Source organism: Dama dama, chromosome 3 (assembly GCF_033118175.1).
Source record: "Dama dama isolate Ldn47 chromosome 3, ASM3311817v1, whole genome shotgun sequence".
Classification (NCBI taxonomy): Eukaryota; Metazoa; Chordata; class Mammalia; order Artiodactyla; family Cervidae; genus Dama; species Dama dama.
This window is the reverse complement of record NC_083683.1, coordinates 26,062,721-27,216,153: the sequence shown is the minus strand read 5'-3', so window position 1 is coordinate 27,216,153 and position 1,153,433 is coordinate 26,062,721. Positions and strand designations below refer to the sequence as shown.

General features: G+C 37.8%; 5 protein-coding genes, 1 long non-coding RNA gene and 3 pseudogenes across 13 annotated transcripts; 5 read left to right on the top strand and 4 right to left on the bottom strand.

The window, feature by feature from the left end:
- Positions 1 to 62,525: 62,525 nt before the first annotated feature.
- LOC133043858 (26S proteasome regulatory subunit 10B-like) lies at positions 62,526 to 66,046 on the top strand (annotated as a pseudogene).
- Positions 66,047 to 68,944: 2,898 nt separating this feature from the next.
- Positions 68,945 to 228,698, top strand: PPP1R12A (protein phosphatase 1 regulatory subunit 12A). 5 transcript variants are annotated; one of them, XM_061125140.1, is made up of 26 exons: positions 68,945 to 69,425; positions 128,249 to 128,379; positions 157,376 to 157,494; positions 165,005 to 165,164; positions 169,888 to 170,032; positions 171,352 to 171,426; positions 172,461 to 172,549; positions 172,716 to 172,873; positions 178,534 to 178,658; positions 185,453 to 185,668; positions 186,919 to 187,013; positions 189,503 to 189,607; positions 190,490 to 190,657; positions 191,059 to 191,235; positions 199,571 to 199,661; positions 200,725 to 200,919; positions 201,160 to 201,328; positions 203,118 to 203,239; positions 205,787 to 205,852; positions 211,227 to 211,243; positions 212,481 to 212,616; positions 214,902 to 215,006; positions 221,007 to 221,054; positions 223,178 to 223,208; positions 223,950 to 224,000; positions 226,492 to 228,698. In XM_061125140.1, exons 1-25 carry the CDS (start codon positions 69,189 to 69,191, stop codon positions 223,979 to 223,981), a joined length of 3,012 nt encoding a protein of 1,003 aa, XP_060981123.1. In that variant the 5' UTR covers positions 68,945 to 69,188; the 3' UTR covers positions 223,982 to 224,000; positions 226,492 to 228,698. The 5 variants fall into 5 exon arrangements, with proteins under 5 accessions (XP_060981123.1, XP_060981113.1, XP_060981104.1 ...); XM_061125130.1 differs by lacking the exon at positions 223,178 to 223,208 and having other exon boundaries at positions 190,526 to 190,657; XM_061125121.1 differs by lacking the exon at positions 223,178 to 223,208.
- Positions 78,751 to 78,902, top strand: LOC133049401 (U2 spliceosomal RNA; annotated as a pseudogene).
- A 6,902-nt stretch (positions 228,699 to 235,600) lies between the features above and the next one.
- On the top strand, positions 235,601 to 249,024 carry LOC133043854 (uncharacterized). Its single transcript, XR_009689777.1, has 3 exons — positions 235,601 to 236,245; positions 237,595 to 237,669; positions 248,355 to 249,024. It is a non-coding gene; the product is annotated as an uncharacterized LOC133043854 (long non-coding RNA).
- A 23,663-nt stretch (positions 249,025 to 272,687) lies between these two features.
- On the top strand, positions 272,688 to 392,252 carry PAWR (pro-apoptotic WT1 regulator). Its single transcript, XM_061125110.1, has 7 exons — positions 272,688 to 272,803; positions 273,273 to 273,952; positions 351,417 to 351,548; positions 363,759 to 363,793; positions 379,724 to 379,871; positions 382,239 to 382,343; positions 384,530 to 392,252. The coding sequence occupies exons 2-7, from the start codon at positions 273,422 to 273,424 to the stop codon at positions 384,614 to 384,616; spliced, it is 1,038 nt and encodes a 345-aa protein (XP_060981093.1). The 5' UTR covers positions 272,688 to 272,803; positions 273,273 to 273,421; the 3' UTR covers positions 384,617 to 392,252.
- LOC133041404 (peptidyl-prolyl cis-trans isomerase-like 3) lies at positions 296,443 to 300,124 on the bottom strand. Its single transcript, XM_061122008.1, has one exon. The coding sequence runs from the start codon at positions 297,669 to 297,671 to the stop codon at positions 297,186 to 297,188; it is 486 nt and encodes a 161-aa protein (XP_060977991.1). The 5' UTR covers positions 297,672 to 300,124; the 3' UTR covers positions 296,443 to 297,185.
- Positions 305,802 to 306,621, bottom strand: LOC133043819 (large ribosomal subunit protein uL4-like; annotated as a pseudogene).
- A 76,912-nt stretch (positions 392,253 to 469,164) lies between the features above and the next one.
- On the bottom strand, positions 469,165 to 1,055,948 carry SYT1 (synaptotagmin 1). 4 transcript variants are annotated; one of them, XM_061125058.1, is made up of 11 exons: positions 1,055,809 to 1,055,948; positions 934,246 to 934,346; positions 853,789 to 853,848; positions 688,319 to 688,501; positions 631,163 to 631,347; positions 624,602 to 624,724; positions 620,480 to 620,647; positions 617,197 to 617,364; positions 571,011 to 571,128; positions 478,978 to 479,111; positions 469,165 to 472,207 (listed from the first exon to the last, which is right to left on the bottom strand). In XM_061125058.1, exons 4-11 carry the CDS (start codon positions 688,482 to 688,484, stop codon positions 472,001 to 472,003), a joined length of 1,269 nt encoding a protein of 422 aa, XP_060981041.1. In that variant the 5' UTR covers positions 688,485 to 688,501; positions 853,789 to 853,848; positions 934,246 to 934,346; positions 1,055,809 to 1,055,948; the 3' UTR covers positions 469,165 to 472,000. The 4 variants fall into 4 exon arrangements, with proteins under 4 accessions (XP_060981041.1, XP_060981058.1, XP_060981068.1 ...); XM_061125075.1 differs by lacking the exon at positions 934,246 to 934,346 and having other exon boundaries at positions 1,055,809 to 1,055,921; XM_061125085.1 differs by lacking the exons at positions 934,246 to 934,346; positions 1,055,809 to 1,055,948 and adding an exon at positions 906,683 to 906,785.
- On the bottom strand, positions 1,001,041 to 1,002,363 carry LOC133043794 (RNA-binding protein EWS-like). The gene has a single exon (XM_061125046.1). It carries the CDS (start codon positions 1,002,361 to 1,002,363, stop codon positions 1,001,215 to 1,001,217), a length of 1,149 nt encoding a protein of 382 aa, XP_060981029.1. The 3' UTR covers positions 1,001,041 to 1,001,214.
- Positions 1,055,949 to 1,153,433: the final 97,485 nt, after the last annotated feature.

Here is a 1,153,433-nt window from a genome sequence, read left to right as displayed (position 1 = left end):
CAACCAGAGAAAATTCACGCATAGCGAGAAGACCCAGTACAGCCAAAAATCAATAAATAAAAAGAAGAGGTTGATGTCTCTCTCTTATCAGTCCCTCCCATTTTTAATTCTCCAGAAAAGCTATTGGTCTATGAAATTCAAAACATTCAGACCCATTCAACTAAATTATATGTTCTCTGAGAGCACAGCCCATGCCTTATATTTCTTTTAAGTATAATATTATATGAGGAACTGCTCAAATGGATTGATAATGTAAATGTTTCTCTTTATAGTCCCAGTTTCTTGTAAACTTGTTGCTATAGCTCCATGGTAAAATGCAATACGCGTATTTCTGTATAGCTATTTGCTTAATACCATTAATAATGTTAATTAAAAGTCAGACTTCTCAAAATTAAAAAAATAAAGAGCAATTTTAGACCACATGGCAGAGGTTGCTTGCTGTCACTCAATATGAATTCATTTCTTCTCCCTTAGTAACAGAATCTCCAGTTTAGCTGGTCAAAAATTGGTCAACATTCTTTGCACCCAATTATGACCAGTGTAAGCAAAACTTTTATCTACCATATAGAAAATGTCTTTAGAGGAAAGAATCATAGCTTTCTTCTTTATTACTTTCGCAGGATGGAAGGTAAATATAATGTTGGAACCTGTCATACCTCCTTCTAAAAAATAAGATACGGTGAAATTCTAACCCTCAGTCCCCGTGGATGATACTTTATTTGGAAATAAGGTATTTGCAGATGTAAACAAGTTAAAATAAGGTTGTTACAGCAAGCCTGAAGCTAACACAACTCCTAAGACATAAAGGAACAACACCATGCAGACACCCTGACAGGCACAGAAGGAAGACAGCCCAGTGGTGACAGAGGCAGAGATCAGACTAATACATCTACAAGCCAAGGAAACCCAAAGAATGCCAACAGGCAGCAGAAGCGAGAAGAGGCAAAGAAGGATTCTTCACCACCTGCTGTAGAGAGAGTACAGCCATACTCCTTAATTGCAGATTTTCAGCCTCCAGAACTGTTAGACAATAAACTTCCATGATTTTAAGACACCTAGCTCGTGGCCTTTGTTACAGCAGCCCTAGGAAATGAATACTGCACTTGAACAGTCATCTTGGGTCATGAAACGGCTTGCTACAGATGTCAGAAAGGCGGGAAACAAGCCTAGAGTCTTGTGATTTCTCAGAATAGGGTCTGAGCTATCTGTCTCTGGAGTTTTACATGATAGAGAAACAACTTTCAATCTTGAAGCAACTATTGTTTTTGGAGTTCTTACTACTCACAGATGAACCTAATTCTGATATGAGCTACATACCTCTCCTTTAAAAAGATATGTGGCTGTGGTGCCTAATACTAGCCTTCATGGAATATTCTGCTTCTCCATCGATTTTCTCAGTGGAAACAATTGGAAGTATGATAAATTATAGATTCCAGCTTTACCAAGGAAGACAGGAAAAATAAGGCAGTATTTTACGATTGCTGGGAACTGGAGGCAAATGACTCAGGGTTGAAATCGGGTTATTCAGGTCAAATATGATAGTAGCATAGTATGGTGAATGAAAGAACCGACTGTGGCATCAAACAGTCTTGGAATCCAATTTTACCCCCTACTAGACAGCTAAGTGATTTTGAATAAGTTATTTCACATCTCTACTCCTCAGGCATCTTATCTATTAATTAGATGATAAAAAGAGGTACATTAATGTATTGCTTAACTGAGGACAGAGAGCATGAGTAAGAAGATAATGAACTTACAGGATTGTTAAAGGGAATAAGTGAAAAATATGCAGGTTTCTTAAGGGGAATATGTGAAAATGTTGTATAATACAGCATGGCCACAGGACTGGAAAAGGTCAGTTTTCATTCCAATACCAAAGAAGGGCAATGCCAAAGAACGTTCAAACTACCATACAACTGCACTCATTTCACATGCTAGCAAGTTAATGCTCAAAATCCTTCAAGCTAGGCTTCAACAGTATGTGAACCAAGAACTTCCAGATGTACAAGCTGGATTTAGAAAAGGCAGAGGAACCAGAGATTAAATTGTCAACATCCGCTGGATTATCAAAAAAGCAAGAGAGTTCCAGAAAAACATCTATTTCTGCTTTATAGACTATGCCAAAGCCTTTGACTGTGTGGATCACAAAAAACTGTGGAAAATTCTTTAAGAGATGGGAATACCCGACCACCTTCTTGTCTCCTGAGAAATCTGTATGCAGATTAGGAAGCAACAGTTAGAACTGGACATGGCACAATGGACTGGTTCAAAATTGGGAAATGGGTACATCAAGACTGTATATTGTCACCCTCCTTATTTAACTTATATGCAGAGTACATCATGTGAAATAATGGGCTGGATGAAGCTCAAGCTGGAATCAAGATTGCTAGGAGAAATATCAATAACCTCAGATATGCAGATAACACCACACTAATGGCAGAAAGTGATGAGGAACTAAACAGTCTGTTGATAAAGGTGAAAAAGGAGAGTGAAAAAGCTGCCCTAAATTCAACATTCAAAATACAAAGATCATGGCATCCAGTCCCATCACTTCATGGCAAATCAATGGGGGAAAAATGGAAACAGTGAGAGACTTTATTTTCTTGTGCTCCAAAATCACTGCAGATGTTGACTACAGCCATGAAATTAAAAGACGCTTGCTCCTTGGAAGAAAAGCTATGACAAACCTAGATAGCATATTCAGAAGTAAAGATATCCCTTTGCTGACAAAGGCCCACATAGTCAAAGCTATGATTTTTCCAGTAGTCATGTACAGATGTGAGAGTTGGACCATAAAGAAGACTAAGAGTCAAGGAATTGATGCTTTTGATTTGTGATGCTGGTAAAGGCTGTTGAGAGTCACTTGGACAGCAAAGAGATCAAACCAGTCAATCCTAAAGAAAATCAACCCTGAATATTCACTGAAAGGACTAACGCTGAAGCAGAAGCTCCAACACTTTGGCCACCTGATGGGAAGGGCCAGCTCATTAGGCCCTAATGCTGGGAAAGATTGAAGGCAAGAGGAGAAGGGGGTGACAGAGGATGGGATGGTTGGATGGCATCATCGACTCAATGGACATGAGTTTGAGCAAACTCCGGGAGAAAGTGAAGAACAGGGAAACCTGGCTTGCTGCAGTCCATGCAGTCCCAGAGCATCAGACACAACCAAGTGATTGAACAACAACACATAACATGCTTAACACAGTTCTAAACATGTATTAATTTCCTTCCCACTACAAGGTTTTTGCACAAGTAATTCTATTTCCATAGATCCTGTCTTATTGTCATCAGATTCTGGAAAAAGTATACTCTGTATGATTAATTCACATTCATGCCGTAACCTCAGCTCAGATCTCTTATCTTCAGAAATTCCTGTTTTGATCTCGCCTGCAACCAGGTCACATATAATTTGATGATTTTTAATCATAGCTGTTACTGAAATGTAATCTAGAGTAACTATTTGGGTTATTATTTGACTGATTTCCTTCTGTCCTTCAGAGTAGCACTACTCAAAGCACTGTCTGCCAGCCAGCGCTGATCTGCACATTATTCATTTCTTACCCTCCAGGAGAGAGAGACAGAAACTAAAATTAAGTATTTAGAAACTTTTATAGCAATATGATGCATAATTGTGGCTTGTATTTTCCATATCTGACGTTTTGTCTTTCTAGTAATTCATTTTTATTATAATGCACAAAAGTCCACAAATGACTTTTTAAATTTTTTTAACTGATCTTAACAGAAACGACTAATAAAATGGCAACAGTAAAATTTTACACAGCAATCATTACTTTAAATGCAAATGGGTTGGATTCTTCAATCAAAAGACATAGCGTGAAGGAATGAATAAAAAAAACAAGACCCAACTCCATGCTATCTATAAGAAATTCACTTTAGATTTAAGGACACACATAAGCTGAAAATGAAAAGATGGAAAAAGATATTCCATGGAAATGGTAACCAAAAGAGAACACAGATTGAAAAGGATATTCCATTTAAAAATAACCAAAAAAAAAAATGATAACTGAAAGAGTCACAAGTGACAAAGGATATTATATACTGATAAAAGGATTGATCCACCAGGAAGATATAAGAATTACATATGCATCCAAGGTCACAGCACCTAAATAATACATACAAATGTCGACATAACTGAAAAAGAAATAAACATCAGTACAACAAAAGTAGAAGACTTCAATTTCCTACCTTCAATAATGGACTTGAACATCTGAACAGAAGATCAATAAAGAAAGACAGGGCCTGGGGCTTCCCTGGTGACACAGTGGATAAGAATCACCTGGCAATGTAAGGGACATGGGTTTGACCCCTGGTCCAGGAAGATCCCACATGTCATGGAGCAACTGGGCCCATGCACCATGACTCCTGGGCCTGAGCTCTGGAGCCTGCAAGCCACACAACGAAGCCCACGCGCCCAGAGCCCATGCTCCGCAACAAGAGCATGGACTGCGTGAGAAGACCATGCGCTGCAACACAGAGGAGCCTCCACTCGCTGCAAACCAGAGAAAGCCCACATACAGCAAGAGACCCAGTGCAACCAAAAACAAATATGCAACTTTTTAATAAGAAAGAGAGGGCCTGAAGAATACCACAGCGCAACCATATGCTAACAGATAGATGTAGAACATTCTACCCTACAAGAGTAGAATGTACGTTCTCCTCAAGCACACACAGATCTTTCCCCTGGATAGCTCATATGTTAGGTCAAAAAACAAGCCTTAACAAACTTAAGATTGAAATCACACCACAAAATATTTCAAATAAACAACCTAACTTTACATGTCAAGGAACTAGAAAAAGGAGGAACATGCTAACTAGCAGAAGGAAGGATAAAACAAAGGCAAGAGTGAAAATAAATGAAATAGAAAATAAAGAAACAATATCAAGTATATTTAAAATGGATAACCAACAAGGACCTACTGTATAGTACAGGGAACTCTGCTCAATGTTACGTGGCAGTCTGGATGGGAGGGGAGTTTAGGGAAGAATGGATAGATCTATTTGTATGGCTGAGTCATTTTGCTGTACATCTGAAACTATCACATTGTTAAATAGCCATGCGCCAACATAAAATAAAAAGCTTTTTAAAAAAAAGAAAAACAATAGGAAAAAATGAGTGAAGCTAAGAGTTGTCTTTTTGAAAAAAATAAAGTTAACAGCATTTGGCCAGTCTAAGAAAAAAAAGAAGTTCTAAATATTAAAATTAGAAGTGAAAGAACAGGGACTCCCTGGTGGTCTAGTGGTTGAGAATCCGCCTTCCAATGTAGGGGGCACAGAATGCACTGCCGCTACCCAGCTGCACGCTCTAGAGTCCCTGCTCCGCAACTAGAGAAGCCTCCGTGTGCCACAACAAGGATTCAGCCAAAATTTTTTTTAATTTTTTTAAGAAATAAAAGAAGAGACACTGCAGCTGATGCCACAGAAACAAAGGATCATAAGAGACTATGATGCACAACTGTACGCCAACAAATTGGGTAACCTAGAAGAAATGGGTAAACTCCTAAAAACATGCTATAAATAAATCACGAAGGAATAAAACGTATGAATAAACCTCTAACCAATGAAGAAATTGAATCAATAATCCAAAAACTTCTCAAAAAAGAAAAGTTCAGGACCAGATGGCTTCACTAATGAATTCTACCAAACATTTAAAGACAAATTAACATCGATCCTCCTCTTTCAAAAAGCTGAAAAGGAGGGAACACTTCCAAACTCATTTTAAGAAGCCAGCATTATTCTGATACGTAAGCCAGACAAAAACTTCCCAAGAAAACTCCATGCCAATAGCCCTGATGTATACAGGTGCAAAAATCCACAGCAAACTTCTAACAGACCAAATTCAATAGCATGGTAAAATGATTATAAAGCATGACAAAGTGAGATTTATTCCTGGGATACAAGGATGTTTCAGTATACAAAAACCAACTGATGTGATACACACCATTAATAGAATAAAGAATGAAAATCATATGATCATCTCATGAGATGCAGAAAAAGCATCTGAAGAAAATCCAACAACTTTTATGATAAAAACTCTTAATAAACTAGATATAGAAAAAAATGTACCTCATCATTATACAGAATATATATGACAAGCCCACATCAACATACTCAATGATGAAAAGCTGAAACCTTATCCTTTAAGATCACAAACAAGATAAGGCTGTCCACTCTCACCCTTTTACTTAACACAGTATCAGAAGCCTTAGCCAGAGAAATCAGGCAAGAAATGGAAATGAAAGCCATTCTAATTAGAAAAGAAATAAATGTGTTCATGTTTGCAGAAAATATGATCTTATGTATGTGCATGTGTTTATTCTAAGTCACTTCAGCCATGTCCAACTCTTTGCAACCCCATGGACTGTAGCCTGCCAGGCTCCTCTGGCCATGGGATCCTCCAGTCAAGAATACTGCAGTGGGCTGCTATACCCCCCTCCAGGGGACCTTCGTGACCCAGGGACCAAACCCATGTCTCCTGCATCTCCCGCACTGGCAGGCAGGTTCTTTACTACTAGCGCCACATGGGAAGACAAATCTCATGTCCAGAAAACCCTAAAAATTCCATTTTTTTTTTAAGTTATTAGAAGGGGACATATGTATACTTATGGCTGATTCATGTTGTAGGTCAGAAACCAACATAATATTGTAAAGCAATTATTTATTGCTTCAATTAAAAGTCAATTTTAAAAAAGTTTAGAAGGAAAAAAGCTATTAGAACTAATAAATTCAGTAAAGTTGCAAGTTACAAAACCAGCATATAAAAATCAGTCACATTTCTATAGACTAACAATGAACTATCTGAAAAGGAATATAAGAAAACAATCCTACTTATAATAGCAAGAAATAGAATAACCTTAACTAAAGAGGTGAAAGATCTGTATACTGAAAACTATCAATACAAATCACTGATGAAACAAATTAATAAGATACAGACAAATGGAAGATATTCTGTGTTCACTGACTGGAAGAATTAATATTGTTAAAATGTCCATACTATCCAAAATAATCTATAGATTCAATGCACTATCAATATACCACAGGCATTTTTTACAGAAATAGAAAAAGTAATCCTAAAATTTATATGAAACCACAAAAGACAGTGAATAGGCAAATCAATATTGAGAAAGAAGAACAAAGCTGCAAAATCACAGTTCCTAATTTCAAAATATAGTACAAAACTAGAATAATCAAAATAATATGGCACAATATCATTTTAATTCAAACATAAAATCAAAACAGAGTGGAAAGCCCAGAAATATATCTATGAATATGTGGTCAGTTAATATTTGACAAGGAATACACAATGGGAAAAAGACAGTGTAGGGAAACTGGATATCCACATTCAAAAGAATGAAACTGGATCCTTACTTTACATACACAAATATCAACTCAAAATGGATTAAAGATTTAAAAATAATACCCAGAACTGTAAAACACCTAGAAAAAAACATAGAGGGGGAAAGCCTCACGACATTGGCCTTGGAAATGATTTCATAGATATGACACCAAAAGCACAAGCAACAAAAGCAAAAATAAACAAGTGGTACTACATCAAACTAAGAAGTTTCTACACAGTAAAGGCAATAATTTCTTTGCCTTCCCTGATATGATAGCTCAGTTGGTAAAGAGGTCACCTGCAATGCAGGAGACCCCAGTTCGATTCCTGGGTTGGGAAGATCCCCTGGAGAGGGATAGGCTACCCGCTCCAGTGTTCTTGGGCTTCCCTTGTGGCTCAGCTGGTAAAGAATCCACCTGCAGTGTGGGAGGCCTGGGTTCCATCCCTGGGTTCGGAAGATCCCCTGGAGAAGGGAAAGGCTACACAGTCCAGAATTCTAGCCTGGAGAATTCCATGGACTGTACAGTCCATGAGGTTGCAAAGAGTTGGACACGACTGAGCGACTTTCACTTCACTTCACTTTCACTTCACAAAGGCAATAATTAACAGGCAACCTATGGAATGGGAGAAAATATTAGCAAATCACATACCTGAAAAGTGATTATTCTTTAAAATAACATGAGGAACTCCTACAACTCAATAGTTAAAAAAAAAAAAAAAACTAATAACCCAATTTCAAAATTCACTAAAGGGCTTCCCTGGTGGCTGAGTGGTCAAGAATGCACCTGCCAATGCAGGAGACTCAGGTCAGACCCCTGATGCAGGAAGATGCCACACGCCGCAGAGCAAGTAAGCCATGTGCCACAACTACTGAGCCTGTGCCCTACAGCCCGGGGGCCCAACTGCCGAAGCCCGGGGGCCCTAGAGCCCCTGCTCCACAACAAGAGAGGCCGCCTCAGTGAGAAGCCCTCACACCACAACTAGAGAGAGGCTCCTGCTCTCCACAACTGGAGAAAAGCCCCCGCTCTCCAAACTAGAGAAAAACCCACATACAGCAGAAATAAATAACATTTTTAAAAAATGAACTGAAGACTTGAATAAACATTTCTCTAACGAAGACATACAAAAGGCCAATGGTATATGAAAAAATGTTCAACATCACTAATCATCAGAGAAATTTAAATCAAAACCATAATGAGATATCACCTCACACTTGCCAAGTTGGCTATCATCAAAAACACACACACACACACACATGCAAAGATAAGAAGTATTGGTGAGAATACAGAGAAACTGGAACCTTTGTATGTTGTTGGTGGGAATGCAAAATGGTGCCTCTGCTATGGAAAACAATATGGATTTTTCCCTAAAAATTAAAAATAGAGCTACCAATAACCCAGCAGTTCCACTTGTGGGTATTAATTCAAAAGAATTTAAATTGGGACCTCTGAAAGATACTAGTGCTTTTACATTTATTACAGCAATATTCAAAATAGCCAAAATGTGGAAATAACATAAATATCAACCAACAGAAGAATGGATAAAGAAAACATGGTATATATGCACAATAGAGTATTCTTTGACATTAAAAAAAAGGAAATTCTGCAATATGCAATAGCATAAATGAACCTTGAAGACATTATACAAAGAAAAATAAGCCTAGCACAGAAAGGTAAATATTGAATACTTCCACTAATATAAGGTATATAAAATAATCAGATTCATAGAATCAAAGAGTGGAATGATGGTTGCCAGGGGCTAGAGAGAGGGGGAAATCAGGAATTACTAATCAATTTTAGTCAAGGAAGATAAACAAGCTCTAGAGATCTGCTGCTCAACACTGCACCTGCAGCCAACAATAATACACAGTGAGAAACTGGTTAAAAGGGCAAATCTTATGTTAAGTGATCCTCATACTACAAAACAAAATATGATCTATAGTAAAACTGGTCTTTGATTATAGATAGTTCAAGAGGCACTGTTCTGGACCAGGGATCAGCAAACTTTTCCTGTAAAGAGCGAAATAGTAAACGTGGGCTTTTCAGGCCTATCAGTCTCTGTTACAATTGCACAGCTTTGGCGTTATAGCATGAAAGCAGCCATAGACAGTACATAAGCAATGTGACTGTTTCTAAAATTTTATATTCCAAAAAAGAAGATGGGCCAGATTTGATCCACAGGCTGTAGTCTGCCCACCCCTGTTATAGCCATGAACTTCCAGGGAACAGGTGCCTCATTTGTTTTACTCTCCTTTTTCTCTTCAGTGTCTAAAACATCCCTTACATAATATGTACTCAATAATTATACATCAAACAGATGGATAGTCTACTTTATGAAGCAGGTGCAAGCCTTGCTTGAACTGACATAGATGTCATATGTCCAGGGCTATCCATGCCGTGGATGACAATGGTAAGAATGTTAGGTGACTTTGGTTAACCACGGATAAACAGATAAAACCTTCAGATACTCCAGGGATCAAATATAGTCTGGGAAGCAAAGGCAATCACCAGTTGCTTGAGAAAAGAAAGAAACAGGGTATTGGCACTTGGTAGGGTTATAAGGAAGCTGTGAAAGTTTGGGAAGAATGGTGCATGTGAGCCAGTCATGTCTGACTCTCTGTGACCCTGTGGACTGTAGCCCACCAGGTTCCACTGTCCATGGCATTTTTCGGGCAAGAATACTGAGGTGGGTTGCCATTTCCTACTCCAGGGAGTTTTCCCAACCAAGGGATCAAACCTGCATCTGCTGCACTGGCAGGCAGATTCTTGACCACTGAGCCACCTGGGAAACTAAAAGTGGTGTGTGATGGATACATCACTTAGCTGAGACTGGGGAGCATGAGTGAGAGGTGGCGATGACCCAGAGGGCAGCAGTGTCCTCTAACGAGGCTCTCAACTTAGTGTTCCAGGTAGACTGCCTAGAAGGAAGACTATTGAATATTTCCTTGTCCTTTTCCTCTTTAAAAACCTCTGATGATACCACAAGAGTCTGAGGGAGGAGATAAACACCACTTCAAGGCAGCTCTAAGCACCTTGTGTAGACACCACAAGCAAGGCTTACCAACCCAAGGTGAAAAAATATAAGGACAAGAACTTATCAATAAAATTAAACAGCAGCATCTGTGCCCAAGGAGCATGTGAAGATCACATCTGGGGTAAGAGAACAATACTGGAAAGGGAATAACAATGCAAGTAAACGGTATTATCCTCTTACTAATAGAATCCTCAGAAGTATTGATCATGGCTGCATTCAGCAGAGGAACTGATTGCTTCCAAATGCCCCATCTCCAAGCGTTGTGTCAGTCGGTCAGTCGTGTCCACTCTGTGACCTCATGGACTATAGCCTGTTAGGCTCCCCTGTCCCTGGAATTCTCCAGGCCAGAATACTGGAGTGGGTTGCCATTCCCTTCTCCAGGAGATCTGCCCAACCCAGGGATCCAACCCAGGTCTCCTGCATTGTAGGCAGATTCTTTACCATCTGAGCCACCAGGGAAGCCCCTAAATTGCTAAAGGTCAGGTCCAAAATCCTCTAACTGACATCAAACATCCTTCATCATTTGGTTCCAATCTGCCTTTCTCATCACTTCATGCCAGAAACCCCTTCCCCAGTATATACTGTTCCTAGAGCCACACCAGACCATTTACGCTTTCCCTCAACGTGCCTCTTGCTTGACACCTTTGCCTGACACCTTTGCTCCAACTATTCTCTTCCCTGCAAAGCCTTTCTCTTCCTCTTCATCCAACAAACTCTTAGCTTCCTTGGAGAACTAGACTGTGAAACCCTCATGGCTCACTTAACCAGTTCGTTGCTCTTTGCACTGCTCTGCCATGACATTCTACCCCAGTTATTTGTCCACATCTGCCTATGTACTGAGACAAGGAGCTCCTTGAAAGCTAGTTTTAATATATTCTGTTGCTTAAGCAGAACTGGCAAAAGTCAAACAGTCCGTGATCTGCATTTAAAACAATTATAGCTGTATTTTGTCCTGCAGTCTCTCTTACTAGATTGATCTTCTTTGCTGCGTTCATCCCTTCCCAGCTGAATCTTCCCTTTTGCTCTTCTCAGACCCAGACACAGGAGAAAAATCTGTCTATGCAAGGTTGACAAGCTTATCTGTAAGAACAGCCAAATAAATATTTCAATTGTATTTTAAAATTATTGAATGTCCAAGCCCACAAAGACACTTTAGAGGACTTTTCAATCTCATGGGCATTTTCAGGGAAGAGTATCTAATATATTCATCTAATATGCTTTTATTAGTTAATTTATATATAACTTATCAACATAATGTACTCTCAGTCATTACACCCCAAATTTAACACATTTCCTTAAGAAGCATAACAATCTATTTTTTTCTCTTATTAACAGGGTGTTGTTTTTGCCAACTGTAACTTGACACATAACAATATTAGTTAAACTGAATCTGCCATTTCTTCAGAATAAAATTTCCAAATGAACCAACAGAGTGCAAGATCTTAGTACCATCCATCAGGGGACTACAGTGGAATGCAATGTTTTCTCTCCTTCCTTCCATCTTTCCTTGCCTCCCTGCCTCTTCTCTCCCTCCCTCGGTTTTTCTTTCTTTTCCTTTCTTTCCTTCTTACTTTATTGTGTCATGAAGCTATTTAGTATCAAAACATTTTACTTTTATCTTGATAAAAAATATATTTTAAAGCTATCTGAGGTTACATGGAACACACTCAAAAGCTGTAGCACCAAAATGAAACAGTCTGGATTTTGCAGTTAATAAACATCCTTTTGACATTTTATTTCATAATAAGTCTTGAAAAGTAGATTCCTTCTAAATTTTTCTCATTTAAAACAGTTAATCAAGGTACAAGTTTTTGTGACCCCCTCAAACAAAATGACAACTGTGACAAGCAAATTTTCAAATGGGCATGCTTGTTCAACAACTATTTCCTGAGCAAAATACTGTACGGGACATACAGAAAGGAAAAAAAAGTTCCATGTATCTTGAGAATCTACCAGATGTGGTCCCATTAACAGCAGAGTAATGAAGGAGAGGCTCAGCTCTGATAAGACACTCATACGTGGGAGGGGGACAGGCATTTGGAACTGACTCTGCCTCAGATGTTGGGAGGAGACCCAGTGAGAGAACACCACTCTGGGTCTGCAACACTGCAACAAACAATAGGGGTAGCCTAGGAAAGAGCCCCTCAGGCAGCCTTTACAGGGAAACAGGAGCACTTCTCACCATGAGGGGCCAAATGCTGGAGGGCAGTCCTCCGGGAGTTCACAGAAAGGCTAATAAGCCAGGTCAAGCAGCACCCGTGAGGTCAGACAGTTAGTGTATTCACAATCTGCATTTCTAGCAAGAATAAGGCAGAGCATCAGATTTTCAGGGACAAATTACATACAGTGGCACAGGTCCCACATATCAAGGGGGTGGCCCATTAACAGAACTCACGCACAAAGTCAGAAACCACTTTAGGAGGAAAAGCATGATGATGTATCACAGGACAGTTCAGATTACTGTTCCTCCTCAATATTGGTCCTGGAGTTCAGGATGAGGCTGAATATATTTTGGGGTTCAACTGCAATCAGCAGGGGGGAGGAAAGCACTTCAGAATCCAACAAACAGGGCTGAGAATTGGTCCCTGATGTTATGACTTTCACTGTAAGAACTGACAGAGGGACAGGGGAAATGGTCTCCAAGAAGAAATGTGAGTTACTGTTCATGGAGGAAGAGTTCACGGGTATCAAGTTGGCAAAAACAAAAACTGTCCTCTGCTGTGAGGTTTAACACAGTGTTGTTGTCTAATGAATAAAGAGCAGGAAAATGATACAATTATTCATGTGACTTTAAGTAATGAACAGAATTAAACCTTTCAGTTTGTGGAAAGTTCTAAGTGCACTTTGGACTGAAGATTGAGTCTCCTGTTGAATATACTAATGAACTTTGCTCTCTCTTGGTTTCTCTCTCTCTCTCTTTCTTCCCCCCTTCCACTCAAGCTACTGAAATCTGAAGTCCTAAAGCTATTAAATATATACTTATAGCTTACAGTATACATATAGAATGTGCTTCAAGAACTTGCAACCATTCTTTCCAGTACTGCAGGGTCAATAGAGCTAATTAGTGACATCAAGAAATTCTAGAAAGATAAAGAGATAAATGCTATTTGAGATCAAACTCATGGCCATTGTCGATCTAGTTCAGGAGTAGAGAATGGGTTGATTCTGTGACAGCAACCACCAAAGCCTAGGAACTGATACCAAAATCACCCTCAGCTTCCTTTCACAGCAGATATGGATTTTCATCATGAGCCAATGGCATTTTTTTTTAAATCATGCCTTTACTAACTGTGACTTTAGACCCATAAGTGGGTTTGTAAAATCATTTCAGTGGATTGGAACTAGATTTTTAATTAAGCAGAAAAGAAAATATAGCTGAAGCACAGAGAAAACAAGTAGAGAAAAAAGAAAACATATGTTTTAGTTGTGTGTGTGCATGTGTGTGTGGGTCATCGAAAAAGCAAGAGAGTTCCAGAAAGACATCTATTTCTGCTTTATTGACTATGCCAAAGCCTTTGACTGTGTGGATCACAATAAACTGTGGAAAATTCTGAAAGAGATGGACAACCTGACCTGCCTCTTGAGAAACCTGTATGCAGGTCAGGAAGCAACAGTTAGAACTGGACATGGAACAACAGACTGGTTCCAAATAGGAAAAGGAGTACGTCAAGGCTATATATTGTCACCCTGCTTATTTAACTTATATGCAGAGTACATCATGAGAAACACTGGGCTGGAAGAAGCACAAGCTGGAATCAAGACTGCCAGGAGAAATATAAATCACCTCAGATATGCAGATGACACCACCCTTATAGCAGGAAGTGAAGAGGAATTAAAAAGCCTCTTGATGAAAGTGAAAGAAGAGAGTGAAAAAGTTTGCTTAAAGCTCAAACATTCAGAAAACTAAGATCATGGCATCCGGTTCCATCACTTCATGGCAAATAGATGGGGGAACAGTGGAAACAGGGGCTGACTTTATTTTTGGGGGGCTCCTGAATCACTGCAGATGGTGATTGCAGCCATGAAATTAAAAGACATTTACTCCTCAGAAGGAAAGTTATGACCAACCTAGATAGCATATTAAAAAGCAGAGACATTATTTGTCAACAAAGGTCCGTCTAGTCAAGGCTATGGTTTTTCCAGTGATCATGTATGGATGTGAGAGTTTGACTATAAAGAAAGCTGAGCGCCGAAGAATTGATGCTTTTGAACTGTGGTGTTGGAGAAGACTCTTGAGAGTCCCTTGGACAGCAAGGAGATCCAACCAGTCCATCCTAAAGGAGATCAGTCCTGGGTGTTCATTGGAAGCACTGATGTTGAAGCTGAAACTCCAATACTTTGGCCACCTGATGCAAAGAGCTGACTCATTGGAAAAGACCCTGATGCTGGGAAAGATTGAGGGCAGGAGGAGAAGGGGACGGCAGAGGATAAGATGGTTGGATGGCATCACCAACTCAAAGGACACGGGTTTGGGTGGACTCCGGAAGTTGGCGATGGACAGGTAAGCCTGGCATGCTATGGTTCATGGGGTCACAAAGAGTCAGACACGACTGAGCAACTGAACTGAACTGATTTGTGTGTGCTGGGTCCCTACACAAAATACATTTTTTTCTATGGATTACATTTTAAAAATATAGACATAGCTAAACAGGGATATAAGTATATATAGCTATGTAAAAATATAGCTGACAAAGTCACCCAAAATACCACCACCAATCCCATGGAAGGCATTCTCCACCATACTATTCATGAGTATCTGCAAAAATACAACTATAATAAAAACTGACTACCTTTGACAAGGCCAGGGATAACTAAAAGTTAAAATTTAAAACAAAGAACAAGTTACTTAGTTTTGAAGTCAAACTTCAAACTTAAGCTGAACTTCTCCAAACTTAATTTTCTCATGTTAAAAAAAACAAAATTGGAGATGATTTAAAGATTCTATTCTATTCTTCTGTTCTGCCAATCCCAAATCTGAGTATTGTCATTCACTTTCCTACAGTAGTAACATTAAACATTTTTCATACAAAATAAATATGACGACTTTCTTACTTTAAGGAAGTTTCTTTTTCCCTAAAGAATGAATTTTCATTCAACAAAGAAAATGTGGAAGAGAGAAAATCACTTTGATTTTAAACTCTTACCATTTAAACCAAAGAGTGAAAATTTTTCTAAGCAGCATAAATTATGCAATTCTTTTAGAGAGATTTACTTTAAACTGTAAGATAAGGACAAGTTTACAGATTACATTATATGGGGTCTTCTCTTTTGACTTATACCTTTGAGTTATGCAAGCTATACAAATGTTTACTCATAAAATAGAAAGCCAATCAGTATAACACTGCAGTGTCAGCCTGTGTGTTGGCAGAAATGCCCGTGGATATTTTGGAGTGGGGGTGAACACTGGAATTCCTTTTAAACAGAGTATCAGCTGCATAATTCTCCTCTGATCTCACACCCACTTGCACCGATCGTCCTTTTTCTCTGCCCAGGCACAGAGTGAAAAGAGATCAGAACACAATTCTCACACTCCCATTCTGCTCAACTCCAGTTCAAAGACAGAAATGAAATCCACGCAGGGTGTGGTTACATTTGTGGGATGTGCCTTTGGCCAGAGTCTGAGCATTGTTATCTCATCTGTTTTATCCACTCCCTGTGCTCTCAGAGTCCTATCTCTGTTTCATTCCTTCTCAACCCTCTGAACCTTGAACAGAAAGAACTGCATTTTAGGACTAGAGCAGAGTGACAAGTATCATCTAAACCCCAAGTTCTTGCCATGGGCCATAACGTGCTCCATCATCAGGCGTCTGTCTGTCCCTGTGGCCTCCGCTTCTGCAAACCTCTCCTTCCTGCACTGCCCTTCTTGTGAGTCTCAGACCCTTCCAGCATCCTCCGACCACACATGCTGTTCCCTCTGCCTACAAAGTTTGTCCCTTAGCTTTCTGCATGGCCTAATTCAGATCTCTACTCTACCTCTGAATCTAGAACTTTCCGGGGCCCATCACTCTGGATCCCATATACCTTGCTCTATTTTTCCTCACAGAACTTAAGTGCTTAGTTTGATAGCTTCTGCTACAAAAACGGGCTTCAGGGTCAGATGCACTACAGTCAGAACCCTGTCTCTGCCTTTGCTCTGATCTTAGACAAATTACATAACCATATAACTTTGAATTCACTTCCTTACTGGTAAAAAGAAATCACTGTATTGTTAAAATGGAATTACATGTAAAAGTTCTGAACTCAATGCCTTATTAATTTAGAACTCAAGTTTCATAAGAACAAACACTTTGTACGTTTAAAGCTGTACTTTATCACCCAGAACACTACCAAGAAGTAGTTTAATGACCATTCCACTTAGAAGGAAGGAAAAAGAAGAGGGAGGGAAGGAGAGGGGGAAATACAGATGAAGGAAGGAGAAAGAAGGATTATGTAATCAATTTAAATTATGACTGTTGTTATTCACTTTCTTTTACCAAAGTGGCTCTAAAATATTTCTCTGAAAGAAGACATGCATGGTAAATGAATACAAACCTAACTTTTCCTAATGGACAAGAGGTCCTCTTCTTTCTTCTCACCATCTGATTCCTCCAGGCTATTCAATCCTTATTTCCAATGGACATATGAAAATAAACAAATAAAGTAAAACATGAGAAATAATATACTGAAGCTCAAATAGCAGTGGTATAGGTTAGACAGGCAATAGTTGAGACCCAGAGTCTAGAGAGACCTGCTAAAATGAGATGGTCCATAGCTGATAACCCACAGCTATAAAGGTCTCCAGACAAGAGAATGAATTCTTTGCAAGTTTAGTGTTAGAGACTCTGTGGCAGGCCAGCAAGCAAAGCTCAGAATCATGGGTATCTATCTACAGGTAATGGGAAGAAGTCCAGACAGGCATGAAATCAGAATCATGGAAATCGAACAGTGGTCCTCCAGCTAAATTTGAGTTCCATGAGGTCAGGGACTTTCTCTTCCATATCCACAACACCTAACCAATTCTTGGGTATTGTGCATCCTCAATGATTATTTATGGAGTGAATAAATTATGAATCAAATAAGATTATTTTTCAATTGAAGGCAACTGCTCTAACTTCTGAAACAAACAAACAAAAATAATATAACTAAGCAAGCCAGGTTTAGATTTGACTACAGAAGCAGGGCTCAAATATTAACATCAGATTGTAGTCTCTTCATTTTTTCCTTTGAATGACTTCATTCTTAGACTATCAACACTTCCTAGAGCTACATGTTTTGTAGACATGCATCAGGAAAATTCACACATATGAATGGGGTGGGCAGGGGATACAGAAAGCTAAGGGACAAACTTTGTAGGCAGCGGCGGTGGTGATTTAGTCGCTAAGTCATGTCCGACTCTTGCGATCCCTTGGACTGTAGCCTGTCAGGCTCCTCTGTCCATGGGAATCTCCAGGCAAGAATACTGGAGTGAGTTGCCATTTCTTTCTTCAGGGGATCTTCCCGACCCAGGAATCGAACTTAGCAGACGATTTACCGACTGAGCTACGTGGCAGGAGCATGCTGGAAGGATCTGAGGCTCACAAGGAAGGTGGAGCATGTTGCATTGCCTCTGTTTGGGACATATACTGTTTTTGAGCCATTCACTGGAGCACTCAAGTTAAGAAAATGCAAAGCACTGACTGTCTGAAGCCTCTTAGAGGATAGCATACAGTGTTCACAGTAACCACCTGTGCTGACAAAAGAGATTAGAAGGTAGGATTCACCAAAGGGAAATCTGGTTATAGTTATTTCTGAGAAAAAGTGTGAATGAATCTGGGCTCCATAAACAATAAATGTAACATTGAGGCAGTGGGACCAGATGTGAGGGTGCCGCCCTGAATCAGGGCAGTTCTGCAGCAGGGACCCAAGAGAGAGGTCTAAAATAGGTTCCAGTCTCCGGGAGCATTGACTGGAGTAAGGTAATGCTGGAGGTCTTGGAGTGCGATTTAGGTTAGTCACAGAAGTATGACTCAGTCAGGAGCCAACCTGATTAAGAACCATTACTAAAACCACCGGGAAAGGCAAGACTGCAGGTGTAGTTAAAGTGGGATTTGACGTTAAGCTCTCAAATGCTTCCTTTGAATGAGAACATGGTTGGCTTTGGTGAAGTTGAAAAGATGGTCGCATTCACTGATAAAGTATGTGGGGTATTTCCACTCCAGTATTCTTGTATGGGGGCTTCCCTGGTAGCTCAGCTGGTAGAGTCCACCTGCAATGCAGGAGACCCCGGTGCAATTCCTGGGTTGGGAAGTTCCCTTGGAGAAGGGAGAGGCTACCCACGCCTGTATTCTCGGGCTTCCCTGGTGGCTCAGAGGGTAAAGAATCTGCCTGCAATGCAGGAGACCCAGGTTTGATCCCCGGGTTGGGAAGATCTCCTGGAGGAAGGCATGGCAACCCACTCCAGTATTCTTGCCTGGAGAATCCCCATGAACAGAAGAGCCTGGCGGGCTACAAACCATGGGGTTGCAAACAGTTGGACATGACTAAGCACAGCACATCTGTCTGAATTAGTGAACCAAGTTCTACTTTACTGGAATCTCCTGATTAGGCTACATGATTTACTTTAATCAGAGATTTGCAGATGCAGAGGCCTGAGGTTCAGTACATGCAGATTATACATGTGACAATGAAAAAAAAAACATTCCAAACTTGGGCTGTCTCCCTCAATTATAATTATAGATAGCCTACTTTACACTGTCATTCTGAAGAAGACCCAGAATATCTTTCCATCAATTTGAAAACTCTATTATAATAGTGTAATTTTGTGTTACATTCATTGCTTGATCAATGAAAAGCTCTGGGTAAACAGTGACACAACATTCTTACCATGAGTAGACAATGAACTTTCTTCTGAATTTATGGATTAATAGACTTGGTTAGATGTAATAATTTTGGCTCACCTACTTTAATGGTGCTTTGATTATGTAAGATAATAAAATTTTTAATCATGTTTCTAGGTTACCACATATGTTTACCTTTGTTTGGATTATGATATATGACCTGCTTTAACTATTCAGTCAAGAGACATTATGTTTATAAGTATGTAGTAAAAATTGCGTAGATAAATCTATAATAGGCTCTGATTCTAATACCAAGAATTTTTATTTAATGTACGTTCTTCCTACTCTTCTTTACAAAAACCTTCATTTAGGGGGAAAAAGTTATTTTAAAAGGGTAAAATTACCTATTGATTTTTTACATTTTTATAATGTAACCAAATGGTTACATTAAAATGGTTACATTTTAAAATGTAACCAAAACCTCTTTTTAAGGACTATTTTTGTCTTTTTTTAAAAAATGTATCATTTTAGAGAATATTTATCTTGTAATTCCAATGTATAACTCAGAAGTAATATTGATGAATCTGCTCAAGACATAGCCTTAGTGCTGTATGATGAAAAGACTATAGGTAATGGATATTTTATAGAAACAAGTGATCTAAAGTTTAACCAAAAGCTCAAGGGCAAAAAAGAGGCACAAGTTAGGGATAATGTTATGTTCAGAAGCATATTGGTATATTTTAGCACTGACCAAATATGCAAAGTGAACTGCCAAATCATTCCAAAAGGTTTAGAGTTTTGTTCTTTGAAAATAATACACTAAGCTATCTAATGATTTTTGTATTTTTCTGTATGTATGCATTATACTTTAATTTAAAAAGCTTACTTAATAATTTCACATACTCTAACACATATAATTTGTTTGCACAAGTTTGAGCAAGTCCCCTTAGACTGCAAGGAGATCAAACCAGTCAATCCTAAAGGAAATCAGTCCTGAATATTCATTGGAAGGACTGAAGATGAAGCTGAAACTCTAATACTTTGGTCACCTGATGCAAAGAACTGACTCATTGGAAAAGACCCTGATGCTGGGAAAGATTGAAGGCAGGAGGAGAAGGGCACAACAGAGGATGAGATGGTTGGATGGCATCAACGACTCAATGGACATGAGTTTGAGCAAGCTCCAGGAGTTGGTGATGGATAGGGAAGCCTGGCGTGCTATAGTCCATGGGGTTGCAAAGAGTCGGACACAACTGAGCAACTGAACTGAACACACATGATAAGCACCTTGATATGATGAATTCTAAACTATCAATACAAGAAAATAAAACTGTTATTTTATCTTTTTCTCAACACGCAGCTCTTAATTCATGGCAAGGACTGCCTGTTTCTACTAATGACTTATAATGTGCTAGCATGTATTAAAAGTCAAATAAAGATAATAACTGTAAAGTCAAGATTTCTGTCACTTTCAAATGGCCTGATCTAATAAGTTCTGGAAACTCTAGTCATTCAATGCTTACATATGCTTACTAGACACCAGCACTGATATACTAGACTGAAGATTATTACAGCTTTATCTGCAGAGATATGGACCCTGGCCTTTCAGATTTTCAACTGCATAGTGACTTCCACCAAGGCATATACGTTACACAGTGCCTCTGTGTGTGTGTGCATATGTGTGCATGTAATCAGAAAGAAAGAGACAGAAGGCAGTTTTCCCCCCCAGTGAGTCAGTGGTGTTGGGTCAGTAAAATTAACATTACTATCTCACCCACTGAGTGGAAACAAGTTCACACACCCATGGGTGTGTGTGTGTGTTGATACCTGGTGAAGCCTTCGTCCAAATACACAAATTATATTAGTTTTCCTAAAAAATATTTAACAAATATTAAATAGTTGTGTCTTTTCCTTATTTGTACAATAATACATGATCATCTACAGCCGGCATTCAATGTTTTATGCAGCAGAGAAAGATGAGAATGCCACTATTTAGGGTAAAGGGTCATAAACTGGTGGCTCACAGGGAAAATCTATCCAGCAGATAGACTTGTTTAACAAACTCTATTATTTTTAAAACTCCCAGTATTAGGTAATTTGGAGGTTTTGTAAAAAATCTACATTAGAAGTTTGTCTCAACAAACAAAAGCTCTGGAAATCCTGGACACTCACTATTACATGGCTTGAGCTAAGTGCTGCCTGACGCTTCAGTTTGAGATGGTCTCTGTGCTATCCATAGCCTACTTCATCCACGTAACCCTGACTGGCTTCTGGAAACATGTGAGGTTGCAGTCTTTGGTTTCCAGGGAGAGTCTAATTTATTTTGGTAAATTGCTTAATCCAAAATTTATCTTCTCTATTTCCTTCCCACTATGGGATCCTCCAGCCAAGAATACTGGAATGGGTTGTCATGCCCTCCTCTAGGGGATCTTCCCTACCCAGGGATCAAACCCATGTCTCCTGTGTCTCCTGTATTAAAGGCAGATTCTTTACCCACTGAGCCACCTGGGAAGCCCGTAGTGGAGGATATTGATACCTTAACTACAGTGTTCTGTTTATTAGGTTTCAAAATGATCCTCTGCAAGTGTCTTACAACACTGTAAACAGAAACAAAACAAAATCCTTTTCATTGGCTATTTTTCAACCAGTCAAGTATTTCTATTTAATCATAGATAAATAAAAATAGGGTTATCATATTTTTAAAATATATTTTATAAGTTCAGATGTCCATATAATTATTTACCGCTTTACTAGAAAAAGCAGTCTTAACAATAGTTGACAATGTTATCTTCATATACAAAGTATAGCGTATTTCCATGAAGGCAGCCCAAGATCAAAGCACCCAGCCATCAGCTTGTGGAAGTATCTAGGTGTATTCACATATTCTGCCTTTTATATTATTAAACATGATTTTAAAAAAATAAAAGCAATCTTTTGGGTTTTTTCTTAAAGCATGTAGGAGAAGTTCTCAGTATTGAATGATGATGGGAAAACATAAAGAAAATATTTTTGCTACTGATATCCAGTATTATTATTATTTCCACTATAAAATTTGTAATTGTTTAAATGCCAGATGCAGGGGAAAACCAATCATATGAACATTTCACACACTGTCCATATTTATGGTAACTTTAAACTCAGAAACTTTATAAAACAGTCTACCGAAAGACAAATGTAGTATTCAAGTTTTACCTTAAGGCATTTTCCTAAGGCTGAGTTAGAAACAAGTTCTGCTATGGAAACACTGATGCATCCTTAGCTAGTGTTGGTGGATGTAGCCCGCTATATTTAAAAATTAGGCAATTTTTGTCTCCTTATAAGGATGCAGGAGATTAACATCTAAATTTTTAAAAATAGCTTCAAGATCTATTTAATGTGCATAGAAAGAGAGCTACATGTTTACATGCTGATACAAATATTTTAATAAAGTAATTTCAGCAAATGAGACATTTTAGAAGTTAACATAAAAATTATAATAACATTAAGTAAAACATCACCAACTTACCTTGAGACGTTATTATGATATCTCTCCATACAGGTAAATTTGTGTGAAAAGAAAAGAAAAAAACTCTTTGTACCAATTAAAGCTTTGGGAAAGAGTTTGAGAAATTTACCATTTATTGTCTACTACCTCTTACAAAGATGGTTCTACCACAAACGTTGAGTAGCCTTCAGCTGTTCGTCCAGGAACAGTAATATACAATCCTCCCAATGCCCCATGCCACCTGTACTTGATGACTTAAATTGTGAGTAGGATGTTGATTGTGGCAAGAACAAGAATAATTTAGCAGGCTCTGTAGGGAACTGAACCTGTGACAGAACTCTAACCAGCTGAGTCCACAGGCTAAGGCTAGATAAAACTGCTTATCCAGATGGTATGTAATTTAAATTTTCCCTTCAAATCAGATCATCCCAGTCCTACCATCTCTTCCACCATTCCACAAGATTTTTACTAGTAATTTTTTCTCAGTATAAAATAGAACAGGATCTTCTTTTTATACTCTGAGTCTGAAAACTCTGTCTTCAATCACATCAGGAGCTGTCTGCCCCTTGCTACAAATATATATGCCAGTTCCGCCTCTTCGCCTTTGGTTAACACGGTTCACCCACTCATACCCACAGAGCCAAACGTGGGAACACCCAGAAGCTGGAAAGACAGGAAATAATAAATGTCTGTTAGAGCCTTTTGCATAAACTCTGTCCTCTCTCTGTTCCACACTACCAACCCTTTGAACAAAGATTGTTATACTATTTTTTGTGGATCATAGTACTCAGAAGGTATCTAAACAGATTTGCTGACTTAATAAAAGAAAACAGGGTATTTCATGGCTTAGAGTGCTTCCTAAATTTTAGTATGCCTAAGAAGTCACCTGGCGGGGGGGTGGGGGTGGGGTTGCCAAAACACAGATTCTTAGGCTCGATCCTAAGAGTTTCTGACTCAGGAAGTCTGGGCTGGGCCCCCAAATTTGTCATTTTACCCAGTCCCCAGGTGATGCTCATGCTACGAGTCTAAATACGACACAGTGAGAACTATTACCTTAGATCATGAGGATGTATTACTACTAGACTCTACGCTGCCCCATCCCAGTACACATTAATCCCTTTCCTACTATTAGCCTAGTTCTTGTTCTCACTACGAAAGAAATGCTACCTAGGATTTAACACACATGTGGCAAGATCATAAAATAAATTGATTTATCCAAATCAGACAAGAAAATGTGTTATTTTACAGTAGTGATGATGTGTGCTAATCAGTGAGTGGTGGTGATGGGGGAGTGGGGAATGGCACAGTTTGAAAAGAGGGGAAACTGGAGGGTGTTTCTGGGAACAAACAGCCAGGGTGGAGTCGCCAGTGGCAAAAATAGGGCAGTTCTGCTCAGAAGCTATGCTGCCTGGCAGCTTTAAAAGGTGAGCCTGAATTTTCTCCTCACCCAAAAACAGATGTAGCTGCTCTGCCATCTCCCCAATCTCTGTCTTTTGAACCAAGGAGGGTCCTTAGCCTAAGCTCTCTCCATTCTGTGGGGAAGGAAGGAATCATATTCTTCTTTGCTATTTCGTCTAAGCTTTAATATAATTTAAGAAAAGTTGATTTTCAGTGCCATTCACTGAACCCAAAGTGCCACAGTGTAACAGCATCAACGAAAAATGATCCAGTTAGAGGTCTAAAGAACACTTGAAAAATCATGTTAGGGATTAATCTGTTTTCATTGCAAAGAAGGCAAATGCACATTCAATGAGAACTTAATGTAGCAAGCAGCAAAAAGGGCTCAGTGGAAGTGAGCAATCAAAATGCCCATATTTAGACAGAAACAGTTTCTTCTTTTATTTAGAAAAAGGTCTCCAATTCTAGGTAGAGTTCAATGTTTCTCAAATTTGAATTGCTTTCTCATGTAAGAAATTGGAATTGTTCTTATGTATAGCATTTTTAAAAATTCTTTTATATTGGATAAAATGCCTAGACCAGCAGCTTCAGCAAGTTATGCATATAAAGGAAAAGGGTTTTCATAAAATCTGAGGGAAGCAATCCCTGCTTAATCTGTCTTAAAGACTAGAAGGTCTTTCAGGCTTCTCTGATCAAACCCTTTGGTAGCTAAACATAAAAAAATGGCTTTTTTTGCAATTTGACCTGCCTTCTGGTGTCATTAAATTTGTTCTTTCTTAATCCTCCTTTCTCCTGTAAAATGGAAATCGTATCTAAAAACTTAATACAGATCAAACATTTTTGACACAAACGCTTCATGATAGTTAACACTGCAATCCTGTGACCACGCCTGGAACCATGTGGCTCAGCCTGTCTGTCAGCGACACCAGGTTTGACAGCCGTGTTAATAGGTGACAGCTATGTTAGCAGGTTAACAGGTGATCAGGGGTCTCCACTGCAAACATAAGGTTTTCACCCTGTGCAAATAATTCACTGGAAGTAAGTTCTTATTCTCTGTGTCATTATGTTAGCAATGTGATACACAGTCAAGGTTTATTTGTTTCTGTTTCCAATTTTAGAATTTTTCTTTCTAAATTAATTGTGTGTTTCTAGAGTTGGTGATGGACAGGGAGACCTGGCGTGCTGCGATTCATGGGGTCGCAAAGAGTCGGACACAACGGAGCGACTGAAATGAACTGAACTGAATATATAAAATATTTATATGATTTAAAAGCTAAGTTAAATTGAAAAGCATACTTAGATTTCTAAGTCTCGTCTCTCCTTTTCCCCTTCACTCCATTTCAAAATCACACTATGGAAAACAACTATCATACGTTTTTGTTCATATTACTTGTGTTTCATTTTGCAAAAATAAACAAAATATATGTATGTTGATTTTTTTCCCTTAACTATGTAACACAGACCTCTTTCTCATTCTCTTTTTAAAGTTGTATAATAATTAAAATGGTGATATCACCACTAGTTTATTAACCAACTAGTCACCAGTGCTGATTCCTAGAAAGATAATTTCTGGGTCAAAAGACAAATATAAATATAATTTTCCTGAGTAAGATTCTGTGTTTTTTTTTTTACGTTTTCCAGAAAACTCTAAGACTCTGTCAGGAACCAATAAGCTACATGTCAATCAAAGCAACAAGTTTTAACTTGAGCCACAACTCTGAGCTGAGCATAATGGGAGAACACAAAAAGTAGTATTCTCTTGCCTTCAATGAGTTTTTAAAAAGTAGCTGTCCTGCTCTAATCCCCTTAGGGAGACAAAATTAATATGCAAGGGGAGCATTTAGATCATACCTCTCTCAGTGGTATCTCTCATTGCCAGAATTTTCACAATAGAAATTGGATACAGAGTACTTGATAGTTTTTACATTTGACTTCACTCAGTGCTAAGAGTTGTATTATTCTGTTCTCTGTTGCAGAGATTTTTAACTTGGACATGACCTATTAGTGGGCTATGAGATCAATTCAGTATGCAGTAAACAATATGAAATAGAAAAGAACAGAAAGTATCAGAATGTATGAAAGGTAGTAAAAATGAACATTGTTTCTTGCAAACATTTTATATGTAAGCACACATGTTTGTAAGAGTACATGTGATGTAAAATTAATATTTTTAAGGTGAACTGTAATTTTTAAAAATAGAAAAAAAATAGAGAAACACAACTCAACAGAAAAGGAACACCTGTTTTCTCTGAATACAAGCTGCTCAATTTTCATGTTTAATATTGATCATCACACACTGCCACAACCTAGTCTTAAGGTCTAAAAATATGGGACTGGTGTTACATAATAGGATTTGTTCAGTGATTTTCAATTTTGATAAAACAATTTACTCTTTTTAGCTTATAAAAACAAAATATATCTAAAGAAGAAATGACAAACTGTTGACAAAATTTGCTCAGAAGCTAATTCTAGTTTGATCAGTTGAGTGCTTTAAACTAGTTTCTAACACTCAAAAAATAGGAAATGTCACTTAAATTTTGGATTTCCAGCTTCTCAAGGGAAAAACAGATGATGTGGCAAGTCTGAGCCATCCAGAAAGTGCGTGAGAGAGGTTACCTGCTTCCCAGGTCCCCAGTCTCCCTGTTACATCCCAACTCTGAGGCTGTCACCTGCATTCACTATCTCACTCTTGGTCTGCCACCTTCATTATATTCCCTACATATTCTGACAGACACTTCAGTTTTCTACTCTGGATTTGCCTCAACTATAAAATGGAAATAACAACTGCTCTCACCACATACAGTTGTGAGAAATAAATATTTTAATTCATGAAAGGACTTAGAAACTGCCTCATAGATGCTATCCAGTATTACTGGAGTCAGGTTGTAAAGCATAGTGAAATCCCAAAATGATAATTTAGGCAAAAAGTTCTTAGGCTATATCCGTGATGTGAAGAAATTCTCAAGTTAGGGTAAACTGTTAGGCTCAATGCTACATAAATAAGTTACTGAGAGGTTCTTTTCTAGATACAGACCAAAAATCATGGACAAAACCACCTGGAATTCTCAGGTAGCACATTATTAATATCTGCTGCTATATATTTTCAAAGTGATGTTTCTACTTGCTCATCATTTTTTACACCATTTATCCACCCAACTATTCCCTAACAGTCACATTTGCTCAAATCTTCGTTTGCTCAAAGGTCATGTTACTGCTTTCTCCTCTTCACACACTATCTCTGGGCCACCTGCCCCTATAGGACTGAAATATCTTCACTTGAGCTCTGAAAACCTTCAGAAAACAATTTGTTCATCTCTACATTATCCACCCCAAAGTCTCCATCTGGGGATAGGAAATATCTGCACACGCTGCTTAAATTGAACTGAATTTACAGGGTAGGTGGCCTAACCAATTCAAAAATTCCTTCTAGCTGCAGCTTCCACAGCACAGAACTTCTCATAATCTTTGTGTTCTTATATGAAATTAAATCACTATTCTATGATGGCTAATTTTCCAGATTTCCCAAGTAAAAATACAGAATGTCCAGTTTGATTCGATTGTCAAATAGATAACAAAATTTTTGCTAGGACTATTTCACATGAAATGCTAGAGACATACTAATGCCAAAGCATTCACTTACTCTTATTTGAAATTCAAATTTAATGAAGTCTCCTATGTTTTATCTGGTAACCCTAACAAGAAAGGCACTTTACCTTTGCTTACCCTTAACATTTACTAACTTATGCCATTTATGCATGTTCACTATTGTTTCAAGTATCTATCACAGGAAGTTTCAATAAATGCCTTTTATAGTGATAATCACCAGGCTTTCCTCTTGGATTCATGTACTATCCAAACAAAACCAAATATGCTATAAAATGGAGATAATAAATACCTGAGTGATTTTTTTTGTACTTATGGAAGATGTGCATGCAAACTTAGTTAATTATTTCTATCTCAGCATTTCTAACAAAGCTTGTTGGTCGGCTGTGAGGTTTATCATTCTCAGAACATGTTCTGTAACTTTTTAATATGAGTTTTCATTCCCTAATGATATGGAGAAATAATTGTACTCTAAGACACACTGGGGGACTGAATGGGAAACAGGGCGTCAAAGCTCTAGCTGTGTGAGAGCTTTGCAAGAATGAGGCCTGGCAAGAGACAGTGGTAAACATGCTCATCCCCTAATACGGGAACGTAATTCCAATTCTGTCACATGATTTGGCTCCTGGCTACTCTGTAAACAAGTGTAATGTACATGATCATGGATTCTCAGGCTTTTAGAAAAGAGATAAACCTACAGCTGTATCTGCAGAATCCATTTAATTACACATTTTAAAATATTTTCTGAAAAAACAAACAAAGGTTAATGCGCGCTCTATCAAATAGAAGATACTACTTCACCCTACCATGACTTACATTCTTAGGATGCTGAATGTGAGTCACTAAAAGCCATTCAGATCACTTTGACCACAGCAAATTCAGTCATTCAAAACTCAGTATTCCAGTTACAAGTTAGGCTTCCATCGAGTCATACAAACAGGGAATCCCATGGTGGTCCAGGGGTCAGAACTTCGAGCTTTCACTGTCATGGGCTCTGAGTCAATCCCCGGTCAAGGAACTAAGATCCTGATAAGCCATGTGGGGTGGCAAGAAAGAAACCTGTGGAACATTTTTTTTTTTCAAGTTACACATACAGAGTTTGTTTACATTATGGAGTGGACATCTCTACTTTTATCAGTCCAATATTTTGTGTATCTTCTAGCAACAATACCCTGACTTTCCCTGGGAAGCCACCCTTCCTGTATTGTCGGTACACGTACCCCCCAATCACAGCTCTCAGTTCCAAGGAAGGATAAATGCCATAGAACTGATCCATCAGTGCACACCATCCTCCTGTCCATCATGAACTATTGAGAGGTGAACATGGAACCCAAGCTAGGCCAATGCGATTCAAGTGTCCACTAAGTTTTAAGTCCAATGGATGAAAACAGATGCCCCCAAGGAAAAACATTATAAAATTTCAGAAAACTAGGAAAAAGGTTCTGGGAGGAAATATCTGGTCAAAAACAAAGGATCAAGAAATAGAATGACTTTGGACTTCTCCACAGCTAACGTGGTCACTCAGCAGTAATGAATTTGCCTGCCAATGAAGGAGACACGGGTTTGATCTCTGAGTTGGGAAGATCCCCTGGAGGAGGAAGTAGCAACCCACTCTAGTATTCTTGGCTAGGAAATCTCACGGACAGAGGAGCCTGGAGGGCTACAGTCCATGGGGTTGCAAAGAGTCAGACATGATTTAGTGAGTAAACAACAACAAAAGCTAACCTAGACTCTATAAGATGTTGGGGCAACACCTTCAAAATTCTTTTAAAAAATTATTTTCAAATGAAGAATGCTATAGCATACCAAACTAGTTGAGAGGGCAGAGTACAGATATTTTAAGCAGGCAAGATATGGAAACTTTACCCTTTGTGCACTCTTTCTCAAGGAGCTATCAGAAGATGTGATCCTCCAAAATGAGGAAGATTTAGATGAAAATTTAGTAATTATTTCTATCTCGGCATTTCTAACAAAGATTGTTGGTCAGCTGCAAGGTTTATTGTTCTCAGAACATGTTCTGTAACTTGTTAATATGAGTTTTCATTCCCTAATGATATGGAAAAATAATTATACTCTAAGACAATTTCTTGGGAATAAACCAAGAAACAGAAAGCCACAGCACATTAAGAACAGATTCAAGATTCCAGTGAAGAAAAGCCCTAGAATGATAGTTGTCTCCCTGGTAGAGCTAACAAGTCCAGATTAGGGCAAGTCAGAAGACTCCAGGAGAGATTACGTCAGGAGCACAGAAATGAAAAGGACACTTAATCCATCAGAAGGTATCAAGAAGCTGAAAATTACAGAATATTTCAGTTATCTAAAAGTACTGAGTTATTTGGATAACTGTTAGAGAACTGAATTTGAATTCATGAAAAGAACATTCTAGCTTGAATGACACATTACCAATATTTAATAAAAGTGGCAATTTCATATACTTCAGCTTAGTAGAAAGCAAAGGGATCAAAAAGTCAAAAAGTATCTTCAGAGGAATAGGCTGTGCAGAAGGGAAATGTAATACTAGCTATTTTAACAAACCTCAGTTATGACTAACATTTTCATAGTCATAATAATATAAACAACAAATAGTGGCTTAATTAGAATAAAAGTATAAGGATATTGCTAGACTCAGTATGCAGAAGGAAGTCCTGTGTGTAGTAAGTATGAAGAAGATAAAAAAAGAAATTAAATCTTCATCTTTTAAAGTGACTAGTAAATAAATAAAGCCTAAATCTGAAAAATCGGGAAGTAGCTATACAAGCTTATTGTTATATAAAGTTTGATATCCAAGGAATAAGATGAAAGAATTAAAAATAATAGACAGCAGGCTGGCAATTTCAAAGATTCAAGTAACAGATAATGAATAAGGATCCTAAGACACAGGCTGATAAAGTGGTGGGAAAGGGGGAATGAGAGAAATTAATAGGACTGTATAAATAGCTATTGGTGATTAATTAGAATCCCACATTTCTGGCTTGATCCATTAAGCAGATGATGCAGTTACTCAGAGTCAGGAAATAGGAGGAAAAGTAAGCACTGGAGTAAGGGGATACAGTATTGGATATGTTACATTTGAGGAACATGGAGGACAAACAGATGGGAATATCATAAGAGCAATGAAAATATGAGTCCAGTAACTCAAGAGTCCATCACAGTCCAGAGTAGCAGATATGACTCCATGCACTGTGACTGGCTTGAGCACAGAGGGAAACCTACCTTACTGACATATGAATCCCCAGCATCTAGCACAAATAATGCCTAACATGTTTATTTATTCATGCATTCACTCAACAACAACAACAACAGAAGTGTCATTTGAAACACCAAGGCTGGGGGAAATGGACATGAGAGTAGGAAGTTGAGGGAGTTTATGTGAGAGAAATCATTAATATTTACTCTGTGAACAAAGAAGGCCGGTGGTTTTTTGGAAGGGAAGAGGGCAAGAAGCAAAGGGAAGATGAAACACAAAAAAAGGGCTGAATTACATAAAGGATTTTGAATGCTGGAATAATCAGCGAAAGGAATGGAAGAAGCTGCCAGATAAGGTCTAAAGTCAGAATGTCAAAAAGCACTGTGGGAGAAGCTGAAACTGGATGCCTTATTGTAGCGGGAACGGTCCCCAAAGTTACTTTTCTCCAGCACTGGTCTCCCTTTCACCCAAGAAGAATTATGCCTCCATGTTCTGCCTTCTTTTAGGAATGTGCTCCTATAGCATTTATCAATATTTTATTATTATAATTGTCTGGTCTATCTACCAGGTGGCGCTAGTGGTAAAGAATCTGCCTACCAATGTAGGTAGATGCAGGAGCTGAGTTGGATCCCTGGATGGGGAAGATCCCCTGGAGGAAGAAATGGCAACCCACTCCAGTATTCTTGCCTGAAAAATTCCATGGACAGAGAAGTCTGTCGGGTTACAGTCCATAGGGCCGCGAAGAGTTGGACAAGACTGAGCAAACACACGATCTACCCTTACCCATCACTGTGTATTCCCAGCACCTGGCAGATGCCTGCCAGGTAGCAGGCCCACAATCAACGTGTGTTCAATTGTAAGCTGAAAAGCAAGCGCATTAAAAATGCTTGCTTTCACGGGAGTATAAAAATGTGGTCTGGGGGGAACCACTGAGGTTTGACACACAACAATTTATGAGACCGATGTAATTCCCAAGGGCTAATCTCCGTTCGGCCTCTCCAAGGACCCCAACAAACACGCAGCCCTTCCCCCACCGCTTGGCCAAGGACTTCGACAAGGGTAAGGGGTCTGCCCGCGGGGAGCTCAGGTCGCAGACCTCTACCGGGCCGGGCGGTACGAGTGAGGCGTGGCCGAGGCCCGAAGGACGCGGCGCTTGGGGCCCGCATCGAGGGCGTCTCCCCTCATACGCCCCCGGGGGCGCACACTACCTGGAGGAGCGGGGGACGGCCCGGCTGACGGCCGGCAGGGGGCCCCGGCAGCGGCGCGGAGCGGCGACGTGCGTGCTGAAGCCGCTCGGCCCGTCCGGAGCGTCGCCGCGGCCTCCACGCCGCCCGCGGGCCGCCAGCCCCGCCCGTGCGGCACGTCTCCCGGCGGACTTCCGGCCTTTACCACAGGGGCTCGGTGGCGACCCCGGGGCCCCGCGCCGCAAGCTGGGCCACCTCTTAGAGGAGCCCCAGGGGGCGGGAGCCTCCATGTTCGTCGCGAGGGCCCGTCAACAAGGCTCCGACTTCGTCGCCGGCCTGAGCACCTCATGCGCGCGGCCGGGCCTCCCCTTTTCTAGCACCTTCGCACTGTGCCCGCCCACCCCGTGGACCACACCGGGCGCCCAAGCCGGGTCGCGGGGGCCACGCGCAAGCACAAGGGCCCGAGGGAAGGCTTTCCAGCCCGCACAATTTCCAAGCCAGATTGTAGGTGACCTCCCTCAGCCCCCCCAGCCCCGGCAGTTCGGGGCAGAGCATCCGTGTCCAGCCTGAGAGCCACACGCCTGCAAGCCTGGCGGTCTCCTCACGACCCCACAGGAGACTCTCCAGGCCCGAGATGCTCCACCTGCCAGGTGTCTGGAGCCCCCTGCGCGCCTTCACTCAGTATGAACACTCGACAGCATTTCTTTCCATATCTATTTCAAGACTTCGGAGAAACCCAAGGGCCCTCGCACCAGGGTTTATTTTGTTAGTGGATGTGGCAGAGGAAATGAAACATCCAACATTTTTTTTTCCCCAGAGGGAAACTCAAATATCACCCCCCTCCAACCTCCCCATCAACCCCGCATTTTAAAATAAACGCATTAGGAGGTTTATTTGGGGTTTTTTTTTTAAGGGATAAACTTTAAAAAGCAAATACTCTTGTATTATGGATTGCTTTGAGCATGTTTATGGGAAAATGAGATTAAAAGCAAAGGTTTCTGGACCAAAGTTGCTCTGTTGTTGCTTTTTGTTGTATGTAGCTCTATACTTCCTCATGAGATAATCATCAGGTTCTGTCCCACTGTCCGTTTCTTGTGTAATGTCAACGTTAACTGGGCGAATGAGTTTCAAAAATAAAAATAGGTTTACAGCAGAATTGAAGTGCTGTAATCATTCAAAATGTTGGTGCCACTTCTCATGACCCATCTAAAAATATTTAAAGCTCTTTTATGGATGGTCAGCTCCTCTGTCAAAATTTTCGAGTCTTCTGTTAAATTCAGGAGAGTATACTAAACATCTTAGGTGTTTATAAACATAATAGGAGATAGGGTCTAATGAAACAGATTGATCCAAATCTGATAACATTTTTTTAAAGTTTTGTAAATAAAATTCAAATTAAGTTTTTGATGAGATTATCTGATAGGAAGAAGGGAAAAGAACACTTGAAAATAATACCAAAGCAAGGGCACCAAATTGTCCAAGTAAAGAGGAAGGATCGATTCAATTTAAAGTCACTGATCAGGGACTTCCCTGGTGATTTAGTGATTAAGACTACATGCTTCCACTTCAGGGAGGGCGAAGGTTCAATCCCTAGTCCAGGAATTAAGATCACGTTTGCCACCACCACCACCGGGGGAAAAAAAAAGGTACGGCTCTCTCTGATTCTCTCCCTTCGAGAGCTATCATTGTATTAAGCTGGGACTGCTTAGCAGGTCAGAGACTTAAACAGCTAGATTGCCTTCAATCTCACACTTACTTTTGTTACATGTGACCAGAATAAATGTGGGTGTAAGTGTTAGATAGTACTTTGGCCTAGGGCCATTTAAATCTAACTAGATTAGGAAAGTGGTTGCTCCCCTATAATAATAGGTCAGAATATCATATTCCTCTGCATTGAGGTTAGGAGTCACAGTGCTGACTCTGTTTACCTTGCCTTGGTTTCTTTTACCTATTTCTGCCACAAGAACTTTTTGGAGGGTGTTCAGTAGGACTTGGGTAATGGTGTCCTGGCCAAACTACCTTAAAATTAACAAAATTTTTAAAAATAATTTCTAAATATTGGAATGCATTTTCCTAGGCATTGGTTTGGCTATGTAATGTCACTGAAATTCTTTCCTTATAGGTTTATTTCCTCTGTAGTTTCAGTTCGGTTCAGTTCAGTCGCTCAGTCGTGTCTGACTCTTTGTGACCCCATGAACCGCAGCACGCCAGGCCTCCCTGTCCATCGCAAACTCCCAGAGTCCACCCAAACCCATGTCCATCAAGTTGGTGATGCCATCCAACCATCTCATCCTCTGTCGGCCCCTTCTGCTCCCACCTTCAATCTTTCCCAGCATCGGGGTCTTTTCCAATGAGTCAGCTCTCTGCATCATGTGGCGAAAATACTGGAGTGTCAGCCTCAACATCAGTCCTTCCAATTAACAACCAGGACTGATCTCCTTTAGGATGGACTGGTTGGATCTTCTTGCAGTCCAAGGGACTCTCAAGAGTCTTCTCCAACACCACAGATCAGAAGCATCAATTTCTCTGTAGTTTAATAAACTACTAGTTTCTTTCAGAAAAAAAGACTGTTTCCAGCCTACTTTGTACTCCTAGGATGTAACCCAGAACGAGGCACGTGGCGAGCAATCAGATATTTGTTGAGAGGGACTGTTTGTCCAGCGCCACTTGGGTAATTAGAATTCCTTTCCTTCTTGCAGAATTAGGGACAAAGCTGCACTGACCTCCTGCTATTTCAGGTGCTGACTATCATGGAAATTTTCCTGATCCACTTTGTTGGGATTTCCCAGCCATAAGAGCTCTAGTTGATGTAAAAACTATATCAAATATCTTTTGTAAAATCTTGAGGTAGGGATCATGAGGCTATGCAAGGAATACCAAACTTGAAATATTCTCATCTTGGCTCTACTACTTACACATTGACTATGAGAAAGCTACTTAATCTCTCAGAGGCCTTAATTTCCTCCTGTCTGTTGAGAGGTTTATATTAAATCATCTCCAAATTACTTCTTGACATTAACATCCACATTAATATATCTTTGTATTCCTAAAACAATGCTGGATTCATAATATGAGCTTAATATTTATTCCTTAAATTACATAGAAGTTCCCCAGGGTTTCTAGTACATTGCTTCATATTACTTTCAATGTTAAGGTTTTGCAGTTTTTGTTTTGTTTTTTGGCATGCAGCTTGTGGGATCTTAGTGCCTGACCAAGGATGGAACTGGCACCCTTGCCATGGAAGGATGGAATGTCAATCACTGCACTGCCATGGAAGTCCCTCAATGTTAAGTTTTAAATTAACTAAATGATCTCAGAGAAAAGATTATTTTCCCCACATTTTTCTTTACCCAGCTTATATAAAAAACACAGTGAAAAAAATCATAGTAAGTGAACCTGTACTTTAAAAAATCTGAGTTGACATAGTTTGCCTTTAGTGAGTAAGGGATTCTCTTACAGCAGAGGTCGCCAGCCCCCAGGATCTAATGCCTGATGATCTGAGGTGGGACTGATGTAACAACAATAGAAATAGCGTGCACAAGAAATGTAATGTACCTGACAGCTCATGCAGCTCAATACCAGAAAAACAAACAACCCAATCAAAAAATGGGTGGAAGACCTAAACAGACATATCTCCAAAGAAGATATACAGATGACCAATAAACAAATAAACAGATGCTCAACATCAGTCATTGTTAGAGAAATGGAAATCAAAACTATAATAAGGTATCACTTCACACCAATCAGAATGGCTGTCATCAAAATATCTACAAACAATAAATGCTGGAGAGGATGTGGAGAAAAGGGAACCCTCTTGCACTGTTGGTGGGTATGTAAATTGATATCCCACCATGGAGAACAATATGGATGTTCCTTAAAAAATTAGGAATAAAACTACCACATGATCCAGCAATCCCACTACTGGTCATATACCATGAGAAAACCATAATCGTAAAAGACACATGTACCTCAATGTTCATTGCAGCAGTACTTACAATAGCTATGACATGGAAGCAACCTAGATGTCCATCATCAGATGAATGGATAAAGTTTTGGTACATATACATGATGGAATATTACTCAGCCATAAAAAGGAATGCCACCCTGCTTATTTAACTTCTATGCAGAGTACATCATGAGAAATGCTGGGCTGGAGGAAGCACAAGCTGGAATCAAGATTGCCAGGAGAAATATCAATAACCTCAGATATGCAGATGACACCACCCTTATGGCAGAAAGTGAAGAACTAAAGAGCCTCTTGATGAAACTGAAAGAGGAGAGTGAAAACGCTGGCTTAAAGCTCAGCATTCAGAAAACTAAGATCATGGCTTCTGGTCCCATCACTTCATGGCAAATAGCTGGGAAAACAGTGGAAGCAGTGGCTGATTTTATTTTTCTGGGCTGCAAAATCACTGCAGATGGTGATTGCAGCCATGAAATTAAAAAACGCTTACTCCTTGGAGGGAAAGTTATGACCAATCTAGACAGCATTTTAAAAAGCAGAGACATTACTCTGCCAACAAAGGTCCGTCTAGTCAAGGCTATGGTTTTTCCAGTGATCATGTATGGATGTGAGAGTTGGACTACAAAGAAAGCTGAGCGCTGAAGAATTGATGCTTTTGAACTGTGATATTGGAGAAGACTCTTGAGTGTCCCTTGGACTGCAAGGAGATCCAACCAGTCCATCCTAAAGGAGATAAGTCCTGGGTGTTAATTGGAAGGACTGATGTTGAAGCTGAAACTCCAATACTTTGGCCACCTGATGAGAAGAGCTGACTCATTGGAAAAGACCCTGATGCTGGGAGGGATTGGGGGCAGGTGGAGAAGGGGACGACAGAGGATGAGGTGGTTGGATGGCATAACCAATTCAATGGAATGGGTTTGGGTGGACTCCAGGAGTTTGTGATAGACAGGGAGACCTGGCATGCTGAGGTTCATGGGGTCGCAAAGAGTTGGACACGACTGAGCAACTGAACTGAAAAAGGAATGCATGTGAGTCAGTTCTAGTGAGGTGGAAGAACCTAGAGCCTATTATACAGAATGAAATAAGTCAGAAAGAGAAAAACAAATATCATATATTAATGCATGGGGTTCAGGGGTGGTGCTATTGTTAAAGAACCAGCCTGTCAATGCAGGAGACATGAGATGTAGTTTCCATTCCCGGGTCGAGAAGATCCTCTAGAGGATGGCCTGGCAACCAACTCCAGTTTTCTTGTCTGGAGAATCCCATTGGATAGAGGAGTCTGGTAGGCTACACTCCATAGGGTCACAAAGAGTCAGACAGGACTGAAGTGACTTAGCATGCATATTTATGCAAATGTCAAGTCTAGAAAAACGGTACTGATGAACCTATTTGCAGCAGGAATAGAGACACAGACGGAGAGAATAGACTCACAGACAAAGTGGGGGAAGGGGGGACAATGGAGAGAGTAGCACTGAAACACACACACTACCACATGTAAAACACAAAGCTAATGGGAAGTCACAGTATAACACAGAGAGATCAACGAGGTTCTCTGTGACAACCTAGAGGGATGGGATGGGGTGGGAAGTGGAGGGGAAGTTCAATCGGCAGTGGATTTATGTGCACTTATGACTGATTCATGTTGTTGTATGGCAGAAACCAACACAATATTGTAAAGCAATTATCCTCCAATTAAAAATAAATTTAAAAAATAAATGTAACACTCTTGAATTATCCCCAAACCATCCCCCACCCCAGTTATTGGAAAAATTGCCTCCCATGAAACCGGTCCCTGGTGCCAAAAAGGTTGGGGACCGCTGCCTTAGACAACGAAATTTCACTGGGGGAAATCTTTTAAATTACCTGTGCACCCAATGTTCATTGCAGCACTGTTTATAATAGCCAGGACATGGAAACAACCTAGATGCCCATCAGCAGATGAATGGATAAGGAAGCTGTGGTACATATACACCATGGAATATTACTCAGCCGTTAAAAAGAATTCATTTGAATCAGTCCTAATGAGATGGATGAAACTGGAGCCCATTATACAGAGTGAAGTAAGCCAGAAAGATAAAGAACATTACAGCATACTAACACATATATATGGAATTTAGAAAGATGGTAACGATAACCCTATATGCAAAATAGAAAAAGAGACACAGAAATACAGAACAGACTTTTGAACTCTGTGGGAGAAGGTGAGGGTGGGATGTTTCAAAAGAACAGCATGTATACTATCTATGGTGAAACAGATCGCCAGCCCAGGTGGGATGCATGAGACAAGTGCTCGGGCCTGGTGCACTGGGAAGACCCAGAGGAATCGGGTGGAGAGGGAGGTGGGAGGGGGGATCGGGATGGGGAATACGTGTAAATCTATGGCTGATTCATATCAATGTATGACAAAACCCACTGAAATGTTGTGAAGTAATTAGCCTCCAACTAATAAAAAAATTAAAAAAAAAAAAAAGAATTCAAAGATAACACAAACAGGTAGAGAGGCATAAAAATAAATAAATAAATAAATAAATTACCTGTGCAGATATTGCAAGAAGTTTCAATAGCACATAAAAACTTATCAACAATCTATAAGTAAAAAAAGTGCTAATTTTGCATCTATAACAAAATGTATTCCCCAAAGGACTCACTGAAAACCCTTCTTATAGTTTAATTATTAAATAAATTTTAAAGTAATGTAACTATCTTTGTTGTTGTTTTTCAGTTGCTAAGTTGTGTTTAATTCTTTGTGACCCTATGAATTGCAGCACGCCAGGCTTCTCTGTCCATCACTATCTCTCTGAGTTTGCTCAAACTCATGTCCATTGAGTCAGTGCTGTCATCCAAACATCTCATCCTCATGTTGCTCCCTTCCCCTCTTGCCCTCAATTTTTCCCAGCGTCCAAGTCTTTTTCAATGAGTCAGCTCTTCACATCAGGGGGCCAAAGTATTGGAGTGTCAGCTTCAGGATCAGTCCTTCCAATGAATATTCAGGGTTGATTTCCTTTAGGATTGAATGGTTTGATCTCCTTGCTGTCCAAGGGAGTTTCAAGAGTCTTCTCCAACACCACAGTTTGAAAGCATCAATTCTTCAGTGTTCCGGATTGGAGAGTTATGTCCAGCTCTCACATCCTTACATGACTACTGAAAAAACCATAGCTTTCTATTATACGATCTTTGTCAGCAAAGTGATGTCTCTGTTTTTTAAAACATTGTCTAGGTTTGACATAGCTATTCTTCCAAGGAGCAAGCATCTTTTTAATTTCCTGACTGTAGCCACTGTCCACAGTGATTTTGGAGCCCAAGAAAATGAAATCTAACACTGTTTCCACATTTTCCCCATCTATTTGCCATGAAGTGATAGGACCAGATGCCATGATCTTAGTCTTTCACATGTTTAGTTTTAAACCAGCTTTTTCACTCTCCTCTTGCACCTTCATCAAGAGGTTCTTTAGTCCTCTTCACTTTCTGCCATTAGAGTGCTATCACCTGCATATCTCAAGTTGTTGATATTTCTCCTAGCAATCTTAATTTCAGTTTGTGATTCATCTAGCCTGGCATTTCACATGATATACTCTGCATAGCAGTTAAATAAGCAGGGTAACAACATACAGCCTTGACGTACTCCTTTCTCAATTTTTACCAGTCCGTTCCATGTCCGGTTCTAACTGTTGCTTCTTGTCCTGCAAACATACAGGTTTGTTAGGAGGCAGGTAAGGTGGTCTAATATCCTCATCTCTTTAAGAATATTCCACAGTTTGTTGTGATGCACACCATCAAAGTCTTTAGCATAGTCAATGAAGCAGAAGGAAATATTTTTCTGGATTTCTCTTGCTTTTTCTATGATACAATGGATGTTGGCAATTTAATCTCTGGTTCCTCTGCCTTTTCTAAATCCAGCTTATACATCTGGAAGTTCTCAGTTCACGTACTGCTGAAGCCTAACTTAAGGATTTTGAGCAAAATCTTGCTGGAATGTGAAATGAATGCAATTGTATGGTAATTTGAACATTCTTTGGCATTGCTTTTCTTTGGGAGTGGAATGAAAACTGACCTTTTTCAATCCTGCAGCCACTGCTGAGTTTTCCAAATTTGCTTTACTGATTTATTCATTTTTATTGGCGTATAATTGCTTTACAATGTTGTGGTGGTTTCTGCTGTACAGTAAAGTGAATTAGCTCTATGTATCCATACATGCCCTCTCTTTTGGCTTTCCTTCCCATTTAAGTCACCACAGAGCCCTGAGCAGAGTGCCCTTGCTATACAATATGTTCTCATTAGTTATCTATCTTATACATAGTGTAAACACTTTTTTAAAAATCTGTAATTCATGCTTTTTTTACTAATTCAGGTTTTTTTTCTAACAATAAAATTAGTGTGATTCTACATATTTGTATTACACAAAGTTATGCAGAATTCTACATGAATATGAAATTAAGTAGTCATTGTTAATATTTTGAGGTTAAACACTCCTCTCAACAGCATTCGTGAGTATCTTCTGGATGTAAAGCATCATTATGATTATGAAGAAGAAGAACTGAGATTTTTTTTTTACTAATTACCATATGACAGGCACCTTGCATTATCACATTTAACCCTCTCAACAACACTCAGATTATTATCATCTTCATATTTTTAATGCTTAATGAAGTTGTTATATGCCCCCAGAGAAAAGAGTGAAATTCAGTCTTAAGGTTGTCAAATATCAAAGCTCATATATTCCTAAACATTATGCTTTATCAGCTTAGTTAGATTAATTGTCTTACATAACATTTTCAAGAGGACTTCCAGGTGGGACTAGTGGTAGAGAACCCACCTACAATTCAGGAAACATTAGGAGACCTGGATTCGATCTCTGGGTCAGGAAAATCCCCTGGAGGAAGATATGGCAACCCACTCTAGGTATTCTTACCTAGAGAATGCCATGGACAGAGGAGCCTGGCAAGCTACAGTCCATAAGGCTGCAAACAGTCAAACATAACTGAAGCGACTTAGCACACATGCACGGAAGTATTAATACTTTTCAAGAATTCATGAATTTGTCTAACCATAAGTTCATTGAAAAACTTTCTCTAAAATTCAGCTAACTAGGTAGTCCCTTAAGGGTAAAATGTCAATATTTGCCCAAGATCTTTGAGTTACCAAAGAAAGGCTTTAATTTCTAATATGAATTTACCACTTCTTCTGATACGTGATAACCAAACTATGAAGATAAAGAATCATTCTGTCACTGGTAGAGACATTACTAACGCTTAGCACAGCTGCTACCACAAAATCAACTTTGGTTTGGTATTTCACCTTGGCAGATATTGATATCACCACTTTGATAGTTAACAGTTTATTGAGTTTATCCAAAACTTTAGACCACAAAGATTATCAGAAGTTTCTTTACTAAGTAACAGTTTCAAAATACTTGTCAGTGGAGCGACTTAAAAGTACTTTGGAAATATACTTGTATATCCTCATTATGGCTAAAAGAGTAACAGTTTCAAATTAGCTAAACAATAGTTGTGTCCCCGTAGGCAGTAATATAGTCTGATGATGAATAAATAGGTATTCACTGATATGCTTGGAGCTCAAACTCCTGTTATGCAATCCATTTCCAGGAATTTTCCTTTAAGAAAGATGAATGAAGTATGCTCAACTGTGCATTTTTATGACATGAAAATCATTAAAAGAAGGTTGATGAAATAAAGTACACAGAATGATAGTCATGTATGGTAGACCTATATTTGTTGATGTGGGAACATACCCATGATATATCACTATGAAAAGATAGGTACTAGATTTATGTATAAAGCGACTTCGGGGGGTTACGTTTTAAAAAATAAATCTGCATATGTATGCATGAGTATATTAAAAGAAAACAATCTGGAAGATATGCTGTATCTCAAATTGTTAATAGCTCTCTGAATAATGGAATTATGTGACATTATTTTCTTCTTTAGATTTAAATTTTTTTCTTGATAACTTTGCAATGAGAATAAATTAGCTTTATAATCAGAATGCAAAAACTTTTCAAAATAACTCTGATAAGCATTTGTGGGGAGTTTAATATATTATCCCTGAGAAATTATTTCAGTGTACATATATGTAAGATATTTGAAAATAAAAAACTACTGTATTATGTTTGATACAACACTGTTGCAAACAAAGTATCAGCCAGTAGGGTGGTCTAAGCATTTGTTGCATGTGCATGCTCACTCATGTCTGACTGTTTGCAACCTCAAGGACTGTAGCCTGCCAGGCTCTTCCGTCCATGGAATTTATCAGGCAACAATACTAGAGTAGGTTGCCATTTCCTTCTCCAGGGAATCTTCCCAACTCAAGGATCCAACCCATGTCTCCTGCATCTCCTGCCTGGCAGGCGGAGTCTTTACCACTGAGCCACCTGGGAAATATCTGTTAAACATGCACGATTGTGAGGGACATCATGCTTCACAACATAGGAGTCTAGAAGAGACTCAGTTTACCTTGGAGGATCTTAGAACTAGCTGAACAATGAAAACATGCTGATATGATCCATTCTCACTGTTAACTAGCAAGGACTATATTAACTATTAAGAAAAACTTGCTAACTTAAGTTCAAAGGGAGAAGGAAGTTTGTCTTTTAACTGCTTGTTGAAACAGTTTCATGCTTGTACCCAAGATGAAGCTGATACAGATATCCAATGCTTTTTGTATCATTTAAAATTTCTAATTTTAAGGTTATTAGTACTTGGGACCTGTTGATCTCTGCTGTACCAAAAGTTAAATTTATTAATTTTTTAATTTTTCTCCTGCAATGGAAAAAACTAACAGACTATAATATATTAACTTTTTACTAAAAGTCATCTAAAAGTGTGATAGTCCTCATATCTAAATTTCCTTAATGTCCAAAGTTTACACTTTAAAGGGCATACTTTTTAATATTTTACTAAAATATTCACAAAGTATGTTCCTGCAGTCTTAAATATCTAAATAAAACTACTTTCGCCATAATTTATTATAATGAATATCCACTATTAGACAGAGATTTGTTCCAGACTACTGAAGAATATAGGACTATGTGTTCTTTTGTTGACTAGATCCACACTCTTAAGTTCTCTCAGCTCTTGAGTCTGCTTTCTGTTGTCATTTTTAATCTGTGTACTATTTTGCTCTACACATGTGCTACATGCCACCTATCACTTGGTACCAAGAATCTGACTTTAACAGCACCCCCTCCTCTAGCTTCCCACACACACACACACACACACACACTAATTTACTGCAGGCTAGGAAAGAGAACTTGGAGAAGGCACTCTCATATGTAAAGCACATGGACTCCTGGGACTTTGAGACACTTACATGAGTTACTCTGAGACCTTTGTTATCTTCCCGATTCTCAATACTACCAAAGATTGCTCAAGTTTTCATAACCTCCAAGTTTCTGAGACATTTTGTATTTCAGAAAACTTTAAATGGGATTCATTACATTGATTTTAGAATCTTCATAATATTTTAAGTTTGAAGGCAGGTAGAGAAGAGAAGGGTAAAGAAAACAGGTAGAATGAATAATGAGAGGTGATGCAAAAAAGAAAGAAAGAAAGATATACAAAAGGAAAGAGAGAGGGCAGCAGAGAGAAGAAAGAAGGGAAGAAAGAGGGAATGGCAAGAGGAGCAGGGAAAAATCTCTCTGCTATGTGGGCATCTCAGCGGGGCTGTGTGAGTGTCCTTGTGACATATAGCTTCTCTCAGAGTGAGTGATCCTGGAGGATCACAGAGGAAACACTCTGGGATTTCCTCAATATGCTATTGATCACACAGGTCAGTCCTTTGGGTGGTGGGAGTAAACTACACAGAAGTATGAACCCAGGTAGTGAGAATTGCTGGGGCCGTTTTGGTGTCTGGCTCTCTACCCCACTGAGTTAACCAGTTTGACACTGTTAACTGAACTTTAAACTTCTGAAAAGCAAGTGATTGAATACAAGATGGCTTTTAAGAATAAACTGTTTTCTTTCAAAGTTTTTAAGAGGAGAGTAACTAAGCTATATTGAAGGTTATCTTAGTAATATTCACTACCTTAACAGGAATATTACCATCTGAATGTGACTTTATCAGTATTTTTTCTTTTTTGGCTGTAACTTTGACAGTCTTAGAACTTCTTTCTCTCTTTCCATTTTTTTTTTTACCAATAGTAAATCTCACTCTTTTTCATGTACAGTTCTATAATTTTTGACAAATGTACACTAAAGAAAGGCAATGCCAAAGAATGCTCAAACTACTGCACAATTGCACTCATCTCACACGCTAGTAAAGTAATGCTCAAAATTCTCCAAGCCAGGCTTCAGCAATACGTGAACCGTGAACTTCCAGATGTTCTATCTGGTTTTAGAAAAGGCAGAGGAACCAGAGATCAAATTGCCAACACCTGCTGGATCATCGAAAAAGCAAGAGAGTTCCAGAAAGACATCTATTTCTACTTTATTGACTACTCCAAAGCCTTTGACTGTGTGGATCACCATAAACTGTGGAAAATTCTAAAAGAGATGGGAATACCAGACCACCTGACCTGCCTCTTGAGAAACCTGTATGCAGGTCAGGAAGCAACAGTTAGAACTGGACATGGAACAACAGACTGGTTCCAAATAGGAAAAGGAGTACGTCAAGGCTGTATATTGTCACCGTGCTTATTTAACTTCTATTCAGAGTACATCATGAGAAATGCTGGGCTGGAGGAACCACAAGCTGGAATCAAGATTGCCAGGAGAAATATCAATAAGCTCAGATATGTAGATGACATCATCCTTATGGCAGAAAAAGTGAAGAACTAAAGAGCCTCTTGATGAAAGTAAAAGAGGAGAGTGAAAAAGTTGGCTTAAAGCTCAACAATCAGAAAACTAAGATCATGACTTCCAGTCCCATCACTTCGTGGCAAATAGATGGGGAAACAGTGGAAACAGCGGCTGACTTTATTTTTGGGGGGTTCCTGAATCACTGCAGATGGTGACTGCAGCCATGAAATTAAAAGACGCTTACTCCTTGGAAGGAAAGTTATGACCAACCCAGACAGCATATTAAAAAGCAGAGACATTACTTTGCCAACAAAGGTCCATCTAGTCAAGGCTATGGTTTTTCCAGTAGTCATATATGGATATGAGAGTTGGACTATAAAGAAAGCTGAGAGCTGAAGAATTGATGCTTTTGAACTGTGATATTGGAGAAGACTCTTTGAGAGTCCCTTGGACTGCAAGGAGATCCAACCAGTCCATCCTGAAGGAGATAAGTCCTGGGTGTTCATTGGAAGAACTGATGCTGAAGCTGAAACTCCAATACTTTGGCCACCTGATGGGAGAACTGACTCGTTGGACAAGACCCTGATGCTGGGAAAGATAGAAGGCAGGAGGAGAAGGGGACGACAGAGGATGAGGTGGTTGGATGGCATCACCAATTCGATGGACATGGGTTTGGGTGGACTCCGGGAGTTGATGATGGACAGGGAGGCCTGGTGTGCTGCTGTTCATGGGGTCGCAAAGAGTCAGACATGACTGAGCAACTGAACTGAACTGAACTGATACTATTGTGTAACCACCACCATGATCCAAATAGATAACAACTTCATCAGTTCAAGGTAGTAATACTCTCTTTTTCTCTTTTCTTCCTTTACCTAGGCAAGAAGAAATGTTTGTCTTCAGAATTAAGTCAATAACATACCAGAAATCTTTACAATAAAGAAAACTATACTTTTATCTCTAGAAATGAGTTAAACAGGGTTGAACTATGATAGAATTCATAGAGACAAAGCCAAAGAGAGTGCCACAGTGAAAACACTGGGTGGTTATGCATGTACAACGCCAATGCTAGAGGAACCAGTTTTCAACCTTGCATTTCATGTCTCAACTAATCTGATGGTGTACCTGTATTTCTTATACCTGAAGGATTAGAACATTGCAATGACTTTTATGCAAATAAGAAGAGGAATGGTTATTCCTTATTAATTACCTTTATTATCCATTCCAGGGTTTCTTTTTAACCTATGATAAAGAAAAGAGAAAATCAGCTACCTTCCCATATAGAAAAATCTTAGCAGATTGTCTACTTTGATTTAATTAAAAATAGATATTCTCATTCATAATTTCATGTATTTATATCTTATATATCTATCTACCTACATATGTATGTGTATATATATATGTGTGTGTGTATGTATATATATATGTATGTACATACATATCTGGCAACTATAACCCTCACCCCTCTCAGTATATATTTCATATTTTCTTTTACAACCATTAAGTGTGAATGGAACACATATAAGCTTCTTTATCCTTAGCTACTCAGATAACCCTGTGTGTGTATTAGTTGCTTAGTAGTGTCAAACTCTTTGAAATCTCATGGATGATAGGTTGCCAAGCTCCTCTGTCCATGGAATTCTCCAGGCAAGAATACTGGAGTGCATAGCCATTCCCTTCTCCAGGGGATCTTCCGGACCTAGGGACTGAACCCAGGTCTCTCATATTGCAGGCAGCTTCTCTACCATCTGAGCTGCCAGGGAAGCCCAATCATGTAATAAGTATTAAACTGGTATGAAGAACATGTTATACAATTATATCTATAAAAGTTAAAAATAAGATATAAGAAGATAAAATTTACAAGGATGAATGTGAAATAGAATTAAATTAAAATGAAATAAAATAATTCAAAAAATAAGAGAAGTTACTTATAACTTACATATAATATATAATATACATATATATAGTATATGTGTATGTATGTATGAAAGTTTATGAATCAGAGGCTAAACATATGTATAAGGAGTGTAGTAACACTGGAGATTTAAGTATAAGTCATATCATTTGGGAAATCTAGAAATATTGAAAATCCAAAAGACACAAGAAGAAAAAATAAGTCACTATGTTGATAACAACAAACCAAACTGAACAGAAAAAAAAATGGAAAAATAGAGACTAGGATAATGTGGAGTATACTAAAAGAAAATGGAAAGCTGATAGAGTTGGAGAAATTGTCAGGCTAAGAAATCCAGTGTCTATCATGTAGCTGTCAAGGCAAAGCATCTAAGAAAAACTTTGTATCTCTCAGTCTCTCTACATTGTTCTGACCTAGTTCCACACTTAAAAAAAAATATTTATTCATTTGACTGCACCAGGTCTTAGTTGTGGCATGCAGGATCTTCAGTCTTTGATGCAGCATGTGAACCTTCAGTTGCAGCATGTGGGATCTAGTTCCTGGGTCAGGGATCAAACCCAGGCCCCCTGCATAGGAACCTCGGAGTCTTAGCCAGTAGACCAGCAGGTAAGTCCCACATTCTTAACTAAGTAAACAAACACACAGACAAATAAACTGATGAGCTAAATTGAACATGGCTCATTTTTCAAGAAACTTTAATTGTTCACTCACTTCATGTTCAATTTTCTTTCCTATACTATTACTCAGAGATGGTGTGTAATTTACTGTGTGTAATTTACTAGGGATGTGTGAAAATACATCTAGTGAACTGATCACTCGTAAAAGCAAATCTATTTACTAATGCAAGAGAACTTATCTTGTCCTAGGAAGCGTGATAAAAAACTTTTAAGCAAAATTAGACTATCACTCATTACCTATTCAGAAAATCTCCTACACTCTTCCATGTTTCACACCTCCCGTACAATGGTTAAGTTTATTTCTGGTCCCTCCTCTCCATTGTACTGTCTCAGCCCTGGAGGAGGCTGTCTCCAATGTCATGCCAGTCCTGAAAATCCCTTGCCTCCTCTGACCTACCCAGGTGTTTCGGAGGGTAAACAGTGTCTGGGCAAGGTAAGGAATCTGTTACCCACCTCTGCTCTAGAATGTATAGATTCATTTCTTTACAGCTCCCTTTCCTATGCTCCAGAATCTAACCTCTATTTTTCTTCCAGAATGATCTTTCTGACCCAATATCTGATGATACTACCCCCTGCTAACATTTCTTCAGTGGCTCCCCAGCATCTGAAGCAAAAGTAGCAGTTGCCAAAGGCCACGGGGGCCAGGCAGGTCACATAAGTGACATCTGAATAAAGCAGATCAATAGGGACTATTGCAAGGACTGACAGCAGAGCCTGTCAAATTCAAGGAAATGAGGCCAGAATTCCCAAATCTTCAGAACAGGCTAGAAGTCCAGGTTCATACACGAAACGTCTCAATTTTAAAATGTTGACAACTAATTCTTTTTAAAAACACAGTAGGAGCCATCCCTTGTATAGTCTGTGGGCAATCAATCTGCCAACTCCGACCTGATAGGATAAAATCCAAACTCCTTAGCATGGCGTTTATGACTCTTCATGATCTATTTCCTTCCTACCTTTACAACTCTACCAATTCTTCCTGCCAAAAAAGCATCTAAGCTTCATCGGTTGTGAATTACTTTCACTTCCAGGAGACGTGTAGTTTTACTTGCCTTTGTGCTTCTTATGTTTCTGTTCTTATGGAGTCTACTCCCCAACTCACTGCATCTCCCCCTTGAATACTTCATTCAATTCCTCCTTGAGAAATTGCCTCAGTGAAGTGTCATCTCCTTCTAGAAGCCATCCCTGTGCTATCCCTCCCTTCCCTTACCACCTAGGATAGATGTCTTTACAGTAGGTTCCCAAAGCATGAAGTAGATCCAGGTCTATGTGGGAAACTGCTAGATTCCATTTTATAATTGTTAGGCCCAGGTATTTCATGTTAGTAAGCAATTGTATGGGCTTCCTTGGTGGCTCAGCGGTAAAGAATCCACCTTCCAATACAGGAGATGCAGGTTCCATCCCTGGATTGCCCCTGGAGAAGGAACTGGCAACTCACTCCAGAATTCTTGCCTGGGAAATCTCATAGACAGAGGACCGTGTGGGACTACAGTCCAGGATATGACCTAGTGACTAAAGAGTTGGGTATGACTTGGCAACTAAAACAACAATAAGCAATTGTATAAACAGGTGTAGAACTTAGATGCAGTATCTGACCTTGAGGTGGGGATCTGAGGAAAGAATTTAGCCAGATGAAACAAAAGAGGGCTACGGATAAAATCCTGTGAAATTAAATGTAGGCAGAGAAAAGGTAGTGTATGAGAGGAGTCTTAAAAGTAGTTGGAGAATTAAGAAGAAAACCAAAGGTAATGAAAGATGAGGGGAAATTTTCAAGAAGGAAAAAGTATTCATCATGGTCAAATACTGCAAAACATTCACTGGACTTAGCAATGACATCAAGTGGTCATTCTGAGAGGATCAGCTTTTAAGGAATGGTGATTGTGAAATTAAAAAAAAAAAAAGTGAATTAACCAATGAAAAGAAAATGAGAAAGTTGAAACCATAAATAAATATTACTCTATCGAGGTTTTTTTTTTTTTTTTTTTTTTCAGATGGAAGAAGATGCACTAGAATTGTATGTGGGAGACTTTGGGATGAAGAGCTACTGACTGGTTTATTTTTAGTACTTCTCAACAGGGGAGATAATGGCATTTTGAGAAGTGTAATTCATTGTTGAGTGAAAAATTCCCTCACATTGCAAGTTATTTAGCATGCCTGCCACCTCCCTCCCCTGCAAAATCACAATGCTCCCCAGATATTTTGATATCCAAAAATACCCTTATTGCATTTCCAGATACCTCTCGGACAGTGATATTGCCCCCATTAGGGAATCCCAGCACAGTCTCCCCACAAAAGGCTCTTTTTTCCTCAACATTTTAGTATGGGAAATTTCAAACAGAAAAGTTTAAAGAATAGTAAAATAAACACTTAAACACCCATTAGCTAGATTCAAAAATTGTTAACATCTTGCTAAATTTGCTTTATCTACTTATGTGTTTATTTTTTATTTTGTCAAACCATTTGAAAGGAAGTTGTCAACATCATGACATTTTATACATACATTTCCTTAAATTAAGGACAGATTTTGTAATCACATTATTACCACACATCTTAGAACACAAACAACAAAAAAATTAATATCAATCTAAAACCCAATCCATATTCAAATTTTCCCAACAATCAATTTCAACTTTTCCAAATTAGAAACTAGTCAAATTTTACATGTTTAATTTGGTTGTTATATTTTTCAGTCTCTTTTGATCTAAACATTTTCACTTTTTAAATTTTTTACAAAATTGATTTTTTTTTTTTAAGATACCAAGCCAATTTTCCCATAGACTATTCCACATTTGGGTTTTTCTGATTAAATTCTTATAATTAATTTAATATGTTCTTATCACCTCCCCTTTTTTTAATAAAATGATATCTGTTTTAAAAGACCTGATTAAACCCAAGCTATTCATTTTTGGCAAAGATATATCACAGATAATAGAAGGACTGATTGTGAAGACTGTTCTATTATTTATGCTGCTATGTTTAATCACAGAATTGAGATTGTTGTTGATTTAAGGGGATATCTGTTTTACATTGTTGTAACTTTAGCACTAATACTAGGTTTGGCACATGGCAAGTGATCATAAATATTTGCTGGATGAACAACTGAATAAATGAATGATGTAAACTGATTTCTTTATAAATTGATTATAAGCAACAGCTAACAAACAAGAGGCAATCAAGTTCTGATACACAAATTCTAGAATAGCTAGTTATAGATCTAATTGAGGAAAGAAATTGTTGAGTATTTTTCATAGTTTTAAATCTTATTTCATAATGAGAATATAATATTCTACTCATTATTATTATCATTATGCCAGTGTTCAGAAACACATATTCTGATATCATTTGCTCATGAGAAGTGAATGTTTGAAATATTGAACTCTGTCCTATGGGGAAAAGATATCAGTTGGTGGAACGAAAGTCCTGGAGAAGTAAAATATCATTAGCAAGTTTGGAATTCTTCTCTGATGATCTTCACACAATAGCAATAATGTTATTATCAGGCAGAGTTCTTTGTTCCAGCACAGAAACTGACTCTAGTTTTATGCAAAAAAAATCAATTTGTTAGGATATGGGATAGTTCACAAAATTGAAAAAAAAAAAGCTAAGAAAGCAAATAGTACAGGAACTGATGTAGGTGATGACAAGAATAATAGACAGTCGCTTTGGGGCATAATCATCTGGACACATCAGCTTTGTCTGCTAAGTGCTAGGAGAGCTAATCTGATTGGTTTCGATGGAGTTAAATCATTTTTCTATTGGTTACCTAGAATCTGAGCACTTTTTAATTGGGGACAATTCCCATTTTGTGAGTCTTGTTGAGAGAAAGGGCCATGCCACCCGCTAGAGAAGCTACATGGGGCTAGACATTCTCTCTTCCAGTTTTTCAGCAGTTAAGTCTTGGGCACCTGAGCTAGATTTAACTGACTGAGCATTCAAACCAAGGACTTTGAATTTGGAGAAAATGTTAGGAAGTTTGTCTTCAGTAATGGTGGTAGGAGGATCAGCAGACCTTATCTGTAGAGGGCTAGATGGTAAATAGTTTAGACATTGCGTCTACATGTAATCTCTTTCCCATGTTTGTCTTTGTTGGCTTAAAACCCTCAAAGATGTAGAGGTCCTTCTTAGGTTGCTGGCAGCCAGAGCTGCAGTCATTTATTTGCCGGCCTGATTGGGGCCCGGGGATCTGCTTACAAGGAGGCGCATTCATTTGGCTGGAGGCTTCAGTTCCTCACCAAGTGGACCTCTCCAAAATGCTGCCTGAGTGTATTTACACATGATAGCCCAAGTCCCACAGAAAGTGATCCTAGAGAGTAATCAAGCAACCAAGACTGAAACTACAGCGTCTTCTATTACCTAATCTTAAGAGTGACAGATCATTACTTGTGCTGAATGCTATTGGTCAGTCAGAGCAACCCAGGGATGTGAGAACACCATAGAAGGTGTGAATACTACAAGGAGAGGATCGTTGGGGCCCCCCTTGGAGGTTGTTTACCACAATTGTCATAACAATTACTATCTGGTGGTGGCACCAGCAAAGTCATTCTATGAGAGTTTTCCTATAATGTGATCTTGACTACTTTTGTTATTATTGCCTGGCTTACATTTGTTTTTCCTCATTTTAAGGGTTCATTCTTCAGCCTTCTTACTAATTCTGGAACCATTCAATATCCTTTCCATAAATGTCCTTTCTGCTTATGGAATTGTGGTGGGCAAAATTCTAAAATGCCCCCCAAGAGTCTTGTCTCTGGTATAAACCATTAATCATGTGTAATCCCCTCATCTTGAGTATTGAGAGGAACTGTGAATACAGTGGATGTCACTCTTATGATTGTTATATGAAAAAGGTGATGGAATTTTGCAGGTATAATTAATGACCCAAATCAGTTAATTTTGAGTTAATCAAAAGCAGATTATCGTTTTGGTGGGAATGTAAAATGGTACAGATGCTATGGAGAACAATATGATGGTTGCTCAAAAATTTCAAAATAGAATTACCTTATCATCTAGAAATTCCACTTCTGACTATATACCCAAAGAATTTAAAACAGGTGCATGTGTACATCTATGACTTCAGCAATATTATTCACAATAGCCAAAAGGCAGAAGCATCCCAAGTGTCCACAGATGAATAAACAAAATGTATGAAATATCATTTGGCCTTAAAAAGAAGGACTGGACATGTGCTACAATGTGGATAAACCATGAGGATACTCAAGTGAAATAAGTCAGTCACACACACACACAAAAAGTCAGTCACAAAAAGACAAATACTGCATGATTCCTCTCAGATGAGATACTTGGAGTAGTAAAATTCATAAAGATGGATAGTAGAAAAATTGTTTCCTGGGGCTTGGGGGTGGGGTGGGTAGAGTTACTGTGTAAGGGGCACAGAATTTCAGTTTTAACTGTGGATGAATGGTGGTGGTGGTTGCACTGCAGTGAGGATGTACTTAATGCTGCAAACTGTATACTTGGAAGATGGTTCAAATGGTAAATTTTACAGTATTATATTTTAACACAAAGCATTCTAAAAAAATTTTTTGTTTATTTATTCATTTAGGCTCCCCTGAGTCTTCGTTGTTTTGCAGGGGCTTTACTCTTCCTGCCGCGCACGGGCTTCTCATGGCTGTGGCTTCTCCTGATGTGGCGCTCAGGCTCTGGCGCGTGCCACATGGAAACTTCCCAGACCAGATATTGAATCCACGTGCCCTGCATTAGCAGGTGCATTCCTATCCACTGTGCCACCAGGGAAGTCCACAAAACATTTTTTAATTTAAAATTTTAAAACATGAAAAATAATTTTTTTCAATAAAGGAGATGGCCCTGAATGGGCTTGAGTTAATATGGAAAACTCTTTTTCAGAGAGGGACTGGGCCCTTCCTAGAGGGAGATTCTCCTGGTGGTGGCCTGGACACCATGTTGTGAGCTGTTTATGAAGGGGCCACACGGCAAGGACCTGAGGGTAGCCTCTAGTTGCTGAAAGTAGTTTCTGGCTGTCAGCAAGCAAGAAAATGAGGACCTCCATTCTACAACAAAAGGAATTGAATGCTGCCAATGAGTAGCAAGCTTGGAAGAGGACCCCAGGCTTCAGCAGAGGGTACAAATAGCAACGACTTGATTTCAGCTTCAAAAATCCCCGAGCAAAAATGTTCCCACTCCTGAGCCACAGAAACTATGATTTTAAAATCTGTGTTGTATTAAGCCACTGAATTTGTTGTAACTTGTTGCACAGCAATAAAAATCTAATACAAATAGGAAGTATCTTGTTTGTAATCAAGAGTCCTGACTGGTTCCCATGTCTACTCTTGGACAAGGAAACTTGACAGATAATTCCAAGACTGTCCTATGAAATAAACAATTCCTCCTCTCTTCCAAGAAAACCTATGCATCACTATTAATAGAAGAGGAAAGGCATACCAGATAGGTAAAATTAAAAAACAGCTGTTCACTATACTAAGTGTGCATGTGTGTGTGTGTATATATATATATATACACACACATTTAACTTAGAAGTTACCTAGTTATCTATATATTCTTTTATATCTAGTTTCTCCCAATTTTAGTATTAATTTTTAACCACAAGTCTCCATCACCTTAATAGTGGTATTCCAAGTCCTTCATTCATTTTTTTTTAATTTAAGTTATGATGGTACAGTAGAAATAAATTTTCTCTGTAAATTCTGGGGAACTGGGAGGTCATTTAGTCTAGCCAAACACTTTTGACTAAAGCATAATTGAGGACAGCCCAGGAGGATATGCCTAATGCTCCAAGAGGCAATCAGAATGGACAAATGAGCAGAGGAAGGAAATAGCAGGACACACAGTCCTCATTCTCCCATTAGCTTCCCTTTACAGCTCCAGCTGCCGTTCAAACTAACCTTTCAAATAGAAAGAAAAGGCCATGCCCAGTCTGGCCTAGATATATGAGGGCTCTGGTGGCTTCATTGTCCTGATGACTTTCAGGTATTCGAGAATTTTCTTTTAAAATGCAACAGATAGGTCACATTTTAAGCCTTATTAGCTAGATCTTAATTCTCAGTTTATGCCAATGATTGATTACATCTCTAATAGCAAGAATGAGTCACAGGATAAATGCCTGGGGAGGAGAGAAAAGTTTCAAAGATAAGCTTTCTTCACATTTTATCTCTGAATAACTGTGCGACCCTTTTAAAAATCTGTGATCATCCCCATCATTTTAATGATAAATACGCCCCTCCTTCTTTGTATATAAGACTTTCTGTGACAATACAGTTTCTCCAGTTTGTATCCTGCTATGACTTTAAGGATGTTTTTCGCTCTGATACTATGTAACTGTCCCTCTTTTTGCCTTGTACATACAAAATTCCCACTCCCTTTGCTCCCTACCCCTCCCCTTGACGCACACATCCGTGTTTGTGCCTGACCAATTCCTACTCTTCCTTCACGCGAGTTCAGGTATCACTGCCTTCTCAGATTTCCCTGACAGGCTGTGCCTGTTTGCTCCTCCCCTTACTCCCCACCCCCAATCCAAAGTACACTCTTTTGTGCTTCAGTAGTACACACCACTTTATCTGTATCCCTTCCCTTTATCTGTATCCCTTCCTTTGCCTTGTAAGGTAATACGCTCAAGCGGTGCTTATAACAGGAATGGGCCTTTGTAAATTCCAAGTATCAGCTCTTATCATTGTATTAAAATTACCTATTTCAGTATCAATTTCCTCTACTAAAGTGTAAACTCCTTAACCTAAAGGGCAATGTCTTATTCACCTTAACTTAGTTCTAGGATTATAGTAGATGATGAAGGAATGTTCAGTGAAATGGAAGATGGTAAGAAACTATTATTTATAGAGCCCTGTGTCAGGCAAGATTTCGAAAATAGTCCCTCAGAGATATTCCTGCTTTTATCCCTGGAACCTGTAGATTGGATATTATGACTAGGTTCTATTATATGGTCAGTTGATCTTAAAACAGAGAGATTATCTAATCTCAGAAACTCTTAAAAACAGACACCTCTCTCAGGCTGACGATAGAGGGAAAGTCAAAGAGAGGAAGTGAAGTATGAGGAGGGGTTGACACACTGCAGTCGACCTTGAAGATGGAGGGCGCTGTGTAAGAAACAGAAGCGGCCACTGGGAGCTGAGAGGCATTCCCAGTCCACCGCTAGCAAGGATGGGGGTCATCAGTCCTGCAACAGCAATAGGACTGAGTTCCCAAGAGCCTCCAGCCAAGAGCCCAGCCCAGCTGATGCCTGGCTTTTGGTCTCCTGAGCATAGAACCCAGCTGAGCCCACCTGGACTTCTGACTTACACCTAGGGGTTGTTAGGTTTGTGGTAATTTCGTATGGCACCAATAGGAAATGAACTATATGTCAGCTACATGCAAGACTCTTTATATATGTATCTGGAAAGAATCTCACTTAAAGACTCATTTTGTCTAAATTTCTATAAATAACGTAACTTCACCTCCTGGCCAGTAAGGAATTCTGTATCAGTCCTTCCTGGTGGTCTTTAACCTCCACAGGGTGTGTGCCAAGTTTCTGAGATTATACTAAAAGTGTTACAGCCAAGTTTACACACTAGTTCATGCGGGAACATCTGTCCTAGCCTGAATGATCCCTTCAGGTGGCTCCTGACATTTAAGCTCCAGCTAGGGCAAGATGTACTGTTAAACTTAAGGGCCTCTCACTTGAATCAGTTCAGTTCAGTTCAGTCGCTCAGTTGTGTCCAACTCTTTGCGACCCCATGGACTGCAGCATGCCAGGCCTCCCTGTCCATCACCAGCTCGTGGAGTTTACTCAAACTCATGCCCATCAAGTCGGTGATGCCATCCAGCCATCTCATCCTCTGTCATCCCATTTTCCTCCTGCCCCCAATCCCTCCCAGCATCAGGGTCTTTTCCAATGAGTCAACTCTGCATGAGGTGGCCAAAGTATTGGAGTTTCAGCTTCAGCATCAATCCTTCCAATGAACACCCAGGACTTATCTCCTTCAGGATGGACTGGTTGGATCTCCTTGCAGTCCAAGGGACTCTCAAGATCTTCTCCAACACGATAGTTCAAAAGCATCAATTTTTTGGTGCTCAGCATTCTTCACAGTCCAACTCTCACACCCATACATGACCACTGGAAAAACCACAGCCTTGACTAGATGGACCTTTGTTGGCAAAGTAATGTCTCTGCTTTTTAATGTGCTATCTAGTTTGGTCATAACTTTCCTTCCAAGGAGTAAGTGTCTTTTAATTTCATGGCTGCAATCACCATCTGCAGTGATTTTGGAGCCCCCAAAAATAAAGTCTGACACTGTATCCACTGTTTCCCCATATATTTCTCACTTAAATAGGTCCCTTCTAAGGCGGAGGTTCATGACACTGTACAGGAGACAGGGATTAAGACCATCCCCATGGAAAAGAAATGCAAAAAAGCAAAATGGCTGCCTGAGGAGGCCTTACAAACAGCTGTGAAAAGAAGGGAAGTGAAAAGCAGAGGACAAAAGGAAAGATACACTCATTTGAATGCAGAGTTCCAAAGAATAGCAAGGAGAGATAAGAAAGCCTTCCACAGCAATCAATGCAAAGAAATAGAGGAAAACCATAGATTGGGAAAGACTAGAGATCTCTTCAAGTAAATTAGAGATACCAAGGGAACATTTCATGCAAAGATGGGCTCAATAAAGAACAAAAATGATAGGGACCTAACAGAAGCAGAAGATAATAAGAAGAGGTGGCAAGAATACACAGAAGAATTATATAAAAAAGATCTTCATGACCCAGATAATCACAATAGTGTGATTACTCACCTAGAGCCAGACATCCTGGAATGTGAAGTCAAGTGGGCCTTAGGAAACATCACTACAAACAAAGTTAGTGAAGGTGATGGAATTCCAGTTGAGCTATTTCAAATCCTGAAAGATGATGCTGTGAAAGTGCTGCACTCAGTATGCCAGCAAATTTGGAAAACTCAGCAGTGGCCACAGACTGGAAATGGTCAGTTTTCATTCCAAACCCAAAGGAAGGCAATGCCAAAGAATGCTCAAACTACCGCACAATGGCACTCATCTCACATGCTAGTAAAGTGATGCTTAAAATCCTCCAAACCAGGCTTCAGCAATACATGAACCATGTACTTCCAGATGTTCAAGCTGGATTTAGAAATGGCAGAGGAACCAGAGATCAAATTGCCAACATCTGCCGGATCATCGAAAAAGCAAGAGAGTTCAAGAAAAACATCTATTTTTGCTTACTGACCATGCCAAAGCCTTTGACTGTGTGGATCACAATAAACTGTGGAAAATTCTGAAAAAGATGGGAATACCAGACCACCTGACCTGCCTCTGGGGAAATCTGTATGCAGGTCAGGAAGCAATAGTTAGAACTGGACATGGAACAAGAGACTTGTTCCAAATAGGGAAAGGAGTACATCAAGGCTGTATATTGTCACCCTGCTTATTTAACTTATATGCAGAGTACATCATGAGATGCTGGGCTGGAAGAAGCTGGGCTGGAATCAAGACTGCCGGGAGAAATATCAATAACCTCAGACATGCAGATGACACCACACTCAGAGGATGAGATGGTTGGATGGTATCACCGACTCAATGGAGGTGAGTTTGAGCAAGCTCTGGGAGTTGGTGATGGACAGAGAAGCATGGCGTGCTGCAGTCCATGGGGTGACAAGAGTCAGACACGACTGAGCGACTGAAGAATAACAACAACAGCATGACCAAAAGAAATTGGGATTTCATCCCTTGCATTCCTATACACTAACAATGAGAAAACAGAAAGAGAAATTAAGGAAACAATATCATTCACCATTGCAAAAAAAAAAAAAAAAATACTTAGGAGTATATCTACCTAAAGAAATGAAAGACCTATATACAGAAAACTATAAAACACTGATGAAAGAAATCAAAGAGGACACAAATGATGGAGAAATATACCGTGTTCTTGGATTGGAAGACTCAATATTGTGAAAATGGCTATACTACCCAAAGCAATCTATAGATTCAATGCAATCCCTATCAAGCTACCAAAGATATTTTTCACAGAACTAGAACAAATAATTTCACAATTTGTATGGAAATACAAAAAACCTCGAATAGCCAAAGCAATCTTGAGAAACAAGAATGGAACTGGAGGAATCAACCTGCCTGACTTCAGACTCTACTACAAAGCCACAGTCATCAAGACAGTATGGTACTGGCACAAAGACAAAAATATAGATCAATGGAACAGAATTGAAAGCCCAGAGATAAATCCATGTACCTATGGACATCCTGTCTTCTACAAAGGAGGCAAGGATATACAATGGAAAAAAGACAACCTCTTTAACATGTGGTGCTGGGAAAACTGGTCAACCACTTGTAAAAGAATGAAACTAGAACACCTTCTAATACCATACACAAAAATAAACTCAAAATGGATTAAATATCTAAATGTAAGACCAGAAACTATAAAACTCCTAGAGGAGAACATAGGCAAAACACTCTCCAACATAAATCACAGCAGGATCGTCTATGACCCACCTCCCAGAATATTGGAAATAAGAGCAAAAATACACAAATGGGACCTAATTAAACTTAAAAAGCTTTTGCACAACAAAGGAAGCTATAAGCAAGGTGAAAAGACAGCCCTCAGATTGGGAGAAAATAATAGCAAACGAAGCAACAGACAAAGGATTAATCTCAAAAATATACAAGCAGCTCCTGCAGCTCAATTCCAGAAAAATAAATGACCCAGTCAAAAAATGGGCCAAAGAACTAAACAGACATTTCTCCAAAGAAGACATACAGATGGCTAACAAACACATGAAAAGATGCTCAACATCACTCATTATCAGAGAAATGCAAATCAAAACCTCAATGAGGTACCATTACACGCCAGTCAGGATGGCTGCTATCCAAAAGTCTACAAGCAATAAATGCTGGAGAGGGTGTGGAGAAAAGGGAACCCTCTTACACTGTTGGTGGGAATGCAGACTAGTACAGCCACTATGGAAAACAGTGTGGCGATTCCTTAAAAAACTGGAAATAGAACTGCCATATGACCCAGCAATCCCACTTCTGGGCATACACACTGAGGAAACCAGATCTGAAAGAGACACGTGCACCCCAATGTTCATCGCAGCACTGTTTATAATAGCCAGGACATGGAAGCAACCTAGATGCCCATCAGCAGACGAATAGATAAGGAAGCTATGGTACATATACACAATGGAATATTACTCAGCCATTAAAAAGAATTCATTTGAATCAGTTTTAATGAGATGGATGAAACTGGAGCCCATTATACAGAGTGAAGTAAGCCAGAAAGATAAAGAACATTACAGTATACTAACGCATATATTTATAGAATTTTAAAAGATGGTAAAAAAAAATGGTAACAATAACCCAATATGCAAAACAGAAAAAGACACACAGATGTACAGAACAGACTTTTGGACTCTGTGGAAGAAGGCGAGGGTGGGATGTTCTGAGAGAATAGCATTGAAACAAGTATACTATCAAGGGTGAAACAGATCACCAGTCCAGGTTGGATGCATGAGACAAGTGCTCGGGGATGGTGCACTGGGAAGACCTAGAGAGATGGGATGGGGAGGGAGGCGGGAGGGGGGATCGGGATGGGGAACACATGTAAATCCATGGCTGATTCATGTCAGTGTATGGCAAAAACCACTACAATATTGTAAAGTAATTAGCCTCCAACTAATAAAAATAAATGAAAAAAAAAATTGGGATTTCACAATATGAATTTTGAGGGGACATAAACATTCAGACCATAGCACAGAACAAGCCAAGCACACCTACGTTTGAGTAGTGGGAGTTCCAGGCTTAGGTTGACTGCAGCATTCAGCCATTCACTCTGAAATCTTGTCACATTCTAGGGACACTTTCAGTGATCAGGGAGCATATCCCATTGCTCTAGAAGCCCACTGACTTCTTTCCCATCCTTTTAGCTTAGGCATTACAGTTTATTCTCAATGAAATCTTTGTTTTCCACAGAAGCACCCAAAAGTGGTTTGGGAGAATCCCTTTGCTTGATTCCCCTTTCTCCACCTAAATAGACATAAATTACATAATATTAGGAAATAACATTTTTTAGAAGTCAGAATAAAAGTAAATTTAGAAATGTTCCTACTTGTATTGATCTATAATACTATGCAAATATAGCTTTAACAAATTCCTAGCCACCTAGTACACTACTTTAAACCAGATTCTTAATCCAGATTACTGGCCCTAAATGTTATTCAATAGACATTTGGGGTGGTCACTTCAAGCTAGGAAGGAAAGTGTTTTGAAAGCAACTTCTGCTTTCTTCCTTGCCACAAACATCCCCTGAGGCAAGGAAGTAGAGTTGCTATCAGCTTAAATGTAGGGATGGAAAAGAGGCAAATACAAAGAAATCAAAATCTCAATTTTATTCTTTCTAATATATATTATTCATTTAATCTTAACCACATGAAGCTGGTATCATTCCCACCTGCCAAAATTGAGCAGAGTCTTTTTTTTTCATTTATTTTTATTAGTTGGAGGCTAATTACTTTACAATATTGTAGTGGGTTTTGTCAAACATTGACATGAATCAGCCATGGATTTACATGTGTTCCCCATCCCGATCCCCCCTCCCACCTCCCTCTGTACCCAATCCCTCTGGGTCTTCCCAGTGCACCAGCCCCGAGCACTTGTCTCATGCACCCAACCTGGGCTGGTGATCTGTTTCACTATAGATAATATACATGTTTCGATGCTGTTCTCTCGAAACATCCCACCCTCGCCTTCTCCCACTGAGCAGAGTCTTTACCGGTGATGTTATCTGTGATCTGTACATGTTTCTTCTTACTAATATTTTACTCTGTTCTTTTTTTTAACATTCTGGGATCTGGAGGAATTTAGAAGATTTCCCCAAGATTTCAGTTGAAGGACATTTGAATAAATCCTTCAACTAAATGTTAGTGTTCCAAGATGGAGCTCACACATGTAGACATTCTTCCCAGATGTTGGGAGCAATCTACATTATTACATTTTTTTTGTTATTTTGCTAATAGTAAACTTGACTGTGAGCATAATATCATATTATATGGACTCTTTATTTATATATTGGCCATGATTTGAAGCATGTGGTATCTTAGTTCCCTGATCAGGGATCAAACCTAAGCCCTCCGAGCTGGAGGCAAGGAGTCTTAACCACTACACTGTCAGGGATGTCCCACGGACTCTTTAGATAATGGTACAGAGAGAGTTGTAGAGAGAGAAAACAGGAAAAAAAAATTTAAGGTTTGCATGAGTGTGACTATTTAAATTTTATGATTTAATTAAAATCTTTCAAGTTGATAATCAACAAGTAAATTCCAGAAAAACATCTACTTCTGCTTTATTGACTGTGCCAAAACCTTTGATTGTGTGGATCACAACAAACTGTGGAAAATTTTTAGAGATGGGAATACCAGACCACCTGAACCGCCTCTGGAGAAATCTGTATGCAGGTCAGGAAACAACAGGTAGAACTGGACATGGAACAACAGACTTGTTCCAAATAGGAAAAGGAGTACATCAAGGCTGTATATTGTCACCCTGCTTATTTAGCTTATATGCAGAGTACATCATGAGAAACGCTGGGTTGGATGAAGCACAATCTGGAATCAAGATTGGCAGGAGAAATATTAATAACCTCAGATATTCAGATGACATCACACTGCAGAAAAAGTGAAGAACTAAAGCGCCTCTTGATGAAAGTGAAAGAGGAGAGTGAAAAAGTTGGCTTAAAACTCAACATTCAGAACTAAGATCATGGCATCTGGTCCCATCACTTCATGGCAAACAGATGGAGAAACAGTGGAAACAGTGACAGACTTTATTTTTGGGGGCTCCAAAATCACTCCAGATGCTGACTGCAGCCATGAAATTAAAAGATGCTTACTCCTTGGAAGGAAAGTTATAACCAACCGACCAACCTAGATAGCATATTAAAAAGCAAAGACATTACTTTGCCAACAAAGGCCCATCTAGTCAAAGCTATGGTTTTTCCAGGAGTCATGTATGCATGTGACAGTTGGAGTAAAACAAAAGCTGAGCACTGAAGAATTGATGCTTTTGAATTTTGGTGTTGGAGAAGACTCTTGAGAGGCCCTTGGACTGCAAGGAGATCCAGCCAGTCCATTCTAAAGGAGATCAGTCCTGATTATTCATTGGAAGGACTGATGAAGCTGAAACTCTAATACTTTGGCCACCTCATGTGAAGAACTGACTCACTGGAAAAGACCCTGATGCTGACGAGGATTGAAGGCAGGAGGAGAAGGGGACAACAGAGGATGAGATGGTTGGGTGGCATCACTGACTCAATGGATATGAGTTTGCATAAACTCCGGGAATTGCTGAAGGACAGGGCGGCCTGGCATGCTGCAGTCCATGGGATCGCAAAGAGTGAGACATGACTGGGTAACTGAACTGAACTAAGGGGATATTGGTAGTGTACTTAAGTCTTGAAAAAGATAAGTACAGATCCTCTACTGAAAATATCCTCCATGTAATAACTAAAGACTCCAATATTATTAATGATTTGCAGCAACAAAGGAAAACATTCAGCAATTAATAAATACAGTGAAATTTGAACTTCTATTTTAATGTTCAATTTGCTTTAAAAGAACTGGAGTATCTTCACAATCCACTTAAAGGCCATGAATAAATGAAAATATTTGCATTTCTTCAATTTCTTCTTCTGCTTAGATAAATTAAGCTCATTCAGCTATTAAGCTAATTTGAAGTGACTAGCTTTGTGTTGTTTTTTAAATAAAAAGTTTTGCCTTGATGGCCATTCCCAGCATCCCCTATGAGCGACGGCTTCTCATCATGGCGGACCCTAGAGATAAGGCGCTTCAGGACTACCGCAAGAAACTGCTGGAGCACAAAGAGATTGACGGCCGTCTCAAGGAGTTAAGGGAACAATTAAACGAACTTACCAAGCAGTCTGAAAAATCTGAAAATGATCTGAAGGCTCTACAAAGTGTCAGCCAGATTGTGGGTGAAGTACTTAAGCAGTTAACTGAAGAAAAATTCATTGTTAAAGCTACAAATGGACCGAGATATGTTGTGGGTTGTCGTCGATAGCTTGACAAAAGTAAGCTGAAGCCAGGAACAAGAGTTGCTTTGGATATGACTACACTATCATGAGATATTTGCCAAGAGAAGTGGATCCATTGGTTTACAACATGTCTCATGAGGACCCTGGGAATGTTTCTTATTCTTAGATTGGAGGGCTCTCAGAACAGATTCAGGAATTAAGAGAGGTGATAGAATTACCTCTTACAAACCCAGAATTATTCCAGCGTGTAGGAATAATTCCTCCAAAAGGCTGTTTGTTATATGGACCACCAGGTACAGGAAAAACACTCTTGGCACGAGCTGCGGCTAGCCAGCTGGATTGCAATTTCTTAAAGGTTGTATCTAGTTCTATAGTAGACAAGTACATTAGTGAAAGTGCTCGTTTGATCAGATAAATGTTTAATTATGCCAGGGACCATCAGCCATGCATCATTTTTATGGATGAAATAGATGCTATTGGTGGTCGTCGGTTTTTTGAGGGTACTTCAGCCGATAGAGAGATTCAGAGGACTTTAATGGAGCTACTGAAACAAATGGATGGATTTGATACTCTGGAAAGAGTTAAAATGATCATGGCTACCAACAGACCAGATACAATGGATCCTGCTTTGCTTCGTCCAGGCAGATTAGATAGAAAAATACATATTGATTTACTAAACGAACAAGCAAGGTTATATATATTGAAATTCATGCAGGTCCCATTACAAAGCACGGTGAAATAGATTATGAAGCAACTGTGAAGCTTTCAGATGGCTTTAATGGAGCAGACCTAAGAAATGCTTGCACTGAAGCAGGTATGTTTGCAATTCTTGCTGATCATGATTTTGTAGTACAGGAAGACTTCATGAAAGCAGTCAGGAAAGTGGCTGATTCTAAGAAGCTAGAGTCTAAATTGGACTACAAACCTGTGTAATTTACTGTAAGGTTTTTGATGGCTGCATGACATCTATTGGCTTAATTTTTAAAAAGTTAAGGAAAATTATGTATTGGCAATGAATGATCTCATTAATAGCATATGAATAAAAATGTGTATGAATAAAAAAAAGTTTTGCCTTTTCTTAAAAACAAAAATAAACAAATGGGGCGTAATTAAACATAAAACCTTTTGCACAGCAAAGGAAACTATAAACAAGGTGAAAAGAAAACCCTCAGAATGGGAGAAAATAATTGCAAACAATGCAACTGACAAAGGATTAATCTCCAAAATACACAAGCAGCTCATGCAACTTAATATCGGAAATATAAACAATGCAATTAAAAAAATGGGTGGAAGACCTAAAGACATATTTCTCCAAAGAAGACATATAGAAGGCCAATAAACACATGAAAAGATGCTCAGTGTCACTCATTATTAGAGAAATGCAAGTCAAAACTGCAATGAGCTATTACCTCACACCAACCAGAATGGTTATCATGAAAAAAGTCTATAAACACAAACTGACACCATGAACAGTATGGAGATTCCTTTAAAAACTAGGAATAAAACTACCATATACCCTGAGAAAACCATAATTCAAAAAGATACATACATCCTAATGTTTATGGCAGCACAGCTTACCATAGCCAAGACAAGGAAGCAATCTAGATGTCCACTGACAGATGAATGGGTAAAGAAGTTGTAGTACATATATCCAGTGGAATATTACTCAGCCATAAAAAGGAACAAATGTGAATCAGCTAAACTGAGGTGGGTGAACCTAGAGCTTGTTATACACAGTGAAGTCAGAAATAGAAAAACAAATATTATATATTAATGCATATATATGGAATCTAGATAAAAGGTACTGATGAACCTATTAAAAGCAGAGAATGGACTTCTGGACACAGTGGGCAGAGGATGGGATGAATTTAGAAAGTAGCATTGACATATATACACTATCATGTGTAATATAGCTCATAGGATGCTGTTATATAACACAGAGAGCCCAGCTTGGTGCTCAGTGATGACCTAGAGGGATGGAATGGGAGGTGGGGTAGGAAGGAGACTCCAGAGGGAGGAGATATATATATATATAGTTGTGACTGATTCGAAAATCCAATACAACACTGTAAAGCAATTATCCTCCAATTAAAAATAAATAAAAAATTTTTTAAAGTTTTTTTTCTGGAGTTAGTGGTGGATCTTCAGTCAATTTAGTCGCTCAGTCATGTCCGACTCTTTACAACCCATGAACTGCAGCACGCCAGGCCTCCCTGTCCATCACCAACTCCTGGAGTTTACTCAAACTCATGTCCATTGAGTTGGTGATACCATTCAACCATCTCATTCTCTGTCATCCCCTTCTCCTCCCGCCTTCGATGTTTCCCAGCATCAGGGTCTTTTCAAATGAGTCAGTTCTCATCAGGTGGCCAGAGTATTGGAGTTTCAGCTTCAGCATCAGTCCTTCCAATGAACATTCAGGACCAATTTCCTTTAGGATGAACTGATTGGATCTCCTTGCAGTCCAAGGGACTCTCAAGAGTCTTCTCCAACACAACAGTTCAAAAGCATCAATTCTTTGGCGCTCAGCTTCTTTATAGTCCAACTCTCACATCCATACATGACTACTGGAAAACCATAGCTTTGATTGGACAGACCTTTGTTGGCAAACTAATGTCTCTGCTTTTTAATATGCTGTCTAGGTTGGTCATAGCTTTTATTCCAAGGAGCAAGCTACTCTATCATTAACTCAAAACATTAAAAAAAAAAAAAAAAAAAAAAACTACCTAAAAAGGCAAACAGGTGACAGTTTGACAGCACTTCCAATGAGATTAATACAGAACTTCGTGACCCTTAACAGCTGGAGAAGGAAAGCTAACTTCAGTGAACTTTTCATGTATTAATAGCCCAGGTGGATTTTTATTTTGTTCTGTTTTTGACCGATAGCCTTTGGAAACTGATACTTAACTATTCAGTTTATTAATAAACTAGTTTCACTTATTAATTTTACATTTTGAAGTTAAGCACCTGAATCAGAAATATCATACTTCCCACCAAACTCTTGCCCAAATCAAAACTTGAGATACCAATCTATATTCCAGGGTACTTTTAAGAGCTACCAAATAGACCATAACATTCTTGGGAAATAGTAAAGATAAGCTGTTAACTTTTCTAGGTAGATAGAAGATCTTACAAGGCAATCCTCGAATTCTTTTCTTTTATTCTAAGAACTGTATTCTGGAGTTTTTTAAGTGGATAGGAATTTCCTATTTTAGTGCTAGTCAAAGGTCTGATATTATCATTGGTGTATTTTAGGTCTGTTACACTCACTTTCTATTTCTACAATACTTTTGGAAGAAATAGTATTATCCTTGCTTGGGTTCTATTAGTATTGCCTAGTAATTGCTGTTCAGAAAATTTGGTCTTATAGGCAGGTGGTTTCCTAATCGCCATTTACTCATTTTTATTTCTGAAAATGATAACCTGTAAGGTAGTCTTCTTCCCTGGTGGCTCAGATGGTAAAGAATCTGCCTGCTATGCAGGAGACCCAGGTTTGATCCCTGGGTGGGGAAGAGCCCCTGGAGTAGGAAGCGGCAACCCACTCCAGTATTCTTGCCTGGAGAATCCCATGGACAGAGGAGCCTGGCAGGCTACAGTCCATGGGATTGCAGTCGGGCACCACTGAGCAACTAATACACACAATAATACAATACAAGGTAGTCTTCTAGGGGCTTCCCTGGTGGCACAGTAGTTAACGAATCTGCCTGCCAATACAGGAGATGCCTGTTCTATCCCTGGGAGAGGATCCTCTGGAGAAGGAAATGGCAAACCACTCCAGTATTTTTGGCTGAAAATCCCATGGACAGAGGAGCCTGGCAGGCTACAGTCCTTGGGGTCCCAAGAGTCAGACACCACAACTAAACAACAACAACAACAACAACAACTAGTCTACTGGAGAATAAATAGTCTACTCTGTAGACTACTACAACTACTACTGGAGAAAATGTAGTCTACTGTAGTCTACTGGAGAATAAGAGAAGCTTAATTGTTCATTTAAAAGTGGTGGTTCAGACCCTGAAGAATCCTCCTGCAATGCAGGAGACACAAGTTTCATCCCTGGGAGAGAGGATCCAATGGAGAAGGAAATTCTACCCAGGACAGAGGAACCTGGTGGACTACAGTCCATGGGGCGCAAACAGCGGGACACCATTGAGCAACTAAGTGCTCTCGTGCACACACAACACACACACACACACACACACACACACACACAGAGTTGTTCACAGTTGTATCTCCAGCATCTAGAACAATGCCTAACCCAGTACAGGTACATAATATTTCCTGAAGGACTCCTAATCCCGCTACTGAGGAAAATTCGGTAAGTCAATCAGTTCTTCAAGGACTCAGTCTAGATGTTCCCTCAAATTCCATTCAATGAAAAGCTTCTGTGACTTGTCTTATTTTGGTCTAAATGCTCTAGATAATAAAAACACTGTATTGTTTAGAAAAGTATCAGTGATTACAAATACATGGCTCAAAAGACACTAGTATTTGTTACAAACCATGTGTGTGGGGGGAGGGTGTCATACAGGACAAAGTTTAAAAGCCTTTTTTATGATTATGACAAACTATAAAATATTTTGAACACGTGACCTCAAAAGGTGGTTTAAGTATGTTGTTATCGCCATTATATCGCCAGTGCCTAGAACGACTGGTTCATAGTAAGTATTCAATAAATACTGGTTAAATCAATTGCGTAATATTAATATTCCTTTTGAACTCTAGAAGCAGTTGGGTCTTTATCCATCCTTAGAAAGCAATGGAGCAGGAACCAGAAATCCCTTCAAAGGTCAGGACCAGTAACAAGGCTGCGCTAAACTCAAAGATAGGGGTAGATAAGATTAAAGAATTGAAGGTAAAGAGAACCCAAAATACGCGTCAGAGAATAAAACAAAAAAACCCTAACCCCCCCCCCCCAACACACATACATACACCCCAAAGCAAGAAAAAAACAAGCATACGAAGAAAGACGTTTCTTTAGGTGGAGGCTGGCAGAAAGCCATTGCAATATACTGCAGGTCAACCCTTGTCACCAGGCGGTCACCTTGGGCTGAGATCTGGTATCTGGTGTAACTACTACCAAAGACCTCGACACACAGACTCCGCTTTTAAAAGTTCCTGTGAGTTCCTTAGAAAGGGAAATCACTAGCGCTTAACTCTCGACCTATCTATCTAGCCTCCATTCCATTCAAACAACGCAACCAATAGGAAAATCCTCCGCCCTGAGGAAACGACTCGGCCTAGCCGAGACAGCCCTGGAAGCAGGCCCGTCCCGCAGGGCCGCACTCCGGCCCGGCGGTTGGCCTCTGGAACCCCAGGAGCTCTCAGCGGGGCAGGACAACCTTCCTTCCCTGTCTCCGCCCTTCCAGGTCGGCCCCAGCCCCAGCGGCCCGGACCACACCCGCTTCCCTCCGGTGGCCTGGCCGCCCCCGCTGCAGTTCGCGGGAGCGCTCTTCCTGGGGCGGGCACAGACCCAGAGCGCATGCGCACTGGCCGAAGGGCGCCTCCCTGCCCGGATCTCGCGAAGTTACGTTAGATTGGCCGCCGGTGACGGGTGGCCGGGCCGGGCCGGGGGCGGGAGGGCTTCTGAGGTAGGAAGGGAGGTCCGTTCGGCCGGCCGCGCCGCCCCAGTGCTCTGTGGGATACTGGAAGTCTCGAGCGTCTCCTCCTGGTTCCCAGCCCTCCTCTGGCCGCACTCATAGAAACAGTCACACACCCCGTGCCTCCCCTCTCTTCCCTCTCCGCCTCCCCCTTCCCCCCCTCGCGATAAGAAGACCCGGCGGCAGGAGAGGGGATGAAGATGGCGGACGCGAAGCAGAAGCGGAACGAGCAGCTGAAGCGCTGGATCGGCTCCGAGACGGACCTCGAGCCTCCTGTGGTGAAGCGCCAGAAGACCAAGGTGAAGTTCGATGATGGCGCCGTCTTCCTGGCTGCTTGCTCCAGCGGCGACACGGACGAGGTTCTCAAGCTGCTGCACCGCGGAGCCGACATCAATTACGCCAATGTGGACGGACTCACTGCCCTGCACCAGGTCTGTGCGCCCCGCCGCCGCTCTCCCGACCCTGCGAGTCCTCGTCGGCCTCCCGCTCGGGCCTCTCCTCCGCTCCTGGTCTCCAGAGGCTGGGGGCGGCGGGAGACTCCCTGCCGCGGGGTGAGGGGGCGGCTTCCCGCGAAGGAGGGAGGGAGAGAGCTGGTGGAGGGAGGGCTCTAGGCTTGAGGCCCCCTTCAGACCGGTTGGTGGTGGAGTAAGGGAACGGGCGATTTCCGGGGCCGAGGGGAAACGGGCCTGTGGTCAGGTTGGGGCCCCAGGGCCATTTGTGGACGTGGGTCTGGGATTTGGGGTCGAGATGGGGAGCGGTGTAGTGGGGTTGTGCCTGGGTCCCCGACGTCGGTGATCGTCCAGGGGGACGGAGGATGCTGAAGAAAACGACGAACAAGAGGCCCTGGGGACACTTGGGTAGAAGGACGTCTTTGGCTTGTTAGGTGGGCTTTGGATTTGTTGTAGTTTTTAGGACTTGATTACAAATGGTGATGATAATAATAGTAATCAAGCGCCCTAAGCCGAGTGCCCCTATCGGACGGTTTCCTGTTTTCTCCTTTATTACTCTTGGTCACCGGGGAGGGGGAAACGGTGTAATTAGCTGATCTGCACCGGCTGAAAGGGAGAGTATGAAAGTGGGTAGTGTAAGGAAGCGTTCTAAAAGGGTTTGTCCACCGCGGGACCGGAACGTACGGAAGAGTCTTACTCCTAGTCGAGTTTGCCGCAGTGTCAGAGATCCTTTGGCCCCAGTTCCTGGAGTGTGCGTTGGGGTTAGAAAGAGAAGAATAAATACGAGGCAGTCTTTTCAAAGCCGGTTTCCAAGCTCTGGTTTTTCTTTGGAAGTGGGGGTGGGAAAAAAGAAAGCTGGTCACGAAGTTTTCTCAAAATGGATGCTTTGTGCATGTTAAAGTTTTATAGTAGTCTGATTGGGATCTCTCAATGTTAGCCAAATAAGGAGAAACTATTGGCAATCCAGAGATAATGTTGCTTTGCCTTTAACAGGCCAAAAGCAACACAACCATGTAGAGTTCTGCATAAAAAGCAATTTTTCAGTGAGGGTAATAGGTGTCAAAACATAAACTCTTCACATTTTCTTAGTGGGCAACTTGGAATGACTGGAAAACAACTTTACAGTTATAGCTTCCCCTTACAATGAAAAAGACTTGTAAACTAAGTCAAAGTTGCCTTGCTAATAGGTGGAAAGATCTTAGCTTTATTTCGATGAATACTGTAACAAAAACTTGTTTGGGAGGGTGAAATTTATGCCTTGATATTTCATGCATATTACTTTGCTGCCTTTATAAAAGGTGTGTGGTGGCATTTTTCCTTTTTACTGCTTCCTGTTTAGTGAATGATGACCGTTTTAAGTTTTATTTAATTGAATTCTCATATCAAACTTGGCTTATAGCCTTTGTTTACAAGTTGCCTGGATGAACTGTAATGACTGACAAATTGCAGGACAAATCTGGAATTTAGCATGTGGCACCCAGTAAAAATACAGCATGGTCCTTAGCTCTCTATCTGTTCCATTAATTTAGCGTTTAATGTAAAACAAACTTTTTGTTTGACTGGTTTATTTTAAGCTATAGCATAACTCTAGATTCTAAAAACATGATGTTGAAAGAAACTTTTCGTATTAGAAATGATAATTATGTAAGATGAATCTTTTCGAATTTCTTTCAAGTGTAATTTACATGGTTTAGTATGGAATTAATTCAGAAAGACAGATAAATAATAGTATGTTTTATTAAAATTGTTCTATAGAAATGTAAAATTACAACAGATGTTGAAGAACCCAGTTATATTGCCTTGGAGGAAGGGGAAAAATTTTAATACTATGTTACTATTGATTTTATGTAGAGAAAATATATCCAGCAGGATTCTTAGAGTTTTTTTATTTTCTCCTCTAAATTTGGACATGTTGCAAGAATTATGGTACTTATCAGTATCTTCCTAATTAACTGAATTCAGTGGTTAGTTTGGCATTCTATAGGTGTTGTCGTTATTAGATATTTTGTTTTAGCTGACAAAGGCTTAAGCAGAAGTTTCCAAGTTTACGCTATTTGCATAATATCTTTTTGTAATGTATGTATTTGCACATTCCTTAACTCAGTGAAGCCAAAGTCTTAAAATATCAAGCATTAAAATTTTCATTATGTTTTCTCCACCCTCATTTCTTTGATTAACTCTTGTACTTTTTTTGCCTTTCTGACAGAACAAGGAGTTCGCTTTGGGCAAATTCAGAACAACAGATAGTGAAAGGTGATAAATAAAACTCTTTAAAAAAATAATCACAGGAAAATGTTAACCTTTAAAATCTCTTGAATATTGATTGCTTTAAATACTTAAATTGCAAAACCTAAAATTGACCCATTGATTTGTTAAATAGCCCTTGAATAATTTTTTTTTTTTTTAATTTAACCTCTTGAAAGTGCATAGAACAGCCAGAATGGTTTTTTACTAGATTGATTATTGGTTAGTCTTTTGGACTGTTCATTTACATTTTTGATTTTGATTAATTGTGTTAAATTTCACTGCCAGGAGAAAAGTTTTGGGAACTTTACAGCCCACAAATACACTTCTTAATTTAATATTTTACTTCCATTTTAATGTGAATACCATATATTCAAAAATTTCTTTAATTGGTTGAATGTTCTTTCTCATTAGAAGTTACAAAAGATAATCAGTTTTCATCTTTTTAGGGAGTATAAAAATAGGTCATTTATTATAGCAGAAAAGACAGAGTTTTCTACAAATTTCCTACATTGGTCTCTGGAATAGCTCCCCTTTCCCTAACCCCTCCAGTAGCTAGAAAACAGTATTGAAGTTATGATATAAACTTCTGATATTCTAGAACTGAGGTCTACAGTAGATTTTCATTTTTACTAGCGGGCAGTACTCGGCTTTGATTTAAGACCTAACTGGTAGAGTTTTATACTGTATGATCTGTATCTATATTTCAGTATGCTTTATAAAGGTTTTAGGAGAGTAATAATAGTTTTCTGTAGAATGCTTTATTGCTGAATCTTATTGATACTGGTGTGTATAAAATATAACACTGAGATTTCTTCTAACAGTTTGAGTTTAGCCTTTTGGTTTCTGCTTCCTCTGTATCTGTGACTTCCAAGTCAGTTTCCAGTTCAGACATTGCTTGCAGAGCTCCAATACTTCATTTCCATTTTTCGACTGATGACACAGTGTTAAGTAAAATATTATTTAATATATTGTGATTTTATATTTTAAAATATATCTTCAAGTAGAGATATAGTCAATAGAGGTCTACCCCCTTTGCCATAAAATGGTAACTATTTATTTACATCAGTATCAGGAATTTCTTTATATTCAACCAGAAACGAAATTTTTTCTTTCTTCACCAAGCCTATTTTCATGGATGCATCTGTTGATGATAATCATGTCATTAATCTCTAGATTAAGCTTTAAACATTTTAATTATTATCTACTTATCCCCTTGCCTGCATATATCCAATCAGCATTCATAACTGCCTTTTCATCAATTCTTGCCAGTCTTACTATCAGTCTAGGTCATACCTTTATTACCTTTATACCTAGAGTACAGTAACAGCCTCATTGCTTTCCCTGCCTCTTCTCCGTGGTCAATCCAGTCCAGCATTCATGCTGCTATCACATTCATCTTTTAACGGTACCATCTCGATTGTGTCTCTCCTCTCCATAAATTCAGATTTAAAGTCTCTCACTATTTACTTATACCTGATGTATCTCCACTGTGTTACATCTTTTACTTTTTTTACTTCTATATCTACGGTCTTGCCTTTTCCACCACTATACTCCCTCCCTCTTTGCCAGTCAAAATCCTGGTCATTCTTCAAGGTGCAACCGAGTTGCCATCCAGAAATGCTCTTTCTGTCCTTTGAGTTTGTATGATACTGTTTCACTGGACAGACTCTCCTTTGGGATACTCATTTTACCTTATGTTTTGCTTTTTTGCTGCTATTAAAGTGTTTCTTGCTGAGTAGTGTGTGTTTTAAATTTTGTCTTCCCTGTGGGCAACTGTAAGGACCCAATCTTTCACGTTTTTGTATTTCCACATCCTGGCACATAGTAGGTGCTCACTAAAGAATGATTAATTTTATCTTTTACCTCATGCCATAGATAGGAAGTTTATAGTTATTTGTGTGTCATAAAATCATTCAAACATTCACACCCAGATACTTAAGAGTATAATTCTTGCACATGGTTGAATTTGTCAGTCTTCTCAACAGATATTTTTAATATCTTGAGATTTAAAACTTTCTAAAATATTAGCCTTCTTCCTATTAAAAAAAGTACCATAAACCAATTTACCTGTTGATTAAGAGAAAAATACTCACTTTAGTTATTAATTAATTTGCTACCTTTTTTATAAAGATCTGAACTAGGTCCTATAGCAGAATACTACAGAATAGAATTAAATCCATGTTCTATGCTATTATAATTTTAAAATATTCTACTTTCAAGTACAGACAGACTTGGAGATAAGTTTAATATTGCATCCCTTTCCTCTTAAAATATGAATTTTATCTACTTCTAGAAGCTCCATTTGAAGCTTCTTTGAGAAATATGTGACCTCCCCTCTTGAAATCAGTAAAAGAAGTACTTTTGTGTGGTGTTTTCTGAAGTGCTTAATCGTCTCAGCCAGGCCATTTTCACTGAATCATAATCTGAAATGTAACTCTCTTTTAAATAGTATTCTAATGGGGCTACTTAAAGGGTTTTCCAACCAAAAGGAAAAGAGACGGAAAGTAGCTGATAGAGTCTCTTATTAGAGAATAGTATAATTGTTATATATGAGAAATCTCTTTAAAACTGAACGTAGAGCTTATAATTGTTTACTTACTATTTTTTGGTGAGGGATAGTAAGATCTTGGAAGAATCTGTTGGATCCCTTGTAATCAATATTAAAATCTGTGTTTAAAAAAGTACAGTATACTTTTTCTATGTAACTTAAGTTGCTTATTGCTCTTCAGACTGTTTATTGAAAACATCCTAACCATAAAAAATAAAACCTAAACAAAGCTAACCCTGAACTGGCCCCTCACTTCCTGCAAATAAATGGAAAACCCTAGCCATATATGGGGTATGCTGGTAGATCACCAGTGCCCACAGTGCTGCTGTTACAATGCCTTCTCTGCAGCTGATGCCTTTGCACTTCCTGGCAACAGTTTTGTGGTCTGACTTTGCAGTGTCACAACCAAGACCATCTTTCATGTGCTTTCAGCTACAGTGTGATTGCAAGCTGTGACTGAGCATTTTCTAGTGTAGCTAGGTAGAAACATTAGATGGAATAGAGGAAAAGTTTTTTTGATTATCTGTTTCTTGCCACATCTTACAGTGCTGTTCACATAGGAGATGTACTTTAAAACCTGTTTAGTTAGGTAATTAAAAAAAACAGAAACCCTTAGAAACCTTTGGAGGGAGGTAAGATACAGAAACATTGTTTTGTTACTTCTGTAACATGTTACTTCTTGACATTTCCCAGAGTCTCTATTTTCTTTACCTTTCTGCCTGCGGAAAATTGTAGTTTTCACTCCACTTTTTTTTTGAAAGTTTGGGGGGATGGGGGCATGGGGGTGCTCCATAATCATGTTGGTAAATGCAATATTGGCATATATCTTCTTGAAAAGTTTAAGATCTCCATCAGTCATTTTGAGTTTCTTCTAAGTTGCAGTTGACTATGTAGTGTTACATTATCTCAGTGTTGCATTGAGAAAGGGGGATTGGCTAGTGAACATTTGCTGAGGATTTGTTGCTTGTGAAATACTATGATAGTTTTATAACCAGTATCTCACTTAATTCTCACAAGTCCTTCTTCTCTTGTTCAAGGTTACCAAGTTAATAAATGGCAGAGCTTGGTTCTGACACAGGTATATAAGAGCCCAGACTTATTTAACACTGTTCTGTGACTGCTTAGTGGCTAAGTCGTGTCTGACTCTGCAGCCCCAGGGGCAGTAGCCCGCCACGCTTCTCTGTCCATGGGGTTTCCCAGACACTAGTACTGGGGCCGTCACCCTTTCCTTCTCCAGGGGATCTTCCCAGCCCAGGGAGAGAACCCTGGTCTCCTGCTTGGCAAGTGGGTTCTTTATCACTGAACCATCAGGGAAGCGTTAACACTATGCTACATGGCCTTTAAGTCTGAAGAAGAAAGTATTCTCAAATCTTTCAGTCATTATGGTTGATGATTAGTAGTTGGAAGTTTTTCTATGGTAATTAGCAGAGAATCAAATGAAACACGTATACATAGAATTTTTCTTCATCTGGTTTTATTTTAGCTAGTCAAAGCTTTAAGAGCTTTCTGTGGTAATTGAAGTGCAGTAATACTATATCTAAATTAATCTCAAAATCTATCCTAAATTTTAGGAACTGCCAAGATTGTTTTTCACTGACCATTATGTGCATAATATTTGATGAGTGCTTTGGGAAGGTACAGAGGACGTTGCAACAGCAACAGAACTCTTTTTAAAGAACAGAGTTTACTTAGTCTTTAAACATCTCAATTTTTCTTTATCCTAATAGCAATTTATACTAATGCTCTAGGCATTTTTATATACTCATTTATAGTAAATGTTTCATACCTACACATACAACTTTTTCAATGAAAAGATATAAATTATAGGTAAGCTCTTTATCAGTGATAATTAAAGAAGGAAAGCAAGCACCGGCTTGTCACCACCATTTAGCTTAATCTTCTGAAATTTTCTGTACAGTGATTATTGGTATTTAAACTTAGGACTTAAGACTTTACATGAAATGCTAGTAAAGTTACCTGAATTAACTTCTGAATTAGTAAAACTTTTAAATGTTTATCATGTTTGATTTTAATCAGAAGCCTTTAGTTAGCAGGAATATCCAAGTCATAAGAATATTCTGTTCCTTAAATGATTTTGCAAAATTTAGCGAAATTATATTTCAGATCTTTCCTTGGAAAAGGCAATAGAATTTTCTTTTTTCATGTTGGTAATGAGTGAGAGCACCATTTGAAACATGATTTACTTGTTGCCTGTCAAGTCATTGGTTCCCAGAATTTTACATTTCATAAATTTTACATTTTATAAATTTTACATTTTTACATTTCATAAATTTTACATTTTACATAACAGTAACATGGTTTTTGTTTTTTATTTTTAGGACTGACACAGGAGAACCTAATTTTTCTGTTGTTGTGTTAGGGCATTAAAAACAAACAGCTTTGTCCCCTACCATCATCATTTCATAAAAGAAATACTTTAACAAAATAAGGATTAGTATCCGAATGAAGGACAGTAGGGACTCATATATCAATCTGTAAGATTATTGCTATACTGAGAACAGATGTACTTGATACTCCTTCATGAAGTAAGAGTAATTGAAGGTGAGCAGATTTCAAAACTATTCCTGACGTTCTCCATTTGGTAGATTTGGGAGGGAGTACAGGTGGTGGCATGCAGTGTCACAGGACGCAAGGGCCTTGTTCCTGATCACCCGACAAGGAGCAAAAAAAATTTATCTGAAGAGATTCAGGATATGGGTGAAAGCTTTCTGTAGGAACCACTGGTTTCATATTTATATTTGCATAAGTCTCTGCATGTGTAATCGTTCTCTGGAATGTATTTCCCAGCTTATTTATATTAAGGCACAGCTCAAAGCATTGACCACTGGGGTGCACAGTAATTCTTTTCCCTTACTGTTTAAACTCTCAGTCTGGCACTTGCACACTACCTGCTATTGTTAGTGTATCTTATCTCCAGACAGAGTAGTGAATTCCTTCAATTGGGAACTTTGATTCACTTCTCTGTAAATCCCCTTTGGTGTCTGCATTTTATTTTAGCAGGTGCACAGTAAATGTTGATTTTTTTAAAAAAATGAACACAGTAGACTAATCTTGTGAAGACCAGAGTTCATAGAGAACAAAATGATGACAGTTGGTGTGAGTAAATATAACAGCTAGCAAACATTAAAAATATTCTAATGAAAAAGCGTGTGAAAGTCACTCAGTCATGTCCGACTCTGTGACCCCATGAACTGAAGACTGTACAGTCCATGGAATTCTCCAGGCCAGAATACTGAAGTGGTTAGTTGGTTAGTTAGTTAGTTAGTTAGTTAAGTCTCTCAGTTGTGTCCGACTCTTTGTGACCCCATGGACTGTAGCCCTCCAAGCTCCTCCATCCATGGGATTTTCCAGGCAAGAATACTGGAGTGGGTTGCCATTTCCTTCTCCAGGGGATCTTCCCGACCCAGGGATTGAACCCAGGTCTCCCGCATTGCAGCAGACGCTTTAACCTCTGAGCCACCAGGGAAGCCCACTGGAGTGGTAGCCTTTCCCTTCTCCAAGGGATCTTCCCGACCCAGGGATTGAACCCAGGTCTCCCGCATTGCGGGCAGATTCTTTACCAGCTGAGCCACACGAGAGACTCAAGAATCTTGGAGTGGGTAGATTATCCCTTTTCCAGTGGATCTTCCTGACCCAGGAATTGAACCAGGGTCTCCTGCATTGCAGGTGGAATCTTTATACTGATGATTTACTTTATAATTACAGTATAAAGGTAACCATTATAACAATCAGAATTTAGCAGGATCTTAGTTTTTTTCTTGCACAAATGTGTTTCTGATTACCAATAAGTAGAATTTTGAGCAGTTTATGTAACAAACTTTAAAAAATGAATTTCTTTAAACAACTCATTGAGTGTTGGTTTAGAAATGGAACCCCTAGCATACTGTCATTAGAAACTAATTCATATTTTCTAATGATTTTATTCACATTTTTCCCCTAAACAACACTTTCACTTTGGATCCCTGTATGTCAGTATTTTTCTTACCTTATTAGTATTTTGGTTGTTTATCTTTTCATTGTTGTTCTGGCTAACCATAAAAAGACAAAGTTGAGCTCTGTGTTACTGCCCTAAGTTTGCTTGCCTGACTTGAATGCTGTTTCATGGGTGGAGACATTCCACATTGTCATGTGTTATATAGGCATTTTTCAAATTACATTCAGTAGAAACCATGGAAAGAAATGAAGGCATTCCTCAGCTGTCACCTTTTGGGTAATCTATTTAAATGTATTATGTGCATTGAGGGAGATATTCCACAGGGAGAGAGCTTCACTGACTCAAGTGTTACTTTGACTTGATTATTAACTCATATGAGCTGAAAATACATGTTTAACATGTTTCCTAACAAAAGAAAATGATAAGGTTGTAGAAAGTTTATATCATTTTCTTGAATACTTGAATAGTAAAAAGGAGAAATTTTGTGAATTGACACTTTAGAAGTTAACCATATGGGAAAATATAGTTTCCTGGAATAACTGTTCAATACACATATCATCGCTTCTCGGCCTTTTGGCTAAGATCAAGTGTAGTATCTGTTCTTATCAGTTTAAATACACACATCAGTTACCTTTACTTTGTAGTGAACAAACTGAAGTATGTACATTTTATTAGCCTTCAAAATTATTTTAAATGGTTCTAAACTTAATCTAGTATTTCTCCTTTTTGTTTGGAACATTTCTGGAACTTTTCTATTGGAGCTTCAGCTCCAGAAGCTTCTTTTGAATATCCTGTGTGGTGTTTACTTTTTGGGGGAGAGTTTGTGAATTTTGAAAATGATAGACATTGGAGACATACCTGGTGAATAAAGTAGATCTGGGTAATCTTGGTTAATAAATATTATCAGTAATTGAATGGTGTTTTCTAAAAGGGTTATTCTTAATTGGAACATGGTCATAAAGAGTCCATCTTTGATTTTAGTCAATTCTTAATTGCATTGTTTGGACTTCAGTATGCTTCAGAATTTCTGAAAGAATTTCTGAAAAAAAAAATGGTCTTTTTTTTTTAATGAATGTGTTTTCCACAAAAGATTTTGATGCTGCTGTTGCTAAATCATGACTCTGTATTTCATTATTGATTTTCTCAAAGATATGTTCATTTGTACTGTTTTTCTTAAAAAATTAGAACAGATGAAATGTTCAACAGTTTATATCCTTTCTGATTGTGTGAAATGATCTGCATACAAATTTTGCCTCATATTCAAGTTTTTTCCCTTTCAGAATGTCTATTGCTATTTTAACTCTTTCAGCCATCTTTTTTTTCTTTAAACACTGAAATGTCTTTAAATTTCTGACTTTCTCAATGTGGTTGAGAAAAGCATTCTCATGAAAATGTCTCAAGTAATAAGCTTTCACTGCCTTCTACTCTTCTTTTTGTCTTCACCATCTCTTTTGTTTTTAAACATTGCTTACTTTCAAGTTTGTTGTTTTATATGTATTTTATCTGAAACAAAAATTGAAGAATAATAATTATTTAAGTAAAGATTCATAGAAGAATATAAAAAAAGAACAATGCTATTCAAATTCTCAGGCATGGAGCTTAGCTAGCCCCCATTGAAAACTTCAGTGAACCCCCTTTATCCATCTCTATCCAATATATATTTTTATAAAAATGAGGTTATATTTAATTTTCTGGTTTATAACCTGCTTCTAAATTATGCATTTTTAGAAATAATTCTGTGGTAATGACTATTAGGTCCACTGTGTGAATACATGTGCACATTCCTTAAGTTTATTTTCCTAGTTGTCTGATGATGAATAGTATACTTTCAATTTCTCATGATAATGGCAGATATTATACCATGTATATCTTACTCATGAAATTATATTGTTCAGATTGTTTCTTAGAGGTTTCGCTTGCAATTTTGTATGTTTTGCCCAAGATAGCATGCTGTTGTAATGCTTGTTGACTCAGAAGACATTTTTAGTAGAATCTCTAGTATATGCAGGCTCCTTCAGTGGCACAGTGGTAAAGAGTCTACCTGCCGGTGCAGCAGATGCACATTTTCTCCCTGAGTCAGGAAGATCCCTCAGAGTAGGAGATGGCAACCCCCTGTAGTGTTCTTGTTTGGGAATCCCGTGGAAGAGGAGCCTGGCTACCCACAGTCCTTGGGGTGGTAGAGCATTGACTGTGACTTAGCGACTGAGCACTGACCCACTCACTCTAGTACATTTAACACAGGAGACTCACCCTGGGCATACTCTGCTGACACACACATGCTTTCATAATGGGATGATGTCGTCTTCCTTCTCTGAGGGACCTATAGGGAAATCTATTTTATTACTCTGTGTGTTAACAAAGTTTGTTTGTAAGTTGTTTGAAATATTACACGGTATTTGTATTTACTGATAAATGATGCTGTTATTCATGTAGTGATTAACTCAGTCATAAATATATAAATCATTATTTATCATATGCCTAGCATAAGATCCCTCTCTGCATGTAGTGTATAATCAAGAGGAGGTGCCAGAAAATGTAGAATAGAGATCTAGGGTGAAATGAATTTTTTTACTGGGAGGACTTAACCTAGAATATCAGGTAAGACATCCCTGAGAAAGCTATGTTTAAGTTACAAGGAACTTAACAGGTGACTTGAATCTTTCTTGACCCTGTTCCAGCCTCGTTTTCTGAATGCTCCTATTTGGTTTCTTTTTCTGGTCTCTTTCTTTCCTCTTAAATTTTATGTGCTTATTTATTTATTTTTGGCTGTTCTGGGTCTTCATGGCGCCAGTGGGCTTTCTTTCTCTAGTTGCAGGGGCGACTCTTTGTTGAGGTGCATGGGCCTCTTGTTGTGGTGACTCCTCTTGTGGAGCACAGGCTCTAGACATGCTGGCTTCAGTAATTGTGGTAGCTCATGGGCTTACTTGCCCTGCAGCATGTGGAGTCTTTGACCAAGAATTGAACCCATGTCCCCTCCACTGGCAGACGGCTTCTTAACCATTGGACCACCAGTGGACCATGTTTTTTCTTTCTTGAAGAAGAATGTTCCAAAGTTCTCTTGTGTTGTTCTGTTGTTTAGTCACTAAGTTGTGTCCAACTCTTTGAGACCCCATGGACTGTAGCCCTCCAGGTTCCTCTGTTCATGGGATTTTCCAGGCAAGAATACTGGAGTGAGTTGCCATTTCCTTCTCCAAGGGATCTTCCTGATTCAGGGATTGAATCCCCATCTCCTGCATTGGCAGGCAAATTCTTTTACCATTGAACCACCTTGGAAACTCCAAAGTTCTCTGTGTGTCTCTAATTTTTCTTTTCCATATCATTCATTCTTATAGTTTCAGCTGTTCTGTTTATGTGCTCTGTTTTCCTTTTTATATAATATACATCTTATTTTTTACATCATCTGTCTTCCATTTACTAAACTAAATCTCAGGGTCTTGTGTTTTCTCCTTCCACTTCCAGAGTGGAAGAGATACAGTCAATATCTCTCATTATGCACACCTGAAAAAAATACTTCTAAACTCATCCTATCTTTTTATATATTCAGTTAACATAATTAAAGGCCTATTCTGTGTCTCACACTATTAAGAACTGGGAGGATATACTTTAAACAAAAGAGATATCAACACTACCCTCGCAGAGTTTAGCATAAAGTGAAATTGCTTAGCCATCAGGAACATGCAAATCAAAACCATGATGAGATGCCACTTCACACCTAATAGAATGACTATAATAAAGACAACAGATAATAACAAGTATGACTGGAGTATGGAGAAATTACATTTCTCCTACACTGCTGGTGGTAATGTAAAATGGTGCAACCATTTTCGACTACTTGCAGAGCTAGACTGTTCTGCAAGTAGTCTAGCAACAGAATAGTTGCCATATAACCTAGCAGATCTCCTAAGTATATCATCAAAAGAATTGAAAACAAAATGTGTATGTTAATGTTTATGGCAGTGTTAACATAATAGCCAAAAAGTGGAACCAACACAAAATGTCTATCAGCTGATAAACAGATAAATAAAATGTGGTTGTTTTGTTATTGAAATCAGTGGAATGTTATTTGTCAATAAAAAGAAGCTAAGTACTGATACTTGCTACAACATAGACTTGCTATAACATAAAGACATTAAACAATGTAAAAGGCACCAGTCACAGAAGACCACATATCGTAGGTTTCCATTATATGAAATGTTCAGTATAGGTGAATACATAGAGACAGATGGTAGATTAGTGTTTGCCGAAGGCTGAAGGTATTGAGGGGAAATGGGGAAATATATGTCCTTTTCCCATATATCTGCTAATAGATATAGCATTTCTTTTTAGGGTGATAAAGATGTTCTAAATAGTTGTGATGGTTGCATAACTCTGAATATACCAAAACCTTTTAATTACACACTTGGAATCAGTTCAGTTCAGTTCAGTTGCTCAGTGGTGTCCAACTCTTTGTGACCCCATGGACTGCAGCATGCCAGGCTTCCCTGTCCTTCAGCATCTCCCAGAGTTGGCTCGAACTCATGTCCATTGAGTCGGTGATGCCATCCAACCATCTCATCCTTTGTCGCCCCCTTCTCCCCCTACCCTCAGTCTTTCCCAGCATCATTTCCAATGGTTCAACTCTTCCCAATAGGTTGTCCAAAGTATTAGAGTTTCACCATCAGTCCTTCAAGTGACTGTTTAGGATTGACTGGTTTGATCACCTTACTGTCCAGAGGATTCTCAAGAGTCTTCTCCAACACTGCAGTTCAAAAGCATCAATTCTTTGGTTCTCAGCCTTCTTTATGGTTCAACTCTAACATCTGTACATGACTACTGGAAAAACCACAGCTTCGACTATATGGACCTTTGTCAGCAAATTAATGTCTCTGCTTTTTAGTATGCTGTCTAGGTTTGTCGTAGCTTTTCTTACAAGGAGCAAGCATCTTTTAATTTCATGGCTGCAATCACCGTCTGCAATGATTTTGGAGCCCAAGAAGATAAAGTTTGTCATTGACAATATAATTTCCCAATTTTGAACTAGTCCATTGTTCTATGTCCGGATCTAACTGTTGCTTTTTGACCTGAATATAGATTTCTTGGGAGGCAGGTAAGTAAGTGAAGTGAAAGTGAAAGTCGTTCAGTCGTGTCTGACTCTTTGCGACCCCGTGGACTATACAGTCCCTGGAATTCTCTAGGCCAGAACACTGGAGTGGTTAGCCTTTCCCTTCTCCTCCAGGGGATCTTCCCAACCCAAAGATCGAACCCAGGTCTCCCGTATAGCAGGCAGATTCTTTACCAGCTGAGCCACAAAGTAAGGTGGTCTGGTATTCCCATCTCTTTAGGAATTTTCCATAGTTTGTTGTGATCCACAGAGTCAAAGGCTTTAGCATAGTCAGTGAAGCAGAAGTAGATGTTTTTCTGGAATTCTCTTGCTTTTTCTGTGATCCAGTGGATGTTGGCAATGATCTCTGGTTCCACTGCCTTTTCTAAATCCAACTTGAATATCTGGAAGTTCTCGGTTCATGCATTGTTGAAGCCTAGCTTGAAGGGTTTTGAGTATTACCTTGCTAGCATGTGAAATGAGCACAATTGTGTGGTAGTTTGAGCATTCTTTGGCATTGCCCTTCTTTGGGATTGGAATGAAGACTGACCTTTTCCAGTCCTGTGGCCACGGCTGAGTTTTCCAAATTTGCTGGCATATTGAGTGCAGCACTTTAGCAGCAGCATCTTTTAGGATTTGAAATAGCTCAGCTGGAATTCCATCACCTCCACTAACTTTGTTCTTACATTTGAAATGAGTTGTTATATAATGTGTGAATAAATTTACAGTAAGCTGTTGTATTTTTTATGTATTTATCACTATTCACCACTAAAAATTGAGGCTGTAATTCTCTGCTACCAGTTCCCCAGCCCTAGTCTAGGCTTAGTATTCCTCAGTGTAGTTATGATTACCTAGAAGATGGCCAGTTATTGTCCCTGCCCTAACACAGCTTGCAGTGCATTAGATATATGGGTCAATAAAAGGATATTATGGGACTTCCTAGTGCTTCAAATGGTAAAGTATCAGCCTACAATGCAGTGACCCGGTTTCAGTCCTTGGGTTGGGAAGATCTCCTGAAGAAGGGAATGGCAACCCACCCCAGTATTCTTGCCTGGAGAATTCCATGGACAGAGGCTACACTCCGCGGGGTCACAAAGAGTCAAACACGACTGAGCATCTAATGCTTTCACTTTTCATACAAGGAAATTACACACTTAATGAAATTATACATTTATGTCAGTTATGTGTAATGATATATAATGGTTGTAGTACTTAGTGGTATGGAAGTTGATGAAGACACATCTCACCTTGATTTGGGGAAAGGGAAAACTTCCTGAAGAAAGTTATTTTTTTTAGCTGTTGAGTGGTGAGTAAAAGTTAGCCAAAGTTGTAAGAAGAGAGTACAGCAAACTGTTTCAGAGAGAGGGACTAGTATGTGCAAAGAGCTGGAGGTATGTAGACGTGTTGAAGCATTTTATCAGGTTAAATGAGAAAATCAGATTTTCTGTTTAAGAAGGATCACTTCGGCTGCAGCATGGAGAATGCAGCTGAAAAGAGGACAAGACTTGAGGCAGGGAAGCTAGTTCGGAAACATAAGTAGTCTAAGAGAGTTGAACTAGCTTAGTGGCAGTCTAGTTGGAAAATAGTAGATGGACTCAGGACATACTCAAGAAATAGAATTGGTAGGAGTTGGAAGTGGTTTGACATCAGGGAATAGAGGCAAAGATGTGTGTGCACTTGGTTTCCAGTTTGGATAGCTAGGTGAATGGAGTGCTTTTCACAGAGTGTTTTCATTCAGTTAATGCTTGCTTTGTGCTTACTCTGTAGGTCAGAAGCAGAGTACATTTGAGTGCTATTGGGGGCAGACAGGCAGTAAACAAGAAATTAAAGTCAAGTGTGAAATATATGCTAAAGGGTCTGTAGGATATTGAGATGTGGCTTACTTACAAATAATATGTAAAAATCAGTAAGAGGATTTTTTGGTCTTAGTTTGTTTCCTTAGATGTGTCTATTTTCCTAGGTGTATTTGAGTAGCAAATAGAAGTGAATTTACAAAGCCACAGGGAAACCACAGGATAAGGATTCATGGTTAGATTTTTTTTAGGGTTTTGGTGAACTACCCAGAAACACATACAGAATTGTATGTGTGTTTTTTGTGCCTTTCCCTTCAGAAGAATTAAGAACTTTAAGGTCAAATTTATTTTTATGCTATTGTAGGGGAAGGTGGAGTGTGTATTTTTAGGCATATGGGGAGAGCTAGAGCACAGAACTGTTGGAAAGCAATAAAGGAGTGGTAGTAGTAACAATCCAGAAGTCTTTTATTGCCTTAAATAATGCACTGTGAAAATAAGGTCATAGGTTAAAATGAAAGATGAGAGTACTTTTTCTCAAAGCATGTTTGTTTTTGCTAAAATTGCACAGTTAAAAAATCATTCAACACTCTCTGGGAATTCCCTGGCAATCTAGTGGTTTGGACTGCAGACTTCATTGAAGGGATCATGCATTCGATTCCTGGTTGGGGAACTAAGTAGCTGCAAACCTTGCAGAGTGGCCAGAAAAGAAAAAAATGTCTCTCAACTTTTTTCAGTTTTTAGATTTACAAAGTTGTGTTTTCTGGGAAAATAAAAGTAAAATACTGTTTTTAAGCAAGAAACTTTTACACTGATATATTTTTTCTTTTTTTGCTCAAAATATTTCTAGAGTTCCTTTGAGTATTTGTGACTTTTTTTTGCATATTTTGCCTTTTTTGTTTTTTTTTTTAAGTTACACAGTTAATGAGAAAAGTAGCAGTTCTACAAAACGATTGTGTGGTTTATTTTGACCTTGAGCAGGCATCATTGGATTTGTTTTAGCTTAAATGAAATAGGAAATGGTTATTATATACTAAACCTGAACTCAAAATTATCATGGCATTTCCGCCCCCCACACACAGCTTTTTTTTCCCTGGCTGTGACATGAGGCAGTTGGGACCTTAGTTCCCTGACCAAGTAGACCCTGTGCCCCCTGCAGTGGGAGCATGGAATCTTAACCACTAGACCGACAGGGGAGTCCCTTTTCTGCCCTTTTAAACTTACCCTTGACATTTAAAGCCCGTCTTACTTAGTGATGGAGGAAGATTATGTACATGTTTGTTTTATGTGTGAGATTGATGATATGTAAATTATTCCCTTTTAAATACACGTAAGTGACAAGAAGTTGCAAGACAGTATGTATGATATAATTCCATTTGGGGGAAAATATTTGCATAGAAAGTAAATCTGAGGATATTACCCCAATTCTTAATGGTTATCTCTGGGAGGGAATTATAGATATTTCAGATTATGCCATCTTTGAGTTGTTTACAACAAGCAGAAAAAAGTAATGAAGATGAATCTGGACTGGAGAAAAATGCCTAAATGGCCACTTACACTAATGTATTCAGGATTAAATATAGAGACGTTGGCATAATGAATATTAGTGTTTTAGTCTTTAGCCACTCAAGGAAGCTGGTATTGGTGGTTAAGTCTGTATTATGAGAGTCTTTTTTCTGAACCTTTTATTTCATAAGGAAAGACTGATTATCATTAGGATGGTCACCTTGGGAGAGTTTTACAAGTAAGAAAATGAATTAGGAGTTTAGTTGGATGTATTTTGAAGCTTTTGGCAAATAGACTACTGAGAAAATAATAAGCATAATTTCCAAAAAAGCAGATAGCTGGAGTTTTTGGTTTGTTTTAAAATATTTATTTGTCTGTGTTGGGTCTTAGTTGCAGCACAAGGGATCTTTCATTGCAGTGCACAGACTCTGTAGTTGTGGCGCTTGTGCTCAGAGGCTGTGGCACAACCATAGTTGCTCCATGGCATATGGGACCTTAGTTTGCCAAAAAGAGATTGAAACCTAAGTCCCCTGCTTTGCAAGGTGGATCCTTAACTACTGGACCACCAGGGAGGTCCCATGGCAGATAGTCTTGAAGAATCAAGAGATTTTAAAAGCTGGAAAAGCAATTTTTACATGGTGAGCTGTTTTACCTTGTTTTATATGAATATGAAAACCACTTAATGATGAATATCTTTTAAGAATGAATTGCAAAAATGGCTACAAGTCTCTAAGAATAGAATCAGGAATGTTGAACCCTAGAGTTACATGAATTTTATGAAAACATTTTTGAAGACAGTGAAAAGAGGGCTGTTAGGAGTTGTGAAATGGATCAAGACTAGGAAGAAGGAAATAACTGGTGGTACAGCATTTAATTTACCTGTGCATTTCTTAAAAATGGTCTACTACTCTGACTGGCAGAATTCTAATATCCATTATTAAGTGGGTAGTTTTAGAAGAGGTTATGTTGATCACTGGATGCCAATTTGAGTTTTCTGAAAACAAGTTTTATGTTGACCTATCTCCACTTCCTTTTTTTGGCAAGGTTAGCAAGTTCAAATGAGGGAAGTTTTGCAAATGTAGCTTGATTTTGCAGTACAGCACTTGGACAGGCTCTTGTTAGATCTTTGTGGTCAACGTGACAGAAATCTGACATGAATATTAGCGGGATTATATGGATTAACCGCTGGATGAACCACTGTATACTCATCACTACTCATCAACCTATTGATGAATCACTCAGTGTCAATCCGGAGGGAAGACTAAAGTAGTGGTCCTTATGTTCTTGACCCTATCTCATTCAACATTGTAGTATTGGGTTGGCCAAAAAGTTTGAGTTTTTCTATAAGATGGTATGGAAACATTCAAATGAACTTTTCAGCTAACCCCAAATAGATAAAACTGTAGAAGCTGAGAGAGAACTCCAAAAAGTGTGAAATAGTAGGTTTTAAAAAATAAAATGAAAAGATAATGGGTATTAATTGACATTTCTGCATTAAAATATTGATAACTAAGGTTGGTAGAGACCATCTTTGACAAACATGAGAAAAAGTTGCTTGAAAGTTTAAAAGCAAGCCTAGTGTCTGACCAGAGTATAATCATTTTAAAATGTACTAATTCAGTGTAAAGCTAAATTAGTATTTAGTACAGATTTTTTAAAAAATCTGTTTCTTTACATTGTGAAATCACATCTGTAGAACTGTGTCTAGTCCTACAGTTTTTGATTTGTAGGCTGTTTCAGCAGATCCTATCAATGATAGCTTTTTTTCCATTACTCACCAGTTGAATGGCTTTGTATAACAAAATTATTTCCACGGGAAAAAAAAAAACCTATAAATTATTAACAAATTTATACATAGTTATAGACACACACTTGTAATTCTTCATATACCCTAAGAACCCCCCCCCCAAAAAAATCATCAGCTCAACTATTTTCTTTTGAGTCCCTTGAAAAAACAAAGGGAGCAGTTTTCAAAACCACAAATCAATGCTTAGCCTTGGTATTAGGAGAGCCACTAGTAGGAAAATGGTATAAGGACCTCTTGTACATATTAATTAGAATTCTTTGTTTTAAGTAGTTCATTGTAAGATTATAGAGATGTCTTATAGAATCTGGGCTTCTGGAATGAATTAGAGCCAAGAAGTATATGCAACCCAGGAAGTCTTCTGTGTTTCTCATCATTGTTTCTAACAAATGTTTATTCTTTTTTACAGCAAGCTAGGTTTCTTGTTTTCTCAGTTCAGAAGGAAAAATAAAAGGCTACCAACAGTTTCAGAGTTTATATCTGATCTGGGTATCTGGAGAGATTGATCACCTTCTGAGTTCCAATTCTGGGTTCCCAGGGAAAGGAATCAATTGATCCACCTTTTAGGTTACTCATGTATCATCCGAGATCATCAGCAGTAGCTGGTGGGACTGATTCTTTCTGAACAAACAGACTTACTCTGTCATTCTGACTAATGTCTTATGAGAATATGAGGGAGACAAAGCTCAAATTGAGTTCATAAAGAAGCAAATATCGATTATTTAAATATACAGTCTATACAAATGAAAAGGCATAAAAAATTTTAAATCTTAGACCTGCAGTTCTTAAACCTTTCTGTTTCAAAGCCCTTTTATACTCTTAAAATTTGAACAGACTACACCACACAGGGTATATAAAACTGAGGAAATCTCAATTAGATGGATTACATCGATGTCTGTGTCATGGATATATTACTGTATATAGCTTTCACAGAATTTTATCATTAAGGAAAACTGGGCCAAGTAATATCTGTTTCTTACAACTACCTGTAATAATCTATAATTATCTCAATAAAGTAATAATACTAATTTGTTGGTTACTATTATTTTTTGCCTACTATTATTTTAATGTAAAAAAATAGGGGGAAGAACCCAAAGACTTTTTTATGTTGACTGTCTTCCAATATTTAATGAATTAGAAAGTAAAACTCAAAGATCTTTAAAATATTTATTTGTTTTAAAATAACTCATATGCAAATATACTGGGTTGTCCAGAAATTTTGTGAATAACATGTTAATGGAAAATAAGCATTTTGCAAGTCAAAAAATTTAATGAAGAATGACATTGTTTTACATTTTGCAATTTTTAATGTCTTGCTTAATAGAAGATAAATGGATTCTTGTAACTATTTCTGCATGTAGTATGTTGTGATTTCACATATATAGCTTCTGGAAAATTCTACCATTACATTTGTGAGAGAATGAGAATGTTAACCTTGCCAGACTTCCTGTAAGGGTTTCACAGAGCCTGTGAGCTAAATAAATGAAAAGATATACCAGGTTTATGGTTTGGAAGGTTGACTCTTATAAGAAGTTAATTCTAAACCAATCACAGATTCAACACAAGCTGAACCAAAATCCCAGTTGTGTGTGTGTGTGAGAGAAAAATGACAGTCTGATGATCAATGAAAAAGGCCAAATATAGCCTGGTTAATCTAAAACAGAAAGGTGCAGGGGAAGGGATGGATTGGGAATTTGGAATTGACATGTACATGCTGCTATATTTAAAATAGATAATCAACAAGGACCTACTCAATAGTACAGGGAACTCTCAATACTCTGTAATAACCTAAGTGGGAAAAGAATTTTAAAAAAAATAGATACATGTATTATATATAACTGAATCATTTGCTGTACACCTGAAACTAACACAACACTGTTAATCAACTTTACTCCAATATGAAATAAAAATTAAAAAAGAACGAAAAAGGGGAAAGGAGTTATTTCCTCTGATGGAAAATAAATGGAACTCACTCAGCCTACCCATATGGAAAAAGGGCTGACATCCTATACCTTACATCATACACAAAGATAAATTTGAGATAGATTGTAGATCTGAATATGAAATATGTAATAATAGATTATTGAAGAAGGTAACACATTAAGATGTCTTCAGAAACTTGAAGTAGGGAAAATATGTTTAAACTGGACACAAAAATCATTAACCATAAAAGAAAAGACTGATTAATTGGAGTACATTACAATGAAGAGTCTCTGTCCCTCCAAAGATGACATTAAGAGAAGTAAGCTTCAAAATAGGAAGATACTTGTCTCACATAGAGTTGACATAGAGCTTATATTCAAAGATGTGTGTGTGTGTGTGTGTGTGTGTGTGTGTGTGTGTATAAATGTGCTTAGTCGCTCAGTCGTGTCTGACTCTTTGTGACCCCGTGCACTGTAGCCCGCCAGGCTCCTCTATCCATGGGAATTCTCCAGGAAGAATACTGGAGTGGGTTGCCCTCCCTCCTCCAGGGATCTTCCCAACTCAGGGATCAAACCCAGGTCTCCCACATTGCAGGCAGATTCTTTACCATCTGAGCACCAGGGAAGCCTGGTGTATATATGTATTAAACTACAAATCAGTAAGAAAAAATACACAAGCACATCGCAAAAGAAAGTATTCAAATGGTGATAAACATACAAAAAATTATTCAATATTGTTCATCAGAGAAAGTATATTGTTATATTTTCAACATATATATGAAAGTATATGTTAAAGTATATTCAGTATTGTTCATCACAGTAAGGTATTAGCATATATCCACCAGAATGGCTAAATTTTAAGACTGAAAATATTAAATACTGGACAGGATGTAGAGAAATCAGAATCCTTATATGTTGCTGGTATAAGAAGTATATGAGATTTCAAATGAATTCAGATGTTTTGAGAAGTTGTCTCTTTTGCTAGATTAGACATATAAAATACCAGTGGAAGCATTTACTGTGGGTTAATATACTTTCTGGGCTTCTGAGGTGGTGCCGTGGTAAAGAATCTGCCTGCCAATAGCAGGTTTGATCACTGGGTTGAAAAGATACCCTGGAATAGGAAATGGCAACTCACTCCAGTATTCTTACCTGCGAAATCCCATGGACAGAGCCTGGTAGGCTAGTCCATGTCATCACAAAGAGTCGGAGGTGACTTAACGACTGAACACAGTATACTTTTTAAAGCTAAAATTTCACAAAAGACTGCTAAGGCTGCTTACTAAACAAATTCATTCCTAAAATTGGTAGAATTTATGTTAATAGAGGGCAGAGATTCTCTTATACTGATTAGCTGGTGATTGAACTATCAATATTTCATGAATTTAACAATGTTTGTTGAGTGCCTTGTATGTGCCAAGCTTGGTACTAGGAGCTAAGGAATACAGACAAATCTTTGCTCTCATTAATCAGATAATCAGTGTTGAGTATTTTGAAGGAAAAGCATAGAATACTGTATATGTCCAGTATATTTCTATTAAAAATAAGTAATAAAGGGGATAAAAGGATTTGAGAGTTTAGGTGGGGTCTCTGAAAGTGATGGTTGAACTGAGACACTTGGTAGAGTTGGTGAAGGGAGGAGAGGTAGAATCTTAGTGGTAAAATGTTGAGGAGTAGGACGAAGGAAACGACCCTTCGTAGGAAGGAGGGAGGGAGCATGGCCCAGTGGAAGAATGGAAGAGTCCAGTGGAAGTAAGTTCAGAGCACATTAATGAGGAGAAGAGTGGTGCCACAAGATGTATAGAGAGGTGGGCAGAGGTCAGATCTAGCAGGACCCAGTGAGTGAAAGTCGCTCAGTCACGTGCAGGCTCTGCGACCCTGTGGACTGTAGGCCACCAGGCTCTTCTGTCCATGGGATTTTCCAGGCAAAAATATTGGAATGGGTTGGCATTTCCTTCTCCAGAGGATTTTCCCGACCCAGGGATCAAATCCGAATCTCCTGCATTGCAGGCAAACTTTTTACCATTTGAGCCACCAGGGAAGCCCATACATTTCATACTGAGAGCTCTCGAAATGCATTGGAGACTTAATTGTCTTAATGTAATCAGATATGCATGGGGGAAGAAAGAGGAGGTTCTACCAGGAGAACAATTCCAGAGGCTATTGCAATAGTTCAGACAAGAGATCTTTCCTCAGATGGCTCTTCAGTTGAACACTGGTATTTTTACATGTTTAAAGGCATACTCAGTGGGGGAGGGTATAGCAATTCTGTGGTTTGTATGTTTGAGATGATTCATAAACGAGGATAAGCTGGAATTGTTCACTGTCTTTAAAATGTGCTGAAGGAGGCGAGTGAGGAAGGAGCTAAACCCAGGTAATGGAAATGCAGTCAGGGTTTTGGGTCTGAAGGAGGTTCAGTTTTCGGAAATGGATAATAGTCTGTGAGGAAGGTTGCAAGAATGGATGGTGGCAAGCCTAAAAGTATATACTTGGTGTATAAAATGGTAAAGTTTTGCAACACTGAAGTTAATGAATTAAAGTCTACTGGAGAATTAATTTGATGGTTATGAAAAATAGCAGCTTGGAAGCCATTTCAGTAGTTCAGCTCAGAGTTTAAACTATTCCTTCTAGTCTCCCTTTAATTTTATTTGATACTGTAGGTTTCCTATTTACTGAGAAAGACTTGGGTTTTGGATCAGTATTTTATAATTCTTATCTTCAGAATTTTGTGGTAAAGTTACAAAATGATTTTTGTTAGACATCATAAGAAGTTAGGAATTGATACTTTTTTTCTGCTTTCCCTTTTCAAGTCAGTAATACTAACTTTCTTAGCCATAGCTACATTCTCTGTTTTAATAGAGTTGCATAAACTTAATACTAAATTGAGAAATGCTTAAATAATTTGAACTGATAGTATTCATCTTTTACAATGACTAGCCCATGAAACTGAAGGTTTGTGGATTTTTTTATTCATATTGTTCTATTAATGTATTAACTTTTTTCCCCCCCTGAGGAGTGAAATTCATAGTGAACAGCATGAAGTATTTATTTTAATTTTATGTAGTTCTTACAAAGATCAGAAAAACGTTTTTTTAAGAACGAAGTAATTAGTGGAGATTATATTTTGAAATACACTTTGAAGATTCATTTTAATTGTTAGCATAGTTGTCTCACACAGTTCTTTTCCAGTTGGGTCTTATTGGCTAATTCACACGGACCCTTTCCTCACTCCAAAAGCTCCTCTCTCCTCTCTTTAGTCCCACCCAAATGATAAATACGATTTGTTGTCAATTTACAAAATGATTCCACCCCTTTTTATTTGAAAGCAATATGGCATTAAGTAGAAGCTATAGTTAGGGCATGGAACTTTTAGTTTGTAACAGGTTCTTATAAAAAGCATGAAAATTCATAGCTTTCCATCTTTACAAGGACCTGTCTCTGGGAATAATAGTAAACCCAAATAATTTTAACTGTGACTTGCCTAGTAACTCAGAGAGTAAAGCATCCACCTGCAATGCAGGAGACCCTGGAGAAGGAAATGGCAACCCACTCTAGTGTTCTTGCCTGGAGAATTCTGTGGAAGAGGATCTTGGTGGGCTACAGTCCATGGGGTTGCAAAGAGTTGGATACGACTGAGCGACTAACGCACACAGGTAATAGACACTGTTTATAGGCACATGTACTGTCTCAAAATAGTCATATGAAGTAAATATGTTTGTTCTTATTTTTGTATTATACCAGTGAAGAAAATGAAATACAGTTGTGACTGCAAGGTCACAACAAAGCTTATACATTGCACAGCTGGGATTTGAACCTGGATGGTGGTGGTGGTGGTGGTTTCAGTCGCTAAGTGAAAGTGATGTTGCTCAGTCGTGTCCGACTCTTTGCAACCTTGTGGACTGTAGCCTACCAGGCTCCTCAGTCCATGGGATTTTCCAGGCAAGAGTACTGCAGTAGGTTGCCATTTCCTTCTCCAACTCTTTGTGACCCCATGAACTGCAGCACTCCAGGCTTCCCTGTCCTTCACGTATCTTCTGGAGTTTGTTCAAACTCATGTCCATTGAGTTGATGGTGCCATTCAACCATCTCATCCTCTGTCGCCCCATTTGCCTCCAACCTTCAGTCTTTTCAAGCATCAAGGTCTTTTCCAGTGAGTCAGCTCTTCGCATCAGGTGGCCAAAGTAATGGAGTTTCAGCATCAGTCCTTACAGTGAATATTCAGGGTTGATTTCCTTTACGATTGGTTTGATCTCCTTGCTATCCAAAGGACTCTTGAAGAGTCTTCTCCAGCACCACAACTCGAAAGCATCAGTTCTTCAGCAGTCAGACTTATTTATGATCCACCTCTCACATCTGTACATGACTGTTGGAAAAACCATAGGGTAGTTTGACTCAACATTGTTCAAAGTGTTATAGTGCCTCTGGGCTACTTGAATCATTAGATTCTACCTCTTTTGGTATCCTAAAGAATACCTGGGGCTAATTATAGGTCAGTAGATAGGCTAGAGCCTGTGTGGTAGATCAGTTATCTCCTAAAGCTGTACCAATGGGGTATTCCCAGAAGCTTCCTATATACAGACAGGGAACACTAAGGTTTGCTTTTGCAGCTTATATGCACTACTGTCCTAGAGCTTGCTCTTTAGGTACTATTAGACAAGAAATACAGAGCCCTGACTAATAGGGGTGTGGTTAGTTTTTGAATAATCAGTCTTTGGTTCTAAATACTTTACCTGAAATATGTTAACTCCTATAACGACTAAAGTATATCACAAAGCTAACAGGTCAGTCCTGAATATTCATTGGAAGGACTTATGCTGAAGCTGAACCTCCAATACTTTGGCCATCCAATGTGAAGAACTGACTCATTTGAAAAGATCCTGATGCTAGGAAACATTGAAGGTGGGAGGAGAAGGGGACGACAGGATGAGATGGCTGGATGGCATCACCGACAATGGGCATGGGTTTGGGTGGACTCCAGGAGTTGGTGATGGACAGGAAGGCCTGGCGTGCTGCAGTCCCTGGGGTCGCAAAGAGTCGGACACGACTGAGCGGCTGAGCTGACTAAACAGGTCAGTAGTCTTATATTAGTATTTTATGATTCCATTATGTTCTCTTAGATGTTCTCTTGTCAGAAGGCATCATGTAAAAAGCCTTATTAAATGCTTTTGTGTCATTTTCAGTTTACATGTATGGGATCATATACCTGCTTTTCTGCTAGCTTCTGCTCTTCTATTAAGTCATTTTTTCCATTACTAAAAGCTTGTTTGTTTTCATTGGATAATCTGATTCCAAGTTTAGAACTTCTGCGTTTTATAGGACTGTGAATGACAGAAAGATAAAAAATGAAAAGACTACAAGTAAAGCAGTTACTAGTTTCAGTAGAAAATTCAAATCCATCTGTTTTTTTTCTATTATTAACTGTTCTCTGCCTATTTTGGAATAAAAGTAAAACTAGCACCTCGTTTACGTATGGTGGTTATCATTGATACTTACAGTACCACAAGCATTGTGCTCTCTGAAGATTTGAAATAATTAAATGCAATGCTTTGGATCATCATCCTGTTTTAAATAGAAGTAAATTTTAGGAATGATTCCACTTTTTACTCTGCAAGACTGTGTAAGATTTAACATTGGTTAAAGAAATCTTTGTATAGGGAAAATGAATTATGAGTTAGTATCCTGACTAAACATTTCCAGTCCCAGAGACCCATGTATATAAAGATATCTTCTATTATTTTGGAAGTTTATGGTACTAAGCAGTCTGATTGCTCCTTAGGTTAATGGTGGAGATCATTCCATTTAAAATGCTATGAATCCCGACCCTAATCTGGAAAATCCCGCATTCCCCAGGGCAAATAAGCCTATGCACCACAACTATGGAGCCTGTGCTCTGGAGCCTGCAAGCCTCAACTACGGAAGCCTATGTGCCCCGGAGCCTGTGCTCCGCAACACGAGAAGCCCCAGCAGTGAGAAGCCCATGCATCACAGCTAGAAAGTAACCCTCACTCTCTGCAACTAGAGAGAGCCTGCTCACAGCAACAGAGACCCAGTGCAGCCAAAATACATAAACAACAAAAGAGTATTAATTAAAAAACTTAAAATTCTGGAATAATACAGAGGAGAAAATACATTGAATTAGATAGAGATTTCCTAGCTACAGTACCAAAAGCACAATCCATAAAAGAACAGATTGATAAATTGAACCTCATGATAATTGAAAACCTTTGTTTTTCAAAAGTCACTGTTAAGAGAGTTAAAAGACAAGCCACAAACCAGGGGAAATTCTTTACAAAGCATATATCTGATAAAAGTCTTGTTTCCAGAATATTTTTTTTAACTCTCAAACCTCAAAAATGTGAAACAACCAAATTTTTTTAAGTGGGCAAAAGATTTAAATAGACTTTATAGCATATATGTGTGTGTGTGTGTGTGTGTGTGTGTGTATGAATACCTAAGAAGTATAAAAGATGCTCAATATCATTATTCATTAAGAAAATACAAATTAAAACCTCAGTGATACAGCATTACACACTTTAATGGCTTAAATTCAAAAGACAGACTATACCAAGTATTGGTGAGGATATAGAGGAACTAGACCTCTCAGACATTGCTGATGGGAATGCGAAATGGTAAAATTGCTTTAGAAAGCAGTTTGGTACCTTCTTAAAAAATTAAGGAGCTTCCTTACATGTACCTTTTGATCCAGCTGTTCTCCCCCTAGATATTTATTCAAGGGAAAAGAACTATATCCCTACAAAGACTTGTTCAAGAGTGTTCATAGCAGTTTTATTTGTGAAAGCCAAGACTGGGAATAATCCAAATATCCATGCATGCATACTTCATCGTGTCTGACTCTTTGTGACCTTATGGACTATAGCCCACCAGGCTTCTCTGTCCATGAGATTTTCCCAGGAAGCATACTGATGTGGGTTGCCATTTCCTCCTCCAGGGGATGTTCCCTACTCAGGGATTGAACCCACATATCTTGCGTCTCCTGCGTTGCAGGTGGATTCTTTACCCCTGAGCCACCAGTGAAGCCCCATCCAAATGTCCATCAACAGGTAAATGGATACAACAGTTGTGGTGTATTTATGCAATAGAATATACTTACCAGTAAAAAGGAATGAACTGTTAATATATATATATATAACATGTTTTTGTCAGTGCTAAGTCATGTTGACTCTTTGTGATGCCATGAACTGCAGCACAGCAGGCTTCCCTGTCCTCCACTATCTCCTGGAGTTCGCTAAAACTCCTGTCCATTGAGTCAGTGATACCATCCAAGCATATCATTCTGTGTCACCTACTTTTGCCCTCAGTCTTTCCTGGCATCAGGGTCTTTTCCAGTGAGTTTGCTCTTCTATAAGGTGGCCAAAGTATTGGAGCTTCAGCATCAGTCCTTCCAATGAATATTCAGGGTTGATTTCCATTATGATTGACTGGTTTGATCACCTTGCTGTCCAGGGAACTCTCAAGAGTCCTCTCCAGCACCACAGTTCAAAAGCATCAATTCTTCGGCCCTCAGCCTTCTTTATAGTCCAACTCTCACATCCATGACTACTGGAAAAACCATAGCTTTGACTTTATGGACGTTTGTTGGCAAAGTGATGTCTCTCCTTTTTAATACACTGTCCAGGTTTGTCATAGCTATTCTTAATTTCATGGCTGCAATCATGAATGACTCTCAAAATAATCATGCCATTGAGGAACCCAGACTTTAAAAATTTTTTAATTATAGAAGCATACTGTGTTGTGGAATCTAAAAAGAAATGATACAAATGAATTTATAAAACAGAAACAGACTCACAGACCTTGAGAACAAGCTTACGGTTGTGAGGAGCAAGGTGTGGGAGCGATGATGGGGAAAGGGATAGTTAGAGAGCTTGGGATGGACATGTACACAGTGCTATATTTTAAATGGTGAACCCACAAGGACCTACTGTATAGCACATGGAACTCTGCTCAATGTTATGTGGCAACCTCAATGGGAGGGGAGTTTGGGGCAGAATGAATACATGTATATGTATGGCTGAGTCATTTTGCTGTTTATCTGAAACTTACAACATCGTTTGTTAACCGGCTATACCCCAATACAAAGTTAAAAGTTTTAAAAGATAAATGCTATGAACTCTTATAGATCACTGTACCATAGAATATAGCAGTCTTCCAGTTGTTAAAAAAAAAATAGATTTAGGATGTTTATAATTCTAAGCTTTCATTATTCGTAGTTCACTCACTCACTCATTTGTTCATTCAGCCAGCAAGTATTTCTTGTGTGCTTGCTTTGGCACTCATGTTTTGATAAGCATCTTAAGGTATAAGAACTTTTTCAGTCAAAGTGGAATGATTTCTTAAGCATAGATTTTCAGAACTGAATCTTTTGGATCAAGATGAAGGGATATTTTTTAAACTATTTACTGTAAGCCTAACCAAATTGCTCCCAAAGGGTTGCACCAATCTGACTGCCCGCTTGAAATGGACGTCTGTTTTACTCTAGCCTCACTTGCACTGTACACGTTACCAGCCCCTTTCAGTTGAGTGTAGTGGTACAGATAGTTTTTAGCATCTAAATATATTACAGATAAATTTGTATAAATTTAAAAAATGTTTAATGAAATCCTTTTCATAATTATTTTAGTGGTTTTTCAGTAGAAAATGCCTGATTAAAAATCATCATTAAAAATACACAGGAGTTAGGAATGAAGCAAAAACTTAAACAGATGTACAAGCAAAATATGTTTAATTGGAAACATAATTGTAATACCAAGTAACAAATCGCTAGTCAAATCTATCACGCAAGTAGAGGGAAGGTATTGATAGCTGTGAAGAACACTGCTACTGTCTTAGGGTTAAGTCTTTCCCGTGCCATTTTTTAGCTGTTCCTACATAGTCTCTCTGAGCTTGTTTCCCCTTTTGTAAATGTGGATGATGTAAGCTTGGAAAATGATTTCCCAGAAAGGCAAGGAAGAAGATTTGGAATATACAGGTACTATGATGCCTCCCCTTCAGGTATAAGGAAGATGAAAAGAAGAAAAACATTCTAGGAGTAGGATATTTGAGCAGTTTTTCTTTATGTACGTCCAGCACTCAACTGTTGTTACCATTAGTGGATAGTATTAAGCTCTCGTGGTATGGTATTTAGATTAGTGGGCTTTTCAGTTTTACTTTTTATACAGATATTTACAAAGAAATTTGGAAAATGACCTGTAAACTTGTTTGATGGCTTTTAAGTATAGCAAGCAGGAATATAATAGCTATAGTAAAACACAAATAAGTGAAGAAAAGTTATTTTGATAACATGGCAGCTGGAAGAAAGATTAACCAAGCCATCTGTGAATTGAATTACAGCATAACGTGTTAAAGTGGATTTTCAGATATCAATTTTTCTATTTTAAGTTTGGGAAATGTTTTTGTACTTGTATTAAAGCTTGTGTGGTCTTGGTAGTCACTTCTATCGAAGTAAAGATGCTCCCATGTGTCTTGAAGAATTAAATAATAGTTCTTTTCTCTCCTTGTTTTCTGGTTTACATCTCTGCTACAGACTTTTATTTGTCCCTTGTAAGTACCTAGGGCTATTTGCTTTTCAAAAAGCTAAATATGAAGCCAATGAAGTCTGCTTCTTCAGACCAGTAATGCTGAAGAAGCTGAAGTTGAATGGTTCTCTGAAGACCTACAAGATCTTCTAGAACTAGTGCCCTAAAAAGATGTCATTTTCATCATAGGGGACTGGAATACAAAAGTAGGAAGTCAAGAGATACTTGGAGTAACAGGTAAATTTGGCCTTGGAGTACAAAATGAAGCAGGACAAAGGCTAACAGAGTTTAGACAAGAGAACGAATTGGTCATAGAAAACTCCCTCTTCAAACAATGCAAGAGAAGACTCTACACATGGAGATCACCTGATGATCAATACCAAAATGAGATTGATTATATTCTTTGCAGCCAAAGATGGAGAAGCTCTATACAGTCAGCCAAAACAAGACCTGCAGCTGACTGTGGCTCAGATCATGAACTCCTTATTGCCAAATTCAGACTTAAACTGAAGAAAGTAGGGATAACCACTAGACCATTCAGGTTTGACCTAAATCAAATCCCTTATAATTATACAGTGGAAATGACAAATAGATTCAAGGGATTAGATCTGATAGATAGAGTGCCTGAAGAACTATGGATGGAGGTTTGTGACATTGTACAGGAGGCAGTCAGTGATCCAGACCATTCAAAAGAAAAAGAAAGGCAAAATGGCTGTCTGAGGAGGCCTTACAAATAGCTGTGAAAGGAAGAGAAGCGAAAAGCAAAGGAGAAAAGGAAAGATATACCCATCTGAATGCAGAGTTTCAAAGAATAGCAAGGAGAGATATGAAAGCCTTCCTCAGTGATCAGTGCAATGAAACAGAGGAAAACAATAGAGTGGGAAAGACTAGAGATCTCTTCAAGAAAATTAAAGATACCAAGGGGATATTTCATGCAAAGATGGGCACAATAAAGGACAGAAATGGTATGGACCTAACAGAAGCTGAAGATATTAAGAAGAGGTGGCAAGAATACATAGAAGAAGTGTACAAAAAAGATCTTCATGACCCAGATAATCACGATGGTGTGATCACTCACCTAGAGCCAGACATCCTGGAATACGAAGTCAAGTGGGCCTTAGGAAGCATCATTATGAGCAAAGCTAGTGGAGGTGATGGAATTCCAGTTGAGCTATTCCAAATCCTAAAAGATGATGCTGTTAAAGTCCTGCACTCAATATGCCAGCAAATTTGGAAAACTCGGCAGTGGCCACAGGACTGGAAAAGGTCAGTTTTCATTCCAATCCCAAAGAAAGTCAATGCCAAAGAATGTTCAAACTACCACACAATTGCACTCATCTCACATGCTAGCAAAGTAATGCTCAAAATTCTCCAAGCTAGACTTCAACAGTACGTGAACTGAGAATTTCCAGATGTTCAAGCTGGATTTAGAAAAGGCAGAAGAATTGAGATCAAATTGCTAACATCCATTGGATCATCGAAAAAGCAAGAGAGAATTCCAGAAAAACATCTTCTGCTTTATTGATTACTCCAAAGCCTTTTCTGTGTAGATCACAACAAACTGGAAAATTCTGAAAGAGATGGGAATACCAGACCACCTGATCTGCTTCTTGAGAAATCTTTATGCAGGTCAAGAAACAACAGTTAGAACTGGACATGGAACAACAGACTGGTTCCAAATCAGGAAAGGAGTATGTCAAGCCTGTATATTGTCACCCTGCTTATTTAACTTATATGCAGAGTACATCATGAGAAACGCTGGGCTGGATGAAGCACAAGCTGGAATCAAGATTGCCAGGAGAAATATCAGTAACCTCAGATATGTAGATGACACCAACCTTATGACAGAAAGTGAAAAAGGACTAAAGAGCCTCTTGATGAAAGTAAAAGAGGAGAGTGAAAAGGTTGGCTTAAAGCTCAGCATTCAGAAAACTATGATCATGGCATCTGGTCCCATCACTTCATGGCAAATAGATGGGGAGACAGTGGCTGACTATTTTTTTGGGCTCCCAAATCACTGCAGATGGTGACTGCAACCATGAAATTAAAAGACGTTTACTCCTTGGAAGGAAAGTTATGACCAACCTAGACAGCATATTAAAAAGCAGAGACATTACTTTGCGAATAAAAGTCCATCTAGTCAAGGCTATGGTTTTTCCAGTGGTCATGTATGGATGTGAGAGTTGAACTATAAAGAAAGCTGAGCACCAAAGAATTGATGCTTTTGAACTATCGTGTTGGAGAAGATCTTGAGAGTCCTTGAACTGCAAGGAGATCCAACCAGTCCATCCTAAAGGAGATCAGTCCTGGGTGTTCATTGGAAGGACTGATGCTGAAGCTCAAACTCCAATACTTTGGCCACCTGATGCGAAGAACTGACTCATTTGAAAAGACTCTGATGCTTGGAACGTTTGGGGGCAGGAGGAAGAGGGGACGACAGAGGATGAGATGGCTGGATGGCATCACCTACTCAATGGACATCAGTTTGGGTAAGCTCCAGGAGTTGGTGATGGACAGGGAGGCCTGGCGTGCTGTGGTCCATGGGGTCACAAAGAGTCAGACAGGACTGAACTGACTGACTGACTCTTTCGGTGTAATTATTCATTTATTTGTTTGTTTATCTACCAGTGAAGCCCAAGCATTTATCTTAGTGCCTAGTGAATTCCTAGTAAATAATTATTGCATGATTTAATTTTAAAATTCAGTAGCTCCTCTTTGGATTTGAATCCAGTTTTTACTTTGCTTCTTTTTCTCTTTTTCACTTTCTTTTTGGCAAAATCATATAGAAAATAAATGTTATTATTACTATCTGGTAATATTTACCTTTGAGAGTGCTGTACAAATGCTTTTTTTTTTTTTTTTTTGGCAACAACTCCAAAAAGTGAGCAGCGAGTTAAAACAAACTTTCTTTTTTGCCTCTGCAAGAAAAATGAAAACATATCGTCACATGAAAACTCATATGCAGATTTTATAGTGACTTTATTTATAATCATTAAGAATTGGGAACAAATCAAATGCCCTTCAATTGTCATATCAGAATCCAAATGTCTTTTAGTTGTTCTTCAATAACTGTAGGACCGCTCCTGAAGAGGATCAGTTGCTCTAAAGAAAGGTGACACCTATAAGAATGATTACTAGTGAATTTTTCCTTCAGGGATGACCTCTAGTTTTCTGGTTTATGTGATTAGGTATCTCAGGCAGTCACTTCCAAGAAGCTTATCCTAACTTGTTCCTCATCTAGAGCCGTCTTGTGTGTTGTCCTTGAACTCTTGCATATTTCTGTCACAATTTTGTAATTGTTTATTTACTTGAGTGCCTCTTCCACTGAAATATAAGTTCCTTAATTTTGTCTTTATAGCCTGAGCACCTAGCATATTACATACTGATTACTAGAGATTCAGGCAGTGTTTAATGGTATGAAGAATTCTCTTCACAATGACTCAATTCAAAGACTTCATCTTAGGACTTTGAATAGAAGTGGACATTTGGAAATTGCTCTCCTTGATTTATTTGTTGCATAGAGGTACAGGTTAAGTAGTTAAGATTTTTAGTCCTATTCGGTGTCATTGATTGTCAGCTTGAGTTGGTACATCTGAGGAGGCTATTCAGAAGCCACCTTCTTTCTCGAAAGTTCAAGGTGTATGCTTCCCTAACTTGTATACTTAAGTTAAAGAGAATTACCATTCCAGATTGTGTGAAGATATACTTTGAAAAATATTTAAAAATCCTAGGCAGAAGCTATTTATAAAAGGATATATTCATAGGTATTAGGATTTAAAGCTGTTACAGCTGTGACTGTAAGAAGCTTTGTTATTTTAAGTTCCTTGCCATTAATTTAAAGGCAAATTTGTAGAAAGATGTATATGTATGTATTCAGCAAATGTTTGTGTGCTTATTATCAGGTAGGTACTCTTCTAGACACTAAGATACATCAGTGAAAAAAGCAGAATAAGATTTCTTTGCTTGTGAGGTTTACATGGAGCTTATAATCTATTTCTGTAAGTTTTTATATGTATGTGTCTAGATATGACACTGTTGTAGGAAAAAACAGCATAATGAATGGTTTTAGAGTTGTTAATATTTTAGTACAGGACTGTGATAAAATTGGAGGAAAGTTACCAATCTTTGATTGTCTATAGCCTCAATTTCACTTACGTGTCTTCTGGATTTTTTTTTTCTTGTTACTTATTCAGAATGGGAAGGACAAATAAATTTTAATAATCAACTAAATTAAACTGATATTTATTGTCCTAGTATATGCAGAGCGCTCTGTTGTAAACATTGTAAGGGGAAGGAAGCTAAAACAGTTTATAACTTCATGAAATGTATAGTCCAATGGGGCAAATCAAGTGTACATAATGACTAATGCACAGGACAAAGAAGAAAGGTAAAAACGGTTATTTTAAAAAAAAGGGAATGTATACTAATAAGTGGCTAATGAAAAAGAAAAATTCAAATCATCAAACGCTGGTGAGAATGAAGAGTAATGGGAACTCTCATTATGGGTAGTACAGTAGCTTTGGGAAGATGTTCATCAGTTTCTTAGAAACATACATCTGCCCAGAAATTCTGTTCCTAGTGTTTGCCCAAGAGAATTGAAAACATATGTTCTGAAAAGACTTGTACCAGAATGTTCATAGCAACTTTATTCTTAACAGTTGAAAACTGGAAACAGCCTAGGTGTTCATCAATAGAGGAATGGATAAATTATGATATACGAAAACCAGGAAGTAGTCACTCAGCAGTAAAAAGGACAAACTACCAATACCTACAGTTACATGAATGAATCATAAAAACATTTTACTTAAAGAAGGCTTTCACATAATAAGGATATACTCTAGGATTCCACTTACATGAAACTTTAAAATAGCTACATCTTACTTGTGGTGATGGGAAAAAAGAGTAGTGGTTGCTTTTGTGGAGGGGGATGGGAGTTAACTAGAAAGGGACGTGAAGGAACTGTAGTCATGGCAGGTTCTAAATACTGATAGAGGTTTGGGTTACACAGATTTATGCGTTAGTTAAAACAGTAAATGTACATTTAAATTCCATCCATTTCACAGTGTGTAAATTTTGCATTGAAAGAAAACTAAACAAATATTAAACAAATGCTAAAGTATTTTGTTGTTGTTTAGTCGCTAAGTCATGTCTGACTCTTTGTGACCCCATGAACTGCAGCATGCCATGCTTCCCTGTCCTTCACTTTCTGTTGAAATTTGCTTAAAACTCATATCCATTGGGTCGGTGATGCCATCCAACCATCTTATCCTCTGTCGCCCTCTTCTCCTGCCCTCAATTTTTCCCAGTATCAGGGTCTTTTCCAATGAGTCGACTTTTCCCATCAGGTGGCCAAGTATTGGAGCTTCACCATCAGTCCTTCGAATGAATATTCAGAATTGATTTCCTTGAGAATTGACAGGCTTAATATCCTTGCTCTCCAAGGGACTTACAGGAGTCTTCTCCAGCACCACAGTTTGAAAGCATCAATTCTTTGGCGCTCAATCTTCTTTATGGTTCACCTCTCACATCTCTACATAACTGAGATATTTTAGGGAGGTGATTTACTGATTATACTAATTGCCACAGTTTTACTTTTTTGATGCTTTTTAAAGTAACTAGATTAATGGATGGATAAAGGGTAGTTAGCTATATGCCAAGCTAGTAGTAACATGTTAATAATATAATCTGTCTAATGTATACTTAGATAATCACAGTAAGAGTCTTTCAACTTTGCTATATATTTGAACATTTTTATAATAAAATGTAAAGGGAAAGAGTGGAATACTATGTATGTGGAAGGTAGTATAAGGAAATATTTTGTGTTTTATGTGGTTTTTAGGATGTAGAGGAATGGAAAGAAGCTGTGTTGGGGAGTGGGCGCAGTCTAGGCAGATATGCAGATAGCATTACCACTCAATGGACATGAGTTTGAGCAAACTCTGGGAGATAGTGAAGGACAGGAAAGGTTGGCGTTCTGCAGTCCATGGGGTTGCAAAGAGTCTGACACGACTTTGCGACTGAATAACAGCAACTTATAGAAGGAGGGAGCAGCATTAGAAGAAATGCCAGGATGAGAATTGAACTAGTGAGTGGTTCAGTTTGGCTGATGCATAGGGTAAAATTTTGAGATACAAATATAGAAAAGTAGAAAGCATTTGTGTAGTAAGTTATGTGTAGTAAGTTATTAGGAATTAGTTTAGGAATGTTGGGACGTTTCTGCTTCCAAACCGAAGAGAAGGAAGAAGGGGAATGTGGAGATGAAAGAACTTTTAATGTGGAAAAGAGTGAGATCATAGAAAATTGCCATTAACCGTTTCATTTTTCTTCGTAGTGTAAAAGTATAGCTCTTGGATGGCATTGCGGAGCAGTAAAATTTAATATCAGAGATCTTAAGGAAACTGGAGGAGATTTGAAATGGTAAATACAATGATAGGAATTTAGGAAAAAGAGAAGTATGTTATAGTGAACCAAATTAATATGGTTTCATAATTTTTCTAGCATTGCTTGACAACATCTTTGTAAGATGGAAATGTATGCTGTTACTCAGCCCTAGAGATTGGTAGGAAATTCTGGGGTGGTGAATGAATAATTGAAATAGAGCAGGCAAGTACAGCCTGTGAATAGTGAACTGGGAAGAACTGGAAGGGATCAGTAATCAGGAATTCACAGTGAGGACCGAAAAAGAAGAGATTCAGTCGGAAGAGAGAGAAGGCTGTACAGTGGGGTACTGTATTTTTCTCTGGGAGTTTCAGAATTCTAAGATCTTAGAGCTGACACATTTTGAATATGGTGGCATCATCTTCCATCTAATCACATAAGCCAGAAATTTAGGAGACATTCTTTAGATACTTTTTCTCTTACTGTATCAATAAGAATGTCTAAATTGTGAAGATAATCTAAACTATATGACCGTGGGTAGCTAGGAACACAGGTAGGTAGAATGACTATTTTATAAGTGAATACTGCTTCTTAGTTTCAGTTGAAGACATTTGCATTTGTGTTGGTGTTGGTGCCAAATATAACAGATTTAACTGTGAGCAACAAATGAGGAAAAGACCAAGATGAATTTAGTGAAAATGTCATGTTTGCAATTGGATGAGGAATTGTAATTTCCTGGTCATCACAAACCCCTTTTACAAACTGAAGAAAAAAGTAGTGACAAAATTTATAAATTTGTTTAGATTTATTTATATACTGAGGCATGTATTAAGGCTTAGGTCTATGCTAGCAGCTATTTAAATGACATAAAAGTAATTTTAGTCAATTGCAGGAAAAATTGTGGGATTTTTTTTTTCCCTTTTAGAGGGATACCTTTATATTATTCATATTTGATAAATACTATAGTACAGAATCAGTTAAGTCTCCTTAGCCTGGTTTGCAAGTTCAGCCACAGTCTCCCTCTCTTATCTCTACTTAATTCTCCCTAATCACTATCATTCCTTCTTGCTCTTTATAATCCTTTAACAGTACCAAATGCTCTTTATCTGATATTCTGCTCCCTGACTTTTAAGAAAATAGTTTTAGCCATCACTCTTTCTTTAAAGACATGTGCTCATGGCGCTCTGACTCCTCCCTAGGCTGTTCCTATCTTCAGAACTCCTACACAGTAAGGTGCTTGCGTTACTTACACAATTTCCTCTTTGGCTTCTAGTTAAAACTATATATCTCATTCGAATCTGTATCAATCATGATTTATCTTTATGTGCCCAGCATGCTGTACCTAGTCAATGATAGATGCTCACTAGTTACTGAAAAAGATCTGAACTGTGTAGTGGTGCTGGTAAAGGGTATTAAAGTCTAGAAGCTGTTTTTGGTCTTCCTAAAGATATTTTCTGGAAAAGGAAGTGTGTTATTATGATAAGACAGAACTTGGGGGGTGTACCTTATTTATATACTCTATTATTTGTATTATTTCTATAGCGTGTTCTCTTATGAACATGAAATAGCTATTAGAAAAGATTTCATTTGTTATCAGACATGGCTAGTCAACTGAGCTTTACATACTGTTGCATGAAATGAACTTCTATTTTCCCTTTTTTCTTGAATTCTTGAAAATTAAATCACACAGTAAGTTATCAGGATGTCTTACTATTCTGAAGACGTGAGCATGCAGATGTAAGTAAAATATAGATAATGTAAAAGTAAACTATTATCTTAGGATCTGTGCTCATTTTCTTAGGGTCATCACTGTTTTTTCCAGGAGCCCTGGCATGATCAGCACTCGCTGTATCCAGTGTTTGTTCTTTTTAATCACCCCACATGCGAAGGGCTTCCCTGGTGGCTCAGTGGTGAAGAATCTGCCTACAGTGCAGGAGACGCAGGTTCAGTCTCTGGGTAGGGAAGAGCCCCCTGCAGAAGGGAATGGCAACCCACTCCAGTATTCTTGCATGGGAAATCCCATGGACAGAGGACCCTGATGGGCTACAGCCCATGAGGTTGGAAGAAGAGTCGGACACGACTTGGCAACCGAACAGCAAACAGTGCAAAGAAAACTTGGCCAGTAACATATTAGCTTCTCTTTTTTCAGCAGATGTCAGTTTTGATATTACTTGAATAGCCTTCTGTGTAATTTCTCTAATCATTTTTCTTTTATTGGAAACTTTATGACTTAAATAATAGCTGGGAAATAAGCATGCTTCATGGAAGTGAAACAGATGTCGCAGAACCTACATGCTTAAGCACAAGTACTTTGCTTGCTTAGAAGTCCTTGCACAGTTTCTCCATACTCTTATTTTAGGCTCAGGTTTCTTTGTTTTTTTTTTTTTTAATGTTTGGCAAATTAAGAGCTCCAAATTAAGATGAAGACAGGATACTATCAGGTAGTTTCAGGAGGTGACGGAAGCAAAATAGAAAGTAGAAAGCCTAAAAACAAATGATTCTCAGAAAGCACGTTAGGTATCATTTTAGCTGTATATACTATTGACTGGCTAAAGGACAGTGTTATATAACATCAAGAGTTTAATAGTGGACACCATAATGAGTTAATAGAGAAAAATGAAATTCATTTTTTAGTACATTTTTTAAATAACAGACTTCAGGAGGATTTCCATCAAAAGTTGTTTGTTTTTTAAGGAATTTTCTGTGATTTATATGTACTTTTTATATATTTTAACTTTGTGGATTTGATCATAATGATTTACAGGAACACTTTTGGGATTATCTGTAAGAATATATTTAAATGAAACTAGAAGAAAAAATAAGAACCCTCTTAACGATAGTTTACTACCTGTGTTTCATGTATTTAAAGGTTTTGACTGGATTTGATTGTTGCCTAGGCATTTCTGTCCATGGGAATCCCAAAGCCTTATATGGTCAAGACTTAGCTTTTAGACTTTCAGTGAAATGCAAGGCACCACTCCAAAAAAGAAAAAAAAAAACCTAGCTGGCCTTCACTTTGTCTTCAGTGCTCTCTTCTTGGCTGCCTTTATTACCACAGTAGCTAAATTACTAAGAACCTTATGTGCATTGGGACTCTGTCTTACACAAAAAAGGAATTCCTTTTGTGGCAGTAGTTTTAGGCTAGAATGCTAATGTTATTTTTAACAAAACATTACATGATATTGGTTATATAATTTGATTTTTCTAAAAGGAAAGTTAAAAGTAGTTTTGGTTTATTTTATCTAACTATAGAGGAGGGAAGGAGATCACATCTGCATATGGAACAGTTAAGAAGTGCAGGTCTCACTAAAGGCGGGTATTAGCTAAGTGAAGTGAAGTGATTAATTACTTGGAGTCTTTTCTGCCTTGGAATTCCTGCTAACTGAGAAGGGAACACGGGTGAGAAAGGTGTAGCCTTTCAAAAGCAGCAGTGATAACAGCAGAGGGCTGCTAAAACAAAAACAGGTCTCTTACCCTGGTGTGATCTTACTCAGCTCCAGTCATCTTTTTGGTTTGAAGAATGTTACTTTTCTGAGTGATCTGTATCACTCATTTGTACTTTTAGCTGCAAAATAGTGTAATACTTTGGATTAATAGATACTAAAATTTTTAGTTACATTTGTCATGTAGGAAAAAAAAGAAAGTGTTATTCCCCCTAACAGAAGAAGATTGCAAAATGTTTTGTAACTTATCTACTGTGGTAAGTCAGATATGACATGGAAAAACTGATTTTTGATATAGTCATCGGTTGTTTTTTTGTTTTTTTTTTTTTTAATATAGTCATCTGTGGGCTTCCCTGCTGTCTCAGTGGTAAAGAATCTGCCTGCAATGCAGGAGACCTAGGTTTGATCCCTGGGTCAGGAAGATCCACTGGAGAAGGGGTGGCTATCCACTCTCATATTCTTCCCTGGGAAACCGCATGGACAGAGGAGCCTGGCAGGCTACAGTCTGTGGGGTCACAAAGAGTTGGACACGACTGAGTGACTTAACACTTTTCCTTTCTTTTTTCATAGTCATCTGTAAGTAACAAAGAATGAACAATGTATTTTTTTTTTTTTTTGAACAATGTATTTTTGAGTACTATCACTGAAGCTAAATCATACTCAGTTTCCTCCATTCAACATTTGATAATGCCTAAGTAGTCTAGATACTATCCTATGAATACGAAATAGGGTCCTTGCTTTTAAGAGCTCCTAATAGTGAAAGCAGTAAGAGAGGAGAATGAACGCAGGGGAGAATGGGTAGATAATTAATAACACAATGTTTTAAGCATATTAGGACTGGTGTGTTCACAGTACTACAGAAAATGAGTTAAATTAACTCATTCTGCATGAATTTAACTCTATCTGCATGAATGTAGGCTGGAAAAGTCAGAAATAAAAGATTAAAGTGGCTAAAAGAAGACTAAATTGAGGAGAGATCTATAAGGGTTTCCCTGGTAGTTCTGCTGGTAAAGAATCCGTCTGCAGTGCAGAAGACTTCTGGTTGTATTCCTGGGTTGGGAAGATCCCCTGCAGAGGGGATAGGCTACCCACTCTAGTATTCATGGGCTTTCCTGCTGGCTCAGACAGTAAAGAATCTCTTTGCAATGCAGGAGATCTGGGTTCAATCCCTGGATTGGAAAGATCCCCTGGAGGAGGGCATGGCAACCCACTCCACTATTCTTGCCTAGAGAATCCACATGGACAGAAGAGCCTGATGGGCTACAGTCCACGGGGTCTCAAAGAGTCGGACACGACTGAGCAGCTAAGCACAGCACAGCACACTATAAGGCCTAGCAGTGCCTCAGCCTTTACTCGTGGGTTCTTTTTGTCTTCTGCACGAGAAGCCCCAAGCTGCCATAGTTAAGATCTGAAAGAATTGAATTTTTATCAGGTTACTTTTCTTGGTAACTGGCCTCAACCCGTTCTTCCTGTGAGCCTGCTTTTTTGTGATGGAGCATGAGAGTGTGCTTTGTTAGGGTTTTTAGCACTGTGTTTTGTTTTATCTAAAGATCCTTTAGCAGAATTTCGTAGCTTCTGTCTTTTTGATGGAGATTCCTATGTGTGTCAAAGTCTTTTAGATAGCTGGAAAATCTTCAAAAGGTGAAAATCTCATTTGTAATGTGTTGTTAGCCAAGTTAATTATTGTCTAGTTTACATAAAGAACAACAACCAAAAACCTGCCAGAAATTTCTTGATTCCATGCAGTTATTTGTGCACAAAATCTGCATATAAACTTTTTCCCTTAAAGGTGAAAAGTAGTGTAAAATGGTGAATTTATTCATTATGGACTATCTGTTAGAGACTTGGATTTTGCAGTGCAGTGGTACACTTGTTTATTATGTTACAGATACATTGTATATATGGTACAGTGGTTCCCAGACTAGATGGGCTGCCTTAACTTGAACTTAAAAATAGATTTTGGTGATAAAAATAGATATCAGTAGGAAAAAAGAGATTTGTTGACAAGTTCTGCTGTAAAGAAATCTGTTTAACCTGTTGTTTCCTAAATTTAACTATTTTTAAGAACACTTTTACTATAGACCATTTATTAACCATTTCATGTTAGTAGTTTCATGGAAATAGTTTGGGAAATATTACAGTAAATTTTTGTGATGAATAGCTTTCAAAAAGTCTGCATAGTGACAGTTGTTTAAGAAGGCAAATTGAAAATTTAGGTGCTTTTATTTCTGCCTTTTTACTTTCTCTTTTGACTAGTACATGTAAAGGAATGTCAAAACTCTAATCTGTAAATGTAAAATACTAACATTTTTGCAACAGTTTTGGGAAAGTGATCAAATGAATTAATTATGCAATGGAAAATTCAGTTCCCTGATAGCTCAGTTGGTAAAGAAACTGCCTGCAATGCAGGAGACCCTGGTTTGATTCCTGGGTCGGGAAGATCTGCTGGAGAAGGGATCAGTTACCCACCCCAGTACTCTTGGGCTTCCCTTGTGGCTCAGCTGGTAAAGAATCTGCCTGCAGTGTGGGAGACCTGGGTTCAGTACCTGGGTTGGGAAGATCCCCTGGAGAAGGGAAAGGCTACTCAGTCCAGTATTCTGGCCTGGAGAATTCCATGGACTGTAGAGTCCATGGGGTCACAAAGAGTTGGACACGACTGAGTGACTTTCACTTTCACTCAGTTGTGTCCGACTCTTTGTGACCCCATGGACTGCAGCACACCAGGTTTCCCTGTCCATCACCAACTCCCAGAGCTTACTCAAACTCATTTCAATCAAGGCAGTGATGCCATCCAACCATCTCATCCTCTGTCATCCCCTTCTACTCCTGCCTTCAATGTTTCCCAGCATCAGGGTCTTTTCCAAGGAGTCAGTTCTTTGCATCAGGTGGCCACAGTATTGGAGTTTTGGCATCTGTCCTTCTATGAATAGTCACAACTGATTTTCTTTAGGATTGACTGATAAAATCTTGCAGTCCAAGGAACTCTCAAGAGTCTTCTCCAACACCACAGTTCAAAAGCATCAATTCTTCGATGTTCAGCCTTCTTTATAGTCCAGCTCTCACATCCATACATGACTACTGGAAAAACTAAAGCCTTGACTAGACAGACTTTTGTTGGCAAAGTAATGTCTCTGCTTTTTAATATGCTGTCAAGGTTGGTTACAGCTTTTCTTTCAAGGAGTAAGTGCCTTTTAATTTCATGGCTGCAGTCGCCATCTGCAGTGATTTTTGGAGCCCCCCAAAATAAAGTCTGTCACTGTTTCCACTGTTTCCCCATCATCTATTTGCCATGAAGTGATGGGACCAGATGCCATGATCTTAGTTTTCTGAATGTTGAGTTTTAAGCCAACGTTTTCACTGTCCTCTTTCATTTTCATCAAGAGGCTCTTTAGTGCTTCTTCACTTTCTGCCATAAGGGTGGTGTCATCTACACATCTGAGGTTGTTGATATACTCCTGGCTATTTTGCTTCCAGCTTGTGCTTCATTCAGCCCAGCGTTTCACGTGATGTACTCTGCATGTAAATTAAACAAGCAGGGTGACAATACACAGCCCTGTACTCTTTTCCCGATTTGGAACCAGTCTGTTGTTCCATGTCCCGTTCTAACTGTTGCTTCTTGACCGGCACACAGATTTCTCAAGAGGCAGGTCAGGTGGTCTGATATTCCCATCTCTTTCAGAATTTTCCACAGTTTATTGTGATCCACACAATCAAAGGCTTTGGCGTAGTCAATAAAGCAGAAGTAGATGTTTTTCTGAAACTCTCTTGCTTTTTCAGTGATCCAACAGATGTTGGCAATTTGATCTCTGGTTCCTCTGCCTTTTCTAAATCGAGCTTGAACATCTGGAAGTTCGCGGTTCACATACTGTTGAAGCCTGGCTTGGAGGATTTTGAGCATTTTGCTAGCCTGTGAGATGAGTGCATTTGTGGAGTAGTTTGAGCATTCTTTGGCATTGCCTTTCTTTGGGATTGGAATGAAAACTGACCTTTTTCAGTCCTGTAGCCACTGCCAAGTTTTCCAAATATGCTGGCATATTGAGTGCAGCACTGTTAAAGCAACATCTTTTAGGATTTGAAATAGCTCAACTGGAATTCCATCACTTCCACTAGCTTTGTTCATAGTGATGCTTCCTGAGGGCCACTTGAATTCTCATTCCAGGATGTCTGGCTGTAGGTGAATGATGACACCATTGCAGTTATCTGGGTCATGAAGATCTTTCTTGTATAGTTCTTCTGTGTATTCTTGCTACCTCTTCTTAATATCTTTGGCTTCTGTTAGGTCCATACCATTTCTGTCTTTTATTGAGCCCATCTTTGCATGAAATGTTCCCTTGGTATCTCTAATTTTCTTGAAGAGATCTCTAGTCTTTCCCATTCTGTTGGTTTTTCTATTTCTTTGCATTGATCACTGCTTTCTTCTCTCTCCTTGCTATTCTTTGGAACTCTGCATTCAAATGGGAGTATTCTTCTTTTTCTCCTTTGCCTTTCACTTCTCTTCTCAGCTATTTGTAAGGCCTGCTCAGACAACCATTTTGCCTTTTTGCATTTCTTTTTCTTGGGGATGGTCTTGATCACTGCCTCTTGTACAATGTCACGAACCTCCATCCATAGTTCTTCAGGCACTCTTATCAGATCTAGTCCCTTGGATCTATATGTCAACTTCCACTGTATAATCGTAAGGGATTTGATTTAGGTCATACCTGAATGGTCTGGTGGTTTTCTCTACTTTCTCCAATTTAAGTCTGAATTTGGCAATAAGGAGTTCATGATCTGAGCTACAGTCAGCTCCCGGTCTTGTTTTTGCTGACCGTATAGAGTTTCTCCATCTCTGGCTGCAAAGAATATAATCAGTATGATATCGGTATTGGCCATCTGGTGATCTCCGTGTGTAGAGTCTTCTCTTGTGTTATTGGACGAGGCTGTTCCTTCAGCAACTGGTGTTGCTGTGACCAGTTCGTTCTCTTGTCTAAACTCTGTTAGCCTTTGTCCTGCTTCATTTTGTACTCCAAGGCCCAATTTGCCTGTTACTCAGGTTTCTTGACTTCCTACTTTTAAATTCCAGTCGCCTAAAATGAAAAGGGTGTTTTTTGGGTGTTAGTTCTCGAAGGTCTTTAGGTCTTCATAGAACCATTCAATTTCAGCTTCAACTGTTCTATAGAAAATTACAAATATTATTTTCCCTCAATGCAAAGGAATGTGTAAAAGCTGATTTTTTTTTCCTTCTTGCTATTCATATGCCCTCCCTCATCAAAAATAAATACTGAAGGGGTATCGGGCATGAGAGTACTGGTACATTATCTGGTGATTGTTTTTTTTTTGAAATTTTAATTTCAGATTGTTTTGCGTATTCAAGAAATAGAGGGTGGTCCAATGTGATTAGAGCTTTGATTTTGTGGAAATAAAGTGATAGGCCTAAATTTAAATAATAGTTTAAAGAGCAAGCTTATCACATTTAAGAGGAGTTGAAATATAGGAGAATAGACAGATTAAGTAGAGAATGGAATATGCTGTTTGGATACACACAAACTGAAGCAATGAAAATGGATAAAAATGCCTTCTACATTCATAAAAAGTCTAGCAATGTAACTGTTGCTTATCACTGCATCACAGATTACCTCTAAACTTGAAATTCCAAACATTAGCAAATTTTCTACAGTTAAAGAATTTGGATGTATTTTGACTTCACACTGTTGGCTGGGATCATGTCATCTGAAGGCTTAAATTAGGGTGGGGTGGGAGAGCGAGCACTTCAAAGCCCGTTATTGGCAGATCTTGCTTCTTTGCCACATGGGCCTCTTAATAAGATTGCTTCTTGACACTGCAGTTAAATTTTCCCAATTTTTAAGCAGTTTGGCAGAGGGCAAGAGAGAGTTCATGCCAAGATGGAAGCTGCAGTCTTTTAATAACCTAACTTAAAAGTGACATCCCATTACTTCTACCACATTCCGTTTGTTAGAAGCAAGTCACTCAGTCCAGTCCACACTCAAGGGGAGGAGTTTACACACGGGTGTGATTTACCGTGAGGCAGAAATCATTACCATCTTGGAGCTCTTTCGTTTCTGAAAAGGGTGTAAAAATATGATTCCAAGGCTTAGACTGTCTTTCCCCTGCTTTTTTCCACACATTTATGTCATGGTATAACAACTAATTTGCCTTTCTCTTTCCAAACTTCTCCCCTTTTCCTTAGTTTGATTTTTTTTTTTTAATATATAAATTTTTTTTTAATTTGACATTAATTCTTGAGGTTTTAGAAAAGGTATACTGAGATAATCTGTGTCTACTAGAATGAGTAGAATTTTAGAGAGGTTATCGTTTTGTAATTTTTACCTTATATATATGTTTGTTTCTGATTAGATTGAATTTATTACGTAGGAAGAGGTTGGCTCCTTTTTAACCTTGTGCTTGGAAATGGGCTGTATGCCCCCCTCCCTCCACAAAAGTAATAATGGAAGTTGATTATCCGTAAGTAATTATCATTCATTTAGGGAGATTTATTTTAGAATCTCTACGCAAATCCTGTGACATACTTTTAATTAAAAGGACATATTACATATACTGTTTTAATTAAAAAGTATAAAATTCAGTTTTGCTTTAATTTTTGTCAAAAGAAAAGGCCTGATTACTGAAGTAATGATTAAATTTTAGATAAATTTTCTTTGTAATTACAAAGTATTTGGCTCTGAATAATACATTGCAGTAGGATTTTTTTGAACTATGTTCCAGTTTTAGAAAGATTGTACTTATCATTAGGAAAGGTTAGGAATTCAGCACTCATCCATTTTTGCTCTTCTTTCCCCAGTCTTGTTTTGTTAGTTGTATTAATATTTCTACCTGATTGGAATTTATAATAGTTGCGTTATTTTTGATTCACTTTTAAGAGTTTTGACCGTTCTGAATTTATTTTAATTGGCTGGATTTGTTGTTAAATAGGGTTTATTATCTTTTTGATCTCGTGTGTTTTTTTTTCCACTGTGTTGGTAAGTAGCATCAAAATATGGGGCATTTCCTTTATTTTATCAAGCTGCGTTTTCTTACACACTGTTGTCTCTAACCTGGATTTTTGCATACTTGCATACCTGTGTAGTTTTTTTTGAGTTTTTATTTTTTCTTCCTTTTTATTTGGTCTCCCCTTTCTTAAATACTCATAGCTCTGCAGGTTTGATATAGTCTTTTCTGATTACATTTTACATATGCTATTTGGTGCTTTGTTTATTTCTCTAGCTTCAGTTACCATGGATATCTGTGGTTCTTAATATAGTGTATTTTTAGGTTAGATGAGGAACCAATTTAAAATGGAAATTCCTGAGCACCATTCTCAGAGATTCTGATTTCTCCTCTCTTTCTCCTAAGTCTAGGTTCAGTACTCTAGTTAAGTCCATAGCATTTATCCTACCTATTGTTATTGTTTGTTTAGTTATCTTTCTTGCCTGCTGGACTTTATAAGCTCAATGAATGCAGAAATCTGGTTTATATCTTTCCCCAGTGTATTCCTAGCTGCTGGAATGGTAGTCTCTGGCTCTCGTGGGCTCTTAATAAATATTTATTAAATTAATGAAGATTTCATGCTATTTATTGGCCATATATTTTGCTGAGCACTGAAGAAAGTCATCAGTGAACAATTAGATAGCTAACTATGTGAATTCTTTGTTTTGTTTGGAAAACCATAAGAATTTTACAGCCTTACTGTAGAGTTTTTGGAAATTAGTGCAGTAACTTTGACTTCTGATGATTAACATTTGACATATAGAGGTATACTGCAGGGAAATTGCAGATTTGGTTTCAAGCCGCTGCGGCAAAATGAATATACAAATACAGCAAGTCACATGAATCCTTGGGTTTCGTAGTGCATATCATGGTTGTGTTTACATTATAGTGTAGTCTGTTAACTGTGGAATAGCATTATGTCTTTTAAAAATTGTATATACATTAATTAAAAAATAAATTTATTCCTCAAAAATGCTGTCATGAGCCTTCAGTGAGTCATAGTATTTTTGCAATATTAACATCAAAGATAACTGATGATAGACTATCGTAACAAATAGTAATGGGAAAATTTTAAATATTGGGAGAACTACTGAAACGTGACACAGAGACACAGGGTGAGAAAAACAGCACTAACAGACTTGCTTGACACAGGGTTGCCATAGGCTTTCAGTTTGTTAAAAAAAAATGCAGTATCTGCAATGTAAAAAAAAATTAGTGTCTTTGAAGCACAATAAAACGAGGTATGTCTGTATTCTTCCAGAGTCTGCAATATCAATTGCAAGAGTTGAATCATATTATACATACTCCTTTGTAACCTATTGTTGTTAATTTAATTGAATAAAATAGTATGTAAGAGCTTTTATTACTTCCCCTGAAACTATTTTCTTACTGGTATATATCCATTGATTAAACACCTTTAGGTCAGTGTGTGATCATGTCTGATAAAGGCATTCAACAAAGAAAACAGGTACTTGTAGCTGTGTTTTATCTCCAGAACTCAGACAGTAATGAAACCTGGCAAAAGATTTTCTATAAAAAGTTTTCTCTAACTCATCTCTACTCACATGCTGACTTTTCCTTTATTAATGCTGTCCTGCTTTTGAATTGCTTACTGTTTTCTTTTATCTGCTTATCTTACTTTCCTAAGTATATTATAGACATCCTGAGAACAGTACTCCATGATCGTTTGTTTTAGTCCATTAAGAAAAATTTATTAAGTAGCACTGTTAAGTATTGTGGGGTGTGTGAGACAATTTCTGTTTTGAAAGGGTAATAATCCAGTTGTGAGAACACATGGAAAGTAATAAAGGCAGCGTGTCTCATATAGTACTCATATAGTACAGTTTTATGTACGTGTACACACAGTAGGTCGTAGACACCTGCTCATTAAGGAGAGATTAGCATTTTATTTTGATTCATTCTACATGTATTATGTACTTGCTATATGACAGGCAGTATGCGTAAAGGAATCGAAAAGAATATATACTCTCTAGTGCTGATCTTTGTAGCCGTCAAAATGAATGGCTCAATGCTTTATGTGTAGTAGGCAGTCAGTGAAAGTTATGTGTCAAAGAATAATCCCATAGTTTAACATTTTTATATTCTTTCTTCCCATGTGGCACTAGTGGTGAAGAACTCACCTGCCTATGCAGGAGATGTTAGAGATGTGGGTTCACTCCCTGTGTTGGGAAAATCCCCTGGAGAAGGAAGTGGCAACCCACTCCAGTATTCTTGCCTGAAGAATCCCATGAACAGAGGAGTGTGGTGGGTTACAGTCCATAGGGTCCACAAAGAGTCTGGACATGACTGAAGTGATTTAGCACAGCACAGACAAGGATTCTAAACTCTAGAAGTAATATTCTTCCCTTATGAAGTCCTCTAATGAAAGTCTTTGGCATCTAAACATCTAAGTTTAACTTACTACTTTATAGATCTTTATCAATAAAGGAAATAACACCTATGAAATAAGAGTACATACAGTACAGTGTGTTTAAATCTTTGAATAATTATCGTTCCAACTTTTGGCATTCTCATTCAGATACTTAGTGTAATATTTGTTGGGTGAAGTATGAATGAATGTTTAAGCAGTGCTTAGATTATAGTCAGCCCTCCTCTGCATCCAAAGATTCAACCAACCAGGGTTGAAAATAGTTCACAGAAAAATTACAGAAAGTTCCAAAAAATTGAAAGTTGAAATTGCTGCAAACTTTCAACTATTTACGTAGCATTCACATTGTATTTACAGCCATTACATTGTATTAGGTATTTTAAGTAACCTAGAGATGATTTAAAGTATACAGGAGGATGTGCACAGGTTATAATCAAATACTGCCCTGATTTTATATAAGGGACTTGAGCATCTGCAGATTTTGGTACCTGCAGGGGGTCCTGGAACCAATCTCCCACAAATACCAGTGCGTGACTATACTTTTGCCCTCGAAACTTTTTCGTCTTGGGGGAGGAGAGGTCTCACAAAAAATTGTGCATTTTTGTGATAGTCCCTTTGCCTTGTCCAGTTCATTGAATCCACAAATATAAATTGAATCTTCTTGTCAGGCATTGTGTCTCCTGTGGCTATTGTATATACGTAAGTCTGAATTTTTCTTAATTCAAATGAAAAATTTCCCATGGTTTACCCATTGTGTCTAATCTGTTTTGAATTTATTCTTTCATTTTATAATGAATGTTATTTACGATAAGACTACTTGGAGAAGGCAATGGCATCCCACTCCAGTACTCTTGCCTGGGAAATCCCATGAACGGAGGAGCCTGGAAGGCTACAGTCCATGGGGTTGCGAAGAGTCGGACACACTGAGCGACTTCACTTTAACTTTTCACTTTCATGCATTGGAGAAGGAGATGACAACCCACTTCAGTGTTCTTGCCTGGAGAATCCCAGGGACGGGAGCCTGGTGGGCTGCCACCTATGGGGTCGCACAGAGTCGGACACTGCTGACGTGACTTAGCATCAGCAGGCCTTTGCTTTTACACCTATATCCTACCTGCTTATATAATAAGAAAGGCAAAAAAAAAAGTCATTTAACTAAAATGCAGTGCTGAACTTATTTTCATAATTAAATATAATAATTGAACTACCCCAGTGTTCATTGCAGCAATAGTTACAGTAGCCAGGACATGGAAGCAACTTAGATGTCCATTGATGGATGGATAAAGAGGATGTGGTACATATATACAATGGAAAATTAGTCAGCCGTGAAGAGGAATGACTGAGTCAGTTGTAGTGAGGTAGATGAACCTAGAGCCTGTTATGCAGAGTGAAGTGAGAAAGAGGAAAACAAGTATTGTTTATTAACGCATTAATGCATTAATGCATAAATATTAATGCATAATACGTTAATGCATTATGGAGTCTAGAAAAATGGCACTGATGACCCTAGTGGAGAATGGACGGGGAAAGGTGGGGGCGGGACGAGTTGAGGAGATAGCATTGACATACATACACTGTTACGTGTAAACAGTCAGTGGGAAGTTTCCGTATCACATATGGAGCCCGGAGCCCAGCCTAGCGCTCCGTGATGACCCTGAAGAGTGGGGTGGTGAGGGGAGGGAGGCTCAGGAGGAGGGGGTATATATATATATAGCTATGACTGCTGGGTGTTGTATGGCAGAAACCAACACAACATTGTAAAGCAATTTTCTACCAATTAAAAAAAAGTAAAGAATTAATCTTACTAGTTAAAAAATATATAATAGGCGATCTCCTAAGATTGTATATGCTCATTTATTTGTCAGTCTCAATGCAAGACCAAGGTATTTATTTTTTATTGTTAAGGGAGTATTGCTTGGAGCTCTTCATTGTTTTTCTTGTATAAACTAGATCTGTAATTCCTCCTTTGATATGTCCAAATTCAGTTTCCTTTAAAATAGAACAAAAGATTGTACAAGGGTGTCTCCAGTTTACTTCCTCTTCATGAACACTCTCTGATTTCTATATCACCCTGAATGCTTAGGCCTTGGACTATTTCATGGTATATTTACAAATTTCTGTTACCACCAGTTGAGCAGAACTAAGTTTTCCTTACTAAGAGCCATAAAGAGTTATTTCAAGGAAGTGGAAACTGTTTTAGAGGACTTCTGTATTCAGGTTAGTTTGTCTTTTGCCTATCAGTAATTATGTCACTAATGATTAGATGCAAACTGTATTCACTTCATCTAATTATTATAATTATATATTTTTACCCAAGTTGTTGTAATTACATTTATACAACCAAATCATTTCCTTTATTTTACCCTCCTGCACTGTATGTAATTTGTTGGAAGGAGGTTTGAAATCCGTATAATTTTCTTAGTGCATCTTTTAAAATTTAATCATCTCCATAGAAATCATTTTTGGATAGGACTTTTACCAAAAGTGGTACTACAAAGAATATTTGACAAGTCTCTATCATTTAACTTTGTTTTATAATTTATAAGGGATGAAATAGTAAGTTTTGGATTAGAATATAAAAAGAGAAAAATTTAAATGGTGATGATTTAGCTTTCAGATTATGTGTTGATATAAACATAATAGCACCTACTATTTGAAAAGTACGGCTCTAAGCAATTTATGTATTAATTCATATACCTCTCATAGTAAACTTTTGAAGTAGGTGCTATTATTGTCCTCATTTTCCAGAGGAATTTGTGGCATACAGGATGTTACATATATATATAATTGCCTCAACAAAAACCAGCCTACTGGCAGAACTGGATTAATCCCAGACAGTCTGGCTCTAGAGTCTGTACACTGAGCAAAACCACCTTCATGTAAAGTAATATAACATGTTAGAATTTATTTCAAATGCCTTTAATTTTGTAATTCTGATTTTACTTAATTGAATTACAGTTGCTAAGTGCATTTGTTTTTATCTCTTCTAGAAATGAAATGCAATGATTTTCAACTCCCATGCCTAACCCATAATCTGTCTTTAAGGCATGGATTCTGTCTTCTTAGAGCCAATTTTGTGCAGCTGTTTATAATTCAATCCTTTGTTATTAGGTGTTTCAACTTTTTCCTAAAAATGAGTGGGAAACAAAGTTGTCCTTCTGCTAACTTGCTGAGAAAAATAAGTAGGCCCTCTTTTCAATAAAAACAGATGTTTTATGTACTTGAACTAGTGTCTTGAAATAGATGATAGCTCAAGTTGATAAAGCTGCCTGTACCTGGAATTAAATGACAAAAGTGTCTTCATACAATCATCTGTTACTGGTAATAGCTTGGGATATGTAGAAAATCTTCAGATAAATCACGTCAGATAAGATTTTAGAAGTACAGTTGAGTCACTGTTTCTTTCCATGTATGACTTAATATACTGACCATATTTAGTCAACTGTTTAAAGTCAGCAAGTCCTGTATCTCTTAATGTGCTGCATGTGTTAGCTTTTGATTTTGTTAGCAACAATATTTTTATGGGCATGCCCGCCAGTTTCTTGTGTATGCTTTGTAAATGTTCAGGAGAACACTGAACAATTTACACCACAAACTTGAGATTCATTTATAATTTATGTCTTATTGACGGTGTTTTAGCTTTTAATTTATATTTAAACATTTCAAAAACAGGTAAAGGCACAAGCGGAGTTAATATTAACAGCTTTAGGTATTTTTGTTGATGTTTCTTACATTATACTGACCTTAAAACAAACATGTAAAATAAAAATCAGCAACATTTCATTTATTGAGAAATAACTTTTTATATTTTTTCAAAGAGCTAGGGTAGTCACCTTCTTAAAATGGAGAAACTTTAAAAATTAGTCATTTGTTCTTAGACTCTTCTATCTTCAGTGTCAAAGAATTACTCATAAGATGGCAAAGAAGACCCTGTTCTGGATCCTGCCTTTATCTTCCCCATATGTGACTTTGTATCTTCATAAATCAAAAAGTCTTTGTTACTGGTTAATATGTTAAACTCATGTGTAGAGCCTCCTCCGGGAAATGTTCCATGATGACAGCCGTTCTTCCTTTTCTTAGCTTTCATAATAAATATACAGCCATTTATATATATATTTATATATATATATTTATTATATTCCTTTTGATATTATTATTTACTTGTGTATTTGAATGCCATACTACATGGTGAGCTTCTTGAGAATGCTCTTTGACTGAATAAAATAACACAAATATCTTTGTCTTCCAGGAAGAATATAATGATTATAATTTAATCTTAACCTTTCTCTTAACTATTTTCATAGAAATCACTTCTCTACATTCTCTCCCTGAATAATTTCAAGTTCCATTATTTTAATTATTACCATTTAATGCAGGTAATTCCCAAATTATATTTTCATCCCACATTTGTTTTTAAGCTCTAGATTTGCATATACAGTTGGCCCCTGGAAATGCATGATTAGAAATTCAGCATATCCAAAGCTAAAATCATCTTTCTTCCTCCAACTTGTTTTTCATACCTGTGGTGTTTATTTTCATGAATGACCTCCTCCTGTTCCTCACCCTTCATGTCCAATCTTTAATTAAGCCTTTTATGTTTACTCCTAAGCTACTCTTGTAATATATATTCATTCTGAATAACTGTTGCTCAGGTCAGGCTTTTCCCTCTTCATACTGTTTCCAGTCATCTTCCTGAAATACTAATCTGATCTTGTTAACCCTCTGCTTATAAACTCTGAGTAGCTTTTTCAAACATCATCTTCCTGAAACTCTACAGTGTTTTCTTCTACTTGCCCCCACTACTGAATTGAGCCACTATTACTGATATAAATGTTACAGGTTTTCTTGATGAGTAGAATAGAAAGTAGATCAAAAGCTACCTCTAATGTCAAATCCTGTCATCTTTTCCTTATGTTCAGATCTTTTACCTGCAATATATTCAGACCTTTTAGCACCTAGACCTTTTAGCACCTAGACCTTTTAGCACCTAGCCTTACTCCGTCTTGTAGTTTGCAGATACTATATACCGTTCGCATGACTTGCTCTTCTGTTGTTCCATGCATTTTTAAAAATCATAGTGCATCTACTCAGTGACATTCTAGTGGAATTGAACAACTCCTATGCAGTCTTCAGAATCTTGCTCAAATGTATATTCTCATGAGACCTATATGGACCATCTTAATCACATGATCTCTTTATGTTCCCAAGGATATTTTAGTACTTCCTACCCAGTGCTATTATGCCCTTATGTAATCATTGTTGTTTATGAACTAGCATTCTATACTAATGTGATTTTTTTCTATTCTTTTGGCATTGGCATATGTACTTTTTAGCCTATATAATTTGAAGAGTAGCCAGAGGAATTAAGGATAGTTAAAAAAAATATGTGAGAATTTGGGCGGCAGGGAAAACTCATAATATTTAAAGGGTTATCAGTTAAAAGAGATTCCATTTGATACTTGGAACCTCAGGAGGCAGGAGTTTTTTTATATTATTTATTTATTTTTTAAATTTGTTAATTTTTTAATTGAAGGATAATTGCTTTACAAAATTTTGTTGTTTTCTGTCAGACATCAACTTGATAGCATGTACAATTTAGGAAAAGATAAATGTTTTATACTGAAGATAATGCACAGTAAGTTTTTAATACATGCTAGTTCTTTTTAAAATTGAAGTATAATTTACATATAATAAAGTATACAGCATATAATTCAGTGAATTTTTACATTTGTACATGCCTTTATAAAAATCAGAAAGCTGGGGAACATTTTCAGTCTTCCCAAAAGCTCCCTCATGCTCCTCCCATTATTTCCCCACAGAGTTAACCGTGATTCTGAGCTTTATAACTGGAGATTAGTTTTGCCTGGAAATTCACAGTCTCTATCCTTTGTGTCTGCCTTTTTTCACTCAGTTATGTCTGAGAGGATTATATATGTTGTTGAAGGTAGCATTAGTTTGTTCTTTTTGTTTGTTCTTTTTGCATTGATTGTTACATGAATATAATTCCCCATATACACATACATCCCACCCCATTTATTTAACAATACTATAACTTGAGTAGATACTGTCAAATGGTTTTCTAAAGGGGTTATATGAATTTTACACTTTTACCTGCAGTTTGGTATTTTTCCGTATTACAACACAATAGATTTAATATTTTTCACTTAAGAACCAAGGCTTAGATTTTCTTTTTATGTAAGCATTGCCTATTATACACATTTTGAAAATAAAGAAAAATTTACAGAATAAAAATTATTCATAGTCTCACAACCAGTGATAAGGACTATTTTATTATATATTCTTCTAATCCTTTGTGTACTTTTTAAAGTAAAATTATGATCAGGCAAACTATTTTACATCTTTTTAAAGAAACTTTTATGTTGTGAGCATTTCTCATACCTCTTACTATAATGTCTTATTTGAAATTTTCTCCATTTAAAAAAAAAATCATATTTGTATTAAACGCATTTATCAGGTAGGGTTTTATATTTTTATAGCAGTGATAAACATCAGAAGACTGTTTTGGCGCCTATAGGAATTGAGAGGTTGAAAGAGAGAATAGAATTTAGTATCTTTTCCCGAGGAAAATTAATGATTAAACTTATAAATAGGTCTCATATTATTTAAGTCACTGTGAGTCGTTAGCTATCTCAAATAACATTTTATAAACTACTTCCTAATGCAGTAAAATTTGGATGTTTCTTCTCTTGTTATCAGACAGCTGTGGTCCTCACATTTCTCCTACCCTTTAACCACTGCTCCTTGAAAAACACAGTTCTTTTCCCAAGCAGTGTATTCTCAAACTTTATGTGAATGTTGCTTATATACTCATTTACCATTTGCTATATGTACTATTTGGGCACTTTGGGATCTTGCCAACTTGTTCCAGACGGAAAAATCATGAATATATAAGAATGTAAATATGTCAGGGAATTTTGAAGATATATAACCCACCGACTTCTTTCCTCCACCTGAAAGACAAAGCCCTAAAAGATTAAATTACTTGTTCCCAGCTACAGTATTTGTGGCAGAGCTAGAACTGGAGCCCACATCCAACACCTGTCAGAATTTTCCCGCTTCAGGTGTGAAGTACTTTGTACTTAGTGCTTTTCTTGACACTAACTTTGTCTTTTTCCCCCAAGGAAGAAGTACTAAAAGTATTTTTCTTTGTGTCTGTGATAGGTAAAGGAAAATTGTTTTACTTACACAGCAAGCACTTATTAAGTGCCTGTGGTGTGTTGTGGTTAGTCGCTCAGTGGTGTCTGACTCCGTGTAACCCCATGCGCTGTAGCCCACCAGGCTGCTCTGTCCATGGGGATTCTCCAGGACAAGAATACTGAAGTGGATTACCATGCCCTTCTCCTGGGGATCTTCCCAACCTAGGAATTGAACCTAGGTCTCCTGGATTGCAGGTGGATTCTTTACTAGCTAAGCTACCAGGGAAGCCCTGTTTAGTGCCTAGAATGTATGATATCCTGTTTCAGAAACTGCAAATAGATGAGAAATAGTTGATGAAATAGGAACATCTGTCCACATGGTGTTAAGCGTGGAAGGAGCTTATTTTTGGGAATCTGAACATCTGTGATAGAATTTCAGCTCTATCATTTCCCATCTCTGTGGCTTATTCAGCCTACTTAATTAATCTCTTTGAATCTTAGCTTTCTTGTTCATTTATTCATTTATGGAGCCCTTACCACATGCAAAGAATAATATAAAGTGCTGGGGATACAGAATTATGAAGGACTTCAAAAGAAACGTGTTTCTGTGGTTTGTACATATTACTATTTACAATTTGTTGTTGTTTAGTCACTGAATCGTGTCTGACTCTTTTGTGACCCCATGGACTGTAGCCCACCAGGCCCCTCTGTCCATGGAATTCTCCAGGCAAGAATACTGGAGTGGGTTGCCTTTCTTTCTCTAGGGGCTCTTCCTGACCCAGGGATTGAACCCATGTCTCCTGCATTGACAGGCAGATTCTTTACCACTGAGCCACCAGGGAAGATTAAAATGGAGGACTTCACATATTTATTGATTCATTTTAAATGAGTTAAAGCGGTGCTTTACCTCTGTTAAGTAAATGACATTTTTAAAGTAACTAATTCATTTACTCCTGAAAACTTCAATTTATCATTAGTAATAAATACTGTTAGTTGTTTTGACAGACCTACTTTGCTCATTTTCAAGAAAGTTTCTGCCACAGCCCAAGCTAGACTAACTATAAGTTGTTGTTTAAGTAAAAGTCATATTCCATTGTAGCCTGTATGGGAAAAAAAAATCTGAAAAAGAGTGGCTATATGTATAACAGCGGCCGTGTGCAGAGCAGCGGCTGTATGTAGAACAGAACAGTGGCTGTGTGTAGCGCGGCAGCTGTATGTGTAAGTTTTCTGTACACCTGAAATGAACACAACCTTGTAAATATACCCCAATAAAATTATTTTAGAAAATGATATTCCATGGAAAAAGTGACTAGATCAGCTTGCAAATTACACAGGTATTTTTCTTCAGGGCAGTCATTATACTTGGAAGAAATCTTGATGCATGTTTCTTGCCTTGTTTCACAAAATATTTAAAAGATGTATGTTTGAGTCAAAATTTAATATGATTTATAGTTTTTACTGCATTGTCAAGGACATTCATAAGTAAAAATTGCTTGGGGGAAAAAATAAACCTGTGAATGTATAGTTGTGAATACAATGACAATAGAGTGCTATGTTTTCTTTTTTCTTCCACTGTCTTGGTTTGTGCTTAGACACAAGCATGTTTACAACCAGCACTTTTGCACCATCAAGTGCACATGTCAACATAGTGTAAAGGGGAAATGCCATCTTAGCATTATTATAAAATAGTTTTGATCTTGCCAACTCCCTGAGAGGATCCCTCTTCCCTCATCAGATGAAGTTCTGGGAACCACTGCTGTAGAGTATATTATTGGTCCTTAATTATAACGCTTTGACTGTTTCCGTGTTGGCATGGACTTGTTCTGTCATGGGATTGGCGTAAGGAGTCTGGTCCCATACAGTATTGTTGTGTGTGTCAGAGCAAGTACTGTTAAAATTTAGTTAGTGCCATTTTCCTGCTTGACAGCAATACAGTCAAGATAGCAGCAGACTGCCTTTTAGAACATATTTGTTATAAAAGCTCCAGAATAGGAATTTTATTCTGTTGATGTGTTATTGGGAGTATTGATTCAAAGTTTTTCTGATCCTGCTTTCTGTTTTGTTTTTAGGCTTGCATTGATGACAATGTTGATATGGTGAAGTTTCTGGTAGAAAATGGAGCAAATATTAACCAACCTGATAATGAAGGCTGGATACCTCTGCATGCAGCTGCTTCCTGTGGATATCTTGATATTGCAGAGTAAGCTAGTGCTGTGTTTATTTTTATCCAAATACTTTTGTAGAGACTTGAGATTTTATAGAAACTATTATAGATAAATGAGAAAACTGTTATATTACCTTAATTGATAAAAATTATTCTTCCCAGGAAAGAGAATAAGTGGATTGTGGGAATCCAAATATTGTCTCTTGGTGTGAGGTCATCTTCTTGTCTCCCTCCTGTCTTTGACTTTAATACTTTGAACTAATATGAGTAATTCTTCTCTTGAGTACATGTAGAGTGTTGTCAGATGACTCAAGGTTAATATTAGGTTGGTGCAAAAGTAATTGCAGGTTTGCATTGTTGAATTTTGCTCTTTAATATTGGAATACATTTCTAAATAAATGTGGTCATGTTATACATTTTAATGCTTATTTCTTGCTATATGTTTTTTCGCTAGTGACTTACTACTTGCTGTTTATTTTAGACTAGGGAAATTATGTTAGACAAAAAGCAAATTTGAGCAATTTCTCTTACTCAAGTTCCAAATGCGTCGTAGAACAGCAGAGACAGCTCACAGCATCAGCAGCACGTTTGGCCCAGGAATCGCTAACCAGTGTACAGTGCAGCAGTGGCTCAAAGACTTTTCAAAGGAGATGACAGCCTTGAAGATAGAGCGCGGTGGCTAGTCGTTGGAAGTTGACGACAGCCAATTTGAGAGCAGTCACCAAAGCTGATCCTCTTACAGCTACACAAAAAGTTGCCAAAGAACTCAGCATCAACCATTCTACAGTAATTTGGCATTTGAAGCAAATTCAGTTCAGTTCAGTCGCTCAGTCATGTCTGACTGTTTGTGACCCTACGGACTGCAGCACGCCAGGCTTCTCTGTCCATCACCAACTCCTGGAGCTTGCTCAAACTCATGTCCATCGAGTCTGTGATGCCATCCAACCATCTCATTCTCTGTCATCTCCTTCTCCTCCTGCCTTCAATCTTTCCCAGCAACAGGGTCTTTTCCAGTGAGTCAGTTCTTCACATCAGGTGGCCAAAGTATTAGAACTTCAGCTGAAAGCAAATTGGAAAGGCAAAAAAGCTCAGTAAGTGGGTGCCTCATGAGCTGACTGCGTATCAAAAAAATCATCGTAATCCCCTACCATTGCAACAAAAAAGAATAAAATACTTAGGAATAAACCTACCTAAGGAGACAAAAGAGCTGTGTACAGAAAACTTTAAGACACTGATGAAAGAAATCAAAGGTGATATAAACAGATAGAGAGATATTCCATGCTCCTGTGTTGGAAGAATCAATATTGTTAAAATGACTATACTGTCAAATTCTATCTGCAGATTCATTGTTATCCCTATCAAATTGCCAATGGCATTTTTCACAGAACTAGAACAAAAACATCTCACAATTCACATGGAAACACAGAAGATCCCAAATAGCCAAAGCAATCTTGAGAAAGAAGAATGGAGCTGGAGGAATCAACCTTTCTGATTCTAGACTGTACTACACAGCTACAGTCATCAAGACACTATGGTACTGGCACAAAAACAGAAATATAGACCAATGGAACAAGATAGAAAACCCAGAGATGAACCCATACCACTATGGATACCTTATCTTTTGGCAAATGAGGCGAGAATATACAATGGGGCAAAGATAAACTCTTCAGTAAGTGGTACTGGGAAAACTGGACAGCTACATGTAAAAGAATGTCATACACAAAGATAAACTCAAGATGGAATAAAGACCTAAATGTAAGACCAGAAACTGTAAAACTCTTAGAGGAAAACTTAGAACACTCTATGACATAAATCACAGCAAGATCTGTGACCCACTTCCTAGAGTAATGGAAATAAAAACAAAAATAAATAAGTGGAACCTAATTAAATTTCAAAGCTTTTGTACAACAAAGGAAACTACAAATAAGGTGAAAAGACAAACCCCCAGAATGGCAGAAAATAATAGCAAATGAAAAAAGCTGACAAAGGATTAATTTCCAAAATATACAAGCAGCTCATACAATTCAATACCAGAAAAACAAACAGTCGAATCAAAAAGTGGACAAAAGATTTAAACAGACATTTCTCCAAAGAAGACATGCAGATGGCTAATAAACACATGAAAAGTTGCTCGACATCGCTCATTATTCAGGTCAGTTCAGTCGCTCAGTCGTGTCCAACTCTTTGTGACCCCATGAATCGCATCACACCAGGCCTCCCTGTCCATCACAAACTCCCGGAGTTCACTCAAACTCATGTCCATCGAGTTGGTGATGTCATCCAGCCATCTCATCCTCTCTCGTCCCCTTCTCCTGCCCCCAATCCCTCCCAGCATCAGGGTCTTTTTCAGTGAGTCAGCTCTTCTCATGAGGTAGCCAAAGTACTGGAGTTTCAGCTTCAGCATCAGTCCTTCCAATGAACACCCAGGACTGATCTCCTTTAGGATGGACTGGTTGGATCTCCTTTCAGTCCAAGGACCTCTCAAGAGTCCTCTCCAACACCACAGTTCAGAAGCATCAAGTTTTTGGCTCTCGGCTTTCCTCACAGTCCAACTCTCACATCCATACATGACCACTGAAAAAACCATAGCCTTGACTAGACGGACCTTAGTTGGCATCGCTCACTCTTAGAGAAATGCAAATTAAAACTACAGTGAGATACCACCTCATACCAGTCAGAATGGCCATCATCAAAAAAAATCTACAAACAGTTAATGCTGGAGAGGGTATGGAGAAAAGGGAATACTCTTGCACTGTTGGTGGGAATGTAAATTGATACAGCCTCTGGAGATCAGTATGGAGATTCCTTAAAAAAAAAAAAAGGAATAAAATTACCATATGGCACAACAATCCCAGTGTTGTTATTGTTGTTCAGTCGCCAAGTCATGTCTGAATCTCTGGAACCCCATGGACTGCAGCACGCCAGGCTTCCCTGTCCCTCACCATCTCCCGGAGTTTGCTCAAGGGCATGTCCATTGAATTGGTGCTGCCATCCAACCATCTCATCCTCTGTCACCCTCTTCTCCTTCTGCCTTCAGTCTTTCCTGGCATCAGGGTCTTTTCCAGTGAGTTGGCTCTTTGCATCAGCTCAACAAAGTATTGGGGCTTCAGCTTCTACATCAGTCCTTCCAGTGAATATTCAGGGTTGATTTCCTTTAGGATTGACTGGTTTGATCTCCTTGCTGTACAAGGGACCCTCGAGAGTCTGTGGGTACATATATACAGTGGAATATTATGCAGCCACAAAAAGGAACACATCTGAGTCCATGCTAATGAGGTGGATGAAGCTAGAGCCTATTGCACAGAGTGAGGTAAGTCAGAAAGAGAAAAGCAAATATTGTTTATTAACCCATCTATCTGGAATCTAGAAAGATGGTACTAATAAACCTATTTGCAGGGCAGCAGTGGAGGTGAAGACATAGAGAACAGACTTAAGAACATGGGGTAGGGAGGAGGTAAAAAAGAGAGCGGGATGAACGGAGAGAGTAGTCTGGAAACACTAACATATGTAAAGTAGATAGCCAGTGGGGAATTTGCTGTATGACTCAGGAAACTCCAACCAGGGCTCTTTGACAGCCTGTGGGCTGGGATGGGGTGGGAGGTGAGAATGAGGTCCAAGAGGGAGGGAACATTTGTATACCTAGGGCTGATTCAGGTTGATATATGGCAGAAACCAGTACAATGTTGTAATTACTCTTCAGTTAAAAATAAATGATGTATTCATGCAATCCCTCTCAAGCTACCAACAGTATTTTTCACAGAACTAGAACAAATAATTTCACAATTTGTATGGAAATACAAAAAACCTCGAATAGCCAAAGTAATCTTGAGAAAGAAGAATGGAACTGGAGGAATCAACCTGCCTGACTTCAGGCTCTACTACAAAGCCACAGTCATCAAGACAGTATGGTACTGGCACAGAGACAGAAATATAGATCAATGGAACAGAATAGAAAGCCCAGAGATAAATCCACGAACCTGTGGACACCTTATCTTCGACAAAGGAGGCAAGGATATACAGTGGAAAAAAGACAACCTCTTTAACATGTGGTGCTGGGAAAACGGGTCAACCACTTGTAAAAGAATGAAACTAGAACATCTTCTAACACCATACACAAAAATAAACTCAAAATGGATTAAAGATCTAAATGTAAGACCAGAAACTATAAAACTCCTAGAGGAGAACATAGGCAAAACACTCTCCGACATGAGTCACAGCAGGATCCTCTATGACCCACCTCCCAGAATAATGGAAATAAAAGCAAAAATACACAAATGGGACCTAATGAAACTTAAAAGCTTTTGCACAACAAAGGAAACTATAAGTAAGGTGAAAAGACAGCCTTCAGAATGGGAGAAAATAATAGCAAATGAAGCAACAGACAAAGGATTAGTCTCAAAAACATACAAGCAACTCCTGAAGCTCAATTCCAGAAAAATAAATGACCCAATCAAAAAATGGGCCAAAGAACTAAACAGACATTTCTCCAAAGAAGACATACAGATGGCTAACAAACACATGAAAAGATGCTCAACATCACTCATTATCAGAGAAATGCAAATCAAAACCACAATGAGGTACCATTACACGCCAGTCAGGATGGCTGCTATCCAAAAGTCTACAAGCAATAAATGCTGGAGAGGGTGTGGAGAAAAGGGAACCCTCTTACACTGTTGGTGGGAATGCAGACTAGTACAGCCACTATGCAGAACAGTGTGGAGATTTCTTAAAAAACTGGAAATAGAACTGCCATATGACCCAGCAATCCCACTTCTGGGCATACACACCGAGGAAACCAGATCTGAAAGAGACACGTGCACCCCAGTGTTCATCGCAGCACTGTTTATAATAGCCAGGACATGGAAGCAACCTAGATGCCCATCAGCAGACGAATGGATAAGGAAGCTGTGGTACATATATACCATGGAATATTACTCAGCCGTTAAAAAGAATTCATTTGAATCAGTTCTAATGAGATGGATGAAACTGGAGCCCATTATACAGAGTGAAGTAAGCCAGAAAGATAAAGACCAATACAGCATACTAACACATATATATGGAATTTAGAAAGATGGTAATGATAACCCTATATGCAAGACAGAAAAAGAGACACAGATGTACAGAACAGAGTTTTGGACTCTGTGGGAGAAGGCGAGGGTGGGAGGTTTCGAGAGAACAGCATGAATATTATCTATAGTGAAACAGATCACCAGCCCAGGTGGGATGCATGAGACAAGTGCTCAGGCCTGGTGTACTGGGAAGACCCAGAGGAATCGGGTGGAGAGGGAGGTGGGAGGGGGGATCAGGATGGGGAATACATGTAACTCCATGGCTGATTCATGTCAATGTATGACAAAACCCACTGCAATGTTGTGAAGTAATTAGCCTCCAACTAATCAAAATAAATGAAAAAAAAAGTAATGTTTTTTAAAAGTCGTTATTTTGAAGTGTTGTCTTCTCTTACTCTACTCAACAACAATGAACCATTTCTCAATCAGATTGTGATGTATGATGAAAAGTGGATTTTATACAACAACCAGCTCAGTGGTTGTACTGAGAAGCAGCTCCAAAGCACTTCCCAAAGTCAAACTTGCAGTCAAAAAAGGTCACGGTCACTGTTCGGTGGTCTGCTGCCCCTCTGATCCACTACAGCTTTCTGTATCCTGGCGAAACCATTACATCTGAGAAATATGCTCAGCAAATTGATGAGATGCACTGAAAATGTCAGTGCGTGCAGCCAGCACCGGTCAATAAAATGGGCAGAATTCTTCTCCAGGACAACACCCGATCACACTTTTCACACCAGTGCTTCAAAAGTTGAAGGAATTGGACTATGAAGTTTGCCTCATGTGCCATATTCACCTGACCTCTTGCCAACCAACTACCACTTCTCTAGCATCTTGACAACTTTTTGCAGGGAAAATGCTTCCACAACCAGCAGGAAGCAAAAAATGCTTTCCAAGAGTTTGTCGAATCGCAAAGCATGCAATTTTATGCTGAAGGAATAAATTTGTTTCTCATTGGCAAAAAATATGTTGATTGTAGTGGTTCCTATTTTGATTAATAAAGATTTGTTTGAGTCTAGGTATAATGATTTAAAATTCAAAGTCCAAAACCGCAATTATTTTTCACTAATCTTAATATTTAACAATCTAGTCTATCCCTATGTAATTATTAATTGTTAGGGGAAATTAACAATAGTTCTGAATTATGTTGCTTTCCTAAAAAGAGAATATGATACATAGTTCTCCAGTTATTCAGTGTATTTATGCTTAGTTTTTATTGTTTTCTAAAAATATCAAAAACAGTCACTGTATTCTTCAGTTCAGTCACTCAGTCGTGTCCAACTCTTTGCAACCCCTTAGATTGCAGCACACCAGGCCTCCCTGTCCATCACCAACTCCTGGAACTTGGTCAAACTCATGTCCTTCAAGTTGGTGATGCCATCCAACCATGTCTTCCTCTGTCGTCCCCTTTTCCTGCCTTTAATCTTTCCCAGCATCAGGGTCTTTTCCAGTGAGTCATTTCTTCGCATCAGATGGCCAGAGTATTAAGCGTTTCAGCTTCAGCATCAGTCCTTCCAGTGAATATCCTAAAAGTTGATTTCCTTTAGGATTGACTAGTTTGATCTCCTTGCAGTTCAAGGGACTCTCAAGAGTCTTCTCCAACACCACGATTCAGAAGCATCAATTCTTTGGCACTCAGCTTTCTTCATAGTCCAACTCTCACATCCATACGTGACTACTGGAAAAACCATAGGTTTGACTAGATGGATGTTTGTCAGCAAAGTAATGTCTCTGCTTTCTAATATGCTGTCTAGATTGGTCATAGCTTTTCTTCCAAGGAGCACGCATCTTTTAATTTTAGTTTATTCTTAACTGCCTCTAGCAGGGAAGTACTTCCTGAGCGAATTTGCTTCTTCAAACATTTAACAAGGAAGTATAGATACTCTGACAAAGTAAATTTGTCATTAAGTTATCTTATTTTTTCTTGTTACTATGTATTTGGCACAATAAACATTTTTATTGTCTATCTGCTCACATCAAAGCTCATCAACTAATAAGTATTGAATATGATAGTACTACTCTTGAGAGTCCAACTCTCACATCCATACATGACTATTGGAAAAACCATTGCCTTGACTAGACGGACCTTTGTTGGCAAAGTAATGTGTCTGCTTTTTCCAGTATGGACTATAAAGAAAGCTGAGTGCCGAAGAATTGATGCTTTTGAACTGTGGTGTTAGAGAAGACTCTTGAGAGTCCAATGGACTGCAAGGAGATCTAACCAGTCCATCCTAAAGGAGATCAGTCCTGGGTGTTCATTGGAAGGACTGATGTTGAAACTGAAACTCCAATACTTTGGCCACCTGTTGCCAAGAGCTGACTCATTTGAAAAGAGCCTGATGCTGGGGAAGATTAAAGGAGAGAGGAGAAGGGGCTGAAAGAGGATGAGATGGTTGGATGGCATCACCGACTTGATTGACATGAGTTTGAGTAAACTCCGGGAGTTGGTGATGGACAGGGAGGCCTGGTGTGCTGCAGTCCATAGGGTCTGAAAGAGTTAGACAGGACTGAGTGACTGAACTGACTGACTGACTCTGGGAGTCTCTTAGTAATTCTTCGTATTTTTCTTTCTTCGTTCATTTCATGCATGTGTATACGCCACCCCATCGTCCCACCCTCCATTCCCTCAGCCATGTGTTTTGGAGATACATTATAGCAATTAAAGGGGAAGGTAGTGATTGGTGAAATGAAAAGTGCTTTAGGAATTAGAAGAGCTGAGCTATTTGAGTTTTATTACTGACTCTAATACTGACTGCACTACATCTTTTGACAGTTTGTTTCCTCTTTCTGGGCTTTGATTTCTTCCTCTGTAAAATGAAGGCGTCTCCCTGCCATTGTAAAACAGTAGTGGTTATTCATAATTTTAATCATGATATTCAACTTCTTTACTCCTTTCTATTCTTTTCATGCTCAAGAAAGGGCTTGGATTTCATCTTGATGAAGAAAAATAGCTAATGTGTATTTATCTTCAGCTGTCCTTAAATATTTGGTATGTAGGCTCTGGAGTCAACTAAAGTGAATTATGAAGGCTTCCTCAACCACACTCTAAGGGTATGACCTTGGACACGTTGCTTAGTGTTTATAAACTTCCATCTTCTCTATAGAAAGGGATTAATATTTTCTAGATTTGTTGTGAGGGTTAACTGATGTAACCCACCAAGCAGAGTTCCTGACACATGGTTCCTGAATACTCCATATGTATTAATTTTTGACCATTATCTTGTTTATCTTTTCTGGGAAAATGAAAATTCAACTTCTTTCTTCATATGTTCAATCCTTATGTTTCATTTTTTAATTCATGCTTCTGAGTTTGAACGGACAACAAAAATTTTTCTGAATAATTTCCACTTGTTCAGTTCAGTTCAGTCACTCAGTAGTGTCCGACTCTTTGCAACCCCATGAATCGCAGCATGCCAGGCCTCCCTGTCCATCACAAACTCCCGGAGTTTACTCAAACTCAGGCCCATCGAGTCGGTGATGCCATCCAGCCATCTCATCCTCTGTCATCCCCTGCTCCTCCTGCCCCCAATCCTTCCCAGCATCAGGGTCATCCCAGCGAGTCAACTCTTCCATGAGGTGGCCAAAGTATTGGAGTTTCAGCTTCAGCATCAGTCCTTCCAGTGAACACCCAGGACTGATCTCCTTCAGGATGGACTGGTTGGATCTCCTTGAAGTGCAAGGGACTCTCAGGAGTCTTCTCCAACACCATAGTTCAGAAACATCAATTCTTCGGCGCTCAGCTTTCTTCACAGTCCAACTCTCACATCCATACATTACCACTGGAACAACCATAGCCTTGACTAGACGGCCCTTTGTTGGCAAAGTAATGTCTCTGCTTTTTAATGTGCTATCTAGTTTGGTCATAACTTTCCTTCCAAGGAGTAAGCGTCTTTTAATCACATGGCTGCAGTCACCATCTGCAGTGATTTTGGAGCCCAAAAAAATAGTCTGACACTGTTTCTACTGTCTCCCCATCTATTTTCCATGAGGTGATGGGACCAGATGCCATGATCTTCGTTTTCTGAATGTTAGGCTTTAAGCCAACTTTTTCACTCTCTTTCACTTTCATCAAGAGGATTTTTAGTTCCTCTTCACTTTTCTGCCATAAGGGTGGTGTCATCTGCACATCAGAGGTTATTGATATTTCTCCCAGCAATCTTGATCCCAGCTTGTGCTTTTTCCAGCCCAGCATTTCTCATGATGTATTCTGCATATAAGTTAAATAAGCAGGGTGATAATATACAGCCTTGATGTACTCCTTTTCCTATTTGGAACCAGTCTGTTGTTCCATGTCCAGTTCTAACTGTTGCTTCCTGACCTGCATACAGGTTTCTCAAGAGGCAGGTCAGGTGGTCTGGTATTCCCATCTCTTTCAGAATTTTCCACAGTTTACTGTGATCCACACAGTTGAAGGCTTTGGCGTAGTCAATAAAGCAGAAGTAGATGTTTTTCTTGAACTCTCCTGCTTTCTCAATGACCCGGCATATATTGGCAATTTGATCTCTGATTCCTCTGCCTTTTCTAAAACCAGCTTGAACATCTGGAAGTTCTCGGTTCACGTATTGCTGAAGCCTGGCTTGGAGAATTTTGAGCATTACTTTACTAGCGTGTGAGATGAGTGCAATTGTGCGGTAGTTTGAGCATTCTTTGGCATTGCCTTTCTTTGGGATTGGAATGAAAACTGACTTTTTCCAGTCCTGTGGCCCCTGCTGAGTTTTCCAAATTTGCTGGCATGTTGAGTGCAGCACTTTCACAGCATCACCTTTCAGGATTTGGAATAGCTCAACTGGAATTCCATCACCTCCACTAGCTTTGTTCATAGTGATGCTTCCTAAGGCCCTCCTGGCTTCACATTCCAGGATATCTGGCTCTAGGTGAGTGATCACGCCATTGTGATTATCTGGGTCGTGGAGATCTTTTTTGTACAGTTCTTCTGTGTATTCTTGCCACCTCTTCTTAATATCTTCTGCTTCTGTTAGGTCCATACCATTTCTGTCCTTTATTGAGCCCATCTTTGCATGAAATGTTCCCTTGGTATCTCTCATTTTCTTGAGATCTCTAGTCTTTCCCATTCTGTTGTTTTCCTCTATTTCTTTGCATTGATCGCTGACGAAGGCTTTCTTATCTCTCCTTGCTATTCTTTGGAACTCTGCATTCAAGTGGGAATATCTTTCCTTTTCTCCTTTGCTTTTCGCTTCCTCTTGTAGACTTGGCTGATATCCCATTGTGTCAGTTGGGATGATTTTAGATCCAGGTAATCCTCGGACACGACTGAGTGACTGAACAATAATAAATCGTATCAAACTTAAACTGACCTAAAGAGAAAGGGCAGTAGTTGTACATGATTATACATTAGAGATAGTAGAACAAAGAATGTGAGGTCACAGTTTAGTTTCTAGACAATTAAGAATTTCACATCTGGTCTGTAGCCTGGCAGGAACCTAGTGAGTAGATGAGTGATAGCTCTTCATATTCTGACTCTTCAGTTATCTCACCTTTTCACCCGAGTATTACTTTCAACTTCTCCCCCTTTGAGTGAGGTGGAAATCTTAGGGGAAATGAAAAACAGATAGTTTAACAATGCCTTTTCTCTAGAGTGGATTAGAGGAAGGATTAATGAAGTGAATTTGGGGAATATAATGTTAATGGCCAGCTTATGCCTTGTTTTACTATATCTCATGGGTCATGATTTGAAATGTATGCATTAGCATCATTCTTTCTTGAGGGGTACTGAATTGGCTGTGTATTCTTGCCACCTCTTCTTAGTATCTTCTGCTTCTGTTAGGTCCATACCATTTCTGTCTTTCATTGAGCCCATCTTTGCATGAAATGTTCCCTTGATATCTCTAATTTTCTTAAAGAGATCTCTAGTCTTTCTCATTCTGTTGTTTGCCTCTATTTCTTTGCACTGATCACTAAGGAAGGCTTTCTTATCTATTCCTGGAATGTGAAGTCAAGTGTGCCTTAGAAAGCATCACTATGAACAAACCTAGTGGAGGTGATCGAGTTCTAGTTGAGCTATTTCAAATCCTAAAAGATGATGCTGTGAAAGTATTGCACTCATTATGCCAGCAAATTTTGAAAACTACAGTGGCCACAGGACTGGCAAAGGTCAGTTTTCATTCCAGTCCCAAAGAAAGGCAATGCAAAAGAATGTTCAAACTACCGCACAATTGCACTCATCTCACACGCTAGTAAAGTAATGCTCAAAATTCTCCAAGCCAAGCTTTAGCAATAGGTGAACTGTGAACTTCCAGATGTTCAAGTTGGTTTTAGAAAAGGCAGAGGAACCAGAGGTCAAATTGCCAACACTCATTGGATCTTCAAAAAAGCAAGAGAGTTCCAGAAAAACATCTATTTCTGCTTCATTGACTACACCAAAGCCTTTCACTGTGTGGATCACAACAAACTGGAAAGTTCTGAAAGAGATGGGCATACCAGACCACCTGACCTGCCTCTTGAGAAACCTGTATGCAGGTCAGGAATCAACAATTAGAACTGGACATGGAACAACAGACTGGTTCCAAATAGTAAAAGGAGTACGTCAAGGCTGTATATTGTCACCCTGCTTATTTAACTTATATGCAGAGTACATCATGAGAAACGCTGGGCTGAATGAAGCACAAGCTGGAATCAAGATTGCTGGAAGAAATATCTATAACCTCAGATGACAGATGCAGATGACACCGCCTTTATGGCATAAAGTGAAGAAGGACTAAAAAGCCTCTTGGTGAAAGTAAAAGAGGACAGTGAAAACGTTGGCTTAAAACTCAACTTTCAGAAAACTAAGATCATGGCATTTGCTCCCATCACTTCATGGGAAATAGATGGGGAAACAGTGACAGACTTTTATTTTTGGCGGGGGGGGGGGGGGGTGCTTCAAAATCACTGCAGATGGTTACTGCAGACATGAAATTAAAAGGTGCTTACTCCTTGGAAGAAAAGCTGTAACCAACCTTGACAGTATATTAAAAAGCAGAAACATGACTTCGCCAACAAAGGTCTGTCTAGTCAAAGCTGTGGTTTTTCCAGTAGTCATGTATGGATGTGAGAATTGGACTATAAAGAAGGCTGAGCACTGAAGAATTGATGCTTTTGAACTGTGGTGTTTGAACTGTTGGTGTAGAGAATCCTTTGAACTGCATGGAGAGCCAATCAGTCCCTACTAAACGAAATCAGTCCTGAATATTCATAGGAAGGACTGATGCTGAAGCTGAACTCCAATACCTTGGCCACCTGATGAGAACTGATTCATTTGAAAAGACCCTGATGCTGGGAAAGATTGATGGTGGGAAGAGAACGGGACGACAAAGGATGAGGTGGTTAGATGGTATCACTGACTCAATGGACATGAGTTTGAGTAAACTCTGGGAGCTGGTGATGGACAGGGAGGCCTGGAGTGCTGCAGTCCATGGTGTCGCAAGAGTCAGACACGACTGATCGACTGAACAGAACTGAGCTGAATTGGCAGTGTTATGCTCTGAATAATGTCCCCACAAGATTCATATGTTGACGGCCTAACCTCAGAGTATAGGAATGTTACTGTATATATGGAGTCTTTTAAGAGATGATGAGGCCCTTATCATCTCTTAACCTGAGGCCCTTAGGGTGGGCCTTAATCCAATCTTACTGTATCTTTTTGAGATTAAATTTGGACAGAAAAAATGACATCAAGGGCTTGCACACAGAAAAGATAGCAAAGAAGACACCACTGCTAGAAGGTGGCCATCTGTAAGCTAAGCTTAGGAGAGATACCTCAGTAGAAGCCAAACCTGCCAACACCTTGATTTTGACCTTCTTGCCTCTAGAACTATGAGAAAATGAATTTCTATTGTTTGATCCAGTTTGTCTATGGTATTTTGTTATGGTAATACTAGCAGTCTAATTGTAGAAGGCAATGGCACCCCACCCCAGTTCTCTTGCCTGGATAATCCCATGGACAGAGGAGCCTGGTGGACTGCAGTCCACGGGGTCGCTGGGAGTCAGACCCAACTGAGTGACTTCACTTTCGCTTTTCACTTTCACGCATTGGAGAAGGAAATGGCAACCCACTCTAGTGTTCTTACTTGGAGAATCCCAGGGACGGGGGAGCCTGGTGGACTTCCATCTATGGGGTCACACAGAGTCGGACACGACTGAAGCGACTTAGCAGCAGCAGGAGCAGTCTTATATAGGCAGTATAAAATTCTCACTGTTGCATCAAGGTGTTCTTCCCTAAAATTTATAGTTCGATGTCATTAGACTGTAGAGTAAAAACAAAATTATATATAATGACTTTTGTACATACTTGAACGATTATGGAGTCCAAGAAAATGTATTCAATTTAGTGTTCCAGTCTAAGATGGTCAGTTAATTATAACTAGCCAATAACTATAACTGGATTATACATTTAAGTTATTGTGTACAAAGCATTGAAAATCAAATCCTGTGACTTGGCTTTCAATAACCACGAAATAGTAATGAATAAAAGAAAGAATAGATGAAAGAATAATCATATGAAAGCGTAGTTCTTTTTTTATAGCTGAAACATTTTTGTAAAGGAAACTTGGCTTCATGTCTAATATTTGGTTACCCCTAGTACAAGTTTTATATGAAATCAGAATATATTCTTTATTCTTTCCCTTTATACTACTGGTTTTTAAAATAGTCAGTTGGTTTACTTACCTTCAGAAAGAAGTAGTTGATTTTGTGTGTGTGTGTGATTTAAGTAACTTGAGGAGTGCATGCATTTAAGCATACTTGATGTATTTCAGTGTATTGCAGTTATTATCTTTATTGATTAGCAAATTGTTCCATCTTTGGTCAACAAGAGTCTCTTCATGTTAGCTTCTAAGACATTGAGATATGACCCAGTAAAGTGATTTTTAAAAGCTTCATTGCTCGTTAGTAGTATAAAAATGTTCCAGACACATGTTTTATATTTCTGGAATTGCCATTTCTCTGAAGAAACCTGTCCCTTTTATACTGGATTGGTCATTCTTTCAAATTCAGCACCCACAGGGTATCTTTCCTTAAACTCTTCTGTCTTTTATCTGTATTTTCTTTCTCCCTTCATTGCCAGGAACTATAGAATTAAAATAATACATAAATACTAATTTGCTTCATTATATATTACACATACATTAGACTGCTTGTAACTGTACCACCAATAATAATAAGTACTGAAAGCAGCTTGAAGTTTGGGATTTGTTTTTGGTTTTGTTTTCTGACGGGAGTGAGGAGGGTGACATATCTTTTTGTCCTTATGGTATCCCAGTTGGAGTATACCATGGAATCACTGTGTGTGCTGCAGTCCCTCGGAACAGTACCTTTCTGTGTGGCTCTGATACTACTGTGTATACCATTACGTTAATTGTTTCTTTTTTAGAGTTTGTTTTTTGTTTAATTTTGTTTGACAATTTACATAAAACACCAGGTTCTAATGGCAGTTACTACCCTATTTCCTGTAGGTAACATTTTTAAATTTTATATTTTATCCCAGTTTGTGTGTTGTTTTTTTTTCCAGTTTGTGTTTTAAAAATGTGAGCATTATTCCACCTTTGTAGATAAATGAAAAATTATTATACACTATTTCTCCACTTTGCTCTTTTCACTTAACAGTCTCTCCTGGAGACTGCTATGTAGTGGGATATAGAGATACTTCTCATTGCTCTCTTTAGATTTAGTATTCATACTCCATTGTACAGTGTCATTGTGGTTAATTCAGCTTGTCCTTCTTGATTGACCAATGAGTGTTATTTATTTGAATGACTATAACCTTTTCCTTGGCATTGTCTTTATTTTTCTTCTTGCAAATTATAAGAATTTTTGTTTATGTGAAAAATATTTCATAGTTGAATAATAAAACTTAAATGATTTGTTTTATTAACATCTTGGTTATTGATATGATTATAATCTTTTAAATTTCATCACTGCATTTTTTAGGCTTCCACCACAGATATTTAAGGAATGCTTTTATCTCAAGCAGCTCTAGTGTTTGCATTAAAATTTTTCAATAATAGAGAAAATTAGCCCTGTGTTAGGCTAGTATTATGTTGTTTCATAGTATATAGAATGAAATGTTGATTAATTAGTGCCTTTAATATATTTTCCTTCATGTTTGTAGTAGCTTTGAAGACATTGCTGTTGAAGATTTCATATCATCATAAAATACTGATGATGACATTCAGTGACATTTTCATGGTCTTACTTACAGCATGGAAAAAGTTTCATTAGTTTTGTCATTTGATCATTAAAGAATCAACTATTTAAGGATATAACTTTTTAATATATTATAGTGGCTTATTTATATCATGTCTTTTCTTCTTCATTATAACCTTTATCATAAATATCCAACAGAATCCTCAAGACTTCTCTTGGCTTATCTTTCAAGATATATTCAGTATCTAACTATTTCATCACCTCTTTCCTTTCTCCCTGATCCTGGACATTGTTGTTCTTCACTGGAATTATTGCAGTTGGAATCATTCTAGCCATCACCATCTTCTTCCCCCCATCTATTTTCTGCACAGCAGCTAGAATGATCCTTGTAAGATATTATAAATGAAATAGCATCACATTTTATTCAAAGCACATCACCCTCCAGTGGGTTTATAATGCTTTCAAAAAATAGGGTTCTGGTGGCCTGTGAGGCTATGGATGGCCCCTGGTTACATCCATGATGTCATTTTCTCCACTCTTCAGGCTCTCTTGTAGCCAAACTAGTCTTCTTGCTGAGTCTTTAAACAAACTAGGCATCTTGCTTCATAGTCTGCACCTGCTGATTCCTCTATCTGGAATTCAATAATGTTATTTTTGGTGAAAGAATCAGAAATTCTTACCAATTTAAGAACTATATGAACTACATCACCACACCTATGGAAAACATTATAATATTCCTGAGTTCAAGGTCAGGAATGGGACAGATCTTTTTAACTGCTAAGTAATTGCTATTAACTTAGACAAATTACCAAGTTCTCTGAACCTGTTTCCTCATCTATAAAGTGGAAATGTTAGCACTTATCCCTACTTTATAACATTATTGTGAAGATTAGATGAGATCATATTTATAAAACACTTGGCACAATGAATAGCACATATTTAGTATCAGTACAGTTAGCTGAATTAATTATTACTTGTGTTACTATTTTTGGTTACTACTTTTAGTGAAAAATAGCTAAACTCTTGGTTCTTCTGGATTTTTTTTTTCTCCTGGATTATTTAATAAAACTATAATCTGATTATTTGCTCTTAGGGCAGACCTAGCTCGATAAGAGAAACAGGGGAGAGGGAAGTAGTCATTTGTCATATTTACTTTGATATATGGTTATTTGAACTCCAAGAAGAGTTGGCAAATGCATGCATTTTGGTTTACACATTTCTTATAAGAATGATACATTGCTAGTGTAAACAGACCATGTATTTTGATTAAAGGTCTCAGAAGGTGAAATTGAATCTAAGATCCTTTGAAAACACTTAAATTTTATTTGTAGGATATTTATATCTTGCTATAATAATAATGAGTATATTTGTCCCAAACTAATATTTTCATATATGCTTCCCTGGTGGCTTAGCAGTAAAGAATAATGCTTGAGACACAGGGTTCAGTCCTTGGATCAGGAAGATCCCCTGGAGAAGGAAATGGCAACCCATTCCAATATTCTTTCCTGGGATATCTCATGGACAGAGGAGCCTGGCAGGCTATACAGTCCAAGGAGTCGCAAAAGAGTCAGATAGGACTTAGTGACTAAACACCAACAACAGTATTCTGATATCTGTTCTTACTGGTTTTTTTTTTTTTTTAACAACTCTATGAACATGTTCAGTTATTTCCATTTCACAATCAGAACTGGACCCTCATTCTCAAGACTCAAATTCTGATGTTGTTTCTGTTACATTATTACTGTTTCCTATAGTAGTTCAGGCATGTTGAAAGGTAAAAATGAGTGCAACTGCCCCTCATCTTCAAGCTTACAGATACAGATGAAGTCAGTATGAATACTCGAATACTCGATAGAAGAAATGGACCAAGAGATGTTGAAGGAACATTGAGGAAGAAGTGATCAATTCTGTTTAGACCATTCAGAGAAAGATTCCAGGGGAGGTGATATTATTAGATCAAACAATGGGCAGTTTTTTTAAAATTGGAGTATAATTGCTTTACAGTGTTGGGTTCATTTCTGCTGTACAACATGTGAATCAGCTCTGTGTATATAATCAGATTATGTCTGTGTATACACCCTCTCCCTGGGAGCCTTTCTCCTGCCCCACCACCCCGCCGCACCCCCCTAGGTCCTCACAGGGCACTGAGCTGAGCTCCCTGTGCACACAGCAGCTTCCCCCTGTCCAGAGTAGCAGAGTCTTTGCCTCTGGAACTTGAGAGCTATTTGAGAGAAGTCATATTCATAAATGGGAAATAATACATGTTTAAAGGTCTTTTAATTAACATCCACTCTATTACTACATTTGACTTTTCTAACATTCAACATATTGAATGACTGCCATAAAGTTATTAATATTGACCATTGTAACATAGACTGCCTCTACTAAGCTCACTTACTTCTGTTTCCACTAGTTGAATTGCAAGCCTACTAAAAGTTAGTTGTGTGTGTTCTGGCCTGTTAATGTCTATTTCCCTTGTTAGTGATAATATAATTTAATTAGAGCACTCAAAACTGATGTAATGTGTACAAAAAAGAAAATTATTGCTAATGATTAACTTAACTATTTTGAAAAACCTCAATAAAGGGAAAGTCCTGAAAATATAATTGCTCTTTAATTGGATGTGGGTGCAACAACTGAAAAATTGAAAGAAAAAAATATCTAAGATTATATACTCAGATTGCACTTGTGTTGACTGCAAATGTTAGTTTCACTTTAAGACATTTTGATGTCTTAGTACATTAGGAGTATCATTTATGCAAGAAAAGGATTGTGGATTTAAGTCATTGGAGACATTCTCCAGTATCATCTATGTTGAAATAAATGTCTTGCATTTATTTATTTTCACATATGTGATATGTTTTACTATTCCCTATTTTAATCATTTCTGGTTAACCAAATCAGTGCTTGTCATGATTGCATCGGATGACAGGCTTCTTTGGAGCCGTGGTGTTTTCAGGAGAGGAACATTAGTGTTGTATGGCGCGAGTAGCTGATAAGACAGGAAGACGGAACTGGGGCTGTAGCATGGAGGAATTTGTGTGCCTTGCTAACTTTGACCTTTATTGGTGAGACATTTTTGGGAGCATGGTGGTCCTTTCCCCGTACTTTCAGAAAACAATTCTTGACAGATTAGAGAGTGGCCGAGAGAGCCAGAGCAGTGGCAGTAAGCTTGGAAGTTGGGCAGATCTGAAAGAAATTTGGAAGATAAAATTAATAAGGTTTGATTGACTGGATCTAGGTAGTAAGATGGGAAGAAAAATCAACAGTAGTGTTAATGCTGATAATACCTAACATTTGCCGAGCACTTTGAGTCACTGCTCAGTCTTTTTAACTGTATATAATTTTGGTCATCCTTACAGTTATGTGAAAATGTATTGCTACCACTACTCTACAGCCTAGATGCACAATTCTAAAACCCCAAAACTCTGAAAAATGACAAGTTGCAAGATTGGTGTAAACTCACTTGGCAGCAAACCATGACTAGACCTGATACGAGGCTATTTATAGTCTTTGTTTCTCCCCACTTAAGCGTTAATTTATCTTTGCAAAAATATCAGTATGTTTGGTTATGGAGGACTGACTCAGACTCAGTAGGAGTGAGTTTAGAAAACTCAGTAGTTTTCCAAAATATGACAAGTTTTGAAATTCGTGCTTAGGTGAGTGATTGGCTCATATTGTAATTCTTATTTTATGGGTGAGGAAACAATCAGAGAAATCACACACAGTAATTGGCAGAACTAGGATTTAAACCTAGACTGTCTTGTCAAGTCTCCACTACACTGTTCTGCCTCCCCTTCTAGCCTTTGTAATTGGGAAAAGGACACCATTAAACTAAAATAAGTAATTGAAGAGGAAGATTGAGAGAAGCAGAGGAAAACATATAGTAGAATGTGGATTTAAATAGGCCTAGTTTGAGATGCCAATTGAAAAGATGCAATAAGAAGTCAGGACTTTTTGGGGTATGTTTATAATGCATATACTGAATTTCATAAAATCTGATTTCATCATTGTAACAGGGTATCATTTTAGGTACTGACTTAAAAGGTTAAAAAAAAACTGTAACACAGTGTGTATGGTTTCTTGTTTTTAAGCACCTTGAGATGTTTTTTTTTTTTTTCCCACACAGTATCATTCTTTATGCAGTTGCGCTGTCATGGATGCAGCATTGCTAAAGAATATTTTCTTGTTGCCTTTGGGATTTTCTTCTAAGCCACTGATATTAACAGCATCCTGCAGGTTTTGTTGGTGGTGCTTTCTTGACTTAATACAAGGTATCAATAAAAAATTTGAAACACCATCCAGGAAGGTATTTTTTAAGTTAACAGTTAAGCTCAATAAATAAGGTATTAAAGGTATGAAGTGAAGTGAAGTGAAGTCGCTCAGTCATGTCCGACTCTTTACGACCCCATGGACTGTAGCCTGCCAGGCTCCTTGGTCCATGGGAGTTTCCAGGCAAGAGCACTGGAGTGGGTTGCCATTTCCTACTCCAATTAAAGGTATAGGTGCACATAAATCAGTTGAAGTGAAAACAGTAGGAATACCTATGACTGGGTTACATAAAGACAGATAAAGACAACCATGTTGTGTTCATTATCCATTGTATGTATGATTGTAAGGTCAATTAATTGTAGATTTTTGCAGTATTAAAATATGGGGGAATTTGCACCTTAGAATTATTACACAATAAGTAGGATTTTTGCCTCTGGGAATTGGGAGATGCAATAATAAAGTAGGACAGCAGTGCATGTAATTGATTTTAATAAAGAAGTATGCATCTTTAGTAGGAGTTAGCACACAGTCAAAGAAGTATCATCACTGCTCTGGGGAGTAATTAGAAGAAATAAATACTGAAGTCAGAACCTTCAGAATTTCCTTTATTTAAAGGTACTCTGCAAAGAGAAGAGAGGAATGTAAATATTTCCACACATTTTGAATTTGTTTTTATGTTTTGTTTTGACAATCCAGGTGCCTAGACAGTTGGAAAACAGAGCCCACTTTCACAATAAATTCATTTCTGTCACATGTATTAGCCTGGTCTTTGCTATTTTATCTAGAGCATAACTGTGAAACCATGATGTCAGAAATTCAGCCAGGTATTTGGCAAGGTATCAGGACCACATTAATCCATGTTATTGGACTAATAACATGATTTACTATAAAAATAATGCTTCCACCTGTGGGATTTTGACAAATTGAATTTTTTTTTTTAAATTGAAATTGGTAATGTTATAAACATTATAATTTCCTGACAATTAAAAATGAGAATTTCTGTTTATGGAAAAATAGAATATATATGCTTTTCCCTATTCTTCCTGCTAAGTACAACTAAAAACCCTGCACATTATCCATAAGATAACAGCCTATGAAAAGTGGAAAGAACAGAACAGCTTGGGATCTCAGGACTCAAGCAGTGACACAGGAGTGAGTGAGTGGCTTTTCTCTTTGCCTCAGCGTGCCACAGAGGAAGCTGACAACCCAGGAGCAATGGTGGCCACACACTGCCCTCAGGAAAGCCCCAACAGAGCCTTTTAGCCCAGTACTGGGAGAGAGACACCCTGAAACCTTTAAAAGACAAAAACAAAAAAACAGAAACCTACTCTTTACTCCACCAAATCCTGCAGAAGAAAACCCAGTTCCCACCCACACCCTCACTAGCACAGGCCGAGTAGGGGACATAGACTTCCAACATTACCAGGCTATATCAGGAGCTGCCCTCGCACCCCCTATTGTCATGGTGTCAGATTAGGCGAGACACAGAGCCAGCTGAGATTTTCATCCTCGTCAGATGGTTAACTAGCCCTCCCCTAATTTGCACTGGAGACCATGTGGGAAGCCTGGACTTACACCCCAACCTGGTAGTAAAAAGGAGCCCCTCCACCTCCCCACTTAGGTGAAGTCAGAAGAGGCGTAGTAGAGAGGTTATACTTCCACCATTGCCCATCAGTAAAGATGCCTAACTCTCCCCTTGTGGTGTCAGTGGAAGCCACATAGGGCATCATAGTGAGACACCCGTACCTTCTCAGCCAGGAAGGTATCAGTGAAGGCTTGGTGGGGAACCAGAGATAACAGGGAGCTGCTCCATCTCTAGCATCAGTGGAGGCTGAGTGGGGAACCCAAACTTCTACGCCTACCTTGTAATAATGAGATAGCCCCTTCCCATCTTTTCTGCTCGAGCAGGGCGAAAAATATCATCAGCATACATAGAAGATTTAAGCATGATTTGGAGTCTCATGGATGGAGGAGCCTGGTAGGCTACAGTCCATGGGGTCACTAAGAGTCGGACACGACTGAGCGACTTCACTTTCACTTTTCACTTTCATGCATTGGAGAAGGAAATGGCAACCCACTCCAGTGTTCTTGCCTGGAGAATCCCAGGGATAGGGGAGCCTGTTGGGCTGCTGTCTATGGGGTCGCACAGAGTCGGACACGACTGAAGTGACTTGGCAGCAGCAGTGTTCAAAGTGTCCAGATTTTAAATGAAAATCAGTTGTCATACTAAGGAAAATCTCAAATTGAATGAAAAAGACAGTGGAGACCAGCCTTGAGGTTACAGAGATACTAATCTTAAAGTTATTTGACAAAGATAAGAGCATCTATCACAAAAATGCTTCAACAAGCAATTACAAGTGTGCTTGAAACAAGTGGGAAAAAAAAGTTGCAGCCAAAAAAAGTCTGCAAAGAAATGTAAGATATGAAGAATCAAATGGAAATTTTGGAATTGAAAAAAATCTAATAACCGAAATAAATAACAGATAGGCGTAACAGCAGAATGGAGGGGATAGAAGAAAGAATTGGTGAACTGAAAAACAGAACAATAGAAATGACCAAATCTGGGCAACAGAGAGAAACTAGACTAAAATTAATGACCAGCCTCAGGGGCCAGTGGGCCTGTACCAGAGAGCTCACATTTATGCCTCTGGAGTCCCAGAAGAAAGAGGAAGGGCATGGCTGGAGAAGTGTTTAAAGAAATAATAAATTAAAGAAATTAAAGAAATAATAAATAATAGCTAAAAACTTACTTAAACTTGGCAAAACTATAAATCTACAGATTCAGGAAGTTTAACAAATTTGAAACAGATTAAACCTTTCAGTTCTGAAAGCTAAAGACAAAGTAAAAATTTGAAGCAATGAGAAAGAAATTACTATAAGATTGGGGCGGGGGGGATTGAACTAAAACAGACGTCTGTTCAGAAACATGGAGACCAGAAAGAGGTGGCACAACATTTGTCAAGTGCTGAAGGAAAGAACTTAATTTAAAAAAAAAATTCAAAAGTCCTAGGTCATAACTTTTGTTTGGATTCTTATTGTTACAATTATTTTCAGCTATTTTTTATTATGATAAAGACTTTAAATATGAGATATAGCAGAGTACATTCCCACTGAAGATGCATAAGGTTACTTATTTTATGATGTTGCTCAGAGACTTCAAAAGTAAATACAATTTATTTTTGAAGTTAATGTTCTACTTACCATCTTTGAGAAGTTCAGGTAGCTTAATTTTCGTAATTTCTGTCTCACTGGATGGTTTTGAGTAATTCATTTGAATTTTCAAGAAACAATTATTTAAGTGGTTTTCTGACTTTTGTGTTTTTTTAATTGTGATAGAAATATAATATTCAATTTTAATAATGTTAAGTATATTCATATTTTTTTTTTACTACAAATCTCGGTAGACTTTTTCATCTTTTTTTTTCAACTCTACCTGGTAAACACTAATTTCCCCTCCTCACTCCCCTAGTTCCTTGATAACTACCTTCCTCTCTGCTATTATTTTGACAACTTTAGACATTTCATATGAATTGAATCATATAGCATTTGGCTTTTTGTGACTAGTTTATTTTGCTTACCATAATGACCTTGAATTCATCTATGTAACAACTTTTTTCTTAAGGCTACACTGACATTTCGATTTTTAAAAAATTTATGGATTTGAATACATGAAATGGTTTGTATTGGTTAAAACAACCTCTTGATACTAGTTTTTCTCCAGTAAATGACAGTGTACTTTATTCAGTTCTTGCTGATGAAATTTCTGTCTCTAATCACTGTGTTTTCATTAGCTTCTAATTTAAAGACAGAATTTTAAAATGAACTATTTCCCTTTCTGAAGCAGTCTCTTCTGTAGTTTGGCTTTTGACAAAACTCAGAATCCTAGATAATTAATAGAATTCATCAAATTTGTCGTTCAAATTCAGTTAACACTGAATCATTCTATTCTAACCAAGATAGAATCCTACCCATCTAATATACCACATCCAAGTTGCATACAAGTAACTTGGTTAACAGTTTTATACCTTTTATTAGATTTTTAGATTAACACATATGCAGTTAATTTTGTATAAATACTTTGGATCATGTCTTGATTTTGAGGTTTATTAATTATTCAAAATTATTTATTGACTTAAAACTGTTAGATTATAATAAATCTCAGTAAATCTAGCAGTGAATCCACCGTTTTTCACTCCAATAATATATAATGATTTTAATCATTCAGTAAGTGGCATTTCCTGGGCTTCCCTGGTGGCTCAGGCAGTAAAGAATCCGCCGGTAATGTGGGAAATGTGGGTTTGATCCCTGGGTTGGGAAGATCCCCTGGAGAAGGGCATGGCAATCCATTCCAGTATTCTTGTCTGGAGAATCCCCATGGACAGAGGAGCCTGGCAGGCTACAGTCCATGGGGTTGCAGAGTCAAACATGACTGAGCAAGCCTGCCCCCCCCCCCCCTCTTTTTTAAACCCTGAAATGTTAATATTCTCACTTCCACTTTGGGATTCCTATGTGAAATCTTTGTGTTTTTTATTTTTCCCTCAAGAAATCTTTAAATATAGTGTGTTTTTCCTAATCAGGAGTCCCATGAACTGCTTATAATACCCATCCTTTTTTGTTGTGAAGGAAATCTAGCCGTCTGTTTTCAGTATCTCCAAGCATCCCACAAAGTGAATTTCTGATATTCCAGATCGCTGTTATTTTGTTTCACATTATCTTAAACATTGCTTTCTGAATGTGGTGATTTTTCATGATGTGATAAAAGATAGAATTTTAACTTTATTTTTAGACATCAACTCATTTAAACTTAACACAACCCTGTAAGTTATCTATAAACTAGGTTTCAAATGTTTTAAGTTAATGAATATCACACAGCTATCAAGAAACTGAAGTGGGAACCAAACCCAAAGTCTGCAGAATTTAAATGTTTATGCTTTTTTTTCCTCACCAAACCAGTCTTTGAATGATTTTTTTTTTTCAGATTATTCATGGTAATAAATAGAAATGTCATGAGGTTTATTGATTGATTGGTATCTCTTTTAAAATTTACATTTACAAATAGTAGTTTGTGAATTGTATGCATACATATTTATACCTAAACTTTTGGCTCAGGAATTGCTCCAGGCCCTACTTTCTGCTAGTAGTTTTCTGGGCTTTATTCTTGTTAGTTTCTCTTCAGATCCTTCCTGTTTATATAAATTTTAGATTGACTCTTTTTTGGCTTTGACCTGGTATTTCCTCGAGACTCTGCTTCCCTCTGCTGCAAGCACAGCAGCCACTCTGAGATCTTCCTTTTATTCTGTCTTTACATCTTGTGAATGATTTTTAATACCTAGGCAAAATATAGATGGCTCAACTGTAAAGAATCCACCTGCAATGCAGGAGTCACAGGGGACACAGGTTTGATCTCTGGGTCTAGAAGATCCCCTGGAGTAAGAAATGGCAACCCACTCCAGTATTCATGCCTGGAGAATCCCATGGACAGAGGAGCCTGGCAGGCTACAGTCCATAGGGTCACAAAGAGTTGGACACAGCTGAAGCGACTTAGCACGCATACAAGCAAAATATAAGTGGTTTTATTTAAATATCTGATTGTTTGATTGAGATTTTGCCTAGTGGAATGCTTACATATTCTCCTGGAGCATAGTAGTTACTATTTCACTAATATCTTTTTTTTCCCTCCAGATTTATTCATTTATAGTACATAAATATTCTTCATTACTTTTCTTTTTTTATTGGAGAATAATTGCTTTACATTGTTATGATTTCTGCCATCAACATGAATCAGTCATAATTTCATATATATATATATATATATGGACTTCCCTGGTGGCTCAGACGTAAAGCCTCTGTCTGCAATGTAGGATACCCGGGTTTGATCCCTGGGTCAGGAAGATCCCCTGGAGAAGGAAATGGCAACCCACTCCAGTACACTTGCCTGAAAAATTCCGTGGGTTACAGTCCATGGGGTAGCAAAGCGTCGGACACGACTGAGCGACTTCACTTTCACATGTATTTGTATCCCCTCCCTCTTAAGCCTCCCTCCATCTCCCCGCAGCCCACCCCTCTAGATCATCACGAGCACCAGGCTGCGCTCCCTGTGTTACAGAGCAGTTTCCTGCTCGTTATCTGTTTTACACACGATGGTATATATATGTTATTCATTACTTTTATATTACGACTTTAAAGACTGTGCAACAGAAAAAGTTGCTTCAATTCACATATGACTTCTGTTTGTAGATATACTGCGAACATCATAGAAATGAAACGTTGCTTCATATAAGGAGAAATGCTTATAACATACTATTAAGTCTAAAAATACCAGGCTACAAAATGGCATGGTAGCCATTTTTGTGGTCTGATATACATACACAAATTGAACTTCCTGCAGAAAACTAGGATAACAAATGCCACTTCCTCCCTCCCCCGGCTCCCCCCGCCTGAAAAATCCCCACTAACACAAATCTCTCCTAATGCGAGATTTCCCTTGTCGTCCAGTGGTTAAGACTCCGTGTTTACAGTGCGGAGGGTGTGGGTTCAATCCCTGGTTGGGGAACCCCAGGTGCCATGAGGCACGGATTAAAAAAAACAAAGCAAAACCCTCCTAATGTTACCTCTGTTAACTTCATCTTATATATTCTTTCCTTATTCTCTCTTTCTCTTTCTGTCTGTGTGTCTTGTAAAAGTTGTATCTCCACATAGATATTCATAGCTAATTGGGAAAATCCTTCTTACAGCAAAAGGTTGACAGACCTGACCTCATATAACCTTTAAACTTCACTCATATACAGAATACTGTCAGAAAAGATTTTTGTTTAATGTAGTGACAATGTAGTAAAAAAAATACTTGCAACACGTCTATTAGAAGTAGGGAATAACTTAGTTTTTTGTGAATCATTAATTAGTATAGCCATCCATCCATTACATACAAATTAAAAACTTCAGTTTATCGTAAATATCTTCCTCACCTTTGCTTGCATCCCACTGATATCTCGGATATCCTAGATATCTCTGGAATTTACCCATTTCCTCCATCAAATTCAAACTTCCAACATAATTTTTCTCCACTGCTGCAGTAGCTCATTAGCTGGTGTGCCTACTTTCTTTCTCCATTCTATTTTGTTTTCCGTAGTGCACAAAGTGATCTTGAAACACATAAATGATCATTTAAGGATCTTACAAAATAAACACTAACTTTGGAGTGTACATGACAGAAACTATGTAGAGATTGATTAATTCTTTTTCAGTTACTCCCAGGAAAATGAAGCAGGCCCTTGTCTAGCCATCGTCCATAGGGTTGCAGAGTCAAACACTGCTTGAAAGCCACTTGCGCGCACACAAGCACTTGTCTAGCCATGCCCATTTCCCGTCACAGGGGTTTGGTGCCTTTTGTTCTGGCACACACATTCCTTCCGTTATGGTTGCTGCTGGTACCTATATATTCTTCAGGGAATCCTTTCCTGACCTTACTAAATCAGAATTCTATTAATTCACTTATAGAAGTAAAAGCCTCTGTCATAAGGCATCAAAGTTTCACATTAATTTAGATAAATAATCTAGCTCTCTTTCTCGATTATAAAATGGCTGAGGGGAAGCTCTGCATTTGTTTTGTTTGCTCTTACGTTCCTGACATGTGACAGAGTGCTCGATACGTAGCAGGCATCTGTCTCAGCTCTGACCGCTGTAGGAAAAGTGATGTAGACCGGGAAGCTGACACAGTGGGCGTTTGCTCCTCACAGCTCTGGAGACTAGAGAGTTCAGGACACACAGCTCCGTGTCTTGGGAGGGCTCCTTTCCCGGCTTGGAGGTGGCCGCCTTCTTGCTGTGTACCAATGCAGAGAAACAGTGAGCTCTGTTATTTCCTTCTTTTAAAACATTAATCCCATCATGGATCCTCCACCCTCATGATCTGATCTATACCTAGATTACCTTCCCCAAATCCTGCCTCCTAATACCATCACATTGGTAGTTTGGGGTTTCAACATGAATTTTGGAGGAATACAAAGTCAATCTATAACATCCCATAAGTGTTTGTTGAATTAATGCAGACATTAAAAATAAAAGTGAAAGATGTAAATGGGAAGTTCACAAAAGGAGAAAATACAAATACTAGTAAACACATCCAGATATTTTCAACCTCCTGTGTAGTCAGGAAATAAAATGATGATAAGGTGCTTTATTCTCATCACATTGAGAAAAGTTTTAGAGATTGATAATGTCAAATCTCCATTTAAGAACACATCCATTAGCAAGATAGTATTAAAAAAAATTGATCCAGTCATATGGTGAAATACTTTTCAGCTACTGGAAGGCAAGTGTTGCATTCTAGTGCATTTAAAGTAATCCCATTAATTTTGTTTTACAAAAAGAACCTCAAAAGTAACTATATTTGTTTATATACAAACATAAATTTATAGCAAAGATACTGGAAAGATCCTTGCCATGCTATTGATAGTGTTTATCTCTGAGAGGGAACATGACAATAAAAGAGGTATAGAGTTTTTTCTTTTTTAAAAACTCTGTGGGCTTTTTTTCTTATTCACTGTTTTTATAATGCATATATTGTCATGTAGCCTATAAAAATAAACAAATAAGGGTAGATTGATTTAGGGATATGAGAAAAAAAAGGACCATTCTTTACATAAAGAAAAGTAAAATGACGGATGCCAAAAGAACATGGTTTAGTCTGGAACTACAAACACTTCTATACTGTTGGAGTCTAAAATGTGGAAAGAAGAAGAAGGAGGCTGAAAAGAAGATAAAACCAGATCAGTAGGACCATGTGTGTCTTCTAGCATGGACAACCACTCAGAGAATCTTAAATTGAGAACTGACTCCAGTCGTGTCAAATAGATGATTCTGGAAGATGTGCAGTTGGTTTAGTGAAAGATTCATACCCATTTTGTATCTGGATCCCTTGATCCCTTTGACAGGTGTGATGAAGCCTGTGAATCTGTTCTTAGTATTGTATTTCAGATGCATAAAATAGTGCAAAGTATGTGTATTCTTCAGTAACACATTAAAAAGACCTAGTAGTTGATCTGCTAATTACCTTAATTTCAAAATAGTGATGAGCATTAACAGTATTTTAAGATATCTATACCAGCTGAATTATGTCCATGAATCTCAGGTTAGGAACTTTTGCTTATGGCATCAGACTGGGAGTGTGAAGATCAGTTAGGGAACTAGTCAATGTGGAGATAATAAAAAATCTTAATGGAGACAGTCTGAAATAATCCTATGAAAGCTTTCATAATTGTTTTAAAATATTTGTAATATTTTAAATGACATTTTTGTATTAGTATTTTACAGTATTAGTATAGTATTAGTGTTCGTTATTAGTGTTGTATTAGTGTATTCCTTACAGAAAAATTAGGAAATACGAAATTTTAGAAAGAAAGCATGCCTCATGGTAGTTTCTTAAAGCTTACGTAGTGCGTGTGCTTTCCTTTGTTTTTATTGCTGCTCTTGCATAGAAGCTTACCTCATTAACTATTCGTTTAGTCTTGTTTCAGCGATACCATCATTGCTTAACTCTCTTCCCTTTAATTCTACAGGTTTTTGATTGGTCAGGGAGCACATGTAGGAGCTGTCAACAGTGAAGGAGACACACCTTTAGATATTGCTGAGGAGGAGGCAATGGAAGAGCTACTTCAGAATGAAGTTAATCGGCAAGGTAATGTAAAGCACCCTAAATGGAAAATACGTGTAAAACTGTCTTGTGAAAAGTATGATACTTGACTTTTTCAATAAGTAATTGTTGGCATTGAAGGACAATTATAATTTGTGTGTGAAAAAATGAGTTTACTTAATAATATGTGCAGTAAGGTTCTATGAATAAGTGTATGATTCTTAACTACGCCTTTTTAATATTTTTCAAGTTGAAAGAAGTATCGTAAGTGGTAGGATCAGGCATAAAATTACCTGTCAGTAAAAGCTTTGGAGATAAGTAAAAGAGACAAAGAAGATAGGAAGTGTATGGGGTGAACAGGACCCATTTAAATAGAGCAGTCAAGAAGTCCTCACTGACAAGGATGTATTTAAGCTAAGATCTTATCCAGGCGATGGAGTGAATCATACAGGTCTGGGGAAAGAACACTGTCCAGTGGGAGCAGTGAATTCGCGGATGGGAGGGCGCCTGATGTTTTCAGAGGAGCAGCGAATGAGACCAGTGTGACTGAAGCAGACATAACCTGGCAGAGGCTGGGAGGAGAGGAGGTTGCAGAAGTAGCAGTGGACCATCTCACACAAACCCGTGTGGGCTGTTGGAAGGATTTTAGCTTTTAATCTGAGTGAAACTGGGGGTCAGTGGAGAGACAGATAGGGGAATGACATGATCTGACTTGTAGAAAGGATCTCAGGAGCTGCTGTGTTGAGAATAGATTGTAGCAAAGCAAAGGCAGAAGTAGGAGAACGGCAAGGGGAGAAGTAGGCTGGTAGTAGACAAAGTGAGGAGAAGTTTGGGTGTTAGGTATGTTATGAAGATTTGACCAAGCAGATCATTGCATGATTAAAAGTAGGGTGTGTAAGAAGGCAGGGAAGATTCTAAGATTTTTGGTTTGAGCAACTAGACGGGTGAAGTTTTTTTTTTTTTTTTTTTTCTTACGGGTGAAGTTTTTATGAGAGATGTGAATATTGTGGAAAAAGTAAGTTTTATAGGGAAAGGTTCAGGGGTTCATTTTTTAGACATGTTAAATTTGTTTTGCCTGCTAAGATATCAAGGCAGTTGAATATGTTAGCAGAGAGAGGTACAGCTCGAGATATGAATTTGGGAGATGTCAACTTATGGACAGAATTTCTTTTAGGAGTGATGAGTGTTCTAAAACTGATTGTGGTAATGGTTGCACAACTCTGAAAATTTACCAAAAACCACTAAATTGTTTACTTTAAATTGTGTGAATTACATCTCAATAAATATAAAGCAAATCCTCTTCTGGGCACATAACCAAAGAATTAAAAGGAAGGTTTCAGAGACTTTTATACACCCATGTTTATAGCATTTTTCACAATAACTAAAAGATGGAAGAAAACCAAATGTTCATCAGTGGGTGGATGAATAAACAATATATAGTATATACTTACAATGAAATATTGTTCAGCATTAAGAAGGAAATTCTGACATATGCTGTAGCCTGGTTGAACCTTGAGAGCATTATACTGTGTGAAATAAGGCAGTCACAAAAAGACAGTTACTTTCTGATTCCACTTACATGAGGTACCTCAAGTACTCAAAATCATAGAGAAAGTGGAATGATGGTTGTCAGGAGTTGGGAGGAGGTGGGAATGGGGATTTGTTGTTTAATTAGCATAGCATTTCAATTTTGCAAGATAAAAAGTGTTTCTGAAGACTGAGCAACAATGTAAATGTACTTAACATTGCTGAACTGTCTACTTAAAATGATTATTAAGATAGTAAATTTTATTATGTATATTTTACTTCAGTTTTTAAAAAGCGTATATATATAAATTACTGTGATTTCCATTGTATTCTTATGTCTAGGCAGTGATTAAATGAGTATTATCAGAAGAGAACTGTGTTGTATAAGATATGGAGTATTGGTTTAGAGAGGGTTGAGTCTTGCTGAAGTGTGGTTCATTAAAAGCAAAGAAATAGAAGCTAAGTGAAAAGAGATTTTTATTTCTTGGGATTGGGATGATTCATAAGGACTGCCTGGTTGCTTTGGGGCTTCCCAGGTGACACAGGGGTAAAGAACCTGCCTGTCAGTGCAGGAGACATGAGAGACTCGGGTTCACTCTTGTGGTAGAGAATCCCCTGGAGTAGGAAATAGTATTCTTGCCTGGAAAATTCCATGGACAGAAGAGCCTAGTGGGCTACCATCCATGGGGTCGCAAAGAGTTGGACATGACTGAACACACATACACTCCTGGTTGTTTAAAAAACAAATCTTGGGCACTAAAACTGAGGAAGTATTTAAATGCTTAAATAGAGTTGAAGTAACAGCTGAAGGTACCTGGAGTCCAGAAGAAACAAGGCCCATGTTACAACAGCAGTCATAAACTAGAGCTTGGAAAAGTCCACAGAAGAGCTTTTAACAGTTCTGTCCTAAGCAGGCAATTTTGGAGTAATGGGATAGTCAAGACTTGAAGAAACTGGAAGAATGTATATAAAGCATCACAACCTAGAAAGAAGGAGTCCCTTATCTGTCCATCTTGCCCTGATTAGTGCCCAGGTAGATAGCAGCTGGGAAAGGCGTGGAGATGTACTGCAAACTTTTTGTCTTTAGTTTCTTTCTATATAAAGGAAACTGTTAGCAAGGCTGATATTAGTTGTAATGATTCATTTGATTTTGATTAATGTGCCAGCATATTTGTTCTGAGTGCTGGGTATTTAAAAAAAAAAAAAAAAAACAGAAACAAACTTTGCTCTTGAGGATTTCACAGGGTAGTAGAAGTGACAGATGCATAAACTGAGCTTTACGGTGCTATGTGCTAAAATCTAGGTAGGAACAGAATGATGTAGGAGAACAGAAAATACTATGACTGACTGCTTTCAGTAGTCAGGAAGGGTTTGAGAAAGGTGACATTTGAGAGGGAGTTTGCTTGGCAAAGAAGAGGGGTGGTGGACAAAAAAGGCATGTCAGATGGGGGGGTGGTATCAACAAGTGCAAAGAAAAGGGATCAGAAATATAGCAAATGCAGAGAATTCACTAGAATTGGATTGGAGTAAGAAAATCAAGATGGAATTAGTATGAGATTGAGACTTGAAAAGATTAGTCTAGAGCCAGATGGTGGACATCTATTTTATAGGCATTAGACAGATGCAACAAAGATCCCCAAGCAGGAAATTAACCTGATTGGATTTAGTGTTTAGTAATAAAACTGATGGTAATCTGGAGGATAAATTCAAATGGGGAATACATGGTGGTATCCCTTCCCTGAGGAAGACTCTTCAGTTAATCCAGATGAAAGACCAGTAGGGCCAAAATAATTATATTTAATAGGGAAAAAGAGCAAAAAGCCAGGGTTGTTTTCAGAAAATGTTAAGGTAAAATTAAAACAGCTTGGTGAGTAATTGAATATGGAGTTGAAGGAAGAATTGAGGCCACCTAGTTTGCCTCCTGAGATTTCCAGTTTAAGAAGTGATTTTTGGGTGAATTTACATGGAAAAATGTGGAACAAAGCAGGAAAAGATTGAGAAAGCGCATGAGTTTGTTTTGATATGTATTGAACTTGAGGTTGCTAGAGCACATCTAAATGGCAGCGTTCATCTAAATGGCATGTTGGAATCTAGGAGGTGTCAGGATGGAAAATGTAAATCTGGAAAAATAATAGATGAGAAATTCTGGGAAATAATATATAATATGACCCTGAAACTGAAGGTTAAGCACTGATATTAAAAATAAAAGCTAACTCTTTTTTAAATAATCTAAATACTAGTTATTTGCCAGGCATTGAGCAGAAGACTTTACGTGCATTATTTCATTTCACCCTTTTAGCAGTTCTGCAAGGTTAATGGTGCTGTCACTGCGTTCTACAGATGAGAAAAGGAGGCTCAGCGATTTGCCCACGGTCAAACAGGGAGGGAGTGGTGCTGTATGTGGTTCCGTCCCAACCAGCTCGACGGATCCTTGAGCCCCACACTCTTCCTCAGAGTACCATGCTGCATTCTATTAGGGATGTCTCCTAGAAATATTTCCTAATGTTGATTTATTCATGGGAATACATGGTTTATATAACATAGCTTTATTCCAAAGGAAAAAAGATAGGCGCATCTCTCTCTCATCTATCAGTAGAGTTGAACAATTATAAAAGGAGCCTCCTAAATATATCATTAGTAATGACAAAATTTCTCAAATTATTTATCCTGATATGAAAGGTATTATTTAATATTTTAAAATTCTTTAATCATTCTTTTGGCTCTTGTTTCTTATTCTAATATACATGATTAACAACTAGTCATGCTTAAGTAAATTTCCTTTGAAAGTAGTAATAATTGAATAATAGATGAAAGTATGTCTGATTTATGTTTTAAAGTAATTTTCTTTATTTAGCTTGGAATACAAGTCAATTTTTGCATCTCTTATCTAACCAAATTCCAATTCAGTTTTATGTTTTCTTACCTAAGAGAACTGACTAACATTTTCTTATAAGTTAACATTTATTATTTTTTAATAGTAGTGACGGATGGTAAATAGTCTAGTCACTTTATTATATCATACCCCATTTAGTTCAGTATACATTGTTTTCATTGTTTAAAAGTTTTGCAATTATAGGTAATTGCAAATATAGGTAAACTAAAGACCAGTAGGTGAATTAAGACCAGTAAAATGCTTTATAGGTTCTTTTTCCTATTAGTCCACAAGGCAATAAAAGAGAAGCAGAATCATAGACTTTTAGAACTGATTGTGATAATTAACACCTTAGTGCTTATTCCTCTTCTAAATACTTCACATTTATTAATTAATTTAATCCTCACAACAACATTGTGGGTAGGTACTTTGATTATGCCTAACTTACAAATAAAGAAATTGAATGTTAGTGTGGATTGTGTCTTGCTCAAGATGATAGAGCTAGTAAGTGGCAGATCAGGGATTGAAACCAAGCAGCGTAGATTCAGATCTGTGTTCTTAACTCATTATACTAATATTGAAAGAAGTTATGGCTGTCTGACGGTTACTAGTCTAGTTAAAACACTGGAATTAGAAAACAAGTATTGTTCTCTCTATATACAGATTCTATTTCTATATATATATATACTCTATATATATTATATTGTCCGATGAGGTTTAAAAAAAATGTAATTGTCCATTGCTCTAATCATTGGTATTTTTAAAAAGATTTTAAAAGCAAGAAAATTGTTGTTGTTAGGTTTTTCGGTAACTGAATTTACTTAAACATAAGAAATTTCCCTTCACATATACTTAAATTTTAGACTTGAGTTGTTTTTATATATAATTTATATAAAGGCACAATTTGGTGGCAGCAGAGGGTAATTGCTTTGTAATAAGGTAAAGATAGCATGAAATTAGATAAATCCAGAAGTAAGAAGTAGATATTTTATTTATTTCAAGTCCAGAGGAAATTTAGAATAATAAAAGACAGTAACAGTCAGGTTGTTTAAGATGGTAAAGAGAAAAGGGAAAAAGATAATAAATAGTTCATGTTTTAAAATACATAGTAAAAAAAAAAACAAAGCATAAGAAAATAAATCAGTCTGAGAAAAGTCATTTAGTAGAAAGATTATTCTTATGTATTACAGTTGCAGCCTTATAATTACTTTTATGAATAACATTAGAAGACATCTTCAATAAGTTGGGCTGTTTATCTTTTGATAGGAAATTTATAATTATAAAATTGCTTTTTTATAGAAATGGTGATGCTTTGTAAATAAAGATAATGGGTTTTATTTGTTATATATTGTATATATAATTGTTTTATCAAGTCAGTTTGGAAAGTTATTGTGAGTTTCTTTCATGTGTAGTAATAAGATCTCTAGTTTCAAGATGACTTTAGCTGGTATTTCTGTAATCTTGGGATTTTAAAAATACTTTTCCGTTTTTGCCTGCTTTTTTAAGATTGAGCTTCAGTTCAACAGTTCAGTTGTGTCTTGAATAAATAAAGCAAGCAAGATAAGGATACATTCCAGGTGGAGGATAACAGCTTGCACAATAGGACGGTGTACTTGACCTATGTGAAGATCCTAGATGGTTAGAATACTGGGTTGTGATAGAGGAGGAAGGCTAGAGACTAAAGGTGCCTTGAGACCAATTCATAAATGTCTTTGTATGCTACACAAGAGCTTGAGCTTTGTCTTATAGGAGCTTAGCAGTCATTGACAGGTTTTTACAGAAAAGTGAGATGATCATATTTTGATATAGAAAAACCAGTCTTGTGATCATATGGGGAATGACTCAGAAGGGACTGAGGTGAATGAATTAAGGGCCAGCTGTAGTCATCAAAGTGTGAGACATAAGACATGAATTAAAATAGCATAAGGAGCCATTAAAAGACATTCTAGGAGGTGGCAACTCAAAATCTGCCGACTAATTGGATGAGGGCTGGAAATAAGGTAAGGGGAGGGATTAAGGATGACCTCCAGGTTTCTGGGCAAGTGTTGGAACCTAAGGCTTCCCTGGTGGCTTAGCGTAAAGAAATACCCTCCTGCCAATGCAGGCGACTCTGATTCAAAACCTGGATCAGGAAGATCCCCGGGAGAAGGAACTGGCAACCCACTCCATTATTCTTGCCTGGAGAATCCCATGGACAGAGGAGCCTGATAGACTGCAGTCCTTGGGGTTGCAAAAGAATCGGACACGACTTAGCAACTAAACAGTATTCATTTAGTAAACATTTACTGATCCTTTTTACTTTATATCAGGTACCCATCCAGATGATGGGGATAGAAGATAAAAAGGCAGTATCTTCACCTTTTTAAAAAATCTTACAACTTACGATCTTCTAGAGTGTAAATGATATGGTGTGTGCTGTTTTTTAAATAGCATTTGAAAACATAAGATAACATGAGATTACTGAAGAATTTCAGGATCAGCTTTTCTCTTTTAGCTTTTTTCTTAGAATGTTGAGCTCTTTGAAGGTTCTATTCCATTCTGAGTTCCCCTCCTCTAATCACCTCAACCTAGCACAGTGCTTCAGGCTTTTAAATGAATAAACATCTGTATAACTTATTATTAAAATTATAAAACTGATACTAATGGTATGAACAGTGTACTGTGTTGGTAAAAAAAAAAATAGTCTGTCTTAAGGCCTATTAAATTTTACATGAAGACAGGACCTCCAAGTTGGTGTTCAATAAACATTTATACCTACTAGGCTAGAGTTCAGAGAACTAGTCAAAGCAGGAGGATAGAAAATTGAGACTTAAATATATATGAGTGTGTTTAAAAAAAAAAATCTGTTCTTTAGACCAAAGGAAGATATACCTTGGGGAATGTTCAAATATTCAAAAACAAAAGGAATAAGCAGAAAAGGTTTTAAAAAAAGCCAAAAAAATATTGTAAGGACAAAAATTAAATAGTCAACAAAAGATGCTAATAAAATATCTACAGTATTCCCTCATTTCTTTAACCAGCATGTTCTAAGCAGCCCAGTTTTCAAAAATATAATACCACTTTTAATTTTCACTTAAAATGATTTAGATAATTTTATTTCCGAACAAAAACATTTTCTATAGAGAAAAAAATAAAAAGTTATTTTTATCATATCAGGGGTTGATATAGAAGCAGCTCGAAAAGAAGAGGAACGAATAATGCTTAGAGATGCCAGACAGTGGTTAAATAGTGGTCATATAAATGATGTCCGGCATGCAAAATCTGGAGGTACAGCACTTCACGTTGCAGCCGCCAAGGGCTATACAGAAGTTTTAAAGTAAGTATTGCTTCTCACAGTTGTTTTTCTACTTTGTTTTCTTTATTTCATTTTTCCTTTTTTAAGATACCTGCTAACATTATTTTGAAACAGTTTTTGAAAATTACTTGAATGTTCAATGTTATTGTTTTGTTTCTGAAGTTCTTTCATTCTCAAATTTTTATTATTCTCCTGTTGTTTTTTTCCATTACAGTTTTCTGATCAGTAAAATTTAAGTGTCAGACAACCATTACCTTCTGGTCTGGTAAATTATTAAGAGTCACTTTGAGGTTCCCAGATAGGTGAGCTCTGGATACGGAAACTAAGAACAATGTTGTGTATAATACAATCAAATTCTGAGAGCGTGATTTGTACTGATTATTTACTTACATAAAATTTGTCTGATTTTTTTTCTTTTTTCTTTTTAAGATTTTCACTATGTGAGCACTGGAATTCAGAGTGCTATTAGCATAATATTAAACCATAAGCAACTTAGACTATACAGTAAGTCCCCTATATATGAACAAGTTCTGTTCCAAGAGTGCGTTCATAACACCAATTTGTAAGTCCAATAGAGTTAGCCCAGGTACCCAACTAACACAATCTAGTACTGTACTTAATAGATTTATGATACTTTTCACATAAATAATACATAAAGATGAACAAGAAATAAAATGTGTTTAATCTTACAGTACAGTACCTTGAAAAGTACAGTATACTTGAAAAGTATAGTACTACAACACAGTAGCTGGCATTCAGGGCGGGCACTGAGTGAGCAGACAGGAAGTTGCTGACCTGAGGAGGGAGCAGTGGTAGGAGATGGTAGAGCTGAAGGGTCAGCAGCAGCAGGAGGCAGAGGACAGGCTGCAGCGTCACTCGTGTTTGACGTTGACGGCCCAGGTTCTGCTTGCTGGATTCAGTTCCATCTACCCTCTTGAAAAAAGGACCCAGTGTTGTCTGGGTAGTAGCTCTTTTTCTCTCCTCGTAGATCACACGGTAGCACTGGATGGCATTCTGAACAGCTGCTGCAACCTTCCTGTCCTGTTAACATTCGGGGCCTGTGACTCAAAAGCTACCCGTGCCTCCTCAGATGAAGAAACTCCCCTTGCCATTTCCTGTGTCGTGAATCGCTTCGGTGCTTCCGTTAACTTGTTCCTCTTGTCTCTCTTCGTCCTTTCTCTGGGCCTCCAGTTCCATCTTTTCACCGCACTCCACTCTAATTGCTGTTGCTTTTGTTCCATTGTTATTGCTTGGTACTTCTTAGCAGTACCAGGTACCTCAGTGCTGCTTTTACGCTCGCTTCTGGAGTCCTCGGCTTGAAATAAAGGCACTGTGCTGCTGTATTATATGCAGTGTTGGGTGGTGAAGTCCTCAGGAGCGCAGCCGCTGTAGTGGGTGCACACACATGGTAGTCTGTGCCAGACACGTGAACTGACTTCTGTGATTGGGCGTGTGAGTACATGTTCACATCTTTGAAAGTTCGAAACTTAAAGATTCGTATGTAGGGGACTTACTTATTGACCAACAAATATCCTTAGGAAAAGCTCCTATATGTCACAATAAATTTGTGTTTTGGTTTTTCCTTATGCAATGCAAAGGTGTTGGCAACTATATAAAAAAAAGAATTCATTGCATAACTTTTGTTATGTGTATGTGAAAGCTAATAAGACTGGCCCTCAGCAAAATCTCCTGCATCCTTTATGTTGCATTTGTTCCACCTGGGCCTCTAATATAAATCCATCCTCCTTATTCCCCCTCTTCAGTAAAAACAGTGAAGAAGTTTAAGTGGGTCTGTTATTCCAGATTTCCTCCTATTTCAATCTCTACTCACTTGAGGAACTTAAGCCTTCTCCTAGAATGGTACATTTAACTCTTAATTAGTTTCCTTGTCTCATCTGTTTCTCTCTAGTACAAAACTTTTCCAAACTTTCAAGGCCCATTAGTGTGGGTCATGAAATGAACTTAGTGAATTGCAAATAGCATTTAAAAGAAAAGAATTCAGAATATCAAAGAGTATTACATATGGTGAAGATAATTTTATTTCTTAAAATCTTGTTTCTGTGAACATATATATGAGTACTGGATTGCCCTGTTAAGTGGATTTCTAGACTGCTTCCAAGTGGTGTTTGTAATTCAGTTATCCAGGCTCTTAACGTCCTTTGTTAAGATTCTTAGCAGAAATTGTGATGAATTTTAAACTCTTCAGCCTAGCACATAAGACCATTAGTCATCTGGCCATTGGTTTCTCTTTCAAGCTAAGCTGCTACCACTGATCCTCAGGCGTGCATGAGTCCAACTATATATATCCTCTTTAAGTTCTGTCATGATGTCTTAATGCATACTCTGATTTCTATCTAGAAACCTTCATTCACCATCTCTTCAATTTGGAATTAAATTGCTTTTGATCCTTTGACTCAGTTCAAGGCTCTTCAGTCTATGGGAAAAAAAGCTCAGCCTCATTCATAATAATTGCAGATAAAGCTGCAATGAATCATCATTTTCCATCTACTGTGCTGGCAAAGATCAAAATACTTGGCACAGTGTCGGCAAAGTTGGGAAAAGGCACTCTCACATTATTGGTAGAACTAAAAAGGACTATTGAGCAAATTTTATCAAAGTGACAGTTATCCTTTGGTTTAGCAGCATTACCTCTGGGAATTTTTTTTACAGATATTCTTACTCTCCCTTAGGAAATAAGGTATGTGCTAGCAGCATTGTTTACAATTGGAGTAGGATAATGATTGCCTAGATTATGATACATCCTTTCACTAGAATACTCTATAATGATTAAAACACTACTTCATATATGAAAGCAGCAATAGGATGTGTTAAGTGTCAAGCCAAGAATAGAACTATGCCTCATTTATGTTTATTTTTTAAGTTGTTATCTGTTTATATATGCCTAAAATATCTCTATAAGGATCTAATAAAAAATAGTAGTATGATTATCTATGGGGAGTTGAAGCTGGTTGGCTAAAGGTCAGCAATGGGAAAGTGACTTTCCTATATAGTCATTTATTTTTTATTTTTGAAACTTGGGCGTATATTACTTAGGAAAGAAAATATGAAATCAAAAATAAATAGAAGAGATCCATTTCGGATCTTGCTATCTCCCCCTTTATTCCCTTCCTGCAAACACACACAGCCCCTTTCAGCTGACTTTTAGGATTTTCAGCTCTGTACTTCTAAGGCAGCTTCACCATAGAACCTGTCTGTGAGGCTTGATTGTCGTTTTACTTGACTTTTGTCCTCCATTAGAAGTTCCTTGAGTATAATAAGTACCATCTTCTATTTTTGGAGTATCCTTGCATGGCCTGGCATATAGAGAGCCTTATGTTTGGAAGGGGGGAGGGGGGAATGTTTCTACCTTTCTCTCCACAGACTCCCCAGTACTTAGAATACCACTCAGGATATTTAACATTATTATAGTTCATATTTCCTAATGGTGGATATATTTTTATTTTTCCCTGTTAATATCTGATGATGTATGTTTTAGTACCCATATTTTTTTAACTTAAAGCTTCAGACTTACATCTTCTATCCTGTTTTTTAGATCAGTGGCTCTTAAATGTTGATCTGCAATCAGAAACAGGCAGTGATGTGAGGTCATATGGAGGACTTATTAAAAAATACAGATTGACAGGGCCCATCTCCCAAAAGACTGATTAATTCAGTGGAACTGGGGTGGAGCTGGGGAATCTTTTTTTTTTTTTAAAGAAGTTCTTAAGATGGTTCCACTATGGAGCCATAAATAGAAACATCTTCTTTAGATATTGTTAGGAAATAGGGAAATCAGTTCTTAAACATAAATAAACGATGATATGTTAGCTATCACTACCACCTCCTGTAGGTAAAAAGAAGCCCTTCTCAAGGTCAACATCTTGGAAAGTAAGGTAAAGGTTAACCAGATTTGAGTTATGAGGTATTTAGTGTTCGCCTTTGTGTGTGGGGCTGTGCTGTGTGCAATTTATAGACCCATTCTTTGATCTCTTATGAGCTTAATTTCTAAATAAAGGTTGATGTCGATATATAGTTAGAAGGGCATACTAACATTTATGCAACTTTTTGCATTGTATTAAAGTGTATTCCTGTTTTCTAGCTTTGTTGATGATTAGAGTATTTGCTTTCTACTGCTACAGAAAGTAGACTCAACCCCTCAGAACATTTGTCCTGCTTTGTTTTGTTTCTAACAGATTGTCATTTTCCTGTGAAAATTTCCAGTGCTAGACCATAAAGGTTCATGAAAACTTGCACAAACCAGTTCCTTTACTGCAAAGCAACAATAACACTACAAATTTTTTTGATCCCGTATTTTGAGAACGTGTTCAGCCTGAGATGATATATCATATGGAAGCCATTTCCTACAATAAATCAGTTTAACATACAAATTGATCTAGTAGTTTTGAAAAATTATAGACTTCCCTGTGAAAATTTCAGTTAGAAACATCTTAATAAGAATCAGTGTCATACCGAACCATAAGACACAGTCAGTAAGAGGAATAATTATGAGGAATTAATTAAAACTGAATTCATTATTATGGCAGTAACTCAAGATTCTCTATTCCAGTGTTTTCTGAGAATTACTTTCTTTTGCCCTAGTTAATTTGTTGAGGGGAGGAGAAATTTTGAACTATGAAAAGAAATATATTGCAAATTTATGTTTAAGTGCATGGTATATAGCTGTTGATTATGTTCACTTATTTCTAGATTTTAATGATTATCTAATTCACTGTAATTTGTTTAGACTTTTAATACAGGCAGGCTATGATGTTAATATTAAAGATTATGATGGCTGGACACCTCTTCATGCTGCAGCTCATTGGGGTAAAGAAGAAGCATGTCGGATTTTAGTGGATAATCTGTGTGATATGGAGATGGTCAACAAAGTGGTAAGCCTTTTAAATGTACCTTAAATATTTTAACTTTTAAACATACAGTTTTATTCTTTAAAATATTATGAGACTATAAATTATATAATTGTGTTTTTCGTAATTGTCAATTGTTTATTCATTTTTATTATTAAGTCTTTTCCAGCTACTTATGAGGTGATTTAGGTGCTTCCATTGATTTTATATTTAAAAACTCATAAATTAAGAAAATTTTGCAAATGTATAAGGTAGAATATATTCTAAGCAATGAATTTTCTGGTGTTCTGGAAACTTGTACCAGTAGGATTATTATAAAGACTAAGCTGGCAACAGGAAAAATTCTTACTATTTTTGGCCACCAGCTCTTTAAAATTGTCTTTTCCACTGTGAATAAAAACAGATTGACAGATGTTCACCTGTACTGATTTTTGAAACTAAGTCATACCTGTGACTAGCTGAACTTTTAAGTATATTTGAAATGCATATATTGATTACTCTAGTAAGAATTTAATTAATTTTTATGGTGGTAAAATAGAAATAAGATTTCAAAAAGGCAAACTTGGAGTTACTACATGACCCAGTAATTCTGCTTGTAGCTGTTACACCCAAAAAAATTAAAACAGATGTCCATACAAAAACTTGTATACAAATGTTCGTAGCAGTGTTATTCATTATATACCAGAAAAGCAAAGGCAGATGCAGAAGTCCATCAGCCAGTGAATAAATTATCAAACTGTGGTGTACCATACAATGAAATATTATTCAGCAATTACAAAAAGAATGAAATAGATACTTGCTGCAACATGGAAGAACCTTGAAAACAGTATGAAAAGTAAAGGAAACCAATCGCAAAGGACTATATACTGTAGGATTCCTTTGGTATGAAATGTCCAGAATAAGTATAGTAACAAGAATCTACAGTAACAGCAAGTACGTTAGTGGTTGTCTTAGACTGGGCAAGCAAGGAGGAATGGCGAGGAGATGGCAGTGGGTATGTCATTTATTTTGAGGATGATGAAAATGTTCTAAAACTGGTTGTGGTGATGGTTGTAAAACTTGTGGATATACTAAAAACCATTAGATTGCATACTTTAAATAGTTGACTTGTATGTGAACTATAGATCAATAAAGCTGTTACCAAAATAAGTAAGGGGATGTATATCAGTTGCTTCTTCCTCACATGGATTTTTCATTTATCTACTTCAAGTCATTTGTACCATGTTTTGTACCTACTATAAAAAAAAATTTACCTTATTCTTTCTGTAGAATTACGGAGAATCACTGAGGGCATTATTTATTGACAACTTTTTATCATCATCAACCCTTTGTTTTCTGTGTAGGGCCAGACAGCCTTTGATGTAGCAGATGAAGACATTTTAGGATATCTAGAAGATTTGCAAAAGAAACAAAATCTGGTACGTTTGATGACTTATCTAAAAATTGTCTCTATTGGTGAATTCCCATATAACGATTTCAGACAGTTGAAAAGATGTTCTTATAATATTTTGTACTGTTTGGTTTTAAGTTATTCTCAGTAAACAAATTAAATGACAGTAAATGAGAATAAAGGAGTAGTGGTGGTATTTTTTTAGCCTTTTGTGTTGTTTTTTCCCCCATTTCTCTAGCCTCCCCTTCCCAAAGGAATACTTAGATAATGTGTGTGCATGTGTGCTCAGTTGCTAATTTGTGTCCAATTCTGAGACCCCATGGACTGTAGCCTGCCAGGATCCTCTGTCCACGGGGATTCTCCAGGCAAGAATACTGGAGTGGGTTGCCATGCCCTCCTCCAGGGGAGCTTCCCAACCTAGGGATTGAACCCCCTTCTCCTGCATTGTAGGTGGATTTTTTACCTACTGAGCCACCGGGGAAGCCCTGTATAATGTGTATGTTCTCAGTAATGTTTTTTTGATTTCATAAGGAAGTTTGCTTAGAAGGTGGAGACTATAAAATCTCAGATTTCAAAAATAGCATACCCTAGAAAAGCAAACAGTTACATAACTAGGAAGCAGTTGTTTAAGTATTATCAGACATCCTAAATGATTAATGGACTCTGGCTTTTTCAGTAAACTAAAGTTGGAGGGATCTTTAAAAAAAAATCCAACTTAATCCTTTGTGGAGCACCCCCCCACCTTTTTTTTTTTTTTGGCTGCATAGCATATCTTAGTTCCTTGACCAGGAACTGAACCTGTGCCTTCTGTACAGAAGGGTGGAATCTTAACCATGGGACCACCAGAGAAGTTTCCTTTGTGGAGATTTTTAACTGTCTAGTTCTTTTTTATTCTTTATCCAAGCCCTTTTCTTTTTAGGTAAAATTTAAATCTTTGTTCTGTCTGTTTTGTTTTCTTTTAGTGTTTGGGAACCTACTTTGTTGCTATTTTAAATTCTGTATTTTGCTGATTAATATTATTTTAATAGTGTTCTTGTTTTTCTTTGTGTAACTTTTATAAAGCTCCATAGTGAAAAACGGGAAAAGAAATCTCCACTAATTGAATCAACAGCTAATATGGATAATAATCAGTCACAGAAGACCTTTAAAAAGTAAGTAAAATATTAAAGTAGATTTTGTTATTTTTTTAAATGAGTTGGCATGATAGCCACAGATATGATTATTAGATTTTGTGGTTCTGAGAAAAATTAATACATTTATATTATATTTTGACCTTTTGTTTTTATCATTATTTTAAGGCTTTTTTTCCTTTTACAGCAAAGAGACATTGATTATTGAGCCTGAGAAAAATGCATCCCGTATTGAATCTCTGGAACAAGAAAAGGTTGATGATGAAGAAGAAGGAAAGAAAGATGAATCTAGTTGCTCTAGTGAAGAAGAGGAGGAAGATGACTCAGAATCAGAAGCTGAAACAGGTAAAATGTGAAGGATAAAAGGATTTTCAGTGAAATTTTGAGGAAGTGTAAAGTAAGATGAGGTCAGAATTTAATTTTGAAACCTTTCAGACTGACATGCTATTTAAGATACCTGCCAAGCCAGCAACAAGCCTGTAAATTACGTTTCAGGAGTGTTGGGATTTTAAGTATAGTTGTGATTTTATCATTCTCTAATTACCTGGATGCTCTTGATCACCTCTGTGTTTTACTGACCTATATTTTTAAGTTTGAAGAAGATGAAGAGGTTTCTAAGACTCCTTTTGGGTGGTACAGATAGGGTTAGATGGGTTCCCAGCAATTCAAGAATGTTCCTGCTGCTTTCTGAGACCCAAATACAGGAAGCTGGCTCCCAAATATTTCCTGAGTAATAAGTTTTAGAAAGTTGGGACGGAGTCCCAAGACTTTTTCCTGTAGACGTGTGGGGAAATTTATTTTGTTTTGAGAAATTTTAAAGATACAGAAAAATATAATAAACATTCATACTCAGACTACCAAAACAAAATAGCTATTGACTTTTAGCTGTATTTGTTTTAAATTTTCTTTTAATAAAATTAAAACTGTTGTCTTCTTTAATCATCACCCTAGTCTACTTCTCTTTCATTTCTTTCCCAAATCACTATCATGAGTTTTTTCCTGAATCTCCTAATCCATTGTCATACTCTTATCTTACATTCAAAAATAATATATAGTCATTATAAGGTTGTTTTGTGTTTTTATTTTGTACCCTAGAAATCGTTATGCAGCTTGCTTTTTTTACTTAAAAGTTTTGTTTCTATCTGTATCTTTTCATATGTAATCTATCCCTTCAGTTGCTGTATAATATTCATTAAATACATTGACTTCCTTTTTGATAAAAAATTAGCCTAATTCCCAATGTTTTATTGTAATCAGTCCTGGAGCAGTCATTTTATAATTATCTCCCTGTATATATGTCCAAGAGGTTCTCTAACATATATACTGAAAAGTTGGATCATTGAGTCATATTTTCATTTTTCACAGGTGCTGTCAGATTGTTTTACTATAACAATTTAAATCCTCTTTATTATCAAGGGTACAGTTTCTGCATTTTTTTCCTCTGGCTCACATTTTTATAAATTTTGTTCACTGAATTGCTTTTATTCTTTACCACCTAATCACTCAAAACTTCTGAAGAGTTGGAGATTCCAGTATTGCCATCTTTGAGTTGTGTAACCTGGAATTTTGGCACTTTAACATATTTACCAGAAATAGTATTTCATTTCCATTAAGATTTTTATCAATGCAAAACTGTCATCATAATCTCAGGACTAATTTAGTGATCAAGTGATAAACACAAAGGAGCCCTAGAGTCCCTTAAACTCCCCCTGTTTCCTATGGACTCAACAACAGCAGTTTTGAATCAGACTATTTTTACTCACTCAGCAAAATATTTTCTCTAAGAAAATGTGAGAAGTTAAAGTTTACTAAATAAACATGTCAAGGAACATATTGTTAATTCTATTTCCCATTAAAACCAAGATACTGCCAACTAGGTACAGACTAGCTTTGTTGCCAGGTTATATGTTATGAATTTATTTATTGCTGTCAACATTGCTGGTCAGGTAAGTCAGCATATCTTTTGCCTTGATGACACAGTAGTATAAGTAAAATTGGAAGTAGAACAACAGGTAGTCATTGACTATTAAAATTTATTTGTATAACATGCTAATTAAAACATTTCTAATTGTGAAAGCAAATTATATGAAAATCAGCACGTAACAGTGTTCAAGAACATGAACTGATTCATGCATGTAATTGTGGATGTAAGTTATTTAATCTGATTTCTCTGTGAAATCAGGGTAATAATACCTGCTTTACATGGATACTATATAATAATTACTCTGTAATAAATATTAATTTTCATATATTGAATAAAATTAAAGTTACTCATTTAAATATTAATGTACATGTTTAATAATACTTCAGTTAAATTTGTTCAGTTCATTTGAAAGATAAAATGACACCATTGAAATTTAAACTGACTCAAATACAAGTATTTGAGTTATTTTTACATAGTTAATCTCCTCTCTGTGAGATATGCTTTGGCCCCTGGTCTCTAGTGAAATCTTGTTCTTGTTCAGCCTAAGTCAAGTCTGACTCTTTTTGACCTCATAGAGTGCAGCATAGTAGGTTCTTCTGTCCTCTAGTAAAATATATCCTTACAAATCAAGCTACATGCACATGTACACCAAGACTAGCACGCAGATCTCCCAGCTCATATAGAAGAGTTCAAGAACTGAAAGTCCAGATATCTCAGAGATTTTGTTACCTAATTTTTTCTTAGTTGATCCCTTCTATACAACTCACTGGGCTTCCCTAGTGGCTCAGTGGTAAAGAATCCACCTGCCAGCTCATTTTTCCGCAGCTTTCAGGTTCGGATGCACTTCAGATGCTCAAGGATCACAAAGAGCTCTCATGAGAATGTGGTTTGATTCAAAGGAGCTTCCAGGTTGGAGGACAGGACAGGACCTATCCCAGTGTGGATTATGGTGATGCTGCAGCGTCTCATCACCAATCCCCAGGGATTCACCTGCCTCCCAGGGTGAATGCAAGTTGTCCCGATGGCAGTAGATTAATGTGTCTTACAGTGCCTTTCAATCTGCTTAGGGTCTGACTCCTGGAAAGAGCTGAGAGAGGAGCAGCTTGTTCCTTGTTCTTATATACTCCTGAAGAGCCTCCAGAGTTAAAACTTCCACTGCCACTTAAAATTTCTCAGAGGTCCAGCTCCTTGTCTGTAGCCTGAGAATGATTTGAGGGGAAAGGACTAAGCCATGTTTTTGCTCAACTCCAGTCTGAAGTTAAAGAGGTCTGAAGAAAGAACAAAGCATACACAATGGAATCCAACTTGGAGGATATAAAAAATGATATGAAATTTTCTTGTACAGCTTACCTGTTCAAATTAGCATACAGTCTTCTCAGCCTTTCTAAATAGCAATTTTTTTTTTTTTTTTAAACAATTTGCCTGCCAAGCAGGAAACATGGGTTCGATCCTTGGGGTCAGGAAGATCCCTGGAAGGAGGAAATGGCAACCCACTCCAGTATTCTTGCCAGAAAAATCCCGTGGACATAGGAGTCTGGTGGACTACAGTCCACAGGGGCGCAGAGTCGGATGCGACTAAACAGCGACAAGATACAAACTCTCAGTATTAGGCACTGCTAACTGGCAAATCTCCTGACCTTTCGGTTGAAATTTCCTTGTCTCTAGAATGGAAAGAATTAGACTAGGTTATCTGGATAGTTCAGAACTAATTACCATCAAATTGTATTATGTTAGTTCCCAATTTGAAGTTGTTTTTTTTTTTTTTTAAACAGGTCAGATGTCCTTTATTCAGGGGGAAACAATCTGTGAATTGGGAAAGTACAGTGCCTCACAAGCAGTGGAGCACTGTTCCCAATAGATCTGGGGGCAAGAATGAGTTTTTTTTTGTTTTTGCTTTTTCCATTTATTTTTATTAGTTGGAGGCTAATTTACAGTATTGTGGTTTTTGCCATACACTGACGTGAATCAACCTTGGATTTACACGTGTTCCGCATCCAATTTGAAGTTTAAGCGTACCAGTCACTGCTGAGTTTCTCAGCAAGCTAACTTTAAATGTTTCTCTGAAGCATTGTACTTGATAATTGTGTTCTTCCTGTTGCTAGTAGCTAGTTGTGCCAGGAAAATTTGACTCTATCTCAAGAATTAACCCATGTAAATCCTGTGTGGTTCCTTCTCTCTCACTCTTTGAATATCAACAAAGCTTTATCATACTTTATTTGGCAAGCTTGAGAAAGCAGTCATTTCCCTGTAGAGCTGCAGCTTGACCTGACAATTTCTAAACTGTTTCTTTTTTCTTTTTGCATTGTTGTTTCCTTGGGAAACTATTTTATGTTAAATAACTATTTTGCTGGATTTTCTTTAGTTATATATTTACAAAACCAGTTTTAAATCAGTTTCATATAAATCAGATTGAAAATAGGTACTCAACCAAAAGTTTAATTTCCTTCCAAATGATTTATAAACATTTGAGAGGTAGTTGAGGGAATGAGGAAGGGAAGCATAGTTTTGTTTTTAGTTGGTTTTTTTTTTTTCCTTTAGGACATGAAGTTTTTATTCTTCATTGAAGTTAAATGAATATAAAGGGCTTCAATAACATTGATAATGTTTACTTAAGTTGAATGATAGATACCTGGGGTTTGTTTCATTATTACTAGTAAACCAACCATAAATGTTTGCATATGTGCATATACATTCTTTGATATATTTATTTCAATAATACAAAACAAATTTTTAAACCTAGAGAAAATAGAAAAAAAGAAGAAAATGCAAAAAAACACGCTGAACTTTATTTCTCCTTCCAGACTATAAGCTTTATGCAGTTATTTTGTCTTTTCATTGACTGATATATCCCCAGCACCTAGGACCAGTGCTTGAGGTATTAGCCACTTAATAAATATTCATTGAATTAATCTCTCCAGTTAAATGGATTATTTCCCAGGAGGATGGTTTTAATTAAGAGTATACATGAATTGTACTTAATTATGCTGAGTAGACTTAGCTTCTGTTGAATGAAAAGACATTTAACAATGAGAAAAAAAGCTTATTAGACTGAGTTTAGCTCATTCAGTTTATATGAAAAGCTATGGTAATAGTGATTTTTAAATGTGTCAGTTTGGCCTTGTCCTTTGATATAGTTTGAAATTATGCTTTCAGCCCTATTAACATGGGAAGAGAGGTAGTATAATAAAAATGAATATCTCATAGAGCTTTAAAAGCAGTATATTTCTTCCCAAAAGTATAGAAAGATACCTGTTCTATCCCATTTGAAACTAAAGGAATACTTTAAAGCTCAGTTAAATGACTTGACCATTTGAAAAGTAAACTTTTCTAGCCCATTTATAAATTATAGTTAATTTAAAGGTTTAAGTTTATATGTGACTTGTGCTAAAGGCTAGTTTGATTTCTGTGTTCAAATAGTCTTTGAATTTTTGCTAGCATCATATTGATTTTTTCCTAATATTTCAAAAATCTTTTTCTAAGTGATCAATTATTAGTTGGAAATTGTCTTGATACATTGTGGGAAGAGATTTAACCTAATTCAACTGATGTACCCATTTAACTTTAGACCTTTTAGGGGTGAGAAGGAAGGCTCTTTGTGACATTTAAATGTAACTGTTTGACAGGAATTTAATTACTGACAACAATTTTAGATGTCCTACAGCAAAGAAGAGCTGTAAGTTGTAGAAAAGCAATATAAGTTGTTTTACTCATTAGAAAATACATAGCTCTTGAATTTTTTGAAATTATGTTGTATTCAAGTGTTCAGGTTTTGAAAATTAATTTAATAATTTTTTAAAAATTTCCATAGTGTTAGAAGTACGAAAGTCACATTTTATTTGTGCTTTTTATTCTTAAAAGCCTGGTTATGTGACGTGTTCTTATTTAGGTCTCATACATATTGAGACATTTCTAGAAACTCCTTAAAAAATTCTCTTGTTAAAAGGGATGATAGTGGGAAAAGACTAAATTGACAAAACCTTAAGCAGAAATACAGTATTAAATACTATTTTCAATACCTCTGAAACTGAACTCATCTAGAATCATGACCCTTAATGTTTTTTTTCTTTTTTTCCTCCTTAAGATAAGACAAAACCCATGGCTTCTGTAACTAATGCCAATACTTCTAGTACACAAGCAGCTCCTGTAGCTGTTACAACACCTACTGTGTCATCTGGTCAGCCAACACCTACATCACCTATTAAAAAGGTAAGACAAAATAGTGTTTGTTAAAAAATAAATGTATTTGGTTAAATGCATTTGGTTAAAGCATGAAGACAGTTCTAAGTTTAAGATTTTAGAATAAAAATATTTTTTCTTTATTTTACTGAGATTTCTGCTGAACCTATTACATTCTTTTTGCAAATACTCTTTGCAGTTGATACTAGTTAATCATTAAAAAAATAAAGAGCAGAAAAATAAGATTTTTCTTATGAAAAACTACTGAGCATGGTAGTTTTTTATTTCCTTTGACTTTTGAGAAACAAGAGTTTGGTATCTTTTATTTTTTTGGTAATTTCACATGTGTATAAGTTAAGCACAAAAAAACCTGCCACAAGTCACTAAGAGAAGTGGAATCTTGATTTTCTAGTTCATTTACAGAGCACCAGGTATGTCTGAGCAAACCAGAGGTCAGCTGCTGACCCCACCTCTTGTCAGTTGTTACGACTGTAGGCGAGTTGCTATCTTCCTTATGTGTTCTCCCTAAAAAAGGACAAAACAAAAACGGTAGCAAAGAGAGAAAATAAGCTATCCTTGTTAAGTAGTAATCGAAGGAGCTTGGCTGGTGACTAAAGTGCTCCCAGAACGTTAGTTTCATTTCTTCCTCTTCCTTACTTTGTTCCCTGTTCATTTATTATCCTTCAAACTTTCCTTTCTCCACCAAACAGTGCTTTCCAGCTAGTGTCTTGATGTTCAGGACTTCTTCTCCCTGATGTTTCAGAACCCATACTTTTTTAAACCCAAATTAAAGATTAAGGGTTTTTCTGAGGGTTGTTTTTTTTTTCTTTCTTTAACCTGCTGGTCTCTTTTTAAAGGCTTCTCCCTACCAGCCCTTACCTGTCTTTTATGAGCAAGCTCATTTCCCTGTCTATGTAACACACACTCACATACACATGTTTGTGCATGCGTACACACATATGCACTCAACGCTTTTTTTTCTTTTTCTCAGAACTGTTTTAAGAATTGACTACTTTCACTGTAACACAGTATTACTGAGTAATATATTTAAGTACAAATGCATTATCCCTTATTACCACAGTGAAATCAACATACTTAGAAAATTTGACATTGATATAAAACATTATTTATGCTAATATACAAACCATACTCAGAATTTTCCCAGTTGTCCTCCTAGTAACACCTTTCTAGATTTTTCAAATCTATGTTTTTTTGACTTTTCAGATTTTTATTTTTAAAAATTTTTTGATTTTTCAAATTAAGGATCCATTCACAAATTACACATTGTATTCATTTATCGTGTCTCTGCCTTTGAACTTCTTGTTTTGTTGCTTATCTGACATTATTTGGTTTGCATTGGTTTGAGGACTGATTTTAAATCCCCACAGCAGTTCTATCATATTGTCAGTTTTGCTAGTCTTTGGATTTGATACCAAGTGACCACAATTTGAGCCTTTTAAAATCATAAGCTAGAGAAAGATCCGTACTATTATTAATAATCCTCCCCTGAAACTCTTCCAAAGGAAAGCAGTAGTGTGAATTTTTAGCGGTAGAAATAACATGAATTTCACTTGTACAGTTTGAATATCAGGAGACTCTGACTAAATCATCTCACTCTCTACATTCTAGAACTGAGGGCTTCTTAAATACAATTAGAAATATCCTCACATGGCCATAATTTATATATGCTTTAAAATGAAATTCTCTAGAAGCAGTCTGTCTGCGAAATTTTCAAGATAGTTATCATAACTGGAGTTACCATGAGCTGCTTTAACTAAAGGTTTATTTAATTATAGAACCCCATTTTACTTCTTCAGTGAATACTGAACTTTAACTCTTTTGATTTATTTTCTGTTAGAACTACAAATTTATCAAAAAGTTCCCAAAAGCTCCATTCCCTTGGCATAGCTAACTAAGAAGTCAGCTGTTAGTCTTTTGAGTATTATAGCTAAGCAATCTCTTTCCTACTGTAGTCAAATCATTACAGTAGGCTTCTTATCAATTATATTTTTCTCAAGCATAACCCTAGATTTATGGCAGTTTGCTTCTCAGTTTATGCCAACTGCCCTCACTGAAAGCAAATACTTAATAGCTCTGTTAGATTAGTGAGCCAGTTATCTCTTCGCTAATAAAAGTTCTTATTTTATTCTTATTAATTATTAATCAGAATTGATTCTTAATTAAGTTGACCTAATGACAATTGTTTATCTAATTTGTATATTTGGAAACTGCATTTTATTCTCAAGTTGAAGATTACTTTAAAGATTATTTTGTTTCAGTATTTGTTCTTAATGTTTTATGGCCAAATTTTATTCAGAATAAAAAAGTCTTGTACAAAAGAATGAAGTATTTTAAAATTTAATCAGTACTATGTGTGACTTTTAAAGCCTGTTATATTCAGTGATACTGTATTTACTTTAGCATTTTAGGTTTTTATTTTTAACGTTTTAAGATTTTCCCTGTAACTTAGAGACCTAACAAATTTCCTTAAATGTATTCTTAATTTATAAATGTATCATAGAAGATTTTGTAATTAAGAGTTCTGTATTTAGGTTGCCTCTCACTCCTCAGCTTCTGTTTTTTAGACAAAGCTATCTTAAGTTCTCTAGCTTCTTCTACCAATGCATAAGCCTTATATAAATAGACACACATACACATGAACATTCATGGCAAGGAATAGATCACAACCCTAAAGCTCTAAAACAGTATTAAATTTCGCTTATATTCTGTCATAACTCCTGATAACTGCAGAGAAACATAGAGGTGTTCACTTTAAAAGTTCTTCTCCTCAGTTGTTAACTTGTCAGCTACAATTGCAGAACGATTCCTGTAGCAATGAGATCAAGCCTATAATTTGTGGATATATTAACTGTAAAACCATTAGTTTGATCTTATGATTTAACTAAATAGTAAGTTTATTTCATTATTTAACTTATTAAGTTAATATAAGCTAATAATGAATATTTTATATTATATTAAAATTTTATCTTAACAGTTGGTTTATTGTTAGTTAATGTTTTAACTAACAATAAGTTTAACTAACACTGTTTATATATATAACTCTGTAGTCAAAGTAAATATTGTTGGAATCTTAAAAAAGATTATCTATTCTGTTATCTACACATACATTCCAGTACTTGTAAACTATATTTTCTTTACTAGATGATGAAAATTTAGAGTTTTCTTGATTACGTGTTCTTGCTAATTGAATCTAATTATCAAACATAATAAAATTCAATAAAAGACTATGTGCTATGGGTATATGAAGTATGCCAGTAAAAGTTTATAATTATAAAAGAGTGGTTTTAAAATGGAAGAAATCATTTTTGATTTGAGATAGTGGAGTTAGAACATTTATGATAGATTTTAAAGAATGTGTAGGTAGTATTTCAGCCTAACAGAGAGGAGAGTTTGTACAGTTTGTTGAAAGAGAAGAGAAACAATGTGATCAAAGTAGGGATAATATGGAGTATTTTTGCAGGAAAAATGAGTTGTCAAGTTTGATTAATTTACAGGATACATACGTGAAGTGAAGCGGGAAAAGTAGAGCCAAACTGTGAAATGTTTTCATTCCAGTGGTAACGTGTTTGCGATTTGATAGATACAGAGAATCATAGATATTTGAACAAGGCTATAAGAGAATTATTCTTTACAGAATATTATTCTGACACCAGTGTACAGGTGTTTTTGAAGGTGAGAGACTGAGTGAAAGGTTTATTAGAAAGTCATTGAAGTTTCCCAACATGATAAAGAATATAAATCAGAAAAGTGGCAGTGGTCTTATATAAAGGAGAGGAGGAGGTTTAGAGACTTGTCACTTAATTTATAATTGCAGGAAGATGACAAAGAAGAGGTCTAACATAACTTTCAAGTTGCAGATTCAGGGGATTGGGGCTTGCTCCACAGTCCAGTGGTTAAGAATCCCTGCTTTCACTGCAGGGACCATGAATTTGATCCCTGATCAGGGACCTAAAATCCCACATCCTACATGCCTGCACAACATGGCCAAAAAAAATTTTTTTTAGGGGTTGAATAGATTACTTATGCCAGTAACAGAAATAGGGAACCAAGGATGAGTTGGTTTGGAAATACAGGTGTTATACTTTAAACATTGTTTCAGTTTCAGGTTCCAGTTTCCTTATATATAGTCTATTCCTCAGGTAAATAGAAATTCAGGACTAGGAAATTAGAAGTGAGATTGAGTTGCAGAATAGCAAATTTGAGAATAAGCTGAATACAATGCTTGAGGATGTAAAGAAGACCCTACTCCCAACACTCGGAAGAAAATATAAGGAGAAGATAGGATATATGAGAACAGACTGTTGGAGTGCTTATGTTACAGGGTGATGACAAGGAAAGTTGCTACAAGAAGACCAAGAATGGGGATAGTCAGAAGAATAGGAAAGTCAAAATATTGTCCTGGTTTTAAAAACAAAAAGAAGAATTTCAGGGAATTAAGTATACTTGAGTCTCTTAAAGAGGTTCATTTATACACCAGAAACAGAAAGATGCCTTTAAACAGATAACCAGTTCTTAAATTGAAATTTATGTTAGATAGAGAGGAAGTATATCAGTTTTAACAGTACAACAAAATCTCTTTAAGTTGATAATACTGCCTTATTTTTCTCAACTCTAAAATGATAGTAAAGTTCTATTTCATTGGGTGGTTGCAGGACTAAATGAGATAACCAATATGAAGCACTTAGTTTAGGCCTGACACAAGTGAACATTTGTTAAATGTTCACTTCTGCTGTAACATTCAGCAAATACTATTTACTATTTCATCATGGAAGAGTAAGATTTGTTTCCAGTTTGGGCAAGGTTCTAGGGGCAGAGAAGGATTAGCAAACCATAGTCTGTGGGCCAAACCTGGCCCACTACCTGCTTTTTATACAGTCTGCAAATTAGAATGCTTTTAATATTTTTAAATGGTTGGCAGAGGCAGGGGAAGATTAAAAGAAAAAGAGTATTTCGTGACACAAATTCTAACTTCACTGCCCCTAAATAAAGTTTTATTGAAACACACCCACCTTCTTTCACTTGTGTGTTACCTATGGATGGGTTTGTACTGTAACAGCATAGATGAGTAGTTAAAGCCTAAAGTTTACAACCTGACCTTACATAGAAAAAAAGTTTGCCAACCTGTGTTCTCGAGTAGTGTGACTTTAAACTCTGAAATCAGTAAGGAATCATCCCTGTGCCTATCATACTGGGTAAAATATTACAGAGCTTCCTGGACTTTCTCAGCCAAGGGAGACTTGAGCGTTTTACTGATTTTTTTTTTTTTTCCACACTGCCATTTGGCCCAAAGGAATACCTCTTTATTTCATTTATTAAGTAGCTACTACAAATAGGTTAGTAATGGCAGTTTGCACTGTGTCCAACAGATGTCACTGTACTTCACTTAAAATTTTAAAACATTCCATAGCACTCCTGTGATTTTGTTCTTGCATCTTGAATGCCTCAGTTCACATTTTGGGAACTGAGAAATGCTGTATGTCTTGAGTCTCTTTTCAACCCTATTGATAGGAATTAATTACTGGAAATACTAGAGGTTTTTTTGTCTAGAAAGTAGACCTCCAACATTATGGTGCTTTTAACAAGTTCTTTTAAACTTCTGTTACAGTAAACCTGGGCTATAAATGTGAAAGAAAGATTGTTTTGAGTTGTTTATTTTTAAATTACACATATCCTGTGCTTGTAGTAACTAGTTAGTTGCTGTGTTAACCGTCTATATTTAACTGTGGTTGAATATTTAAACTCTTTAAGTGCAGTTGATGAAGTAAACTAGTTAAAGATTATGGGTGTTTCGTTTTTAGGGCTGTTGAAAAACTGAAATGAAATAAATATTTGTACAAAAATAGTTTTTAGTTGACATGTTTAATGTTTGGTAGAAAAATCCAGTGGTAAATTTAAGACTATGATATTTAAAATATTAATGAATTAAATATTATAATTAGATATATATTGATGATTACTTTTGTTGATGATGATGGATTTAAAATTTCTTAACCCAAGAACAAAGTGAATAAAAACAAAATTCAAGTGCAGTAGTTTATTCACTCCATACTAGAATATTACCAGCTCTCTGTGCTTTTAACTGCCTTAGAAGTTTCTCAGTTAGATTTTTTCAGATGCTCTTATGCTAAAACTGGAACTTATTCCCAGTGATTCTTAAAGATTAGATAGTTACCCAGTATTGGGGTTTTACTTTATTATAAAATTCTTTTAAAAAAGGAGAAAAGTTTGTTTTGCTTCTAACTTCCTTTTCTGTTTTCAAACTTTCAATCTGTGTCTCTTTACCTGTCTTATTTTAATTGGCTTTAGTATGATTTCGTTGCTCCTATCATGCCTGTGGTGGAGTCAGTAGACCCCGCGTCGTGGAGGCAGGGCTTGCGCAAAACTGGCATTGTTCTTGTGCCCAGTAAGGGTGAAAAATCTATGGTGAGGCTTTTCCATGTGCAAGGGTTTATGTCAGGTTACAACATAACAAGTTTAATGTGAATATTGGTTTCAACGATGCATGGTTTTAAGTCATTATGGTGTGCTCATTTCTCTTCTCTATTTGCATCATAATTTTTCTGTGTGATACAAAGTGTGGAGTGTGTGTTCTTAAACCTAACATCTCAACAGGTAATATTTCTTTTTTCAGTTTTAGATCTTTACATTTTGACTAAGACATTAACCTGCTTAGTAAGTGTTTCTCTTGAAACTGTTAACTGTAATTTTAAAGCGTTTAATCTGTAAACTTCTCCTTTCCAGTTTAAGGACTGATCGGTCTTGATAATTTTTTTTCCTTTTCCTGAAAAATAAAATAAAAACAGTTTCCAACTTCAGCTACAAAAATTTCTCCCAAAGAAGAAGAGAGAAAAGATGAGTCTCCTGCATCTTGGAGGTTAGGACTTAGAAAGACGGGCAGTTACGGTGCACTTGCAGAAATCACAGCATCTAAAGAGGCTCAGAAGGAAAAAGACACTGCAGGTGTCATGCGCTCAGCTTCAAGTCCCAGACTTTCCTCCTCTTTGGATAATAAAGAAAAGGTAATCTGTTTCACAATTTGGTTTCTGTAAGAACTATAACAATTGGTTCTCCACTGTGTATCATTATAATATCTATATATCAACTTAATTCAATTGATTTAAAGAATGACATGAAAATACAAATGTACCTACCTTCAGCCAATATCTATATGGAATATAATTATTGGGGAAATCAGATATATTTACCCAAAACATAAATTATGAGACTGTACTCAATTATAGGAATCCTTTACTCTGTAAAGGAATTCTTTACTCAATAAAATCTATCAAGTAACAAGCTAATTTTATTTATTAAGAAAGATTTTCAAACTTTAGGAATGCATTTGTTCTAGACTGTGATTATACTCATAGGTTGCATTTATCCAGTATCTACAATTTCTTTACCTACTTTTTCATCTGATACATCACAGCTTTGTCCTAGTGAGCAGTTTTAATAGCTGTATTTTGAAAGGCATTATTAAATTGCATTAAATACAATGCACCACAGTTCTTTCAATGCTATTTTATGTAATTGGATTGTTTATTTTCCATTGCATTTTTAGTACTCAGATATTTTTCCATATAGCTTTCTTGCTCTATATAAGAATGTTTATTTGTATATATTGAAATTCAGAAATGAATTATTCATAAAGTAATCTTAGGATTTTTATTTTGTATAAATTTATTGTCCTATTGTCTTCCAAGTACTTGATGGATACCATATAATGAGAATATAACAGATTCCATTACATGGCATCTACACTCTTAGATTTGGATAAATATAATTGAAATAATTTTTTGTTTTGTATAATGTTATTTTTTAAAGCATAGAATATCAAAGTAGTAAATAGCTTATATAATGTAAACAGTTGAGACTTACCAATGAATCATATTTGAGAACTCTTTTCTCTGAAAGAAATAAGGATGTTTTGTCTTATAATACTATGTTACAGTAAATAATATGTTATAGAAGTTTTAGAAACAGTCATTAAAATGTGGAGGAATTTTTCTTATGTTAAAATGATCTAATTCTAGATTAAAGGAGAAAGAAAAGAAAATTAATTTGAGCGGGCTGTCATGTAGTGCTTACAGTACTTGAGTATTGATAGACATCAGTTTTAGAGTTTTGCTAGGAATGATGGAAATATTATCAAGTAAACTGTGATGATGGTGTAATTATATGTAGTTGCATACTTTTTCCATACTTTTTAGCAGCACCTGTAATCATCACACTGGTTTATTTTCACACTCTGTTTCTCGCCATTGTGTAGGAGAAAGATAGTAAAGGAACTAGGCTTGCATATGTTGCACCTACAATACCAAGACGACTCGGCAGTACATCTGACATTGAAGAGAAAGAAAACAGGTGAGTGCATTATGATTTGCTTTATTTATTTATTTTTTTACTATGAAATCTTTACTGTCTAGCATGAGAGTTAATATATGCGGGTTGGGTGGTTGTGATTATATGGGATATGGATTTCAGGAAGGAATGGAGGGTATCCCTAACAGTAACAGCATCAGGTGCGCGGGTCTGAGGGGGCACAGAATTGGTATGTTCATGAAATAACAGTATAAATAAAGGCTTTATGGTTGTATCAGAGGGAGAGGACAGTTGTGGCAGATGAGGTCACTGAATAGTGTATGTATGCTTCTAAATATTTGGAACATAATACAAAAGGAGAAGGAAGGGAGAAAAAGCCATTACTTGACCACTGACAACATTTTAGTTTGTTTCTTCACTTTTCAATACATATAGAGTATGAGAACTTTTTAATTGTAGTCATGTTATTCAGTTTATGTCTTTTTCTTTCACCTGAGATCTCATAAGCAGTCTTATATGTTAGCATGTTGACTATGAGGGATCCATATTTTCTAAGGGATTCTTGCCCACACTAGTAGACAAAGTGGTCATCTAAATTAAATTCTCCCATCCAGTCCATTTTGGTTCACTGATTACTAAAATGTCGATATTCACTCCTGGAGTCTGAAGTCAAGTGGGCCTTAGAAAGCATCGCTACGAACAGACCTAGTAGAGGTGATGAAATCCCAGCTGAGCTGTTGCAGGTCCTAAAAGACAATGCTATGAAAGTGCTGCACTCATTATGTCAGAAAATTTGGAAAACTCAGCAGTGGCTACAGGACTGTAAAGATCAGTTTTGATTCCAATCCAAAAGAAAGACAATGCCAAAGAATGCTCAAACTACTGCACAATTGCACTCATCTCACACGCTAGCAAAGAAATGCTCAAAATTCTCCAAACCAGGCTTCAACAGTACATGAACTGTGAACTTCCAGATGTTCAAGATGGATTTAGAAAAGGCAGAGGAACCAGAGATCAAATTGCCAGCATCCGTTGGATCATCGAAAGAGTAAGAGTTCCAGAGAAACAACTACTTCTGCTTTATTGATTATGCCAAAGCCTTTGACTATGTGGACCACAACAAACTGTGGAAAATTCTTAAAGAGATGGGAATGCTAGAACCTCCTGACCTGCCTCCTGAGAAATCTGTGTTCGGGTCAAGAAGCAACAGTTAGAACCGGGCATGAAACAACAGACTGGTTCCAAATCGGGAAAGGAGTATGACAAAGCTGTGTGTTGTCACCCTGCTTATTTAACTTATGTGCAGCATACATGATGAGAAATGCTGGGCTGGAGGAAGCACAAGCTGGAAGCAGGATTGCTGGGAGAAATATCAGTAACCTCAGATATGCAGATGACACCACCCTTATGGCCGAAAGCGAAGAGGAACTAAAGAGCCTCTTGTTGAAAGTGAAAGAGGAGAGTGAAAAAGTTGGCTTTAAAGCTCAGCGTTCAAAAACTAAGATCATGGCATCTGGTCCCATCACTTCATGGCAAATAGATGGGGAAACAGTGGAAACAGTGACAGACTTTATTTTCTTGGGCTCCAAAATCACTGCAGATGGTGACTACAGCCATGAAATTAAAAGACGCTTGCTTCTTGGAAGAAAAGCTATGACCAACTTAGACAGCATATTAAAAAGCAGAGACATCACTCTGTCAACAAAGGTCCATACAGTCAAAGCTATGGTTTCTCCAGTAGTCATATATGGATGTGAGAGTTGTACAATAAAAAAGGCTGCATGCTGAAAATTGATGCTTTCAAATTGTGGTGCTAGAGAAGATGCTTGAGAGTCCTTTGGACTGCACGAAGATCAAACCAGTCAATAATCCTAAAGGAAATCAGTCCTGAATGTTCATTGGAAGGACTGATGCTAAAGCGGAAGTTCCAATACTTTGGCCACCTGATGCAAAGAGCTGATTCCTTAGACTAGATCCTGATGCTGGGAAAGATAGAAGGCAGGAGGAGAAGGGGATACAAAGAATGAGATGGTTGGATGACAATACTGATTCATGGACATGAGTTTGAGCAAAGGAGTTGGTGATGGATAGGGAAGCCTGGTGTGCTGCAATCTTTGGGGTCACCAAGAGTTGGACATGACTAAGCAGCTGAACTGAACTGACGTTAGCGTGTATTTTCAACAAACATTGTTTTTCATCAGTACATAGTATTTGTAGAGTAGATCTGCTGATATTAAAGTAACCATTCCCCCTGCCCAAACTGTGGACATTGAAATTATATAATATTTTGTCATCATAAATAAAACTTCTATAGACATTTCTATTTCCCCTCATAGGTAGAATTATTCCTTAGGTATAGAATCTTAGAACTGGAATCTTAGTGAATTGCTTTCATTTCTTGACAAATATTCCAAAGTGTTTTTCTAAGGGAGTTTACTTGTTTTTACTTCTACTATGTTTATTAATGTGAAACTTCTTTAACTCTATTTTAAAATTATCTGCCAGAATCTGAAGGATTTTTTTTTTCACAGAGATTCTTCAAGTTTGCGAACAAGTAGTTCATATACAAGAAGAAAATGGGAAGATGATCTTAAAAAGAATAGCTCCATTAATGAAGGATCAACTTATCATAAAAGGTAATAATATAATTCTTAAGTAACGTTCATGTATTCTTTTATTAAAATATGAGGCAGTTTGTTTGGGGCTCTCAGTTTAATATTAAAAATGTGCTTTTATATATTTTTTGTTGTTTAAATAAAACTTTCATTTAAAGACACAGAATATATATTTAACAACAGGTTGAAAGTTTGCTCCTACTTATGCCTTCCTATTATGTATTTTTAAATTAAATATTTTGAAGTCTCTTTTAGATTATATTGAAAAGGAACTCTGTATATAATTACATATAAGTCGATTAAGTAATTGACTGGAGCATTTGGAATAGTCAGTAACTTGATTTATCTCATTTGGTGACTTGAAAAGTTTTTATTTGTGTTAGAACTCAGAGTAGTAGAAATGCCTTGAATTGGAATGTTGGTAATATCATATTGGAGAGGGAGTAGAAGATCTATGCATTATTTTTTCTGCTGAGAGCAATCAAAAAGACTAAAAGATCGACAGATATAATATAGGCATGGGTCACTCCTAAGGCTGTGATCCATTGCCGAAACATTTTTTTTCAAAAATGTTAGTCTTAACTTCCCCTGAGTAAAACCAAAGTGTTTTTCCAGGCAAGTCCATGTGACATAGAACTGTTCCAGAAACGTAAGCTGTCAGATCATCTTTAAATCTTGTTGGTGGGTGGGGGTTTAGTAAAAGGATACACTACCAAATTAGTGAAATCATTTAGACTCTAGCAAGTTGTAGGTGCAACTCTTGGTGCTGGAGCCGGTGGTGTATTTAGGAACACAGTTTTTAAGATTTTTTTTCCTAGCCTTGTGAATCTGTATAATGTATGGGCATTGACTATAGAATACACCTACAGACACATCCTATATAGATATGACTCTTTCCTTTAGTTGCTCCTTTGGTAGAAGACAAGATGATTTGATTAGTTCTAGTGTTCCAAGCACCACATCAACACCAACAGTTACCTCTGCAGCTGGGCTTCAGAAAAGCCTGCTTTCCAGCACAAGCACTACTACAAAGATTACAACGGGTTCTTCCTCAGCAGGCACACAAAGCAGGTGAGTCACAGATACATGTTGCGTTCAGGCCTCCTGTGTGCTTATGTATGTGCATGCATTTTTGTGTAGAAGATTGTGGGGCTCTGGATTTTTTCATTGACCTGGTTAAAATTATTTACAACCAAAAATTGATTCCAAAAGAGGCAATTATATGTCTGGGGAAAAAAGTTAAGTTCCTGACTTAAGAACTTTTCCTTGAATTAAGCTTCTTAAAATGTAAATTTCTCTCTGACAGCTCTGGGCGAACTTTTTGGTTCATGGTTGAACGATGTCTCACGTTGTGTGTTTGTTTTTTTTAAAAATCCATCCCTGTAGTCACATGTTTTCAGCTGCTAGAAAGTGCTTTCATTGTTTAGCTGTTTTCCTTTTCTCTTTTTGTGTTGCTGCTTATGATGCTATAGTACCTCAAATCGTTTGTGGGCTGAGGATAGTACTGACAAGGAAAAGGACAGTGTTCCTACGGCAGTGACCATTCCTGTTGCTCCAACTGTTGTTAATGCTGCAGCCTCTACCACAACCCTGACCACAACTACTGCTGGCACTGTCTCCTCCACTGCAGAGGTCAGGGAGAGACGCAGGTGTGTACAGGTCCTAATAGCACTGCTGATATATCTTGCCCAATGATGTAAGTTGTCTGTTTTGTTCTGTTTTTTAATCTTGGGAAGTTGGTGTCCATCTCTTCAGCAGGTTAATACAATGAGATAACCTATGTCAGCTCAGAACTCTGTAAATTGATATAATTAGCAATTATTAGCATTTAGGCTTGGTAACCCACCTCTGACAGTTCTTGTTTAAAGGCACTGAGCCAGACAGTTATCTTACTTAGCCTTCTTAGTTTTAATGGTTGTTAGCATTCAAAACATTTTTGTAGTGAAGATCTAAACACGTACTCTAAACACATATCAAGCAAATCATACTCATGGAAAAGTAGATGTAACATGAAAAAGACAAGTTTTTTATTCTTTTCGTTGTTTCCCCCTTCTGCTTCATTGTTAAGAAATTTGATGCTTAACAGGTTCCTTTTTGTTGTTATATTTGAGAATTTCATTTTAAAATTCCCTTCTTGAAAAAAATAAAAAAATTTTTTAAATAAAATTCCCTTGTTGAAGAATGGCTTCTTAGGCATCTGTGTAAGCCAAATAATTTTACATATGTTTAATACATTCACTTAGTTTAAATTCTGGTATTTAAAAATAGAAGACGCTTGTTAAATTTTTTAGAGTCTGTGAATTTATTTCAGGTGCTAAAACATACTTAGAGCACTGCGCTCTTCTTCCTGTTGCAGCCAGTTGGTATGGAATCATAGATGTGGAAAGGAACTTACTATTATCTTTTATGATATCCTTTACAGAAGAAAACTGAGTCCCAGCAATATTAAGTGACTTTTCCACTTTGATATGATTAGTGTGAGAGCTAAGGCTAGGCCCAAGATTACAGGAGAATCAGTGCAGGGGGTTCTTTCTGTCTGCTATATTGCTCATTGTCCCCAGCTTTGAATTTGGTTTTACCTCTTGGGAAAGCATATTTTAGGAAACTAAATGTAACCTCTTCAAATATTTTATTCTTTCAGAATTAACCACATAACTGATATTTTCTGTAACTAAAATACCAACCAGATTAATCTGGTTTTCTTTCTGGCACATAGTATTGATATATAGACAGTCTTATGTATCTTTTGTCTCTGATGCCTAGCAAAATGCATGGTGTGCTGTAAAAGCGGTAGCATCTTTACAGTAAATTTGTGGTGATTATATGGAAAGTAACAAAATGTTAATGTTAAAAAAATGTTAAAAAATGTTTTAAAAATGTTAAAAAAATGAAAACTTTCTTATATTAAAAAATTTTTCTTTTCTGTCATTGCATCTTTAGTTTCTGTCAATATATTTATATTTCATTTCTATTTTTATGGTGAAATTTAATGATACTTCGGGGCTTCCCTGGTAGCTCAGGCGGTAAAGTGTCTGCCTGCAATGCAGGAGACCTGGGTTCAATCCCTGGGTTTGGTGATCCCCTGGAGAGGGAAATGGCAGCCCACTCCAGTATCCTTGCCTGGAGAGCCCTACAGGCACTTAGCACTTTGTGATCTGAATACCAGTACAGGTCACATCACATTTTAATCACATTTTAATTCTGCTTGCTTGGTTCTTCTCTGAGTTTTGTAAGTTTTAGGTTTGGGGGTGTTTTCAGTGAGAGCACATAGTCACAGAAACTAGAGGATCATAGGCATTCATTCTCTTCTAGTGAAAATAAATTTAAAGGCTTTGCTTTTTTTGGAAGGTAGTTAAAGGGGAAAAGGCTTGAGAATTCTTGATTTTTTTTACTCCTTGTCTGCCTTAATCCTAAAATAAGAGTTCTCTGTGGGTCAGAATTTCTTCTTCTGTAAAATCAGGTATTTAATTTACAATTTTTAACTTCTAGAATCCTTTCTATTTATAGCATTCCATACTTTAAAATTTTTTTCCAGTGACAATTAAAGCCAATGACTATCTCCCCAAAATCATCAGTTGTTTCAGAACTAGTAAATTATGATTCTTAATCTCAGATTTCTTTATTTTTTTATGTTGTTGAAAAGTATTAAGTTTCAGCCTTTCAGAATTAATCCTGTAAGATTTTAAAGATTGAGAATTAAATATTTGGCAATATTGTTAAGACACAGCAGGTCCTAATAGTGTAAGGAAAAAAAATGTCTATTGACATTTTTCCTAGTCTATATTATAGAAAATTTGTCTTGTTTCGGTGATGTTTGCAGTAATATTAATGTTTGTGTTTTGTTTGATGTCAAATACTTGTTTGCAATTTTGGCCTTGCTGTTTGTCTTCTTTTTTTTTTTTTGACCACTCAGCTTGTGGGATCTTAGTTCCCTGATCAGGGATTGAACCCTCGGCCCTTAGCAGTGAAAGCTGAGTCCTCACCACTGTACTTCCAGGGAATTCCCTGTTTATCTTTTAATTAAATTTTATTAATTATTTCAAAATGTATATGGTTGAAAATTTTCCCCTGTATCGTATATATGGTGATTTGGGGTTGCCATTCCCTTCTCCAGTGGATCTTCCCAACCAGGAATTGAACTCTAATCTTCTGCATTGCAGGCAGGTTTGTTACTGTCTGAGCCACCAGGGGAGCCCTGAATATTCTGTGGCTTAAAAAGATGTTAATACATTTATGCCATTTTTATATATCCCTACATGTGTACTTTTCAATACTGTGTAAAGTTACTGTGTACACTATTAAGTTCCACAGTACTCTTGAGTTTTCCTGGTTTTGTTGATCAGGTTTAGGTGAGAATTTTCTGTTTTTATAAAATTTCCAGTTGATTAATTGGAGGGAGGAGGCATCAGGGAGAAGAGCCGAGAAGCTTGCTTTAAATAGATGAGTTCCCTATTGGCTTAGAGGTTAGGATTCCTGACTTTCACTACCATAGCCTGGGTTCAGTCTCTGACGGAGGAACTGAGATCCCGCAAGCCTCGGGGAATAGCAAGATAGACAGACAGACAGGTGGGGCATGATGAAAAATTCTTTCGTTGTTCAAGTATTTCTAATTCTCCATAGCCTTTTCAAACTGCAAAATACTACCTTACTAATAACTTCTTATGTGTAGTATGAATTCCCATGGTTTCGTATAACTACTCATTTTTACCATTTTCCCTTGACTCAGCCAGCTCCCATTTGACCACTTATCTTCCCTCTGGAAGGAAAAATGCTGAGTGAGAAGCAAGGGTTGGTGTTGCTTTTTAGAGATGTAATTTGGTTGACTAACCAAAATATAAATTTTATTGAAACAAACCAAAAAAAGGTGTTAGTTGCTCTGTCGTGTCTGACTCTCTACAACCCCATGATCCCTCTGTCCATGGAATTCTCCAGGCAAGGATACTGGAGTGGGTAGTCATTACCTTCTCTAGGGGAGCTTCCCATTATAAATAAATATAAATGTTTCAGCCAGTAAATGTTAGGGAAAGAAATAATATACAGAATAATTGCTTTTACTGGGGGAAAAGTCCTTAAATTAGGAATAACCTTTGGATTGTTCAGAAAATAGTGGGCAGTCTAAGACTAGTAAGTAAAATTACACACCCTATGTAGTTACAAGGAAGAAATCCAGTATGACAGTATGATACAGTAATGTTTAAGGCAGCAATGAAATTTGGTATATTGGGCCATCTTTTTTGATGACTAGCTCTTTGGAATTAAAAACATACTAAAAACATGAATTTTCTGTCTTCTCTATGTTCTATTCTTAGAGGTCTGCTCTGTATAGACAGCTCAAGGAAGGAGAAAGGAACTAAACATCAGATGGGGACTATCAAATGTATAGGAAATATGCATTACAAATTGATAGGCTAGGTTTTTATGCTAATTTAGGGCAAATGTTTATATGGAAATTTTAACTGAACAGAGTTTACAAATCTTTTAGCTAGTAATTTTTATGTCCCTAACCTGCATATGATAAATAGGTTTATTAATTTTCATAGCAGTTTGAAAGTATTGAAAAAGATTCTAGGCTTCTTGGGAGAGAGTGTGATAGTTGATAGTACTGTTTTCAGTGTGGGTAAAAGGGCATGCAAATTTCCCTGTTTTAAACTAAATGTGAAAAACTTTGACCATATATGGTGGAAATCAGAATTTAGCCTTTTATGTTCATTTGACTTTTCAGAGCAGCTCATGAAATGCTGAAGTAATACAAGCACCTGGTAGGCTGCTATAAACTTCTGTTTAACTAGATGTGGTATCACATTTAGGTTTCATCTCTTTCTCTTATTTTTTCTCCTCATCTGGTGGAAGTACAAAAGCAATAAATTGCATAGGACCAGTAGGTCCATAAATAAATTGGATGGATGAAAAAATAACCATTGAACCATGTTTTACAGGATAATATTTCACAGAGAACTTTTATGCATTTAATAGATGTCAGTCATTCAGTTCAGTCGCTCAATTGTGTCCGACTCTGTGTGACCCAATGGACTGCAGCACGCCAGGCTTCCATGTCCATCACCAACTCCCAGAGCTTACTCAAACTCATGTCCATTGAGTCGGTGATGCCATCCAACCATCTCATCCTCTGTCGTCCCCTTCTCCTACCGCCTTCAATCTTGCCCAGCATTACGGTCTTTTCAAATGAGATAGTTCTTCGCATCAGGTGGCCAAAGTATTGGTTTCAGCTTCAGCATCAGTCCTTCCAATGAATATTCAGGACTGATTTCCTTTAGGATGGACTGGTTCGATCGGCTTGCTGTCCAAGGGACTCTCAAGAGTCTTCTCCAACACCACAGTTCAAAAGCATCAATTCGTTGATGCTCAGTTTTCTTCATAGTTCAGCTCTTACATCCATCCATGACTACTGGAAAAACCATAGCTTTGCCTAGATGGACCTTTGTTAGCAATAATGTCTCTGCTTTTTAATATGCTGCCAAGGTTGTTCATAACTTTTCTTCCAAGGTGCAAGCGTCTTGCATGGCTGCAGTCACCTTCTACAGTGATTTTTTTTGTGAGACCCCCCAAAATAAGTCTGTCACTGTTTGCACTATTTCCCCATCTATTTGCCACGAAGTGATAGGACCAAATGCCATGATCTTAGTTTTCTGAATGTTGAGTTTTAAGCCAACATTTTCACTCTCCTCTCACTTTCATCAAGAGGCTCTTTAGTTCTTCTTCACTTTCTGCCATAAGGGTGCTGTCATCTGCATATCTGAGGTTATTGATGTTACTCCCGGAAATCTTGATTCCAGCTTGTGCTTCATCCAGCCCAGCATGTCTCATGATGTACTCTGCATATAAGTTAAATAAGCAGGGTGAAAATATACAGCCTTGTCGTACTCCTTTCCTGATTTGGAACCAGTCTGTTGTTCAATGTCCAGTTCTAACTGTTGCTTCCTGACCTGCATACAGATTTCTCAAGAGGCAGGTAAGGTGGTCTGGTATTTCCGTCTCTTTCAGAATTTTCCACAGTTTATTGTGATCTGCACAGTCAAAGGCTTTGGCCTAGTCAATAAAGCAGAAGTAGATGTTTTTCTGGAGCTCTCTTGCTTTTTTGATGATCCAACAGATGTTGGCAATTTGATCTCTGGTTCCTCTGCCTTTTCTAAGTCCAGCTTGAACATCTGGCAGTTCACGGTTTATGTACTGTTGAAGCCTGGCTTGGAGGATTTTGAGCATTTCTTTGCTAGTGTGTGAGATGAGTGCAGTTGTGCGGTCGTTTGAGCATTCTTTGAATTGCCTTTCTGTGAGTTTGAAATGAAAACTGACCTTTCCCAGTCCTGTGGCCACTGCTGAGTTTTCCAAATTTGCTGGCATGTTGAGTGCAGCACTTTCACAGCATCATCTTTCAGGATTTGAAATAGCTCAACTGGAATTCCATCACCTCCACTAGCTTTGTTCATAGTGATGCTTCCTAAGGCCCACTTGACTTCACATTCCAGGATGTCTGGCTCTAGGTGAGTGATCACACCTTCGTGATTATCTGGGTCGTGAAGGTCTTTTTTTGCATAGTTCTTCTGTGTATTCTTGCCACCTCTCAATATCTTTGACTTCTGTTAGGTCCATACCATTTCTGTCCTTTATTGAGCCCATCTTTGCATGAAATGTTCCCTTGGTATCTTTAATTTTCTTGAAGAGATCTCTGGTCTTTCCCATTCTATTGTTTTCCTCTATTTCTTTGCATTGATTGCTGAGGAAGGCTTTCTTCTCTCTCCCTGCTATTCTTTGGAACTCTGCATTCAAATGGGAATATCTTTCCTTTCTCCTTTGCTTTTTGCTTCTCTTCTATTCACAGCTATTTGTAAGACCTCCTCAGACAGCCATTTTGCTTTTTTGCACTTCTTTTTCTCGGGGATGGTCTTGATCCCGGTCTCCTGTACAATGTCACGAACCTCTGTCCATAGTTCATCAATCACTCTGTCTATCAGATCTAGCCCCTTAAATCTATTTCTCACTCCACTGTATAATCATAAGGGATTCGATTTTGGTCATACCTGAATGGTCTAGTGGTTTTTCCCACTTTCTTCAATTTAAGTCTGAATTTGGCAATAAAGAGTTGATGATCTGAGTCACAGTCAGCTCCCAGTCTTGTTTTTGCTGACTGTATAGAGCTTCTCCATCTTTGGCTGCAAAGAATATAATCAATCTGATTTTGGTGTTGACCATCTGGTGATGTCCATGTGTAGAGTCTTCTCTTGTGTTGTTGGAAGAGGGTGTTTGCTGTGACCAGTGCGTTCTCTTGGCAAAACTATATTAGCCTTTGCCCTCCTCCATTCTGTACTCCAAGGCCAAATTTGCCTGTTACTCCAGGTGTTTCTTGACTTCCTACTTTTGCATTCCAGTCCCTTATAATGAAAGGACATCTTTTTTGGGTGTTAGTTCTAAAAGGTCTTGTAGGTCTTCATAGAACTGTTCAACTTCAGGTTCTGCAGTGTTACTTGTCGGGGCATAGGCTTGGATTACCGAACTCTGGGAAACGAACAGAGATCATTCTGTCATTTTTGAGATTGCATCCAAGTACTGCATTTCAGACTCTTTTGTTGACTATGATGACTACTCCATTTCTTCTAAGGGATTCCTGCTCACAGTAGTAAATATAGTGGTCATCTGAGTTACATTCACCCATTCCAGTCCATCTTAGTTCGCTGATTCCTAGAATGTCAACGTTCACTCTTGCCATCTCCTGTTTGACCACTTCCAATTTGCCGTGATTCATGGACCTAACATTCCAGGTTCCTATGCAATATTGCTCTTTACAGCATCAGACCTTGCTTCTGTCACCAGTCCCATCCACAACTGGGTGTTGTTTTTGCTTTGGCTCCATGCCTTCTTTCTTTCTGGAGTTATTTCTCCACTGATCTCCAGTAGCATACTGGGCACCTACCGACCTGGGGAGTTCATCTTTCAGTGTCCTATCTTTTTGCCTTTTCATACTGTTCATGGGGTTCTCAAGGCAAGAATACTGAAGTGGTTTGCCATTCCCTTCTCCAGTGGACCACTCTCCACCATGTCCCGTCCGTCTTGGGGGTCCCCACACGGCATGGCTTAGTTTCATTGAGTTAGACCAGCTGTGTTCCGTCTGATCAGATTGGCTAGTTGTCTGTGATTGTGGTTTCAGTGTATCTGCCCTTTGACGCCCTCTCTCAGCACGTGCCGTCTCACTTGGGTTTCTCTTAGCTTGGACGTGGGGTATCCCTTCATGGCTGCTCCAGCAAAGTGCAGCCGCTGCTCCTTGCCTTCGACGAGCGGTAGCTCCTCTTGGGGACCTTGGATGAGGGTCAGCTTCTCTTGGCCGCTCCTGCGCCGTGCATCCGCCACTCCTAGGCTTAGATTTAAAATATAAAATCTAGTGAAGGTAATACCAAATGCTGTATTCTGTATCAGAAAATCAGTGACCCAAGAGTAATATGCTGATTTTAAAGGAGTTCATGTATAACAGCACTTGAATTTTTAGAGGACTCTTAAGTATGAGCAAAAGTATGATGACTGCCAAAAATATTTTTAGTAAATGCAGGATGACAGGAGTGCAGGGAGTCGTGCTTCTTCACTAGTCATCTCATATCCTAAAAACTGTATTCAGTCCTAATGATTTTACCATAAAAAGACATTGACAGTCTAGAGTTTAGCCATATAACTTCACATATTATCTAGGATGATGTTGCAGGGACTCAAGAAAGGAGCTAAGAGTAATGATACTACACGTTTGGAAAAACAAAACTGGATAGGAAAAACTTTTAAAAATATATGTTAATATGAGTAGTTCAAGTTTAAAAAACCATCAAACTGCATTGTTGAATATCAGAATGGATCTAACCATTTTCTGATGACTCTTTCTTAAAATCCCTTAAAATGCTGAACTTAAATGTTTCATTTATGTACATTCATGTGGTTACATTCATAGGTAATGTATTTCCAACTGATGATTTTTATTTATTACTGTAGATCATACCTCACTCCTGTTAGAGATGAAGAGTCTGAATCCCAAAGAAAAGCAAGATCTAGACAAGCAAGACAGTCTAGAAGATCAACACAGGTATATTTAATGTGTGTAATATATAAAAGTTCAGAATTATGTTTCCCCTCTCCCTTTTCCCCTGTGAAAATATTGATCTCAGTAAATAGTATGAATGAATCTTAAAATATAAAAGTTGCTTTAGTAATCCTACTGTAGCCTTTTAAATATAGCTATGGTGTTAATATTACATTTTATCTAATTACATTTCATCTAATATTACATGTGGCTATTACTGTTAAGGCATGTTTTGTATGTCTTTGTATATTTCTTTGAGTATTTATGTTTCTATTCCTAATATAGTGTCTGATTCAAGAGTATTTGATTAGTGTTAAAAATGAATCATATATGATGTCTCATAATTATTAAATAATTCTGAGTATTTGGAAGGGGTGGGAAATAAGCATTTTATGTTAGTTGTTTCAAAAAGCTAATGTGCAAGTATGAGGAAAATGTCAACTCCAGCTAATTATCATCTTCTTACCTCCTTGCCATTCTGATTCTGTCTCTTATATCTCTTTCTGTCCTCCCTTTCCCGCAGTTCAGGGGCTCCAGAGTCCAGATAAACTATTAGATCCTTACCATTACTTACATTTCAAGTTACACTATGTATTTGGTAGGATCTTAACTTTTTTTTTTTTTTAACATGTTTTTTCTGTCTTGTACCTTTACATCTTGAAATTCAATCTATCCTTTTGGGGACTTAACCTTCAAAAATTACCGCTTTACTGAAATCTTCTCTTTGTGCATCTGTGTATATAAAAACTCATAAATATATGTAACTTTAATATATAAATAGTGTATATATTGGCTTTTCCTTCTTTCTTTGAACTTCTGACGAATATTTATATTCATACGGTCAGTTCCTGTGCTATTTTGTTAATTTATTTAATATAGAGACAATTTCTTGCATATATTTTCTTTCCCAGTACATATTACTGTGCTTGCTTATGATGATTCTTCATAGAATGAATATGACTTGCTAAGTAGAAATTCTGTTTAAATTTGCAGACCAGTTCTAAACATGCATATTTGACTTCTAATACATTCATATTTAATTTAATACACCTTTTTTTGTGTGCAGGGGGTAACATTGACTGATCTTCAGGAAGCTGAAAAAACAATAGGGAGGAGTCGTTCCACCCGAACCAGAGAACAAGAAAATGAAGACAAAGAGGAAAAAGAGAAACAGGATAAAGAGAAGCAGGAAGAAAAGAAGGAGTCAGAAACATCTAGAGAAGATGAGTACAAACAAAAGTACTCCAGAACATATGATGAGGTAATGATACACCAGCAGCTCGGCAGGTCACATGGCATGGGTGGTTCCTGTGATCCTCAGAATGCAGGAGATTTATTTACTAACAAACCACATACAAGTTACTCATAGGATTTTAACTGGAAGTCTTAATTATTTTGACATGAGTAGAACATTACTTTTCCTTTAAAAATGAACTTAAATATTTTATGTTTTTATCTGTGTTTAATATTCCGAATGGGTGTTAATTTTCACATTTCACAGACTTATCAGCGCTACAGACCAGTATCAACTTCAAGTTCAACCACTCCCTCCTCTTTACTTTCTACAATGAGCGGTTCACTTTATGCTTCAAGTCAGTTAAACAGGCCAAATAGTCTTGTAGGTATAACTTCTGCCTACTCCAGAGGATTAACAAAGGAAAATGAAAGAGGTAAGAACGAAAATTTGAAAGCACTTTGTTTCCTTCAGATAATTCTTTGAGTTGGTTTTTCCTAATTAATATAGTTTAACAGAAAAGAACCAACATCCTAAAGTGGGACTCAGTTCTACCTAACCAGAGAGAATATGATGGTTGAGAATGAGAAAAGTAGAAAATAAAAACAGAAAATTGTATGATCTGGCATTGATACATGTATCTTTATTGCCTAAGACCTCAAAAATCTTTATGTAGATCAACATAGAAAAGTTTGTATAGAAAAACTGGTGGGGTGATTATTTCTAAGAACAGTTTAGTGATGGTTTTGAGTCATTTCTTGCATATTATGTAGATCATATCTTTTAACTGTTTATTGTGAAATTGTTTTAAAAATCACTTAACATATATATATAAATTCCTTGCCAAAATTATTTCTATGTTTATTTCTTGAAAAATAGGTTTCTTTTTCAGCTATATATTGGCATGTTGATGCTAACTATTAACATTTCCGATTATTGCTTATAAACTTCCTATATAAACATTAATTAACTCCTACTTTAAGAAATGGGTGCTAAATAAAAGTATTCCAATTATAGATATTTTATATTTTAAAAGCAAATCAGATAGTATTAGTCATGATAATATCAGTAGTCCTATAGGAGTAAGCTTCAGAAAATTAAAATTTTTTCAATTGCAAGCTGACTCTTCTTTTGTTGGTCATTGAAATATTTCAGTTCTTTAAACCTCTGAGTGTGGGGCCTGTATAATAATTATAAAAATTTTGAGCCAACATTTAAATTATGGATATTTGCATAAAAGTTCAAATTTTGTCTTCTATTAAAAAGTTGGAAGATATGGCAACACTGGATCCGAATTCTCACATCAGCAATTGATTAGAGCTGAGAAATAGCAGGCCCTTTGGAGTTGTGCCCCCCTGGTTCGACCCATTGGTTTTACCCATTTATATAACCTGGATGACCACTGTTGGTTTTGGAGTTTGAGGCCTTTGCACTAAACTAATTCTAAAAACATTAAACTCTCTTAATACTAGAATTTTGGAGTTTCTTTTGCTGCTTTTTCTTCACAGGAGACAAGGAGCCTGCTGATGACACACGAGCCTTTTGACAGTTATTTCTAGCATTACTTTGCTCCATATGTCTCCTTTTTAAAGCATATCCAGAGGTTCTAATAGTCTTCTAGTATGTAAGTCTGAGGATATTTTAACTGTCCCAGGAAGGGAACAAATTTGAAGACTTTACATTGATTTGTTTTTAATAAAAGATAATTTTTTCCCAGGGGGAATAAAAAGGTTTGCTGTGAGATACTAAAAGAAAATTCAGTGAATAGTGTATTTATTCTACTGCCCAGTGAGGACTGGGAATGGTAGAAGTAGAAACTGATAAATTTGTATGCCTACTAGCTGTTCCATTGTTACAAACTGTTTGGGTATGATAACTATTTTCCTGTCAGACATTAATAACTAGGGCCCCATTCTCTTGATAGGATTCATTTATTTTCTCTTCAGTAAATATTATGAAATGTGTCTTTTAAGCAAAATTTTTGTTTTAAGCTCTAGAAAAATGAAGTAATTAAAATTAGTTCTTGATTTTCAAGAGTGTATCAAATGGGAGATACAGACATGTTTAAACCAAGTGTTATAGGAGCACTGAGGGGGCAAAAATTATTTCTGATTAGAGAACTTCAGAAACTTTCACAGCAGTTGACTTAGAATTGTTTTCATACTTACTTTGCAAATACTCTCAAGATGCATTGCTGCCATATGATTAATTTTCATCCTTAACAGAGGGAGAAAAGAAAGAAGAAGAAAAAGAGGGGGAAGATAAATCACAACCTAAATCAATCAGAGAACGACGGCGACCAAGAGAGAAAAGAAGATCTACAGGAGTTTCATTTTGGACACAAGATGTGAGAGTCTGTTAAAATATAACTACTTGATATATTCTTAATCTTTCTAGGAGTGTACACTAATAATTTCTTATATGCCTCAGATTATGTATTCTTTAGGTCATCACTATGTGTTTGAGCTAGTTACTTAAATCAGAAGAGTTTTTCTTTTTAAGAATAAACTACTCAGATTTCTGACATTACTTACAAGCAAGAGTACTGTCCCAGTATTGGAATAAAAAAATAATGGCTGCAATCTTATAAATTTTAATTTTTTCTTCTTCATCTCTATTTGCCTTACATTACTATTCATTTGCAAGAGAAAGAAGAACTATGGGATAACACAGTTAATGTGAAATTTATCCTATTTCAATACAACATATACCTCAGAGAGGCGAAACTAATTTAGTTTTTGGGGATTATTTTTTTAGCCTTTTCTTTTTTTCCAGAAAAAAAAAAAAATGCAGAAACGTTCAAACATAAAGTATATCATTCCACCCCAGATATTCACTGTTAGGTTAAATCTCGACCACTTTTCCAACTCCCAGTTATTTTGAAGAAAATTTTAGTAATACTATATATATAAAATTTCAGTATGAATTTTCAAGAGATAAGGGCTCCTTTTTAAAATATTAAAATTTTATTTTTTAAAAGTAACCATAAATATTATCTTTTAATGAGTGATCATAATACCATGATCATGTTTATTTTAAATAAATTGACAATAAATCCTTAATATTGAATAGACAGTTTTAATGTCCTCCAGACTCATATTGCCATAAATGGTCTGTTGTAATTTTATTTTTTGCTGATTTGATTAGCATCCAAATAAGGACCATAAATTATGATTAGTTTTTTCTTTCAAGTCTCTTAAAAAATCAGTTACTCCTTCCATCTCTTTTTTTTCTTACAATTATTTTTTAATGAACTGGGTTATATTCCTGAAGTATAGTTTAACACATACATGTAGTTTTTTGTGTTTCCTATAAATTGGTAATTTGAGGTGTAGAAATGATCAGATTCTGGTTCAGTATTCTCTTGGCAGGGTGTTTTTTTCCTTTGTCAGGAAGTATGTGATGTCTGGTTGATTTTAATTGATTTCCCAGTAATATTTTAATAATAAAGCCTGTCAGTCTTAGCATCTTAGTAACTCTTACTACTTAAAAATTCTTACCTTTTTAATAACTTATATGTATTAGGTGTTTAGTAAGCAAAGCTTTTTTATACAGTATTTATTTTTCCTCAGTTTTATTTGGACCAGCTCTCCCTTCAAAACTCTACTTTCTAGAGTCATACACGTAACCAGCATTATAATGATTGTTCCTGAGATCTGTATAGGCAATAGTCATCTTTTTAATTTGACCTTGCATTGAATTGTATTCTAATCAGCCATCAGCACAAATATCCTTTCCTTTCCATAGCCACATGATTGAACCTGTATCAAACAGTTTACCAAAAGGGCTCTGTCAAAGAAAGGGTGGTGTATGGTTAGGCAAGTTATTATTTAGGTTTCGTTTTTTTTTTTTTTAGTTACCACTTTTCAAGAACTCTGAGCCTCCCCATTTTTTAAATTTTCAGTTCCTGTGTTCTTCCGTGAAACAGTAATGCGTAAAGACAACCAGTTCATATTGTGGAGTTAATACATTTGTATTAATAAATAATGCTAGTAGTAGCAGCATTGATTTCTCCTGTTTGCTTAGTAACTTCAAATACCATTTTTGCTAGATACCACGTGATAGGTTGTATAAAGATCCTCTATAATCCTGAGGACAATTCTGTAATGTTTTTATCCCCACTTTATGGATGAGGTAACTATGACTCAGAATTTTCTTTATTAAATTTACGCTAACTCACAGAGCTGAAAATAGCTGTACCAGCCTGAAATAGGATGATTTAGTCTTAAAGCCTGTTGTATTTTTATATTGAGCCTGAGCCAGATGCGTTGACTGTGTGTTTCCCTTTTCTTTTAGCCCTTTAAGGTTTATTGAGTTTTTAAGCCTTCCGATAGAATATTCCCATTGGCTGAATATAGGCTTTTAGCCTGTGTTTTCTATTTGGTGTGCTATAAATTCCCAAGAAATTGCTAGATAGCTAAACTACCTAAACATAATAGGATTGCTATATAAATCTTACCAAGCTTATAGAATAGAGCTTTCCTTACATAAGATAATGTTTCCTATTTTTGCTGCCTCATTATACTTGGGCAGCTAAATAGTATCTGTTTTGACTATTAAAGTACATGCAATAACATCACAATATAAAATTGAGTATCATATTTTCACATTAAACCTCCAGCATCCTCATCCCCAGTATGAATGTGTTTCTTAAATCAGAATGTTAGGTGAATGGTCTTTCCTCACTATGTATGCTAACCTAATTAGATTGTACTATGCGGATAAAACAGGCTTCCTATAAATGGGGTAGAAAAATGCCCACTTAGAAACCAGGTTTCCTTTCCTGTTATGTTTTCCCAAGTCATTTTAAATTAGAAAAGCCTTAATATATTTAAATATTAACTGTTTCAAAATTATCTTTACTTTTCTAAAATAAATTGATAATCTATTTTAGAGTGATGAAAATGAACAAGAACAACAATCAGACACAGAGGAGGGATCCAATAAGAAAGAAGTTCAGGTAATTAGCATTATTTTTTGTATTTAGAAATGTTTGTATTTTTAAGGATTGCTTTTTACTTTTGTTTATATTTATTCATGTAAGGCAATTACTGTATGCTGTACCTGCATGCTGGGGATAGACCATCAGTGGTTTTCTGGAATCAGGTGTGGAGGGACTAGAAAGGGTCACAAAGAGTATTTCAGAGACATTGGGAATGCTCTAGATCCTGATTGAGAGGGTTTTTTTGGGTATACACAACTGTCAAAACTCATCAGACTGTGTACTCTAAGTGGATCTAGTTTATTGTATGTATGTTAGCCTTCAAAGTTGAAAAGAAAAAATGAGAAAACAGGTTTCCACTGCTCTCCAAAAGTAGACTGTTCAGTAATCTTTTGTAAGCCACATAAAGCAAATTACCTTATAACACATCTTGCTAACGGTTGCATTGGGTAAATTAAGATAAATTGCAGTGCACACAGTCAAAAGCTATGGCAACTTCAACTAAGTGTAGTTCCCAGGAAGGAGCTTGGAGATGCCTCTGTTACTCCTTAACATGTTCTGCCTCTATAATGGCTTGCTGCAAAACACATTGAATGCTATTTTCACTTTTTGCCTTTAAGCAAGGACTACCTGTTACACCTTTGACCAAAGAAAAGTATCTAAAGGCTATCCAGAAGTAGCACATACCTTACCAGACCCAGATTTTAGTTTTGTTAACAGCGGAGGTATGTTCTGGAGAAGATAATAGGTCACTTTAACTTTCTTTACATTTGTTGAGAAATTTCGTGTCTCTAAATGACTTTTAGATTCTTTATCACTGCTGATCTTTCCAATAATCTTCAGGAAAAGTTTCCCTGCCCTTCAACCCCAGTACTGATTAAAGAAATTGAGGCAAGTTTGATTGACAAGTTTGCATAGCTATCAAATGACCAGGGTGTCTTCCCACTCGTTTTTTCCCCTTCTGTTCTCTAATGTTTGGCTCTGCACAAAGCTGACATACGTGGAAGAACTTCGTTACATGGGAGTAGATTGTACAATATGAGCTAGTCTTAATGTTTTAAATTGAACAGTGTCCAGCCTGAAATGGCATTCTGGTCATATTTTCTTCATTTTGGTTTGACATTCCTATGTAAAGCTGTTAAGATTACTTTTAGTTGTTGGGATTGACAATAATGTGAAGTGACCAGAAGTTGGTTCCCTGTACTAGGTGACTGTGGACATTACTCTTAGGACCAAGTTTGTGTATTTTGACCCAAAAGGTACTTTTTATTTTATCTTTAGGTAGCCAGACAAGTTGAAGAATCAGTTACTTCCAAGGGTGAATTTTTTGCAGGACAAGTTTTGTAATTTTAAAACCCTTTGCCTGTCAGTTGTCAGCACTTCCCCTTTCACCTATGTCTCTTGTTTATTATTTTCTGTAAACTTGTCCATCATCTTCCTTGCCCAGTGATACCCTATGAATTCTCATCTCTCAAGGAGAAACAGTGGACAGATAAACAAGAGTGAGGGAATTAGTAAACCATCTCCAGCTGACACTTCTCACCACCATATCACACAGATCCCCAGTCCCACCAGGCTGGGGTAGGAGGGGAAAGATTTTCTGGCTTCCAAACTTGTGGTTTTTTGAAGCATATTGATATATGTTATATTTAAGTCTTATTGTTAAAATTATATATGATATACATTGAGTAGAATATTGTTTTTATGAAAAAAAATTTCTTAGTTCCAAACAATTTAAGTAGTTTTTGTTCATTTTAAATAGAGCATTATTTAGATCTTGCTTTGTGCTAGCATTTTTTAATTTACAAGCAACACAACACTCAGCTTGAACTGGATTAAGCAAAGATAATTTACTGTATGTCAATTATATTATACAACCCTCTGTGTCAGCTTCATCCTCAGGCTGCTTTACAACATAGGACTGGAATTAGGTGATCAGTTTAGGCCAGACGAGGCCCTCCACTGAGATAGTTCAGCTGTTTTGCTGTGAATAGGGGCTGCATGCCACCTCACCTAAACTTAGTGACTGCCCTACCTTGAGAGAAGGGAGAGTAGAGGTTAAGACACGAACTTGTAGTGTCTTCCTCAATAGACTGGAACAGTGCTTCGACCAAGTGAGAGTTGCTCTCTTATGAAAATTTGTAGTGTCAGCCCTTGCTTTTCTGTGAAAAAGTATGATCAACCCAATTCTGTGCATTTTTGAAATAGTGTTATCACTACCTCAGAAGGGTGTTTTAGAACAAAACTTTTACTCAGTTTATAGAATCCAAGTTCACCAAATCAAAAAAATGACTTTGTGGCATATACTTTTTTGCTTCACGGAAAAGTAAGTTTTACGTTAACCAGAAAGTTGTTAAATTTTTTGAACTGCCTTTGAAACTACCTTCAGGATATAATTTTTTTGTTGTTGTTAGGATATAAATTTTTTAAAAATTAAAATAAAATTTGATCCAGAAAACAACTTGAATTACTTTATCATAGTGTGGTTCATTATTCCATAGATGGGGCTTATGTTGCTTAGGCTATTATGATTTGCTTTCATTAAACTATTGGATGGTAAAACCTCTACCATGTGAAGAACATTAGTAATAAATCAAAAATTTAAATAAGGAAGCATGGCAAGAAACTATGAAGAAAGGATTAATAGATTTGATTATTTAAACATGAAAAGCTAGAAAATTGCAAAAACATCTTTATTAAAATTGAGACACACTTGCTCACTTAAAAGTAAATAGTGTAGCCGTCTTTTATAACATTTAAAAGATCAATATTTGTACTATTTAAAAGACACAGTTAAAAAAAATTGGAAGCAGAATCCATGAAATTTATAAACATTACAAAAGAAGAAATACAAATGGCCAATAAACTTAAAATACATTTACTCTCTTTAATAACCAAAGACATAATAATACCAAAGTGAAATCGACAAAGGTTTGGCATGATTAGTTTTGAAATAGGCATTCTCATATAACAATTTGGGGCTATAATAAATTTATTTTCATGAGAGATCAGTTGAGCAACACAAATCTGAAGCCTTCAGAAAAAGTTCATGCCTCTTCACTTTTCAATTCCACTTCAAGAAATTTATTTCCAGTGAAATGACTTACGTGTGCAAGATAAGTCTAAAGTGTTAATAGCAGCATGGCTTTTGAAGCAAAATACTAAAAACTTTCAAAATGTCTACTAGTTTGGAATAGAGTAAATGTATTTGTATGGATAGATACTTTATGTGTTCACATAGATATGTATACAGAAAAGATTAACAGTAGTTATCTATGGCATTTGAGAGATGGGGAATTATAGAGGAACTTTGTTGTAGTATGGTATATGATCTTATGGTATTGTAGTCAGAAGAACTTAAGAGGATATTTTTACCTCAGAAAAACATTTTTAAAACACACGGGGGAAAAAAAACCACAGGGAGTCACAAGGACATTATGCTAAGTGAAATAAAACAGGTCACCAGAAAACACCTTCTGTATGATTCCACGGGCTTCCCTGTTGGCTCGGACAGTAAAGAATCTGCCTGCAATGCTGGAGACCCAGGTTCGATCTCCCAGGGTAGGGAAGATCCCCTGGAAAGGGGAATGGCAACCCACTCCAGCATTCTTGCCTGGAGAATTCCACGTACAGAGGAGTCTGGTGGGCTGTAGCTGATAAGGTCAAAAAGAGTCCGATAGAACTGACACGCTTGCGCTCTCACCAACGTATTCAAACTGGTGTATAACAGAGAGTAGAATTGTGGTTGCCAGGAGCTGGGAGTAGGAGGGTATGGAGATTTGTCTAGTGGGTATAAAATTAGTTTTGTAACATGAAAAAAGTTGTAGAGAGCTGTTACACAGTAGTGTGAATATAGTTAGCGTTACTGAACTATACTCTTAATTAAAAGTGACTTGGATGATTTTTTATGTGCTTTTTACTAAAATTTAAAAAAAATTTTCCATACCTGCTTGGGGAATTCAGATCCTGCATGCCACACAGCATGGCCAAAAACAAATATATATGTAACATAATCAATAATAGCACCATGACTTTTAAAGACAAAAAAATAGAATTTGAGTGATTTCTGTGACTACTAGAAGTTTTTATTTATTCTTAAAATTAAGTTAAACCAGTGAACCAGAGTTCAAACTGAGGCGAGAAGTGATGTTTTCATTCGATATGTATACATTTTATTTCACATGTGGATATTTTCCAGAATTTGAATAAATAACATCTTTTTGTTTGCTTCTGCTTTCTTTAATTGAGATATAATTGATATATAAAATATTGCACATTATTATTCAATATTTGTGTATTGTGAAGTGTTTAGTACAGTAAACATCCATCACCACGCATAGACACATAGATACAATTATTTTCTTGTGATAGGAACTTTCAAAATCTATTCTTTCAGCAGCTTATGGATTTGAATTATTGTGAAAATTGAAATTTAACTTCAAATTTGATAATTATTATAAAACTGAAGAATAAATCAATAAGGTAAAGCATTGCATTAAAAAAAAATGAGCAGCAAGTACAACATTGGTTTTGCAAAGGAAACCTAAATAGACTTTAGTGAGGCATCTTTAATCTGAATGAGACTCAAACAGTTCCAAAGGAACCCAGTGATTTCACAAGACATTTAAAGGTAAATATAATGGGAAAATTCAGATATCTAAAATTCAGAAATTAAGCCATTTCTGAATACTTTATAGGAAATTTTATGTTTCAATAGAAAGAGCTAAAGATGCTAATCCCCAAAAAAGTCTTTAACTCCACTGAGACTATTTTATCCTATTAATCATTTCACCATTTACATTAAGAAGAGTTTTGGAACTTCAGTATAGCATACCACTTGCTTGAGAAAATTATATGCCCTCATTGCTAAAGTTTGAAGGAATGTATAGCTGGATTTCCAGAAAATAAATTGTAAGCAAAATATGTATATACTGTTTTACATTAAATACTTTAGTATTCATTTGTTGGTCTCTCCTGTTATTACCTCAAAAACAGAAAAATGGGAAAGATAGTTGCTTTGAGATGTCACATAATAAACGTGCATTTCTTAATGTAAATATGTTACTTTCTCCTGCTAAGTGAATTGTAAGTTATGGGTATGTGTCTTAGTCTTTCTTTTTTTCCCTCCTAATTATAGTGTCATTTGTAGAAATTCACAAAATATGAATTTAAATTGAGAAATGTAATTGTATGGTATTGGACGAGTAGAAATATACGGTGACTTTGTTCTAGAATTTCTTTATAAAACAACCACATTGATGTTAAAGTGCATAGATTAGATATGTATTAGTTTATTAGTGTGAAAATAGTATTGAAGTTAAATTTTCTTGATTAATCAGTGAGTTACTTAAAGCATAAAAATTTAGCTACCCTTATGTTTTTCTCTTTTTAGACGGATTCCATTTCTAGGTACGTTTTACTTTTTTTTTTTGATTGATCTTTTTCTCATTTTATCCTTTCTAAAAATATGTTGCTAGATATTGATAAATTTTTTAAGTTGATAGAATTATTTTAGTAATAAAAAAATCTATAGATATTTAGATGACCTGATACGTGTTAATAACTTTCTTCATCAAAGCCTTTACTTCTAGTTCAATTGTTGTAGTAAGTTGCTAAGAAAGATTTTTTTCTCAAATCTTTGCAACAGGGATAGTTTTCTTAAGCTTACTAAGTTACTTCAACATTAACTATCTCATTATTCACATTAGAAGCCAATGAAATCCACCAAAAATTTATTTCATCAGGTACTCAGACTCTTCTCTCTTTATCTCTGCTTCAGATTAAAACAGAAAAAGCCAATGAAGACACTTTTAAAAAGTGTCATCTAGCTCAAATTGTTCAGTTTTTCAGAGAACCTCCACCAATTTATTAATACTTGAGTCTAATTTCTATTCCTCTTCTCTTGCCAATAATTGTTAACCAAAGCCTTGTAAAACCAAGGACAAATTTTTATATTCTGATGATTCTTTTGAATTGAAATGTGGAGGCATTAGCATTTATCAGAAAAAAACCAAATTCAGAACCAGATAATAAGAAGATCCTCATCTTCAAATGAGATACGTTCTTCTTCTTTAGGACAAACCTATTTCTGTTATCTCTCAGTATCTCCAAGGATTTGGTTCCAGGAATTTATCCCACCCACCCAACCCAGTGGGTTTCAAAATCCACAGATGTGCAAATACCCTATATAAAATGGCATAGTACTGTTGTTTATTACTCTGGATAGACTCTAGTTAATTCATCATCTACAATGTTACTAATTTTAAAATACAGTCATATGCCACTTAAAGGAAAAGTGCTACCAATTAAACTGTAATACACATCAGTTGTAAGCCATGTTCTGATTTCAGAGATGTTAAGATGTGAAAAAAATATAGGATTTAAAATTGTTGAAATTATCATGATGTAAAACCAGTTTTGACTTTGAGATATAGAGAATTTTGAACCACCTCCTGAAACAACAGAAGTTAGTATTAAAAATAACTTCCCGTTTATTTATTACATATCATGAAAGTTGATTAGATAACCGATAAAGGAGAATATTATCTACTATTTTGGAATATCTAGTTAAATATACTAGGATGCATGTTAATGTAAGTTGTGAACGCCTGTAATAAAGATTCTGACTTAAACTCGTCTTTTGAAGATACGAAGTCGGTCCCACATCGGCTGGTGACCGGTGTGATTCCTTGCTGGGTCGCTCCGGATCATACAGTTACTCAGAAGAAAGAAAGCCTTACAGTAGCAGGCTAGAAAAGGATGACTCAACTGACTTTAAAAAGGTACCTGGGTTATTCAGTTATATTTAATTAAAAATAATCTCTGTTGAGACTTTTATGTTTGGATATTACTCCTGGAAACTCATAATTAAAGCACTTTCTTAAAATGACTTAACTTTAATTTTTCAGTTTTTGGCGGTTAATGGTAAGTAGAATATGAATAGCTATTTGCTTGCCTTTTTAAAGGAAAGGGGAAAGTAACCAGGACCACCTGCACATTGATGTTTCTTAGGCCAGTCCTGTGGTTGAGCTGAAAGGGACATTGAGTAGATTTGGAGCAGAGGGGGTAGGGTGCATGTGTGTGTGTGAGAGAGAGAGCCATCTTTTCTTTATTTGTTACTAGGAAGCAGCCAAACAAAGAATATGGCTTTTCCCAAGAGAATATAATATTTCCTAGGTAACTGAAAACTTAACAATAGTTCAGGTGCTATCAAGGGTGAAACTAATTAAGAAATAAGTCCTGGAAACAAACCAATCTAGAATTCTGAAGATCAAGATTCTTCATATTTATAAACTTTGAATAAATCTAATGAAGTTGGTTGAAGGAAAAGGAAGGTTTGTAGTAATTGTACATGTCAGAGATATTTGGCAGCTATCTTTAAATTGCCCATTAAGAAAGTAAAATCAACAGAAGGAAGATAGGGGTCAGTTTACGTTAGGAATAAGATTCAGTCATTCGTTCAGTAAAGAACTGAACACTGAAGTGAACTCAGTAGTGAAGTTCTGCTTGTGGCCAGATACTGTCCCTGCTCTGATGAGTATCTTCCATGGAGTAGGCAGACAGACTTGATCATACAGTCATACAAATCAGTGGATAATTTCTAAATTTGAAACCGTTATCCTGAAGTAAAGACACAGTTTTATAAAAGTATATAGCAAAAGGAAGTGACAGGGTCTGAGGGTAGATTTCCTGTGGTACATACATATAGTGGAATATTACTCAGCCATAAAAAGGGGATGCATGTGAGTTTTAATGAGGTGGATGAACCTAGAGCTAATTATACAGAGTGAAATAAGTCAGAAAGAGAAAAACAATTATTCATATTAAGCATTTATATATGTGGGGTCTAGAAAGATGGTGCTGATGAAATTATTTGCAGGACAGCAATGGAGACACAGACATAGAGAACAGACTTAGGGTTTTGGAGAGTGGGTAGGGGAGGAGAAGGACAGGGTGGGGTGTATAGAGAGAGAAACGTGGAAGCGTACATTACCATATGTAAAATAGACAGCCAGTGGGAATCTGCTATGTGACTTGGGGAACTGAAATCAGGCTCTGTAACCACCTAGAGGGTGGGATGGGAGGGAGCTGGGAGGGCAACTCAAGAGGGAGGGGACATATTTATAACTGTGGCTGACTCATGTTGATATTTGGCAGAAACTAAGACAATTTTGTAAAGAAACTATCCTTCAGTTTTTTTTTTTAATTAATTTTTAACAAAAGAAGTAAAAGTTCAGCCAAGAACAGAAAGACAATTAGTAATCAACTGGCAAAATGGGAGAAAAAGATGTTTCAGATGGAATTACAAGCACATGGACCAGCCTGATGGTGGGAAGGTACATGATGTATTGAAGTAATTAAATTTTTGGTATGGCTGGTAGAGATTGTCATTTTGAAAATTTAATTCTTGCTGCTTTGTATAAAGTAGATTAGAAGGAGGTCAAGAGAGCAATTCTAGTAATGGAAATAGCTAGGTAAGAGATAAATGTAGCCATCTGTGGTTGTAATATTAGAGATGAGGGAAAAAGAAGTATAGTAGATTCAACGTAGAACACGAGTAGATTCAAGTGTTAAAAAAGTATTTAAGAAATCGGTCACTTTCCTTTTAACTTTAGTAAAAATAATACAAGTATAATGATAAATGCCACTGATGCTCCATCTCAGTGTCAGGAATTAAAGAGGGGATGATAGGCAGAAAAGCTCACAGACCCCAAATAAAGATCACAACGGCTCTTTATAACCTCACCTGTGGTCGCTGCACAGGTATGTGGTCCCTGTTTATCAGATAACTGAGTTTTTTAAATGGAAACTGAAATGTCATGGTTTTCAGTTTAGTCATAAGTTTTAAATCCTGGAACTAGTTTCTGAAGAATTTATATGGGACAAAGACACCTGCATAACCAAAAGTTTCTGCCTTGAGACCACAAAGCATTTAATGTATTTATTTAATAGCTCATGTGTTACATCAATCTTCCTGTTTTAACATTACAAAGTGATCACTGGGAAATCTTCTTAAAATAGTAAGAAAGCAGAAAAGTAATTTGTCCTTCTCCACTAATCCGTATAGCTTTACGAACAAATTCTAGCTGAGAATGAAAAGCTGAAGGCACAGCTGCATGACACGAACATGGAGCTGACAGATCTTAAGTTGCAGCTGGAGAAAGCCACCCAGGTTTGTGCCTTCTTTCCTCTTTGTTACTCTAGAGGTAATGGTTGTCATTTGTTTCATCTAAAAATTGCATGGTAATCTTCTCTTGTGTTCTGGATGTAAGTTTGGTTATTGATAATAGCTTATTTATTAATAAGGAATCAAGATAATACAACTTACTAGTAACTTTTATTTTTTTCTAATATAGAAGTATAGCCTTATGGTGGAAAGTCGAAGTATTTTTAAGCCTTTTAATATCTATGTTGTAGTACATGAAGGATTTTAAATGTTTATTTCCAACATACCAAATGTAGGAAAGCAATAAAGGCATCTGTACAGAATCTTGGGCTTCCCTGGGGGCTCAGTGGTAAAGAATCCACCTATCAGTGCAGGAGATGCAGGTTCAATTCCTGGATTCAGGAAGATCCCCTGGAGAAGAAAATGGCAACCCACTCCAGTATTCTTGCCTGGGAAATCCTGTGGGCAGGGGAGCCCTGGCAGGCTACAGTCCATGGGATCACAAAAACAGTCAGACACAACTTAGCAAATAACAGCAATAATTACAGTCTTCTTAAAGCCATAAAAAAGGTTTATAATAATTTTTATTCATTAAGAATGTTTACTGTTTAGTTAAAAAAAAAAAAAAAACTGATTTAATAATAATTCTGAAAGAAAATAACTACCTGGCAGAGATAATTTTAGAAAAGAAAACTTGGATAGCCAAGCAGAACTAGGCCTTAGATCATACACATCCTAGCCTTGTATATAGGATTTAGGATGTGTATGATCTAAGAATTGTTTCCCAAGCTGTTTTTTCGTAAAGCACTAGTTCTGGGAGATAGTAATAAGTGCTGTCTCCTCTTCTTCCTCCTCTTTCTTCTCCTGCTCCACTTCAAAACAAAAAAAGAAAAGAGCTTTGTGACCCATGTAACTGAGAAATACCATATATTCTGTATCTTGGAGATTTAGCAGGGCTGATTTATATGTTAAAGGCTGTAAGGAGTCTTATAAATTTTAAGGAAATCAACTTGTTTAATGTTAAACATAAGACTTTGTAGCATAAACACATTTCTACAGTAAATTTTTAGAATCTAGTTTGAAAGCAGTCATCTAGAACGGCATCTTCAGTTCTATAAATGAGACATTACTTTGACCAAAGACTCAGGTAATGGAAGTTTACTCTGAAGATACACAGAGAAATAATGTAGAACAAGAACACATTTCCTAGTGAGGTGTCATAAAGACTTGGAATGTCACATAAGTTTAAACTTGCTGGCTTACACTTAAGTCTCATGGTAAACTGGAATGTCATCATTCTTTAGGTTGCATTAATAGCTTAGTGAGCTGCCACAAAATATCATAACTAGTTCCCTGAAAATAGCTTTAGTTCTAGACATTTGGTCATAATGTTTTCTAAATAAAAATAACCATTGCTCCCTACTGTAGTATTCTGTCATTATGGTGACCCTGCTTACTGCCTTCTCTGTATGTTTCTCTGCTTTTCTGCCTACTCTGTTGTCATCTAATTCTTCCTATAAATTTCTCATTCAAACTCTACAGGAGAGGAGAACTGATAGAATTAGCCAGTTATCATCAGCGTGAAGCAGTCTCATTAGTGCCCATGGTTCTATTTGTATCCATTTCTTAGGACACTGAACAACTGTTGCAAGCTGTCTTTGGGTCAAGTACCAATTTCTGTTCCCATTGACTGTGGTCAGAAAAATAAGTCACTGAATTAGAGTATGAGATACCGAGTAAATATTCAAAATTAATATCTTAGTTGGAAACACTGCATAAATTTCATTTCAAAAATTTAGGGGTACATGTAAAAATAAAAGTGACAGAATGTTAAGCTTTTTTTTCAACTTTATTGAGTTATTTACCCTGACTATTTAAGTCTACTGTGAATCTGTGTATTTTTTTAAACATTTCTTCGATAACTATTTATGAATACACATATAGTGGAAGTTTTGATTGCACTGAAAAATTCTAGTAGTTGCATGGAATTTTTCCAAGGAAAACAATCATCTTACTAAGAATTAATCTTGAAATAGTAGATTGTGGACAAAATTTTTTTATAAAATTCAGCAATCATTGGCTGATATGTTTAGCAAGCTAGGAAAAAACAGAATTGGAAATTCCTTAGTGGTCCAGTGGTTGAGCCTCCACACTTTAACTGCTGCGGGCCCAGGTTCGATCACTGGTCGGGAAGCTGAGATCCTATAAGCTGCACAGCATGACCAGAAAAGAAGAAAGGAATTAAGCTTGACGTTTAGGTCTGTTTCATAGTTTTCTGCCAAGGACTATAGAATCGTTGAATCCTGCCTTAGTCCAGCCACCCTGCTCCCTATACAGTCCCCAAGGGAGCAAAATAGGCTAATTTGCCAGAAACCAGTTGATGAATAAATATCAATTCACAAGGTCTACTAAATGTGATTTTAACAGCTTTAACTGGAATATTTACCAAAAAAAATTAAAGTTGTTTTTTTTAACCTAAAATATTAGCACATGAATCATAAAATTGTTGAACTGTCCCTATATGAAAAAAAAAACAATAAATTGCTAATTTTCCATTTAACATTTTATTAATTTGTATGTATTTGACACTGTTCCAGCAATTTTTAATTTCTTTCAGTTGTTGTTTAATGTCTTTTTAACATTTTACAATCTTTTTAGCATTTTACTATTCATTTGCACTTGCTTAAGTGGCATATTTAGCCTTTGTTTTTCTAGCAATTAAAATAAAAGTTTAAAGACATCATAAGTATATCAGAATTGTTAGAAACAGTCTCATCTTATTTGTAATTCTGAATTTGAGTTTTAATAATAAGCAACTGGAATACCTAACTTTTCTTTTCCCAGAAAGAGTAAGCACAAAAAAAAAACCCAAAAAACATGTAAACAACAGACTAAGAATTCCCTGGAGGTCCAGCGGTTAGAACTCTGCACTTGTATTACCAAGGGCCTGCGTTTGATCCCTGGTTGAGGAACTTAAGATCCCATCGGCTGGGCGGTGTTGGTTGCTCCCCCCTAAAAATCAGTTGTATGGGGACTTCCCTGGCAATCCAGTGGTTAGGACTGTGCTCTTCCACTGCAGTGGACACAGGTCCAGTCCCTGGTCAGAGAGCTAAGATACCACATGCTGCATGGTGCAGCCAAAAGTCTTTTTAGTTAAAATTTAAAATATATAAAAATAACTAAAACAACAGATTGGATCACCATGATTGTTGTTGTTGAGTCGTTAAGTCATGACCTTTATGACCCCATGGACTGCAGCACACCAGGCTCCCCTGCCCCTTCACTGTCTCCCAGAGTTTGCTCAGATGTATGTCCGTTGAGTCGGTGACACCATCTAACTATCTCGTTCTGTGCTGCCCTCTTGGCCTTTGCCTTCAGTCTTTCTCGTGTATGTATCTTCACCAGTGAGTTGGCTCTTGAGGTCAGGTGCCCAAAGTGTTGGCGCTTCAACATCAGTCCTTCCAGTGATTATTCAGGATTGGTTTTCTTTATGATTGACTAGTTTGATCTCCTTGCTGTCCAGGGGACTCTGAGGAGTCTTCTCCAACACCAGGTTCAAAAGCATCAATTCTTTGGCACTTAGCCTTCTTTCTGGTCCAGCTCTCACATCCATACGTGAGTACTATAAAAACCGTAGCTTTGACTGTACGGACTTTGTGGGCAAAGTGATGTCTCTGCTTTTTAATATGCTGTCTAGATTTGTCATAGCTTTCCTTCCAAGGAGCAAATGTCTTTTGATATCATGGCTGCAATCACTGCCCTCAGTGATGTTGGAGCCCAAGAAAATAAAATCTGTCACTCTCCAACTTTCCTCATCTATTTGCAATGAAGTGATGAGACCAAATGCCATGGTCTTAGTTTTTTGAATGTTGCATTTTAAGCTGTTTTTCACTCTTTTCTTTCACCCTCATCAAGGGGCTCTTTAGTTCCTCTTCACTTTCTGCCATTAGAGTACTATCATCTGCATATCTAACATTGTTGATATTTCTTCTGGCAGTCTTAATTCCAGCTTGTTACTCATCCAGCACAGCATTTTGCTTGATGTACTCTGCATATAAGTTAAATAAGCAAAGTGACCATTTGAATTCCCAATTTACAGCCAGTCCATTGTTCCATGTCTGGTTCTAACTATTGCTTGACTGGCTTCCCAGTTTCTCAGGAGACAGATAACGACAGTCTGGTATTCCCATTTTTTTAATGAATTTTCCACAGCTGATGTGATCCACACAAAGGCTTTTGCATAGTCAATTAAACTATTAGTAATTGCCCTCTGCTCTTCCCTAGTAGCATATTGGACATCTTCCGACCTGTGTGCATACGTAAGTGCTCAGTCGTGTCCAGCTCTTTGTGACCCCACAGATTGTAGCCCACCAGGCACCTCTGTTGACGCGATTCTCCAGGCAAGAATATCAGAGTGGGTTACCGTTTCCTTCTTCAGATCTTCCCGACCCAGGGATCAAACTCATGTCTCCAGCGTCTCCTGCACTGGCAAGTGGATTCTTTACCACTGAGCCACCTGGGAATCACTCTTCCAACCTGTGGAGGCTTATCTTCCAGTGTCATGTCTTTTTTGTCTTTTCATACTGTTCGTGAGGTTCTCACGACAAGAATACTGGAGTGGTCCCTCCTCCAGTGGACCACATTTTATCAGACCTCTTCACTGTGACCTGTCTGTCTTGAGTGGCCCTGCACAGCATAGCATGCTTCATCGCTTCATTGAGTTACACAAGCCCCTTCACAATGACAAGGCTGTGATCTGTGAAGGGGAGACAGCCATGATTAGATCTTTATTTATGTACTATAACTATAAAAAAGAAATTTTGCAAGAAGGATCAAAGAGTAACTGCTTTACAAAACCTGATGGTACAAAAATATGAATGTTGAAAGAATTGACAGAAGAGAAAATTATATTAAATGTTTTTGAATTGCCAGATTAATGAAGTTGTGCTTAATCACAATGAACTGTTTGTGTGTGTGTGTATATATAGTTTTTTAAAGGATATTTTGTGGTTAATGACCGTAAAAGAGCATTCTTATTAAGTAGTTAGCAAAAACTGTTGCTTGGTAAATTTTTTAAATTGGTTATTCAGCACATCTGGGGGATGAACCTTTTGATGAATTCATTTTCAATAAATTGAACAGGAATCCCAAGGGAAATGTGTGAACAGAGGTCATTGTAAATAAAAACTAAGCACTTGCTTTTTTCCTATCACTGTGCTCAGTACCCACATGCACAGCTCCCTGGTTTTGAGTGCAACATGTGGCTTAAAGCCCCAAAGGTCCTTTTCATCTCGAGATCTCTCTAGTTGACTGTATAATACAGGAAGCAGAAGAAAGAAAAATGAGACCTGAGCTTGCCAGGAAGAGAAAAGCTATATAGCTGGGATTTCTTATAAGTGACAAGAGATGTGATCCTTCTTACCAATTTTGGAACATGGATGATTAGAAAAGAAAACTTTAGAGAAAAAGCTAGCAAGACTAAGAGAGCCATGAGAGAGGGGAAGAGGCCAGTTTACAGGTCAGACTGCATGGGTATAGAGGCACACCATCTGGTCCAGACTGCATTTCAGTCAGGGTCCTGGAATCTGAGCATTCGGGTCAGCCTCTCTTCACTGTGATGTAGTCAGAGAGAGAGCTTGAGGACGGGAGGGAAGACTGGGGCTTTTTTGGCTTTGTGCCCAATAGTCACCCATCCTTGCTCCCGGCTTAACTGTAAAGACTTGAGGGAAAATGATACCTAGAGGATGTCCAAGCATTCCTCTAATAAATCTTTGTTTTAATTTCGGTACAAATTCTGTTTTCTCTTTTCTTTACTCACACTGTATCTTTACTCCTCCTGAATAGCATTACAAGAACAGAGGCGCATGGCAGGCTACAGTCCACGGGGGCATAAGGAGTCAGATGCACGCGCGCGCACACACAGCACAGACACACATTGCTGTGATCCTCTGCCCTCCCCCATCCTTACTGCACTTACATCTCCTTGTGTTTCTTACCTCCTTACAGAGACAAGAAAGATTCGCTGATAGGTCACTATTAGAAATGGAAAAAAGGGTAAGTGTTGATCTTAATGAATAAATAATCATTTTCCCCCTTTATTTTTTGTATAAGCAATAGGTTTTCTTTAGTTTTGTTTTTATGGACGGTAGTTTTAATTAGTTTAAATTGATATTTATTAATTAGATTATGAATGTCTTCTAGCTTATCTTCTTTATAAAGTATTACAGGGTAAAATTACCTTGTTAAATAAAATTTAATTTACTGTGTTATTCTTTTAATGTACCAAAAAACATATCTTGTCTTCATTCTGAAACATACACATTGTGGTAGGGAGTCTGATATTTTTTTAAATGCCATTTATCTCTCTGATTGTCTGTGGTGATACACTTAAAACACATTAATCATATAAATATTTGGTTTAATTCTTTGCAAAAATAAAATACTTCCATTATTAAAGTTTTTAAAGGTATGGAGACCAAATTTTTTAATTCTTTTTAAAGTTAATTTAATAATATTTGATTTTGAGTTTAAATATTTAACTTAAGTAGGCTCTTTTAAACCAAAAAATTAGTATAAGAAAATCCTTTTACCATTTTATGTCTTTCTCTGGTTTCTTGTCTGGCCATGATATATTCACTTGTATTTTTCTCCCTTTATTATTACTATTATTGCTCAGGGATCTGGCAGTGGGCATAGGAATAACTGCACAAGTTTAGTCTGAACAGTTGAAGATGTATATAAATGATCAAAAGTAAATGGAAAAATACTTAAAGAGTACCTGTAATACTACTGAGCAGTGGCTAGATTTTCAAGGTTTCAGCCGCAGAAGAAATTACATACTGTGGAGCTGTGATCTCTAGATCAAAGAGAGTCAAGAGTACTTGGTATATTTTCTTCCATTCCATTTCAAAAATAGCCAATTTACCTTTTTAATCCCCCAAAAAAGGAGAAAAGTGATATAAATGCAGAATAATAGACAAAAAGTTATCTATGTCATTTACTAAATTGTAATGTGTAATAACTACTAGTTTTATTATGATTTCATCAGGTTTTAGAAATCGTTGTTCTAGGCTTTTTAAAAACCTATTGATCTAACTTGTAATTGCTAAATTTTAGAATCAATTATTATATTAAATGTAATGTTATTACATCACAGTATAATGTATAGAATTTTATATCCAAGATATGTAGAAATAGTAAAGAATTGTTTTCAGTTCTCCTTTATCCATACTAATAGTTGGGGTGAAAGACAGAGATTACCATATACTTAAAATATTATTTGTTTTTGAGATAGTCACATTTATATTTCATTTTTTGTGAAAATGTGAAAAATTTTAGCAAAACATGAAAGTTAAAATCTCCCTATCATGCAGAGATAAGTTATATTTTTCATCTAGGCTTATGCACTTAAATAATATCCCCATGTTCATATTCTGACATTCCCACCTGACCTTCTTCTTTTTCTGCCTGTCAAATGCAGATAAATTACAAAGCAGTTAATCTGTTCTCAGTTTAACAGATGTTGGTAGTCACAGTACTAATAATAACTGCTAACTTTTATTTAGCACTGTCTTACATACCAGGCAGGCACTGAATTAAGCACTTTATATGCATTTTTTTCTCTTAACCATATTTTTAAATGGTAGTAAGTTTCTCAGATATAAGAAATTGCCTGCAACTTTACAGTTGGCAGTTTGACAATTCAATATAGTGTTCTTGTCTTGCTTTGCCACTAATTAGTTAAAATCTTGAAGACACATAATAAAATTAAGGCTGATGAGGGTGTTCCCCATCAGCTGGAAGAAATATTCTATTGCTGATATTGCACAAAGTTATGAGGATCAAATATTACATGTCCTGGTATTCTGAGAAGTGCGGTGGTTTTTATGAATGGGTTGTGGCTGTACTGTTAACTAGGAGAAAGTTCTTTTTATCAAAAATAACATTTTTGTCTACCTAATAATGTTTAAACATGCTAATATAATAGAAAAACATACTTATAAGCCTATGAATAGGATTCCATCTGTTTTTTAAAATCACATACTCTAAAAATCTTAACATTTACAGTAAATTTACTGCTTTACTAAGTATCAGCATTAATTATTAATCTGGGAAAGAATGTCTTGGAAATAGTGTCAATGTGATTAAACTAAATTTAAATGGTTTGTATCTGAAAGGTGACCGGCAAGAGTCAGTATCTTCGCGGCGGTATGACCTAACCAAAGTTTTAAGCACATTAATTACTGCTGCTTGCTTCTTGCATAACACCCTAGAATGCTTATTATTTAAGGGAGAATAAAAGTGCACACTGCAGTAATATACTGTATGTTGCCTTTGCCTGTCACTCTTTGAAATGAAGTGGTTTAAAATAAATGCTATAATTGCTTCTTTATTAGATTCACTGCATTAATGCTACACAGAGTATAAAACTAAATACAAAGCTCTAAAGTCGACTGGACAAATTATGACTGGTAAACATTGTGGGTGGAGGAATAACCATCTTTTAGACCATTTTGAAATTTTAAAATACACATACTTTGGTCACGTTTGCTTCTTGCTTTTTCTGCTTCTTATCACTGTAGAGTAATTGCATCTCTGTGTGAGTTTTTGCTTTTTTCTTTTCTGTGCAGTCTTCAGTCTTAAGTATCAGTTTCCTCTATCCCTAGTTTTATGTAAACTAAAAACAGTTTGAACATGTTATGTGGCATTTTACCAGAAGGTCAAAGCTTTAAAGAAAGAGCTTATAGGAAGTAATAAAGTAATGATCTTCATATTTATTTCTCTCAAATTTTGGAAAGCTCTTTACACATCACCGCCATCACATCTTTTTCTACACTGCTCCTGATTTGATTTTTTATTCTAAATTGTCACTGTTTCACAATTTAGAAGAAAATTTAAGAGTATAATAATTAATTATATCAGTAACATTAATACCTTAAATTCATCTAGGAACGAAGAGCTCTAGAAAGAAGAATATCTGAAATGGAAGAAGAGCTCAAAGTAAGTAAACAGTGCTGTGGTATAAACTCAAATTTCACAATACTAGTATAGATACTATGTTTATTCATTGTTCTTAAAGTTGCTTATGCAGTTTGTGAGTTATCTACGTCTTGTGCTTCTATTTCTTCCTAAAGTCAGGTTTTAGGTGAGCTAGAAAAGTATTTAAAACTCAAATTCTTTTGGTAATCTGTTTTTATGGCACTTTTGATGTTCAGGTATAGAATAAATAAGATGATATTGACTAAGACTTGGGATGTATCATTTATTCTTTACATTTCAAATATTTTGTTCACTGGGGAGAAAATGGTGAATGGGGATCATGCAAAAATGTTCTTTGAAAATGAAGGACATTAGATTAGTGGACAGAGGTACAGCTTATTGAACTCTGCATCACCTGTGAAAATAGATTGGTTTTGAATATTGGAAGGTACGTTCTTTGCAGGAAGAAAAGAATAATATAATTAATTGATTACCTCTTATTACATTGGCTTGTATAAAATAATCATATTATAAATTAATGAACTAATGCAGAGGATATTATGCCCATAGAATTAGAATTTTAAGATTTAAATGTTTCTCTATTGAATTATTTGGTTTCTTAATAGAACATTATTGAATAGCTTTGGAGAAAATTTTTTTGGATTTTGTTTGTATATTTTGTTTGCTAAGGGATTTTAGAACTGCACTGTTTACTTATATAAATTTCATGGAATATTCTCTTAAGACTCTTAATTTTTTCTTCTTATATTTGTTGCCTATGATTCTTTATATTTTCATTGTACTCTTCCACTTTCTTATTTTTTATTTTCTATTTCTTTATGTTCTGATTCCTGCAGAATCTGCACCAAATAAAGCAAATTCAAACTCTGAGAGAGTTAAATGAGCGACTGCTGACTGAGAATAGGGCCTTGACAAGAGTGGTAGCCAAGCGCTCAGGGTTCTGTAGGCAACTGCAGTCTGTGAATCTATAATTTGTAGTTTCATCATTTCTTCTTAGTAGAGCCAGGCAGGTGTTTTTGTATTAGTAAGCGTGTCTTGAGCTCACTTTTACAAATTAATGCCATTGTGTCTGGAACTTGTCGTGTAACTGTTTAATTGTGCATGGCTTCTCAGAATGTTAGAAAGTGTTACTAATTGTGTATTGTGACTGATAAACTGCAGTAAACTAAGGGAATGATCTCAGCATTTAGGTAAGAGACTTACCCGCACTTTTACAAAGCTTGTGCACATTTTTGGCTCTACAAATTTTTTAGCACTTAAAAACATGACTTTAAAATTCTTTACTAGAAAATGGAACACAAACAGTGTAACATGTATTTTATATATAATTAATATATGTGGAAGCTGAAGATTAAACATGAATTATCTGCTTTTCAAAATAATGTCATTTCAGTCAGAACCATCTTAATTAATATTACTCAGTTCTCTATTCTAGAGGTATCCTAATAGATAAACTTCAGATTACTGTATTTTATATCCATACATTCTGAGCACAGGTTAAGAATTGATTGGTTCCACATAAAATTAAACTTCTCATGAAGATTTTGCATAAGATAGTTTTGCAAGTAGTTTTACTTTTATCTAAATACATAACCTAGTACATTTTGAAAGCTGAGGAAAGAGACCTAATTATCTTGGAAAGTATGTTTTAATGTCCAAAATAGAAGCTATTCCATTTCCTATCAAATCTGGCAGAGCACATGTCACTTAAATCATTCTTAGTAGAGAACCCAGTTGACTTACGGTATTTCCACCCCCTCCTTCACTTTGTCTATAAAAAAAACTTACACGTTTTCAGGTGTAAGGGTGTGTGTTTCTGTTTACTCCAAACACTAGTAGTATTTTTTATGCTTGGATATTTTAAGACATTCAGGCTTATTACTTTGGCTTGTAAATTATTTTAGTCTAATGATAGTAGTAATTGCTTTATTATCATTTAATTGAGCACCTATCTTGGATCAAACATTATGTACTAGGCATTTAAACTTAATACAAGGTAAATTATTTAAGGAATTTTAATAATTTAAAACAAGTCTGACTCCCTCAAAACTTCCCTAAATAGTTGGGTTTTCTTGTGGAGTAACAGTGTGGCTTGAGGTCTGACATAAAACAAAGCAAAAGGCCTTAATTTAGGCTAACAGAAACTCTTAAAGGAATTCCCTTTAAGACCTATCGTAACATAAAAACAGTCTTCCTTTCCTTGGCTGCTCTAATATGGTATGCTTGTGAGTCATGATGTCAAATGATTTAGTACATTTCAGTTGATAACTTTGGGAGAATAAACCTTTCATTTCATCATTTATTAAACTAATTAGCTTCACAAATTGTGGGGAGGGACCTCTTTCTTCCTGATAAATGTTTTAGTCATTAGAAGTATATATAACTGACAAAGCTTGTTCATGTGTCTTGTGGTAAAAACATAACATTTAAAGAGGAACACTTTAATCTCATTATTGAATTCAAACTTTTTCTTATATTTTTCCTCTCACAGATGTTACCAGACCTGAAAGCAGACAACCAGAGGCTAAAAGATGAAAATGGGGCCTTGATCAGAGTTATAAGCAAACTTTCCAAATAAAAAAAAGCAGCAAGTAATGGAATTGCACATATTAGTAACCCAGTGGACCATAATTGACCGTCACTGGAAGCCTGGGAAGAATCCTTGGAGACTGTCATTTTTGGATATCCTGCCAAATGCCCTCTTATCTAGGAGTTTTGTTTAATTTTCTGTTTTTTTTTTTTTTTTTTTTTTCTTGTATCAAGACCATTGTTTCATGTTAATGCAGCTGCTGAGAAGAATTTTTTTTATGACTGAGAAAACTTGTTTACAGCTCCAGCATATAAGGAAAGTGTTCAAGGCCAGATATGCCTCAGATATTTAACCAGTAAGCCTTAGTTGTACATAAATATTTTTGTGTCAACAAAAACTCAGCTCTCACAGAAGACAGTTATTCAGCATTTTTTGATGTGCCACTGTTTCCAGTTTTTCAATATTTAATTTTATTTTATTTTGGTTTTTTTTGGTTTTTTTTTTTTTTTGCTTTACATCTAAGTTTGGGTTTGTATCTTTTCCTTCTAACTCTTCATGTGGCAGACTATCTGTCGTCTCACAGCTTTCTCATTTACAGAAAAGAACACTTGCTTCTCTGAAATCATTGTCATATATTAGGCTAATACTGTTGTCCCCACCTGGAACTGAATTGCTTGGTGGAACATTTGCTTTCACTGTTTGTGCAATATGCATTTATTCCTTTTATGAATGCTTTAAAGTCCATTGAGATTAGATTCTTTTAAGTCCTATTTTCTGCCTTCATTGGTCACTTTTTGTTTTTGTTTGTTTTTTATTATTGTAGTATAAGATGTTAGGTTCTGTAATCTTCACATTCATTTTAGCAGGTACTGAGTGATGCTGTATATATAAATAAGTGTACTGTTTGATTTTTAGTCCACCACATGGCATGCTTGACTATTATTTCAAATGTCTGTTAATGCAAAGTAGGCTACTCCATAATAGTGTTAAGAACAAAATTTACTAACAAAGTGATATAAAGACTTAAATTAACACATTATGTGGAGCCCTATCTTTACAAAAGTTTTCTACTGTAAAATGCTTTTACTTTTATTTGCAGTTTTCATTTGATAGTATTCAACCATAATTAAAGTTGCATAAGATAATTGCTTCACATTTCACATACCTATATTTATCTGAGTGCTGTCTAAAACTGTTGTGCTAGCCAAAGTAATGCTATGAAATCATTTGCAGACTTAACCCGTGAGTTCGTGTTAAATGCACTGTTATTGCCATGTGAAGAGGCATTGACTTTGATACCACCATCATGTTCAGACCATTTTATACATTTCAGTGGCCTTTTTTTAAAAAAAAAAAAAAAAAGAAGAAGAAAGAAAAGCAAAAAAAAGTGAAGATGGCATTTATTTGGACAAATAGCTTTTATATTTTCATTAAACCATGCAAAAAGTACTATATCTTTCTGGCACATAACTGTCTCCTTAACCACTGAACAGTTCAGCCATTTGAATAAATTGTACATTGTAAAGCTTATAGTAGCTAATTGTATTATTGATTGTATTGTATACTATATTAAATGTGAATTTGTACCCCTTCATTTTAAAAGGTCATTGTGTTCTACTGCCTATTTTAGATTACTTTGGGGTTGGGAAAGGGTGTTTTGGTAAGCAGGATTTTAAGTCCTCTCTTGATTGGTTTTATGAAGATATAAGGTTATGCTCTTACTACCAAGCTCAGGATTCTTGATTTTAAAGGTACAAGGATAGTTGTGGGAATTTTATTTTTGGTTACATTTGAACTGTATGAATGGTGGGTCTGAATATAGAGAATTTCCATGGTCTTACGTGGACGTAAAACATACAGATAATTGATCAGTTTGAGTGACTGCAACATATTCTGGTTGCACAACAGTTAGGCATGCTAAGGATTATATTTGTGAAGTTTGGATGCCTGTGAAGAATGATTAAATACGTGTTTCTAATATTTTAGTGTTTTGTATTTAGGTTATTTATTCTTTGTATCTAAAACTGAACAGCTACTGTGCTATATTGATTTTATTGGTAGTATTGAGCAGACCTTGTTTCTGCATGAAACTAGTTGCAAAACCCACTATTTTGGAAATAAAAATGTATTTTGACATATACAAATAAAATGAATAAAACTATTTTAAATGTGTGAACTTTTACTGAAGACATTTAATAACTTTGTTCTGAGATATTTAAATTCTGCATGGGTATCTTCACTAACTGCTTTACTTGGATTCCATTGGAATACTTTTTGAAATTGTAATATTGTGATAACTTGCACAACATTGTACATGCACATCTGTAAATTTAAGCTTAATTGCCATATTTATGCAATCTGTGTATCAATTTGAACAAATGTTTATATATTTTACATAAAGCTATCTGTGTGCAGAATCTGAGAACTAGTTTTTTTATGATAAGTGGGTAAAGAATAACGATGAAAGTGAGTTTCAAGATAGTAGCTTTGTAAGCGTAAGACTTCATTTACCTAAGTATTTCGTGGCTTCTAAATTAAACCTGTGCTTTTTCTTAATTGCAGACATAGACTTGGGAATACATATAAAGATAATATTCCATTGAAATGTAAAGTAGTAAATCATTCTCCAACCTAGAACTGTCCTAAATTTCAACCCCAATCTAACTATACATCTATAAGTAGATAAGAGACATTTCTGATTTGGGAACTTTGGTAGAGGACTTGCAGTGGTAAAGCCTGTGTTTAACAAATTAATACAGCAAGACTTGAGTTCTCTTGTTTCCACTTCCAGTACTTTCCCTGTGCATGCTTACAGAATGATAGATATTCCTGTTGTTTTTCCTGCATACAGAAAAGAATTTCACGTGCAAATACATCAAACCAAATGCAAAATGGCTATAGAACTATCTAGGAGAGTATTCATATCAAAAGTAAAGTAGATATTCACTAATTCATTAGGCTGCCTTATTTGTTTGCTTAAGGGTTTATTTGTTCAGTTGCTCAGTCGTGTCCAACTCTGCGATCCCATGGGCTGCGGTACACCAGGCTTCCCTGTCCATCATCAACTCCCGAAGCTTGCTCAAGCCCATGTCCATCAAATCAGTGATGCCATCCAACCATCTCCTCCTCTGTCATCCCCTCCTCTGTCATCCCCTTCTCCTCCTAAGGGTTTGTTACCACTTAGTCTTTCCTGGCAAATCTGAGACAGTCATGACTCCCAGTGTCAGCACTGGTGAGTGGTGTAAAAATCAAACATCCAGAGGTCAAATTGTTTCCAAACTAGTACACTGTATTTCCCTTAAGAAATAACAGCCTTGTAGGTTGTCCTCCACTTTGTCATTATAAGCAGAATACAGAACTAACTCTGACCAGTTTTTAACAATCCATTAGTTATATCTTGCTAGAGAAAACCTTTGGTTGCAAAGATGAAAGCTGACTGATAAGCAGTCTTTTCTGTGATGTTCTGTGTTTTACACTGTGTGTGGTCTCTGTCAGAGTGTGCCTATGAGAGTTGTCCAAAAAGGGTTGGGTATAGAATGAAGTACTTATTTTCCTGTTAAATATCTTTAAGTAGCTAAGTACGTTTCTTGACTTTCATTTTAAAAAGGTTCTCAGGTTATGTGCTGTGAAACAACAGAGTGCTTTCTCTGGTGTCATGTTGCTGCTCCAAGCCCACCAGATGATCAGATTACAAAGTGATGAATTTAAAAACATAGGAGCCAGAAGTTTAAAATTCTATAATAAAATGACATAAATAATTCTTACTACTGTAACGTAAAACTTTACAAAAGTTTTCTAAAGTATATTAGAAGTAGGCATTTTTGAGCCAGGTTGTCCTAACTTGTCATTGCTTAAATTTCAGTAAACATACAGGTTACAGAAATTAACTCTTAATTAATTTTAAAAAGCTGAAGAGGAAAAGAAAGGGAACTATGAGAAGAAGTGAGCAATCTTAGATTTTGTCCTGGATAACATTCGGTTTGTCAAGCCTGTAGTTTGTCTTGCAGGTCTAATGAGAATGGAAGTAAAAAAGAGAAGGAGTTACCTTCTGTCCCCTTCCCCACGCTCAGATTACGCATAGGTTTGTTTTTATTCAAGTCTGTTTCAATAGCTATCTAGTTTGATCTTTAAACAACAGGCTGGGTGGCTATCGGTAAGAAAGCTGAGATGTACAGATTACTAACTGGGTCAACATTCCAAGCCTAGTACAAAGCTAATCTCTTACCTGAATGTAGTGGTGGTTATCACTGTTTTTCCCAAATCCTCATCTAGGACTTTCCCCTCTGTATTGCTTATAGTTTTACATGTTGAGATGGTGTTTCTTGGGTTTGTTTTTTTTTTTTTTTTCCTTCTCTTCTCTACATTCTTTCTCTAATCTCACATTCTTGCTTTCACACCCACTAAATTTTTTTCTCCTTAGGACTTTACTAAACTGTTTGCCCTATACTGAGATTCTTAAAAGATTTAATGCTTTTAATGCTTAAGCAACTAGTTGATTTCCTGGTGCAAATTCCAACTGTGCCTAGTAGACCATCATAAATTTGTAAAAAGATTTTCATATATGTGAAAAGATCTTTTGTATCCTTAAAAAAAATAGATTTTTTAATTGATGATGGGAGCTTAAATTTGAAATCTTTCTTATTCCCAAGTAAGATAGGCAGCATTGGTAGTGCTATGGTTTTAGCAGCAAATTTTTCTCCCCCATTGTAAACATGTGGAATACCATATGTACAGTGGATAAAATTTGTATTCACATTAACTCATAGAAATGACCCCACCCAAAAAGAAAGCACGGTTGGCCCTCTATTTGAGGAACTTGAGTATCCACAGATTTTGGTATCCATGGTGATCCTGGAGCCAATCCCCCACAGACACAGAAGGACACTTGTACTCAAAACATACAATAGGTCTCTCTAAGATACGCATGGCAGCAGCGTGGCTCTAACTGGTTACTGTATAATAGATGTACCTTGCCTGCTCTTGCTTTTATAACAAATGTGCTAAATGTGTTCTAGCGATACATTAGTGTATGTGAATATGTTCTCAGCTAAAGAAAATCAAGACGAAGCACAGAGCAGAAGCAGCTCCACACAAAATGGAGATAACTTGACAGCGTAACTTAGTATGTCAGTTCTCTCCAGTGTTTTACAATTCCCTGTGTGTCTAAGTGTATTGCTTTTTTTAATTTGATGAAAGCATTTTTAGCAAATGGCTTGAATCAAAATTTTGTGGGATCCGTAGAATGCCTTTGCAAAGCCTATAGGGTGCTGATTTTTTAAACACTTGACAGTGTGGAAGGAGCGTTGGATTTGGTCAGATCTAGATTAAAACCTCAGCTACACCACTTTATAATTGTCTGACATTGGTCAGATTAACATTTCAGGCCCACTTTTTCAGGTAAATGACATATCTGTATAAAGTGCCTTGAACAATTCATGGAGCTTAGTGGATTGATGTGGAACAAATATATTATTACATTGAAGAAATTGTATTTATCACTGTGACTTTTAAAACTACTAATCTACTTTAGAATGTTTCTGCTAGGATCGTTTGATAAATGTTGATAAATAGTATTGCCAAAGAATCTCTTCATGATAAAAAAATAGGATTGTTTCTTCTTAGAATATATTAAAGCAAAATTTTAGATTAATTTACCCAGTTAACCATAAACACCTATTTTTATTCTGGGATCAGTAAGGGAGAAATAAATGAGGTAGATTTTGGAGGACCTCCTACAACCATTGGAAAGAAGTAAAAAGTACCATACACCTCTGTAACCATGCTACATCTGTCCTAACAGATTCCAGGAATACTGACTTTCGTGTGAATCTAATCCATCTGTGGACCCCGTTCCTATTATCAAAAAAGGAGAAAGTGTCAAGAAATTTATAGAAGTGCTATACAAAATGTATTTGCCATGGAAGAGGCGGTTGGTAAGTATGGGCTAGTAAGTGTTTTAATTAATATGTAATGTTATTTGTTACTCTAAATTTTAATTTTTCATTAAAAGTCATAGTTGAAATGTCAGAATTATCAGTACTTTTGGATACTTCTAAAGTTTGCATAATGCTTCTCAGAAGATATCATGAGGTCATCTGGGCCATTTATCAGCCTACAGATCAAGACCGACCTTGTTGCATAATCTTCTGTGTAAGAGTTGTATAATCTCACCTTTGTCTGAAATTTAAGAGTCCTGCCCATCTCATTTTTAGACTGTACCTCTGATGTCTAGTACTTCCTTTACTGTAACCAGTAAAAAGCCAGAGGAGGGGAGCTAGATCTTAGTATTTTCAATGTTCCAGATCCTATGCATACCGTGTTTTTCTGGTTTTAAGTGATTTTTAATCAGTTTCTTTTATTTTATTCTACTATGAGCTTTGTGAAAGGACAAAGTCTTTTTCATCTTTGTTCTCAGCCATTAATAATAGTGCCTGGCGCATAGTACGTATTTACTTGATGTTTTTAAAAGGAATGAGTAAATCTGAATAATTGTGATACATATATATTGTGGAGGAAAAAATATTGACTGTCATCTAGACTTTAAAGAAAACTTTGTAAGATGTTGAGTCCTGCAGACTTTGTTTCAGTCATTCAACCCATGGTGGATTCAACTCAGTGTATGGCAAAACCAATACAATGTTGTAAAGTAAAATAAATAAATTAAATAAACAAAACATTCTTAGTAGCACTTCCATACCAAGAAGCCCTATGGGGTAGGAATACTCCCAGACTCCAACAAGAAAGACAAGAGCTGCCTTGTAAGAGGAAGATGGAAAATAAGCAGTTAACACTATTTTAGAAGATAGTAGTTACTATGGGAAAAATAGAGCCAGGAAAGGGGGTGAGCTCGTCAGAGAAGGCTTCACTGAGACGGTAACATTTGAGCCAAAACGGAAAGAAAGGGAAGACAAAAACTGCAGGTGTTTGAGAGAAGAGCATGTCCAGGCAGGCGGAGCCACGTAAGCAAAGGCCTTGAGGTGCAGATGCGCTTGAGTGTTTTGGCGAACAGTAAGGCTACTGTGGTTACATAGCCAAGTGAGCAAGAAGCTGACTAGCAGGAGAGGAAGTTGGAGAGGCATCTGAGAGCTGGATGAAGGGCGTGTTTAGATGAGTTTTGACCATATGCTGTGGGCCAGCCTTGCTGCTTCAAGAACTTGACTATCTTTCTCTGTATCTTTCTCTATACCAATATCCCAAGGATATTTTGTAGCTCTTTGTAATAAAAGTCACATACTTTTGTAAAATTAGTTTTTATAAGAGATAATAAGAATTTGATTATAAATTGGGGAGAATAATTAAACTAGAAAATCTAGGCTAGTTTTCCTAAGGGGAAACACTCATACAATGTAAAACATTTGCTAAAACTCGTTGACAACCAAGTTAGAAATGGAAAAAAATGGACTATTACAAATATCATTACTATGTAAAAAAGTACATCAGTTCAGTGGGCAAAATAAACATTTTGGATCACTTCTCAGGAATGAATTTTATCATTGGTTTTATAGTTGGTCTATATACCCAATGTACATTGTCATTCGTCTCTGCTTTTCGGGATAGCATTTCTCTTCAAATGAAGACCGTTTCTTTTTTATACTTTCAAAAGCACAATCTATATTTGTGGAAGGTGTGCTTCCACAAATATTACAGTGTAATTTCAAGAGATGTAATTTCATCCAAGTGTGAAGTATTCACTTATCTTTCTTGTCCCAGGAATGTCTCAGGACTAGTTAGCTTAGTCATTTCACCACAACAGTGTTTCTCACACTGGAATCATCTAGAGAGCTCGTTCAGATGTAGTTGAGGCTCCACTCCTATTTTCTAATTCAGTATTTGGTGTCTGGGATGGGACAAGTGAATGAGCATTTCCATCACGTTTGTAGGTAGGGCTGAGACTGCTGGTCCAGGGATCATATTGAGATCTGCTGCGTTATAATATCAGGCGTTCATCTTCTGAATGGAAATGGAGAATTCAAAAGTAAAATCCCTTGAGAGAAGATAAAATGTAGATCTCCTATGTTAACAGTTAAAAGACAGTTCAAATATACCAAACTTTGAGTAACACCAAAAAATAGAAGATCATGTGTCCAGTCATACCGTGTGTGGGGAGGACACGTGCAGACAAATTGAGTCCAGTTTACCAGGAAATCAAATGGAAATGTAAAAGGATTTATACATATATATATATATGAAACAAGCACCTAGGTGACAAGCCCATACCTTTGATCAGAAGAGGGGGGTAGCAAATCCCCTTTGCCTTTTCTCTTCTTGCTAGAGAGAGAGAAAATGCCTTCAATTCCAGTTATGGGGAGGCAGATGTCCTAAAATCTCAGTCTCTTACAAGGTTAAGTTAGGAAAGCAACACAACCACCTTCTCACCACTGAGGCCCGTGCTGCTTACATTCCATATAACCACCATAAATAACACTGCAGGGCTTGCTGTAGGCACTCAGCTAGTCTAAAACTGTGCACCCGTGTTTACTGCAGTCTTCAGTGACTAGATACACCAAGGCTGCTACTTCCTATAGCTAAACTTTGGATTAGGGAAGCTGGACGTAATCAGTTCATATATGTGTATACACATTTTATCTGTATCAGTAGATCATCATGAAATCAACACAAGACCAGCAATGTCAGCATCACCTGGGAATTGATTAGAAATGCAGATTCTTTGGCTTCACCCCAAACTTACTGAATTGGAAACAAGATAGAGCCCACCAAGACCTCAAGGGAGTATCATGCAAGATAAAATTTAAGAACTGCTAGCCTGTAGGTCTGTAGGTTTCAAATCTAGATCACCTGGGCTGAAGTGGAACGGAATGTAAAAAAAAAAAAAAAAAAAATTCTCTACCACTAGTAGAGAATGAAAAGGATTATCGGAGGAGAGAGAGAAATCTCTAGATACGTTGGACGCATAATACTGTTTCCACTCAATTTGAAAAATACAAAGGTGGGGAGGGAGGCGGGAGGGGGGATCGGGATGGGGAACACATGTAAATCCATGGCTGATTCATGTCAATGTATGGCAAAAACCACTGCAATATTGTAGTTAGCCTCCAACTAATAAAAATAAATGAAAAAAAAAAAGAATACAAAGGAAAAGTTTACTTCTACTCTTGAAACTTGAATGAGGAGGTTCATAATCGTAAAATTAATCTGAGGCTGAGCAGATTCACCTCACAGGAAGAGTGCATCACCTTTAATATGTGCATGTGTGCTAAGTCATTTCAGTCAAGTCTGACTCTTTGCAACCCTATGAACTGTAGCCCGCTAAGCTCCTCTGTTCGTGGGATGCTCCAGGCAAGAATACTGGACTGGGTTGCCATGCCCTCCTCCAGGGGATCTTCCCAACCCAGGAATCATACTTACATCTGTCTTCTGCATTGGCAAGCAGGTTCTTTACTGCTAGTGCCACCTGGGAAGCCTATCACCTTTAAAGGATGCCTACAAAAAGAATCCAGCAGGAGATTTTTGTTTGAGGGAAGATAAGGTTATACTATAAAAATGACTTTATTATTCAGTACTTAAGTAAAAGTGACATTTCTATCCATTAGAGGACTGCTGCATCTGGGTGAGGTACAAGATCACTGAAGAAACTCCATTCCTGAGACCAGAGATACAGGGCTTGGCTGCGTCTGAGGCTGAAGCAGGACCACAGCTCTCCCAGCCTCTCATTGCCCACCCCACTGCCGAGCAAGCACCAAATAATAAGGACCAGGTAACTGGACCAGGCAACAGGAGTGTGTGGTGGGGGAAGGAGCAAGAGCAAAGAAACACGCCTGTAAGGAAGAAACTAATAGTGGAGACTTAAGGTAGAAGCAGAACATTGAGGTAAAGTCTCTAGTAAGCCACGTCCAGTGAAATTTAAAACCAGTGGTAAATATAGCACAACCAAAGACAAACCCAGCTCAACTCCTCACTACGTTGACTCAACCTTCCACTGACCTAGCAAAAATGTCATACCTCATAATAAATACTGTGTCTCAACCTCTGTGGCTCTACATATTATGTGCAGCAAGCAATCAGTAAGTATACGATAGAAAAAAGCAAAAAAGGAGAGGGTGTGGAGAGAAGGGAACCCTTGTGCACTGTTGGTGGGAATGTAAATTGGTACAGCCATTATTGGGAACTCTATGGAGGTTCCTCAGAAAACTAAAAATAGAGATACCATATGACTCTGCAATCCCACTCCTGGGCATATATCTCCAAGAAAAACATACTCTGAAAGGATACATGCACCCCACTGTTCATTCTTTATCCTTTTTCTCTCTGATCTTCAGTTTGGGTATTTTCTCCTGAGCTTTCTTCCAGTTCATGGACCCTTTTGGCATCTTCAGACTGGTGTTATGCTCATCCAGTGAATTTTTTATTTTAGATATTGTACTTTTCAGTTCTAGAATTTCATTTTAGTTTTTTTTTTTTTTTTTAAACAGCGTGTTAGTTGCTCAATCGTGTGCAATTCTTTGCAACCCCATGTACTGTAATATACCATGGCAAGAATGCTTGCCATGGGATTCTCCAGGCAAGAATAGTGGGGTGGGTAGCCATTCCCTTCTCCAGGGGATCTTCCCGACCCAGGTATCAAACCCAGGTCTCCCTCATTGCAGTAGATGCTTTACCGTTGAGTCAATAACTTTTATTTTTTTCCTGAAATTCCACTTTCTGTTTATTCATTATGACTGTCTTTTTCTATTAAGTTTTTGAAAATATCTATAATAAAGTCCTTGTCTGCTAATTCTAACATAGAGGTCATCCAAGGTCTGTTTCTGTTGAGTACTTTTTTCTTGATCCTGGGTCACATTTTCCTGTGTCCTTACATGTCTAATATATATATTTTTAAATTCTAGACATTATAGATAATACACAAGTTCATCTTCCTCTGAAAAGTTCTGATTTCCATTCTAGCAGCTGAGTCACCAGCTGATGACTTTAAACCTGTGTGTGTGTGTTAGTTGCTCAGTCATGTCTGACTCTTGGCGACCCCATGAATTGTAGCCTCCCAGGCTCCTCTGTCCATTGGGTTCTCCAGGCAAGAATACTGAAGTGGGTTTTTGTTCCCTTCTCTAGGAGATATTCCTGACCTAGGGATCAAACCTGGGTCTTCCACATTGCAGGTGGATTTTTTACCATCTGAGCTACCAGGTAAGCCTTTTAAACTTGTGTAAGTTTACTTTATATATATATGTGTGTGTGCTGGTCGCTCAGTCGTGTCTGACTCTGTGACCCTATGGACTGTAGCCCACCAGGCTCCTCTGTCCATGTGATTTTCCAGGCAAGAATATTGGAGTGGGTTGCCGTTCCCTTCTCCAGGGGATCTTCCTGACCCAGGGATTGAACCCAGGTCTTCCTCATTGCAGGCAGGTTCTTTACCATCTGAGCTACCAGGGAAGCCAGGAGTCAGCTACTGGTGGCTTTTTGAGGTGGACATATTGTGTAAAAAATAATGTAGGAGAGAGGCTCATTCACTGGTTCACTCGAATGTCTATTTAATGCAGTAATGCTCAATGCATTGGAGGAATAGTGAAGAAGTTTGAAATAATTTACTATTAAAATAACTATTTCAATTTTACTCTTAGTCTTAGAACAAATCTTCAGTTCTAGGAAACAGTCTTTAGTTCAAAGGTGTGGCATCGAGTTTTGATTACAAACTTGAAGTGTTTACCAAGCCCCTCAGACTTGGTAGGAGCTATGGTCTGAATGTGTCACCTTCAAATTCACATGTTGAAATCCTAATACCCAGTGAGGAATTAGGTCCTTGGGGGAGATGATTAGGTCATGAGGGTAAAACTCTCATGAATAGGGTAGGTACTTTTATAAAAGAGATTCCACAGAACTCCCTGCCTCTTTCTGCCAGGTGAGGATATAGCAAGCCTATGACCTGGAAGACGACCCTCACTCAACTGTGCAGGAACACTGATCTTAGACTACCAGCCTCTACAACTGTGAGAAATAAATTTCTATTGTTTATAAGCCACCCAGCCTGTAACATTTTATTATGGTCAGTTCAGTTCAGTTCAGTCGCTCAATCTTGTGTGACTCTTGGACCTGAGTCAGTCAAGGACCTGTCTGACCCTGGACTGCAGCATGCCAAGCTTCCCTGTCCATCACCAAATCCTGGAGCTTACTCAAACTCATGTCCATTGAGTCAGTGATGCCATCCAACCATCTCATCCTCTGTCATCCCCTTCTCCTCCCACCTTCAGTCCTTCCCAGCATCAGGGTCTTTTGCAGTGAGTCGGTTCTTTGCTTCATGTGGCCAAAGTATTGGAGTTTCGGCTTCAGCATCAGTCCTTCCAATGAATATTCAGGACTGATTTCCTTTAGGATGGACTGGTTGGATCTCCTTGCAGTCCAAGGGACTCTCAAGAGTCTTCTCCAACACCACAGTTCAAAGGCATCGATTTTTCAGCACTCAGCTTTCTTTATAGTCCAACTCTCACATGCATACATGACTACTGGAAAATCCATAGCTTTGACTAGACGAACCTTTGTTGGCAAAGTAATGTCTCTGCTTTTTAATATGCTGTCTAGGTTGGTCATAATCCAAGGAGCAAGCATCTTTTAATTTCATGACTGCAGTCACCATCTGCAGTGATTTTGGAGCCCAAAAAAATAAAGTCTGTCACTGTTTCCACTGTTTCCCTATGTGCCATGAAGTGATGGGACTCGTTGCCATGATCTTAGTTTTCTGAATGTTGAGCTTTAAGCCAACTTTTTGACTCTCCTCTTTCACTTTCATCAAGAGGCTCTCTAGTTCTTCTTCACTTTCTGCCATAAGGGTGGTGTCATCTGCATATCTGAGGTTATTGATATTTCTCCAAGCAATCTTGATTCCAGCTTGTGCTTCCTCCAGCCCAGCATTTCTCATGATGTACTCTGCATATAAGTTAAATAAGCAGGGTGACAATATATAGCTTTGACATACTCCTTTCCCTATTCAGAACCAGTCTGTTGTTCCATGTCCAGATCTAACTGTTGTTTCTTGACCTGCATACATATTTCTCAGGAGGCAGGTCAGGTGGTCTAGTATTCCCATCTCTTTCAGAATTTTCCACAGTTTCTTGTGATCCACACAGTCAAAGGCTTTGGCATAGTCAATAAAGCAAAAGTAGATATTTTTCTAGAACTCTCTTGCTTTTTTGATGATCCAGCAGATGTTGGCAATTTGATCTCTGGTTCCTTGGCCTTTTCTAAGTCAAGCTTGAACATCTGGAATTTCGCAGTTCATGTACTGTTAAAGCCTGGTTTGGGAGATTTTGAGCGTTACTTTGCTAGCATGTGAGATGAGTGCAATTGTACAGTAGTTTGAACATTCTTTGGCATTGCCTTTCTTCGGGATTGGAATGAAAACTGTCCTTTTCCAGTCCTGTGACCACTGCTGTGTTTTCCAAATTTGTTGGCATATTAAGTGCAGCACTTTCACAGCATCAGCTTTTAGGATTTGAAATCCTAAAATGGAATTTTAGAATTTGGAATTCCATTACCTCCACTAGCTTTGTTCGCAGTGATGCTTCTTAAGGCCCACTTGACTTCACACTCCAGGATGTCTGGCTCTAGGTGAGTGATTCCACCATCGTGATTATCTGGGTCATGAAGATATTTTTTGTATAGTTCTTATGTGTGTTCTTGCCACCTCTCCTTAACATCTCCTGCTTCTGTTAGGTCCATACCATTTCTGTCCTTAATTGAGCCCATCTTTGCATGAAATGATATAATGGTCATCTGAGTTAAATTAGCCCATTCCCGTCCGTTTTAGTTCACTGATTCCTAAAATGTCGTTGTTCATTCTTGCCATCTCCTCTCTGACCACTGCCAGTTTACCCCGATTCATGGATCTAACACACCAGGTTCTCGTGCAGTATGGCTCTTTACAGCATCGGACTTGACTTCTGTCACCAGTCACATCCACAACTGGGTGTTGCTCTTACTTTGGTCTGTCTCTTCATTCTTCCTGGGGTTATTTCTTCACCGATACCCAGTAGCATACTGGGCACCTGCCGACTGGGGAGTTCACCTTTAAGGGTCCTGTCTTTTTGCCTTTTCATACTGTCCATGGGGTTCTCAAGGCAAGAATTCTGAAGTGGTTTGCCATTCCCTTTGCCTTCCCTTTTATTATGGTAGCCCATGTAAACTGAGAGAGTAGGATTCGGACTCCAAACTCTGTCTGCTTATAGGGGGCAACAGTTGAAACTCTACTCAGCATTTTCTAGCTGTTGCTTTCCTGGACTTTTTTGAGACCATGTTATGTGCAACTCAGAGGTCATCCAAGAATTTGTAAGAAGTTTGTGCACCGATTTTGATAGTCCCATCTTAATGGCTTTCATTTCTAAAATTTTCCCCCTGAATTTCCAACTGGTCTGGCAGCCCCAAATGCTGTCCTCAGATACCTCAAGCCAATAAGGCTGCAGCTAAATTTCTAGTTACTCTCTACTCATTGGGGAATGTCCTTAGGGGTCAATCTGTTGAAACGTGGATGTCACCAAGAGTAGTTCCCTTTTCTCCAGGGCTAAGTCCTCTCCAGTTTGTAACTGCTTTTGGTCATTCCAGTTCTTTTATATATTTTGTCCAAAGCCCATAATTATTGGGGCTTCCCTAGGGATCCAGTGGCTAAGACTCCAAGCTCCCAGTGCAGGGGGCTGAGTTCCATTCCCTGATCACAGAACTAGCTCCCACATGTGGAAATTAAGACCTGACTCAACAAATAAATAATTTTTTAAGTTCAAAATTATTAGCTGTAGGAAAGCTTCACCCAATATAAGCTACTGTGTCATGACTAGAAACAAAATCTTTATTACTTTTATAATTTAAAACTAAAAAAGGCTTGGGAAAAAAAATGTCTTGAACAAGTGGACCAAAATACATTTTATTTTAGGGAGTAGCTGTATAAGTAATATTTTTCCTTCTGTTTTCAAATTTTTCTGTAATATGATATTTTTAATTAAATTTATTAAAAATAAAATTTTCATGGAGTGAGAAGCATCCCAGATAGTAGGAAGTATATAAACTAAAGTAAAAGGTGTGTTTGTGTGAAAACATGAGTCATTCTTTGGTCAGCTATTGGGTGGGGATGGATTGGTTTTCCAAGGATGTACTGGAGAAGCTTAAAGAAACCAGGAAACTACCATATTCAAAAGCAATTAGCCTCAATTCATTGTTAAATGCCTGAGTTATAAACCTGTTGGATTACCTTTTATAGTAGAAGAATAACTGAACTGAATCTGCCATAGAAAACCTACTTTGTTTAAAATGTCCAAATTAATATTATTTAAAATAATGAATGGGGCTTCTCTGGTGGTTTAGTGATAAAGAATCTGTCAGTGCAGGAAACACAGGAAATGTGAGTTTGATCCCTGGGTTGGGAAGATCCCCTGGAGAAGGAAATGGCAACCCACTCTAGTATTTTTGCCTGAGAAATCTCATGGACAGGGGAGCTTGATGGGCTCCAGTCCATGGGGTTGCAGAAGAGTCTGACATAATTTAGGGGCTGCACAACAACAACAAAATAATGAATAAAGTATACATATATAACTAACATGTATACATTTGGATACACATCAGCAAGGGATATGGAAAATGGAGAAAGTAATTTGTAGAGTGATAAAATTTGGGGATGATGATTTTTAAAGGAGTAGATTTTACTGTTCCCACCATGACATATTTAATGGGTGACTTTCACATTCAGGGAATTCCTCGCTGGTGGCCCCTGGCCTGGATAAAACACACTGATGATCATCGGAAATTTCCTTTCAGTCTTCAGTAGGATACTACCCCTCCTTTTCTCTCCCACTCTGGATAGTGTATTCGAATTCAAGTAACTGAGAACATTATTTTCAAAGAAACTCTGAATCTACTCTAACTTATTAAATAGAAAACATTAATTTATCATTTAATAGATATTTGCTGAATGCCTGCCACATGCAATATACCAGTTCTATTTCAACTATTACTGAAAATTATTGATTACACAAATCATGACTGGTTTAGATAAGGCATCTCTGTAAGGCAACAGAGAGACTGAGAGAAACTCTGTTTTAAATAATTTAAGATTCCTTGGTGACTCAGACGGTAAAGAATCTGCCTGCAATGCAGGAAACCCAGGTTCGATCCCTGGGTCGGGAAGATCCCCTGGCAAAGGGAATGGCCACCCACTCCAGTATCTTGCCTGGAGAATTCCATGGACAGAACAGCCTCGTGGGGTTGCAGAGTCAGACACAACTGAGCAACTAATGCTTTCACATTCACTTTCAATCTCTGCTCAAGCCCTTTCCCCCTATTTTAAATAGCACATTTCATTTGCATCACTTTCTCTTGGCTCTTAGTAGTAACCTTCCTGCCTGGTATAACCTGTGCTTCAATCTTAGTTATGGCATGCAGGATCTTTTCTTGCAGTATGTGGGATCTAGTTCCCTGATCGGGGATTGAACCCATGACCTCTGCATGGTAGCACAGAACCTTAGCCACTGGACTACCAGAGAAGTCCCCAGGCTCATGCTTTAAAGGAGCTAATGTGATACATGTGTTCACTGGAAGGACTGATGCTGAAGTTGGAGCTCCAGTACTTTTGCCACCTAATGCAAAGAGCTGACTCACTGGAAAAGACTGAGGAAAAGATGTATTGGAAAATGCTAGGCAAGATTGAGGGCAGAAGGAGAAGGGGACGAAGGAGGTTGAGATGGTTGGATGTCCACTGACTCAGTGGACATGAGGTTGAGCAAACTCCAAGAGATAGTGAAGGACAGGGAAGCCTGGTGTGCTGCAGTTCATGGGGTCGCAAAGAGTTGCCACGACTTGGCAACTGAACAACAACATAGAAATAAACTCGTTGACAGGGATTTCTAGGGGAAAGAAATCGCACGAATCCTTAACTTTCTTCATTATCTCTTTCCACCATGCTTGTATCTGTGTAATGAATGTGTGTTTCTTTGTCATCAGGAAAGGAGAAGATAACACACCTCTATAGTGTGTCCCCGTGAGGCAGCCTCCTCCCTAATTCAGCAGAGGAAACAATGTGTGACTGGCATCAAGCACTGTGCCAGGTTTAATTCTTTGATTCTACTTTGATTTACCCTCTTTACACTCCATCCATGAAAACAAAGTTGCATTCTTAGAACAGGCTTTGGACTTTGCAGGCCTTTGCCCACCGCGTACCTTGTTTCCTAGGCAGCTGTCTCAATGAAGCTAAAATACACCCTTCTCAAGAAGCCTGGTGTCCTTTGGGTTCTCATGGCACCACTTTCTGCCTCTGCCGCAGTAGTTGCAATTGACCATGAGTACATCAGTTCCTTCCACCAGACCACAAGTCAGTAACACATTTTTGTCTAAGGCCCTGAAATGAGTCATTCCTTCCCTTTACAGTTATACAAGTTGAATCCATTCTAGAGGCTATTTTAAGCACGAAAGAACAATGTGTATGATATGCTAGGAGATAAAAGCAGCTCAGTGACGTAGAGGAAAAAAAGGTATTATTATAACAAAAAGAAGATATTCATTATTATAACAAAAAAGATATTCATTATTTTAACAAAAGTATTATAGTAATACCTGTTTAGTGAAGTATTTTGTCACTGATGAGATTTAATAAAAAGAAAGATGTAGTGAACACTGTGGAATCACAGAGTTGGGACTGGTCTTTTGGTCAGTCTCTCCTAATCAGGCAAAAGAATCCTTGGGCAAATAGGCCGGGATGTTAGGGAGGTGTAAGTGAAGAGCAAGGGAGGTGGGCGCTGGCAGCTTACATCGCAGGTGTGAAAGGCCCTCCCTGTCCTCGTGCCTTCAGAGCCTCTGAGCACACGCCCGTGGGCCACACTGTGTGCCTCACCGCATCTTTCCTTTCCGGATCTGGGGACTGGAACGTTTGGAAGCCCTGCTCCTCACTTGCACAGATACCTCTTGCCCTGATACAGAAGCAAGGAGGCTAAGAGGCGAACTTAACCACGCCGATGGCAAGTTCAGTAAGTGCTCAGATTGAGGAAATGCACTCTTGTGTGTCTCCTGCAGCCTGGCTAGAATGCATGCACAAGGAACAACACCGCACACCACACCTCCCCGTGTTGTCAGACACACCCCGCACTGAGAGGACAGATGAACGACTGAATGACCAACCAACCAGAATGATATTAGATGCAAATAAAGAGACAGTACAATGAATCTGAGAAAGCAAAGAACAATGGTGAAGGACTTTCATGTTTTAAATTAGAGAAAACAGACCTATTCAGTGACTTAATAGCAGAAATATTAAGCAAGATTTCAAATGGCAAAGCTATATAAGTAGTCGTATTTAGGTACTATTTCTTACATATAACTAGTACTCAAAGTTTTAAAAAGTTTATTTAAATTTTATACTTCCAGCTTTTTTAAAAAAAGGGCTGAACTTGTCCTTTATCAATGTGCCAACCATCTTTTTCCTTTTGCTTCATTCATTAGTAAACTACTGCGTTTAAGACTGGATGCCTACAGGCACAACTTGTTAACGTGATGAGCGTGTATGAGTTTTAAATTGTTGAGGAGCCCTCCTATAGACACTGCATCTCAGTAGTGACATTTTACCAGTCATGGCATGTTTATGTTTTGGATTTTGAACAGTAATAACATTGGAAGGGGTAGTGAGTCTTAAATAGAATCCTTTAAGTTTATAGTCTGTGTTTATTTGTACATCTTTGCAAATGTTAGCAAGAGTATTTTCTCAAATCTTAGTACCATAATCTCTTTGGATGCCACTGGCTTTTCACGTTTGGTTGATTGAACTCTCAGTCTCCCACTTTGCAGGCAGATTCTTTACCGTCTGAGCCACCAAGGAATTCCATTTGGTTGATACTAATCCTAAAAAGGGACTTCCCAGGTGGCACTAGTGGTAAAAAAAAGAAAAAAAAAAAAAAAAAAACCCACCTGCCAATGCAAGAGACTTAAGAGCCTCAGGTTCTGCTTTGATCCCTGGGTCGGGAAGCTCCCCTGGAGGAGGGCATGTCAACTCACTCCAGTATTCTTGCTTGGAGAATCCCCATGGACAGAGGAGCCTGGCAGGCTACAGTCCATAGCGTCGCAAAGAGTTGGACACAACTGAAGCAACTTAAGCACGCTCGCAATCCTAAAAGTAGAAATACTCTTTTTGTAGCCTACATACTTATTATTCCCTTGTTCTTTGAAAAGTTTCATGTGGGCTCTAAAGTAAAAAAATTGTGACCTCAAGTTAAAAGGGAACAAGTGAATTTCCCTATCTTGTAATTACTAGAAGATTTAAAAATATGTATCCCTAGGCACAAAACCTACTTGTTATAATTATGTGTAATAGTAGATTCTTAGGGCATTAAGAATTTTATGTGAGACTTATTAAAAACAGCTCGTGACTTCTTTGCCAGTTCAAGTCTGTGCTGCCAGTGAAACCAAAAGACCATGGGAAAGAATGCTTTGCTGACTGCTTTACTAAATATTGTCTGGTATGTTTAGTCCCAAAGAAAAAAGAAATTAACATTTCTTAATCACCCACTGTATGCCAAGCATTATAAGCACCTTAATGTGTGTGTGTGTGTATGATTTAATCCTCTTAACCATAAGAGGCTGTATGATTCCCACTTTACAGAAGAAGAAAGTGAAGTCGTGAGCTCACGGCATAAGCAACAAAGCCAGGATCTGACCAGTATCTGACTCTATGTCCATTCCATTTCCTGTGATTTCAGGAAGTCTGCATAAAAGACTTCATGTACTTTCCTTTCAAAATCTATTTTGTTCCCACATGTCTTCAACATTCAGTCTGAACTGTCTTTACTGCAAAAATTACTTGACATGACTAATGAGTACTACCCATAAACTTCATCTCTGATCCAAGCCCTTGGAAAGGGACTACATTTACATGTTTTCTTAATCTCTTTTTAAATTGGTGTTGTTAAAATGTACCTCCACTCAATAGTTAAAAACATTCAATTACTAAAATAAATTGGAAACAACAGCATACATTGTCCAGGTTGAAATTTTTGTTCAGCTTTGCACAGGTTGAAATTTTTAAGTGAGCATGTAACTAAGTTTTCTAAAGTTCTCCTGTAGTTAAACTTTTTTCAGCATTTTCTCAGGACTTTTTCACTTTTTCCCATGATGGTACCTCACCTCAGTTCCTTAACTGTTTTTCTCTTCTTTTTCTGTCACTGGTTCCATTTTTCTCAATGTCTGCTTTTGCATCCTGCTCTTCTTGAATTTATTCCGATTCCCTCCACCGGCTGGTTAACAATTTCCCTTATACTTGTCTACCAAGTATACTTGTCTACCAAGTATCTTTTGCATACTTGCGTATTTAGTCATCATTGTCATAATTGTTCTGAAAATAGCTTTGGTAAGTGGGCCAGCCCAGAGGACCAGCAATTTCTAAAGTTAATAACACCTTTAGCAAACAAATTATTTTATGATTCACTCCTTCCATGACCCTTCATAAAAGAAGGAAAATTGTTATATGGTGAGAATATAGAAGTGATTAAGCATTTTAAGTTTTCAGTAGTTGTTGCAAGGGATTGGTTTGCTCAAATAATTGCTTTGATGTTAGGAAAGAATTATATCTCTTAAAGTATAAGTTTTCATTGAAAGACATATTAAAGACATTAGAAAACTTAAAAGAGTTAAAACCTTTCTAATAGATTGTGCATTTAATTCTAATTGCAATCCTTATGTCTTTAACATGGTCATAAGTTTTTTTTACACAGAGTAATTAATATTTGATTTAGTAAAAGGTCTGAATTGCCGATTTTGTAAAAAAAAAGAAAAAAAGAATGTTAGTACTTTTAAACCTGACTGTTAGTTTTACAGGAAATACTAAGGATCTGTACTAAGTAAAGATTCACTATTCTTAAAAATTAGCTCTAATTAACAAATAGTCTGGGTTTGAAAATAAATAATTTGCTCTGTAAAGAAGAAAGTTTTTAATTAGCAGAAATAAACTTTATAGCTAAACCAAAAATGTCTCTTATTTTATATGTAGAAAAGCGTTTTCACCTAAAACATCATAGAGGTAAAGTGGCTGAGGTAGCTGGCAATGACTTTTAGTACATTAATTAAAATAGCATTAACAAAAGTGGGGACATAAAATGTCTTCTGAAGTACTAGTAATATCTATCTCTTGAACCACTAGGTGGCACCAACAAGCTTTTTCCAAATATGTACACTAGCTGAAGTCTGACACTCCTTGAATTCCACCCACCTAGAAACAATATCCAGTAGTACCATTACCAACATGTCTATGAATTCAACCCGTCTGTTTAAAGAAAGTTGTATAAAGTTACCTCTCTAGACAACAATAAATGTTACTACTTTAGCAAATTGATTACCTGCTTAAGCTATTTACACCATGATTGGGGGGCGGGGGGGCGGGGGGGGGGGGCGGGACTAAGGGTCCACAGTCCTTGTTCTATTCTCAGCTCCACCACCAACCATCTTAATGTCCTGAATAAGTCACTAAACCTCTAAATCTCTCTGGTTACCAGTCTTCTAGTCCATAAAATGAAAGATTAGGACTAGAACAATTGTTTTTGAAATGCCTTAAGTAAGAAACACTTCTACAAGATCCTTCAGAATTCTAATATGGAAAATAAATGAAAACAAGCTTGAGTGGGGAGGGAACAGGGGTGGAATGGTTAGAAGGAGAAAGTTGTATAAGAAGCACTTTCTACTCCGCTCCTCAAAGTTTTCCATAATGCCCAACCTGCAGTCCCTATGGTCCAGAAAAAAGATACTTTGGATACCAATGACTTAAGAAATTACTAATATCCCTCCTGTTCTAGAAGCTGATTCCAGGTATGCAGCTCTGTGAAAATTCTTAAAGTTTTTTTCTCTTTATTTGCCACTTCCAGGATATAGGGCTTCCCCTGTGGCTCAGCTGGTAAAGAGTCCGCCTGCAATGTGGGAGACCGGGGTTCCATCCCTGGGTTCAGAAGACCCCTGGAGAAGGGAAAGGCTACCTACTCCAGTATTCTGGCCTGGAGAATTCCATGGACTGTATAGTCCATGGGGTTGCAAAGAGTTGGACACACCTGAGAGACTTTTACGTCACTTCACTTCAAGATATAGTGCAGATATCATTTCTTCCATTTTACAGATGAGTAAACTAAAGCTGAGTAATTTAATGTCTTCTTAAAAATCACCTACACACACATAGGACCAGAATCCAGGACTTCTGATCCTTTTTTTTTTTTTTAATTAAATTTTTTACTTTCAGAAAATTACATATTCACATGCAATTGTAAAAAACAACGTAGAAATTCTATGTACCATTTACCCAGTTTCACCCAATGGTAATATTTTATACAATTATAGTACCATTTCACAACCAGGATACTGATATTAAAAAGTTAAGATACAGATCAATTACAACAACACAAGAATCCCTCAAATGAGTAACATGGAAACTTACATTACCATATGTAAAATAGATAGCCAATGGAAATTTTCCACTGACTCAAGGAACTCAAACAGGGGTTCTGTAACAACCTAGAGGGGTGGGATGAGGAGGAAGGTGGGAGGGAGGCTCAAGAGGGGAGGGACATATGTATACCTATGGGTGATTGATGTTAATGTTTAACAGAAACTAACACAATTCCGTAAAGCAATTATCCTTCAATTAAAAAAATTAAGAATCAATCCCTGTGTTGTGCTACACACACTTCCCTCCTATGTCTACCTCCTACTTAGCCCCCGGGACTACAATTTTATCAACTCAAAAATGATATATAGATGGAATCATATAGTATATAAACTTTTATGGCTTACATTTACTCTCTTCATACTTCTCTGGAGATTTATCTAGATTGTTCATGTATCAAGAGTTCATAAGTTTTTATTGCTGAAGAGTACTCCATGATGAGTGGACCAGCGACGTATAACTGTTGACCCACTGAAGGACATCTAGGTGGTTTTCAGTTCTGGGCTCTTATAAATAAAGCTGCTGTGAGCGTTTGTATACAGGTTTTGTGAGAACATAAGTTTTTATTTCTCTGGGATAAATGCCCAAAACACAATTATTGGGCCGTTATGTAGTTGCATGTTTATTTTTTAAAGAAATTGCTAAACTATTTTCCAGAGAATGTGCCATTCTACATTTCTACCAGCAATGTAGGAAGTATCCAGTTTTCCCCTGTCCTCACCAGGATTTTCACTACTACTTTTTATTTCAGCCTTTCTGATAGATATTGTAGTGATTTATTACTGTATTCTTAATTCATATTTCCCTACTGGTGCTAATTTTGTTAAACATCTTTTCGTGTGCTTATTTACTATTATTATTTTCATTGAAATGTTGCTATGTCTTTTGCTGATTTTCTAACTGGATTTTTTTTAACTGTTAAGTTTTGAGAATTCTTTATGTCTTTTAAACACTAGTCTTTGTCTTTTCATCCTCTTAACAAGATCTTTTGTACAGTAAATTTTAAAATTTTGATGAAGTTCATCAGTTTTTCCTTTGATAGATCAGGGTTTTGGTGTCAAGTCTAAGAATGCTTTGTTTCTAGATCTCAAAGATTTTCTCTTATGTTTTTGTCTAAAATTTTTATTTATTTTTTAATTGAAGGATAATTGCTTTACAGAATTGTGTTGGTTTCTTGCCTAATATTTTACATTTATGTCCATGATCCAGTTTGATTTAACTTTTTGGGTAAGATCTGAGATTAGGTTGAAATTCTTTTTAAATGAATGTCCAGTTACTCTAGCACCATTTTTTTAAAAGGCTACCTTTCTTCCATTGAATAAGACTTGTAACTTTGTCAAAAATCTGTTGTATGTATTTATGTGGGTCTTTTTCTGGGCTCTCTAATCCATCCCACTGATCTATGTATCTAACTTTCCATCAATACCAGACTGTCTTGATTAAAGAAGCTATATGATAAATCTTGAAATTGAAAATATTGATTCCTCTCACTTCAATCTTTTCTTTTCCAAAATTGTCTTAACTATTTTACTTCCTTTGTCTTTCTATATGCATTTTAGAGTCATTTTGTTTATATCTACAAAAATCTTACTGGAATTTGGATAACAGTTACATTAACTTTGTTTTTTCTTTTTTTTAGTTCTACCACTTTATTGCTACCAACCCATCTCCCTCCAGCCTCGTGCACACATGCTCAGTCATGTAGCCCCATGGACTGCAGCCCGCCAGGCTCCTCTGTCCATGGACTTTTCCAGGCAAGAATACTGGAGTGGGTTGCCATTTCCTTCCCCATACATTAACTTTGTATGTCAAATCAGGGAGTAATGCCATCTTTACCATGTTGATTCTTCCAACCCACAAAAACAGTATATTTCTCCATTTATTTAGATCTTTATTCCTATTTTCACTGGTGTTTTGTCGTTTTCAGCATAGAAAACCTACACATGTTTTGTGATATTTATACCTAAGTATTTCATTTTTTTGAGTTATTGTTGTTGTTCAGTTGCTAAGTCATATGCAATTCTTTGCGACCCCATGGGCTGCAGCACACCAGGCTTCTCTGCCCTTCACTATCTCCCAGAGTTTGCTCAAACTCATGTCCATTGAGTCAATGATGCCATCTCATCTTCTGTCACCCCTTTCTCTTCTTGCCCTCAATATTTCCCAGCATTAGGGTCTTTTTCAGTGAGTCAGCTCTTCGTATCAGGTGGTCAAAGTATTGGAGCTTCAGCTTCAGCATAAGTCCTTGCAATGAATATTCAGGGTTGGTTTCCTTTAGGATTGACTGGCTTGATTTCCTTGATGTCTAAGGGACTCTTGAGTCTTCTCCAGCACCACAGTTCAAAAGCATCGATTCTTCAGTGCTCAGCCTCCCCCTTTATGGTTGAACTCACATCTGTATATGCCTCCTGGAAAAACCATAGCTTTGACTAGACGGATCTTTGTTGGCAAAGTGCTGTCTGCTTCTTAATATGCTGTCTAGGTTTGTCATAGCTTTTCTTCCAAGGAGTGAGCATCTTTTAATTTTGTGGCTGCAGTCACCACCCACAGTGATTTTGGAGCCCAAGAAAATAAAGTCTGTTTCTGTTTCCGTTTTTTCCCCTTCTATTTGCCATGGAGTGATTGTAGGGTTATTGTAGCGTAATATTATATTTTAATGTTAGTGTCCACATGTTAATTGCTGGTATATAGAAACAGAATCAGCTTTAATATGCTTACTTTGTATTATGTGACCTTGATGAACTCACTGATTTTAAGTTTTTTGTAGATTCTCTAGGATTTTCTATAGACAATTATGTCATTTGCAAATAGAAACAGTTTTATCTCTGCCTTTCTGATCAGTATGCCTTTTATTTCCTTTTCTTGCAATACTGCACTGGCTAGAACCTTCCAGAGCTATGTTGAAGAACAGTGGTGAGAGCAGGCATCCTTTCCTTATTCCTGATCTTGGGAGGAAAGCGTTATCATTCACCATCAATTTCTGTTTTCTCTTTCCTGTCTTTCTATGGGTTACTTAAACATTTTTTTAAGAATTCCGTTTTTAGCTATGGGTCTTTCTTAATCAAAGAATTTTAAAATTCTTTTAAAATTCTTTACCACTAAGCCACGAGGGAGGCCCCCAGTCCAGGATGCATGAGGCAGAAGGAAAACTCAGGGAATTTATCACCATGTCTTTCCTTGGGTTCCAAATTACTAGCTGGTCTGCCTTCTTTTCTCCACCTTTCAGAGTCTCTTTATGTTTGTTTTACAGAGAATGTGTGGACTGTTTAAGGATACTTAGTGAGAGAAGTAGGGAAAAGTATATCTCCTCCCTCTTGCCAGAAGTAGAAGTCTATCTTCTGATCTTTTTATCTAATGCTTTGAGGCAATAATCTCTACCCTGCCATGGAAAATAATAATAGAGGTATCTTAAGTGTGCAATTAGTGTCAAATGCAGAAGAGATTGTTATAACTTAAGGACACTTCATGAATCAAGAAGGACTTGATTTCCCATCCTAATAAGTAAATGCTGTTCCTACAATTTTTGAAACATTATCTAATGAAGAGCTCAAAAATGATTTATTGTGCCTTTAGTTTTTACCATGTGCCAGGCACTCTGTTGGTTGTCTTATATGCAATTAATACTTTCAATAATCAAGTGCAGTAAGAATTATTATAGCTATCTATTTTACAGTTAAGGAAAGTGAGACTTAAAGACTTGAAGTAAATAAGCCAGGTCTTGCATTTAAACTGGGCCTGTCTGAAACCAAATACTGAACTTTAACCACCCTGTCATACTGACTCATCCCTTTGAAAGTCAAAACAAATGCCTGTAGAAGGGACCTTCAGGCACCATCTGTCTAGTTCAAACCAAAGCTAAACTGTTGCAGACTGATAGATATTGAAAAATATATGAGTACACAGTCATATTGGAAGCACCAAGTTCAAAGGAAGGTGTGGAGATACAAAACAAGAAATGAACAGAAATGTTTAATATAAAAGTGACGATTTTACTCCTGACTCTGTCACTGGCTTTTGTGTTCCTGTTTCTCTGTGCAAAGATGATGTGGGGAAAACAGGCCCTGTTCTTTAATTGAGTGTGATGTAAGATGTCCTAGCACCATGAATCACAAAACAGTGAAATATTTTATGTGGCTTTAAAGCTTTTGAGCCTCAGGGGAAAATACATTCCTGGCCAATGAAGTCTTACGAAGTTGTGTATCAATTCTATCTTTTCAAGTTCTATAAAAGTACTTTTTCTATAACCATTAGTGTTGTCCTTTACATTAATCAAATACATCTCAATGATGTCATCTTTCAGTCCATTCTTTTTCTCTTTGCACAGATGTATTCTGATTAGTGTCTTTCTAAACAAATGCCTCTCACAACAACTTGAAGATTCAGTCTGAGCTGATCTTTTCTCATTTATGTTCTATCTGCTTGTCTCCAAATCTTCTGAGTTGATTTTAGCAAATATGCTTGCTTTTTCTTCCCCACCTTTTAAATTACATCACTTTTAGGAACATTCTGTTTGGAAGAACATTTCCTTAGAATTGAAGCTAATGAATGGCAGCACCACTAGTCAGAGCTAAATGGAGATTTAAGGAAGGTCCCTCCAGATGGATGGCACCACTCTCGCTAGGCTCTGTCAGTCCTGTTGTTGCCTCCTTGCCTCCTCTATTGTAATAAACAACCAAATATACTTTGTCTGGGCTTCCCTGGGGGCTCAGTGGTAAAGAATCCTCCTGCAAATGCAGGAGATGTGGGTTCCATCCCTGGGTTGGGACGGTCCCCTCGAGAAGGAAATAGCAACTACTCCAGCATTCTTGCCTGGGAAATCCCATGAACAGAGGAGCCTGGCGGGCTACAGTCCACGGGGTCGCAAAGAGTCGAAGCTGAACCTGACTGAGTGACTACGCAACATCAACAACAGCAAGCCTTTGTTTACCGGGAGACCTGAGAAAATTTTTGTTTCATTGTATTTTTTTTCACGTTTTGTCATATAGAACTCTACAACTAGACACTGTAATTTTTACGATATATTAAACAGTATTTTTAGTGTTTCTATGTGGTACTCATTTTGAAATTACAACATTGTTTACACATACAAATTATATGAAACTGAATGCATCCACAGAATTCATATTTTTAAAAATTCTAGCTCACTTTTTAAAAAATTAACCAATGACTATTACAGAATATTCAAGGATAACTTTGTAAAATAAATTACATTTTAACCTTTTTTTTTTGAATTGGTTAATTTTAGGAAACTGTAATAATATATGCAGGTCAGTGATACATTCAGGTCGACGTAGTTAATTATTAATAGTAATAGCTAAATTGATTAAGTGCTTCATGAGTTTTCCTTTGAGGATTTTACATAAATAATTTCATTTACTTTTCACAACCACCATATGAATTAGATACATCTTTTGCTCATTTTTCAGTTGAAAAAGATGATACTTAAATAAATTCCAGCAAAGACAAATCCAGATGTTTGACCCCAAAGCCTGATCTTCTCTAGTAAATACACAAAGATACTTAGGAACTCCAAATTCTTATTTGCTCTCACAGAAATGAATGCTAACATTATGGTTTCCTTTCTGGTTGATAGAAATAACATCAGGCATGTAGTAAAAAATTGGTTGCTATGAAAGCACATTTCTAAGCTCATTACACTTTTATTTTATTTAATCTACTCAAAACACCAATGAGGTATAATTATTTTCCTCTTTTACAGGCAAAGAAACTAAGGCAGAAGACAAGACCACACAGTAAGTGGCATATACAGAATTCAATTAAATGAAGTCTGACTTTGAAACTCATGTCTTAACAATATGCTATTCAGCCCCTGACGGTTCTAATACAGAAGGGCCATCTTCATTTTGTGAAGTCCTTCAAAGCATTAACATGGCATGTACATATCTTTTATTTTAGAAATACTTGCCCTCAATTTTCCTTTTTGCTATTAGGTTGAACCATATGAAATTGGTGATATTCAACTATTTACAAAATGGCCAAATATCCCATACTTTCTCAATATAACTCTTTCCCCTCCCTTGACTTCTTGATAGCCTATACTGTGTCTTAGTATTCAAACTTTTAACTCTGTAGACCATACAAGTAGAATAAGAAATTTGGGACTTGCTTCCCTGTGGTACAGGCCTATTTCTTTCTGACTTGCTACCTTTTGAACACGGCTTTGTACATTTATTGTGATAATTATATTATACCCATCATGATGTTAGTGGTTTAGAAACTAATATCAGTTTTGGAGAAGGACTGGAGAAGGAAATGGGACCTGACTGCAGTATTCTTGGAAAATCCCGTGGACAAAGGAGCTGATTTGGGCTACAGTCCATGGGATTGCAAAGAGTTGGACACAACTGAGCACCCACGCATGCACCACTTGTACTGTTAGTGGTTTAAAAAATAATGAGCATGTTCTTCCTTGTTATTTGTCTGGGTTTGAAAGATAAAAATAAAGTTGGAAAAAAAATTCAAAGTAAGAGTCTCCTTTCAACACTTTTCGATCAACATGAGCTAAGTACCCACACTTAGTACACATAGGTGCTGGCACTCTATGAGGCACTAGGGTGTAGAAAAATAAAACATGGGGGAAAAATAATCAACTTGGCCTACAAGAGTGTAAAGGACTGCTTATATATTTAACTCTCAAGTTTTCTTTGGAATTTTCTGGTTTCCAACATCTGTGCTTAGGTGAGAGTTACATATGCATAAAAATCTGCCAGGAGCAATTGATCTCTTCCTTTATTGTTACTAACATTGCAAATTACCAATGATGATTTTTTTTTTTTTGTGAAACTGTGGTTGAGAGTTAAAATAATTTGGTTGTGAATCTGGATTCCTTTTCTTGAGTATGGAGGTGGCTGTCCATAAGGCACTTCAAGTTCTGTGATTGGTTCGTCAGGCGGTTAACAATCCTCCCACCAACGCAGAGGACATGGGCTCAACCCTTGGTCCGGGAAGATCCCACATGCCGCCGAGCAGCTAAGCTGGGGCGCCATGGCTACTGAGCCCACAGTCTAGAGCCTGTGTTCTGCAGGAAGAGGAGCCCGAGAGCAGAGGTGAAGGCCTGGGGCAGCCCTCAATAAACAAACGTTCTTAAAAGTTTGAAAAATGAAGTGAGGCTTCTGAGGAGCCAAATGGACACACACACACAAGGTTCTGTGGTCCTCCGGGTTACTCGGCCTCATAAACACGGGTTCGGGGAACCCTGTAGACACAAGCGGTCCCAAGGTTCCATGGGACCCTGGGACCCTAGACAATACTAGTGGGCTTCACAGTGCAGGCGGAGGAGGGACCACGCCTTCCCTTTCACCTGATCCCCTCTTCTGAGCTAGAGTGATGGATGTTTCATAACATTCGCGTCTCGTTATTTTCACTTAAATTTTATGATTATTGTATTTGGGGCTGTGGGCTCTCCTCTAGTTGTGGTGTGCAGCTTCTCCTTGCAGGGGCTTCTCTCGCTGCAGAACAGGCTCTATGGCTCACGCGCTTCAGTCGTTGTGGCTCCCAGGCTCAGGAGCACAGGCTCAGGAATTGTGGCACACAGGCTTAGCTGCTCCATGTGAGATCTTCCCGGACCAGGGATTGAACCCATGTCTCTTGCATCCCCTGCACTGGCAGGTGGATTCTTTACCACTGAGCCACCAGGGAAGCCCTCTTGCTATTTATTAAGGGTGGCTCTTTTTCAGTTGTGTATCATTTACTTATTCATTTGGCAAATATTTGCTAAGAGCCTGCTTGTGTGCCAGGACCAATACTATGTTTTGAGGACGTAAAATGACTGGAATATGGTTGTTGACCTTGAGGGGCTCACAGTCCCAAAGTACAAATAATTATAAAATAGGATGAAGGCTAAAGCAAGGGACTGGGAGCCAACTGCTACAGAGGAATAAGCACCTAGATCCTCTGAGAATGGGGATCCAAGTCGGAGGAGGTGACATCTGAACTAATTTATGAAGAATAAGTAGGTGTTTTCAAGACAGAAACGGGAGCAGAGGAGCTACTACAGGAGAGAATGAAATTTTTATATGCTCCTTTTGTTTTTATGTATCCGAACCTACTTTAAAAGGAGTCAGAGACGAGATTCCATAGTGTGTTAGGTTATGCTAAGATTGAACTTTATCCTGAAGCAAACTAGAAAACAATGAAGAATTTTAATCTAACAGTATAATCATCAGATATATATTTCGGAATACCATTTATGTTCAACCTTAATGTTAATGATTAAGGAAGTCATTCAGGCTAGAATAGGTAAGTTTCTAAAATGGAAAACAGGGCAAGAATTTAAGAGACTTGGGAAGTAGAAACTCTAGCTGTTCTAGAAAATAGATGGACACAATTCTATCTTTAGAAAGAAGTCAACATGATCTACTTCTATAATGTCATAACCAGTCTCCATACTTCTGCTGTAATTCTTCTATAGTATATTTGCCACGTATCCACAGATCATTTAAAACTGAAATTTCATGTCATTTCCCTGCTCAAAACTCGGCAGTATTTCCCATCACCCTTAGAATAAAATCTGACTTTAACTCAGCTTACCAGGTCCTGTTTGATCAGGGCTGCTTAGCTAGTGACCTGATCTCTTTCTTCTCTCACTCGCCTGAAGTCAGATCTGCCCTTACACTGTACCCTACAACAACATCCATTATTTTCCCACCTCAGGACCTGTCCTTTTTGTTCTCTCTGCCTGGACTGTCCATCCTCCAGATTGCATAGTTTTCTCCCCTCAGTCAAGTCTTTGTCAACTGTCACTGATCCAGTTAGGTGTTGCCTAAACACCTGACCTAAAATATTCAATGGCCTTTGCTGACCCCATCTTTCCCTTCAGCCTGCACTTATTAATACTACAGCCTGAAATTATAGATTAAATTGTTGATCTCAGTAAAATTGTAAAGTAACAAAAGAAGGATTTAATCAGATTCTAAGATCCTTGCCTCAGCAGAATAAATCAGAAGTTGGGCCTCAAGAATCAAAAAAGTTCAGGCTTTCTTCTCCAAAGTGTGCCCTACAAACTCAGCATCTGTGAGTTTGTTAGAAATGCAGGATCTCAGACCAACCTACCCAATTAGAATCTGCACTTTTAACAAGATCCCTAAGTGATTAAAATCTGAGAGGCACTGATCTATAGCATTATTTTTCAAACTGCAGAGTTACAAGTTACAACTAGCAATATTTTAAATGACCAGAGCAGAAGGACAGGGGACAGGTTAGATTAAGAACAAAAAATAGGAGAGTATAAAACATCTAGATCAATTAAGTGTCATCTTAAGAAACTATGTGACATTAACAAACCAAAACAGTTTCTAGATGGGGAGAGTTCGGGTTAACATTTACTAAGAAGGCAAGAAGAATTGAACTTTGTACTTCAAAAGGAGGTTTTGGTTTTATGAGGTGCTGGTCGTATAAGCTGTTTATTTTTATTTCATCAAAGCCTGCAGGTGTTTGCATTCCAATTTGCCATTGATAAAGGCTTACCGGGTAGCTTCTTTTTAAAAAATTAATTTTAAAAGGGGTTATGAATTAATTCTGTGGGAAAATGAGAATTATAAATATTAGTTTTCCTTTGAGATGATATGTCAAACTTTCAAAAGTTAAGGATGATCCATAATATTACAATCTGTTGTATATATTGTTTGTAAGCATTCCCTAAAATATTAAAATTCAGCTAATTTGTGTAAATTGCAAAAGCAGAAACTGTGATGCTTGATGAGTAGTATATTGTATTAGAATTCTTTTTGAGGTATGTTATATGCATAGTAAACTATTATTCAGAAAAAAACTATATACTTGCATGCATAATTTCACAATGTAAAATATATTTATTACTATAGATTGTGGTCAAAATGCTTAGAAGCTGCTGATTCACAGGTTAGGTAGGAACCTGAGGTAAGACTAAATCCATGCTGGAAAGTGATACTATATTGTGACAGTTCAATCAATCAGACCTTCTAAAGAGAGTTTGGAGAATGAAACCAAAGTGGTTGTTTTGACAAATCTTTCTCAGGCTATTAAAATTGTCCTAGTTTCATCTTATCACATGTAGAGCAGTGCTTAAATTATTCAACTCTTTCCTCCCACCACTGCAAACTTGAAAAAAATCAAAGAGACTAAAACCTCTTAAAGTCAGCAATTTGGGGCTTTAGAAATGTCCTTACCTCAACATGCATGCTGTTAATGAATAACAGATTTAGAGGGTTACAGTGCCTTTTGGGTATTTTAAAAGGAAAATGAAAAATAGAATAGCAAAAGATATAATTAATTTTAGCCATAATAATTGATAAAGACTCAGTACAAATCCAATTGTTAGTAATCCATAAATATAGTTTTATAGTAATATGACATTTTGAAACTATTCATCATTAGCTTTTTGAAAAGCTAATGCATATTTAGGCTAACTAAAGCCTTTGTTTTGTTCCATAGACATTGCAACATATTGCTAATCTAAAACCACACAGGGTGCACTAACTAACACATATTCAACAGATCTTTTTAAACATCTGTTGTAGTTAAGGCATCGTAGAAAATAGAGGTGAAAGCCTTTGCACAATCTCAAGGCAGTTTTTCTAGACAGGAAAAGTTGAGTGTTGATATAAGACAAGCAGGGGCAAAATTTCTGTACATTGGGGGAAAAAATAGCCTCTAAATTAAGGCCAAGTTTTGACTAATTAGAGGTTAATGAGTTACTATACTACCAGGTTATTTGGATCTCATACTCCCTATTCTTTTGTTTGGCAATTTCTTTCTCCTCTGGTATATCCCTTAAAGAGTGAGCAATTTCAGAGCAAGACTCTGAAACTTCAATCAGTTACATTTTCTTCCAGGACATTTTGCTTCTGGATAGAGCCTGTAATCCTTGAAGAGATTCATTTCATATAGTCCTGTATGTATAAAATTGTTAGAATAGTGTTGGGGTAACAAAAAAAGCATGAAACAAAGAGTGATCAGTGACCACACTGCCTATGGTAGGTACTCCATAAAGACTTGTCAAATGAATGAATAAAAGAATAAATAAAAGTGGAAAAATCTCCAAAATCTATTTTAAAGCCAAGAAAGCAAGATGCAGTAGTAGTTTATTCTTTAGTATTAGTTTATACACACACACACACACACACACACACACGCATTTGTGTATGTGTGCTGAGTCACTCAGTCATGTCTGACTTTTTGCAACCCCATGGACTGTAGCCCGTCAGGTTCCTCTGTTCATGGAATTCTCCAGGCAGGAATACTGGAGTGGGTAGCCATTCCCTTCTCTAGGGGGTCTTCCAGACCCAGGGATCGAACCTGGGTCTCCTGCATTGCAGGCGGATTCTTTACCATCTGAGCCACTAGGGAAGCCCGTTTGTGTATATACATGTGCATACACTCATCTCTGCAGAGATGTTCTGGAAGGATATGCAGGAAGCTGTTACCAGAGGTAGTCCCTGTGAGCAGAAGGCAGAACTTTGTGGCTGGCCATGGTAAGTCAAAGGGAACTTGATTTGTCACACATTGCCTTTACAGTTTTTGGATATTACCTCACACATGTATTATGTAGTAAAAAAAAAAAGTTTATTTTTAAAAATTGCTGATTTAAAGAACCGCCTGAGGAAAGCAGATGCTTCTGAAGGTAACAGAGAATTAACAGGCAGAGGCTCAAGAAGCAAACAGAGAGAGGTGAGAATTCCAGAGGGAAAGTGAGAAAGGCCTCCTGTGCCTTTGGCCCTGTAGATTCAAGTAGCCCCAGTCCTGGGCCTGTGTCCCCTCTAGCCCACATTTGTCTCCACTCCCGACCTTCCAGGAGCAGCACCTTCTCCATTCCTTGGAGGCACTGACATTTCTGTACCTTTGCATAAGTGGTCCCATCTACTGGAGTGCACAATTCCTCTCTTGTCTACTTAAAAAATTTCCCATTCAGTCTTGTTGAAGCCATTTTTCCTCAGTCTGTGCTTGCACAACTTGTCTGTTTTTAATTTTAAAATTTTTATCTGAGTATAGTTGATTTCCAATGTTGTGTTAGTTTCTGCTGTAGAGCAAAGTGACACATAGACACATATCCACTCTTTTAGAGTCTTTTCTCATACAGACTTCCCTGGGGGCTCAGATGGTAAAGAATCTGCCTGCAAGGCAGGAGACCCAGGTTCAATCCATGGGTCGGGAAGATCCCCTGGAGAAGGGAATGGCTACCCACTCCAGTATTCTTGCCTGGAGAATCCCATGAACAGAAGAGTCAAGTGGGCTGCAGTCCATGGGGTCGAAAAGAGTCGGACAGGACTCAGTGACTACCAATATAGGTTATTACAGAGTATTGAGTAGAGTTCCCTGTGTATACAGTAGGTCTGTATTAGTTTCATTTGTTTCATTTTTAAGTTTATTTGGCTAGACCAGGTCCTAGTTGCAGCATGTGTGATCTAGTTCCCTCAAAGTGAAAGAGTTTGTTGCTCAGTCATGTCCGATTCTTCATCATCCAAGAATAATGAAGTAGCCATTCCCTTCTCCAAGGGATCTTCCAGACCCAGGGATCGAACCGGGGTCTCCTGCATTGGGAACATAGAGTCTTAACCACTGGACCACCAGGGAAGTCCCAGTAGGTTATTATTAGTTTTATAACAACCCATTCTTATTTCTATTTAGAACTAAACATCATCATTTTGTTCACAAGTCTTTTTTATTCAGTCTTTTTTGGGATCTCTTTTTGTTTACATGTGTTTCCACACCTGCAGGCTGCTAGAAGGCAGGAGGAGTCATTTGCCTGTGTCCTCTATTGCTTAGACAGTAACTTGTATGGAACAAGCCTGATGCATAGTAGGTATAACCTTCAAATATTCACTGCGTGAATGACTGAATATAATCTTCTTCATACAGCTTATATACTGACATTAAAATTAGGAGGAAAAAAAAAAATTAGGAGGAGCAGTTTCTACTGGAAGATCTATTGAGTGGCCTTAGAAAATATAATGAGTACACTAAAGTTATAGTAGAATGCCCACCAATAAAATTGCCTTAGGGGAATTAAGCTTTTTAAAAAAGTCATTAAATGGATTCTGCAATGATATGCAAATTCACCTGAAAGAGGTCTGACCAATAAAACAGGACCGTAACCAGATTAAAGTCATTAGCATATGCAAAGGAAGAATGTGTCCCTCAGACGCAGGGTTAGCAGCCCCCTTAGCAAACAAGAGTAGGAATGCAAAGGTCCTGTGGAGAGCCATTCCGTTGTCTTCAGTCTGGCAGGACTCTCCCCATTTGTGGAGATAAATGTCTCAGGCTCTCTTAGCAGAGGCCAGTAAACACCCGGATTCCTCTCATTAACCCCTCCTGTTCATTTTTCCATACTTATCAAGTAAGCTTCCAGGCCGGCTTTCACTCCCATGTAGGTCTGCCTTCTTGAATACACACTGTTCACAGTGACCTTAACATTCCTGGATTTCTGACCTTCACATTTTTCATTATAAATTGAGTTATTTGGCTCTTAGAAAATGTAGTCCAGGCAAGTGAGCTACGTTAATGTGACTGTGTGTCCCTGAGACATTGATAAGCTCTTTAAATGCTGGCAAAATCAGGGTTCTAAATCTGCAAAGCTGGAGGATCAAAGGCTATGGCACAAACATCAAGGAATACGTCCCCACCCCAAACTGTGCCCACCTCCCAAGTACAGCTCTGGGAGACAGGCAACTGACTTCCAGGGCAACCTCAGGACAGCCAGCCTGCCAGTGCGCCGTCTGACAAATATTCGTACAGAGAGTACCTGCTGTTTGCCAGGCCCACGGATGCAAGGACAGGGAGGAGAGGGGCTATGCAGGGGCCCCCACACGTTACGTGGTTTGTCTGGTCCACTTGTTCTCAGCCCTAAAATTCACTGAGTATGAAGCCCTCACATTTTAATAAAATCAAAAGAAATCTTTCATAGGAAAATGGCCAGACACCAAGCTGGTCAAGTTGTTTATTTTATTGAAATTTAATTCCTTTGACATATAAGGATGGACTGTGGAATCAGACAGATCCATGCTGAATATTTGGTTTTATTATGTATTAGCTGTGTGGCACTGGTAAGTTACTTAATCTCTAATGCCTCAATTCTCTGATCTGTGAAAGGGATGTAATATTTAATACTGAAAGGGTTAGACACTGTATATGAATTAATAGCCTGGTGCTTAGCTTGTAGTAAGCAATAAATAACTGCTATATGTATTATAATGCAAAATGTTATCTTTATTAATTTAAGTTAAACCTAGACATCTGCGAAATAAAAGCCAATCTTAGCTTTACTCAATAGTAAATTCCAGTGAAAGGCTCCTTTGATCTGAATAAGAAGTCATGTTATGTCATCTATGTCATCCATTTAATTTCTATTTCTTTTAATGGCAAAAAACTCTGAAAATAGTGGCTTAATATAAGTTAAAGTACATACTCCAAGACTGATTTAAATTCATGTCTCCTCGTCACCACTGTGAATCAATGGAACCATCTTGGGTGAGGTATACATTATTGAAGCTTTCTGTGAGCCAAAAAGGATGATGAATTCATGTTTTAATTTTAAAGTGATCTAAGTACAAGTAATGTTCAAAAGAATTTTATGGTATTTTGGGGTATTGAAGATTTCTACTTGCAGAGACACTAACAAGACTTTGAGCTTCAAACCACAGGAAGTCCTTCCTCTTCAATGGAAAGTTTACACTGTTGTTTGCTTTCTGTCCTCACTTCCTCACATGACAGCTGAGCTGTAAGAGCTGATGGGGTTTCTTTTAGCAGCACCCATAATGCCCTATGTAGGACCTCGGATCAAAAGATTTATTTAGTGTCACGGTCAAACACACCTATGATATAACAAAACTAGGAATGCACACCTCTCAGTTGTTTTTCTTTCTTCCTCTCTATCTCTATTGAGCACATCTACAACTTATGCATGAAGTTCAATCACATACTTTACAATTTGTTTTTTGGAAAGTCAGTGGACTAAGTGTAATAGAGAAGAGTTTCCTCTTCTGATCTCATTTCTAGTTAAAATTTCTTGAAAAGGCTGCTATCAGGATCAGCAAAGTCTCATTTAGGAACTGGGGACACAGCCCAATTCCTGCTGATGCTGAGAGCAATGACTCATGCAGTGCATGGAGTGTCCTTAGCGAAGAAGACCAACCAGGAGTGTCAGTGAGTTCAGGTGCTCCATCTGTACCCAGAAACCAAAATATTCCAGTCACATAACGTTTTCCAGGACAAAGACATTTTTTCACCATTTGGAAAATGACAAGGGCTTGCCAGGTCTCCAAAAGGGGGTCAGAAAAACTGGAATACTTGTTCACTGGCACCAGTGTATGAAAAAAAAGAACAATAATGGAAGATCTGGTGAAAATGAGAGGTATCAGTGGTTTCATCTGGTTGTTTGCCTGTTGAAGGAAAGTGGTTTAGCAATCAGTTGAAGAATCTGTTTCCAGATTTAGATCCATGATTTATTAGATCTTTATTTCCAGATAAGGATCCGTGATTCTAAAGGGAAACATGACTTTTGATACTGGCATGACTTCGGTTTTCTTCCTTTGCCTCAAGCCATAGACCATTTCAAATATTTCTAGGGTGCACGGCTTCATTAAAGTTTCTAGAATTTGATGTCTTCTTTCGCTTGGCAAAAAAAGGGGACATTTTAAGTTCATCCTAAGACATGTCAGGCGACATGTCAGGCAAGTTCAGTTTTGTTAAAGTTTCAGACTTTTAAAACCACAACTTTTTGCATGAAACTATTTATACTATACAAATTCAAGCATTTTTTCCTTTAAAAATTACTTTAAATTCCAGCATATTTCAAATATACAAAAGTCCAGAAAATGATATAACAAATAATCTAGGTAGCCCCTACACGGAGATTTAACAAATGTTAACGCACATTTTTCTTAGATCTGTTTCCTTTTTAAAGAAATAAAACATAAGTAACACTAACATTATAGCTCCTAAACCTTTTCCTTCCATCTGTGTCAGAAGTATTAATAACTAATAAGCTGAATATTTGCATTTATATTACAAAAGTATGCATCTGTCAACAGTATTGTACTATTGTACCTTTTGGAAATTTATGTGACTAGTGTCATGCTTTATGTATCTGTCTTCTTTGTCTTTTCTGCACTTCACTGCTTGGGGGATCTTAGTTTCCTGACCAGGCACTGGGCAGTGAAAGTGGAATCCTAACCACTGGACCCACTGGACTGCCAGGGAATTCCCTACATATCCATTTGAAACTCGTTTGAGATGATGTTTCTGAAATGATATAAATGTTCCACTGTACTACTAAACTATAATTTATATATCCACTCTCCTGCTAACTACAAGTAACTTTTCCATTTTCTCACTATTTAATTAGTGCTGCAGTGAACAGGTATGTCCACGTGTCCCTCTGCTCATGTCTTAGTTTCTATAGGGTACATTCCTAAGACTGCAACTGCTAGGTTGTCAGGAAATCACATTTTCATCTTGACCAGGTAAGACAGGAAACGCTGTGTTCCTTTCTTTGAACACATCTGACTCCAAATGTGTGCAGGGGTTTCCCACACTAATTAGTTCTCCCACTCTCTGGACACCAACTGGATGCCCTGCAATTCAGGTATAACACTAACTGGCTAGTTTGCACAGAACCCACGGGTTAATGGCTCAGTCCCACAAGAGTGCAACAGGGAAAGAAGATAGCTCTTCCAAGACTTTTGACTGTGAACATGGACAGAGAGAAAGGACATTGACCAGATTAGATTCTAGAGTCACTGAAATATTTTTCTTTAAGAGGGACAGTAGGAAAAATAATGACCCCCAAGAATTTCAGGCCCTAGTCCCCAGAACTTGTGAATATATTAAAAAATTATATGGTAAAAAGAGATTCAATGTAAGATGGAGTTAAGATTGCTAGTCAATTGATTTTAAAATAGATTATCCAGGTGGTCCCAATATATTCTCAAGGATCCTTACAGGTGGAAGAGGGAGGCAGAACAGAGTCATAGGGAGATGTGACGATGGAAGCAAGGCACAGAGAGAAGGGTCGTTGCTTGCTTTGAAGACGACCAAGCGCCAAGGAATGTGGGCGGCCTCTAGAGGCTGGAAGGGGCAAGGAAATGGATTCTTCCAGAGAGCGTCCAGAAAGGAATGCAGTACTGCCGGTTCCTTCATTTTAACTCAGTAAGACCCATTCCCTGTAAGACATCCACAGAACTGTAAGATGATAAAATCATGTTGTTGAAGATGTCAAGTCTGAGGAAGCTTGTTAGAGCAGTAAGTAGAAAACAAATACAGAGGAGATTAATATAGAGCGCATCTGTATGTTGAAGGGAATTACTTAAAAGAAGAAATTATGCATGAGAGGAGAGTTTAATTGTAGGAGCGAAGCCCTCGAAAGGGGAAAGAGACAGATGGCAGGACTGCCTTTGAAAGGAGCTGAGAACGTCATCTAAAAGTAAGGAGGCATGCAGTAGATCCAGATGGTGGGTAGAGGTGTCTTAGCAAGATGAGAAGCCACACTCAGGTAGATCCTACTGAATGGGAAGGCAAGTTGATCAACGGAGAGCCAAGGGTGGGATAAGGAGATTTTGGAGGCTTAAGGGACTGATGTGAACTTCTCATTCTGCAGCACAGGAGAACAAACTTATAAGACTATAGGATTGCCAGACAATATGTGCTGCCTGGTCGCCCAGTTGAGGCTACGATCATGCAATGCTTCCCAGGTGGCCCAGTGGTAAAGAATCCACCTGCCATTGCAGGAGACGTGGATTCGATCCGTGGGCCGGGAAGATCCCTTGGAGTAGGAAATGGCAACCCACTCCAATTTTCTTGCTTGGAGAATCCCATGGACAGAGGAGCCTGGCGGATTATGGTCCACAGGATTGCAAAAGAGTCGGACACCGCTTAGTGACTGAGCAGCATGCATAGGAAGGATGCCACGGTATTCTTAATTAACCTTATTTTGGCTGAGCAGCTGTAGGCACAGAAGAGGCGAATAATGACCAGCTTTAAAATCTAAGCTGAAAAATAAAATTAAATAAAATAAAAGAAATAAAATCTAAGCTGAGTAAGGAAGTTAGGACAAGAAAAAGGCATGTCAGATAATGAAAAACTGGCAGGCTCAGTAGATTATAAATTGGCTGGAGTGGGGTACCCGAGTAAGTGTACTAAAGGGGTAGGAAGAATGGTTGAAAAATGGATGTTTAAACTGACAATTTGGAGGCGATGACATAACTGTGGGAATGGCTAGCCACAGAAGGGCAAAGAGAAAATGATATCAGAAGTGAGGAGCTCAAGCATCTGAGAGGCCCGGATACTGGATAATCTCTGTACACGTTATCACTAAGAGCTGACAGAAGTAGGAGAAACAGATAGCCAGCCAGGAGCAGAGGTCCTTAGTAAGTCAGAGTGACTGGGAAGTTGGTTGGTGAAAGCAGCAAGGTTGCTCTTTGTAGGAGGCGGCAAGTCTGATGGCATTAAATTCAGTCTGTGGGAAATAGCTCTAATCATCAGAAGTGTAAAATTAGCAGAAGATTCTGCTTTCACTGACATCCAGTCAAAACAGAAGTTCTCTTCTATCAGTTATATATTCCATAATTCAAGGTGTAAAATGAAACATTATTTTATTTCTTGATGCAAATAGTACAAATAGAATTTATCAGAGGTCCAGTGTTTATGGTGCACAAATCTATGTATTTGTGTACTACAAACAGAGGATACATGTATGAAGCCAGATATTTTATGCATCAACTCATAATAATAAAATCAATCATAAAAATGCAGATAAACAGGATTATAGAAATATGTCAAAGAGTAAACTAGTGAGTAATTTAGGTTGTTTTTCTGGATTTTTGTGATGTTTATGGCACTTTTCAATTTGTTAAAAATTTATAATTTTAAAAATTGTTCATTCTAAACATTTATTTTTTTTTAATCTATTTTTTCTTAAAGAAGGTGCCCTAAGTTTTATAAGCTTCAGACACAACAAAACCTAAATCTTCCCCAAGTAGGCCACAAATCTTGCCTAAGGTTTAACAGCAGTCGATGGAAAAAGGGAATATTTTCTAGCTATAAAACACATAGTTTTACTATGGTTAAAAAAGTAACAAAGGGAAATTCAACTATTCTTAGTATTAATGTCAGACATTTTTTCCTGGGAACATTATGTGATGTAATTTTCATAAACAGCCTCCAGAAAACAGTACTTCATAGAGCTCTTCCCAATACTGCCACTCAATAGGGACTTAAGATGTACTTCAATCAGGGTGAGAATAAGAGGCAGAGGTCTCTACTTGTCTAGCCTCATCACAGATCAGATGTGAAAGTATCTAGAAATCTGCAAAATGGATACATTAGACCTCCTGTTAAACATAACAGACTGAACACACTTATCGCTACTACCCCTCAAGCAACATCACTAAAATGAAAGTAAAGTGATAAACCAGTAACAACCAAGAAGATGGGAAATGAGAGCAAAATTTTGGAAGATGGAAGATGAAAAACAGACATTAGCAGAGAAGAAAAAGGTGAATTCTAACCACCTTCAAGAGACAAAGTCAGCAAGAAGGATTCCTTTATGTCCTAAAGAAGAAAGCTCAGAAATTAGAGGCAGCAGCATATACTTCAGAAAGGGAAGAAAGAATGGGAATGAAAAAAAAAGAATTGGCTAAAAATCTACATAAAGGACAATTAGATTCTTGAGTCCTCGCTCTAAGACCTAATAACAAGGAGGCTGTCTCTCCTGATTGCTGTCTCTCCTGATATTGGTAGAGGATTGGGAAGTTCATGCACTGGAGCTGTCGGAATCACAAATGTACTGAACTTGAACACAACAGGCATTCAAGCATAGGGACTGAGTGAAATCTGCATTTTGAGTTTTGAGACTCCCCCAGTCCCTTCTCTTTACTTGGCACTTGAAACAGTTGACAACTAGCATCACAGACAGAAACAGTTTCTTTCTGGGAAACTGATGTGGCCAGGAGAAAACCCCAAAGATGCTGACAATTGACACATGCCTCCACAAAACACCTGGGTCTAAATACCAGCTCCCTAAATTGGGACCGTTAGTCAACAAATTCTGCCTTTTGAGAGAAGAGCATCCAGTCAACTTTTCAATGCTTCAGTCTAAAATATGAATGAACAGGGACTTTCCTGGTGGTCCAGTGGTTAAGACTCCGCCCTTCCACTGCAGGGGGCACAGGTTTGATCCCTGGTCAGGGAACTAAGGTCCTGCAGGCCACACAGAGTGGCCAGTAAATAAATAAATAAAATATGAATGAATAGCAGACTGATAAGGTAAAAACAGGAAAATGAAAAATGAAGACTGAAATAATCAAGAGGATGAAAGGGAACATATAGATAAGAGACGCAGTGTAGGACCAGCAGAAGAAAAGTTAAAGGAATTTCCTTAGAAAGAGAAAAGATAATGAATGTGATACAAGAACAGGGAAATATGGAAGAATACTTAGAGACTAAGAAACAGATCACAGAAAAAATGGTGGCAAAAACAGAAAATTCGATAGAAAGTCTGGCAAATAAGAGACGAAATATCCCTGAAAACAGAATAATATGCCAAACAGACAGAAACTAGAAAAGACAAATAGTTACTAGGGAACACTTAGAAATTCAACTATTTAGCAGGGGTTCCAGAAAGAGAATAGAGGAAATGGAAGTGAAGAATTACCAAAGACAATTTCCCAGCTGAAGGCCAGAGGGCAGATTTAGAGGGCCCACTGAGTGCCTAACATATAATGAAAAAAGATAAACCATGGCAAACCTTTAAGATAATTAAGAAGATGGGTTAGAAGTTCCAAAACTTTAAGAGAGAAAAGACAAAGGAATATGAATGCCACTGGTTTTCTGGCAACTGTAACTCTGGAAACTAGAAGACAATATAGTGATGCCCTCAAAATTATAAAGGAAAATGATTTCCAACCTAGAGTTCTAAGCCCCGCCAAACTATTAACCAAGTGTGAAGACAAAAGAAAACCAGTTTTCAACATACACAGTCTCCAAGAATGTGCAATCTGACCTCCAGGTTATACTGAAGGAGTACTCAACTAAAATAAAGGAAAAGAGGACAATATGGAATTCAGGAAACAAGGAGTCTGTATAGGAAATGATTCCCAGGATGTTAGGCAAGTAGAATCCCAGGATAAGCACAGAGCAATGAGACTTAAAAATCAGTCCAGAGTAGAGTAGGGGGTGGAGAGCTCCAGGAGAGATCCCTCCAAGAAAAGGAGAACCAACAGATCATCTGACATGATTAACTGCATTGAGAGGAAGAAAGTTTGGGGGAAAATTGGGACTGACATATAGAAACTGGACTTGACAGTCACAGCTGGGGGTGGAGGCAACTCCTGGTAGGTATCTAGAGGACAGAAGTCAAGGATGCTGCTAAACATCCTGCAATGGATAGGACAACACCCCCAAAGAATTATCCAGTCCCAAATGTCCACAGTGCTGCAGTTGAGAAAACAGGCCCGGAGTCTTTGGGGATTATTTCATCAGAACGCTTGTACAGAAAGATTGATGACATGCAAGCGTGGCAATTTAGAACTGACTCAGCTAAGTATTTGGATGCAATGATTGAAGCAGTCTGGCTGTGAAATATATCTTTGGGAATATTGAGAATGGTAAGGTAAAGACAAAAGATATAATAAACGATAATAATACACAGTGCTTTACACCTCAATAATTGCTTTCATCCATGATTCCTAGGACACTTTATAGACTAATAATAACTACTCTGGTACTCACATACTACCTTTTATCTAAGGATCTCAGGCACTTTCACAGCACACTCACAATGTAGGAAGTATTATTATCCCCATTTTGTATGTAAGTAAACAGAGGTACAAAAGTTAAGCAACTTTCCCGAAGTCACACGTCAGTAGCAACCAACATTCCTGACTCAGTGCTTGTTAATACTAAGAGAACTGGTCTAAGAGATGCAGTGATAAATTATGTGGCAGAGTGTTATCCTAGGTCATTCAGGATCTATTGTTTTCAAGTTAATAATGTGTATTTAGTATCTTATCTTTTTGGTCTGTATCTCCCCTCACCTTTAGAAACCCAGGCCTCTATTCAATATCCTATTAATAAAAGAAATTTTAAAAAATCCTATTAATAAAAGAGATTACATTTATGGAGTGTTATCCTTGACCAAGCAATGTTCAATTCTTAACTTATATGTTATTACTGGCTTTATAGTAAAGAAAGCTGAGTTTCAGAGAATTTAAAGAACATGCCCAAGATCGCTCAGCGGTTTATATGTTTGAATTCAGGTACAATATATCCTCTTTCCACTATATCTTGCAGTCCCTCCAAGAGAAAATCCTCTGGGAAGTTACAAAGCATATTAACATGAACCTGTTTAATGCCCAAACCTCCTCCCTCCTGCCCTCCTGGCCTTAAAACTCAGAAAACAGAGCAATGAATCATTAATTGAGGAGTTTCAAGTGGCGCACCCAGGTTGGTACCAGCCAGGCTCAGCCTTTTAAACCGATTCCCGAGGAAGGCCTTTAATTTTTTAAAGGGTTTTTCCAGAACTCAATCCGGGTTATCCACATGTTCACTCCCAGCAGACAGACCAAAGAGGAGAACTGGGTGACTTTCCCCTCTGACAAATAAATAGCATGTGAATCACTGTGTCCTGTCCTTATTCCTGGGCAGGCCCACGCTGAGGGCTCACCCACCATGTGCCACCTGGGCAAAACAGGTAGTACTAAGTAGGAAGAAAGATTTACGTTAGGTAAGAATGTGACTCAGTGCTCGCCTACTTTTTACAAAATGGTGACCGGGCATTTGTACACTTGACAGTGATGAGCCCTGGCATTACCCTGATACCGTGAAGTCTGCCTCCTCAGGTGCCTGACGGGGGCAGTTCAGCCTACCTTGCTCCCGAAATCTTAGATGATCTGAATCTGAAGATAAGATTTATCGTATGGCACGTTAATCCTATAGCAGAAGAATAGAGACAATCACCGCCCCAGCTCATATCAAATCAGCCTCAAAGCAGCTTTAGGACTTTGGGAGAAAGCTTTGAGGCTACGTTCACTATCTGTGAACAGGAGGTGTAGAGGCAGAGTTAAGAGGAAACTCCAATTTGATTGGGATCGCCGATACAATATATTTTAAAATGAGTTTAACATTTTGTTCCTGCAAGCCTAAGATAATAGTAAAGCCTTGATAATACACTGACAGTTGAAGCCCCTCCTTTCAGCCGACACTCTCACCTGAGACCACAGACATAGAAGGAGGGGGGAGCTGGCTTTAAGTTCTTCCTACTCTCCTCCTGCCACCCTAGTGCATCTGAAAAGGACGCAGCGACGAGGAAAAGAGAAGCGAGTCTTTTCCCATCCTGGCTAGTCAGGCCCTAAATCATCACCAGTTGATTGCCTTTTCCCTTTCAGCCAGCAGCATTGGAGACTTTTCCCTGGAAGAGTATGTCTTGTACTTAAAAGGAAGAGTGGTGGGAGACAGGAGAGGCGGAGAAGAGGAGCGGGCAGAAGGGCGTGCGGGGCCTTTCGCGCTCCAGAGTCGGAGGCGCCGGGAGGCCGGACGCCGCGCGGCTGCGCGCCCAGGAATGCGCGGTCGCCGCGGCGTCCGCGGGGCTGGCGGCGGCGGGCCGGACCCGGCGCCGCGCACCTGAGCGCCGGGGGGCGGGGCGTCGGCGGGCACAGCCCCCCGCCGCGCGCCGCGCCCCTCGCGCGCCGCCTCGGTCCTTTCCGCCCGCGCTTCGGCGTCGCTCGGCTCCGCTCCTTCCCCTCCCTCCCCTCCCTCCTTCCCTCCCTCCCAGCCCGGGAGAACCGCGGGCTCCGGACGGCGAGTTGGCCGTGGCTTCTCGCGCGCGGCCGCTTCGGCTCACCTGGGCGCCCGCTCGCAGCCCTGCTCCTCGTCCCCCCCAAGTCCTCTCAGGTAAGGGGCCTCCGGGGCAGTGCGCGCTCTCCACACCAGCCTGTGCCCCTGGACTCGGTTGGACGGCTGGGTCGGGACCCGTCCCGCCTGCTCCGCGAGTCGGTCAGGGGGCTCGGCGCCTCGCCCCGCGATGGTCAGGGTGTCGGCGGTGGGCAGCCCAGAGCGGAGCGAGGGCTGGAGATGCGACGGGCCGACAGGTGGCGGGTCTGGCTCGGGTCCCCCGCGACCGCCGGGGACGGGGACCCTGCCTCTCTCCTCCCCTCCAGGGGCGGCGACCGTGCGGGCCCAGCCGTGTAGGTGCGTCGGAGAAACTCGGCGGGGTGGCGACTCGGCGACTCCTCGCCTGCGGGGCTGAGTGGGGGCGCTCTCGGGAGGAGGGCCCTGAGGGGCGCGGCCCCGGGGCAGACCCTCGAGCCGGGCGAGGACCTCACGCTTCCCTTCCCCGCCCCCTTTTGTGTTTCCCCTGCAGACCAGCCGGTCCCGGCGGGAGGCGCGGCCGCCCCAGCGCCCCGGGGGTCGTCCTCTCGCCTCCTCCGGGCGGCGGGAAGGAAGAGGCGGCGGCGGCCGGAGTCGGGGCGGGCGGCCTGAGGTGAGAGCCTGGCCGGCCCCGCTGGGAATATGGCGACCGGTGGCTACCGGACCGGCGGCGGCGGCGGCGGCAGCACCACAGACTTCCTGGAGGAGTGGAAGGCGAAGCGCGAGAAGATGCGCGCCAAGCAGAATCCCGCGGGCCCGGCCGCCCCCGCTGGGGGCACCGGCGACGCGGCTGGGAAGCTCCCGCCGGGGGCTCTGGGCACCTCGGCCGCCGCCGCGGCAGCCAACGAGCTCAACAACAACCTCCCGGGCGGCGGCGCCGCCGCCGCCGCACCTGCTGCCCCCGGCCCCGGGGGCGTGAACTGCGCCGTGGGCCCCGCGCCGCTGAGCCGCGCCCCCCCCGCCCCGCGGCGGCCGGAGGACGAGTCCCCCCCCAGCGCCGCCGCCACTTCGGGGGCAGCGCCCGCCCGGGGCGGCGAGGAGGAGCGGGACTGCGCCCCGGAGAAGGGCAAGAGCTCGGGCCCCAGCGCCAGGAAAGGCAAGGGACAGATCGAGAAGAGGAAGCTGCGGGAGAAGCGGCGATCCACCGGCGTGGTCAACATCCCCGCCGCAGAGGTGAGCCGGGCGGGGCCGCGGCCGGACCCTGGAGGGCTGCCGCCTCCAGGTCTCATCTCTCTGGGACCCAGAGCTTTCCCCTTCGAGCCTGCACTTCTTAGCCTTTCTCAGAGTAGGCAGGCAGGGGGTGATGGAGTTTTACTCTCAACAAACGCTTCCTGGGAAGTTCCCCAACCCAGAGTCGGACACGTGCTTTTCAGGCTTCCTGGCTAAGATCTCAGACACCAGAGCCTTCTTTTCACTGGTGGAAAGATTCCATGGGGCTTCAGAACTTGCCTACCTCGTTTCTGCTTGATCAGTTAGAAAAATTGGTGAATGGTGATGACGACGTACTCTAGTTTCCCAGGTGTCGGTCTTAAGTTATCGGATCGTTTATCTCGTCTTCCCTTTTAGCAGTGTTTATTAGCACCTGTAAAGAAAACTTGGCCTTAGCACTACCCAGACAGCTTTATCTTTCAGTGAACCCAAGAAGTATATCCAACCGAGCATATGTACTATTTCATATATACACCAGCTGTTGGAAACCGCGCGCGCGCACGCACACACACGCACGCACACACACAAACACTTTTTTCCTGAGTGGTATTCTGGACAATAGGAACGCTGTACCAACCCAGTTCTTTTGCTCTCTCCTTGTGTTGAAATATTTGACCCTATGTATTCTGGAAAACATTTGTGGTAGGTTTGGGAATTTTTTTTCGGGGGGGAGTGGTGGTTGATTTTTTCTCTTTTTTGGTATTTTTGAGCAGTCTCAAAAACATTTCTGTGGGCAGCAGCAGCATCTTCCCATTAGATTGCCTGGTGAAACTTTTTTACTTATGGTATAACAGCACTTCTCTCTACTCAACAAAACAATCGTCAACAAGTTTCTAGTTGCTTTAATAGTAACTCACCGGCTTGGGGAAGTGATAAGACAATCATGTTTCACCCGAAGTAGTTGCATCTTTTGCTTATTGGCTATAAGGTTTTAACCTTTTTTTTTTTTTCCCCCTCCTGGCCTTCTAATGTATTCAACTTTGACACACAGTAAGTAAATAGTAAGAATTCACCAACTTTAATTGTGGTTCAGATAAAAACATCTGCAATAAGTTAGGGTGTGTATCAAACATACCAAATTTTTGAGTCGTAATATGATTTCCATACCTAGAAAATCAGTTTGTCTTTGAAGGGTATATTTTTATGCATGTTTCAGGAAGATTTTTATCAGCCAGCAAAACTGTCCTTTGTGGTTTGCTACTTGCACAAAAGATCTGTTATTCATTAAATTGCTTTAAAAGGAATTCATGAGAGTGGTAATCAAATTTCTAGGGTTTTTTTTAAGTTAAAAATATGAAGATTAAGGGGAAACTGAAGAGAAGGCTTTGGAAAAGTTACATTCCTCAGCGTTATTTTTAAATATAGCTGATGGTCCAAATAAAATAATTTGTCATTTCCAATCTTTTCCTCATTGTTCATTTGACAAGGGTCTTATTTTGGGAGATCTCTTGGCAGATGTTAAGCTTCATTTTTTTGTCTAGCTGCTTGTGCTAAAATTGTTCTTTCTCAATACCTTTTTGTGTTTGTTTTTTTAAAAAGGGTAATGTTTACTGGGAGAAATAAGTATGGTGTATCTTGTGAGGTCCTAAGAAACATCCTATGTTAATAGACGTGTTTTGGGTAAGGGAACACAGTGCTGAGAATGTAGATGACTCCCCGTTACAATTGAGTCTGATACTCTGGAATGTTTTTCGTTTGGGTGTTGGCAACTCCTAAATTTAATCTTCCTTAAAAACAAACAACCCAGGGTACCATTTTTTTGTCTGTGGAATTTGAACCTTTTTTATTGAATAGGGAATTGAGTACTGCTTTCTTTTTGTGGTAACTATGGCTTTATCTGTTTCATGCTGTAGGACCCAACAAAACATGGTAATATTTTACCACAGTATCTAATTAGCAGGCATATTTCTTGAGTTCCTCCTCCCCATATTTTCAGTTTTTAAAAAAATAAAGTCTTTCAGATTATGTTAATCATGTGCCATTCATTTCTATTAGTAGTTTCAACATTGTAAATGCCAGTTGCTGTGGAGTTTCTTGTATAATACAGTTTAACACTACTATTTTAAAAAGTCATATAATTTATGAAATTTTCAGGCATAAAATATAAAAGTATTATAAAATATAAAAAGATCATCAGTCAATATTCAAAAGTAGACTTGTATTATATATATATACACACACACACACACACATATATATATGTATATAGTGTTGCATGACTAATCTCTTATTTTCAGGCATTATTCCCAACCAAGTTTATATTAGTAGTTTAGCATGTAACTTGTATGCAAAGAGTCTGTTTTAATGTTTGATAAACATTAAATTTCTTCAAAATATTTATTAAGCATCTGTGTAAAACATTTGTTGTGACTTTCATTAACTTATTTTACTGATTTCAGAGTAACTATAAAATTATCACAAAAGAACCTGACAGCAGATAAAGATGATACAAGCAACTGGAGGATAGCTTTAGTAAGGAAGCAGTTCAGAATCCTAACGTGTAGGTGGTGGGATACTGCATGTGATGGCTATAATAAATGCAAATATACAGATGCTCATTCGTTAGATAAACTTTAGTTGCTCCTGTCTACTAAGTAAGAGTTGTTTTTTTAAAAACTTTTTCCTAAATTTTTACCTTTTCTTTTTTTTTTTTGAGTACTAGCCCGAATTGGATAACTTGAATGTAACATACTTCCTGCTGATATTTTTTATACGTTTATTAGATCAGCCACATGTTTATTACATGTCTCTGTTCAAGGCACTATCATAAGCACTCTGGAGAAAACAAGAATAAGGCAGTGTATATTTTCAAGTAGCAAAACTGTAATCTAGGAAGAAGGCATAATTACATGAAACTTAAGTACGTACTGAGTTAACAGTTTAAAAGCCGTCTTAACACAGCATGTAACTAATTGTTAATTAAAATTGTTGTATGTTTAAAGGAAAGAGATGTTTATACATGTATTCACACATAAAATGCATATATACCTGTTTATATAGTAGTTTAAATGTCAAAGTGCAGTGGTTCTTAGCTGTGGCATCATATCAACACTATGTGAGGAAATTAAAAAATGCTTCCCCTTTGCTGATTATTTGACTTCTCCCTTCTTGACCTCTTACATTTAATGGGTCTGGGATGGATCCCAGGTATTAATATTTTGATAAGCTCCCCATGTGAGTCAGGATTTAGAATTATTGGGTTGCAATCTAGGGATGCAGAAATGAATAGGACACAGGCCTTGCCCACAGAGGGGTTCTTAAGTAATACAGGGAGCTGTATTAAGTAGTACAGTGTTAAGTATGGACTCTTTCCTGAGAAGGGTACCTACCTCAAGAGGGTTAGTTGGGGAAGGCTTCCTCGACATTTATACCTACGTTTTCAGAGTGCTTGTGAGGTTATTGCCATTGGGTAGGTGTGCATGAATGGATTATCAGAGGTGGTTTTCATAGAAAATACAATCTTTCAATAGATAGAGATCTAGTGCTAAGTCGCTTTCAATCGTGAAAACTCTTTGCGACTCCGTGGACTGTAGCCCACCAGGCTCACCTGTCCATGGGATTCTCCAGGCAAGAATACTGGAGTGGGTTGCCATTTCCTTCTCCAGGTGATTTTCCCTACGCAGGGATTGAACCCGAGTCTCTTACCTCTCCTGCATTGGCACGCAGGTTCTTTACGGCTTCCGCCACCTGGGAAGTCTCAGAGGTCAAGTGACACTAAAGTTTGGATTTAAATATAAAAGTTAAAATTTATTGAAACTTAACTGTTTTCATTGTGGTCGGCTAAAGTGGTTTACCTTTTGTCTTAATTAATGCTCACAGCAATCCCCAATGGTAGTTAGTTTTTATCCCCATTTCCAGAGGAGAAAATGGAGGCTTAGAGAGTTTAAATGACTCAAGATCACATGGGAAGTGAATAAACTGTAGAGTAGTATTTTAAAAGTTTTTGGGTTTTTGTGTATGTGTGTGTCTAGGGAAAAAGGAGTTTTTAAGAGTTAATCAATCTTGCATTATTTAGCTTATTTCTTTAGATCTTTTTCAATAACTTTTTATTAGAGGTTGATCTTAAATGATTTAAACATAAATGGGGAAAACAATGAAAGTATGAAATGGAGTAGAAATTAAGGTCAAATTTGTAGGCTCAAGAGTTTGTTTCTAACCCTGTAGTCTATAGTTTGCTTAGCAAAATTTTGAACACTGAATCATCAGCAAAATACAAGTCTGCTTTTGGCTAGCAGTCAGAAAATGTGGATCTTTGATTTTTCTTGAGTAATACCTTGTTTTTCAGTCAAGATGGGATTATAATACCTACTCCATAGTTTGAAAGAACATTTGATACATAGAAACTCTTCTAAGTGAACACAATTTAAGTCTCAATTATTCAGCATATTTATTGACCATTATATAGGACAAGTTCCACTTAGTAAGTCTTGTAAATCCAGGTAGCTTAAGAAATGCCTTTTGGTATGCCCATTATATTCTAGACTGTCTACCTTTCAATGTGATGAGTCAGGGAAAGGACTAATAGTGATTCAGAGTTGGAGAAAATTGGACTAGTGATTAGAGTAGATACAGCGTAAATACTGAGATTTCTTAATAAGATTTTAGTCCATGTCTTTCTAAATGTTTGAACTCATTGATAAATCGAAATTTTAATATTATCAGAATTTTTAGTTTTCTAAGCTGAGAGACCTTTTTCCATAAAAATATTAATTATGTAATTAAAGCAGATGATGCATATGGTATGTTTATTAAGCACCCAGGCACTGATTTAAGTGCCTTACATATACTGGTGCATTTAATTCTTACTACATCTTATGGGAAAATGGCATAGAAAGGGCCGGTTACTTGCCTGAGGGAAAAAGCAGAGATAATCTGTCTTCAAAGCCTGGTTCTTAAGAACCATTTTATTGTATTTCAGTGTGTTGTATAAGTATATACCCAGTTTAAGAAATACAAAGATTTATTTTATAAGAAGCTAATAAATTACTGTAGAATTTGAAAATGACCATGTTAAAAAAGACATATGAAGTGGGACTTTATTGGAAAAATTCAAGAGCAAATGAATACATAAACAGTGGCATTAAAATTCTTATTTAAAATTTTTGTCAAGCTAGTGGCCTTACAAATGCTCTTCATTATCTCTACACTGGTTTACAGTGCATGTGATATGGGTCAGAAAATAATTATGCTCTTTAATAGTAATGCTGATATCTTAGAAGTTTAAAATTACTGGAAATATTAAAGAGTTTGAAACTTTCCAACACTTGTTTTCTTTTCAAAAAGTGAGGTATAATTTACATATCATAAAATTCACCTTTTTAAAGTGTGCATCAGTGGTTTTAGTGTGTTCCCAAAGTTGTGCTCTAAGTGCTTTTACATTTTCATCTTAATTTTTTTATTATGTTCATAGAACCTGTGGTATTTGTGGTAAATTTTAGCTCCCTACTCAGTAAAGTGCAACAGTATTCAAACCAGGAGAAGCCATTAAATTAATATACTATCTGCTTTCCCTGTATTTCACAGAGAAAATGAAATGGTAGAATCTTCTGTTTTTAGTTTCTTAAAACTTAGACCTCTACTACCACTTGTTTTTACTAGAATTTAGTATAAGAGGTACGTAATTTAACTGAAGGTAGTATTTTCAACTTGTTTAAATTTTACATATCTTTCATGGAGATCTGCAAAGCTCTACCATCTAAACATTTGGGAACTTTGATTCAGAGTAAACATAGAGTTTTAGGTGATTAAACTTAGTCACTTATTACTTAAGTCAGGGTCCCAAAAGATGTGGCTGTGGGTGGGAGTATCTGTACCATTATCACCTATGTTATTTATTTAAAATTCAGATTTCTGGGATCTACCTCAGGGAAGAGTTACCTGAAACTTCATTTTAACATATGCTTACGTGATTCTTGTACATACTGAAGTTCAAGAAGAACTGACTTAAATGCCCTATACTGGCTTACTGATCTGTGAAATGAAATTGATAGTGATTATTTTATTAATTCATTTAGTAGTCCTGTGAGATAATTCTGAAAATGTTTAAGAATGATTTAATGATAAATTATAGTTATTATATAGGTATAATACATTGATAACTGGTTATTGATGTCTAATGGAAATTTCTTACTGGGATGTTAAACATTCTTACTTTTTCCACTTAATTAAGAACTTTATAGATATTTTAACAGATGCAACTTGAGATACTTGGAAATTCAAAGTATCTTAAACATTTATGTTACATCATATATTTAGTACAAAATGTGTCGGCCTGGCTTCTTGAAGAAGCCTCGCCTACAGAAAAAATCTCTAATACTTAATGTGTAATTTGAACTTTACGTTCACTCATTTTTCTTTTTTATATTCTTTAAGGGAAAGTGTATGTTTGTAAATGTTTAATAATTAGTTCAAACCCTTGAAACAGGTTTTGTCCATCTTATTAAAATATTCTCAAGTGAAGTCTTTCCCTTTTGTTTACTACTCCTACATATTTGACCTGTTGGCATCCGTAACTAGCCAGTTGGTTCTTAGCATATTCGCTTATTGCTGAGGCGCTTTCAGTGTAAGTCACGTGCGTTTTTGTTTATAGCTGCTTGCAGACCGGTGTTAAAGGTGAGCATCAGCCATGTGTTACGTTCTACTAGGTTACTCACAAATATACCCAGCTCTGGGTCAGAATGAAGTCAGAAGAACATTTAGCTTTTGAAAACAGTAAAATTATTTACTTAAAGGGTAAAAACATCTCTAGTGAGTTAGAAACTTAGCATGTGAATTGGTTAATAAACTTTTATTCCGTGATAGTCTTCAGACATTTCCTTCACCAGAGTTGTATAGGTTACAGTGTTTTTCAATAATAGTTTTATTTATTTTATAAGTTGAATTTAAAGGAAAAGGGCTGTTGTATTCTGAAAGTACATATTTTTTAGAGTTTTGCTGAAATGAGCAGGTAGGAGAGGACTTCTGTTGTAGATTACAGTTATGTGACAGCTAAATTGTGTTTGCAGACTTCTTTTTTTTTTAAACTGTAAGAGACTGACTGAATAAGATAAATAAGAATAATAAAATGTCAGTTTGAAATACAGTTGAAAACAAGTTTTGTAATAAAATTAACTTTAAAAGATACCTTTTAATATTCAGCTAATCTGTGGGCATATAAGTGAACCACTTAATCTTATTTGTTTGAGAAATTTTCAGGTTGTATAAAGTATGAAATGATTTTTCTATTTCTTTTGGAATTCTTTGCAGTATATTTTTAATAGTATTTAAAAAGAATGGAAATCTGAGTTATGAAGAGCAAAATTAACATTCAGAAGATGGTGCTTGAGGAATATGATTAAAAAATATTTTAGCTGACATAGAGAAGCTGCATTAAGTCTTGAATTCTTGAAAGACTTCTTGATATTCTGTAATGCAAGCAAAAGTTGATCCAAACCAAATTTGTATAAACTTATTTTTTTTTCTCCTGCTGGTAAAAACTGTGTTAAAAAAGTAATGTGTTCATTGTAGTTCTCCTGTGTAAATATAAAAAAAGATAGTGAAACCTATCTTCTCTTATCTTATACATATTAATTGTTTCTAATCTTTTGTCTCCATAAAAAATGGAGCCACACTATACAGATTTGTATATATTTAGTCTTTGTATATTTTGTATATTTAGTCTTTGCGACTCCATGAATCGCAGCATGCGAGGCCTCCCTGTCCATCACCAGCTCCCAGAGTTTGCTCAAACTCATGTCCATCGAGTCAGTGATGCCATTCGTCCATCTCATCCTGTGTTGTCCCCTTCTCCTCCTGCCCCCAATCCCTATATTTAGTCTTTCATTATGAGTATTTTTATGGTGTTTCTCTTCAAAAATAAGGATGGATTTTTTAAAAAATTGTGGTAATGACCCACCTCGAGAAACCTGTATGCAGGTCAGGAAGCAACAGTTAGAACTGGACATGGACCAACAGACTGGTTCCAAATAGGAAAAGGAGTACGTCAAGGCTGTATATTGTCACCCTGCTTATTTAACTTATATGCAGAGTACATCATGAGAAACACCGGGCTGGAAGAAGCACAAGCTGCAATCAAGATTGCCAGGAGAAATATCAATCACCTCAGATAATGCAGATGACACCACCCTTATGGCAGAGAGTGAAGAAGAACTAAAGAGCCTCTTGAGGAAAGTGAAAGAGGAGAGTGAAAAAGTTGGCTTTAAACTCAACATTCAGAAAACTAAGATCATGGCATCTGGTCCCATCACTTCATGGGAAATAGATGGGGAAACAGTGGAAGCAGTGTCACACTTTATTTTCTTGGGCTCCAAAATCACTGCAGATGGTGATTGCAGCCATGAAATTAAAAGACACTTACTCCTTGGAAGGAAAGTTATGACCAACCTATATAGCATATTAAAAAGCAGAGACATTTCTTTGCCAACAAAGGTCCTCCCGGTCAAGGCTATGGTTTTTCCAGTAGTCATGTATGGGTGTGAGAGTTGGACTGTGAAGAAAGCTGAGTGCCGAAAAAATTGATGCTTTTGAACTGTGATGTTGGAGAAGACTCTTGAGAGTCCCTTGGACTGCAAGGAGATCCAACCAGTCCATCCTAAAGGAGATCAGTCCTGGGTGTTCATTGGAAGGACTGATGCTGAAGCTGAAACTCCAGTACTTTGGCCACCTCACGGGAAGAGTTGACTCATTGGAAAAGACCCTGATGCTGGGAGGGATTGGGGGCAGGAGGAGAAGGGGACAACAGAGGATGAGATGGACGAATGGCATCACTGACTCGATGGACATGAGTTTGAGTAAACTCTGGGAGTTGGTGATGGACAGGGAGGCCTGGCGTGCTGCGATTCATGGAGTTGCAAAGAGTCGGACACGACTGAGCGACTGAACTGAACCATACATAAGATCTTAAATCATTTTTAATCAGTGCTATTAAATACATTCAGATTGTTGTGCAGAATTTACCACTAGCTATCCCCGTAACTCTTTCATTGTATAAAGCTGTATACTTGTTAAACAATAACTCTCCATTCTACCCTCTCTCCAGCTTCAGACAACCACCAATATACTTCTGCCTTTAGGAATGAATATGTTTGTGTTATTTGATATTAAAATATTTAAGCATTGCTTTATTGGGAAAATACCCTACTGTTAAACAGCTATTTATTTCTTTTCATATATTGTGTCTCCTGAACCATTCAAGAAAAGTGTTTGGGTCATTCAAAGCATCTTATAGGTATGGGCACCTTCAGATAATTTGAAAGATGCCCAGAGGTTTTTTTTTTTAATCTCCTCTATTGCCTTTGATTTTGGTGGGAAATTGAGTGGAACTGTAGTAATTACAAGCGCGTGTAAGCTGTAACTCAGCCTTTAAGTTCATAAAATTCAACATGGTATGCAGAAATCATGATTAAAAACCACAGGGTATATGGAAAGATGGAGTTTAGGGGAATAACACTCAAAAACTGTCAGTGACATGTGAAAAGACAGAAACCTTGTAAGGACTAGTGCAATTTTATACATGTTAAATGGTTAAGAAATATAAAAGTACTTGAATTAATATGACACGACTTTGTAAACGCGCTGAAGTTTGCTTACAGAAGTGGGTCTCAAAAGGGTTGCGATTTGTGAAGTGATGGAAGAAGGGTCATCTGAAGCTGGATTGAAAGTGTAACACCAGATTTGGATGAGTGTGGCTCATAACACATGCAGTGAATTTAGCTGCGTGGTAAAACTTTGTGGTGTGTGTATTTTGTGAGTTTCTTTGCAGCTGAGTTGTGTTTTCTCTGCCTGCCTGGTGTTTCTTGCAGTTGCACAGAAGCAGATTTGCGATTTGGGTTATGCTCAACTTGCTCCGTAACATATTAGTTGCTTAGGAGCAAATTGAATTTTTCTAAGCAAGTATGTGGGATGTGTGTGTGCGCAAATTGAATTTTCTAAGCAAGTGTCACAGTGTGTGGGTGTGTGTAGGTGTGTATGCCCATAAATGTACATCATCTGTGTGTCTGTCTATATCTATATGCGTGTGTGTGTGTATGTGAGCTCAGTGTCTGACTCTTTGCAACCCCATGGACTATAGCCTGCCAGGCTCCTCTGTCCATGGAACTTTCTAGGTAAGACTACTGGAGTGGATCGCTATTTCCTCCTTCAAGAGATCTTCTTGACCCAGGGATCAAACCCATGTCTCTTGCCTCTCCTGCATTGGCAGGCAGTTTCTTTACCACTGCACCACTTGGGAAGTGCGTATCTCTATGCATAACCATGAATCCGATAATCTAATATGTAAAGTCCAAGTAATGAGGTAGAGAAAGATCTAGAACTGAAAATGCTTGTTTAAGAGTTTATACTGATACTGATTGCTAGGACAGAGATAGTAGAAAAGGAAAACAGTGGATGGATTTTAGAGGTTTTTTATTGGCATTTGAAAATTACATAACTGGGTGTTTTGAACTGGAAAAGTCTTTAGAGATCATCTGTTCCATACAAAAAAGTATTAATTCGGTATTCCAGACTACTAAAACTGAAGTTGTCTGTCAGCCTCAGTCTTAACTCCAGCTGAGTGTTGCTGTCTCCCACCTGCCCTTCAGCTCTATCCTGATTACTATTCAGAATCTTGCTGATTTTATTCCTTCTTAAATACTCAACCTCTCTCTCTCATCTTGCCATTAAGGAATGTTCCCTTAATTCTCCTTCACCTTCAGCTTACTTTTCCTTCCTTAATTGCTTAACTTAAAGGCATTGGTTTCACCTGCCAACTCCCATTTAACTGCTCAGTCTCACTACTTTTTAAAAATCCGTTTTGCCAGGTTTGCTTGTAGTCTCATAATTGCCAAACGTGACCACTTCTTTTCTATTTTCATGCATCTGACCTTTCTTTAGCATTTGCCATTGTCACTCCTTTCCCTTGGGGGCTGCAGCACTTTTGGTAGATTCTTTTTCAGTTGGTTTACTCAAAAACAGTGGCCAGCATTCTCTGTGCCTGAGGCACAGTGCTAGCTGATAAAGTGAGTCACGTTATCCCTTATCACCTGTCTTTAAGGAACTTCTCTCAGGGATTAAAAAAAATACTGTCTTAGTTTAGGCAGCTATCACAAGACTGGGTGGTTTATAGACCACAGAAGTTTACTTCTCACAGTTCTGGAGGCTGTGAGTCCAAAATCAAGACTGCAGTGGAATCTGTGTTTGGTGAGAGCCTGCTTTCTAGTTCACTGGAATGAGAGCGCTCTGAGGTCTCTCTTATCAGAACACTAACCCATCCATGAGGACGCTAGCCGTGTGACCTAACCTCCTCCCCAAGGCCCCATCTTCTAAAACCACATTGGAGTTGATGATCCCCACCCACATAGGGATGTTGGGGAAGTATACTCACTCAGTCCGTAGCAGATAATTATAAATTTGATGTTATAAAAACTATGATGGAGAAAACAACAAAGTACTGAACTAGCTCAGAAAAGGGAGCCACCAGGTATATGGTATTAAGCCCTGTGACTTAACTAATGAGGACTTCCCAAGTGCAGACGGGACACACTAACATTCTGGATAAAGAAAGGCCCAGAACCAGGAGAAAATAGCGTTATATTGTATGCGAACTGTGTGCCCAGCACTGTGCTGGGGGCTTTCTATGCATTATTTCCTCATCTTCGCATTGGCTCACAACATAGATTTTTTAAAAAGAAAAAAAATTTTTTTCCTCATTTTACGAAATGAGGACGTTCAGCCTCAGAGAAGTTGTGACTTGCCCAAAGGTCATACTGGCAAACTTGGATATGACTCCACATTGGTTTAGGTGCCCATGCTCACGCGTTGGTTGTCATTGTTGGAAAGAGGGAGGGATATGTTCTAATTGAGGAGATTTTGATGTGCAGCGAATTCACGGTTGGAAGTGAATGGAGAACACTCAGTAAGAATGATATGGACCAATTGTGATAGATCTGAATGTCATGCCAGGGAATTCAGACTTTATTCTGCTATTCTTTGTTAGTATTGTTGGCTGGGCATTTCCTTCCTTTGTCCATATCTATTTATACAATAAGTCTGACAGCTTCTGGAATAAGTTTTGCCTGCCTGATTTGCAGTTATTAAGGGAGTTTTCTTGTTCAGAGACAAGTACCTATTCAAGCATGGTAAACAATATAAAATCCTATAAAAATAATATGCATATAATAGAATAATTAAATCCATATTTTCACATGGGTTTAAAAAAATGAGAGGATAGGCTCTAAGCAAAGTTATACCAAGTGACTCTTTATTACAAAAATAATTCTGTACTGAAAATAGATTTGGGGATGCCTTTGGGGAACAGGATGGAGTGAAGATGGATGCTCTGGTGACATTAAATTGTCGGAGTCTGTTCTGAGTGTAATTATAGGACGTTTATAGCTTAATACTGTCCCTTGGTTTAGATTTTTCCTTGCATTTCTTATAAAAGCGGGTGTTAATTTCCATTCCCAGATTCTTTTTTAGTTCATCTTGGGATAGAGATGCTTGGAATACAGGTGCTAAAGAATGGGTATCACTTTTTCTCTTTACTGCTTATTATTCTCTCAGCTCTACAGATGTTCCCTTTCTCCCTTCCTTCTGCCTTCTCTTACTTTGAGGAAGTGCTTCTCTAAATCACATTTTAGGAGTATTTATATTTGATAATTTAAAGATAATATCTTTTTATTGTATACAATTTGAAATTAAACAGCCAAAACAGGATTGTGCAAAGCATCAGCTATAGATTACTATTATCAATTTGACATATATTCTTTCATTTTTATTTTATTTTTTAATTTTTTTTAAATTTTTATTATTTGGGATTATACACTATATACGTTTTTACAACTGATCTTTAAACTTGATATCATATTATTATTCCCTTTTAAGCTTTTTTTTGAAAGCAAAGATGTTAACTGCTGCATATTTTTTGGTTTTATAAATATAATTTCCACTATCCAATGATAGCTATTTATAGTTTTAATATACAATTCCTGAGGATATTTTTGGACATACACCTAAAATAGACATCGAAATCCAGAAATTTAGTCATTGTACAATATTATAACCTTTTTCTTATCAATATATTTTTTCTTCTTTTTAATTTTATTTATTTTTGGCTGTGCTGGGTCTTTGTTGCTGTGGAGGTTTCTCTCTAGTTGTGTTGAGTAGAGGCTACTCTTCATATGGTGTGCCGGCTTCTCACCGCGGTTGCTTCTCCTGTTGCAGAGCATGGGCTCTGGGGCGCCGAGGCTTTAGTAGGTGTGGCACGTGGGCTCTGGAGCACAGGCTCCGTAGTTGGGGTCCACTGGGCTTAGTTGCTCCAAAGCCTCTCTTAGATCATCTTTATATGTCAGTGAATGTGTAACTGTGTTGTGATTCTTAGTGGCTGCAGAATATTTCATAATTTAATGTTCCAGTAAAGCTGCAACACATTTCACTTCCTTCTTAGTACAGATTGTTAGACACTGAACTTGGCCTTTGGGCATTTGTGTTGCTATATCTGTTCTGTTCTTAGCATTGCTAGGATTTGGACAAACTCTTAATTCTGTTTTTTTTCTTGAGAATTTGAAATCTAATATGGAGGAATAAGGTTATATGAGATAATTTTGAAACATTTAAAAATAAGGTGTTCAATATTGTGCCATCCTGTTAGTATAGAGAAGTGAGAGTTCCCAAAGAGGACTGAATAGTCCAGGAAATTTCATCGGGGGTGTGTGAGGTTTGCATTGATCTTGAAGGACTGATTAGAAATGGGCAGATGAAAAGGAGAATCATGTTTCAGATTGAGAGAGGTCAGAGTGGGCTGTGGCAGGAAAGTGGGAATTAGCAGCCCTTGGGCTAGAGGCTTTGTTTGTTTGTTTATCGGCTATGCCATGCAGCTTGCAATATCTTAGTTCTCCAGCCAGGATTAGAACCCAGGACCCGGCAGCAAGAGCACTGAGTTCTAACCATTGGACTACCAGGGAATTCCTGGGATAAAGGGTTTATGTTGGAAAATGTGTCTCAGCTTTCAAACACACAGCAGAAGGATACAGATATTACAGTTGGTGCTTGGTTGTCACCTTCACAGCTCTACTCTGCAGATCCTCTGAAGCACTGAAGTTTGTTCATAGTAATACTTCTTTTTAAATTACAGGCATACTTCAGCTTTTGTTCTAGTTCAACATAATAAACATTGCAGTGAAGCAGATCACATGAATTTTTTGGTTTCTTAGTGCCTGTAAAAGTTATGAGTACACTATAGGAATACTATAGTTTCTTAGCATTATATCTTTAAAAATGTACGTACCATACTGTTCAGTCTTTGTTATGCACTTTTATATATATAGATAGATAGTTGAATGTGTAATATCGTGTATCTACCATTGCAGTATCATGGGGAATAGTTTACTGCCCTAAAAAACTTCCCTATGCTTCACCTCCTCCTCTTCCCTGGCAACCACTGATCTACCCACTTTCCCTATAGTTTTGCCTAATCTGAATGTCCTAAGATTGGAATCCTGTTATGCAGCCTTTTCAGACTGGCTTCTTTGATTTTAGCAACATGCATTTAAGGTTCTAACATTTCATTTTTTAAAATCATAATAATTATATTAATGAACCTAGTCGCCTAAGTTACCTCAGGATGATCTGGGATAGTAACTTTCAAAGAGTCTGTCTACCCTCAGATGCCAAACAGTTGTTACCAGTACAGAGTTACAGCATAAACAAGGTGATGAATCAATGTTTATCAGACGAACAGTTTTTCAGAAAGAATATGCTAAAGCTCTAGTGGGAATTCCAAAAGAGGAGCACTAAAAATATTTTGGTTAATGATGGTATTTTCATAAAATGCATGCAACTTCATAAGTTGTATATAAAGCCTTGAGAACGTCCTATTGCTTATTTGATCATGTCAATTAGAATATGTTTGTTAAAATATTAATCACATTGCTTTTGCTTTCTAGTCCACATTTGTAACTTTTTATGTGGTTTTTCACCAAATATCTAAACCTATGTTTTCACAGTCTGTCGAAATCTTTGACTTTCCAAAGATCCTCAGAAAGGGATGCTCATTTTTCTTACTTATTCAATGAAGTGTCAGAAGGGTACACAGTCTAGAGCTTAAGTGCTTCTTTCTGCCTGACTTGATTTCTAGATGACAATATATTTGAATTAAGAAAGTTACTTCCAAAAAAAAAAAAAGAAAGTTACTTCCACCTTCAATATATAGAATTTAAGACCAAGTTAATTCCAGCACTAGTTGGAATCAAGATTGCTGAGAGAGATATCAATAACCTCAAATATGCAGATAACACCACTCTTGCAGAAAGGGAAGAAGAGTTAAAGAACCTCATGATGAAGGTGAAAGAGGAGAGTGAAAAGCTGGCTTAAAACTCAACATTCAGAAAACTAAGATCATGGCATCCAGTCCCATCACTTCATGGCAAATAGATGGGGAAAAAATGGAAATAGTGAGAGACTTTATTTATTGGGCTCCAAAATCACTGCAGACAGTGACTGCAGCCATGAAATTAAAAGGCACTTGCTCCTTGGAAGATAAAGCTTTGACCAACTTAGACAGCATATTAAAAAGCAGAGACATCACTTTGCCGACACAAGTCCATCTAGTCAAAGCTATGGTTTTTCCAGTAATCATGTGTGGATATGAGAGTTAGACCATAAAGAAGGCTGAGCATCGAAGAATTGATGCTTTTGAACTGTGGTGTTGGAGAAGACTCTTAAGATTCTTGGACTGCAAAGAGATCCAACCAGTCAATCCTAAAGGAAATGAACTGTGAATATTCACTGGAAAGGCTGATGCGAAGCTGAATCTCCAATACTTTGGCCATCTGATGCAAAGAACTGACTCATTTGAAAAGTCTCTAATGCTGGCAAAGCTTGAAGGCAGAGGAGAAGGAAACAACAGAGGATGAGATGGTTGGATGGCATCACCAACTCAATGGACATGAGTTTGAGCAAATTCTGGGAGACGGTGAAGGACACGGAGGCCTGGCGTGCTGCAGTCCATGGGGTTGCAGAGTCGGACACGACTGAGAGATTGAACAAGACCTGTGTTTCCAGCTTATGAAATGTATCCAACATTCTTCTCCCAGAGAAGAGATTCAGTCTTGAGTTTGGTGGAATATTTTAGGTGGTAAAATGATTAGAGAAAGGGACTTTAATTACATCCCTCAAATTTTCATTTTGTTGAATCCAGGATTAAAAGGACTTCGCTGATGGTGCAGTGGATAAGAATCTGCCTGCCAGTGCAGGGGACGTGGGTCTGATCCCTGGTTGGGGAAAGTTCTCTGTGTCATAGAGCGGTTAAGCTTGTGCACCACGGCTGCTGAGCCCACATGCCGCACTGCTGCAGCCCGTGCCCTGCAGCAGGAGAAGCCACTGCAGTGAGGGGCCCTTCACTGCGACAGAGGGGCCTGCCACTGCAGTGAGGGGCCCTTCACCGCGACAGAGGGACCTGCCACTGCAGTGAGGGGCCTGCCACTGCAGTGAGGGGCCCTACACCGCGACAGAGGGGCCTGCCACTGCAGTGAGGAGCCTGCCACTGCAGTGAGGGGCCCTTCACCGCGACAGAGGGGCCTGCCTGCAGCAGTGAGGGCCCAGTGCCGCAGCAGCAACAGCAAGTTAGCAAAGAGAATAGCAGAGCAGAAAGAAAGCAGCTTTCAGCTATACCTGGTTCTGAAATAAGTATTTGAATGTGGTGTTTTCCTTTTTAAACCTTACCTTTCATTGATATGCCATTTATTTTAATGTCCTCAACTCTTAGCTCATTGCTTGCTAATGAATAATTAAGACTTTATTGAGAATGAGGTAGATATTTCTGAATAAATGATTTCATTTATAAATTATACTTCCTCCTGGATTCTTCCTCTAAAAATCACAAAATCTTGAAGTTGACTTGAAATTGGAGTTCAGTTGGTGATAGCCCTTTTTTATTGTGAACTACAGTAGGTAATGCTACCCATTCCAGTGAATAGTTGAGGATAACAAATACTAGAAAATACCTGCCAAGAAATTTGTGGGCATAAGAGTCAGTTACAGTAATTGCTGTTATTTTGCAATTCTGTAAATTATTCCCTTTGCATCATTTGTGTCTCAGGAAACCTTTTTTTTTTTAATGTCAAGTGGAATTTTTTAGAATGAAACTGCGTTGAAGATATTTTTAGCATTTTATAACCCACTCATTTTTCTATGAAGAGTTTCATTGTTACTGATTGGAATTTTTTGTTCAGGAAAAAAAATTTGTAGTAGTATCACATAAGATGGGCATGATAATGATAAAATATTTTGCCCATTTAGTTTTATTTTGACAAATCTAGGGACAGATTTGATAGTTTCATTTGTTGTTGTTTTTCAATAGTCTATTTTTAAGAGCGGTCTTAGGGTCACAGTAAACTTGAGTGTGAATTGTGGAGATTGCCCACATATCTCCTCCCCCTCCATGTGCAGAGCTTTCCCCATTATCAACATTCCCTACCAGAGCAGTATATTTGTAAGAGCTGATGAACCTACACAGACACCCTAAGTCCATGGTTTACATCCTGGTTCACTCTTGGTGTTGTAAGTTCTGTGGGTTTGGACAAGTGTATAAAGATATATATCTACCGACATAGTACTGTACAGAGTAGTTCCACTGCCCTAAAAATCATCTGTGCTCTGCCTATGCAGATCTGCTTCTAACCCCTGGCAAACACTGATCTTACTCCTGTCTCCATAGTTTGCCTTTTAGTACATCATATAGTAGTTATCATGCAGTAGGTAGTCTTTTCATATTGGCTTCTTTTGCTTAGTAATATGCATTTAAGTTTCTTCCATATCTTTTCATGACTTGATAGCTCATATCTTTTTTAGCACTGAATCATAGTCCATTGTCTGGTTTATTTATCCATTCATCTACTGAAAGATATCTTGGTTGCTTCCGCGTTTTGGCAGTTATGAATAAAGCTGTTATAAACATCCACGTACAGGGTTTTGTGTGGACATAGTTTTCAGCTTCTTTGGATAAATACCAAGAAGCATGATCGATAAATTATATGGTAAGACTATGTTTAGCTTTTTTTTTTTTTTTTATGTTTAGCTTTTTAAGAAACTGTCAAACGTTTATCTTTAAGAGTGGCTGTATTATTTCCATCAGCAATGAATAAAAGTTTCTGTTGCCCTGTATCTTCAACAGCATTTGGGGTTGTTACTGTTCCTGATTTTGGCTATTCTAATAGATACGTGATGGTACCTTGTTTTAATTTACATTTCCCTGATGACTCATAATGTGGAGCATCTTTTTATATGCTTGTTTGCCATCTGTGTATCTTTCTGATGAAGTGTCTGTTAACAGGTCTTTGGCCCATTTTTTTTGTTTTTGTTTTGTTTTTGTGTTTTTTTTTTTTTTTTTTGGCCCATTTTTAAATTGACTTGTTTATTTTGCTGAGCTTTAGAGTCCTTTGTATATTTAGGATAACAGTCCTTTTTCAGACTTGTCTTTTTTTGGCCATGCCACATGGCATGCAAGGCATGCAGGATCTTAGTTCCCTACCAGAGATGGAACCTGTGCTCCCTTCAGTGGAAGCATGGAAGTCTTAACCACTAGACTGCCGGGGAGGTCCTAAGATGTGTCTTTTCTAAATGTTTTCTCTCAAATTGTGATTTGTCTTCTTGTCCTCTTGACAGTGTCTTTTGCAGAGCAGAAAGTTTTAATTTTAATGTCTAGTTCATCAATTATTTCTCTTCATAGATTGTTCCTCTGGTGTTGTATCTAAAACATCATCGCCAGGGACTTCCTGGTGGTTCAGTAGTTAAGCATCTGTGCTTCCACTACCGGGGACCCAGGTTTGATCCCTGGTCAGGAAGCTAAGATCGCATGTGCCTGTGGGCAACTAAGCCCAGTTGCCATGGCTAGAGAAGGCCCCACCCACTGCAACTAGAGAGAAAAAGCCTAAGCACTGCAATTAAGATCCACTGCAGCCAAAAATAATTTTAAAAATTAAATTAAAAAAACAGATCATTGCTAGACCCAAGGTCATCTAGATTTTCTTCTATGTGAGTTGTCTTCTATGCGCTTTATAATTTTAAGCTTTGTGTTTAGATTTGTGATCCATTTTGAGTTAATTTTTATGAATGGTATAGGTCTGAATCTTGATTCTTTCTTTTGCACGTGAATGTCCAGTTGTTCCAGACCATTTTATCTTTACTCCTTTGTCAGTTAACTGTATTTATGCGGATCTATTTCTGGGCTCTCTGTTTCATTTCTCCTGTTGGCCTGTTCTTTCACTAGTGCCACAGTGTCTTGATTACTATCGCTTTATACTGAGTCTTGAAGTTGTATCGTGTCAGTTCTCCAGCTTTGATCTTCTTCAATATTGTGTTGACTACTCTGGGTCTTTGGCCTCTCTATATAAACTTGAGAATCAGTTTGTCAATACCTATGAAAATCACTTGCTGGCCTTTTGATTGTGCTCTCGGTGAATCCATAGATCAGGTTGGAAAGAACTGAAATCTTGACAGTGCTGGATTTTTCTAATCGTGAACACAGAATGTCTGTATTTAGTTCTTCTGGTATCGTTTCATCAGAATCGTTTTCCTTATATAGCTGTTGCACGTATTTCATTAAATTTACCTAAATATTTCATTTTAGGGAGAGCTAATGTAAATATATTTTGTTTTTAATTTCAAATTCCACTTGTTCATTGCTGGTATATTTTCATTGATTTTGAAAATAATAAGCATATATTCTGCAGCCTTGCTGTAATCGATCATTAGTTCTAGAGATTTTTTGATGATTCTTTCATCTTTCAGTTTTTATACATAGGTGATCATGTCATCTGTGAACAGTATTATTTCTTCCTTCCCAATCTGTATACATTTCACTTCCTTTTCTTACTACATTAACCGGGATGATAGTTTCATTTTTTTAAGTTTAAATTACCTGATTGCCTGGTAATCTTTGAGAATAGTTTTAAAAATAGTAAGATCTCTTTGTAATTTATTAACTTTCCATGCATTTTTCTTTTAGACTTTGGTTACATACTATCAAATATGGAAGCTTTTAAAAAGTTGTTGTTAAAACTGTTTACTTTGTTAAAATGGGGGAAAATAATAACAAATTTGCTTTAGTGCAAAGAATGAAGCAGTATGATTAACAAGTTTTATTTCTTTCTTGTTTAAAACAAACACCTATCTTTAGCTTTTTATGCATCCGTGGGTTAAAAATACTGGCATTCCTTTTTTAGAAAGGTAATCCATTAAAATCAAAGAATAACTGGTATTTAAGGAATAAGTTATACAAAATGTGGTCCACTGGAGAAAGGAATGACAAATCACTTCAGTATTCTTGTCTTGAGAACCCCATGAACAGTGTGAAAAGGTAAAAAGATAGGACACTGAAAGATGAACTCACCAGGTCGGTAGATGCCCAATATGCTACTGGAGGTCAGTGGAGAAATAATTCTAGAAAAAAATGAAGAGATGGAGCCAAAGCAAAAACAACACCCAGTTGTGGATGTGACTGGTGATAATGCAGGGTCTGATGCTGTAAAGAGCAATACTGCATAGGAACCTGGAATGTAATGTTAGGTCCACGAATCAAGGCAAATTGGAAGTGGCCAAACAGGAGATGGCAAGAGTGAACATTGACATTTTAGGAATCAAAGAACTAAAATGGACTGGAATGGGTGAACTTAACTCAGATGACCATTATATCTACTTCTGTGGGCAAGAATCCCTTAGAAGAAATGGAGTAGCCCTCATAGTCAACAAAAGAGTCTGAAATGCAGTACTTGGATGCAATCTCAAAAATGACGGAATGATCTCTGTTGATTTACAAGGCAAGCCATTCAATATCATGGTAATCCAAGTCTATGCCCCGACCAGTAATGCTGAAGAAGCTGAAGTTGAACGGTTCTATGAAGACCTACAAGACCTTTTAGAACTCACACCCAAAAAAGATATCCTTTTCATTAGAGGGGACTGGAATGCAAAAGTAGGAAGTCCAGAAACACCTGGAGTAACAGGCAAATTTGGCCTTGGAGTACAGAAGTAGGGCAAAGGCTAATAGTTTTGCCAAGAGAACACACTGGTCATAGCAAACACCCTCTTCCAACAACAAAAGAGAAGACTCTACACATGGACATCACCAGGTGATCAGTACCAAAATCAGGTTGATGATATTTGCAGCCAAAGATGAAGAAGCTCTATACAGTCAGCAAAATCAAGACTGGGAGCTGACTGTGACTCAGATCATGAACTCCTTATTGCCAAATTCAAACTTAAATTGAAGAAAGTGGGGAAAACCACTAGACCATTCAGGTATGACCTAAATCAAATCCCTTAATGATTATAGAGTGGAAATGAGAAATAGATTTAAGGGACTAGATGTGATAGAGAGCCTTATAAACTATGGACAGAGGTTTGAGACATTGTACAGGAGACAGGAATCAAGACCATCCCCAAGAAAAAGAAATGCAAAAAGGCAAAATGGCTGTCTGAGGAGGCCTTACAAATAGCTATGAAAAGAAGAGAAGCGAAAAGCAAAGGAGAAAAGGAAAGATATACCGATTTGAATGCAGAGTTCCAAAGAATAGCAAGGAGAGATAAGAAAGCCTTCTTTCAGTCAAGAAAACAGCAGGTCAGCAAAACAATAGAATGGGAAAGACTAGAGATCTCTTCAAGAAAATTAGAGATACCAAGGGAACATTTCATGCAAAGATGGGCTCAATAAAGAACAAAAATGGTACGGACCTAACAGAAGCAGAAGATATTAAGAAGACATGGCAAGAACACACAGAAGAACTGTACAAAAAAGATCTTCACGACCCAGATAATCACGATGGTGTGATCACTCACCTAGGGCCAGACATCCTGGAATGTGAAGTCAAGTGGGCCTTAGGAAACATCACTACTAACAAAGCTAGTGGAGGTGATGGAATTCCAGTTGAGCTATTCCAAATCCTAAAAGATGGTGCTGTGAAAGTGCTGCACTCAATATGCCAGCAAATTTGGAAAACTCAGCAGTGACCACAGGACTGGAAAAGGTCAGTTTTCATTCCAATCCCAAAGAAAGGCAATGCCAAAGAATGCTCAAACTACCGCACAATTGCACTCAAGTCACACGCTAGTAAAGTAATGCTCAAAATTCTCCAAGCCAGGCTTCAGCAATACATGAACCATGAACTTCCAGATGTTCAAGCTGGTTTTAGAAAAGGCAGAGGAACCAGAAATCAAGTTGCCAACATCCGCTGGATCATCGAAAAAGCAAGAGAGTTCCAGAAAAACATCTATTTCTGCTTTATTGACTATGCCAAAGCCTTTGACTGTGTAGATCACAGTAAACTGTGGGAAATTCTGAAAGAGATGGGAATACCAGACCACCTGACCTGCCTCTTGAGAAACCTGTATGCAGGTCAGGAAGCAACAGTTAGAACTGGACATGGAACAACAGACTGGTTCCAAATAGGAAAAGGATTACATCAAGGCTGTATATTGTCACCCTGCTTATTTAACTTATATTCAGAGTACATGATGAGAAACGCTGGGCTGGCGGAAGCACAAGCTGGAATCAAGATTGCTGGGAGAAATATCAATCACCTCAGATATGCAGATGACACCACTCTTATGGCAGAAAGTGTACAAGAACTAAAGAGCCTCTTGATGAAAGTGAAAGAGGAGAGTGAAAAAGTTGGCTTAAAGCTCAGCCGTCAGAAAACTAAGATCATGGCTCCTGGTCCCATCACTTCATGGCAAATAGATGGAGAAACAGTGACTGACTTTATTTTTTTGAGCTCCCAAGTCACTGCAGATGGTGACTGCAGCAATGAAATTAAAAGATGCTTACTCCTTGGAAGGAAAGTTAAGACCAACCTAGACAGCATATTAAAAAACAGAGACATTACTTTGTCAACAAAGTTCCATCTAGTCAAGGCTATGGTTTTTCTAGTGGTCATGTATGGATGTGAGAGTTGGACTATAAAGAAAGCTGAGCACCAAAGAATTGATGCTTTTTTTTTTTAAAACAGGTTTTGTTTTTTTTTTTAATTAAAGAAATGCATTAGATAATAGTCATAGAATATGCTCTAAAAATAGGACTAAACACTGCTTGGCCCCTCTTAGTACCAGCACCTCACAGAAGATCTTAGTTGTAAACAAGCTGCAATCTTTGACATAATTAAAACTGAGTGAACCATAATAGGTGTGTTCCTTGAATAGTTTGCCAAGTATTTGTCCAGGTCTATTATAGCTACTGAACAAATGGGTTGGCATGAATAGTTACGTCCTTAATGTGTACATCATTAAGAGGTCGATATGTCTTCTCATTTACGGGTAATTTCTCCAGTTCATCTAGAGTCTCCAGACCATTTATCACCTTGCCAAATACTGTGTATTTCATGCCCAGATGTGGCTGCTTCCCATAAGTGATGAAAAACTGAGAGCCATTAGTATTTGCGCCATTATTAGCCGTAGATACAACACCTCTAACATTGTGCTTAAGATATTCACTATATTCGTCTCCAAACTTCTTGCCCCAGATACTGTTACCTCCCCTTCCGGTACCTGTTGGATCTCCTGTTTGAACCATGAAACCCTTGATATTTCTATGAAATATGCAGCCATTGTAGTAATTACTGGCACAAAGAGCCAAGAAATTTTCACATGTTTTGGGTGTCCTTTCACAGAAGACTTCTATTTTAATATCACCTACATCTGTATGCAATGTCACCGACATTTTCTTTCTTGATGGTTTCAGGAAACACTGTTCCTTTCTCAGAGTTTATTGAGAGAAGTTCAAAAACGAGCCTTTAACCACTTCGATTAGCACAGTTGTTGTTAAAACAGCAAAGATGCAGTCGTAGGTGCCCCCACGGGTCTGTAGATTCAAAATGCCACCGGAAGTTGAGCAAGAGACCCATTAGAGAGAACACCCCTTGCCTGTTTGCGTCCTCCTTTCCCCCATCCCTATCTGTAACCCAAATGAGAAGAACTAGGGAGAGAATGTATGATTTGTTCCCCACCAGGAACACTTCTGACCTTGAAAGGGGGCTCTTTCAATAATTACACTAGGACAAGAAGCGTTAATTCTGGACAACCTCTAGAATTGCCTTGGGCTCGAACGTAAAATGGCAGAATTGATGCTTTTGAACTGTGGTGTTGGAGAAGACTTTTGAGAGTCCCTTGGACTGCAAGGAGATCCAACCAGTCCATCTTCAAGGAGATCAGTCCTGGGTGTTCATTGGAAAGACTGATGCTGAAGCTGAAACTCCCAATACTTTGACCACCTGATGCGAAGAACTGACTCATTTCAAAAGACCCTGATGTTGGGAAAGATTGAAGGCAGGAGGAGAAAGAGACAACAGAGGATGAGGTGGTTGGATGGCATCACTGACTCAATGGAGATGAGTTTGAGTAAACTCTGGGAGTTGGTGATGGACAGGAAAGCCTGACATGCTGCAGCCCATGGCGTCACGAAGAGTCGGACACGACTGAGCGCCTGAACTGAAGTTATTCAACAGTTTCATTGTAGTTTTCCATTTATTACCTAATTTTTTTTTTAAAGAGCATTTGAGAGTTCAACTAACAATAGATTATCAAGATAATTGTTAGAGTTGCTTCTTTTGGAGGGCTTGCAAATGAAGCCTAATTTGAGGTGATTATTGGATGGGGAGATGCTATTTAAATATGTTCCTTAGTTCTATGGTTATGATGAATGTATTTCTCAAACCAATAATAACGATATATGACTTGATGACAAGGCAAAGTGTTTGAAACCTGGATGATACTGGAAGAATAGACATGACCCTAGGCTATGGTATGGCTTACTCTTGTCATGTGGAGAAAGTTTTGAGGTTTGTGTGATTCATAAATCTATTCTGCAAGTTACTTAAAATTCTGTTAAAATCAGTGCAGGAAACCCTCAGTGTAATATTACTGGTCTTATATCCTTGATCTTTATGTAGCCTCCATTGGATGGGGAATCTTATATATAGCTCAAGCCAATAACTTTTAGGACTAGTCTTTCAGCACCTCTAGGACTGAAGACTTTGAGAGCAAAATGTAAAGGAGACTCATCAAAGTCCATATCTGAAATAGAAAAGGACAGGAGTGAATTTTTAGCGTGCGCCCATTCCTTCCATTCCATGGCTTGGTTTGACCTTTTCTTCATTTCAGGGCCTTGGCCATAGCACACAATTAGAAACATGTGTGTGTAAGCATGTTGGTGTTTGTCTGTGAGACAGTATCCTTCTAGTGAGAAGTCCCCGCGTGCTATCCTGATCCTTCTCTTTTGATTTGTCCTGTCTATAACCTTCATTCTTACCAGGTGTTGTTTTGTTTTTGCGTTTTGTTTGATACTCTTGGAGGTGAAGAGTTGAGAAATAAGATGCTGGAATAACCAAAGACATACTGTTCAGGATTACAGGCAGCTTAATGGGAAGAAATACTGATTATAAGTATGTACCCTGTGTGTAAATATAATACCCAGGTCAATAATTTTCAACTTTGAGCAATCTTATTTCATCTATTTCCCCCAGTTCCCATTATTTTGAGGCAATTGTAGAATCATGCCATTTCATTGTAAACAGTATACATTTATAAAGATAAGAGTTCTTTAATAATAACCACAATACCACTATTATGTATAAATAATAATTCCTTAATATCAAATATCCAGTGTTCAGATTTCCATGATTATCTCATGCATGTTTTTTACATTTTGCCCAAATAAGATCTGTAGTTCAATGCAATTGGTTGTTGTGCCTCTTAAATTTCTTTTAATCTTCACATTCTTCCTCTTTTATTCTTTTGCAGTTTATTGTTTGATTAAAGCTGATTGTCCTGTGCTGACTGCATCCACATGGTGGTGTTTAATACAATCCTCTTAATTTGTATTTCCTGTAAACACGTAGATTTTGATTTCAACTAGATGTTTGATCAGATTCATGTTCAGTATTATTTTCTCAAGAATACTTAATAGGTAGTACTTTGTATTCCCAGGAGGATTAAAATCCTGGTCAACTCCTTTTCTGTGATGTTAGCAGGTATTGATGAATTCCCTAGATCATCTGTCCCCAAGCTTTTTAGTTTCAGGATACCTTTATATTCTTTGTTGTTGTTCAGTCATTCAGTTGTGTCCAACTCTTTGCGACCCCATGGACTGCAGCCAGGCTTCCCTGTCCTTCACTGTCTCCTAGAGCTTGCTCAAACTCATGTCCATTGAGTCAGTGATGCCATCCAACCATATCATCCTCTGTCGCCCCTTTGTACTCCTGGCCTCAATCTTTCCCAGCATCAGGGTCTTTTCCAGTGAGTTGACTCTTTGCTCAGGTGGCCAAAGTATTTATCGGAGCTTCAGATATAGTATCAATCCTTTCAGTGAATATTCAGGGTTGGTTTCCTTTAGAATTGACTGGTTTGATCTCCTTGATGTCCTCGGGGCTCTCAAGAGTCTTGTCCAACACAACAGTTCAAAAGCATCAATTCTTTGATGGTCAGCTTTCTTTATAGTCCAACTCTCACATCCATACATGACTACTGCAAAAGCCACAGCTTTGATGAGATGGACCTTTGTGGGCAAGTTATGTCTCTGCTTTTTAATACACTGTCTAGGTTTGTCACAGCTTTTTTTCCAAGGTGCAAGTGTCTTTTAATTTCATGGCTGCAGTCATCATCCACAGTGATTTTGGAACCCAAGAAAATAAAGTCTCTCACTGTTTCCATTTTTTCCCCTTGTATTTGACATGAAGTGATGGAATTGTGTGCCATGATCTTCATTTTTGGAATGTGAAGTTTTAAGCCAGCTTTTCCACTGAATTTTTATATTCTTAAAACTTATTAAAAACCTTAAGGACATTCATTTATTGTAAATGTTATTATATCTGTTGGTGTTTACCTTATTAGAAAAAAAGCTAAAAAAATTTAGAAATGTCTGTTACTTCTTTAAAAATAACAATAATAAACTCACTGTATGTTTAAATAAACATTTTTCTGAAAACTATTTTCCGAAACAGAAACTTAGTGAGAAGAATGGTCTTATTTTACATATTTGTAAATCTCTTTATTGTCTGGCTTAAAAGAAGACAGCTGGATTCTCATGTCTGCTTTATTCTTTAGTCTGTCATGATATTACTTATCATTTAATCTCTGGAAACTTCATGTACACTCATGAGAGTGTGTGTGTGGGGGGGAGGATGAGTAACATCTTAGTATCATTGTAATAATACTTAGTATCATTGTAATAATATAGTCTAAAGCTGTCATTTTTCTAGTAGTCATGTATGGGTGTGAGAGTTGAACCATAAAGAAGGCTGAGTGCCGAAGAGTTAATGGTTTCGAATTGTGGTTCTGGAGAAGACTGGAGAGGCCTCTGTCTGCAATGAGATCAAATCAGTCAATCCTAAAGGAGATCAGCACTGAATATTCATTGGAAGGACTGATGCTGAACCTACACTACTTTGGCCACTTGATGTGAAGAGCTGACTCATTGGAAAGACCCTGATGCTGACAAAGATTGAAGGCAAAAGGAGAAGAGGTCAGCAGAGGACGAGATGGTTAGAGAGCATCACTGACTCAGTGGACATGAGTTTGAGCCAACTCTGGGAGATTGTGAAAAACAGGGAAGCCTGGCATGCTCTAGTCCACGGGTTCACAAAGAGTGGGACACAACTTAACAACTGAACAACAACAACAGTTATTGTAGAATATTTTTCATTCTGCAGATTCTCTGAAAGGGTTTTGGGGACCCACAGGGGTTCCTTGGACCTTGTTTTGGTGTCTGCTAATTTATCTTCATTTTATTACAGAGTTGCAAAGTGGTGATACTCTAATTCTTATTACCTTGGAATTTATTAGTTGGAGTGTTTTATAAAGAATGCTTTTCTTTTATCAACTATTTATTAATAATTACCTTGAGATGTGGTTTGGACAAATAAGGTAGGCTCAATGCGTGGTTCTTTCCCTTTAGAGAGATGGAAGCTTTATTGCATTTGTTTCACCATGTAAGAGAAAGGACCATGAAGCCCCTCTTTGTACTAATTGAAGCCATTGCTTACAGTTAGAATCTTCTAGAAGGAAAGGGTAGCCCTCTGCTAATACATTTGAGTTGCCTTCTTAAATTATTAAGGTGTAGTTTGTATCTTACAGGTTTCTTATTTAGTAGTACATCATATAACATTGTAATCTTTTTAAGAAACTACTAGAAGAAGCTAAAAAGGATTGAAGGCTTCCAGGGTATCTGATGCTTTTAGAAATTGATGAAGATTAACAAGATAATGTCTGAATTGTTTAAAGCTCTTGTATATTGTGAAATATATTACTGTTAACTCCATAGAAGGAAGAATATAGGCTTTATTATGGGATATTAAGTTTTGCTGCAGTTTGATTTTAGAAAACTGAGCTTTCTAATCTAATTCCAGAATTGCTTCCCCAATTTGAGCACTCTTGAAGCAACACTGGGAGTTGTAAGCTGTCATAAATGATAAAATCCAGAAACTGAAACTTGGAATGGAATGAAGTTTGGAGAGAGAAGATATGTGTCAGTGCAGTATAAGCAATAGATTAATTAGGCATAATAAAACTTAATTTCTTAATTCATCTTCCCCACAAATGAAAGGGGACAGTCATCTTAATTTCTTACTTGTGTATACTTGAGATGAAATGTAGTCAGTTTTCCTGTACTTAACAATTTTTATTTTAGTTGACTTTTGGAATTTTTATGATACAACAGAAATATACTGAGATGAGTTTATTGAGCCAACCATCTATAGATCTTAAAATATTTGGCAGTTTAAATAGCTATTTAATGTGGACTGGAAGTGAGAACGACGTGAGTTGAAGGATATAAGTTGAAACAAACAGAATAATCTGTCAGCAAAATAAATCTTTTCTAGTAGACTTAATCTCTTGTTGTTTTTGGACCTGGTAAAAATTATTTTGGAGATTAGAATTTAATAGCATAGTTATGGTTAGATGGTATCTGTTTTAGTTTTATTTGTAGACTATAAGAAAAATTTTAAAATATTTATATATTTTGATGACTATACTACCCAAAGCAATCTGTAGATTCAATGCAATCCCTATCAAGCTACCAACGGTATTTTTCACAGAACTAGAACAAATAATTTCACAGTTTGTATGGAAAAACAAAAAACCTCGAATAGCCAAAGCAATCTTGAGAAAGAAGAAAGGAACTGGAGGAATCACCCTGCCTGACTTCAGGCTCTACTACAAAGCCACAGTCATCAAGACAGGATGGTACTGGCACAAAGACAGAAATATAGATCAATGAAACAGAATAGAAAGCCCAGAGATAAATCCACGTACCTATGGACACCTTATCTTTGACAAAGGAGGCAAGGATATACAATGGAAAAAAGACAACCTCTTTAACAAGTGGTGCTGGGAAAACTGGTCAACCACTTGTAACAGAATGAAACTAGAACACTTTCTAACACCGTACACAAAAATAAACTGGATTATAGATATAACTGTAAGACCAGAAACTGTAAAGCTCTAGAGGAGAACATAGGCAAAACACTCTCCAACATAAATCACAGCAGGATCCTCTATGACCCACCTCCCAGAATAATGGAAATAAAAGCAAAAATAAACAAATGGGACCTAATTAAACTTAAAAGCTTTTGAACAACAAAGGAGACTATAAGCAAGGTGAAAAGACAGCCCTCAGATTGGGAGAAAATAATAGCAAACGAAGCAACAGACAAAGGATTAATCTCAAAAATATACAAGCAACTCCTGCAGCTCAATTCCAGAAAAATAAATGACCAAATAAAAAAATGGGCCAAAGATCTAAACAGACATTTCTCCAAAGAAGACATACAGATGGCTAACAAACACATGAAAAGATGCTCAACATCACTCATTATCAGAGAAATGCAAATCAAAACCACAACGAGGTAGCATTACACGCCAGTCAGAATGGCCTAGCTATCCAAAAGTCTACAAGCAATAAATGCTGAGGAGGGTGTGGAGAAAAGGGAAACCCTCTTACACTGTTGGTGGGAATGCAAACTAGTACAGCCACTATGCAGAACAGTGTGGAGATTCCTTAAAAAACTGGAAATAGAACTGGCATATGACCCAGCAATCCCACTCCTGGCATACACACTGAGGAAACCAGATCTGAAAGAGACACATACACCCCAATGTTCATCGCAACACTGTTCATAATAGCCAGGACATGGAAGCAACCTAGATGCCCATCAGCAGACGAATGGATAAGGAAGCTGTGGTACATGTACACCATGGAATATTACTCAGCCATTAAAAAGAATTCATTTGAATCAGTTCTAATGAGATGGATGAAACTGGAGCCCATTATACAGAGTGAAGTAAGCCAGAAAGATAAACACCAATATAGTATACTAACACATATATATGGAATTTAGAAAGATAGTAACTATAACCCTATATGCAAGACAGAAAAAGAGACACAGATGTATAGAACAGACTTTTGGACTCTATGGGAGAAGGCGAGGGTGGGATGTTCAGAGAGAACAGCATCAAAACATGTATATTATCAAGTGTGAAACAGATCACCAGCCCAGGTTGGATGCATGAGACAAGTGCTCAGGGCTGGTGCACTGGGATGACCCAGAGGGATGGGGTGGGGGGGGAGGTGGGAGGGGGGTTCAGGATGGGGACACATGCAAATCCATGGCTGATTCATGTCAATGTATGGCAAAAACCACTACAATATTGTAAAGTAATTAGCCTCCAAGTAATAAAAAATAAAGGAAAAAAAACAGAATATATATTTTGAATAATATTTGAATAATACTATTTGATAAATATTGAATAATACTTTTATTTATAGAAATTCATTGAAAGAAGTTAACATTTTTTGGGAGAATCATTTGAGTAGCCACCATCATTCCATGGAAAAATACCTGTTTGGAAAAGAAATTAAATCTTTTCATTCTTTTAATAGTTTTTTTCCCTTTATATATTGGGGATAATATATCAAACCTTTTTATAGTTGAACCTTATAAATGTTGTTGAATTTTGGAAAAATATTTGGTGAACTTGTCCTTCCTTCCTGGTAGTTGAAGAATTTTCTAGTTTTTAACAAAGAATGAAGTGACTGGATGTTCACTACAAAGTTAAAAAAATTTTTGATAAAAGTAGTGATAGATGCATATTTTCTATATTTACACAATTATCAATATATGTTTTGTTTTCTCTTTTTTTATAAAGGAAAAGCTTTGGAACTTTACTAAAAAAAAATGCTTACTTTGGCTTTGAAATACTTTAGTATCACAGTTAGAACTTTGAAATGGTTTGGTATCACATTTAGGACTTTCTTCTTAATGCTGTATTTAAAAGCTTTAAATAACTTTCTGAAAAACAATATATGACCCAAAACAAGCTAATTCCATGGGTTTAAAAACATAAACAAAAATATACTTTCAGGGCATGTTCAAGTAAATATAGATTCAATATAAAAACTTGGTATGATAGTTTGTAGTAACTGATTATATAAAAGTATGACATGACCCTAAAGGGTCAACATTTAGAGAAGACTTAAGGCAGTAAAGAAACTTTTTTGGGTTTAATTTGTTAGACACACACACACACACACACACACACACGTATTTTTTTTTAATGGAGGGAGGATTTTGTAGAGGTGTAGTGAAAGAATGGGACTTCCCTGGTGGCTCAGACAGTAAAGAATCTGCCTAACACATAGTGAAAAAGAAGGATCCATTCTGGTCTTCCTGGGATCCTAGGTGGCACAATGATAAAGAATTCTCCTGCCAATTGCACCAGGAGGTAGAGGAGACATGGGTTCGATCCTTGAGTTGGACAGATCCCCTGGAGTTGGAAATGGCAACCTGCTCCAGTATTCTTTTTTTTTTTTTTCATGTTCTCATTGCCTCTTTGTTCAGGTCTTTATTCAAAATTAGCTGTCCAAAATGATTTGGCATTTATGGAATAAACAAATTTAAGTTTATGCAGCAGCCTTCTTTTCCTCTGAGGTGGGTTTCTTTTCTGTGGGCTTCTTCTCGGCTGCTGGTTTCTTGGTCCCTGCAGCCTTTTTTCCCACCACAGGCTTCTTCAGCTTCTTATCGCCAACAGCCTTCTTTTCTTTGTTTCCCACCACAGGCTTCTTGCCCTCAAACCCCCTTCTGATCTGATTTGGCTTCTAGTGCTGCTGCTGCCTTATCCATGCGGATTTTGTGGTTCTTGGCCTGTCGAAGAATGGTGTTCCGGCGCATGGTCTTTGTATATGGGTTAAGCTTCAACATGATTCTCAGGTTTTTCAGTGGATTCTTCTTCAGGACTCTGCGATGAATCTTCTTGTGTGGTGCTCGGAGTGCTCTTTGGATTTCTGGGCTTTTCAAGATTCTGCTAAGGTCTGTATTGAGCATCTTGTGCATGGGGAGGTTGTAGTTACTCTTGAGGGAGGCTGCTTTACGCCAAGTGCCGTACAGCTCATCTAACTTTCGGAAAGCACTTTCAGTCCAAATGCAGAAACGTCCCACATGACCACCAGGAGCAAGTTTCAAAATGTTTAGCTTGCTTACATTAAGCAGAGTAATTCCAGGGATGTTTCTGAAGGCCTTGATGATACCATTGTCTTCATTATGCTCCAGTATTCTTGCCTGGAGAATCCCATGGACAGAGAAGCCTGGAGGGCTGCAGTCCATGGGGTCCAAAAGAGTCAGACGTGACTGAGCAGCTGAGCATGCACATAGCCTTTCAAGTAATGAAAACTCACTTCAGAAAACCATTTGGGAATTAGTTACAGCCCCAGACCTTGAATTGGTAGTCTCTAGTGACTGACTATTTAAAGGACTGTTTTTAGCTTTGTATAGCTTTTTGAAAATAACCATTTATGAAAAAATAGGTAAATAATCCTGTTAAATTTCTTACTAGGTCTGGTTATTTTTAATAGGTAAATTTTTATTTAGGATGTAAAATAAACTTCTTTATTATAAGCTGCTACTGCTGAATGTTTGTGTTCTCCCCTCAATTTTTATATTGAAGCCTAGTCCCCAGTGTGCTGGTATTTGAAGGAGGAGTCTTTGGGAGTTGATTGGGTCATGAAGATGGAGGCCTCCTGAATGGGGTTAGGGCCCCTATCAAGGAGGTTCTAGTGATTTACCTTGCTCCTTGACCACTAAGAAGAGCAAGGAGACCTTCATCTGTGAACCAGGAAGTGGCTCTCGACTGAAGAGTCTGCCAGGGCCTTGATCCTAGCCGCAAGACTGTGAGAAATAAATCTGTCTGTAAGTCACCTAGTCTATGGTATTTTGTTTATGGCAGCCCAAAGGTACTAAGATATGAACAGTTATTCTCTTTGATAATTTCATATTTGCCAATACTTAGTACTTCTCCTGGAATGTTTATTTTGCATGTGCTTTGTAGTTGGATTTATTTTTAAATTTTTTAAAAATTTTATTACACCATAAACACATAGCCTAGATAACTGCTACATATAGTATGATTTTATTTCATTTATAAGTTGCTGTGTCAGAAGTTCACACTAGCCTGTTTAAAACAAATTTATAAAACTTTAGTTGTCAAATAATCACTAAAGGAGATTTAGTAAGTTTAGGATAGTACCCATGAATTTTCATTTTTTAAAGATTCTACCAGATAATTTTGGTGAATGTGGACCATCAGCAGTACCTTTGAAAAATTCTGGTTTACAGAATTTATTAATAACTTCATATTACCTGAAATATGTTACTCAGTTTAAATCTCCAGTTTATTTATCTTGGCTTTCAAAAATTACTTTTTAAAAGACTGCTTAGAGTTATTAAACATTTGGTATTTTGCCTGTGAAGGTAGAGTAAGGAAGTTTGTGAAAATGCTGTTTAAACAATGCTGATCACTAATCATAAAGAAATAATGAAAATGATACTGTGTTGTCATTGTAAATAAAAATAGCCACAACTTATATGAGGGTTTTTACTTGACAAATATTTTAGGTAAGCGCATTTAATTTATTTAACCCTAACCTTAAAAAGATAGGTGAGTGAATCTCCACTTCCCTATTGAGCAATCTGCACTTGATCAGTTTTACACAAGTAATAACTGATGTAACCAAGGTTGAAATCCATGTTTATCTCATCCTGGAATCCATCCTTCTTAATAGTTAGCATTGTTAATAGTTAACAATATTCAATGGTACTTATTAAGAATAATATGAAGAATAAATATTTGAAATTAATAATTCTTAATAATTATCATTACATTAACAAAATTTGTATATTGAGAAAATGATGAGTAGATAGGTATTTGGTAATGTGAATGTTTATGTTCCCTCTCAAATTGCTCCCTTGGTGTTGCCTTGGAACCCCAGTCACTTACTCTGAATTTACCATCTTTTTTCATATGGAATACAAAGACCTGCTAAGATTCTTTTTGGTTTCCTGCCCATTTTTCCTATCTCTCTTATGATTTTAAGTGTTGATTCCACATTTTAGCATTTATCTTCTGTCCTCTATCCTCTGGAAATACACCTGGTGGGAGTGAGTGCCATTTTATGAGTTGAAGTTTGCTGATGCATAAATGGACGTTACATGATTTGGTGTAAGCCATTGTGGATTTCTTACTCTGGAATCTGTAAGAGTTGGGTTCTTACTTTGATCTTAATGTGTGAATGATGCCTTTGTCTTGAAGAAAGGATATAGGGAAGCAAGCTGAAATGAATTCTAGTTCACTTTGATGATGTGGTAGGTCCATGAGTGATGGCCAGAAGAAGGATGTAAGAGGTTAGTGATCCCAGGCTGTCTTGATTTACCCAAATGGAGGTGCAGAAGAAAGGGCTAGACACATTAGAGAGATACAGGCTAAAGACTTGAAAGATTTTTTATTTTTCTGTAGCTTTTACCTAGCTTTCCTGATCTTTGATTTGTTAGGATACATCTTAATGTAGTTATTCTAATATCACAGCCTATTTACAGGACTATTGTGAGAATCAAATGAATGTAAAGTATTATCCCTGCAAATGATTTTTATCATTGTTCCTGTCTCAGATGTCTGTATCTTTTAAGCTCTACTGTACTTATTGACTAAGATTTTTCTGTATTTCAGATAACGTTTACTGCATTTCAGCTTCTTTTGAAAAGGTTGTTTTTTAGTTTGAGAATATTTTCTAGCATTTTTGCAAGTGGCAACATTTGGGTTTTCGTTTAGGATATTTTTATTTATTTTTACTTTTTATTCCTTTCCCATTTTACTTTGTAAATATGATTAACCAGGCTATAACCCTTCTGTAATTCCCTGAATCCTCTCTCCTCTGAGCCCTGCTTAAAGGTATGGCCCTTTTGAATGTAGTATCTTTTTACTGAAGACACACAGGCTTTTTCATAGATGCTTACTGAAATAACTTTTTATGGAGATAAGGGAAAGTGATGAAGGGAGGGAGCTTTGGTTTAATGTAACCTGATGCAAATGCGGCATTGAACTTGGTAGTTAACAAGTTTCCTAGTTCTAATAGGGCTTTAAATTTAGGTGTTACTACTACAAGAATTTGGGGGGAGTAAATAAGAAAGCTATCTTCTTATAACTAAAAGTGAAATATTACCTTAAATGTAATAAATTAACTTTTAAGTTACATGTCCATGATAAAATTTCAAATGGTACAGGCAACCAATTACTTTGTTGTGTGCCTTCCAGAGATACTCTCTACTTTTGCCAATAAATATGTATAGATATCCTAAGATTCTTTCAAGGCTGATGATGAACACTGTCATGAGTTTGAAATCATTTGTTAGTAATTTCCAGGTTAGATATATTATGACTAAGAGTTTGAAATATAAGTTCTTAAGGGCAGATTTTTTCCTTAGTTAAGTATATAATATAGTTACTATTTGTATTCTCCAGTTTGTATGATTTCATCTTTTTTCAAAATCCAATAAAATGCTTTTTTACAGTCTTGCTAGAAAGACCTTTCTGGATTTTAGGGGAGAGGTCTGGCCAAGAGATAACAGTTTGGAGGTAGTCAGTTTACGGCAGTGGTTTTTGTGTTTTAGCACACATCATCCCTTGGAGGGCTTGTTATACACACAGTGCTGGCGTCCACCCAGCGTCCAATTCAGCAGGTCTGGGTTGGTGTCCCAGAATGGCATTTCTAACTTGCTCCAAAGTGATACTGATGCTGCTGTGATTCTGCACTTTGAGCATCAGTGATCTGTTCTGTTTAAACCATGTGAAAGTAGACAGATTGAGTTAGCTTGGGTGTAAAAGAGCTGAAGTTCTGAGGGCTGAGTCCCTTTAATTAATGGAGGCAAGGGGTGGGGTGAGATAGGGTGAGGTGCTGACAGGTGAAGGAGGAAAGTTCAGGTGATCAAGTAAATGTGGAAGAAGATCTTTTGTGTTTTATCACTCTTGAAAGTTTCAGAATACACACAGACATGGTAAAGTACTTACGAAATTCCTAAGAAAAGAATCAGATGTTTTAAAGAATGATTCTGTATGTCTGCCTTGAGGGCAGAAAGAAAGGGTTGCAGTAGGGACTGTTTACCATTTCCTCTAGACTAACGGAGGTTTGGCAGTTAACAAAAGCAAAGTTGTCTGAATGTATGACAAGGGACATGGTGTCAGTACAAAGGGCCCAGCGGAGTTTCCTAATCGTGAAGTCAGTTTGCCTGTGCTTGAATTCAAGCCATGTTTGAGAATCATTGACTGATCCTTGTATTTGTAATTTTTTTTTTTTAATATAACGTTAGATACAATCAGTTCAGTTCAGTCACTCGGTCACGTCCGACTCTTTGTGACCCCATGGACTGCAGCATGCCAGGCCTCCCTTTCCATCACCAACTCCCGGAGTTTACTCAAACTCATGTCCATTGAGTTGGTGATGCCATCCAACCATCTCATCTTCTGTCGTCCCCTTCTCCTCCTGCCCCCAATCCCTCCCAGCATCAGGGTCTTTTCCAATGAGTCAACTCTTCACATGAGGTGGCCAAAGTATTGGAGTTTCAGCTTCAGCATCAGTCCTTCCAGTGAATACTCAGGACTGATTTTCTTTTAGGATGGACTGGTTGGACTCCTTTCAGTCCAAGGGCCTCTCAATAGTCCTCTCCAACACCACAGTTCAAAAACATCAGTTCTTCTGCACTCAGCTTTCTTTATAGTCCAACTCTCACATCCATACGTGACTACTGGAAAAACCGTAGCCTTGACTAGACGGACTTTTGTTGGCAAAGTAATGTCTCTGCTTTTTAATATGCTGTCTAGGTTGGTTAAAACTTTGCTTCTAAGAGTAAGCGTCTTTTAATCTCATGGCTGCAGTCACCATCTGCAGTGATTTTGGAGCCCCCAAAAATAAAGTCTGCCACTGTTAGACACAATAGGTACTCAATACATTATAACTTTCACCAGATAATCTTTCTTTGGTTCTGGTTTGTTGATATACCACAGAATATTTTAATTTTGCTAGTATAGAGATTTATACTTTTTGTATTGATTTATTGAATTACTCATACCCTTTTTGCATTAAGTTTTGCAGTTTTACTCTGATACAGAATAAAAGGAGCGGGAAGAAATAAAGCCCTTCTCTTTTAATAGCTTTAGCAGAATAGGTAAACATGAATGTTAGGTATTTGTAGCCTTCAGGTCAGAGAATCTCTTGTTGGTATCACCATACACTGTTTCCCTGTCTAGAATCACTACCACAGGTGGCTACTGAGCTCCTGAAATGTGACTAGTTGAGATGTGCTGAGAGTTTAAAAGACACACTGGATTTTGAAGACTGAAAAAATGTTAATATTAAATTATTAAACATTATTAAAATATTAAACATATATAATGCTTTATATGAATTATAGACATAATTTTGAGCTATTGGATCAAATAAAATATCAAAATTAATTTTATCTGTTTTACTTTTTTAAATGTGGCTACTTAGAAAATTTAATACTACATGTGTCTTACATTTTGTTTCCATTTGACAGCATCGATATGGGAAGAGGAGGAACACAATGGAAACATGCAACTTTTATTACTTTGGCATTTGTCAGTGGATGAAAGGGAAAGGAGGCGATAACTAGACAGTGAATCTTAACGAAAAGATGCACACATATCTGTTATCTTTAAATTGCTTGGCAATAGCAATTAGCATGTGTATTCAAAAGATGTAGTGGTAGAGACTCTTCTATAAATTTTTTGTTTTCTTTTTTTAATAAGCATTAATTATATAAATGACTTTGGAGAGAGAAAACAGCTGTTTATTAATGTGCCCTTTCCTCAAAGAGGTGAGCCATAGTTTTTAAAAAACTAAGAAGACATTTATACTAATTTACATAGATAAGGCTTGACAGTTTGAAGAAAATGAACATATATTATCTGATTTGATCATATTGACCTCATTTTTGGTAATTGTAGAAACAGATTTAATGTTAATGCCACTAATAGGTTTATTATACAAACCAGTGGTACTCAAACTGCCACCAAGCAACTCTTGAGTAGGAGAGGACATAGTTTATATCCCAGGTGGTCCGAATTGTACTAGTATAATTGCCCAGTTCTTTGAGGTCTTCTGTACTATTCAGCAGGATCCCCCTGTGCCTCATTGGTAAAGAATCCGCCTGGCAGTGCAGGAGATGACATGTTTGATCTTTGGGTTGGGACTATCACCTCGAGAAGGAAATGGTAACCCACTCCAGTATTCTTGCCAGGAAAATGCCATGGACAGAGGAGCCTGGCAGGCTGCAGTCCGTGGGGTGACAGTTAGATGCGACAGAGGGAGTGAGCAGGCGTGCATGTGTTGTTCAGCCCCTCCCGCCCGGTCTCTGAGCACACCGAGCGCTTCCGGGGTAGGTCACGGACACGCCGTGCCTCTGTGTGCATGGCGGGCATTTCCATGGAGAGTCCATGTGCGCCCCAGTCTCTGAGCGCACTGAGCCCTTCCGGGGTAGGTCACGGACGCGCCGTGCCTCTGTGTGCATGGCGGGCATGTCCATGGAGAGTCAGCAGTACAGCTGTGAGGAGAGTAGAGCTCTATCAGATCAAGTGTTCCTTGAAGGCCTCTTTTATGAGTTCTGGATATAATATAGGAGAAGATGATGCCTCTGCTTTCTTTTTTACAGTGTTGTAACTATTCTTAATTGGAGGTTAATTCTGTTACACAATGTCTCCCTCTATCCTATCACATATACAAAATTTTTTCCTAAAAATGAGAAGACTAAATACTCTGTTTATAAACTGCAATTTTTAAAAACAAAATTTTAGTTAACAACACTTTTAGTATAGGTAAAATAACCAATTTCACCAAGTACCTAGCTAGATACAGTAATCACAAATCTGAGAACTTAATCTCTTTTAACTTCAATTTGCTCTCTTATAAAATGGGACTAATTCATCTTGGTGTTGATATATGGGTCAGTAGTCATAATGGCATTGATGATAATGACAGTAGAAGCTACTAGGTTTTATTACTAGACACTCTTCCAAGCCTTGGGTGATTGATATTATTACTCCTATTTTATAAATGAAGAAATTGGCTTTATTTGAAATTCAGATTCATGCACTGTTGTGTTCCTTGAATTTACACATTAATACCCTTGACCACCATGTTATTTAGCACACAGTTAATGTTGTTGTTGGACTTCCCTGACATACTCCTGATAGCTTACAGAATGGTGTTGGATTCGTGATCTTGGAAGAAGATTTAGCTTCCTGACCAGGGACCAGGCTTGATCACTCGAGAGCTTTTGTGTAGCAGAGTTCTATTAAAGTAAGAAAAGGGACAGAGGAAGCTTCTGACATAGACATCAGAAGGGGGCGGAGAATGCCCCCTCACTAGTCTTATCAAGGCCTTACACACTTTTACCAGACCCACTCCCACAACATAAGTCTTAAGATAATGGGATTAAAACTAACAATAGAAAGATCTTACCAGACCCATGGGCTTCCCTGGTGGCTCAAGTGGTAAAGGATCCGCCTGCAATGCAGGAGACCCTGGTTCGATTCCTGGATCAGGAAGATCCGATGGAGAATGGATAGGCTCCCCACTCCAGTATTCTTGAGTTTCCCTTGTGGCTCAGCTGGTATAGAATTTGCTTGCAAAGTGGGAGACCTGGGTTCAATCCCTGGGTTGGGATGATCCCCTGGAGAAGGGAATGGCTACCCACCCCAGTATTCTGGCCTAGAGAATTCCATGGACTGTATAGTCCATGGGGTCGCGAAGACTCGGATGCAGCTGAGCAACTTTCACTTTAACTATTGTTGTTTGGTCACTAAATTGTCTCTCACTATGAAACTCCAAAGACTGTAGCCTTCCAGCATACAGAGTACTCATTAAATGGTAATAGGTTAATAAATAAGCACAAAACAAAATGGCTATAACAAAAAACACCGATGGAATAGAAAGAGTGACAGTCAAGCCAGAGGTTAAAAGGCCAAAATATTTGCTCAAGAGAGGTGGAGAAGGGCATGGTAACACACTCCAGTACTCTTGCCTGGAGAATCCCATGGACAGAGGAGCCTGGTAGGCTGTAGTCCATGGGGGTGCAAAGAGTCGGACACGACTACAGCGACTTAGCACTCAGGCACACATTCTACTAGGAGATAATGTAGGAAAAACAGAGATTTGAGCCTGGGGATCCATTTGACTCTAAAGGCAAATGATTTCATTACTTGTAGCTTAGTTATGTTGTTCTTTAGTCAGTAAGTCGTGTCCTACTCTTTTGTGACCCCATTAACTGTAGCCTACCAGGCTTCTCTCTCCATGGGATTTCCCAGGAAGAATACTGGGCTAAGTTGTCATTTCCTTTTCCAGAAGATATTCCTGACCCAGCAGTTAAGCCCGTGTCTCCTTCATTGGCAGACAGATTATTTACTGAGCCACCTGGGAAGTCCCTAGTTATCTCTAAAATGTGGAGAATAGTTATCTGGGGTGGTTGTGTAAATGTAACTTTTAAGTGTTACTCTCTGACTCATAGATACTTAGTGAGTTTTAGTGATGATAATTAAGATCATAGATATCTAATGGTAGTATATCCATAATGAATTCTCTTCTCCTCTTGAATTTATCACTCTTGCTCTTTAAAAATATCATCTTTATAATAATGCAACATATTCATTGATTTTTCTTCTTTTACTTCTAACTTTTTTGCTTTTTTGCCTTTGTCGAATTTCTATGGCTTTGTACTCTCCCTATGAAATTAGATTGATGTCCAGTTATTGCCGTTCTCATTAAGACTTGGGCAGTTCTTTTTGCAGATACTTGTACATTTATATTGTGCTTTTGTTTTCTATGTCTTTATACTTGTATTTCTCTTTTAATCCCCTCTCACCCCATTCATACTACATTCTGTGTTTTTCACAATGGTCTTTAGTCAGTAAACAGTATTTGGAGACTTATTACATATTCAGTATTGTGCTAGGTGATAGAGATACAGTGATGGGTTTAATAGAGTTTTCCCCTGCTTTCCAGGCAACAAGTATTAAGTGATCATGAGTGGGATGAGTGTCACAAAAGGGTAAGAATCACGCAGTGCATCTTAAAGTGTGGTTTTGGGTCTAACATTATCCTCACCTGGGATCTTGTGAAAAATGCAGATTCTTGGGTTTCTCTCCAGACCTGCTGTCTTAGCGAGCTCTCCAGGTAATGCTGGTGGGTGGTAGAGCTCAAAGACTTTGATGCACGCTGTTAGGAAACTGTGACACAGCGGAGCATTCCCATCTTCTGAGGTGGTGAGGGTGGTGGTTGTGGTGTGTGCATATGAAGGTTATCCCCATGGAGTGTTTTAGCTCTGTTTGCTTTCCTTCCCTCACTTTTCTTTGCGTTTCTCAGCCCCAGCGCTCCTGCTGCTCGATTTTGTCTGTTATCTTGAGTGGTGCTGTGGTGCTTTCGTGTCTGCTTTCATTCCTGGTTTCTAGCATGGTCAGTTGATCAGGAAAGAACCAGATTCCCGTCAATGCCACATTGAAGTTTACTCTTGGAAAAAAGATTTTATCTGTGCTGTCTTCTGTTTCCTTCATTCATTTCCTCTGATACTCCTGACTAGGGTAAACCAGTGATGATGTTCATCACAGCTGACTGCGGAACTCCAAGTACTTGTGTTTATCACCCACCTTGTCTGTTGGAGAAGGGAGTGGCAACCCACTCCAGTATTCTTGCCTGGAGAATCCCATGGGCAGAGGAGCCTGGTGGGCTACAGTCCATGGGGTCACAAAGAGTTGGACATAACTGAAGCGACTTAGCACCAGGTCTGTGGTAGATTTGATTTTAATGGCTAGCTGCTGCTGCTGCTGCTGCTGCTAAGTCACGTCAGTTGTGTCCGACTCTGCGCGACCCCATAGACGGCAGCCCACCAGGCTCCTCCATCCATGGGGTTTTCCAGGCAAGAGTACTGGAGTGGGTTGCCACTGCCTTCTCCGAATGGCTAGCTATGTCTCCTAAACTGTTATTGTGGACCTGGCACTAAACATAATGAGTACTATATTGTCTTCAGCTTTGTTTTTAAACTTGATTTGTTGCATCCATGTCTAGTAAAATAGTTGACTAGAAGGAGTGAATCTTGGGACTTTGTAGTCCGTTGGCTAAGACTCGGTGTTTCCAGTGTAGGGTGGGTCCAAGTTTGATCCCATCAGGAAACTAGATCCCACATGCCACAACTAAGACCTTGTGCAGCCAAATAAATGAAATAAATGAGTATTTAATGATAACATGTGTATGCTCAGTTGTGTCTGACTCTTTGAGACTGTGGACTCTAGCCCACCAGTCTCTCCTCTGTCCATGGAATTCTCCAGGTGAAAATACTGGAGTGGGTAGCCATTCCCTTCTCTAGGGGATCTTCCTGACCCAGGCATTGAACCTATGTCTTGTGCATTGGCACATTAGCAGGTGGATTCTTTACCATTGAGCCACTTGGGAAGCACAATAATAATAATATGTCCCTCCCCCCACCCCGCCACCATGCACGCCAAAAGAAGAGTGAATCTTTTGTTTCCAGGCCCACCCCTCACACCTCCACCTTTCATCTCTCATATAATTTGTAAAACTGCTTCTGGGGAGTATGTAGTTTTTTAAACTCAAATATTCTCTTTTGTTAAATATCGGGGAAAAAAATGAAAATAGGATGAGCCACTGACACCTTACTAAAAATCACAGAAAATAATTTTTTAGAACTTCTCATGTTCTGTCTGTATCATTGATAAGTTTTTAATGAATGTCTGGTCTCAAGTTACTATAGCTTATTTTCTTTCTCTTACATTATATAAGAATATAATTGATGTTATGAATGATTACAGATAGAATGGTCGTATTTTTAAAGTCAGATTTACTGTGAAATTTTTTAACATTTTAGTTTTTTTTAGAATTAGTTGGTCTGGAAATATTGTGAGCTCACGGGCTTTCTCCAGACATTTATTACTATTGTGACATGGAGATGAAGCTCCTAAGATGACGTAGAGAGCAAGGCAGGTGTTTTTTGTTTGTTTGTTTTAAATTAAGTCTTTATGGAATTTGTTGCAGTATTGCTTCTGTTGTTTTTGTCCTGGTTTCTTGGCCATGGGGCGTATGGGATCTTAGCCCCCCAACCAGGGATCGAACCTGCACCCTCTGCATTGGAAGGCGAAGTGTTAACCACTGGGCCAGCAGGGAAGTCCCAGGGCCAGTGTTTGAAATGATAGGAGCAAATAAAGCGGGACTTCCTTGGTGGTCCAGTGGCTAAGACTTCATCTCCCAATGCAGGGTGGCCCGGGTTTGATCCCTAGTCAGGGAACTAGATCCCACATGCCCCAACTAAGACATGGCGCAGCCAAATAAATAAATAAATAATAAAAAATAAACAGACAAATAAAGCTTGCTTCTGTTTGTGAATAATAAGCAGAATTTGGCCTTCTACATTGACCTATTTCATTGAGTATCTAAAATGCTCCTGCTGCAAAGTTTTAGAGATTTTTACCTCGAGCTTAGATTTTTATGTTAATAGTCAAGAAACTTAACAGATTGAATTTAATAAATATTCCAAAATGAAACAAAAACAGTTAAACAATTCTATCTGTGTAAACATTTTGAAGAAGCAATTAAAACATGACTACTTACTGGTATTATTTACTTTGAAGGATGACTAGTTTAGTCTCTTGGAATTTTAATGTTAGATATATAAATCTGCATTTGTTTGGAAGGTAGTTCATTTAATTTAATTTACTAAATTAAATTCTTATGTGTACTGATGTGCATCTGTATATAAACATAAATTTTTTATTCTAACATGAGGCAAAAAAATCTTACTCTGCTTGGTTGACTTATAGGGTGAACATAAATAACCCTATTACTCATCAAAAAAGAAAAACTAGAAGAATTTCAAGTATTTAGTTGCCTATTAAGTTTAGATGGGAAGATAGACCTTTAAGTTGGACTTCCTCTCATGCTTAATGAGTATATGCATTAATAACTCTTAGCTTGAATCTGAATTAATTTCCTTTAAAGACTCAAGGACAGTTAATTACTGTTGTTTATGTTAAATAGAACATATTAGTTAGGAGGGTGCCAAGGCCAGATGAAAAATAATCTACTAGCATCTGAGATTCATGATTTTTCTTAACTGTATTAACCTTAAATACATTTTTTTTTACTGTCTTTCTAGTTAAAGAAGCATATTATTTGGTCAAGGATGACTGCCTTGGTGTTCTTTCTCCTACCTGTGAGGTACACCAGGCCTACCTCATAATCTTCTTCTCTTTTGTATATTGAACTTTTTTGAGGATTTATCTTACATTTGATGTTATAGATTGCTCTTTCCTTGAAAGACTCCCTGAGAGAAACTTTCTTTGCTTCAGTTATGACTCATTCTCCAAATTTCTTCTCTAATTCTTTGAACACACTCCATAATTTCTTTGCTTTATTACTTATTAAATGTTGGTATTCTTTGTGGTCTTCTCCTAGGCCTTCTGAATCTGTATATAATTGCTCAGCAATCTCAACCACTCCTGTAGCTTTAGTTTCTGTATGTATGTTGATAATTTAATTTCTTTGTGGAGATAGATTGACATATAATAAACTGCATAAATTTGAAATGTACCATTTGATAAGTTTTGGCATGTATACACTCATGAAACCATTATAACAACCAAGATATTGAACACATCCATCACCCCCAAAAGTTTACCCAAGATCCTTTGTAATTTCTCCCCCATCCAAGTAAACCACTGATCTGCTTTCTGTTAAAATAGATTACTTGGCATTTTCTAGAATTTTATATAAATGTAATCATACAGGGTATACTCTTTAAAATCTGGCTTTGAGACTTCCCTGGTGGTCTGCTGGCAAAGACTCTGTGCTCCCAGTGCAAAGGACTCAGGTTCTAATCCTGGTCAGGGAGCTAGACCCTACATGCTGCAACTAGGAGTTCACATTACTGAATATCCTGCATGCTGCAACTAAGACCTGGCTCAGCCAAATAAATAAATATTAAAGAAAAGATCTGGCTTCATTTAGCATAGTTGTTTGGCTTGTATTAGTTTCCCACTAATCCTTTCAGATGGCTTAGCCTTGGGGTGCATCCTCATGTGCGTGCACTAGTCAGTGTTGTTTAGTTGCTGAATTGTGTCTGCGGACTCTTTTGCAACCTCATGGACTGTAGCCTGCCAGGCTCCTCTGTTCATGGGATTCTCCACACAAGAACACTGGAGTGGGTTGCCATTTCCTTCTCCAGGGGATCTTCCCAATCCAGGCCTCGAACCTGAATTTCCTGCATTGGCAGGTGGGTTCTTTACACTGAAGCACCAGGGAAGCCTCAGTGCCTAGTTTAAATCTAGAGAGGAGACCCTTTCAGGTCGCTTGGGATTTTTGTGCCGCTCTTTTCTGTTCAGAACTCTGCTCTGCCTACTCCAGCTACTTTGGCCTTTCTGGACTCCCACATCCACTTCTTCAGTTCAGGGAGATTATGGGTCTCTGCCCAGGTTCTTTCTCACTGTGCTGTACTCTGGAAACTCTCTCTAAGAAGTAATTACAGAGTCACCCTTAGTTTTCTTTCTCTCAGTATGCATTATTGTGTGCTTATAGTTACTGTCTGAAAACCGTTGTTTCATGCATTTTATCTATGTTGTTGTTTCAGGCAGGCGGGTAAATCTGGTCCTCGTTTCTCCAACTTGGCCAGAGTGGATGTCATTTCTGTTAATTGATGAATCTGTATATCCAGTGCCTCTTTTCCTCTCGAGCTTTATACTTGTGTGTCCGTCTGCCTACTAAATATTTCTGCGTTTTTTTTCCCTAAAAATACATAGTCTTCTCTGCTAAACCTTGTTGTTCTTGTGTTCCTTAACTTGTGAATAAATAGTACAGCCATCTACCTAGCTTTTCCAGTTTACTGATACTAATATTCTGAATTACATGAATATCTTCCATATTTCCCTGGCCCACCTCCATGTCACATCCATTCATTTACCGCATGTTGTCAACTCTAGTTCGTGGATGGTGCTCAGGTTCATCTACTTCTTTTGTATCCTAAGGACTACTGTACTGTTTCATGCCACTGATATCACTCACTTGGATCACAGTAGTAGCTCCTAATTAATTTATCTGCCCCAGTCTATTCTCCATCTTGTCAGAGCTAGATTTCAAAACACAAATAAATTCATACAATTTTCCTGTTGGAAAAGGATTAGGAAGTCCAAAATTTTTAGTTAGTTCAACACTTTCTCCAGTATCAGAGCTATGTTCAGATTTTGAGTTGCTTTCATACTTCCATTCTGAAGTTTTAAAATATTTGGAAAGTAGTAATACGAAATGAGGTGCAGGGCTTTTGGATGTCAGGCTTTCCGGATCCCTCAGATTTAATCTTATGTGCAAATCACCTGAAACTTTTGTAAAAATGCAGATTTTGTTGAAAGGGAGGGTGTGGTGGGGTGGGGTGCGGCCTGAGATTGTATTTTTTAGCAAGAGTAAATGAATTAGAAAACTAACTGTGATGTTAAGAAATTTTAATGAAAACAAACTTGTACTTCCTTTTATTTCCTTGATTTTTTTCCCGGCTCAGCACAACTGCAGTACTTCACAGGCTGAAACTGTTGCAGATTCCTCCACTGTTACTGAGCAGAAAAGAAAGGGCATTTAAATATTGCAGTCCCCAGAACCCAAGTGATAATTCCCTCTCCCAAGGGGTGGTAAAGCAACACCAGAATTAGGCTTTTTGAGGAGCTTTCCATCTTAAGAGTCTTCCTTGGTTGATAGATTTATGGAAAGGAGGAACACATTTTACACAGAGGAACAAGAGGGCTATCTTTTGAGTCATTGTCTTAGAATTATTGCAAAGTTTTGTCTGTTATATTTGACCATAGCCTCTCTTTTTAATATATTGATTATAGGTACTACCTTATTGCTGGTATTCTTGTTATTTTTGGCCATAGTACAACTATTTTGGATTGGCTAGTCCAAGTGTTCCCCCTTGGGGAAGCACACACGTTCTTTGCTGATACTTCAGTGAAATAGTATTTGTAATTAAGATAAAATTTAAATGTAGTCACATTTAACTAAACATATTATTTATACAAATGGAGGGTGCTGCGATTGTGGATAGACTTTCATCCATTATTCTCATCCCTATTTTTCGCCAATAAGGGTATTATTTCCCCGAGTCATAGTATTGGAATATTTCACTATGATCACAAGCATCTTCTCGGTTTTCCCTGTCTCTGTTCTTCAAGGACTGTCAGTTTATTTCTGTTAACCTTGTTCTCTCAGGTTTGCAGCAGCTCTTCCACAGCCGTCTGACTACTTAAACTAAGCTGACGTGACAATTTGACGCTTCCAGAAAGAGTACATATTATTCACTTAGTACTTCTAGAGGACTTACTTGCATTTCTGTGATTTGCCATGCTACGTGTAAGGATCCTTTGGAACAACTTGAGTTTTTAGGCCTAAACTAAAAATTACGAATTAAATTAAGTTGCCTGTTGTCGACAATGAAAATAATTTGTCAAGCTAGCAGTTTAAAAAGTAAACTAGAATTTGAAATTGATGAAATATAGGTGTTTTTTTTTTTTAATAAATACTGATATGTTCACATGAAAAGTGTTTAAGGAGATTGAAATTGCATCAATTAAAAAAATTATCCTACTTTGTGGTAGAGAACTCTTGTAAGTAGATCAGTTTAGAATTTTAAGTGTACAGTTGAAACAGGATTTCCTGCATTTGGAATATTTAATTTAGTCCCGTTTTTGCTTAAAGTAGAAATGTGATTTCAAATACTGTGTTGTTGTAGACAGATAACACAATAATGTGTAGAAAATTATCAAAGGATCATTTTAATTGAAATTCTTTGTTATTTTGTGTCTTTGCTAATGATGGAGAAAATAAATTGTGAAAACTCACGATAGAACCTGTTCAGTTCCTCAGAAAAGAAACTTTGTCAAATCCTAAATCCAATTCTTTGCTTTTAAGCCAGGTTTCCGTCCCTCACAAACTAATTTAAATCCTCCCAGGAATGCACAGTGTCCCTGCCAAAGGTTTTCTCATGGTGATTGATGAAAAGATTTGCTGCATTCTTTGTAAATACATTTTAGGGACAGGTTAACATAGAGGTTGGAAAATGAAGTAAGTGCACGATGGGCCATATTTTTGTCTTTTTTTATGATTGAACTCTTTCCAAAGGGCTGTTGAAAAGACATTCCCTACAGAAACACAAATCTGAAGTTTTTTTATATAAACAATTAAGAGTGATTCTTTTTGAAAGCCTTTCTTTAATCAGCTCAAATACTCGTATTTGTCAGGTTGTGGTCTGCATTACAAGGTATATTTAGCCAATGAGCATCTCTGTGTTGCTTGGTGTATTAAATACTTAAATAACACTAATGTTCTTCAGAGTTTTTCAGGGTCTTTGCAGATGTGTTTTTATTGCTTTATTGCAAACTGTTTTTATCTTTCCTTTTCCTTTTTTTATGGTGGTGAAATACATTATACGTAACATAAAATTTGCCATGTTAACTATCTTAAAATGTGCAGTTCAGTGCATTAAGTATATTTACATTGTCAGGCAACCACTTTTTTATTCATCTTCCCAAACTGAAACTCCATCAGACAGTAACTCCTTATTTTTCCTGCCTGGCTGCCTCCTACTCCTAACAGCCACCATTCTTTCTGTCCGTGAATTTGAGTACTTGAGGTACCTCACAGAAGTAGATTCATATCTTACATATTTGTTCATTACTGGCTTATTTCATCTAGCATAGTGTCTTCAAAGTTTCATCTGTGTTGTAGCATGTGTCAGAATTTCCTTATCAAGGGTGAATAATATTCCACTATACATGTATATGATTTTTTGTTTATCCATTCATGGATCAAATGACACTGAACTGCTTCCTTTTCTTTCCTTTTGTGCTGAATTTATTATAGCACAAATTCAAGATACTGGTTGTATCAGTCACTTCTAGTGTTTTACAAAAGTGGTTCAGAAATCCACTATAGAAGGGGATCAAGGGATCTAAGCTTCGGGACTGACTCTTCCATGATTTTTTCTCCTTGTCACTTGAGGCTTTGTTTCCTGAGTCCAGCCTGGATATGAGAATAGTCTGATGATCCAGCCAGATCTACACTGCAGTACCACAAGAGACAACTGTGCTCAAAGACTGAGCTGAGATATGAAAGCCTGAGGGCTGGGATCCAGGATTCAGGCCTGGAAGGGAAAGCTGCAAATGCAAATTATATATGTGCCATGATTTCTGTCACCAGTTCTCTTTTGGTTGTCATTTGCCTTTCTTTGAAATTGTACGTGTTTACATTACAATTACTTACTATTTGTATTTCCCGAATTGCCTGTTCATGTTTATGGTATATATTCTGTTCATTGCTTAGCAAAAAATCTAAGTGTGAAGAAAGAAAATGACTTTAAACTTCAGAAATGCAATAATTTGCTTTATTTTAAAATTTGTATTTATTTCTTGTGATTATGCTTTATTCATTTCTCAGGCATCTGGTTTTCTCTGTCCAAGATCATTTACTCTAATATCCAAGTTTCCTAGATTTATTGGTTGCAGATTCATAGCTATAAAATGTGTTTGTATTGAATTGTTTCTTCCCATGCCATACTAGCCTCATTCACACTGCTGTTCTGTAATACAGTGATGGGGTGCTATGACGTTAAAGTTTGATTTGGGTCTCACAAGCTATTCTTCTCTGAGAGCACTGGTGAGATATTGTAACTTGCAAGTTGAATGTTTGCATAATCAAAATGGAAAGCATGGAGTATAAAAATCATCTTTTTGTAATCCCAAACCAGAAAACTAACATCTAAGTCTGTTGACTAGTTTAGTTAAATCTTGACTCAGGGTTTGGACTTAGTTCGAAGCACAGTAAAAAGGAGCAGAATTTGATTATGTTTAAAGTATTAGTTCAACTTCAGGTTTTATGTGAAGGGGTAGTTCAGATAATATGATCTCCTGTTGCTCTATGTAACAAGGAGATTTTAAAAGTTAAATTGTGATTGGCTTCCAGTTAGGGAAGAATGCTCATCTAGAGCCAATGGTATTTACCAACTGCGCCTGTGAAAACATTCCTTTTACCCTCAGATGCTCACTCAGCTTCCTGTTATCCAAGTGACATTATTATAGCCTTTAGTAGTCAGAAGAATTAAAAGCACATTTTAAAAGCATGAATAGCAGAATCTCCCTTCAGTTTTACAGAATTACTGCTTTTTTTTATGATAATGCAAATATCAGAGGATTTCTAAAAACATAGAGAGTTTAACTGTTAAACTTTCTGTGACACTTTAAAGACACAGATCATAGAATTACAAAGTATGTGTCAGTTGTTTTTGTTGTTTGATTGAGCTGCTCAGTAACTTCTGACTTCTTTTAATTGAAAGTGTGACCATTTGAGAAGTTTTGGCCGTTTTTTGCTATGTCTTTTCATTGGCTGAATTAGCAATGTAATTAAGTCCTCAGCTATAATAAGATGGGGGCTTGCTTACCTGGTGGCTCAGATGGTAAAGTGTCTGCCTACAATATGGGAGACCTGAGTTCGATCCCTGGGTCGGGAAGATCCTCTGGAGAAGGAAATGGCAACCCACTCCTGTGCTCTTGCCTGGAAAATGCCATGGACGGAGGAGCCTGGTAGTCTACAATCCATGGGGTCGCAAAGAGTTGGACATGACTGAGCGACTAAACTTACGATAAGATGAACATATGAATATACTTTATCAAATCAAAGTTTTTTATCTGGGTAGGTACAGTACCTCTGTGGAGTACAAAATGGAGTAAATTTAATTTATTGGCCATTTGTTTACCTACTAGTCTTTAGTCATTTACTTTCTGGATTTTTATGCAGATTTCCAAAGGTTAGGAGTGTAGGAATGTAGAAAATTTTAGTACTGGGAATGTAATTGTGAAACTTAGTGGATTAATAAATAATTTTTTCCCCTTATATCACACTTTTTCCCATTCAGCTACCCTTCTTTCCTCCAGCTGGATCCTTAAGTAAATTACTTCTGAGTCTGCCTGCAATGCAGGATATGTGGGTTCTATTCTTGGTTCGGGAAGATCCCCTGGAGAAGGGAGAGGCTACCTACTCCAGTATACTTGCTTGGAGAATTCCATGGACAGAGGAGCCTGCTGGACTACAGCCCATGGGGTCACAAAGAGGCAGACAGGACTGAGTGACTAGCACTTTCTGAGTCTTAGAATTTTAATTTGTAAAAGGGAGCTGTGTAAAGACTTCCTCTGTTGCCTGGCTAACTCAGTGCCTAGTATGTAATAGAAGCTCAATAAATGATAGTTTCAGTGGGGAAAGGAATGGATGGGATGAAGTGAGAGAGTAACATTGAAGTATATACATTGCCGGGTGTAAAATAGCTAGCTAGTGGGGAATTGGTAGCTCACCCTGGTACCCTGTGACCTCCTAGATGGGTGTGATTGGCGATTGGGAGGAGGCTCCAGAGGGAGGAGATATATGTATGCTTATGGCTTATTCACATTTATGGCAGAAACCAACACAACACTGTTAATCAATTATCCTTCAGTTAAAATTTTTTTAAAAATGGTAGTTACTATTAATTAAATTTATAGTTCTCCTCTTTTCTAACTTACCTAAAGCGTGAAAGTTACTCAGTCATGTCCGACTCTTTGTAACCCCATGGACCCCTGCCAGGCTGCTCTGTCTTTGGAATTCTCCAGGCCAATATATTGGAGTGGGTAGCCGTTCCCTTCTCCAGGGGTTCTTCCCAATCCAGGGATTGAACCCAGGTCTCCCACATTGCAGGCAGACTTCTTTATCATCTGAGCCACCACGGAAGCCCCTACCTTATGGAAGTGCTTTCTTATTCATCTAATCTGTTTTCCAGTTTTTAGAACTTTAAGCTACTATAGCTCAAAGAATGCTTTTTATCTAGTGTTGTATCTTGGGAAAATGTGTCTGAAAAAGCATCACTTTGTTTTTAACCTATGTCATGTCAGTGTACTTCCAGAAAACTTTTGTTTTGCTTCCTAAAGTGTATCTATTAAAAATATTCTTAGAATCAGAATTGATGGAATCTTTGGAGTTTGAAGTAATTTTCGTTTACCTGGCCTTAACTTTACCACCCAGTTTAGTCATTGTCTCTGCAGTAGTGTGCCTCAAAGTTTAGACATTTACATAACATCTGCTGTTTGTGCGAAGTGGTTAAGTTAATAGTTACTTAATAGTTTTTAAACTTAGCCTTAGATGAGCAGCAATAGTTTTGAAGCTATAGGTTCTGTAAACTAGCTATATTATTTCTAATGTATATTAAAATAATTATAATTTTGTGACTGTTTAAAATTGTATTGAATTACCTTTTATTAATTGCCTAAAGTTTGCCTGACAAGATGATCATCTAGCCTCTGAATATAATTACCTTTCTTTCTTGTTTCTCTCCCTTTCTATGTAAACTTGAACATAATAAATCTTTTTTAGCAGTGAAATACGGCTTTTTGGTGAGCAGTGTTCGTCTCTCAGTCATGTCTGACTCTCCGCGGCCCCGTGGCCCACCAGGCCCCTCTGCCCGTGGGGTTCTGCAGGCAAGACTCCTGGAGTGGACTGTCGCCCCCTCCTACGGGGGCGCTCCCAGCAGCGGTGGAGCCTGTGCCTCCTGCACGCAGGCGGGTTCTTTACTCCCTGAGCCCCCAGGGAAACGGGAGCCACTATAATACTGCACACAGCTATCTGCTCAGTCTCAAAATACGGGGAATGCTTAATATGCTTTTTACACTTCAGTATTTTAAGATATCCACTTGGGGAAGGAGACGGGAAATACTGCTACTTGATATGTAGGTTTTCACTGGTTTCAGCAGGATTCCTGCCTCACCTCCACCCTTGACTATTACTAATATTTCAGAGTCAGGTCCTTCTTTGGTTCAGTGTTGTTCAGTTCAGTTGCTTAGTCGTGTCCAACTCTTTGCGACCCCGTGGACTGTAGCACACCAGGCTTCACTGTCCATCAGCAACTCCTGGAGCCTGCTCAGACTCATGTCCATCGTGTTGGTGATGCCATCCAACCATCTCATCCTCTGTCATCCCCTTCTCCTCCCACCTTCAATCTTTCCCAACATTAGGATCTTTTCCAGTGAGCCAGTTCTTTGCATCAGGTGGCCAAAGTATTGGAGTTTCAGCTTCAGCAGTAGTCCTTTCAATGAATATTCAGGACTGATTTCCTTTAGGATGAACTGGTTGGATCTCCTTGCAGTCCGAGGGACTCTCAAGAGTCTTCAATACCACAGTTCAAAAGCGTCAGTTCTTTGGTGCTTAGCTTTCTTTATAGTCCAGCTCTCACCTGACTACTGGAAAAACCATAGCTTTGACTAGATGGACCTTTGTTGGCAAAGTAATGTCTCTGCTTTTTAATATGCGGTCTAGATTGGGCATAACTTTTCTTCCAAGGAGCAAGCATCTTTTAATTTCATGGCTGCAGTCACCATCTGCAGTGATTTTGGAGCCCAAAGAAATAGTCTATCACTGTTTCCACTGTTTCCCCATCTATTTTCCGTGAAGTGATGGGACCAGATGCCATGATCTTAGTTTTCTGAATGTTGAGTTTTAAGCCAACTTTTTCACTATCCTCTTTCACTTTCATCAAGAGGCTCTTTAGTTCTTCACTTTCTGCCGTAAGGGTGGTGTCATCTGCATATCTGAGGTTATTGATATTTCTCCCGGCAATCTTGATTCCAGGTTGTGCTTCCGCCAGCCCAGCGTTTCTCTGCATATAAGTTAAATAAGCAGGGTGACAACATACAGCCTTGACGTGCTTCTTTTCCTATTTGGAACCAGTCTGTTGTTCCATGTCCAGTTCTAACTGTTGCTTCCTGACCTGCATACAGGTTTCTCAAGAGGCAGGTCAGGTGGTCTTGTATCCCATCTCTTTTAAGAATTTTCCACAGTTTGCTGTGATCCACACAGTCAAAGGCTTTGGCGTAGTCAGTGAAGCAGAAGTATATATTTTTCTGGGACTCTCTTGCTTTTGCGATGATCCAGCAGATGTTGGCAATTTCATCTCTGGTTCCTCTGCCTTTTCTAAACCCAGCTTGAATATCTGGAAGTTCACGGTTCACATACTGTTGAAGCCTGGCTTGGAGAATTTTGAGTGTTTGTAGAGAAAACCTTTTCCATGGGAATAGGATAGTTGTTTGAAGAGGACAGGGAGTGGAGTGCCCTAACTCCCTCTTATACAGACTTCTCACTATTCCCCCTGGTTTTCACCAGTCCTCTCCCTTGCCTTTAGAGACGTTTGAACTTTCAGTTCCTAAATCTTTTCCCCAATTTCTTGGTATAATTTTTCCTCCCTTTTCTGGTTGAAATGTAGGTTTCAGCTTTCTCTGCTCTGTGAAATAAGCAGTTCATCTGCTTTTAAAAGCCAAAATTTAGCTGTCATCTCTCTCTTGTCTCAATTTTTGTTGATAGGTGCTAATTTGTTTTTAAACATTTCTCCATTGTCATTTTAGTGGAAGGGAGCTGAGATTAAATATGTATTTCCCAACTATCAACAGAATCAGAATTCCATGAGGAGAGAATTATTTGTCTTGTTTTTGTTTGCTCCATTGCTATTGGCATGTATATGTTTGAGAGAATGATGGATCCATTTGTTTGTATAATAAGTAACATGTTATGAAGTGCTTAATGAGCATAATTTCATTTGAATATTCTTCAGTGTGGTTATAAAAACAAATGACCCTACTTATGGTTGAAAATGTTGGTACTTTGGAGGAAGTGGAACTTGCTTAAAGTTAGTGGTAGCAGATCTTGACTGCTACCCCTTGTTCTTAATTGAGATCCTGAGCTTGGTACAACTGAAAAGCCTTTTGAATTGCTATAACCAGATCAACATTGGGCTTTGTGGGCCTTGAAATTGTACAGAGGAACACTATTGTTGGGATAATGAGTATATTGTTAACTCAGAATATGGTTCTGAAAGTATTATACTTTGGAGAACTTTTGTATAATATTGACATTGTCAATGTTATATTTATTGTTACCACGACCCATGTGAATTTGTTGAAGAAACTGAGTCTTTATCATAAGAACACTATGTAGTTGTTTTCCCAGTTATGGAAAAAAGAAGATGAATTTGTGGCAGCCCAAATGAAGACTTAGGAGTATTTTATCTGAGAGATAGCTGCAGAGGGACTAAACTCTTTAGAGAAGAACTGGACTTCAGTTGAGCAACAGGGAGGGATGGAGAATGTTCTTTAAAAAGGTGAGGACTACTTCAGACATTTGTAGAGAGAGTTCTTAGAGCCTACGTGGTAGCACTTATATACGGTCTTTTGAGGATAATATAGTCACTTAATGTTTCATTAATTTTATTGATAGTCCCCACAGAGAATATCATCAACTTTGGCCTTTTTTAGGTTTACGTATTATTATTTAGGGGGAAATACTTAGGCTACACATAAAACCTAGTTCTCTGTGATAATCTAAGGAGGCACCGACCGAGGTCTGCAGCAGATTGTGTCATTGATGATATGTACCCTATTTTAGATTTGTAGGAAAAAAGAAATACCCCCAATTGCAGGGACTTAAAGGAAAGAAAGGATTCCACAATCTTTTAAAGGGTTTTAAGGTTGTTAGAAAGAAGCAACATAAGGCAGGAGGGAGATTTCTAGGTTTTATCCATACAACCCTCTGCTCCCTCTCTTCTTCCCAAATACATAAAACAAGAGGCAAGGTTAAAAAAAAAAAGGTTTAGTGACAGTCCTGGTGGCATTTCATTTTTACTCAAGAAGGTTCCCAAACTTTCTCAGTTCACCACGCCCCTACTGTGCCAGTAATTCCTTCAAAGAAATACCAAATTACACCATTTATTAATAGTTAGTAGTTAGGTCTAAACAGCTTAAGTATTTATGTTCTAACGACTAAATAATGAATATGAATTCCTTTACTTTCTTCTTTGAAGAAAGTTTTTTTTTCACTTCAGCCGTGCCACACTGCATGTGGAATCTTAGGTCCCTGACTAGGGATCAAACCCATGGCCCCTCCAGTGGAAGCACAAAGTCCTAAGCACTGGACTCCCAAGGACTTACCCCAAGAAGTACTGTAATTTTATTCTTAAGTAGCTAAAAGTTTTTTCTAATGGGATGTGTACACCTTATATTAATACTAGACAACTTCTTAAAACTTAGAATGAAATGAGATGGGAACTTCTCTCATTTCATTTTACACTTTTATTTTTTGTTTTGGCCATTATTTTTTTCTTTCCCTTTAAAAAATTTTTATTTAGTTACAGAGGCTTAGTTTTGCAAGATAATGAGTATGTATAAAGGAATGCAGTAGGATCTAATTTGAAACTGAACTCCTTTGAGCTAGTGGCTCATGCAGTGTTCCATAGATGGCAAAAAATGATAAATTTGTTTCCCTTGGAGGAGCTTGTGGGTTTACTGTATCTTAGTGTGCTGTTTGGGGACCATCATCCTTATTTAAGAATTATTAGAGATAGAATGTGTAGACTCAAATTTATTTAAAATCTAACTTTCAATTTGAAACCTGGTTTCAATTTAGACTTCACATAAGTTGTCTTTACTTTAGGTTTCTAGTCTTTAAAGGGAAAATATATTTATAGTCAAAGTAACAAATATACAAAACTTTCTCTCTGCTCACAGACTTTAAAAGTTAATCATTGTTGTAAGTAAAAGTTGTTTTTTTAAACTTTCTGGAAAAGGGCAATATTGAAATACTAGTTGTTTGATAAAGGGAATAGGAAAGCAGCTAAGGCAAGGAGAAATGGAATTTTTGTTACCTAGTGTCCTATTTAAATCTTTTATGTAAGTCATTTGGTCAACAGTAAATGCGTTCTGAACACTGAAGGAAGGTATGTAAATGAATACTTCATGCTTGTAATTGTTAGGCATATAATTTGATCTGAACTATGTAATGGGAAAGGCATATTATTATCATTCCTTAAAAGACTTTGAAAGTAGGCTACACAAGAGCATTTTTCAGTAAATGTCAGAATTAAGACAAAATGAACTTATCATTTACTATAGACATTTTGTTTTCTGTCTCATTATAAAAGTCTGGTTCATTTCTTCTGACATAATGAGTTCAAGAACTTTGGATCCTTTTAAAATAAACTGAAACTCAATGATATGGGATTTTGGCAATTTAAACCAATCTTAAATTTCAGTTATAAAGAAAAGAAACCACATAATCATATTTGTACTGGAGGAATGCTCTCCTTTCTAAATAATAAGTAACTATTGTTTGTCAACGTTCATTGATTCAGATATGTGAGATTAAGCGTTCTTATGTTAATATTTGTTTTTATACTAAATGGTCTGTATTTATAAAGAAGACATGGACACAAATCAAATAGTAGACCAAAAATGGTCCACCTTAGTTTATGTATCTGTTAGTCAGTCCAGTAGCATTGACAATATTTCTCATATGGTTAAGTTCCCAATGAAACATTTAAATACTGCTTTCTTTCTGATATTCCTAGACAGTTGAAAATATTACATAGCTCTAGCTTCTTTTCACATGTTTTAAAATAATGGTATATTATAGTTTGGTGAAATTTTCTTTCTCAGTGGCACATAAAAATAATGGTATTAGAACCAGCAGTCACTTCATGGCAAATAGATGGCATCACTGCCTCAATGGATGTGAGTTTAAGCAAGCTCCAGGAGTTCGTGAAGGACAGGGAAGCCTCGCATGCTGCAGTCCATGGGGTCACAAAGAGTTGGGCACACTGATCAGAACCGACATGGAGCAACAGACTGGTTCAAAATTGATCAAGGAGCACGTCAAGGCTGTGTATTGTCAGCCTCCTTATTTAACTTCTGTGCTGCGTACCTCAGGTGAAATACCGGACTGGATGAAGTACAGGCTGGAATCAAGATTGCTGGGAGAAATATCAATAACCTCAGATATGCAGATGACACCACTTGATGACAGAAAGTGAAGAGGAACTAAAGAGCCTCTTGATGAAGGTGAAACAAGAGAGAGAAAAAGCTGCCTTAAAACTCAACATTCAAAAAACTAAGATCACAGGATTTGGTCCCATCACTTCATGGCCAATAAATGGGGAAACGGTGGAAACAGTGACAGGCTTTATTTTCTTGGGCTCCAAAATCATTGTGGATGGTGACCGCAGCCATGAAATTAAAAGACACTTGCTCTTGGAAGAAAAGCTATGACAAACCTAGAGAGCATATTAAAAAACAGAGACGTCACTTTGCTGACAAAGGTCCGTATAGTCAGAGCTATGGTTTTTCCCAGTAGTCATATATAGATGTGAGAGTTGGACCAGAAAGAAGGCCGAGTGCTGAAGAATTGTTGATGCTTTTGAACTGTGGTGTTGGAGAAGACTCTTGAGAGTCCCTGCAAGGAGATCAAACCAGTCTATCCTAAAGGAAATCAGTCTTGAATTTTCATTGGAAGAAATGATGCTGAAGCTGAAGCTCCAATACTTTGGCCACCTGATGTGACGAGCTAACTCATTGGAAAAGACCTTGATGCTCGGAAAGATTGAGGCAGGAGGCAAAGCTGGCACCAGAGGATGCGGTGGTGGCGTGGCATCACTGACTCAATGGACGTGAGTTGGAGCAAGCTCTGGGAAATAGGAAAGCCTGGCGGGCTGCAGTCCATAGGGTCCCCAAAGTCGAACACAACTGACTGAACAGCAGCAACAGTGTTTTCAGTCAGTGGCATCTTTAGTTTCAGTGAGATGTTTTTCTGATCATCTGCCCCCCCACCCCCCACCCTAGATTCACCCGATAGCATCTCAGATAAATGAATGTTTATGATTCCTGAAAATGCTCAGGAAAGAGTTGTTACTCATATTCCCTTGGTAAATCATTAGACATTCTTAATCCTATTAGTATACATTGTATAAAATACTTGCTGTATTTGAGATGCTTTTTTATAACAGTGAAAGTAAAGAACAAGCTCAGTCATACAGAATAGTAAATATGGCCTAGTGATTAAGAACCTAGGTTCTACAGCCAAGTTGTCCGTGTTTAAGTAGCAGTTCCTTCACTTGTTAGGTGTGTGACTTGAGGCAAATTGCTTGTGAGTGTATGTGTGCTCAGTCATGTCCAATTCTTTGTGACTCTGGACTGCAGCCTGCCAGGCTCCTCTGCAAGTTGCTTAACTGCTTCCAAATTTGTAAAATAAGGATGATAATAGTTTCTATCTTATAGGGTTGTTGTGTAGATTAAAAGAGTTATGCTCTGAAAAATACTTCAAACAGTGCCTGGCAATATAGTTGCTATATAAATGTAGTGTTCTTGTCATTTTTATATTTGAGTTAACACGAATGGTGTTCTCTCTAAAAACATTTTAAAAAATAACAGTTAACTAACTTTGTATAATCAGTATACTTGAGAATTAAGGACACAAATAGAGTTTGTTACCTAATGAAAATTAAAGCAAAATGAACCTGTTTGTCTAATACTGTAGTTAGACAAAATTTAGTTTAAGTGTTTAGTTCTCTTTTTATTGATACTTTCTTTTTCTAGCCACTGCCAATACAGGTGAATTATTTCCCCTAACTTCAGACTCTTAGACGCATGTACACACATACTCACCATTTCTCATCCAAGATTCCTTCCCATCAAACCATCCCAGGTTTGAGTTTCTGTAAGCTGCATTCTTACACTCCCAACTGCTCAGTTCTCTCCTAGTTCCTGTATCTTCGTCATACCCAAGACACGTGTATCCAAAGTGTAGAAGAGCTTGAGAAGTTGGAGTCTCCTGCTCATACGGATTGAGTTGCTTACGTGGCTCATATTATGATTGGAAGCCTGGGGTAAAGGAGAGCTGTACAGCAGCTAGGACTGAGTCCTTGAGTTTTGGGGCCAGGGGATGAGAGAGACATGAAGGATTTAGGGCCAAGGGAGTGCTAAGGAAAGACCCTTTGTGGGTGAGGAGCATGCTACGCTCAAGTAGATTAGTGAGTTTACTTGTGAAGTGGCTCATTCATTTATTAGTATTCAAGTACCTGTAGTATGCCAACCTCTGTATTAAGTGCTGACTTAGAGTCAAGATCAGTTTTAGTTTTTTTACATAGACAAAACTTTGTATTTTTCTGTGAGAGAAACTGTTCTTAAAAATGGAAGTGTATATTATTATGAATGATTTATATGATAAAATTAGATTGCTTTCAGTTTGACTATTTGGGGGATGAAAGGATATGCGTAGGGGACAAGGAAATTTAAACAGAAATGTAAAGCTTCTTGATGGGGCTAGACAAATGCTCCTGAAGGAGAGAGAGGACTGAAAATGAGCTTTATAGACACCACATCAAAAAGCTATGTCATCTCTGTAGGACCTGTACAGAGCTTTAGCTGTGCATGTGGACCCTGTAGCAAAACTATGCCTCTCCACATATTCTTCTCTAGGATCCCTTTTCCTATAACCTTTCCTTATTTAGTTACTTTTTACTAGTACTGACCATTGGTGAAAATTCTGGCCAAAGGAAGCAGAGAAGCTGTTTGGCGGTTTTGTTTCTATAAGCAGAAAAAAGGATTCCAGGGTAACTGCTCATTTTCAGAGGATTTGGTGCTATCATTCTTTTTTGTTCAAATATGTATACAAATTATTCTTCATTGTGTTTTCCCAAATATTTCTGAATTCTCATAAAAGCACATTTCATTGGGGAGATATCATGTGTTAGATTGCCTTCTGTCCTATTAAATATAATCTTTTCTCTCCCTGCCGCCCAAAACTTCAACAGGTGGCTTGACTATAGGAGATTCTGGGTGTTTTTATAAATACCCATACTCACAAAAGCTGGTAAGATAACTTATTTTAAAAGTTTCAGGGCTTCTGCCTACAGTCCTTTTAGACTTGTTTTAGTTTTGGATCCTCTGAATTTATTAATCACTAGTTTTCATTCTTCAAGAGGAGGGATTTGAAGCTGAGAATGATCCATATTCATTATTAAGAGGAAAGTATTGCTTGTAAATTGCTGAAGAAATGAGTCTTTACTGCATTTACGTAGTGTTTCTTATAGTATTCTGTATACAGCGAGTTTTTGAAAATCCTGTTTCTCCTTAGAATCTATAATGAAATTGACTGTGATTATCAGAAGTTATTTCAATGTGATTACAGATTTTTCAAAATGTGTTTTTAAGCAGAAGGAATGTTTTTGAATAAAAGTGAATAAATATGCTCTTAAAATTGTTGAAAAATTTTATAGGACAGTTTTCTTGTTGTTTAGTAGCTAAGTTGAGTCCAACTCTTATGTGACCCCATGGACTGTAGCCCACCTCCTCTGTCCATAGGATTTCGCAGGCAAGAATACTGGTGTGGTTTGCCATTTCCTTCTCCAGAGGATCTTCCCAACCCAGGGATCAAACTCACATCTCCTGCTTTGATAGGTAGTTTCTTTACCACTGGGCCATCAGGGAAGCCATAGGACAGTCTTTGGAAAGATTGTTGGGGAATTTGCAAGTATATTCATTATGTTCCCATTTTATAGGTGTTACTGACAAGAAGCTGAAAGATCCAGAAATAATACCTGGATGAGGTCTCTGCAGTTTGGAAACCTTGAGACCTAATTAAGTAGGTAGAATTTGCAACATAAAAGGCACCAGTGCTGTATATATATAGTGTATATAATCAAGAACTAGAATGAGTTAAAAATTAAGGAATTGAGAATTTATAATCTGATGTTTTACATTTGAAATAATTAGACAAGGTTTCATTTGGTAAATACAAAGCACCTACCATACTTGTGGTTGGATTAACACAGAAGAGAAGGGAGAAAGCAATCCCAGTTGAAACAGCATTGAGCAGAGGCGTCTGTCCTAGTACGTACCTATGAGGATTAAATGCAATAACCCAAGTAAGGTGTTAAAACAGTGCCTAGCGTGTTGTGAGTGTCTGATGAAAGCTCGCTGGCACTGTTAGCTTGTTCACTTGTGCATCTGCGTGCTCTTTGCCGGGAGCTGTTGTAATGGCAATCAAACGTTTACTAAGTTGTAGTGTTGCTTTGTGCATCACTAGGTTTTAGCTTTTTGTATACCTGTTTCCTTTAATCCTTAAAATATATGGGACATAATTCTTGTCATCCCCATTTTAAGATTAAAAAAAAACTGAAGCATAGAGTAATTAAGTATATTATTGCCCAAACATCTAGGAAGTTGAAGAATAATGATCGTATGACTAGCACGCATCATTGGATGTAGCTGAGGAAAGGTTGTGAATACTGGATTGCTTAAACTAGATAATGTGTTCAGTCGCTCAGTCGTGTCCAATATTTTGCAACCCCTCCGTTTGTAGCCGGCCAGACTCCTCTGTCCGTGGTATTTCCCAAGCAAGAATACTGGAATGGCTTGCCATTTCGTCCTCCAGGGTATTTTCCCAACTTAGGGATCGAACCTGGGTCTGTTGCATCTCTGCATTGGCAGGTGAATTCTTTACTACTGAGCCATCTGGGAATCCCAGTACAGAAATATGGAACCTCTAATAAGCTGTACTGTATTTTTCAGAGTGTATTAAATGGGTGTGCTGTGTGCTCAGTCGTATCCAGCTCTTTGCAACCCCATGGATTGTACTGCATCCCAGGCTCCTCTGCCCTCAGAATTTTCCAGGCAAGACTATTGGAGCAGGTTGCCATTTCCTACTCCAGGGATTGAACCCATGTCTTTTGCATTGGCAGGTGGATTCTTTACCACTGACACCACCTGGGAAGCCCATGTTAAACAAGCCATGTTCATAAATATGCCACCTGGATCTTTAGCTAATTCCATTTAGACTGAGTATCTCCATCTTTCTACCCTTTGCTAAAACTTGTTTATACACAGCCAATTTACTGCCTAGCTTGGGTTTCAGAATTAAAGTGATTTTTAAAAAAATTTATTTATTTATTTATTTTTTCAGTGGGTTTTGTCATACATTGACATGAATCAGCAATAGATTTACATGTAAAGTGATTTTTAATAAAAAAAAAAAAGAGAAATTATGGCATTGACATGAGTGACATTACTTTTAAAATATAAGCATCAATTAAATGTTTAAACTGTGAAAATGTTAGTCGCTTAGTCATTGTCTGATTCTTTGGGACCCCGTGGACTGTAGCCCGCCAGGCTCCTCTGTCCATGGGATTCTCCAGGCAAGAATAGGGGAGTGGGTTGCCATCCCCTTCTCCAGGGGATCTTCCCGACCCAGGGATCGAACTCTGGTCTCCTGCGTTGCAGGCAGATTCTTTACCATCTGAGCCACCAGGATACTCTAAATGTTCAAAGGTATCTCTAAAATAAAAAAACAAAAAAGAAATGTTCAAAGGTTTCACTATTTTTATTTTCATTTAAACTAAGTATGTTGTAAGCTGAAAATCTTATACAATGTGTATATCTAGTGAAAGCTAAATATAGGTATTTTGGGTTGTTTGTTTTCTTTGATTACTCATTGCTTCTCTGGGAATATAATCAATAGCTTTTGAACTACTGAGCTTTAAGAGTGTGATGTTTGTTTTTCCAACCTCAGCACTAAACTTACTAAGAACTATCGTTGATACTTTTAAGATAGAATATATTTTACATATTTGTCTCTCTTTTTTTTTTTGTAGTTCCTTTTGAAGATAGTCTCTCTCCTTATTCTAGTGCCTAGCTTGTTTTCCCTAGCATTGTTTGTGTGACTCATGTTGAGGAATTTTTGTATTGTAAATACAAAAGCCTAGTACTTGGAACTACTAAGCATTAAAACAAATACAGTTATGTTGAGACTTGGGTTGTAGATAATAAAAGAAAGTGTGTAGTATAAAGATTATGGAAAGAATTTACACCTAAAAGTAGTATGATTCTGGAGTCTTTCTTACTAAGTTTCGTAACTTAAAAAAAAAGTTCAGTGGGAGAAAGTCAGATGTTGATAAAAGATGATATTAACAAAGTTGTTATGTTCAAGTATAATTGCACAAATAATAGCCTGTTGGATAAGACTTGCTTCTGAGTTATCTGTTTGGACAGTTAAAGGATATGCGGAGACCCTCCTTACTCATTCCCCAAAATTAGACAACTTCCTGAAAGTATTTATGAATTAAGTTTCTATATAAAATTGGACTTGCAGCAGTGATGAGCTTTAAACTAGTAACAGCTGATAATACAGATTGATGCCGTTTTTGACGTCTTAGGGTTTTCCTTCTGAGCGGGACCCTCAGTACTTGTCTGGAGATCCTTTACATATTTTTAACTCAGTTTCATATTTCCTACAAATACGCATTTTAAACCTTGAAGCCTATACCCCACTACCTTGTCCTAAACTTTTACCCATGTTTGTCAGCAGATAAGCACAGTTACTTCTCAGAGAAGCTAGAGAACCCTCTGTCGGAACTGTTTCAGTTTTTGTTTGCCGGTATTGTCTGACTTATCTGCATTTGAGCCATCTTGAGAGGCTCCCTTGCAGTTTTACTAGAAAAGGTTTGGCCTTTGACTTCTCCCTTTGTCCCTCCTTTCCTCTTACATTTGCTACAAACATTTTAAGTGCTCAGCACCAAACTTCTCGTCATTTCTTCTCTTTCTAGGTTATCTGTGTGCCAGGATGATACCATGAACTAGGAATCTAGGAGCTGTATTGTTGCTACTGCTCACTGCTTTTCAGTTCCAGTTCATTCAGATTCCACTGCTGTTTGCTATGTCTGTCCACAGTTCTTATCTACTTCCATTTCCTCCGTTCTAACTCATTGCACAACCCTGTAATGCTCCCATTTTATAAGATCACACGGCTAATTAATGTTGTCTGGTTTTCTCCAAATGATTTATACCTTAATTCACATGTATTGAAATAATTATTCTATCAGGAGAATTTGTTGTCTGAGAATGGCCAGACAGTTTTCAAAATGAATACTGTTGAAGGGAAACTGCTAGAGACAGTGTGTGTGTGTTAGTTGCTCTGTCGTGTCCGACTCTTTGCGACCCCAGGGACTGTAGTCTGCCAGGCTCCCCTGTCCATGGGGTTTCCCAGGCAAGAATACTGGAGTGGGTTGCCATTTCCTTCTCTTGGGGATCTTCCCCACCCAGTGATCAAACCTGGGTCTCCAGCATTGTAGATTCTTTACTGTCTGAGCCACCAGGGAAACCCTTAATCCTATTAATTTTTAATGATAAAAATAATGTGATTTGGGCATTAACATAAATAGATCAGTAGAACATAATAGAAAGCTAAAACATAGCCATATATAAAAATACAAAGATGCCATTTTGAATTGGCGGTGCGGAGTTAGGGATTGCTTAGAGCCCCAGAGGGTGAACCTGGAACTGTTATTCATACAACCTCCTGCCAGTGTTGCAGCTGTGGGTTGTCCATGTCTGTGACTAGAACACTTGCTTATTAAAAAAAAATTAATAGAATCCAGAGTCACTCACTATACAAGAAATTAAATATGAGATGAAAAAGTTTAAAAAATGAGATGGTAAAAATTAAAATATGTGTTTATTAGGTCTTTAAAGTGGGGAAAAACATTTTATTAAGATAAAACCACAGGAAGAAAATCCCAGAAGGAAAACTTAAACAATTAAAAGGTGAGCTAGAACAATAAATTGAACGTATGCTAGACAAGGGTTATCATCTTATTATATGAAGAGCTTTTGGAAATACTAAAGAAATGAATAAACCAGTATAAAAATTGAGAGAGGGTATCAGTAAAAAAAAAAAAAAAAAAGTGAAAATATGTAAAGAACTACATAAAGCCAGTAAAAAGAGAACAGAAGTCCATCCTGCTAACTAGGATTCAGTGAAACCATTGTTTACCCAATACGTTCGGCGAGAGTTAAAACAGTCATAACAACACTGTGTTCAGTTGTGTCCGTTTCTTTGTGACTCCATGGACTGTAGTCTGCCAGGCTCCTCTGTGGAATTTTCCAGGCAAGAATACTGAAGTGGGTTGCCATTTTCTACTCCAGTGGGTCTTCCTGACCCAGGGATCAAACCCTTGTCTCTAGCATCTCCAGCATTGGCAGGGGATTCTTTACCACTGGACCACCTGGGAAGGCCAGTGAGACAACCTTAACGTTCTTGCAGGAAAATTTGGCAGCATGTTTAAAGAGTTATAAAAGTTAGAGATGGGCACAAAAATTTATTTGAAAGGCTATTTAGCTTATATATTCCCACAACATAGATCTGATTAAATAAATCACGCTGTGTTCTTAATCTAATACCATCCTATGCAACTACTGACATTTTTGTGACAATGAAGAGGCGGCTTCCCAGGTGGCTCTAGGGGTGACTATCCCGCTGCCAGCTCAGGAGACGCCGGTTCCATCCCCGGGTCAGGAAGATCCTTTGGAGGAGGCCATGGCAGCTCACTCCAGTATTCTTCCTGGGAAAATTCCTTGGACAGAGGAGCCTGGCAGGCTATGGTCTGTGGGGTTGCAGAGTTGGACATTGATATGACTAAATCTCAAAACAAGATGCCTACAATTATATGGACTTAAAAAAGGAAAAGTTCTAGTAGGGTGATCTATATCAAAGTGATGATGGTTGTTTATTTTAAAATAAAAGGTGATTTTTAATTTCTTCTTTTCTCTATTTAAAAAGTTTTCTTGTACATTAATTTTGTAATTAGGCAAAAAATCTCATTTTCTGTTTAAAAAGTAACTATAGTTTTTAAGCTGTTAGGATTATTTGTTGAGTTTGCTGAAAATGAGAGTGCTGCCTCTCTAATCATGAATGTTGTTGCTCTTCAGAGACCTTGACACTGCTGAGCCCTGAGATCTGATGGGATCCCAGCAGGAGGTAGTATGGTTGAATTGTCCTTGGCTGAGTCGTGTCTGATAGTATCAGTGTAGAATTTGTGGGGTGGGTAAGGTACTTTAAAATTGTGGAAAATGAAATTCTGTTTTCATTTTCTGTTTTTTACAGTGTTATATTTTCAGGTTCTTTACAATTAAGATTGCTGTTTTTAGTCTAAGGTCTAACCTTGGTGCAAATTCAGCTTTTAAATTCATGAACTCAAAGTACTTAGGTTGTATGTTACCAAGTTGTTAGACAGCGTAACTGATTCAGTGTGATAGATGAAATTGGTTGCTAGTTTACGTTAATCAGGACGTTTAATGATTAGTCTTGAAAATTCATACATTTTAATTTACCCCACTTAGTTCCCAAACTTTTTCTAGCTTAAGGCTGTGTGTGTGTGTGTCTCTACGTGGGCACATACTTATTTGTAGCAGTTTAAAATCATTGTATTACAGATACATGGGACCTTTTTCAGCTACCTAATGTAAGAACCACAGTCATTTATTTTGCTTAGTTGTTTTTACATAAAAATGCTTATATTAATTTGATCTTATTTCAGTATTCTTTTTGCTGTGCTGTAAAGTTTCTTTTGTTTAACCATTTCTTGACTCAGGAGCAGAGTGGGAAGGCTAGGAAAAGCTAGGCAGAGGTTGAGTGATGACAGAGTAGTATATGCTAGATAAAGGACTAATGAAGGATGGAAAAAAGTATATTACCAAGAGGGAGGCAGATAAAGCAACAGTGGTGCTGATAGGATTGGCATGGTCTCTCTGAAGAAAATGAGTGGAATCTATCTTTAAACTCTCCTAATATCTTTCATGGACATAGTAACTTTCATTTTGGGGAGCACATGCACTTATAAACCAAATTCATGGTTTATAATTGTGTGATCCCAAATACAGAATTTTCCCCCTCCCCTGGAGCTGTATAGTTATTTCTTTTTTCTAAAAGCTTTGCTTAGATTGCTTAATTGATTTTCTTTAAAATGCAAAGGGACATCAGCATGCTTTTAGAGCCACATTTGTATGATTTATTGGTACATTGATATAATTAAGCTTACTTGGGTATTTAGTTCTGTTGTAATTATGTGCCTCATTCTGATTCATATGATGAAAATGTACTGCTGTTCCCTAGTGTTAGCATCTTATAGAGAAGTAATTATATTGTGCAAAAATATACTGAAAAACTAAAACACCTGTAGAATTTGTATGGATTCCTTATATTAAGATCAGATGTGCATAGGTCACAGAGACTGAGGCATTTGGAAAGAAAAATATGATACTACGTTTTGGGGGAGGGATTCTGAAAATTAAGGGAACTAATATTTTTAAATGGATTTTATGAACAAATGTTTGGAGGTGAATGAATTGTTTGATTCATTTGTAAGGCTCCTCACTTATGAAAGGGAACAAATGAGGAAAAGGAATGTGAAGCAGTCTCTAGCTAGGTGTTTCAAAAACTAGATAGTAGACCACACAATTTATTCTAATTATGAAAGTGTCAAAACCTGGCTTAGGCATTTATTATATTAAAAATTAGTTTAAATGATTTTTAATGCATATGACATTTTTAAAAATTGTACTTTTTTTAGTTGAATGTGCATAGTTTCAGAAAAATAATAGCTCTGAGTGATGATTGTTGTGCGTAGGTATACCTTTACTGTCCAAGAATTCTAACTGATGTAAGTAAAATGCTCTGTTGAATATATCTCTTCTCCATATATGCAAGCACGCCGAGTCGCTTCAGTCATGTCAGACACTTGCGACTGTAACCCACTAGGCTCCTCTGTCCCTGGGATTCTCCAGGCAAGAATACTGGAGTAGGTTGCCATGCCCTCCAGAAGATCCTGCTGACCCAGGGTTCAAACCTGCATCTCTTCTGTCTCCTCCATTGGTCAGCAGGTTCTTTACCATTAGTGTCACCTGGGAAGCCCCTCTCCGTATATTAGAAGCACTTAAAAAGGATACTGTGAAGAAAGAAAAAATAAGTTAATACATATTGTGTTTAAAGTAGGCATATGATATGTTGGTTGCTTTTTTCTGGATTCCTGAATTCTGTGGGAGTCTCCTTTTAAAAATTGGTAGTGAAAAGCTATCATGAAATGGGTCCTCTTTAGTTAATTTGGTCTTTAAACTTACTAAATGTTTGACATCTTAAAAACCTTTTTTTGGACTGATAAAAGTGTGCTTTATTAGTGAGTCAAATACCACGAAAATAGCTTTGCTGCCAGTGACATTTTCCAAAATGTTGAGCAACTTAAATAATATTATTAACAAAAACGAAATCTTATTCTCTGCTTTTAAAGGTTAGTTATCTTCTTGGAAAAAAAATCCATATGTATTTTAAAATCCTGAAATATCCACCCCCAACACCCTCTTCCCACCCCCATAAAATGTGTCTTCAGTTCAGGTCAGTTTAGTCGCTCAGTCGTGTCCGACTCTTTGCGACCCCATGAACTGCAGCACACCAGGCCTCCCTGTCCATCACCAACTCCTGGAGTCCACCCAAACCCATCTCCATTGAGTCGGTGATGCCATCCAACCATCTCATCCTCTGTCATCCCCTTCTCCTCCTGCCTTCAGTCTTTCCCAACATCAGGGTCTTTTCAAATGAGTCAGTTATTTGCATCAGATGGTCAAAGTATTGGAGCTTCAGCTTCAACATCAGTCCTTCCAATGAACAAACCCAGGACTGATTTCCTTTAAGATGGACAGGTTGGATCTCCTTGCAGTCCAAGGGACTCTCAAGAGTCTTCTCCAACACCACAGTTCAAAAACATCAATTCTTTGCCACTCAGCTTTCATTATAATCCAACTCTCACATCCATACATGACTACTGGAGAAACCATAGCCTTGACTAGATGGACCTTTGTTGACAAAGTAATGTCTCTGCTTTCTAATATGCAGTCTAGATTGGTCATAAGTTTGCTTCCAAGGAGTAAGCGTCCTTTAATTTCACGGCTGCAGTCACCATCGCAGTGATTTTTGGAGCCCAGAAAAATAAAGTCATCCACTGTTTCCACTGTTTGCCCATCTATTTGCCATGATGTGATGGGACCGGATGCCATGATCTTAGTTTTCTGAATGTTGAGCTTTAAGCCAACTTTTTCACTCTCCTCTTTCACTTTCATCAAGAGGCTCTTTAGTTCCTCTTCACTTTCTCCCATAAGGGTGGTGTTATCTGCATATCTGAGGTGATTGATATTTCTCCTGGCAATCTTGATTCCAGCTTGTGCTTTTTTCCAGCCCAGTGTTTCTCATGATGTACTCTGCATATAAGTTAAATAAGCAGGGTGACAATATACAGCCTTAACATACTCCTTTTCCTATTTGGAACCAGTATGCTGTTCCATGTCCAGTTCTAACTGTTGATTCCTGACCTACATATAGGTTTCTCAGGAGGCAGGTCAGGTGGTCTGGTATTCCCATCTCTTTTAAGAATTTTCCACAGTTTCTTGTGATCCACACAGTCAAAGGCTTTGGCATAGTCAATAAAGCAGAAATAGATGTTTTTTCTGGAGCTCTCTTGCCTTTTTGATGATCCAGCAGATGTTGTCAATTTGATCTCTGGTTCCTCTGACTTTTCTAAAACCACCTTGAACATCTGGAAGTTCACGGTTCATGTATTGCTGACTCCTGGCTGGGAGAATCTAGAGCATTACTTTACTGCTGCTGCTGCTGCTGCTAAGTCGCTTCAATCGTGTCCGACTGTGCGACCCCATAGACGGCCACCCACCAGGCTCTGCCGTCCGTGGGAGTCTCCAGGCAAGAACACTGGAGTGGGTTGCCAGTTGCTTCTCCAATGCATGAAAGTGAAGGTACTTTCCTAGCATTTGAGATGAGTGCAATTGTGTGGTAGTTTAAGCATTCTTTGGCAGTGCCTTTCTTTGGGATTGAAATGAAAACTGACCTCTTCCAGTCCTGTGGCCACTGCTGAGTTTTCCAAATTTGCTGACATATTGAATGCATCACTTCCACAGCATCATCTTTTAGGATTTGAAATAGCTCAGCTGGAGTTCCATCACCTCCACTAGCTTTGTTCGTATTGATACTTCCTAAGGCACACTTGACTTCACATTCTAGGATAATCTGACTCTAGGTGAGTGATCACACTATCGTGATTATCTGGGTCGTGAAGATAATTTTTGTATAGTTCTTCTGTGTATTCTTGCCACCTCTCTTAATATGTTTGGCTTCTGTTAGGTCCATACCATTTCTGTCCTTTATTGAGCCCATCTTTGCATGAAATGTTCCCTTGGTGTATCTAATTTTCTTGAAGAGATTTCTAGTCTTTCCTGTTCTATTGTTTTCCTCTGTTGCTTTGCATTGATCACTGAGGAAGGCTTTCTTATCCCTCCTTGCTGTTTTTCGGAACTCTGCATTCAAATGGGTATATCTTTACTTTTTTCCTTTGCTTTTCTCATCTCTTCTCTTCACAGCTGTTTGTAAGGCCTCCTCAGACAGCCATTTTGCTTTTTTGCATTTCTTTTCCATTGGGCTTCCCTGGTGGCTTAGATGGTAAAGCGTCTGTCTGCAATGCTGGAGATCCGGGTTCGATCTCTGGGTCAGGAAGATCCCTTGGAGAAGGAAATGGCAACCCACTCCAGTACTCTTACCTGGAAAATCCCATGGACAGAGGAGCCTACTAGGCTACAGTCCATGGGGTCGCAAAGAGTCGGACACGACTGAGCGACTTTACTTACTTACTCCATGGGGATGGTCTTGATCCCTGTCTCCTGTGCAATGTCATGAACCTCCAACCATAGTTCATCAGGCACTCTGTCTATCAGATCTAGTCCGTTAAATCTATTTCTCATTTCCACTGTGTAATCATAAGGGATTTGATTTAGGTCATACCTGAATGGTCTAGTGGTTTTCCCCACTTTCTTCAATTTAAGTATGAATTTGGCAATAAGGAGTTCATGATCTGAGCCACAGTCTGCTCCCAGTCTTATTTTTGCTGACTGTATAGAGCTTCTCCATCTTTTGCTGCAAAGACTATAATCAGTCTGATTTCGGTGTTGACCATCTGGTGATGTCCATGTGTAGCGTCTTCTCTTGTGTTGTTGGAAGAGGGTGTTTGCTGTGACCAGTGGGTTCTCTTGGCAAAACTCTATTAGCCTACTTCATTCTGTACTCTTAAGGCCAAATTTGCCTCTTGCTCCAGGTATTTCTTGACTTCCTACTTTTGCACTCCAGCCCCCTATAATGAAAAGGATATCTTTTTTGGGTGTGAGTTCTAAGACGTCTTGTAGGTTTTCATAGAACCGTTCAACTTCAGCTTCTTCAGCGTTACTGGTCGGGGCATAGACTTGGATTACCGTGATACTGAATGGTTTGCCTTGGAAACAAACAGAGATCATTCTGTCGTTTTTGAGATTGAATCCATGTACTGCATGTCGGACTCTTTTGTTGACTATGAGGGCTACTCCATTTCTTCTAAGGAACTCCTGCCCATAGTAATAGATATAATGGTCATCTGAGTTAAATTCACCCATTCCAGTCCATCTTAGTTCGCTGATTCCTAGAATGTCAACGTTTACTCTTGCCATCTCCTGTTTGACCACTTCCAATTTGCCTTGATTCATGGACCTAACATTCCAGGTTCCTGTGTAATATTGCTCTTTACAGCTTCGAATCTTTCTTCTGTCACGAGTCACACCCACAACTGGGTGGTGTTTTTGCTTTGGCTCCATCCCTTCATTCTTATTTGTCCACTGCTCTCCAGCAGCATATTGGGCACCTACCGACCTGGGGAGTTCATCTTTCAGTGTCCTATCTTTTTGCCTTTTCATACTGTTCATGGGGTTCTCAAGGCAAGAATACTGAAGCGGTTTGCCATTCCCTTCTCCAGTGGACCACATTCTGTCAGACCTCTCCACCATGTCCCGTCCGTCTTGGGGGTCCCCACACAGCATGGCTTAGTTTCATTGAGTTAGACCAGCTGTGTTCCGTCTGATCAGATTGGCTAGTTGTCTGTGATTGTGGTTTCAGTGTATCTGCCCTTTGACGCCCTCTCTCAGCACGTGCCGTCTCACTTGGGTTTCTCTTAGCTTGGACGTGGGGTCTCTCTTCATGGCTGCTTCAGCAAAGCACAGCCGCTACTCCTTACCTCGGACTTGGGGTAGCTCCTCTCAGCTGCTCCTGCATTGTCGCACAGCTGCTGCTTCTAAAATGTATTTAGACTCAGGTAATTTTTGGGCTCCATGATCACTGCAGACGGTGACTGCAGCCATGAAATTAAAAAACGATCCTTAGAAGAAAAATTATGACCAACCTTAACAGCATATTAAAAAACAGAGACATTACTTTGTCAACAAAGGTCCGTCTAGTCAAGGCTACGGTTTTTCCAGTAGTCATGTACGAATGTGAGAGTTGGGCGATAAAGAAAGCTGAGCAGCAAAGAATTGATGGCTTTGAACTGTGGTGTTGGAGAAGACTCTTGAGGGTCCCCTGGACTGCAAGGAGATCCAACCAGTCCATCCTAAAGGAAATCAGTCCTGAGCATTCATTGGAAGGACTGATGCTGAAGCTGAAACTCCAAAAGTTTGGCCACCTGATGTGAAGAGCTGACTCATTGGAAAAGACCCTGATGCTGGGAAAGACTGAAGGCAGGAGGAGAATGATGACAGAGGATGAGATGGTTTGATGGCATCACCGACTCAATGGACATGAGTTTGAGTGAACTCCGGGAGTTGGTGATGGACAGGGAAGTCTGGTGTGCTGCAGTCCATGCGGTCACAGGGTCAGGTACGGCTGAGTTGACTGAACTGAACTGACTAAATTGTAAATAGATTTTTCTTCTGCATGACTGTTCAGTATTACAGTTTACATTTGGATGGGATGTGAGTCAGTTCTTTCTTAGAGGGACTAATTTTTCAGATGCAAGATATCCATTTCATGCTTCTGATCCATAAACAAGTAATTTTTTTAAATTATCAACATGAGCAGAAATTCCTCCACAAAATTGCCTGCTTCGTAGGATGTGATATTGACTGAATAAGAATCATTGGCCAGAGAAACAGTCAAAGAATAGGGAATCCTTTCACCAGGCCCAAAGGTATGAAAGAACTTCAAAAACAAATAGGTTCAAGGTGAGTGAAACTTACTGGAGAAAGGTCTTTTTCAAGAAGCCAACTAGATTTCATTCTGTAGCTGAGGAAAGCAAAATGTTAATCAGCAGGAATTCCAGAGGACACTAAGGAATGATTTAGAAGGGAGAGGAGGGACAAAGGATTGGGCCAGATTAAGGAATGTACCAGGCAGTATGGAAAGAAGAGTCTGTGCTAGTGTTGGGTAAGACCTGGGGAAGTTTGGTCTGCTGTCAGTGACTGAAATAAACATGGAAATGAGACCTGATAGAATTCCTAGAAGTCCCTTTAAAATGGAAAAACAAAGGTAGAAATGTTAACATATGCAGAGTAGATGAATATATAACTGTTTTCCAGCTACAGCAATAGTTAGCTCTTAGCTACTCCATTTGTCCTGTAACTTCCAGTAACTCTGTTCTGTAAGTTGACCTAAGACCCTCACAAACCATATGAAACCAAAGTTCCACTGAAAAGTGCTCACTGATATCTTCTGTTCTTTTTCTTCGTTTGAACTCTGGGTTATGGTGCACTGAATGGATTTCATGTCTGATAAATAGGTTATACGTGGTAGTTGGAAAATTGAGTTTGTGGTTTAAGCTTCTTGGGTTGGAGTTCTGACTGCACCCCTCAACAACTTTGTGTCCTTCAGCTTCTTACTTAATTCTGATCCTCACATTCTTCTTATATAAAGTAGCACACACCTTCTGTGATTTTGGTGAAAATTACCTGTGTTTGAAATACTAGCTGCCAGTGCTTAACAGTGGTCTACACACCTAGATGATATTCAGTTATTAGTAGATGCTATTACTATTTTAAGTGACCAACCTGGAATTTGAATCTTTGTCTCTTGGATTCCAAAATCTAAATTCTTATAATTTTTAAATCTAACATAGAACGCATTTTAAAACCTCCACTAGCATTTCTTTCTTTGTGAAGTGAAAGTGTTAGTTGCTTAGCTGTGTCTGACTCTTTGCGAACCCATAAACTGCAACCTGCCAGACTCTTCTATCTGTGGAATTTTCCAGGCAAGAATACTGGAGTGGGTTGCCATTTCCTTCTCCAGGGATCTTCCTGACCCAGGGATTGAACCTGTGTTTCTTGCATCGCCTGCATTGGCAGGTGGGTTCTTTACCACTAGCGCCCCCTGGGAAGCCTCTGTTGACCCTTGGTACTATTTATTGAGGAATTTCTGTACTCCTTTCTCTTTTCTAGCATCTTTATCATAAGTTTTCATATACTTGAAATGATGAAAATTTGTTTCTAATGCTGAAATCTCTTATTCTTCTTCCCTAGTTTTATCAGATAACACTTCCAGAGTGATGTTAACATCTGTGTTGATAGTGGACATCAGTGTCTTTTAAGTATGGCTTTGCTTTTAAATTTTGTTGTTATTTTGGCCTAAAACATTTATCTGTTGGTTTGAAAAAGTCTTTTTAAAAGTCCTAAGAGAGGTTTTTCTTCTTCTCATCAGTACTAATGTCTTAAACTTTGGTACCCTTTACTAGATTTCTTTTATTGAGTCTGTTTCCTACCTCAGATATATATATATATTTTTTTTTCGCCCCTGCTGCATGGCTTGTGGGATCTTAGTTCGCCAACCAGGGATTGAATGTGGGCTCCAGAAGTGAAAGCACTGTCTTAACCACTGGATCGACAGGGAATTCCCGAATATATCATTTTTCATAGGACCACATTGCCTACTATGTTGTTTAACTAGTCTTTCCACTTTTGGTCCCTGTCCCTATTAGTCAGAACTCTGAATTGCTGGTACAGGTTCCTGCCCCAAATCAGTCTTGATCATGTTTTATTTATATTCCAGGGAATTGTATCAGTAGAACATCTTTCCATCTTATGTAATCAAAAGTGCAGACTTCTAAGGCTATTTATTATCTGTATTTCTTTGTGAACAGAGCATATGCCTTTCCATTACTCGCCCCTGTCAAGAACTTTAAAGGATCTGAGATCTTAGCCTCTCACAGGCTAACGAGTTAGTTAGCTTCCTGTGGGCTCATGGATCCTGGTAGAAGACACTAGTCTCCTGGGTCAGAGTCAGGAGCAGTTTGTTGCAGCAATAGCGGCAGCCACAATCTTATCACATTTCTTGTACTAGTTACCTAAGCCCTAGTTTCCCCAGGGTGAGGAGATGAGGGCCAGGCGACTCCTGTACACAGTTGCATTACAGGAGGGACCCTGAACGTTTTCTGGAGTCTCAGCCTACTTGTTCTTTAATTCATCCCTTCCGTTCCGTCCCCCAGCTTTCTCTCCATTACGTCTCAGACAGATGCTTCTTCCACATCCCCCACGTGGCCCCTGTGTCTGAACGTGCTGCTGACTTTCCGTGTCCTCCTGTGCCGTAAGCGCCAGTGATCCTGGGTTTGCACAGCGGCTTCGGTCTTTCTCTTCTCTGTGTACAATATGTGGATCCTGTTGTCTTTCCTGCCGTCCTGCCATAGGTGTATCTCAGAGTGCCTGCAGAGATATTATTTATTTTTTTGTCTCTTACAGAACACACAAAGGCACTGTATTGGTTAAGAATGTGTTCAGTTACATGGATTAGATGACCACCATTTCACATTGGGTGTAACGGATAGGGTTTTGTTTTTTGTTTGTGGGTTGTTCCCCGCCATGGACGAAGCCTGGAGGTAGATAATGCAGCTGTTGATTCAAATTTTTAAACAGTGCTTTTTCATGCAAGCTTTTCGGTATGCGCTTCCCATCATCTGAAATTCTTTTTCCTGTATTTGCAATTCCAAATTAAACTCATTTTTTAAGTTACAGGTTCTACAGAGTCTTTTGTTGAAGACTTACTCTTAAAGTGAAAATACTCATAGGTACGACTAAGGTAGAAAAAGGGCCACTATCATTGAGTTATCTGTGCACATACACACACATTCGTACACATCTTCCATTAGATTCTGCATTCTGTGTCTATGTGGTATATCTTTTATTACCCTCCAAAAAGTGCTTTAAGGTACACAGTCCATTTACTTGAAGATAGAGTGATAGAGAGAAAATGAACCCTAGCTTTAAGCAAACCCTGTCACTAGTAGTCAGAGCCTCGAGAAAAGATGTTGACAGGGGTGTGAATGTGGAGATTTGGGTTTTAAGCAGATAATTTAGCTTATCTGCTAAATGCAGGAATTAAATGCACCTGTTGTTGAAAGGAACACTTTTATTGTGTAGTTTCTGAATGCTCCATATTTCTACTCGCTATCAAATTTGTCTCCACGTACTATTAAAACATTTTATTAATATTATATAGCAATAAAATGAAAGCTGTTCTTTCTTTCAGTGCTTAGATGAGTATGAAGATGATGAAGCTGGGCAGAAAGAGCGGAAACGAGAAGATGCGATCACACAGCAGAACACAGTACAGAACGAGGCTGTGAGCTTGTTAGACCCAGGAAGTGCTTACCTGCTACAAGTGAGTATTTAGAAATTCTAGAACGTCACTAGCTATTTTAACAATAGTTTTTTTAAGTTACTGTCAGTAATTTTTCCAATTTTAATTGCATCAGCTCCGCTGAAGTACTTTAAATGAATTTAACTATGTATTTTCCTTATGTGTAAATACCTTTTGATATAAGCAGTATTTGGTCCTTAAATCCTGATCAATGAATATTTACTGATTAACCAAGCAGGTCTAAACAGTATTCATTGTGAAAATAACCAGGAAAAGTAATTAGCTTTTTTGCTCTTAAAGAAGTAAGGTTTAGCAGACAGTTCTGTTCTCAGCTGATATTTACTTTAGAATTACATAGCAAGTAGAGTTGAATAACAAGTTTCTACTAAGTGAAATGTTTAAACATAATAAAATGCAGTATGTAGTATTGTGAATTGCCAGATACATCAATGTTTCTGTGTAATTATAAAATACTTTTCAAAAGAAAATTTAGGTCAGTTTCAAATTAGCGGTTATCTTGGCTTCTTGTGGCACAGAGAATTGGAAGATGTTGGCATTGGAGTGCCTCAGTTTAAAGCAGATTGCTTTGCAGAATCATTCCATACAAACTGTCATTTGGGAATGATCTGTATATATTTAATCTTAAATTAATTTGACGATATTTTGATATGTTAAACTACCATGTTATCTTTTCAGCATTTGATATTTTTAATCCATTTTATTATGATACCACTTTAAAAGGGGTTTCCAAGCAGTACATACATCTCCCTGTTTTACTGATGAAAAAAGATGAAATATAAGCTTGTCTATTAACTTGCAGGGTTATAATAGAAGGCATTTAGCTGAAAGAGGCAACATATTTTGAAGTGGTTTGGATATGAATGCAAAATTTCTCTTTCCTCTTCTCTTTGAGGCAGATATTGAGCTGGTGAATCATAGAGTAACACAGGTTTGTCTGTTCCCCCGTATCACAGTTGCTACTACTAGGAGAAGTAGTACCCTATTACATTAAACTATCTTTATATCCTTTGTGTATCACAACAAAGTTGAAATGAAACCTGTACATATTCCAGGTGAAGAAATAGGCTTAATTTGTTAGGATAGAGACAATATAGCATTTTGATTAAGAATCTGGACCTGGTTTCAGTTCTTGGTCATGTCACTTAACATTAGGCAGCAACTTTTGGAAAGAGTGCTGATTTATTTGTGTTGAATGAAGTCCTTACCCTTTTGGAGCTGGGGGGCTTAGTGTTTAGCTTATTCTCAGGTTTAAACCCAGATATGGAGACGTGTCAACTGATTTGGTCTCTTGCAGTTTAACTTCTTTCCTGTAGCTTTACTGGTCTCTTCCTAGATCTCCCCTTCATTTCTCTCATTTTTATTTATTTCATTAGCAGTTGGGATGTGACTCACTGGTGATCTTGGTTTTAAGTATCTGTTTTTCAGGCTGTGTGCTTAGGATGAAAGAGAAGCAGAGTCTCCTATGGGTTGCAGATTGCCACATTGAAGTTGGAATGGGAACAAGAACTCTTCTGTCTACATAGTTGGCCTCTCTGAGTTACTACCTAAACTCATACATTTTGTTGCTCTAAGATAGGATAGATTTTATTTATAATTCCAACTTCCAAAACAATAAACAGAAAGAAAATATTGGCAATCAAAAAAAATTATTATGTATTTATGGCTGCGCTGGGTCTCCATTGCTGCCTGAGGGCTTCTCTAGTGGGGGCAGGTGGAGGCTCCTCTCGAGCTGCGGTGCTCGGGCTTCTCGCTGTGGAGGCTTCTCTTGATGTAGAGCACCGGCCCAGGGCGCTCAGGTCAGTAGTTGTGAATGGACTTGGTTGTCCTGCAGCATGTGGAATCGTCCTGGACCAGGGATTGAACCCATGTCCCCTGTATTGGCAGGCAGATTCTTAACCACTGGACCACCAAGGAAGTCTTCATTGGTTGTTTTAAGGCTTTCTTTTTTTGAACAGATCAGAGAGAAAGGCTTTGTTTCTTAGCCTTATCTATGTGGTAGCACAGTGGTAAAGAATCCACCTACAGTGCAGGAGACACAAGAGACACAGCTTCCATCCCTGGGTCAGGAAGATCCCCTGGAGGAGGAAATGGCAACCCATTCTAGTGTTCTTACCTGGGAAACCCCATGGGCAGAAGAGCCTGGCGGGCTGCAGTCCATGGGGTCGCCAGAGTCGGACACGACTGAGCACACAGGGCACGTGTGAATCTTAGCCATTCAGTGAAACAAGTTGTTTGAAATGAAGAATGAAATGGGAACATGGATTTGGGGTAACAGTATGCTTTATGAAAGGTTAGAGTATTTTAAGTTTCTGTTTGGCTTTTTTCAAATAATATGGAGTAGTAGTAATAAAATATGAGCCTTTAAAATTTTTTCTTTCATTTTTACCTTTGATGTTACACATTTTAACCACATTTTTCCCTAGGTAGTCATGCCTAATCCTGTCAGTTTTTAAAGTAATATATTAAATCTCTGACTAAATAATACAGGATCAATGGAAAATGTGAAAAAAAGAAAATGTGAAAGACAGGAAAGTGCCTTTCTTTATATATTTTTGTAAACTCTTTATTAAATTTTCAACATTAGGCTTAATTAATTTAGAAGGAAACATAATGTCACATGCTAAAAAATGCAAAAAGCATAGAAAGGGATAAAATAGTAAAAAGTCTCTCTCAGCTACGTGGTTACCTTCTTTGGAGGCAACTAGTGCTTTCTTTTCCTGTACATTCTTCTCGAGGTCGTCCAGAAACAAGTTTACGTTTCTCTGTGTGTGTGTATAATATATATATTCCTAATTTTAGGCACACTCTTGCAGCTTGTTCTTTTCATTTAATATTGTAGAGAGGCTTCTGCGATAGTACATAAAGAGCTTCCTTATTATCTTTTTTGAAACCACAGAATATTGTTTTATAGATGTAATTTTTCTGACTTGATGGACATTTAGGTGAAACATGTTTTAAGTTTTTGATGCTACAAACAATGTAGTGGTAAAAAACCTTTCAATATATAAGAAACTTACAGTCTTTTGTATATGTGTATATAAATCAGTAGGATAATTTTTCAGACTTGATGGACATTTAGTTGAAACATGTAAGTTTTTGATGCTACAATGTAGTGGTAAAAAAACTTTCAATATATAAGAAACTTATAGTCTTTTTATATGTGTGTATAAATCAGTAGGATAAAACCCCCTAGCACTGGAATTTCTGAGTGAAAAGGAATACATGTTTGTAATTTTGATGATATTGCCAAAATTCTCTTTGTAAGTGTTAGAGCATGAACATTTTTTTCATGTTGTTCAAATCTCTTTATATATTATTTTCACTGGCATAGAATTTTCTTTTTTAATGTGAGTAGTAGTTGACACAAATTTCCCATTAATAGGATTCCTCAGTGGTTAAACATTTTTACTATTATGAGTACTACTGAAATTAACATCTATATAAATTAAACTTGTTTTGAATTATTTTCTTTGGCCAGATTACCAGAGATAAACTTATTGGGTCAAAGGTCGTAATAATTAAAAATTATTTATTAGCTATCCCTCATGACTTGCAGGATCTTAGTTCCCCACCAGGGATCGAACCGGTTCTTCCTGCAGTAGAAGCACAAAATCCTAATTGCTGGACCACCAGTGAAAATGGAAGTTGCTCAGTCGTGTCTGACTCTGCAACACCATGGACTATAGTCCATGGAATTCTCCAGGCCAGAACACTGGAGTGGGTAGCCTTTCCCTTCTCCAGGGGATCTTCCCAACCCAGGGATCAAACCCAGGTCTCTTGCATTGTAGGTGGATTCTTTACCAGCTGAGCCACAAGGGACCACCAGGGAATTCCCCATAAAATGCATGTTTAAGACTAAAAATTTCTCAACATATTGCCTAAATTACTTATGAAGAAAAGTTTATCAGTTTATATAATCAAGAGCATTTTGTGAGAGGGCATTTATGAATTTTATTTTACTTCTTTCTTTGATTCATTTATTGATTTCCCTTTAAAACATTCTCAGCCTAACTGAAAAGTTACAAGTACTGTGTAGAGAAATTTTTTTTTCCCCTTAAAATGTTTGAGAGTAAGTTGCTAACTTGATGCCTTATTACCCCCAGTACCTCTCTGTGTGTTTTCTACAAAGAAGATCTCCTGCGTAACTGCAGCATAGCTCTTCAAAATAGAAAATTAAAACTGACATTGACACATTTTTTTACCATCTAGCTTATTCAGATATCATCAAATTTCACCAGTTGTCCCAATCATATCCTAAATTATAGCAAAAGGGTCTAGTTCAGAATCACATATTCTGTTTAGTTGCTGTATCTCCTTAGTTTCCTTTAGTTTGATACAGTCTTTCCTTAGTTTTCTTAATCTTAGCACCTTTTAAGGTTCAGTTCAGTTCAGTTGCTCAGTCATGTCCAACTCTTTGCAACCCCATGAATCGCCGCATGCCAGGCCTCCCTGTCCATCACCAACTCCCAAACTCTTGTGCATCGAGTCGGTGATGCCATCCAGCCATCTCATCCTCTGTTGTCCCCTTCTCCTCCTGCCCCCAATCCCTCCCAGCATCAGGGTCTTTTCCAGTGAGTCAACTCTTCACATGAGGTGGCCAAACTTTTGGAGTTTCAGCTTCAGCATCAGTCCTTCCAGTGAACACCCAGGACTGATCTCCTTTAGGATGGACTGGTTGGAGCTCCTTGCAGTCCAGGGGACTCTCAAGAGTTTTTTCCAACACCACACATTTCAAAAGCATCAATTTTTCAGCGCTCAGCTTTCTTCACAGTCCAACTCTTACATCCATACATGACCACTGGAAAAACCATAGCCTTGACTAGATGGACCTTTGTTGGAAAAGTAATGTCTCTGCTTTTTAATATGCTATCTAGGTTGGTCATAACTTTCCTTCCAAGGAATAAGCATCTTTTAATTTCGTGGCTGCAATCACCATCTGCAGTGATTTTGGAGCCCCCAAAAATAAAGTCTGACACTGTTTCCCCATCTATTTCCCATGAAGTGATGTGACCAGATGTCATGATCTTCGTTTTCTGAATGTTGAGCTTTAAGCCAACTTTAGTTCCTCTTCACTTTCTGCCATAAGGGTGGTGTCAACTGCCTATCTGAGGTTATTCATATTTCTCCAAGCAATCTTGATTCCAGCTTGTGCTTCTTCCAGCCCAGCGTTTCTCATGATGTTTTTAAGGTTATGGATCATTTATTTTTGTCATATGACCTTCAGTTTGGGTTATCTAATATTTACTTCTGATTAGATTCATGCTGTGTGTCTTCAGGAATAGCACAGAATTGATGCTGTGTTCTTCTCAATGTGTAGCCTATCAGGTGACACATGATTTTAATTTGTTCCAGTGCTGCTGCTGATCACTTTGGTCATGTGATTAAGGTAGTGTTTGCCAGGCTTCCCTGCTGCTTCTTAATAAGTGTTTTGTGGATAAGTTTTCTGAACCACTGAACATGTAGATATCTTTGTCTCCATCAAACTGTCTCTTGTCTGTACCCATTTGTCTGTCATCTATATATATCTGTATCAACTCACTACTACTACCTATTTTATCTGATGGGTTTTACCTTGTTATAGTCTGTATTGGTTTGATTGCCACAAATTTGGAATCTTAAAACAACACAAATTTATCAATTTACAGTGTTTTTAAGTCGGCAGTCTCATTGGACCAGTAAAATTGTGGACCGAAATCAAAGGGTAAAATCAGGACTGCATTCCTTTTTGAATGCTATAGGAGAGAATCCATTTCCTTGCCTCTTCCAGCTCGTAGTAGCTACCTGAATTCCTTGTCCCTCTTCCTTCTTCAAAGTCAAAATTGTGACTTTTCTGCTTTGCTCTATCTCCCTCTGACTTTCTGCCTCTTTCTTCCACTTTGAGTGACCATTGTGATTACAGTGGGCCCATTAGATAACCCAGTATAATCTCCCTATTTAAGGTCATTGGTTAGCAAATTTAATTTCCCTTTGCTATGTAACCTAACATGTTCGAAGGTTTTAGAGATTAAGATGTGAACGTCTTTGAGGATCATTATTATTTTACCTTGTTGTTCAGTTGCTAAGTCATATCTGACTCCTTGCAGCCCCATCAACTGCAGCATGCCAGGCTTCCCTGTCTCACTATTTCCCTGAGTTTGCTCTACCACACCATCAGTGTTCATTTTAATATTCACATTATCCCAGATTTGGCCAGTGGGAGCCCCTTTAACCTTTTGTATCGTTTGGTGCATCTCTGTCTTTCCTGGAATACTTCTTTCTTTTCTGGCATAATAATGTATTACAGACTCATCTGGAGCTTTCTTACTCCAGCCTTGAAAGCAGCTGTGTCTCTAAGGAGCCCTCATTCCTTTTATTGAAAATGATATTACGAAGCCAAGATCTGGGCTGTATTTGTGTTCATGTTGTTGAGGTGTCACCGTTCCTAGTGCCTCTGTATGTACAGACCTACTTTGTGTGTCTATATGCACATACATACGTATACATATCTGTTTGCTGCTTACTTACCTATCTAGCTAGCTACATCTATGTAGATACTGAAACTAATTTATACCAGTATGGCCAGTTATAATCTAATATCGCAAGGCTCAGTCTAGTATTTGTAACCCGTTTTTCTGACATTGGGTAACCTGTTTCACATTATTCTTAATATGTTTTCTTATTTTTTCACTTCCCCCATATGTAACCTCTCTCCCATTGTCACTCCTGCACACTGATGCCCTCCTCACCGCAAGTGGGTTCTGACGTCACACACTGGCTTTACCTTGTGCATGAACACGCTTCACTTTCTTCAGGCTTGGCCATTCCCTTGTGAGGCTGCAGAGTACCCTCTTTACCCTGCTTGAGTTCTGACTCCTCATAGCAGGTCACTCCCCCTGTGGGTCCCCTGCTCACCCACTTAGCTGCTGCCGGCCCATGACAGGCTGCTCTTCCCTCGGGTCTTTCTTTGCCCTGCGCAGACCGAGCCCTCATGCTGGATTACTCCTCCCTGGGGATGCCTTATCAACCTGATTGGGTTTTGACACACCCACGCCAGGCTACCACTCTGTGGATACTCTCTTCATCCTGTTTATTTGGGCTGTAGCGCATCCCTACAGAGAGCCTCTCCACACACTGCAAGCCTGGGGATTCTCCATGCCAGGCCGCCTCTTCCAGGGAATACCTTCTTTACCCATCTGGGCGAAACCCCCACTTTGGGCCACCCTGCTCCCTGGATGACCATCACGCCCTCCCGCTGTTCGGGGCTCTCAGCGTCCCTTCCTGGGGCTCCTTTCTGACCTCCACTCAGGCCTGAGAGCCCGACTGCCCTCTCCGCGTGGCCCGCCTACGTCATTCTGCTCAGGCTCTGATCTCTCATGCCAGGCCACGTTCCCCTGCTGTGTGTGCATTCTGTTTGGTTTTCTTATTTTCATTTTTAACTTATTTTTATCAGTTGTACCTTACAGATACTCCATTCTTCATTCATCTTCAACTTTGTATCTTTAGTATCAGTACATTGTGTATACCAGTACAGGTATTATAATTTAGTCCTGAAAGTCAGTTAACGTGGTATACCATAGTTTTACTGAAGGCTCAAATAAATTTGAATAACTTGAGTGTTATTTTACTATATTCTACTGCGCCTGTATTTGTCTGATTTTATTTCACATTTGCTTTTATATTTGTTCATACTTTACAAGCTGTGGTCTCCCATTGCAGCTGTGAAGACAGTGTTAGTGGGGTTTCCTTACTGAGCATTGTAAGCTTGAATGAAGCAGAATGTTTAATTTAAACTTACATAAACCAATTTGCTTTGCCAACATTTTCTAAGCTCTACATAGATCTTTCTCCTTTCCTTTTGTAATATAAACCATCCCATTGCAAGGAAGATTATTTCAGGAAAAGTATATTTTAAATCAGTAGCATAATAGACTTTGGAGTTATTGAAGGTATAATTACATCGTCTTTGAAACTTTAAAGACCAGTATAGTCTTAACATTTGTATTTTTTATAAGCAGTTTCAGTGATACTGAAAATGTTTTCTTCTCCCCTGCCCCCACGTTTAGACTAAAATTGCCAACTATTTAACAGTTATAGTAATTGTTAAGTTATCACTGTTTGCTCAGAAGTCTTTGTGGTCCTGAAATATAGAGGCTTATAGTTATTTTGTACAGAATTGTGTATTAATATGTAGAAGCATCAAGCATTTTCCTCCTCAAAATTGTAAGGGACTGTGTTACACTGCACTATAGGTGTTGATTGTTTTTTCCTTCTATCTAACATTTCAGTTTTGTCTTTTTGTCAGGGCATAAAGATGGCTTTAAACACCCATCTGTAAATATCAGTTTTGAATACACGTGAGAAGCAGGCTGCCACCCCTCCCAGTCTCTGCTGACACTAATGTAGTCTGTCTGATTTGAGGAACATTTTGTTGTTAAGCAATGGAATTTGGTTACCAGAGTCACTGTGAAATAACATTTAGCTACAAAATCTACAATCTAATAATAACAGTTTTCAAATCTGGCCAATAAGCAATAAGCTTAAGAGTGTTGGTCTGCTTTAGAATCTTAACTTAAATATTAATTATGTAGAAATAGACTTAAATCTGATTGTTTACATATCTGGGACTTGAGCATGGAGTAATTTGGTCCAGGTATATCTGAGTTTATAATTTTATCAGTTGTACCAGACGAGTTGTACAGAAAATACTGTAAAACTTGAGATATGTTTTAAGTGACTGTGTGTGCTCAGTCGCTCAGTTATGTCTGACTCTTTGCAATCCCATGGACTATAGCCCGCCAGGCTCTGCTACCCATGGAATTTTTCCAGGCAAGAATAATGGAATGGATTGCCATTTCCTACTCCAGAGGATCTTGCCCACCCAGGGATTGAACCCACATCTCCTGCATTGGCAGGCGGATTCTTTACCACTGTGCCACCTGGGAAGCGCCTTTTAAGTGACTAGTTGTTTTTTAAAAAGCTGTAAGAAATGTAAAAAATTAGTAACATACAGCTTATTATTATTAATAGTATAGTTCAGTGGAAACTTGTCTAATACTGAGTTTACGTCATTTATGGGTAGGTCAGTGTAACAGTAGTATCATGCCACTGTAGTGTAGTGTTGCTGAAAACATCCTGCGTTTCACATTTCTGTACATATTAAAATTGAAATCTAAATGTGTATTAGTCTCTAGTTCTACCATGTTAGGGGAAGATGCCTACATGAAGCCTCAGAAATATTTTTTGTTGCCAGGTTTCCTTACCATTACAGTCAATGTATCAACTACACACAAATCCGTAAATGCAGCAGAGGCTCTTACTGTTGAGCAGTTATGCTGATTTCATTGCAGTAAGAAGTAGTCTGGATAATCAAGCTGATGTTATTTTTTGAAATATTTCAGTTATAACCAAAAGCAGAGAGGTGTTTATGTTTTGGACCTTACCTTGTCATTAGCATCTTTTCTAATGCATATTTAATTTAGATGGACATCCTTTAAGGTCTGTGCCTAAAGTTTTAGTTCATATATAATAAGACTAAGGAATATTATGAAAGAAAACCTTGATAAAATATTAGTTGGAATACTGCTTATAAAACTTAAGGGGAAAAGTTGCATTTAAAATCATTACTTTGAGTGTGTACACATAACTTTAGTATTTCTTTCTGCTTTATCTAAATAGCCAGGATTAAACATTTTAATCTAGTTACTATGGTTTCAAAAATAGTTTTAAAAAACTATAAAGTGTATTCTTTGTTGTTATTCACTTAGAGATATCATATTTTTATAAACAGGAGCTCTGTTTTACATGTTTGGTGTTAGAGTACAAAGATTCATCCGTCTTATCTTTAAGGTCTCGTAGTTTAATGACAGGTAGATAAGGAACTGTTTAAAGTTGACTTGCTAGGCTTTTGTTACTGTCCCTGCTGTGAGATCAGTTGGTGCCCAGAAGAGGGTAAAATGTCTTTGAACCAGCTGTCGGACCAAGACTTCTCCAGGGGTGATCCTATTAAAGGACCAGGCCCACACACATGCGCACTTCTTGTATCGTATCACCTGGTTACTTTTGACAACTTTTTAATTCCAAGGTGATGCTTTTTCTGTAACTGCAGATTACCAGGAAAGTTACATAGGTTGTCAATATATATTTATTGCATACTGTTTATACTGAGGTTTTTGGGGAAAAGGAAATCAAAGGTGAGAGACCCCTGCTATCCCTTTATTGCATTACTTAAAAATGCGATAAAGTCATATTTAAATAAGTGATGTAGGCTGTTGTGGTGTGTGCTATGTGTGCTCAAGTCATGTCCAACTCTTTGTGACTCCATGGACTGGAGCCCACTAGGCTCCTCTGTCCGTGGAATTTTCCAGGCAAGAGTACTGGAGCGGGATCCCATTTCCTTGTAGGCTGTTGTAATGGGAATTTATTGATTTTGAGAAATTAAGTCAGATTTATTAAAGTTCTGCTCATAAAATTCAGTAAAGATTTTTCCACATTCTAGGTTTTTTTAAAAAAACCTTCGCTGTCAATTTTAAATTATTAACCTGTTGTAAAGGAGTTTTGCTAATTGTTTTTGTCACTTCCATCATTTAATCCCCACAACAAGCTGGTAAAGTAGACATTGTTTTTATTCCTATTTTAGAGATGAAGAAACTGAGACTGATGGAGGTTAAGTAACTTACCAACAGTCTCACAGCTGCTGGGCGGCCTGTCTGGTTGGAACTTGAATCTGAATCTTACTCGTAACTGGGTGGTTTTCCGTCTTGTTTTCCCACACTGACACATTCTTTACCGTGCCATGTAGTATTTGCTGTTTTAGGCTGGAACCTGATCATCTGAGGGGCTTCCCTCGTGGCTCGCATGGTGAAGAACCTGCCTGCAATGCAGGAGATCTGGGTTTGATCCCAGTGTCTGGAAGATGCCCTGGAGAAGAGAATGCCTGCCCACTCCAGTATTCTTGCCTGGAAAATTCCATGGACAGAGGAATCTGGCTGGCTGCAGTCCATTGGGTTGCAGAGTCAAAGACTTACTTATTTAAAAATTAAAAAAAAAATTATAGTATAGTTGATTTGTAATCTGTTAATTAAGACTTATCATTTAATTTTGACTGTGTTAGTTGCTCAGTTGTGTCCAACTCTTTGCTACGCCATGCACTGTAGTCCGCCAGGCTCCTCCGTCAGTGGGATTTTCCAGGCAAGAATACTGGAGTGGCTTGCCATTTCCTTCTCCAGGGGATGTTCCTGACCCAGGGATTAAACCTGGGTCTCCTGCATTGCAGGCAGACTCTTTACTTTACCATCTCAGCCACCAGGGGAGCCCTAATTTTGACTATGTTATTAAAATGAAACTGCAGAAGGCAAAACAGAGAAATGACTGCCCTGTTGGTTGCAAGGCAACATAGTTTTCCCATTTCCCTGGTGGCTCAGTGGTAAAGAATCCACCTGCCAAGCAGGGTATGCAGGTTTGATCCCTGGGTGGGGGCGATTCCTTGGAGAAGGAAATGGCAACCCACTCTAGTATGCTTGGCTGGGAAATCCCATGGACAGAGGAGCCTGGTAGGCTGCAGTCCATGGGGTTGTGAAAGAGTCAGACATGACTTAGCGACTAAATAGCAACAACAACAATAGTTTTCTCACCCCAATGCTTAATATTAACTTATAACTATCTTTTTTGGGGGGGAGGTCTAGCTTAGAATCAGCATAAAAATATTTTCTCACCTTTTATTTTTAGCTATTTTAAAAAATAAGCATTAATCATTATATGTCTGTGGTGAATTGTACCTTTTTTTTTTTTTTTAAACTGAGAGCACATCCATGGCTGATTCATGTCAATGTATGGCAAAAAACACTACAATATTGTAAAGTAATTAGCCTCCAACTAATAAAAAATAAATGAAAAAAATAAACGGAGAGCATAGAAAACACTCGAAGGGGGATATGTTGTGTTTTTTAATGCTTGACTTCCAAAAAGGTTTAGATTGGTTGATGAATGATAACCCTTTAAAAATTTTTTTCTAAGCTTTTAAAATGCTTCCAAATTAAAGATATAATTTTTAAACAGTGATTGGTTTTGTCTGAAAAATCAAATGTACAATATTGTTTAATTTGATCAGCAATGTGAATTTTTAAAAGTAATGGTAATTGTTCCAACATTCTCTATCAATTGTTTTATATAACCTGGAATTGTGTGTGCTTTTACACATACCCAAACTGATATGTTGCTATTTTTATTTTACAGGAGCCCTCTAGAACAGTTTCAGGCAGATACAAAAGGTAAGAATCCTTAAGTTATGACTAAGAACATATTGTAGACATAAGTGTAATGTCAGAAACCTTAATTGTCCTCTTAAAAAGAAATGACGTTGTAGGTAGACCACAACTTATTCTCACACACTCTGCAGTCTTTGAAAACCACACACAGCATGGATTTGTGAAGGTTTGATGAACTTAGCAAAAGAAAACTTAGAGTCATTTTCATTTGTGTATTTAAACCCTGAAAAGAAATGCCATAACAAAATGCCATAGACAGGATGGCTGAACAGAAATTTATTTTCTCACAGTTCTGGAGGCTGTAAAATCCAGAATCAGTCAGAGTGCCAGCATGGTCTGGTTCTGATGAGGGTTTTCTTCCTGACTCTCAGAGAACTGCCTCCTCACTGTGTCCTCACGTGATGGAGAGAGAGTGGGTAATTTGGTCAGATTCTGTGGGTGAAGGCCCTCTTGCCAGTTGCAGACTCACATAACAGCTTGTCACCGTGTCCTCACATAGTGGAAGGGGCTAGAGAGCTCTGTGGCATTAGTGTGCTTATAAAAGTGCACAAGGACTCCAACTTTGTGACCTAGACCCCTCCCAGAGCCTCACCGCCTAGTACCCTTACACTGGACATTAGGATTTCAGCATAAGAATTTGGAGGGACACAAGCATTCAAACCACAGCAAGTCCATAGCACCACCTATTCACAATTGAATAATGCTTTTTACCAGAATTTGTGTTTAAGTGTATGTGCTCATGTATAGGAGGAAGACCAGAATTAAGTACGAGAACTTGTTTAACAGAGACGCCTGAAGTAGTAGCGTCCTTCCCTGTTGAAGCCATAAAGTTGCAAAAGATGTGGTCATCATGCTTGTGCTAATAATTATAGAATAATGGTAAATCTTATCAAGTCTTATATATAATGTCCAGGGTGCTTTATGGAGATCTCATTCAATTCTTGCAGTTATCTTATAAAGAAGGTACTGTTGGTAAAATATTTACTTTTACTTTGTAGGTGAGGGAAATGAGATAAAGAGGTAGAATCATTTCACTGTGGTTACAAAACTAGTCAGTATGAGCCCAGATTTGAACTCAGGCAACCTGATTCCAGAACCCGCATGCCTGTGCAAGACAATCTACTTAGATTTATATGTGTAAAACCTCTGTTTTCCTCTGTTTTATGTTAAGTTTAAAATATATGGTTAAAAGTTGTGATTGTTACAGTGTATATAAATAAAATATTGATTAAGAAGAGCTGTAATTTTATTACTAAGTTATTTAATAGAAAAGATTTAAATATTTAGTGATAAAACAATGTTTAAGAAGGCTAAGCTAATCAACGACTGAGTAAGTAAATCTGACATATTTGCCACTGCTGCTGCTTTTTTTTAAATTTCTGAGAAATTTTGATATAAGTATAATGAAACCTGTGGCTCCTTTAAACTTCTAACATGTAAGTGTTGTTTGGTAACTTTTACTTAGCATGACTAGTTTAAACTGGAAAGAATCTTTTTTTGTTTGCCAGCAAGCATTGCCAATCAAAAAGCTTTGATTTGGCCTGTTTGCAGGCCACGTTCTCAAACCAAAATATTTTTATCAGTTTTTGTTTTGGGAAATAAATATGAACTTCAGTAACTTACCACATTTGTTGTATCACTCATACACATTTAGTTCTTAAGTAATACACTTTAAATTATAATTGACACTTTTCAGATTTGCATTCTTTAGTTAGAGTCATTAGGGAAATAATTTCCTTACAAATCTTCATCAAAAGCTTTATTTACCATTTATCATTTATTTACCATTTATCATTGTGTTAAATCAGGAAGACAATTAATTTCACATGGTGTATGTTTTTATTTTTAAGCTTTTTAGACCATTATTTTACTTGTGACCTGTTCATACACTTGTTGCTTCTTTTATTTTCATAGCCTAGAACATGTGGTTTGTTATTTTTCAACTCTCAAAGGTTTAGCCATGTTTAATACTAAAAAAACAAACATTTTTTAAAGTTACTAATCATTATTCACAAACTCATTGCAACTCAGACACAAGATAAACAAACAAAATCTAGATCTGAACTTAACAGTGCCTTATCTAGAGGAATTTGTTGTCTATCAACAGTTCATTACATTCATTAATCTGTCAAGTTGCAACAAAGACTGGAGAATGTATATTTCTTGGAGAGGGTGTCTGCTGATTAATGGGGATGAAAAAAAGGAGGAATGGGCTAAAGGATAGATATTTGGCATTATATGTTAGAAAATATTTTCAGTAAACCAAATAACTTATACATATGGCTAGACAAACTTAAAAAGTCATTAGAGGGTACAAGCCATCCACAAGACCAGTTGGTGTGTTCTTATAAATTATGAATTAAATATTAACTTTTTCTTACAGATATCAAGGATGCATTGAATTTGTTAAGCAGTGACTCTAGTTATGCCCTGTTTTATTGAATCAACTCGTTTACCTAGAACATCTCTTAAATATTCACTGAACTCCTTTTTATAAAACATGTTTAATTGGGGCTTCCCTGGTTGTCTAGTGGTTAAGGCTTGGCACTCCCAGTGCAGGTTCGATCTCTGATCAGGGAACTAGACCCCACATGCCACTGCTAAGAGTTTGCATGCTGCAGCTAAAGATTCCGCATGCCACAGGGGAGATTGAAGATCCCTGTGTGCTGCAAGTAAGACCCAACACAGCCAAAGAAATAAATTTTTTTTTTTTTTTAAATAACTATGTTTCAATAACTTTGGAAAATTATTTGGAGGTGGGGGTCATAAAGCTTCTGAAACTTGAGGTTTAGGAAGTGGGGACCAGTGGTCATGTATTTTGTGGGGTTTTTTCCTCCCCAATGTGTGTAATTTTCGTAATAGAATGTTTACTTGGTTAAGTTTATAGTGATCTCTTTAAGATAATTTACTGTATTTAACATATCAGAAAAGAACATGTATGATAGCCCCTAATGGAAAAACTTAAATTTATCACAATGAGATAGCATATATGCTGTAATATATTAATGTAAAGTTACAATACGGACATTAAACTGATGTAAAAAACATTACCTATAAGGATTAATAATTACAGAAAAATTATTACCTATTTATATTAGACGAGTAGAGGGAGAGCATATAACAAAGGGTATGATAATAAAACTGTCTCTTATATAAAGTGTTCTAAACTTGAACTCTATTGACAAGCTGCTAAATTTCTATGTAAAAGAATATCATGCTTATTTGGGAGAAGAGCTATATTTTTCATCAGATTTTCAAAGGGATCTGCAATCCAAAAAGGTTATGAACTACTAGTATTGATATATTGTGGAATTGTGGCTCAGCTGGTAAAGAATCCACCTGCAATACGGGAGACCTGGGTTCGATCCCTGGGTTGGGAAGATCCCCTGGAGAAGGGAAAGGCTCCCACTCTGGTAGTCTGACCTGGAGAATTCATGGACTGTGTAGTTCATGGGGTCGCAAAGAGTTGGACACGACAGAGCGACTTTCACTTTGACTTGCGTAACATCTGTTGTCTGTGGGTTATTGGGGTTACTGGAGAGATTGATCATATTATCTGTTTCCCACAGTGAATATGTATCATAATTTTAATAGAGTCTGAGAAATGATTTTTATATTTAGTTGTTGCTCTGTTTATGTGTGTGTATTTAAAGGGAGAGAGAAAACCTACACAGAGGGTAGGGGCTGTTGAGGACAGGGGGACTGGAGTGGTGGAATACAATAAGTTAGTGAAACATATTGAAAATATGGAGACCAGTCTTGTACTTGTTGGTTATTTAAGAATTTTACAATTTATCCAGTACTTTTGAATATTTGATATCCTTTCTAAAAGGAGGATTTTACTCATGAGTCTTGTATTACGTCTAATTGCAAAACTTTAAAATAATCTCATGGTGCTGCCAATCTTGTCCTTGTGGTAGTTTTAGAATAACAGTGTTTTATCTCCCAACACAACACCTTCTACTCTTCCCACAGAAGATATGAAAATTCCCAGAGGGGGAAAATTTTCAGTAAATGGTGGTATTTATCCTTGATAATACTGTTTATTCTTTTTCCTTTTCTGAACATTTTGGTTAATAACTTTGTAGCTAAGGGCAGAGGAGGATTCTTTTTTTTTTTCCAAGGCAGGAGTGTGCTTTATTGGGCTAAATCTTGAGTTCACAGAATCTCTTGTTTTGTCCTAAAGCCAGCAGCTGCAGTAACCATGGGTGCTGGCAGAATCTGGAGAGAGGATAGCAAGGGTTCAGCCAGAATAATCCTTGGAAGTTGGGCATCCCAATCGAGTAGCAAAAACAAGGGGAGGAGTTGGTGAAGGAGACGATTTCCCAATGGCCACTTACATCTCCTTGGAGATATCCAGCCATTTCACCATCCTCAAAGAGCTTCAGGACATCACTGACCTTTTTGGTGGAGTACTCCATGTATTTCTGCAGCTGGGCAAAATCACTGGGGCTTATTAGGCCCCTCTCCTTGGCCATCTTTCTTGTTTTAAGGATGAACACAAAGGCAGCTTGGTTGTGGTACTTGTGGGGCTTGGAACTTTGCTTCCAAGGGCAGTTCTTGCATGCGGAGGGCGCGCGGTCGGAGCTCAGAGGAGGATTCTTTTTGGAGTTGTATTAGTTAGAGATTTGTGTTAACATTCCTGAGTAGATCGTTGCAATCTTTTTGGAGTTAATAAAGCAACCTTTTATTCTGGGTATTGTGCACTGTACATATCTAGCCCTGAAAATTGGTCAAAACATTTCTGTTTTTAAAATAAACAGAGCTAAATTTGGCAATAAGAGCTAGTAACACAATTATCACAATTATGACAAGTATTCTTTACAAACATAATACATAGTGGGGATAAATCACTGATTTTTTTTTTCAGTAATATTCCTTGTTTTGAATTTGTATATGATCATTTCTCTAAAGCCTAATATGAAGGATTTTTTAAATTATTAATAGGTTAAACTTTTTGAAATCTTATTTTAAGCTTATATGTACATCAAGCAAATACAAACATATTAAGGTATATCCACATGTTTAGGTTTTTATTTGTAGTTGTCAGCATTATGGTTTGTATTTGAATAATCATGTGGTTGATGCAGGTGAGTGGACTTTTTTAAGTGAAAAGAGGACTTGAAATTGATTCCAGTTCTCTTTTATATATGCTGCAACTTAGGTGATACCTTACTATTGATTTTCTTTCTACCCCTCTGCTGGTATTTCCCAGTTTTATTTGTAGTTCTTCCTTTCCTGTACTTAACTCTTTATGTGTTGGTGTTACTCAGCACTTTGTCTTACTCTTTTTGTCTGTTTATTTGTACTAGAAAATTTTTTTCACTCTGATGACTTCAGTTATTGTATATACCTATGCTGATTCCAAATCATTAGCTCCATTCCTATATAATCAACTTTTAAATATCTATTTTTAGGTATCTTCAGTTCAGTTCAGTTCAGTCACTCAGTTGTGTATGACTCTTTGCCACCCCATGAATTGCAGCAGGCCAGGCCTCCCTGTCCATCACCAACTCCCAGAGTGCACCCAAAGCCATGTCCATCGAGTCAGTGATGCCATCCAGCCATCTCATCCTCTATCGTCCCCTTCTCCTCCTGCCCCCAATCCCTCCCAGCATCAGGGTCTTTTCCAACGAGTCAGCTCTTCGCATGAGGTGGCCAAAGTATTGGAGTTTCAGCTTCAATATCAGTTCTTCCAATGAACACCCAGGACTGATCTCCTTTAGGATGGACTGGTTGGATCTGTTAGAAGCATCTTAAACTCAGCATGTTCAAAAGCAAACTTGGTGAAGCTTAGATTTCAGTAGTTGGTATCAAAATCCATTCTTACTCTAGTCAGAAACCTGGACATTGCTTTTGACCCTTCTTTTTTCTTTTTCCCCTCACTACCTCACTTACATTCAATCATTTACAAAAACTTGTTGAATTTACTTATTGTATAGCTCTAGTGCCTACCCACCAATCTAGGATGCCATCATCTCTTACATAGATGATTACAATACGTTAACACACTGGTCTTCCTGCCTTCAGTTTTGCTTATTTCCAGTCCACTTTGTTAAAATGACTCTCTCACTTTCCCTGCTTTAATGACCTTTACATGAGTCTAAGCTAGTTTCCAAGGCCAGGTGATACTCAAGATAATGCTGGCTGCAGGAGGAAAATATTAGATCTTCTATGTGTATTTACCTTTTAATCTAAAAGACAGTAAGACATTTACACTCATCTCTTGATATGTGGGGTATTGGGTCCAGGACTACCAAGGATACCAAAATCTGTGGATGCTCAATTCCCTTATGTAAAATAATGTATTTGTGTATAATCTATGCACATCTTCCTGTATACTTTAAGTCTCTAGAATGCTTATAGTACCTAATACCATGTAAGTGCTATATGAATATAAGTTTTGCATTTTGGAAATTTCTGGAATTCCCTTACTCTGAATATTTTCCATGTGGATTGGTTCAGTTTGTAGATACAGAACCCACAGATTCATAGGACCCAATGATTCTTGGTAACTCACATGTGCTAGTTACTAACTTGTTCTATGTGTCAGATGATTATTTGGTACTGGAGGTGTCCTGAAGAAAGTGTATTTTGTTTGATTACCTTCTAAATCTTATACAATACTGTAATTTGAATGGTTAAATGGATTTACAATTTATTATGTAGTTTAATACTCATAAAATCGGTGAGTCTGGTTGGGGGGAAACTTAAGGAGAATATCAAACCAAGTATATAAATGCAAAGGTGATCATGTGGGTTTTTTAGTTGGCAAGATACATAAAATCAGATCTGTTTTTACAAATTAGAAAAAATTATTTTGATGCTTTGGATTTTTAAGTGAAAAATTTAAAAACTCTGTGAGGCATCTCTTTCTGTTGTTATAGCCATTAAAAGTCAAATATGCATGCTCATCTTAGAACTGCATCTTTGAATCTTTATATTTCATGATAAGTTAAAATAAGTTCCTCAGAAGTAAAGACGCATCTTCAAATTATATTTTCATTATAAACATTATAGTCAATTTTTGTGAAAACAAAGAAAACTTAAACCATAGTTAAAATGTACACTTAAAATTCTTTTCATCCCTTTATGTTCTATTTTTTGTGATACAGATAATAATATTTTAATAATCTAAATCATAGCATTTAATTTACATATACATTTGTATAATAAATTATATATGAATATATATGATCACATATAATATTTTAAATCATATTGCAAAATAGTAGATAATACACATACCAGTGTGTACATAGTGAATAAATTTAGAAAGCATTAGTTGAAATTCTTCTTAAAATAGTTTTCAGTCTCCTGCTTTGCTTTTCCAGTGTCATATCTTATCACTCCTATGTTTACATTTCATGCTTTAGCCGTATTGGATTTTTCTGTTTCTCAGTAGACCACATACTCTTTCATATTTGCACATTCTTATTCCTCTTTTAAGTCTGAGTTTAAACATTCTTTTAATGCTGCTCAAAGTGTGGTCCTTGAACTGTTTGTTTCTAACCCATGACAAAGTAAGAATAAAACATAAAAGTAAATATTTACAAGCCTGAATTTCATTTTTACATTGTCATCATCACACCCAAGTGCATGATAAGTGGACTCCTTTATGAACAGGATATCCACTTAATTCAAGTACTGTGGTACATATGTGTGTTTTTTTTTTAACTTTTGCTCTAACTTTTCAGAGCAAAATTGAGGAAAAGGTACACAGACTTCCCATATAAACCTATCCTCACACATGGATAGCCTCCCTCATTAATGTTCCTACAGGGAGGCACATTTGTTACAGTTGATGAACTTACACTGACACATCATAACCAAAGTCCCTAGTTGATGTGGTTCACTCTTGCTGTTGTACTGTCTGTAAATTTGGACGAATGTATAATGACTTGTCTCTGTCAATATGTAAAATGATACTATGGTATCTTCTTGTGCTCCATAGTTGTGCCTTTGCCACAGAGTGATGTAACTGAAACTAAACAGTATATAGCCTTCTCAGCTTGGCTTCTTTCACTTAGTAATGTACAATTTAAATTTCCTCCGTATCGTTTCATGTTTTAATAGCTTATTTCTTTTTATGTGCTGAATAATATTTTATTTTCTGGATATACCACAGTTAATTTATCCATTTACTTAGGAAAGGGCAATGTGATTGCTCTCAAGTTTGGCAGTTATGAATAAAGCTCTGTAAACATCCATGTGTAGGTTTTTGTGTAGACGTATGTTTCAGCTCCTTTAGATTAACACCAAGGAGCGTGAGCCATGGTAAGAGTATGTTTAGTTTTATGAGAAACCACCAAACTGTCTCAGAAGCGGCTGTACCAGCTTACATTCCTGCCAGCAGTGAATAAGAGTTAATGTTGCTCTACGTCCTCACCAGTGCTGATCCTGATTTTAGCCACTTTAATGTGTGTGGAGCAGTATCTGATCTTAATTTGCATTTCCCTGATAACAGATGATATGGGACATCTTCTCATATGCTTATTTGCCATCTGTATATCTTATTTTCTGAGGTGTCTATTAAGTTTTTGGGCTCATTTTTCAGTCTTGTGGTTTGTTATTGTTAAATTGTAGAATTCTCTGTATATTTTGGATAATAGTTCTTTATCAGATATATTTTTGGAAATAGTTTCTTCCAGGCTGGCTTGTCTTGTTCTTTTAACATTGTCTTTCACAGAGCAGAGATTTTTAAAATTTTAATGAAGTTCAGCTATCAATCATGGATTCCTAGATGGCTCAGTGGTAAAGAATCTGCCTGCAGTGCAGGAGATGCAGGTTTGATCCCTGGGTCAGGAAGGTCTCCTGGAGAAGGAAAAGGCAAACCACTCCAGTATACTTGCCTTGGAAATCCAATGGATGGAGGAGCCTGATGGACTACAGTCCAAGGGGTTGCAAAAGAGTCAGATAGGACTTAGTGACTAAACAGCAACAACTATCAACCATTTTTCATGGATTGTGCCTTTGATGTTTTACCTAAGAAGTCATCAGCATACCCAGAGTCTTCTACATTTTCTCCTGTGTTAGTTGTCTTCTATGAGATTACGTATTAGCAGTTTTGCATTTTTCATTTAGGTCTTGATCCGTTTTGAGTTAACTTTTGTTACGAGTGTAAGTTCTTTGTTACATTTTTCACTGGATGCACATGTCCAGTTGTTTTCCATTTGTTGAAAAGACAGTTTTGCTCCATTATATTGCCTGTACTCCTTGTCAGAGTTGTGTTATTGTGGGTTATTTATGTGAGTCTCTCTCTGCTTCTGTTGCTGTTCCATTGCTCTTCGTCTGTTCTTTTACCAGTACTGCACTGTCTTGATTACTGTGGCTTTAAACTAAGTCTTGAAGTTGGGTGGTGTTAGCCCTCCAACTTTGTTAATTAATATTGTTGCTTGTTCTGGATCTGGCCTCTCCATGTAAACTTTAGAATTAATTTGTCAGTAGCCACAAAATAGCTTGTTAGGATTTTGATTGGGCTTGCATTGAGCTGAGAGATCAGTGGGAAATCAAAGTTGGGAAGAAGTGGCATGTTACCAACATTGACTCTTCCTGTCCACTAACTGGTTTCTCCATTTACCTAGTTCTTTGGTATCTTTCATCCATTTTTGTTGTTTTCCTCCTATGTATGTTATACATTTTGTTAGATTTGTACATAAGTATCTCATTTTGTAGAGAGCTAATGTAAATGTATTGTTTTAAATTTCAAATCTCACTTGTTCATTGCTACTGTGTAGCAAAGGGATTGACTTTTGTGTATTACGCTTATATCTTGCAGCCTTGCTATGATTACTTATTAGTTTCAGGAATTTTTTTGTGTTGGTTGGTCCTTTCAAATTTTCTCCATAGATGATCTGTGAACAAAGGAAGTTTTATTTCTTCCTTCCCAGTCTGTATACCTTTTATTTCCTTTTCTTGTCTTATTGTATTACCTAGACTTCCAGTAAGATACTGAAAAGGAGTTGGTGAAAGGGGGACATTCTTGCCTTGTTCTTGATCTTAGCAGGAAAGCTTTGAGTGTCTCACCACTAGGTATGAGGTAGGTTTTTTGTTTTTTTGTTTTTTTTTTGGTAGATATTCTTTATCAGGTTTAGGAAATTCCATTCTGTGCTTAGTTTGTACAGTTGTTTTTTTTTTTTATCATATACAGATGTTAGATTTTGTCAAATGCTTTTTCTGTGTCTGTGTTACATGTGATCCTTCTCTAGCCTGTTACTGAAATAGATTACATAATTGTGGGGTTTTTTAAATTTTTTTTAAACAGAACCAGCCTTGAATAAATTCCATTTGATTTTTGGTGTATAATTTTTTCTATACATTCTCAAATTCAATGTGTGAATATTTTGTTGAGGATTTTTGCATCAATGTTCATGAGAGATCTTAATCTTTAGTTTTTAGTTTTCTTAGGATATCTGTCTGATTTTGGTATTAGAGTAATGCTGGCCTCATAAATTAAGATGTATTCCTTCTATTTTTACTTCTGAAAGGGATTTTACCAATTCATATAATTTCTTCCTTAGATTTTGGATGGGTTCACTATGGCCTGGTACTTTCTGTTTTGCAAAGTTATTAATTATTGATTCAATTTCTTTAATACATACCAGCCTATTGAGATTATTTGTTTCTTGTGTGAATTTTGGCAGATTGTAGCTTCCAAGCAATTGATCTGTTTCATCTACATTATCAAATTTATGGTCAGAGTATTCCTTTATTATTATTTTAATGTCCATGCAATCTTCAGTGATATGCCCTCTTTCATTTCTGATGTTAGTAGTCTGTGTCCTCTCCTTTTCTTAGCTTGGCTAGATGCCTATTGGTTTTGTTGATATTTTTAAAGAAATAGCTTTTGGTTCATTGATTATTCTGTATTGGTTTCTTGTTTTCAGTTTCATTAATTTCTTCTCTAGTTCTTGTTATTCTTTTATTCTGCTTATTTTGGATTTAATATGCTCTTTCTTTCCCAATTTCCTAAGGTAGGAACTTAAAAGAGTATTGATTTTAGATCTGTCTTTTCTAATACATGCGTTCAGTGGACACATTTCTGTAAGCACTACTTTCACTGCATTCCACAGATGATAAGTGTAAGTTTTTTTTGTTTTGTTCAAAATACTTTAAAATTTATCTTGAGATTTCTTCTTTGACGCATGTGTTATTTAGAAATGCATTGTTTAATCTCCATGTTATTCGGGAGTTTTCCAGTTATGTTTCTGTTATTAGGTCTAGTCTAATTCAATTGTGGTCTAAGACCAGGCACAATATGATTTCTATTCTTTTAAATTTGTGACGGTGGGTTTTATGACCCAGAATTTGGCTTATCTTGGTCATCTTGCAAGCTAGAAAAGAATGTATATTCTGCTATGCCTGTGTTAGTTTTATGTTAGTCATTTGTAAACCAAAATGTGTAAGAATTGAAGAAGATGTGAAGATATATTTACCTTAGAAATCTTGTGTTAAATTTAATCAGACATATTCTTGTTCCATAAAGAAAATAATTAAGGAATAAACATAAAATAAGCGACTAAAAGCTAAAAATCTTTTTTATTCTTTTCAACTTTTGCTTTTGTTAGTATTATCTAAATCTAGGAAGTAAATTTTACATTCTTTATTTTTAATCTTAATTTACTTATGATAAAACAAACTTTACTAGACTTTTTAAAAGAAAAGATATATCATTTTTTGAATGTGACAGAAGTAGTAAACCAAATTATGATGATGATGAAAGTAATTTCAAAGAGATACAGACCAAAAGAGTTTGTACTTGTTTTGTTGGGAAGTATTATCCCTCCTATAGTGAGTTCAGTTTTTAGCCATTATTGATAGGGAGGTGCTAAAACCACAGTGGGGTTATTTGCAGCGATGTACTGGCTGCTAAAACAATAAAACCACCAAATTTAAGTGGCATTTATATGCACGGCGTTATATTCACAACCACAGATGGCTTACTTGAAAGAAAGACTGACACTGATAACAACCTGACAGAAGCAGATCATCAGGATTTCATTAGTGTTTTGTGAGTTTCTTTTCCAGTCTGACTTCAGGTTGCTGACATTAAAAAACTAGGTATGACAAGTGAAAGATGTTTGCCGAAAGGTACTGGATGAGTCTGTAGCCAAGTAGATAGTTAATGTAATGTTTCCCAGCTACGCCCATAATTTGTTATATTTAGGGACAGTTTAGGGATACAGTTGTTACAATATGATCAGTACCTTGATTTTGCTGACATAACAGTAATGTGAAGAAAGAAGTTACTTTTCACCTTCTTTGCTGACAAACACAGCTTGCTGTGAAGTATGTAAAACTTTGAAGGGTCAAAGATGAGGATTGCAGGAGTATGTTCTGATATATATAGAGACAGTGACAAGGAAGAAGTGCTGCAAACTTGTGCCAGAGTGTAAATCAGTGTCTGCTTCTTTCATTCACAAGAGTCTTGTTAGGTCAGCTGAACTAAACAGTGTGCTTTAGATCAACGAAATTAACAGTCACTATAAGTGTGAATTACTTAAATGCTAATACACTAAATTTGAGGTTTAAAGAAAATTAAAAGATATTAACTGTTACTAACTGATATTAACTTATCAGATATTAACTGATATTAACTTATGCTGACATATACAGTAATTTTTAGAGGGAAACATTCTGACAAAAATGTTTGACTTTTGGGATGAACAATTCATGTTTTTACAAGCAAAAAACAGGTTTTATAAATCAACTCTACTTCAATCTTCATTCTAATCCCCAAAAAAGGTAATGCCAAAGAATGTTCAAACTACCGCACAATTGTACTCATTTCGTATGCTAGCAAAGTAATGCTCAAAATTTTCCAAGCTAGGCTTCAACAGTATGTGAACCGAGAACTTCCAGGTAATCAAGCTGGATTTAGAAAAGGCAGAGGAACCAGAGATCAAATTGCCAACATCCATTGGATCATAGAAAAAGCAAGAGAATTCCAGAAAAACATCTACTTCTGCTTCATTGACTATGCTAAAGCCTTTGACTGTGTGGATCACAACAAACTGTGGAAAATTCTTTAAAGTGATGGGAATACCAGGCCACCTTACCTGCCTCCTGAGAAACATATATGCAGGTCAAGAAGCAACAGATATAACCAGACATGGAACAATGGACTGGTTCCAAATTGGGAAAGGAGTACGTTAAGGCTGTATATTGTCACCCTGCTTATTTAAATTATATGCAGAGTACATCATGCAAAATGCTGGGCTGGATGAAGCACAAGCTGGAATGAAGATAGATAGGAGAAATATCAGTAACCTCAGAAACACAGATGACGCCATCCTTTTGACAGAAAGCGAAGAGGAACTAAAGAGCTTCTTGATGAAGGTGAAAGAGGAGAGTGAAAAAGGTGGCCTAAAACTCAACTTTCAAAAACAAAGATCGTGGCATCTGGTCTCATCAGTTCATGGCAAATAGATGGGGAAGCAATGGAAACAGTGACAGACTTTATTTTGGGGGGCTGCAAAATCACTGCAGATGGTGACTGCAGCCATGAAATTAAAAGACACTTGCTCCTTGGAAGAAAAGCTATGACAAATTTAGACAGCATATTAAAAAGCAGAGACATCACTTTGCCAACAAAAGTCTGTCTAGTCAAAGCTATGGTTTTTCTAGTAGTCCTGTATGGATGGGAGAGTTGGCCCATAAAGAAGGTCGAGCACTGAAGAATTGATGTTTTTGCACTATGATGCTGTAGAAGACTCTTTGAGAGTCCCTTGGACTGCAAGGAGATCAAACCAGTCAATCCTAAAGTAAATCAACCCTGAATATTCATTGGAAAGACTGATGCTGAAGCTGAAGCTCCAGTACTTTGGCCACCTGATGTGAAGAGCTGACTCATTAGAAATACCCTGATGCTGGGAAAGATTGAGGGCAGGAGGAGAAGGAGATGACAGAGGACGAGATGGTTGGATGGCATCACTGACTCGATGGACATGAGTTTGAGCAAACTCTGGGAGTTGGAGAAGGACGGGGAAGTCTGGTGTGCTGCAGACCATGGGATCGCAAAGAGTTGGACACAACTGACCAACTGAACAACTAGAAATATTTCAATTAAAAAAGAAACTAGTTTGATCCCCAGCCTTTTAAATATGTGTATGAGACTTATTTGTCTGATAGCATCATTCTTTTTTTAAAAAAATGATCTTAATTAGCCTTTTGTGCAAGAAAGAAATGTCATATATTTTCAGTGTTACATAAAGACAAAAAAAAAAGAAAGTTAGAAATTGGGGGGGAAATATTTTTCAAATTGTTATGGTTCTACAATACATCAGTAAGTAAGTGATGATTTTAGTATTGCACATTTGCAAAATGTTATAATCCATTACCTTACAAATTTGATAAGATACACTTGGAATTTTATTTTCCATCAAAAGAAAACCCATGCATAGGGTGTTAATGGATCAAAATTCTATTATCTTTCATCAGAAATTGTTTCAGATTTAGCTGGAATTTTGATGGATAAATGATTAGAACTGACTACCAGTAAAGGATTGAGGACAAACTTTGAAAAGTGTCATTTTCTGCATATTGGGTAAAAGTTAAAAATGAGTATCCTGAGCTTGCTAAAATTGCTTTAAAGTCTCTTTTCTTCTGGTCAATATACATCTGTGAAACTAATTTTTCTATTATGAATGCTATTAAATCATAGAGGTAGTTTAGATATACTTTACCCCTTGTGATCAGCATTGTCATCAGTCCAGCCTAGAGTAGGTTGATTAGCAAGAATGATTCTAGTCTCCCAGGAAGCTCTGCCTCCTGGTGTTGTCACCTTGTGCAGCCCTTCCCCACACCCCGCACAGGGCTGATGTGATTGTGTCACTTCTGGGGTTAGGTCGCTAGAGGCTGCGGTGCTGTCCTGGCTTTGTGTCACTCTGTCCCTGGGAGCTCTGTCTGTGGTGAACAGTCTGGTAGAGGAGCCCGCATACTGGGTAGCTGAGGCTTTTGACCAGTAGCCGGTTTGAAACTGAGGCGTTTTGCCATCAGTCCTGTGAATGAGCTTACAGCCAAATTCTCCTCCAGTCCAGGCAAGCCTTCAGATGACTGTAGTCCTAACCAATAAGAGACCCTGAATTATAAACACACAGCTAATCTGCTTCCAGATTCCTGACCAACAGAAACTGTCAAATAATTGTGTTGTTTTAAGCCACTAAATTTTGGCATAATTTTTTATGCAGTAATAGATAACTAATGCAAAAAAATAAGAAGCAAGCTTATTTGTTATATTAAAGACTTATATGCTATTAGTTCAGTGTGAATTGGTATTTAATATGAAGAATTGCTATTTCACTGATAACTTTTGGTTAAATAATTAAGAATTACAAAATGACAAAAGTTGCCAGTTGACAGCTGTTTTTTGACAATAATTGCCTATATGCATACTTCCAATGATGATGACTCATTTTCATGTAATTCTTTTTCTTGTTTAGCCTATTACTAAAATATAATTTTACGGGTCTGAATCTAATGCAACATTTAGGCTTACATTTTGTGTGATGTTTTTCACTTTTATCTTTCCAGTTCATTTCTACTTGCTCTTACTAAAATATTGGCCCATGATGTAATGGAATTTCAAAATAAAGGGAGACAGAAAGTAGTTCTTCACTACTTTGTACATTTCTACTAGTGTCTACGTTAGGTCCCCTGTCACAGTTCTCAGGGTACCTCACACTTAACCTTATTGTGGTGGTTGTCTTGCTTTATGGTCATTGGTTATGTTCTTGTTACACTGAAAGTTCTCTGAAAGTCAGAGCCCATGTCTGTGTTTCCTGTCACACCCCCAGTACTCAAAACAATGTCTGGTACTTAGCAGCTTCTCAGTAGATATTAGTCAAAAGAATTACTTTTTTTGTATTTTTGTTATATTGAAAAACTGAATATGAGGTATCTTTAAAAAAATGTGTATCTTTTTAATTTCCGTAGCACAACCACCGCCTCTGAAGAAGATGTCTCAAGTAGATTTCCCCGAACAGATAGAAGTGGATTCAGCAGGTATAACAGGGATGCAAATGCTTCAGGTAATTTGGTCTCAAGTAGCACATTGGAAAAGAAAATTGAAGATCTTGAAAAGGTATGAATTACAAATTATTTAAGACCTATAAAATTAATATACCATTAGGATTCCTTTTTCACTTTCATAGCAGCTGAGAGAGAAAAATTGAAATCTGTAAGGAAGAGGCAGTACCAGAAAAGGGAAGAAAATGAGGGGCATAATGGGAGATACTGTTAGTGTTAACTGGTACTTCCACGTATAGTCAGACAGCAGCTTTGAATCACTCTTAATTAGATATTTCCTAGATGCATAGTGGCTGAGCATTTTCTGATTTCTTAGTACTGTTCTATCCAGTTCTGTTGATGTTAAAACTTTTAGAAATGGAGCCAGTTCTTGAATTGCTTAGTATTTAATGGCTCCTCTCATTCTGCCAAGGGTTATCTTTAATATTATATGTTGAAAACAGTCTTTGCCTTTGAAATGGTTAGAAGTCTATGCTAGCAGTGTGTACTACTGTGTGTTTATTATTATATAAACTATACAGTTTGTAGACTTTCCTCTACGTTCTGAGTTGGAGCCTAGAGCTGCTGTGATGCTTGCAACAATTTTAAGAGTAAACCTGTTTAAGAGTATCTTTGTGGCTCAGACAGTGAAGAATTGGCCTGCAATGAAAGAACCGTGGGTTTCATCCCTGGATCAGGAATGTCCACCCTGGAGAAGGGAATGGCTACCCACCCCAGTGTTCTTGCCTGGAGAATCCCATGGACAGAGGAGCCTGACGGGCCACAGTCCGTGGAGTCGTCAAGAGTCGGACACGACTGAGCGACTAACACTTGAGAACATGTCAAATGAATATTGGCATTAATTTATTAACCATGGGTTCTTAAGTTTGTTCTGTAGACATTCAATCCCTAAAATTAATAATGGTGCTGAATTACTTTCTGATTGTTGAAAGCATATCTTGTTGAATTGAAATAATTTCTTATAAGATAAAAGTTGTTTTAAGTAGAGATTGAATTTTATTCTTTTTTATAACATTATGATTATTTTTAGTTCACGTTTGAACTTTAACACTGGTTTCTGTGAGTTTAAGTTGAGCTTAAAAAAATAAATAAATAAATTGAACAGCTTTAAGGGATATATAGTATAATAGTCTTCAAGTCTGTGCACGCTCAGTCGCTCAGCTGTGTCTGACTCTTTGAACTCTGGCCTGCCAGGCTCCTCCATCCTTGGGTTTGTCAGGCAAGAACATTGCAGTGGGTTGCCATGTACTCCTCCAGGGGATCTTCCTGACCCAGGGATTGAACCTGTGTCTTCTGCATTGCAGGCAGATTCTTTACCTTTGAGACATCTGGGAAGCCTTAATAGTTTTCAAGGGGGTTCATCAAAAAAGGCTTTTAAACTTCACAAAAGTTTGGACTGACTTGTTGGCAGAAACTGATCAATGAAACTGTCTGACTGCTTTCCTCTGAAGTCATAAGAAAGAAGCCAAATTCTGGCTGAGACCTTTTCAGTTCAGCTTCACTTTTGCTTCTAAGATGGCTGACCTAGCCTAAAGCCCTGGATTCTAAGTAAGATTTCTTTGAAAAAGGTGTTGCATTGTTTCTTTTTGTTTGTTTGTTTTGGTCTCACTGAATGGCTTGGTGGATCTAAATTTCCCCAATCAGGGATCAGACCCACAGCCCCTGCAGTTGGAACCTTAAAGTCTTAACTACTGGATGACTGGGGAAGTCGCTGCATTGTTTAAGTGGAGAAAAAGTTTAAAAGCTAATAATCATTTTCAGCTCCTTCATTTTACCCATTTGTCAATTAACTGGCAGAGCCAAAAGTAAAATGGAGGATCATTATTTTTCTGTTTTCCACAGAGCAATCTCCTTTTTTTGAACTTTGTATTTTGAACAAAAATTTTGAATTTCCTTCAGCAGGGTATTAGTCATTTAATATTAAGAGATTTTATTACTAATGGTGGTGATCAACTAAAGAGCTAAAGTCATTGTGCTCAGTTGCTCAGCCATGTCTGACTCTTTGCAACCCCATGGACTGTAGCCCACCAGGTTCGTCTGTCCATGAGATTCTCCAGGCAAGAAGACTGGAGTGGGTTGCCATGCCCTCATCCAGGGGGTCTTCCCAACCCAGGTCCCCTCATTGTAGGCAGATTCTTTACCATCTGAGCCACCAAGGAAGCCCATTTGAGTGTTGGTATTTGTTAAAAACTTGGGTAAACATTGATTTAATCGGAAATATATTTTACAACTCCTGTATTCCTCTCATTCCTTGGTTCTTTCTATGGGATGGGTTCCTCCTTCCCTCCCCAGGTGACTTAAGAAAGTCACTGGAAATCTTCATATATCTAAGATACTTTACCAGATTTAGTGGATGTATACTATTTAAGATTAGAAACAACTTGTTACTTCTCAATTAATACTTTGTAATTTTATGTACCAGGAGGTGGTAAGAGAGAGGCAAGAAAACTTAAGACTTGTGAGATTAATGCAAGATAAAGAGGAAATAATCGGGAAACTCAAAGAAGAAATTGATTTGTTAAATAGAGTGAGTATTCACATATTTCATTTTAATGGTTTTGATTTTTCCTGTCAATTGGATGAAAATACATAAATATGAAGTAATTTTATTTAATAATGTGAACTGAATAGTTCATTTCTTTGTTAATGTCATAGTAATTTGTGGTAGTCAGGACTGTCATTTCATTCCACAAACTGATTTCCTCTGGCCAACTGTCAGTTGTATTTATGTTATTCTTCTGGGGATGAACCAGGGAATGGATTTATTTTGTGTTTTGTTAGAGTCTGGAGGTAAGAGGCAGCTTGGTCAGCGCCACACATAGCACATGCAACAGTACTGGCACAGAGCTGCCTCAAAGAAGAACTGGAATTGCTCTTTCTTGCCATAAGAAACTCCGTGTGTCTCTGTTTTTGTATTGGTATTTTGACCACTTTTGCCCCCTCCAATTATACATATTCATCCCCAGTTTTAGGTTTAGCCTTACTCCAGGTTATCTATTACTACCAGTCATAACACTTTTTCTCTTTCAGCCCTAGTATTTACTTCCTGCTTAGAAGTAGGTATTAATGCTAGGCCATACTTAGGTAATGGTTATGAGAAGTGATTTCATAGTTTTCCTTTTTTGAAGGCTTTACATAAGATGGAGGAAAGAAATATGTTTTAGGGGAAAAAGGAACACATTCTTAATCCAGTCTTAACTCTAATTCTAGAAGCAGAGAAACTAGAAAGCTGCATTATGTGCAGACTCATTCTAATACAGCTCTGGGGCATTAACAGTAAGGTGTGCAGGAGGACGCTGAAACTCGGGGGTTAACTTGCTCAAGGTTGTGTGTAGGAATTGCATAGTTATATGCTGAGCCAGTAATTGACCTTCTAGTATTCAGTAGTCTTAATTTTAAGTAAGGTCTTTCATTCTTGTTGACTGCCTATCATCTTGGTTCAGAACATGGGCATTCCTCTATTGGCTATAGAATGTGATTTAATAAAATCTGCAAATATGTTTGATGTCTGTGATGTATTGGCACTGTCTTAGGCACTGTGTTTATTAAAAAAGCATAAAACACCTATCTTTACAGAGTTTATAAACTAATAATGATATATGAATATTATTTTATCATTTAATGATAAATCTTAGATAGGTCTCAGTTGTAGTACTTTTAGGAATCTCATATCTTTATTAGTGTTTTTTTTGTCCCAACAGATTACTTTCCTAATATCATTTATTTAGTTTGTGAGTAAATACAAATTGTGTGTTTGTACTTTTAGAACTCAATTCAAAGACAGTATACTAAATGTATCAGAATGCTGCTGTCTAATAGTATACTTAGAATTCAAATTTATTTCTCCCAAGTTTAGTATTTTGAACTGCAAGGGTAAATCTATAAATGTCTGCTTTTCCAGCCATCAGTAAATAGTCTGCCTTGATTGTGTTTCTTCATACTGAAAATTACAGTGGATTGTCTTTGTATTTATCGAGTGATTGTATTTATGGCACTAGGATTAACATAGGCAACATAGACCTGGAATCTGATAACTTTAAAGCTGGAGGGTAATTACATAGTGGCTTTTGCATTTTTGTAAACTTGAAAACCTTTCTCTTAAACAAATTATCATAGAGAAACCCTAACGTAAATTGAACCAGGTCAACTTGGTAAGCCCCAGATCTCCTTTTCTATGCCTCAGTTACGTCACCTCCCCAGATTCTCACTCCCCAACATGAACACTTGTTAAGATCACCCAAGGTGATGGGAGTCTATATAGAACTTGTGCTTGAATCCTTCTTAATGCCTAATGTGACACACGTTTGCAGTCCGAGGCCCCAGACCTCTTACTGACTGCATATGTATTTAGCCCTCAGTTTGGGGAAGGAGGGATTTGTTTTAACTAAAAACTTGTCATTTATGATTAAAAATTGGAAGGTTCACAACAAACAGTTCTGCTTTCTGACTTCTCTTTAAAACCTGAAAGATCTGACAAGAGCTGGCCTGCATCATCATGATGCTAGTGAGGAGTCTAAGAGTGCATGCTGCCTTTACCTGGGGCGCATATTCCTTCCAAAATTGTTTTCAGAAATTGTCCATGTTTCCAAACTAATTGTTTATATGAATTATCTTTGAATGTGCATTTTGGAGTGTTTTTTTTTTTAATCACCTTCAGAATATTTTTAAGCATTTAAAAAGCTTTTATGTTATTTTCCTTTTTGTTTCCTAAAGGACCTAGATGACATAGAAGATGAAAATGAACAACTAAAGCAGGAGAATAAAACTCTTTTGAAGGTTGTTGGGCAGCTAACAAGGTAGAAGATTCAAGGCTCAGTGTGGAAAAATATTTTAAAACTACTGAATGTTATGGTTAATGCTAGGACAATATTCCTATGCTGTAATGCATTAAACTAACTATGTATATTTATTTCTAGAAAACAGTGGGTGTTTCTTTTCAAAATATTTCTTTTTCATTATCATTTTCAAAAAGTATCAACCTTTTACTCCATGAATAAGTAACATCTTTTAGTTACTAAACTGGTAGGTTAGGCCTCTTTTGGTTTTGTGTGATATTCAAATAATATATGATTTAAAGTCACAACCATCTGAATATATTGCATGTATGATAGTATGTTTTCCCCCTCAAAGAATATACTTAATCTTTGTTTACATAAATTCAGATACTTTTGGGGGAATTACCTGCAAATGCCTTATTACTGATGTGTGCAACTTTTTATATGTTAATGATATTTCATAAAGGTCTTTGTCTACTGTCATTTTTTTTCCTCAGCTTATTCTAAACAGTTTAGAAGAACATAGTCACACTTTTTATAACAGTCATCTTTAAAAAGGAAAGCTTAAAAAAGTCACTTAATATCATGTACTAGTTGGCTAAATATAAAATATGAGAATACTTGAATTGTGCTATATATAGTAAATTAAAATGTACTATTTTGTATTCAGATATTGAAAAAAATTTAAATCACTTTGACTTTGGAAAAACATACAGTTGTAATTTTAATGTATAATTTCTTATGTAGGTACTGCTCTTTTTATTATTATTCCAAGGTTTATAAGTGAACATGGAGTATTTTAAAAATTGTTTATTCATCAAGCCTAGAGAGTATGTATAATCTCAGTGACTGTATAAGAAAAACAATTCATATTTTTAACTACATGTATTAGAATCAAACAAAAATACTTATCCACATTTAAAACCTTTATATTTACAGTAACAAAGCAGTGCATAAACAGAAATAGTACTGAAATACTTTGCTTAATTTCTGACTTGGCAGATAACACTGTGACACAGCTGTTCTCATGTGAGAAAATTATTCCCCTACCTCAAATTTAAGGAATCATCCTCTTTGGATTTTTAAAAACAATTATTTTGAAGAATTATGAAAATTTTCTCTTTCATTAAATAATAATAGTATTTAGACTTGTTTTATGTTACATTTTCATGTTGAGTAAAGAAATTTTCTCCTTTAAGATACATTAAGAATGGTCTGTCTGATGTTGAATCTCTAATAGTACACCAGTTAATGTATGTAAATAGCTTGAACATAGTAAAATCCATTTTGGGTACCTACCGGCTCTTCACTGGCTAAGTCACTTCATGATTCACTGTTAGAAAATAGGGAGGGAAATTGCAGAGTAAATGGTAAATATCAGATGTTGAATTCTGAAACTCTTTCAATAGCCTGGATTGCACCCTCTCACCTGCCACACTCTCCCACTTCAGAAGTTCAGTTTTGAGTAATCATCAGTCACCTGGGTTGCTTAAAAGGACTTCCTGGGTTACCACTTCTAGGTAGGTTTAGGTTGAGACCTTGGATAGAATAAGCTCAGCATGTGGTGATTCTGATCATAATTTCGATTTGGAAACAGCACCTCGTGCCTCTTTCCTCCCATATCTTCCGTTGGAATAACTGAAATTAACATAATTTTAGCTATCAGCATTATTTCACCCTTTAGTTTATTTAATCATTAACTTTGTCTCTGGGAAACTTCTCATATGTCCATATATATATATATTTTTACCAAAAAGTTCAGTGATAGATTACCAAACTTGATATAGTTGTAGAATTACTGCATAAGGGCATCCTTTTTGGAGACTGTTCCCAGCGTGGGAGTAGTGGTCTGCTGCCCGCTTGTCAAAGTGGCATGCCAGGCTCAGTCACTGGCTTTGGCTGTCCTCATGTCCCCTTTCTTTACCCTTGAATGTATGGCAGAAATATCAGTATTGCCTTGTTCCCCATCCGTAGTTTGGATATTGTGAAAATGGTGTCAGTATCCAGCCTTAAAATATATTAGTGTACTCATTTTCCAAATAAGAGAAGTATTTTGAATTTTCTGTTTAATCCATTGGGAAGTAAAGAAATATCTCATTTCCCTCTTTAAATTTATACCAGGTATTAATGCTTTTAAAGACAAAGCCGTTTTAACATTTTTCCTTTATTTCAGTTTATCAGGAACATTTCCAACAATGATCTTTTACATAGTGGTATGTAGTACAAATGCAGGACGGAGCCTGACAACTTTGGCAAAGCAGTTCATGTGCCGTCCTCCCCTCCATGCTTAAAATGTACATTTATGTCACATACAGGTTTTACACTGAATATTGAAAAGCAAAGTAGGATCTGCTACAGTTTTCCTTTAAATTTTATAAAAAGCATTGAGATTTTTAAAAGGTTACTTAAATGTACACTATCTTAAAATACTTGACTTGTCAATAAAGTGTTAGTATTTGTGAAATTATTAGTCCCATTCAGAAATATTTCTTATATTTCCTGAAAATTTGTGGCATAATAAAGCATATCCAGAGTTCATGTGTTTATGATATTATTTTCCAAACAATAAGTTTATTTTCTTTAGGATAAATATGATTTGCTTCCTTGATTTCTGGCATATATTAACTTGGGAATTAGTAAAGTAATCTGTTTCATCTTTCTAAAATTGTTACTGATTTTGTTGCACTACAGTTACCTTTAGAGAGGAAGAGGAAGGCTTTCTGGTGTGTATTTCTAAGGGAATTTACTAAATGTTGTAAATAGCTTGTCAAACCTGCTCAAGTAGTTTAGCTTCTCATACTTGCTCAAATAGTTTATAACATAGAAAATTAGGCATCAGTAGATACCTGAAGCAGTGTATCTTTTAAAATAACTTTGTAATTCCATTAGAAAGCAGTGTATTCCTAAAGGTGAAAATCCTACCTCAATTACACGTGGCTTATATTTTCTGGATTAATCTGGATTTTTATAATTAGAAACTAAGATGGAAATTTTTAAGTCCACTTATACTTTGTGGAAAACAATGGAAGTCAATGTAGTAGAATGTCCACATGTTCAACGCTGAAAGACACAGTAGGATGGACCTTGGGTTTGATGGTTAATTGGATGTCCTAGACAATATTGATATGTATAATGATGACTATGTATATGTACATCTTATATGTATAAGATGACTGTCTTTCATATTTTTGTAATTCTTTGATCTTGACTCAGTACCGAGTAAGTTCATGCAGTATTGGCACTTATTTAATAACTACTCATAATGTTGTTAATAACCTGTTATAAGATTCAGGCATATGTTTTCATCTTGCAGCACAAAAAAAGAGAAACACACCAGCTTTTCATTGAGGAGAATTTATTAAGTGAGGAGGAACTAGCATTTGGGAATTAGAACTTTAAGATAACATGCTAAAGTCAGTGGTAAATGTTATTATATCTAAACCATTCCTAATATGTAACAATAAACTTTCTTTTGCACTGGAACTGTGCTCTCATAAATAAAGGACTTCCCATTGATTAGGATTGTAACTAGTATTACTTATCTGAGAACTAGTGACACTTTTCTTTTGTTGTTTCAATGAACTGAAGACATAGTACTAGTTAGACAGCAAATATTTTGCTAATCAAATCCATCAACAAAGGCACTTCCCCCCATGCTGTTGGTTTTCTCATTGATGTGTACAACTTGGTCATTTGATTCTCAGTGTAGGCTTGAATCATTGCCCAAGAAAACCTGAGCCCGTGTTGTTTTTTTAGTTTACTTAGCTAGAATCTCACAGCATATTAAGGTCATATCGCCACCCCCACCCCCAAATAATTATGTTTGAATATGTGAAAAAGGTATGGTTAGGGGGGCATGTTAAATTTTCATACTTACTCTTTTAGCAAGTATTTATTAGTCAACTGGGTATACAATCCTAGATATTACAGAAGTTTCCAAAAAATGGACTTGGACCAGCACTTATATCTAGCAGTGTATAATCTGTGATGGTATATAAGTAGCATTAGCTGGTCTAATCTGAATAGTTCATTCAAAAGTATTCCTTTTATATTAATTATCCAGCCATTGTATTTTAGTTCTGAATAATAGGTACTGTTTAATTTGCTGCAGCATTTACTGAATGGTGGAAAGACCTGAACATACTGGGGAAGTATCTTTCCATGTTTCTTTCAGATAATTATATATTATGTAAAGAACGTTTTAATGCATTTGGAGCAGTAATGAAGTAAAAAGAATTCAATGTATGTCAGATACACCCAACTGTTGATGCTATTCAGATGTGATTTTATGTTAGTTTTTTTGTATACATTATTGATTACTGATTTGTTTTTAGGTATTTAAGTCTAATAAACAGTTCAGGTATTGGCAGTCACTTTGGTAATAATGGAATATTAGTGATGATCACTTGATGGACATTTATTACATGCTTGTTTTGTTTCTCCTTCTGGATACCTGATAGATGTATATTACTTCTTTTTTTTCCTGGTGAACTTGTTTCTTCAAAGTTTTGACTATGCTATTCAGGGTGTTTAATGTTACGCTTTTCTTTTAAATTTAAGTCTAAGATGTCTGCTGTTACTAGTATAGACCATATGAAAGCTAAAATTTACTGTTTTGTTGAAAAAATCAGCTAATTCAGATAATCCAATTATTTGTAGAGAAACATCTGATAATTTATTGATCACTTTAGTATTGTGTAGACAACTCTCATAATTCTCATTGCATAGGTTTTTACTGGGGTAGTCAACATGATAAAGATTCACTTCTAATATGCTTTGCATGTAAAATAACAAATATTCAATAAAAAAGTAAATTTTCATTTAATTTTTAACACTGGTTAATTTTTTCTTCCTTCCTCTACCATCAGTAAAACCCTGACCTTGAGTTTTATTTTCAAAGTTAAAGGACAGTGCTAATATTCTAATTAACTTTTGTGTCTCTTACTGAAACAATATGCAATACTTTAAAATCTTTAGAATATTATTGTAGAAGGAATTGTGTTTTAAAAAACAAAAATATAGTATTAATAAATCTGAATACATTTGTGGTGGGGCTTTTTGAAATAGGAAGTGTACACATAATTGTCTTTGTGTTTTGAAGCTACACAAATAATTTCTTAATCCAAACTTGGATCTATCATCCACTAAGTCAGATGGTGGCCAAAGAATTTCAGGTCCCTTACAGTTAGAAAAGATAAGTACAGGTCTGGGAATGTAAAAATCCAGTCTGTTTTTTTTTAGTAAATGGTTTATAGAACCTTTTGCCTAATGTGTCATTCTTCATATGCCTAATGTGTCATTCTTCATACACCTGCCCAGGCTAATCGGTCTTCTTTACTTCTAGAACTGTAGATTAATCTCAGTAATGTCATACATGTCTAACAAGTGAACAAGCATCTTTCAGTCAGGTTGTTTAGATAATGTCTCAAGTCCTTATGTAAGAATGTACTTTATTAGCAAGTTTATTAAAAGAATTTTGCAAAGTCTCCTATCTGCACTGCAACTGGAGCCCTTTATCTTCATCAAATCCCTTTTTTTTTTCCCCCTCTCCTAGATTCACTCAGTGGGTGCACACAATTCTATGAGTAGCTTTAAACTACCTACATAATTTTTTAATCTCATTCCTCTAGTGTTTTCTTCCCACTTATATAAGAGGTCACATTTTATTCCTGGTCAGCTTCTTGGAAAGAATTATGTAATATTAGACCTTTATGTTAAAGAAATAGAACTAGTTATAATACCCTTTACAATCTCCCTCCCCCTTTTTTTGGATGTCTAACCATGTAAAGCTAAAAAGAAAGCAAAATTTATCTCTTAATTCCGGACCACATGCACAATTCAACTGTTACTTTAAAAAAACTGCTGTGACTGAATAAAGATGCTTTGAGAAAGCTACTTGGTGTCAGTTAGTTGAGCGATATGAAAAAAAAATGAATATGACCCAGTTAGGTAGATTTAAATCACTAAAGAAAATTATGCCAATAATTTTCATGTTCACTGTATTCTGTGTTTAAATATGCAAAATTACTCTATAAATTATAGTCAATCCATATATGATCAGCTGCTGTGCATGTTTAAGATATACTATGGGACATGAAATTTAGAGTGTGTGTATGACCATACAGGCTTTTATCCAGGGAAGTATTTGTGTTTCTTTAAAATGTAAACTATTATTATTTTCTATGATTAAACAAAGGTAAATGATGTCATCCATGGACATTTTAGCTTTTGGAAGCAAATTTTTAAGAAAAATAGTAGAAAGGTGTCTGATTCCTTTTATTATTCTTGTAGTGTAGAAATATAAAGAAAGATATCAGTCAGAGGCATAGGAAAGTTCATTTGAAGAACCTGCAAGTCACTTTTGGTAAGAGTACATTCATCTTATACAGTGTTCAGAAAAGTGGGAAAATTATAGCCTTTTGTAGCAGATTGAAAGTTTCATGTATGAATAGTTCAGGACAGTAAACATCACTAACTTGAAGTAAAATTATCCCAGTAATTTTCACATTAACCGTATTTATTATTTGAAGTAAATTGGTTAATCAGTGAAAATTGTAATTGAATGAATGGACATTTCAGAATGCTAATTAATGATCAATAGAAGCCTAAGAGTACCTCTTGTAACTCTTTTGAGAGCAGTATATCTTTAGTTTGATTAAGCAGAGTAACTAAGTTAACAATTTGAACATAACTTTAACTCTAATTTCGTACAGGGCTTCCTGAGTGGCTCAGTGGTAAAGAATCTGCCTGCCATTGCAGGAGTCTTGGGTTCAATCCTTAGGTCAGGAAGATCCCCTGGAAAAGGAAATGGCAACCCACTCCAGTATTCTTGCCTGGAGAATTCCATGGACAGAGGAGCCCCGCAGGCTACAGTCCATGGGATGGCAAAAGGGTCAGTCACGACCTCTAGAGCCTTAACAATTTCATATATCATGAAAACATTCGGTAGTTAGTAACTCGGTAGCCATATATGACAGGCATTGTGTTCAGTGCTGTAAGTATTTATTTGATTCCTTAAACTTATGCAAGAAAGAGATTGGGAGATTAATTTGCTCAAGGTGACAAAGCAGTGTTTTATACCTTTTGCTATGACATACCTTTATGACATAATCACTGTCCTATTAAATATTTTCCCAGTGGTTCTCAGAGTCTGGTCCCCACACTGGTATCCTTGGCTTCACTTAGAAGCCTGTTAAAATACAATTCTTGGGCCCCGCCCAACAACAGAATGAGGTGAGGCCCAACAATCTGTTTTAACAAGCCCTTCAAATGATTCTGATGCAGGTCAAAGCTTGCAAATTTGCATTATGCATTTCTATTTTTAAGCAAAGATCTTGGTTGGCCTTTTGTCTTTGGACATTGTCTAAGCAATATAACAAGAACTTGTTTTTTAAAAAAGTGATCTTTTCAGTGTTGCTTATGTTGCAAAAGATTGTATCGGGAAAAGCCTCAGCATGGATACTGGCAGCTTGACATAAACCTATTAGTTTAGTATTATCTCTGGAACTCAAATGAATTCTTAAGTCCAAGAGTCTGTGGAATGAAATCTTTGTTTTCTGTGTTAAGGTCGATCTCTTATTGCCTGAAGCTTTTTGGTATCAGAAATGCATTTCTGTTAAACTTTAAACCTTAATAGGAGCAAATAAATGTATGTTTCATCAGAGTTATGGGTTTGTTTTTGTTTCCTTGCGTGTACAGATCCTGTGTGGTAGTCCATGGGGAGACTGAATTTTGAATTTACTCTCTGTGGACTCAGAAATTGAGTTAGCATTTTCTCCTTAATTGGCCAGTGATGGGAAATCCACAAACTTGCATCTCAATGAGTAAAGAAAATTAAAGTCTATTTGGGTTCGTTGTTTTCTTATATTAAGAGGTAGTTAAAGAATTACTTTTTTTTTTAACTTTCTAAAAGCTCTGGAGCAGGTTTTGATGACAGAATTCTTATGAAGACAGTACAGAGAATACTCGAATAACCCCACACCCGTTTCCCTCTGTTATTAATGTCTGACATTAGTGTGGTGCATTTGTGACAACTAATGAATCATATTGGTGCAGTATCATTTACTGAAGTTCATACTTGGTTCAAATAGTCTCACTTTTTCCCTAATGTCCTTTCTCTCTTCCAGGATCCACTCTACGATAGCACTTGACATTTAGCGCTCATGTCTCCTCCTTACACCCTAAATTCTGACAGTTTCTTAGACTTTCCTTGTTTTGATGACCTCAACAGTTCTGAGGATTACTGGTCAGATATTTTTCATATCTTACTACGGACATTTCAGATATACACAAAAGAAGAGAAATGACCCAATCTTATTTTATCTATGCCCCATTTTTTTTCTTCTTTTTTTGCTGAGGTATTTTACAGTTAAATTTCACCTGTAAATACCTGAGTATGTGTCTCTAATAGATAAGGGCTTAAAAAATAACCACAGTATGATCATACCCAACGCATTTAATGCTCGTTTCTTGACATCATCTGTTTAGTTTGGATTCTCCTGGAAGGCCTGCAAGATATTTAGTGGGGAAAACACCTGTGAGGAAACACGGGGAAGGATCTAGGGAAGGTTGGGAAACCTCGGTATAGTTCAGACTGCAGCGAAGAAGAGAGGGAAGAAGGATGGTTGAGCAGGAAGTCTTCATCCACAGTGAAGTTTGAAGAAAGTTTTAGCAAGTCTTAAAAAGGCCTCCTGCCAAAGATGCCCGTTCATCAGAGCAGTCCTGCGTCTCGCAGGAGTGGGCTCGCCTTTGCGTTCCTGCGGTGCTCCTGTTGTCAGGGCGTAGTCCGGAGGAAACAGGGTCTCAGCTGAACACCGCTGCAGATTCCCATCACAGCCACTGTCAGTTCATTACCCACTCTACGGTAGGAGAGTGGAGAAGCCCATTTTCATGGCTGTCGCAGCCTGTAATACTTTATGTTCAGATTTCTGCATATACCTCAAATAACGTTCTTTTACTGTTTATCCAAATAAAGATCCAAATGAGAGTCGTTCATTGCATTTGGTTGCTATGTCTCTTAAGTCTTTTTTAACCTCTAAATTACACACACCTCCCACTTTTGTACCATTTTTCATGTTAAAATTAGACCATTTGTCTTGTAGAATTTCCCACATTTTGGATTTGACTGATTCTGTCTTTAGGATGCTGTTAAACTTGTCCCTCTATCCCCTCTGTTATCTGTAAATTGTTAATTAGATGTAGGGACTTTATTAGATTCAATATATACACCTTTTGGGCAGTAATTTTATAGGTACCGTGTACTTCCATTGAATCATATTAGAAGGTACATAATGTCTGGGTTGTCTCATTTTTAATGATGCTAAGACAGATTAACAGATTCAGATGTTACTAGATTTCTCTATTTAAAAATTTCATATCAACCTTTTATGTAATGGTTTTAGCAAACTTTGATAGGTATTGCAGTGATAATTTTCAGATTCTTTCATTCTGTTTACGTAAGTACTGAGAATTCTTTAAAAAGAAACTCTTCCATCAATTAGTTGGTTTCCCTAGAATATAAGGAAGCTAAGATCACATCCTTTTCCGTTATTTACCAGTTTTACAGTAATGGACCAGAGCCCAAGCAACCTCCAAAGGTAAGTCATATATTTGTTTTATGTAGTTAAAGTGTTTAGTTCATTGCAGTCTTTTATTATGCCCAGCTTATCTCATATTTGGCCCCCTGGGGGCCCCTTCCAAGTTGGCTTCTGTGTCCTTTTGGTCATGATAGCCTCCTTGTTTTTTCCTGGCATTAGTTGTTCTAGTGTCATCTTGTACATTTCCTTTTTAGGACCGGGAATTAAAGGCTACCTCTCTTTTGTAGAAAATTAAAGCCTTGATAATCATCTAAATTATCAGATGAAATAAAAACCAGAGAGCGTTTGCAGAGCTCTTAACTGTAAAAGCTGTAAGGACTTTGAAACATTTTCCAACTGGCACTTCTACTGGAAAATTTTTAAATGATGGAAAGCTCCTTGTTTCTTTGCGATTTCTCATTCATTCATTTTCTGTGCAAGTGGTAAGCAGATCTTAGATATCTTGACTTGAAAAAAATTTTAAATCTATTCTTGTCTGTTAAGAACCTCAGGACACTACTATAAAAATCAAGTTTTTTTGGTAGTTAAATCCCATTAAAATGGTGTTCAAATTAGAATGCAGCACAGAAGTAATATCAACATGTATAGGTGTTCATTGAGTTGGATGTGAAATATCAGCTTATATAATAAGGTATGCTAATAAAATCATAATAAAAGTGGTACCCAAATCGTGACCCCCCCCCCCATTTAAATTTGGCCCACTGGGCACATCTGAATGAGGCTCAGTTCCGCAGTGCAAGCCGAGTGGGTTTCGCAGTTGCCGTGTGGCAGTCATGGTGAGGGGGAGGAGGAGTGTTGGGTGACGACTGGACGCAGGTGGTGAAGTTGCCCTGTGACCAAGCCCCCAGGAGTCCTTCCTCTTTGGAGTAAAGCCTGGCTGCTGGCCGCGGCCACCTAGGGCACCACTTGATAATGAACACTGACAAAACCTATTCCTGCCAGTGTCTCCATCCAGAAAGAAGGACCCTCTCTTTTCTTCCAAAATACAGAAACCAGCTGTTGCCTAGAATTAATTTCTTTCTTTCTTTATGGGAGTGCTCGGTCTCCGTTGCTGCACATGAGCTTTCTCTGGTTGCAGGGAGTGGGGGCTGCTCTTGTGCATGGCCTTCTCAGTGCAGGAGTTTCTGTCGTTGCAGAGAAGTGCAGGCTTTAGAGCGCAGGCTCAGTGGTGTGGTGCATGGACTTCGTTGCTTCACAGCACGTGAAATCTTCTCAGACCAGGGATTGAACCAATGTTCTCTGCATCGCTAGGCAGACTCTTAACCACTGGACCACCAGGGAAGTTCCAGAATTCTTGTATTTTGCATCTTGCATTGGTTCACAAATATTCCTTGTATATTTGTGCTATCTCTGGTTCTGGGCACTCAGTACATCACAGTGAAGGAAAAGACAAATGCTAGCCTACACCAATTTATTTCTCTGTTGCCACCAAGAGAATGTCAGCACAGGGTGGATGCTTCCTGAATGTCCTTTGGAACTTTCCAAAAGATGAAAATTGAAATTCACTTATCTTTTGACAGAGAGTAACCTTAATACATATCACAGGCTATAGTTTGCATCATAAAAGTCATGCTGATAAGTCTAATGTTGGGGAAAGACAAATTTATTCTCCTAATTTTGAGAAATTAGGGATTTTGAGCATAAATTCATAAATTCATTTAATTTGTTGTACGAGTTTGTCTCCAAATCATATCCTTAATGGCCAATGCTAGTAAGTTCTCAGTGGAGGTCAAGATTGTACATTTTCCAGTACATTCTGATCATCTGAAGCATTTGTAATTATTTACCATTTCTGTGCTTAATTTTATAATGAGTTTCCAAATATGGATATGTATTCCTATAGCTCATAAAATTCCCAAAGTCAACCATGATTAAATAAAACTTACTTCTCCATGTGTTTTTCTTTCCTTCAGAGCTCTGCAATTGAGGTGGAGCTAAGTACAGTATACTTTACAAGCTTTTGGTATCTAGTTACTTGAGAAACCTCCTATGGTGAAGTCATCATCCATTTACTTTTTTTTTTCTTTTTTGTGATTGAGTGGTCAGGATACTTTATCCTTTTCCTGTGATATTTGCCTAAAGATTTATTTCTTTTGGGAAGAACCTATGTAGGGGAAGCAGAACCAGTTTTGCAAGGACAAATCAAGGATAAATCGTTGATTCACTTATAAACTCAGGATAGCACTTTCCCTTTTATACTTATATTTTTAAAAACACTCTTAAAATAATATAAATTGGTAAGAGTTATTTCCCTTTCCCAGGATACTTGAGAAGTTTCTCTTATTTTGTCTGAGACAGGTTTATAACATCTTCCTAACTTTGAAAAGGTGAATATCTCCATGTTGATGGGGGAAATAAGACAGAGGAGTGTTTTACCTTGAGATCACATGGTGATATAAGCAGAATCAGATACCTTTCTAGTGCCTGAAAATGGAGGTGACCACGATAAGATTATTCTGCAACACTGGTCTGTTTAGAGAAAGGTCAGAGATTAAATAACACTATAAAGCCATGTTGTTGTTTAGTGGCTAAGTCATGTCCGACTCAGCCACCTCATGGACTGCAGCCCACCAGGCTCCTTTGTCCATGGGATTTCTCAGGCCAAGAATACAGGAGGTGGATTGCCATTTCTTTCTCCAGGGGATCTTCCTGACCCAGGGATCAAATCCCAGCCTCCTCTTGGTAGGCAGATTCTGTACCATTGAGCCACCTGGGAAGCTTACTATAAAATCACAAGATAGAGGAAATCTTAAAAATTATTTGAGTGGAGGGAGAATGGAAATTAACTTTTCTCCTTATCTCTTGAGAGCATGATTTCAATTCATGTGTCTGAGGTTACTCAGGTAGTTGTGGTATAGCCAGATTCTGAATTTGAGGAGGTCTAACTTGGAAGCCAACCTTCCCAGGTGGTAAAGAACCTGCCTGCCAATGCAGGAAAGGTAAGACACACGGGTTGGATCCTGGGTTGGGAAGATCCCTTGGAGAAGGAAATGGCAACTCACTCCAGTATTCTTGCCTAGGAAATCCCGTGGACAGGGGAGCCTGGCAGTCATCAGTCCATGGGGTCAGAGAGTTGGACATGACTGAAGCAACTTAGCATGTGACACGTGAACTTGGAAGCCAGCACTTCATTAGGTGGTGAAGAACCTTAGCTGTAACCCTTGGGTGGGAAACCATGGTTCATCAGATGTTGAGTATATTTTGCTAAATAACCCTGACTATGACTGACACCAACCCTCCCTCCCCAATTCCTTCAAACCTGCGTCATATTCTAGCTCCTAAAGATGTCTCTTTAGTCCTTTAAGGGATTAACCTCTTCCTAGTTGTGCACCTCCTGTCTAATTCTTTAGCCATTTGTATGCATTTTGAGAACAGTCTGACTCATGTGAGTGTCCCTATGAACTCCAGGTGATTCTGAGGCAGGGTTGGAGGGATTACCACACTTCAAGAAACACCTCCTTGAATTCAGAATCTGGCTATACCGCTACTCCCTCTGTGACCTCGGACACATTTCTTTATAATCTCCTCATCTACTGCCAGGACAAACTAGTGCCTAACTTGGCTGTCTAATTGTGAAGGTTAAATGAAAATGTGATACAGTGTCTGTTTATGATGGGAGAAGAATGAAAATGAAGTACCTTTTATAGTGTGATTTGTACCAATGAAGAAATTGAAATTATAATGATTATCTTCCCTGAAATTAAGCAAAAAGTAATCAGGAAGCTCTGATGAGTAATAAAACTGCCATCTGGTCTTATATATCTGTTTTGCTAGGGAGACTATCTGTACTCAGAAGTCCAATGGAAGCAAGTCAGAACTCTGCCCTAAAAAAGAATGTTGCACTGTGTTGAGACAAGTGTAACATGATCTTTATAGCCCCTGGAAAACTGACTAGGCGAGAAACACTGAAGGAAATCTTGTTTGGAGGCAAACATATTTTAGAAAGAAAGAGCTTCTTGATTTAGTTTACTTGAGAAGCTCAGACTATTATTTCTCAGTTAGCTTTCTCTTCCTTTCAAATCCCCAGGCTCAACCTGGGCCTGTTTCTCTACCAAGAAATCTCTCTGCCTGGACTCCTGAACAAATATATTCCAGAGGAGTATCATTACCCGAGCTGATACGGAAACCAAACACGGTGAATCAGCTTGAATTCAGAAAGGCTGGCGACAAGTCAGTTTCTTTTCTCTACTTCTGCTCTTGTTTTTTCAGTGTACCTGATTACCAGAGACTGGTGTGTCCTGATAGCAGAAAACAGGAAGTATATCAAAGCGAGAGGCTGTTTGTCCTCTGACCTGCCCCTGTGTAACAGCAGCAGTTTCTGTTGACTTGGATATGTGTACTGTTAATATAAGGCGGCAGAGGAGGGCAGTTCAGGTGTCCTACTAGGGATTCTTTGTTTATTAAGTCACTGAGGCAGAACATGACAGTGGCAACCGAAAGGGCTAGAACATTTTCCCCCCTCCTGAATTGCACAAGTTTGAAAGTAATGTTTGTCTTATGACCTAGAAAAAGGCTCTTAACCGGAATGTGGATGTTTTGTTTTTTCTAGTTTTATGTATGTATTTGAAATCGTACACACAGCATAATTCCTTTTGTTGTATTTTCTCCTCCGATATTATCTTGGATCTTAACGCTTGATCATTCTTACACCTTACATGTGCATTATCACTCAAGTAGAAAAGTACGCTGCTCAGCTCAAATGTGTGTATTGTCATAAGAAATTTGTGGAGTATAAAAATGAAAGTTTAATCTCTATTTTAATTAAGTTCAGAAATAGTAGGAATGTTTTTTCTCTCTCCATGAATGATATTGATGAGAAAAATTAAAGCAAGTGAGAGACTCTTTTCAACTAAAAATATTTGGAACTTCAGTTTAAATTGGTGGGGGTTATGAAAGGTAATGGGCTTCCCTGGTGGCTCAGCGGGGAAGAATCTGATTGCAGTGCAGGAGAGGCAGGAGATGCGGGTTCCCTGGGTTGGAAAGATCCCCTGGATGGGGCATGGCAACCCACTCCAGTATTCTTGCCTGGAGAATCCCATGGACAGAGGAACCTAGCGGGGGTTGCAAAGAGTCAGATATGACTGAAGTGACTTAGCACGCACGCACGCACACATAATACGGTAATATGGATTTAGATAGATGGATTACTTTGAAGGGTTAGTGAAACTTCTTAAGGGTCTAGCATTTTTAAGGAATTAAATAAGATTTAAAAAAAAAAAAAACAGGTCAAATATGTGTTATTCATACATGGCAAATGCAGAACTATTAGTATTATTTCCACATATGCTTTGTCTACCTACTTCACACATTTCTTACTAATCTGTTATGGACAGTGTCTATATTTTTCAGTAGCTCTTCAGTCAATTTATAAGTTTCTTTGAGTGACTAGATTACCCTTTCTGAAAGATTTTTGTGACTTTTTACAGTTTTGTCTTGGGACCGAGTTCTGACCAGTATTTTTTCTTTCTCTGTCTGTAGGCCAGCTTTTGCATTTTCTTACCTTAATTTTGTGACTCTAAAATTTTGTTTCATGAAAATAAAATTCTAATACAGATTTCCATTGTAGCCTGCTGAATCCTGGAACTCGTCATATGATTTAAGAAAACTCACTTTCTAAACTGTAGAAAAGAAAATTGTTAACTCTTGTTCAGTCAGGTTTTTTTGGTTTGTGGATTTATAGTCTTTGCTCCACATTTACAGCTTTGCTTTATCTGTTTCTTTGCTAAGCATGAATAGAGAAACAGAAAGAAGCAGATCTGGTAAGATTTAGCATGGGAACTGAAAAAAAAACTGATGGTTAAAATAAGGCTTGGCTTGGAGCATTCTGTTGATAGTAAAGAGAGTGTCACCGGTTTATCTTGTTAGCAAACTGTGACCTGTTGATCCTGGCACAGTTAGGATATTGATCAGAGATTTTGTCCTTTGATCCTGCTGCTAAGTTACTGTGTACCTTGTGCAAACCCATCAGTCTAATAGTGTAATAGGGAAAATGCCTACATAATTTTGGATTCATGGTCCAAAGGGATGTCTGTAAGAGAAATTTAAAGAATTAACTGATTGTGATTATGATATTCTAGATACTATATAAGAAACCTCAAAAAAATGTACCTTCTCTCCTAAGATTGCTGAGCTGAAACTGGTAATGGGCTTTTTTCTCTCGCTCTTCAGAATTTGTATAACAGTAGCACTAGGTACTATATAAAATATTTTAGAATTAATGATTTTGTTCTTCATATAAAATTTAAAGACACTTTTTATACTCATTTTATAGTGTGTAAAACTGTCACAGAGCTTGACTCAGAGGATTAATTAGCTGAATAATGCTGAAATGGAAACTAAAATAGTTTTCCTGATTTCCTGTTCACCAAAATGACATACTCTAAATAGGAGCATTTTTGTTCTATTTATGGAAGTCTGATACACCTATGGTCGGCTGTTACCATGTGTTTAATTTTTTTGTTTTTAATTCAAGTGGGGCGGATGGTATGTTGTTAACCAAAGCCAAAGATTTAGGACTAAGCAGGAATCTTCTGAATCATGTGTTTGTAGCATAACAGAATCCCACTCCCTAAGTACAAACAGCCAAAAGTTTACATTTTAAACTAAGATTGAGGAAAAGTAGAAAAGCACACTGCTCAGATAGTCTTATGATTTGGATGCACTACCTACTGATCTTGGATGTGTCATTTCCCCTTCTTTAGCCTCCACTTCTTAATCTACAAAATACACCACAACATAATATCTTTCCTGTTTCATGAAAGTGATTTTGAGGATTCAAAATACAATGGAAGTTTGTGACATGAACTGTGACAATGTTAGTGATTTATCACTAGTATAAAACCATATGTAGCTGTTTTATTAGCTCTAATATTGTTAGCAAATGAAATTGACTTTATGTTAGAGGTAAATCTTGACTTCAAAAGATTTTTTTTTTTAAGTAGGTCTAAAATCCTGGAGATGAAAAGAATCCAAAAGTTATTGGTTGCCAGAATTAAAAGGGAAGTTTTTAATTCAGCTTCTAAATTATCAAAAGATAGAAGTAGGTAAAATGTAAAGCTTATGTTCACAGATTTCACAACATACACAAGGAATACCGAAGGCAGAGGGGAGACGGACTTTAGTGTAGACCTCGACACGAGAAAAGCAGTCTCCTAAAATCCCTTTTACTGTAGTAAAAGTACGAGGTCTAATTGTATAACAGCTGCTCAATAAATATTTGTCCAGTGAGTGAATGAATGAATGATGAGTAAATGTACATAAATGCATCTGCTTCTCACTTGGCTGCTTCTCCTGTTGAAAGACAGTCTTTTCACCATTGAAATTCCACAAGAAGCATCTTAACCAAGTCATGTGTTTGGGGCAGTCTGTTTCTAGGCTTGTTTGTGTTTTTTCACATTCCTTTTTTTTTGGCCTGCAATACTATTCTGTGACCTCTTTCATGAATTCCAGAAGGTCATTCAGTTGGGCCCCAAGGAAGTTAGTAAATTAAACTTGATTTGGAATGAAATACATAGGGTGTGTGGCTTGGATTGGAATCAAATTAGGTCTGGCTAATCTTATTTTGGTTTAATCTATGTGGGAAAGAATAGAAATAGAGGAAAAACAAATAAACAGAAAATAGTGGAAACTATTCTTGTATAATGATAAGCAGTTTCTGTAAGGAATAGTTCCAAGGGTCAAAACCTAAATTATTTTTATTAAAAGTTTGGGGACAAGATTCTGCAATGGAAAGACTAACTTCTCCAGTCTTCATAGCTGGTGTTTACTTTTCTAGTTTTCCCAAGCCAGAATCTCTAAGCTTTTAAAATATGGATACTCCATACAGAAGGCATGCTACTTCATATATTTCATGCTTTTTAATCTGCAGGGCTCTACAAATGGAAAAGCCCAATCTTTGGGAAACCTCAGCTACTAGAGAGGCAAAAAAAGTATCTAGTTAAATCATCCAGACTCAAGTCTTCAGCCTCTGATGCGGTCCATAGGCAAAGAAATGTTGAGAAAGTGCTCTCAATTCTTCCACTGGTAATTTCTTTAAGCTGACCTCCCTTCAGTCATTTCCAGCTTGCAAAAAATTGGATGACTGAAGACAACTTTGGTGCTCAGAGTTCAGGAAATCCCCTTTCAGGGCTGGCTGAGAGCATTTGAATAAAATGGGAAACATCTTCAAGCTACCTGGGAAGAGGGGTCTTTGCAGGAAGGAATAAGTAAAGCCACTGAGAGTGGGAAACCCTTTAGTCTGGAGTTCTGACTGGGGCCAGGAGTCTAAATGGGATTGTTAAATGTTTTTTAGTACTTATTTATTTGGCTGTCCCGGGTCTTAGTGGTGGCATGTAGGATCTTTATTTGGGACATGAGAATTCTTAGTTGTAGCATGTAAACTCCTAGTAGTGTCATGCGGGATCTAGTTCCCTGACCAAGGATTGAACCCAGGTCCCCTATATTGGGAGTGTGGAGTCTTAAGCACTGAATCACCAGGGAAATCTGAATGAGATTGTTTCCTGAAGAAAGTTTCATGTGATTGCCTAGTAAGTTCTTACAAAGGAGAGAATGAAGATTTACCTTTGGAGTTTCTGGAATGTAGTAATATTTGTTCTTGACAATTGAATTTCCCCTCCCATGGAAGTCAATATTTTGTTCCTTTAATAAAGCAAATTAAGTTTTCACTTAAAAAGGGGAAAGAGTCATTATTTAATTTTTCATATTTTACATGTGGATCAAAGGGATGAATTAAGGATGACATTAGTGACACATGGGGAGATGATGTGGAATATTTCCTGTGCTTCCTACAGCATTCTAAGTATCCTGTCTCCCACTTGGCTGTCTGCTGTTGTTGAAGGCTTCACTTGCCTGAGTAGAGGGAAATAATAATGGCTTTTCTTTTGTCTAAAGCAGGCAGCTAGACCAAATGGTTTTGTGCAGTTGTTTTAAGAACTCAGATTAATGATTCCAAAGCAGCAAATGAATGAATTATGGCTTTGGTTAGTTTTCCAGGAGCAGATCTAGTTAGTGACAGTCTTCTAAAAGTATAAAGGATTTTTGGCTGCTTCAGCAATACTCTTAAGTATTTTAGAAAATATTTTGTTAGGTAATATTTTGTGTATATATAAAATTATGCACATATATACAATTATACATTCAGTTGTAAAATACATGGGCTTCCCTGATGCCTCAGCTGGCAAAAAAATCCACCTGCAATGTGTGAGACCTGGGTTCGATCCCTGGGTTGGGAAGATCCCCTGGAGAAGGGAACAGCTACCCATTCCAGTATCCTGGCCTGGAGAATGCCATACAGGGTCACAATGATTTGTACACGACTGAGCAATTTTCACCTTCATACATACACTTGTAAAATACATATTATGCACTATTGATACAGGTTTTAAAATAAGAAAACGAAGATCCAAGTACATACAGGCCAGCCAAAGAAATAATATTTTCTGTACTTTTTTTACTGGAGTACAAAGGTCTTAGCATGAATGCTGTTCCGACAGAAAGGATACCATGATTTCATTTTCTGTTTTAGGAAAGAAGAGATGGTTACCATTTCATTAGTTCAGTTCTGATAGTACCTGATAACTAGCTTTTTTGTTTTTACAGCTTAGAAATGTAAACTTATTCGCTCAGGCACTGCTGATAATATTTCACTTAAAGTAACTGTTGAAATGGTAATGATCTCTTTAAAGTGTTTATAAAAATATGGAGGGTTACATTCAGATGCCTTAAATCTTTTTTGAAACAAGGGGATGCATGAATAAATAAGATTTTTAAAATGCTCACTTTGCTAAAGTTTAAAAGAGCACATCTAGTATAATCACAACTACTCATCATGGCAGGAAGAAGAATTAAACATTTGTCCTTATCTCTGGGTGACAGAATTCTCTTTTTTCATAGTAATATTTTCCAAACTTTGAGCGTATTTGTTCTTATAATGGAAAAATCTTTTATTATCTTTATTTTTAATTGAAGGATAATTACTTTATGATGTTGTATTGGTTTCTGCCATACAACAGCGTGAATCAGCTGTAAGTATATATAGGTATGCCCTCCCTCTTGCACCTTCCTCCACTCCCCACCCCACCGCCCGCCTCTGGGTTGTCAGGGAGCACCAGGCCGAGCTCCCTGTGTTACAGCTTCCCACCAGCTCTCTATTTTATGTGTATATGTCAGTGCTACTCTCTCTTCGTCCCACCCTCTCCTCCCCCTGCTGTGGCCACAGATCCAGTCTCTACGTCTTGCCCTGCAGATAGGTCCAGCAGTACTATGAAAAGGCTCTTTTATTTTTATGAAAATAAAGTGCTTGTTGCTGCAGTTTCCATGATGCCCAGGAGCTTGTTCTCCTTGCATTTGTAGCGTGCTTCTGCCACCTTGTGCTCTCTGCAACCCATTACAGTGATCAAAGAAGGAAGAAAAACTCAGGCAGGTGGGCATTTCCTTGGTGATGCATTTTCATCATGTAGGAGGATGAGAGGGGAACATTCCAGATGCACGAAAGGTACATTGTGTGTGTGAGAGAGAGAGTTTTTAAAGTTTGGGGGGACTGTTTACTAGATGACATCAGCATTAACATTTTATTTTGTGACTAGGACCTGCAGCCTGGCAAAGGAGAAGAGTAAGGACTTTGGTTTCAGTGTTGATAACAGTAAGCTCCTTAATAAGGTTTTAAAACATATTTTGACACTTTCTATCCTCCTGTTTTTTAGATGTGTTCCTTTCACTTGTACCTCCAGAGCTCTAGGTAGCTTAGTTTATTGTTAAATGAGCTTCTTTAAATGAAATCGCCTGCCCTGTTTACATGACTGTTTTTCTCTTTTCACATTATCATTCCAGACGACATTCCATTTGTTCAGTGCCTCCAATTATTTATATGGTCTGCTGCCCTGGAGTTATGCTGCGCTCCTGAAACGGGCATCTCACCTGGACCTTTGGCCTTCCTGCTAGAGCGTAAACAAGCCCAATTCCATGACTTGTCTGAGGAGCTCTCAGATCTTTCTTTTTAGGAATTAATTTAAATACATTTGATTTTGAAATAGTATTTAAAGAACCTGGATGCAAATGACTTATCTTTGTCATCTCGGCAAACACCTATTTCTAGGATAGTTGGAAGTGTTTCCTCCTTCACTAATACATTGACAGCAGAAGGCCAAAGGCAGACTTTTATTTACCCTTTAGACTCAATGGTTGCATTGAAGAATTATGACTTTGACTAAAACCACAGTTAAAATCTTAAGAGGGCTTGAAATGTCCAGAAAACAAGTTTATTGAGCATCCATTACAGAGCAGGCCTGGTACAAAGCTTTTTTAATATATATGGTTATTTATGTTGTTGTTTAGTGGCTAAGTTGTGGCCTTTTGTAACCCCATGGACTGTAGAGCACCAGGCTCCTCTGTCCATGGGATTCTCCAGGCAAAAATACTGGAGTGGGTTGCCATTTCCTGCTCTGAGGATCATCCTGACCCGGGGATTGAGCTCACATCTCCTGCATTGGCAGGCAGATTCTTTAGCTCTGAGCCACCAGGGAAAAAAACTGTGAGATACGTACTTTCTTCCTCCTTCCACACTTAAGGAAACTGAGCTCAGAGATGAGATGACTTACTAAGCATCAGGTAGCTTGAAAATGTCAGAGCAGGAATTGGAACTCAGTGTCCCTGCCTCCAGTTCCATAGCCAATAAAGAGCAGGCTGTGTTTCCAAAGCAGGCAGACTCTTAGGGTCCTGGTGCTCTGAAAGGGAAAGCATAGCGGCAAGAAGCGGGGTAGGACCTACCAGGAGGTGTGCTGGCAACCTCAGCACCACCTCTTCAGGAGACGGCCTCTCACTTCCCGGCCCAGCCCAGCGTACCTTCCAGTTCTCCCGCTATGGTCAGTTCTGACTGACTTCAGAGAAATAACCACCTCACTAATCTCCCAGCCTCTCTAGACTCTCGGTAAAGTCCAGATTCCCCAGCCTGGCCGGTTAGCCCCTCCAACCCCAGACCTCGCTTCTCTCTACTGGCCACCACAAGCGTTGCTTCAGCTCACGGGACAATTCAGTGTTCCCCCCTCAGCATCCGGCTGCCCTCCTGGTCCTAGAGTGTTGCTCATTCTTCCTCCTCTGTCCCTCTTCCTCCTACTTGTCTTTTATGGTCTCTGCTTAAAAGTGCCTTCTTTCAGAAAGCACTCATCAGACGGCCTTGTAAATACTTCATCTTATTGAGATACAATCCACATCCCATAAAACCCTTTTAAAGTGGATGCAGTTCAGATGCAATCATCACCACTATCTAATTTCAGAACATTTTCATCACCCTAGAAAAAGCCCCACACCCATCAAGCCCTTCCCCACTCCCCTCTGACCCCATGCTCTGGCAAGTACTAGTTTAATGTCTGTGTCTATGGATTTCTCTTCCAGGCCTTTCATGTAAATGAAATCTCATAATATTTCTCCTTTGGTGTCTGGCTTCTTCCATTCAGCATAATGTGTTCAAGGTTCATCCATGTAGCATGTAACAGCACTGCATTCCTTTCTATGGCCAAACATTATTCCATTGTATGGAAAAGCGACATTTTGTTTATTCCTTCATCAGTCAGTGAACGTTTGCATTGTTCTCTCTTTTTGGTCATTATGAACAATGCTTCTGTGCATATCTGTGTACAAGTTTTTGTCTGATGATATGTTTCTAATTTTCTTGGATGTGTGCGTAGGAGTGAAATTGCTGGATTGTATGTTGTGTGTGCTCAGTCGCGTCAGTCATGTCCGACTCTTTGCGACCCCATGGACTGTCGTCCCCCAGACTCTGTCCATGGGGTTCTCCAGGCAAGAATACTGAAGTAGGTTGCCATGCCCTCCTCCAGGGGATCTTCCTGACCCAGGGACCTAACCCATGTCTCTTCCTGTGTCTCCTGCGTTGGCAGGCAGGTGCTTCCCAGAAGCACCACCTGGGAAGCCCGTATGGTAACTGTTTTCTGCAGCAGCAATACCGTTTTACAATTCCTGCTGGCAATGTATGAGCGTTCTAATTTCTCCACATCCTTAACTATCGTTTGTTATTTTGTTTTTTATTCTTTCCTTGTGTTTTGTTTTAGAAGGTTACAGTCACCTTTGTGGGTGTGAAGTTATAATTGACTTTTAACTGGCTTTTTTCTCTCAAGACTAAACTCTATGAAGGCAAAGACTAGGCTAGATCTTATTCATTAATGTACTCCAGTGCCTAACACACTGAGTCGTTGTCCAATTAATATCTGCGAAATGGGTGAGAAGACCTGAAGCTTAGCAATTTGCTTTGTGTCTATAAATCCAGGAAAGATAGGCACTGGAATGGGAAAAGATGTGCTGGCTGCAAGTGCACACACTCTTACGAGGGTGCTGTAGGGTTTTGATAACCTCACTAAGTAGCTGACTCCATGGCTTTAATAGTCTTACCTGAGAAGCTCTCCTCATGGAGAACAGCATGAATGCTCATTTCACCAGCTCAGAATGGGGAAGAACATGCTCAGCTCAGCTCTGCTGGCATTTTAATCTGTGATTCCGGGGAGTCTTTCTATTCCAAACACATTTTCTGAGGGCAAGTGAACATTGCCTAAAGAGAAACCTATTCATTGCAAGCGAAACTGGAGAAGAAAAAGAACAGAACAAAAGTTCCTTTCCTGGAAACAGACAGACCACATTGAGTATACATTCCAATTAATACAGATGGCAGCTTGGTTGTCATGTTCTGAAAGCACTCTATTTAGCCAAGTTACAGCTGGGATCTCATCTACTGTTTATCCTTTCTGAGCTCTCTGTTTTAACATGTCCTCAAATCTTGGATTTGTAAAGGTGAGCTGGAAGCAAAGGTGCTTCTTCCCTCATTTCCTGGGGCGGGCGATGTCCTGTAAGGAAAGTGCCTTTTAAAGAAATGGCCATGATGCCTTCTTGATAATGTTCCTGGGCTGAGTGGGTGGTGAGGGCCACGGGTGCCACCTGCAAAACTGTTGAATCTCCACCCTTTGTCAACATTCTGCCTAGTCAGGTTTTGCTCCATGGGGAGTCATCCTGCATAGCATTTTCTTCTTTGTTTTTCTGTACTTTTTTTCTCTCTTCACCTGCTGTGATACGGGGGCCCCAACCCTAGGAGCTTCCTCTTGAAATACTTTTAAATTTTGGGAGTAGTTTTCAGCTTCTGTCTTCCCATCAGTACACGTGGATTCCCAGAGTTACAAATCCCCACCTGACTCATTTCAATAAACTTTTCCTGTATTTTATTTTTCCCCTCAAAAGCACAGTATGGACTCATGATCCTTTGAGGGAAGAGAATGGGAAAGGAGAAGAAAGACCTTTGGGAAAGTCTTAGGTAAATAGTACTGACCTTGTTTAAAGAGTGTTAATGTTATTATATGGCAGTGAAAACACAAAAGAGAAAAAAAAAAAAAAAAAACCAAACAGCAACCTTTGTCCAAATATGGCCCACTTGAACTCTGGACGGTATTTCAGCATTGTAGGAAAATTCCAGCTATCCCTCTGGCTGCAAATGCTTCACCTTATCTGCCTCTGCTGACAGACTGAAGATGAGCTGGATGTTAGGAGGTGTTGGCTGTTTCCAGAAGTGCAGCACCAGTGTTGGGACAGTGATACCCTCGCCCAGGTCCCAGCCCTAACCTGGCTCCTCTAATCCTCCCGGATGTGTCACTTCCCCCCACCTTCAATCAGTGGGTTCGCTTGCATGGCTTCTTCAAATGCTAATCTCAGAAGTCAGATAGGAGCCTGTCCCCTGGGGCTCAGAGCACCAGTGGAACTCACAGGAAGGGAAATTCTGCCAAAGAAGCCCAAAGCTTCCAGCAACTTTGCTTTTCTTGGCACCAACTAGGACTGAGTCTACTGGGCCCCAACTCACACTCCCAGTCTCCAGCAGAGACATGTCCGTCCCTCCCCGCACCCCATCCCCTCGTTTGCACACACGACTAATCTACTAAAGCGCTTCTGACCAGCCTCGCTTTGGAGCAAGCTGATCTCTTGCAACTTAACACGGAGAGCAGAGTTTTGTACAAAAAAGGCTGTGCATAATTGTTTAACCGTTCATTCCTTTGAAAATTCCTTTTGCTCCTGAGGGCAGAGGAATTCCGGAATGCAGGCAGAAATTCAGGAGGACCAACATGCAAGCTGAAAGCTCCGGCTTCTGACCTGTCGGTTCAGCAAGATGGTTACAGATAGCCCGGAAACTTGGGCCTGGGCAGTTCATGCTGCACTGTGAAGTGCATCTGGATGGATCCACCCCGAGGTTGTTTATTTACAATGAGTGGAAGGAAAAGTTCTGAAACATCCTGTCACAGGATGTGCGGCCCCGCCTGCCCGAACCCCGCCGCCCGAGGAGACCCGGGCCGCTTACCGGATCAGTGACGACACCGCCCCCCAGTGGTGCGTCTGAGGCCTAGGCGAGTCAGCCGCAGGAGTCCTGCGGTTTCCCCGGCGAGTTTCCCCCGGGAAGCTCCCGGCGGGTGTGTGGGGAAAGGGGGAGGGAGGGAGAGGCGGAAAGCGCGGATTCTTGCCCGCGGAGCTGTCTCTGAGGCTCTAGTGACTGGGCTCCCGAGATTCTCCCCACGGTTCCTGCAAGTGATACTAGGGGCAAATCCTGATTAAAGATTCGTGCTAGGGCCCTGGGTTCTCCCCCAGCTCGGAAGCTTCCCCTGGCCCGCGTGCCTTTCCCTAACCAGGCTGAGCGGGAACCGGGTGGTCCAAAGGCTCCCCTAGGCCAATCTCTCTCCGTGGCACGCTCCGTGTGTGCGCGTGCGTGTGTGTGTGAGGCCTTGCTGTCCTCCCTAATACTCTGGCTGCCCTGTGCTTCCACCTTCCTCCAGATGAACTGTGGCCCAATCCCTCAGGTGCCTGAGGGCAGGAATGTTTATAGAGCGCTGCCTCGGGCCTGGGGGAATGACAGGAATGCTGAGAATTTCAGGCAGTACTTTTCAGCCCTGGGGAAAGAGAGTTTGGGCCCAGAGGGAGGGGGAGGGGCTTTCGAAACCACCTAAGATCAAAATGGCCTTCGTCTAAGGAGCCGGCTCTGAAACCAGAGCCTCCTCCAGGAGCCCTTCTCTGGACCTGGGAACGGTTACCTCCGGGCACGGCGGCGGCGGCGGCGGCCGTGTGGCTGGCTGTAGACGTGCTGCGACTCGCTCACTCGTGTCCCGCTCTGCCACGCTGTGGACCTAGCCCGCCAGGCTCCTCCGTCCATGGGATTCAAGGATACCGGGGTGGGTTGCCATTTTCTCCTTCAGGGGATCTTCCCGACCCAGGGATCGAACCCCGGTCTCCTGTGTCTCTGGCGTGGCAGACGGATTCTTTACCTGCTGATCCATTCTACCAGCACTATGCCATAGATATGTTAGTTGCATCCAACATAATTGGTAAAGTGAGGCAACGTTGTAGCCATCAGTCCTTCCTTGGTTTGAGCTGTAAAGTACTGTTCTGGGTTTGCTCCATCCTGGAACTTCCCTTCATTCATGACAGGGAAGAAGGGAGAAAATGGCCAGAGCTTGACTCAGAACTCTCACCAGAGCCCCACTGACTTTCTTTTTTTTTTTTTTTTTCCCCACTGACTTTCTATTCACACTAACTTTTTTATTTGGTAATTTTTTTTAATGTCTTGCACTTAACTCACATAATTATGAGAATGACCATCGAACCGTGCACTCAGTCCCTTTTGTAACAATCAGAAGAATCTCACATGGGGAACATGATTTGGTTGGTTGCTTAATGTGAGGCTTCTGTTTCAAATTGTTTATCATCCTGAGGCGTATCTGGCTCTTGAGAGTTTAAGTTTACCTTCAAACACTGCAGCCACCTCACCCCACCAACCTGCTTCACCTTTGTCCCCAAAAAATCTTGCAAACATGAATGTGTTACTTAGGGTAGGAACATTGCCCCTCACATTCAAGGAGTGCAAACATGAACATGTGTAACCAGTTTTGTGAGACTCTTTCCTTGTGCTAGGGAATAAACATGAAAGAGTCTATCTTTCCCATAATTGCTACTGTGTTCTGTTAAAACTCTTCTGGGTTGTAAGCACTTTTAATGGTATCTCTTCAGGGTTATAAGTGCTTTTTTTTTTTTTTTTAATTTACAATTCAGCAAACATTAAAATTTATCTAAAAATTTATTTAAAAATTCTAATAGAAGTATAGTTGATACATAATATTTTATGTTATTATATTGTAATAATATATTACATATTATACATTACATTAATTACATTATTACAATATATTATAATATTACATATACATATTATATGTTATTATAATATATTGTAATATTATGTTATTATATTGCTTTTTAATGGTATTTCAGCCCAATTCCATGATTTGTGTTACTCCCAGCTTATTGAAACAGTGTCACTGAAATCTTAAGACTCAGTCATGTTCATTTTAAACACTAAATTATTTTTACTTTAAAAATAATTTTCTCTTCAAAGGTCTTTCTATTGCCCACATTGCTAGAAAAACCAGTCACCTTAGCTGCTGACGGGGGCGGGATGGGGGTCTTTGTGCGCTCACACCCCAGTGCTCTTTGCTCTGCTTGCCACCTCTGATGTAGGAACAGATGGTGGCAATAGCTCCTCTTAGCAGTCTGCGTCCAGAGAGGAGGTCTGGACGCGGCTCTCCTCGCTGTAGGCTGCGGCGCCTTCCTGGCCAGCACTGCCTGCCCTTTGCTCAGGTCTGTGTGGAGGAGGCAGAGTGCGCTTCCCTGTGGGGCGCATGTGCTGGCTCTCCAGGCTTCCCCTGGCCAGGCTCCAGGTGGAGGTCTCTCTCAGGTGCAGTGTGCTCTTTCAGACCACGGTACACAAAGCTGCGTGGGAAAGCGTGATGGCCAAAGCCCAGTCACCTTCTCCCTTCTCTGAAGTCTCTCAGAGCCAAGTGGAACCCTTGTCTTCTTGCTGCTCCAAAGAGCCCAGCTCGGCCCACCATCTTGCGCTGCCTGTCAGCTTCAGTGTCTCTCTTGCTCCCCTTTCCACTCTTGCAAGGCTCAGATGTTGTGCCAGACCAATGATTTGCCAACTGTCAGGCCACGGCCCTTCTCCAGTGCTCAACTTAGCAGTCGTGGTGGGAAGTGACATTTCAGCCTCAGTCTGATTGTGTGGGGAGCTCAGATTGAACACTAAGTTTCTAAACAGTGAGGGGCAAAGGAAGGGATGGCTCCACTCTGCAGAATGCATTCTTCCCGAGAGGTACCCCCTGTCTCTCTCCCATTCTGTTTCATCAAAGAAGTGGGTCGGCTGGCATGTTGACTGTCTCCAATGCTTTCGAATTGTGGTGCTGGAGAAGACTCTTGAGAGTCCCTTGGACCGCAAGGACATCAAACCAGTCCATCCTAAAGGGAATCAACCCTGAATATTCATTGGAAGGACTGATGTTGAAGCTCCAATACTTTGGCCACCTGATGTGAAGATCCGACTCAGGGAAAGATTGAGAGCAGGAGGAGAATTAGGTGACAGAGGACAAGATGGTTGGATGGCATCATTGGCTCAGTGGACATAAGTTTGAGCAATTTCTGGGAGATAGTGAAGGACAGGGAAGCCTGGTGTGCTGCAGTCCATGGGGTCACAAGGAGTTGGACATGACTGAGTGTCTGAACGCAACAATCCTGCATAAAGGCTTCTGTTTCCTATATCTGTGAGTTCTCAGGACATGGACATGGTGGGGTGGAATTTTGTTCGTCGCTATAGGCCTTCCTCAACAGTTCTTGAGCTTTAGTGGCAACAACTGTGTGTTATACAGTGATACCCTTGTTCTTAGTTCTGGTTTCATACTAGATTCAATTAGTCCGAAGTGGGACCTGAGTCTTAATAGCTAAGGAGAAAAAAAAAGAAACTAGTGATTTTGGTTTACATGAGGGTTAGAAACTTGACATGACTAGTGGAAGACAAAACAGGATCCTGAAGGGACCACATGTAAAATTAATTCTCAAGTCAGGGAGGGTAGTATAGGAAAAATGTGGTTCTTGAGCTGCAACTAAAAAAAGAAGGCTTCCTAGCAGAAAGCAGGTTTGAGGGGTAAAGGATTTGGGGGAGGGGGCCTAGAATAACACTAGTTCCCCCCAAATCTTTCTTTCTAATCATTTTGTTTTTCTTACCATCAAATACCCAATCCTACTCTTTGAAAAAGATTTATTGCTCTTAAAAGAACGGCTTCTGAGCACCGCTGACTGGGTTACACAAGGCACTGTGTCCAGGGCCTTGCGTTACCATGGTCCTTGCCCTATAACATAGTAGAGAGTAGGAGCAGGAAGAAATTTTTGCAAATAGTTATCAGACAGGGACTTCCCCTGCTACCAATGCAAAGGGTGCAGATTCGATCCCTGATAAAGGAACTAGGATCCCACATTGGTGTGGCAATAAAAACAACAAAGTTCTGTAAAGCAATTATCCTTCAATTAAAAAATAAATTTAAAAATAATAATCACAGATCACCCATTTAAAAAAAATGGTTATCGGACAAACAGCAGCCTCTTTGAAGAGGCTTAGCTCCTGCTTGTGAGAATGATTGCCATTAAATACTTTCTCCTTTGGCACTTAACATACGTCTACTCAGATACCTAGCTTTTTCTTCTTTCTGGACCTTCTTTTTCACCTGCTAAAATTGTAAGCCCACTGCGTAGGTGATTGACCCCAAAGTCCAGAGGAAGAGTGGGAACATCTCTTTTTGTGTCTCTGTTTTAGGAATGAGAAAACGTTCCACTTGTTTCCATGTCTTGGTAACCGAGATTGGCTGGTGTCCATTTTAGACCAGTGACTGGTAAAGGGCATGGGGTTCCTGTAGGTGGATTAGTCTGCTCCTGTGGAGAAGAGTCAGCATTGGAGAGTCAAGCTCCAAGAGCACTCCACTCTGCTTCTGCCTCTTACAGCACTTCTTACACAATTGTGTAGTATTCTCTTCACTTGTCTGTTTTCCCTAATAGGTCTAGACCTTGTCTTACTGATCTTTTTCTCTTCATATCCTCCTAGAGTTTACAATCTGGTTAGAAATATAATACCCACCCACACATGAACCATACGCACACATAGACACTTTAAGTAGATATATAGTGGCACAGTTTTGTTCTTCAACTTGGGTACCCTAAAGGAATCAGCATTATAGACGGCCAGTATAGCAAAGACTATTGGACATGCATTTCCACCTGCTAGATTGGCAGTAGCTTTTCCAGTTTCTTCAGCTCCTCTGAAGTTCCAATAAAGCTAGAGGTGCCTCCAGCTGTATCTTCTGCTAGCTGCATAGTCACGTGATGGTTGGTGAATCCGCCGTAGATGCAGTAATGTTGACGCGGATGTTCATAAAGTCAAAGAAATTCTGAGTAAGTCATATGGACTATTGTCTGTTTCCTTGAAGGTCTCCCGTGCTGCTCTTCCTTGCTCTGGTTGGGAAGTGCATTACTGGCATTTGAACGGCTTTCCTCAGGGCCCCTGTGGCAGGCTATCTCATTGCCGTCAGGGACTTAGGTTTCCTTTGTCCTGCTGCTCTGCCATCTCCAACATGCGCTTCTTTCTATCTTGTGGTGTGCTGGTAAACTAATCCTCAGGAGTGCAGTGGGGCATGGGAGTAGAAAGTCTTGATTTGTAATGTTTGCCTGATTCCTATGTTGAAAATATTCCCACTATGGCCAATTTCAAGCTACCAGTGATTTAATCACTAGTTTGTAGAATTCTTGAATTTTAACAGTCTGCTCTCCTGAGCCTGTGAACCAGCTCTAGCTGGTTCTTCCTCATGGTCCAGAATGGCTGCCTGATCTCCAGCCATTAGAACTGCATTTCAACCAGTAGGGAAGAAGAAATCAAAAGGAAGAGCAAACTCCTTTCCCTTTAAGATATCTCCCAGAAGTTGTACACAGCCCTTCCACTTAAATCCCCTTGGACAGAACTTAATCACATGACCATGTCTACTTGGGATATGTATTGTTCTGAATTTCCATGTGCTCAGCTAAAATCTGGGGTTTTGTTACTAAAGAAGAAGAAGGGAATAAATGTGGGGGAAAATTAGCGGTATCTATCACTCATCGTGACACCCAGTTCCACATACATGACTGAGTTAATGAGGAGCCAGAAGTCCACGTTAAAAAGAAGTTCCTTTTCAGAAGAAGAACTGAGTGGATGATAAATAGGTAGTTCCAGATAGAGAGGGAATAGCTGCTTATTTTTATATTTTAGGCTGACCAGTGATAATACTCCTCTCTCTTCTGAGCTGGAACTAGTTGAGGGACAGATACATAAGGCAGATGGAGCTAAAGTGTCATCTTTATTACTGATTAAACTGTTTGATGAACAACAATCCTGCAGTAGCAAAGGGTTCACTCACTTCACCCCCAAAATAAACTTACCCACGTAGTCCAAACAGCACTGTCCAGCTCTTTGCCCTGGGCACCTGCCCTTGAATGCTTCCTACAGGAGGTTCCCCCCGCAGCCCCCCACCCCCCAAAAAAAGAGGAGGACAAGAGCCTACACTAAGCATGTACTTTCTTCTCCCAAATTAACCAGACAGATAATTGAGATTGATTGAGGGTTTGGGAGAGAAGCCATGATATGTCCATCCATTACTAAATCATGAGGAATAAGTGTTCCTGTCTACTATTTGTGACCTTTCACACCTGTTGAGGTTTAGCCAGTCATCCCACAGTTGGGTCACATGAAATCTCTCTGAATCCTTACAGCTATCTCTGTTTATTTAAATGAACACAGATGGTTTCTCTTAAAACAAAACTGTCTGTAACTGAAAAGTGTTGTTAAAAGCCATCTTGTGTGGGTCAAACACTGAATGCTGTAGAATTTTACAAGAAAGATTGTGAGAGCGTATTGGAGCCCATGAAGGGTTTTCATGGAAGTGGTAAAACTTGAACTTGTTCTTAAAGTCTGGGCAGGATTTTGCTAGGTTGAGGGGATGGAAGTGTTTCAGTCATGGGGAATTTCATGGGGGAAATGAGCATAGGGGAATAGATATAGTTTTGTCAAGTCACTGGTGGTGGTGGTGGGAGACATATTACTCAGCCATTAAAAAGAATGATGCCCTTTGCAGCAACATGGCTGGACCTAGAGATGATCATACTACATGAAATAAGTTCAGAAAGAGCAAGACAAATATCATCTGATATGACTTATGTGAGGGACTAAAAAGTGAATCAAATGAACTTATTTACAAAACAGAAATAGACTCAGAGACAAAGAAAACTATGGTTACCAAAGGCAATACAGTTGGTGGGGGGAAAAGGAGATAAAGTAGGAGTTTGGGATTAACATATACTCACTACTGTATATAAAATAAGTAACCAACAAGGACCTATTCTATAGCACAGGGAACTATACTCAATATCTTGTAACAGCCTATAATGGAAAAGAATCTCAAATAGAATGTGTGAAATAGAATAAACCGTGAATCTGTTTGCTATACACTTGTGATTAACCCAATATTGTAAATTAAGTATACTTCAATTAAAAAAAAAAAAAGACATGGGTGGTGGTGGGGAACCGTAAAGACTCTAGTTGTGGTACCTTTTGGAGACCAGTGAGAAACCAGGTTAGGAAAAGAGCTTGGGAAAACTCTGACAGAGAAGTAGCTGATGGAGATAGAAGTTTGCAGCTGTTGAAGAAGAACTAAATATAATGTTTTTCCCAGATTATTCTGGAGGAAAAATTACTCTTTGAATTTTTTAGTTGCACAGTTCAACAAATTTCCTTTTTTTTGTTTGTTTCTTTAATCCATTTAAAATAAATAGCCCTGACTAATACATTCCATTTATAGAATAAAGGGAACTGACTCTCAAATTTTTGTGTGCCTGGAAGACTTGTTAACATACAGATTGCTGATGGCACTTACCCCCACACTTTCTGATGCAGTAGTGTGGGGAAGGACTCAGACCTGTCATTTTTATAACGTACCTGGTGATGCTGCTGCTGGTGGTCCTGGCAGGACCACAGCTGGATGCTGTGGTGGATCACACTCTGGGAGTCACTGGATGAATGAATGAATGAATGAGACTGAATTCCCTAAGTCATAAAATGAGAGCTTAGATGAGATCATCTCTGAAGTCTTTTTGAGTCTGTGCTTCTTCTAAGCGAGAGGATAACCCATTTATATGTTTTCCCATATAGTAAAAATTTCAGTGTTTACTGAGGTTGCTTGTGAACTAATCTTACATTTTACATGTGGGCTTTGCTGGTGGCTCAGACGGTAAAGCATCTGCCTGCAATGTGGGAGACCCGGGTTCAATCCCTGGGTCGGGAAGATCCCCTGGAGAAGGAAATGGCAACCCACTCCAGCACTCTTGCCTGGGAAATCCCATGGATGGAGGAGCCTGGTGGGCTATAGTCCATGGAGTCAAAAAGAGTCAGGCACGACTGAGCGACTTCACTTCACTTCGTGTCGTTACATAGGTGGAAACCTGAAGGCTTGTGATTGGACTGCAGATGCTTTCTCAAGAGAAAAGACCCTCTGAACATGCGTTTCCCACATTTTCATGACTTCCCACTTTTCTTTCAAGAAAACAAAAAAGGAAAAAAAAGGTAGTAGCTACTTCAAATAGCGTCCACACCACTTTCACAGATAAAAAGAGAAGGGGTGAGACTTTTCCTCTAAAGAAAAGTGCATTTGACCCAGTACTTGAAGCTTTGAAGAGCATTTACTCAAACTGTTAAAAACATTCAACCTCAAGAAAATATTTACCTGATTCATAATTGTCCAAACCTGCCAGCTGGATGTCGGGCCCCAGGGGTTCGAGGCTTCCTGGGTCAAACTCAACACAGAACCACGGCAGGCTGATCCCGCCACAGGTGGAGGGACCGCTGTCAACATTTGCAGCAGCAGCAAGGGTCTCCCTGCTCCACGCGGCCTGCATGCTGCTGGGGGGTGAAGGTGGCCGACGACAGCTGTGGGCAGCCAGAAGGCAAGCCCCACCGAGACTGGGGGATTTCCAGAGTCCTACCCTGACTGATCTTTACATTCGGCCCCACGTCAGGGAGAGGAGGCAGAGAGCTGATGTGTCCAAGACGACTAGATGACGGGAACACGAAGCTCTCAGGAGCAGAGGCAAGATTCTGATGGATCAGCAGGATGATGAATTTTTTTTTTTTTTTTCTAGTAAGATGGGTTTTGTGGTTCCAGCAAATGAGGAAGTGGTTACCCTTTTTGCTGAGAACTCTCCCACATGATTTCAGCTGTGAGTGAATTCTCCTGTTATCAGGAATTCTTCCATGATAAGTTAGCAACTGTGGAAAATCTAAAACCCTCCAGTCACTGTCCTGAGCCTGGAGAACCTGATCTTTGACTCAGGTTTTTTTTTCAGCAAATGGAAACGTGAGGGCGGAGTGGAAGGCAGCCGAGTCTACCCACTTGGTCCTTCTAACTCAGGCAGGACTTGGCAACGCTGACCTCACCACTGGATAGGAGTTTATTTTCTATTTTTTATTTATTTATTTTGAATAGGCTTTTAAATGATCTTCGCACTGACTTCCTATTTGGAAGCTAGGCTGACTGATTTTATGCCTAGCTGGCTTTACAGCCAGTTCACAATCCATTCTCCCTTCCTCTTAGTCTTGTCTCTCTTAATGTTCTGTCTGATGTTCTATCTCCATCCATTATGTTGTGAATTGCTTTTCGATTAGGCTGTGTGTTACTATTCCTTATATTCTGTACATATTCTGTATATTCTGTATATGTCCCTCACTAATATTCTCAGTCCATAGCTATGTTCCAAATCTGATCTCTTGTTTTTGAAAACATAGTATAATTCAAACCTTTGATTCCTACTTGTTCCCTTAGCTCCTGGAGAAAAGTCATCCTGGAAGCTCCTTTGTTGTTCAGTCACTCAGTTGTGTCTGACTCTGTAACCCCATGGACTGCAGCATGCCAGCCTTCCCTGTCCTTCTGTCTCCCAGAGTTTGCTCAACCTCACATCCATTGAGTCAGTGATTCCATCCAACCGTCTCATCCTGTCGTCTGCTTCTCCTCCTGCCCTCAGTCTTTCCCAGCATCAGGGTCTTTTCCAGTGAGTTGGCTGTTTGCACCAGGTGGCCAAAATATTGGAGCTTCAGTTTCAGCATCAGTCCTTCCAATGAATATTCAGGACTGATTTCCTTTAGGATGGACTGGTTTAATCAATCTCCTTGTTGTCCAAGGGACTCTCAAGAGTCTTCTCTAGCACCACAGTTCGAAAGCATTTCTTCTATGCTTAGCCTTCTTTATGGTCCAACTCTCACATCCATAAATGACCACTGGAAAAACCATAGCTTTGACTATATGGACCTTTGTTGGAAAAGTGATATCCCTGCCTTTTAATGTTCTGTCTAGATCTGTCGTAGCTTTCCTTCCAAGGAAGAAGCGTGTTCTAATTTCGTGGCTGCATTTATGCAGTCTGCACTGATTTTGAAGCCCAAGGAAATAAAGTCTGTCACTGTTTCCACTGTTTCCCCATCTATTTGCCATGAAGTGATGGGATCAGATGCCATCATCTTAGTTTTTTGAATATTGAGTTTTAAGCCAGCTTTTTCACTCGCTCTTGCACCTTCATCAAGAGGCTCTTTAGTTCCTCTTCGCTTTCTGCCATAAGGGTGTTGTCACCTAGGGAAGCTCCTGCTGCTGCTAAGTCGCTTCAGTCATGTCCGATTTTGTGTGACCCCATAGACGGCAGCCCACCAGGCCCCCCCGTCCTTGGGATTCTCCAGGCAAGAACACTAGAGTGGGTTGCCATTTCCTCCTCCAATGCATGAAAGTGAAAAGTGAAAGTGAAGTCCCCCAGTCATTTCTGACTCTTAGTGACCCCATGGACTGCAGCCTACCAGGCTCCTCCGTCGATGGGATTTTCCAGGCAAGAGTCCTGGAGTGGGTTGTCATTGCCTTCTCTGAAGGGAAGCTCCTAGTAGAGGTTAATTTTAGTGCCAAGGAGTTCAGATGTTTACTTTAGAGGTTGTTAGACAGGGAAAGAATTGAGAGCAAAACAGGGCCAGGAGCATGGGGGAGGGTGGAGATGAAGGGTTTATCTTGGGTTACCTGAGATATACTCTGCCTACTTTCTAATTTCACAAAAGGTTGAAGCCTTCTAATGAGTTAGTCTGATGAAAACCCCAGTGTAAAGTGGAGCCTGAATTCCACTCCTTGAAGCTGGAAGAGAGGCAATTGGTATTACATCCATCAATCATAGATTAAAACTTCATCTGAAATGGCTTTAAAATCTTTAGATGCCAAAGTGGTGGCAGCCTTGAAGCTCTTTGAGTGTTGCTGTGTTGCCAGAAACCAGGCTAAGCTTTGATGATTTGGAGACCCCACGTTGCAGTATATTAAATCCTGTGTGTGTATGTGTGTGCATGCTTTGTCGTTCAGACGTGTCTGACTCTTTGTGACCCCAGGGACCGTAGCCCGCCGGGCTTCTCTGTCCATGGGATTATCCAGGCAAAAATACTGGCGTGGATTGCCGTTTCTTCTTCCAGGCGATCTTCCTGACCCGGGGATTGGACTCAAGTCTCCTGAATCTCCTGCACTGACAGGTGCGTTCTATACTGAGCCACCTGGGAAGCCCCATATTGAATCCTTAAGAAATGTTAACATGTTCCTAGACTTTTCTGAGAGAGATCATCAAGTCCTTTCTGCCCCTTTTCTCCGGAAGCTGGGCTGGCTGGGTATTAATTAGGTCTTGATTTGACATTCTCATAACTACTGGCAGCTTCATGAACAATCTTGTCCCCTAGGCAAGGCTTAAGGGATACCAGTTTGTGAAAAGTATTCTTTTTCTTTTAAGAAAAGTTAGTGCTGCCTCTGCCAGTTTCCATGGCTGCATCTCTGTGCATCTGGATATAGGGAATCATTTGCTTTTTTTAAGTAATTTTATTTGTTTGTTGTGACTGTGATGGGTCGCCGTTGCTGGGAGGGCTTTTCTGTAGTGGCGGCGAGCGGGGGCTTCTCACTGCAGAGGCTTCTCTTGTCGGGGACCGCGGGCTCTAGGGCAGGCGGGCTCAGGAGTTGTGGCGCGTGGGCGTAGTTGCCCCTCAACACGTGGGATCTTCTTGGATCAGAGATGGAACACTTATCTCCTGCACTGGCAGGTGGATTCTTTACCGAGCCACCGGGGAAGCCTGAACATTGTTTGCCTTTAATTGTATCGTTTCGGGGTCTGACCAGAACGAGCTTTGTGTTCTGTACTTGTGGTTTTTATACATGTCGCAGTGTCTACTGACGGAGATGCATCCCTTAGAAGAGAACACTGCTGAACAGTTGCAAGCCTGCAATGGAAATAAAAGAGGTGGGAAGATGGGCTAGAATGCAAACAAATTAACCAGTCACTGAGAAGCATGGGATTCATGTTTAAAATGCTTGGCGAGTATGTCACATATACGCGAGCATGCCGCAGGCCTCACTGTCCTGCTGTCCTGTGCGCGTTTCGCTTCGTTACCCTGCTGGACGGCGCGCTTGCACCGCCTGCTCTCCCGGCTTTCTCAGTGCTCACCTGGGTGACACACCTTTCCTGTGTTGCCTGCCTTCCCCGTTTTTCCACAGAGTGGAGCTGTAACTGCACCGAGATGAGGCCAGCAAAATTCCAGAGATCAAATGATAATGAGAACGACCACAAGTGTCTGTTTATCAATTGACAGGCGAGGGGAAATAACTCATCAGGTTTCGTTTGAAGATCTCAGGGTGTGGAAATCAGACTTTTAGATCTTAATCCAGTGAGAATGAAAGATGAACCACCTCTCATGTCTGCTCATGACAAGTCATTTCTTTACTCTGGCTACGAATCTCATCCTCAGTGGTCTTAAATATTCCTTTCAAAGAGATAAGTTGTTTGTTTTTCAGATGACGGCACCTCACAGGTGTGCTCAGCCTGGCAGGACGATAGCATCTGGTATGTGGAAAAGAAGATCCTTTCTTGTGTGTGTTATTCAGTAAGTTGGCAAATATTTATTGATGCACAGTTTGTGCCAAGAGATGTTCTTAGTGTTCCCGAGGGTACAGCAGAGAACTGAACAGGTGAGTCTCTGACCTTAAGGAGCTTCCACTTGAGTGGAAGGAGACAGTTAATAAAAGTTTAACCGTGCAAGAAATAAAATAGGGTCACATGTTACAGACTGGCCTAGATTGATCAGAAAAGATCTCTGAGGAGAGACCTCTGAACTGAGGTCTGAATGTTGGGAAGAAACCTACCCACTGACAATTCTGAGGGAGCAGGGGCCAAGCTCAGCGTGTGGATAGAAACAAGGTCCCTGCATCGGGATGTGATGAGGGAGGGAGAAGGCAGGATGAGGTGGGAGAGGGAGGCAGGGGCTGGGTACCCACGGCTTTAGAGGCCATGATGAGCAGTTGGGAGTTTCTTCGTGATGCCATTCGAAGTCACTGAGTGGCACAGGAACGGGATGTGGGCTGACTTAATTGGAATATATAATGTGGATGCTGTGGAGAGGATGGACAAACAGGACAAGTGTGGTGGTGATGGAGACCTGTTCGTGGGCTTACAATAGGAGGGTAGCAGACGGGGAAGGAAGAGGCCAGGTTAGAGATACTTACGTATTGTAGTCAGAGCTGTCAGACTGTAGATGGACTGGCTGTAGGGTATAAGAGAGAAGAATCAGGGAAATGGCAGCCCACTCCAGTATTCTTGCCTGGAGAATCCCATGGACAGAGGAGCCTGGCAGGCTATCGTCCCTGGGGCCACAAAGGGGCTAAACCAGCACCACCAGGACGTTTTTCACCGGAGCAGCTAGTGAGTGGTGGTGCTATTGGTTAAAGCTTCTGGTGGTTTTGGGGAGAGAGGAGGATTTGGCAGAGAAACAATTCTCTGCAGAGTTCTTTTCAGATCTACTTAGTCATTTTGTGCCAAGCTACTGCTGCTGCTGCTGCTAAGTCGCTTCAGTCGTGGCCGACTCTGTGCGACCCCAGAGACGGCAGCCCACCAAGCTGCCCCGTCCCTCGGATTCTCCAGGCAAGAACACTGGAGTGGGTTGCCATTTCCTTCTCCAATGCATGAAAGTGAGAAGTGAAGGTGAAGTCGCTCAGTCGTGTCTAATTCTTCGCGACCCCATGGACTGCAGCCCATCAGGCTCCTCCGTCCACGGGATTTTCCAGGCAAGAACACTGGAGTGGGGTGCCATCACCTTCTCCTGTGCCAAGCTACTCCATTGAGGTAATGAGAGCTGCATTAATACTTCTAGCCTATAGGGGGCACTTTTACATGATAGTTTGATTCCTAGTACTTCGTGATCTATAATGCATGGCCTAGCTGAAGCATTAATATTAGTAACGTGATTTCTTTAGTTAGAAAATTTCCCCCAAGACTAAAATGGTACTAAGGAAGTGAGTTGGAACTGTAATTAATTCTCTAGGCAATAGAGGACTAGGTTACAATTTTATTTTCAGTCAACTGGTTTGCTTATCGGCTCCGGGACTTTTGGAATGTTAAGTGAGTGATTAAAATTAGCCTTGAGGATAAGAAAATAAATACAAATAAATTCCTCACATTCTTGGAGCCAAGAATCCCCACTGAAAAGAGCAACTAGATCTAAAATGCCTGATTTTGTTGGGCTATCAGAGATGATAGATAGATACATACATATATACATAATCTTTTTTCCTATGAATATATATGTTCATATTATATGCCTAGATTCACAGGGAAAGAATGACATTTCTCTTTACCTATCAATCTTCTCCTCCCCTGCCTTCTTCCTGTGAATATGAGACAGAAGGAATGGCCACAATTTTGAATCAAAACAACTGAACAGCATCTTGTAAGAACACTGTTTCATTCTTCCGTCTGTTTCTTCTTTCATTTTTTCAGTCATTTGGTCAGTCAACAAGCATTTACTGTATTCTAAGCACTCTCTTACCCTCTGTGGGTACAAAGACTTAGTCTACTGTTACTTACTATCAATTATTATGAACGCTTTTATAGTTAAAATGAGTGATAGCAACAAGTTTAGTTTGATGGATCCTAGATGGAGAATTTTGAGTCAGATCCTGAGAGCAAGTAGACAGCATATTAAGGAGTTGTCTTGAAGGCAGTGGGAACCACTGAAGCCTTCTACATGTGGAAGAGACTTGATCTAGCTTTGCAGATTAGAAAGATTGCTATAGCAACAGCACAAAGATGAAAAGTAAATGAGTTGGTGTCCCCTCACCTGCTCCCAGACCTTTGCCTTCCCTTCCAGATCACTACGTGTATACAGGCTTGGCACTTTCCACCCTTAATTAGTGTATTCTGTGACCCTTAGAAACGACAGATACAAAATGCGTGCCTTCTGGAAATTCCCTTAGTAAATGCTTCTAGATCAGAGTAAGAAAACTGCCAAACCAGTTAATATAGTAGCTTTTAAATCTCATAAGTGCTTTATTATATGCTATCACCTGAGTAATTTTCCAATTCAAGGATATTCCAAGGAAAAATATGCTTGAACTTTTACTTTACCCATCTTTTCTTTTCTTTCCTCTAAGCCCTTTCTTATGAAGTCAAGCAAAGGAAGTAAGCTGGGTGGAGATTATTACCTTTACAACTGAAGATTTGTAGCAAAAGTTCAAGTGAGGTTTCCTCCCATGGCTTCAGGACTCCTGACTCCTTTGCAATTAACTGTATCTGTACTTTGGGGATTCTCTGTTTTGTTTTGTTTCCTTTTCTTCTTTTGATCCTGAAGGTTTGGTTTTCTGGAAACATCTTAGAAGCAGCCCAGTGAATTTTCTCTCTGATGGGTTATGTATCTTCCTATTTGTAGGGAATGCAGGTACTGTGACTCAGGGACCAGTAACCCAGGCAGAGAAATGAAAAAGGAGAGAGATAAATGTCCAGTTTCCACTCCCCAGTACTTATGTAATATTGTCAGGGAATGAATGAGAGTAAGTTGCTGTGATCATCGAATTCGTCATTCACTTCCTCAGCAGACATCTGTGGAGTACTTCATCCAGCGCCCAGCAATGCCATATCAGCTCTCATCCTCATGGTTATTTTGGCACAGCCTTGGAGAGGGTTTGGTGCACTCACGAAGAAAAAAAAAATGAGTCCCTTAAAACTTTAAAGTCATTACTGCTTTACTCTGCTAGCTTATTTAAAGATTCATTTATTAACTCACTCAGCAAATATATTTATTTTGATTAATTACTGTAGAAAAGACTATGCTAGATTTCAGGATTCATGAAAAAAAAAAAAAAACACAAATAAAGATGCTGCTTTCAAAGAGCAAAGAAGCTCACTGCATTTCAGTGGTTCCCATGGCGTCAATAAGCACATCAGTCGAGTTAAATCCAATATAATAACCAGCAGTGGTTTGGAACACTCATTTGAAATGTCCTGGGGCTGGAATAAATAATGAATCATTATTATGAAGTGCGAGGTCCCTGGGGAGTATGATCTTCGTACTCACCAGAGATGGGATGAAAGGCGTTTCTGGTCACTGCGGTTGTGCGAGGAGATGGCATCTGTAACAATCCATTCACAGCTTAGGGACCACAACGGGAGACAGTGCTGCCGCCTCTCCGACATGTACTGTATTTTCCCAGGTCTTATTCACTATACTTTGCATCATCTAAACCCTCCTGACTTTTCCTCTTTGGCTGTAATGAACTTTTTTTTTTTCCTCCAGAAACTGTTGACCACTGTCCCTCTCACAGAGTTGCTAACAAATCTCACAAGTTTCAAGACCAGAAATGACAAACCAGTGTGCAAGCAGAGCTGGGGAAAAAAAAAAAAAATTCTGGAGTCAAGTGACCATGAGTTCACAATATTTTTGTCTTTGTTAATCTACACAGCATCACAACATCACAACATCCCTGCAGGCTACTGGGATAAAGGAATAAGATCTTAGCTTTTGAAAGTTGGGAGGGGAGATTTAGTATTGAAGGGATCTGTTCTTATTTCAAGTCTGGAGAAACCTAGAGAATTCAAAGAGACCTCACCAAGATAATTAAAAGAAAAATAGTTGAGGGTAGAAGATAGGGTGGGGAAGAGTGTGGCTTTGAGTAACAGAGGACACGATGGCTTGTGAAGGACAGTTTTCTTTGGAGGCGAGCATGAGTGGAAGGGGAGGCAATGTTGAAGCAGGTCTCCTGTGATTCTTTTTCAACATCTCTGCAAGGGAGGTTTTAGGCTCCCCCAGTATGTACCATTTCCATTACAAAACTAATTGAACTTGAAGTGAGGTGAGTGATCCAGCTTAGAAACATGTTCTTAATAGATGTGCTACAGTCCCAGGAAGAGCACAAGCTTTCCAGCTCCATCCACTTGGAATCCTGACAAGGCTGCCTGGTGGATGTGTGTGATCTTGTTTACATTACTTCATTTTCTCATCTGCACAATTGACCTAAAGAAGCCTATGCTGTAACTGAAAGATGAAGTAGGTAACTGTATGGGAAGCACCCACATCAGGTACATGTTAGCTTTTCTACTAAATGGAAACTATTATTATGACAGAGTTACAGAAGAAGTTTGCAAAATCCTTATTTCCTGAAGATAGTGAAAAACTACACAGATTTTCATGAAATTGCAATATTAGATGTGGTCCTGGAAGAGGGAATTTGAAAACCGTCTGCACATTCCCAACAAATATACTTTGTTTTGTTTTATTTCCTCAGTGCAACATAATGTGGACTTGACATAATTCAAAATATTTACTAGTATATAAAGTAAAATTATACCCCCTCTAATTCTATGCTCAAGGTGATCACCATGAACAGCTTGATGTATACCCTTTCATATTTTTCTCTGGTTATATGAAAAAAAAAAAACCCACACATACACATATACATATATATACTTTTTTAAAGAAATAGAATTATATTGTACACGTATTTTTGCAATTTTTTTTTACATAGCAATGTATCATGGACATCTTTCTATGACACCTCATGGGGTTCTATCTAGTTTTTATTTTATTTTTGTTTAAATAGCTGCATAATATTCCCTAGTCTGGATATATCATTATTTGTTCAATCAATCTCCTTCTGTTTGACTTTTAGATTGTTGCTGGTTTTTTTTTTTTTTTTTTGCTGTAACAAATGATCCTGCAATGCACAACTGTGTAAGTTTTATTTCTGTAGGATTTAGTCCTAGAAATATGCATGGCTACGTCAATGCATATTTGATATTGTAATAGGTTAATTTTCAGAAGACATTATTAGTTTCTGGTTAGGATTTATTTTAACTGACTTTAAACCAATGTGTATGGCTTGCATTACTGAAAAACAGCTTAGAAGAAATGGCCTATTGACCAGTGAGCTAAATGGGACACCAAGTGAATAAAGTTGAAAGTGGTTATTTCTCTTGAACTCTCTGGCAGTTATAAGATTGTCCTCTTCCTAGAACTTGTTTCAGTAATTCTGATCCCCTGGGAACAAAATCACAGCTCTGGGAACTTTGGGATTTGCTGAGGAAGAATGTTCTTAGATGCTTTAAAGCTATGCTGCTGGCTCCAGTTAGATCGTTAGTACCTTTCAGTCAACAGTGTCAAAGAGGTAGGGGAGATGCGGTTTGGAGTGTGGACTTTATTCATATCCCTGAGGACACTGTCAAGATAACCAAGGCAATTTTCTCTTGTACTTGTAACAGTGAAATCAGCTTGGGGAAAACTGGTAGCTTATTGAACTTTAGTCGGAGAAATGTAGCATGCTTAGTTACCAGCTCGTATATACCTGCCGCCTATTTTAGGAGAGGGGAATCTGAGAGCCTCTGTCATTTGCACTGTGTGGAGCAAGAGGAAAACTGGTTGCACTGTAGCTGGGGTCCTGTTTCTTTGCCCTGCTAGCTCCCTTATCTTCTATTTCAAACACTTTCACTGCCAAAACCCTAATCCACATCTGCACACAGAGAGCGCTGGTTGGCTGCCAGCACGAGGAAGCGCTCTGGGCCCTTAGAACTCTCCCTGGGCTACAAGTGCTTCTACTGACTTTGTGGATTTGTTTCTGAGAAAGAGTCCTCTTTTCTCTCTAGTGGCTCCAGAAGAGGACATTAATTTCTAGTTTTGAATTCATTTTCTTCTTTATGTAAATAAAGCTTTTATCAAAAATAATGCATGCACATAGTTTAAAAATAAGATAATGCAAAAAGACTTATAATGGAAAATAATTTACCCACTCCTTTCCATGTCAGTTCTGATAGCATTTTTAACTTCTGCTTCTTCTGATGACTGCTTCCATCCCTCTAAACAGAATTCCCACACTGCTCCTTCCTTTCTTTTGTTAAAATCAATTATATACATATATGTATAGCTTCTCAATTATACTTGAGAATTTACTTCACTTACCTTTCCTCTTTCCTCTTTTTTCCTTCTTCCCAGTGCATTTAAATCATCCTTTAAGAATTCTGCAATGGGTTATCATATTTAGGTTGTTTTCATGTCTAGAAAGAGAAAATCAATTCCAAGTATTGAAGCAATAAGAAAAATGTATTTTCCCACAATAGAATGTTCCAAAATAGGCTGCCTATAAGGTTAATTAATTTATATAATGTCTAAAAGAATATGGCAGGTGCCCTGGAAAAGGAAATGGCAACCCACTGCAGTATTCTTGCCTGGAAAATTCCATAGACAGAGGAGCCTGGCAGGCTAGAGTCCATGGAGTCGCAGAGAGTTGGACATGACTGAGCAGGCATGCAAAAGAATGTGAGAGGCTGTTTCCTCCTTAATATCTTTCCCAGAAGCTCAGTGCAGATTTTTCTCTCCTGTAGCTCTGGCTGAAACCAACCACATACTCACCACTATAGGCTGACAAGGGGTGTGCAGTTATCATGATTTAGATCAATCATGATTTACCCTTGATTTTTCTGAGCACATGATTCCAAAGAATAATGTGGACACGTGAATATGATCTGGGCTCTGCTACAAGCACACAGCAGGGGGAAGGGGAGGTGGCAATGGGTCAGGCACCAGTCACGTCCACTCTAATGACCTTGGTAGTGTTAGTGCATTTATACCTTTAGTTGCTCCTCTGTGGATTCCCCAACCTTTCTCCTCAGCAATCTTCCCTCCCTTTCACTCCCCAGCATTTGTCATCTGTGCTTTTACATCATTTGCTACCGTTCACACTCTACTGTGTATATTTAAAAGGAAAAATCCTCAAGTTTTGTGTGTAGATTGACTGACCAAAAATCAATAACCGATGTTTGCAATATTGCAATATTTAATTATCTTTGAAAATCAAAATTACATCTTCCTAACCTACTACTGTGCCGGGTGCATACCAGGCATTTGTATTTGCTGAGTGAATGAATGTGCCCAAATTATTTACAAATAGATTCTACCTGTAATGTCAAGTCCAGTAGGGTGGAGAGAGGGTGGGGGAAGGGTGAGGAAAGGGACGTAGGAACACACCTAAATTCGGCAACCCACCCGTCTCACATGGGGTTCTGATACGAAGGTGGTTAAAGCTACTATAGAAACAGAATCTTTGGCTTGAAGGAAATCTCAGCTTGCATATGTAAACTGCAACACTCTATGATTCCTCCTCTCCCCAAGAACTGGAAGAATCTTCCTTCCAAAACAGGGACAGGGCTTGCCTTACTGCCAGCTGGTGGGACTTTGTCCAGTTCTGGACCAGAAATCTGTGTGCAAAATAATTTCCTTTGCTCAGGGCTGGAGAACACACAGCTTTCACACGGGAGATCATACAGGCTTTCAATTAGAATTTACCTCAACAGGCCAGCTCCCTGTGATAAATGACCCACAGGGAAAGACAGATGAAGCCCGGCACTGGGCAAGCTGTTCTCTGAGAATAACTCTGCTCTCTGGGTATTGTCACTGAGAATTCCTGGTGAGGGGAAATGGATTGTGTCCCAGGGAGAAAAAACACACAGGAGTGAAGATTGCTGTGAGAACTGTGGGTGGGGTGGCTTCAAGGAAGAGTCAATAGCAGACGGATGGAGAGTTAGAAATGTGAGGTTTTACAGAGGAAATCTTTGTAGCTCTAATTAGAAGCGGAATATGGATTCTGCTCAGAAGGCAGCTCTGGAATACTTGCCACTCCATTTCCCTATTCATGCAATTCACATGATTTAGCATATTGGTGGGCAGAAACCCTGGTTACAATGACGCTAATTAGAGTATCTGTACTTGCACCTAGCGGGCCATTTCCCCGGCTTTGCATCTCAAGTAGTGAATGGAAGAGGGAATTTTAATGATGTCCTATTAAGGCAGCTAAACAGTGCAACAAATAGTTCTCACTTTCTCAGCTGGCATTGTTAAGAAAATAATTTGTTCTAGCAAAATTCTAGGTCCTTAACAATTGAGGGTTATTGTTGGTTCTCAAAGGACCACTGACTCAGATACCTTTTCAGGTGGAAGTAGGGGAAAGGTGGAAAATGTTTCTTTGGTTTGCACGGAGGAGAGGAATAATTCTATTCCTCTCATTGACATTCTTTCTCTTTATGATAATTATTTTGGAATAATTTTCTCCCACCATGGGCCAACTTAGGGTAACTGTGGAACCTGAATTACATAGAAGTGGTGAGCCAGAATTCCTGCATCATTAAATTCAGAATCAGATAATAACATGGGTTCTTCTAGCAAGCAGCCATTTAAGCAGCCTGCTGCTGTTTCAAACCGAAAGAGTTTGAACTGACCCTTGAGATTCAGGGCTGTTCAATCTGGATCTTGGAACCACTCTGAAATGGGCACAGCTCTTCCCTGCCCTGCCCCTCTCCTTCATCTTAGGATGAGCCCGTATTAACGCTTAGATGACGAACCTCAACCTGGGCCAACCCTCTTGCCTTTTCTCAGCTCCAGACCTCAGTCTGTGGGTGAGTCGCTGGCTGGAATCTGACTGGACTTAGTGGTGGAGCAGCAGGGCTAGGGTGAATGCTATGGTTCACACCATGGCAGGTTCTTTTCAGTGTAGATTTACCACTTGGAATCGCTGTCTCTCTGCTCTTCGTGTCTGTGTCTTCACTCACCTTTTCCTCCTTTTTGTTGGTAGCCTGGGCCCTCCAGTGTCAAGAAGAGCCCCATCCCACGATGGCGATGGCTCTATCTGCCTGAGACGGGGTGCGGGGGCGGGGCTGGAAGGAGAGCTGGAGAGGTTGCTCATCTGACATGGGTGGTGGGCAGGTAGCTTCTCTGACTCTAACTGATGGCTGAGTCAGTTCTCCTGTTAGGACCCACTGGAAGCTTTAACCTAGTATCTCTTCTGGTTTGCTTTTTGAATCTTTCTCCCTCCACTGACTTCTTCCTTTAGGACCCACAGATGTGTTTTGATTTCCTTATAATTGGCCAAGTCATAAGATAGGTAGCTCAACCGGTAAAGAGTCTGCCTGCAATGCAGGAGACCTGAGTTCAATCTGTCAGCCGGGTGTATGCTCCTCGGTTCTTTGTCTCGTCACAACAAAGATTTGGAGTGATGGACATTAAAGCCCCTTGGCGGGTCACAGCTCTCGGAGGACAGACCGTGTTATAGCTCGTAAATAAATCACTGTTACAGCTCAGTGTTACAGCTCTGTTTATTTAGATGATAGCAGGAAAATCCATCTTTGAGGTGTGAGGGCACCTCGATCCAAAGACAGGAAGAGAAGAGCTCTCCCCATCGTGTGGGAGAGAGAGAGAGAGAGAAGAGGGTTTTGGCTCCTCTTTTTATATGTTTTTTTTTTTGTTCCCCCTGGGCCTGTCCTATGCAAATTGGGCTTAGGCAGGAGCGTTGTTTGTTTTACCTGAGGTTCTCACCCCATCCTCGGACCTTCCTTTGTTCTATTTTCATGGCTTTCCCTTCCAGGTCTTTTAGCCACCTCCATTTTGGACTCCTTTTCCCTCTTCTAACTACCTAACATTCCCCCCTCAAGAGATGGGAGGCCCAATTCTTTGGGAATAGGGGCGTCGAGGTCTCTCTGGCTACTTCCTGCTGAACTGGGATGGCGAGGGGCATTGGGCCTCCCCCTCTTGCTAGTCTCAGGCCTCAGAGTCCTTATAGCGGTGTCCATCTAAGCGTGACTGATGTTTTCCGTGGTTGGCTGTAGTTTTATATCTTTGTTGAACTGGCGCTGCATGTCGTAGCTTGACCTGGGCAGAGACAAGACAGGTTACACAATTGACAGTACATGGAACAGTCATTAGCAGCATCAGTACGGCATAACAAGGACTAATACGGGCATTAGCCAATTTCAAATTCACATCGCCAGGATGGCTCAAGTCCCTCCTTGTTCAGGGATCAGAAGATCTACCTCCTGTCTGTTTTGGAGTACAATCTCTGCCAAGCTGTGTTGGCTCTTTAGAGCTGTCTTGAGAAATCTAATCCCCAGAGACCAGATTTTGGGGTTGTTTATTAAAAAGGCACTCATTTGTAGTTCTGAATAGGTATCTGAGATCTCCCAGGGGCTCACAGGTGTATTGAGTGTCCTCTTCTGTTTTCTTCCATGGCTTGACTCGTGAGTAGTGAGTCCAGGAGTCATGTCCTGGCACCTTGACCGAAGTGGGAGTAGAAAGTATTACAGGGTAGGGGCCCTTCCATGTGGGCTGGAGCAGAGCCTTTGGGGACACATCTTTCCAGACTTTAATTAGGACTGGAGTCCCTGGAGCATATAGTGGTGAGTCCTTAGATTCTTTTGGGTCGTGGTTCATACCCCACAAGTGTATATCCTGTTGGAATTGCCCAATGGCCATGGTATAAGACTGGAGGGTCTGAACCTCTGGATCTAGGAAGAGGTCATTGACATAAACAAAAGGTCTCCCATATAGCATCTCATAAGGACTAAAACCAACCTGTTCCTTAGGGGTAATACGGGTACGGAGGAGAGCTATTGGTAAAGCTTCCTTCCATCCCAGGGAGGTCTCTTGGGTTATCTTTTTTATCGCTGATTTTAAGAATTGGTTGGCTCTTTTTACTTTTCCTGAAGACTGAGGCCTCCAGGCACAATGGAGATAATAAGTAATGCCCAATGCTTTAGAGACTCCTTGGGTGATCTTAGAAGTAAATGACATCCCATTGTCACTTTGTAATGACCTGGGCAGACCAAACCTTGGAATGATTTCATGGAGCAGTTTTTTTTTACCACCTCCTCAGCCTTCTCAGTTCGGATGGGAAAGCCTTCAATCCATCCTGTGAATGTATCTATCATGACTAATAGGTATTTATACCCTTGAGAAACTGGCATCTGGGTGAAGTCCATCTGCCAGTCCTCTCCTGAATAGGCCCCATGTCATTGGATGGGCTGGGCCAGCTGGGGTCTTTGAGTTCCTTGGGGGTTGTTTAATTGGCAACTGGGACAAGAGAAGACCACTTGTCTTATAGTTGTTTGGAAGCCTGTTCCTCTGAAAGACCTTTCTAGTAATCTTTGGAGGGCCTGTTCTCCTAAATGAGTGGTGGCATGTAAGGAGTTAACCAACTTCCATTGGAGGTTCCCAGGCAGAAAAAGGAGTCCCTCCTTTTGAAATGACCCCATATGATCTTCTCGAAAGCCTTCACTCTTAGCTTTAAGAGTCTCACCTTCAGTATATGAAGGAGTTTCTGGCAAGTTAGTCTGTGGAACTAGGGTGGCAACCCCTATCAGGTCATCGTTCTGTAATGCTGCTCTCTTAGCTGCCTGATCAGCTGCTTGGTTCCCTCGTGCCACGTCCATGCTCCCTTTTTGGTGTCCTTTACAGTGGGAGCCTGAAACCTCAGCGGGCAGATGGACTGCCTCCAAGAGCCTGAGGATTTGGTCACCATATTTGATTGGGGACCCTCGGGTGGTCAAGTTGCCTCTTTCTTTCCAAATAGCAGCATGTGCATGTAGCACCAGAAAGGCATACTTGGAGTCAGTATAAATGGCTTTTTTTTTTTTTTTCCCTTTTCCCAGCTCTAAAGCTCAAGTTAGGGCTATGAGCTCAGCTAATTGGGCTGAAGTACCTGGTGGCAGAGGCTTAGCCTCTATGATCTCAAAATTTGAGACTATTGCATATCTGTATCCAGCTCTTCTTTTTCCGTCGAAGACAAAGCTGCTTCTGTCAGTGTACCAGATTTCTTCAGGATTGATCAGAGGATCTTCTGACAATCTCTCTCGGGGTTTTGTCCAGTGGTCCAAGGTTTCTAGACAGGAGTGAAAGGGGAGAGAGCCCTCGGAGGTAGGCAGGAGGATGGCTGGGTTAAGAACCTCACAAGGGGATATAGTGAGGCCTGGATTTTCCATCAGTATTACTTGATATCTGAGGATCCTTTGATCAGACATCCATAAATGGCCTCTCCCATTTAAGAGTTGTTTTACTTGGTGGCTGGTAAAAATAGTTAGTTTGCCCCCAAAGGAGAGTTTTAAAGCATCTTCTATCATGACTGCAATAGCTACAAGATTTTGAAGGCAGGGGGGCCAGCCTTGGGCGGTTAGATCAAGTCTCTTGGATAAGTAAGCTACAGGCTGGGGCTCAGATCCCAACCTTTGAGTTAACACTCTCAAGTCTATTCCCTTTCTAACACTCCCAAGTCTATTCCCTTTCTTTCATGGACATAAAGTTGGAATTCTTTTTTTGGATCTGGCAACCTCAAGGCAGGTGCCTGAGTTAAGGCCTGTTTTAGTGTAGCCTCTGCCTTCTTTTGAGGAGTTCCCCCACATTAGTGGGATTGAATCATCTCGTCCCTATAAGCTTTTATATAAGGGCTGGGCAATTAGACCATAGTTGGGTATCCAGATTCTACAATACCCAGTTAGCCCCAGGAAAGCTAGCTAATTGTTTTCGAGTCATAGGGGAGGGCAACTGGAGGATTCCTTGTACCCGATCAGAGGACAGCCTCCTGGACTCGTGTGTAATCTGAACTCCCAGGTAAGTGACCTTTGTCTTGACCATCTGTACCTTGGCACGGGAGACTTTATATCCCCTTTCTGCCAAAAAGTTTAGAACCTGAATTGCATGTTGTTGGGCACTTTTCTCATTTGGGGAGCAGACTAGTAGGTCATCTACATATTGTAATATTTTCCCATTAGGTCCCAGGTCCAGATCTAGGAGATCCCGGCTAAGGGCCTGTCCAAACAAGTGGGGGCTATCTCTGAACCCCTGAGGTAATACTGTCTAAGTCATCTGTTGGTGTTTTTCTCCTGGGGCCTCCCACTCAAAGGCAAAAAGATATTGGGATTCTTTAGCCAGTGGTATGCAAACAAAACGCATCTTTGAGATCCAAGACTGTAAACCACTTGGCACTGGGTGGGATTTCTCCCAAGATTACATAGGGATTGGGTACTGTGGGATGCAGGGGGACTATAGCTTCATTTATGATCCGGAGATCTTGAACCATTCGCCAGGTTCCATCCTTTTTCTTTACTGAGAGGATTCGGGTGTTACATGGCGAACTGGTGGGGACCAATAGCCCACAAGCAAGGAATTTATTTATTAAAGGCTGTAGTGAGGGAGGTGGGAGGGGGGATCGGGATGGGGAATACATGTAAATCCATGGCTGATTCATGTCAATGTATGACAAAACCCACTACAATATTGTAAAGTAATTAGCCTCCAACAAATAAAAATAAATGAAAAAAAAATAAAAATAAAGGCTGTAGTCCCTCCCGAGCCTCTCTTTTGAGAGGATATTGTTTCCGGTTAGGAAACCGAGTGGGATCTCGGAGGACAATGCTGACCGGTTCAGCTTGGTGGGTTCGTCCAGGAATCCCCTGATCCCACACCTGGGGGTTAATTTTGTCCTCCCATAGTCTTTGCTTTCTCTCTATTGGAGGTGCAATGGGTTCCTCAGTAGTAACCAGAAGGTGTAGGGCCCTAGGGGCTGAAAAGCTTCCCATCACAAGGGTGGTCCCCAGTTTAGTGAGTATGTCTCTTCCCGTTAAGGGAGTAGGACACTCAGGGACCACAGGAACTCGTGGGAAAATATCTGTCCATCCCAGCAACAAAGAAGTGCTTGGGTGAATCTTTTAGTAGTTGCTTTTCCTGTAGCACCCAAAATGGTACAGGTTTGGGAGGAGAAGGCTCCGGAGTAGATCGAGACAGAGTAGGTAGCCCCTGTGTCAACCAAGAAATTCTTGGACCTACCTGCCACATTCAGTTACATCCTTGGCTCCAGCCCCGTGATGGTTATCTGTGACAGGCGGGCTGGCTGGAGCGGGCCGCTTCAGTCCTCTTGAACCATCGTGAGGGAAGGCTTGGCGCTTGACTTTGAGGCTCTTGGGTCTCGAGGGCAGAGTGCCGCCCAATGTCCCAGTTGATGGCATGTGTGGCAAGCTGTTCTAGGAGACTTGTCACGGTTAGGACACTCTGGCCCAATGCCCCGCCTGTCTATAGATTGGGCATTTGCCTCGCGCCTTGTCATTCAAGGACTCAGGGTTTGCCATAGGGCTGCCCTGGAGGGCGGCCAGCATCTGGGCATGGCTTGTCTCTTTCCTTCTCTCCCTCTCCTGGGCCTTGGCCTCCTTCTCCTGTTCTCCGTTATAAAAGGTATTGGTGGCTGTCTGGATCATCTCATCTAGAGAGGCAGCAGAGTCCTGCTGCTGTAGCTGTTGTAACTTTATCCTGATGTCTGATGCACACTGGGACAGGAATTTGTCCTTTAAAATCACCTGTCCTTTGTAAGAGTCCAAGTCCAAATTGGTAACTTTTGGAGGGCCTTTTTTAGCCTTTCCAGAAAGGCAATGGGGATCTCATTGGGCTCCTGAGTTATTCTGAGACCCGGGCATAGCTGATTACTTTTTGCTGGGCTGCTTTCAGTCCTGCTTTTATACAGATTAGAAAATGATCTCTTTCCCAGATGTGCTCAGGGTCATTATAATTCTGGTTAGGATCAGAGGAGGGGACTGCAGTTTCCCCTACTGGGTATCTATCACTTGACATGCGAAGCCCTGTTGCATACCTCTGGGCTTCCTTTAAGACCCTAGTATGTTCAGGGTCAGATAAAGTTTGACTAAATATGACCATGATGTCCTTTCATGTCAAGTCAAAGGCCAAGGTAATATGTTGGAACGTATCTATGTATTTGCCTGGGTCATCTTTATAGCTTCCCAGGTCTTGTTTGATCTGTCTTAGTTCTAAGAGGGAGAAGGGTTTATGGACTCGGGTTGGTCCGAATTCTCCTCCAGTTTCAACTAAGGGACATACTCGAGCTGGCTTTTGTGGAGGGGCTGCTCCCGGATATGGGGGCATGCTTGGATACAAGGAAGAAGCACCAGGCAACTCGGAAGCTGTGAGAGGTGAGCTTTCACAGGGGGGTTCCTTCTCTTGGTTGCCTGTGCCTAACACCATTTGCCTAGTGGGCTCACTTTTAGGGTGTACAACAATCCCATACTTAAGACAGAGTTCCTTCATATCTCTCAGTCTGAAGAAAATTTGAACATAGGGGATCTCTGTCCATTTCCCTTGTCTTTTGCAGAATAATTCTAATTGCAGGATGGTATTGTAATTTAAAGTCCCATCCTCGGGCCAGTGTTCCTTGTCCCCCAGTGGATACTGTGGCCACGCAGTGGCACAAAACAATTTTAAACGACTCCTCCTCAGAGTTAGAGGATCGAACACCTTCCAGTTATCAAGGATGCATCTCAAGGGCATCTGCCGGGAAGTGGATTGGTTATTTCCCATCTGAAAAACAGTCATGTTAGGGAGGAAAAGGAAAAAAACTAATAGGCTTTTTGAAGCTTATCCTATCCAGTTCTGTGGCAACCTGAGAGCCAGGCATCCCCGGGTCAGGATGCAGATCTCCAGGCAGGCTGAGGCGTGACAGCCTCCTAGAGATCGAATCCCCGGGCAGGTCGAGGTGTGACGGCCTCCTGAGAATTGGGCCCCTGGGCAGGTCGAGGGGTGACGACCTCCTGGGATCCGTGGGACTGGCGGATCCCCGAGCAGGTTGAGGCGTGACAACCTTTCAAGGACCAGATCCCTAGGCAGGTCAAGGTGTGATGACCTCCTGGGACCCCCGGGCTGGAGTTTGGGCATCCCCAAGGTCTCCAGCGTAACCAGTGCTGGATAGAATTAAGGGATTGTAACTCATTGCTAGTTTGTCCACTGTGGATGGGAACAGATGCCATGATGTAAGCTCATCCTACCTAGTATTGTCGCAACCTGAGAGCCAGGCATCCCCAGGTCAGGATGCAGATCCCCAGGCAGGCTGAGGCGTGACAGCCTCCTAGAGATTGAATCCCCGGGCAAGTCGAGGCGTGACGGCCTCCCGAGAATTGGGCCCCTGGGCAGGTCGAGGCGTGACGACCTCCTGGGACCCTTGGGACTAGCAGATCCCCGAAAGGTTGAGGCATGACAACCTTTCGAGGACCAGATCCCTAGGCAGGTCAAGGCGTGATGACCTCCTGGGATCCCCGGACTGGAGTTTGGGCGTCCCCAAGGTCTCCAGTGTGACCAGTGCTAGGTAGGATTAAGGGGTCGGATATTATATAGTACTTCCCTCCCAAGGCCAGCTATTTTTTTGGTTATCCCTCTAGAAGATTGTAGAGGCAACATTGTGGGCCCGGATGGGGCTGAGGAAAGGAGCATGAAACAGGAAGGAAGAGGGGGGGCAGAGCACAACCTTTGGAAGAATGACATAACACCAGGGCATAACGTAAACCGATTAAAGTCAATTGGGTCCAACAGGACAAGTCAAATTCGAGCAAACCTTAATCCCCAATCTGTAAGCCAAAAGACACACCCAGAGGTGGCAGAACAGCTCTAAGGCACTGTCACCAGAGGGAGGAGTGGGTGGTTCCCCAACGGCTGGGATGATCCTCCCACTCATTAGCATATGAATTAACCCCCCGCTGGCAAAACTTTGGCCGCATTCCGTGACCCAAACCCTTGCCCTCAGCAATGGCCCACATCTGAAGCTTCTCTCTGAATCCTAACAAATCCACCTCCCACTTATCGCTTTGTCTCTCACTGAATTTTTGCAATAAGACCTCAGAGCCTGAGCTGGGCATCCTGGGTTTTGATCAGGCTCGAGTCCCGGGAGAAAGAGCTGAGGAATAGAGGAAAAAGCAGTGGGAAAAACGTGCCAAGGAATCCCCTTCATAGCCTGCTGGAAAATTTGCTAGACATCTGACCGGTGCTCAGTTTCCATTGGCCTGATTCTTGGAATAGAGAGGAGTAGGGACAGAAGAACCCCCACAGGCTTGGGTAACCACTACTGGGGCCCAGCAGAGAGTGCCTTTGGGACATACCGAAGAGTAGCCTCTCCAGAGTCCCTCAGTTGCGCCCACTGCCGCCTGCCTGTTCACTGGGGGTTAAAGGAAACGAGAAACGAGAGATTGTAATTGTTAGGCATGTCCTTCCAGTCATAGTAGCGAGGACCTCCTACATTAACCGGAGGTGGTCTGGAATCTGAGGCTGAGCCGCGTGGGTTTTCTGCTGAGTTCATTTCTCGCTGCCCCGGTTTCCAGCACGACGGGCCTTCCCCTGAGCTGGGTTCTCTTCGCGTTCCTCTTCTACCGCGGGAGCTTCGCTGAGTTGGGCTCCTTCTGCGCTTGGCCTCTTCCGCGTGGAGGTTGTTTCAGCCAGGTTAAATCCGAGTCACGGCACCACAGATGTCACGCGAGTGTATGCTCCTCGGTTCTTTGTCTCGTCACAACAAAGATTTGGAGTGACGGACATTAAAGCCCCTTGGCGGGTCACAGCTCTCGGAGGACAGACTGTGTTATAGCTCTTAAATAAATCAGTGTTACAGCTCAGTGTTACAGCTCTGTTTATTTAGATGATAGCAGGAAAATCCATCTTTGAGGTGTGAGGGCACCTCGATCCAAAGACAGGAAGAGAAGAGCTCTCCCCATCGTGTGGGGGAGAGAGAGAGAGAGAAGAGGGCTTTGGCTCCTCTTTTTATATGTTATTATTTTGTTCCCCCTGGGCCTGTCCTATGCAAATTGGGCTTAGGCAGGAGCGTTGTTTGTTTTACCTGAGGTTCTCACCCCATCCTCAGACCTTCCTTTGTTCTATTTTCTCGGGCTTTCCCTTCCAGGTCTTTTAGCCACCTCCATTTTGGACTCCTTTTCCCTATTCTAACTACCTAACAAATCCCTGGGTTGGGAAGACCCCCTGGAGAAGGAAATGGCAACCCACTACAGTATTCTTGCCTGGAAAATCCCATGGACAGAGGAGCCTGGTGGGATACAGTCCATGGGGTCACAAGAGTCGGACATGACTTAGCAACAAAACTACCACCACATAATTGGCCAAACCATGTTTATTTCAGTATATGCATTTATCTCTATTTCTGTCTCCATTTTCTCAATCCAAGACTCCCCAGAGCTATGGCCAACATTGTTGAGTCTAGTCTTCATATTTCATCACCCATATACTCTTTGACCCTTTTAAATCTGTCTTCTCCCTGCCATATTTATCTGAAATGGCTTCCTTCAAGTTCACAAGCAACATTTTATATTTAAATATTTTTATTATAGATAATGCCAAACATACATAAAAGTAGAGATAAGGTTATTTTCATTGAATGCCTCTTGATCTCCTTCTTATGATACTTCCTTTTATAATCATCACTTATCCCATTCCCATTGTAAAGTAACTAATGATATTATATCTTTATGTCTATATCTTTAACAGAATGGTATTAAAAAAATACAACTACCATATATCTCACTTAACAAAATGAACCATTCTTTGATATCTTCTGACCCCCAGGTATATATTTAAGTTTTTCTGAACTAATTACCTTTTAATTGCCAATACAAATGAACATTTGCTTTTATACCTTTGATTTAACAGTCATAGTAGACCATTTTAGAGTGGTAATATTAAACTCTGGGTATAATAATCCCCTTACCTCAATTCCGACTGTCATCACTTTCCCTTTTCTCAAGTGAGGACTGAGAGAATAGCCTAGATAGTCTCTTAGGCTCCTTCCAGTTCAGCTGTGTATCTCAGAGTGTGCAATAGTCCCTCAAGGAAGCCTTCCTTCCCCAGCTGCTTCCACCTCACCAGGTCCCATTCCTATCCAGATGTTCCTTGAGAAAAACAAATAAACAAACAAACATATATATATATATATATATATATATATATATATATATATATATATATCTTCCCTGAAGAGAGATCTCTATTGGTCTATCTACCTATGTATTCCCATCATTTCTATTCTAGGTTCCTGAATTTGTTATTTGTTTAACTGTCTGTCACTCGTGGACAATGGGCTTCACTGGTGGCTCAGATGGTAAAGAATTCACCTGCAATGCAGGAGACCCAGGTTCGATTCCTGGGTTGGGAAGATGCCCTGCATAAGGAAATGACTACCCACTCCAGTATTCTTGCCTGGAGAATTCCATGGACAGAGAAGCCTGGTGGGCTACAGTCCATGGGTTGCAAAGAGTTGGACACAACTGAGCAATTAACACTTCCACCTCCTGGACAATGTCCTCATAGTCATTCTTGTATGTCTAGTGCCTGGTTAAATAGTACTGAACTGTCTAATTCTTAATATTAACATTGCTGTTACTGATACATAGCAGTTATTGATTGATTGCTTACTATGTGTTATGTTGTATGCTAAGTGCTATGCATGCTTTATTTCATTTAATCCTGATAACTCTTTGAATAAAGCCCCATCATCATATTATTACTTTACAAAAGGCAGAGGAACCAAAGATCACAACTGCCAACATCTCTTGGATCATAGAAAAAGCAAGAGAGTTCCAGAAAAACATCTACTTCTGCTTTAGTGACTACGCCAAAGACTTTGACTGTGTGGGTCACAACAAACTGCGGAAAATTCTGAAAGAGATGGGAATACCAGACCACCTTACCTACCTCCTGAGAAATCCTTCTCCTGCAAGAAGAAACAGAATCGAACATGGAACAATGGATTGGTTCCAAATTGGGAAAGGAGTACGTAAAGGCTGTATGTTATTACCCTGCTTATTTAACTCAAATGCAGAGTATATCATGCGAAATGCAGGGCTGGATGAAGCACAAACTGGAATCAAGATTGCTGGGAGAAATATCAATAACCTCAGATACGCAGATGACACCACCCTTATAGCAGAAAAATGAAGAGGAACTAAACAGCCCCTTGATGAAGGTGAAAGAAGAGAGTGAAAAAGCTGGCTTAAAATTCAACATTCAAAAAACCAAGATCATGGCATCTGGTTCCATCAATTCATGGGAAGTCGATGGGGGAACAGTGGAAACAGCGACAGACTTTATTTTCTTGGGCTCTAAAATCACTGCAGATGGTGACTGCAGCCATGAAATTAAAAGATGCATGCTCCTTAGAAGAAAAGCTATGACAAACCTAGACAGCGTATTAAAAAGCAGAGACGTTACTTTGCTGACAAAGGTCTGTCTAGTCAAAGCTATGGTTTTTCCAGTAGTCATGTATGGATGTGAGAGTTGGACCATAAAGAAAGCTGAGTGCCGAAGAATTGATGCTTTTGAACTATGATGCTGGAGAATACTCTTGAGAGTCCCTAGGACAGCAAGGATTCCAGTCAATCCTAAAGGAAATCAGTCCTGAATATTCATTAGAAGGACTAATGCTGAAGCTGAAGCTCCAATACTTTTGGCCACCTGATGCAAAAAAAATCACTCACTGGAAATGACCCTGACTCTGGGAAAGATTTAAGGCAGGAGGAGAAGGGGACAACAGAGGATAAGATGGTTGGATGGCATCACCGACTAGCCCATGATGTCACCAATGGACAAGAGTCTGAGCAAGCCCCAGGAGCTGGTGATGGACAGGGAAGCCTTGTGTGCTGTAGTCCGTGGGATCACCAAGAGTTGGACATGACTGAGCGACTGAACTGAACTGACAAGTGAAGAAGCTGAGGCTTAGTGAGGTCCCTGGGCCAAGGTAAGAGAAAGAGTGGAACAGAGAGGTTGTATGATGTAGAGTTTAGAGTCCCAAGTATGCTACTCCTTGACTGTGAGATTATGGCTGAGCTTTGTTAGATAATGCAGACCTCTGCTTCTCCACTGGCAACATAAGGATTGTGACAAGTCTTTGCCCTACAGAATGGTGATGACTAAATGGGGTGGTGCATTTGAAGCTGCTTGAAAGCTGTTAGGTTTGTGAGAAAATCACACATAATCTTTCAGCTATAATTTACTGTTCTCATTTGCAAATAACTGCCTTCCTTTCTTTCCCCTAGTCGTGTAATTCACAGAGTTGTAATCATAGCATGCATTCCATTCCGTGACCTACTTTTCAAGTTGTGGACATTAGTATGTTGCTATATATTTTTCCTTTTTATTGTGAAGTGTATCACATACATGGAAGAGTGTATAAAATGCATAAACATAGTTTAAGGAATAATTATAAAATGAAAAGTTGTAATACACAAACTAGATCAAAACATTACCAGCACTTTAGTAATGGCTCTGTGTCCCTCTGTGGGTGTACCTCCTTTTTAAAATTTTTTAAGAATGTATTTTATTTATACTTGGCTGTGCTGGGTCTTCGTGGGGGTGCCCATGCTTTCCCGAGTTGCAGCGAGCAAGGGCTGCTGTGCTCTCGTGTGTGAGCGTCTCATTGCCGTGCCTTCTCTTGTTGAGGAGCACAGGGTCCAGGCATGCAGGCTTCATAGTTGTGGCGTGAAGGCTTAGGTATCCTGAGGCACGTGGGATCTCCCTGGACCAGGGACTGAACCCGTGACCCCTGCACTGGCAGGCAGATTCCTAACCACTGGACCACCAGAGAGGTCCTTGTACCCTCTGTTAAAGGTAATCCTTCTAATCTAAAGGAACCCCTGGCTTAGCTTCGTGTTCACCGTGGTGCTTCTCATTATAGCTTAACGATACAAGCACAAACCTAGCTGTGTAAGGAAAAAGCAATATTGCCACTGTTATATGAAACATAAAAAATATAACTTGCTCAGAGTCACTGGGTTATAGCCTGGTCTCAGCTTTCCTAACAGTTTTTAAGAGCCCCTTTTTGGGAAGTCGTGGGGCATAGTCACGAGTGAATCCTAGGAAGCAGAGTTTACTACAGTTAGGGCATCTGGCAGGAGTTCAGATGGGCTGGGTACTGGATATCTAGTAGGAATAGGTTGAAGGGGAGAGAATGCTTTTGTGTTCTCCACTTTTAAGCTACAATGGCCTACTTCAGACTTTCAGGAAGAGATCAAAGCAAAACACTTCTCCAGGAAGAAATGAGTATTCCAAGCTGATCCAAGCGTCAATGTGCAGAGTAGAGAAGAGAATCATCAAAGTGAAAGTGAAGTTGGTTAGTCGTGTCCGACTCTGCGACCCCACGGACTGTAGCCTACCAGGCTCCTCCGTCCATGGGATTTTCCAGGCAAGAGTACTGGAGTGGGTTGCCATTGCCTTCTCAAAAGGCTCTTCCCGACCCAGAGATCCAACCTAGGTCTCCCACATTGTAGGTGGACGCTTTACCATCTGAGCCACCAGGGAAGTCCCCAGATCACCAATGCATGGTTCAAATAAGCCACGTGTGTATGGGCAGAGGCTTTAAACCTCAGACTAAAATGATGACAAAAGGCAGGAGGATGTTGCTAATTAATGGTAGCTCTCCACATGTCAGTTTTTTGAATAAGGCTGTTCTAGTTGCTGCTCTATACTTTTTCTGTAACAACGTTCTTGGGATCTTCTTTCACTTTTCTCCTGAGAATTCCTTTTTCTTTCTTTACTTTGGATGTCCTATTTTCTCAAAACCCAAGTTTAACAAAGCAACAGACAAAGGATTAATCTCAAAAATATATAAGCAACTCCTGCAGCTCAATTCCAGAAAAATAAATGACCCAATCAAAAAATGGGCCAAAGAACTAAACAGACATTTCTCCAAAGAAGACATACAGATGGCTAACAAACACATGAAAAGATGCTCAACATCACTCATTATCAGAGAAATGCAAATCAAAACTACAATGAGATACCATTACACGCCAGTCAGGATGGCAGCTATCCAAAAGTCTACAAGCAATAAATGCTGGAAAGGGTGTGGAGAAAAGGGAACCCTCTTACACTGTTGGTGGGAATGCAAACTAGTGCAGCCACTATGGAGAAGAGTGGAGATTTCTTAAAAAACTGGAAATAGAACTGCCATATGACCCAGCAATACCACTTCTGGGCATACACACCGAGGAAACCAGAATTGAAAGAGACACATGCACCCCAATGTTCATCGCAGCACTGTTCATAATAGCCAGGACATGGAAGCAACCTCGATGTCCATCAGCAGACGAATGGATAAGGAAGCTGTGGTACATATACACCATGGAATATTACTCAGCCATTAGAAAGAATTCATTTGAATCAGTTCTAATGAGATGGATGAAACTGGAGCCCATTATACAGAGTGAAGTAAGCCAGAAAGATAAAGAACATTACAGCATACTAACACATATATATGGAATTTAGAAAGATGGTATCGATAACCCTATATGCAAAACAGAAAAAGAGACACAGATGTACAGAACAGAATTTTGGACTCTGTGGGAGAAGGCGAGGGTGGGATGTTTCGAGAGAATAGCATCAAAACATGTATATTATCTAGGGTGAAACAGATCACCAGCCCAGGCTGGATGCATGAGACAAGTGCTCGGGCCTGGTGCACTGGGAAGACCCAGAGGGATCGGGTGGAGAGGGAGGTGGGAGGGGGGATCGGGATGGGGAATACGTGTAAATCCATGGCTGATTCATGTCAATGTATGACAAAAACCATTACAATATTGTAAAGTAATTAGCCTCCAACTAATAAAAATAAATGGAAAAAAAAAAAAGAAAAAACCCAAGTTTTTCTCTTTTTTGGTTTACTTCTTCATTTTGGTACAACTAATTAGTAAGTTTTACTCAATAATGGGTTAGTGGGAGTTTTGTTTTGTTTTGTTTTGTTTTGTTTGAGAACATGGATGTCTGAAAATGCCTGTATCCCATCGTCTCACCTGTTTGATTGTCTGGTTGGCCTTTGAAGCCAATTCTCCAAGGTCTTCTGTCTACCAGTGTAGCTGCTGAAATGTCCAGAGTGATATGGATTTATTCTCCTTTCCTGTCCTCTCCTTTTCGCTCTCTCACTCTCTGAAAACTTATAGAATCTCTTCTTTGCCCCAGTGTTTCGAAAGAGTGTGTATAAAAATGTTCACAATGATGTGCCCCATTCTAGTTTATTTTCACCCGCTACTGGGCAGACAGTGGACCTTTTCAAGTTGGCATCTCGATTTTGGGAATGGTCCTTAATTATTTTGTGGATGATTTTCTCCTCTTTGTTTCTATGTTTCTGGAGCTTGTACTACTTAAGCATTGGATTTCCTGGATTTATTCTCTTTTTTTTCTTATCTTTTTCTCTTATTCCCCAGATTTTTGTCTTTCTTATGTGTTAGAGTGCTACCTATAGGAAGTTTCCTCAACCCTTCTATCTTTTTTAATTTTTGGTGATCACATTTCTAACTTAAGGAGAGCATTTTATGCTGTTCTCTGAAGATCTCTTTTAAAAAATAGCATCCTGTTTTTGTTTTATGCCCACAATATCTTATCTGGTTAATAACAAATTGTTCATATGTTTTCTCTTTTTGTGTCGTCTCTGTTTATACTAAGGTCTTTCCCCTAATTTTGTGGTTTGGGTCTCTATATTCTGTGCAGGATTGAGCATGTGTTCATATATTCAAAGTCATTTGTATTTCCTACTGTTATTACTGTCTATCCATCTCTAGTATCTCAAGGTTGACAATCATTTGTATTGGCATGAATGCAGAACTCTTGGTGGAGTATAAATTTATAACAGCTTTTTTGGGAGAGAAAGTAGCAGTGTCTCTCAAAATTTTGAAATGTACATACCCTTTGATCAAGAATTTAGTATCAGATAAAGGTACAAATTAAAGGTACATTGAGAGATTTCTGGTCAAGAAAAAATGAAGGGACAAGATTTAACTTGTTATCATAACTGAAAAGCTGGACAGAACCTACAAAACAATAATTCTAAGACCTTGAATCATAGGCAGCGAGAGATATATTCCTGAGAGAAGGACAATAAACACACAAAACTGCCGCGACTGCATCAGCTTACTCCCTAGGCACTTTCTAGGCCACAGCCCAGGAAGGGGAACCTGGCAGTCACAGTTAACTGGGGAGACAGAGATCGGAGTTTGCGGAGGCATTTGTTGCCGACATGGCAACGATCTGTGAGTGGAGTCCCCTAGAGAATGGGGCAGAGAGGGGGAGGCAGAGAAGCAGAGGGAGGGAGGGCGCCGCAGGGGCTCTCCTGAGAGTCTGGCCCAGTACTAAGTGTGACGGGGGAGCTCTCTGAGAGCAGGAAAAATGACCACCGAAAGGAGGAAAGCGTTTCCCTGGTGGCTGATGGTTAAGGCTCTGCCTGCCAGTGCAGGGGATGTGGGCTCAACCCCCACTCTGGGGAGATCCCACACTAACCTGAGCACCACAGCTGCTGGGCCCCGCAATGCAGCTACTGAAGCCCATGCTCTGCAACGGGACAGGCCACTGCGGTGAGACGCCCGGGCCGTGCGGCCGCAGGGGAGACCCTGCCCGCTGCAACGGGGAAAGGCCACGGGCAGCCACGGAGGCCCAGCACCACCACAGTCAAATAAACAAATGAGCCAGTGCGCGAGCGGAAGTCGCCCAGCCGTGTCTGACTCTCGGCGACCCCGGTGACTGTGCAGTCCGTGGAGTTCTTCAGGCCAGAATACTGGAGTGGGTAGCCTTTCCCTTCTCCAGGGGATCTTCCCAGCCCAGGGATCAAGCCCGGGGCTCCCGCACTGCAGGCGGATTCTTTACCCACTGAGCTATCAGGGAAGCCCAAATAAACAAATAAATGTTAAAAAAAAAAATGAAATAGGAATAACAATTGCTGGGATTCAAAACAGGCTGGAAATACTTCATGTTCCCACAAGCCATAGTGGAAAGATCTCATTATATACACGTTGGATAGAAACCTCCAAAGATTATGATCTTAGTACTGGAACTAAATTAACTCTTGACTAATGACTGCTCTGGATACAACCTAACAAACCTTAAAAGTAGGTCTTCAAAGTATTCTGCTGACTCCAATAACTTACCTGTGTGTCAGAAAAATATACAATCTTATTTAAAGGAATACATAGACTCCAGAGATGGTATAACCAGCAGAAAAGGATACTAAAGCATCTAAATAGATACACGCCATATGTTAAAAAAGGTAGAAGAAAGTATGAGTGTGCTGAGGAGAGAAGTGGGAATATAGATATGGATTCCAAAAGGAATTTTTGAAGATGAAAAAATACTGTATCTCAGATAAAAAATAGACCAGGTAGGAGCAACAGCAGATGAGACAATGGAGAAGACCTGTTCAGTACACTCTAAGGCAGTAACAGAAACCACCCACAGGAAAGCACAGGAAATGAGAAGACTACAGAAAAAAACCTGAGGCGAGCATTATGTTCTGTGGGACAGTATTAAGCAGCCTAAACTCTATGTAATTGGACTTCTAGAAATAAAGGGGAAGGAGAGAGAAAAATACTCAGATGGCTCTGGCCATTACCAGTCATTGGAAGGACTTTGGACAATTTCAGAGGGGCTTTTGGTGACCAAGACCCATGCTGGACCAGGCCCAGAGTTGGAGTGCCTTGTGTGTATGACATTGCTATCTCTGGCAGGTCCAGGCACCAGAGAGAAAATTTCAAGGAAGATGCTTCAGAGCACAGGGATCCTTGAGTGGCAACATACAGGACAGGGTCCCCACTGGCCTCCAGTCTACTGACGTGACTGTATCCACATACTTTTTATCCCAGGGAAAAATGCCGTGGCCCCCTTTCCCGATATGCCCAGTTGCATCTCTGCTGCTGATGGAATGAGATGTAAATAAGGGTAATGAACTTGTATTGTATTAAATCAGTGAGATTTCAGGGCATGTCTATTACAGTAGCTACACAATAATTACTCAAATTAATCATTCCACTTCCTCCATATTTTGATTACCTTTGAACTTGGATAACCTCCAGAATGGCTAGTATCTTGCTCTGGTCTTTTTTCTCATGTTCTTTTGAGTCTCCTCCACCCACCCACTGCCTGTGCTTTTTATAGTTCAAGAACTTCACAACACTTCTAGTTGGCTCATGGCACTTTGTTCTAGTTTCTTTATATCATTCCTGTCATTTTGGGAATTTGGGGTTAAGAAAGTAATTAAATTTGTGTGCTTAATCCGCCATCTTGAGTCAATCTTCCTCTCATTGTATGAATTTGCATTTTTTGATTCTTTATAAGCCTGAACATTTTCCCATATGTTTGTTTCCTGATTACTTCCTAATTTGTGAATTTGCTGCTCCTGTCCTTTGGTTTTTCTTTATTGTAATATTCATTTATTATTAAGAATTGAGAACTACTGCATTCAAATTTGTTAATTCTAAAATGTGCCCTGTGCATTTCTGTTTCCCTTTATTTACTCATGTTGGTTCTAGTCACTGTCCTCTATCCTCTGCTTGTTTAAATTGGACCCTTTGCAGCATACCTGAAAGACTTCCTGTTCAGTTACGGACCCCATCTTCAGTTATCGTTCCTCTAATAATTTCAGGCATGTCTCATTTTATTCTGCTTCACTTTATTGCATTTTACAGATTCTGAGTTTTTTACAAATTAAAGTTTTGTAAGCACTTTGTGTCAAGCGACTCTGTTGGCACCATTTTCCTGTAGCACCTGCTCACTTGTGTCTTTGTATCACATTCTGCCAATTCTTGCAGTATTTCAAAGCTTTTCATTATTATTATATTTGTTATGGTGATCTGTGATCAGTGATCTTTGGTGTTGCTATTATAATTTTGGGGAGGCAAGGAGTCACACCCATGTAAGGCGGAGAACTTAGTAGATAAATGTTATATGTATTCTGCTGCCTGGCTGTTCTTCATCTCTCTCCCTTTTCTCAGGACTCCCTGTTCCCTGGGACATATTGGTATGGACACTGGACCACTTAATAACCCTGCACTGGCTTTTAGGGGTTCAAGTAAAAAGCAGAGTCACTTAAAAGAGTCTTTTAAATGACTTTACAGTCATATCTCTCACTTTAAATCAAAAGCTAGAAGCTTAGCGAGGAAGGCATGTCAAAAGTCAAGACAAGACAAAAGGTAGTTAGAAGTGCCTATTAGTCAAGTTGTGAATGCAAAGGAGAAGTTCACTGCTGCCCCAGTGAACACACAGATAATAGGAAAGAGAAACAGCCTTATTGATGATCTGGAAAAAGTTGTAGTGGTCTCGATGGAAGATCAAGCCAGCTACAACATTCCCTCTTGCCAAAGCCTACTCCAGAGGAAGGTCCCAACTTTCTCCCCTTTTATGGAAGTTGAGAGAAGTTAGGAAACCGTGGAAGTAAAGTTTGAAGCTAGCAGAGGTGGGTTCACAAAGTTTAAGGAAAGAAGCCATTTCTACAATATAGAAGTACAGGTTAAAGCAGCAAGGGCTGATATACAAGCTGCAGCAAGTTACCCAGAAAATCTAGCTGAGCTAATTAACAAAGTTGGCTATGGTGACACTAAACTAGATTTTCAATGTAGACGATAAATTGAAATGTAGATGATACATTATTGGAAGAAGACGGCATCTAGGACTTTCATAGTTAGAGAGAAGTCAGTGCCTGCTTTCAAAGCATCCAAGGACAGACTGATTTTTGTGTTAGGGGCTGTGCCTTGAAGCTGAAGCCAGTGCTCACTTACCATTCCCCTAATCCAAAGGCTGTTAAGAATTATGCCAAACCTAGTCTATCTGGGCTCTATAAATGGGACAACAAGGCCTGGATGACAGCACACCTATTTACAGCATGGTTTCCTGAATATTTTAAGCCCACTGCTGAGATCTACTGCTCAGAAAAGGAGCTTCTTTTCAAAATATTACTTTTTACTGACAATGCACCTGGTCACCCAAGAGCTCTGATGGAGATGTACAATGAGATTCATGTTATTTTCATGCTGCGAACACAACATTCATTCTGCAGCCTATGGATCAAGGAATAGTTTTAATTTTCAAGTTTTATTGTTTAAGAAATATATTGTGTAAGGCCATAGACAGTGATTCCTCTGACAGGACTGGGCAAAGTAAATTGAAAACTTTCTGGAAAGAAGTCACTATATAGATACCATTAAGAACATTCATGCTTCATGAGAAGAGGTCAAAATACCAACATCAACAAGAGTTTGGAAGAAGCTGACCCCAACCCCTGTGGAAGATTTCAGTGGAGAAAGTAACTGCAGGTGTGGTGAAAGCACCAAGGGAACTGGAATTAGAGGTGAAGTCTGAAGATGTGGCTGAGTTGCTGTAATTTCATGATAAGACTTGAATGAATGGGGAGTTGCTTCTTATGGATGAGCAAAGAAAGTAGTTTCTTGAGATGGAATCTACTCCTGTTGAAGATGCTGTGAAGACTGTTGAAAAGACAATGAATTTAGAATATTACATAAACTTAGTTGATAAAACAGTGGCAGGGTTTGAGAGGATTAACCCCAATTTTGAAAGAAATTCAACTGTGGGTAAAATGCTTATCAAACAGCATTGATGCTACAGATAAATACTTTGTGAAAAGAAAAGTCACTTGATTCAGCAAACTTTATTGTTGTCTTATTTAGACACAAAATTGCCAAAGCCACCCCAGCCCTCAGCAACCACCACCCTGGTCAGCCAGTAACCATCAACATTGAGGCAAGACCCTCTTCTAGCAAAAATATTATGACTCACTAAGACCCTAGTGATGATTACCACTTTTAGCAATAAACTATTTTTATTTTTATTTTATTTTTTTGTTTATTTTTATTAGTTGGAGGCTAATTACTTTACAATACTGTAGTGGTTTTTGCCATACATTGACATGAATCAGCCATGGATTTACATGTGTTCCCCATCCCGATCCCCCACAATAAAGTATTTTTATACTAAGGTATGTACATTGTTTTTCAAGACATAGTGCTATAAACACTGCTATGGTGCTATAAAGACTGCGGTATGTTGTAAATATAACTTTAAATATGCCGGGGAACCAAAACTTTCATATGACTTGCTTTATTGTGATATTCACTTTATTATGGTACTTTGGAACTGAACCCATGATATCTCTGAGGTAAGGCTGTATTTGTAATGGGAATGTATGTTGTGTACTTATTCTCACCAGACTCCATACTATGCATTTTATGTATGCTATCATATTTAATTCTTTTTTTAAAGTTCTGTGAATTTTTAATTGGAGGATAATTACTTTGTAGGGTTGTGTTGGTTTCTGCCATACAACAATGTAAATCAGTCATCAGTCATATTTAATTCTTAAAACAACTTTGCAGTAGTTACAGCTATTAAACCCATTTTACAGATGAGGAAACTGGGGTAGAGACAGGTTAGGTAAATTGCCTAAAGTCGCAAAGGTGAGGTGAGATGGGACAGGGTCTCAAGCCCGTTCTGCCTGTTGACAAAGCCCTTAAACAGAACACTGCTGATTCCTTTGAACTCCTGTTGTCCCTTTGGCTGTGTTGCTTGGGTGCAGCATACTTAATTTATGTATAATCATTTATTTTGCCCTATGTATATCCTGAATTTCCTATTTGGTTGTAAACTTTTTATGGTTACCCACTTTTGCCATAGAACTGCTTTTCATATCCTCTGTGTGGATCTCAGTGATAACAAATGATAGGCCTTCAATGAAGTTTGTTAAGTGATTAATTGTTCAAGATCACATTGGAGTTAGTTAATCACTTAATGGAGATTCTTTTTGCATGTAAATCTGAGAGGCACCTTCTTTGTAATTTATTTCTGATAACTCTTGCCACGCATTATCACTCCTCTTTGATATGCCTCTTTTTTTCCCCCCATTTATTTTTATTATTTGGAGGCTAATTACTTTACAATATTGTAGTGGTTTTTGCCATACATTGACATGAATCAACCATGGATTTACAGGTATTCCCCATCCTGATCCCCCCTCCCACCTCCCTCTCCACCCGATCCCTCTGGGTCTTCCCAGTGCACCAGGCCTGAGCACTTGTCTCATGCATCCAGCCTAGGCTGGTGATCTGTTTCACCCTAGATAATATACATGTTTCGATGCTGTTCTCTCGAAACATCCCACCCTCGCCTTCTCCCACAGAGTCCAAAATTCTGTTCTGTACATCTGTGTCTCTTTTTCTGTTTTGAATATAGGGTTATCACTACCATCTTTCTAAATTCCATATATATGCATTAGTATACTGTATTGGTCTTTATCTTTCTGGCTTACTTCACTCTGTATAATGGGTTCTGATATGCCTCTTTTTATGGCCGTTAATTTAGAAAGTCCTTATGTGACAACAATCCTTCAGCACTCCATGGAATTCCACTTGTAACTATGAAGAACTAATATGCATGGAAGTTTCCATAAGTGGGCTTGCTTTTCTTGGCCCTTTTTCAACCAGGTGAAACTTCTTAAAGGAGCCTGGATTCTGTCTCATCAATTTTCCTCCGGTAAAAATTTTCAAGTCTCTGTAGTTACCTTTGAAAATTGCAGGGCAATTTGTCATAATGGCAAAGCAGCCTGTCTTCAATAGAACCTCGAAAGTGGCTTGGGTTATTGCCCTTCCATTCTTACAGAGACTAACAGAGCTCAATCATATCTCCCTTCCCAGCCACTGTCTGTCTAAAGAAGGGAAAAAAGACTACAGTGCCATCAAGATGATGATAATACTCAGCAATTTGTATTCCCTACGTTTCCCCATGTACTTTAGACCTACCCATTCCACAACATCTTCAAGGCCAGTTGTGCTGGGAACTGAGATGAAGTCCTATTTTCTCCATTCCCAAAGAACAAAGTAGAATTAAAGATATGTATCTAGATAATGGCATCCCAACAGAAGATAATAATACTTAAGGATATTTATCATTTTTTACAAAGGATGAAATAAAACTCACTACAAAATCTATTTTCATTATTTAAATTATGAATAGAACTATATTTACAAATAGAATTTATAGAAGGCAATTGCTACAGAGTAAAAACTAATGGTTTTGGATTCTTTGATCAATATTCAGGTTTAGAAAAACTTTTACAGACCCCCTATATATTTATTTCTAATTGCTGACCTACAGAAATTTGCAGTGTAGAGCTTGTGATGGTTATAAATATATATATATTTATTGATTAATATACAATATACCTATTGCCAAGAAGGGTTTGGAGTGATATACAATAAAGTATAGGAATAATAAGTCTAAAACACAGTCAACTCATTGCAAGATAAAAATGATGGGAAATGTGATTGTAAATGTGACTCGATTATAAAAGGAAACGTGACAGACAATTGCTTGAACAAGAAAGAAGTTTATTTTTCTGAAATAGAAAGAAGTTCTGGAGCCCAGGGCAGCCCCGTAATGCCTGCAGCAAACCAGGCTGCTTCCCTCTTGCTGCTTCACTCTCCTTAGACTGGAGATGCTGGCTGCCCCTCACTGTCATGACTGTGTTCCAGGCAGGGAACAGAGACAGAAGCAAAAGGCTATGTGGGCACACCAGCAGAATTTTCGTGTTTGAAATAGCTTGCCTAGAAGCCATACCTAGTTACTCCTGCTTAGATTTCATTTGCTAAAACTTGGTCACAATATCAGAGGGATGTAGATTCTGTGTGTGTTTCTGGCTGAAAACTTTGCCACATTGGACAAAAGGGATTTATTCTGTTTTGTAAGGGTAGAAGGGAAAAATGTATATGAAAATATAACTCGCAATGTTTGTTACAGTAACTGATTTTAGTAACTGATTTTAAAAGAGGTATATCTAAAATATATATGTTCAAGTTTTCTAAAAAAATTACACATGAAAATGATGTGTTACTTTAAAATAAAATTTTCTTGTTTTATGTCAATTATACCTCAATAATTTTTTTCTAATGTTGATAAACATTTTTAAAAAAAAGCCTCTGAGTCAAATTAGTTTGGGACTCCATAATTAAGCAGCAAGAGCCAATAATATAATTGAAATCTGCTTGTAAATCTCCAGGGTGGAGAATAGGGTGAAATAATTCCTAAACTTTGTTGGCCCCAAACTCTTTTGTTGGTTTATTTTTAAGACTAGTATTTCTCAATTTGAGAAATGCTGAGTAGAATTTTATCTTGTGACTGACCAAAAGAAATTCTTATCTTCATTGTATCCAAAAACTTTAGTTAAACCTATCCTTAGGGTATTTTTTAATGAAAAGTTTTACCGGAAGGAATTCTAAAGATGTTTTGATAGCAAATTCATTAGCACTCTGCCTCCTTCACATACACCACACACACACACACACACACACACACACACACACAGAATCTCTTCCTTAAACAACCAGTCATATCAGTTTCTACCTTCCTGTCTGACGTTATTATTAGTTTTTAATGGCACATGGCTCAAGAGCTGTTGGAGAAGACTCTAGGTCTAGAGACATGACTGAGTGAGCTCACACACACAGTTGTCCGTATGAATACTTCAGTTGTTCTTGAACACAGCCTTTCTGGGAGTTTCTACCAAATGCCCAAGTTGTTCATCATGGTCTCTTTACTCTGACTGGCTGGAGCTCAAATATGTCCTAGGCTCACGTGGGCTTTGGTTGTTGTTCAGCTCACAGCATCCCAGTGGCTGTTCTTTCCCTGAGTGTTCTTTTTGGCCCGGCCTCATGGAGTCTCATCTTGCACACACATAGTTTAGCATTTGGCCCCAAACTCAAGGGGACGCCTATGCAGAATTCTGGAGCTCCTTCTTTGCACATCTTTTTTTCCTAGTACCCTGGCCTACAAATTTCAGCTGCCTCAGTAGCTGTGATCTCTCTTTCCTCAGCTCAGCAAGACCCCCATAATTTGTGTGGTGCCCATGTCTTTCCTGGTGGCTCAGATGGTAAAGAATCTGCCTGCAATGCAGGAGAGCCAGGTTCATTTCCTGGGTCAGGAAGATCCCCTGGAGAAGGGAATGGCTACCCACTCCAGTATTCTTGCCTGGAGAATTCCATGGACAGAAGAGCCTGGTGGGCTACAGTCCATGGAGTCACAAAGAGTCAGACAGTACTGAGCAGCTAACACATATGACCCTTCTTTCAGTATCAAAGTTTCTCCAGAAAGAAACCTGGGATGGTTGTGTGGTTCATCTCCTTTTTTTTTTTTTTTATCAGCAAGCTCAGTCCTGTGTATCCTGTTTTTCAATATATAAAAACAGTCACTTCAAATATTTTCTCTAGTTTTATAATTGTTCATTGGGAGAGGGTTAGTCCACTAGCATTTACTTTCATTTATTGTTGTTGTTCAGTTGCTAAGTTGTCTCTGACTCTTCCCGATCCAGTGGGCTGTAGCACAGACTCATGTCCATTGTGTGAGTGATGTCATCCAACCATCTCATCTCATCCTCTGTCATCGTCTTCTCCTCCTACCTTCAATCTTTCCCAGCATCTTTTCTGTTGAGTTGGCTGTTCGCATCAAGTGGCCTAAGTATTGGATTTTCAGCTTCAGCACCAGTCCTTCCAATGAATATTCACGATTGATTTCCTTTAGGATAGACTTGTTTGATCTCCTTGTAACCCAAGGGACTTTCAAGAGTTTTCTCCAATATCACAGCTTTCAACCTTCTTTATGGTCCAACTCTCACATCCATACACAATTACTGGAAAAACCATAGCTTTGACTGTATAGACCCTTGTCGGCAAAGTAACGTCTCTGCTTTTTAATACACTGTCTAGGTTTGTCATGGCTTTTTCTTCCAAGGAGCAAGCATCTATTAATTTCATGGCTGTGGTCACCATCTGCAGTGATTTTGGAGCCTAAGAAAATAAAGTCTATCACTGTTTCCATTGTTTCCTCATCTATTTGCCACGAAGTGATGGGGCCAGATACCATGATCTTTGTTTTTTGAATATTGAGTTTTAAGACAACTTTTTCATTCTCCTCTTTCACCTTCTTCAAGAGACTCTTCAGTTCCTCTTTGCTTTTCTGCCATAAGGGTGGTGTCATTTACATATCTGAGGGTATTGATATTTCTCTCAGCAATCTTGATTCCAGTTTTTGCTACATCCAGCCCAGCACTTCACATGATGTACTCTGCATATAAATTAAATAGGTAGAGTGACAATATACAGCCTTGACCTACTCCTTTCCCTATTTGGAACCAGTCAGTTGTCCCATGTCCGGTTCTAGCTGTTGCTTCTTGACCTGCATATGATTTCTCAGGAGGCAGGTAGGGTGATCTAGTGTTCCCACCTCCTTTAAGAATTTAAAAAGTTCTTGGTTCATGTACTGTTGAAGCTTGGCTTGGAGAATTTTGAGCATTACTTTGCTAGCATGTGAGATGAGTGCAACTGTATAGTAGTTTGAACATTCTCTGGCATTGACCTTCTTTGGGATTAGAATAAAAACTGACCTTTTCCAGTCCTGTGGCCACTGCTGAGTTTTCCAAATTTGCTGGCATATTGAGTGCAGCACTTTCACAGCATCATCTTTTAGGATTTGAAATAACTCAACTGGAATTCCATCAACTCCACTAGCTTTGTTCGTAGCGATGCTTCATAAGGCCCACTTGACTTCACATTCTAGAATGTCTGGCTCTAGGTGAGTGATCACACCATTGTGGTTATGTGGGTCATGAAGATCTTTTTTTGTACAGTTCTTTTTTTTTTAATTAATTAATTAATTTATTTTTATTTTTAATTTTTTTTCCATTTATTAGTTGGAGGCTAATTACTTCACAACATTGCAGTGGGTTTTGTCATACATTGACATGAATCAGCCATGGAGTTACATGTATTCCCCATCCCAATCCCCCCTCCCACCTCCCTCTCCACCCGATTCCTCTGGGTCTTCCCAGCGCACCAGGCCCGAGCACTTGTCTCATGCATCCCACCTGGGCTGGTGGTCTGTTTCACTATGGATAATATACATGCTGTTCTCTCAAAACATCCCACCCTCGCCTTCTCTCACAGAGTCCAAAGTCTGTTCTGTATATCTGTGTCTCTTTTTCTGTTTTGCATATAGGGTTATCATTACCATCTTTCTAAATTCCATATATATGTGTTAGTATGCTGTACTGTTCTTTATCTTTCTGGCTTACTTCACTCTGTATAATAGCCAGGACATGGAAGCAACCTAGATGCCCATCAGCGGACGAATGGATAAGGAAGCTGTGGTACATATACACCATGGAATATTACTCAGCCGTTAAAAAGAATTCATTTGAATCAGTTCTAATGAGATGGATGAAACTGAAACTGTACAGTTCTTCTGTGTATTCTTGCCACCTCTTCTTAATATCTTCTGCTTCTGTTAGGTCCATACCATTTCTGTCCTTTATTATGCTCATCTTTGCATGAAATGTCCCCTTGGTATCTCTAATTTCTTGAAGAGATCTCTAGTCTTTCCCATTCTGTTATTTTCCTCTATTTCTTTTCATTGTTCACTTAGGAAGGCTTTTTTATATCGCTTTGCTATTCTTTGAAACTCTACATTCAGATGGATATATCTTTCCTTTTTTCCTTTCCCTTTTTCTTCTCTTCTTTTCTCAGTTATTTGTAAGGCCTCCTCAGACAGCCATTTTCCCTTTTTGCATTTCTTTTCCTTGGGGATGGTTTTGATCACCACCCCCTGTACAGTGCCTCTTCAGGCACTCTATCAGATCTAATCCCTTGAATCTATTTGTCACTTCCACTGTATAATCGTAATTATGGCCAAAAGCATATGTCTGATATGAATGACTAAGGATATGTTTTCATGTCTTTTCTGTTTTCTACCTGTCAACCATACAGAATGAAAAAGCCATATACTTTTGAATAAGTAAGCCTTCATCCTTTTCAATAAGGAATGGTCTGGACCTCACCAGGTCAATGAAACAGAGGAGGATTTCCTCTGGGGGTTTTCTGGAAAGACAGTTTAACTTTCTGATAAAAGGAGAAAGACACTGGGAGAAGGTTCTCTCTCACTGGCCTGACCTACCTCTACTTCTTGCTTCAGTTTGTGAGCCCCTGATGTCTTCAGTTATGACAGCTATTTTGGATGATGAGACAACCAACCCAAGGACAGAAAGCCAACCCACTGAGGATTGTGAAGAGGAAAGATGAAAAGAGTCTGGGCGCTTAAAAACATTGTTAAGGTACTAAACCAATCCTTGGACTACCTCCCTTTGGACTTCGTGTTAAGTCTTAACATGTCTTAAATCTCCATTAGTTTCTGTTGTTTTTATTACTTGAATCCAGGACATTCCTACCTGATGTAGAATGAAATATTTTCTTTTCCAACTGATGGAACAGTTATAAGACCGTCTACTTAAAAAAAAAGTCTATTGAAATAGTTACTTTTTCATATACTGAATTCTTACATGTATTTTGGTTTCTTGTGGACTTTTTATTTCATCCCATTTTTGTATCTGTGTAGTATGATGACCATCTAACTTTTCACTGTCTGGTAGGGCAAGAGTTTCTACTGTCCTCAAATGATGAATTATGATATTTCTTTTCAACCTTGGAATACTCTTCTTAGATCCAATTTTCTTGTAATTGATTTAGCAGAGCAGCTGCTGCTTTTTATGTCTTTAAGGGTTATGAGACTGGTAACAACTGGGGAGAAAATGTAGCCATTACCTCAAGGCTTTAGGGAAAGAACATGAAGGTTGTTGGTAGTTTGAAAGTTTCTTTAAAACATGCCAGTGTTGCATACAGACACCAATGTCCCAGTGCAATGTTATTTTCAGGAGTATAAAGCAAAGAGAAAATTTACTTCAAAGTTTTGAACAGCTGTTTTCTGTATGGATTGAAAAAAATGCAATTCAGAAGTTGACATCACCATCTCTAAACACATTAGCAAATAGAGAAATGAAGTTGTACAGTAATAAGAAAATATAACGTGCCTTTTCCCATCTTCCTTAAGTGATAGGCAATTAGCCCGCTTTCTGCGTCTCTTGATGTGGCAGGAGCCTGAGACGAGCAGGCCCCTTAGTTTGCTAACTGCGGCTGTTAGTAGAGAAGGATGTTTTGCCTGACAGTTGATTAGGGATTAAATGAACTGAAAATATCAGTAATTTTGCTGCTTTTCCATTTATTGTAGCAGCAATTATCTACATTTTCCCCTGTCATCTCTAAAGACTGGATTTAAACAATTATCTAAGTGAGAAAAACTGATTTTGAATGGCAAAAGGGCAACTAGGATTTGAAACCACTAGCTCTTTGAAGAAGGAAATTCTCATCTGAAAACTGGCTAAAGTGGTTGATAAGTCTTAAGAGATGCCCCCAGAGATCTCCTAGAACTAAATAATACAGCTCTGAAAAAAATATTGAATGCACCATTATCTAGCTCATCCTTAACTATTCGGCCTAACATGACTAATTCTGAGTCAGTTAGTTTATGTAGTTATTGATCCATATGTATTGAGTACCTACGATCAGGATACAGTCTGTAGGATCACACAGATTGGACACTATGGAACGACTGAGCACTCACCACTATGTGCCAGGCGCCATTCCAGGCCCGAGCAAAGCAGGTGAAAGCTCGGTCCCTAAGGATACATTTCTTTGAGGAGAAACAGCCAGTAGGGACTTGCCTGGTGGTCCAGTGTCGAAGACTCTGCGCTCCAAAGGCGGGGGCATCGGTTCAACCCCTGGGCAGGGAACTAGATCCACACGCCACAACTAAGAGTTCTTTGCCACAACTAAAGAAACTTTAAAAAAAAAAAAAAAGATCCTTCATGCTACAACAGAGATTGAAGGTCCCGTGTGCTGCAACTGAGACCTGTTGCAGCCAAATAAATAAATAAAAAAATAAACAACCAATAAACAGATAAATGAGAAAATATCTAGTATGCCAAGCAGTGTTGTTTCATGGGGAAAAATAAAGCGGGTAGAGGGATAGAGGATAAAGGAATGAGGGTGGTGAAAGTTGGTGTGTGACTGAGGACTTGAAATGAGGGGATGAGTGACGGGCTCCCTGGAGAATGACTGCTGAAGTGGAGGGAGCAGCAAGTGCAGCAGGTGCCAAGGCCCTGGGGCGGGAGCTTGTTTGCTTGTCTGAGTAGCAGCGAAGAGGCAAGTACAGATGAGTGGTGTGAGCCGACGGGAGAGTGCTGAGTGATGAGGTCAGAGCAGTAGCTGTGGTCTGCATCACGCAGGGTCTTGTAAAACCTGGTAAGGAATTCAGTTTTGCTTTTGACTGAGGTGGAAAATCATTGGAGACTTTTAGGATGAAGAATGACATGACCTATGTGTCTTAACATGATAGTTTTGGCTGCTCTATTAAAAATAAACTGAAAGGGAGAAGGATAAAATTATAGGGGCAAGTTACAGGGCTGAGTCAACCATGTAAAAGACAAAGGTGACTTGGACCAGATGGGAGGGCGCTGAGAAGGAGCAGGCATCGGGTGTATTCACAGGTGGAACTGACTGAACTGGCTGATATATTTCATGTGGGTCAGGAAACAACAAGCGTGGTCATTGTTACCTTTGAGGTTTGGGGTCTTACTGAGATGGGGGAAAACTATACCAACAGCAAGGTAGGATAGAGAGTGGGTTTGGTACTGGGGAAGAAAAAGGGTTCAAATAGTCATGTTACATTTGAGATGCTATTAGGCATCCAAATGAAATATTGAGTAGGCAGTCAGATATATGAGACCAGCATTCAAAGACGAGGTCTGGGCTGGAAATAAAAAGTTTGGAGTCATCATCACATAAACAGCATTAAAGTCATTGGGCAGGATGACAATGGAAAGGGAAGTCTGAGCCCTAAACTTGAGCCACTTTCAAAGTTGTTAGCACTGTTATTGACTTGATTCGTAACTTTTGATGTCTCTTGATCTCTGTATTTCTCAATTTCTAATATCATGTTGTCCAATAAAAATATAATGTGAGCTGCAAAAGGGGGCCACATAGGTAACTTAAAATATTTTAGTAGTCACGTGGAGAAAAGTTTAAAAAGTGAAATGAATAATGTTTACTATTAAAATGAATTGTTGTAATTGTAATAATATTTATATAGAACAACATGATAGAATGATGACCCCAAGGATGTCCACGATCTCTGAAATGTGAGTATGTTTCTTACATGGCAAAGGGATTTAGCCATGATCAATGTTAAGGATGAGCTTCCCAGGTGATGCTAGTGGTAAAGTATCTACAGGCAATGCAGGAGACCCGGGTTCAATCCCTGGGTTGGGAAGACACCCTGGCGGAGGGTATGGCAACCCGCTCCAGTAGTCTTGTCTGGAGAATTTCATGGATGGAGCAGCCCGGTGGGCTACAGTCCGTAGGTTCACGAAGAGCTGGACACAGCTGAAGTGACAGCGTGCATGCACCCACGGTTAGGGACATTGCCACGAGGAGAGTGTGTTGAATTATCCAGGTGGGCCCAATTTCATCACACAAGTCCTTCAAAATGGAGAGCTTTGTCTATGGCTAGAGAGAAGGAGGAAAGGCCAGAGAGGAGATAGGGCTGCATGAAACGGGAGGCCACCAGACAAGGACTGTGGGCAACCGCCTCAGCCGAATGAGACCCTGTTCAGACTTCTGAACTACAGAAACGTAAGATAATAAATTTGTGCCCTTTTGGGCCAGTAAGTTTGTAATAATTTGTATGGCAGCTACAGGAAGCAAATGTATTCAACATATACCCCATGATCATTTCTAGGTGAAATCAATGTAGAAAAATTATTATCAAGCTATTTCACATACTTAAAAAAATTATACCTAGTCTTTGATATCTGACATGTATTTTTACATGTGTAGCACATCTCAGCTTGGACTAGCCCTATTTCAAATGCTCAGCAGCCACATGTGGCTCATGTCTATCATCTGTATGTGGGGCCTCTAACCGGTGAAGCAAGGAAGAGGCAAAACAACTTAGTACAAGGAAGACACATGTGATGGTTAACTTTGTGTGCCGACTTGGCTGGTTCACAATGCTCAGATATTTGATTAAATGTTATTCTGGATATTTCTGTGAAGATATTTTAGGAACAAGATTAACATTTAAATCAGTGGACTTTAAGTAAAGCAGATTACTCTCCATAATGTGAGTGGGCCTCACCCAATCAGTTGAAGACCTTAATAGAAGAAAAATTGGATCTTCTCTGAGCAAGAACTGTCGCTCTTCCATGAATCTCCACAAATGTGTGAGTGACTTCCTTAAGATCTCTCCCTCTCTTGGTCTCTCTCTATGCGTGTGTGCCTGCCTAGTCACTCAGTCGCTCTTTGCCACACATGGACTGTAGCCCGCCAGGCTCCTCTGTCCATGAGTTTCTCCAGGCCAGAATACTGGAGTGCGTTGCCATTTCCTTCTCCAGGGGATCTTCCCAACCCAGGGATTGAACCTGTGTCTTATGCATTGCAGGAGGACTCTCTACCATCTGAGCTACCAGGGAAGCCCCCTCTATCCCTATATATGTGCATATGCATGTATACGTACATGCATATGTACACACACATATTGTGTTACTTCTGTGTTTCTCTGGAGAACACTGACTTTGCATCTGAGACAAAGGAGACACAACGTGTGTATAAACCCCCTTCTGTCCCTGTGTCCAGAATCCAGAGTTTTTTTTTTTTTTTTTTAATTATTTATTTATTTGGCTGTACTGGGTCTTCATTTCTGCTTGTGGGATCTTTAGTTGCAGCCTGTGGGTTCTAGTTCCCAGACTAGGGATAGGACTTGGGGTCCCTGCACTGGGAGCAGGGGGTCTTAGCCACTGGACCACCAGGGAAGTCCCCAGAGTCCAGCGTCTTATAGGCTAGTAGTCACTCTGGGGAAAGAAAGATGTGGACTGGGAGGGTGCAGATGGGGCTGGAGGAAAGATGCGACATCGCCCGGGAGGCAAGAAGCGGGCAGCACGAGGGGAAGGGTCTGTGTGGGGACTGACTTTGGAAAGAGAGAGTCTATTCTGTTTCAGGTAAGACAGGGTCAGAGAGGTCTGATGTGCTGTCCTGGGAAGCCTGGTTTCACTTGGGCTGGAGCATTCTGCGTCCTGTCAAGGCCCAAGTGGATGAACCCTGCATCCATTTCCCAGGATTGATGTAATAAAACAGCCCAGATGGGGAGTCTCAAGCAAGACACATTTGTTTTCTCATGGTGCTGGGGGCTGCATGGGAGGTGCTAGCAGGGCTGGCTGCCTCTGAGGTCCCTCTCCTTGGCTTGCAGATGGCTGCCCTCCTGCTGCCTCTGCACGTGGTCTTCCCTCGGTGTGTGTGCAGCCCTGGCCTTTCTGCATCCTAAGCGCCTTTTCTTAGAAGGACATCAGCCAGATTGGAGTAGAGCCCACCCTAGTGGCTCCTGGTGATGCGATTGCCTCTTTAAAAGCCCATCTCCAAGCAGAGTCCCCTTCTGCAGCCTTGTGAGCTGAGGCTTCGACTTGTGAACTTTGAGGGAGACACAGTTCCTTCCTAACGTGACCCCAGTTCAGTCTGCCTGAGACTCCCAGCCAAAGGACTACACTCAGTTCAGGATAAGTATTTGTTGTAAAGTGATTTTGTTTATTGATTTGGCTGTGCTGGGTCTTCATTGCTGCTTGGGCTATTCTCTAGTTGCGGTGCCTGGGGTCCTCTTGTTGCCGGGCCCATGCTCTGGAGCATTCGGGATGCGGCACGCAGTAGGTGCGGCATGAGGGCTCAGTAGTTGTGGCTTCTGGTTCTGCAGCGCAGGCTCAGTGGTGGCTCCCGTGGGATCTTCCCAGACCAGGGATTGAACCTATGTCTCCTGTGTTGGTGGGTGGATTCTTTACCACTGAGCCAGCCGTGGTCAGGTATTAAATAAATATGTAGAGATGATCTATCTCTTCCTGAAGAACTCCTGGTGAAGTAAGAGAACCTTTTCAGGGTGAAAAATGCAGGCTTGGGTGATGAGTCCTGGGGGTGAGGGCAGAAGAGGTCAGATGGTTTCTTCCTGGCTGTGGGATGCACGCTGGGATCATCCTGGCTAGAGGCAAAGCCAAAGCTAATGCATTGCTCAACCTATAAATGACTGTCCCGAGCCTGCCTGATTTGAGTCAGCTGAGTCTGAGTTCTGGCTCTCAGAAACCAGCAACACAGATTTTAGGGAAATGTCAGAAAATGAGGCAACTGTGACAGTGAGAGGAAATTAGTCAAGGAGCGATTGTCCCATTCCTTTTTATGATTTATAAATCATCTGACTATCTCACATTTGCTGGAGGAAGCAGTGCTTTAATATTCGGAAACGTGTTCATTTTCCCCTGAATTAAAAAGAAAAAAACTTCAGTATGTTCAAGGAAAGTGGTGTGTCTTTCAGGCATCGTTACTCTAAACAGCATTGTTGTTTGCCTAATGGTCAGAGGCAGTGGGGCTTATGGGTGGCTGGAGGAACACAGGGCTAGGCCTGAGAATCTCCGCTGCACTTCCCAGAGACAGTGTGTGGGGAACCAAATGTGACCTCTCTCTCCTTCCCCTAATTGCCTGAGTGTCTCTACAACCTTCCTTCCCTTTCCACTTCACTCACCAACCTGTTAAGTTTCTGTAATATTAACCAATTCAGGAATCTAAAGTTGTGTCAATATCTCACTGCTCTCCAAAAGAGGCTGCCTAAAATATATAGCAGAGGACTGTTTTCCCTGGTACTAAGAAGGAAGGTGAATGACTGTTTGCAGGTCATTGAAAGGTCGTGCATATACTTCTGAAATTTCCTTTCTCATGGTGCTTTTGGTCCAAAGGGAAAATGACCAGGCCATGACTTTGTGTCCTCAGCATCCCTTCTCTTTGGGCAGAGGTGAACCAGGACCTAAAGGGCAGATGCCCGTTGTTTTTGTCTGCTCCATACCCACTTTTCTTCCTTGGTGAGAGCCCTTTGATTTTCCTCTTGAGGACCTATCTCTGCTTCGTCTCTGTGGCTCTTGGGCTGAACCATGACCTAGGCTTGGCCAAAGTGAACACTGCCTCATGTGGCCACAGTGGTCATCTGAGGGAGGGCACACTCCCCAGGCAGGTTGATTCAGGTCTGGGAGCTCTAGTGGCGTAATTGTGAAAGTGGCACTCTCTACAAGAATGCTAAGCTGGAAGAACAGAAGTTTGAAGCTGGGAGGGGCCGTTGCGGAGACACTGGAACTTGGCAATGAAGTAACAGTGGGAACAGAATTGGATGGGAGTGGGGGGGAAGAAAGAGAATGATGACGTTGTGTGTGGCCCTTGATCCAGCTGTTCCTGAATGGGATCATAACTTGAACTTCCTGGTTAGATGAGCCAATAGTTCCTCCCGTCTCTCTTATTGTCTCTATCTCTCTCTCCCTCCCCTGCATCCCTTTCCCTTGCTCTCTTTTTTTCCCTTAGTGCAGCTTAAATTGGGTGTCTTGCAGAGGCAACTCAAACAATCCTGCCTATAAAGGTCGTCAGCTCTTTGCTGCACTCCCCTGCCAGAGGAGGCAGGAAGTGACCGAGGTAAAGCGGATGGGGAGAAGGCAGTGAGCCCTTCCTTTTTACAGTATGAAATCCTTTTTACCTTTGTGTGCATCCTGGCAAGGGCAAGCCCACTCTGCACAGGGAAAAAGCCTTTGCTGGCAAGATGCTTACTGCCCAAGAAGAAGGATGAGTGTGGGAACTTTGAGGATGCATGTGGTTGGGGACAGGGAGGAAATTGGTATAGCTGAAATGCAGGCTTTACAATGCAGGTAACTCACAGGCAGCCCCAGAACTCAGATCACACAAGTCATCAGTAGGTTTGCACGGTACCTTTATTACTGCTCCCTCTTGATGGTTCCTCCCGCATAATTATTATTCTGTATGCTTTGGAAATTTTCTTTGTACAGTTAGTATCAGGCTATTTCTCATTTTTACTTTCCTGTTTTTTTTTTTTTTACCTTCTTATTTCAAAGTCACCATCTGACTATTTTACAGTAGAGATTTGTGTGCAGCTTAAATCAATTGCTAAACATCAAAGAGTCCTGTGCATATTAATAGAGTGTTGCAGGGAGCCGGTAACTGCACACAGGGTTGGAATTTTCAGATCTGTAATAGTTAACTCTGCATAAATGGAGGAAGACTGTGACTTCTTGCCTCTGTTTCATCAGGTGTGGCTCAGACAGGAACACCCGAATCTTAGGAGAAGGGAACTTGAGTGTTTAGAAAGTCTATGCAGTTGCTCAAAGGTTTCCTAATGTTATGGATCAAATGTTTCTGTCCCCCCGAAACTCTTATGTTGAAATCCTAATACTTAAGTGATTGTATTAAGATGGTAGGGGACCTTTGGGGTGACTAGGTTACTAGGGTGGAACCTTTATGATTAGGATTGTGCCCTGATAAAAGGGACCCCAGAGAGCTCCCTCATCCCTTCCACTGTGGGAGAATTCAGTAAGAAGACCACCTCTCACCAGACACTGAACCTGTTGGTGCCTTGACTTTGGGCCACCAACTGGTTCTGGTCCGTGGTCCATTAGGACCTGGGCCACACAGCAGGATGTGCGTGGCTGGTGAAACCGAAACCATCCTTCCCTTCTCCACCCTGGCCCATGGAAACATTGTCTTCCACAAAACTGGCCCCTGGTGCCGAAAATGTTGGGGACCGCTGGACTGAGACACCTGATGTGTTGGTCCTTTGCTCACTTTTGCTCCACCCTTATCCCCACCTTTTTGAGCTGGTTGTGCCAAAGATGGTGGGCGCTAAGACCCAGCAGGCTGTCTCCTGGACTCCTGGCCCAGCTGGCTGGGATGAGGTTCTGCAGGTGGGGGCCCCTGGCTGAGCTGGCAGGGAGGAGAGGGGCAGAGGGAATCCTCCCCCTATTTCCATCTTCTGTTGGCTTTCTCAAGCAAGAGTGAGCCGATACTGGACACCATCTTCTGGCAGCTCTAGGACTTGCATTGCAGAGCCTCTGTGGGTCATAGCCCCGGCACCTGACCCTGTGGTGTTTCCACGGTGATTCCCACAGGTCCTGGCCCCTCCTCTATAGTTACGGGCTCTGTTAACATCTCCATTTGGTGTTTGCAGCCTTAGGGGTGGTGTGATGGGCTCTACTGCGCCCCACCCCCAATTTCTATATTGACGTCCGAGTGCCCCATTACCTCAGAATGTGTCTGTGTCTGGAGATAGGGTGCTTGAAGAAGTCATGAAGTATAAAGTCATTAGGGTGGACCCTAATTCAACGTGCCCCATGTCCTTATAAGAAGTTAGGACACAGACACACACAGAGGGAAGTCCATTGAAGATGCAGGGATAGGATGCCGCCTACAAGCCAAGGAGAGAGATCTCAGAAGAAGCACCTTGGTCTCAGCCTTCCACCTCTGTAACTGTGAGAAAGGAAACCTGTGTTGATTAAGTCACCAGGTCACGGAATGTGAGCTGCCCCCGGGAGGATGCGTGACCTCAGGTAAGGCAGTCTTCCTGGTGGAGGGCAGAGGGACGCAGCTGTGAGCTGTCAGCAGGCAGTGCTTCTAGCAGATTCTACAGGCTGAAGGAGAGTGGCGATGGCCCGCCACGGTGTCCACTAGGATGGAGCTGGTGAGAGTTCTCAGGGACTCAGTACACGTCACAGTGTCTTGAAATAGGGTATTTTTGTAAAAAAAAAAAACATATTTATTTGTCTGGCTTGTGTCTTGGTTGAGACGTGAGGGATCTTTGTTGCATGATGCAGGGCTCTGGCTCTCTAGCTGTCGCCCGCAGGCTTGGTTACCCCGAGGCATGTGGAACCTTCAACCTGAGTCGCCTGCATTGCAAGCCAGATTCTTAACCATTGGCCAACCGGGGAAGTCCCTTGGGATAGTATATTTACACGTCTGCCTGACACTGGGACCACGTGAACCTTCTGACATCATTTGTTGTCTCTGCATCACCCAGGAAGAGCACGGTACACAGCGGGCCCCTGATAACTGTTGAATTTAGTGAAGGAGAGATATTTACTTGTTTTACCTAGTAATTGCAGTGGGCAGGGAATTTAATGTGTCATGCTCTCCTTTGAAAATGGGCTTTAAAATATTGTATTTTTATTTCGTCCCATTCTGGAGAGGCTTCTGGGACTTGGGCTCTGGAGTATAAAAGGAGGACAGATTTGGGGCAAAGCAGGGAGCCCGAAGGCGTACCTGGGGAACTGGTGATACGTAGGAGCAGAGAAGCACGTGTTGGGAATGGCACTGGGCGGGAACGGCCAGATGCTCTCTGGGCAGTTTTCCCTCTCCAGCCATTCTGTCTTCATGGGCACAGGGGCTGGCATTCAGGGAAAGCTTTTGTTTAGCTGCCTCTGCTTCCAGCTGGCCCCAAAGTCAGTATGCCATGGACTCCCCACCAGGATCAGGTAAGAAAAAGAGTTGACAGGCGGCAACATCAACAGGAAATAAAACATTTTTATTGAATATCCATGTAATATGTTAAGTCATTGTTAACAACAATCAGAAAACTACTGTGGAATTCACTACACGAAATGAAACAAAATTTAAACCACCTCATCAAAAATGAAGGTAAAATACAGCTAAAGTAGTTGGCTCGCGGGCCACGAGCCATATGGCAGAAGAAAACACCCCAACATTTCTACAAGATACAGAGAAAATCCACACAGAGAAGCACTCAAGCAGGCAGTAAATATACACAAAGGCAACGAGGATCGTTCCAGAGCATCAGATTCTAGTACTTTGCACAGCTTTGTCAGAAGGGTACGTGTGGCTTATTGGAGGATGAGTCTCGGTCTTGAAGCAGGATCGGTCACTGACTTGTGATGGGTGGCGTAGTACCAACTGATTCTATGGTGACAATATCCCATGTCTGGCAGTGTTGCAAGAGAACGCATTAGTCGTGCTTTAACGCAAGAAATGGTGTGTACTTGGCAGCTCGAACCTGCTTGTTTCAAAATGTTTGTTTCGGTGCGAACAACTTAGAGCTGAATATGGTGAACTTAAATGTCAATTTCTGACATTCAAGGAACTTAAAAAAGTCAGTCAACTCCCTCGCTTTGGTAGGGTCTTATCTTTTAAATCGGAAGGAGTCTCATTTGAATCTTTTTAAAGCAGGTGTTTAATCTCACATCAGGACTTGTGCATTTTCTACTGTCTACTTTTTGAAAAAAGTGTGGCGCATCCACGGAAGGGGGAGGTGTTATTCTCCCCTCGTCCTTCAAGTCTATCCCAGTCCCAAGGCGTCTGCTACGACTGGGCTGAAAGGCCAAAGGGTTGGCCTCTGCTTTGATGAGGAGAGAACTAGACAGGAATTCTAGTTTTCTCAGGAAATAGCCAACCCTACGATTGAAGCTTCCCATTAGCCCTTTTTGAATTCTCTTTGAGGTTTTAAGAACCGTGGCACGAAATCCAAAAGCCTGAACGTGAGGCTAATGCTTAGCTTCCTTCCACTTTGTTTTGGGATTTTTGAAGACAGACTTTGCCTTCAGAGCATTCCTACTCTCTCTGGCCTGGGAGGGAGAAGGAACCACAGAGGTTGGTGGGAGAAAAGGCTAGATGCAGTGTGAGATCAGAGGCTGCCCTTGGGCGAGGTGGTGGTCTACTGCAGCGGGGATCAGTATGGTATATTGCACAGTGCTTGACAAAATGCTGTGTGGTCCACCTCAGGCTTCGCATCACTCTCATCCTATGCATAGCGTTTCAGTGCTGAGTTGGTCCTTTGTAATGAGAACTGTTTGTGCTACACACACCTTGGGCAGTGCAGTAGGAGGGGATGGCAGTATTGTTACAATATCACTAAGGAATAGATTGAGTGCTACCCACTGAGGAAACTACGTTAGGTGTCTAAGCACACACGGCAGTCACAGTGTACGCAGAGCAGTCCTTTAAGACTCTTATGGAATGACTAGTAGCTTCATAATAGTGCCATTCACTACAGAAGAACAGTGAAAACATTTAAAAACTCCTCCTAAATCAAGCATCTAGTATACATAAGAGGTTGCTTCAGTTTTCTAGAACTTGTTCTTGGTTGTGTTTCACCTTTTTTTTTTTTTTTAAAGGACAAATTAAAACTTATTTATGTAAAAAGAGCATATAAAAAGATCACTAGCTAGCTGTCTGTTTTGGCTTAATGGAAGTGCATTCAGAACTATGGCTAATTCTTTCCTTCCTCTTTTGATGGGATTACAATACTGTCTGTTTGCCACAAAGTAATTTTGTGTCGTAAGCACAGATTGCTGTGTTAAAAATATTCTGCATTCCTTCTAATCCGATATAATAAAATATTTTGTGATGAAGTCTGATGTGCAAACCTTTGGAATCATTGCAGGTGTGACAGCTGGAACAGAATTCACAGGGTGCTCATTGTGTGTGAAGGTGAGAACGGAGAGCTGCTTTTCTCTTTGAATGGCCAGGCAACATTTCAAAATGCCGACTTCTCCTCTCCTCTGCTTCCTTCCCATCCCTCCCACCCCCAGACAAATGCAGGTGTGTACACACACACACATGCACACACGCGCAACACCATCATGGCGTCACTCTGCAGTAACACGGAGTCACTGACCACTGCTCAGTCGCTTCCTCGAATGTCAGAGTAAGCTCTGACTTGAGCCCTGTAGATATGCACAGACGGATGCGATTCTGTTCGTGGCTGTAACTCCTGGAGGTCACGCTGGATGCTGCTCAGATCATGCTAATTTGCCTGTGAAGAAGTTCTACAAAATTGGATTCACCCACCGAATTTGTGGTGTAAGTGTATCTTGGTGCTCATATGATTCAATAGAAAGCTCAGGTTTAAGTTGTCCTTTAAGATGTCAGTTTCACTGTACTAGTGCCTTACAAGTTGAGATTTTTGCTGGAATGCAGATGATACTCTATTTACCGTATAATATATTATCAGCTCTCCTATATCTCAGTCAATTTACATAGTTTAAAATAGAACATCTTATTAAAAACATCTAGATATACACAGATTAGGAAACGCTTACAACATACAAATACACAAACTAGAAATAAATCTTTAGCATACTGGTATATACAACGGTGTGATACAGTAAAGAATTTCCGTCATGCTCTATCTACACATCATATTGCTTAAAAGAAGAGTAGATTTGGAGGGCAGTGGTATGATGAAGGGCTTTGGGGCTCTCTACGTTTAAATCTGTGCAAATTAAAACAGGGTTTGAAGTACCACTGAATTGTGTTAGGAACGCATGGCTGGAAAGATGAAAGGACCCATATTACTGAGGTATTTACAGATACTGGCTAAAGAGCACTATGTGGGCAAACACAGAAAGGCTTCTTCTCCCTTACTTCTTGACTGCCAGCATGGCATCAACCTCCTCCTCCACTTGCAGGGTGTGCCACTGGGCGATGGGGCGCCGGGGGTTGGCCAGCATGTCCGACCAGTGTCGCAGCTCCGCCCCGGTGCTGTTGTAGCCCACGAACACCTTGCCGATGGCATCGTTCTTGCCAATCTTGTCATAGTCCAAAACAGTTACCACCACTTGCACTTTCTGAGAGAGGACACAAAATAAACATTAATCATCCAGCCCTAGAGATAAAGTCCCACCACCAAGCTTCCTTGAGATCTAAGCAATTGGGAGATAAGAAGCAATCTGCAAGTACCAGGACAAGGCTGAAAATGACTTGGAACATAACCCAGGTCCAGTCCCTCTTGTCATTGTTACATCATCATCATCTTCAGTATCTTCAAAATACGTAATAAATGTTCATTTTGGCACAGTTCTAAGACTTCTATGTGAGCTGCTCAGTTACATTAAAGTGAAAGTGAAAGCAAAGTCGCTCAGTCGTGTCCGACTCTTTGCGACCCCATGGACTGCGGCCTCCCAGGCTCCTCCATTCATGGGACTTTCCAGGCAAGAATACTGGAGTGGGTTGCCATTTCCTTCTCCAGGGGATCTTCCCGACCCAGGGATTGAGCCCGCACTGTAGGCAGACACTTTACCGTCTGAGCCACCAGGGAAGTCCAAACATTAGATCCTGTTAACTGCTGTCATACAGATAAGATGCTAAAGCTCAGAGGAGTTAAATCACCTGCCTGAAGGCATATAAGAAATGAGTGGTTTGGTTTCTGGAGTTCATGTTGTAAAACACCATGCCATGCCACCCATGTCAACTTGTGTTCACTGTTAAATCCATTTGTTTCCATTGTTTTATCAACAAAATTTCTGACATTAGTACTCAGATCTTTGTGTATGTGTGTGTGTGATACGTTTTCAAAGCAATCATATACTACAATCCTATTTCAGGTGGGAAGAGACAGCAGAGTTTTGTTTAAAACTACTGTAGAATTTCAGCTAATCAATGATTATTGTGAGTATAAAATGTGACAATAGAGTGAAAGTCTTCGATAAGTAGTACTTAACTAAAGATAATTTTTCTCATTCATAAATTATCTCAATAAACACGAAGTAACTGTGTATCCAGCATTGACATCAAGTGGAAATAACCCTTTAGGCTGACAAGATTTACTCCAGTGATTCCATTAGGTTGTGAGGGTTTAGTTTATTTTTTCCAAACTTTAAACTTATTATTTTGTACTGGGGAATAGCTGATTGCCGATGTTGTGGTTGAGTTTCAGGGGAACAGCAAAGGGACTCAGCCACACATATACATGTATCCGTTCTCCTCTGAACCCCCCTCCCATCCAGGCTGGCACATGACATTGAGCAGAGTTCCATCTGCTGTACCATAGGTCCTTGTTGGTTATTCATTTTGAATATGGCTGTATGTTCGTGACCTTCCCAAAGTCCCTAATTATCCCTTCCCCCTGGAAACCGTAAGTTTGTTTTCTAAGTCTGTGAGTTTCTTTCTGTTTGGCAAGTTCATTTGTATCATTTCTTTTTAGATTCCACATGGAAGGGATGTCGTATGATATTTCTCTTCTGTCTGACTTACTTTATTCAGCAGGACACTCTCTAGGCCCCTCCATGTTATTGCAAATGGCATTATTTCCTCCTTTTTAAATGGCATTATTTCCTTCTTTTTAATGGCTGAGTAATATTGTGATGGCGTATTTAATGCCTTACTTTTTTTGTTGTTGTTGTTGTTGTTGTTTTGGTTTTTCATGTTCATTTAATGTACCTGGTGAACTTTAAAATATCCATTAATTATACAGTAATTAAACTATAATTTTCACTAAGTGGACTTATATTTCTTGAGAAGTTCTGTTAGTTATCCCTTCCTTAAATGCCTAGCTACCATAAAATTTTAACTAGAAGCCAAGCTTTGAAAAGGAGCAATAAACCATTAATTGTAGGTTATTATGAAGCTGGATTTTAAAGCAGTGTTTATATAAATGTTCCATCAATACAGCTTCTATACGCTGCTTTATTTCTCCTTCTAGTTCTCATATCTGTGCTTTGTGCACAGGAAATGTGGGTGTGATGTTGAAAATAAAACTGTAATAAAGCAAATTGTAAATAGAAGCAAAAGGAACAAAAAGTTATTTCACCTGCAATGTACTGCCTGAAATTTAGTTGGGAAATTAAGTCATTATTTTCTTTAGCATCATTGGCAGATACTTGAAATCAGTGACATTTGGAATGATTGAGCTAAATTCCTGATCTGATGATTATGAAGACGAAAAAAATAATTCATGGCCTGAAGCAGTGATGTCAAACTCTTTTCGTATGAAAAGTAAAGTCACTGTGGGTAATTTTGCAAGATTTCCACTTTGAAAGTCATGCATTCCTTTTTGTCTTACGCTGTGGCACACCTGTTATCTCTAACTAAGGTGGAAGTTTGTTTGGGGTAAGTATTTAATACTGTTGAGGACGCATGCCTGCATCAGGAGCGATGGTGAAAGTGGGGTTTGGGAGCTGCCCGAGGTGGCGTCTGGTTCCCTGTAGCCTTGGGTAGACCTTTCTCCCCATCACCGCGCTCCTTTTGTTGGATTAGATCATCCCTTGCGTTCCGTTTTCCAGAGGGGTCCCTCTGCCCTGAGAACTCTCCAGGGGGGAAGTATCCCTAGGGGAGGGCGTGGACCAGGGGCAGAGCAGTGCCTTACTTTTTTGAACTGGTAAAAGAAAATCTATACCAGTTTGACATGAAAGAAACACTTTACATTTTAGTTCTTTCTAAGTAACTGATTTGCTTAGTCGAAACAGGCAACGGTTCCAATCTAGAAACCAAGGGAAAAGATAAAGGAAAAATTTAGAGAAAAGTAGAATTTGTAACGTTTGGTGGCCAGAGTCAACAGAAGCAGAAAATGTACTGATGGAAGCCAGGGCCAGATGAAGACGCTGCACGGCTGTGGCCCTTTACTGCTCTGTCGTCTGAGGATTGCATTCTGTATGAACATCCTGAGAGAGGCGCCCACACAAAGCTTCCGATCAGAGAAAAAGATCACTTCTGAAGGTGGAATTGAGAATGTAGAATGCACCACACGGGCAGTAAAGGAAGCTAATTTCCACTTTGTGCAGCCGTGGATTGATTCCATTATCAAGAGCATCACCTATTTATTGGATGGCATTTGAGACCAAGAGCAGCATCATGGTGGTTCTGAGCACTTTTCCCAAGTGAGTTTGTCTGGATGCCATCTCATTGCAGGAAATGGGGGCAGAGACACTTAGGCACATCGTGGGCAAAGGGAACAAGGGTTTTGGAGGTTGGAGTGAATAGTCGGAGTGAGTTTTGGTTGTTTCACCTCGGAACATATTCATTAGTAGCAACCAGGACAAAATACCCTTATAAGGGACTTGTGTTAATATTTCCAGCTGTGTTTGTAGTATATACATTTTTTGGGGGGGGGTGGTTTGCTACATTTTCATGTGATTTGGGGAATCAGTATATTTTGCTTCTTTCATGTTTCATGTGGATAGAGGCAGAAAGACACTCTTATAACCTCAGGATAAATGAAACCCAAGTCCCTATCACAGCATGTTAAATGCTCATTTTCTCTAGGGAAATGCAAAGCTTAGGTAAGCAGCCTCTTGGGGGAAAAAAGAGAAAAAAGAGCAAATTGACTCAAAGAACAGAGAAGACAGGAAACAGTCAAAGGCGTGCTCATTATTTTCATGCCTCATGGACTCTGTATCAGGCTCTCTCTGTCCCGACAAAATGTTATCTTCTCTGAAAGGCTGCCCCAGAAACCCAGCACACATCTTGTTTCTAATGTGCTTCATTTTTCAATGCGTTTGCATTTGCTGAAATTTATAGTTGAAAAGGGACATGTATTTTTTTTTAATGTATAGAATTATAGCTCCAAGGAATAGATTTACAATAGGACTTTTTATTTTAATGTCCTGCCTTATATAGTTTTGTGGAATTAAAGCCAAAATGCCAGGAGGTGTTAATTTCCACAGGACTAATGTCTCAGAACTTAAAAAAAAAAAAAAAGAGTTCATCAAGTGAATACAGCAAAATAAATTGTCAGAGAAATTTTGGATGTCTTAATTTGCCAGTGGGTCCAAAGCAGTGAACTCACGGGTTCAGACTAGTAAACAAGTGACTGGGGACAGGGAATCTTCTGCGATGTCTTTTACTTGTAGAACAGCTATGGAAAGTAAATAAGCGTGTACAATCTGCTGACTTGTGAAAATATATATAAGAAAGGTTATATAAAAACTGTGAGCTGATGTGAGGATGGTGGGGTTACTGGCAGTTAAAAAAGTGGCCTATATTATACAGTAGCTACCAGCCACAGGCGCTTAGTCGCCTCGGGTGTGCCCGACTCTCTGCGACCCTACGGACCAGGGCCTGCCAGGCTCCTCTGTTCATGGGATTCTCCAGGCAAGAATACTGGGGTGGGTTGCTGTTTCCTTCTCCACAGGTAGCTGTTTAAATTTAAATAAATTAAAACTGAAGTCCCTTGTTACACTAGTGGTTAAGGTGCTCATGGCCACCCTATGGCTGGTGGCTGCCACACTGGACAACATGGATATTTCCATCCTTACGAAATTCTGCTGGACAACGCTGATTTACATAGTACTTTAACCTTACTGTTAGATCCATTTTCTAATAAAATGTTAATTTGAAAAAAAGATAATATTATAGATATTAAAAGAGATAAAGACCAATACAGTGTACTAATGCATATATATGGAATTCAAAAAGATGGTAATGATAACCCTATTTGCAAGACAGAAAAAGAGACACAGATGTACAGAACAGACCTTTGGACTCTGTGGGAGAAGGTGAGGGTGGGATGTTCTGAGAGAACAGCATCGAAACGTATATTATCAAGGGTGAAACAGATCACCAGCCCAGGCTGGATGCATGAGACAAGTGCTCAGGGCTGGTGCACTGGGAAGACCCAGAGGGATGGGATGGGGAGGGAGGCAGGAGGGGGGGATCGGGATGGGGAACACATGTAAATGCATGGCTGATTCATGTCAATGTATGGCAAAAACCACTACAATATTGTAAAGTAATTAGCCTCCAACTAATAAAAATAGATGGGAAAAAAAGATAATATTAAAAAAAGGTAATATTATTGTGAATAATAATGATGGCAACCATTTCCTGAGTGTCCGTATGTGCTTAACGCTGTTCCAGATGCTTTTACATGCATAATCTCGCTTTGACATGGGTTCTGTTGTTATTCCTGTTTTACATATGAGCCTCAGTTTCCCTTTTTTTGTTTAATTATTTCTTTATTGGCTGTGCTGAGTCCTTGCTGCTGCGTGCTGGCTTTCTCTAGTTCAGGAAAGTGGGGCTACTCTCTAGTTGTGGTGCGAGAGCTGCTTACTGCAGGGGCTTCTCTTGTCATGGAGAATGGACTCAAGAGTGTGGCTTCAGTAGCTGCAGCTCACGGGCTTAGCTGCCCTGTGGCATGCAGAATCACCCTGGACCAGGGATCGAACCTGTGTCCCCTGCATTGGCAGTTGGATTCTTAATCACTGGGCCACCAGGGAAGTCCCCAGCTTCCTTATATGTATATAAAACTGGGGTAATAATGATGCCTCTTTCACAGCATAAGAATTAAATGAGCCTATGCAGGTAAAGTGCATAAGTATGTACCTTGGGCCTACGTACAAAATAAATATACAATAAATGTAGCTATTAACTTTCTTCATGGAATAAAAGTGTGATTCATTCTTACAGTACTGTATTTTAAGAATGGGTTAAAGGTAAAAATATGCAACTGAAGACTATTGGCTGACTTCTGTGATTCTGAACCTGTAGGAGGTTCCATGCTGTAGTTTTTAATGCCCACCCTTCATCTTTCCTTCAAGTCATGAGCAAATTTCCATAAGACTGAAAAGATAAATATTTTATAAAGTTTATCAAATATTTTATAAAGTTTAAAAATAGTGTTGCTTTAACCAATTTGACTCTCTGCTACCCATTAAATGTTAGTAAAAATAGCCTATAATTAGTGGATGTGAACTTTGGGTCCAATAGCCTAACTATGGACTATGAGATAAGAAAACCTAAACATATTTAAGAATTGCTAAGTAATAAGTGAAAGTGAAAGTTACTCAGTTGTGTCTGACATTTTGTGACCCCATGGACTATGCAGTCCATGGAATTCTCTAAACCAGAATACTGGAGTGGGTAGCCTTTGCCTTCTCCAGGGGATCTTCTCAACCCAGGGATTGAACCCAGGTCTCCTGCATTGCAGGCAGATTCTTTACCAGCTGAGCCACAAGGGAGCCCTAGTAGTGAGACCATGTGCTATCTTTGTGGCTACATGTAGATCCTATTTTGAACCTATTAACTGCAGGGTCTTTTAATAGAATACTTTCAATCATAATAAATATTATCTAGCAAATTAAGGTACCATCTTTATAAAAATAACCATCCATTCCAACTCAGAAGCAGGAATCTGAATTTAAACAATCAAAAATACAACTTGGCCTAATTTTTCTACTGGTGAAAGATTAATTATGCTGCATATCTAGCATTAACCAAGATATTTCTTTTCTCACTTTTTACATTTTTTTTTTTTTGCTACAAAGAGGTGATAATGAGAAATACTGTGGCTTGAGAGTCAAGAGTTAAAGCTCAATCTTTCTTTACTTTTTAACTTTTGTGGATGTACTTTTTGAATTAGCAGAGTTGTTCTGTTGATGTTCTTTTTTCTACTTTATTTCTGCTTGCCAGAATGCCTGCTGCTTTTGCTGATGAAGCAGCGTATCCTATGCTGTATATTTTATCATTTCCCTCTTCATGTAGCTTGAGCATCAGATGTGCGTGGAATAAGGATGGCAGTTCGAGTGGAGACATGTGCACTGAGAGTTTACAAGGTCTGTGTGTTTAATTTATGTGGTCTGAAGAAATGAAATCGAATGGGAAGACAAAATATGTTTTACATTACCTGGATTTGCTCAAAGGGTACTTCAAAGCTGAATGACTCATTGTAGTAGGGGTTAAGTGTATTCTTTTTAATTGTTGTCTTTTTCTTCTTCAGCCTCTTGCCATTCTGCATCAGATGAATCTTCACATAAGGATCTGAAAAATAGAAACAAAAACATTAGATCAGAGACACATATTTTAGATTATAATTGAGTTTATAAAAAGTAAGTATTTCATATAGGAAAGTAATTGTGTAGCATATATTTATTATTTTAAAAAATTTCAAGTGTTTCTTGTTGAAAGATTTTAGGTAACCTATGGGCCATGTTTTTTTGGTCATGATATCTCAATGTTTATAGTTGGATTTAGGAGATGAGAGCAGTGGTGTGCTGGTAAACCTCCTTTTTGGGAAAAAAAAGTCTTGACGTAGCATTTGCTAATGTCTGCGGTATAAATATTCTCAGCATGGCCAGTTTCAAGCTAACTGTTTAACAACTGGCTTAGTAAATTCCTGAAAATTTAGCAGTTGGCAAGCTGGCAGCTCGTAAGCTGTCAAGAAACTGTCTGCAGTATACCACTGCATGGGAATAAAACTTGACAGAGAGGACAAAGGAGCCATTTTGTTCTTTCACTTATTCATCGGCTCAAACAATAATAGGCCCTAGGGATATAGCTGTGAACAAACCAGACCATCCCTGTTTTCAGGGTAGAACTTCAGCCTTGTAGGAGAAATAGGCAATGAACTTGAAAAGAGATCCATATGAAATTATAACTTGAGAAGAGTGCTCTGGAAGAAAGGAGCAGATAGATGTATGATAGAGACTCCCGGGGTGGTGTGGTGAGCGTAAGGGAGGAGTGGAATCATATGGTTAGATCAGTTAGATCCCTTTCTGCAGAGGGAACGTTGAAAGTAAGATGTGAATACTGACGGGTGAGAAGAGGCCATGTGTCTGAGTGTGTACGCATGTGTGTGTGAGAGAGAGCGATATCCAGGATCTGTGCCAGAACATCTCTAGGTAGAAAAGAGCTTTACAGGTTCAAGGAAAAGCGAATAAGCTGGGAGCACCCCCAAAAGTAATGAGGAAAGGAGCAGGGGAAAGATTCCTTTAGCAGTTTCCCAAGTCTCATTGCTAAGTAAGACAGTGGAAGGATAAGATGGTTCTCATTACCAACAGATGAATGACCTCCCTACAGGTTATTAAGAACCAATGCCCAAGTTTGATAGTAAAGTCTACTGTTTCCTGAACCATTTTTCCATCTGATAGGTAATGCGTGTTCATTATAGAAAAATATCAGGGGGCAATGATAAACAGAAAGAGGAAGAAATTTTAAATCATCCATGATTTTACTCCCCTGCCATGCTTTCCAAATTTTCTTTCCTTTCTTTCAGAACATGGAGAGCTGTAAGAAACTTTACAGATAATCTAGTCTAATGCCCACGTACTTTTAGAAAGTACAGCTGCAGACCAGGGAAGGTGGTTTTTATACCCCTCTTCCAATCCTCCAGTAGAACATAACTTCTGAAGGACAGAAAACTTGTCTGCCATATTCACTAATTGAATTTACTAATCAGTGCCCAGAAGTATTCAATTTTTGTTGAATAACTAAGTGGAACTTCTGCAGGGCCTAATAATCTGGGTCTCCTTCCCATCGCCCCAAAGCCCAGATTACTTGAATATGTGTAGTCTGCGTTTTTTGTTTTTAGTGTTACATCCAGTCAAGGGGCTTGCAATTAAGATTTTAATCAAAATGAAGAATATCTTTAAAAGCCAGACCAAGAAATGAGAAACCAAGTGTGTCAACTAAATAGTTGGTCAGTTAAAAAAGTACACTGTGAATACTTGCAAATGAAGAGGAAAATGAGAAAAGCCTGCTGTTCTCAGGCAACGCTGATTTTTGGTACAGAGACCCGCCTTGCCTACCAAGTTCCCTGTCTTCTCCATCACAGCCCCTTACACTGTATAAAGGTGGTCAAGTCTCCAGGTGCTCCTTGGCACTGACAAAATAGCGAAGTACTAAACACTCCCAAGTCAGTGTTTACGGCTCCTGTGTTCATGTGTTGAAACTTCATCAACCTAACGCACGGGGTTTTGCAAGACAAGCATGGTGACTATATGTTTATTTTCTTAACACAGTAAATGACAAGAAAATTCCTTGTGCATCTGCTATTTGAGCAAGCAAGTTAAAAACCAAGACCCTTTCAGATTTCAACATGATCTCTGATGTGACCAATGCCTGCAGAACAAGGTGACTCAGAAAAACTGATTAGCTAGGTTCTCACTGACTGAGGGGGCCGGGTAACAGGAAGTTACCTGTAACAGGTAACAGGGGGCTGAGTAACAGGAAGGAGTCAGTCATTGGAAGGTGTGGGGGCAGCTTGAACCAGCCAGAAGGAACCTTACATGCTGAGCCCTAAGGCGCTTGTCTTTCCTCCTGTTTGTGAATCACGAAGGCAAGGGGGAGAGAGGCGGGTGGTGAGGTCAGGGCGGTACACTGTCAAAAGCAGAATCTGCCAGTTCCCACCCCAATTCAGAGGTACTCTATAATTTGATGACCCCTGCAGAGCGCTGGGACAGGAGCAGGTTTGGGGCTGTATGAATGGGCAGAGGGAGACTTTGCCTTTGCAGATTCGTCCTAATACAGGCACCAAAACCACTTACTTTATAGGCAAAATTCCCAGCTTAATCATAACCAAGACTGGCCGTAATTCAAAGGTCTTTTTCTCTTTTTTGCTTCCGAGATTTATTGAGATATAGTTGACACATAACATTGTATAAGTTTAAGGTGTACAATGTGATGACTTGACCTACATATGAGAAGTGATCGCCACAATAAGGTTAGTTAACACAACTGTCAGTTCATATAATTACAACTTTTTTGTGTGTGGTAAGAGCATTTAAGCTCTACTATCTTAGCAACTTTCAAGTACAGAACACAACATTGTCACCATGCTGTCCATTAGATTTCCCAGAACTTACCCATCTTATACCTAGAAGTTTGTACCCCTTGATCAACAACTTCTCACTTCCCTCGCTCCTCAGTCCCTGGCAATCACTATTCTACTTTCTGCTTCTAGGAGTCTTTCTTTTTAAAAAATAGATTCCACATCCACATAAAAAATAGATTCCACATGCACAAAAAGGGAGATAATGCAGCATTTGTCTTTCTCTGTCTGACTTATTTCTTTTAGCATAATGCCCTTGAAGTCCATCCATGTTGTCTTCTTTTTTTGTGTGTGGCTGAATAATATTCTATCGTATATATCACACTTTGATTATCCATTTCTCAGTTGACAAACACATAGGTTGCTTCCACGTTGGGCAGTTGTGACTAACGCTGCAGCAGACATGTGAATGCAGACATCTTTTTGAGACAGTGATCTCCTTGACTTCAGTTGCATACCCAGGAGTGGAATCGCTGCATCATACGGTATCTCTACTTTTAAGTTATCTTGAGGAAACTCCATACTGTTTTCCACAGTGGCTGCACAAGCCTATGTTCCCACCAACAGCGCGTGAGGGTCCCCTTCTCTTCACATCTTGAGGCTTGCACTCTCCTGCCTTGCTGATGCTCGCTATTCCAGTAGGTGTGAGGAGATACCTCACTATGGCTTTGATTTTTATTTCCCTGATTATTAGTGATGATTAGCATCTTTTCCTGGATCTGTTGGTAATTTGTGTATCTTCTCTGAAAAAATATCACTCATAACCTCTGCCCATTTTTAACTGGATTTAAAAAATTTTACTTTTATTCGTTGCCATTGAGATGCATGAGTTTCTTATATATTTTGGATATTATCCCCTTATCTGGCATATGGTTTGCAAATATTTTATCACACTCCATAGGTTGTCAGAAGTCCTCTTTTTCAACTTTTGCGCTTGGATAAATCTTGATTGTCTAAGCCCAACAGGTTATGTACCCAAGGTGGTTACCTTTGAGCATCTTCTTTGTCTAGCCATCCAAAGTCTTACATTAGTTCTCCACTTTTTCTACTCTTCTCATTTTCATCCACTCTTTGATTGGCTTGATTTCATAAGTGTCCTCTGGTTGAAGTCTTGCCCTGAATTCTGGTCCCTTTGGAGATGGCTCTAATCTCTTGATTAGTTCACTAGCAACTTCTTTGGGAACCTAAACCTTGCTCCTGTCTCCCTGAGTATGGCTGAGACTTCTTAATGGAAATATAACCACCTAACTATGAGACACACCATGCTTTAAGGACACACACATTTTTTATAGTAAGGATTACCTCTTCTGTAAAGTAGAACTCTGTATACTTAAATTTGGTCTGTTTTAGGTACTGGTCCACAAAGCAAATTCTTGTCAATTTGGTTTCTTAATGGCTTAAAAATCCTGGTCATTGCATGACAAGACATAATTTTATGGAAATGATAAAATAGGCTGTAATGAGACTCCCTAACATTGCCATTGCTCTTGAGTACAACTACTAGACAGCATGCATGGCATCCAAATATCCTTTAGGTTTTTGTAAACCTGTAAATACCACAAGGGAATAGGCAAGCTACAAAGTTGGGCTGCTGTCCTCAGGAACTTCCATATCTCTATGACTCCACAGCTTATTTTCTGTTCCCAGAACAAGTGCTCATGGAACCCTTCATGATCTAAATACTGACAACCCTCCTTCAACACCATTTAGGTAATCCCTATTGCTATTGAAACAGGTGCAAGACTTGGGATGGTTGGCTTTTTACTTGTTTAATTTATCCTAAAAACGGGGTGGGATCTTTTTTTTTTTCTCACTGTGGCAGAAATGAAGAGCTCTTTTCTGATATCTATCTAGTCTCTAATAGTATATGTTTCTAACTTTTCAGTGCTAGAGAATGATGAGCTAGCATCAGAAGGAAGGCTCTTCCCTCCCAGTGATAAGCTGCAGACACAAAGAGTGCAGACTCATCGCCACACTCTGGGTGGTTTTCAGGTGTCCTCTTGCTGTCTCTGTGGTGCTGCCGCCTTCACTCACCATTTGTCAGGCTCGCTTTTTGTCTGAAATCAGTCTAACTGAACTCTGCCTCCTTCTGTCATAATAGCTGTTGTAACCTGGGGGAATTTTAGGACACTGTAATAAAATCACCCTCAAACTTTTATATGTTGACAGTCCTCTTTCATATAAAATTTAGGTTTTTTGTTCCTAATGAAAACAATTATAGAAGGCAGAGAGATAGTTCCCTCAAAAGATATCCACATCCTAACCCTTGGAATTTGTTAATATGTCACCTTATATAGCAAAAGAGACTTTGCAAATGTAATTAAGGTTAAGGATCTTGAGATAAGAGGGTTATCTGAGAGGACCCAGTCTAATTATGTGAGAAAACAGAGAACCGTTCCTGGTTGTGGTCAGAAAGAGACGTAACGGTAGAAGACAGGGGCAGAGGCAAACTGCACTGCTGGCTTTGGAGATGGGGAAAGGGGCCCCCAGTCACAGAATGTAGGGCGCCTCTAAAAGTTGGGCACGTGCACACTGGTATATTTACAATGGATAACCAACAAGGACCTACCGTACGGCACATGGAACTCTGCTCAGCGTTATGTGGCAGGCTGGATGGGAGGGGTTTGGGGGAGAGGGGACACACTCGTATGTGTGGCTGAGTCCCTTTGCCGGTCATCTGACAGCATCACAGCATTGTTAACTGGTCATTCCCCAATACAAATAAAAAGTTAAAAAAAATAAAAGTTGGAAAAGGCAATGGATTCTTGCCTGAAAGGAGCGCAATTCTGCTGACACCTTGATTTTAGCCAAGTGAGACCTGTGTCAGACTTCTACAGAACTATGTAAACATGTATTGTTTTTAAAATTAACTTTGTGATTGTTTATCATGGTAGCAATAGAAAATTAACACAGCAACCAAAGTGGAAGAGATAATTCTGTTGTTTATCTAGCAAGGTTTGAGGATGAGAGTTTAATTTAAATAGATCTAGAAGACAATATTTTGGAAAAAATTGATATTCTTGCCAATCTCCTAAAAATTATTATAGTGTTATTCAAAGCAAAATCCTTCAAAAATTTGCTTTTTTTGATTAAAATGTTAACATATAGCATGAAATCAAAAGATAATATTTATGTACAGTTGTTTCAGGTTCCTGGTAAAATTGGTGAAAATGATTGAAATGCTAGCTGAGAATAATTTTTAAAGTAAGATCCATTGCAAGGTTTAATTTAATAATGTTCCTTTGTCTTTGTAGAGTACTTGAAGGTGATATATGTACAGTCTTCCCTGGTGGCTCAGACAGTGAAGAATCTGCCTGCAGTGCAGGAGACCCAGGTTTGATCCCTGAGTTGGGAAGTTCTCCTGCAAAAGGGAATGGCTACTCAACCCAGTATTCTTGCCTAGAGAATTCCATGGACAGAAGATCCTGGGAGACTATAGTCCATGGGGTTCCAAAGAGTTAGACACCACTGAGTGACTAACACTTTCATATAAAACATACAATATACATAACATACATGTAACACACATATATAACATATATAAAAAAACATATTACATATATATTATAAATTATATAATCTCCTTTAATCCTTACAACAGTCCCAGTGAAAAAACTGGGGCTTGGAAAGGCTGATTTTTTCCCCCAAGAATGTATACCACGGTCTTCAGACACTGAACCTGCTGCTCTGTGTGATATGTTGGAGAAGTAAGTTAGCATACTGTTTATAAGTACAGACTCTGGAGCTAGACTAACTTGAATCTTGGCCGTGCTACTAGCTGTGTAGTTTGGGCAAGTTATTTAAGCTCTTTATCCCATAGTTCCTTCACCTTAAAGTGATGAGACTGGTCATACCTTGCTCAGAGAATTGTGAAGATTAAATTGAGTTTCTCTTTTGAAAGTGCTTCAGAATGTGCTTGGCACATATTAATTATTCCTATTTATTATAGCATTGTGAAAGGGCTGACATCTAAGTCAGCATCTGTGTGTCAGACCCTCCTCCAAATCACTTTGTAGAACTGGTGCCCACCATTAGCAAATGGGGAGAAGTCATTCCAAGCTATCTCAAGTGCTAGATTTATTTCTGGAAAGAACACCCACGCTGAGCAACTGGTTCATTACTGAAGAATTTACTCCTGTATGAGGTGAAAGAGAAAGAAAGAGTTTCTTTCGTTTCTACCTGCAGAGATGGTCTTGAAATGTGTGATGGGAAACTAACTCAACATCCAGTACTCCACATCCTTCTGTTCCTGAAGTCAAGACATCAAATTACTCAGAGCTGAGAACTTAATCTGGAGAGTTCCACCTGCAGTCTTATTACTGAGGTTCTAGGATAGTGTGAGCCAAAACTATGATTTATGGACCTTTCTTTCCAGATATTGAGGCCAGCTACAGCGGGTATACTTGGACATATTATGTATGGAGAATCTACTTTCCTGATGCTGCTCACAATGAGGAAACAGAAAAAAGGAGGCCCTCAGCTTTGAGATTTGTTGTTGGGAATATGGTAATACCTGTTGGTTGTTGCAGAGAGGTAGTATCTATACCTCTACTCATAATTTTTCTGTGAATTCCTTTTCATTGTGAGAAAAAAAATATAGTCTGATTTCTTTCTTCTGCTTCCACCTAGCTTCCAAACTCCTCCTTTCTTTTTTCCACTCTTTCCAGTCTAGAGCAAAGGATAGGAAATCATGTTAAAGCTACAGTGAGATGATTTGCTAAGATACTTATTGTATCTCACACCTTGTAGACAGTGGAGGCTTGCAAGTACTGACTTTGCCAGGTGAAAGGAGTGTAGAGGATCCCAGGATGGTGACCAGATGAGTGCTTTTGTCTCATTTCCATTTTCAGGGATGAGGACGAAGACCTCCTTTGATTGGTTAGGTGATTACTTGGTCAGCTTCAGCTTATGAGCAACTCTGAAGGTGGAAGGGTCATTCTCTGCCAGTTGGGAAGCCTCTTCTCATGATTCGTGGGGCAGACAGCCTATGGTCTGGTGCCAATCTTTTTCTTTCATGCTTCCTATTCGGGTGTTAATTTTGAGTGGAAGACTTTTCACATGTATTTTTCACATTAAATGGTAGGAGTCTCCTTTCTGAAGGGTCTATTCCAACAACAAATTCCTAGTAGTCTGATTTGGCCCTGATGCTCCAATATTTATCTCTAGGTGAAGTCAGCTATCACCTCACATAGTCCTTCAGACTCTGCCTCCCATCCCACTCATCTCCATCTGACCCACCCTGGATACACTGAATCTGCCATCCTCTTCTGCTCAGTGAGTGAGAAGAGTGATGACACATCTGTGCCCCTGTTTCCTTGCTGTTCCAGATTTCCCTACCACCCACCTTGCTTTACAAAGGCTTGGCTGATTTGGTGGCTTTGTCTATGGAAGGGATGGAAATAGGGAGGTTGGGTATGGCAGTCAAAAGAAACTCTAGAAGTCCTTACTCTTCCAGGTGATTCTTGATACCACCTCAGCTGGCATGGTTGTGGACTAAATGTGTGTGCTCCCCAAATTTATATGTTAAAATCCTAACCCCTAAGTGTGATGGTATTAAGAGGTGGGGTCTTTGGGAAGTAGGTAGGTCTTGAGGGTGGAGCCTTATAAGAAGAGTCATGATCTTTCTCTGTGCCACATGAAGATACAGTGAAGAGACAGTTCTTAACCAGGAAGAGAGCCTTTCCTAAGACCCTGACCATGCTGATCTCTGACTTTCAGTCTCTAGGACTGTGGGAAATGAATGTCTGTGGTTTAAGCCACCCAATCTGTAGTATTCTGTCACAGCAGCCCTACCTGCTATCTACCTACCTACTTACCTGTCGATCCATCCATCCACCCATCCATCCATCATCTATCTCTCTCCAAACATAAATGACATTCTTCCCACCAAACTCTCTCTGGGTTCCCTCTTCTTTTTCTGCAGCATTACTGGTCCTTCTTTGTTTTCTCCTCCCCCTTCATCTGCCCCAAGGTTCTCAAGGACAAACTTTTTCAGCTCAATCACATTTGATATTATTTTAGCGCACATTTCATAGGCCTTTCCTCTGTGCTCCTTCGCTCAGACCCCTGCAGTCCAGCCTTATGCTTTCAACATTACTGCTACCTCAGTAAAACAGAGCTTCTGGCCACAGAGTCTGGCACTGGAATGCAATGTTTTCACCAACACTGGTGTCCCTGGCACAGTTTCAACATGTGGAGATACATTCCCAAAAAAGGATAGAGAGTAACCTTGGAGGAAGACTTTGAAACTAAGTATAAAATTCAGTAAATTGTTTTCCTTCAGTTACAGGGACACAAGGTTGGGTGAACTTTGCAAAACATGAGGACAGCCCACACACTGTACTCTAAGGTCATAACTATAACTACCTCGGCTCTGTGAGCCTTGGGACAGACACCTACTGAGCTCATCACCTCCCCGTAGGCCTGTTCTTTTGTCAGGAGTCCAGCCTGATTTGGAGCCATCTTTGATCCTTCTTCTCCACCTCCCATGAACACTGGGCCACCGTGTCCTGCCAGTCGGCCTTCACCTGGTCACTCTTGTTGGTTCTCTCTTTCTGACTTGTTGCCATCCTCTAAAGGTCAGAAATCTAATCTCTCTTGCTACTGTACCTTCAACGTCAAACCAGTCTTCCTATAACTGTTAAAACAGCATTTGATCCCACTGGCTTTCTCATTAAAAGCCTTTAATGACTTGCCAATGTAAAAAAGTCATTAAAGACAGAAAACCTTTCCATGTGAAAGATAGAAGGCAGGAGGAGAAGGGGACAACAGAGGATGAGATGGCTGGATGGCATCACCCGACTCAATGGACGTGAGTTTGAGCAGGCTCCAGGAGATGGTGAAGGACAGGGAAGCCTGGTGTGCTACAGTCCACATGGTCACAAAGACTCAGACAGGAGTGAGCAACTGAACAACCCCAACAAGGTAAAAAGAATTCCAAGCTCTACCTTGGCATTCACAGCCCCACCCTGACTTCCGCAAGCCCTGCGCTGCTCTCCTGGTCCATACTCACTCCTTGTCACAGAGAATTGAAAATGCCCTGTCTTTGAACTACCGGTCCTTCAACCTGGAATGCCCTTTCTTTTCCCATTGTAAATGTGACTTAAAAGTCACCTCTTCCCTGAAGATTTTATTGATGATTTTCTCAGTCAGAACTTTCAGACGAACCTTTTTTTTTTTGCCTGGCAGCATTTTCTTTCGTACTATTGCAAAGCATGCATCTCTTTCTTTTTGGTGTTGGAGGACTTCTGTGGTAATCCAGTAACACAAAAACAATGTTCTTGTGGGAAAATGTGTTTTGAATTCAGAGCTACTGGCTTCAGGATGAACTTTGAGGAGACTGTCTCCTTGTAACAAGGGGGCTCCTTCCACTACTACCCCATAGTCTCATGCCCCTGAACATGGTCACCCCCTTCTTCCCTCAGGCCGTTCTAATGTCAAATTATGCTAACTTCATAGAAATACAATTGGAAAACAGCTGGCTGTAAGCAATGATCCTTTTGTGTGAGATACAAAGGAGCCACTAAAAGCTTTTTGCATTTACAATGAGGACTAGAAAGCAGCAGTTCAAAGTGGAATAATGCAAGATGCCTGCAGTTTTCATCTTGACAATTTTGCATAATTATACTGTCTTCTTTCTTAACTACTTCAGTGACTGTGGGCCCTTGTAACCGTGGCCTTTCCATTTCAACCAAAGACTTGATAAGAAATAGCCTCATTTCAGCTTTTTTGTTCATTCCCTTCAGAGCCAGTACCCAGCTTCTCAGTAACTTTAGGTATCATTCCTTTTATCTTTTTCCTCCGCTGTGGATAATGCTCAGTAAATTTCAATGCACAATGTTGGAAGAGGAAAGTAGCACATTTATCAAGTAAGGTCTCAGATTTCAAGTGACTGAAAACTCATTTCAAAATGGTGTAAGTTGCAAAGGTAGCTTATTGACTTATATGGTGGAAAAGTCCAAAAGTAGGGCTGTGTGGCAAAGATTAATTGTTCTCTAAATCCTTTCCCCCCTTCTTTTAATTTTTTAAATTAAAAAAGTTATTTTTAATTGAAGGACAATTGCTTTACAATACTGTGTTCGTTTCTGCCATAGAGCAGCAGGAATTAGCCATAGGTACCTGTATGTCCCCCTCCCTCTAGAATGTCCCTCCCACCTCCCACCCCATCCTCTAGGTGGTCCCAGAGCCCTGGTTTGAGTTCCTGATCATATAGCAAGTTCCCATTGGCAATCTATTTTACATATGCTAGTGTATGTGTTTACTCTCTCTCCATTTTACTCTCTCCATTGTCCCACCATCTAATTTTTTTTTACTTTGCATTTTTAAAAAATGATGTATGAAGTTTATTTATTTATTTTTGGTCATGCAGTGTGGCTTGTGGAATGTTAGTTCCCCAACCAGTGATTGAACCCATGCCCATAGCAGTGAAAGCATGGTCCTAACCACTGGACTTCAAGGGAATTCCCTCCCCCTCCTTTTGCATCAGTAAAACTCTTAATTTTACTCTCTTACAACACAGTATGGTCCACCTAACTAACTTTTGGCTATTGGAAGTGAGTGGAAGTGATATATCTCAACTCCATAGCATATCTTTGAAACAGTGGCTCTCAGTGGGGAGCTATTTCATCCTCCAGACATTTTACAAAATGTCTGGAGGATGAATTTCCAAAATTTTGCAAAAATGGAGACACTTTAGACTCTAACTTGGGGGATGATACAGGCATCCCCCAAGTGGGTGGTCAAGGCCAGAGATTCTGCTAAACATCCTACAAGGTACAGAACAGCTCTTAACAGTAAAGAATCATAACCTCCTAAATATCATTAGGGCTAACATTGATAAACCGTGCCTTAAAGCGGGGTTTCCCTGGTGGCTCAGATGGTAAAGAATCTGCCTGCAATGTGGGAGGGAAGATCCCCTGGAGAAGGAATAGGCAACCCACTCCAGTATTCTTGCCTGGAGAATTCCATGGACAGAGGAGCCTGGCAGGCCTTGAAATAAGCTTCATGCCCTCCACTTTTCTTTTTATTTTCTTGCAACTGAAACATGGGTGTGATAGGAGGGCAGTGAACCAGCTTTTACCTTCCAGTGTAAAGACAGGACAAGATAGGAAGATCTTGGGTCCCTAAGTGACCTCACAGTCCCAAACTGCCCACTGATCTCGCCCACCCACCCAACTGTGGACGTGAGGGTGATGAGGAATTTCAAAGAGCAGTTCTAGCTTTTGGAGCCACTGTGTTGTGGAATCTCTTTGTTATAGCAGTTCAGTCTGCTCCCTACTTAATGCTCCTGACATCCAGCAGTGTCAGGGTCCCAGGTTTGCTTGTGTCTCTACTGTTTTCTACAGACTCCTCTGAAAATTCCACATGGCGGCCTCCTCAGGATACCCTAGGCTCTTCTCTTAAAGTCTCATATCACCATACTATACCATCCAAGGGGAAGGGAGTCTACATCAGAATTTCCAGGAAAAGTCCCAAGTTTACTCTGATTGGACAAATATAGATGACCCTATATTAACCCCCGTGGTGAACATATCACAGTGTGATGAGCTAGGCTGGGTTGGCCCTGAGTCATCTGTCCATCCCCAAACCAATCAAGAGGTCCAGGTATCCCACCTTCGGTGTTGGGGATAGGTGCAACTCTAGTCTAAGCCCACTGTTAAGTATAGATGGCTCCTCAAACAGGAATTAGAAGGCTCTTACCAAGAACGACAAGAATAGAAATTGGAGGCAACCAACCGATGTTTGTCGAATTTTTCCTGGGGTCTTGAGGATTCCATCTGTGTCTAAACTTGAAACTGCGCATATGCTTATTTTCAGAGAGATACCCCTTCCCACCTGAGATCAAATTCCTAGGAATGAGCCCTTAAGCACTTGTATAAAGTGGTCCATGACATGAAGCTTATTTTTTTCCCCCTAGAGGAAGGCAGAAAAGTATATGTTTGTGTGTCTTATAATAGATAAATCTAATTATCATTGTATTAAAAAAAATAAAGTAGTCCAGCAGTATCAGAGACAGCAGAGTTAAAACATGGTAGATTTAGGATTTAGAGTTTCCCTGCCAACTGCAGCTTTTTCTTGTACACAGATGGAGTATTTTATCAGTAAGCCAATCATTAAGCAGTATACAAATAATTAAATAGTAATAGGGTTCACAGAACAGACAATTTCCATTTCCATCACTGGCAGTTACAACACATTTACTTGAGGGAGGTCTTTATAAATAATTCACAAGTACTTAGAGAAGACTACACTGAAGAAGTTAGATGCCTTTATCGTTTAAAATGCTCCCTGTAATGGTATAGTAAGGATGCAGCATTAAAAATATATTCTGGGAAAATTTTCCTTGTGGGCCCACAATTTAAAAATGAATTTACATTAGTTAAGAGCAGTGTTTGCTAGAAGAAAACAATGTTACATAAGTGAGTGCCACAAAGGAAGGCAACCTCATTTTAGTGAGACATCATAAAATAGCAAAGGCTGATTTAGTTCATTAAGGGTGGCAGAGTGCTCTGAGGAGACAAAAACATAAGTGCAAAATACTATTGTTGTGAATTAAATGGAAAGCATTTCTGGTTGTGAAAGAGGAAGCCACTGAATTCCAACAATCATTTCTGTCATTGCCAAAATGGACTGTACGTAACTGCCAGCTTCTTGACTAAAGGTGTAGGAATGCATGTATGAAAACTATGGAAAAGGACTGTAGGAAAGAAAGATTTCCCGGACACGGCATGTTTACTGGCATGAAAGAACAGTGTGAGGGTTTGAGGTCCACCCTTGGTAGAGCAAGGAGTTCACTGTGTTTGCAAAACTCAAATCTTTCCTGTTCAGTACTGAAGGTAAAATTCTTCATCTATAATTCAACCCTCTTCTTCCTGAGCTTTGGAAAATCTTTCAGGAAGGGCAAACACATGAGAATAGGAACGGTAGTAATTATGTTTGGTTCTTTCTGGATGACTACAGAGAGTTTCATGGAATGACCAATTATAAACTTTATGAGCTGATTCAAAAAACAAAAACAGTCAAAGGATTCAGCAAAGCAAACAAAATTGCAAACAGCAAATTTGACTTGCCTGTTTTTTTTTTTGACATTTGGGCTTAGCCTTTTATTTATGCCAGATGAAAGATCACTAGTAAGATACTTCTTTTTTTTTCCTTCCTTCCTTGCTTTTTATAATTATTAGACATTTCTACTGGATGAAATAACATTGGTAACACTGTTACTGGATAACATTGCTAAGATTTTTAAGCACATGTATTATGATGTGACAATAAATGGGTGCTACTCCCTATTCACATAGAGAAGGTTTCCAGGCAGTTCAGTCTGAGTTCAAAATAAAACAACGTGAGGAGAGAGGTGTTCTTACACACAACAGGACTGCAGGGTTAGTGCTCTGTGGTGGGGTCACTTGAGGCTCACCCAGTTCTCAGATGGTTCAGTTGGAATGGATTTCACCCTCATTAACTCCCCGTTCCTTGCATGCACTTGCCTTAAAATATCTATGTGTCTTCCAGACATTCTGTTGTCCAAACATTAGAAAGTTTATGGGTTGAGACTGTCTTGGGATAATGGGGGGAGAGACTTGGAAATGTTCCCAAGGAGAGTGGAGGAATTTCTCTCCATGGCCTCACTTTGAACCACTTCCAGAACCTGTCAAGGGCCTGGGTCTATCTCCGAGGGAGTGGAGCCATGGTCCTTGTGTTTTCTTCACTGGAAGCTGCCTCACCGCTTCTTTCTCTGCTTGAAAAAGGAAAAGCATTCATGATCTCGGCAAGGTTTCTTTCTCCTTCCTGCTCCCTCCTGCTTTTAAGTGACATTGTTAAGCCCGTGGGCCTGGATGAACAAGGTGGCTTTTTTTCGTCTCTTCTAGAGAAAGAGATACTGTTTTTAAAGACTCATAATATTGTTGATAACTCATACTTTCCACCTCTGTTTTGAGATTTTACTGTATGAATAGTGCATGCCCTATTTTTAAAAGACACAAAACTTTGAGCATCCTGGATGGCTTGTTATTAAGTTTCTGTATATGAATGTTGATTTCCTTTATCTTTCCAGAGAGATATTTCATTTTGGTTCATTGATGGCCAAATATGGTTCTATTTTCTAAAGCTGTGACACTGTTTGAAATAAGCGGGTGCTTTGCACATTAAGAAGATAAGTAGCTTTGCAAGAGAGATCAACTTCTATGTTGGTAATCTGGTTTTCTTACAATATTGTAGGAAGAAAATAAAAATAAACTACGACTTCAATATTATATTGCATATAAGAAAATGACATGGAGTAATATAATTCTGTGGTGATTTTTACTGCTTTTTATGAAGCAAATTTGTGATTAAAGTCAATCACGGCATCTCAGTATTTCAGATCTCAGTAAAAACTCATTACAATGTTATTGTACACATTGAGTTCTTTGGAATTGACATCATCTAGGATACTTCATCCCTAATCTTGGAGAAATTAGAGTTGGGGCATTTGAGTTAGTCAGATTTTTTATACAGAAAATTTGGTTTCTGTGGGTTGGTTTAATTCTTTTCAAGAGTCCAGAGCCACACACTAAATGGCCACAGAGATGGCCCAGAGGTGTAAATGTTAGGTGACTCCTGTTTTCCCCACATTTTCCATTTTCTTGAATCACAGATACTCTGCAGGTTGACATCTTTCACTTTGATGACTTTTGGTTTAATGTAACTCAAGTGGTTATTTTGCTTTTTCTTGACATTATTCCTTAGCTCTGTGGCATAGAATTCAGTCACTTATTCATTTATCTGTTCATTTATTCACTCACCCGCACAGGTTCTCATTCACTGAGCTCCACTAGAGTACCAGGCACTCATCTTTTAGCCCGTGTCCTGTTCAATCCTGTACTCTCATGCCTGACACGGAGCCTGGTACATGGTAAGAATCCAGGGAACATTTGCTAAATGATGGCATCAGTCAGTGAGGTATAAATATCTGTTGAGCAACTCTTAGGGAAGAGAGTGAGGGCATATAGAAAACTAGAGAACCCAGTTAGTCCTTCAAAGAGCTCACAGTTAGTCAGAAAGACAAGGCAGAAATTCCTGAAGAGTTTAAATCAACTCATGTCTTCTGTAGTAGGAGAGAGAGTGTAAGACAGTATACGTTTTCTTGCTAAATGACTCATATGGTGATGACCGTGAGAGGAGCTCAGAGCAGTCGGACATCCTTCACTTGTTTGAAAACGCTTGGTTTGAATTCAAAGCTCTTCACTCAGGGCATCCAAACAAGTGTCATAAAGAGAGAAGCCACCTTTAGTCCTAAAAATCACCAGCTCTTATGTCCTCTTTTCCTTCCACCTTCACGTATAGATGTACAATTTCACAAAACACCAATACCGTGATATTTGGATGGTGTTTATGCTTGTGTAGAGAAGGAAAAAAAAGGTCACTAGATGGATTGTCTTCCTTTGAACTTATTTTTTTCCTTGGCCTTTTCTAGTCTTTCTGAGCATAATGGAATGTCATGGTTACCCTAATGTGATTTTCATAAACAGGCAATCCGTACATCTTAAGATGGTTTAAATGAAATGGAATTTTGTATGATATGCAGAATTCTACAAATAACAGGACACATATATATGTGCTTGTAACATTTGCGGGGTTGAGGTTAAAACTACAAATGCAAGTGCAGGTACCACATGTCTAAATTATTAAATGTTGTAAAGTGAAGTGAAAGTGAAAGTGTTTGTCGCTTAGTCATGTCTGATTCTTTGCGATGCCATAGATTGTACCCCACCAGGCTCCTCTGTCCGTGGGATTCTCCAGGCAAGAATCCTGGAGTGGGTTGCCATTCCCTTCTCGAGGGGATCTTCCCGACCCAGGGATTGAACCTGGGTCTCCTGCTTTGCAGGTGGATTCCTTACCACCTGAGTCACTAGGGAAGCCCAAATGTTGTCAACTAAGTCGCAAACCGTTCAAATATGTAGTTTCTATTCTCATATCTTGACATAAACATTCATAATAACCAGGAAATCCAGCTTGAAATAAAGAATTCTGAACCCTGGGGTTCAGCAGTGGAAACAGCCCTCTTCCCCTCACTAAACTCCCACGGACACCCTGAGAAGTTTCATGAATACTTAGAGGACACCCCAGCCTGCACGTCCCAGTGTCATTCGCCAGCCCCCTGAGGCGGCTCCGCAGCCCTGGGGTATGTACCTGCCTTCAGGTGGTCATATTTGGGGGGAAAACTCTTTAGAGGCTTTGTGAATAAACTTGGGATATTTGGTCAGGGAACACTGGATGCCGGGTACCCAGAGCCTGGCCCAGAGAGGAGCGCTGGGTGCGGCCCTAAGCAGAGTCTGCGCTGTGGTCGTAAGGACCTTTCTGGGGGCGCTGCGCTGGGTCTCCGAGGCCCTGAGTGCTTTCTCGCTGTCTGCGGGCGGGGCTCCTCTCCGATGCGGCTCGTGGCCTCTCTCGCTGCGCCCCACAGGCTCTAGGAACCAGGGCTCAGGAGTTGTGGCTCCTGGGCTTAGCTGCCCCATGGTTTGCGGGATCTTCCCAAACCGGGGATTGAACCTGTGTCGCCTGCATTGGCAGGTGGCCCACCAGGGAAGTCCTTAGGGACTCCTCATTCCCTGGAAGTGTAGGGAGCGGAGGACCAGAGTGGGTCCTCTGAACTCTGGGTTCCAGGGAAAGGGTCCTTCTTGCCCACATCTAAGGTCTGTGTTGCATATTCTTTCCAATTCTTTAAAGGCTCTTAGGTACTACACTATTCACTCTTTATATTTTATATAAAAACGCTCATTTATTCTCTGTGACCATCCTGAGAGATGTCTCATCGCCTCCGTTTTATAGCCGAGGAACCTGAAACTAAGTGATGGGACCATGGTCAGACAGTTCATATTAGTGATCATAGAAACCCCGTGACTTTAAACGTTCATCCCAATCTAGCATTTGTAACCTCGATCAATTTTAGACTCTATGCATTGTATAAGGAAGGATGATTAAAACATGATGTAACTCCTTATATGCTTTTCAATCCAGTAATTATAGTGTAACTTACATGTTCACATTTCTTAACTAGACTAACAGGCCCTGAATGATATGGCTAATCTCTACCTCTCCATTTTCTTCTCCCAGGATACCACCCCCGACACCTGCTGTTCCAGCCACACGGGCCCTTTCAGCATCTTGAATACACTGTGTTTCATGCACTTTGGGGACCGCATGCCTACAATGCTTCCTCTTCATGCCCCTACCCTATATCTCTTTAAGTTCAGCTCTGTGTCATTTCTTCATAGAAACTCTTTGACTCTCCATTTCAAAGCATTCAAAGCATTCTCCTTTTATAATCTTCATCAAGGATGACTATCATCCATGAAAAGGATGGCATATGAGACTTGGTGAAAACAGTCGATTTATCCCACAGCCTTTCCCCTGAGATTCTCATCAGAAATACCCTTGCAGGTGCTGCTCCAGACTGGATAGAATTTGACAGAAATTACCAGCTGAAATAACTGAAGTGAGCTAATTTCACAATTTACCAGCTGAAATAACTGTAGTGAGTTAATCTCACAGTTTGCCTTGGATCACCAGCATGAACTTTCTTAGAGCAGAGGGAATGAAGTCATGAACCCTTTTTGGAGAAAGCTATCCCATATCATTCTTCAGAAGGTTATGCCCTGTTTGTAAAGCAAGTTTATCTAGCAAAAGGCGGTGAAATATGTTTTTTCCCTTGGATAACCGCCTGTGGTATGGATGAGGTTAGAACATGCGGTTCTCATGCCTCCCAGTTTGGTGTCAGGGTGGGAAGGATGGTGAGGGTTAAATGCTAAGAACTGTCATCTCTAGGAGTGAAGATTAGACAGCAAATATTCTAAAGCAAGTTTGTGATTTGCCTTGAAAGTGCATCAAGGGAATGCAGAGTGAATTAATTTAGCGGAATTGTTGGGCAGAGTGAGAGGTCTGCTCTTGAATCTTGAAAATATTTGGACGATTTGGATACAAGCCTGGTTTCAAAAGGGTTAATCCTCACCCACCAGCGCAGGGCGTGCAGATACATCCAACAACTCCCAACTTGTTACTTCATCTGAAGACCATTTTAAGGGACAGTTAAGTATCTCTATTGAATACATGAATAAGAGGGCAGACATCATGTTCTAAGATCATTCATGGGCTCTGATTTAAATGGAAAATCTCTGTTTTTGATACCTCTTTTAGGACATGGCATAAATGAGCCAAAGGCCATCCGCCAATGAGTAACATTAGTGCTTTTTTAGGTAAAACCATCCCTAACAACTGTTAGATGGAGAGAGGTCAACATCTTACAAGATCAACTTGAATATATAATGCTAGACTTTAGGAGTTAAAATTTAGCTAAGGAATTATTCATTAAAATATCAGTGTATTTATCTCTTAAAAATATTGAAAGAGAGTTAGATTTAGTCGAAAGAAAATGTTGCCACACTGGTATTTTCAACAGGGCAGTCAGAACAGTCCAAAGAATTTAGTTAGGTAACTTATATGAATTTAATATTTGCCCTCCATTCAGAGTGATGTGACTTCAGGCTAAGGACGAGTCTACGTACAGAAATTGAAAATAAGGCCTGAATGCGTCAACTGACCTTGACTCAAGATCCTTTCTGAAAACAGACTCACTGCATATTGCTTTAAAAAAGTGAGATTCTTACGTAATCTTGCTGAAGGCCATTGGGAACATGAACAGATGAAAACTGAGTTGGAATGTAAAAAGGTTTTGGACATTCTCAGAGGGCAAATTATAGGATGAGTGAGGCTTATTGAACATTTGTTATGTGTTCAGTGCTTTGCAAGATGATCTGAAAAGATGGTGAGAAATATGGACACATTGCTATCACCTTGGAGGAAGTTACAATGAATGAGAATTTTCACTTGAAAACATAAGAACAAATATTAAATTTGGAAATTGAGGTCTACCGGTCCTATCTTGGATAATGCTTGTTTACATTATGTTGTTTTTTCCCCTGCATTTTTGATCATAATAAAGGTTTAATATTTATCACTGGAATTTTTAAGGTCCATATTAAAGTAGTATGAAAAATTTCTCAAAAAAAAAGGCATTAATGGACAGGTGAAGCACTAATGGACAGTGCAATGATTAATGAAAAACATTTAAACTTAAAAAGTCTATAATCACAAACATTAGTTTCATGGAAAAATGGGAAACCAAATAGAGTTTAGAGAGAGGACTTTGTGGCATATTTCTGAGCAAATCAAAACAACAGCTACCAAGTTTATTCAGGAAGTATTAGTGGTCAATCAACTGGTTTGTAAAAATCGATCCTTACCAACCAGCTGTCAGCCACAGTCCAGCACCCCTAGAAAATCCTCAAAAATCAGAGCCCAGGCAAGAAAAAGAAACCGGGCAAATGGAAGCTATGTCAACACTGGAGAGAAATCAATACACGCATGTCCACGCATTTCAGATTGTAGCAAGGGGATATGTCTATATGCTTATTCCTGCTGTTGGCTTTACTTCCTTCTTTGCTCTTAAAGTGCTTAAGGACAACTGTTGTTCCACATACACCTTCACAAATCCTTATTACAGACAAATTACACCACACACACACACCCCCACACCCCCCCACACACACCCCCACACACCCACACCCCCCCCACCCACACACCCACACACACCCCTACACACACACACACCCCCACACACCCACATTGTATCACATCTACAACATTTGTTTGTGAAGGCACTTTCAGGAAAAGAGCATCATTCCTTTGTAACGCTCTCTCTATGGTTATTTGTTTTCTGGCAATGCAGAAATTCCCCTAAATAGGTCATCATAGTACTGATAATCATCTCCAAGGTAACCAGCTCTCAAGGCAACTGGCTGAGAATTACATTTCTGGTTGGGGGAAATTACATCAGAGGCATGGTAGTGACGCAAGAAGATGCAGTCTAGTGCCTTTCAAATTCCATTATAAGTACAGCATTTACCAAATATTTTCTTCCTGGTCTGAATCAAGTGTTTTATTTGGGAGACGTTATTAGGTAATGCACAACCTCTTACTGTATACAATAAAAGGCATAAGTGTTTGGTTATTTCTTCATTTAGGTTTGGCAAAGAGATAGCTTTAGACACTTGGGTTTTCTCGTGCGGACCCAGAGCCCATATCTTAGTAGAAGTCTAGAGACAGGTTTATTCTCACTTCCTGCCTCTGTCTGCTGCTATTTGTGTAGGCGTTTGATATACTAAGAGGAGAGATTGGATTCTTATGGCTTTGTGCAAGAAAAATCTTGAGCATAAGGTATCATGAAATTGAAGAACTCTTCTGACAAATGTGTTTCCTAGATATGAAGGAATCCATCTTTTAGTGTCCAGGAGTAAGACTAACCATCTTCTTAGAAGTGTACTCAAGTTCAAGTCCTTGAATGTTTTTTAGCGAAGAGGAGCTGGCGCACCACCCAACCAAACCACTTTAGCTTGATGTTGTTTTTATCTAAGCCTTAAAATACTTGAATAATTATGAGGAAGGAGCTACTCATGGCAATCTTATATTTGCAGATCACAGGTAGAGTGTTAAATTAGAGTAAAAAAGAAAAAGTTAAAAATAAAAAAAAAAGAAAAAGTTGAAGCCTCCAGCTGAATGCAATAGAGTGAAAACAGAGCATAGAATCATCCCTTCTTTCTCTCACAACTAAAAAAGTGAATGCTGGATGGATTTCTCTGGTGGTCCAGTGGTTAAGAATCTGCTTTGTGGTGCAGGGAACGCAGGTTCAATCCCTGGTTGGGGGAACTAATATCCCACATGCTGCAGAGTGGCTGGGCCCATGAGCCACAACTAAGACCCGACACAGCCAAAAGTAAATAAATAGTTTTTAAAAAGTGAGTGCCAACTCTAAGAAACACTAGTTTCATCCTCCCCAAAATAAACCAGCTACCAAATTAGGGAGAGGAGTGCCACCTAATAGTATGGACACGGAAAACCAAACAAAACATGTGTGTGTACACACACATGCAAAATGCAGGCCAAGAAAAGAAAGATTCCTGAGCAACGCAGGGTAGCTCCTAACCCTGACCTACCTCCCTGCCGCTCTGAAGCTTCATTGGCAAATTCGCTGAGTCGTAAGCCTTCATTATTGCCCTCAAATCTAGAGAAAGTCGAGCTGAATTACTATTCTTATTTTTTCTCCTCTTTTGACTGATGGGTAGGGTAATGGCTATTAGGCAGAAGTGGGCAATTTCTTTTGGATAGCACATTGTATCAGTCAAGATACCACAGTGAATAGAAACTCAAGAGAAAGGGAATTTCTCTCTCACTTGTTCCCAGTGTCTGGATTAGAATAATGCCTGGCAGAGAAGACATAATCAAAATGTGTCAAATGATTGTGGGAAAAAAAAAAAAATCCCAGTGTTCCCCTTCAGGGTGGATATGAGTCCTGATTGTAGAGAGGGGTTCAAACAGTTCAAAACACCTATCGAATTCCAGAGGAGAGAGGAGAATCCAGGAGTTCTAATTCACACAGAGGCCGTACAGCTTTCACAGGGCCTCCCTTCCCTTAAGTCTACAGGAAAGTGAATGGTATTCAACACCAGTTCTCAAACCACAGCTCAGTGGGGAAATGAGCCAGAGTTCATGGAAATGGAGTCAAGGAGAAGTCATGTACTCTAGATCAGAACAAAGAGAAGGTCTGGATAGAACAAGATAGGGGGAACAAAACTGCAGTAAATATCCAGACGTGCTAAGGCAACACTCCCAAATAAAAACAAACAAAACTAATCAACCCTTAAGAGAAAGGAACCTGGTGTGCAGAGGAATGATAAAACCCCTGCTCTTAAAGAAAACATAATCCAAAGCACAAAACATAATTCCTCAGAAGGGCTTTGTGCTATGAATCAAGTTAATGAGAACATGCACTCAGAAAAATATGAGCTCAAAGATGGGATGACAGAGCAACAGGAAAGCTACAGAATTACAAAGGTTGAGGACAGAAACAGTATTATACACAATAAGTAAAGATGACATACCAAGGAATGCGATAAACATGGCTGCAAAAAAGATTAGTGACCTGGAAGAAAGGCTTATAAATAAACACAAGGGGAGCAAAGGAATTAGAAGGTAATAGATCGGAGTTCCAAAGCACTTAACATAATTGAGGATCCCTGAAAAAGAGCCTCCAATAAATGGAACAGGAAAAGAATTTGCAAATATCATACAAGGAAGTATCACTGAAGGCAAGCCCACAGTTTGAAAGAATATACCACATTCTCGGACATATTGATAACAGAATGTTTAACATTGCAAGCATATCCCTGAACGAATAATTGAAGTTCAAGAGCACAGACACTCCTCAGGCATTGAAGCAGAAAAAAAAAAAAAAAAAGTCACAGACAAGGAAGCAAAAATTAGGCTGCCCTCAAAGATCTCCACAATACATTCAACACAGAAGCAATGTGTATGCCAACCAACATGTCAAGACATATTCTATCATGAAAGAATGCCAGTCAAGGATAACAGGTAATTGGGTCTCATGAATTTCTGGTTTCAGTGATTTGGGATGATGGGGTAGCCAACCTTAGAATATCTATCCTTGTATCTTCCAAAGTATGTCTTCTGAATTCTAATCCTGTCAGGCGTCTCATGAAAAAGGGGACTGTAAGTCTAAGTCAAACCACTTAGAAACACAGTCTTTGTCGGTCTTGCCTTAGAGATTTATAATAAAGTGTGAGAGTGTTAGTTGGTCAGTAGTGTGAGAGTGTTAGTTGGTCAGTCACGTCCGACTCTTTGCAACTCCTTGGACTGTAGCCCACCAGGCTCCTCTGTCCATGGAATTCTCCAGGCAAGAATACTGGAGTGGGTAGCCATTCCTTTCTCTAGGGGATCTTCCCGACCCAGGGATCCAACTCAGGTTCCCCCACATCGCAGGCAGGTTCTTTACCCTCTGAGCCACCAGGCAAACCCAGATGGTAAGGAACACATCAGCAAATAAACGACTCTAAGAAATTTCTGCCTTAGAGAAACTTGATTTTCCTTTAAGAAACAGTCTGTAACCCAACAGTTTCACTGACATAAATTTTACTCCCCAGAACACCTATTAACATCTTGCTGAAAGAGATCCCATTTGGAGAAATTTCGATCTATGATAATGGAGGGGGAAAAGATTTAATAACTCAAAACTGTAGCCAATCCAAAGCAAATCATATTTATTTACCTACTTTCCCCCTTAAGAACAGTAATACAATTTTATCATTCATTTTAAAGTATTGAAATTTAAAAATCCAGGTACAGGAAGAAAAAAGTACTCCCAGCAGAGGGGAGACAGTAGGACCACTTTGAAAGTACTAATAATAAACTCTCTCCTAAAGCAGCCATTTTCACTCCTTAAGCACAGCTCAATTTCACATCTGCTTTGTTGAAAGGAATGCGTCTCCAAGGCTGCATTCCCACTATGGAACTCTGGACGTGGAAGAACTAGTTCAGTACAAACGAGACTTTCGGGGAGGTGTGCTGAATCCAAACACTCTTTTTCTTCCTTTGGGAACTAAGAACGTTGTGACTAAGAAGGCAAAGGAGTACACATCTATTCCAGAAGAAAGACAAAGCCACCGCTGCTTTGCAATACTTTCCCCTACTTCTCAGTAATTTTCCGATTTACATAAACAGTTTCTGACAGTGTGCAATGCCTTCTAATTAGGTTATATACGACTGCTGGAGAATGGTTGGAAGACTTTGCTGTCTACTCACATCCTCTCTCATGCCACTTTGAACTGGAACAAGTATTTAAATTCAAGTCTGAGTTGTCTGTATTTCCCTCCCATCCTATTAGGAGAGAGATAGGTACCGGAATGTGGAGTGAAAGGTGGGAGGGAGCTTTCGGCTTTCAGATAGTGTTATATATATCTGTACTTGTAAGATATCACCAGGGAGCTGATGAAGATAAGAGAGCAGGTTAAGGAGTAACTAACTTAGAGAAGGTCAAAGGATTTCAAGGAGTGACGAAAGGGACCCATTAACTGGAATGCAGCAGAAACAACGGGAATCATCAGGATATGCTGCCCCCTGCAGGACATTTAGGGAATAACACACCAGTTAAAATTAACATTTTTAAACTATCAGTGTTGTCAGAACTGCTCTGGTTGGGGTGTTATTTGGCAACGTCTAGAAAAGTTGAAGATGTACCTTCCCTATATCCCAGAAATCTCACTCTTACATAAACATCCTAGAGATATTCGTCCGTTTTTGTATCAGAAGACACGTATAGGAGTGCTCCCCATTGCCCTGTTTGTGACAGTAAGAAATCGGAAACAAGCCAGATGCTCATTAGCAGCAAAATGTAAACCTTAATAGGTGTACACTCGGACCACGGGACGCTGCACAGCGATTTAAAGGTAGCAGGTTTCCATTAATCAACGTGAATTCATCTCAAGACTATGATTTGGATGCATTCCTGCATAAGGACACATAATATGACGTGTGTGTGTATTAGTCTGTCAGTCGTGTCTGACTCTTTGTGACCCCACGGACTGTAGACCAGCCCCCACGCTCCTCGTCCATGGGATTCTCCAGGCAGCAATACTGGAGTGGGTAGCCATTCCTTTCTCCAGGGGATCCTCCCAACCTGGGGATCCAACCCCGGTCTCCTGCATTGCAGGCAGATTCTTTACCATCTGAGCTACCAGGGAAGCCCACATACTATGATACCGTTTATATATATATAAAGTTTAAAAACACATAAAGTACATAAGAGTATGATGTCATTTATATAACTGAAGACATGCAAAAACAAAACTGTATGTGTAATAAAAACATCCTTAAGAATAATGAACATAAAGCATGAAACTAGGCTGAGAATCACAAGCATCAGATTTAAGAAATTTGATTAGCAGTTACCTCTGAGGACAGAATGGGAGCAAAAGGGTGGGAAAGGATGCCCGAGGTGCTGTGACGAGATGTGCAAGCTGGGCTTCTCTTGTATATACGTATTCATTATGTTACACTTAACATTCTGAGGCCTGAAATATTTCACTGAAAACAACTGAGGAGCTCTGACCCAGATTCAACTAAGATGTCTGAGGTCCCTGCCGTGACGGCCCTTTCTCGTTTGGTAGCGTGACTGCCAGCACCGAGCCAGCCTGTGCTTACGAAGGTAGCTGAATCCCACCGTCTTGAGATGCCCCATGTTACCTTCAGATGCAACCCATGTGACCCCGCCTGACTTGGCCGTCAATCAAGTTCTCGTCTGACACCCCCCCCAGATGGCGTGAGCTCACCATCATGACTGAGGGGTTCTTGCAGAGAGGGTGCAGGTGGAGGAGAGGCAGAGCAAGGCAGGCTGTGCAGACTTAGGAAAAAGGGAACTCGGGGGATTTGGAACTGCGTGTTCCAAATGACGTCAGTTTCCTTCTTTTGAAGGACACCTTCTCTCTCAACTTGATGAACACCGAGCAGAAAAAAAGACATCCTTAGTTGTAGCACCTGCTGCATGAGGAAGAAGGTGACACATCCAGGATTGCTTTTATTTGGCTATAACGGATAAGACTCAGAGGTCAGTTAGTTGGGTGCATAAGGTGAGGCTAGAGATCCCATTTGGAGGCCCCTGTAGGGCATTTCAAGCATCCAGTGAGGTGACATCCTCTGTCAGTGGCCGTCAACACTGGCTTCACATTTTAATCACTGTAGAGTTTGAAAAACTACTGATTCCTTGGGCCCACGCCCAGAGATTCTGAATTGGTGGTCTGGGCTGGTGCCTTTGGAGTTCACAGCCTATAGCTGTCGCCTTCCCAGGATCCTTACATTTATCCAGCATTGAGCACTGCTGTGCTGCAGTCGTTGTCTGTGGTCCTCATGGACCACTGAGCAACTTTCACGGCCACTGGTTACCGTGGTTGGGATGGTCACTGCTGGCCCAGCCCCTAGACATGTAACCAAGTAATTACGATCGTATGAGACGTGGAAGGTTGTACATGTTCTACACTTAGGACATGTTCTAAACTGAGGTCAGAGGGAGCGCTACGCAGACCAGCTCTGGAGGGGAGGAGTTTTTCCGCAGAGGGAGGGATGACTAATGTTTTTAGAGCCTTGTTGTCAGCAGGGGCTTTGAGCAGCCTCAGCATGACCTGAGAACTTGATAAAAATGCAGAACTTCAGACCCCATCCTGTTTGCGTAGAACTTTGCTGCAGAAGACCTGAAGCAGAATCTTATTTTAACAAGGTCCCCAGGAGATTCATGTGGGCACGAAGGCCCGAGACGCACCATTTTGGAGGACGAAATACCAGTTCTCCAGGCTGGAGGCTGGAGCATGTGAGAGTACCACCACCCAGAGCTTCACCCGCGTGTGAAAGGGTGCGGGCTGTCTCAGCTCGGGCAGACGGTGAATGAGGAGCACCTGCTGGCATCCGGAGAGGCAGGCCTGAGCCTGGTCACGAAGGGGCTTGTGGAGTTTTCTCAGGAATTTGGATTTCATCCTGAAGGTGGTGAGAGGATAATTAAAGCCAGTTAAGGCTTTTCAGCAGGAGAGTGGCACAGTGAGATTTTTGGTTTAGAAGACATCACTGGCAGGAGTGGGGAGGATAGAAGGAAGGTCAGGGGAGAAGCCCAGGGGCCCCAGGTTTGGGAGGCTATTCCCATCACAGAGAAGTGGTGAGACCTGAACCCAGGCAGCCCCGGGTGGAAAGATGGAGGTGGAGACGGTGGATTATCTGAGAGGCCTGAGCAACAGGACTTATCACCACTGACAACTCCCATTTCCTTGAAAAGCCTTTTAGAAATATGTTGTATGTCACTGGAAGAAGAGAAACCAATACATAAACGAACCTCATATCAAAACTTTCAAATACCTGATCCTAAATCAAAGTAAAATTCAAGAAAATAGGATTAGGAGGAAAACACAGGTATCCATGATGAATCGTAGAAGCAGATACGACCGAATGAAAATGTCTCTTGTTCCATTTTTCTTGTGCTGCCTCAAATTGTATTAAGTGGACACTTTTGATGACTGATGATTGATGCACACTTTACAATTTAGATGAAGTTAAAAGTTTTGCAGGAAACAAAGCACAGAAAATATGTACACGCATGCACACACGTGCACACACGTGCACACACGTGCACACACGCGCATGCACACACATATCTCTCCAGATTTGTGTTGTATTTTTGTTGTTTATGACTACAAAGTATGGTTTCCTTACTGGCCACAAAAGAGCTATTCTTTTCACATTTCATTGAAGGTGTAATTATTTTCTAGAGCATATTATACCTTTTCTACCTCCATTTATCAGTAGCACATTTGTAAAAGAATTTGTTAGTCCCAAACTTATAAGAGCAGAAATAAATTTCCAATTGTCTGTTATATGAAATATTAATGAGGCTGATTGTTTTTTATTCATTCTCTTAGCAAAAAATTGAATTCAGTCTTTTTACTTCCATTTTTACCTTTTAGTCAATAATGGTATATGAGAAGGCTTAGTGTATTATTAACTGCATTAAAAAAGAGATATTTGACAAAACATGAAGCTAAATTACCAACGCTATAATTTTTTATACCTTTGAAAATGTGGTTATCTGTTATTTTATCACAAAAGCATGAATGTAACACCTCAAATCTACTTAGAAGAGGATTCATATATATAAACATCAAATGGTAATGACAATGACTGTGTATGTTTCTGAGCAGTATTGGGTTGGCTGAAAATTTCTTTTTGAGTTTTTCTGTATGATGATATGGGAAAACGCAAACGGACTTTTTGGCCAGCCCAGTATTTGAACATGAGAGGAAAACAGCAAAGGAGTTGAACTTTTTATCTTTGCCCTCAGCCTTTCTGCTGTCTCCTGTTTCAGGCAAATATCTAGCGAACCTTTCCTTTCAGGAGCCCAGAGTGGTCACGGGACCACTTCTTCAGTTTCCTGACCTTGCCTCTCTGCCTTGTTTGTTTCTGTCTGTCTTTCTGACAACAGCAGCTCAGACTTAACCTTCACAATCCCCTCCTTCTTACTACTTTACTTTTTCAACAGAATATTCCCTAGGTTTGGAATGAAAATCCTTTAATATCTGTTTACACTCCAGAAAACTAAAGCACAAATGACGTGTAGTGTCAAGGCCCTACCATTCCAATGTAGCTGCACTACTTATGCAAACTGCCTGGAGACCTCAAAAGTTCAGAGAAAGCTGAATTTGCATGCATGGCTGGGATCCTGATTGCGAATAGGCTGAGGCTTGCAGAACGAGTTCTATGGTAGCACAGCTCAGCACTTTCCACAAAGAAATCCTAAAATGTCCAGATTGTCTCTTCCATTGACTGTTAACTAGAACGTCTGGGGAGGGCAGTTTGGCAACGTTTTATCAGCGTTTCAAATGCACATTCCCCTCCACTCAGGGATTCTGCTTGGAAGTTTTCAGGCTGTAAATTCTCTTGCCTGAGTATCCAAGATAGCTATATATATGTGCTCAGTCGTGTCCGACTCTTCACAACCCCAGGGACTGTAGCCTTCCCGGCTCCTCTGTCCATGGTATTATCCCAGCAAGAATACTGGAACAGCTTCAGTATTTTGCCATTTCCTCCTCCAGGGAATCTTCCTGACCCGGGGATCGAACCTGTAGCTCCTGCATCTCCTGCATTGGCAGTTGGGTTCTTTACCACTGTACCACTTGGGAAGCCCAAGTATTCAAAGGTACATGTATAAGGAGATTCAAAATAATATTGTTTGTGAAGGCAAAAGCACTACATACAATCTCTAAGTATCTACTACTAGAGAATGATTTAAAAATTACTGTTCATTCACACACGAAAATGGTAGGCAATTGCTCTGTGCTTACGCAGAGATGCCTAAGTGGTAAAGCCAAGGAATTTCTTGGTGGGGCTTTATTGTTCTCCACTTCACGGCACTCCTCTTCCTTAGACATGGGCTCTTGATGTTCCATTTTATCTAAAGTGGATTACAACAGAGCTTCCAGACCTTTTGTCAGCCAGATTTCCTTTGTCAAGTTCCTTCTAGATCTACATTACAGAGATATCACTATAAACATAATCACATTTTAAAAAGTAAAAAATGTAAGATGATATTTACACATAATATAGAATCTACACATATATGCATGTGGAAAGTTTCTGGAAGGATTTATTTGAAACAGTGGTTATCTCTGGTTAGAAGGGTTGGCTATGGGGTTGGAGAGGGACTTTACACTTCTGGTCTGTTTTTACTGCTTTTTCATAAACACATTACTTTTATAAATTAAAAAATGAATTTAAACAAACAATTCTATATACACAAGTACATAAAATGAAAAACTGGGAAAGGCCATGGGAAAAGGGCAGTTATCTAGGTCCTCTCAGAGCAGACACCCTAACCAGACATCACAGATAAACACGGTCCCTGTGTTTCCTCTGGTGGCTCAGACATCAGAGATGTGTCACCCATCACTGTATCCCGACTGAAGAAATGGTTCCCCTACAGTCCAACTGCCACTTGATTCTTTAGGACCCTGAAGGTTTCGCCTTAAGGCTGGCAGGGGTAGCGAACATCACTTCTTCCGAGAAGTCTCCTGTGATTCTTGCAGCCCTCACTGGCTCCTGTCTTCTTTTCACTCCTATTACAACATATTCATTGCTTTAGGGTTGGTGCCTATCTACCCTTTATTTATACTGACAGCTTTCCTTTTCTTTCCAGGCCACTGATGGTAGGAAGAGGCCTTCAGCGTAATGACAGCTGCTCCCGTCATAGTGTGCCCTGGTGCCCTGCAGATGGACTGATAGCAAATGGAGGTTTCACCTCTGTGCCAGTTTTGCAGGGAGGGCTTCTCTGTGGCAGCAGGAGAAGATCACACAGCACGTGCCACGTTGCATATAGTGGGACATTCCTGCATGGTGGACACAGCTGTCCTTGGAGAGTCCTGATTCAGGACAAAGTCTTGACCTCTTAGCATGAGTATGTGTTCTCAGCCTGTCAACACACATGCACGAGCATGCGCACGCATGCACACACACACACATACTCAGAATCCTCACCTGCAGCCACTTTCTGCTACATACCCATACTCCAGCTTCACCAAATTATTTGTCTTCCTGGAATGCACAATGTGCTTTTATACCAGATAATAATTTATCTGGTTCAATAGCGTCCAGAATGCAATTAACCCGTATTCATCTTCTCCTTCCTTGGCATTGTGCTTAATGATGCTTAACTCTAAATGGCTTCTTCCATAGAAGGAAAAAGAAAGACTCCAGTGAGACAGTTGGGAGGATGGGCAACCACCACCGTGTCTTACATTCAGGTGGGTTTGTAGTGTTCTATGTTATTGCCTGCTAAACTTTCACTGGGGTGTGCTCCGTATTAGTCACTGTGCAACAGCTAGCCTGAATTGTGAACAAAAACAAGTATTCGTTTTCCTTACATGTATGGAAGAGAATTGTTAGGCTCACAGAGAAATAGAGATAGTTCAATGTTTAATTTTTGGTTCTGCTGGTTGAAGATGGAGTTTATTTTTATTCCTCCTATTTTTAGTTGCACCTTAGTATTCAGGCTTGTAATTGTCTGAAGTTTTGCACTTATGGTCTAATTGGGAATTCTCCCATGGTGTTCAAATGACTTCTTATATTAACTCTTGATTTACTAACTGGCTTCTAGACACAAAGAGAGGATTAAAAAGCTGCAGAGATAAACTGTTCCAGAATAATGTATGTAACACACAAGCAAGAAAGTACCTCAATCCCATTCACAGAGAATTTGTGTCTAAGATATATGAACTTCTCTGCTTAGCAAACACCAGGAAATGACACCAACATGCCAGTTTGACCGGCATGTTGTGATCTGGCTACTTATATCGCCCTGACTTTTGAGGTAGTGAAATGCCGCACACCATCAGATACTTAAAGCCATGAAGTCGCTGGCAGCTCAGTTACAAATTTAGATAGGAAAGTATATGGCATGAGAATAATTAGCAGATAGATCTTGTGGTTCGCTGAACTGTTTGAATTAAACTGGAGACCCTCTGAATATTTTTACCTGCCTCTCCACTGAGACAAGAGCTTGATAGTCAACTCAAGGGAATGACTCGTCTAGGAGAAAACTCACAAGTTACATAGGAAGGATTGTCTATCAAGATCAAGGCAAAATGAACCAAGATCAGGGTGGCTTCTTTCTTAAACAATGGGAAAACAAACTGAGGTACCGTACCTGAAGTGGTCAGGTGGCATCTTCATTGAGTGCCACTGAAATGGAAGGAAAACTTTTCTCTTATGTTGCTGTCCTTAAGCATACACGACACCTCAACAGCTAGGGCCTTGTTCCTTTCAGACCAAAGTTAATATTTCCAAATTTGAGTTCACGAACCTCTTTCTCTCATGTCCTACCTTTTCACAGTAATAAAGAAGGCTACATCTAAGGCAGGGGGACATGTTCCAATAAAATGGTAATCCGAATAAAAGAAATCCAAATAAAAATGAGACTCCTAACTTGGTTCTATCAGATTGGCAAAGACTTAAAAAAATTATATAATGTTCATTGTTGGTCAAAGTGTACAGTCATCTACTAGGATGGGAGGGTAATAACAATGTAAAATATTAATAATCTTTCTGAAGGGGAATTTGGTGTGCCAAAGCCTTAAGATATGCATATTTTTGATTGGAAAAGACACCTTCTAAGGTATATTTTGGATGTATTCGAGGATATGAGAAAAGATGTAGTGACAAAGATAATAATTGTGGTGGTGGTTTAGTCACTAAGTTGTGTCTGATTCTTGCGACCCTATGGGCTCCTCTGTCCCATGGCATTTCCCAGGCAAGGATACTGGAGTGGGCTGTCATTTCCTTCTCCAGGGGATCTTCCCAACCCAGGAATTGAACTTGGGTCTCCTGCACTGCAGGCGGGCTCTTTACCATCTGAGCTATGAGGGAAGTCCTATTAATTTCAATGTGGCTTATAATACAGAAAAACTTGAAATGACTAAAGCATTTAACAGTTGGATGTTGGTTAAATAAACTATGGTAAAATCACATAAAGAAATAATCTATAGTCATTTAAAACAACATTGAAAAATTATTGATGCAGAATAATGTTCACAACATCATGTCGTTAACAAAAGTAGATTAAAAATTAGCATGTTTTGTATATTCCAACTTTAAAATGGAAAGTATATAGGTATACAGATGTGCATAAAGATAGGCCTAGAATTATGTACTAAAAAAATTAACCCCATTATTTCTGAGTGGTGAAATTCAAGATAGTTAAAAAATTTTTCTAATTATCTGCATTTTCAAAAATTTCATAATTTATATTTACATTAGTGAAAAACAAAACCTACTTCTAATTAAATTAATCAATATGAATATTCACAGAGAAGCTAAGTCTTCTATGACTGTGACAATGATAGCAAGTCAAGGAGCTTGTGAGTCTATGATGGATACTGTGTTTTGCCTACTCCAGTATCCACTTCACCCCTTGTCCTTAGTTTTAGCACCCCAAATTTTAGATGGGCACACTGCCAGAATAAAAAACTACTTTTCCCAGCTTCCTTTGCAGGTAAGGTGGTCAAGACTAGATTCTGATCATTGAGACATAAGTGGAAATACCATGTGGGACTTGAAGAGTTTTCACTAAAGGGCCTGGGTTTGCTTTATTTCCCCCTTTCCCTTCTCACGTGGACGTAGCCGCTGCCACAGGGGTCCATGACATGGAAGCCACACGCAGAGGATGGTAGAGGAGAAAGACAGCTGTAGGTTCCTTGTGACACAGGGAGACATCATGTCAACCCCGGGCTGACAGCTTTCATTCTGTTTCATATTATAGAATCATACATTTCTATTTCCTTTAAACCTCTGCTATTTGGGGGTTTCAGTTATTTGTTGCCATGCCCGGGCCTAACTAATATATAGACTAATTGTGTTTGTGGTTGTTGCTAACTGATCAGAACCCTTTACTGAAGGGCTTCTTACAATTGGTTGTCCAGAAAAAGAACAAATATGGAGCATTATTAAAGCCATACTTTTGATGTACCTACACTAGCATGTTGACTTTCTTGAATTTCTAGATGACTCTCTCATTAGTTGATTTTTTTTTGATGCAGCAGATAAGCCTATCTAGACATGATCTCAAAGGTTGATACAGCCAATTATAATAGCAATGGCTGCCAAATATAATTCTTAATTATATGAGTTAAACATTAAATGGATGTTAATGATGATGAGAATAATGACATTTTCACACCAGTGCAAATGTGGCTTTTTAAAGTACAGAAGCTTTTAATAAATGCATTTAGGAAAAAGAGCCAATTACTAAAGGAAAGTTCATCATCTGGGATGTATTGATAAAGGATTTTTTGCCAAATTAATATTTCTGTGAAGCAACTTATGAGTTTGAGAGAAAAACTGTATTGACCTCTGAAACAATACATGGATTCTTTAGCATGAAGTCTTATTGCTACAAAAATTAAGAGGAACAGTATAATTTCTACCATCAACAGATGTCATCTATTATTCTCTTTTGGGGATTTGTAACTTATTTTCCCAGATTTCATCATCATGTGGCCAGTTTAGAGAACAGTGTGATTGGGTGCTTCAAGGATTTAAACCTTGATGATGATGAAGAGCTTCTTTTGTCAGTTCTGCTTCTATAAAAACACTCAGGCATTTCGAAATGATTTTTAAAATGGCCTGACAATATAGGCAATTAAGAAACACAAAGTTAATTCTTTCCATCCTCCAACTGTAAGACATTGTTAGAAATGAAAGTGGTCTGAGTAGAAAAGAAGGAAAAAGAATTTTTAGAGAGACATCCTCTTTTTCTTTCTTTTATTTTTCTCCTTATCAATGCAAATGTTCATGTTTTCATCTCTGTAGGAATTTTTCCTCACTGCATTCCACAAGCCCAGAGAAACTCGCTGGAACTCATACAAAACCCTCTCCTGCTGCCATATTAGGAATCAAAATGTGTAGCAGAACCCTGCTGCCAAGTCAAGATAATCAACAGGGAATGTCTGTGCCTTCAAGCCAAATGAGTGCAGAGAAATGATCAAGGCAGCAAAATAAATAATAAAACTGAGCACTGGCTTTAGATTATGGTCTTGTTCTATCCCACTCACTAATAAAGCTGTGCTAGAAACTTCTGTACCTCTTGGCTAGTCAAGTACCAGAGTCTAGTTCTGCCTAATTTTACTGTGGATGTAAGACACTCTAGGTCACAAGTGTAGCAAAATGAAATAATAAATCTCTATCTTGTTAACTGCATCAAAAATTGTTGTGGTTTGCACACCCCCTAAGTCTTCTACCAAACTGATTCTGCAATACTTTAAATTTTGTATTTTTCTTTCAACAACTTTTGGAAAGCACCTATCAGTATATGGAAGTTACTAGAAAACGATCCGGCTATTGTTTTCACTCCAGTTGAAACTGGTTTTGAGATAAGTAGTATCTTCCTAACTTATACCCAGCACCTGGTCTATCACATACTTGACTGGAAATAAAGTTTTAATTAATATACGTGACAAATTAAGAGCTGCTTCAAGCCACAACACAGTGGTTCTGGGATCCTAGAGAGGGACAGGATGGGGATTATATGGTGAGGGCTGAGCAATTATCTAGTGAATTAAACAGACTATTGTGGAACAAACTGCCTGCTTTATGAAAATAGTAATGATTACACCTGAGAACGTAATGCTAGTCCGATGAGAAATTTGACCTTGCGGCCACCTTTCAGAAGTTTTAAAGGAGGCAGGTGTTAAGAAGTGAGATCAGATAACAGAAGCTTTCATAAATCAAGACAATAGATAACAGGAGTCTGGGTGAGAGCAAACTTGTAGACTCAGGATGAAGCAAAGAATTCAGAGCTATTACAATGTAATTTGTGTGCTGTAATTCCCTGGGAAATTATAATTATCAGAGAAATAATAGACCTATGGTCAAATCACTTCTGGTCATATTACCTGGATGAGAAAAAAAATAACAAAGGGAGGAAAATGTGGTCTAGAACATTTGAAGGTACAGGGACAAACCAACAAAAATGCTTTCCTTGTATGATTATAGCATGCCATAGTTTACAAGATTTCCCTGGATCCTGTGTCATTTGACCCTTTGTGAAGCCTGCAAGGACAACCTTCTTACCCCTTAAGCCACGTGAGGGCACAGGTTGAATCAATTCTGCTAAATAACTGGCTCAAATTCTCTGTAAGACTGTGTACTAGATCTGAAGTCCTTCCTCAAACTCCCACTAATGCCAACCTGAAAAAGGTTGCTGGTGCTTTCTGGGGGTTCCTCCTTTCCTTTGCGAAGAGACTTAGTAACAGCTCCCTAGTGTATTCGTTGGTTGTCCAGCCTTCCATTTGAGCAATCTGTGGTTCTTCAATAGTTGCGGGAGCCCACAACTTGGCGTTGGTGAGAGATGGGTATGGAATGCCTTTTGTTAGGAGGACTGGGAAAGGATGCCCAGATACCCTGGCTGCTACTGCCATCTCCTGTTCAGAGTGCTCACCCAGACCTGCCCTAATACATGTTGCAGAGAAGGCAATGGCAACCCACTCCAGTGATCTTGCCTGGAGAATCCCAGGGACGGGGGAGCCTGGCGGGCTGCCGTCTGTGGGGTCGCACAGGGTCGGATACGACTGATGCGACTTTGCAGCAGCAGCAGCAGCAACACACGTTTGCTGTAAATCCGAGTGCCATACCCAGGTCCCTCTGATTCCAGGTGAGGCTCAGCAATTCTCCTCCCTGCATTTGAGGTTCCCTATCCAACCTGTTCTGGAGGCCGTGACTTCTGGTGGCCAGCATTAGAAGGTGGTGAGAACAGGATGAAGGGAGTGAAAGCTATTGTTTGCAGGAAGAGGGAGCCGGGAAGAAGAGGTCTGTGAGGTGGAGATGTGGCCAAAGATGGAGGTAAGGAAGACAACGAGGTGCATCTACTCTGAGCGTCTTGCTTGAAGCATCACTGCAACAGAAACCTCTGTGCCGGCCATGTGCAAAAGAGGTGAGGGAAAGCAGAAAATCGGATCCACTCCTGATTTCAGAAGCGGTCATCAAAAGAGCCTCAGATGAAGCTGACTTCTCCAGATAAATCGGTTATGTGAATTCTGGTTGTATATCTCACCACCCACCGAGGCTTGGAAATAACTCACAGTTGAATTCAGCCTTTTGGTTCCTGATGCTGTAGTGTAGATTCTTAAAAGGGTCTGGTGAGAGGCATGGCCAAAGTCTCTTCAGAGGCTAATGCTATGAGGGTATAGAGTATGTTTTGGGGCCAAGTGTAGCATAATTTGGGCTCCCTGGTGGTTCAGCAATAAAGAATCTGCCTGCAATGAAGGAGCCACAGGAGACGTGGGTTCGATCCCTGAGTCAGGAAGATCTCCTGGAGCGGGGAATGGCTTACCCACTCCAGTATTCTTGCCTGGAGAATCCCATGGAGAGAAGAGCCTGGTGGGCTACAGTCCACCAGGTTGTCAAAGAGATGGACATGACTGAGGCAACTTAGCAAGTTTGCACATAGCATAGTATAAATTTGATTCTTGCTCAGAAGTGACAACAGTCCTATTTCTAGGGTTTTATTTTTTAAGAAGGAGAATAGAATGAATTTTATGAAGATCAGCCATTATAATTTAGCTTGCCATTCATGGGAATTTCCTTAGGCAATGGAGGCCTCCAACCAGACAGATGGCTATTAGACTGCTCCTGTATTTGATAAATTAGCTTTATTGGGTCCCCACAGTTTTGCTTTTACCCTGTGAGATCTGTACGCTGAGGCGAAGTCCCTTGGCTGTGTTGTTATCTTGCTTATGCTTGGAGCTCTGGCTTAGTTCCAACTTTAAGAGTAAAATGGATTCTGAGGCCCATTTGTAAAATATGACTCAGCTTCATATATTTAAAGAAAACACATGGATTAAACAACATTTTCAGCCACACTGGTTGGAAAATTTCTCAGGTGGGCATCATTCCTGTAATCAAGAAACTTCTACAATTGTTATTCCCAAATGGCAGCCTTTCTGGAGGGCTTACTAAAAATGAACTGCTGAGCCGCACTCACAGATGCAGTAGGTACTGGGTGGGATCTGAGAATTTGCCTTTCTAACAACTTCTAGCTGTTGTCGATGCTGATGGGCCTGGGACCACACTTTGAGACTCACACATGTTTTTCACCAACCTCTTCCCACCTCTTTCTTCATCGCTAGATCATAATGATACTCATTCGGGCCTGTTATGGGCTGAATTATGTTCCCCCAGTTCATATTGTTGAAGATTTAACCCCTAGAAGTACCCCAGAATGTGACTGTATTTGGTGATGGGGTCTTTAAATAGGGAACTAAGATTAAAATAAAGGCAGGCCTCATCCAATCGAAGGCCATCATAGGGAAACGCTGACCTTTGCTGAGCGCCTGCGTTGTGCTCAGCTCGTGTCTGACTCTTCGCAACCCCATGGACTATAGCCTGCCAGGTTCCTCTGTCCGTGGTCTTCCTCAGGCAAGAATACTGGGTGGGGAGGGGTTTGCCGTTTCCTCCTGCAGGGGATCTTCTAGGCCCAGAGACTGACCCCGTGTCTCCTGTGTCTCTTGCATTGGCAGGCGGGTTCTTTACCACTGAGGCCCCTGGGCAGCCCCAGCCTTTCCCGAGGAGGAGGGAACTCTGCCCGCAGACTGCTTTCAGATTTTTGAGCTGCAGCATCAACTCTGCCCTGGTTCTCCAGCTTCCTGCCTACCCTGACAACCTTGAAAATTTCATGTGAGTCAGTTCCTTAAATTTTCTTTCTCTTTACACACACGTATCCATCCTGTTGGTTCTGTTCTTCTGGAGCAGAGGTCTGCAACCTTTGGTACCAGCCTGTTAGGAACCAAGCCACACAGCAGGAGGTTAAGCAGCGGGCAAGCAAGTAAGCGAGCAAGCTAAGCTCTCCACCACTCACATTACTGCCTGAACCATCCCCTCCTTTCTCAACCACTGTCCTTAGAAAAATTGTCTTCCGCGAAACTGGTCCCTGGTGACAAAAAGGTTGGGGACCGCTGTTCTGGAGCACTTTCACACAAGGTTTCATTCCCACTCAAGTTCTGCTTGAAGTCTGAGGGTGAGTCTTTTCTTAGGAGTATTTTTCGGTGCACATAAAGCACTGGGGAAATGGAGCTTGCTGGCTTCCCCTGTGTCTACCTATCCCCTATCGCCTTTTATGATTGTCTGTTCAGATATGTTGAAGATTTATGATGTATGGGGATTGCTGTGTGCTAAAGAAGAAAACCTAACGGGCGCTCTGCCATGGGGACCATGCTTTGCGTGCCTTTTTAATAGTCTTGTTGTGGTCAGTGTTATTAAAAATGCTCCCCCAAGTCTGACTGTTCCTTGGGACTGTGGTTTAACTGCAAGGGCTAATTCAGGCCCTTAATATGCAGGGGAGTCACGTGGAATTTCCTCGGAGTATTCAGAGTGCTTTACAAATGTGTCAGCATGAGTGGCTATGGTGTCTTATTACCTTCATTTTGACTTTTCCCTAAGTCCTGCCTCACACACTGAGGATTTAATGAGCTTTCACAGAGATGTCTGCATCAAAACAGCCCTCTTGGAGCCATTAGCTTTACTGAGCTTGCTTGCCTCATCTATTGTGCTTTTTTCCCCTGCCTCCGGCCTCCCTGTGATTGAACTTAGGGGGGCTATTTAAGTTTGCAGCACAGAAGAGATACCTGTGAAAATCTGCCTTTTGAGGCTGCCCATCCTGGAGGGGTGTTTCTTGGGCTGCTTTGTTTTTAAGTTTGCCTCGTGAACAGAAATTAGAGCTTTTAGAATGGCGTGGTCCTAATCACGGCAGTGAAAAAAGCCTCCATCAAACCTGAAACCCAGGCTTTATCTCCCAAAGCTGGAAACCCTGAACTTGGGCTGAGGTTGGAAGGGAAGCTCTCAACGTGTTGGGATGGCGGCACCCACTGGCCAAGTGTGGTACTGCAGCTCGCGGGAGGCGCGGTCTTGGGGCCGCCCGGAGCTGGTCCCAGGGGGCTGTGTGCAGCGGTTGTGGACGCTTTCCGAGGGAGGAATGCTTACTTTCTGAGCACGCCAGGTTTGGAACGACCCAAGCTGGAGGGTCAGTCAGCGTCAGAAGGTTCTCTGAAGGGCTTGGTGCTTCTGAAAGTGCCACAACACTCGTCTGCAAACAGTGCTGTGAGTGTATACCAGTCCACATTTTTCTTTCTTCCTAAAAAGCTTGCGACTTCATTATTTTTTTTTGCGATGTAATTATTTTTAATGTCTAGCTTCCATGAGGTAGTCTCCTACTGAGGAGCAAAATACAGTTGAAGAGTAAAATACTTCTCACAGGAATCTCCTAGACAACAAAGGTACTTAGAAAAGACAGGTATTCCAGCCTGGAAGATGGGGCCAACGTGGGTTTTTTCCCCACAGGCTTTCTCATCAGGAGATTTCTATTACCAGCTTCATGAATGCCAAGTGACAGTGTTATGGGCCTATCATAGCGATTCTTGATATGTGGTCTACATGGAAACTGATAATTGACTGCTAGTTAACAGAGTTCTTTCAAGCTAACCGCCAGTGTCACGTTTGCCCATGTTTGACTTCTCGAAGCGTTTTGATACAGTATAATAACAAGAAAAAGCAGATGAGCCAGGAGGCGTTAGAGCCATCTTCTAGAGGTGGAAACAGACACAAGACACTGAAGAGGTTTACTGGAGGTCACATTGTTTGTTAGGGCTGGCCCCACGTGGCACGGTGCTCCTCAGGCTTGCTGGGGTGATGGCGTGCACCCCTAATTAATTATGATATTGTCTGAAGGGGTGAGGGAGCATATAAGGAAGTCCTACTTTTGGCTTAGAGCTTCTTTTAGGTTTGTGCATGGGATTCCCAAAACCAAGTGCACTGGGGTGTCCTACGGGTACAGGGCGCTGGCCCAGACCGCAGTGCGTTAGGGAAGGCGGGCAGAGCCGCGCCTGCCTTTCCACACTGTGCCTCTGGTCTCTGACTTGGCCTCAGGCCTTAGACGGCCGCCTGTCAGATGGCCTGGTTACCTGTAGACAAGCTGTACAGAGGTGACGAAAACAGCCTGACTGTTCCAGAGCCCGATTCCTGGCCCTTGACCTTCCTGCAAGCAGCCACCTACCTACCCTCTTTGTGTTTCTTTATTTTTTTTTATCTTATTTTCTTTGAAATTATCTCCTGAAGACAATAACTGAAATTTTAAAAGGCCAAAAATTATTCAGATAACCACAGACCACTTGTTTCAATGTCCTATGACAAAATTCATTTAAAGATAATAATATAAAAAAATACTTCTAAAACTTAAAGATCAAAGAAAGGATCAATATTTCTTCTATTTCTGTCCTATTCTAATCCCCTAGGACAAGAAATATCCTTGAAATGATAAGATTCTGGGTTTGCAAGATTTCAAAGGAGACCAATCATGGTGGTACTGGACTGTGTGTTAATGTTGCCAACACTGTCTGCTGCTGCTAAGTCGCTTCAGTCATGTCCAACTCTGTGCGACCCCATAGACGGCAGCCCACCAGGCTCCCCCGTCCCTAGGATTCTCCAGGCAAGAACACTGGAGTGGGTTGCCATTTCCTTCTCCAATGTGTGAAAGTGAAGTCGCTCAGTCGTGTCCTACTCTTAGCGACCCCATGGACTGCAGCCCACCAGGCTCCTCCGTCCATGGGATTTTCCAGGCAAGAGTACTGGAGTGGGGTGCCATTGCCTTCTCTGGCCAACACTGCCTAGGTAGGCAGAAATACAGAGTATGATGCCTGAAACTACATTGCTTAATCTACATGATGAGCGAGATGGTGGTTTGTGTTAAAGGTCTGGAGAGAGACCAACTAGAAGGACTGTGACAGAAATATGAAGGGAATCGCTGTGAAACAAAAAATCATCTTTTTGACTCTTCCAATATCAAGTTATCCCTTCTATTCAAACTCCACTGTTTATAAAACATGCCCATCCCATATAATTATACCTTTTTTTTTGAAATATTAATTTAGATAAGTTCTCTCAGAAAACTTTTCTCATCCATAAATCCTATTTGTGTTTTGATAAATTTGTTATTGATGAAAGTTTACACATGTTGATTTATAACATACATTAATGTTGATTCAACCATGTTTTAAAATCTGTTTATTCTTGGCTTCTGGAGTAGAGGGACCACATTTCATTAAATGTTTTATTCAGTGGATGTTTACTGTCCCCTATCACATCGCACCATAAATAAGGCATTAAGACAAATGTGCATCCCTGTCACAAGGAAAATTGTTAAGTTGGCTGACAATACAAAGCCAGGATAAGTTAAGATGTAAGTTAAGAATTGAACACAGTAACATAAATGATTTTTTTTAAAGACAGTACTTGCTGAAAAGCCACATCAATTATTGAGTACAAGATAATGATTGCTGTGAACTTGGAGCATAGTTCTTAGTATTCTATCCACCTAAAGTGTGAAATTCCTTCAATGACATTTGAACAGATTTCCCCCGCTAGTTCAGAGGAGCTCAGCCTCTGTTGTAGCAAGGGCCCTCCTACGCAGGTTCTCCTGTTCTGCGGGTCAGACTGACCTTTGCATACTGATTGCTTTCTGAGGTATAATAAATGACAAATGGAACACAATTGATAGTAACAGGAAAGATACTTTGTATTTAGAAATCAATTAGGTCAACTTTCAACTTTAAACAGCAACTCAAAATGTAATGTTTGCAGCATTAACATAACCTGACCTCATCCAGTTATAAGGTTAAAAATTCACCACGATTTTCTGAGACCCCAAAACTTGAGAGATTTCAATTCTACATAGTCATATAGAATTTACAGTTGCTAGTGGAAAATACTGTCTAAGTTTTTCCTAGATTGGAAACTGTTGGGATTAGAACATCACATAGACGTATAAAAAGAAACCATCCTGATACATTTCTCTATGAATCATATCCCCCACCCTACCTCACATTGAAGACTTAGACTATGGTGTATTTGATCTAAAATAATGATGAGGAAAAACCATTACTTGAGACATTTGGAGGACCAACTGGAACCTCCCCAGGCCATTATCATCTTACTGCAGGGAGGAAGGAAGGACGCTGCCCCCAGTTTGGGCCCTTTGTGCAGACCCTTTCCTCAACAGCAAGCAGAGCAATGTTCAACATGCAGGCGGGTCTCCCCACTGTCATCTTTTCCTTGAGAACCCTTGTATGGCCAGCTCCCCAGTGCCACTGGATGCAAGCAAATACCTTCCCAAAGTTTCGCAGCTCCTGCAAGAACTGGCTCCTGCCTGCCTCTCAGACTTAATTCCCTTCATGCTCTCAATGGGGTACCAAGGTCAAACCACACCAGCCTTCCAGATAGTCCTCAAATATACAGTATTTCTTCCCATCTCAGGAAATTGGCACTTTCCTTGTTGCTTGAAAAACTTTCTTCCTGAGTTTCAAATGTCTCTGTTTGCCAGAGCGGTCAGCCCCCTGCAGTCACCTTCTAAATTATTCTGTAGGTTGTTTCCCTAGCATTTAATGGTATCACAAATTATCTTCCTTTTCTTTGGTTTTGTTTAATTCTTATTATCTCTCCCTACTAGAATATAAGTCCTTATGGGTGAACGATCATGTTAACTTGTCTATTCCCTGTGTCTATATGATATTGCCTGCCACTAAATAAATAGTAAGTATTTGACACAGACTGTCTGAAAAATACTAGTTTTTGATCAAGCCACACAAAGTATTTGACCTACAATTTGCTCCATTCAATCTGTGATTATACCTCTTAGCCTGGATATATATGAATTTATACAACTTCTATTCTTTGAGCTCTATCTCATTCTCAATCAGAAAAAGAATTTAATTTCGTTTTGTATAAGATTAGTATCAACTGGGGAAACTTAAAGTCATTGCTTCCCGTGACCTTTAGCCAGTGAGACTGGTTATCTATATTTTAAAAATCTAAGGTGGCTATGTACTGAAAGGATTGAGAAAGACTGGAATAACAGCTTAATATTTAGATATTTAATCTTTACTTTAAAATATGCTATAAAATGATTAAATATATCCTCCTAGCATGTATTTAAGTAAAAACAACAAGTATCAATTTAGGGCAGAAATCACATCAACCAACCTTCCTCTAGTAGGGTAATCTAGCCATCATTATAAAGATTCTTTACTTTTACCTGGAAATCTTTAGCTCCTATAAAGTGTTAGACATAATAAATGCCTCACTTTCTAAAGTATTAAAAGATTTGGTATAGAAATGATTATAAATTATACTTCTAGATATAGTAACCAATTTAGTGTACGAACTATTGAGTATTTTGCAGCCATAATATAACAAAGATTATCAACAGTTGACTGGGTAGACTATAAAAGTCTCCCTGAATTTAGTACTAGGATTAATTTAGGAAAACCTGGATACTTGCTTTCTTTACCAAGTGTGGTATAGTAACAAAAATTAAGTTTACTGTAAGTTATTTTATTTTCGATATGATATGCATCAACTTAAATTGTTTTCCTCCCCATGGGTATGTTTCCTGTACCTTTTCTCTCGTTATACTGAATAAAGTATATATTATACATAGGAGAAGAAATTTCTTTCACTTCATGAATCAAAGATTACTTTTGAAGTCTATAATAAATGTGAAGCTTTCTGCTTCACTAATTAAACAACTAACCCATTCAGAGGAACTTTTGTAGTGTAGACATGATTGATTGCTGTCTTTTCTGTAACTAGTCTTCTCTACATCTTTTTCCTGTCTTCTCAATTTGACAACTGTGTTTAATGCCTATTTTGTATTAGGTCTTTTAAAATCATCTTGGCATTAAGAAATGCTATAAAAAACTGAGTGGTGTGTAAATAGTTTTTAAACATTTGAGTTATCATGAAATTAATCTACTGAATCTTAATTCTACTGATAATTATGGAGGTGATTTTATGTAGACAGGCTAATCCATTTAATAACTAAATACACTCAATAGTGAAACAACTCTATTGCATAGATATGTCATTGGCAAGATGAAATTTATGGTCCAGGTGTTTTAGTATTTGAATAAGAGGAAAAATATATCATCTGTTTTAAAATGATGCAGTAGAAATCTGTTTTGATGAAGTCTAGTTAGGTATTACAGTTTATTGATGTGGGCTGAAACACATTTTCCTTAGCATATACCAAACAGATCGATTCCTATCCCAATAGTCAAGCATCTCTAAATGTAATAATTGTGAAAAATGTTAACTCTGATAGGAGATGTTAGAATAAAGGGTGAGTTATATGCCATCAACTTCTGATAGGTATTGATCTTTGAGTTTAAATGGGTTCATATTTGGATACTGCATCATGCTGTAGACTCTTTTATTATATACAGTTCACATTAATACCTAGCTATAGACCCCTAGCATTTACTAGGTGCTTATCCCCCAGCCATCTGGGCTACGTCAACAGTGTATGTATCTGTCTGATTTTAAATAATACATGTGACCAGATGTAATGATGAGCGTGAACTGTGGCCAGGTAATATTGCTTCTCCAGTCCGCCCCTGCCAGAGCTTTCAGTCTAGTCAGAAAGCGGGGATGCATTGACATGGCGGCTGTCTCTGCCCGTTTCGCGCCCGGACACAGACGCATCACGTGACCACAGAGGTCACAGCGCGGCGGAGGGGGCGTGTCGGTGCGGCTCCCTGTGGCTCAGCGGTAAAGAATCTGCCTGCAGTACAGGAGACCCGGGTTCGATCCCTGGGCTGGAAAGACCCCTGGAGAAGGCTGCCCACTCCAGTGTTCTGGCCGGGAGGACTCCCGTATCGGTGAAGGTGCTCAGCCTTTGCTCCTTCCCCAAAGGGCAGAGGAGATCAGAGAGGGATGGGCTGGGGAAGGATGGAGACTGACAGAAGTCGCAAGAAGTGCTTTCAGGATTGTCTCTCTGGACAGGGTCAAACTAGATATCCTCAGATTTGTTTAACTGCAGAGACTAATCTTGACTAAACTGACTCATTCATTTTATGTGCATCAGATAAACATATATGTACACACATATTTTATGTACATCATTATAACTTACACTGGTTTGCCTCTCTTGATATTCTTTCTTTACCCTTTTTCTTTATTCTTTATACTTAAGGTAAATTGTATGTTACAGTTAGGGTCATGTGGGGAGTAAAGAATTACCCTCCATTTTCCGATCTTTATTTGCTATAAATTGTGAATATGTTCTCACTTCTGTATCAACAGTCAGCATTATTTGCTGTGTTCTTAAAATCTTTGCACAGCTGATAGCTTTACTATACATTATGTATCATTATTTCCCTATTGCATGTAGTTTTCCCACAATAGCAAAAAGTGATGTGGTTTTTATCGATAGGTGAGAAAGACAAAAGGATGTTTTAGAAAATGGTTTGTAACTACTAGTTTTTCAAATTGTTGTCCACAAGTACATCCCCATGGAAACTTGCCTATTTTGGGTATTTCAAATGTATGTTTTTAAGAAGATTGAAAATGTGGCAGCCATGGAGATAGTCTCATGAAACAATATCTAAACTGTTCCTTTTATGGGGAAACAAACATGATTAATAGCATATTGTTATGTCTCATGTCTACTGATCCCGGCTCATTCTTCAAAGAGCATTATTTCTGTGGTGACACATGCTGATCGCGTGGTGTGGATGTGGCGCATTTGGAGAAGAATTTACAGTGTATACAAATTGCAGAGCTTTCAACAGTGGATTGACATTTGCCACATAGCTTACAAAATTGTTGTAGTGATGGCCTCATTTTTAGTCATGACATGTAGCATTTGGCCCACTGTCTCCTAAACCTAGCAGGAAGGTTTGAGCTTTCTTGGTATTTTAAAATTCCTTGACTTCTTATCACAACAAATCAGCCATCCCAGATAAAAATAAATCCATCTATTTCTTTCTCTCATTTTCCTGACTGGTGTAATCATGTGTAATTCTTACTATCTACTTAAAACTGTTGAGGGATCAGCTAAAGATTCTATTTTCAGTGGTTATAAAAGATAATATCTTTTCTTTGCTCTTGGCAACATCTTTCTCACATTTAGAAAATAATGAAAATGGATCATGTTAGCTCTTGGCCATCATCCTAATACATGCTTTGGAGTTAATGGCCTATGGACTGTGTCATTCTCTATTAAACTAGGTTTCTGCATTCTTAGGGGGCTTTTCAAAATTTCTGAGCACTGATTCCAGTGTCCCCTGATATATGCATTTCAGAACTGGGAAGGAATTTTTTTTTTAATTTATTTTTTATTGAAGGATAATTGCTTTACAAAATTTTGCTGTTTTCTGTCAAACCTCAACATGAATCAGCCATAGGTATACATATATCCCCTCCTGAAAACTTTTACTGTTTGTTTCCAAAAAATACTTTTGTCCTTTGTTTTGTGTTGTATCTTGTTAAGTTGGTGTTTCTTAAAGGGTGATTCTTCAGGACTTTGCATCAGAATAATCAGGAGTTGTTATATGCAGATACCCGAGTCTCTATCCCAGAGATGCAGAGTCAGACTCACTGGGGTGAGTCTGGACACCCGCATTTTTAACTACTATCCCTGGAGATTCTATAATAACACACCCTACTGATAGAATACAACTGTTTAACCTCTGCGCCTAGTGACTGGAACTGACCTTGAAAGTAGTGACTATCGCCTTGCTCCAGGTGACATAATTTGCACTGGACGGCTAGAGTGAAGCCCATGAAAGACTGAATTCAACTTAAAGAATTTGGCAATCAAGCTAAATATCCTTGGAAACTTCCAGAGTTACGTTTAAAATTGTGTCCTATGATACGTGCTAGAAGTGAGCCTTGAAGCTCTTCAACCATTAAGACGAGGTGGCAGCATTTTATGGTGAGACAGCAAAGGAAACCTGAATATACACATGAGGCTCGTGTGCAGGGCAGAATGATGATTACAGAGCCAGGTGATGTGGCTTCTAGCTCTGTCTCTGTAATAGTGAGCAGTCACTTAAGTTCCTCAAGGTTTGGCTTCCTCATCTGCAAAATGATGAGAGTACTTACTTATTCCACAGGGATGCTGTGAGGATTAGACCAGCAATTCTCTGTGTTACACTTAGCACAGTGCCTGATTCTTATCAAGCATTCAGCAAATGGCAGTATCTTACATTATTTAAGTTTGCTAAAAGTGTTCTTCATTTCCTGTCTAATTTAACTTAGGACTTACTAGATCTATCAGAGGACACATTACTGGAAGAGTATAAATACCTCGTACTAGAATTTTTACAGTGGGGTATCAGTTCAGCATCTTTACACAAAACTATGGTTGACTATTGTATTGTTGAAAGATGTGTTGCTACAACATATTCTATAATTTATTGAAAATATGGCTTGAGCCAGGACTGATATTTCCATACCTTAATTTCCTGTCAGGGTGTGAAATGTGAATAAGAATAACCTAATTACACAATTCTGTTGCAAGTAGACAGTCATGGAGAATAATGGGACAAGTAGGATAATATGACTTATTAAGTATATTTTTATAAACATGGTATAACTAGATTTTAGATAGCATGAATACACATCCCTAACAGCATTCAAAAATGAGTTCCTTAGGAGTTTGTTAAACAGCGAGACTTAGGTATATCACAGGCTTAGCAAATGGAGACAGAAATCATGTATATAAAATCATGAGTATCATGTCCTTTGTATAATTTTTATGATTAGTGCCAGAAACTGGGATTTGAAGTATCTGTTTAAGTTTTCTGTGAATAGAAAGAATATGGAAACCCTTTTTAGAAATTTATACCACTACATGGTTTCAAACATACAATTCTTCCCCTGAAATCAGTAGTTTTTTTTTTTTTTTTGAAGGAAGACAGTGCTGTGTATACATTGGAGAAAAAAAAGACATAAGTAAAGTGTTGAAAGATGGTGACTAAGGAACTGGAAAAATGTCCCAAGTACATTGCAGGTATTTTCAGGCCCAGCTCCATCTATAGCCCACCTCCCCCATAGCTATGTGCAAACATGTTTAAGTATTTACACAACATGGTAGAAGAAAAAGTATATACTGGATGTAGAGGATCTTTTGTTTTAATGTAACAAAATGACGTTAACTGTTTATGAGAACTTAATGGTGAGATGTTGAAGATTTTGGATTAAATACATCACCTAAAAATGCTCTTATTATAAACAACTTCCTAAGAAGAGGGTTAAAATATGTTCACTTAATAGTATGTATTAGTCAAACCATTCTAATTCTAGCAGTTACTTGTATATTAAGTATGAACAATCTGGATCTATACATAATTAGGTATTATAGACATTATAGAAATTTCCAAGACCATCTAATAGGCATTTTAGCCTCTCTTCTAGCAATTATTATTTGGGCATTTCTTAAGACTATATTGACATTATAAATAACTTTTAAAATAAATCTTAATTGGCATCCCCAATAGAATGCACATAGAATATTTTGTGTATCATTCTTAACAAAATGCACATAGAAAAAAACAGAATAATACAGAAGTGATTGAAGCTGGTTAGAATTATCCTCCCAATGTCTGCTCAGCTGACATAGTTGATATTTGAATGTATTTCTCTTGTTTTTACTCTTTACAGTAATTTCATTTGATAGGTGAGTTTTCTAAACCTTATTTAATTAAAAAAGTATTAAAACCATTGATTTTAAAAATAGAAGAAAGCTTAGATGTCAAATAGTTAAATTTTTTTCATTTGAGAAATTGATGCCTGGATGTTATATGACTCGCCCATAGCCATGGTTCAAATCACAGTGTAATCATGACTAGAACTCACTGTGGTGTTTCTCCATTGAACGTTGGTAGGAAAAAAGAGGCAGATGTTAACTTTAGAAATACCACTAATTTCCAACCACTTCTCTGGGCCACTACTGTCTCTGAAAATTACTATCTCTTCAAGCAAAAGGGTATAATATGCAAAAAGATTCCTTTTATGAAGGACATTAGCTAAAATATTTGGAGGTTATAAGGTGGGTAAGGGGTACAGATCACAGAAGTGCTGACAGTGGCGATAACCTGTCTTCATCTCGGTTGCAGGTATCTGCCGTGGTTGTCATGTGTACTAACACGTACGGCTACCATCACACATTCACTCCCTTCATCCCCTGCAGGCAGACAGCTTTATGTCAGTTGCATTCAAAATGACTATAAAATGCTGCAATACGTTATTCTTCCAATAGACTGTTTTTAACGTGTGAGGTTAATGTTGAGAGAGGAGTCAAGAAGGATGAGAAGGTAGAACATAGAGACATTGACCGTGAACGAGACAGCAGGAGAAGAGAGGGAGGAAGGGACGGGGAGGAGGATGCAGGCGTGAGGCTACTGCTGCAGGGCACCTCAAAACCAGGGTTCTTGAGACTCTGGACACAGATGCCTGGGAACTGCTTGCCTCAGGAAAGGGTGCGGAGAATTTTCGTCAAACATTATTAGGTTTTAGAGGCTAAGGCGGTAATAGTTATTTAAAGACTCAAACACTAGGGAATTTCAGGAATGCAGAGTAGTTATTAATGTTTTCAATTAGAAGTATAGTGGGCAGAAAAATAGTCCATGTAACAGAAAACAAAAAGAAAAAAAGATATATTTGGGGAAAAAATGTGGCTGTTTCCAAAGAAATCTTATTAGGAACCTTTTCTGGTTGGAAATTCATTGTTTTTAAATAAAAATATATATTTATTATATATTTCTCTATAGATATATTTGGTTTGTCAAGAATCAAATACTTCTCTAAAGAGGGATGTGGTACCTTTCTTTGGGAGTGGTTTAGAACAATGTTATCTAACAGCAGGGTGATGGACTAGAAGCCCTTATGGGTTAAGTCAAGGCCCAGGATATGACAATGATGATTTGAGGTAGCAGTCCTGAGAGCACAAAAACTAAATCAGAGACCATGGCAGTGACGTTTGCCTGACTGTCTTCATCTTGGACTGGCCTGAGTTTCAATAGCAAATTTTGTTTTCCTTTTGACTGCAGGGTTTTTCTAGCTTGTTCGTTTAAAGATAGACCAGTCTATCCATGAATTGAAAAGAGCAGGAAAAGCATGGTCTTTGAAGAGGTATGAATCATCATGTATGCGCTCACCTAACACACCAGTGGCACATTCTATTCTTGGCTTTCTTTGATTTAGTATGCTCATATATAACACATTTTTTCTGAAATTAAAAAACAGGTAATCGAATTAATACCCACGATTGATTGATGCTCCCCTTGAATTGGTAACCTCAGCCTAGTACATCAATTTATTCTAAAATATGTAATTGTAGTCTGCATATGTAATCTAGCTTATAATTTTGCCATGACACCATTTTGAACTCTAAATCCTGGCATTCTGCCACCAGTAATTTTGGTATCATGACTTTAATTTTAATTGTGAGTGACATTTTTTGGAGGGGTGAGCATAAAGATTCAAGCTATGTTTTCAAGGCTAATCAGACTTGGAAAATCAATGAATATACATAAATCTTGATTGAGCACCCACAAATAGACAACAAAAAGTACACAAAAAATCCTGGGAATTCACTTCCAATAACTGATTTACATAGAACTGATTTTTATCTTAGAGATTTGAGGAAAAAGAGTTTTGGACAGCTGCTTGTTCCACACTGAATCCTGGTGACCCACCCCTGCCCCATGTTCATTACACATTGCTTGGTAGTATAACTCTTAGCAGAAAAGAGGGAACAATCAAACAACAATTCAAAGACGTCGGTATTAAACACCTGTGTATAAACAGACTAGGGACATGATGTCTGTGTAACTCAGGAGAAAGCCAATTAAACCTGTCATATAATAAGCGATGATGTCTTCTCACATCTGCCCACAAAACTGAATCAACTTTCATTTTTGTTTGCTGATAGCGCTTCTATTCAAAGCTTAAAATGATGAGACTATACATTAAAATCACCATGGCTCTAGGTATATGGTGTTCCAGAGCTCCCAGGATGGTGTAGCAAATGTTTGTCCAGACAGCCCTGCAACTCAGTGCCGCGGCGTCTTCGTCCACAGCCCATGTGGTCAGGCAACGTAAAGCCACTCAAGAATTTGTGCCGAACTCAAAGTGTACATGCCAGTGCCAAGCTGAATGTTTTTGGTACTTACACGAGATACAGGCCAATCTGGTTACAGGTCCCTGTAGACTGATAAAGTCTGCCTATTTTAATACTAATCTGTTCAGTTAGACTTGTTTTTGATATCCCAGCATTAGAGAATTAGAGACATGCAAGAGGCTGTCTAAAGACTTTTGGCATACAAATCTAATCCTATAAAATTTGGTTTCAATTTTGTATATAAAATATGTGCTATCAAAATGTTTACATAAAAGCTTATGTATGAGCAATTGCAATAAGCATATGTTTAAGAGGTGGTTACTTAAATCTGGGTATTTTCAAAGCCTGGGAATTTTCAGTTGCTGTGTTAATTGTGTTAATTCAGCACTCAGCAAAAGATAAAAACATGATACATATGGACAATTTGCTTAAACTGCTAACACTCAATTCCCTTTATTTATGAAAAATCTTCCATATTAAAATGACCATCTCTCAGCCTACCCTCAATGTTAAGTTTTCCAGAGGAGGGCAAATCCTCTAGTTGTTACAACTATGCCACAAATAATACTTCTATTAAATTCTAGTTTCCACAGGGAATTCCCAAATAATAGGTATAATCCATAAGAGGTTATATTCGTAAGGCCATTGATCATAATTGAATAGTGTTCTGGAGAGGAATTCCTCTTTTTAGCTCATCAAAATAACAGAGATAAAGAAGAATTTGCATGTTTTGGAAAGGCACACATGCTTTTCCATGTTGATGAACTGAGAGATGCAATAGTTTATTTTCACATGTCTGAGTAATCTAAGGATTCACTCCTTTATAAGATGAAAGATATTTGTTTTGTTGCAACAACAAAAAGCCTAATTAAATTCTGATCATTTGATGGTGTGTTTTGTCTAACTGTAAATTCTGTGAGGGATGACAGCAAAATGTTCATAAAGATTAGAGAAGCACAAAGAGGTTTTTTCCATTTGTTTTAGGAAAAACTCTTTCTGAATTGAAAAAATGGATATCTTGAATAGCCATCTGTACCACGTGAATGTATTGTACTCTTGTGCCGTATTGAACAGGATAAAGTATAGTTAGTGAGGAAATGGAAATTTGTGTTTTTTCTGTAAAGCTTATTAGGACCTCTATTTATTATGTTAGGAATAAATACTGCAAGAACTGTTTAGGTGTGGATAAATTTCCCTTAGAGCATTCTTAGTAGACACAGAGCCAGATGATCCATAGTCCCAGAAGCACACAGTCTACTGGGGAGAAAGTCGTATGTTATAAGCAGTCCAGATGAGCTTGCATTTCTACAATACCTGAATTTCTTTAGAAATTCCAAGAGGGGACTGCACTCTGACATTTATACTTCATCACAACCCAAGAATCGCTACTCAGTCTTTGGAGTAGAAATCATTTGCTATAGTGTTGAACCATTTTTTTTCCCCTTTGAATCCTTATAATCCCTTGTAAAAGGGCTAAAAAGTGTTAGAACCAAATCATCTTAAGATAAATCATTTTCAGAAGGGCAGCACACATGTGCATATTCAAATTTTTGATAAAGCTTCATGTTTCTTTTATTTCTTTTACTTTTCTTCTCTGAAGTCTCTAATTTTCTTTTTGCCACTCTTCTATAGATTCTTTACTATCTATGAGTAAACAGCAAGGAGAATTACCCCTGCCTCTCCTTTTCCAGGTAAAATAAGAGTGTTGGGAAAGAGTTGCTCAAGAGGATGTGGAAAGGATCAAAGCACGTGGGTTTATATACTTTTGAAAATAAATTTCCTGAGGTCAGAGTTCCTTCTAAACATTATCCAGAACTGTGTAGGACCTTAAATCCAAATTCTTAGGGGGAAAAGAATCTCTTGGGGAATGTTAGTGTAGTAAAGTTTCTCCTTTAGGAAGAAACTTACAGAGCAAGACAGGCAAAGACCTGCCTTTGAGAAAATGCCTTCCACCCCACAGCGAGAACAGTCTCTGGCTGTTCAGGCCCTTCCCTAAAGTAACAGACCTTATGCCTGAGAATCTCTGTGTCATTTCCGTAGGAAGCATTTCTCTAACCAGGAGTGGGTACCTTGACAACTTGAATGAAAAGCACGTTGACTAAAATGTTCTTAATAAGCATGCCTCATGACCTTCCTCCCCTGTGGTCTCATCAGTGGTCAATAAACTGGACTCATGATCCTCAATTCTTGCAGAAAAACCCATCTGTCAGAGAAGTAATTACCCAGCTAGAGGTATGCCCCTCTGAGGTGAAGCCCAGGCATCATTATAATACTCTGTAATTAGTGTTTATTATTTGATCTTTTCATGTCAGTGGTAGCACCAATAAAGTGCCCCTCAGCTGGACATTCCTATCATAACAAGGCACGGAGAATATTCATGTAAAAGCTTTGCATTGTCTTCATCTTCCTTGCCATGGCAACTTAGAATCAGCTTGCTTCCAAGCAATTTGTAGCTTAACTTGCTCCCTTGACCGCAGACAGCAGAGCTGGTATTTCATCCAGGAGCATCGAAATCTTTAGCCTGACAACAGGTGTTGGTATTATCCTGACAAAGACCTGCATGCTAAGCCCCTCATTTTTCTCTACGGGGACAAGTAGTACCTTCAGGGCTTGTTCTTGGCAGATGTTATTCTAACAGAAGTTCAGAAATCAAATCCCGATTCGAAGCCCCTGCCACGCTGTGTGCTGAGACGGGAGTGAGCACGGAGACGCAACTGCATTTCAATGCGGCCCTGTTACCTGGGCTTCAGCTTCTGTTGTGCTGTGTTTTATAATCACACTGGTCTTCTGTCTTCTTCAAGGGGCTCTGATAAGGGATATCTGATTATGAGAATTTGAGACAGTCTCAACTGCGGGCTTTTACAAAGTTGAAATATACAGTTTTACCTTTGAAGGAAGGATAGGTTACTTTGGGGAGAGCAAAAGAAAAGCACCTGTAATCCTTCAAAGGAAAACCAACGCTGTTGTGTTTTAAAGTAGAAATCAGGGAATTCAGAATAACGGTATTATAGCTTAATACAGGCCATTGATCTTCCATTTTTCAAGAAATGAAAGCTATTAAATCCTGAGAAAGTATGGTGCGGTAGCTAAGGGCATAGGCTTTAGATGACTTAGGTCTGTAAGCCATAGTTATCTCAACTGCAAAATGTTGATAATGATAGTGTATATTTCCTAGAATTGTCATTGGAGTCATGGGGTAAAGATTGTCAAGTGTTGAGCACAGAGTAAGCACAGACTACTAGTCCTGCCACTTATTTCAATCAGACTCCACAGTGTCACACACGCGTCAATCCTCTTACGGGGTTTTAGCATTCTGGGGCGGACACACACTGCTCTATCTTAGAAATCCTACATATGGGGGTTGCTCGAGCAGGTCCAGCAAATTTGGGCTTTCGAATTTGGGTGCCAGGAGATAATAGGGTTGAGGGGGAGACATCTGGCAAAGTTCCACTTGGGCTGCTTCTAGTTCTGCTAAACAAGCCCTCTTCACTTTTAGGAAAGCACTTGTTAGACGTTGGGTGCAGAGAGAGGAGTGACAGATATTTACTGATTGAATAAAGGCGCCATGTGAATAAACATGCTTGAGGAGCACATTTCAAATCGTATCCATCCAAAGAGTGTCTCTAAACTCCCAGCCCTATCTGTCTTTCAGAGTATGCTAATTATTTCCTGCTGTTAATATCTGCTCAAAGCTCCAAGTGACAGGTGCTGTTACATCCTCAATTTTCGGGGGAGTTGAAGGAGTGTTATAAGAAATGCCAAGATTAGAGTTAAAATCTTACTTTAGAAGATTCCATCTGCTATCAAAATTAAAGTAAAATAGGCCAACTTGAAGTGTTCCAAAGAGGTGATATTGATTCCAGAAAGGGGTTTTAGATTCATACACCATGAAGCATGACCCAAGTAGTTAGAAGGTGGGGTCTGCATGACTGGGTCAGTCGTTTCACTCTCTGGTGTGAACCTGATCAGGTATGTAACTTCCTCAAGCCATCTTGTCAATGGGGTAAATAAGACCTGTCTCGGGTTTCTTGTGATAAGATGCCAGACTGCATGTAAACTATTGAGCACCGCCAGTGGAAGACAGTAGACCTTTAATAATGGCTATTTTTTAAAATTGTTATATTTCCTTTGGGTAATTTTAGTATTCTCTTAGTAAACATGTTTTTCAAAGATAGAGTTGTACTAGATGATGATTCTATATACAAATGTATCTATGATTAATATATTAAGAAGCAAAAGACACAATGGAGAGATTTATTTGAAATCACAGGTTTCAAGGTGTTTGATACTAAGTTTGGAAATAAGGATTTCAACCAATCCAAAAGCTTGGGCTAACTAGGACTTTCCATAAAACATCAGGAGGCTTTACATGGCTTTACTGTATTTTTGTGTAGCTTAGACTGCTCTTTGAGATTTTAAGAGAATTAACCAATCCCTTAAGTATTTCCAGAGTCCTCTAAGGACTCCTTAGAATGGTACACAGCTCACACCTGTCAGTAACCTTCAAAAGAGCCAATTTTTCTTATTCTTTGAAAATGTACATGTCATTATCCAGAATATTTTCAACTGAGTTTTTAAAAACTGGCAGGGTTTCATTTTGTGGCAGTCTTGCTAACCTAATTAAGTAATCAAGTGATTTGTTATTTCAAGCATCATCCCATTGTCTTGCCTGCATTTTGATTAATTTTCTAAAAAATTTCTCTGCTGATATGCTTATTGGGTCTGAGGACCATTTACAAAACCATAATCTCAGAACTGAAAATGAGGATGTAAATTATCAGAAACATGACAAGAACACTAGAATTAGATTCATTTCTTTTCTCAGGAGGAAATTACCATGGGAGGATATAGAAGGTAACTCCTTCCATATCCAGATCTTCAATTCCCACCCCCATTTTGAAAATAAACATTTTGACCCAAGCCCTATTTTTAAACACACACTCCTTTTTGTTTTGACTTCAGAAGCCACAGTCGTGACTTCCACAAATTTCCTAGTCTCTTTATGCAAGTAACTGATGTAAGAGCTTTCCCAATGTGGGCTGTAAGTTCATCTAATGACCATTTTTAGTTATGATATTTGGTGCTTCCCCAAGTGGGGTCCTTAGTTTGGATGTGTGTGTGGGCATTCTAGCATGTTCCTTGGGTTAATCACTGCTGATCTGGATTCCAATCTTTATACTTTTGTTCTTGACATGAGTTCATGATTTAATGCTAGCTTTTCATCAAAAGCATGCGCCCAACTGTGGGTCATGTTTTCTTTTTTATAGCCAATGGGATTAATAAATTGTGCTTTTGACCTTCACCAGTGACTCTTAGATCAGAAGGGTGTGACAATCACTGCCAAATCAGAACCTAGACTTGCTTTCAGTACCTCATAAGCTTTATTAAACTAACCTCTCATCAATTCTTTTAAAAACAATTTCTTTACAAATACATTTCTGTAAATTTACTTAATAGACTCTATAGCCCTTCCTCTTTAATAGTAAGAACCAAAATGATTGCGTCCAAAAGACTCTTTCCCTTGGAGCATTAAGAGTTGCTATTTGTGTCACAGATTATAAAACAGTAGAAGTTTCTTGAAGCTAGGTCATTCTTGTGATATTTTTGAAGGTTGCTGGATCTGTCCTGGAGACAGGTATGGGCCAGTAAACTAGGGTTGGATTGGAAGGATTTCATAAAGGAATTAAGCCTTGAACACCTTCCAGTTAGTGAGGAAAGATTTATAGGGGAAATGAAATCTGAGTTTGATCATCTGAGAGACAAGTATTGATATCTTCAGTATGGTGTGTGGCTAAGAAGTAATGCAAATCTAGGATGAGGATTACATGTGAGGATGAGAGTAAATTCCATGGCTAATGGCCTGTGTTTTCTATAATTTTTAGTGGCTTTCAGAGTGAGATGATATGAAGAGTGAGAAAGATACGCAAGCCAATAACTTTGAAACGTTCTTGATGGGATAAACACCTAGGAGTAATCTGTCATGGTTGAGATGAAGAAAAGGCAGCTTTAAAAGTTAAGTGCAATATGAAGTTATAACTGTGGTTAAAGACATACTGGATCTCTCCATTTGTTCTTCTAATTGGTATCATAAATTAAACATCTTCCAGAGGAAGCCCATGCTGTCCACTCTTTCTGAACCTGACCTGTGCAGATTTCCCACCCCAGGGCTCAGCAGCCCCATTCTTCATTTCTCAGGCCAAAATCCATGCCCTCATCTCTGGCTCCTCACTCTTCCACAGACACAAATCCTGTTGGGACTTCTTTCAAAATATATTCAGAACCTGACCACTTAAACAGTCCCATTTTCATCTTTCTCCTAAAAACTGATTATCTAATACACTTTGTAGTTTACTCATTTATCTTATTTAGTGTTTCTCTCCCTCTCTGGAATATCAGCCTCATGAAGGAGAGTTGACTCTTATTCACTGCTATATTCTTAGCTTCCAGAACTGCTTAGGACAGAGTATGCATGCTAAATCTGGCTCTCTGTGACCCTGTGGGCCATAGCCTGCTGGGCTCCTCTGTCCATGGGATTCTCCAGGCAAGGATACTGGAGTGGGGTTCTGTGCCCTTCTCCAGGGGGTCTTCCTGACCCAGGGATCAAACCTGCATCTCTTCTGTCTACCTGCATTGGCAGGTGGGTTCTTTCCCACCAGGGCCACATGGGAAGCCCAAGGATATAGTAGGCATGCTTTATTTTATAATCAATGAGCAAATAAAACTGTTATGGAAGTAGGGGCAAAACACACTAGATTTAATTGATTCAACAGAAATTTTTGGGTACTTACTGTGTGCCTACTTGAATATTCAAGTGTTTAAATCTTGTGTATATAGTATACATCTCATCAAAATGCTAAGTTATCCTTAGGATTTTGGATAAAACCTATACTATATATCATAGAATACATATATATAATATACTTAGATTTATAGAATATATATTTATAGCAATGAATTAATATATATATCTCCCCACTTATTTGGGTTGACAAGTTAGTAACTGAAAATTTATAAAATCTCAGGGATCTCATCACATTTGAACAGAATCTTCTTGGAAAGAACTCATTTTTAGAAATAGAATGAAATTGTCTTCTTATATATACTATTTTCTGTTTAATTTTAGTTAAGACTGGAGTGATGATGAAATAGGTGTTGCAATGTAATTATAAGCTCTCCTGAGAGAATGACAGCAGTTTTCTAAATAACAGATTGGTGCATTACATAAATTGTATAGCATTTTATCATCCTGGATATTCTCAATTTATTAATCCTAAAGGACTGTAGAACTAAAAGGAGAGAGGGACTTAAGTTGTTTATATTATAAAATAATAACTATGGGCCAATGTGGATTTTCAGAATTAATGCCATCATATAAAAAAATCTGTTTTATTGTTGAATAAAATATCACAAAGACAATGTTTAACCTACAGTTATATACACTGTGTACCAATTCCAAATACATGTAATAGTATTTTTAAGTCACATTGAGATATCAATGTGATCTTACCTCAAGGTTGAGTCTATCAGAAACAGTCTTTTTTGGTTCTTCTTCCTACTAAGGAGGATGGACTTATGTAGTCATTAAGTTAGTTTATAGAAATGTATTTAGAGAGAAAATAAATATTTTTAAAGAATTCATTGAGAGGTTAGTTTAATAAAGTTAATGAAGCACTATAAGCAATCAAATCAAGGTTGACTCATTTTGTATGATAAAGAATAAAATTTGTGGAGTGAACATTTTATGGCATGCTTTTGAATTTTTAAAATGTATTTTCCTATATATTATTTGCAATTGGTTGCAGAAGTATATGACTTTGAACAGTAAATATATTTTGTTTAATTTAAATGGCATTTGCTCTTGAAAAAAATGCTATCATATGTAAAGGAGGTTAGATTTCAAGACGCAGTCATGATTTCTTGGAAAATAGAAGGATTACAGAAACCGAGGATCATGCTTCTTAAAATCTGTATGGCTTAAATAATCCTATGAGTTTTTGTATTTTATCCTATCCCTAGAAATTGTCAGTAAATAAGAAAGTGTTAGTTGCTCAGTTGTGTCTGACTCTTTGTGATCCCATGGACTGTAGCCCGCCAGGCGCCTCTGTCTATGAAATCCTCCAGGCAAGAATACTGGAATGGGTTGCCATTTCCTAGACTTTTTTCTAGTTAGGCCATTATTACCCATACACATAATAAGAAAAATAAAGTGGTGAAGAATTCAGCTCTTCAGAAAGTAAAAATATCAAACATGTTCTATGAATATCTCTAAACAGATAGATTTAATAGTGCATGGCACATAGTTGGTGCTCAGTAGACATGTAATGAATAAATGAGCTTGAACAATAAAAAACAATTTGTGTAAAAAAATCAATATGGATTTTATTGCTTTCTGGTTTGCCCTGGAACAGGAGTCCTAGAAATCTTGTGATTAGATGAATCATATATATATATATATATATATATATATATATATAACTTATAATGTGTTATGGTATCAGGTAGTGAAATATGAAGGACTTTTGGCAGTTTATCAAAGGAAGTCTGCATCATTTGGATCATTCATGAAATGGGCTATTTGTCAGCTTATTTCTGAGTTTAAGTAAAAAAGTTAGCTTTATGCATTGTGCTTTTAGGAAGATACTGCTTAATTTCAAGTTTAGTGCAATATAAGCTAAAAAATTGCCTATTTAGATTAAAAAACTTCTTGAAGGAATGCATCTCAGTGGAAGAAGTGGGGGAAAGTCATGTACCAAAATGTAATCAGAACTCTTTCAGAAAAATAAACTTGTTATGGACAAGATAGTTGTTCAGCTCAGTTCAGTTGCTCAGTCGTGTCCAACTCTCTGTGACCCCATGGACTGCAGCACGCCAGGCTTCCCTGTCCATCACCAACTCCCAGAGTTTACTCAGACTCATGTCCATTGAGTCGGTGATGCCATCCAACCATCTCATCCTCGGTTGTTCCCTTCTCTTCCTGCCTTCAATCTTTCCCAGCATCAGGGCCTTTTCAGATGAGTCAGCTCTTCGTATCAGGTGGCCAAAGTACTGGAGTTTCAGCTTCAGCATCAGTCCTTCCAGTGAACACTCAGGACTGATCTCCTTTAGGATGGACTGGTTGGATCTCCTTGCAGTCCAAGGGACTCTCAAGAGTCTTCTCCAACACCACAGTTCAAAAGCATCAATTCTTCGGTGTTCAGCTATCTTTATAGTCCAACTCTCACATCCATACATGACCACTGGAAAAACCATAGCCTTGACTAGACGGACCTTTGTTGGAAAAGTAATGTCTCTGCTTTTTAATATGCTGTCTAGGTTGTTCATAACTTTCCTTCCAAGGAGCAATCATCTTTTAATTTTACAGTTCAAAAGCATCAATTCTTCGGTGTTCAGCTATCTTTATAGTCCAACTCTCACATCCATACATGACCACTGGAAAAACCATAACCTTGACTAGATGGACCTTTGTTGGAAAAGTAATGTCTCTGCTTTTTAATATGCTGTCTAGGTCATAACTTTCCTTCCAAGGAGCAATCATCTTTTAATTTTATGGCTGCAGTCACCATCTGCAGTGATTTTGGAGCCCAAGAAAATAAAGCCTGTCACTGTTTCCACTGTTTCCCCATCTATTTGCCATGAAGTGATGGGGCCGGATGCCATGATCTTAGTTTTCTGAAGGTAGAGTTTTAAGCCAACTTTTTCACTCTCCTCTTTCACTTTCATCAAGAGGCCCATTAGTTCTTCCTCACTTTCTGCCATAAGTGTGGTATCATCTGCATATCTGAGGTTATTGATATTTCTCCCGGCAATCTTGATTCCAGCTTGTGCTTCATCCAGCCCAGTGTTTCTCATGATGTACTCTGCATATAAGTTAAATAAGCAGGGTGATAATATACAGCCTTGATGTACTCCTTTTCCTATTTGGAACTAGTCTGTTGTTCCACATCCAGTTCTAACTGTTGCTTCCTGACCTGCATACAGATTTCTCAGGAGGCAGGTCAGATGGTCTGGTATTCCCGTCTCCTTCAGAATTTTCCAGAGTTTGTTGTGGTCCACACAATCAAAGGGTTTGGCATAGTCAGTAAAACAGAAATAGATGTTTTTCTGGAACTCTCTTGCTTTTTCAATGATCCAATGGATGTTGGCAATTTGATCTCTGGTTCCTCTGCCTTTTCTAAAACCAGATTGAACATCTGGAAGTTCTTGGTTCACATCTTGTTGAAGCCTGGCTTGGAGAATTTTGAGCATTACTTTACAAGCACGTGAGATGAGTGCAATTGTGCGGTAGTTTGAGCATTCTTCGGCATTGCCTTTCTTAGGGACTGGAATGAAAACCGACCTTTTCCAGTCCTGTGGCCACTGCTGAGTTTTCCAAATTTGCTGGCATATTGAGTGTAGCACTTTAAAGAATCACCTTTTAGGATTTGAATTAGCTCTACTGGAATTCCATCACCTCCACTAGTTTTGTTTGTAGTGATGCTTCCTAAGGCCCACATGACTTCACATTCCAGGATGTCTGGCTCTAGGTGAGTGATCGCACCATTGTGATTATCTGGGTCATGAAGATCTTTTATGTTTAGTTCTTCTGTGTATTCTTGCCACCTTGTCTTAATATCTTCTGCTTCTGTTAGGTCTCTACCATTTCTGTCCTTTATTGAGCCCATCTTTGCATGAAATGTCCCCTTGGTATCTCTAATTTTCTTGAAGCGATCTCTAGTCTTTCCCATTCTGTTGTTTTCCTCAATTTCTTTGCACTGATCACTGAGGAAGGCTTTCTTATCTCTCCTTGCTATTCTTTGGAACTCTGCATTCAAATGGGTATATCTTTTCTTTTCTCCTTTGCTTTTCAAATCTCTTCTTTTCAGAGCTATCTGTAAGGCTTCCTCAAACAGCCATTTTGCTTTTTTGCATTTCTTTTTCTTGGGGATGGTCTTGAGCCCTGTCTCCTGTACAGTGTCATAAACCTCTGTCCATAGTTCATCAGGTACTCTGTCTATCAGATCTAGTCCCTTAAATCTATTTGTCACTTCTACTGTATAATCATAAGGGATTTGATTTAGGTCATACCTGAATGGTCCAGTGGTTTTCCCTACTTTCTTCAAAAATGACAGAATGACTTCTGTTTGTTTCCAAGGCAAACCATTCAATATCACAGTAATTGTCTATGCCCTGATCAGTAATGCTGAAGTAGCTAAAGTTGAACATTTCTATGAAGACCTACAAGACCTTCTAGAACTAACACCCCGAAAAAGATGTACTTTTCATCACAGGGGACTGGAATACAAAAGTAGGAAGTCAAGAAACACCTGGAGTGACGGGCAAATTTGGCCTTGGAGTACAGAATGAAGCAGGGTAAAGGCTAATAGAGTTTTGCCAAGAGAATGCACTGGTCATAGCAAACACTCTCTTCCAACAACACAAGAGAAGACTGTATACATGGACATCACCAGATGGTCAACACCGAAATCAGATTGATTATATTCTTTGCAGTCAAAGATGGAGAAACTCTGTACAGTCAGCCAAACCAAGACCAGAAGCTTACTGTAGCTCAGATCATGAACTCCTTATTGCCAAATTCAGACTGAAATTGAAGATACTTGTTTAGAGGATAATTAATCATTTTTCTCTCAATGCCCTTGTTCCAATATTTAAATACATGTTTCAACATACTTATCCTTGCAAAACAAAAAGCATATATGGACTTGGACAGAATGACAAGGTAGGGGAGTGTTGGCCTTGATGGAATTGTTTCCTTTATTCGTTAACTACTTTTGTGTACCTGCTCTGTCCAACAAGATGTTAGGCACTTGTGTACATTGGCAATAACATGTTTCTGTAAGCCAGAGGGTCATCAGTCCAACAATCAGTTAGCAATGACTAATGTTATCAATGAAACCACCAGCAATAAGGGAAGCAAATAATAAAAAACAGTAAATGCTAGGGGAAGAATTATCTTTGTTTTTCTTTTCCATTATAGTTTATTACAAGATTCTGAATATAGTTCTCTGTGCTATGCAGTGGGACCTTGTTATCTTTTTTATATATAGTAGCTTGTATCCACTGGGAGCTTCCCCAGTGGCTCAGATGGTAAAGAACCTGGGTGCAGTGTGGGAGACCCAGGTTTGATCCCTTGGAGAAGGGAATAGCTACCCACTCCAGTATGCTTGCCTGGATAATTCCATGGACAGATGAGCCTGGGTTGGGGCTACAGTCCATGGGGTTGCAAAGAGTCAAAAGCAACTGAGTGACTAACACTTTAAGTTTGTATCCACTAATCCTAACCCCCTAATTTCCCCTCCTCTTGTCTTTCCCCTTTGGTAACCATACTGGTCAGAATGGCCATCATTAAAAAGTCTACAAATACTAAACGCTGGAGAGGGTGAAGAGAAAAGGGAACTTTTTTTTTTTTTTTTCATATAGGAATGTAAGTCGGTACAACTACTATACTATGGGAAATAGTATAGAGATTCCTTAAAAAAATAAAAATAGAGTTGTGATATGATCCAGCAATCCTATTCCTGGGCATATATCTGGAGAAAAACTCTAATTCGAAATGATACCAGCACCCCTGTGGTCACAGCAGCACTGTTTACAATAGCCAAGACATGCACGCTCAGTTGCTTCAGTCCTGTCCAACTTTTTGGGACCCTGTGGACTGTAGCCCATCAGGCTCCTCTGTCCAGGGGGATCCTCTGGGCAAGTATATTGGAGTGGGTTGTTATGCCCTCCTCCAGGGGATCTTCCTGACCCAGGGATAGAACCTAAATGTCTTATGTCTTTCATATTGGGTTCTTTACTGCTAGCACCACCTGGGTAAGCCAAGACACGATAGCAGCCTAAATGTCCATGAATGGATGGATGAATGGATAAAGAAGAATGGATGGAGATAGAATGGATAAAGAAAGGATTCATCTGTCGATGAATGGATAAAGAAGATGTGTGTGTGGGGGTGGGGGGTATTACTCAACCATAAAAATGAATGAAATAATGCCATTTGCAGCAACATGTATGGGCCTAGAGTGTCTTTGAGTTTTGGAAGAGAGGATTCAGAGTTAAAAAGAGATGACAAGCTAGTTTTGAAGTTATATGTGTGGTCAGTGGCAGGATGTGGACTCTACATTGAGCTAGAACTGTCATTCCAGAATTCCCCACTGTTGATTATTCCAACACAAACTCCCTGCTTAGACCCATCAATGTTACCCTAACACCCTGAGAGCATAAAGTTCTAGTCCCTTGATCCTGCTTTGCCTCTCTCTCATTCATTTCTCCTCTGCTGTAGCATTTTCATTGCACTTGCCCATGGGTTTCACAGAGATGTGCCTTTGCTCACACTATTCTCAGGCCTGTCCTCCTGAGCTGCATAACCCCTCACCCAGTTCTTTTCCAGGAAGCCTTCATGACACACACAGTAGGGGTCATCTTCCCTTCCTCTGGCCTTGGGCTACTGAAATTATTGCCTATGGACCAAATCTGGCTGCTGCATTTTTTTGGAGGAGCGGGGCATCAACTAAAGAGTTTTTTACATTTCTAAAAGTTAGAAAAAAAATTTAAAAAATTCCATGAGATGTGAAATTATATGAAATCAAATGTCAGTGTCCCTAAATAAAGTTTTATTAGAAGATTGCCACATCTATTCCTAGCATGCTGTCTGTGGCTGTTTGTGTTACAGGGGCAGAGTTGAATAGTTCCAAGAAACCAGTTGGCTTGCAAAGCCTGAAATACTTATCTCATTCACTAGTCAATAAATTACAATGCATTGCCCTCCTGGTTAATGAATAATTGATTTTTTTTAAGGAAGGAAAATGAAACAACATGATATAATATCTTCTGTCTGTGGTAAAAGAAAAGAAAGGAAAAGAAAATGTAGTATGATTGGCAGAGTTTTGGCATGTAAACTGGAAACTTAGTTTTCTGTGGTCTTCAGTGTAGAGTTAAATGTTCTCCATAGGGAAGAAAATATTAGAATTTCTTGTTTTATCTTTTTTCTTCTTCTAAGAATAAGACCAGATTGGAGATGTACAAAGATTTGAGGTACAGAACCACTTGGCACCTTTGTTCGGGCATTATTCACAGGCAGTATTCAGGGGCTCCTAAGGGGCCGTGGGAGCTCCACGGTGGAGACTGGGGTGCCTGGGGGCCCTTGGCTTGTGTATTTGCTTACTGTGTTCTGCTATATACTGGAGTTTATGTGAATTAAGTTATACTTTTTTATGGGTTATATTTAATTTTAGCCAAACTAATCCTCATAAAATGAGCATATTGCTTAAAATGATTCTTGAAAAATGAAGGTGGCTTAAACTTGATAATGCAAATATATTTTACTTGAGTAAAAAATAAGAATGTGACAGAACTGGTGATTTCTAGAGTGAGCTCAGTGTCAGATATAGAGGTAAAAATGATCTATTTCACATTAGAGAAGTGGCTAAAATATATTTTTTTAAATATCAGAAACTGATTTATATTTACTGTGAATCTTAATTCACAGTAAATATTGTGACTTTGCGAGCTATTTTTTCAAATTTGACACTTCTTTTTAGAACTAACTGAAATAAACTTGTGAATTCCAATGTCACAGGTTAAAACAATATCTTCAATTGAGGCATATTTACTGACAATAGTTATAGTAATAATATTGAAAGGGAGAATTACATTTTTGTCTTTCATAAATGTAAAATGTGTACTTTATTTTTGCATAGGTTTTACTTTTTTATTTTTAAAGACATTCATAATGTCCATTTTATATTACTATAATATTAAATATATAAAATTTATAAACCTACAATAAACTTGCAAGAAGAATAGGCTCCACAAGTCTTACTAATTAGAGATCTTAAAATTGATGTTCACTTATCTCATTGTTGGGCTTCCCTAGTGGCTCAGACGGTAAAGGGTCTGTCTGCAATGCAGGAGACCCGGGTTTGATCCCTGGGTTGGGAAGATCCCTTGGAGAAGGAAATGGCAGCCCACTCCAGTATTCTTGCCTGGAAAATCCCATGGACCGCAGAGCCTGGTAGGCTACTGTCCATGGGGTGGCAAAGAGTTGGACACGACAGAGCGACTTCACTTCACTTATCTCATTGTTAGACAATTGTATGCTGCTTAAACATTGATTGTAAAGAAAGGATAGTGCCTCCTCAGTCCTGTTCTCACTTTGATCTTCATAAAATATTTAATTGGCTTGTAAATAATTTTTTTTGAAAAAAAATTTTTTTTGAGAAGGATTGCTTGTAACTCTTAAGTCAGAGTCTACAGACATTGGGTGAGGGAAGCCTTTACTTTCATACCTTATTGATTTTTTTTCTAATAAATAGAATTTTTATGCTTCGTTCTTTTCAAGACTGTAGGCTCCATATGGGGATGGACCATGTCTATTTTATTGACTGAATCTTGAGTACTCAGGGTAGGGCTTAGCCCAGATGGTGATTGACTTGCTGATTATCTCTGACTTTAAAACCAGTGACAAGAGAAGAGAGAAGTGAGGACCTGATGGTGTTGGACTTTCTCTCTCTCTCTCTGGGCTGACAGCAGATCTTGGACTGAGAAAGTGACTTAGCCTGGGAAATGAAATTTAAAATCTTGTTGGAGGAATCCTCGTGTATAATCAATAGTATAATGTTACTTCATGCTATTTTATACATCATTTGCTTTTTCAGACATACTGTCAACCTTCCAGAGGTTTGTTCTACATTTCCTAGTCATTCTATATATCTACAGTGTTTTAGACTGTCTACCAGGATGGGCTCAGTTGAAGGAAATAACTACAGTATTATGCCTACAGATACTGTCCTTTCTGTGATAGCGTAACAGGTAATCTGAGGAGTATCAGCCATTAGAATTGCACAATGTCATAGCTGGGCTGTGCTAATATTTGTCTATATGTATAATTGTAATCTGGATACTTTTATTGTGACACAATATATTCAGTTCAACTTTTGATTTAGCTCACTTCAATTCATATTATAAGCCCAATATGGAAGGATTGAAACATTGGCATTTTCATTTCATTTCAACCCTTATGGGGCCCGACTTCAGGCAGTGCTAGATGATGACCACACAAAAATGAATTTAGTCAGGTCTCTGGTGAAAGGAATTCAGAAAGAGCCACAGACACCTACGACGTGTGATAAATCATGAGAAGGGATAACTAGTGTGCCGTGGGAACAGAGTGCCTGGCGCCCTAACAATTAAAGAACTCAGTCTCGTGAATGAGGAAAGGCATTTATGGGACATCCTCAGACAGACAAGTCTGTGTCCATGAAATTCGTGGACAGTACAAGGTAAAGACCAGCGATGATGGGACTGGGATAATGGGGAAGTTTCCTGGAGAAGCAAAGACTTAAGTTACCCCCACCCAGGCTCATTGGTTCTGTTCTTCTTGTGACTTTGTGCCAAACTGAAAAAAGGAGGAGTGAAAAAGAAAGGCAAGAAGTTAGGGAGCTTTTTAGCTCACACCTCTGAGGCACGACTTCTGAAATGATTAAAGGAAATTAAAACTGCCCAGGAGCTCACTGGCTGCGTGTGACTGCCTTCCCACTGGGAAGCCACAGCTCCCTTTCATGCCGGCTCTCTTTTGTATTCTGTAAACTTGTAAACACTAGCCTTTTCCCTCATCCCTGGATCTTTCTTTTTTCTTTTTTAGTTGGAAAGAACATAAATTCCTTCTGGACGTTATTTTCCAGCAGAAGTAAGAAACACACAGGGAAAAAAAAAAAAGAATAAAGAGCAGCTTCTTTTTTGCTGTTCATGAGGACATTCACTGTTTATCTATGAAGTCGCAGGCATTTGCATGTGTTGGCATTTGCAGGCACAGTTGGATATCGTTACTTTGTCAAAGTAATCTATAGAGGGTATTAATTGTGAGTCAACTGATCATTTTGCAACTCAAAAGCATTTATTATCTTCTATGGTTGAGGTTTCTACGGTTTGGGGATTATGGCCAATTGAAATTAGTTTGCATCGTCTAGACAGTGGAATGTAGTTGTTAAGCAGACAAGCTTAGGTAACAGATGCAGCTGGAGGGAGGAGCTGGAACCTGACTTCATTCCCTCTGTGACCTCGAGCAAGTCTATTAATTTTACAAGCTTCTGTTTCCTCACTTGCATATGGGGAGACTCTTGACCTCATGGGATTAGGATGAAACAAGACCAAAAGTAACACTGGCCAGATTATAGGACCCTCCTCATCTTCAGTGGGAGTCCTCCATTCTCATTTTTTTATGAAAAAAAAAAAAAACAAAAAAAAAACTGGTGCTTGGTGGGGATAAATGTGTTTTTAATAGATACACTCTTCCATGTGCTAATAGTAGCTATAGGCTGAGCATGATCATTAGAGCTTTAGTTATCACCTAGAATGAGACAGTCTCAGGAGATGGGGGGTTAACCTGTTAAATCCCTCCAGACCTTTGGCAGTGAGTCAGGCACCATTTCTGACCCAAAGTTCTGCTAAGCTTGCCTTTAAGCCTTTGATTAGGTGCTGAAATGGAACTGACTATGGAGCTCCACTGCATATACCCATTGATCCCTGTTCAGATCTTCAGAGTTAACAAGAGTAAGTTCAATTCTTTTCCCATGTATTTGCAGGTAGTTAACATACTATCCTCTCTGAGTCTGTTCTTTTGTAGCTTTAACATCTCCAATTCCTTGAATGTTTCCTTAACTAAGACTGGATCTGCCTTCTACATGACTCTGATTTCCCTCCAAATTTGCTTCAGAAAGTTAATATCTTTCCTCTTAACTGTGTTTCCAGAAACTAATGCAGTATTCCAGATTTCTCAGTATAGAGTACATAAGCTGTGCTGCCAGAGTCTCATCTTTGAAATGTATAATCTCAGTTGGTAAGAAGATTATACAGCTGTTTTTACACTTCAAATTAAATGGAAATTTAAATGTTTAGGGAGGTAATGACAGGACCCATCCATACCAACAGACGTCAAACATAAAAATCTTTGTGCGCATGGACCCACTCAAGATGAAAAAAAAAATCCCATTCTTATTTATATCTTGTTTGCAAGCAAATGTTAAGTTCTAGTAGCTTTTAAAACCCATTTCTCTTATAGCATTAAAGATGGCTAACCTAGTTTTGATTAAAAGATTTTCAAGTGGCGATTTTAAGAATCAAAATCTATATGCTATAATTATGTGGGTAAGTTAATTTGAAAGCTGTGTCTATTTATATATAAAAATCTGTAAATCTAATTTGGCTTAAGGATAGCATCTTTAGCTTTGGACTAAACTTACATAATACTTTAATTCTATTGTGTTGAATATTATTCCAGGAATATTAAATAGATCTTGATTGAAAAAAAATAAAAGCAGCCCTGATCGAAATAGGTTTGTGATGAGTTTTTAAACATGAGGATCAAGCTGGAATGTACCTCCTAATCTCATGTTTATATCTGTCCTGGAATCCTGTGAAGCTCTGACACTTTTTATCCCTGGAATATAGATAGTCTTCAGGTTCTTAGCTTCACAGAAAATGCTTCCTAAGCAATGGGTTTAACCTTGGGTCAGGCTGGCTAGTTTGAGAGAGGCACAGTTCAATGTTACTGATGTAGGCAAATTTAGCAATTAAATAACAAATCAAAGTGACATAGAAGGATGATCTCTACTATAGGACAATTCTTCACTAATTTCTTAGTATTTTATCTGAGCTGCTTTTCCTGTTGGTAGGTAGAACCATTCATTTGATTTAAGGTGAAGGCTGCAGGGTAGAAGCATAGTCCAACCAGAGTGTTCCCCATTTTTTTAAAATGCGAGGATGGCCCCAACCTTGGGGATATGTTTGATACAGAAAAGGAGTATTTCAGCTAGAGGAGAACAAGCTAAAGTGAGTCAAGGGCTATAAGGATGTGGGAGTTTACATGAGTACTTCTCTTTTGGTGTTGTGGAGATTTGAGAATTTGTAGAGCTAAGTTGAAAGTTGGAATTTTGACCACTCAGTTATGCAGCAACAATGGGCAACAAATGCTGACTCATTGTATGCACTTGGAAATAAAGGTATTCATTATTTGGAAAGACAAGGGGAAGTTGCCCTGGGACAAGGCCCTGCCCCTTCTAGTCAAGTGAACAAAGCAACACCAGGTTCCATCTTGTGGTGTTTTCGTTTTAGAGAGAGTTTATGCAGCTACCAGGAGTCAACTAGATAATTAGGAAGACGGTCTCTATTTTTTATTCTTATTTGTTAGCCCAGTGAACTGTGTTTATCTTGGGTCTGTGATCATAAAGAACTGCTTGGAGGAGAACTCCTAGGAAGTTCAAATAACTGAGTTGAAAGTGGTAGAAATGCATACTTGAGAAATACACTGCTGGTCTAACTGCTTATCCAGTGTGCTAGGTTTTGCAGTCAAGTCCTAACAGCAGAGGGGAGCAGGCTCTGCTGGCCTTGGCATAGGTCTCCTAGAGTCGGTTGAGCCCAAGCACGTGATTGCCATCCAGAGTGGCAGTGTATTCTTTCCATATGTGCATTGGCCCCAGAAGACTATATTTTCTAGGAACCAGGATATGGTGAGAAAAACAGTTAATCTAGAACTGTCTTTGGCTTTAGAATAACCAACACTTACCTAGTGCTGTCAAACTGGTTTCCACCTAACATTCCTTCCTTTGCTAATACCACAGCCTTGCTGTTAATACTTCGGCAGTATAAGTGATCAGCATCGGAAAGGCTAAAGGCTTCAGACCCAGGTTTTCCAATGCCAGTGCTCTTCCTTCTCTGCTGCATCCTGCCGTCTCTCAGGAGAGGGTCTGTTTATGGCTGAGTTGCAACTCCACTGGAGGCCGAGGAGACAGGGACAAATACTGGTATTCTCAGAGAGGTCTTTATTATTAGGTTCTGCCCTGTAATAACTGTTAAATTATGCCTAAGGCATGCCTTTTGGCAAGGTCAGGGCACTATAAAGCCTTTCTGTAAAGCTAAATTCCTGTTGGGAGGCTTTTAAGGTTTTTATATTTTAATGAAGTTATTAAAATGAAAGTTCAGACTTGCATAATTCATAAGTGTTCACTGCCTCTTTTAAAATCTCTGCCACAAAACTCTTCTTAAAAATTTTTCAGTGAAATTCTTACATAAAACAAGTGCACGCCTTCCAGTTAAGGTTAAAATAGATTTCTAATTATAGTAAACTGAAGTTTCCCTGTAATACAGCTTTTCAGGGCTGTTTTCCTTTATAATGTTCTCACTGCATGTAAAAAGGTACTAGAAAATTCAAGAGTATTTTCTAGATACTGTACCCTTGGAATTGGCAACTTTACTATAAGCTGCTTTCAAATGTTTAAATAGTCTTGTAAAATCTAGAAATCAGGAAATTCTCTGAAACATGTTGGTTTTGACTTTGGTAAAGGTATGCATTTAATTTTTAGTGATTGTCACAGATAAATTCAACTTCTATCAAAATGATGCTGCTGAATTGAGTGTGTTAATGGATTCAGAAACCTGCAAATATAGAGGATGAAAATTTGAAAATTTACAAGCTAATATCCTGATTTTGTGTGTGAGTGTGTATATCCTTTGCAATCAATCCAGGTTGTCTTTTTAAGCAATGCATTTTTAGGTTTTGAACTTAGGGTAATTACATCCTACTTTAAAATCCTTTCTTATTTAGAGGCAAGACAAGGCTGTGTAAATGTAATATTTTACCTTTCAATAACAGGAGCCAGTAGTAGAAGCAGCAGCACAATAATTTTAGAAACATTAAAAAATTTGAAGCTTTCCCATTTGTTTCTTTCTCTTATTGATATGTAGGAATACTTCGTATTGCAGGGATATTAATGCCTTTGCTCTCTTTCTATCTGTTGATGGGACTTAATTTGGGAGGAACTGATATCTTGATTATATTCCTATCCAGGAACACATTATTCTATTTCAGTCTTGCTTTAAGTCTTTTGATGAAGTTAGTTTTCTTTACAGTTATATTTATAAGGGAATTACTGAACATATTATCATATATCCAAACAAGAGGATGTCACACAACAAGAAGAAGTAATGGCACATCTATACATACTGGCCTGGGTCTCTATTATCTACTGCTAGGTGAAAAAATATTAGAATAATTCTGATTTTTATGATCTCATTCTTATAGAATGCATATATTACATGTACATATATAAAATATGTAAATAAAAAACTTTAATAAGTTTCAAATTGTTTCTTTGAACTATCTGTGAATGGAAAGGGATTAGAAGGACTAGTTTGGGGACTTAATTTTTTACCTTCCATTGAAAATTAGTGGTGGAGTTGTAAGTTATCTTAGTTTTATGAAGCTTTTCCATAATTTGAAAACTAAAGATCAAGGAAAATACTGTAACACTGCTATGTGTGAAAGCATTTGTTTACTTAATTAGGATATGAAAGTCCATAATGCTAACAAATGGCAGCTATAACATCTGTAGCAAACTGACATCTCACAGTTCCATATGCTCTGCAAGTGTGCCATCACAAAATATGCATTTAACTCTTTTTGGTTTCCATGGAGCAATTAATCACACTGTCATATTGTTGGCTGACATCAGTAGTTTGAAGTCTAGAATGTTTTAAGTAAGTCTCAATCACATTGCTTTAGTTTTGAGTTAAAAGCAGTTTGAGATTTCCCAAGGAGATCAAATCATGTGCTCATCTCAAAGTTTCCAGTTAAAAAGTTAACTTTGCGAGGAAACAAAGTCTTTTTTTTTTTTTTGTAGAAGAAAAAAATGATAGGAAACCTCCTAGTTTTCCTGGGAGCACTGAGAATGATAGCAAAAATTAGGCTATTAGGAATTCAAAAAGGCAACCAGCTGCTATGGTCTCTTGACTTTTATAAGGAGTTAGTCTATAAAGGAGTGAAAAAGTAAGGTGCTGAGCCATTGCTTTATCTGTTCACACTGGGCTAAAAGATGTGACTAGGGGACCATTTTTGTCTTTACTTCTTCACAGGAAAATGTCTTTATGACCCTCATTGAGGAATAAATATGGAAATGTGTGCATTTCTGGGGTACTCTTTTCCTTTACCTCCTGGAGAATGTCTGTTCCACTTTTCCTTTTTAAGTACTCAGGGAGTGGGGGAATAAAGGAAAAAAATATCTGAAAATGACAGCTAAATTTAATTTCAAGACAGTTTTGTTTCTGATCTTATTTCTTAGTCACTATTTCTGTTATAATATTGCTACTCTGATGCCAAAATAATTTCATTAAATGGAAAAAAAATTAAAGGCAGATTAGTTGGAAGATAAAGGCAAAATAACCAGTTAGATTGGCAGAGTCTTAAAATCCATAACTGATTGTTTAGGTAGGGAGGGTTGAAGTATTTCTCGCTAATATTAGTGCCAAGGCCTCTGAGAAGACAAACATACAATCCCTGTTCTCAGGGTAGCTCATGGGACAAGCAAGTGGCAAGGCCATAAAAAGGAAGAAAAAAGATAAATTTATAACAAATCAGGAATAAGAGATGTAGGGACCAAACACAAACAATATATCCTTTTGAAAGTGGAAGTGACTATAATAAAGTACAATTAAAAAAAAAAAAGATTGTTTTTGATGTTTCTATGTCTTTGAGCATCATTATGGTATTTCGGACTTAATAATATTTTCCATTTTTGTTACCTAACTGTTCCAGGCCTAATGGGAAATGGGAAGTTTCATGAAAGGAAGTGAAATATAGCAAAGCCATTTGCAATTTATTTTTAAAAATTTGAGTATAGTTTATTTAGGGGGTGCAATGGTACAGAATCTTGCAGGAGATGCAAGAGATGCAGGTTCGGTCCCTGGGTCAGATTCCCTGAAGTAGGAAGTGGCAACCCACTCCAGTGTTCTTGCCTGGGAAATTCCTGGACAGAGGAGTCTGGCGGGCTACAGTCCAAGGGGCCCCAGAGAGTAGGACAGGAGTGAGTACACATAGTTAATTTATAACATTGACACAAATGCAATATATTTTTAATCGTTTTATTTAAAAACTAAAATATTTTTTTGTTTTAAATAAATAGTTTTATCAAATACATATAGTATAGATAATAAAATCTCTTAAAACCCACCAAACACAGTTTTAAAAACAAGTATTCGGGACTTCAATCCTGCCAGTGCAATCATCTATTAAATCTGACTTTCCCTATTCACTCTGCATCCTGAATGGAAAACAGAGGACAGTTGGAACGAATGGAAACTCAGGGATGCAAATAGAGCCATGCTGGGTTGAATCAGTGAGTTGGGCAGCTGTGGGGTGTGTTTCTATGGTTACTCATGGAATAGCACAGGGTTCGACAAGACAACGCCCCGGCTTAGAGAGTCCCCTTTCAAGCCTATAACTCAAAACAGATCCATGCATTGTTCTCAACCCATTCCCTTTACTACTCAACTATAAAGCAGCAGAGAAATTTTGGCAAAGAACTTGAGTAGAAAGGTGCCTTTGAGATGATTCTCAGTGGCCCTCCCTTTTATCTATTTTCTTTCAAGCATCAGAGTCCTTTCCTAATTCTAGTATTGTGGGATGTGACAAACAGGTAGGTCTCACTGTAGCTCAGCCTTTCATGATTCAGACTTTAATCATCTCTCTGCTCAACTTTCTTTTTCTGTACTACAAAGTCCCAGTCTTCTAAGCCTGTCCTCACACACAGCTGCTTCATCCCTGTTTTAGCTGCCTCTCTGGCGGCTGGTCCTTTAACCCTACTCTCCTTCGGATCATAACCACAGGCACGCCACACATGGATGGGCTTTCGTCTGGGTCAAGGTAGGGCATTTTCCCTCTCTTGTATTTGTAAAACCCTCCATGACAACACCAAGCCTCTTTGGTTGTAGTGGCGCACTTGATAAATGTCTTCAATGGATGACTGTAGGTGACTTTTCTTGGCTTATAATTGACCCTATTATTTTTATACTCTAGCATTTTTTCCTTTCAATATATTCTAAGCTTACCCACACTGAAGCTCATCTACCACACTTTGGAATACTCAACCTACCCAACAAAGATTTTTTTAATTCACTGAGCTTGGAATTTCAGTGGCTGGAAACATGTATGTTACCTTCAAAATGGAAGTTTCAATATGGCAGTAAAAATTCACAGGCTTCTTTGGAAATATTTCTACTTCTCCATCAGTGGATCTTCTTAACGTTATTCAGTGGTGCTCTCTTTTCTTGGTATGTTGTCTGTTGCAATTCTAATTTCTTTGATTTTATTATTTAAATACATAAGATTGGCTCACAGAGTCCCACAGCACTTTATAGGGAGAGCAAGATTTCAATCAGCCACTGATACTGAGTAGCTGGTGAAGCTTTTCTTTAGTCTCCTCTAGAACCTAACTGGAGAGGGACATGGCAACCCACTCCAGTATTTTTGCCTGGAAAATTCCATGGACAGAGGAGCCTGGCAGGCTTCAGTCCTTCGGGTTATAAAGAGTTGGACATGACTCAGCATGAGCACCTAGCAGTCACTCGGATCCCTTAGACATGAACTTTCTTTCTTAATGTTCCAGCAACATCCCTACTCTTCTGATACATTTGAAATTTCACTGTTTTGTATCTCATCCTCTTTGGTGCATAATGAATCAGTCATTAAAAATAACCTACCAATCTGTACACTGAGAAACTGACACAATCCTTTCAGCCTGGAAATCTTCTAATAATTGATGTCTGATCTTATGAACTCACTGATTCTGTCTTTGCTATTTAAGTCACCAAAATCCAGTTGAACAATCAATCAAATTTATTATATATTAATGGCTTCTGTGATCTAGTTTTAGTTCCAGCATAAAGCGAAACTAAAGTTTTGGAATCAGGTAGAATTTTTGGCCATCTCTGAAACTATAACAGGTAGTTAACCATCTGTCATCGAGGTTGAACCTGGTGAGAAAGAATAATGCCTGAGAAGTCATGTTTTATTCATAGAGTCTGAAGACTGTGTGGGCTGAGATCCTAAATCTGCCAGATACTGATTCTGTGACCTTGGGAAAGTTACCTCTATGTGCTTTACTTCTACCAATAAAACAGCATTAAAAGTAGTATCCCCATCATAGGGTTGTAAGTGGGAATTAAATCAGCATTTAGAAGGGTACCTGGCTCACATTGTGTTATGTGAGTGTTTGCTGCTGTTTTCACGTGTATAGCCGAGGACTGGCATGGTGCCTGGCCCTGACTGTGTGTTCAAATGATGTCTGTTGTAAGATTGGATATGTACCTGCTGGCTAAGGGACTTATTTAGGAGTTTTGGTGCTGCTCTGAACAAATGCTTTCAGCCTGCTATTCGTATTTTCTGATGTCTAATCTAGCCCACATCTCATATCTGCTCTTCCTAATTAATCCAAACCAGTTAGTCCTTCAGGCAGAGCATCTCTCTGTGCTCGGTGGTAAATGTGGCTGGGTCTCACATTTTTGGATGATCCAGTTTAAAGATTTGTCATTCCTTTCACAGGTCAGTTTGTTTACATCTTTGGGATTCAGACTATTTTATCCATGTTGTAATTAAGCCTTTCAAAGTGTCACAGAATTTTATATTGTAGCATTCAAGCCTAAAATTAGGATGAAGCCTTCTGACATCATGACCAACTTAATATGCACATTCCTATCTCGTTAGCTCAATAAGATGCCAGTTTATGCGTATTATTGCTCGACCCTGATATCATGGCCAATTAATTTGCATATCCCTATCTAATTGGCTCAAATAAGTTTTTGCCACTTTATTTGTTGGCTCAGCTCCCAGACTAGTGTCTTTTAGTCCAAATCAATTGAATTTGAAGTGGTTTTCTTTGTCATGCTTTCAATACCAATGGAAAGACAGATAAGAATGGTGGTCATGAATGTATAAAGGAACAACCTACTGCATTTGTTTCTGGTTGGAGAAAATTGAAGTAAAGACAATAACTTAGATATGTGGTCAAGGTATTTTTTAGGGAAGAGGATACCGAGCTAATTAAAAAAAATTAGGAAGTTTTTTTTTTTTTTTTTTTTTTTAAATTCCAGTGGATGGGGTAAGGGATATATTCTGTATAATTGATGAAAATTCTAACTTGGAATTTGGCTGACCTGGACCTCAGCTGAAATTATGTTGTAGATCTAAGCCTCTATAACACATTTTTATTTTTCTATTTTTTTAACAAAAGATTTGTGATATAATTGACAAACATTGTAAGTTTAAAGTGTACAATGTGTTGATTTCAAACATTTATATACATTGCAATATGATTTCCACCCTAGCTTCAGCTGACTCTATGTATTCCCTACAAAGTATATTTTCCTATTAAGATGCATAAGAATAACATGGAGGAATTTTAAAATGCTGTTTTCAGATTCCCACTCATTGATACTCAATTATAGTGTGGTCTGATGTCATCCGGGAAATCTTAAAATTTAACATGTACCTTGGGTGATTCTGATGTAGGTAGAATATCACATCCTGATGAATAGTACTTGAAAGAATAACAGGCGTGTGCTCCTTCATGGTTTTTACATGGAGTCTACTGGTTCCCCAAGGGTGGGTGAGTTGCTCTTTCCTAGATAACTTTAAGAATATAAATTATTGTATTTCTAGGACAGTAGAAATGAGAAGACAAACCCATGACAATTAAAAAAAATTACATTTTGAAGAAAGGAAGGGAGTGTGTGTGTGTGTGTGTGTGTGTGTGTGTGTGTGTGGCAGGGCTGGGGAAGCAGAGTAAATCATACTGGTTTAGGCATCAGTCTGCCATAAAGTGATGGTGACTCCTTTATTACCATGCACCTCCTTTTCTTCCTCTCCCATCATCTCCCTCAAATAGTTGGTGCCATTTGTTAAATCCATTGCCCCTTGTTTTGGGACTTAAGATGCTTTGGGGACCTCTCCTGTAGTCCTACTCTTTGCTTTTCACAGTATACATCCCCTAGTGATAAGACAGTTCTGGGGATGGGCAGGAAGAAGACTGGAGGTGGAACTTGTGGTGAAAAGTGAAAGGGAGAAAAAATGTGAGAGGGAACAGTTTCTGTTCACAATCGCCAAGACATGGAAACAATCTAAATGTCCACTGACAGATGAGTGGATAATGAAAGTGTGATACACATCTATAATGGAATACTGCTGCTGCTGCTGCTTCAGTCGTGTCTGACTCTGTGCAACCCCATAGATGGCAGCCCACCAGGCTCTGCTGTCCCTGGGATTCTCCAGGCAAGAGTACTGGAGTGGGTTGCCATTTCCGTCTCCAATGCATGAAAGTGAAAGTGAAGTTGCTCAGTCGTGTCCAACTCTTTGCGACCCCATGGACTGCAGCCTACCAGGCTCCTCCATCCATGGGATTTTCCAGGCAAGGGTACTGGGCTGAGTTGCCATTGCCTTCTCTGGTAATGGAATACTACTCAGCCATAAAAAAGAAGGAAATAATGCCATTTGCTGCCACATGGATGCAACTAGAGATTATCATATTGAATGATGTAAGTCAGAAAGAGAAAGACAAATGCCATATGATATCACATATGTGGAATCTCAAATATAGCACAAATGAACTTATCTACAAAATAGAAATAAGCTCATAGACAGAGACCGGATTCGTGTTTGCCAAGGGGGAGAGGGGATGGGTAAGGATGGGGTGGGAGGTTGAGGTGAGCAGATGTAAGCTATTATATATAGGATGGATAAACAATGAGGTCCTATTGTGTAGCACAGGGAACTATAATATGTTCAATATCCAGAGATAAACCATAATGGAAAGGAATATGAAAAAGAATGTGTGTGTGTGTGTGTGTATACGCACACAGATACAACTGAATCACTTTGCTATATAGCAGAAATGAACATTAACAACATTTGTAGTTAACAACACTGTAAATAAACTGCACTTCAATAAGAAAGTTTTAAAAAGAGAACAAGTTTCCACCACACTCTTTCCAACCAGTCCTCAAGTTATCTCTGAACTGACTACACTTTGTAATCACCTCTTCAGCATCCTGACCTTCAGCAGAGTGCTGCAATAGGTGCATATGGTTTCAGTCCTTCATATGTTTTCCCTGCACCCTCTTGCTGCCAATGGTTGGCATATTTCTGATGTTCTCTTCACAATTTAAGTGAACACAAACCATATGAATGGGCTGGGCTGCAAATTTTTACCTCGGTCTGTTTGCCATGGTTCCTAGCAGTACAAAAACTTAGAAAAATTTCAGAATAATTCTGTCCTATTTTAAGGGGAAGAGGGAAATGGAACAGTCTTTGAGATGTTCTATGTTGGAATTGTATGACTTAGACTTCAGTCCTAGCTCTGCCATCACAAATTGGGTGACTTTGAATGTCAATACTGACAAAAGCAATGGCCAGTATTGAATGCCACCTGTGTGCTAGATGTGGAGCAAGATGACTTATGTACATTATCTGGTGTTTCTAAGCTTCAGTTTTCTGAGAATATTACCTTTATAACAACCTTGCGTGCCTATCTTGAGGACCACATGAGAAAAACAAGTAAGAAAAGTGAAGTGAAAGTCACTCAGTCGTGTCCGACTCTTTGCAACCCCAAGGACTATACAGTCCATGGAATTCTCCAGGTCAGAATACCAGAGTGGGTAGCCTTTCCCTTCTCCAGGGGATCTTCCCAACCCAGGGATCAAACCTAGGTCTCCTGCATTGCAGGTGGATTCTTTACCAGCTGAGCCACCAGGGAAGCCCAAGTAAGAAAAGGCTTTCAAAATTAGAAAAGTGTTCTATAACTATGTGATAATGAGTTCTTAACACTCGAAGACAATTTTCAGATTCAAGTTAAAAATCAGAACTTCTCTCTAATATAGTAGACTTAAAAACTTATCACTTCCATCTTGCTGGTTCAGGAGTTTTGTCTTTCCTTCTTGAAACAGTTAGGTACTCATTGGAAAACTTTCAAAATTTTGTTTAACTTGTGATATAAAGCCCAAACTGAATTTAGAGTTTTGATATTCCTCATTAAAGCTGTACTTGGAATTCTCATTTTGGGGATGACTAGAAAACACACACACACACAATCAAAACAACCAAACCTGGGAAGAGTAATTGTATAATAACAACCAGGGCCAAGATTAGGAGCAAGGTATCTAGTTATTTCTGACTTGTGAATCTACACAGGTTGAAATTTGAATATAAAAATTAGGAAAAAAAATGCAGAAATAGGACCTGACACCTTTAAGAATTCTCAACTTTTCTGATGCTTTCAATTTCTTAGACCTCTTTGCTACAGACTATTAATGTCCCCCTAAAAATCATACATTGGAACAGAGTCCCCAGTGGATGGTATTTGGAGGCGGGACATTTGTGAATTTTAGGTCTTGAGGGTCAAGCCCTCATGGATGAGATTAGTGGCCTTAAAAAACAGACCCCAAAGAGATGTACTCCTTCTATCTGTGAGGACACGGAAAACATCTGTGTATGAACCATGAAGGAGGTTCTCATCAGACATAGAACCTATGGACACCTTAATCCTAGAAGTCTTAGTCTCCAGAACTGTGAGAAATACCTGTTTAAGAGATACTCATGTTATAGTATAGTATAGTATAGTATTCTGTTAGAGCAGCCTGGATGGACTCAGGCACTTTTCATATTCCTACCTCAATTTTCACAAAAAGAAAACGTTTGAAGGGTGCAGAGGTATATTAAGATATGATTACTAACAGAAAGCTTGATTTATTCCCCCCTCCCAAGAACAGGGCACAAAAGCTACTCATTTCCTACTGTACTAGTTTGCTCCTGAAGAACAGCCTTGCAGCCTGAAAGACTTAATATTTCAATACAAATAGTTAGATTCAGAAACTCTTGCTGTTGCTTACAAATACTTGAGAGTTGGAATGGGAAGCATTTAGGTTCAAGCCTCTACTGTAGATATGTGAATGGTCCAATCAAACTTGTGACTATAAAGTAGGAGTTGGGATTTGCATTGCTAGTTATATTGGGTGTATAATGGAGGAAGAATCTTTGAAAATGCATTTTGAATGAACACTGTAAAAGAGAAAGAAACTATGTTGAAGAAAGTATGAAATTATTTTTAAACTGTTTCTATTTCTTATTTTTTCAATATTTAATTCCACACCTAGCCTCAATCTGATATTGGGTCTTGGTAAACATGGGTCTAATGATGTCTTTTTGTTTGAACTGACCAGCCAATCCCATTACTTTTAAAAAATATACTCTATGTCATTTATCATATGTCAATTATGCATCAGTAACTTTAAACTATAAGTATAAAGATGTTAATTGCATTCTTATTTATAGTAGCCACAAACAGAAACAACAAACAGTAAGGGAATGGCTAATTAAATAATGTATCCATTTCAGTTCAGTTAAGTTCAGTCACTCAGTCATGTCCGACTCTTTGCAACCCCATGGACTGCAGCACAGGCCTCCCTGTCCATCACCAACTCCCAGAGTTTACTCAAACTCATGTCTCTCAAGTCAGTGATGCCATCCAACCATATCATCCTCTGTTGTCCCCTTCTACTCCCACCTTCAATCTTTCCCAGCATCAGAGTCTTTTCCAATAAGTCAGTTCTTCGCATCAGGTGGCCAAACTATTGGAGTTTCAGCTTCAGCATTAGTCCTTCCAATGAATATTCAGGACTTATTTCCTTTAGGATGGACTGGTTGGATTTCCTTGCAGTACAAGGGGCTCTCAAGAGTCTTCTCCAACACCACAGTTCAAAAGCATCAGTTCTTCGGCGCTCAGCTTTCTTTATAGTCCAACTCTCACATCCATACATGAATACTGCAAAAACCATAGCTTTGACTAGATGGACCTTTGTTGGCAAAGTAATGTCTCTGCTTTTTGATAAACTGTCTAGGCTGGTCATAACTTTTCTTCTGAGAAGCAAGCATCTTTTAGTTTCATGGCTGCAGTCACCATCTGCAGTGATTTTGGAGCCCCCCAAAATAAAGTCTCTCACTGTTTCCCCATCTGGTGATGGGACCAGATGCCATGATCTTAGTTTTCTGAATGCTGAGTTTTAAGCCAACTTTTTCACTCTTCTCTTTCACTTTTATCAAGAAGTTCTTTAGTTCTTCTCTTTCTGCCATAAGGGTGGTGTCATCTGCATATCTGAGGTTATTGATATTTCTCCCAACAACCTTTTCTCTCTCTCTCTTTTTTTTTTTTTTACTTTATTTGGAGGCTAATTACTTTACAATATTGTGGTGGTTTTTCCCATACATTGACGTCAATCAGCCATGGGTGTACATGTGTTCCACATCCTGACCCTCCCTCTCACCTCCCTCCCCATCCCATCCCTCAGGGTCATCCCAGTGCATCAGCCCTGAGCACCCTGTCTCATGTATCGAACCTGGACTGGCGATCTATTTCACATATGATAATATACATGTTTCAATGCTATTCTCTCAAATTGTCCCACCCTCGTCTTCTCCCACAGAGTCCAACAGTCTGTTCTTTACATCTGTGTCTCTTTTGCTGTCTTGTATAGGGTCACTGTTACCATCTTTCTAAATTCCATATATATGTGTTAGTATACTGTATTGGTATTTTTCTTTCTGACTTACTTCGCTCTGTATACTAGGCTCCAGTTTCATCAACCTCATTAGAACTGATTCAAATGCATTCTTTTTAATGGCTGAGTAATATTCCATTGTGTATATGTACCACACCTTTCTTATCTGTTTGTCTGCCAATGGACATCTAGGTTGCTTCCATGTCCTGGCTATTGTAAACAGTGCTGTGATGAACATTGGGGTACATGTGTCTCTTTCAATTCTGGTTTCCTTGACGTGTATGCCAAGCAGTGGGATTGCTGGGTCATGTGGCAGTTCTATTTCCAGTTTTTTAAGGAATCTTCACACTGTTCTCCATAGTGGCTGTCCCAGTTTGCATTCTCACCAACAGTGTAAGAGGGTTCCCTTTTCTCCACACCTTCTCTAGCATTTATTGTTTGTAGACTTTTTGATAGCAGCCATTCTGACCGGCATGAGATGGTACCTCATTCTGGTTTTGATTAACATTTCTGTGATAATGAGTGGTGCTGAGCATCTTTTCATGTGTTTGTTAGCCATTTGTATGTCTTCTTTGGAGAAATGTCTGTTCTTTGGCCCATTTTTTGATTGGGTTGTTTATTTTTCTGGAATTGAGCTATAGGAGTTGCTTGTATATTTTTGAGATTAATTCTTTGTCAGTTGCTTCATTTGCTATTATTTTCTCCCATTCTGAAGGCTGTCTTTTCACCTTGCTTATAGTTTCGTTTGTTGTGCAAAAGCTTTTAAGTTTAATTAGGCCCCACTTGTTTATTTTTGGTTTTATTTCCATTGCTCTAGGAGGTGGGCCATAGAGAATCCTCTATGATTTATGTCAGAGAGTGTTTTGCCTATGTTTTCCTCTAGGAGTTTTATAGTTTCTGGTCTTACATTTAGATCTTTAATCCATTTTGAGTTTATCTTTGTGTATGGTGTTAGAAAGTGTTCTAGTTTCATTCTTTTACAAGTGGTTGACCAGTTTCCCCAGCACCACTTGTTAAAGAGATTGTCTTTTCTCCATTGTATATTCTTGCCTCCTTTGTCAAAGATAAGGTGTCCATAGGTATGTGGATTTATCTCTGGGCTTTATATTCTGTTCCATTGATCTATATTTCTGTCTTTGTGCCAGTACCATATTGTCTCGATGACTGTTGCTTTGTAGTAGAGCCTGAAGTCAGGCAGGTTGATTCCTCCAGTTCCATTCTTGTTTCTCGATTGCTTCAGCTATTTGAGGTTTTCTGTATTTCAATACAAATTTTTAAATTATTTGTTCTAGTTCTGTGAAAAATACATACCATTGGTAGCTTAATAGGGATTGCTTGAATCTATAGATTGCTTTGGATAGTATACTCGTTTTCACTGTATTGATTCTTCTGATCCATGAACATGGTATATTTCTCCATCTATTTGTGTCATCTTTGATTTCTTTCATCAGTGTTTTATAGTTTTCTATATATAGGCTTTTTGTTTCTTTAGGTAGATTTATTCCTAAGTATTTTATTCATCACAATGGTGAATGGAATTGTTTCCTTAATTTCTCTTTCTGTTTTCTCAATGTTAGTATATAGGAATGCAAAGGATTTCTGTGTGTTAATTTTATATCCTGCAACTTTACTGTATTCATTGATTAGCTCTAGTAATTTTCTGGTGGAGTCTTTAGGGTTTTCTATGTAGAGGATCATGTCATCTGCAAACAGTGAGAGTTTTACTTCTTCTTTTCCAATCTGGATTCCTTTTATTTCTTTTTCTTCTCTGATTTGTGTGGTTAAAACTTCCAAAACTATGTTGAATAGTAGTGGTGAGAGTGGGCATCCTAGTCTTGTTCCTGACTTTTGGGGAAATGCTTTCAATTTTTCACCATTGTGGATAATGTTTGCTGTGGGTTTGTCATATATGGCTTTTATTATGTTGAGGTATGTTCCTTCTAGGCCTGCTTTCTGGGTTTTTTTTTTTTTTTTAATCATAAATGGATGTTGAATTTTGTCAAAGACTTTCTCTGCATCTATTGAGACAATCATATGGTTTTTATCTTTTAATTTGTTAATGTGGTGTGTCACATTGATTGATTTGCGAATGTTGAAGAATCCTTGCATTGCTGGGCTAAAGCCCACTTGGTCATGATGTATGATCTTTTTAATATGTTGTTGGATTCTGTTTGCTAGAATTTTGTTAAGGATTTTTGCATCTATATTCACCAGTGATATTGGCCTGTATTCTTTTTTTGTGGCATCTTTGTCAGGTTTTGGTATTAGGGTGATGGTGGCCTCATAGAATGAGTTTGGAAGTTTACCTTCCTCTGCAATTTTCTGGAAGAGTTTGAGTAGGATAGGTGTTAGCTCGTCTCTAAATTTTTGGTAGAATTCCGCTGTGAAACCATCTGGTCCTGGGTTTTTGCTTGCTGGAAGATTTCTGATTACAGTTTTGATTTCTGTGTTTGTGATGGGTCTGTTAAGATTTTCTGTTTCTTCCTGGTTCAATTTTGGAAAGCTGCACTTCTCTAAGAATTTGTCCATTTCTTCCAAGTTTTCCATTTTATTTGCATATAGTTGCTGATGGTAGTCTCTGATGATTCTTTGTATATCTGTGTTGTCTGTTGTGATCTCTCCATTTTCATTTCTAATTTTGTTGATTCTTCTCTCTTTGTTTCTTGATGAGTCTGGCTAATGATTTTTCTATTCTATTTATCTTCTCAAAGAACCAGCTTTTAGCTTTGTTGATTTTTGCTATGGTCTCTCTTGTTTCTTTTGAACTTATTTCTGCCCCAATTTTTGTGATTTATTTCCTTCTACTAACCCTGGGGTTCTTCATTTCTTCCTTTTCTAGTTGCTTTAGGTGTAGAGTTAGGTTATTTATTTGACTTTTTTCTTGTTTCTTGAGGTAAGCTTGTATTGCTATGAACCTTCCCTTTAGCACTGCTTTTACTGAGTCCCAAAGGTGTTGGGTTGTGTTTTTATTTTCATTTGTTTCTATGAAGATTTTGATTTCTTTTTTGAATTCTTCTGTGATTTGTTGGTTATTCAGAAGTGTGTTGTTTAACCTCCATGTTTGAATTTTTAATAGTTTTTTTTCCTGTAGTTGACATCTAATCTTAGTGCATTGTGATCAAAAAAGATGCTTGGAATGATTTCAATTTTTTTGAGTTTATCAAGGCTAGATTTATGGCCCAGGATGTGATGTATTCTGGAGAATTTTCCGTGTGCACTTGAGAAAAAGGTGAAATTCATTGTTTTTCTCCCAGCAATCTTGATTCCAGCTTTTGCTTGATCTAGTCCAGCATTTCTCATGATATACTCTGCATGTAAGTTAAATAAGCAGGGTGACAGTATACAGCCTTGACATACTCCTTTCCCAATTTGGAACCAGTCTGTTGTTCCATATCCAGTTCTAACTGTTGCTTCCTGATCTGCATACAGATTTCTCAAGAGGCAGGTCAGGTAGTCTGATATCCCCATCTTTTGAAGAATTTTCCAGAGTTTGTGGTGATCCACATAGACAAAGGCTTTGGCATAGGTAATATAGCAGAAGTAGATATTTTTCTGGAACTCTCTTGCTCTTTTGATGATCCGACAGATGTTGGCAATTTGATCTCTGGTTCCTCTGCCTTTTTAAAAACCAGCTTGGACATCTGGAAGTTCATGGTTCATGTACTGTTGAAACCTGGCTTGGAGAATTTTGAGCATTACTTTACTAGCGTGTGAGAGGAGTGCAATTGTGTGGTAGTTTGAGCATTCTTTGGCATTGCCTTTCTTTGGGATTGGAATGAAAACGGACATTTTCCAGTCCTGTGGCCACTGCTGAGTTTTCCAAATTTGCTGGCATATTGAGTGCAGCACTTTCACAGCATCATCTTTTAGGATTTGAAGTAGCTCAACTGGAATTCCATCACATCCACTAGCTTTATTCATAGTAATGCTTCCTAAGGCTCACTTGACTTAGCATTCCAGGATGTCTGGCTCTAGGTTAGTGATCACACTATCGTGATTATCTGGATTGTGAAGATTTTTTGGTACAGTTCTTCTGTATATTCTTGCCACTCTTCTTAATATCTTCTGCTTCTGTTAGGTCCATACCATTTCTGTCCTTTATTGAGCCCATTTTTGCATGAAATGTTCCCTTAGTATCTCTAATTTTCTTGAAGAGATCTCTAGTCTTTCCCATTCTATTGTTTTCCTCTATTTCTTTGCACTGATCACCGAGGAAGGCTTTCGTATCTCTCCTTGCTATTCTTTGGAACTCTGCATTCAAATGGGTATATCTTTCCTTTTCCCCTTTGCTTTTCATATCTCTTCTTTTCACAGCTATCTGTAAGGCCTCCTCGGACAGCCATCTTGCTTTTTTGCATTTCTTTTTCTTCGAGATAGTCTTGATCCCTGCCTCCTGTACTATGTCATGAACCTCTGTCCATAGTTCTTCAGGTACTCTGTCTATCATCTAATCCCTTGAATCTATTTGTCACTTCCACTGTATAATTGTAAGGGATTTGATTTAGGTCATACCTGAGTGGTCTGGTGATTTTCCCTACTTTCTTCAATTTCAGTCTGAATTTGGCAATAAAGAGTTCATGATCTGAGCCACAGTCAGCTCTGGGTCTTGTTTTTGCTGACTGTATAGAGCTTCTCCATCTTTGGCTGCAAAGGATATAATCAATCTGATTTCGGTGTTGACCATCTGGTGATGTCCATGTGTAGAGTCTTCTCTTGTGTTGTTGGAAGAGGGTGTTTGCTATGACCAGTGTGTTCTCTAGGCAAAACTCTGTTAGCCTTTGCCCTGCTTCATTCTGTACTCCAAGGCCAAATTTGCCAGTTACTCCAGGTATCTCTTGACTTCCTACTTTTACATACCAGTCCCCTATAATGAAAAGGACATCTTCTTTGCGTGTTAATTTTAGAAGGTCTTGTAGGTCTCATAGAACCCTTCAACTTCAGCTTCTTCAGCATTACTGGTTGGGGCGTAGACTTGAATTACTGTGCTATGAATGGTTTGCCTTGGAAACGAACAGAGATCATTCTGTCATTTTTGAGATTGCATCCAAGTACTGCATTTTGGACTCTTCTGTTGACTATGATGGCTACTCCATTTCTTCTAAGGGGCTCTTGCCCACAGAAGTAGATATAATGGTCATCTGAGTTAAATTCACCCATTCCATTCCATTTTAGTTCACTGATTCCTAAAATGTCTATGTTCACTCTTGCCATCTCCTGTTTGAGCACTTCCAATTTGCTGATAAACAAGATTCTCTTATTATTCCAACTTTACAGATAATGCAACTGAGGCATAGAAAGCTAAATAACTTGTCCAATGTCAAATTGCTAATAGTGGGAGACTGGAACTTAAACACTGGCAAAAACCCCATTTTGGTTCCAATTTACTAGCCATGTCTAACAAATATGTTTTGGCATTCAAATTACCTGAAATGACCTCATTATATAATTTTGGTCTCCTTAGTAGGTCAACGAACTTTGAGACAGACCATCCAAGTACTTAAAGTTATTTAATGGTAAGTAGGTTAAACAAATTTGAAATGCAAGACTTGTTTTTTCAGGCCATAACTCCTTTCTAAATAATTCATTATTCATTCAGCAGCTCGGCTTGATGCTACCGTCAGTGCAGGCATGGTGGGATATATAAATACAGATCCCAGTCTAGTGAGAGAAGTGTGAAGTTTGCAGGAAGTAAACAAAGTACTGGCATTTAAGAAAGAGAAAGATTTATTCTTTTAGGATGGATCAAAAAAGGCTTCATGGAATCCCTCCACCTAAATTGCTCTCTCCCCCAGGCACCCCTCAGGCTCACTTTGTCACCTCTCCCAGGTCACTGCCAAAAGTTCAGCTACTCATGGGACTTTCCCTGACCACCCCATTTAAAACATCTCCCCGGTATCTGTCATCCTACATCTCTGCTTTGCTTTCTTCATAGAACTTATCATCTCTCGGTGTCCCATGTGCCTTTCATATTTATTGGCTTCCTGTTTGTTTCCCCACATTACAATATAAGGTGCCTGAGGGCAGGACCCTTTGGTTATTTTGGCCACTGATGTAAACCCAGTTTCAGAACAATACCTAATATAGAGTAGGGAAACAATACATAGTTATTCAATGGATGGAGGAAATAAGACTTAAGCTGGGCCTGAAGAATGGTTAGGATTTAGCTAGACTGTGGTGGATGGAAGAGAATTCCAGGTGAAGGTGACTTAAGCAAAGAGTGGAGGCAGCAAATTACATAACCTGTTCAGTGTGCTGGTCAACTTGGTTAAAATACAAAAATATGGTGGGGCATAGTCTGGAAGTATCTATTACGCAGACCTAAGTGACTGTGATAATTTTACAGACAGCAGGAAGCCCATATGATTAGGACTCTTAAAGGATATTTAGCCTTTAAAGAGCCTTAATTTAATATTTAACAGTTCAACAAAATCATTTCAGGTAATTCAAATTTAGGGATTGAACTGGGATGAGTGGGTGGTGAAGCTAATATAATTGTAAACCATGACAAAAAGCCCACTTTGGTGTCAGTTAACTGTTTTCAGCAAGTATAGTTCAACATTTGAAAGAAGAATCTATTTCTTCCTTTTTATCAAGTTAGGAAGACTGAATCAGATACGACCTCTGGCCTCGCCCCTCTCATGGCACAGTGTTGAGTTAGCAGTGTGGGTGGTGTGAGTCATGCTGGGGTCCCTTCCTTCCCTCGACACCCAGCAGTAACCCAGTACACACGGGTATGACTAAGAGCCACACAAATACGTCCGGCTAGACCCAGCTTCCCTTAGCTAAACCTCAAAAGTGCCTGTAGCATCTCTGACGCTAGATAACAAGCGAGATGGAAGATAGAAGTCAGAGTGTCAAGAGGCACAAGCAGTGATGCACAAGTATGTAACATCTATCTACATCAGCATCTGTCTATGACCATGGGAACTCATTTCTAGGACCTTAGAAGAAGACAACAAATAAGGGACCCTAAAGTTTTCTTGGCTTCATGGTAGAGCTGCTTCTGGAACTCTGAAGGGTGAAAGGTGTATTGGGAGGAAGTTCAGGGGAGCATGAGATACAGGTGAGTGAGGAGGCAGTTGGCACAGGAGTCTGAACAGAAATGTGTGAGAGAAGATACAGATGAACTACATGATGATACCTGGCTATTGAGCCAAAGGAAGTGGAGAGGTCAAAGGTGTCAAAGTCAGACTTTAGGATACTAAGTAGAACTCTGGGAGTGAAATATTCTTGTGCCTAAAAGTTTCTCTGCACATAAATTCAAAACAAAAGAGTACCCTCTTTAGTTTTCAGGTTCAGATATACTGTACTTATTCCATTACTGATGCTCAAATGAACACATCTTTGGCCAGTGGAAGTCACTGCAAGGTGACCTCTAAGCCTATTAACATGAGGCTTCCTTGCTTTCTGTTATGATGAACTGTTCTAGGCTTGTCTTGAATGCCTTCTGTGCCACACCTAGGATCTACCAAAGAGCCAGTAAACCCCATGTTCTTCTAGTGAGAAAATGTATTTCAAACCATCTCTGGTTCTAGGGATGCCCATGGCTACTGGGTCAGTCTGTTTATAGGCCTTTTTTACTGGACAGAACCAGGACAAGGTGGATGTGCATAGACACACACATATGTGTCTGCATATATTTTGCACCTTTGGCACAATAAATACTCTACATTTTTAAAAGAAACTGCTCATTGCCTAATGGTATGAACAAAGCAAATTTAAAGCAATGAAAGCAGTAAGTTTTTAAATGGGGTCTCAGTGACGTGAAAGAAGTAGTGCAGATTTCCTGGGTGACTTATTTATAAAGAGAAGTAAATTTAGGCACCAGGAGTATTTGGCTGACAAATTGGTGGTTCAGTACAGGGAACCTTCACTTTAGCATATTTTAGCTGTTATGCCTTAGAATATAAAATCACCATGCTCCATGAGAGTGACCTTTTGAAGTTTGCAATATTTTTATTAGAGAAAGCACTGGATAACCAGTAATGTTGGTTCTAATTCCATAGCCACAAACAGTGACAACCATAGTTTATCTATGATGACCCTGTGCCATATCAAGAAAATTCCTCCACATTTTAAGTTATTAGAAAATATATCATAGATTTAATTACAGAGAAGAAAATAAAAACAATGATGTTCAGCTGTGGAAATGATAAGTCCTTGAGTTGACTTTTCTTTTGAGCAAGAGTTTACTTCTTTGAAAACTAAAATTGGGTTGTACAGAATTTTAAATCTCAAAGTCTTCCCATTACCAACATAAGCTATAGAGAATAAATATATTACCATGAGAATGTACCCTCAGGTTTTACTGTTCACATATATTTGAAATACTGAATATTTAATAAAATAGTATTATTAAAAGTTACATTAGGCTACATTTGATAAATTTACCTAATACTTGTCTTTGCTTATATAAATATAAACACTTAAATAATACCTGATACATCTCAGATAAAAAACTATTTTTCACGTCATAAATGAATTTCAACCAAATATCAAAAGCAAAAAACTGAAAGAAATTATATAATTGGTCATAGATGTTACCTTTCAGAAGATAAGCAAACATTTTTAGCTTTCAGTGCTATAGGATAATTGATATTTGGGCTATGAAGCAGGAAAATAGGTTTCATCTTCTCTGCCAATTCCAATAAATTGACAGCAACTTCCTGGGGCTCTGTGTTGGGATGAATTCTGAGAGTGCTTTCAGGCTCCGAGGGAAAAGAGAACTGTCACCAATGAAGGAGTGGGGCATCGTGGCATCTGTGCTATGCATTTGGTGTCCATGATGAAATTGCATTAAAAAACCCCACAATAAACATCATAGACTTACCAGACAAGCCACCCACATCCATCTTCTTCAGGTTCTTTGCCTCCAGAATGACAACAGTCAGCTTGCCAGCAGTAGGTACATAGCGAAGGGAGAAGCAGATATCACCCAATTTCTCTTGCTATGAAAACCAATAAGAAAGTATAAATAATCTTTCAAATAAAGGTGAATGCAGTTTGTATATATACATCGTAAACACCTCAGGAAGGAGGATTATCACAATTAGAATCGGAAAACTCTTACATTCACTGGCATTTACTCAGTGGTCTTTCATTCACTAAGGTATCATCAAGAGTGATTGTATCTTTCAGTTTTTAAATAGCTCATTTATACTTTAACATTCATCAAAATACATCCATAATTCACTGGTTCAGGAGATGAGATCAAGATGACTTTTTTAGAGATTACATTCTGAATGTACTGTAGAACTCTTGGCAAATATTCATAACTTGATTAAATAGCTTTGAAAAGAGACTAACAGGTTTTTTTTTTGTTAGAATCAACCTACCTCCTTTTTTTGTCTTTTTACATTTCAAATAGGATTATGTGTAATATCTAGACGTTTGGAGGAAATGGACTTGCTTTTGTGTTTTTAAACTCTATTTATTGATGAGAAATTGTAAATTCCTAATAGCAGAAATGCAACAAAGTATAAGATTTTGCACATTTAGTTTCACTCATTGAGGTCTAAATTTCTTTTTCCTTACCCTAAAATTTATGAAAATCTAAGCGATGGTTTAAAAAGTGAAATATATAGCAATACAAAATTTCTCACATGCCCTCGAGTTATTTCACTGGTACCATATTTCAGTTCCAAGAACATTCACCAATCCTATATTTGAGCATTTCTGAACAACTGATGAAGAGCTTAAAGTGATGATGCTATGTAGAACTTTTACCTTTTTCAGAAGACATCTATAAGTTCAACTGCCTTAAATGTCTTACTCTTTGAGCTAACTAAGGACAGTATTGAACACAAACAAGATTTTTTTCATTCATATTTATAAGCATGAGAGAGGGGCAAGGGTGTAGGCTCTGTTGTATTCTCAGATGCTGGAGGCACTAGACTGTTCCCTGATGTATGGGATTAAGTATATGTAAAGGGCCTCTTGATGAAAGTGAAAGAGGAGAGTGAAAAAGTTTGCTTAAAACTCAACATTCAAAAAACTAAGATCATGGCATCTGGTCCCATCACTTCATGGCAAATGGGGAAACAATGGAAACAGTGACAGACTTTATTTTTTTGGGCTCCAAAATCACTGCAGGTGGTGACTGCAGCCATGAAATTAAAAGATGCTTCCTCTTTGGAAGAAAAGCTATGACCAACCTAGATAGCATATTAAAAAGCAGAGACATTATTTTGTTGACAAAGATCTGTCTAGTTAAAGCTATGATTCTTCCAGTAGTCATGTATGGATGTGAGAGTTGGACTATGAAGAAAGCTGAGTGCCAGAGAATCGATGCTTTTGAACTGTTGGAGAATACTCGAGAGTCCCTTGGACAGCAAGATCAAGCCAGTCAATCCTAAGGGAAATCAACCCTCAATATTTATTGGGAGGACTGATGCTGAAGCTGAAACTCCATTACTTTGGCTACTTACTGCAAAGAACTGACTCACTGGAAAAGACCCTGATGTTGGGAAAGATCGAAGGCAGGAGGAGAAGGGAATGGCAGAGGATGAGATGGCTGGATGGCATCACCGACTCGAAGGATATGAATTTGAACAACCTCTGGGAGTTGGTGATGGACAGGGAGGCCTGGCATGTTGCAGTCCATGGGGTTGCAAAGAATCAGACTTGACTGAGTAACTGAACTGATGGCAAATCCAGGTTTAATTCTTTGTATCTCCACCCCCCCCCACTCCCCGCCAATAATTCCAAAGAAATTAATGTAATTGTTGTGTCAGACCTCTGCAGATAGGTCTCTAACATGGGAATGAGGTGTAGAAGGGCATATCCTCAGGTCTTCTCCTGTTGTATTCCTAATATGACTACTTTTGGCCTTCTATATAACTTGACATATGTTAAGTTAGCTAAAGTACCCAGAATCTCCACTGTGGAAATAATAGCCTAGAAATAATCCAACAATTTAAGAAAATGCAATTCCTGTTTTTGGGTACTCATTAAATCCAGCTGTCAAAAAGGAAAGGGTATCTACCTGTTCTATGATTTATCTTTAGGTGAGAAGTAATATTTTCAGTGTGTGTGTGTGTAAGAGAAAAGGAGAGAGAAAAACAGAAATGGTGCTGATGTAATGCTTTTGAAAATATCACTATGTGTGTGTAGAGCCATGGTTCTTTCATTCATTGAGTTCACACAGTGTCTTACTTATGTATCTCTTATGTTACTGAGGTTTTTAATTTGGTCTTACCTGTGCAAGTCTTAATTTTCCCACATAACTATAAATTCTTTGAGGACAACATCATTCCCTAAATTATCACTTTCCACAAATTTTCAGAAAGGAAATACATGGAAATTTGAGATAATTTTCCTGTTTTGAATTTTCTAGGTAATACCTCCCTTCCATTAGTGTAGATAATAGAGAGTTACATATAATGTGCTAAATTCACCTGAAGTGCCTACTCACCCCTAGGAATTAATTTACACATCAGGAGAATCTAGTAGAATAAATTACTTTTCATAGCCTCTGAAAATACAGAATGGGCCTCAATAGCACAAAAATTAATACAAAGGATGGACAAATTCATCTTAACCTTAGGAGACAAGAGAAATGTAAACGAACAAAATTGTTGTTCAGAAATGCTTGTTAGGAGGGTTGTTTTTTGCAGGATTCTGTCTATTCGCCGCAATAGCCTCCCCGTTGGACTCTGTTGGAGAACTGGGTTACTCTAATCATTCTAACGAGGCATTTTGACATGACTGTTCTCTCTCAAATGATACCTCTCTTCATGGCCCCAAATCTAATTCTGCAGTTTGCAGGCATCTCAGTTGCTCTAAACAGAGAGTTGTCCTAACTTCTAGTATATTTTTATTCTTCCGTCTTAAGACATATACGGAATCTTTAAGATTTTACACAGTTTCAGAAGAAAGCAGTTGCAGTTTTAAAAAGCATACCTCAAGTAGAGAAGCTATGTGAATTTACCTGTAATTTTACAGCTATGGGATGGGGGAAGAATGAGTGACTGAAAGATAACATTTCAAAATGGGTGTTTTGGTAGAAAGGGAATTAAGGAAAAGTACTTATTTTAGTACCTTTTACAGATATACATTTAATTCATTAATTTAGGAACTTCAACAGGTAAGATTTCATTTGCTCAAATGTCAAATTAAGCAAGCATTTTATGTTAACCAACTGAAGTTGCTTTTCAATGCTAAATATTTTAAGCTTAGTTTACATTAGATTACTTGATGTGTCAGCATGAAACAAAGGCTTTGGACTCAATCCCGAGTTTTCTATACTATCAGACTGCCATCTGGAATAATATAAACTAATACTGCTAACTGACCACCCACTAGGATATTCTCTTTTCATGTTAAGGTCATCTAACGAAATGGATGTTCATCAGCAAACATTCCCCTCAGCTGTTTTCCTTCCTAATACCCCTTTCTGTCAGGGTCACCAACTAATCTGTTTCCATTGGCCACCTTCCCTTTTGTTGCCTTCTAGTCACTCAACCTGACATTGCTTGATTTTGGTAAATGTATCTTCAAGTATATTTTGTCTTTCACTTTTTTCTACCACAGTCATCTGCATAACTCCTATCCTCACCACTTCCACTTCCAGTATGACTTGCATCTCTGCTATATTTGCTACCATCACTACCATCATACCACACCATGGTCTCCAATACCACCTCTATCCCCCCTACCTCCATTTCACCACTGCCATCTCCACTATGTGAGGTCATGCCTTAAATGCTTCTGTCATCTCGTTTGAAACAGTCTGACCAAAGATTGCCATAATCTCTCCAAAGTCCAATGTCAATCACATACTAATGACAAGCTTATCTTTGAAAGGCCCAAGCCCATCTTCCTGTCTTTCCAGAAGCTCTATACTTGGCCCCAACTATCCAAATATTTTTCAGTTTCACTACCTACTTAACTTTCAGAATATATTTTGAATTTGACCCATACTTTCCATTTATAGGGTCATCATTCTAGTCCAAGAAGGGTGACCAATCATCCTGGTTTCCTCAAGACTTGACTAGTTTTAGCCTCATAAGTTCTGTATCCTGGGAAACCTTGGTCCCAGGCAAACCATGACTATTGGTGACCTTCAGTCTAAATCATCATGATTCTGGATCTAGGCTTCTGTAATAGCCTCCTGACAGCGACGCTATTTCAACTCTTGCTCTTTCCTTGACTCTTCTTCACATAAAAAGGCAGACTGATCATTTTAAATTGGAACCTGATCATGAGACGATCCTTCTCAAAGCCCTTCCATGTATTCCCATTTCACTTAAAATAATCTGGATTTCTTATACTAAGAGGCTTTATATGATCTGACCCCTCCATCTCCTACTGCTGTTCTCCCAAGTTTGCCTTCTCTCCTCCAAACCTGTTAGGCACACATGGACTCAGAGCCTTTGCTATGTCCTTCCTTCTGCATGCAGTCTTCTTCCCCTAGATACCATCATGGGTTGCTCCATTAGGTTATTCAGCTTTCTGCTTAACATAACATGGCTTTAGAGACCTTTTCTATGGCCATGCTATTGAAGAAGTCCCGCCCACTCCTCAGCACTCACACCACCTCCCCCTTGCCCTGTTTCTTTTCTATCCTGGCACATATCACCAGAAGGTCTGTTTGGTTGAGGTTTTCCCCACCAGAACAGGAGGCCCACAAGTGACAGCAGACAGTAGAGCCATATCTGCCTGTTGATGGAATAAGTGCAGATTCCCTGCAGTCAGCTATAGTCAATGTCCTCAGTATCCACAGGTTGGGTTCTCCAGGGAAGCAAACTCAGATTTGCCTGTGGGAGGTTGACTGGGATGTGTCCTTTGAATCAACACCTGTGAGAAAGTGTAGAAAGCAGAATGGTTTGGGCGAAGTTGGGCTGTGGTTCAGTCATATCAGAGGCCTCAGCTGATCCTATGGGAAGTTCTAGAGCTACGATAACTCTTCAGAGTTGATCTGAATTCTGAAGAGGGATGAGAGTTTACGCTCCTAAATCTACCCGTCTTCAGATGTGGCCTTTCCCTACATCTTGGACCAGGGGTCGCCTCAGCTGTGATGGAGATGCTGAGAAGGAGGAACCCAGTTGCTATGAGCCGTTGGCCATCAATGCTCTTGGTCAGTGAAATCAGTGTCTTTGTTATGAGGGTGGTACAACGCCGTGTGTGAGTGGAGGAGCCATCACAGCAATGACTGTCTTTATGACTCTTCCCCATCAGAAAATTGTTGCTTAGTTAGGGAATTCATCTACAATGACTTTAGTCCCTTAAGAGTTATCAAATTACCCCTAAGTATGAAGCCCTTAGTCCAAGTTCCATAGCCTTAATTCAGTATCTCCATAGCACACAAGGATTTCTGCTAGTAATTGCTTTATAGCCATTAGCCAGTAGTATGGTGCCTAGAGATGATATTTTTCTCTATTCATGTATGTGAGTTTCCCTCACCCTAAACTCCAGAAGAACAGGGGTATTACCTAATAAGGCACATCATAGGGACTTAGAAATAACTGCTGGTTGATTGCATTGAAAGGAGAGCCTTACCCATCTTATTTTGTAAACAGCTTGGACACTAGTACTCAGTATAGCAACAGTTTCTAGTTTAACCAAAGAGTCCATTAATGAATATATTTGGAAGTCCTTTTTTGTTCCTAGTGATGTAGACATGGCTCTGTTAGTCCTTTCATAAAACTGGAAATGAAAACATTTCTGAAAGTACAGTTTTTATACGATAGATTCAAGACCCCGTAGAGTTGCAGCCAACAGATGAGTGCTTTTGCTGATGTGATTAGCTCATGAAGGGGCCTTATTACTATTAGGAATCTCAGCTTTATGTGTAATTTATTTTAGTCAATTGCCTTGATCACTAGGTGGAACTGCCAGTTAGTGTTAGAAAGTTCCAACTGTGAGATTCAGAGAAATTAACCTGCTCTTTTAGAATATGGAGCTGACAATCACAAAGCACCTTTGTTCTGAGCAGCTTGATAATTCTGATAATTTTAAAAGCACCCACTGAATAGAGTAGATGTGAATTAAGGACTTAATATAGATAACTACAGTAATATCTTTCCTTTTTGAAAAGCATTATAGATACTAGAACAGAGGTCATCTCCATTGGGTAAATAAAAAGCTTGATTAAAATGAATATTTATTTGGTGGCTTTTATAGCAGCATCCGTCATTTTAAGTGTAAGAAGAGGTGTTCACTTTAATGACCTTTGCAAATGAGGCTAAGTTCACATGCTTGTTGGAAATACTGTACTTTTGAATGAGTTTCAAAAAGGTACCTGAATTGGCTCAATGCTGTGACATTTTAAAAGGACATATTCTATTTATATTAATCTTAAGATTTTTCTGTGTGTTAAATTGGTGATAAATTCTCTGAATAGAAGGTTTTTCTCTGAGGTTGAGAATCTATTTAGAGGTGACAGACAAATGGCAGTCCAACACTCTCTCAAAACGAATCTAGACTCTTTGCATGTTCTCCATTTGTAAAAATACAAAGATGTTATTCATTTATAAGAAAGGTCAATGTCAGGTTTTTAATTTTAATAACATAAGGGTGGTTTTAAATATATCCTTTGTGTGGTGGTATCTTTCAAATTCATTTAATTCCCATAACTCCTCTTCTACCCCTGAGATATCTGCCAAATCGGTATTTACATCTAATGGTCCAGATGGTGACAGTGTGAAATGTTGCTGTGGATGTATCCAGGCTAAAAAGACTGAATCTGACCTAGTGTGCAAATGGACAGTGAGTTGTTTAGGTGAATGAGACTATGTTATTCTTTTAATATTTATTTTATGAGGATACTATTTAATTTGGATTAACTTTATATTCAGTCTCATTCATTCATTCTTACTAAGCAATGATTGAGTTCCACCAAGACTTGTCCAGAGTTTAGTCTTTGCTCCATAGATACCTAGAGGGATAGGATGACTTTAAAGAAGTTCAGGATGTAGTGGAGAGACAATTTTTAACAGAAAAGCAATGTCATGTGTTAGCGGAACTGAACAGGGAGCATAAATGCTCTGGCAGAAAGAGGAGAAGGTTGCAGTTTTCCAGGGTCAAGTGATAGGACTAAGGAAGGAAGACTTTATTTGAAGATTAATATCCGCCAACAAGTAAGATCAATTTTTCCAGCCAGGAAGGTTTTCCTTCTCAGGGCGGGCTGGGTGGAAGAGAGGGTAAAAGGTCTTCAGACCTGAGTTCTGCCACCAGCCACCTCGGGGAGGTGGGGGGGTGGCGGGGATGCAGTGATCCAAGCAAGTTCTTCCTGCACCATTAAACTAGATGACTCTTATCTTTTTTTCTTTCTGTGAGGATTACATGAATGAGAATCACCTGTGAGCCAAGGGGAGTTCACAATCGTGGAGGAGAAGACCAGAAAGAAGGGGACAGAAAGAGCAAGGTAGAAGCTAGGCTAGTTACACAGAAGCTGGCAAGGGGAGAAAAGCCATTTAAAAGCAAGGTTATGAAGGGATAGTTAGGGAGTTTGGGATGGACATGTACACACTGATATATTTACAATGGATAACTAACAAGGACCTACGGTATAGCATGGGGAACTCTGCTCAATGTTACATGGCAGGCTGGAGACGAGTGGGGTTTGGGGGAGAATGGATACATGTACATGTATGGCTGAGTCCCTTCGCTGTTCTGAAACATCACAACATTGTTAATCAGCTATGCCCCAATACAAAATAAAACCCTTAAGAAACAAACAGTCAAAAGCAAGCTTAGGATGGTCAGAGGTCCACACACAGTTTTCTACTTCTGGCTTCAGCTTGTCAAGGGGTCTGTCCATAACAAATAGGAGCCTTAATAAAAGAGAAAAGACAAGAAAAAAAGCTGATAAATTGAGATTTATCAATAAATTGAGACAAAGCAATGGGGAAAAATAGAGAATGGAATAGAAGAGAGAAAAGAAACTTGGAAAACAGTAAAGGGGAAAAAAGGCCAGTTTGTTTATTTTATCTTCCACTAGCAAGAGGGCAGAAGGAGAGGAAAGATAAGGAAAATCAAATAACTTGGGACTGGCGAGGAAAGAGGTGGGCGGATTTTGAGGTGTGTGTGTGGATTGTGTGTGTGTGTGTGGATTCAACTTATAAGGGATGAGCTGTTGCCTAGCGAAGGCCTTGGTGTTGGGACCCTAATTATTTGTTCAACTAGGAAGAACCCAGGGGAGGTATTTGCTATAATTCAAATCCACAGAAATAAACAGTTTGATGTGAACCTCAAATGACAGAGAAAATGGATATATTTTGTAGACTGTATCAGATGGAAAAGCACAAGGCACTGCGGTGATTTCCCCCAAGCAAATGAAAACCAAAGACTGTTAGTTCTCAACTTCAGGGTTGAGACAGGATATAGGTCATATGGCAATTTCATTGAAAAAAAAAAAATACTATGAAATGTTGAAGCTGCATTAACAGCAGCAGAGAGATTTAGCATTAGGATAGGGAAGCAGAACAGGCGGAAAGAGAAAGCTGTTGAGAGGAATATGAGCACTCCACTTTGCAGCCACTTTTAACCCAGAATAGAAATGCATCCTGGCTACTGCTGGAACAGTCAGAAGTGTCCTTGATAATGTGTGTCAACAAATCACAAGGCAACATGAGGAGTTAAGCACGAAGGAAAGTGAAGTGTTTGGGGTAGGTGGTCCCTCAAGAAGGTGGCAGTTGGGTACTTCGGGGGGAGATGAGAACATTATTATTGATTAAATGAGGAAATTAGCATCAGTGTTACATATTATTTATGGTTCTTTGAAAATGAATTTGAACATGCACCAGAAATTTAGATAAGCTAGTCAGAAAGGGGAAGAATTAAGGCAAAAATTCCAGGAGAAGATGGCAGAGTGCCAAAATCTAGAGGCAGAATGAAATCTTACACTAGAGTACAAGTTCTTTACAATAAAGAGGGAAGTGAATATTCCTGAAGGGACTGGCTTGAGGCTTCTTGATACCCACCAATAGGGGAAGAATGTCATGGGGGTTGGGAGAATGGATTGTCGGAAAGGGATGGACTGTGGGTTAGATGTGTGAGTGTGAATGTATAGCAGGGGGAAAAAAGACTAACATTTGTGACTGTTCCTGGCTCTTATGATCCACAGGAGCAAGAAGAATTAAGACAGCAAAATAAGAGAGGAGTTAGGTTAAACAAAACAGCCCTTTTGAGAGATTCTTGGAAAGGGTGGTCCCATTTGAACAGATTTTTGACCATACAAAGGGCAGCCTATGAAGATGACACTAGAGGATGAAGGCCATGGATATACAGAGGACAGTGATAGAAGTATTATATAAAGATTTATTGCAGGAGATAGCACACTTACACAAAAGAAATGTTGCTACATGAAAGCAAAGTCATTTTTGGTTACAGAAAATAGAACCAGAGCGATTGCATATTCTTAATTGCACCATGTTCTATTGTGCTTTCAAATCTTTGCACATCCTGCTTCCTTTGCCTGGTATAACCTCCTTCCCTTTGTTTTACTACTGGACTCCTCAGTTCTCAGCTGTCATCTCTACTGAGTCATTCCCTGGCCATTCTCAAGAGAAACTGGCTCCTCTTCCCTATTTGCATTTCAATGGCACCTTTTCCAAACTCTCAGTATAGCACTTGTAATATTGATATTCCTAAAGATGTCTATTCCCTGTTTTCCTCTTTCATTAAGCAAGGCTTGTATTTTCATCAGTTTGGACTAACAAAGGGTCTGCCAAATGGCAAAAAGATGATATAAATTTAGAGGTCAAGAACGATAATTGTGTTTTACTGTGAGAAAGGGACAGGATAGAGAAAATGATATTTTTTTAGTTTTTGTAGTATTGTAAGAAAAGTTTGGAATTAGTTGGCCAGCACACTGATGGGGAAAAAATGGAGAGCTATGCTAAGTGTATGAGTGACATTAAAAAAAAAATAGAACTGTCTAGCACATAGCTGATTAAAAGTTTCTTTAGGTTTAAGATATCATTTGAGTTTCTTATTAAAGGCAAAGGGAATATGGAATTAGAATCTTGGGAATCAAGCTTTCTGGGAGAGTATGCATGCCAAGGGCAATGTATAAATATCATTAGTGAATAACTGGACAGGAAGAAACATGACAGAGTCAAAGAGAAAACAGTACTGTTTGGGAACAGGTTTTAAAAAGGAAGAAACAGACAAAGGATTAATCTCAAAAATATACAAGCAACTCCTGCAGCTCAATTCCAGAAAAATAAATGACCCAATCAAAAAATGGGCCAAAGATCTAAACAGACATTTCTCCAAAGAAGACATACAGATGGCTAACAAACACATGAAAAGTTGCTCAACATCACTCATTATCAGAGAAATGCAAATCAAAACCACAATGAGGTACCATTACACGCCAGGCAGGATGGCTGCTATCCAAAAGTCTACAAGCAATAAATGCTGGAGAAGGTGTGGAGAAAGGGAACCCTCTTACACTGTTGGTGGGAATGCAAACTAGTACAGCCACTATGGAGAACAGTGTGGAGATTCCTTAAAAAACTAGAAATAGAACTGCCATATGACCCAGCAATCCCACTTCTGGGCATACACACTGAGGAAACCAGATCTGAAAGAGACACGTGCACCCCAATGTTCATCGCAGCACTGTTTATAATAGCCAGGACATGGAAGCAACCTAGATGCCCATCAGCAGACGAATGGATAAGGAAGCTGTGGTACATATACACCATGGAATATTACTCAGCCGTTAAAAAGAATTCATTTGAATCAGTTCTAATGAAATGGATGAAACTGGAGCCCATTATACAGAGTGAAGTAAGCCAGAAAGATAAAGACCAATACAGTATACTAATGCATATATATGGAATTTAGAAAGATAGTAGCAATAACCCTATATGCAAAACAGAAAAAGAGACACAGATGTACAGAACAGACTTTTAGACTCTGTGGGAGAAGGTGAGGGTGGGATGTTCAGAGAGAACAGCTTTGAAACAAGTATATTATCAAGGGTGAATATCATTAGTGAATCCAGCCCAGGTTGGATGCATGAAACAAGTGCTCAGGGCTGGTGCACTGGGAAGACCCAGAGGGATGGGATGGGGAGGGAGGTGGGAGGGGGGATCGGCATGGGGAACACATGTAAATCCATGGCTTATTCATGTCAATGTATGACAAAAACCACTACAATATTGTAAAGTAATTAGCCTCCAACGAATAAAAATAAATGGAAAAAAAATGATATGTGAGGAATCTGGCTAGTTTGGTTGGCGAGAAACTCTAACTAGATTCATAGATAATAGTGCAACTATGTTTTCTAGTAAGAACTGGTAAGAATAAAATGAAAGAAAAGAGCTTTGAAATATTAAACCTATACTTGAAGTATATTAATATCTTTTCTTGCTAGTTTAATATCAGTAGAATAACCATTTGAAAGTGTCTACTACTTCTTTATTATTAAACACTGAGCAGCTGGCTCTTATAAAGATGCAAAAGGATCCTCATTACTTAATGACATAATAGCTAAGGTGGAATATTTGAATTTCTAAATATGTATAAATCCCAGTTATGACTATGGCCATTTCCAGGGACATTATCACCCTCCATAGATGGATGGCCAGGAGAACTGTCAGAATCCTTTGAAATGAAGGAAAAAGTTCAGTCCATCTTCTGTGCCACAAGCATCTTGCATCTACTTGGCAGTTTCAGTGTCACTATGGAAATAGTAATATGATCAGATTGTGGGTAATGGAAACAAACTCTTTCTCATGCACAGCCCAGTTAATTCAGTTTTTAAATAAAGATGAGACTATGTGGAGTAGCAAATTATAGGCATATGGATTAGATATTTGAATTTAGATTTTCATCTTGGCTATGTAATTGACTTGAAGCAATGTTAAATTTGCTTAGCTTGAGTTATCCCCTTCACACAACAGATCACCAATCTCAAAGGTGATAAGTTTCTTGGTGAAACTGTCCCATCTGCATATTACTTCTTTTTTAGAGTTTTTGGCTTCTCTCTCTCCAATGGTGATCTGTTCTCATTCGTTTCTCCTTAAAGGTTATGCAGCTAATTAGTGTATTTTTCATGTAGGCCTTCAATGCATTGCATGTTGTGCTAGACTTACAAAGGAAGTCAAGATTATCTCCAAGCATATTTGGAATTCAATTTGCCAAGATTTCACAAATTGTTCATTTTGCAGAAGCAATTTTGTTTCCATCTGGTTTGCCTAGGGGAAAGTTCACTGGTGTTCATTGTTAAGAAAATCAGAGCATCATTTAGGGAATTCAACGGTCCTTTGCATGGAAATGTGGATATCACTACATTACACAGTACAAAAATACAGTTTATCTGCAAATAAGTATGATATGAATTTGAATGGAAGCTATCCTCTTCAGACAAAGAAGCGCATAGGTATATCTTATTTGCTTCATTTTGCATGGATTCAGACTGATAGATGCAGTGACCCTGCTGTGATGTCAGGGTTTTTTATGTAAAGGACATCATAGATTTTTATGAGAAATGACGACTAAAAGAATTTTAGAACATGTGTTATGCAATTGTAACTTAGGGCATTTTAAACTACAGTACTTTCCCTCTTTTATTTATAATAGCATTATGGTTTTCAACTTATGCACATCATATTTTTAATGAAGGAAACTTAGTTTCTAGAAAATGGACTGATAAATTTTGGTCAATTTCACCAGATGATTTTTTTTTAATCATTTTATTAGGATGAGTTTTTATATATGATTTTCATATATGGTTTTACTATGCAATATCCTGCTACTAGAGGTTAATACAAAAAAATTTTAAGAGGATTTTTTCATATTTGAAAATCTCATAAAAGTAAGTTTGCCAACACTGTACCCTAAAGTAGCTTGCAGATTTCCATGGAAATCTATTTCAGAAAAGTAGTAACCGTGATTGTTCAATAAATTCTGCAGAGGGACAGATGAAGAGCTGGAGGTAACCCTTATTTCCATGGCTTTGAAATGCATATTCTTGACAAATAAATGAAAAAAATTACATAAGAAAAATCACCATACAAACTTCAGATTATCCCCCTGGAATCTTTCAACTAGGAGAAAGAATATGTGAACTCTAAGGGAAATCATTTCAAATTTGAAGCTAGAAAAACATGTATAAAATTGTGCTACCTGCAAGAGTCCTTGAATATTTGAAAAGATTTGGTTGAATATAATGAATATAGAATATATGAATATGTATATATCTAATATATATATTATATATATAGATTGAATATATATAGAATCTATATATGAATATAGATCATATGACTACTTTTTTGAGATAAGATAGAAGAGGCTTACAGGTTTAAGCTCATGGGAAAAAAGACAAAAATGTAAAGAAAATATGTAATAGTATATAAGAGATTACTTTGAAATTTATCCAGAGTGAATTAAAGGCAGCAAAATGACTCAGTGATGTCCCTTGTTGGTTACAATGGTACAGGGTAAGGTGGGAAATCTTTCTGAAAGAAGTTGTGTCTAGCATAAATTAAGAATAACCATTTTCGTGTGAGGGTAAAGTTGAACTGCTTACAGAGGTAACCAGAGACAGTTTTTCCTGGTGCCATTGAGTAAGAGTTTCCTGTGCTTACAAATAAGGTATATCAGAAAGGAAAATTGATCAGAGGTTAAGTTTTTATTCCTAAAATGTGTGAGGTTCTCAAAACTGATTTTTAGAGACAGTGCCATGATTAACACTGCAGTGAGACTATGGAGTTCAAATCTTGACATATCATGTCACGTACTGGTTGTGTGATCCGGGAACATTTTTAACCTTTGGGTGACTTTGCATCCTTATCAGTAGAATTGTTGTTGTTCAGTCACTAAGTTGTGTCCAACTCTTTGCGACCCCATGAACTGCAGCACGCCAGGCTTCCCGGTCCTTCACTATCTCCTGGAGTTTGCTCAGACTCATGTCCATTGAGTCAGTGATGCCATCCAACCATCTCATCCTGATACTAAACTAAACCAAAGGACTGTTGTGAGGATGAAAGAGTTAATATATGCGATGTGTATACAACAGAAGCTGGGCCACAGGAAGTGCTCAATTAATGTTAGTTGTCGATCGATATCAGACTGCCATTCATAGGTCAGCTTCTCTAATTTGGAAGCTGGATACTTCATATAATTTATTCCATATCTTCATAGCCCTGAAATACAGGTTACCATTATCTCCATTTTATAATTGGACAGACTGGGGCTTAGCCCTGTGGAGTAACTTTGTTAAGGTAAGATGCTCCTTTGAGCCCAGAACACAGGTTTGTTAAGCACTGAAGCCCCTGCTCTTTCTTCTCTGTGGCAAATATTGTGAAATTTTAATATTCTTTTTATATGGGGTCATTATGCAATCATATCTAAGATGAATCCAGTAAGATACTGTTAGCATGATGTGCTGAACTCGGAAAAAAACTTCACGTGGCAGCATGTCCCTGGTGGAAGTGTTCACAGCCAGACTCTTCAGCTCTAATATTATGCATCATCTGTTAAGCAATTTGTAATTGCTTTCATGTCTTCCTGAGTGTGCAGGAATCAGCGGGGTACAATTCCTGAATGACTGTCTCAAGGTCTTCCATGGATATCTGCAGACTGTTGAAATGAAAGGGTTTCTCAGAGGAGCAGAAACATGTTGAAACAAACTCCCCACTTCTCCTTTCTGATCCTGAGGTGGTCTGAGTTAAATATATCAACTGAAAGGAGATGGATAATATCACCTTGAATCAGAAGGGATAATAATCAAATGTATTCTTCTCTTCTCATAGGGATTCACTGAGGTCAAATAAGGAAAAAATAGGTAAAAGGATAAGCATTCTGCAAAATGGAAGATAAATAAATACAGGGAAGGGATTATTTTAAGCAAGGAATTAGAAAAATACAAAAATAAGCCACCATCTCTAAACACACGACAAGTGCTGTGTTCTCTGGACTCACGTGGCCAGAGGTCAACAGATACGGTACAAGGGTGGCTCTGTGGCTGAAGCAGGTAGTCGAGGAATAGAGCTGGTATGGTGCAGGGATGGTACCAGCTATGGTGGAGGGATGGCTCTGTTAGGCAACAGGAAGTCAAGGTGTAGAGCTGGGGTCTCAGGCCAGGTAGACCTAGATTAGAAACCCTGGTTTGTCACTGCCTCGCTGGGTGACTTTGGGCGGGTTGTTCCATCTCCCTAAGCTGCAGTTTCCTACTGGATAAAAGGAGATAGTGATAGTACTGTTCTCAACTGGTAGTTCTGAGGATCAAATGAGATGAGATATATCAAAGGGCTTAGACTGATGCCTAAAACATGGTTTAAGTACACATTACATGCTCGTTATTTTATTCTTAGTAACATTTCTATCCATAACAAATTACAAATCAGATTTTACAGAATACTACTGTATCCGTCTTTGTGTGTTCCTTTCTCAGCTGGTGTCAGGTGCAGTGCCTGGCACAAAACACTCACGTTTTTGTTGTATTAATGACTAGAAGGATAATTTCATGTGAATGTTTATATAGATTTATTATTATTATTTGGCCACACCACTTGGCATGTGCAGTCTTGGTTCCCCAACCAGGGATCAAATCTGTGCCCCTGGCACTGGACGGCTAGGTCTTAACCACTGGCTAAGTCTGTGCAGGACTTCTACTCTTGTCAGTCCTTCTACGAGCTTGTTCTCAGACTCCCAGAAGGGCCATCGACATGGACAGCTGGCCGTGAGGGCTGGTAGGATGTCTGCGGAAATGCCTTTCTGGCTGCTCTTGGGCCTCGCCTACGGTCCTCCTCCTGCAGGGAGGCTCGGGGTCTTCTCACACCGTGGGTCTCTCAGAGTTAAAATCCACTGAATCCTCAGTCAGTTCAGTTGCTCAGTCGTGTCCGACTCTTTGTGACCCCATGAACTGCAGCACGCTAGGCCTCCCTGTCCATCACCAACTCCCGGAGTCTACTCAAACCCATGTCCATCGAATCTTCTGAATCCTACCCTGGGATAAAACATGGTTTGGATTTTGTCCCCCACTTCACCCGTCAGTGGCCTTGAGCTTGGATCAGCCCAGGAAGGAGTGGGGCTTGAAGTGGTTTATTACACTTGGCTGCTAACTGGGAGGACTGGAAATGGAAATCAGGATGTTACTGAGGAAGCCAGGAAATGTGCTAGCTTAATGGCAAAGATGAAGGCCACGTTCTTCACTTACTTTTCCTCAGGACATTGTTTTTTTACATCAGAGATTTCTTTTCTGAAGAAAGGACCTGACTTTTGGCTTTATTTATAAGCACTTTAGAAAAGCACTAGATTCTTAAGGAGATGATGGAATCAGGAAAATTGAAGCAACGCAGGCTGGTAGGTATGGTACTATTTCGGAGAACATAAAATACAGTATATAAAGCATTTAAATTAAACAAGTTTGTGGTGGGGGAAAAGGAGGGTGTTAAAATGATCTTAAATGGAAATGAATTCTGTTTTAATCAACATGTCCAAAAACAGAAGTTAATGTTAGTCCTTAAAATTAGTTCATTTTTCTTTTTTAAAAAACTTAATTTATTTTAATCATAGGTAGTTTTTGCCATACATTGACATGAGTCAGTCATGGGTGAACATGTGTCCCTTCATCCTGAACCCCGTTCTGCAGCCCATCCCTCTGGGTTGTCCCAGAGCATCTGCTTTGAGTGCCCTGCTTCATGAATTGACCTTGCACTGGTCATCTATTTTACATATGGTAATATACATTGTCAGTGCTATCCTCTCAGATCATCCCACCCTCGCCCTCTCCCACATGGTCCAAAATTCTGTTCTTTACATCTGTGTCTCTCTTGCCTTGCATACAGGGTTATTGTTGCTATCTTTCTAAATTCCATATATATGCATTAGTATACTGTATTGGTGTTTTTTCCTTTCTGGCTTACTTCACTCTGTATAATAGGCTCCAGTTTCATACACCTCATTAGAACTGACTCAAATGTGTTCATTTTTTTAAATAGCTGAATAATATTCCATTGTGTATATGTATCACAACTTCCTTACCCTTTTGTCTGCTGATGGTCATCTAGGTTGCTTCCATGTCCTGGCTATTATAAACAGTGCTGCGATGAACATTAGGGGTGCACGTGTCTCTTTCAATTCTGGTTTCCTCGGTGTGTATGCCCAGCAGCGGGATTGCTGGGTCATGTGGCAGTTCTATTTCCGGTTTTTAAAGGAATCTCCATACTGTTCTCCATAGTGGCTGTACTAGTTTGCATTCCCACCAACAGTGTAAGAGGGTTCCCTTTCCTCCACACCCTCTCCAGCGTTAATTGTTTGTAGACTTTTTGATGGCAGCCATTCTGACTGGTGTGAGATGATATCTCATTGAGGTTTTGATTTGCATTTCTCTGATAATGAGTGATGTTGAGCATCTTTTCATGTGTTTATTAGCTATCTGTATGTCTTCTTTGGTAGTTGGTCTTTCTATAATCTCATTTATTGCCCAGTTTGCTCACTTCTCAGTTAACCAAGCTAGAAGCGGAATCACTTTCAATGGCCTTCACACCCTCACCCATCTTTCTAGTTGAAAACAAAGTACTATAAATCATTTCTTCAAAACTTTTCCAAATTTAAGTTCTTATTTTCACTGCCATGTAGTTTTGTGGACTCTGCCTCCTAAATGGAAGCCAGAGTCTTCAATTAACAATCATACTGCCAAATGATTAGCTTCCTAAACCATAGAGCTAATATGGCCAATGGCAGCTTTAACACCTTCCTGGCTCCCAGCTATCAGAATAAAATGATAGCTTCCACATTCAAGGCACTAAAATATTACCCTTATTTATTTTTCTGACTTAGCGCCTGCCTTCATCATTTTCCTCATACATGTACTAGATCATAGCCAGATGTTGTTTCTCTTTGAAATGTCTCAAATGCTCACCATTCTTTCCCGATTGCAAATCCTTATTCTTGACCTGTTGAATTCCTAATCATCCTTTATAACCCACCTCAAATTCACATTCTGATTATCCCACTGAACTCCCCATCTCCAGACAGCATTATACTTTCCTCTTTGCCTATGAACTACTTGAGTAGTGATATCTAATTCATCTTTATCACCAGGTCCCAGCATAGGATGATCTGTAATAGAAACGTTGGTTGAACTGAAGAATCAGATTAATGAAAGATTTTCTTCCAAGGAGCTATTTCCTTTGCTGATGTGTTTTCACTTGAGATTGTTAAATGTAGAAGATACAGAACACAGTTGCTTACATAGGAGGCCTTTAATACACACAGTGGATTGATGGCTGGAAAACAGGGCAAGGGTCTTTGTGGTTATGTGTCACAAATGAGGATAGGCTTAGACTGGCCTGAGTTGAAATGCAGACTGTAACTTAATATTCATGTGACTTCATGGGAGAGGGGGTCCCTTTACTTTTCCTTTAGGAAAGGAGGATAATATTTCCAACACTGTGTAGGACAGCTGTGGCTATTAAACAATATATATAGCCTGGAACACAGCTATAATTTTATTAATTTTATTGAAATAGAGACTTTTATGTAATACAAATTTAAAAATTTGGTGGTATATCAATAGTATTCCTGAACAGACAGGAAACAGAAATGTGTTAAGAGATACATAGAAGATATATAGAGGCTTATTATTGTAGGTTGCTAATATCTAGTTGGTAGACTGAATTGTTAAATTTATAGTAAGAGGAGGCACACAGCTTTCTTAGACTATTGTATTTGTTGTTTAGTCACTAAGTCATGTCCAACTTTTTGCTATCCCATGGACTGTAGCTTACCACACTGCTCTGTCCATGAGATTTCCCAGGCAAGAATACTGGAGTGGGTTGCCATTTCTTTCTCCAGAAACTATCATATAGTTCCTCCTTAAACTATTAATTTTGTATTCAAACTACTATATATTATACAATATATTATATTAAACTATTATATAATTATAGAATATAAACTATTATATAATTACATAATTTAATAAAATAATAATTATATAATTACATCATATAGACTAGTAAATGGTTCCTATCTGTAGTAACTATATAGCAGGGAAATCTTCATTTTTCTCATAATTTAATTTCTGGTTGCAGCTGTTAACACACTAGAGCTCAAATAGATAAAAGGCAAGATATTCTACCAGGCACATTGGTCATCCTAAGATCTTTTCCTCCGAGACTCAGCATGTGTTTTTTTAACTGTCTGTAGACAGCATATTTGTTTATGCCAGTGGCAGGGCATGTGTGTGGGAATCTGAAGTCTCTGGAATGAACACAATGGTTAGGACTTTAAAATACCACTTGACGATCATCCATTTAAAAGCTATTACCAATCAGCTGCCTCTTGTAGGCTGAGGGGAAAAAAAAAATCTGTGGGCTGAACACACTTGAAATCAGAGATTAGCAGGAAGATGCCCTCTCATTACCAAACGGGCAGCCAGAATGTCAAACATCTCTAGTTTCTGTAAAGACGCAATCTCTTTTCCGGATTTTCTGTAAAGGGCAAGATGAACTAAAACAACTCTTCCCTCCCTGCACCATGCTTGCCGTAGTAATATCCTGTCTCTCTGCCTGCGCCCGCCCACCGCCCACCCCCAGGCCTGCAGAGGCAGCCCTGCTCTAGGGAACGCATCTCATTCTGCCCTACGACTTCGCTCTTTCTCAACTTCTGCCTGACCATATTTGGAAATGTCATTCACATTGATCTGCAGGCCAGTGCACAAACCAAAATTAATTTAACTCACAATGGCACGTTAATATTATTACTTTTGACACCGTGGAAAACTTATTAACTCTAGCTTGTCACAGGCCTCTCAGACTGAATATAGTTCAACTGCAGGGTGGAGAGGAAAAGTAATCTGAGCTAAAGCTTTTCTGGATTGCCAGCCATTGTAAGAAGTCAGAATAGTTGAGTTTTGCAATAGTCAGGCTAGAATTAACTGTCTATGAATGGCAAGAAAACTTTGGTCCCATTTTGTTGGACTGCCCTATAAAAATACTTTATGGCACAGTGATTTAGGCTTTCTGTATCTTTCCCCTCTATCAATAAATACAGTCTTTGTATTTGAAAGAGGCCGTAGGGAATTTAAGTAACGGTTATTGTATAAGTTATAATAGTTTAAGAGTCTAGAAGGATGAAAATTAGAAAGGAAGCTAGTGTTCATTGCATGATTACTAGCTCTGGGTCTTCTGACATATAGCATCTTGTTACAATAGTCTGTGATGATTGTTTTTCTTACTGAGCTATAATTGACCCAATGCTACGTTTTATATTCTCTATCTTACACAGAAGGAAATGAAAGCACAGAGATTTCTCTAGTTTGATTTCTCCAGTTGGAATGGACATTAGTAGCAGAGGCAGTTTGAACTGAGTTCTACCGAAGACCCTCCTTGATCTTCCCTGCCACTGTATAAATCAATATGAAACGAAAAAATCTTAGGCCTCAGACAAGATGGACAACCTTTCCTCTGTTTTCCATGAACTGTAGCTTTCATGGTAGTGATTTTACATACATTTTGAATTACTCAAAGCTGGCATTTACAAATATATCTGACCTTGGCATGGAAAAGACAATAATAAGGTCAACAAAGTTGAAAAACCTGGATGAACTTTTTGGCCAACCCAATATATTTTTGGTATGAAACTAGATGCATAACTGTGTTTTTTTTCCTTGTTAAGCACCCAATGTGGTTTGCTTTTCTGCATCTACCAAGAATGAGGAAATATGCTTTTTTCTTTTAGGCCATAGCACAATTTTTCCCCACCAAGAATGTACTGTATCATATTCTGTCTGAGACTGTGATTTAGAAAATGACCCAGTCAATACTAGGAAGTTTATTTCCTGAGCTTCTGGTAGGCCAGCCAGAAAATCAAATCTCCTTAGCTGTCAGAGCAGGCCAAAGGTCATGTAGAGATAAACACATGGTTCAGTTTCCCCCAGACTCAGGCTCCCCTGCGAAGACACTGAAGTGGGATTCAGATACTACAGTGGAATATCCATGGGTTGCTAGGCTTCATTGCAGTGGAACAAATCTGCCAACCACTAGAGTTTCTGGAGGTGAACAGGAGAAGGGAACAAAAATATGATAGCTACAGCCAGACATCCTGGAATGTGAAGTCAAGTGGGCCTTAGGAAGCATCACTATGAACAAAGCTAGTGGATGTGATGGAATTCCAGTTGAGCTATTTCAAATCCTGAAAGATGATGCTGTGAAAGTGCTGCACTCAACATGCCAGCATATTTGGAAAACTCAGCAGTGGCCACAGGACTGGAAAAGGTCAGTTTTCATTCCAATTCCAAAGAAAGGCAATGCCAAAGAATGCTCAAACTACTGCACAATTGCACTCATCTCACACGCTAGCAAAGTAATGCTCAAAATTCTCCAAGCCAGGCTCAGCAATACGTGAACCGTGCACTTCCAGATGTTCAAACTGGTTTTAGAAAAGGCAGAGGAACCAGAGATTAAATTGCCAACTTCTGCTAGATCATCGAAAAAGCAAGAGAATTCCAGAAAAACATCTATTTCTGCTTTAATGACTATTCCAAAGCCTTTGACTGTGTGGATCGCAATAAACTGTGGAAAATTCTTCAAGAGATGGGAATACCAGACCACCTGACCTGCCTCTTCAGAAACCTGTATGCATGTCAGGAAGCAACAGTTAGAACTGGACATGGAACAACAGACTGCTTCCAAATAGGAAAAGGCTGTATATTGTCACCCTGCTTATTTAACTTATTTGCAGAGTACATCATGAGAAACGCTCGGCTGGATGAAGCACAAGCTGGAATCAAGATTGCTGGGAGAAATGTCAATAACCTCAGATATGCAGATGCCACCACTCTTATGGCAGAAAGCAAAGAACTAAAGAGCCTCTTGATGAAAGTGAAAGAGGAGAGTGAAAAAGTTGGCTTAAAGCTTAACATTCAGAAAACTAAGATCATGGCATCTGGTCCCATGACTTCATGGCAAATAGATGGGGAAACAGTGGCTGACTTTATTTTTCTGGGCTCCAAAATCACTGCAGATGGTGACTGCAGCCATGAAATTAAAAGACGCTTACTCCTCGGAGGGAAAGTTATGACCAACCTAGACAGCATATTAAAAATCAGAGACATTACTTTGCCAACAAAGGTCCATCTGGTCAAGGCTATGGTTTTTCCCGTGATCATGTATGGATGTGAGAGTTCGACTGTGAAGAAACCTGAGATCCGAAAAATTGATGCTTTTGAACTGTGGTGTTGGAGAAGACTCTTGAGAGTCCCTTGGACTGCAAGGAGATCCAACCAGTCCATCCTAAAGGAGATCAGTTCTGGGTGTTCATTGGAAGGACTGATGTTGAAGCTGAAACTTCAATACTTTGGCCACCTCATGTGAAGAGTTGACTCATTGGAAAAGACCCTGATGCTGGGAGGGATTGGGGGCAGGAGGAGAAGGGGACGACAGAGGATGAGATGGCTGGATGGCATCACCGACTCGATGGATATGAGTTTGAGTAAACTCCAGGAGTTGGTGATGGACAGGGAGGCCTGGCATGCTGCAGTTCATGGGGTTGCAAAGAGTCAGACACAACTGAACAATTGAACTGAACTGAGACTAGAACTCAGCTGGCAGGAAAAATGCAAGAGCTTTAAAATTCATGCTTCAAGGAAGCATTTTGAATCAATATGATTTTGTATTTCAAAGGCACTGAAAATTTTTAACAGTTTATTTTCTGTCGCATTAACCCAAAGTATAAGTCTTGATCTTTTTATTTGCCCCATTCCTTTGTGGGGCATGGAAACATTCACCATAGAAACTTCTCTTTGCCAGTTAAGATTTTATTAATGCCATACAGTTTTTTGTAGCTCCTTACAGATTTATCACTTTGCCACCGACAAAAGATGTGATGTTGCACATCTCAGCTGCCACAGAAGCACAGCAGGACTACTCTTTCTTATTTTATGTTAATCTTCCTATTTCTAATTAAGGGCAAATACTACATGCTTTTCTGGAATAATCTAGGGAAAAATTCCTGGGCAAACTCATTTGGAAAAGGGAAAAGAAAAAAAAAAAAAACTCATCAGCTGAATATAAGTTAAAATGGAAACCCATTTCAGTATGTGGTTATTGCAGCTGGTGGGGGTCTTCAGAGCAGATAAGTGAATGAAGGAGGGATCATATGGGTTTACTTTAATTTTCTTTTTTTGTAACTCATCATGGTAGAGTATTAAGAAAAAAAGCCTGTGCTGAAATAGGACATACTAGACTGAAGTTCAAAAGAGGTGATCATTTGTTATGTCAAATGTGCATGAGTGTGTGCATTTATATTTATACATGTACATTAAAAATGGGACCCAAAATACCATTTTAGCATCCTAAAACAATCTCATTTTCATAGATCCCCAAATTATTTTCATCCATATACAATTACTTGAAAAACCTACAACATGAGTATGCATGTATATATACAATTTTATATTTAGCTTTTTCTGCTTCACTTACTAAAGCATTTTTCCATATAATTTTATCTAATGGCTAATATTCTATTAAGTAGCAGTATAATTAGCAATTTCCTTATTTCTGAGCACTGAGCCCATTATAATGTGTGAGTTATAAGTTAAAGTTGGCTGCCATGGATATGAATTTCTATGCACTTTAGTTAGGACGACCAGAGACTCAGCTTGTTATTGTTCATTTGCAAGAACTCCACTGTGTGAAAGCTCACATCTCTGGAAAAAAAATTTTGCTGTATATAACCTTCATTAAAAATAGATTTTTAACTTGGTACTTAAAAAAAACAATCTACCTGGTAGAAAAGTCAACATGATATGACTTTTGTTTTTATCGCATCTGTCTAAGTTTCCACTGAGATATGCTGCCTGTGGGCACTTGCCCAAGAAAAGTTGGCCAGGGGCTGATACATGAAAATCTACTCTGCTAAATCAATTCTCCAGATCTATCACTGGAGTCCAGAGCTTCAGGAATCAGTTTCTGCTATTTTTCACTTTCAAAAATTGATGAAAGAGACTAGAAACCGAGGTGCTGATACCATTGTTTGTCAAAGTAATTGCAGAGGGTACGTCCTACAGTGATAGGTCCTATGAAAATGCAGGGAGAGATTAGAAGTTAAAAAAACAGAAAGTATATGTAAGCCTTGATTTAGATTGATGCTACAACTCTTTCTCTTTCATGGCTTTGCTTTTTAAACACCTTCTATGATGAATCACCAGGCTGCTAGATCCCATGAGAGATCACCTTGTTTATCCCCTTACTGTGAAGCAGGATTACAAATCCATGCCCTAATTCTTATTTTTAAAAACCCTCCAGAGAGGTAGGCCCTCTGAGATAGTGTTTCAACACTGCATGCTGCCAGAAGGGTCATCTTTGGTTTCCATGCCAGATTCAAACACCTTTTTATTTGGACTTTAGTGGCTTCAGAAGGTCATTCAAAGCTGCCTCAAATGGATATCTTACTCCCAATTAATAGACATTGATTATTCAGTTATTATGAAAGCCCCAGACAGGTAACTAACACAGATGCCACAACTCTGAGACTTGAGGGACGAGAAGATTGGTCTGGAAGCACAGGCCTGTTTCCCAGTGGCGTCTAGAGCACATGAAGCATCACACAAATGCAAAGCAATGCTAACTACTGTTTTGCTGTTGTTTAGTTACCAAGTCATGTCCAACTCTTTTGTGACTCCACGGACTGTAGCCTCGCCAGGCTCCTCTGTCCATGGGATTTCCCAGGCAAAATACTGCAGTGGATTGCCGTTTGCTTCTCTAGGGCATCTTCCCGACCCAGGGATCAAACCACTGAGCCACCAGGGAAGCCCAGTATTAAGTATATTTACTGTTAAACTTGTAAAAACAGAGATAATATAAATCTTAGACTTATCCCTTATTTAATCTACATTTTGGGGGACACATATGAATTTAATGAAAGTTGAAATATATGGGACACAAAAGATAATCCAGACAGACTGCAGCCTTTTTTAAAAGTAAGGAAATAATCTCAGAATTATTTTAGTAGGAAGGAAAAAAAAAAGCATAGAAGATGTCAGTTAGCAGTTTCCATTTGGGGATAGATTACCCTTAATTTTCACAGTCTGAGAATATGTTTGAATAACTGATGTCTGAAACTCTGGGAGATTTTTAGCTTACCATGTACAAATCCTTGTTTAGATGTACCAGAAGTTGAGCTTGGGAAATGAACCATTTGGATTTTCAGTTCTGAAGCCAAGTGCATGCGATTTTACGTGGAAAGAAGGCACTCAGCAGCATTTTCTTTGAGAACATTGGTGGGAGGTTATGCTGAGCATGTCCCCAGTGATGCTGGTGATAAAGAACCTGGCTGTCAATGCAGGAGAAGCAAGAGACACAGGTTTGATCCCTGAGTTGGGAAGATCCCCTGGAGGAAGGCATGGCAACCCACTCCTGTATTCTTGCCTGGAGCATCCCTTGGACGGAGGAGGCTGGTGGGCTACAGTCCAGTCCATAGGGGGTTGCAAAGAGTCAGACACGACTGAATCAACTTAGCACGCATGCACATGCTGAGCATGGGAAGGGAGGTGGGCAGTGGCGGTCACCACATGGGGGCCTGGAGAGAAACAATTCACTGCAGCCTCCCTGTTGGGCTCTCTGCCCCAGCTTTCTGCCTTCTGCACTGGCACCCTAATGGCTGGGCAAGCAGCTTCCTACTCCACTTACAGGAGATCACGCGGTGTCTCAAGCATTATCTCCCTGTAGAAATGACACATGATGAGCTGGTTTTTGCTCCTAGTTACTTAAGTTCTAGCCCAGGGCACTGAATTCATTATGTGCTGAACTTGAGGATTTGAAAGGGGGTTTGATCCTTGTGATTGTGTACTGGCTTTTTCTAAGAAAGCATCCCCTGGTGACTTGTACAATAGTACATCCTGGTAAATATTAATACTTATCTCAGACACAAACCAAAGGCCCCAAACAGCAGCTCGGGCCTAAATCAGCCTTGTTAAAATGCAGCTGTGTCTCATCTCTTTTCTGTCTTGAGATTCAGCACTGTGGGATACGGAGTCACAGTCACAGGGATAAACAATGTCCTTTCCGCCACCACACCAAAAAAGGAAGAAAAAGAATTCAGACCGCATGTATGCTATTTAAACAGGCACCCTTCTGATCCTGATTGCTACTTCAGGAAAACCCTGATCCATTCTTTAAAGGTCGCCACCATCACATGCTACATTTCTTCCCTAAGTGAATTACCAGGGTCCCTTTATACTCGGCTTGAACAATTCCTAACTCCCAGCCCCAGGAATTTGATTGTGTAGTCCCTACTTCACGTCAGAATTTAAAAATAGAGTAAATAGTAATTAACATGGCTTTTAAGGCAAACCATTTAAATGTCTGGTCCTTCCTAATTATGTGATTTCAGACAAGTTTCTGAAGCCTCTGTGAGTCTTGATTTCTCCATTTGCATATTTGGCTTAATATGTATACACAAGTGTGTGAGATTTCATTGAGCTAATGTATTTAATTATTTCAGCTTTAAATTAAATTTGTAAATTGCTTTTTTTACCTCCCAAGGGAATGGATCAGCAATTAGAATTACAAAGTTAGGGAATTTTCGGACAGAGACCATAAACCAGCAGGTGGAAGATGCTGGATTTGTGTGGGGTGGTGTTGGTGAGAGTCAAGGTCTCTAGAAATCAACTGATGTTCTGATGCAGGAAACCAGGTCAGGTGACTGATATGAGGCTCTGGAATTCATGATTGATGGGGACAACTGCTACTACTCAGTTATTAAAGGCTAGTTATCTTGCTCAAATTCAGACCTAATATACAAGATTTCCAGGAGAAATATCAACAACCTCAAATATGCAGATGAGACCACTCTAATAGCAAAAAGCAAAGAGGAACTAAAGAGCCTCTTGATGAAGGTGAAAGAGGAGAATGAAAAGCTCTTAGTTTGAACATGGCATCCAGTCCCATCACTTCATGGCAAATAGATGGGGGAAAAGTGGAAACAGTGAAAGACTATTTTCTTGGGCTCCAAAATCACTGCAGATGGTGACTGCAGCCACAAAATTAAAAGATACTTGCTTCTTAAAAGAAAAGCTATGACAAACCTAGACAGAGTATTAAAAAGCAGAGACAACACTTTGCCAACAAAGGTCTGTATAGTCAAAGCCATTGTTTTTCCAGTAGTCATGTGTGTATGTGAGAGTTGGACCATAAAGAAGGCTAGGCACTGAAGAATGGATGCTTTCAAACTGTGGTGCTGAAGGAGACCCTTGAGAGTCCCTTGGACAGCAAGGAGGTCAAACCAGTCAATCCTATAGGAAATCGACCCTGGATATTCATTGGTAGGACTGATGCTGAAGCTCCAATATTTATGCCACCTGATGCGAAAAACCTAATCAGTGGAAAAGACCCTGATGCTGGGAAAGATTGAAGGCAGGAAGAGAAGGGGACGACAGAGGATGAGATGGTTGGATGGCATCACCAACTCCATGGGCATGAGTTTGAGCAGACTCCAGGAGATAGTAAAGGACAGGAAGGCCTGGCGTGCTGCAGTCCATGGGGTCACAAAGAGTCGGATGCTGCTTAGCGACTGAACAACAGCAACATACAAAGTGTTTAAAAATTGGGCTAAGGTGTATGTGACACTGACTGAGACGATTCACATAAAGAGGACGTGAAAATTTCCAGGCAGGAATACTATGACTTTCTTCTTCAATATATTAAATATTTGGATTTGCAAAAGGTTAAATAGCATATTAAAAAGCAGAGACATTATTTTGCCAACAAAGGTCCGTCTAGTCAAGGCTATGGTTTTTCCCGTGATCATGTATGGATGTGAGAGTTGGACTGTGAAGAAAGCTGAGCACCGAAAAATTGATGCTTTTGAACTGTGGTGTTGGAGAAGACTGTTGAGAGTCCCTTGGACTACAAGGAGATCCAACCAGTTCATCCTAAAGGAGATCAGTCCTGGGTGTTCATTGGAAGGACTGATGCTGAAGCTGAAACTCCAGTACTTTGGCCACCTCATGGGAAGAGTTGACTCATTGGAAAAGACCCTGATGCTGGGAGGGATTGGGGGCAGGAGGAGAAGGGGATGACAGAGGATGAGATGGCTAGATGGCATCTCCGACTTGATGGACATGAGTCTGAGTAAACTCTGGGAGTTGGTGATGGACAGGGAGGCCTGGCATGCTGCGATTCATGGGGTCGCAAAGAGTTGGACACAACTGAGTGACTGAACTGAACTGAGATTGAAAACTGGAAGACAGGCACATAGGAATCATCTGGTTTTATAAGATGTAGCTCATGCATTTTCTCTCCCTCTTATTTTTTCTAAGAGGTAGAGTTTTGAAATAGAAATCTAGGAAAATCCTCATCTTTCTTTGCGTGCTCAGTCGTGACTGACTCTTTTGCTACCCCAGGGACTGTAGCCCACTTGGCTCCTCTGTCCATGGGATTGTCTCAGCAAGAATACTGGAGTGGATACCCATTTCCTCAGCCAGGGGCTCTTCCCAGCCCAAGGATTGTGCCCGCTTCATTGCAGGCAGATTCTTTACTGCTGAGCCACCAGGGAAGCCCTGGAGAATGGTCAGTGCCGTGTTATTTGCCGTGCCTCATAAAGGAATCATCCATTTTTGGAAGATTCATTGCTCTTTAAAAATTATTTTAGGAGTGACAAAAAAATTGAGAAATTCTACAGAGCTCAAAATCTTCCATCTAGGGTGAGAATAAGGAGCTTTTCTTGCTTTGTAACACACAGGGGCTTAGAAAACTCAGAGCAGAAAAAGATACTTTGTTTTACAAAAGAAATTTCTCTTTTAAGATGCAAGTATCCCTCATTAAACACCCTCTGGACAATGTTTCATTGATCTCTGGTGTCTTAGGGATAGATACAAGGCAGATGTCCAAATCCAAGCTCATCATTATACCTGGCATCAGGAAAGGTGATGAAAGGGATGGAAGCAGTTACTTCCTCCTGCTGGAAAACTGTGATGGGATGGAGTGGAACAGATTGGAAGAGGGGGAATAGACAGCCTTGGAAACAAACATGGGAATCCTAAGTGGGTGTGTCCCAGATGAACTGACGTTACAGAAAGATACCCAGAAAGCTGGGGGATGGCTAAGAGGGTTGGGAATAGGGATGGGTGTTGAATCTAGGCAGGCGGTGGCAGCCTTCTCTTTGCTCCATGTAGTGGTGGCCTCAGAGTTGAGAGCATGTGAATAAGAGAAAGTACAAAGTGTCTGCAGAGTGGGTTGTGTGTGCAGACTGAAACATCTTCCTTAGTACAGGCCCTGTAACTTTGAGCCTGTGGAGTCAGACCAAGTCTGGAGTTCAGGCCTCCCATTAGCTGCACGGCCTCATGCTATTCCGTTTCTCTGAGTTTCAGCTTCTTTGTCTATCAGTTGGGGATATAGAGGGTACCACCCTAGCGTGTCATTGTGAGGAATAAATGAGTGAACACACTTAACCCAGTGTCTGCCTCAACTCAACTAGATAGATGTGAGTTTAAACACAGTTAAGATAAGTTTGTGTTCTATCCCATCTTTCCAGGTACCAGAGCTTGGAAAACACTGTCTACCAAAAAGAAAAAGATATCATAATTTCTCCTAAAATTAGGCAATCCTACTGTGACACTCAGGTTCCATAGCCTCGATGTCATTTTCAAATGTGGCCTCAATATAGACAAAGCATCAGTATGATGGTGCTTGGAGAGCCAATGACCTCAAAGTACACATATCTCCTCAGATTCTTAGTTAAACATTGATGTTGATCTTTAAAGACCTTTTTTTTTTAATCAAGCAAGCATTTCAAAGGCTATTGTCTACATTCCTTCTTTGCAATGTAGGCTATCCAAAAATATATTCAAAATCAAAACATACAACTCCAGACTCTTGACCTATTTAACTGTTCTAATCTCACTCTATTTTTACTATCTGACACTGAGATACAATTAAGAATAGAGAATTCCTGATACAATGCTGGTTCCTAAAAGACAGTTACCCTCTGCCCTCTTTAAACACTAGCAAATAGAGAGAACTTAGGGAAGCACCTTGTTGGAATATTGATTTATACATGTAGAAGCAACATCTTACACTGAAGCGGAGTTGGCTAACTTTTGCTAAACACTCTCTTGCCATATTCCAGAGTATTTGTGGTTTAGAAAATAAGAAGACATGACTAGAAGTATTTTTCAAGCAAAAAAAATTTTTTTTCCCTTTTAATAGAATTGTCTGCAGGGGCTCAGACTTCACTCACAAATCCTCATCTTTACACTCCAGTGTTATCTGAAGTTCAGAAAATTCTTCTTGCATATAAACTAACTGTGTTCCATACAAGACCAAAAATACTGATTTAGAAGGTACTTTCGGAAAGGATGTTGAAAGGAGGGGCTAGTTCTAGATGAAGGGCATCATTTCTAAGAACCTTCTTCTCTAAGTGTTTTAAGACTGTCTGTCCGAGGCTGGCTTCCCAGTGCTCTGGGGCCTCCTTCTGCCTGATGCACTCCTGTGTTCTCCAAGGCAGATGCTTGCTGGCTCCTGGAGGGCAGGAGAGCGCCCAGGAGCACCCTGACATACACGCCTGGTTCACAGTCTTGCTGTGTTCCATCTCAAGGAGAAAATAATTGCATATTATTAGCAACTTGGGGGACATTTAATGTGGAACAAAAAAGCAATCTAAATGGTTGATATGTTCCCTGAGTTCTCCTTCTGAAGACAGGAGAGAGGAGATAAAGCTGGCAGGGGACAACAAGTGCCCGCAGTTCTGTTTGCTGGAGACTGACAGAATCCTCCCATCCTTCTTCCCCAAAGCTTGGTTGCCATTCCCTTTTATCTTCAGGCACTTGAAATCTGGAAAGGGTAGACAAGAGTGCTGAAAGAGACTGAGACTGTCAGTGGCCCTACAGAGAGAGGAAAAATACTCATGAAACTGTTAAATGGTACTGGAAACAATGAATATTTTCCCCCATAAAATGGAGCAAGTGATTTTCTACTTGACGTATCTATTTACTTTTGGAATTTATTTGGCATCAGATAGACCTGGGTTTCAAAAATAACTTTTTCAAGGCCATATATTACCAGATTATGTTGACAGGCAGTGTCTAGAATAGGCACCCGTAAAGGCAGAAAGTAGATGGATGGTGGCCTACGGATGAGGGTGGGGAATGGGAATGATTACAAATGAGCACTGGGTGATGGAAATGTTCTATAATTAGGTTCTGACAGTTGGACATTTCTATAAATTTTCTAAAAATGATTGGAAAAAACCAAGAAAAATAAATTTCCAACACATAACTACCTATCATTTCACATTTTTCAACTGCATTTTACATATAAGGAAATGAGGCTCAGAGAGTTGATGGGACTCGGAGCCCAACTTCTGTCCTCATTTGATCCCTACCCCATGCTTCCCTGGTGGCTCAGATGGCAAAGAATCTGCCTGTAATGAGGGAGACCTGGGTTTGACCCCTGGGTTGGGACGATCCCATGGAGAAGGGAATGGCAGCCCACTCCAAGCCCTGCTTGGAGAATCCCATGGACAGAGGAGCCTGGAGGTCTACTGCCCATGGGGGTAGTAAAGAGTCGGACACGACTGAGTGACTAACATGCTCTTCTAACCAGAACCAGAGATCAAATTACCAACATCCTCTGGATCATTGAAAAAGCAAGACAGTTCCAGAAAAACATCTATTTCTGCTTTATTGACTATGCCAAAGCCTTTGACTGTGTGGATCACAATAAACTGTGGAAAATTCTTCAAGAGATGGGAATACCAGACCACCTGACCTGCCTCTTGAGAAACCTGTATGCAGGTCAGGAAGCAACAGTTAGAACTGGACATGGAAAAACAGACTGCTTCCAAATAGGAAAAGGAGTACGTTAAGGCTGTATATTGTCACCCTGCTTATTTAACTTATATGCAGAGTACATCATGAGAAACGCTGGGCTGGAAGAAGCACAAGCTGTAATCAAGATTGCCGGGAGAAATGTCAATAACCTCAGATATGCAGATGACACCACCCTTATGGCAGAAAGTGAAGAGGAACTAAAAAGCCTCTTGATGAAAGTGAAAGAGGAGAGTGAAAAAGTTGGCTTAAAGCTTAACATTCAGAAAACTAAGATCATGGCATCTGGTCCCATCACCTCATGGGAAATAGATGGGGAGACAGTGGAAACTGTCAGATTTTATTTTTTTGGGCTCCAAAATCACTGCAGATGGTGATTGCAGCCATGAAATTAAAAGACCCTTACTCCTTGAAAGGAAAGTTATGACCAACCTAGATAGCATATTAAAAAGCAGAGACATTACTTTGTCAACAAATGTCCATCTGGTCAAGGCTATGGTTTTTCCAGTGGTCATGTATGGATGTGAGAGTTGGACTGTGAAGAAAGCTGAGCGCCAAAAAATTGATGCTTTTGAACTGTGGTGTTAGAGAAGATTCCTGAGAGTTCCTTGGACTGCAAGGAGATCCAACCAGTCCATCCTAAAAGAGATCAGTCCTGGGTGTTCATTGGAAGGACTGATGCTGAAGCTGAAACTCCAGTACTTTGGCCACCTCATGGGAAGAGTTGACTCATTGGAAAAGACCCTGATGCTGGGAGGGATTGAGGGCAGGAGGAGAAGGGGATGACAGAGGATGAGATGGCTGGATGGCATCACCGACTCGATGGACATGAGTTTGAGTAAACTCCGGGAGTTGGTGATGGACAGGGAGGCCTGGCGTGCTGCGATTCATGGGGTTGCAAAGAGTCGGACACGACTGAGGGACTGAACTGAACTGAACTGAAGAGCTAACTACTGTGATGTGCAAAAGTAGTTGATACATTCCTTACTTACAAGGAGCTTATATTCCCATAGACAACAAAAATGGGTAAGCAAGGCATCTTTTTAAGTAACAGCACTATGTGTCTGACACTTAGAGAACAGGGATGTGTGTAACGAGGTGCCAGTCATACGGTACAGCAGAGAAATATACTGTGGCGTTAAAGATCAAAGTGATGCTGAGCGTTATCAGGACACCTGGTGAAGATGAGGGGAAACACTATTGAATGCCATATAGTAAGCATCACAGTACATTCCTGTATAGGCACCAAGGTACCTTGGGGACTTTTAGATGGTAAAAAATGTTCTGCAACTTGACTGGAGAGGTGCTTATCCTGGTATGTACAGTTGTGAAGACACATTAAACTGTATACTTAATATCTGCATCTCATTATATGTCAAGTTCTACCTCACTTTAAAAAGGCATGATGTTGCTACAAAAGACCCAGAAAAGAGCACAGAAAAGACTGGAGGGATCTCTGAGAAGCAAGCATAGGAAGACAGACCGCAAGAGGGATTGGGTAGTCCTCATACTTAGAACACGGTTCTTGTGTCAGGAGAAGGAAGCTTAAAGCTTCTTACCCTACAGGAGAGCAGATTGGTGGAAAATGGCTTTGGAATCAGAAAAACAAGTGTCTGAGTCCTGAGGTCTCACTGGCTAGCCACGTGGCGTTAGTCTGGCTTCATCTATCCGAAGGTGTCTTAGCATTGACCTTGCACTGAGGTATGGTGCTGAAGGGCAGGATCTTGGAGAATGTTCTGGTTTAAGGGAGACTGGAAAATTTGAGGAAATATCCCTTAACTAGGAGAAGGCAGTGGCAACCCACTCCAGTCCTCTTGCCTGGAGAATCCCATGGATGGAGGAGCCTGGTGGGCTGCAGTCCATGGGGTCGCTAAGAGTTGGACACGACTGAGAGACTTCACTTTCACTTTTCTCTTTCATGCATTGGAGAAGGAAATGGCAACCCACTGCAGTGTTTTTGCCTGGAGAATCCCAGGGACGGGAGAGTCTGGTGGGCTGCCGTCTGTGGGGTCGCACGGAGTCGGACACTACTGAAGCGACTTAGCAGTAGCAGCAGCAGCATCCCTTAACTTTGGAAATAGTATTGGGAGAAAATTCCCAGCATACCTCAGTTCTGTTTCAAATGGGGCCCCAGGTTAACCTAGAATACCATGCTTCCATGGATAGGGTTTCAGTACCCAAAACACTTTTTTTTTTTTTAAAGCAGCTTTATTGAGGTAGAATTCATACACTAGAAAGTTTACCTTTTTGAAGTATACAACTGAATGGATTTTAGTACATTCAGAGTTGTGTAACCATCACCACTAATTTAAAAATATTTTCATCACCCCACAAAGAAACTCCTACCCATTAGCTGTCATTCCTCATTCCTCCTTTTCTGCTTTCCACCTGCAACTCTGAGCCTTAGGCAACCATTAATCTGCTTTCTGTCTGTGTGGATTTGCCTATTCTGGTTTATCCATGTTGTAGCACGGATCAGTACTGCATTCCTTTTTATGGCTGAATAATATTCCATTGTATGACTGTAGCATATATTGTCTAATTATTCACCAGTGGAAAGAAATTTGAGCTCTTTCCACTTTCCAGCATTTGTGAAAGTACGGCTATGGACCCTCTTGTACAATTATTTTTTTTGTGGAAATGTGTCTCTACTTTGCAGGGCAGGTATATACCTAGGAATAGAATTGCTAGGTCATATGAATCCTCTCTATTGAATATTTTGAGACACTATTAAACTGTAAAGTGGCTAAACCCCTCCAAGATGTGTGAGGGTTTCAGTTTCAACACATCTTTGCTGACCCTTGTTACCGGCAGTCTTTTTGATTTTTAGTAGATCCTGCACGTTGGGTTCTGTTTTGTGGTGTCAGAGCATAGACACGTGTGTCGCCGCTGGGGCTGCTTACTATTTGTGCCACATTCTGCTCACACGTGCTAAGCCTTGTCTTGGATTGGCCTTTGTGATCTCTCCTCACATCTGAGGTCTCCCACATGGGGGCTAACCTTGGATAGCTTGTCTTTGATCAAAACTGTATGACAATGTTCTCTGAACTGTTAGGCTGCCTCAGTCTCCTCCTAAAAGGAAGGATAGACGTCTAGTGGCCAGAGCAGTGCTTTTTCAGTGGCAAGGAGATAAGGGCTCTAATCAGTGTTCACCATAATTAAAAAAACCCTAGTATTTATCGAGAGTTTATTAGCTGCCCAGTATTGATTAGGTGCTTTATATGATTTATTATTATTATTATTATTTTTGGCCACGCCACTCAGCATGTGGGATCTTAGTTCCCTGACTAGGGATCAGATCTGTGTCCGTGCATTGGAAGCACAGAGTCTTAATCACTGGACCACGAGGGAGGTCCCTTTCCATGAGTTATCTTTAGGGTGTATCACAGCTCACGGAGGTGGGTCATATCAATCCCATTTTATAGAAGGGTTAAGTAACAAGCCTAAGGACGCACGGAGAGTCAGTGGAGTCATGGGTGGATACACAGTGGCACTAAATGTATCCAGAACTCCTATCTCTTGATGATTTTCCCCATAGTGAGGGAGTATATAATGATGTTATAATGGACATGAACTTGGGCTAACTTCAGGAGATGGTGAGGGACAGAGGCCTGGTGTGTTGCAGTCCGTGGGGTCGCAAAGAGTTGGACACAACTAGGTGACTGAACAACAACAACAATAATGATATTAGTGGCTCAAGACATTTGGTCAGAGTCAGAATAGAAATCTCACAAGGATATCCACTTCATTATTTAACCACAGTAACTATAAGTGTTTTACTCAATTGGATCGTCACTTTATAAGCTGTACTTGGAAACAGCTGATGACCATTTCAATCAAAAGTGAAAGTGAAATTGCTCAGTTGTGTCCGACTCTTTGAGATCCCATGGACTGTAGCCTACCACGCTCCTCTGTCCTTGGGATTTTCCAGGCAAGAGTACTGGAGTGGGTTGCTATTTCAATCAAAGTTACTTTTTAAAGACAGGCCAGAGGACAGAGAGACAGAGGACAGAGAGAAGACTGTATCATATACTGAGAAAGACTTTTGGAGAGAGGGGCTAGAATTCAAGATAAGATTGGTAATATCCTTGGACTCACTGAGTGTTAGTCAACTAGTAGCAATGTGGTGGAGTAGAGAGAAAATGGGTTTGGGAGTCGAAACTGGGTCTATTCTGGTGCTTATTCTCGGAGGCACTGGACCATTACATTTCCTAATATGTGAAATAGGGATAGGAAGAATTACCCCACAGGACCTCACCGAGGATTAGCTGAGACAATGTGAAAAAGGCACTTAGTAGAGTGCCTTGGCACTGAGGTGGGCCTGGCTTCCATCTTCCAGTTCTTATCCTGGAAAGAACGAGTTTTACAAGCTTTACTTAGTGTTCTGAGTTTTAGGTTGATCAGTCTGACATTGTAAGGGACAAACTGACCCTGAGCTGCTACGTTCGATCTTATTTCTCAGAATACCTCTTCAGGCTTTCACTCCATTCCACCTGGACCTGTCACTGGCAGTCTCGGCTCTGTCAATCGGCTCTTAGTCATCTCTTACCTTCCTGAAGGCATTCTTCGCTTCTTTCTGCATACTCAAATGCTACTCAGTTTTAAGGACCAGCTCACTCTTTTCAACTCTTCCACAGATCCTCTCTGGCCACGCCTTTCTTTGTGCCTAAAGCACATGGTCCATTTGAATTTATGCTTTGAATTTGGTGCTTTGTGAAGCTCTTTTTGTTCATTTGCGTTATGAAATTTTACTATTATTCTTGACCATTTCTCATACGTGAATCTTAATCTTCCATTTTATGTACTTTGGTAATTTCACAGATGATATAATTGTGAATAAATGAATGGGAATTTATATTCTGTTTAGTGAAGAATTTTTTCTGGTGCACTGGGAAGACCCAGAGGAATCGGGTGGAGAGAGAGGTGGGAGCGGGGATCGGGATGGGGAATAAGTGTAAATCCATGGCTGATTCATATCAATGTATGACAAAACCCACTGAAATGTTGTGAAGTAATTAGCCTCCAACTAATTAAAAAAAAATAAAATAAAAAATAAAAAAAAAAAAGGAAAGAAAAATTCCTCTGACTTCATTAAATTCATCAGCACTCATGAGTGAGTAATAGCATCTTTGTATTAATGGGTACCTTTGAACTTTAGGGCTTTGTATCCTGGGTAAGAATTCATGTTAAGTATTTGAAAATATAATGAAGAAGAAACAAAAATGCCATAGTTATTTACTGTTTTTTTTCTTTTGCTGTGTTACCTTTGCAGTGTATTATAATATTTGAGAGAGAACATATATGTGTAGATTTTAATCAGTCAATTGTTGTGAAAGAAAATTGACCAAATGTTAAAATTCCAAAATAAACAAGACAAAGCTTAAGAAAACTAATTTATATAAGTTTGGTTTTAATTTTTTTGTTTGTGTGTTTTTTTTTTGTTTGTTTTGCACTTAAATTGAATTTATAGCTACACTGAGAGAGACTGTTTAAATAAAAAGGTATGATGAAGTAGAAAGAGTGTAGGCTTCAGACCCGTGTTTGAATTTTAGCTCTGGCATTGGTTGTATGACTTTGAACAAACTACTTAGACTTTCCTAGGCTTCAATTTTGTTTTTCCTTCATTTTGTAACCAGATTTAATATGCCAGTTTTGAAGAATGCTGTAAGAATACTTTTTTGTGGACATACAGTAGATTCTCAGTAAACAGTAGCTTTTATTAATATTGATGTTTATAACTTAGGTAGAGAAGATAAGTAAGCTTTTAATAAGATGACTCTTGGAAACTTGGAAGTTGGGCTGGGACTCCAGTCCTCTGGCTAGACAACTGTTGAGGGGAGGGTGATGCAGAAGGTTAAGGGGTAACAACGGGGAAACCATAGAAGGTCATTTTTCAAAATGTCCAGGGTCTCTTCCTCCACTTAATTCTTTAGAGTCTAAATTTATATTTTCTGGGGAATTCACAATTTTAAAGAAAGTTCCAATTAACATATGTCTCTTGCCATCTGTTCTACAAGGACTGAGGCATTAGCTTCTGTAATTGCTGACCTTTAACACCCCCTGCAAGGAACGCAGGTGGGAGATCAGGGATGAGGCGCTGTGGCTCTGGGGAAACTGCAGAACAAGGCCTTCACAGCAGATTTTCAGAAAATCTTATGAACCCAAATTCTTACATCTTCCCATACTTAAAGCATTAAAACCATGAATGAAGATATCTGGACCAGAAAGAAGGCTGAGTGCTGAAGAGCTGATGCTTTTGAACTGTGCTGCTGGAAAAGACTCTTGAGAGTCCCTTGGACTGCAAAGAGATCAAACCAGTCAATCCTAAAGGAAATCAACCCTGAATATTCATTGGAAGGACTGCTATTGAAGCTGAGGCTCCAGTACTTTGGCCACCTGATTTGAAGAGCCAATTCATTGGAAAAGACCCTGATGCTGGGAAAGACTGAGGGCAGGAGAAGTGGGTGACAGAGAATGAGATGGCTGGATGACATCACTGACTCAAGGGACCTGAATTTGAGCAATCAGGGAGATAGTGAAGGACAGGGAAGCCTGGCATGCTGCAGTCCATGGGGTTGTGAAGAGTTGGACATGACTTAGTACCTGAAAAACAACAAGATATTTGTCCCTTGAGGTTAGTAGCAACCTTCTACAGAGATATATCTAATGGTACAGACCCCTTTCACCAAAATCACATATATACTAACCTCTCCCCTTAAGTCTCCACCCCAGAGTTCCTCAGAGCTCTCTGAGAGGCTGTCTCTGGGGCTATAGTCCTCAGTAAATCCCCCAATAATATTGAAACTCATAGTTCTCACATTTTTATTTCTGTTGACAAATGATATCAGATTTTCATTTGGAATCTCAGTGAAGTGAGAATTTAGTTTCATACATTTTGTGCCTGAAAAGTCTTTTTAACTAGAAAGGCAATCAAATTACAGTCCTACACACTAGAGGGATATTTCAAGTTATTTGCTCTTTCCTATGATGATTTTAGAAACCACATCATGAAGCTTCACAATAATTATTATGCACAGCAATACAGTTATAATTGGTGATTACAATTCTGACTGAAAACTCAGATACAAGTAAACCATAGCTATGGCCAAAGACATTTCAAAAAATCAAATGCAACTCTACCTCTATGTTAGTTTAAAGGGAAAGTATTATGTTGTATGTACCACAAGTGGACATAGAGATACTAAGTACACTAAAATATGGTCTAAATATAACAATATTGAATTGTTTTATATCATATTAAGTTATAAATTTGACTAGAAACAAATAGTCTAGATACACTAAACATAGATTTTGTTCATATTCTTGGACTTCTCCTTGGAACTGATTCCTTCCCAATTCCCTCTGGGTAAATTTCCATGTTGCCAGCAGAGACTTAAATCAGAGCTTTAACTAAATCTTAGCCTTAAATAAAAGTTAAATTAAGCTAAGCCACAAGCTCTCCATGCATCATGGAAACTGGATAAAAAGGTTATGGAAAAAAAAGTTATATAGAGAAAAGAGATCTTGAATAAGACTTTACCTCCATTCCCCCCCAAAATTAGTGAGAGAAAGCCATTATTTTCATGGCCATCAACAAAAACAATAAGAATGATTTTGCTAAGTTTCTATACTGCCTACCTTTGATAGAAAATGACCCAAAAAGCAAAAGGATACTAAATCATTCTCATCGTTTGGTACTAAGATATTTTGTCGACAGATTTTCAGAATACTTTAGACTTCATTTGTAAAATAAGATAATTATTACAACATGGACTTTAAAATGAGAGTTCTGAAATATCTCTCATGGTATAATAAACTCTGCCACATTCATTCATTTAAAATTTACACCTACTGTGTGCTTGCCTCTGTGATCAAACTTAGTTTCACAGTTGGGTACAACATACATGGTTGTTTACAATCCAGTGGGGAAAGACAGACAATCAGTAAGTAAACATATACAAATAAGTACACCTTCCTGGAATGTTATGAGTCAAAATGAGTATCTTTGTGGCATTTCTGTGATAGATTGTGAGTGACAAGGAAGATTATTCCTGGCTTTCATATTAAAGTTCCAACAATTAATCTTTTATAAGAATTTCTGCTCAGGGCATTGATGTGTTGTGCAGGCATTCTTGGAGGGCGTAAGTTACTATCTGACTGCAAAGTATACTTAGAAACAGCATCAGTTCATGATCCTTAGGCAAAAGAGGTGCTTAAGGAATAATGACCTGAACCTATTTCAAAGGAATATCAAGTAATTTGTATAAGCTTAAAAAAAGTTTGGCTTTTTGATTGAATCTGTAATCTTGAAATGCTTTTTTGTGAAGTAAATGTTTTTCTAATTAGGCTTAAAAATGTGAAATTTTCTTGCAAAATTGATTTTCTATTAAGGCATTAAAGTAGTTTCTCTTTCCCTCTGCTTGGGTACTAATTAAATTATGTCCCAACTTGTTTTAATTCAGCAATCAATTTTTTTTCCATTTGTACTAGATTACAGAATCTCATTTAAAAATCACTCTTTAATGAATTCTACACAAAGCAGAGATGATGAACATTCTCTAATGGAGACAAAATTGTACTGGTCAAGTCATGAGACCGTCTCCTTCAAAAACAAAGGGATCCAGTTGCATTCTGGTGGTATCTTATGCCGTTTTTAAGGGTTAAAAAGCGGTGGTGGAAGGCATGGGCTTCCCAGGTGGCACTGGTGGTAAAGAACCTGCCTCCCGATGCGAGGCTCTGGTTCGATCCCTGGGAAGGGCAGATGCCCTGAAGGAGGATCCCCTCCTGTATTCTTTCCTGGAGAATCCCACGAAGGGAGCCTGGTGGGCTATGGCCCAAGGGTCACAAAGAGTCAGACATGACTGAAGTGACTCAGCATGCACACATGCAGTGGAAGGGATAAAAAACTGGAATAAATGCTAAAATAGAGTCTAAAGGCCTTGAAGATGTACCTGATGCTGAGGTACAGGACTGATACAGGTTTTACAATGATCATGAATAAAATTTATTAAAAAAAGAAAATGGAATCATAAGCTATTGACCATAACATTTGAAGTAATTAAGTGAAAATGATAAATGAATGGATTATTCCAAATGTTGTAAGGTTGGCTTCAGGTTTGACTTGTGGGTGGCATAAATAAATATTGCTTGAATGATTAGAATGAAAGAAATTTCAAATTCATCAGACGGTCGGCGGTTATACATGTTAGAAACCTTTTGCAAATGGAAGAACTGTATATACTGATTATAAAGGATGATTTTTGAGGCCTTAACTTGAGAAGGGGGAAAATTAAGACAACGGTTTTATGTGTAAGTGTCTCCTGAAACTCAAAGGATTTCTGTTTTAAAGACAAAAAGAAGGGAAAGGCTTAACTGTCTTGCAAGGTCAGATTCCCTTTTCCTCTGTGGGAGGTGGGAGAGTGGGTGATCAGTCAAAAAAAAAAAAAAAAAGGCAAGTGAACCTAAACTACTAGTAAGGGGACTTGGATCATGTTAATTAGAGAAATGTTAATCAGGTCATATGGAGAAGGCAATGGCACCCCACTCCAGTACTCCTGCCTGGAAAATCCCATGGACGGAGGAGCCTGGTGGGCTGCAGTCCATGGGGTCGCTAAGAGTTGGACACAACTGAGCGACTTCACTTTCACTTTTCACTTTCATACATTGGAGAAGGAAATGGCAACCCACTCCAGTGTTTTTGCCTGGAGAATCCCAGGGACGGGAGAGCCTGGTGGTCTGCCGTCTATGGGATCACACAGAGTCGGACATGACTGAAGTGACTTAGCAGCAGCAGCAATCAGGTCGGAATGGAAACTTTAGCAGAGAGGTTTTCTCCAGGGGCTAGAATCTTATCAATGGGAGTTGTGTGCATGTTGAGGCTCTTCTGGCATAATTCACCTTTGCAACACCCCCTGTGTTTCAAACATATGCTCAGTGACTTTCAGATGAGGCTCCTTTCCATTTTCCCCCCCAAATTGCTTACACATTTAATTGCTCACTAAAATAACACATTAATTTTTTAGCTTACATAATGCACACGTAATTCTTTATCTTACATAATTGCTTCATCATCTTATGACTTTTACTTTCAACAACAAAGCCTACCCCCTTCTATCTCAGGGCTAGATCCTAGTGGGTTGTAATTAACCTATTTAAATCCAAGTCTCTCCTTGAATAGACTATTATGAACAGCAGTTCAGTTTCTATTCAATAGATTCCAGATCTGTTTCTTGAATTCCTTTTTCTCTCTTTGGTGTCTTTCACTCATTGTGACATTAAAAAACAAGATTTAATACTTAAGAGGAAAGCAAAACAAAAAATCTTAAACAAAATTGCTCATGTAAAATGCAAAAAAATTTGTTTGAAACCATGAGAACTAAAGTTAATCTCTAAATAATGAACAGTAACATGAAAAGAGAGCACACATCAATAAGTAATTCTTTAGACATAAAATGTAATTGGAATCTTATTTCATTTATTAAGAGAAAGTTTATATCTGAACCTAGTCATCCAGAGATGCTCTGTAAACTAGACATCTGCTTTCTAAGGTTTCCTATATCATGATAAAAGGAAACAGTCACTCAACTGAAAACCAAAAATCATTATTCCCAAAGAGGAAAGACTCCAGAGTTTAAAAATACAGTTGTAGAATAATTTCCCATTAAAAACCTCCAGAGACATTCAATAAATAAAGTAGTAGTGAGAAAAATAATAGAGAAATACATACAGAGGAAAGAGTGGAGAACAAATAGGGAGATGAAAGCTTAAGAAAGAAAGGGCACCAAAAAGATAGGGTAGGAAGAAAAAATGGGAGATCGCTTGCTTATTGAACATATCAAATAGCAGGCCCCATGCTAGCCACTTTATACTCTATCCTACTTATTCTACAAGATAATGTTAGACCACTTTCTAGATTAAAAAAAAATACTGAAGTTTAGAGAGCATAAGTGATTTGTCTAAGGACTCGGAGCTAGTAAATGTATTGATGAGGATTGAAACCTAGGTGTGTTTGATCTTAAAGGCAAGACTTTTACAGAAATCAGTCTAGCTAGCAATAAGCAAGGCAAAGATTAAAATGAGAGAGGAAAATGAGGCAACATTGAACTCCATGAAAGCAGGAATGGTGTCTACCCTTTGCACGTTTTTTTTTTTTTAAACACTTGGCATAGTTCCATGAATATAGCATTACATAATAAACATCTGCATAATGAGTCATTTTGAATACATTGAATGACAAAACCATCTTCTACAGGGAGAGAAGTCATGGAGGGAAAAAGTTATGAAAGAAATAGAGAATAGGAAAGTCAAGGGTGAGAATAAAAATGTGATTCTTTTTGGGCAGTCTACCTAAAGTTGGAAATTTTAGAGTCAAACCTGTCAGCTTAGTGTCAAGTCTCAAACTCTGCCCATATTCAAAGAATTTAAGAAAAGATAATGGTTCAATGGCTTATATTTCCTAATTCACACAAAAATATTTACCAATTTTTCAGAGACCTGTGGGGTATGGTCTTGGAATCCTATATCACTTGACATGAGCAGGTAGAGGGAAGAGACATGAGCCGTGCACTCTGGACAGGTGACTTGTGAAGAACAAGTGGGTCACCTCTGGGACTCGCCAATAAGTCAACCAATAATCAATTCACAAAAACCTATCAGCTAATGAATACTAATGGTCCCATTTTAGCCCCAGCCACAAGGAATTTACATGAACTGTATGTGAACCATGAACTTCCAGATGTTCAAGCTGGATTAAGAAAAGGCAGAGGAACCAGAGGTCAAATTGCCAACATCCGCTGGATCATAAAAAAAGAGAGTTCCAGAAAAATATCTAGTTCTGCTTTATTGACTATGCCAAAGCCTTTGATAGTGGGGACCACAACAAACACTGGAAAATTCTTCAAGAGATGGGAATACCAGACCATCTGACCTGCCTCTTGAGAAATCTGTATGCAGGTCAGGAAGAAACAGTTAGAACTGAACATGGAACAACAGACTGGTTCCAAATAGGAAAAGGAGTACATCAAGGCTGTATATTGTCACCCTGCTTATTTAACTTATATGCAGAGTACATCATGAGAAATGCTGGGCTGATTGAAGCACAAGCTGGAATCAAGATTGCCAGGAGAAATATCAATAACCTCAGATATGCAGATGATACCACCCTTATGGCAGAAAGGGAAGAAGAACTAAAGAGCCTCTTGATGAAAGTGAAAGAGGAGAGTGGAAAAGTTGGCTTAAAGCTCAACATTCAGACAACTAAGATCATGGCATCTGGTTCCTTCACTTCATGGCAAATCATTGGGGAAAAAGTGGGAACAGTGACAGACTTTATTTTCTTGGGTTCCAAAATCACTGCAAATGTTGACTGCAGCCATGAAATTAAAAGACGCTTGCTCCTTGGAAGGAAAGTTATGACCAACCTAGACAGCATATTAAAAAGCAGACATTACTTTGCTAACAAAGGTCTGTCTAGTCAAAGCTATGGTTTTTCCAGTAGTCATGTATGGATGTGAGAGTTGGACTATAAAGAAAGCTGAGCGCCGAAGAATTGATGCTTTTGAACTGTGGTGTTGGAAGAAGACTCTTGAGGGTCCCTTGGACTGCAAGGAGATCCAACCAGTCCATCCTAAAGGAAACCAGCCCTGAATATTCATTGGAAGGACTGATGCTGAAGCTGAAACTCCAGTACTTTGGCCACCTCATGCGAAGACCTGACTCATTGGAGAAAACTCTGATGCTGGGAAAGATTGAGGACAGGAGGAAAAGGGGATGACCGAGGATGAGATGGTTGGATGGCATTACCAACTCAATGGACATGAATTTGAGTAAACTCCGGGAGTTGGTGATGGACAGGGAGGCCTGGCTTGCTGCAGTCTATGGGGTTGCAAAGAGTCGGACACGACTGAGCGACTGAATTGAACAAGGAATTTACACAAAGTCAAATAAGCCAATAAAAGATAAAAATTCAATGAAAGAGCTCACTACTTTGTTAAATGATTAGAAATATTATGATCAAGTGAGTAAATGTTTTTCACACATATATTGGATATTAAAATAGATATTGGTCTACTCATCTGGAAGCACAACTTATAAAAGTTATAAAACTTAAAAACTCAATGTTATCCTTGGGTGGTTCTAGCCACAGTGGGGCTCAATGTATTTCAGTGTCCAGCAGTCTAATTTTGACTAACTTATTTGGGTAAGTTATGTATATTTCCTTTCAAAGAAAAAGCAGAACTTAACTCAATTTTGACTTATTTTGTACAACCAAGAAATAATTTTGGAGCATAATAAAATTCAGTTTCAGAATAGTAGTAAACAAACTGTTCTAAAGCTTCACTGAGTAATAATAATGGTTACAGAAAACCTTAGATTGAAAGGATTCCCAGGTTATGGTCTTGGCTGAGTTTCTCTGAAGGCTTGGCTTACTTTCTGATTTCCATTGTGGCCCCAAAGTGACCAAACCTTACAAAATCCATGGGGTCTAGGGATCCTAAATGACAAATGCAGTTTAAATCCCTCGAGTAATTATAGACTATGTTAGGAACAAAAAAATGGTTGGGAAAGGAGTTGCTTTAACAATTAAGGGAAGCTAAGAGTTGTTTGCTTTCCTGGTATTGGCCTGTTGAGATACTAGCAGAGAAAAACGCTGGTGTTAGCCTGACATAGCATAATCATAGAGAAGTTTAAATGCACTAAGGATATTGAATTTCCCATTTTTAAATCACAGAAAAATCCTGGGCAAACCTATTAAAACTGGGGGAAAAAATGTGAAGAATACTATAAAAATGTGAGTCATTTAAAAAATGGATTTAATATCTATCTACCTTTGTGAATTTTATTTGATGTTTTACCCATTGTGCTCTGAAATTTTTAGGAGAAACAATGATCTGTCTGTGATATGCATAAATAATGAAAAAGTGCCATTTCATTTCTATTTAATAGCTACATAAGCTATGCAGAAAACAAAATCTTTGTAGAAAAATACAAAGGATAAGATGACTTTTTCACTGTCTTTTTAAAGAAGTGCGTGTGTATGTGTGTCTGGCTCCAGGGAATGAATCCAAGACCTGCACAAATCTCTATTTTCCTTCAAATAAGACTCGGTAGACCTGCATACTTTCTAACGAGGTTATACAATCCCATGACCCTATTTCGCCAGCTGTCAGCAGCTGGAGGCCCACATTACTCACATCAGCCCAGCATCTCTCAGTAGGTTAGTTTGAGAGTAGCAACTGGCGAGTCCAGCTTGTCATATTAGAAATGCTAATGTTTTTCTTACCTCTTCCTTCTCTGCGCTTTGCAGATCACGCCACTCCTCAGTTACGTGACCGAAATCCACCGTGTTCATGGGGACTTTAAATTCCCCAATGATGTCATGCTTAGAGAAGCGATCAAAATCATAGACAGCCATCACCAGAGTTTTGCCACCCAATTCCGAATATGGCACCTAAATAAAAAAGACCAGGATAAAATATCTAGTGACAAACAATGCTTAAAATATGCTACTTTTTCATAGTGTTTAATTTTAATATTTATGTTGGATAAACAGAACAGGGAGAAAAGCAGCACTTTTTTCCCCCTTAAATTGAATCATTTGACCAACTACTTGGGGCTTAAATTACTTGGGTGAAAGTGAGGGCTTACCATAGTGATTTATCACTTTCTCCCAAAGTTCTAGAAGCTGTTAGTGTTATTAATAATGACCCCTGCTATTAGTCATGCTAGAAATACTTCAAGAGTAACACAGGAATAAACCAAACTGATTGTACTTGACTATATAAGGAATTTTTTCTTGCAGGAGGTTTTGTTGTTATTGTTAAGTTATATTGTCAGGGGACAACTTACTCAGGAGGAGTTGTTTCAAAAGTTCTATTAACTCTTTGAGGCCATTTGGACACCACAGTTTAATGAAGCAATGCTTAATGAGAAGACATGCTAGGAGTAAGGATAGGAATGAAATTCACAAGGTGCCTTCCCTGTTCCTTAAAATAATTTACTGATTGACAGGAGCTGACTAGAAAATTGATGTTTTGAATATCAGATCCATTATAATCTAGATCTTGAGGTTCATTCTTAGGAATGACACTCTTTAGGATGAGCAGAGGCAAAAGGCCAAAAACTGATGAATTCTCCAGCTGTTCAAAAATATCTGGGACAGATGCTATGGGCTGGGATGTTTATTAGTGACATTTTTAATATGCAGAGAAAGCAGGGCAATTCCAAGTAAGCTACACTTCAGTAACTGGGAAGAAATGCCTAATTAAGAAATTATTTAGACTTGTATTGAAGGTTTCATCAATTTTCAGACACTTGTCATTATTTTATCAGTGTAAATAGTTGTCTTATGCTCCAGCAAACATTTCTCAATTAATTCTGTATATTAAGAAGGAAAGGAGAAGGAAGAATTTTTTGACCATATATATACAAGAAATTTTGTTTTTCTCCAAAGAGCTTTGTTTTCTATCATTTGTCATCTATTAGGAATTGGGTTAAAATACTATGATTAAAAACCAGGCATAACACATTTTCCACTTTAGAATGAAAAAGTAAACCCTTGCAAAGAGATGACTGTAAAGAAAGAAATTAATTTTAGAGTAGGGATGAACTCTTGAAAATTGCATCTTATTTCTGAAGTCTGTCTAGACTTGTTGGTGATTGTACGAAATGACATTAGTCAAAAACCTGAGTTGGAGGTCAGACAGATCCAAGCCTGGGTTTACCCCTTTTCCGGCTGAAGGGCCTGGGACAAGTAAATAAACCTTGAATGATGATGATGATAGTGTCTATTTCACAGGAGCTGGTTGAGGCCAAATGAATACATGTAAAGCATTTAGCACAGTGCTGGCACACAGAAGGTACTTAATAAATATTTATTGTTCGAATGATAAGTAGCTCTTTCGAGTGGGCATTTGTTGTGGAGAAAAGGAGCATTTCATTTGGGGCATGTCAAGTTCATTTTCAGTGGATTTGAACTCAATTTTAAAGCCAACCCCCTTTAAACTATTTTGCTTCCATTTAAGATGCATAATCTACAAGGCCTAAAGGGAGAAATTGGCTAGTTCTCTAGAAACAGTGGTGCATTTTTTTAAATGTATGAAAATATATTATACTCTGGCTTGATTTATGATGTGCTCAACTCTCCTAAAATGAAATGGAACCTGATTAAATTTTATAGGCAATTTCAAAATCTCCAATGATTATAATTCTTGAAGTTATAGATATTGCTAGAAATTATTATCAGTACACATTTTAAAAAAGAAATAGCATATAGATACTCAAAACGAAGCCCCACAATATTTCAAATAATTTAAGAATGTGCTGGCTAAATGGTGGCTAGAAACTACTGACCTAAATTAAGATCCACACAGAGTCAAATAGAATGATTGTGATTACCTTTTGCAATATTTTTGTTTTGTTTTCATTGTACGTTCTGTGGCATATTGATCCCAATGATTAGTTTCTCTTAAACTGAGTAGTTTCAGAATGTTTCTAGAGCTACTCTACATTAACTGTCTTGGTTTAGAAAAGTGTAGATTTTAAATAGGATCGCTGACAATACATGAGGGATTTTTCTTGTCTTACAAACTCAAATTTTGGAGTGAATAGAAAGTCAGTACTCTTTTAGAAAACTAGAAGCAAGGTTCATGAGAATGACTCACACCTGAAGTTTCATCCATTTATTTCATACCAGGATGTTTGCTGACATGCAGTGTGTGCTATCGCTGAGGCTGGCTGGTAGATGAGTGATTCTGAATCTGCCTGCTGGCATATTCACAGACATGTATTGTTTTAAGGAACACATTAAAAAATTTCACATGTTAAAGATACCAACCAAGAGACTGTTTTTATGCATGACTTCAGGTTGAGAACTACAGAGCTTGTACATACGGAGATGCCTGAAGCCCGCCAGGGACCTTTTCCTGTTGAGTTATTCTGGGGCCAGAATCCCTCTTTGTTATCATTTGTTAATTGAGGTGTCTCAACAAGATGAAGAACACCAGAGAAGAGCCAAGAGGAAAGGAAAAATGCTAGAGATGGAAAAAAAATTATAGGCTCCTATTCTTTTTAGAATGTTTTCAAATACTCAAATTGGCCTTGTACACAAAGAATTTTGCAATGAGAGTAATACCTATTTGTATAATTTGAAATAATGTTGGATAGCTTACTTTATTCTGTGGTTGTGATTGGTTTTCAAAACTTGGAAACCTGGGAAAAGTCTATAATCTTTTGGCTTTATTTTAGAGAGGGGGAAATGTTCAGGTCCATGGACAGACTGGAAGCTGAACTCACTTTTTGGACACAAATGACATCCTTGTTCTATGCCAGTCCACATTCTATTCTGAAATAGCTGAGCTGAATCCTATTTGGATCAAAGTTAAATGCATAATAAGAGCCCTCATTACACTGAAAATAAGAATTATAAATATTCTGAGTAGAATCAATCACTTGTGAGTCTCTGAAAGTGGTCATGTGCATGTAGCTGTATGTGTCACGATGAGACTGGTCTGTTATCTAAAACAACAGAGAAAAAGTTCAATAGTAAATACACACACAAAAAATACCTTGAAAGTAAATTGCTCGTTGAAGACAGGATTAAGGGTCTTTCGGTGGACTTTTGTCTCAAATTTCTTCTTTTTATCGGGCAGCAGAAACACCTTCACATAGGGATCAGAGGTGCCCCCCATGTCCAAGGCGGGCAGCTCGGCAGCCTGGATGATTCCTACCAGCAGCTGAAATGAGAGGCGGAGGACAGCCCCCACCGGCACTGGTGAACATGTTGGAAAAGACTGATTTGTTTACAAGGCTGCATATTATGATTGCTCTTTTCTTCTTTGCTTTTGATACACTTCTATTCTCTTAAGAAGCTGAACACAGAAGGCAAATGAAATGATATACCCAGACTTCAGAAACCCAATTATGACAGACGCAGGCTCTAGGAAGCCTGGTTTTAAACACAAAAGAGGCTTTTAAAAGGTTGCTGATTACATTTAAATATGGAATTCATATTTGCAAAAGGGTTGCAATCAAATAACTTCCCAGTTGCTAAAAGCCCTTGTGTATTATTATTTTTTTTTAACCAGAGTGTGATTTGTAAGTGGAAATAAGTTGTTAAACAATCACAAGCCTGTAATTATAAAGCAGGAAAATTTTATTTTGAACCAAAGCTTCAGACCATCTAAATAGAAATTTCTTAGAAATTGGGTAGTTTTTTGAGATAAAAGTAAGATCTTTAAGTTTCTATCATATTTGACCTTTACTTGTGTGCTAGCTACTTCTTGTTTTAATTTAGAGTAAAATAATTATTATATATTAAATTCTGTATTTAAATACAGGACACAGGGTCAAAGAAAAATAATTTCAGCTTCATCTAAAAGAAGGGGAGATTACAGTTATGGCTTTTAATGCTAAGTGATTGTCTGATTTTATTCAAATACAGCCGAAATCTCTGCATTTCTTCACATCTGATTTTTCTCAGTGATACATTCCTATTTCTTATTATGAATGTGAGTGTTGACTGCATTGTTCATGTTTTTGCAAAGGAAACAGAAGGTGTGAGCGGACTGTTCTGATGCTCTGCCATCAGGCATGCTGTGTCAACAGACTGCTTTAGATTCATATGGGAAACAAAAGTAGACTCTTATTGTTATTCAAGGCATATACTATTCAGAGAATGCAGAATGTATAGCTGTTCACATCTTAAAATGGGGTCTGAAATTTTGAGACTGTACCTTTTTCAACCAATAGGGTGGAAAAGCAATTCACCTCTTAAAAAAAAGTCACAGCAACTTTCTACAAAATCGATCCATTATGTGCATAAGTGCACTTGCGCCTGTTGGCTCAATGTTTAATCTAGACCAATACCCTTAAAGATTGTTATTTCCATTTTAATGTGTCAGTATCTTTGTGACTTCTTCATGCAACAGTAGTAATAATAATGCTGGATTGTAAGTATACAAAACGTAGACAGATGGTCAAAGGATGGCTAAAATAGACATAAGCTTATAAAGACATGATTAGTAAAGCAAACAGTTTGTCTCTTGGTTTGCCAAGTTGGTATTTGGAATTTGCTTTTGGTTAGCAATGTGAATAAGCAAGATTATAGTCTCTCCTTCTCTCTTTTGGCAATACTTTTTCTTTGGGGCAGGGAAAGAACTAGTGATACAGCCTAAAGTCTTTTAAACTTGATCATCTATACTTGAAAGGTTTGGGGGCATTTTGTTGATAGGAGGTGGAATTACTTCTTCCAACTTCCCTCTGGCTTCTGCTTGAGAGATAAAAATCACATTTTTCTCCACTGTGAAATCTTCTTAAGGGACTTTAAGGATTGTCTTTTAGTTTTGGTAAGCAAGTGTGTATATTTGATTACAGCCTTATCTACAAAAATCCTCAGACTTTATACTCCATGACTCACAGGAATCATTTTATAAATCAGATTAGCTGAGAACATTCAGAAAAATAAATGCAGAATATTAAATTTTATCAGGTAGAATATTATAGATGCTCAGAATGATATACCTCCTAAAATGCATTTGCTAGAAAGGGAAGAATAAATACATTTGCATCATGTTTGAGTAAAAAAAATCAATTCTATATTCTTTTTTTTTCAGTGCTATATTCTTAAAAATACTACTTTATAAAATGATACTTATAGTACTCAAAACCAATGTAGGAGGTTCAAAATTATGACTAAGCAGGATGAGATACCCCTAGATTTCTATTGAAAAATGTGAACGTAGAATTAATTAGTAGAAAAATGTTGGATACATATATAAAGGCAGTCTGAGTGACAGTGAGTGAGTGAAAGTTGCTCAGTTGTGTCTGACTCTTTGCGACCCCATGGACTATACAGTCCATGGAATTCTCCAGGCCAGAATACTGGAGTGGGTAGCTGTTCCTTCTCCAGGGGATCTTCCCAACCCAGGGATTGAACCCAGGTCTCCCGCATTGCAGGTGGATTCTTTACCAGCTGAGTCACAAGGGAAGCTGTCTATATTTCTGCAAAAGATGTTATGTGTTAAGATAACATTTGCTGACCTTGACCTTCCCTAGAATTTATAAATAATAGGCAGTTTTGCTCTTAACCAACCCTTGATAATCAAATCATGGTATAAGTGATAAAAATAACCTCAAATGCCCTATTTACTTAAGTAGAAATAGTATACCTATAATTCTGTATAAATCCATACTTACAAGGCTATATCTGTAACCAACATGCAGCTTTCTGGAAAGTAGGATACAATAATGAGCTGGGACTGTAATGAAGCTAATTAAATGCAATTATTTATATATGACTATGCATATCAATACATTATTTGTGAGGAGTCCTCTGGATACTTCAAAAAGTAAAGATGTTACCTGCACTAAATAAAACCCAGAATTTTTGTCGTTGCTTAGCTCTCACAGAATTACTGACTTTGGACATTAGTTACCAAAGCTGACTTCTGGTGTTTGATTTATTTATCATTTACTTCTCATCAAACTGGATGTAATTAACACATGCTACAGTTAGGTAGTAACTGTATTTACATCTATCAAGTTCTTTCCCACCCTGAAAGATCAGTGAACTGATCAAACCAGAGATTTAAAACAAACTGGAGAGATTTAAAGCTACCCTAGTTGAAAAAGAACTGTGTCTTAAAGATTCTTAAGAACCTGATCTCTAACTCAGCTAATTCTTATCTAGTTTTTAGATTTCTTGAACGGTTCAGAAGGTAAAGGGATATCATCATCAAAGTCATGGATCCTAGAAGGTCTTTTTAGGTAAAGAGATTTTTCTTTTTAAGCATTTATCTTTGGGGTACCATGAAAACAGGGAGTTAAGAAAAACTAGCTAATATTATCATTCATCTTGGTGGCACTTCATGACTTTTCGGGAGGTCTGTTTTTGATACAACTTTTATGGTGGCTCAGATGGTAAAGCGTCGGCCTACAATGTGGGAGATCTGGGTTTAATCCCTGGGTCAGGAGGATCTCCTGGAGAAGGCAATGGCACTCCACTCCAGTAGTCTTGCCTAAAAAATCCCATGGATGGAGGAACCTGGTAGGCTACAGTCCATGGGGTGGCAAAGAGTCGGACATGACTGAGCGACTTCACTTTTATTTTGTGGTTACTTTTCCGGATGCATGCAAAGGCACTAGAAGTCTATTGGCTGGTCTTTCTACTTTTCTAGAACTGTTAACTCATTTGTGCTAGGAGTTTTACCCAGTATCATAGAAAGAAATGAAACTCATGGAAAGCCGATTTTTAAATCCTTGATTCCTTATCAAGCAGTTAAATTTTTTTTCCCCCAAAATTTTGGCTTAATTGATGGTCTAACTTGAAGGCTCCTTGCCCTATTTGGAGCTAAATCCATGAATTCTGAAGATGGTTGTAGCTCAGGCTGAGGGGTCTATGCCTAGGAACTCTCAGAATCAGACCGATGGCTTCAAGGTAATTTGTATTCTGCCTGCCTGCTGAAAGTGCCATAGTAGATGTAATCGGCTGAACTCTGTGGATTCTAATTACCAGAAGTTAAATTAGCAAGTGGGGGACCATCTGTACTTAGAAATTATTTCATCAATAGCTTTGATAATTGCATTCTCCCCTTGTAGCAAATGAAATGTTTTAAGAAGTATCTTGTTTCAATTTCTGGCTGGTATTTCAGAAAATGTAATGGAATTACAAGACCTTTCCCCCCTCAGACCTGGTTATTCTGGAAATCATAATCCAGTGAGTACTGAAGTTTTCCCAGTTTCTCCTCTTCTTTGGGTTCTTCTTTCTCTTCACCATCAGTCAATCCGGTTTCAGCATCATCATCCTTCAGGGCCTATAAGCAAGGGAAAGGGATTATATGTGAATTCAAGTGAATTTTCATCTAACCAAAATGACACTGGGCCTGTGGTTAATACTTCCAAGCTGTTAGAAGCAAGCACTGAGATGCTGGGAATCTCCATTTGTCTGACACACATTCACATCTGCTGCTTACATATTTTTAAAAATTCCATTTGTGCAAGGAATTTTCCCCTCAATCAGCAAGCAACATGGAAGCAATGGAAAAAGCCCCTCAGAATATTGCAAGCAAAAAATGTAGAGTTGTTGCAAAGAAAATGTCAACTTGGTATTATATTTGACTCTGATAAAATCGCTTCTTTCTGAGGTGTGATAAACATGCTATTAACCAGGCCAGTTTTTACATTCATGTAGTTTAAAGAGATCTACGCTAAGCACCATGTAAAACACCCTTGTTACATGCAGTGGAGTAATTTATATGAAATGCGTGGCCTTTTCTTGCCTTGCTTCCTATGAAAAAGATAGCTGACTAAGAGATTCTCAGAAAACTGTAATTTCCTGTGTTTTGCATATACATTTACAATGGTTATGGAAAAAGAGGAGAAAAGAAACATGCCACCAGCAAATCCATGTTTAGAGAAAAATCTACTCCAGTTCCAGTTTAAGTTTACTGTTTTATTTCATAACAGCTCCACAGAAAGCTAGGCTGAATTAAATTGATTTATGGGTCTGTTTGATACCAAAAGGTAAAAAGAATTATGTTTGCAATTTTGTCAAACTGAACTTTGTATAAAAATTAGTTTTGTGGTAACAAGCAAAAATCATGGCATAAAATTCTCAAAACTCACTTTGGAGCAGTTGAATGTTCCTTATGACCTAAAACTTAAGTGTGATGTAAATGGAAATACTAGAAAGCTCATAATTTCATAAAATTCATTCATATGTTCCCTTTATTAAAAAAATATATAATGTATTTTCCCAATAAGTATAAAAATTTTACTCAAAAAGTCATAGGCTGTAAAGATTACAAACATTAGAAGTTCTGTTTCTAGGGGTGTGCTTTAAAGAATTAGAAAAGATAATTAGAAATCTGTGAGTAGTTATTATGCAAAGTGAAAGATGATACAGTGTGACATTTTCCTGAACACTATTGAGGTTGAAAACTTTAAAAATCTTTCCATGAACCATGTGTATTTTTTCTCTGGGGATTGCCTGTATAACACACCCTTTGCTAATTTTTCTGCTCTGTTGTCGCCATTTCGATATCTGTAGAGACCCAATCTTTCTGCTGTTATATACAGCAAGTATTCTCTCCTAGGTTTTGGTTATGGCATTTTCATTGCCTTGTGTGTGTGTGTGTGTGGGTGTTACTGAAGAATCTAACGAAATTGCAGATAAGACATATGAGCGGTGGGCTGCTTAATATCTCTGACAAAGTAAAAAAAAAAAAAAGCCAAACTCTTATCAGTGATCAAATTAAATCTGAGAACTCTTGTAGAACTCAAATGCAAGAGGTATAACCAGGCTTCAGAGTCACTAGACTACAGGTCTACCCCCAATCTCCCCCTTCCCACTCAGAATACATGGTCTTTTTTCTCTGCTCAGAGAAAGGTTTCTCCTCACTTATCCATTTATACAGAGACCTGCAGAGATGCCTCAAAATGGCAGCCTCAGTCTCCGAACTGACAAGACTGTGCAGTTTGGCTCTACTTATCTAACTCTAATCTGATCCTAAAAATCAGACTTGGCATCAGCTTACTAGAACTCATTTGGGTGGGAAGATTGCATAAACAGAGAGCTGAACTGTAGTCAGAGATGCTTGCCATTTTGTGCTTCCTGAAAAATTTTAGGAGCCCACAATGACTTTGGAAAATTGCCATTATTACATCTGTGCAGAAACCTTTCAGAACTGGTTAGCCATACCCCATTTTATTTGGAAGTTTCTACTTGGTTGTCTCCTTGAATAGTAAAATGTTGATTTACCAATAGCCCAAGGAGACCAACATAATTATTTAAAAATTAATCCTTTAGCTTGAAGGTGTTGCTAATAGAAAAATAATAGTAAAGTGACAAGAAAAGACTACTGATTTTAATTGGAGGACTTGAGGCAGAGAACCCACATTGCCTTTTCAAAACCAGCTGTGTGTAGGTCTTTAACACTGTGAAAAAGATGTGTTTAGAAAATGGCAATGTAGGTAATTTGCTTCCTGTAAGATTTCAATTTTTTGAATGGAAAACTATTTAATGCACATTTTTGCCTGAAAAAAATCTTCACACTATTCCACCATAAACATAAAAATTTTCAGGTATTAAAATACTTTTTCAAATTCTTTTTCAGAACTGACAATTTACATATCATATTTCAGCTCAGTGTAATTTGAAAGAGTTGAGATATTAAATCTCCTTTTCCCTAGGTGGTTTTTACGCTAATAAAAGGTGCATCTCTGCAATTATTCTGCATGAAATAGGGCTAAATTTTTGATAATTTCTCAGTGTCACTGTTCATCTCCGATGTGATTAAGTCTATTCTTATGCCAAAGGCTGAGCTTAAGCAAGACATTTTCTGTACCTTTACATTAAATTCAGACCTATTAAATCAGTAGTTATTATAATATCTAAAGAGCAATAGTTCCTACCCCCTACCCCTAACAAAATGCAGAGGAAAAGGCATGTACGCCCAGAAGTTCTCAGAGTTTGATAAACTATACTAGAAAAAACTGTGTTGGGAAAAAGACTTTGTTTTAAATTGCAAAGATTTAGTGCATATGCTTCTGGCTTGATTCAACATTTAAAAGGTGCCTAGCTGTACTTGGATAAACCACCAGAAGGTGCTTTGTCCATACTAAGTTAACCTGGAACTTGGAATTGATAAGGCACACTAAAAAGGCAGCCCAAGACACTGAATTTTCTTTCTGTGCCCATCAATTGAGCTTTCTAATACTGTTCTCTTTAATCAGTAATGTTTAAAATGAGAACCCTTTATCTTAAAAACAAAATCAATTTAGTTCAGCCTTTTGATGTGTGTCAGAATGGTACACCCTCAGCTGTGGAGCCCCAGTTGCCAGGCCACTAAATGTATCTGAGCATTGACTTAGGGGTGTCTGATAGGAGAGAAAACCTACCGCAAGGGACAGTCCCGAACAGTCATGAGACACAACACAGGTAGGGAGGACACAGAAGGAAGAAATAAAAATTTATTTATCCACACACATTAGTAAAAACCATGGAGAAATGACCTCTCCAGACCTCTGACTTTGCAAGTTGATATTGCCCCTGTCTATTTTTAGTGCTTTTAAGATTTAAACCATTAAAAACCTTTAAATATATATCCTTTGCTGTATAAAAATACTATCTATCATTACCATTTTGTTGTCACTGCAGAATATTTAAAAATTCTTCCCTGGTTATAAAATCTTATCATAGAGACATAGTCATGATTATTGCGCTTTGAATTTATATGAGTTCTTATATGGAATGAAATGGTAAAAACTTACTGATTTCTCCTAGAGCTTAGGTATCTTAAGAAAGCATATCTAAAATGCCTCTTACACCTGTCTACTTTCTAGATATGAAGAGCCATAGGTTATCACTATTGCTTTCCTCATGTTTATGTCAGTATTTTGTCTAAACTTGCTTGAAAATGTAAGTAAAGAATAATTTAACCTTGTTTATGCTATTTTGGACTTGGATGATCAGATGATCACCATGTGACATGGCATTGAAATCTGTACATTTTGTTCTGATGTGTTATCCTTTCTTTTAAAAAAGTGATAGAAATCGATTGGTTACTTTAATTCCTTATAAAGTAGCATAAGCTATTATTATATAACTGTTTATCAATGGGGCCTATTTTCACTTGCTCAAATTATATTTTCTTCTGTACATTTAATTGGTAATAAGTTAAAATAAGACCTATAAAATCCTAGTAGACAAAATGATCTACTTAAAATGATTAAAAAACACCTTTTGAGTTGTTGAAATTCTAAATGCTATATTGTAAAGGTAGATTGTTATAAACTATCAATGACTTCCTAGTATTTTCTTATTTGACTCATTTCTCTTCCCCTCTCATCCAAAAGACTTGGTGAGCAATGAAAAATCAACCATCGGTTCTCTGTATTTACTGTTTTGAGATCTTGGTCATTTATCCATGTCATAACAGGGGTAATAAACACCGCTACTATGCTATAAATTACAGTCTTACATCCTACAGAACAAATTCCACAAAGAAAAATACAAATTTCTTGTCCTAGGAAGAAAGGCTGTAGTAATAATTTAACATTATTTAGTGCTTTTAACCGTTCATTCTAGCATACATGAAAACCACATTTGAATTTTATTGAAGATGTTAAAATGATAGTATTATATTTCCAGTTTGTTTCATAGATACAGATGAAATTCACATACAAATTACTTAGACCATCCATGTCCATCTAGAAGATTTTTACTACATTTCATCTCCCAAATATGTTGTCTGAAGAAATCTATCAAGTCCTGCTGGTTACACAAAATGATGAAATAAGCAAGACATGATTTAAAACTTATGTTTCTATGTAACAAATTATGCCAACATAGAAACTTATGTTTCTATTAAACTTACAGTTTCTATGTAACAAATTAGCCAAAAAGAAAAATCCTTCTTAGACATCTGTGGTTGAACATTGGTGCCTGGGCTCCTCTGGCTGTGGTTAGGAACTTTGAGAAAAATGTAACCTTTGATACTAAGCTCAGAATGAAGCTCTCTGAATGGGAATGCAAGTATTGTATTCGTTCTATAGCTCTGAAACCAAGCAAAAGTTTGAAAATGAGCTGTTGTGAAATCGTTTTCAAGAAACGTTACTGTGTCTTTGAGAAAAGTTTTTAAAACTCAAGGAGAGGGATTAGTGTCCTGACTGTGTGGATAACTATGCAAATGTACTAAAAAGGTCCTCCTTAACTAAATTATTCTTAAGGGGATACACATATTTAAGAGTGTGATTAATAGTAATACTATAAGAAGAATTTATACAACTACCTATATATGTTGCTATTAGGGAATAAATAGAAATTTTGATTTATTTGAAGGGAAACAATGATAACTCAAAATATTATCTTTGAAAAATCTTTACATTTACTTTTTATATGAAATAAACGTTCTTTAGAAATATTCCAAAATGAATATGATTCCAAAAAAGGAAGTGAAGGGGCATTTAATTATTATAACTATTAATAGTAGACTTTATTCTCAACCAAATCATCTAGTCTAGGAAAAACAGACAATGGTGTAAAGCAGGGGTTCCCAACCCCGGGCCACTGACCGGGCTGCAGAGAAGGAGGTGAGTGGCTCCTGAGCAAAGCTTCATCTGCTGCTCCACATCTCTCACGGTATGGCCTGAGCCCTCCTCAGCCCCTCATCCCCATCCATAGAACAGTTGTCTTCCACAAAACTGTCCCCTGGTGCCAAAAAGGTTGGGGACCGCTGGTGTCAAGGAGCGGTCCTTAGCCTTGGGAAGATAACTCAGGCAGATGGATTTTATAACCTGCATTATGGCTCTAACTCTCCTTAGGTGGAAGAATAAGGGTTTTGCCTTAAAATTCTACCCTGTTCTTTAGATCCAACTCATCATACTATTCTATAACTCATTGTTTCTAAAGCACTCATCACTGAGCTGGATGACTGCCTAGGGATGGTAGCTTTAATCATGTGTGATAAACAGCTATAAGATCCAGTATTTAATGGTGATTATGTATGAACAGTGATAATGTTAAAAAGATGTCCCACCCAAGAGAGAGAACAGATACTCTTTATTCTGTTTCTCGAAATCTAGACCCACTTATAATGGGTTAAACAGATGTAATAAAAATATTTAGGTATCATTTTAGTATGCTGGGCCTATCAAGATGGCCCTGATGATCATGGATGCCCTTTCTCGGTTTATATGCCTGGTGGCGGGGGTTTGATGGTTTAGTTCTGAAGTTATGTTTGACTCTAGCGACCCCATGGACTGTAGCCCACCAGGCTCCTCTGTTCATGGGATTTTCCCAGGCAAGAATACTGGAGTGGGTTGCGATTTCCTCCTCCAGGGGATCTTCCCAACCCAGGGATTGAACCCACTTCCCTGGTGGCTCAGGTGGTTAAAAAAATCTGCCTTCAATTCCAGGAGATGGAGGTTCAGTCTCTGGGTCAGGAAGATTCCCCTGGAGAAGGGAATGGCTGCCCACTTCAGTATTATTGCCTAGAGAATTCTATAGACTGAGAAGAACAAATTACTTTCAAGTAGGGTAGAACTGTATATGCTTAGGAGATTAAAACTACTGCTTATTTCCATTGTACTTTGGATGTTGAGCAATGACTGAAAGGTTTGCAAAACATTTCTACCACACTGGCAAGTGTCTGGATATTGTTTATGTCTTCATTTGGCATGAAATAATAAACTGTCTATTCTTAAATTTTTAATAAAGTAGTATAAGAAGAAATATGGAATGAATACATTACCTGATCTTTCATGGTCTTCCCCAGGTCTTTCACGTCTTTCATGTTAATGGCATTCTTCCCTCCCTTTTCCTTTCCCTTCTTCTTGTTTTTCTTTTTGAACAAGCATTTCTTACAGATGCAAAAGCAGCAGGTCAGGACCAAAAGGACCGCGACTATGGCTATGGCAATTAAGGCCCACGGTGGCACTGGAAGAAAAAAATGGGCAGAGACTGTTAATAATAAAGCATTTACATGTGCAAAACCTTTACATGCATTTGCGGTAAAGCTACCCATTCACGCATTTGTATTTAGTGAGCTCCAGGCACCCTGCCGTACGTTGCTTTATCTGTGTCGCTTCTTCTGCCTATAGTGTATCTGTCTTTTCCTTCTCACCCTTCCAGGCATGTCACCTGTCATCTCCTCTCTACGGCTTTCCCTGCCGCTCCAGGCTAACTTGTTATTGATCCATTCCTTCATTTTTTCAGAGCATATGTCTGGAGTTTGGCCTTTGAATTTAAACCCTGGCCCCCCACTTACCAGGTGTGTGACCTTGGGCAAGTTCCTAACCTCTGTCTGTCTCAGTGTCTTCATCTCTAAAGCTGGTGCATATAAACAGTGGAATATTACTCAGCCATAAAAAGGAATTAAATTGGGTCATTTGTAGAGATGTGGATGGAGCTAGAGAGTGTCATACAGAGTGAAGTAAAAGAGAAAAACAAATATTGTATATTAATGCATATAGGTGGAATCTAGAAAATGGTATAAACACTCTTTTTTGGAAAGCAGAAATAGAGAAACAGATGTAGAGAACAAATGTATGCATGCCAAGGGGGAAAGGGGACAGGCGGGAGGAACTGGAAGATTGGGATCGACATATGTATATGATTGATGTCATGTATAAAACAGACAACTGGTAGTCTTTCTGAAGATTAAAATAAGATGCAGTTAAAATAAAATGCATTAAAATAAGATGAAGATTAAAATAAAATGGCAAAAACTTAATAAATATTAGCTGCTGTTGCTCATCTATTAAATACCACAGGTTCTAGTAACATGTTCTGGGCACAATGGAAGATGTAGACATTAATGGGAAAAAAAAAAGCAAAAAACAGAAAACAAATGTAAAATCCTAACAGCAGCGAAGGTTAGGAAGAAGGACTTGGTGCTCTGAAAGTTGATCATGGGGAGATTTACCCACACAGGGTCTCTGGAAGCAGGGCAGTGTTTATAAAGCCAGATTTAGATTCAGGGTTGACCAGACTCTCTAACTGTTGTGGATTTCTTTTTCCCTCTCTATAAAGTGAAGATAATAATGGTACCGATTTCATCTCCTCTCGACGCTGACTTAGGAGACTAATAGTCTTAGAATGGCATCCAGCACATAGCAAAAATTCAATGAATATTAGCTAGTTTTTAAAAATATTCAAGGCTTGAGGCTAAGTGTTGTGGGTGACAGAGCTCAGATTACATGTGGGAACATAAAACATACACAGATGAAAAAGGGGGTGGACACACAGGATTTAGATAAGAAAATGAGAGAAGGAAGAGAGATTTTTTAGATAAAAGCATAGACTTCAGATTGACAGGATCTATTTAATAAAGCATATACAAATAAAGATACTCAAACATTTTTTTTCTATTACAAGTTGCCCAACTACTAAAAGTAACTCTATTTTCTCATTTGTTATCCTTTACACATGTGCTTATAAAAAAATCAGTTCTCATGGAAACATGGAGGATTTCAGTTTGCCTAGAAAGTAATTATTTATCCATTGAGATTAATCAGAAGAAGTAGTAATTAGATTTGTCTGTTGTAATAAAAAAAAAGACATTGGGTACTGAAATGGTAAGGAAAAGTGCTATTTTTTTCTAGTTACGTAAACATCATTAGTATTAATGATTGTTGAATACAAGTCAGGAGTACTTTGATAATGTAAAAACACTTAAAAATTAACTTCTCTTCAAAACTGAGAAAATGTACTCACTTGGCTCCTTTTGCATTTAGCTTCATAGTGGAGAAGACTTACTCTGCATATTATTTTAGCTTATGAAAGATGACTAGATGTTACCCTACAGATGTCTAAAACCATAACTGGTGAAATTGTGTTTTCAGCCAAAGAAAGGTTTGTGTGAAAGTTACAGATGAGCCCATCAGTTCAGTTCAGTTCAGTTGCTCAGTCGTGTCCAACTCTTTGTGACCCCATGGACTGTAGTAAGCCAGGCCTCCCTGTCCATCACCAACTCCTGGAGTTTACTCAAACTCACGTCCATTGAGTCAGTGATGCCATCCAGCCATCTCATCCTCGGTCATCCCCTTTTCCTCCTGCCTTCAATCTTTCTCAGCATCAGGGTCTTTTCAAATGAGTCAGGTTTTCGCATCAGGTGGCCAAAGTATTGGAGTTTCAGCTTCAGCATCAGTCCTTCCAATGAATATTCAGGACTGATTTCCTTTAGGATGGACTGGTTGGATCTCCTTGCAGTCCAAGGGACTCTCAAGAGTCATCTCCAACACCACAATTCAAAAGCATCAGTTCTTCTGCACTCAGCTTTCTTTATAGTCCAACTCTCACATCCATACATGACTACTGGAAAAACCATAGCTTTGACTAGACAGACCTTTGGTGGCAAAGTAACGTCTCTGCTTTTAATATGCTGTCTAAGTCGGTCATAACTTTTCTTCCAAGGAGCAAGCGTCTTTTAATTTCATGGCTGCAGTCACCATCTGCAGTGATTTTGGAGCCCCCCAAAATAAAGTCTGTCACTGTTTCCACTGTTTCCCCATCTATTTGCCATGAAATGATGGGACTGGATGCCATGATATTAGTTTTCTGAATGTTGAGTTTTAAGACAGCTTTTTCACTCTCCTCTTTCACTTTCATCAAGAGGCTTTTTAGTTCCTCTTCCCTTTCTGTCATAAGGGTGGTGTCGTCTGCATATCTGAGGTTATTGATATTTCTCCTGGCAATCTCGATTCCAGCTTGTGCTTTATCCAGCCCAGCGTTTCTCATGATGTACTCTGCATATAAGTTAAATAAGCAGGGTGACAGTATACAGCCTTGACGTAATCCTTTTCCTATTTGGAACCAGTCTGTTATTCTATGTCCAGTTCTAACTGTTGCTTCCTGACCTGCATACAGATTTCTCAGGAGGCAGGTCAGGTGGTCTGGTATTCCTATCTCTCTAAGAATGTTCCAAAGTTTGTTGTAAGACATATATTCTTAGAGTTCTCTAATCTCATTAAGGAATCATATTTTTAAAAAAACATAAAGCAAGCTTATGTAACCAATGATATCATTCACAGTACTTTATTTAAAAGCCTGTATGTCTTTTGATCTAGTTAAAACCTTGCCACGCATGAATGAGAGAGCCTATGTATTCATTACAGGCAAGACAGTATTAATAATGACCCTTCATTTTGAACCTCGTAAATTATCCTCTTAATCGGACTTGTGTGATAGTCTCTCAGAGAGCTACATAAAAGTCTCTTAAATTTCCCAAGGCAAGACAGAGATCATTTGACAACCTCACAAAAAGAATACAGCCTGTGAAAGCCCAGGAACATTATTTAAAAGAGTTAGAGAGGAACAGGATTACAGGAAGAAGTTTGATATAGCGTAACTTGAAGGTGAATTATAACCACTGAAAAACTTTTGTTTTTGACCTCTGTGTCTTATAGTGCTGCCGTCTTCTAGATTTGCTTTTAGCTGATCTTCTGAATAGCTTAACTTTAACTCTGAATATGCTATATTGAACTTATGAAATGAGCAAAAATTTCCTCACAATATATTGGCACCTTTAGATAGAATTAAAGAGAAAGCCTTAATGCTATCATTTTATGTGCCCATGTGAAAACTGGACTGAAGAGTTAATTATAAAACACCATTTTAAATTAAAAGAAGTTATTGGAATCGAATTTTCATGTTAATCTTTTTCTGTTTTGTAGAGAAATGAAATCTTGATAATTTGGTAAGTTTAGTCAGAAATACTGTCTACAGTATTATTGCTTTGTAGTATTTATGAAAATAAGTTTCAATATTAGTGACCAAATCTCCTGAAATATATTTTGGATTACACCAAAAATTTATTGAAAATCTACTTATTGTGGGTCAGCAGCTGTGCTATAGCTTTACATATATTATGTAATTTTCACAGAAGTTTTGTTCATTATTAAGGAAAGTAATAGTGGGAGAAATTGAAATATGTTTTTACATCATTATTAATTTAAAATGCACATTATAAATGTGTACAAAGGAAAAATGCTTGTCTTGCTGTGAAGCCTACTTCATAGGACATTTAACTTTTGAAAAAAATGGACAAAATAAATAACAGCATAAGATGCTGCCAAGAGTGATTTCTTTTAATATAAAAGCTAGTTTCAATCAAAAATAGGCTCATCAAAATATTGCTACTGGCAGAAAGCTATCAATTTGTTTTTATTGCTACCTAAGGATCTTTAAATGGAATTTTACAACATGAATTTTAACATTTAACTTAAAGACCTTTCAGCAGAATATAATAGACTAATGGAAAAACTGTTATTTTCATCTTCTAGTTAATGAATTAATCTCACATGTCATTTAACCTGAAGGTAAACTGATGCACAAGAATTTAGTCAAAGTCAATTCTGTTTCTAATGTTTAGACTTTGTGGTACACAGAATAATGACTCTGCAACAATGCCCACATTCTGTTCCCTGGAACCTCTGAATATGTTACTCAACCAAAAAAAGAAAAAAAAAAGGGCTTTTCAAATGTGGTCTTGAGATGGTGAGATTATCCTGGGTTATCTGGATGAACTTATGGTCCTTCTAAGTGGGAAAGGGAGGCAAGAGTTTCAGAATCAGAGATATGTGAGGATTCTGTGCTGTTGACTTTGAACATGGAGGAAAGGACCACGAGCCAAGGAATGTAGATGATCTCTAGAAGCTGGAAAAAGCAGCAAAGCGATTCTGTCCTACAGCATCAGCTGTTTTTGAGGCGTCCTTTCCCATGCCTTGAACTTTAGGTTAGTTACTGTGCTTGCTTCTGTATTCTAGAGCTGTGCTCCCAACTGCCTAGAAAATGTTCCTTATGAATCTTTTATTATTTTCTCAAACCAGTTCTCAAACCATGTGTCTTTTGTCAGTGCTTCTATACTTTCCTGCCTCTTGGATATTGGAACCATGTGGAAATTCTAACTTCCATATGCAACCAATTGGAGAATCTTGTCATTTCAATTTGATGCATTTTATTCTATTTTTTACATATATTTTGACCTGGAAGGTTTGGGCCTGACGTTACCTCTCATCTGATCTGCCTTCCCTTCAGTTATCGCTTCTCTCCATTTTATCTGTTCATTGTTATCAAACAAAGCTTTCTTTTTAAAATTTTTATTGAAGTATAGTTGATTTACAGTGTTGTATTAGTTTGTGACTCAGTTATATATATATATGTAATATATATTCTTCATATTCTGTTTCATTATGGTTTATCAAAGGGTGTTGAGTATAGTTCCCTGTGCTATAGTGTAGGACCTTATTTGTGAACAAAATTTTCTAATACATAATTCTCAATTATTTTGTGCATAGCTTTTATAGTCCTCTGTGATTTGGCCCACCCCATCTGTCCACCTTTCTTTCTCTCAGCTCTTCTCTACCCACCTATAGTCTCATCAGACTGGACAACTCATTGGGCTTTGCTCAATTTTACCCCCATGTTTTTCTAAAGCAGATTCATTCTTTTTCAAAATGGCTGTTCTTTTCCCTCTTTAGTCATTTAAATAATAATTTTTCCCCCAAGGCTCAATACAAGCCTCACTGAATGTTGACAGATTTTAAAATACAAATATTGCATATATTTGCTAAAATTCCCCTCTCTCACCTAGTGGGGAATAGGGACTCAGTGGTATACACTGGGTGGTTTGTTAGACTGGCATAAAAAAGATGAATGATGCAAAGATAAAAAGACAAACCTGTCAAATGTGTAAAAGGTATTTAAAAAACCCCTTCCTACACATGAAATTAACTTCTGGCTAACTTAAAGCTTAGCTCTTTGTAGATTATTCATGACACAAAGCACTGATATTTAATTCAAACATAATAAAAATAATTTGGAACCAATTAGAAATAAATTTTCATTAACAAGTCTTCGGGTGGAGGAAAAAAACCCCAAACAACTATTTCCCCTTATCAAGAGAGGCTGTTATTTTATGAGAAGTTGGCAGTTTAAAAAAGTAATTATTTAATCAAACACTTGCTGAGGATCTACTGTGTGTCAGACGTTTTTCTCGGGCCTGGGACACAGTGGTAAACATGGTTTCTGCAATCATGAAGCTTACTTTTGGCTTCCCAGTTGTTAAAAGTTGCTAAGTTCAGTCCTCAGAACATAATATAGTACATTTTCAGATGGAAACTATGGCTTAACACACTCCTGTGGACAAATTTAGAACTCCAGGGGTACGTTTATGGATGAACTCAACTATTAAATATTCTTTCTATAATAAAAATGTAACACTCAAATAGAAAAGTCTCATTTCCCCCACCTCAGAGAGTTTGGCCCTAAATAAATTTCTTAAATTATTACTTAAGGGAACCTGACATATACTTTAAAAAAGTAGACACTCCAAATATCCTTTTCTTCAATAGAACAAGAAATATTCTTTTCCTTAATATATGGTAAAATCAAAGATGAAAAAGGGTATTGCACAGAGTACATGTATAAAAGAGAAAATTTTAGCGTTACTGATAGCAGCCGTGCGTGTCAACGTCATGCTCTCAGATCTGAAGTCTACTCATCAGACGTTCACTGTGTCTCAGACTTACAGTATGAGCAGTTGGTGCAAAGGGGTTTTTCTAATTTACATGAAATGTCCTTATGGCTGAGGGGTGGCCTGCTCAAGCTCTCCTAAATTCTGAGTTCTCCCCGCCAAAGAGATTTTTTTTGCCTTCTCTAAAATACCTGACTCAGCACTTTCTGCTTAATGGTGCTCCGTAAATGAAACCCACATCCCTATACTCCTTTTTCTTAAAATTTTTTCCTGTATTGAAGTATAATTGATTTACAATATCATGTCAGTTTCAGGTATACAGCAAAGTGATTCACATATATATATATATGTGTGTGTGTGTATGTGTATATATATATATCTTTTTTCAATTCGTTTTCATTACAGGTTATTACATGATATTGAATATAATTCCGTGTAAGACCAAGGTTTTAATCTCAAATTTTACTGCCTTTTGTTCCATCTGTTATAAAAACAAACAAAAGCAAAAAAAAAAAAAAATAAATCCTCTACAGTATATAAATATTTACATACATTATTTCCCCCATTTTGAACTAGAAAAAATGGTCACTACACTCTATATTCTTGAGCTCAAGCAGGAGAGAACTGGACAGTTCCTGAGGCCCACCATATACCCACATTTTTTCTGTAGGTCAGCTACTCAATTCCATGCCCTTGGCTCTGATTCTCTCCTTTATTTCTAGTTAGCTATTGCAATCGCCTAGGCTGGCAAACTTTTGGTGGATTGGCTCATTGGGTTCAAGTTTTAATCAAGGGCAAAACCGAACTGGTTTTGTCTTTCTGCCTTGATTTCACTTTCTAGGTCTGCTCTGCATTTTCTTTCCATTCCATTTCCATCCACCATATTAGGAAACAACCTTAAATCCTTATCTCTTTTACAAGATGGACAGCATTTTCCTCTCTGAGAAATGTAATCTTATACATTTACATCAGTCCTTGGTATTTGAGCCAAGAGCCTCAAGACACACAGGTGATATCATTGCTATGGCCACTGTGAAAATTCAGCAATACCTTTCATATATCTCTATTTGTCATATGAATGCCTCACCACTGCCCTAAGGTCTGTGTAATTCATTTTATGAATCATTTATATAAAACTTAATTCTTACATTTATTGAAGAATTTGCCAACTTCTAGGTTTACCCCATACATGCCATCTTTCTATATCATTATATATTGATGCAAGATGCAGAATATCATAGAAAAATAATAGCTCTGCTCCTAATCAGCAAGAAAAATAACCTGTATTTTTCAAGATTTGCTTTTGGACTATAAGTGATTGTTAAAAACAAAAGGATAATTTTTCAAAACTTGGCAAAAAAAAAGAAGCCTTGCATTTTAAAGATTTTCCTAAATTAAAGAATGCAAATGGAAGAAAAGTTCTGAAAATATGTGAATTAATATACTCATTAACCACCTCTGGAGACAGAATGTTAAATGCAAAATTTGAAATAGTGTATGAAGTTATTCAGAATATAACTTAAGATTAAACCCACCACTCAAAGATCAGAATGAAGAATTTCTCATTATAGCCTGAAATGGCTTCAAAGATCATCCATCTTTGGCTTCTGGGTATTAAGCTTATTTTTCTTCACTCTTTAAAATGATGGTTGTAAGCCCCCTTTGAGTTTTATTCTCCTTTTAGAATATGACTAAAGCTTTGAATTCTTGATGGGAAAGTATGTATATATATGTTTTAAAATTTCCACACAATTGGGAGAGTGTGGTACCCTTGTGGAAATCACAGTTCCCTAGATCAACAAGACCACTGGACTCTGAATTTAAAATTCCTTGTCTAGAGCATCAGAATAAAACTCCTAAGATTAGTGAGAATGTATTCTTTATTTGTTCATTTAACCTTTTATTTCTAGTGCTAGTGGTAAAAAAAATCTTCCTAACAATGTAGGCATACTGCCTACCAATGTATGCCTACTAATCTGTCTACCAAATCTGCATACCAGTGTATGCCCACCATCTGCTTACCAATGTATGCCTATAAGACTTTGGCCACCTGTTGCGAAGAACTGATTCATTGGAAAAGACCTTGATGCTGGGAAAGATTGAAGGCAGGAGGAGAAGGGGACGACAGAGGATGAAATGGTTGAATGGCATCACTGACTTGATGGACATGATTTTAAGTAAGCTCCGGGAGTTGGTAATGGACAGGGAAGCCTGGCGTGCTGCAGTCCATGGGGTCACAAAGAGTCGGACATGACTGAGTGACTAAACTGACTGACCAGTGTAGATGTGGGCTCGATACCTGAGTTGGGAAGATCCTCTGGAGAAGGGAATGGCAGCCTATTCCAGTAATCTTGACTGGGGAGTCCCATGCACAGAGGAGCCTGGTGGGCTACAGTCCATGGGGTCACAAAGTGTTGGACACGACTGAGCACAACATTTCACTTATTTCTTCTTGGCAGCCTGTTGTTTGCTTATACAATGCTGGAAGTGGTGGGGGAAACAGAACACAGAGAAGATGGGCCCCTTTCTCCAGGAGCTTATGAAAACTAACTCCCAGGAATAAACTATATGAGACAGGAGGCAGTACCGAGTTAAACACAGGAATTCACTGCTTTAGATGGGCTCTGTAGGTGGCAGGTTAGAGAAGGGTGAGATAAAAGTTCTAGAGTTCAAGGACAGCTTCATCAGGGAGGAGAGTCTTGAGGTGAGCTCAGAAGCCTTGCATGTTACACAGTGAAAATAGCATCTGGGGAGGTCCCGTTTTTTCCTTCCCTCTTGCCCTTCCTGACTCCCGCCCCTCCTATCTGTCTCCCTCTTTCTCTTCGTTCTTTTCTCCTTCCTTTCCTTTGAGTTTTAGACTCTTTTTAACCAAACTTATTACCCAGTGACCACCTTGGTAAACAAAACTCTCAATAAAACACAGACATAAATCTATGTTTAGATTTTTTTAAATCATAGTAAATGGAAAGACATTTCCTTGAAGTAAACACAAATACCCTTCAGAATTGCCTTCACTAGAACACATTTCACATTTCCTCTAACATAGTTCTGTTTAGCTTTTCAGTATGAACCCCTGACAGAAGCAAACTGGGAAATGTGTCTGTATAAATACGCTGTAAAAATGATCCAAGTCATTGACTGGAGTCAGCTATGATGTGATTAGTCTCTCAGTTGAGACCAACTCTTTGTGACCCCATGGACTGTAGCTTGCCAGGCACCTTAGTCCATGGGGATGGTCCAGGCAAGGATACTGGAGTGGGTTGCCATGTCCTCCTCCAGGCGATCTTTCCAACCCAGGGATTGAACCGAGGTCTCCCACTTTGCAGGTGGATTCTTTATCATCTGAGCCACCAGGGAAGCTAGGAGTCAACTAACAGTGGCTTTTTGAGGAGGATGTATTGTGTAAAAAATAACGTCGGAGAGAGGCTCATTCAATCATTCATTCATCCACTTGAATGTCTATTCAATGCAGTAATTCTCAACACATTGGAGGAACAGTGAAGAAGTTTGAAATAATTTACTTAATCAACTTACAGTCCAGTTGGGCAGATTTGATTAATAGAAGTAAAGCAATTGTGAACAATATCAGATAGCATGTTAAATGCCAAATTAAATGGTGCCTTTTGTTAGATTCTAATTTTATATGGTCACAGCAATCTTATTCTACTTGTCTAATGAGCACTGGCTTAAAATTGCTTTTAAAAACTTTAAAACTTAATAAAACAGGAAATCAGTTTGTTTATATGTGCTTAAAAAAATTAACACAAAATAAGACTTCAGTAAAATACATTGCTTTGATAGACAGGAAACCACAACCTACATATTGATGATTTTTTTTTGCCAGAACCTCTATTCGTTGATCTGATTTAAAATGCACTGTGCTATTGAACAAATTCAGTCCCTGCTGACAACTGATTAAGGTCTGGATATTTCTTGCTTTAGCAAGGCTCAGTCATTAACAAAAGTTAGTTGACTCAAGGCCATTTTATCTGCACAGATATTAATCAAATAACTAATTTTATAAAATGTCTGCAATAATTGTCAGCTGTCAATGATAAGGCCAAGTCATCCATATCTTCATGATATTGGACTGTCTGAAATTTGACATGGAAAATGATGTTGGGTCTTTAGGCAGAGATAAGCCCCCTGCACAGCTTTCAGGGGATTTAGATAAGGCTCCAGAGTCAGCTCAGGAGCTTGCTGTCTGCTGGCTCCAGGGGGAAGTATGTTGGTAAACATGGAGGGTTGCCAGGTAAGTTGGCAGATGTGAAAGCAATTCACGGGCTAATCAGTGCTGAAGCCCTTGGAAGTTCATAACAGTTTTCAATCATGCTGTGGACAACACAATTTCCTGGTTAAAGGGAAATCCATTTATCCTGTAACATTTGGAGCATGTCTTTCTTGAGTTTTGATTTCTAAGTTCAAAACTGATAAAGAATTATGTCTCAGATTTTTCTTCCCCTAGTAGAAGCTAACTTTCTTCTTGACTTTGGCATGTAAAGGCTTCAAAATAAGCATCTCTTGGATTTCAGGCCAATTAGTATTTGATTTTATTTTGGTGCTTTGAATTAGGTCAACCATGTCTTTAATCCATTTTCTGTCTTTGGCAAAGATAGCCAAGAAAAAAGAGACTATTCCAAGAATTGAATATGGCACCTGTTGTTACCTTTGGGATAATTCAATAGTTGAGAGTCTATTTGTTTCTTTACTCAGCAATTTAATATTATTAGGATGAAATATAATTATGATAAAAGAATGTCAGCTAAATGGGCAGATATGTTGCCTGCTTCCCTATGCTCTTTTATAACAGAAGAAACAAGCAAAAAGGACAGTTGTCTTTATTATGTGCTTTTTGGAAGGATCCCCTCCTCCCCCATACATCCTGTTTATTATTCTAGGAGCAAACAGTGCATTTTTCGAATTCCCTGTAACTTGGAGAGATTTGATTGTACTGACAGGAGAACTGTGTGGTTAGCATGCATGAGTGAAGAAGGGCAGGACTTTCGAGTCTTTCCAGTCATGAAAGGAAAGAGTCAGGTTCATTAATTTCATTACTATACAAAGTGACAGGTAGACAACAGTGAAAGCAAAGCCGCTTGCTTGTCTAGCTCTCCACAGGACATGTTTTCCTTGATGATCCAACGGACTGCTGCTGCTGCAGACTACACTTATTAATTTTCCTCTCCAACTGTTGTTTTCTCTGTTTGTCTCAATCTATTTCTCCCCATGGCAGTTTTATCTGTCCAATTCTCAATTTGTAGCATTATCTTTTTGTTTCCTGGTTCTTGGATGTGAACTTCTATTTTTAGTTTGCAGCTCCCATGATCCTTGATTTCCTGTTTCTGGCTTTTGACAGGGTTTCCCTATGCAGGTCAGTTGTGTATGTGGTGACTTTTTATACATTTGTTTTTTTCCTTTTAATTATGGTTTTTCTTCTGTGTAGAGCTCTTGCTTTTAAGCACTGCAACAGTGAGCATGTGACCTCAAAGTCCTGCACAGATCTTGGTTTTTGTAGTTTCTGACAAATCTCCACCAAGAATGTAGAATTCCCTTCACGCTCCTCATTAAACTCAGTTATTTCTTCCTCTGAATGACGACCATTAGACTTCCTCCAAACGTCCACCACCTGAGTAACACCATGCAGGGGCATTTACATTGTCTCTTATCCACATTCATTTATGCCTTCTGACTTGCATTATCACATCTTGATCCATGTTTCCTAGTATCTTTGTTATTTGTCTCTTCAACATGAAGATGCCACATGAAGAGGGATACGATTATCTTCCTTTCCTTTGCCTTCTATGAAGTATCAGTTGGGTTGGGTACATGGTAAGTCTTAAGAAATGCTTACTGAATAAATGAAAGTATAATCAGAGGCAGAGACAACCTTCTTCAAATACTATTTACACATAGTGAGGGCCTTGCTCCTGGGATAGCTTGTTCAAACTAAAATGCACACTTAAAAAAAAAATTACAGATTAAATCCTGATAAGACTTCAAAGACGTATCAACTTTTCTAGATTATTTAGAAAATCTGTGCAAGCATCCTTTATTTTTTTACTCTAGGTAGACTATGGAAAAAGCAGCAAACTGGCTCATTTATTCCTGTCAATTATTTTTTCTAAATAATTTTTATGTTGTATATTCCCTTCAAAGTTTCTCTTAAAATTGTACTAGTGATGCTGGTATGGTTTTCCTTTTCTTATATCCAGTCTCTGTAGTATCTCCTCATTCAACTTCTCATTTATAAAGTTCTTGCATTTTGTGACACTTTCACATTACCTCAACTGATTTGACTGACCCTAAAAGCCAAATTGTACAGTAGCTAAAGTAGATACTGTAAGTAGATCTCCATTTTATAGATCAGAACACGGAGGATTTGAACTATGGTTTCTGTTATGTGATTTCTTTTAGAATGGGATAATACTTAAGTCATTGGGATTTAATTTTCATGCTCTCATCTATTCTGGCATTCTATATAAAAATGAGCAAATATTTACTAAACTGCTAAGAAGAGTTTAGTTTTGTGGACATATTTATATGTTACTGTCTGGCTTCTTTTAACTGAAACAATTTTTAATTGTTTATACCAAATCAATGAAAATCATGTGTCAAAAGATATTGATAATAATTATAATAACTGGGCAACATCAGATATAACTAAGATCATGCCACTTAAATTACCAAATCAATTTCATCAAGTAATTTAGACTTCCTGAACTTGTTTCACTATCTGTAACAAGGGAGCTGGGTGAAGCAAGGAAATAATATAAACTCTGATTTGTGATATGTACATTTTTGACATGCAGAGTACCTAGAATGGTAAATAATATGAAGGAAAGCTTAAAATGTCAGTTAATATTATTTGCCAGCAATTCCCATTAAATTTTACAACATAAATGCTTAAAACTTGGCTGAAAAAACAAGTTCTAAAATTTAGGTTAGATAAAAGATGAAAAACAAGTAATTTGGTATGTATTATACAACTCCCAGTATACTCAATGTTTTCTGCCTTAACACTGTATTAGAATGTCAGGGTAACATTCTAAAATCAAGATTGCTGTCAAAAAACTGAAAGGCAAAGCATTTTGGTAGTGATCAAGCTATTCATGGGTAAATAATAGAATGCATAAATCATACTTTGGGGGAGAATAAATAATAGTCCCTCAGAATTTCAGTGGCCAACAAATGGTTATGGTATTCAAACATTGCAAGCAGCATTAGGATAGTATTAAATTTGTATTAATGGAAATAAACATGTACTACTTCATATTTTCAATAATTTGTCAATCCAGCCAACACTTCCTGAGGTAAATGCCTTAATACAGCAGTAAAGAAATCAGTGGAAGGATTTTTTACTCTTTCTACTGGCAGAATGGTAGATTTTGCTTGAACTCACTCCCCATTCTATAGTGCTTGTGCATTAATAACAACATGCTCTTGAATGCTGTTTTTATTTCTCCTTAAAAATTAGCCAAGTATTGTAAGTGATTGAAAAGCTATCTTGAATTCGGCATTATGTTCAGTAATTATTTACATACATATTTAAATTATAATGATCAATTTTTATCATGAACAAACTTTGATCTTACACCATTTGTTTCCACTGAATAATTTATAAAACAGTTGGGTTTATTATTTCATTTAGGCTATATTATCCTCATTCATAGATGGTAAATCTGAAGTACCCAAAATAACATGACTGTCCTAAGATTCTGGGAAAAAACCATGACCCAGTCTTAAGCTCAGTCTTTTGAACATTGAGCTGTTTGTACTAATCCAATTGTTGATAATTCTTATTTCAAATCAATCAATGATGTTAGGATTTAAACTTACCTAGGGTCATAATTTTTGGTCCTTTACTATTTAAATCATTCCAATGTCATATTCATTTATAGAAAATCTTTATTTTCTTCTGGATTTGCTCATTATTTTCAAGAAAATAAAGTTAGGAACCTATAGTTTTCTTTTGATTTTGACTTGAATTGAAAATTAGCTGACATTTACATTATGATTTAGTAAAAGAGTGAAGTAGCTAGAGGATTTTCTTTAAAGATTGAAAGCTGTGGAACTTAATGGAAGGCATGGCTGTGTTTCCCCCAGTGTTTTGCTTATGGTTTTGTGTGACCATGAGAGTCAAGATCCTAGCTGGTGTGCAAATGTTGCAATGTTAACATGTACCCTTGGAGGGCCCCTAAGTCCAGATACTGCCTGGAAGAAATAAGGTTGTCTTACTAGACGGCGGCCTTTTATGATTCTTTGGAAAAGGATAGTAGATCCATTACTTAACATATTGAGGCAAATGCCTTTCAAGCAATATAAATTTTATATTTGAAGTTCATCTTAATGATTTCAAATGAAATCATAAAAATTGGAGAAATCTGTGAACTGATGTGGGTAAATCTTTTTGACTAAAGGTCAAACTATTATCTCTGAAAAAGATGTTTACTTTAAATTAAATACTGATGGACAGAAAGGAAGAAAATATAGCACTGAACACAAAACAGATCATCAGAAGACGTATCTTGAGGGGGAAAAAAAAAAAAGAACGCAGAGTGCTATCTCCTACTGAAAAAGAATCCCACTAATCTCAGAAGGATAGCTCACTGGCTTAAAAGTGGCAATTGATTGCACTAAGTCATTTCTTTAATCAGTGGTCTTAAAAGTTCTATCATGCATTGAGACAACTAGAACAAAACTAGAAATACATTTTATGGACATTGCAAGAGGGGCAGTAAGTGACCACGTGTATGATAACTTGGGTCAGCCCCAACTCTGAACCCCAGGATACTAACCCAGGGATCCCTTGGTCCTTCTTGAAGCACATGATGCTGCCTTGTGCCTTGGTTTCTTTTTTTTCCATTCATGCTACCTCCTCTTGTGCATATAGGATAATGTGGAGGAGTCAGGAGAGGGAAGAATACAGCACAGAGTTTGGGGAAGCTATTTTGGGGCGATATGTTCTTTGGCACTTTTTCTGATTGTCTCTGAGCAGCCATCTAAATAGTGAAACAGGGAGGGGAGCTTGTAAGCGGTCTAAGAGTTGCGTGCATTTCCAGGAGAAGAGCTGAAGAGCCATCTCGGCTTCAACAGTGCAAAGAAGGAGGCATTAAGAGCATTTTCACCTCCTGGTTCCTAAATTGTGAGAAGGGTGTCAGTTGCTTTACTTAAGGGTTGTTTGGGTGAGAGTCTTAAGTAAATCTCGAAAATACAAATGTGAAAATGATTAAGATGAGCTTAAAGAAGTAGATTGTTTTGTAAAGTTTCAGTCATCTGTGTTATTGGACATGTGGCATGATTACATAATATTTAATGTAAAAAGTGATCTTGGCTCTGGTCCTCACCCCAGTCTACCTCAACCGAAACCAAAGATTTTATAACAGCAGATGTTAACACCTACAGCTGAAAAAATATTAGGGAAGAGCCATGAGGCTGGCGTCAGACAGAAGTGTTTGCCTTCAGAAAGATGAGATAGTGTTCATTTTGAGGGATTTTGTAATTCTCTAGGCAAAAGTCCAACTATGGTATAAAACAAAATAGGTTTCTTGGAAAAAATGCAAAGTATAAGGAGAAAAAGTCTTGTTAACACAACAGATCAGAATCACAATTAATGTACAATAATGGAAAATAAGTTTCTGAAATGGCTGAAACACAATGATTATTTGATTGCTGTTCTAAAGCAACGCCCAAGAGTTTTACCTTTCTAGATGCGAATAGATTTGGACTAATTTTCCTCATAGAGCAGTTATTTTGGCTGCTTATATATCAATATAATTTGATTTTTCATTAAGATAAATGTTTTTGTGTGAATTTTAATAAATGTGAAATGTAATAACCGAAACAGTAAAATCATAGAATATCAATTATAATGCTATATATTACTTCAACTCATAATGGTATACTAAAAGGTAGTCGAGGTTTAGAGTCAGAGAATCCTGTTTTTAAAGCTCTGTTAGTCTTTTTCTTCTTTGAGCCTTTTATTTCTATACATGAGAAGTGGGACTAATAACACCCCAGTAAAAATTGAGAAAATTCCATGAGATATCACATCTGACACTTGGCACACAGATGAAGTTTAATAAATGCTAATTCTATTTCTCATTTTATATGAAAAGAAATATGTATCAAATTTTGTTCAAAAAAATGTAATACTTTTCATTCTGAAAGTATTTCTTGGTAACATGTTTAAAATGATTAGACCCAAGCAATAAAACTATATGAAACCTGCTGTGTTCCCTCTAAAGATCTGGTTCTCTTTGCCTCTCAAAAATTAAAGGAAAAGAAAATTGGCGCAATGTAATTGCTACAAGTTGGAAGGAATATATATAATTTGGGGTTAACCCAGCATCAAATAAAGAAGACATTTAAATCTTAGTCAGTGGGACTTATGAGGGAGTTAAGGACCTGTTTTCTGTTTTCCATGAAGGGAGAATGAACAGAAGTAACCAGAGTGTAACAGGGGGGATTGAACATATGGGGTCAGAGAAGTAGAAATCTCTTAGCTTTAAGTATCAATACAGACTGAAAGAATTTTAAAAAGAGTAGATCTGATACAGATCATGAAATCTTAGAGGCAACGAAGGCTGTCAAGCAGTGATGCCTGAGCATCGCTTATACTGTCTCCCTGGGTTTTAAGCGTGCGGTCTTAAGTATATTAATTTCTCTTTGAGAAACCTGCATATTTAAAAAAAAAATCTTGGAACTGTAGTTGGTTTGCAATGTTGCTAATTTCTTCTGTACAGCCAAGTGATTCAGTTACATACATACACACATATATTTTTCATATTTTCCATTCATGATTTATCATAGGGTATTGAATATATGGTTTCCTGTTCTATACAGTAGGATCTTGTTTTTATCCATTCTCTATAACCTCATCTATTGACTCTATTAACCCCATTCTCCCACTCCCTCCCCCTCCCAGAGAAAACTGCATATTACTAGAAGACTACTGAGCACGCAAGACTGATGCCTCAGAGAGCAGGGACAGGTATGAGAGGGGATTTGAGGGGCTGCCCACGGGGGCTCAGGCCCTAACAATGGGGTGACCCCTGGGCCATGCTGAGTGCTTCAGGATGATTTCAGTATGCAGAGTTTCTCCAGCTAGAGGGAATTACTGGATAATCGTCAAAATGAGACTCTATCCTTTGACCTCATAATACGGTCAGATATTGTAACATAATAAAATTACTTCTCTTTCCCTTTAACAGGATGGCTTGAGACCTAGGTCTATGGGGAAAAATAAGATATTTCTATAAAAACAGAATGTTACATTTTTCCCCTAGGAAAATGATCCAGCATTTACATATGAAGGGTCCTTAATTTCAGCTTTTGAATATTTGATCATTGAAAAGTATGGAGGAGAGGAAAATAAAATGGGATTTAGGATTTACAAGAAGGATCTCAGCCACATGAGAGACTTAAAATCTGAAAAGGTGAGGCCCTTGTGGCCTAGCACCATCCTAGGCATGAGACACAGTTTTAATTTAGAAAAATGGGGTTACCAGAACAAAGCAGAATTTTCTCTCACAGTTCATTTTATGAACCTTGGAGAGTTGCAGTCCCTTTCTGGGTATCAAGACTGATTTTAAAATGGTTCTTACATTTTGATTCCATAAATACGATTTTTTAAGCTAAATTTAAATTTTATTTTTTTATTGAAGTATAGTTGATTGTACAATGTCATGTTAATTTCAGGCGTACAACACAGTAATTCAGTTATACATAAATATATTCCCTTTCAAAGTCTTTTCCCTTGTAAGTTATTACAAAATACTGAGTATGGTTCCCTTTTCTATACAGCAGGTCCCTGTTGATTATTTTATGTACACTAGTGTGTATATGTTAATTCCAAACTCCTAATTAAACCTGAATTTCTTGTTAAGTAGCATTGCATCCAAAGGGAATTTTATGGTATTTGTGGTTTTCTGAGGGAGCACCTTGGGCATCAGTTTCTGAAGGCATTTTGGTGTGTATGCATGTGAAGTAAGCCACCAATAAAATTTCTTCTCAGAAGATTTCTGTACTATTATAACTGCATTATTAAGAGTAGGAGAATACCAACAAAGTCTCTGAGATTTCTTTCCTTTGCAGTTCAATGAAATAGCTTTTTTCTCTAACTGCTTATTTATTTCAACTAGTTGTGACAAGGTACTCATTTAGAATACTTGCCAAATTCAAAGCATCCAAGAGAACTTGACTGAAATTGATCAAAATGAAGTAAATCCAAAAGAACTATAGCAGATAAATGAGAAGTTCCACTCCGAATTTTACCGAAACAGCACTGCATTTAAATTTATCCAAGGCCATAGGAAATAAGGAACAGTGACATTAAAACAAAGAAAAATCTTTTTCCCAATTAGACTCAGCAAGTTTTGCTTTCTGGCTGGGAATCCCTGTAGGAAAAATAAGTATTTCTAAATCTTGGTTGTTTTTGCTCCTTGCCTCCTTATCTCCATGTAATCAAGTCCTTTTGGAAAAGAAAGCTGAGCTTTTTTAAATGGCACAGTATGACAGAACTGAGAAATTCTCCTTTTATTTAATCGCTATCTTATTTTACATGCCTCATTTAAGCTTTAAGCCTACAAGTGTTGGAATATATAAAATCCAGAATATATAACAAATAGGAAATTCAATTGAATGCCAGTTATTGTGTTTATAATATATAAAAACTGTGGATATAGTTTCACCTTGTTTTAAGTTTAGAGGTCTGAATTATATGTTCTTGTAGAACTTTAAATTTTCACTCCCGGTGTTCATATGAAAAGAAGAATTTTTCTTAATTGGAAGAATGTAAAATGATCAAATGAATACAGACAGGGGAGAGGAGAAAGAAAAAACCCAGGTTCAAATTGGCTATATGCTGAATGCTTAAATTGATTTATACTGAACATTTCCGTCATTTTATGTGAAATAAGTTTCCATTGTCTTCAGATTCTGTTTTCCCTTTATTGATCACTGAACTTTCAAATCACCTCTCTCATCAATTTCCATACAAATGGCTCATAATTCTATTACTTTATGAAGTCAGTTCTTTATATCTTTCCTTTTCCTCATCAGCAAACAATATATAGGGAATATTGTCTGTACTGTGACAGCACATGCAATTTTTATTCAGATTTTTTCATTATGAATATTTCACATGATACTACATGGACTTTAATTCTTTCCAGCATTATCATAATTTAAGTCAAGCAAAAAGGAGTAAAGTGTGAGGTCCATTTACTTCATACCGAGCAGAAAAACTATAAGATGATGACTGCAGAGGCCACACGGGATCACTTCTGATTGCACTTACTCTCTCTTCTCAAGAGGTAAACTCTGCATGAAGTGAAGTGTTTTTTTTAATTCTTGCCCATTTCCTTATGCTTTTACATAAGTGTTCTTAGGAACTTTGTAGACTTAACTTTTGATTCCTAAGAGAACTGCAGTAAACACTATAATGAAATCTTAACAGCAATAGAACTTTCAGTGTTACAGTCAAATTGGCCTTCAGTTCAGTTCAGTTCAGGTTCAGTTCAGATTCATTCGTTTCTGACTCTTTGCGACCCCATGGACTGCAGCACTCCAGGCCTCCCTGTCCATCACCAGCTCCCGTAATCTACTCAAACTCATGTCCATTGAGTCGGCGATGCCATCCAGCCATCTCATCCTCTGTCGTGCCCTTCTCCTCTCGCCTTCAATATTTCCCAGCATCAGGGTCTTTTCCAATGAGTCAGGTCTTCGCATCAGGTGGCCAAAGTATTGGAGTTTCAGCTTCAACATCAGTCCTTCCAAAGAACACTCAGTACTTATCGCCTTTGGGCTGGACTGGTAGGATCTCCTTGCAGTCCAAGGGACTCTCAAAAGTCTTCTCTAACACCACAGTTCAAGAGCATCAATTCTTCGGTGCTCAGCTTTCTTTATAGTCCAACTCTCACATCCATACATGACCACTGGAAAAAGCCTTGACTAGATGGACCTTTGTTGACAAAGTAATGTCTCTGCTTTTTAATATGCTGTCTAGGTTGGTCATAGCTTTTCTTCCAAAGAGCAAGCATCTTTTAATTTCATGGCTGCAGTCACCATCTGCAGTGATTTTGGAGCCCCCCAAAATAAGTCAGCCACAGTTTCCACTGTTTCCCCGTCTATTTGCCATGAAGTGATGAGACAGGATGCCAAGATCTTAGGTTTCTGAATGTTGACCTTTAAGCCAACTTTTTGACTCTCCTCTTTCATTTTCATCAAGAGGCTCTTTAGTTCTTCTTCCCTTGAAGAAGAACAGTCTTGACATACTCCTTTCCCAATTTGGAACCAGTCTGTTGTTCCATATCCAGTTCTAACTGTTGCTTCCTGACCTGCATACAGATTTCTCAGGACGCAGGTCAGATGGTCTGGTATTCCCATCTCTTTCAGAATTTTCCACAGTTTATTGTGATCCACACAGTCGAAGGCTTTGGCATAGTCAATAAAGCAGAAATAGATGTTTTTCTGAAACTCTCTTGCTTTTTCGATGATCCAGTGGGTGTTGGCAATTTGATCTCTGGTTCCTCTGCCATTTCTAAATCCAGCTTGAACATCTGGAAGTTCACAGTTCACGTATTTTTGAAGACTGACTTGGAGAATTTTGAGTATTATTTTACCAGTGTGTGAGATGGGTGCAATTGTGTGGTAGTTTGAACATTCTTCGGCATTGCCTTTCTTTGAGATTGGAATGAAAACTGACCTTTTCCAGTCCTGTGGCCACTGCTGAGTTTTCCAAATTTGCTGGCATATTGAGTACAGCACTTTTCGCAGCATCATCTTTTAGGATTTGAAGTAGCTAAAGTGGAATTCAATCACCTCCACTTGCTTTGTTCGTAGTGATGCTTCCTAAGGCCCACTTGACTTCACATTCCAGGATGTCTGGCTCTAGGTGAGTGATCACATCATCATGATTATCTGGTTGTGAAGATCATTTTTGTACAGTTCTTCTGTGTATTCTTTCCACCTCTTTTTAATATCTTCCACTTCTGTTAGGTCCATACCATTTCTGTCCTTTATTGAGCCCATCTTTGCATGAAATGTTCCCTTGGTATCTCTAATTTTCTTGAAGAGCTCTCTAGTCTTTCCCATTCTATTGTTTTCCTTTTTTTCTTTGCACTGATCTCTGAGGAAGGCTTTCTTATTTCTCCTTGCTATTCTTTGGACTCTGCATTCAAATGGGTATATCTTTCCTTTTCTCCTTTGCTTTTTGCTTCTCTTCTTTTCACAGCTATTTGTAAGGCCTCCTTAGACAATCATTTTGCCTTTTTGAATTTATTTTTCTTGGGTATGGTCTTGATCCCTATCTCTTGTACAATGTCATGAACCTCTGTCCATAGTTCATCAGTCACTCTGTCTATCAGATCTAGTCCCTTAAATCTATTTGTCACTTCTGCTATATAATCATAAGGGATTTTATTTAGGTCATACCTGAATGGTCTAGTGGTTTTCCCTACTTTCTTCAATTTAAGTTTGAATTTTTCAATAAGGAGTTCATGATCTGAGCCACAGTCAGCTCTTGTTTTTGCTGACTGTATAGAGCTTCTCTATCTTTGACTGCAAAGAATACAATCAATCTGATTCCGGTGTGACCATCTGGCGATGTCCATGTGTAGAGTCTTCTCTTGTGTTGCTGGAAGGGGGTGTTTGCTATGACCAGTGCATTCCCTTGGCAAAACTCTATTAGCCTTTGCCCTGCTTCATTCTGTACTCCAAGGCCCAATTTGCCTGTTACTCCAGGTGTTTCTTGACTTCCTACTTTTGCATTCCAGTCCCCTATAATGAACAAGACATCTTTTTTGGCATTAAAACATGTTCTTAACAAAATCCAAATAAATCAGAATCATTATTCTGTGGTGTTCTTAAACATGCAATTTGTAGGGTTATGAAAAATGTGTCCTTTAAGCTGGTTATCTTCTGAGAAAGATGTGTCTTGTTTATTTTCATAGCAAAACAAGATAATCTCTTTTTCTATTAATTGTTTAATTTGCTTTCTTTTCTGAGAATTGATCCTTTTTTCCTTTTAGTAGTCTCACCCTTAGGGAAATGAAATGCTAAACATCAGAGGAAATTCAGATGTCATTGTGAACATTCGAGTTATTTTCCTTCCTACTCTTTTGACCCACTATGTATAAAACAAGAGATTTTCATTCCAAGGTCATAACCCAAGGTATCAGAGAGGAAATGGATGTTTGCAAAAGTACTGGAGGTTAATAATGAGATGCTTTTCTTTCTTTCCTGGTTCATTTAGCAGTAATGTTCCATGGGATGATGACAGATTCCTGTTTCTGTTTGTTCTGCACCAAAAGTGTGACTTCGTTGCAATAGCCATTGGCAAAATGGTAGATTTAGTTAGTAGTAGCCATGAAACTAACATGCACTTTAACCTTAATGCATGACTGCTGATCATCAAAGTCAAGTCACACATGCTGACTGACAGTTTTAGAAGGATAGAAGTTGACTATTTTTCCACATGTCAATTAAGATACCTTTGTCTACAAGGTTAAAAGTGAGTTATCGTCTTATTCTAACCTTTAATACATTTTCTTCTGTTTCAGATAAAATTGAATTTTGATTCATGCTATTAAATACCTGTTAAGGTAAAATCCAACAAGGTCATTTATCTTGGCTTCAAAGTCATTTATTTTGGCTTCAAGGTCATTTATCTTGGCTATGGCCACACAGAGGCTCTTCTAACAAGTTGCTGGGAGCTATTTTTGTTAGTAAAATGGTTTCTGGTGGAAAGAGTACTAAAGTTATACTAGCACACTTAGACCTGAGATTTCCTAAAGTTAATTTAAAGGTGAATCATGGATATATACAGGGAAAGAGTACAGTATCCTAAAATTTAAGTTTTCTAATGTTGCTACCCAGAGATAATTTCAAACATAGGATAAATAAGAAACATCAATTAATGAATAGCAGTTTTCTTTTGTATCAGGCAAAGTAATTGGCATTAAATTTTTGGAAGGATTCCTATTGTTAGGAATCTTCTGAGAGGATACTTACTATTAACAGTTGTGTATATCTCTTGGACAAAAAAATTGACTTGGGTTTATTGACCAACCCCTTTTAAAGATCTTAGAAATGGAGCATGAGAAAAATACACATTTCCATCACCAGACTTGATCAAAATATTCAGTAGAATTCTTGCAGTTTTAGCACAGATAACTCAGAAATCACAAGTGTTGGCAAAGCATTTATGCTTGACAGGGTAATGATTTAATAATTTAAATGCCATTCTAAAGCAAGCACAATGGCAAAGAATTAAAAAAATTCCCCAGATTGCGGCTATGGGGTTCTGCAGGTCAACAAAGCCTGCAATTCTTTTTTGGGCTCCTATTTTCAACACTAAATGGTTTGCATTCCAACATTCAGAGGCAATTAAATACACCTGTGCTATCAGAAATTGGAATTGCAAATATTAGGAAGGAAAATGTGTGCTACAAGAAGGAATTTATTTTGCTGTTTCTCTTGGCATTCTGCATACTCGTGTTATGGAAAGACACGGAGGTCACCATCTTTTCACTTTGAACTGAATTCATGCTGTTAAACTGTAAACTGTGGGATTTTCAAGGCCATAAGGGGTTGGAGAGTAGACCATCATTCTCTGGTAAGCTCTTCTCTTCCTACATCTCTCACCTTACAACAAAGAAAGTCACTATTTATTTTGTATTCTGGGTATATATTTTAATTCAAAATTTGAAGTGAGATAATCATCATTTAAATAATTAGTTTCTATAACACATTTTTGCTATTAACATACTTCAGCATCCACCAGATTGTTAGGTATCTGCCTAACAAGGTTGCTGAGCAAAGCTATTTAGAAATCCACATTATCCACTGAAATATGTAACTAGGGAGATTTACCAGTATACCCCAGAGTCTTCTCAGTAGACTTGAAGTTCTCTCCTGGGACAGTTGCATAGACAGTAAGTACAAGCGAACATCATTTTTAAAAAGTGCTCTTTCAGTTGTACAAGATGTCTTGTAGAAGGCCATTGCTCTTGGGAAATATACTCTTGGTTGCTTAGACAAATAACCATTCTTCTTCCACACTCTGCTAAGGCAACACTGATTTTTTTTTAGGTATCATGCAGGGATTAGTATACTAAAGAATAGTAGGCCCTATATACTAACACATATAAAATAGGTAACTAATAAGGAGCTCTATAGCACAGGGAACTCTACTCAATACTCTGTAATGGCTTATACGGGAAAAGAATTTTAAAATGAGTGGATATATGTTTATGTATAAGTGATTCACTTTGTTTTACAGCAGAAAGTAACACAACATTGTAAATAAGCTGTATTCTAATAAAAATTAAAAAGGAAGAATAGTAGGCCCCTCCCCCAGACTTATGGGATGATTTACAATGGAATTAAGTCAGTTTTTGTAATGCCTGTTTTTGGGTCACTCATTGGGCTAGAGTTGGACATAACCAGTACTGCTGGGTTAGCCAAAATGTTCATTTGAGTTTTTCTTAGGATGCTATGGAAAAACCCAAATGAACATTTTGGCCAACCTACTGTATGAAATATAAGGGAAATCTGCAGGAGACTACTGGGAAAAATGTTTTGCCTGATAGATAGCATTGGGGGGAAAAGGCCCTTTCTCCCCACTGTCCCCTTCCGACTGGATTGTATGTGTGGTGTCTAGGGCTGCCATAGGCATGCTTCAATTATGCAGAGAAGGCCAAGGGAACTTCAGAGTTCCCAGCTGTCAACTAGCTCTGGAACTGCCTAAGGGGGGAAAAAAAAACGTTGCTCAGTCGTGTCCAACTCTTTGCAACTCCATGGAATGTAGCCCTCCAGGCTCCTCTGTCCATAGAATTCTCTCCCCACTGGAGTGGGTAGCCATTCCCATCTTCCTGACCCAGGGATTGAACCCATGTCCCCTGCATTACAGGCAGATTCTTTACTGTCTAAGCCACAAGGGAAACCCCCCAAGACTTAATCTTATCTGAGACACTTAAATGCTTTATTGCTTAAGTTACTTGCATTGGTCAGGATAAGTTTAATTATGTAGCAGTAACAAACAGTTCAAACCTCAGGGACTTAAAACAACAAGGGCTTATTTCTCGTTCACGTTAGAGGTCTTTGTGCATCAGTAGGGGCTTCTGCTTATTGTGGTCACCCAAAGATGTGGGTTGATGGAGCAAGTACATCTCCACAGTTGCTGGTTTTGGTTCTAGAAGGGAGAGTTCTGAATGTTCACACATCTGAATCAAATGTTGCAGCTCAGAAGTGACGCACAGGACTTTCACCCACAGCCTGACCTCCCAGAACTAGGGACACATCTTGACCTACAATAGGGTGAGGAATTGCAGCTATGTCACTTCCCCCTAAGGAGGGACGACCAGAAATACTCGAACAGTACTGATGATCCCTGTATCAACTTAAGATGAGAATCCTGTTTCTTGCAGGAAAAAGCAACCTGAGTATGAAAAGGTGGATGATGCCTAAAAGTTCTGAATGTTAACAGCTAGTATATATCAGCCATTATGCTGAGTTTTGATGTATGTTAATATCTTTAATATGTACAACAATCTTAGAATGTAATATTACTCTCTGAAAAACTTTCAGAGAAGTTTCTTGCTCAAGATCATTTAGTAGCTTAATGTTGATATAATGTTAACTTAGGCAATTCAGGTGTAAAAATCAACATTCCTAACTACCATGTCATAAATATCTAATAACTTTGCTTTTTAAATATATACACACTTATTATCTGACAATTATCTAGCATGTTAAGAAAAAATAAACAAGTACAGCTACCATAACACTATTGTTGGAAAAAAACAAGTATTTTCTAGTGAAGTTTTATCAGTTATTATCTAGTTGCCTGGAGTCAGTATATTGGACAAACAAATTCTGAATCAATTTTCCCAAAGCATGGGAGTGGGGGCAGTTTTTCTTCCATGGTACAGAGGAGCAAAATAAATTTTATAAATTACTAAGCCTGAGGCCTCAATCACTAATAACTTGAGCTCTCCTCACCTGGGGTGAAACAAAATTGAATTTAACTTCCACCGTCTGTGGTAAGAAGGAAGGACCCATAGCCAAGAGCTATTCACTTGGTGGATGTTGAAATTCTATATATAAATAAACCTTAGACAATGAATGCAGATAGCTCATATCCATGGAAGTGTGTCTATACCCCATTTACTCTATTGGAAGACTATTTTCTTCTTCGTGTTCATGGACTAAATGAGGAGGCATCTAGACGAGGTGATTCTGGAAGTTCAACTGGACTCAAAATATCATTTTCTCTTATTTGAGCAAGTTCTACTTGTTTTCAGGAAAGACTGCTTCATATAAACTCCCTGAATTTGGATTTTGGAATTTTAACTGAAAATTTTTCCTCCTAAGTTTAATTTGTTGTTTGGTAAAAGTATCCCAACTCTTCTTTCCCATTGTTATGGTGATTTGAGTGTTACTTATCCTGTCGTCTTTTCTTTACGCATGGGTATAAGTTGTAGGTCTGAGCAAGAAAATGCCATTCCCCCAGGGCATGATGACTGGGGAGCGGCTGGATACATGGCATTAGTTAGGCCTGGAACTATTCTGACAAATGGTAGATTTAGAAAAGGCAATGCAAAGGCAGAGAGCCTACTGTTTTCTTCAATGATGTATCTCTACATTTAGAGCAATGCTGGTACATAGCAAGCATTCAGCATGTGTGTGTGTTGAATGAGTGGAAAAGGCACTTATGCAGAGTTTGCGCCACTGACTGCATGTTAGCCTGAGCTGCTTGCTGGGCAGCTGCCACGTGGAAAATGCCATCCTAGGAGGGAAGCGAAAACTGAAGAAGTTCATGCTACAAGTTGAAAAGAGAGAGAGAAACCCAATTTTGATGGCATCATTTGAACTTTAGCACTCAGATATGTGGAAGCCATGGTAGGTGGGTGTTTGTTAGTTCCCAGAACCAAAAAAATCACTCATCATGGCTACAAATTAGAGTTGGGTTCCACCAAAATAATGCTGATCAGCCATTTTATGTGTGAAGACTCTTCTAGCTCTGGGCTATTAAGATGGAATAACCCAAATTGTAGTACCCTAAGTCACTGACTTGTACATTTTATTTATAAATATTTTATTAGAAACTACCTATACTGCAGGAATAAAACCATCCCCAGAGACATATCACAGTTGTGCATGAGAATTGCTCTCAAATTTCAAATCTTTTAAGTGACTCAAGGGAGTTGATATATATAAGAAAGCTTTACCTTGAGTATTCTAGAGATGTCCTCGATGGCAGTAGTAGGACTGTGTTTATACACTGGGATTTTATTAATTGATAAAGGGTACGTGAGAACAGCAGCTATGAGCTTTATCAAAATTGGAAGATAACTCACCCTGAAAGGCAAACATACTTAGTGGTGGCCTTTTCCTTCCTGGAAGAACATCTAGGAGACTGTTGTTATGACAAGTTCATTCTTGTCTGTAATCCTCCTTTTGCCCAGACAGTGATATCTTTTTGTTACACACTTAGAGATTTTTTTTTTTATCATCCTGGCTACATATTATCTGTATAATTTTGAGCAAGTTAGTTTTTCTAAAATGGAAATAATAATACATGTATTATAGGATTATATGAGGATTATATGATTTGAGTAAGACAATTATTATTACTAAATAAACAGGAACTATTATTATTATTATTAGAGGGTCCAGAATCCCACCTGTTTCTTGTTTGGGGGCTTTAAGGCTTTCTAGCTATCTGTTAGTCTTATTCTGATTTGGAGATCCATTTTCGGTGTCTGGGCTTCAAAACCTTAACATTCTACTTAACATCCTAGTTCAATTCCTATAAGGGGTTTTCTTTTTCTAAATAGCTATTGGGATGAAAAGTCTTAAACTCCAATTATTCCAGGTGAGGAACCTAATCTCTCACTGATCCACCCAAAAGAGTGAGATCATCACTCTGGTCAAGCTCCGGCTATTACCTCCTTCTCCCTGGAAGTACTCACGACTTCACTGTGCTCAATGTTTTGCTGGATGTTTGCATAAATAATTGACCTTTGATCTTTCTCCACCTATCTGATTAGGGACCAAGTCCCTCATAATTGCATATGTTCCTCTGGGTCTGTCTCCTCTAGAAGACTTTGTCTTCTCACCATTTACCCTCCAACTCTTTGGCTGGAACGCTTTTGGGAAAATGTGAGGAAAAGGGATACGTTGCATGGTGGTCATCCTTTAAAACCTGTAAGCCTGGAAAAGTGAAAAGTCACCCAGCCCAGGGAACATGCTTGAGAGATGGACAATATGTAAAATACATACAAAAAGTGAAGGAAGGTTTTTCTGTCAAGTATCTTCTACCTCTGAAAACAGAATTAGATTTCATGCATTCTTGCTAGGTTCTCAGATTTTTTAAAATACAGTCATTTTTTGTGTTATATTTGATTTGTCTCCTTAACTAGCTTCTTTTCAAGCCTAACTCGCAACTATGATTTGCTATCTGTCGAGGGTCTCCAACTGACTTCACCTTCTGACCCAAAGGTGTTTGTGGTGTTTAGCAAAATCTGAAATCATAAATGTTCCAGAATTAAGCCTGTCTTGCCTACCTGTATCCCACCTGAACTGCTGCTCAGGTTTTTTATTTTTTTTTAATTTTGCTAGCTATATCATCATTTCATCATTCTTCTGGTTTTATTCTTGGGTTAATTTTGCCTTCTCTATCTTTTTTTGCCACCCATTTACATCCTATCTTCTGCCAAATTCCCCTCAATGGCGTTTTTGAGACTCCAGACTGCTTCATTTTTAGAAACATCATGCTTCTCTTTGCCTTTAATATTTCATATCTGAATTGCTATGATGATTTCTAAGCAAGAAGACAAGAGAGGTCTCTGACTTTCACATTCTTTTTCAAATACTTTTTCTTTTCCCAGAATATATGCTTTCCCCTCCAAGAATGTCAGGTGCGATGGAGGCTTTCCATCAGCTGCACAATTAAACTTCTCCCTCTACGAGTCCTTGTTTGCCGTAAGATACTTTTAAATCGGTCTGTGCTGTAGTCTTTATTCATCTCCCTCCCCTCACTATTAAAAATCCTCTTCTCCATCAATGGAGCAATCTGAGCATTTTCACAGAGGTGACATTCGTTGTGCACGATCCTGTTCAGGTAACTGATTCACTTGCTACAATGGGGGGGGGGGGGAGGGCATCCTGGATGGGATTAAAGTGTCCTTTGATTACTAACTGGTCAAGTGGGCTTGCTTCAGCCTCAGTGAACTTTAAAAATTAGCTTCAACCAGTCCGACTACCTTGTTCTAATTTTTTGACCAATAAGATCTTTATTGACTTTCATTTACTGAAATCCCAACTCAAAATGTATTTCCTTGAGGAGTATTTTCAGCCTACAGGATGGTTCTTGCTACTTTTCTGCTGTGTGCTCTTTCAGTGCAAACTCATGGTTGTGACTATAATTTCCTGTGCTTTTTTGGATCCCCTGCCCTGGAAAGTGTCCTCCAACCCTTTGATGGTGTCTTTTTCCCCTTATACGGCCGCAAGCCTTTTGAGCATCCATGTCTATGTGCTCTGTGCGTCCATCGTGCTGTCCCTTCCCCCACTGCCGTTGCTGTGCGTTCTGCAAGGTCACTGCGCGCACGGCAGGCACTCATTCAATACTGAGTGATCAGCTCCCAGTGTGTAGGTGGTTGTAAAACAATCTGCCCTGTGTGAAGGGAATATATGATCTTATTTTTTCCATTTGCTAGTGAGATGTTATTAATAATATCCCTAGTGTCCTTAATAATGCCTTATAAATTGTTTCTCTCATAGCAAAGAGTTGTGAATCATTGATTTTTTTGTGCTATTTTTCATTATACCCTATATATCTCAGCAATATGTTCTGTTTATGCTAACAATGTTTAAAAACAATATGTATAGGCTAACTATATGAAAAGCATTTCTACTGAATAAGTTGCACCGCATAAGTTGCTAATTTGCAGCTTTTGATATCTTTTTAACAACAGTGAAGTGGAAGTGCTGGTAAACAGAAGAGATTAGATTGTGTTTGGTTTATCGCCATGCAAACAGACTTGCTAGTTTTTGACTTCAGAACACCTTTCCTGAAGTCTTAATATTTTCTGTATAAACTATATAAACTATAAAGTATAAAACTATACTCTGGAGGTTCACAGGTGATAAAATAATCACTAAATTCAATTCACTTCACTTTGCCTTATCTTTTATGACACCTGGAATTAGAGATGGATTTAAAAATTTTAAATTACACAAAAACCTCTCCTTTGAAACCCTTGTGGTTATTCTTTGACTTTTCAGCAAGTGTATATTGCTAATTCTGTCACTTTATCCATGTAACACCTCTAGCATATACTCTCAACCTTATACTGGACCCTTACGTTCTAGTCACTGGGCTGGATAAGGGTGATAGAAAAGAAAGCATCATCTCAATCTTCTAGAAACTCACAGTAGTTGAGAAGAGGTCAACAGAGGTGACTATGATGAAAGATAGAATTCATAATAATTGCTTCAGAGGTAAAGGCTAAAAAAAAGAAATTCTGATAAATAAGAAAGTATAGAAGAATTGAAATGACCTCATTTTGATGGTATCATAAAGGATGTGCAGAAGTCACATATTTAGAACTGATGATGGAATGACCACCATTGTGAAGCAAAGAATGGAGACAAAAAGAAGTCCCTGATTAGAAAACTGGACAGTCCCTGTTACACAGATTTCCTTCTTTGAAGTTCTATTTCCACTGTTCAAGTTAGGCACTTATTACCTCCTGCCTGGAATACTTGGATCACCTCTTAATTCCCATTCTTCAGCCTCTCCATTCTGAATTACAAGCCCAGAGGAAATGCCATAAGCTCTGGCTAGGTTACTTCTCTACTTAGAGTACTTTAGTGATCCCTGGTGAGACTTGGCATTTAAGGCCATTGATAACTGGGCTTTTATAGTTTTATTTCCATTTCCCATTATGAAATACATACTCAAAATTTCCAATGTTTATCATTGTTCCCCCATTCTCTCAACTTACTCTGGGCCTAAAGTTTTAATCATCTCTGATTTTCATTCCATTTTCACTTTCCATGCTTAAAGTAAAACGTTTATCGTACCCACTACGCTCGACAGGACCCTTATCTTTTGAGATTGACTGATAATATGCCTTCTGGTCTTCAGAATTTATCCTCTACTATGTTTTTGCATAGTTTCTATAAAGTAGCATTTTCAGTGAAAGACCAGTTTGAGGTTTTCTCCTGAGTTATTCCTCAGAAAAGTTTGTGTAAATCTTGGTAAAAAGTAACAAAATTGCAAAAGATTATCATTTTCAGAATTCTTTTCTTTTTTTTAACCATAATTTTTTACAGTTATATTTTTCTTAACATTCTGCTTATAAAATTCAGCACAAAATACAATGTTTTACTTGAGAAATCGTCAAGGTGAAAGGTTATTTATAGTTGAGTTTCCAAGTAATGAGGAGGTGACATTTTTTTAAAGCATGACTTCTGCACAGAGATGTAACAATTTCAGAGTCATTCCTTTGGTGAAAAAAAAAACTCATTGCTTACACTAGATTTTGTAGTTACAACAGCTGTCAGTAAAAACAATTTCCAGTAACCTCATTTCCTTGCTAAGACTGCCACCTACTTCACAGACTAAGTTTTAGAATAACTTTTAAAGTGGTCTTTTCATTTTGCCATGTAAGAAAAGAAACTAAAGAGAGAAATCTTAGTTTAGAACAAAATCTTTTCAAAAGTAAATTAGAATCCCAAAAAGATTTAAAGTGAAACGTTTGAAAACTTGTGGGGAAAGGTAATTATATTATAGATACCTTTAGTTTTATGATCAAATGTATGTGTTTTCTGCATTAGTATACAGGAAATGAGAATTTCTATGGAGAGAGAAAAAAATGCTAAAGGGCTGTGTAAAGGAAATCAGATATAAGTTTCCTGAGGATCAAGGTTACCAAACAGAACAAACATGAGCAAATTGTAAAGCTAATAAGGGTGCAACAATATGTAAAGCCAATGATATGATGAAGACATTAACAAACGCACCTTAATTTTAGGCTTGGGAAAGAGCAGAGAACACTGGTAATTCACAGTACGCGAAGGTAGCCTCCACTGCAATACTTCAAAGTGCAGTGAAGGGTGTTGAAAATGAATTGATCAATTGTTCTCATACATTTGAGAATGTGGGATGAGTCCACTATGAAACTGGGTAAAACGGATAACTAATTCTTTTTTCTTTGTGATAAGAGTGTATAGTACCGTGCTTCTACATCATAAAACCTGTACTAGATTCTTAAGCTTTATTAGGTGCAATTTTACTCCTCACCTCCATTTTCTCCTCCCCACTTCCTTTCCCCTGCTAACTAAATCTGTCTGTAAGGTTGCCTTTCCTCCTTGTTGGCCCCATTAACTTTGCTTTCCCTTCTTGAAGTAAGGATACTTAGCACTTGTAGAGAATAGGTTTCTGATAATTGATACTACAAAAGTAAAGCCGATCATTAGCAGCAATGACACATGCCACTCTGGGATGGGCTTAACTTCAGAGGCCTCTTTCTTGGTGCTCACAAATCTTCATGACCGCTGAGTTTGAAAATGGGGGAAAGGGATGAGATTTTCTGCCCTGCATCTCCAACTTCAGCAATCCTTGCTCCTGAGTAGGGGCCTCCAATGCACTTTTGCTGCACTGATTTTGTTTTAGAATATGTTTAATAAATAGAGACACAAGAAGGATTTAACATGTTTCTTATCTTAATTTGCCAGAATAATTGCATCAGTGTGGGGGGAAAAAAATCTTCCACCTGACGTTGTGCTTGATACTGAAATGTGAGAAAGCATGGGGTTATACTTGAGCAGTTTTCCAAATTCTATTTAACACACTTTAAAGAAAAAAAAAGTCATGAAAAATGAAGTAGGAAAATGATTGTCTTCAAATTTGGGGGACACGTTAAGGGGGAAAGTGGCAAATAACCGGTATTAGTCCATTCAGGTTGCTATAACAAAGCTATCATAGACTAGGTCACTTATAAACCACAGAAATTTGTCACAGTTCTGGAAGCAAGATCAAGGGACCAGCAGATTCTGTGTGTGGTTAGAGCCCAATTCCTGGCTTACAAACAGTTATCTTTTCATTGTATTCTCACATGGCAGAAAGAGTGAGGGAGATCTCTGGGATCTCTTTTATAAGCACACTAAGGCTCAGTCAGTGAAGACTCTGCCTGCAATGTGGGAGACCTGGGTTTGATTCCTGGGTTGGGAAGATCTCCTGGAGGAGGGCATGGCAACCTACTCTAGTGTTCTTGCCTGGAGAATCTCCATGGACAGAGGAGCCTGGCGGGCTGCAGTCCACGGGGTTGAAAAAGCCAGACATGCTGAGCAATTGAGCACAGCACAATCTCACTCATGAAAGCTCCACCTTCATGACCGAATTAACCTCCTAAAGACCCGCTTCCCCATACTGTCACACTGGAATAAGATATAAGCACATGAGTTTGAGGAGGAAGTACGTTGTTGTTCAGTTGCCAAGTCGTGTCCAACTCTTCGCTACTCCATGGACTGCAGCTCACCAGGCCTCCCTGTCCCTCACCATCTGTCAGGGTTTGCCCGAGTTCATGTCCATTGAAAGGGTGATGCCGTCCAACTATCCTATCCTCTGTCGCCTTCTTCTCCTGCTCTCAATCTTTCCCAGCATCAGGGTCTTTTCCAGTAAGTTGGCTCTTCCCATCAAGTAGCCAAAGTATTGGAGCTTCAGCTTCAGCATCTGTCCTTCCAATGAATATTCAGGGTTGGTTTCCTTTAGGATTGACTGGTTTGTTCTCCTTGCTGTCCACGGGATTCTCGAAAGTCTTTTCCAGCAACACAGTTTGAAAGCATCAATTCTTCAGCGTTCTGACTTCTTTATGGTCCAACTCTCACATTCATACGTGACTTGGAAAGACCATAGACTTGACTATATGGACCTTTGTTGGCAAAGTGATGTCTCTGCTTTTCAATACACTGTCTAGGTTTGTCATAGCTCTTCTTCCAGGAAGCAAGGGTCTTTTAATTTTGTGGCTGTAGGTGATTTTGGAGCCCAAGAATATAAAACCTGTCACTGTTTCCACTTTTCCCCTTCTATTTGCCATGAAGTGATGGGACCAGATGCTATGATCTTCATTTTTTGAATGTGGAGTTTTAAGTCAGCTCTTTCACCCTCACAAGAGGTTCTTTAGTTCCTGTTTACTTTCTGCCATTAGAGTGGTATCATCTGCATATCTGAGGTTGTTGATATTTCTCCCAGCAATCTTAATTCCAGTTTGTAACTGATACAGCCTGGCATTTCACATGATATGCTCTGCATATAAGTTAAATAAATAGGGTGACAATATACAGCCTTGTTGTATTCCTTTTTCTATTTTAAACCAGTCACTTGTTCCATATAAGGTTCTAACTGTTGCATCTTGATCCACATACAGGTTTCTCAGGAGACAGGTAAGATGGTCTGGTATTCCCATTTCTTTAAGAGTTTTCCACACTTTGTTATAATTCACACAGTTGAAGGCTTTAGCATAGTCAATGAAACAGAAGTAGGTATTTTTCTGGAATTCCTTTGCTCTATGACCCAGCGAATGTTAGCAATTTGATCTCTGGTTCCTCTGCCCTTTCTAAACCCAGTCTTTACACCTAGAAGTTCTTGATTCAAGTACTGCTGAAGCCTAGCTTGAAGGATTTTAAGGGAACTGAGTGTGATTGTCTGATAGTTTGAATATTCTTTAGTACTGCCCTTCTTGGGAAGTGGGATGAAGATTGACTTTCTCTAGTCCTGTGGCCACTGGTGGGTTTTCCAAATTTGCTGACATATTGAGTGCATCACTTTATTTTATTTTTTTTTCAATTTCTCCTTTATTTATTTATTTTTTTCCAGTGGGTTTTGTCATACGTTGATATGAATCAGCCATAGATTTACACGTATTCCCCATCCCGATCCCGCCTCCCACCTCCCTCTCCACCCGATTCCTCTGGGTCTTCCCAGAGGATGATGCAATAAGAGGATGTATATGATAGGAGGATGTATGTAAGCACCCTTATGTACAAGTTACTTATTACATACAACACAAGGTCTTACTATGTATAATATTTTTTGGGAGGCAAGAGCATCTTGCAAGAGTTAAGAACCTAAATGGATTTGGATTTGGTTCAAGTTACACGCCGGGATTAGTTTTGCATCCTGAGCTGCTCCTTGGTAGTTCAATGACCTTGATTGCTAAATCTCCCTACCCTTTATCCCATCGACATTATGAAAGCTGTTGATATGAACTCATTATCATTGCCAAAAGATAACCTTTGAAAAATTTGCTAGACTGAGAGTTCTGAAGGGCAAAAACTGCTTCAGCTTTCTCACTCTCTTTAACATTTCTCAGACACCAAAGTATGTGCACTGAAACATCTCAACACTTCAGCTCTGCTGCTGCTAATCCTGTGAAAACACACTATGTCAGTGGCGGTGATGGAATGTTCCCCACCCGCCCCAGCCAAAAAAGAAATGAACACGTTGAGAATGAATGATGCTTTCCAGTTCAAATCTTCTTAATGTTATAAGAAAATGTACACAGTAGAAATAGATATTAGAGGAAAGGGAATCCCTATTGTTTTCTAACTGAGGAAAATTATTTTGCTCTCTCTCACATGCTCTAGTACCCTTTCCATATCTGTGTGGCAGAATTCTGAGGTGGCTTCCAAGACATCCCCTACCACTCTTAATACCCCACATTCACACATCCTACAGAATGCCTTCTTAATTGTGAGCAAGACTGTGATGTGATAGGTTACTTTATGTGCAAGGCTGAAGGGACTTTGCCAATGCAACGAACGTCCCAAGTTAGCTGATTCTGAATTAATCAAAAGGAGGACATTATCCTGGGTGTGCCCGACTTCATCAGTTGAAAGTTCTTTAAGAGAGACTAGGCCCTTCCTGATGTGAGGGAGATATTCTTCCGCTGCCTCAAAGAAGCAGAGAGTTTGTGAAAGTGGTGCCTCTAGGAACTGAGGGTCTTGGTCCTACCACTGCAAGGAACTGGATTCCTGCCAAAGATCTGAAGGAGCTCAGAAGAGGGGCCTGAATCCCTCTTCCAGAATTCAGGGGACACATGGATTGCAATTTGGTGAGACCCTGAGTGGAGGACTCAGTTAAACTGTGCCTGGATTCTTGACCTACATAAACTGTGTGATAATATGTGTGTTGTTTTAAGCTACTAAGTTTGTTACAAGCTTTCATGCAGCAGTAGGAGACTAATCTCTCTCTGCGAACCATTTTTTCCATATATTTTTAACAGTGAAACATAGACTACAAAACTAATTCAGTAAGTAAGTATTTAGTATCTACTTTATAGGAATAATGGGCTTCCCTGATTGATCAGATGGTTAAAAAATCTGCCAGCAATGCAGGAAACCCAGGTTCAATCCCTGGGTCAGGAAGATCCCTGGAGAAGGGAATGGCTAACCACTCCAGTATTCTTGCCTGGAGAATTCCATGGACAGAGGAACTTGGCATGTTATAGTCCATGGAGTTGCAAAGAGTTGGACATGACTGAGTTGGACTCACACTTTCACTTTTTCACTATACGAGCAATATATATAAGAATGTCCATCTCCACCTCCCTCCTAAAATTTTTTAGACTAACATGGAAGTGTAAAGAAATAGCTCTAATATAAGAAGAAAACTGGCAAGTGCCAGGGCGTGAAGCCTATGGAAAGAACAGGGAAAAGGAGACTCTAATCAAGGAAGTAGGAAAAATAGTACAAACATGGTAGTATGTGGTCTCAGTAACACTTTATAGTCAAAATGAATCAGTCATCTGAATGTATCAGAAAGAGTTTCTAAACTTTCTAATGTTGAAGCTCTCAGTGGACTGGACCAGGTTCACAAGTTACTTCTGTTGCCTGCCCCAGCACCACCCCCCCCCCCCCAAAAAAAAATAGGGATTTGTGAGAATACCAGGGGCATGGATATGTGATGGTATTCAGAATTAGCCATGAAAGAGCTCACTTAGCCTGTGGTATTGACAGTCTATATACTTTCATCTCATTCTGCTCTCTACCTTAACATTCGCCCAATTCCACTTCATCCTGTTAAGTGCGTGAGCTGTCATTCTGTTTGGCTTGTCGTGGGAGAGGACAGTTTACACTGCTTTCACTTTCTCACTCCACTTTCTCACTTCTTAACTCCTCACCTCACACCCTGCAAGCTGCTGTCCGATGCCAGCTCTCTAATGAAATGAGGCTTTCCAAGGTCAACAAAGAGCTCTAAATCCACAGGCCTTTTCTCAGCATAGACTTTCATGTTCTCTTTCCAGTATTTGCCATGCCTAGATGTTTATATCGCTCATTATTTCTTCTGATGGTCATGAAAGACAAAAGAATTTTAGTTGGACCCATACTCTGTTCTTTATAATGACCTGAAGGCTTAGGGTTGGCAGAATAAAGTATGACCTGCTTAGCCAAGCATTAAATATTCTCCAAAATGAGGTCATATGATTTCATCAACATGATTTCAATATGTCCTGCAACTCAATCACACCAAACTAAACTGTTAACTATAAACTCTGAGTTGGCACATACAACTCATGTTGTTCAGTATGGAATGGCTTTCTGTCCAGTTTGGTTATGCAAATCCTTCTATCTCTAAAGGCATCATTCAAAAGGCACCTCTTTCTTAACTAACTCCGTCAGTTACTCCCATACTATTTCTCCTTCCTTTGTGTTTCGCTCACTTGTACCTTTCTTTAATACTTATTTCATTATGCCCTGTACCAGAATATGTTTTGCTTAATATATTTGAGATTCTTTACCCATTTATAAAATTAAAATAATAAATACAACAAGATTGTTATGAGGAATAATTGGTCAAATAATAATTTAATAAGTAGGTGAGGTCCTGTACTAATCTCTCAAAAATATTGGTAATAATGATGATGATGGTATATGCTCCCCTCCCCCACTATATTGAAAGCATGGTAATGGTAGATCGCATGCTTTCATCATTTTTATTTTCCCAAACTTCAGTCAGTACACTCAGTACATTTCTTCTGAATCAAACTGGTTACTGTTTCTCTGAAACTTTTTACTCAGCCTCTGTGAGACTCTACACTTATGCCTTACCCACTACTCTTTGACAGGTCATTTATCTCTTCATCAAGTTCACTATTCATCCAAGACTTTTACATTTTAAGGATTTATCACTGACTTCCCCATGCTCTAATCCCACACATTCTTACTTAGGACAGTTATCTACTTTCACAGCCTAAATTTATATGTGGTCAACTCCACAAACGTCAATTTCCAATGCTGAGCTTTCCCTTCCATTCCCTCTTCCCCACAGAGCATCACCATGAATTGATCACCCAGGTCATCTGGAACTGATGCTCATTTTTCCCCCTACACACCCTCAGATCCAGTTGCTGTACCCATCAAGTGCATGTCCACTGAGTCTGTCACATCTGTGTCTTTTGTTCCACATCAGCTTATGCTTTCATTATCTTTATGGTTCCTTCCCTTGCCTCCTTCCTCCCTGGTCCCTCTCTCCAGGCTCTCCCCTTGTATTCCCTCCTACCTACACATTACTGCCAGATTAATGTTCCTAAAACAAGGCTATAATTATGTTACTTCCATGTTTAAATATCTTGAATGGTTCCTGGCTCCTCTTTAACAATTTAATAGAGTCTAAACTCTTTAGCCTGATATTGATGGCCTCTCTAACATAATTCCAAATTACAATTCCAGGCTTATCTTTGGTGACCCTTCTACACATTTCTACTGCCTTACATTGCTATTGTCTCTATGCATACCTTAGCTCTTCTACTAGATTATAAGAATGACAACTACTCTATTTGGTATTCTACCACCAAGCAATTCATCCAAGCCATACATATTTATCTACTGCTCACCCTTCATTAGGCACATAGTATGTAGTCTAGAGTATGAAAAAAATGGATCAAAGTCTGAGGTTATTTTCTGAGAACTTAAAATCTAGTAAGGAAGATATGAGCATAATACTACATAGTTGAAGATAAGTGTATTAAAAGAGTAATATGGTTATTCAGCAGGAGCATTACTAGCATTTGAATTGAGCCTTAATCTTTTAGAATAGAGAGGCTTGGATATGCAGAGATGAGGGTAACGACATTTCAGATGTAGGAGCCTGAGGGACTGAGGTACAAAGGCAAGGAATGGAGGCATATCTCTGGGGAACGGTGGACAGTGTAGTTCAAAGAAGATGGATTGAGGTTGGAAAAGTAGGTTGGGGCTAGACTACAGAGGGTCTTGGATGACAAATAACCGAGTTCAAAAATGAGGGGGAAGTGTTAAAGGTTTCTGAGCAAGGGATTGGTGTGTTCAGAGCTGTGTTCTAGGAAGAATCATCTGTAAGATTTATGTCCCTCAGTTTGGTCAATGGGTGAAGATGATTATGGGAGGCTTTTAGGAGGCTCTAGTAATTCCAATACAGATGGAGGACCCAAATAGAGCATTAGTGGTGAGAATGGAGAGGAGAGAAGACAGCAATGAGACTTGTTGATTACCTAGACGATGGAGAAAAAGAATGGGAAGACTCAAAGACAATGTTCAGGTTTTTAGCTTCCCGGTAGTGGTGTGTGTGTGTTTTGTTGGAGGGGGAAAGGCGAGTTTAGTTGGGATATGCTGTCAATTGCAAATGGCCTATTCAGATAAATAGATCTTAAAAAGAGCTTTTCAAAAATGGAATTCATTGTAGTTTTGATTTGCACTTTTCTAATAGCTAAAAATGTTGAATGTCAATGATCACTTAACTGATCCTGATATGAGTTTATTGGTCATGTGTATTTTCTTTCACTAAGTATCTATTCAAATCTCTTGCTCATTTTTGTACTGGTTTGTAAAAATTTTTTAAATAAATATATTCCACAAACAGCATCTTTGTCAAATATATATACTGCAGATACTCTTTCAGTCTATGACTTGCTTTTTTATTTTCTTAATGGTGCCTTTAAAAAGCAGAAGTATTTGCTTTGAAAGAAGTTTAATTTATCAACTTTTTATAGTTGGTGCTTTTGGTGTCTTTTAAAGCCTGCTGGGTAGGCAAAATGGACAGTTAATGACCAAAGGGTACAAACTTCCAGTTAAATAAGTTCTGAGGTAAATAAGTTAAATAAGTTCTGAGGTAAATAAGTTAAATAAGTTCTGAGAATTGAACGCACAGCCTGGTGATTATAGCTAAAAATACTGCATTTTATACTTGAAATTTGCTAAGAGTAGATCTTGAATGTTCTCAGCTCAAACAAGAAATGGTGATTACGTGATGGGATTGAAGGATTAGCTAAAGCTATATTGGTAATAATTTTGAATCAAATCAACATGCTGTATACGTTCAGTCAATCAGTCAGTCAGTTTAGTCGCTCAGTTGTGTCTGACTCTTTGCGACCCCATGGACCACAGCACACCAGGCCTCCCTGTCCATCACCAACTCCCGGAGTTTACTCAAACTCAGGTCCATTGAGTCGGTGATACCATCCAACCATCTCATCCTCTGTCATCCCCTTCTCCTCCCTCACCCTACAATCTTTCCCAGCATCAGGGTCTTTTCCAATGAGTCAGTTCTTTGTATCAGGTGGCCAAAGTATTGGAGTTTCAGCATCAGTCTTTCCAATGAGTATTCAGGACAGATTTCCTTTAGGATGGACTGGTTGGATCTCCTTGAAGTCCAAGGGACTCTCAAGAGTCTTCTCCAACACCACAGTTCAAAAGCATCAATTATTTGGCACTCAGCTTTCTTTATAGTCCAACTCTCACATCCGTACTGACTACTGGAAAAACCATAGCCTTGACTAGACGGACCTTTGTTAGTAAAGTAATGTCTCTGCTTTTTAATATGCTGTCTAGGTTGGTCATAACTTTCCTTCCAAGGAGCAAGTGTCTTTTAATTTCATGGCTGCAGTCACCATCTGCAGTGATTTTGGAGCCCAAGAAAGTAAAGTCTGCCACTGTTTCCCCACCTATTTGCCATGAAATGATGGGACCGGATGCCATGATCTTTGTTTTCTGAATGTTGAGCTTTAAGCTAACTTTTTCACTCTCCTCTTTCACTTTCATCAAGAGGTTCTTTAGTTCTTCCCTTTCTGCCATAAGGGTGGTGTCATCTGCATATCTGAGGTTATTGGTATTTCTCCCAGCAATCTTGATTCCATCTTGTGCTTCATCCAGCCCAGCATTTCTCATGATGTATTCTGCATATAGGTTTAATAAGCAGGGTGACAATATACAGCCTTGACGTACTTCTTTCCCTAGTTGGAACCATGGAACCAGTTGTTCCATGTCCAATTCTAACCATTGCTTCCTGACCTGAATACAGATTTCTCAGGAGGCAGGTCAGGTGGTCTGGTATTTCAGTCTCTTGAAGAATGTTCCACAGTTTGTTGTGATCCACACAGTCAAAGGCTTTGATGTAGTCAATAAAGCAGAAATAGATGTTTTTCTGGAACTCTCTTGCTTCTTTGATCCAGCGGATGTTGGCAATTTGATCTCTGTTTCTTCTGCCTTTTCTAAAATCAGCTTGAACATCTGGAAGTTCACGGTTCATGTACTGTTGAAGCCTGGTTTGGAGAATTTTGAGCATTACTTTACTAGCGTGTGAGATGAATGCAATTGTGCGGTAGTTTGAACATTCTCTTGCATTGCCTTTCTTAGGGATTGGGATGAAAACTGTCCTTTTCCAGTCCTGTGGCCACTGCTGAGTTTTCCAAATTTGCTGGCATATTGAGTGCAACACTTTAACAGCATCATCTTTTAGGATTTGAAGTAGCTTAAGTGGAATTCCATCACCTCCACTAGCTTTGTTCGCAGTGATGCATCCTAAGGCCCACTTGACTTCATATTTCAGGATGTCTGACTCTAGGTGAGTGATCACACCATCGTGATTATCTGGGTCATGGAGATCTTTTTTTTTACAGTTCTTCTGGGTGTTCTTGCCACCTCTTCTTAATATATTCTGCTTCTGTTAGGTCCGTACCATTTTTGTTCTTTATTGTGCCCATCTTTGCATGAAATGTTCCCTTAGTATCTCTAATTTTCTTGAAGAGATCTCTAGTCTTTCCCATTTTGTTGTTTTCCTCTACTTCTTTGCATTGATCACTGAGGAAAGGATTTCTTATTTCTCCTTGCTATTCTATGGAACTCTGAATTCAAATGGTTATATTTTCCTTTTCTCCTTTGTTTTTTGCTTCTTTTAATTTCACAGCTATTTGTAAGACATACATTTTGCTATTTTGCATTTTTTTCCTTGGGGATGGTCTTGATCCCTGTCTCCTGTATAGTTTAATCTTATACAATGTTATGTTATCAATTATATTTCAATAAAGATGCTGGGAGGGATTGGGGGCAGGAGGAGAAGGGGGTGACAGAGGATGAGATGACTGGATGGTATCACCGACTAGATGGACATGAGTTTGAGTAAACTCTGGGAGTTGGTGATGGACAGGGAGGCCTGGTGTGCTGCGATTCATGGAGTCGCAGAGAGTCGGACATGACTGAGCGACTGAACTGAACTGAACTGAAAGGTGGGAAAAATCAAGATCATTGAATTACCCACAGTGTTTTCTTCTAGGAGTTTTCTAATTTTAATTTTTTATTTAGATCTACAATCTGTTTTGAGTTACCATGGAAATGCATATTAAAATTACAATGACATACTCAATACCTGTACTACAAATGGCTAAAAAGTCCAACAATTCCAAGTGTTAGCAAGGGCACAGAGCAACTAGAACTTTTATACACCACTGGTAGGATATAAATACCACAATCATTTTTAGGAAAAGTTTGACAATCTTTTTTATACAAAGAAAAACAAATATTACATTACTATTCAGCACTTCCTCACATAGGTACTCCCCAAAAGGAAATATATTGAAAGTAAAAAGTCAAAGTGTTAGTTGCTCAGTTATATCCAACTTTTTGAGACCCCATGGGTGCTCCTCTGTCCATGGAATTCTCCAAGCAAGAACAGTAGAGTGGGTAACTATTCCCTTCTCCAGGGGATTTTCCCAACCCAAGGATCAAATCCAGGTCTCTTGTATTGCAGGCAGATTCTTTACCATCTGAGCCACCAAGAGAAAACATAAACAACATAAACATACAACACCTCAAGGACTTGCACAAGAATATTTTCAGCAGCTTTATTCCTAAGAGTTCCAAACTGAAAACAATCTATATTTTCACTAATCGACAAGCAGACTGTAGACGATAGAATGGAATGCTGAACAATAAAAAGGAGTGGATTACTGACATATAAAAGAACATGGATGAATCCCCAAAACACTGGGTTCAGTAAAGAAGCTAGATGCAAGAGACTACACAGTGCATTGTTCCATTTTTATGAAATTCTTGAATAGTCAAAATGAACTTATAGTGACAGAAAGCAGATCAATTATCACCTAGAACCAGGGCAGGAATTGCTAGAAAGGGACTAGAGGCATTTTTTGGAGGGGTGATTACATTTCGTATACTTGTCAAAATGTACATATGCAAAGGGTAAACCTTACTGTAAATAAACAATTCCTTAGTAAAGTGAATTTAGCAAAATGCAGGAGCTCAGGAAAGACATTAAGACTTGAGATTGAGTTTAGAGTGTGATTTACATAAAGAGTATTGGAAGTCCTAAAATTATGAAGAAATCAGAGAAGGTGATGAATGCCAAAGGCAGATCCTTGGGCAGTACCCATCTGTCAGTGACTGAAGGAGGCAGAGAGAATGAGAACACTCAGAAAGATGATGAAAGTCTCAGGAACCAAGACGGAAGAGAACGGGGAAGGTACATGGCCCTGGGCAGCTGTGCAGAAGGCCCACTGTCCCTGGCTGAATGAATGGCCACGTCAGGAAGTCCAGAGAGATGCAAAGCTGCATCGAGCTCCAGTGGAGGATAAAAACAGCAGAACTGACTTTGGCAAGCTGTTTTCCAATAATTGAAGCACTGGTGAATCACTTGGTGCTCAGCTTTTAGACAGATCATTAAACTCGAACTCTTATCTAGTACCTGAGCTTTCGTATCAGTAGCATCGGTGTTAGAGTTGAAGGCTACAGAATGCCAAGTAGCAAAACAGACTCTCTACTGATGAGGACCTGGAAGACAGCCAGGTACATCACATCACTAGAGCCACATTGGCAGATCTGGAAAAGAAAGGTGGATGGGTGATGGCCGCTGTGGAAAGGGGAGGTGACAGGAACAGTTCCAGTCAGTGTGGGCAAAAGAAGGTTGGCGAGGCCATTCTGAAGGAGCACATCAAATGATATCCACAGCGTGGAGTCATCGACAACTATAGCCCCCGCAAGACCAGAAGGCTGTGCTTTGTGTGGCTGATCAGTGAAACAGGGAGACTCATAAAGTGTCCCATAAACAGCTTTTTCCCAGTGAGAACCTCACAGAAGTACCCACTGTGGGAAAAGCTGCTGTAACACATTTGCCGGCATCTCTGGGCTCTCCGTGAATGCACCGGAGACTGGGCTGTGTAGTCTGGCGATTGTTAAAAGATGTGAGCTCATCTTTTTTCCTGGGCATTGCAATACAATACAGTACTTTTAAAACTGAAAGATGAAGCTAGTGTTAAATCCCAGGTCTCCACTTGAACAAAAATGTTTGTAGGGAGAACTGTGTACTCTGAGGACCAATTGAGTAGCTATTCGTATCTCAGAGCTGAATCAGACTGGCCAAAGAGAATTAATTAGTTCCTAACATTTTAACACAACACAGGTAAGGAAGAAATAAAACAGAAGATGATGAAGGCTGAGGAAAGAGAGGGAAAAAGGAGAGACAACATGACTGTGAAGAGCTGAGTAGTTTAGGATAAAGTAAAAGAGCTCTGGAGGGTCGGGGATCTTTAGTTCAACGTAACGTTGAATTTAACCTTGAATGTTATTATTGTTATTGTTACACCTTTCTGTAATTACTCCTTTGGAAGTCCTTTTCTGTTTTTAATAGAGATATACTTGACATAGAAGACTGTATTTGTTTCAGGTGTATCACATAATGATTCAGTACGTGTGCATGTTCTGAAATGATCACCCCCAATAAATCTAGTTAACATTCATCATATATGCAGTTACAATTTTTTTCTTGTGATGAGAACTTTTAATATCTAGTCTCTTAGCAACTTTCAAATATGCAATACAGTATTATTAACTACAGTCGCCAGGCTGTAACTTACTTCCCCATGAGTCAGTCATGGTTGACTGATTTCCAGCCTCTGGGCTCTGCCAGTCTGTCCTCTGTATCTATGACTGGAAGTCCTTTTCTTGTTAATATAATTACCTTGGATCTTTTGAGCTAAAAGAGAATAATAATTTTACCTACTATGAGCCAAGTTTTGTGCTAGGGTTGAGGTAAAAAGATGAAAAGACAGTGTTTTGATCTCACGTAGATTGGTTGATATTGAGAGAGGTTGGTTTTAGGAAAGAAAACAGCTAAGTAAATAGGAAGCAAAAATTATAAACATATGTAAAGCACAGACCTATCACAGAGGAAGAATTGCTGATGAATAGTAGGTCATGGGGTGGGGAGCGTGAGGACAGGAAGACCTTTAAAAAAGAATAGAGTTCTAAAGCATAACTAGAAATAGTCCAGCTAGACCAGCAGGGGCCACCAAGCCATTTCGGGCAGAGGAGTGAGTTTGGGGAAAGACCTAGAAGCATGCAACAATGTGGATAGTAAATTCTGTAGCTCTAAGGGTGTCTGTATTGCCAAAACAAACTGTGTGAGAGTGAATAAGTGGAGATGAGGCAAAACAATATCATATCTTACAATGCTGTCCATGCCTTGTTAAGACACTTCAATTTAGAAGTCCTTCTGGTAGAAAAGGAGATCAAATCAGCCAATCTCAAGAGAAATCAACCCTGAATACTCTTTGGAAGAACTATGCTGAAGCTGAAGCTCCAGTATTTTGATCATCTGACTCATTGGAAAAGTCCCCGATGCAGGGAAAGATTGAGGGCAGAAGGGAAGAGAGTGTCAGAGGATGAGATGGCTGGATGGCATCACCGATGAAATGGACATGAACTTGGGCAAACTTCAGGAGTTGGTGATGGACAGGGAAGCCTGGCGTGCTGCAGTCCATAGGGTCACAAAGAGTCGGACATGACTGGGTGACTGAACAATAACAACTGGGAGAAAAATTCTTAGTCTGTAATGCTGTTGAGGCCCAGAACAAGTTAAAATGATGTGTTTTAGTTTAGTTCCTAAGCATGGAATACCAGCCTAGAACATAGTGGGAGTTATATAAAATAAACATTAGAAGTTTATGAATTTTGAATATGTCCCATATTATATTCTAGACAACTTCCCAGAAGTAAGTACTATGATTATCCTCATTTTACAGAGAGATTAAATGATTTGCTCAAGGTTACATAGTAGTAACAGCAGAATTGGGACTTTGACCCCAGGCAGACCAACTCCAGAGCTCACACTCTGGCCTTTTATTATGGCAAACAATATTCCACTAAAGCAGGTTAAGTTCCAATACTTTGGTCACCTGATGAGAAGAACTGACTCACTGGAAAAGACCCTGATGCTGGGAAAATTGAGGCAGGAGGAGAAGGGGATGGCAGAGGATGAGATGGTTGCATGGCATCAGTGACTCAATGGATATGAGTTTGAGCAAACTCTGGAAGATAGTGAAGGACAGGGAAGCCTGGCATGCTGTAGTCTATGGGGGTCGCAAAGAGTAGGACACAACTCAGTGACTGAACAACACAACTAATATTGGGCCAGACTCTCTGAGTGACTAATTCAGAATTATGGTCAAAGCCTTAGAACTTAAGGCTACTGAAGTGTACAGAAGTATTTAGGGGGTAATAGTTATTTAATAACAGTGTTTTTAGTCTATAGCAGTAGTTTACTGACTTTAAAGAATCTGATCCAAATCCTTATAAAAGAAAATTATTGTCATGAAATTTTATTTTCAAGGCATCAAACCATGTAACTCCATAAATTAAGGCTTATTACCCTGAGATCCTGGCTCTTTTCTGAGTTTCTTTGGACAGGTGCACACTCCTTTTCATAAATGGTATAATTAGTAGTCAAATATATTTCTATTATTTGTAGCTTACTGTGGCTTAAAAAAAAAAACTTGTTTGTATGGAAAAAGCTTGAAAAGGTGGAGGGTTGAAGTGATTTTGAGACTCCTCCGGGACAGTGGTTTCAATGAAAGTGTTGCTTGGTGAGGAAATGTTTAAAAGGGCCACTGTTGTCTTCATCTTTATTTCTGTTATCTAAGTTCACTGAAAAGGCAGACTGGGGAGGCATGTGGACTCAGATAATAACAAGTTCCAACCTTTTATGATAATTTTCTCAGGAATGAAAATCAAAACAAAGAAAAATAAAGCTGAGTGCTAAAAAGATAATGGCACACCACATAACTTCCCTCTGGTTTCTGCTTCTAAATTCTTTATCTAATTTAGTGGAAACCAGCCCAAACGACAGGTCAACAGCGTGATTAAAGATCTACCGAGTCATTAGGGTGAGGAGAAAACAGCAGTCTCTCGGCTTCTTTGGTTTTGCCGTTTCCTTTATAGATTTGCATTTGCAGTCAGACTACCCTGAGTGAAAACACAGCCTATATTTTGACATGCACCTGCCACATGGTGAGAAATGTATTTAAAAATAATTTTAAACATTTATTTGTCTGTTTGTACAGTATTTCAGCAAGGTGACTCCTGAGCTATTATTAATATATGTCCAAAGTATTGTTCACTCCCCTTGTTTTTCTTAGGTATGTGTACTTAATCTCTTTGAAAGACTAATGGAATGTAGCTAAATCAGGTCTAGAAACTTCGCTGAGATCTTAATTCACTTGGTGGCTTAATGTGCTCAGTGTTACTCTGTATTACCTATACTTTGGAAGCTTATAAAATCTCACAGCGCTAGTTCATTTTAAAGGCATGCATTTCTTGGGGGAATTTTCTGCATAATAGGCTTCCAAGAGGGAAACAAAATTCAAGGACACATTTAAACAACCTTCCTGAAATACAGCATCAGTAGCATATAATTTTGTTAGGTTTCTATATTGAATATAGGATGTCAATAGTCAGATTACATACTTGCTCTTTAAAATCAGTATTAATTATTTTATAATAATCCTTTTACTCATAGATGATACAATAATAGATGATAATAGAATGATAATAGATAATAGAATAATGATAATGATAATAATAATGATAACTATAATAGAATGATAGAATAATAGATGATACAACATACCTACATAAACTTTACAAATCAATACAATGTGCTAACTATAATACAGGAGAAATAATAGAGTAATTTATATAATTCACATTTCATTGTAAAAATCTTCACAACTTCAAAACTTTACTAGTGTCCCAATGAAGTGATCAAATGCTTACAATTGCTAAAAGGGATGTTTGGATTTGGAGAAATAAGACAGGAGCAAAAATAAGACTTCCCGCAAAAAGTCAGGAGCAAAAGGAAGTTCAGAGGCAAACATCAGAATAAGAGCTAGAATATTCAGCTTGTATCAGAGCCTTGCAAAAACACTTCCACGTTGTATGTCAAGTTGTTCCGGGTTCAGATCATTACAAACAGGGCTTCCTTTCTTACGCATATCCCAGGGAGACTGTGAAGCATGTGCGGAATGGGGAGAGTTTTTAATTGTGTGAGACTGTCTCACATGTTGGAAGATGATTAGGTTCTTGGCCCAGGGCCTGTAAATGCAAGCAGCTGCTCCTCATGCCCATTTTTCAGCGCACTAAAAAGGGCCCAACAAATACTCACGACAGCCTGTAGGGGGCAGTGTCAACCTATTAAGACCCAAACTGACTAGAACCTGTTTTCCACGGTTACCATTCACACACACACACACACACACACACACACACACACACACACACACACACACACACACACACACACACACACACACACACACACACACACACACACACACTGTATTCACACTATATAAACATATACACGTATTCACCTCATGTGTTTTGAATCAGAATTAAACTTGAGAAATGATATAACTCAATCAAAATGTTTGTTATGCATAATACGCATGAAAGCGTGAATCACTACACGGTGCGGTGATGAAATGCCACCCTTATCTCTACGTGTCCTTGTCCCACATAGATTCCTTCAGCACGCACTGATGGAGTCGCTCAATGTCACAAAGCACTGAAAATAACACCCATCTGCACTGCGGCTTTTTCTCATAGATATTTCAATTCAATAGAGGCTAACAAGAAATAATGTCATTTAACATCTTAGCCAGTACTTCTCTCAAGTGTGAGAAGAACTGAGTCAACAGGTGAGAGCTGCCGTTGAGTCAGTGGACGGTAGCTGAGAAATTAATTTCTACAATGCAACAGACTCTAAGTCTTAGTACTTAGATAGTAATAGATTATTCACATGACAGTCTATCAGAGTGAGTCCAATAAAAGAAATGCAGAAATATAAAGTGAATAAACACTTGTCTTTAAAGCCAAGTGTTAGTGTTAGTCATTCAGTCGTGTCTGACTCTTTGTGATCCCATGGACTGTAGCCCGCCAGGCTCCTCTGTCTATGGGATTCTCCAGGTGAGAATACTGGAGTGGGTCGCCATTTCTTTCTCCAAGGAGAAACTCAATTAGTATTAAACTTGTCTTCCAGTTATTTAGTCATTAAGATGAATAACAAAGATGAACATCAGATATCAACCAGTGTCTCTGAATAGGCACACAGAGTCCTAAGAGTTTCTAGTCAGTTGAGATAAATAACAGTGGAGGTGATTTGCAGTCTTTGTGATATTCTGTGAAGGCATAATCACAAAAGTGCAGAGCGTTTTCCTGACACAGCCTGATCTACAACCTTACTAGGCTTCAGATTTCGTATCCATAAAAGAGGGATAATGATTATTCTCTCCTGGTAGAGATTTTATAGGGCAGAATGGAGGTCGATTTCACAGAATGCACAGCCCACGCGTCCCTGCAAAGTGCTCAGTGAACACCGGCAATTGCTATAATAATTATTGTTCTTCCCATGCTACTAAGGGTTCTCCTCTTATGTTTCTTGAAAATATCTTCTTGAATTAACACTGTATTCTTGACACTAATAGATGGCAATAATGTTATGTTCATTCTGCAGCCCCATGAGGGAAAGAAGTACTGGACTGCGTTTTTCCTCAGCTTGTGTTATATTTAACCAATTACACCACCACTGGTTGTTGAGTTTCACTGGTTACTGCTGTGAGGGATGACGTTGATATACTCACTGTTTGTTCAGGCCACCGTCTTCAAATTGTGCTCTACACACTCAGGTGTCCTTGTAGTTGCTGGTGTATCTTGGAAGGGTGAGCGAGGAAGATATCTTTAACTCACCAAGGCAGCTCTGCCTTGCTGTCCATAGGTTTCTGTACAGTATTTTATCTGAACAAAGGGATCCTTGGCTAAAAAGGTTTGAAAACGATTGCTTTCTGGATCATAGGTTCTCGTGAACGGCATGAGAATCACAGTCTTGTAATACTGTAATACCTATCCTGTTGTTTCTAGCATGGTGGCAGATACTTTCAGAGTATGGGGGATACGAATGTGTGTAAGAAATTGTACCTGCCTCTGAGCATTTTAGATGAAGAGCTTTGAAAGCTTGTAGGATGACTCAATTCTGTTTTGAAAATGATAGAACTTCTTGTCCAAATGGTAGCATTTGAACAGGTTCTTGAGTAATTAAAAAATGTGTCAGGGTTAATGGGGAAAGGGAATACATGAAGAGAGAAAAGCAAATTGCTGACTGATTTTAAGCAGTTTTTTAAAGGAGATTTAACAGGACTTAAATGAATACAGGTGTGGAACTGGAGTTGCAATAGGTCAGGGAGACAAGGATAATAGTGAGATTTCTTACCTGAATAGCTAGGGAATGAGATGGCCCAAGGGGAGCATGTACAATAAGACTGGAAGAGGATTATAAATGGAACCCTGTAAACTGTGACCTCTACCCCTAAAGGGAAGGAAAGACAATGAAAAGGGAGGGCCAGTCAATGAAAGAGAATAAGGAGGGAAGGAAGGAAGATGAGGAAATGAGATTAGACTCTTGGGAAATCAAGATTTTTCAGATCATGACTGCTGATCATAATAATGATGCAGAAATATGTGACGAAATGAAGGTTGAAAGTCACCCTCATAACTATACAAAAAGAAGTACCTGGTGACCATTTTACCTGTACTTGATGGATGGAAATCAGAGCGGAAGGAGCTGAGTTGTTAGTGGGAGTTGAAGAAACAGATGTCAGGGTCAAGGTTGTGTTTTCCACTCAGTTTGAAGTAGACACGAAGAAGAAAGTGAGAATGGTGGGTGACAGAGGAGGTGAAGGAAGAAGAAAAGCTTAGCGTGTGTACAAAGAAAACTATTTCTGAAGCATGTACAATGCATAGAACTTCACTTGCAAATATGTGAACTTTGAGCATACCTGTAGGCTAAAAGGAACGAGGGAATCAGAAAATGAAATGACAAAAGAAAAGAAAATTAGAGATGATGTGAAGAGGAAACACCAAGAGGGAATTTGTCTTTCCTAGAACAGGCATCCTTGGAATGGGTTTGAAGAATGTAATGCTTGAATATTTGGCTGCAGAGTTTCTGAAATTTTCTCAATTTGGGTGTCTGTCTGACCTGAATGGAGGGCTTTTCCAAAAGAGAAACAGACTCGTTAAAAACGACAGTTTGACTCTAATAATAGCTAACACTTATAGGATGCTTACCCTGTGCCAGACACTCCGCTAAGCACTTCATATGCATTGATGCCTCTATCCAACAACCCTATATGGAGATATTATTTTTAATCCCAATTTTATACCAGAAGAAACTGAAGCACAGAAAGTTGAAGTCACATTCTCCAGGTCACATAGAATATGGCAGAGCTAAGAGCTGAACCCATGCAGTCTGTAACCAGAGCTTGTGTTTCTAAATCCTGTATTAAACTGTCTACCCAAAAGTATTTCTACTTTTACATAACTTTTACATTACATAACTACTCCCAGCCCACTTGCTCTTATTCTAGACTCAGAATCAAGTTTTGGCTATTTGGTTTTCTGCTGTACTTCAGGAAAGGTGCACTTGACTTCAAGAAGCTCATGAATATCAAAACCTTAATCACAGCTATTTGGATGACACGAGTTCATGCTTTACAAACCAACCATGGCCCTAGTCATATTAAAATCAAAGTTGCAAAATAAAGAAGCATTCTGCAAAACCTTGTCTGCTTCATTTAGATAACAGTGTGCAGAATGAATGGAAAGATAAAAATGCTCAGAATTTCCCATTTCCTTTTCCTTTTTTTAATTTGAAACCCCATGGTATTATGAATGATATCATCAAGCAGTTTGGTTTGAATATGCTCCGTGCTGGACTCTGCAGATTACCCAACTAATGACATGCACACTCCTTGCCATTGTGACACCTCTCTTCTCTCAAGTGGGAATTTCAAGTGACAGACTAAAGCTGTTTGCTATCAATTTTGCAAAAAAACACATCTGCCAGATAGCCAAGATTTAGTTCAGAGACAGAAATCAATTAATATTCTAATTTGTTACCTGTCATTAGCATCACACCATGTTATGCCAAGTCAAAAGTGATAACCTTTATGTAACATACGCTCCTAAAGGAATTTGATTTAGGGAATGTGTTTCATTTCTGTGGAGTGTTGCTCCCTGTGTATAAATCCCATTAGAAATTTCAATTACACAGGCAGTAAAATTCGTGATGGATTAAAATGAAAGTGTAAAATATGCAGTTGCATATTTATCATAAAGCTGTGTGGCTGTATTCTTGATTTAGTTTTTCTAAAGTTATTTGCCAAACGATTTAAAATTTTAGGTATTTCAGTTGTTTTTTCCCCATTAAAAAAATCAAGGAGAGAGCTAGCAGCATCATATTTCTAGAGTTGTTACCTAGATTCTCTGACCTTCTACTATTTTATTTTAGGTTGCTGCTGCTGCTGCTAAGTCGCTTCAGTCGTGTCCGACTCCGTGCGACCCCATAGATGGCAGCCCACCAGGCTCCCCTGTCCCTGGGATTCTCCAGGCAAGAACACTGGAGTGGGTTGCCATTTCCTTCTCCAATGCATGAAAGTGAAAAGTGAAAGTGAAGTCGCTGGTAAAAGTTAATCTCCACAGAGGAAGACTGATTACCTGATTTCCAGTGCCTAAGAAAGAAATACAGGAATGGGATAGTGGCTTGGGAAGAAGGAATGAGATAAGATAGCCAAGAGAAAGAAAAAGGGAGAGTTGCACAGATATTTTCCCCATTGATTCTTTTCCTGTTGATGAACAAGGAGGTAAATATAAAGTATAGATGGCGCTAAGTGGAAAAGGCTAAAAGATGAAGCTATCACCATAAATATGGAAACAACTTGTTTTTTCAATGTGAATGACACTGTCAAGCATTGAAATGATGCTTTCCTTGATGTTAGAAATCAAATTTTAAAAATTTATTATACTTGATTTATAATGTGTTTATTTCTACAGTACAACAAAGGGATTCAGTAATACATATTTATACACTCTCTTTCATATTCCTTTCCATTATGGTTTATAACAGGGTATTGAATATAGTTCCCTGTGCCATAGAGGAGGACCTTGTTTTTCACCTTAGAATTTTTTCATATGCTTTAAATTTTCAATGTTTTAAGGCCTCAAAATCTAAGAGTGGAGGTTCAGGATATAAGCCAAATCAACATTGATTCATTCATTCATTCACTTGACAAATAGAAATTGAGTGCCCTATATATATTAAGGATCACCAGGGGTGAAACTATGCATAGAACAGACCCAGATTTTTCCCTTCATAGAGGTTACATAATTTTGAAGAGAGCCAGAACAATTTAAAAACCAATAATAAAATACATAGCGTTTTGGATGGTGCTAAGTAATACAGTGAGAAATAAAGCAAGGGGGAGAGGACAGGAAATGCTGATGAAGTTGGGATGGGGTGAATGGATTATAATTTTGAATAGCATGGTTGGAGAAGTCCTCATTAAGGAGATGACACTGGGTGAAAGCCTAAGGGAAGTGAGAGAATAGGTATTTATTGGGGAACATGAAATCCCACTGTTGTCAACGCTGCCACTGCCTCTCATATTGTTTACTCCTCCAGAGAAGGAAATGATGCTGAAGGCAAGGCAGAATATACACTGGATTTGGTGTTAGTCATTGCTTTCTCTGCTTCCCTCTAAGACATTTCTTTTAAAGCCAGCATTTTGATAAAATAGCCAAGTGAGTGTTTGCCCTCATGATAGATGCATTTAGTTTTTGCCCTGTGGTTATGACTTCAAAGTCATATCAAAAGTTAGCTGAATCAGTCCATTAGCTCAGCAGCAGAGAAAGAATGAGAACCTGAGAGCCTGCATTTCCCCTTTAGGGCTCTCTCTACTGGACCGTCTCCACCTTCCCTAGGTTATGAGCCTTCATGCTGAGAATGCAAATTACTGACAACTGTGCTAAGAGTATCTCTCAGATGTATTTGAATTCATTAAAAGTGGGCAAACAGATCAACAAGTTGTTAGTTCCAGGGAGGATAAGATTCCTTGCAGTTTAATTCAGTGGCCTCTTTCTCTTACGAATTTTGTAAATTGCTCATCTAGATTATTGCAACAACCTGCTTTATTTTCTCTCCTTGTCCCTCTATGCGTATTTTCAACATGACAGCAAGAGTGAGTTTTAAATTTTTATTTATTTTTAAACTTTCTATTTTATATTGGAGTATAGCTGATTAACAATTTTGTGATTTTAATAGTTTCAGGCGGACAGCAAAGGGACTCAGCTATACGTATACACATATCCATTCTCCTTCAAACTCCCCTCCCATCCAGGCTGCCTGACTTTTAAGAAAAACCTATGTCAGATCATGGAATACCTCTGCTCGAAATGTTCCAAAGGCATTTTATTTCACTCAGAGTAAAATCTAGTTTCCTTAGAACAGTTCACACAGCGCCACGTCTTGGAGCCTGAGGTTTGCCTTCTGCCTTTCTCTACTTTGCTTTATTCCACCAAAGGCATGGAGTTCCTTGCTGTTCCAGTGGATTCTTGCCTTAGGGGCCTTGTATTTCACAGGTTTTAGAACTTTCTCCTCCAGGTGTCCTTACAAAGGGAAGCAGCTCAGATCATCCAAGCAAATAATAACCTTTTACCCTCTACCCCTTTGACTTTCCCACTTTACTCTGCTGTTTTCCATATATTATTTATCATTCCATGATGGGCCATATACATTTGCCTCCTTATTGACTATTTCTTTTGTGAGGGCCAAAATCTACTTTCCCATTAGATACTAGATAAGTACCTGTGTGTTTAGCCACTCAGTCATGTCTGGCTCTTTGTAACCCCATGGACTGTAGCCCGCCAGGCTCCTCTGTCCGTGGGCTTTCCCAGGCAAGAATACTGGAGTGGGTTGCCATTCCCTTCTCCAGGGGATCTTCCTGACTCAGGGATCAAACCCAGGTCTCCTGCATTGCAGGTGCAGTCTTTACTGTCTGGGCCACCAGGGAAGCCCAGATAAGTGCCTGCTGCTGCTGCTAAGTCGCTTCAGTCGTGTCTGACTCTGTGCGACCCCAGACGGCAGCCCACCAGGCTCCCCCGTCCCTGGGATTCTCCAGGCAAGAACACTGGAGTGGGTTGCTATTTCCTTCTCCAGTGCATGAAAGTGAAAAGTGAAAGTGAAGTTGCTCAGTTGTGTCCGACTCTTAGCGACCCCATTGTCTGCAGCCTACCAGGCTCCTCCATCCATTGGATTTTCCAGGCAGGAGTACTGGAGTGGGGTAGATAAGTGTCTAGTGTATAGTAAATGTTTACATTTGAATAGAAAATACCAACCTGTAATTTAAGATTTAAATTAAATGCCATTGATTGGACTTAGTGCGATACACACTCAAACTTAGGTCCAGTTTATGGTTTCTTTCCAGATGACCACAAAGAAAATGTTAAAAATTGGGCAAACATTTTTGAAGTATTAATTAATGAGTGAAAGAAAAACAAACTTGTAATAATGGAAATGTATGTTTTTGCTACTGTTTAAGAATAATCTTTAAAATGGAATAATTTCATAAATATAAAAAATACAGACAGCACAACCCATAAACATTAATATTCTCTGGAGAGAGAGAGAAAGAGAGAGAGAGAGAGAGACATTGAAGAAGATAAAAAGAACCCACCTACATTAAATACAAGATAGTTTTCTTTATAAATTGGATTTTCATTTATTAAGTATATTTTAATACTTTAGAATACTCCCTTTCCAAGAATATACCATTTTATTTTTGAAATACTACCATTCCAACAAAAAATACTACCCTTCAAAAAAAAAAAAAAAAAATCAAAGGTACGCTTATGTTAAGAGGAATTCTGCTTTTTGCTTCTAACAGGTAAATTGATTCTCAACCATATATTTTTACATGAGTAACAATATGTAATACTCACATGGAATTTTATGCAACTCATTCATAAACTTCTCCTTCAGCTTGGAGAAGGCATCCTCCTTTCCTTCCCCAGGACTGGCTGGCTCGGTGGCATTATGTGGCAGGACAGTCGCCACAGTGGTGACTGGCGGGGCTGCCAGCGCCTCGTGATGACTCTCGCTCACCATCGTAGGTTCAGCTGAATCTGTGAGGGGAGGGAAGCAAAAAAAGCACAATTCAGAATGGCTTACCTGCCCCGGGTGAGAGCTATTCTGGAGATGAAAAGACAGGAAGGGGCACACCTGCTCACTGGATAAATAGCATGTCGTTAGCATATTACTTTGTGTTGGCTCATGAAATATTTATGGAACCACAGAGAAGGTTCTTCCCTAGAAGTTAAGGCCATACGTAGTTATTGAAAGCATTCTCTCCTGACAATAGAATGAAACTGTCAAATCTCTTAGTTACTTATACAGGCAATTATTTGCTGTGTAGATTTAACTCTTTAACCCATGTCCTACTGAAATGCACATGAAGCAGTTATTGACAACATACATGCTCTGTACTCTAAACATTTTGTGTTTTTTACAAGGAATGATGAGATGAAATATTTATCTTAAAACTGCTGATGAATGATAGCATACATTCAAAATGTTAGTCAATTTTAAAATGTTTGTAAAGAATACTATTGTAATATTGATACTCCAGGATTCCTGAATGTTATACAGAAATTAATTTTTGAATCTCATTTATTGATAGTATGCTTTCCTCCCAGTTTTTTTTTTTTTTGACATTTACCATAGATAATACTGTGACCAATAATTCACCTGTCTTGCTGGGTGAATTTCTGAAACCACTGTAAATGTGACATGATTAACTATATATATCAAAGCATTGATGATAAAACATGACTTGTCTGATTATTTTAGTTTATTTAGCTTGATTATATTATTGAACTATTTTATTAAATTTATTCAATTACCTGTTTGTCTCCAAAATATTAAAGAATTAATCCTTAAGGTTTATTGTTTAGTCACTCAGTCTTGTCCAACTCTTTGTGACCCCATTGACTGCAGTATGCCAGGCTCTCAGAGTTTGCTCAAACACATGTTCATTGAGTCAATGAAGCCATTCAACCATCTTATCCTCTGTCACCCCCTTCTCCTCCTCCCCTCAATCTTTCCCAGCATCCGGCTGTTTTCCAATGAGTTGGCTCTTCACATCAGGTGCCAAAGTATTGGAACTTCAGCTTCAATAGCAGTCATTCCAATGAATATTCAGGGTTGATTTCCTTTAGGATTGATTGGTTTGATCTCCTTGTTCTCCAAGGTCTTCTCCAACACTACAGTTCAAAAGCATCGATTCTTCAGTGCTCAGACTTCGTTATGGTCTCTCGCATCCATACACAACTACTGGAAAAATCATAGCTTTGACTACGTGGACCTTTGTCAGCAATGTGATATCTCTGCTTTTTAATATGCTGTCTAGGTTTGTTATAGCTTTCCTTCCAAGCAGCAAGCATCTTTTCATTTCATGGCTGCAGTCACCACCCACAGTGATTTCGGAGCCCAAGAAAATGTAGCCAATGAAACATTCTTAGGCTTGAATGCAGAAAACAGTTCCAGTTTTCTTCACTAGCTAAATGAAGTTTGACAAAGCATTAAACTTCTTAATTGATACATCTTTTGAAATATGAAGAGTTGAAACCTGCCCTGCCTAGATTTCTCTTAGTACTTGAGAAGTGCTCATATAAATGTAAGGAAGGTCTTCTAACAGGGTCATATTCTCCAAGCTAAGCATATTCTGGACTTTCACGCTTTTACTGTATGATATAAGATTTCAGGCTGTGCTGGTGACAGTGTACATTGTTTGGGACAGGAATAGATAGATACAGATAGGCCTGGGTCTAACTTCACGGTCTCAGCAGGGAAGCTGATGGACCCAGAAAGCCCTTTTGAGCTGCAAAGAAATGGATAAGAAGAGAAAACAGATAAAGGATTTTTATAGAATTCAAACCCTCTGTGAATTAATCATGCCTACTTTCATATTTAGTGAAAATATAATTGAAAGTAGAATAACCTCAAATGTATGGGATTTATTAATATCTTAATCAAAACCCAGAGATTTTGGATCTTCGGAAAGAAAATAATGGATGAGCCTGATAGAAGAAAGTGAAGGCCGCTTAGTCATCATGTCTGACTCTTTGTGACTCCAGGGATTACACAGCCCATGGAATCCTCCAGGTCAGAATACTGAAGTGGGTAGCCTTTCCTTTCTCCAGGGGATCTTCCCAACCCAGGAATCGAACCCAGGTCTTTCACATTACTGATAGATTCTTTACCGGCTGAGCCACAAGGGAAGCCCAAGAATACTGGAGTGGGTAAGCTATCCCTTCTCCAGTGGATCTTCCTGACCCAGGAGTCAAACCAGGGTCTCCTGCATTGCAGGCAGATTCTTTACCAACTGAGCTTGATACGTATATGCAAATAATCAAATTTTATAATTATTCTCTTTTCAAAGCTCTGAATTTTTCACTAGTAGCTACTAATAAAATCCTAAGGGGGTAGAATCAGACAGACAGGGGTTCAGGGCTTCTCTGTTCTTGAGTTTCTTCATTTGTAAAAGGAGAATAAGCATACTAAGTATGTAAGGTTTTAATTTATGCAAAGAACTAAGCACAATGTCTGGCATATAAATTTGTTTCTTCTGTTGATTAACTGATCAATAAGTTGATTGATCTATCCCTCTCTCCATTCCCTAAGAGTTTTTGGCAGCTCAGATATTTTCCTGATTGTGGAAAAATTTTATTTTTTCTGATTCAAGGTGACTTTTCAGAAGCTTTCCCTGATTTTCTGATTCTGCTTAGCTTTGGCTCTTGTCTCCCTGCAAAAATTTAGAGTACTGTTTTCACTGTTGGCACAACTTAGATGAAACTATTGATACTAATGATACCTTAGCTCTCACATTTCATGTGACTCAGCAAGACTTCAATTACATACAACATAAATGTGAACATATGCATGAAGTATTTGTATATATTAAAAAATGGATTTGATCCTCTACTATGAGAATCACCAGATGTGAGATGCATCATTACTTGTCTCCACAGGATAGTTGAGGATATTTGAGGAATTATGGTTTATTGTGGGATTTAAAGGAAATGATTGTGCTAAATAAAATAACAAAGTACAACAGTGTCATCATTAAATTAAAGGTATATTATCTGTTTCAGCTCAATTTCTGTCATGTTCTGAAAGTGGAATGTCATTCTTGGGATGAGCCTGACATTCAGCTGTTCGCTCTAACTGGCTACACACTTGTTTACAGGTTTTGTACACACAGATGTTTGGGTCCTTTCTCTTGGATTGCTAAATATTTTCATATTTCCCCAGTTTATCCTGGAATGTAAAACATTTCTATACGTAAGTTGAGTGGTCCAAAAGGCTATAGGAAAAATAATGCATGTTAAAGAGAGTCACCGTGTAGAAAATGACCTTGAAGTTTATTTAGTAGTTTTTGCTGTTGTTGCTAAGGAAGTAAATGAATGTTCCTGTAATTTACAAAAAAGATCCTTTTCAGACATAAGGTATACCTGGTACCTGGAAGGTGTTTCATTAAAAAAGGTAATATCTATAAACTTGTAACTTACTAACCAATGATATTATCCCAACTTTTCCTGATTTAAAAAAAATCAAGAAAAGATTATGTAAGAAATATACAGGCAATGCTTCTTTTTACTTAATGTATACCATGTGAAATTAAAAAAGTCTTTTGGAAGTTATAAAGATATAATGGGCAGTTAAGGATCTAATATACTAACAAAGACTAATTGATTGCTGAATTTATTTTTATTCTTTTATATTCTGAGAGATATTGTCTGTAAAGAACAAAACTAAGAATAGTTATGTTGCTCTTGAAAATGCATATTTATGGAAATAGGATGCTTATGAAGGAGCATCATTTTGCTGATGTAAAAACTAGCCAATTATTCAGTCCTGACTAATATGATGATTATACATTCTCTTATATACTTTAGTGCATGTGGCCTTGATTGTTTATTTATAAAAAAAAATTTATGTTCTACTCAACTCTTGGTAAAACAAAAAAGCCAACAATTACTGAGGATTTGATAAGTGGTTTAGATATAGGAAATCAGAGTTCCCACACTACTCCCATGAGATAAGTGTAATTAGCACCCATTTTACAGGTGAGGAGACTAAGACCAATTGGTTCCTAGATGGTAGTAACTAGTGGAGTTGAGATTTGTACCTAGGTGTCCTAGCCACTAGTATAAGGGATATGTATACTATGAGGTAAAATCTAGTAAAGTTGTTTTTTGAAAGAGTTTTGGACCATAACCCTTAGTAAGTAGTATGTTGTATATTGTACTTCTGTATTCACACTCTTCCACTATATGTTATATTTGGAACACATATCACATTGGGAAACTTGTCCTTGCTATGTGTGAAATATTCTGATATATTCCATTCTATTCTGTTCTATTTTAGTAAATTCTAATTATTCTTATTAGCTTCACAAACCACTATTGGTTTCATAACTGGAAAATCACTATGGTAAGGGACCTGTTAAGATACAATAATACTAAACGAGGCTAATAAAAACTAAAGATGCCATTTATTAAGAATTTACTATGTGTCAAGATGCTGGCATTGATTTTTAAGTGTAATGTCCTCAATCTCTCCCTGCAACTCTGAAAAGTAACTTGGTCTTATTTTATAGGGGAAAAAAAGGATTGTGAAGAGATTAAGTGACTTGTTCTACACAGATTTAGCCTGATCCAAGGTTCCTTCCATTAATCTTCTTCAATAATAACATTTAAGTGTTATTAAGCAATTAAATTAGTACTGGAAAGGTATTTTATAATTTTCTTTTGAATTGAAAAAAAATTTGCATTTCTATTCACAAGTTTACCAGTGAACAGAAAACACAAGTCACCTTACTAATAGAAAAGAGATTGATTAATTTTAGAGGCATAGTTACCAAGTTTGTTAAAGTGGAATTTAACATCTTGGAGTGTGCCAAGAGAAATATTATTGAATAGAAAAATAAATTCTCCCCCAGAAGAAAGCTGAAGGTGACAAACAAGCAATTCTAAAATATATACATATTGCCCCTGAAGAAAAAAAACAGTGCTTAATTTCACAAATAGTCAAAGAACTGAAAGTTAATACATAGTCTTTGTAAATGGGGATAAATATGGATGTGAAGGTGAGTATACAAAAAACTTCACAATGGGTAAAAAACCATAGTTTAGAAAAGTACTTTATAGAGGCCAAAGTTACAGAACAGAGTCTATATAAGCACTCATTTTTTTCTAGAAATTCACAATAAAGAATTAATATAAGGATGTTTATAGTAACTCCTTTGTAGTATTTTAAGACCAGAAATTACCTAACAGATTAAAATTATGATAATCCACAAAATAATGTTATTAAAATTAAAGGTAAATATTTACAAATCTGTAAATATATTACAGTATTAGATGAAAATGCAAATGACTAAACATTATATAAAGTATTTCCAATTTCTCTGGATAAGATTATTTTGTAAAAAAAGATTGGAAAGATGTACTTAAAAATGTCAACACTGTGGTAGTATATTCACTTTTTTTAAGTGTATGTTTACATTGTCAACATATTATAAGCCTAAACTGTTTTAGATTATGCATAGGGAGAAAAGCTTTAAAACTGTTTTGCTCTTAATGAAACTGTACTTTGCAAAAAGAGATTTATTTCCTAACACCAGATTTTCAAAAAACTGCTTTACGATGTAATATAAAAAGCTAAACTGCTAGAAAGAAGGATTCAGCTACATGTTTAGCAAATATAATATGCAAAATGGTGACTGGGTAAAATAGAAAGTAGAAAAAATTTTAAGGTATCATGATGGCTAATACATTTGTGGTATAAAATGAGGAAAATCAGAATTTTCGGTTGCCATGACAACTTCCCTCTGTTCCTTATATTTATTCTACTTAGTAGGACTTTAATTATGTCTATCTCTGGGTCTACAAATTCATATGGATTTCTTGGCTTATACAGTGATTTAGTCTACCAACCTGCATCAACATAATGATTTTTTGTTGAAAGAACTATTTCCATCTGTATTTAAGTACTGCACCTTATCATAATAGCATGCAAAATTAAAGAGCAAACAGGAGAAGAAGGTAAAAAATATTGAAAAATACATTATTACTAAGAAAAGACTTTGAATGTTGAAATGCTCCAAACTGAAAATAATTCTTGCAGAAATTATTACAGAATCCAGGAGATATCACAGAATGAATTAGTATGTATTTTTGAGGTGGAGGGCAACATGTAGTGATTTTATTCCATCAGAATTTCCTTTGACCTCCTCTAAGTGTAGGTGAAAATCCTAAGAAGATGCCCTGTGCGTCCCTCCCCCAACTTCAGAATGAGGTCTTCAGCTTCAAGGAGGGCTCTTGCCGACAACTCACAGCTGAGGAATCTCTCCTAAAGAAATGCCTTTGGCTAAAGGGAACTGCTTTGCCCAGGCTTAAACCCACTTCCCCAGGGACAGCCCACACCCAGTGCCTGGGATGCTGGTGGAAAGGTCTGTCCCCCTGTCTTAGTTTGGTTCATCTCTGAAGCGCCCTCTGGGACCAGCTAAAGGCTGTGGTAACTGCATCAGTTTCAGCAACCCTCCTTGCCTAAGCCTGCTTCCACCACTCTCTTAACATGGAAAGCATCCTCCAGTAAGCCACCTCTGACTCAGAGCAGCTTTCCAGGGAATCCAACTTATGATACCCACTCTGAAAGATTTTGGGGAAAAAAAAAATAAACCACTGTCAAAAGCTTCATTTAAATTCTTTCCCAACCCAAGGATCCTTAGGCAGTAAGTGAACTCTCACAGCATGATCAAAACCCTCTACAAGTGTGCAAATGTTTGAATGCAAGCCTTCAGGGGTACCGTCTCTCTCTTGTATACTTTCCCTTGCAGGAAGTAAGAGGACAGCTAGAGACTGTATGGTCCCTGACGTGGCAGGAGAAAGGTGACTTCTGGCGACAAAGGCAATAAAATGGCAAGAGAGAAAAGGTTATCAGAACTTAGAGCAAATGGAAGCATAGCATGCAGCCTATCTTCATGAAACCATAAAACATACAGGCTCCCGGGCCATCTATCTTCAAAATATTGATTCAAAATATATCCAGGTATGTCCAGATTTTACCTATTTGTTTCATCACAAAAGTCTCCTAAGAGTTGCAGGAAGAATCCTGCTCAAGTGTATGGTTCTCAGCTAGTATCTCTCATAGATGTCTGCAAATTGCATACAAATGGGCCTGCTTTGCTTTACTCTGTAAAAAGAGTCAACATTCCTCCTCAATCCCACAGATGTCAGTTATGAATACTGCTGCTGCTGCTGCTAAGTCGCTTCAGTCGTGTCCGACCCTGTGCTACCCCATAGATGGCAGCCCACCAGGCTCCTCTGTCCCTGGGATTCTCCAGGCAAGAACACTGAAGAGTGAGATGTCCTTAATATGTGAATCCCAGGGCTTGCCCATCTGTAGCCCCTTTCCACTGGAACTTCATGCTCACAGACTCTAATGGTGGAAAAGATCTATGTAGATTACACCATCATCCCATGGATGCAGCAAGTTTAAGGAAGAATGAATATCTAATTCAAGAGCACCTCACTTAGATGTTGGCCTGAGGCCAATGACACTCTTATCGTGAAAAGCTGAGTGAGGCCAGTAAGATTCTCTTTAGGAATTGAAGCTATGAGATACCCTAAAGAAAGTGAAGCATAGAGAAGAGAAGCATGTGCACCATCACAGAGTTAATAAGTAAGAGAGTCAGAGTTCCCAATGCAGCTGATCACAGGGTTCACGTCTGTGACCACCGTGCACTCCCTCCCTCTGGCCGTCCTGCTTGCTTTGGCTTGGTTTTTTAGTTCTTTCTGAGTTTTACTATGTAGTATCTTACAAAAACTAATATTGATAGTAATCTGAGTATCTGTACCTTATTAATCAAGAAAGCATAATGAGAAGTGAAATCTGCTATGTGGGTTCACTAGGCTTAGTTGTTTCTGGAATATCTGAATTTATAGCCGGAGGTGCTGAATTCTTTTACTCAATCTGCTCTACATGCATAACTAGAGGTGTGTGGAGGAGTGAAAGACCTGACGAGGTTGAGATATGGGGCCCCTATTGTGCAGGTTTATCAAAGTGCCATGGAGACTCATTGGTCGTGCAGTGATTAAAACATTCAACTGTGAATACATTTTTTTTCACAATACATTTTTCGCCACGTTTTTACATCTGTGAAATGAGGATTTATTTGCCTTATAATCGATGGCATCTTACTATCACTGTCAGCCAGGCCTGTGCACACCCAACTGTCTTCCTACTTCCATTGACGTTCCAGTAACAAATCATTTAAGGGCCATTTGAGGAAGAGATCTGAATCCTGGCGGTGGTCTGAAGCTTTCTATTGTAAGCTTATACACTCAAAACTAGCGGAATGAGAGTCAAACAGTTTGGAAGATTTTAGAAGCACTAATGGAACAATAGTTAAAGAAATGCTTTATCGGACACTCTTGATGGCACAAAGGAAAATGGTGTGTAAGAAAAAGATGGGTATCATTAACTCTGAGCTGAGAACAGAGTTAGAAATCTTTGTAACTTATTAACTAATCTCTTTTGCTTTTATTTTCCTTATTTGCATACACGAAAATGACACAAAATAAAATCTGTCTAAATAAGTCCATGATCATTCAAAAAGTAAAAAATGAAAATTCAAGTGATATGAAACCATTTCTTGACATAGTTTGTAGTACTTTTTCTTACTGGCCTATGAAATATTGCCGCATCTTATAATTAATGGTTTCTTAGAGTACATGAAATAGGCATTTCCCAAAGAATAAGAGAAAGCACGAGCATTGTTTAAAAATAATATATTATAAAGTAATAAACTGTATAAAATTTTAAACAAACCGAGTTTCTCATTCCCAGAAGATCAATCACAATTATATTTAATAACTATAGTCAACACAAATTATAGAACTAGCTAAAATAAAAATGAATCCCTGAGCCAAATGAAAACCATATTCACTGTGACATTATTTCCCCCCTTAGATCTATAATATAGAGAATAAAAGAATGGAAACAATACATATCCAAGTCAAAACCCAAGTACTGAATTATTGTGGTAATGATACAGAAAATCAAGAATTCTTACACAAATTGAAAATTTCCCACCTATAACAGGGAAAGAAATCTTGGAAATTGGGATATCAGAGATGTTTCTAAAGCATTTAATAATAAATTCACAAATTTAACATTTTTTTTCTAGTAACCCACTTATGTACACCCATTTCTCTACTAATGCAGTTTCAAAAACTATAATTTATTTTCAAAGCATCACTCAATAATGGAGAACTTTTACAGCTTTAAAAGACCTCCCAAGATTTTGGTAAGAATGACAGGGTCATGATCAAGAAAAGACAGCAAAAGAGCTATTTCAAATGCATTATAAAGACTTCAAGTGAATTTTGTAGTGTTTAAAAATGAGAGTTAAAGTCTCCCTTTTTAATTTTTTGATTAAAAAAAAGACATGAAAGCCTAGAGATGGAAAGGCAATTTTGCAAGGATTAATTTGGCATAATTTTCATTAACAATGTTTTTGTGTACAATATTAATTGAAGTTACCTCTTGTGTTGTTATTTAGCACTAAGTTGTGTCTGACTCTTTTGTGACCCCATGGACTGTAGCCCACCAGGCTCCTCTGTCCATGGGATTTCTCAGGCAAAACCCACTACAAATATGTAGTGGGTTGCCATTTCCTTCACCAGGGTATCTTCCTGACTCAGGGACAAACCCCTGACTCCTGCATTACAGGCAGTTTCTTTACCACCGAGCCAGCTGGGAACCCCATCTCCTCTATACAATAAGATAAAACTCGATGCTTTTGGCAGTTTTGGAACAGACATGGGTTAACTGGATCAAGCCAACTGACTCTCAAAATGTTTTCTATAGCAGTACAATCATTTGGAATTCCTATTCTCCATCACCTTGCTGAAATCCTGCTCTGAATTCTTGCTGTTTCTGAGCTGCAGCACTTGAGATAAAATGTAAGCTTGTGACTCAAAGCCCTCTTTGATCAAACAGTGTGCAAACTGTCATAGTTTTGTTACACAGGGAAGGAAAACTTTAAAATTCACCTATCCACAATTCAGATTGTGGTAAATACGATGGAAATTGCTGCGGTATCCAGTTAAAAACAGTATATTAATAAAGAAAATGCCTAACACTTAATAAATCTGTACTATTAGCAGACATTTTTTGAAGAGCTTGAAACATAGCTCACTTAATGCTCACTAACTAAACCCCATGAGTCAGGCCGTATTATGTCTTTTATATACAAGAAAATTTACCAAAGCTTGCATAGCTAGTAAGTGGTGGAACGAGGCTTTGAATTGCAACAGGTTAGCTCCAGGGCCCGTGGAATTTTGCCTCACTAATAAATAAATACATGTTGAATGAATAAATTGTGCACCTCGAGTGTGTCTGGCATGATCCTGGGTGCTCTAGATATTTTAAGAAGTTCATTCACCATCTGTATGCACCCCTATGCACAGGGATGCATATAGATGGTTTAAATCCAATGTGATATATGCTCTAGTAGAAATGATTATGAAAGACTGAACTGAGAGGACACACCAGGTAGAAAACCTCACTGGAATTTAAATATCTGTGTAGTTGGTCCTGAAGGCTAAGTTCATATACTAAATATATCGGATACAAAGTCTTAAAAAGTGATTTGGCTTATTCTTCCTGAATTCAACCTTCTATTAGTGTGCTAATAAATTAATTTGGGGATCTGAGACTTGAATGAACAATACACACAATTTACCAAATAATAATAAACAAGATCATGGGTTAGTTTCTTACCTAACAGTTATTCCTTCCTTCTGATTTTGGATAAGCCATGTTTTTTATTTTTTCCAGGTAACTACTACCCCTTATCTCCTGGTCATGGATAAATCTTACTGTCTCTTGTCAGTCATGGTCATCCTATATTTCTTCCCAATGGATGGTTAATGCAATGGCAAATAATCCAGTTTGGGCCTTTGTGGTATAAGAGGAAGTCTAATGGGACTTGAAAGTCTACTGGGTGATGTCTGGGAAAGTTTTTCTAACACCTAAAAATATATACACAGGAAGTAATTAATCTTTCATTGGTTGGTGTTATACTTGTGTGTGGCAAATGTGTTTTCCATTTGTGTGTGTTACAAGTAGAACTGCTTGTAACCATGTTGTGATCATGAGAGAATCTAGTAAAGGAGCTGAAAGTTGGGAGGAATCATGATGCTCATGTAAACCTACAACCACCATACCTTGGAACTTCTTTCAAGGAGAGATAATATATTTTCTTTATTGTTTGATCCATTTTGTGTTGCATTTGGTAACCACCTACAGTCCTAGGTGGTACCAGTGGTAAAGAATCTATCTGCCAAAGCAGGAGACACAAGAGACAAAGGTTCAATCCCTGGGTCAGGAAGATCCCCTCGAGAACAAAATGGCAACTCACTCCAGTATTCTTGCCAGGAAAATTCCATGGTCAGAGGAGCCTGGCAGGCTATTGTCCATGGGATCACAAAGAGTTGGACACAGCTAAGCACACATGCATGCACACTCAGAGTCAAAAGCTAGCAACTACAAATACTTTCTAACATGATCTCCACAATAACAAAAACGAAATATCTTCCATAGGCTTATTTTATACTATGCTATGCTAAGGCTGCTTGCCCATATCCTTTACTGTGTGTGTATCTGACCTCTAGTTTTTGATTCTTAGTCCAAGAGACACTCATTACATTTTCTCCTGTTCAGAACAGACCCTCTACATGCCGTGAATTATGGTGAAGATCGTAGTCCTATATCCTAAAGTGCTAGATAAATACAAACTGAATTGATTTGAAATCCCAGAAAATTTTGGCTTTTTCATTGGTTCTAATTTAGAAGCTTTTAAAGGTTTAGGTAAGGTTCTAATTTTGTACATTTTATTCAAATCGAATGATCTATGTTCTAATATGTCCATCACCAATCAAAATGTGTGAGTCTGGGGACATTGTACAACTGTGCCTTGATCCACTTGGAATATCATAGAAGTAAATCGGGGGGAACCAAACACTTGGGAAGCATATTTGAAAGGCAGATGCCCTATCATGTCTATTACGTGGCACACCCTTCAAGCGTTTCTTCGTTGTTGTTTAGTCGCCAAGTCGTGTCCGACTCTCTGCAGCCCATGAACTGCAGCCAGTTCCTTAGTGGGTTCCTTTTCTTTTGCTTCCCCTCCTCTCACATTTAAGGATCAATGTGAAAAATATGACTTTGATAAAAATCGCTATTGATAGTTTTTTTTTTAACCTTCATTTAGCCAGCAATTGGACTCAATGCCACTTCAATTTGAGTGGTTCAGTAACAGGACAGATGAATATATCACAGTTTGTATCATAGATCTTCAAAGGAAGAATTCAGTGTAATAGTTTGGTGTTGAGAAACACGATCTGTAAATATCCTCTCATTTGTGTAATAAACAGGCATGCTGGCTTACTGACAGCAATATGTAGAGTCAAATTGCTTTTTCATTGTAGATTTAGTAATTATAGACACTATAATTTTCTTGACATAAAGTCATTCTGTATGTAGTCTTATCTCTTTAGGTTTTTCCCCAAGCATATGAATAACTTGATATTATGACATGGTGGAAGAAAACTGAAAAGTGATCTAAAGTACTTGTCCTGAATGTGCCCATCTTCCTCTCTGAAAGCTGTGGGGTAACTTTTAATCTCAGAATGCCATATTACAACAACTTTCTGATAGTCTCAGTTAGAAACTATCTTTACCTTACTGCGAAGCAACAGATGCAGGGAAGATTTACAACTTGCCCATTGTGTAGCTCAAGAGCATTGATATTTAGAACCCCAGGTTTATTTAAACAACCTGGTTATAAACTATGATGCTTTTGTTGGGAGAAAATGTTGATATTTAGCCAAACATTTTCTTTACTTCATGCCATTAATATGCAACTGCTTTTCCTTAAAACAGGTAATAGCAATAGCTGAATCTCAATTAATATACAACTAAAAAGATATTTCAGAATGAGGGCACACTGTTACACAGTCATCACTGAATGTCATATTACAGATAAACTAACACTGTTTCTGAGGTACAAGTAGTATACTAATATCATGAATAAAATATGAGTGCTGATTTCAATCAACTAAAAGTCACCCTGTATTATAGAAGGTGAAATAGAGAATCAAATAGGAGCTATGACTTAATATCATTTCACTTGTTTACCAGAGATTTTGTTTTTGGACATCACCCGAGGACTTTTGAAATCAAAGACCAAATCAGTGAGAAAAAATAGCAACCAAAAAAAAAAAAAAAAAAGCACACACTAAAACTGAAACCAAAAGACTGTGTGAAAGCTTTGTGCCAAACAAAGAAAGAAAAAGAAATAATAGTAAAGCACCACTAAAACTAATGGAGTAAAATTATAAAATTGAACTGACATATAAGGGTTTTTATAGCAACAACCTTGAATCACATAATGTTCAAGGCTAGAAGTATAAAAAACAGGCAAACTATAGCTCTATTAGAAACCTTCAAGTTACACAGGTGAAAATAATATCTAAAGGATATGAAAACATATCTAAAGGAAAAATAAATCAAAATATAGGGATTAGGGTGTAAAAATTATAAAATCCATAAGGGGCAAGGAGACCTGACCCAGGAAATCGAACCCAGGTCTCCCACATCAGAGGCAGATTCTTTACCATCTGAGCCATCAGGGAAGCCTACAAGGTTAGTAGTGTAGTTAAAGAAGGAGCATGTGAGCACACGTGAGCTCATGAATGGCCAGCTTGAGAGGAATCTCAGTTCTGACTCTTGTCTTTTCTTAGCTATAAAAATCAGAGCATTCTAAGCCAGGGTTTCACCAAAACTAGACAAAGATGCCACAAAAAAAGAAAACTACAAGACAATATCACTGATGAACATAGATACAAAAATCCTTATATTAAAAACATATTAATTAGATCATATTAAAAACATATTAATATGTATTAAAAAGATCATACATCATGACCAAGTGGGCTTTATCCCAGGGATGCAAGCTTTCTTCAATATTCGCAAGTCAATCAATGTGATACACCACATTAACAAACTTAAGGATAAAAACCATATGATTATCTCAATATATGCAGAGAAAGCCTTTGAAAAAATTCAACACCCATTTATGATAAAAACTCTCCAAAAATCAGGCATAGAAGGAACATACCTCAACATAATAAAAGCCATATATGATAAACCCACAGCAAACACTATCCTCAATGGTGAAAAATTGAAAACATTTCCCCTAAAGTCAGAAACAAGACAAGGGTGCCCACTCTCACCACTACTAGTCAACATTGTCTTGTAAGTTTTAGCCACACAAATCAGAGAAGAAAGAGAAATAAAAGGAATCCAGATTGGAAAAGAACATCCCACTGTTTGCAGATGACATGATCCTCTACATAGAAAACAAATCAGAGAAGAAAGAGAAATAAAAGGAATCCAGATTGGAAAAGAACATCCCACTGTTTGCAGATGACACGATCCTCTACATAGAAAACCCTAAAGACACCACCAGAAAATTACTAGAGCTAATCAATGAATATAGTAAAGTTGTAGGGTATAAAATTAACACACAAAGATGACACAAATAGATGGAATATACCATGTTCATGGGTTGGAAGAATCAATATAGTGAAAATGAGTATACTTACCCAAAGCAATATATAGATTCAATGCAATCCCTATCAAGCTACCAATGGTATTTTTCACAGAACTAGAACAAATAATTTCACAATTTGTATGGAAATACAAAAAACCTCGAATAGCCAAAGCAATCTTGAGAAATAAGAATGGAACTGGAGGAATCAACCTGCCTGACTTCAGGCTCTACTACAAAGCTATAGTCACAAGACAGTATGGTACTGGTACAAAGGCAGAAATATAGATTAATGGAACAAAATAGAAAGCCCAGAGATAAATCCACACACCTATGGACACCTTATCTTTGACAAAGGAGGCAAGAATATACAATGGAGAAAAGACAATCTCTTTAACAAGTGGTGCTGGGAAAACTGGTCAACCATCTGTAAAAGAATGAAACTAGAACAATTTCTAACAGCATACACAAAAATAAAGTCAAAATGGATTAAAGATCTAAATGGAAGACCAGAAAACTCCTAGAGGAAAACATAGGCAAAACACTCTCTGTCACAAATCACAGCAAGATCCTCTATGACCCACCTCCCAGAGTAATGGAAATAAAAGCAAAAATAAACAAATGGGACTCAATTAAACTTAAAAGCTTTAGCACAATGAAGGAAACTATATGCAAGGTGAAAGGACAGCCTTCAGAATGGGAGAAAATAATAGCAAATGAAGGAACTGACAAAGAATTAACCTCAAAAATATACAAGCAGCTCCTGCAGCTCAATTCCAGAAAAATAAACAACCCAATCAAAAAGTGGGCCAAAGAACTAAACAGACATTTCTCCAAAGAAGACATTCAGATGGCTAACAAACACATGAAAAGATGCTCAACATCACTCATTATCAGGGAAATGCAAATAAAAAACACAATGAATTACCATCTCATACCAGTCAGAATGGCTGCTATCAAAAAGTCCACAAGCAATAAATGCTGGAGAGGATGTGAAGAAAAGGGAACCCTCTTACACTGTTGGGGGGAATGCAAACTAGTACAGCCACTATGAAGAACAGTGTGGAGATTCCTTAAAAAACTGGAAATAGAACTGCCATACAATCCAGCAATCCCACACAATGGAATATTACTCAGCTATTAAAAAGAACACATTTGAATCAGTTCTAATGAGGTGGATGAAACTGGAGCCTATTATACAGAGTGAAAAGTCAGAAAGAAAAACACCAATACAGTATATTAACACATATGTACAGAATTTAGAAAGATGGTAATGACAACCTTATATGTGAGACAGCAAAAGAGACACAGATATAAAGAACAGACTTTTGGACTCTGTGGGAGAAGGCAAAGGTGGGATAATTTGAGAGAATAGCATTGAAACATGTATCTGACCATATGTGAAACAGATCACCAGTCCAAGTTTGATGCTTGAAACAGGGCATTCAAAGCTGGTGTACTGGGAGAGCCCAGAGGGATGGGGAGGGGAGAGAGGTGGGAGGGGGGTTTGGGATGGGGGACACATGTACACCTGTGGCTGATTCATGTCAATGTATGGCAAAACCACCACAATACTGTAAAGTAATTAGCCTCCAATTAAATTAATAAATTAATTAAAAAATGTAAAAAGCCAGTGTTTCCTAACTTGTTAAAAAATAGTATGATAATATACAACTCATACAGTCATTATGAAATTAGATAATATGTGAATAAATATATAGCAGGCACTCAATGATAGTTGATAATTGATTTAATGCAATGTTAATGATGATGATGATAGTGATAACCATCATCAGTAAGATTATCATCATTAACATCATCATCATCATCAACATCATCTTGTCCCTGTAGCAAATATATCCCTATTACAGAGCAAGGAGCGTCTCCTGCTCTGATACATGAAGGTTAACATAGTATTATTTGCATGTAGATTTTCCTGCTGGGAAAGAATGTACAAGTAAGAGATCCCTAGATGCCTAGTCCCTAAACAAATATTGGCATTCTACTTATACATTACTCTCTTGTGAATTGCTTAGTGTTAATTATATCAAAAGATAACTTTCAAAATCATTTTCTATCACTTTGAAGACCAGATCCTGAAATATGGTCCATTTTGTCTGTCTACCTCTCTATCTTACCACTCTCTGCTCCCACAGTAACAATTAGACTCAGAAAGAAATGAAACAAATTTTTTTTTTCTGTTTCTTGATGGAGGTGTTCACCTTTCTCTGTAGTAGGATCTAAATGTATATTTCAGATTTTATCAAATATTAAATAAAAAAGCAGCTGCTACTAAAGGAGTTTTTCAGAATTCTGTGTCAACCTGGCTGAAATTTCTGAATTTCTCCATGGCCTTGGCAAGGTTTTGTAGGAAACTGAGAGGCAGGCATCCATTTAGAAGTGCCAACTTCCACATAGTAACTATATGGGAATCACATTTCCTAGCAATAGCCACTCTAATACAGCGGTAAGGCCATTGGCCCCCAAACTGTGAGGCTTCTAGAAACCTGCTGTTTCAGAAATGAACAAGTTCTGAGAATCAGAAAGAGCCAGGAATGGATCTAAGGATGACTCCACGGAATAATGGTTCGTCCATGTGGTAATGCTCTGGTTCCAAATTTCACTGCATTGATTTTTTTTTTTTTTTCTTACCATTTCAATACTTGTATAGGTAGCTGTTTCACCAACTCAGTACTTGCCTGACTTATTAAAATATCCTTTTCAGTAAGTAGAAATATGACATAGATGTGAGGGGCAGGTTCTGTTACTAAGTTAGGTAGGCTGGGCCAGTACATATGTGCTAGGTAAGAGCATGGGCTCTGAAGCCAGGATGTCTGTGCTTGAACCTTGTGCTGATTAATATTAGTGACTGGTGTGGATTTCTTCTAAACGAGGCAAGTCTCTCACCAGTTAACTCCCCTGTGAATGGAGGGGTTGACTGGGAGCTCAGTGTACCTGGTTGGAAGGTACTGATGAGCAGCCTTCTCCTATAGATACCTGGGCAGGTAGTGGCAGGTAGGCCAGGAATGACCTCCATTATCCAGGTGAGGAAGGCACATCTGTGAAAGCGGACCCTGCCTTTTTTTCTGACAAAGGGCCCACTCCTGTTCTTTGTAACACCCTTTGAGATACAGAGTACCCTGTTCTGCTTCTCCTTTGGTGCTAACTCTCCCCAGACCCCTCCCCACATTAGTCAGCATGCTCCCGTGTAAACTGGAGCCAGTGGCCTAGCTGTGAGTCGCCAATTCTCCATTAACAAATCACTCCATTGCTATTGCTCTCCAGGCAAAAAAGTCTTTGGTCAATTTGTTAAAATAGCTGGGGCCAGTTAGGGAAAAGGGTTCTTCTCTCTGGAATGCATTTTCATCAGGTACTTCCAGATTATAGTCTTCTCAGATTTGGTCCCTTAATCAATTATTATAAAATGCTTTCTGTCTGTAGAAAGTGTCCCAACTTCTGATTTGTTAAGGTGCTTTCACATTGCCCAGTTTTATGTGTTTCACCCTTTTCTTTTCTATCATTTGAATAGCTTTTGGAAGGGAGCATAAACACTCTCTATGGTAAATGTGCCACCAGGAACATGATAAAAACATGACCACTTTTTCTTTGATATATAAAAAGACTCCTGTTCTTTATGTTGGAAACGGGGAAAAAATGAGGACTTTAAAGTATTCTTGTTGCATTTCTAGAATTATATCATGATTATCTACTTATGTGTTTATTTTCCTCACCAGTGTCTGAGCTCCTTGAGTTTTGGGATAGGATGGTATTTGCAATATTTGACACAAAATCTCAATCTCTACTACAGTGTGGTAGAAATTTGATTGCGTTTAGGGTATATACTTATGGTATTTGCAGAAGCAGATATTGTATTTTCCTGGCATGAGGGAGTAAAACATATAAACAGATACAATAGATGAATTTGCCTGTGATTCTTCATGACTTTTCCTGAGTAGGTGTCACAAGTAGGCTCTGGATGCATTTCTGAGCTTTGCATGTTAGATCAGCGTAAGTTCAATTTTGAAGAGAATTGGGATTAGCAGAGATGACATAGTATTTGAACAGTGAGAATGGGGCCTGTTTCAAATCCTGAGTGAATATAAACCTATGCAATATTAGGCACAGTTTGTCATTGAATCTTTTTCATCAAAAAATGCTGACAGTGAAGAGAGAAGGCAGCTGGTAGACAGCAGAAGGATAGGGAGCATTCAGTGTTGAAAGAGAGATCTACAAAATCATGCTCTTATTCATGATAACAAGTAAAGAAGCCAGCCAGCATCTTGCGAAGGGTGTTAGAAGAAAAGTAGGAATCAGCTGATTCAGATGGCACTTTGTAGAAATCCATCATCAGAGACTGAATAGGGTTCTGAACGAGAAAGCAGCATTCCAGATGAGGTAAGAAAGGTATGGCATTGAAGGGGATAATTAGGAGTTTGGGATTAACGTGTACACACTATTGTTGTTAAGTCACTAAGTTGTGTCTGACTCTGTGACCCCATGGACTGCAGCATGCCAGGCTTCCCTGTCCCTCACCAACTCCCAGAGCCTGCTCAAGCTCATGTGCATCAAGTAGGTGATGCCATCCAACTGTCTTATCCTCTGTCATCCCCTTCTCCTCCTGCCCTCAATCTTTCCCAGCATCAGGGTCTTTTCAAATGATTCAGCTCTTCCCATCAGGTGGCCAAAGTATTGGAGCTTCAGCTTCACCATCAGTCCTTCCAATGAATATTCAGAACTGATTACCTTTAGGATTGACTGACTTGATCTCCTTGCTGTACAAGGGATTCTCAAGAGTCTTCACCACCGCAGTACAAAAGCATCCATTGCTTGGCGCTCAGTCTTCTTTATGGTCCAACTCTCATATCCATACATGATGACTGGAAAAGCATAACTTTGACTATACAGACTTTGTCAGCAAAGTCAAGTATCTGCTTTTTTTTTTTAATGTCTGGTCTAAGTATGTCATAGCTTTTCTTCCAAGGAGAAAGCATCTTTTAATTTTATGGCTGCAGTCACTGTCAACAGTGATTTTTGGAGCCAAGAAAATAAAATCTGCCACCGCTTCCACTTGTTCCCCTTCTATTTGCCATGAAGTGATGGGACCAGATGCCATGATCTTAGTTTTTTTCAGTGTTGAGTTTTAAGCTAGTTTTTTCACTCTCCTCTTTCATCCTTATCAAAAGGCTCCAGAATTCCTCTTCACCTTCTGCCATTAGAGTAGTATGATCTGCATATCCAATGTTGTTGATATTTCTCCCAGAAGTCTTGATTCCATCTTGTGATTCATCTAGCCTGGTATTTCACATGATGTACTTTTCATAGAAGTTAAATAAGCAGGGTGACAATATACAGCCTTGACATATCCCTTCCCAATTTGGAACCAGTCCATTGTCCCACATCTAATTCTAACTGTTGCTTCTTGATGTGCACACAGGTTTCTCATGAGACAGGTAAGGTGGTCTGATAATCCCATCTCTTGAAGAATTTTCCAGTTTGTTGTGATTCACACAGTCAAAGGCTTTAGCATAGTCAATGAAGCAGATTTTTTCAGAAATTCCCTTGCTTCCTCCATGATCCAATGAATGTTGGCAGTTTGATCTCTGGTTTCTCTGATTTTTCTAAACTCTGCTTGCACATCTGGAAATTCTCGGTTCATGTACTGTTGAAGCCTAGCTTGGAGGATTTTGAGAATTACTTTGCTAGCATGTGAAATGAGTGCAATTGTGTGGTAGTTTGAACATTCTTTGGCATTGCCTTTCTTTGGGATTGGAATGAAAACGGGACTTTTCCAGTCCCGTGGCCACTGCTGAGTTTTCCAAATTTGTTGGCATATCGACTGCAGTACTTTAACAGCATCATCTTTTAGGATTTGAAATAGCTTAGCTGGAATTCCACTACCTCCACTAGCTTTGTTCATAGTAATGCTTCCTAAGACACTTGACTTCACACTCCAGGATGTCTGACCCTAGGTGAGTGATCACACCATCGTGGTTATCTGGGTCATGAACATCTTTTTTGTATAGTTCTTCTGTGTATTCTTGCCACCTCTTTTTAATATCTTCTGCTTCTGTTAGGTCCTTGCCATTTCTGTCCTTTATTGAGCCTATCTTTGCATGAAATGTTCCCTTGGCATCTCTAGTTTTCTTGAAGTGATCTCTAGTCTTTTCCATTCTATTGTCTCACCCTATTTCTTGGCATAGTTCACATAAGAAGGCTTTCTTATTTCTCCTTGCTATCCTCTGGAACTCTGCATTCAGATGGGTGTATCTTTCCCTTTCTCCTTTGCCTTTTGCTTTGTTTCTTTTCTCAGCTATTTGTAAGGCCTCAGACACTCATTTTGCCTTCTTGCATATCCTTTTCTTTGGATGGTGTTGGTCACTGCCTTCTGTACAATGTCATGAGCCTCTATTCTTCAGGCACTCTGTCTGCTAGATCTAATCCCTTGCATCTATTCATCACCTTCACTGTATAATCATAAGGGGTTTAATTTAGGTCATACCTTAACGGCCTATTGGTTTACCCTACTTTCTTCAAATTAAGCCTGAAATTTGAAAAAGGAGCTCATGATCTGAGCCACAGTCAGCTCCAGGTTTTGTTTTCCATCTTTGGCTGCAAAGAGTATAATCAATCTGATTTCAGTATTGACCGTCTGGATGGTGTCCATGTGTAGAGTTGTCTCTTAGTGTAAACACTATTATATAAAAAATGGGTAACCAACAAGGACCTATTGTATAGCATACAGGACTGTCGTCAATATTTTGTAATAAGCTATAAGAGAAAAGAATATGAAAAAGAATGTATATATATGTGTGTGTGTGTATATACATATTTATATATAGAGAGAGAACTGAAGCTAACACGATATTGTAAATCAACTACACTTCAAAAAAAAAACCAACAACAACTTAGGCAACAACCACAGGAGAATACTGCCCTTGAGGCTTCTCCTTTGGCCTTGCTGGTTAAAGATGATAAGCACTGCCCCAGTGAAGAAGCCAAGAAATCTGTATCAGAATGTTAACTGATTTCAGAATGTCAGTGTCCAAGGTTTGTAGTTTGAAAAATTCACACATGCCTCCCGTTTCTTACTGCAGTCTGTCTCCATCTTGTCTGGGCATTTACTTGACTGCATATATAATTTATAATTGAGGCCTGAGTCTTCAGCTGTTATCAGCCCAGATGGGAAGGATAGGACTGAAGTCCTTAAGTTTAAGCATTTTTCTTTATGAATAGGAATGAAAGAGAGAAGAGCTGTAGCAATTTCTTCCCACATGATCAGTCTGTCATCTTTCACACATACATCTTTTTTTCCTGAAGCTGTTATCTACACAGTCATTCCTTTGACCTTCCACCCATAGACATTTACACGACAGCAAATGACAAAAAGCTCACATAAATGAATGTTCAACTTGATTTAAGCATGAAATTCTAATAGCATCCAGAGAGGGATCATGCTGTTTCAAAATAATTTTTAGTGTGATTCTACAAATAAATCATTTATACCAATAAAATACTTGTTTTCTGTGTATTGCATAAAATCAGTTTATATTCAAACATTTGGCTATTGCCAAATTCATGTTTTTTAGTACGCTTAGAAACAAACTACTGTAGAGATCAACTGTGAAACATTTTTACTCTATGAAGAACAATAAAACAAATTAGAATATTTAAAAGATAGTACAGCAATGGTGACAAGATCACTTTGGTAGCTGTGGGTCACCTCTAACAATTTTCTACCTCTGTTCTTGCAGCCGGTATTTTTTTTTCTCCCAGCTCTTGATTTACTTACTCATTAAGTAGAGGGATTCATAAAATTAATTACAGCACAAAAGTTGACATAAGTACTAAAACATCACAGACAAGGAACATAAGTTTTCATTTTCTTTATAGTTAATTTCTAGAATTGACTTACAAAATGGAATTTTATAACACATTTCTACAAGATTTTTATTTAAAAATTAGGAAAACTTATGAGAGATGTGATGGATTCTTCCCTGTTTTGATCTAGAAATAGATTTAATATTTAGAATTAGTTTTCTCTGTGAGTATTACCATGTTTTCTGGGTGATAGTGATGCTTTATTTGCCTGCCTTATTTCTTAGTTGTCCTATTTGTATCCAGCAGAGTTTTTTTTTTTTTTTTAAAGCAAGAGTTTATTCATTCATCAATGTAACAGTGCTACCTTTTTAAAAATGTATTTTCTCTGAGGGATTAAATTTGAGTAACTCTAGAGCATTACTCTCAGAATGTGTTTGTGTTTTAAATATTATTACACACACACATTAACACCAGTAATTTATGTATTCCTTTATTGAAGTCTGGATAAACTAGTAGATATGTGAAACTGATTAGGGATTTGATTCTGGGGTGAGGTAGCTTTGATCATTATTAAGTAAGGACAGGCAAATCTCCAAGCTTAAAATCTGAATTATGGCTTTGAATCGCCTTCTTATATCTTGCTTTAAAAGAAAAAGAATGTGTGTTAAAGTTCGTGAACATTCGATGAAATGTTCTTGGCTATTTCTATTCCTGTTTTCTCATTCCCTGGACCAGAGGGAAACCGGTGTCTTGCCAGGCTCAGACTTCCAGATTGTTCTGCTTGAGATATGACTTTAAGTTCACTTAGAGCTAGACCATCACACTTGGCCCACCTGATTTCTACCCCTACCTTGACTTTTATATGGTGATATTGCAACAAAGAAATAATCTAGAATTCTATGTGACCCCATCAAATTACATTGACTTCAAGTTGACTTGAAGTGTGTCTCTTGGGTGTATTTTTCAATCTCATATCTCAGAATACGCCTATATAATGCATTTTTCTAAATACAGATATGAATTAAATATGGACTCCAAAGAAAAGACACACACATCATTCACACACACTGAATGATTTGTTCCTGAAATTTCCAAGCTAAGACCCATAGAAGGGGAGTCATGGAACTGCATCCTTAAATTAAAGACGTTGAGCTTTTCAAGAACGCTTCAGCCACTTCATGTCAAAGTGAAAATCAGCAGGTTTCCAAAACCATGAACACAACTTGACTAGTTTTGACAGTCTATTTATTAATTGCTGCCAAACTGTAATTGTTATTGCATTAACATTGCCTATCTGCAGAAGAGCAGTGTCAGCTAAGCATCTGCCTCTGAAGTTTGAATATAAATTTATTTCTTTAGGTTTCATCACTGATCTTTAATGTTCTTAATATTTTCAGGCAATTTCATCTACAGCGTCAAATAAATTGTGGAAACTGGAACTAATTGTTTCTCCTAATTGATTAACTCTCTTACCTCCTGTTGTGTGTACAATGCATGTCATCCCGGCTGCACGCAGCAACAGGAGGGAAACTGTTAATCAATCATTGAACAATTAGTTCTGATGGGAAGATTTCTCCCCTCTGTTGAAAGGGAAAATAACCTCCTCAAAGGTTAAAGGGACACACATCTTCTCTGTATTTGCTGCTAAAGGAGAAAATGTATAGATTAGGCTGATTGTTTTTCCACACAAAACTTTAATTCTCAATTAGGATTCCTTAAGCTTGGCAGGAGCACTCAGACATTATGATTAGGACCCAGATCCCTTGGCATGCTGCATCATAGGTCCATGAACGTCTGTTTTCACAGCCAGCACACGTTATCGCTGTGAGTTATTTCTTGGTGTGCTTTAGTTGCCAGGTTAAACAAGGGATGTGTGTTCACAACTGTATTTCCTTCACCGAACACGAGTCACATAGAAGTTGCTTAAATATGTGTTAAGTAAATGTATTGCTCAGTTGGTAAAGAATCTGCCTGTAATGCAGGAGACCCCGGTTCAATTCCAGCGTGGGGAAGATCCGCTGGAGAAGGGATAGGCTACCCACTCTAGTATTCTTGGGCTTCTGTTGTGGCTCAGCTGGTAAAGACTGCCTGCAATGCAGGAGAATGGGTTCGATCCCTTGGAGAAGGGAAAGGCTACCCACTCCAGTATTCTGGCCTGGAGAATTCCATGGACTGTATAGTCTATGGGGTCACAAAGAGTCGGACTTACAAATGTGTAAGTAGAATTTATTGTCTTCAAAAATAAACACTGCAGGCAATTTTAGATTATTCATGCCACAGAAGGCAGTTCACTACAAGGAATCCATAGACAGGACAATTCAAGTGAGATATGTTTGAACTCTTTTTCTTTTATTGGTGTATTATTGCTTAACAATGTTGTGTTAGTTTCCATTGTACAGTGAAGTGAATCGGCTATATGTGTACATATATCCCCTCTCTCTTGAACCTCCCTCCTAACTTTCACCCCATCACATCCTTCTAGGTCATCACAGAGGACCCAGCTAAACTTCCTGTGTCTCATAGCAGGTTCCCCCCAGCTATTTATTTTACACATGATAGTGTATATATGTCAGTCCTAATCACCCAATTCATTCCCCTTCCCGCATGGCATCCATATGTTTATCCTCTACATCTCTGTCTCTATTTCTGCTTTATACATAAGATCCTCTATACCATTTTTCTAGATTCCACATACATGTGTTAATATATGATACTTATTTTTCTCTTTCTGACTTACTTCACTCTGTATGACAGACTCTAGGTTCATCTACATCTCTACAAATGACCCAGTTTTGTTTCTTTTTATGACAGAGTAATATTCCATTGTATACATGTACATTGTATACACGACATCTTCTTTATCCATTCATCTGTCATTGGACATAACTTTACATGAAATTATAAAAGGGAAAAAGTAAGTAATTTTTTATATTTAAAATTATATATTTATATATTTTCTGCCTTAGTTCCTCTGAAGTTAGACTACAAAACAAGGTAGGTCATGTGTGAAACTGAATATGTCACATTTTAATCTGTTATACCTGAATCTTTACTCTATGTAAAGATGCCTTATCCTACTTAAGACATCCTTCTCTTTCCCTTTAATCAGCCCCAAAGCCTGATGATGACAATGTGATACTCTTTTTAGTTGTCAAATAGTCCCCATGCTTCCAAGTTTCTGTATTCTCATGTTCCCCAGTTCCAGTTTATCTGCATTGTATTCTCTTATTTCAGGATTATCTCTGTTTTCTTAGGTATGTGATTGTGCAAAGGATAATTCCAAATTAAGTTGGAAGGCCAAATGTACTACTTAACCCAACAAAATACAGCACTTATTTTTTAAATCGTGAAATAAATATAGATATGATCATTTTGGTGGGGTGAAAAAGCAAGTTAAAAATTTTGGACTCTGAAAACATTATAGACAGGTATAGGAAAAAAATGCGAAATTTAAGAGATGAATGAAAGAATGACAGTAAACACTTTTTCAGATGTTCCCATAGTTTCTACAAATGTAGATAAGCTGCTAGTAAAGTCACAGCAGGTAACCACACCTAATGTAACATGGAGAAAAGAGAAAATCAAAGACCTAGCACGTAGATAACAGATTTCATTACAGTCTGACATGCCCTTGCAAATTAAAAGGAGTAGCAATAAATATGCAAAATGGGCTTAGTTAACAATAGGGTTTTCCTCAGTAACTTGTGTTTGAATCAGAGCTCCAAGGTTAACAGAATTTGTGTTATTAAAGTTGAGCAAAGTAGCTTATTGAAATGCCACTTTTATATCTATCTTCCTGACATTAAATTCACCCAGGCAGGATTCTATTGACAATTTGACCTCAGCATTTAAGGCATTCCCAGCAGATGAGAATTGATTTTGCCAGCTCTCTGCATCAAAATAGCTCTACAGAGCAGAAGTGGTTATATTCACCACTGAACAACAAAGAAAGGATTAATAGATGAAAGGATGTGGTTGGCTGAATGATGCACACACATGGGCATCTTTTTTAAGGCATGGAAAAGAGTTTTACTTGAGTCAAACTGAGGACTGGAGCCTCAGAGACACATTCGAGAATTACTTGAATTGTATTCTGTTGGATTACACAATGAGGGAGGTGTATATAGGCAAAACCCGAAATTGCATAAATTAAGAGTTAGAATTGGAGCTGACAAGAAGTAAGGGTGCTTGTTAAGCAAGGATTGACTGGGGTCCAAAATGATTGCATAGCTACATGAGGAAGACCTCGAGACTATAACGTTGTAGCTGGTGGCTGCCAGCAGACAGATGTTTGAAAACGACTGTGCACACGGGCATCTTTAAAACACACACACACACTGACACACACATGCATGCACACACACACACGTGTGCCCACACACGCACACATGTGCACACACACACATGCGCGCGCGCGCGCGCACACACACACACACACACACACACACACACACACACACACACTCCCTGAACCAGCTTTATTGGTAATTTGTTGAAAATGTGAATTTGGAAGCCTTCCTCCAGGCCTACTGAGGGCAGAACCCGGCAGGCTGGTTCACAGACGACTCTCTAAGGCATTCTGGTGCGTGGTATGTATCTGCATGAGAACCACTGCAGTAGCGTTCTAATTAAACACAGGCAACATCAAACATATTCACTCAGAAAAAAAAAAGCAACAATTATATTTTTCATACAACGTGCCTGCTCGCTTGTGTGATTTCAGTTCAGTCCCTTGCTGAGAACAGTGATCTCTTTCAATGTTGCGTTAGATTTACTGAAATACAGGAAAAGTCAGAATAGTGAATTTTGTGGTAGACTTATTTTCAAAGGTCATTTAGACTACAGATAAAGTTTGCTTCAGATGCTCACTCTTCATAAAACACTACTCTTCTCAATAATTTAAACAAGTTTCAGTGGTCAGCAGAGACTTAAAAATGTAGGGTTCAACAGAAATCAGATGATTACCATAATAAGTCTATGAATTATATAGCCAGTTACATTTTTACTTAAATTTCAGTTTTTAAATTAGTCTGGGGGTTTGATAATTCCAATATGCTGTATGATTTACCAGAGCATATAGGGATTTAAAAATACCCAAGAAATAGAGAAAAATAAAATAAAACCAAAATGAATCCACAAAGAGCAAAATGTTCTGAAATTTGAAGTAAAGAAATAAGAAACATATCTAAAGTTAGCATCATCCATTTTTCATGTATTGAACAAACTAAGATACATTTTGGTCATGATATCTTGATGGATCTTAATAACAGTAAAAAAATGAAAATACAGACATAAGTAATTTAAATATGTTAAAGAGAATTTAAAATAAACTCTTGGTGTGAAACGCCCCTGAATTTCTGCTCTATTAAGTAATTTGCCATAATGGTGAGGGACCCAGGTAACTCCAGTTGCAGCAAATTTTCTATCTAAGCTCTGCCCCCATCTAATTCTTTACTATCTGAATCATCTTAATGCTTCAAGTTCTAAGTCAATTGTTTCCTTCTTCTCTGAGCCTGCCCACACAAAATGCATTAATTTTCCTCATGTGTCTCATATGTTCTACTGCCTAGTACATATATGTTTACACATATTCTTCTTACACTAGATTGTAAACTCCTTGAGTGTATAGTAGCGGCATTATTGCATCTTCTTGAGGTCTAGAACAATTCCTGGTGTAACGAGGATGTTTAAAAAACTTTTTTTTGAGCTTCTTTCATTATCCTATGCTTTTTCTGAAGTTTGTTGGAAAGTTACAAGAACCTTTTCAGGCTGCTAAGAATTGTTTGGGGTCCTTGGAGTAATACACTGATCACAACACAGTGTAGAATGGAATGGAATCTAGATTCACCTGAATAGAACTGACTTTAAGGTCAGGTATGATTTGCTAGTTTGGGAGACCACAGTTTGAAAGGAAATTTGTTCTAGAGAATCCATTTATGTGAAGCACAACTAGTGGTAATAACTTATTTGAAAGGAAAGAAGGACAAAAAAATACCAACATTGATTCTCTTAGAGGTCAATTAGTGTTCATATTTGAATAAATGATAAATGGTAAATGCATTTACTTTAATCAGTTCTTACACCCTGGGGGTGATGTTGCAGGGGCAGTTACTTTGGCCCTCCAGGAATGATGAGAGACAGTCAACACAGCTGGCCCCTGAGCAAGCCAGAATGATTTCACAGACTCCATCAGCTGTAAGCAGGATCACTCAGCTTAGCTGTGGGAGAAAGGCCACTTTGCCATCATCAAAAGAGGTGCCTTGTCCTCTTTTGTGTCTCTTTTTCTTTGCATTCTCTTTTCTAGATATTCACATTAGGAAACTTTAAGACCATCAATAACTGAAGCATTTCTAACTTCATCCTCATTTCTTGAGAAACGAGCATCTGAGCTTAGAATGTTCTATACATGAGATCAGAAAACAGATTCTACTCTGACACTAGGTCAACTTGGGCAATGAATGAACTAGACTGCCTTAGCGGTGTTGAGTGGTGGTTGTGTCAAAGGAACATTAAACCGTGACTTTCCTTCTCCCCCTTCTTATCTGTAACTGATTAGGAATAAGGCTTTTCCTGTTTGCATCTTTCACAATCTCTCTTTCAAGAAAACATAACTCTTCCTCCTTCCCACTCATAGTCCTTCTGAGGTCCTTCCAACATTCTCCTGCCTCTGTCTCTTCCTCTTTTTCCTTGCTCCCTAGTCTTCATGTCACATTTTGCCAAAAGGTAGCATTCTTATTTCACTTGTGTTTATTTACCACAAGAACAGTGTTAGTGATACACATCTAAAGGGGAGAGGAAGTCACAGGATTTAAATTAACATTAGAAATGCCTTTTATTTTCCTCTCAGATCTGACAGCAATATTACCTTTGCAAGAAGGTTTTAAAGTATCCTCAGATATAAGGAGACTTTCTTCTGTACAGCTATTGTTACATGTCTCTGTATTTGGCTTTTCGCAGTCATCATTGTATGTCTTAAGTTGTAGTGATACAGGGCACAATTCCCATCCCCCATACTATTAATAGATCAGCAGGTAACTCACAGGTTGATGTGAGGATTAAATGAGGAGATTCTATGTACGGGCGAAGTTCCTGGGACACAGCAATGCCCAGTACAAGTTTGACAGGCAGAAAGACAACACTTATCATTCAATTTTGAAGTAAAAATTCACATTAGAATCACAACTAAATATCTCCACCTAATCTCCCTGGTATAATGAAACCCACATATCCTCATGTGTAAGTATATTGGGAGGTAGAAGAAAAGAGAAATGTTGATTGCATGGCAACTAAGATATAGGATGTTACACTGTAATTAGAAATATTTCTATTAGTAGGAATCATCAGTAAAAGGAATCATCTCTTCTTTGTTCCCAAGGCTTCTCATGTACTGGAATCTAATACTTCAGAAGAAAATTTCATGTCTGTGTTTTTAAACAGCGACATGGTTTGCTTTACACATGTTCCTGATAAGTGCAATTTAACAAGTGAAAAATCTATTCTAATGAGGATTTAGATAGATAGATATTTAGATAGGTATTACTGATCCCTATGTATCCATCCATCTAATCATCCATCTATACCTATCATCACTGGCTTTTGCTAAAGAAATAGTAATGTGTTGAGAGACTCTGTGACTAATTTGAATTTAGCATTAACAGCTCCAAGAGTAAACAATTAATAGGATACTTGAGAAATGCAGCAAAGAGTTTACATATATTCAGTGTAAATTAGGAGCCAATAATATGTTACACAAGCAAGTAAATTCCTGATCCTCTCTGCTCCAACATTCATACTTCAGTTGTTTCATTGCTAAGTGAAAGGGCTCACAGAACTTTCTGTGCAAATTAGCACAAGAAACACACACCTTTTTGTTTTTGTAAGTACCTGCTCTCTTTGCGAAGGGAGTCAACACATCTTTTAGATGGAAACATGTAATAGATTACTCTATCAAAAGTGATTGTGGGACACAAGGTCCTCGAAAAAAGGAGCAACTGGAAGTAAAATGATCCAATGGTATAAAAATTAGCCTTGCAAACAGAACTAATGAAAAGCTAGGCTTTTTAAGTCCATCAATCCATGATATTAGTGAATGATGGCTGTGACTGAATGAATATAAATTGCTTCTCAAATGAAGGGCATATATCTAAAGTAGCTGAAAGTCATTTCTCTGAAAGAAAGGAATTAATCTGGAGAATGAGACAGATGGTCTTTCCCAGTCTGGTGAAGTGTTGCATATGAGGACCTGGGGATTGAAATGTGGTGATTTCAAACGTCTTAATTTCCACCATCTGTAGAAAACAATGGCATTACAATTCTGACCTCTGATATTTGAAATGAAGGCGTGTGTGTGTGTGTGTGTGTGTGTGTGTGTGTGTGTGTGTATGCTCATGTTGACATAATTTTTTCTGTGAGGCTATTAACAGGCCTTTCAACATTAGTTTCATCTAGTTTTAGGTGAATTCCAGACTGGATGTTAATAGGTCTCTGAGATTCCCAAGAAACTTGATCCTTAATATGTGATTCTGAAAGGAAAGGAGGGAGGTGAATAACGAGTCGTGGTTTAAAAACACTCTTTGACTCTGTGGGGTTCATATTTTCAAAAGAGTCCACTGGCAATTTTGGAAGAGAATTAATGTAAATCAAATAGGGATCATAAAAATGATTCAAGAGATGAGAGGTTTATTTTTATTAAGATCTTGTGCTGCATTTAATTAGGGTTTAGAAATCTACATGGAAGCTTGAAGACTAGAGTGGAAGGCAGGATAGCATAGTGATTAAAGGAAGGAACTCTGGGGGATAAACTCTTAAACACCACTTCTGGCATTATTTTTTATTTGACTGTGTGATCATCTAAGCCTTTGTTTTCTCATTGGTAAAACAAAGATAATTGTATCTTCTACACTGTGTTATTTAGAGGATTAAATGAGATTTACAAATGAAGGACTTAATGTTTGGCACATAATAAGCACTTGATAAACAAAATCAGCTATAATATAAATATCTAAAATCATATTAACATTTTTCAGTTATGCTGTTTCATGTATCTGTGATGACTTGACTTGTAACTCTTAAAGTTAAGCAATAGCTAAAAATGAATTGAAGCTAACTAAGCACTTACTCCATTTGATGAAATTCCTTCCAAGGTAGGCACTGCAATCATCTCCATTGTAGAGATGAGAAAAATAAGATATACACAGCTTAAATAGATTACATAAGATTACATGGCTATCAGAGAGGTAGAGTCCACATTTAAATCCTGTGACAGAAGACTGTTGAAGAACCATTAAAAATGATACTATTGAGACTCCTAATTTTAGAGGAGGAAAATAACATTCAGAAAGGCACAGTTGCTTCCAAAAGTCAGAATGCTAGTTAATGGCAAATCAGACTAGGCTTGGATTTTTGGTTTCCAACCTAGTCATCTTTATATTCAGTTAGCTTTTTTCTAGAACAGCATGTATACTATCTATGGTGAAACAGATCACCAGTCCAGGTGGGATGCATGAGACAAGTGCTCGGGCCTGGTGCACCGGGAAGACCCAGAGGAATCGGGTGGAGAGGGAGGTGGGAGGGGGGATCGGGATGGGGAATACGTGTAAATCTATGGCTGATTCATATCAATGTATGACAAAACCCACTGAAATGTTGTGAAGTAATTAGCCTCCAACTAGTAAAAAAAAAAAAAAAAAATTAATGGAAGTTGATGCAGCCATCATAGCCATCATAGAAGGAATAAGTCTGACTGAGAGAGCTTTCAAATTGAAAGAATCAAGATGACAAAGTTTGGGTTAGTGACTGAATACTCAGTTATCGGTTTTCATAAGAACAGCAAAATGAGACTCTCCCTACTTCTGTATACATTTTCAAAGCCTTGCAAAATTTCCAGTTACAGCTCCTAGACAACTATTTCACATTCATGACTGGAGTTCTACCATTAGTGATCCACTCATTTGGGTTGATTATTTCCTTTTTTTACTCCCTGGAGGGGGAAAAGAGCAAGCTCTCTCTGGGTAAAACTATAAGATAACAAGACCCTTCCATCAAGACAGTAAAGAAGAGTGTTAGCTAGAGAGCCACAGTGTATCGATAATGGAGATGGAGAACTGAGAAGGTGAAAGGGAACGAAGGAAAATGAAGCCTTATTTACAGCTCTGCCTAAGGTTCATCCTTGTAAAAGATTTGCGATAATACACAAGTTTCCTGCTCCATGAGGATGCAATGGGAATAAAGGAAGTCAGCATAAGTGAAAAAAAAATAAGCCCTTAGAAAAGGGTTCAAAATCCAAATTACATCCTTCTTTCTCCTTAAAAATCAGTTCAGCATGGCTACTTTTAGAAAAAGGAAATGGCTTTTAAGTCACAGATCTGAGTTCTAAAATCCAATAAAAAATCTTGTACTAAGATGTTCCAGATACATTTTTTATGAGTTTGAAATCCATTTTTCATAAGGCCTAAAATGGGGAAAATCTGTCAATTGGTGAATGTCTCCATTCTAAAAATATTTTCTGGTATTTTGGGCTTTTCACTATATCGCATGCTATACAATCTTATAAACCTCCCTGGATGAATAAGGGAAATGGAATAGAAAATTAAAAAAAAGACCCAGCACAGTAAATATAAAAGTTACAAGACACCAAGATGGTGTGAAAAAATGATTTGAAATTGAGAAGGAGTAAACATAATGTCTATGCACTTTTTTTTTTTTTTTTAAGATATAGCTCTTTCCCAATGCAATCTTGATTATCTCTCAGAAAGAAATGTGGAAATAATGAAACATGACATATCCTCTAAATAATACAAATGGAAAGATTTGGGGGGAAAAAGAAAGTAAAGATGAACTGGTGCCTTACAATTCATAAACAGACACATTGTGGCAGGCTGTCTCAGGAGAACCAAAATTAAATATTCGAACATATGAAGGAGGTCCTTGGTGGCTTGAAGCTTTCCTTTTGTTCATTACCAAATACATTGTCTTTGAAGGGAATTCTTATCTGCCCTCTCAGGAAGTGAGAGAGAAAGAAACAATCTACTAGAAAAGTGAGAAAGCTATCTGTAGGGCTCCTACTAATCTTTTATGAAGCCTCATCCACTATCGCCATTAGAGACTAAAAATAACACAGGGTGATACATGAATATGCAATGAAATTTTAAAGCAGTTCGCCCAACTTGGGGGGAAGTTTCTCACTGTTACAACTGGGAAATTACCAAAATTAATGTGAATTTATGAAATCCTGCAGGAATTGAATCCCAGGTGCTTGTCAGCTCTTGAGATGGAGTGACAGACAGGCATGAACACTAAAGGAAAAAGTCGCGGCGCCTCGAGCGTTGCTTTCTGGACTGTACCTGCAGCATGATGATGGGAGAATTATTCCAGCGCTCCTGGAGCAGCTGCTGCTATGACCTCCTTATTATCCCCACTGTTATGCTCAATGACTTTTAAAAACCTATTTTGGGCACAGTTCCTGGGCTCTATCCAATACATATTTTTTTATTCTTCCCTGGTATATTGCTACTCGAATGGGCTTAGAGAGTTATGTAAAACAAGCCAGATGGCAGCTGCTTGGGGTTTGAGAGACCTTGTGCTGTAAGGGGGTGGAGAAACAAAGAAACAAACAAAAAAATCTAAAACCAAGCATAAATAAAATAATGTTTAGAAGAGGTGACTATTTCTTGTATCTAATTAGCAAAACACTCCTAAAGTTATATGCAGAGAAGACAAATGTTAAGTAAACTCTTAAATGAGATCAGATTAGATGGTCTTTTAAGGAGGAAAACAATAATAATATTTGCGTTTATCATCTCCAAGAATTGGTGTGTCATCACAGCTAGAGAGTCTGTTAAGTATTGTAACGTAACTGCTTTTGTCTTTTGCATGGACTAAGAAAACATGAAACTGACATTCACTAATTATTCATTTGCAGTGAAAATGAATCTCAGACCTTAATTGCCTAGTCCTTAGAAAATGACAAATCACAATTGCAGGAGAAAGCTGGTGGGAGGAAGTATATCCTACTGCTAATGTATTATGGTGTGTGAAACCATGGGGATGTGAGAGTCCATTTTCTACTTGGCCACTTATTGTACATTTAATTTCTGAGGAATCAGCCTCTCAGAGATATTTTTACTAACTGAATTGGGCTTTGTGAATAAAATTACTTCCTTTCTCTCAAAGAAAGAATTCTGAACGTTCAATTTCTTTTATAGACCTGAGAGGGTAAGAAATTAGGGCATGTATCAATAAAAAACACACATATCATAAAAAGTTCCAGGAAAATGAACACAATCAATTTCAATATTCCTATTCTATGCTTGACGAAAGAAAGTGCCAGGCTCTGTGGGATTAAAACCAAAGTCTCCTAGACACTCTCCACTGTACGGCTAAACTACTTTTTACAAAGTAATAGTTGATGTGCAATATAGATAAAATGCAAACCAACTACAGGTATGATGCATGTAAGGTGAAATCAGTACCAGGAAGTTTGAATGTGCAAAACTGATAAAGTGAGAAACTGAATTTCCTGTTATGTCATTTGTAAGTATTTTATCCTTGATGTGTAAAACCCAGGCAATACTAGAAAATTACAGGCAAAGGAAGGTAGATGTAAATGTGTGGGTATCCTTGAGCCTCAAGAAAATCTTGTAATTTTATGGAAAAGAGAACTTGAAAGGGCTTGCTGAACAAGGACAGATGATATGGAAAATGCTGTAACAGCAATATGGACTCGTTTTGGGGACTCAAATGTTAGACAAACATCTCAATTCCTGACATGCTGTAGGGTTGCACTTAGAATAGAAATACAGGACACACTTCATAGAAAAAGCATGTATAGTTAACTTTGCTATAAAATAACTATAAAGTGATAAATTACTTGGTTAGGTGGAACTGGTTCATGATCACAGGTATTTTCAAACCATTTCTTCTATATACTTCTTTTCTACATCTTTAGTTCATACTGCTTGAAGATAGCTGGTACTATGATGATTTGTGGTAAATCATATTTACAGCAAATTGATTTGTTCTAAACCATCAAAATATTTTTGGAACGGATTATTTATTTTTTACATTTTTTATCTTTTATCTCAGGGAAGGTGTTGGCTTCTTGAAGAATCAGACCATTTCTTCCATAACGCAAACCTGGATAATAAGATGTACCCTGACTACTTGTCATCTGGGTATTGTGAAGAATCTAACATAGAGGGGATGCTGGAAGGTCAGGATGGTGATTCTGTGAGATATCACAGGGGATCATTTAGTGTGCATTCAACCTCAAAAGGACCTGAGATGGAGATGTTGCTAGAGTCAGTAGGAGTACCGAGAGAAACTGAAATGCAAGTGGATGGGTGACGTGTGAATGAAGTAGTGTTTAATTTCATTTAAATACTCCCTCAGAACCTAGCTATTTGTCAGTCAAATGGGTGACCTCTTGGGAGCACAGGTAACTGGGGGAAAAAAATCACAGAATCCAGAAATGACGTCTGAATTCTACTCCAGCTACACACACACAAACGTGCCCCTTTTCCTGCTCTGGACCAAGAAATCATGGGGTTTTCTAAAAGTGAACTACAGCACTCTTGAGGCGCAGTAACTGCAGATCCAAATGCCAGGTCAGAGCAGACGGGACCTTGCCCTCCATGCTTCTGTTTTGCTAGTGAAGATGTCCTTGCTGTAAGAACAGGGCTCGTGCAATTTTACGACAAGAAAGAAGACACTGACATGGGAGACTTTGCAGAGAAAATAGTCAACCTTTACTAAAAATAAATATTTTGTTTATAATGTATAAGTAGTTCCTAGCGAATCTAAACTAGGTGTGCATGTTAAGAAATTTGGAACCATTGGGGTAAAAATTACATCTCCACTCATACTTCTCAGACTACAAAGTATAATTATTTTACTAGGAAAAAACTGAAATGCAAAGTTTAAAAACCTCCCTCATTTTGGTCAATTCAGACATCCTAAATATTGGATGTCGTCTCTTAGATACGCTGTGTATAGTTGTGTCTATAGAAGTCGAAGACACAGTCAAGATAACCATCTGGTGGTGACAACAGCATTGGCAAAAATCTTTGTAATACTCAAATTAATCTCATTATAATCTCTAGTCTAAATGGTGGGATGACTTGCTGATGGCATCACCAGTTTTGGCTGTGGGAACAAATTCAAACCCAGGATTCTCATGCCAGATACTAGCTCAACTTATTTACTTAATGCATCACAAAATTCAGCCCTTGAAAGGTTAAATGAGTTACCTAATGTTATGTAAGTCATAAAGGTATAAATTCCACCTGGAGTTCAGCTGTTATGTGACTTAGTTGATACCTTGCCATAGAGTTATAGAGGTAAAATGATGACATTATGATCTATAAAGTTTAGACAGCATCTAAAAGAAAGGGAAAACACAAGTGAATTTTGGACTAACAACCAAGACCCCTGTGAATTTTCTACCATATGAATTATAACACTGCTAATGAATAACATGATTAACTTGCCCTTCTATTCATGAATTAAATAATAACTTCTTGGCTATTTTATAGCAGTATATTAACTTGCCCTTCTATTCATGAATTAAATAATAACTTCTTGGCTATTTTATAGCAGTATAACCACTGTAGGGGAAAAACAGTGATCCATGTAGGCAAGAACTGCAGAATGGTTCCTCACCCTGGGAGGTTTGTTGCTTCTGATATTTTAGGAAGGTGGCTAGAAAAATGGTGACTGGTACAGACTGATTTGGTCCTGCTGTTAGCTGCTGGGGGCACAAACACACTGGAAAAAAATTGTCATTTGTAGATTGTGCTTGTGCTTTTTGTTAGGAGATTGTGAAAATGAAGTTGTTTTCTATAATTATGCCCAGCAGGCACAGAACTTACCTTAGTGCTTGCTCGAAAACTTTAGTAAGCATTGGTTGACCCTGAGAACAGCTCAGGAAAACAGAAGGTACAGATCCCAATCAAATATTATATGTTTTCCCGTGGAACAAAAAAAAAAATGGAGAAATAAACCTGAAGGGAGTCTATATGATCAGAGGTAGGAGAAAGGCTGTGGAATAACCTGGCTTATGTCCCTCATCTGAGAGAGAGCTCAAGCCACCTGGGCCCTCTTACCCAGAGCCTGGTCTCTCAGCCTTGGCATTGTGGACCTTGAAGATGAAATAATTCATTAGGAGGTGGTCCTCTGCATTGTAGGAACCCTTCCCCATCAGCTGGGTCAACAAAAGTGGTTTCCTAACATTGCCCAAAGTTCCCTGGGGCAAGATCACCCTTGGTTTTGAACCACTGGTCGCGATGAACAGTTCCTCTGTATAGAAGATAAATATCTTCCTAGTTGCCCAATTTAGTGGATTTGCTGAAAGCTGGTACACCCCGCACAGCCTCACTTACTGCAGGGAGGACTGGTATAAGGTAAAAGCTACAAATACCGTATCATCTAAGCCAGTCTAGTTCATTCGGATGAAAGGTATATGCTCCTAGGGCAAAGATTTTTGTCTAGCTTGACTCTAATGCTCAACAATGGCTTGCGTATGATTGGTGCACAACAAATATTTGCTGTAACTTAGACAACAGATGTGTGATTACATCTTGCCTAAATTCCTGGCTAAAGGAATATAACGTGTTTGGCTCTTATCCTGAATGATTACTGTAAAGACTGGTTACATCAGAAATTGATCTATGTCAGGTGAAACTGTAACAATATTTTTATTGTAGAAAATATGTGTAAAAATTTTTTTAGTTCTTTAAGAACGAGAAATAGAGCTGATTTCTAACAAGTAATGGATGATCACTGATGACTTAACTAAGGTCAGTTTAGACATAGAATAATATGATGATGATGCTTTTGGGTATTAGATTAAAAGAAAATATTTTCAGTAGAAAGGTTAAAAAGAAGGGTTAACATTTTATATTTCTAAATTATAGTTCAGATCTCTGCTTTCAGTTAAAAACTATTGTTGGATACTGTTGTTGTAATTGCCTAAGAAATACTGGCCCACAAATATTGTGATACATATTGGCCCAAGAAATACTTAGAACTACGTGGCCCATTATCTGAACCTATACATAACTGTTACCTATCTATTATCTACTACCATATATTTAATCTGAACCTATCCACATAGGTTCAGATCACCCATAACTCTCAGGCTTCATGAAATGAAATGAGCTCTCCAATGTGCATTCTGCTGTTTTCACAAACCGGGAAACATATCCTCATGTGTTGTCCTCCAACTTGCTGTTTATGTCGTGAACTACTCAAATAAACCTTATGGAAGACTTTTAGGAAATCTCTAATTTTAGGAGTTGGGACAAACTAGTGAACAAGAGGGAGAAGAAATGTTGAGGAGGAAAACTGTGACAACAAAGGGTCCTGATAAAAGCTAAGAGGGAGTTTAAAGAAGAGCCCAATCAGGAGGGCCAAACATCACAGTAAGCTTGAGAAGTAAGAGACTTCTGGAATTAGAGATGAGAGGGCACTTGGAACTTTTAAAAGAATGTATTTTGCGAAGTGGAAGCCAGATCACAGGGGCTTGAGAAGAGAGTAAATGGAAGGTGCGATTTTAAAACAGTGACTTTCAGAATTTTGCCATTGAAAGGACAAGAAAAAGCAATAACTCCAAGAAGGTGAAGAAAGCGGCCTTTAGAATGTGAGAGTCCTAAGCATGTGTGTAGACAGAGAGCAGTTGCCAGAAGAGACAGAGATGAGTCAATTGTAAGCTAAAAAGGAGGTGATTTATGGAGCATAGCCGCAGAGGAAGAGTGTGGGTGTGTGGAAGGAAGAAGGAGAGCTCATCTGCAGGGAGAGAACAGGAAGAGTGAAAATAAAATGTTACAGGAAAGGGAGGGTAGAGTTGGTATAAATACAAATTGAATGCCCTTGGTTTTCAAGTGAAGTAGAAGCTGAGGTCATCAGCTAAAAGAACAGGAACACAGGGGTGAATTTCAGACATCTGGAACCTGGAGAAGAAGTACTGCTGAGTGGCAGAGAAAGTCCCGTGGTTTCATTGCCACCTGGTGAGGGGTGACAGTGTTCAGTCACATGAGTTGATCTTCCACACTTTTAGTAGCTAGGGAATGGGAACTAATGCATCAGATTGTGAGATCTTAGGAAGTTTTAAAATACTAGAAATCTTGGAAGGTATAAAGTTGATACAGACACTGAGAGCCCTAGAGGAAAAATTAAGACAGAAGATTATATTTTGAGTGAGAGTACCATAAGTAGTATATAGATACAGTCACACTCTAAGAAGTAACAAATGTGATGTGTATTCACCCATGTTTATGTTGTAAGTACTTCATTTTCTTCTAATTCATAAAGATCAGTCTCTGAGATTTATTTTACTCTAAATTTTCATTATATGGATTATTTAGCTTTATTTTACATTTTTAAATAGTCCAAGAGAAAAACAATCAAATACTACAATTTCAAAATAAACTCCTTGTCCAGTTTTGTCTAGTGCTACAGTCTGCTCTGTTTCTGTATATTTATATAATATATAATAATTATAATAAATATTGTATAATGTACAATAATATATATTGTATAATATACACACATACTGTATAATATGTAATAATATATAAATCTGCCATGTATATAATTTAAATTTGAGTTTGGAATCAAGAAGTGGATGTGTAAGAAATTCCTAAACTTGCTCTATAAAATTTTTAATTGCCTAATATTAAACAATTAACACTATAAATATTTTCAGGGAGAATGAATAATTTGGTTATTTTAAGAAGTACAGTGACAGAAGTGAAAAATGGCAGTATGAAGGGGAATTTGGCAGTATTTGATGAAAGTATCCCTGGTATCCTTCTAGGAATTTACTCTGAAAAGACACCTTCAAAAATACAAAACAATATAAACAAGGTTAGTCACTGTGGCCCAGTATTGAAGAAAAAACCCTTAAATGTCAAATTATAGATTGGTTGAGTAAATTCTGCTGTATCCATAAAATGGAGTACTCTGTGTGTGTATGTGGGCTAAGTTGCTTCAGTCACGTCTGATTCTTTGCAACCCTATGGACCACAGCCCACCAGGCTCCTCTGTCCATGGGATTCTCCAGGCAAGAATGCTGGAGTGGGTAGCCATTCCCTTCTCCAGGGGATCTTCCCGACCCAGGGATTGAACCTGGGTCTCTTAGGTCTCCTGCAATGGCAGGCAGGTTCTTCACCACTGAAGCCACCTGGGAAGCCCCAGATGGAGTACTATAAAGCCACAAAAAATGAATAAAGATATCTCTGTGAACTGGTATGAGTTTCAAGATGCACTGTGAAGTGATACACCTTAGTGATACATAGTCTATGGACATAAAGGAATAATTTAAAAGTTTTGAGGGATAGGGTGGGAAGGGAGATGGGAAGGGGGTTCAGGATGGGGAGGGACACACGTATGCCTCTGGCCGACTCATGTTGATGTATGGCAAAAACCATCACTATATTGTAAAGTAATTATGCTTCAATGTATGACAAAACCCACTGAAATGTTGTGAAGTAATTAGCCTCCAACTAATTAAAAAAAATAATTAATTAAAAAATAAAAATCTCGAGACTGACATAGCAGGATTTTCAGTACTGTTATTGGTATAGTAACTGAAGCTTTTGGGTACTGTAGGATAGAGCAAATGAGAAATACACAGATGATGTTAGAAATTTGTGTTCTCACAGAGGAACGTGGAGATCTGTATATGGAATGGGAAAAAGCGAAGAAGAATCCTGTGTTGTTGAACTTGACTTAGAGGTGTAAGTTTGAATGCATTATTAATTAATTTTTTTAAATCAAGCTCTGTCTACCAAAAGAGCCTAGAAGATATTTCAGTAAAAATGAGTATATCTTGGTTTCTAAATACCATTACCCATGGAAGAGGGAAGTCAGAATAGGACTTCTTGTGTCTAAGTCATGGGCAGGGAAGGTATATGGTTGGCTTAGAGCACCTTTTTGTGTAAGAATGTAAGGATAACCCCACATCAACAGAGATGTGTCAGAAAGACACACAGCTGGTTTTCAGGGGCCCATATTGGCCAAATTTGGTATAATGTGAATGTAAAAAGTAAAAGGATAGTAATAAATGATAAAACAGGAGTCCATGAACCCAGGGTGATACTATTAAATAAAAGGAAAAGAACTTTCTTCTTTATAGTAAAATGCTATCTCAAAATGTAGAAGTAATGATAAAATTAGAAAATCACCTTGTTTGCAATAGCCAGTATAATAAGTCATTCACGCAAGAATCCATAGATGTTAAAACCATTTTGTAAAAGGTATCTCAGGATGTTTATTGTAAAGATTGAAGTGTGCCTTTACAATGGAGCTATTAAGGGCATTTTGGATAATTGGGGACATTTAAATTTAGGTATTATATTTGATAATATTATTGTACGTATGTTCAATTTTTAGGTGTGTGATGCTGGTATTATGATTATATAGGAGAGTGTTCTTGCTGTTAAGATACACAAGGAAGTAACTTAGGGATGAAGTGCATGCATGCTAAGTCACTTCAGTCATGTGCAACTCTTTGTGACCCCATGGACTGTAGCCCACCAGGCTCCTCTGTCCATAGGATTCTTCAGGCAAGAATACTGGTGTGGATTGCCATGCCCTTGCCCAGGGGATCTTCCTGACCCAGGGATTGAACCTACATCCCTTCTATCTCCCTGCCCTGGCAGGCGGGTTCTTTACCACTGGTGCCACCTGAGTGCCTATAGCTTATTTTCACACTGCTCAGCCAAAAAGTGTGTTTATGTATACATACACATACACAAAGCAAATGTGGCAAAAAGTTACCACTTGGCATAAGCGAAAGATATATGTGTGCTCACTGTACTATTCTTTCAACTGTTTTGGTAAGCTTAAAATTTTTCCAAATGTGAAGTTTAAAAAATAACAAAAACCAACCAACCAAAAGTTCATTGTGTGAAGCAGATTGTACAGTGGTAGAGTTTAATAAAAATTTTTTAGTATTAATATTGGTAAATGGTATGGCCTATATGATTACAAGTTAAGATCAAATGCAGGAACTCAGATGATCTATAAAACTTCTCTATATTGACTGTTGTCATCAGCTTTGCCTCTCAGTCTCAGGAGCATTAGATCTCTTGCTCACACAGTCCTGAAAATCTTGACAGTTCCATCCTTTATGTCAATACCACCTTCTTCTCCCAATCCAATCTTTATTTTCTGAACTGAATTTAAGCAGCCTAAGGACAAACAGTGTGAAAATAATTGACAAATAGCTCCAATCACTTTCAAATTGAAATGATTTAAAATATTGCATCAGTTTAACATAGTTGACTATGTGGTAGTGGGTGATAATACCCTTCCAGGTCTTAAGAACAATATCAGATATTAATATACATTTTCTAGGGTGGCTTAGATATGTTTATGCCTGCTGATAAAGGGAAAAACCAAAAGGCCGTTTCATAGATTCCCATCAGTGAACTATTTAGTGATTCCTCATGCAAACAATGCTAAAGATGCTGAAACGGTCACTATTCTTGCCTTTGTTTCATGAAAAGATAAAGTAGTTACCTCATAAAGCTAATTTACCATGGAGATTCAAATAATGAATTTCTGTGGCAATGGAAAATTTTGTTAGAGGTTTGCATGTCCCAAATCTGATGTCTCTAAAAATTGCTTTTAAATATTTTTTAAAGAGATGTACAATGAATTTGAAAGCTGTGCTTTTATAAAAGTTTTGAGAAGGGCTTCTGCTAATGGCAGCTTGATTTATCCTACTTGTTAACAGCAAAATGAAAGTTTCCTGAATAAATTTGCCCATGTAAACTTAGAGACAAACAGACTATGTATAAGTCAAGTCAAAGTAGGTACTACATTATTACTGTACTGAGTATTCTCTGAAGGATGAAACCCAGAACAGCAATAAAATCATAGCAGAAAATGTCCATTACTACCCTATGATCAACCAGGCCTATGTTGCCGATGTTATTTTCCATTGTATTTCTATTAGGACTAAAATTGAATACAGTGTAAGGCCCATTATTTCATGGTTCCTTATTGCATTAATTTCAATAGAAGACAGGCTAAATCATGTTTCCCAGTGCATAACACATATAGAAAACAAGCTGAATGTAACTCCATTAGTTTAGAAGTGAGTGACAAATCAAATCTCTCCTCTGTGATTTTTTGAAGATACAATAAAATGCTTTTCATAAAAGCCTGCTGAAATGTAGATGAATATTCACTATAAAATAAATTATGTTCTTAAAGAGTAATGGACAGTATCTGTCAAAGTAACCAAACTAACCAATGGATGGCATTGTCACTACATTGGAACGTGTTGGTGAGACCACATGTATGTCTCTAAAAATTTCCACATTGGTTGTTAGCAGCAAGTGCCAGTATAATGGATGCCAATTCGTCCTCCTAAGTATAAGGCGTTGGAAGAATGTAATTTTTCAACATCCCAAAGTAACTTGGCAATACCAAGTTCCAGAGGACTTTATATGATTACATTATGCCACCTCCTGTATTGTCAACAGTTCCCTGGAGCTCCTCTCTCAAATGATTATTTCCTTAATCCTTGCTAGTGGTAGTTCCATATCCTTTTTCCTACCTAGATTTTTCCTCTTCCCCAGGTGACTTAACTCTGGCCCATTCCCTTTTTACTGAGCCATGCATAGTATGTTATTGACTGCCTGCATTTGATTGCACCTGGTAATAAATCCTGGTGATAGATTCAAGGGATTGGATCTGAGAGAGTACCTGAAGAACTATGGACAGAGGTTCATGACATTGTACAGGAGGCAGTGATCAAGACCATCCTCAAGAAAAAGAAATGCAAACAGGCAAAACGGCTGTCTGAGGAAGCCTTACAAATAGCTGAGAAAAGAAAAGATGTGAAAGGCAAAGGAGAAAAGAAAAGATATTCCCATTTGAGTGCAGAGTTCCAAAGCATAGCAAGGAGAGATAAGAAAGCCTTCCTCAGTGATCAATGCAGAGAAATAGAGGAAAACAGTAGAATGGGAAAGGCTAGAGATCGCTTCAAGAAAATCAGAGATACCAAGGGAACATTTCATGCAAAGATGGGCAAAATAAAGGACAGAAATGGTATGGACCTAACAGAAGTGGAAGATTTTAAGAAGAGGTGGGAAGGATACACAGAAGAACTGTACAAAAAAGATCTTCACGACCAGATAACCACGATGATGTGATCACTCACACTCACCTAGAGCCAGACATCCTGGAATGTGAAGTCAAGTGGGCCTTGGGAAGCATCACTACGAACAAAGCTAGGGGAGGTGATGGAATTCCAGTTGAGCTATTTGAAATCCTAAAAGATGATGCTGTGAAAGTGCTGCACTCACTATGCCAGCAAACTTGGAAAACTCAGCGGTGACCACAGGACTGGAAAAGGTCAGTTTTCATTCCAATCCCAAAGAAAGGCAATGCCAAAGAATGCTCAAACTACCACACAATCACACTCATCTCACATGCTAGCAAAGTAATGCTCAAAATTCTCTAAGCCAGACTTCTACAGTACATAAACTGTGAACTTCCAGATGTTCAAGCTGGATTTAGAAAAGGCTGGGGAACCAGAGATCAAATTGCCAACATCTGCTGGATCATTGAAAAAGCAAGAGTTCCAGAAAAATATCTACTTCTGCTTTAGGCTATGCCAAAGCCTTTGACTGTGTGGATCACAACAAACTGTGGAAAATTCTGAAAGAGATGGGAATACCAGACCACCTGACCTGCCTCCTGAGAAATCTGTATTCAGGTCAAGAAGCAACAGTTAGAACTGGACATGATACAAGACTGCTTCCAAATCAGGAAGGAGTACATCAAGATTGTATATTGTCACCCTGCTTATTTAACTTCTATGCAGAGTACATCATGAGAAATGCTGAGCTGGATGAAGCAAAAGCTGGAATCAAGTTGGCCAGGACAAATATCAGTAATCTCAGATATGCAGATGACACCACCCTTATGGCAGAAAGGGAAGAACTACAGAGCCTCTTGATGAAAGTGAAAGAGGAGAGTTGGCTTAAAGCTCAACATTCAGAAAACAAAGATCATGGCATCCAGATCCATCATTTCATGGCAAATAGATGGGGAAATAGTGGCTGACTTATCTTTTAGAGCTGCAAAATCACTGCAGATGGTGACTGCAAACCATGAAATTACAAGACGCTTACTCCTTGGAAGGAAACTTATGACCAACTTAGACAGATTATTAAAAAGCAGAGACGTTACTTTGCTAACAAAGGTACATCTAGTCAGAGCTATGGTTTTTCCAGTAGTCATGTATGGATGTGAGAGTTGGACAATAAAGAAGGCTGAGCACCAAAGAATTGATGCTTTTGAACTGTGGTGTTGGAGAAGACTCTTGAGAGTCCCTTGGACTGCAAGGAGATCCAACCAGTCCATCCTAAGGGAGATCAGTCCTGGGTGTTCATTGGAAGGACTGATACTGAAGCTGAAACTCCAATACTTTGGCCACCTCATGAAAAGAGTTGACTCATTGGAAAAGACCCTGAGGCTGGGAGGGATTGGGGGCAGGAGGAGAAGGGGACAACAGAGGATGAGATTTTTGGATGGCATCACCAACTCGACTGACATGAGTTTGGGTAAGCTCTGGGAGTTGGTGATGGACAGGGAGGCCTGGTGTGCTGCAGTCCACGGGGTCGCAAACAGTTGAACACAACTGAGCAACTGAACTGAAAAAATCCTCAAAATTTTCTTCTAAGCTCTTACTATCTTCTATTAACTGACACCCAAGTTCCTGCTGATGTCTCCTAGTCTCTTATTTCCCTGTAAGAGCAGGAGAAAGAGTTAGCAGAGTATGTATGTCTCAATACTACTTCCAGACAATTAACTATAGCACTTCCGTAAGCCACTTGCATTTTCTGTACTTGTGCTGGTCATTTCTTCATTATTGTCACCATCAACTTGTAGGATGGTGTCCATCTTCCTCCACTTCCTCCACTGTACTGCATTTTGCCCACATCCTTTGAGGCATTCCTAGTGATTTCAATATCTCTGCCATTTGGCCATCAAAATTGCTTTTTTTCTTTAATTTTAATGATTTTTGTAATTGTAGTCTGGGTTTCATCTCTGGGCAGGACTCCATTTTCTATGTTGTATATTCCAAAATTTCTTTCGGGATAGCCTTCTGTCTTCTCTTCCTTATAAAACTGTTCATTGTTTTTTCTTCATTTACTACCCCTTCTAGTGTGTGATATAGATGCAGTTTCATTCATCCAGCAACTGAGCCAGAGCCACACAATATCTATTATTATATACTATTTCCACAGACTGGCACCCCTCTTAAATACACACTGCATTTGCTCACTAATCTTAAACACTGCGTGACTGGCTATTTTTTTGCCTCCTGAATATTAATAGAGCCTCAATCATTTTAAGTTCATTAAAAATTCACCTCAGTGTCAACTTTGATGGGTCCTCTTTGATGCCTGAAAATTCTTCTACTTACTTCTTCTGGACTTACTGCCAGGCTCCTCACTGGAAGCTCAGTTCATTGACCTTGCCTATCTAATTTATACTCCTTTTTAGAACATATCTCTGATACTATCTACCTCTTTAAATTGCTTTCTGTTCCTTTCAACCATCTGAGACTCCTTCTTCTTTAAGCCCCTATATATGTTGTCTCCTTTAGGACAAAAAATACTTATTTTTCACATCTCGTATTCCCACCAAGTGAAGGTGGAATTTCCATAGTAGCATTTAAAGGAAAGATTAAGGGAGTGATGTTTCTGCTTTTTGGGCTTCTTCCCTCTATCTTTCTCAAGAGAGGAATGCCTGGCCCTATTGATAAATGTGAGAGAAGGAATTGTAAGCTCAATTCAAGGAACTACAGTGAGGTCATACATTTAAGCCCCCTAATACAGTTAATATGCTCCCTAAAGCTACTATTTTGAACTTCAGTAGCTTGATTCCTCAGTCTACCCCTCATGTGGTTCTGGACTCTAGAGGGAGAAGATAGGTATGCTATGAATTAATCCCCTTAAATAGTAAGAATTGGTATGCCTTTTATGCCCCATCATTTTTTTTTTTTTCTGGTTTCCCACTCAAGTCTTTTATTTATTTTTATTTTCTTTTTTTTTTTCATTTATTTTTATTAATTGGAGGCTAATTTACAATATTGTGGTGGTTTTTGCCGTACATTGACATGAATCAGCCATGGATTTACATGTGTTCCCCATCCTGAACCCCCCTCCCGCCTCCCTCCCCATCCCATCCCCCTGGGTCATCCCAGTGCACCAGCCCCGAGCACTTGTCTCATGCATCCAACCTGGGCTGGTGATCTGTTTCACAGTTGATAATATATATGTTTCAATATATATTATTCTCTCAGATCATCCCACCCTTGCCTTCTCCCATAGAGTCCAAAAGACTGTTCTATACATCTGTCTCTTTTTGTCATGCATATAGGGTTATCGTTACCATCTTTCTAAATTGCATATATATGCGTTAGTATACTGTTTGGGTGTTTATCTTTCTGGCTTACTTCACTCCATATAATGGGCTCCAGTTTCATCCATCTCATTAGAACGGATTCAAATATATTCTTTTTAATGGCTGAGTAATATTCCATGGTGTATACGTACCACAGCTTTCTTATCCATTCGTCTGCTGATGGGCATCTAGGTTGCTTCCATGTCCTGGCTATTATAAACAGTGCTGCGATGAACACTGGGGTACACGTGTCTCTTTCAGATCTGGTTTCCTCTGTGTATGCCCAGAGTGGGATTGCTGGGTCATATGGCAGTTCTATTTCCAGTTTTTTAAGGAATCTCCACACTGTTCTCCATAGTGGCTGTACTAGTTTGCATTCCCACCAACAGTGTAAGAGGGTTCCCTTTTCTCCACACCCTCTCCAGCAATTGCTTGTAGACTTTTGGATAGCTGCCTCATCATTTTATTCCTTGAGCATCTCAGGTTGCAAAAGTTTTTTGAGGGCAAGAATTCTTACTGAACTGTGATATATGTAGTAGTATCTTGACACATATTCATTGAATTAAAATGTGATGCCCATGTAAAATAGGCATCTAGAATTTGAAATTCTGTGTTGTTGTCAAATGATCATAGTATTTCCAAGGAGAGATATTTCTGCCATAGGCTTAAGAAAAAATGTCTTATTCTCTAAAAAATAACTGAAAGAAATATAGGATACATCATAGACACTCCAGATTCCAAGTTTCTTAATAATTGAGAACTTTAATTCACTAGAAAAGTGACACATATTAAATTATATTAATGCTTTTTTCACTGATAAATTTAATGCTGCTGCTGCTAAGTCGCTTCAGTAGTGTCTGACTCTGTGCGACCCCATAGATGGCAGCCCACCAGGCTCCCCGATCCCTGGGATTCTCCAGGCAAGAACACTGGAGTGGGTTGCCATTTCCTACTTCAATGCGTGGAAGTGAAAAGTGAAAGTGAAGTTGCTCAGTCGTGTCTGACTCTTAGCAACCCCATGGACTGTAGCCTACCAGGCTCTTCCGTCCATGGGATTTTCCAGGCAAGAGTACTGGAGTGGGGTGCCATTGCCTTCTCTGAAATTTAATGCAGGACATTCTAAATATCATATTAGGTTGTCAATATGTAACTAACCCCATTCTTTAAAAAATTTCTAGGAGAAAGCACAACAAGCAAAATGCATTAAACAATAACAGCAAAAAACCCAGAAAAAAGATCTAACTAATCTCTTCCATTTACTAAGACCTGCTTTTAAATAGACAGTAAAGTTACCTTAACCTCATACTGTCTTAACCACAGATACTGTCTTCATAGATTTTCACAATGATTTTATTATTTATTCACAACAAATGTCTTATCACTTAAAAAATGAAGCATTTAAAAGTAAAGTTCCAAAATACTTTAAGTTAGATTATCTAGTGTGCACATTTTATGTTTTAAAAAATTTAGGATATGAAACTTTAGCAATTACTTCAAAGCATTGAGAACCATTTTACACTGAATGGTTGTACCACTCTGAATCAAAACATTGTTGTAATTTTAAAATGTCTATATATCTATTTAGAAAAGACTTAGGAACTTAGATAATTCAGTTTGAATTTTTCAGTTTTGACAGCACTATTCTCTATTATAGAAATCAAGATATACAGATTTACATGGTGTAGTAATGAATATACCTTAAAGACAAGTGATCTCTTTATCCTACAAACCTTAATAACTAGCATTTATTGAATGTTATAATACTAAATATTGAGTTAGTACTTTCTTGACAGCTCTATCATTTAGTCCCATCATTAAAATAAGAGGGGAGACATTATGTTACCCCAATCTTATAGATGAGGAGACTGAGACTGAGATGAGGAGAGACTGCATAGTTTATTGAAATCACACAGCTGGCAAGGAGAATAGCCAAAATCTACATCCACATGGTCCAGGCTCCAGAGTCCACATTTCTCCTCATTCTGCTACCTTACCCTTCTTCTGGAAAATCATGCAATGGTTTTGGCAGATTAACCCTCTAATGAACAAATATTTAAATTCTGGAGGGAATATATGAAATCAGTGAGTGGGAATTATTTTGAAAGACCTGTTTCATAAATGGCAATGTGAATAATATGAAGGTCAAATGACTCTTCCTCTTCTATGGTTATTTAGTAACAGCAGGAATCATCTTCGTTAATTATTGATATCCTTCTGCCACACTCCTTCTGAGAAACATAGATGGCAAAGCCCACAGCAGCTTTCAAAGGCAGCTGCTTCATCTCACACCGCTGAGAGGTCAGATCTGCTTGCAGCCCTGGCAGATGAATTTCCCCCACCTTTGGGCTTTCACTGATGCTATCTTCTTCCAGAGAGGCCTTTAGAATTCTGTTTACCTCACAGCATTTGAGAAACCTCTAAATTATTGTCCATAGATTCATGTGATAAAAATAAGAAGGTAGCTAAATAAGATTGTATATATTTCTATTTACCGCTGAAATAGGTTCTTATAATTCTCTTTAGTTTTTAAAACAAATTTTTATACAATTTTTATTTAAACTTCCAGAAGTTGGACATAAATAATTAGTAGGAGCCCTCCAATAACCATATTTAGTGCCATTTATAATTTGATGGTGTATGTATAAAGCTGGCTATTTTACTTACTGGGTTCTTGTGTGAAATTTTGGAGCCACAGATATTATTGCTCATATGTGGAATATATAAAATAAAACAAAGAAATGGATTTAACCAAAGAGAAACAGACTCACAGATATAGAGAACAAACTCATGGTTACCAGTAGGGAGATGGGAAGGGGAGGGGCAAGATAGGGGTAGAGGAATAAGAGATAAAAAGTACTATATATAAGAAAAAAGGTTCAAGGATATATTGTACAGTACAGGGAATATCGCCAATATTTTATAATAGCTTTAAAGGGAGTACATCTATAAAAATATCAAATCACAAATATCAATGTTGTACATCTGAAACTAACATAATGAATTAAAAAAGAAGAATTACTTTAGGAAATACTGAGGCACTGGCATTAATGGGTTAATATCTGTAGGAGCTAAGGCTGACGTTTTTTTAGAAAGACATTTGCAAATGCAGAAAATCACAGACTTCCTGCTGTCCCTTGATTCATCCGTAATTTCATTGGGACTCTCATTTAAAAGTATCTACATTGTTGAAAATCCATTTAATTTCCCATTCACAAAAGCATTCAACTGGTGATTGCTGCAAACAGGGAAAATTGCTGCTCAAGTATTCAAGAAGTCTTGAAAAGAATATTGAAAAGTTTAAAGATGAAAGAACTAATGGCCCAAAGGGATATGTGAAAGCTGTTTAGAAGCTTGACTGCTGATTATTATTGTTGAGGCCAAGTTAAAGTAGAAAACGGTATTTGCTAATTAAGGCAAATCTATTGACAATTAGCCTCTCATATTCCTTTATCTTATACACATCTCGTAAATAATAGCTAGTTGTGGCCTCAAATATCACATCCTTTTTAACTTCAAATAACATGGTAATATACCCAAGCTCACATATTCTGAGGACAAAGCACTAGACTGAAACATTTCTTTCAATGAAAAAGAATTTAGAAAATTATATGCTATTTTCTAACCATAACCAATACTGTATTTGTTTTCCTTGTGACTATACTGAAAGCATTTAAAATGTGAAAAAGAGATGTCTTTATTCTGTAAATACTAATGATTCACCAGTAAGAACTAGTGGTATTCTGCGGGAAAGGGAAAGGATAATTAAATTTAGCAAAGGGTATCTCATCTTTGCCAGATTGAAACATTACTTGTTTGGTTTATTAAAGTTGAAAATTCCTCTTCAAAAAACTAAAAGTAGAACTACCATACGATCTAGCAGTTTCACTCCTGGGTATATATCTGAAGAAAAAAAAATTAATTTGAAAAGATACATGCTGTCCAACGTTCAGAGCAGCATTATTTACAGTAGCCAAGATACGGAAGCAACTTAAGTGTCCACCAATAGATGGATGGATAAAGAAGATAGGGTGTGTGTGTGTATGTGTGTGTATAAATGTACACACACATACACGCACACACATATACACACAATGGGATACTATTCAGCCAAAAAAGAATGGAATTTTGCCATTTGCAATAATATAAATAGATTTGGATGGTATTACAGTTAAGTGAAATGTCAGAGAGAGAAAAGTACTATGTGATATCATGATATGTGGAATCTAAAAAATACAGCAAATGAATGAATGAATGAAACCACACAAGTAGGGAGAACAGACGAGTGGTCGTCAGTGAGGAGAGGCCAAAGAAGTGGGGCATGATGGGGGTATGGAATTAGGAGGTTAAAAGAAAAAAGGAGATTCCGATTTGCTGAATATTGTTGATTACTTCTTGAACTCCAAGCACTTGTCTGGCCAGCTTGGGTCACATTTGTTCATTATAATGCTGAATTCTACAACAATCCAATAAGATAGCACTTTCCTCATTTACAGACGAGGAAACTGAAGCTCAGTGAGACAGTTTGACAACAGTCACTTGAATATGGCTTTCCACCAGATCTCATTGATTGTTCTAAGTTCCCCATCTAAACAAATCACTAGATGGCTAAGAAGTTAAGTTAACACATATGTGTTAGACCTTAAATAATGTCTTAATTCTCTGCTTTAATTATATTGGAATTTGGGAAACTTATAGCTAAATATTTGGTATTGGGCAATCTCGTCTTTAATATTTATATTTTGTGAAAATAAAGACCTGTTTCAACACAGTAGGTGCAATATGTTCTGATAACACATTCTGGTACAAGCCTTTTGATACTCATATTATGCTTCTTCATGGTATAAAATTTTGATGTTTCAAAAACGAATAAGTTTGTTGAATGAAGGGAGGAACTTTCACTTTTGTAGTATACATTTCAACTTCATTCTCCCCTCCCCACCGCACACACTCATACACTCCCACAAATCAGGGCATAGGACAATGTTTTGTACACAATTAACTCTCAATAAACAAGAATAACTGATGCTAGGTGACAGATTTAATCATCAAGTGGTTTATGATGTGAATACATTTTAAAAAATTTCCTTTATATCTTGTAGAGACTCAGTGTATGCCTTGAAATAGAAAGATGTTCAAGGCCAGGACTTGTCCACCATTTCTCTGCCCTCTGCATAGGGACACTGTGAGAGTCATTTGATAAGTACCCAAGAAAGAACTCACTTCAATTGCCTAACGTTTCTAAATAGATATTCTCATTAAACAGTTTACTTTGTTATAACCATTATTTTGCCTTTACTATATTTTAATAAGTAATCACTCTAACAATATACCAGTGCTTCATTGTTCACAAAGCACTTTTACTGTGGATCTTATTTTGTTGGAGGGTGTTTACAAAACAGCAATGTGGTAGAAATTACTTGTTTTATGTATAGAAAAGTTAGACTCAATTTTAAATGATTTGCTGAAGGAAACTAGTAAAACTAGAGCTAGTAAAACTAAGGTGTTTCCAATACTGAGTAAGAGTGTCCTACTGTGCCAAAGCTGTCTCTAAAAAGTTTCCCCCTAGAATCCAACTAGCATTTGTATAGCATCTGTAGTGCTTTCATGCACATTATCTCATTGATCCTCCAAAGATCTAGGGAGGATAGGTATTTTTATACCTGTTTTGATTCAATTGGATTTCTAAAACTAGAAGAAGAACATGCTATCACCCAGGATTTAGGACTATTTGTGATGTTACTGAATCATTAGTAGGGCATCACAAAAATAAAATTTAATGAAATTTTGGTCTAAAAAGATGACCTAGATGGCTATGCTAGGTCATAGATGCTAGGCCTAGATGGCTAGTTTTTCTCCCTAAAATACTCTTATTTAGAATAGCATCTCTGTCTCCCAGATAGCCTCCATGGTTTATACATCAATATAATGCTATTTTTTCCCTTCATAGAATATGAAGTGACCACTATTAAAATCAGCTTTGAATTCTACTCTATGTATTGCATTAAACTTTTATGTTCATTATTAATGCATTCTATTGCAATTAATAAGGTAGTATTGACCAGAATTGTATTAAAGAAACTAATTACCAGCAGAGCTTTTTGTAGATTCTGACAACTGGTATACATTTCAAAATCCTGAGTTGCCTTCTAAAAAATTATCTGTATCAAAATGATGTTTTGCAGACAGGCCTTACTACTCTTAAGTTTCAGAAAATATAAAAATGTAACTTTTCTCTGTAAGTACAGTTTCATGTTTTGTATAATCAGTTGGAACCCCCAAGTTGACGAATCTGGCACAGTATCCAAATTTGATCATTGTCTTAGGTTTACTATTTTCTTTTGAAAAGAAAGGATAATGACTTCTTGTAAAATGTAAACAGTAAAATGATTTTGTGTAAGAAGTTAGGTAGTCAAAATGAGAAAAGGTAAGGAAAACTAATGAATTCAGTGGGTGAACTTTTAGTAAATAATTAGATTTTAGCCTGAAGCAGCTAAGGAAACGTTCCTATAATTGTTTAAAAGAAAATGTGCTTTGGTGCTCATCCTATTGCATATGTATAATAAATATCTGTAAAAACAATGGAGAAGATGGACAATTCAGTTTCCTTTTTGCATAAACTCATTAGTTCATAGAATAGGCTTGTAAAAGATTTTGTGTTGCAAGGATTAAAAATAAGCAGATTAATATTCACTTGTTTAGGAATGGGAGTCAGGTCTTCAAATAGCAAGTGCTTGATGATAAAAGCTCTTGAGTTATTATAAGAATAAATAATTGTTCCAAATTGCCATCTTCCACTGCAATCAAGATAAATTTCTTAGGCGTCTGTTCAAAGGATAAATTTTCAGTGAAGCACATTTTAATAGAAGAGTCTTTACAGCACAACCATCTGATAAAATCAGCAACTATGTCCTCCTTCAAGAATGTAGAACCTTAGAAAATTTGGGTAAGTTTAGTGAACAAAACCTTTCCAACACTGTTCTGAGTTGGGTTGGCACCCAATCTATAGAAATCTTTAATTTGTGAAAAATCCTCTCAAGATACAAATATGTAATAAATGAGGCTGTTTAAAGACCACATAAGCTATTAATCAACAGAGATGCTTTTCTATGTGTTCAATTACATTTTTAAACCATAAATGTTATAAAAAGTTTAAAATTGTTTCTAAAGATAAATGCAGCAAAAATTTCATGCCCTTTCACGTCCCTTGAATGAGCTTAGCTGATACCTAACAAAATAACATTTCTCAACACAAATTGGATCTCCATGAACAAACTTTTTGAATATGGCAAAAAGCCTATTCTTATTGTTCTGCCACTTCCACAAGGATTCAGATTGAAGGTTCTTCAGTCCCTGCCTCTTATCAAAATTTGTGCCCAACTACTTTATCAAAGGCTAATGACAGTCAACAGGTCACTCTTCTAAAATACATGCCTTTTATTTTATATCAAAGTCTTAGCCATTAAAGGGCTCTCAGGTGGCTCAGCTGGTAAAGAATCACCCCCCCCCCCACCCGCCCCCACAATGCGGTAGACCTGGGTTTGATCCCTGGGTTGGGAAGATCCCCTGGAGAAGGCAACAGCTACCCCCTCCAGTATTCTGGCCTGGAGAATTCCATGGACTGTATAGTCCATGGGGTCAAGAGTTGGACACGATTGAGCACCTTTCACTTCACTTAGCCATTAAAGGGGTAAGGTAAATCTCATCAACATAAACTTAGGTATCTACCAGAGTTCTGTCTAGATTACCATTTCGTTCTGTGCCATTTCTCATTTGTTAAATACAAAAACTGAATATTTCTTGATCTGCGTAGAAGTTAAATTTAAATCTAATTCATCCAGTTTGCAACACAATGTTTATTACTACATGCCCCCGCTCATGAGAAACTGATAGTTTCACAAACTAGAAAATGGTTTACACAAAATTCCCAACGATAAAACAAGGGGCTCACTGGTGACTGCTGCCACTGAAAACAGTCATTCCTAAAGAATTCTCTTTCCATTGTGTTTCTCTGTGCGCGCATAAGAGCTAAATCACTTCAGCTGCATCCGACTCTTAATGACCCGATGGACTGTAGCCCACCAGTCTCCTCTGTCCATGGGATCCTCCAGGCAAGAATACTGGAGTGGGTTGCCATGCCCTCCTGCCCTCTTGCAAGAGATCTTCCCCACCCAGGGAGGGACTCACGTGTCTTACATCTCCTGCGTTGGCAGGCCGGTTCTTTACCACTAGCACCACCACCACTGAGCATGTGCCAAAGGTAAACAGACCTGGTTCTTTCCTGTGCTGCTCACACCAGAGGTGAGGGAGCAATTTGTGACTATCTATTCATACATACACTTTAATTTAGTGATGCCTCTGACATAACTTCTTGCGATGTTTTTGTAAAATGAATAGAAACATGAGGGCTGAAAGGACACCCCAGTTTAGATAAACCAATAGTTAGGGGAACACTCAAAAGCCAAAAAAGAAGAAAAAAAGGACAGCACACTGTAAATTCTCTGTGAATGCTTCCAAGTTAAGTGGTTCTCCACTGCAGTGTCTTGCCATACGAGGGATTCATCACTGACAGTAAAGTACCAACAATTCTTAATTATCCACTCTACAAAATATATCTGACTTGATTACATAATTGTTCTCATAAACAGGCACCATTTAGTGTTTAATTCTACTCAGAGGCAGTTTTCCTGTAGCTTTAATGGTGTTTAAAATAATGTATCTTTTAAAAAAAATAAAATTATCTTATTTAAAATGGACAGTTCACCCAGCATTTTGAGTTCCCACCTTCCCTGAAAAAAGTCTGAGGATTTGGAAATACAAGACTTTGAGGGGTTGCCACCTTCTTAGATGGGGGTTCTACTCTCCACTTTGCTACGCTGCTGCTGCTGCTAAGTCACTTCAGTCGTGTCCAACTCTGTGTGATCCCATAGACGGCAGACCACCAGGCTCCCCCGTCCCTGGGATTCTCCAGGCAAGATACTGGAGTGGGTTGCCATTTCCTTCTCCAATGCAAGAAAGTGAAAACTGAAAATGAAGTTGCTCAGTCGTGTCCGACTCTTAGCAATAGTCTTTGAATTCAAGCACCTTTTGCTCTTATTACATTGCTGTTTTCTTATGGCAGAGAAATATTTGTTTCTGTGTTTCAATCAAAAGTGGGAAAAGTGAAAATAGAGTAAGAGGGTCGTATTTTTCTAAGAAAAGCTTTTTGTAGAAGTGAAGAATGTCTTTTCGTAGTTGAAAGAAGGGTGGCCGTGTCAGAAGCAGATGATTTGAGAAACCATTAGGGATAGATCAGCTCAAGTCTCTCAAACACTGTACTTACTCGTGTCCTCTCTAAGCATTTAGATTTGTTACATGAGCTCTGTAAAGAAGAGGGGCAATGTTGGACAGTGACAGGAAGGTGGGCTTTGTGCAGGCTGGAGTGCATTAGGAAGCAGGAGGGCTTGCAAGCAAGAGACTTAGGTTCAAATCCCCACTAAGCTACTTCCTAGAGATGTAACCCTTGGAAACTTACTACACCTCAGATTTTATTCATTTATGAGAAGGAGATTTGAGTACTTAAGTAAATAGTTGCTCAGTCATGTCCAGCTCTTTGCAGTTCCATGGACTGTTGCCCACCAGGTTCCTCTGTTCATGGAATTCTCCAGGCCAAAATACAAGAGTGGGTAGCAATTTCCTTCTCCAGGAGCTCTTCCTTAATCCAGAGATTGAACCCATGTCTCCTACATTGGCAGGTAGATTCTTTATCATCTGAGCCACCAGCCACTTCCTAGATGTGTAACCCTAGGAAGGGTTCCAAACCTCAGATTTTCTTCATTTATAAGATGGAGGTTTGAGTATCTACTATGCAGATATTTAGAAGTATTATAAATATCAGAGGTAAAGTGGTCACACATACAAGCATTCAATAAATTATAGTCATTTTTATCATTAAATAAGTCATTTATTATTAAATAATATTATTTAGTATCAGATAGAATTACTTCTTTCACCTAAATATAACTTACTTTCAGGTTCTATGATTAAATTGTTTCTACCATCCCTATTTTTCTGTCAATAATCTTCTATACCACAGCAACAACTTTCACTATGAATAGATGACTCTCAAATTTATATCTCTAGATCTGACCCATCTGCAGAAACACAGGTTATAAACTACTCTTAGGTCATTTTCACTTGCATTTTCTGACAGCACTTTCAACACAGGGTATCTAGAATTGAAATTTTTCCTCATTCTCAACCAAACTGTTATACTTCTTAACTTGCCACATCATTCAGTAGAACCACCTTTTCCCCACTCCTTAAGCATTTTCATCATCAAGATTGAAAAACTTAATCTTCATAGTATTTCATGAATCCATCTCCTTTCATTTATTCACAATGCTTTCCCCTAGTTCAAGCCAATATTACCTCTTGGCAAGACTTTGAGGTGGCTCCATCCACTTCCATGGTGTCACTGACCACATGACTTGGATGCTTCTCAAATCAATTTGTCCAACCCTGTCCTCTTTTTTTAAACAGGAACCAGGCACTGATTCTAGATACCAGCTGACATTCCCACATGCAAGACCTGTCTTTATTTCAACCTCAGCATGTCCAAAATAAAACTCATGATGCCATGGCCCAATATTTTCATAAGAAGGCTTTTGGTCAGCCTTCTTAGACCTTTAACAGCTATACTTAAAGCTTCTTTCCTTCTTTTCTGCATTCAGTAGGACAAAAAAACCCTGATAGTTTACTTCTAAAAGATCTTATATCCCATATCATCTTTCCCTTAATCACTACTGCCATTTATTCTCAGCATATCCATTGTATTTCTACACAAAAATATTCAATAAGCATTTGTTTGGTGAATTTAGGTCCTAATGAACTCAGTGACTGGTATAAGTAATTAAAGCTACTACCATCTTTCATAGATTCTAAGATGCACTCATGCCTACATTTTAACATCTATGAAATCGGAATGCTTTTTATGATACATAGTGTTTAATTGGAAGCATTTGTATTTCTTATATTTATTAAAATCATGCAATTTAAAATCAAGGGTGCCTTGATGAAACATGCTAATGGTTTTCTGAATACCTTCCCAGCCTCTCTCTATTTCATCTCTTCAACTGATTTGTTGTTGTTTGTAGCCAGAACAAGTCTTAAAATCAAAATGCTGACTGTGACATTTCTGTACAATCCCTAAGCGTACCTAATTTCCACATTGGATTTTTTTCTCTTATTTCATCAGAATCCATGAGCCTATACTTCAGCTTAACAATTACTTCTACTTTCCTGCTTTGGGAACCTCTGCTGTCTCTCTGCTGTTTGTAGGATGAATATTCAAACTTCTTCAGCATAATATAAAAGACCCTTCCCCATCTCGTCCTAATGGAATCTCCCTGTCTCATTTCTTGAACACATTTTAAATGTCATTTTCACAGACTTTATCAGTGTTCCCTAAACAAACTGTCATGCCTCAGTATGTGGTATATGTTTTGCCTTGAAAGACTGTTCTTTGACTAATCCAATCTATCTTTTAGAGTTCAGTTCTAACATCATCTCTCAGAAGTATTTCCTGGATTCCCTGGAGAGAGTCACTCTCTATTTTTAGTGTTCCAAAGCAGGGTGACTGATATTGCGGACTCTGGAGCCAGGCAGCCTGAGCTTGAGTCCTAGCTTCAGCTCTTGAGATAAATTAACCTGTCTGGATCTCATTTTCTTTATCAGTAAAATGGGAAAGTTAATAGCAACTGGTGGCTCAGGTGTTAAAGAATCTGCCTGCAATGCAGGAGACCCAGGTTCCATCCCTGGCTTGGAAAGATCTCCAGGAGAAGGGAAAGGCTACCCACCCCAGTATTCCTGTCTGGAGAATTCCATAGAGAGAGGAGCCTGGCAGGCTACAGTCCATGGGATCACAAAGAGTTGGATACAACTGAGCGACAAACACACTCAAAAGGTTTGGAGAATTATATGAGCTATACATTTAAATCGCTTAAGAGTTTCAGGGCCATAATCAAGGTACAGTTTTTAGTATAATGTTCTATAATTGTTTGCACCCCCACCCCAGTTCAAGAGTAAGTCTTGCTCTGACAGGAACAATGTCCCATTTTTCTTGGCATCTTCAACCCCCAATCTAGTTCCTGATAAATGTCCACACTCTGTAAGTACCTACTGAATGAGTGGTGCCATCAGATAAACATTGAAACACAAGTTGATCATACATGGCCAACTGGGTAAGTTATTTTTTTGCTGTATTTCATGGACAGAGGGAATGAAATACGCTTAGAGTTTCATTTAAGTAAGGGATACCTTGTCACCTTTGAACAGGAAATCTTGGAACAGTGGTGGGACTGAGGTTGTGCTGGAGGTGGCTATTCTGGCTTCCTCGCTCTGTGCCAGTCTGTCTTCTGCAGTTTTTAATTGGCCAGGGAGAATACCTGGTGTGAGGACTCCAACCAGCCAAATCGGTGCAAGGGTGAATGAGGGTCACGCCTATAGAACACTGTGCTTTCAAAGATCACCAGTAAAAGATTCCCTTGCAATAAACTGCAAGCAGGTCACTTTGTCTTGTGGAGCAAGCCTGCCTGACAGTGGAAAGGATGGGGTCCTAAGCACAGAAGGGTGCAGAGGTGGCAGGAGGTGGGATGATCTGTGATCAGGCTAGTGGTCCTCCTTGAACTCATCTTCCTCTTCTCAGCACCTTCCTCTGATGCCACGCCCTGTTCTTCCTCTCCCTCAGCCTGTCTCTCTCCGGTCTGAGCCAGTCTTGGAGGTGATGCTTTGGACACCTCGTGTGCCTGGCTTGGTGAGGGGAATGGCTACCTGGAAATGCTTGTTCATGCAATTGGCTGTAATGTTTGCCAAGGAGGACCCTTTTCTGAGTGACGTCACTGATTGTATCCTACCAGAACTTTAAGATGTGTTAAAATTTTACTATTTTTATTAAGTAAATGAACAAATTAAAAAAAACAAAACAAAAACAAACCAGCCTGTATTTTTCATGCAGTCTGGGGTGAGCGTGGCCTCTGAAGGCAAACTACCTCAAAGCAATGAATACACACAAATAATGACCCTATAAAAGCAAACTGCGTATCAAATGAGTACCTAGTGACTTTCCCTGATAAATATGAGGCCTTGTGGCCATAAAGAGCTCAGCTCTGAAGAATTGATGCTTTTGAACTGTTGTGTTGGAGAAAACTCTTGAGTCCCTTGGACTGCAAGGAGATCCAACTAGTCCATCCTAAAGGAAATCAGTGCTGAATATTCATTGGAAAGATTGATGCTAGAGCTAAAGCTCTAATACTTTGGCCACCTGATGCAAAGACCACCCAATTCCAACTGACTCATTGGAAAAGACCCTGATGCTGGGAAAGACTGAAGGTGGGAGGAGAAGGGGATGACAGAGGATGAGATGGTTGGATGGCATCACCGACTCAATGGACATGAGTTTGAGCAAACTCCAGGAGTTGGTGATGGACAGGGAGGCCTGGCATGCTGCAGTCCATGGGGTCGCAAAGAGTCGGACATGACTGAGCGACTGAACTGAACTGAACTAAACTGATGTGACCTTCTGCATGGATCATGGGCTTTACAGTTATGTAGACCTACCTGAATTAGCCTCAAAATTCTGCAATTCTGCTAATTCATTTTGTAAAAGCCTACTGAGTCTTGGCTTTGCCATTTGTAAAAAAGTAATAATAGTACCCATCTTGCCTGAGGTTGTTCTTAGTTAATGAGGTCGTATATGCGACACATGTGTGAAACAGTACTTGATGTCGGTATGTAATGACCAAAAGGTTAGACTCACATGGATTTTAATTCGTGGTTCTTCTGGAAATACTGGTTAGATACTGAACATAGGACTGGGTAATCTTCCCCATCCATATAACAGTAGATGATTTAGCAAGCAGATCATATACTCAAGTTACAAAATTGTTACCAACTTCCCATTGAATGTTAAAAATACTCATTAAGTTCTACTCTGTAAATAGGGAGTACTTGAAAGGGGCCTGAAAGCAGTAGAAGAATTCCATTTTGTTTTGTTTTTCCTGCTGAAATGGAATTACCACTAAAAGCTTACCAGAGAAAACGTTCTTCAATTTTCATGCCTATTTTTTTTAAAGCTGAATTAAATATTTCTAATTTTTCCAAAGAGTGCATTAATGGAATCATAACTCTGATAGACTCTTTTCTGATATATAAATTGCATTTAAAACATTATTTGTATCCTTTAGAGGCATCATCCAGTGAATCTAAGACACTCACAGATTTTAAACAAAATATGTACAGTTAATTTGTTGGCTAGATGAAAAGAAAGTTTTATTCTATTTTAAAAGAATACAGTGTCACCAAGGAAATTCAAGTTTGTTTAGGCTTTGGCTCAGACAATGTTTATAGCTAAAATGGATTTTTTAAAATTAAATACTAGAATTCTAAAGAATATTTACCTTTAGACATTTGAGTTTTTAATCAATAAGGATGAACAACATCATTTCTGATACTCTGAAACAGAGGCTAAACAACCCCTCTTGGCTAAAAAACAGAGCCCATTCTAATATTGTATTATCTTTTTGGTAATTCTTCCTTTGAAAAATTATAGTTTTGCTTTATTTTCATCTCTCTTTAATTTTTTGACCTGCCATGGCAATGAGCGTGTTTTTGTTTGTTTGTTTTTTACTATGTCCTTTAGCAAGACATTGCATATTTTAAGAAAAGCAATCTCATTTTTCCATGAACTTGATGTTGGTGTCCTTTCAATTTCTAAATGTGGCTCATAAATTCAATCAACTATTCATCTTTACCTTTTCTGGCTCATCAGATCCTGAGCATAAGAGCTCAGAGGAGTGGAATGGTGATGCCATGGCCATATGGCTATTTTATGTGGGAAGAGAGAGAAGTTCTTGGCTCTTTTATATGTTTCTTGGTACGTGGATTCAGCAACGAGTACCTCCACGCTTACAGGGTAACTTGAGTCACATGGAAACAGCAATTCTGCCCACACTTTGGTCGCCATGCTGATTCAGATTCATATGCTTTCCCTTATGAACTGATCTCCACAAATTCCCAAATGAAGCTATGAAGCGTTTGCCTTCAGAGTCCCTTGTTCTTCTAGACATTTCGCATTGTCTTCCTGTTGTCCCTGTGTGGTCACCACGTGGCTATCAGATGTGCCAACAGTAACATTTCTCAGTGCTTCACTCTACTGAATTTTTACTTTGTTCCAGCAAAGTGCATTACATAAGTCCTTAACTGAATAAAACTGTATGACCCTTTTCCCCATCTCCCCTCCTGAGAATGATGTGGAGCATGGAGGCAGACCTCTTAGCTGGTATTTTATTCTTCTGTCCTTCAGACTCCTCATTTGTTAAAAAGGGAGGGGAAAATGTACCTATGACATAGGGTTCTTCTGAGGATTAGATAAATCCTACCTGTGAAGTTCTCAGAGAAATGTGGCAAGCCCTCAAAAAGTGTTAACTACTCTTTCAAGGTAACACTGAAATAATCTAAAACAATAGTTTTTTGGGGGAGTAATTGCTCAAGTCATAACTTTTTAGTGACTCCTTAGTGTCCTTTTAAGCATTTTAACTCTAACTTATGCCATGGAAATTTAATAATGAATCAGGTTAGTATTAATATAAGCCCACAAATCCTAGTCATACTAATGACTAGGAGAGGGTAGTTGAAGACGGTATGATATAGTGAAAATATACTGGACTTCAAGTTTATAAAGTCAGAAGCTCAGTTCTCAGATTTGCTACTTAAAATTGACTTGGCTTTGTAAATTCTTTAACTTTTTGAACATCAATTTCCTTTGGTGTAAACTCAAGACTATATCATTAGCAACAGTGATTTTTAGGTGGTACATCATTTATGTTCAGTTGATAAATATTCAACTTGGCTTCATTTCTGAACCTTGAATATCTAGTTGAATACATGGGTAGACCATTGAGAGAGAAATAGCACCATTGTGATAACTCATTTTAAAGAAAAACCTCTGAAATTGCATATAGGGTTATCATTGCAAAGTTGCTAAGAAACTGTGCTGACAACTGAATGATATTTTTAAAAGCCAGAAAACAAACATCATCTGTGAAGTCTACCCAACAAAGGGAAACCATCTGAAAGTCATACCATTTCAGAAAAGGACGGATTCACCATGCTACAAAGTTTGAACCAGCCTTCTCCTAGGGCAGGATAATTTGTGCAGAAAACATATTATCTCTTCTATGCCTATGTTTATTGTTCCAGTCATAATTAATGTGTCCATATGATTCATAAATTGAGTTTTTAATCATAGCCAGTCTGTAACATAGATGCATTAGGTAGTCTATTAAAAAGTGTAGCTCAATTTTTCTTTTAGATAATAAAATAGAATTTCCCTGCACTTTCAATGGATGTTTTCCCATCCATAATTTTGATGAAATCCAGAGGCATAAATGTATTGTCAAAAATTTGAGCCCAGGAAAATTGGGCTTATTGGCATCTTTCTGATGGTAGGGGTCATAAAGACCACCTAATTTAAAGCTTCCATTTTCCAGATGACAAAATCCTGGGAAATTAGATAATTTGGCCAATCCCCAGACCCTGGCCTGGAATCTAGCTATACCTCCCCAACCTCTCCTAGTGAAGCTTCCTTTTAAGTTTGATGCATTATTAGAATTCATATTTTGTGTTGGGCCATTGATCAAGACCTGGGACATAGGTGTTTGTGGTTCATTGTCCAAATAAATCCTTTCAAGTCTTGATTTTTCTTATATATAATTACTGAGGAGAGTGTTAAGGCTGGATGAAGCTGGGTGTATCTTCATTCACTAAAATTAATAGTATTTCCTTTTGTAATTAACAGGACATGATATTGATCCACTGAAATTCTTCTATTACCTACATGGAAAATTTCCATGCATTCCCCTGCTTTGATCATTGGAATTTGCTTGTTTTCCTAAAATCCTGGGCTTTTTCTTTGGATCAAAGTGAAGTGCAAACTGGAAAACACACTGTTACTCTTTTAAACTTTGTATTTATAAAATGTGATATTTTTGATTGCCTAAAGTTGGCAATATTCTCTTTCCCTCCCCATTTAGAATGTTTACAAGACAGGAAACACCAAAGAGGACTTAGAGGAAAGGCTGTGCATGGGATAAGGCATTTTATAATCACTGGAAGAATTAAAACCAGGAAACAACCTGTAAGTCAATTTGGGACATCCATTTCATGCCAGAAATTCGATAAGGAAGCTGTTGTTCAACAATTTCATGCAAAACTGTGCCTGAGAAAATACAGCTTGAGTATTCAAAAGGCAGGTGATGTTACATCCTCCAGAAGTTAAGTAAGCTGTTCATGAAATGATTCCTGAAGTTATTCCTATATTTTTTAAGAACAAAGCAATCATGGGAGTAAAACATTCCCAAGAAAATGTGATAGCATTCTCTCCTGTTCTTCTAGCATTCCACTCACTGCTTCTCAACCATCTATCAAGCTTCTTTTTCTGAATGAGCAGAGCTCCTTTCTCAGCCCTTTGACTTACTGCATCTCTTGAGCTACATCTCACATACATGCCTCAACCTTCAACTTGACTGATGAGCCCCAAATTCCTCTCTCCTGAGTTTCAGATCATTTTCATCCTTTTCTTGGCAGCACAACACTACTCATCTTCTTTTTGTACAAATGATACCATCATATTTTGTCCTCCTAACCTCAACTCTCCAGACCAACAAGAAATCTGGGAGTTTCCTGAGATTCCATACACACCTGATCATGATGATTCTATATCCTAAGTATCTCTCCTGTCACTAGTCCCTTTCTATTCTTAAAATCTTAGGTTCAACTCATCATCGCTCGACTGCTTCATTGCTCAAACCTAGGCAACTTCCCACTAGTTGGTTGCTAGCCAATCCAAACTTCTATTACCATCAGGGTGATACTTATAAAATTTAATGTAAACCTGTAATTTCCCTAACTGAAAACCAACAGTGGCTGACTTCCTTAGAATTGGTTGAAACTTATTAGTTTGTTATATGATGCCTTTCAACCTAACTCTCTTGGTTAATTAAGTAGCACATATGAATCTAAATTTACAAATTCAAATTACAAGAGACATTGCACTTCTTAATTTTCTTAATTGCACTTTAAACCTATCTAAGCTTCTGTCCTTCCTGGCAAGTGGGAAAGTCATTTAGTAAATATGGACTTTATCACCTCAAGGTTATCCCAAAGTTCCAGGGAATTGCAGAATGCCCACATCATGGAAGTTCCTCTGGCCATGATTCATCTGCTTCTCCTAGTCATCCATCCCTGTGACGCCCAGTGTCTCAGCCAGCTGGTCTCTCAGTGGGTTTCTCACCCTAATAGCTCTTTGCTGTCCATCCCACACTTGAGGCACGGGAATCTTTGGTGAAGCTGACAGCTTCTGGGTCCATGGCATAGTCATTACTGTCATCCTAAGATACTGACATCCTAAGATACTCTTCTTACTCTCTCCTTGTCTTTCAAAGCATGCTCCCCTCATGCTACTTTTCTTGGAACTAAACATATTTCTTTAATGCATTTATGGCCTTACCAAATGCAACAAGCGCAACCAACTTCTGGCTGTTTTTCTTCCCTGGAAAGAAACAGTCTAGGCAAGGAGCAAGGAGCAGGTTACTTGCTTGATGTGCAGAAAAAGGTTAAGATGAAAATAAAAAACAGATATTCTGCATCACTGCAATTTCACAAGGCTATGCATATTCTAGCCATTCCAGATAACAGCTCTGTGCTCCTTGTCACCTCTGCCCCTTCGCATGTGCTATGCCTTTCCTGTCCATGTTTATCTGGACTTTCTTTAACAGCTTAGTTGAGTTCTCACTTAAGATTGGTCTGGTCTAGGTTAAGTAATAGAACATCCTATTTATACCTTTCATTCATCATTAACTCTCATTCATTCATTCAACATAAATGCACATAGCAGCCGTTACACGTCAGAAATGCATTGGGCATTGATGATACTAAGGTGAACAAGAAAAATATATAGGTCTCTATAGAGTTTATGGTCTATCAGGAAGATAGATTTGAAAAAGTAATTGGCAAACAGAATGTGGAATACGTTTTAATAGGGGCAATTTAGTGTGCTAAGGCAGTATCTTATAAGGGGATAAACCGAGTTTATTAGTCCCAGAGGCAGTAGTGTTTAAGTGCCACCCACAGAGCAGTGATCATACAATTTTTCAATTTTCCTTTTGTCCATCTTTTCCATTAGATTATGGGTTCTTCAAGGACCAAGGCAAGACTTTTCATCTCTTTCATATTAAAAAAACAAAGGTGTTGTATAGTGCAATGATGCAAGAGAAAATCTATTTGAAAAATTATTTTATGCTACTTAAATTTCATAGATATAATTTAGAAAAAAATATCATGGAAGCCTTAAAATAATATAAAAACAGGTCATTTTGCTTGTATAAATTATACACAACTAACAAGTCTCAGTAAGAAACTACCCAAAGTTGAGTTAAAAATCACTGACAGAAAAAACAAATTTGTTTTTGTCATTTCACTTGAAATTTCACACCATTATCTTTCAAGTAATACGAGACAAGTGCTCGGGCCTGGTGCACTGGGAAGACCCAGAGGAATCGGGTGGAGAGGGAGGTGGGAGGGGGGATCGGGATTGGGAATACATGTAAATCCATGGCTGATTCATATCAATGTATGACAAAACCCACTGGGAAAAAAAAATAATAATAATAAAAATTAAAAAAGAAAAAAAGAAAAAAAAAATACTTTCAAAGAACAATAAAACAGTATTCACTTTCAAAGATATAAAACAAACAGACACATTCTTCTTTCATAATAACATCTTTTTAGGTTAGAAGGGGTCTATACCTCAAAAGGTCAAATAGAAAATGTTAATGAAAATAGAATGTAGTCAAATCAAACAAAATAAGAAAATAAACCAAGCTTTTCCTTCAGGCGTTGCAAATCTGATTTAAATAGTATTCTCAGAAGATTAAAGCTGCTATTTACTGAAATGTAGTCATGTTCTTATACTTATTTATCAATAATTCTCCTTTTTAACATAGAAATGTAGCCTTCTTCCATATATAATAATCTAAAATTATTTGTAAGGACTAATTTAAATGATCATTGAGAAGCTAATTTTTAAAACCTATACTTAACAAATAGGTTAAAAAAACCTTATGAAATGAATAATTACAAGTATTTAATATAGAAAGCAATGGGCAATTTCAATATTGATGTCTTAGAACCAAATTACAGATACTTTAGTGGTGATTAAACAAATCTATGATCATTATTGTTTCAAAGCTGTAGGAATTAATTTAACTTTTTGCAAATACAGACCTGGCACCCCACATCTTTGGAAACTACCGTGCATCATTTATAAGGGCCAAAGATCTGCTTCCATAGAACAATGCTCACTTACATTCTAAGGTGTGCGATCTTGATTACAGAATGATTCTTGGACTCATGATATTCTCAACAATATAACACCTCAGGAACATTGCAATACTCTTTATTTATGTGAAATTGTGTAATCTATTCATTAGTTACCATGAAGCATGTGCTTATTAACTGATCTTTCATTGGACAGGTCAAGGATAATTTGGGAAGCATTTTCTCCTAAAATTAAAAGTGTCCATTGCATAATCAAGTAGCAATTTAACAGTAGAATTAATTTTGCACAGTTTTATGGAAAAGAAGATTATCATTAAAAACTATTTCCATTGTCTGCCGTGAATTGATTATTTCTCTCTCAGGGTCTCCAGGCTTTCATAAAGGCTTTAACAGGAGATTGGAAGGAACTTGCTGCCCACTTATGATGATGCTTCAAAAAAAAAACCAGTTCTTCAGGATGGATCAAAGGCTGTAATTTCCATGCCATTTCTGCTCAATTTTCTTTTCTCCTAATGTTTTCATTTTTGAAATGGCTATGATTGCAATCCAATTTTACCCACATAGCCCTGCATGCCTAAATGAACCATTTATCACAAACTCTGTCTTTTTGATGCTTGAGATTTTTATTTGCTTAGAAGTCTTTTTTCCCCCCCCCGTTAATGTTTACCATTCAAGCTGCATTACAATTACCTTCAGTAATTACTACCTGTAGTGGCTTATATTATTCTATTCTCCAGATGTGGCATCAAAAGTTCCTATTTCAACCCAATTATATGTTAGTGCTGGAATTCACCGCAACTGCACCATAATGATTCCTTTCTACATCCCTTTGTAAGTTTGAGCCATCCTGACTTAAAAATACTAAAACTTTAAAATTCCTAGGATTGATATTTCATGAGAATCTCACAGATTTTCATGAACTCATTAGATGTGAGTTCCCTTCTATCAGTTGATATTTTTGAATTTTTGTGATATTGTAGCTACTAGTATATGGCCTTGAGCCACGAAGTCTAAGAAACACAGTTGACAAACTGTTGAATTTAAGGTCTTTTAATGTAGTGTAACTTTACAAAGGCTACTTAAAATTGTCCAAACCTATGTTATAATCATCACAATCAACATTATAATAAGAAAGCCTTTTCCCTACTTCTAGCAGTTACAAAGATAGAAGAAAAATCAGTTTAAATTTAGAGTAAAACAGGTATAGACCTTAGAGTATACACATTTCAGCTCCTTTCCTTGTCTTTTAATTTTCATGGAAATCTACAATTAGGGGAACAGTTAAAGTATATTTGCTAAAGACCTGTGTTTTCTTTGCATGTACTTGGAAAATAAAGACATAATTGTTAAGAATAAGTATAGAATTAGCTTAGATATGCAAGAGGAGAACAAATAGTAGGCAACAGTAATTTTTGGTAATGATTGTAAAAATACCTCTTATAAGCTACATTTACATTCTGGAGATTTATGTATTTTTAAAAAAGTAGATCCTATGCTATTTAGTTTTTCTCTTTCCTTTACCTTGTGGATATACGTCACAATTAAATTTTTCAACCTCTCTGCCCTGGGTCAGATCTAATAACATTCAGAAAATATTTTCTGGTGAATTTCAATAGGTTCTGATCATTCGTCTACCTTATGACTTCATAAGGCCATATTTTGAAGTTTATTAATTTCCTGAATTGCTGAAGTGGAGTCAGTGATTGTCATTAAGTACATCTCCTACTAGGTTCTGTGGTACAATCTGTCATGGGCTTGGATTCAGAACCTGATTTAAATTCCAGATTTTTCATAATCATCTGTGTGGTCCTGAGCAAATTATTAAACTTCTTTAAGCCTCAGTTTTGTCTTCTATAAAGTGATGAAGATTACAGGAGATGGTATATGGAAAAGGTCTGGCATGAAGTTTATAATCTATATGTGTGTTAGTTCTGATCATTCTAGCAAACTGTTTCCTGTACACAGGTTAACTTACATCCTCCTGTAAATTGCCTTGTACTTCTAAGTGTGTATATGGATCTGTGTATAAAGTGTCTTTGCTGAGAGTGTGCTCAGTCTCTCTGTGGGAATTTGTGGAGGGCTAGGAGGGTGGTCAACGTATTGGGCTATAATATTCTCTCATGATTAAAAGTTCATTAAGGTCTGAAGTGGTTTTTATTTGTTGTGATGGTTGTTTATTTCTGTTAAGATTTTCTTTTCCCTTTCCCCAAAGGACCTAAAATGCTATATGCATAAAGAGAAGCAGTGTAGATAGCATAATTATATAAATCTTGGCCTCTGGAGTCCAATTGTTTAAGTCTGAATCACTAGCTTTGTGATGTTTGGAAAGTTATTTAAACATTTTCTGCCTCTCTTTACTCACCTGCAAAGGAGATCTGTTGATAATGATGTCAATCTCATTGGATTTTTACCAAAAGTTTAATACATGAAAAGCATAAAAAATGATGCCATCTTGCACACTGTGAGCACACACGCCTGTCACTTATCACTAATTCTTAAATCACTTACGTTCAGTGTGGCTAAATAGTACTTGCCATAAACAAAATGATTTAAATGAACCTATTAAAAGAAGCATTAAATATTTTTGATGAGTTCTGTGTGATTACAATCTTTAAAATTTGTGTAAAACAAAATAAGATATATAAAATCATATTTTTAAAGAAAGTTAACATTCTTAATAAAGTTAGAAAAATAGACTTTTAATGAAGATGAGCAAAAGCCATATAGATTTAGAAAATTGGATAATGTATTTTTAGGCATGTATAGTACAAATTACAGAATACTAAGTGAATTTGTTACCATCTAAAACATTTAAGGTAATGCGGAGATAAGGTCTTGATTTTTTTTAGAGTGGAGATTGTTCTGTAAAGTCAGTTAATAAACTGATGAAACAAATACTGAGAAAAGATCCCCAAAAATCCACAATACAGAAGCCACAAGCAATTTGGGCACTGGAAAATATACAGAAAGAATAGCATAGTTGCTTGTAGTATTGAACTTGTTAAATATAGATATTATCATTAAAACAAAGATATGTAGTAAGTTGCATAGTATTGAATAGTGACTATGACTAAAATTTTCTTATATAATAAAGATATCTCCTATGAAACTTAAGTATGAGGAATTACATTAGCCATTTTTTCAGTCTCCAGATATCAACAGTTGCAATGATGTTTAGCCAAAATGATGCATACTTGAGTTAATTGACCTGTTGTTCATAATTTTAGAAGGAGTCTGGCTATTATTTTCTCAATGCCAAGTCATTTTTTCTTCTTGGGGTATAATTTAACTCACTCCTTCAGTTTCTATTTCCCTGCTGGGTACTTCTCCATTAAGAGAGTGGAGTTCCAATGGTGAGAAATGACTCAGCTGGAAATCCAATACATTTTGTCCACCAATATCTTTTTTAAAAGTAGTACTGGAAAATCACTATCCGTTCTTTAGATATAGATGAATTAAAAAGTAAGCTCATATTTATATTTCTAGGCTATTCAAAACCATGCAAGAAATACTAAAAGTGAAGATGTACAGAGATTAATTACTTTATCAATTGCTTACACTAATGGACATTTTATCAGAATAAAATTGTATCCATCTTTTCATTCATTTCTTCACTTGTTCAATAAGTATTTACTGTATAACTATTAAATGCCAGATACTATGCTAGACACATAGTAAGTGAGTTGAGATAGAGATTGGGTAGTACACAAGATGTTTACTTTTAATACTCCCTTCATAGAACTTACAATTTAGTTGAAAACTCAGACCTTACACAAATAATTACACAAATAATTACACAAATAATTACACAAATAATTACCTTTGTAATGGATTACTGAAGGAAAGGTTTTATCAGAGTGTTAAAAGGATGAAATCCATGCAAAGTAATTTACAGGCGTGCTCATTGAGTAGGCTTCTTTAAAAATCTAAAGTACTCATCTGGAAGTTGACATGGGAAGTTTGCTAAAGAAATATGGAATTACACTGCAGGTCAAGCCTAGGGCACTTGCAAGAGTGGTTATGACAAAGGGTTCCAAGATGGTAAGCAACAAAGTAAGAAAAAGGAAGGATAATGGAAATGAAGACATAAACACCAATAAAATCATATCCCCGGTGCCATGGCTTATACAAATATTTCCTTCAATGCTGTTAACAGAACTTCTTGTGATTCTTTGGGAACTTAGGTAGTTTTATTGTTTATCGTTTTGTGGCTAGCTTTTATACAACAATGTAGAATCTGAGTTTAATTAAATCTCCACTGTTCATTGTTGCAAGGATAAGTTTTGATTTACAGCTTCTCTAAAATGAAATTTTACTAAATTTACTAGTTTACTTTTGAGGCTTAAGAAAGTTAATGCTTTTATTCAACTTGCTATGTGAGAATAGAGTGCAATATAACATTTGTCGAGCAACAACCATACAAAACACTATGTGATTTTAGGCACAAAATAGGCTTTTCCGACATGGTTTCAATTCTAAAGGAGCTTTGACACAGTGTGCAAATGTGTGTGTACATTTGTGTTCAGGAGTCCTTCTTTTGCACACAGCTATAAGGATCTGAAAAAACATAAGTGAGATTGGGAAGTATAGAAAATAAGTAAAATAAGGACTTGACCATACAATGAAATAAAATTCAATTGTCTTCTGAGGCAATCTAATTAAAAGTAGAAATTGTAAAACCTTACACTAATAAGCAATAGGGAATGTGAATATTATATTACAAAAGAAAAATAAGCACTGGTGCTTTGATCAAAGAAGAATAATAAGTGAGAAAATCTTTAGGAAAGCATGAAGATTTTAAAAAATGACTAGGTTGGCCATTAATATATGGAAGGCTGAGGGACAGAATTATAAAGCTTGGAAAGCTTGGAAGTACTCTGGGTCATAATTAAAAATATTAGAATGGAATGAATGAAAATAGAAAATTTGGTCTATCAGGATAGGTCTTTGACAGTAAAAGTTATTGATTATGAGAGTTTTTCAAGGGTAATGGAAGGAGCTTCATCACTGGGACTTTAGAAATGAATACTGGGTAAAACCAGTGGTGTGGGGTAGACAGTGGGCAAGCAGATTTGATGACTTGTTAGGTTTTTAATTTTTGGTTTCTCTGACTTAATGATTTTTCTACATTGCATCATTTAAGTTATGACCAGCAATGTTCTCATTGCCTCTTGTAGCAGTAATTTATTTTTTACAATATATTTGCTTTTCCATGGGCATTTCTGTTTATTAAGTTTGGGAAGCACCCACCTGGAACTTGAATTAATTTTTTAGATTTCAGATCTAAGGCTCATGAATGATAGTCACAAGAGAAATGAATTGTAAAATAAGCACAAGTAAAACTGGTTACAATTAGAGATATTAGTCCAATTTCCTTTTGAACCAGTTCTGCAGATAATGTAGAGACTCTCCTCTTTTCAAGAGCTTTCATATTCCAGATACTTTACTACGTACCTTTATATGTATTATTTAGTTTAGGCCTCATTAATAGTCTACCTGGGGCTTCCCAGGTGGTGCTAGTGGTAAAGAACCTGCCTACCAAGGCAGGAGACTTAAGAGACTTAAGTTTGATCCCTGGGTCAGGACGATCCCCTGGAAAGGGCATGGCAACCCACTCTAGTATTCTTGCCTGGAGAATCCCATGGGCAGAGGAGCCTGGCGGGCTACAGTCCATGGGGTCACGAAGAGTCGGACACTACTGAAGTGATTTAGTACCAATAGTCCAATACGGTGGAGTAAGATAATGCTCTTTTTGTTCTATATATGGAAGCAGAGGTTTAGAGATTTGCTGATATCTAGGCTCTTGCTCTTTCTATGATGACTATAGGGAGAGCAGATCGTCTAGGGCAGAGTCAGGTTCTGACACTCTTGATTACTAAGAGTACCAAGCCCTGAATACAATGGAGGACTCTGACAGGACTGGGAAATGTACTGCCTTCAGGCTACAGCTAAATGGGGTAGAGAAGTGTTTCTCATTTTGGTGGTGCAGGGAGACACAAGGCTACTTCCATCCTGGCAAGGTAAAACAGAATTCCTCCTTGTTTAAGATGAAATCCTATTGGAAGCTTCTCCCATGGATAATTTCTTGAGAGACAAGATTCTCAAAGCAAAATGAACCAGGCTGTGAAGAGGGTGAGGGAGTATTCTAGCGTTCCCAGGGCTGGGTGAGCAGTTGTCATGACTCTCCCAGGTGAAGGGGTCTGGTGGAAAGATCACTCTCTAGTGCTCCAGTCATTTGTAACTGGAATTGTGCCACGTGGGCTGTGGATGTCTGGGGTCTGGGGAAGTGTCCTCACAGAGACTAGTCAGAAGCCTGCTTCCCTCATCTCAATGTGGCCTGATAAGATTGCCTAACAGGGAGTGTCTCATTAAGGAATGTTAGCAAAGAGACTGGTGTCGGGGCCCCATATCTCTCTTCTCTGTATCACTGAGCTAGTATTTTATGTCTGCTGTTGGATGGATTATGCTTGTTAACAGGTATTATTGACTCTCCTTCCCTGTATGCTTTCAGGATTCAGGGGAAATAACTTGGGTGCCCTGTCTATCGCCTAGTTGCAATAATAGATAGCATACTTTATTGATAAAAATTGAGAAGGAATTTGATCTATAGTAAGCCAAAGGAGCTAATTTTGGAGGAAAGGATAGGTCAAAGAAATGATGATGGGTGTGACATGAGCAGAAGTATATCATGGTCAAATGCAGTGTATTTTGTCTTCCATGACACCCCTCCCAAATTCCCAACTTACAGTATTTCAGGAAATCCACGGCAGTGCACAATTTCCCAACCATGACATGTAAATGCTTCTCCAAATTTGTCTTCTGGCAATATGTTAACAGTGACATCCTGAATTCAGACTTCAAGCTTTTGATTTTAGAGAGATCTTTAACCTGAGCTACACTTTGAACAGTAAACTATGGGCCTGTAATCAGTATCTATGTAATGGAGTTTTATTAACTATATTTTTAAGGGAAAAAGTAGAGGGGTATTTTCCAAAGTCGCATGAGCCCAACTCTCTTCCATTTGATCAGAATTTGTAATTTTTAATGAAAAAATCAGAAGCCTATTTTAAGGAATTTGAGAATGACTACTTGTTCTGATTTTGTTTTCAAAATAATACTCAAGATAAGATTACTAGGTTATGGGTAAAGCATGACTGAAATCTGTAGCAGTGCAGTCTTATTTGATTTTCCTATTTGATTATGGCACCACTCCATCAGGGCTAAGCACCCACTGCTGCTGTGATTCAATGTTCCCAATAAAAATGACAGTTGAGTTCAGAATATTGAAGTTTTAATCCCCTTATATGCTGAAGAAAGACAAAACTTCAATATAACAAAGTGAGTGAGAATTTAAACTAATAAAAGCTGACAGTGGGCAAATTTACTCATGCTTACCTAAAAAAAAAAGGGCTTAATAGATTATACTATCCAGACAAGTGCTGCAAAAGGCAGCACTATAAAATTCTAAAGGTATTTTAGTAAATTACTTTTGAGTCTGCGTGTTATGTGTGTGTAAGTAATGCTTACTAGTACCGTTGTTTCTATGGTAACAGTTCTAGTAACATGAAAAGATATTAATAAGATCGGGTCTTATGAATCTATTTTGGAGTATCATCAGAGAAATCTATATGTTGCTCTCTAGATCTAATCATTCATTTTTTTTTTTTTTAAGAAGAAGGTTTTCTCAGAATCATAGATCCATAGGTTACACAGAAACAATCTAGGGCTTGAAGTTCTGTTATTTCTGCTTCTCACTTGTGCAAGGACTACTTGAGTTTGACCTCTTATCTTAAAGCGCACTCGAAGCATAGGAATATATCCTACCATGCCTACTGCAGTTTTCTTTAAGGAAACATGATATTCCTCAAGCAATCTGAGGCTGACAAAAATCAAATAAGTGATTCTCTGATTCACACCCTGGACCCTGGACTCATAACACAGGTACATTCAGCAATAAGTGGTAAAACTCTGAAAAGAATTCTGGTATTCAAGTGATTAAAACAGTGACAGTCATTTTAATTCTTCTGCTCAAGAGACAAATGAAAGTTCATATGAGATTGTGATCTGCTTACAGTGTCTTATTTCTCCTTATTTTACTAATGTTCATATTTGATTGATTAAATTTGTCTCCACCTCCAAGCATTTTGCCAAATGGAAACATTCTATTTCATCTGTCTTAGTAAGTGTCTATTTCCTGGCATGGGAGATTAATAAAAAGTCTTATTGCTAAGTCTCTCATGGTTGGTCTACATTGTAGGTTGATTTGGTTTTCTTTATTTTGGCCACATTTTCAGTATACTTAACACAGCCAGCCATAGATTTATTTCCATCGTTAGTACCCTCTGGAAAATGTACCTATGTAAGCCTTCTCATAAAAAGATGAATAATGAAAAATTTTCAAGTAGTAGCTAAGAAGAGTCTTAATTTCTCCATGATTTTTTCAGTACTTCAGGCCAGTAGAAATGAAGGGGAGCTGCTTACCCGGTAACACAGGGGCTGCTTTGCTATGGGCCCTCGGGTGCAACGCTGACCTGCGCTGTCTGTGTGTTATCACTCAGCAGCGATCCTTTCCTGAGATACCAGACTAGACCCAGCCACACAGGATTACTGCCTGGGTGCTGCTTCTTCTCTGGCTCTCAGCAATTCTGCTCAGGCCTCATGCAAGACAGCTCCTTGCTAACCCTAAGCACCTTCCAGGACACCCCCTAAGAAACTATATGCTGATTCTCTATTCCAAACTGCTGCTAGCTGAGCTGGGTCCTGGTGTACCATAGGAGCACCCCAAGAAAGAAGCCCTAGTCAATGACACATGCTGTTGAACCTCATGAATTATGCAGCCTAATGCCATGTGTTGTTACAGCTCCATGATATTCCTGAGAAAGTATGGGAACAAAAAAGCATGAAAAAAAGCATGAAAGCAGTATAAGCAATTAATATCACCTCCTGAGCCCACCTTAACTATGTTAAATGAAATATATCTAAATAGTTTATATCTTTTAAAACTTTTTTTAAAGAGCAGTTTGAGGTTCACATGTATTGTTTTTTTTAAAGAGATAATATCTGGCCTTCTACATTCAAATCACTACTAGCCTAAATATTTTCATTCTTTGACCCAATTACTCAACAATTTATTTTTCATCAACAATATTAGAACATTGGTTTTGTGTTATGAAATGCAAAACAATTTGCATTATTCAAATAGCATGCATTTCTCATGTTTTTCAAATGTGTTAACCTATATAGCCACAATAATATTAATGGAAGTAAACAAATAGCTTATTTTAATTAGCCATCCATTCTACTATGTCTGTCTAATCTCACATGTAACATTCCATGCATCTTAATAATAAATTTAAGAAGCAGCAAAGATACAAGTATATGTTATTTGTACATTATGAAAGGAGTACATTTTTTAAGAAAATGAAATCCATATGGTGCCACAAAATATTAAAATATAAAATTCCTTAGGCCTAAATTAACAAAAAAATGAAGCATAAAGTATCGATTAGTGTGACAAGGGATAGATTGAATCTGATCACAGAAAACTGGCATGGAAGGGGAGGTGAGGATGGATAAACCTCATAAGGAGGGGTTAAATAAATACTTGTTGTGGAGTGAAAAAACATTTTGGAACTTTGATATCTGCAGGAGACAGATGGCAAAACATGCTTGCTTCCACAGATAAGAATAGACTTCATTTTAACAAAACTGAAGAGAGACGGCAAGGCAAAAAAGCTGGCCTACTTTTTTTCAAGATGAACACGTAGCAATTGACTCCCTTGACTCTGATGGCCAGTTCACTCTGACGCAGGCAGGCTGAGCTCTGGTTGGGGGAGGGACTAGAGTCTCTGACACCAAGCAACCACGTGGGTTGTTTTTTTCTTTTTTGAGAGAGGCAAAGACAGTTTTCATAGTGGTGCTGGTGACATGTAAACCTACAGACTTCTCCTCCTAAGATAACAAGACCTCCAAATCCTTAAGGAGTCAATAGAACCAGGATGCAGCTCGGGGTGCTCAAACTTTAGGGTGCATGCATCAAGTGGCAGCTCAGAGAAGTAATAGCTCTTTAGCCCCACCCTCGTAGATTATGATTCAGGAGTAAATCTAGGGAGTTGTCCAGTAATTCTGCATTTTTAAAACATTTCAGTTGACCCTGATGCATGGCAATGAAACACAGTCTTTATATCAGGTAGGCTTGGGTTCAAACTCATTCATTTGCTCTGAGAACTCAATAGGCACTTAACTTTGCATGTGGTCAGAATAAATATATTTCAGAGATGTTAACCTGCTGTTATCTTCAGACCAAATTGTATATAGAAACTGCTTAGTTAAAGTGTACTAAATCAAGGAGTGTTCTAGAAAATGATTTTTGGAGATCCCAGAATTCTAGAGGCAGATAGACTGTGAAGGAAACCCAACTCCACTTATCAGAAGCAAATGTGAGCTTCCTGGGGAAAGTTTGCAGAAGAACCTGAAGAGTCTATAAAGTCTGTAAATACTCCCTTAATGGAAGCGCATGGGTTATTAGCCTGTGTCTCCCTGGAGTCACAGACCCCGTGTTTTCAGAGACTGTGGCACAGTAAGGACTTGGCTGTATTTTCAGTGCTAGCAGATGAAGCGAGTCTGGCAGCTGCGTGCCCCTCAGGGAAGCCAGGGGCAAGAGAAAAGCCATATGCTGCTATCTGCTCCTGCTGTGGGGAGCCATCTCATTTCAGCATACCTGTTAAAATAAATCAGGGACCTTCTGTAGCTTCCTGTGGTCTTTTCCTGCCATTCATAGTTCACATGAAATGCTGCATACACGGGCACACTCACTGCAAGTGTTTTGTGCATAACTTGGTAACTGAGGCATAGAAACACTGTCACCTACTCATTCTACTCTGTGGCTTGGTTAATCTGTTTACTGGGTTGCCTACTGGTGATATAATTCTCTGCCCTGGAGTCAACCAAAGAGGGCAATGTTTCTTGTTTCAGGGAAAGAGCAATCCTAACCAAGTCACAGCAAGAACTAATTTCGTTATAATTTGGCTTTAGTAGACGCAGATTTAAATATTTAGGAATAGGTGCAATATGAAATACAAAAAACATTGTAGACAGAGGATGGACCAATTCTCTTTTTTCAAAAGCAAAATTAAAACTAGATAGCCCGTGGAAATTTACGGTATAACTCAGGGAGCTCAAATCTGGTGCTCTGTAATAACCTAGAAGGGTGGAAGGTGGGAGGGAAATTCAAGAGGGAGGGAACATACGTATACCTATGGCTGATTCATGTTGATATATAGCAGAAAGCAACATAATATTGTAAAATAATTATCCTCCAACTAAACATTAATTAAAAAATTTTAAAAATCACTATTAAAATCAACTCTACATATAGTGAGTACTTAGAAAACTGTTAATTATCAGGCATTTTTCTCTATTTGTTGTTCAGTTGCCAAGTCATGTCCACTTTTTGTGACCCCATGGACTGCAACACACCAGGCTTCCCTGACCTCCACTATCTCCCAGAGCTTGCTCCAACTCATGTGCATTGAGTTAGTGATGCCATCCAATCATCTCATCCTCTGTCATCCCCTTCTCCTCCTGCTTTCAATCTTTTCCAGCATCAGGGTCTTTTCCGAAGAGTCGGCTCTTTGCATCAGGTGGCCAAAGCATTAACAGCAGTCTTTCCAATGAATATTCAGAATTGATTTCCTTTAGGTTTGACTGGTTTGATCTCCTTGTGTCCAAGGGACTCTCAGGAGTCTTCGCCAGCACCACAATTTGAAAGCATCAATTCTTTGGCACTCAGCCTTCTTATGGTCCAACTCTTACATCCGTACATAACTACTGGAAAAACTATAGCCTTGACAATACACACCTTTGTCAGCAAAGTGACATCTCTGCTTTTTAATACACTGTCTAGGTTTGTCATAGCTTTTCTTCCAAGGAGCAAGCATCTTTTAATTTCATGGCTGCAGTCACTGCCTGCAGTGACTTTGGAACCCAAGAAAATAAAATCTGTCACAGTTTCTACTTTTTTCCCCCACCTATTTGCCATGAAGTGATGGGGAACTAGATGCCAAGATCTTAGTTTTTTAAATGTTGAGTTTAAAGGCAGCTTTTTCACTCTCCTCTTTCATCTTCATCAAGTCACTCCTTAGTTCCTCTTCGCTTTCTGCCATTAGAGTGGTATCATCTGCATATCTGAGGTTGTTGGTATTTCTCCCAGCAATCTTGATTCCAGCTTGTGCTTCATCCAGCCTGGCATTTCACATGATGTACTCTGCATATAAGTTAAATAAGCAGGGTGACAATATACAGCCTTGACATCTTCCTTTCCCAATTTTGAACCAGTCTGTTGTGCCATGTCCAGTTATAACTGTTGCTTCTTGACCTGCATACAGGTTTCAGGAGGCAGGTAAGATGTCTGGTATTCCCATTTCTTTCAGAATTTTCCACAGCTTGTTGTGATCCATACAGTCAAAGGCTTTAATGTAGTCAATGATGCAAAAGTAGATGTTTTTCTGGAATTCCCTTGCTTTCTCTATGTTTCACCGGATGTCGGCAATTTAATCTCTGGTTCCTCTGCCTTTTCTAAATCCAGCTTGAACATCTGGAAGTCCTCGGTTCACATACTGTTGAAGCCTAGCTTGAAGGATGTTGAGCATTACTTTGCTAGCATGTGAAATGAGCTCAGTTTTATAGTAGTTTGAACATTCTTTGACATTACCTTTCTTTAGGATTGGAATGAAAACGGACCTTTTCCAATCCTGTGGCCACTGCTGAGTTTTCCAAATTTTCTCCCCTACTCCAACAGAAAGGAAAATAATTCAGGAGTACTTTGTTACATTCACAGGCTTATGTACCACAAATGTATTCAGTGCCTTCCCAGATCATTATAGAAACATGTCATGGTCAGAAATCCTTCTTGGATGACGAAAGCTAAATGAGCAAAGAGACAGTAGTCCTTGGCCTTTTCAAGGCTGGCATATTCTAGAACAAAAGCTCTCTCGTCACTAGATCTCTGATGCTCTGCCCTCTCCCATTCTTAATTTTTCAAGTTCTCAGCTCTTACTTCAGCCTTTATTGCTATCTCCAATTTCAAACCTTAAAGCTTTTAGCCTTAAGCACGGGGAAAATCAGGCTGTGAGCTACCACATGCAGGAGGCCTGGGACTAAGAACACAGACATGCTGAATAATTTTCCTGCAAGAGGCTGGGAATTCCAAAACACGCCTCGATGCTTCTGGTGACAGCAGGGCTGGGTTAAGCCCTAACAGAGCCTAAGGCAAAGGAAAAGGAAAAAGAAGGAAAGTGAAGTCGCTCAGTCGTGTCCGACTCTCTGCGACCCCGTGGACTGTAGCCCACCAGGCTCCTCCGTCCATGGGATACTCCAGGCAAGAATACTGGAGTGGGTTGCCATTAAAGGCCAGCGATATTGATTTCGCCTTTCCTTAAAATTTTGTTATTGTATTTATCGTGGAATTTTGATAGATTCTGATTTTTAAAAATTGCTTTAAAATATTTACTTGACTATGGATTTTTTTGTATCATCTTAAATTTTGTATATGAAGCAATTACCTCATTCTGTCCCTTCCTGAGTAGAAGGTCTTGCAAAATATAATGTATTTAACAAATATGTATATAGATTGTGATACAGAGGTGATACTGAATAGGGTAAAGTATAATGTATATTTACACACTGTACTTTATACATATAGTTTACAGTATGTGAAAAAAGTACAATATAGTTAATGGATATGTACCTAGTGTACAATATGTATATGAAAAGGAAAACAAAATGGGAAGGAAATTACACTTATTGAGAGTCCACGACATGTATGGATGCATGGAGGCATTGTTTCTGTGAGATTTTATATACATATATGTGTATATATATATGAAATCATATAATGTCTATTTCCTGATAGATAGCATTTAATGTATTTATCTCAACAAGTTGGTATATATATATATATATATATATATATATATATATATAAAATGTACATACACATATTTTCACTTAATCTATGGATTTATTTTACATGTTAAAGATGAGGAAATGATAGTTTGGAGAATTTAAGTAACTTGCCCAAAGTTGCAGATCTGTGAACAAAGGGAAGAAGTGAATAAAAGTCAGAGAGAGTCATTTGTTTGTAAATTAGGAAGGTTGTAAAAAACAGACTACTACTTTTAGTATTATTGTATTTAGAAAATACTACAAAATACTTTTCAAGGTTTCATTAAAGAGCAATGATGTTTATGTCTCTTTCATTGAGATTGAAAATATAAATTAGATGCTGAAATGTAAGTTTCTAGTGATATCTTTTTAAAATCTTACACATATTTTTGACTTCAGTTGGTTTCTCAAAGTATTAGTTTGAATTGCTGCTTTTTTGGTAGTTTTTTTTTTTTTTTTTGGTGTGCACATCAGCAATATTTTTAGTGAGCTATGAAATGGAAATTAAGTATTTAAGCATCAGAGAGCTTCAGAGGTAAAGTATTTATCAATCAATCAGTACTAGTGAAAGCTGTATGGTTAGAGGTAAGATAAGGGAAATCAATATTAATTATTTACATTGCTCTACTTGTCATAATGAACAATGTGATGGTTAAATCAGTATGTGTTTGGGCTTGAGAAAGGACGTGAATATCTACAATCATATTTTTATGCATCACTGCTTGCAGAGTAGAATAAACATCTCCTAATAATGTGACAGAAAAGAGATTTGTGCAGGGGTAAAGAAATATCTATAGTCAATTCAAAAACATGATCCTATACATAAATACCAGTGCTGGAAAAGGTCAGCCATGCTAACAAAGGGTTGATGTGATATTGAATCTATAAAGAGATAAACTATAGAGTTACAACTAAGTTTAATTCTTAGTCACCTAAGATTAAAGAATATGTCTTAAAATGTTTATGAAGTGCATGTATGCATAGTTACTCAGTTGTGTCTGATTCTGCCACCCCATGGAAAACCAAAAATTAAACATGCTCAAGATCTTATTTTTACACTGATAATCTAATTTTCAATATTTTCAAAGATATCTTGGTAGAAGCACAGTGACAGGACAAAAGTTTACTGTCAGGGTGTAGATAGCCTTGGTTTTGGAAACAGCTTTTGTCACATCTAATTTATGACTTAGTAGAGTTATTTAACATCTCTGAGCCACACTGCTCATGTTTAATTGTGAGAAATGATAGCTATTTTGTGGGATAGTCATGGATATTAATGATACAGTGGATATAAAGTGCCAAGTACAAAAAAAGTTCTAAGTGCAGTACCTGAAACATATCAGTCATTTAATAAGTGAGAGATCTAATTTGTCATTGATGTCTTTGGGTGCAAAGTCATAATACTTTGGAACAAACATTTGATATGATCTACAAAAATGACTAGTCATACATTTCATATATGGAATAATGAAAATAATTGATAAGTTTTCTTTTTTCCAGATTAATAATATCTGCACTAATAAAAGTTGAGAGAAAAATCAATTTTAATATGTGAGGGAACCCATATTTAAAATTGATCAGTGCCATTATAATTAATGAAAAACACAAGAAACATTTTTTTTTATAAATAGAAGAGATTTACCATTTACATGTAATAACCTCATTGAACAAATTTTTTTTTCTAACAGAAGCAAATTATTGGCTAAGAAGAATTAGTTAAGAAAAACCATGTTAGATAACATGTTAAAAATGAAAATTACATGGCCAAAATACACTGGCCATCTTCAATAATAATTGTCATTATTATAATGTGATTATTAGAAGCTTTGGAAAATAGCTTATCAGTAATGTGTGATATAAAAGAAATACTTGGAGAGAAGAGGTCTGTATGCAGTCGGGAACTAACTTACCTAGCACATTCATTTGTGAAATTCACTGCTGGTTAAGTTTGGTAATATCAGGCAATGGTTAACAAGATGACTTTGGGGTTGGCAGGTTTGGGTTTTAATCCCAGCCTCACTTCTTGTGGGCTTATGGATCTTGAACAAGTTACTTAACTTCTTTGGGGTTTTATTTTTCCCTCTGTAAAAATGGGATAAAATACCAATCTATAATATTATGTGAGTTTAACCAAGATAATGCAGTTAGCAGATGTCTGGCTATTTATAAGAGTGCAATAGATAGCAGCTGAAATGATGTCTACTCTACTAATGAGAATGGTACATTAATTTTTTTAATAATGGAAAATTAAGTGATTTTTTGTCTGAATGCTAAACTTTAACATTCCCCACTTATTTTAAATGTAAACATATTTTCCAGTCTAGACTGAACTCAACCCAAGTCCCTTCAAGCAAATTTCCTGGAAGGGAATTTCCAGGCAGTGTTGTCTCATGCTACCCTTCTGGTATTGAGAACAATGATATGACTTGGAGTCAAATCTTGCCACGTTGATTTGCTTTCCTCCAGCTGAGATACCAAAAGCTTTTAATTAGCAGCTTATTCTAATTGCTCTTGCTAGGATCTTATTTGTTCAGAAACTCTACCACTCCAAAAGACACCTGAAGCCCTCCATCCTTCAACTACTGCCAAGAGAATGAGCATCCACTCAATACTACCAACCCAGGTCCTGGGGACCTAAAAGTAAAGCCATGGACTAGAAAAAACCGAGTCTCTTTTGATTATAAGTGTCTCTTTTGATTAAAAGCCAAATGCTAATGTCAACCAAGAAGGTATTTGCACCCAACTCTTAATTTTCCTTATCACAGAAAGAAAGTTGAATACTTCTATCAATCTGGCCTCCCCAATAGATCTTAATTTCTTCTGTCTTAAACTTCCATAATGTTCAGCCTTCTTTTAGACATATGATTGACAGACATTGAACTCTTGTTACTTATTTATTGGTATCTGAGAAAAGCACAGAATAATTTTATGCTTACAAAGACACAAAGGTAGAAAAAATAGGTTCAAATTCAAGGTATGAAATTTAATGAGTGAGGCATATATTGATATATTAACCAAGTAATATATTACTAAAAAGAGTATATATTAAAAGAAAACAAAACCTTGAATTCAAAATAAAGGAGCATTCTAGTATAGCCTAGTACAGACAGTGTCTCTGAAAGTTGGATTTCATACCTTCATGAAGCTACAATCAAATCTTGCTATGTTCCAGTCATCACTGTGTGCTAAAGTACAAAATCATCATCGTTACCCCGACATTTTCCATTCACTTCTGCTGAATTCCCAGTGAATTCTTCCAACATTCAGAAAAATGCTGCTCGGCATTTACCTTGTCATTTTGATGATGCTATACATCCCACAATCTGACAGAAATTGTCAGGTCTCCTTTTCTTTCATAATAATTCAAACATGCCTTCGTAAACTGGAATTACTTGTAGTGATTGGTGAAAATGATTTTTTATTATTTTCTCACACTTCCATATTGCTCAGGGAAAGGAAGATGTAACTATTCAGTTTATATGTGCACAACACTGCTTTTAAAAACTTTTATACTTAAAGAGAAGGTAGATTTGGGTTTGACATCCTGCAACAAGGAAAATGGTGTTTGAGATTTGAGACAATTTATTGAATCACAGTGAAATCAGAATGTGGACTTTTTATTGGGAAGAGTGGTAGGAACTTGCCAGCATGACCAGAACTTCCAGATTCAAGAATAAAGAGTAAAAAATAAATAAATAAATAAAAGAATAATGAGTAATTTCAGATACCTGAAGTCTACAATCTGGACACAGATGACAACCAAATCTGTGTTTCTACCAAGGCCTTTATCCTGGATTCTGGTCTGTTCATTAGGGATTTACACGAGATGGTCTGCTATCTCATCAACCTCCAACTTTCTTAAACTGTGCTCATAATCTTTCTTTTCCAAACTGGTTACTTTTCAACTTTCCTACTTCTATCAAAGTTGCATCACTTCCACAGTCACTTGGATGCAACAATGTTTAGACGTTTCTGCACATGAATCAGCCATTGGATTCTGTTTCTTTGTCCATATTGCCTTTAACACACATCTCTTCCATTCTGGCTTGTTCCTCTGAAGTTGAGATCCATCCTTTCACCTTTGGACATAGCATCACCAAGCCAGAACAAAAGGAAACTTTTTGTTCAAGGAAAGCTTTATGTTCAAGGAAACCTTTAATAATGATTTTCTAGTAGAAACAAAAGCTACTGCAGTAAATCCACACTCCAAATTATTGCAGCATTCAACTCTTTGACCTCAAAAGAAACAATAGGATTCTTGAATCAAAAGGAAAATAAATTTCAACTAAATTATAGTAGTCCCATATATAGTTAGCTTTTCTGCCTCTACTTCCCTTCTTTACTTCTCTCTCTTCCATTCATTATACTCCCTTTCATCAGACATCTAATAGTCCTGTAATACATCAATGTTTCATGTCTCTGATTGATAAAATCAACATTTCATAGTGGTTTGTTGCTTTTAACTCATTTAAATAGCAGCCAAAAGAAATAATTTTATCTGTGTAGGTTTATTTTAGAAATTAGATTGTATGGCATTTGCACTTTGTAAGGTCCATGAGGCTATGTCCCTTCATTGTTGGTCTTCTTTGTGGTTGCATTTAGCTTATAACACATGTCAATGTCCACGTGATTTTGTTTCAGTTTAAAAACTACAGGAAAAATAAGACAATCAAGAATTTTGGAGTTTCCAAATCTCCTTTGAAGAATCCTGGAGTTTACTAGAGCATAGTTATGGAAATATCTAGAACAGATTGTTTCTAAGGAACTTCTGCAAGCTAATATTCTGTGACTCTGGTATATGTGGTTACCATATACCACACACCATATATATTTATAAGATACATATATAAATCACATGGTGGGAATGAGGGAGAGTTATGCAAATACTGAAAGAATTACAAATCCAAAGAGTCTAAAATCATAAGGACCTTAAAACGCTACTTCCATCCTCTGATTATTTTATGGATGAGAACACTGGGGGCCAGAGTGAAACGGGGTAATTTGTTCTTTGACCCCAAAAGGTGACAGTCTGGTGAGGTTACAATTTATCTCTGGACCCCTGTCCAACGCCCTGTCTAGGACTCAGATTAAATATGATTATCACAATTGTGATTTGTTCTGCTCTTGCCCTATCCATGTGTGTTAAGAGCTAGGAAACAACTAAGATTTTGCCCTAAGGAAGTTAAGAAGGTAGCCATTTACAAATCCATGGATACTGGCAGAAGACATGAAACTCCAGGGCCAAAGACGAAGGATTTCTGTTCATGGCGTAGCAAGCAGCATGAGCTTATTTTTTCAATCCCTCTGATGGTCCAGCTCTCAGGAGGATTATGTGGGTGAGCTGCACATAGGGGATTTGTGTCACAGCTGAGGAATCCGAGGCTTAGGAAACCCGAATCTTTGGCAATGATATGCAAGGAAACCAGCTTAACTTTTGCTCTGGATCTCTACCTGCCAAAGCTCTTTGCCTCACAACATTCTCAAAAAGACTGAGAATCAAGGTAGCTGGTTCCTAGGCTCTCAAGAGGACCAAAACACGACACCCACAGGCTGACTTGGAGCAGTTAATGGTGCATCTCCACTGGGTTAGTGATGATGGACAATACAAGGCGTGGGATGAAAATGACTTCCGGGTAATGGCAGTTATCCCTAGAGCGAATATCTGTTCCAGTTGCATTTGGCAAGCCTGGCATAGATCAAGTGATACCTTTTAATTTGTTTTAGCACCGTGTCTAACTCTCAAGAGTGTCCTATTTTAGTATGTAAATTGTATAGCCACCTATAGCTCACTGTGGAAAAACATGCAGCTATCAGTAAGTCTCCTGATCTAAACTGCAAAATTTAACCCAGAGATTCCCAAACATTTTGCATTTTTAGCACCATTTCAAATACTAAATTTGTAGAAACTCATAGTCAAATATGGTGAATGAGGCAGTATAAGGGTAGGTTAGTCTGACATTTTCCAGAAAACCAATGCATAAGTGGCACTAAAAAAAAATATCTGTGAATTGTAATAAGTGGAGAAAACTGTATCAAAATTTGCTTCTGCCTCTGGGAAGAATATGCTGAAGAACACCTTTGGGGGATTAAGGGATTATGGTTAAGTAACAAATGTCATTTGACTACTTTGAATGGGAGGTAGGTCTAGATCATTCCTGAGCCTTTATTTGGTTGAACAGGATATAAAGCTTTGGGGCTACATTGTAGGTTAGGTGAGATAATAGATTCAATGCCAAGAGATAACTGCCAGCAGAATTCCAACAGCCTCCTGGGGAACTGTGGTCCTTCACCAGGGGTGGATTTTGTCTCTAAGGTCATACAATAAGAAAGCTGCAGACTATATTCAAACACTGGGTATCTATGCTATTCCCATTACATCATGTCGGTGCTGGGGAATTCCTCCCTAAGGCAGGCTGCATTATCTGAAAGGCCATAGATTTCTGGCTATGCTTAGGGCAGAGTCAGAAGCGTGAATCTGAGGTTAGCTTTGAGAATATAAATCTTGGTCTTCAGCATATGAGGGTTTTGTTTGAAAGTTTCACAGGGATATAGTTCATGAAAACCCCATGGGGTTGTGGGAAGCATTGAGTATATCAGTGTAGGTTCTCATTAGAGTGTCTGGCATATAGTATGTGCTTGATAAATATTAGTTAAAAATATGACAAGAGCATCAATGAAAAAGAAGCAGAGTAGGGAAAGATATTAATATTTCCCCCATTAGCATCTGAAAGAGTCCTTGACTAGTCTCCTCTTCACTTAAGGGGAAGAGTAGAGCTATTCTGGACTTTTTTCTCCTTTATTAATTTGCTGGTCAAGAAAAATACAGAACTTTTATATGTTAACTTTTAAAAACCATTCTTGTTTATTTCAGGTTTGTGGGGAATTGCTAATTTGAGCTCAGTGAGTTCTAACAGCAAAAATGGAAAACTAAACCTTTAGACACCCACTGTCATTTAAGGAAATGTAAAATGCTTCAATTTTATTTTAGCCAGTGGGGAAAATATAGTAAAATTATATGCACAAAAAACCAGATTTGTGTAGCAAATGTATTTCTAATGGGCTTCCCCGGTGGTTCAGTGGTAAAGAATCTACCTGCCAATGCAGGAGCCACAGGAGATGCAGGTCTGGAAGATACCCTGGAGAAGGACATGGCAACCCCCTCCAGTATTCCTGCCTGAAGAAGCCCATGGACAGGGGAGCCTGGAGGGCTGCAGTCCCTGGGATTGCAAAGAGTCAGACATGATGGAGCACACATGCAGTGACTGTTTCTAAAATGTAACTGAATAAAATGTTTGTGTTACCATAATATAGTGCTGTGATTTCAAGCTGGAATAAGCCATTCAATCCCCATGAGCCTCTGTTTCCTTATCTATAGAGTGGGGCTGCTGTTAGTATCTAGAGGATCAGATGAATTAACCATTACATGTTATTATATTTAACATAATTACCTATTTTGTTTTCTATAAGATTCTTCATACTCTCCCCTATGTGATTTCTGATGTGACAGTTAAGGAATCAGAAAATCAGTTCTATAACTTATTCTTTCCTATTTTCTCTCTCACAACTACTCCCTACTCACACACACACCACCATTGAGATGAATACCTTCAGAACAGTGGCCTGGCCCAAAGATTTCAACTGGATGATGGGAACTGCAATGTTGAGGCAGTCAGCATCAGACACCTTTTATTATTTTAAATTTACTTTTATTTATTTATTTATTTTTGAGCAAGTCACTTTATTTCTCTGGAGTTCAATGTCCTCATCACTTAAACAAAGGCATTAGACTAGATAATGCCTAAGGTCTCTTTGAAATCTTATATCTTTTGATATTGCAAACACCTTTTTAGATAGATGGAAGCTGAAAGTAGGAATCCAAGAATTTCTTCTCTTGCTTAGTGCTAGAGCCTATTGGAAACATGGGGAATAAATGGCAAGTTGTTTTGAAGTCTTTGAAGGATATTCATTGTTTCTCCCTCATAACTGAATTAAACACACATTGGGTGACACTGCAGAACTTGTCTCCAAATGGAAGGAAGAAATACTCTTGTAAAACTAGGCTCCTCTTATCATAATCCTTCATTTTTAGTCAAATTGCTCATAGAAATGATGGCTGTTCACGATCACCTTACTTAGGAGATGTTATCATTTATTTTTAAAATATGAAGCAAATTATATTAATAGTTAGAATTATTACTTGAAGGCTAGGGAAATATGGGGGAGATAAAAACAATCTTTCTCAAAATAATTAAGAATTTAATATTTACTAAGAATTTGGTGGAAATAAAGAATCACCTTAAATATCATGTCACTCAAATATTTTCATATCTCTCATTCAAACTTACCAGCCTTAATTCTAGGCAATAAAATGAATATATATGACCAGATAAATTTTCTTTAGTTACCACATTTCAATCTGAATTAGATATATTCAAGTTCAAAATAGCCCAATTTATAGGAAAGTTTTCCAATGGAAAAACTTCCCCCCAAATTAATTTTTAGGAAACTAGTTTGGAGTGTGAATCTTTTTGCTGGCCTTGTTTCAAAGAAATTTTATATCACTTCTCATCTTTTATATCTAATTATATGAGTGATGATGAGCTTGAAGAACAAGAATATGCTTAAGACATGTGCTATAGTTCTGTAATTTGAAAGATCTTAAAAATCTTGCCAGGAAACATGATAGACAGATATCTACTTCAAAGAATGCTGAAAAGCAATGATCAGAGGGGAACAGTTGCGTTAAAATGCATGGCTAAAAATGCAGCTTTTCTAAGTTCCCTTTCACCAAGGCAGGCAGGACTTTTCATTTTTGCTTATGTCTGGTTATCAAGTATTAGGAACTCAATAACTACTAGTTGACTTGCATGGCATTTTCCTTGCTGTGTATCATTCAATACTTTACAGATTATAATAATTGAGCAAATATAAGGCTTGACTTCTCTCTACAAGGTCTCTCTTTGGGATGTTACAAAACACTACATGAGCTCCAGAAGTTTTTTGAAAGCAGGTAACAAGAACATGCCTTCAACTGTGTGGATCACTATAAACTGTGGAAAATTCTGAAAGAGATGGGAATACCAGACCACCTGACCTGCCTCTTGAGAAACCTGTATGCAGGTCAGGAAGCAACAGTTAGAACTGGACATGGAAAAACAGACTGGTTCCAAATAGGAAAAGGAGTACGTCAAGGCTGTATATTGTCACCCTGCTTATTTAACTTATATGCAGAGTACATCATGAGAAACGCTGGGCTGGAAGAAGTATAAGCTGGAATCAAGATTGCTGGGAGAAATATCAATAACCTCAGATATGCAGATGACACCACCCTTATGGCAGAAAGCAAAGAGGAACTAAAAAGCCTCTTGATGAAAGTGAAAGAGGAGAGTGAAAAAGTTGGCTTAAAACTTAACATTCAGAAAACTAAGATCATGGCATCTGGTCCCATCACCTCATGGGAAATAGATGGGGAGACAGTGGAAGCAGTGTCAGACTTTATTTTGGGGGGCTCCAAAATCACTGCAGATGGTGACTGCAGCCATGAAATTAAAAGATGCTTACTCCTTGGAAGGAAAGTTATGACCAACCTAGATAGCATATTAAAAAGCAGAGACATTACTTTGCCAACAAAGGTCCATCTGGTCAAGGCTATGGTTTTTCCAGTGATCACGTATGGATGTGAGAGTTTGACTGTGAAGAAACCTGAGATCCGAAAAATTGATGCTTTTGAACTATGGTGTTGGAGAAGACTCTTGAGAGTCCCTTGGACTCAAGGAGATCTAACCAGTCCATCCTGAAGGAGATAAGTCCTGGGTGTTCATTGGAAGGACTGATGCTGAAGCTGAAACTCCAATACTTTGGCCACCTCATATGAAGAATTGACTCATTGGAAAAGACCCTGATGCTGGGAGGGATTGGGGGCAGGAGGAGAAGGGGACAACAGAGGACGAGATGGTAGGATGGCATCACCGACTCAAAGGGCATGAGTTTGAGTAAACTCCGGGAGTTGTTAATGGACAGGGAGGCCTGGCGTGCTGCGATTCATGGGGTCACAAAGAGTCAGACACGACTTGAGTGACTGAACTGAACTGATGTCATAAATAGCCAGGGAGGGGCACGAGAAGAGCTTGTGGGTGATGGTGGAGGCAGAGAGTGACCATGGATTAAAAAGTCCCAAGTAGAAAGAGGAGAAAAGGGTAAACTTGACTTCATCATTACAGAGACCCTGCTTCTGAAATTAACAATAGGCTATAGCAATATTCAATAGCAGTCTACCTTCCTTTTTATATTTATTTGATGTCACTTGAAAGTGCACTCTACATTTTATTCCAGATTGTTCTAAGATGTTAGAAAACCCCGTAGACAAGGCAAGTTTTCACTTTCAATTAACATATAAGGTTGCCTGTTTCAATAGCCTCAAAACATTCATACTTCAAGTCCAGGAATGCCTGGGAAAGAGGTAGCTTGAAGCATATTTCCTGGTTTCTAAACTCAAGCCCCACATGTTGGGAATCAGATAGGACAATGAGTGGTGTGGATGTGAACATCAGGATCCTCATGACTGGGAAATGGGTTTGCCAGAGAAGAAAAGGAAAATATAGGCTAGGAGTCATTGCAGGGAAGAGACACTGACCCCAACTCTGGAATGTACATGGAAGAAATCTAACAATATGGACCAAGACCCACTCTTCCTTAAGGGATCATTTGAGACAACACGTAGGTGATTTCTGCTGATTTGAAACATGAGAACTCACTACTGTAAATACTGGCTCATATTTCTAAATCTTCACTTTTTGAAGAAAAGGACTTTACAAGGTCCAGTTGAACTTTCTCCTAGGTCAGGGGACTTGGGATTCAAGGTTGACATTGTGCAATCATGCATGAATCTGGATCAGATGATGCCTGGATGGCTTCCAAAGTAGAAGAGTGAAATGTTTAAGGAAATTTTCTTATTGGAATCACATACTTGATCACATGAAACATCGCATAACTTGTTGATAAACATAAATTTTTCATATGGAGTCCCCCCTTTTTTTAAATGTGTTGATTTAACTCAGCTAATGTATGTGGGGAACAGAAATGTCTTAGTGGATGTCATGTAAGTCCAGCATTACTGATAATGTGTTATTTTGGACAAGTTATATACTCTAAAACTCTGATTATTCAATTGAATTCAGAAAGTATGGACACCAGGAAGCTATCCTATGCAGTTCCCTCACAAATGATATAATTTGCATTTAAGAAATTACATGGAAGTTAATCGCACTCTGCTATTGAGTGGACTGCAAGGAGATCCAACCAGTCCATCCTAAAGGAGAGCAGTCCTGGTGTTCATTGGAAAGACTGATGCTGAAGCTGAAACTCCAGTACTTTGGCCACCTCATGCGAAGAGTTGACTCATTGGAAAAGACCCTGATGCTGGGAGGGATTGGGGGCAGGAGGAGAAGGGGATGACAGAGAATGAGATGGCTGGATGGCATCACCAATTTGATGGACATGAGTTTGAGTAAACTCCGGGAGTTGATGATGGACAGGGAGACCTGGTGTGCTGCAATTCATAGGGCCGCAAAGAGTCGGACACGACTGAGCGACTGAACTGAACTGACCTTGAGTTGGCTAGGTTCACATCACTACATAAGACATAAGAATGTTCTGACTTGGATAAATGATTTTCTTCTATAAGTATAGGCTGCTTCTTTGTGCGCTAATATTTCCCATAAGTAGAAGAATGGGTAGGGATGTGGGGAGCTGAATTCATTGCTTTAGGGAGGCCTTTGCAACCAAATGTTGAGCTTGGCTGGCTGGCCCAGTCTCTTGGACCCAATTGCTCCACAGCAGTCCTTTAGGATGCAGCTGGGATCTTCACTACATCTGCTTATACTGGGGATTAAGAAAGGAGGAAGGGAGATGATATTTTCCCATCTGTGCTTTGGAGGATGCCTGATTAGTTTCTGTCTATACACAAGGGAAGAATACAGCTACTTAAGCAATTTAGCTTAGAAAAAAAAGTACAAGTTAATTCAGGAAGTAAACGAATCTTCCACAATGGATTTGAAGTGTTCTTCTTTGTTTCAGCAATTTTTAGGCTTTTCAAGGTCATTTGCAAGCATACAGTTCTGCTTCCTAAGCTCAAACTGTGAGGTCATGTCAATTTTCTAGAACTGTAGATAGCAACTTCCAAATAGAAAGCCCACCATTCTAATTTTTGTAGGATTCAGCCAGAGAAGAATTCTTCTGGTAGTGACACTTACTGAATCTTAAAAGGTGAGGAAGAAACAGCTAGAAAAAGTGAGGGTGTAGATATAGGACCTTCTAGGCTGAAGGACCCTGATGCTGGGAAAGACTGAAGGCAAAAGGAGAAGAGGGTGGCAGAGGATGAGATGGTTGGATGGCATCACCCTCTCAATGGACATGAATTTGAGCAAACTCTGGGAGATAGTGCAGGACAGGGAAGCCTGGCCTGTTGCAGGCCATGCAGTTGAAAAAAGTTGGACATGACTTAGCAACTGAAAAACAACAGATTGGAGGAATATTATGACTGAAGAAAAATCATGGTTTATGAAAAAAAGTATAAGGAGTTGGTGTTTCTAGAGAAAATAGTGAGACTTAAGGATGGAGAGAGATGAAGCTTTATGGAAGAAAACGTGGACCAGATCAAAGATGGACTTGGTAAGGAGCTCAGCCTGCTTTCTATAGGAAACAGCCAGGTTTTTCAAAAGGGGAATGGCATATTCATATTGTTTATATAGATTTCTCCAGCAGTGTTGAGGGGGTGAGGCTGAAAGTAGGAGACCTTGACAAGAGTCTAGGGAAGAGATGATGATAGAGGTAGTGAAGAGAGGATAGGGAGGGTAGACAGACAGGCATAGACTCTCTTTAGCTGTAATTGGATGATACTGAGGAGGTAAAATACATAGAAGGATATTGGGGTAACAGAGAAAAATAGCATACACCAGTCCTCTCCCCTCCCCGGCTGGGTGGTGGTATCAACAACAGTTAGGAATACAGGAGACAGAACAGGGAAATCACTAGAGGATATCTGGAGTGGGAGGTATCTAGGGAACAAGGAAGGGAAGATATCTTAGGCAGTTAGGCCTGTAGGTCTGAGGTTTGAGACAGAGGTTTCAGTGGGAAATAATGGACTTGAGAGTAATTAGAGTAAAAAGCAAAGGGATGAGAGCACCCAGGAATATGATGTACCATAGGACAACAGGGTCCTCAGGACAGAAGCCTGCGGAGTAAAAGCATTTAAGGAACCAGCAAGGCATCTGTGGTAAATTACTTAACTCCCTGGAAAAAAGAACCACTTGATTTTTGTGTTGTGAAACTGACAGATGATAACACACGTACAGTGTTTGACTCAACTTTTGAGGTTCACTAGATGATCCCTTTTCTTTCTAATTTCAGTACTAGGGCTGTTTGCTTTATTACATAGCAGAGAAGGTAAACTGGATTAGCATTTTAAGCAAGAGAAGAATGGACAAAGGAATGCCATTTGTTTCTGCACCAATACTTGCCCATGAAAACTATATGTAGACCAGAATGAAATGACTTGTCAGTTCAAGTTAAATGAAAAAAATTTCCCTTAATATTGCATTTGGAAAATGCTTGCCCTTGTGATGTAGAAGCAAAATCTGAAAAACCTCCACTAGACTGTTGTGCATACATTTCTAGAAACATTCATTTCTTCACTAAAATCATACTTTTATGATTTTATAGAGGAGCCAGAGGAGCCTAGAAGGCTACAGTCCACAGTGTTGCAAAGAGTTGGACATCACTGAAGCAACTGAGCTCGCATGCACAACATGCGATTCACAAGGGCAAGGTGATAGGGTAATTGACAATATAGCTCAAAAATAAAGGATCTTGTCAAGGATCATTTCTATGATCACCCAATTATTTGGAATAGCAGATAAAGAAAGTCAGAGGCAAGAGCAGGGAGGTCAAATGCACAAAGAGGAAGCCTTCCTGGCTTTGTGTTCTAGACTTGGTTATCGCATGTATCCATTTCAATATAAATTCATTTAGTAAATACAGCTATCTTAAGTTGATGATAGCCATTTGTGGAAAATTCCTAAACATTAAGGCTCCAGTCCCCTAACCATGAAAATTAGGAGTTTTAAGCTGTTACCCTGTGAGTTCTATAATTTTTTCCAAAAATAAATATAAGCATTTATGATATATGGCTATCTCCAACTATGCTGTAAATATGACCTAACTTTTACATGGAATAAAGACCAGTTTGACAGTCTTCTCTGTGCCACCTATATATTTTCCCTTATCTCCTCTACAGCTTTTTTAAAAAAGGATGAAAACCCAGTCCGGTGCTAGAGGCAGATCAGTTGCCTGCAGCTCTGCACCCCATGGGAGAAAATGGGGTACCCCAGGCCCACAGCTGCTGGCAGGGGACTGATCGCATCCATGCTCACACGTGGGGAGTTTTTTGCTTGATACGAGTTTACTCCTGAAGACTGATGGTGTGGAACTGCAGTCAGCAGTCATCCACTGTGGAGTTGGTTGCGCCTTCTGAAATTGAAATAAATTGGCTGAGGGAATGTGTGCAGAACAGCAGTTGGTGAATTTAACATTATCCGTGTGGGCCCACACGGATAATGACTGCATTATACGACAGCACAGAAAAGGAAAGGGAAAACCCACTTAAGAATATAATGGTTCTCCATTCGTATCAAGGCATCAAAAATGTCAACAGACATTTTGTATTTTAAATGCAGTAAAACGGTGTGAAGAGGGAATTTAATTAGTCTATAAATGAGTTTACTGGAACCTCCATCTCTTGCTCGTCGGTCTTCGTACATTGCTCCTAGATTAATCTTTCTAATACAGGACTTTTAAAAAGCTACTCCCCAGATCAAGAGTTTATCCTTAGTGCAGAATTAAAACACTTTAAATTTTATATCCTAGCTTTTTCATTACTCTTTATTATTCACCAGTCTCTACATGCCTGTTTCTCCATTCACAAAGGTGCTTCCAGACTCTAAAGAAGCCCAGAGGAGCCCTAGTTGTCACCCTCCCTGGAGTGGGAAAGAAGTGATGTGCCCACCAAGCCTTCAGAGGTGGAATTCAGATTCGGGTATAGGTCTTAAAATACTGAGATGCACAAGAAATTCTCTTTGACCTCCTGGAGCTCAAAATTTAGTAGAAAGAGAGAGTAGAGCTGATATTTATGCTATAATTAAGTGAGTAGAACATACAACAAGAATTAAAAATGGGTGATGACTAAGAGGTTGGCTGGTTTGGGAAGAATATTATGGGGAGGATTGATATCCTGAAAGCAGGATTTTGGATTCAGATTCTGGACTTTGGATTTGGACCCTGACTTTGGATTCAGAAAACAGAGCCTTGAATCTTTGTTCAATCATGTTGGGTTTGTTACATTAATACTCTAAGCCTGGTGTTTCTATCTAAAGTGGGATACTTATGAGAGAGTTTTTTTATTTTATGAGAGATTTTGTGTGCCCTCTTAATACATGAGGGCTTCCCTGCTAGTAAAGGGGGGGTTTACCTCAGATGGTAAAGAATCTGCCTGAAATGCAGGAGACTTGGGTTCGATCCCTGGGTTGGGAAGATCCCCTGGGGGAGGGCATGGCAACCCAGTCCAGTATTCTTGCCTGGAGAATCCCCATGGACAGAGGAGCGTGGCGGGCTACAGCCCACGGTGTCACAAAGGGTCGGACACGACTGAGCAACTCAGCACACAGTCACAGACAGAGGAAACACCGCTTCCTCACTAGTCTGTTAGCCTTGTGCACATCACTGCCAGGGTAAAATCCCAACCCCTTCCCCGAGGGAACACTGATACCAACCCTAAACTTTTCTGGGCTTCCTGGCCTTCATGCTACATCATTCCCATAGACTTGGTAATACTACCAACAGCAAGAATGCCAGCAATAGCGACAGAAAACAGTAACTGCAGACACGGACTGAAGACCAGGCTGTTTGGCTATCACGTTTTCCATAAATTATCACAATCCTTATCTTACTCTGAGGTGGACGTTATTATTTCCATTTAAGTGCCAAAGGGTCTGAGACTCAAATAGCATAAATGACATTTCCAAGGTCAGCTAGCTAGTTAGTGACAGAACCAGGTATCAGAAAGATCTTTCTCATTTCAGAGATTGTACACTACCATTTTCATGTCACTAGGGTCTACCTCTCTGTGCCTTGTTTGCCTAATTTTCAGAGGATGGCAAAGAAAGAAACCTTGTAGAACTAAGTGTAGATTCCACAGACAAATACATGGTTCAGAAGTGTTCTAGAAATTCTCAAAGTGGCCCGAAATTGTGGACAGCCAGACTCCAGAGGGAGCCTCGAAGGTGTGCCGAGTGACAAAAGGAGAACAGTATACAATGTTAAAACTTTAGGGGGATTCCAGCATCTCCCAGATTCCCAACAAAAATTTTTAATTACAATCTAAGAAAATTACTAATGTCCTCCAACATCAGTGGATCAAAAGCTATGCTGACATCATGGTTTCTGTGGGAATAACAAAATGTTTCTGTGCAGAAGTCAGCTTATTGTTTCACTCTTAAGACATTTTCAAAATCTTTGAAGAGGTGGTTAAAAATTTGTCTATCTAGTGCTGTCTTTCAGACAAAAATAGAAATGTCAAGGCAAACAGATGAAAGGGTTTTCAAAAGCTTCTGGGGCAAAGTCAGTGACAGATTTCTTTATTTAATTTTGTGGTTTTGTTGTTGTTCAGAGACCATTCACTTATGTTGAGGTAGAATGTGATTTTTTGAGAATTTAGCTGAATACAAACATAAGGAAACTTTAAGAACTGTGGCATATGGAAAAAATATCTGTCTCTCTATAAGTGTAATTGAACCCTGTAGCTAACAAGAATAATTGTTGGACCTTCTCTTTAGATAGTTATTTTTTCTGGAATTATTTGCAACTCAGTCCTGCCCAGAAGTAAGGAAAATGAGCTAGACATGTTTTTGAAACCCTTTTCAGAGTTGCAATTTTATAATATTGTAATAAATTCCAAGATGACCATAGGGAGTGTGTTGTTCTACACAAGCATTTTACTGCTACTATGAATTTGAAATAATTGGAGATAATTTACTATTTTATGAAGCATAACAGAATAATTGCACCATTTTCAAATTTAGAGAGAAAAGAGTAAGAGGTCTGGGCAGGATGATAAATGATTCACAGCCTCCTGTGACTGCTTCCTTTTGAAAATGCAGAATCAATGCACATAATAACACACTCCAGTTTTTCATTTTTAAGAGATTTTCATCTTCATTTTCTTAGAGTGTTGCCAATTTGGTGTTTTTTTAGTTTGTGTGAATAACGCTGACATTTTCAATTTTAGATATACTTTTCATTTGCTTATTTGTGACATGCATATTGACTTCACAATCCAGTAGGCCTTCCCCTCAAAGACAAATCAGTGTTTTGACAAGAAATGAACATCCATACGGACCTGGCCAGCAGTATCCTAATACATCCCATATTTAGCGAATATACTTCAAATAGCTATATTCTGTCTCAAAAGAAGTGTCTCTGGTCTTGACGTATGGTTGTCTCCATGGCTAAAAGTCAAATGCTGCCTGACGGAACTTCAAGGTTGGATAAGACCAGAGATGAAGCACTGTAGGAGGGGTTGTTGGTTAGCTAGGTTGCTCTTTGTAACTTCAGACTTAAATCATGGTTGGGGGTGGGAGGGTAATTCCATTAGCTCCTTGCTTCCACCTAATCAAGGGACAGAGGGTCAAACTTCTGAAAGGCATGACGCCACCTCCTCTTTGGATTATCCTCCAGGTCCAATGTTGGAATAGAGTTCCTACTATCCTAAGAAGGAAAATCTAATGGGAAGGAAAAGATTTTCCCTTGGGATCCATACTGGGTGGTTGGAGTGAATTACTGCATTCAGTTCACTCCCAGCAGTATCGTAAACCACCAAAGCAGAATGGATGCTCCTCATCTGTGTTCCCACAGTGCAGGTATTTTCCTTAACAGAAACATGTCGGACTCTTTTCTTGTCCCTTTCTTTCACTACACTGCTTGTTTGTTAAGGTGAGCACCATAGGATCTGTATGCTATTTATCTCCAGAATATACCATCCTCCCTGTCATGGAGTCAGAACAGGAAAAACATGGATCAAAAGAGTGGATGATGGCAACAGAGATGGGGAGACACAAACATCAGAGATACTGTCTCGTTTTGTGGGCTACAAAGCACCTCAGGAGCACCTATGATAAATCTGAGGACTCCATGGGTTGACTCAGTCCAGAACTCCAGCAGCAGTGTTTTAAGAAGTAGGGTTAGTGGTAAGCAGATACTTCCTTAAAACTTTATATTTCCCTGATATGTAATGCTGTCTGTCTTAGTCACTGGAAATATTTCATAAAGTCAGTATGGAATATGAATAGATGTGAAAGGAAAGTAGATTATATGGTCACATATAAAGTTTGGAAAGGCATTGGGTTGAATAAAGCTAAATAGGTTCTATATTTAGGCAGGATATATCAAACTTTACTGTGCTGATATGCTGTATATATCTCCAAGGAAAAAGACATACAAGTTCCTCAAATGTAGCTGACAGTAGAAATTTTCTTCTGTAGATCATCTCATGGAACTTATAATACAGATTTTTTTTTTTGTTATCCAATAATATACTGTTCATAAGCCATATCTCTTTAGTATAAAATATCTATCAGTAAAGAAATATTTATTTAAAGCTCATAAGTGCACGCTTTAACAGTATATAGCAGTAGAACAAGCATCTCCTTATTCTGTTTGATAAAGCATCATTAAGTTATGGAGGTTGATCCCCTAAGGCATGTTGGGATATCAGTTATTAAAGTCATATTTAGTAATATATACTTATATAAATACAATTAAAGTTGACACATAGTACATAAAATATTTTGACTAACTTATATGTGAAACACAAATAACCTAAAATGACTCCTTTTGAAAACAGTAATCAAAAATGCTTGACCTTCCTGTGAAACACATTTAGGAATTGAAGGATATCTGGGCTTGCTCATTCGTCAGCAGCTACCCTAGACAAGTTCATTATCTCTTTATATACTTCTGTTGGTATTCCTGGATGAGTCTAAAGAAACCCTTTTATTAGTCTAATTTATATGCCTTTTCCTGGTCTGCACCCTGCCAGTTTAGATGTTACCTATAATAACTATGAAAAATTGCTGTGTGCTTCATGCTCTTCTTCTTCATTTAAAAAGTGCAATGGAACTTCTCTACAACTACCAAAGGGAGTTTTGTCCCAAGAAATAACAAATCTAATTTAACTATACTGAGTTGCAATCTCTCGCCCTGATAGGCATTTTGCTTAGTATGAAAACTCATCAGTGGAGATTCTCTTATATTTGTTTCATTTATTTTCAGGGAACATAATAAAAATAAAAGAATGCATTTATTTTAGATCACCTAAATATTTTCTGTACTATAATGGTGTAATTAAATGATGCTACTTATTATCCTTAGGTTTGAAACTTAATTTTCTTACTGCATCCTACATATACCAGGTAGATAAATCTGTACAAATCCTACCTTGAGCAATATCATGCTGCTCCTTAAAATTCTCATAAGATCCCACTGTTGTTCAGTCACTCAGTCAAGTTGACTCTTTGTGACCCCATGGACTGCAGCATGCCAGGCTTCTCTGTCCTTCACCATCTCCTGGAGCTTGCTCAAACTCATGTCCATTGAGTTGGTGATGCCGTTCAATCATCTCATCTTCTATCGTCCCCTTCTCCTCCCGCCTTCAATCTTCCCCAGCATCAGGGTCTTTTCCAGTGAGTCAATTCTTTGCATCAGGTGGCCAAAATACAGAAGTTTCAGCTTCAGCATCAGTTCTTCCAATGTATATTCAGGACTGATTGCCTTTAGGATGGACTGGTTGGATCTCCTTGCAGTCCAAGGGACTCTCAAGAGTCTTCTCCAACACCACAGTTCATCAATTCTTCAGCGCTCAGCTTTCTTGATAGTCTAACTCTCACATCCATACATGACTACTGGAAAAACCATAGCTTTGACTAGACAGACCTTTGTTAGCACAGTAATGTCTCTGCTTTTTAATATGCTGTCTAGGTTTGTCTGAACTTTTCTTCCAGGGAACAAGCATCTTATAATTTCATGGCTGCAGTCACCATCTGCAGTGATTTTGGAGCCCCCCAAAATAAAATCTGTCACTATTTCCATTGTTTCCCCATCTATTTGACATAAAGTGATGGGACCATGATCTTAGTTTTTTGAATATTGAGTTTTAAGCCAACTTTTTCACTCTCTTTCACCTTCATCAAGAGGCTCTTTTAATTCCTCTTCATTTTCTGCCATAAGGGTGGTGTCATCTGTATATCTGAGGTTATTGATGTTTTCTCCAGCAATCTTGATTCCAGCTTGTGTTTCATCTAGCCTGGGATTTCTCATGATGTACTCTGCATATAAGTTAAATAAGCAGAGTGACAATATACAGCCTTGATGTACGCCTTTCACAATTTGGAACCAGTTCATTGTTCCATGTCTGGTTTAACTATTGCCTCTTGACCTGCATACAGGTTTCTTAGGAGCCAGGTAAGGTGATCTGGTACTCCAATCTCTTTGAGAATTTTCCACAGCTTGTTTTGATACACACAGTCAAAAGCTTTAGTGTACTCAGTGAAGCAGATGTTTTTCCCAGAATTCTCTTGCTTTTTCTCTCGCCAAAGGATGTTGGCAATTTGATCTCTGGTTCCTCTGCCTTTTCTAAGTCCAGCTTGAACACCTGGAAGTTCACGGTTCACATCCTGTTGAAGGCTTGCTTGAAGAATTTTCAGCATTACTTTGCTAGTGTGTGAAATGAGTGCAATTGTGCAGTAGTTTGAACATCCTTTGGCATTGCTTTTCTTTGGGGTTGAAATGAAAACAGATCTTTTCCAGTACTGTGGCCACTGATGAGTTTTTCAAATTTGCTGGCATATTGACTGCAGCACTTTAACAGCATCATCTTTTAGGAAGAGATAGCTCAGCTGGAATTCCATTACCTCCACTAACTTTGTTCATAGTGATGCTTCACTTTGTTCATAGTGAGGGAGGCCCATTTGACTTAGCACTCCAGGATGTTTGGCTCTAAGTGAATGATCACATCATCGTGGTTATCTGGGTCATGAAAATGTTTTTTATATAGTTCTTCTGTGTATTCTTAATATCTTCTGCTTCTGTTAGGTCCATACTGTTTCTGTCTTTTATTGTGCCCATCTTTGCATGAAATGTTCCCTTGGTATCTTTAACTTTCTTGAAGAGATCTCTAGTCTTTCCCATTCTATTGTTATTTATCAAACTATGAATTAATTCCTTAGTCTAGCATATAAGGTCCTGACATTTCATTCTTTTTCATCCATTTTCCCCCTTTAACTCTCTGATTAAACTGGTTCTCTTTAAAACATGCACCACAAGTTTCTATTATGTCGCTTTCAGCTAATGTCTCTTTATGTTCCAGAAGGACCACCTTTATTCTTATTTTCTGAAGGTCAAACAGCACTCTAAGTTTCCTCTCAGTTTCCACCACTTCTATGAGTCTAGTCGTAACTCAACCCACTGGATTTTGCTTTCTTTTGGGAACCCACTATCCCGTTTTTAAATCTTTGTATGTCTAATCCACTACACGAGGCCTGGCACATATTAGCTATTTAATTTGTCCAGTGAGCTCCTGATCCTCTTGTAGCCTCTTTTTCTTGCCTTGAGTTAAATTTATTTGCATTTTTCTGTAATCCTTTCAACTGAGCTTTAAGTTTAAAGAAGGACAAAGATTGTATCTATTATTTACCCCTTCTGTGCTCTACAGTAAACACTTTCTAAATTAATTGAAGAAGTCTTATTTTGTCCATCAAACTTGGAATGGAAAGTTAAAATTTTCTGTATCATGCTACCACTTCAATGTAGTAAAACTTTTTCAGAGCATGATATCTAATACCTCTTATACTCACTCCTCTTGGAGACTAAGATTTCTCATCTTAGTTATAAGGAAAACTCTAATGGACAGATTCCAAAGACATGTATTTGAGTCTGTTTTTTTTTTTCAGAAATATTTTAATTGAATATTTTTAAGTGATTTACAATGTTTTGTTAGTTTCAAATACATAGCAGAGTGATTCACCTTATATATGTTCTTTTTCAGACTCTTTTCCATTTAGATTCTTATGAGGTATTCAGTATAGTTTCCTGTGCTATACATCAAATCCTTAGTGTTTACCTATTTGATATATATCAAATAGTGGTGTATACCAGTAATCAGTTTTGTTGCAGCACTTGTGACTTTGGACAAGTTTCTTAACGTTTATGCGTTTTGGTTTCCTAATTATTTAAAAATAAAAAAATTACACTCACGAAAGAGGTGTAACATGAAAATTAAATGACTGAACACATGAGAAAAAACATTGAAAACTGTGAGATGACTTGAAATATATTTGGTCATTAAACAAATACTTTTTGAGTGTTGAGTCTGTGGCAGGCACTGTGGTGCTTGAGATAAAAATAATAGTTTTCTTTTTAAAATTTATTAGTACAATAAGATGAACGAAAAACTCGTTGTCTTTGGAAGGATCTGATGGTCTAGAAGAGACTAACACATAAATAGAGAATTAAAATACCATGTGTGCATGTTAGAGGGAAAGAGGGTGAGAGAGAGGAGCATCATGTGAAGGGAAAGAGGTGCCATGCCCTGGAAGAGGAAGGGCACCTAATAAAGAAGTGTGTATAGGCAGGCTTCCTGGGGAAGGCCGCGTGTGAGTACAGACCTGCAGGAGAAAGTTAGCCATGAAATAGGACAGAAGCAGAAAGAGTGTTCCGGGGAGAGGAAGAGTGTTTCAGATGGTATGTACATACATAGGCCTGAGAAAGAATGGTGAGAAATGCTGGCGCTGGGCGGTGGGTGAGCGGAGCATGCAACGACCCTCTTGGATTCTGACACACTCCTCTAAAGGTGTTTCCTTTTTTGCTCCACAGCCTCCTGTCTCAAATTTTGTTAGGAATACTACTGTAGACCAAGGAGTCACCTCAGGATTTTCTTTGAAGTGAAACTAGAATTTTTTAATTTTCAGTGAGGAGCATTAAATTCACAATATTCTTCATATTTGACTGTTACACTATAGGTAGTAACTATTTAAAAAACAAGTAATTATTAACAGTTACCCGTAGTGTGGCTTCCCTGGTGCTTCCCCTGGAGCTCAGCTGGTAAAGGATATGCCTGCAATGCGGGAGACCTGTGTTCGATCCCTGGGTTGGGAAGATCTCCTAGAGAAGGGAAAGGCTCCCCTGGAGAAGGGAATGCCTACCCACCCCAGTATTTTTGCCTGGAAAACTCCACAACAGAGGAGTCTGGTGGGCTACAGTCCATGGGGTCACAGAGTCCTACCAACTGAGCAACTTTCACTTTTCATAGTTTGGGTAAGTGGTAAGGAATACTCTTTGTAGAGTTAGACCAGTGGGAGCATAGTCCAGCTTCATCACTTTATTGTTGCATGTCTTTGGGCATTTCGCTTAATCGTTTGACTTTAAAATGACAATGGTATTTATTTAAAAATTATTGTGAGCATTAAAGGAAATGCTTGTGATAACTAAATCCTTGTGATAACTAAGTATGACATCTGACACTTGGTAACAGTTCAACAATTGCTGGCTTTTGTTACCTAAAAGCCAATAAGAAGTAAGTTTCTCTGTGTTCTTCTATTTATGCTTTCTTTTCAATCATATACATGTTTAATGTTCTTTTTTGATTAGTTGATATTTATATAGTTAAAGCAGACTGATTTTAAGTTTTATAAAATTAAAAACCCATTTTATTAATGAGTGACTTAGAAAAGTAGCAAATTTCTGATATTAACAATTAGCTTTAGAATTAAAATGTAAATATATTATACCTAAATTCACAATAAAATGTTTTCTGGATTTCCATAGATGTCCATCTGATGATTTAAAGATTAGAGTCTCCAACTACTCACAGGAAAATAAGATCTAAACCCTATGAAAATCTGTATTTTAGAAAAGAATGGATTCCTGTAAGTCTTTATTCATAGGTTGCTATGGAGCTAAGGGAAACTAGTTCTTGTTTTCAGATTCATTTTTGGTTCTTCCTATATCTGAGCACAGAGAATAAAACCAAGAGCTAATATTAGAGATCAGCCCAGTTTTTTCCCCATTGGAAAAGTTGACCTAGATCTCTGCCTGTTTCTTGTGTAGGACTCTGGATTCCTGGCAGTCTTCCTTCAAACCTTGTTTTCATAATTAAAAAAAAAAAGGGTGGGGGTTAAAATTTTTGTCACTTCTTATAAAATGAAGCAGAAGTCAAAAGGAGACAATAGGAAGAATTATATTACCCAGCTGAAATTAAGGCAATGAAGTATCATAAGTAAAATGTAATTCAACCAAACCATTTATTTAAGGTGATAAAAAATACTTGTTTGTAAAGTATTCACTACATTTTTAATAAGAAATGGTTAATTTCTTTTCTCTCACATCTCATCAAGGGTCCTTTGGCAGTAGTGATATATACAGGAAAACTTGCTATAGATATTATTATTTTGCTGCATCTAAAGCCTTATATGCAAAGAAAGATCCTGTGGTTAGGACTGGCAGTAACTAGCAACACTGAGAGGGCAATGCTTCAGATACTGAACTCAACAAAGAACAAAAATTTCTCCTACAAAAGATCAGATTTTTAAAAGGAGCAAGGAAAATAAATGATACTAAGAAAGATACTTTTTAGAAAAAAACCCTTATCTAAATACTTAACCTAAACTCCATTTTTCTACAACCATGCTTTAAATTGACAGAATTTGCTATTCAGAGTACTTTCGCATATAGCACATCATTTGGGTTTCACAACACTGCCAAGGGATATTATTTTCATTTTACAGCTGAGTTGAGAACATTTTGGCGCAAGTAAGTTACACAGCCTCTTAAAAAAGATGGCAAGCAAGCAGCAGAGCAAGAGATACGATCCTGGTCTCCCATCTCAGGGGTCACAGTGCTGTCCTGCACATTTACTTAAAAAACAGTGTCAGAAAAGTTATCTGTAAATCGGTAAAGACAATAATACTAACATATAGGGTTTGATGATTGTGTTAATTCCTCTGAAGAGCCTAACACAGTGTTAAGAATATGTTAATGTTAAATATTTTAACTATTACTAATATTATTATAATTATTATTTCACCCAGTTATCCCTATGAGAAGAAATTTGTATATTTTCATCTCAGTTACTAGAATATTATGGGTGAACTGACATGGGAGAGGAATTGAGGTCATAACCATGTTTGATGCTCACAAGTGAATTAAGAAAAGCAGTGATTTAAGAAGTACCGTATTAAAAAAATCCTAACTGCTGACTTTACATTAAAGAACTTTTACGGATTTTTGAAAATGCTTTTTATTTTTCTGATTATAAAAAGTAGTATATAAACTGTGCAGAATTTGTTAATATTGTAACATTTAAATATGTATATATTGTAGGAATTTTTTAAAATCCACAAAATATGAGATGGAAAATCAAAATGCATTGTGATCTCACGGACAAGATTTTTGCTGAGCCATTTCTATAAGAAGAGTCTGGGAGGGCCTCTGTCATTTATCTTATCATTCTTAAATAGTAACATTTTAAACAAAAAAGGGTAAGTACTGTATCTATATTTTGTTTTAAATTTATTTTGTTACTTATGATAGTGAACTTTCAATGAGATTTTTTTTTACCAGTTAACTAATAATATTACAGTTTCTACTAGAATAAATTTAGCATTATTATTGAAATGAAATATATCTTTACATATTATAGTAAGCATTCATTGTGTTCTTTTAAATAGTTCCCAGATTTTCATATTTTATTGTTCTAATAGTATCTTTTAAAAACTGAAAATGATAGAAGAAAGTAAAAATCATTCCCACTTAAAAAAAGATAGGAAAAAAACCCAAAACCTCACTGCTTTATCAAGCTCTTTTATTCCCACCTCAAGTATTCTTATCAACTTGGTCGATAGCTTCATCTTTCGCTCTTTTTAGAAAATCATTAATTCTTATCTTACACAAAAAGTGATGCCATTTAATTGTAGTCATTCTATTTTAGTATTCCAGATGAATGTTAGAACCAAGTATTTAAATTCTCAAAGTACTCCAATGACATATTACATAAGATTACATTAAATCTCTAAATTTAGTAGGGAAGAATTTATATTTTTCTAATATTTAAGTTTCCCTTCCAGTATCCCATCTACTACATCTTCCTATTTAATTTTTTTCTTTTTAAATAAAGCTTCATAGTTTCTTTGACATAGTTCCCATAAATTTTTCAGGATTATTTCTGGATATATCTTATTTTTTCTTAGTTGGTAATTATTTCTGTCTTGTAACTACTCACGGGTGATACAAATTCAAGTTGCCATTTTTCAGGTGTTTATATTGTGTCTAAATTCTTGTAGCTAAAATCTTTAACAATAGCTAATAGATGTTTAGATACTTTTCAGGGACTATTCTATGCAGATAAGCATGTGCTCTGCAGATAATGATAACTGTCTTATTCTAAAATAAAAGGGGATAAGCATGCCATGTTTCTAACAATACTAACAATAATGTAAAATTTTATCAAATTCACTGACTTAATTAAGCTTTCTGGGAACAAATCTATCTTCATCATAATGGATTGTACCTTTAATGTACTTTTGGAGTTACTTTGTTAGTACATTTTAAATACTTTTGTGTCCATCTTTATTAATAACTGAGGTTTCATGCATTTTTGTTGTATGTTTATTCATATTGATCAAATTTTGAATCAAGAATAACAAATGATAGCTATTTTACTCTTTTTATATTATAGAAAAAATGTTATGACTTGAATTAAAAAATTCAATTGATAAACTTTCTGGCTCTGGAATTCTTTGATGATGTAATTTCATCATGCTTTACTGCTGTATTTACATTTCTTGAGTTAATTTTGATCATTTTTAATTTTCTACATTTTACTTGAAATCTTCAGGTTTATTAACATATACTTGGTCATAGCTTGTATTTCAATATTTTGTATCAGTTGTTGTTGTTCAGTTGCTCAGCGGTGTCCCACTCTTTGCGACCCCATGGACTGCAGTATGCCTGTCTTCCTTGTCTTTCACTGTCTCCTGGAGTTTGCTCAAATTCACGTCCATTGAGTTGGTGATGCTATGTAACCACCTCATTCTCTGCCACCCTCTTCCCCTTTTGCCTTCAATCTTTGCTATCATCAGGATCTTTTCCAATGAGTCCGCTCTTTGAATCAGGTGGCCAAAGTATTAGAACTTCAGCTTCAGCGTCAGTCCTTCTAATGAATATTCTGGGTTGATTTCCTTTAGGATTGAATGGTTTGATCTCCTTGCAGTCCAAGGGACTCTCTATTTTTTAATATCATTCATAATTTTATTTATATAAATAAGCCTGCCCATTTGTAAAAGAAAAACTTTTTTCCCCTATTAACTTTTGTCTATACAACACAATGTGAAATATGGGCATGAACAATTAGTGTATGAAACAATCTATATCATTTTTATTTATATTTGCTGATTTTGTTTATACTTCCCTTCTGTCATGGTTAAAAGTAAAGCAAGGGGAAAGATGAAGCATTAAAAACGGGTTTTGTGATAATACCTCATCTATTATGCATTCCTAATGCCACCCTGGGAACTGAGTCATTTAAAGAGGGAATAATTTCATCGCCTTTAGCTATTTTGACATAATGTCAAAAGAAAAGTTTTTCCATCCTGTTGACAGGACCTATTTTCTAGGTAGCTGTGCAGGATCTGACTATTTCACAACTTCCTTAAGAAATGATTCTATGCTTTATAAATCAAAAATTTTTAAAAAGAACTTTTTATGAGAGTTTTGTAAATAAATTAGATGTACACAAGAAAAAAGACACAGCTCAAGAATTTTACATCATTTTCAGAGTGAGAAACGTCATCAACAAGTTTTAAATGAGTTGTTTTGGTATCCTGTAAACTAAATATCTGAATAAAAGTGTTCAAGTTCATTATTTAGCTATCATTTACATACATCAATTGATGGGTAGCATCTGCTCAATGTCTAGCTGTCCCTGTTCATATGGCTTCCTCCTTTCCCTGTCTCATTCCCATTCTTCTAATTTCTCTAGTGAAATATATTTGGACACTGGGACTATGCCTTTAGCATCCTTTTCTTTTCTCTCCATTCTCTCTGGGCAGAGATATCCCACCAATAGGGCTTCAGGTACAATCTGAATGTTGATGATATTCCAACCTACATTTCCAACTGGTGCATTTCCCTTTTTCTTTTCTTTTTTATTCTACATTTTCTCCTGCTGGCTGGATATCCTTTGCCATCTCAAACCAGCGTGCCCACAGCTGAGTCATCTTCTGACACAAACTGGGTCAATTCATTGTCATCTCTTCAGTTATTCTCTTAGGCCTTGATGCCTGTCCTCATTCACTTACAAAGTCCTGTCAACTTGACCTCCATAACATCTGTAATCCTTTCTGTCCTTTTGGTCTTCATTGTAGAAGTAATTAAACTACTTCTGTAGTCCGAGTGTCCAAAATATTCTGTAAAAAACTGATCTATTAATCTTTCCAAAGCACAACACTTCCCCACTCAACAAATATTTAATGATTCTTTTCAGCTTAAGGGACAGTCTGGTGGTGCACTGGTTGATTCTGTGTACTCTGGTTTCAGTTATATTTTTAGACTTTCCTTCCCTTAACTCTTCTTTATGTGTACAGTCAAGCTGGACTAAACTATATTCCCCAAATGCTCACATATTTATTAGTGCCAAACATTTGGCTAGGCCCTTTTCATACATTATACCTATTAGTACTCACTGCAAATTGTAGTGAGTATATCACTGTAGTGTAGGCATCATTGTTATTTTTGCATAAAGATGTGGAAAGTGAAGCTTGATGAAATAGGAAAGTTCGCCAATACTAACAGTTAGGAAGCAGAAGAGCTGGAGCTAGAAGGCAAGCCATTTGGTTCTGAAGCACATGTGTGTTCAGTGGCTTAGTCTGAATCCTTTCTGAGCTCATGACCAATATTTATTCAATATTTTATTAAAATTTAGTATTCAAATTGTTGAACACTTATTGAGACATGTATTTCCAGAAAGTCTGACCTTACAAAAAAGGTCCTTTTCTCTCCTCTTTTAGCCAACTCATTCACTATGATATTATCCTATTTTATTGTTGTAAAGAACTTACTGATATTGGAATTTGTTTATTAGAATGAATGAGAGTTGGGATCTAGTCAGCTTTACTCAACCATTCTGTCAAGCCTTAGGAAAAGTACATAATACAGTGTTAAATGAATAACTTTAATCAACAGAGCTTTCTATTTATCAAAAGCTGACTAATCTGTCAGTATCCAAAGTAAAGCCACCACTTAAAAAAAAATAATGAATTCTGTATCTTCACCATTATTCCCCAGTCATACTGGTCATGATCACTTTTTTCTTTGGGAGGTCATAACCTAGCACTTTATAACTATAATAAAGGAACATGCTACTTATACATTGCGTATACTGTATACTGTGGGTTTTAAAATTCTACACCCTGCTACTTTGTAAATTCCCAGAGGACAAGTATGGTCTCTACTCAGTTTTTTAAGCACCATATTTCCTTATTTATATGCTCTCCATAGTTTCTCAATAAATCTCTATTAAACTTTAAAAAAGAATTCTTCATAGTGTGAGGTACATTTAGAGATGAATATTTTATAGTGGATAGACCAAACTACCAAAAAAAAAAAAAGACTTCAGTGAGTGATGTCGACACAATAGTTTTGATGATAACCTATCATATAACATTGCAACATACTGCTAAGCAAAAACTATTTTCCAGTCACAATAGCCCAGAATAATACACCAAAACAACAAATCCTGAGTAGGCTATTATTAAACATTTTATTTTTCACCCTGGAAGTATTCTCGTATTCTTTTCTATTTGCTGTCTCAAGATCTTAAAATATACTTTTGAAGTATCTGTAACAGTAAACTTATAGATCCAAGAATATAAGCGCACTACTAGTGTGGGTAAGGACATTGTTTTAAGAGATCTCCATCCTCTGGTATTATTTATTGAAGATCTTAATACATTTATTTAGCCCACAGAAAAATTGCCTGGACAGACCAAATGCTTTCTCAACTTGATCACTGATCTGAGATACAAGTAAATCAGGGAAGTTGAGTTGGACACTAATAGGTCACATCCTTCTCATTTCTCTGAAGATTCTAGAAGCTATGATGGGTCTAACATTAATACTTAAAGTATGTTTTTAGATAAAATAAATATTATGCTATATAGCTTGATAAAGACTATGAAAAACTCTTTTTATGTAGTTAGAGGAAAAAATACACTTTCTGTCTACCAGATAAGATTTTAAAAGAAAATTTTCAACAAACAATCTTCCACTGATAATTCCAGATTATCAGTATAAGAAAAGAAATGGATGGGTAAAACAAACAAAAAACTTGCAAAAGAAAAAACATATCCTTTAAAAGTTTTCTTGTCCTGGACTTTTACACATTTATTATTTTCATTCTTTTGAATTTCTTTTAAAGTGTCTGTGGAAAGCAAAAATAAGAATAATCCATTTAAAAAGTAGTCTAGATGGAGGTTTAAGGATAATTTGTGCTTTCTCACATTTTCATATCTTTACAATTTTGAATGAATATATACTTTTTTACATAATAATAAAAATAAATGCCTTGACAAATAGGTGTCTGTGTTTAGGGAAAATCATATTTAGAGCTGTTTGAAAGCTCTGGCTCTAGATTCATTGCTGATACTGAAATTCAGTTCAAATACTGGCTTGACCTTGGACAAATTGCTATCTTCAGTTTTTATATCTATACAATTGGAATAATAATAAAATTTACCTTATAGTTTTTTTTTTCAGAATGAAATGCTACAAACAATGTAAGACATTTTAGAAAATACATGACAAAGGTCAACATTCAAATTATTTCTCAGTGGAGACAAAGGGTGGGTTACTTTGATCAATTTCTACTATCTGCAGTCAGGATGTTATCTCAGAGGATAATGACCATCAACTCAAATACATAAAATGATTCAGACATGGCTCATTTTACTATTGCAAGCCTTAATACTATTTTATCTATAGCAGGAATAAAAATAACAGCCCAAGTGGTATTTTGCATATTTTTATGCAGTTACTTATGGAACGAATGTTTGCAGAGTATTTACTTTGTGACAGGCACTGTTCTAAGTGTTAAGACACTGGAAATTCAATGGCAACGAAACAGTAAAGATGCTTGCTTCTCTAGGGCTTACATCCCAGTCTGGAAAGAAAAAGAAAAACACAGAAGTAAACCATGATACACCTTCAGTTCTTGGTAAATACTAGGGAAGAAATGCAGAAGCATAATGGACAGAGAGTGACTACATCGTACAGGCGACACTATTTTTGATGGGTCTTTAGGCCCATCACTGAGGAGGTACACGGAAGTCTAGGGGGAGCTTTCCAAATGGAGAAAGCTGTGAGCATCATCTCTTTGATTTTCAAGGGGTGCTATGTACCAGAACCAGCAAGTAGCTTGTACAGCTAAGGTGGGGGTGAGGTGGGGTGGGGAGATGGAGAGAACAAACATGCGTGCATGTATGTTTGTAAGCGTGGAGACTGACTTATCGATGATCTTTTATAGAATTTAGATTTTATTCATAATGGGAATGACAGCCATGAGAAGGGTGCAGGAGCAGAGAGAGATGTATTATGATCAAAGAGGAGACACAGTCAAGGAAACTTTTAAAAAAGATGCTGATGTCTGATGAAGCATCTTCAGGAAAACAATCTTTATGAACATGTCACTTCAAGACTTTCAGAGGGTGCTCATTTTTAAAGGCAATAACAAATGAAAGAAATAATATTTAACATATTTTCACTTCTTTATTATGGAAAATTATATATAAATAGAAAATTCCCCATTTTAACCATTTTAAAGCACATAGTTCTATAGCACTAAGCACATTTACATTGTTGTGCAACCATTAGCATCATCTATCTCCAGAACTTTCTCATTTTCCCCAGGTGAATCTCTGGACCCATGAAACACTAACTCCTTCTCCCTCCCTTCCCTTAGAAAGGGATTCTGTTCTATCTCTTGCCTCAGAACAAACTGTGGAAAATTCTTAAACAGATCGGAATACCAGACCAGCTGACCTGCCTCCTGAAATCTGTATGCAGGTCAAGAAGCAACAGTTATAACTGGACAAGGAACAACAGACTGGTTCCAAATAGGGAAAGGAGTACGTCAAGGCTGTATATTGTCACCCTGCTTATTTAACTTATATGCAGAGTACATCATGAGAAATGCTGGGCTGGATGAAACACAAGCAGGAATCAAGATTTCAGGGAGAAAGATCAATAACCTCAGATATGCAGATGACACCACCCTTATGGCAGAAAGCGAAGAAGACCTGAAGAGCCTCTTGATGAATGTGAAAGAGGAGAGTGAAAAAGGTGGCTTAAAACTCAACTTTCAGAAAACTAAGATCATGGCATCTGGTCCCATCACTTCATGACAAATAGATGGGGAAACAGTGGCTGACTTTATTTTTTGGGGCTCCAAAATCACTGCAGATGGTTTATTTCACTTGGCATAACGTCTTCGAGTTTAATCCATGTTGTAGCACATGTCAGAATTGTTTTCCTTTTTAAAACTGAAGAATTTGCTTGCAATGCATGAGACTCGGGTTTGATCCCCGAGTCAGAAAATCCCCTGGAAAAGGGAATGGCAACCCACTCCAGTATTTTTGCCTGGAGAATTCCATGGACAGAGGAATGTGGCAGGCTACAACCCATGGGGTTGCCAAGAGTCAGACACGACTGAGCAGTTAACACTTAAGGCTGAAAAATATTCCTTTGTGTGTATATACAATATTTTGTTTATTTATTCATTGATTCATTGGTATTTAGGTTGCTTCTAACTTTTGGTTATTGTAAATAATGCTATGAAAATGGGTATACATATATCTGTCTTTTCCTTTTTAAGGTATGATTTATTTTTCTGGATTTTAACATTAAAATATATCATGTTGGCAATAATACAATAAACCTACTGACAAATAACCTTATTTATTCCCTCACAAACATATGAATATTGGGGAACAAGATATGATTTGATTAAGTTTACCATGGCAGTGGTCGAGAAGTAGCATATTTATTTTTCATGCTACAACGTAGTTTAATTTTTGTTTTTGACAGAGAAACCGAAAGTAACATAAAAATAAAGGATTTGTGTATAAAAATTAAGCTGTTCAAATGAGAAAGAAAACCCAGCTACCAATAGATATATACTTTATGGTTTGAAAAGAGTTAAGTATAAACAGAGTAAACTAAAAATTTAGATCAACTGATAGTTTTATGAATTTGGTCAGTCATTACTATATGTAGTCATTCCATAAACTGACTTAGTTTTTATTTTCTGATTACACAAATGAGTCATTCTCACTCATTATCTTGTTACAGAGAAGCAGAAAATGGAGCGAACACAATAAGCACTGCAAACCCATCATCAAATAAGTGTTTTGGTTTCTACCTTTTCATTATTTTTGTAGGCATAAGTTCACAAGTATTTGCAAGATGAAAAAAATGAAAGTATTAGTTGTTCAGTCGCGTCTGACTCTTTGCAACCCTATGGACTGCAGCCCGCCATGGCTTCTCTGTCCATGGAATTCTCCAGGCAAGAATACTGGAGACAGTAGCCATTTCCTTCTCCAGGGGATCTTCCTGACCCAGGGATCAAACCCAGGTTTCCTGCAAGGCAGGCAGCTTTACTATCTGAGCCATCAGGGAAGCTCTGTGTAAGATCCTTTCTTTCCTTCTCCCTACCATCCTCTTTTCATTCTACAAAAAACAATATGTTGGGAGCATTTTTTTCTACTATTGTTATAACTTTTTAAGTTGTCCAGTTTTCAGTGACAAACATTTAAGACCAAGTATGACTTGATAGTTAAGATGAGGCTTTGGGAGACAGATTGTGTGGGGTCAAAATTAACAGTGGCCCTTTCTAGCTGTGTGACCCTGGGCAAATTATTCAACCTCTCTGTGCCTCTTTTCCTCATCCTGGCAAGGGAGATAAACCTAATACTTCATACAGTTGCTGTGAGTACTCAATATATTAACATTAATGCATTATTGCTTAAATCACTACCTGGCATGATATAAGCACTTAAATGTTGCTTACTATTACTTAACATAAAATGTATCTTAAAATTCTATTCTATATTACATATAGATAGTATATCATCAAGTTGCAAAATTATGGAACTTAAGACTTTGACAATACTTCGGAAATATCTATGGCATCATATGAATTACTGTGAGTTTTAAAATTATTATTATTATTATTATATTTTTAACTTATTTATTTTAATTTAATTTATTTAATTTAGCCTAATTACTTTACAATATTGTGGTGGTTTTTGCCATACAGTGACATGGATCTGCCACGGGTGCACACGTGTTCCCCATCCTGAACCCCCCTCCCCCCTCCCTCCCCATCCCGTCCCTCTGGGTCATCCCAGTGCACCGGCCCTGAGTGCCCTGTCTCATGCATCGGACCTGGACTGGAGATCTGTTTATGATAATATACATGTTTCAATGCCATTCTCCCAAATCATCCCACCCTCGCCTTCTCCCACAGAGTCCAAAAGTCTGTTCTGTATTTCTGTGTCTCTTTTTCTGTTTTGCATATAGGGTTATCGTTACCATCTTTCTAAATTCCATATATATGCATTAGTATACTGTATTGGTCTTTATCTTTCTGGCTTACTTCACTCTGTATAATGGGCTCCAGTTTCATCCATCTCATTAGAACTGATTCAAATGAATTCTTTTTAATGGCTGAATAATATTCTATGGTGTATATGTACCACAGCTTCCTTATCCATTCCCGCAAGGGAACCCTCTTATACTGTTGGTGGGAATGCAAACTAGTACAGCCGCTATGGAGAACAGTGTGGAGAATTCTTAAAAGACTGGAATTAGAACTGCCATATGACCCAGCAATCCCACTTCTGGGCATACACACCAAGGAAACCAGATCTGAAAGAGACACGTGCACTCCACTGTTCATCACAGCACTGTTTATAATAGCCAGGACATGGAAAACTTTTCTTTGTATTATTAGAAATAACCTATGTAAGTTTTGATATTTTACTTTGTATTCATGGAGGACTCCATAGAAAGTTGTAATTCCATCAATGTTTCTAACTTTTGTATAATTCTTCGCTCTTTCTCAAGAGTCCATGTCTATCAAACCAGATGCATAACAACTATATGCTTTAAATTATTAATTTTTATTCTTCACTTAAAGGATAAGATTGACTAAGCATATGTTTATCCCAAACTGCATTGTTTAGAACTCCCGGTGGCAATGAATAAATAATGGTCAGACAAAAAGAACATTATTGTGCTAGGGCTTTTATGCGGAAAAACATGTTTTTTTTTTTGTTTTGTTTTGTTTTGAATTAATGTATTTCTTGGTTGGTGAAAAGGACTAAATCACATCAAAGAGAAATTAACATTTTTCTCAGGGTCAGTAACAATGGATTGTGAGCCAAGTAGAAAAATTCACCTCCTGGCTGCATGCCCTTTATTTGGTAAAGTTTATATAAGTTTGTTTTTGCCAAGACTGGATGGTGCTACCGAGAATAACATTCAAGTAGAGCATTCATTTTTTTTTAATTTCCTCTTTTCTCGTGTTCACAATGTAGAAAATTACCATTGACTGGGTTTTTGAAATGATTTCCTCATTTGTCCTTAAGTGGCCACACTAAATCTCTGAAGGACAGAAAAATCAATACTCATACATCAGGCCAGTTGAAGCTGCTCTTCATCCCATCTATTTAGTGGGCTGTCCACCTGTTCTGAAATAACAGAGGCCTGGTAACAATTTGGGGATCATACTCTGCTTAAATCTGATCTGGCATAGGAACTGCTGACTAGCTCACAACAGCCCCTCACCAGGGCCTGACAGGAGCCTGTGCTGGTGTGTGGTTCTCCCCCATGGCCCCATCACTGGGTACCACCTGGCTCAGATGGTGGTGGGCCAAAAGCCAAGGATGGAAACAGCACTGTGAGTCACCATAGCCAGAAGCTCAAAAGTTTCCACTTGGGATAAACTGGATTTGGGGCTTCCCTGGTATCTCAGCTGGTAAAGAGCCCACCTGCATTGCAGGGGACCCCGGTTTGATTCCTGGGTCAGGAAGATCCCCTGGAGAAGGAATAGGCTACCCACTCCAGTATTCTTGGGCTTCCCTGGTGGCTCAGCTGGTAAAGAATCCACCTGCAATGTGGGTTGGGAAGATCCCCTGGAGGAGGGCATGGCAACCCACCCCAGTATTCTTGCCTTGGAGAATCCCCATTGTATAGAGGAGCCTGGTGGCATAAAGTCCATGGGGTCACAAAGAGTCATAAGCACAGAACAACATAAATTGGATCCTCTGTAAAAATAATTCCTTTTTGAAGACTATTTAAAAATATTTAGTTGAAATGATATCTTCACAACCTAAAGATCTAGTCTACCCTTTGAGATGGGGTAACATGATAACATGTTATGACACTGAAAGATGAACTCCCCAGGTCAGTAGATGCCCAATATGCTACACAGGAGGTCAGTGGAGAAATAACACCAGAAAGAATGAAGAGATGGAGCCAAAGCAAAAACAACACCCAGTTGTGGATGTGACTGGTGATAGAAGCAAGGTCCGATGCTGTAAAGAGCAATACTGCATAGGAACCTGGAATGTTAGGTCCATGAATCAAGGCAAATTGGAAGTGGTCAAACAGGAGATGGCAAGAGTGAACATCGACGTTTTAGGAATCAGTGAACTAAGATGGACTGGAATGGGTGAATTAAACTCAGATGACCATTACATCTACTACTGTGGGCAAGAATCTCTTAGAAGAAATGGAGTAGTCATCATAGTCAACAAAAGAGTCTGAAATGCAGTACTTGGATGCAGTCGCAAAAATGACAGAATGATCTCTGTTCATTTCCAAGGCAAACCATTCAATTTGACAGTAATCCAAGTCTATGCCCTGACCAGTAATGCTGAAGAAGCTGAAGTTGAATGGTTCTATGAAGACCTACAAGACTTTCTAGAACTAATACCCAAAAAAGATGTTCTTTTCATTATAGGGGACTGGAATGCAAAAGTAGGAAGTCAAGAAACAACTGTAGTAACAGACAAATCTGACCTTGGAGTACAGAATAAAGCAGGGCAAAGGCTAATAGAGTTCTGCAAAGAGAATGAACTGGTCATAGCAAATACCCTCTTTCAACAACACAAGAGAAGACTCTATACATGGTCATCACCAGATGGTCAACACCGAAATCAGACTGATTATATTCTTTGCAGCCAAAGATGGGAAGCTCTATACAGTCAGCAAAAACAAAGACTGGGAGCTGACTGTAGTTTAGATCATGAATTCCTTATTGGCAAATTCAGACTTAAATTGAAGAAACTAGGGAAAACCACTAGATCACTCAGGTATGACCTAAATCAAATCCCTAATGATTATACAGTGGAAGTGAGAAATAGATTTAAGAGACTAGATCTGATAGACAGAGTGCCTGATGAACTATGGATGGAGGTTTGTAACATTGTACAGGAGACAGGGATCAAGACCATCCCCATGAAAAAGAAATGCAAAAAAGCAAAATGGCTGTCTGAGGAGGCCTTATAAATAGCTGTGAAAAGAAGACAAGCCAAAAGCAAAGGAGAAAAGGAAAGATATACCCATTTGAATGCAGAGTTCCAAAGAATAGCAAGGAGATAAGAAAGCCTTCCTCAGTGATCACTGCAAAGAAATAGAGGAAAACAACAGAATGGCAAAGACTAGAGATCTCTTCAAGAAAATTAGAGATACTAAGGAAATATTTCATGCAAAAATGGGCTCAATAAAGGACAGAAATGGTATGGACCTAACAGAAGCAGAAGATATTAAGAAGAGGTGGCAAGAATACACAGAAGAACTGTACAAGAAAGATCTTCATGACCCAGATAATCACGATGGTGTGATCACTCACCTAGAGCCAGACATCCTGGAATGTGAAGTCAAGTGGGCCTTAGGAAGCATCACTATGAACAAAGTTGGTGGAGGTGATGGAATTCCAGTTGAGCTATTTCAAATCCTAAAAATTATGCTGTGAAAGTGCTGCTCTCAATATGCCAGCAAATTTGGAAAACTCAGCAGTGACCACAGGACTGGAAAAGGTCCGTTTTCATTCCAATCCCAAAGAAAGGCAATCCCAAAGAATGCTCAAATGACTGCACAATCACACTCATCTCACACACTAGTAAAGTAATGCTCAAAATTCTCCAAGCCAGGCTTCAGCAATACATGAACTGTGAACTTCCAGATGTTCAAGCTGGTTTTAGAAAAGGCAGAGGAACCAGAGATCAAATTGCCAACATCCAGTGGATCATCGAAAAAGCAAGAGAGTTCCAGAAAAACATCTACTTCTGCTTTAATGACTATGCCAAAGTCTTTGACTGTGTGGATCACAATAAACTGTGGAAAATTCTGAAGGAGATGGGAATACCAGACCACCTGACCTGCCTCTTGAGAAATCTGTATGCAGGTCAGGAAGCAACAGTTAGAACTGGACATGGAACAACAGACTGGTCCCAAATATGGAAAGGAGTGTGTTAAGGCTGTATATTGTCACCCTGCTTATTTAACTTATGTGCAGAGTACATCATGAGAAATGCTGGGCTGGATGAAGCACAAGCTGAAATCAAGATTGCCGGGAGAAATATCAATAACCTGAGATATGCATATGACACCACCCTTATGGCAGAAAGTGAAGAAGAACTAAAGAGCCTCTTGATGAAAGTGAAAGAGGAGAGTGAGAAAGTTGGCTTCAAACTCAACATTCAGAAAACTAAGATCATGGCATCTGGTCCCATCACTTCATGGCAAATAGATGGGAATAAGTAGATACAGTGACAGTATTTTTTTTGGCTCCAAAATCAGTGCAGATATTGGCTGCAGCTATGAAATTAAAAAACACTTACTCCTTGGAAGAAAAGTTATGACCAACCTAGACAGCATATTAAAAAACAGAGACATTACTTTGCCAACAAAGGTCCGTCTAATCAAGGCTATGGTTTTTCCAGTGGTCATGTATGGATGTGAGAGTTGGACTATGAGGAAAGCTGAGCCCCAAAGAATTGATGCTTTTGAACTGTGATGTTGGAGAAAACTCTTGAGAGCCCTTTGGACTTCAAGGAGTTCCAACCAGTCCATCCTAAAGGAGATCAGTCCTGAGTGTTCATTGGAAGGACTGATGCTGAAGCTGAAACTCCAATACTTTGGCCACCTGATGTGAAGAACCGACTCATTGGAAAAGACTCTGATGCTGGGAAAGATTGATGGCAGGAGGAGAAGGGGATGACCGAGGATGAGATGGTTGGATGGCATCACCGACTCGATGGACATGAGTTTGAGTAAACTCCGGAGTTGGTGATGGACACGGAGGCCTGGCGTGCTGCAGTCCATGGGGTTGCAAAGAGTCAGACATGACTGAGCGACTGAACTGAACTGAACTGAACATGATAACATTGTTTGACTTAGACAAGCTTAGATCTGGCCAATATTATTTCAGTCCTTGTTGCTGGGTGTTTTGTTGTTATTGCCTTCTTGTTGCCAGTATTTTGGAATTTCCTATCCCTGGTTTTATTACTAGCATACAAATAGCTTGCTATTAAATGCTGTTACAGAATTAACAGATTCAAGGTAACGGATAATTAGTAGGGACTGCCTTCTACTCAGCTCATTTTGAGATGATGATGTTTTGGAAGCAGTGGGGACTTTTGTGTCAGAAAGATAGTTTCAAACACACATGCCTCTGCATGTATTAAAGTTGGTTAGCTTTTTTCAGATTCAGATTTATGTATACAACTCCATGTTAAAATCTCATTCATATAAGTAACACAAGAGGAAATGAAATAAACAATGTGAAACTCCTATGCTTTGGCACATCCAAGAAACTTATTAAATGGTAGTTAAAATGAAACATTAAGTCCATAGACATTAAGTAAAAACATCACTGTAACAACAAAACTGTTGGGGCGGGGGGCAACAAATTTTAAAAGATCATGGATGATCTACTGGATTTCAGGTGTGCGTGTGTACACACACACACATACAGGTGAGGAAAGCAAGGGTCTCCTCTACTTAGTAATTAGCAATGTAACTTTGAAAGCGCTCTTTTCAATGTCTAAGCACCATCTTTGAAAGTTAACATTTCCATCATTACTAAATATACAGTGATAGTTGTGATATATTTGCAATTATTCCCTGGAGAAGGCAAATAGGCCATTTTTCAGAAGTCAAAAGGACTGCTCTCCTCCTTGAAAAGGGCTGGGTAAGGTTTTATTTGACAAGATCTTAGCTTTATTTTATGAGTGTTTTCATTTTCCAGAGGGACTTTCTGAGATTGCACAGTATCTTATAGTGATACCAGCTCCTGTGGGTATTCAGAAGAAAAGGGATAACTATGTTTCTATAGCCCCTCAGAACACTGCTTTTTAAGACCCCGGAGGTTTAAGCCTTGTGGCTAGATGATGTCAGCGGCCTCTGCTAATGGAGTCTCTGGCAGTCTCATGCATCATTAAAAGATGAGAATACCTTACTTGAATTTTGCAAACCAGGAAAAATATATTTGAGGTCTCTCAGAAGTGTGGCTGACATCCCTTAGACTACTTTAGCGGAACCAGCTCCATCCAGGGGCTCATGGACATTGTCTGCAGTGGTAAAGGAACACATCTGTGCTCGGAACAGTCTCAGATATTTTTGTTTCATCCCGCGTTCTTACTCTACACGTTCTTCCTTGAGTCACTGTGTCCACACTACTCCTTCTCTGCCTATGCAAAGTCTCCTGAGTGTGTAAGTCAGCTTAGCTCACAGGATCTTTACACCCAGCACTTTCAAAATCAGTGATATGATCTTCCTCATGCTGATTCAACTCCAGCCAATGTCTCTTTCATTCTCTACTTGGTTAATAGAACCTGGGAATTGCCCTTTACTTCTGCCTTCTCCCGTACTGTGTCATTAACTGATGTGGAATCTGATTTCCTATAAATCCCTTGATTCTGTCTCAGTCTCTTAATCCTCTTATTCTGTCCCACCTCACTATGTCTATGGCAATAGACTTTTACTGAACTTAGTACCCATGCTAATTCATCATCTATACGGCTTCTGATGTGATGATGGCATATTTCTCTCAGTCTTTTAACATCAGCCAGACAGCATCTGGTCCCTCACCTCTTACCACTCTTCTTTCCAGTCCCATCTAACTTCTTTCTTTTCTCCAAATAAGTCGCAGCATCACCTTCCTCTATTCCCTTTATCTTACTGCTTTTGGTAAACTTAAAATGCCTTCCTTCATTGGCAAACTCTTACTTCTTCTTTAAGATTCAGCTGAATATTACCTTTGCTGTATTCCTTCATTGACCCAGAAAAAGTCAAAGTCCTCTCCTTTGGATAATATCTACTGAGAATGACTCTTACTTAGTAGACCTCATCTATGTGTCCTGTCTCTCAGGAGTTTGGGAGATCCTTGTGAGCTGATATACCATCTGCCTGGTAAACATGAGTTTCATGAGCCCCAACACTGAAAAAGGTCAGTTTTCACTCCAATCCCAAAGAAAGGTAATGTCAAAGAATGCTCTAACTACTGCACAATTGCATTCATCTCACATGCTAGCAAAGTAATGCTCAGAATTCTCCAAGCCAGATGTCAATAGTACATGAACCACGAACTTCCAGATGTTCAAGCTAGATTTAGAAAAGGCAGAGGAACCAGAGATCAAATTGCCAACATCCATTGGATCATCAAAAAGGTAAGAGAGTTCCAGAAAAACATCTACTTCTGCTTTATTGACTACGCCAAAGTCTTTGATGAAAGTGAAAGAGGAGAGTGAAGAAGTTGGCTTAAAGCTCAAAATTCAGAAAACTAAGATCATGGCATCTGGTCCCATCACTTCATGGCAAATAGATGGGGAAACAGTGGCTGACTTTATTTTTCTGGGCTCCAAAATTACTGCAGATGGTGATTGCAGCCATGAAATTAAAAGATGCTTACTCCTTGGAAGGAAAGTTATGACCAACCTAGACAGCATATTAAAAAGCAGAGACATTACTTTGCCAAAAAAGGTTCATCTAATTAAGGCTATGATTTTTCCAGTGGTCATGTACAGATGTGAGAGTTGGATCATAAAGAAAGCTGAGTACTGAGCAACTGATGCTTTTGAACTGTGAAGTTGGAGAAGACTCTTGAGAGTCCCTTGGACTGCAAGGAGATCAAACTAGTCAATCCTATAGGAAATGATTTCTGAAAATTCATTTGAAGGATGGACACTGAAGCTAAGACTCCATACTTTGGCTACCTGATGTGAAGAACTGACTTATTGGAAAAGACCCCTATGCTGGGAAAGATTGAAGGTGGTAGAAGGGGACAACAGAGGATGAGATGATTGGATGGCATCACCAACTTGATGGACATGAGTTTGAGCAAGCTCTGGGAGTTGGTGAAGGACAGGGAAGCCTGGGGTGCTGCAGTCCATGGGGTCACAAAGACTCAGACAGAAGTGAGTGACTGAACTGAACTGAATACTGCTTAGGGTTCTCTAGTGGTGATGAGGGAGCACTGGGTTGACAAATAAGATAGGAAAGTATATGTGGTCTTATGGGAGATCAGAATAGCAGTTGGAAGAAGAATAAGAACCAAGATGAAGGCTGAGAGTTTGGAATAATGAGCACTGGACTGAAAGTGGTACTAGAGGGGAAAAAAAAAGATTCCTACACCTTTAGTCAGATTTATTCTTATCAAAATTTTGAACAGCTTGTACCAACTTAAAATGACATCTATTCTGACATCTTTGAAAGCTTTTAAAAAGAAATAGATTCACTACAATAAAAATAAATTTTTTTCAAGTGAAAAACTATTTGTTCCATCTTCAAGAAGTCTATCAGTTGCTAAAAGCAAGCAGGAGTTATAATAAATATACTCTAACTAAAAAGACAAGTCTCAGAGAGAAAAGACACCCCTCAGATTATTTGTCCACCTCACTAGGGTGTATACCTGCATAAGCCAAGCTACAGAGATGATGTTCACCCTCACAGTGTTACACAGTTGTTGTTGGCATAATCACATGGGGACCAATCAATGCCACACAAATATTTTGATACACATGCATTTTTCTCTGAGTTTTGAGTAAATTAAAGATAGATGAATGGGAACAGGCAAAAAAGAAACTACATCTGTGTGTTTTTCTTCAAGGAGACCACCGTTCAATGTGACTTGGAGTATAGTAAATTAAATGCAAGAGACATATTGAAATGTTGCTCTTGGCTCAGATATGAGGCAAAATAAGGAAGTAGCAGGATGCTAAGAGTTGTTGCAGGCTGTGGAAGTGAGGGCTTCTCTTTCTTTTTGGAGTTAGCCAGATATCTGGAACATTCTCAGCAACTTCAAATACTCTGAAAGCATGAGTGTTTTGAATGTACACCAGAATAGACTCAGGGAACTTACTATCTTAGTTAGAGTACCTATATGAGTATAAACCATTTCTTTTCAATTTACTCCCACAATGGCTGAGTACAGACTACGTGCGAAGCTCTGTGCTGGCCAGTGATAACACAAAGGTGAACAAGGTACCAGGGAATATATAATCTAGTGGGCGAGCGAACCACATAAACAGTTAACTCAATATTACATGATAAACGTGAAGACAACCAGGAGCATTACAAATTTTGTGGTAGTATTAACAGCTCTGCTAAAAGACTCACCACTTCTCAGAACAGAGACATACTGCAGAGACCTAAATCTAGACATGGCTTGAGCTCTGCACTAACACAGCTGTGGAGGAGACTTTGCAGACTTGGTTTTCAGCTTTTCATTCATTTCTGACTGTTATAACTCTGGTTTTTATACCTCAGTTCAATCTAATCAGGCTATTTCAAGCTTGTCAGAATAAAATGTCAAAAGAATATTACAACAGTGATTGGAAAGAACATAAGATTAATTTGAAGTTAAAAACTGCTGCCAATCAACTAGTAAATTGTAGCTTCAACTGTTCATGCTAGCAGTCTATACACTGATCCGTTCTTTCCAGTTTTAATCCTCATTACCCTTCTACTTGATGCTTCTCATTCAGAGCCTAACAGTCTTTCTCTTTTATGAGTGTGATTTTTGCCCACCTCTCACTCTGAATCTTCAGGCCATGATAGTATCTTTCTTCATTTCATTTCTATCCCTCTTTTCTGAGCATGCATGCTTAGTCCTGTCTGACTCTTTGCGACCCCTTGGACTGTAGCCTGCCAGGCTCCTCTTGTCCATGGGATTCTCCAGGCAAGAATACTGGAGTGGGTTGCCATTTCCTCCTCCAGGGGATCTTCCCAACCCAGGGATCGAACCCATGTCTCCTGTGTTGGCAAGTGGATTCCTTACCACTGAGCCACCTGAGAAGCCCCACATCCATCTTTCCCAACCCAGGTCAATTCCTTGGTCTTTTATAATACCATATAGTCATCAATATATTTAATATTAGCTTGCTTGAAAATAAAATCTTTATTTTTGCTGCCAATTTTCTTCCTCATTAATCTTCCTCCATCTCAAGAAATGCCGACTTTGATCTACCTCCTTAGGCCAAAATTCTGGAACCTATTCTTGAACACCATGCATCCAAGCCATCAGTGAATTCTGCCTGGTAATCCTCAAAGTATATCCGGATTTTGCCCACTTTGCTCTGCACCTTTCATCACCACCCCTGATCCCCCAGTACTGACCCAAAGCCACTACTGTCTGAATACTCTTCCAATCGCTCCTCTAACCCGTCTGCTCTCTCCACCCTAATCCATCTTCTATCTGTTCAGCGTGCAACTCTTTCAAAGCATAAGTTAGATCTCTTTTTTGCTGAAAAGTCTATTTTTTTATGTTTACAAAATTACTATGCAATCTATGCTTTTTCCTCCCCCAGCAAATCTTTCAACTTCATTTCTTTGACTCTCCTTCTGTCTGCTCTTAGCTACACTGTAAACTCCATGAAGATTTGCTTTTGTTTTGCTCACAAGTAGTGTTCAGAGAAGTACCTGGCATTCTCATACTGCTAGTAAGAACCAGCTTACACACACTGATTTTGAACCAAGGACTATTTTATGTTACTAGCATACATTATCTCATTATGCCTCATAATAATCTTAGGAGAGGTATGATCATTATGCTAATTTTATAGATAGGGAGTTGAAGGACAGAGAGACAGTTATATACTCAATAACTATTTGTTGAGTTATCTCATTCAGATAACAGTCACTGCGTGGGAACTCTGCAAGCCAGTTTCCTAACGTATAAGATAGGTATTGGTTTGTACACCTCAAGGGACTTTTATAAAAAAGAGGAAGGAATGAGTGGGTGAATATATGAAAGTGTTATTTAAACATAGAGCCCCATACATGTTGTTCAGTTTCCCTAATTCAATTAGACTTTATCAACACTTGGATCCTTTTGTTTAACAAATGACCAAAGTCTGACTTCCCATACTGCCTGTCATTATTTTACTCCTTTTTGTCTGACTCAGAGATCACTTTCTCCAGGAAGCCTTCCTTGAACTCCCATTCTCTTCTGCTGCCCCTAGAGCTACTATTTGGGGCTTTGATGTACCTTACACACTCCTCGTTTCCTTTTCTTCCTCTTTTATAAGACCAAGAATGCTTTGAAGACATTTTGTGTCACTCACCTCTGAATTCCAAAAGTCAGGCACACAGGAAGTGCCAATTACATGCTTATTAAATGAATGGATAACCCAGTAACACATATTATGACAGACAATTTAAAGAAATATAATAATATTTGAACCTGAATGGGCATTAAACTATATATCCAGGAAGAAAAAGAAAATCTAGATTGATGGACTGAAATAAACGTCCTATTCAGATTAACCACCACATAAGCTAGTGCTTTTCCATAAAGAGACATGTGATACCCATCCTTCTGTTGTTTTAGTAGCTTTTCCATAAACCAACACTGAAGTTTTCACTTGCAGTGAAAGTCAGAGAACAACCAGGAGTGTTCCACATTTTAGAGAAGCCTTAACTGCTCTGGAAAAATACCCACAACTTAATTCAAAACAAAGACAGAGTGTAGAGGCCTAAAGCTACACACGGCCTGACTTGCGCACCACAGCTGTGAGGGTAACTTTGTAGACTTGCTTTTCATTTTTTTCAGGTTTTCAGATTTTCATCTATTTCTGACTTTTGTAACTCTGGTTTTTTATACTTCAGTTCAATCCTATCAAGCTATTTCAAGCTTGTCAGAATATAAAGTCAAAAGAGTATTACAGTGGTGATTGGAAAGAACATAAGATTAATTTGAAGTAGAAAGAAGGCATTTTATAAATGAACGCGAAATGCCTGGAGGCCTACCAAGAATACCCAGCTATGCACTAGTTTTTCAGCTTAGATTTGCTGCACACAGCATGCCATGGCCTTGAGAGAAAACCCCATGTCAAATGTCATTGGGAGCTGCTCAGCCAGGCACATAGAAAGGCACATTGCATCAATGATATATGACAAGCCTGGTGGTGATATTTCTGCTTCAGTGGCCAACTCGTCCAAAGTCTGGCCAAGTCAACACACAAATAGTTCATAAAGAACGGGGTTGTCAGAATCATCTTTACAAGGCAGTGACTAGGATGCTTCTTTTAATGAATATTTCACATTTCCATGTAACCCGGAATGTCTCAACCACTAAAATATCCAGAGAAGCAGATACTAAACTATTGGTGATGGAGGAAAATTTCCAACAAAAGTATCATTAGCTCAATATTCAATCTAATCTGCAGAAAAAAACTATTTCTCATCAATGTGTTTTGAGATTGCTATCTTATCCCGCATTACTTTTGCATATAACAGTACTATGTATTTCTTGAGCCCCATACAGAACAGATATCTTTGGCATTAAAGTAGGAAAAATGATGGCGGTGTAATATACATCTTGTGCCAGGCAACTGCTAGGATTTTTTTTTAATACATTTGATTAATTTCATAACAGTGAAATCAACATCAATCATGATGGTGGTGGTACTGGTAGATTGATCAGTAGATTATTGCTCTTTTTTTTAGGTTCAAGGCACTCTGCTAAGTACTTCACATGTATTATCTTATTTAATGTTCACAAGAACACTCTTGAGGTAGGTTATAAGGAACTAATTTTATATTAGTTAGGTACTTTGCTCAATTGTCAGACAGCTAGTAATTGGAGGATCTGGGATTCAAACTGTGTTGGTCATATTTTGGGATGCTCAATTGCTCCTTAATTAATTTAATCTTAAATTAGAATTCATCTTGTCCAGTATTTTTTTTTTTTCTGACACATCTCTGGATTGTTCCAAAGTGTTCCTGGAGACATGTTCAAGGATTTGGGGAGAGTTCTCAATGTCCCCTTTTCCAGGCTCAAGTGGACATATTTGAAGTTTAGGAATCAGACATGGGCTTTAATCCGCACCTCACAACTCTCATGAGCTTCAGGCAAAATACTGAGCCTCGTAGGGCCTGGGTCTCCTTACATGGGATGAGAAAGGTGCTGTTTCCTGGTTATTTGCAGGAGTTAAGGTGTGGCAACCCACTCCAGTGTTCTTGCCTGGAGAGTCCCATGGACAGAGTGGACAGAGGAGGCTGGCAGGCTAAAGTCTGTGGGGGCACAAAGAGTCAGATAGGACTGAGCAGCTAACAGTTTCAAAAGTAAATTATGGAGAGTGCTGGAGCCTAGTGGATGTTCAACTAATGCTTGTTATTAAATTACCATATCATTCCATTTTCCATCACAATATCTTCATGACATTACGTGCTTAGACTGGAAATTTTAATATCTTGATGAATGAATTATGTGTCCTTTGACATTTATGGACAATTTATTCTGGGCACAGTGCCAATTGTTTTATATATGCTGCGTTAGTACAATTTGCTTCACAATAACACCATGTAAGTGATTCCATTATCATCTTCAGTTTATAGCAGAAAACCTGGCATCTTCAAGAGGTTACATAGTTCACTGAAAGAGTCAGGTCTAGTAAATGGTGGCATCTGGATCCTTCTGTACTTGATCCCAAAGCACACCACCAAGCCGCTGTCCTCTTCACCTCTGTGACATTTGACCTTTCTGCTCTATCTCGTTCCCTGACAAACCATGGTTTTTGTTCTTGTTAAGAGGTGTGTCTGTGAACTTTCCCACTCTAACTGTGGTTTCATCAAATAAAAATAGGATCACACGGGATGTCCTCTGCCATGAATAAACAGACGCTGACATCTCTGCATCAAGGCTGTCTCTTGTGCAGAATCAAATGTAGCACATGTAGCTATAGACGACCCTCTTCCTTTCTCCTCCCTTCCTTCTCAGCTGTAATCACTTTCCTGACATTGGTAGATGTATACATAACTTAAATAGTCTATAAAATATAGATGTCTCTGCAAACAATATATCATATTATAGGCATTTTTAAAGTTTTTATATAATTTTTTTAAAAGGCATTTTTTACATTGACTATATTTTGACGAGTTCAAATCATTTCATACTTCCAAAAAATTTACCTTGGTGTTTCAAAATCACCTTGGCTATTGCAATTTATTCAGGTCAGTATTTGTAGGCAGAGTTCATTTGTTTTCATTGTGGTTCACTGTTGGACTGTGTGAACAAAGTTTATCCATTTGCGTAGTGGAGAATAATTGGGTTGTTGCTATGCATCACTCTTCCAAAGGGAGTAGACCTGAGCACTTGAGTATATAAGTTAAAATGAAACTGTGCCAGATTCACTATGGACTTCACCTAGCAGGAACACTAGTGAGGCAGGCTTGTGAGCACGCTGTTTTCCCAGGTGTTTTAAAGCTGCCCTCCTTTGTAGTGGTACCAAGTTTACTTCAACCAAGAATGTCTATGAGTCTTACCTTTCCACAACTTTATTGCTACCCTGGTATAAGATTAATCTGGGTCAATATCTCTTAATTGGTACTTCAGATGTTTTTACTGAGCTTTAACATCTTTTGATGCTTTTATTGGCATTCTAACTTTTTTCTCAATGAAATGTCTACTCTATTGCCCACTTTTCTTCTAGGCTAATTTGATTTTTTTGAAATATATTTTCTTTGTTTTGGCTAGTCCTTTCACTTTTTAAAGTTCCTTTTATATCATACAAGTTTTTAATCCGAATAGGGTCATCTTGAACAATCATTGCTCTTACGGTTTTTGACTCATGATTTAAAAAAAAAATCGTTCTTTCACCAAGAAGCTGCTCAAGGCCTGGGGAATTGGTAGACCCAGCAAGGACCACTCTTGTAGGCAGCCTCTGTTCATCCACGTGTCAAGCCAGACTTTCCCAGAACCTACCACACTCACTGGAGTCTGCCTTCAGGTCTCTTCCCCGCTGGTCCCTGCCTCTCCCTTGGTTCACGAAGTAAAGCTCTCCCACGTGCTCCTTCTTTCAAGGCCCCATCAGCACAGAAGCCTGTAACTGCGTGGGTCAGCGACAGGAGCAGCAAAGGGGATAGGGGATACTCGAGCTAGCATCTTCCCATAATAATCCAGTAGTTATTCTCAACCACTGGCCAACTTGTTTCCTTCATTGAGCTTATTCGAAGGTGTGTGTTTATATGTGTAACATATTTTACTTTCCTCACAATTCCCTAGCGGTTATTCACTTATCACTGCAGAAATGGTATTTTTTGTGCAGTGCATGTTTATGTTATTTTTCCTCTTGTCTGACTTCTCTGTTCTGTCAGTTCCCTGAGGATACGAACCATGTCCCTTCACAGTTACACCAAGTTATGCTGGGATACAGCAAGTATAACAAAAATGTCTGTGAAATGAATTAACAAATGAGAGACTGAATTTCCTTACATTTGGGAGGTTGCTATTCTCTGTTGCTAACTGAGGCTACTTTTTGCAGACCACTGACCTGAAGATGGGATTATAAGCTCTTGTGAAAATTGATAAACTAAAAAATACACATGCCTGGATAAAAGGCCATGTGATTTCTACTCTTAGATAATGTCTACAGAATATCAAGTTTCCTTCCCCAAATCTATGTTGAATCTCCCCCAGCATTCCAGTATGCTTGAGGCCCAGGTTACTACCCTATTCATCTTGACCACACTAGTTTTAGTGAGATAAAGTTTAATGACAATGTAAACACTATTTCTATTTTGTAGAGATGACTGAAACACAAAGAAACCAAAGTTTTAAAGTCACACAGTCAGTTACAGTGTAAGAAAATAAGATGCTTATAATGGCAAACATTCCTTTTTAGTGAGATAAATTAAACGATAAAGCAGCCACTTGTGGTCTTAGAAGCTCCCAAAGAAAGCTGGCAGAAGTACTTGAATCGACAGAGAACATGTTATATCAGAGAAACAAATTATTGAAGGCAATTTAGAATTTGATAGGGAGAAGACATTGTGTAATAAACAGAGAAATCATGACCTATTACCAGATATGGGAGAGTAGGCCATATATATAACTTGGACAAAAAGTGAATTTGTGAGGCATAACAATGTCCATATTGCATCATACAGGTAAAAAATGTAGTAGTATACTTTTTTCCTTTTTTTGGGTAGATTTTATACACAGACTTTATTTATTTTTATTATTATTAACATTTTTTTTTCATTTATTTATACTAGTTGGAGGCTAATTACTTTACAATATTGTAGTGGTTTTTGCCATACATTGATATGAATCAGCCATGGATTTACATGTATATACAGATTTTAAAATGATTGTATCTGTATGGTCTTCCCTGGAAAGGGAGTCAAAATGAGGGAGTGGAGGAGGATGCACTAGGTTATGTGTACAGGTTTGCACAAATATATATATGCATACAATGATTGCCTTGACATGATACAGGACTCTTCCAACCTCTCTTATTTTTCATCTTTTTAGTCCCAGTCTTTGTCAGTTCCATTCCTACCATACTCAGATTTCTCAATGTCCAGATATATAGCTCTACCACCTAAATAGCTAGGCAGCATGATTCCAAATCTCCCATTGGGCTGTATCAATCTTTCATCGGTCTGATCTTATCATAAAGCTACAACTTTAGATTAAGTATCAACAACCATAGATACTTTCTTATCTTAGTTCCTTGTCAAGACTTCTAAATTCCCAGACCCATCTGCCCCTAACCATTTTGATAAAATAATGACAGTGGAAATGACCAACTTGACCAGTCTAGCAGCATCCTTACGGCTGATAGGTTTCCTCTTTGGAGCTGTGGTACCCACACAGAAGGCGTGAGTTGCTGTGTTAAGATCTCAATGTTTTTAACATCAGTAAATCTTTCCCATCAGCTTTTCACTTGTGAAATTTAGCTCATGAATCTTACATATATTCAACTCCACCATCTTTCTTGTGATTTTTGTTTTGTCTTAAAAATCAAAGAAATGTATTTATATATACCTACTGTCATCAATCATGATTTCTTTTAGATACAGATTTAGGCTACAGGCTTTATTGTAGTGAATGGCTTCTCTTTATGTTTCACAACAGAAAAATTTTAACTCTCCTTGGACTTGAAGGTTAATTGATAATAATTAAATCTATTTCTCCTAGGTGCCAAATCACTTAGATAAAAATAAAATGCTTTGGTTAATCATATTATGTTTAGCGTTGTCAAACATTCAAATGTCCCAAGATTTTGGTACAATATAAAAAGAAATAAATAATTTGCAGAATTTTTGTTGTTGTTGTTCAAATATCATGATATATAAATGGGTAAATGTCTACATACTAAACCCTCAAGTCTGTTTTTCTATAGGACCCAAGAATATAATCTTAAATTTGAAATGAGTATTATTAAAAATGCTTGATATCATTGAAAGAGCAGGGCATTTATTTTTGAAGTAAAAGTTTTACTTTTGTAACGATGACTCACATATGAGGAATAGAAAATATTGTACTGTGAATTTAAGGTTCTTTTCATCCATATCAATGAGCTAACCACAAGTACCGATCTTGTTTTTAAGATATTCTCATTGAGTCGGCAAAAAGGACAGATGGCCCATTTTTCATGTCTGTGGATGTATTCAATGCTAATAACAGTCATTATAACCTTAAGGCCTAGAGTCTGTTTTATCACTAGTGTATTTCATTTTAGGGCATGTCAATGGCAAATAATTCTTTGAAATTACTGTGGTCTTTAAAAAGAATAAGGTTATTCATGTTTATAACATAACATATTCTATAGTTTCTGTAGCTACTGATATAATTAAAAACAAACAAATGTAAATATCTGAAAATGTCATTTCTACTATCATATTCTGATACATTAATTTTATTTGATTTATCTCTCTATAAAATATCTAGATAGTTAAATAACATATGATCTCAACTTAAATGAAATAATCTGAGTTAGTGGGAATTTTTTTTAGATAAAATTTCTTGTTCTACGTTCTAAAAAAATAATCCCACAAATATATGCTAATCATCTTACAAAGTTCTAAGATTTTTATAGCCTGTACTCAGGGCCTTTGATATATCTAATACTCCATACATCACAGGAGCCATTTAAATCACTGTCTTTAATATGGATTATACAACAAAATAAAAATTATTACTCTATTAATCTCTGCTTCAGGGAGAGGTTAAAGTCATTGGAATATCCTTCTCACATTCTTTACAGCTTGTAACAATACTTTCTATAGTAGTCTTTTTCTTTTTCCCCACTGTGATTCTATGTTAAATATTTTCTATTATATCTTTTTTCCTCCAAATTTTGTAGAGTATTCCAAAATACCCTAAATCAGAAATGTTCAATGTTCTGGGGATTCTGAAATGTAGCCTAAATCAGTCCCGTATCAGAAAGTAAGTTTTAGGTGGATCTTGTGGTAGCCTTTTAAGTCGTGTGACTTTTAATTCAATCCTTTAACATAGTTGAGTTTACTTATCACTTTCCATTGAGTACGGTTGACTCTCTGTGAAGTTGTAACATGTGGTTTAAGTACCCATTAGCATCCAGGGGCAAGCCAGTATACAGAAGACCTTCATAAAAATCTAAACCAGGAAATAACTCCCCCTCTTTCCCTGTATATGCATATGTGTGTATATACACACACATACACACACATATATGTTTGCTGGGAAAGATTCAAGGCAGGAGGAGAAGGGGATGACAGAAGACGCAATGGTTGGATGGCATCAGTGACTCAATGGACATGAGTTTGAACAGGCTCTGGGAGTTGATGATGGACAGGGAAGCCTGGCATGCTGCAGTCCATGGGGTCACAAAGAGCTGAACACAACTGAGCGACTGAACTGACTGATATATGTTTCTATATGTGTGTATGTATATATGTGGCTAGCATGTAATATTATATTGTGTATTTATGTTATATACAATTTACATAATTATGCAATATACAATTATATTTTAGAATGGTTTTTATATGTAATTATATAATTAAAAAAACAATTCTGGCATAAAATAGAATCTTACAAAATATTCTGTCTTTCAAATAGTAGCTACGGGTTCTACCTTTAAAAGGCAATTTATTAGTATTAGATAAAAACATGGAAATCATGAAAGGCTTTTAGTAAAGCCATGGGTATAATTAGAACAGATTTGAGCATTGCATTATAACATCTACCTCAATTACTCCAGATGTACATAACTAATGTTATTTTTAATAATTTTTAATTAAGCTCCTACTGTGTGTCAGACAATGAACTGAGTGCTTTACATACATTTTCTATTTTCATCCTCACAATGACCCTCAAATAAGAAGGACACCAACATTCTAACTGTTCAGCGATGAGAGAGTTGGTGGGCTAGAGGGGCTTAAATCTTAGAGTGGAATGGAAGGAGGTGCAGAAGCCAGAATTCAGTGCCAGCTCCGCTGACTCTGCAGCGAGCATGCTTCTCCGCAGTATGTCTCTGCCCATTGAATGGTGGTCAGAAAGTTAAGTTAGAACTGGAGAGTGACTGCAGGTGAAATAAAAAATGGTAACCCTAGTTTGTGGATCTATGAAGAGCTTATAGAGATCTTAGAAAAATTTTCTTTCATGGGAAGTAACAGTTCCAAAAACCAGAAATACAATGCTCAATTTTAGTTTCAAAAGAATTTGCCCCATTCCTACTAACATATCAATTTGTATAGAAAGACTTCAGAAAACAAGCCAGAAAAAATGTGAATAATATTTAGTACTTTTTAATGATTTGAAATTTAAATGCAAGTAATTACCAGAAGAAAGCATATTAGCTTTAAAATGAGCATATTATTTCTAAAAGGGCCAGAAAGATTGAAGTGATAAAAACGAATGGCCCAAGGAAGGCTTATTTTGATGTGACATTATTTTCAAACAGCTTTTTAAAAGTCCCCTTCAGCTAGCAACCTGTAAGAAAAGCAAAAACAGACTGAAAAGCAGAAAATACATAATGCTCTTGTTGAAGTTTCTGTCTTTATCTAAATAATTCTTATTTATCTCTGCAAACACTACATGGTCGACCACCTCAAAACTTTAATACTATTTTATTTTAAAAGAGGAATGTTCATAAACAGTCTTGATTGCTTTCCATTGAATGCCCAAGTTATGAAAGATTCAAACAATTATGTAATTTCCTTTCCTATGTCAGAATGAGTCAGAGTGATATTTCATCAACACGAGGCAGTGGAAAGAGATCAGGGGGATGAAACTTGAAGCTGGAAAGCAGACCTATCCATGGGGCTGTCCTGTGTAAAATGACAAATCTCTGTGATGACTTGTGGGCGTTGCATCCAATGTACGCGTGGACCAGATGTGGAACAACCAGTTCAAGGCCCAAACAGGGTACAACAGTGCTGTGCCTTTGGGTTGAGGAGCCCATTCCTGCAAAGGCCATGGCAATATGGGAATAAATAGCTCCTTGTTCTCTAGAGGTGGGACTGACAAGAACCAGGGAGACAAAGGACTTGTTTATGGGAGCTCAAGTCTGTCAGGAATTTGAAGCAGAAACTCAATGGTAGCTCCAGGTGGTGGTTGGAGCTGGGCAACAAAGGCAGGGCTAGAACTTACTGGGCATTTTTAGTAAGACATGCCAGACCTTATGCTGGGTTGAGGCTGACAAACACTTGTACTTCATCAGGAATGACTCAGGAATTGATAGGGTGGATCTAACAAGTGAGAGGATAGAGAAGATAAACCCATTGGTGAGCTATGCACATTTGTTCAGAAAATTAAAAAATCATTCCAATTAAATTAAAAAAAATTCTAATTATTTAGAATCTCCCAGACAATGTGATGGGGCTCCCCAGGTGGTACAGTGGTAGAGAATCTGCCTGTCAATGCAGGAAATGCCCGAGATACAGCTTCAATTCGTGGGTCGGGAAGATCCCCTGGAGGAAGAAATGGTAATCCACCCCAATATCTTGCCTGGAAAGTTCCCTGGACAGAGGAGCCTGATGGGCTGTGATCCACGGGGTTGCAAAGAGTCAGATGCCACTGAGCGTCTGAGCACAAACACACAGACGATGTGACTGGCTAAGTCTTCACTCTCAAATAAGCTCTTTAAACATTATTCAGTTCAGTTCAGTTCAGTCACTCAGTTGTGTATGAATCTCTGCAACCTCATGGACTGCAGCCCGCCAGGCCTCCCTGTCCATCACCAACTCTTGGAGCCTACTCAAACTCATGTCCATTGTGTCGGTGATGCCATCCAACCATCTCATCCTCTGTTGTCCCCTTCTCCTCCTGCCTTCAATCTTTCCCAGCATCAGGGTCTTTTCCAATGAGTCACTTCTTTGTATCAGGTGACCAAAGTATTGGAGTTTCAGCTTCAGCATCAGTTCTTCCAATGAATACTCAGGATTGATCTTTAGGAGAGACAGGTTAGATCTCCTTGCACTCCAAAGGATTCTCAAGAGTCTTCTCCAACATCACAGTTCAAAAGCATCAATTCTTTGGCACTCAGCCTTCTTTATAGTCCAACTCTCACATACATACATGACTACTGGAAAAACCAGAGCTTTGACTCGATGGACCTTTGTTGGCAAAGTAATGTCTCTGCTTTTTAATATGCTGTCTAGGTTGGTCATAGCTTTTCTTCCAAGGAGCAAGCGTCTTTTAATTTCATGGCTGCAGTCACCATATGCAGTGATTTTGGAGCCCCCAAAATAAAGTTTGCCACTGTCTCCACCATTTCCCCACCTATTTGCCATGAAGTGATGGGACCAGATGCCATGATCTTAGTTTTCTGAATGTTGAGCTTTAAGCCAACGTTTTCACTCTCCTTTTTCACTTTCATCAAGAGGCTTTTTAGTTCCTCTTCACTTTCTGCCATAAGGGTGGTGTCATCTGCATATCTGAGGTTATTGGTATTTCTCCCGTCAATCTTGATTCCAGCTTGTGCTTCATCCAGCCCAGCATTTCTCATGATGTACACTGTACATAAGTTAAATAAGCAGGGTGACAATATACAGCCTTGATATACTCCTTTCCTAATTTGGAACCAGTCTATTGTTCCATGTCCAGCTCTAACTGTTGCTTCTTGACCTGCATATAGATTTCTCAAGAGGCAGGTCAGGTGGTCTGGTATTTCAATCTCTTGAAGGATGTTCCACAGTTTGTTGTGATCCGCACAGTCAAAGGCTTTGGTGTAGTCAATAAAGCAGAAGTAGATGTTTTTCTGGAACTCTCTTGCTTTTTTGATGATCCAGAGGATGTTGGAAATTTGATTTCTGGTTCCTCTGCCTTTTCTAAATCCAGCTTGAACATCTGGAAGTTCACAGTTCAGGTACTGTTCAAGCCTGGCTTGGAGAATTTTGAGCATTACCTTGCTAGCGTGTAAGATGAGTGCAATTGTGCAGTAGTTTGAACATTATTAATGTATAGGTAATTCTGGAGTGTATTTTATGATACAGATATTCCTCACACTTAATAGTCTTATCAATAGACTTACACTGATTGTTTTACACTTGAAACATCCAGTATGGAAAGCAAAAACAGAGGATTAGGAATCACAATTATGTTTCATCTGATCTGTTTAACCTTGAAATATCTAAAACTGTGTAACTCACTTCCAAATAAAGCAGTAAAGAACTGACAGAAAAAAAATAGGTAAAAATATATAAGATGTCACAGTCCTTCTTCTTAGGAAAGTTTAGTAATCTCTCTGTTTTCAATGCTGATATAATTTGTGATTTATAATCATCAGATATATACTTATTTCTAATTTTCATAGTTACTTCTTAATGGCTTTCTGAGAAAGACATATATGACTATGAAGATAGAAATCCTGGTATAGCAAAATCATGCCTTAGATCGTTTTTGGTCTCTGATTCCATAGATTTGTGTTTTATAAAGAGGAGAGGAACTGCCAAATGTGATGAATAATTGCATCACTGACCACAGAGGCGGAGGTGACCTTGGAGCTCACATAGCCAGTATCCTCCTTTTCTAAATGAGGAAACTAAGACTTGGGGATTAGATTCATAGAACTAATAGTAGACATTTTAGATTTGGAACATAAATATCAAAGCATCAGAAGCACTCTCCCATAGCAAAAAGGATATTTATGTGTTTCCTCTTGAGACCAAGTTAAACATGGCTCTGGTTACTTACAAGGGGAAAGGTTCTTTGGCTAAGCTTTGCATCAGACTTCAGAGGCAGACACATTAAAGGACAAAAGAGCCAGGTGTCTACCAGAGCCACGTTTGGACTAGCACAATGACGAGACATTCTAGTGGTGTGAGGGGGGAAGACTCAAAAGAGATGTAACAAAGGTGTAGAGTGGATCTGTAGACCAAAAAGAGAAATTCATTATGAAATTCAATAAACCTTGACAAGTTTGGCCAGGAAGAAAAAGATGGCATGAATTGACAGGGGGGAAGTCATGTTATCTCTTCTGTGTGAGAGTATGATTAGAAATGTTTTCAAGTTTTAAATTCTACAAATACAGGACTCTTCCAATGCCTGGTTCTGGAAGCACATAACAATACATACATGGTTCCTCTAATTAGTGGTCCTTGAGATGTGAGATATTTATAACATTTTTGATTGCAGGGTTCAGAGTAAAGTAAGTAGAAATGTTGGACTTATTTTCACTCTGGAAAGCAAGAAATAAGGAGCCATACCCAACCAGTTCATTACTGGGCACAGGGGAGCGGCTTGGCTTACACCCCAGTGTCCTAGCCCTACCATTTCCAATGAGGGCTTTCAGGGACTCACATTCTGAATTGAGCGTGAATGTGTACATGGAGAGCGGATCCCCGGGCTGGTGCTCGGAGGGAGCTGGCCTATCAAGCGAACCATGACTTGTGTCAGGAACCTTGGCAACAGCAGGGCACAAGTCCGAGTGAAAAGCCAACAAAGGGAGTCTGAGGAGTTGATGTGGGATGTCTTGGCCTCTGAGTAAGCAAACTTCAGGGATGAAGGATGATTAACTAACTCTGACATTTTACTCAAAAAACTGTATCATAGGCAAAATGATTTCAACAACCAGGCCAGAGATGAGAGAACAAGCGGATTTTAGAAGTGTTAATAACAATAAAAAGGTCAAGTTCCAGGTCTCTAGGGGCTGGAATATTGGGAAATTACTAAATCAGAGATTAAGGTACAAGAATGGAGGCAGAACTGGAACATAAATGCTATCCAAGTGTCCCTTGCATGAAGAGCTATTTAAATCCCTGATGTTTAAAATGGGGAGCCGTGCTGAATCCACCATTTGAGATGACGGAGACCACCTTCACGGTGAGAGATGGCAGTGTGCGGTGTGACAAAATGTCAAATGGATACTGATTTTCAAAATAAAGAGTGAGATCAACAGTTGTGCGCTTTAGAGTCCTAATATGTGGTGGTGTTTTGAAGGTTAACAGACTGCTAGTAAATCCACAGGGTCTGATGAGAGGTTCCATTAAACAAAAATACTCCCTGCATCTCAGAGTCTGCTGCAAAATGCACAATGTGTGAAACTCTAACATACTTATGGAATATGAATACATTATTATTTATAGATGGAAGCTAATGACTGTAATGAAAGCAGAGCATTTTAGTTAAATAAGCAAATGATTAAAATTGACAACACAAGTGTAAATAAGGCCCAGATTAATTAAGTTGCTCATTCCTTTTCCTGTAGCAGATATTACTTTGTGTTGAGTGTCCCCCTCCCCCTCAGTTCAGTTCAGTCGCTCAGTCGTGTCCGACTCTCTGCGACCCCATGGACTGCAGCACGCCAGGCTTTCCTGTCCTTCACCAACTGCCGGAGCTCACTCAAACTGCCACAGCTCACCCAGCTAAATTTGAATTTCAGGTGAAATTCAAACTAAAAACAAAACACTTTTTAGTTTGGGTGTGTCCTAAATATTGTATCAGACATTCTTTTTTTTTTTTTTCCATTTATTTTTATTAGTTGGAGGCTAACTGCTTTACAATATTGTAGTGGTTTTTGCCATACATTGACATGAATCAGCCATGGATTTACATGTGTTCCCCATCCTGATCCCCGCTTCTGCCTCCCTCTCCATCCCATCCCTCTGTATCAGACATTCTTGTACTAAAATATTATTACTTGTCAGTACTTAAACTGAAAACTCATTCGTTGTATCAGTATAATTATTCAAGCGTCCCAAGTATTGCACTGAACATACTAAATGTATTCATTGTTTATCTGAAATTCAAATTTCACAGGGCATGCTGTGTATTTTCTGAGGATACCTCTCTGCCCTCCTCCCTCCACCCCACCCCAGAATTTAAACTCCTTGAAGACAGGAACTTGGAACACTGTTTACCTCTGCATTCCCAGTGCCTCGAACAGCGCCAGGCTCTCAAAACATATTGCCAAATAATAAATTAGTCATTCTATTTTCCTGAAATATCCATTTGATCCTGCAGTTCTCATCCTGCTGAAATATCTTAGGTCCCTTATTTATATAAATAAATCAAACAGCAATACTGTTCTCCTGGGAGATGTCTTGTTTCTCTGCAGGGTCCAGGATACAGTTTGGAATTTGCGGAGTACAGTAAGCTTGTAACAGTCAACTGTAGTACACAAAAAGTTGCAAATATTTTAATGAACCATTTGTGAATTCTGGAGACTGTAGGAAACTCAAATATTACAAAATAGTATATTTTCAGGTTGGACATGCATTATACGCAGAAGTACAAATAAAATGTGTCAGTCTTATGTAAAGATTCCTGCTTATGTATCATACTATTTTCAGATTTTGTTGGATTCCAATGACCTCCTCTGGGAGGTCATTTTGTACACTTCCTCAGCTTTGGGCAAGATTTCATCATCTCATTTCCTTAGTTTACCTATTTCAACAAATCACCAGTGATAGTGGTCCCATAATGGCCATAATTAGTCTGTATTAGAGCCATTGTTCTTTTTCAGCCCCATCTTTAGCTGTTAATTAAACCTAGTTTATCCTTTTCCTTGTTCAGAGAATCCTCTTCATCTTTAAAGACAGAATAATAAATGCTACAGATAGGAATAAAAAACTGAAAACTATAAATATATAAGCCCATCTATAGATCTGTAAACTGCAGAAAACTAAGGAATTATTTTATTGTCTGAATTTTTAATTAAACCATTATTATCTTTTAAACCAAGGAGAACAGTAATCTAGTGTTTTAATGAGTACGTAGGGTTGTGTTTTCAATGGTGTCCCCCCAGAAGATATGTTGAGGTCCTGGCACTAGTAAATGTGATCTTATCTGGGGATGAGGACTTTGCAGATGTCATTAAGATGAGGTCACATTGCAGTGAAGTGAAAGTTGCTCAGTCGTGTCTGACTCTTTGTGACCCCATGGACTATATAGTCCATGGAATTCTCCAGGCCAGATTATTGGAGTGAGTAGCCGTTCCCTTCTCCAGGATAGTGCAGTAGGGAGAACCCTAAGTCCATATGATCGGTGTCCTTAGTAGAAGAAAAGAGACAGAGACACAGAGGGAAGACAGCCCCATAAAGACGCAGGCAGAGACTGGATTTATGCTTCTGTAAAGCAGGGAATGCCCAGGGCTACCAGAAGCTGGAAGAGGCACGATGGGCTCTTTCCCTAGGAAGTTTTGGGGGAGCAGGGCCCAGCCAACTATTTTGTTTTTAAATTGAAGTATAGTTGATTTATAATATTGTGTTAATTCCTTCTATGCAGCAAAGTGACTCAGTTACATGTATATTTATATCATCTATCTTTTCCATTATGCTCTATCACAGGATGCTGAATGCAGTTCTCTGTGCTATATAGCAGGACTCCGTTATCAGCTAACTCTTTGATTTTAGGTTTCTAGCCCCTAGAGCACTGAGAAAATAAACTTCTGTTTTTTTAAAGCCATCCAAAGTTCTGATGATTTAAAGCAGACCTAGGAGAGAAATACGTAGACACTTAATAAATATTTCTCCTATGGAATCCAGTTTTCTAATCTAAAATATTTACTGTCCACAAAAGTACTTACTTTTCCCCTTGTACTCTCTTAATGCAGATTAATTTTTTTTTCCCTTTTCTTCTCTCTCTCTTTTCTCCTAGGCTGAGCTTTTCCAGGGCCAGGTTCAAATCACTTATTACCATAACTCCAGTGCTCATAATAGTGTCTGGCATAAAAGATTGTAAATAAAATATTGTGAATTAACAGATTATTTTTTAAATAAGCAGTGTTTATTTACAAAGGTTTCTTTACACTTTAGCCCAATAATGTACTAAAGAGTGTGCTGCTTTTAAACACTAACCCCAAAGTGAACAAAGATTGAATTCCCTCTATTTTTGCATTGTTTCTTTAGTTAGGATAAATGGATTGGAATTTCAAGTCACCTGTTGCCTTTTGTCCTCGCCTTTGAGAGGCAAAACTCTCTCTCTGTATTCAGACTGTGCTCTGAGGGGGATGAATGTCTGAGTAATATTCATGGAGCTTGAAGAATTTTCTATCACTTGCAACTGTTATCTATGTCAAGTTTTGATTAACTGAAATACGACCAAACAGTTTTTTAAAATATAACTCTTCAGCTAAATTTTCTGGAAGAAGAAAATCAGGCTTGGGATAGAAAAAAAGAGCAAAACTTGAGCTGTTAGTGAGGAAAATAGGACTTAAAATAGAAGTGTAATCTCAAGGACAAGTACAGGTTTGCAGTAACAAATGATGACAGATTACTAAAATAAATTTTTTTAAAAAGTTAGAAAAAAAGTGCAATCCAAATAATCAATTGGACTTAAAAAATTAAGGCTGAAAACCTTAATATGACTTTTGTTGGCCTTGGGAAAATTAGCTAGCCAAGAGTTTCTTTATCATAGATTGTCAATAAGCAAATTACCTCTTGGGCATGGTTAGAATTTTTTGAGGCCTATAAAATATTTTGAAGACAAAAATCCTATGACTAGACAAATTGTTATTCTTGCATTGATGTGTACTTAGGTTACTGAGTCTGTCCTGGTCAGTCTGGATGTCCTCATTCTGTAGGTTTGCAAGCCCATTATATAATATAGTGGGAACTGGTGATAAGCAGCTTTCAAAGTTAAAATGGAAGCATTATTATTTATTTATCTATGACACCTTAAGCAGCTTTTGAAATATTTAAGAGGATGAAAATAGAAGGCATTTTGAAAATTCTTAACACTCTTCAAAGCTTTATGTCCAAGGTTATATTTGAGCTTCTACTTTGTATTTATTTTTCTTATTTATAATGCATTCAGTCTGTTGGACAAGGTGATATTTAATTCAGTTCTTTCTGAGTTTTCCATTTTGCTTGTCAAATAGCAGCACATGCATTTTTGGAAAATATAAAAGTAAAAATTATCCTTTCACCCAGGCACTTTTTTTTCCCAATTGAAACATGAAGAGTTACACAATACTTATGTTTGCCAAGAGGGCTGAGTTCCAGAAAATAATTTTAACATCTCTGTATATCCACAGGTTGTATTTATCACGTATTCATCACCAGACACACTTATATATTCTTCTGTCAATGGCATGTCATGGACAAATGGTCTTTAGTAGCCATCATTCTATATAGCAGGAAATTTAAGATTCCTTTTTATAGTTTAAAGTTAATTTTTAATTGTTACTAAAGCTAATGTTATAATGTCCATAAATAAAATACTAAAAAGGAAAAAAAAGTCTTAACAGTCAAACACAAACACAATTTTGGAAAAATAGGAATGTGCAAATAATAAAAATAGGAATTAAAAAAATAAAGTATAAACAGTGCTGCAATGAACATTGGGGTGCACGTGTCTCTTTCAGATCTGGTTTCCTCAGTGTGTATGCCCAGAAGTGGGATTGCTGGGTCATATGGGGGTGGAGAGGGAGGTGGGAGGGGGGATCGGGATGGGGAATACGTGTAAATCTATGGCTGATTCATATCAATGTATGACAAAACCCACTGAAAAATAAATAAATAAATAAATAAAGGAGAAATTGAAAAAAAATAAAAATAAAAAATAAACAAACAAAAAAAATAAAGTAACAAAAATAAAAAAGAAAATGTGGAAAAATTTCTTAATTTTTCAAACAAATTTTAAACAAGAAATTAAGTCAGTACTATGGCTTTATTTATGTACGTAGTATATTTTGTAAAACCTAAAAAAAACAGTAGGGCAAATAGTGTGTAAAAGATGTTCTTGATTGCTTTGTCTGCTTATGAATCTAAGATTTCTGTACTTGCTGTGGTTTAAACATTTGTGAAACTCTTTTTTTTTTTTTTTGTGAAACTCTTAACAGGTGCATTAGTTTCTGTGTTCACAGTTAAGAACACAGGTATATGTGTTTTTAGTTTCACATTACTCACTGCCATGAAAGAGAAGATTGGGGAAAAGTTTGTCTTCACATAATTTAAGAGACTTTATATGAAAGATAGTAACAATTAGGAACAAGATTCAAGCAAGAAGACCTGTCACTCCAAATGAGAAATTTTAGGTTAATTTGCAGAAAGGATTTCTATTGTTGAATATTAATAAAATTGAGAATTAGTCTTTAGAGGATGACATAATATTGTCTTTAAAATGATTTTTTTCTATTTGTAATTGGTCAGAAGTCATGTTGTCTTATGTAAATATTAGGATGTGAGGTAATTATCTATATTTTTCCAGCTTTCATACAGTATCCCTTTCATATAGCTTTTCTGATGGAAAGCTCTTTTAAAAACCCAATCTCACAGACAAACCAAATTGTATTTAGCATTTCTGCTTGATTTCTTGTGAATGTGGTATTAAAATGTTAGCTGAAAAAAGCTATTTTTCAAGTAAAAGCATAGTGCACTGGCGTCTGAAAGGGACAAAGACACGACACCAGGCTTCATGGAACTCATTAAAACATATGTAAACCAGGAACAAATAGTATATAAAAGAGAACTCAGAGGTCTGGCTAAAATTAAGGACTAAGAATATTAAATACATAAAAGAATAAAAACTATCATTGCTAAGAATCATTTGAGCAAATAAATGCTCTTGCTTCTGATGCTTATGTTGGTTCCCAATGGTTGGTCAAGTAAAATTTTCCATAATGAACAATGATACAATTCAAACTCAAGAGTTTGTGACTAGCTGTTTTTTACATCTGGTTACATGTAGGTCTTGAATATTATTAGTGCCTGTGAAAATAAACTGCAATCTGGAATTTGAAGAATTAATTTAAAATACTTGGGAGTACATACTAAATATTCTATGGTAGTGCAGGGCACAGTTTTATAAGCACAAGTCATGTGCTGCTGTCTTTAAGGGGAAAAAAAATAATCTTTGAGGATCCCTCAGGTGGCTTCAATACTCTGTTTGAAAAATCAAACAACTGAAAATCAGACTTAACAACTGAAAATCAGACTTAACAACTGAAATTATTCTATTAAAATATTTTTCTTGTTTGATCAGTGCCAAGCGGCAGTTTTATATGCATAAGTGGTGAAATATATATATTTTTAAAATTATTATTGAAATGAAAGGACATAATTTTAAAAAAGGTCTCAAGAACTATGAAAACTTAACCTAGGATTCCCAATGTAACAAACACAAATAATGACAAAAGGGGGAGGCAGGGCGAAAGACTTGGAATTACAAAGGCCTGAATTCAGTTCCTCGATCTTGTCCTTATTAACTTTGAAAATCATTCAGTCTTCCTGGATCTCTCCTTCTTAATCTGTAAAACTGACATATCACTCATAGTATCATATTATATTACTAGACCTAATGGGAAAATGTGGGTAAAACTCCTCACTATAGAAGTTCATACAACATGTGCATTCTCCTGGTCTTTATTATACCAACGTACAGATGATTAGAAATACTTAGAGTAAAAGGAAAATAATTTGTCCATATGCAGTGAACACATTCAGAGACAGGGCTTCTTTTGCCTATGAGGCATTTTTTGGATGATGTTTAAGAGATTTGAAAAAAGGAATAATATTAAGACAAGAAAATAATTCCAGAGCACAACTAACACTCAAGCTGTGGAAGAATTTATCTACCTCACATATGTTAGCAATTTCTCCCTAGAGTACTTTTTTTTTCAACCTCCATCACCAAAGGATTATGCCCAATTATAATTAATTCTTTAATAATGAAATTGATACCCCTTTCAAGTATTTAGACCAGATAGGAGATTAGACTACACTATAAAATATGCTTCTGAGTAATTATGACCTAATTAATTATTTTAGACAGCTTTAAAAGTTTGATTTACTAATTGGACTCTCTGAAATTGAAAGCAGAAAATAGAGCTGTCTAGCCCACCAGAGGCTTCATTCCATTTGGCACAAAACCAGAGTGAAAGTGGACTTAATTTGTGCTGTTCTGCATGGTTGGGTTTGACAAGTGTGTTTTGGTTTCAGAAAATAATCAAAGGTCATTTCTGGCCTGAATTTTTGCAACTACAAGCCAAATTAACAAGAATGAAACCCAAAACCTGCCCGGGACTCTAAGCATGATGTGAACTCCTGTCTTCCTCCTTCAGACCTGCCCCGTGGATGTGCAGTGGTGGGGATAAAAGTATAGAGGCCATGATGCCAAACGACGCCTCTTCGTCCTGAAATGTGCAGGTACACCACACATGCTACGTCAGTTTGTACTTGGTGTGTGTGGTCTTGAACAAATACATTCTCAGAGTCTCTGTTTGTAGCTTGGGGTGGTTTGATCGAAAGGGGGACGTAGGCTCTCATGAAGAATTGGGGAAGTTTAAGTGAACCTTTAAAGTCCAGGACCCACCTCCTGACTGCTTCCCTCTGCTACAGTTGGCATTTGATGTTTTACCTGGAAACCCGATATTGCAAGATCTCCTTTCAAACTAACTGCTAGATAGCATCATCTGTGGCCTTGCTCGTGTTCATATCTTGCTAGTTATTTGCTTCAAAGTTCAGTTAAAACTGCTTGGAAAAACATGGGTTTTGTACAATCTTAGATTTATAAGAAATTTTTCTCTAAGGGATTCCAAGTCAAGAAACTTAAAGCTTGAAGTAAAAAAAAAAAAAAAAAAACAAAAACCTTAGAATTGACTCTTAAAAATTCCTGTGTATCAGTATAGTTTCCTAATACTTTTAATATTTAAATGACATTGAAGTGCGCATCTCCAAATTCTAATTCCATGGTTCCATGACTCTATTTCTCTGCTTAATACAGGAAGCCAAATTTAAGTCAATTATAAGAATTCAATACACATAAGAACTCTATTTTTGTAGGAAGGACATCTGAATGAGTGGATGGCATGAGGTATATTATTTTAATAACATTCAACAATCTTTAACCAACATCTGTAACATTCTGTTAATATTTCAAAGAATTTTAAAAAATGCTTTCATTTAAAAAAGCATGTTTATCTTTATAAACTGGGATGAATCTCAGAACTTAACTAACTTGTCCTAGCAGAAAGGTTTCTCTGGTGTATGGATATATGATCTAAAGTTATAGTCAACTAGCTGCCTTGAGGAAATATATAAGTAACACTTATGTAGTATGTATTTCTGATCTGTCTTTGAAAGTTTTAAGGTTTTATTTAGATTTCAGAAACAGATTAATGTGGACTATGTGGTCCTTAATAGTATTTCTTAGAAAATGAAAAGTTCATCAGATTGGAAAATAAAACTGCTTTATTTAAGATCTAAGCTAGTAGATTATATGAAGGAAATCAACCACACCAAGAGCCGCTGAAAATCATTTGTAACAAAGAAGTAAAATTATGCCTTTCCTTTATTTAGTGCTTTCTTTCTTTCTTTTTTTTTTTTTGCTCCAGGCATTGTACTGGTGTGTTAAAACCTTATTTCATTCTATTCCTCATTAGGCCAGTGTTATTATTTCCATTGTATGAATTCAGCATTAGGCTATTTTGTTGCACAGTGGGTCAGTCGTGTCCAACTCTTTGCCACCCCATGGACTGCAACACGCCAGGCTTCCCTGTCCTTCACCATCTCCCAGAGCTTGCTTAAATTCATGTCCATTGAGTCGGTGATGCCATCCAACCATCTCATCCTCTGTCGTTCCCTTCTCCTCCCACCTTCAATCTTTCCCAGCATCAGGGTCTTTTCCAATGAATCAGTTCTTCACATCAGGTGGCCAAAGTATTGGAGTTTCAGCTTCAGCATCAGTTCTTCCAATGAATATTCAGTGTTGATTTCCTTGAGGATTGACTGGTTTGATTTCCTAGCAACCCAAAGGACTCTCCAACACCACAGTTCAAAAGCCATCAATTCTTCAGTGCTCAGCCTTCTTTATGATCCAGCTCTCACATCCATACATGACTTGGAAAAACCAGAGCTTTGACTAGACAGACCTTTGTTGGCAAAGTAATGTCTCTGCTTTTTAATATGCTGTCTAGGTTTTTCATAGCTATCCTTCAAAGGAGCAAGAGTCTTTTAATATCATGGCTGTAATCACCATCTGCAGTGATTTTGGAGCCCAAGCAAATAAAGTCTCTTACTATTTCCATTGTTTCCCCATCTATTTGCCTTGAAATGATGGGACTGGATGCCACAATCTTTGTTTTTTGAATGTTGTTTTAATCCAGCTTTTTAACTCTCCTCGTTCAACTTCATCAAGAGGCTCTTCAGTTCCTCTTCACTTTCTGCCATAAGCGTAGTGTCATATCTGAGGTGGTTGATATTTCTCCCAGCAATCTTGATTCCAGTTGTGCTTCATTCAGTCCAGCGTTTCACATGATGTCCTCTGCATATAAGTTAAATAAGTAGGGTGACAATATACAGCCTTGATGTACTCCTTTCCCAATTTGATCTCTGGTTCCGCTGCCTTTTCTAAATCCAGCTTGAACATCTGGACGTTCTCAGTTCACATGCTGTTGAAGCCTAACTTGGAGACTTTGGAGCATTACTTTGCTAGCAGGTGAAATGTGTGCAATCATGCGGTGGTTTGAACGTTCTTTGGCAACATTTAATGCAAGGGAATGCAATATTGCTTGTTACTCCTGGACACTGGTTCTGCTCTCTCACCCTGGATAGTCACTGAATTTGCTTTGGGAACCAAAAGATATAACATCCTTAATCTGAAGCATAAAGGCATAAATTTAAGATTTTCTGGAACGATACTGTACAACAGTGTATAAAGGGAAGCCACTATGAGATACAGGAGCATAGCTTTACTGCATCTGTGTGTATGTCAGCATATCAGCAAGTGGCATCTGGGCTTTTTTGCATGTGGATGATACATGTGGGGCAGAGTCTGTGCACGTGTGCGTGTCCTTGTGCGTGGTCAGTATATCATGTGTGTGGGTGATGTGTGAGTGCATATGGATGCATGTGTATGGATGTGGTCTTTTCCTTCCAACCCATAATCCAGCTCATTTTTGTTAAATATCTCTCTTTCTATCTTCTGAATAATTATTCAATATTTTGTTTTTTGTAAGTTTTGCAACCCTTCATCTAGAGCACTCAATTTTCTTCTTCGTCTACCCTCTTTCTTCCCATCTTTTTTGACTTTCTGCTCATTACTAGCTGAACCATAAGATAGTGAATGGAAGAAAAATTCAAACCAGTTCACACAGTATCTTCTATGCCTGTAAATGCACAAAGACTAATGAATATTCCTTTCTCTTTGTGTAACATTTGACGGCCCTATAGATTTTAATAGACAGTGGGACACATGTTGGTTAGATCGGAGGTAGAAATTAGGAAATGATTATGACACATTTCAAGGTCTTATTATAAGTTTTCAAAAATCACCCTTGATTTTCTTTTTCTCATGATTTGTTTTCCTGTTTAATCTTGCTTTTCATGACTGCTAACTATTGCTTTGGGGATATTTATCTTTGTGTAGCAGGCAGACAGGAAGAAAAATAAAACATCACTTTTTTATTTAAAACATTGTCTGCTTGCAGGTATTGCAAGATTTAGAACCCAGTCTCAGTCATTAAGCAGAGCAATGTATCTTCTGATACTCACAGTCTACTTGTGAGTGTCTGGTTGGAAAGTATGAAGAAGAGTAGAATGAGGGAATGCAACCCTTCTAGAGATGATAGAAAAACCAGAGGTTTCTTAGGATCGATGAGGGTAGGGCTGAGAAATCAAAGCTTCAGTGTGCCTGAGCAGGAGAATGAATAGTAAATGGTGTTTCCCTGGAGACTAGTTAGTTCCTGTTAGGATCACTGGTGTCAATTAGCATAATCAGTCTCACAGATACCAAAAACGAAAACACACTCACCCTCACACATGTATATATATGGTGGATTTTGCATTATTTAGGCATATTTTAGTGCAGTAATAATAAAGAGAGAAAATTGTAATAATAAAAATATAAAAAATAATAATAAAGAGATAAAATTCTTTTGTCTTATTTGGTGCATTATAAATACATATAAGAAGTCTGTTTCTAAAATTTGTTAAGGAGTGAACAAAGACCTTGCCTTATAATAAAAGTGGAAATATTTTAGTAATAAGAACATTAAACTTCTTAATTACTGGGAAAACAAATCTACAACCTGACTTTCATAAAATTCATTTCCCTCTATGTGAGTTCTGAAACACTCTGGAATATTTATTTGTTCAAATAAGTGTCTTTGCTCAAAAAAATAAGTTTTCTATGAACTACTATGTGCTAGATTAAATTATTACATTGGTATTTACAGCCTTGGCTTTCTCTCCTACCCCCTCACCTCTCATTCTTTCTTCCCTTTCTTTCTCTCTTTCCTTCCTTCCCTACTTTCTCAATTTCCTTCCTTCTATCATTCCTTGAGGACAGAGCTCAGAATTAGCAGAGCGTCTGGTGCGGTAGAATCCCCTGCTGTTTGCTGGCATTGTGTTCAAAGTGCTGGACCGCTCTCTGGAATGACAGGGGCGAGGAGATGGCGAGGTCACCCTACTGATGGCAGACTCCGCTCTTATCCAGCATATCTGGTGCGTGCTGTGGTAGATGCTCTGAGAGTGTGGATGACAGGTAGAAACTCAGCCTTGGAGGAAGTTAAATCTGCAAAAGTGGGGTCACACTGTTCAGCCTAAGCTCTGGTGTTTGGGTGAATAGGGAACTTTCTGAAACGGTGAGTAGGGTGGTTTGTGATCCCAAGGGGGATGGGAGAAAACATATATACTTTTTTCCTATTTAATCTTTAAACTTTGTTGTTTGTTCTTCCCATTACCCAATTGGTACTTTCCATCCCTTACTTAATGTCAGAGAATCTGCAGTCACTGAGTCTGGAACTACCTGTGATGAGATGGAATTGTATGTGGTATCGATCCTCCTGTCAGCCTGTCCTTGTAGCATACTGTAGGGCGTCCTTTCTCCCTCTGGGTTTGTCTATTTCCTCCCCTCTCCCCCATGTCTGCTCATGTATATGAATGAATAGGGTGCTTTGGTACATGTGGAGATATGGGAACAGTCTGCATGGACTAGGATATCTTTATATTTCTAAACGGCAGGATGCTGTGGGCTGGGATTTTGGTAGGAGACAGTAAAAAAGAGCAGCTGTATATATAAGCTTTACACAGACTTCTTGGGCATAGAGTTTTGGTCTCAAAACATTATTATGTTTCTGCTTTAGGCAGTTATTGCCTAGGTAAGTATAATCCCCCAAATTCTTTAAGGGCATCAACAGGCAAGTCCTCCAATTGCCTTTACCCCTGATAAAATAGCAACATAAACTAGCAGTGGTAGAAACGAAGCCATTATGACAAACGATGCTCACTTAACAAGCGGTCCTATTTCAGCACAGGGAAATATGCAATCCACTTCTCAATCCAGAGCCTTAGGATGGTCTTATAGAGAATAAGATGAAATAGGAGGTATTGATACCAGTTCTGTGAGGTTAAAAAGAGGTACCACATGTGAAACTGCTGTGCAAACTGTGATGTGCTCTACAAGTAAAACAATGTTACCATCACTTTAGATACTAAAATTCAAGCATGGTTAGAGAGATAGATGTAATTATTATTATCTTGCTGGGCAAGTGAAAATTTCTGAGCCTTAGTTTCCTCATTTGTAACTTGGGGTAATGATATTTACCTTATAGAGTTGTCAAAATTACATATAACATGTGAAAACTGCAAGGCACAGAGCTTGGCAAATGGTGGGTATTCATTAAATGATAGTTACTTTTTATTCTGATTATAACAGATTTCTAACCATCTACAATTTTAGAAGAATCGGAAAGAAAACTTTTAGAAGTATTAATAAGACAGGTGTATGTATTTCTATCTATTGTGGATTCTACATGCCCCCAAAATAAGAAAATATCTACAACTTGTTGGTATTTCAAGTTTCAGTCAGCATGGGGGATTTCTAAGAATGAAGTTTAAAATAGAGATGCATTGGAATGTCTGAAAGAGTAAAACATAGAGGAGAAAAAACATGACAGAAAACAGAACTGTGAGGGTAACAGCCTAGGACGAGCGGTGATTTCAGAATGATGATAAGCTCTCACCCCTCTGTGGTTCAGGACCGCTCCAACTTCATGCGCAGTGGGGAGCCTTCCATGCCCTTCAACGTCAAATGGCACATGCAAGTTATTTGTAACACAACATTGAAAAGTCAATGAAGGCAAACCTGGCAGGCAGCTACCGCCAGAAAACATCTGAATCAATAGGACACTATCAGCATTGTCTTTCCCAAACAAAACACAAAACTGTATTAACCAAAAGCATGACAGCACTGGGAAGTTTCCTCACTACAGTAACTTAAAGCCACACATACCTTGGGAAGGAGGCTTTCTGACCCAACAGGTCAGAAAATAGCAATGTAATGTCATTATGGATCATACTACTGAGGATCCCCTGAGAGATGGTTCTGAACAAAAGGCAAAGTCATACCCTTAATCCTGACTCATTTCTATAATGTGAAAACATTAACAAGCTAACAAAAATTATTTTTCTGAAGCTTTTCTTAACAACTACTATTACTCTATTACTAAGGCTTCTATGGACTGAGAGATTAAGCAGAAAAAAACAAGAACAACATTAAAACAATGGTTTTCCATTGGCTAAACTTCAAACACTTGAACTTGACCTTCATGATCTCATTCAACCTCAACCGTCACCAACTATCCCATGTGCTTAAGTAAATTCTTTAGCAATCAAAGTAGGAAGTAAGTCGTGTAAGGTCAAGATGGATGCCTTTTTACTCTGTAAAGTTTTTCAGGCTATGTTAAGCCATATCCAACTGGATTCCAAGTATTTCTTATCTTTGTACTGTTTGTACTATTCTATTGAATTTTAGACTGTCCACCCATTCCACTAGAATGTGAATTAGCCCTGCATATAACACCATGCATAGCATGTGGGAGGGGGCCTTGTGAAGTGGCAGAGAGCTACAGCCTTGCATCTAGAATTCCAACTCTTGTCACTTACCAGCTGTGAAAATCACTTAACCTCTCTGATCCTCAGCTTCCTTATCTGTAAAAATGGTGATATAGCTTGTTTACTAGAAGATATACACAGATATAAACATATGTATGTCTGTGTATCTTGCATTCAGTAAATTCTATCCATAAAATTATAAGCACATAAGAAACATTTGTTGAAAACATGAAAGGATGAATAGATGATTTCTTATTAAGATTCATCCAGTAATTCTTGAGCAGTGTTTCATAATACATAGATTAGTAGTTAAATGGTAGTGTTAAAAAATTTGAAGGCTATAAATTTGCATTTTTATTTTGAATTAACATTCCTCTTCTTACCATTCTATTTAGTTTCAGAGCTATGGCAATTTAAAAATACCCCTAGGTTCTCAAATTTTCTAAAGAAAAGTTGATGGGTAAAAACATCAAATAATCAGATGAAGACTGGCTAACTCTAGTCACAGCAGTTAAAACATGGCATATTTATGACTCATACACCCTAATTATGTTAAATCTATTTCTTTTGCTGATTGCCTACTCAACTAGCTTTCTGTGATTAATTTTAGAGTTTATGACATAAAAAGATAGCTGTCCTAGAAGTCAAAAACTCGTTGCATTTCTATATTTGCATCTTAAGTTAGGAAACAGCAAAAACATTCCACATTGGACAATGGCGTTATTCAGTAAGTTATAGGATAAACAGATAAGCAATACATAGCGTATACACACAATGGCTTATTATTCAGGCTTAAGAAGGATAAAAACTCTGACACATGGAAGGATCTTGAAGACATTATACTAAGTGAAATAAGTCAGATACAAATACTGCATGCTTCCACTTTTATGAGATACCTACAGTAGTCAAATTGATAGAAAAAGTAGAATGGTAGTTTCCAGGGGCTGTGGAGAGAGGGAATGGGGAGATACTGTTTAATGGATATGGAGTTTCAGTTTGGAAAGATGAAAAAGTTCTGGAGGAGCTGGTTGGACATCAGTGTAAATGAACATAATGCCACTGAACTGCACATTTAAAAATGTTTAAAATAGCTAATTTTTATATTATATATATTTTACCACAAATCTGAAAAGGTCAAAATAAATGAATTTGTACAGGACTCAAGATACAACTCTAGAAAAGCTTACTGTAATGGAGTGTTTGGAGATGTGGATTAATCCAGCTTTGAGGAAAAATAAGAGAGAATAAAGTTTTCAGTAAAGCCACTTCTATGATAGACCTGAGGGAAAAGTAATCAGCTTGGTTAAACTAGCTCTGAGCAACGACTCAGTCTGAGTCTGGGATACAAAGATGGTAAGCCGACCATGTTCAGTGAGGTCACGCTCTCGCACATATAGAAACTCTTCAAACATCGTTTTGGTACAAGTAAGTCTGAAATTTGTTTAAGAGTATGGATTTTAGCACTACATAGACTTGGGTCTGTATCTGGCTCAAAAATTAAAAGACATGCTATATTAAGATAGTTAGTTTGCCTCTCAGAATCACAGTACGCTTATTTATGAAATAGGGGGGATGACATGTAAAGTGCTCTGTATTGCGCTTAGGCGTTCAGTCGTGTCTGACTCTTTGTGATCCCATGGACTGTGCCCACCAGGCTTTTCTGTCCATGGGGATTCTCCAGGCAAGAATACTGGAGTGGGTTGCTATGCCCTCCTCCAGGGGATCTTCCCAGTCCAGGAATGGAAGCCAGGTCTCCCATATTGCAGGCAGGTTCTTTCCCTTCTGAGTCACCCGGGAAACCCTGTAAAGTGCTCAGGAGGAAGTCAGTGTTCAGTGAAGGGGACCACGGCTGTCGGTCCTCAGACAGAGGCATGGCAGGCTTGGCCTCCTTGGTGCCACTTCCATAACTGTTGATACCAGTACAGAAAGAAAAGAGCATTTTTTTCATCATTACTAGTAGGGTTATTCTTGAAAATATAATCACTATATTTACATCTAGAGTTATGGTACAAATTAAAATTTAGCATTACTTGCTTGATCTGAGTTGTCTAATAGAACAGGTGGTACAGATGGCTATGATGGACTGAAAGTTTATGTCCCTGCACAGGGCCTGTGGTTCTTGTCCCCAAGTATTTCCACCTACACCTAAGCTCATCGTTTCAGAACTTTGCACTGTGTACAATCTCCTATGTCATTTGCTTATTTGGTTTAACAATTGTGTGTGAGGGGCTTGTGGGGGAACAGAGAATACAGGGTTGCTGTGAATACTCTGAGCCAGTTTTTTTCTTCTTAGAAGCTTCCCTAAACCAGCTGCGATGAGGCATGCTGACCAAGGGAAAAGCAGGGTTAGGAGATCTGAAGCTGAAGCCATGTTCAAGAAAAGGCAGCTCGAGAATGTAGGACGGGAAGCAGAATTACATCAGGAAAAAGGCAAAGGTTAGAAAAGGCAGTGTGGAAAGTGGCTTTACTTCTTTTTCAAATTTTGGACAGGGTCGATGGAGTGTCAGGAGAACTGCTGCTGTCTCCCCTCATTCATCCCAACCCCATTCTCGATGCTGTAAATACGGTGGCTCAGCGGAGACTGGGTTTTCACAGGTTTGTTTGTGCAACAACTGAGTAAATACCTACCTCATGAGATGGAAAGAAAACATAACAGGTGGGGGACAGCCTGTATTTTCTCCATTTTTTTTCAACTGTCTCAACAACAAATTTGGCTCTGCCTTTTATAAAAATATATTGACAGTTGTTCAAATCTTACTGTAGCTGAAAACAACGGACATATTAATAATTATAGTTATGCAGACCCATCCTTTCTAGAGTTATGTGAATAGGCATGATTCAGAGAAATTTTAAAAAACTTGCATTCTAGAATACAAACCAATGCATTTTGGGCATTTGTTTAGAGACCTTATTTCCTCAGTCTGAAACATTTTATACCAATTCATAAACATAGGCTTTGTCAGAATACTTTTGAAAGTGGAAAATAAAAACAATAGCAGGGTTAAGCAATTCATATTACGTAAGAACAGGAGACGTAATTTGCTCAAATGTACAATGGAAATATGCTGAACCATATTTTTCATATTTCAGAATAGGAATGGAATAAAATTGTCTGTAGATTATGTAGAGATTAAATTTTAAGGGAAAGAGACAAATAAGATACTATGAACTACATTTTGGTGATAAATGAATTGTTATTATTAAGACTGGGATAGATTTACCTTTACAGGTAGAAGAGAATTAGACACAAAATGGGAGACTGGTATTGCTATTGCTAGTCCTTGTCAGTATCATAGATATTTTTATGATATTTGCAACATAAAATGGTAGATATGAAATTTGCTAATAGAAAATCACTGAGGTACTAAAATGAGGAGAACCTAAAATGATTCCTTATCATGGGGGAAAATCTGCAAGATCAAAATGTTGTTGTCTAAGGTTTCGTTGGTGAAAGAGCATTGTGATTTCAGTTTTTCACATATAAAATTTTATTTAACTTTTTAAAAGAAGAGTGTTTTATTTTTGCCATGTAGTGGCATAAACTGCCCTTAACTTTACAGTGGTGTACGTAATAACGTGTTGGGTATAATTTATTTCTAGAAACCTGCTTGGCCCACAGTTTGGTTAGATTTGTTTTCTCTGATGAAAATGACCTCATTTGTGAGTTGAAAGGAAGACATTTCATGGCAGGGTAGAAAGCGTTTTTGGTACCATTCACATCAGGGTGCATCCTGATTCAATTTAATTTAAGAACCATGAAAACTGTCAAAGTGTTTCAAGTCTTACTTTTGACCTCTCTGAGAGGGAGCCGTGCTATTGACCTTGTCTCATTTCAGTAGCATTTGCTTTAGGGAGAAAGAGGCCTTCTAGGAGATGGCTCATGGTAGACTCCTACTGTATCAAAACCAAATTTCATCTTGCATTCAGGATTTCTAACCAGCCTTCATTCCTCCTCTTCCTTCATACTTCCCTTCCTTTTTAGTCCTTGCAGACTTGTGTTTGTTTTAGGATTTTAAAAGAATTCCCCTCTTATATTGCAAAGGAAATATCTTAAATAGCAATATAACACAGAAGTACTATTTGCTGGTATTATTGTATTAACTTGTGTAATAAACATTTAATTCTGGAATTCTCACATGAAAACTATAAAGTAGGATTTATTATCTCCATTGCAACATATGAGGACATTGAAGCAAAGAAGTTAAATTGTCTTCCTGAGGTCCTTCAGCAAGTAAGTGGCAGAAAAAGGATCTGAATGCAGCTCCTCCCTCCATTGCCAATGTTCCTAATTACCAAAATGAATCATGCAACCCAAAATAATGCCATAGCGCAGACAAACAGGTAAATAAATCTCATTGTTAGAGCCGATCAGATTTAACATTAATCACTCAGATAGCTGAGTCATTTGTTTTAAAATCTTACTAACTTTAGACTCCACATATTTTTAAAACCACACTGCTGATTTTAAAGCAATTCCCCTTCTCTATTGTAACTATATAACTTGTATATCAGAGTTATGAAAGATGAAAAAATTTTCAGAACAAACAACACAGAAGACTAATCATCCAATCAAAACTTAAAGCTTCTTAAAGTTTCTATTGAATTATGTTGAATAAGTATAAGAGCTAAATTCAACGCAGTACTTAAAATTACAGGCTTTACTAAATTGTCCTAAATCCCATTGCTGACAAAAAATGGAGGTGAGTTTTGAACAGAGTGAGTTCCCAAAGCCAGTACAAGGCTATAATATGATCACGGAAGGCTCCTATTTAGGTGGTCTAGAAAATGCCCCAAGTCATGAAAGAGAGTTTAATTTTGCTTTATCATGAATAATAATGATTGTGGGAAACCCATCTTACCCAATGTCCTAAATAAAGCGACAAAATTCTCAGTCATTTAGTAAGACAAAGTGATTCTGACCATGGTGCATCAGATGACTATCTTCCATTACGGTAAGTCAAAGTACTATTATTCTCTTTATAAAATAGACATTGCAATATTTGTAATTACTCTAAATAAAAGCTACTTGATGACAGAGGCTGTTCTTTAATCACACCTGTATTTGAACACCTGGAACAGTGTAGACCACAGACATTCCCTAGCAACTACTAAAAAAGAATAATGAATAAATAAAGGAATCAACTTCCAGAATTTGACCAAACATTTTAAGCGAAGTCCAGATAATGTCATAAGTATAAAAATCTAAGAAGCACATCTTGTAAGCATCCACTTAATTGTCAATTAATTTACAAGTAAAATGTAGAATAAATACAGTTCTCTTTCTTTAGGTGATCTTTTATACTTAAGGCTGTCATTCATTTCAATTTTGGTTCTACTTTTTCTATCTAAAGATCATCTTTAATAATTAAATCATCCTACCATGCTTTAATTTTATCATATAAGGGACAAATAGGCATGATGCAATCTAATGTTTGTGGTAAAAAGTGATAAAGTAGTATTACATGTACGTCAAATATTCTTCATGGAGAACTAACACTTTAATAAGTGATATATTTTTTACTTTACCTCCTCCCACCATGCCATCACTCATGGCTGGAAAATGAAACAGGCTTTGCCTTTTCAGTTGTTAAGGCTTTACTTGAGAGTGAAAACTTGAAAAGGGGTAAATCATACAGAGCTGAGTTCAAATGGTAACTCTGCTGCTTACTAAGTTAGGCTACCTTTATAAGGCTTTCAATTCTTGCTTTCACCATCTACAAAACCATTACAACAAAGGAGGAGTTCTTTTGATACCAAATGAAATTTAATTGTGTAATTAGGAAAGCATCTGACACAAACTAAACCCAGTAAGTGTTCCTTTTCCTTCCCTACTCTCTCCTTTTTTAATAAGAAGTGTCTCAGGTCTATGTGTGAGAAAGCTGATCAAGGTTAAGGGTAAATTATAAATTCAAGAAAAAGGGAATTTTTTGCTTGATGACTATTACTGTCTAAAACAGATGTCAATCAAAAACTGATTTCATCCGCAATGACAGTTGTAAATGAAATGCTGGATTTCCAAAACAGTGAAGGCAAATTTTCACACAATAGGAAGTTGTTCTCTTTAAAGAAACATACTGTAGGGTTTTATATAACAATGTAATAATCAAAATTTGTAATTATGCATCACTGTGGCAATCTAATTAGCTCTCAGAAAGTCTCAGGAAGTAGGTTGGAAAAATATTTTTCATCATCCAGATACAAGCATAGAGACTTAAAGAGATAATTGCTTAATTGTTGCTGAAGGTAGAGTGAGTGTATGTATCATTGTTTACCAGTAGTAATTTAGCTGTGTCATCTTGAATGTCATCATCTTCCCCGGGACTTTTCACTATGAAAGGAGGAGTTGATGAAGTCTAGATTCAAACTCAGATTCTCTAACTCTAATTCTTTCTGCTATAAACATCATCCTAATGAACCATATGACAAAATTTTTGGCAGGTAGAGAGTAGGCATTGTTATTTATATAAATTTTCATTAGAGCTTTGGTTGAAAGAAGTTTAAATTTTGAGAGGATGATTCTTGAACCGGTTTAAGACCCTCAGTTTTTCTATAAGTGCTTTCAGTTAATATGACAGATAGGAAAAATAGTGGGTGGTTAATAAAGTCAGAATTTTCCTTGATTCCATCACTAGATACAAGAGCATAGATAAATGACTTGTCTTACCTGCCCCTCTCTAAATGAGGATATTACAGGAGGCAATGACTATAAAATAACATCAGACCAGATAAGTTTCTTCCATCAATTCCAATAGTATTTAAGGAGGTTTAACAAATCTAGACTAATGTAAATAGTTTCTAAGAAACCTTCCCGAGCATCTGATTTTTGCAAATGTATCCTCTTCGTATTATTATTTTCCAGTGTATTTAGAGTCTATAAAGAGCTGACCCATTGAGTTCTTAAAAGTACCACTGAGTGTTCAGCAATTTAGAAGAAAATTATTAATATACAATATACAAAATTATCCTCTGTCCTTATTTTCTTAAGTGCAAGAAGTTTGTGAAATACAAGTACAATGTGCTCTAAAAATCTTTAGTAATATTTTGTCAATTACCAAATTGTTCTTAAGCTATGGGTTTTGAAGCAAAATTGCAGGTGGTCTGTATGACTTTCCTATGATAAACATTTTTCATTTTGTAATGTTTGTTGCAAATGAAAGTTGTAAAAGCTCATTTACTAGTCATGGACTTATAACACAAGCACATATTCTATAGATAAAAACAAGAAAAATAGTTATTGTAACATCCAGTCTCTTTGATTTATATCATGCTTTACTCAACGCACTGACACTCCTTACTCATGAACTCTTTGGAGGTTAAGACATAAGGCAAAATGGCTGTCTGAGGAGGCCTTACAAATAGCTATGAAAAGAAGAGAAGCAAAAGGCAAGGGAGAAAGGGAAAGAATACCTATTTGAATGCAGAGTTTCAAAGAATAGCACGGAAGATAAGAAAGCCTCCCTCAGTGATCAATGCAAAGTAATAGAGGAAAACAATAGAATAGGAAAGACTAGAGGTCTCTTCAAGAAAATTAGAGATACCAAGGGAACATTTCATGCAAAGATGGGCTCAATAAAGGACAGAAATTGTATGGACCTAACAGAAGCAGAAGATATTAAGAAGAGGTGGCAAGAATACACAGAAGCACTGTACAAAAAAGATCTTCATGATCCAGATAATCATGATGGTATGATCAGTCATCTGGAGCCAGATATCCTGGAGTGTGAAGTTGAGTGGGCATTAGGAAGCATCACTATGAACAAAGCTAGTGGAGGTGATGGATTTCCAGTTGAGCTATTTCAAATTCTAAAAGACGATGCTGTGAAAGTGCTGCACTCAATATGCCAGCAAATTTGGGAAACTCAGTAGTGGCCACAGGACTGGAAAATGTCAATTTTCATTCCAATCCCTAAGAAAGGCAATGCCAAAGAATGTTCAAACTACCACAAAATTGTACTCATCTCACACACTAGTAAAGTAATGCTCAAAATTCTCCAAGCCAGGCTTCAACAGTATGTGAACCATGAATTTCCAGATGTTCAAGCCGGATTTAGAAAAGGCAGAGGAACCAGAGATCAAATTGACAACATCCGCCGGATCATCAAAAAAGCAAGAGAGTTCCAGAAAAAAACATCTGTTTTGCTTTATTGACTATGCCAAAGCCTTTGACTGTGTGGATCACAATAAATTGTGGAAAATTCTGAAAGAGATGGGAATACCAGACCACCTGACCTGCCTCTTGAGAAATCTGTATGCAGGTCAGGAAGCAAGTTAGAACTGGACATGGAACAACAGATTGGTTCAAATAGGAAAAGGAGTACGTCAAGGCTGTATATTGTCACCCTGCTTATTTAACTTCTATGCAGAGTACATCATGAGAAACGCTGGGCTGGAGGAAGCACAAGCTGGAATTAAGACTGCCGGGAGAAATATCAATAACCTCAGATATGCAGATAGGCAGAAAGGGAAGAACTAAAGAGCCTCTTGATGAAAGTGAAACAGGAGAGTGAAAAAGTTGGCTTAAAACTCAACATTCAGAACACTAAGATCATGGCGTTTGGTCCCATCACTTCATGGGAAATAGATGGGGAAACAGTGGAAACAGTGACAGACTTTATTTTGGGGGGCTCCAAAATCACTGCAGATGGTGACTGCAGCCATGAAATTAAAAGACGCTTACTCCTTGGAATAAAAGCTATGACCAACCTAGACAGCATATTAAAAAGCAGAGACATTACTTTGCCAACAAAGTTTCATCGAGTCAAAGCTCTGGTTTTTCCAGTGGTCATGTATGGATGTATTTGGACTATAAAGAAAGCTGAGCACCGAAGAATTGATGCTTTTGAACTGTGGTGTTGGAGAAGACTGTTGAGTGTCCCTTGGACTCCAAGGAGATCCAACCAGTCCATCCTAAAGGAGATCAGTCCTGGGTGTTCATTGGAAGGACTGATACTGAAGCTGAAACTCCAATACTTTGGCCACCTGATGCCAAGAGCTGACTCATTGGAAAAGACCCTGATGTTGGGAAACATCGATGGCAGGAGGAGAAGGGGACGACAGAGGATGAGATGGCTGGATGGCATCACCGACTCAATGGACATGAGTTTGAATAAACTCCGGGAGTTGGTGATGGACAGGGAGGCCTGGCGTGCTGTGGTCCATGGGGTTGCAAAGAGTCTAAAATAACTGAGTGACTGAACTGACTGACTGACTGAATATATATGTGGGAAACATTTTAATTCATATTATTTTGCTTCATAACAATTTTATAAAATTATAAAGAGATAAAATATCCTTTTAAAATTATTTAGTTTGTGTAAAGTGAAGCAGCAAGAGGATACTATTCGGATAGGTAAGTAAAAGAAAATTCTTTCCCTGTTTCTCTCACACTTCAAAAACAAACAAGATGAATCACATTTATATCATTATTACCATGATTATTTGTATTTAATTATTTAAAATTAAGATGTAATTCATGCATTAAAGTTCTTCTGGTGTTATAAAATCTTATTATGTAAGTATAATTTGTATATATCCTAGAAAAATTATTTATGAATTTCTTTTTTTGCATCATGCATCCTTCCCATTGGATTATTCTATTTTGATATTTATCAAGATATAGACCTATTATCTTGTTACTTCATTTTACTTCAGTGATTCTGTTTTAGCTAAATGCATCTGCAAACTCATTTCAAAACTACCAGGGTATTAAGCAGTGATATACCATGGTTCATCAAAGTGGGTTCTGCTTTTCTATATTTATTTATTTTTTTGCTTGTCTCATATTTAAAATTTACAATTGCTTACATCTAGGAAATCATTATAATATTACTAGTTCTACTAGAAAGAATGTCATCAAGAATGCACTTATTTTGTTTAATAAAAACATATTTAGAAAAGCAATTATTACTTTCAAATATTAGCTATATAAGGAAATACAGGTCATAATTAAGCTGTGAAAGATTGGACAGAAAGGCACTAATGAGATTAAGCTCTGTTTTAAAGCCTGCAGATGGTTGCTATATTTTAATAATTCTAATTTAATGACTATAAACAAGCCAAGCACATTGATTCTGCTTAAAGTTTTGTTGGAAGTAAAAAAAAATTTGTATCACATGCAGATAAGATGAGGTACTTTGATTAAATTTTACTTATTACTTTTCTTCTTCTATAGAATTTAAAATGATATGATGCTAGTCAAAAGATATGATGGAACCAACATAAACATTTCTGCCACATATACGTATCACAAGGATTGCCCTGGCCCCTTATCTAAGCGGATTATAGGATAAATGATTATCAGTTCGCTCCAGTAAATTGAAATTGAGTTTTAGAAGACCGAACTTTATTTAGTATATTAGTTTCTTATCTTAGAAAATAACAAGGTGAACATTTCTATTAAAAAAAAAATTAAGGTCTTCTAATTTTATAGAAGCTCTAGAATAATAATTGTCTCATTAAAATACTTACTGTTCTTTAGGAATTCTGGGGGTATTTTGTTGTTTGTTTTCTTTCTCTTCGGTGTTTTTTCTAAAAGGAAACAGTATGCACAGTGGTTAGGTGAATACACATAGTGCAGAGTCATTTCATATTGTCATGAATTATAATTGCTTCATTTTATTATTTAACATTTCTACTTAAACATCTTGCAGTATATACATCCAAATACAATACAGTACCATACATATACTTTAGTAGATATACTATAAGATGGATAGATAGGGATTTTAAAGTTGAAGATTTAGAGACCAAGGTTCTGTGCATAGTTTATACACTGATTTTTTGGAAGTTATGCTATTGCCTACATTATAGTTTTTCAGTTTGAAGAAAAACTGAAATGCTACTAATTTAGACAGACATTGTTGGAGAATATTCTATTATTTTATTCATTAGTCAATTACCCTCTTGATATATTATCATATAATTATTATAAATTAAACTTCTACATCTCATGTTATTCTTAGATTTTATATTTTCAGTCAAGTTAAGAGCATTTCAATATATTATATCTATTTGCCTATTTTCCGAGGCAAATCAGCTCCAGAATCTCCTAGTGTGAGTATATATACATACACATACTAGTATCTGTATACATTATATCTATATGCACACACATATATATAAAATACTGCTGGGATAAGGAAAAAACCTTACATCATCACAGAAAGGACAATTCAGTTTAGAGAGGAAAATTAAATCCTTCCCAAGAGTCAATATCAGGAATTGTTTTAATGTAATAAAGATTCAAGAATTTCTGATTTGGTTTGACAAGTTAGCAACTCACAAATGAACAATATCACAGTGCTACACAGGTACCTTTTTACTATAAGTTCTCATCAGTTTTGCTCTTCCAAATATTTAAGTAGGATGAAAACCAAGACAATGAAATAGTTAAAAATAGGTTGATAATAGGCTCGTTACTCTGTTTTATGAGTTCTCACAGTGTCTATTTTACATACAACTATGAAACCATTATAATGCCAGCAGCTCTGGCAATTGGCTTACATAGGAACTCAGTGGAAAAGATCTGAAGTGACAGCTATATTTTCAAAGCTGCATTTAGAGCATCTGTTCAATGGTTAAGACTCCAAGGTCTCTTTTCATTTTAGTTCTGCTTGAAACTCAACTGTTTTCTAGCAAAATCCATTAGAAAGAGCAACGGTAAAACTACATTTAGATTTACCTGACTGCCTCTTAAAATATGACTCTGAGCCACAATCAATTTCAGATAAGATTTGCATACATGGTTCCTGAATACTGACACTTTTCTTATGTAAAACAAAAGCTACAACAGAATGCTGTGGACGTACATATTAAGGTAACACAGTGACATAAATCTCTTCGTAAGAAATACGGGGAAAAATCTGTTAGAGCAAAAGAAGGCTTTCTACTAAAAAACTAAACAATACTTGACATTATATATATATTGCATGTTATTACTTACCAAGGGGCAGGCTTCCCAGAGGGATGCCATGAAAAGATTAAAACAGTTTTTGTGACTTATGAGCCATCTGCAGGGATTCGATTTCATTTTGGTCTTGTATGCATATCTATCACAAGGATGAATGGGTAAGCCTGTTCTACTGTAAGGAACAAACAACTAGTTTATTTTTAATCTATGTGCTGAATATGGATGTGCATAGTATTTTTCTGGTAGCTAATTTCTGTCCTTTGCATGTGTAGACATCTCTCTTGTTTTTAGAGGGAAAATGTGAAAATAACATGGGAGGATTTTGTACTTCCTGTCATCTATCTGGTTTTTCAGTAGTGTAATTGCTATCAGTGAGTCTAACTCAGTTTTCTGGCATCAAGACTTGGTACTTTTGTGTGTTATTACAATACTTTAAAAAAAATAAAATGAATCTGTTTAGGTAGGTTCATTTACTTAAAAACCAAAGGCTCTTTCATGTTCTTTGTATCTAGTTTTAGAAGGAAGCCTGACATGGAAAAAAAAAAAGGAAAATTTCTGAGACTTAGGGATTACTATTGTTCAACAGTGACTAGAAATCACTGCTGAAACCCTGTAGCCCTCATCATAATTCTATTTACAGAACTAAGGAAAACACTGCATGCTTTTGGCATCATAAATACTACAAGTCTGTGTTACTTGCCTTTTTTTTCAGGGGAAGGAACTAATTGCATTCACTTTAATTCCAGACATGTAAAAATACATAGCTTTTTTTTTTTTAAAGAGGACTTTTAGATTAAAAAATGACAATATTTACATCCAAACTTTAAAAAAATATCTCCAGTATTTCATTCTGATGAAAATATTGATTTTAACTGAGGTTTCACTAACACAGCACTGAGCTAAATATTTATTTAGGATTGGATTTAAGTACTCACTGCAAATCTGTGCAATGTGGCGACTTGTAAACACTATTCTTTGACTAGAAGGGCAACAGTATCTCTCTCCCAAGTTTTAAATTTCAAAACTGCAAAGTAGTGATACATTCAGAGTTGTCTTTCTTGTGCTGTCTTCCTCTAAGGTCTGATGTGCTGTCTCCTCAGCACAGATCTTCCTATTGCTAATGGATTTTGGTAGCCAGCTTTGGCTTAACTTCCTATTATTGGAACAGTAGTCAGCCTGCAGAAATTACGTTAAAAAGAGATACTGTCCAGGTCATTAGTGACTGAATATAAGCTTTTAAACAAAAAAGTAAAGCACAGCATGACAACCTAATGGATTACACGATTCTAGATTGGATCCTAGGCCAGTGGGACAAAACACTTAGCTATTAAGAAAGTTATCATGACAGAGGATGAAATTTGAATATGGACTACGAATTAGGTAATGGTATTATGTCAGCGATGTATTACCTGTGTTTGATTCTTGTTTTGTATGATGCAAGAGAATGTCCTGTACTCAGGAAATACATTGAAATATATGCTAAAGTATTTAGGATAAGTCATACCCGGTCTGCATCTGATTCTCCAATGGTTTGAAAAATATATGAACTGTGTATACACACATATAATATGATGAATGTATATATAGGTATATAATATGATGAATGTATGTATAGATAGGTATATCATGTTTTATGATACTGAAAGAGAAACTGACATATGGGATAAAATATAAACATTTGGTTGATTGAGGTAAAGGGCACATGAGAACTTCCTGTCTAGAGTTTCAGCTTCAGCATCAGTCCTTCCAAAGAATACCCAGGACTGATCTCCTTTAGGATGGACTGGTTGGATCTCCTTACAGTCCAAGTGACTCTCAAGAGTCTTCTCCAACACCACAGTTCAAAAGCATCAATTCTTCTGCACTCAGCTTTCTTTATAGTCCAACTCTCACATCCATACATGACCACTGGAAAAACAATAGCCTTGACTAGACAGACCTTTGTTGGCAAAGTAATGTCTCTGCTTTTTAATATGCTGTCTAGGTTGGTCATAACTTTCCTTCCAAGGAGTAAGGGTCTGTTTCCACTGTTTCCCTATTTGCCATGAATAGGCAAATAGACCGGATGCCATGACCTTAGTTTTCTGAATGGTGAGCTTTAAGCCAACTTTTTCACTCTCCTCTTTCACCTTCATCCAGAACTCTTCAGTTCCTTCTTGCTTTCTGCTGTGGTGGTCTGGAGCCACCAAAAAAATGGCTTTGTGCCCGTCAAGCACGGTTGACGGTCCTGAGACAGCTGTGGAGCCCTGACCCTGTTTCCTTATCAGCACCTGTTCCTCCACACATTTTTTGGAAAGAGAATCAAGGATCTATCACATGAGGATGAAAGGTATACTGTTCTTTAACTAGAAAGGCCTAGTCAAATATCCTGAAAGGCCCCTGAAGCTATGATTTGATATTAGTTTGCCAGTTAAGGCTGATCCACTTGAGAGGGGCCACTTTCCCAGGCTTGTCAGAAGACAGCAGAAAGCGCCTTATGGTTGAATGTTCAAATCAAGACTGCTGATGGTGATGCCCCTTTCAGAAAGCTGAAGGGTCGCTGATGGCAGAATTAGTGTCTCTCTGGGTGGCCAGGGGTATAAAAGATGAGAAAGACTTAAGGGAAAGAGAAAACAAAACAAACGGACTAGTTTCAGATGGTTTTGATTTGTCTACAGATTCTGGTGCTCCAACAATTAGAGACTGTGGAGAATATTCACATAACATAGATGCTGACATAATTGTTGGCTTTATAAAAACGAGAAGCCCACCAAATAGCTTTACAAAGGGCTCCAAAGTAGCTATAGAAACCACACGTGCCCTAATAACACGTGATGAGGTCACAAGAAATGAAAACCTCAATTTTTTGAGGTTGGGTGGGAAGAGTTGGGCAGCAATTCTGGATACAGCTTTAAGATCAAAAGAGAGAAACTGACACTTGAACCTTGACTTACTGCAAATTCAAGCCCAAATAACCATGATGTTGGGTTGTATGCATGAAATTTTTACAGTTCTATGTTTATGGGCTCAGGTCAGCACCAAGGAAACACACCAAGCTGGAAGTTCAGGGCTAGAGATGAAGTGATCTTCAGTCCTTTCTATTTAATTGGGGAGCAAGTATAGAGATAAAACAGAAAATAAGCAATTTATCACATTAAACTAGTTCCAAGAGACCATCTTTGTTATCTCTTTCTTGCTGGTACATTAAAAAAAGTGTACAGGTACAAACAGCAACCCAAATTTGCTCATTGGTATCCTGGCTCTTTATATTCACATGAAAAATGCCCTCCTCAAGGATTCATTGCTGGGAAGCAGATGATTTTAAAAAGTAATTATAACTGCTATTTAATAAGCTGCACTCAGCAGACTGCATATATTTATCACATCCATCTTCACAAGGACATGGTGAAGTAGGTGTTAAATCTCTATTAGCATATGAGCAAACTTAGGTCACCACTTATTTGGAATTAGTAGGTGGTAGAGTCAGTATCTACATTCAACTCTGTATCAGAATTCTATTTTTCCTTTGCAACAAGGTCTCTGTAATGTTGGAATGGACTTTGAGAATGTAGAAAATCTATTTTCTAGACATTCCTCTTCTACTTATTTGATGTGTATCACTTGAAGCAATTCAAATGTTTTCTGCATCTTAATGGCTTCATCTGTAAGATGGGGTAACACAATACCTACCCTAAGGAGACAAACACTAGGTTATTTGACTTAATGAGGTATCTTTAATTTCAAAAAGTAATTGAATATGTCTAATCTCCAAAGAATAAAAAAGCCTTAAAAGTAGAAGTCTTTTCAAGGAATGTTCAATACATAACCTTTGTAAAATTCATTAGTACTCCTGGAAATTCTACCTGAATAGCATTATTCCTACATTAAACAAAAGATTTCTAAATCAACAGAATCGTTTCATCTACATATAAGGATTTACTACTGTGGGACTACCTTCAAGGATATATTTATGAGATGCATAAAACATTCATCCTCCTATTTTTAACTTCAAATACCTACATAGCTCACACAGAATCAGGCAGGAAGTAAAAAATGCACTGTCATGGCTGTGCAGAGATACATTTTTTGTTTCTAACTAGAGTCAACCAAATTTGAGTGAATATCAAAGTTAAGAACTAATTGCCAAAGGGATGGCTAAAAGATGTTATGTGATGACTCAATACAAAGTTCATGTTAATTTAAACAGCCAAACTCTCAACTCTTTAATTGGACAATGTTTATTTAATCTAAAAGCTTTAGAAATTAAAAACTAAAACAAAATCCAAAAAATGTTACTTGGAGAAAGCACCTTTTAAAAACTAGTTCTTAGAATTAGATGCGTGGATATTGGAAATGGTAAGAATTTCAAAGCATAGCATGGGATTTCCCTTCTGAAAATAAATGCATATGAAGTCAGAGTTTCAGAACACCAAATTCTAGATCCCCTATCAGTGAATGAAAACAAATTGATAAATAGAAAAGACCAAAAGGGAGAAGAAACTAAATAAGACACTGACTATAAGTAAGAACTAATCATCATTCTGATAAAACCATTTTTCTTAAAATAACCATAAATGCAATCCTATACAATTATAAACTAATGATTTATACATAGATCTCAAAGGTGTTGCAAAAGCCTAAATATATTTGAGAGAAATGAATATCCAGTAAGTTAACATGGGGAATATATGGTTAAGTCATAATAAATTTTTCACTAGAGAAAGCAGTTGAGTCTTCTAGTATTAGAAGTTTGGGGGAAACTTCAATAAAATTTTATGTAAAAATTTGTCATTATTTTACTTGGGTTTGAAAGAGACTTTCATTTCATTTCACCCATGAAATGATATAATGAATAGAGTAACAGCAGATCAAGTGAGGCTGTTTTCTCAGCTTCTACTCTTTGATCTTTTAGGTGTCTAATGCGAATGGCAACTAATTTTCACTGACAAAAGGAATACAATCAAGATTAATTCCTGAGAACTAATTCCTTAGAACAGGCAAATTCCCTTGCAGGCAGGATTCTAGGCAGGTATTATAAGGGCCTGAGTTTTAGGCCTTCTGATAGAAAACTCGAGAGCCATCTTCAATTTAAAATAAAAATTTTTTTGGAATTACATATTATATAAGTGAATTTTTACTGGGCTTCTCGGTGGTCTCACTGTGGTTTCTGCCATAGAATCCCCTAGCACTGGAATTTCATATTTAAGGTCATGTCATTTTTGAAAAGAAAATGATTTTATTATTATCATTTCCATCTCTTTGAAATAGGGGAGACTCAGAACATAATCATGCAATAATTCACTTTAGCAGACCAATGGAGTCTATGGAATATCATCTACCACATGTGGATATCTAATTTTACTAACAATCAAAACATGGACTAAAATGTCAATGCAATGAAATCATTTAACTGCTAATTATATTAAGAATAGTAAACTTGGTTGGCAGAGGTTTGGGGGAAGCACAAACCTTCTCCGAACTGAATACAAATTATAGTCTTGTTGTCAATATACTGGAGGAGGTCCCATGTCAACTCACAGCTCCATTTCTCTAATAGGCAAAACTCAGCAAATGTCCTTGTATTTCTCTAGGACTATTCTAGGAGTTGCGTGGGACAAATGAAGCAGAAGAAAGGTCCTTGTCCATAGCATCCCAACCCATATATCTGTATCACAGCACTGAGCACATTGTGTTAATGATGTACTAAGCAGTGGCCTGCCATGGAGACAGAGACTCTGGCAATAGCATCTTGGGAGGTGTGGCATCTGGTTTAAATCCTCTTGAAGGAGGTCATCGTTAGCTCCCCTACAGAGCTGCCAGGCAGGTGACTCACGAATTGGAGAACAATTATACCAAAGAAGTTCTCACCCTGCTGTGAAAGTCCCAGGCCCCACAACAGACTTCCCAACCTGGGGATCCAGCAAATGGACTGAGTATCCCCAGAGAATCTGATCTTGAAGGTCAGAAGGAGTTGATTACAGAAATCCCACAGGGTTAAGGAAACAGAGTCTTGGAGGGCACAAGGAAAACCGTGTGTGCATCAAGGCCCAGGAGAAAGGAGCAGTGACCCCAGCAGGACTGAGCCAAACTTGCCTGTGTGTGCTTGGACATCTTTGGAGGAGGCATGGGTGGACAGTGGCCTGCCTAGGGGTCAGGGGCACTGACTACAAGAGTCCTGGGAGGCCCCGCGTGCTGACCTAAGTCCATGTGAAGGAGGTTACTGCCATCATCCATCCCTATCATAGTTTGGCCTCAGGTCAAAATACAGGGAGGGAAGACAGCCCCACCCATCAGCAGAAAATTTTATTAAAGACTTACTGAGCATGGCCTTGCCCACCAGAACATGACCCGGTTTTCCCCACAGCCAGTCCCTCCCATCAGGAAGCTTGCACAAGCCTCTTATGCTCATCAATTGGAGGGCAGAGAGGATGAAAACCACAATCACAGAAAACTAACCAAACTGATCACATGGATTACAACCTTGCCTAATTCAATGAAACCATGAGCCATGCTGCGTAGGGCCACCCTAGACAGACAGGTCAAGGTGGAGAGTTCTGATAAAATGTGGCCCACTGGAGAAGGGAATGGCAAACCACTTCAGTATTCTTGCCTTGAGAACCCCACAAACAGTATGAAAAGGCAAAATGATAGGACACTGAAAGATGAACTCCCCAGATCAGTAGGTGCCCAGTATGCTACTGGAGAAGAGCAGAGAAATATCTCCAGAAGGAATGAAAGGCTGAGCCAAAGCAGAAACAATGCCAAGTTGTGGATGTGACTGGTGATGGAAGTAAAGTCCAATGCTGTAAAGAACAATATTGCATAGGAACCTGGAATGTTAGGTCCATGAGTCAAGGCAAATTGGAAGTGGTCAAACAGGAAATGGCAAGAGTGAACGTTGACATTTTAGGAATCAGCAAACTAAAATGGACCCGAATGGGTGAATTTAATTCACATGACCATTATATCAACTGCTGTGGTCAAGAATCCCTTAAAAGAAATGGACCAGCCCTCAGACATCAAAGGACTCTGAAACGCGGTGCTTGGGTACAATCTCAAAAATGAGCAGAATGATCTCTGCTCGTTTCCAAGGCAAATCATTCAATATCACAGTAATCCAAGTCTATGCCCTAACCACTAATGCTGAAGAACCTTAAGTTGAATAGTTCTATGAAGACCTACAAGATTTTCTACAATCAACATCAAAGAAAGATGTCCTTTTCATTGTAGGGGACTGGAACACTAAAGGAGGAAGTCAAGACATACCTGGAGTAACAGGCAAGTTTGGCCTTGGAGTACAAAATGAAACAGGACAAGGGCTAACAGACTTTTGCCAAGAGAACGCACTGGTCATAGCAAACACCCTCTTCCAACAACACAAGAGAAGACTCTACACATGGACATCACCAGATGGTCGATTCTGAAATCAGATTGATTATATTCTTTTTAGGCAAAGATGGAAAAGCTGTATACAGTCAGGAAAAACAAGACTGGGAGTTAACTGTAGCTCAGATTATGAACTCCTTATTGCAAAATTCAGACTTAAATTGAAGAAAGTAGGGAAAACCACTAGGCCATTCAGGTATAACCTAAATCAAATTCCTTCAGATTATACAGTGGAAGTGAGAAATAGATCTGATAGACAGAGTGCCTGAAGAACTATGGATGGAGGTTTGTAACATTGTGCAGGAGGCAGGAGGCATCCCCAAGAAAAACAAATGCAAAAAATGAAAAATGGTTGTCTGAGTAGGCCTAAAAAGAGCTGAGAAAAGAAGAGAAGCAAAAGGCAAAGGTTAAAAGAAAGATATACTGAACTGAATGCAGAGTTCCAGAAAATAGCAAGGAGAAATAAGAAAGCCTTCCTAAAGTGAACAGTGCAAAGAAATAGGGGAAGACAATAGAATGGGAAAGACTAGAGATCTCTTCAAGGAAAGTAGAGAAACCAAGGGAACATTTCATGCAAAGATGTGCACAATAAAGGACAGAAATGGTATGGACCTAATAGAAGCAGAAGATATTAAGAGGAGGTGGCAAGAATACACAGAACTATACAAAAAAGATCTTAATGACCCAAATAACCACAATGATATGATCACTCATCTAGAGCCAGACATCCTGGAATAAGAAGTCAAGTGGACCTTAGGAAGCATCACTATGAGCAAAGCTAGTGGAGGTGATGTAATTCCAGCCGATTATTCAAATCATAAAAGATGGTGTTGTTAAAGTGCTGCACTCAATATGCTAGCAAATTTGGGAAATTCAGCAGTGCCAGGACTGGAAAAGGTCAGTTTTCATTCCAATCCCAAAGAAAGGCAATGCCAAAGAATATTCAAATTATTGTACAATTGAACTCATTTCACATGCTAGCAAAGTAATGCTCAAAATGCTCCAAGATAGACTTCAACAGTACATGAACAGAGAACTTCCAGATGTTCAAGCTGGATTTAGAAAAGGCAAAGGAACCAGAGATCCGTTGCCAACATCTGTTGGATCATAGAGAAAGCAAAAGAATTCCAAACAAATATCTGCTTCATTGACCATGCTACAGCCTTTGACTGTGTGGATCACAACAAAATGTGGAAAATTCCTAAAGAGATGGGAATACCAGACCACCTAACTGCCTCCTGTGAAATTTGTATGCAGATCAAGAAGCAACAGTTATAACTGGATATGGAAAAAATGGACTGGTTCCATATTGGGAAAGGAGTATGTCAAGGATGTATATTGTCACCCTGCTTATTTAATTCACATGCAGAATACAGCATGTGAAACGCCAGGCTGGATGAAGCACATGCTGGAATCAAGATTGCCAGGAGAAATATCAACAACCTCAGATATGCAGATGCTGCTGCTGCTAAGTCGCTTCAGTCGTGTCTGACTCTGTGCGACCCCATAGACGGCAGCCCACCAGGCTCCTCTGTCCCTGGGATTCTCCAGGCAAGAATACTGGAGTGGGTTGTCATTTCCTTCTCCAATGCAAGAAACTGAAAAGGGAAAGTGAAGTCTCTCAGTCATGTCTGACTCTTAGAGACCCCATGGACTGCAACCCACCAGGCTCCCCCATCCATGGGCTTTTCCAGGCAAGAATACTGGAGTGGGTTGCCATTTCCTTCTCCCAATAAGCAGATGAGACCACCCTTAAGTAAGAAACAGAAGAGGAACTCAAGAGTCTCTTGATGAAGGTGAAAGAGGAGCATGAAAAAGCTGGCTTAAAACTCAACATTCAAAAATGAATATCATGGCATCAAGTTCCATCACTTCATGGCAGAGAGATGGGGAAACAACAGTGACAGATTTTATATTCTAGGGCTCCAAAATCACTCTGGATGGTGACTGCAACCATGAACTTAAAAGGCACTTACTCCTTGGAAGAAAAAAAATGATAAACCTAGACAGGTTATTAAAAAAGCAGAACCCTCACTTTGGCAACAAAGGTCCATATAGTCAAAGCTGTGGTTTTTCCAGTAGTCATGCATGGATGTGAGAGTTAGACCATAAAAAATGCTGAGTGCTGAAGAATTGATAATTTGGAACTGTAGTGCTGGAGAAGACTCTTGAGAGTCCTTTGGATAGTAAGGAGATCAAACCAGTCAGTCCTAAAGGAAATCAACCCTGAATATTCATTGAAAGGACTGGTGCTGAAACTGAAGCTCCGATACTTTGGCCACCTGATGTCAAGAGATGGCTCATTGGAAAAGACCCTGATGCTGGGAAAGATTGAAGGCAGAAGGAGAAGAGGGTGACAGAGGTTGAAATGGTTGGATGGCATCACCGATTCAGTGAACATGAACTTGGGTAATCTCTGTGTGATAGTGAGGCACAGCAAAGTCTGGTATGCTGCTCCAGTCCATTGGGTCCCAAAAAGTCCGACATGATGGAGCAACTGAACAACCAAGAAAGAGCAAGGTTATTTCTGTGATGTGTCTAATACAAAAACTACATGACAGGGAACTAATATGGATCATCACTTTAACAAGGAGTAAGAGGTGACTCTATGGTGAATTAGGGACATTCAAGCCTAAAATGGAAAATTCTTCTGGTGTTTTCTGATAAGCTATGGAAGACCCAATCAACACACCAGGTACAGTTTACCACAACATCAAATTTTTTAATCTTATTATTAAAATGATGAGCAGAAGTCTTTGCAGGAAGCATATAATAAAATTTATAAGCTGTTTAGATCAGGAAAATCCAAAGACTTTTAAAAATAGATCCTTAATATGAGAGGAATCAAATAATTATAGCATTCATGGTTAAATTCATTGCAGATAATATTGATATTATTTTAATTCATGTCTATACTATTGAAGATTTATTTAGTAGGTGTTATTTATGTAAATCAAGCCTGAAAATTTAGATAAATATTTATTCTGTTATTAAATACAAATGTTTTATTCTTTCTGTAATGAATAAATATGTATATATTTGTGTGTGTGTGTGTGTGTATATATGTGGATATATATATATATATATAAGCAATAGCCTCAAAAGTCTAGATGGTTATCTTGGCAGGTAACCAAAATATTAGAGGTAAGAACTGAAGTAACACTATTGGAGACATAATACATACTTGAAGAAACCTGAACCTGTCTTAGCTAAATCAAGTCACTATTTAATGATAATAAAGGTATATATCTGAGCTGACACTATCTCTTTGCATCTCCACTTAAACATAAGACTTTCACTTAAGACTCTCCACTTAAGACAACATAATAAACATAAAGCTCTCCACTTAAACATAATAATTGTTTCAACAATTATTCTTATTCCTTTTACTCTGTGAAAACCTCACCAAAGCATCTGATGTGATTCCTTCATGATATATTTTCATTTAATAGATTTTGCTGATAGAACACTTTGGGCAAGGCACCTGCCAAACACTGCTCTGAAAAAAAAAATGAGAAATTCCAAGAAATTTCCATCTAGAAGATAAGAGTGGGGGAGAGCATTAAACCTACTCATAACTCCTACACAAAGCAATATGAGTTCTCTTTACATACAAACTAAAATCCACAGAAGTAGTGAAAGCTCCAATGGCTTAGGGTACGTGGAAGATCTGTGTGTTTTGATGGAGAAAAGGTCTCAGAGGACCAGTTCTGGAGGAGTAAAGCTATGATGGAGGAAAAGCAGGAGACATGTTTGGTTTCTGCACGGCAGGCTGGCGTGGCAGGAGAACTAAGAGAAAACAGGGCTGGAAGCGTAGCTTGGACCATACTGTGGACAATCTTAGAATGAGATCAGAGACGGTGACAAGGAGTGAATGCAGGCTTCTCAAGCGATGAATTGATCTTCTCAGAAGATCAACGTAGTGAAGCCATCGGGTACGAGTGCTCTGATTAGGTAATGCTCTGCTTCATTTCTGTGCTGTAAAAATATTTGAATAAAATATAACAAAGCAGTGAAAGGAAAATCTTTGAAAATGTATTATAAAGTGCATAATGCTTTTGTTTCCTCTGTGAAAGTGTTCTTGACACTGAAATTCATGACACACGGAAGAGAAAGATTGATTTAGAATAACAAAATGTCCTATAATTTGTTCTATGTGGCACAGACAATCTGTACTGAAGAGGCAAAAAGAAAAGTAAATGTAGATAGTAAAGCAAGTTTGATATAAAAATTAAACATGAGTTTAATGTATTAATACACTAGAATTCATACTATGCGGGTTAGAAACAGTGTAATATTCAGTTAAGGTTACTCTTCTACACACAGCTGGGTAAAGAAGAGCAATATTTTGATAATACAGTTGGCTGAAAAATTATCTTTACTTATAAAATGTTACCATAGGAATCTTAAAGAAACATTTGTTATGGCTATAATGAGTTATCATTTCATGGCAAAGAGATGGGGAAACAATAGAAACAGTGACAGACTTCATTTTCTTGGGCTCCAAAATCACTGCAGATGGTGACTGCAGCCGTGAAATTAAAAGACACTTGCTCCTTTGAAGAAAAGCTATGAAAAACCTAGACAGCATATTAAAAAGCAGAGACATTACTTTGCTGACAAAGGTCCATCTAATCAAAGCTATGGTTTTACCAGTAGTCATGAATGGATGTGAGAGCTGGACTATAAAGAAAGCTAAGCGCTAAAGCATTGATGCTTTTGAACTGTGGTGTTGGAGAAGACTCTTGAGAGTCCCTTGGACTGCAAGGAGGTCCATCCAGTCCATCCTAAACGAGATCAGTCCTGGGTGTTCATTGGAAGGACTGATGTTGATGCTGAAACTCTGATACTTTGGCCACCTGATGTGAAGAGCTGACTCATTGGAAAAGACCCTGATGCTGGGAAAGATTGAAGGTGGAAGGAGAAGGGGACAAAAGAGGATGAAATGGTTGGATGGCATCACTGACTTGATGGACATGAGTTTGAGGAAACTCCGGGAATTGGTGAAGGACAAGGAGGCCTGGTGTGCTGCAGTCCATGGATTCACAAAGAGTCCGACACGACTGAGTGACTGAACTGAACTGAACTGAATAATTAATTAAGTTACAATTACCAAACAACCCCCTCTGTTCACACTTAACACATCTATATAAATAAAGCTTCATTTACAGGTCATTAGGTAGAGAAAAGCATTACGTACATGGAAAACATTTTAGTTTCATTGATTTCACAAGTGATGTTACATTAATCATCAAGTCAAAGTCACAAGTATTTCGGAATCTGGATGGTAGGAAAAAGGCAGCATATATGTTTAGTTTCATAGTCTGTTTTGTTTACTTCCCTTTCTGTTGCTCAATTTTGAGAAGCTTTCAAAAATTACATTTGCTCCAGCCATACAACTTTCCAGAACCAACTTCAGTCATTTGGTTTTTAACTGACTGTACAGTATAGGATACCAGCACAGTATGTAGATTAAAAAAAAACAACAACACAATTGGCACTGTTGCTGCTGATGTATGGAGTAATTTTCTCAGACTCTTCCAACGCAATCTGCAAATGCATTAACAAAGGCTATAAAACAAAACCAACCTGCACTACCCATAACACACGGGGCGAGATATTGAAACGTTTGAAAGCATAATTGATATCTGCATTAGTAGAAATTACCTAGGGAAGAGAAAGTATCCTACCACCATGTAGGACTCCCAAAGCCAAATATATCTTTTGCAGCTTCCTGAATAAGAGAATAATGCTCAACCACTGAACATAGGAGGAAAAAAAAATATCCATATGATGACTGTTAACATAAAAGACTCCTTTGAAATAATGCTTTTAGAAAATTTATCACTGTTGTTATTCCATGCCGAATGACAGGAACCCCTACTTGCAATTTCTATTTCTTATTCTCATCTCAACTACTCTGTTGCTCTTGAGACAAGGTCACTAGCAAAGTGCAATTTTTACTTAAGGAAATGCATAAAATTGTCACTGAATTACCTAATCATCATGCTCAATCCATATTAGTTTAGCTCTGTCCATCCATATTAGTTTATTTATATGTTTTTGAACTGAATTTCTAAAGCATTAGAGTGGCCAGGAATCTGTATTATATTACAGAATTTACACTTGGAGTTTCAGAAGGACAATGATAATACAAGATTATGTTTAAAAGTACATTTTTCTATTGGAATAAAGAAATATCTGATAAGGTCTGATGGGGCTGATAGAACACACATAACTTCACAGAAAGGAAATCTGAAGTGTTTTGTGAACCAACAATGAGTTATTTTGTCAAAGTTTTCTAACACACTTTTCCTGGAGACATCTTTGAGATGATGGAAATGACAATGTATTTCTATAATATTACTTGAACAAGCAAGCAGTAACCTTGTCTTAAGGATCTGATGATATTCAATACGCCTCTTTTGCTCCTTTATCCTGATCCAATACAGAGATCTTTATCAAGTCACCCTATGTCTATACAAAGAAACGGGCAAACTGAAATGAATATAGCCTGGGGATGTATAAGGAGATGTCTTCACCCACAGACAGGCAATCTGACCAGTTTTAACTCAGCCAGTGGTTGATGTGAATCTCATAGCTAAATTGGTCTCTATTTATTTAAAGCAATTACAGAATAATTGGTATGATGCTATATCTTTAAATTAATTGTTGCAAATAGAATTTATCTTAATAAAACTTCTTTTTCATGCATTTAAATAATTTAATTCTTCTGTTACAAGTTAAAATATCTATAGCATATCATGTTTAGTTTGCTTATTCCTTGGGAAAAAAAGGAATTCATTTTTTCCCCCCAGATATTTTGGGTATGAGATCATTTAACCATAAATTGGCTTCATGTGTGTGTGGTTGTCACTTGTCTAAACCTTTTGGTTTTCAACTTGCTTTCTTCATTGATTAAGCAAGGGTTTGATGTATATATAAATATGTGTAAATAACTAAATGTATACCCAAAATACATAATATTTAGAGCACCTCCAATATGACAGGCACTATTGAGAGAGGTGAATATAGCACACAACATCCTTATTTTCATGGAATCAATAAATTCCAATAGATACAAGGAACTGTTGTAACTCCAGGTAGTAGTAATGGCTATGAAGATAAATATAGGTAAGTGGGTAAGACTTAAAAGAATTAAGCAGAAAGGCATGAGAGGCTATATTACAGAGAGTAGTTCCAGAAAGCCACTCCAGAAGATATTTGAACAGAGACAAAAGTAAGGAAGATAGTTGTGTGGGGACCCAGGTAAGAACTTTCTGGGTGGAGAGAATATATTTTTCTCAGACATGGAAGCACCATGACTGAGGCAGGGAAAACTTGTGCTCAAGAAGCAGCAAAACAACAAGAACTTAAGTTCCCCCAATACAACAGAGTAAAGCATTTTCCAAATACTGAGGTGAGGTTATTGTGTGGAGAATTTCAAGGTTTATTAAAGGATATAAAAGGAACACATCAGTGTCCGATGCTGTGAGGGTTTTCAAGCAGTTTTAAATACATTCTAACAGCTACAAACAAATAATCAGGCAAATACACTAGTGATTCCAATAAAATAAAAGCACGGTGTTTTATGTAATACTATTGTGCAGTTGCTAAGTCACATCTAACCCTGTGACCCCATGAACTGCAGCACTCCAGGTTTCCCGGTCCTTTACTATTTCCCAGAGTTTGCTCAAACTCATGTCCATTTATTTAATATGCCTTGTTGTTGTTTTCTTCCTAATTGCAGAATGGCATTTTCTCGTCAGGAAAGAACATGTTAAATGGATGAGAATGAGCAATCTTTTTTTCCAACGATCAATATACAAATGCATTAAACACTCACAGAATGAAACTATTTCTGAGTGTTCACTTCCTTGTTTCTATAACCAGGACACTAAAGTCTCCTTGGTCAGGAAACAATAATAACTCCATGTCCTTGAAATATGTTTATAGAACAGATATGATTCTTATCTCAATGGGTTAACAACTAATCTTGAAAGTGTTCAAACAGGAGAATAAATGCTGTAGCCAATCTGTTAACTTAAAATTAGAAGAACAAGTAGTTTTATATGCTTGAATAGTAGTATTTCCTTAAGAAATGAGAAACTAAAATAAAGCATGCATAAAAATTAAATATTTAAAATATAATTCTTCACGATAATATTATGCCACAACATTTATATTTCAAGGGCCTTTTTAAATATCAACTTTCAGTTTCTTACATCTAGGAAGATTCATTTTGAAATAATTGCACACTTGTATGCAGATATAAGCTACTTTAGCAAAATCACAGTACACTTTTCAATAATGTATATATGCATCAATATTACCAACGTTCTTGAAAGGTCACTTACACAGGTACTATGTTTGGCATTTAAAATAAGAAAGAAAAAGAGCTAGAGTCAGACAATCTTTATCACTTTCTACTACTTCATAGCTCTTTCACACACAAATATTTTTAAACATATATATGTGTATACATTACATTCATGGAAAAATTAAAAAGCTAGTATATACATGTATATTTATATATGCATAAAACACAGATGCACAAATATACACATATGATACACACGTTGTATGTGTATATGCATGTCTATAGGTGTATGTGTATCATATGATCAAGAAATCAAATTACATTTATTTTATACTGTAAAATAATATGTGAAATATACTTCAGATTTTTCTCCAGATTTGAGTCTAGAATGACTTTCCCAAGCCAAGCCATTAAACTTACATAGTTTCTAATGATTTTAAAAAGTGACTATTAGAAAATCCAAGGTTCAATATGATTTAAGCCTCATTTCCAGGCTTCCCAATGCTTCTATAAAGCTTAACAAGCAAATATCATTATATTTTTGCTTTGAGTTGAAGAGTTTTTAGAGTCAACTTAGAGGAAATGGAATCATGCTGATGAGGCTCATGATTCACACTGAAGTAAGAGTAATGATGTCTCAGGTTTTTTTTTTTTTTGCCTGTAAGTAATTTCAAGGGAAAATTACTCTGAATTCAGGCTCGAGTGTTTAGTTTGTGTATCATGTCAAAACACTTTGAGACAAATAAGAGGTGCCTAAATGGTAAAACCACACATAGAACTTTGGAAAGAAAACAACACTTCACACACGGTATTCATAAACAGTTATTAAATTAGTATATTTACATATGGGCTTTAGCTTCTAAATGTACGAATTCTATGTGCCTCAAGAAACATTTCATGAGCATATTTTAAATAAGGGTGCTGGTAAGGTCATGCTTAAAATCTTGCTTGCTAGGCTTAAGCATTACACAAGCCAAGAACTTCCAGATGTCCAAGCTGGGTTTAGAAAAGGCAGAGGAACCAGAGATCAAATACCAACATTCACTGGATAGTAGAGAAAGTAAGGGAATTCCAGAAAAACATCTACCTCTGTTTCATTGACTATGCCAAAGTCTTTGACTGTGTGTATCATGACAAACTGTGGAAAGCTCTCAAAGAGATGGGATTACTAGATCATCTTATCTGTTTCCTAAGAAACCTGTATGCGGTCAAGAGGCAACAGTTAGAACCCTGTATGAAACATCAGGGTTTAGGATTGAGAAAGGAGTGCAACAGGGCTACCTCCTGTCACCCTATTTATTTAACCTATATGCTGAACACATCATGAGAAATGCCAGGCTAGATGAGTTACAAGCTGGAATCAAGATAGGTGAGAGAAACATCAACAACCTCAGATGTGCAGATGATACTACTTTAATGGCAGAAAGCAAAGAGGAACTAAAGAACCTCTTGATGACGGTGAAGGAAGAGAGTGAAAAAGCCAGATTATAACTAAATATTAAAAAAACAAAAACAAAAAAACTAAGATCATGACATCTGGCCCCATTACCTAATGGCAAATAGGGAAAAGGTAGAAGCAATGACAGATTTCCTCTTCTTAGGCTCTAAAATCACCGTGGATGGTGACTGCAGCCATGAAATCAGAGGACGATGGCTTCTTGGCAGGAAAGCTTTGACAAACTTAGACAGTGTGTTGAAAAGCAGAGACATCACTCTGCCGACAAAGGTCCATTTAGTAAGTGTATGGTCTCCTCAGTGGTTGGTCATGAATGGTTGTGAGAGCTGGGCCAGAAAGAAGGCAGAACGCCAAAGAATTGATGCCTTTGAACCGTGGTGCTGGAGAAGACTCCTGAGTGTCCCCTGGACAGCAAGGAGATCAAACTAGTCAATCTTAAACGAAACCAACCCTGAACACTCATTGGAAGGACTGATGCTGAAGCTGAAGCTCCAGTATTTTGGTCATCTGATGCAAACAGTCGACTCATTGGTAAAGTCCCTGACGTTGGGAAAGATTGAGGGCAGAAGGAAAAGAGGGCATCAGAGGATGAGATGGCTGGCTGGAATCACCAGTGCAATGGACATGAACTTGGGAAAACTCTGGGAGATGTGAGGGAGTACTGGCATGCTGCGTCCACAAGGTCAAAAAGAGATGGACACAACTAGGTGACTGAAAACAACAAATTTGGCTTTGCAACTGACTGTCAAAAGGTCATAGTAAATGTAGGATTAAGTAGCCACTATCCTGGAGCTATTAAAGAATAAAATACGTGGCAAGCAGCTGGACTTCAAGAAGACAATACATCATCATAGAGGAAAAAACTTATACTAAATTCTCCATGAGCTTCATTCTCTGATCCCAATTCTTTCTTAATCAATATAGCATAAAAACTATAGCACTGTATAACAAAATATCTTTGCAGCATCCATCCCCCTTGCAGATATAATAATCAAGCACAACACGGACAACAGAAAAGAAAGTAACTTCCTGGTGAGCAGAGATCTTGGCCATTTTAGTCAAATACTATTTTCTTAACACCTACAAAGTCTGGTACATGATACTTCTCAGGAAATATGTGTTGAATGAATAAATGAATGAATGAATGTTGAGACTATGCAGAAATGTATCCAAGTCTAGGACTTTATGAGGTATACATACAATATGAAAACAGTATACATTTAGTTAATATTTGATAATTAAATGAAGAAATGTCTCTATAGCTCTAAGATGGTAAAGATATGTTACAGATAACATACTGTCAAGTAAAATTCTGGCTTCAGATATTAATTTATGTGTGTTAGTCACAGTCATGTCTGACTCTTGTGACCCCATGAGAGCCCATCAGGCTCTTCTGTCCATGGAATTCTCCAGGCAAGAATGCTGGAATGGGTAGCCATTCCTTTCTCCAGGGGATCTTCCTGACCCAGGGATCGAACTCGGGTCTCCTGCATTGTAGCAGATTAGCTTCTGTATTAACTGGATATTAATATAGCAGTTAATATTGGCCACTGAGCATGAACAATCTCTACCTGTTGAAGAAATACACCGCTGGGTTCCTGTATCGATTCTGACATTAAGAAGAAAGTCTGTTATATGTGCATTCCAATCTGCCCTCGAATTTGCCCTGCTGTTGGCTGGCCAGGTATCTCTTTCAACTCCATTTTCCACAAAATAAATCCTTGAGTTGTTCCTCAGTGAACAAGTCCTTTCTATTGCCAACCCCAGTTTCTTAGAACCCTTGTCAGTGACGCAAGGCTGGGTTAGAGACCTATGTGTTTTCATCTGCTCCCCCTTCAAACTTCCTCTCTCAGCCTTTGGGAGATCAGCATTTCTATTCCTAGAGGGATCAGGATGCCCTTCTTGGGGAGAATCTGAAACAATTCCAGCTATAGATTAGGTAATACTAAGATAACAATGAGGAATTTCCTGATACTGATAACTACACTGTGGTTCTATAAGAAAATGTGCTTCTTTTTTACGAAGTACACATTCAAGTATTTAGGGAAAAAGAAGCATGGTGTCTTTAACCTACAGGCAAATGGTTCAGAAAAAAAAAGTGTGTGTGTGTGTGTGTGCAGATTAAGCAAGGAAAGTGAATGTGTTAGTCGCTCAGTAGTGTCCAACTCTTTGTGAACCCATGGACTGTAGTCTGCCAGGCTCCTCTGTCCATGGGATTCTCCAGGCAAGAATACTGGAGTGGGTTGCCATTTCCTTCTCCAGGGGGTCTTCCAAACGCAGGGATGGAACTCCTGCATTGAAGGCAGATTCTTCACCATCTGAGCCCCCATGGAAGTAGATGATAAAGCAAATGGCCCAGCATATGCAAAGAGTTTATGGTAATTCATAGTAGCCGTCTTGTAACTCTTCTGTAGGGATGAATATAATTATGTAATAATAAATGTATTACTATGAATTATACAATATATAATAACAAAACATTTAAAAGGTACTAAAAACAGCAACTCCAGGCTGTTTCTTCAATACTTGGCCCTGAGGAAATGCTCAACACACTTGGCCCTGTCAACTTCCTTGAGTGTAGACTGCTCTCAGTGAAGCCTCTTCAGGCTCCTCTATCTGAAACCTGAGCCACTCACAATTCTGGCTTTTCCTACCATGGGCCAGGTAGCAAGTGCGGGGCCACAGAGACTCCATCATGTGAGAATCTTCCAATGGCCTCTCTAAAGCCCCTTTTCTCTAGGTTTCATGCAAGAGGGAAGCTATGTTTTTCCTTCCCCCTATAAAGACTCAGAACATACCAACAAACATAGTTAAAGAAATTGTTCAGTTTTCACCAACCTGGCTTCTCCTACTTTGACCCTTTTATTTTAGCCCGGTAAGAGAGGACGTGAGTTTGAGCAAACTCCAAGAGATAGTGAAAGACAAGGAAGCCTGGCGTGCCGCAGTTGATGGGGTTGCAGAGTCAGACACAACTTAGCGGCCAAACAGCAACAATAAAAGGTATTGCCAAACTAATTTTAAAAATCGTCTTTGAAAGTTTTATGTTATATAGTAAAGTTGCAGGATATAAAATTAACACACAGAAATCCCTTGCATTCCTATATACTAACAATGAAAAAACAGAAAGAGAAATTAAGGAAACAATACCATTCACCACTGCAACAAAAAGAATAAAATACTTAGGAGTATATCTACCTAAAGAAACAAAAGACCTATACATAGAAAACTATAAAACACTGATGAAAGAAATCAAAGAGGACACAAACAGATGGAGAAACATACCATGTTCATGGATTGGAAGAATCAATATTGTCAAAATGGCTATTCTACCCAAAGCAGTCTATAGATTCAATGCAATCCCTATCAAGCTACCAATGGTATTTTTCACAGAACTAGACCAAAGAATTTCACAATTTGTATGGAAATACAAAAAACCTCGAATAGCCAAAGTAATCTTGAGAAAGAAGAATGGAACTGGAGGAATCAACCTGCCTGACTTCAGACTCTACTACAAAGCCACAGTCATCAAAACAGTGTGGTACTGGCACAAAGACAGAAATATAGATCAATGGAACAGAATAGAAAGCCCAGAGATAAATCCACGAACCTATGGACACCTTATCTTTGACAAAGGAGGCAAGGATATACAATGGAAAAAAGACAACCTCTTTAACAAGTGGTGCTGGGAAAACTGGTCAACCACTTGTAAAAGAATGAAACTAGAACACTTTCTAACACCATACACAAAAATAAACTCAAAATGGATTAAAGATCTAAATGTAAGACCAGAAACTGTAAAACTCCTAGAGGAGAACATAGGCAAAACACTCTCCGACATAAATCACAGCAAGATCCTCTATGACCCACCTCCCAGAATATTGGAAGTAAAAGCAAAACTAAACAAATGGGACCTAATGAAACTTAAAAGCTTTTGCACTACAAAGGAAACTATAAGTAAGGTGAAAAGACAGCCCTCAGACTGGGAGAAAATAATAGCAAATGAAGAAACAGACAAAGGATTAATCTCAAAAATATACAAGCAACTCCTGAAGCTCAATTCCAGAAAAATAAATGACCCAATCAAAAAATGGGCCAAAGAACTAAACAGACATTTCTCCAAAGAAGACATACAGATGGCTAACAAACACATGAAAAGATGCTCAACATCACTCATTGTTAGAGAAATGCAAATCAAAACCACAATGAGGTACCATTACACGCCAGGCAGGATGGCTGCTATCCAAAAGTCTACAAGCAATAAATGCTGGAGAGGGTGTGGAGAAAAGGGAACCCTATTACACTGTTGGTGGGAATGCAAACTAGTACAGTCGCTATGGAAAACAGTGTGGAGATTTCTTAAAAAACTGGAAATAGAACTGCCATATGACCCAGCAATCCCACTTCTGGGCATACACACTGAGGAAACCAGATCTGAAAGAGACACGTGCACCCCAATGTTCATTGCAGCATTGTTCATAATAGCCAGGACATGGAAGCAACCTAGATGCCCATCAGCAGATGAATGGATAAGGAAGCTGTGGTACATATACACCATGGAATATTACTCAGCCATTAAAAAGAATTCATTTGAACCAGTCCTAATGAGATGGATGAAGCTGGAGCCCCTTATACAGAGTGAAGTAAGCCAGAAAGACAAAGAACATTACAGCATACTAACACATATATATGGAATTTAGAAAGATGGTAATGATAACCCTATATGCAAAACAGAAAAAGAGACACAGAAATACAGAACAGACTTTTGAACTCTGTGGGAGAAGGCGAGGGTGGGATGTTTCGAGAGGAATCGGGTGAAGAGGGAGATGGGAGCGGGGATTGGGATGGGGAAGACGTGTAAATCCATGGCTGATTCATATCAATGTATGACAAAACCCACTGAAATGTTGTGAAGTAATTAGCCTCCAACTAACAAAAAAATTAAAAAAAAAAAAAAAAGTAAAAAAAAAAAAAAAAGAAAGTTTTATGTCGATTACCACCCCTCACTTTGGGATGTGCAGATTTTATCTCTTATTTCCTTCTTGCCTTTGAGAGCTTTGCTGAAAGTAAGTAAAAGTTAGATTTTAAATACCTGATTATAGAGACAATTCATAAAAGACCTCCAAGAAAAGAACAATAGTTACTGATCTCCTTCTAGGACAAGTTAAGTGAAAGGACAACATGGCAGCAAGATTTTACCTAGAGATCATTATTGGCCCTAAGACTGATGTGCATATAGGTTTTCTTGTCTTTTGAAAGACAGGTCCTGTTTTGTTCAGTGAGGAGGCTTCATCTAATATGGAAGGGCTCAAATGCTTTTGTTCTCAGAACTCCTATACTAAACATTTATTGAGGATTCCATGAGAGCACTTGTGTATGTGTTACATCTGCATATATATAACTTATTAAAAAAGTTAGAAATGTAAAATTTTATTAATTCATTTTAAAAAACAGCAAAATAATATATAGAAATATATATAATATATAGAAAAATAATAATATATATGTTAACATAATTAACATGCTTTAAAAGATAACTATATTCCAAAACAAAAAATTAGTGAAAACACTGCATTGTCTTACACGCTTGCAAATCTTTTTAGATTTATTTTTTAATAGAAGGTAGCTATAAAGCCTCACGTCTGCTGCTTTAGCCAATTTAGCTTCCCTGGTGGCTTAGAGGGTAAAGCGTCCGCCTGAAATGCCGGAGACCCGGGGTCAAACCCTGAGTCGGGAAGATCCCCTGGAGAAGGAAATGGCAACCCACTCCAGTATTCTTGCCTGGAGAATCCCGTGGACAGAGGAGCCTGGGAGGCTGCAGTCCATGGGGTCACAAAGAGTCGGACATGACTGAGCAACTTTACTTTCACAAACATCACATAACCTCTGAAAAACATTATAAAGCCATGAGATTGAAATGGTATAAAAATAGTTTTGGTTAAAATAATTTTGACCAAAAGGTATAAAAATCGTCTATGATTTTGTAGACTAGGTCTTTGGCTTGCAAGGGTCCTCAGACTGTACTTTGAGAATCCCTAGTCTAAAAGACATTAATTTTTGCAGTACGAATCCTGATCGTGAATCTTAGTTTGTGCCTCTATATCGTTCTAAAGCCTCAGTTGAATTATTTACTCGGTCTCAGTGTATCATTTGGGAAACTGAGATAATGCTTCTTCATAGAGAGTTAAATGAAATAACACATACAGAGCTTCACCTGTAGGAGGAAATGGCAGCCCACTCCAGTATTTTTGTCTGGAAAATCCCATGAACGGACGAGCTTGGTGGGCTACGGTCCACAGGGTCGCAAAGAGTCAGACACGACTGAAGTGATTTCATTTCACTTCACCTACTTGTTTAGATGAATCAGTCAACATTTGGTATCTAAGTTTCCCCTCTGATATATCCTTTTACGAATTCAGTGACACTCATTGTCATATTTTCATTGTCTGTATACACTGGTTTGTGAACTTGGTAGGGTTATATTTTAGCTGCTTCTTTTTCAGCGTCCTCAGTGGGGGTGGGGGAAGGACACAAAATAAATACGAATACCTACCTTATTAGAGCGCTACGGTGATAAAAGAAAATGGTAGATTTTGAGATGTTTTGAAAAAGTAGGGACATTAAAATATAAGAAATGCACTTATTTGGCAATAGAATAAAAATATTAAGGAATAAGTTTGCTACCTAGACCAAATTCAACTCTTTGAAAAATGAGTTATGATTAATTATTTCCTTAAAAAGTCTTGGTTTGGGAACTATACATTTTCTAAACCACCCATTCTATTGTGAAGTTGTTAAGCACACTGAAGAATAAAAATGCTTTTCTGGGGGCAGGTGATAGCATTCTCTCTGTTCTCCCATCACAAGGTAACTTTCCAATTTGGAGCAAATCGACCTCTTTGGACAGTAGTTTTCATCTTTAAAATGATTTTTTGAAGGTTTAGGTGTATCTTTTTAGCTTCCAAATTGTATAATGCTATTATTCTTTTTCTGTAAAATAATGATCAGATGTTTTAAAGAAAAGTGGTATTTGTAAAATATCAGGCTCATCTCATCACTACATATATATCTGTTGTATGCACAACTTTAATTGAGGGCCACTGTGCAATACATGGAGAAAATATACAAGGTGTCTTGATAATGACCATTCTCCATACAAAGGAAAATAAACCAGTATTAGTGAGAGAAATTCACCAGAAGAAGAAAAAGTTCCTATTTTATGGGCTCATGATAGAATTTCTATCCCTTAGCTCCATTTCTTTTCTCAATAGCCCAAAACCAATTTTATAACTCAGTTGTCTCCCAGCTAAATGTGCAGCCTGCTGCAGAGATGAAAAGTTTGTGAAGCTTAACCATACAAAATGGTATACCTAAGGAGCGCCTGCATATATTTCCAGGGTTGTTTTTATAGTTGAAAGGCACTTTGCTTCTGTTTGTTTTCCTTTTTTTTCCCTTCTGCTGTAGGCTTACAAAAACTATTAACAAAAAGAGATCTATCAAGAACAGAACACAGAGAAATTGAATTGGACTGGAAAGACTAAGGTTTACATGTGCAATTATATTAAAAGTGCAGTATCCACCAGTGTTGACCGAGGATGAGACAATGTCAGAGTTTCTGATCTCATTAAAGTATTGTTGCAAAACAGCATCAATTCTTCATGAAACCATCTGGCATCCTCATCACACTGTTTCTACACTGCCACCCATTAGGTCGCCTTGCTTAGCACCAGCCTTGGAGGAATTAAACACTGCAGGTTTCTTCAAAGGGTTCATAAAGTAAATCATACTTAAACATTAGAGTGATGCATTTTCCTCAACGTGATTCCTCTCCATAGCACAGGAAACATAGATCTATTGCTATGGAAAGGTAACAGCAGGTCATATCAGCAATGTGAATTGATGAATGTGTTCATAATCCATTTTTTTTTTACAGGAGTGGAAGAATTAGGAAAGGATGCCTGGCATGTATACTACAATGTGGAGTAAAATATACATGTACATATGTAACATATATAACTTAAATAACATAGAATATATTGTATGTTTTATATGTAATTTTCCATTATTTGTATTTATTTCCTGCTAAAATTTTATGTTCTGAAAAAAAAGGAAGTTGACTTCATTTTAGCTATACATCATATTTTCCTCTTTTTCAGAGAGGAGGAAAATTAGTGCATACTTTCATTATCCTGACAGGGAAATGTCCTGGGTGTCCTGTTAATTGGAATGGACAACTTCCTAGGCTCAAAAATCTGCCAGGTGGTCTTGTAGTAGCAACATAATGCTAAGTGTGGGCACAGACGAAGTGAGTCACATTTGCAACATGCTGCTGGGTAAATTGATTTAGGGAGACAGAACTTACACTTTGGAAAATAAACTTATGATCACAGAAACATACATTAAAAAACTGCTAATTCAAGCTGATGAAGAACATTCTTAGTATTAGACTTCATTTGCATTCAAGGTCACAAATACTGTGAATACCCAAGGTCAGGGAAAAAAGATAGTGAAGCTTCCAAATAATTTACTTTAGATTTGAAGTGTCGGATCCTATATCAACTTAGAATGTTCTATTCAGTCTCTTGCCAAATAAATTGACACTGCTTTTGTTTCTCAAAATGAGGCTTTGCATCAGCTCACTGGGTAAGTATCCTATGGTGCAGTATATTATACAAAAGCAATTTGTAGAGGTGTGGAGGGAAAAAAAATCAATGTATTTTTGCATCACAGGAAATACCTATTTGTTAAATAGGTTATGAAAATGAAACCTTTTAAACACATATTGCAAGAATTTATTAGTATTTTGATTTCACTTGCAAATTTGGCTTCTGGTTTCTCCAGGCAACAGTTTCCTCTTTCTCTAACATGAATGGAGTTTGGTAGGAAAACAAATCCTGAAAGTTGTCTCCCCACTTCTTAAAAATATATCCAAACCCCAAAGGGCATTTTGCCTAGCAAAGTTAAAAGTAACACAGGACTACCAACTGGCAGATGCTTTATCAAACAAAAAAAATCTCTCATGTTGGCTACTATTGATCATTATATCTGTACTGATAGCAACTGTATTAGGTAGATACTATGGGCTACAATGTTTGCATTTATTATGAGTCATCACTACACAAGTTTATTTATGTGGCTATATCCTCTGTAAGTTTTACAATATAATTCTGGCACTGCTGATGGTAATTCAAACTAGTTACTTTTTGGGTAACTCAAATCAGGTTTCACATTTCTGCAATAAAATTTTCAGAATTACCCCCATGTTAAATTATTTGGAAAAAAAAAAAACCGTTAGCAGAATACACATTAATGAAATATTATGCCCATATATTTATAAACTATGAGATCATATAACACTGTCTTCATTCTACTGTTGGACCATAACCAGCAATCTTATACCCCCGAAATGTTTTTGATACAGGACAAATGCTCAAAAACTACTTGCTGAATGAATAAAGGAGAGAAACAAGATATACAAGACTGTGAAATTGAGATATAAAAAAGTTCCTCAACTTAACTGACAGATGTCTTACTTTCAATAGGAATTTGATAAATAGCTACCATTTACAAAGTGCTTATTATGTACTAAGGAGAACATTGTATCTACATTATTTCATTTAATCCTTGAAATAATTCTGTGAGGCAGGTGGTATTCTCTCATTTTAAGGATAATAAAGTTGTCTCAGAGACAGTCCAAGAAACTCACACAAGGTCATGTGAAGTGACGGGAAAGTTGTTCAGTTGTGTCCAACTCTGCAGCCCCATAGATGTCCATGGAATTCCCCAGGCCAGAACACTGGAGTGAGTAGCCTTTCCAGGGCGTCTTCCCAACCCACGGATTGAACCCAGGTCTCCCACACGGCAGGCAGATTCTTCACCAGCTGAGCCAAAGGGGAGCCCAAGAATACTGGAGTGGGTACCCTATTCCTTCTCCAGTGGATCTTCCTGACCCAGGAATCAAACTGGGATCTCCTGAATTGCAGGGGGATTCTTTACCAGCTGAGCTACCAGGGAAAGGTCATGCACCTAGCAATTCATGGAACTGATAAACAACATGTTCTGTTCAGTTCAGTCACTCAACTGTGTCCAACTCTTTGTGACCCCATGGACTGCAGCAGGCCAGGCTTCCCTGTCCATCACCAACTCCCAGAATTTACTCAAACTCATGTACATCGAGTCAGTGATGCCATCCAACCATCTCATACATCTCAAAACACATGTATCTTTTCCAAATTATTCTAAAGAAATGCTTTAACCATCAATGAACCCAGTCTTGGGTCTTGCTTATTGAAGTTAAGTGATGATATCCCTAAGGAGCAGTTTTTCTCCCAGCAAAGCCCTTCTGCCCAGCTCTAGGCACTTCTCCACCCCCAGATGGCAACTCTTTCTCTAGGTCTTAATATGACTTATATTGGCCCTTGGTTTTCACTCAAAATGTTTATCATATAAAATAAATAATGAATATAAAAATTTTTGATAAGTCATATCTTTTCCCTAAATCTAGACCTCACCCCATTCCCTCCTTATTCACAGCCATCCACACTACACTATCCATCTAAATAAACACTAACAATTTTCTTTTGAATCAAGTACTTTTTTTACTGTTTCTACTGACCTCTGCACTTTCTGCCTGGACCATCTCCACGGTTTCCTTTATAGACTCTCCGCTAGTTTCTTTCTTATTAAACTTTTTAAACTTTTTTTAAAATTAAACGTTATTAAACTTTCTTTTTCATTAAACTTTTTATTTTGGATTGGAGTATAGCCAATTAAAAATGTTGTGATAGTTTCAAGAGAACAGCAAAGGGACTCACCACACACATACATGTATCCATTGTCCCCCAAACTATGTCCATCCAGGCTGCTAGATTATATCGAGCAGAGTTTCCTGAGCTATACAGTAGGTCCTTGAAGGTTATCCATTTTAAATATAACAGTGTCTATATGTCCTAATTACTAATGTCTCATATTACTCCTTCTATTCACTTATAACCTTGCTGACAGTTGTTTTATCAAAGTGCAATCTAATCATGTCAATTTTGTGCTTAAAAATCTTCAACAATTGAGATTCTTTAGCAGAACATGCAGGGCTTTTAGCAATTTCTCTTTTTATATTTTCTGTCTCTTCTCCCCGTATTGGCTCCCAGTTCTCACGACACGTTCTGACTCTGCTGAAGTCCCTACCTACAATGTGCCACGCTCTTTCATATTTTTCAAAGTAGTGTTACACACAGTTTCCACAATTCCTGCTTATCTACAAATTCTCTTATTTAAAAAAATAGTTTGAAAAACTATTAAGCCATTATTTCTTTAGTGAAACCTTCACTTTTTTTTTTTCCCCAAACTACCCTATTTGATGTTCCTTGGTTATGTATTGTCCCAAATAGACTCTTCTGGGCTTACCTGGTGACTCAGATAGTAAAGAATCTGCCTGCATTGCAGAAGACCTGGGTTCAATTCCTAGGTCAGGAAGATCCTCTGGAGAAGGGAATGGCTACCCACTCCAGTATTCTTGTCTGGAGAATTCCATGGACAGAAGAGGCTGGTGGGCTACAGTCTATGGGGTCACAAAGAGTCAGACACAACTGAGTGACTAATACTTACTTACTCCATTATAATTATTTCCTTACATGCCTAATTATTTTATTAGCTTGTGAGCTCAGTGAAGATAAGAGCTATGATTAGTTATTTCTGTCTTGTTAACATTTAGCACAATGCCTGGCACAAAATATGTGCCTAATTCAAATAAGTATGAAATGCACCTTAGTGCTAGAGGACATGGCAAACCACCCCAGTATTACTGCCTGGAGAATTCCATGGACAGAGGAGCCTGGCCAACTACAGTCCATAGGATTGCAAAGAGTTGGACACAACCGAAGTCACTTAGCATGCACGCACATACCTTAGTGACTAAACAATAACAACAACAAAATAATGAAATGTGCCTACTACTAGGCCCATATAGTCAAAGCTATGGTTTTTCCAGTAGTCATGTATGGATGTGACAGTTGGACCATAAAGAAGTCCGAGCAGCAAAGAATTGATGGTTTCAAACTGTGGTTCTAGAGAAGACTCTTGAGAGTCCCAGGGACAGCAAGGAGATCAAACCAGTCAATCCTAAAGGAAATCAGTCCTGAATATTCATTGGAAGGACTAGTGCTGAAGTTGAAGCTCCAATACTTTGGCCACCTGATGCAAAGAACTGACTCACTGGAAATGACCCTGATGTTGGGAAAGATTGAGGGCAAGAGAAGAAGGGGTGGCAGAGGATGAGATGGTTGGATGGTATCACTGACTCAAGGGACATGAATCTGAGCAAACACAGGGAGATAGTTTAGAACAGGGAAGACTGGCATGCTGCATTTCATGGGGTTGCAAGGAGTGGACACAACTTAGTGACTGAACAAGGATTACTTCTAATATTCTCTTCTCCTGATCTGAAGTCATATTTTCATAAGTGTAAATATCTACTATGAGAAAGCAAAACAGATCTCAGGTCTCAGCTAGCTATCCTGAGGTTCTCTTTTCCAACACCTTTGGAAATCTTTCTAAGTCTTACAGAGTCACTGTACTTCCCTACCATTCCCGTAAGGGATTTCAAATAAGTCAACAAATCTCACAGCTGGTAACTTCAAAAGTGGGTGAATAAAAGTGTTGATAAAAAGAGACCAAGGTCTTAAAAAAAAAAAAAGGTGGGCGATGGAAGTAAGAGAATTGATATGAATACAATAAACCTTTGTCCTGATCTGGGAGCAGGTAATTAAAGAGACTGATGCTTTGTCACTTCAAATGTCCAAACTGATTTTAGCTAGTATATAGTGGAATTTGGATATATGGAGGCCTTTATCCATCATACTACTCTATCCTTCTAAAAACAATAATTTTTCCCAAATTATGTCTAGCTGGGAGTTATTTTTTTTTTTAACTGTCACAAACTAAATAGAAGACCAAATGTTGATATTTAAATCCTAAGCATAAACAGGAACTTGAGCATTGTCTCCTCCATGACATCGTTAGAAAAAAATTTTACTCTGTCTAAAAATCCATTTCAAATGAAGTTGTAGAAAGCACTGCTAACCATTTAATGCACATGGATTTTGGGATTGAGTTTTTCTCCTTTAAATTTATAAATATACCACAGGATAATATTTCTGACACCAGTGCACTTAGTAAATAATTTAATTGATCCCAGTTCTGAAAAACTGACCTCTATGCAGTTGAAGTTGTTCTCCTTTGCCAAGTTATAAATAAAAATGCAGCAATAGTTTTCAGCTAAAGTATAATTATGACCACTATGATAGCAGGACTGAGGACAGCTGTTTAAATAGGAACAATGTGACTCCAAAGAAAAACATAATGCTTATGGAAACATACTCAATGCAGCCTTAGTTCTAAAAACAGCAAGTAAGAGATTAGAGAGTTGAAGAGCCATGGATTTATTCTTTTTAGCTTTTATCTGGACATAATATGTGAGAAAATTCACTATAAATGCCTTACCTCACACAGATGCTGTGATGGTGAAAGGCTATATCTTCAATGTAATTAGTGCAAAACAACATTTTTTTTTTTACTTTTTTTTTCTTCATTACACACTCCATTTAGAATGGCAACACACAAATAAAAGATAGCAGCTATATTAGTTGAATGTGTTTTGGTGGAGGAAGAACTACCATCTGAAGCAATTAATCTTGATTTGGGATAAGTGCCTGATAAATGACTTCCCAGGAAGGGAGGTACCATGGCTCATTGCCTGTCGTTTTCATCTTAGATCTGCTGTGTACTCACTGTGCGACCTTGGCAAAGTCATTTAACTTCTTACCTCTTTTTGTTTGTAAAGTGTAGCCAATCCTAGTCTACCTCGCTTAGAAAAAAATAAATGCTAACTCTATAAATTCAATAGATATGAGTGAGAAAGATTACTGATACAAAGGATAAACATGGTAGAAGATGATTGTATCACACAAGCCTTTGAACAAGTTGCTTTAGGTAGAACCAAGCATTTACAAAACCTATGTGCTTTCAATGAATTTATTAAACAGGTGGTATAATATTTATTTTGGCCCACTGGACAAAGATCTGCTGGCTGCCTAAAACTGGAACAATATAAATACTCTCTTTATTGACTAAGACAAATAGTCTTAGCAATACATTTTGATCCTATTTGCTATTTAGGCTCTGACTCTTCCGGTTTAAACCATCAGCAAGGTAGTACAGATAAACATAGTAAAAATATTAATCAATAAAAGACACTGACAGGAAGACAATAGCTGGTGGCAACTGATATGCACAATTAAAAAAGAGGAAAAGTAAAGTTGATTACTCATTGTTATTTAAAATAAAGGGATAATATTACAAACATTTTAAATGGAGTCAGGTATGTGAAGTACAAGCTTATATAAGAGTAAACCTATAGCTTTGAATCTTAAATTCAATATGAAGATTTTTTAATATGTTTTCAAACAAACAAAATAGTTCCACCAAATATAGGCATGATATAGAATGGTTAGAGGGAAGAAGAATTCTAAACACTACTCTAAATGGTATCATTTAGATGGTATCTAATGGTATCATTAGAACTTTTTGAAAAGAATTCAAGTTAATATATGGCAAAACCAATACAATGTTGTAAAGTAAAAAAAATAAATAATTAAAAAAAAAAAAGAAGTGATACAGGGGAAAAAAGGAAAAAGTTCTAATCACATTTGAACATAGAGTTTCAGCTCAGTTCAGTTCAGTTCAGTCACTCAGTCGTGTCTGACTCTGCGACCCCATGGACCACAGCATGCCAGGCTTCCCTGTCCATCACCAACTCCCAGAGCTTACTCAGATTCATGTCCATAGAGTCAGTGATGCCATCCAACCATCTCATCCTCTGTTATCCTCTTCTCCTCTTGCCTGCAATCTTCCCCAGCATCAGGGTCTTTTCCAAGGAGTCAGGTTCTTCGCACCAACTGGCCAAAGTACTGGAGTTTCAGCTTCAGTATCAGTCTTTCCAATGAATATTCAGAACTCATTTCCTTTAGGTGCAGATGGCTATTGGTATAAAAGTTTTTCCCAGTTTATGCAAACTATTTCTTAGTAAGATCTCTCAGAAGGCATACAGACCCCTGTACAGTAAGCTCTTTGAAGCCAGGGGCGCTATGCTTTTCAACAATTTCTCTTTAACACTAGGAGAGGGTTACAATGTTCATCGCTGCCGGGACCAGCCGGCAAAGAGAACAAGTCCAGATCGCAACCGCATGGAAGCCTCAGAAAAAGGAACTGAAAGTAAAGGATGGGGTCGAGAGGGCTGAATGCTCTTTAGGCAAGTCAGCGATTTTATTGAGTAAAACAGCTACCTTTATACTAGTACAAGCAGAAAACATAGTTCATAAAAAATGTCATCTGGTGTTTGTCACATCAATACAATTCTTTGTCTTAAGTGATTGCAGAAGCTTACATCTTGTTTTTGGCATTCCAAGATAAACTACTAAGTGAAGGTCACTACTATGTTTTTCTCAAGGAAGAACAAAGGAGACCCAGCAAATGTTTTACTACTTTATCATGGGGTGGTGGGACAGGGAATGGCCTCTTTCAAGGCTTTCCCAGGGCCTTTTTGGGCCTTGAGCAGGCCGGCTCCCCACAATCGCAGCACTGTTTATAATAGCCAGGACATGGAAACAACCTAGATGGCCCATCAGCAGACGAATGGATAAGGAAGCTGTGGTACATATACACCATGGACTATTACTCAGCCGTTAAAAAGAATTCATTTGAATCAGTTCTAATGAGATGGATGAAACTGGAGCCCATTATACAGAGTGAAGTAAGCCAGAAAGATAAAGAACATTACAGCATACTAACACATATATATGGCATTTAGAAATATGGTAATGATAACCCTATATGCAAAACAGAAAAAGAGACAGAGATGTACACAACAGACTTTTGGGCTCTGTAGGAGAAGGCGAGGTGGGATGTTTTGAAAGAACAGCGTGTATATTATCTATGGTGAAACAGATCACCAGCCCAGGTGGGATGCATGAGACAAGTGCTCGGGCCTGGTGCACTGGGAAGACCCAGAGGAATCGGGTGGAGAGGGAGGTGGAAGAGGGGATTGGAATGGGGAACACATGTAACTCCATGGCTGATTCATGTCAATGAATGACAAAACCCACTGAAATGTTGTGAAGTAATTAGCCTCCAACTAATAAAAATAAATGAAAAAAATAAATAAATAAATAAAAAATAAAAAAACACTAGGAGAGGGTTAACACTTATTGTTGTTTGGACCTCAAATGAAATGTCATTGCCTTCTTAACTGGATGGAATGTTCCTGCTACAGTTTCACAGACTTTTATAATTTCCCAAATCACTTATCATACTTCTTTGTAATAAATTGATTGTTTTTTTCCTAAGTTATTAGTAAACTCTGGGAGACATTGCCTACTTTATGCCAATTAGCACTGGTAATATGGAGCAGAGGATCTGGCCCTTAATAACTTATTAATTTAAAAATATATGCAGTAAATATTAAGTAAATGTTTCCATTACTAGAATACTGTGATCTCTCATAACCTCTTCTTCACCAGTAAAAAGATATTTCATTTAAGGTTTCACATGAGATACTAAAGCAACTTTTCAGGATAATGTTAAGAAATAAACATCAAATTCTGCTAAAACTTATCAATAATGCTTGGCATGATAGCGCCAATCTGGCCACAAAATCACCATTTCTGCAGCCACAGTCCTAGTCCAAAATGCCTCTTTCCCTTGAATAGACAATCAGATAGACTTGGAAAATGAAGGCATCCTCATGGAAGCAGTCAAGAACTAGATATTAAATAAAGGTATGTTTAGAGGATCTAGCTTTAGAAGAAGATTGTTTTCAATGATTGAGAATGAAAATTTAGAAAAAATGATAAAATAGTTACGGTGGGGTACTGAAAAGAATCTAGAGTATCCACAGGGATGGCTTAACAACTGATTGCAGAACAAGACTCTGTAAGTCTATATTGCAGAAAGAGAGCAAATATAACTGAGAGTAAAATAATCAGGATCTAGGTATCTGGGAGGCATTAAAGGAGACACAGAGGTTGTTAATCAAGAACCCAGATTTACTATAAAGAATATAGTAAAGAATAATTTAGCAGGCTTTGATAAGTGGGGTTTTCAAATATGAATGACTTCCCTCCTCACTTTCATATCAACTGCTCAGTTGCTTAGTCGAGTCCAACTCTTTGCAACCCTATGGACTGTAGTCCGCCCAGCTCCTCTGTCCGTGGGATTCTCCAGGCAAGAATAGTGGAGTGGGTTGCCATTTCCTACCCCATTCATATAAAAGAAGTAGCAAAAGGTATGATCTTCATGGGAAAAAGGGCAATGAGAAATGTTATTATGGACAACTTGGTCCCTGTTATGAACATATAAGAGGGCATGATTTTGAGAGGATAGTTTGTTCAGAATGGAATTGAGTATTCCATGGAAGACAACTAAAGTAAGGACATGATACATGAGAGATATTCCCTATCTTTTATTTTCTGAGAGAAGTAAGAGACAGCTAATCTAATCTTCAATTTAGAACGGAAAAAAAATCATCTAATTTGTTTCTGTCCAATTTTCATCTTGTCACAGGCTCTTTTCAATTCTAATTCTATTGATTTTTCCACCTCTTTCTTCATAGTACTAGAAAATTATTGAAAGAACAGGATAAAGAAACATCAACCTACTGTAATAGGAATGTCATAGCATCCATTTAGCTATAAAGAGAAACTCAGAAAGCCTCTAGTAAGACCTCAGAATCCACACAGAAGTGTTCCACTTGGAGACACTGAAAAGCAAGTTAAGAAACCTTAGAAATATAATCAGAGTTCGGGGTTGTGAATCCAGGAGAGACCATGGTGACAGCAATGGCAGCAAGTGCCATGAAGTACAAAGAATGCCTCTCTGGGCAGAGTGTTCAACACCTATGGAATAAAACACCAAATCTGGGCTAGGGAGAAAAGATGATGATGAAAAAAATGTAGAATAAAAGGAGGGCTTCCCTGGTGGCTCAGACGGTAAAGAATCTGTCTGCAATGCAGGAGAGCTGGGTTCGATCCCTGAGTGGGGAAGATCCCCTGGAGAAGGGAATGGCTACCCACTCCAGTATTCTTGCCTGGAGAACTCTATGGACAGAGAAGCCTGGTGGGTCCATGGAGTCAAAGAGTGGGACACAAGTGAGCAACTAACACTAACAGAATAAAAGGATGAAGCAAACAGAGCTGATAATGATGGCAAATGAAGGAGGACACAGGTTAAAGCACAGAATCACAAAACGTTGGGAAGTCTAAACATTTGCAGTTAATCAAATTATAAAAATAATCAAAATATCAACTGGATTTACTGTCTCATGTCAATATGCAATATACCTTACAGTTAAGAGTCTGAGTTCTGGATTTATATTTATTTCAGTTCTTTTGACTGACAGCTAAGTGATCTTAGGCACTGACTTTACTCTTTAAATTCTCAGTCTTTGTCAGTAAAATGGGAATAACTAGTTTATTTACTTCATCGGGTATTTATACTGATTAAATGAAATAAAGGATACAACTATTTATCATGGTGCCAGGAAGCAAGCAAGAACTTTATACATGTACAAAAACAAACAAACAAAAAAATAACTTTATACACATAATTTAGTATTAATAACTATGATTTGCTTTGTTGTCTTTGCTAAAGCTCATCAATAATGAAGTGTACAGACAACCAAAGATTATTCTGAGTGTCAGGGGAAAACATAGAGTTGCCTGGTGTTTTAGACAATCCACAAATGGATGGCCTTGCATAAACTATTGAAAGTTCAAAGCAGATTAAAAAAATCAGCAGAATCTTCATATAAATGATAAAGATAAAGTCACTAAGATTGAAATATTGTTCTAAGAATGCACAATATACATATGTTGATAAATATTTGTTTTCTCATGCAAAGTACTAAAAACTTATAAAGCTTTTAAAATGCTATCTTGCCTTTCACAACAGTCTTAACAGAATTTGTCACATGATAACCAGAAAAGTACTCTTGGTGCAATTCGAACATGTAATTTAAGTGAGCAATTCAGATGTTAAATTTAATGTAAGGCATCTAAAAGGAGCAGCTATGTTATAAGTAATCTTGGGAACATAAATACATTTAAAGCAATGTTAAAGTTTCTAAAAGTTTCACTACAATGCTTTTCCCATGGAAGAAAATTGTTCTTGGGTAATGTTTTCATGTTCAAGTAGTAAAGAAGATAAATCAATAGAGTTTTTACTGAACTTCTGTTGTGGTAGATGCTATGGGCACTGAATACAGTGGGGCACTTATTCATGAGGACATGAGCTGGGGAAATAAGGATAACAAAAAACAGGAGAAAACAGTGGAAGATGAAGCAGCCATCATTTGGAATGCTTTATGTATTCAGCCTGAGGCTCAGGTCAGGATCCTGTGAGTCATTGGTGATTCCTTTCTTTTCCTTAATCTCTATATTATCAAAACCTACCTATTCCACCTCTACAAAACGGTCCAGGTCTGACCACCCCTCCCCATTCTTATAGCCACAATTATAGACCAAAACACCTTCTTCACCTTTCCCTTAAATAAATGCTTTAGTTTCTTAACTCCACCCCTTTTTACTTATAGCCAATATTCTACCCAATAGCCTGTATAAGCAAGTAAGTACTAGTCACCCAGTCGTGTCTGACTCTTTGGGACCCCACATACTGTAGCCCACCAGGCTCCTCTGTCCATGGGATTCTCCAGGCAAGAATACTGGAGTGGGTTGCCATTTCCTTCTCTAAATCTCCTAATAATGGGAAACAATCCTAAAGGAAATTAACTCTGAATATTCCTTGGAAGGACTGATGCTGAAGCTCTAATACTTTGGCCACCTGATGCGAAGAGCCAACTCACTGGAAAAGATCTTGATGCTGGGAAAGATTGAGAGCAGGAGAAGAAGGGGACAACAGGGAATGAGATGGTCGAATGGCATCACTGATTCAATGGACACGAGTTTGAGCAAACTCTGGGAGATAGTGAAGGACAGGGAAGCCTAGTGTGCTGCAGTCCACAGGGTTGCAAAGAGTCAAACACAATTGAACAACTGAACATCAACAAACGGTAAACAAAACTGATTGAAAAAAAAAATAGAAACATCACATAAAAAATGTTTTATCCTCGCTCCAGGAAAATAGTTCCATATGCTAAATGACTAACTTACATATACACTTTCAAAATACATCTTCATTTTAATTTCATAACTACCTGAATTAATTGTGAGCTATACCAGCCCTGGTGGCTCAGAGATTAAAGCATCTGCCTGCAATGTGGGAGACCTGGGTTCAATCCCTGGGTTGGGAAGATCCCCCGGAGAAGGAAATAGCAACCCACTCCAGTATTCTTGCCTGGAGAATCCCATGGACGGAGGAGCCTGGTGGGTTACAGTCCACGGGGTCGCAAAGAGTCGGACACGACTTCACTTTCACTTTCACTTTCATACCAGCCCAGAGGACAGGGAGGTCATTGCGGCCTGAAGTAATTAAAAAAGCATCTTGGAGGAGGTTGTGGGGGGATCTTGAGATGGGCCTTGAATTAAGACTGGATTTAAATAGCTGCTATACTTAGTCACATAATTTCCCCTCACCTAATTCTGAGGGGAAATTTGCATCTCCTCTATGCCCAGTTTCTCCTGGCTGGCTCCCATGCCTGTCAAAAGCAGCAGCCCATTTGCTAAAAAATGGCCAACAAGGTAACTGTGACTAATTTCAGGCTGAAAACACACTGTGAATAATTTCAGGCTGAATAATAATTTCAGGCTGAAATGTCCACAAACTGAAATGTTAATGGGTAGAGCACCTTAAGAATACATTTGTATGGACTTTTAAAAAATTTCTCTTGGCAGCTTTAAACATGTACAAAGCAACAAAGTAGCAGGAGCTATATATTTACTGAAGTCAATCATCACTGTATAACATCTTAATTACTTGCAACCAAATTGTGCTGCAAAGTTATTAATCACAGTAATAATGTGTTTCACCATATGGTTTGACATGGTTCATCATAGGAAAAGTGGGAACTGTGTTGTAGAACTTCCCTCTTACCCTGCTCTAGAATCAAACTTACCGAAGAAAGCTGTGAAACTTTCTGAGAATATCTTCTGTGAATCTCTAATAATACTATATAGTAAATTTTAGATAACCCAAAACAAAACAAAAGGGGAAAAGTACAAACAAAAACAGCTGGGAGAGATGTCATTTCAGGGAGTCTCAGAAGGTGGCGCCAAATATTCATCTGTACTGACTGCCAATAGTTAAGAGAAGCCAAACATATAAGCCTGCAATGTCATCATTCCTAGAGCATGGCTAGTTGTCCAGAAAGAGCATCATTCACGGTCATTGCCACTTCTGCCTTCCCTTGTCCCCTCATAGTACACTCCAATTACAACTTATTATGGAAACCACTCCTTGCATAACAGCCACCCTTTAGCCTTGCAACTTCGGCCAAACAGGTGTCAGCTGTTGGAAACGGTTGCCCTGGCCAGTCCTAACCAAGTGTTCCCTTGATAACCCATAATCTAACATCTTGATTCCCATGTCTTCTGTAAATGATCTTCATATACAGGCACAAGTAAACCTGTCTGAGATAGGGAATCCTAAAGTAATGAATTGCCATCACTTCCTCTCCAAGCTAGAATGGAAATTGGTATTTCTAGTCAATTTCAGGTCTTCCCTGGTGGCTCAGATGATCTGAGCCTGCCATGCAGGAGATTCTGCCTGCAATGCAGGAGACCCAGGTTCAATCCCTGAGTCAGAAAAACCCCCTGGAGAAGGCAATAGCAATCCACTCCACCATTCTTGCCTGGAGAATTCCATGGACAGAGGAAGAGTTTGTTCTTCCTGGAAAAGGATTTTGGGTGAGATACACAGGTTTCTTTTTTTTTTGTAAACACAGTCTTTCCATTTCATAGGAACTAAACTGTCTAATCTTTTGACATTCTGAAAGGTATACCATCACTCTTCAATGCAAACCAATTAGAGAAAATAAATGTAGGTAAACAGAGTGCTTCTCAAAACTATAGCACTACTCTAGTCTGATATTAAACTATCAGGGCTCAAGTGTGTCCATGGTGGTAAGACCTATGTCAAGATGTAGGACTGGATTGGGACTCTCATGAAATACATACATTCAGTGGGACCAGTTCTTAATGTGGAATGGTTTTTTAAACTAAGTGAAGGCTTTCTGAACCCTTGATGAGTTTAATTTTCTTTCAGAATACTAATAAGTACTCAAAACAAGGGACACATACAGACTGAAAGTGAAGGGCTGGAAAAAGATATTTCATGCAAAAGGAGACTAAAAGAAAGCAGGAGTAGCAATACTCATATCAGATAAAATAGACTTTAAAATAAAGGCTGTGAAAAGAGACAAAGAAGGACACTACATAATGATCAAAGGATCAATTCAAGAAGAAGATAAAACAATTATAAATATATATGCACCCAACATAGGAGCACTGCAATATGTAAGACAAATGCTAACAAGTATGAAAGGGGAAATTAACAATAACACAATAATAGTGGGAGACTTTAATACCCCCCTACAACCTATGGATAGATCAACTAAACAGAAAATTAACAAAGAAACACAAAATTTAAATGACACAATGGACCAGCTAGACCTAATTGATATCTATAGGACATTTCACCCCAAAACAATTAATTTTACCTTTTTCTCAAGTGGACATGGAAACTTTTCCAGGATAGATCACATCCTGGACCATAAATCTAGCCTTGGTAAATTGAAAAAAATTGAAATCATTCCAATCATCTTTTCTGACCACAATGCAGTAAGATTAGATCTCAATTACAGGAAAAAAACTATTAAAAATTCCAATATATGGAGGCTAAACAACACACTTTTGAATAACCAACAAATCATAGAAGAAATAAAACAAGAAATCAAAATATGCATAGAAACGGATGGAAATGAAAACACAACAACCCCAAACCTATGGGATATTGTAAAAGCAGTGCTAAGGGGAAGGTTCATAGCAATACAGGCTTACTTCAAGAAACAAGAAAAAAGTCAAATAAATAACCTAACTCTACACCTAAAGCAAATAGAAAAGGAAGAAATGAAGAACCCCAGGGTTAGTAGAAGGAAAGAAACCTTAAAAATTAGGGCAGAAATAAATGCAAAAGTGACCACAGCAAAAATCAAAGAAAGCTAAAAGCTGGTTCTTTCAGAAGATAAATAAAATTGACAAAGCATTAGCCAGAATCATCAAGAAACAAAGGGAGAAGAATCAAATCAACAAAATTAGAAATGAAAATGGAGAAATCACAACAGACAACACAGAAATACAAAGGATGATAAAAGACTACTATCAGCAACTATATGCCAATAAAATGGACAACTTGGGAGAAATGGACAAATTCTTAGAAAAGCATAACTTTCCAAAAATGAACCAGGAAGAAATAGAAGATCTTAACAGACCCATAAAACAAGCACAGAAATTGAAACTGTAATCAAAAATCTTCAGGCAAACAAAAGCCCAGGACCAGATGGCTTCACAGTTGAACTCTACCAAAAATTTAGAGAAGAGCTAATACCTATCTTACTCAAAATCTTCCAGAAAATTGCAAAAGAAGGTGAACTTCCAAACTCATTCTATGAGGCCACCATCAGCCCAATACCAAAACCAGACATAGATGCCACAAAAAAAGAAAACTACAGGCCAATATCACTGATGAACATAGATGCAAAAATCCTTAACAAAATTCTAGCAAACAGAATCCAACAACATATTAAAAAGATCATACATCATGACCAAGTGGGCTTTATCCAAGGAATGCAAGGATTCTTTAATATCTGCAAATCAATCAATGTAATACACCACATTAACAAATTGAAAGATAAAAACCATGATTATCTCAATAGATGCAGAAAAAGCCTTTGACACAATTCAACATCCATTTATGATAAAAACTCTCCAGAAAGCAGGAATAGAAGGAACATACCTCAACATAATAAAAGCTATATGACAAATCCACAGCAAACATTATCCTCAATGGTGAAAAATTGAAAGCATTTCCGCTAAAGTCAGGAATAAGGCAAGGGTGCCCACTCTCACCACTACTATTCAACATAGTTTTGAAAGTTTTGGCCACAGTAATCAGAGCAGAAAAAGAAATAAAAGGAATCCAGATTGGAAAAGAAGAAGTAAAACTCTCACTGTTTGCAGATGACATGATCCTCTACATAGAAAACAGTAAAGACTCTACCAGAAAATTACTAGAGCTAATCAATGAATACAGTAAAGTTACAGGATATAAAATTGACACACAGAAGTCCCTTGCATTCCTATACACTAACAATGAGAAAACAGAGAAATTAAGGAAATAATTCCATTCACCACTTCAATGAAAAGAATAAAATACTTAGGAATAAATCTACCTAAAGAAACAAAAGACCTATATATAGAAAACTATAAAACACTGATGAAAGAAATCAAAGAGGACACAAATAGATGGAGAAATATATATGTTCATGGATTGGAAGAATCAATATCATGAAAATGAGTATACTACCAAAGCAATCTATAGATTCAATGCAATTCTTATCAAGCTACCAACGGTGTTTTTCACAGAACTAGAACAAATAATCTCACAATTTGTATGGAAATACAAAAAACCTCAAATAGCCAAAGCTAGTTTGAGAAAGAAGAATGGAACAGGGGGAATCAACCTGCCTGACTTCAGGCTCTACTACAAAGCTACAGTCATCAAGACAGTATGGTACTGGCACAAAGACAGAAATACAGATCAATGGAACAAATAGAAAGCCCAGAGATAAATCCATGCACCTATGGACATCTTATCTTTGACAAAGGAGGCAATAATATACAATGGAGAAAAGACAATCTCTTTAACAAGTGGTGGTGGGGAAACTGGTCAACCATGTGTAAAAGAATGAAACTAGAACACTTTCTAAGTTCAGTTCAATCACTCAGTTGTGTCTGACTCTTTGCGACTCCATGAACTGCAGCACGCCAGGCCTCCCTGTCCATCACCAACTCCTGGTGTCCACCCAAACCCATGTCCGTCGAGTCGGTGATGCCATCCAACCATCTCATCCCCTCTCGTCCCCTTCTCCTCCTGTCCTCAATCTTCCCCAGCATCAGGGTCTTTTCCAATGAGTCAGCTCTTCGCATCAGGTGGCCAAAGTATTGGAGCTTCAGCTTCAACATCAGTCCTTCCAATGAACACCCAGGACTGATTTCCTTTATGATGGACTGGTTGGATCTCATTGCAGTCCAAGGGACTCTCAAGAGTCTTCTCCAACACCACAGTTCAAAAGCATCAATTCTTCTGTGCTCAGCTTTCTTTATAGTCCAACATTTACATCCATACATGACCACGGGAAAAACCATAGCCTTGACTAGATGGGCCTTTGTTGACAAAATAATGTCTCTGCTTTTTAATATGCTGTCTAGGTTGGTCATAACTTTCCTTCCAAAGAGTAAGCATCTTTTAATTTCATGGCTGCAATAACCATCTGCAGTGATTTTAGAAAGAACACTTTCAAACACCATACACAAAAATAAACTCTAAATGGCTTAAAGATCTAAATGTAAGGCCAGAAACTATAAAACTTCTAGAGGAAAACAGGCAAAACACTCTCCGACATAAGTCACAGCAGGATCCTCTATGGCCCGCCTCCCAGAATATTGGAAATAAAAGCAAAAATAAACAAATGGGCCCTAATTAAACTTAAAAGCTGTTGCACAACGAAGGAAACTATAAGCAAAGTGAAAAGACAGCCTTCAGAATGGGAGAAAATAATAGCAAATGAAGCAACTGACAAAGAATTAATCTCAAAAATATACAAGCAGCTCCTGAAGCTCAATTCCAGAAAAATAAATAACCCAATCAAAAAATGGGCCAAAGAACTAAACAGACAGTTCTCCAAAGAAGACCTACAGATGGCTAACAAACACATGAAAAGATGCTCAACATCACTCATTATCAGAGAAAAGCAAATCAAAACCACAATGTGGTACCACATCACACCAGTCAGAATGGCTGCTATCCAAAAGTCTATAAACAATAAATGCTGGAGAGAGTGTGGAGAAAAGGGAACCCTCTTACACTGTTGGTGGGAATGCAAACTAGTACAGCCACTATGGAGAACAGTGTGGAGATTCCTTAAAAAACTGGAAATAGAACTGCCATATGACCTAGCAATCCCACTGCTGGGCATACACAATGAGGAAACCAGATCTGAAAGAGACACGTGTACCCCAATGTTCATCTCAGCACTGTTTATAATAGTCAGGACATGGAAGCAATCTAGATGTCCATCAGCAGACAAATGGATAAGAAAGCTGTGGTACATATACACAATGGACTATTACTCAGCCATTAAAAAGAATACATTTGAATCAGTTCTAATGAGGTGGATGAAACTGGAGCCTATTATACAGAGTGAAGTAAGCCAGGAAGAAAAATACCAATACAGTATACTAATGCATATATATGGAATTTAGAAAGATGGTAACGATAACCCTATATGAGAGACAGCAAAAGAGACACAGATGTATAGAACAGTCTTTTGGACTCTGTGGGAGAAGGCGAGGGTGGGATGATCTGAGAGAACAGCATAGAAACATATATATTATCGTATATGAAACAGATCACCAGTCCAGATTCAATGCTTGAGACAGGGTGCTCAGGGCTGTTGCACTGGGATGACCCAGAGGGATGGGATGGGGAGGTGGGAGGGGGGTTCAGGATGGGGAACACATGTAAACCCATGGCTGATTCGTATCAGTGCATGGCAAAAACCACTACAATATTGTAATTAGCCTCAAACTAAAATAAATAAATAAATAAAAAGACCTTAAAAAAAAAAAAAAAGAATACTATTAAGTAAACTGCTGGGATTTCCTGGTGGCTCAGATGTTAAAGAATCTGCCTACAATGCGGGAGACCTGGGTTCAATTCCTGGATTGGGAAGATCTTCTGGAGAAGGGAACAGCTACCCATTTCAGTATTCTTGCCTGGAGAATCCCATGGACAGAGGAGCCTGGAAGGCTACAGTCCATGGGGTCGCTAAGAACCAGACACAACTGAATGACTAAGAACACACACACAGCCATGCTTGTTAACTGTCTATTGTTTCAGTCCATAATCTCTAAGTCTAAGCTGGGGCCATGTCTACTCACTCATAAGGATCATGTTGGCTATCTGACATATATTAATAATAATGTTAGTGAATGAATAAAAAAATAATTTCTGAAGGACTTCCTATAGGTCAGATACTGTGATTTACACGTGTTATCTCATTTGATACACATTAATATACAAAAGCCCTGTGAGAGAGACTTTATAAGCCTTATTTTTCCTATACAGAAACTTCACATTAGAGTATTGCAAAGACCTGCTCAGCTTCAGAACTAGTAAAAAGAAAGCTAGGATTGTGATCTAGGTTTCTGTGACTTTCAAAAATCCATGTTCTTTATCTTTGTGAGGGTACTTTTTCCCATTAATAAACATTTGTTTGATTATGAACATGTAAACATTTGTTTACATAATATGAATAAAGTATTGTCAAGTTGAAACATTAAATGGTTTCTGACATCTTGTGACTACATTCCTGTTCCCTTTCTAATGTCTACAGTTAGCCTCTAACACATAAGGTTAGTTTGGACCCTTGAAACAAGGGGTTTTGCAAGCATGGTTTTGCAAGCGTAGTTTTCAAGGAGGCTTGTTACTTGTTACAATGCAGAAGGGTACCAGAAAGTTTTGTTGTGCCCACACAGTAAGGATGCCAGACTCTTTATGAGATCCCATCTATCAAGGTTTTAAAGTTATGTTCTAGGAAACCCTTCTTTTCATGGCAGTATTATACATGCAGAGTTAAGCTTCAGGTGTTTACGTTCTCATCTGAAGTTAAAATGAGCATATGAACACATTAGGCATCAAACCAGCATCACTATGGAGTGGGGAGGGTTTTGGAGTTAGCTACTTTGAACTATCATTTTTAAATATGTGACCTCGAGTCAGTTACTGAACCCCTTTCTGCCCTATTTTCTTTATCTAAATATGTAACTAATAACTTTTTTCATCATAATATCGTTGTGAAGTGAAATGAGATAAAGTACTTAAAGGAAATGTGACACATTAAAAACTTGAAAAATTCTCACAACCATATTCAAATTGTATTCTGATTTTCACCCTGTATTAATAAGTGCTACTATCCTATTGAAATATACCAAAATGATAGCAATGTCAAATATCTCTCTTTAGCTCCAATCCACCAAAACAAAATAACTTAAATGTAAGATATTATTGAAAATTTATTGAAATGCAATTACTTATATTAACTAAACAATAATAATGATAAAGTTTGTATAGAGTTCAGTGTTTTTCAGCACTTTCTAAGTGCTTTCTATCCAAATCATGGAATTTATTAGGCACACAAGAGAAATCAGTAAGAATTAGCTAAATTAGTTACCATATTATAATTATTAGAGAGAAGCTGCAATTGCCATCACCTTTATATTTTATTTATTTTCAAAAAGAATGTAAGTTACCTTTAAATGTCCAAATATATTGCTTGGGAAATTTAGAAAACTGGTAGCTTTTACCACAGATAATTATAAACCAAATGAAATTAAATGAATAGAAGTATGTTTTCTTCATCACTGTTTTGCATATATAAACCACCTGTGATTATTTTTTCTTGATTAGAATACTAGGTTAAAAAACAGGGTTCTTAGATATTTGAAAGCATAGAAATTGAATTCTTAGTGGCATCATAGTTACCTTAAAGATGAAGGTTAACTGTTAACTGTTTTATTATGGTTTCTGCTCATGGCAGTTTTTTCACATAAATGATGCTTTTTAAAATGCGGCAATTGTTATTTTAAAACTGGATGAAAAGAGAATTAATCCTTTTACAGGGAATGCTGATTCAAACCTGCTAGAAAAAGAAATAGCTCTAATCTGACTTCAAAGCAGAAGAGTTTCTATAGAATTATGAAGGGGACTGTCTAATGTACTGATGAATTGAGAGGATAGATTCCATCATTGAAAGATAAAATATGAATAGGTCACAAGTTATGAAAATATCTAATGCTTCTTCAAAATGGAAAATTAAATGTATATATGTATTTTTAAATTCACCTGTAGAAGGATCATTGTCACTCAGGACTTTGGAAGGATCTACAGCACAATGTAAATGAAAATAGAGCTTTTTGTAGTCAAAAACATAGAAACAATAGTCTGTTAATGACACATATTAGGTCTGTTTTTATTATATTATTATTTATTTGGCTTCCTTGAATCTCTCAAATTTTTTTTCTAATTTTGCAGTGATGCCTTAAGTTTGTATCCACTCATATTTACATGAAATTAGAAAAGTCCATTTTACCGGCTACAACTTTGCCACCTTGAGTTTTAAATAACACATTTATTACAATCTTATTATCATGACTAAGACGGGTGATGTATGCAAGGAGACAGGAAGGTGGAAATGCAGGTGCACTGGAAGAGTGCACGCTGGAAAGTCATTAAACGTATTTTGTTTTTTCTGGATCAGTTCTGGACTAGTAATCATCAAGGGACTGGATCCAGGAGATGTCACATCCTGTAAACACTAAAATGTCTAGACACTGATCCCTGGGTCAAAGGCAACTATAATATTTCAGGGAAAAATTGGAATGGAGTGAAGTGTTTAGCCTGACTACCTTGGCCCCATTCCAAGATGAGAGACTGTAGTCAGGTTTTCTTAAATCCCTGCTGTTGTTTCTTTTGGAGGCTGTATTCTCATTCAATTCCTTTCTTAAATGATTTTGCAGTATTGTTGTGTTCAGTTAAACAACTGCTGTGTTCCACTCCAGTGGTGGATAAAGTGATTTCTGTGCTCAGTGTAGAGTTTGTAACACACTCCTTAGGGGGTGAACGATACAGCACAAATGCATCTTCTACTCATTTTAAAAGAAAGCCACATACTGATCTTAATATAATAGATAAGTATTTTTTAAGACCAATACTACAGGGTCCATACAATCATTTTCCAAAAAAGAGAATAAGAGTTCAAGCTTTGTTTAATGTTGGACCCCATTCTTCTTATCTTGCCTTACTTCACGATAGAAGAATCCCAATGGAATGACTCAGTGAACTTGAGATTCAAGAAATACACGGTCATTAAGCAAATGGAATGTGCTTAGTGATGCTCAACTAAATTCCCAGTTTGAATAGATATGGAATGTAAATGAAATAAGATCAGGGCAAGAGATCAGGGCATCTCAGTAAACACAGCATGAAAACATTTTCTGTGTGGCTTGCTCACTACCTGGGTACTAAACTTGAGGTTCAAAAGCCAAACTTCATTCATTGGAAAAAATCTGTAAAGCTATGAAATGATGACACAACTTGCATTCTAAGTAAAATTCCCCCTCATAATAAGAAAAAAATGACAATGTAAGAAAAAGCCAAGCAAGGAATATTTCTCCTTGTAGTCACAAGTGCACCGCTATTCTTTCTGCCAAAGAAATTTCAACTTAAGGTAAACAGGTTGTTCATAAGTGAAAGTTATTGTAAGTAACCGGTAAGCACATGCTGGGATGAATTTTAATTTATAATTTTTCTTGCCAGCAGGGAGCACACTGCACTAATATGCTCCCCGCCCCCATGATCCTTAAATTTACTTCATCCATGAATTTCTGCCATTCTTTTTAACTAGTGAAAGGCTATGATAAAAATGATGGTAACGTTGCTTTAACTTTTCAAAAAGCTTAAGGAGGAAACAAAGGCATGTGTATTTCTATCTTGTTTCTTTATAAAAGGATCTGCAAACATTTCTATGCATACTGCAACAGCAGATTTTTCCTGAAATGTTTTATTTTACTCTGCAGATGATGAAAGCAGAGCACACTCAACATGGAATTAGAAAACCTTGAAATTACTAAAAGCAAAACCTCTCAGTTAATCCAACCACTGAAATAAATCCACATACTGTTTATGTTTTTTAATTTTGAAGCAAGTACCAAAAAAAGAACATTGATGCAGATGAAGACAGTGAAAGTGAATACTCATGATAAATTTCATGTGATGAAAAGCAGATGGTCACTCTGCACCTTTTAGTAAGGAATACAGTTGTCCCTCAGTATCCCAGGGAATTGGTTCCAGGACCCCTGCAGATACTGAAAACCAAGGATGCTCAAGTCCCTAATATAAACTGGCATGGTATTTGCATAAAATGGCACATACTCCCATAAACATTGAGTCCTCTCTAGATTCCTTAAAAGATCTAAGTAAATACTATGTAAATAGTTGTAAATACAATGCAAATACTATGTAAATAGTTGCTGGGGTGCAGGAAATTCAAGAGTTGTTTTTTGGAACTTTCTGGAAATTTTTTTTCTGGATATTTTTAATCCACATTTGATTGAATTCTGTGTATGCAGGGCCCTTGGATATGGAGGGCTATTTGAAAATCCACATCACTTTGACAAAAATATTCCCTTCAGAAAAACAGACTTTACAATGTGCTGTTCTCTCAGGCATCATTGACACTAAGAATAGACCATAAATTGGTAGTTTAGGGTGCCTTTCAGTTCCAGTTTTTCTGAAAGCACTTCACAAAGTAATTAGTCACATAATGGTGGTGTGCTGGCTTCTTTGCAGCCTCTCTGTAGTCACTAATAGCACACCATCTTTCCAACCAGTAGAATGAATTGTAGAGATGGCCATGTAACATCTTTAGTAGTCTCAACTCTGATCACATTCTCTTCTTAAATAGCATGGCTGGACTTTCTTCTTTTTATAAAACAGCTTAGAGTTACCATACGTGCTAATTAAGAGAAAAATCCCTAAGCATTGATTTTTTTAAAAATCTAGTTAGACACAGGATCTACAGTTGCTGTCCTTTAAATCATCCATGACTGATGAAACTCCAGAGTGTTTTACTGTCACTCTGGGAGCAGCTTTGGGGGCTTGCTTTTCTTTCTAACTAAAGTGAACTTTATAAAGGCATTGTAAAATATCACCATTTTAGTCCATCAAATATAACATGTAAAAGAGAGGACCTGGTTACCATACTGGCAGCTTTCAGCTATTTTAAAGGTTAAATAGGAATTGTCCCTTAAACTTACTGTGATTTTTTTTTACACTAGAATAGTAATGAATACAGATATAGACAGTAGTGGTATTCTGACTATAAAAGGATCCTAAGGGCAAATACTTTGGAAGTCTTCACTTTTGGGATTCTTTAATGTTCCATTACTTAATTTATTTGAAATGATTTCTGTAGATAATTTGGTTAAGACAACTTTAGTTTGCTTTTTCAAGTAAAGATGTATTTGGGAATTTAAGTTGGCATTTCGTGGAGTGTATCAGTACATAGACATTTCACCAATGGACATCAAAATAAAGGGTAAATCACTTGGTCCAACAACAGTATTTTGAATTCATGAAAAGATTATAACAAAACATTTTCTATGGAAAACAAAATACCAATTGGAGCCTTTCAGCCCTACAATAGCATCTTTGAGGATTATTAGACAATCCAGCATCAGTCTTGATTGTTTCCATTGTAGAGATGAAATATAATTTTCTTTTAAGGATAGAAAGCTTCATATCTTCAAAATAAAGAAGTAGCTAAGGCAGTTCTAAATAGCGATTTTTTAAAAAAACATTTTATCTTTGAAAGCAAGAGAGGTATTTTGTTTCCAAGGGGAAAGTTTACAATTTTTAATATTTCCTCTTTTTAGTTGAAGGAGAAAAATAGCACTCTCCTTTCCATTTTGCTTTGCATCTGAATCAATCACAGCTCAGTAATGGTGAATTAATGTTGCATTACTTTTGAAATAGACCCTGTTCTATATTTTAACATACCCTAATCCAATTTAATATAGTCTGATCTCACATCAGTAATGTTTGCATTTATTTCATGTTTCAAACATTTTGCATATTTCCACGAAACCTCACTGATATATTTAAAATAGTCAGCATTTCTCAGTAAGAACTACCCAATTGTATAATCAAAATCCTGCCACCTATTAAATGCAAGTGCTTATTTAAAACGTGTGGTGATTAGAACTTTTCTCTCAAATCACATCTTGTTGAAGCTAATGAATTCTTAGTAGGAATATTCACCAGCTTCTACATTTCAGTGATGATCCTTTCTCTCCTTTTCACTAACATGTTGAATACATTAACTACTAACAGTAACTGATTCCTGAGAAACCTCTGATGCAGTGGCAAAGAACTGCACTGGACTCTGCATGACACACACCTTTCCTCTTTCAAACACACAAGCTCAGAGTCTGAATATGGGATTATTTTAATTCTAGTTGCTATTATGTACATATGTTCTGATAGATGCAAATTTAGTCCAGGAGAGACAATTTCTGCCAGTCTGAAAGGATTATAAAAGGAAGGGCAGTACAAGTTATCACTGAACTTGTCCTTGGAAGGGTTGTCAGAAGCAGTTTATACCGTGGTTATCCTGGTTTTGAGCATCACCATTAGTCTCCCAGTTTTAGAACAAAGAATAGAAAAACATGTCAAAGATCTATGTTCTTTAAAAATAAGCTCCAGAAAATGAAACTATAGATACACAAAATAATCTCCCTTTAGCAATCACACCATCATAACATCCAAATCACTAGCTGCTCTTCCACGGGAGGAGTTACAGGTCCAAAACACTCACAGTCACAGCCAAGGGTATGCTAATGCTTTTGAATCATGCCAATGATGGGAAGAAAAAAAAAAAAAACTCAGCAGATATGAATTTCACTTGGTGGTCAACACTTCACTATGAGAATATATTAAAATGTATTTATTGGTGAGTGGAAGAAAGGAGAACTACATAATATTAGCTGGGTCTTGTCACATTATTCATGGAGCCTTGCTGCTGTAGAACTTCAATGTCATTGCCCCTGAGCAGGCCCTTTTTATCATCTCTCTTCATTCCACCCATCCCTTGATAAGTAATAATGTAACAGAGTGAAATTTTCTACCAACACAAAACTCAAGGGATGTACAAAATTTGATTGGATTTTGCATATAACTGTGCAAGAAAACTTGTTATACTTAACATTTCTGAGTCCATGCTGTGTGGCAGGAGATAGGATAAATGCTTTCTGTGCACTAGCTGATTTATTTTTAAGAACTGTCTCAGGAGGAAGTCCTGATTATTATCTCAGCTTTGGAGAGAAGGAAACCAAGTTTAGTAAGGTTCAATAAATCAGCAGAGGTCACAAAGCTAGAAAATGGACGTCAAGGTTTGAATCAACTCCATTTAACTCACCTGAGGGGTTTTCTTCTTAAACACGGTGGTAATTCCACACTGCCTCCACACATTTCCCTGAGGTCATGTTGTTGTTTAGACACTGCTTCACGATTTCACATCTTTTCAGCATGTGTTACTCAGTGCTTCCATGGGCAGCCGCGTACTAGGTGCGGGCTGTCCTCACAGAACTCACCGTCCAGTGGCCAAAACAAAGGCAGCGGCACTTTTCCCTGGCAAAGAGGGCTGACTTCAGATAAGGAGTAAGGATGGCACCGAATTCACACATTCAGGGTTACCTTTCAAGGACAGCAAATGAAATTTGCTTCTTAATGAAATCCTGACCTCTGTGCTCTTACCCTTCCAACCTTCCCTTCACCTATTTTAAAGGTCAATATCCATAAATTATATCTATACTTGGTCTTCATTTCAGTATTTTTATTTCTCATAGGCAAACAAAATGACTTCTAATCAAGGGCAGCACCAGGAAAACTATGGAGACAGCAAGAGATTTTCAGGGTGCAGGGCTCTCGGATCCTGTCCTGTCCCCGCCTTTTCCTTTTGGGTTGTTATAATTCTTCTGTTCCTCTCCTTGATCTTGGGCAAAGATTTGATATGAGTCAATACCTAACTTGTTTTGATTTAAATCCACTTGACCCTTCCCTGTTAAATGTGGACCCAGGCTCTGAACTTTCGTGAAGTTATTTTAGGTATTCAGAGCACTGAAAAGAGAGACAGGGTCGACTGAAGGGACCAGACTCAACCATCTAGAACTGTTCTTCGGAGCAGCTGCCTCCTCGAAGTCTTCATTAGGTTGCTGAGTGAGAGAGTACTCCAAACATGGGGTCCTCTGCAAAACACACGCTCTTCTCCCCACATTCTTTCCTCTGTCTCCTCTTCATCTTTCTTCCCACCCATCCTCTCAACCTCACTCTACTCTTTTCTTCTCCATTTCTCTTTCCAAAATAGGGAACGAGAAAGAGGAAGAGAAATTGGAAAGTGACAGGTTTGGGGCACAAGGCAGCCCTGGGAAGAAAGAAAATCACCTCTGTACACACTCCTGTTGCATTCACTCAAGAAACTCAAGAGGAAAGGGACAATTACACATTCTCAAGATTGTTTATGTTCCTATGCTTCACAAAACAAAACAGGAACACCTCCGCTCAAAGCACAATTAATATTAGCAGCACGAATATATGACAATTGAGGCAAAATAGAAAGGTCCAAGGCTTCAGGAATAACATGATCCACAGATGTCCTTGTATGTTTGATGATCTCTACTTTTCTTTTCAGAATTCTAAGTAAATATTCATAATAGAATCCTGTTGAGTTGTCTGGGGCTTGCTAGTTGAGAACAAGCACATTGTCCATAGGGATGACTCCCAAGGGCCATGTTTTTGTTCCAAGAACAGCTTTCCTGGCTACTGATAATTAATACAGGATAGGCCCTTCACCCTAAATGGAAAAGTCAAATGACTTTCCTGCTGATTTGGAATTTGAACTGAGAGATACAGGGTGCTAAGCTGTTGGACCTCTAGGAGAATTCTAGAAGCCCAGAGAATATATTCTTGTCACTGAGATCTCTCTCGATGCAGATCTCATTCTCCCTGAGGTATGAAAGCTTATTGCTTCCTTGGGTTCTGTAGATATCGCAGTGCCTTTCTGATAATATCACTGAGATTTATGTCAGCTCAAATTGTTCATATAGCTTGCTATTCAAAGATTCTTACTTAATACTGTGACCAGACCTATATTTATCCTGTGAACAGTCCAATCCCTGTTTCTCTGAGTTTCTTTAAAACATTGCATTTCCAAAGTCACTTGTGTGAGTTTATCTGTGTTCTTTATCTTTCTCATTTATTTGATCCATTTTCTGAATTTTGCCAGGTTGGATTTGGGTGGGTAGGGTAAGGAAGACAGATGGAATTGTAGGATTTGATATATGACTCTATAGCATCCTCAACTCCTACTGTGCTTTGGGATTATTCTTACATATGCTACTTGAAGTAGTATTTAGAAACAAATCTCTTGACCATCTAGAGCATCAATATGGTCTTTCTGAATTTTGAGGTTCTTCAGTAATACCGTTTACACTTAGCATCAAAACTAAACACTAAGGGAAGTTTAAAGCTCTTCCCTACGGCTTTAGCAAAGTTCCAGTAAAACAGAACTTTCAGAAGCCTAGTAGGGTTCACATTTCACGCTTTCCTCTTAGTTAGTGTCAATATACTATAGCTTTTACTCAGAAAGAAATGTGTTTTTGCAAGGTTCCCCAGTGAAAGCCTGGAACCAACATTTCCCTTAGGTAGAGATCATGCTTAGTTGCATTTCCCTAAGCCCAAATTATGACAGTAGAGGTGATCAAGGAACTCTCTTGAAAGAAGTTAGTCTTTGATATCTAGACTTTGATATGAAACAGAAAGTTATATTCATTGAAAATCACGATTAGTATCCATTTTTCATAAGTTACCAAACGCACTGAAACATAAAAGTGACAGCAAAAGCTGACAAAGATCCTCCAGTTAAAATAAATGACATGCAGGTGGAAAGGAGTAAAATCATACCCATAATTTTATCTGTAGACCTTTCTATAATAATAATGGATGGAAAGTGACCTGGATTATTAGGGAAACTGACACATGGAAAACAGTAAGTTCAGTTCAGAAACATCAGGCAAATCTTTGATTCTAAAAGTATATACTATTACTTAGTAAATCTTTCTTTCTCAACTAAAGAATGTCAATGTAAATTAAGACTGAACCCAAATAACAGCACACAGTTCATTCAAATGGGGATTAATTTGGGGATTGGATACCCCTTGGGGCTACTTCTTACTCAGTGTTCCTTTTTTCCTTCTTCTGGAGAACCTTGGCAGCAACTGCAGGAATTGTGTACCGAGTCAAAGGAGATTAGATAAAGTCCTCCAGTAGGCTTTCCCAGTCTAACCTACTTGGGGGAACTAACATAGATAGAACGTAGATATTTAATAGAAACTAATCTCTTTCTGTTCTTCAGTCTTCCAATGCTTCATTCTAATACTGGCTACACTGACGTCCTAAACTATGCTGGCAAAGTGCCGCTGTAATACCACGTCTTTGCTGCTAGAAACAAAAAGCTCTTGAGAATGCCATTGCTTACACAGCTGTTTCAGGTGATTACATCTTCACACAGATGCTAATTACTCTCAGGAGAAAGTGGCTCAAAGCATTGGGTGAGTAAAATAATCTTGCAGTGGATCCCAAAAAGTGACTTCAGGGCTATTATGTACGATGGATATTATTCCTCACTCTTGTCAAGATCTGAACTCTTCTCTGAAGAAAGTAGGACAGATGGTAAAGCCTTCATAAATGATATCCAGCTAATCATCAGAATGGGTTACTGAAAGTAGATATACACATCAGATTTTAGCCCATTCCAGAGTGTGGGCCAGTTTCTACAAGACCAAAGACTCACAGCCAGCTTGACATAGGAACTCTTGCTAACACGTCAGTCAGTGGGCCTTGGACTTCATTGTGCATTAGACTTCCTCTGGGAAATTTTTTTTTAAAAGATTAATGCCCAGGCCTCAGTATGGATTCATTTGTTCAGGGTCTCAGGAGCAGAACCCAGCTGTCAGTATTTTTAAGGCTCCGCAGGTGATTCTAAGTTGTAGCCAAGGTTGAGAATCACTGCATAGTTGCACTGCCTTGCTGTACTCAGTCTGTATTTGGTGACCTCAGTGAGGTTGTGGCAGGTGGGATGGTTGATTGGATGAAAAAACACAAGGAGTCTCTGATGGAAACAAAAGCCCTGCCACCCTGGGCAGCGATGATTGGGAGTGATCATTTCAGAAACATCAACCACAGAACAAAAGACTCCCTCCAAACAAAACAAAATGAAACCCAATAACACAACTCCAAAAGCAAACATGAAAAGAGCTAGAAATAGCAACAGACGGGCTGTCCTGTGACTGTCTTATAAAAGGGCAAACTACACGGAATCTGCTCATCCTTCTCTCTTCAAAAGTGAAGCAACAATAACCCAGGGACAGCTGTAATGTCTTATTGATTGTGGTTGGTACAGTTAAAACACGAAAGAGTCACCTGAGTGCTTCTTTAATGCTTCAAGATGTAGAGAGACTTTAGGTGGTTACACGCCCACACGTGTGCTCAGCTGTGTCCGACTCTTTGCTACCCCATGGACTGTAGCCCACCAGGCTCCTCTGTCTGTGGAATTTTCCAGGCAAGAATACTGGAGTGGGTTGCCATTTCCTTCTCCATTACATTCTTACAGTAGGTCATTAGCATTAAAGATAGATCGTGAATGGATACCTACGAAAGACTAAAGGACCCTGGTAGGTTGACTGGAGAGAGAATCCACTCGGGAGAAAATAAATGTAGAAACAATACAGGAAGGGGTTGGATGATTCGAATATCAAACTGAGGCCATATTTAAAAGAAAACAAAAACCCATAACTTAATCGGCTATTGAGTTTTGTGTCACTTTTATGAGTGAAAACTGTTTTGCCACCAGCCTACTAGCAATCAGAAAAAAAATATTATATGATTCCTAAAGGTCTTTTGGCTTTATCTTTGTCTTTACTACATGCCTGGTGCTCTGAACATAGTTGGAACTGAGAAAAATATTTATTAAATACAAGGATGAAGAACAGCATCAGCCCATATCTCATCTTGGCTGAACTCAAGGTCTGGCTACTTAAAAGGAAATGTATATCGAATATGGGCTTCCCAGGTGGTACTACTGGTAAGAACCCACCTGCCAATGCAGAAGACCTAAGAGACGTGGGTTTGATTCCTCGGTCGGGAAGATCTCCTGGAGGAGGAAATGGCGCCTGACTCCAGTATTCTTGCCAGGAGAAACCCAAGGACAGAGGAGCCTGGTGGGCTACACTCCATGGGGTCACAAAGAGTTGACCATGATTGAAGCGACTTAGCATGTACATACATTGAATAGAGGAATATGGTCTTTCAAAAGTATTAATAGACTGAACTATATGAAACTAACATCTTTATAGGTCAAAATAAGTTGAATAGCAGTTTCATATGATTCAACATATATGCTTGGTTTTCCCTTTTGTTTGCTATTTAAAGAACTTGGTGTAACCAAAATGACCATAGTCTGCTTAGTTTGAAAGCTTTTCTTTCCAGAAGCCAGATGCTATGAATGTATAACTGCTCCGAGAAAAACAAAAGTGGGATCTCAGTGGAATAGCTGAATTTCTGACCAGGCAACATCAGCAAGCAATATGTAAAACAGTATTACAGCACCTGATGTCAAAGGCTTCAAATATTCAAGGATGGCTGATTTGATGCATGAACCGGATCTCATCAAGAATGTGGAAACTGATTATTCTGAAGGGAAGACTATCAAACTGACAGAAAATAAAAGTACAGATATTTGACTATGACTCTCCTTCTTTGCAAGAAGAAGATTAAGCAGCTTAGTCAATATTCAAGCACACCTGTTTGTTCTGATAAGAAATATATTTTTCCCATGATTATGTGTTCTTTCACAGTTTGAGGTCCAGGATAATTTAGGTCTGACAGTTTCATATGCTGTTTTAGAGAACAGAGAAATCTAACACAGGCTTTAAGTCATTAGGACGCTATCAGAATAGAAGTGTTGTTGGTTGGTGCACAGGGATTAATAGCCTATAGCAGCCATCGTGGAGCTCACAAAAAAAATGTCAGAGAACAAACATCAAAGCATGAAGAGGAAACAGAGAATTCTCTCTGCAATAGTCTTAGCACTAAGTATTTTGAGGAAACATATTTTTGAGGAAAAAATACGCTTTTGAGGAAATACTCCAGGACTTCCCTGGTGGTTCAGCTGGTAAAGGATCTGCCTGCAATGTGGGAGACCTGAGTTCGATCACCGGGTTGGGAAGATCCCCTGGAGAAGGGAACAGCTACCCACTCCAGTATTCTGGCCTGGAAAATTCCATGGGCTGTATAAACCATGGGTCACAAAGAGTCAGACACGACTGAGCGACTTTCTATTATTGTATTATTTTGAGAAAAGGTGTCTAAAAATGGTTCTTAAATAAAACAAATTAGGATATGCTAATCTATTCACTTTCTTCTTCCAAGCATCCAATGGAATGGACATTGTGAATTTCTAAATATCACACATGGACATCTGCAGCTCAGCCACTTAATGCAATGACATCAGTAAGAAATGTATTCAGTCACAGTTCAGTCATACAAGGCAAACACATAACTGAAACAAAACTGCCGAAAAGCAATACTAATCTTTATTGCATCTGATGTAGCTTATACTTTTGATTTTGTTCATTTTATTCCATTTAAAATAACTGTTCACAAACAACTAATTTGATTCCATGGCCCATTAATAGGTCACCATCTAACAGGCACTATTCTAAGTTACATCTTAATGGAACCTCACGCCACTGATAAATGAGAAGTCAAAATAGTTGGGGAAACCATATCTATCCTTCAGTTCTAGTCTTTGGAATGGTGTTGGGAGGACCCTTTTCAATTACTGCGTCTAAAGGACACTCTGCTAGAAAGGTCAAACACCTTGCCCAGAGTCACATGGAACTGGCAGAGATCAAATTCAGGTCGAGACATAAGCACTTCTAAAACTTTTGAATATTCCATCCATCCACTATGATCTTTTGGTGGTATTTGTTGTTTGCAGCTCTGGGGCAAAGGTAAGGAGGAGCTATTCTTTTCTTTTCCCTATAAATGAATCTTCCTGACCACTAGGGTGACTTTGAGCTGGGGAAAGGGCAATGGCAAGAGCAGGACAATGACCCTGGTGAAGAGTTCAGTTCCTAGTCTGCATTCTGAGGCCCTAAAATTAAGCTTCCAGGAAATAATGACTCTTCATGTAATGACCCTCACTACAAAACCATCAGCCTTTCCCTCAAACAGTAATCAATTTGACAAAAACTTGCTTATCCACAAAACAATTCAGCATGATTTTATAGAATCTATAAAAAGATTCAGTGCTTACATATAGCTATCAATTTTATAAATAGCACCCAAAATGATGAGATTGTGAACACTTGTTAATCTAAGAGAGTTCATAGAAAATGCTGAATGTCTGAGTTTTTCTAATCCATTTGCAAATCAAAATGAGTTCTCTAGAATTTTCTTGGATAAAAATGTCAGTTTATGATTTCAGATGAATGATGAAAATTCTTCTTTCAGATAAATGATTCAAAGGGACTAAGTCTGCCCTTCCTCTAACTGCAAATTAGGTTTTGCTTTCATCTGTGAAGTCCAAGGGAAATGAAATGAATTATCTAGGGGTCCACAATTTTTAAATATCTATATTAATTAATCAGTGTTTTTGGCATTAGCTTTAGACCCAGAAAAGACCTTGATTCTGGGAAAATTGAGGGCAGGAAGAGAAGCGGGTGACAGGGGATCAGATGGTTGGATAGCATTACCGACTCAATGGACATGAGCTTGAGCGAACTCTAGGAGATGGTGAAGGACAGGGAAGCCTGGTGTGCAGTGCAGTCCATGGGGTCACAAAGCCCCAGACATGACTTAGTGACTGAATAATCACAATAGACCCAGAAGACATGATAGTCTACTACTAATTTTCTAAGAAAAAGAAAACACAGGGTTACTATGGAACACAAAACATTTGAGTTAGATAGAAGGAAGTGTTTCTTTAAGATGTTGTAAGAGTCCCTTTTTTAGAAGGCTTTTACTAATTTCAAAACTGCCTAGAACTACCCTGGTGGTCCAGCGGTTAAAACTCCATGGTATCGTTGGAGGAGGCATGGGTTGACCCCTGACTGGTAAAATTCCACATGCCATGCAGCCTGGTGTGGACCAGCAAACAAAACCTGCCTAGAGTCGGGCAAGAACTACGTAACCTCTTGGCATTTCTTTTAATATTATGTTTTTCCTCAAATATTTAAAATTTGATAATTATTTAAGATCTATTCAAATGGAATAAATGGAGCACTAAAGAGTAACATCTCTTCTCATTTTTATGTCATTGTTATTCATAAGTTGTTAGGTAAGAAAAATGCTGTTGTTCTGCAGTAAAAAGTAACGTCATACAAGGGATGCATTCATGAAATTATTTTATCTTAAAACATAGACTCTCACGAGACCCCATTCACTCGCTTTGTTTCAATAATTTATGTCTTCACTCATTTGCCAGACATGCTGTCCCTTGCCATTGGTGTTCGTCTTTGATACCAGTGAGTCTGCCTTGCAGCACGCAGCCCACGTTTCTCCCAGTATTAGTTTGATAAAAAGTTGGACAGATGCTTGAATAGTGAGTACATGTGGCTGTTCCTTTGTATTTTTCCTTCTTTATTACATTTGCAGAATCAAAAGCAGATAAGCTCTTACACCAGCCACTGTTTTTAATATCAAGGAGACATACACAAAAGATATGCGAACAAAATGCAATATGACATGTCAATAAGAGACAGACTGTTGTAAGAAAGTACCAGATAATTAAATTTGAGAAGGAACCTAAATTTTGGACTTCTCACAATACAATGTGATATGGCAGTCAGAGATAAGGATTTGTACTTAAAAATTCATGCAGATAGCAACTCACATTGTTTTTCTCTGTAATCGAACAAATAGAACCAAGTAGCAGTATGGAAGGACAGTGTAAGCTTAACAGTCATGATTTAAATGCCAATGGATTCCTTGGATTATTAGTTTTTGACTTTGGGGAAAAAACCCTGCAATGATAGGGAAGTTGCGGCCAATATGTTTTATCACATTGCTTATTTACTTACCTCCCCATCAGAGGTTATGACCTTGTTGAGGACAACGGCCTGTCTTTTATTCATCTCTGTCAGGGTGCTCAGCATATGGGAGAGCCTCAGTAAACGGATGAACAGTTAATACAGATAAGCCCTACTCACAGAGGCGGCTGCTGAATTGCGAGAGGCCACCTAACATATTCACATACACAGGCTCCTGTTCAAATACCATGCAAAGACCCTCTACCAAAGGTGCATGCATCCTGAAACTTGTTTTTTGGAATTCAGTTTCTTCAATTCTCTTGTACATTTTCTAAGCTCTCCTTCCAACGTTTCTGATTGTCCCACTTCTGACCCTGCAATAGTCTGTCTATCCCTTCTCTTAGGCTGACTCAATCTCTCCTTTGCCTATTGATTTCATTAATTTCCAGCATAGTCCCTGAGTCAGATGTTTACATCTGAACTCTATTATTTTTCCCCAGCAATCTTTCTCTCTCTGTGTCTCATTTATCCTAGACACGTCGTGTCCCCCTTCCTGTTAATTTCACCTCACGTACTACTTATAGTCTCCAACTAGGCTGTGGAACACTCAAATGCATTGATCACATTTTATTTATCTGAAAAATTCTAATATCAAATTCACTTGCTGTCACTTAGCAAAGGCCATTCAAATAATCCTTGTGATATTAACTATTCTTCCTCCCTATGTTCCAATTTGTATCTTTTAGACCTATAAACCCAGAAATATAGGTATATTTTTCCCCAGGATTTTTTATTTGTATCTTGGTTCATAGGGAGATGATTAATTTCAAAATTATAAAAACATAGTCCGAAATTGTAGGCCACTGTTAAGACATCCCATTTCTATATTAAGAGGCCCGGAGCACATAGGTTAAGAGTCAACAAGTATAAAAATGAATATGCATACAAATTATTACAACCATATGAAAAAGTTTCATGACTGGCTCCTCTGACATTTAGTGCCATCCTTGAATCAACTGCAATGTCTAGGAAAACACAATCTTGTATTTTCATTCATCCTATATTTTGAAGTAGAAAATGTAGATTATAAAGAAAGGAAGAGGTCAACTAAGTCATGAGCACTAATAGGACAATGAATTAAGCATGATTTCTACATGTAAAAATAATTTGTTTTCCCAATCAAGGAAAAAAAAATTCAACAGATGTCACTTAAAATCTTATCAGGAATCACAGAATCTGTGTATTCTTAAGGATGATAGACCTGTTATTTTCAAAGTATCCTCATTTACAGAGGCACAAATGAATCCTGACTGAGTGATAGCTGCTGGAAGCCCAAGAAGAAAGCAGGCGTCCTTGACCTAACTGAGGGTGGGGAGGAAACATTACCCAGGCCGGAGCAAAAATACATACAATGTTGCATTAGTGATAACTTCTGCACAATAAAACCAGATATTTAAATATGTATTACATATAGAAGGACTTGGTATAGATACGGATGCTCAGTAAAGTGGTCGAGGCAAGAGAAACTGATTGGCCTCCGAAAGATCTAAAGGAGGTAATTTCCAGGCAGAAGGGGCAGGGCAAGAGCAAAAGCCCAGAGATGAGACGTTTATGGCCCATGGCTATTATCGATCTGCTGAAGTTAAGTCCATAATAAATATATGTAAAATGATGATATTCTAGGCTGTGTTTTCCCCTAAGCTAATAAGAAAACATGAAGTTACTGGAAATCATGGTGTGTGTGTGTGTGTGTGTGTGTGTGTGTGTGTATGTGTGCGTGTGTATGATTCTCATTTGTGATGACAGATAATCTTCAAGATAGCCTGTTTGTTTCATGGGTTATGATATTCTTTCACTTCTAGAATCAATGAATTTGTAGGTGGTACTCTAGGTTAGCTGAGTATATGGTTTCATTCTTGCAGTGGCCATATAAAAAGGGTATTGCAGAGAGGGTGAAAATAATATTTTCAGTGTACAGTGGATATATTTTTGGTGACATCATCTTGCCCTGATTTAAAAGCCAATGTCTCCTGTAGCAGACATGGATGATTGCCTTCCTTAGACATTCTGGCATATTTTTTAAGAAAATAATTAATGATGGAGCCGTGACCATAAGAAATGACTTGCTTGTCTTGTCAATTTAGATAGTACTCTTTCCTTCTCCAGAGAAAGGGCATTTGATACTGCTCTGAACAAGAGACATTGGGGAAATCTGCTGGTGATTTTCTGGAAAAAATTTTGCTCTCCATTGAGAAGAGAGAGATAACTGAAAAAAAAAAAGATTACCCTTTTGGGCAATAGAATCTTCTTTCATCTACCCTGCTCTCTCTGCTGCTACCTGAAGACACGATGCTTGGACGGCGGCACTGATGCTGCAAACCTGGGGTCCAAGAGACGCTCACAGAGGCTGACCCAGTATTTGTATGTCACTTATCTGCTGAACCCCAGTACTTTCTGAAGTTAAACTCCATACATAGACACGGCTAAGTGACAGCCCAGATGTCAGGAGTATTGATCTTTAAGCGACTTCTGGGAAGGTGTTCTTTTATTTGCTGCCAAGAGCATCCTACTTAATACAAATATTCTTTTTATCTTTCCATCTCAGCCATTTCTCCTGGGGCCCAGCCTCTTGTATCTAATGGCCATTTTGTCATCCCTTGAAAGTCCAACGAGAATCCCAAACCTACTATGTAAAAATACAGCTTTCTTTATTCCCTCTCATCTGATTCTGCTTTAAATCATCGCCATCATGGTGAAAGGCTTTGCCAAATTGCTCAGGGCAAAAGTCTAGTATAATTATTTAATTTTCTTCCCCTTATCCTCCATAACCATTTGATCAACAAGCCATATAGGCTCTACTTTGAAAATATGTCTCACGTCGTTTTACTTTTCTCCTTTATACTGCTGTGAGCCTAATCAAAGCTACTAATCCTCTGATAGCTTTTTGCCTGCATTGCTGCAATAACTCCTTCCTGGTCTCTCTGCCAGTTCTTTTGACACCTAAATATATCTTCTCCACAGGAACTAGAATGAATTTCTAAAGTAGTCAATCAGTTCATGGCATTTTCCCATTGAACACTCTATAATGGCTTCCCATTACACTTGGTACAAAATCCAAACTCTCTGCCACTTCCCACAGAAAGATACCACAAGGAAGAATACTGGAGACCAATATCTCTCAGGATTTATTCAACCAAAATTGATGGTTCTGAATACTATCCTACATGGCTGAAAAGTCAGACTAGTTACCAGCCCTGATTCAGTCAGTCACTTTTTGCCAGAAGTTTTTTATTTTTTTAAATTAATTTAATTTTTTTATTGAAGGATAATTGCTTTAAAGAATTTTGCTGTTTCCTGTCAAACCTCAACATGAATCAGCCATAGGTATACATATATCCCCTCCCTTCTGAACCTCCCTCCCGTCTCCCTCCCCACCCCACCCCTCTGGGTTGGTACAGAGCCCCTGTCTGAGTTTCCTGAGACACACAGCAAATTCCCGTTGGCTATCTGTTTTACACATGGTAATGTAAGTTTCCATGTTACTCTCTCCACACATCTCACCCTTCTCCACATGTCCATAAGTCTATTCTTTATGTCAGTTTTTCAGTCACTTATTAATTCATTTATCCAACAAGTATTTTTTGAACGTGTGTGAGGTGTCAGGCGTTATACCTGATGTGTGTGCTCTGTCACGCAGTCATGTCTGACCTTTTGCAACCTCATGAACTGTAGCCCATCAGACTCCTCTGTCTGTAGAATTTTCTAGGCAAGGATACTAGAATAGGTTACCATTTCCTACGCCAGGGCATCTTCCCAATCAAGGGATCAAACCCATGTCTCCTATGTCTCCTGTGTTTCCAGGAGGTTCTTAACCCCCCTGCACCATCAGGGAAGGCCCCATTATACCTAGTGTTGGAGAAGACTCTTGAGAGCCCCTTGGACTTCAAAGAGATCCCACCAGTCCATCCGAAGGGAAATCAGTCCTGAATATTCATTGGAAGGACTGATGCTGAAGCTGAAACTCCAATACTTTGGCCACCTGATGTGAAGAACTGACTCACTGGAAAAGACCCTGATGCTGGGAAAGATTGAGGGCAGCAGGAGAAGGGGACGACAGAGGATAAGATGGTTGGATGGCATCACCGACTCAATGGACATGGGTTTGAGTAAACTCTGAGAGTTGGTGATGGACAGGGAGGCCTGGTGTGCTGCAGTCCATGGGGTCACAGTCGGACACGACTGAGTGACTTAACTGACCAATGCAAATATCAAATATGAATATCAAACAATATCTATGCAGAGTACTATAGGCTCTGGTAAAGTTTTATATCTGTTAAAGAGCAGTAGCAGGGGGCAGGTCATGTACATTCCTATGGATTCTAGTAAGAACCTTATATATTTGTCTGGGATTAAGATATAACTAAATAAGAAGAAGTGAGTAAAACAATGAACCCATACTCTTTGATCCAGCCTAAGAATCTGTGTTTCTTGTTTTCTTAATATCTAAAGAGTCCAATGTTTTGAGCATAGCCTATGAAGGCCTTTAACCAACATGAGACCTCATGATTCTACAAGCCTCAGAGCCCTCCTCATATGTTGCAGATATTTATATTTTTCATCTAGGATAAAAAGATTACTATTTAGAATTAAAATATACTTTATAGATGTCTATTTAACTTGAAGAGGGCACAGACCCATTAAAAGAAATAATCTCAGGTCAAAGAAAGCACAGAATGTCATTCTGAGTATCTTAGGGCTGTAGACTTAGTGCTTTTGAAATTTAAATAAATATATTCACAAAATTTAAAAAAACTACAAAAGAAAGAAATACCTCATAAAGTCTGCCTTCACATTTGCACTGATCATGATAACATAATGCCTTTCCAGTGTTCTTTGAGGAATGCTTCCTGGCACATACTGCCTCTAAAGACAGACCTCAAAAGGTGTTAACAAAATACTTTGAACAGCAGCAGCATTTCTGAAATCCAAGGTGACAACAGTGAAGGACAACATCCATTTGAATATAAATTTCAGTACATGAGCTTTTTGAAAAAAAAAGTTTTGTTATTTCATGGTCATGCTTTATTAAATTTAATATTTATTCATTCTGCATTGTGTCTTTTTTAAAAAAAGAAATATCAGTAATACTAAGGCAGTTTTCCACCTATATTCAGAGACTAACAATGTTGATGGCACTTTTGGGAAAAAGAAAGCTATGTATCTAATCCTTTCTGTGTGTATGGAAAATCACTCATCATAGTCCAGAATCCTATTATAAAGAGACATATAAAAAACATATATTCAGTTTCACGAACTAAGCTTCAGCATCCATAACAAGCAAATGGATGATTTATATTCCACAAGCTAAAAAAATGTAGTTTCAGGATATGAACAGAAATCCTTTCTTACTGTGAAAGAGTAATTCATTTCTTTTAGACAAAATCTGAATTTCATCATACATAAAAAAAGAACTGTAAGTATTAGAAACCTAATAACTTTTATGCTTTATAGAATTGTTAATTAATATACTTAAATTTTACTTTCTGAACAATAAATAATAGGCAGAGACCATTTTTAGTTATGAAATGTGTTAGCTAAAACTTTGCAAAAATTGTGGCAATCATTTAATTGTTTCATTTTTTTTAAAAGAAAAAACTGTAAGCTTAAAAAGTTTTAGAGAAAACACATAGATTTCTTTGAACTGTCATATGTTCTAAAGTATCAGAGATCTACAAACTAAATGGCATATTACAGATACACAAAAACAAACTGGAATAAATGTTTGACAGCAATATAAATTCAATTCTATGGTAAATGCAAAGATTATATTTTATAAGGTCAGATGTATGCATATAAACTATCTTCCCTATTCCCCAGAAATATTTCTTTCAGTGCAAGAATACAAGCTGTTAGGTTTTTGGTTTGGAAGCTCTTGCATATACAGAAGAAACCAGTGAGAGAACATTACCCTACCCATTCACAACATAATGAAATCAGAGAAGATTAGATAAACATAAGACAGTAGTCCATTTGAAAAGCAGGTAGAATCAATACAATTTTTAAAGCTTTATATAATTTTTCCTCACTTTGTGATCTTTTAAATGTTGTCCCTCCTTCAAAGTGCTTTTACAATGAAAAGAACAAGGATGCTGGTAAATAAAAATAGATTAACATACATTTTCCTAACCACAGAGAATTTCTACTGGGTGAATACTTTTTGGAATTATTTCCTTTGTTGATTTCAACAGACTGTGTAGGACATTTTGCATCCAAAATCAAGCATAATGACCATAAATCAGTTTACAAAGTCTTATTCAAGGGTCTAAATTATATATAAAAAAATTTCCTCACATCTATACTCAGAGGAAGAAGCAGTAGATTAAAAACCTCCAATATTTTTAGAATTAAAATTGCTGAAACGACAAAGAATTTATCATCTGTTCTCCACCTGGAATGTGCCCATTGGGATTGTGAGGGGTGCTGAGTGGGATGACTCTGAGTCTATTCCTGCAGGAGGACTTCCTAGAATAATATCACAGGATGAGCATTTTTCCTTCTATACAACATCAAAACAACCATTAAACCCAAATGACTAATCTGGCCATTCTCCAAACTTGGCTGCCATATCAAGAGAAGCCATTTTGGAAACAGATTTTTTTTTTCCCTGAATGATATATATATCTATATAGATATAAAGATCTATCTATATATATACATATATAACTCTCCCATTGCTCATTCAGTGTTGTAACAAATTTATAAAAAAGTTATAAAGTTATAAAAAGCTTATATTTTACAAAGTTATAAAATAACGGCACCTAGAAAATTAAGATGTTGTACTTCTAATTCAGAAAATCTTCAGATTTATCACCCCAAGCCTTCCAAGTACAGTGTCAAAACTTATCTACAAACATTTGATAATTGAGAAGTATTCTAAAAATTTATTTCATCATTGTCAGGAAAAACTATATAAATTTATTCACAAAAGATAATTTTCTATCTTTTCAATAAATTCAAGAACAGATTTCAGCACTCTCTTCTGTCAGGAAAAACTATATAAATTTTTTCACAAAAGATAATTTTCTATCTTTTCAATAAATTCAAGAACAGATTTCCGCACTCTCTTCTGTAGAGCATCGTGTCCTCACTTCTGTGGTTTCTTCGGACAGTGTAAACACATTTTGCCCTTTATGGCTTTCAGTGACCACCATTTCTTATAATGGCCTACATGTATTTTAAATTCATATGTCATGCTTCTACGTTTCTCATTTTAATATCTTGAAATTTCTTTGCTCTCTTCTCACAAAGTGATGTCTCAAACCTTAAATAATTTGGGTTCTGTTGCTCTTTCTAAATTTCTTTGAATTCTTTTATTTTAAAATTTATTCTACTACAGTATGGTTGATTTACAATGTTGTATTAATTTCTGCCATACAGCAAAGTGATTTAGTTATACATACATATACTCTTCTTCAGATTCTTTGCCATTATAGTTTATTATAGGTTAATGAATATAGGTCCCTATGTTACTTCTCATTTTTTAAACTTTTATTGGAATACAATTGATTTACACTATTGTGTCAGTTTCAGGTAGACAGCAAAGCAAGTCTATTGTATCCGCCCTTCTTTAGATCCCATATAAGTCATTGCAAAGTATGGGTAGCCTTCCCTGTGCTGTGCAGTACATTGCTATTAGTTATCTTATTCACAGTAGTGTGTATATGTCAATTGTTATGTTAATTCTTGCTACTGTGTTTCAATTATAAATTTAAATTAGAACTAGAGTCTCTAATACAGTGATTATACCCGCATTACTCTTATGTTTCTATTTGAAGGTCTTAAAATAATGCTGATTTTAAAAGTAGCAAATTGCCAACGCTTCAGCTGTTCTGAACCAAAAACTCCATTTAATTCACTATATATTTGATAGCAAATCTGAATTCACCTTTATAGTATGTTTCTTTCATAAATGTTTTAATTCTTTCCTATTAAATGCATCTTTTATGTTTCCTAATTTCTGATCATCATAATAAATAAACACATTAGCTTCAAGAATTAAGTGGAATGAAATAATGTTTATATACCATTTTATTGCTAGGAAGTTCTGAGTTTTTAATTATCTTGTCCAGGCAGGTCATAAGAAAATATCAAAGGTATATGAAGGGTTATAATTGATTTGTGAATGTTCTGTCTACAATTTGAGGAGTAGATAAGTAGCTAATACAAATTTATTTGTCTTAGTAGTTGATCTGTCTCTAGTTCTTAAGCTTTGCCTTGGATAAAAACACCCTTGCTAAACCACTCACAGTTATTAGGTCTGTGCCTGTGTAGAATTCTCTAGTGCCCTTCTTCACAGAGTCACTTTATTACATGAAGAAGTTATTAATGACCATAAGCTGTCTGGCAAGAACTTACTCCAATTACCCCAACAGTCTTTTCTGTATCTCTAGTTTATCTAGCTTGTTTTTACTAAGTGTGCTTGACACAAAGATGGTTTAAAGGTTCAACTATGGTTATGTACCCACTACAGTATCCTTGCCTGGGAAAACCCATGGACAAAGGAGCCTGGTGAGCTATAGTCCATGGAGTCGTAAGACAGTCAGACACAATTTAGCGACTAAACAATAACACTGAGTATTCATCTTTCACACTATTACAGGATAGTTGAGAGAGATAGGCATTCACATATGTACATATTTCAGTGTCTGGATGTGCATTTAAAAATGCAAAAGTCTACATTTAATGATGGGTCAAGAATGATAATGATGATTTAAAAGACACATTTGAAGCTCTGTTCAGAAGAATGACAATGTTACAGATTAGATATCTGAAGAAGTTAATGATGAGGACAGTGAAGCTTCTGTATTTTAGGCCAGTTAACTACCTATCAAAAGGGCACTTCTCTGATGCTATTAAAATTTCAACCTTTTGACACAGAGATATGTCAGCAATGAACTTGGTTTGTAACAATATGCCATTGATGATAATGTCTTTTAGTTTAGTGAATCCTAGAATAACCAAGTTTTCAAGGCTGAAAACTGGGGTTTGACTAAAATCACTATATATATGGTGGTGATGGTTTGGTCGCGAAGTTGTGTCCCACCCTTGGGACCCCTGGACTATAGCCTGCCAGGTTCCTCTGTCCATTGGATTCTACAGGCAAGAATACTGGAATGGGTTGCCATTTCCTTCTCCATATATATATACACATATATATACATATACATACATATATACATATATATGTATACATATATATACATATACATATATACATATACATGTATACATATATACATATACATACATATATACATATACATACACATATACATATATGTGTATACATATATACATATACACACACATATGTGTATACATATATATACATATACATACATATATACACACATATGTATACATATATATACATATACATACATATATACATATATATGTATACACATATATACATATACATACATATATATGTATACATACATACATATATACATATATGTGTATACATACATACATACATATATATACATATATACATATATGTGTATATATATAGTTACTCAAAATTATTTATGAGTGGTGAACTTAAATCATTTCCTGAAAAAGAACCAGTACATTGATTTTGCTGTCATTATTGATAAAAGTTTATATAAATGTGGAACTTGAGTTTGCTGTTTTCCTTCAACATACGAAATTATTTTTCGCATCATCATCTTGTATTTTAGTTGACAAGATATCTATTATTTCTTTCCTTGCTTCTTTATATGCTGTTTGTTCTACTTAATTCTTAAGATCTTTGCATTATCTTTGTAGTTTTGCGGCTTTGTTAAAATATGTTTGAATTTGTTTTTCCTTATCTGGTTTGTGGCTTGGAGTGACTTTCTACATGGTATTCATAGCTGTGTGCTCAGCCATTCAGTTGTGTCCAACCTTTTGTGATCCCATGGACTGTAGCCTGCCAGGCTCCTCTGTCTATGGAATGTTCCAGGCAGGTCTTTCTTCAAATATGGAAAACTTCCAGCTATTATCTTGTAATTAATCATCTGGCATTCCTAATAGACATTAGTGTGCTTTCTCATTTTATTCATCTATGTTTTTTAAGTTTTCCGTCTCTTAACATTCTGTGTTTGTTCTAGAAAAATTCTTCAGGCGTAATTCACAGTCCATTAATATACTCTTAGGTCATTTCTCTTTTTATCCTAAAAGTTTTCATTAGTTTTTTAAATTTGAAAACTGACAAGCAGAAGGAGCTCTACTCAGTGCTCTGTGGTGACTGAAATGGGGAGGAAATCCAAGGAAGAGGGGATATATATATATGTGTATATATATACATGGCTGACTCACTGTGCTGTACAGCAGATATTAATACAACATCAGAAAGCAACTATACACCAAGAAAAAAACTAGCTTTCTAGATTTGAGTATTTGATACTTCAAATCTGCTAATTTGTTCTCATAGTGTCTTATTGTTGGTTTTTATTTCTTCTTTCTTTATCTCTATAATTTTTTAAATGATTAGTTTATGTTTTTTTCATATTGTTAAGCCATCTCAAAGCTTTCGGATTCAAATGCTCTTCCTTACGGTGCCTGCTTATTCTGTATGTTGATAATTGTCATGTGGGGCTTTATCACTATTCATTAAACTATAAACTCATTTTCAGGTTCTTTTTTTTTTCCTTCAGGAGTCCTATGTGCCTTGGTTCAGACATGTTTTCCATACAGAATTGTAGATTTTCAGTAGTTTGTATAAATTACATTTGGAGGATTCAGGCACTGTGAATAACATACAATTCAAGCCCCATACTGATATATGCCCAAGCCGAGTCTTTTGCTATGTCACAAGAGAGGTACTTTCCCCCTCAGTTTCATCTAGCTTCCTATGCAGACAAGCTCTAGTCACTTTCCTGGATTATTGGGTGCAATTTTCTTCCTGCTTCATCAAAGAGGAAGGAGCTCCTTGCTGGTCTTGAGTTTAGGTGAGAATTCCAGTTCCAGATCTCTAACCTATCTTCAATTAGATAATTTTCCTTCCTATTGCCAAAGTGAATTCTCAGAAGTCTATTCTTTCATACTGACTAGACACACACAATCCTTACTAAATTTAAAAATGGCTACTATGACTTCATCCATTGTGAAGTTCCTTTGCCAGACAGAACAACAGAGCAAAAGATTTATTCTGATTTGTCTCAGAATCAGACACTTAGTCATTGGGAAATGTAACAAAGAAAAATTTGAGGGTCAGAAACGATGCTATTAGTACCTTGGGTTGTGCAGTATTTGACTCCATAATCATCACAATGTAGTCACCCTGACATTACTTAGTCCTAGCTAACAGAAGCAGAAGAGATTAAGAAGAGGTGGCAAGAATACACCGAAGAACTGTATAAAAAAGGTCTTAATGATCTGGACAACCACGATGGTATGGTCAGTCACCTAGAGCCAGACATCCTGGAGTGTGAAGTTAGGTTGGCCTTAAGAAGCCTTAGGAAGGCCTTACTACAAAAGAAGCTAGTGGGAGGTGATGAAATTCCAGCTGAGCTATTTCAAATCCTAAAAAAAGATTCTGTTAAAGTGATAGACTCAATATACCAGCAAATTTGGAAAACTAGGCAGTGGCCACAGGAATGGAAAAGGTCAGTTTTCATTCCAATCCCAAAGAAAGGCAATGCCAAAGAATGTTCAAACTACCATACAACTGCACTCATCTCACATACTAGAAGGTAATACTCAAAATCCTTCAAGCTAGGCTTCAACAGTTTGTGAACTGAGAACTTCCAGATATAAAAGCTGAATTTAGGCAAAGGCAGAGGAACCAGAGATCAAATTACCAACATCAGGTTATCATCAAAAAAGCAAGAGAATTTGAAAAAAAAAGTCTAATTCTTTTTCATTGAATATACTAAAACCTTTGACTGTGTGGATCACAATAAACTGTGGAAAATTCTGAAAGAGATGGGAATACCAGACCACCTTGCCTATATCCTGAGAAAACTTACGCAGGTCAAGAAGCAATGGTTAGAACCAGACATGAACAATGGACTGGTTCAAAATTGGGAAAGGAGTATGTCAAGGCTGTATAATGTGACCCTGCTCATTTAACTTGTATGCAGAGTACATCATACAAAATGTCTGACTAGATGAATCCCATGCTGGCATCAAGATTGCCAGGAGAAATATCAACAACCTCAGATATGCAGATGATACCACCCTAATGGCAGAAAGCAAAGAGGAACTAAAGATACTCTTGATCAAGGTGAAAGAGGAGAGTGAAAAAGCTGGCTTAAAACTCAACATTCAAAAATCTAAGATCATGGCATCTGGTTCCATCACTTCATGGCAAATCGATGGGGAAACAGTGGAAACAGTGACAGACTTTATTTTCTTGGGCTCCAAAATCACTGCAGATGGTGACTGCAGCCATGAAATTAAGAGATGATTGCTCTTTGGAAGAAACCTATGACAATCTTTGATAGTGTATTAAAAAGCAGAGACATCATTTGTAGACAAAGGTCCAAAGCAATGGTTTAGACAAAGTTATGGTTTTTCCAGCAGTCATGAATATGGATGTGAGAGTTGAACCAAAAAGAAGGCTGAGCACTGAAGAACTAATGCCTTCAAACTGTGGTGTTGGAGAATACTCTTGAGAGTCCTTGGACTGCAAGGAGATCAAGCCAGTCAATCCTAAAGGAAATCAGTCCTGAATATTCATTGGAAGGACTGATGCTGTAGCTCCAATATTTTGGCCACTTGAGCAAAGAACTGACTCATTGAAAAAGACCCTGATGCTGGGAAAGATTGAGAGCAGGAGGAGAAGGGGGCAACAGAGGATGAGATGGTTGGATGGCATCAATGACTCAATGAATATGAGTTTGAGCAAGCTCCAGGACATGGTGAAGGGCTGGGAAACCTGGAGTGCTGCAGTCTGTGGGGTCAGAAAGAGTCGGACACAAGTTATCGACTGAACAACAACAATACAATTAGTTTTCTCAGGCAATATAGATTTATCTAATATGTAAATTTATACATTGCATTTAAGAATTGTAAAGCCTTAAAAGAGTTAAAATAAGTGGATCTAACACATGAACAACAGTAAGAATCAGTGAGATTAAAAAGAGTAGGATCATTGGAAAAAACTTGAAGGAAAAAAATGTAGATTAAAACTATTGGATGACAACTATTTTAGTGGGTCTGAATATGTATGTATTTGTTTCCTGTTAATAGTCTGCCTCTCCACTAACATGAAACCTCTATGAGAACAGGAGCCTGGATTTAGTGCTTGGAAAACTGACTGGCGTAGGAGGTGGTTAACAAAATCACTGTTGGTTCAATGAATATATGATCCCAGGCTTTGTGATGGACAAGGTTTATTGCACCAAGGGCTAGTAGAGAACAAAGTTATATTGGTTAAAAACCTATGAAACATCCAACAAGCTTATATGTGACGATAACTGGTGATATAGGGCTGGTCAAGCAATTTCAAGTGTCACTTCAAAGGGATGGAGGAACAAAAGCATTTGGGAAACTCACGCAAGGTTGAGTGATAGTACCACTGTTGTCTTATTAAGCCAGAGGTATAGTGGTTTTTGAAAGCTGTGAAGCAGAGACAGAAATAACTCAATGCAGACATTGACCATTCCTATTCTAAGACTTTCCTTTGAATGTTACCAATACCCCATTTTATCCTTCACTCTTTTTTTTTTTTTTTTTTTTTTATGGTAAAGGCTGTTTATTTTGATTTTTCTGTCCCCTCTTTTTTTTTTTTTCTCTCTTTTTTTTTTTATTATTATTATTATTATTTTTTTCCAGTGGGTTTTGTCATACATTGATATGAATCAGCCATGGATTTACATGTATTCCCCATCCCGATCCCCCCTCCCACCTCCCTCTCCACCCGATTCCTCTGGGTCTTCCCAGTGCACCAGGCCGGAGCACTTGTCTCGTGCATCCCACCTGGGCTGGTGATCTGTTTCACCATAGATAGCATACATGCTGTTCTTTTGAAATATCCCACCCTCACATTCTCCCACAAAGTTCAAAAGTCTGTTCTGTATTTCTGTGTCTCTTTTTCTGTTCTGCATATAGGGTTATCGTTACCATCTTTCTAAATTCCATATATATGTGTCAGTATGCTATAATGTTCTTTATCTTTCTGGCTTACTTCACTCTGTATAATGGGCTCCAGCTTCATCCATCTCATTAGGACTGGTTCAAATGAATTCTTTTTAATGGCTGAGTAATATTCCATGGTGTATATGTACCACAGCTTCCTTATCCATTCATCTGCTGATGGGCATCTAGGTTGCTTCCATGTCCTGGCTATTATAAACAGTGCTGCGATGAACATTGGGGTGCACGTGTCTCTCCTTCACTCTTGAGAATGGATTGGGAAAGAGGAATGCTTTACATTAAAAATCTCTTCAAATCTGTCTTCAATGGAAAAAGAACCATTTTCCCCCTCCAGTGGAATTTCTGGAGTGAAGAGGGATTTTAGGAACCTACACGATAATTTCGGTTGTGCCTCAACCTAAATACTTCTTCTTCTTCACATGATAATTTCGGTTGTGCCTCAACCTAAATAGTAATAGAGATTCTGGAAACTTTTAGACATTTTATTTTACTAAAAATTAGAACCAATGAAGTGTTAGGGACACTTTTTCCAGGAAAGGTATCTAACTTCTTGCTTCTTACACTGCAGATTAGCTTAGTATTGAGACTTGATCAAATCAAGAGATGCTAACGATTATAGGTATTTATTTTGCAGTTATCAGTTTTTCTTTGAAGGAAGAATTTTAGTCATGAGGACATAGTTCTGTTTTCCTTTCCACCTCTACCACTTGTTCTTTAGGTTAAATAAACATAAAGGGGACTCAGAGTTGCTAAGACTTCCTTGACCTCCAGAGAAGAGAGGAGGAATAAGACAGATATGCCCTTATTGGGGCCCCATTCCACAGGTATCTAGACTCCCCGTCACCATCCCAGGTACAGATGCTCTCTGTTTTCTCAAACTGTCCAAATTTAATGAATAGGAAAGAAAGAGAAATAATAAAATAGAAAATACTAAAATTCAAATAGAGCAAAATATTCTCTTTGGTCTAAAGTCTGGTCTAAAAGTAGTAAATTTAGCGAGGTACCTAAAACACAGTAGATATTAAAAAAATACTTGACAAATTAAAGAAAAACCTGTAGGGATAAATGCAGCAAATAGGTCCAAATTTTGGTCCAGTTGAACATGATGCTGCATTTTTTGAAAGTCACAGAGGATAGAATACCTTAGACAGTGGGGTCCAATCAAACTTTGAGTGGTAGCTTGAGTCACTGAGAGAAAAAGCTGTTGCTATAAGGCTATGAGATCACCAGTTCTCACTTTCCATACCACTTGCTAATGTCCACTGAATTAATTCATGCTCACTGTCTCTGCTTAAACATTTCTCCTGATCTGCTTTCTAAATGGATGTGAACCTACAATATGGATCGATCCACTTAAAAAACTGAATGCATCTGATGCTAGTGGTAAAAGAACCTGCCTACCAATGCAGAAGACACGAGAGACACATGTACAATCCCTGGGTTGGGAAGATCCTTTGGAGTAGGAAATGGCAACGTTCCAGTATTCTTGCCTGGAAAAATTTCACGGACAGAGGAGCCAGGCAGACCACAGTCCACGGGGTTGCAAAGAATCGAACACAACTGAGGGACTAAACATGCACGCACGCGCACACACACACACACACACACCTGTTTCCTTGAGTGATAAACAGACCATAACAAGCACCTTCTCTACTTAACAGTAAGTTTAATACTGCTTGGGTACCTGTGTTTGATACCACTTGCTCCTCAAGCTCTATGTCTTCCTACTGCTGCTGCTGCTAAGTCACTTCAGTCGTGTCCGACTCTGTGTGACCCCACAGACGGCAGCCCAGCAGGCTCCCCCGTCCCTGGGATTCTCCAGGCATGAACACTGGAGTGGGTTGCCATTTCCTTCTCCACTATCTCTTCCTAGCTTCTCTTTTCTCCCTACTTTTCCTCTGTTCAGAAGAATACTACTCATGTTATAGCTACTATCTTGGTGTTTTACAAAAATCTCCTACCCTCTCTTTCATTTTCTCATTTACTTATAATCAAACATGTTTTTCTTTAGTGTTGATATTCAAAGTAAACAAGTATTTAAAAATATTTTGTTTAATTGGTTTACTTTTTAGAATCATATAGTATTGTTTCTTACTATTTTCCACTTCAGAGCTGTTTCTTTTACAAATCACATAATTTGACTATAATTTTGTGGATTAAAAAAAAAATTGAATGTGAGCATCCAACATCATTTATAGCATTATATGTATGGGAAAATGTTTTTGAGTTCTAAATATTCAACTTATAAGTTAAATTTTTTAAATACAACCCAATTGAATTGAATGTCTGCCTGTGTTGTAAATGTGATTTTTAAATGCAGCTGAAAACCAGGAATATTTTATTGATAAAAAGATTCTTATGAATTTGGGAGACAAATTATTCCAACTATTTCAGGACATGTTTACTTTTGTAAAGTAAGTACACCTGAAAACCTAAAGATTTTAATTATTGCCCCTTTTAACCTGTGTCTCAGTAGATTCTGCAATGTAGGAAACAAGAATTAATTTTATAGGTCAAATAGTCTCTACAGTTTCTTTGCTAAATCTAATGTTGCGTTTTTGCACTCATCCAGTGCCAGAGGTAATCACAACATTTCCTGTTTTCATGGTTCAGAGATAGTCCTTTGTCCCTTCTAACTTCAATATATACTTCAGAATTTGGCATTTTAAGTTGGCAAACTGTGTCTGACCTTAGGAAATTCCCTCACTAAAATCAGATAACAGAAAAAAAATATTCACTTATGAATAAATGGGGTATCCTGAGCCAAAAGGTTTTACTTAGTTGTACTAATAAATTATCTTTTGAAAGTGGACACCCACAGGACTCTCAGTGGAAAGCGTAACAAAAGTACAGACTGGAATTCTTAAAGAAATGATGCTTGTTAGACACATCTAATATTGAAAGAATGACTTGATATTTTAAAACTTCATAAAACTAGATTTAAGTGTGAAAATAATAATTGTACAAATATGAATTTAATATGCTTTACTATCACAGAGATCATTTACTATTTGGTGACAAACATTTATCTCCTTAACATTTTTAATATTTAATTTTTAATTTAAAAATGTTTAAGACTCAAATGAAAGGAAAAAACTGTCTAAAATCCTTTGTACAGCCCTAGGAATTAAAAATATGTAGGAAAAATAAAAATCCTAATTTGTTTTCAGTATTTTCATGTCAATCACATGTCTATAGCTTTACAATGTTTTTCTCTTGTCTGTCTCCTTGCTGCCACATTGAAGAGTTGCAGGGCTCTGAGATGATCTGATATACATATTTAAAATGCTGATTCTAGAGCCCATTACCAAAGATTCATATGGAACACAGGAATAGATATTTTCTTAGGTTTGCTTCAGGCTACATTTTGAGATGTTTCTCAAAATATTTGCAGAGTGGAAGATGAAACTGTTTTTAAAGGCATCAAAGTAGAAGGGAACAAAATGGAAATATTTTAAGAACTGTATGGTGAGAACCACACTGTCAGAAGAGCAGCAGTGTCTCATTATATAATGAGTGAGATAACCATTCTATATTCACGGTGACAATTATTACCTAGGAAACTACTTTTGAGTCCTGGTAATATGCAGCTTCAGAGTCACTTCATTTGTTTTAATAATCTATGTAGGGAAATCATAAAAATTAGGAAAAAATGTTTCAGCAGTTACAGTGATCCTATAAAATCATACTGCATCAGAGATAAGAGAAACTTCTAATATTGCAATGGTTCATTCCCCAAAGGTGAAGAACTGTTTTATAACACAAGCGTACTGGACAGATTTATTTAATAAGGTGATGAATTTGCAGGAGTATATCATTGTTTTATTTGCGTATGGTTTTAGTATTGGAGACCTACTGTGGCCAACTTCCTCAGGATGAAAAAACTAAGATGCAAATAGAAGAATAAAGTCCAAGACACAGCCTCATACTATAACATTATTTCCCCTGTACACAATGAGAATCATATGGAAGGTGATTCTTTAGAAATCCAAAACTTCAGTAGCATGGTATTTCCAGTAATAATAAGTGAGATAATTTAATCACCTCCAATTTACTTCAGAGAATCTTGTTTATGACCAGGGAAAGGGTGTTAGACATGACAGACCAAAGAAGCAATTTGATTGGTTAATGAAGAGTCTAAGAATGATAATTGAATTTGATGGAATTCATTAGTTAGGACATTCAAGCAGATACTTTACAACTGCAATTACGTACTCTAACATATGTAATAGTCACAATATGATATATGTTCTTCATTGTTGAATTCAGCTTACAGGAAAGAGTAAGACATAGTGTGGCACAAAGAAACATCAGCCTGAGACAAATTCTGCCTCCGTCCCCTCCCCTTACCCAATACTGTTGCTAAAATCTCATCTGAATAGCAGGGCACAGAAGCACAGAGGCAGATGCTATGGCATATTCTTTCAGAATGCAAGGCTGCTCAAGATCATCTACAGATAATGAACCATGACAACTTTGGATCTGATGAAGTACAGAATGAGAATGGGAGCAGGCAACAATGTCATGGAGGTGGCCAGGGCCCCATCAACTAAACTTGCACGTCTAGGACATTAAAACCAGGAGTAATTTCAAAAGATATGAATAATACTATTTTGTTTACTGTCAAAAAATATTCATTTGCAGTAGGAGATGCAGTCTTATGACTTTCCATACAAATGCATTTTTCTTCCACTTATCACAAGATAATCAACAAAATACATCAAAGTTTGTTTTTTCCATGTACCTTAGACAGCTGCAGTGCAGTGTCCAGGAATGACAGGTGACTGGTCTTCCAATCTGAAGCCAGGTGTTTGTCAAGCTCTTGTTCTTGTTTTCCCGGTTTTCCTTGAGAGAAAGAATTAAAACATTCATAAAAATGCTGGCCTGAAACTCTGTACTTGCCTTCACTACTGTGTATATAGACTTTTGCAGAGGCAACCCATTCATTATACACATCCAGCTCTAGCTTCCTTAATCCCAGGTTGCATTAGGTGCTCCAGGCTAAGAACCAAGAAGTATGAATCATGCAGACATAAAGAAAAATCTGGAAGAAGAAATGTTTCAAGAAAACAACTTTTTTCATTGTTCTAGAAGGTGGGTCAAAAAGGATCTTGCTGCAATTTATGTCAAAGAGTTGTTCCTACTTCCAGGGCAGGGAGAGAGATGCAGATGTAGAGAGTACTATTACTGACATCATTATTCATTCTAATATCACATTAACACGATTTCAAATTTAAAAACACTAGAGCCTTGTGGACACAGTGGGGGAAAAGAAGAGGGTGAGACAAATGGAGAGAGTGGCACTGACCTGTATATACACACTACTGTTTGTAAAACATCAGGCTGGTGAGAAGCTGCTGAATAGCATGGGTGGTTTACTCTGAGAACCTAGAGGGGCGGGTAGGGGGTGGTGCTGGGGGTGGGAGGGAGGATCAGGAGCGAAGGGATATATACATACACACAGCTGATTCACGAACACAAACTTGTAAAGAAGTTATACTCCAATGAAAAGAAAAAAGAAAAGAAAGCAACTTTCCTCTATTTCTTCCATCATAGCCTGTTCCACAGCATTGCTCCATAGAGGAGAAATAGCATGTGCTGCCACAGAAGGCACCCAGAGGAATTACCACCTGCGGGGAATTATCTCTAAGCAATTCACACTTTGTTTTGCTAACAAGACTCCTTGTTAGGATACTGGAGTGCTACTCTTCTCTGGCAGTGTTCCCCCACCTTTCAGGATTATTGAAAAGCTAACCGAGTCTATTTTGATTTGTGAATCTCTTTGTAAGCAACAGCAGCTGCAACCATGCTAATAAAAAGGAAAGGCATCACTATTTACCTTAGGAAGGACACTGAAATCCTGCACGTACAAAAGCATTTGAGTTGTGGAGGAGGTCTATCAAATATTTTCATAGTTCCCTTCCTTCCCTGCTTCTTTTATCCTTTTCTCCTCCCTCCTTTATTCTCAATCCTTTTTTTTTCTATTCTTTACTTCTCCTTTTACTGTTTCTTTAATACAGTTTTTATTGCATTTATATATTCTCAGAAACAGAAAAACCTATCTTATATTTGAGATTTTTAAATAATTATTTTAGAATAAGAAATCTCAAAAGTAAAGTAGCAGAACTCATTCACAAATGTGGACACACACAGGGAGGCTTTAAGTTATCAGCTGCATCTTGAAGCTCCGATTAAGAATGGAGGTTCTACTGATTCTACCAGCTCTGATACTTATCAGACCATTCTGCTCTCTTTACAGTTAGAGTTTCAGTTCTCTGGAGAAAGCTAACATGAAAACACCCTGTTATTTGAGGATTCACATTTTCCTACTACAAGTTAAATGAATACACAATTCCCTACAGCTTTCCTTATATTCTGAATAGCATTTTATAGTTCCTCTGCCATTATTAAGGAGTCCTCTTTGCCAACTGATGGACCAGAATCGTTCTGTCTTATATCCATGTTGGAAAATCTTTTGGGGGTTTCCTGGGTTTGTGAAAACCTTAGTTGTTGGTTCCAAGGAACAGAAGATACATAAGAGAACATAACTCCTTGAGTGGCTTCTGAGCTCCATACTGCCTGGCTGAGACCGACAATGGACGGCTGACTTCAGCTCAGGCTGTTCCTGTTATATTTAACAAATATTAGTTGAAAGTCTACTGTGGACAATTTATTGTTGTTGTTGGCCAGGTAGGTCCTGGGATAAAAAATGGGAAAAGATACTTTATTTGGGGTAAAAAATGGGAAAAGATACTTTCTTTGGGATAAAAAATGGGAAGATACTTTCTTGCCTCTGAAAGAACTGGAGACAGATGAGAATATAAACTATTACGACAAATAGTTTAAGTGCCATAATGGAGAGTTAGGATATGGTAGGCATTGATAAGTGATTCTTCCCATCCTCAAGGATAATTCTACATTCTCATTTGGAAAAATGTAGAAAAACTACTGTGTGCACATTGATGAGGGTGCCCATCACTCATGTGAGGTGAGGGGATGGAATAATAAAGTCCAGATCTATATTGTTCTCTGCAATGATTTATTAGTTCACCCAACTGTAGCTTTTCACAATTGCATCTTCTTTCCAACAATGATTCCAAGCATAAAATGACTTTTCTCAACAGAAAGCCCTCTCTCCCATGGCTACAAGTCCCAGAAAGTATCTGATTTCTCAGAGCACAGTCCCCGGAGTCACTTTCTAAATGTTGGTGAAAACACATGAGTTAGTAATATATACCCATTTTGGAAGCCAAATAGCAAAGATTGAAAAACATCTGTCTTTGGGACTATGAGCCTACAAGCAGGCAGTAGACTTCCAGCAGAGTCTGGGGCAGGAACAGTGTGTAACACAGATTTAAAAACAAAAGATTCAACTAGAATCATTTAGCTCAGTCACATAGTTTAAAAGGATATTACCAACTCCCATCAGAACCTGCTTTACAATGTGTTACATAAAACCATGTGTTGTAAACCTAAGACACTTTTGATGGAAATTCATTCTTTCTCTTAGAAGCAATTTTCTAAACGCTTATTCATGTCAGGCAGGGTGCAAGAGTGAGCGCTCACTGGCAAGCAGACAAACAGCTTCCTCTAGTGCCTGCCACACCTCAGCCCACAGAGCTCGCAGGTTAATGAAAGAGAGAGATGATAGAAACATACATACAGAGTATGTACGATACACACTTTAAATGTAAAAAAATTCAAAAAGGTAAAGATGCTGGGAAAGTGAGAGCAGGGGGGATTCACCCAGAATTAGCATCCTGCAGAAATCACATTTAGGAATCAGCTGGATTTGCAGGTAGGGTGGGGTCAAGGGGTAGATTCAAGGTAGAACAATACAAGCTCAAGTTGTGACGCAGAAAGGAGCTTCATGTGCTTGAGGAACAAGGACAACAGAAAAGGTCAATGCGGTTGTAATGCAGTCAGTATGGAGAGGCATGCAGGGTGTCAAGCCTGGAGGCAGGCATGGGGCAGTCTCTGCCCACGATGTGAAGGACCATGGAAGCCACTGAGGCATCAAACCCCTTTAGCTACTCTTTGGATAACAGACTGAGTTGGGGGTATTTATTACTATTAAATTTTTTTTTCTTTTACCTATTCTTAGGGGTGAAATTTATTGTATTGATTTAAAAATTAATTTTCTGACTTGCTGATGTTTAATAGGTCTAGGTATACTTGTACTCTTCTAATTAATGTATTTTTCTTCCTAGTACTTTTATCATTACATACATGCTTGTCTGCTTCTTCCTCTCACCACCACCACCTCTTCAAAAATCTGTAAGAATTAGTTCTTTTTTCAGTTTGGTTCACTGTTGCCTAGAATATCATTTGGCTACCACTCTATCACTGTATATAGCAGTAGCTCAACAAATACATGTTGAATCTACAAATGAATAGATAATTTAGAAAACTGTCTCCCAATGCTAGCAATCATTTACTATTATTTTTATCCTGAAGTTCCTTTCTTGTGAGGTCAACTTTGCATGGTAAAGTGGAGTTTATTAGACTAAAAAACATTGCTCCTGTTGATTCATCATTAAAAACAGTATTTGTAAATATAAAAACAGCTCGTACAATTCAGTAACAAAACAAATAATCCAATCGAAAACTGGGCAGAATACCCAAGAAAACATAAAGATGCGCCAACAGACACATGAAAAGATACTCAACTTTGCTAAGTATCAGAGAAATGCAAATCAAAACTATAATAAGGTATCATCTGAAGCCAGTCAGCATGAGCATTATCAAAGAGTCTACAAGTAACAAGTGCTAGAGAGGAGTTGTAGAAAAGGGGCTCCTCCTACATTGTTGGTAGGAACATAAACTGGTGCAGCCAATACAAAAAGCAATATGGAGGTTCCTTAAAAAAGCTAGAGTTGCCATGTCATCTGGCAACATACTGGGCATATGTCCGGAGAAAGCGCTAATGTGAAAAGGTTCCAGCACCCCAGTGTTCGTGGGAGCACTACTCATAATGGCCAAGGCAAGAAGGAAGCAACCTAAAGGTCCATCAGCAAATGAATGGATAAAGACGTGGTATATAGATACATGATAGAATACTATACAGCTGTAAAAAATAAGGAACTTATGCCATTTGCAGCAACATAGATGGACCTAGAGATTACTATACTAAGACAAAAAGAGAAAGACAAATATCATACAATGTCACTTATATATGAACCATAAAATATATGAATGAACTAAAAATAAACTCAGATACAGAAAATGAATTTACAGTTGCCAAAGAGGGTGGGGAGGGATAAATTAAGAGTTTTACATTAGCAGGTACTAAGTACTATATATAAAACAGATTACAACAAGGTCCTACTGTATAGCACAGGGAACTATATTCATTATTCTGTAATAAACCATAATGGAAAAGAATATGAAAAAATATATTAATATGTGTGTGTACGTATACACACACACACACACACACACACATACACACAAACTGAATCACCTTGCTATACACTAGAAACTAACACAACATGGTAAGTCAACTGTATTTCAATTTAAAGAAAAGTATGTATAATTGTAGCTTATGGAAAACATATAAGTAAACCAATTTGGCAAAATAAATGAACAAAAAAGTTAACTTGAAAGCAAAATACATTTTGTCTTAATGTACTTCTTTTAGACATTCAGTTCAATCATTTAAGATTAGACAATTATTCTTCAGCAAATTCTCTTGATATTTTCACAAAATTCTAAATCCTTTTAGTTATTATCAATTTAGAGATAAAGATAAAAGACTCTCTGGGGCTATTTATTTGATGGGAACTTATTTGGACCTTCCTCAGAGCTCAGCAACCCACTCCAGTGTTCTTGCCTGGAGGAACTTGGTGGGCTGCTGTCTATGGGGTCGCACATAGTCGGACACGACTGAGGGAATTTCACTTTCATGTTAGAGGAATTTAACAAATATATGTACTTTAAATTTTATAATATTAAAAGGTTATATTTTTATGATACAGGTGAATTAATAAAAGCTTATAAACAAAAAAATCTAAAAAATTAGGAATTTTAATAGACTTCTCCCACAGAGTGAGATGTTTAATTTATCAATTACTGTCTTCTATGGAACACATGTACTATAAATTTCACTGGGTTAGATACAAACTGTTTTAATATACCAAATAGCTTAAACAATCTAAAGGAATGTGCTTAAGCTAATGTTTTTCAAGACAAACTGCCTAAGGTTATTTGGTTATGAGCCCCTTAATTTTTACTTATGTATGTTGATTTTTTATAGTGTAATTTAAAAAGGTTAATTTGAGTACTGCTTTAATATGGAAAATTAATGTTACAGTAGTCAGTGTAAGTTAAATGGCTCAGTGAATCTAGGTGAAGAAAATATAAATGACTAGTTTATGATGCATTACTTCAGTTTTTTACTTTGTATATAAATAGATCATTGACAATATACTGCAGAATTACCCAAGACATAAAAATGTAAAGAATGATTACATTTGATGTTCTTATGCCAAGATGCCCTGCAAGATAATTGCATGAGAAAAATCTTATTTCCGATGTGCAAAGGCAAAACATAGGGGAGAAGGGAGAGGCAGGCTCTTAACTGCACCCAATTTTTCTATTAAAGAAATAACAAGACAAAATGGTTGTGAATTATATTAGAAACATAGAATGCGAAAGGACGTAAAGGATTATCTAGTCCTTGATTTCATCACCTGTTGGACTGCAAACCCCTAAAATATTACAAAAAATTACAGGTATTTATGTATTTGTGCATTTTCACCAGATTCTCTAAAGGAGTCAGTGATAAAATGTTGAGAAAATATTTAGAAATAGAGATTCACCTGCCCAAGTTCTCATGGCCTATTAGTAGCTTAGCAGAAGCTGTCACTTGTCACTTGTGTCTTTTGATTTTCAGTCCAGTGAATAAAAGTGCCTTTTTCATTATTGACATATTTCCTTGCTATAAGACATAGTCCAAGTCAAACCAACATAGCAATTTACTTCTAAATATAGAATTTTAACATAGCATAAAATACTTAGAAAAACAAGTTTTTTCTTTATTATTAGAATTAAAATTTATTTGGATTTTTTAAAAGCAAAAAAAAAAAAAAAAAATGTCAAGGGAGAATTTCTTTACCATGTTGATCAATATAGGATAAAAGCTAAAAAGAATTTTATATAATATTTCTGTGTAAATTGGTCAGAATAATGGAGTTTGAAATCGCTGGCACTCTTGTTTGATTTAATCTACAAAACAATGCATCTGCTTTCATCTTTTTCTTTTGAAAATTTCAACACAGACTACACTGTGAATTTTAACAACCTGTTTTTGTTCAATTGATTGTCTTCAGTTTCTCTACTCCTTTGTTAGCGAGGACAAATAAATATATTTCTTTTTTTCTTTTGCAAATGAATATGTTTCTTTTTTTCTTTTGTAAATATATTTTCAAGTTTGATCTTAAATTACTCAAAAGAGGTTTGGACCTCTTCATAAGATAATTTTAGTTAGGAAAAGAATCTACTCTAGAGATTTGCTAAAACTTCCATAGTCCACATCATCTATACGTTCATGCCATGAACTATTGACCATGGTTAGTGGTATACTAATTACTAGACAACAAATTAACACCAGCAACACTTGACCACTGTGGGAATTTAGGTGAACTCTTACCTGAAGTGCCATTTTGTAAAAGCTACTGGGAAAACAGATTTATATAGAGAGAATATATATTTATAATATAAATATATATATAAATGCATTATATGAAACTAAAGACATGTAATTAATTTTATGGCATTGATTCAGTCACAGCCTCAATTTATTACAATAACTTTAAGCATATTACAGTCATTCTTAGGTTGAATAAGCCAAGAAATTAACATTTTACTCTGCACAGCTCAAGTTCTAGCAGACTTTCTTCCATGGAAAAGAGAATGAGAAATAATGAGAAAGAAAATTCATAGGCGAGGTTACAAATCTAGAGACACAAAATGTTAGAATTAGCACAACACCAATATGTTCTTAGATCTTTAGTTGCCTGTTTCAAAAGGGTACTCTTTCAATAAAATATTCAAAGAAGCATAATAAAAATGTGTGCTATTAAACACGTTTGAACTTTTAAATAGTTTGAAATAATATTTATATTGTTACAATTATTTAAAACTATTTTATTTATCACACTTCTGACAAGCATGTTTTTGGCTTCCCTGATAGCTTAAGAATCCACCTCCAGTGCAGGAGACCCCAGTTCAATTCCTGTGTTGGGAAGATCCCCTGGAGAAAGCAATAGGCTACCTACTCCAGTATTCCTGTGCTTCCCTTGTGGCTCAGCTGGTAAGGAATCCGCCTGCAATGTGGGAGACCTGGGTTTGATCCCTGGGTTGGGAAGAGCCCCTGGAGAAGGGAAAGGCTACCCACTCCAGTATTATGGCTTGGAGAATTCCATGGACTGTATAGTCCATGGGGTCGCAATGAGCCCGACACGACTGACAGACTTACACTTTCACTATTTTACTATAAATCCAATTTAAGGCAAAATGATAAAATTGAAATAAAAAAACAAATCCTGAATGAAAAAAGGTATCATTGAGTGATATTTATAGTAAAGAACTGAATTGAACTTTCACAGTCTTATTTTTTGGTTGACGTTGGATTCTAATTTTAGAACTTTCTAGTTATAATTCTAAATTCCTTTATCTAAAAGAAAAACATGTGCAATAAGTAATAATTCTCCAGTATTGCTATTGTGAGAACTGGATAAATTAATTTACTTGAAATGTTAGCACTTATTAAGCCTTGTTGGGTTGACTAGTGTTAATATTACCATCACTGCCATTATTACTCCTTTTAACAAGAAGTTAACACAATTCCAAATTTAAAAACGCTGCAGCCTAAAGGTTCCCATTCTTGAATGCTGAAAGCACATATAATTATGGTATATTGGAATGCACATCACTGTATTGATTGCTAATCATGGTTTCTTTATGCATATAATGTATTTCCTTATCTGGCCTTTAAGTCTCTTCAGGGCAAGAACCGTCTTATTAATTCATTTTTCTTTTTCTCTTGTCGTCTATCTCTTCTTTCTTCTCTCCTTTATATCAATATGTTTACAGAGCACCTACTTTGTGCTAGACACTTCTGTAGGTCTGAATTTATAGGAGCAAATAAGACAGATCCACTCTCTGTCTTCATGCTGCCTAGGTTCTTGTAAAATTCAATTAATACTGTTACTATTATATTTGCTAAATTCTATATATATCAGTGCAAATGTTAGAGCCCCAAGTAAAAAATTTAAGACATGAATATATACATAGTAAACATTTTAGAAAATCTATTTAAAATGTAAGAATTTGTAAAAGATGCAAACATTCATTATAATGCAACAAAAATCATGAAAAATTAACTACAATAATGAAGGTTCTGTATTATTATCAAGTAAACAAGTTCAAACTTTTTCATGTAAATAAGAACAAAGTGAACAAGGTTATAGCTGAGTCACAATAAAAACTTTTATAATTTACAGAAGATGCTTTCTACTATGATGAGAAAAGAGTCTATAAATAAACAAATGAAGTAAATTGAAAAAAAAAAAGGTGTAATTTATAGAATGAGTTTTTTTGAGCAAAGTACTTAGTCTCAGATTTCTGGATAACATTGTTACTGTCAGAAGAATCCATATATGAGAAAACCCAGACTTAAGAAAGTACAATGTGATAGAATAAGAAAGCCTCTATTGAAATAGCTTGTTCATGTAATAGGAATCACAAAGTTTTGAACCTAAACTTCATAAATTATCTATAATTAAAAAAAAATAATGCATGTTTCTATGATTATTTAGGCAATAAAAATAATATAAGTAAATAAAAATGGTATCAACTTTAAACAGTTAAATAAAATAATTTATAAAATTTTATAAATTTTAAATCAAGTCTAATTAATGATTGAACCATTATTTGTAATAAACAGATATTTTAGGGTTATAACCAAAAAATTCAAGCTTTCATTATTTTCTTATTTTTTAAAATATGTACACACAAATCAGTGAAATACATTTACTTTGGAAACTCTTAGAACTTTAATGCAAATTAAGACAATGTATAAAATTATCTAAACCTACTATATTAGAATATATCTATCTCAATCTAAAGCAGTATACTCAAGATAGTGTCTTGGACAAAGAGACACAATCAGTATTTGTAGAAATCCTGGCTAATATAGTTATCTAGTGATGTCATTGGTCTGCAAACCTTGGGTTTTTAGTGTATTGTTGAAGTCTAGTGGAAGTATATCATTTATCTAGTTCTAACTAAGATCATGGCATCTGGTCCCATCACTTCATGGGAAATAGATGGGGAGATAGTGGAAACAGTATCAGACTATTTTTTGGGGCTCCAAAATCACTGCAGATGGTGACTGCAGCCATGAAATTAAAGGACGCTTACTCCTTGGAAGAAAAGTTATTACCAACCTGGACAGTATATTAAAAAGCAGAGACATTACTTTGCCAGTAAAGGTCCATCTAGTCAAAGCTATAGTTTTTCCAGTAGTCATGTATGGATGTGAGAGTTGGACTATAAAGAAAGCTGAGCACCAAAGAATTGGTGCTTTTGAACTGTGGTGTTGGAGAAGACTCTTGAGAGTCCCTTGGACTGCAAGGAGATCCAACCAGTCCATCCTAAAGGAGATCAGTCCTGGGTGTTCATTGGAAGGACTGATGTTGAAGCTGAAACTCCTATACTTTGGCCACCTGATGCGAAGTTGACTCATTGGCAAAGACCCTGATGCTGGGAGGGATTGGGGGCAGGAGAAGGGGACGACAGAGGATGAAATGGCCGGATGGCATCACTGATTCAATGGACATGAGTTTGAGTAAACTCCAGGACTTGGTGATGGACAGGGAGGCCTGGTGTGCTGCGATTCATGGGGTGGCAAAGAGTCGGACACGACTGAGTGACTGAACTGACTGATCTTATGAAAATGATGATACTATATTATTATAACCATTTCCCACCTCATTTCTTCACACTTTCAGCAGTTTTCACATCACAGTCAAATCAAGCTTCTGGAATAAGTCAAGACACTTCCTCCAATCCTCAGGTGACATATTCCTATTCCAATTCTTGACTAAGGCACAAAAGCTGGCCTCATCTCCCTTCCTCATCGCCGTCTTCTCCAGCCCAACAGAGCATGCTCCTACCTTTGTTGTTGCATTCTACCACTGATGGCCTTTCCTAGATATTTGCATGGCACATTTCCTCAGTTTATTCTAGTCTTTCATCAAATGTCAGGGAAGCCTTCCATTGCCGCTGTACCCACTGCCCCTGTATACTTTCTTTATAACACTTATCAAGACCTGATATGATAGACATTGGTTTATTTTCCACTTGTTTATTTTGTCTCCCTCTTGATACCACACACGAAGGCAGACATTTCTGTCTTATTCATGCCCACAGTACCAGCATGTGGAGAGTATCTGGCCTATATGAGCACTCGATAAACATCTGTTGAATGAATTGGTTCTGCATGTTTCAGCTTATATATTTTGTTTGCTAAAATATTACTCAATCCAGTTGGCATGGCTTCCTTAATCTAGGTTAGATGTCCTGTCTAATTGAGTCTGTTGTGCTCTATGCCTGGTACAGATTGGGCAAGTACTCAGTTATCTCCTAGGTGATACGTACAGTGAAGATCCTTCTCGATCTATTTACTTTTCTGAATTCAGAGTAAATTAAGAGATGATATAAGATATTCTTTTCCAAATACACGGAACACTTAGAGATTCACAGATGAAATCTGCAATGAAATGGCATAGCACATACATCCTCTTGAATTAATCTGACCCTGTTTCCTTGGGTATTGCCATAAAATGTTCCCACTGCATATTTCAGAGATTCCAAAATTTATTTGGAGGGAGGTAGAAGGGAGAACTATAGATCCTTATGAGAATCCATAACTCTCCACATAAAAATTCACGCAATGTATTGTTTATGCTTTTAAGAGTTCAAAGTCAACCTGAAGCTCTAAATAGACTCCTACTCTTTTGACCTTGGGCTATGAATCTTTGTTCTTTCCTTCTTTATTTTTGTTTTTGACCAGTTTATAAACAAGTTCATTTTTCTTCACACTAAGCCAAAATATTAATTCCACATCAACTATCCTTTTAGCCTTTACTCACTTTTCTCTTCATCACTTTCATAGTGAAGTGAAGTGAAGTCGCTCAGTCGTGTCCGACTCTTTGCATGAATGGTAGCCTAATCGGTTCGTTCATGGGGTTTCCCAGGCAAGAGTATTGGAGTGGGTTGCATTTCCTTCTCCAGGAGACCTTCCCCACCCAGGGACTGAACCCAGGTCTCCTCCATGGTAGGCAAATGCTTTACCGTCTCAGCCACCAGGGAAGTCCAAGTGAAAAAGTCATAGTGAACTTTTCTGTATTTAATTCCACTTATCTATCCAGTCTTCAGGAATCTGGCTTCTTCACTCATTATGTCAAAGTCATCATGCATCTCATGGATGTCAAAACCAACACCTAATTCTCAGTCTTCAGTGGACTAAGCGCCATTCCACTATTTCAAACTGTGGTGCTGTGCCAATGCCCATACTTTTTGGTTTCTGTGGCTTTGTGTTTTATTGTAGCTTCTTTTTCTGCTTTCTCTTCACTATATTCTAGACCCAAATTTCCTCTAGATGGCTAGCTACTTATAGATATCCTACTGGTACCTTAAACCCACAAACCTCAAATGAAACACTGCAATTTCCCTTACATCTTTTTCTTATTTTGTGTTCCCTGGCTTAGTATCTGATAAGAAAACTGAAATTCATCTTTGACTCGACTTAACTTCCACTCCCATATCTGATTAAATGTCACAGATTATTGGTTCTTTCCCTGAAATGTCCCTGATATTCTTTCCCTTCTCTTCTTTCAGGCCACCGACTAATCCACCTCTTATCATGTTACTGCCTATATATGCTTTAGCTTCATAACTGATGTCTTCCCTTTAATATCCTGCCACTTCATTCCAAGCTCCATAGTGCCCTGACCTCTAACTTTGCTCTTTTTACAATATTAGAGTACTTTGTGTTGCTATTAAAACACATACTTTTTTCTTCTAAATACCTCATGTTGATTGCATACAAGTCTGCTTTTGCCATAAGGTTATGAATTCCTCAAGGGGAAAAATTATATTCTAACCTCTCTTATACCCTCCATAGTGACACTCTGGGCTTCCCTGGTGGCACTAACGGTAAAGAACCCACCTGTCAAAGCAGGAGATGCAGGAGACACAGGTTCCATCCCGGGATTGGGAAGATCTCCTGGAGTTGGAAATGGAAATCCATTCCAATATACTTGCCTGGAAAATTCCATGGACAGAGAAGCCTGGTGGGGCTATAGTCTGTGGGGCTGCAAAGTTAGACACAACTGAGCACATCGTGATCCTTTGCCCACAGTATGCACCTAATAAATATTTGATGAATTGAGCATAGGATATGTGAGAAAAAATAATTCAGAAAATATGTCATCACTGTGACAGGCTGGCCAAGATGCCCTTCTCTACCCTAACACAAGAAAAAAAAAAACTACATCATTGTCCCTAATAGTTTATGCTCAAATATTAGCTAATATCTTACTTACTATCCTTGGTATTTAATTTTGAACAAGGAATTGTTTAAAAATATACTGGAAAGTTTAAAGACAGTAGAAGCATATACTGACTTAGCAGTCATATGTAATCAGAAGTCAATGATTATTTCACTAAAATTTCTCACAATAGTTATTAGCAAAACAAGGATTTTATGAATATTACCTTTTTGAGTGTTTTATATGTACAAAAAGAACATAGCAGTAGTAAGGACTTTCTTCAATATGCTATCCAAAATATAAAATATGGGATTAACTCATATACTTCAATTTTTGAACCATACCTCTGAATTCTAAGGTTCTGTAAATAAACAGATGACTTACCTTGTCAGTGCTTTTGTTCTGACTTATCTGAAGCAAGTGATATGACAGAATGTTTGACACATATGCTGTGAAAAGCTAAAGATGTGGTTTAAGAGGAAACCAGTCTAGACTGCCAGGCAAAATAAATAGGCAAAATGGTGCAGTAGAATGATTGCAAGTCCTTAGAATCAGACAGGCTTGGAATTAAACTACGATTTTAACACACACCAGCTCAGGAATCTTAAGAGAATTATTCAAACTCTTGAGTCTTCTCCTCTTTTAAGTCATGATAATAGTACCAGCCTTAGAGTTATGGAGATAGAATGAGGAGAAATGACCAATGAATGATTAAGGTTTTTAAATGCTTCCTGTTCAGAAAAGATTGGCCCCTTCTCACTTCCTGTCTTCTAACAGAACATAAAATAGATACAGTCGAAATGTAAACTCAGAATTAATAGACTAGGGTTCATTACATTCACTTATTAAAGAATATGTTTGGATGGTCTACTAGGTTCCAGAAAACACGGTCTCTTCAGCAGCGACTCTTAGAAAAGGTGCCTGACGAGCAGTCTCAGTCCAGCTGTCAGGCCCAGGACTCATGCTGTGGGATTCCTGTCAGGTGGCTGACCCCTGTGTCCCACCCACGAGACACTCAGGAAGCTGTTTCCTATAAAAGGTAACTAAGGTAACGTTCAGTTTACCGGATAACCCTTTTAAAGACGCTAAGTGTTATGGGGACTACGTGTAGACTTGAGGGGAAAGCATGTACTTGTTTTGGATTTAAATATCTTGTATTTGAAATACCAGGAGGTCAACCAGACACAGAAATCTAGTAGGAAGCTAAAAGAGAAGATGATAGACGATACACTCCAGGACAGCAGAGGTCAAGTTCTGCTTCCTTTACTCAGCGGTATGTCTCCCTGCTTATGCTATCTGCTCAATCAGTAATAATGGCTACAACAATGAATCTAATAGAACACTTATTATGTACCAGATTATATTCCAAAGAATTCCTATAGTTAACTATCACAACCATATGATGGAATATGAAAAACTCAGGCACACAAAAACTAAGTAATTTGCACATCTAACCAGTAAGTGAAGTTGACATTTACACCCAAACATTTTGTCTTTAAAAATCTACACTCTTAATTATCCTCTCTAGCTTGCAAAGATAAGGAATAAAAAACAAACCAGGGACCTTAAAATAGTCATATAATACTTAATTTCTATTTTTCAAGAAGTAATTCAGGGAACAAACTTTCTTTTTTAAGATATGTGAAACTAAGAAGTAGAGAGAAATAAAAATGAATAATGAGATCTTGAGAGACTTAAAATTATGAACAATGTTTTAAAGTTGAGAAGTAAGATTAGGAATATTTTCTCATCTCTAATTGGGTCTCTCTTTTATTTAGTGCACATAAAATAGGTCAATTTTCTCCATAGCATATCAGAATTTATTGGCATTCCAATAGTTAACAGAAAAGTAGTATTACTCATATCAATATTTTAGAATTGTACAGGATTCTAAATTCTTCACACTCATTTGGTCACAACAAAATTGTTATATAGAGAATAAAGCTCAGAAGTTATATATTTATTTTTTCTACCCTAAGAATGGAAGAAAATTCATCAGCTTCTGTGGTCAAAACACTTTTCCTTTCAAAGTAATTCTTTGTACTCACAGTTCCTCATCTTAACCAACCAAAGCTGCTGTGAGAGGGGACTTGGGCAATTAGAGAGTAATATTGTGAAGTGTCCATGTATCTTTTTTCCTTCTTTTAAGATTTTTTTTTTTTACTTTATTATCTCTGTCTGGCTACACTTTCACAATATCTTCCTTAGACCACAAATTGTAAAGCAGTTTCAATATCATGTACAGCATAATCACTAATACATTTGTTACCATTCAATACAGATTTAATACATGAAGTCAATTATTCCATTTTTTGGTGAACTTTCTTGTCTTTATCTCAAAATCTTCCAAAACCTTAGAGAGAGAATATATTACTCCTTCCCCTTTTATTATTGTATTAACCCTAAATCTTAAAAGAACATAGTTGCAGATAAAGGACTTTTTTCTCTACTAACATAATAAGAAATGTTTCAAAAATTTAGATACCTGAATGTGAATCCAAAGAAGGGAATCTTTAAATTGGGTTTGAACTTTATTCTAACATAAAATTACATAAAGGGAAAACTAATGAAAACATTTTCAAATTATCTTTCATTAGAGAGCTTCTGAGAAGAAGTTCTGTAACATCCCATTAACCAGTCACTTTTTCATTCATGCTACATATATTGTGGAGCAGTTATTATGTGCCCGGCACTGTGCTGAGAACAATACTGTAGTTAAAACTTGGTGGAGCAAGGCCTGCCGGGAAGAGGGCTCCAGGAGGTGGTGCGGCGTATGCAGAGTTCCTAACGTGCCTGAGCACGTGACCAGAGCCACTGAGCCACAGAGAGCAGGCGTGAGTGGGGGGCCGCGAAACTGGGAAGAGGAGCAGGACTCAGACCCCAGAGGTCTTTACGTGTCATAGCAAGGACACTGGACTGTTTCCTTAAAGTTTATAAAATCATCAAAGAGCTCTAAGTGGGATAGGAGGGGCAGTCACTTAATCAGAGCTGAATTTTCAAAATGCCACTTCAGCTGTGGTGTGGTGAATCGATTTCAGGAAAATAATAATAGAAGAGTTAAGTTACACAATTACTTACTCCCAAAACCTATTTGATAACTTCACTGTCCCTATAAACCAATTCTCTTAAAAAGTTTGAATGACAGCTTGTTTTTAGAATATCCTGCATAGATGAGGACTGAGAACACAGAAGGCCATCTCCCTGCTTCCTCACCCTGAACAGATTCACAGATGCCATTTTCCCATCACCTTACAAAGCTGACATACTTGGTTGATATAATATTTAGGTCATAAACTTTGAGCTAATTTTTTAGTAATGTGATTCAGTCTATATTGAACATTTATAGGCTACCTAGGATAAATTTGCTTGGAGAAAAGTAAAGGTAACTGACCTATGGTGTGATAATAGTTAACTATAACACCCTAAAAAGGGTGCTATTGGAGTGATTAGTGTATGCCAGGCAGTGTCCCAAACACAGTATCTTGTAATTTAAACTTTGTCAGAATCCTGTGAGATAATACCCTAAGAGACTTAAACTTCTATCATAGACTATCCATATCATCCCAGTTAAAAAGTCTGAAGTGAGCAAAACAAAAATCAAACTAATGAACTTTAAAACCAACAAAAAAGGAGAAAAATCCTATAAAAGAACCCAAACCACAATCTTTTTATCTCAAAACACTTCTGTTACAGTAGATTGCCGTTGTCATTGTTTAGTGGCTAAATTGTGTTTGACTTTCTTGTGACACCATGAACTGTAAGTCTCCAGGCTTCTTTGTCCTTCCCAGGCAAGAATACTGGAGTGGCTGTCATTTCCTTCTCCAGGGGATCTTTCTGACCCAGGGATCAAACCTACGTCTCTAGCCTTGGAACTGAATTCTTTATCACTGAGCCACCCAGGGAAGCCCTTATCAGAGATTATGCAACATTACAAAAACACTACAATATTACATTTGGCCTCTGATTAGATCTGAGTAACTTATGAGTTGAAAGGTTTTACTATGAATTTGCTAAAGTATACCATCAGGTATGTAGTAAATGATTATGTTCACTTACGAAAAGATGAAACATCAAGCAGAAAAAAAGGGATGCAGTATTTAACAGTTATTCCAGTTCAGTTCTACAGCTTCCATCTTCTGGAAGGACGATCATTTTATGTAGTGTGAAGTGTCCTCTTATCTAAGTAGTTCTCAAGCTGCCATTAGTAATGCGTGAGAACTGCTCATCACTCAAGTAATGCCTATAACCACCTTCTCATTTCTCTTATATGACAAACTGCTAGTGATTCAGAGAAAAAGCAGACTGCTACGGGAGACAGGGTTGCAAAGATAATAACACCACTTAAGAAGACAAAGGGGATATAATCAACTTCAATGAAAGATATGAAGGCAGTCGATTGGGTCAACATGAACTTGCTCATAGAAATGTTGAATCACTAGAATTTAAGACAGTAACAAATGCTGAAAGCTTGAAATAGCAAACTTAAGATAACAAAACAAATACTAAATAGACCACAAAATGGACCTTTGAGTATAGAAATACACACTTCGGAGACGTAGAATGAAAAGGTAAGTTCCTTTGAGGAAAACTATATACTTAATGGATTACAGATCCATTCCGGCTACTAAAGAGTTGCAATAGTTTTATAGAGCTCTCTTCTCTACTGTCTGCTCCTTTGCCAGTATACAGACACAGATCATAAACTAAAAGCAAGTTTTACAGTTCAAGTATAAGCTGATGTTTTTAGTTCTACAGAGAAAATCATGGCATATCCTTTAAAATTTTCAGCTACCTTAACATTTTCTGTTGAAATTCTTAAAAAATGACCTTCACTCCTATTCACATCTGTCAGAAGCCACCCTTACCACCACCCCGATGTATGCAGAATCACTTTCGTGTCCCCTAGAACATTCCATGAACCTCCCTTAATGTGACACTAATGTACTGCTTGGCTGCAGCATCTTTACTTGCTGTTTTTTTTTTTTTTTTTCCAACAGATCGTGCTGTCCCAGACAGGGAGTACATTAAGACATCCATCCCTTACACCTGCTTTACCAAGTGATTCCATTAGTTGCTGAAGGAACTTCTTTGAGATGAAGAATGAGGTGAGAAAAACTGAGTCAGAAAGGTGTTTCTATTTTCCAGTTACATATAGTTACCTATTCACTCAAGAAATGAGCAGATCATGGTATTGCCAGATTCTGTATATATTTAAGTTAGAGCAGAAAAGGTGAAAATTCCCAAAATTTACGCCATTACTTAAAATTCTTGTTAAGAGAAAATCTGGAAATGCTAATGGTGAGAGAGACCTCTCAATGACTGGAGTCAAACAAGGTAAAAACATAAACTGTTAAGATTTTCTCCTTTACCTTCTTTTATTTTCTTCCATGACATGCAAAACTCTCAACAAAGCATAAGAGTAGTAGAGTTGCCTTTTCTTGTTTCTTTACTAAGATGTTAGGCCATAAAGTATATATATGAGTCAAAAATTATAGAAATTACTCTGAAGTTATGTGCCATTTTGTTTAAATAATGTTAAAAAAAAAAAAAAAACCCTCTGGAAAATGGTTCTTCTCAACTTGAGCTTTATATGGTTTTTCAAAAATCACCAGTAGCTTTTCTTTGTTTCTTGAATCCTGTAGTTCAAACTCATTAGAACTGCTCTATTTAGAAACAGAAACACTTCATGTGGCCTCCCTGCTCACAGCATAACAGGCAAATGCACTTACAGTTCCAAAGTTCTTGAAAGCATTTCAAACTGGTATCTCACTTTTCCACTGAGTTCCTCTGTAGTTTACAAAGCTGGCATCATGACTGCAGTTTTATTCATTTCCAATAGGGTGGAACTCAGCAGTATTCTGTGATGGGTGCACATTTTCTTAAGAAGCCTTGATACCTGTTGTTCTGTAATAAGAACTAGAACCTATATGTTTGATTGATTGTTTCTTTTTTATGGGCTCTTGTATGAATCATCCATCAGAGTTACTGAGTATATTAACCTCTCTTTTGTGTTCCCATAGAAAAGTCTAAGGGAATATACTCTCATTTACATTTTAAGGTAGCATAAGCAGCATGTTTGTACTAACAGATGGGTACAGAAGGATTAAAGGATGTTTGAAGCATATTACAATCAGTATTTTTATGTGAGGAAGCTTTTTGATTGTAATTACTCCTAAATAGGATTATAATTTTCATAATTCTAAGCAGACATCTTAAAATATTGTTTTTGTAGTTCTATGTAATTTTATTGCAAATACATCCATAACATATATTTAACAAGAAAATCTTTCTTCCAGTTCATGCAATGTTTTGGAACACTACTGAAGCTCCATACAATAGAGTTTATACTAGTTAATATATACAATTTTATTTCAGTTAGTAAAATAAATAAATAAATTGAATAATTTGCTGAAAAGTGAGAGACTATATTTAAAATTAATATATTATAAGAATAAATATTTGCATATACAATAATTTCACATATATTCACATCCTATGAGGCCACCATCACCTTAATACCAAAACCTGACAAAGATGCCCCCAAAAAAGAAAACTACAGGCCAATATCACTGATGAACATAGATGCAAAAATCCTTAACAAAATTCTAGCAAACAGAATCCAACAACATATTAAAAAGATCATATATCATGACCAAGTGGGCTTTATCCCAGGGATGCAAGTATTCTTCAATATCCACAAATCAATCAATGTAATACACCACATTAACAAATTGAAAAATAAAAACCATATGATTATCTCAATAGATGCAGAGAAAGCCTTTGACAAAATTCAACATCCATTTATGATAAAAACCCTCCAAAAAGCAGGAATAGAAGGAACATACCTCGACATACTGCTACAACTACTGCTAAGTCACTTCAGTCGTGTCTGACTCTGTGTGACCCCATCCCTGGAATTCTCCAGGCAAGAACACTGGAATGGGTTGCAGTTTCCTTCTCCAATGCATGAAAGTGAAAAGTGAAAGTGGAGTCACTCAGTCATGTCTGACTCTTCACAACCCCATGGACTGCAGCCTATCAGGCTCCTCCATCCATGGGATTTTCCAGGCAAGAGTACTGGAGTGGGGTGCCATTGCCTTCTCCAACCTCAACATAATAAAAGCTATATATGACAAACCCTCAGCAAACATTATCCTCGATGGTGAAAAATTGAAAGCATTTCCCCTAAAGTCAGGAAGAAGACAAGGGCGCCCACTCTCACCACTACTATTCAATATAGTTTTGGAAGTTTTGGCTACAGCAATCAGAGCAGAAAAAGAAATAAAAGGAATCCAGATTGGAAAAGAAGAAGTAAAACTCTCACTGTTTGCAGATGACACAATCCTCTACATAGAAAACCCTAAAGACTCCACCAGGAAATCACTAGAGCTAGTCAATGAATATAGTAAAGTTGCAGGATATAAAGTTAACACACAGAAATCCCTTGCATTCCTAAACACTAACAATGAGAAAACAGAAAGAGAAATTAAGGGAACAATTCCATTCACCATTGCAATGCAAAGATTAAAATACTTAGGAATAAATCTACCTAAAGAAACAGAAGACCTATATATAGAAAACTATAAAACACTGATGAAAGAAATCAAAGAGGACACAAATATATGGAGAAATATACCATGTTCATGATTGGAAGAATCAATATAATGAAAATGAGTATACTATTCAAAGCAATCTATAGATTCAATGCAATCCCTATCAAGCTACCTTTTCAGAGAACTAGAACAAATAATTTCACAATTTGTATGGAAATACAAAAAAACCTCGAATAGCCAAAGCAATCTTGAGAAAGAAGAATGGAACTGGAGGAATCAACCTGCCCGACTTCAGTCTCTACTACAAAGCCACAGTCATCAAGACAGGGTGGTGCTGGCACAAAGACAGAAATATAGACCAGTGGAACAAAATAGAAACCCAGAGATAAATCCATGCACCTATGGACACTTTATCTTTGCAAAGGAGGCAAGAATATACAATGGAGAAAAGACAATCTCTTTAACAACTGGTGCTGGGAACACTGGTCAACCACTTGTAAAAGAATGAAACTAGAACACTTTCTAACACCATACACAAAAATAAACTCAAAATGGATTAAAGATCTAAATGCAAGACCAGAAACTATAAAACCGCTAGAGGAAAACATAGGCAAAACACTCTCTGACATAAACCACAGCAGGATCCTCTATGACCCACCTCCCAGAATATTGGAAATAAAAGCAAAAAATAAACAAATGGGACCTAATTAAAATTAAGAGCTTCTACACAACAAAGGAAACTATAAGCAAAGTGAAAAGACAACCTTCAGAATGGGAGAAAATAATAGCAAATGAAGCAACTGACAAAGAATTAATCTCAAAAATATAAAAGCAACTCCTGCAGCTCAATTCCAGAAAAATAAAAGACCCAATCAAAAAGTGGGCCAAAGAACTAAACAGACATTTCTCCAAAGAAGACATACAGATGGCTAACAAACACATGAAAAGATGCTCAACATCACTCATTATCAGAGAAATGCAAATCAAAACCACAATGAGGTACCATTACACGCCAGTCAGAATGGCTGCTATCCAAAAGTCTACAAGCAATAAATGCTGGAGAGAGTGTGGAGAAAAGGGAACCCTCTTACACTGTTGGTGGGAATGCAAACTAGTACAGCCACTATGGAGAACAGTGTGGAGATTCCTTAAAAAACTGGAAATAGATTCATATCAATGTATGACAAAACCCACTGGAAAAAAAAATAAAAATAAGAAAAAACAAACAAACAAACAAACAAAAAAACTGGAAATAGAACTGCCAAATGACCCAGCAATGCCACTGCTAGGCATACACAATGAGGAAACCAGAATTGAAAGAGACACGTGTACCCCATTGTTCATTGCAGCACCATTTAAAATAGCCAGGACATGGAAGCAACCCTGATGCCCAACAGCAGAAGAATGGATAAGAAAGTCGTGGTACATATACACCATGGAATATTACTCAGCCATTAAAAAGGATACATTTGAATCAGTTCTAATGAGGTGGATGAAACTGGAGCCCCTTATACAGAGTGAAGTAAGCCAGAAAGAAAATACCAATACAGTATACTAACGTATATATATGCAATTTAGAAAGATTGGAACGATAACCCTGTATGCGAGACAGCAAGAGAGAAACAGATGTATTGAAGAGTCTTTTGGACTCTGTGGGCAAGAGCAAGGGCGGGATGATATGGGAAAATGGCACTGAAACATGTAAATTGTCATATGTGAAATGAATCGCCAGTCCAGGTTTGATACATGATACAGGATGCTTGGGGCTGGTGCACTGGGATGACCCAGAGGGACGGGATGGGGAGGGAGTTGGGAGGGAGGTTCAGGATGGGGAACACATGTACACCCATGGCAGATTCAAGTCAATGTATGGCAATACCAATACAATGATGTAAAGTAAAATAAATAAATAATTTGAATACACTTTAAAAAAAATAAAATTAATATAAGAATAAATATTTGCATATAAAATAATTTCACATATATTATATAACAATAGACTCTTTGGTCCTATAAACGTTCTTCTCAATTGATATTAAATGGATTTTGAAAGTTTTTCACACTAGCAAAAGGATATCAAAGCATAGGGCACTTTCCTTTACTTAGTTTATAGCTGCTAGTAATAGAGCTCAATCACTAGAAAGAATAATATATGTTATTTTGAATGATCTTTGGTAAGTACCTGAATTTGCCTGGTAGGGGCGAGGTATGAATTCTAACACTGGAATGAAGAAACAAACAACAAAATATACAAACCAAAACCAAACAAAAACATAGCCCGAAAGCGATCAACAAACTTCTGCTGTATTTGGAAACCAATTTAAATAGAGAAATTTGAAGTATCTATTGATTTCTTGGTTTCTAAGCAAAAGCTCTTACACGGAGTGTTTTTGTTATAGTTTGGAGCTATCTGGGCCACAGAAGCATAATCCACTTATTAAAGGGTACTGGGAGAAGGGAGATAAAACTTTAACTTTCTCACAAGGAAAGATGAGAAGTACTCTCAAAAATGGCTTTTCTTTTCCTTAAAAATTATACCTTGAACAGAATTAGAAGAGGCTATGATCTCGATGGACATGAGTTTGAGTAAACTCCGGGAGTTTGTGATAGACAAGGGGGCATGGCGTACTGCGATTCATGGGGTTGCAAAGAGTCGGACAGGACTGAGTGACTAAACTGAACTGAACTGAACTGAACTGAACTGATGATCTCAAATGAAACTATGTAAGGATTTAGGAGATAAGAGGAAACTGAGTGAAACGAAATTGCTAAATTGTTTCTACTGCTGTTTGAAAATTGTCTGAACGCTAGAATGTAAATAAAAATGCAGGTTGACTAAATTGACTTTAAAATTTTAAATGATTTCATAACCAAATAGTATGGTATAATTGTTACTGCTTTACCACATTTTGTGAGATTTTCATAATTATTTGGCAAGTATTTTTTGAAACTACAAGATTAAGATTTTCAGTGATTTATTATTTTATTCAACGTATATATGACTCAATTGAGTCAAAGAAAAAATATAGTGTATTTGGGCAAGGTCAGAGTATTTTGATTTCCAAAGAAAAGCAAAGACTACAGGCTTTTCATGTCAAAAAAACAGAGGATCAAATTCTTGTCTCTACCCACCTACTGGCTGTTAACCATAAACAAATGACTTAACATTTCTGAGTCCATTTAGATGCAAAATACAATTAATAAGATCAACCCCCTAGACTTTTATTAGTTGAAGTATTAATCTCAGTGCTTGAATATAGTAACTGCTTCAACAATCATACTAACCACTTGTGGGCCAATGTTGATAATACACAGCTCTCCATACTTGTTTCCGACTTCCATAAATCTGAGCTGTGTTAAGTGATGTGTGTTGTCTATCACCATATAACTCTTTGATAGTACCTCGATTCCTAGGATTCCCACCACTGTGTCTTTAATGTGTGTCTTAATAGCAATTTTATTAGGCCTGAAAATTAAGCACAGTAAAGTAGAAATACATTTAAATAGACTAACACTTTTTCATTCATTATGATTTGTTCATCTAACCACCATTCACTTAGAGCCTGCTCTGTGCCTGGCACTGTGGTAGGTATCAAAGTGAAAAGTTGCTCATTTGTGTTGGACTCTTTGGGATGCCATGGACTATACAGTTCATGGAATTCTCCAGGCCAGAATACTGGAGTGGGTAGCCTATCCCTTCTCCAGATGATCTTCCCAACCCAGGGATCGAACCCAAGTCTTCTGCATTACAGGCAGATTCTTTACCAGCTGAGCCATAAGGGAAGCCTGCTACATATGAGGGGGAGCCATGAAGAGAAATCTGCTGCCCTGCGAGCAAGTAACACTCCATGGAGCAAGGACAGTTTAAGGAAGTATAAGAGGTTACACAGTACAAAATAGATTTACTATTAATACTAGAGCAATTACTTCAAATGTTGTGTGATCAGTGGTCATCACGGCTGGCTATCAAGCTTACTTAAACTGATAATTCAATTTAGTTCTGTTGCTCAGTCGTGTCCGACTCTTTACGACCCCATTAACCACAGCACGCCAGGCCTCTCTGTCCATCACCAACCCCTGGAGTTTACTCAAACTCATGTCCATCGAGTTGGTGATGCCATCCAGCCATCCCATCCTCTGTCGTCCCCTTCTCCTTCTGCCCCCAACCCATCCCAGCATCAGGGTCTTTTCCAACGAGTCAACTCTTCGCGTCAGGTGGCCAAAGTATTGGAATTTAAGCTTCAGCATCAGTCCGTCCAATGAAAACCCAGGACTGATCTCCTTCAGGATGGACTGGTTGGATCTCCTTGCAGTCCAAGGGACTCTCAAGAGTCTGCTCCAACACCACAGTTCAAAAGCATCAATTCTTTGGTGCTCAGCTTTCTTTATAGTCCAACTCTCACATCCATACATGACTACTGGAAAAACTACAGCTTTACTAGATGGACCTTTATTGGCAAAGTAATGTCTCTGCTTTTTAATATACTGTCCAGGTTGGTAATAACTTTTCTTCCAAGGAGTAAGCGTCTTTTAATTTCATGGCTGCAGTCACCATCTGCAGTGATTTTGGAGCCCCCCAAAATAAAGTCTGACACTGTTTCCACTGTTTCCCCATCTATTTCCCATGAAGTGATGAGACCAGATGCCATGATCTTAGTTTTCTGAATGTTGAGCTTTAAGCCAACTTTTTCACTCTCCTGTTTCACTTTCATCAAGAGGCTTTTTAGTTCCTCTTCACTTTCTGCCATAACGGTGGTCAACTGCCTATCTGAGGTTATTGATATTTCTCCTGGCAATCTTGATTCCAGCTTGTGCTTCCCCCAGCCCAGCGTTTCTCATGATGTATTCTGCACAGAAGTTAAATAAGCAGCGAGACAATATACAGCCTTGACATGTTCCTTTTCATATTTGTAACCAGTCTGTTGTTCCATGTCCAGTTCTAACTGTTGCTTCCTGACCTGCATACAGGTTTCTCAAGAGCCAGGTCAGGTGGTCTGGTATTCCCATCTTTTTAAGAATTTTCCACAGTTTATTGTGATCCACACAGTCAAAGGCTTTGGCACAGTCAAGAGCTACCCCACGTCCAAGGAGTGGCGGCTGCGCGGGCGCAGGAGGGCCGAGAGGAGCTAATCCACGTTCAAGGTCAGGAGGGGAGGCTGTGAGGAAATACCCCTCATCCAAGGTAAGGAGCAGCGGCTGCACCTCGATGGAGCAGCCGTGAAGAGATACCCCACGTCCAGGGTAAGAGAAACCCAAGTAAGACAGTAGGTGTTGCGAGAGGGCATGAGAGGGCAGACACACTGCAACCATAATCACAGAAAACTAGCCAATCTGATCACAGGACCACAGCCTTTTCTAACTCAGTGAAACTAAGCCATGCCATGTGGGGCCTCCCAAGATGGACGGGTCATGGTAGAGAGGTCTGACAGAATTTGGTCCACTGGAGAAGGGAATGGCAAACCACTTCAGTATTCTTGCCTTGAGAATCCCATGAACAGTATGAGAAGGCAAAATGATAGGATACTGAAAGAGGAAGTCCCTAGGTCAGTAGGTGCCCAATATGCTACTGGAGATCAGTGGAGAAATCACTCCAGAGAGAATGAAGGGATGGAGCCAAAGCAAAAACAATACCCAGTTGTGGATGTGACTGGTGATAGAAGCAAGGTCCGATGCTGTAAAGAGCAATATTGCATAGGAACCTGGAATGTTAGGTCCATGAATCAAGGCAAATTGGAAGTGGTCAAACAGGAGATGACAAGAGTGAACGTCGACATTCTAGGAGTCAGTGAACTAAACTGATAATTACAACTTAACAACAACAACAACAAAAAATTACTCAAGAAGTGATTATCCTTTTACCATAATGGACTTCATGTCCTGAACAATAAAATCTTTTAAGGTGTCTGTCATTAAGAGCCATAACAAACAAAAATCCCTGCAATGTTGTTAGTTTGTAAACTGTGATGTTAAGACAGGATTTTATCCATGAAAGTCCAAAGGGAACTCACCATAATAGGCAAATTTTTATTCCAATGATAATCTGTATCTTTAGAGCTCTATAATTATTTACTGATTAATTTATCAACTATATAGGAGGTCAAATCTCAATAAAAGAGTCATCTTGGAGTAAACTTCCAATAAAACACAAAGTCTATGCATAAATATCCTTGCCAGTGATTAATTTTGCTAGGAAACACTTCTTCCCTCCCATTCCTAATGAGTATTTTCAATTTTAAATCATTGCCACCATTGTTTCAGGTATCCTTTAAAAACAATTAAATTTTTCTTTCTGAGCAAATGAGGAAGTAGAATATTAACTTACTTAATCCTCAAGGCAATTTAATAATGTAGATGCTATTACCTCCATTTTACAGATAAGGAAACTGAGGTCCAGGTAGATTAAATAAATAGCCTGTCACAGAAACAAATAGGTGGAGGACCCAGGAATCCAACCCAAGCGGTATGCCTCCAGAATCTCTGTGCACTTTACATTAATGCTTGTATTAAGTTGTTCCAGCTATTTCTCATAGTGTTATTTCACATTTATTAAACATACCCAAACATACAAACAAAACCAGTCACTCTAACAATGTTAGTGCTTCACAGTTACCCAGGTACTTCCTCCCAAATCACTATACACCATATTCTCACTCAGAAAAAATAAAACCTAAGTTCAAACAGTTAAAGCAACTTCAATTTATCAAAATTTCTCACATTGATGAGTTTCCCTTCTGATTCAAATACTTTGTCAAACCACCCTGTTCTACACTGATCAATTCACTGATTTTGTAGCCAAAGAAAAATGGACTTTTAAATTTTGAAAGACACAAGAAAACACGATTGATCTGCTAGATAACCATAGAGCAAAAAGATTTCAGTGTTTCTCCTCCCTGCTCCACCACATTCTTTATCTATACACACACACACACATAATGTTGGGGCAAAAAATAAAATGCATGGTCCAATAAAGCTTTTAGGTAATGGTTGAGGGAAGATTATTTTCTTCCTGGCCATTACAAAGGTATAGTTCATTGACACGAGAATACTAATGATACAAATAAATGCATACATAACCAATAAGCATTTATTTGTCTCTGAGGACCAAACAATACTACCTCACTGAAGATATACTGACAAAACTGAAATGCTGGACTTGGAAAGTTAAATAAGCAACACTTTTGTCTTCTTGTGAAATATGATCCTGCTAATCATTCAGACACTACCTTAATATGATACATTGTAGAGCATTTAGGAAACTCCTAAAATTATTGGCACTCACAAATTATTGTTAAACACTTGGAAAAGTGTGCTCTTCCCTCAAAGTATTTGAAAATACTTTAGAAACTATTTAACTGTCATTTTAAGTTGAAGCAGTATTTAAAGATAACAAGAAATACTGCTTTTTATAGGAGAAAGGGTTTTTAAAAACTAGAAATGTGAAATTATACAATTGAAAAGAAAATCTCAAAAGGCATATGAATTCAGTGCCTGCATTCACACAGCTTTCCCATCTTCAAGGTGCAGATAAAGATTTTAATTAGGTCCCTTGAAAACTGTTTTTAATGCTAAAATAAAAATTCCATCATTACTTTCTTTTCACATAGTACTCAGGATACCATGCCTAAAAATAGGATTTAAATTCATGATTAACATTGCAATAAAAGAGTAGATAAATATAATGCAGGCCATACTGCCCTCATTTAAGTGCATTTTAGCAAATAGGTTTTTAACATTAAGCATTCATTATTATACACATAGAGATGGGTTGTATATTTTATTTTCCCTCACTTGCTAATATTTTATAAAATCCCAAATGAAAAAAATACATATCTAAAGTTATTTATAATAACAAACATGCCATTACTGAAGAAATGCTCTAGGGTAATTATTGTATGTGTAACAAACTGACTGAGTTCAATATTAAGAAGATATTTACATATATTCTCTCTCTCTCTTTTAAGGCATCTTTTCCATATCTATACTTACCATAGCAAAAGATGAAGAGAATACATGTGAGATTATTTTTAATCATTATCTGCTAGTCATTTTGGTAATTATTAAACTATCCTCAAATATAAAATTAATGTTAATAAGTAAGCAAAATGAAAAATTCATTTATCAAATGCATGTTCATTCAACTTGCAGTGCACAAATAATCGAAGTTTCTGTTAGATTTAATTCTGAAGCTGTGATTTGCAGGAGTTTTGTTTTCATGGTCAAGGTGACTTCTGGATATACCGAGTGAATCCTTACACAGAACTGCACCAAAGAGAAAACAACATGTGTCAACCCTGTGGGTGGAGGTGACACACAATTTAAAATGTCTAATTACACGTTTCACCTTAGCTAAACGCCCTGGACGATGACATGATCTAATTGCAGATTAATGCATTATTTCCCTAGGCTACAAATAAAGCAGCTAGAGGAGATCTCACACTGATTCTCTAAGTAGTCCAAGGCTTATAGTAAGTGCCTTTGCTCACCAGGTAAATATGAATAATCTTCCTGCACAGCACTGACTCCAAAATATAACTAAAATATTACTGGGCTTTGAAATATCACTAAGGATTGTTTTTGAAAATTGAATAGGTAAAAATAGTCCCAGGTTAGGTACCCAAAGCAAACCAGGCTAATGAAAAATCAGATACACTGTCTTCACTCCTTCCATTTCCTCCTTCACATTCCCTACTTCTTTCTCTCCCTCTGCATTCCTTATTTTCTCATTTTCTTGAATTTTTAATGAAATATTAAAAAAAAAACTTTTTTTCTTCTGGCAATGCCTATTTGGATCTTTTTAACTTCACACTGTGGTTTGAATTTTCAAATTTCATCAAAATTTGTGCTTGCTGGATGCCTAAATTCTTTGAGACATTGCTTCTGGTGAATTATACCATTTGTCATGGTATAATTGTACCATTCTCAGTACATTACCTCAATTATCTTTAAACTGGGAAAGACATTAGAATTTGATGATAATGATGCTGGTTCAGCCCATCCATAAATGTTATCTTGATACTCATTGATGTGCCACATTCTATGCTATGAATGAAAAGCTGAACACACTCCATGGAAGTACCCCTAGGAGCCATAACAATGAAATGTGTTGGGTGCAACCGTAGCACACGAGCAATATGTGCTCTGAGGAGGGAGTTGTTCATTTTGAGGTTGCTATAGATTGAATACTGTTATCATCCCAAATTTACATTTTAAATCCCTAGCTACCAATGTTATGGACTTAGGAGATGGGGCCTTTGGCCTTTGGGCCTTTGGGTGATTAGGTCATGAGAGTGGAACCCACCTGAATGATATTAGTGCCCTTATAAAAGACACTCCCTGACCCCACCCACCATGTGTGGACAGAGGGAGATGCCTGCCAGTTGGTGATTTGTTGTAGCAGCACAAATGTGGAATTTTCTAGGCAAGAGTACTGGAGTGGGTTGCCATTTCCTTCTCCACCAAATGGACTAAGACAGGTGAAAACTTAGGCTGGAAAATTATATATCTTTTTCAGTTCTTCTCTAGATCAATCAGTCCTATTATCACATTTAACTATTTTTTCTAATTTTCTCCAACCTTCCAATGATCTAGCCACATAACCTGTCTTCCAGAATCATTCATTCCTGCATCTATTCCTGCCACTCATCTTTATTGTGCGCTTACTATGTGGTTAAGGGCTAAGGCTGCAGAGATGAAAAAGAGAAGACTATTCAGCTTTCAGAGAGCCTAGGGGGTGAATTAAATTTAATATTTACCTAATTGTAATGATTAAGCATTAAGCATGACAAGTAAAAACAATTCTGTCCTCCTGATTTTGTTATTTACAGTTAACTTTTCCTTTCTTTTATCTGATTCTGATTTGCTTTGTTTTCAGTAGTTTGCTTATGAGAGAAAAAACTTACCTCAGAATGCATAATGTGATTCAATAAATCTATTGTCTCTCCTTTGAGAAAACCACAAATGTTGATCTCTTTTCTTGATGGAGAAAGGAGTGTTCCTGAGAAATTTCCTACAGCAGTGGCCATTTTAAGGGACCGGAATCTACAGAGTTTTCTTTATGTCATTGATTGAATTTTACCCTGGGATGAAAATGAATATAAGGAAATGTAGGAGTAGAATTTTGTGGGCCTAAAACCTGTATAAAAACAAACACACAAACCAAAAACTGTAGTCTAGGAATATTCCAGAATTGCCAGTAAACTAATAATGACAATATTGCTTTTTGGTATAACTACTATACAGTGTTCATCTAAACCAAGCATGAGTCATGGCATTCTGACAATCCATGCCAAATTTGAAACAAACTGGAACTATAATTTATAGTACAATAGAACCTAAGTCGCAGGCACATGTAGTCCAGTCTCTTTAAATATTCTACAAATAATAGCTCAGAGAGGCACAACTGACAATGACCAGAGGCTGGATGATGAATCATCAAGTAGTTTAAGTAAAACCCTGCCTGATTAAATGCTTTGTTTTTAAACCACCTGCATCAGTGTCTGTTGTAGCAGGACAGATCAAATTGTTCTCGGGCTTTTTTCAAAAGAAGCAGACAGGCTTACAAAATGACAAGTTTTATCATATTATGAAACTGATGCCAAACTGAAATGCTGAGCATGGCGTAACTGCGATGATCTGTGTTTGGGCCCAGGATGGAGTGCCAGGCAATGCCAAATACAGGACTGATGTACATGATCACGCTTGTATGGCTTTGGCTTGCCGAGTTGTAATTGCATTTTGGTCTTCATGGCCTGGAGAATTCATTTTTCCTGCCCTCACTTCAGGAGTCTCTTTTGTTTATCCCACCAACCAGTTACCAGATGCTGCATCGACGAAGCTAATTAGCAGAGTCTCCTTCGGAAGCTGGGGCTTGCTGAGTGTGGTCATTAGAACAGACAGAAGTGTAGAGGCTGGGGACATTCTGAATGACACAGAAGCTCCAGCAAGTGCTCTTGTAGCCAGACCACATGGCACACGGTGGCCGTGACTGCGCAATGGCAAAACGTCCGTTCAGGTGAACACAAGACCTGGTCATTTTAATCTGTCTTTTACCATTATGCCAAATAGTGGGTTGACTAACTTGTTCATTGTGCTGAGTCACAACTCAGACTAAAAAAGTCTTATTTTAATGTTAACTAGACATTTTGTTTAAACAGTTACAGACTGACATTACATATTAAATAATACATTTTAAACTGGTCATCTCCCCTTTCCCTTGGAGTATCCTAATTACTTTAAAAACGTTATCTTTTTAAAACCGACATTACTGTTGTCCTAAACCCTATTTAACATTACTTCTCATATGTTTTCTGTATTAGGACCCCAAATTATCACCAGGCTGTCATTTTACCTTATATCATACTTTGTATCAATTCCTTGCTCATGTCCCTTCTCTACCTGCCACCTACATTGGTGGCTCCTGGAGGAATAGAGACAAAGATGCTTTCTAAGTTATTTTTTTATCACTAGAATTCAGCACAAATCCAATAACAACTGCTTAATAAACCAATGAATGAAGTTTCTGGTCCCATAATAGAATGGCATGTAGATAATTAGGAGACAATATTTTATCCAAAAGAAAAATCTTTGTAAAAAAGAAAAGAAAAAATTAGATGTTAAGATTTACTGTGATAACAATGGGACTATACTGCACTATAGGGCAAAGACTTAATCCATAGGCTGACAGTCTGGACTTCACTATTATTCTGGAAAAAATACACTACCCATTTACATAGAGGACAACCTCACATTCCATTAAAAAACAATCACCTCCAAATAAGTAAAACATGTACTGGATGAAAAACTTTATCTCTTGATGTCCATGAGTGATGCTGTTTTATATTTAAAATTAAAAGATACAAAAACCCATCAATTCTCATGACACTATTTATGGGTTGGTTCTTTGGTGATAGTGCAGTGGCTCCTCCATCTTGGTCTGAAAGTGAAAGTGAAAGTCGCTCAGTCATGTCTGACTCTTTGCGACCCCATGAACTATACAGTCCATGAAATTCTCCTGGCCAGAATACTGGAGTGTGTAGCCATCCCCTTCTCCAGGGACCTTCCCAACACAGGGATCGAACCCAAGTCTCCCGCAGTGCAGGCAGATTCTTTACCAGCTGAGCCACAAAGAAAGCCCATCTTGGTCGAAGCATCTAAATTTTCTGTTACATATGTTAGAGGGGAAAAAAAATGGCACCATTTTGTTCAATAATTCTATTAATTACAAGGACTGATCAGAAACTGTTTCCACTGTCTCCCCATCTATTTGCCATGAAGTGATGGGACTGGACGCCATAATCTTAGTTTTCTGAATGTTGAGCTTTAAGCCAACTTTTTCACTCTCCTCTTTCACTTTCATCAAGAGGCTCTTTAGTTCTTCTTCACTTTCTGCCATAAGGGTGGTGTCATCTGACTATCTGAGGTTATTGATATTTCTCCCGGCAATCTTGATTCCAGCTTGTGCTTCTTCAAGTCCAGCATTTCTCATGATGTACTCTGCATATAAGTTATAATAAACAGGGAGACAATATACAGCCTTGACGTACTCCTTTTGCTATTTGGAACCAGTCCATTGTTCCATGTCCAGTTCTAACTGTTGCTTCCTGACCTGCATACACATTTCTAAAGAGGCAGGTCAGGTGGTCTGGTATTCCCATCTCTTTTAGAATTTTCCACAGTTTATTGTGATCCACACAGTCAAAGGCTTTGGCATAGTCAATAAAGCAGAAGTAGATGTTTTTCTGAAACTCTCTTGCTTTTCTGATGATCCATCAGATGTTGGCAATTTGATCTTTGGTTCCTCTGCCTTTTCTAAAACCAGCTTGAAAATCTGGAAGTTCACGGTTCACGTATAGCTGAAGCCTGGCTTGGAGAATTTTGAGCATTACATTACTAGCATGTGAGATAAGCACAATTGTGTGGTAGTGTGAGCAGTCTTTGGCATTGCCTTTCTTTGGGATTAGAATGAAAATTGACCTTTTCCAGTCCTGTGGCCACTGCTGAATTTACCAAATTTGCTGACATATTGAGTGCAGCACTTTCACAGCATCATCTTTTAGGATTTGAAATAGCTCAGCTGGCTGAATTTATTTTTTGGGGCTCCAAAATCACTGCAGATGGTGACTGCAGCCATGAAATTAACAGACGCTTACTCCTTGGAAGGAAAGTTATGACCAACCTAGACAGCATATTAAAAAGCAGAGGCATTACTTTGCCAACAAAGGTCCATCTAGTCAAAGCTATTGTTTTTCCAGTGGTCATGTATGGATGTGAGAGTTGGACTATAAAGAAAGATAAGGGCCGAAGAATTGATGCTTTTGAACTGTGGTGTTGGAGAAGACTCTTGAGAGTCCCTTGGACTGCAAGGAGATCCAACCAGTCCATCCTAAAGGAGATCAGTCCTGGGTGTTCATTGGAAGGACTGATGCTGAAGCTGAAACTCCAATACTTTGGCCACCTGACGCGAAGAGTTGACTCGTTGGAAAAGACCCTGATGCTGGGAAAGATTGAGGGCAAGAGGAGAAGGGGACGACAGAGGCATTGGATGGCATCGCCAACTCAACAGACATGAGTCTGGGTAAACTCCGGGAGTTGGTGATGGACAGGCAGGCCTGCCATGCCTGTTCATGGGGTCTCAAAGAGTCAGAAACGACTGAGTGACTGAACTGAACTAATCAGAAACTGTTAGAGCCTAAATTCCACTAGAATTTATATTATATTTATATATGTTATCACATTAAGAATATACCTCAGAAGGGCATAGCTTAATTGAAATATGGTGCATCCATTTAATGAAACACAGTAGTGTCAAAATTATAAAGTAGGCTCATATGAATGCACACATTATTTACATCTTATATGATTGGTAAAATGGTAACCTGAAGAATATTATAAAAAACCCATTAATGTAAATGTATATTTATGTATCTATGTATTGTGAGAAGTATGAAAGGATTCACACCAAACTGACAATTTTAGTTACTTTTAGCAGATGTCATTCCAGAGAGGCTTTACATTTTTTCCTTTGTGTTTTTGAAATATCTGAGAGTTATGATTTCACAGAAAAATGTTGACACATTTGTAACTTTTGAAAAAAATAATCTTATTCTGCTGCTAGGCACAAACACTGATTATAATATTCATTTACATGTTTTCTGTTCCTGTTCAAGTAGAGGCAAATTCATATCCCAAAGGTTTTTATAGTTCAGCTAATTCAGTGTAATTTAGGTTGCCCAGTCTCACCTCTGTGCCCTGTTCAGGCTAATGGGAGGGAAACTTCTTATCTATTGTCTCTAGAGCCTCTGTTTTTCTCAAATGCTTCCTTTTCGATGGGAGGCATAAGCCTCAAAGGGAGATTTGAAAGCCTGATGCATTTTTACTCAGAAATGAATTTCCCTACCTGCTTCCTTTAAATTCTCTTCTTTTAGAGATACTTATTTTTGCTATAATCCATCTTAGATATTTTCTTTAGCAATCACTCAGAAACACCTGTCATTTTCAGTCAATTGCGGGAATACAGACACTTAAAAAATGAATTGTAAATGAAATGGTATTGTGATTGAAGTCTCTCAAACTGGGTATTATTTAAGGTTTTGAAAACTCAGCTATATTATTTTGTGACAACTCACACCTTCTAAACTCTCTTGGAACTATCTTGAAACCAGTGGATACATTTAATTCATTATCATAGCTCTGCAATGAGCTATGGACATTGGACACTTGGTATCATTTTAGGAAAATAAACTTTGCTTTACATTCATTATTAATGGTGACATCTTGACTATTCATACAATCTATTTATCAGTATTCCTCCAAGTATTCTGTACTTCCAAACATATCCTCTTTAGGAAAACTATTAATACATTCTTTCTAGTATTTTTATGTCTATGGTTCCAAAAATAACTGTTCCCATGTTAGCCCAGGGATATACCATGTCTTTCTTATTATCATAGTTCTTGGCTTGGAGATGTCATAGCCAGTCACTAGCTGCTGGTATAAAGAAAATGACTGAATTCAGTGGGACTAAAAATGAGGTGACCTTATTTGAGAATCTGGAATTTTACAACTGATACACTATAAGAGGCCCTGCTATCCACTCCAGGAAAAAGGGATTCTAATTTAAACTAGATAAGGAGCATATATTTGAAGCACCAAACTGGAGATGTCATGCATTTATTATCAGTGCATGCTATGGAAGCACCTCTCTGTGGAGACTGTATAAGTCTACGTCGGTCTGTGGACACTATCTTGCTTTTGGCACAAGGAGCATGAAGGGAATGTATGCTACTTAAAATGCTAATGTGCTCAGTCTAATTTAAAAGGTTCATAAGTCTATGAAAGTCTATGATAAGATGAATGGGAAATAAATCCTTGACCAGATTAGAATCTTGAAGAAACTGTCAGTCCAACACTACTTGTCATGCCTTGAGTTGATTAAATTCATATAATCTTATACATACATGAATATAATGAATGCAAATTTTACTCCAGGAAGCCCAAATTAATAAACAGAATGAATATAACTTCATTTCATAGAATTATACAGAACAGATATAAAATGGCCTACAATTCAAGTATATTATATCTGTGGAATGTTTATCATTAATAATAGTATATTTTCATTAAAATATGCATTATAAACTATACTAAATACTGCAGGCATCATTAATTTTCTGTCACAGTATATTATAAAATTTAAAAAGGCAGTTAAGTAACCAGACACAAGTCTTTCTTACCAGCCAGCTGTTAATTTCTAGATGAAATAATACATTCTCTAAATTACACTTTGACTAAGAATAAATAAAGCAATATGACCAAACAAGAAAATTAAATATGTCATTAATTGTAGGAAATGTTATTCTATGACTAATTCCCTCATTTTGAGAGCCTTTAGTATAGTGAGTTGTGGTAATACTTACTTAAAAAATTATCTGAGAAGTGCTCTCCTCACATTTCTTAATTAAGTGGTTAAAATAATCTATAAGACCTTTCATGTTTTATATTTGAATCCTTCTCTATCACTACTGTTAAATTTATTCATTTTTATATATACAGGCTTTCTATGGCTCTTTAAGAGTTCTGAAAAAAATGAACTTGAAAATTTTAGCTGATATTTTAAAACACTACTTGACTATGGGGCTTTTTAAGATTAAAATATAAAGTACTTATTAAGACTGCTTTGTTAAGATTGGTTTATACAAAAAAGACCTATGTTAACTTATCTATATACGAGGAAGAGAAAAACAGCTCTAATGCTATCACTTTTTAGACAGTATTTCTTGCAACAAGTCCAGGCTTTCCTACATTAGTGAAAATCACCCAAGCAGTTCTATAAAGAATACCAATAATTTTAATAAAACATAGAAACAAAAAACCAAACAAAATGGGTGTCATTCTCTAAAGCCCCACCATCTATATGAACCCTTTCTGTGGCCTGTCAGCAGTGAGAAATTATTAGCCTCAGCAATAGTAATTTTAGCACGTATTTAAAATTTTAATTTCTTACTTTCACGTATGTGACTCTATTTTGCTTTTTAGATTCAGTCAAAGTTTTGCCAGACACTGTTTCATCTGGTTGAATTTAATAGTCTGTGTGAACAGTCCACGACTCTGACTAAAATTGTTTGGCTTGTTTCACAGAAAAGTCTCAATTCATCAGCCACCAGGTTTCCAATGCCAGGTCCTAGTGTATAATCCAGACTAAATGCGAGTGATGTCTCCTTTAAGAAAAGGACTTCGCCAGTGAGAAATCTCCAATGCAAACATTTCTCTCTGCATATTTTGGTATACTGTCACTTTGCCAAATTGTGTCCATAAGAGAAGATAAAGAATTGAGCAGTACACACACATACTCATCTAAACCACCTTCTTGAAGGTTAATTCCTAAACCTATAACATTCCTGCTGTTTGCCAGGAAACTAGGACTCCAGGGGAGAAGAGGAAGGAACCAAGCTGATGGGGAAAAGTAGCTGCAAATCCTTCAGAAATAGTAAAAACAGCAACAACAAAAATCCATGGCTGATTCATGTCAATGTATGACAAAAACCACTACAATATTGTAAAGTAATTAGCCTCCAACTAATAAAAATAAATGGGAAAAAAAAAAAACCTTAAACCATTCATAGCTAATAAGTAAGTGTGGTGAAACATTCTGGAAATAAAACTTGTAGAGTTTTCTTTTTTCAGTAGATGTAAATAATTTTTTATATCCTTTATACTAAGAGGCAGACTCAAAACAAATAAATATTTCTTTTCTATGTTTCGATCAAAGCCAGGGCTTTTGTTTGTTCACCCTAAAGTAGAGATATTCTAGCTAAGAATTTAATGACTTTCCAATTTGGTGAGTAAATGTATCATTAAACAAGTACTTACTACATATTTAGTGTAAGATGTTATGGGCACTATTAGAGTTACTGAGTCTAAGGTTTTTAAGGGTAGGTCCTCAGATGGTAAAGAATCTGCCTGAAATGCAGGAGACCTTGGTTTGATCCCTGGGTCGGGAAAATCCCCTGAAGAAGGGAATGGCTACCCACTCCAACATTCTTGCCTGGAGAATTCCATAGACAGAGGAACCTGGTGGGTTACAGTCCACGGTGTTGCAAAGAGCTGGACATGACTAAGCAATTAATGCAAACACACACACACACACACACACACACACACACACACACACCACACACACACCAGTTTTATAACTACAAGCTTTTACCCATTAAGTATTACTAGATTCAGAAACTTGGTGTTCCTTTTCCTACTTTGTCTCCAGTGAGGATAAACCTGGCACATAGAAGACACCCAGAAAATTCTTGCAGAAGGAATAAATGTGTCCCCTCCTTGTAAGAGAGAGAATCTTTTGGGGATTTTTTTTTCTTCAGGTTTTAAACATTTTTAAAAGAACATTTTACTGAAAAATACATGGAAACATTTTTATGTTAGAATTCTCTAACATGTAAATATACAGAATTCTCTAATATGTAAATGGAAATCTGCTGTAACATGATATACCTGACTTATAGCCTAAAAGCTTTTTATGGATATGACTACTTAAAAAATGAAAAAGCTTCTGAGTTTCTCTTTGAAGAAGCCCAGTGGTGATATTCAAGAGGAAGTCACCTATGTTGAACTAGATTTCTTCTATTCCTCCTCCTATCTTCTCCCACAAGGCTAAGAAATAATAGAAAAATAGAAAAGCCAAGGAAGACTGCATCCAGTTCAGGTGGGATACGGCTGTGGGGAGTGAGCCAAGGACTGAGGAGGGCGGACAGGGCACAATCACCCATCATTTACTCTCTCTCTCCAAACAGAAGTGATTGCCATTAATATCACTAGATTCGTGCCCAAACCCACATTATTAGCAAAGCACAATGCTCATGTGACTAGATGATCACCGAAGACATGTCTTCATGTGTGTTTCACATAAGCACTGCTGATCTCATTTCCTGAACAGAGGGTGCGGGGGGGGGGCGGTCTTGCCGGGTAACACCTGCCTAAGCACATCACCAAATAACCACAAATTGTGTCAACTAAAAAGGAAAAATCGATCACCATGTAACACACAAGTTAGACATGTAAGACTATACATGTATGTACACATATGGATAATATATGCATATCATATGAAATAGTCTTTTACATTATGAAACAAATCCAACAGCTATATTGCTGTGCTATTTCCAAATTCCTTTTTCTCTCACATATGTCCGTGGCTGAGCAATCTTTTTAACTTGCTTTACTGAGAAACTGTCAAAGGAGAATTAATGTGGTGGTGATGAACTAATGAAGTGATGGAAGCTGTCATTTTTCATTATTCTTCATGTACATATAACCAGATTTTGGCATACAGAAACAGAAATTGCCGTGAAAATTTTATTTTGAATTTGAGTAGTGACTATAACATATTAAGCTTCCCTAAAACTCTGCAGATTCCTTGGACTAATCCACTAATCTAACTTGACACATTAAGGTTTTGAATGCTACTGATTTACCAAAGGCTTCATGAACCACAGCCTTTTTCTTTAGGAAAACTGTATTTGAAAAATAAAATTGAGCTCCAAGCAACCATCCCCAAATTTTCTGTTGTAGACTAATTTTGTCACATTAAATTTTACCTGAACATTAGTGGAACATTAATGAAACTTGGAAATATGTTTTACTTTGTTCTTATGATATTTGACCTCTATAAAATAAAAAGGAGCCTTGAAAATGAAATAAAGAGAAACAATGTGGGAACAGAGAAAAGAAATCAGCCAAAAGACTTAACATTACTCATGATTGTCCTTACCTGCACTGAGGACAGATATAATAAAGCAATTAGCTTTAACTAGATTTCAAAAAAATATTAAAAACCAGCATTTGCTGAGAAATGACAGTACAGAGAATTGTGTTAAGCTCTGACAACTAGCATTCAAGGACTTCTCATCAAGGTGGAGAGATGTCAAAAGCTACTTAATATAGCTATCTATATCCATATTATAGATTTATATATGTTAATATCCTCAGTTCAGTTCAGTTCAGTCGCTCAGTCATGTCCGACTCTTTGCGACCCCATGAATTGCAGCACGCCAGGCCTCCCTGTCCATCACCAACTCCCGGAGTCTACCCAAACCCATGTCCATTGAGTCGGTGATGCCATCCAACCATCTCATCCTCTGTCGTCCCCTTCCCCTCCTGCATTCAATCTTTCCAGGCATCAGGGTCTTTTCAAATGAGTCAGTTCTTCGCATCAGGTGGCCAAAGTATTGGAGTTTCACCGTCAGCATCAGTCCTCCCTTACTAAAGGAGTCAAAGCTACATAATCAATGGATATTGAGATTAGTAAAATTTCAGGGGCTTCCCTGGTAACTCAGCTGGTAAAGAATCCGCCTGCAATGCAGGAGACCCCTGTTCGATTCCTGGGTCAGGAATTTGCCCTGGAGAAGGGATAGGCTAAGCACTCCATTATTCTTGGGTTTCCCTGGTGGCTCAGATGGTAAAGAATCTGCCTGCAGTGTGGGAGACCTGGGTTTGATCCCAGATTTGGGAACATCCCCCAGAGGAGGACATGGCCAACCACACAAGCATTCTTGCCTGGAAAATCCCATGGACAGAGGAGCCTGGCCAACTACAGTACATGCGGTCACAAAGGGTCGGACATGACTGAGCGACTAAACACACAGCAAGATTTCAGGAAGGAAGTAGACATTGATCTGGACTTTTAAGATATGACAGAAGAAATACTGAAAATGACAGTCATTTTGACCATCATTGCCTTCTACTATTAATCTCAGGATTGCAGGAGACTCTTGTAAGATGCTTATATCATGCTTGTAATAATTAATAACAACCTCTTTCTGAACACTTGTTACCAAGTCATATTTGCAATATTCTTAGTTAAGTGCAGAAAGTGAATCCAGGGTTCCTATTTCTTTCATGTAACCTGAATGCCTGTGTGGCAGTTGGTTTAGGCTGGAGTTAGTTTCTCCTAGAGGAAAGGGACTGGATTAAGTATCTGGAGATCCTTCCAGCTGTGTAATTATTTTGTATCGATTTTAATTATCCACAAAGCATGAAACTGCTGAGAGCTCTGATTCCAAAGCTACTACCTAAATGTTTCAGAGTCCTATCCTTTCCCCTGCTAATTCAGTTCCCCTGTCTTTACGGGAAAATTAATGCTGCAGATAAAGCTTTAGGTAGCATTTGTCTTTTAACAGTGAAAATAAAGAACTTAAATCCCTAACAGTAAGATTTAAATTTAGAAGCTTACTGTGTGGAAGTTCAAAAGGTGACTTTGATCCGAGGTGTCTAGAAAAACAAGAATATGAAAAGCCACATTCTCTTTAATAACGCACAGTTCACATTTACATTTAAATGAAATATCCTTTGAAATGCTTTCTTTTACATCAAACTATTCAACAGCTAACTTTATAAAGTAGGTTTTTCTCTTTTTTTTTTAACCTAGTTAGAAGTTTCTCGCCACAGTAAGAAATTCAGCAGTATCATAGATCTTAAGGCATTCCATATGTTGTTGTCATTCTTTACTTGCTCAGTTGTATCCAACTCTCTTGCAACCCCATGGACTGTAGCCTGTCAGGTCCTCTGTCCATGGAATTCTCCAGGCAAGAACACTGGAGTGGGTTGCCATCTCCTTCTCCAGTAGATCTTCCTGACCCAGGGATTGAACCTGCATCTCCTGCACTGGCAGGCGGATTCTTTATCTACTGAGCCCCCAGGGAAGCCCACAGATGTCTACATCATTCAGCAACTGCATGATGGATACTCTCCTGAAGCAACAGATGCTTACACACAAAACATTCTTTTTTTTTTTTTCCTATAAATTCTGAGATCTACCAAGAATAGCATTAGCCAAAATATTATTTCATTTTAGTGATTCTTCAGTAAGGTATCCTTGATTTTTGGCAATTTCTAATCCACTAATTTGTTTTATCATCATTAAGATCTACAAAAACAACCTAGGTATGAGCTACACAAAGATAGCAGCTGTTCCCATAATGTTACTGTGGCAGAGTTACACCGTCTGGATAGCTTAGATTTATGCCTCTGGTCCAATCTGTCAACTTCTTTCAAAATTATTTTTTAATTTGTGTTATAAGTAAATCCTGAATGATGAGTCACAGGACTTCATAACATTTACTTTATTGATGAGATATTCTTTTCTATAATTTAGTATGCCTGGCATGCTTCTGTGTATGTGTACTGTGTGTACATTTTAGGACCTTTTTTTTAAATCTCCTTGCACCTGTGCAAATAGATGGAGGGTCATATCCTAGGTGCTATGTCCACAGAAGGCACAGAGTAAAAAAGGCATTATAATAGCAACGGAACACTCCAGAAGTAAATCTAGTGAACTGTGGCTAATTCCTAGTTTATGGTGAGGCCGCCTTATCAGTGGAGCCACATTTCTCAATTCCTTTTCCACAGTTAGCTTTATCCTGTTAAGCTTTATCCCAGAGAGAAGGCTGAGTCTTCAGACATGGCTGACTGAATACCAGCATGGCTAGGACTTGCGTCTTGATGGCTCTGATGTTATACGTTGGTTTTGTTCTATTTTCCTAAACAACAGTGCCAAAGGAGAAACAAATAGAAGGAAAAGACGGAAAGGAAGAGTGAGGAGAGAGATGCCAACAGTTCATCTTCTGGAAGAATGGCAGAAAGAAAGAAGAAAAGACAGGGGTGCAAAAATGATTTTTAGTCCTTGCTCTGATTCTTTCAATTATAGTTCAAAGACTCCCAGTTCCAAATCTTTATATCTACTGTCAACTGCCTCACCTTCACATCCCCTCACATGGTCAGTGTCACATTAGCACCATAAAATTATGATCTCAGCAATCCCAGTCCCATCCAGTAACTGGAAAATCGTATCTAATTACCCTCAATAGCATTCAAAATATAGGTATTAGAGAGAGTCAGCTTTCAAAGAACCAATAATTAGCTGGGTAGTTCTTTTTTATCAACATTTTTATGATTTATTTTATTCTGATAATGTTTCAGCATCAGAGGACTGCAGAATTTTCCAGAAAATAAGGCTTTTTGTTTAAAAGATTCTGAAGGAGGATGAGAATTTATCACTAACTCCTTAGAAGATGGCATAAAAACACTTTATCTTTTAATTCCAGTTTGAAGGTAAGAAGCTGCTCATAAAGGAAGAAGGCTATTCTATTCAAGTAATTGTTCAGCACAACTTACCTTAATTTACTTGTCTTTATAATATAACTATAACTCTCTTGCATGCATCATGATGGTTCGTCCAAAACAAGTACTAAAAATATTACTACTAATTATATTTCTGTGATAATCCTCTATGTAATTCCAATAACTTCTTTCATTATTGTTTGTTCTAGGATAAATATCTCATTTATTCTCAAATTATAATATTTAAAAGCCCCAAAGGCATCCTCTCAAGAAATAAATAGTTGGTAACAGAAAAAAGAAGAGTATCAAAGCATTCTTATTGTTCTTTCCCTTTTCCAAAAGTCTAAATGAGTCACACCCATAGGTCCAGAATCAAAGACTCTTGGAGATGAAGTCCAAACTATAATATAGTCACAACATAATATACCACTCAAGTTGGTCCCCCTCAGCTTGACTAAACTTTATACAGCTATCTTCCTGACTCGAAGCTATCTTTGAAGCTGTAACTCAACGTTATTGTCCCTTTATCTCTCTTTTACTACTTGTACCAAGCGTGCACACAGTCCGACTCTTTGTGACCCCATGGACTGGAGCCTGCCACGCTTTTCTGTTCATGGGATTTCCCAGACAAAAATACTGGCGTGGGTTGCCATTTCCTTCTCCAGGGGATTTTCCTGATCCAGAGATCGAAATTCCATCTTTTGTGTCTCCTGCATAGGCAGGCAGGTTTTATATTTTATTTTATTTTTTACCATTGGTGCCATCTGGGAAGTCCTTTAGAAAATATATCATTGTAAAATCTTTCTCTGCTCCTGTGAAACGTAAATATCTTTAAAAGGTCCTTGCCAGTTTTACAATCCAGAAATGACCTGAAAGTCAACCCTTCGAAATCTAAACATCCAGGAAGACAGTTGATCAGGTGCTAAGTCATGTCTGACTCTTTGTCACCCCATGGACCATAGGAAGACAGTAACTGTATCTTTCTGTTTCTATAGAAAAGTAAGTCGCTAAGTTGCTTCAGTTGTGTCCAACTCTTTGAGACCCTATGGACTGTAGCCCCTCAGGCTTCTCTGTCCATGGGATTCTCCAGGCAGAAGTACTGGAGCGGGCTGCCATGCCCTCATCCAGGGGATCTTCCCAACCCAGGGATGGAACAGGCGTCTCTTACATCTCCTGCATTGTCAGGTGGGTTCTTTACCACTGGTGCCACCTGGATAAATCCAATTCACAAACAAAGGTGGGTTGAGAGACTTCTACCTCACCTCCTTAAAACTCTCCTGCCCTTTGTTTTCCTTGGGTTAGAGCTCAGATTGAGACTGGCCTCTCTCTCCTGTTGCCATAGCTTTGAATTAGGCTTGCTTATGAAAAGATCCCAGACTGGGTTTCCCTCAGAGAAAATTATTTTTCACATCCACTAATAAAGAATTAACATTTATTATTACTTAGTAAACACAAAGGGCTTCCCTGGTGGCTCAGATGGTAAAGAATCTGCCTACAGTGCTGGAGATCTGGATTTGATCTCTGGAGGGGGAAGATCCCCTGGAGAAGGGAATGGCTACCAACTCCAGTATTCCTGCCTGCAGAACTCCATGGACAGAGAAGCCTGGCAGGCTACAGTTCATGGGGTCACAAAGAGACATGACTGAGTAACTAACACACACACACAGCAGACACGAAAGTTGGAAGAGACCCTGATGCCGGGAAAGACTGAGGGCAAGAGAGAACAGCCGACAGGCTTTAGAGCAACCTTCACGAATGATGTGACCACTGCCGCCCAGGAGATAAGATGTTCCTGGTGTCATCATAGGAAGGCCTAATCCCTCCATTCCTGTCCTGCTGTTCAGAGACAGAATTCAAATCATCTAGGTCCAGAATGTGCCATCTTTACATCTTACATTTTAAATTTATCTGAGGTTCAATTTTAGTGTTTTTTTTTTTTTTTTTTTAATTCTCCCTGCCCTTAATTCACTGGAAAAGGAACCAAATCTAAATTTAAAAGTCAGGCATGATTTCTATGGCATACAAGCCAGAGTATGGTCCTTTGGTCTTTCATGGCTTGGTTACTAACATGTGATATGACTTGTTAGAATTCACAGATTCAAGATACTCTTTCCCTCCAAGAAGGCAGGCTTCCTGCAGCTGTTCCTTGCCCTCATACTATTCTCTAGTTGTATATCAACTTCAGAGAAAGGCTTCCATTCTTTCTGCAGTAAATTTCACTGTGTGTGCCCAGATGCTCAGTCATGTCCGACTCTTTGCGACCCCATGGACTGTAGCCTGCCAGGCTGCTCTATCCATGGGACTCTCCAGGCAAGAATAATGGAGTGGGTTGCCATTCCCTTCTCCAGGGGATCTTTCTGACCCAGGGATTGAACCTGCATCTCTTATATCTCCTGCATTAGCAGGCAGGTTCTTTACCACTAGCACCACGTGGGAAGTCTCAGTGTACCTTTTTGAAAAACAGGGCATATTAATATTTAATTATAAACATATTTAGCTCTTTAGATTTCTCACTTCAATATCTACCTTTTTTTTTTTTTTTTTTTCCTTACCACATAAGCAATTAACCCATGTTTTGACTGGGTGACAGATTTTTAATTCCAGATGTGAGATAAAACCAGTGGTTTTAATATCTCAATTCCTGTTTATTCAGATGACTTCTAGGACTTTCACAAATGAAGTCTGTTGATACTGATTTTGGGTCAGGCGGTCAAGTTAGCAACAACATTAGAAAGAGATATACTACTGCTTTTTCTCATCCCAAAGGAGTGTCCTGAAGAGCAAACATTTTATAAATTTTATTCAAGCCTATTTACTCAATCAAAACATATTCAAGTTTCTTTCACTGGAGAAACCACGGCCAATAAGACACATAAACTGTTTCCCTTATTGATTACCCTCAATTTCTTCTAATAAATTTCCTGTTTCTGGAAAGAATCAAACACAAATCAGACACATTTCTTTAAATCTTAATTCGATCCCTTCTCATCTCTTGTTTTTTCCTCTTGAAGAGGCAAAACAAGCATTTAAAAAAGAAAACCTGCCTTATAGATATTTTAAAAATTTTCTGTGAAGGAAGTTTATGAGGGTATTTATAAAGTATTAAACTATCCCTAAAATGGATTGTCTCCCAGGGGATCCAAAACATGAGGTGGAGAATGTTTGACCCATTCTACTGTCCCAAATGGAATCTGTACTAGAAAAATTGTAATATACTTTCCCATGGTCTGAACTTGACAAATGGTTTAGATGGCAAAGAAATGGTTCCTCAAGAAACAGGATATTTAAATTTAAATAAAAGTAATTTTTAAATTGCTGGATTCAAGGATTTAGAAGCCATAAGAATAATTTTCTTGAACTACTCTTCATGCATATGACAAAATTTTTATTTATTGAGTTATATGTAGTCTTTTTCAACCTTTTTCACTTTCCCTCCCCAAACCTTAGTCTTCTTTCTTCAAGTCACAGTTTCTTTGAGGCTCTATAGCTCAACCAACAAATTCTTTTGAGAACAGTCAAACTCACAGAAGTTGACATACTGGGGTCAAGATTGCTCCAAAATTCATCACACAGATTCACTTAAACTATATGCAACTCAACCCTGGAGTATAAAATAAGATGGTAGAGAGAGATGAGTAAATTATATATGACCTACATGTATCTTCATAGGCATATTCTTAATGTAGAGAAAAGTTAAAAAATATTATTGAACTTGATTGGTTAAATAATTTCCACAAAAATCAAACAATTTCCAGTGATACCAAGAGGGATGCCTGATAACCTTTATAATTATGAAAGTCTTGATAAGATAGACATTTGTTTTACGTAGAATTTAAAAAATATATATTTTTACATGAGCAAGACTTTCTCAATTTTGTGTTTCAGAAGGCTTTAAGAGTTTGTTAGCCTATAATTGAAGTAAGGAAATAAAATGAATCAGCTTTAATATAAAAACTGTTTTAGCAAAATTCAATGAACTGCCACTTATGCCAGTGAATAAAATGTATAACTTTGTATAATCTTTGATTTATATTGATAAGAATTGATAGAAGTTAAATTAGAACTAAATAGAGTTCTCATATTGTTCCCTAATGGCAACTGGAAAAAAAAATGAAAACAGTCAGATCAAAAAAAAATAAATGGTAGCTATAAAATTAAACAAAATGTGATTTCCATGTGCTGTTAATATTTACACAAAATTTCACATAGTAAACTTAACTTGAAGTGGATTTTCCTTTTCAAATAAAATTGAAATCAAAATATTTTAAACTGACAGCTTAATTATAAATCACATTACCACAGGGATCCTTTTAAAATTAGTATGTCTGTAAGAGTAGGCAATTTGGGGGACAAAAATAGCTTTGCAAGTGTTTTAAAACAAACACAACTGACATTTAATATAATCTTATGAGGTAAATACAAAATAGTGACATACCTCCCACGAATACATGGGAGGAAACTGAGGTACAGAAAGCATAAAAAAGCAGGGATATATTCTCCTAGTTGCCACTATCAAGCTAGTGTACAACTGCTACAATTACTTTCTCATTAGGAGAATCATTATGCTAATAAACAAATAAATAATATAAGAGGAAACCTAACCCAACTCTAAAATTTGGATATTCAGATTAAATTCTTAAGATATTATAGATTTGGAAGAACAATCAAGTTCGGCCTCTCTCAATTTCACAAACAGGGACGTAAATCAAAATACCACTAAGTAAAAAGAAAAAAAAAAGAAACATCTGCTTCATTGACTAGTCTAAAACCTTTCACTCAATGGAATACAACATACTGTAAAATTCTGAAAGAGATGGGAACACCAGACACTTTACCTGCCTTCTGAGAAACCTGTATGCAGGTCAAGAAGCAACAGTTAGAACTCGACATGGAAAATGGACTGGTTCAAAATTGGGAAAGGAGTATGTCAAGGCTGTATATTGTCACCCTGCTTATTTAACTTATAGGCAGAGTACATCATGAGAAATGCCAGGCTACATGAATCACAAGCTGGAATAAAGATTGCCCAGAAAAATATCAATAACTTCAGATATGCAGATACCACCCTTAGGGCAGAAAGCAAAGAAGAATTAAAGAGCTTCTTGATAAAAGTGAAAGAAGAGAGAGAAAAGCTTGGCTTAAAACTCAACATTCAAAAAACTAAGATCAAGGCATCTGGTCCCATCACTTCATGGCAAATAGATGGAGGAAAAATGGAAGTAGTGACAGACTTTATTTTCTTGGTCTCCAAAATCACTGCAGTGACTGCAGCCATGAAATTAAAAGATGCTTGCACCTCAGAAGAAAAGCTTTGACAAACCTAGACAGCATATTAAAAAGCAGAGAAATCACTCCAACAAAGGTCCATAAAGTCAAAGCTATGGTCTTTCCAAGTAATCACTAATAGACATAAGAGTTGAACCATAAAGAAAGCTGAGAGCCGAAGAATTGATGGTTTTGAACTGTAGAGTTGGAGAAGATTCTCCAGAATCCCTTGGACATCAAGGAGATCAAACTCGTCAGTCCTAAAGGAAGCCAACCCTGAATATTCATCGGAAGGACTGATGCTGAAGCTGAAGCTCCAATAAATATTTAAGCCACTTGATGCAAAGAGCCAACTCACTGGAAAAGACTCTGATGCTGGGAAGGACTGTGGGCAGGAGTAGAATGGGGTGACAGGGGATGAAATGGTCGGATGGCACCACCGACTCAATGGACATGAGTTAACAAACTCCAAGAGAGTGAAGGACAGGGAAGCCTGGCGTGCTGCAGCCCACGGGACCTCAAAGAATCAGACACGACCGAGTGACTGAACAAGGACAACAAACACACTCACTCAGACATGATAATGTCCACAGAGCCATCTTTGTCAAGCCACGGCAGATTTTGTGAGTTCCTACGGAAAGTGGCTCCAGGGCTAGTCCTACATGAATGGAGAGGTGGCTCCAGAAAATAAACTCTGCTTCTACCAACATTACCTCTCCAGAAAGCTCAGTTCTCTTTTTGGTTAGATTAGGGGAGCCACTGCATGACAGGCACACTTTGCCCCCCAGAGCTCCTCTCTAGTAAAAGGCAGCATGAGATAAATCAGCCCACCTCTACTGACAGAAAGAAGGTGCCAACAAAGACACAGAGCAAGTGAAGCTGGTACAAGTCTGTTAGAATTCTCAAAGCAAAACTGGGAAATTAACTCCCAAGACTAACAACAAATAAGCCTCCATAAGGGCCACATGCTCATGCACTCACTTCTATGGCACCGACTGGAATTCTCAAGACACGGGTTGAAGTCCTTGGTTCCATGTGCAGAAGCAAGTTCCAACTGGGATCTTAGTTCAAATCTGTCTCGCACTACGACTTATGCTGTGGCTTTACTTGTTGATCACTTTAGCCTTCAGCCAATGAAGAGATAAACTGAGCTCAATAGGTCAAAAGCTGGTTGTATCACTTACATCTCCTGACTGCTCAGTCCTCTATGGTTGGATTAGGGAGGCCATCTGCACCCCCACAAGAGCTCTTCTCTCTCCTACAGAGAGATAAACATCAGATCAACTGGCCCACCTCTATGACAGAAAGTAGGTGCCAGCTCTACAGCAAAGCTAAGTTCACATTCTTAGAAAATATCTTCATTCTGTCCTTTAGCCATTTTTAGCCTATAATAGTAACAGAGACCTCAAGCACCTTTCCCAAATCTAGTGACCGTTTTAGGCTTCACAGCTTAGTGCTATTTCTAAAAGTTTCTTAGTCATTAGCTCTATTTCCCCCAATTCCTGACTTTTTTGTCTTCTATGTTAATTTGTCTTTAACTTCTCACCTCCCTACTCCCAGGCTAGCATCTGGTCTTGTTTGAAAATGTTTTCTGATAAATTTCCATTGTATTTTTCCTTTCACCCGTGCCTCCAGTTTTTCAATATCAGCTTTCTTTATAGGATTTAGTTCCTTTTACAAATAGGTATACCTAATATGTCTCTCTCTGAATTATCAATGAGTACCTGTAAGTCAGCATAAAACTGTACATATTTAGATTAATGAAACCAGTTTCTCATAAAAATAACCTTGCATGAAAATTGGGTTTCTAAAGCATCCCAAGAAATTGCTGGAGTTCAGCATACAGTTAGGGCCCAAAAGCAGCCTGGTGATGACAGGAGCAAGTTCCACTCAACTCAGTAGCGGTAAGGACAGAAGTGGTCACATAAGAGTACATGAGAGGTCAGAAAAGAGAGAAATTTTCTGGATGGGTGGTGATGGACAAAAACGAGAGCCTTTGGGAGCCTTAGCCGTGGCATGGAGAACACGTGGGTTCTGAGGGGCTGCTGTAATATTGACCTCATTTAGAAGATGAGACTCAGAAATATGAAACTTGGGTAATGAACAAGCAGCAAGCATCTGTATATTGCTTAAAAAAAAATCCCTGTGCTGGGGGGTGGGGGTGAGAGGAAGGCTCAGGAGGGAGGGGGTATATGTATACTTACCGCTGAGTCACCGCGCTGTAAATTAGAAGCCAGCACAGCACTGTAAAACGATCCTCCTCCAATCAAAAGGGAAATTCCCGTGACACTAAAGATGTATTAATGTCTTCCTACAAATGAATCAGTGTTTAGCACATCTGTGCTATAGAATCACATATTAAACTTTCCATTTGAATGAAGATATAACATTTACTAACAGTGTATTATACCTAACATGTTAAATTTGAGCACTTCTGTTTATAATAGCCAGGACATGGAAGCAACCTAGATGCCCATCAGCAGACGAATGGATAAGGAAACTGTGGTACATATACACGATGGAATATTACTCAGCCGTTAAAAAGAATTCATTTGAATCAGTTCTAATGAGATGGATGAAACTGGAACCCATTATACAGAGTGAAGTAAGCCAGAAAGATAAAGACCAATACAGTATACTAATGCATATACATGGAATTTAGAAAGATGGTAACGATAACCCTATATGCAAGACAGAAAAAGAGACACAGATGTACAGAACAGACTTTTGGACTCTATGGGAGAAGGCGAGGGTGGGACGTTCTGAGAGAACAGCATCAAAACATGTATATCATCAAGGCTGAAACAGATCACCAGCCCAGGCTGGATGCATGAGACAAGTGTTCGGGCCTGGTGCCCTGGGAAGACCCAGAGGGATGGGGTGGGGAGGGAGGTGGGACGGGGGTTCAGGATGGGGAACACATGTAAATCCATGGCTGATTCATGTCAATGTATGGCAAAAACCACACTACAATATTGTAAAGTAATTAGCCTCCAACTAATAAAAATAAATGGAAAAAAATAAAAAATAAAAAAATAAATTTGTGCAACTTGTAATTGAACAGTTCTAAGTTCACACTGCTATTAACAGATGGATAAGAAAATGTATTTCAAAATTAACACACAGAAATCCCTTGCATTCCTATATACTAACAATGAAAAGACAGAAAGAGAAATTAAGGAAACAATACCATTCACCATTGCAACAAAAAGAATAAAATACTTAGGAGTATATCTACCTAAAGAAACAAAAGATCTATACATAGAAAACTATAAAACACTGATGAAAGAAATCAAAGAGGACACAAACAGATGGAGAAACATACCGTGTTCATGGATTGGAAGAATCAATATTGTCAAAATGGCTATTCTACCCAAAGCAATCTATTGATTCAATGCAATCCCTATCAAGCTACCAACGGTATTTTTCACAGAACTAGAACAAATAATTTCACAATTTGTATGGAAATACAAAAAACCTCGAATAGCCAAAGTAATCTTGAGAAAGAAGAATGGAACTGGAGGAATCAACCTGCCTGACTTCAGACTCTACTACAAAGCCACAGTCATCAAGACAGTATGGTACTGGCACAAAGACAGAAATATAGATCAATGGAACAGAATAGAAAGCCCAGAGATAAATCCACGAACCTATGGACACCTTATCTTTGACAAAGGAGGCAAGGATATACAATGGAAAAAAGACAACCTCTTTAACAAGTGGTGCTGGGAAAACTGGTCAACCACTTGTAAAAGAATGAAACTAGAACACTTTCTAACACCATACACAAAAATAAACTCAAAATGGATTAAAGATCTAAATGTAAGACCAGAAACTATAAAACTCCTAGAGGAGAACATAGGCAAAACACTCTCCGACATAAATCACAGCAAGATCCTCTATGACCCACCTCCCAGAATATTGGAAATAAAAGCAAAACTAAACAAATGGGATCTAATGAAACTTAAAAGCTTTTGCACTACAAAGGAAACTATAAATAAGGTGAAAAGACAGCCCTCAGATTGGGAGAAAATAATAGCAAATGAAGAAACAGACAAAGGATTAATCTCAAAAATATACAAGCAACTCCTGCAGCTCAATTCCAGAAAAATAAATGACCCAATCAAAAAATGGGCCAAAGAACTAAACAGACATTTCTCCAAAGAAGACATACAGATGGCTAACAAACACATGAAAAGATGCTCAACATCACTCATTATTAGAGAAATGCAAATCAAAACCACAATGAGGTACCATTACACGCCAGTCAGGATGGCTGCTATCCAAAAGTCTACAAGCAATAAATGCTGGAGAGCGTGTGGAGAAAAGGGAACCCTATTACACTGTTGGTGGGAATGCAAACTAGTACAGCCACTATGGAGAACAGTGTGGAGATTTCTTAAAAAACTGGAAATAGAACTGCCATATGACCCAGCAATCCCACTTCTGGGCATACACACTGAGGAAACCAGATCTGAAGGAGACACGTGCACCCCAATGTTCATTGCAGCACTGTTTATAATAGCCAGGACATGGAAGCAACCTAGATGCCCATCAGCAGATGAATGGATAAGGAAGCTGTGGTACATATACACCATGGAATATTACTCAGCCATTAAAAAGAATTCATTTGAACTAGTCCTAATGAGATGGATGAAGCTGGAGCCCCTTATACAGAGTGAAGTAAGCCAGAAAGATAAAGAACATTACAGCATACTAACACATATATATGGAGTTTAGAAAGATGGTAACGATAACCCTATATGCAAAACAGAAAAAGAGACACAGAAATACAGAACAGACTTTTGAACTCTGTGGGAGAAGGTGAGGGTGGGATATTTCAAAAGAACAGCATGTATACTATCTATGGTGAAACAGATCACCAGCCCAGGCTGGATGCATGAGACAAGTGCTCGGGCCTGGTGCACTGGGAAGACCCAGAGGAATCAGGTGGAGAGGGAGGTGGGAGGGGGGATCGGGATGGGGAATACGTGTAAATCCATGGCTGATTCATATCAATGTATGAGAAAACCCAGTGAAATATTGTGAAGTAATTAGCCTCCAACTAATTAAAAAAAAAAAGAAAAGAAAATGTATTTCTATTCTGTCAAGAATATAGAAAATATATTTAATAGTAAACATCTCAGGGAGATTATCATGTTGCTGATACCTACATGGTTATTACATTTTTGCTCTTGACATATTATCTCTATTTGCTTCTCAAAAATGATTAAGATTCATAGTTATTTATGAATTCTCTAGAAATATACTTTTTGTTTCTTCCATTTCTTAGTTATGCTATCATAGTAAAATTAAATTTGATTTTAAATTTTTAATGACATTTTATACATAGTCATAAAAAGAGATAAACGGATGTTTTATTGAGAATATATATATTTCTCCTAATGAAAGAAACACTTTAATTTTGATCCAGAAATACTATTGCAAACCTTTAACAATGAGAAGAAATCTGTTCTCTGGCTTATTTATTGAATATCATTAGTTCAGTATACATATTAGTATCACAAGCTAAGTAAGCACATAACCCATGAGAAGAATGCAGCAATATTAGATGCTTCCAGAAACAAAGCTTTTTCTTAAAAGAATTACATTAAAATAAAAGTGATTCTAATGATGTAATGCTTCCTCCCCTAGCATCCTTTGCAGTACATGACTTCATCTAGAAACATTAGCTCTCAGAAGTAGTTAAGCATGTAATCCACTCATTTCTTGAGACATACCTAAAGAGTCTTTGTTTTAACCCAGTCTGACAATTATAACCTTCATATAGAATTACAGCTATTTTCACTGGTGGAAGGCACCAGCGAAATGAGGTCTTACTTTGATATGTTTTCTATATAACTCCTCCCGTAACATTATGCTTGTCCACAGACAGTAAGCATATTCTACTTTTTAAAGTAATAAGATAGGCCATTAATTAACTGGGAAACTAAACACAATGGTGTTTTGTGATCAACTGTGATAAGGATATCAGAATAGTCTGTTCCCAGTAAGACTTAAAATATCAGAACTGGATAAGAATTTGCACAGTTGCATTCCAGTTTGGTTTTGTTGATGGGAAGAAAATGCATGAAATATTTAAGCAGTGTATAACTGAAAAGGTAAAGCAATATTATTACATGAATAGCTAGATGGGACTTTTTGGAATCTAAATAGGTCCAATCTAAACATTATCTTATTTATTCAACAAAAAAGTTCTGTGAAGGAAGAAGAGGGTGGGATAACCCTTCTCTGAATAGACTGTCTGGTAAAATTCTAATTTTTGGAAATGGTTAATGTTTCACATATTTAAAAAAAAAAAAAGACAACATTGCTGGGAGGGACCCAAATCTAAAAACACAAAACAGAAATATGGACAGTCCTGTGTTTCTATCAGATGAATAACAGCCACCCTGGGTGTGGGGAAAGAGGGGAAATATGCAGGTAACTTGAAACTGTTTGGACTTTGCTTATTTGGACTGTACATCCTCAATTCGAAGACACAGAAAATTCTAAACAGCTATTAAATTCTACACAGTAGGTATCTGTTTTCAGATTTATTGGTTAATGATCTTGAAACTATTTTCTATGTGTTCTAGAACTGAACAAATAATATGTTATAGATACTGAGATCTAGATTTTGTACTGTCAGAGATGGGAGCTACAAATATGGGAAAGAGGAAAGATATAATTAACTCCATGATGTTGGTTGGAAATGAACTTGAACTTGTTTGAACCTGAACCAGTATGAATTTACAACTTTTGTGATATAGATAGGAAGCAAGAAAGGTAGGAGGGGAGGAAGAAATATATATGGATATGTATGCACATACATATCCACTCCAGTGTTCTTGCCTGGAGAATCCCAGGGACGGGGGAGCCTGGTGGGCTGACGTCTATGGGGTCCCACAGAGTCGGACGCGACTGAAGCGTCTTGGCAGCAGCAGCACATACATATATGGTGGTACATACACCCATCTCTGCTGAAAGGCCAAGAAGTCATGACACCCACAGTAGCAGCAAGAAGATTACCAGGCTGTGAGATCTTGCTTTCAAAACACCTTTCTTTCACTCATATAAACCAAGGCATTTTGATGAAATTAATAGTTTCAGGAGGCAGTCAGGGGAATCAAAGGTGAGTCTGAAGTGACTTCTTATGTCAGAAATTAGGGATATACTCAAATAATGATGGAGTCATGTCAATAGGATATAAGGGCCAGCTTGAGGGGGGCTCTCTCTACCCAAATATGAAACAACCAGAGCGTTAAAATAAATAAGGATTTGTAAGTTTAACTAGCAAACATTGTCTCGGTAGATAGAACCTTAGCTAAGAGATGAAGTGATCTAGCTTAACGTGGCCATAACGGGCCAACATAAAGTAGCAAATGGACGTCACGTGCCTCCTGATACAACCCACTGCAAAGGACATGTCTTGGCTTTGAGATCACTACCCAAAGTGCACAAGTACATCTAATTAGGAGGAAACAAAGGACAAACCTAAATTGAGAAAAAGTCTGCAAACTAACTGGCCATTATCATTAAAAAAAAAAAAAAAAATCCACATCATGGAACAATACCAAGATTGAGAAACTGCCTCCGAGTTTAGGAGATTAAAGAGAGACAAAAATCGAATGAAAAGCATAAGATGGCATTTGCTTTGGAGATAAAAGACATTATTGGGACAACTACTGAAAACTGAATAAGGTCTGTAGATTAGATAATAGTATTATGACTAGTAAATGTTAATTTCCTGATTTAGGTAAGATAATGTCTTTATTTTTAGGAAATGCACACAAGCATTTAGAAAAAGGAAAGAGGAATCATGCCCGCAACTTACTCTTGAGTGGTTCAGGGCAATAATCACGTACACAGAGAGAGAGAGAAAGAGAAAAGGAAAAAAAAAGAGGGGAGGAGGGAAGAAAGAAGAGAGAGAGGAAGGGAGAGAGACAGAGAGAGAGAGACAAAGTAACGGCCTTTGGGGATTCCAAGTGAAGTGAACATAGTAATTCTTTGTAGTGTTCTTGCATTCTTTTCCTATAACTCTGAAATTATGTCAAAAGAAATATTTTTTTAAAAAAGGGGATCTCTGGTGGCTCAGTGCTAAAGAATCCACTTGCAACACAGGAGACTGCCTACAATGCAGGACACATAGGTTCAATCCCTGGGTCAGGAAGATCCCCTGGAGAAGGAAAGGGCAACCCACTCCAGTATCCTTGCTGGGAAATGCCATGGACAGAGGAGCCTGCTGGGCTACAGCCTATGGGGTCGCAAGAGCTGGACATGCCTTAGCGACTAAATCACCACCATTTTTAAAAAGCTCAATGATGGACTTCCCTGGTGGTCTGGTGGTTAAGAATCCGCCTTGCAATGCAAGAAGTAATAGTTCGATGCCTGGTCCAGGAAGATCCCACACACCTTGGGGCAGCTGAGCCCATGTACCAAAACTAATAAGCCCACATTCTGGGTGCTGTGAGCTGCAACTACCGGGCCCACATGCTGCAACTAGAGCCTGCATGCCACAACTACTGAAGCCCATGCACCTTAGACCCTGTGCTCCACATCCAGAGAGGCTACCATAATGGGAGACCTGCACCAGAAACCAGAGAAAGCCTGCGAGCAGCAATGAAAACCCAGCACACAAAATAAAGAAATATTTAAAAAATAAGCTACAAGGATGTTAAAAAAAAAAGCTCAATGATGCAATTTAATTAATATCCTAATTAAATGGTAAGTCAACTCCACACTCTGAGTGTGGAAAAAGCCAAAGGTGGCTACTAGCTACCAAACTGGACTGTAAAGATAAAGAATATTTCCTTCATGGAACTGTGCTGGTCTAGACACTGAACTGGTACAGAATTCAAAAGGATGCTTCTTACATCTCTCCACAGTTGTATGCAGGGAACAGAGAAGATGCCCATATTCTGCATCATGTGGGGAGGGTGCACCATGCTGGTTAGTTTATAGACTCTGAGGAGTGTCTCCGTCCTGACTGTCGAGATTCAAGTCTTACTCTGAGTCATTGGGCAAGTAACATTACAATTCTTTTTTTAAATTTTTTTTATTTTTTACTTTTTTTTTCCCATTTATTTTTATTAGTTGGAGGCTAATTACTTTACAATATTGTAGTGGTTTTTGGCATACACTGACATGAATCAGCCATGGATCCACATGTGTTCCCATCCCGATCCCCCCTCCCACCTCCCTCTCCACCCGATCCCTCTGGGTCTTCTTTTTTTTTTTAATGTTTCCTCATCTCTAAAATAGAGATAAAAGTCTTTCTCATTGTCTATCTCATCATATGAGGATTAAAAGAGTGGAGTAAAGTACTGAAAATGATACTCCTTTATAACTCAAAGGGAATGTTTTAAGTCACATCAAGGGTAGAGCTAAAACCCTTATGTAAAAAATAAAATTGCATGTCATATCCATCACACCCCTATTTAGAAAGATAATCAAGTACCAGTGGTGTGGTTGAACTTAATAATTTTAAGGTCTCTTAATACAGAGACTCTATGATTCCATGATATTAAGACCATTGTCATTCTGCCTTAGAAATGGCTTTATAATGGTTAGCATTTTTAATTGTCTTTTTTTTTATAATTTTCAAAGATAATTTACATATATCCCCTTAATAGAGACAAAGAAAATTGTTTTTTTAATTTTAGAAATACATAAATTTACATTCTAAGAAGTTAAATTACTTGCCAAAAACTAAATAATCAGCAAGTGGCAAGGTGCTATAGAAGGTCCTGTTGAAGACAGGTCCCATAATTTCAAGTTCTTTAAGCCATGTAAGTCCATTAGTTATACATTTGTTGAACACATAGTACGTACAGGACATGCTGGTACCTCCTTGGAAAAATTATATGAATATGGAGAACTGTCTCATATATTCAGTATAAGTGACAGTCTATTTCAAGACCTCCAAACTGATCATAGTATCTCATAGATGAGAGAACTTTATTAGATTTAGAATTGCATAGAGAAAAGTCAAATAATTCTGTACCTCTCTGGGTTTGTGTAATCCTAAGGAAACTTTTGTAAAGAAATATTTAGATGTAACTTTTTGATGCAAGGTAAAATATATTGAAATTTCTGCAGTGATCATAAAAGATATGTTGATTTAAAAAATATTATCTCTTATCTTCTCTTAGACCTAAGCTTCTCTTATATAGTTTTCATGAACTACAGAGACATTCAGAAAAAGAGGCTCTTTTGCTTATTCATAAAATCCAGGTATCGTTTAGTTTTCACCTCATTCTCACCATCTTTTATTTTTCCCTGTCCCTGTCTCTGCAGCACTTTGTGATTCAAGCCATAGAAGAAATTCCAAATAAAATTCAATAACATTGCGATAATCTCAGAAGTACCATGTAAATATACTTTGTATACCTATAAATTGATTCAAACACCATTCGTTGTTAAATATGACTATATCATGGTAGCATACCCAACAAGAAGAAATCTTTTCCAGTATACACCCTTGTAAGCATTTTTACTTATTCTATTCACCCCAAACATTAGAATCATGACCTGACCTGTATATAAAACATAATTGAAACATTTCAGAGTTTTAGGAATTTTAGTGCACACAATTAGAATGTCTTGTATAGATAAAAATCTACTTTAAAGATTCAAAGAATCATTTTTAAGAGTCTCAATGATCATAAATTTTACTATTCTTATTTATGATATACTAGTAGTATTCTCTCCTTAAATAATTTTTGATTAAAAATAATAGCTAACTTCTATTTGTTGCTTTCTACCAGATACTCCAATAAGTATATCTTTGTTGCAATAGTCTTAAATATAGTTTCAGTGATAATATTCCAATTTTATGATTAGATAACTGAAGTCATAGATAATCTGTTAGAGCCATAAAGTAAAGGAAAAACGATCTGAAATCAGGTATGTCTGGCCAGAATTCCTATCTCTTATACTGACTTTCACTTATTACAGCATATTAGGAAAAAATATTAAAGTAATAAAAGGATGAAATTAATTATTTACAATCACACTATAATAATGACTCTAATGAACATTTTGATTAGTTTCCTTTTAATCTTATTTATTTTGTGGTCATCATGGTCTTCATTATTATGAAAGTTATATTGCTAAATAAGATGGATGCCTTTCCCTCTAAAAAGAGGAGAAAATATATATTCAATTAATAGTGCATGGATTGGAAGTATGGACTCTAGAATGAGACTGCTAAGATTGAATCTTAGTACTTTATAAGTGGTACAACCTTGGATAAATTAGCAAATCTGTTTAAACTCTGATTTTCTAATCATTAAGGGTTCATTATTATCATCATTGTTCTCATCATCATATGATGAAAATTTAAATGAGATAAGACAGGTAAAAGCAAAGTTCAGGGAAATGTGGAGGAGAAGAAAGAGAATTGATTTCAACTGAGAAAATCATAGAAGGCTTTGAATTGCCAACTGAGACTTCATTTATACATACAGAGAAACAATACTATTTAATGGGCTCTTCTCCCTCTTCCTCAATTAAAAAAAAAAAAAATTCTCAAAGTGGTTATGTGGGACCTATCATTAAAAATGCATATTTAGAGATCTTTAGGCTGCAAAGTTTATAAAATTACATCTGACTGCATAAAATGAAGAAATGGAAAACACGAATTTTTGAAAATTCAATTGCTTCTTGAATTTGTATTAAAGAAACCTCATTGTGTTTAAGCCATTCCAATATCCCATAGCACACATTTGTAAATAATATAGTCCTATATTCATCTATGATGTCTATTCTGTCTTTCCATGTTCATCTGTTAAATGTCATCTATTAGCTCATAAAACAACTCTGGCAGCTACTACAACTAGAACTTTCTCTGTGACCTTGTAAACCATCTTATAAAAGTGCAGCTAACACCCTTAATATTGTTCTACTAGCAAGAAGTTGTTGCTACATTGTTAACCTAATCATGATTTACCATGACTTTAGCTGGGATTTTCCTTTCAAGTCTATTAATCCAAAGAAAACAGGCTCCTACATATTATTCAAAAAATAAAAATATTTGTATGTATTTTTAAATTTAGATTTTTATAGTTAGTTTATTCTTCTTCCTTAGTATTTCAAAAGGACTAAATTTCATAGCTCTTGAGCCAAAAACACCTTGATGGTACTCTAAAGTACACTGACTCTAATATATAGTGTCTGAGGCTGGCAATGTATATACAAATTATTTCACATATTGGTCTCCATAAGAATGCATTTCTATTCTGAACTACATAATACATATTATTGAAATATTCCGGAGTCAGGAATTGTGGCATACACAGACTTTCTCGTACAGATAAAAATCTATCTTAAGAAACCTATTCAAAGATTTTAAGCATCACCAGAGAAATACTAACGCAATTTTTTACTATCTCTTCCAACACCTGATGTCTAGAACATGTGCCATTACTTAGCATCCAAGAAGCTTTCTATTGGAAGAAGGTGATAGAAATCTCAAAATTAGAGGTGTGTCTCCACCCAAAGAGGTTCCCTGGTGGCTCAGTGGTGAAGAATCCCCCCGCCAAGCAGGAGACACAAGCTTGATTCCTGAGTCAGGAAGATCCCCTGGAGAAGGAAGTGACAACCCACTCCAGTCTTCTTGCCTGTGAAATTCTATGGACAGAGGGACCTGGTGGAGCTCGGGTCCATAGGGTTGCAAAAGAGTAGGATACAACTTAGCGCCTAAACAACAACAACAATTCCACCTGAAGCCGAGGGGAGCAGACAGTCACCATGCAGAGCCCTGAAAGCTTGAGCGTGGACATATACGTTGGGTTATGGGCCAGTAATAGATACCATCCCACTTTGGACTCTTGTATCTTAACATAGTGAGGGAAAGCTGTAAGGAGAGCTAGTGATTATTCTGAGCATAGGAAAAGAGGTGTCAAGTGTCAAGATCAAAGTCCAGTGATCAAGATCAAAGTCCAGTGACAAAGGTACCAGCGGAGTTCTACTTACACCATTCTCTTATTCTGCCTGGTCTAGTTCTTTATTCAGCTGTCCTGGCCTTGCTCAGTATTCAGCTTCTCTTGACGTCTTTCTCAATCTTGAATTCAGTATATTTGGGGAGTTTTTTGGTAAGTTTCCAACACATCATTTTGTTAAAAAAAAAGTTACCTAGAGTGGGTTTCTGTTGATTGTAATCTGGAAACATTATGTTTCTATGTGTCACAATGGTTTTTGATTTTTAAATTATACATGCTTCTATTACAAAAGCAATAACTTTGTTTTCTGGGTGTTTGTATGGCACATATAAACACAAATGCTGAAATTAAAATAATCACATTATCAGTAACTCTCTACCGTCTAGTAATATTCTAAAATTTTATCTCCTATTTCCTTTTCTCCTATTTCCTATTTCCTTATCTCCTATTTCCACATCTCAGTCTCAATTATTGTCTATATCCCAATATCTCATTTATGCTTTTTAACAAAATGCCACCATAATATTGCCTTGAAATTTGAATTTTAATCTAGTATCTCATCAACTTTTATAGAAACTGAAGGTTTTTCTTTAGCATCATTACACAGGATGCACAATATTTCCTTAAATGAATGTCCTACAGTTAACTGTATAATTTTTGGCCATTCAGACTGTATGCCTCTTCCTTCCCATTATATTAATAAGTAATTCTATAAGGAACATCCTTTATATGAAATTTGGCCCCAACTGATGTCTCTATGTATTGTTTTGTTGTTTGCTTTTGTCTAGGGGGTGCTCCGGTGAATAATGCTTCATGAATAACACACCTGTGATGAGGGTCATTTGCACTGTTCAAGAGAGCACTGTCGGTTTAGCCACTCAAGCCTTTTCTATGTTACCAAGAGATTTCTCTCCCAAGCTTAAAAAAGGACCAAAACGTAACCCGCTTATAAGACCTCAGGACAGCCCTCTCGTCTCAGAGCCTGTAGGTTCTGATTCAGTTAGTTCAGTTCAGTTCAGTCGCTCAGTTGTGTCTGACTCTTCGCGACCCCATGAATCGCAGGACCCCAGGCCTCCCTGTCCATCGCCAATTCCCGGACTTCACTCAAACTCATGTCCATCGAGTCGGTGATGCCATCCAACCATCTCATCCTCTGTCATCCCCTTCTCCTCCTGCCCCCAATCCCTCCCAGCATCAGGGTCTTTTCTAATGAGTCAACTGAGCCCTGCCCTAATATTGCTTCCCAGAAAAGCATATTGCACAGACTTGCTGCATGAAGTGAGGCTGGCAGTTTTGTAGGGAGGGATGAGGTTTGGCAGGCGCCCAGCCTGGAATGGAGAGGGCAGCCAGACACAGACTCTTCTCACATCAGGGCTTCCTCAGCCTCTTCTGTGGAGGAATCCAGCCCACTCAGAGCACCTATGGCATCACTGTTTTATTTAAGCCAAAAAAAATGATACTTTTGTAATTTTCTGAGATAAATTATTTTTTATGGGATTTGACATGGGAGTACTTAGAAACCTTACAGAGAACTTAAAAATCTCTTAACAGTGTATGGCTTTTAAAATTTCTAAAAGATGTGTTCAATGTTAACATGAGTTCTTAAGATATAACTATTATTTCTTTGATCTAGCCAACAATTGATGCTTCAATTCTACCTCAAGCCCACCTTCTAGTTTATTTTATATTTAATATGCATCAACATGATGAAACAATCATTTGAGAAGCTAATTTGATCAGATGGGCAAGTGCATGTGTGACTAGGTAGCCAGGGGTATTAACTAGACTTAATTAGACTTAATTATTAAGTCTAGGTCCAGCTTCATTCTGTGATGTTCAGGCTAATGCTAGGGTCCTGACTATAAAAACTAATTGGAATTATATTCAGAAGATAGGAGGGTAAAGAAATCAAAGCCATGAACTCATGAAAAACTGCCCGGACCATAGATGGTGTGAAAAGTGAAAGTGAAGTTGTTCAGTCCTGTCTCGTTGGGACCTCATGGACTGTAGTTCCCAGGCTCCTCTGTCCATGGGATCTTCCAGGCAAGAATACTGGAGTGGGTTACCATTTCCTTCTCCAGGGGATCCTCCTGACCCAGGGATCGAACCTGGATCTCCCACATTGTAGGCAGATGCTTTTACCGTCTGAGCCACCAGGGAAGCTAGAAATGGTGTTAGGAGTATGAATAAAACCATTTTCAAATACTTGAAAGGCTGTTGTGTGGAATATGATTTGTTCTGTCTAGCCATAAGGGGTTGAGCTATAGGTTGAAATATAAGAAAACATTTCAACCCAATAAAGGACAGAAGTTTCTAATAAAGCATGGGGTCAGTTATAACTGCTTTGAGAATTTATACTGAGACTGTGAAGAGGTTTTCCAGTTTATATTGTTGGAAATAAATGAAGTGGCAAAACAGTACTTAAACACAATGGTTTCTTAAGTAGTAAGTGCAGAAGCTTGGACAGGGAAGAGAGTTCTAGCTGTAATTAAAAAGGGTTTCCACAGTTTCAGTGGATACAACTAACCAAGGCACTTGTAGATAAAGAATACTATGCTCCTTCTCTATGTACATCAATAGGAAAAGAAAACTGTATAGATCAAAGGAACAGCTCAATACTAAGCAATAAACTAACTATATCTGCTGGCCCATAAACAGAAACAAAATAGAAGGGAAATAAATGAATTTAACTGGACTGAAATTCAGTTGGAATTAGAAAAAGAGATATATCACCTGAAGAATGTTGGTTTCAATAATCGAATGTCAGCCCTCCTCAACTATTCTTTATTAAAAAAGGAGTTTTGAATGATCTTATTTGCATTACCTGTATCATCACTTACTTCATATAAGATATTTGGTTTGGCCATGATTCCAATATGATTTAACAGAAAACCACACAGTTGGCTAAATAATTTATTGAGACATTTCAATGAAACTAAATAAGAGAATCTGACTCAACAGACAAGTCCTATACATGATTTCAGATCTTGTCTGGCTGGTTCACTTGGAGAGCTGAGCGACCTTATGTCGTTTTTAGAAAAATAAACAACTGCAGCCCAAGTCTTCTACTGGGGTTCTTTTCCCTTAGCTTTTCTTATCATATTTTGGCACAGTCTGCCATTTAAATTAAAATGCTGCTATATAGCACAGGGAGCTTAGCTCAGGGCTCTGTGATGACCAAAAAGATGGGATGGAGGCTCAAAAGGGTGGGAAAACATGTACACATATAGCTGATTCATGTTATACAGCAGAAACTAGCACACCATTGTCAAGCAACTATACTCCAATAAAAAAAAAAAAAGAAGACTATTTCATTTAGACCCAGAGACATCGGATTAAATTCTACAATAAAACATCCCTAAAACATGGCATAATTAAATACCAAAAATGCTAAATGTAGGCTTAAAAATAAATCAGTTTCTTTCATATATTTGGGACTCTTTAAAAATATAGAGAATTTGAGATGGAAAATATTTAGCAAAGCCTGAAAACCTGTTTAAAACATAATGGGTCTCTTTCTTGATCAGCTGATACTATTGTTTATAAAAGTATCTATGATAGCAATTTAAAATCTTCGGTGCAATTGCAAAAGGACTTAAAATCTTAACAATAACATCAGAATTATAGTCAGCATGAGTAGAAGGAACAAACGATTTTGAAACTTAATTTGACAGTATTTGTTGTGATGTCAAATGAGAGAAAAATGGCAAGAAAATAAATTGAAAATACTCTATAAATATAGTAACAAAATAAGAGAGAAAAACATTTGCACAAGTGCATTTCACAAGCTGCAAACAGCAAAAGCTATCATTTTGAATGTTGGGCATTAATCATAGCTAAAATGCCTTCTACAGCAATCCAATTTTTGTTTCCTTTTTCCACTGTTAGCTTATCCTAATTTGTTTCTTTTCATACTGTCTCACAGGGTTCTCATCATTATGAACAAAGATAGTGGAGGTGATGGAATTCCAGTTGAGCTCTTTCAGATCCTAAAAGATCCTAAAAGTTAAAGTGCTGCACTCAATACGCCAGATAATTTGGAAAACTCAGCAGTGGCCACACAACTGGAAAAGGTCAGTTTTCATTCCAATCCCTAAGCAAGGCAATGCCAAAGAATGTTCAAACTACTGCACAATTGCACTCATCTCACATGCTAGCAAAGTAATGCTCAAATTTCTTCAAGCGAGGCTTCAACAGTACATGAACTGAGAACTTCCAGATGTTCAAGCTGGATTTAGAAAAGGCAGTGTAAACAGAGATCAAATTGCCAACATCCGTTGGATCACAGAAAAAGCAAAATAGTTCCAGAAAACCATCTACTTCTGCTTCATTGACTACACCCAAGCCTTTGACTTTATGAATTACAACAAACTGTGGAAAATTCTGAAAGAGATGGGAATACCAGACCATCTGACCTGCCTCCTGAGATCTGTATGCAGGTCAAGAAGCCACAGTTAGACCTGGACATGGAACAACAGAGTGGTTCCAAATTGGGAAAGGAGTATGTCAAGGCTATGTATTGTCACCCTGCCTATATGCAGAGTATATCAAATGAAATGCCAGACTGAATGAAGCATAAGCTGGAATCAAGGTTGTACGGAGAAATATCAATAACCTTAGATATGCAGATGACACTATTTTTATGGCAGAAAGCAAAGAGGAATTAAAGAGTCTCTTGATGAAAGTAGAAGAGCAGCGTGAAAAAGCTAGCCTAAAACTCAACATTAAAAAACTAAGGTCATGGCATCCTGTCCCATTACTTCATGGCAAAAAATGGGGAAACAGTGGAAACAGAAACAGACTTTATTTTCTAGGGCTCCAAAATCACTGCAGATGGTGACTGCAGCATTGAAATTTAAAGACTTTCCCCTTGGAAGAAAACCTATGACCAACCGAGACAGCATATTAAAAAGCAGAGACATTATTTTACCAACGAAGGTCCATCTAGTCAAAGCTATGGTTTTTCCAGTAGTCATGTTGGATGTGAAAGTTGCACCTTTAAGAACATTGAGCGCTGAAGAATCGATGCTTTTGAACTGTGGTGCTGGAGAAGAGTCTTGAGAGTCCCTTGGACTGCAAGGAGACCCAACTAGTCAATCCTAAAGGAAATCAGTCCTGAATATTCATTGGAAGGACTGATGCTGAAGCTCCAATACTTTGGCCATCTGATGCAAAGAACTGACTCATTGGAAAAGACCCTGACGCTGGAAAAGATCGAAGGCAGGAGGAGAAGGGGACGACAGAGGATGAGATGGTTGGATGGCAATACAGACTTGATAGACATGAGTTTGAGCAAGCTCCAGGAGTTGGTGATGGACAGGGAAGCCTGACGTGCTGCAGTCCATGGGGTCTCAAAGAGTTGGACACAACTGAGAGACTGAACTAAACTGAATTCTAGTTTCTTTATTATTATTATTTTTTTATAAACATTTGGAATTTTATTAAAAAAAAAAAAAATCACAACCATGAACATTGTTACAGTTAGAGGCCCTCTTGGTTCTCCACAATGATACTGAGCATGCTCACAAGGGGTTCCCATTGTTTAGTCTTAAACAACCATCTTTAAAATCAGGAAAAAAAAAAAAACTCAGCACACTACCATTTAACTTGTTTTAATGTTTCTTCACAAATGGTGAAAAATACTAAAGTACAGACAAGGAATAATCATAATGTTGTGGCCAACATTATAAATATGGAATTATAAATTTAAAACATTTTCTGGTTTAAAAAATAAATCTGGTAGTCAATGCAGCTCTGCGGGTCTCTGCGTCTAGTAGGGCCGGTCTCTGCGCTCCTGACGGTGCTCGCCTTTATCCATCTTTCCAGGTCCTCCTCGCCCGCCTCGCCGTCCTCCCATCTGTTCCATCAGTGGTCCAGGGGGCCCCCCAGGGCCACCTCGTCTTCCACCACCAAAGCCACCACGGTCCATGCCCCGGCCGCCGCGGAAGCCACCTCTGTCTCCACCACGGCCGCCTCTGAACATTCCACCGGGACCACCGCGGTCCATGAGGCCACCTCTTCCTCCCCGCATGCCTCCAGGGCCACCTCTGCCGCGGTCACCGCCCGGGGGTGGGAAAGGTGGTGGGAGGAAGCCTTCAGGCTTCGGGGCCTTACACTGGTTGCACTCTGTTCTCCAGGCGAAGTTCTGGTTTCCACAGCCGGGGTTGGGGCACTGCCAGTCTCCAGCTCGGTGCTGGACATTTCCTCCTCCAGACGGGTTCCCCCGGGAACCGCGAGGCCCTCTTGGTGGGAAGCCTCCTCTGTCTTCTCCGCGGCCTCCCATGCGCCCCATGGGTCCTCCAGGACCTCCTGGGCCCCCTGGACCTCCTCGGAGCGGCGGCGGCATCCCCCTGCCCTCGCGCGGCGCCATGCCTCCTCGCATGCTGTTCATGGGCGGCTTCTTCCGAGCGAGAGAGACTTTAAGTTTGCTCCCTTGGAAGTCTTTCCCGTCAAACCATTCAACAGCAGTTTTGGCGGTTGGAGGGTCTTCATAAGACACTGTAGCATCGCCTTTGGGCTTTCCCGTTTCCTTGTCCAAGTAAATATGGATCATGGGTTGTCCAGTCCTCTTGTTCATCTTAACAACTCCACACTGCTTAAAGAAGTCTACCAGATCATCGAGAGTCACACTGTCATTGAGTCCTTGCACGTAAATTGCACTGTTGTCAGAGTCTTCGTCTGGATCTACAGGTGGGCCTAAATCAAGATCTGGTCCTTCATCCATGGGTCCACCAGGCTTATTGAAGCCACCTCGCTCTCCAGCGCTGCCCATTCCACCGCGTCCTCCTCCCCGCCCACCTCTGCTCATGCCTCCACGATCAAATCCCCCTCTTCCCCTGCCCCGGTTATCAGGGCCACTCATGCTCCGGTTCTCTCCTGGTCCGGAAAATCCTCCAGACTCCTGCCCATAAACACCCATCTAGTTTCTTTAATAAGGCCAGAAGTTTTATCATTGCAACTTGTGGTTCTCAACCTTGGCTATGCATCCGAATCACTTGAGTTTTCAATATTGTTTTGAGGGTTCTACCTCAGACCCACTGAAATCAGAGTCTTAGGAGGGACCTGGAAATTAAACTTGCTGTTTAAAAACTTCTCTGCTGATGCTTCTGCAGCAGGGATGCTTGGGAACCATGGGTCTATTATTAAAATAGTCCCCTGGCTCTACTTCTAATTGCAGAAATCACTCCCTGTGTTCTAGCCAATCTGGTTTGAGACACCACTTCAATCTTCCTAAACTGTCTCTTTAATGATAGTATATTTTGATTCTAAAACTTTCAATAGCTCATAATTGATATCCAGTCTACCTTTTTTAAGATATTACCAGTCATCTTTCAAGGTACATCTCAAAAGGCACTTCCTGAGAGATGCCCACTTTCACAACTCATGATAAGTTATCACAACTTGTTTGGAATCCCCATTCAGTCTGTACCAACCGTGGGATACTTATAACCTTCACTTCTGTATTATGTCTGTACATGTTGTATTTTTGCATTAGATTACATGTAAATTAAGGATAGTTACAATATATTGTGCATAAATGATTCACAAAAGTAGATATTTGTTTGTATGAAATAACATATGAAAAGACATAGAAAACAAAAGAGCATTCTTAACTCAGAGTTAAATTCAGAGGCTTTATGAGCAGAAAAATAAGAACTGTCTCTGAGACAATGTTTGAGTTCTATATGTCTTTAAACAGACATCACAAGGTGTAGGGAACCATACACTATTGCACATCATCCTCAGAGCTATAATTCATATGCCTATTCAAACTTATGCAAATGAGGACATTAAAGTGGAAACGTATATATAACATGTGCATCAATAAAAGAAAACAAATTACTCTATAATTTGTTGCTGTTAAAGTAGGCTTAACTTGTTAAACTGCTTGGTGGCTAAGACACATGAAAACATCTGCTGCAGATGGTCCCAGGTTATTATCACCATAGATTCTAGGAATAAACCCAGGAAACAAAAATCCTTTTCTTTGTGTTTTCAGTCCCCAGTTATGCACCTCATGCTTCAATATGAAAACAACTCTTTCCTCCCACCCATGGAAATACTTTTCAGGGTACTTTACTGAAGTCTCCATTTCTTCAGCCACCCAGTCATTTCCCCAAAATCTTTTTGAAAACTGACTTGAAATCTATTTTCTCAGAATTTTACTCAGGGATGCATTTTATAGGGGAGCAAAAGAATAATTAATTGAAGATTAGTGCCATCTTTCAGTGTTGAAAAAGTCAATAAGTTGTCTTACTTAAGAGTTAGAACAATATGCATGATAAATAAAGATTATTATCGGTACTTTGCATATAAAAAACTAAAATTAGATGAATTGATATTCCCAAGGTAAGTCCAGTTTAGTGCCCTTTCCAAAATACCCTGTTTTCTCAAAGATATTTAAATTTTTAGGGGACTCTTAGAGATACAATTAGTATTTTTTAATAGGAATATATTACACCCTTTCAATCTCCCCACTTACGTGACTAGTGACGCATAAGGCTAATTTATTCATCACCTAGATCACTGATTAATAATTAATTTCAATTATTGTGAGTTTAATCATTTTCTATATATATCATTGTGAGTCAAGTAAATCACATATTTTACCGGATCAAATAAATATTGCAAAATATTTGATTGTTATTCAATCAAAGCAAAAAAACAAACAGTGACAACAACAAAAGCCCCTAAAACTCACATACTGGTAAAATTCAGTTAAAGATCTGTTTGGAACAAAGAAAGAAGGAAGACTTCTGTGTTTAACAAAAATCATAACTACCATCAGCTGAGGAAATTTTTCAACTAATCTGGAAAATGTGAACAATACAGCGTTCTGCAAGCAGGCATACACTTAAAATTATTATGAGATCTAGAGAGAAAATACATAAAGTTTCTCATATATCAATAAAATATCCAATATTATGTTAAATAGAAATTTGATACTCTTCTGAAGAAATATCAAACTTTAAATTTCTTCTCAAGTGTTTACTCAGCTAATAGAGAAAAAAGAATATGTTTATGATAAATTTTTTCTTTTGGCCACACCACGCAGCATACCGTATCTTAGTTCCCCAGCCAGGGATCAAACTTTGAACTCCTGTAGTGAAGCATGGAGTCTAACCACTGGACCACTAGGGAATTTCCTAGTCTAAAATTATCTAACAATTCTTGGTCACTATTAGATCTCGAAGTAAGTAGAGACTGATCTAAAACGAGTATGATTACAAATTGTATGAAAAAAAGAAAAGGAAAACAATAGATAAATAAAACAAATCTTTAAAGGATAAAGAAGTGAAATTTAGAATTTGGTTCCCTGAAAAAGAAGCCATCACTCTTAAGATTTCTATGGGAATCAAGAGTACTTTGATTTGCTTATGACAAAGTTAAGATGTTTTATTTAAGTCATCTGAGAAGAGACACAACAACACATCCTGAGAATAAATAAAAGGATTTCACTTACAATTAAAAGTAAAATTTCACTTTCCATTCTGATGTAAGTTAATATACCTAAATAGATTTGTAACATACTTTCAACCAATGGACTGTCTCACTTGTCTTTATTAATTCAAGGCACATGCTAAAAAATGGCAGTTACTGAGTGGGCTTTCCCAGGAAGCGCTGGAGGAAACGTTTAGATGGCCACACAGTAATCCTACACATGTGTGCATTTTGTTCTGCCTTAGTATATATGTGCTTGGATGTCCTGCCAATACCTGATAGCTAATATGTTGCAAATTAAGCTTTTACTTACTAAAAATATCTCCCTCACAAAGTATTTTGCATGTAAAGCTCCTTTTGACTTCACATCTGACTGCCTTTCTCTGTAACATGTCCCCAGTGATTACTGAGACTTGAGAATACTTCCATGGCCTAGTGTATCTTATTTATGTTTATTTATCAAAGTCAAGGTCTAGGATCATTATAATAACCCGTGTCTTTTTATTTTTAGGGTGTGTAAAACTTCTAGAATAATCTCTAAGTTTATTTTCCTAATAATGTTCTATTCAACATTACATCACAGCCTTGCATTCAAAAGTATCTATCGCTCGCATTTTCTTAATCCCATTCTCTTCAATCTTATCTTTGTTTATTCTGATATAGCTATTCTGTTTTAGCAATTTCAGTGTTTTTATCATTATCTCTTCATTTACCTTTACTACTTATCAGCCGATGCTTTGTGTATTACAGAACAAACACTAGGTATTCATTTCTCAAAAGGGCAAGAAATAAGTAAAGAAGAAAAGAAATAAGGGAAGAAGGGGGAATGGAGTAAAGTATAATAAGAAACCCGTTCTCATTTTCTGTGATATTATAGCTGACCCATATCTAATATTCCGTCCCTGATATTACCTTTCTTGTGTACCCCAATTCTAAATTCCCTTGCACACATTCCACACAGGAAACTCATAGAAACATCATAGAAACTCACCCAGGAAGACATGGAATTAGGAAGTCAGACATAGATGTCACCAATTACGCTGTACTTTGAGTCTTGTAGAAGACTTTGTGATTCTATTAATACAGTCAGTATAGTGGGCAAGTGCTCATCACATTCAATAATTTAACAACGTGGGGATACACTCTAAGACTCCACCATCACTAATTTGTTTAGAATAAAGAGGGAACAAGAAATAAGGCAATGGCAAAGGGGTTTCCTGGGAATTAAGTCACCTTACTTTCCCAGAAAGTCACCAAATCCATCATCACAAAGCCTTAGAGAGGTTAAAGCTGTCTACACTTATGTTCACTTTAACTTTCACCTACTCCTCACCCATCATCCTGACTTCTGGTCTCTTAAGTCCATTGAAACAATCCTTGCTGAGATTCCCAGTGATTTCCATTGTCACTAAATCTAATTAACATTTCTCAGACTTCAGGTGATATAACAGCAGTTTTTGACACAGACAATATCTTCCCCCACTTTCAAAATGTATTTTTCACTGGTCATCTGTCACATTGTCTTATACTCCTTCCTATGTGCCCCCTCTTTGTCACTTGCAGGTTCATTTGCATATGTAGTTGAGTCCCTAAGTTGTGTCCGACTCTTTTGCAACTCTATGGGCTATAGCCCACCAGGCTGTTCTGTTCATGATATTTTCCAGGCAAGAATACCAGACTGGGTTGCCATTTCCTTCTCCAGGGGATCTTCTAGATGCAGGGATTGAACCCAGATCCCCTTCATTGGCATACATTAAACAGTGGAGTACCTCGAAGTTCAGATTTAGGCTTCCCTTCTTTTTATTCTATGCTCTCTTTCACTTCCACAGTTTGAAAAATGACCTAACACAAATGATTTCTTCTGAGCTCTAAGTCAATATATTCAATTTCCTATAAGACATCTCTTCTAGGATTTATTTCCAAACACACATTCACGTCCAAAATAAAATTCACAATCTTCCCACCCACTCGGTGCATTTTCCATCTCGATGAATAACACCCACATCCATCTAGCTTCACAAGCCAGAAAACTCCTCCTGATGACAAACTAATCTGTCCGCTTCCACCTCAGGGTCCCTTTAGTTTCCTCACAACACTGCAGCTTGGATGATCATTTAAAAACGAAAATCTGATCGCCTCCCTCCCCATTCAAGCCCTCTCAGTGGCCTCCTGTCACTCCTGGACAAATCTTGACATGTTCTAAAATCCTTCATGGTCCCTATTTCTGTAATCTTTTCTTATAGCATATTATTAGGTCTCTCTCTACTTAAGCAGCATGGCCTTTTCAGTCCTTTGCCCTCTTGCAAGAATTTGCCAGGATTCTTTCACCCATATGTATCATCAAGTTAATTTCGGCTGTGTCCTCTAGCTATCAGCTCATGTGTACCTTACTCAGGAAACCCTGGCTTATCCAGAAAGGCAAAATGTGCTTATAATAAGCTCTCAGAACACTATATATCTTACTTTCTCTTGTAGCATTTTTCAGAGCTGTAACTTAACATTTTCTGTGATGACGATAATTACTCTTTCTCCTTTCGTAGCTTACAATTTTCATGAAGGCAAAGGCTGTGCTTGTTTTTGCTTCTCTTTGTATCCAAAATGCCTATCACATAGCAAGAAATCAATAAACACCAACTGAATAAATGAACAATGAGTATTTGTGATCCGAACTGGACAGGTGTAAATATCTAGGGATTAATGCTTGTATGAGGTATGTGTGCGGTATTTAACACTGTAAGGACTAAGTTAAAATGACATACTATCAGACTATAGAAGAATCACAAGTAACTGGATTATATTAAGGTACGTGTTAGTTATCGAAGCACCAGCTTGATGATGACAATATTCAAGCATAAATACTATTTAATGATGATAATTATCTGCATTTTTCTTCAGTGAGGATAATGAAGATCAAATCTCTATATGTACTTATATCTGTATATCTAATTGGCAGAAATTACAAAAGGACTGATATTTAACTAGAAGGAAATATGGCAACAAATAAATCTGGTTAGAATGAGTCTTGTAACATTCTCTGGGGATACAAGGGTAAAGTATATATATGTGCCTGGATTTTTTTTCCCCCATGTGTAAAGCCTATTCTTGTATTCATGATTTTTGTTGCAGTCAGAATTTAGATTCTTAACAGTAGAAAGAAATTATATATTCTGGAAAAATTTTAAGACAAAATCAGAAAAACAAGGAAAAGAAGGAAAGAGGAAAAACAAGGAAAGAGATGAAGCACGAACAGTTTAGAAGCAATTCACTCTGAGAGACATTTTGTAAATGAGTGGCTGATAAGAAATAATGGCATATTCTAATCCCAGAAAGCCACTAAACCAATCGTATGTTTATATAAAGTATAAACATACTCACTTGGGAAATATTTATAAGTTAATGAAATTGTGAAAGGGGGCATGGAATCTGCATGGAGGCTAAAACAGAAGAGAAATATAATGTATGCACTGAACGCTAGCAGTAAGATAAGCATTTCTTTGTCATAAAATGCAGTTTCCAGGTTTTTTCTGTCCTGAAGAGATTGTGAATATTTTTGGTTGACTGAAATGGCTTTAATTATACATTAATGAACCATGTTCAGATTTTAAATCAATTATTTGTGAAAATATTTAATATTGCTCAGTGTACCAGAAACTGATTGATCCTCAGGTCAGTTCAGTCACTAAGTCATGTCCGACATGGACTGCAGCACGCCAGGCTTCCCTGACCATGACCAGCTCCCAGAGCTTACTCAAACTCATGTCCATTGAGTTGGTGATGCCATCCAACCATCTCATCCTCTGTCATCCCCTTTTCCTCCCACCTTCAATCTTTCCCAGTATCAAGGTTTTTTCCAATGAGTAAGTTCTTCACATCAGGGAGCCAAAGTATTGGAGCTTCAGCTTCAGCATCAGTCCTTCCAATGAATATTCAGGACGGATTTCCTTCAGAATGGACTGGTTGGATCTCCTTGCAGTCCAAGGGACTCTCAAGAGATTTCTCCAACGCCAAGTTCAAAAGCATCAATTTTTTGGCACTCAGCTTTCTTTATAGTCCAACTCTTACATCCATACATGACCACTGGAAAAACCTAATGATTGATCCTAATGAAGTATTAAAACTGATTGCCTAGAAATGCCAGGTAAGAGATCCCACCCAGACATGTAGTGATTCTTCTAAGAGCCGAAATAGTAGACTCTGCCCTCAACCTAACCATGAGTCCTTCTTAATTCATTATAGTCCCAACATTTTCTTAAGCTTATTTTATTTATAGAAATAAGGAATAAAACAGGATAAACTGGAAACATTATAAAAATAAAAATAATGATTGGAACATGGCATAACTATGTTTTAGAGATTAGGGGGAAAAATCATGGCTTTACATTAGGGGCAATAGACCAAAATGATTAACACAAGTTTTGGTCCAAGAATGAACTGTTGAATCCTGTTCAGCTCTGTATTGTTAAAATATGCAATCATTAAAACTGGCAGAAATGGGGGCCTGAGTGTCTGTTATCTTTGAAGTTGTACGAGGTTCCCTAAAGGCAACATTATATTTAGAAATTATATAACTGGTACTCAAAACACAAAAAGCACTTATCTTCAAATTCTCCAAGTTTAAATATACTATTTCAACCAGAATAACGGAATAAGACAGAGTCCATGGGTTTTGAAGTTACAAATTCCATGAATATTAGTTGAATGAGTAAATAGAATTTTTACAGAATTCTCAATATTGTGGATACGAGGAAAACAAAAGTGAAGAAGGGTAAAGTGATTTGCTCCAGATTGAACCACCAGCCTGTGAAGTCCAAAGAACATTCGACAGATTCTCTTCTTTGAGTTTCTGAAAACTCTGGCTTTCTATCACTTGCCAGGGGCAAACTGAATTTATGCATATATAAAGAGAGAGTGATTTATATAAAAGCATTGGTGTCTTTGTGTAAACAAGGAGATGAAGTAACTAGAAAAAAAAATAAGATTAGTGTGATCTAAAAATTTCTACTTCTAATAAACCCAATTACTTACACCTTTGGGGCATAAAATTAATTTGCATATTTCCTATGAAATGTGGCTATTGGCCTAGTAATTTCAGATATTGGAGTCAGACTTCAAGAAATGGTTGGAGAAATGCCTTTCTTCCCTCTATAGCTGAGAGGTAATTCAAATTATTCCTTCCTTTCAAAGCATTGCACACAGAAATAACCACTGTTTTATGTAAGCAGCCATCTTGATCATTTTGCTTACGTTAAGAACTTGTGATTTTGATACTGCTTTTCTGGCTGTAAGGCATACACAAACCCACATTTTCATCTCATTTGACAAATAAAAAGTAGCTTCATGACAGTAATAACTGGGAGGCAGATCAGAGTTTCTGACCTAACTGCACACGGTATTTTATATTTTGGCTTCAATAACATGCCTTTTGAGACTTCCTTCAGTACCTAAAAGGAGAATTTAGTAGTTAATGCTCTAATAAGTATGAAACTTCTAGAAAGGAGGACTTCTTTGAAGATGTAAATCTCTAAGCATTATCATCTAGACTTGATCACTTTGCTAGGATCTCTTGGTCCTTTTATCAGAGAAATGTTCCAAATATACATACATAGTATTATCTTTTGATTTTACACATCCTCACATAATTTGATTAATTTTCCATATAATACAGGCAATTATGATATCATCAAGCTACTAAGTGAATCTCTCTCATTGTTCAGTCCCTAAGTCATGTTAGAGTCTTTGCGACCTCAAATACTGCAGCATGCCAGGCTCCTCTGTCCTCCACGATCTCCCAGAGTTGGCTCAAATTCTTGTCTATTGAGTCAGTGATGTTATCTAACCATTTCATCCTCTGCCACCCCCTTCTCCTTTTGCCTTCAATCCTTCCCAGCATCAGGGTGTTTTCCAATGTCAGCTCTTCTCATCAGGTGGCCAAAGTATCAGAGCTTCAGCTTCAGCATGTGCTTCCAATGAATATTGAGGACTGAGTTCCTTCAAGATTAACTGGTTTGATCCCCTTGCCCAAGGGACTCTCAAGAGTCTTCTCTAAACCACAGTTCAAAAGCATCAATTCTATGGTGCTCAGCCTTCTTTATGGTCCAAATCTCACATCTGAACATGACTACTGGAAAAACCATAGCCTTAACTATATGGACTTTTGTCAACAAAGTGATATCTGCTTTTTAATATACTATAGAGGTTTGTCATCTCTTGGGGTGGCTTTTTAATATATCATGTCTTGCAGAAAGAATAAATGAAGACTGTCTTTTCTGCTTCTTGCCTACTCCATGAACTTGGATACCATTTTTTTCCCTGTTATAAAATAATCATAATATCCAATTTCTGGAAATAAATTCTTGAGTTTATGAAGCTCCTACCCCAGAACCTAAACACAAAAAGGCTTAATTTCTCTTCTGAGAGCAACTTTACCATAAATATATGCTTGAACAAATCAAAACACAAAAATCTAACCTTTAAATAATTTACTTCAAAAAGTCAATACCAGTAGGTAGCATTAAAGTGCCAGAATTAAGCTTTTCATGTGCAGTTATGAAGTCCTAATCATCTTTGTATTCACAAGATGCAGCATAACCCCTGGCATAAATAGGCACTCAAATCCAAGTTTAAGAGATGAGATGAAATGAAATGGCAGAATGACCTCGGGGAGGAACACTGTGTGCTCTGGCAGAGTGAAAACAGGGTTCAGAACATGGCTTTCTCCTGGTAGGGACCCTTCCCGACCACTCCCAGTCTGATCCCTACCTGCAAGAAGACAGAGAACTATGCTGCTTGTTCTAATTTCACTTCCGTGTCATTCCTCTTACATGCTAATTTCAGTATGAGCGGGTGGCCAAGGACAACTCACACTCCTGCTGAGGTCGTCGCTTCCCCCATTTTTTTCTCAGTAGCAATTCTGCCATTGGACATGCTCAGTATTTTATTTTTTGGTATATCTGTCTGCCTTTCCCATTAGAATATAAACTCCATGAGGGCGAACATTTTTATCTGTTTTATTCACTGCTATATCTTTAGCACGCACTCTGGCACCTCACGGGTACCAGAATTGGTTGAATTATTTGAATAAACTTCCACTCATCATAAGGAAATTATTTTTGCATTAGGTCTCCTTCTATTTTTTGGGATAGACATACAAATGCCTAGAATAAAATTAGTTATCAGCAGCTAATAGGAGTAATGTTTAATCTTTTCTATTTTGTTTGTTTTTCTACAGTTTAAACACCTTAATATTATTTAATATAACTGAATTCATCCCCTATTTCCATGAAAAGAAGCACTTTCTATAGTTGTAGTTTCTAAATACACACATTTATTTATTTAATTCATATCTTTACTCAGTGGCTTGATTGAGAGTATACTAAAAACACTGCTTAGAGTTTTTCAGATTCCTTGAAAAATATTACAAAGAGGAGTACTCCTAAATTATGGAGATTTTTAGCTTACTTCAGCAAAGGAAAAACTCATCAGTGTTTGCAAGTTACGAGAAACCTACCTGGAAAAATAAAACTTCCTGGATGCAACATTTCATGTAATCAGAACAATTTTTTTTTTCTATATTAGAGATTTAAGTAGGTTTTATGTTATTTACAACTTTTTATAGCACTGACAAGTGCTGTAATTTTTAAATCATTTAAATAGGTCAGAGAATCAATTTTTCCTTTTCCAAGGTCATTTCCCTTAAAAAGAATAGGATTTCTACATTCATGCATTTGTCTTTATTTTGCTGAAACTGAAATTATAGCAAAGCAAAGCTAATCTACGGCAGGTGATATATATTAAAAGGTCAGAGATATAAAAATGAGTGGTTTATCCTTTTTCAAATTGTTCCTACTTTGAAGATTTTAATGCACAAATTGTTCTTTAAAAATGTTTCAATAATTAGTAACTGACAATACCATTTGCAGTTTGCTTAAAAAATATATGTATAGGGCTTAAGGCATTTTACACTTAAGTATAACATATGAAGCCTAGAAAATTTTACAAACAATTTTCAAGCTTCTTGACACTGGTTTTAGCAATGATGTTTTGGGTTTGATGCCAAAAGCAAAGGCAACAAAAGCAAAAACAAACAAGTGGAATTACATCAAACTAAAAAGCTACTGCATAGCAAGGAAACCACCTCCAAAGTGAAAACACAATCTACCAAATGGAAGAAAATATTTGCAAATCATGTATGTATAAAGGGTTAATAATTAAAATATATGAAGAACTCATCCAACTCAATAGCAAAACATACAAATAATGTGATTAAGATGTGGGCAAAAATATGAATAGACATTTTTCCAAGGAAGACGTATAGATCACCAACAGGCACATTGCAACATGCTTAGCAACACTAATAATCAGGGAAATGTAGAGCAAAATCACAATGAGGTATCATTTCACACTATAAGAATAGCTATTATCAAAAAGACTAGAAATAAAAGTGTCAGCAAGGAAGTGGAGAAAAGGGAACACTTGTGTACTGTTGGTGGGAATGCAAATTGGTACAGCCACTTTGGAAAACAGCATGGAGGCTCCTCAAAATATTAAAAATAGAACTAGCATATTATCTGGCAATGCTACATATGGGTGTTTATCCAAAGAAAACCAAAACACTAAGCCCAAAAGATCTATGCACTCTCATCTTCATCCCAGCATTGTTTGCAAAAGCCAAGGTATGGAAAAAACCCAAGTGTCTACCAACAGATGACTGGATTTAAAAAAATAAAAAATGTGATACACACACATACAGAGGAATAGTATTCAGCTATACAAAAGAAGTTTTTGCCATTGGAGACAAACTAGTTGGACTAGTTATATTAAGTAAAATAGGTCAGAGAAAGACAAATACTATATGATCTCACTTATGTGTGGAAATCTAAAACAACAAATCTGGAGCAGGAACTGGCAACCCACTCCAGGATTCTTGCCTGGAGAATTTCATGGACAGAGGAGCCTGGCGGGCTACAGTTCATGGGGTCACAAAGAGTTGGACATGACTGGGAGACTAACAAACACAGACACAAAACAACAAAAACAGCAACAACAAAAGCAAGCTAATGGATACAAAAAAGACTGGTGGTTGCCAGAGGCAGCCGGGTTTGTGGCAGAATCATTGTGTGGGTGATAGGGGTCAAAAGGTACGGATTCCAGTCATAAGATAAATAAGTTCTGGGGATAAAAAGTACAACATGGAGACTATAATTTGGTAGACCATCTTAAATACAAAACTTTGAAGTCTGTTGCATATTTTCAGCCATTTTGTCTCTTGGCACAGTTCTATAACTATTTACTTGTGTAAAATATCATTTTACATATTTATTGAATATATATTACTACATACAAACACAATTTCTTCAAATATCCAAAGTTATTTTTTTAGGCCCGCTTCTCAGTTTGGGGATGAGAGTGAATAATGTCTCTATGTTTCATACTTTTAATCATTTTCTAAATATTCATCATATCTTTTTTCAACTTTTGTGTTCTAGGGTGGATCCCTAATTTTTGGAGTTTCTGAATTAACATTTCCATGTACCATAAATCTAACCAAATTCTCTGCACTGAAAAAGTTGCCTTTGGTCTTAAAATTTTACTTTAATTCACTTTAAAAGGAAAGATACTTTTCTGTGAGCACAACTCCTTCACCTTGGGACCTCACCATTAACAATTTTCTACTCAGAGAAGTTTTCCTTCCTAATTCTACTTTATACTTTTAAGCCACTTCTCCTATAGCAAAGCATCCACCCCCACACAATGGTGACTCAAGTTTTGTTTTTCTAAATTAAATAATCTCTGGGTCAAATCCAAATTGTAAGCTTTGTAAAACTTAACATGCCGGTTAACTTTAGATATCATTTAGGTCCTGCTAGATAAAGCTGTTGTGGAAGCAAGCATCTATCAACAATAAAAACTACTTACATACAGTTTTATCCTACAAATCTCAAAAAGCATATTTTTAAGCAAATATATGGAATATTTTTGAGTTTTCTTCATCAACAAATTCTAACAACAGAAATAATTTAATTTACTTTTTGACAATTATAATTTAAGGTAAGCAAACTTTCAAAGAATTTGATGCTAAAAGCTGATCTACAGAGCAGTTTTTTGAGGCCCTATTAATGGCTACAGAATTTACCACCATATATGAACAATGTTTCTAATTAAGAAACTAACCAAATATCTCTTAATGTGAATTTAGTATAATTTGTTTTTTTGTTTTGTCATTTAAATATTTTTAAAAGTACTTAAAAACCTGTAAAACTGATACTTTTATACTTTAAATTTCATCATTGATGAAAATACAAAATTTGGGGGCATAAATGGATTAGTTTATTACTCTGTATAGAAGACATTATTCAAAAATCTTGATTATAAAGGCAAGTAAAATAGATTTTAAAAAAAAAAATCTCAGTAAAAGAGATACAAAGAGATACTATCAAAGTATCTAATACAAAGTATCTTTATCAGCTAAAATTTGAGATTTTTGTTTTAAATTAAAAAAGAATCAGAAGCTCAGAAGCTGGGGATTCTGAATGTTTACTCTCACTTCCCAGAAGAAGCTAAACAACTTTGGGATCCTTAAAGAGTAACTACCTTTGAGGAAACTATTGTTCATTTTTTATATGCAGTAAAGTTGTTCCCAAATTCATAGGACAGAGAAGAAATTTAATGCCTAACTAGAAAATTAATGCCTAAATAAATTTAATGCCAAGGTCATGCTGAACCTAACCACTATTAAGTGAGTGATAAATTTCTTTGAAAATCTCCATTATGTTTTACCTTTAAATATTGAAAGTAGATTTATTTTACTTATAATTAACACTGTAGTCTGTTTTTAAATTGAAAGTAGAGAGCAACTGCTTCCTCTGTTATGGTACTTAAAGTACTTAATTTGTAGAGAAATAAGACAATTATCATCTTTTCTATGACTTTTAACCTCATTTTGCTACATTACTTGCATTATTTCATCTTATGTGTTTCTTTCTGGTAAAAAAGAAAAACAAAAATGGACCCATTAATTCTTCCATTTTCATAATGTAAAAAATCCAAAGAACCTGTAATCTTCCTTTAATAAAAATATACATACTGTATTTTATAAGATTTCATTAACTCAAGGAGATGTATAGAAAGATGAAACATGATTTGTCAATTATTCCAAATTTAAGAATGTAAATAATTTTCAAATGTCTAATGAGAAATTGTTTATAAAAGATTTAGCCAATTTGGGGGAAATAGATTTTTCCTTAGACTGACATATGCAAATTGAATTAATTGCAATGTATGAATGTTACCATAATTTTGAAAAAGGGTTCAACTTTACTTCAGCATTCTTTGTCTCGTGTGTGTATATCTTATAAAATGTTCTGAGCAGCAGTGAGTTTATAGCAGAACCTGCTCATGGAAAGTGCTCAGTGAGCAGGCAATATTCATCAGTCTCATTATTTAAAAGTTAAAACAAAAACCGAGTTAAAATATAGTTCCACTTAAACGAAAACTCTCTTTTCTCCCAACATTCCCTAAATATTTGTGGAATTCTGTATGCTTGTCAAATGAGAATTAAAATTGAGTTTGGTAGATCCTGATTCATAGCACCACACACACCTACTACTTTCACTTACAGTTTTTTAGAATAATGCATACTATTAAGTAGATGCACAATGTTCACATTTAGATTCACTGATTTATTTACTACAAGTCAAATACAGTGATTTTCCCAGAATAGGTGGGCATTAAATACTTAGTGAGCAATTAATTTTTATATTTTTTGGGGGGGTAATGTTGACTCTCTTCAATTCATCTAATTTGCATAAGCTTTGCAATGGATGAATCACATTGCAAACTAACACACAATTAACTTAAGGCAGTCTCCTACAGATAATGACTGATTTGATATTTTGTAATACTTAAAGGGAAATCTATCTAAGAAATTTATCTAAGAAAAGATAAATTAAAATGTAATACTAGCATTGCCTATTTGCTTTTCAAACTGCAACATGAAAAATAAAGTCAATAAATTCATTTATACCAATTTTAGTTAATTAGGATTCTGGCACTCTTATGATGCATAATTATTTACTGATAATTTTTTTTTTTACTAAATATACTATTTATTGGTGCAATTAATCAGATAGATCAAGTTTTGTATCATATAGATTTAAAGGATATATTTTGTGATTCTTTAACAGGAATAAAGATAAAGTGGTATTTTTATGGCCACCCAGCTTAAAGAATACAAGGAATTGTTTTTGCGGTTCAGTTCAGTTCAGTCGCTCAGTCATGTCCGACTCTTTGCGACCCCATGAATCACAGCACGCCAGGCATCCCTGTCCATCACCAACTCCCAGAGTTTACTCAAACTCATGCCCATCGAGTTGGTGATGCCATCCAGCCATCTCATCCTCTGTCGTCCCCTTCTCCTCCTGCCCCCAATCCCTCGCAGCATCAGGGTCTTTACCAATGAGTCAACTCTTCACATCAGGTGGCCAAAGTATTGGAGTTTCACCTTCAGCATCAGTCCTTCCAATGAACACCCAGGACTGATCTCCTTTAGGATGGACTGGTTGGATCTCCTTGAGTCCAAGGGACTCTCAAGAGTCTTCTCCAACACCACAGTTCAAAAGTATCAATTTTTCGGATCTCAGTCGAACTCTCACATCCATACATGATCACGGGAAAAACCATAGCCTTGACCAGGTGGACCTTTGTTGGCAAAGTAATGTCTCTGCTTTTTAATATGCTGTCTAGGTTGGTCATAACTTTCCTTCCAAGGAGTAAGCGTCTTTTAATTTCATGGCTGCAATCACCATCTGCAGTGATTTTGGAGCCCAAGAAAATAAAGTCTGACACTGTTTCCACTGTCTCCCCATCTATTTCCCATGAAGAATGGGACCTGTGGTTAGGAGACTCTAAAAAATTCCTGAAATTTTTATATTATAAGTATATGTATAACTATTTACATTATATACTGTCATTAGATTAATAGTATATAAAATTATAGGCTTTTATTATACAAGATTATGAGGACTGTAAATATATATATATACATATATATATATGTATATATACACATATATATGTACCCATGATCTACATGTAAAAATTTACCTGCAGGTCAGAGTATCCTAAACATCACTTCACTCAGGAATTCTTGAAATTCTTATATTTGTGTATCCCTTTAACTAATTAAAACTGCAACAAATTCAGAAAGTATTAAAAAATCACAATATCCTATAACACAAGTATTACAAATAAAATATTGAATATTTAGAGATGCTTTCCTACTTTTTTGATATAAAATGCCAAAGATACAGCCATGTTTACCTTTAAAGATTTATTTGAGATTTAAAATTGTATATTTTACTTCCAGCTTTGAATTAATATAAAGTCTAATGTAAAGGACTACTATCACTGTGGCTTTAATTTTGGTTATCTGTCTGTCTTCTTTGGAAAATGTCTACATACATAGAGGTACCTCAGAAAACTGAAAAGAGAACTACCCTATTTTCCAGCAATCCTACTCTATCCAAAGAAAACAGAAACACTAATCCAGAAAGATATATGCACCTCAATATTCATAACAGTTTTTTTACAATAGCTGAGAAATGGAAGCAATCTATCAACAGATAAATATAGAAAATCTGGTATACAATAGAATATTACTCAAGCATTTAAGAAAAAAAGAATGAAATTCTGCCATTTGCAACAATGAGATGGATGTGCAGGGTATTATGCTTAGTGAAATATGTCAGACAGAAAAGGACATATACTCTATGTTATCACTAATGCGATCTAAAAAATAAAATAAACAAATGTATATAAGAAAACAGAAACAGACTCAGAGATATAGAGAACAAACTAGAAGTTTCCAGTGGGGAGAGAGAAGGGGATAGGGGCAAGGGAGGGCTATGGAACTAGGAGATACAAACTCCTGTGTAAAAATAAGTAACAAGGTCATATTGTAAAGCACAAGGAAATAAAGCCACTATTTTGTAATAATTTTAAATGGAATAAAACCTATAAAACACTTGAAAAAAATAAAGGACTATCACCAGTTCTTTGAATTTAAAACTGATTCTCTACATTGCGCCTATAATAAATAGCTAACCGTATTTTTAACCCCATCTCAGCTCCTAGTAACATATACTACTAGGGTTTAAATAGTAAGATCTGAATTTCAAGGACCTGTTTTATGGTACAATCCCACCAGTTATTTTCAAAAAAATCCTGAAAACACCAAATGTTTTATACTATTTACATATCCAAAGTTTTTTTGAGACTTCAAATTGTTATCAACATCTTGTCATGAGTCTTTCAGAGAAGGCTACAAATTCCATGACTGTCAGAGGACAGAATATTATTTTTCTGAGGGATCAAGATCAAGCAAAAGCAAATAACTAGTTATATACATAATGTTAAAACAGTTTTTGTTAAGTTGTTAAGTCATTTCTGACTCTTTTGTGACCCCATGGATTGTAGCCAGCTAGGATCCTCTTTCCGTGGGATTTCCCCCCAGACTAGGATACTGAAGTGGGTTGCCATTGCCTTCTCCAGGGGATCTACTTGATGCGGGTATCTAACCCAGGTCTCCTGCATTGGCAGGCAGATTCTTTCCCAGTGAAGTCAATGTTAAGAACAAGTATCCTTAGATGATCAAAGTTAAAGATTGGTTATAGCATAGAGCTAAAAGGCAAAATACACTTTAAGACAAAGAGATAAAGAAGTGGCACCCACATTTCTTCTATTTTAAAGATGCGGTCTTAGGAATGGATGATGGGATGTGATCACATTAGTACTGTGAAGGCCAAACGCTCAGCAACAACCATTTGGTGCCTGAGAAGGAGATTAGCTTGGACTGATGATCACCATTTTGTTGACAACAACATGAACAAATATTTGGACATATTTTCACAACAGTAAATTTTCTCCTTCAATTACCCTCCAATTTGTAGTTGTGCTACTTTTAACAGCTAGATTGTCTTTTTGCACAAATAAGAAAGGCCTCAACCACTAAAATGAAATTCAAAAGGAGGGAAAAGCTTAGCTTTATTAACGCTGAGACAGAAATGTTAATTACAGAGGATAATGAAATAGAAAAGAACTCCCTTTGCTGTCTCCAATCTCTTTTGAACTTCTCAGGGGTTTAAATATAATGTTTGCTTGGCAGTTATTCATGGCTGGAAAATAAAGAAAAGGAAAAATACTATACCAAAATAAAATCTCAAAAACTCAGTAGCCAACTCTAATCTTTATCAATCAAAGAAGACGACAGTTGCCATTGGGCAAAAATTCTTTTAAGAAGTCCAAATTCAATTCAGAGTTTCTTTTGCTAGAAAACACATAATTTTATCATCATAAAAAAATATTGATGGCTAAATGACTGAACAGAAAAAACTGTCATGACTATTCTTCCTAGTTAGAGAAGTAATGAATGAATATGTCAGTCAGAGAGACATACTTATGCATATACCCTTAAAAATAATGTGTGAAGTTTCTGTATAAGAAAAGTACAGTTAAATAAGTGGACTGGATCTTATTTAACTGAAATATCTTATTATAAAAGAACTTAAAATGCAGTTGTGCAAATGTATTAAAAGGAAAATAGCATTGCCAAATGATTTTAATTGCCTTCTAGTGTTCTGGCTAACCACATTAAGTTAAAAATTATGTGCACTTTGACTGTGTTGAGTGTTTAAGTAACAAGAATGCATCACTAACAGAGATCTAAATGTGTGTAACTTTAAAGATCAGAACAAATATTCTTTCACATAAGAATTTTTTTTTTCTAAAATTATACAGAAGAGCCTGACACTATGCTGTTTACAATTTTCCACTGTGCTTGGAGTACATCCCAACTCTTGTCATGGTTTTCACAAGATGTTACTTAGAAATATGTAGCGTTCTCTCCTCTCCTTTCCCTAATATAACATGATTGGGTCAAATATGCCTTCTTTCCATCTCTCAAACACTCCCTTGGGGGCATTGAGCTCCTCTGTCTAGAGCATCTGACACACGGCTGGCATCTTCTCATTTCAGTTCAAATAAGACTTTCTTGACTATTCACTCAAAATTAGCTGTTATCTCTCCACAGTCTCTCTCTAGACTGTTTTATTTTCCTCTGCACTGAAATCTAACACACTTCACCATATTGATTTACTCATGTACTTATTAATGGGCTTCCCGGGTGACTCAGTGGTAAAGAATCTGCCTGCAGCAGGAGACCCGGGTTTGATCCCTGGGTCAGGAAGATCCCCTGGAGGAGGAAATGGCAACCCACTCCAGTCCTCTTGCCTGGAGAATCCCATGGACAGAGGAGCCTGGCGGGCATCAGGCCACGGGGTCGCAAAGTCAAACACGACTGAGCTTATGTGTTTGTCTTGTCCTCCTGAGCATAAGTTTCAAGAGAACAATATGTTGTCTACTTTATTCACCAGTTGAGCCCTGGTAATAGAAAGGTGCTGGGCACAATGTCCAATTAACTTTTGCTGAATGAAATAATTAAACTCAGTAAATAAACATCCTTCCAGTTATTTTCCCTATCAAAACATTTTACCAGAAAACTACCAAAATACAGCTATCCTTATCTACTGCCTCTCTTAATCACTACCAAAGGATCTATTAGCAATTTTCAATGACCAATTATTCAATTAACTTGTTTTTTTCACACTTGTGTTTGGTTATACCACACTATAATTACAAGGTAATGACACTTTTCATTTAGATAAGGAATCTATCTATTCATATAATTTTCACAATCTGTGTTTTGAAAGGCATGAGATAAAAACTAGAAGCTAAATTCAATTATGTAACAAAATTAATGACTTCCTTCAAAAAGTCTTCCTATAGAAAGAATATTCTGTTTTACTTATAAAAAAATATTAAGTCTAAAACTATTTTGGACTTTTTAATTACATTAAAATGAATTGATAAAAAAATATAAAGCATATTGAACTAAGTATATTAAAGAGAAAGTTTTCACATAGTGTTTTAAAAACCAGATTAAAAAAACCCAATCATGTTAAGTTTGCAGATTGAATAGAGAGAATAGAACATTTTTAAGAGCTACATTAAATTGCAAATAGAAAAATCATCTTGGATAAGAAAAAAACCTAAAAGGAAAAGTCTTCTTTGGGGAAAAATGTTAATATTTTATAAGTATAGTTTTGAAACTATAAAATGATATAAGTTGTATCCATCTATACTTACATATACATTTTACCTATATTAATATATGTTTGCTGCTGCTGCTAAGTCACTTCAGTCGTGTCCGACTCTGTGCGACCCCATAAACGGCAGCCCACCAGGCTCCCCCATCCCTGGGATTCTCCAGGCAAGAACACTGGAGTCGGTTGCCATTTCCTTCTCCAATGTGTGAAAGTGAAGTCACTCAGTTGTGTCCGACTCTTTGCGACCCCATGGACTGCAACCTACCAGGCTCCTCTGTCCATGGGATTTTCCAGGCAAGAGGACTGGAGTGGCTTAGTATGCAATAGATATAAAGAAAAATTGTATTTGGAGAATTTCACATATATTTTGAAATTATAACATCTTTTCCCAGGGTTTGTAGCTTTTCATCGTTACTTCAGTTCCCCTAATTGGCACCTGGATTACTTAGATTTTCATATTTACTCACTCAATTATTTATTGCATTGCACTTTTTAACTTGTGCCAGGCACTGTTCTAGTTCCAGGAATACATTGGAGGATACACAAAGTCCTTCCCTAGAGACACTCATGAGGAATTCATCGATAGCCTTAAATTTAAGAGAGCTAAATGAGAAATGGAATAAATTTTATTTTAAAATAGAGATATTTAGTGAGCATTATTGTCTAGAATTAGCCCCATATAAGAGACAATAACATATCAGAAGTTGCCAATTCAAAGACACCAAAAATGAAGTGAATTCATCTCATGTTAAGTGCTGGACACACAGTAAGCACTACCCATTGAAGAGAAGAATGAAAGGAATGAATGAAACGTTTTAGTATCAACAATTTTTACCATTTTGTTTCTTAGTGAATCTGCAATTAACTGTTGGAAAACATCCTATATTATAAATATCCAGTTTTAGCTGATAATTTGCCAGTATCCATTTGGAAAAGATACATATTTAAAAATTGCATTTTTTCCAATGTTAAAGATATAATTTCACTGCATGTGAAATTGTTGTTAAAGGTTTTCTTCTTTATTGTAAACTGTGCTCAAATTGGCCTGCAGAATCAAAAAAAATCTGTTCTCCTATTCTCCAAAACCCAGAATACAGTGGAAAGCCAGCTGGCAGGGCCCACTGGCAGGCTGCCATTGTCATCTATGGTTGCAATGCAATCCTAGGGGAAAAAACAATCATGAATTCTGTTTAACTAGGGCCATAGAATGACAGTTGTTTCTTGATGGGCTGCGGGTCTATTACTAAGACCAACTAGATGAAAGCCATTCAAATCCTACTGTCTGTGACTCTGGGAAGATCAGAGGGCCGAGGCAGTTTGAGAATAGAGATTATGTTGTTTGCTATTCTTCAACACAGTGATGAAACAATCAAACAGAAAGGAAAATGAGTTCCAGCCCCAACTCATTATTTGACGAACACCATTTCCCCCTCAAGTTGACTGAATTGTCTTGACATGGTATGGGATCAACCTGTATATGAAGAAATAACAACAAAACAATATGATCATGATAATTAGCAGTTATTGTTACCTTTTGCCAGGCATTTCTCCAAGAATATTGGTGTTTATTAAGTTACTGAAATACTCCAAACAAGTCTATAGGTAGTTGTGTTCTTATTCACATTTTACAGGTAAGAAATATGAGAAGGAAGACTAAGTAATTTACTCGAGGTTAATTTGATTCCATATGACACTTTTTCAACTGTACAGACAGGGTAAAGATTTATAAACTACAGTCACTGACATTCAAGCATTCGTGAATGCCTTAGTAAATTCTTGGTCATTAAAGATAGGAATTCGGCTGGTAGGATTTTTCAGTCTGAGATGTCCCACCCCTGTGGGAGTTAAAGATGAGGAGGAAGGCTACCTAAGCACAAGTTCCAAATGAGCTTTTATATTATATTTAGTTCATTTCCTAACTGAATTTCAGCTTTGCCCATGCAGAAGTGTTGTGTGGACTAACTCGATAAGATAAAATATCATCATTTTTATGTGGAATTTAAAATATAATCCAAATGAGCATATATACAAAACAGAACCAGACTCACAGGTATAGAAAACAAACTTGGGGTTACCAAACAGGAGACGAAAGAAGGGAGGGGCAAATGAGGGCTATGGGATTAACAGGTACAAACTGTGAGAAACAGATAGGCAAGGATTTACCATATAAGACAGGGAACTAGACCCATCTTATAATTACCTATAAATGGATGTAATCTATAAAAATACTGAGCTGGTAAGCTGCACACCTGAAATCAATTATACGTCAATTAAAAAAATAAACAAATAATACCAGAGCCTCATCACTGATCAACACTGACCCAGGTCAACACACTATTCCATATCTGAGAAAAACTTTCCCCTACCATACTTTTATTTTGAGGTACACACTTATTAATAGGTAAGTATGATCTTTGTGTGATGGTAGATGAAAAACTTCAGTATAGGGTGTACTCTGTGGCACAATAAATATATGGATCCTTATTAGTTATAGAAAGCAAATCAGTAGATAGGATCTAATTAAATCAGTACTAGAGTATCAATTGTCTACTCTTTTAAATGATCAAAACAAACTGCTTCATATGCCTCAACACAACAGTCGAACTGTCATTTTTTTCAGGCTTACGGAATTTTTGCAGTGATAAAGATTCACCTCTGAGACTGAACAGCATCCAGGACCTTGTCTAATAAAAAAAGTTTAACTTCTACTCATTAAACATTTCATCTTGCCCAAAGTACTCTAAGGATAGTTTATTAGGTACTATTTCTATGTTGATACCATTAAACTACAGAAAAAGGAAAGTCACTTTTCTCTTAAGCTCCAAAATCATTACTAATACCCTGATATTTGACACTTGATAGAAAATAAATTAACCTGATTTTTCAAATGATATTTCAAGGAAACAAAGTACAAAAGCTATTTTATAATACATTTTAGCTTGATCAGTGTGAAGGTGCTACATATTTAAATACATGGTCTGCTACTTTATAGTCTATATGTAACAAATTTAAGAAAAATCTTTAAAAAAGTAAACATCTTGTTATTTAATTGACTGGTGATATTATCATAAATCTACTTAGATACTACATATAGGTACTGTCACAAATCTATTTAGGTATTATATTTAGGTCAGAAGGACTAAAGTACATTACTCTGAGGTTCTAAAATTTAAGGAAGATAAATATTCTAATTATAGGTTTCTGATATTTGAAACTAAGCTAATTTTTTTGTAGAAAATGCTTTATATTGAACTTTAAAATTCCTATTACCCTTTGTAAAATATATAAAATTACTTTTTCTTTTTGTATTCATCAAGGAGAAATGAAGGAGAACTGATACCTTCTTTTCAAATCATTTTTAGTATTTATTTCATACTTTACACTATTTTAAATCAAAAAAGAATTAATGACTTTAGTATCTACACTATAAATGATTAGTAGAAATATCTTGAGTCCTAAATACTGTAAAGGCTCCATTTACATGAGTATATCCAGTTTGGGGACATTTGTCCCTAGGGGAGAGTGGTTGCTTTTCACTTCAAATTAAGTTCATCTGTGTTTCAGACTGTGTGTTATGTCCTATATTAAGCATACACTTTAGATAAAATCTGAGGTTGTCTCAGAAAAATCTCTTTTCCCAGGAGATTTATACTTGTTCCATTGACCACATTTTCTTATTTGTTCAACAAAAAATGAAACTACCATGCTGTTCTTTACCCTGAGGCATTTCCCTAGTTGCTTATCATGTGTTTTCACATCTCTTTTCTCTCAAGCACATCTTTCCAATGTATTTATCTTGTAAGTCCTGAGACGACACTACACATTCACTAGTTAGCAAGACTGTTGAAATAGCCACTTCTTTAGGCAAACAGGGCATACACGTAGCAAAGTTAGAAAAGAATAAACTCAATTCTAACTTTACACTAAATACTAAAGAAAAAAGAACCGAAAGGATTTCTGTGATACTCAAGAGTTGAATTTCTAAAACAGATTCCTTCCTTCACTTATATATACTGCAAAGTCTCAGACTATACTCCAGAAATTGACCTAAGTGCTTCCTGTTCATCTACCTTTGAAGTCAGTATAACAGTTTCCATTTCACATTTGGGGAAAAACCTTCATGGTAGGGAAATTGCCTATGGCATGGCAACTAAACAGCTGAGCTTGCCTTCTGTCCTTAGGTTTCTTTTGGCCATTTTCTTTCTCCCACACCATCACATTTTTCACAAGTTCCTCAGCATAGCAGGAGGCCTGATTTCTCTACCTTGGAACTGTAGTCAAAAAGGCCATAAACTGCAGTAGTGCCCATAGATTCAAATATAAAGTTAAGAAAATATTTGACACAGGTACTGTTACTCTTGCATTTTTTTTTTTCTTTTTGTCTTCAGTAGACCAGAATTAGCTTTCGTTATTCAAATAGTTTTCAAACATCACAATCATTCATTGTTGGACTTCAAATGCATGCCTCGTTTAAAATATTTTGGATTTATCAAAAACATGGATTAACAACAAAAGAAGTGTTTTTATAGAATGCCTTCAAAAATATTTTTAAAATAAATCAATCACAGGAAAATGAAAATGTTTCTGTGATAACATATTTTAGTTTTCAAATGAAAATGCCATCATTCAAGCCATCAACTGTGTCTTTTTTAGAGTCTTTTTATTATGTGGGAAGTACACAAATGCCAATTATTTAGTAATTGCTAATGTAAATATTATTTTACATTAAGTTCTTAGCAGAATAAGTATTATACCAAATAATTTTGATTGTTTTATTTACCATGTTGATTACTTAATCCTCTAATCCTAAATGTCATAAAGTAGTTTTACGAAGAAACATTTTTTGCCTTTTCTCATTTTGTATTTCAAAATGATCTTGTAACTTGAAATAATCAAATCTTTTATGAATAATTCATGTCAGTCTTCAATTCAAGCTCTGATGATAAGGAATCTACCTTTAATGCAGGAGACCTGCATTCAATCCCTGGGTCGGGAAGATTGCTGGGAGAAGGGACTGGAAACCCACTCCAGTATCCTTGCCTGGAGAATTCCATGGACAGAGGAGCCTGGTGGGCTACAGTCCATGGGGTCGCAGAGTGTCGGACATGACTGAACAACTAACAAACGCGCGCGCGCACACACATGTCGGTACAAATTTATTTTTGCAGTATTTTATGGGATGCTATGGAAACCTAAAATTCTGACTTAAAAAGTCATAATTGTAAGAACTAACTCATGATTTTTTACTGTTGTCCAAGCTTTCTAATAAGCACCTAAAATTAATCAACTCATTTACTCCTGACAACAAGTCTATGAGGAGAATACTATTATTTTGATATCCATCTGATAGTGAGGGAATGGGTCCCAGAGGGAGCAACAGAATGAGGAACTTGCCTGGTGTCACACAACTAGGAAGACATAAGGCTTGGGAGCAAGTCTCCATCAGATTAACTATTAGGCAGGAGCCAATTGTTACTAGACCAGGCAAGCAGTGAAAAGCAACAAAAAAACATATTCAAGTCATACATTAAGACTAACACTGAAAATAAATATGCTCAAAGTTCAGTAAACAAATCAGAGCACTTACATAGAAGAGGCAGTTGGAATAGGCTTTGAATGACAGGTAGGCTTTTAACAAGTAGGGATGGGGGGGAGAGAGATTTAGGCAGAGGGGAAGCAAACAGGAGCAGTTTCAGGCGTTGAGTTTTATGACACTTGTACAATTCTGAGGGCACTTTGCAGGAAAAAAAAAACATAAAAGCACTAGGAATACAAAGTTAGGTGCAAAGGACATAGTCATCTCACTAATTATGGTTAACGTATCATATTTTTGCATATTTTACTTAAAAAACATCCACGTCCAGCCTCTCTGTTCCCCCAGGATCTTGGAAGGGTCTGTGTGCATCAGAGGCCCTGAATATTAAACTCTTAAGGAGAAACATAGAGGACATCTTATTATGTTTTGTATCATTACCTTGGTGATGACATGCGCGGGTATCTACACAGTATGCATTTAAACTCATTTCGAATTTATTAACTTAATGCACCAAAACCAAATGTCTGTTTTGGTTATCTACGTAACAGGAGATAAATCCAGTCTTTAATGTATCTTTAAAATTAGGTTTAATTTCACTTAAGAGAAATTTCTTTTCTGTAATATATTATCATCCACTGCTCAGGTTTTAGCAGAAATTAGAGTATATTAAATTGCATTCTGGAAGGAGGCTAAATATTTTTGACTCAAGTTTTATGTAATATCCCCAATTAGCATGGGTTTCATGAGTATCCAAGTTTTCAGGCTTATTATTCAGGTGTTCTGATAATGTTGGTACTTAGATTTTCTCTTCAATACAAATGAAGAGAAAGGTATGTACCTGGATCATCTGGCTTTAAAAATTATACTTGGTATTGAAATCAAATTTTGCAAACTATAATAAAGTTTATGTATTCTATTCAGAAATAATGTTATTGGTCAATGCTAACAATTTTACCATCAGTGTTAATCTGTTTGTTTTGACAATTTAGTGAAGGAAAAGTAAAAAAAAAAAAAAAATTAAGGCAAGAATCATTATGAGTAGACTGGAAGAAGTAAACTGTCATTAACTATTAATTAATTTGACTTTTGATGTTGCAACTGTCCAATAATCTGGAATGGATTCCTTTGTATGCTCACGTTATACTGGCTACAATCATGATGGGCATCCATTTGTCTGCACAGTCCTAACAGAGCTTAGTAACCACTTTTGGTGACAAAGGTCATCAGCAGATTAACTATGTTAGGTGACTTAGTTACTGGAGAAAACAAATCATAATGAGAACATCAATAATACATTATATGGGCTATTTTTCAATTTTCAATTTGACTTATGTTTGTCTCTTTTTTCTCTATGAAAGAGACTTTTCTCATAATAATACTTATACGTAGCTATCTTTAAAGTATTCTGAGATTTTCAAAAGTACCACCCTGTCATTGTTAATTGTAATTTCTTTTTAACTTCAGATGATTTTGGGAAAGAAAATATATTACTAAATCCAATGTGTATTTGTATCCTACAAATACCAAACATCTTTGATTCATAAGCACTGAGACAAAAAGTCATCAGTTCAGTTCAGTTGCTCAGTCGTGTCCGACTCTTTGTGACCCCATGGACTGCAGCACACCAGGCCTCCCTGTCCATCACCAACTCCCAGAGTTTACCCAAACTCATGTCCATGGAGTCGGTGATGCCATCCAACCATCTATCTTCTGTCGTCCCCTACTCCTCCCACCTTCAATCTTTCCCAACATCAGGGTCTTCTCATGAGTCAGCTCTTCGCATCAGGTGGCCAAAGTATTGGAGCTTCAGCTTCAACATCAGTCCTTCCAATGAACACTCAGGACTGATCTCTTTTAGGATGGACTGGTTGGATCTCCATGCTGTCCAAAGGACTCTCAAGAGTCTTCTCCAACACCACAGTTCAAAAGCATAAATTCTTTGGTGCTCAGTTTTCTTTATACTCCAAATCTCCTATCCATACATGGCTACTGGAAAAACCATAGCCTTGACTAGACAGACCTCTGTTGGCAAAGTAATGTCTCTGCTTTTTAATATGCAGTCTAGGTTGATCATAACATTCCTTCCAAGGAGTAAGCATCTTTTAATTTCATGGTTGCAGTCACCATCTGCAGTGGTTTTGGAGCCCCCCAAAATAAAGTCAGCCACTATTTCCACTGTTTCCCATTCTATTTGCCATGTAGTGATGGGACCAAATGCCATGATCTTAGTTTTCTGAATGTTGAGCTTTAAGCCAACTTTTTCACTCTCCTCTTTCACTTTCATCAAGAGGCTCTTTAGTTCCTCTTCACTTTCTGACATAAGGGTGGTGTCATCTGCATATCTGAGGCTACTGATATTTCTCCTGGCAATCTTGATTCCAGCTTGTGCTCCATCCAGCCCAGTGTTTCTCATGATATGCTCTGCATAATTATAAGTTAAATAAGCAGGGTAACAATATACAGCCTTGATATACTCCTTTCCCTATTTGGAACCAGTCTATATTTCCATGTCCAGTTCTAACTGTTGTTTCCTGACCTGCATATAGGTTTCTCAGGAGGCAGGTCAGGTGGTATGGTATTCCCCTCTCTTTCAGAATTTTCCACAGTTTATTGTGACCACACAGTCAAAGGCTTTGGCATAGTCAATAAAGCATAAATAGATGTTTTTCTGGAACTCTCTTGCTTTTCTGATGATTCAGCAGATGTTGGCAATTTGATCTCTGGTTCCTCTGCCTTTTCTAAAACCAGCTTGAACATCTGGAAGTTCATGGTTCACACACTGCTGAAGCCTGGCTTGGAGAATTTTGAGCATTACTTTACTAGCGTGTGAGATGAGTGCAATTGTGTGGTAGTTTGAGCATTCTTTGGCATTGCCTTTCTTTGGGATTGGAATGACAACTGACCTTTTCCAGTCCTGTGGCTACTGCTGAGTTTTCCAAATTTGTTGGCATATTGAGTGCAACACTTTCACAGCATCATCTTGTAGGATTTGAAATAGCTCAGCTGGAATTCCACCACCTCCACTAGCTTTGTTTGTAGTGATGCTTCTAAGGCCAACTTGACTTCACTTTCCAGGATGTCCGGCTCTAGGTGAGTGATCACACCATAGTAACTATCTGGGTCGTGAAGATCTTTTTTGTACAGTTCTTCTGTGTATTCTTGCCACCTCTTCTTAATATCTTCTGCTTCTGTTAGGTCCATACCATTTCTGTCCTTTATTGAGCCATCTTTGCATGAAATGTTCCCTTTGTATCTCTAATTTTCTTGATGGCATCTCTAGTCTTTCCCATTCTATTGTTTTCCTCCATTTCTTTGCACTGATCACTGAGGAATGCTTTCTTATCTCTCCTTGCTATTCTTTGGAACTCTGAATTCAGTTGGGTATATCTTTCCTTTACCCTTTGCTTTTCACTTCTATTCACAACAGCTATTTGTAAGGGCTCCTCAGACAGCCATTTTGCTTTTTGCATTTTTTATTCTTGGGGATGGTCTTGATCCCTGTCTTCTGTACAATGTCTTGAACATTCATCCATAGTTCATCAGGCTCTCTGTCTATCAGATCTAGTCCCTTAAATCTATTTCTGACTTCCACTGTATAATCATAAGGGATTTGATATAGGTTCATACCTGAATGGTCTACTGTTTTTCACTACTTTCTTCAATTTAAGTCTGAATTTAGCAAGAAGGAGTTCATGATCTGAGCCACAGTCCGCTCTCGGTCTTGTTTTTGCTGACTGTAAAGAGCTTCTCCATCTTTGGCTGCAAAGAATACAATCAATCTGATTTCGGTGTTGACCACCTGGTGATGTCCATGTGTAGAGTCTTCTCTTGTGTTTTCAGAAGAGGGTGTTTGCTATGACCAGTGCATTCTCTTGGCAAAACTCTATTAGCCTTTGCCCTGCTTCATTCTGTACTCCAAGGCCAAATTTGCCTGTTACTCCAGGTGTTCTTGACTTCCTACTTTTGCATTCCAGTCCCATATAATGAAAAGGACATCTTTTTTTGGGTGTTACTTCTAAAAGGTATTGTAGGTCTTCATAGAACCATTCAACTTCAGCTTCTTCAGCACTACTGGTTGGGGCATAGACTTTGTTTACTGTGATATTGAATGGTTTGTCTTGGAAACGAACAGAGATCATTCTGTTGTTCTTGAGATTGCATCCAAGTACTGCATTTCAGACTCTTTTGTTGACTATGATGGCTACTTCATTTCTTCTAAGGGATTTTTGCCCACAGTAGTAGATATAATGGTCATCTGAGTTAAATTCACCCATTCCAGTCCATTTTATTTCACTGATTCCTAAAATGTCGACATTCACTCTTGCCATCTCCTGTTCGACCATTTCCAATTTGCCTTGATGTATGGATCTATTATCCAGGTTCCTATGCAATATTGCTCTTTACATGGAATGGGAAATTGCTAATTTGTAAAATTATGATACAGATATTAACCTAGTCATAGTTTTCTTGCATCTTTTATCTTTTGATCCTTTGTCATACCTAGAAAGATTTATCTTAATAATTTTCACCACTTCAGCTTAACAACACTTGCTTTATGGATCTAAGAAGACACACATGAGATAACATGCATCTAAGTTTGAGGTTGGTTTATTTTGGTACCCACTGCCATGCTTTTAAAGAGAAAGACTGCTTAATGAATATCACTAAGAGGTTACCTGTAACCTTCCTCCTGAGCACAATTCAAATTGTCACAGGTTTCTGGGGACGTTACCATCAGTTCCCTTTTATCCTACATATTCTGAGACATCTTTAAGTTTTATACCTTAAAAGGCTGTCAAAAATGCCTCCTTCCCAATATAAGTAATTACCAATTAACTGTCATTTCATGGTGGATACTTTACAATTCAGTAATATCTAAAACTTTTTTAGCTATCTTGATAAATTTGGTCCAGACCCATTGCCCTTTGAGTATTAGAAACTCTTCAGTCTTTTAACTTTCTTTTATAAAATGCAGCCCTAGAAGACAGCTATTTTAACATGGAAAACTGGATACAGAGCAGAAGTATTGAGTTTAATGCTTAGGTCAGGCATTGCCTAATTTCTTATTCCTCACCAAGTCTGTTTCCTTATCTTCAAAAGGAAGATGATGATACATGATGGTGTTAGTAAATGGAGAAAAGCATGTGAAAATGCTTTGTATGTACAGTGTAAATTACAAAGTATGTCAGTATTGATTATGTATCTTTCTCTCCTAAAGTCTTGCCTTGATGTGTAGTTTTAAAAATAACTACACATCACGAGCCCATTTTGTGCCTAATGATGTGATGGATGAAAAACACAACAAAGCAAACAAACAAAAAGACCAGGAATAGGACCCTTGATCCAGCTAGCAAAAAGACTTTGGTTAAGGTGGAAAGCTAAGTAACATCTACATATGTGAAGAATCAGCAAGATTAATTCCACATAAATGCAAATGCAAAATATAGTATAAAATAGTGCACTATCTACATATTTAAAATCTAGAAGTCTTCATGTTAGGATCATGATTACTGCTTTATAGTTCTTATTTAGAAATATTCTAACTGATGGCTTCTCAGTTAAGCCTTGAAGATAGGGTGACATTTACACCAATGGAAAGGAAAGAGAGTCTAACTCTGTGTTGGAGATCCGTGGTAACAGAAATGTCAGTGATGGAGAATGAAGATGTAAAATATGGTATAAGGAGAAGGTGAAGGAAGTTTTCTGGGAAGAAGGGGTCAATTCGGGGAAGAATGTGTGAGTTGGAAGATGAAGGACTGATCACAATTGAGACAATGCAACATTTGGAAGGGAAGGGAAAGAAAAGGAGGATGAAGATAATGTGATTTGAAGGAAGAAGGTCATGAGCAGTCCAGTTTAATATAGCAGTGTGATATTCAAGTACAGATAGATGTCTGTACTCAAAAGCTACGAAATCTGAACTTTTATTTTTCTTATAATTGGATAGACAGAAGCCTAGAAACAAAACACACTGAATCTATTTAAGAACACTAAAATAATCAGCCTAGGTCAGTGTAAGCTGCTATAATATAATTTACTATTGAAGATACGTACCTCATGTCTTTTTGAAATGGACCATAGTGTCTTTCTTCATGACAAATCATGCTGATTATTGTTATTTTACCAAAAAGAATTCTTGAGGAATACTTAAGGTCCTCAGAATCTAAATGTTTTTAAATCTAAGAAAGATTAGCTAAAAGATACCTGCCATGAATATTTTTACTATTCAACATTTTAAACCATGGCAATTATTAATACATCATGTACTCAACATTTTTATTTATAAACAAATATAATTCAAGTAGGCTCTTCATTATCTTCCCAGACACTCTAATCAATACTACAAATTCTAAGGACTTGTTCATATTCTTTTCCCTACAGGTTGGAAGTCCCGGAAAACTTTAATAAATAATATTTCTAAACCCAGATGAAGTTCCAGTTCTTCCTACCAATTTGTTACTGATTTTTCTCTTCTTACATATTGTACTATATATCACTTCACCCTTATTTTTATACTGTCATTTACCTGTTAATTTCACCTGTATTGTAAGCTCCTCTTCCAGAGGAATGGGTTTTATGCATTTTTGCCTCTGTTGTGGATGCATTTTGATCTTTTTGGCATCGTTACCCCTTGACAATCTGATGAAAAATATGAGCTTATTCCACAAAAAAGAAGGCATCCGCAAACGTACACACCATGTTTTCCACATAATTTCAAGGAAGCGAAAAAAAAGTAAAAAGTGAAGTCACTCAGTAGTGTCTGACTCTTTGTGACTCCGTGGACTGTAGCCCACCAGGCTCCTCCATCCACGGAATTTTCCAGGCAAGAATACTGGATTGGGTTGCCATTCCCTTCTCCAATTTCAAGGAAACTATTCTGAAATCCTTGAGGCAATATGGATTCAAGGATAATATATCCCGAATTAGTGTTTAACAAACATCCCTGGATAGAACAGAAATTCAGTAAATGCTTTTTAACAGATTTAACTATAGGTAACCAAGTCATTTTTTATTGGTTTAACAAAATTAACTGGGCCAGGCACTTGGGGAGAACTGGGGCAGAAAATTGATAACAGTCAGCCCAAAGAGGGGAAAGAGTGGGAGATGTAGGAGAAAAGAAAAGTGTTGAGCTTAGGTATTAATCTAGCTACCGCAGTCTTTCCCTAGTAAGGATTTGTTACCAAGTACATATTTCTTAAAGAGGAGCAGGTAGTAAAATCTGTGGATGTGGGAAACCTCAGAATACAAAATGCCTTAAAGAACCTTATGCTCTAAAGTAAAAACAGAAGTGACAGTGAGTAGGAGGAAGGAGGAGGATATGCTGGGATGCAAATCACACCCTTGGTTTCCTGATAAAGCATGACTCAGAAGCTCCCAAAGATATTAACCATTACCAGGGAGTGTATACTGAGCAATGTTAAGTGAAGAAGAGTTCAAAAAAGGTAAATGGAAAAAGTGATCTCTGAAGCATTTCAAAAAGTGAACAACTCTAACAAGATTAGTAAGAATAATAATAGCAATTATAGATACAATTATCATTTCTCCTTAAAATGCTGCCTTTAAAAACTCTAGAATTTCTGGCTTGAATGTTCATCTCATAGTAAGCAAGTAAAGAAATAATATTCCCTGATGGTTTACTGAAACATCAGTATATACTGACTGAAACAGATCATCACAGCTATAAGATCATCACTTTTCAATTCTGAATATGTTGCTGCAAATTTGACTATGATAAACACTACTTGGATGATGGTTAATTTTAGAGAATTACATCAAAAGTCTTAAAGCTCTCAAAATAGACCTTCAGTAGAATGGGTATCATTTGAAATGTTGATATTGATATATTTTTGTTTAAAATGAAATTAAATGTAAAATATTGCAAGGCATTTCGTCTAAAAAAATTAAACTTGAAAAGCAGTGTCAATCCAGGTATTTTATGGGAGAAGGCTTTTAGAACCAATTGCACTTACTCTATATTCATGAACCTTAATGCTTCTCTTCTTCTAAATGTTTGATCTTTCAAGTTAAAAAAAAAAAGATTTTCTCTGCCACTTTCCCAGATGCCTTTAAGTTGGACCTACTTATATCTGCTTGCCCCAAGACAAAGAAGACATGTATAAAATGCTAAAAGGAAAAAAAAAAAGAGCGAGAAGAAAAAAGTGAAAGAATTAGTCCCTTAGTCATGTCCAACTCTGTGACCCCATGGACTGTAGCCTGCCAGGCTCCTCTGTCCATTAGATTATCCAGGCAAGAATATTGGAGTGGGTATTCTCCAGAGGATCTTCCCTGGAGAGGATTTTTCTCCAGGGGATCTTCCCAACCCAGGGGTGAAACCCAGGTCTCCTGAATTGCAGGCAGATTCTTTACAGTCTGAGCCACCAGGAAAGCCCAAACGGGGGGAAAAAAAACTTTCTCATTTCCTAAATGGTCATAACAATGGTACACCCCACATACAGAGTTTGAAATAGTATTAAATCAGTAATGCACTAAAATACTTGGTATAGCAACTGGCATGCAATGAAAGCTCTCTACATGTAAACAAAGTTTGCAAAGACCCCTAAAAACTTCATATTCTTTCAAATATTTTCCACATTCTTTCTTTCTATTGTAAAATATTTATAATAGCCAAAATAGGCAAGATTATTCTTAATTATTTTATACCTTGAAACACTTTATAATCCTTAAGATTAACATATTGCACCCTTAAACAAAGACATAGTAAATGTGACTATAATACCTTATTTATAATAGTGTCTGATCATTAAAACTACCATAGAGGAATATAATTCTAATAATAGTTACATGTGAAAATATTCATTGTAAACAAGATATTATATCTGCTGATAGAAAGATACTTTGCAGTAGGAGAAAAGTAAAACTTTATAAAAATCCTTAAATATGATCAAATCTATAAAATAATTTAATATACCTTATGTGAATTATCACTATCATCATGAATTATACAAGAAAATACTTAAAATTATAAACCTGATTTAGCTTAAACTCAATCACTTGCAATTAACATATTTTATAGAATTAAAATATGTTAATGTAACATGCAAACAAATTTGGAAAATTCAGCAGTGGTCACAGGACTGCAAAACATCAGTTTTCATTCCAATGCCAAAGAAGGTTCAAACTACTGCACAATCCAATCATTTCACATGCTAGCAAGGTAATGCTCAAAACCCTTCAAGCTAGGCTCCAACACTATATGAACCAAGAACTTCCAGATGTATAAGCTGGATTTACAAAAGACAGCAGAACCAGAGATCATATTGGAAACATTCACTGGATCATGGAAAAAGCAAGGGAATTCCAGAAAAACACCGACTATGCCTTTGATTGTGTGGATCACAACAAACTGGAAATTTCTGAAAAAGATGGGACTATGAGACTACCTTACCTGCCTCCTGAGAAACCTGTATGCAGGTCAAGAAGCAACAGACCCAGACATAGAACAATGGACTAGTTCAAAACTGGGAAAGGAGTACGTCAGGCTGTATATTGTTACCCTGCTTATTTAACTTCTATACAGAGTACATCATGAGAAATGCCGGGTTGGATGAAGCACAAACTAGAATCAAGATTGCTGGGAGAAACATCAATACCCTCAGTTATGCAGATGACACCACCCTAACAGCAGAAAGCAAAGAGGAACTAAAGAGCCTCTTGATGAAATTGAAAGAGGAGAGTGAAAAAACTGGCTTAAAACTCAACATTCAAAAAAACTAAAATCATGGCATCCAGTCCTATCACTTCATGGCAAATAGATGGGGAAACAATGGAAACAGTGACAGACTTTATTTTCTTGGTCTCCAAAATCACTGCAGATGGTGAAATTAAAAGATACTTCCTCTTTGGAAGAAAAGTTATGACAAACCTAGACAGCATATTAAATAGTAGAGACATCATTTTGCCAACAGAGGTATGTATAGTCAAAGCTATGGCTTTTCCAGTAGTCCTGTACAGATGTGACAGTTGGACTGTAAAGAAGGCTGAGTGCCCAAGAATTGATGCTTTCGAACTGTGGTGTTGGAGAAGACTCTTGAGAATCCCTTGGACAGCAAGGAGATCCAACCAGTCCATCCTAAAGGAAATCAACCCTGAATATTCAGTGGAAGAACTGATGCTGGAGGTAAAGCTCCAATACTTTGGCCACCTGATGAGAAGAGCTGACTCACTGGAAAAGATTCTGATGTTGGGAAAGACTGAGAGCAGGAGAAGGGGACAACAGAGGATGAGATGTTTGGATGGTATCATTGACTCAATGGACACGAGTTTGAGTAAACTTCTGGAGATGGTGAAGGACAGGGAAGCCTGGCATGCTGCAGTTTATGGGGTCACAAAAAGTTGGATACAACTGAGCTACTGAACAACAACAAAAACATATTTAGTTCATGTTACATTAACCAAAAGTGTTAGCTATAACTCTAACATACAAAATATATGATGTTTATTATGAAATAATCATAGTTTGTACAAAATGAAATATCATACAAGATAAATAACAGTATTTAATAAATTAAAATGTATAGAGCATTGTATATATAATGGAACATTAATTTTAAATTGGATGTATGTTTGCATATGGACATATTTTTGCTGTGGGATATAAGAGGCTATTAACAATGGTTGACTTTGGGAAGAAAAGAAATTACTTTCTATTCACATAGTTTTGGATTATTTTAACATTATAAATATTTTAATGGAATATTTTTTCATTTAAAAATCAAGTTAACACTATAAACAATAAGGTCCTTGTCTAGCACAGGCAAATAAGTATATTCAATATCCTATAATAAACCATAATGGAAAAGAATATGAAAAAATATGTGTATATACACATGTAACTGAATCACTTTGCTGTACACCAGTACTAAGACAAGTTTGTAAATCAACTGTATTTCATTTTTAGAAAATCAAGCTAGAATAGTTCTTTAAAAACATTACTCTTTAGTAGCAATAAACCATACTTTTCTATAAAAATGCCAGTTTCCAATGTAGAATATTAAACATATATTGAAGATCTAGACAGAAAAAATTTTTTTTCTTAGTAATAGAACTTTTTCTGTGCTTTGAGTGCAATAGATATTTTTGGTAAAATTGAGAAATCGCTAAAAACAGAGAAGGAAGAAAAGGTGGAAAGGAGATAAAAGGGGAAAAGTAAAGCAAAAGAATGATTATCTGTTTCAAAGATAGTTAGCACTGACCCAAATAATCCAAGGTAGTGTCCCCATTAAAGTGGAATTGGAATAAATTAATAGATAACGTGCTTTTACTCTTAATTTTCTATCACATTTGAATTAGCACACATTCATTTGGAACTTAGTAGTGAGCTAGGGGGATGATTTATTCTAGAGAAGTACAGACTGATTAAAGAAAATAAGTCATGTCTCACCTTGGATGAAATAAGTCAACTATAACTAATTTCAGTTCATAAAGATTCATTACCAAGGCCAAACATTGAGTTTGAAGAAAAGTAGAGATGAGAAACAAATAAAAAAAGACATCAACAGGATGATTCATTCAGCAATTTCCACAAAGCGTTTTAAGTTCCTCCTTGGTGAAATGTTAAGGTAGACCAGTTGACACTGATGATATAATTGGAAACAATATAAGCATTTATTCTTCATTGTTATAATTTTATAATTTAATGAATTATTGTTTGAAGAAAAGTATAGAAATATACACATAAATCTAAGGGATTTTTTAACACAGTCTCAGATTTTTCAGTCTCAGTAATCAGTAATCTCAGTATTCAGAGATTTTAAAAAATCATATCAATTTGTATTTCTGTTACAGCCTTGCTATTTTATCTTTAGTTAGAAGATTTATTTTTCACTGCATTTTTTCAAGTATTTTCTGAAAATGTGTTTTCACACCCAGAGGATGTGAAGATCAGAGTGTTCCCTTTACAAAGAAAAGAAACAAACAAGGGGGGAAAAATGATGGCATGACTTTGAGAAAACATGTTCTAAACTGGAAAAAATCCTAAGGTTAAAATTTTAGCAATATATATTTAAAGCACTGTTCTATATCCCACTAAAGATTTCCTTCAATTGAATTTAGTTTCTTCTATACCCTTACCTGTATGAGATGAATTTATAAATACGTTTCTTCTTTAACAGCAGCCAACTATGCAACATCTTCAAACTTATACTCAACTTAGGGTTTTCCAAACTATAAAAATGTTTCAATTACTGTTCAAATCCCTTTCTACCACACAGTGATTGTCAGATCTTGACAACTCTGCAGCATTTTGAAAACTGATATATTTAAACTCATAATATGGAAAAACTGAACCTTTACTCTCAGATCTAAAGAATAAAAATTAGTTTTAAAAAGCTGGCCACATTCCATGGCTGAGTTTACAATGTTGGTATCTGTCCACAGTAGACATGTTCCACGGTAACCCAAGCATAGGGAGAAGCATGTGCCGGGGCCCTGAAGCAGGAAGAAGTCCGGAGCATTAAAACTTGACAGAAGGCCAAAGGGGCCTGCACACGAGAATGAGACAAACAATACGAGAAATTATTCTACTGAACAGGAGGAGCCAGATAATAAATGGATTTGAAAGTCTGAGTAAGAATAGGAGAATTGAGAAGTCAAGGTTGGTTTGATTATGGTGTGGCATATGTCTTCTTGGACATAAAGAAAAGTAAACAGATTTAAAAGATATTTACAAACTAAAAATAATGAAGATATCAAATATTTTAGACCTGAGGTCAAGAGAGACAAGAAAACAAAGATGACTCCCAGGTTTCTAGATAACACTACTAGTCGGACAATGGGATCATTTATTAGGATCAGAGAACTGAAAGTTTAGTTTTTCCAAGGTGAATCTGAGGTGTCTTCGAGATATCCAAATGAAAGTGAAAGTGAAAGTCGCTCAGTCCTGTCCGACTCTTTGCGACCAGGCCGGAGTACTGGAGTGGGTAGTCTTTGCCTTCTTCAGGGGATCTTCCCAACCCAGGGATCGAACCCAGGTCTCCCGCATTGCAGGCGGAGTTTTTACCAGCTGAGCCACAAGGGAAGCCCAAGAATATTAGAGTGGGTGGCCTATCCCTTCTCCAGCGGATCTTCCAGACCCAGGAATCAAACCAGGGTCTCCTGCATTGCAGGCAGATTCTTTACTAACTGAGCTATCAGGGAAGATATCCAAATAAATTTGTTAAATTGACAGCTGTATTTCATGTCAGCACTTCTAGTAAAACAGAAATGATTTAGTTCACTCACCAAACCTACAGGAGTGCTGGCATGCTTAAATACATATTCGGTGTTTGAGATTCAGGTAAAAAAGAGGGAAGCCTTAATTAAATCATGAACTAAGTGTCTTTTATGATAATAGAAAGGTCCCTTAGAGTGCAGCTCATGCGTGCATCGCCTCCTCTGTGAAGCCATAGCTGTCTGACTAATTGATCACTCACTCTCACGTGATGTCAGAAAGTTTTCACTTTCCTGTTGCAGCTAATAAAAGAGGCTTCAAGAACTTGGCAATATCCTGTCCCTTCAAGCCCCTAGTATTAATAGTTATTAATGTTATCCCATCACATCTCTGTATTTTCTTCTATTCTATAAAACTGTTTAGCTATAACCAAAAAAGAAGTACAATATATTGATATCATTTCAACATAAAGCTTAATAGCTTTTTAACTAAAAGCTATTAACAGAAGGAAACAGACTGACATGAATCTGCTTGGTTGAGAATGACCAGTAACGGCTCTGGTGCCAGATTCATTGTGAGCTTAAAAAACTTGGAGAATCCTTGTATTTGTAGGCTGCGTTGACTGGATCTGGCAAATGGTCTGGAAGTAGAAATTCTATATGCCTCTTACAGGGTCAAAGTAGTTAACTGCTTGTGAGAAACCATCCAGAGCTTTCCTCCTGACTGCAATGAATTCTTAATATCATTGTATCATTAATGTCATTATTTGGAGAGACAGTGTTATAAGTCATTGAAGCTCTCCACATTCTGGGTTCCTGAAAGACACAAATCAGAGGATCTTCTGCCACCCCCTCCAAATACACACTGACTTTTCCACCGCGCTTACACTGTACAAACTAGAAGTCAGGTGTATGTGTTTAAGTCACTGAGGCTTGCCTACTGTTTGTTACCATAGCATATCCTAACCAATCCTGACTACTTCACAGCACGCATATGAATAAATTATGACTACTTGCTTCTGTAAGTGGTTGGCAGTGTCTGAGAGTTTGTGCTCTCAGATATTTTTGGGCAGCTTGATGAATGACTAAAAGATTGAGGACATAATCTCCAACCTTATCCACTATCGTGAGAAAACTCACATGGGCGGTAGGGATGCCAAAGAAGCATCTCCGTGCTGAGTCACTTGCATATATAATTCCCTTGCAGAGAAATGTCATGATCAACTATAGATCATCTCCTGGTAGCACAGAAAGGTATTGGGAAGATCATATTATAAAATCACCACCATCACAAACTTAATGACATATTGAGGACTTTATATTATTTGCTTGTTTTTATTTTTGAACACGAAACTCTAAATATTTATGCTCAGTCTTAACTGTCTGTTGGCTCCATAGACTGGTTCTCTATTCACCACTTTAAAGAAAGAAATAATCTCCCATTACATTTCTGAATCCTCTTCTACTCTATAAAAGTGTTTATCCATAGCCAAAAGAGAAGTAAAATGTGTTCACACCATTACAACAAACAAAAAGATTAACAGCATTTAGTTAAAAGCAATGAACTGAACTCCTCAGAAGATAGCAGACGAACATTAATCTACTTGGTTGAGAGTGATCAGTAAGAGCAAGTGGTGCAAGATTCATTGTGAGCTTAAAAAACTACAGCGTAAGTTCACACGAAATCACCTACACGTGACTACAGTTAAGAACACTATAATTTTGATCTGGGAAAGCTACTGAATTTCATTCATTTACAGTATGATACTTTTACGTTTCAAATAAGCCACTGCAAGTTCCTGTATATCCATTATATTTTACTTACAGATGCTTAATGAGCTCTGAAATATACCACAATTCTTTGAAATTGATAATCCTTTTTTAGGGAACTGTTTTTATTTAAAACTGCAGATTGGTATGCTTAGTATGCTGTCACATTAACTTCCGGTCACAACCAGTATTTCTTTTAATGAATTAAGGACAAAAGGAAAAGAATTGTAAAGGGGGTATCAATACAACACCAGTAAGAAATATTTCATAGAACTTTTGTTCATATAATGTGTTGTGTGTTTGGCAGCAAACCGTGTTTGGATATCATTCAAAAACATTAGAAAATATAGATTTAGTGGACTAATTCACTTATTCAATAAATATTTTATGGAATGCTCTTTTCCTACTGTTTGTCAGAGTCAAAAGATGATAAAAATATATCTTGAAAAGCTTGCATTTTTTCATGTGACCACATACATTAAAAATCTAAATATACTATACGTGCAAGTATAAATATACAGATGTGGAAAAACAAGATATTTAGGATATAAAAGAGCCTCGTGCCCACAGGTAAGGAAAACAGAGTATATCACTTGACAAGAATGGTCCATTGTAATACTTTACTATAAACCACCGCTCATATAGGTGCTCTTGTGTGAATCCAGCACAGAATACTTTTTTGAGAAATACGTTATTATCAGCATATAATGTCTATAGGAGTCTTAAGGGGGAAAAGAGGGCCATTTAAGACTGACGCTGTAATTACTAATTCACGACTCCTGCAGCCTATGGCATGCCACTGCACTTCCACTGACTGTGTTTACACGCCTCTGTAAGCACCGAGATTTCTACTGCAGAGTGATCCGGACAGACTTGGGTTAGTGAGTTCTTGAGACCAAGATATGAGACCAGATAGAGGAAAAATAATCTCTGTGTAATGCTCTGAGACTCGTGTTGTCTAAATGATAATTGACACAAAACGATTTGTTTCTTTCTGCTTTCACTGTTTATTTACTTTCGTGTCAAAATCAAAATTTGAGTTTTGTTGGATATAATCAAATATATAGTCAGAAGGGAACTACATGGAGGAAAAAAGAACAGTGTGATTAAAAAGTCAAGGAATTCATTTAAATCTAGAGAACCCATAAAAATCGAGGGTGGGCTTGGTGTTCAATTCCCTTAGAAATGAGGGCAAAAGGAGAAAGGCTATTAAGATGTAACAAAAGATATACAGAAACTGTCTAAGGAATCTATGTCATAAAAGAAAAGAAGTAACTCTTCTAAAGAGAAAATGGAAGATAAAAACATTTGCCTGTTAGTCACCGGAGAGTGCATTTTGAAAGTCAGGGTGGAAATGGTATGTATTCCATGACTATAATCCCCAAAAATGTACACAAGATTACATAGACTGGAAACGTATTACACAGAAGTAAGATACTACATATATTTAAGTAACATTGAGGTGAAGTATGATCATCTTGTTCTGAAAATCTCCTTATGATGTGTGTAGATTGTTTTTAGTTAAAATACTAAAGCAGGGTTGCACTCATGAAGCCAGTATCTTTACAATTTCAGCTATATTTGCCTTTTATCTCTTTTGTATGTAGAACAAACCCACCCCACTGCATACCTTCAGTACTTAGAGTTTCCTCTATCTACTATACTCTTTCTCCTGATGTTTACATGGTCTTTCATGCCTCAACTTATATATTTTTGGTTGACCAGAGTCCCAAATTTTACTTTGTTTTATTAGCTTGTTTTATTATGTAGTAGCATCTCTCATTATTTTAAGACTACCTTAGTTAACTTTTGTTGTTGTTTTTAGCTGTTTGTATCTTTCCCTTAGCTCCCTAAATGCAAGGAGCGTGTCTACTCTGCTTGCTTGTATATTCCCAGCACCCAGAATAGTGCCTGGCATGAACAGAACAGGCATGTCCTGGTGCTTATGAAGGAAGGTCATTATTCCCTAATAATTCCCTTTCCTTTCAGTTTGAAAAGGTAATAGTGTTTTTATACAAATTTATTCTATTGCATCTGTATCAATACAAAAGCAGTTACAGTAATTATAAAGTAAAACTCTATATAAACTCCTGAAAACAAGGACTCAAGCAAAACAAATAAAAATTTGAGGTACTGACATATACACACAGGTGGCCTGTTGGGTGGCATCACCGACTCAATGGACATGAGTTTGAGCAAACTCCGGGAGATGGTAAAGGACAGGCAAATCTGGTGTGCTGCAGTCCATGGGGTCTCAAAGAGTTGGACATGACTTAGCCATTATATAAGCCCTCTGAGCTCTGAATCGAAGAGTCCTCAAATTAGTTTTTTCCCCACTGCATTAAAAAGGAGCAAGGCAAGGCAAAAGGCAAGGACCCAACTAGAGTTAAATGACACTTAACTTAGCCCTCAGCCTCTGAAATGCATTCCTTTCACACTGTTATGGTCATACCAGTTGTTTAATTATTGACTACATACATACCTGTTTAGAAGTGACCATCAAGTCTTTCCAGTGCCACTCCTTTCTACATCCTCAACTATTAACACTATGGACCTTTCACTAGAATTCCCTGGATCTTATCCTGAGTGGGCCAACTAAAGGTTTAGTGCTGGAAAAACCAAGGGCCCTGCAGCAGTCTGCTCCAGCATTAACGCCAGCAGGCATCCTCTCTGACAGGTCAGCACCCGAACCTTATGAGCTAGGCATTTGTTGTTTTGCCTACTCTAAATTTAGTCGTTTCCCTTCTTTTAACAGCAGAGCTCTCTTTCTATGTGGTTGAGTGATGCTTTGTACACCTCTCAAATCCAGGGATGACACAAGGATCAGCTCAGGAAAAAAATCATATTTTATAGCCTTCATCATCGTGATGAACTTGGGGAAAGTGACCCAAGTTGTTCTAGTCGAGATGATCCTAGACATTTTTGGGAAAAAAAAGTGTTATCTTTATAAAGGGATTTCTTTTATGTCTGTAGCCCCCGAGAACATTCCTGCCACTTTAAAGGAAGATCCTGATTATAAATAAAGCAATGGCAGAGAAACATAGAACTAAGGAGATAGGGAGGGATTGGGGTTGGGGGACAATAGGTCTGATCTTGATCATATAGCTTGATTTCCCATTTTCAGCTTGACAAAATCCAGAATATTCCTGGATATTATGGTAACATGAGCTTTAAAATCCCTTTCTCTCTAAACCATTTTGAGTTAGACGGCCTTTTTGAAAGTTAAAGAGTTCTCCACATTTGAGTCAGTTCTAAGGAGATGGATGAAACTGGAGCCTATTATACAGAGTGAGATAAGTCAGAAAGAGAAACACCAATACAGTATATTAACACATATATACGGAATTTAGAAGGACGGTAATGATGACCCTATATGCAAGACAGCAAAAGAGACATGGATGTAAAAAACAGACTTTTGGACTCTGTGGGAGAAGGCAAGGGTGGGATGATTTGAGAGAAAAGCATTGAAACATGTATATGACCATATGTGAAATAGAAGACCAGTGCAAGTCGATGCATGAAGCCGGGCACTCAAAGCGGGTGCTCTGGGACAACCCAGAGGGATGGGCGGGGGAAGGGGGTTCTGGATGGGGAGACATGTATATACCCATGGCTGATTCATGCTGATTTAAGGCAAAAACCACAATATTGTATGTAAATAAATTAACTTTAAAAAAAGTGAAAGAGTTCTTGACTAATAAACAAGGGTGAAGAGTGATCAGATCTGCCAACAGCAGACAATTTGCAAAATCGTTACATTTCCATTTCCGGTGGAGTGAAGCTTTTAGTAATGAAATGTCTTACTGAGGCTCACCATGTCAGAGGAGGTCTTCACACCCAGATCTATGAGACTCCAAATTTCATGCTTTTAGCATGTTGCCATGATGGTCATCTGGACTCAAACCATGAAGTACAGTTTCTTATGACTCTTCAACTTCTTTTGATCACTTCTACCTCCTTGCTTCCATCTGTTCTGCATCTTCTACCACTGAGGAGTCTGATGATTATGATTTCTTATGGTTGAGTATTCATTCTAGAAATAAACTTTTGGGTTTGAATCCAATTCCTTCTACATAACAGCTGTGAGACCTTAGCAAGTTACTTCTTTTCCACATTTTTCTCATCTAAAAAATATAAATTTGTGCCAATCTCAAAAAATTCTTAGGAATGTTAAATGGAATGATGTGTGGAAAGTACATTAAAAAGTACTTGACATAGTAAGAGTACAAGAATATGATTAACCTTTAGTCATAAATTAAATTTTGGACAAATTTTGTGTTTGTCTGAAAATCCCCCATTCAGACCAATCTAACAGTCCAATTAACCTTGCATTCTTTCTATAAGCCTTTCCCAATTAAAACTACTGTTTCCTTCTATCACATCAGCTAGAAAGTCAATTATGATAATCCACTTTGCAATGTATATAGCTATTGGTAATCATTTCCAAATGTGCTTGATTCTTAACATAAAGAATTGTCAATTGATGGACTTCACACTAGGAGGACATAATAATTAGGGCTTGAGTATATTCCCTGCTCAGCCATTTCTATCTTGAAATAAAGAACCAATAGATTCAAAAACTTCCATCAATGTTCAGAAAACAGTGAGAAGCTGTGTAAGTGCCAACGAGAAAAATAATGTGAGATGAGGTTGGAAATCTTCTAGCAAACTACAACACACGTTTTCCCATCACCTCTTTGTAGCCTCTAGGAGGGGCCTCATGACTCTGTACTTTACAAATAAGGAAATATGTATATAAAGATAACATTTAATATCATAATGATACATCAATGACTAAAGGCTAACTGAATAAGTGACTCAGGATCAGTGACTTCTCTTAGAGAATCATCCCTTGAATAATTTTTAAAATAAATTTATTCCAAAGTTAGAGTCACAAAAGTAATGACTATATTAAATTGTCCTTGTCTTTTCAATGGAAAGAATAAAGACTATTCAATACACAGTGAAGATGTTAATTTTTGTTTTTATTTTTGGTAAGAGCAAACTAGAGAGAATTTAAAAATTTACTTGAGTTTTTCTTTATTAACCACTGAAGCTGTATGAGTCAGTAGGTGAAAATTAATAAAGGCTTCCTAAGTTTGTAATTATAGGCAGATAACCTAACTTCTGAGTGTCCTTTATTGCATCTGTAAAATGGAGAATCTCTTCACTATCAAAAGCATATAAAGCAAAGCATATATATTTTTTTAAATTCAGTAAGATACAACTGTCATGAAAACAGAGATGCAAATGTTATCATTGGAAGAATAAAATTTAAAAAGATGCCTGAAAATACACGCCATTTGTTTGGATTTTTAAATATTACTCTCTTACCTCTAGTCAATCAATTTTGTTCTAAAAATTACCACTGGGATAATTTTTACACAGACGTTCTCAAAAACTTTCAAATCATGGTACATTCCATTTAAGTGTGCCAAATACATGGACAAATTACTCTCCTTTATTTATCTATACATACCTTTTGTGAAACTAATCTGAGTTGTATACAAACTGAGAGGGAAATCTCTTGGTTACTGACAAAAAATAAATTCAGCAGGTAGAGATGAGTATGGGGTCTAGAGTACCAAGTTCCCAGTAGTTTCTAAAGTAAGATGATTCATTAAGATATAAAGAAAAGAGTAGGAAAGAAGGAAGGAAGAAAAAGAGGGCAGGAAGGAAGGAGATAAATAAGGGGGAAAAAATGGCAGGGAGGGAAGAGAATGTAAGAGAATTACTGTATCACGCTGTTAGCTGGAGAGTTGAACAAATCTTTTCTACTCCGGCAGTGAGTAGTAACATGCTTCAATGCATACGGGTCTGAAAGTCCAGCAGTCAGAGAAATCAAACTGTTGCTATGTGTTCAATATATAAATGATGAAGCAGATCCTCAAAGGCATACCAGAACTCATCTATGCTACTCTTCCCTGAAGAAGTCGACTCTCTCCTGTCATTAATATTCATTCTGTGTTATCTAGGAATGGTTCTGAAAGTATCTATGATTCTCCAGGAAAAAAAAAAGAAATCCAAAACCAAACAGGAACCTTGCATTTTAAGTACATTTCCCCCCCACAATTTTAAAGCAGGCAATTTTAAACCATTTAGGAATAGGTTGGTTTTTTGTGGCTTTTCTAGAATTATTAAAGTCAGACTCTCAAGATGATTGTTTGGCATTTTATACTTAATATTATAACTGAATAAAAATACAAAAATAGGTACATTACTTGCAATGTCACATTGTTAACTAAACTTTCATGTACAGGAAATTCTGTACAAAGACAAAAAATTCAAGCATTTTTAGGCATATAATGGTCTGGTTTATAGATATTTAAAAATACAACTTGTGGCCTTGGATTCTGGACATTGGTTAAAATAAGATAGTGATGTTATTCTACATCTAAAGAGATGCTAGTGCTCTAGAAATATGCTCTAGTGCCCAACAGTTCACTTTATTCATTCCTCAAATCTGATAAAAATGCTACAGATTAGGCAGAAAGCCAGCCCTGTAAACCAGGATCTGGCAGACACTCCAAGCCAGAAACAGATCCCATGCTTTGCTACCTTGTCTTTCTCCTGAGAAATCGTGACAACTTTTCCTCTTAATAATCATGCTAATTCAGAGCTTGCCTGTTAGAGGAGCTTAGCTAGGCCTTGGTAACCTGTGTTGTATCATTTATCCTTGTTTCAAAGGCCATCAAGTCATCTGTCTAAAAAAAAATTTGTTAATGACTTTCCCCTCAAAAATAAGTAGCTTCCATATTTCAAGGGTGGAGAACAAGGACCAACCCACTGTTTATAATACACAGAATACCAGGGTGTGGGTGTGTGCGCAGAACATCATCTGGAAAAAGATATACTTAACTGACTTTTTCTCCTTCTCAAGGAAAAAGCAAACAGTTCCAAATTGATGTTTTCATGTAGCCTGCTGCTATGCTGCTATACTGCTGTTTATACTTACAGTTACTTTCACATAAAATTATGTCTGAAAAAAAAACTAACAACAATCTATCCTAAAAGCAACCCTATGTGACGTTTCAGTAATAGAGATTCTACAGGAGTACAAACCAGTTCTCAGATATCTGTGATGACCAGGATGAGGTACATGAATGCTTAAGAGTCTTTGTAGCAAGACACAGGTGGATTCTGGAAGTATTAAAGCCAATCTAAGGATGTGAAAATATTTTAAATAATTATTTCAGCTTTATCCACTAGTGCTAATAAGTTGAAAAGTTAGACTGATTCATGGTTTTAACAGTCTCACCTTTTGCTTGGGTCACTTGTGAGTAATCAAAAGAAATTCCATGAAAGAAAAGCTACTTTGTCAATTATGTAAAGCTTCTATACATCGCATTTTGCAAGTGTCGACATGAAGTTTGTTATAGCTGAGCATGTTTTGTGTGAGTATTTCCATGTGTTTTTGCCTTCATGTTGATGAAAATATGCCAATAAATCTGAAAGTAGCAATTACTAAATCCAATTATCTGCCTCCAGCTAGAGTGAGGCTTGGGCTGGCATGCAAGGAGACTGGCCCGGAAGCGAAATGAGCCTCAGATAAAAACAGAAGGCTGTCCCCTGGAGGCCACACCCACGGAACTGTCCCCAGAGGTGTTTGTCTGCTTTCTTCTTTATTCGCTTATGGCGTAAAAGTTGGCTGTAGTCTGGGAGGGTGTGGGAGGCCAACAGGAGATATCGTGTCTCATTTAAGAAACTGGAGTATCAGAAGGCTTTGTATTTAAATAATTCTCTGATTCTACTAGTGCTTAAATACCTATGGGCATTTTATCCTTGATTAGCTAGGTGAATGATTTAGAAAGAAAAAGAAAACACCTATTGCAGGAAACAACATATAACCCTCTTTAGTTGTATAATACCCTTTGGCAAAAATAATACTGCACTATATGAACTCTAGGCACTTTAGAACTATAAGCAAAGCTACACCGAACAAATAGAGAAACAACAGGTTTAGTGGGATGAGGCGAGACCAAATTTCAGTATCATACCTGGATTGAATTAATTGGATATTTTGACCAAAATTCATTCCTGAGTGAGTCACTTACTTAAATGTCATAGGCATAGTCTGGGGGTTGCTGCAGCAGGACTGTTATCTAGCCTGTGCAATGAAATGTTGTGTGATAGGGCTGCTAGGAAATTGCATTTTAACCAAACTAGTTCAGAAACCAAATTATTTCACCAGATTCTTATACTTGCTGAGAAAGGCCATTCTCATCCTACATGGGAATTTTCCAGTTCCCATTTTGTACAAACAGTTAAAATATAGAAGGCATTTATTATCTTTATAAGCTTTACAGTCTTCCAGGGCTCCTCTTCAGCAAAATGACTCCATATGTGGATAACTAATATGCTCAACATACTACTAGTGAGACCAATACAGGAATGATTGATTTCTTTCTATCTATGCAACGGCATAACCCAAAATGATGAACTCTGACCTCCTCTCAATTACATTACTGGTAAGTTACGGAAACCAATGTGCTACATTCCTTCCAAGCATTGAATGTATTTGTAAAGAATCAGAAATAGTTCTAAATAATTAGAAGTTGTGGTTTAACCAAGTGTAGAAAAAATTATACGAATTACAGAAATTTTTTTAAACTGCTTTGGATTTTCCAAAGACATGTCACAAAATTTCTTTCTAACATATCATAAATGTGCTATTGTTATTCTGACATAGGTTCCAATTTGTTTTAGAACTCTCTTAAATAATGTTTTTAAATTTGGAAGGCAAATATTTTAAAAAGAGGTTTCCTTGACATAGGACTTCTGCAATTATATTTAAAACTATAGAAATAACAGCCCCAGTGCTTACTCTTCCTACAACATAGCAGTGTTTCTCATTGCACACTTTAAAAGTTTTCCTTTTTTAAATAATCTAAGGTTAAAGTTTTATTCATATACAAAAAGAAAATACTGTGTGCTCTCTTACTTCCAGTAGATTACATGACTATATTTACAATATTATTTAATATACATTTATTTTCTTATACTAATACATATGAGTAGAATGATGCTCATACACGCCCAACTATCACAGTTCATCTTATAGTCAATATAAAAATGGCTCTTCAAGAAAGAACACTCCTAAAATGACAGAGAAGATAAAAGAAAAACACTATTTCCTTCAGACTAGAAAGATTAAATCATGCTTTTAAAAAATGGCCACACTTAATGGAGAGGTTTGAATCAAGTTTATAAAAACATTATGAAAAAATAATGCTCATTCTTAAAGAAATTACTAAAGATACTGATCTAAACCCCCTTACCTGAAAAAGCAATGGTAATCATGTTGATTATATAAAAGATTAAGAACAAATTTACCTTTATGCAAATGTTGAAAGAAACAAAATCTTAGAAGAAACTTTAATGCCCTGTTATGTCTACATCATATGAAAATATGATTTCAGTTTGTTACTTGCATATAAAAGTGTATCTTGTACTGAGAGGTTTTATTTTTTTTCAAATCCATGATTCATATAAAAATCACTTCTTCCCTAAGCCATAGAAGAGCTGTATAAAGGGAAAGATCTATACCCCCATTAATTTTGCCTCTGGTATTCCTAGTCTTTTCAACCAAATAAATATTAAAAGCATCCCTAAGACACTGTCATCTTTCATTAAATGGTACTTTTTACAGAAGTACTCCCTAGTTTCAGCAGATTATATGCTATTGCCCATTAGTCTTGAATCCTTTCAGAAAATATTACATAATATATACATATATATACACACACACACATACATATATATATACACACATGTGTACATACATATATTCTTACATACTAGTTGAAATTATTTATTTGGACTGCCATATACTTTATTCCTATTTAAATAGCTTTGAACAATTTCAATGGCAAATAATTTCAACTAGAAAGCATCTCACACGTTAAACTTTTGATACAGATGTATTTATGACAAGCAAATCATTGAAAAATTTTTAGAATCACAAGTGTTCTAGGTATTTAATTTTAGTAAGCATTATTTTTTAGCAAAACACTTGTAAAACCCACACCTACATTATTCTATGCCAGAAAATCTAACTTTGGTCTTGGTAGTCTGTAATATTAGATGAAATTTGCTCTGTTATGTAATCACACTGCTTACTTTTGCTTTCCCTTCCCCAAATCATTTAATCACTACCATTAGGAAAAAAAATATTATGTTCCAATTTGGAATTAATGGTATCTCTTCCTAGCTATTACACAAACCGGAACTCTTTTAAGAGCTCAAAGTATTTCAGGCTTGCATAACTGTCTATGTTAAGTGTGAGATTTTTAAGATTAGATGGCTGTAAAAACCTAATTTGGGAACTCAATATAAATTGATTTAGTATATTGAACTTAAAGGAGATGAATTGATGTTATATCTATGGTATCATTAGGCAAGTTCAAATTAGCTTTCCGATCTAACATAGTCTGCATTTTATTTATTAATCATCTAGTTCATTTTGCAAATACAATTAAGAGACGTTACTATATTCTAGCTTTATTTGCAGTTAGCACCAAGTCTAATATGCAAATCTTATAAATACCATAACCATTTTCATATTTCTGGACTAGAACTATCTGATGATTTGACCAGACAGAATAACTAATACTCTTCATTATGAAATGAAGTTCAAAACTACTCTGCAACAATTCTCTATTGTGTGGTATTTTATAAAATTAGTATTTTAGGATTTCCCCTGTAGAGCAGCAACCTTTAGTTCTGATAAAAATACATTAAAGCCTAATTACCATATTTGCTCTGAAACATTAATAAGATTTACTAAGATATTCTTTTAAAAGGAGAAAAGATGAAGGTTGTATGAAACTGTTATGTTAGAACATTTTATGAGATGACAGGGCAATAATTTCCTACAATGTATCATTTAAAGTCTTACTTCAATCCACTCACTACATATTGGAATTAGTTCTGACTTCCGGTATATAAAGGCGTAATTTTTTTTGTAAGCACGTGAAAAACTCAGTACTCATGTGCATGTCTTTTACATGTCACTGCTATAATTAACATTTGTTAAGAGTTTCAAACATAAATGTCACAAACCAAGCCCAAACTTGCAACTTTCCTAAGACACAGTGAGAAATAACCAAGTAAAATCTTAATTTGCTCACATGGAAAGCAATTCTCTTTCCAAGTTCCTTCTCTCTTCATGTCTAAACTTGTTAATTCAGATGTACACATGTGAGGCAATTAAACGACTGTCCTTTTGTCCTTGTAACCGAAAGGTGGCACCTCTAAAAATTAGAGTTAGCTTTCAACAGAGGTACTACATTAAAAAGGAAAAAACAAAACAAAACAAAACAGGCATTTAAATGTCAAAGCCTTAGAAAGATCTTGTTTCTGTGACTTGAGGTTAATTCTACTGAAATAGGAAAGATAAGTGTCTCAAATGGAAAATAGTTTAGAAAATAACACCTATTAAATTGACAGTAAATAAACACAGCTCTTCTCTAGATCAGTGTATAAACTTGTCCACTAAGATATGTAGTGAAAATAATACTTTCTGGGATACATAGGTTAGTGTGGAAGGTCAAGCAGAGTTGAGAAAGAAGGCTCCCTTTTCTTATCCCAAGTGGACACATTAAAAAAAAAAAAATAAAGTAAGACTTGGCATTTCCTCTGATAAATCAAAGGGGAAGATTTATCTGGACACCAACATCTGCTGATTTCTCTGCACTCATGTAGGATCCACTTGGAATGCTTTCCCATTGCATTCAACTAAGCACTTCTTTCTACCTCCTCCCATCTGACAGCCATCACTTATCTGTCTCTGATGAATAACAAGAAAGGAAAGCTTATACCATTGACGATGGAATTAGAAATTTCTGAGGCTACCATCAAGGTTCTGTCCAACAAGTCCTGTTCACCTAACCTATCAGGCAGGCAACCAGGGCACAGAGTTGTTTTGATATCTTTCTCTGTATTATAATAAGAGATGAGAACAAAAACATTTTCCCCATTAAGATTTTTGAAATTTGAGGCTATCTTCCTACCATTACTTTCTAAACTTTGTTCCAGTACAAGAGAATTCTTGGCCAACTGAGCTTCCATGTGCCTTTTAAATGGAGTACTAAAATTGTATAAGCATCAAGTTTACATCTATTAAATATACTTATTGAAAGAAAATAAGGCAAAGCACGAATTCAATATCTGGGAAACAAAATGCAAACAGCAGAAAGATAGAATGAAATCACAATTCATACACAAATACAGCTTTAACACAAAAGTTAAATGTTTGCTTTGTTTTAAAGGGTTAATCTTCAATAAAGTCAAAATCAACACACACACAAAGCTAACTAGATTAGCTTTCTCAAAGCGGAAACCCAAGGCTCCTGATAGGACTAGTGTCACTTAAAAATGTCTTGAAACTTTATACATATACATATATAGATATATATATACATATATTTTGCTCCTCAACATAAAGGCCATACCAAAGAATCTCAGGAAATTAATCTGTTTTTAATTTTTTTTTTTTCTCTATTGGAAAAGCTTCTCCAAGTTCAGACATTACCACTGATGGACAATACCAAATAGCCTCACAGGACAGATGGAAACAGGAAGAGTCAAATGGTGGGCACTTAAAAGCAACAGCAATTAAGCAGTTGAAAGTGGGTTGAAACGGTGCTTTATTTTTGTTCCATTTGAAGGAATCAAGTGAGAGACACAGCCTCTTGCAAGGAGGAGATCAAGTCAAACTTGACACTTCCCCTCTCTGCACAGCTTCTCTACTTCCTTTATTCAGTTTAATTGCTTTCCCTACTCTAATTTTTTGCAGAGGTTGTATTCTATCTCTGCTCCTTCTCCCCTGCCCTGGGCAGGAAAAAAAAAAATCTTTCTCCTTTCATCACTACCTTCCTCTTTCCTCTGAGAAAAGGCAATCCTCTCCAGGAGGAGAAAAAAGCCCTGTGCGTGCTTCGGATGGGAGGAGGGAGAAGAGGAGAGATTGAGAAGGGAGTTCGGGGGGTGGGGGTGGTGAGGGATAGAAATTGAGGGTGGGGGGCGGAGGAGAGGGCAGGAGAGAAGGAAAGAAGAAGATGGGGGATGCCCAACATCAACTCCAGGCTCTGAATCACAGGCGCTGCGCTAAGCGCTTCTCCAAGAGATGCACATGTGGTCTCATTACACTGCTCACAATAGGCCACCCGGGGCTCCCTTCCCAGGTCTGTCTCCCCCCACCAAACCCCAAGTGTGCCGAGAAGAAAACCTTCTGGACGGATTCAAGCAAATAGGCACCGCCGAGGTGGCCGTGCCGCTACTCCCGCTGCCTTACCTGGAGCGGGGAACAGGAGGTGATGCCTGCTCGCCGGTCCCTACAGCTTCCCGGGGCTGACCGGTGCACACGACTCCTTTCGCTGCCTCTGCTCTTGGAGGGGCAGCCTGCAACACAAAAGGGGGGTGTGGGTGTGGGTGTGTGGGAGGTTTTCCAGGGCCACCAGCTGGTCCCAGCTGGCCGCCCCCGCCCTACACACACCCCTCCGGGGCTCCAAGCCCCGCTCTCCGGGGAGCACCACCCTGGGGGCTGGCCCGGGTGCAGTCTCAAGTTGCCGCTGCCAAGTGCTGCCGCCGCCGCTGCAGGAGGAGGAGGTGGACGGACAGTGGGGGCAGCACTCGGTCTAGAGCATCCCCACACTGCAGCTTCTCCAGGAATCCCTCCAGTGAGGAGGCGGCCGCCCGTCAGCTCCCAGCCCCGGCCGCCTGATTGGCTCCGCCGCCGGTACGCGGAGCCGGGGAGCCAATCCGGGCGCACTAATAATAGGTGGATCCGCGCAGCCCACAGCGCCCATCCCAGCTCTGTTCGCCTCTCCATCCCCACGGCGGACAGGGGCTTGAGGAGGGGGTCAGCTGAGAGGGGGGCCGATCCCAAGGAGACGTAACCAAGGACATCCGATAAACCCTCTGGGTAGTCACAGGAATGCCCCGCAACCTGTTCAGCAAGCCGTAAGCACAGGAGAGGGAGACAGCATAATAAAAAGCTTTTCTCTCTCTCTCTCTCTCTTTTCTTTCTTTCTTTCTTTCTTTTTTTTTTACTTTCAATCAAAACCTGCCCTGATACTGAGCATGCCCAGACCGCAACAGCGCCCTAGGAGTTCCGATGTGTGTGGGTTTGCAGGCTGTGGGTGTCTTAAAATGTGGGAGCCGCGAAGAAGAGACAGAAGTTTGTCTTTGGCTATTTGACCCGGAGGAGTGGTGAAAGCGAGGCAGGGCGGGGATAAGGAAGGAGTCCGCCGGAGAGTGTTCACCCTGAGCCAGAGGAAGCTGGCCCTCTGGGCCCCTGGAGGCTGTTAATACCATTGTGTGGGTTCAGGGGTGGAAGCGCGGTCGGAATAATCGGAGCCTGGCTAGACGCCTGGAGACTTTTCTTGAATCCAGGGTGCGGTGCTTGGGAGATGCCGGGATGCCGGCAAGGGAAGCTCCTTCCCATAGGTGGGGCCGGCAAGCGACTCCACCCTGCAGCAGGGGCTGCCGGGCAGAGAGCGCACTGGGAGTTTCCACTGCGGCGCCCAGTAAGTTTGCAGACTTAGGTCAAGTGCGACAATGTTGGGGATGCAGTTTCTGCCAGCCCCCCACCCCCATCCCTCCACCCCCCTGCCAGCGCCGTGACGACTGAAGCGTGGGTACTCCCCCTCCTTCCTCTCTCTCCCCTGAACGATTCTGCTCGGAAGTAAGAAGCTTTTCCCCTGTGAGAGCAGTGCTGACCTGATTGCCTCTAAGCTCTAGGGCAATTTATAGCTTGGTAATACGGAGAAGCCAAACTGGGAGATTCAGCGACAGGGGGCAGGGACAGCCAGCGAGGCGAGGGGCGGAGCGGAACCTGGCTCCGGTAGGACCGGGTCCTGTCTCTGCTCCACAGGTGCAAGGCTTCTGGAACGCAGAGAAGCGTCTCCCTCTCACCCACTGACCTTGTTTACTGGCCTTTGAGCCCCTGACTTGTTTTGCTTAGAAATGCCTGCAATTTGTGTAAACTTTGTCAATGGCTCCAATTGAGAACTCTCCTAATTGGGTGCTTTATTTTACTGAGAAGATTAGCAAGGCATCTCAGTTAAGGAAATAAATAGCTATTTTAATTCCCCAAACCCATCCACTTTGAACTGGAGTTTCATTAACACTGGTTTGCAAAGGTAACTGTAACAAGAATTCAATTAACAGTAACACATTTCTTCAAGCTTTTAATTAAATCTCTGCAATTTATGTAATGTTTAGGATCCTTATCCTAAGTTTAGGGGAAAAGAAGACAACTTGACACAAATTAATCGTTTTAATAACAAATACTTGTGTATTCCCCCAAATTGTAACTATACGTAAATATTTACCTCATGTTTTTTAAAAAAATTCCTCAAATCTTAAGAGTAATTTCATAGCTAGAGAAAGATAATAGATGTTAGTTTAAAATCAACTCAAGAATTTGATGAAGCAGAAAAAGAATGAGGAGGAGGAGGATGGAAGAGAAGGAGAAAAAGAAGAATCAATTACCAGTCTAACACTGCTTTCCAATAAATGTCCTCATACAAAATAATCATATTACCCACCTAATAAAGATCTCTATTTTAAAAAATACTCTTGGCACACTCTCTAGATTCCAATAATTAAAAGTTGCATGTTTTTAAATGTCATGTCCAGTAGCTTCATGTGGAAACAAGTAAATTTATTTTAGAAGAAATTAGTAAATAGAACATGATTCCATATTAGTTATCTGTTGTAGACTCTGATTCTATCATTAATATATTAGCCAATTTCTCTTCCTGTCTACTTCACATCCTATCCAATAATCAACTCTCTCTCAGTGGTCAGAATCCTAGACAACATGAATGGTGTTACATGTTTGCATCCCAAAGTTCCTTACAGAAGAAAGGGACTAACCTTCCTGGTTAGCTGGCTAACATAAAACATGGATTTTACAGGTACACTATGATTCACTTCAGAATAAATAGCATTTCTGATCATGAATATTAGGAAGACTCCACTTCCATACTGGATATCAATACACTGTAATTTTTACAGAAACAGAACTAAGATTTTTATCCTTTCCCTTATTCTTATGTTTTCCCAGACTCTGGGAAGGAGCTAAAGACCTCCACCTGGGTTCACATACCATGCTATTCTGTTGCACAGGGTATATATCATCTTTGACTTTATAGCAGACTCACCTCCATTAAAAGAAAGATCAGGTCAATTGTCTTTTGTCTCTAACCAGTTTCTCAGGTACTTTTAAAATCTAGAATGCCTATGTCTTATGCTACTAAGATTGAACTCATTCCCTGGTCATACAGTATTTAAATATATACATATGTATATTTGCTATTTTAAAACTGTGTTTAGTTTGTTCAATGTTCTCCTTCATCTTTCTTTGCTTAAAAAACATCCTTGATCATTTTTCTGCTTCACATTTTTGCTCTGAGATCTTGTCATCGTTTTCTTTATTCCTTTTTCAATGGACTCATCTATTTACTACTTTAATGTTCCCTTTGCCATCTATTTTAGGCTATGGGATCAGAATAGAAATTAAATTGGATTGGGGCACTGAGGAGCAAAGTGTGTCTTATGGCAAGAGTGGGAATTAGAGACTTTAGAAACTAGAAATTCATTAAGTGCGAACATGGCTGTCTTCTGTAGACCATAGAAAGAATAAATGAAAAAGGTACCAAGAAAATTCTCTGTGTTGTTACAAAAGCTTGTATATGCTCGTACCAATTACACTGAAGAGTTCCATTTAATCAACACTCTCATGTACTGTTAAAGTTTATATGTTTAATAACCACACTAATTAATGATACCTAAAGTATCATTTCTAAGTTGTGAAAAATGAAAAAATAACCAACTTTTCCATATTTAGCCTGTATAGATTTATTTTGTTTATATAGATTCATATTTTATTATTGTTTTAATTTTATATCTATATATTTTCTGCCATTGCCTTTTTTTAAGATACAGTCTTTTTCCTCCCTCTTTCCAGGTGAGAGGATTCATTGTTTGTTTTCTGGAACAAAAATCTGGACAGAATTTCACCTTTAACATTGTTTAAGTGATCATCAAAAATACCCCTCCAAGCCTCAGTTTCCTTATCTGTAACACAAAGGACACATACATATCTTTAGAACTTTTTGTGAGGATAAAGTAATGCAATGTACACAGAGTGCTAGTTTCAGCCACATAGCAAGGACTTAATGACATTAACCACTATTATTATTATATTATTATCATTTCTTTTACTATCATTTTCATTTCTCAGATTTCTAGGAGATGGGACTTCCTATCTCCTAGAGATTGGGAGATCAAGTCCATTTAAGACAACAGTGAGATGGACACTCTTTACATATGAGCATTGAAGTTAGAAGGAAATTAATACATGTGGTAAAAACTTGTTTATACATGAAATGTGAATAGCCTTCTATCTGGCATGTGTTGATCTTAGACTATAAGTTTCTAGGAGATGAACAATTTTTAGAGAATGTGTTCTTATGTATTTTGTTGTTAACACTTAACTTGTATTACTCTTCAAAACTGGCTTACTTGGTGGCTCAGATGGTAAAGAATCTGCCTGCAGTGCAGGAGACCTGGGTTCGATCCCTGGGTTGGGAAGATCCCCTGGAGAATGGAATGGCAACCCACTCCAGTGTTCTCGCCTAGAGAATTCCATGGACAGAGGAGCCTGGTGGGTTATATAGTCCATGGGGTCACAAAGAGTGAGCACAACTGAGCGACTACACTTTCACTTTTTTCACTTTTTAAAATCAAGAAAAATCTATTTTTGTGCAAAAAAATGTGATCACTGATGTTTTTGGTTTTTAGGAAGCAAGTGGAACCATCCACATGTTTTCAAAACACTTAAAGACAGTGGAGTCATTCATTTTGGTTTCCTTTTTCTCAAGATGTTCTGGTCTGACAGTATTGCTAATGATGTTATAGGCAATAGGTAAGGAAAAAATATCAGAGCTGTATTGGAATTAGACAAAAAGAAATTAACCACAATGGATTTTTTTTTAAACTGGGCACCCACAGTTTTAAACAAAGAGAACCTAGAATTGAAAGAGGAAAAAAAGAAAATGAATACAGATGGGAATCAAGTCAAATCTTAGTCTCTAGGGTAGAGAGTAAGAGCCCTATAATTGAACTACAGTATGTTACAATTTTCACAGAAAAGAAAATAAAGAGCTAGCAGTATTCAATATGGCTTTACAAAAGCCTTTTCTTAAAGTTATGGCTAAGAAAATATTGAAAATGAAAAGGAGGACAGTGACTCAAAAAGTAATATACTGTGTCAGGCAGTTGAGGTTAGTAAGAAAAGTAATATTTAAGCAAGTCTATCTCAAGGGCAAAATAAAAGTAGTTTGAGCTAATGTTAGCCAAAGGTTTTAGAAAGAAAACCAGCAGCATGTTTTTCAAATACCCTATCATAGAAGAAATATACTATAGCAAAAAACAAATTTGATAATAAAGAAAGCAACATTAAATATTCTATTTAACTGAAAACATAAGAGTATCATAGTTCAAAAAAAAAAAAAAAGAGTATCATAGTTCAACTACTGTCTTTAATTTTTGTAAAAAAAAAAAAAAAAGTGTCCAGAGATTAATTACTTATTAAAATCTACAGAGAGAGTTAAGGTAGGGTAAAGCTGTGGAGGAAGAGTAATATTCTTTGTTTTCAACAAACTAAAATGTTTTAATAATGTTTAGGAAAGAAATAGGACATCCACCCAGGACTTCAAAATTTGATTCTGGAATGGTGCCTAGTGTTCTGAGAGTGGGCAGGAGAACATAAATACATCTGATTTATTCTAAGACACTCCTAGAAGGGTTTTGGTAGAACGGATTATATGAGTTTGCTTCAATAATTTATAGGCAACCTGGTCCATTTGTCTCTAAGTTGTCTCTAATTCACCTAATACTAAATTAAGCATCAGAAACTACTAGGCTCTTGAAGGAAAAAGTTCATTTATTGGATATTGAACAAAAGTGCTAGTTGCTCAGTCGTGTCTGACCCTTTGTGACCCCATGGACTGCAGCCTGCCAGGCTCCGCTGTCCACGGGATTCTCCAGGCAGGAATACTGGAGTGGGTAGCCATTCCCTTCTTCAGGGGATCTTCCGGACCCGTGGATCAAACCCAGGTCTCCCATATTGCAGGCAGATTCTTTACTGTCTGAGCAACCAGAGAAGCCCATTTACTGGATATTGAACAAAAAGGAAAGATAAAAAGAACACAAGGTTCTCTACCTCCGGCCCCAGAATAAAAGTCTCTCATGGGTTGGGAATATCCCCTGGAGAAGGGAAAGGCTACCTACTCCAGTATTCTGGCCTGGAGAATTCCATGGACTGTATAGTCCATGGGGTCGCAAAGGGTTGGACACCACTGAGTGAAAATTGAAACATAAATGTTCATTTGTCCAACATCACCCAGTGTATCTCAATCCCCAGGACATGACAGTATTAAGAGAAATTTAATATATATTCAAAATAACTATTTCAAGGACTCCAATCCTTCTTTAATAGGCTCCAAAAATAGAGTAAATGGGAAGATTTATGGATTAAGGAATAGCTCAGATAACATTGATAAAGCTGTCTTATCACCAAGAGAAATGCATGAAACCAGAACAGGAATATTTTGCCAGCCACTCTCCTTAATGAATAAGGTTACTGAATTTTAGCTGTTGGCTTTAGAACTCTTAGAAATGTTCATTATAAAATAGTATGCATAGTTGAAAGTTTATTAATAGACATCATTATATTCACCATCCAGCTTCAGAAATTAAGAACTAAAACGTACCTTTGCCACCATTCATTTGCTCTTCCTCATCTGATACTCTTTCCTATCTGCACCACCAAAGTAACCACTATCCTATATTTTGTTTACCATTATCTTGATACTCTACAGTTTTACCACACATATATGTTAAAATTGTCATTTTTAGTTTTTACTGTTTTTGAATTTTTTACAAATACAATTGTTCAATAATATATATTCCTTCAACATATTTAGCCTGAGTACATTGAGATTTGTCCATGTAGCTGAAGTTTATTCACTATAACTCATATATTGTACTCAGTTATATGAATATGTCATTGTATTTTTACCCATTCTTTGGTCTATAGATATTTGCATTGTATGCTATTACATACAGTAATTCTATGACCAGTTTCAGCCATGTCTTTTGTTCTGCATGTGCATGAGTTTCTCTTGGGTATACACCTAGAACAGGGGTCCCCAGCCCCAGGGCTGTGGGCTGATACTGGTCTGTGGCCTGGTAGGAACCAGGATGCACAGCAGGAGGTGAGTGGCAGGCCAAACAAGACCATCTCCCTGACTCCAGTCCACGGAAAAATTGTCTACCATGAAACCAGTCCCAGGTGCCACAAAGGTTGAGGACTGCTACTCTAGAGAATTCACGAAACCTATAAAATCAATTACACACTCAAAGTTTAGTGATAATAGCCCCATGCTGAGTATTCTTAACCATCACTTTAAATACGGTTTCTAAAGGAGAAAGATATCAGTGCTATATCTCAGAATATTAAAAAGATATTTTCAAAATTAGCATATTTTATAATGGCAGTATGTTGGGTTTTATAGAGTATTTTTGCTCATATCCTCTTAATGTCATAGCCCTCTGATGTCATTCCCATTGTTTCCACTTAACAGAGGATGAAAGAGGGTCACATTGTTTAAGAGTCTTGAAATTAATGGTAACAGGGAGTGTAATCTGGTTCTACCAATGCAGTGTCTTGTTTTACCCATTCTCCCTCTTTACTTTCTGCTTTGGTAGCAGTGGAAGACATCCTGATGCCAGGCAAATCTAGAACGGAGTATCTAGGGTTAGGTTCAGGGTATGGCAGTAAGCATGAACAAAACTTGGAGCAACCAGGTGAAAATAGCCACTTTGATTCAATGATCAAAAAAGTTTTTTCCTAGAGATGAAAGAACTGAGGTGGCATTAGGTTTAAAAATAAGAATTAAACATTAGGGGTATTAAGATGAGCAGATGGGAAGCAGATTCTGTACATGTCAAATAGGTCAGAGGACTTAGAAATTGACTAGAGAAAGACTGTGGACTGCTTTGAGAACAGGTAGCAAAGAACCAGTGAATAATGATAATTTAACCAAGCTTGAATTGACCTAAACTTTGGAAAATTACTTTATCCTGTCTATTCCTAAAGTAGTAAGTTAGATATTTTTTCATAAGAGAGGGGCTGTAGTAAAAAATTGAAGTGTGTACAATTGATGTTTCTATGATTTGACTTTAAATAATGTGTCTGCAAGATGCAGCTTTCTTAGGTGTTTTTTTTTTTTTTTTTTTTAATCAAAATGAGGTTGAGTGTTTTGGCATTGCTGTTGTTGTTCAGTCTCTTAGTCGGTCTGACTCTTTGTGACCCCATGGACTGCAGCACATCTGGCTTCCCTCTCCTTCACCATCTCCTGGAGCTTGCTCAAACTCATGTCCACTGAATTGGTGATGCCATCCAACCATCTCATCCTCTGCCATCCCTTTCTCCTCCTGCCCTCAATCTTTCCCAGCATCAGGGTCTTTTCCAATGAGTCGGCTCTTCACAGCAGGTGGCCAAAGTATTGGCGTCTCAGCTTCAACATCAGTCCTTCCAGTGAACACCCAGAACTGATCTCCTTTAGGATGGACTGGCTGGATCTCCTTGCAGTCCAAGGGACTCTCAAGTCTTCTCTAACACCACAGTTCAAAAGCATCAATTTTTCGGCACTCAGCTTTCTTTACAGTCCAACTCTCACATCCATACATAAGGGACTAGAATACAAAAGTAAGAAGTCAAGAGATACATAGATTAACAGGCAAGATGGCATGGGAGTACAAAATGAAGCAAGGCAAAGGCTAACAGAGTTTTGCCAAGAGAACACACTGATCATACATAGTAAACATCCTCTTCAAATAACACAAGAGATGACTCTACACATGGACATCACCAGATGGTCAATACTGAAATCAGATTGATTATATTCTCTGCAGCCAAAGATGGAGAAGTTCTACACAGTCAGCAAAAACATGACCAGGAGCTGACTGTGGCTCAGATAGATCATGAACTCCTTATTGCCAAATTCAGACTTAAATTGAACAAAGTAGGGAAAACCACTAGACCATTCAGGTATGACCTAAATCAAATCTCCTAAGGTTATACAGTGAAAGTTACAGATTCAAGGGATTAGATCTGATAGACAGAGTCCCTGAAGAACTATGAATGGAGGTTTGTGACATTGTACAGGAGGTGTTGATCAAGACTATCCCCAAGAAAAAGAAATGCAAAGAGGCAAAATGGCTGTCTGAGGAGGGCTTACAAATAGCTGAGAAAAGAAGAGAAGTGAAAGGCAAAGGAGAAAAGTAAAGATATACTCATTTGAATGCAGAGTTTCAAAGAATAGCAAGGAGAGATAAGAAAGACTTCCTCAGTGATCAATGCAAAGAAATAGAGGAAAACAATAGAATGGGAAAGGCTAGAGATCTCTTCAAGAAAATTAGAGATACCAAGGGAACACTTCATGCAAAGATTGGCACAATAAAAGACAGAAATGGTATGGATCTAACAGAAGTAGAAGACGTTAATAAGAGGTGGAAAAAATACACTGAACTATAAAATATATATATATATATATATATATATATATATATATATATACACACATTCTTAATGACCCAGATAACCACGATGGGGTAATTACTCACCTAGAGCCAGACATCCTGGAATGCGAAGTCAAATGGGCCTTAGGAAGCATCACTACGAACAAAGCTAGTGGAGGTGACAGAATTCCAGTTGAGCTATTTCAAGTCCTAAAAGATGATGCTGTGAAAGGGCTGCACTCAACATGCCAGCAAATTTGGAAAATTCAGCTGTGGTCTCAGGACTGGAAAATGTCAGTTTTCATTCCAATCCCAAAGAAAGGCAATGCCAAAGAATGTTCAAACTACCACACAATTGCACTCATCTCACATGCTAGCAAAGTAATGCTCAAAGTTCTCCAAGCCAGGCTTCAACAGTATGTTTTGTTTTTTTTTTTTTTAATAGAAGCCTAGTGAACTTCCAGATATTCAAGTTGGATTTAGAAAAGGCAGAGGAACCAGAGATCAAATTGCCAACATCTGTTGGATCATCAAAAAAGTAAGAGAGTTCCAGAAAAACATCTACTTCTGCTTTATTGACTATGCCAAAGCCTTTGACAGTGTGGATCACAACAAACTGTGGAAAATTCTTCAAGAGATGGGAATACCAGACCACCTGACCTGCCTCTTGAGAAACCTGTATGCAGGTCAAGAAGCAACAGTTAGAACTGGACATGGAACAGTGGACTGATTCCAAATTGGAGAAAGGAGTACGTCAAGGCTGTATATTGTCACCATGCTTATTTAACTTCCATGCAGAGTACAACATGCGAAATGCTGGGTTGGATAAAGCATGAGCTGGAATCAAGATTGCCAGGAGAAATATCAATAACCTCAGATATGTAGATGATACCACCCTTATGGCAGAAAGTAAAGAGAAACTAAAGAGCCTCTTGATGAAGGTGAAAGAGAGTGAAAAAGCTGCCTTAAAACTCAACATTCAAAAAATGAAGATCATGGCATCTGGTCCCATCACTTCATGGCAAATAGATGGGGAAACAATTAGAGACTTTATTTTGGGGGGCTTCAAATGAAATTAAAATTTGCTTGAAATTTTAAGCCATGAAATTAAAAGATGCTTGCTCCTTGGAAGAAAAGCTATGACCAACCTAGACAGCATATTAAAAAGCAGAGACATTATATTGCCAACTAATGTCTACCTAGTCAAAGCTATGTTTTTTTCCAGGAGTCATGTATGGATGTGAGAGTTGAACTATAAAGAAAGCTGAGTGCTGAAGAATTGATGCCTTTGAACTGTGGTGTTGGAGAAGACTCTTGAGAGTCCCCAGGACTGTAAGGCGATCCAACCAGTCAATTCTAAAGGAGATCAGTCCTGAATATTCTTTGGTAGGACTGATGCTGAAGCTCCAATACTTTGGCTACCTGACTGGAAGAACTGATGTGCTGACCAATATCTCTAATGAACACAGATGCAAAAGTCCTGGATAACATACTAGCAAACTGAATCTAATATCTATTAAAGGATTAAATACCATAACAAAGAGGGATTTATTCCATGAATGTAAAAGGGACATAACATGAAAAATCGATATAATATAATCCTTATGAAGGAAAGTTAAAAAAAAAAAATGTAGTCATCTCAATTGAAGCACAAAAACACATCACTAAATCTAGTCCATTTGATGATGATGTGCTCATCTGCATCCAACTATTCATAACCCCTTGGACTATAGCCCACCAGGTTCCTCAGCCATCTGATTTTCCACTCACCAATGCTTGCTTAGGGTGCTATTTCCTACTCCAGGGGATCTCCTGTCCCAGATATCAAACCCACGTCCTTGCATCTCCTGCATTGGCAGGTGGATTCTTGACCACCAGCGCCACCCAGGAATCCCATTTCATGATGATACCATTCAGCAGTCTAGAAATAGAAGGATCTTACTCAACAAGATAAAGGGCACTTATGAATAACCCACATCTAGCATAACTGTCAATGGTGAAATACCGAAAGCTTTTCCCTTAATGAGAAAAAAGAAAATGATTTCACTTTTACACTTCTATTGAACACTACTGGAAGTTATAGCTAGAGTAATTAGGCCATAAAAATACTAAGAGGCATCCACATGGTAATAGAATAAATAACTAAATATATTCTCAGATAACAGGATCTTTTGTATGTAAAATCTTAAAGAATGCACAATATAACTGATAAAGGAATAAGCAAATTCAGGAAAGTTAGAGGATATATCAACACACAAATATTATTTGTATATCTATACATTATCAATGAACAATAACAAAATTTAGCAAACAATTCCATTTATAATAGCATCAAAAAGAATAAAATACTTAGAAATAATTTTAACAAAGAAAACCTGCACTTCAAAAACAATGAAACTTGCTGTAAAAATAGAAAAAGCTTAAATAAATGTAAAGATTTCTCATGTTCATGAATTGTAAGATTTAATTTTGTTAAGATGGCAGTACTCCCCAAAGTGATGTATAAAATCAATGAAATCTCTATCAAAATCCAATTACCATATTGCAGAAAGGGAAACCTGATTATAAAGTTACCATGGGACTGCAAGGGACTCTGAAAAGTCAAGGCAATCATACTTCCTGACTGCAAAACTAACTGCAAAGCCATAGTAATCAAAACAACGGCATTGGAGGAAGGGATCAAGATGGTGGAGTAGCAGGATATGGAGCTCACCTTCTTCCCACAGATGTATCAAAAATACATCCACATATGAAACGACTCTCACCAAATGTCTACTGAATGCCGACACAAGACCTCAGACTTCCAAAAGGGCAGGAAAATCTGAGTAACTGAGTAGGTCAAAAGAAAAAGGAAGGGGAACAATGAGAGGAACCAGGACAGGACCTGTGGCTCTGGGAGGGAGCTGTGAAGGAGGAAAGGTTTCCATACGCTGGGAAGCCCCCTCACTGGTGGGGTCAGAGAAGGGGCTTTGGAAAAGGGGAGAGCTGGAAGAAGAGCACAGCAACAGAGGGCAGTGTGGAGAGAGACTCGCAAGGAGGCCCTGTGCCTGTGATGCTTGTCCAGAGGGGTGGTGGGGGCTGGCGGCTAGGCTTGGTTTCGGAGGCCAGACCCAGGGAGAGGCCTGGGGTTGGCTGCGTGAAGATAGCCCATGGGTGCTAGGTGTAGTGTACCGCAAATGAGGGAGTCTGGGAAGAAGCCTGGGCCTATCAGAGAGGCAAGGGACCATTGTTCAGGAAGGTAGGAGGAGAGGGGTGGACTTGCCATAGGAGTTTCTTTCTCTGTTGTGGTCATGGGCTGCAGGACACTGCCTACAGTGTCATGATCTGTGACCATCATCTTGGACCCCAGAGGCCAGTGTAGACTGTTGTTGCTGCTTCCACTAAGGGCCCTATCAGCCAGTGCAGGTCCAGGACCAACTTCCCTGGAGAGTGCATGTGCATCCCAGTCTGCTACAATTTCCTCTTCCACTAGAGATCGCAGGACACAAAACTAATGCACAGAAATCTCTTGCATCCTATAGACTAACAATGAAAGATCAGAAAGAGAAATTAGGAACCAATCCCATTTACCACTGCAGTTTCATTTATTCCTAGACAGTTTATTCCTAGGAATAAACCTACCTAAGGAGGTAAAACACCTGTACTTGCAGGGAAGAGCCAATTCTGACTCCATAATGGATCTGTTTCATTGACTTTAACTTTGGTTTCTCATTGCTTTTGTTATTGTAATTATACATAATGGCCTGCCTCAGGGAACACTGGCTCTCTGCTTGAAGGGGTAACACATCCTGTTCCTGAGGTTGGCCATTCCAGAAGATGTTTGCAAAATAATGGTCTTTACCCCTTCAACTCCTCCCCCTCTCTGTTTTATGAAAGAATCTGGCATCCAGACCCCTATGATATGTTTGTTTTGAGACATTAGTCTGCCATCTTCTCAGCCAGCCAGCTCTCTGCATAACATTGTATTCCTTGCCTCAGCATCTCCCCTCTCACTTAAGTTGCCTGCCATGCAGTGAGCTGACTGAGCTTGCACTTACTAACAGGTTTAGAAAGCTATAAGATACTGATGAAAGAAATTTTTAAAAAAATGACACAAACAGATGGAAAGATATACCATGTTCTTGGATAGAAAAAAATCACTATTGTAAAAATGACTATACTACCCAAAGCAATCTACAGATTCAATACAATCCCTATCAAATTACCAATGGCATCTTTCACAGAATTAGAACAAGAAGTTTTACAGTTTGTATGGAAACACTAAAGACACTGAATAGCCAAAGCAATCTTGAGAAAGAAAAATGGAGCTGGAGGAATCAGCTCCCTGACTTCAGAATATACTACAAAGCTACAGTAATCAAGACAATTTGGTAGTGAAACAAAAGCAAAGATATAAATCAATGGAACAAGATAGCAAGCCAAGAGATAAACCCACATGCCTATGGGCACCTTATCTTTGATAAAGGAGATGAGAATATACAATGGAGAAAAGACAGTCTCTTCAGTAAGTGGTGCTGGGAAAACTGGACAGGTACATGTAAAAGAATGAAATTAGAACACTCCCTAACACTATACACAAAAATAAACTCAAAATGGATTAAATAGCTAAATGTAAGGCTGTTCTACTCCTAAATGTAAGAATTCTATAAAACTCTTAGAGGAAAGCATAGGCAGAACACTCTGTGGCATAAATCACAGCAAGATATTTTGACCCATCTCCTATAGTAATGAAAATAAAAACAAACAAACTAAAAAAAAAAAAAAACAACAAATGGGACCTAATTTAATTTAAAAGCACAGCAAAGGAAGCCATAAATAAGACAAAAAGACAACCTCAGAATGGGATAAAACATTTGCAAATGAACAACCAACAAGTGGTTAATCTCCAAAATATACAAATAGCTCATGTTCAATATAGTGATAGTGAAGTCACTCAGTCATGTCCAACTCTTTACGATCCCATGGACTGTAGCCCACCAGGCTCCTCTGTCCATGGAATTTTCCAGGCAAGAATACTGGAGTGGGTTTCCATTTCCATTTCCATTTCTGGATTGATCCCGACCCAGGGATAGAACCCCGGTCTCCTGCATTGCAGGCAGACGTTTTACCCTCTGAGTCACCAGGGAAGGTCAAAAACACAAAAAAACAAACAAATAACCTAATCAAAAAATGGACAGAAGGCCTAAATAGACATTTCTCCAAAGGAGACATACAGATTGCCAACAAACACATGAAATGATGCTCATCATAACTAATTATCAAAGAAATGCAAATCAAAACTACAATGAATTTTGTAGTTTTGTAGCCTCACACCAGTCAGAATAGCCATCATCAAAAAATCTGCAAACAAATGCTAGAGAGGGTATGGAGAAAAGAGAATCCACTTACACTGTTGATGGTAATATAAATTGGTCCAGCCACAATGGAGAACACTATGGGGATTCCTTGAAAAACTAAAAAAAATAGAACTACCATATGACCCAGCAATACCAGTGCTGGGCATTTTCCTAGAGAAAAAGATAATTCAAAAAGATACATGTACCTCAATGTTCATTGCAGCAATATTTACAATAGCCATTTAGGTTACAAAAGCAACCTAAATGTCCATCAAAAGAGGGATGGGATAAAGAAGATATGGCATGTGTGTGTGCTCAGTCACTCGAATTTTGTTCCTTTTATCAGCTGAGTAATATTCCATTGAATACACATATTACTCAACTATAAGGAGGGGTGAAATTGTACTATTTGCAGAGACGTGGACAGGCCTAGAAACTGTCATAGAGTGAAGTAAGACAGAAAAAGAAAAACAAATATCAAATAATGTTGCTTATATGTGCAATCTAGAAAAATGATACAGATGAACTTATTTGCAAAGCAGAAACAGAGAACAAACATGGACACCAAGTGGGAGGAGGGCAGGCTGAATTAGGAGACTGAGGCTGACACATATACACAGCTATAATATATATATATATATATATATATATATATAAAATAGATAACTAATGACAATCTACTGTCTAGCACAGAGAACTTTACTTAATTAAGGTCCTCTGGTGACCTAAATGAGAAGGAAATTCAAAAAAGAGGAGAGATACTGATATATATGGCTGTTTCACTCTGCTTACAGCAGAAGCTAGCACAACAGTGTGAAGCAAGTATACTCCAATAAAAATTAACTTTAAAAAGTGGCACTGGCATAAGGGTAACTTGTAAACCAAGGAGACAGACTTGAGAGTACAGAAATAAGTCCAATATCTATGGCCAACTAAATTTCAACAAGGGTGCCAAGAACATTCAATAAGGAAAGGGAGAGTATTTTCAGTATTTTCTGGGACTACTGTATATCCATTTGCAGAAGAATGAAGTTGTATGTTTACCTCATGCCACATATAAAAAAAACTCAAAACACTTCATAGTCCTAAAACTAAGAGCTAAAACTCTTAGAAGAAAACAGGTAAATCTTCATGATCTTGGACTTGGCAATGATTTCTTAGATACACATAAAGAGCATAAGGAACAAAAGATAACAGATAAATCAGATTTCATCAAAATTTATTTTGTTCATTAAAAGACACTATCAGGAGATTTCGGACAACCCAGAAATTGGTAGAAAACATTTTCAATTCATATATCTTATCAGGGTCTTTAGTATCCAAAATATATAAATAATATTTACAACTTACCAACAAAAAGACAAGCAACCCAATTAAAAGTGGGCAAAAAATTAAATGCATATTTTTCCAAAGGAGATATACAAATTGCTGAAAAACTTACCAAAAGTGCTGAATATCATCAGTCATGTAGGAACTTAGGACCACCATGATGCAACAACTCATATCCATTAGAAAAGGAAAAAGGTGAAAATATATGTTGCCAAGAGTGTGGAGAAATTTTAACCTTCATACACTGCTCGTGCATGTTTGCTGAGTCAGCTCAGTCATGTCTGACTCTCTGCACCCCTATGGATTGCAGTCCACAAGGCTCCTCTGTCCATGGGATTCTCCAGGCAAGAATACTGGAGTGGGTTTCCATTTCCTCCTCCAGGGGATGTTCACCCAGGGATGGAGCCCGTGTTTCTTATCTCTCTGCATTGGCAGGTGGGTTCTCTACCACTAAGCACCACCTGGGAAACCGGTACATGGCTGGTGGGAATATCACACAGTGCAGCTGCTCTGAATCCAGTCTGTCAGAATTGCCACACGACCTGGTAACTCTACACCTAGATAAAGACCCAAAAGAATGGAACACAGATATTCAAACAAATGCCTGCACAAAGTATTCATAGCAGCACTATTCACAACAGCAAAAACACAACTCACATTTCCATCAACAGATGAATGGACATTGTGGGTGTGTATAAAATGGAATATTGTTCATCCATGAAAACTACTGAAGTAATGATACATGCTACAACACGAAGAAAACTTGAAGACATTATGCTAAATGAAAGGAATCAGACGGAAAAGACCACGTATTTTATGATTCCATTTACATGAAATATCCAGAAGAGTTAAATCCATACAGACACAAAGGACATTAGTCACTCCCAGAGTCTGAGGAGAGGGATGAGTAAAGAGTTACGGCTTAATAAGTATAGGGTTTCCTTTTGTTTATTTGAGTTTTAATTAATTCTTTTGTTATTGAAGTATAGCTGAATTACAGTGATGTGTTAATTTTCTTAGGGTTTTCTTTTGGATTGATGATAACTTTCTGGAACTAGATAGTGGAAATAATTGAATAACATTGTGAAAGTGCTGAATGTCACTGAATTGTACACTTTAAAATGGTTAAGATAGTGAATTTTATATGTTTATGTTATGTTATATGTATGTTTTGCCACATTTTTAAAATCAGTGAAAAAAATACAGATGATCCCATGTGTCCAGAGGAAGAGAAGGAGACAAGAGAAGGACACTATGTTTTACGAGTTAAGAATATCAGTTTTGATTTATGTGCAGTATGGCTAAAAGGGATCAAGGAAACAGTTTTGGATGCATTCTAATTGAATATCTATGGGGTGCTGGCCTGAAGTTTTTTCTTTAAGGTAGCTGCTTTCCTGTTTCGCATCTATACAGGAAGTTTACTAATCCATTTTTATACTGAATCTAACTTTTTTGACCACGAAGTTAAATGTGACACATTTTTGGGAATCTCAGTAGAGATGCTCCTCTTCGATAAAATATCAGTGTATGCCCTCTCTCTCCACAATATTAACCAAATTAAGTCTGAGGAGGAATGCTGAGGTCTTTTTATTCTGTTTTTTGTTTTACATTACAACTTTATTTCTTTAGCTTCCCCATATAATTCTTTACTCACAGAGTCCTCTAAATTTTCTAATTTTCTTTCAGAATTGTGGTGTCCAGCAGCATGCAAGCTCTGACTGCAGTTAAATAGCTCCTAAATCCAAGTCACTTTAGCACATTTACTTCTGGGCTATTTTAAAGTTATTTTAACTTAATCACACACCTTCTGGATTTGTAGGGTCTAGCTTTACAGGACTATATAGATGTGGTATTTTGTATTTGATGAGATTCAGGTAAAGATGGAGCAACATACATATGCCAATGTATCTGTGTAACTACAGGTTCATTTTTAAAGCATGACAGTTATGTCTTTTCTAGTCTTTTAAAATGCATATGAGTGTTTGTACTGAAGAAATTTCATTGCTCTCAAATACATACCAATGCAGGAGTTTACATCTCTTGCTTTCATTCCAATGGGTTGTACAAAGTTTTCCAATTCAAAACTACTATAAAAGCATTTGCTAGGGTAAGATTTTCAGGCATATTCTTTAACAAGTTCTCCCTTTTTGTGTACAGATAAAAACTTCTACTGTTAAAAATATTGATAACCTTTCTCATTTCTCCACTACACATTTCACATAAATGCATTTCCTATATGTTTCAGAATTCTAAAATGATGTAAATGATTTGGTTAACTTCCATTTCCACCTCATTTCATAGAATATAAAATTCCCTGTGATTATGAAACTATGCACTTTATATTTAGCCTCTCAAATAAACAGATTCAGTATTTAATCATCTAAGAGCAATAGAGAAATTACAATTTAGTGAGCATCATTAAGTGATGATACTATGCACATTTAATACTTTATTTCACTTAATAAAATGTTGATATAACCTAAAGTGGAAGATATTGATATTATAAATTAGTTAAGACTTAAAAATAGAATAACAAAGCCATGATCCTTGAATAGGTACTTTAATTTGAATTTGGAAAACTTCACTTATAATACAAAATTTATGTAATTTATATATTGGTAAAATCTAAAGTATTACAATAAAAACCCCTTGAAACACATGTTAGTCTATTTATAAATTTTTTAAAAAGACATACACATTAAGTTGCAACACAACATGAGGAAAGAAGCAAGGTTAAAAGGTAAAAATTAAAAAAAAACATTTTCAGGAAGAGTAGCAATAGGCAGAAATATTTTAGTCAAATATAAATAATGTAATTTTAGGTTTTAAAGTGATATGACACTCTAGATATTTCAATAAAAGATTAAATGGGTGTTTACAGGAAAATAATAATTCTATACAGCAACTGGAAGAATAACTAATTTGTCTCATATATTAACAGCATTGTGATTTTCTCTAAAATAGCTTAATCAATGTTGTTTAGACAGCTTTTATTATTTAGAAATTATATAAATAATCAAACAAAATGATGCCTCATGAAATCAGGAGACCCCTCCCTCCACCCCCATGTGTCAGAGAAGGAATTCACTTGTAGATAATGGAGAATATTCCTCTGGGATAGACCTCCAAGGAACTAAAATTAAGAATGTCAACAAAGTTTTTAAGCAACATCAACAAAGATGAGAGAATAAATTTCATGGTTATAATTCTGAACTCGACTACTGTCAGTTTTGTTATTGAGTTTAATAATTTTTTTAAGAAGTAAGTTAGAAAAAAATTCACAGTGGAGAAGTAATAATTTTCTAAAATTATCTAGAATTAAAAATAAGTGAGGCATTAAATGAAATGTTAATTCTATAAGAGATCTGAGATCATATCAAGTGTCTTTTCAACCAGAAGAGGATAAAACTAGAAATCAATTACAAGAAGAAAACTGGAAAATTTTTTTTAAAAAATGTGAGATTAAACAACATACTCCTGAAGAACCAATGAGTCAAAGAAAAAATCAAATAGGAAATTAATAAAATTTCTTGATACAAATGAAAATCGAAAGACAACAACCAAAACTTATGGGATACAACAAAAGCAGTTCTTAGAGGAAAGTTCATAGCAAACAACAAAAAAAAATGCATACTTGAAGAAACAAGAAAGATCTCATAAAAATGACCTAACTTTACACTTCAAGGAACTAGAAAAAGAACAGACTAAGCTCAAAGTTAGTAGAAGGAAGAAAATAATAGAAATGATAGTGGAAATAGAGACTAAAAAGGCAATGAAACTAAGAGCTGTTTTTTTTTTAAAAAGGAATAAACATGAACAAACCTTTGGCTAGACTCACCAAGAAGGAAAAGAGAGAAAAGACTTAAATAGAATTCAGAAATAAAAGAGGAACTGTTACAACTGATGCCACAGAAATACCAAGGATGTCAGAAGGCTACTATAAACAATAAAATGCTAAAAATCTGAAGTACTTTGGCTTTCCTGTGCAAGTATAAGGAATGTCATCTGTTGTTTAAAATAAGAATCCCAGCACTTTTTGTGTTTGTTCATAGTTTTCCTTTTATTCAAAATAGATTATAATAAAAAGTTTTTAAGTAGAAAATTTCTGAATTACTAAAAATTCTTTCAAATGAGTAATCTTTGACTTTACATGCAATGCAGTCTAAAAAAATAATTTCACATATGTGTAAGGATACACGTAAAAGAATTTTCATCACAGACATCCTTTTTAATAGTGAAAAATGTGAAGTGCTATGAAAACCTATCAAAATAGAGTTGGTTAAGTAGACTGTGGTATATTGCACATGACAAACTGCACAGTAATATTTAAAATACAATTATAAGACTTTATGGTATACGATGTTACCTAAAATAGTATGTATTACTGCTTACCAAAGCTATGTGAGGAAGGTGGTTACTATTATTTTCCAACACAGACATGAATTTCAAGAGAGTTGTGCAATTTGTCTTGTGTTCTATAATAACTTAGTGGCAGCTATAGATCTGAAAACTAGGACATTTGAGTCTAGGGACAATGACTTGATCACTAGGCTACTGAATTCTCCCAACGTTTATTGACAGGAAATATATCCTTAATATAGTGCTTAATTGTACCAATTATTCAGGATAAAAATTGGAAAAATGAAATATATAGCTACATCTTAAAATATTTCCAGTAGCTATACCTGAGAGCAAGGATTTATAGTAATTCCAATTTATTATATTTTTTCTTTCATCCATTTCTAATTTTCTATAATATTTGTATTTAAGTAGAAAATATAAGATTCATGCACATAAAATACTCTTCATGTATTGGTAAATAATGAGTGTATGAGGAAAAATAAAACAAAGAAAAACACACTCATTCATATAAATATATCTGAACAGTTATTAACTAAAATATTAATAGGTTTTATATTTAAATGCTAGGTTACAGGACAAATTTCTTATCTTCTATGTATATTTAATTTTCTCTTTAGTGACAATGTTAACATAAGTGATAAAAGTACAAAGAAAATTTAAAATAAAAATATGACACAATTTATTTTGCTTGTACTGAGTACCCAGTGTTTATAGATTATGATACTGGCAGGTTGGAAACACAGCTATGAGCCTTTCCATCCCTACAGCAATGTCAACTACTTAAGTAGTACACAGAAGATTTAAGGATGATATAGTTAGTGTTCTCAGAGTAAGCAATTTTCATTCGCTTACCACAGCTGCCTAAAGGACAACTCTCAACCACCTGCAAACTTTCTTTAAAGTGCGTCCTAGGAGAATCTCAGCATGCAACTTAGCAGCTTTCTCTTTAAATGTGTCTTCATAAAGCAAAGAGAAATAGTCACTCATGGGACTTGAAACTTTTAAGAATCCATATAAGGGAAGAAACACCGTTTCATGCTAAACTAAGCTCAAAATTTGTCTTTGTGAGTAATCTGAATACATGACCCTAAGAAATGAATTTTATAAACATGGATAGATGGCATGTATATTATTCTTTTAATCCCAAATCAAATCTCACATCTTCTAACTGTATTTTATTGGGAAATATTATAGAGCTAGATAATCATAATGACACAAAATGAAAACTTTAGCTAACTTTAATCTAGCTAGATTAGCTAGATAATTAGTTTATCTTTAAAAAATCTTGTTAAATCTGGTTTAGTCCATGTTCCCTTTTTCACTTTTCTTACTAACACTAAGAAATATATTAATAATTCATTTTGAGTTATTTCTTAGAGGACCAGAATCAATGACTGAGAGCTATTACTACACAAAGTCAAAAATGTCATTGAGAGTGACTGTGATTTCACGATATTCCTTATCATCATGTTTATTAAAGCACCCATTAAAAGTCCATCATGCTAATTTAACAGGGAAAAATCTAATAGAGTGCCACTGGATAACTTCCACTAAATTAATGTAGGAGAACAGTAATCATAGCCTTAGCTGTTGACATTAAATAAAACTGTAAAATAAAATAAATAAAAATATGAAATAAAAACTGTAATGACATTAATTACAAGCAGAAATCAATGACACTATTAATGAGTGAGATTAAACCTGTAAGACAAAATTTAGTAAAACTTTTGGTTCTCATTTTTCCTTATAATTCATGACTATTTTGTTCTCAGTGTTAGTTAATGCATTTTACTCATTATATTGTAATTTGGACTTGTATACACTAATTTGAAGTGCTATAGGGGTAAGTCATTCCTGTTTCCTTCCTTCTGAATGTGTTCATAAGATATCACATTTCCTCCTTATTCCTCTGGTGGCAGACTCTTTTGTAGGGGTGGCTGGCCTAATGCAAAACTTCCTAGTTGGTAAATTAGTCTATTTCTGTGAGTTCAGTGAGCAAAACAATTTTGATTCTTCCATTATGTCCTTCCTTTTAACTTTTGTCAGCATTAAAGGAGATACTTTGATTCTTCTTCTACTGGCCTTTTATCTCGCTTCCCAATTCATCTAGGATCAAGGCAGTGAAGGAAGACACTCTATTTGGCTTCATCAAGGAACCTAACCTAGAACATTTTATGTATTGGGTGTATCATTAGCCATTTTATCTTCATCTTTCCTATGGTGACCATTTCACATTTGGGAAAAAGATGATTACAAATCAGGAGAAACTCAATTATTTTTTTAATGAGTATACGATTCAATGAATTAACCAACAGCATAAAGACAATATATTGTATATAATTGCCTATCATCAATCCATAGCATTTATTAAGTGCTTGGTATTCTGTGGAGGACTAGCATAAAAACAAATAAGACTTAAGTGACATCAACAAGAAGGCAGAATGGGAACCCCTGGACTTCCTCATCACTGGCATACAAATTCAACAGCAATACACAGGAAATTCCCTTTGTGAGAAGTCCAGAAACTAGTTCAGGGGCTCCTGCAGTCTGGACAAGTACAAAGCCAGTTACATCAAAACTGGTGGTAAAGTTGGAGAAATCCTCTTGCCATCATCCTTTCTCTGAAATAGTGCCATAAAATTGAGGGGAAACCCCCAACTTTCAGCTTATTCATAAGGAGAGAAAGAATTAGACAACACATATAGTATCCCAACTTTTTTGGGTGCTTCCCAAGGGACTGGATTTTACCTCACCTATCTCTGAACGCTGAGAGGATCAACATATGCTAGACCCCTGGGACCATGGAAAACAAAGGCAGGGATTTAAACTAAAATTCATGCACTCAGACAGCTACTCAAGCTTAACACAAAACATGTGGGGGGCAGGAGCTGCCACCCCACCTCCTAGATTCTCCCTAGGAAAGAAAGATTTGGATCATACCTTCAGCTTTACAATCTCTCCAGTTACTACCAAAGGAACTGACTTCCATCTCTTCTGTTTAAGGGCACCCAGGAACAAAAATGGTTGTTTGGACTAAGGATGTTTTAAAGGACAACGGAAGCTCTAGCTGGCTTGACTAGTCAATATCATCTTTTGCAGAAGGCCAATGTTAAAGACAGAGAGCTGGATTTTTTTTTTTTTCCTGTATAGCTAACATCACAGTAAGTTAAAGGAAATGAAGAAATATGGAGGTAAGTTGAAAAACAGTGCAAGGTAACATTTCCCAAACCAGCCTTAATGATGTGAAGATATATGAATTATCTGATAGTACAATAATGCATGGGTAAATGGAGGATTTCAACAAAGACATACATTTATAAAAATTACCAAATATTACATATGGAGTTTAACAATACAAGAACGGAACTGAAAATCTCAACAGAGGAGTTCAACAACAAACTAGAGCAAGCAGAAGAAAGAATTAGCAACTTGAAGACAGGTCATTTCAAATTATCCAGTCAGAGGAGCAGAAAACAGAGTGAAGAATGCTTTTATGGGATTCCAAAAAGATGATCAATATACACTATATTATGCAAGTCCCAGAAGAAGAATATAAACAGCAAACAATGAACAAAACAGCAATATTAAATAGACTTACTTCCCTATTATTAATTTCTTTAAATGTAAATAAACTAAACTCTTCAGTCAAAAGGCATAAAGTGGCTGAGTGGATTAAGGAAACAAAAATAAAACAGAAAAAAGCAAGATCCAACCATGCACTGACTACAAGAGACTCACTTTACATTTATGGACATGCATAGGCTGGGGGGAAAAAAGAATGGAAAAATATAGTCCATGCAAATAAAAACCAAAAGAGAGCAAGAATATCTACACTTATATCACATAAAAATAATTTTAAGTAAAAACTGTACAAGAGATAAGTATATTAAATGACAATAAAACGGTCAACCCAACAGGAACATATAACAGTTATGACTATATATATGTCCACATCATTAAATACAGAAAATATTTCTGAACTAAAGTAGCAAATAGGCAGCAACACAGTAAGAATAGGAGAATACCACACTTTCAATAATGGATAAAACAACTGAACAAAGTATCAATACAGAAAGAACAAACAACACTATAGACTAAATCAATAACATACAAGTTAGGCCTGGGGTACAAAATGAAGCAGGGAAAAAGCTAACAGACTTTTGCCCAGAGAATGCACTGGTCACAGCAAACACCCTCTTCCAACAACACAAGAGATTAGGCTGATTATATTCTTTGCAGGTGAAGATGGAGAAGCTCTATATAGTCAACAAAAACAAGACAAGGAGCTGGCTGTGGCTCAGATCATGAACACATTACTGCAAAATTCAGACTTAAAAAATGTAGAGAAAAGCACTAGGCCATTCAGATATGATCTAAATCAAATCCCTTATGACTATACAGTGGAAGTGACAAATAGATTCAAAGGATTAGATATGATAGACAGAGTGCATGAAAAGCAACGGATGAAGGTTTGTAATATTGTATAGGAGGTGGTGACCAAAATCATCTCCAAGAAAAAGATGGAACAAGGCAAAATGGTTGTCTTAGGATGCCTTACATAAAACTGAGGAAAGAAGAGACGTGAACGGCAGAGGAGAAAAGGAAAGATATGCCCATCTGAATGCAGAGTTCCAGAAAATAGCAAGGAGAGATAAGAAAGCCTTCCTATGTGACCATTCCAAAGAAATAAAGGAAAACAATACAATGGGAAAGACTAGAGATCTCTTCAAGAAAATTAAGATACCAAGGGAACATTTCATGAAAGATGCGCACATACACACAAAAAAGAAACAGTACAGACCTAACAGAAGCGGGAGACATTAAGAAGAGGGGGCAAGAATATAAAGAACTGTACAACAATGATCTTAAAGACTCGGAAAACCACGATGGTGTGGACACTCACCTAGGGCCAGATATCCTGGTGTGCGAAGTCAAGTGGGCCTTCAGTTCAGTACAGTTTAGTCACTCAATTGTGTCTGACTTTTGGCAACCTGATGGACTGCACCACGCCAGGCCTCCCTCTCCATCACCAGCTCCCGGTGCTTACTCAAACTCATGTCCATCGAGTCGATGATGCCATCCAACCACCTCATCCTCGGTCATCCCCTTTTTCTCCCACCTTCAATCTTGCACAACATCAGGGGCTTTTCATCGGGGGCTGATCAGAGTCAGTTCTTTGCAACAGGTGCCCAAATTATTGGAGTTTCAGCTTCCCTGATGACTCAGATGGTAAAGCGTCTGCCTACAATGTGGGAGACCTGGGTTCAATCCCAGCGTCGGGAAGATCCTCTGGAGAAGGAAAAGACAACCCACTGCAGTACTCTTGCCTGGAAAATCCCATGGACAGAGGAGTCTATGTTTTCCTCTTAATGGTACTTCTGACCCATTTCTGCCCATTCTTAACATAATTCTCCTCTACCATTTCTAGGTCTGTTCTCATTTCATTGTTGTCTTTTTCTTTCTCACTCACCATTGTCCGTTCTTGAATCTAATGTGTCTCCAATTTGAGGCTTGTACCTGTACCCAAATCTTTCTTTAGGCTTTTTAAGCTCTGAAACTTCCCATCTATGTGAGATAGAAACCTATAATTCTGTATTATTAAAAAACAAAACTAAAGGAAAAAGCTGTTTCATCTCAAAATATAAAAACACGCTACACACAAAAACATACATAAATATTGTATGAATTTTTTTCATCAAGACAACTTACCAAATTCTATTTCATTTTTCTTTTCAGTGAAAGAAAATTAAACAGACCTCAAGTACTTCAAGATCAATATGTCATGATTTTACTAAAGCATGCAGACCAAAATTATCAGCTTGTACTATGTGACAATCTGATAAGTAAGGTTTAATCTTGTCCTTAGTTAAAAACCCCACCATCTAATTGTCCTTCGTTGTTCTCCTTACACAAGCTGAAAATATGCAGATGAGTGAAATTTCCATGAAGGTAATGTTTATAGTCATTTCTGGGTTAAAGAACAAGATTTATTTCACTTTATAGGAATGTATTTCCTGACATTTGTCTTATTGCATTATTATCAAAATGCTGTAGTGCTAAATATGGGAACTTTCCCAGGAATACAGACTGTAAGTGATTATGCAAACATCTAAGCAAAGGCAATCTCCATTATGCACCCCGAATGTCAGAAATCCTTTGCAGTTTACATATTGTTGAATATAACTGGTTTCTGTCTACTGGAATTCCATAGGAAAAATTGAATTGTTTTGTAAGTATAAAAATACATAGGTATGCTGTTGCCAATAATTTGAACTCAAAGAGATGAACCTGTTTGAATCATTCCCTTGGATGTTCATTTTCTTTTATCAATAGATTAAGAAAATTTTGCTGGCCAATATAAAACAAAAGTTGGGTTTCAGATTCATGATCTCTAACATACCATATAAGAAAACTGGCCTGAGTAATCATATAATTCTCTGAGCTTCTATATGTCAACCATAAGTCAAATATGCTTGTTTTGCTACTGCTAATAAGGTATAAGGTTATAAATTCTTTATGCTAATTGTTACTGGGGAGTGACTAGGATGTGACATGAAATTATTTAGGTTTTAGTTTACTGATTTTCATGCATGCATAAAATATTCAAAAAGACTTGCAATAAAAAGCTTTATGCATTGAATTTTATAATTTAATCATTATTTCATTCAGGTGTCTGTTCAAATATCTCCTCCTCAGAGTCCAAATTCAGCTTGTCTAAATAAGAACTTCCCTATTACCATTTATACCCATATCTTGCCTTAGTGTTTTTATAGACATATGATCCCTTTAAAAGTGTATACGGTTATCTGTTTACTGTTCCTTTCCCAGCTATAACATTGGCTTCACAAAAGAAGGGATTCTGCCTTCTTTAGTCCCAACTGTGTCCCCTTGCCAGAAAAGATTCTTGGTGAATGAACAAATCATAGAACTAGCTATAATGAAAAAAAAACATGAAAGTAAAGTAAAAAGAGATGAAAGTAGACTAAATGAGTCACAAAAGAATGATTGTTGAATAACCTAGTCTATATATATAACTTAAATGATTAACATGATGTCTACTTTGTAGTAAAGGTTTTTTGGGGTTTTTTTTGGGGGGGAATAACATTACATGAATAAATCAGGACCTAGAATTTTATATCCAATATAATCAACACAGTGTAAATTATACAGGAGGGGAAAAAGACAGAAGAAACACTCCAAAATATTCCTAGAACATGTTTCTGGATGAAGACATAATGGATTTTATTTCTAAATATTTAGCAATTATTTATCACCTGTAGTCAGAAGAAATAAGCCAAAAAGGAAGCAAAAAGAAAAAATAGTGTAGAGATTGAGAATTGACTATTAGAGACTGACAGATTAGCTAACACGCCAAAACACTGTAATATGAAGACTTTAACAACTAATAATAGTCCATGATGTCTTTTGAGTACTCATTATGTGCAGGTATCATTTGAAGTCTTTATATAAACAAAAAATTGCCTAGTTCTCCTAATTACCAAATGAGGTCATAATAATTATTATTATTGTTATTAATACTACTACTATTATTCCTATTGTATAAATACAACCCAGAGAGGTTACACTACTTCCCAAAGTTATCCAGCTAAGAGATGGTGGGCTTGGAATTTAAACTCAAAGTGTTAGTCTTTCAGTCATGTCTGACTCTTTGCAAACCCATAGACTGTAGCCCCACCAGGCTCCCCCATACATGGGATTTCCCAGCCAAGAATCCTGGGGTGGGTTGCCATTTCCTTCTCCAGGAGATCTTCCTGACCCAAGGATTGAACCTGGGTCTCCCGCATTGCAGGCAGATTCTTTACCACGTGAGCCACCAGGGAAGCTTATAAATTTAAAGCCTTGTCTAATTCAGGATCTTAAAAGTAAGAAAGGAAATAGTTGATTTAAAAATAAGAATAAAGAACAAAATATCATTTAGGTCTTAAATTCTTATTTAGTTTTTGTTTTTTTTTTTTTTCAAAATAAAGCAGTGTAAAATGTGTTGTTTACTACTTGAAATGGCTCATTTGGGATTTAGTCAAACATACAAAGCAATCTTGAGTATTTGGACATAAATGTGCAAGCTGCTGCTACAATGTAAATTGGTGAGCTACAAGACACATATGTTATAATTATAGTCTTCCGATAACATACCAGGCTACTGTGAACAGCAAGTGGCCTTAATAACTCAGAAATCTGTATGTAAAGAAATCGTATTGAATCTCATCTTTTTAAATTTTTTGTTTTAACATGCACAATACTTTTATGGATTTGGGTCTAGATGGCATTTGGAAGTGGTCTGAAAACTCTTCTATTTTTAATTTCTATTTAAATGTATATTTAATATATTTAAATGTATATATATTTAATATAAATATACATATATTTATATATTTAAATCTATATTTTAAAAATATAAGCCCTTTGGAATTAAATGGCTTGGGTTTGAATCTCAAATGAACATTTTTCTCTAGGATAGTATTCATGAGGCACTACACACAGAATAGATGTATGATGGAAGCTTAGGTAAGAGGATTTAATATTTCTCTAATGTTCAGAATATAGGCCACTGTGGTTCCATAGAGCTAAGTAACCCAATTGTCATTTTCAAAATTTAGAATTCCAGGTATTTATGACTTATTAATTATAATAAATGGGTTAATTATATAACTATAAAAGTGATTGAAGTCACAGCTGACAGCTGAAAATGCCTTTACAAAACAATATACCCAATTCTGTTCTCAGTGAAAACAGTTCAGGAAATTTAATTTAGGATGCCAGGTGGCACAATAGGTTATACATTAACTTGTCCCCTCTGGAAAATTAAATTTGAATTTGGCTCTGGTCACAAATGAAATGAGTCATTTGGTACATGCCACTAAGGATACTCACAAAAAGCCAAAATGACATTTCATTGAAAAATCACTTGTTAAGAAAAATATCTGCAGTCACTGGGGAATTTTCAAGAAAAATAAACAAGTGCTAAGGCAAAGTGAATGGGATCTAAGGCCTATTGTAGATTGTAGCCTTGCTGGAAGTCTGGAGGAAGGATCATGCTGTGAAATTTATGAGTTTATATGCAGAGAGAAAACCTTAATTTTTAGCCTGTACTTCCTGCTTTCCCCAGTTTCTAGATCTAAGGAGATTATTCACTTATGTCCAAAGAAAATTTTCCTTTTTTCCTTGTCACAGGTTTAGTCAAATGTCATTTTGTATCAAATTATCAAGGATTACTGAGCTCACTGCAAGAAGTCATCTAATTGTGATTTTGAACCATATGTTTAGATCTTCCTGTTCTTTCAGATAAGTAAACAATACAATTATGAATTGTATTCTCTCCTTATTAGAGGACTAAGAAAATGTACAGTGGACAGACTTCAGAGATAATCTTTTTTGCATTAAGGCTTGTTCTTTTCACTGTTTCATTCCTATCCATACAATAATCACACAGCAAAAAATGTGGAGAGATGATGAGATTAATAAGAGAGCAATAAAATTCCCAACATAAACAATAAAAGCTTAGTCCTTTCATATTCACTTCACTATTGGAGAAATAAAGTATAAAAGTTCTAAACTCACATTAATTGCTCATGTTTCAAGTACTTATTAATGGATTCTAAAAAGACATTTTAAATTCTTTGTTTTGGGGCCTACAAACTATTTCTTTCTGCTCAAAGTAATATCCAGACACATACTTAATTATTCCATGACTGTCGTCAGGCCTCTTTCTGATAGTTGACACTTTCAGAGTCTGAGTGGTCCTAGGCATCTGAGCTGTCAGGCCTGAGCATGCAGGGGCAAACCAAGGGACCCTCTAGCTTACAGTTTTCCCTCAGCAGGCAGATCTCAGACCATTACACCCGTCACTGAAGAGAGGTTATGATAAAAATTTATAGCATGACTAGGTTATGTTAATGACCAAAATTTATTCACAGGATCCCTGAATTTTATTCCCAACAGTACTTGCTAGATAAAGGTCCTTGTTTAGCAGTCTTATGAGACCTTAAACAAAGGGACAAATCTCACTCGTAAGTAGATTAAGACAACTGGGTCATGCAGCAAGATCTTAAAAAAAAAAAAAGTCATAGGATTTGCATATGTTAATACATCCTTCCTTAGTGCAAACATGCAAATGTATCTTTACAGAAAAAAATGCACTGACCTTCCGGGAAACTTAGGAACAATGGCCCTAGATTTATTAGTATTCTCTATGCACACAGAAAGGAGAAATTATTGCAATTGGGATGATTGGGAAAAAAAACATAATAGCAAAACTCAATAAATATACATACATAAAAATGGATATAGTCAATTCTTCTATAGAAAAGAAGAAAAAAACTTTATAAGCATAGCTTCTGTCTTCTCTATGGCCTAACAGAAAATTAGCTCCTTGTACTCTATTTTATGGTTTTTCTTTTATTATCTTGGGAAGCCTAAAAACTAAAAATTATTGCCAGTTTTATGTGATAACATCTAGACCTATACTCTCTAGCAAGGGCACAATATATACAAATAACAGGGAACTCTTGCTGAAATGTTCAAGTGTAATGGGTAAAATTATTGGTATTATTATTTTGCTTGATTATTTTCAGATATATAAAATCTGACAAGAAGACTTTGCAATTGTGAAAACAAAGACAGAATTGGCAGTATGTATTGATGCACCGGCTCACTTCTAAGAGATAGGTACTGATTTGAGTCACTGTAAACAAAATTTTCTTAGGCTTCTGCGTGATCATGTATTTCTATCTTAGTCTGGAGACAAATACCACTTTTCAATGATAGGTATAAAACCTTTCAATTTACTATCTATTTTTCAAATAACAAATTGAAAAGCAAGTGGCAGTTTTAATAAATGTTAAATCCAGTCTTACTTTATCAGAACTTCTTTTGTTACCTTTAAAATAGAGTTCCAAACATAACCAGATCTGTGAAAACACTTTAAAACCAATGGGGAATAGAAAATTGGGTCTGTGGAACTTTCAGAATACATTTCCTTAGCCATACCATTATAGAAACTGTTTCTCAGGATTGGAAAGACTATATTAGACCTGAGTTGGGATTTATTTAAGGTTAGCCTTGTAATGAGAACACAATATCACTACATTGTATTTTCTAATATTTACAATTCTCAGATTTATGACTCAATTAATGAGAAAATTCTATCAATATCTTTATTTTTAATGACTTTGTTTCAACAGACTTCTAATTGGTAAAATACACTTCTAATTGTATATTTTTAAAGGTTATTTGGGCTTATTATAGCACAATTGGATCATATAATTCATCAATTTAAAGTCCTTCAATGAATACTTATGGCTTTTAGGGTAAAAAACCATGTGTGCATACACATATTTCTTTTAGGGTTCTTAGTTATAAGTACCAAAACCACTCTGTTTTAAGAAAGAAAAGATTTTTCTGTTGGCGTGCCCATGCTAATAATGGATAGCTAATGGAGAGACTTGGAAGACACTCAGGTATAAGGGAAGGCTAGTACCATATGCTCTGTCGTGTCTGACTCTGCAGCCCCACGGTCTGTAGCCTGCCGAGCTCCTCTGTCCATGGGATTCTCCAAGAATCCCACTGGAGTGGGTTGCCCTTTCTTCCTCCAGGGGACCTTCTGGACCCAGGGATCGAAACTGTAACTCCTGTGTCTCCTGTACCACAGGTGGATTCTTCACCCCTGAGCCACTGCCCATATTTGGCAGAGTTTTGAATACAAGTTCCAAAATGAGTTAATATTTGTAAAATACTTGTTAATATTTGTAAAATACTTAAAACTGAACTGGATGCACAGGAAGATCTATATGTATATTTGCTAAATAAAATAAATAGCCAGGTATTTTTGTGTCTGGACACAGCCACAGCTAACTTTTAACAAATACTAATCACTTTATTGCCTTTACATCATTCATTTCAGATATAATACCCAAGCCTGAGCTTTAGATACTTTTATATCCTTTGCTGCCATTAGGTGCCATTTCCTTCAGTCTCCATAGTGAGAAATTAAACAGGTATTATACACGTTGGCTTCTCTTTTACCAGTAGAAGGAAAGGTTAAAGCCGATGGTACCCCATGCCATGAAATGTTCAGAAAATTACTCCCTTGGTTCTCTGATTTCCTCATTCATCTCTCTACTTATACCACATTTCAAAAAACAATATTCCCCCTATAACATAACCAGCCTTAAAACTGCAAACATACATAACCCAGTTCCCTCCAGGAAGGCAAACAATCCAAAATCTCATCAGTTTTTTCAGAGAGCTGCAAGGGTTTCGGTGTATAAGCCCAAGATTTTTAGGTGGCACCTTTTATTTCCTCAGGTCTATTTATATCCCATCTCAATTAAAAAATGATCTACAAATGCTAGTAAAAGAAAGGGAAAAAGAATGAAAAATACAAGCAAAAATACAGGCATAAACAATCTCCTCTTTGCAGGCATGGTTCTGCAATGGGGCTACAGTTGATATCTATGGTTTTTAACTCTTTTGCCAATTCATTATTACTTTTGCCTTTAGCCAGAACTTTGACCATGTTTGTTTACTCCAACTTGGAAGGATGACCCAGGACATTCTTGTGGGATGTGAGCTTTATGGTAACGGGAATGGACTACAATAGTATTCCATTCCCTTCTTCACAGAACAGTTGAATTTAGGGGAGTCTCTGGTTCCATTCATGCTTCAATTTACCCTCTCTCTCTCTCTTTATATAGGTAGATAGATAGATAACGGATATATTCTAGGCACAGCTCTACTCTGTGGAAATTTTTAGTAGACAAAACAAGACAATGATCTCTGTCCTTGAGTCATTTACATTTAAGCACAAAAGTGATATATGATTAACACTGAATATTAAGTAAATTTTATATAGCATTAGAATGTAATAAGTAGGAAAGAGAATATGTAAAGAAGCAGAAAGAGGGTTGGATTTTCTGCACTGGAGAAAGTATAACCCAATTTTCCTTAAAACAGACCTGCTGCCCTTGGTGACCATATGAACTTCTCTTTGGGATTGTTCAATAAGTGGCATGAAAAACCCCTAAAGCCCAGGTAGTAGTATCAGTTTTTGATTGGTGGAGATATTGGTTCAGTTACACAAGGAAAAACAAAAAACTCACAAGTGGATCATTGAGTTTTCTAAGGGCAGGCTCCATGTCAAACTAAATGCCAAGAGGCCTGACACTTGAGTTCTGGTTATTAGAGAAAGTGAGTCGTTCAACAGGGTCCAGCTCTTTGTGAACCTATGGACGATAGCCTGCCAGGCTCCTCTGTCCATGAAATTCTGCAGGCAAGAATACTGGAGTGGGTTGCCATTTCCTTCTCCAGGTTATTAGAGAAAGACAACAAAAATACAAACCATTTAGCATGTCCTCTAGTATGAGATACTGTCCAAGCCTGAAAATGATTTGACATCTTGTGCTGAAGAAATGCATTTTCAATAGAAATTTTATCAGATACTTCTCAATGATCAGTTAACAGAAAAGGCTTATAAAACATAGTTTTGAAATTTACTTTTTCCACAACATGATTCCTTTACAACAATCATATCATACCAGGAGAGTGGATAAGGCGTTTACCAATCCCATGAATGTTTGTGCTGGCATAACATGATGAGCAGAGAAAACAAACCTCAATCTAGAGCAGGGGTCCCCAACCTCTGGGATCTAATGCTTGATAATTTGAGATGGCCCTATTGTAATAATAATAGAAATAAAGCACACAATAAATGGAATGTGCTTGAATCATCCCCAAACCCTCCCCTCCCCTCCCAGGTTCATGGGAAAATTGTCTCCCATGAAATGGGTGCCTGGCACCAAAATGCCGGGGACCTCTGAGAGCACATGTCTCTTCCACACGTCCTCCAATTGGAAGGTGTTCAGTGTCATAAGCTGAATAGCAGATATCTAGTTGGCTGCACCCTTTGTGGTATGTTATTGAGTTGGGGTCTCAGGGGTGGTAGGTGTTACTGAGTCCCTTGGACTACAAGGAGATCAAACCAGTCAATTCTAAAGGAAATCAACACTGAATATTCATTAAAAGGACTGACACTGAAGCTGAAGCTCCAATACTTTGGCCACCTGATGCGAAGAACTGAGACACTGGAAAAGACCCTGATCCTGGGGAAGACTGAGGGCAGGAGGAGAAGGGAACAACAGAGGATGAGATGGTTGGATGGCACCACCGACTCGATGGACATGAGTCTGGGCAAGCTCAGGGAGTTGGTGAAGGACAATGAAGCCTGGCTTGCTGCAGTCCATGGGGTCGCAGAGTTGGACGTGACTGACTGAACTGAACTGATCACCTATCATTGTGCCTAGCACCCAGGAAAAATGGATGCAAACGATCTCTCTAACTGCCACACTGCTCAATCTTCAATTCACCTTCCAGCTGCCACCAGAGTAATTTCCTATAACAGAAATTATATTCTTTATCACTCCTTAGAATATTACAGGTGTCCTTAACTATCTAACTCCAGAGCTCTACCTCTTTGAATTCATTCTCTGTTATTCTTCTCTCTCTTCAGTCCACCTTCTACCAGCTTGTCAACTGTTCCCTAGGGACCTAACATAAACTCTTTCTATTATCCAAGTTTATACCATTTGTGCTTTTCTTTATCTGGAACATCCTTGACTACTCTTACTTGAATTTGAAAGTGAAAGTTGCTCAGTTGTGTCCAACTCTTTGTGATCCCATGGACTATACAGTCCATGGAATTCTCCAGGCCAGAATACTGGAGTGGGTAGCCTTTCCCTTCTCCAGGGAATCTTCCCAATCCAGGGATCAAACCCAGGTCTCCTGCATTGCAGGTGGATTCTTTACCAGCTGAGCCACAAGGGAGGCCCAAGAATACTGGAGTGGGTAACCTATCCCTTCTTCAGCAGATCTTCCTGACCCAGGAATTGAACCGGGGTCTCCTGATTTCAGGCAGATTCTTCACCAACTGAGCTATAACTCTAACACTAATCACATTTACAGAAAATCTACTACACACTAGGCCATTAGACTATATATTAATATATCAAATACTTGCAACAATCTTTCTAGTAGTTATAATTCCATGAAATGTATGAGGAAATTGAAGCTCGGAGAGTTGATGTCATGTATCTCAAGTTCATACTGAGCTGCCAGATTTGACTCTAGCCCAAAGGTAATCCCTTTTCTGGACCAGGTATGTTTTAGAAAACGATTCTCCTGGAAATGGTCTCTTACATATCCAAGTTCTCTCAAATTATGGCACTCTCACCTATATTAAGTGATCACTCTAAATTCTCTATAGTATTGTACTTCTTTTATAAGTCTATTACATTGTATTGTAATCATATTTTCCTAAATAATATCTTATTAATCTTTGTATGTTTGGTCCATAGTAAGTTCTCAATACTCACCTAATGATTAAATGAATTAATGGAATTCACAATATCCACCCTCCAACTTAGATTCTATTTTTTGATCTATGATAATTTTTTCTAGCATTTACACATACTTTTGGATACTAGCAAGAAAAGAGGATTTAAACTTCCCACTACCTTGCTTCATTTAAATCTTCTACATGAAATTTATCTCTTCTTTATATTAATTTAAATTTTCTAAATATTTTGCTTTTCTATAATCAGTGAATGCTTAGTTATTTACTCTTTTTACTCAAAGCAATACTGTAATGTAGGATTTTTATTGGTGACAACACATGCAGGATCTTTGTGTTTTTATGTCACTAGTATGTATTCATACCTACTGCCATGGAAATGCTTGGTAAATATATGAAGTTGGAATCATAAAAGGCCCTGAATAGCCAGATCAGTCTTGAGAAAGAGGAAGAAAGCTGAAGGCATCACAGTCCTTGACTTCACATGATGTTACAAAGCTACAGTGATCAAAACCATATAATATCGTCATAGAAACAGACACACAGATTTCACACAATAGAAACAATAGAAAACCCAGAAATAAATTCACACATATATGCTCAATTGATTTCTGAGGAAGGATCTAAGCATATTTAGTTGCAGAAGGACAGTGTCTTCAGTAAATAATGCTGGGAAAACTGAACAGCCACATGCAAAAGAATGAAACTGAAACACTATCTTATTCAAAACACAAAATTAACTTAAAATGAATTAAGACTTAAATATATTTAAGAGACCATAAAACACTTAGAAGAAAACATAGGCAACAAGCTTTTTGACATTGATCTTAATGAAAAAAAATTTTTTTAATTTGACACCAAAATCAAAGGCAACGTAAGCAAAAATAAACAAGTGGTACTACCTTAGACTGAAGAGCTTCTGTGTAGCAAACGAAAGCATCACCAACATAAAAAGGCAACCTACTGAATGATAGAAAATATTTGGATAACAGTATATCTGATAAAGGATTAATATTCAAACTATATAAGAACTCATACAACTCAATAGCAAAAATAACTCAAATAATCTGCCTTAAAAATGGGCAGAGGTTGAACAGAAATTGTTCCAAAGACATACAGCTGGCCAACGGGTACATGAAAAAATGTTCACTATCACTAGTCATGAAGGAAATGCAAATCAAAACCACAATATTACTTCACACCTGTTAGAATGGCCCTTCTCAAAATTAGTGTGAGTGAGGATATGGAGAAACAGGAACCCTTCTGCACTGTTGGTGGGAATGTAGATTGGTACAACCACTACAGAAAACAGCATGGAGGTTACTAAAAAAATTAAAAATAGAAATATCATATAACTCAGCAATTCCACCTTTAAAAATAACTCAAAGATATAGACATCTGCATGACCACTGTGACATCATTTATAATAACCAAGATAAAACCTGTGTCCGTTGATGGATAAGTGACTAAAGATGTGGTTTATACAGACAAGGGAATATTATTCACCCTAAAAAAGAATGAAGCATTGCCATCTGTGTCAACATGGATGGGCTTCAAGAGGGACTGAAATAAATCAGAGAGAGAAAGATAAATACCATATAATCACACTTATAATTGGAATCTAAAAAAGGAAACAGAAATTTAGCTCACAGATACAAACAATTAATTGGTGGCTATGTTGGTGGGGTGAGTGAAATGAGTGAAGTAAGGTGTCAAAAGATACAAACTTCTAGTTATAAAATAAATGTTATGGGATATAATATGTAACATGAGGATTATAGTTAATAATATTCTATTTTATATTTGAAAGTTTCTAAGAGAGTAGACTGTAAGAGCTTTCATCACATGAAAAAATATTTATAACGATGAATGGTGATGGATGTTAAGTAGACTTAATGTGGTCATTTCACAATATACACAAATATTGAATAAATATGCTGTATATAATGAAACCAACATAGAGTTACATATCAATTATATCTCAAATAAAAAAATAAAAAAATTTTAAGTGATCAAATGTAAGAATTGGAGAAATATGTGGGGGAAATTTGCCTGCATCTACTTCAATATAAGCAACATTTTCTCTCCCATAAACATTCGAGGAAGGGAAACTCTCCTCTAAGTTGGTGGGGGAGTGGGATGATAGCTATATTAAAGAATGTGAAAGGACAAAATGTGTCAATTATCACATAGTGTCTTGAAGCTTTCTGCCAGCTTCAGAATTTAAATCTTTTCACATTTACATATTACATTTCTCCTCTAGGTCGTTCCCTTAGGAAATTCCTCCAAAAATATCAATTCTGGGAGGTAATATGTTATGGAAAATGCAGTCTTTTTCATTTGAACTACATAATATCTGTGCACTTACCAGTCCCAGTTGTGGAATTACATTTTTTAGATTTTTCCTAGAGTTAGCTTAATTATCAGACCAATCTGAATTCATTTACAAGATGCTCTAAAGAAAAGTCAGAGAGCACTGTTCTAAACCTTTCTTGGAGCATTTTCTTCCCTGGTTTGTATTTTATTGATTTTTTTTTATTAATCATGGAGATGATCTATAGCATAAGTGATACTTTTGATACAAATTCAGGCTATAAGAGGTGAATTTAATTTTAATTCACATTATCTATAGTTATTCATGCATTTATTCACTCAGCACAAATTTACTGAGTACTTACAACGTGCCAGAAATAATGGTATCAGCACGCAATGGTGAATGGAATTTTAAGAAAACTGTGACAAAATCAATTGGTATGTGATATACTTACTCATTTACTTGAACTATGATTCCTAGAAAAAGGGTAGCTTATCTCTGGTATGTAGTAAAAGTTATCCATATGAACTTTAATATTCATTTCAGAAAATACTCATCAGTTTTTAATTTTCTGGAAGTTGGTACAGTTATGTCTCATTCAGCACCTCATAAACTGTCAAAAGTATAATTATAGCATTTTAGAGGGGTCGCTAATCTTAGAGACAATTCAGTCAGAAAACTCAAAATGGAATTTCAAAATTTAATGATTTGCCTGTTTATTCAGATGTTAAAGGTGGAGACAACATAAGGCCCAGGTATAACGGATCTTAATTCATCCTATTCTTATGACACCAAAATGTAGGTATTTTCCACTTAACATCATTCAGTTTTTTTCACTTAACATCATTCAGATGTTAAAATACAGCACAGAACTAATTTCTACGTCACAGACTGCTGTTCCCTGAAATCTACTTGCACTTCTTCCTAGGCACGCAAATTGACTACATGCCTCATCCTTCCTTACAGTTAGGTGTGAACATGTCTCTGAATTCTAGCAATGGGCTAAAATGGAAATATTCTGTGCCATTTCAGGAACTAGGATTTAGAAGATGGGTGGCTAGGTTTACAAACTTTCTTTCTCCAGTGGCTGGTTGCAAATGATAATGAGAGAGTGCAGTATAGAAGGAACAGATCCAAGAACTCTGAGTCTCCTAATTAGTGCTTAAAGAACTGCCTGGAATTCAGGACTCACCCCCCTTGAACTGCTAAATGAATACGAAATACACTTCTTTTCTTTTTTTTTAGTTCTACCAGTTTATTGCTACCAACCCATCTCCCTCCACCTTCATGCATGCTTGCTCAGTCATGTAATCCCATGGACTGCAGCCTGCCAGGCCCCTCTGTCTATGGACTTTTCCAGGCAAGAATACTGGAGTGGGTTGCCGTTTCCTCCGAGAAATAAATTTCTTTTGAGCCTTTGTCACTAAAATTTTGTTGATCAATTGATTTATTTCTGCAGTTGTTGTGTCACGCGTCATTTAGGATTCTTACCGACTTCTTGGAATCTGAATATTTAAGAATCTGAATATTAAGCATTGTATAGAATAAAAATTCTATATAATGAAAATCCATGCAGCTGTGTTTGCACGGAGAGTCCAGGTGAAAAAGGGAAACTGATTTTGATATAAAATGAACATACAAGTGTTATTTTAAGTATAGAAATAGCTCTATTTAGACATAGTAACTATTTTATGACTGATTTGAGAGAAAAGAAGTTTTAAAGGCATATAAGAAGTGTCAGTATAAACCTATTAAGTTATTTCTTAAATTTGTCCCTTGTCAACTGTTATGAAACTGTCAGTGAGTGTCTGCCAAGAAATAAAGAGGAGCTTTAATTATTTTCTCAACGAATAAAGGATGCAATAAGATTATGTTTCTCATTTTATAATCACATGTACTAAAAAAACAATGGTTTTATTCTCCAGTGGTTTTACTTCAAAAATATTTTAGTCTATTTTTCTCCATAAACTGTACTCATTCCTTATATGCTACATTTTTCTGCCATGGTAGAGATAAGTAAGTACTTATATCAGAAAGATTTAAAGAATTATTTACCATTATTTTAATGAGCAATTAAAGTGTAAAAAATATATATGTACACTTAACGTGTTACATTGGCTCAGACAGTAAACAATCTGCCTGCAATGCAGAAGACCTGGGTTCAGCCCCTGAATTGTGAAGATGCCCTGGAGAAGAGAAGGAGTATCCAGTCCAGTACTCTTGCCTGGAGAATTCCATGGACAGAGGAGCCTGGTGGACTGTAGTCGAGGGGGTTGCAAAGAGTTGGGCATGACTGAGCAACTAACACAAATACTGTAGTAATATACCTTACAAAATAAAACACATGCATGTATATGTGTTTGTGTGTATATATATACACACACATACACATGCTACAAGGGGATTTCTCTGGGCAGAATATTTCACAGTAGTCCTTTGTAACCACACACAGACATCTATCGTGTTGTTTCTAATTCAAATTTCAAAAATTCAATGAAATAGTAATAAACCAATTAAATGTAACACAGTTACTAATTTTATCATTTTCTTTAAAAGATATTCTCAAAAATCTGGAAAGATTAAAATAGAAAATTCAAATGGGCGATATCATCTTGAAATAAACACGTATCTAAAAAGTAATATCTGGTTATTGTTATTTCAGTTTGTAATAAAAATATCAAGGTTTTCCAGAGCTGTCTTTTTCTCCACTGTACTTAAGAGCAAAAATGAGATGAGTAATAAGTTCTAGTTCATTAAGCACATTTATTGTTGTCAGTACTCACTGCACTTTTGTTTGGTTATTTTTGTATATTTTAATAATGTTAATAAATTTAATAATTAATAAGCACCAGAAAACTCACCAAGGAAAATCTTGATAGCTATTTATTTTAAATATAGCAGTCCTGCTGGTCCCATGGTTAAGACTCCATGCTCCCAAAGCAGTGGGCACAAGTTTGATCCCTGATTGGGGAACTAAGATCTTTCAAGCCACACGGCACAGACAACCATTAATCAATCTATCATGTACAAGTTTTTGAGTGGACACATATTCTCCTTTCTCCCAGATGAATACCCTAGGATTACTGGTAAACACACATGTGTTAAGTGTGTGTTTACCTTTATATAAATGAGCTGGCAAAGTGTATACTAATGTGGAAACCATACAAGTAATATTTGAGCATTCCAGTTCTACATTCTCACAGGTACTTGTTACCAATTTCTTTCATTTAAGCGATAGTAGTGTAGTTATAATAGCATTACACAGTTAAATTTGTACTTCCCAAATAAGTAATGGTGTTGAGTATCTTTTAATGCACTGATTGGACATTCATATAACTTCTTTTGTCTATTTTATTTAAACAAAATATTACTAAAATTTTTTAAAATTCCGTTTCCTCAGAAATAGACCAACAAACATAGAACACAAACATGGTTATGATGAAAGACAGGAGGGATACATAAGGAGTTTGGGATTAACATATACATACTACTATATATAGAATAGATAACTAACAAGGACTTACTGTATAACACAGGTGATTCTACTCAATATTTTATAATACATATAAGGGTAAACAATCCGAAAAAGAATATATGCATGTATAACTTAATCACTTTAATGTACACCTGAATCTAACACAACATTGTAAATGAACTATACTTCAAGTAAACAAAGAAATATTAAAAATAAAATAGCAAAATATTCAGTTTTCTAGTCAAACTTGTCACATTTCAAGTTGTGACATGCTAAAATGCAAACTATAAACTGGGAGAAAAGATTTGAAAACAAAAATCTGATAAAATATTTATTCAACATAAATTTGGAAGTCCTAGTTATGGCAGTCAGGGAATAAAAAGAAATAAAAGGAATCTAGATTGGAAAAGAAGTAAAACTCTTGCTGTTCACAGATGGAATGATACTATACATAGAAAACCCTAAAAATATCATCAGAAAACCATGAGAGCTAATCAGTGAATTTAGCAAAGTGGCAGGATACAAAATCAGTACCTAGAATTCCTACACAATAACAATTTCAGAAAGAAATTAAGGAATCAATCCATTTATCACTAAAACAGAAAGAATAAAATACCTGGGAATAAATCTACCTAAGGAGACAAAAGAGCTGTATGCAGAAAACTGTGACACTGATGAAAGAAATTAAAGACAACATAAACAGATGGAAAAATATTCAATGTTCCTAGGTTGGAAGAATCAGTATTATGAAAATGACTATACTAACAAATGTAATCTATAGATTCAATGCAATGCCTATCAAATTACCAATGGCATTTTTTCACAGAACTAGAGCAAAAAAACCTCCCAATTCATATGGAAACACAAAGAATCTGAATAGCCAAAGCAATCTTGAGAGAGAAGACTGGAGCTGGAGAAATCATCCTTCCTGACTTCAGACTATACTACAAAGCTATAGTCATCAAGACAGTAATGGTAATGGCACAAAAATAGAAACATAGACCAATGGAACAGGATAGAAAGTCCAGAGATAAACCCATGCATCTATGGGTACCTTACTATTGACAGAGCAGGCAAGAATACACAATGGGGCAAAGATATTCTCTTCAATAAATGCTGCTGGGAAAACTGGACAGCTATGTGTAAAAAAATGAAATTAGAACACTCCTAACATGATATACAAAGATAAACTCAAAATGGATCAAAGATCTAAATGTAAGATCAGAAACTGTAAAACTCTTAGAGGAAAACAAAGGCAAAACACTCTCCGACATAAGTCACAGCAGGATCCTCTATGACCCACCTTCTAGAGTAATGGGAATAAAAACAAGAATAAACAAGTGGGACCTGATTAAAACTAAAAGCTTTTACACAGCAAAGGAAACTATAAACAAGGTGAAAAGATAAACCTCAGAAATGGAGAAAATAATAGCAAATGTAACAACTGGCAAAGGATTAATTTAAAATATATACAAGCAGTTCATACAACTCAACACCAGAAAAACAAACAACAGATTCAAAAAGTGGAGAAAATACCTAAACAGACATTTCTCCAAAGAAGACATATAGATGGCTGACAAACGCATGAAAAGATGCATGACATAGCTCATTATTAGAGACATGAAAATCAAAATTACAATGAGATAGCACCTCTAGTCAGAATGGCCATCATCAAAACAATCTATAGACAATAAACGCTGGAGAGAGTGTGGAGAAGAGGGAAAGCCCTCGCGCTGTTGGTGGGAATGTACATTGATACAGCTGCTATGGAGATTTTCCAATAGTCATGTATGTGAGAGCTGGACTATAAAGAAAGTTGAGTGCAGAATTGATGCTTTTGAACTGTGGTGTTGGAGAAGACACTTGAGAGTCCCTTGGACTGCAAGGAGATCCAACCAGTCCATCCTAAAGATCAGTACTGGGTGTTCACTGGAAGGACTGATGCTGAAGCTGAAACTCCAATACTTTGGCCACCTGATGCGAAGAGCTCACTCATTTGAAAAGACCCCGATGCTGGGAAAGATTGAGGGCAGGAGGAGAAGGGGACAACAGAGGATGAGATGGTTGGATGGCATCACCGACTCAATGGACATGAGTTTGGATGGACTCTGGGAGTTGGTAATGGACAGGGAGGCCTGGCGTGCTTTGGTTCACGGGGTTGCAAAGAGTCGGACACGACTGAGCAACTGAATTGAACGGGAGTGAACTGATGGAGACCAACATGGAGATTCCTTAAAAAGCTAGGAATAAAACCACCATATGACCCAACAACCCCACTACTAGGCATATACACTGAGGTAACCAAACTGAAAAAGACACATGTGCGCCGGTGTTCACTACAGCTCTATTTACAATAGCTAGTCCATGGAAGTAAACTAGATGTCCATCAGCAGATGAATGGATAAAGAAACTGCGGTATGTACACACAATGGATTATTACTCAGCCATAAAAAGGAATGCATTTGAGTCAGTTCTGATGAGGTGGATGAACCTCGAGCCTATTATACGGAGTGAAGCAAGTCATAAAGAGAAAAGCAAATGTCATATACTAACATGTAAGTCTCATATATGGAATATAGAAAGATGGTATTGATGAACCTACCTGCAGAACAGGAATGGAAACACAGACATTGTGAACATACTTATGGACATGGCTGCAGGGGGAGGAAGGAGAGGGATGGACAGTGTAACATGGGAACATACATCACCATATGGAAAATAGACAGCCAAAGGGAAATTGCTGTATGCCTCAGGGAAATCAAACTGGGGCTCCGTAACAACGTAGATGGGTGTGACGGGGAGGGAGGTGGGAGAGATGTGGGTAAACCTACAGCTGATTCATGTCGATGTTTGGTAGAAACCAACACCATACTGTAAATCAATTATCCTTCAATTAAAAATAAACAAATTTTTAAAAATCTGATAAAATATTTTAATATAGAACATATAGAAACTCATAACTCAATAAAAAGTGAACCAACTTAAACAACAGGAAAAGTTTTGAACAGACACTTCACACGGAAGTTTTATTCATATCAATTTCTTCATTTTCTAAGTAACTTAATTTCACCTTGATACATTTTGGACTTGACCCTTTCAAGTTAATTTTTCTAGGAACAAAGATAGACACTTTTAATAAAAAGAGCAGGTCTGCTCTTATGTCAGAATTTTTAATATTTAGTTCTATTATTCAGTTTTATTTCTAGATCTTCTCTTTCTGATTGTAAGTATGTTGGATCTCCTGTGCCTACCTCCTGTATCTTTTTTTTTCATAATTTAATCTTTTCTCTCTTAGTGAGCATTCATTCATATTTTCTCCCCTGTGAATACTTTTTCATCTCAATATTTATTTTTGAGTTGATTTTGTGTGTTTCTTCAAATTAATTTCATGAATATTTCGTTTCCCATTTTGCTTTGAATTTCTGAGTTATCGTGGTAAACCTTATCTGTGACAATTATTTAATTAGGTTTAATTCATACTGATGTTATGTACCAGTTTTTCTTTGCTTTGTGGTTTGGGGTATTTCTCCAACTGAAAAAAATTGGATTTTTACTTTATCTTTTCTTTTCACATTGGCTATTTATGAATAATTGGTTCCTTTTACTGTTCTTGATGAGCCTTGTAATATTTTTCTGGACCACTAATAATGAATTATTCTATGGAAGGAGGATAAAAGAGTTTGTGTGATTTCATCTATTAGTTTGAGATTACCTCCAGAGTAAAGGACATTTAACAAATGGTGTGTTGGGAGAGGTTGATTTTTGATTTTATATTACCCAGTGAGCTCATTTGCCTTCAGAATATTAGCTATTTGTCAGCGATGTGGGAAGGCCATGACAGCTCCAAACAGCTGAGGGAAAAAGAGCAAATGAACCTTGAGGTTGAAGACTCAGAGTCATCAGAGAACCAGAGGCAACTCACTTTTTACTACCTAGAATCAGAAAAGACTTTGCACTTATCCTTTCTCCCAATAAGACAACTTTAGGAGGCAATCTTATTTAGCTTTAATCAGTCCGGTAAGTTAAGAAAGGGATGGGTGGGGAAGAACTGCATAAATTTGGTTATTTTAATCTATTTTTATCACATTCTTAAATACACAGGACTTCCCATTTTACTCCAGACAAATCCCTGCGACTACCCTAGGTCATTGCCAATGTCAGGTAGGCACCATTTGCCCAAAGTCATTGGCAAGGAGAAGCAACAACATAACCCCATTTGTTCTTTTTTTTTTTTTTTTTTTCAGTTTTATGTTTTTGCAGCATTGCAATGCCCCAAGTCCAAAATTCTACTCCCTGCCTTGTCCTCCAAACCTTGATAAGACACACTACTTCAAAACAGAACACTAGAAGCTTTCTGTGGTTTTTTTTTTGTTTGTTTTGTTTTCCATTAATAAGTGTTTTCTATTTATCACCCCACATTGACCTCATGGGAGGAAATCAGCCAAAGTATTATACGAGCACTAAAACAATACTCTTACAAGATGAAAACGCTGAATCCCTGTAACATGTGTGAAGAGCTCCTGCAACTAGCATAATTCTGAAACTTTTATGAGAACAGTTTATTTGGATTTCTTTTAATAAGAGAAATTCTTAATGGAGGTAAGCCTTATAAATTCTGAAATTTTCATCTTTCAGATGATTTTAGATGGAAAAGATGCTTATTTGGCTAACATATTTGCCTTAGTAGGTAATCTTGGCAATTAAGTTTTAAATTATATTTGCCTTTATTAGAGTAAATTATTAACTCAAGTTTTAAAAGTATAGGTAGAGGTAAGAAAAAACATTTTTTGGAGACTTATATTTGTTTAACAAAAGATTTTAAATTTGGATCAAAGATTCAAATAGGAGTATTTCAGGCATAAATATATAATAGACAATCTCAGATTTGTTCACAGTTTCTTATGAGATTTTTATCCTTGGTTTCTTTTGGATGCTATTTAAAGGACCAAAATCCTTTGTTTTGAGAATTAAATACTTACAGATATAAATATAACAAAGGATGGCAGTAATTCAGTCTATGTGCACACATGTCATTTTCCTGCTAAATCCATGAATAGTGAATGAGAAAATACCAGCATGGCAAACTAGGCAATAGGAATCTGGCCATGAGCCATATAACACACTAGAGTATTTACCTAACCATCTAGAATCTCAATATACGTAGCAAAGATAAAACCATCTCTAAACCTCCCAGGTAGAATTCTTGAATAGACTATTTCATGAAGAAAATAGTTGGCATTATCTTAGAAGGCTCCTCAAGTCAGCTTAAGTGAAATTTTGTACGAGTAAATCGGGAGGGGTTGAAGCTTTTCAATAAAACGGAGACTTTGCTTTTTAAATAGCTTTCTATTCTGAAATAGAGAATAAGTTAAAAGACTGGAGCAAGTATAAAGTTTTATAGACCACAGAGCAATGTCGGCTACCTTTCAGAGAACTATACATCTCTATTTTATAATCCATTCTCTAAGGGCCTTGGGATTTCAGATAAATTTAAATAAATCATCCTTGAGTTTTCAGACAGAATTAGAGAACCTCTGATTTATGGCCCACTCAGACTTGTACCTGTAATAGTGTAATGACAAAGTAGGAGACAATCTGAGATAAATGTCAGCTAAGATTACACTTAAAACTCATGCTCAATTGGGTCTTGTCCATGTGGTATGCTCTTTGTAGCTTTGCTTTATCAGTGTATCAAAAGACACTTACATTTTATAGAATCTTTCAAAATTTATTACTTTCACAAAGGAAAAAAATACATATAAATTGAAAAAAATTCTGTGTACTGATTTGAAGCCCACACTAAGGTTTAAAAGGTAAAATCAAAATATTATTCTATCTTGTGCACTATCAACCTTGTTTTAAAAATTTCTATTTTTGGCTATAAAATTAGAAACCAGCACTTCTTCAGAGATTAAAATTTTGTTGGCATGGTCTTCATATTGAAATACTCTGAAGGTGACTGGCTAGAGTTTTTTTCCACCATTGCTTTTTGTATTCAGTATATGCAATTTTCAGTTGAGAATATAACTGAGAGATGATGGAGTAATTAACTTTCCTCAGTTTGCAATAGTAAACAAGGTATTTTGCTATACTTTACATTTCTATAGAGTAATAAGAGGTACATAGTTGTCTGAGGGTGCAATATCAGACTTGGCACAGTATCAGATAACACATGAATGAAGTAAGGCAATGACTTTTAAAAATTTAAATACTGCTAGTTTCAAAAATAAATCCATTAATCAAAATATATTTTAAAACATGACTAAATGAATATAATTTATAAAAGTTTAATATACATTCACTATAGAAATTCTGTGAAACAGAGAAAGATACAAGGAATAAAAGCAATATTATATCTAATCTCACTTTCTAGCTCCCCAAACCCTTAGCATATATAATATTACTTTGGTATATTAATTTCCAGCATTTTATATTTTCATGTATGTATTTACATTTGAAATTGGAATTACTTATGATAATGGAAGTACTGTGTCTTGCTTTTGGTTATTTTAGAAGATTTAAAAAATATTTTCCCTTATCATCCAATAGTCTTCCACAGAATTTTAAGATTAACATAGTAGTTTGTGACATACATATTATGTATGTAGCATTATTTAACTGTTTATTAAAATAAACATGATTCTTTTGCACTAGATACAATGCAGTGAGCTATACATGAATATCAGTTGATGATGATATGACTTTTACTTGAGAGTTAGAAATCTGGATAAATAAGAGAAAAAATGAAGAAAGACATGATATGAAAACAAGAGTTAGAAATTAATGATGTCTACAAAGAGATACATTTAAATCCCAAATTAAAGAAATTAATGTACCCATGTTGCATTATTTTACTAAATTGAGTTAAAATTGAGTTTTTAAATATCCTTTTAGTGTCCCAAACTAACTAAACTAAGTTTAAGCCATATATGCATAGTTTAACTATTTTGATTTATGTGCACATTTTAATTCAAATGATAATTTTCCATATGGTTATGCAATTTTTATTGTGTTCCAGATGTGACATGCAAATTAAATTACTTTCACATTATGCTATCTAATTAGACATTAATAGAAAAAAAATCTCTATGTTATTTCTCATTTTGTAGCTCTCATTGAAAGGTAAAAATCTTAAGGAAAAAATTAATAAGCTTTTAATAAATAAGTTTCTGCTAATTAAGATTGCCTTTTCAGTTAAATAACATAAGGGGATAGAAACAATCCTTGAGTAAAGCATGCAAGTTTATACCTAAAAGCAAACTGAAATACAGAAGAATATGAGAGAAGAAATTAATCTGGTACTTATGAGAGAAGGAGGAGAGAATAAAATCTTTTCATATATTTTATTGGAAATTTCATCAGATGTTTGTTTTGATTTTTTAGATTTTGGGGGTTGTCAATACATTGGACCACAGAAAGTCAAAGACTAATCATAAGGTATTAAAATATATATATATATACATACACACACACACATATATATGTAAAGCAGATGAATTAAATATACCCATAATTTCCATTAATCACTGAAGTACATTTCCTTTCAGCTTTCTTACTACTATTATTATATCCTGTACTCTTAACCTTAGACAATTCTATATACCTCCTTTTTTAAGGTAAGTACAAATGTAAGAACTAAGTTCAAAATTTAAATGTGTAGTTTTAAAGGATATATAACTCTACTTACACCAATGGTCAGATCATCTGCACATAAAATCAACAAGGAAACATCAATTTAAGTGTCATATTAGACCAGACAGACTTAATAGATATATAAACACACACACACACACACACACACACACACACACAATGTTTCCTCCCCAAACAGCAGAATACTTATATTTTCAAGCACATAGGGAACCGCTTCAGGAAGGATCACACACTAGGCCACAAAACAAATCTTAATAATTTTAAGAAGGCTGAAATGGTATCAAGGATTTTTTCTTACCTTAGGAGTGTGAAACTAAAAATAAATTACAAGAAGAAAACTGAAAATTTCTCAAATATATACAGGTTAAATAACATCCAACTGAGTTATTCATCCAACCAAAAATCAAAGAGGAAAACAAAAGAGAAATAAAAATAATTTTGAGAAAAAAGAAAATGAAAATACAATATAACAAAATTAATGGGAATGCAGCAAAAGTAGTTCTAAGAGGAAAATTTCTAGCAATACATGTTCAGCTCAGGAAACAAGAAAAATCTCAAATAAATATCTGAAGTTTACTCTTCAAGAAACTAGAAAAAGAAATGAAACCCCAAAGGAAAAGAAAATAAAAAATAAACACCAGAACAGAAATAAATAAAATAGAGACTAAAGTCAATAGAAAAAAATCAATGAAACCAAGAGTTGGGTATTTGGAAAATTAAACAAAATTGACAAACTATCAGCTAGATTCACCAATATAAAGAGAGAGGGCTAAATAAATAAAATCAGAAATAAAAGAGAAGACATTACAATAGATATCACAGACCAAGGATCATAAGAGACTACTATAAACATTTATATACCAAAACTGAGCTTTGTAAAATAAATGCATACACTCCCAGAAACCTACAACCTTTTAAACTAAAACATGAAGAAAGAAAATCTGAACAGACTGCTTACTAGCAAGAAGACTGAATTAGTAGTTAAAAAAAAAAGACTAACTCCCAACAAAACAAGTCCAGAACCAGACAGTTTCACTCATGTATTCTATCAAACATTCAAATAAGAATTAATACCAAGCAAGAATACCAAAAAAGAATTAATTCTTCTCAACTCCTACAAAAATAGAAGGGAATACTTTCAAATGCACATTACAAGGGCAGCATTATTCTAAAACAATACCAAAACCAGATGAGGATACCACAGGAAAAAAAAAATTATAGGATAGTATCTTTGTTGAATACAAACTCAAAAATCCCCAACAAAATTTTAGCAAACTAAATTCAACAATACATTAAAAGGATCATACACAATGATCAAGTAGGGTTTATTCTAAGGATCAAAGATAGTTCAATATCTACAGATCAATTAATGTGATACATCACATTAACAAAATGAAAAATAAAAATGACATGACCATCTCAATAAATGCATAAAAAGCATCTAACAAAATTCAACATTCATTTATGATAAATACTCTCAATAAATGGGGATATGAAGCAAATGTACCTCAACATAGTACAGGCTATATATGACAAGGCCACAGCTAACATCATACTCAAGGCTAAAACCTGAAAGCTTTTCCTCTAAGATCAGGAACAAGACAAAAATGTCCACATGTGCTGTTTTCATTGTCACAGTATGGGAAGCCCTAGTCAGAGCAATTACACAAGAAAAAGTAATAAAAGGCATCCAAATCAGAAAGGAAAAAGTAAAATTATCCCTATTTGGAAAAAGAAGCAACAGTTAGAACCAGACATGGAACGACAGACTGGTTCAAAATTTGGAAAGGAGTATGTCAAGGCTTTATATTGTCACCCTGCTTATTTAACTTACATGCAGAGTACATCATGTAAAAATGATGAGCTAGATGAATCACAAGCTGGAATCAAGATCGTGAGGAGAAATATCAACAACCTTAGACATGCAGATGATACCACTCTAATGGCAGAAAATGAAGAGGAACTCAAAAGTCTTTTGATAACAGTGAAGGAGGAAAATGAAAAAGCTGACTTAAACCTCAGCATTCAGAAAGCTAAGATCATGGCATTCAGTCCCATCACTTCCTGGCAAACAGACAGGGAAAAATTGGAAGCAGTGACAACTTTTATTTTCTTGGGCTCCAATATCACTGCAGACAGTGGCTGCAGCTATGAAATTAAAAGACGCTTGCTCTTTGAAAGGAAAGCTTTGGTAAACATAGACAGCATATTAAAAAACAGAGACATCACTTTGCCGACAAAGGTCTGTATAGTCAAAGCTATGGTTTTTCCAGTAGTCATGTACAGATGTGAGAGTTGGATCATAAAGAAGGCTGAGCACCAAAGAACTGATGCTTTCAAATTGTGGTGCTGGAGCAGACTCTTGAAATTCCTTTGGATAGCAAGGACATCAAACCAGTCAATCCTAAAGAAAATCAACTCTGAATATTCATTGGGAGGACTGTTGCTGAAGCTAATTTGGTTAGCTAATGCAAAGAGCTGACTCAATGGAAAAGACCATAATGCTGGGAAAGATTGAAAGCAAAAGGAGAAGGGGGCAGCAGAGGATGAGATGTTTAAATAGCATCATGGATTTAATGGACATTAATTTGAGCAAACTCTTGGAGATAGTGAAAGATGGAGAAGCCTGGCGTGTCCTTGGGGTCACAAAGAGTTATACATGACTTAGTGACTGAACAAGAACAACTGCATAAAAAGTCTGTCGTTCAATCTGTCATTCAATCTACCTTTGGTTAAAAGCATACAGAACCTGGGGCTACCCTGGTGGCTCAGTGGTAAGGACTCTACCTGCCAATGCAGGAGACATGGGATTGATCCCTGATCCAAGAATGTCCCACATGCTGTGGAACGACAAAGTCCTGTGTGCCTCAACTATGCAGTCTATGCTCTAGAGCCTGGGAGCCACAACTACTGAGCCCATGAGCCACAATTACTGAAGCTTGCGTGCCCTAGACTCCCTATTCTGCAACAAGCCACTGCAGAGTCCCTGCTCTTCAACAAGAGAAGCCACCGCAATGAGAAGCCTGCACGCTTGCAACTAGAGAGTAGCCACCACTTGCTGCAACTAGAGAAAAGCCTGTGCCACAACGAAGACCCAGCATGGCCAAAAACTTAAAAAATAAAATAACAGAAGTATATACAGCTCCAGGATCAAATCTATGTATCATTTTGAACATAAATGCATTTTGTTCTTAAAACTCCCCCAACTATATTCACTTTGAGCAATGAACAATGGCTATGGGTTAAGTACAATCACATATGTAATACTGTAGGTACTCTATAACTCTATAACAACTCCAAATTTGTGCACAAATTTGTAATTGAATTTTTCTGTATGCACAGCTGTATTCATAATGCATGACTATTTATAAATAACCTAGATACACAAAAATGCATGGGTAATATATAGATAATCTTGATATTCAAATCTTAAGCTCGTGACCCAAGTGGCATCATCATGCCCCATCAGTGAAAAATAATCAGTATCCACTATATTCTTCTGGGCCAATTGCTTTAAAATATATTATTTTGTGCAGTTTCAAAAGGATTTTTGTCATACAATAAAGTCTTCCCATGTGACAAAATAAGACTTGAGTATTATGATACAGAATCCAGGAAAAAAGAAAAAAGCAATGCTTTATACAAAGGAATAAACTTTTGTCATATGTTGAGTATTTTGTATCTTTAGTTGTTTATATGTTGCAGACCATTTGGGGCATAGGTTAACTGAAAATTCATTTTAAACAGTCAACTTTTAAAGTACAATTAATAATTTATATTTGAAAACATTCATTATATGTGAAAAACAAATTTGTCCAAGAGCTCCTCAGCCTGCACTTCATCTGCTCAATGGAGAGCCTGTTGGCATCAGTTATCGTGGACGGTTTGCAGAAGACCATCCCAAATCCCTAGCAATCACTGGATATCCTCCAGAATCAGCCACCAGCCTCAGTTTAAGCATGAAGGAGAATTAATGCAGAGGTTCCCTCCAGCTCCTAAGCTCTGAGCATTTAATCACTGCTTTGGCTGTGCTGAGGGCAATCAATGCATCAGAGCTGTGACTCATCCAAGAGTGAGCCGAGTCTGGTATAGACCTGGATGGATGAGAGCTTAATTATATTCTTGTCTTTTTCACAGCAGGAGCAACCAGTATATTTAGAGTCCTCTGCACTGTCTGAGATCATATTTGATTTACTGACCTGAAGATGAAAAACTTCCAATATGAATAGCCAACTCATGAAATAGCGAGTCTCTCCTTTTCTCTCCATCTCTTCCTATTCTTGTTAATGGTGGGTAAGATTTCATCTTACATATTTCTGACACCTTTTATTTGAAGTTTATGGAAATGAGATTATGTTTCTCTCTTGCTTGATTTTCTTTACGTCTTAGATTGCCTCGATTTCTTTTTGAATATGAACTCATTAAATTTCCTGATTTTAGGTCAGATGTATATCTGTTGATACTAGAGATCACTTAGTTCTAGTCATGTAACTGCCAGCTAAATGTGTTCTTTCAAGGTTTACTATTTGTACCTTGCAATCCTGAAAGTCTGGACAGCTATTAAGAGGCATACATAGATTTCCCAACATAGTACAATGATTTTCTACAGTGAGTTTGAATCTAATCTGATGTTCACTATCCTAAATTATTTATCCTAAACTATCCTAAATTATTTCAATCTCCACAAAAATTTCTATGAGATAATTTTTTGTCATCTCTGTTTAATAAATTTGAAAAGAAAGACTTTGATTTTATGAGATTCAAAAAGCCAGGCCCAAAAAGCAAGTAAGTGGTGGATCACAGAGTGAATCCGTGTCCCATGATCTTAATCAATAGTACATACTACCTCACACACACAAACAGGTACATGCTGAAAGCTATGAAAGTATTTAGATAGGCTGTCTTAAAATAGTTAAATTTTCTAAAACTGAAATATATTTTCTGTGTCTAATCTGAGGCAATCCATTGAGAGTTTTTAAGAGTTTACATTTAACTATAATCTTTTATATAAGAGCCAGATCTTTAGCTGAATCAATTTTTATCAGGCTCTATGATGATTTGACAGTGTTCAACACAGCTAAACTAATAACACATACCAATGATATTTAGTCTGTATTTTGAAAAATCTTTATCAAATATGAGACTACAATCTTGTGACAAAAATATAGTACTGAGATCCATTACTTCACACATTGTCAAATGGAAATCCTGGTGAATATTTTATTCATGGGATTTCTGAAGGTAAGTTTTTAAGATATTAAGCAGCCTAATTATTTTCAAAAGTAGATATGTGCAGTAAGAGCAAAAGGAATATAATTTTAGAATTAGGCTATTTTCACATCAGTTCTGTAGCACAGATTTTAGAACACACTTGAAATGTGGAACTTGTAAAAACACTTTAGTCTTCCCATCTTATCAAAATGAAATAAGCTGGTGTCTATACTTTCACTTGTAATGGAGAATTCTCAAAGCATCCTGAATTGTCCGCCTAGTTGGACATTTCTACCATGTGTAATTATTTTAATTCCAAAAATTTCACACTATGATTTGACCAAAATTCCTGTAAGAATTAGGTGTATATTCAACTTGATAACTATTTTTCTATGTTTATATTTAACTGTCCATTCCTGGACAGTTCTGGCCCCTCTTTTTGTATGTAAGATTTCATGTATAATAAAGTGAAGTGAACATGTCAAATAACTGGAGGCTCTGATTCATGGTGTAGGCCTTTGACACAGACCTGACTGAGCAACCACTTGCGTGTGATCACCTTCAGAACTCCAAAGACCTGGAGTCTTTAAGGTTTCACATCTTCCCATCTTGTTTTGTGTATCAGTTCAGTCGCTCAGTCGTGTCTGACTCTTTGTGACCCCATGGACCGCAGCATGCCAGGCTTCCTTGTCCATCATCAACTCCTGGAGCTTATTCAAACTCATGTCCATCGAGTTGGTGATGCCATCCAACCATCTCATCCTCTGTCGTCCCCTTCTCCTCTTGCCCTCAATCTTTCCCAGCATTAGGGTCTTTTCCACTGAGTAAGTTTTTTGCATCAGGTTGCCAAAGTATCGGAGTTTCAGCTTCAGCATCAGTCCTTCCAGTGAACATTCAGGGCTTATTTCCTTTAGGATGAACTGGTTAGATCTCCTTGCAGTCCAAGGGACTCTCAAGAGTCTTCTTCAACACCACAGTTCAAAAGCATCAATTCTTCAGCACTCAGCTTTCTTCATAGTCCAGCTCTCACATCCATGCATGACTACTGGAAAAAACACAGCTTTGGCTAGATGGACCTTTGTTGGCAAATTTTTTAATATGCTGTCTAGTTTGGTCATAGTTTTTCTTCCAAGGAGCAAGCATCTTTTAATTCCATGGCTGCAGTCACCTTCTGCAGTGATTTTGGAGCCCAAGAAAATAAAGTCTCTCATTGCTTCCATTGTTTCCCCATTTATTTGCCATGAAGTGATGGGCCTAGATGCCATGATCTTAGTTTTTTGAATGTTGAGTTTTGAGCCAGCTTTTCAGTCTCTTCTTTCAATTTCATCAAGAGGCTCTTTAGTTCTTTGCTTTCTGGCATAAGAGTGGTGTCATCTGCATATCTAATATTTCTCCTGGAAATCTTGATTCAGCTTGTGCTTCATCCAGCCTGGCATTTCTCATGATGTGCTCTGCATGTAAAAGTTAAATAAGTAGGGTGACAATGACATACTTGATGTACTCCTTTCCCAATTTGGAACCAGTCTGTTATTCCATGTTCAATTTTAACTGTTGCTTCTTGACCTGCACACAGACTTCTCAGGAGACAGGTCACGTGGTCTGGTATTTCCATCTCTTTAAGAATTTTTCACAGTTTGTTGTGACACAAAGTCAAAGGCTTTGGCAAAGTCAATAAAGCAGAAGTAGATATTTTATGTATAGCTCCAACTAAAATAATGACTGATAATAGTGGACTATGCTTTGAGTTTGTAGCCACAGACAGAAACTATTTCTGTTGTACACATTCGGATCATAGGCCTTATTTATGCCTTAACATATGTGACTGTGTCTAAGAAATACTACATCTTTCCAGCCAGTCTTTTAAATAGTCTACCTTGGGAGCTGAATTCACATGCACAGTCTAAGGTGGTTTAAAAGTTGTGTTGTTGAAGAATAGAGCATGTTGCTATATCGATACAACACAATGTTCAATATTTACCCAAACCAGATGTAAGGCTGATCCTGTTCACGGCGCCAGTTGTCTTGCTGATTCTCACCGTGCGCGCTGTTTGTTGAACCCATGGTAGACAAGGTGTGAGTGGAGAAACTGCAGATGCGGTTCTTCTCTTCTGGCGGCAGACATGCTATATTCTCCAGTCTCTTGGGTGACCCGACGGGACACCGCAATGCCACTGCGTTTTTAGGCGGAGCTCACACCGGCTTACCACAAAGCAGCCCGTGACCAAGGGAGGATCCTGGGACGCGCATGCGCAGTGCTATCAACCACCTCGGCTGTTCCACAATTTACAAAACGTGGGGTGAGAGACCTTGAACACGACATCTTGGTTAATTTGCGCTCTCCCCACACCAACCCAAATTTTATTTGTGTAATTGGACTATCCATCCCATCCCAAACAAATCAGTCTACTTCCTGTATTTTCACCACTTTCACGCCTTTGGGGGAATAGAGAAACGGAAAACATAGCAGTTATCCTAATCTAGTCTTTATTTTAATTACGTACCAATTTAATCATGACTCATGATAGCAAGCATGACTCACGGACTTCCCTATTGGCTCAGACGGTAAAGCGTCTCCCTACAATGCAGGAGACCTGGGTTCAATCCCTGGGTCTGGAAGATCTCCTGTAGAAGGAAACCCACTCCAGTATTCTTGCCTGGAAAATCCCATGGACGGAGGAGTCTGGTAGGCTATAGTCCATGGGATCGCAAAGAGTCAGACACGACTGAGCCAATTCACTTTTCTTTCATGATAGCAATAGGATTCTTAACCATTACTTTCAGAAAGTAGAATATGATTTTTCCCCACACCATTTGCTTATTCTTGTCATCATTCTTTTATTATTCCAGTGCTTGAAATTCTGATACAAAGATGTATTTTTAAGTGTTCTTGTTCTTGGAAAAATATCAGTAGGCTCCCAGCAAATCTCTTAAAGCAGTGAAACTGCATTCAGATTTTGCATTAAAATGACAGATGAAAGGAGACAGATACCGATGCAGTATAGGAGCTAGGCAGCCAGGTGCTTAGTAAGGATTATCTTTGCTAATTTAAAAAGGAGAGGGGTGGAGGGGAAAGCTGTGCACGTCAGTCTAAAACCAGGAACAGAAACCCATTGAATTCAAGCTGTGTCATTTATTCCATCACTGCCTGGCATGAGCCACCTTCCCTTCCTCCTTTGACTTATCCTTCTATTTTTCAGTTTCCACCCACATGAATTGTTGCTACCACCTATTCTCCTCCAAGGGAGACAGGAGGGTGGACTGGCAGCTTCAGCTCTCTGGAGAGCTGGTGCACTGCCAGTTCTGGAAATGAGCTCACTGTGAGTGCTGAATACCTTCTGAGCACTGAGATTTCACACTGTGCTAACATGTTTGCAATTCCATATTTGAGGCTCTGTGTGATTACAAATGTTTAACGGGCTTGTAAGATTACCTGTAGGAAATATCTGTAGAAACTATATTTTAGCATGATTTCTAAATGTCTCTTTTTTTTTTTTTCCTTTTCTGAAAAACAGGACAGGATTCAGAGGCTATTCACCTGTAATAGGATAATGACAGACAGCTATTTATTTCTAAGACTTCTGAAACTAGCTTTTAAGGAGAGCAATTAAAAATGTATCCACGACAGAATAAGAATGTACACTGATAGTACAAGGAATTTAATTTTATTTTCTTTTCCTACATTCCATATGTGTACCAGGCTCCTTGCATCCTCCTCTCCAAGGATCTTTGAAAGATATTCTTTTAGTTGCAAAGTGTCATACTGAACATAAAAGGTGTGCCAGTAAAATAACAAAGACAATTACTAACAAATACCACTATGAGTACTGACCTTCTAAGAAAACACTCTGGGAGACTATGTTAATTATAATGAAGCTACCCTGGCTTGAAATCTTTTCCATAATTCTCTTCTGGAATTGTGTTCAGAGAGCCTGTTTTACAAATCACCTAAGAAAATGAATTTCATTACCTTGTGGTCACACCTTGTCTATTCTTGCTGCTGTGAATGCACTCAGGATGGGTTTTAAAACTGAGATGTTTCATAACAGTTTTGAATTTGATGGGAGAGCATTTGTTACCAAGAGAACTTACCAGTTTCTGATTTTTTTTAAAACAGAATCTCTCTTTTCAAGTATTCATGAACTGCTTATTGAATTTCAACAAGAAGTTCATGAATTGTTCAGCATCTAGCAAGATTGATTAAATAATATCTAGACCATTTCCATAGAAATGGGCTTATTATTATTAGTAACTTCCAGTATTTTCACATGGAAGGTCAGAAGAAAACAATGTTTTAAACACTCATGAAAAAAGTATGTTTCTTCAGTTTTCAGAAGTTCTACAAAATGAGACACTTACCCTGGGGTGAAAACTCATAGTTAACTCTATCAGCTTCCCCCCCATCTCCCACACGCCCCAAAAATGAAATGCACAAAACTGAAAAACTATAATCAAAAATAAAATAATGGTTTCTTGGTTTTGACTATAATAATCACAGTAAAGAAAAATAAATTTGGATTCTTCAGTTGCATATGAATAACTCAATCATAACAACTAATAGGCTCTTAATTTAAAAACAATACAAACACCATTCTTCCTCCTCAGTACTCAAAATTACTTCTTATTTTATGGTAGAAAAAGCATCACTAACCCCTACTTGAATTGACATGGAAACCATATGCAGAGACCTACTGAGACTCAAGGATTTTCCCACAACACCCCTACTGCCTTAGTGGAATATGATATGGTATAGTTTATTGTTTTAATTATCACTTAATGTTCACCTTCTGATTGTTTCTATTCATAAAAGTAGAATAAAGGTACTTGCTGTGTACTGAGCTTTGCCATCTTTTAGTAGAGATAAAGGATGAGAACTCAATTATTCCTTTTGTAATGCTTTCAAATACTCAAAACAGTTAATCTTGCATTTATCATCTTTTCAGTATCTCAGTGTTCAACTCTCTTTAGGATCTTTCTACTCAAAGTGTGAAACAATCAGTAACACCTTCATCATTTGGGACTTTGTTAGAAACGAAAAATCCCAGACACACTTTAGACCTATTCAATTAAACCCTGCCTTTTAACAATATAGCCAACTTAACTATGCAATTTAATTTTTGTGATACACTGAACTAAGAGACAGAAAACTGTGGTATGAATTTTGGTTCTACCTTTGTGACTGATCAATTAAGGATCATATTCCTTATACATAGGATGAGAATAATATGCCTATAGGTCTTTTTATGCATACAGTTTGGCATTTAACAAGGTTTTCTCCACTATTCCCCTAGGTAATCAAAACATTCCTTCATGTCCTATTGGCATTCACCTAATCTCCTAGCAGCATATCTGCCAATAATATTTATTCCTCAGAATATTTTATATGACAAAAGTCTGCCCCATAGTCAAGCAGAGCTGGATTTCAAAACTGATGCTACCTCTAGGAAGATTTTTAATGAAGATTAAATGAAATAATTAAAAATAAAATATTTAGCAGTTTTTCTGAGATAGAATAAGATTTCAACAATTCAGTTCAAATGAATATGAATTTGCTCTAAACCAATTGAATGAAATGAATACGATATTGTTTTGTTTGTGTAAAACCAGTAGAATCTGGTTCTAAAGATCTAAGTCATTGACCAGAGTTCGATGAGGTTCTCAAAGGTATACATGTTTTCTATTAAGTGAGGGTAGCAGCTGGTCTTTAGCATGTATTGGATATGAATGCCTTTGAACCAGTTATTTAATTCCTTGGTTATCTGGCCATATCAGTTTTCACTGTCCTTTATTTCCCTCTTTCAAGTATCTAATTCTCATGCAATAATTAAATTTCCACCCCTTCACCAAAAAAAAAAAAAAAAATCATTGGAAGTAAGTGCTGGTTCTTTGAAAGATAAACAAAACAGACAAACCATTTACTAGATTCACCAAGAAATAGAGAGAAACCTAAATAAATAAAATCAGAAATGAAAGAGATGCTATAACTGATACTGCAGGTATACAAAACATTATAAGAAACTACTACGAACAATTATATACCAACAAAATGGACAAAACAGAAGAAACAGACGAATTCCAAGAAACATACAACCTACCAAGACTGAATCCTGAAGAAACAGAAAGTCTGAACAGACAAATAACTAATAAGGAAATTAAATTAGTAATCAAAAACCTTTCAACAAACAAAAGCCCAGGACTGGATTTCTTCTCTGGTAAACTCTACCACACATTCAAAGAAGAATTTATACCAACCATTCTCAAACTCTTCCAAAAACAGAAGAGGAAGGAATGCTTTCAAACTCATATCATACAGCCAGAATTACCCTGATACCAAAACCAGACAAGAATGCCACAAGACAAGAAAATTACAGGGCAATATCACTGTTGAATACAGGTGCAAAATTCTCAAAGTATTAGCAAATTGACTTCAACAATATACTGAAAGGATTATGTACCATGATCAAGTGAGATTTATTCCATGGATGCAAGGATGGTTCAATTAAAGACTGATCAAAATCAGTCAACGTGGTATATACCACATTAGCAAAAGAGAAAAAATAATACAATCATTTCCATAGATGCAGAAAAAGCATGTGAAAATATTCAACATCCATTTATGATAAAAACTCTCAACAAAGTGGGTATAGAGGGAAATACAACGTGATAAAGGCCATGTATAAGAAACCAACAACTAACACCATACTCAACGGTGAAAAGTTGAATACGTTTCCCCTATTACCAGGGGCAATCCAAGGATGCCCACTCTTTCCACTTTTATTCACACAGTATTGGATGTCCCAGCCAGAGCATTTAGGCAAGAAAAGGTAAGGAAAGGCATCCAAATCAGAAAGGAAGAATTAAAACTGTCACTATTTGCAGAGGGTATAATACTACATATAGAAAACCCTAAGAGTCCACCAAAGAACGTAAGACTAATCAATTTATTCAGAAAAATTTCAGGGTCTTACATCAGTATAAAGAAATCTGTCATGTTTCTATACGTGAATAAGAAACTAGAAAAAGAAATCAAGCAAACAACCCCATTTACAATTGCTTCAAAAAGAATAAAATACCTAGGAATCATTTAACCAAGGAGGTGAAAGATTTGTACACTGAAACTATAAGACACTGATAAAAGAAATTGAAGGAAATGCAAATAAAAGATATTCTGTGTTCATGAGTTATAAATATTAATACTGTTAAAATGTTTGTACTACCCAAATAGTGTACAGATTCAATGCAATCCCTGTCAAAATTCCAGTGTCGTTTTTCACAGATTTAGAACAAACCATCCTGAAATGTGTACGGAACCACAAAAGACCTTGAATATACTAAGAGTAGCCTAAGGAACTTGGGAAAGAAGAACAAAGCTGGAGACTCTGTGCTCTCTGATTTAAAATATATTACAAAACTATAGTAATCAAAATAATATGGCCTTGGCATAAAAAAAGACTCATAGATCAATGGAACAGAATAGAGGGCCCAGAAATAAACCTATGCATAAACAGTCAATTTATATTAAAATGAAAACAAAGAAAGCACAATGGAGGAAAAATTACCTTTTCAGAGACAATATTGGGGAAACTGGACAGCTACATACAAGAGAATGAAACTCAACCACTATTTCACATCATACACACACATACACACACAACTTAAAATGGGTTAAAGATTTGAATGTAACATTTAAAACCATACACTTCTAGAACAAAGCATAGGTGGAAAACTCCTTGACATGTAGCCCTCCAGCTATATGTAGAATGTTCAGTGCTGAGTTCTGAATTCTAATCCTAGTTTTCTTAACAGGTAGAGACTATTTTTTTTTTTTAATTTCATAGCTTGTTCTTGGTTTCTCATCCTTCGTCCCATTTAGCTTTGAAATTTGGCAAGTATCTGGAATAAAAACTGATGAGTATTGGCATCAGTTCTCTGTACCAGCCATCTGACTGAGATACGGCCCCTTATGTTTTCTTTATTTTTGTCTTTGTGTTCCCAGAAGGCCGCCTGAAGCTGTGCTACTTCTCTACCTAATAGTAGAGACCTTTTCTCTGTGTTTGTCCTTCTGCCTCACATTTAAAATCGTGAGAAAATTAAAGAGCTATAAAATGTTGGTTGGTTTAACCTCCATAATTGTTTATTTCTAATGATTATGTCAACAAAATTCTCAGTTGTTCTTCAGTGTCTACAATGTTTAAATATATTTTTTAAAAATCAGACTTCTCTTTTTGTTCTCTTGTGGAACATTTGTGTGTTATAAGATACCCTGTCTTAGCAAAAATTAGAATATTTACATAGCACTCTTTCTAGCATATAGGTTTGTTTAATTTTCTGGAGCAAGGAGTTTATCTGCATTGTTCATCACTGTATTCCAAATGCCTATCTTCTGTAACCATATCATAATAAGAACTCAACAAATTTGTATTGAACGAATGAATATACAGCGCCCACATAAAATATGTATGTCCCAGATAAAATCCATCTACTCCTTTCTTTCCTTTTATTGAGAAAAGTAGGTAAGGAAGGCTTAGAAACTAAAGCTCTCAATTTTGGGAATCAGAAGAACCATGTTAAATTTATCTTCTCTGACAATCAGATTTCATTATCTATAAATACATTTACTCTCTCAGTATCTTGTTCCAAAAATGAAATGGCACAATATTTGTAAAGAAGCTTTTAAATCTCAGAGTCAACCATCCGTTGTATTTCATTCCCCCATATCACACAAAGAACATCTCTACAATCTATTTTCAATGAAAAGTCCAAGTTAATTAGAAGGAGGAAAAGTAAAAGTAATGCATAAAATATCTCTTTCTGGTTTCTACTATCAATATCCACTTTTCCCATATTTAAACTAAGTTTTGCTTAGGCTGTAGGATCATGGGAAGAACTGATTTACAATGCCTGAATTAGAGCACTGTTGCAGTGGTAAGGTGAAAGAGCTGATCTAGTCATTCTGAATGGTCCATTGGATTTTATAAAACAAAAAGACCTATTTAAACTAGTGACACTTGAGAGATTTCTGATTTTAATCATGATGGGTGATCACAGTAGACTCAATGCTTATTAGTTCAAAATCTAATTCTTCTACTTCATTGTTGGAAGTTCCTTTCCCCTCCCCGCCTTTGGTCACTGGCAATCTGTGAAGAAGGAATAGTTATCCTTCACAGATTTAGACCCAGGAACAGCTGTACTGGTAGAAAACATAAGTTTATATTCTGCTTATACTTCTACTGATAAACAGTCCTTGAAGCAAAATAATCCTTTACAGTCCAATATGGAGGATTATCAAGAGAAAAAGTCATTTTTATATTCACTGAACTGAATTGAAAATTATAGGCAGAAGATGTGATCCAGACATTAGCAATTTCTAGTTCAAGGAACAAATTGATTAAGTTTAAAACAAATGAAAGATTAATATGAAACTAAATCTTTCACTGATTCAGCTTGCTTCAGAATCTTTTCATAACAAAAATATTTTGCTGATTTTAATAAATGAATAAATTCATTTTTTAAATCCAATACACTTTAACTCAGAATCTATTACATGGCATTAAAACTAGTGATAAATTAAAACAAGCAAAAGCATGTATCTGTTTCAAATCTTGATAACTGATTCTGAAAGCAATGTTTCAAGTATGTATATATGAGATCAGTGAAACTTCATTTTTAATTTCTCTTGGGCTATCAAATTTTTGCCTAGAAACAAAATAATGTTCTTTTAAAATAAAATTTTTAAAAACACTTTTCCTCTTATTATGGCAATATAAGGTCAAAACTTCAAACCACATATACCTTGATATGCATTAGAAAAACGTTCACATTATCAGTAATGCCTTTTATGCATTTAACTACTGACATTATATATTTAACAAAATTCATTCTAATTCAACTGGGAAGGGAGTATGTCAAGGCTATATATTGTCACCCTGCCTATTTAACTTATATGCAGAGTACATCATGTGAAATGCTAGACTGGATAAATCAAAAGCTGGAGTCAAGATTGCTGGGAGAAATATCAACAACCTAAGATATGCAGATGATAACACTCTAACGGCAGAAAGTGAAGAGAAACTAAAGAGCCTTTTAGTGAAGGTGAAAGAAGAGGGTGAAAAAGCTGGCTTAAAAATCAACATTCAAAAAACTAAGATCATGGCACCCAGTCCCATTAAATAGATGGCAAATCGATGAGGAAACAATGGAAACAGTGACAGACTTTATTTTCTTGGGCTCCAAAATTACTGCTGATGGTGACTACAACCATGACATTAAAAAAATGCTTGCTCCTTGGAAGAAAAGCTATGACAGACCTAGATAGCATATTAAAAAGCAGAGACATCACTTTGCCAACAAAGGACCATATAGTCAAAGCTACAGGTTTTCCAGTAGTGATGTATGGATGTGAGAGTTGGACCATAAAGAAGGCTGAGTGCTGAAGAATTCATGCTTTCCAATCGTGGTGCAAGAGAAGACTCTTGAGAGTCCCTTGGAGAGCAAGGAGATCAAACCAGTCCATCCTAAAGGAAATCAAGCATGAACAGTCATTGGAAGAACTGATGCTGAAGCTGAAGCTCCAATACTTTGGATACCTGATGCAAAGAGCCGACTCTGGAAAAAGACCCTGATGCTGGGAAAGACTCAGGGCAGGAGGAGAAAGCGGCAGCAGAGGATGAGGTGGTTGGATGGCATCACTGACTCAATGGACACTGAGTTTGAGCAATTCTGAGACAGGGAAGCCTGGCATGCTGCAGTCCATGGAGTCGCAAAGAGGTGACGCTACTTAGTGACTGAACAGAAACATACTAATTCATATATACTTTCCAGTACTCATACATTCCTTTGACTAAATCACTTAACATTAGTTATCTAAGATCCATAAAAACTTAGTTACATTTATCTCATGAAATATTTCATGAATATATATATATATATAATGATGTATGTTCAGATGAACATACTCTTCATTATTTTTGAAGCATATAAGAGAAATAGTTGAAAAAGAAGCAATAAGTTTTATAAGCGGAAAAATAAATCTTGAGAGATACAACAAAATATTGAACTACCTCAATTAACGAGGGATAGTCTCACAAGTAGTTCATTTGTATTGAAACGATAGGGATTGAACTGACATATAAAAATCTTCCCTGATAATGAGGATTATCAGTTACCGAAATGTGTTTCTAAGAATTCTGTTGGAATCCCCACTTTTAGAGTGGGTGTGCATAATTGGACATCACAAAAAGTACCCAGTGGTAAACATCAGGAGAGACTGGTTCTTTCTTACAATGATGGACAGTCAGGATCATATTTAAACTCAACTCTAAAAGCATTCTCACAATATTTTGGTTAAGAAGATCATTGTATTTTTTTTTTCATTTATTTTTATTAGTTGGAGGCTAATTACTTTACAATATTGTAGTGGTTTTCGTCTACACTATACATGGATTTACATGTATTCCCCATCCCGATCCCCCCTCCCACCTCCCTCTCCACCGGATTCCTCTGGGTCTTCCCAGTGCACCAGGCCCGAGCACTTGTCTCATGCATCCAGCCTGGGCTGGTGATCTGTTTCACCCTAGATAATATACATGTTTCGATGCTGTTCTCTCTAAACATCCCATCCTCGCCTTGCCAAAGAACTGAACAGACATTTCTCCAAAGAAGACATACAGATGGCTAACAAACACATGAAAAGATGCTCAACATCACTCATTATCAGAGAAATGCAAATCAAAACCACAATGAGGTACCATTACATGCCAGTCAGGATGGCTGCTATCCAAAAGTCTACAAGCAATAAATGCTGAAGAGGGTGTGGAGAAAAGGGAACCCTCTTAAACTGTTGGTGGGAATGCAAACTGGTACAGCCACTATGGAGAACAGCGTGGAGATTTCTTAAAAAACTGGAAATAGAACTGCCATATGACCCAGCAATCCCACTTCTGGGCAAACACACTGAGGAAACCAGATATGAAAGAGACACGTGCACCCCACTGTTCATCGCAGCACTGTTTTTTTTTTTTTTTGCCAGGACATGGAAGCAACCTAGATGCCCATCAGCAGACGAATGGATAAGGAAGCTGTGGTACATATACACCATGGAATATTACTCAGCCATTAAGAAGACCATTTTAAAAAGGAGACTGAATAGCACTTATCTTGTCAGATCTCAGAAATATATAAAGACAAAATAATTAAAAATTTATAATTTAATTATTGTGTAAATTTTTAAGTAGTATAATGCATAGCTTCTCCAATTTTTTTTTCTTTAAGATGTCATGAAAAGATAGGAAAAGAAAATTGTCATGTTGTAAAAGAGACTCAAAGTCAACCTGCTGGCAGATTTGGTGAAGAATTTCCAGTAACTGAATAAACAATAAATTTTAATTAAGAATAAATTGGTACTGTGATCTAAAAAAGATGTGAACATTTCACCTCAAAGAAAGTAGATATGCCTTTCCCTTATTTTCCAAAGTGATCTAATGTTCAGTCCAAAAAGATAAGATTTTTAACAAAAATATTGGAATAGTAATTATATTCTATGACTTTTTCATCAAACCATTTAATTGCCACAGTTCTACAGGTATCTGTTTTTAAAAATTTAATCATCTAGTGATTAGTTTTGTAAATAAATGTAAGAAAATATGAATACATTACTAGTATATTTCTTGCACAAAAGATAGCATACTATGTAAATTGTTTGGCATCTTCCTTTTTTTACTCTGCAGTATATCCTGGAAATTACTACATATCAATTTATCCAGATATTCTTCATTCCATTTTGGAACTACAATGTATTAATATTTGATGGTATAGACAGAAAATAACTATCCAATCAGTTCCCAACTGAAGGATATGAGCCATTTCCAATACTTTTCCACTATAAATACTACTACAGTGAATAGCTATTTGCCCAAATACTTTTATGCTTTTACTGGTACATCTTAGGAATAGATGCCTAGAAAAGTACTTATCAGTTGAACTGGTAAATGCCCAGCAACTTTTCTAGGTCTTGCCACATTCTTCATCACAAGTGTTGAACCATTTTGCATTCCCATCAGCAATGACTAGACCTTCCTGTTTCCACACAACAGGGTTTATTATCAAATTTGTAGGTTTTTATCGAAGAGCTTAGAAATATGATTTTAATGATTATTTGCATTATCATGAATAAGATTTTCTGTCTCTTCACATGTTTAAGAGTTATTTTCATTTCCTCCTCTCTGAATAATTTATATTAGAACAATTAACATTCTGTGTTTAGATAGTGAAAGACAGGGGAGCCTGGCATGCTGCAGCCCATGGGCTGCAAAGAGTTGGACATGACTTAGTGACTGAACAAGTAGGCCTCAAATAATGTTTCTCAGTATGTAATTATAATTTTTATTTATTAGTGTTTTCTAGAAAGCAAGTTTTAATGTACTCAAATCTAGTAATGGTTTAAGTTATAATTAAAAGTGTTTCCCTTTCTCTGGTTCTAAAACAATTTGCCCATGCTTTCTTCAAGCACACAATAGTTTTAAGTTTTCACATTCTCACCTCTAATCTATTTGAAATTTATTGTGCAGTATGGTGTGATATTAATCCAGTTTTATCTCTTTACAAATGACTACTACTTACAACCATCTTTAGCAGAAGGTTTGTATTTCTTCATATATTTGAGATGCCTCATTGGAGAGTAAATAAAAAATTATAAACATGCATGAAGAATAAATAACAGGAATAATATTAACAGAAATGAGGAAAATTGTTTTAGTTAAAATAGGAATTAAGTATACAGATAAATGGGAACCACTATGCTCCCATCAAAATTATGTAAGATCCATAACAAAATATGTCCTGCAAAAGTTTTAAATTTCAAAAAGATGGGCCCGTTTCAAAGCCTATAAACCATGGACAAAAAAATGAAGTAGTTTTGAATTTTAAGATGTCAAAAAGGCCCTGGAATTACTATTAAAGATATTGAGCAAATAAGTTTAAAATTCAAGAATTTTATAAACAACCAAGTCTTCCATGCCAGAAGAGAGTGAAATTCTCAGTGATATACGAGGGCTCAGAAAACATACCACCTATTTTTTTTTTTAATATACTATTAACAACACACAGCATACACACATTAAAAATTCAAGATGTTCTTGTTATTTTTAACAACTATTTTAACATGATACTATGCATCAGATATTTTGCCAAGAATTGGGATTAGTTGATGATCAAAACAGAAGTTGGCCCTGTCTTCATGGAGCATTACAGAGAAATATACATGAAAAATTATAACAATAAAAAAAAAAAAGAGGCTTGTATTATAAAAGAACTTTTTAAAGTTTTAATACAGTTTGGTTCTTGACTTTGGGAATTCATTCAATTTGTCAAGTTTTTCTCATGTGGGTTGGATAGATACTTGTTCTGACTTTCTATTTTTCCTAAGGGAAAATGTGATTTTTGAGCCACATCCTTAGTCTTATAAGTCACATGAAATTTCCTGTCTTTTTTAAAATTACTGTACTAAAGATAAAAAGATAAACTAAAGAAACAAAAAAATATTACTGTCTCTAAAAAGGCAATCCTTGACCAAGAAAACCTGTAAATGTTCCTTTGTTGCTCATTGTTAAAATCATATATGAAATAGTCTGAAGTATGTAAAGTAAAAGTCTCTACAAAAGAGAAGACAATTATTTTAAGAGTCTCTTTGTTACAGTGGCAAGCCTACTGTAACTAATAAAATGTGACATTAGCATTCTTACTGTACAAAGATTTCTTTCAGATTTATAAGTGACCTATTAGAACCTACTTTATAAAAAGATCAAGGACCTGAAAAGATTATTTATAAACACCAAGTTAAATCATGTTCAACCTCACTGGGAGAAAATTCAAATTTACTCACACATTAAGATGCACTTTTTAGACTATCAAAATGAAAAAAATTCATGTTCATAATTTTGAGCCTGTAATTCTATTCATATATTTCTTAGGCATTACATTCAGTACACGGATATAGCTATTTCAATAAAGGTGTAACTAAAACATTGCATAAAATAAGTGCTTTTGATCTGTATAAGATATTTTTATTAGAATACAGATGGATGTAACTCCCTACCAGATTTCCACAGAAATGGCCTAAAAGAAGGAAAAAAAATATCGAGGAAAATTTTATAGTAGCAAAAAGGCCAGTCTTGTGCAGCTTTAGTGAATCTATATTAGTTATGCAGGCAGAATGAGCTTTTTATAAGAAAGCACAAATGCAGAAGAAGCAATAAGGAAGACACTCATAACTTCATTACCGACCACTGCAGATTTGAAGCAGGGGACGCTTGTTCTTGAGACCAGCTCATGCAAGACAGGAGTTTAAATTTGCATATAATACAGCTCTCAGAATGAGAAGCAATAGATGGATTTCAAGCAGTGATCAGATAAACGTAAAATGAAAACACTGCTAACCTGAAAAAAGTCCTTCAGCTTCTTTCTAAAGCAATTTTAACTAAAGTAACGAGACACAAATCCTAGACAAAGTCTGGTAATAAAAAGGATGCAGGCAAAACAAAACAAAACTGCACCAATACACTTACAACCCAAATCAGATTTTCAGCAGGCATCTGTGCAATACTGAATACCTAAAAAAAACGAAAAGTTTTAAAGTAAAAAGATTGCACTTTCAGAAAATATTTATTCAACCAAACTGTCATTCTTTTTCAAAGATAAAGCCAAGCCATTCTCAGACATTAGGAGGCCAATATACTTTCTGTAAAAAATTAATCAAAGAGATACGTCAATTGACTGAGAGATAAACGACATGAGGGATGGAAGAACAAAGAGACTGTGATTTTAAAAGGATTTCAGTTGAGACACAGAAGCAACAAATTCAGTTTAAAAATTAATTCCTGTGGCTAAAATTAATGCAAACATTAAACATTGTTCTTTGTAGGAAAGTAAATAAATTAAAAAATATGAATATAATGTACTTTCCAGATAACATCAACAAAAATAGAAATTAAATATAAGCAGAAAGACTAGTCCTGTCACTTATGAAAATAAATAGATCTAGATTTTAAAATATAGGTAAGTCTATTAAAGTCCTGCCAGTTTATTGAAAAAAATAAATCTGTAGGAATGCAATGATTGAAACAGACTTTTTCATAGTCCTGCTCGCACATACCACCTAGAGTTCATAGATTTTTCAGTCATTCTCCAATATTGACTAACAGCCTCATTTTCTAATTTAGAGAGTCTGCTTTGACATAAAGCAAAAGCTGATTTCCTCTCTCCTTCCAAAGCTTCTTTTCTTCTCCCCTCACTTCTTTCCTTCTCAACCCACCAGGTGGAAAGGGGATGACTTGCCCAGTGTGGCTCCCTGCTCCTCCAGCTAAGCCAGCCCTCAGCAGGAGCAGGAAGTTCCCAGGACCCACAACTTTGTGTGGCAGCTGCTACTCTAGTCCAGCAACCTAGAACCATGCTGTCGTCAGATATGTAAATCTGGCTTTATTTGCATTTTCTGCCTCTGGGGTGCTTTTGTAGGCTCTTGGAGATCCTATCACTGCACGGTCCCCCCACAGCATCCTGATCTGTGCAGGGCTGCCTCCAGGGACCGGTTTTGGCTTTCCCACTGTCCTGCCCTCAGGAGGACCTCCCTACAGGTGTCTGATCACTGGGGTCGTTCCCTGTCCAGGAGGACTCTCACCTAACTTCCTTTCTCGGAAGTTTCTGCAGGAAAACTCACAGCCAAACTGAACCTCAGTCTGTTCCCAGCATGTCTCCATCACCTCTAGTCACTCCAGGCTCCTCCAGCCCACCTCTGTGACGTTTCTCCAGGCGTGACTCAAGGCATCAGTTGCAGTGCCTTTCCAACTCCAGGACACGTGTCAGTCTTTCTGAACGTGCTCTTGGAAGCTTTCATTCTTAGTGAGAGGGAATGACCATCTGTGGCTACAGAAGAAAGGAAGACTCCATAGAATTCCTTATCCTCCTCGGAGTAACTATCTTCTCTAAAGAATGCTTAGCTCTTGCTCACATAATTTGAGGTGGGAGATTTATTAACAGTGGCAGAACCAATTTGGACACCTCTCTTGCATGTTCTTCCTGACAGTTCTATACCTACAATGACAGGTTGCCTTGCGCTGAATGTTCTCAGATTGGAGGTCACATTTCAAAACAAAACAGCCTTGGACATTCTCCTACATACTTAACTTACTCTGCAAACCCAAAGGCCTCTAGTATTTGGCACGAGTCTTCTAACCTCATTCCCGCCTGCTCCATGCAATTTGGCCACAGTGGCTTTCTTTCAGTAAATCTTATGTACCTGCTCTTTCCTCTTCCTACAACACTGTTCTCTTAAATCTTGGAGTGACGGGATATTCATTCGGAAAGAATCAATTGCTCAGAGAAACCTTCCCTGCTCGCTTATTTAGAATATCTCATATCCCCTTTATCTCATTGATTGCTTTACTATCTTCATAGAGCTTAATAACATCTAAAATATGATCTGCCTCTTCCCATATGAAGGTAAATTCCAGAGAAGTAAGAACCTTGGATATATTTCACACCACTCTCTCCCCAGAGACTAGAAAGCTGCCTACTTGAGGCTGTGTACCAATAGATAGTGACTTTACAGAATAAAAAGTTAAAATAGAACAATGTCTAGGATATAAAAGAATGGTATATTCTGTATAAAAGAGACAATCAACAAAGAACTGGAAGAAAGAAGTAAAAAAAAAAAAAAGTCAAAGTATAGGTAAAAATTTACTAGGCAAGTATAAACTTGAGGAAACAGGATACAAATATTAAAAGTCAACAACTTACACTGAGTAGTATACTAATAAAAAGGGCAAGCCAAAATTAATACAGACCTTTCATTATCTTTTAGCGTCAAACATCAAAGCAACAGAGATGGTACCATGAGAAAAGAAAATGAGTTCAGTAAGAGCAGGAATTTTTGGATTTGTCTTTTTAATTAACTATGATATCCACAATGGAAAAGGCAACCCACGCCAGTATTCTTGCCTGGGAAATCCCATGGACAGAGGAACCTGGTGGGCTACAGTCCAGGGAGTTGCAGAAGAGTTGAATATGGCTTAGCAACTAAACAACAACAACAAAAATCCACAGTACAAAGAAAAATGCCTGGAACATGATGGATATTCAGTAAATATTTGGTGAATGAATGAATGACTCAATTTAAAGCCAACACTTATTATAAACTCAAAAATTGAAAAAAAGTGATGGTAGTTGCACTGTTGAAAGTATCATTCAAAGCATGGGCAGACCAACTAGGCAAAAGAGATGCACTGATGGGAGTTTAAAATAATGTGATCATAATTAAGATTAATATTACTTTGCAAATACCTTTGATTCTTTCACAGTTCTCTTTTTTCATGTATTTACCTGGAACAATCACAATTGTGACATTTTCATGTATTTTTTGAATGAATTTAGTCTTCTTTGTATAATGAATAAATTATTAATATAGACTGATTCAAATTAAAAATTTAACCTTGCAAAGGAAGAATATATACTTTTGCAAATATTTACATATTTTACTATAAACCAGGCTACGCTTAATAAAGGGTGCTTCTCAGATTGCTCAGTGGTAAAGAATCCACTATCAATGTAGGAGACACAGGAGATGCAGGTTCAATGCCTAGGTTTGGAAGATCCCCTGGAGAAGGAAATGACAACCCACTCCAGCACTCTTGCCTGGAGAATTTCATTGTCAGAGGAGTCTGATGGACTCCACGGGGTCACAGGGTTGGACGTGACTGAGCAAATGAGCACAGTACACACTTAATGACTATTTTAATCAGCTCTTAAGTGTCAGATTTAGTAATATCAAATTACTGTAACAAACTAGGTATCAATGAAAAAAGTTTAAATAAGAAGCATTAAAAAAAAATAAGAAACATTCATTCACTATAAATTAAGAAAAGAAAGTCTCAAACAATTATTGTTTCAAAGGAGAAGCAAAAACACAGAATCTGAAAAACAAATTGTTAATAAAAAGCACAAATTATGTAGCAAAATCCCCACTTACGAGCTAATCATAAATGCTGAAAGTATTATATTACTTAATAATTAAGGAAAAATATGTTAATAATCATTCAATTCAGCATTCTAGAAAAGGAACCACAAATGGAAGTAGAGAAATAAAAACTTTCCCTAGCTTTACTCACATTTATATTGGTATATATTTTGTGATGCCTATTCATTATGTAGTCACACAGTTACAAAAGCAATACAGTAAATAGATACATGAGTATGGGAGATCAGCTTTTATATCTGCTGTATGCTAGTGTTTCTAAACCAACAAAGCCTTGATTTATAGTATATTTATAGTTATGCTTTTGTGTGATGGTAGAAGTACCCATGTTCAAGTATGTTCGGGAACTTTCAAACTAAACAAAAATAAAGAGATATTTTGACTAGGAATTTTCAGAAGATCAGACAAGTTATGGCATACTGCTGATTTCCAATTACCCTGCTACACTGTACACATTTATCTTATTAAGGAATATTTCTTTCTTGGCACATTTCATCACTGCGTGCATGCATGCTCAGTCATGTCTAACTCTTTGAGACCCTATGGACTGTAGCCCGCCAGGCTCCTCTGTCCATGGGGATTCTCCCACCAAGAATACTGGAGTAGGTTTCCATGTCCTCCTCCAGGGGATCTTCCCAACCAGGGGTCGAACCTAGGTCTCCTGCACTGCAGGCAGACTCTTCACCATCTGAGCCACCAGGGAAGCCCGAGAATACTGGCAAGGGTTTCCGTTTTCTTCTCCAGGGGATCTTCCCGGCCCAGAGATCCAACGCATCGCTCCTGCGTTGGCAGGTGGATTCTTTACCACTGAGCCACTTGGGAAGCCTGTTTCTTGGCACATCTGTTATCAATTCCTTAATCCAGTATCTCCAAAAGCCCATTTTATGCTATTATACATTTTAAGATTTTATTAAATTGGTGATTTTCTGGGAAAACATACAAGGACCAAAATTGAATACAGAACAAAATGTATCAATAATAATGGAATAAATAAAAAGTTTGTTAGAGAATTGCAATCAGAGCAGGCAATGACCACAGACCATTTCATAAATGACCTTTTCAATCACTGTAGATAAAAAGTCAGTTAAATATGCCAGGAAATAGAAAATATTGGTTGTTTCTCTGCTAATTTTATAAATCTTACTTACCACTGATACACAAATGTATCAAAGATGCCAAAATCTATCTCTTTAGAGATATCCAACACCAAATAAAATATCCAGCAGTATTGTAAAAAAAAAAAAAAAAAAAAAAAAACTTGACAAAGTAGGATTACTTATCACACATTTAAAGATTGCTTGTGCTTTACGAAATGCATACATATAAATTATCCTATCAATGATTCAGAGAAAAAATGGCTTAGTAATCATATTTATTTAATCCAGCCATGAACAACATCAACTCTAATGTTAGATTATAATTCCTGACACTCTCCCATGAGTCTTGTCTAGTCACTTTGTCATGACTTAAATGGCTTTGTAGTTTGCTTTGATAAGCATTTCATCTAGCTTTTATAATTATGAGCATGAGATTATCTGAAGTACATTTTTTAATAGAGTTGCACATGAAAATGTTGGTAAAAATCTTTTAGTTACTAAAATCTTTCATTTTAAAATCTTTCTCCTTTACCTGATCTCTTTATGGTATTTCTACCTTGGGTGGTCATTTAAATTTTTCCTTTTAAATGAACAAAACTAACTCACACTCATGTGTGATAAACAGTAACAGAAAGAACATGTTGAAAGATTGAAGGCAGGAGGAGAAGGGGATGACAGAGGATGAGATGATTGGATGGCATCACTGACTTAATGGACACGAGTTTGAGTAAACTCCGGGAGTTGGTGATGGACAGGGAAGCCTGGCGTGCTGCAGTCTATGGAGTTGCAAAGAGTTGGACACGACTGAGCAACTGAACTGAACTGATGAATAAAATAATTAAAATCTATATTCATTGTTACCTTCCCAATGTAAGATTACCCACTGAGGGATTACAATAAAAAAATGTGAGTCAGAAGCTTTAAAACTTTCATGCCCTACCAAGATGGTACATTTGGAATTTAGAAGTAATGAAAATAAAAATTTGTCTTTAATTTTCCACCTCACTTTTGTGAGATGGATTTTATTCATTTTCAAATATATCAGAGACATTTATCTGAGGAAACATAAGAGTCAATATAAAGTTCATGCTATGCAAATATGCTCTTCTATCTGGGAAGGCTGAAGCTATAAAGTTCCTGTTGAGATTAGCATAGTCCCAACATTTCAGACTTTAGAGAAAGCTAGGAAGTGAGAAGACTGAACTACAATAAATATCAAAAAGGTCAATTATAAGCCTTGATCCAGTATTTTTCTGGAAGATTACTGCTCCTAAATCTCCCATTTGGCCAACTGGCGTACTGGTACATGAATTTTTGTCATTATAAGGAAGAGATTTTTGTTTCCTACATAGGAAGTGACTAGGATTTTAGTATTTTTTTGTCCTCCCAACTCATCCATCTAGTCACTCATTTCGTCAGCCAGCCAGTCACATATCAACATGGCGTACACATAGAAGAATGAATATGGCTAAATATGCCAAAAATGAAAGCCAAAGAGTATTTACAATAATAAGGACAAAATATTGCAGATGAAAGACACCATTCCATCCCATCTTTATCTAATAAAACATAGTATTTATCAATATATTTCTGTTGGAATGGATGAGCATCATAAATTGTAAAGGAAAGAACACTACCCCTGAGTATGAGAAGATATAATTACATTACTTGAGCAAACTGTGTGCCTGTCTTTAATACAGAGGTGCTATCAGAGTATATTACTAAATGTGGTACCTCTGTAAGAACCCAGTTGAGAAATCTTTCTCTGATGTTGGGATGAAAAAACTTGCTCACTCGTTTGTTCTCCATCTAGGTTCTTTTTTAGCATTACAGATACTGTGTTCACTTTTCTTTATTTCCTAGGAATCTCATAGCCATGTATTTGTGACTCCTTTAACATGATTTTAGATTTTAATTCTTTGATCTAAATTTTATTTCTCCTTGTCCTTGATGAAAAAATCTATTTTTACTCTATGCCAATGTTCACATTTCTACAATCTTTATAAAAAAAGAGGGTTTTGAAATGAAGTGTGGCAAATAAATAAATAAAACCAGCAGAGCCTTCCTATCCCTTTTACCCTCTACTTTTCTCTATTTCCACATCATTATGTTATTTAGAAATTGCAGTAGCCTATGCAGGCTTTGCAAGTGGTGGAGTGTAAAGAATCTGCTTGCCGATGCAGGGGACACAGGAGACTTGGGTTCCTTCCCTAGGTTGGGAAGATCCCCTGGAGGAGGAGATAGTGACCAGCTCCAGTATTCTTGCCTAAAAAATCACAGGCAGAGGAGCCTGGTGAGCTACATACAGTCCATGGGGCTGCAAAGAGTCAGACATGACTGAGCGATGGAGTATGTACACAGGTATGTAGCCTCCAAAACATAATATCCTCTTCACTAGGTGTTCTTTATATCACCCCCTGTAACACTACTTCTCTTTCATCATCCTCATTCTCTTAACTTACCATTCCAATATTTAATATCTCCCTTTACTATTTTATTGCTATAGAATATAATTACTATCCTTCAAGGAGTTTCCAAATTGTAAACTCATTTTTAACCAACAACAGTATGCTTCATGAAAAATACTATGAAAAGTGAAAGTCACTCAGTCACATCCGACTCTTTGAAACCCCATGGACTACACAGTCCATGGAATTCTCTAGGCCAGAATACTGGAGTGGGTAGCCATTCCCTTCTCGAGGGGATCTTCCCAACCCAGGGATTGAATCCAGGTCGCTCACTGCAGATGTATTCTTTACCAGCTGAGCCCCCAGGGAAGCCCAAGAATACTGGAGTGGGTAGACTATCCCTTCTCCAGTGGACCTTCCTGACCCAGGAATCAAACCAGGGTTCTCCTGCATTGCAGACAGATTCTTTACAGCTCAGTTATCAGGGAAGCCTGAAAAAAACACACACACACATACACCAAAGCTAGAAATTGGGACATATATGCATTACCTTGGAACAAAATATTCTAAGAATGGAGAAAAATATTTTATAAATACAAATTATTATCATTTTACAAATATAGTATAAATGCTAAATGATAAGAGGTCCCTAATGAAGACTTCTCTTACCCATTATGTAGTAACAAATACTAGACTTGCTGCTTCTGCAAACAACTATAAAACTGGACAAAATACTAGAGAAAACTGCTTACATATATCCTTCTCATGAGAAGGGAGCCACACCAGATTTGCTCATTTTGTCTGTAGTCATTTCTAGATAATGCTACAAGAAGATGGGTTTAAGCAAGCACAGAAGTCTTGCTATGTTGAGAGGGCAGATATCAGAGATGTCACTGAAGTAGCCAGAACTTACTGAAAAAAAATTTTGAGCAGAGACCAAAAGGAGAAAGCTGCTCAGAGAGATGGGCACAGAGTCTACATAGAGGTACCCACAAGTCCTTGGCTGAGAGCTGGAGAATCTATGTTCAGATGAGTAAAACTAACAAAATTCATACACACACACACACACACACACACACACACACACACCCCATTCTGACAAGTTAAAACTAATTATCTGATAGTAACTGGTCTTAGTAAGCAAAATCGGATACCCTTCAAAGAAGAAAACATTCAAATTGCCTATAGCATCACCACAATACCATAATAAAATTTAAAAACATTTTTTTCCCAATTTTTTTAATCCACTTATACCTGTTTCATAGCCACTTAGCCTTGTTTGGTACAACTAGATTTAAAATTGATATGCTTTAATTGGTAACTTATTTTCTACTTAAAATAGTATTCTTCAAAACAGAAACATCATGAAATTTGAAACACAGAAAATGAAATTCTTACATATATCTACTGTTAGAGAAAATTATAAAAATAGACCATTTTTTAAAAAAAAAACTGGGGTCATATTCTAGATAAACATTTGTTTTCTCTGTGGCAAAATTTGTGTCTCTGCAAAATAGAAGTCTTCAAAGTTTAATCCTATGCATTTTCATGAATGTACATAGAACCATATAAGAAATATCCCAATGAAAGTATAGAATATTTCCATCATCCCAATAGGTTTACTTGTACTACCCTTCAAGTAAATTTCTCTCCTCATATTTTTGCCACCATTGATAATACTTTTTTGAAATTCATATAAAGGATACCATATAGCACATATATTTTTGTCTGGTTTCTTTCACTCAAATACTGTTTTTGAGATGCCTGTATATTGTTGCATGTACATGTGGCTCAGATTTTTTTATGATTAAGTAGTGCTCTATTTTATGAATGAAAATAATTTTTATCCGCCATCTTGATAAATGGTTAGCATAAGTGACATTTAGTCAACAGTGTTGGCAAAACCATCACCACTACAATTCCAGAATATTTTCATCACTCCAAAAGGAAACCCCAATCCCAGTAGTCATTTCTTATTCTTCACCTCACCCTGAATTATTTTTTTTTCTGTGCAGTATCTCTCTCTCTTCTCTTTATTGAACTCCCAAGTATACAAAAATACAGTTGAAGTGAAATGTTTAGTTATTTTAGATATCCATTATCAGTCTGATAAAATCAGATATATAAATTAAACAACATTGTCTAATAGTCACACAGTTGAAAGACTAATTTAGTTCCAATTAAAGGAATTACTATGCATTATAGCTTAGTTTTCTCTTTAGGTGAAGAGACTCCAGAATATACAGAAAGTACCAGAATTCAAAACTCCCAAGGAGCCTTCCTTAATCTTTGGCTTTTCCTTCCATTATCTTTCTCGACCTTTCTTCTCCAGCATCTTAACGTTTAATGGCTATGTTTTCTCTGTTGTCCAGAGCTCATCTGATTTGAAAAGTATAGACAGAGACTAGCCTAGGTACCTGTGCTAAGAGGCCTCCAAACACAATTAAAATTAGACCACAACTAGTCTATTCTAGAGCAGTCAGCATTTTCATTATACAGAAAGTATTGATGCAAATACTTCCACCTTTGAGATGTGAGTGATAATGGATATTTTTCAAATGCTTTTACAAATTCTTTGACACTGTTATATCAACAAATGAAATCTAATCCCCTCCCTTTTTTGACTATAGTCAGTCAACTTTAGTGACTTGTTTCTAATAAATGGAATAAAGTGGACTTAATATCATATGCCTACTGAAGCAGGACCATTTAAACTGAGACAGCTTACACCAGTTCTCTCATTTAGAGAGGTTATCCTTAAAAACCAGCTACCAAGAAATGAAGAGGCCCACATAGAGAAGTTACATGTATGTCCCCCTATGACAGCAACTGGCTGAGATTCCAATCAACAATTATCAAGAAGCAGATATTTAATTTAAAAAAATCCTTCAAAAAACTATGAATAAAAGTATACTGCCTCTTTTATATTCTTTACATAAAGAATTTATACAAAAATCATACAGATTGCATTATATCTAATGATCAGAAACTGGACATTTTCCTCCCTAGATCAGAAACTATGCAAGAATGTTTTCTCTCACTATTGGATTTCTAGAATTACTATGTAATATAGGTTGCTGAAACATCACTTATTCACAACTTGATCTGTAGATTCAATGCCATTCCAGTTAAACTCCCAGCAAGCTATTTCTTAGATAACAGCAGACTTATTCTAAAGTTTACATGGAAAGAAAAAGGACCTAGGATAGATAACAATACCAAAGAACAAGGTTAAAGATCTCATGCTACTTGATTTCAAGACCAATTATAAAGCTATATTAATCAGGATAGAAGCACTGGAAGAAAAATAAGACATAAATCAATGACACAGAAACACACAAACATAGCTAACTAATCTTTGATAATGATGCAGATAACATTCAACAGAGAAATAATCATCTTTTCAACAAAAGCAACTCTAAGTAAATATGCAAAAAATTGCCTAAACACAGACCTTACATTTCACACAAAATTAACTCAAAATGGGTCACATGCCTAAATGTGAAATTCAAAGTAATGAAATTTCTGATGGAAACATAAAATAGTATCTACATGACCTTGGACTAACAATTAGCTTTCAATTATGATACCAATAGTATGATCCATGAAATTAAAAAGAAATAAAGATGTACTTCATTAAAAATTTCTTTTCTGAAAATGGCATTGTTAAGAGAATGAAAAAATAAGTCACTAAGAGAAAATATTTAAAAAACACATATTTGATAAAAGCCTTGTATTCAAAATATACCAAGAACTATGAACACTCAGTAATTATTAAACAGATGACTCAATTTTAAAAATGAGTGAACCACAACAAACTCTGGAAAATTCTTAAAGAGATGGAAATACCAGACCACCTGACCTGCCTTTTGAGAAATCTGTATGTAGGTCAGGAAGCAACAGTTAGAACTGGACTTGGAACAACAGAGTGGTTCCAAATAGGAAAAGGAGTAAGTCAAGGCTGTATATTGTCACCCTGCTTTTTAACTTATATGCAGAGTACATCATGAGAAACGCTGGGCTGGAAGAAGCACAAGCTAGAATCAAGATTGCCGGAAGAAATATCAATAACCTCAGATATGCAGATGACACCACCCTTATGGTAGAAAGCGAAGAACTAAAGACCCTCTTGATGCAAGTGAAAGAGGAGAGTGAAAAGCTGGTGTAAAAATTAACATTCAGAAAACTAAGATCATGGCATCTGGTCCTATCACTTCATGGAAAATAGAATGGGAAACAGTGGAAACAGTGTCAGGCTTTATTTTTTTGGGCTCCAAAATGGCAGATGGTGACTGCAGCCATGAAATTAAAAGATGCTTACTTCTTGGAAGAAAGGTTATGTATGACCAACCTAGACAGCATATTAAAAAGCAGAGATATTACTTTGCCAACAAAGGCCCGTCTAATCAAGGCTATGGTTTTTCCAGTGGTCATGTATGGATGTGAGAGTTGGACTGTGAAGAAAGCTGAGCGCCAAAGAATTGATGTTTTTGAACTGTGGTGTTAGAGAAGACTCTTGAGAGCTCCTTGGACTGCAAGGAGATCCAACCAGTCCATCTTAAAGGAAATCAGTCCTGAATATTCATTGGAAGGACCGATGCTGAAGCTGAAATTCCAGTACCTTGGTCACCTGAGGCAAAGAACTGACTCATTTGAAAAGACCCTGATGCTGGGAAAGATTGAAGGTGGGAGTAGAAGGCGACGACAGAGGATGAGATGGCTGGATGGCATCACTGACTCAATGGGCATGAGTTTGAGTAAACTCTGGGAGTTGGCGATGGACAGGGAAGCCTGGTGTGCTGCAGTCCATGAGGCTGCAAAGAATCGGACACGACTGAGCGAATGAACTGAACTGAAAACGTATAAACAGACATCCCATCAAAGATGATACAAAAATGGCAATGTAAGCATCTTAAAAAGGTTCCACATCACCTGCCTTTAGGGAACTGCAAATTGAAACAGCAGTGAGATAGTTCTCTACATCTATTACAATGGCCAAAATCTGAAAACAATGAAAATACCAATATTTTTAAAATGGAGAACAAGAATTCTCATTTACTACTGAGGGGGATATAAAATGGTATAATGACTTAGAAGATGGGTTGGCAGTTTCTTACAGAAATAAATATAGTCTTACCATATAATCCTACTGCCGTGCTTCGATGTATTTATTCAATGGATTTGAAAACCTATGCCTATACAAAAACCTGCACATGGTTACGGCAAATTTCTTCATAATTTCCCAAGCTGGAAGCAACCAAGATGTCCTACAAGAGGTGAATAGATAAACTATATCTATATAATATCACTTAGCAATAAAGAATGGGTTATCAAGCCATACAGAACATAAATGAATCTTAAATGCACATTGACAGCAAAATAAACCAGTCTGAGCCATGCAGCAGACAGAAAACAGCAGAATTCTCTAAAGCAATTATCCATCAAAAAATTAATTAATTAAAAAAAAAAACAGCCTGAGAAAGCTACATAAACTGTGAGACCAACTATGTAACATTCTGGAAAGGCAAAAATACATCATGGCTTGTCAGGAGCTCAAGAAATAGGGGTTGCAATAGATTAAGTACAGGAAATCTGGGGGTGATTAAACTGTTCTGTGAGACTCTCTAATGGTAAGTATAGGACATCAAGCATTGGTCAAAACTCATAGAACTTTGCAGCACAGACAGTGAACTTCAAAGTATGCAAATATTTGTGAAATTATTCAGGGGTTTAGGGGAGTCATGGGATGAAATGCTAAACATGACCAGAACATTTAACTATATTACAGCTATATGAAACCATGTCACTGAATGGTATGGAAGAAACATTTGCTGAGCTAAGTAATGCTGGCAATGAGCGGAGTATATTCCACTAAAGGAAAAAAGAGCTGTACATAAGTATTGTAGTCTAGCTGATAAAATTGTTTCCCATGGGCATATGTATTAGTAATTCTGAAGCCACTTTATTTGTATGCAGGAGCTAAGCAATTAAGGAAATGTTAGGGGATGGCAGGTGTAAGCTTTCTCAGTGTTGGAATGGGAAGTGATAGATTAGGGAGAGAAAGCTAGATTAGACTTGAGACATCAGTATCAATTCATAGTTAGCTTAGTATTGATATAGATAGCTAAAAATAAAAACACGTGCATATTCATAGGTTAGTACACAAATATGTACCTCCATGCTGCGTCAGCTGAAAGACCCTAGAAATAATAATGCCCTACTAGCAACAGGAATACCCGGCACCTAGACTTTGGACCTCATCAAAAGAGACAAGAGAAAAGGATGGTTCTTACAATGGCACAGGAACTATATAAACAAGACTAGAGCATCTTATAATTCCAGAAAGTAAGAAAGCCCTAAAAAAAAAGAAAAAAAATCCCACAATTTTGAGGATAAGTCAAGGGAATCAGGAGTCATCTCAAAGAGTTCTCAATATCCAAAATGGAAAAACTTGAGAAACAAAGTAATTCAAGCAGTACTATACTATAATCCAAAGTGTAAAATAAATATGCATGAGTCCATAAAAATAACTAGGGATCGAGTAATAAATGAAAGAGAAAAATAGATGAAAACTTTCAAGTGACTTATATAGATACTCTGCCCTTAAGGAGGCATAAAATCATAATTTCCCAGTCCTTAAGTGTGTGAACGCCACACACTGACTTTCTTCCAGAGGGTATATAATGAAACGGAGGGGAAAACATACCTCAAGCAGATGATCAAGATTAAACTGGTAGGAAGAATACTGGCCTCTGTGATGTATACGTTGTAGGCCCTGGAACACATGGATATGTTACATTACCTGCAAAGGCAAATTAAGGTTGCAGTTGGAATTACGTTTTCTAATCAGCTGACCTTAAGATAAGGGAGGTATTCTTGTTTTATTCAGATGGACCTCATCACAACACTCTCCGACATAAATCACAGCAAGATCCTCTATGACCCACCTCCCAGAATATTGGAAATAAAAGCAAAACTAAACAAATGGGACCTAATGAAACTTAAAAGCTTTTGCACTACAAAGGAAACTATAAGTAAGGTGAAAAGACAGCCCTCAGATTGGGAGAAAATAATAGCAAATGAAGAAACAGACAAAGGATTAATCTCAAAAATATACAAGCAACTCCTGAAGCTCAATTCCAGAAAAATAAATGACCCAATCAAAAAATGGGCCAAAGAACTAAACAGACATTTCTCCAAAGAAGACATACAGATGGCTAACAAACACATGAAAAGATGCTCAACATCACTCATTATCAGAGAAATGCAAATCAAAACCACAATGAGGTACCATTACACGCCAGTCAGGATGGCTGCTATCCAAAAGTCTACAAGCAATAAATGCTGGAGAGGGTGTGGAGAAAAGGGAACCCTCTTACACTGTTGGTGGAAATGCAAACTAGTACAGCCGCTATGGAAAACAGTGTGGAGATTTCTTAAAAAACTGGAAATAGAACTGCCATATGACCCAGCAATCCCACTTCTGGGCATACACACTGAGGAAACCAGATCTGAAACAGACACGTGCACCCCAATGTTCATCGCAGCACTGTTTATAATAGCCAGGACATGGAAGCAACCTAGATGCCCATCAGCAGATGAATGGATAAGGAAGCTGTGGTACATATACACCATGGAATATTACTCAGCCATTAAAAAAGAATTCATTTGAACCAGTCCTAATGAGATGGATGAAGCTGGAGCCCATTATACAGAGTGAAGTAAGCCAGAAAGATAAAGAACATTACAGCATACTGACACATGTATATGGAATTTAGAAAGGTGATAACGATAACCCTATATGCAGAACAGAAAAAGAGACACAGAAATACAGAACAGACTTTTGAACTCTGTGGGAGAATGTGAGGGTGGGATATTTCAAAAGAACAGCATGTATACTATCTATGGTGAAACAGATCACCAGCCCAGGTGGGATGCACGAGACAAGTGCTCCGGCCTGGTGCACTGGGAAGACCCAGAGGAATCGGGTGGAGAGGGAGGTGGGAGGGGGGATCGGGATTGGGAATACATGTAAATCCATGGCTGATTCATATCAATGTATGACAAAACCCACTGGAAAAAAAATAATAATAATAAAAATAAATTAAAAAAAAAAAAAAATGGAAGAGGGAGACAGAAAGGGAAAGTCAGAAGGAGATGTGACTGAAAGCAAGGCGCTGAGAAGGATAGCACTCCTGAGTTTGAAGGCGGGGGAAAGGAGCTAGGAGTCAAGAAATCAGGAAAGCCTCTGGAAGCTGGAATGGCAAGGAAACAGATGCTACTCCAGAGCCTATGAAAAAGAATACAGTTCCTGTGACATCTTGATTTTAGCCCAGCAAGACCAATGTTGGATTTGTAAACTATAGAAACATAAGATAATATTTTCTTGTTTCTTAAGCTTCTAAAGTTTGTGGCAATTCATTACAGCAAAACCAGAAAATGAACAAAGGTAACATCAACAATGGGAAGTCACACTGGTTATATACACCTTTCACATTTTGTAATGAGAACAACGCATTATCTCTGTGGTGTTGCCCTCAAAACATATTACCCCAGACTAATAATTAGAAACACATCAAACAAATCCCAGCTTAAGCATATTATACAAAAATACCTGACCAACAATTCTTGAAAATTACAAAGTCATCAAAAGTAAAGGAAGTCTGAGAAACTCTTGAGGCCAAGAGGAGTTTAAGGAGACATGGCCATGTATGCAACATAATGTGTTATCTAGAATGAAATGCTGAAAGAGAAAAAAAGGACATTAGAATAAAACAGAAGATCTGAACACATGATGCACTTTAGTCGATACTAATATATCAATATCGATTCATTACTTTTGACAAAAGTACTATATTAATGTAAGATGTAATAGGAATGGAAACTGGGTGTGGGGTATTCAGGAACTGTTTACTATCTTTGCAAAAAATTTGTAAATATAAAATTGTTATTTAACAAAAAGTTGATTTTTAAAAAGAAGCCTTTGAGATGACTCAAATTCCAGACACTGTCTGACTTCTGTGACATGAGTGATCCTAAGGGAGAGAAACTTGACTAAAACCAACCCCAGAACTATGAGAGACACTATTTTTTTTTAAGTGTTCTTTTCAACACCATCAGATTCAACGTGGTTTGTTTTGCAGAAAAAGGTAAAGGGAACAATCTCGGAAACTAAGAAATGTCCTTCGCACCCCTTTCCCCGACCCTCACTGAGGTCTCCTCTGCAAAGGTGGCTAGGCTTCACAGAGATGGGCTCTTTAAAACAGACCTGAATCATGTCACTCTGCACAGTCTCCTCATTTTTCTATTTTGAGGTGAGTGTTCTATAAACTAAAATCAATTCTGCTGATTATGAACAAGACAGTATAGTTTTTACTAACTGTTCTGTTTTGAATCTTAAATAAAAGCCATCATCTTCTTATACATACAAAAATAGCAATAGTAAAAGCCAAACCCATTTTTTAGTGAGTGCTAATTTAAGCCATGAAATTAAAAGACGCTTACTCCTTGGAAGGAAAGCTATGACCAACCTAGACAGCATATTAAAAAGCAGAGACATTACTTTGCCAGCAAAGGTCTGTCTACTCAAGGCTGTGGTTTTTCCAGTGGTCATGTATGGATGTGAGAGTTGGACTGTGAAGAAAGCTGAGTGCCGAAAAATTGATGTTTTTGAACTGGGGTGTTGGAGAAGACTTTCTTAAGAGTCCCTTGGACCGCAAGGAGATCCAACCAGTCCATCCTAAAGGAGATCAGTCCTGGGTGTTCATTGGAAGGACTGATGCTGAAGCTGAAACTCCAATACTTTGGCCACCTGATGTGAAGAGTTGACTCACTGGAAAAGACCCTGATGCTGGGAGGGATTGCGGGCAGGAGGAGAAGGGGACGACAGAGGATGAGATGGCTGGATGGCATCACCGACTCAATGGAAATGAGTTTGAGTAAACTCCGGGAGTTGGTGATGGACAGGGAGGCCTGGTGTGCTGCAATTCATGGGGTCGCAGAGTTGGACATGACTGAGCGACTGAACTGAACTGAATTTTATGCCATGATATACACACACACACACACACATACACACAAACACATATATAAAATATACATAATGACATTCAAACCTATAGCTCCACGATGAACCTACTATACTGATCACCTTATAGATGATGAAACCAAGACTCCGGGAAATTAGGTAACTTATTAAAGTTGCACAGCTAGTAAACACTGCAGGAAGACCCTGTAACCAGGTGATTTGACTCCACAATCCATGCAGTAACTAACACAATACACTTCCAACTAGTAAACAAGCATCTGCACCACCTGGACTGCATAAACACTGAAAAAAAATCAAACCAGAATTATCACTTCATGGCAAAGAGACGGGGAAACAATGGAACCAGTAACATACTTTCTTATTCATCTCCCAAATCATTGCAGGTGGGGACTGCAGTCATAAAATTAAAAGACGCTTGCTCCATGGAAGGAAAGTTATGACCAACCTAGATAGCATATTAAAAAACAAAGCAGAGCCATTACTTTGTTGACAAAGGTCCATATAGTCAAAGCTATGGTTTTTACCAGTAGTCATGTATGGATGTGAGAGTTGGACCATAAAGAAGGCTGAGCACTGAAGAACTGATGCTTTTGAACTGTGGTGTTGGGGAAGACTCTTGAGAGCCCCTTGGACTGCAAGGAGATCCAACTAGTCCATCCTAAAGGAAATCAACCCGGAATATTCATTGGAAAGACTGATACTGAAACTCCAGTATTTTGATCACCTGATACAAAGAGTTGACTCACTAGAAAAGATCCTGACACTGGGAAAGATTGAAGACAGGAGGAGAAGGGGACGACAGAGGATGAGATGGTTGGCACCACTAATTCAATGGACATGAGTTTTAGCAAGCTCCAGGAGATGGTGAAGGACAGGGAAGCCTTGTGTGCTGCAGTCCATGGGATGGCAAAGAGTCAGACATGACTGAGAGACTGAAAAACAACAAAAGACTTATTCTAGGATCTTGAAGATCGAGCCATCCTACAGTAGTCAATACCCCATCCTCAGATACCACCTTAAATTCCTCTATTCTTGACACCTTTCTTTTCTTGTAAGCTTATTGCCATATTTTTCTGTGCATTCTCTCCCTACTCCATTTTTCTCACTGTTTCCTTCTAATTCTTCCCTTTGGCCTCTGGAATGACCCTTTCATGGTCAACAAACTTTCCTCCATACTCAACTCCCTCACAGCTTGCTTACTCCAGTATTTTTCCTTGACTGTTAGTTACTCCCATATTGCTAACTCCATTCAGCTTAGTTTCTCCCATCACCGATAAAAATTGTATTGGCAGTAATGATGATAGTGATTGTTGTCAAATTATAACTTGATATTAAGAACCCTCTCTTTTGAGATTTGTGATATCCATTGATATATATCTGCACAATTTTGTTATCTTTCCTTAGTACCATTATTTGCCATCCTGATAAAATCTATAGCTGTTGAGGGCTGTGGTGGGCTGACCCAGGTGTGTCTTTGCCTTCAGACTCTAGACTTCGAATTTCTTATCTCCTTAACTCAAGAGCCTGAAGCTCTTCTTTACAGAAGTCACCCACATGCAAGGTCAAATATTAGTTACTGCTGATTTTTCTCAAAAGTTCTGCCTCCAAATTGCAAGTTTCAATAATCCATTTTCTTAATACCTTTTTTGGGGGCTTCAGCTACACTCTTGCAACAGTATCAATGATGTTGCTTTTGTTTGATCTTGTATAATTATTTGGAAAAACAAGCAATGTCAGTGCTCGAATCCTGAATATTTCTAACATTCTATCTTTTCCATCTTCTCTGCAATTCTCAATACAGTTGAGAGAAAGTGACTTAATTGTGTCATCTTTTGTCACTGTAAATTTATAGTCCTCCCAAACTTCTTGGAAATCTCTGCATATGACAGAGTTGGCTCTCTTTGCTATTCCTCAGGGCTTAATTATACCTCCATATAAGCTAGAGATTCTCTATGGCCTTCTAAAATGTTCCTCAAAATGTTACAGATGCTCACAGAGAATTTTGATATAACCTGCCACCTCTATTACATAAACAAGGTGATCAGTAAACTTACCTGGAATGATTCTGGTTATGTATTTTCTTACTCATAGATAACTATTTTTAGACATTTTTTTCAAATGCTTTATATGAATTTCAAGACTTAGTCATCATGAGAATCTATCAAGATATATATCATCACTATTTTCAGATGAGGAGAAGGGATTAGAGACCATAGCTCAGGTCACATAGAATATGAGTATCAGCCTTCAGAGTTGAACTCATTCTAACATTAAATTGGTGCTTTGGTCCACCATGCCTCTTGTCTAAGCAGTCTCAAACACACTATCAGGTGTATTTTCGTGCTGGTCACTCCAGGGCAAATGTAGAGCTGGCTGCATTTCTCTGCAGCAGAGTGAAAGAGAGCATTTGCAGGCCTGGGGGAAATCATTCTGACATTTTCAAGTTTTAGCAAAGTTTCAGACTCCACATGTTTCAATGCACTTGGAAAGTTATCCTCTGCATTTGTTTAAGAGCTGCAGGATGAAATCAAAAGAGCAGAGGCTCAAAGTCTGCAGTAGCCCTGAGGAGGCACAAATCTCTGAAATTCTGACAGGAGACTGACTTTCTGAGCTGAGCGAAAATTAAGAACTGTGGAATCTTCACCTTCTAGCCCCTCTTGTCTTTTCTGTTTTCAGTGCCCTGATGATTCGATTCAGATCATGTAAACCGCATCTGGTTCAAGTAATTGGTCCATGGCCAATGACTAAGCTGATGACAACACAGATTGCTGACAACAGGATCACTAGATAAACCAGCTGTCACAGGTTAATGCATACTTTCTTTAAAATGAATTCTTTTATTTAGTTTAATGAACTATTTCTGAGGAGACAGGTGGAAATTCCACCGTAATACTGAGAAAAGTTTATGTATTGGGAAAGAACCCTTTCCACAAAAACTGAATTATATTTAAAAATGTGCAACGTGTGCCCTGCACACAGACACTGAGTTTTCTTTGGGCCAACCTTCAAAAACTTAACCATATTCTTGCGGAATTTTTTTTTTTTTTTTTTTTAGGTAATACAAGTTTAACTAAAACAACAGCAACAAACCAATGGGTCCAGAGGATCAAAATCGTTTTAGAGGCAACTGCTTTTCTGTTTCCACCCCCCACCCCAATAGCATAATTTTTAGCACCTTTTTGTCTTTTACATGTTTGATGAATATATTAGTCCAATACGTAACTGCTTATTTTTTTTTCCATATAAACCTACTATTTTCAAAGTTTGCCTAGGCATAATCTCATTTCTTACACAACAAGCATAACTTGATTTGCATTTCGTATTCTCATGTGAGACCACAGTTACTTTTTTAAAGTTAACTTATCCTTTACTATATTGAGTTTAAACATATTGGTTACTATCTTTTCATCTTTGTAAATTCTGATCTTCTAGATGATTCGCAAAGTTTAAAGAGAATTTAACATTTTATACATTGTCACATTAAAGCATGCAGCAGAAAGGCATTCTTGCTATAACATTTTAAAACAGTTCTCTGAATTGATACTAGAAGGCTTTGGTCATTTGTGAATCTGATTCTCAAACTTGGGAGTGCACCAGAAATGCACCTCTTGAGACTGCAAGAGATGGAGACTTGAGCATTTATATGTTAAACAACCTTCACAGGAGATTCTGTGGCATATGAAATTTGAGGTCCAGTGCACTGTCAGATTTTTTTCAAATTCTCTCTCAACAGCTTTGAGTTTATTATGTGTCACTTTAATTATGTTCTTGGCAAATGAGTGCGAACAATAAATTCTATGATAGCTCTTGGAAAACTTTTGCCCAAGAATAAAGCTTTTAAATGTGAGTCTATCTAGTCCATTGGGATGGCTAGTCATCTGATGGTGACATACAGAGAATGACTGACAAAATTAACAGGGAAAGTTTTTATTAAAATTATTACTCTATTGCCTAAATTGATGACAACATGTAATTTTCTTCTTTGTAGCCCTCACTGTAATTTGCTTGATTTAGTTCACTAAGAGAAAAGTTATATTTTTCTGTGATCACTGTAGCAACATCAAAAGAAGGTGCTTTCATGTGGTAAGCATTTTATAATGCCAACCAAAAGGCACATCCTTAATAGGAAGAAACCAAAAGGTTAATTTCAATTATGATCATCCTATGCTTGTGATGACTTGAGTGATCCTGCTTAGATCATCTAGAATATACAAAACACACTCCTCCTACACATGCCAACCCGTGAGAGAGATAACCTGCTCTTTAAATGTTCCAGTCCTTAAAATAGATATTTCTAAAGATCAGCCTTGGAACTCAGAATTCACAGTCCCAACTTCCTTATAAAAAAATTACTAAGATAACTCTCACTGTATTTATTTTCTTCCTGAGTCCTTGGTATCCCTCCTTGGCATTGGTATAATGCCAAGAATATATTTCTCTATTCCTAAACTCTGGATTTCCTCAAGGATAAAGGCAACGCACCCTATAGAGATAAAGCTGATTTCTGAGGCCACACGATTCTCAAGGAGAGAAATATATCCTTTACCTCTAAATCCAACCATATCATTTTCCACCTTAAAATCCATCTGCTATCTCCTTAGCATAAAATCAAAGCTCCACAATATGGCTTAAGCCTTATCTACAAGCTTGTTTCTTCCTCTTTCTCCAGTCTTATCTCCTATGGTTTTTGTCTTCCCCCTGAAAAGTCAGGGCCACAGTAACCTGTCTATAGCTTCGTGAACATTCCATTTTTCTTCCTTTCTCACTGCTAATGCTCTCTCTGTAGTATATATCCTCAGGTTCTGAAGCCTAACTTCCTTCTGAAACTTTTAATCTTACAGCTCAGAAAAGGCATATAAGAATCATCCTTGGGTTTCAGGCTAGGTTACATGATATGAGCTATAGTTCCATAATACTTTGTGTACATTCTGCCAGAATGGACTTCACTTTTTAAAAAATTTTATTCCTTTCCCATCACACTGACCTATTGATGGATAGGAAATATGTCTAATTCATCTTGAAAATGTCTAGAAATAGTCTCACGGTTGACCCTCAATAAATGTTGAATAAGGGAATGAATGGATATTTCTAACTCCTAAGTAGGAGATACAATAAGCCTATGGGTTTATTCAGAATGCCGATGCATAGGCCCATATTTTATCTATTAAAACTGAACATCAGGGTGTGGGGCCTGTAAAGTGACTTTTATTAGCTGTCCAGGTGATTTAAGTATACATTATATTTTGAGAACAGTAAGTCAAGAAATTTCTAAGCCTTTCTCTGAGGAAGTTATTGTTTACTCAAGTATCAATCTGCATAACTAAATGATAAATGTAACTCAAATTATTATGGGCTGCATGAATCACCAACACAACACTTATTTTTAAAACCTTTTAATGTTTTAAAGATTTATCCCATGGAGCTGTTTATTTCTTCAACCGGGGCAGAAGTGTGAAAGATTTCTTCACAGTTCTTCTAATTATACAATGACACCATCAACGATGTAAAATGAATCAATACTGCAAATGCTGTTTCAGTACGCAGCTTTTGGAAGAAATGCACTATGAAGCTAGGCTACACTGTCAATTTAAAACAAAACTGAGTCTAGACTGAAATGAAACAGAGCATCTCAAAATCAAACACAGAAATGTATTCTATTTTTTTCCTCCTGTAATCCCCAGAAAAGGAGATACAAGAGCTTATAAGGGATCACTCAGTATCATTTTTAATATTTAAGTTTACTCTTTACATTTTAATGAGATGTTATCACACAACATTCTCCTTATTTCTACTAAAACCTATTTTAAAAATAAAACCTTGGCATTCTACATTTTTCATTCCATTTTTAGAAAATGAGTGTAAATAGAAATTGGGTTGGAATGTTTCCTTAGTCTAACGTGATCTTTCATTTTTGCAGCCCAACCTACTTTTCCCTATGATCAATCAAGAACTGTGGAGGAATAATGCAAGAGTCTGTCAAGGTCAAAATACAAATTCCTCAAAAGAATTCAGGATAGATAGAACTTTGCTGAAAAGTAACATTTATGAATTGATATAGTTCACTTATTTAATGGAAAGTCAGAGGATGTGGGTCGCATGGGAAAGCTGTACCAAATTGGTATGATCTTGTTTGTAATTTATCCACACGTGACTTTTTTTTTTTTTTTTTAATTTTTATTATTATTATTTTTTTTTCCAGTGGGTTTTGTCATACACACACGTGACTTTTGAAAGGCAAGAAAGATTCCCACTGTAATTGGCTAGAATTTCAATAAAAAGGAAGACATTTCTACAACAATGATTACATCCTAATGAAAAGTCAAATATGTTAGCACATATGATATTCCTAAGATAATTAACACTGCTGTTTCAATGCACTACTGGTTTGGGGTTTATTTGGAAAGGAAACTGTCTTGGTGCAATCACTCAAAATGTTATCTGAACAAGGGATAAATCATTTTGCTAAAAGAGTAGGGAGGTAACAGACATGGAAAAATGGTATCTATGTTGGAATATGTATTTCTTAAGTGCTATGTATCAGACAATGTCAGTGCTTTAAACCAGTACTTGATTTAACAGCTATACCATTCTGGTATGTATCATCATCATGAAAATTTACAGATGGTGAATCTAGGCATCACAAAATCAGTACCTGGCACAGAAAGAATCAGAATCCAAGTGAACCGAACTCTGAAGCACACCCTTTTTCCCTACACCATAGTTTACAGATCATGGATTTGCAGTCACTTTGACCTTCATGGTGTCTACCTTCTTGTCTCCAACAAACACCAATCTCTCCAACTGACTTGTTAATTATGCCTTCCATTCTCTTTCTTTCCCAATTCAGTATTTGGCAATTCTGTTGAACTGTAAGACTCAAAAACAGCAATAAAATTAAATACATTATAGTTCCCTTTGATTTGCAAATCACTTCAACTAGAAAAACTTAAAATTGGTAATTAGTAGCAATGGGAGTCCTGAAATATATTTGCTTTTGTAAAAATGTTAAAAGATCATTTAACACCTCCAGAACACCTTATTATTAAATGTTTGGAGCGATCTTGTGTTGGCCTAACAGACATAACCTTATACACAGCTTAAGGGTAAGGAAATCTCATTTTATCTTTTCTTTCATTATTTATCTTATCAGTATAATTATATAATACCAATGTCATAATCCAACAGTATAAAAACATAGAAAAAGAATACTCTTTCTTCCTTCTGCTTCTGTACCTCCCTTTTTTTCTTTCCTTTTTCTTTCTTTCCTTTTTGCTCTCTTTTTCTCAAAGAGTTAATGAATGTCCTCTGTGTTTCATACCCCATTTTAAGCAAGGACCTACTGTTGTTGTTAAGTTGCTAACTCATGTCCAACTCTTTGTGACCCCATGAACTGTATCCTGGCAGGTTCCTCTGTCCTGCGATATCTTCCAGAGTCTCCTCAAATTCATCTCCATTGAGTTGGTGATGCATCGCATCCTCAGGAAAGTCCTGTGGTGCAGCAGTAAAGAATCTGCCTGCAACGCAGGAGACATGGGTTCAGTCCCTGGGTGGGAAAGATTTCCTGGAGAATGAAATGGCAACCCACTCCAGTATTCTTGCCTGGGAAATGCCATGGACAGAGGAGCCTGGCAGGCTATCGTCCACGGAGTCACAAAAGAGTCAGACACGACTTAGTGACTACACACCCACACATATAAAATAGATAACAAGAATCTACTATATAGCACAGGGAATTATACTCAACATTTTAAAATAACACATAAGAGAAAAAATATGAAGAAAAATATAAAATTGAATCATTGTGCTGTCCACCAGAAACTAACACAACATTGTAAATTCATCAATAAAAACAAATATGTAAATAAACTTTTTTGAGTTTTATGCTTGAGGAAACGCTTCATATTGAGCAGCAGAGCAAGTCTGACTTTACAGTAAACTGAGCTACAGTTCATGGGGTCTCAAAGATTTGGACATGACTGAGTGACTAAACTGCAACCAGCAAGAACCTGGAGTAGTGAACAACAGAAAGACCCAGACTTCAAGGAACTTTCATTCTAGTGGAATTTTACTTATATAAAATTAGAAATAAATTTCTGTTTCTATCTTTACTTTTAAATTTTACATATTTTCTCAGAAGGTCAACATGCAAAATGATATCTATGCATATTCTTAATAATACTGTTGCTTATATTGAGATAAATTGAATGCTAGTGTCATGACTGAAGGAGTGCAATCTATTCTACTACCCCTATTTCCATAAGACATAGCACAGTTCATGTTTAACTTCACTGGCGTTCCCTAACTATATCCATGAACTTAGGAAGTTTGTGCCTGGGGTTGAGCTTTTTAGTACAGTATCCACTATCTATGTGCTATATTCAAATTTATATTTCAATTGTTTAATAATTAATAAAATGTAAAATGTATTTCTGCAACTACATTTCAGCTAATCAATAGCCACATCTTTCTAGGGTCTACTCTATTTGACAATGCAGAGAACATCATTACCATTGTTATAGCCATTGGAAAGCACCACCACAGGTTTCTACAACTAAAATTGACGTCTATTGTTGGTCCAAACTGGTAATTCTTGCTCTTGTTAGAAGAAATATAATTTAGGCAACACTCGTTAATAAATTCTTTGAGAACAGGGAACAGATGTTAAATTTCATCAAATCAATTAAGATTATTACAGCTTTTTAAAAAATAAATTCTCTTAAACTTCAGTGTATCATGTATTTAATAAAGATACTTTTTCTAAAATGTTAGTCATTCTTGCACTCCGAGCACAAGTACAAATTGTTGGTGGTATTTCATTCTGCTGTATGAAATCCTGAGATTTTTTTCAGGAATGTCCCCCCTATGCCTTTCATTAAATATAGTAGTTTATTTTTTGTATAGCATGTTAAGAGTGCATATCAAACCATTTTTAGCTTTCAAAGTTATTTCTAGGAAGATTTAATCTTTGTTAATTCTATGGGACATACTACATACCTAAACTACCTATTCAAAAAATTTGGTCTGGTACCTATTTTAGCATTTTTAAATGGTTACTTGATACAAATATATTTTCAAGTCAACTTTCATAATTTATACTTTCCTAGACAATTGCCTTCATCTGGGCTTCCCAGGTGGTGCTAATGGTAAAGAACCTACCAGCCAATGTGGGTTAGACGTAAGACTTGCTGGTTTGATCCCTGGGTCGGGAAGATCCCCTGGAGAAGGGAATGGCAATCCACTCCAGCATCCTTGCCTGGAGAATCCCATGGACAGAGGAGCCTGGCGGGCTACAGTCCACAGGGTCACACAGAGTCAGACACGGCTGAGATATCTTAGCATGGCACAGCACTAAAAGACAATTGCCACATTTATTGAAAAATTCCCAGTGTATTGGAAGAAATTTTCCTTTTATCCTTTAAAAAGCTTCACTGAATTTTAAAGTTATTCTCATTCTTGATGTGTGATTTCAGCTGTGTCTTTTTTTCTAAATATCCTGCCTGAATTTGGATTTATTTGCAAATTCTAATGTAGTTCTAAGTTTAAGTAATTTTTAATTTAAACTGTTGATGACTTAAAAAAAAAAAAAAACTTTTGGAGCTGAGTGCTTATTATTTCATGTTGAATAAAATAAGCATTTTCACTGTGTGTTTTCCTCATAAAATTCAGTTCTTCAGTTACATATTTCAAATGCTCAGTAATAATGTGTAGCCAGTGGCTACCACATCAAACAGTGAAGAGAACATTTCCATCATTGTGGAAAGCCCAAATTAGACAGTATTACTAACAATTTACTATTAAACTTGATGTCCATTGCTGCCCAAATATTCTCAGTGGCATCTCATAAATTTTCACATGCAATGTTCTAAAACAAAATGAGTAGTTGGGTTGTGTAATCTGAAAATTATTTTTTTCTGCAATCAAGAAAATTGTATTTTCAAGTTTAGGTAATTCCTTTTAATTAAATTTAAATTTATGTTCTAGTGTTATGTTACTATGGTCAGAGAATGTGGTTAGTTAGCAACTTTGGGAAATTTTCTAAACGGTTCTCTCTAGCTTGGAATGAGATTTTTGTTTTATAATTGTTGCATCAACATTTAAAACAATGCTCTATGAGCATGTAATCTCTGTTCATAGAGTAAAATGTTAAATATTTTACAGATATATTTTTTTAAATTGTAGTAATATAGTAAACTTCCTGACTATCTCATTTAAAGGCTCTACTATTATTTCTCCCTCGCCCCCCTTGGGCGCCTACAATTCTCTATAGCCACCTGCAAAAAACATACTTTCTTTTTTAAGAACTGACTCAGTCCCCTGAGGCATCCTCCAAGGAGGGTGGAGAGACGGTGTGTGCTCTACTCCTGGGACACTAAATAAGTAGTCAATAGTAAACTATGGGCATTTAGAGGACTCATGACCCCAATATTTCCAACCATATGTACAATCCACAATTTGAGAAGGGTTTTTACCTTCTACATTTTTCTTTTAAACTGCAAAGTTCTCTTTAAATTTCTAAGCCACTTTTTTCATGGTGGAAGGAGGCTATGTCATTTGAAAAGGGGTAAGTTCCTAACAGCTATTATCTGCTTAAAAATTTAACACATTTTTCCTGGGCTGAGATTGTTTGACCATCTTTTTATAATGATATAGTAGGTAGTCCCACATTAGGAGAGGGAAGGAATTCTAAGATCCATTGCAATTGTATTTA

What these genes read in the sequence shown, in the direction of transcription:
- PPP1R12A (XM_061125121.1), top strand. Translation starts at nt 69,189, where the DNA reads ATGAAGATGGCGGACGCGAAGCAGAAGCGGAACGAGCAGCTGAAGCGC. An exon ending in TGCAAAAGAAACAAAATCTG is followed by an intron (nt 171,427 to 172,460) that starts GTACGTTTGATG and finishes ACTTTTATAAAG; the next exon opens with CTCCATAGTGAAAAACGGGA. An exon ending in AGAATCAGAAGCTGAAACAG is followed by an intron (nt 172,874 to 178,533) that starts GTAAAATGTGAA and finishes TTCCTCCTTAAG; the next exon opens with ATAAGACAAAACCCATGGCT.
- LOC133041404 (XM_061122008.1), bottom strand. Translation starts at nt 297,671, where the DNA reads ATGTCGGTGACATTGCATACAGATGTAGGTGATATTAAAATAGAAGTC.
- SYT1 (XM_061125058.1), bottom strand. Translation starts at nt 688,484, where the DNA reads ATGGTGAGCGAGAGTCATCACGAGGCGCTGGCAGCCCCGCCAGTCACC. An exon ending in GGAAGACCATGAAAGATCAG is followed by an intron (nt 624,725 to 631,162) that starts GTAATGTATTCA and finishes CCTTGCTTATAG; the next exon opens with GCCCTGAAGGATGATGATGC. An exon ending in AAAGCGCAGAGAAGGAAGAG is followed by an intron (nt 571,129 to 617,196) that starts GTAAGAAAAACA and finishes TGGTTTTCATAG; the next exon opens with CAAGAGAAATTGGGTGATAT.
- LOC133043794 (XM_061125046.1), bottom strand. Translation starts at nt 1,002,363, where the DNA reads ATGGGTGTTTATGGGCAGGAGTCTGGAGGATTTTCCGGACCAGGAGAG.
- PAWR (XM_061125110.1), top strand. Translation starts at nt 273,422, where the DNA reads ATGGCGACCGGTGGCTACCGGACCGGCGGCGGCGGCGGCGGCAGCACC. An exon ending in GTTTCAGGCAGATACAAAAG is followed by an intron (nt 363,794 to 379,723) that starts GTAAGAATCCTT and finishes TAATTTCCGTAG; the next exon opens with CACAACCACCGCCTCTGAAG. An exon ending in AAATTGAAGATCTTGAAAAG is followed by an intron (nt 379,872 to 382,238) that starts GTATGAATTACA and finishes TTTATGTACCAG; the next exon opens with GAGGTGGTAAGAGAGAGGCA.